This window comes from Podarcis tiliguerta (assembly GCF_965153285.1).
Source record: "Podarcis tiliguerta genome assembly, chromosome: 2".
NCBI lineage: Eukaryota > Metazoa > Chordata > Lepidosauria > Squamata > Lacertidae > Podarcis > Podarcis tiliguerta.
The window spans coordinates 83,548,479-84,422,620 of record NC_139535.1 but is presented as its reverse complement, the minus strand read 5'-3'; the positions used below and the strand labels follow the sequence as shown (position 1 = coordinate 84,422,620).

General features: G+C 43.4%; 5 protein-coding genes and 2 long non-coding RNA genes across 10 annotated transcripts; 4 read left to right on the top strand and 3 right to left on the bottom strand.

The window, feature by feature from the left end:
• Positions 1–16,983: 16,983 nt before the first annotated feature.
• On the top strand, positions 16,984–45,286 carry METRNL (meteorin like, glial cell differentiation regulator). The gene is made up of 4 exons (XM_083428434.1): positions 16,984–17,450; positions 24,351–24,739; positions 41,359–41,418; positions 44,210–45,286. Exons 1-4 carry the CDS (start codon positions 17,317–17,319, stop codon positions 44,524–44,526), a joined length of 900 nt encoding a protein of 299 aa, XP_083284560.1. The 5' UTR covers positions 16,984–17,316; the 3' UTR covers positions 44,527–45,286.
• A 76,609-nt stretch (positions 45,287–121,895) lies between these two features.
• Positions 121,896–129,932, bottom strand: LOC310671988. Its single transcript, XR_014508335.1, has 3 exons — positions 129,796–129,932; positions 125,068–125,147; positions 121,896–122,283 (listed from the first exon to the last, which is right to left on the bottom strand). It is a non-coding gene; the product is annotated as an uncharacterized lncRNA (long non-coding RNA).
• A 47,997-nt stretch (positions 129,933–177,929) lies between these two features.
• On the top strand, positions 177,930–858,608 carry TRIM16 (tripartite motif containing 16). 4 transcript variants are annotated; one of them, XR_014508321.1, is made up of 7 exons: positions 178,001–178,743; positions 181,274–181,369; positions 183,060–183,293; positions 184,793–184,964; positions 185,060–185,155; positions 185,307–186,035; positions 858,453–858,608. XR_014508321.1 is itself a non-coding variant. In XM_083428405.1 (6 exons), the coding sequence occupies exons 1-6, from the start codon at positions 178,180–178,182 to the stop codon at positions 185,972–185,974; spliced, it is 1,830 nt and encodes a 609-aa protein (XP_083284531.1). In that variant the 5' UTR covers positions 177,930–178,179; the 3' UTR covers positions 185,975–186,549. The 4 variants fall into 4 exon arrangements, 1 of the variants encoding a protein (XP_083284531.1); XR_014508322.1 differs by lacking the exon at positions 858,453–858,608 and adding an exon at positions 373,921–374,047; XR_014508323.1 differs by lacking the exon at positions 858,453–858,608 and adding an exon at positions 281,732–281,855.
• On the bottom strand, positions 186,356–188,856 carry LOC310671984. Its single transcript, XR_014508331.1, has 2 exons — positions 187,548–188,856; positions 186,356–187,516 (listed from the first exon to the last, which is right to left on the bottom strand). It is a non-coding gene; the product is annotated as an uncharacterized lncRNA (long non-coding RNA).
• Positions 390,835–460,798, bottom strand: LOC310671975 (heparan sulfate glucosamine 3-O-sulfotransferase 3A1-like). The gene is made up of 2 exons (XM_083428431.1): positions 459,078–460,798; positions 390,835–393,823 (listed from the first exon to the last, which is right to left on the bottom strand). The coding sequence occupies exons 1-2, from the start codon at positions 459,473–459,475 to the stop codon at positions 393,205–393,207; spliced, it is 1,017 nt and encodes a 338-aa protein (XP_083284557.1). The 5' UTR covers positions 459,476–460,798; the 3' UTR covers positions 390,835–393,204.
• On the top strand, positions 634,704–724,474 carry COX10 (cytochrome c oxidase assembly factor heme A:farnesyltransferase COX10). The gene is made up of 7 exons (XM_083428435.1): positions 634,704–634,849; positions 637,657–637,780; positions 638,366–638,690; positions 643,981–644,105; positions 690,031–690,101; positions 713,370–713,602; positions 723,871–724,474. Exons 2-7 carry the CDS (start codon positions 637,688–637,690, stop codon positions 724,275–724,277), a joined length of 1,254 nt encoding a protein of 417 aa, XP_083284561.1. The 5' UTR covers positions 634,704–634,849; positions 637,657–637,687; the 3' UTR covers positions 724,278–724,474.
• On the top strand, positions 744,812–774,790 carry LOC310671974 (heparan sulfate glucosamine 3-O-sulfotransferase 3B1-like). Its single transcript, XM_083428430.1, has 2 exons — positions 744,812–745,611; positions 771,343–774,790. The coding sequence occupies exons 1-2, from the start codon at positions 745,031–745,033 to the stop codon at positions 771,959–771,961; spliced, it is 1,200 nt and encodes a 399-aa protein (XP_083284556.1). The 5' UTR covers positions 744,812–745,030; the 3' UTR covers positions 771,962–774,790.
• Positions 858,609–874,142: the final 15,534 nt, after the last annotated feature.

Sequence of the window (874,142 nt, the reverse complement as noted above, 5' to 3'; positions counted from 1 at the left end):
ATCCTGCCTTTGCTTGAGAAAAAGCAGGAAGCAACAATAAAGTACCTATTAAAAGACAGCTGTATAAAATATATCACTAATGTCATGTTGCTGATTCAAAAGGGAATGTGGATGCAATTTTACAATCCACTGGTGTGCATTGATAAACCCTTCTGCCCAAAACTAACAAACTGGAAACTGCTACAAACTGAAGAAAGTACAGAAATCAAGAAGAGAATGCAGACAGACAGGCTCACATGTTGGTACCACACTATTAACTGGATCAGGTAACTTGAAACCCCCAAATATGGGGAAGTCTTGTAAGAATCTTTTCATGGAAGCATGAGAGAGGACAATAATTGCCTGCCAATCAACCATACAACTGCCTGCTGTGCTCTGCTATGAAGATTCTCTCCATAGGGCAGAAAGGCTAGCCAATCTGGTCCCTTTCAGCTTTATGACTCTATGGTATCCATCTAATTTGTACCTCAAATGATAAAGGTCCTGGCAATCAAGCATCCTGTTTTTACCACTGGCTTTCTTCAGAGAAAGAGACATGGTGTCCATTCATGCCCAAACTTGATGAAACCTCATTTGTCTATGACAATGAAGAGGAAGAGTGGAACCTTACTGTGTGTTGTAGCTGAGAGTTGGACCATGATAAGTTCCCCTTCCCCCAGAATAGTCTGCAGCCACCATCCCAAAAAGCTGTGGCTTCAAAAGATCCAATGCTCTCTAGAGTAAGGAAGCTTCTCATATAGCCTTGCTGATACAACTCTGGATTTTGCTGCACACCTCTATGTTTGATCCAGGCTGCCAGTTTAAGCCAGGGATGGGTAACCTGTGGCCCTCCAGATGCTAGACTCCATTTCCAATCAGCCTCAGCAAGCACAGCCAAAAGTCAGCGATGATGAGGTTAAACATCTAGAGGGCTGTGGTGTTCCCAACCCTGGTGCAATCCCTGTTTCAGTGACTAGTGACCTCTTCCCTACTCAAGGTAGACAGAAGCCGGCACGTACACAGGAAACACTGTCCTTCCATGCCAGACTGGGTCCATCCAGTATTGTTTACCTGTGATGTCACTAATATGGGGCCTACAGGTGCAATGGCATTTTTTGAGCCCCGTCCCGCTTACTGCTCCTTTGCCATGACCATTAATTCCCCACACCCCCAAAAGTGTACAGGGCTGAAGGAGGAAGTTAGAAGAGCAACACTTTCCCATTTCCTCTTTCAGTTCTGTGTGCTTTTCAGGGCTCAGATTGGCACTTGAGCAGATGAGCAAGAGACAAAGGAGAACAATCTGGGTTATAGGAGAGAAGAAAGCAGTTTGACCAGGGGAGTGTCAGTAAGCGAGGAAGTGAGCACACATGCACATACACATGTAAGCTGAGTCCAGTAAGGTGTATCCCCTTGAAACTGCCCCTGCAAACTGAAATCACAAGGCACATCTGTCTCCATTAACTGAACTCTCTGAATCCAGTGCTTTGAAGCACTGTTATGGCACAAAAACATAGATCAAATGCACAAATTATTATTCCTCCTAATTTTTATAAGGGATCCCCTCAAAGCCACCATTAAATCACAGGTCGTCTTTGTGCCCACATATGTGTTGTGTGATTTGTTCATTAGTTTGTTGTCATCCTATGTCAAAAACATGAATATCCGTGCAGATTTGTTCCATGGTTTTATGGTGCTGGCAAGCACTGGATCTGGTTTTGTGTTTGTGTTTGTGTGTGTTTGTTTGTGTGTTTACTGTGGTGTCTCCCACTGTAAGCTTTAATCTGATGGTGGTTTTTCAGGGACCCCATACAGAACCAGGCAAATTCAAATATGCTGAACTAGAATTGTAGAGTTTGAAGGTACCCCAAGAGTCAACTAAACTAGAAGGGCCTTTGGTCAGCAAGGGGGCTTCTTGAGTTCTATGGTCCCTCCCCAAATGGAATTTGTGTATTGGAATTAAAGAAAGAAAACAGCGTAAGAAAACAAGAAGTCTTCTCTATATTGTAAGAGTGAATCTTTTATTCACCAGCCACTCCCATTTGGGGCAAGCCCACCAAGATATACACAGAGGCAAATAAAGCAGCCTGCCACAAACCTCAATTTTGAGCTCCCCTAGATATACAATTATATAACGCCACAGCTCTGAGGCTTTTACCCCTGGAAATCCCCGGACAGACCAGATGAGAACATCCCAGTTTTCTTTTGCTAGGCTGTAATTCTCTTGTGAGTTGCTTCTGGGGATGAATAAAACTAAGAGGGAGTTTCTGAGATCATTACATGTAGGTACATTGGCAAAGTTTCATTGATGAACATCTCCTAAATAGACATCCAGGTGTATTTAGTATTTCGCTATGGAACAGTGAGCAACTCCCACCAACATAACAACCCCACTGTTGCTTTGTGACCACTTCTTTGAAGGTGAAAGACTAGTCAGTAGACCTTGATCTTACCAGCAGCTGTTAATGCTCCTTCCCTTCCCTTCAAATTGACCCCCCCCCCCCCGCGCCCCAATGTGTAAATTCGCTAAGAGCATGAAAATAATTCATGGGCTAATTATCCCATTAAAGATGATTATATGATTTTGGACAGTCCCTGTATCTTTTCTGTCTTGGAGAGACTAGCAACCACGGGTGCTTTTGGACGACCTGTTTGTTGAGCATTTGTCCTGATTTGTTTGCAGGGAGACGTTGGCTACTGTGATTGATTTGTGGGGAGGCTAGGTGACATTGCGTCAAAGCAAGTGTTATCCCACACTTTCCAGTTCGTTTCCTCCATCACTTTCCTTAATGCAGAAAGTCGTGTCTTTGGGAGAAATGATTTTTGTGCACAAGATACATTGCGTATCATTACACAATGTGAATTTGCCCCTGTGTGGTTGAATCCCACCAGGAAATAGCAATAGTTCCCTAAGAAGTGCAATTTGGAGTGGACGAAGAGCACTCCTCCTCGATCCCTCCACTCTACCCCCTGCTTTACTGGAAAGCACTCATAACTGCTTGACTTGATGAAAAAAATGCTATTGGGAATGGAGGCAATAAGAGCAATTGCAGACCTATAATCTATACTTAACTTGTAGTTAAGAGGTGCCCAGGATGGAGAATGTGAAAAGTTGTAACTGTATCCTGGAACTCTATGTCATCAGGAAAGAAGGGAAGTTGCAGGTAAGAGTGGTGCTAAATTCCTAGGGCTAAGGTAGAGTTCATGTTGGATTCTGAGGTTCTGCCAAGCAGAACTCAACACAGATTTGGATTGCTGCACTGTGAGAACAGGGATGGCATGAAGGACCTGATCTCCACTAAGCAGAAAGCAACCTGCGCAGAGACCCTAAATGCTACAACACTTGCACAGTGCACAAAGTCACTGGAATGGAAATTATAATTCTCATAACAGCAAGCATTTCGTAATGTGCAGTAGCAGTCCGTCCTTCTCAAAAACTGGCCTGCATGATTCAGATGGGATCCTTTTCATGAGAGTTATGCTTTTTCTGCATGCCAGATAGAACTCCATTTCAGATTTGGATGCATATTCTCACCCCTTTGCATCTCACTTGCTGCTGGATATTTTCACGCTCGCTTAGTCTGAAAAGGGAAACACCCATACGTTTTCAACTACAGAAATAAATGGATTGAGAGATCTAAAAGTAAGTGTGATTTATCAAACACCTCCAGCCAGAACGCAAGACTTTCCTAAACAAAACATGAACTCATAATTTGTGCAAAGTAAACAAAACTACTTCCCTCCACAGACTAGCTAAGAAAACATAAAAGCAACATTGGTTTCTTGGCAACCTAAATTTTACATTGTTGTTCTCTGGTGGAGGGGGGAACAATGGTACTTTGCAGCACAAACTCGTGTAAGCAGAATGTTAGGGACCCGGACGCATTTTTCAGGCTCCCTATATGACTATTTTCATTTACTCAGGAACTGCGGAGGAAGGAAGGAATCGTATAAAAGAAGGATAGTAGCAGAGGAAGTCGACCCTGTGCTGCTTCAATATTATGATTTCAGATGGTCAGGAGGCATAACAAAGGCTCATTTTTCTAATGCCCAGCTGAGCCAACAAGCAATGAATGAGCAAGCTATAGTCAACAGAGCAAGTTCAGGATATCACAGAGAGTGAATCAAAGAGTGTAGACAGTGAGAAATGTGGGAGCTAGGTGCGAAATACCACAGAACTGGGAAGGAAACAGAAATAACAAATCTCAAAGAAGGCCCCCTTCTTATTAGCAAATATCAGAGGATGGATGGATGGATGGATGGATGGATGGATGGATAGATACTTGGACCCCACTGACCGGCTGATTCACTGTGTCTATTCTGAGTAATAAAATGGTTAGACTATTTCCATATAGCTTAGAAAACTGATGAAATTTGGTACATACATACAACCCAAGATTGCCTGATAACTAGGAATGTTGGGAAATAAGAGATTTCTGCCACAAAAGAGGGGACTATTCCAAATTGCAAAAGTACTTCAGCAAGCCACAAAAAGCTGCAATTGAGTACACATGTAGCCCAAGGCAAAGTGATGACAGTGGTACCTCGGGTTAAGTACTTAATTCGTTCCGGAGGTCCGTACTTAACCTGAAACTGTTCTTAACCTGAGGTACCACTTTAGCTAATGGGGCCTCCTGCTGCTGCCGCACCGCTGGAGCAAGATTTCTGTTCTCATCCTGAAGCAAAGTTCTTAACCTGAAGCACTATTTCTGGGTTAGCGGAGTCTGTAACCTGAAGCGTATGTAACCCGAGGTACCACTGTATCACATAAGTCTGAAGGTGGGACATTTTCCAGCCACCTTATTATGGCATCCTAATTTCCATTCAGAAGATTGGAAATGGGATATATTAACAATAACTTGAGACATTCCGTTTAATGTCCTCAGAATGGTGGGATCCTGTGGCTCTCCAGATGTTGTTGGACTCCAGCTCATATTGGTTACCCCCCAGCATATCCAGTGGTCAAGGGCACCTGCAGTTAGGGTCCAACATCTGGAGGGCCATAAGATCCCCAAACCTGTCACAATACATTGCCTCATAATAGAGTATTCCTGAACTTCTTCAGGTGAATGCTCATGTGTGGAACAACATGAGAACAAACTTATTTCAGATAGGTAAGCCTAGCAGCAATTTCTGTCATCATAGTGGAACTTTTGATCAGTCAATCATGGAAGTTGCTGTGTTTTTGATCGCCCAGGTCATACATCATGTTTGCTTACTCAATGTGTGTCATGGACTTTTTGAGGATGAAAAGTGTATTATGCATGATTTCCCCAACTAGCCTGGTCAGTTGGGCTGCTGATAGACTTATGCACTGAAGATCAAAAGCCGTAGTAGCTGGTGCCATGTTTATCTCCAAAAATGTTCTCAAACAATTGGCAACATTAGGGCTCCTTGACCCAGCATTTCAAACGTGTCAGTGACTACCTTTTGATGAACATGGAACAATACATGAAGATAAAGAAGAATGGGAGTAATTTTCTTAATCGGGATTGCATCATCGCCCAATATTTACAGAGGGAGAGCACCATTCATTCCAGGTATATTGCTGATTTTGTGACACATAAAAGTAAAAAGAGAGAGAGAGAGATTGTGATGCATTCAGCAGCAACTTCTTATGTAAAATTAATACTGGCATCAGCTAGGTACATTTGCTTCCACATTTGTTACAACTTTGTGTTCCTTTTTCCAGATCAATCCACAATCTCCTCACAGTGCTTAGACTCCTATAGAATATCTTCAGCTGAATTGCTCTTAGACTCCACAAGTTCTGATATATGTGATGTATTTTTCGTAAATGATAGAGCCTGAAGGTACCTCAAAGGTTGCAGAGGTGGTGGGTATTCCTTTGTCTTTGTTATATCCCCCCAAGAAAATATTGGGAGCCTATCATTCTATGCTAGCTGCAGCAGTTCTCTCTGAGTTCCTACTGAGGCAAAACAGATAGTGGCTTTTATAGATTCATAGAATCATAGAGTTGGAAGAGACCACAAGGGCCATCGAGTCCAACCCCCTGCCAAGCAGGAAACACCATCAGAGCACTCCTGACATGTGGTTGTCAAGCCTCTGCTTAAAGACCTCCAAAGAAGGAGACTCCACCACACTCAGATTCTCAGAGTGAGCTTTGCCAAGATTGGATGCTTCCCATACAATTACTGGATAAACAATATACAGAAATCAATTCCAGGTCTGACTCCAGCCATGAAGATACCTAACTTTAAAAACAGATAATGGAAATGGAAATAATTCCCACCATCCCTGAGTGCTGACCATGCTAGCTGCAGCTGATGGGAGTCCAACAGAACCTGATGGGTTACATATTCCTTATCCCTGTTCTGGGCCAACTAGAAGCCTGATCCTATGTATGTTCATTCACACATAAGGCCCTCTTTTTAATTGTGCTTCTTTCCAGGCAAGCTTGTGCATAGGATTGCAGCCAAACTCTTTTCCATGGATATCTGGTGAGGGCATTAAGGCAGCTAATCTCAACCATTGACAAATATTCCCAGCACATCTGCTAACAAGGCATACGGCAGCTTAAGTTCCAGGGTTTTGCCTCCAAGGAATTACTTGTCTCTGAGTGGCTAATTGCAAAGGATGATGGTTGGGTAAATCAGTGAGCTGAAGGTGTGTGTACAGGCACAATGTGCACTTGCAGGATAACTTAATTATTTCGGGCATATGTGATTGGGTACAGATTTTTTGTTATTAAGTAATATTCCAGAGTCTCAGCCCATACTCCTTTATAAGACAACCTATAACCGTATTCCATCAGCATCCAATTTCTCCATTTAATTAGAAGATAATTAGATTCTGTGCAACACGTACGCTGGGAGGGAAGTTTCCATATCCCCCTGAAGTACTGATGACTGATTCAGATTGTAGTCTCGCCTTTGAAATGCATTCAGGAATCCTTTAATCTCTCTTTCTCAATGGGCCATTATTTAATAGGCCATGTACCATGGCACTACCACCCTACATTCACCACCACCCCCTGCCATGCCTTACTTGGTAAATAACTTTGAATGAGTCACCTACTTTAATGTTAAATTAAAAATACAAGTGCAACCGATAGCGCACTGAGTGCACCTTTAAAGGTATTGATTCTTCTAAAAACATGTTCAGAGACGAGTTCTTCATTTCCAAATAAAATTAAAACAAACAAACAAACGTTGGCTCTACTTTCATGGCAAACTTCAACATTAAATACTTTGTTTCTATGGGTGTGCAAAGCTCCAATAGTGTTTAAGTGCAGTTCCCACCACAGTTTTGCACTAAAAGCAGACTTCTGAAATACAGCATCCTTCATATTATCCTGTGGGTCCCGTCCCCCCATCATTTATTTAATTTACAGTATTGATACCTCTGCTTTCTTCCAAGGAGCTCAAGCCAGACTAACCTACCTCATAAGGCTGGTTGTACAGGTAAAATGAGGGGAGGGCAGAGCAGTGGCGTAGCATGGGGGGTGCAGGGGGGGCGGCCGCACTGGGCGCAACATCTGGGGGTTAGGGTTAGGGGGCGCAAATCCACAGGTTAGGGGGCACAAATCCATGGGTTGGGGGGCGCAAATTACTTGCCTTGCCCCGGGTGCTGACAACCCATGCTACGCCACTGGGGCAGAGAAGCATGTTTGCTGCCTTCAACTCCTTGGAAGTGAAGCACAGGCATAACTAAGGGACACATTAGTAGGACCGAAAAAACATTCTAACTTGAAAAGATGAATAGTTCTATGCTCAGAGCTAAAAATTTGGAGAAGCAGTAAAAGGCAACAAGCCATCACAATGGAATGGAATGCAGCAGTAAAAGTCTGCATAATGTAAAGTCCCCAGCAGAAAATTCTCAGAGACTAGAGTTGGACGGTAACATAATATCACTGAACTCCCTTTATAGCTGGACACTGGAAGAAGGAAACAAGACTTGACAACGCTTGGAAAATAGAAATCAGCAACATTTCTGCTTCCTAGAAATCAAGTTTGGGATGCCTTGCAGGCAAAGATGTCTCCTGTGGTGAAGAACAGACCTCCCTTATGACGTCCGGTACTACGCCACAATCATTATGTTGCAATTTCCCCCCCAGAAAAATAATCCGTGTTAGTGATTTCTGCTCATGTGGTTTTTATCATGGGGCTTAGTATTTTGTAAAAAAAGGAAAAGAAAAAAAGTATCATTTAATATTAGCACAATGTAAAAACCTTTACGGTTTGCAGGCATTCATTTCACTTTTCAGCTCCGGGCTCTGCAGAGCAAGGTCTGAAGGTGAAAGCAATGTTTCAGTGCATAGAACCAATGGGAAAATAATAATAATAAAAAAACCAGTGCGATGGGGTGTGTAAGAACCTGGGTGGGTTTCCTTGCATCTATTTCTTGAAGAGTTTACAGTACAGTGGTAAGGTACCCCCTGCCTGTACGGGCCAGTTGTGACCGACTCTAGGGTTGCGCGCTCATCTCGCTCAAGAGGCCGGGAGCCGGCGCCGTCCGAAGACACTTCCGGGTCACATGGCCAGCGTGACAAGCTGCAACTGGCGAGCCAGCACCAGTGCCGCACATGGAAACACAGTACAGTGGTACCTCGGGTTAAGTACTTAATTCATTCCAGAGGTCCGTACTTAACCTGAAACTGTTCTTAACCTGAAGCACCACTTTAGCTAATGGGGCCTCCTGCTGCTGCCGTGCCGCCGGAGCACGATTTCTGTTCTCATCCTGAAGCAAAGTTCTTAATCCAAGGTACTATTTCTGGGTTAGCGGAGTCTGTAAGCTGAAGCGTATGTAACCTGAAGCGTATGTAACCTGAGGTACCACTGTATTTGTTGTGTGCCTGTATGACTTTTGAATACTAAGGGTCAAACATGTGATGTTAAAATATCATTGTTTATGTTGTTATGTGTACGTATACACACACACACACACCACTGTCAATAGCAGCCAGTGAATGACCCAGAATGGAGTGATTGTTAACCCTTTCCTCCCTCACCATATTCCCGGCGAAAATCCCACCCATCCCAGTCCAAACCTTCTATTTATATTGAGAGGGAAAGCCCCATTGATACCATAGGCAGTACTCATTGCTTGTCTTACTCAGAGTAAACCCATTGAAGTTTATAGACATGACTAACCAAGGTTCATTAAAGTCAATGGGTATACTTCAAGTGGGACCTAGTTGAATACATTCCTATGTCACAATGTGCAGAAAAATGAACATCTGAGTTAGGAGTTCACAATATGATGCCTGGGGGCACAGTATCACCCTCAATGTCTCCTAGTACCCATGAAGCCTCTGAGACACCCCCTGCTGATCTTAAAGAGGGGTGGGCGGTTACTTTCTGTCCCTTGAAAAGTACATACAGCTGTAGGAGGAAGTTGAAAGAGTGACACTCTTTCCCACTTCCTCTTTCAGCTCTATGTGATGTTCAGGGCTCAGAATAATTCTACTGGATTTGGATTTTACCCACATCTGTTGGGAAAGAGGCTTAGCTAGAGCCATATACTTAGAAATTAGTTTGAACACCTTTGCAGTTCCTTCTATTACAGATGCCAATCTTACAGATATGAAATCGCAAGATGAAATCACCCAATGACATCATTCAAATGGGTCCCTCATTCCTATGCCAAAGCTTCTTTGTGCTCACTCAGTGGCTCTGTCTTTCAGTCATTGGTTTCCTAATGGTCATTGCTGAAGGCATAAAAGATTGATTGATTGATTGATTGATTGAATAAATTTCATCCGAGGATCACAGGGCGGTTTTCAAAAATGTAATGCAATGGCCATTGCTCAGTAGCTCAACTTTTGGCACACGAGGAACAACTTTTTGGCAGAGGTGAACTCATTGCTGTGCAAACAGGTTCCCTTGTAACTCAGCAGTAATCTCAAAAGCAGATAGACAAATCCAGATATGGTGGAAGCTCTGGAAACCTGCCCATGACCACAGCATTAAGCTGTTGGGTATCCATTGATTTCAGCCAGCTTAAAACTGTAGAGCCTTCACAAGCCCTTGAACTTTTCTGATGTTCTTCAGATATGCACTTGAAAAGCAAGCATGCAATATCAGTACTATTAAACAAATTTACATGCCACGGTCTCTTATAGCTGCAAAAATATTTCTTCTTCCTTCCTGGTAACTTAGCAACTGTTATAGTGCAAGATTATTTTTCTCCCATTGTTGCACTACTCTGTTTTGGTTAAGTATCACATTTGTTTAGCTGACTGTTGCTTTTGTTTTGTCTAAATCATGCCAAGGGTTTTTGAGAACGCTGTTGTCAATGTAACTTTGTGGTATGTGAGATGGATTTGGTCTTTGGTCTAGAGATCTTCTGCTTTTAGAGCCCCTTGCTGAGTATCTGAAATTATAAGACATTGTTTATCTGCAGTGCTTCTGATCTCCTGCGCTGAAGTCCGCAGGTTGCAATGTGCATGCAGGGAAGAGAAGTTGAAGAAAATGAAAAACTAAGCCCGCCAGGAGTACGGACAGCAAGATAAATATATGCCTTGACAGTTGCAAAACTTAAAACTTTTTAAAACAGGAAATAAATGTTTACTAGATGTAAGGCCAAACAATTGCTCATCTTCACTTTATTGCTCGTCTTAACTCATCTGAACATGAGATTCCTGGGGATTTTTTTTATACTTTATTTCTTTAAATAACAGTTATTGTCAAAATGAAAAGAAAACATTTATATAGGGAATTATACAGAACCCACCCCCTAAAATAATGAAACGGAAATTTAGACTAAGTTACTTCTGTTGTCTGATCCTTTCCTTCTGTAAAGTCCCAGGTGCCCGTGTGTCTTCTTGCAAGTTACAGTGGTACCTCGGGTTAAGTACTTAATTTGTTCCGGAGGTCCGTTCTGAACCTGAAACTGTTCTTAACCTGAAGCACCACTTTAGCTAATGGGGCCTCCTGCTGCCACCGTGCCGCCAGAGCATGATTTCTGGTCTCATCCTGAAGCAAAGTTCTTAACCCAAGGTTAGCGGAGTCTGTAACCTGAAGCATATGTAACCTGAAGTGTAAGTAACCCGAGGTACCACTGTACAGTAAGCTCAAAGCCTCACAGTGCACTCTGGCATGTTTACGCTAAAATCTGATTGCGATCAATAGGACTTCTTTCTAGGATTGCACTGTTATGCTTCTGTTTCTTTCCTTGTCATTTTTTGTTTCTTTATACAGAGATATCATTTCCACCTTTTTGTGATGGGATTGAGGCAAAAGGGAATGCAATTTCTGTGTTAAATTCTGCCCCTACTTCTGTAGCTTGGTATGAATAGAGGCATATTACAGGAGGTCCCGACACAGCCTTCATCAACCCTGGTGTCCTCCAGATGTTTTTGGACTACAACTGCCATCAACCCCAGGCAGCACAACCATACTGGTTGGGGTCAATGGGAGTTGTAGTCCAAAACATCTGGATGGCACTAAATTGGCAAATGCTAGCCTGCCCATAGATTGTGTATATAAACCAGAATTTGCTATTTGCCCCCAAGCCACCCTAATACCCCATGAACAATCAAACTCTCAAACAGGAATGGAATTACACCAGTGAGCAAAGGGGGGGGGCACATGATCAGTTCACCCGTATTAGGAGTGCTGTTATGCAATTCACTACGTTTGCAAAAGCACACACCCAACTGCAACATGCAACAATTTATGCTAGGCCGAATGAAAGCAAAAGGTAATTCACAATAGAAAAAATAACCAACATACCACAGAGCAAAGTGTTCATATGAACTAACTTCAAGACCCAACAAATCACAACAACGGGTGATAAAGGACTTGACTGATTATACTAGTCCATGGCCAAAGCTGCTGTGCGTTGCTTTCTCCATTGCATGTCTAAGAAGAATCCTGCTGGATCATCATGTTGTCCGTTCCAGAATAATATTTCCAGCCAGTCACATTTAAAAAAATAAAAAATGACAGGATTTGTGTACTGCTTAATCAGAAAAACCTCTTAAGCGATTTGCAATAAAGCAATACAAAATGTTCACAAGAAAATATCAATAAGTACCACATGATTCTGGGAGGACTGCACGCACTGCATGGAAGTAACAGAAAGGATGCAAAAAGAGAAACTTGTTCTCAAAAGCACCAAACACATCAATTTATTACAGTTCAATGCATTTCAGAACCCTGGGCTCCCTCTCCAGGAGTGCTCTTTGATTACTATGAAACAGCTGAAACAGATTGCAACAGACACTAGCAGTCTATCTGGCACCATGGGGAGGACCAGACAGACCGCTGGTGTTTGTGCAATCCTAGTATCTGTCGCTTTAGAGAACATGTCTCTCATTTTGCAGTCTGTCGGGTTCTTTGTGTGTATCTCCTGTTTTGCTCTTTCTGTCTTTCTCACCTTGCATGGAACCTTCATTATCCCTCCCCCCCCCCCCCCGCCCGGTGTTTAGTATTCAGAGGTATAATTGCCTCTTGAGCATGGAAGTTCTCTTTCCTTCTTGCAGCTAAAATATGTTGATAGATCCCATCTGAAGCTATGGAATTACATGTGGGGAAGCCACAATAGTGCACATGAAAGCAGAAGGGGGGGGAATGTGCATATCTTGTAAGTCTCTCAAATGCAGGTTCACATACTTAAAAAATTGCAAGTGAGCACTCAGATACAAACACAGGTTTGGTCATTTTCTCGCTCCTTCATGGCATTAATTTTCAAAAAGTGAGGTGGAGAATTAAAGACCTTTTCCTCAGTCACTTAGTAGGAGAGTACAAATACTACTTAAATTGTAGGAGGGAGATCTGGAGGAACTCCATGGTATTTGTGGATCGAATCCCATGTCTTTCAGTAGTCAGTTTTGCCTAGGCATTAAAATCCAGGGCAGGATTTCTCGATTCCAGCAGTAGAGGGTTATTTAGAAAAATGGGTTGGAGAAGGGTAAGTTGATTTCTTAGCAAGGCTGTAACTCTATGAAACTTTGTGGCACATCCAATAAAACATATATTGGGGCCCTTACTCACTTTAATTTCATTACTGGTTGCAGAGATAAGTCGCTTGGAAATAGGGAATGGATCATTCAGTCAGCTGTAGACATTTTCTGGGAGCCCCTTTGCATAGCTTTTAGATGATCAGGACCTGTTTGTATCATACGTGAAACAATGTTTGTGATAAGCAATCTATCATAGAAGTGGAGTCTGATAATACTGTGGTGAAGCAGAGGCTGGTAAGGAACTACAGAGATAATCTAAGGAGGAACAAAAAAGCCCTGCACGTTTCTTTGGGTTCTCCCTCCCTCCAAGTAGTACAGTACATACAGACAGAATCCTGTGGTGAATAAAACATCCCTCTAAGAAAAATTAAGATTCTGAGAATGTAAGTTCTCATTACAGTACATGCCCAAGAAAATAAATAATTTTGCAATATTTCATCTCCGAATGATGCCTCTTAGTGTTGTTTTAGCCCAGTAATTAGAGGTTTCGGCTACTGCATCATCATTTGATGTAATTACTGTAAACCACACTGAAGCTTTGCAATCAACTGATTCGTTTTTTCAAACAAACAGAAACCCTAATTTGCAAAACAAAATTGACATGGACAAAAATAATAATCCACAAATGGATGGTAATACAGTTGTAAGATTGAAACCTCCTCCATCATAAGCACTATGGGAACGTAACCCCCAAACCAAAATCTGCTAGTGTGTATTTCTCAAGCATTTACAGTACCGCCAGGCTTGTAAATGGTGCACGGGGGGCGGGGGTGTGTGTTCCTTTGCAAAGGAATACCAGCACTGATGAACTACAGTGCAAGAACAGGTTCACACAATTGACTTTCCCCAGTGTGATAATGGACACAGGGTGACAATGACAATCTCTGCTGTGTAGTGGTTTCCAAGTTCCCAGCTACCAGTTCAACAGCATGGGAGCATGTGGTTGAAGGCAACATTTTTTAGATTCTTGGAACTGACCCTCCTCTCAAACAAGAATACATTCACATATATTAACATTTAAAACATAGTTTGGGAAGTATTTTCTGCCTGGGGGCTACCCATTGCTGATTCTGCACAGTGCCAGATTTACGTATAAGCTAAACAAGCTATAGCTTAGGGCCCCACTCTCTTGGGACCCTCCAAAATATTGAAAGAAAAAAACCCCATTTCCAAAATATAAGATAACCTGAACAGCCTTTGGCCTCCCACCATTTTTTTTTTGAGTATTTCTGAGCATGTACAGGATTCCCCAGCGACTAGTTGTAGTTTCCCACCCAAAATTAAGAGACAATATTTGCTTCCAGGGTCTCTAGAGGGACTCCTATGTATGATGACACTCCTATGTATGATCTCACTCTTAAGAAATTAAGCACAATCATCACCTCTCTTTACAGGCAACGTGTGTATGTTTCTGTGTAGATATGAATGAGTGTCTGTGAGAATGCTGGGAGGCCTGCCCCTTTTGCTTTGGCCACATCCACCAGTGGCATGCATTCACCACACCGGAAAGTTAACCAAAAGTGAATGTGCCCCTCAGACTTAGCCTGAAAAAGTTTTACAGCTCGTGCTTTACACCAATCCGAAAATACGGTTCAAATGCTGCTTTGTTTTTGTTTTAATTAAAGCTTATGGTAGTACTGCCACACCACCTGAAAGCATTATGTTGGTACCTGACCATACCTGTTCACTCTTCCAATGCCGTGCTGGTTTGCATATACTAATAAATATTTATGTTGCAATGAGGCAGGAATGCTTCCATAAGTATCCATGCGGGCGCCCTATTGGTGCACCTGGAAATGTGTTTAATAACCAGTAAGCACCCTTCCGCCTTGTGCTGACACAGCCTTTTTTTGTTATGATCAGGAACTGTTTATGCTCCTCGAAGGTGCAGCCAAACCTGCAAGTGAGCTCATTGCTGAGGCTGCGTAAACCTGATCCGCCCACAACCGTAGCTCAGTTTTAGGGCACATGTGTTGCATGCAAAAGGTCTCAATCCCTTGCAGTTTGAGGCAGGGCTGGGAAATATTTCTCTCTCAAACCCTGGTGGGTCTCTGCCAGCTTGCATGCACAATGATGAGCTAGATGTATCAGCGGCAGCTTCCTATATTAAGGACACATAAGGACCCAGCTCTGTTGCTGAACAGGGATTTGGAGTGCCTTCTAGCTCCAGGTCCAGAGATCTCAGGTACTGGGGCTGGGAAAGATCCGAGGACTGGGAGACCCATTGCCCATCAGAATATAAACTTATGTATCTAGGTGGATCAACGGACTGGTTCAGTATAAGCCAGCTTCACATGCTCTTTATTTGTTAAAATATGCTCCTGTGGACTGCCACATAAGACACACATTTACTCAGGTAAGCCATACCAACAGAGACACAGCAGCTACCGGTATGTACCATGCTACAGGTCCAATTATTAGGTGAAGCAGTCTGTAGATTGTGTCACTGTCTCCTTTTAGAAGGATGCTGTCTTTACTACAAAAACTCATACTCAATGACCACAAAAATCACGTGCCAGGACTCCAACTCACTTTTTAATACAGTACTTCAAACAAACCCATGTTGGGACAGGCTAGTGGCCTTTAGGGAGGCTAGGGGATAGAAGAGGGACTAAATTTTAAATAACATATTAGTGGTTATTTATTACATTGAACCAGAGGTTTAGGTAGTCCTCAATAATAAACATAGTCTGAAGCATCCCCCTCTCTCTAACTAGTTTTCTGGGACTGTTGTGCTCAGGTCCTGCTTGCATGCTTCCTATCAGCATCTGGTTGGCCAGGATGAGGACGCAATTCTAGACTAGTTGGGCCAGTGGCCAATGCAGCAGGGTCTTACATTTTGGGGGCTGCACAGAAAGCCCTTCCAATATATAATTAAAGAGAAGGCTCAACATCACAATCACATGCATATCTACTCAGAAGTAAGTCCCATTGATTGCAATGGGTCTCCCAAGTAAGCGGATTCAGGATTGCAGCTCAAATGTAGTCAACGTTAATGCTATATACAACTAAGCATTCTACTTGCCCTTAATGTGCAGTGAAACCCTATGTATGTTTTTGTTGCTGTTTAGTCGTTTAGTCGTGTCCGACTCTTCGTGACCCCATGAACCAGAGCACGCCAGGCACTCCTATCTTCCACTGCCTCCCGCAGTTTGGTCAAACTCATGCTGGTAGCTTCGAGAACACTGTCCAACCATCTCGTCGTCTGTCGTCCCCTTCTCCTTGTGCCCTCAATCTTTCTCAACATCAGGGTCTTTTCCAGGGAGTCTTCTCTTCTCATGAGGTGGCCAAAGTATTGGAGCCTCAGCTTCAGGATCTGTCCTTCCAGTGAGCACTCAGGGCTGATTTCCTTTAAAATGGATAGGTTTGATCTTCTTGCAGTCCATGGGACTCTCAAGACTCTCCTCCAGCACCATAATTCAAAAATATCAATTCTTCTGCAATCAGCCTTCTTTATGGTCCAGCTCTCACTTCCATACATCACTACTGGGAAAACCATAGCTTTAACTATAAGGAGGTAAATTCATTAAGCTAGATGGGGGCCAACTCCAAAATGAGTGCGTAGCAATCTTTGCCAGCCTGGTGCCTTCCAGATGCTACCTAGGGCTGGTGGAGTTGCAGTCCAATGCATCTCGTTGCTCGGTCCCTGCTCCTGCCAACCTAGCAGTTTGAAAGCACGTCAAGGTGCAAGTAGATAAATAGGTACTGCTCCGGCGGGAAGGTAAATGGCGTTTCCGAGCGCTGCTCTGGTTCGCCAGAAGCAGTTAATCATGCTGGCCACATGACCCGGAAGCTGTCCCTCGGCCAATAAAGTGAGATGAGCGCCGCAACCCCAGAGTGGGCAACGACTGGACCTAATGCTCAGGGGTCCCTTTACCTTTTACCCAGACAATAATCAAGATAAAATATTGGGGGTGGGCAAGTAAGCCCTGCCTTGCATAATCGATCACTATTGGAGCGGGGCAGCCTCCTCAAATATTTTTGGGGGAGTCCCTCGGCCCCTAGGAGTGGGCTTCTACGTATCCGAGCCTCTGACGTGCTCCAAAGAAATCCCTTGACACAAAAAGTACACCCGTCTCTCCTAAGTGCTTCCAAGAGCAGCTCGGCAGTGCAGGGAGGAGCCGAGTCCGCTCCGCGCACACTCCGGTGCGGGTTTTCTCAGCTGACGCTCGAGTGGGTGGTTTCTTGACTTGGCCCGGCTCCCCGCCCCGTGCGAAGCCAGAGCGAGCGCCGGCTTGGAGAGAGCTCTAGTAGGCTGCTGCGCCGAGTGAGTGGCCGGACGGAGGGGATGGGCAGCTCGTGCTAAGGGCTCGATCCGGACCGCCTTCGCCGCTCGCCATGTAGCGCTGGCCGCGGGCGCTCTCCTCTCGCCTGGTCTGGTGGAACTGTTCCCGAGCAGCCCGGCGGGGACCATGCGGAGAGCCCCGGCGCCTGGGCTGCTGGTGCTCCCGCCGCCCTCGCCGCTCCTTCTGCTGCTGGGGCTGCTGGCGCTGGACAGGGGCTGCACGGCGCAGTACTCGAGCGATCTGTGCAGCTGGAAGGGGAGGTAAGAGCTCGCGGGGCGGACGGGGAACCCTCGGCGCCCGGTGGCAACACGGATCAGCCCGGCGCTCCATGTGCGCTGCCAATTGCTGGGTCTTTGTCTGGGCATATCCCCGCACCTAGCCTTTGCTTCCCTGGATGCGCCCCTGCAAGGTTTTTGCACGCTTGGGATGCGCCCTCCTCCCTCTCGTCTTTCCGCCCAAGCCAATCTTCTTTACTCTCTCGGTGGGCAGTTCTCCGTGCCACCTCCGAGAGGGTCGACGCTCCCTTTAAACCGAGCGCGCACCCTCCGAGAGGCGCTTCAGCCCTTCCTCTTCTAGGGGCGCAGAAAGGGCGGGCAGATGCTATCCTTCCATTTCTCTCTGGCCACTTTCATGGGCTCTGCTTTTGGAGCTCTTCCTCACCGCACCCCCCCCCCCCGCCTCTGTTTTTACGACCATTTCTTCCCTTTTGCTCTTTGAGAGAACCGGGGCTTGGATCCGGCTTCACCGCGGAGCGAATGCTTGCTTCCTCTTGCAACTTCTGCCCTTATGAATGCAGGGAGAGGGGGGGGGGGGTCCCTTAGTTATTCTCCGGGTTTTGTTAAGTAAAGTTTCGCTCCGGCTTGGAGTAACTGGCTGGGGGGGGGGGGGGAGAAGAATTGAAGAGGCGCTTCGTCCCGCGCTGGGCTCACTTGCTCCAGCGGCTCACGGACACATGGATTTGATTGTTGCGAAGGGATAAAAGCAACCTCTCCTCCTCCTCTTCTGCTGTTTGCTCTGATTTATTGGAAGCGGGAAGGGGGGGGGAGGAGGAGGAGAGGGGGGCACTTTGATTAACATTCCAGGAGTGTTCAGGATGAGTATTGCCAAAGCAACGGGCAAAGGCGGGAGTGGGGGGGGGGGAGCGGGAGGGCGGCTTGGCTTTTCGCAGACAAAGGTAGAGCGTTTCTCTGGACTGACCACGCAGCGACACCGGCCACATCTGTGCAACCCAACACCCGAATAACACACTCTGCACCTCCTCGCCGCTGACCTTCTGCATTCAAGCGTTCACTTCGCTGTAACACAATAGGCTTGTAAGTCCTCCCTTTTAGGAGGCGAGTTGACAGGGGTGGTGCGGATTGTTCGCGCTTGGCGAAGCTGCAACGCGGAGAGAGAGAGAGAGAGAGCTGGCTTCGGTTTTGTTTAAATCCCCTCGGTGGGATTTCGCTGTCTTAACATTCCCGCCCCCGCTTTGGAACGCACCTGATTAGTAGGACAGGTCTCTCCCCCACACTCCCACAAATTCGAACACACTTAATTCAGGGTTGTTGTTGTTTGTTTGCCATATTGGGTTACTTACCTTAAGATTTTTTTTTTTTTTACTTTTTTATGGAGGGGGCGAAATCCTAATTTAGAGGCCTGCTTTTTTTTTTCCTGGGTGGAGTTAGCTCTCCCTCGGAAATCGTAAAAGTGGTGCGTACTTGTGGGTGTTTTTAACATTTGCCCGAACCTCCTCTGGAGTTCACCTGTTGCTGAACAATACTGATCTCTGGAAAGATACTGGTCTGGTCTCTGTTACAGCTGTGGCATCACGTCACTCCTGTTCCTTCAGATTTAAATCAGCATCGCTGATGGCAGATTCTTACCCAGTGTTCCATGTCTGCCACAGCTATGCTAATCGTTCTGGTTGTGAAATCTTTTAAAACTGCTTGGCTCCAAAAGCTCCTCCCCCCCCCCCACTTTAATCCGCTGTAATCATTTTAATGTGTCTTTATGGTTTTCAAAAACCTTTTATAGATCACGACTTTTGAGGGCTAGATTTTCATTCAGAAATGAAACCATGGCTAAATGGAGTGCATTTGTAATCTATATTTGGTTTCTTCGGGACACTTAAAAACCCCTCAAATGGGGTTACCGGTGGAAGACTTTAAAACTAGTACATAAATTGGTTGGCTTTGCGTAACAATTTGACTATTTTGGGGAATAGCTAAAGATCAAAGAGGCGGAAATAAGGTTTTTGTTACATTTTTTCCAGCTGATTCCTGTTGTTGTTTGGGGTGTGAGGGAGAATTCAGGCACCTCTGTTTTCTTTTATTGGGGACAGGAATCTTGAGTGTCAAGGATTGTTACATGTACATTGGCATTTTTCTATATTTTTGGCATTATCTAGAAAGATAATTGCTGAAAATAGTGACATGGGCCACTTGCTGGGGGGGAGGGGAATCGGGTAATTGTAATGGCCAATTGACTCGGGGCATAATTTTAACAGTTTCACAGCCACATTTCCTGACAATGTGGTTTGCTGAAATTGGTAGCTTTTTGAGCAAAACCCACTAATTCTCAGACTGTGATCCTAAATACATCTGCCTGAAACAGAAGCATTTTCTATCAGCATCAGTGTGGTTTACCACAAAAATAAGTTTTAAGAGCCCTCGGGATTCGCTTCGATCGCAGGTCCTTAAACCCAGCCCTAACAACAAACCTATAAGGTGGGATACTAGTGTTTCCAGCCTAGATTGGGGTCCCAGAGAGTGGCATGCTTAAAATTGCCTCATAGAGGCAAAACATTTAAAGCCAAGGACTTCCTGATTTCTACTTGGTCTTTCAGCTACCAGCTCGTTAATATATTGCTATGCTGATGAATGAAGTCTCTCTTCTAAGCTCGTCAATGTTCTGAATGCCAGCCACAGGGAATGTGTGTAGCCAACATGACTCACTTTCCTGTTGTGAGGCTGACCCAGCCATTCTCCTCTCTCCCCCCCTTACCCCCTGTCTGTCATCATGTATTTTAGTTTCGTGGAATGACACATTATTGTGGTTGCACAAGCAGAGAACATCTGACGTCTGAAAAATAGGTGGAACTGACCAAAACAGGTGCCTCTGGTCTGAGCCATTCTGCCTAGGCTGCAGAGTAGTGTGGGGAGGGCTGTAGCTCAGGGCTAGAGCACTGGTCTTGCATGCAAAGGATCTCAAATTCAATCCCTGGCATCTCCAGGTAGCAGAGGGAAAGACACCTGTGTGAAACCCTGCAGACTTGCTTCCCAGTCAGTGTGAATACACTAATAGCCTGACTTGATTTAAGGCAGTTTTTTCTTGGAAGGGTAGGCCTTTAATGGCTGCTAGTTTTGATGCATATATGCCACATCCCAGATCACAGTCCGGGTACCAGCAATGAGAGGTCTGTTGCCCCCGTGTATTCTGCTTAAGGGCTTCCCCTCTGGGCATGTGGCTGCCCATTTTTGAGAGTCAGGGTACAGGACTAGGCAGGCCTATGGTCTGACCCTCTTCCTATGTGCTTATATAGATCTAAGAACATCACACGGGTAACAAATTGAGCTTTTGGCCTTCTGGAATGGACAAGGACTGATGCTGCAGCCTATGCACCTCTCTGTTTACAGGAATGGCTGGTGTGCTGTCCATCAAATGCTTTTTGGGACTCCAGTTCCCAGCAGCCTCAGCCTGCATGGCCAGTGGTAAGGGATGATGGGAGTTGTAGTCCAGCAACATCTGGCAGGCACCACAACAGCTGCCGTAGTCAATGGTTACTATTTAATGGATAGCTGCTTTGGCATCATGGTTCAACTAGAGGGATGAGTTTGGAAGTTGGAATACCAGGTTCAGAATCCTGCTGCGCTTTGACGTTCGCTGGATAGGCCACAGGCAAGGTTTTACATTTTCAGCTTAACCAGCTTCTACCTCACAGGGTTCTTGTGAGACTTAATCATGCAATCCTTCCCTGCCCAATGTTGTTATCTGACACTGGAAAGGGTTGTTGGTGTGATAGGCTGTTTTCAGGGAACGGCACCAGGTGGCTTTGCATCCAGCACTCCCTAGAGCAGGGGTAGGCAACCTAAGGCCCGGGGGCCGGATACGGTCCAATTGCCTTCTAAATCCAGCCCCCGGATGGTCTGGAAATCAGTGTGTTTTTACATGAGTAGAATGTGTCCTTTTATTTAAAATGCATCTCTGGGTTATTTGTGGGGCATGGGAATTCGTTCATCCCCCCCCCTTCAAAATATAGTCCAGCCCACCACATGGTCTGAGGGACGGTGGACCGGCCCACAGCTGAAAAAGGTTGCTGACCCCTGCCCTAGAGATCCCTCTGAGGAGTTCCATTCCTAGGCCCCTCCATTGCGCCAGTCTGGAGCTGGCATAGCACAAAGAAAAGGAAGAGCCATTCAGTGGCCATCCTGGCTGAGTGTGAGCCAAAGGTCTTGGGATGCCTAGCTGCATGTCCAGCTTCTCACTCCTGTCTAGTCCAAGTTAGGATTGCCCTTTAAAATGCTCTTGTGCCGTGAGGTCCTTGATTCAGCTATACAGTATGGTAATATAATCAATACACTGCACCAATTCTTAATTGGTGGATTTTGTAAGCAAGCATTGTTTTTTAAAAAAGAAGCAACTTGAGGCAATTGATTCCTGGGGGAATTGGGGAAATTCCTTCAACCAGGAAGGCTGTGACCAGCCCTAGTAGTCTATTTCCCATCTGTATCCTTGTAGTCTGCCCTCATAAGACGTTTGTTACCGCAGAATGTTAGGGCTTTCCCCACATAATCTCCCGTCTGCATTCAGTCTGATTGCATTGGAAGAAATAGGTCTCTTTTTGTGTCACCCCAGGCACTGGGAATAGATTGCCCTGTGGCAGCAGATGAGGTTACAGGTACTGCCAACAATTTGTGAAGAGATATAGTGCATCAGTACCTATACTGTGGTGGCCAATCTCCATAGTTAAAGATCACAAAAGTCCTAAGATGTTTAAATAAAAAATGCCAGACCTACTTTTTTACTTTATTTCTCTCTACCCCAAGATCTCTGTTTCCATTTTTATTTGGCCAGAAAACAATAGAAGTTAAAATGAATGCATTGTTGTCCTGTCAGGCCTCTTACATATTAGATATTTAATTTCATGTTTCATACCTTTTGGTAATGAATCTTCTGACCACCCCATGCAAAAGATGTACTTTCATCCTGACCAGCTCTAGTGAGTGGCAGCTTTAACTAGGTCACGAGTCTTTAGCCAAGGAAATCTATGTGTTTCTTGAAATTGCATTCAGTGTTCTCCATTCCATTAGGAACTTGGCATGTTACCCCTAACTGCTTGTTCTTCCCAATTTTGCTTTACCCCATTTGCGGCTTGTGGGATATAATTGGCCCCAGTGAAAACTTCTACAGTGCACCCACTTTCAACTCTCAGTAGCAAAGAAATTTGCAGAAAATCTCATGCATAAATCCATTGTCCCAATGTCAAGCTTGCGTACTGTGGAAACTTCAAAGCGAAACTCCCATTTTCTTCTCCAATGACTTATATCTTCCTTTCTAGATAACTTTACCCCCGCTGAAGAATGATCACATTTTGGAGCAAGAATAGTATTTTGCTCATATGATGTTGATAACGCAAACTGCTTTTAGGGGGAAATACAGCAACTTCTTCGCTTGATGCAACCACAATAAAGTCATTACTAAAATGTAGATTATCTGAGGTTTGATGGGTTGCAGAGCCCAGTTAGCATGCTGTCAACTGCTTTGCTCTTGAGAATGCCAGATGTGCTTGGGTTAAAGGAGTGGGACTTTCATGTACGTTGGATTTTTGAACCGAACACTGTAGCCACTGTAGGTAGTGGCTCCCCTGGCATGACTGTAACCACACAACATCCCTATGAGTGAGACTGTGACTTCATTTTTGTAAATGTGGGTGATAAGGGCACAACTAGTCAAAATCAGGCAGTTCCTCCTTTTGAGAAGAGGGGTTTGAATCCAGCTCAGTGTAACAATCTGCCCACCACCAGACCACACTGTGGCAAAGAACACTGTCTGCATCTCATGTCCCAGCTGAGTGATGCAGATCTCAAATATATCAAGTGTTTCTTTGTGTTGGTGGGCAAAAGCACAGAGGTCAAGAACCAGCTCCTTCTCCCACAAGCATCTATGCTCTTGATGTGGCTTTCAGGATTATTCAGCAGCATGTGTTTGTAGACAGTATTATGATGATGATTATTAGAATTTGACTTTTTTGGAGCTTCCTCATGTAACCTCTGAACAGAATGTTATACTGACATTCCCAATAATGTCAGCCACTTCGCTTTTAAATGGAAACCATATGTTGGGCTGTGTGCTGCTTCCTATTCCCTCTCCTCCTTCCCAGTAATATCTCCCACAACTAATTTTAAACGCCGGTTGAGCTTAAATATGTATCCTCTTCTCCCTCCCTCCCCCCCCCCCCGCTCTTGCATAGCAGCAAAGTCATTTGACTCCTGGGGTTTAACATCACTTATATTCTCTCAATTGTTTCATCTGCTTTCACAAGTTGCTACACTCCAGCTCCTATGAGCTCCAGCCAGCATGGCCAATGGTCAGAGATGATGGGGTTTGGAGTTCAATAACATCTGGTGGGAACCAAAATTTGGGGAAGGCTGATTTATATAAACATGGGGAGATTTGGGTGGCTGGTGTGAATGCGGTGGAGGACTGAACAAACCTCAGTGTTACCTGTTATCCACAGCTTTTGTGAGCGAGTTGCCTTGTCACTCAACGTCTGTTATAAATGTTAGTAATTTGAACCTCCCAAAGATGTTGAATGGCCCCAGATAATGGAAATTATTATTGCAACCAAAGGGTAGCCAATGTGTGGTGTCCTATATATGTTGTTAGACTCCCAATTCCCATCAGCCCCAGCCAAGCATGGTCAGTGTTCAGGGATGATGGTAGTTGTAGTCTGTGACATCTGAAGAGTACCATGTTGGCTACCCTTGTTGCAACTTTTTCAGATAAGCACCAGAGTTGAATTCATACCTGAAAGCCTTTTCAAGCTTCATGGCCTTGCCATGTTCCGCAGCCGCTATTTAAATCCCCACAACTTATTTATCTGAGCATATACAGTATTCTCTTGAAATAAATGGAGGCGCTCTTACAGTAAACTATCCATCTTTCCTTTCCTCCCCCAGTGGACTAACACACGAGTCTCACAAAAAAGATGTTGAACAGGTCTACCTCCGCTGCGCCGAAGGATCCATAGACTGGATGTATCCCACAGGAGCGCTGATAGTGAACCTGCGACCCAGTATTGTATCTTCCTCTTCCAAGCATTGGACTGTCTGCATAAAGCCCTTCAAGGACTCCGCAGGAGCAAATATTTATTTGGAAAAAACTGGAGAACTGAAACTGCTGGTCCAAGATGGGGATCACAGCCCCGCCCGAGTGCATTGCTTCAGCTTTGAACAAGGCGGACTCTTTGTCGAGGCCACCCCTCAGCAGGACATTAGCAGGAAGATCACAGGCTTCCAGTATGAACTGATAAACAAGGGGACGGCATCCGATTTGCACATGGTTTCTGGTAAGTTGCGAGACGATCCATTGCAGTTGCACTGCCCTGGTTTTGAATGCTCAGTGTCTGCCAAAGTGAATGTGAAAATAGTACACTGGGGGGGGGGTGTCTACAGTCCATCAGTTGTCTGGTTACACAAAGTAGCTAGAAAGAAAGTTGTACTCTTCAGAAATGGTTATGGTGGAGCTCCTTCTAGGAAGAAAAATGTTAAGAAATAAACAGATATTTCTTACCTTTCTAACAGGTCACTGTTATGCAACTTTGCTTGTTGCTCCTGAAATGAACAACCTGTATTCAGTGTGTGTGTGTGTATTTACCTCAAGGTACCAAGTCACAAATCCCCTGCCCTTTTTTAAAAAAAAATATTATTGCTTTCTCTCTACCCCACACCTTGTGTACAGGTATGAATTGTGAGACAGGCCCCAAATCAAAATGATAACATAAATGACTGAAAAGAGAGGCCATGAATTGTAAACTTGGAGCTACTTTGCACATGATAGACTTCCCAGTAGGAAAGTGCATGTACCTCATTGGGATAATCACATCAGCCTGTTGTCCTGCATGTACAGTGGTTCAGTGGCAAGTGATTCAGCCAATTGTTGCTGGACAAAGACTTCCTTCCTCATTCCACTCCTATTGTTCTGCTTCTGTTCCTCCTATTCCTTGACCTAATTACTCTTTTGTTGCAAAGGAGTGGTTCTTCTCCTGGGGCAAGGCCTGCCTTATCACATCTTATAATCTCCTCAATCTCAGTGAAGATGTACAGTTGATATGACACATCTTGCCATGTGGTGTAATTTAGCGGTGCCTCGGTGCCTTTAGCCCAAACAGGCCTTAGGGACCTACTACTTAGGTTTTCAGCCAGATATTTGTATGGTGGTAGTGCTGCTGTTGTGACCCACCATAGAGCAGGCCATGGCCCAGTACTGAGTTCTGACCCACCACTTTTGCACTAACATGTAAAAGAAACCCATTTCTTTCAAACGTTTGTATCTTCATGTGTTTTATTCCCTCCATCCTCAAAACTGCATTGAATAAAGAATGCATGGCACGGCCTAAAGAATATGCACTGAGTTATTAACAGCATCCTAGGGGGCACAGATACCTTTTGTATCAAACGAGGAAAGGCCAGGGCGCTGTTGGGTACTGCCACCAGCTTTCAGACAAATTCATAACTGGGCAGTTTTTCAGGCACCTGGGTTGGGCTGGTTGTGGTCTTCAGAGCTGAAATTTCACATCATATTAGGTCAGTTGCTATCCTTTGATTCTGATGAGACACGATACAAATGTTTTGTGGCTACTGAAGCACCACTTAATAACCAGCATTTCAAAGTCACAACACACACAACTTTTGAGTCCAGCTCCTACTTGTGCTTCAGGCATTCTTTTTTGGTTTTTTTTGGTCTTTTCGAGTGGAAATTTTCGGTTCTGCAAAGTAATGTTGGCTGCCTGTCAATTCAAAATGTGTAGACTGCAGACATCTGTTTTTTTGGGTGACCTTGCACGTGTAACTCTACTTTGGCTGCAACAGCTGCTGCAATTCTCCGCAGCAGCTGATAGGTGGCGCATTTGGCATTGCAACTGACTATTGGATATTTTGCTCTCAATTATGTTTTTCTTTTTGCTTTCTGAGATATTTTAAAGTTGGATATTTTGGAATCTTAAATTATTTCTAGAGACTACATTGCAACAAAATCTGTTGCAGTGCATTCCTGATTCTGTGCAGTATTAAGTCCCACTTAATTTATTGGGACTTGAGGTATAAGATAGTAACTTTAGCATATGATTGCCCATATTCTAGCAAACCACATGCTGATTATTTCTGTAGATTCAGCTATAAATTTATAAGCCCTTTTGCACTCACATAGTTCTCCCCCACTTAAACTAGGGAGAAATGAACCACACTCCATTGTTTAGTGTTGCATCTGAGCCAGGGACCATGGTTTATTCTACTCCAGACAAACCATAATGATAAGCCAAGAACAAGCTTCAGTTCCAATGTAATGCTAAGCCAGGGATGGTGGTTTTTTTCTCCCAAATGTGAGCAGGAGGAATAAGGCAAGTGTGATCACCTCGGCTCATGGGAGGTAAGCCATGGTTCGAGGTTTACTGTGGTACACAAAGGCTGTCTCATGTTTGGTAGCTAGGACCCATCAGTTAAATTCTAGTGAAAATTCTTCTTTTTTTACACCACATTTACAACACATTCTTATGCATTTCAGGTGCAAATCCCACTGAGTTCAATGGAACTTGCTTCCAGGGATCATGTGTAGTATTGCTGCATTTGCCTTCCTTACTGACTAATGGGAGGTGGTAGAGTTCTAGAAAGGTGTGAATTGATCCTAGCTTGAGAGATAATAGTTTTGAAGGGCTAAAAGAAGGCAGCTGTGAAGTTTATGCTTAATGAGGTTTCACATAAGTTGAACTTATTTCCCCCTCCCTGCAGTCATGTACTCTCATCAGCCAAATGACTACTTGCTTCTCTCCCTGCACCCTTATGATATTACTGAACCCTGCCCTTAATTTTTTTTTCTGCTCCTTTTCCTAACCTAGCTGTCATCAAAGCACCCGAGTCATCATATTAATACTTTAATGACCCGTTGTGCCCCCAGAATTATGACATTGCAGAGTGCATCAGCACATAAGCAGTGTTTGGCAGAGTGCCATGGTTTTAATTAGTAGATCCAGCATTTTATTAGTTTGCACTCCTCCATTCTCAATCTGGGCTTTGCAAATAATGCCATGAAAACTAGACTTCCCCAAGCAAGCTTCTTGGAGCAGGGAACAAACACTGTGTTGTAAACCATGTTCTATTGGTTTAGCCATATTCCTATGGTACATACCCATTTATGTTCTGTGGTTTTGGGGAGTTTCATTCAAAGACATGCTATACAGTGGACTTGGTTGTCATTTGATGTTAAATCCCAGGGTGTAGGATTGGCAGAAGCCATGGCAGGTGATCTCCATTGTGTATGTACTTGACTTGGGTTCCCTTCACTCCATAAGTGAGTTTGAAACATTTTGTGAATGAGCAAAGATTGGGAATTACCTTTTTAATGGATAGCAACATGTGAGTTGTGTCTGCTGCTAATTTCAGCAGCTGAAAGGGAATGACTGGTCCACTGATGTATGCTGACCTAAGGCTGGAGTTATGTAAATAGGAAGGAGTAATTAGGCAGCATTTCTATATATGTGGCAAAAAGAGTGTGTCTGATGCTCATGCCACCCCCTCCTGTAAGCACAAAACCACAAAGTTCACATTGGACTGTGGTGCTGAAAGTGAACTATATAACATCATCCAGGAGATACTGGTTTCACACACAGTGCTAAACCATGGCTTAGTGCTATGAGCAAGCCCTACGCAGCAGCTTAATTCTGACTTGCTATGGTCCATGAAGCCACAGGCTATGTCTTGGTGCTATGTGCAACCCTAGCACCCGTTCCCAACCGTGACATGCACCATCACCACCAGGTGCTCACTAAACTACCAAAGCACAAGAGCAGGCAAAGAACAAGCCATCATCTGTGGGACAAATTGTTAACACGTTCTTTTTTTAAAAAAAAAATAACAAAAAAACTATGGCTTAGCCTTATGTGTGAACCAGGCCACTGTGTGATGTGTAGGATCTAAGGGCAGAGCTACACATTACAAAGAACTTGCATTTTGTCTCTGTAACATCTTTTTGCCTGCTTTCCTTGCATCAGTATGCTACACATTTTCATGCTCTCATCTTTGGCAACCAGTGATGTATTTTGTGTGTGTGTGGGTGGGGGCATAATGATGAATCAGGACATGGGGTAATTTGCAATAGAAATTCAACATGGGGCTTCTGAGTGTGTGTGAGAGAACAGCTAAGAAGAGGACAAAGTAGTGAGTAACTTTCTTTGAAATCTTCTGAGATCAGCTTGAAAGCTATATAGCCAGTGGCACTACCAACTGAGAGGAAAACTAATAAAATTAGAGACAGCCCCCTCCCTCCCTTTCCACTCTGTCTCACTCTGTCATATAAATCTGGAATGGGAACTTTACTAAAGCACTTGAGAATAAACAAAGAAGGTTTGGGACTGAGGCTCGCTCAAAGGTAACCACTATATGCGCACACAAAAATACAGTGCTGCCTCAAATCTTTCTTCTTCTTTTTTTTAATGAAAGGAAGGAAAGTTGGGGTCCCTCACTGAGCTTGAATAATCTTTCTTTGCAGCTGTTCATCTAGGATTCCAATCCCCTTACTCATGTTGAAAAGCACTTTACTCCATGAGAGTTTGCTCTGTATATTCAAAGTGCTTTTTAAACTCCAAGCTCCTTAGTTTTCACTGGAAAACTGCTTCCCTGTGCCTTAGCCAAGATCTGCAAACTTAATTTACTGGAATTCAGAAATATAAGCCCCTGTTACCTTCAGGGGTTGTTCTGCATTAGGCCAAGTCAAACTTTAACAAACATTTCCTCTATCTTGATGGGATCTACTTCTTGTAAGGCAGGTCTGCCGGTTTATGGGTTTGCTATATTTTAATGTCCGGTAGCGAGTTGAAAACATTTATAAATGTCCACATTGAAATGCCGCTCAAGTGAGAACAGTAACCAGCTTATTTTCCAAAGGTTAATGTTTGAGGAATATAGCTCTTGAAAAGCCTTTTCTCTGGTATGAGGCAAAAGTGTGGGTGGGAAACAGAGATGAAGGATGGATGTGTACAGGTGACACACACACACCTCAACAGTTGCACATGATGACATTTGGGACAGATTCTGGAAGCAGGTGAGGAATGTTACAGAATGCCTGATAAGATACAGAAATTACGAAGCTGCCTTATATACAGTCGGGCCACTACCCAAGTAGCTCAGCATTGGCCGCACTGACTGTAGCAGCTGTCTATGGTTTCAGACCAGGGTTTTCGCCATCTCTACCTGGGGATGTCATGGATTGAACCGGAGACCTTCTGAATGCAACACACTCTGCTGAGCTATAGCTCTTATCCAAGGACATGCATTGATTTGAATTCAGGGTCTCTCTTGACCCTGTGATCCACACCAATGTATGGTTGCGGGAGAACCACGGTGTCCTGACTGTAAAAATGGTTAACCCTGGTGGAGACGTAACCATGGGTTAATATGCATAACAGAATGGACAGAGGAATTTGCTTGTGGGGGGAGGGGGTGGTGGAGAGCACACAGCCTGATTCCAAGGTATGAACCACGGTCAGTGGAACAGCATAAACACATCTATGTGAGCTTAGTATCTCTCGTGTTCCAAATATAGCACCAAAACCAAGAAAAGCACAGGGGACTGTGTAAGCTTTGAAATTTTCCCTCCCCTCTCATCATGTGGAAAGGTTCTTTGGGGTAGAATGTATGGTCTGAGTAGGCCTAAGGTGGCAATAAAGTCACTTCTACGCCTTGCAATCCTGTCAATTAATAAAAGCTTATTCCCACCCCCCACCTTTCCTCTCAGACACGGCTTCTCTTTCAAATGTCAAGTAGGCATTCGACTGAACCTTGTTTAATGATTCACCCCCACCTACCCTGTTCTTTTGGGCTTAAATTTTGTTGGCAGGAGAGGAAAGGGCGGAAGGATGTGCGAGCAAAAGAGCTGTAGCTTATTTGAGGCTGCACAGGCCCCTGGAACCTGCTTTGCAGAGTTTTGCCTGCCAAAAGGCTCATAATGACCTTTTCACAAAAAAGCTACGTTTTCAGAGCCAAAGCAAGGTTACACCCAAAAGCAGTGGCTGGGAGGAGAGAGAGAGAGAGAGAAAGAAAGAAAAAGAGAGAGAGAGAGAGAGAGAGAGAGAGGAGCCCTCCCATCCTAACAGTGACGCATCCCATTCTGGAGAGGCCAAACAGGTTATTTAAAATTAATAAATGAGCACTTTTTTTTCTTTGTCTAATCCTTCAGACATACATGCATTTTAAAAAAGGTCAGCAGGTTCTGCGGGTACTCGGAGTAATATGATGCAGATTACTGGAAACATAAGCCTTTTAGAAGCCCAGTCAATTTTTAGCCAGCTAACATCATATTTGCATCTTGCAGTGTCCTTAAACCCCCCCCCACAAAAAACCAAAACTGATTAGGTGAGACATGTACAGGTACTTGTCTAAATACTACAGTCTTTACCAGCCTAGTATCCTGCATAGGTTTTGAACAGTTCCCAAGAATATATCTGCATGGGGTTTAGGTGCTGGGCATCTCCTGTTGATGTCAGGGCACCTGCCTGTATTCAGAATTTAGTATTTGGATCTCATCTCCCTGAAGCTCTGAGATTGTTTCTGGATGAAAGCCCACTGAGTAAGGCTGATTCATGCTTGTGGTTACCCGGAGCAGCAGTATGGCTTGCTACCAAGTTTCACCTGCGGGATGAATAATGCAACAATTCACAGGCAACTGGCATTACAACACCCTCCCACCCCCACCCCCCCAAAAAAACCACCCTGAAACTTCAAGCCACCTTAATGAGGAGCAAATGAACTCTGAAGCGCCTCGCTGGATTTCTCAAAAGTGTGGTCACTTTTGCTGATGTGGTTTTAATAGGAGGCAGAGAAAATATGAGGCTGCTGTCCTATAGGAAGGCATGAGCTTTGCAGAGTTTAATGGCACTTGGGTCTGAGTACTCACATATAGGATCAAACTGTTGAAGAAACAGGTTCCTAGCATTTGATGGCAGAAATTAATTTAAATGTGTGCCTTCTTGAATTCAAGGAGCACCAAGCAGAACTACCAGAGGGTGGGACTTCTGTGCTCTGCATGGCTCTTCATCCCATTCCAGGGCTTTAGCAGAAACAGAATAAATAAGGATATTTTATTTAGGTTGCAGAATTTGGATTACCTTGCATCAGAATTTGGGGTTTTTTGGGCGCAGTGTACACAAAAGGCAGGTCCCCCAGAGTGAGTTGATGTGGCAGTCTGAAATGATTACATAAGGCAAATCTTTGGGTTCAGGGGTGACTTCTCTGAAGTTTTGCTGTAATACAAGAAACAACATTTTTATTAGTATTTGAGATTAAAAGAAGGAAGGGCTAGATCTCTCTCTCTCTCTCTCTCTCTCTCTCTCTCTCTGTGTGTGTGTGTGTGTGTGTGTGTGTGTGTGGCGAAAGCCTATTTTGTGGTAGTTCACATTCATTTCAGTGAGACTTGGCCCAGGAGAACAGCTTTGTGGACTGCATTTTCCCTTTTAGTCAGCAGCCGCTGTGGCACGCTCCACACTTCAGCTAAAGCCTTGTCTGCGTATGCAATTCCAGATGTTGCTATAATTTTGCCCAACATTCCGTGAAAAAAGTCTGAAATGAACCAAAATCCAAGCCTCCTCCTCCACACTTCCAGCCTCTCTCAGAAACTGCTCATAAAAGATTGCTTAGGTTATTTTGAAAGGCTTCCTTAAACTTTGATCTTCTTTCACTAACTTGCTTTCCAAGTTTAACTTTAACCAGCTCCTAGTCATTTAATTCAATTCCACTCCAATCTGGATTCCATATGGGGCTGAGACACTTTCCTGGCAGGGCTCCAGCTTGGGTTAATATATACCAGGGCTTAGTTTTATTGTCCTGATACCAGAGGGCAAGGGAAAGTTATTTTTGTGCTCAGCAAAATAACAGATAAGAACTTACAAGTATAAAAGGGCAGGAAACTTGTGGTGTGCCCACAAGCCCCCCCCTCCTTCTAACTAAATGGAACAAGATAATTCTAAGATCTTCCCTTTTCTCCATAGCAAACAGGACATACACTGCAGAGTATAGAAGATCCAAATTTCTGAAAGAGAGATTGGTTGAGCCAGGGAGTGATGGTTTGGGACCAGGTTTTGGTGCATTCACAGCGCTATCAGTAAAGATGATCTTTCAATGACTTCTGATGTCAGGGCAAGCTCTAGTTTCCTATTACTTCTAAACTGGCTGAACTGTACCCTTCTTCTGTGATGGAGGTTTGGGGGCATGTCTTGCCCCCAGACCTCTCAACCAGGTTGCATTTAGCAGCATGGTCCAAAGGGAGGTCTGTAATCCTGCACAGAGTTTTTGATTGCAGGGAAGTTTTGGGAACCTTTGTATATGCTCCCTCCATCATGGATGGGAAAGGCAGGGCTGATGTGCACATGGTGACTTGTTTAGAGCCACAAGGCTGAGACAGGTTTTTGGTTTGAACCCATGTCTCCCTGGCCCAAGGTTTGCCTTCCTGCTTTTCCACATTACACAAAGCATTTTCCCTTAGGAAGGGGCAAAAGAAACTAAAGCGGTCCATTCTTTAGGACACAGACCAAGCCCTGCTGCACATGGGGTTCCGGACTTGAATTTTCTAAAAAAGAAAAACAGCTTAACCTGTAAATACGTTTAATGAAATACCATAGTCCCAGCGGGCAAAGTCAGTCGAAGGATGCAGGGATCGTTTTATATGGTGAACGTTCAAAATGAGATGAATTGTTGTTTTTCTTAGCTTTTTTTACCTTTTTATGACAATAAGCCACAAGCCTTAACAGGAATGAAAGAGAATTTGAGATTAATAACTTTGTCAAATCCAAAAGAACCATTGAGAGCGCTTAAGCCTTGTGAATATATTATGTTTTCTTCAGTCCCCAGTTGTGGTGGCAAACCCCAGGATCCCCACAGTGAGACCTTAAGCTTTCCTCAGGTGTATGTTGCTCTGGTTTTTAGTCGACTTGTGCCAGAGACCCGCAGACATTGAACCCGTTCACCCGTTAAATCTTACATTTGAGTGTGCTGATATCCAGCTTCTGTATGACTCTGGTCTAACACAATTACTTCTCCATTGAAATAGTGAACTTGTTGAAGTGTTAGGGCAGGGTTGGTGCACTTTTATGATAGGAGGCAAAGGGGCATTTCACAGAAACAGTGAGAGAACCCGGGACTTCTGGGTCACATCAAGAATGGTGTTGGTGGGATGTCCATTTTCTCAGTGTGGTGACATGAGAGAGATCATCTTCTTAAGTAACATGGTGCTCCTCAAATGTTGCTGGACTATAATTCCTATCATCCATGATGGTTGGTCATGCTGGCTGGGCATGATAGGAGCTGGAGTGGTTTGTTTGGGGAGAAGCACTTCAGATTTTTGTAGCACAAGAACTATTCAGGAAGCATCTCCCCCCCTCCCCATTTTTGCATACTAGAGCTTCGTTTTGTTTTGGAGTTGTGGCTTTTTGGCCCTTGAGTGCACCCTACCTAAAACAATTCCCAGCTGTTCATAGTTTTCCCCACCATCTAACATTTCCATTCCAGTCAGATTTGATCATAATTGTTGTCAACCTTGGAGAAAATTGGACTCTCTGAACCCACATATAATTACAGAAGAGCCACTAGTGTTGGAACAGATTTCCTTCCATAATGAATATAATCAAACTCTGACCACTGGTACTCAAACAGCTGCCAATAGTTGAGCAACCAGTTTGCCCTTGTCTCGATTTTGGATTGAAATAGTCGCTACGTGTTGATTTAAATGGGCGTAAGTTTATGATCTTGCATCCAGCAATGGAAGCGTACATTGCTTTGATTTTTAATGAGGTTAGTACATATGTACCTAGGTGCAGGATCTTTACCTTTACTTTCTGAATGTGAACGACAGAACTTTGGAACCACTTACGATTCCTCATTATAAGTTTCCAGTGTGTCTATTCCTCCCTGACATTCCCTATAATTTACACAGCTTTTTCTTATAAACATTGTGAGAGAAGCTAGTTCGTTTTGTTCAGCAGCTGGATGTTGTTCTCAGTTCTGCAATTATGGCATAGGCAAGTTTATGGATGGAATGAAGATGGTGACGAGTCAAGAGAAACACAATCTTAAGTTCAGCGTGCCTTTAAAAAACCTTGTTTTTGTCAAACCCCAGAAGAAAACAAAAGTTCTCTTCTACTGCTTTCAAAGCTTTTCATTAATACCGGAAGCTGATTATTGTTGGAGACAATAACAGAATTACAGAGTTGGGGGGTGGGGGTGGGCATCAAATGGCACCTACTCCAAACCTCTATCATTGCAGAAAGCCCACTACTCCGGCATCTCATTCAGACTCAGTTTAAAACATCTGAGAAGGGCTGAAATGTGTTGTGTCTGTTTGGCAGTCTGATCCACTATTCATGCCATCAAGAGGTTTGTCCTTAACCATTTGCAATCTAAATACTCCCCCCCCTTGTAATTCAAACCTGTTGGTTCAGATTCTACCCTTTGGAGCAATAGGAAAATAAAATTGTCATGTGACAGCCTCTTAATAGCCTCATTTGCAGACTAAATGTGCCTGACTCCTTCAGCTTTTCATCCTAGAGCTTAGGCCTGATCCACACCATACATTTAAAGCACATTATTTCCCCCAAAAAATTCTGGCAACAGCAGTTTCCACCTCATAGAGATATCAATCCCCAGCATCCTTAACAAACTGCAGTTCCCAGGATTCTTAGGGGGACACCATGTGTGTTGAATGTGGCTTTAAATGTAGGGTGTGGATCAGTCTCAAGGTCCCTGACCATCTTTGCTGCTTCCTTAGTTACATTCCATTTTGCTGGTATCTACTCCTTTGGCAGTGCCTTGGAGCAAAATGTTTAAAGGTGGTGGCCCCAGGGCAGGTGTTAGCTGTGGGGCCCCAGCAGCTTTCTGAAGGTGCTGGGTCTTAACGCTGGGCTTGGTGCATTTTGTTATTTTTGTTCTTTTAAGGTTAGGTGCATCCTTTGCTGTGTAATCATGAAATAACCTGTCTTAAAAGAACTGTCACACAAATTACTGGCCCCACTCTTCCTTGTGCTAATATTAGGAACACAAAAACCCAATAGTATACATAGCACTTCTCACCCTGGTCGGTATTTGAGGAGCTCTAATGGCAAACCTACCTCCAGGCAGTAGCTGGAGGTGAATGACTGCCGGCAAGAGAGGCTTGGCCATGGCGTAAATGAAATCTACATATTGTGTAATGTAGATTATGAGAATTCCTCAGTAAGACATGTTAACCGCAGGGGAAAAGCTGCAAGAAATAATGTAGACTTTTGACCAGCTTGCACCGACCCAGGAGTTTTCATGTCCATTTCTTCCTGTTGCAGAGAAGTACTGCAATTGAAGGAAATAAGTGTTCTACAGCGTTAGTTGCCTTGCAGTAAAGCCTATTGCCATGGTTTCAGCAGAAACCAAGAAGTCACTTGGCTAAAGGCACCTGGGCCTACACTGCAGATTCACAAGGCAAAATGTAAAAATATCTCCACTTTTCCTGTACAGAAGTAAACAGAGGGCTTTCAGATGCACTAGTTGGCAGTGGGGGTCAAGGGGTTGCAAGTGCGGGTAAGGGCTGCTTTAGGTTACTTCAGGTCACGACACTCCATCAAAGGAATTCCCAGTTGATTTGATAGCAAGCATGCACAATGCCAGCATTATGCCGTGGTCTCTTTAGCAGAGCTAGCATCCGGCTTTGGAAATGGAGTGAAATTGCTTTTCTTTCTCTTGCAGATTGGATTATTGGGGAGCATATGTGGTTTTTATTGCTTGCTTGGGATTCTGAGCATTGGGGATATCTAAACCTCTGCCAAAAGCAGAAAATGCATTAGTAAGCGTGATGCATGCATTTTTTGTTTTCTTAAAATATATTTATATTGCTCAACATGGTGGCGGCGGGGGGGGGGGAGAGAGATAGGCTTTGCTTTTCTAAGTGTGTAGGAGATTTCCTCATAAAAATGTCTCTATTCATAAATCTTAGCGGTAAATGATTCCTTCCCATAGCAACACACAAACTAGGAAGTCAATATAAGGGTAAAGGGACCCCTGACCGTTAGGTCCAGTCGTGGACGACTCTGGGGTTGCGGCGCTCATCTCGCTTTATTGGCCGAGGTTGCCGGCGTACAGCTTCCAGGTCATGTAGCCAGCATGACTAAGTCACTTCTGGCGAAGCAGAGTAGCGCACGGAAATGCCGTCTACCTTCCTGCCAGAGTGGTACCTATTTATCTACTTGCACTTTGACATGCTTTTGAACTGCTAGGTTGGCAGGAGCTGGGACCAAGCAACGGGAGATCACCCCATTGCGGGGATTCGAACCGCTGACCTTCTGTTTGGCAAGCCCTAGGCTCTGTGGTTTAGACCACAGTGCCACCCGTGTCCTTTTAGGAAGTCAATATAGAAGTGCATAAATGTGCTCCTTTCACCTTGTGAGAATCCTTAAGCACAAAGACCCATCACTTTTGATGGTCTGAATGTTGTTGGACTTTGAATAGCATATTGTAGAGTTTCTACATGTACTTCTTCTCCTACCAACCCCCACCTTAATGCAGAAAGCACCTGGTGCACTGTGAAGATTTTATATAAGGTAATAAATGTTGGGGGAACTTGCTCTTGCATGTTTGTTACAAGTGATCCTAACTGTGGCATTGAGTAGACTCAAGCACTCACATGTCACAGAAGAGATTTGCCCATCCAGTGCCTGCCATCTCCACTGTGATAATGACTTCTAGGTGCATGCTGCTTCAGGTAGTTACATGACAAGTGCATAAAGGAAGGCACGAATCACTCAGACGTCTTCTAGGCACTTCCTTGTAGTGTCTAAATTAAAGCACCCTTTGTCAAGCATGCTCAAGAGTTGTGTACAGAAACCCCAAAGTAGTATTCAGTACTGTATGTGCTTTCCCTTGCATTAGTTCCTTGTACTAATCATTCTTGCATCAAAGAGGGAACAATTTCTCTGCTCAGGCTTCTCTTCCTCTTGAAAAAGTCGTGCTTTGTATGTGTAATCCTATTATATGAAGTACTGAGCTGTATATAAATCATCTGGCTGGAGCAATTGGTTGGATTTGGAGACATAATCCTTCAGGTTGGGTCAGTGCTTCTCTGGGACCTTCTGTTCTGCAATATTAGATTTCTAAGCTGAGGCAAGGAAATTCAGCATTCTAGGCGCTAGCTAGCTATGCTGGGGTGAGCACAAGGTAGGTCAGCATCTCTTGGTGGATCTTTGGGTGATTTTCAGTAGACCAGGAAGGGTTTTCTGACTCCCAATTGCTTAACAATAGCACCTGAGTTAAGTGGCCGAAATGAAGAAAGCTGACCAGAAGAGGGCTTTTGTGTGAAAAACTCAGCTTAGTTCCCATGCTGAAAGCCATATGTCTGTTGCAAGCACCAGGCTCTGCTTGGTGGGTCACAGGAATCTTATAAAAAGCAAAAGTATGTCTGACAAGTCCAAAGTCTACCCACCCTCCTGACCAAAACCGTCAAATGTTACTTGTATTGGACTAGGCAGATGTTCTCTGGGAGTGGACTCTTGTTGTAGTGATGCCCTCTTGAGTTCCTTGTTCTGCCCTGTTATCCCTTGCAAAAAGTAATAAGCAAACTGGGCTGAACCTTTACTTGATTATCCAGAAATCCAGTCCCCTCAGTTTAGGAGTGGATGCCGTATTCAAACAAGAGTTTGCATTCAGATAAAACAAGAAACAACCCAAGGTATCCTTTCCATCTAGGCTGGCTACTTACCTAGTTGAGACTTCTCCATGGGGAACAGTATCTGACCAGGTCGTAGGATTATGATCCTAAGCACATTTACTGGAATGTGTTATATTCTGCTTCTTAGGTCCAGGGTGGTTAACCTGTAGCTCTCCAGATGTTGCTGGATTATAGCTTCCCTCATCCCTGACCATTGGCCATGCTGATGGGAGTTGTACTCCAACAACATATGGCTGGTCACAGGTTAGCTGCTCCTCCTGAATTTCTCAGCTGTTGTGGGTGATTTTCTCTATAGTAACAGAATACTAGTGTGGTAGCTAGCGACTCACAGGATACAGTGAAGTTGTAGAAGCAGCCACTGGTGGATTCTATGAGCTGACGGTGTGCACATTAATGCCTTTCATGTGGCTATAAAAAGGGGGCGGAGTGAAGGGCAACTGATTCACATCTTCTTAATTCCATTGAAATCAGTTGGACTCTTTTTCCAGTCCTGAAGAGCCAGTGTGGTGTAGTGGTTAGATAATCAGACTAGGACCTGGGAGACCAGGGTTCAAACCCCCACTCAGCCATGAAGTTCGCTGGGTAACCTTGGGCCAGTCGCTGCCTCTCAACCTAACCTACCTCACAGGGTTGTTGTGGGGATTAATTGAGGAGAACCATGCACACCACCTTGAGCTCCATGGAGAAAAAAAGTGGAATATAAACATAAAATAAAATAAAAAATGAGTTTAAGGATGGGATCCCAGGCTACTTGTTTCACTTTTGCTCAAATGGAAGAAATATAGTCATTAAATAGCAGGTGGTATGAGAGGAGGGCAAAGGTTCTATAATCTTCCAGTGCTTCAGTTCTGCCTTAAGCCACCAATGAGCTTAATTTTGGATCCTTACTACAGTTGGTGGAGGAGGGTTTTCACGTTTATGATGGTTGCAAGTGCCTTGTTGGGATGACAAAGAAGGTCGTGTTCTTCACCCAACCCCCTTCCCAGTCTCTGGGCCCCTAGCGGGTAGATTTAATTAGCATGTTGCTAGATAGGGCAGACCTCTGAGAGAAAAGGAATTCCATAACTGAATAGGGTATTATAGAAACATCTGCACTCCTAACAGCACCCACCTTCTCCCGGCAGAAGTAGCTGGCCCTGTACAAAGAGCAGCTACATTCTTCCCTTGATTAGATTAGCAATAGGGTCTCTCTACTGCAGGGGTCAGCAACCCTTTTCAGCCGTCCCTCAGACCATGTGGTGGGCCAGACTATATTTAGGGGGGAAAATAAAAATGAACAAATTCCTATGCCCCACAAATAACTCAGAGATGCATTTAAAATAAAAGGACACATTCTACTCATGTAAAAACACGCTGATTCCCGGACTGTCCATGGGCCGAATTGAGAAGGTGAATGGGCCAGATCCGGCCCCCGGGCCTTAGGTTGCCTACGCCTGCAGTAGGGTCTCTCTACTGTTTCTAGCCTACATGATTCTTGGGAGCTGTAATAGATCTGGCCTTGAGTCTCTACTTGATCTTCCTGTCTCAGCCACTTATGACATAAGAACCTTTGTTTCTTGAAACATACTTGAATCAGCATTTTCTTAGACCAATGAGGTTTTGGAGCAGACCTACTACAGAAGATTTGTTTATGTGACTTTTTACATGGCACTATTCTAATTTCCAAATTATATCCCAGTGTGTGTTTGTGTTTGATCACAAAGGTCACCAAGTAGCCAAGGGATGGGGACTTTCTTACTTGTGATCTGGTCCCCGTGATCATGATTTGTGCAGAAAAAGTGCCAGGCAAACCTGACATTTATGAATGTGATTTGCTGAGGCTCCCATAACCGTCCTCTGGCACACAGCTGCCATGATTATTGTGAAGCATTTCTGCACCTTGTGGCTGGAGAGAAAACAAGTAGAAAATGGCCCCGACCAACAAACCTGGAGAGCCTGCCCGGATTCTGCATTTCCATAGTTTTAAGCCATAGAAAAGATCTACACCATCTTGAATTGCCAGCTTGTCACGATCAAACTTTTCCATGTATAACTCTTCTCTTTGCACTCCGTGCAGTTAGGTATGGGAGTGACTTTGGTTTAAATTTCCAAAGGAGTGCCAAAAAGGTGGCAGGCGTTCAAAACAAAACAAACAAGACTGTAGGCATGGCACTTGAATGGTTTTTCACTGTGGCAATTATTAAAGATAACCACCTTCCCCGCTGTAGCACCTGCTTCCTGGATCATCCACCACCCACATTACTTTCCACTTAGATGACAGTTGTGTATGAGAGAAGAAATAAACCCCTATAAAGGTTAATGATAAGAAAAATAAGATTATGATTGCCACCAGATAGCCAAATTAACTCAGAAGCAGGGAAGAACCTGCTGTAAATCTAGTCTTTAAAGTGGGGGGCGGGGGCGGGAATCCTCAGACCCAGGGGCCTCAACTGTGTCTATCTGGCCCTCTGATCTCTCCCCATACCACCTTCTCTCCTCCAGCCTTGCCTCTCGCCAGTCCTGCTTCATAACTTCCTTAGGTGTTTTTGTCTGGCTGGAAAATGTCATTGAAGTCTAACGATGCTTTTAACTTGCTTGGAGGGGGAGTGTGAGTAGAAACTAACCTCTTGTGCATAGGTGGATGTGTTGCCACCAAACCTTTAGAAGACATCTAAAGGCAGCCCTGTTTAGGGAAGCTTTTAATGTTTACTAGGTTATTGTATTTTAGTGTTTTGGTGGAAGCCACCCAGAGTGGCTGAGGAAACCCAGCCAGATGGGCGGGGTATAAATAAAAAATTATTATTATTATTGCTATGCCCATTTTTGCCACTGGCCCACCAACCTTTGATATGTGCAGCATCCACACACATCCCCCTCCCCTTCAAGAAGGGAAGGTGGGCTTCAGACTGAAAAACGGCCACATCCACACCACACATGCCAAGCACTCAGATCACTTTAACAGATGTGGTTTTCCTGACGTAATCCTGGGACCTGTAGTTTGTTAAGGGCGTTTTTGAAGTGGAGTAAGAGTTCTTGAAATGTATCGTGTGGACATGGCCAAAGGTCCCTCCCCTGCTTGATAGGGCATTCTTTCTGACAAGCTAAAGATGTGAGCTCCCTGCATGCTGCTTTCAGTGGTGCATCAAGCATGACCTTTGAGGTTAAAGGGTGTGTGTGTGTGTTTAGTGAAAATCCTTCAGTTTTTGTGGCATTCACGTTCACGTTCTTGAGATACTGAAATGCCCTTTCTGTTTTCCTCAGCTCCCTGCCGACCTTGCAGTGACACGGAAGTCCTCTTGGCTGTCTGCACTAGTGACTTCGGTAAGTTTATTTGATTTCTCCGTTGCTGTTTCCTTCACCATCATGCTCTCAAACCCCTCTTTCCCCACTCCCTCATTGTGACAACCTGCTGGATTTGGCTTGCAGAGACCTCAGCAAACAGTGAGCAAACTGAAAGCTCCGGATTGCAACAAACAAGGGAGTCCTTTTCTTCCCATTTCGGAGTAAACAAAGTGTGTCCAGAAGCACAAAGGGGGAAAGGGAGGAAAGGGCTTTTATGGGTTTTAGCTCTGAAGAGCTTCAATTAAAGTCATTGTATTTGGCTAGCTCTTTTCTGTGCTGGACAAAGAGGGACAGGCGGCAATAATAGAGGTAGAAGTTCAAAGGTTTTTAGGGGAAAGCATTAGGAATTGCCCTCTTGATGTTCCTAAATGGAACCTTAACAAAAGCCCAAATACTCAAATGCCTGTTTTCATATAAATGTGGGTTGGGTTTTTTTTTTTGGGGGGGGGGTAAAAATGGATGAGTTTTACATGTTATCCCTTTATGATGTGGATGGAGTAGGGCCCTTTTCTACACCATAGGCCTTTTTGTCCCCATAGAGGCCAACCCACAATGTCCTTTAAGAATAGCAGAATATGAGATGGGGCAGTCTGTGTCAGGATGGAATAGGATAATGCTGTGCTGGTCAGGGAGCATTGCGCCTAGCCATGTCACTTTGCAGTTTAATTTGGCCCATATGACTGGGCTCACCTTTCAGTAAGCTGGAAGTCCATGATGGGCGGTGAAATTAGATTTGAAAAACTGAAAGTTAAAACAGTTCCAATTCAAAGAACTGTCTGTGAGCTGTGAACCACTGAGAAAACAGATCTCTTTCATGTGTGTATCCACTGAAACTGTGGCATATAGTCTCACATGTGTACAGTCATACCTCGGGTTACAGATGCTTCAGGTTGCATTTTTTTGGGTTACGGACATGCCGAAACCTGGAAGTACCAGAACGGTTTACTTCCGGGTTTCAGCAGGCGCGCATGCACAGAAGTGCTAAATTGTGCTTTACACATGCGCAGAAGTGCCAAATCGCAACCCGCGCATGTGCAGACGTACTGCTGCGGGTTGCAAACGTGCATCCTGCACGGATCACGTTCGCAGCCCGAGCGTCCACTGTATATGAATTGCTGTGGAGTAAATGGCTCTGATCAGTTTTGTAAGCAGAGAGCATGCCAGAATATGTAAGCTTGATTGCTTTATTTTGCTCTAAATATATTTTGCCTGAGACAGTCTGATACAGTAGTTCCTATTTGGGGTTTGAAAATTTCCAACACCCTGAGTTCAACTACTACAAGGTATCCTCTTTCTTTCCAGCCTCCCCCAATGGTCTGCACACAATGATCTTATGCCCCCCTTAGTGTCTGATGCCTCAGCTACTAATGTGTTTTAAAGTAAAGTAAAGGTAACGGACCCCTGACAGTTAAGTCCAGACTCTGGGGTTGCGGTGCTCATCTCGCGTTACAGGCTGAGGGAGCTGGCGGTTGTCCACAGACAGTTTTTCTGGGTCATGTGGCCAGCATGACTAAGCCGCTTCTGGTGAACCAGAGCAGTGCACAGAAACGCCGTTTACCTTCCTGCCGGAGTGGTACCTATTTATCTACTTGCAATTTGACGTGCTTTCGAACTGCTAGCTTGGCAGGAGCAGGGACCGAGCAACGGGAGCTCACCCTTTCGTGGGGATTTGAACCACCGACCCTTCCGATCGGCAAGCCCTAGGCTCAGTGATTTAGACCACAGCACCACCTGCCACCATGTGTTTTACCTTGCTTATTTCAAATGGTGGTATGTCTCGTGTTGGGGAGGGTGCTTTTCTTCATCTGCTGAATGGGACCCTAGACTTCTGCCCTACCCTGATGCCGCCACTGAGAAAGACAAGTGGCTTTGCCCAACGTGACTTGCGAGGTAGCTGTTTTCCTCCTAGTGATCGTTAGAGAGCATTAAAGCAATTTTCCCACGCTTGGAATGTTAAGGAAATGTTGTAATGAAACAGCTGGGCATGTTGGGTCTTGGACATGTGCTGCAGATATAAATACAGTGAACAGAATGGGCAATATTCTGACTGGGGGCGTGAGGGTGCAGCACCCAGGAATTGCAGTGGGATTGATCTAGGTTAGCCATGCTGGAAAATGCTGCCCAGACAGGTGGCATCTTGCTGCAAGTGTTTCTCCCTGGCAGTGTGCCAGAGAATTCAATGTAAATGTTCCTGGGCCATTAATAGAATGCAACTGAAATGTCCCTCTCTCTCTGTGTGTATTTTATAACCTTAACCATGCAAACCCTATTCGGTGGTACTTTCTGTAGGAGGAATTTTGAGTATGATATAACACTTTGTTGTGAGTAACGTCTTCAAAAGAAGACAAATCTGGCTGCCTGTTGTAAATTTAACATTAAAAATGCTACTCATGCAGGTGTTATGACTTCAGTGCAGGAATATACAATGAAGCTGAGAAATACCCTAAAGCAGGAAGCCCATACTTGGGTCTCCAGCTGTTTTTGGACTACAACTTCCATCATCCCTAGCTAGCAGGACCAGTGATATTGGGAATTGTAGTCCAAAACAGCTGGAGACACAAGTTTGGGGAACTCTGTTCTAAAGGAAATGTGTTTTGAGGGCAACATTGCTTGAATTGTACCTCACTTTCTGGTGGTGCCACCGTCCATTGTCTTCAAGGGTGCTGCTGAATTTAGTTGCCCCAATTATAATCCTTATGCAGAACCCAACTGATATTAAGTGGATGTATAAACTCTCAACCTAATTATGTGTCCAAATCTTTCTCCCCAGTTGTCAGAGGTACCATCCAAAATGTAATCAATGAGGAGGAACAGCAAGATTCCATCATTGACGTGAGTGTGAACAGAATCTACAGGCAGAAGACCAAGATCTTCAAGCCCGCAGAGGAGAGTGGGAGGTGGCGAGGACAGATCAAGACCCTGCTGCAATGTGGGGTGAAACCAGGAGAAGGAGACTTCCTCTTCATGGGCCACATGCACTTTGGGGAGGCCAGGTTAGGCTGTGCCCCTCGCATCAAAGACTTCCAAAGGATGTACAAAGAGGCCAAGGACAAAGGGCTGAATCCATGTGAAATTGGCCCAGACTGAAAATGGCATTCCTGAACCCTTGGGGCTCGGCCAAAACTAATTCTTAGTTGCTGCAGATGCGCTGATCTAAATGGAACTAATAACTTGGAGTGGAACAATCTGATGTCAGGAGTGACATTGTTCTCCTTTTTGGAGGTCCTTAAGAGGTGATTGGAGGAGCATCTATCAGGGAGGGTCCAAGTCTAGTGACTCCTGCTGAAGCAGGAGGCTGGAGTCCATGACCCTTGAGGTACCATATAACTGTTATGATCTTACGAAATACAAGAACCACAGAAGCCAATCCTTGAGGCCAATGGCACTGTTACACGAATGGAGGTACGAACCAAACGATCCAAGACTGGACTGCAATCCCACATCTTGTCCACGTGAACTAAATTATTATTTTTTTGTAACTTCCTTAGGAAAATGACGAAAGAAGAAATGTGTCACAATCTCCATGTCTTAAAAATACCAGTCGACTGATGACCCTTTGTATCTTTGTAATACTAATGTTTTAAAAATGTGTTAAGCAGATGTAGCATTGTTGCATGGCATAAGAGGATGACAGCATGGTAGAAGCCGGTGAAACCATCTTAACGTGGATGCTTTGTAAAAAGCTTGGTGTACAATAATTGAAATTGTTTCTTATGACAGAAATTTATGAAACCAAACACTTTCTTTCCTTTTTAAAAAAAAATTAAAAGAATGTACAATTGCCACCTGCAATTTTTGCTCAGGCTGGTGAGTTGTTTCCAGAGAAATAAAAAGTTCCTGGATTTGAGCCAGTGTTATTGTGACTTCCATACATTCTTCCCTTCCCTGCTTTAAATATTTCATGGTTCAGGATGCAAAGGTGCTCTTCTGTATCAGAGAGGTGACAAAAATACTGCTTAACTCTCATGCTTCCCTTGTTTCATGTTCAAACATGTGCCAGATGTCTGCACTGACTTCTGTCTGGGTACAAGTTACGGTGTCAGTCTTGAAATGTTGCACCCTGTAAAAGGTAAAGGGACCCCTGACCATTAGGTCCAGTCGTGGACGACTGGGGTTTTGGTGCTCATCTCGCTTTACTGCCCAAGGGAGCTAGCATACAGCTTCTGGGTCATGTGGTAGCACCCTGTACCACTCAGCTAACCAAGGATGCTGTTTCCTTACCTTCCATATAACATTCCCAAGATTTGCCAAGAATGCCACCTTAATTATGACAGCCCTGCAGAGATTCTAATACTCAAAGACCTATAGAAGAGATTTGGTAAGTGTCCCACCCTAAACAGAACTTGCATTTTGTTGGAACACTCATGAGTGTATTTCAAAAGCATTGGAGGGGACAGCTTATAGATAGGGTTCATTGTTGTAGAGAGCAGCCTAACTTGCTATATGTATTCAATGACATTTTTAATAATTCTACCTGGGGGTGTAAATTTGCTTGAACATTGGAAACGTAAATATATTAAAGTCCGAATTATCACAACCACTTGTTCAGGTAAAGCTGTTACCTCTGCTCTTTCCCAGTTTTATAACTTTCAGCAGGTACGTGATTCCTCCATTTCTCTTCTGCTTAGCCTATAGGCTGAAAAGTTGCACTCCTAAATTAAATCCAGGATGCTGATCACCAGGAATGACTTTGAATTCTTAGTTCCATTTATATGTGAAATGGGGCATTCGGACATTTGAATGAGTATTGCTAGAGAAGAACAGCTTGGGTGGATGTTTGACCACTTTTCACCAGATGCTGCTTTGCAACATAAGATGTTTCAGCTAGTTTTCTGTGGCCACTTCAAAGTCTGCAAAAGTAGAAGCAGCAGCTTGCTGCAGCTCATCTGAGCTAATTCCCAAGAACCTTTCAGATCTCCCCACTCGCCTGGCTCTGAAGGTGGCACACACGCACACTGGAAGCAAATCAACAGTCAATAAACATTCAGCAAAAACAGAGACTTAATAACAACCTTCTGCAAATTATGCAGATTAAAAGGGAGTTATTAATTGGCCCCTATACAATAACAGGAGGAGGAATCCTTTACTCACTTAGGCTGTTGTTTGAACCTCCTCTCATGCTTACTACGATACAATACGATAATCTTTATTGTCATTATCCCATACAGAACAACGAAATTGAAAAATCTACATCCGACATTCAAAAACCAACAAACTTGCTGTCCCAACTATCCCAGCCTGGTTAGCTCCTAAAAACTCTGATACCCCATAATTGAATACAGTATATTCACATAGAGACTACCTTACACTGCGTTTAAAACCAAAACTAAGTATTCCATTTGAGGAATTTTTCCTCCACCTCGTCCCGATCCCGTCCCCTGCATCTCTTAACAAGGGGACTCCACTCCCAGTTATGTACCCATTTTCCAAAGAAGACTAGCCCATCCATATAGTACATTTCTGTGATCTGAGTGATTCTGGCTCCCTCCTTTATCCTGCAAACCCTGTTTGGAGCCTGGCTTCCTGCCTGCTGCCTCCAGCCACGCTGCACACCCCACGGCCTGCTGTGTAGCTGCTGCCAGCAACGTCCCCCGAGGTCTTTATCCTCCCTTACATCTTGTGCTTTGCCACACGGCAAGTTCTCTTTTGTGTGGGAAGTTTAAAAAAAAAAATTGCTGACATGCATTGCTACATGCCTATTATCACAATACTGGCAGGTGCACACATTAAAATTACAGAGTGTGCAAGGAAGGCACTGGCTGAACTGTAATTTAATACACAGCCTGTCTGTCTTTCTTATTATATTTTTGTAAAGAGGGATTGTCATGGTCTTGATCATGAGCCACCCTGGATGGCCAGTAAGGCTACACCCTGTCCTTCGCAGAATGATGTCTAATTTGCAATATCTCCTACCTGCATACATAGCCGTTGGCCACAGCCAACACGCCCAGTCTTGTCTGATCTAGGAAACTCAGCAGGGCTGGGCCCAGTTTGTACTTGGATGAAAGATGACCTGGAAATACTGGGTGCTGTATCTGCATTTCATGCAGAAGGTCTCAGGTTCAAACCCCAGCATCTCCAGGTAGGACCGGGAGTGTCCTCTGTTTGAAACACTGGAGAAGCCACTGCCAGTCAGTGTTGAAAATGGTGAGTTAGATGGACCAATGGTCTGGCTCTTTGTAAAGGTCCCTATGTTACTATAGCACTTGCTTGTCTAAGGCTGTGTTTAGACCAAGTGCCAGCTTGGGTTGGTTTTTAAAAATACAATGATGATGGGTTGGAGATCATAGTCCCTACTTGGAAGTGCTAAACTTTGGACGTGGTGAAAGAAAGGCCACTGTGAATACCCCTTTTCCTTACAACTACAGCTGAATTAGATTCTTACTCAGATTCAAAATAGGGTAACACTTTAGAACGGGTTTCCCAGACTTGGGTCTCCAGCTGTTTTTGGACTACAACTCCCATAATCTCTAGTTAGCAGGAACAGTTGTCAAGGATGATGGGAATTGTAGTCCAAAAACAGCTGGAGATCCAAGTTTGGGAAGCACTGCTTTAGAGCCTGAGTTTTCTTAATTTTTCAAAAAGGCATCTTTTCCTTTCAACATTTTGATGGATTTTGTTTAAAATACATCCCCCCCTGAATCATTCATTTGAGGTTAAAATGGTAGTTAATGGCTTTGATGCAATAGCGTTAATAGGCAGCACTTTTCTCCGACTCAGACTCTGGTGGCATTCATAATGAGAAATGGCTGGGGCAGTGATGCTGCTAGAATTGGGGAAATGGCTGTGTGACCAGATTTGCACAATGTGGTAAGCCAAGCTATGATTCAATGACAACATGGTGCGAATGGGTAGGCTTCCAGAGAGGAACCTTCAGCTGTTTCCTATTCTGTGGCCCTAGCTGCACCACATTGTGTCAAGCCAGGGTTTAGCTTTGCATGCTGTCTAAACCAGGGCTTGTAGTTATTTTTGTGAACTGCCCTGAGATATTCGGATGAAGGGCAGTATATCAAAACAAACGAACAACACCTCCCCTTTCACTAACCATGAGCTGTAGCCAATAAAAAACCTTGAACATAAGCCTTGGCTACAGCTTGTGGTTAGTGAGGAGAGAGCTTAACCATGAGCCTCTGTGTATGAGGCCAAACTTTGGCTTAGCTCAATGTGGTGCGACAGGAAAAAGGACTGGGGAGGTGGGGAGCAAAGCAGCCTCAAGCCCCTCTCCAGGAGGCTACATGTTTGCACAAAGCCATAGTTTGACTCATCATGTGAACCAGCTCTGTAGTATATGTGTATTATTATTAAAACTATTATTTATTAATAATTACATGACCTTCCCCTTAAGGTTCCAGGGTGGGGTACAGCAATTAAAACATGATATTAAAAACAGTTTAAAACAACTTTACTCCTGCCTATATATGTGCAGCTTGGCTCCCACCAATGCATCATTGTGAGGGGGCGGGGGTTGTGAACTTGTACACAACTGAGAAAGAGCTGTGCCTACCTATCTGAAGGGGAATGTGCCTGAGGAAACTTGCCCCAAGTGATCCCCATTTGCGATACAAAGGGATTGTAGGATGAACGCATTTCCAACGTCGTTCATAAACAAGCATACTATCCCCCGAAGGCAAAGGTGACATCTTCGCTGGGAAGCATAGCATCAAAGGAGAGTTCCATTTGCCAGGAACAATAAATTCAAGATGGCGTCTGTTCTGTCATAATCCAACTTCAGAGGAAGAGCCTCCTCAGTTTATTAGCTCTCTGATTAGGAGTCTGGAGAACATGTTGCAGGAGATGATGAGTGGGCTGTCTGGACTGGCCTATTTGTGTGTGTGCACGCCCTGAACTGGAAGAGTAAGGGTGTGGTAAACAACATTTCCCTGAAGGAAAGTTTGGAGCCTGCCATTATGAGTTTGTTTTTGTGTACTGCCACTGCAACTGCTGCAGTTCCTGCTTAGAAAAGGGATACACTTTCCTGCAAGCACCTTGAATGATCTTAAGATGTATTTGGACCGCTGTCTAGAAAAACCTATTATGTGCATTTTAGCAAAGTTTCCTTCGGTTTCTACAAGATAGAAATATGACACCTGCCAGACATATGGGGTTCTAGTAGGCTTAAGAGCTCCATGTTTGTGTGAGAGACCTGTTTTTCCTGCAGTGCTGATCTGGTCTGTCTTTTCTGGTCCATACATTGTAAGGCATCCTGCCAACACCCGCCTTTTTCTGTAGACACAAGGACTGCTGTTAATGCACTGGAGCAGACTTCCTCAAACTCGGCCCTCCAGATGTTTTTGGCCTACAACTCCCATGATCCCTAGCTAGCAGGACCAGTGGTCAGGGATGGTGGTAATTGTAGTCTCAAAACATCTGGAGGGCCGAGTTTGAGGAATCCTGCACTGGAAGAATGAGACAGGATGGCCAGGTGCAAAATAGGCTCCTGCACCTTTAATAGTTGCATAGAAGAAGGAAATCAGCAGGTGTAGCTTGCTAAAATTCCCCCTTCTGCAAAACCTCTGTCTGCCAGTAGCTGTAATACACACATGCCCCTGTAAATTCTCTACCACAAATTCAGCCTCAAGGAAAACTCAGATTCTCAAATTTGGCAGCTGGGTCATGCAAGTAAGTATAATTCTGGAAGTTTATTTTGCATAGTGGTGTGAATGTTCTTTCCCCAGTGTATAGATATTAGAAAACAACTCACTGGGTTGCAAACTTTTTTATGAACAGCCACTGCCTATAATATGACTTAACATGCAACACTGAATCTTTTCTTGGCATGGAGTTTAAGTGATAGAAGAAGCATTTCTTGCTTAATGCACTTAAGTGCAGCCCTGTGTATGTGAGTGTGTGTGTCTACTCCGAAGGGCACCTTGTTGAGTGGATGTAGGGAATGCTACCTTAAAACCACAGAATAATAATAATAATAATAATAATAATAATAATAATAATAATTTATTATTTGTACCCCGCCCATCTAGTTGGGTTTCTCCAGCCACTCTGGGCGGCTTCCACAAAGACCAAAAATACACTAATATGTCCTACACTAAAAATTTCCCTGAACAGGGCTGCCTTAAGATGTCTTCTGAATGTCAGGTAGTTGTGTATCTCTTTGACATCTGATGGGAGGGTGTTCCACAGGGCGGGCGCCACTACTGAGAAGGCCCTCTGCCTGGTTCTCTGTAGCTTTGCTTCTGCCAATGAGGGAACCATCAGAAGGCCCTCGGCGCTAGACTTCAGTGTCTGGGCAGAACGATGGGGGTGGAAATGCTCCTTCAGGTATAAGACGCTCCTTCAGGTATAAGCGACAAGGCTACAGAAAAGTGACCATTCCAGCATCTAGGATACTGGGACAGCATTCCATGGGCAGCAACAGAAGGGAATGCCCTTCCAATGGAAGGGAAAGCACCATTCAAACTATTAGCAGCTGACATTATCTGGTAAATAGTGAGGAATCCTGTGACAATTATTTTGTGTGAACATAATCCTATATACTAAAAAAGCCCCATTGTGCAACCCAGATAGCAGCACGCCATGCAGCTTCTATATGAAGTTTCATCTGTAAAAGTAAGCAATACTAAGCTTGACCAGTGCCCAGGTTCAAGACTTTTAAGGAATCTTGTATGTTTTCGTTTTGAAAGAATAATCAAAACCTGTATTCCATCAGGCACTGTATACCATTAGGCAGAGTCAGCATAGGTGCTGCCCTGTTGTGGGCAGAGAGGGGGGCATCAGGTGAGACAGTAAAATACACAAGAACAATGGAAAGCAACTAAACTTCCTCACAGGGTTGTGAGGATAAATAGGAAGGTGATCTCAGTCTATATGTGGTCCTGAGCTCCGGGGAGGAAGAATGAGGTACAAATGATTGAAATAAACAAGCCAGGCCAGTCAGCATATCTCATTGTACCTGGCTACCCAAACAAGCAGCAATTATGTAGGTGGAAATCATTGCAACACAACAGGAAGGCAAAAGTCAAGTTTTCCAGCTAACTTGTTGTTGGTAAAGCTGGATGCCCCAGGTAACAAGACAGTTGTGTACGGGCATGGGAGGTGCATAAAAACTTTGCACCCGTCTGCAAAGTGAGCGTAGGTGCAGCTTGACAACATTATTCTTCATATCACTTGGTGTGTGTGCGGCGGGAATACATTCTTAGAGCAGGTGTTGTTGCTGCAGTCAAAGAGAGAGGGGGCAAAGATGCATCTGGGGTGTCATGTTTGCCATATCTAACATACAATGCATGTGTAAATAAGGTTACATGTGAATAGGCATATCTTGGAAGGCTGTGGCTAGGTGTGTGGGGGAGCCCTTGCTTCACGTTGCCTCTATCTACCTATCTGTCATCTATCTAGAATCCCTTTGTGGCATTCTGTGCACATGTAAAGTGTGGAGTTCTAGGTTTGGGGTCTGTACAATGAGACGATTGAGTTCCATGGGAATCCCCCATCAAACAGGCAACTCAATAGTCCTATTATGCAGATAGCTGCGTAGCCAAACAGGCTGTGTACACATCTCGGGCAGATTTATGAAGCTGCAAGAAGCCAGTTGGAGCAAAATAAATATATGGGGTGGGATTCAACTAATGTGTCTCATCAGCCTCCTCTCTACCCCCATGCTCCCTGAAATTGGCTTGGGGTGTGTGTGTCAGGAGAACGCCCAAAACAGTTGGGGGAAGGGAAGGAGTCTTGTTCTGTCTGGAATTCTTCCCTTTAATTTCTTGAGGGGTGAGAAGGATCCTAGGTTAGTGGGAAATGCTGAATGTGTCACTGTCGCTCTTTTTAGCCCATGGCTTGATGTTCTGCCCTACAAAATAAAGATAACAGTATAGCACCCCATGGCTCTGAAACACTCTTCTGGCAACCAAAGGTGACCAGGAACTCCATGCAGGTGAGTGAGTGGCTCCCGATTAGGCTCCGTGCCAGTCTAAAAGCAAACAAGCCCCATTCTCCAAGTCCAGCACAGAAATACAGAGGGAGGAACATTCATTCAAGAAGGTTCCAGGGTCAACCTGCAGAATCTCCAGGTAGGCCTGTAAGAGACACCCTGTCTGCAACCTGGAGAGTCACTGCCAGTTAAATGCAGACTCGAGTGTTCCAAAAGCAAGAATGAAAGAGACACAGCTGGAAAAAAAATTGAAGGATCAGGCTGCTTGCAAAATACTTGCAACAGTAGACGTTACAATTGCATAACGCAGCACACACCGCCACCCATCCTGGAGTAACTTTAATTACTGGGCAGGTCAGGGTTGGAGTAATATATTGAATGATGTAATATGCCCTAAAACTAATGGGGTGAATCATAGAATCGTAGAGTTGGAAGAGACTCTAAGGTCATCCAGTCCAACCCCCGGCAATGCAGGAATCTCAACTAAAGCTTCCATGACAGATGGCCATCCAACTTCTGCTTAAAAACCTCCAAGGAAGCCCACCACCTTCTGAGGGAGTCCATTTCACTGCCAAACAGCTCTTTCCCTCAGAAAAGTTCTTCTTGATATTTAGTCAGAATCTCCTTTCTTGCAACTTGAAGCCAGTAGTTCAGGTCCTACCCTCCAGAGCAGAAGAAAACAAGCTTGCTCCATCTTCCATGTGACAGCCCTTGAGATGTTTGAAGATGGCTATCATATCATCTCTGCCTTTCTCCAGAATTAACATACCCAAGTCCCTTAGAGCACTTGGTTCTCCCTTTGCTTTGCAAGACTTGCTGGGAGCTACCCAGTTTCATCAGGCAGACTGGGAGATGGTGTGAGTGTGAGTCACAGCAAAACTACAAGGCCAGGAGGTTCCCCTGAATATGTCTGAATATCAAGTGTGTGGGCATGTAGACTCAAAAAGTGCAAGGCTAGAAAGCTTTTATTTATGCATCACTTCACTTCCCACCACAAAAAGTCCAGATGTGACACTTTGGCTATTGTCTTTCAGCCAGGTGAAGGAGGCGGCCCACCCATTTGCCCTCTGGCACAGAGAAATGTCCTTTCTTATACTAACAACCCATACTTAGGGGCCATTATGGCCCTTGCCATTCAACAATGGGATCCTCCATTATATTTTAACCCTTTGCTGGATGAAGGCATTAGAAGGGACTCAGGCATTATGCAGCCTGACCCTCCCCCAAACTGACAACAATATCATATTTAGAACTTAATTTAGAGCTGTGCAACCACAACACTCTGCACTGAATAGAGAAGGGAACATTAGGGTGATGTATTAGTGGAACAGAGCCAGGAATTGGGGGATGTCCATGTACTTAGCAGAGTCAGAAGCACCAGTTTTCCTGTGCAGTCATGTTTGCTGACACAGTAGTAATTAAAGTGCCAAGGAGATTTGGACGGGTAGGTGGGATTTGCCAACCTCCAGCAACCTATTCCCCAAACAGGCCTCTCCAGTTAATTAGGGAAATGCTGACTCAAACAAAGTCAAACCGGTTTGTAGCACAGTTTTATTTCCATTTATTTGAATTGTAGGGTGGGTTTTTATTATTATAAAAAAGTAGATTTAGTTCATCATCCAGAAGTTAAGAAGAGCATATGTAAGCAGCGGTGGAGACAGGAAGGATGAGCCTAGTAATAATAATAATAATAAATTTTATTTATATCCCGCCCTCCCCAGCCGAAGCCGGGCTCAGGGCGGCTAACAACAATTAAATAATCAAACAATCAAATAATCAAACATTCTAAAAACATTCCATTATAAAAATTAATTAAAGTCAAATTAATGGCAACCGTTGAGCAAGATTCTGTGCAGGTTGCCAGAGGAGGGAGTCAGGCTGGGACCTGACCAAAGGCCTGGTGGAACAACTCTGTCTTGCAGGCTCTGCGGAACGATGTCAGGTCCCGCAGGGCCCTAGTCTCTTGTGACAGAGCGTTCCACCAGATTGGAGCCGCAGCCGAGAAAGCCCTGGCTCTAGTTGAGGCCAGCCTAACCTCTCTGAGGCCTGGGACCTTCAGGATGTTTTTATTTGACGAATGTAGGTTTCTCTGTGGGGCATACCAGGAGAGGCGGTCCCGTAGGTACGAGGGTCCTAGGCCGTATAGGGCTTTAAAGGTTAAAACCAGCACCTTAAACCTGATCCTGTACTCCACCGGGAGCCAGTGCAGCTGGTATAGCACCGGATGAATGTGATCTCGCAGTGAAGACCCTGTAAGGAGTCTCGCTGCGGCATTCTGCACCCTCTGGAGTTTCTGGGTCAGTCTCAAGGGCAGCCCCACGTAGAGCGAGTTACAATAGCTCAGTTGGTTAGAAAGTAGCACTGATAACACCAAGGTTGCAGGTTTGATCCCCATATGGGGCAGCAACATATTCCTACAATACGGGGGGCGGGGGCGGGTTCGACTACATGATCCTCAGCTTCCCTTCCAACTCTATGATTCTATGACTTCTCATCTACACTAAGCAAAGGGATCTTTTAATATAAACTGGTGGGAACTGCAACAAAATGAAGGACTGCTGTTCAGGATTCCAGCCACCCCATTCCAATCCAGTGTGCACTTAGACATATTTTACCTCTAAGGCAGAGATGGGGAATGTATGGTCCTCCAGAAGTTTCTCGACTAAAACTCCCATAATCCCTGCTTATTTGCCATGCTGACTGGGACCGATGGGCATTGGAGTTCATTATCTGGAAGATAGCAGGTTCCCTGATCCTGCTCAAAAGTGATGATTCCAGACAACACTTAATATAGCATTATATTCTTCATAACAACCTTGTAAAGCATCCTCCTGAGTAAAAAAAAAAAGGGAGGAGCCACCCTTTCAACAGAAAGAGGATGCTGCTTTTAACACTCATTCAGAAATTGTGGTTTTCCTAAGAACACCGGGGTAGTAAGAAGATGTACTGCCTCCTCGAAGCACTTGCAGACAAACGGCAGGCACATAGAGGAGCTGGCTCTAAATGAGACCCATCCATACCTAATTGTTCTTTCGTTAATTAAGCCTTCCTTTTTAAACCGAGCTCTTTCTTTAAGAAGACAACAATGGTGAAACCAGGTGCTCTTGTCTGCTGTAGCTCAAAAGCTGTGTCAATGCTTTTCTCAGAGTGTACCACCTTTAATTGGTTGATGAGGCCTACCTTTCCTATTACTGCTTCCTTTACTGTATTAGGAGATACAGGGCAAAGCTTCAGACAGTACCATAAGTAGGTGAGGCTCTGTAAATCAGGGCCAGGGAACCTCTGGCAATCCAGATGTTCTATTTTCTACCAAGTCAGACCATTGGTCCATCTAGCTTGGTATTGTCCACACTGACCAGTTGACGTTCTCCAGGGTTTTAGAGATGGTATATTCCCTGTCATAGCTGGAGATGCTGGGGATTGAACCTGAGACATTCTGGGTACAAAGCAGGTGGTGTACTACTGAGCTGTGGCCCTTCCTCAGTTGCGGGACTCCAATACCCCTAAGCCCCAGCCAGCATGGCCAATGGTCAGGAATGATAAGATTTGTAGCCCAGCATATCTGGATGGCCACATCCTTGCTCTAAAGCATTGGCCGTATCAGGAGGAGCAGCGCAATGTATTTGGATGGCATTGAGCAGGAAATGGAACATTGGGGATTGATGACCATTTGTAGCAGTTGTTCCCCACCGTGGGTTGTTATCCACTATCAATACAGCTCTAAGTGGGCCTTCTTCTACCTTATAATTAGGATATAAGCCATTGTCTCCATATGTAAAGCTTTCTGCACTCCCAATGGATTGCCTCATGTAGGTGGACTGAAGAATCAGGCTCCCAAAATACAGGGCATTCCGGTTTAGCACTTTTGCTTGGCTTGAGCTGAAAAGGCAGGTAAAGGCTGGCAAGGAGCTGATTGCTGCTACAGGCCAGGATTGACACCCATCTGGCTCCAGTTGCCCAATGCCAATGTGCTTCTCTGTGCCAGGCGGCTTGCACCAACAGCGTGGATTTGCATTTGCAATGCTGACTGCTGTGCTATATTTGGTAAATGCCCCAAGGCTTCTGTTTCTTGGCACCAGCACCGTCTCCCTCTGGCTCTTTTGTTCTTCTTTCCCACTTTTCCCACCCTGCCTTCTTTGGTGCGGTTGCTACAGGCAGAAAGCCTGTTGTTGGGTGTGACACTAGCTGCGCCTGCCCCCCTTTTGGCCATTGGCTTTTCTGGGAGGGGGGTTATTGGTTTTGTGTTCTCATTGTGTATTTTTATGTTGACAACCACCCTGGAATCTTCAGATGATGGACAGTATACTAGATAGATGGTAGGTAGGTAGGTAGGTAGGTAGATAGGTAGTTGATAACAGAGTGTCTAGAGCATGGGTAGGCAAACTAAGGCCCGGGGGCCAGATTTGGCCCAATCGCCTTCTAAATCCGGCCCGCAGACTGTCCAGGAATCAGCGCGTTTTTACATGAGTAGAACGTGTCCTTTTATTTAAAATGCATCTCTGGGTTATTTGTGTGGCCTGCCTGGTGTTTTTACATGAGTAGAATGCGTGCTTTTATTTAAAATGCATCTTTGGGTTATTTGTGGGGCATAGGATTTTGTTCTTTTTTTTCTTTTCTAAATATAGTCCGGTCCCTCACAAGGTCTGAGGAACAGTGGACCACCCCCCTGCTGAAAAAGTTTGCTGCTAGAAGCAGTGATGGAGCCGTAAATGATCACTGGTTGTCATATACTTCCTCTGAAAGGAACCAACTCCTACTACTTCAGAAAGCATGATAATAAGCTAGACCAGGGTAGCCGGCATGGTGTTCTCCAGATGCTGCTGAACTGCATCTCCCATCATTCCTGACTATTGGTCATGCTGATGGGACTCAGACGCCACATTGGCTACTCCCAGAAGCAGCCATCAGGGCAAGAACACTTTCTTGGCCTCCCTTCACCCACATGACTGTGGCTTACCAAGAGGAAAAGGAGCAAGGCAGTGGTGATTTTACCACAGTACAAACATACTGGTGGAACTATTCCGGTGCTTCCTCCAGTGCATTCACACCATTCTGATCTCACCTCAGCCCTCCTCCTCCTCTTCCTCTCAGTAAGCTGCTGCAACACTGGTGATGGGAGGTTGGTACGCGCCCCTTCCTTGCCAATTGCTACTAGCTAGATGGGCCTGCTGGTTTGATGCAAACTAGTCATTTCGGTCGCCTCATTATCTGAAGATATTCTTTCCATGTGTTAGGGACCAGTGGCAGTCAGAGGCAAATGGTGTGGCCCCGTGCGGCTGGGGGCAAAGGGTCAGAGTGTGGATACTGTAGTCTAAGATGAACTGGTCAGATTCCAGAGCAGGATCTGGATAGGGATTGAGCAGGAACCTGTTCTGCATCTTCTGTCACCGACGAGTTGCTCCTACTTGGAGCCAAGCCCAGAAAAACACAACAACAACAAAGAGTCTTGTGGCAACTCAAAGACCGGACCCATTTATTATGGCACCAGTTTTCATGGACTATAGTCTATGCCTTAATAAACACATTAGTCTTTAAGGTGTCACAAGTCTCTTTGATGTGTTTGCTGCGACAGACCGACATGGCCATGCTTCTGGGAATTGCTACTATGGAAAGCCTAGAATCGTTTTTATATAATATTGGCAGGACTGCTATGGGCTCTCCAAGTCACGTGATCTGGTCTGGTATGAGTTGATTGGCTGCAGCTTACCTTGTTGCCCCTGTCAAGTGGCTATGGTTGTGCGGTGTTGGGCTGTGAAAACCGCAAGACGGATGGCAGCCACTTCATCTGTGGTACACAATGTATAGAGGATTAAAAAGTGATTGGGTGCAACCATTGGTCCTCCGAAGACTTAGTGGGTGGGATTTATATTGTGTGCGGGTGTTTCAGCCCCCTAACAGTTCAGTTCTGTGCAAACTGGCCTCAGTGCTAGTCTTGTTTATCCTCTGTTTAACAAAGAAACAATTTGGCTGTTCTCTTGGAGAGCTGGGAACTGTATGAGTAGATGTATGGGGGCCCACTTAAGAATATGGTGCCTGAGCCCTGCTAGGATCCCTCTTCTGAGTTCACTGGTGTCTTACAACGTACACCCATCAGTTGCTTACGGAGTGAAACCAGTTCATATACAATCGTATTTTCAAGCGTTTATATTTTCATATGTCTTTGCTCAGCACTAGACACCTTGCTTAGCTGCATGTTGGGTGTCATGGGTCCTTGCTCATTTGCACAATCATTTACCAAAAAGTAAAAAAACAATAATCCTGTGCCATTAATAAGTTAATTTGCATAACACAGATATAAACCGGATGAACGGGTCTGTTGCATTCTTGTGGCGCTGCTTGTGCAGTGTGCAGCATGCGATGAAAAGGTAAAAATTATCTTGTTGTGAAGATCCCAGGTCATATCACTGAGGATCAACCATGAAAAGTAAGTTACATGACTTGGAGGAGTTTTACACATTTGTGTTGTGCCGATATTCATCACTGGATAATCCAAACAAAACTGGCAGTGCCAATATAAATATTTCATAATAATGAAAAGGTACCATACAATTATGAATGAGTTTTCAACACAGGGGCTAGGATTTTGTGTATGTGTGTGTGTGTGTGTGTGAGAGAGAGAGAGAGAGAGAGAGAGAGAGAGAGAGAGAGAGAAGCTTTCTGGTTTTGATCTTTTAAAAACAAACCTGCTGTGTGTTTGTGGGGGTGAACTACCACCTCTGACATCTCATTTTCAAATGAACATCTTCAGACATTAGGACTAGAAACTTAGACTTGGTTTTAAGTGCTAAGATTCTAAGAAGGCCCACAAACTGCACAGAAGTGCCTTGTGTGTGGAGGGTGGTGGTGACATGCATCATACTGACTATGTTGCTTAGCTTTACTCTTCCTTTGTTGAGTAAGATGAAGGGTGGAATCAATAAGCATATCTGAAGTATGATCACCATATCTTTTTCAAATTGTACTTGGACTTGATGTGAAGATTGCAAAGTGGTGGCTAATCCACCCTCTTCTTTGGCAGCCTGTTCAAACTATTAATCAAATCATGGTGGTGCTTTATACCCAATTTGAATTGTAATTTATTGGCGCCTTGTTAGGGTGGTGGTTGACGCTATGTAAATATCCTGCAGAGGCAGGTAATAGGCAACCTGTACGTCTTCTCACCTTTGATATTTCAGATTATAGCACTCAAGGCTTGTTCATACAAGGCTTACAAATTGCCCAAGAGAGTGTGCATACATACACACTCTACGGTTGGCTAAGCAAGAGTGATTAAATATCCCAGTACAAATACAAGGCAATCCACTTTGGCTGTGAATACTGTTTCCCCAAGTGATCGGAGCAAATGTAGCTCCCAGATTCAGTCTGCTATATAGCCTGTGATCTTCCTTATTCTCCTCACCCCCAACCCAAGCCAGTTACCAACATAACCAGACATTACTTTAATACCTTGATTATTAGCAACCATGTCTGAGGTTTTGTTTTTAAAAATTAAATATCAGACTTAGGCTTCCTGCTTTTCAGTGGGACTGCAGTGTGTGGAGAAGACAGGCTCAACCTTTCTCTCCCCAGTTTGTGATCTTGATTAGAACTATTATTTTTCATATTTTGTAACTATATTTGTTATTATAAAGAAAAGAAAGGAGGGTTTCTTTTAAACTACTGCATTGCATATTCCAGTCTGACTGTCAGCAAACAACTTACAAAATACCCTGTGAAGCAAATAACTCTTTACATGCCACCTTGATTGGCTGAAATCCAATTGTTAGGGGTATTGCACCCTCAAAATAGTTTTCTTCCCCTTTTGAAGAATATTATGATTTGCAGAGGCCTGTGTATGCGTCCGTATTTCCTGTAAGCTGAGTAAGTCTGAAACTATGGTGGTGAGGCAATGCGAATCAGTTATGTTCAAGAACTCCACTAACAGCAGCCGGGTTACATGAGGCCTGCAGAACGGCTGTCCTCCTCTTGAGTTTCACTGATAATTTCAGAAAGTAAATGGGCAGTTCCTTCCCCCGCAGATGTTTTCTCTTGGCCACAGCTGGTCAGAATCCTTGAAGTCTGAATCCACAGGCCTTATTTGTGGTTTCTTAAGCTTCTTGAAAAGAAGCTGATATAGTAAATTAACTTTCCCTTGATTGCGTTTCCTGAATGAGCAAACGAATGCAAAAAGAGAGGGGAATGTGGTGTCTCTCCCCTCCCCTCCTCACATACACATTCTCTGTCCTGTCCTGAAGGTTCCTGGGAAGTCAAGGAGGAAGAGGTGAAATTAGTTATGGTCCCTTGGGCCCAGGATTTTAGACATAACATCTATATGAATGAATGAATGGGAAAGACTCTGGAGAGAAGATATAAAGTTCACTGCATGTTATAACTTGAAAGAAAATGTGATGAAAATGTTTTATCGATGGTACCTGAACCTGGCCAAATTGGCGAAAATGTATAAAAAACCCCCTCAAACATTTGTTGGAGATGTAAAAAAGGGGAGGGCACCTTAATGCACATGTGGTGGGACTGTGTGAAGATATAAGAATTTTGGGACATAATATACAACAAACTCAAAAATATCTTTTAATTCTCCTTAAAAAAACAACCAGAAACCTTTCTGTTAGGGATTATGTCCACTGAAATCCAAAAAAACTTTAGAACCATCTTTATGTATGCAACTACGGCGGCCAGAATTCTGGTAGCAAAAAAATGGAAAGGTGACTTAATTTCTACAAAGTTTGACTGGCAGGTGAAGATGATAGAATACCCGGAACTTGCGGAAATGACTGGAAGAATAAGAGGAAATTCAAATCAGAAAATGAGCAAAGAATGAACAATATTTAAAGAATATTTAAAACAATATTGTAAAAATGCAAATCTCCGGTATGGATTGAATCTTGAATATTAAAGAAAATTATAAACGTAAAAATTTTCCTTGATATGTAATAGATATACAGTGGAACCTTGGGTTACGTACCGTCCTCCTTACAAACGCTTCGGGTAATGAGCTCCGCTAACCCGGAAGTAGATGCTCCTGGTAGCAAACTTTGCCCCGGGATGCTAGCAGAAGTTGCACAGCGGCGGTGGGAAGCCCCATTAGCGAAAGCACGCCTCAGGTTAAGAATGGACCTCCATATGTGCGATGTTAGATGATGTGTAGTTAATTAATGTTTAGTTGTCATTGTGGTATTGTTTTTATCTGTGTTGTATGTTTTGCAATAAAGATAGTAATGATAATAAAAAGAGGGGAATGTGGTGTTTCTCCCCTCCCTCTCTGTCCTGCCCTGAAGGTTCCTGGTACAAGGTTCCTCTCTGCAAAAAGGACGCAAGGGAAAACTCATAAGAAATTGTCCAGCCTTCCAAGCTGATTTGAAAAAATAGTGTTGTTTCAAGCACACTTACTGAAGTGTAGGTGGGTTCCTACAAGTCAAGGCACAGCGATAACAGCAATAACCTTTATTGCTGGGAAACAGAGGCAAAGCAACTGCTAATATACATTTCTGAAAGCCTGGGCCACTCCCATCCCAACGTGATTGGCTGTCTAAACTTCTAAACTGTGAATCACAACTCAGAGTTCAAGGGCCAATGGCAGACGCCCAGATCCTAAAATGTTCTGTGATTGGACAACATGTATCGAATCAGAACACAGGAGCTCAGAATCCTTAGTCCAGACTCAAGCTCAGGCAAACACAGACCACTAAATACATAACAATTACGGTACCTCTTTCCAAAGTGGCTGGATTCAAGGCCAGTTTCAACGGCAGCAGAGGCCCACATGAAACTCAGGAGGAAAGAGAGAGCCCTGCACCAGTGGGAGAGCTGCTGGTGCGGAAGGGTGGTGTCTTGGAGTCACCCTCCCACTGCCAGTGCTGTTCCTAGTTATGAGGATGGTATGGGGTGGTGGTGGTTGCAAGGCTATGTTTCTTTGCCATTCTGGTTAGCAATAGTGATGCTGGTGTTGAGAAGGTGGCTCTGTGGCATTGCCATGGCTTCTCCTGGTCTAGGGGGAAAGTAAGGGAGCACAGCTCTGGGACTTTTCCAGACTCTCTTTGCACAGAAAAATGAGTGAGGTGAGAATGAGGCTGTCAATTTTTATGATTGTATTGTTAGAGTAGCACAGAGAATGACGAAAACAAGCAGTGGGTGGGTACTTCTTCGCTTTGGTAGGGTTCTTACTTTATGCCAGCAGCTTAAATGGTAGCACTCCTTTGCAAGATGGTTTGTATTTCTGATTTAAAGCAGAACCTCACCTTTCAAATGATGGAAGATTTTTTTTTTTATAAAAAAAGTCAGTGTGTTTTAATAAGTTGTACCTATGCAGTCAGACAGAGGAGAAACTAGGCTTTATTTCACCCAGGTCATAAACCCAGTTTGGCACCATCTCCCATGCATTTGCGTACACATACACACAGGCTAGGAGCTTCAATGGCACCCCTTGGGAGGCTTCGCCTGGGTCAAAATACCCAGCTAGCACACACACATCCCGGGGGCTTTGAGTCAGACATTAGCAGCACTCAATCCAATGCTTACAGGTAGCTATGAATAGTATTGCAATAATAATAATAATAATAATAATAATAATAATAATAATAATATATTTATACCCCGCCCATCTGGCTGGGTTTTCCCAGCCACTCTGGGTGGCTCCCAACAGAATATTAAAACATTAAACATTAATGCTGATCCTAGTAAATTGGGCATTATGTAATGTACCACTGCTCTTTGGTGTGGGGGTGGGGTGGGATGTATGATTTATGCACAAATCATCACAGCAGCCTGCATTTTGAAGCTCTTTTGGGTGTAACTATGGGAGCTGTGCTGATGAGCTCCTACATGTCAAAATGTCTTACTGCATCATCGCTTCATGCCAGTTAACACATAACACATGACATTGGCAGGCTCCTACAGTTGGCTAATGCCATGATGAGTAACTCACTGCCCAGGTTTATATATATATATATATATATATATATGCAGGTTTTGGTGTCCTCGGGTGTCTTCCCGTGTAAAAGTTGGGGTGTCTAGGCGACGTTTCGACGAGGTCTCACTCGTCATCTTCAGGCATAGGTTCTTGTCAGCTGGAAGGTTTCCTCCCCGTAGAGGTGAGATATTTGCTTTCGTAGATTTTCACGGGTACAGGAATGCAGGTTTTGGTGTCCTCGGGTGTCTTCCCGTGTAAAAGTTGGGGTGTCTAGGCGACGTTTCGACGAGGTCTCACTCGTCATCTTCAGGCTCTCATCTTCAGTGAGACCTCGTCGAAACGTCGCCTAGACACCCCAACTTTTACACGGGAAGACACCCGAGGACACCAAAACCTGCATTCCTGTACCCGTGAAAATCTACGAAAGCAAATATATATATATATATATATATATCCCTAACAATTGGCTTGGCTTCCATGCTGGAAAACACAGAGTCTTGGTTGGTCCTCTTCCTTTTGTGGGGTTTGGGTGTCCCTTGGTTCCTGCCTTCTCACCTGTGGCCACTTTTCCATCAAATGGAAGAGAGTAGTGACTGCTCTACGACCATGCACTACCTGAGCTGCCAAAAGTATTCTTTCTGGCAGGGCAAAGGGGAAGCAACCTCCCTGCAGCTCCTCCTCCTATGGCTGGTTGCTGGCGCCCAACTGGCCTCTCCCTTACTGGGATGTGCTTTTTCTGGGGAGGCGAGTGAAACAACCTCAGTGTGGCTACGTTTCCCTGGGACTACAGAACTGAAGGGAAGCACACTCTGGCCGAAAGCAGTGCTGGTTCCACGTTTGGGGGTTCCTTGAGGCAATCACTTTCAACAGACCCACCTCCTTCTGATGTCATTGCTCATCTGCTTGCCTCTTCCTCTGGGCCTAATCTGTCCATCTCCTGGAGGGAGAAGACAAGGTGTGTGGAATCTACTGCTCCTCCATGCTTCTCTCCTTGCTTGTTCACCCTGGAAAGAGAGTATCAGTGCATAGGACCCCCATTGGGACATGGGCCTTGGCATGTGCCCAACATTGCTGACCTCTGTCTCTGGTCCTGTCCATCTACCACAAGTCTAAGGGCTGCTGGATTTTGTGTGGAGGTGGGGATTTGTTTTATGAGATTTCCAATCTGCTGCAAACCACCTTAAGAAGTTGCTAATCGAAAGGCAGGGTATGATTCTTTGAATAATTTCCCTGACACCTGCAGTTCCTGAAGATATACAATCAGCAGGCATAGCACCACAGTTCATGGATTGGGTCGTTGACAGCATGGGCAAGATAAAAAGGCTGTAAAAAAAAAAGATATTGCAATCGAAGGTGATGTTGATGATGCTAAGAGCAGCAATTGCTATATTCCCACATGCGTATGTAATCCACAAGCTGGGTGAGGCTTCAGATAGGAAGTATCAAAATGAGATACGATAGTGTGAAGTCACATTTACAATGTTTTATCAGCGTTGTCGTTCAGCTCTGAGAACGTTGCTCTGAGATGGCTGGAAAACCCACGTAACTCAGTGGCTCTGGATCTTGCTTGTGTTGCCGCAGCAAGAAATTTGACATTTGACACAGACTGGGAAGTCAAGGAATGCAGAGAATTTGGTGACTTGACACAGGATTTATTATACCACCCCTGCTGCTTGAGCTGCCCATGTAATGTAACCTAAGAAGTGTTACTTGTATATGGTGCAACTAATTTATAATGTGAAGCTAATTTCTAAGACAACAACAACAGCACTGATGGGAGGCTGCGTAAATTTGTTTTCTCTGCAGCTGTAAAAGATGAAGAAATGGAGAGCAGAAATGGAGTCACTGTCAGGCAACTACCCCCTCCCCCTTTTTACTTTTGGAATCAACTCAGTGTTTATATTCACCATGTTTATAGACCTGGGAGGGAGATGGAAATGGGCCAGACTTTAAGAGAAAAAGAACCCTTTGTCTCCTTGATTAGGAAGCTATATTTGAGTCAAATGCTTAGGCAGAAGTTCCCTGTCATAGAAGTGATTCATCTGCTAAACTTTAATAATGTCTTGCAAATCCTGGGGTCATGACCTGGTGCATGAACCAAAAGGGTTTCCTCCCTCCCCCTTTCTCAGGGGGCCATGAAAATGAGGCAGTGTAGGAAAAGGGTGCAGAAGCCAATTGGATTTGCTGCAGAGCTACAGGAGCATAGAGATTTCTTGTGTTTCCTAAAAGATCTCTATCAGAAACGATTGCGGAGAAATAGTTGATGTTGCTTTACACTGAGTCAGATTGTTGGCCATCCTAGCTCAGTGCTGCCTGCTCAGAGTGCCGGAGGTTTTCCATGGTCTTGAGCAGAGACTTTACATTTCCATATTTCTTGTCTGAGATCCCCCATGCTGCAAATGCCAGGGATTGAACGTGGGACTGTCTCTATAAACAAAGTGGCTGTGACCTACAGCTGAGACACAGCTGTATTGTGCATTGAAATAATCCACAGTGCATACTTGCAATGGAGGCAGGTACATTAGGACAAATGGGGCACTGCCCCACCAACCTCAGGCTGCCCTCAGCCAGTTCCTACCTACTTGTATTTTTACTTAAATCCAGTCCAAGGGATGGCACTGCCTGTCAGCTTCCTCCTCCTTGCTCTCTGTACAGTATTGCCTTTGTGTAACCCAGGACTGCTCCAGACGACTTTTTTTTTCTTATTGTGCATTCATGATTATTTGTGTTTATGATGGTATTGGGGCAGGTAATGATGATTCCACTTTCAAAACTGTTTGCACCTGCAAAAGTTTTGGGGTTGTCAGGCTGCGTTGTTTCCAGTTGGCGCACATGGAGGCTTTTTGATGAAATCCTGTAACTTTTCATACCCCAAGTATTCAGGGTGTGTGTGTAGGTCTTGCTTTGATTGCACAATAGTGCATCTCCAGACAGCAATAATGTGGGGAAGCATCACAGAACAATGAAGGAAGCTGTATAATGTGTGGGTATCCAGTCGAACAGATGTGGATTTAGGGCAGGATGTAGAGACAGGACTGCAAAATGGTGCCTGCATGCCCCCACCAGTTGGAAAGATGCCTACATCAGCCATTGCTGTGCTTTCTCCTAATGAGAAGCCCTTTGCATCTCTCCTCTGTTCAATTTGGGTATGTGTAAGTGTTCGATCCAGGAGAGCCTAAGCCACACAAAAGAGGAATGGAGCAGGAAGAGTAAACAATCTCTCATGCATTGTGGATTTTTGAGGGGATCTATAATAAGACTATTCACGGGCCGCACAGGAGATCCTGGTGTGTACATTGGTACCCACAACTTTGTTGGGTCTCTGGACCGTAATAAAGATTGTTGTTGTTGTTGGTACCCACAACCACTGCGCTGACAACCCCTGTAGCATATATACTGGCCCTCAGTTTCCTTCAGATTTTCTTCAAAGATTGTGTGCTTAAATTTCTCATAATTCATTGCCCTTCCATAAATTCTCTTCAGATTTATTTGACAGCTCTGAGTGTAAGGTTCAGAGAAACTGCAGAAAACTTGCCCTGGCCACCTAAGAGCTGCTCATCTGTTTAAAGGCCCCTGGGAACTCTGTATGTCCCAGCTTGGCCTGCATTTCTCTCTTAACTAGGGAATGTGTCAAATGCTTCTCCCTTCTGATTCCAAGTTCTTTAGTAAGTTATGGAGATGTGGTGTTTCAGATTCCCTCCCAGTCTCAGAAGGGTTGCACTTTGCTGCCAAGAGAAAAACAACACAAATCATTCCTATGATCCTCAATCTGTTTGGCTGTCTTGCAGAAAAATAAGAATAAAAAATAAATAAATCCAGCTTTAGGGTGGAGCATGAAGACACAATAGTAAATATTGCATTAAATAAAGCAAAGCAAAAAACTCTCTCAGATGCAGTACATCTTGGGAGGGAGAGAGGGAGGGAGGCGGCTTCCTCTGGCCTTATCTATGGCAGATGTGCCGAGTGATTCTCAGAAATGGGGGAGCCTGGGGAGCTGACCCAGTGCTGCAAGGGTGTCTTCTCCTGGCTCCCAACAAGATGTGAGTGCATCTTGCCTAAAATTCATCATGCTGGATGATGTCATGACATGATGAGACACGAGACCATAAATTTAAGAAGAAAAAGTCCCCATTGTGGGTCAGATGCTGGCAGTAAATCCGGATAACAGTTCATTCCAAGCTTGCTTCCCCCCCTCCACTTTTTTCTAAGTTAAAGAAGAGCTGGTGAAAAGCAGATGGTTTTCATCTGTTCCTTTTGCATATGAGATGACACATCCCATCAGCTATCACTGATTGCTTCATTCAAACAGTCTCTCTCTGTGCGCCCTCTGTGCCCTCCCTTACTCTTCTTGTTCTCTGTTGTCAAGTCAGGAGTGCTACTTTGTGCTTTGTGTTCTGGCCATAACATCAGGGTCTTCAGATGCTAGGACCACACAGAGCAAAGGACTACCTTTGTGTTTTTAGTGATGCAGTTAACTTGGTTGGCAGCTCAGCCCATTTCTCTGATCCAATCAGAAATGAATGCATGAGGGAATATAGGGAAGATCTAACACGCAAGTTGCATTTAGCAACTTCCTTTGTTACATGAGTTCTTTGTGCGTCCCTCCTTGATCTCAGTGGGACTTGTTTCTGAGTAAACAAGACTGCACTATATGGGTACAGAAGAATCCAAATAAAGTTAGATATGTGCTGCTATAAGCCATTTAAAAACCAATTATCTGTTTTCTTACAGAATATTCCTACAATAACCTACTTTACTACTGCTATGGATGATGACATGGCATGGACATTAGTAAGGTAAAAGTAAAGGGACCCCTGACCATTAGGTCCAGTCGTGGCCGACTCTGGGGTTGCGGCACTCATCTCATTTTATTATTGGCCAAGGGAGCCAGCGTACAGCTTACGGGTCATGTGGCCAGCATGCAGCAAACCAGAGCAGCGCACGGAAACGCTGTTTACCTTCCTGCCGTAGCGGTACCTATTTATCAATTTGCACTTTGACGTGCTTTTGAACTGCTAGGCTGGCAGGAGCAGGGACCGAGCAACCGGAGCTCACCCCGTCATGGGGATTCAAACCGCTGACCTTCTGATCAGCAAATCCTAGGCTCTGTGGCTTAACCCACCGCACCACCCCTGTCTCTATGGACATTAGTACTTTGTTGGTATCTAAGCATATGGTGATGGCAGGATCTCTTAATAAACAGCTCCACGCTCAGCAAGAGGTCCTTCTCTGTCTGCCTTCTTCAAGGAAGATGTGGAGGGTGGCAACTTCTCAGTGGTGGCCCTCCATTTGCGGAACAAAGAGATATGCCTGGCACCATCACTGTTTGCTATTAGGCGCTAGACTAAAACATTTCTTTTTGCCCTGGCCTTAGATTCTTAATTGGAAGGGTTGTTATGTTTTCTGGTCTTTTAGTACTCATCTTTGGGTGGGTTGGGGGGGGGAGGATCTGTCTTGTTATAAATAATATTGGATGAGCATGTTTAGTTATTGTGTTTTATGATTCTGATATATGGAGTTTTTATGTTGTATGTTGCTTTGGGACACTGTGAAAAGCAGTGAATAAATGTAATGAAAAGCTTCAGGACTGAGTGCTCCCACATATCTACTACACCTTCCTTCCCTCCTTAATACACTAACACACTTGCTTTGGGGGATCAGGTTGCTAGCCTGTTAAAGCATCTACATATTCCACTTCTTAAGTACTAAAGCAGGATGCTTTGCAATGGTGGGAAATGATATTCCCCCTAACTATAACAGTAGGATTCTTACAGTAGAGAATTCTCAAGCAGATGTCTCCTTGTAGGAAACAGTGGTGAACATTGTTTTCAGGACAAGCCGGCTTTTCTGGTTTTGTCTTGAGTTCTTCCTCCCTCCTGATATAGGCATAATTTGCAAGATTAATGCACCTATTCTGTCTCTCTGCCTCCCTTTTCTTTCAGCTGTCTTGACTGCTGACCAGATGCTTTAAACAGACTCATCCCATTAGCAGAGCTGGCCAGTTAGTGAATGGAGGGACTCAAGTTGGAAACAGCATCATTCTGGAATGGAGATATTTTGGCCTCAGGGTTTTCTGTCTGTGCTTTCTTCCCCCATCCCTGAGCACTCCAAAAAAAGGGCTGTGCAGAGCTGAACTTTTCCAAGCGGCTGGTGTATTTTGGAACGCAAGCAAATTTTCAATGAAAGTCAGCCTCTTTACAGTACATGGCAGCCCTACCTGGAGCACTCAGCAGTTGGCTGTAGAATCATATCCTATATTAGGAACGCAGCAGTCTGGGGCCGTTTAGTCCTTGGCATCTCTACTTATCCTAGGTAACTGGGAAATATTCCATCTGAGACCCCAGGGAGCTGCTGCCAGCAGCCGGCCAGAGCAGACGATTGACTGGCTAAACTGCTGTTCCAAATGGCTGGCGTACTTTGGAAGGAATGGGAGATTTAAATACAGGCCTATCCCATGAATTTAGGCATACCTGGCAGCTCTACTTAGAACACTTAACTGTTGGTCAGAGGATCATACCAGTGTACCATATACCAGTTCATAGAGGACCTGTAATTTTTGTGGTAGAACATGTGCTTTACAAGCAGAAGATCCCAGGTGACTCTTGTTGCTTCAAGCCATGGCACACCATATCGGATGAGATTGAATAATGTCTCACCTGATACAGGATAAGGTCTGTTCTTATGTGTCTTCATAACTGAGAGATAATGCCCTGTGTGATTGACTCAGAGGATAAGGCTCTGGCTCTATCCTTTTGGGAAGAACTGCCAGGACCTTCTTCAGATGTGGAGGACACAGTCTTATTGGCTACTTCCATTTCAGAGGCGGTTTCTCCCACTGTACCCTTGTCTCCCCAACCTAGCAGAAGCCAAAGACTGCAGAATAAGGCAAGGGCCCTTTAACAGTAAGCCAGCTTGTCTGGGGAGGTGGGGCTTCCTGCGCTACAGTCCTGCCAACATATACAAGGCTTCAATTGGAGCTAGGCACTTGGAGTGACAACAGCTCATAAACCTATAATAGAAGGACCCCAGGAGCTCACCGAGGACCAGCAGTGCCGTGAACACTGGATCAGCTTCCCTGTGAGAGATCTAAGCAGGACAATATAGATATGGTTTGAATAGCTGTATATTTGACCCTGTAGTGGGTTTCCAGATATAGGTTGTAGCCCTAGGAGTGGCATTTAGCTCTCAGAAATAAGCTTGCACGGACAGCTCTTCTTCAGACTAAAGGGTATGCAACTCTAAAAGTACCTTGGTGAGCAGATTCATCACTTAATGGCTGCAGCATCAAGTAATGTATGTATGAATGAGCCAAAGCACAATATGCTATGAATGAATGAATGAATGACCTTTCCTTCAAGAAGCTGAAGGTAGCTCTCCCTCCATTTCATCCCTCCAACAATCCTGGGAGGCAGGTTGTTGTTAAGAGCTGATGCCTGGCCCAAAGTCACCGGGATTCGAACCCGACTCTCCCTACCCCTAGACTGAGGCACTATCACTATACTACCACACATGAAACAATCATACCATTTCACATACAATATTTATCAACAGAGACATTCATTCAGCTGCCTGCCATCAAGACTTTAGCAAGCTGGTAATGCATACGACTGTGCAAAGCAAACCTCTGCTATGTCAATACCTGGAAAGAGGAGCTCAGTGACCCTTCATATATTGCTGGACTGTAACTTCCATCCCTGACCATTGGCCATGCTGGCTGGGGACTGATGGAAGCTAGAGTCCCACAACATCTGGAGGTTCACAGTCTCTCTACCTCTGGTCTATAATCTGTGCTAAATCTTCTTCATTTTCACAGCTTTGTGATGGAACAGCAGATGCAAATCAGTTTGCAAGTTTGATAACCATACAGTGGTACCAGTTCCTGTACCAGCCCCATTTTAGGGAATCTTTGCATTTCCATTGGTCCCTGTTATTTCATTAAAATGTCTGTCTGCTCTGAACACTTCTCTGTATCTATGTCCATGAGATATCTTACAGTTATCAATTTTATTGTTAACCCCAAAAAAGCAACCCCCCCCCATACTGCTAGGCCAGTCTGGATTTGAGATGGTGTATCTGTTGCTTCATTTTACCCCCGTTTTTGAAGCAGCACATTTTCCCAGGTGATTTTAAGGTATCAAGTTGCATCATTTCCTGCAGCATTTCAGCACCGTGACCATTTCCCCCCCTAAGGGAGCTTTGTTTTGCATGTGGAGTGAACATTTTAGAGATGTGCCAGAATTCAGAACTAGAACAAACACAAAGAAACAAAGCAAAGATTAGGTGCAGCTTAATGCAGTTCCTGAAAAAGCACACCGACAGCATCTGTGCAGCTGGAATATAGATGCACAGTCAGAGTAACATATATCACAGTGGTGCATGTCCGAAATGCAGCTTGTTGACAACCAGGAGGGAATATGATCAGTTACACACACATCTGGTGAATGATTGATATTATGGAATGACACTAGTGAATGTTGCCAAGTACTGTTTAGGAGATTGTTTTAAAAGTACTGAGAGACACCAGTGAATGTAGACATATTGAAAAAGTATCAGGGATTGTGAACAGTCTTTGCATTTTGGACTTTCAGTATAATATATATTGCCTGTACAGAAATCTATACTGAACAATGGCTGATTTTTTAAAAAATCGCTCACACCTTATTGTGCGACTGGGTTCATTAAGCACAACAGTAAATGAACAAGGACGTCAAAATACAGTTCTCAGTAGGTTTTCCCCTCTCATGCTCCCAGACATCAGAAATAGTTTCATGAGAGAACAAAAGCAAGGTAGCTCTCTGTTGCTGGAGTTGATAGATAAGAAATCAGTGCATTGTTGCTTGAGTTATATGGATACCTTGTTTGCCTGCACACAATCAAACTGGTGAGCATCTCTGATTTACTCAGCTTCCCTAGTGCTCCTCCTTTCCCTACAGTAGAATAATTTATCTTGCATGGACCATGTCTTCTGAAAGAATGTTGTTTTCTAGGCAAAACGGACATCAATCACCTTTCACAACATCACTCTGTCTCCTATGCAGCTCTTTACCTCTGATTCATTGTCTTGTCCCAAGAAATAAAACACCTATATTTGCTACATTCAAAAACAGGAAAATGGGAATGCCAAGAAAGACAGATCTCCTTGTAGGATTCGGTGATGTCCCAGTCAACATAGCAAAGAGGAGTGAATGTTCCTTATTTTTAAAAGTGAGAGAGATAACCCTACTCTACCAGGAACATGGAACAATCAAGTTTGTTTAAAGCCATCAGAACGTGTCATAATGTTTGCTTAACTGAGAGCAGGGATGTTGGGAAAGTGTTGCAGCTGGGGAGAAGTTGAAGGCTACTATACATTGGAATGGAGTTTAAGATTTAATAGCTGTCTCCCCTTGAAAAGAAACCAAGATAACCAAATAGGAGTTAAAGCAACAGTTGTCGGCTGACTCCTGTAAAGGAGCAAGGTTAGCATGATTCTTTCTTCTTCTCATTTTAGTTGCAAGTTCAGCTGTAGGTTAACAGCCCTGAGGATGTGGTTGCAACCATAATGGGTTCAAGAGTTAACTCTTCTCTAAACATAACTTAAATTTCATTTAGAGGAAGATAACACTCTTAACTACAGTGTTTTTAAAAGGCCAATTGAATGATCAAAGAAGATGCCTGATGCCTGAATTACTTTCATTCAGGGCAGAATTAGTCGTTTGGTGGTGTACACATGGGTCTAGATATGTTAGTATCCTGACCATAATAGTGTTTAATAAAAGGGGGGGAAAGCACCGCCATCCAAAACAGAATGCTTAACCTGACAGTGGATCTGGATGTTTTTATTAAAGAATAACTGCAAGTCAAATATATTCAGCAACATTTACTACCTAAAGAGAGATACATGGAGGGAAAGAAATGGGAAATGGAAACTTGTTGGATGACAAGTCTCATAATCCTTGATCATTGGCCAGGCTGGCTGGACACATCTAGAGGACCACAGGTTTCCCAACTCCTGTCTTAGAGCATTAAAGGGTCATGCTACGACTGCACTATGCGAAGTGCCTCTCGGTTGTAATCAATTGTGTATACGCAAATAAATGACAACACACAATTTTTCTCACAGCTGAAGGGATGAGAATTTTACCTGTGTGTGTGTGTTCTTGTTGGTTAATCATTTGAATAATTAAAAGAAACTTGTGCTGCTGAGGCCACCCAGAAGTCTTCAGCTCTCACAACTATGTGATGTCTTAGGGAGAGAGAAGGGGAAATTTTAGGAAGATCCACGAGAGGCACTTCTCGGTCTTCCTTAAACTGAGCATACCTGTGAAGTGTAGTCCCTGCTCCAGGACTTGAGCTCCTATGCAGACTGTCTATTCTTGTTTGCTTTCAAGGGGAAGAAATGAATTCATTCAATTCCCAGCATTTCTTGCACAGACAGCAAGGACATGCTAGCTCTGTAATGTAATATGTACACACTTTAGAATGACTGGCATGCGGATGTATTTGTTATCGCCATTACACAACATAACAGTTTTGTATATGTATGAGACACACACACAGGGTTCAGTGGCCCCGTTCCTGAATGGCTTTCTTGCAACAGACCCCAGGCATCTCGTTCCCTTGACAGCATTAAAATCTCCACTCCATAAAGACTGTTTCAGAGACCAAATTGCCCCTAATTTACATGCTTCTCTTCACTTTGAAACATAAGACTCCTGATGATAACATCACAAGTGACAGAAGAGGGTATCTGTTATTAATTACAGGGTGGCATGATGGACACGTCAAGCCACAGAGGCCAGCGCAATCTTTTCCTGAGTTGCTTGCCTAACATTTCCAATGCAGGCTGGACACAATGCTTTGCATTTAACCATTTCACTAAGGGGAAATCCCTTTAAATAGTGCCACCAATTAAGATCGGGAAGGGCAGAGTGGCTCAAAGGAAGTCGATGAGCTCAGCTGTGACAGATTTATATTCTCATGAGCAAGAACTAGTTATGTTTTCAGGGATGTAAGTACATGGAGAAGGAAGGGATATCCTCAGCTCAGCCACTCTCAAGGAATAGCGTGTATATTCAAGGTCACTGAATACAGTATTGTTATCTCTGTTTATGCATATTCCAGTTGGCTAGAGTCACTTTTCTTAAACTTGTGGGCATTAGCATCTGAAAATGTGGATGCAAACGCGGTAGTTATTCAAGATCAATCAATTTGGAATAAAAGGATGCAATGTTGAGTGTGTGGCATATATATGTGGCCCATAATCTCTATTAGAAATTATATCCAGGCAGTGAAATATGGTCCCAGCACTTGTAGGGAGGACATTTGCAAGGAAATTGATTTTTAGGAAAGTTGAAGGGGTTGGCAGTCCCCTTGACAGAACCCAAGGAGGCAATGAACACTGTCTTCTTCAGGGCTCAAAATACATTTTCCAGGATTTACACCATGTAAGGTAATCAGTTGTTTACTTTTAAACAAGCCTGACTAGGATGTCTGTGTGTGTGCATGCATCTGCTATTCAAATATATTTTCTTCATAGCTTACATTCGAAGACATTTAAATTACTTAACTTCTAAGCAGAGGTGACAACTCTACTTTGCATCCCATGGTGTGGGCAGCTCACCTTTGACCTTTCAACAGCAATACCTGGGGCTGTTGATTTGACCTGGACAAACTTCTGCTACCTTTAGAAGCCAAGCGTCATAGAAGTTGAGCTGGGATGAAAAGTGCTTGAGTAAGAAGCATGGTAAGACAGCAGATGAGGATTTAGCTGCCCTTACCTGTATATTCATCTTCTTGTAAAAAACATACCTCCCATTTCTATGCATTGTAGAGCAACTGCCAGGGACTGGCTGGATGATGATAAGTGGGGAGCAGCACCAGTTGGGGAACCCCCAGGGAAGTACCAGAGGAGGAAGGACACTGAGGACAGGTCAGAGGGTGAAGAGAGGGGGAGAAGAATGGTTGGGTGCTGAAGAAGCAACAGACTTTAGAGAGCAAAAAGAGACAGGTGCAGAAAGCAGTTCAGACTCAGCAAATGAAGCAGAGGTTGCAGAAGCATCCACAGAGCTTGCATTTCCTACTATAGTAAGCTCTCCACCCCAGTTGTCTCTAAGGACACGGAAGAAGAAGAAGAGTTTGGATTTGATATCCCACTTTATCACTACCTGAAGGAGTCTCGAAGCGGCTAACATTCTCCTTTCCCTTCCTCCCCCACAACAAACACTCTGTGAGGTGAGTGAGGCTGAGAGACTTCAGAGAAGTGTGACTGGCCCAAGGTCACCCAGCAGCTGCAGAGACACGAACCCGGTTCACCATATTACGAGTCTACCGCTCTTAACCACTACACCACACGGAGAGCTATGTGTGTAGCAGAACAAAGAGCACAGGTTCCTCCCCTCCTCCAACACAGTTTAAGGGTGTTTGGGAAACACCCAGATGAGGAGGTGGGTACTGTCAGTCCTGGCAACTGTTTCATAGGGACCAGTCCCGTTCTGAAGCATTGCTGTTTTGTATCCTTGAATAAAGAGTTAACTTTTCTGCTTGTTTCTGCGTCTTGAGGGCCAACCTGCATCAGAACCAGCCCTGACAGCAACCTGTGTACAAGTAATCCGCAATTACTCAGGGAATTCTTTAGTAGGCGCTTCTAGATAGTTGCTATTTTGGAGTGGGAATCACATACAGGCAAATCCAGGGTATGCAATTAAAACCCATCTCGAGCTCTTGTCCAACAAACCTGGTTCCCTCAAGGACTGGACTTTTTGTGATAAAGAAAGTGAACTGGAAATGTAGTGGAAAGTGTGGGATAACGCTCTCTTTGATGGAGCATCATCTAACCTCCCCACAAACAAATGAGAATGGATATTCATTAAATAGCCAATGTTGTCTAACTTATCTGTAAACAAATCAATGTTCAGTAAGCAGGTCATCTGGAAGTGCATATGAACTACTCACCATGCGCTTAGCTTTAAAGTTCTTTCATTGCTTTTCTATATGCACTAGAGATTTATTGCATAACTGCCTTCTCCCTAATTTTAGTGTCTTTGCCTGACTCTGCATAGCGCACCTGGCTTAATGCAGGTAAAATAAACAGGTGGCAGAGAAACAGTCTTATCCACAGAACACACCAGGCTTCAAAAGGAAATAACACTGAAATCCTGCAGGTCATGCGGCTGCTATTCCTTTAGTACACATGTTCTGGATCAAATCCCCTGCCAAGATGGCAGGGACAAAGCATTCTGTCAAGAAATGGTAGGTTATATATCTGAGGTAGCGCCTCTGCAAGAAATTCTTTAGTGACTGCTGCAGGAACTCAGCCAGTAGGCCCATTGAAGCCAGTGGGGTTCACTGTATTAGCTTCAACCCCATGGTGAAGCAGTGTGGGGGGTGAAACATTACAGAGGACGATCTGGTAAATTATCAGCTGTGTTCAAGAAAGTCTTTGGACATGAAGAGGAAAGAGGGGGATGATTTATATGTCCCTAGTTCATCTCTGACACAAGCTTCAATAGCCTGAACTGCTTTCTGAATTTATAGCCCTGTCATCACAAACTTAATGGTGTTGCAGGACATGTGGCCGAACATGGCTGTCCGTTTCTAAGCCTGAACCAATTGGGTCCTTGGTCAGTTAATGTGGCATCTGGCCCAAAGGTATTTTGACCCATACCAGAGTAAGCTTGAAAATCACATTGCTCAACATTCTCCCATTAATTTTCACTATTTTAGAACTCAGACAGACAATTTAGGGGGTGGGGATAGATACCCCTGGGTTTCATAAAAGTCCAGGCAAAAGCCTCTGCTCTGTCCCTGGTTAAATAATTTCAAATTTCAAAAGAAATGATTTTATTTTTGAATATGCTCAAGAAATCAAACTACTCAGCTAATTTGTTTACTTTAGCAGGAAGCAGATAAAAAGTGCTGGAGATAATTATTATAAACCATCAAGACCTCAAGGCTCTGCAAAGGTTATGCTTCCTTTGCTATCATAATTTACAACCTCCTAGAAAATCTTTGTTCCTTGGAATGATCTGTAGGAATTTCCATGATTCCTACTCCCCTGAAGTAATGTGAGACTGTCTGTAAGGAGAAAAGGAGATTAAAGACTCCTAAATCCCCTCCATATATTATGGAGCATAATTTGTCTAATCTCCAAGCAATCACCACTCACTTCTTCTGGGCTGAGTTTATACAGACAATAGCTTATTTCCACCATTAGTGGGGTTGAGCTATGGAGTAAAAGTTTAAAGGAGGAAGAGATCACTTGAAAGCAGGAAGGTTGTTAAGTGACGGACAGATCCAATTCCTGGAACACAGCCCAGGCAAAAGTGGGTACAGCATGGGCTTTCTTCCCACTGAAATGCCTCCTTGGCGCAGCTACCGGTACATTAATGTTAGGAACAGGAAAAAGAAAACAAAAGAGAAAGAAAAACTCAGTCTCTAAATTGCTGTTTTGAGATACTTTATTAACCCTTCTTCACAAATTGTACAAAGTGCTTAAAATTTGAGCAGGTTTAAAGGAAATGTGATTTTGTCAGTGTTTCATGACACAAATGTTGTATTTGAAAAGATGCGCAAAGCTACAATATTTGCCTATGAATTTGAACCATATTAATGGCTTAAAGGAAAGAAGGGAACCACCAAACCTGAAAGCATTCACAGTAAACAGTAATAATATCCAGGGCTATATAAAAAATATCCAGGGCTATATACAGAAATGGTCAATAGAGCTGATAACTGCAAAACAAACAGAAGTGCTTTTAGACAAGATGAGAGCATCTAGAGAAGAATATTTAATACCAAAATTTCTGCCCTCATCCTTGGTCTTCATCTTCCCTGGTGTTGCCTTTTGGCCTTTACCTATTAGGCAGCAAAGCCCACTGGAATTCTCTGAGGCAAGGGAGAGACCATGAGCAGCTGGGACTCAGCCCTTGATGGAGAACCAAGTCTTAAACAATAGACATTGAAAACAAGGCTGAAATGTATTTCTTAAAATGCCAGCAGCCACAAACATCTGCTGCATGACAGCATTAAGGGCCTGAAAGTGTGAGGTATTAACATCATTAAATGCATATTGGATAATTAAAGATAGGGTTTTATTGAACTTTCTCATGTCTCTCCGGTTTGGGAAATGTGGAAAGAGCGCAAAGATCGTACTACCACCGAGAGAAAACTCAATTTTGTGCCAAATTTTGGGCGTTCGTTTTAAAAAAGATGTTCCCAGGCCGGCTGGATAAACTACAGTTTTATTATTCTTTACACCTTTATCTCAGGGCAGTATGCATGACTTGCTCTACATGTTATCTTAACAACAACCCTGGGACTGGATCCAGATGAACATCGGAACCGAGGGGAGATTTGAACCCTGGGATCTCCAGTCCTAGTCAAGCACTCTTTAGCTCAGCAGGTTGGGTGACTTGGGCTCCAAGGGCTGCGTCCACAGCCAGAAGACAGAAGAGAAGAAGAAGAGTTTGGATTTGATATCCCGCTTTATCACTACCCGAAGGAGTCTCAAAGCGGCTAAGAATCTCCTTTCCCTTCCTTCCCCAAAACAAACACTCTGTGAGGTGAGTGAGGCTGAGAGACTTCAGAGAAGTGTGACTAGCCCAAGGTCACCCAGCAGCTGCATGTGGAGGAGCAGGGAATCAAACCTGGTTCACCACATTACAAGTCTTCTGCTCTTAACCACTACACCACACTGGCTTTCAAGCAGTTATGTAGAATTTTCAACCTGTACAGGTCCTGAAATTGCCTATAGCAGTCATGAGGCTAGGTGGGGGCAGCAGCGGGGCCAAGCTGCCCATGGGATGGGGCGAACCAGGGCAGGACGCTCCGTGGGGGCTCCGAGGAGTCTGTCTGCCTCCTCCCATTCAGCCGCCCTGCAGCTGAGGGGGAAGCAATGGGCGGACTGTTTGGGGCAGCGTGGAGCCTGTGGGCCCCAAGCCACCGTGTCACTCCCAGGAGAGACTCGTGGCTCGGGCGCGCTGCAGGCCCCACAGTGAGTACCGCCTGGCATTTTGTCACCCCCTTCAGTGGTGACACCTAGGGCGGCCCGCACCTACCGCACCCCCTTCCCCCGCCCCTGGGTGGGAGCCCAAGTTGGACTAAATGCAGCTCATGTGAACTGTGGGAGATCACGCGGTGGTGTATCTCATCCATCTCCCCAGATAAGTCCAGCAGAATTCAGCCCTTAACCTTGGCCTGCTTGCTAAAAGGAGGTTTCTTTGCTCTTCCACTTTGGGTCACCTTGATGGATGACCCTGTATTGAGATGGATGACCTTGTTGAATGTCTGGTGCTTACTGAAGATTAAAAAAAAATTCAGCAGACTTTTAATTGAATTGTGCTTTTTATAGTTTTAGTTTTGTTCTATTTAGTCTCCTGCACGCTGCTTGGAGATGACAGCAATAAAATGGTATGCAAATTGTTGAAATAATAAATATGCATGTTCTGCTCTAAGATATACCTGGCTGAATCCTATCACTCTATTTTGGCTGTCTTGCCCCAGTCTAACCTAGTACAGCAGAGCTTGCTGTTCACAAGCAAATAATACAGCATAGCACCGGGTGAAGGAATCTTTTTTGGTCTCACTGTGCCTACAGACTCATTGGTATCTATTAGACTCTGAAAATGAAAGGAATAAAGGTAAACTGTTTAACTTGTAAGATGATTAGACAGCATACAAATAGCTTGGCGGGTGTGTATTCTTCATTCCCTTAACATCAGCACATGTCTTAAACAACACCGTGGAAACCAGTAGTGATTGCTGTCTGTCCCCATGGAAACTATGTCTCATGATGTCACTTTTTCCATTAAGGCAAAGAAACCAGTGGAAGGTTGATGCAGTGGTCAGCATCTGCAATGAGCTGAAGCCTTTAAGCCTAAGACTCCTGGTGTCAGAAGTAAATTAAAACTGAGTAAAGAATGAGGATAAGATTGCAGTCTTCGCAGCCTGGGATCACACCCTGAATCAATGGGGGCTCTCAAACCCTCTGGGACAGCTTTGTGGCAACTCCTAAATCTGACAGATAGCTCCATGGTAAGCAAATAAAAGGCAAGGATCTATAAGGAAATAATTGCACTGAACCCAGAGTCAAATTAGAACACAGAATTGTTGGCTGTGTCAATAACAGAGGAGCAAAGCCTGAGAAAAGCTATAAAAAAGCAAACAGAATGAACTCTGACCCTGCTAAGAAAATATAACAAAAAATGACAGGTCTAAATTGGACTTCCCCAGTTGGACAGACTTCTGTATGGAAACCCAACTGGGTCAACCCCATTTTGTTGCGCCCTCCCAATACCCTTCTCTACATTATATGGCAAAGGAATGCAAACCTTGAAAGTTTATGCTGAAAGGCAAGATAAACACATTTAAAATGAACATACAAATAGAACTAAAAATGTTTTAATTTGCTTTCAGGGCCACTGCTCTAAAGAGTAGCTCTTTTGAGTTCCAGCTTGGTGAAATACAAATTTACGCCAGGGCTGAGGAACCAGTGGGCCTCCATATTAGTTGGACTAATTTCCATCAGCTTTGTCTAGCTCGATTAATGGTCATAGATAGGAACTGTACTCCAGTATCTGGAGTTCCACTGGTTCCCAATCCCTGAGTTAAATCCATGTGACTTAAGCAGGTGCTTAAAAGTACAAAATTTTATGAAGTACTTCACAGAGCTTAGCTGAAACAGTTTTTGAAGCAATACTGTCAAGGGAACTTCTAAAGACATAGCAGTTTTCTAAGGTCTTTTCCCAGAGACTTCTCACTGGTGGTGTCGGGAAAATTTACTATATATGCCTTGTGTCTTATTCAGTGGGCTGTGTCCAAGTAAATGTATGGTTTTTAATCAGAGTTGCTAGTTTTGGTTTGCTTTATTTCAAGACGTCTATGTCTGGTTGCAGATGAGTATAACCATAAAGTAAACCTAAGGCTGGTGATTCCTGCTGTACAGTTAAACCACAGTGAGAGGGAGAGAGAAAAATGAACGTTGTGAGAAGCCCTTGTTTGAATGGCTTGTCAGACACCGAATCTTTGGAGGAGGCTTAGTTTCCGAATGCTTCACTGGAGTCTTGTGGCCGCCTTCAGGATTGCTTAATATGTGAGGAAATGTCCTCTGCAAGTATCCCTGCCGAGGAGGAACTGGGATTATCAGAAGAAGCTGTGTAACTGACACCGGGTACGACAACTGCAAAACTGTTCTCATTAGGATTGTTTGTTGACTGCAGTGAACTGTGTGTCACGCTGAAAGGCGATACTGCTGGGACCTAAGCCTGCTCCTTCTGACTCTATCCTCCTATACAGAACTCCAAAGAGGAGGGGGAGGCATGGGACATATTTTACTTACACAAATGGAGGACCAAAAACAGGCAAGGATTAAAGGAACATCCCTAGCCGTCCACCATGTCCTCTGAATCCTCAGCGTCTTGTTTTTCAGAAGTAAGTCCCATTGAGTTACCATAAGTGCATATAGGATTTCACATAACCCATTAATTCATTAACCAAATGTAAATGAAGCTGCATATTACGAAGACCTCAAGGCAGGTGCTTTTCTTGAGATACTGAAGGAAGTGTGAGAAGACTTATAACTGAATAAACACAAGTTACCCTTCCTCATTGGAAAGCTATCATTGATATTATATTTTCCATTCCCTCTTAACCATGACTTAAAATAGCCTGGAGATCTGCAGCTAAGGTTGACCGCCCTATCAAGGCAATTTTCCTTTCAGTTCCCATTGCTTTCCTTTTTGGAAGTTCAGTCAACACGCTCAGCAATGGAGAATTTTAAATGCACATGCACGGAAAGGAATTAAAATATGCAAATAAAAAATGGAGGAAGATGGGTTAGGAGGCTTCCATTTTGCTTGTTTGTATGAGGTTGAGTTCTTCACAGCCAGCACATTGGCTGTAGTGAAGCAAATATATCTCAGAGACAGGGAAATGGGAAAGCCCAGTGCTGCCGAACCCTTGTGTAAAAAAATACATATCATGGGCACGTCTTCAAGAGTGCTTGCCTTAGGTTATCAGATGATGTCATGTTCCATGTTCCCAACAAGTTTACTTAGGTTGGAATTCTTAAAGCACAGAGCAGGACCTTTCTAATAGTAGCCCCCACTATCTGGGGAAAAAGAAAACTATTGGGAAATTTGGCTAACCACCACCTTATTAATTTCATCCAGTATCAACAACAACAACTAAGGCATTTTAAAAATGCTGCTGCTAATTAGATGGAAGTAGATTTAGTGGAAACTCCACTGTTGCTGACTTTTCTGTTATAAGTCTTGTTTTAAAGCGGAATTGCTTTACTAGTGTGCTGCTTTGACCATTTTAACTCAAAAGTGTTACACATATAAATAGATACAAATCAAAATGAATGTGGGACAGCTTCTTATGCCCACATGTAGGGCACCCAGTACAAGGGGAGAGGGGCAATAATGTTCACCACATACCATTTCAGAGCTGGCCCTGCCAATCCATTTGGCTTTGAGGTCTTCAGAGTCTATTTTTCCAGTACATCTCTATGCATTCTTCACAACATGCAGTTAGTTCCACTTGGCTAGAAGCAGTGCAGATGGTTTAGTCTGGGCTGGTTTGTCCATTAAATAGCACTTTTCAGCCAGACAGTTATTGGTTTAATAACAATAATAGCAATAATTTTACGTAATCACCTGAGTACACCTCTCACTCTGCTCCTCTGAGTGAGTGTCATCCTAAATCAAACCACCCTCTTTTGAAATCCCAAACCAGTCAGAAGTTAATGCGTTTGGGCCTTGGCACAGGAAATTAACCTAACCAAACACACGTCAGAACAATTGGCTCCTGTCCTCTGCTGGGTTTCCAAATTACTACTTTGCACTGCTCCATGTTCATTATATCCCAAGAGAACGCTTTCTATAGTTAGACACTTATTTGGTTTAAAAGACAGTGGCGTTTAAGAAGCAAAAATGGGCATGTGGTCACGGTGCAGGGCTAGTGTAAACAATGTATGCAAGATTCAGTGTGGTCCTTGTTACGGAAAATGCATCTTTGAAGGTTCTTTCTGCACCAGTCAATTTTCAAGCGAATTGTATTAGCAAATACTGCAGGCGTTTCGTAAATTCCCCATAATTCAGACTTTATAGACTACAACTCAAAATCTAAGTGTTCTCTATTAACAAATATATTATTTGCTGAAAGGACTTAATTCTTGATGTCGATTTGGAAATGGTCGTTAGCTTTCTATAAATGCGTTTGAACAATGGTCAAATAAGTTTACACAAAAGTGGTCCTTATTTGTAGTGTCTTGGTAATACTGTTATGTACTGAAGTTCTCACCCTGGGCCAGCAGGGGGATACTGTAGATAGTTTTCACTCAGGTCCACATATGCAAATAAGGGATTGAAAGTGGCGTTCAGTGATTGGATAGTTACAGAAAATGGTTACTGTTGCGTTCTAGTGGAGCTCTATATAAGCAGGCTGGCTGAACCCTTCAGTTCAGTTCTGTTCTGGCCTGTGAATAAGCAAGAGCTGTTTGAAGAATCGCTGTGTCGTCTGATATGTTCACCCACAACTTAACAAATACTACTACTACTACTACTACTAAGAATACCCCACCCATCTGGCTAGATTGCCAAAGCCACTCTGTGCAGCTTCCAACATATATAAAAACATAATAGAATATCAAACATTAGCGACTTCCCAATACAGGGCTGCCTTCAGATGTCTTCTAAAAAAGTTGTAAGATAAATTCCAGGGTAATTTCCTTTACTGTAATTGTTTACTGAAATTGTAATAATACAGTAATGCTTATATATATATATATAGAGAGAGAGAGAGATTATCATTTTCTACAACAAGACCCAAATTAAGGGGGTTAGTATCACAGTAGAAAAAGCAAACTCCATGTCTAATTGGGATAGTGCTATTATTTAAGTGAGTTTAAAATGGAAAACTGTGCTTATACAGTTATTTCTTTTCTTTTAAAATCAGAATTGGCAAACCGTTTCCCGCCTGTTCTTCTGTTGTAACATATCAGACACGTAGAAGCAGTTGTATGGTATGGCAGTGCAGAGTGGGAAAAGATAAATGTTGGTTGTTTGAAGCACACCTGAGGCAGGTTCACCTAGAGGAGGGGAGAGTAAGACCATCGCGGGCACTTCAATACCCTTAACAAAACTTCTGCTCCCGGGATCCTTGGAGCAAGTTATGACTGTTAAAGTGGGATCGTCTAGCTTTAAATAAATGGCACAAATGTGGGCACAAATTTGTATACCCCTTTACCTGACATATACCAAAAGGAGAGAAGGGACATGAGAACAGATTTTCACCCTGGGCATTTGTCGAAGCTGGCGGGGGGGGGGGGGGAGGGTGAAATTTCCCACACCAAGTCTTTTGTAGGTTCCCAAAAGTGTAGTAATACAGTACTGGATTGAGATGGGGTAGATTGCATTGCCTCAATGCCCTTCCTTTCATTTTCCCCTCCAGAAACCTTCATACGCATGTATACACACACAGAGAGTGCTATTTTTGTAGTGAGGGCTGAGAAGTCGAGCCAATAGTTCCATTTTTGGGAAGGAAGCCGCTGTTGTGCCTGGAATCCAGGTAATTCCTGACTTTCTGGGCAAAATGACAATCCCACTTTGACACAGTATATTTGAAATAGTATATTTAAATGATAATGTGCCTGCTTTCTTTTTCTCCTCCTTCTCCTTCTTCTAAAACTAAGAGGGAGGAAAGCCGTCTCAGTGTTTTTCCAGAAGCCTTCAAAGGTCTTAACTATTAAAAAAACCAAAGCGTACTTAAAAGGCATATTAAAGTTGGCTTCTGTAGCTCTCAAAGCGCAACGCCATAAATCTACTGAAAGAAGAAAACGTAGCGTGTCAGCTGGATCTTAAAACATAGTTCCAATGCTAATAAAGAGCGAGATTATAATAAAAAACAAAATCACTGCCTTCAGCAGGAAGCACCTGCCACAGAGCAGACTGCAGCACCCGTAAATCAGTGCATATGGCTTCCTTATACCCACCATCTGAAAAAGAACCTGATAACCATCTCCCACCAACCTTTCACGGCCCTGGGATAAGGGCAAGGAGAGTTGGGGGCTTTGGCCCAGGTTGAGGTATGCCATTAAAAAAAAAATTGCATATTTGCAAAGAAATGTACCGTATTTTTCGCTCTATAAGACGCACCAGACCACAAGACGTACCTAGTTTTTGGAGGAGGAAAACAAGAAAAAAAATATTCTGAACCTCAGAAGCCAGAACAGCAAGAGGGATCGCTACGCAGTGAAAGCAGCAATCCCTCTTGCTGTTCTGGCTTCTTTCTTTATGTGGGACTTCCTTTTGCAGTACAGTAGTTGTGTGAGAGCCCCAAGTCTGAAGACTCCAAATCATAGTTCGGCCATATGTCCAGAGAATGCTCCTTAGCTGAGCAGTTCACCTCCATAACAGGGGAGGTAATAGGAATCCAGGTTGTGGTAACCTGTGCTTTTGAGAGAGAGAGAGAGAGAAAGTGTCAGAATGCACCACCCTCAAAGGACCCTTTGGGCTGAGGGGAGGGACGTATCCTCGCCAGCCAGAGGCTTGTTGAGGGGAGGGGAGTCTTCCATGCCTCAGCTGAGCACCTTAATGAGCCCCCCCCTCTGGCTCACCTGAGCCAGAGCAGTATGGTGTGGAGAGGCTTCTGGGCCTCAGCTGAGCAGCTTAATGAGCTACCACCACCAGCTTTCCAACTCAAGTTGGGGCTTCCTCAGCTGAGTTGCGGCTTTCCCACACGCCAGCTGTTAGCTGGGAGGCTGAAGAGCCTTAGCAAAGCTCCACTCTCCCTCCGGCTCGTGAGGAGACCCTCTCTGAAGCCATAGAGTCTCCTCATGAAGCCATAGAGTCTCCTCATGAAGCCATAGAGTCTCCTCATGAAGCCATAGCGTCTCCTCATGAGCCAGAGGCACAGCGGGACTTTGCTGAGGCTGATCAGGTCTCCTCATTTCTGGGACCCACCTGAGAGGTGCTGGAATGCCCTGAACATGCTGAAGAAAAGTTCTGGTTGTAAGCATTTTGTGAGACAACGGCCTAGTTTGCATGTTCCACTAAAACCAACTATGGCTTAGTGTGAACAAGCAAGCGTGCTGGTTCAGATTTAGAGAATCATGGCTCCTCCTCTAGTCCTGCTGCTACTTGCTACTGGGAGCTAAGCTGTGGCTTGGCTGAGTATTATGAATGAAGACAGGCTGCAGTTAGTGCCATATTAATTTCCCCAGAATGTGTCTGGGCCCCAAAGGTGTTTCAGGGAAAATAATATCGTGGTTGTGGCGGCCAACACTTCATTTGGCACTTTTCATATCAATGCTGAGCAGCCCACTGCCACTTGTCTGTTGCCCACAACCACTAATTCCTCCACCCCTTGGTAAGATTGCTGGGAGTGGAGGAGAGCCTCAGGTCGCCTCAAAACTGTCATTAGCCTTGGGTTTATGAGGAGAATTTACTTGGATTTGGGCCCAACTGGTATGAACTACCAGGTCCCTGGAGCAACTTGCTGCTGTCTTGTTAAAAGCTCTGATTTTTCCATGGAAACTTAGGATCCATCCACATGCAGTTCATTTGTTTTGCTCATTTCACGGCCCACCGGGTAATAAAAAAGGGAGTTTTGATTTTCCTTCTCTGACAAAACTATATAAAATGTTCCTATAGGTGAGAGGACCAGAAGGAAAATGTGTATTGTGCGCAAATGAAAGAAATACTTAGAGCGTTTTGCGTGTCAGATTTTCCAGTGGGCACAGCAGCACCTACATCTTGTGCCAGACTTTCCAATCTTGAGAGTGCAGGAGATGGATAATAGAGAAGTAGTAGTGGATTCTGAACATCTGCTTGTAGGTGTCAGAAGAGGGTGAGATTTTCTGGTTTTTCTTTTTAGCAGAAAGCACTTTTCTTCTGCTGCGTTGAAGGCAGACATGTCACTACCACAGGGGAAGTGGGCCATATTCCCAGTTCAATCTTTTGCTTGAAAAGCTGCTAGTTGTAAACCCGTCTACAGGGTTGAAATCCAGGGATAACTCCTCCAGATACTGCTCACTACTCCTCTTATTACATAACCTGGGGGAAATGAGAATACCATCGCAGCAGGCTCTTGATCCCAGTGAATTACATTTTAATTCCGTTGAAGAATGGATGGAAACATGTAGACGTTTAGTAATGGTTTTCACTGCGTGGAATGAAATTCATGTCCTTTCAGCTGCATCGTTGACCCTGCTTTGCTGCCTTCGTATTAATCAACTTCAGTTCAACTGGGTTGGGACCTATCCAGAGAACTGCGAGGTGCCTTTTGCAGGAGTGGCGCATATGGTGGGCCAACACTGACATCACTGCTGCTTACCTGGTTGTGGCCATATTGGCATACTTACAGAAGCAGCAGATTGGTGGCAGGTGCGGTCCCACCAGTGTACGCACACAGCCCCAACCTCACCACCATGGTTCCTCAGCCCCATACAGGTAAGTAGCTGTGATGCTGATGACAGTCCACCATACTTGCCTCTACTGCCCCTCGGTTCTCTCTGCTTTATATGCCAGAGTGCTTGGTCCAGAAAATGAATGCTGTATGGTTTGTGTGACCTTCCATTAATTGTTGCAGTGAATGATTGTTCTAGGGGACAGTATTAGTGACAGTATTAGGCACAACATTCTCAATGATAACAGATACTTGTGGAATGGAAGGGGATGCTGAAGAGTCACCTTCCTTCGAAGGCATTTTTTGGTTTTTTAAAAAACCTTATAGATTTTACAATGGTACCTCGGGTTAAGAACTTAATTCATTCCAAAGGTCCATTCTTAACCTGAAATGGTTCTTAACCTGAGGTGTGCTTTCGTCAATGGGGTCTCCTGCTGCCACTGCACCACTGACGCACCATTTCCGTTCTTATCCTGGGGCAAAGTTCTTAACCTGGAGCAACCAGTTCCTGGTTAGCAGAGTTTGTAACCCGAAGCGTCTGTAACCCGAAGCATCTGTAATCAGAGGTACCACTGTATAAGAGCCTGGCAGAAGCTGCAGGTCAGTTGTACAGCTCACACTCTAACAAGGATAAGGACTTCCACTTGCACAATGGGGCTTTCCTTGTCTCCTCCCCCATGCCAGCACAATTTGACTCGGGTGTAGGGCAGGGAAGCACCCAAAACAGCATGCGTGGGAAGAGAGAGTGAGGCTTGTCCCATCTGACAAACTGAAAGGCTTGCACAGATGGAAGGTTTGTCATAGCATGGTGTTGCATTCCACCCTTTATGTCTGGAATCTCCTAGAATCCAAGGTGGCACAGCTGTAAGAGAGCCTTGTCTGAGACCCTGGAACGCTGCCGCCAAAGAGTACTGAGTTAAATGGACTAATGGTCCAACTTGGTGTAAGTCAGTGTCATGTTCTGGAGGGTAGGGCTCAAACCAATGGCTTCAAGTCACAAGAAAGGAGATTCCAACTAAACATACAGAAAAAACTTTCTGACGGTAAGAGCTGTTCAACAGTGGAACAGTCTCCCTCAGGAGGTTGTGGACTCTCATTCCTTAGAGGTTTCAAAGCAGAAGGTGGATGGCCATCTGTCATGGATGCTTTAGCTGAGATTCCTGCATTGCAAGGGGTTGGACTAGATGACCCTTGGGTTCCTTCCAACTCTGCAATTCTACGTCTTCTGTAAATAATTTGAATGTGGCCTGGTAGAATTGGTTTAGGAAAAGCAAATCCTGGCCATTGTAAGTTGCTAGAATCATTGTTTCCTCATCAGCTTTATGATTCTATCCCAGTTCCTAAATTGCACTGGTTTTTCTTTTTAACATTTTAAGATGCAGGTATTTTTATTTTGGATGAAATGTATATTGCTAGCACAAAATAATCTTTATGGGGGGGGGGGGGTAAGAACTAACCCTGAATGCAAAGTTTGTGAGATGGACCCTTGGCTAGCCTGCAGCTACCTGCTGACAGCTTCTCCTCATAGCCAATAGAACCAAACTCTCTCTGGCGCTTAATGCTGTGGATGTCTCATTTTTACCCTTCCCCCTTCTGCATATTTTTCATTTTAAAAGAGAAAAATTGAATCTTTCGTACGTTAATACATACATTACTTACAATAATTTACGACATATCTTATCTGTAAAAAAAATAAAGCTTTGTAAAATGATATTGAGAACGTGAGGCAGTTCCCCAACTTTCAATGTTCAAATATTAGGGCAATCTGGATCAAAAAGATGAAAAGAGATTCTGTAAATTGCCAAACCATTATTTTGTACGCATTGGAGTTCAATAGCTAGCAGAAGAGATACCTCCTACTGTGTCACTGGGAATGTCTAGATTACAAGATACCCAACAGTTGCTTAATGAAGAATGGCAAGGAATTTCAACGAGGAATGCTTAGGATGCATTGCAAGTGCCATGGATTTCATGGTTCATGGACATAAAACTAAGCTACATCGAGCTTTATGCTGGGCCTTCTGTCTTCTTGCCCATCCACTCAATCCTCACGTGTTTAAGTAAATCCTACCAAGTTCAGTGGGTCTGGTTCCCCTGAAAGTGTGAATAGAATGGCAGCCTTTAATGTTAGTGGCTCTTACTGCATTCCTCCATCCCTATATCTGTGGGAATTTATTTCCTCATCTACAACTGGAGATTCTCCCAGCCCCATGTGGGAACATACAACGGCTCCCCAACAATGTATTAAACAGAGCTTACCGATTACACAAAACATACAAAAAACTACGGATTAACTGTAGGAGGGGTGGAAAATCAGGGGAACTGAAATTATAAGAAGAAGAAGGGGGAAGGGGAAGAATATAGGAAATCTCAATAGGAAATAATAGCATAGAAAAGGGTTCTGGAGAAAAGGTGGAGAAGTGAATGAAGCGAGGATTCAGTTCAAACCTTGCATAAATGTAAATATTATATAGTGGTAGAGTAGCCCTGAGTAGCCCCACTAAGGACAGCAGGACTTATGCCAGAGAAAAGGTGCATAGGACTGCACTGTGAGAGTTTGGGCCATGAGCCCGGAAGCTTCTGGTTCAATTCTTACCTCAGCTGCGTACCTTGCTAGAGGTTGTCAGGATAGCCTGCTTTCCCTCAGCTTGCCATCTTCAGTGTGAGGTTGACAGTGCTGGACTTTGGTAAGGCCTACTGAGGTAATGTATGTTTCAGGTAATTCAGTAATTTTGCTGTCACTTTCACTCTGCTAGCAACGTGAACTTCAAAAGGGACACATTTCAACTTTTAGGTATCAGAGCAGTGCATGGAATAAGCTGTGCTTCATCCAGACTTTAGCACAATGAATTGCACTGGGTGAGTGGAGAATGGAGAACAGGCGCAATAGCTGAGGCACAGCTTTCTGCCTGCTGCAAATGATTTTCCAGAACAGAGTGCAAAGTAACCCACATGTGTCAGAACATACTACACCTGCACACTTACCTTAATTAGGCATTTAATTACTGCATTTGTTTGCTTTGCTGCCTTTCCCCACAATCCTGTTGGATCATGTTCAGTTTGCTGTGGGGGATGGACAGGACAAATCCTGCTTTACTTTGTGACCCATCTCCAAGGCACCCTCCCATTGCCTGTTTTCCGACGAAAGAGAGAGAGTCATCGTTTGCAGCGTCACATCACAAGCCAGTTTTGCAGCTTTGGTCATGTACCAACACTGCACGCCCTTGGCCTCGAAAGAGACATTTTATGTATTGTATACTTTTATAGTTTAAATGTACTGGCATGCACCTTTCTTGATACCAGTTGAATTATTCAAGAAATGGGCCACAAGTTAGTAATGATGTTTATCAAAAAAGATATAAGACCTACCGTATTTTTCGCCCCATAAGAAGCACCTGAACATAAGATGCACCTAGTTTTTAGAGGAGGAAAACAAGAAAAAAAATATTCTGAAAGAAACAGTGGATGTATGATTTTTGTGGTTCGTGCTGTGACCACAGACATGGTATGTGATGTAATGGTGAGTTTGGGGTACCCCAATGCAAAAATCCTGAGGATCCATGTGGATCCGTGCTTTGTAACCACATTTTTGTGCCATTGTGGGGGCAGGATCCAGCCGGATCTGGCCGAATCGCCTTCTAAATCCGCGGACAGTCTGGGAATCATGTATTTTTATATGAGCAAAATGTGTGCTTTTATTTAAAATGTATCTATGGGTTATTTGTGGAGCATAGGAATTCGTTCATTTCCCCCCTCAAAATATAGTCCGGCCCCCCACAAAGTCTTAGGGACAGTGGACCAGCCCACTGCTGAAAAAGTTTACTGACCCCTGAAGTCTAGTCCAACCGCCTGAAGTGCAGGAATCACAGCTAAATATAAACAACCAAAAGAGGCTACATATTTTGGCAGGTATACAGTGGTGCCTCGCAAGATGAAATTAATTCGTTCTGCGAGTTTTTTCGTCTTGTGAATTTTTCGTCTTGTGAAGCACGGTTTCCCATAGGAAATGCATTGACGGTTTCCCATAGGAATGCATTGACGGTTTTAAGAAAAAGGCGCAAGACGTTTTCGTCTTGCGAAGCAAGCCCACAGGGAAATTCGTCTTGTGAAGCAACTAAAAAAACAAAAAACTCTTTCGTCTTGCGAGTACTTTATTTCTTCATGGAAAAATGACAGTAAAGGGAAAATGTGGGAATAACAGTAAGTATGCACTTATGTACCTGATACATAGCTTATTATTTATATTATATTATATATTATATTATATTATATTATATTATATTATATTATATTATATTATATTATATTATATTATATTATATTATATTATATTATATTATTATAATATTTAATCCTCACAGAACTCTAGCCCATTGGTTGCCATTAATTCGATTTGAAATAATTTTATAATGAAATGATTTTAGAATGTTGTATTTGTTTTACTGTTGTTAGCCGCTCTGAGTCCGGCTTTGGCTGGGGAGAACGGGATATAAATAAAATGTTATTATTATTAGGTACCACTGCTGTGGAAAGGTAAATGGCATTTCCATGCACTCTGACACTTGTCATGGTGTTCCGTTGCACCAGAAGCGGTTTAGTCATGCTGGCCACCTGACCTGGAAAGCTGTCTGTGGACAAATGCCGGCTCCCTTGGCCTGAAAAGCGAGATGAGTGCCACACCCCATAGTCACCTTTGACTGGACTTAACTGTCTAGGGGTGCTTTGCCTTTTACCTTATTATTTACAACCATGAGGTTGGGAGAAAAATGGGCAGTTGTTAATAGATGAATAAAAGCAAACAGTTGCAATGCATGATGAGTATCAACCAATACTAGAACATTAACAAAGCATCAATAAAATACTTCCCAAAGTGCAAACCAGTTTTTCTTAATATTGTGATGATCCTGCAGTGAATGGTGTTGGACGTTCTGAATACTGCAGCATTTGTGATCAGAGTCTAAAGCAGGCTGGCTTCCCACAGAATTTTTTCCAGCTCCAGAATGGTTTTTAGCTGTGGCGATTGTAGAATGGTGAGCATTATTGTGTGAAAGGGCATCTACCTAGGAGCAAGTCAGGTATTGGACTTTGGAATAATTATGGAGTATACAACTTCAAGCCACCGTTGGAGCGATTTATTCAGGGTTTCCAATACCATTTGCTGCAGGATAATCACTTTATTGCTTTGCAGAATGCATTGATGGCTTACTTGCATTGATCGTTTACTTAGTATTGCACCTTGTTGATAGCACAACATAATACTAACATGCTATATATTATTAGCATTTGACATTCCCCCTTTGTAGCACAAGTCATTGTGAACCTGTGCAGGCATAGCATTTGCTATGTGATGGATCATAGCAGTTTTGCATAAAAGTTTGCCTGCACCAGCACTCTAATCTAAAAATGTATCTCAGCATAACACACACAGCCAGTTGAAAACACACACTATTCAGTGTCCTGTCCTGCTTAGTGCTTCACTTTATGTGAGCTATGTGGAAAACTTCTCACAATGTCCCTTCATTGGTTCCCCACCATTTCCTTCATGCTAGCAAATGTCCTACCGATGCTCCCACTCCTCCACAATTACAGAATTCCTATCCCTTTATTTTTAAAATCTGATTTTGAGTAGTTGTTCTTACTCACTGTAATCAGACATCTTTCTTTCCTTGTCATTTTCACCTCCTGACAGATTCTGCTGTGCAGAGGTGCTCCACAGTTAGTTTACATACTGAGCACATTCCAACTAAAGATCAGATCTGTTTTGGATTTTAAAACCCCCCCACAAATTAATGGTGTGAAGAATTAGATAATTTGTTTTTTAAATGCTGGGGTTGATGGGAGTTGTAGCTCAAAACATCTGGAGGGTGCTGGGTTGGTGAAAGCTATATAATACTATAATAGGCATGGAAAACATCTTAAACCATTCTGAATTATACTGTTATTTCATGTGTTTTATAAAAGGGGAACAAGGGTTCTTAAACTGTCTGCTGCTTTGTCTTCCTTCTCGTAATCTTATCATTTCAGTAAGTTTTGACGCAAAAACAGTTAAGCTCAGCTAAGACCATTTGAGTTCAGTGGGAGAGCATAAATCCCACTAAATTGGGCTTAAAAGGGCTTTACTTTGTCAGAATCATGTGTCTATTTTTTAAAAATTACTTGCTCAAGCAATAGGCCAAAGAAGAAAATCGGGGGGAAATAAATTTTTGAAAAAAGGAAGGAGAGAGAAGTTTATTGGATATCGAAATATGAAATAAAATGATTCTGTAGAAAAGGTAGAAGGGTGAATGAAAGGAGGATTGAGTAGAAACACTGCATAAAGATTAATACTATATCATAAAGTCTGGCCATGAACTACAAGCTTGCACTTAAACTCTCCGTCCTTAAAATACAGCTACTTTTCAGTTCTGGAATAGCCAGGATAGGTTAGTTGGGTTGATTAAGCTGTTCGTTTGCCTTTATAGGACTGTGGATTTCCACATAAGCGGAAGCATATAAGAACATAAAACTTAGGAACAAGCTGCCTTATGCAGAGTCAGACTATTGGTCCATCTAGCCTATTACCATCTGCACTGACTGGCAGGTATTAAAGCTGTCTGCACTGACTACCAGGGATTAAAACTGGGCCCTTCTGCATGTGAAGCTCTCCAGCTGACCTATGGCCCTTACCCAAACTTGGAAGGGACAACCAAAGACAAAACAAAAAACAAGCAAGCAGGCTCTAAGCCGCTTGAACTCAATGAGACTTACTTTAGGGTATAGGATTGCACTGTAAGAATTGCAACAGAGGGGGAACCAGGGGACACAAGCAATTTTACATGTCTGGTGCAGGATAACAATGGAATTCTTCCTTATGTTCCCTTGAGTTTGGTATTTCATCAGTACTTTTTTCTTTCAAAAAAATCTTACTGTGTTTTATCTAAACCATTTAGGGATTCTGCATATTATGTGACATATAGTAGAATTAAAATAAATACTTCGACGACCTGTTTCCCACAATGTCTCCGGGAAGCACACAACCAGGTCATGTAGGCAAAAGGTCTCTTTTGTTGAGCAGCGCAAGGCCTAACCATCTTGACCAGCAGCCACTGATAGACTTATCCCATGTGAGTTTACTTTAAAGGAGTTTAGATAGCTTAGACAATCTAAGGACACTTCCAGGCTGTTACTATTTTTGGGGAAAGGGTTGATCCACTAGTGTTTGCTGCTCTCCAAAGATGCACCAAAGCAATGCTCAGAGCTAGTTGGGGAGCTATTTGTGATAGTCCAGAATTTCTCCCTTCACTTCAGACCTTGTCAGCTGTCCTTGTAGCTGTGCAAGGAATGTGTGCGCTGATAATTTGATCCAATTATCACTCTTTTAGCCTGTGGCTGTCATGTCAAGAGCTCTCCTTTCTCACTCCCATTCCCTGCATGCTTGGAGCGTCTGCAGAGGGACCTTCTGCAATGGAAAGTGAAAAGGAGATAACTTTCTCTGGGACAATTAAGCTCTGGAATGTACAGCAGGCCAAGGTCTATCTTGGGGCTCTGAGAGATTACACAGCCAGTACCTGATAGACCTTGCAGAGTTATAATTCAGCTGTGAAACAGCAGAGGTGAGGCATGTGGACCCTTGATTAGAAACCTTTATGGCGCTTGGGCTAAATCAGTTTTAGCATTTTGTCCTGAACCCTTAACAAGTTGAGTGTAATAAGCAGGGCAGCGAAACTCTTGCTGATGGTAGGGAAGGGTAGGGGAAGCGTTTCTGGGTCCAATGCAGGGGTGAGATATTGCTGGATGCCTAAGTCATATCAGCCCCAGCCAATATGGTCAGTGTTCAGGAATGATGAGAGCTGTACTCATTCAACACCTGGAGGTCACAGACTCCCTATCCCTGGTGCAAAGGGTCAGATATATGTCAGTCACTGGAAGGCATGTACAGTGGTACCTCGGGTTACATGCACTTCAGGTTACAGATGCTTCAGGTTACAGACTCCGCTAACCCAGAAATAGTACCTCGGGTTAAGAACTTTGCTTCAGGATGAGAACAGAAATCATGCTCCGGCGGCACAGCAGCAGCAGGAGGCCCCATTAGCTAAAGTGGTGCTTCAGTTTCAGGTTAAGAACGGACCTCCGGAACAAATTAAGTACTTAACCCGAGGTACTACTATAGATGGCTCAATATAAAATATGCAAAGAATTGGGGAAAGGGGATGGCTTTCTGTAGCCCCTTTGCATTGTATCAAGAGCCAGTTACATATGAAGTAGGAACCACACAGAAGTAGGAACTAGAGTGTCCTATGCACGTTTGGCCTCAGGGAGACCTTTTGCCACGAACACCACTCGTTCATCTTTGGAGAATGCTGCTTTCTAGATGCAGCTGTGCTCAGGCTCCACTTTGTTTGCACTTGGGCTACAACATTCGTGTTTCTGATAGGGGGATGGGGATAGAGAATGGAACGGTTTCTTCAGTTCCTCTGAAGCAGTTAGCAGGCCTGAGGCTATGTATTGCGTGTGAGGGTTGAAATATTAAAATCACCACCTACATACTAAAACACTGATGGGGGTCTGCCTCATCACCATATATTACCTTCGGTTACACCCCCACCCCCACCAGATTGTGAAGCTGTACACTGTAATGAAGACCTTGTGCTAAAGTTTATCAAGCTTAGTAAATGATCCAAGGACTGGCTCAGTTTCAACCTTTAAGTCATTGCCAATAAGGAGAAAGTTGGATAATGGTAAATAAATTAGCCATGGTGCATTCACTCAGCAAATGGCTCCCATCCATCTCCAGATCATGTAATAAGCTTTCCGGACAGCCGGAATGTTGGCTAGGATGCTTCACTCCAAAATGCAAAACATAAGCATTGCGGGTTTTGACATTTCATCCCCAAAGTATGAATAGCAAATGGCAGCTGATTTTTAACTCTAGCTGTTGCTACACAGCACGCAGTCCCTCCAGAGCACTGCAGTGGCTTTCAGCTCTAAGGGAGCTTTGAGGGAATCGCTTGTACTCCTGATGGTTGAAGCCCAGAAGGGAGGTGCTCAAAAACGTCAAAGCTGTGCAAATGCATCAAAGAATTCTGCTTTGCACATTATGTCAACAATGATGTTCCAGGGTTAAAAAGAAGAGGGTTGCTAACAAATCAAATAAGTGACTTTACTGAATGCAAAATGTAAATGTTTTAACTAAGAAGAAACCATGAAAAGAAGCAGAGAACCACATGCACATGTCCTGTTGTGAGAAGGTTGATTGTATCTATCAGATTAGTCAGTTTTCAAGCAGCATTTCTGGCCATCCTTTGGAGGTCCTTTGCGGGCAGGCACATGTTTGGAGTTTCAAAACTCCCACAATCTCCTCTCTCACAAGCTACTCTATGACGCTGCCATGTGGACTTGCTCCCAGTGTGGTCTTCCTTAGAGCTGCCAAAGCACCATGCTGCTCACCTTCAAAACCGTTCAGCTAGCATTTCAAATGCTCAAAACCCTCCAATGGGTTTCTGAATGTTCCAAGAATGTAATAATAATCTGCATCACAAATTTCTTCCCAAGCCATTCAGGTAGACACTTCTGCTTCTATTCTTGCTGAGAATGTTATTCTGCATGTGGTTGTGTAAGCCTCATATAACTCAGAGCAACCCAAATCAAATACAAAACAGTCCACAGCTGCTGTACACATGTATATATTATTACATTTATAGCCCAACTTTTCTCCAAATAACTCAGTGGCATAGATATTTTTCTCGCCTTCTTTCCTATTTTATCTTCAAATCAATCCTGAGAGATGGTGGCTGGCCCAAGGTCACTGAGTAAGTTTCATGGCTGAGTAGAGATTTGATCCTTAAGTCTCCCGGGGCCTAGTCTGATACCCAACCCACTATACCATACTAGATCTCTTTCACACTGATGCTGAACCCGGTGTGGCACCAGGATGTGTAGTTGGCAGGTGAGTGGAGCTATTGGGATTTGCAATGGTGCCAGAAGGCAATGCACAGAGGAAGCTCAAGCAAACTCCTCTCTGTTTTCAAGCTGCAACCAGGATGCAAAGTGCAGTTTTGTCTTTTGCTTGGTTTGCGTGTCAAGACCCCGCAGCCACCCCCTTGTTGGAAATAACTCACACAAGGACATGGATATTAGGTTTATGTTACTGGGCAAATTTTGGCCACAACTTTATTGAAATTACAGAATGTGAGCGGTATTGGCTTAGGCATTGATTGGACCTGACTATATCTGACTCCTGCCCATTGTGCAGGAAGTCCCCAGTAAGGGTAAGCCACCGGTAGGGGGAGCCCTGTCAATGCGGACCAACTCAAGCTCCCCCTGGTGTTCCCATCGGGGTTGTGTCAAGGCCTTAGCCCCCCAGCCGGGCTTCAGACTAGAACAACACCCCCGGATTCCTTTAACGGAATACCCTTAAGCATGGAGGGGCAGGTGATGGCCACACCTTCCCTCCCCCACACAAGGTCAAACAATGCCTAACCGCAACCCTAACAAAGTTGTGACGATTGCTATGAGGTAGGTGAAAACCAAGTGGCCAGTGCCAATTTGCCAAGTGGAAAAATTCCTACCAGGCCCCTCGGACAACCAAGGCGACCAACCGAAGTCCATAGCAAGGCCATTGCCTAACCTGCAAAATAGGGAGGGTGGGTGGGTGATTGAGGAAGCGAGCCAAAGAAGAGGTCCTCTGGCTCGCTCCTCCGTTTAAATGGCCCCGGCCACGCCCCCCGGCCATCGGGTTGGCTGGCCAGGCTCTGATGTGGCCGGGATCCCCCAGGCAACGGGGGACAAGGTCCCCCACCCCCGGTGGGGAGTGGGTGGCCACGCGGTCCACCGCAACTCCTCCCCACTGGGAAGTGGAGTAGGTTTCTGGTAATTTAGGCTGTAGGAAACATCAACATAAAATTTAGAACATGTAACAGACTTTGGAAGTCTGATCTGCCACTGAAATACCTATCTGCCAGCTATAGCAAAGCTCCTGTGGCTTTTCTAGGGCAAAACTCTCCAATCGTTTTATTCGCCCGATACTGTAGACTTGCACTTAAAACTGTTACTTCCAAACAATTCCTCTCCAGCTACAGTGACTCCAAGGCTACTTCCATTCATAAAAATACTTCTGAAAGGGAAGACATCTTCATTGATTAAAATGGCTCCAAGTCTATTTTGCTCTTGCTCTCCACCCCAGCTCTCCCCCACCCCACCCCACCCCACCCCACCCCCACCCAAACCAGAACTAGAACCAGTTCCAATTAATCTAAAATCTAAATCAACCTAAAATCTTGTTGAGACAATGAAGCTTTCCTTCTTTATTCAAAGCCCATGTTGCAGCCCTGCTGGTCTCCAGAGGGTTGCCATGGTTATTCTGCAAATAACTGATGTCATCTCTCTTTTGTAACTGTGAGGCCTTTTCAGCTGACCGACTCTGGAGAGAGCAGTTTAAAATTCGAAGACATAGACATCCAAGGTCTTACTGAGAGGACTCTGCTACTGGAATGGCAATTGCAAGGGAAGCCATGGGAGGGAAAGAGAGGGAGAGGAGAAGGGGGGAAAAAAGGTTGTGTGTGAACTAGATGGGTTCCTAAGGTTGCACAAGAATTGATGGGAAATGAGGGTGGCAGGCACCAAAGGTATTGTGGGTAAACAATGATAGCACTGATAGCAGAAAAAGATTGAAATCCATAAGAAAGCTAACTGAAACTGTTGAATAGATAGAAAGAGAAAGGCAGTCAAAATGATACAAAAGCAGGAAGGGAAATGGAGAAATAAGCTGTTTGCGTTCTGACTTAGGAATTGAAAAGCAGGATAAGCGTGCAGGACTTTAAATGTGTTCCAGATAGTGAAGGTCATATAGCTAATGCACCAGAGCTGGCATCCTTCTGTCTGGCGATTAACTAATGCATATAGCACAACATTTTGCCAATACGAAACGCTTATTTATTTATGGACATATTCAAAACCCATGTATTCATATTAATTAGTATTTTAATCCTTGAATAGGCACATTAACATAGATGCCTGTGTGACAAGGCTACTCCGTTTAGCATGAGAAAAGATGCAAAACTGGCCTCATAGGAGTTCTTTATTGGGCAAAATAAATGCCTTTTGTGCGAAAAGAACACATGGTACAATCAAAATCTAGAGGTTAACTTGTTTTTTTAAAATCACAACAGATTCATAATTATAAGTCAGAACAGTTCAGTTAGGCAGGCAAAAGCTACAGCGAAAGGGAGAAAGTCACTGGTTTCTTGACCTAGTCCCATAATGATCTTATATGAAAGGTTGCTTGCATATTCCTCTAAGTACATGCATGTAAACACAATGCTGTCCCACTAAAAATGTCCCAGAAGTCTCAGTCTTGGGGTTAGAATAGTTCTGCCACTTAAAATATATTATCATCATCATCATCATCATCATCATCATCTGTCCTTCATCAGCAGGTCTAAGGGCAGGTTGACACAATACTACTTTAAAACCAGTAAAAACAAAGCACAGGGATAGAGTGGGTCTCCTGAAAATACACATCTCGTGTGTCAAAGGTAAAGAGGGTAAAGAGCTGCATCCTCAGCATTAGCTGAAAGTGAAGGTGCTGAATGTACCTCTGTGGTGAGGGATATCCACAACTTAGGGGTTGTCACAGACAATGCTCTCTCTCAGGTCATCACCCCCTGAACTTCTGAGGGCTGCTGGACTATCAAGATGGCCCCCTCTGCTTATGATAACACCCAAGGGAGTCTGTAGAAAACAGAGGCAACGTGTCAAATATATGCATAGGTAAAGGTAAAGGTAAAGGTAAAGGGACCCCTGACCATTAGGTCCAGTCGTGACTGACTCTGGGGTTGCGACGCTCATCTCGCTTTATTGGCCGAGGGAGCCAGCGCACAGCTTCCAGGTCATGTGGCCAGCATGACTAAGCTGCTTCTGGTGAACCAGAGCAGCGCACGGAAATGCCATTTACCTTCCCTCCGGAGCGGTACCTATTTATCTACTTGCACTTTGACGCGCTTTCGAACTGCTAGGTTGGCAGGAGCAGGGACCAAGCAAAGGGAGCTCACCCCATTGCTGGGATTCGAACTGCTGACCTTCTGATCAGCAAGTCCTAGGCTCTGTGGTTTAACCCACAACGCCACCCGTGTCCCTCATATGCATAGGACCCCCCGCAATAAACCGGCTAGTTGTTTCCTTCCTATACAGTGATGGTCAAAGTATGCGTAGCAGCCATCAGATGAAGGATATGTGTATATCTACCTACCTACTACCATCTATCATCTATCTATCTATCTATCTATCTATCTATCTATCTATCTATCTATCTATATCTATCTATCTATCTATCATCTATCTATCTATCTATCATCTATCTATCATCTATCTATATCTATCTATCTATCTATCTATCATCTATCTATCTATCTATCTATCATCTATCTATCTATCTATCTATATCTATCTATCATCTATCTATATCTATCATCTATCTATCTATCTATCTATTTATCTATCTATCTATCTATCTATCATCTATCTATCATCTATCTATCATCTATCATCTATCTATCATCTATCTATCTATCTATCATCTATCTATCTATCTATCTATCTATCATCTATCTATCTATCTATCATCTATCTATCTATCTATCTATCTATCTATCATCATCTATCTATATCTATCTATCTATCTATCTATCATCTATCTATCATCTATCTATCTATCTATCTATCTATCTATCTATCTATCTATCATCTATCATCTCTATATCTATCATCTATCTATCATCTATCTATCTATCTATCATTTATCTATCTATCTATCTATCATCTATCTATCATCTATCTATCTATCTATCATCTATCTATCTATCTATCTATCTATCTATCTATCTATCTATCATCATCTATCTATCTATCTATCTATCTATCTATCTATCTATCATCTATCTATCATCTATCTATCTATATCTATCTATCATCTATCTTATCTATCTCTGTAGGTGTATCTCCACATGAAAGCTATCTTCATGAGCTGAACTAGTTGTGGTTTGTGGTTCCTACATGAAACATGTTTGACTGAGCCCCTTAGCGCCTGTGCTGATAAAACCTCTCCACTGTCAGGCAGAGGTTTTGCCCAGTTTGCTACTTTGGTTCCTATAACTGGAGAATGGAGACACCCAGAAAATTGTACCAGGGACCATTATACATTATATATATATGTGGTCTGATATAAATTATGCATTCTTACCACCAGTGCTTTTTTTATAGAGAAAAGGGTGACAGAATGCACCTCTTTGGACTGGTGTGTGTGTCTCCTCGCCAGCCAGAGGCTTGTTGAAGCTGCTCCGCTTTGGCACGGAGAGGCTTCCTCGCTTCAGCTGAGCAGCTTCACGAGCTCCCCCCACTTCTCACTTGTTCAGGTGTGGTGGGGCTCAGCTGGGAGGTGTCAGAACGCTGCTCCGGAGAGTTCCGGCTGAATAAAAGCCCTGCTTCCCACTCTTACACACTCTTATCATTGTGGCCCTTCAACATTATCTAAAGAAGGAACATATCTCTGCTTCTCTTCTGTTATAAGATTTGAACTCACAAACTTATGGGCACAAACCTGGAAAGAACACCATACCTACTCCATTGAGACACAACATCTGAGACCTTTATCAGCAGCTGGCCATAGACTGGGCAATTTTCCTCTCCATAATACGTACTGGGGACCTGTTTGTAGAAGCAGGGTTGAAATTGCTCAGTCCTTCTTGTGAGTACCACATGAGACTTCCATAGGCATGTACCAGCCTTTAGCTGTCCTGAATGAGCTGGACTTACTCTTATTTAGCTCAAAAGAGTTCATGGATTTAAATATGAATGAATGCCCCATTTTCTCTGTACTTAATTTTTGCTAATGGAGGGTTGGCTTGAATGTAAGCAGCCACCGAAAAGAGCTGGTCTCCGTAGTCTGAGAATATTAATAAGAAACCCAAACTAAAGGGTGACCTGTTTGCCCTGAGCTTCTGCTTTAAACTGGGTCACGTCCAGGAAGCTGACAAAAATATCCCCGCCACGGTAATTCATTCTCCCACACTTGTGCCTTGAAATAGACTCCTTTGTTTTTGTTTGGTTGCCTGCAAGACTTCTCTCCCTGCCTCTTGAATTCTTGCACTTCTTATTTGTATGAATTTATCACTCTCTTGATCCCAAAATAGCCTCAGTATTTTGGGACATCTTTGGAACACTCAAGTGTCTTTAGGAATGTGGTTGTGAGCCATCCAAGGCGATATATCATAAAACTGAACTCAGGCCACTGAAGAAGCTGTTGAGAAAAGCTCAGCATAGCTTTCAAGTGGCGTAACAACCCACTTGTTTGTTTGTGTTTGTGCACATACAATTCCATGAATTATCAAGATGCTCCAAAAGAAGTCTCAGCGCTCCTTCTTTATCATGTTAAGCATGCAATGGACTTTGAAAACTTGAGCTCATTCATCCTCATGAAGGAGAAGGAGGGCAGGCCATTACTAAATAAGGTTGGACAGTGGTGCCATTGGGGAGGGACTTTAGGGCAGATGTCCAGGATCCCACTTAGCAGAAGGAGCAGGAGGCAGCAAACACATTTTGTGCTTCAGAGGAGAAGCAGGCTCATGATGCTCCTTAGCATATCAAGAAAGGTGTTTAGCAAAGCAAGCAGGCTGTGCAGCAGGCAGCAGCTAAAAGTATCTCCTGCCAAGCCTCATCGGGCAGGAGGATCCCAAACATGTTGATCGCTTAACAACTGAGCATGAAGTTAAAATCCAAATACTGAGCAATGGCTTCCAATTTGCCGCCTCTTTCATCCCATTCTCTTGTACTTAACAATGTTTGATACTTCCAAGAAAACTTTTTTGGGGGAATGCTGCTGCCAGTTATTGGCAATATTGGGCCTGACTTGGTATTAAGCAGATTTCTATGTTCCCCAAGGTGATACTGTTTCCAAGGAGAGTTTAGTAGCGCATTCTTGCTCTCCTTGGTATGCAAATATGGAGTACTGTGTTGGAAACCATGGATTCACTGCATTAGCAGAAGAAATGTATGTTCCTCTGATCTAGAGCTCTTTCTGGTTCTGGTGTGTGTGTGTGTGTGTGTGTGTGTGTGTGTGTGTGTTGCTACCTCCTGGATTCCAGTCCTGCCCTCTTAAAGAAATTCTTAGTGGCAAATATTTCCATTTCTTCTTTCCATAAATATGTACACTAATCTCTAGTAGATACATCTGCCATCTCCTCCATTGGCAGGGTGCCACTCAGTACACTCCCTGTACAAAACCACCATACTTGCTATCCTAGCTCTGCTTTGGTGCAGTGCTTATTACAGCTTTCCCCACAACTCCCATCAGCCCTGGCCTGTACGGCCAGTGGTCAGGGTTAATGGGAGTTGTAATCCAAAACATCTGGAGGGTACCAGGATAGAGAAGGCTAGTTTATTGAGATTGACATTGACCATCCAATCCCAGTTGGACTCAACCCCACACCTTTTTGCTCAGAAGTGAGCATTGCTGTGCTCAGTGCAGTTTGCTCACTACTCTACTACCACTACTAATGATTTATATAACCCCCTTCATCACGAGAACTCAGGGCAGTTCACAGAGTAAAAATACAGGTAAAACAGTTAAAAATAGTTAAAACAAAACAAAACAATAGCCCCTTCCCACAAGCACAAATGAAAGGCTGTAGTCAGCCAAAGGCCTGGTTGAAGACAAATGTTTTTACCTGGTGCCTAAAGATATATAATGAAGGTGCCAGGCAAACCTCTCTGGGGAGAACATTCCGCAAACAAAGACATAAGAACCAAACATTATGAAAGACAAGAGAATGCTGCTGTGCCTGTATCTCCTATCCTAGGTAAATATGGATATACTGCCAACAGACCTGTTGTTGTCGCACCTTACTGGCTATTATTTATAGAGAGTTATTTCCAAGTCAAACATACCAAAGCCAGCCAATTGCGCTTTACACTGCAAGAAGTCCCTAACAATGTGAAGCCCTAAGCCATGGCTTACTTGGCCATGGCTTACTCCTAAATCCAGTACCACAGGCAGAAATTCAGCAGGTTACGAAATGAAGAGCTGTGCCCTTTGCTTTCTGCCTGATACGAAGCTGTTAAAGGCACAGATCCTTTGTCATCTATGTTTAAGGCTGAAACGCTGTGCCCTCTTTCGTAGGACGAAGCAACATGGAACTTCGTGGGGCTTAACTTCCAAAAAGAGATGCATAAGATTACACTGTGAGTTAAAAATATTCACTCTGTGGCATTGGCGCTTTGTTTGGCTCTAAGTCTCAAGTATAATTAACACATGATTAAAAGAAAGAAAGAAAATCATTTTCAAATCTGGTGGCTGCTAATTAAGTTGGGTGCCACTACTGCAATAAACTAGGTGCTGCCTTGCTACGAGGCAATGAACTTCAGCCCGGAAATCAGGAAATCAGCCCTGAGTGCTCACTGGAAGGACAGATCATGAAGCTGAGGCTCCAATACTTTGGCCACCTCATGAGAAGAGAAGACTCACTGGAAAAGACCCTGATGTTGGGAAAGATGGAGGGTACAAGGAGAAGAGGACGACAGAGGACGAGATGGTTAGACAGTGCTCTCAAAGCTACAAACATGAATCTGACCAAACTGCGGGTGGCAGTGGAAGACAGGAGTGCCTGGCGTGCTCTGGTCCATGGGGTCACGAAGAGTCGGACACGACTGAACGACTAAACAACAACAACATAGCAAGGACTTTGTCAGGGAACTGCCATCGGCAGGACAGGAGGTGCAAAGGCTCTCTGAGGTAGAGAGAGACGTAACAGCTGAAGAGGGAACCAGTAGGGGGCGAACAGGAACGTCAAGGGAAGGAGAGTCGGAGGAATGGCTCAGAGACGCTTCCAGCGAAAACAGTGGGGAGGTCTCAGGACCTCCTATAGGGACACCCGTTCCTCGCCGGAAACTGTCACGCAGAGAGTCCAGAAGACGTGTTTCCGTTAAGGAGCTTTTATGTTGGAAACGTTTCCGAAAGCAACCACTTTCGGATTCTGCTAGCGATTGACGCAGCCATGCTGGAGGGGTTCCGTCACAGGCAGAGGTTTGAGAACTTGTTCAAACTCTGAGGGACTTGCAGTTTACGCACAAGCAGCTCTTCATCCCATCACAGCAATCCGAAAGTCACCGAAAGCTAGCTTGTGCCAGAGAGAGGCATCATGAGCGAACCAGCCGGAACCGGAGGAGCAGGAGCAGCTGGAGGAGGTCCAAGCCTGGAGGAAAGGTACAGGACGTTGGAGATCCAGCTTGCCTTGCAGACGGCGAGGCTGGAGGAGAGGAGGGCTCAGGATGCAGAAAGGGGGAAGGAGAAAGCCACCCCGCTCACCAGAAAGATGCCAGGATTGGTGCAGAAATTTGGGGGGGACCCCAGAAACTATCATGCCTTTAGGACAGAGATGCAATACGCTCTCAATCTGCAATTTGATGACTTCCCTGATGAGGAATCGCGAGTGGCTTTTGTAATTAGCCATCTCGAATCAGGGGCGAAGGACTGGGTTAGACCCTTGATGGCAGCAAATAATGAGATCCTAAAGGACACGATGAAGTTTTTTCGTGCCATGGACCTGATGTTTTCCAGCGACATTGAGCAGGGAGGGGTGCGAAGGCAGTTAATGGCTTGCAAACAGGGGAACCGGACTGTCCGTGAGTACTGGACTGAGTTCACTATGTTGATTCATAGATTGGGGTGGGACCTGTCTGCGGAGCCCATTCAGATGCTTTTCGAAGAAGGGCTCTCTTCTTCCTTAAAAGATGAACTTTCCCGGACCCCCAGAGCGGAGTCTATGGACCAGCTGACTAAATCCGCGCTGGCCATAGGAGCGCGCCAGGAAGCGAGGGCTTTGGAGAAGCGGGAGGGGAAAGGAGAACGTTGGAGGGAGCTCCGCATTCCAGACATTCCAGAGCAGCCTTTCCCGCCGGCAGAGCCGATGGAAGTGGGAACAGCGCGGGCGCGCGCAGTTTCAAACCTCGGTGAAGGGCGGAAGAAGGAGGGAAAGAGCGCCAAGAAATGTTATCTCTGCCAACAGCCAGGACACTTTGCCAGAGTCTGTCCACGAAGAAAGGAATGGCAAGGCATGGCAGGAGCTGTTGGGGGAGAGGAGGAGGAAAGCAAGGAGCAAGTAAAAGCCAACGCCTGGCTGCCACCGTCGGGGCACAGCAGCCAGGCCCAAAAGCAGTGAAAGTGCCCTCACCAGAACCTCCCAGACCTGCTCTAGTGATAGAGGTGTTGCTAGAGCTGCCAAACGGACACCCCCTACAGATCAAGGCCCTTCTGGATTCAGGCAGCTCCTGTAATTTCATGAGTAAGGAGTTCGCAGCTGAGCACCAGATACAAACCCTCCCTTTAAGTAAACCCCTGCAGGTGACCACGATTGACGGCAGAGAGCTGTTGGGAGGAGAAGTGAACCAACAGACAGTCCCCATGATAATGAGGGTGGCAAGGCACACCGAGAGGATAGCGTTTAATGTGGCCACCTTGGGAGGAGCTCCCATCATTTTGGGGATGAGCTGGCTGGCACTACACGATCCTCTAGTGGGCTGGCATCAGAGGGTGGTCTCCTTTGGGTCAGCGCATTGCCTAGAACACTGCAAGCAGGGGAAGGATCCAGGGGAAGCCAGGCTCACCCTAGCTGGGATGGAGGTAATGAATAAAGGGGAGGTGCCTCCGCAATATGCAGATCTGAGCAACGTATTTAGCGAAAGGGAAGCGGACAAACTGCCGCCGCATAGACCCTTTGACTGTCAAATCAACCTACTCCCTGGGGCTCAACTCCCAGTGGGCAAGCTGTACGCCATGTCAGACAGGGAGATGCAGGAGCTGAGGGAGTTCATTGACAAAAACCTGAAGCGAGGTTTCATCAGAGAGTCCCGAGCGGTGGGGGGCAGCCCAGTGTTTTTTGTGGACAAAAAAAACACAGATAAGCCGAGACTTGTAGTGGACTTCAGGGCGCTAAATGCCGTGTCGGAACCCCTGGCTTTTCCTATGCCCCGAATTGATGACATTCTGACCAGGGTGAGGAAGGGGAAGATTTTTACAAAACTGGACCTGCGGGGGGCGTACAATCTGATAAGCATAAGGAAGGGGGATGAATGGAAGACCACCATGTTCACCCCTTTGGGAGCATTTGAATACCTCGTAATGCCCTTCGGTCTCCAAGCCGGCTCTGCATGTTTTCAAAGTTTTATCAACCACGTCTTGGGACCTTTGCTCTACAAGAATTGTGTGGCCTTTTTAGATGACGTGTTGGTGTATTCGGAAGATGAAGAGCAGCATGTGAGGGACGTGAGAGAAGTGTTGGGCCGGCTGCAAGCCAATCAGCTGTGGGTGAAACTGGAGAAGTGCCAGTTTCATGCCAAGGAGGTGGAATTCCTGGGGTACCGCTTGTCAGACAAAGGATTGGCCATGGATCCAGGCAAGGTCCAGGCGGTGCTGGAATGGAAGACACCGAAGAACAAGAAGGATGTGCAAAGATTCCTGGGGTTTGGGAACTTTTATCGGAAGTTCATCAAGAACTTTGCACACTTGACGGCGCCCATCACCGACTGCCTCAGTAGCAAGAAGAAATTTGTTTGGACGGCGGAGGCGGAGCGAGCTTTTGAAGAACTGAAAAGGGCTTTCGCCTCGGAAGAACAACTTCTGCATGTGGACCTACAGAAGCCCATGAGAGTGGAAACAGACGCGTCAGACCGAGCGGTAGGGGCGGTACTTCTTCAGCCGGGAAGGAATACGTCGGAGTGGAGACCGTGTGCCTTCTTCTCGAGGAAGCTGAATAAGTCCGAGCGGAACTACACGGTGTATGACAGGGAACTACTCACCATTCACGAAGCGTTCCGGAGGTGGAGACATTTATTGATTGGGGCACAACACAAGGTGCAAGTGTGCACCGACCACAAGAATTTGGAGTATTGGAGAACAGCTCGAGTACTCAACCAACGACAAGTGAGATGGGCACAGGAATTTTCCAAATTCCACTTCGAGATTTGTTATGTACCAGGCCCAGAGAACGTCAGGGCGGACGCTCTCTCACGCAAACCAGAGTATTTGGAGGGGGAGGGGGCAATCGAAGAAAGACATGTCATTCCTGAGGACCGCTGGGTGTGTGGGGCGGCGCTGGTGGGGAGACAAGAACTGGTAGAGGAAACGGAAAATGACGAATATGCCCAAAATAAGCTCAGAGGTCTCAGGGGAGAGGGTGAGAGCCCGGAGGGTTTTGAGGAAAGAAACGGGGCATTGTATTACAAAGGGGCACTGTATATACCAGAAGGTGAATTGAGAGGGAGGGTACTCAAGCAGTTGCATGATAGTCCCACGGCGGGACATTTTGGACAACACAAGACCATGTGGATGGTCACCAGGGAATTTTGGTGGCCCAAGGTGAGGGAAGATGTAAAGGAGTATGTAAGAGGGTGTGACCAATGCCAGAGGGCCAAGGGGGAAAGAAGGGCGCCGGCAGGGTTATTAGAACCATTACCCACGCCAGAACGGCCTTGGGAGGCGGTATCAATAGATTTTATGACGGATCTGCCCAAATCCAAGGGGAAAACGGCCATTATGGTAGTAGTGGACCTGTTAACTAAGATGTGCCACTTTGTAGCATGTTCACATGCAGTCACAGCGGAAGAAACAGCGAAGTTGTTTGTAGAACACATCTTCCGGCTGCACGGCGCCCCCTTGAGGGTGATCTCAGACCGCGGCAAACAATTTACTTCCAGGTTCTGGAGGAAGCTCATGAGCTTGCTGCACGTGGAAGTCAATTTTTCGACTGCCCGGCACCCTGAAACCAACGGGCAGGCGGAAAGAGCAAATGGCATCCTCCAACAATATCTGAGGTGTTATGTCAATGACAGAGAGAATGATTGGGTCGAAAAGCTGGCGCTGGCAGAATTTGCCTGTGTCCACAGGGATGAGCCCCTTTTTGGCCAATTACGGGTGTCACCCCAGGGCATTCCCAGGGGAGGGAGGCGAGAGATGGAGCGTCCCAGCGGCCGAACATTTTGTAGAAGAGATGGAAGCGATCCATCGTCAGCTTCAGCTCAACTTAGAAAGGGCCAAGGCACAATATAAGAAGCAGGCAGACAAGAACAGAAGGGAAGGTGAAACAATAAGGGTGGGGGATCAGGTGTGGCTGTCCACCCAAGGGTTGCCGTTCAAAGGGGGTTGTAAAAAATTAAGACCCAAGAGATTGGGACCCTTTGAGGTCATTCAGCAGGTCAACCCAGTGGCTTTCAAACTCCGGTTACCCAGCCACATGAAATTGCACCCAGTGTTCCACAGGTCGTTACTGTCACCGTACAAGGGGGGAGGTGAAGGGGAGTACACCAGGGGACCAGTCTTGGAAGAGAGGGAAAGCAGTAACCAGGTAGCGGAAATCCTCGATTCCAGGTGGAAGGGCAATCAGGTGGAGTATTTGGTGGCGTGGGAAGGGGAACCGGAGTCAGAAAACACCTGGGTGACTGCAGAGGAGGTCAATGACGAGGTTTTAACAGAAACGTTCCACCAAAGATTCCCGAGGAAACCACAGCCGGTAGCAAGGTTTAGGAGGGAGTATTTCGGCACCACAGACGAGGAAGAGGAACTGGAAGGATTCGCGGAGTCGGAGTTGGAAGAAGGAACGGACTCAGATGACGAGGAGTACCGAGAGACTAGGAACAACAACAAGTGGAGAAAGGTGTTCGAAACTTCAGACGATGAGGAAGGTTCTTTCCGGGGTTTTACCTCCTCCCAACCCGTAGGGGAGGAGACGGGAGGGGGTGAAGGGGGCCCTGGAGGGGAGGTGGATGTCAGGGAACTGCCATCGGCAGGACAGGAGGTGCAAAGGCTCTCTGAGGTAGAGAGAGACGTAACAGCTGAAGAGGGAACCAGTAGGGGGCGAACAGGAACGTCAAGGGAAGGAGAGTCGGAGGAATGGCTCAGAGACGCTTCCAGCGAAAACAGTGGGGAGGTCTCAGGACCTCCTATAGGGACACCCGTTCCTCGCCGGAAACTGTCACGCAGAGAGTCCAGAAGACGTGTTTCCGTTAAGGAGCTTTTATGTTGGAAACGTTTCCGAAAGCAACCACTTTCGGATTCTGCTAGCGATTGACGCAGCCATGCTGGAGGGGTTCCGTCACAGGCAGAGGTTTGAGAACTTGTTCAAACTCTGAGGGACTTGCAGTTTACGCACAAGCAGCTCTTCATCCCATCACAGACTTGTTGGCTCCTGGAGACTGTAATCCCAGTGAGTGACAGCCACTCTAGCTGCATGTGGCAAAAGAGCTATTATTTCCTGAAACATTCAGGGTGCCCAGCCAAATAATGTTGAGAGATACAGATCACACACCCTATGGGCTTCTTGGGTGGGTGGTCATGCTCTGTACACAAAATTGGCCTACTGTTTCAGAAGCAGCACTGTGTGAGAGTTTATTTATGTTTAAGGCTGCCCAATCATTTGAACATAAGCAGAGTTGGGTGCACTTTCAACCCCTAAAAGTTCAACCCCTGTTGAGAGAGAGAGAGAGAGAGAATCCCTCCCCCAAATTTTATCATTCAGCAAACTATGCTTAATATAAATTGTTGCATAAATATGCTTAATTTGCAATCTCTGTTTTGAAGAATGTTGACTTTTTTTGAGCAGGGACTTGTGTGTCTTGGGAGAAATCACTAAGAGACAACACTATCACGGAAAGACTAACTAACCCCCTGTGTCGTCGTCCCCTCCCTATATGTAGAAGGCGCTTCCAGGCTGCATACTCTGGTACTCCCAGTTTCATTTGTTACATGCTAAATGGGGAGTGAGACAAAGCATTGGGGTGGGTGGGTAAGAACTCAAAGCATGACTTCCGCCATAGACTTGGAATAGGAGCATAGGAAGCTGCTTTCCACTGAGTCGGACCATTGGCCATTTGGCTCAGTATTGTCTGACTAGCAACAGCTCTCCTGGGTTTCAGAGAGGAGTCTTTCTCCAGCTCTACTTGAAGATGTCAGGGATGGAACCTGAGTTAATGCTCTACCACTGAGTTAAGCCTTCTTCCCAGGGCCGGCTTACCCATAGGCGCTAGGGGTGCAGGGCACCCGGGCGCCGGGCTCTCAGGGGCACCAGGCTGCGAATCCGGGGCCAAGATTTGGAGCCTGGGGACTGAAGAGCCAGGCCAGCTGACAGCTGCTGCCGAGCAGAGCAGAGCCCGTTGGAGCGCTGTAGGCTTTTCTGCTGTGGGCGCTGAGGCAGCCGGCCGGCTCCGCCCTTCTGTGTGCCTGGGATTGGTGGGCTGTGGAGAGGCCCGCCCAGCGCATGCATGCTGCTCACATGAGGCATCCAGCTTCCCACCCAAGCCTCTGCGGGGATTGCCCTCCTCCCGCAGTGGCATGGAAGAGAGTTGTGCGCCCACCACCCATATGGCTGGTGAGTGCGCAGCTTCCCTCCCAAGCCTCTGTGGGGATCGCTCTCCTCCCTCCACCCGCAGAGGAAAAACAGTAATCCTCATATAAAGCCTAGGTTTGAACAACAAGTTCAACTCGATTTACCAGCAATTCATTGTTGTGAAGATATGAGGTTGGATATAAAGGCTTATCTCTTACTCTTATTTATTTTTCTCTTTGCCAGCTAACACCCAAATAATGAAGTAAGGCGAATACATTTCCTCCTTCTCTATAAAGCCTGAAATAAGTTTTCATAAGGCAAAGCAGATATAAGCACAGTTTATCCACTTGAAGCTCTCTTCTGGGCAAGAGATTCATTTAAGCTAGGGATATATTTCCTTGCATGCCCCAAGTATCTGCCAAACAGCTAGGCTCTGCAGTAAAGTCTCAGCATAGCTATCACACAGGGCCTTGCTTAAAACTGTAAAACTGAAGAGTGGATTACCGTATCTGTGTCTTTCACATATGCTAATGGGGAAGTTGTGGCACTCCAGACACTGAATGGACTACAACTCTCATCATTTTTGACAATGGACTGTGTTGTCTGGGGCTGATGGGAAATGGAGTCCAACAACATTTGGAGGACACAGGTTCCCTGTCCTTGATTCCTTACCCACAACTGTTCAGGTGACCATCCACGTTCCACGCCTAGTCCAGCATTCTGTTCTAACAGTGACTAGCCAGATGCTTATATGGGATGCCCAAAAGCACTCTCCCCACCTCTGACAGCGGAGGTAAAGCCGAGCCACCATGGCTAGTAGCCACTGATCAAAGGAGAAAGAGAGGGCAGGGTGCTTACTTTGTACCCTTAACACTTGTGTAATAGAGATTTTTGGAAGGCACCGCTTACCATGCCAGGGTAGGAAAAACTGCCACTGCTGAAAAAACCCTCTTCACAGCAAATATTGAATGTACAGGAGACCTATCCAGCTTTGTATTTGCTCGACCTCAATTGCCCATCAGTAAAATGGGAATAATATTGATCTTGGGGCAAACACAATAAAGATTGCAAAGCACAGACTGAAGCGCTGTACAAACAATACACGGGAACATGACTAATATGATCACTCTATACATAGTACACAAGAAAACCACTGACAAGTGCATGCAGAAACAGCTTGGAGTTGGACAGCGTCCCAGCTGTAACTCTACATTTTTGAGACAGGTTGTCTATTGTGAATACACCTGAAAGAGAGTGGTTTCCCCCTCCTTTGGTCATTTCTCAAACAGCATACTCAGGGGTGCCTCCTGTGAAAGAAATGGCCAGTCTTACGCATGGCGTTTTCCAGGCTGTGGATTCCAAAGCAAAGCCTGAAGCAGCAAAAAGCAAAATGCTTCCCTCCACAGTTGTAGGATGAGGAGCACAGAGGCCGATTCAGTCTTGAGCTGCCAGGCGTTCCTGCCACTGTCACTCAACCAGCAGAGAGGGACTAACTGGGTGAGGGTGGAACAATAGAGAATGGGCTGTCAAAAGACATGCCCAAGAACAGAATGGTGGGAGGGGGTGGAGGAATGATGAATAGATGCTTCCTACACATGTTTACAAGGAGAGGCATTGATCCCCAGCATGCTGGGTGCCTCCAGGGTCACTAGCACAAGAGGGAAGAGATAAAAGAGTCACTGTCAGTATAACGGCCCCAGGGCAGAAGGAATTTCTATCAGAGGGACCAGGAAATAAGAGACACTTTACTGTGGAGTTAGAAGTTGCAGCCTTCATGTGTGGCGGGAAAGCATCTGGGTGTGGGCTGCAGTGAGAAGGGATGCTAAAATAACTCCCATTTTCCCACAAAAATCCCTTGAGTTATTGCTTCCTAATGAAGAACGTCATGAAATGTCACGGATATTGCTAGCATAGGACCTAGAATCGAGAACTGTATATAATTCCCACAGTTTCTTCTAGCATTGTTCAGCATATGTGGCCTGCAGATTTATTTTAAGAACGAAAGAAGAGCTTTGCTGGGTGAGGCCAAAGGCTCATTTAGGCCAGCATCTTGTTCTTACAGTGGCCAATCAGATGTCTATGGGAAGCCCACAGTCAGGGCCTGAGTGCAATAGGGCCATCCCAGCTTGCAATTCCCAGCAACTGGTATTCAGAAACGTATCACCTCCAGCACTGGAGGTGGTGCACAGACATCACTTTGCGGTAGTTCTGTTGGTGAAATATTCATTATCATTGCAAAATGTGGGTATTTTGTCCACATGCGGCTTCCATAAAACTGCCACTCTTGACATTCTTGGCTTCACCCTGCACTCCACTGTGACATCACCCATTGTGAAATGTTTTATGCTTCTGGCAATCTTAGTTCATCCAAGTGTTTCAGATGTAGTGGTTGAAAAGTGTTGGTTAGGAGTCTTTCTGCATTTTTTGTTTAGAAACACATACACCCTTCCAAATCCCTTTCATAACGCCTACACTCCAGTACCTACAAAGCTAAGCATTTCCAGAAGAGGAAACAACCCAAGATTTGTTCAACTGTAAAGATCAGCCAAGTGTGTATTCAATTCATGTACTTCACTCTGAACTAGAAGAAATATACTGTGGTGGTATGCGATATATATAGTCTCCTCTGGAGCTGAGAAGACAGAGAGGCTTCACTTATGCTGAAACCACATGATACCCCCCCCCCCCAACCTCATGGGAGATGTGTTGGAGAGTTAATGCTTTGAGCCTTTCCATCTTATGCTCAGGCTTCATATATGCTTAAAACACCTTGTAATTACCAAAATAAGGTGGCTCCTAAAAATGTTTGTTCAGCAGGCTTAAAAACGTGTACTGTGTGCTTAAAAGGTATTAAAATCAATCCCCAATAATATTCTGGTTTTAATCTGTTATAGAATATTTAGGCATGCCAAATGACTTATATATGTATCTAATTAATTCAGACTCTTAAAGCAAGGAACCTGGAGCAACAACTCTATCATCTTACAAGTGACTATGCATGTTGTAGGCTCAGAAACAGACAAAAAATAAAGACACCAAATTCCCCCTGTTTTATTTCTGTGCCCCTAAATACACCTAGTAGGAATTAACAGTACAACCCCATGCATGTAGAAACTGAATTACATCCCATAGAGTCTAATAGAGCATCTTTTTAGGGTAGTGAGTATAGGATTGCAGCCTAAAGCTGTAATCTGAATATACATGTATAGAATATGCACTGTAAGGCTATTTAAACAGTAAAACCTAGCCAGGTGTATAGCAGGAATGGGAAACCTGTAGGCCTCCAGATGTTGCAAGACTCTAAATCCCTTCAGACCCAACCAGCATGGCCAATGTGTAGGGATAATGGGAGTCTGACATCTGGAGGGCAACAGGCTCCTCATCCCTGATATATAAGATGCTATTAGTTATGATAGCTAATGGAGGCTCCATGTCCTCTGAATTCCAAGGGCTTCTGTCTTTGCTATACTTTACTTTTGAGCTTCTGGATGCAGCTGGCTGGCCAGTGATGGAAACACCTTTGCCTTGATCCAAGCCTAGATCCTTAGGACTGGACTGCTGGATTAATTGAGAGAATATTGTGCATTATAAATCATTTTAGGGGGGAACCCCCCCCCCCACAAAATAAGTGCAAAGTAGTTAGCAGCATAACTAGTAGCACAGCAAGCAAATGCCAGGTTTATTCTGTCCAGTGCTGCCCCCCCCAAATGTTTCTCATTTTTCTACTCATATTGAAATACTGCCCCTTAATGAGGCCAAACTTAGATTCACAAAACATTTAGGGGTATGCGTCCCCCCCAGAAAAAAAGCATCGATTCTGTCTATTACAACTACTATAGAACTATTATTTGTCCCAAAAACTTGCACAGAGCATTTTAAAATTGTGTGCATGTGTTCTGTTCTTTACACACACAAAACACATTGAACTGATTCCCCACCCCGGTTATAGTTTAATAACATTCTCCTGTAATGGCACAAGAGGCAGTTGTGGTTTTTTTGTCTGCTGTGCGGGATGCAGGAATATACGAGCGATCTGCTCAGCAGACGTTGGCCTCGTCTGCAACATTCCAAGACAAACACCAGGCCGCCCCCATCTTCTGCCGGTTGCTCCCTGTCCTACAATTCACAGCTCGTGACTCAGAGGAGGGCAGCGACAAACACACAAAATGCCAAACTAATTATTTCGCTTTGTCAGCTCGGTAAAAAGCATTATTATTTTGGTAGGAGGCTGTGTTTTCATAAAGAAAGCCTTTGAGAAAACAAAACAATTAAAAAAAAAACCCCTCAGTGACCTCTCTCTCTCTCTCTCTCTCTCTCTCTCTCTCTCTCTCTGTGTGTGTGTGTGTGTGTAGAGCTTTGGTTGAAATTGCCAAGTCATCAAGAACGCAGGTGCAGTTTATGACCCCTGCTGTTTGGACACTGCGACGCTGGGCTGCCTCATCCACACACACTCCCATTCCTATTTGGTTAGAACTAAGGAATGAGAAATGAAAACACGCAATGGGTCCAAAATCTCTGCTTGAATGAGCTGACAAATTGAAGATGGTGAACATCTATACCAGCTTGTGCCAAAGGAGCTTGATGATGATGATGATAAGTTTTTAAGGAGCACAGTTTGGAGCCAAGTTTTCCTTTGGTTAAAAAAATATCAGTGACCATCTTCTCTGGTTTTACTGACACACTCACAGTTTTACACTTTATTCTTGCTCTTCCCCGCTTTACGTTAATGGGAAGAAACCATTATCCATGTCTGCAGGATTGAATACGCAGTGTCTGTCACTGGGCACCCCAGAAGCTCTGAAGAGGATAGGCATCTTGCACAAATATCACAAAGGCACACAGAGAACGATGATGAGTTCCTCTTTATTACTTGAATGAAGAGTATGCTGGATGTTCTCCTGTTTTGATTTTTAAGTAAAAGCAATGGTTTTGGTAATGCTGAAATATTTTTCAGAAAGCTCTTAGAATATTCATATTATTTTAAATTGTATGCCTTTTCCTTTCTCCCCATTCATCACATGGATGATTCTAGTTATTTGGGGATACAGAATGGGATAATATCATGATTCTATGTATCCAGGCCAACCATACTTGGCCAAGCGGCACTGAGAGGCACAAACAGGGTGTCACCTTTCCATTTCCCCATAGGGGGTGAAATGGGATGGGCCTTTCCTGGTGGGAGGGAAGTATGTGCAGCCTGGGGGCTGCAGCTTGCTTGAGGGGATTGTTTGCTGCAGCGATGAATGATGTTCCAGGCATATTGATTCACATTTTGTGATTTATTCATTGCATTTATTGTACCCACATCTTCTGCTGGTTTATTTATTTATTCTTTATTGCATATTTTTTCTTCATTGAGGCGTGTTGCTTTTACAGCCCTACCTTGGCTCCTGAATGCCTTGAGAGTTGAATATTCCATCTCCCAAACGATCGAAAACCGGAAGTGAGTGTTCCGGTTTTTGAATGTTCTTTTGGAAGCTGAATGTCTGACAGGGCTTCTGATTGGCAGCCAATCGGAAGCTGTGCTTTGGTTTCCAAATGTTTCGGAAGTCGAACGGACTTCTGGAATGGATTGTGTTGGACTTACTAGGTACGAATGTATTTGTTAATGCTTTATTGTTGTTATGAGCTGATTTGAGCTTAACTTGGTTCTTGGAAAAGCGCCATAAAAAAATTAAATCAAGTCAAGTCATGGCGATCCAGGGAAATGTGAGGGGAGAGGCATATGTGGTGAAGTCCCCCCACCCACAATTTCTCTCCACTGTTCTATTGTGATATTCACTCAGTCCATGGGGGAGAGGATGTACAGGTTTGGTAAAAGAACAACCTCCCACTTGGGCATCCAGATGGTATATGGGATTTTTGGCAAAGATCTCACAAATGTTGCTTTTGCGAAGTAGGACATGCCAGAGGAGCAAATGCATGTTAAACCCCACCATCTGTCCATATTTAATTGAATGCTATAACCAGGTGTCCCATACAAGGAATCTAAGTGGAGGTGATGCATAAGCATCATGAGGCTGCTTTTCTTCCTTTGGAAAGGGAAGAATAAACTGCCAAAAACATTGCCAGTAGAGAACGACAATAAATCATTTTAATGCGGCGCTAGATACAGTTTTGGAAGAGGAAGAAACCAGGTGATCCAGCTGCAAGTTTAAATAGTTTGCAATTTCAATGAGGTAATGTGGTTTGAAAAAAACAGTACCTCTGAAATGATGTCTGGAGCTTATTCCTTGCAACAACTCTCATCTGTTGGTCCACTGAATAAACAGCACACTATCCCAAACCTTTGCTGGAAACAAAATTCGGTGGTCTTGTCCCTCACTGTAATTAACCCTCTCAACAGCTGAAAGCCTAGTGGATCTAAATTGCAGTTATAAGACCACACAGGGCCCTTAAATGATCTGGAGATACATTGGGTTGGTGTGAGACAGAAGCAGAGTAGGCTTCTGTGCTACAATAGCAAACAATTAGAAGGGCCAGGTTCATTCTTTGAGCCCTGGTGTAATGGTTCTAGGGGTTGCTCGTGCGTAAGCAAACACCTGGCTGGGTTGCCTGAGTGAACCTTTTCTGTCCGGACAGCCACTCACCCGTGGCTGTCTCAATCGCTGGCAGAATCCGTCAGTGGGTGTTTCTTAAACTTCTTCCAGCAAAGAAGCTCTTTGACACCTAGTCTCTTCCTACTCTCTCTGCACGAAAGCCTTCTGTGCAAGGAGGGCATAGGCAGCGGAGGACCCCTACTCTCCCCGCTGGTCCCCGGCAAGAAGTCATGGGACCGCCTCGCCGCTTCCCCCATCTGCCCCCCTTCTCCACTGGTGCTACGCTGATTCTCTTCCCCAGAAGATGGGCTGCCTCTCCCAATCCCGGGACGCTCTCTGGAATCCCTCTGGATTTTGCTCTCTCCCTCCGGCACTGATGGCAGTTCCCTGACACCTGGACTGGTCAGAAGAATGGCAAAGTCATATTGAAAAAATCCAGTTTCCAAGCAAACGGCAGCGATGAGGAGGGGAATTGTGCTGCAAGGGTCATTCATACAAGTACCATACAAGCACTCGCTTGTATTGTTACCCTTGAACAAACAAATAAAAGGCCTTTGCCCAGCACGTGCTGCTTTCTGGTCTTTCTGGCTTGGAAGGTCTACAATTATTCACCCCTGACCTTTCCCAAACTGAAAAGTTCTGTATATCCATTGCTGGGCTCTTGTCCTGCAGTCAGTTTCCACCGGGCAAGAAGAAACAGCCAACACAACACAAGCTTCTTGTAACAGTTTGAAGCACCTGCGCTCTGGATGCAGACACCCTTTAGCCAATTCAGTGTGTCCCATGTTCATTTTCTGTGCTCTGCAATATCAAGGAGACACCGCTTTCAGCACATCTGCTTTCCATTTCCCTGGATTCTGCCTCCTCTCTGCTGTTGCTGCACGGTTACTAAAATGGTAATTTAATCTGTTCCTTTTCCTCTTGTACTCATGCAATGAAAAAAGTGATCATGACTATGCTGGATGGAGCTGAAAATCACTGGCAGAATAATGTTCTGCCACAGCTGAAGCAAGCACCATACACATTATTTTTAGGTGCGTCCCTAGGATGATTGAAGTGGACACCTTAATGCCATGTGATGAATATGTGTTTGCAGCTATGTGTATCACAAACATAAATTTGTCAGGGATTGGTTACAGAAGGGGCAGGGAGACTTAAGGCTTGCGGGATCTACTTAGTTCCTCCACCCTAGAATCCTGAGGTCTACCAACTGGAGCAAAGTACAAATAGCGGCGTACATGTGCTAGGAATTAGGGAATAGGGTGCTTTTGAGCGTATGCTAAGCCCAGGAATCTTTTTATCAGTGCCATGCTAACACATTCTTTAATACAACCCCGCACCCCTGGTTTCCCCTCCCCCTCCAGCATTCCCCTCCCTCAACCTAATTCATTTGCGGGAGGAGTTTGATGCTATTGTTGTACAATTGGGAATCAGAAACACTTCCTGATCTAATGCAAATTACCCAGAGATTTTCCCAACAGCTACCCATCAGGTGCCAATACCCCTTAAGCAATATGGAGAGATACAGAAGCAAAGCATGATGGATGTTGAAAGCATTTCCCCATGCTTCTAATTCTTAGCACTGGCAGAGGAAGGTGGGTGCGGGGGGGGGGGGGGGCATCGCTCTGGGTGTCATCCCTGAGCGGGGGTGACATTCGGCGCACAGCCTGCCCGCGACTCAGACTCCCACGCCTACCTCGAGCCGTTGGGGGAAGGGGGGGAGCTGCTGCGCTGCTTTGACGGTTCCTTCCTCCCCTCTTCCTGTTCGCCTGCCTCCTTCCCATCCTCTTCCCTGCCTCCCTGCCTCCTCCAGCCGGGACCATGGCGCAGCAGCTCCCCCCTTCCCCTGGTGGCTGGCGGTAGGTGTGAGAGTCACGGGCGGGCAGTGCGCCATTGCCCCGTGCACCCAGCTGGAGGAGGCAGGCAGGCAGGGGAGAGGATGGAAAGGAGGCAGGAGAGCGAGAAGATTGGTGGGTGCGCGTGCGGCTATCCTGCTCCTGGGAGGGCACCCTCCGTGCCCCTCGGGAGCGCCCCCACCCTGGGCAGCGCGGGCATATGCTCCGCCACTGATTCTTAGGCAGGAAGATGGCAATGAAGGCTAGCTTGGGATGGTTGGGCATCTGAAGCAGAACATGCAAGCAATGCCCCTGCATGATAACAAATATAAGAATTAAATAACTGGCTGTTTGTTGTTCCCTAATGACAAACCATCACCTCCTGCCTTTGACAGCTGCCTTGGTCTGCCTCATGGCTGGTTGGATCTGGTGTCCACCATAGCTCTTGGCTTGGGTTTGTTTATTGAGTCCCTTGAGCTGATGGGGGAGCCCTTGACGAGAATTCTGTTTCTCACAATGTGTGTTTACAACTGTAGCAAACATTGCTTTGTGGGTGTGGCTGCATCCGGAAAGGGAAGGTGCCATCTGTGAAATGCTGCGTCAGTGAAGCATGCTACGATGCAATATTAGTAAATCTCACCAATTGCTTTAATTGTGCTTGGCCACAAAGCAATTCACAGCCTAACCCATACGTTAAACAAACACAAGGGTTCCCATTCCCTTGAGCATAGCTCCGATGAAACATGTTGTTTATAATGTGCTTATTTGCTGATTGGGAGGTCAAGCATGTTTGACATTCCCAGCTCTCTCTTAACTAGGATCTGCGCTTTGCTATCAGGCCCATCTCCCACCCTGCCCTCACCCACAGAAACCACATTTCCATTTTCTAGTGAAATGTTTACAGCTTGGAAGTCGCAGAGATAATTTTAACCATCTGCCTTACCTCCAAGAAGGGAAAGTTTTAATTGTTTGGTTTTTTTATTTTTTTATTTTAAAGAATGTCCTTTAAAAAAACTTCAGCTCCTTTTTGACACTTTAGGATCTACAAATTATGTGACTGTTTACTTTAAGCATCTGGATGTAGAAAACAGTCATTGATTCAAGGGCCCCAGGAAAGTAAACAGTGCAACACCCGCCAGTCACTCAGTTGTCACATGCAATTGGAGGTGACACAAGAGATTGCATGCCAAATACCTTGGCAATTGGCAGGCACGTGCTCTTGTCCCACCAATGCGGGTACAAGAAGGGTGATGGCGGAACAAACCTGGTTTTTATCTCCCACCAGGCCTGGCCTTATATGACGAAAATACAAGATAGCCCCTCTGGGTTCTTTTCTGCATTATGGGCTGGGCTATCAGTGTGGCACATATAAATACGTATACCAGCACTAAGGAAGAATATCATAGCCTCCAACTTTCCTCAGATGAAAATACATTTCTCACTCCCTCACAAAATCATCCTCCACCCACCCCCCATTTTTGTTGCCACCGCTGCAGAACATTTCCTAATGTCACCACCAATTCACACAGCAAACACAACCTCCACCATCCTGAGAAAACCCCGTAACCACAATTTTATTTTATTCTTTGGTAGATTTACAAAAAGAAAAACACACACCAATATATAAATTTTAGAAAGGGGCAAGATTAGACACAGACACATGACATATATATGCATTTAAACCAAGTCTTCTTGCACTCGGCTCTGCTCCGCCTTTCTGTCTGCCCAGGGTAGCCCTGCCCTCTGCCCGCCCCTGGTGCTTCAAATGGGGTTGAACCATGGCGGTGGGAGCCTCACTTCCTCCTTGCCTGTTCTCCAGCAGTCATTGGGGGAGGCTGGCAGCAGCGGCTATGGAGAGGCCATGGAAAAGCAATAGGATGCTCCCTCGCTGCCGCCACCACTCAGGACAAGCGCCAGCTCCTCCTCCTCCTCAAGCTTGATGGCAGAATCACTAGCAGGGGAAATTGGGACATTCCAGGATGAAATCAGAAGCTGGGATGGCTTTTGTAATTCCAGGACTGTCTGTGGGAAATCAGGACTCTTGGAGGATATGGAATATTTCCTCGTCCTTTCTGGGGAAGGATATTTGAGACTTGTGGGTACTCTGGGTAGTATCGCTTGTGCTATTGTGGGAGTTGCATAACTGACAGTGGAATCTGCTTGGTCGCCCACAGTTACTGGACTACTTGAGCCTCTGTGCTTAAGAGCCTTCTGATCAGAAGGCTCCAAATGCCTGCAGTTCCTCTCTTCCGATTGGGCGATCAGTGAATTGGAACACTCTGCGGACTAGCACTTTGGTGATGTGTAACCCCTGCCCGCAAATAGCGTGAGAAATGCTCAATGGCCTTTCAGCGTCACGTGTGAAAATGCCCTGTGTGCGAACTGACTGTGTTCTAAGAGATGGCCTTTAGAAGATTTACACTGATCTGTGGATCCTGCTTTAGATAGTTTTTGTTTACTCGGCATCTGCATTCAGGCTGCCTTAGCAAACTCTTGGCTTGAGCTCCTGGTAGCTCCGAGCACCCTCTCCTGTTAATCTCTACAATTGTTTGTTTTATGGTGTAGACTACTTTGCATTGTCAGGACATCATCCCTGGACAGTGTTTTCCTTGGCAGCATTTCTAGGTCTGAATCTTGGCCTCTCCAGATTTCTCGTCATTAGCAGTCAGAAAAAATGCTAAGCAGGCTCTGGCTGTTTCTGCTCACAATTTGTGGCAACTTGCAGAGGGTTAATGAATGCCTCTCCTCCCCACCCTCCCCGGATGCTTTGCATGAGGCATTTAGGGTGACAGAAAAATTGTAACCTCCTGCTCCAGAAGCAGATGATTTAACATCTCCCTGCACCCTTTATACAGTGGTACCTCGGGTTAAGAACTTAATTCGTTCTGAAAGTCCGTTCTTAACCTGAAACTGTTCTTAACCTGAGATACCACTTTAGCTAATGGGGCCTCCCGCTGCCGCTGTGCCGCCACCGTGCGATTTCTGTTCTCATCCTGAAGCAAAGTTCTTAACCTGAGGTACTGTTTCTGGGTTAGCAGAGTCTGTAACCTGAGGCGTCTGTAACCTGAGGTACCACTGTAGTTAGACATATGTAGATACTGAAACTGATTTGTAACTCTGTTTCCTTCACCAGCATATTAAACCATGGGTAGCAAATGTGGTGTTGGACTGCAGCTCCCATAATCCCTGACCCTTGATCATAGTAGTGGGGGCTGATGGAGGCTGGGGTCTAGCAGAATCTGGAAGGCACTATGTTAGTTGCCTCTGTACTGGACAGATGTATCGATTAAGGGGTTTAAAAGCTACTTTTCAAGGCACCTTGCTCTTGCAAGGCAGCAGACAGAAAATTCCATCACAAGACCTAATAATCAGTGCCGGATTTATGTCTAGGCTAAGTAGGCTGAAGCCTAGGGCCTCTAAATCTAGGGGGCCTCGCCAGCCCTCCCGCTCCCCAGCAGGCGATCTCTCCTCTCCCAAGCCCAAGACTTCATGTGAGGACAGGGGAACTCGGTCTTCTAAGTCTAGGGGGCCTCGCCGGCCGGCCTGCTCCCCAGTTCCCCAGTCTCCCCTCTCCCAAAATTGCAAACCCAAAACTTCATTGCAAGGGCAGGACAACTTGGGCCCAGCAACTATGAGACTCAGGGCTAGCCAGTAGGGCCCAACTTGAAGCATTGTGACCCAACCTTTTTTTCTTTTGTAGGGCCCCAGTTCACAGTCAAAGTCCGCAAAATCTTATAGATATAAATAAAATCCATCTAGCTTGCCCTGGTGCAGGGGGCCCTTTAGGAGCAGCCTGCGGGGCCCAATTTGGCCCAATTGCTCCAACTGCCTTAAGGTCAGCCCTGATGAGTTTGTGCAGGGTTGGAATGAGAAGCCCTGCACCTTCTAGGTCCCCGGTGTCACTATTCAGAGTACAGACTCAAGGACTTGTTATGGGAATAAAGGGGGGGCAGTGTGTATAGGAGAGTGCCTAGCAGTGCCAAGAGATATTGATTCTGCCATTGCCCCATGCCTCTTTAGGTTGTTGCTGGACACTCAGTGTGGCATTGCCCTCATTGCAGCCCCTGTTCTGGAATTAAGAAGCTCATTGCCTCTCCCTCTTCCTGTGGAAAGCATGTAGGGTATGGTCATAGGGATAGAGAGATGCCTCTATATGCTCTGAATGTAGTGGTGAATTGGAGCTTTCAGTTTAAAGCCAGAAGAAACAACACTAGCCATTTTCTTTTTGTCTGGCCAATTTCATCATCCTCTCATCAGTGTTCACTATGTTCAGAGGAACCAGCTAAAATTAGGATTTAGGAGAGAAAAAAACTTTCCCCCAACAGCGCTTCCCCCCACCCTGGCATCAAATCTGTACATCTATCAAGCCACCAGTGCTGGAACAGAGCTAATCCCACAGTAGCTTCAAGGGGAAAGCTGCTCATATTGCTCCGAATAATTATCTGTACTCAGCCATACTGTATTGAATTAGCTAGCATGTGGCTACTATTAATCTTTCACCCATAATCTCAGCTTGCTAGGTGGACCACAGAAGACATAACTGAGGTTGCAGTCCTATACTTGGAGTGGCTTACTTTTGAGTAGACACGCACAGGATTGTAATGTGCTGGCTTACTCCTAGGTAACTGCATGTTGCTTAAACTTCAGGCACGTTTCCATTAAGCGGAAATTTGGAGAGGAACAGACTGGAATTCAGAGCCATTCATCAGCAAATTAACCTTGGAACGACTCCTACCTTCTTGCAGCGTTTACTGGACCCATCACCTAGTTATCACAGCTGGATGGCTGGATTGTGTCTTCTCTCTGGAGTGTTATCTTGGAAGAGCATAATGGAAAGAAGAGGAAGAAGAAGAAGAAGAAAAAGCTCCTGCTAAGATTGCGGTTGTCTGAACAGCTCTTGGCAGGAATAACAAATCGAGGTTGCCTCTGATCCTGCCAAACTTTTCTCTTTCATTAGCACAAATGTCAGTCCAGAGGAAAAAAACAAAACAAAAAACCCAACCCCATTTACTTTGGAGATGCTCTTGCAGCCTGTTGCATATTCTGTTCTGATCTGACTGGATTGTTGGCAGAACAGGAGGAGACAGGCATAAATCACATGGGCTTTCTATCCTAGGGCATTTCTGCTCAATCTTTCGCAGCTCCAAGATCAGCTTTAAATTATTCCAGGAGGATGCTTGTTGTTGTTGCTGCTGTTGTTGTCTGATATGTTGGATACTGTTGACTTATTCCTGTTACGTTTCCGCAATAGTAGAAAACAGCCAGAGTCTTTTGCTTTTGGCAAAAAATGCTCTTCCCATTTCAGCAAAATGTTTTTCCTAGAGGGCAATGGCTGGGAAAAAATAATAGGGTTTTAAAAAAATAATTCTCTTTCCCCCTCCCAATTTTAAATAAATTGCAATCAGCTCTACAATCCATTTATTCAAACCAGATTCTCTGAATACAAGGAGGGAAAAAGCAACTACCAATAGCCTTTGCTGAACTGGTGCCTCTTAATGGCAAAAACTTCCTTCTAACTGGAACAGCATTTCTCCTGTATCTTTCTGCTGAGGATACTGTTGTCAGGGCACAAACCCTGCAACCATAGATCAATGGGTTATTACATCCATGAGTTATTACATAACTCCCAGTTTATGCTGGGGTTACATTACAGGCACTGTATGCATAAGTGAAATAATATATATTTGAAACACAACTGGAAAAGCCTGCAAACACCCTCTAAACCTCTGGAAACCCCTGGAAACCCCTTTAAACAACCAGCAGCACTTACCAGACGGGCATGAATGGTGGCAATAGTGGCTCTCAGTCTCCTTGCTCAAACGCTCCAAGGGCTCCTAGGATTGCACTTGCAAAGGCTTGTGGGATTGCTAGGTGCTGTTTTTACACCTTTTTTGCCCTTTCTGCGCTCTTTTAGGGCTGTTTTTGCCATTTTTAAAGTCACTTCTGGGTTCGGCGCAATGGATTATGCATCAGTTGGGTGTGTGTCAATTGGTTGTTGCCCAAACTTCTAAGCACCTACACACTGCTGAGTGCAGTTTTGCCCATTTGTACAGTTCCTTTTAAATGTAGGGCACATAGTGCACTCTCTTAAAAAGGTGATATACATCTAGTATTAAGTTAAGAGATCTGTGTGGGCACAACTGAGATGATAAACAGATGTTACCTTACCAGCTGCACAATCACAGCCACACACATGTACTAGGCATGCCCAAGGTACACTCTGCTTGTTTGGGTATGATCGCCTGCACAGTTTGCTCAGAAATCATTTTTGTCAAGCAAAACACTCATATTTTCAAAAATAAAAATGAAAAAAGCTTCAAGGTGGAAGGTATGTGTGATCAGATGTAACATATTTGGAAAACAGCACTTTAAAAGATGTATAAATTGCAGGTGAAGCCAGTGCTATTTTTCTAGAGAAAAAAGTGTTGCCTCCCTTGTTCTCTTAGAATGGCACTTACCTGAGGTGCCGGAACTGAGTTCCTGTGAGCTCCGGCTGGAAAAAAGTCGTGGGTCAAGCACTGCCTTCTTACTGTGTTCCTATTTCCTTCCCTTTGGCTATCTGCCTGCAGTTACCTGAATACACTTTGATTCAAATGATTACAATGCTGCAAGTCCATTATGAATGAATTGTGGCTTATCCTCCTCCTTCATCCGCAGCAACGAGAGCACATGTTGCTTTATCAAAAGAGAACTGAGGCATTTTGTACATATTACAGTGAGTGAGGTGGTAGAATTCCATTTACTGTGCCACTTCAGATTTCGGGTGTGGTTGGTGGGATGTCACATCTGAATGCTCACTTGGATAAAATAAAGTTCTTGTGTATGTAGTAAAACTCACACGGGTGAGTTTTACTAGGGACGCGGGTGGTGCTGTGGTCTAAACCACTGAGCCTCTTGAGCTTGCCAATTGGAAGGTCGGTGGTTCGAACCCGTGCAACGGGGTGAGCTCCTGTTGTCCTGTCTCAGCTTCTGCCAACCTAGCAGTTTGAAAGCATACCAGTGCAAGTAGATAAATATGTACCACTGCGACGGGAAAAACGGTGTTTTTGTGCGCTCTGGCTTCCGTCACGGTGTCTCGTTGCACCAGTAGTGGTTTAGTCCTGCTGGCCACATGACCTGGAAAGCTGTCTGTGGACAAACAAACACCAGCTCCCTTGGCCTGAAGCAAGATGAGTGCCGCACTCCATACTCACCTTTGGACTTAATTGTCCAGGAGTTCTTTACCTTTACATTTATTACCTAAAACTCACACACCACAGAATTATGCTGAGAGGAAGTGAGCATTGCCAGAGAGGAGGAGGAGGGGTTACACTGAGGACCCCTTGAGCAACAGTCCCCCAAAACTGGACATGAGACTGATAGAGGTTGCTTCAACACTGCTCTTGGATGTACGTTTGGAGTAATGTGAGATGTTTCGGTCTATGTGGGTGGAACAAACACTCTTGTTTTTCCCTGCATCTGTAGGAACTTTCTGGGAAGTAAGGTAATGTCTACTTTCAGGAACTAGGTTAAGCCTAGAGTGGTGTAGGCTGTATTGCAGTGTTTTATAGCATCACCCTCGCTGTTGGGCTGCCATCTTAAAAGTGTCTTGGGAAGTCCTACTTGCTGAGGCATCATTCACCACATTTGAGAGTTTGTGTAGCTTCGCTAATGGGGGGTCATGCACAAACGGCTCTGGTAAATACTTGGCAAAGAAATAGCTCTCCCTTCTATTCTTCAGGGCTAATAACACAGGGAATTGTTTAAGAGGTGGATGTCTTCACTAAATATTGATTGAAGAGCCCACAATATTTGCTTCTTTTACTTCTGCACAGCTTAAGGTGTGTGCTTGTTTGCAAATGGAGGGATCAGGTCCCCGGAGTGCTGTTATTTGTAAAGGGAACAATGCTCTTCCCGTGAGATTTCACAGGAATTAGAACAGCTCATTTACACTTGTCGGAAACCTCCCAGGAAGTGTATTTGGCCATGTGTGAGTACAGCCACTCAAGGGCAATTCCTTCTTTAGAGTTAGCTATACACGCTTCAGTAATGAGGTGCGAATTAGCACTATTGCTGACATCTTTACTGCATCCTTCAGGACCTGGACACTTGTATATCATTCAGAGCCTTCCATCCTCAGTCACAAAATTGGAGTTCTGCATATACTTGACATCATAAACAATATTTCAGGGGATATGAGGCATGTGTTGTAGTCAGGCACATTGAATTAACTGTCAACAGACTTTCAGGCTATAACATCTATTTGGCCTAGGAGAAAACCTGGTGTAGGCCTGGTTCAAGAACTCTGCCAGTGAACCATATAGAATCCTGTTTAACAAAACAAATTAAGCCTGCAATTCTATGCATGAGTGTTCAGCAACCTGGTACCCTCCAACTGTAGTCCATAGCAGGGGCTAATGGGAGTTGTAGTCCAAAACTTCTAGAAAGCACCAGGGAGTTCTAGAACACCATGAGGTTCTAGAATGCACTGATGGGCGTTGTGGTCCAGAGCTTCTAGAGAGCGCCAGGTGGGGACGGTTGCTTTGTACACCAACTTGTAAGCCCCATTGAATTTAATGGGACTAATTTATGAAGAAGCTTGCATTTTGCTAGTTATGAACACGTGTGTAGAGCCTGAATTTCATGGTTAAGGTTCCACATACAACACAAGGCAAACATAAGTTATTGATATCTAGTATGGTATGGTGTCTTCTCTCACAGTAATGTAGATGGAATAGATGCAAAGATGTCACAGAAGTCAAGTGTGTATTTGTGCGGTGTGTATTTCATCCAGATCAAGCAGGGGAAAAAGAAAATGAAAAGGAGTATGCTGCATTTCTCTGAAAACTTTGGTTGTTTGATTCTCTCTCTCTCTCTCTCTCTCTCTCTCTCTCTCTCTCTCTCTCACACACACACACACACACACACACATATATGAAGGAGATAATTCAGTCTGGAGAGCATGAGATTCTTAATCTCAGGGTCATGGGTCGAGCCCCACATTGGGTAAAATATCCCTGCGTTTCAGGGGCTTTGACTAGATGACCCTCGCAGTCCCTTCTAACTCTACAACACTGATTCTATATATGCAGGCAGCCAGATAATTATTTGAATTGCATCGTGTAATACTGGGCCATTATATTACACTGGCAATTGCAGAGTTATTTATTGTAAAATATTGTAAAAAAACAGTTACACAGCATTAAAATATAAACATCCATACTTAAATATACAACAACACAATCCTAATAAAACACTGAAATGTAAACATGATAGTTAAAATACACAATAAAAGAATCCTAATTTTAAAAACACAGCAATCAAAACAGAAGATTCGGATCAAGAGATCAAAAGAATGCCTGTGTAAATAATAATTATTATTGGTAATTAAACTTCTATCCCGCCCTTCCGCCCAAAGGAGCCCAAGGCAGCAAGCAATACAAACATTATTATTTTTCAAATCAACTTTTCATCTAAAACATACCTATCAGGTCTTTCAGGGTGTAGTCAGAGGGAATCCAGGAATCAGGAGTTGTGCCAGGGAATGAGAGGCAAAGGTCTGAGCCAGAAGACAGAACCAAAGAACTCACTGGAACTGGGAAGATCGTAGCTGTTGCTGTACACACAAAATCCAAGCTCAGCCAGGAAGCCCTTGATGGTTAACCCTCCTGGTCTCGGAAGGACCAATGGGCAGCCTGGGTGCCCTGGAAGATTTCCCACTCTCTGAATGTTCTGAGACAGCATGCTAAATTTATTTTTAATATTGCATTTAAATATCCAGTTTAAGAAAAAAGAGAGAGGCTACTTTAAATACTGTACATATTTTGAGTCAAAATATGTATTTTGAGATGAAGCACGCATTTAAAAATTGTTTTGAAATGCCTACTTTAATGCACAGGATTAAAAAAATGTGTAGGCGAATTCAGAAACGGAATGGAATTATGGATAAAAAACATATGAAAGTGGCACAGGAAGGAAAAAGGTCAAACTTGCCCATGCTTATAACTGAGCACTTCTTCTGTTATCCATTTATGATTTCAGAAAGTGAGGTCCGATAGGATTTAACTGTGATTGTCCTGTGCAGAATGTCATGGGCTGACTTGCAGAAATAACACGAAAACCCACATTTGCATTCTAGCCCTGTTCTACTTTTCTTTTAAAACAGCAGTTGCTATAGTTCCAGCTTTGGCAGAAACGTCTTCCCAATAAACCCCCGTTTTAAAGAGGGAGCCGTTACAAGGCAGTTGCTCTGATTTCACATCACGCCGGAGCTTGGCAGGCAGCCGTCCATCTGCAGAAACCATCTCCTCTTTAGTCCTCTGAGCATTAGCAGAGTGTGCACAGCTTTTCACACTGGAGAATTATCAGCACAGATGCAACGTCCTTAAATTGCTTTTTATGGCTTTTAAAGACAATGGGGCATTATTGCAATGCAGGATGGAGCCAAAAAGCCAAAATGCTTCAGCTCTGCAGGTACACACAACGAATGCCAAAGAACCCAATGCAAAGCTGCTGGTCCCCACCCCAATTTCTTGATAAGTTTGGTTTTCATTTTCTGCCTCAGTCCCACCCCAGCACTGCCACATTTCTTCATAATACAATAATAATAATTTATTATTTATACCCCACTCATCTGGCTGGGTTTCCCCAGCCACTCTGGGCAGCTTCCAACAAAATATTAAAAATACAATAAAACATCAGACATTAAAAACTTCCCTAAACAGGGCTGCCTTCAGATGTCTTCTAAAAGTCAGATAGTTGTTTATTTCCTTGACATCTGATAGGAGGGCGTTTCATAGGGCGGGTGCCACTACCGAGAAGGCCCTCTGCCTAGTTCCCTGTAACTTTGCTTCCCACAGTGAGGGAACTGCCAGAAGGCCCTCGGAGCTGGACCTCAGTGTCTGGGCTGAATGATGGGGGTGGAGATGCTCCTTCAGGTATACTGGGCCCTCCCCCAAGCTTCCCCTGCTCCCTTCAGCATTCGCACGTAAGAAAAGTGAAGGATGCAGAAGTTCCTCCTTGGTCACGTGTGATTTCTTGGGTAGAACCAGCCCTTCTTCCCCCACAACACTTCACACTGGCTGACCGGTTTGAAAAGAGAAAAAGGGAATGCATGGCTGGGCCCTTGGAGACACAGGTCCCAAGGTGTCAGAACCAGAGGTGGCTTATAGGGAAACTTTGCCTGCAGGCCAAATGCAGCCCTCCAGGCCACTCTGTCTGGTCCTCAGGCTCCTCCCAGGGCCATGACCCTCACCAGCTTTGCTCTGCATCCTCTTTAAGGGTTTTTTTTTTACAGCTTGGAATGTTTCCTTCAGCTGTGATGATGCTTCTTGCTTAACAGGATTAAGATTTTTGTTTTGTTTTGCATAGCAGCATAGAAACCTCTGGCTTTTGCACAGATGGTCATTCTTTAAGGCAGTTTGCTCCACTGCTTAACTTTCCCAGCATTTCTGATATGTGAGGTGCACTTGTTTCTCTGAATTAAAGTCAGAGACACTGATATTCTATTATTGTCAGTATACTGGTGGTTGCTGGTTTAGCTGGCCAGTCAAAGTTGTTCTTGGGGTGTGGGTGCTGTCCAGGGCTGGATTTAGGTTTGATGAGGCCCTAAGCTACTGAAGGTAATGGGGCCCTTTATATGTCCAGCTGTCCTTTGTCAACAACAAATTGTCACTTTTTTGTGTTGAATATATGCTATATGGTAATTTATGAACCTAATACGTATCTAAAGCCATTTGCACATAACAAAAATGTGTTTTATCAAAGTAATTGTTGAACTGAAATACAACTAAGAAGAAGTATAAAGGTAAAGGTAAAGGGACCCCTGACCATTAGGTCCAGTCGTGGCCGACTCTGGGGTTGCGGCACTCATATCGCTTTATTGGCCGAGGGAGCCGGCGTGCAGCTTCCGGGTCATGTGGCCAGCATGACTAAGCCGCTTCTGGCAAACCAGGGCAGCGCACGGAAACACCGTTTACCTTCCCGCCGGAGCGGTACCTATTTATCTACTTGCACTTTGACGTGCTTTAGAACTGCTAGGTAGGCAGGAGCAGGGACTGAGCAATGGGAGCTCACCCCATCGTGGGGATTCGAACCGCCGATCTTCTGATAGGCAAACCCTAGGCTCTGTGGTTTAACCCACAGCGCCACCCGCGTCCCCAAGAGGAAGTATATTAATAGTGAAATACAATTAAGAAGTATATTTTTTGGGTCCTCCAAGAGAGTGGGGCCCTAAGCTATACAGTGATATCTCTAGTTGCAGACACGATTCTTTCCGGGGTGCCATTCACACCCCGAAAGGTCTGCAACTAGAGTGGTGCTTCTGTGCACTTCCAGGTTTGCTGCGTTCGCAAGCCGAAAAGACACAACACGACGGTAGCTTGTTTAACTTATACGTAAATCAAGCTGTTGCATGCTGACAGCTTCTAGGAGCCACCGGTGAGAGCTCAATGCAGGGTGAAGAAAAGGCTAAGGCGTAAACCCTACACAAATCCAAAGTGGAGTCCCTAAGACGGTTGGATGGCACCTTGTGTTCCTCCTTCTGGTAACTTGTGTAGCCAATCTGGTATTGCTCAGCTTTCCTTTGGACACATCAGTGAGGCTGAGAGGGAGGTCTTATAATCTAGGCAGCCCAGAACCTTCATACAGACTGCCCATGGTTGTGCCCTTGGAAGGTCAGTTCAGTACTGCTAACAGAGTGGTTTGACTTCACCCCTGGAGGTGCATTCAATTGTTTCTCAAGACAGATGAGTGCCAACAACAACTGTTGGTTGCTTTGACTAGGCTTCAGCCATTAAGATCCAAAGGCTTTTTACACATGGCATTCTATCAATGGAGGCTGGGTACTTGTTTTTTCTATGTACACACACAATTGAGATCTGGTTTCATTGCAAAAATAAAAGGTAATTGCAGATTAATTCTGCGTTACCCTGCAGTGTATCCATTTGAATATGGATGAAAACAGATGTTGTCAGTCCTGGCAATGGGTGTGTGTGTGATGTTGTGGGTGGGTGTATACCAAGATCACAATCACCACTTCCTTCTCCATTCACTTGGGGAAAGTACAGAGAGGAAAAGGCATGGAGGATTTGCAAATATATAGCAAGGAATCACACCCTGCATACATTCCCCTTGCAGTGGCCTGGACACTCCTCATGCCTCAGCAGAATATGGATTTGCATCAACTTTCTGGCCTCAGAACAGAAAACTTGAAATGACTTACACGCTGAAAAATCCAGTCTCCGAGGCCCGGAATGTGCAGATCTTGAAATCCTTTGCTATGACAGAGAACCACAGCGAATCAGCAAGCTAGAGGGAAATGGAACAAATGTAGCAGCTTGTAGTTTTCTTCTCCCAGGTCTTCCCCTGCCTCACTTCCCTGTGAGAAACTTTGTCAAGGGAAAGCCCAACATGCTTCTGCAGAAGGAAAGTTGAGCTTTCTCCTTTTTAAAGGAGCTTCTCTCATCTTCTGACTCCTGAACACTGTCTCTATAAGGCTCATGCCGGCACCTGCCATGATAAATAAACTGCATCAGGAATTGTCTTCTGGCCTCCTTAGCTGGTAGAGGGTAGTTTTGGGGAAGGTCTGTAGCTCAGTGGTAGAGTATCTCCTCCTCATGCAAAAGGTCCCAGTTTTGGTCCTCAGCATCTCCAGGTAGGACTGGGAATGTCCCATGTCGAAAATGATGGAGAGCTGTTGCCAGTCAGTGCAAACAATATGCCGAGCTAGGTGGATTAGACCCGACTCAGTATAAGACAGTTTCATATGTCTCTGTGTTCAGGGTAATAGAAAGAAGCAATAGCAAAACAAAAAAAAAACAAAAACAAAAAACAAAAAACAAAAACAAAAAACAAACAAAAAAAAAACAACAACAACACAGAATAATTTCACAACATTGTGCCTGCTCTTTGAAAGCCCGGTAAACGTCTCTTTTTCCCCCAAAGGCAAGAGTTAAACTTGCCAACCTTTCCTTTCCTTTCCACCTATAGAGGCAACTTTTGTCTTTTGCCCCATAACCTGGCTTCATGCCTTCTGCTTTCCTTTGTACCCACCATTTATGCTTGATCAGATGGGCAAGAAAAGTAGATATTTTGGAACCCTAAAAAGAAACCTTGACCTGTTTTTATGCAACAGCTCACATCTGGGACTTGTGGAACTGGATTTAGACAGACATTAGTTAGATTCCTCTTTTGATATTTTATTTAAATGAATGTGGTTAGAATGATCTTTGGCTGGTAGCAACTGCAATACCAACTGAATAAATGAACAGGCTGCCCAGGGAAATTTTGGAATATTTCTCTTGAGGTTTTGAAACACGAGTCATGAGGAGCATTGGGCAGGGTTGTTTGAAGGTTAATAGATCCTTATCTTGATGTTGACAAAAACCAGGATGTTTTTATTGAAGTCCCCATCATTTCCGTGTGTGTGTGTGTGTGTGTGTGTGTGTAGTGGTTAGGGTGTCAGTGGAAGGTCTGTTCTGCTATGCAAGGAGAAATCCTTGTGCATACAGAATGATAGACTTAGCACTACATTGAATTCCACCTACAGAGTATAATTTTGCTGAGCTGAAAGACCTAGAACAAGAATTCCATGCTGTTGGTTGCCAAGACAGTCCATTCAAAGATCTGATTCCTCCAAAATCATACACCAAAACAACAACCAAAACAACATGCATTCCAACCCAGGACCAGTCACAGATCCAAGGAGAAATGCTATATGCACTGAAATATTTACTTAGATCCCCCCCCCCCGGCACAGACTTGGAGATTTTTCTTCTTCTTTAAGTAAGGGTAAAGTTTACCAATACCAATACCTATGATGGCCAAGGGCAAGGAGATAACCCAGAAGTTAGTTTATGAAAAGTGAGCATCCACCAACTCTAGCTGCCGACCTTCGCTCCGCTCCATGTGGGTTGGGTTTCTGTGCTAGATGGCTGCATTTTACAGACATCTGGATTCAATAATCCAGTTGATACAGGCCATAAAATTAGAAACTGAACACTCCAGAAGGCAGAGGTCAGCCAGTGATTCATTGTGATCTAATGTGCTGGGCAGCAGCTCTTTGTGGTCGGGTAACAGGCTGTGTGAGGAACGGAAGGGCGGAACAGGGGAGAGGGATCAGCCCATGCCTCTTGTCATGCATTTTCTTGACCCCAAATTCTGGAAATGGGGACCAACCTTTTTATAACCCTATCTAGTTAACACATCCACCCAACCACCTTTATTCAAAACAGCCGGGTAGCTTGCAAACAAAGCAGACTTTGCTGCGGTTTCATTTAGTCTGTAGCCTTGATCCTGACCTTGGTGCTCAGGAAATTCTGCTGGAAAGGTACATAGTCCTTGGCCCAGCTTTCTAACCCCCCAATGCCCTTTGTGGTTCATTGTACTTTCATCCCTCTTTGTCAGCTGAAGCTGGGCCTGGCCTCTTAATAAAGAACTCATGGAGACCAACTCATGCAGATCAGTGACCTCAAAATGCCCTCTGGCCACTTTGTAAGTCTCCAGACAGGACAGGAAAGAGGGGGCGCAATTCCTTTCCCCATCTTCAGTGTATACTTATGAACGTAAGTGGGGGTTCCAACACAGGTTGAATGGCAAGCACAGAAGTAGGAGGTGTCTCTGTGTTATATTGGTCTGTATCCATTGATATATAGGGACGCGGGTGGCGCTGTGGATAAAACCTCAAGTGCCTAGGACTTGCTGATCGCATGGTCGGCGGTTTGAATCCCCACGGCGGGGTGAGCTCCCATCGTTTCAGTCCCAGCTCCTGCCCACCTAGAAGTTTGAAAGCACTCTTAAGTGCAAGTAGATAAATAGGTACCGCTTTATAGCGGGAAGGTAAACAGCGTTTCCGTGTGCTGCGCTGGTGCTGGCTCGCCAGCTGCAGCTTCGTCACGCTGGCCACGTGACCCGGAAATGTCTTCGGACGGCGCCGGCTCACGGCCTCTTGAGCGAGATGAGCACGCAACCCTAGAGTCGGACACGACTGGCCTGTACAGGCAGGGGTACCTTTACCTTTACCTATCCATTGATATAAAGTACAGTCATACCTCATGTTATGTTTGCTTCATGTTACGTTCTTTCAGGTTACATCCCGCGGCTACCCGGAAGTACTGGAAAGGGTTACTTCCGGGTTTTGCCATTCGCGCATGCGCAGAAGCGCAAAATGATGTCACATGCATGTGCAGAAGCGCCAAATCGCAACCTGTGCGTGTGCAGATGCACCGCTATGGGTTGTGCTCTTTTCATGTTGCAAACAGGCCTCTGGAACGGATCCCATTCGCAACCAGAGGTACCACTGTAGAAGGGTGTGACATTGTGCAGATGGCGTGTTCCTTTTCTGGAGAAATTACATACTGTTCATGGTTTTTTGGTGTGTTTTTTTAAAAGCAGCTCAACCAGAAAAGTGCAGCACTCTTGGAAGGAAAGGATTCTGCAGCCAGTTCTTTTTTCAAAGCCACACTTCATCCGCCCTGGGAGGAACTCACCACAGTCGCTGGCTGACCTCCACAGCACCCGTGGCCACAGCCAACCTTATGAATGTGCTGTCGCAGCAGCAATTTGCTGGTGGTCGCAAATGTCCCTGCTTAGTCTTCCAGCGATGTCTTCCAGAGCCAGCGGCTGCATCAAGGGCAAACAGATGCCTCCAATCTGAAACAATGTCCTGGTAGCTGTAACTTGCACCAAGAGGTCCTGCGAAGATTTAGGCTAGAATTAGCTTCTGTCAAATTGGTACTTACTTTTTGCTCTCCCTGACACTTTTGCCCTGCTATATGTCTCCGATCTGGCTTAGTTCCCCCACATATATCAAGCATTGCAGTGGCTCATTTGCTTATAGTCTAGGCCAGAAGGAGACTCTGGATTTGAAATCTGTTATGTTTTTAAGAAGGAAAGGCCATAGCTTAGTGTTTGAGCATATGCTTTCCGTGAAGAATATCCCAGATTTCGTCTCTGGCTAGCAGGGACTCCTGTCTGAAATCCTGGAGACCTACTACCAGCCAATGGCAATAGTCATGAGCTAAAGGGAATAAATGAGGTACTAGGGAATAATAATAAAGTTGGATAGATCACCCAGTCCACATCCCTACATTATTTTGACTTCAAGAATACCCACCAGATACTTCAGAAAATTCCCCTGTGCCCATAACCACTTTATTTCATTGTTTTAAGTCTGGGTGCTTCCAGGCTGTCAATATCTCTTGAGAGGGATCCAAATGCATTCCAGAACTTTAGATTTGCGTCATTTAAGTTGCCATAGTGCAACAAATCTACTTTTTAAAAAAGAATACGACATTTTGTGAGTTTGGAAAACGATGAGGAAATGCATTGAAAAGCACAGGATGACTAATGGGAAGATGTACAAACACCACACAAGCTTTGTGGCAGCAAAACAGGTGGAATGCTCAACAACCAGCTTGTCTGTTAAAGTTTGGTTTGTCTCTCTCATTTTTCCAGTCTTAAGTTCAGTTCTCAACATTTCCACATAAGTTTCCAATTCTTTAAAATAAAAAAGTTATCATGACAATTCATCAGCATTTTGGTACGGATTTCCCCAATACAGTATACACATATTTGTTTGCAATTTTGCCATATATATATATATATATATATATATATATATATATATATATTTGCAAGCAATTTGCCATAATATAAGGCATTACTGTATGTTATTTCACTAATTCCATGCATTTTAATCCATACGTTACCCCAGTATATGCATTTTTTGCACACACTGCATCCCTGGAGAACTGAACTGCAAAATTCAGAGAAATGCGAATTTCAAAAGAGGGCTGCATTTTGATTCACATACTGTTTTGGAAATTAGGTAGGTTCACCTTTTAGTGTGAACTGAATTGAATTTCTCCATCAATCCTTGTCTGGAGGGGCCCCTAAGTATTCTTAGAAATTGTGAGCATATCCTGATATCCAAGATACTACTTCGGAGTAGTCCCAAGGGCAGCTACTGATGCTCAAAGTGTGATTAGGTAAAGTATGGCTGACATGCAGGCTAATCTATGTTTATTCTGAGGTTAGTCCCATTCAGTTCCAAAGGCTCCCTGGGACTTACTTCCAAATAAACATGGATTAGGCTGTGTGCCTACCCCATGTTCCCAAATCACACTGTGAGCATCAGTAGCTCCCTATTTCCACCTCTTCACTAGAAGCAGCATACGAGAAAGAGATAGTCCTACAAGAGATCCCTAAAGCCTTTCTAGAAATAGCTCTTTAACCAAGGAGGGCTGGCAGGATTGCTTAGGCATCTGGGGCCTCTCAGCAAGGTGACAAGCAAACCGCAGCTTGATATGCTCTTTCCAAAATGTCTTTATTGTGTTGAGACAATAAACCAAAAGGGATGCACAAATATATACAGGCCAAGTAAACTGACAGTCATTAGTCATCCTTGTTTCAGTTCCCCCACTTTCATGGTCCCAAGAACATTACACTGACAGGTTAACAAGTTCCCCTGCCCTTGCCACAACTCAGTAATAACATATGTATTGTTTGGGATGTAATGCATCAATTGAAAGGCTCTGTCTGCATTTCGGAAGTATCTGGGTGGTAGACCTCTAGGTCTGAGATATATGATGTGTGTGGGAACAGGCCCAGGGCTTCTTTGTTCAGCCTGAGTTAGTAAGTGGAGCCTAGTTGTATCAGTAACCATAGCCAATAAATGCACATGGGTCCTGCAATGTATGTAGCTATCATATTGCTTTTGAGAAATGCAGAAGTGACTCCAAGGACTTTTCTCAGTGAGGGGGTACCTGGAGCGTTCACCAGCCCTGCCCTAACCTGTCCTCCAGTATCCCATTGTAAATCCCACGGACTTTGACACCCACCCTGTCAAATAAATCCTCTTTCCTTTGTCGCAAGGCAGCTTGCCAGGTTGTGTTGTGTTTACAACTGCTCCAGGTGTTCTAATGTAAACACTACCTCCATCTGCTCAGCTCCCCTTGGGAGAGGACAGGTTTCATTTATCCCACCGGAATCATTTCATGGCTACGTCCGCATTACGAAAATTCTTTTGCAGTGTCGCCAGCCATGCAGGGAGAGCCCAAGCAGGTAGGGTCTTTTCTCAGCTTCAGGTGAATACATGGAGGTTGGTGGGGCCAGTGAGCAGGGTTCCACTCTCCCCATTCGGTCCACACATTCCTGTCCCTGGAAATATTACATGAATTGGATTGCTCTGGGACTTAGCAAAATGTGCTATATTCCTTACAGCGAGGTATGAGAAGACTGATAATTAGTACAGTCCATTCATGCATAGTGGGCACATGGTATGATAGCATTTCCTCTATGCCTTAATTTAATTTTGTGCCTTCAGCCCAGCTGTGCATTCCTGAATGTAGCCTGATAATCAAAGGAAATGTCCTTCTATGCATTCCCTTGTATCTGGGACTTACAGGAAGGAAGGGACTCTGCGTTTGGGTATCATCTCCTCCCGTGCATTCTCCCCTCTGTAAAAAAAACCCACGGAGTTTTTATTGTGCTCCCCTTGCTCCCGCTTCCAAAATGAGGTCTACACATGAAGCAGAATATGGTGGGATCGAAGTGGCATCATTCTCAAGTGGTAGACTTCACTGTGACCTATATTGAATTATTTCCCTGTTTGAAAAACTCTCCATCAGTATTCAAGTAGCACAACAGGAAGAGTTCTGAATTAGAACTCCCCAGCGCTCACTTCTAGGATATGTAAATCTTTAATTGCAGGAGTCGGGTGAAGGAGCATTGAAAATGGTACAGTATAGCTCAGGCTTCTGTCTGATGTGGAGAAGTCTACTCCATCACTGTAGGATTCTACCACCTCATTCTGCTAAGAACAAGGCCTCATTTGTTGTCACCACAGACAAATTATTGCGTTGACTCTTTATGAAGCTGAGATTAAGAACATGAGAACAATGGGAGAACCCTGCTGGATCGAACCAAAGACCCATATTGTAGAGAATCCTGTTCTCACGATGGCTGACCAGATGTCTCTGAAGAGCCCATAATCAGGAAATGAGTGCAGTAGCACACTCCTGGCCGCGATCCCCAGCAACTGATGTTCAGAGGCATCCAACTGGAGGAACTAGTCATTGTGATTACTTGTGTATGTGATTATAACATTTCTATCCCACGTTTCCTCCAAGAAGCTCAAGATGGCTTACATTGTTCCTCACTTCCTATTTTACCCTCAAAACAACCCTGTGAGGTAGGCTAGTCTGAGAGTTAGCAACAGCATGAAAGCACTCTGGGTGTTATAAGCTAGTCCAGCACTCCAATCATCACTCTACACAGGGAGTATCCCTCTCTGTGTTGTAAGAACAGCTGTGTGAATATCAATTTTCTTCCAATATATACAAATCTCTTGGCTTCCCGACACATATATGTGGATGGAAATCTACACCTACGTGCCCGCTTTATGCTACTTGATATGCATGCTCTTGATACACAGATAAAATTCTTTACATGCAAAACAGGCAACAGGAGTCTTTGTCCTCCTACGGTTTGTGGAGGTCTGCTGTAGTCTTGCGCATTTCATTGTGCTGACATAGATTGCTGAAGCAATAATTCTGCGACTGAGGGGAAGTGTTGCAGGATTCTGTGCCGTCAGTGCAAAGACTTGTGGCATCTTAAAGGCTGAAAGAACTTTTCAGCCTGAGAGCCACATTCCCATCTGGGCAACCTTCTGACAACTACTGGCCAGGGAAGGGTGGGGACAGAGGCAAAAGTGGGCGGAGCAATGAATGTAAATGACCCCTTTGTACAGTAGGCCAGCTTCCACACCCACTCACCCCACCACTTCCAACACTCCTCTGTCCTCCATCTAGACAAGCAAGAGGCATCATCCAAGTTTAAGGGCACACTTCAGCTTGGTAAAACATTTGAGTTGTGAAGCAGGAACACTGAAGGGCACAGCCTGGGGAGAACTTTGAGGGCCATATGTAGGTTTTATTCAGCCCCTGAGACCACGGTTCCCAGTACTGCTTTAGAGGGCTGTAGGACTCTTCACAGATTAATATGGCTATCCATCTGGAATTTATCAGTTGAGCTGGGCAAGATGTTATTCAAATGATTAATCTTTTTTTTTTGGGGGGGGGGGGGAATGCAGCACAATACAAGTTGCATTAGCTTATGAGAACTTCTCCTAGAGAATTATGTCTTCTGTTCTGCCCACACCAGCTCAGATGAATCACTTGCCTAGGCCTCATGTTTCTCTGGGCCAGTTCCATGGACAGGCACAGAAGCAATGTAGCTCTGAGCTTTGGGACAGAAGGCAAGTTCCAGATGGTTCTTTGGGCTGTGGTGTGGATGGACAGAGGCCAAGGCTGTCACAACTCCTGGATCGTACTTTGGTCTGCTCAGTGAAACCACATGAGGTGGAGCAGGGTTTCACAAAAGGGGCTTTTTACAAGATGTGAGAGAGCAAAACAACTCTCTCTCCACCCCCAGCACTGAAAATACATGAGAATTTGGGAGTTTCACATAACGGTCAACCAAAGGTTTTTTGGCCAAGCCATTGTAAGAGCTGGCCTGTGGTTCTTTTCATTCCATGGAGTTCTGACAGAAGGCAGAGCTGCTGCTGTGAATTTTTGACCAGCATCCTGTGACATATTTTTCTTCACTTACTAACAGCTGCCGTTGAGGGTGTGTGTGTGTGTGTGTGTGAGAGAGAGAGAGAGAGAGAGAGAGCAGTTGGATAGGGGCCATGGTGCTGTGCCATTTCCTCAGTTTAACATCTCCCCTACCCCAAGATGCTAATAATAACATAGGAGGGGAAAATGCAGGCTCCATATGGGTACCTGTCTTTCTTTTATTATTCGGGTTCTTCCAACATTTATATACCGCTTTTCTCCACAAAATGGGTTCCAATGCAATTAGTAAAACCACCCCATTAAAATAATAAACATTTAAACAGTAAAGCAAAAAAACACCCCCCCCCAATAAAATCACAATATTGACAATGCTAAGATTTCGGCATTGCTTTGCATTTGTCCCTTTAACAGCTTATAGCAGTTTCAATGGACGATTTAAATCGGAATGGAGCAGGGGAAAGGGTGAATTTCCCCCTTCCAAATATTGTGGCCCTGATTTAAAACTTGTGTCTGATTTTAAACAAAGAGGAAGAAGTTGGGAAATGGGATTGCAGACTTCCGGCAGCTTTGCACCTTTAGACATGCTATGACTGTTGCTAGCCGTTGTGCTCAAGCATCCACATCTTATTGACATACAAGTCACCAAGAGGGGCCTCTTTGTGAATATATAGTTTTGACAAATGGGAGAATATTGAATTAGAATACTCAGAGCAGGTGGACTGGAAACAGAGGTGTTTGCTGGCTGGAGCTGGGCAGGCAGGAAGTGTGGCAAGGCAGATACGGAACAGGGAAGCAAAGACGTAGTTAGGCGCTAGCTCCAAAGGAGGTTCATCTTTTAGGCAGGGTGCAAGTTGTTCAGACTGGGGATCCTTGTTGGAGCCTGAGTCTTCATAGGACCTGGTGTCACCCTATTTGCCCTTTATGTCACCTGACAGCTGCTGTGTTAATGACCCATAGCCCCTCTTATCCATCTGCATTGGTGGTGCCCAAGGACTGTGAATAGCAGACCAGCCTTCTTTTGTTGCTTCCTGCAATGGTGTGGCCAGCAAGTTAGGTGCTTGGGTCTGCATTCCAGGTGTTTCCCTGACCCATTGCGCCTTGTTGTCTTCAAAACTATAAGGGAGATGAGCCCCAAGAACTCTGGTGTGCTACTCTGAGTTCTTCCAGGAATTTATTAGAACCATAAGAACAAATCACTGGTGTTTAACTTTGGCAGAACAATAGATATTTCCAATGGGTGTGGCACAAGCCTCATGCTGTGGGGGCCTAATCATGCGAACATACGTCTGCTCTCAATTACTAGCATGTAGGTAATCCCAGTGAGGTTTGCTGAGCTGTTATGCTTTCTATAGTATCCATATGCCTGTCCATTCTGGAGGGTGGGTGGGGTGAGATCAAGAGCGGTCTATGAGCTGGGCAATCGGAATCTCTTCCCTCCTGGCTTCCTCACTCATGAGAAATGGGAGGACCCCAGCATAGGCAGATGCCAAAAATTTAAAATAAATAAATAAATCTCTCACCTCTGCCTTGTCCCTGAAGCCCTTCAGGCAACAGCAATGGTGCCCGAGTCAGGCCTTCTCTGGCAAGGTAGATGGGCAGGTGTAAATAAATAAATGTGTGTGTGTGTGTGCGTGTGTTGGGGGGGGTATTGTTTTTGTTTGTTATTATGGTATGCAGTTTTCTGTTTTTATATTGTAAACCGTCCTGTGGTCCTCAGATGAAGGGCGGTATAGAAATATAAATAAATAAGATACCAACAATAAAATTAATAATTTAATAATTTATTATTTATACCCCTCCCATCTGTCTGGGTTTCCCCAGACACTCTGGGCGGCTTCCAACTAAATATTAAAAATGATACAGTGGTGCCTCGCAAGACGAAAAGAATCCGTTCCGCGGGTCTTTTCGTCTTGCGGTTTTTTCATCTTGCGAAGCAAGCCCATTGACGGAGTAGCGCTATTAGCGCTATTGGCACTTTAAGGGCTAAAAACGGCTTTTTAAGCCTTGGGGGATTAGCGGTTTTGCTGCTAAAATGCTTTTAGCAGCTTAGTGATTCAGGAAAAGGGGTTTTGGAGCGGGAAAAAAAATTCAAAATTTTTCGTCATTTTTCGTCTTGCGAAGCAAGCCCATAGGGAAATTCGTCTTGCGAAGCGCCTCTGCAGACGGAAAACCCTTTCGTCTTGCGGGTTTTCCATCTTGCAAGGCATTCGTCTTGCGGGGCACCACTGTACAAGGTCAGACATTAAAAACTTCCCTAAACAGGGCCACCTTCAGTTCCCTTTTAAAAGTAAAATAGTTGTTTATTGCCTTGACATCTGCTGGGAGGGCGTTCCACAGGGAAGCGCCACTACCGAGAAGGCCCTCCGCCTGGTTCCCTGTAACCTCACTTCTTGCAGCGAGGGCACCGCCAGAAGGCCCTCGCTGCTGGACCTCAGTGTCCCGGCTGGATGATGGGGGTGGAGACGCTCATTAAGGTATACAGGACCAAGGCTGTATGTCTATGCCTGGGGAAAGGCTTCAGCTCAGTGATAGCATGCAGAAGGCCCCAGTTTTCAACCCCTGGCATATCCAGGTAGGGCTGGGAGAGACCCTTGCCTGAAACCTCTGCCAATCAGTGCAAACAGTACTGAGCTGGATGGACCAGTGTTTTGACTGTTTACTTGTATGCATGAAATCTGTGGTGCTGCCTCTTGTGTGAGGAGAGCCAAGCTAAGCAAGCTGTGGTGCCACTCAGTCCCAAGTTCATGTGGAGGCATTGGGTGTGTCCAAGTAATTGTGCAAATCGTACACTATTGTGCAAGGGGATTTTCCTCTTTGGTTCACAACTGGGTTAGAAAGTGGTGATTATTTTGCCAAAATTAATAAGCCCTCTTGCAGCAGTTTTTACTAGTCTGAGATGGTAGCATGTCTAGCCTGTTGAGTCACAAAAATTAGTAAACAGATGTAGCAGGCAAAGATGTGCCATCATGATTAATCATTGTCAATGAGACCTCAGCTTAGACATTTGATCTGGGGCAGCTTCACAGATTTTAGTCTCTGCCTGCTTGAAAGAGGCAGTGGCAAAACAACTCCCCAAGAAACCCTCCCTGGATTCGGAAAATAAGTAACAGCCAGCCAGTTGCTAATCTCCCCTTCTTGGGCAAGGTTCTTGAGATTTGTACCTCTGAACTAGGCCAGTTTGTAAGTAAGGGTTTATGAGTCCTATGTGGTACCAGCCACCACTAGATGCAAGCCTTGATCCACACGGAAGCAACCTGTCTCCCCATTAATGTAGGGGCTTCTACATCCTATCTATCCTAGTGCTGACCTGAACTATTTCTTCTTTAAATGTGATGTTCTTTATGTGGAATAACCCTCCTCATATAACCAACATGCTTAAGTATAAATAATGCATGAAGGGGTTAAAACCATAGAGTAAGCTGTCCTGCCAGGCTTAGCTACGTCACTTCCCTTACCATGGGAGGAAATAGGCAATCAAGCCTATTGTCTTGTCCTCCAGTCAACCTGTGAAGAGGTTTGAGCTGCTTGCTCTGATTCAACTGCATAGCTTTCATTAGCCTCTCTTGAGTTTGTAAATCAATAATTTAGGACTTTCACCACCTTTTTAACGAAGCTAAGTTTTACTGCTTGTGCAACTTTTCTGAATGAATCTGACCTTTGGAGAGTTTGTACCATTTTTAAACTTATCAAATGTGTAGCCTTTGGCTACAGCGGGGGAAGAGGGAAACTTTGGAAAAAAACTTTTTAATGGGACATTTTGGAATTCACTTGGAGAGGCGCACATTTTGAGGTTTTACAGTCTATATTTCCACACTTTACTTTGCTGCCTATTTTGTGACTTTAAATTTCTACTGGGCTTCTCTCACCAAAGCGTACTTGCCTCAATCTTGGATCTTGGTATCCAGAAATTCTCTTTTCCATTATTATTATTTTTTGCACCAATACTTTGATATTTAGAAAGTCTGAAACAGCCAGGATCTAAAAACCCCACCATTAAAGGGGGAAAGATCCAGGACAGGGGATGGGGGTCTACATTTTGCTCTGGTGATGACAAGCCCTTACTTTCTGGTCTAATACACACCCTCCCAACTTTTCACAAGTAGAAATAGTGACACTCCTGCATACATGAAATAGTCCTGTTATCACACCAAGGTGTAGTGCTTAAGCATCTTCAACTTACTATTTCATATTTGCTAAAAGCTTGCCTTTCTGCTGCATGTTATCTCTGTGGTAGCTTGTCCTGCACTGATTTCTCTGATACAGCTTGTGTTGGTAAGCTAAGAGTTTACTTTTTGAAAGCTTAAGACTGTGTAATAGAACGTTTAATGTCACAACTCAAGACACGCAAGAGCATTGCGCTCACATTACTGCCATAGAGTGCGATGTTGTCTCCCCACAAGGGGGCATTGATGGGGTGGGAGCATAATTCACCCTATGCAAAGGTGTTCACACCTTGACTACAGCTAGATTAGGAATGGCTAAAGGATGAATTGGGAATGGACTGAAGCTGGTTTGAGAAACAGCTAATCGAACAATAGTATTTTATAACAAATTACAGGATGCATAAAGGGACGTGGGTGGCACTGTGGGTTAAACCACAGAGCCTAGGACTTGCGGATCAGAAGGTCGGCGGTTCGAATCCCTGTGGCGGGGTGAGCTCCTGTTGCTCGGTCCCAGCTCCTGCCAACCTAGCAGTTCAAAAGCACGTCAAAGTGCAAGTAGATAAATAGGTACTGCTCTGGCGGGAAGGTAAACGGCGTTTCCGTGCGCTGCTCTGGTTCACCGGAAGCAGCTTAGTCATGCTGGCCACATGACCGGGAAACTGGCTCCCTCGGCCAATAAAGCGAGATGAGCACCGCAACCCCAGAGTTGTTCACGACTGAACCTAAAGGTCAGGGGTTCCTTTACCTTTACCTTTACAGGATGCATATGCATGTTGGATAATGTCATGTGTACACAGATTAAAAACCCAGCACTGGAAATGCAGGTGTGTTTGGATCGGAAGCTATGCAGGTAAAGGAATAAGAGCCAGTTTACAGGCAGACACATTCACATGTGTTTTTTTTAAAAAGCAGTCTTCTTAAAATCTCCCCAAAAGACAAAACAGGACGAGTGGTTTGCCAGATATGGAGGCCAACCCAGGGTAACAGAAACAGATGGAATATATGCAGATATTCTTCCTTCTCCAGATGCTTTGGAGACTGTAGCTGTGTCACCTCATGGAGAAGCAACTATAGCTTAATAGCAATGCTTTGCATGCAGAAGATCCTAGGCAGACTCAGTGCTTGGCATCCTTGGAAGAAGTTCAGTGAATAGGTGACATGAAGACGCTGTGCCTGAGACCCTGGATAGAATACCATACTGGGGTGGAAGGGTCTGTCTGGAATAAGGCAGCTTCCTGTTGCCTTCAAATGGAGTGATGGGTACCAGGACAAAGGCAGCCGATTATGTCTGGGTACCCCATTATGCTACGGTAGCCAGATGGAAAAGAGGTCAGGGCTCCTACACCTGCCCTGCTAACTACACCTGCCAGAATCTCCTATTTCAACCACACAGCTATTAAAGGTGCAGTAGCTCAGTTCCCTTTTGCCTCTGGCCAGCCAGCACAGGCAAGGGAGAGGCAAGGTTTTCAAAGGACGCTTCTGCTTGGGAATGAATTTCTTTAATATTCAGGACACCTTTAAGGACACTCGTCAAGCCTTTCAACAGGAGCAAGTTTACACCAGGAGTGGGGAACCTTTTTGGCTCCAGGGGGGTCAGATCCTTACTGGGATTGGGCCAAACTTTGAAGGGGGTAGGGCTGCTCATCTGTCAATCACACTGTGTCATTATGAATGGCTTGGCCAGGGCCATTAACTTAGCAAAGAGATTGGTCTGTCCATTTCAGCAATCCCTTCTACTATGGGCTCCCATCTTACTGATGAAAAACCTCAGTCTTGGAGGGGACCCAAAGACATCATCCAAACCAGTCTCCCAATCATGCCATACTATACCTGATATGGATAGGAATCTATGAGCCAAGGCCTTTTCTTTTTTTATAAAGGCCTACATGCATGCTCCAGCTCTATCAGATAATTATGTCTGTAGCTGCAATACAAAAACATTACCAATGGGAATAATTGTGCTGTCACATATTTGAAAGGTCTGATGAGTGGGAGAACAGAGGATTCAAACCAGATCAGGCAGAGACTTCTTGGGAACTGCTTGCTTAGGCTACTCTTTCATCCCCCCCTACCGACCATTTTTAGAACGACTAACTTTGGTAAATTAAAAACTCTGGCTCTTTAGCAAACTGGTTTAGGCAGTTTTCAGGAGGAACACTCGTTTTAATATGATTTTTTTTGTGTCCGTGCATTTCACATGGCTATACATCTGAATGCAAGATCAAAACTGGCTAGAATGCACATCTTTTAAACACCCCTTTCTTCTCTTTGACAAATTAGCAGCATTCAAATGGGATGAGTTTGCTTTCCCTTTCTCATTTTTTTATTTTGCTCCTGTGGCTTTAACAGCAATCTTTAACCATCACAACAACAACAACTGCACACCCACAGACACATTTGGCAGGGGATGCTTTTCCTGGCAAGGAGGTTAAGTGTAGGAGTAGCTTCACCTGCATAATTTCGGTGTGTCAGGCTGCTGTTAAAGGCAGGTCAGCATGACAGCCTCCTCTCAAGACTAAGATGTGTTTTTAGCATCACTCCTGCAAGCTGCCTGTAGCAAAACAGACTTGTGGTTTCTGGTCCTCTCTGTGTATTCCAAAGAATGTGTGAGAACATAACGTGGGTGTAAGGGAGGGGGGTGGATATGCCTTCACCGCCCACAAAGTTCCCTCCACCTTACTCCACGATCAGACATTCTGCATTGAGCAGGGGGCTACTGACCATGTTGGCTGAACGTGCTTAGAATTCTCCTCATGATCAGGAACGCTTATAATGATTTGATTCTTGTTCAGTCCAATACACTTAAAAGGTCTCTTCAGGCCTTCCTACTTGATGCAGAAAGTTTGGTTGTGGAGCAAAGCGGAGGCATTGAGGGTGGTGCATGCATGCCTGTTCTCTCTGTGCACTTTAAAATGCATGGACAGAGGGTGCATAAACTGCAAGGCATGGAGGCCGATATGGTGCAATTACAAGCAATGCCCTTTGTGTACTATGGAAATACCCAGCAAGGGTTGCGAGTACCAGTTGATGGGAGTACCAGTTGATGTTGCATTAATGTTTTGCTTGCAGGTTTCCCACAGGCATGTGGTTGGCCACTCTGCAAACAGGATGATGGAAAAGGTGGGTGATTGGCTTGATTCAGCAGGGCACCTCTTATAGGTGAACAGACTTCAGACTTGTGGGGGTCTACTTCATTTTTTTTACCTAGAATCCTGGGGTCCACCAACCTGGTGCAAAAGTCAAACAGTTAAAATGTAAGATTCTGAGACCAAGGGTACCAGAGCTGAATGCAGCTCATAGTCCTTTCACACAAACATCCACTCCTGATTACCCCCAAGTTTTCTTCATTTAATTCCAGCAGTACAATTTAATTTGTGTGTAGTCATTTTCTTGTCACTACAGAAACCATGGCAATCTACTGCAAATCACCGAGGGATCTACTAGTAGCTCTAGCTCCGATTCCTACTCTTGCCTTTGGAGCACTTTAGGATGCTTATGCATCAGGTTCCCTTATCCTTCAGGTATGCCCTTTCTATTTAGAATCATAGAACTGTAGAATTGGAAGGGACCCCAAGGGTCATCTAGCCCAACCCTCTGCAATGCAGGGAATCTGGTTGGCCACTGTGATGAAATAGTGCTGGACTACATGGGCCACCTTGTTTCCTTTGGGGTTTTAGATTCTGGGAATATAATCTTGAATTAAGCCTTTCTCTTGATTCTGACCAGTTTATGCACTATAGAGTTTTTATTTGAGCAAAATACAAAGAATGGAAACTGTATTTTTTTTTTTAAAAAAAAAACCCAATAAAGCCACTCATTCTGTGTCCAAATAGGTGTCTTGCTTTCAACAGCAATTAAGGGGATTTTGAACAATTTCAAGCCAGGTTTCAGCACTTTTCCAGTTGCCTGTTGTAATGAGGGCTGTGAACTCTTGGGCTTAGTCACCCTAGAATGATGTTACACTCTAAAATTCTTGTTCTCTAGGATGTTGTAAGGGGCCACTTTATTTCTAAGAACTGAGCAACCTACGTAGCAGATTGTTGAAAAGGTCCAGCAAACTGAAAACACAGCTGTTGTGATGTGCGACTCCTTTCATCTTGTGGAACTAGAAGATCTATGGGCTACAATTGCAAAACAAAACCTGGCAAAACAGACTAAAGTGTGGCGGTGTTGCTAATTTTATAGTCACCTGTGTTATTATAGTAGTGGTGACAAGGAGCAGTTGGTGGCAAAGGAACCCTCAGGGAAACCTAGCAAAGGAGTTCACCTGTTATACAGTTCTTATTACTCCAAGTGAACCAACCTGTTACAGGGAGGTGTTTTGCTACCTGTCATACACTTGCTAGGCAACTCCCTTTACCTGCTGCAGCTCCAGGCAAAACCTGCACTGGATTTTTAGGTGAACGTGAACTGGATTCTGAGTGCTGTTTCTATCGCTGAAGTACTTTGTTGTAAGAGAGTCTCTCTCTAAATGGGCAAAATCTACTTCTGTGCCAATGTTGGGCTGTTGTAGTATTGTCATTTTCAAAATAGAACACCATGAGGCATGCAGGCCGTGATTTCAGCTGGCAACTGCCTAAAGCCAGAAAAACAGATCTGTATACAGTTTTGCTGTAGAGATTACAGACACGGAAGTGTGAAGGAAACCATTGCTTCTTCTGAACAACAAAATATCACCTGTCAGTAACAAGAGAACTGAACTGCTCCTGGGGCTTCCTGTTTTCCTCTTGTGCTACATCTACAGGCACTTCTTCCTCCCTCTTCTTGCAGCCAGAAGGCCCCCTTGCACCCTTGGCAAGGAGATTTATTGGCGCCCCCTGCCTCTTGTTCCCTTGCCAGAGGAGCCTGTGTGCCTTGCTCAGTGGCCCAGAGCAGCAGAAAAGAGGCCCAGGAAGTGTGCCAGAATGGAGAGGCATGTTTTTTGCACCCCCCTGATCCTGCGTCCTTGGTGGGGGTCGACCTGGTCAACTCCTAGGTACACCCCTGCTTGCAGCCCACAGTTGCTGCTCTCTGGTGATCACAGAGGAAGAAAGCCTGTTTTATGTTCTTGCCTCTGACCCACATCCACATGCATTTTTTGATACCTGGTGTGCAATGAATGATGGGTGCCACTCAACAACCTTGACAAACAGCTCTTCACAGTCCCGGACTGTTCCATTGGAGGTGGGGAAGTGCAGGACTGAATGTTATCTTGCTCACCTAGAATGTGGCGCTCCATACCCCAATCAATAAAGTAGTGGTTGCACATGGCTACTAGTCGTGGTGTTTATATTTTCCTCCCCCATAGCAGGAACACTATGCCTCTCAATGCCAGTTGTTGGGGAACACAAGTGGAAGAGTGCCATTGACTTCTCATGGGCATCTGATTGGCAACTGTGAGAGCAGAACTGGACTAAATAGGTCTTGGGTTTGATCCAGCAGGGTAATAATACTAATACTAATAATACTACTACTAATAATAATTTATTATTTATACCCCACCCATCTGGTTGAGTTTCCCCAGCCACTCTGGGAGACTCCCAATCGAGTGTTAAAAACAGTACAGCATTCAATATTAAAAACTTCCCTAAACAGGGCTGCCTTCAGACGTCTTTTAAAGATAAGATAGCTGCTTATTTCCTTCAAATCTGAAGGGAGGGCGTTCTACAGGGCGGGCGCCACTACCGAGAAGGCACTCTGTCTGGTTGCCCGTAACCTCACTTCTCTCAATGAGGGAACTGCCAGAAGGCCCTCGGCGCTGGATCTCAGTGTCCGGGCTGAATGTTGAGGGTGGAGACGCTCCTTCAGGTATACAGGACCGAGGTCTTTTAGGGCTTTAAAGGTCAGCACCAACACTTTGAATTGTGTTTGGAAATGTACCCTATGGTAAAGGAAGAATGGCTTTTCTTCCCCTTCTTGCTACAGAATGCATGGCTCCAGCTTTGTACTGCAACAGAGAAAAGTTATGGTAATTTCTGTGCACCTATTGCACATGGAGAGAGGGAAAAGGACATCTACCAGGAAGTACATGTTCACTGGAAATTAGCTTCAACCATTCTACAGGAATGTGGCAATCCTGACTAGTCTGCGGCAGCCCTTTTATGATGGGAAGACAATTGATTCTGTGCAATTCAGTACAGAGGTTTCAGCAAAGCACAACAAAGAGGTGAAAGGGTTTTTAAAGTGCTTCCGTATATGGAAGAGTTAAAGGACCTGCAATTCTGTATGTGCTTAGGCTTGAGAGGAGAAGACTAAGGCAAATTTGACATGATAACAGTCTTAAAATATGTATAAAGTTTTGAGAGTTTAGGGTTATTATTTTTTTAGAAAGCAGATGAGATTGCTTTTATTGCTAGAGATTTTAGGACAAATTGCCATAAATTGTTAGGGCAACAAGAAGCAGGAAAGTTGATAGGGAAAATGCCTCAAAGGAAGGACTGATAAAAAATGGTTTCCTGGCAATGGTTGTAGAATGAGGAGTTTTAAAATGATTCAGAATTAGCAGCTGGGTGATTGTTGCAGCGGCAAGATGTGATGCTTTAGACAAAAGGCTTTGGATTAGAGGGTCTTTGTGAGTCTGTATACATTGTATAATGGCTAACTTGGGAGTAGTGAACTCAGTGGGGCTTACTTCTGAGTAGACTGTATGGGATTCCACTGTTAAGCTGCAATCCTAAGCATACTTGCTTACTTGGGAGTAAGACCTACTGAACTCAGTTGGACTCGTTTCCAGCTAAACATGCATAGGGCTTGGCTGCAATTCCATTGTCTTTTTATCATTATTATTATTGGACACCTACATCTTGAGAGAAGAACCTTTCAGCTGCAAATGTGTTCTGTGATGACGGTACAGTGCAGAAAAGAGCACTTGAACCTAGCATTGCTTGCCCCCTCCTCCCTGAGAACATAGGTCTGACAATCCAAGTCTCAGTCCATCTTGAAGTGTAATCCCTCCTGTCTACTGTGTTCCTGATCTAGAGTAGTCATTTGTTGAAAAGAAAAAGCACCACATCACCAAAATGGCATTGTCATATTTCAGTCTAATGGAAGAAATTAGCCTCTGAAAAGCTATTGATTGCACAGCTTGAAAGCACAAGGCCTCTAATCTTGGTTAAGCTAGCAAACGTTTGATCTTCATAAAATAAAAAGAGAAATCTTTCTAAAAATACAGCCAAATCTGGGATGATATAGACCCCGAGGATTTGGCAGGGAGAGAACTGGCCTGGAAGCCTTTACAGATGCACTAATTATCCATAAAAGGTTACATACAAGTACAGATTACATTTAATTGCCTGTTTCATTGTGGAAACTTGCCATTGCTGGGGAAACTGTTGGGTGAGATTTTCACACATGCTATGCATAGTGCCTTTGAGCTGCACTCCTACTGCTGAGGTGCATGTGTGAAAAGACCAGAGGTGGGCAGCTGGGTAGGAATGGGAGACAGAAGCCTTTTTATGACCTGGATTCATATTTCACCTGGAAAAGAACTTGGAACCAAATGCTCGCCTGTGAATCGAAGCTGAGCATTACGAGCCACCAGTTTGCATTGTGAGCCTTTAATTTATAAACTCTGGTGGTATCTCCATGGCCTCACCCACATGAACCAACCTGCACCTTGCGTTCTCCACCTGAGGCCCTGTTCAGTGTGCCTCCTCCGAGGGAGGTGCGGAGGGTGGTGACACGATAGTGGGCCTTCTCAGTGGTGGCTCCCCATTTGTGGAATACTCTCTCCAGGGAGGCACACCTGGTGTCAGCACAGTTTTTAGGCACCAGGCAAACATGTTCTATTTCACCCAGGCCTTTCAATCTTAATTTTCTGCTTATCCTTTAGTGGAGCTGGCAGACCCCTCAAGTGTCTCGATTTAACCCGAACATCCCGAATTGACAGAAGCTGCTGCGGCTTCTGATCCCAATCCTGAATGCCCTGATTTTGCTCCCTGCACTGGCCACACCTGAGTGAGGGACCAAAAGACGGGTGTTATTTTGATACTGCGCTGCGGCGTGAGTCAGTTGGCTCACACCAGGGTGTAGAACCAAAAAACAGAAGAAAAACTTATCTTGACCCTGTGCGCCACTGCTCCTCTTCCTCCTTCCGCCATGGCAGTTCCAGAAGTTTGTCTGAGGCACCAGAGGAGGAGGAGGAGGAGGCAGGTCCGATCTGCATGGCATCTTCTGATGAAGCACAATCTGGGCAGGGGGAAGAGAGCCTTGGGCTCCATGGAGGAAAAGATGGGATGGAAATGGTATCAATCATTCAATCGATCATTGCCATTTTATTCAGTGTCCCCAACCCCATATAGTGAAACTAACATGGTAATGGAAAAGACTTATTATCGTTATTCATTTCATTTCAATAACGCTTTATATTTTTAAGAAACACCCCCCTCAAAAGGACTAGAGCTTTGAGCATAATGTTGCCTTTTAAATAAAACTGCAAAGCACTGATGAAACTGCCGTGCCTTTCTTCTGACCTTGTCAGAAGGTTGGGCCTGCAAGGCAGATACAGTGGTACCTCGGGTTATATACGCTTCAGGTTACATATGCTTCAGGTTACAGACTCTGCTAACCCAGAAAATATTACCTCGGGTTAAGAACTTTGCTTCAGGACGAGAACAGAAATTGTGCAGTGGCGGTGCAGCGGCAGCAGGAGGCCCCATTAGGTAAAATGGTGCTTCAGGTTAAAAACAGTTTCAGGTTAAGAACAGACCTCCAGAATGAATTAAGTTCTTAACCTGAGGTACCACTGTAATGCCAAAGAAAGACCTAAGGGTTGGTATACGCTGTCACTAGTCATGATGCGATTTCATCGGAGTCTTGTTGTAGGACAGAACAGACTAGCTTCTAGGGTAAGCAAATGTGTTGTCTCTCACACTAGCTGGAATGGTAATCATAAATGACATTTAAAAGAGGAAAAGCATACAGTATCTGAATGCCTGTTAACTGAAGCAGGAGAATATCTGTGGGTGACCACTTAAAGCAAAATGAAATGAAAATGTGATTTCAGTCTCCCAGTCTCTAAGTTTTCATCTCCTGAAAAAAAGCAAAGCAGTTGCCATTTATGATTTGACTTTTTAAGGTTTTGCCCCACTGTGGTTTTTGCTCCTCAACATTTCCTTATTATTTGACTGTGATTTTTACATGTTTATGCCATCTGGTAATTCAGTACACAGTGACACAAAGATGCTCTCAAAGTTGATTGTATTGATCTCATCCCTTGGAGACTGAAGGCTTTTATTTATTTTTATTCTGAAAGTCACACTGTTCTCAAAGGGAAGAGATCGCCCTCATCATTTCTCATCTTAAGGGTTGCCTCTGTGCTTTTGTTCATGCATGACAGGATCTGTTCCTCCTTTGAGCGTCAAAATTTATGTAGCTTGAAGGAAACTGTCTTTGTGCTTTTCACCTACTGTCTGCTATGCATTTTCTGCTTCATAATCTCACCGTAATTACGAATTTCAGCTGCAGACCACAGGTTTTGATGGACTGCCTTGCCAGCAGGTCTTCCACGGTGCAAGGAATGTGCCATTCAATATATCCTTAAAGGATAGTCACTCGTCGTCATGAATCCCCCCAAAGAAACAGAGAATCTTTATTATTCTGAGGAACTAACTAGCCCTCATAGAAATCAGGTCATTTCCCATTTCAGCTTCTTCTCTGCATTAGAACTTACTGCTGGCACTTTCATTAAGAATATCTAATGCACGATTTCTTTCCTGCATTAGGGATTGGGAACTCTGTGGCTATCTCCAGGTCTTGTTGAACCTTGGCAAATATGGCCAATGAGCGAGGATTATGGACATGGCTAACTTCTTCACGTGGCATGTAGCTAAACTACAGTACTCTCTACCACAGGAGGCAGTGATGGCCGCCAATCTAGATGGCTTTAAAAGAAGATTAGACAAATTCATGGAGGTGAGGACTGTCAATGTCTACTAGCCATGATTGCTGTGCTCTGCCTCCATGGTTGGAGGCAGCAATACTATTGAATACCAGTTGCTGGAAACCACAGGAAGGGAGAGTGCTCTTGTGAGTTGAGGACCCGCAACCTGCGTAGGGGTAAATAAGACACAAGGACACATGTATTTTAGGTTAATAGGCTAAAGAAGGCCACAACTTTATTGGTTACAGCATGTGAGTGGTATTGGCTTAGGCATTGGATCAAACAACCTATATATGACCCCACCCCGCGCAGTGGGGGGGGGGCATTTGAAGGTTAACAACCAGTGGGAGGAGCTTGTTGATGCAAATACAACTGGAAGCTTCCCCTGAGGTCACAGGGGGGGTCGTGCCATGGCCCTAGCCACCAGCAGGGCATCGGACAGGATCCATGACCGCCAGATTCCTTTAATGGAATACCCAACAAGGGGAGGGGTAGGTGATGGCCACACCCCGCCCACCAACACACAACACATATTCCAATGCCTAACCACCAATACCCGAAAAGTTGTGACGATTTGCTAAGAGGTAGGTGAAAAACCAAGAGGCTGGTGCCAATTTGCCAAATGGGTAAAAATTCCTACCAGGCCCCCTGGTCAACCAGGGCAACCAACCAAAGTCCATAGCTTGAGAGTTTCAGGACTAAATGGGCCATTAGCCTGATCCAGCAGGCTTTTCTTATGTTCTTGAGTTGGATTGGTTAAATTAGTGGGTCTACTGTAAGTAAAACAGTTGGATACAGCCCCATGTTTCTTACTTCCCAGATATTTCCTAGGAATATGTACCATCCACATACAGATTCATGCAAACAGAAAATTAAGCTGATCGCAGGAGGAGAAATCAAGTTAATTTAATTCATCATATGCACATGTATCTACTATGCTCCATTTACTCCAGTGACATAATTTGGAAGCTTTTTAGCTATTTCCATATTTGTTGGGCATTAGTGAAGCATTCACAAAAGAATGTTTGTTGTTGCCAACTGCATCTCTTGATTTCATTTTCCCAAGCTTCTTGTGCCCTGCAGCCAAAAGAACACAAAATCCTGCCCTTTCCATCCTTGCGGGGGAAAAATCTTGCCAGGAGAATCAGCATGAGCGTAGAAATTGGTGTGAAAAATATGATGGGAACACGGAGATCTGAAGTGGGTGAAGCACCCACCTGCCATTGAGTTTTTTGGGAGCAGACTATGCTTCTGACCAAGTTATGCTCTAGCCAGTTTGGGGCAACTTCTCAGAGAGATTTTTTTTAAAAATCATTTGAATTTTTCTAAACTTAACCTTATGGCAATTTTATTTGCATGTTTTGCTATGTTTGGCTTCACTTTTTGTTTCCATATGCATCTGTGGGGCAGAATTAGCCATTAGACATGGATGAAGCTGCTCATGTATCTTTGTTGTCTGTGCACAGCAATGTCTGCTGAAGTATTCTGACATAGTGTAATATCCTGCACTGGAACAAGAACCAAGGGATATGGCGTTATTGCTTCTGAGTTATTGCTCCCCCCTATGAAGGATTTCTCACATAGTTATCTCTTCTAAGTAGGAAAACCTTTGTACATCCCCTGTACACCGTCATATGTGATGAACACACATGCATAGGGAAACCATGACTGGTCACAGCTTCCAAACATTGTGTCCACCACATGTACACACAGGGCCCAAGACATTTTGGCACCTGAGGCAAACCACAAAATGGTGTTCCGCTCCCTGCCAGTGAAGAAGGGGTGAGTGAAGGCCTACATTAGAAACAACTGAGGGCAGGGAATAAAGATCTGCATTGGGATCTGTTGCCCCTGTGGGTTCTGCCACCTGAAGTGGTTGCCTCAACTTGCCTCATGGGTGGACTGGCCCTGTGTATGCAAGATGAAGTAAGATTTGCTTCTGATCACAAGGCGTGGTGATGTACATTTGTCACACACCAGGTTTTATAAACGACATTGCCATGTGTAAGCGCTGAGTAATTTTAGTGAAATGTGCGTACAATTTATCTGCATAAATGTGTCTTTATCCTATGAAAGTAGAACAGGAATCATAATCTTATATTTTGGAATGCTGTGCTTAGTTGCCTGGTACATTTGAGTTATCTTGTTTGAGAAAGGCTATTACAGTCACATCCAATTACATGTTTAAAACACATGGCTTTCCCCAAATGATCATGGAAGCTGTAGTTTGCTAAAGGTGCGGAGAATTGTAGCTCTGTGGAGGTAACCTACAATTCCCACAAAGCATTGTGCTTAACATGTATGGTGTGAAGTAGAGAAGATCGTGAAGCAAAGAAGATCCTGAGGCAGAGATCGCATGAATGGAAATTGGTTAAATGTTAGTGAATGTTGCTGCGAATAATGGCTCCACTTATACACAGGTGTTAATTACTGATAGCCATTTATACTATTGGTCACAGGTGACAGCTGCTACATATGTTGTCCAGTTCTTATTCCAGGATAAATGAATTAGCCTCTCATGTTTCTAGTGCAAGGGACTCCATTTCATGCAGTTCAGAAAATGTGGAAGCTTTTCCCTTGTTAAATGCTCTAAATAAATGGGAAAGGCTCAAGGTTGAATGTGTCAATAGAAATTATTGTTCTGAACTAGAACAGAAATTTTAAATTTGGAATGAATTCGAATCTGATTTTTGTGTCCACAAAATACAAGCACTGCCTCCAAAGCCACTCACCCCACTCCACATCTCCTGTATGAAACCTCAAACTTTTCCACCTTACCAACCATGAATTGCTTCATGACTGTTCACAGTGAAGTCTGACATTTGGGAATTGTCAGTCAGTCAACATTTCAGTGCCCGCGATGATGTTATTCCAGCAGTATTTTGAACTTTTCAGCAGTTATCTGTGCTTGCCAAGATACATTTCCCCACGGTAGCTAGTTTGGCTCACTAAGGGGGGGGGGTGTATGCGTGAATCAATTTTCACACATACACAGCACATGATTTCAGTGTCCCCGGTTCCTCGGCATCGGCAGAAACTGAAGCCTTGGTTAATGTTTAACAGGCTGTGCAGCCAAATTAGTGAGCTACAAATCAAACTATGGACCTTTTCAGTGACCTTTAAGTGCACCTTAGGCCAAGGCACTGCTTGTGCTGTTTCCCTTCTATATAACACTTATGGATATTTATAAACTGCCTTGGTGATACAATAAATTCTACATATCCTTCACTAGCTGGTAAAACCAGTGTCAGATGAAAGACCATCAATGCCTTTCTACAGTTACATTTTTTGGCAGGTGGTTAAGGGTACAGGGGAGGTATTCCAACTCCCCATAAAACTTGGAGGTCTGTGATTTTTCCTCTTCAGTAACTATGCTTGCATTGTTTCATGTCCAGAAAGTTAAATGGGCTTACTCTAACGAGGTGAAGTACAATCTGCAAACCTAAAAGGCTTCTTGAGGGTATCCCAGTGCTAGTACAGACTCTCCAGACTGACTGCTTACTTATGTAGCTCAGGCCAAAGTTATACACACAGTGTATATCATGAAGGCCAATTCCAGCTTTTAAGAGGGTCCTTGGGCAATGTGCCTTCAGGTAAGACACCTCCAGCATTTTTGCACCATGGCAGGTTGGACGGCTAAGTCTAGACACTGTTTTAGTTTCCCACAATGCTCCAGAGTGATGCTGCATTGGAGGAGGGGCACTGGCCATATTGTGGCCAGACCTGGTTGCCCAGGACTGCCCAGACTTCTGGACCAGGAATTCCTGCCACTCCCAAAAGTGGTGGGCCCTGCCAGGGTGCTGCTGCCCTGGCAGTAGCCCAAGGATGCCAGGTGTTGATGCTGGCCCCATGAAGCACAGTTTGTGTCAGTTGTCCATTGACCACATGCTGATGTGCAAGTGATCTTCAGGGCTCAAATGGTAAGATGAAAGAATTGCTTGTCTTTATGAGATCTGGGCGTTGAGCTATTGTCACTTGATTAAATTGATGCATACATGCTGTTACATAGCCTTACAATTTAACTGCTTCTCTGCTTCCTTCCAGCTGTAGCACAGTGAGGGAGAGGAATGAAAGTGTACACAGAACCTAAAATTCTGTTTGAGCGCTCTAAGGAATTTGGATCAAGTTGAGTATGAGCGGCATATTTGGACCCATGTCCTTGATGAACCAGAGAGATGGATATAACATGAAGAAGAGGAGGAGAAAATCCACTGCAGACATGGTAATGTCCAAATTCAGGGAGCAAAACATGGTCAAAATTGAGTGCCTATATTAGGCTGAAAACACAGAGAGGTGAAGAACTGGAGCCCTGATCTCTGGTGATTTACAGTTTGCACAAATGATTGAAGAAGTAGAGTGTCTATATTTACTCTATTGCCTCTTCCCCTCACCCCCTTTTCTTTCCTTTATATTCTTTTATTGCATTTAAAATAAACAAAAATGCAGCTGTTCCCATGGGAAGCAGTCAGCTCTGTTAAAACAGGGGAGAAATGTAATACATTGTGGAGTGCCAGGTGGTACAATTCTGTTGTGAGCCTAGCAACACATGAAAGCTCTAGTTTCTAGAGCCCTGGGAGTAGAGCAAGAGTCTACTTAGAAATTTTTGTATAAATGAAAAGGCCCACCCCCCACACTTGACCTTTTCTGTATCTTTTGTGAAGTGTGTCTAAAGTTTTTGACAGTGACAACATTTTGTTGCCTGAAGCAAAGCCCAAACGGCACTACCCCTTCCCTTTGGCTAGTGCTATAAAAAGTATTGCTGCAGCAGTCCAGCACAAATTCCTGAGCATCCTTCATAGTGCCACAAGAAACAGAAAAGGCCTGCCCTGCTTTTTGAGAGTGCAAATTTCTAATGCCCACCATATTGCTTCTCTCTATATTTCTGTTGGCCAGTGCAAAGAGTAATACAGCGCTAGTGAGGCCAGCTGTTCCTCTGCAGGAGCAATCCTGATTTGTCCTCAGGAAGCCTTGCTCTTCTATATGATTCTTGTTCTATGTTGGCAGTGACAGACTACCACCAGCACATAACTCTGGTGCTTAAAAGCTTGCATTGGCTGCCCATATGTTACTGGGACAAGTTCAAGTTTTGTGTATTAATTTATAAGTCCATTAACAAATTGTGTCCTGAATACTTTAAGGCTGATTCTTTTCATCCCTGCCGAGTCACTGAGATCTTCAGGGGGAAGTCTGTGTTAGTGATCCCCCATGGCTCAGGTGCATGACATATCTGGCAGGAGCCAAGAGTACAATATTGTGGCACCCCAGGTAAGGAGCATCTTCAGCCCTTTCATTTGCTCAATAATTAAATATCTGATTTTTTTAAAAAAAGCCTGGATCTGCAGCTCATTTCATGACTTTAATGAAACATTTGTGCAGATCATTTATCCTTATTAATTTATGATTTATCTTGTATAAGAAGATACATGTGCATGCATGGATCTGATCATAGTCACCCAGAAGCAAACCATTTGCTCAATGGGCATTGACTCTTGGAAATTTCCCCTGTGAACAACAGCGTTTAATATTTGTACAACGTTTTCAAGTGTCCAGTGCACTTTGCGTGTATGATCAAGTCGTAATTATGACAGCAACCTTGTACAGTAAGTCACTATTATTATTCCTCCATTTTGCAGGTGGGGGAACTGAGGCTTGCCCAGGGCCAGCTAGGGAGCTCATGGCAGAGGAGAGATTCAAAATCGGAAAGTTCCTGATTTGTGTCTCAAGCTGCTGTTCTGTACTTTTGGGGTGGGGAACATGTAGTCCTCCAGATGTTGTTGGACATCTCTCTCCCATCAACCTCAGACTGCATGATCAATGGTGAGGGAAGATGGGAGCTGTAGTCCAACAACATATAAGGGCCACAGATTCCCCACCCTTGCTATACTTGCATACCAAGAAACAAACCTCATTGAACTTAGTAAACATGGATGCTGTGGTGAGGAGTAAACATGTCTAAGACTGCATTGTCAGTCCCTTAGTCACTGTGCTCCACCAGCTCTGAAAAATAAACATGCTAATGCAACGCTGGTGTCTGTACAACCAGCTTTACTAGTGAAGATGAGCTGTCTGTCCTTTCCCCCCCCCCCATCCGTCAACTGAGTAGGTGGTCCATAGCTGGCACCCTCTCAGCTCACTGACCTCGCAAGCACTGTGTGATTCCTAAATCTAGACCTGACCACAGCCTCCATCATGTCTCAAGGCTGTCTCTGTCCTCATATTGCCTCTGTCCCCACTTTGCAAACAGGCACAGAGTTTGCTAGCCTGAACTTCCTATGTGATGAAAGTAGACTGGATGTGTGGGGGCAGTTTTCAGTCTGTAGCCCAAATAGTGTCTCCCTCCTGTTAGGGCCAAGGAATGTAACTTTTTTTTCCAGCTGGAGGGCCACATAACCTACTGGGTTGCCAGAGGCAAAAGTGAGCAGAATAATGAATGTAAATATTATCTTAGCATAGTGGGCTACAGGGCCGGATTTAGGTTTGATGAGGCCCTAAGCTATTGAAGGTAATGGGGCCCTTTATATATCCAGCTGTCCTTTGTCAACAACAAATTGTTGCTGTTTTTTGTGTTGAATATATGCTATATGGTATTTTATGGACCTAGGTAAAGGTAAAGGGACCCCTGACCATTAGGGGGTGTGGCTTGGGGAGAGCGCCAATGGCCAGATTTGCCACTCCTGCTTTAGAAAGCCTTGCTGCACCAGTCAAGCATCCATCCTTGCCTATCCACTCTGCTCCTCTTGCTACCAGCTGTTTTGTCCTGTTGCAAGGCAAGGCCAAGCCCTGGTGGAAAGCCCAAGCAGCTGTTGCTGGGAATTTGCCTCTGGTAGTTCTCTCTCCCTTGCTGGTGGGCTCTTTTGCCCTTTGACTACCTGTCTGTGGTAGGTAGGCACAGAGGTGTTGCACACTTTGCATCAAACCATCTTTACATTATCCATGTCGGAGAAACCATACCTGCTGAATTTCTTCTGGCTGTGCAAGTGCTAAAGGGGTCATGAGCTGGCAAGTCAGGCAGGAGGGGCAGAACAGCTTGTAAATCCCAACAATTCCCAGGTAAGCATCAGAGGCTCTTTCAATGTTGCTGTTCTGTGTCACCAGAGTTTTCAAGAGTGAGATCTCTTGGTGCTAAGCCCTCACTGCAGAAGCTATAGTTTTCATTGACTTTGCAACCAAATAACACCCCCCCCTCTCTATACAGGTGTCTTTTGAGGGCTCTGCCACCCACATACCAGATCTTAGAAACAAACACACACACACTGAGCAACCCTAACCTGCTTAACAGGAAAGACCATCTCCCCCCTCCCTTGGAGTAATTTGCCCTCCTGCCTTATGCCTTCAGGGCTGGGTGGGGCTAAAAGAGGATTTAATATGCACACTGGCTGCTGACATTAATGAGGTGATGAGGAGAGATGTGGAATCAACATGCTGATGTGTGGTGACAGATCTGGTTTCTGGTGAAAGGGAGGAGGCAGGGAGACAATGTATTTCCAAATATGACTTGTGTCTGGTCAAAATGTAGATGCAGGACTCTGCGTTTTGTACCACCCTATGGCATATATTTCTGAGGCTCTTCTTATTTGCTGCATACTTATCTTGCAGGAGCTCAGGCTGGCATATGCAGTTTTCGGTCTCCCAGTTTTTTTTTTAAAAAAAATTCTTACACCAACCCTGTAAGGTAGTGATGACAGAGTGACTGCTATATGTTGAAGGCGTGAATGTGATTGCTTTGCAAAAAGAAGAAGAAAGGTCCACTTAAAAAATAAATAAAAAGTTATGGTTATTATGGGATGTGTGGAGTGGATCTACCTACCCACCAAATTTTGTTTATTTTAAGGGGTGTAATGGGACTTTAATCTGATGGTTTTAGACATGAGTGAGGCAATGGACCTGACCAGCAGGCAGATCCAGAACTCACCTACCTTCCATGAATCATTTCTGACATGTTGGTAGCGCCACCCACCTGTCACTCATCCTATAATACCATGTGACTCAATGCTCATGCTGTCCTTTGTATATTTTATGTTTTTGTGGGTTGTTCTTTTTTTACATTGCCTTGGGAGAGTAAAGTGCTCTGAAAGGCAGTTTAAAAATCTCTTTATAAAACAAACCAAATCATAAATAGGGCATTGCTGATTAAGCATTCAGTCGTATGGTCCCACCCCTCCACTCTGGTGACAATATTCCATGAAGGTTGTGCTACAAGCTATTTCTGAATGTGTCTATGATCTTAATTCCTTAATCTACTGTAAAGAACGAAGCATGTACTATGACTGTGAAACATGAATATAACTTCTACACAGATAGATATTAATCCAAGGGAATTTATGGCATACCAGGTGCCTTTCTCTGTGGGCCTGATGTGGGGTAGCAATTCTGGCCCCTTGCTTGCCTCCACTTCTGTTCCACTTCTATAAGCGTAAAGGTAAAGGGACCCCTGACCATTAGGTCCAGTCGTGACCGACTCTGGGGTTGTGGTGCTCATCTCGCTTTACTGGCTGAGGGAGCCGGCGTACAACTTCCAGGTCAGGAGGCCAGCATGACTAAGCCACTTCTGGCGAATCAGAGCAGCGCACTGAAACGCCGTTTACCTTCCTGCTGGAGTGGTACCTATTTATCTACTTGCACTTTGACGTGCTTTCAAACTGCTAGGTTGGCAGGAGCAGGGACCGAGCAACGGGAGCTCACCCCGTCGCGGGGATTCGAACCGCTGACCTTCTGATCGGCAATCCTAGGATCTGTGGTTTAACCCACAGCGCCACCACAAGCGTAAACAAGGCAAATATTACAGCAACAACAAAATCATTTGTTTTCTTTCATTCCCATCCCTCCTTCCTTCCAGCCAGTAGGTCATTTCTGCTCACTGGAAGGGAGAGGGCAAGGCAGCAGGGAGGTCAGCACAGTGCAAACGTGCCAGCAGAAGTGCCAAATTGGCTCTGCTGGTGTTTTTGCACCACACCAACTTCCCAGCTCCCTCACCCCTCTCTCTCTTAGTAAGCAGCAGGGGCCAACCTGCTGGGAAGCTAGAACAGCAACTCTACCCCATGCAATGAGCTGCTTCTGCTTGGTTAGCTCCCAAGGAAACCAAAACTGGAACCATACAGCCCCTGGAATTTCTCAATGCTCAGGAAAGTGGGGAGAAGGCAATGAAGAGAAAGAACAAAAATCCTCGTATTCTGTCTTAAAGGGTTAGGAGTATAGTCATTGATCATCAGTCCTTCTTAACCCCCCCCCCAAATGTTGGAACAATCTAATAGGGTAGTGATTGTACATAAACTAAAACTGGCCATATGTCAGTTTTGCTACGTTATGCATGTATTACATATTTTTTATTATAAGCAATCCACAGTGGCGTAGCGTGGGGGTGCAGGGGGGGCCGGCCGCACCGGGCGCAACATCTGGGGGTTAGGTTTAGGGGGCGCAAATCCACGGGTTAGGGGGCGCAAATTACTTGCCCTGCCCCGGGTGCTGACAACCCACGCTACACCACTGGCAATCCAGAGTGCCTTTGGTTATTCTGCTTCATCACTTCAGGGAGGCTGTCAGCTAATGAGCATTTGACATGGAAAGCATTTTCTGGAATTTCTCTCAGTCAGACACAAAAGCCAACTCTGCAAGTGGTCAAGGCCTAGCTAGTTAGAATCGGGACTGCCAGGCTGTACACCATAGGGATGTTTCAGCATCATTCCTTACAGGTTTGTTTGCTGTTACCTTGACAGTCAGCGGTGCAGTTAATTGAATCCTCTTCTCACAGGCGGACTGCGTGATGTGTGGAGTGGCAGCATGGCTCCCACTGAACGTCTGGAGGGACATAAATACCTCGAGCCCTTTACCTCTCAATTAAATGGTGGAATTTGCCATTGGATAGCTCTTGCCTCCTCTTGGTGCCCTTTTTGTGTGCGCAGGCCTGGCAGGAGTGAGTATCGCCTGACAGGATGTGTACACACTCTCAGGGAAAACACAGAGAAGTCTTGTTTTACACGAAGGCCTCAAAGTCTGAAGCTTGCCTTCCTGCAGACCCTCAGCCTCCCTGCCTCCCCCCCCCCCGCCTCTTGCATGGGGCCTGCAAATTGATGGCCGAGGTGAATAACTTCTTTGACACCAAGAACTAGACCGAAACTATGTCAACGGAGACAGAGATGGGAGGGGGTGGTGGCTTTTCCTGTTTATCCTGTTGGACTTTTTTGAGCTGTGTCCTGAAAGGTCAATTTGTAGAGGAGACAATTTTATCTAGGGGAGAAAAGAAAGGAAAACAGAAACCAACGAGCCAAGAGAGGAAGATTATATATGTATATATTCTTGGTAAATGTCTCGGCCATGACGTACCGCAGAAACCATTCTTTTTAAGCAAGTTAACCTAAAGGAAAGAAAGCTCTCAGATAGTTTATTTGTGTGGAGCCTTGGGGAATGCATGGATGCCCAGTAGAGAGGCATTATGGCTAATCTGACGACCAAATCTCCTAAGAGAGCCATAGACTGCTGCACAGTATTCTTTTCTACTTAGAGAGCATGAATGCCTCTCTCCTTACAATCCTAAAGAGCAGGGATTGGGAATCTGTGACACTCAACAGAGCTTACTTTTGAACATACATAAGGATTCATTGTTAGTATACAACAACAGCTGTTGCATTTTTACACAACTTGCTTTGGGAAATGAATGGCAGCCTTGCTCATGGCTGTCTGTGGTTATACAGCAGGCTACATGTGTAGTGAGCAACAGTACAAGGTAGGGTGGGGAGGTTAGATTTTGTGAATTGTGGTCACTCGTAATCATCTTGCCATCTTGCCTCAAATGCATTAAAAAGTAAGATTAAAAAAGAGCGCTGCGGCCCTCGTGTCCTGTTGTGGGCATCTGTGAAAACAGGATGCTGGACTTGATGGGCTTCTGTTTTGATCCAGCAGGGCTCATTTTATGCCCTTAATATTGTCTTAAATCCCAAAGGGATGCTTTATTTGTTATTCTTCCTTCATTAAACTTGCAGAATCATGCCTGGGGGATATCAAGTACTGTTTGGATCAACAGTGGTAGATTTATGGAAGAAAATATAGGGAGGGCTTTAATGAAATCCATAAAGTGTCCCTCAGCCCCCAGTTTTTGCCAAGCCAATCTGCCCGTTGCCTTCTAAAAACAGTAGCTAAGAGAGGGCTGGCACAAACGGTTGGGACCTGAACTGCCTCTGCTAAAATTTGAGTACAGTGGTACCTCGGGTTACATACGCTTCAGGTTACAGCCTCTGCTAACCCAGAAATAGTACCTCAGGTTAATAACTTTGCTTCAGGATGAGAACAGAAATCGTGCTCTGGCAGCGCGGCAGCAGCAGGAGGCCCCATTAGCTAAAGTGGTGCTTCAGGTTAAGAACAGTTTCAGGTTAAGAATGGACCTCTGGAACGAATTAAGTACTTAACCCGAGGTACCACTGTACTGCTTTTGCTAGCTTCAGTGGTTTATCTACATTGAGCATATTTAAAAATATTTCTTTTGAGTTCTGTCCTTGCAGCTCTCTTCTTCCAGGGATCTGAATAATAACTTGCAACCATCTAAGAATATTTAAAAAGCTCAATTTTCTTTTCTTGACCTTCCAGTGACACCTAGTGGTTCTTTTGCAAAGAACACAGAGCACGCTATGTAAGCTGCAAATTTGCCAAACTATGAGGCCAATGCCTAGGATGATTTGGTTTATGGCAGGGGCAGACAGAAGGTAGATTATGATCCAGTGACAAATCTCTGGGTGACTTGTAGCACATTGCCAAAGATTTCTGATTCCCAGTTGTTTTAAAATAGTAACAGCTCCCCCCCCACCGCCCCGCAAAAAAAAGGTTCCTATCCCCCAGAGCCGCTGCTGCTCAGTGAAAATATAAAATCAGTGTCTGGCAGCAGTAAAAGAGGCACATTTGATGCCAGGAATTATGGGGAGAGGAAATGGAAATAATACTGCCAATAATGTCTTTATAAAAATGATAGTTGACTTCATTTTGGAAATTGCATGTGGTTCTAGCCATATCCTGAAAAAAGGATATAAGTGGAGTTGGAAAAGGTACAGAAAGGGGAGGAAATGACAATGGGATTGGAACATATTTCTTATGGGGAAAGACGATTCAATATTTGGAACTTTAAAAATATAAAGAAAGAAAACCAAAGGGGGGATATGGTGTGGTGGTGGTTTAAAAATTATGCATGGAGCACAGAAACTGATTAGAGGTATTTTCCCCCTCTTCCTCTCATAACACTAGACCGGGATGGGGAATCTGTGCTCCTTGATATGTTATTGGACTTCAGTTCCCATGAGCCCCAGCCAGTAGAGTCAATTGGCAGGAGTGATGGGAGCTGTAGCCCAACAACACAAAGAGGACCACTGGCTTTCCCATCCCTGTCCTACCTGGATATCATTTATGTATCCTCTCTGTTATCCTCCCTGTAATTCTTACCTGGATTACATGGAGGAAGAGAGAATGGCTCCATCCACAAGCAGAGGTGTACCTAGGCTCCTTTGCACCCTTGGCAAGGAGTTGAATCAGTGCTTCTGTAGCTGGGAGAGACCATGGACAAGAAACTCAAAAAGTTTGCTTTTCGTCAACATTCACATTCCATCAGTGCCTTCCTTTGTGGTCATTGGGGTCTGCTCTGCTCCTCCTCCTCCTCTCCTATTCCTCCTCTTTTAGTCCATCTGTCTGCCTGCCTTTATGCGTCCTTCTCTCCCTCCCTCCACTCACCACCTTCCTTTATCCTCCTCCCCCTTCCTTCCCTTTTTCCTCTTGCATGCCTTCCTATGCCTCAGACTGCCTGGACTCTTCTTCCTCCCTGGCTCCTGTTTTGCAGGTGGCATCAAACCCCATAAATCATTGGCCTCCTCTCCTGGGTCCCTCCCCTGGTCCCCTGGCTCTTTCACAGATTCTTTGGAGTCGTACCAGTCCCTGACGTCATTGCATCAAGGTGCCCCCTTTAGATGGTTTTGAAAGTAGATCAAACAATTCATGGAGCACAGATCCATTTAAGGGTATTATTAGCATTGGTTCACCTTAAATACCAGTGGGAGATAACTGTGAAACCATCTAACCTGTCATGGGCCAGGAATTGGCTTCGCCTGCTGAGCAGCAGCCTGAAGGAGAAGAAGGCAGAGTGACTCCACCTATTGCTGATCAGCTTTCTTGCTCCTAATGTGGACCAGTTGGTTCCAGCTTTCTTAAGCAGGGTTTCCAGCCTTAGTCAATTGCTGGAAACAACATTTGTAGTTCCTGGCCTGACCTTGCCACTTCTTGCTTTTCGTGATCTTGGACTCTCAGCTTTATTGACCCCCGGATCGTCTGACATGAACTGAGAGACTCCTGACCTTAAAGGGACCCCTGACCATTAGGTCCAGTCGTGGACGACTCTGGGGTTGCGGCGCTCATCTCGCTTTATTGGCCAAGGGAGCCAGCGTACAGATTCTGGGTCATGTGGCCAGCATGACTAAGCTGCTTCTGGAGAACCAGAGCAGCACACGGAAACGCCATTTACCTTCCTGCCAGAGCGGTACCTATTTATCTACTTGCACGTTGACATGCTTTTGAACTGCTAGGTTGGCAGAAGCAGGGACCGAGCAATGGGAGCTCACCCCGTCACGGGGATTCGAACCGCCGACCTTCTGCTCGGCAAGCCCTAGGCTCTGTGGTTTAACCCACAGCGCCACCCGCCTGAACCTTGCATTTGGATTCTGCCCCCTGAGACTTGGCTGGTTGGCTGGCCTAGCCCACCACTGAGCTCTGCCGTGGCTGAGCAACACGGCACTATTACATAACCTTCCTACAAACAAATCAAGATGGATGTTCAATAAACAGCTCATCCAGAAGCATCCTAGGAGGGCAATTTATGTTTTTATGGTGGCTGGTAAGCAATATGTCAGGGAGATTGCTGACTACTGACCCCCAGTGGCCATTGGATAAGTTAGCATGTGGCTTAATAAAATAGATAACTTTGTGGAGAACTAGATCTCATTTTTTCAGACAGTATCAGGGTGGTGGAGGGTGGAAGTCTCCCAGAATCTGCTGGAGACATAAGGCAATAAACGCAGGCCTGGATCATATATTTTGGTCTTACTCAAAGGCAAGAAGCTTTTGGTCAGTCATAGTAAGAAAAAATAAAGTGAATTGCCAGCAGACACAATCTATTGCCAAATAGTACTTACGTTATTTGGTTGGTTATGTGAAAGATTTAGCTTTATTAGAGGACAGAGGGATGGTGATGTTGTACATCTTTTAACAGCTGCTCATATAATGCAAGTGGAGGAAAAATAAGAACCCCAGCATTTTACCCAATGGAACCATCATTAAAATCCTTTCTGCATCAGATAAAAACCCCAGACATTTGATGGACTATGATAAATATTCTGCTCTTTATTAACTATTTTCTGCCACTGAAGCTTTGCTGTTTTGCTGTGTCTGTTTATTGGTCACTGTGATGGTCTTACTGTAATGTATTCCTTTTTTATGTATGCTTTGGCTCTTAATTTTTTGCAAGTCTTTTAGAGACTCTTTTGTAGTGAGCGACTAATAAGTCAAAATAACACTGAAGAGAATAATAGATTGCTGCAGCCGTAGTGGTGGGGCAGAGCCACGGAGATGACCTCCTAATGCTGGCATTACTACCTGGGTGGGGATAGGATGTGGAAGGACAATGGTGTCATCAGGGCTGTGTGGACCAATCAGAGGGAACACCAGATTGGCTCCATTGGTGTGTCCCTGCAGGTGTGGCCTTGCTACTACCAGCGGCGGAGCTAGCCACTCGGGCACCCAGAGCAGTGCACATGTTGTGCACCCGGGGGTGGGGTGAGCCACCCAGGGGGTGATTGGCGTGGCTGCGATCTGCCCAGAGGGGATTTTGTCACACCCCCGGGATGACACTCGGGGTGGGAATCTGCCTGCCCTGCTTCCTACGACCCAGGCTACTGCCTTGCCCTGCCCCAGTCATAAGCTGTAGTAACCTTGGTGTCAGCAGGATGGCTCAGCAGTTCTTCCTACCACATTGACTGCTTCTTACTATATGTTCAGGATCTTAGTGGTGGCCCCACATGGTAAAGCTAACTAACACCCTTTTCATATTTTTATTGAATAACGGGACATCTTTTTATGTATTGATGTAAGAAAGCTCAAGAAGACGCTGAGTCATATATACCGGTATACTGTTTGGTGCAATGTAATTATAAAATTATTTCATGATTGTTGTAAATCTGAATAAATATTGTGCAACACACACACACATACACAATTAAAATAAAAAATTGAGTGTAAAAAAAACCAGTAACCACTGCAGTAGGCAATTTTTTTGTTCATTTGATGTGGACTCTGAAAAAATGAAATCAAAGTTGTTATTATAATGGGATGAAAGGGAAAATATGGAATTTATTTTGAAGTAAGAAAGTATAATTTTAAAAAAATCCAGTTCATAGTGGTTTTGGAAAACATACTGAAACAAATCTGTACTTCATTTCATTTCCATTTGAAAGGCATGATCAATAAAAGTATTCCCAGTGGTACACAGAGAAGGATTTTTGTGATTTCTCAATATAAAGTTCTTATGATGATATGGGTTTTTGTATTGTGTCACAATCCTGTGCAGAGCCAAGTTACCTCAGCTTATTGATTTTAATTGGCTAAGCATCTAACTCTGTGCTGGGTTCCAGCCCTTGCCTTAACTCCTTAGCAGCTAGAAGCCCATTGCTAAATAGCAGCCGGAGATCATTTGTGTTTGCTTTGTTGCACCCAACTCTATTGCTGAATTTGCATGGTTTCATTCCATTTGGAACAATTTTTTGTATTTTATATATTTCATAACTGTATGATTTTATCTGTTTATATCTTTGCATTTTCTATAAGCTGCACTGGGGCCTTACGGAGAAGGGCAGGTAAGAAATCTTATCCATCAGTCAATCACCTACACTGCAGGAGGGAAGCAAGAATCCACCAGAAATTAAGAAAGAATATGGGCTTCTAGTTCTCCCTTGCCAACCCCACAACAGAAGATTAGTATGTTTCTTATACAGGGAAGGGGCATGTGTAGGTGTTGACTACATTGACACAAACCATGCCCAGGAACCTAATGTTATGACATTAGGCGTGAAGATATGTTATCTCTGATCTAAGCAGTAAGTGCTAAGATCAGAGATGAGGTATCTCTGATCTTAGAACTAAACGCCACAGCACTAAAATTCGGGATAGGTTTATCTCCAATCTTAGTGCTGTGGTGTTAAGGGCTAAGGTCAGAGATATACCGTATTTTTCGCCCTATAAGACGCACTTTTTCCCCTCCAAAAATGAAGGGGAAATCTGGGTGCGTCCTATGGGGCGAATGCAGGCATCGCGGACCTCTCCGCCAGCAGCGGGATCGCTCCCGCTGCTGGCGGAGGGGTGCCTGCATGCTGAAGCCTGCGCGCGCTGAGCTCAGCGCCTCCAGGCTTCGCGGACCTCTCCGCTAGCAGCGGGAACGCTCCCGCTGCTGGCGGAGAGGTGCCTGCATGCCGAAGCCTGCGCGCGCTGAGCTCAGCGCGCCCAGGCTTCGCGGACCTCTCCGCTAGCAGCGGGAACGCTCCCGCTGCTGGCGGAGAGGTGCCTGCATGCCGAAGCCTGCGCCCGCTGAGCTCAGCGCGCCCAGGCTTCGCGGACCTCTCCGCTAGCAGCGGGAGCGCTCCCGCTGCTGGCGGAGAGGTGCCTGCATGCCGAAGCCTGCGCGCGCTGAGCTCAGCGCGCCCAGGCTTCGCGGACCTCTCCGCTAGCAGCGGGAGCCAGCACTGGGCTCCCACGGCTTGCAGAGAGCTGCCTGTTTGGGGGCTGGGGTCGGGGGAAGCTCGGGCTTCCCCAACCCCGCGCCTGGGGGGGAAATAATTTTTTCCCTTTATTTCCCCCCCAAAAAACTAGGTGCGCCTTATGGGACGGTGCGTCCTATAGGGCGAAAAATACGGTAAGCATCTGCTTGCTGTTTGACAATGAAAAGCAGCAGGCTGTGGAGTATCTCCAATCTTGGCATTATGAGACCATCTTGAAAGACAGCAGTTAAAGAGTTTTCTGCAATTTAAACCTCTGTGACCGTATCTTTAAATAAAGCCTTTATTGGAGATTAAGCTTCTTACTCTTTAAAAGTCCCTCAGTATAGTGGGGGTGCAAAGCTTGGGGTACAAAGGAAGAGTTTGGGCTGCAGAGGGTGGCACTGTCACCAGATCTAGTTTCCTGTTGCTGTTGGAGGCAGTAAGTTAAAGGTAAAGGGACCTCTGACCATTAGGTCCAGTCATGGCCGACTCTGGGGTTGCGGCACTCATCTCGCTTTATTGGCCGAGGGAGCCGGCGTACAGCTTCCGGGTCATGTGGCCAGCCTGACTAAGCCGCTTCTGGCGAACCAGAGCAGCACACAGAAACGCCATTTACCTTCCCACCAAAGCGGTACCTATTTATCTACTTGCACTTTGACGTGCTTTCGAACTACTAGGTTGGCAGGAGCAGGGAGCGAACAACGGGAACTCACCCCGTTGCGGGGATTCGAACCGCCGAACTTCTGCTCGGCAAGCCCTAGGCTCTGTGGTTTAACCCACAGCTGCCATCCCTTGTTGGAGGCAGTACTGAGCTAGATAAACCAACAGTGTGACTTGATGTAAGACGGCTTCCTATGCTTCTATGAATTACATGCATATTATACAGCATTTCCACACTTGTTGTGATGACAGATTTTAAATCTAAACAAGACCTCTGTGGTGCTAGGACATGGCTGCACCAGTGTCCCTTGTCAAATCTTTTTATTTCAGTTTGCACCACATGGTCTTGATCCCCAGAGAGAGTCCAGTCAAAAGAGCTGACCTTCTGAATAACAGGTGACAGAAATTCAATGCATTCCTTTTTAAAAAACACAGCAAGAATATATTAATTTCAACTGGATGGTGTCCAGTTCTACTTTAAAGACATCTAATAGTGGAGGGTCTGTTACATCAAGAAAATGTGCTGTTAATTCCCATCTTTGCCAAAAGCAGACTTAATGTCTCAATTGAATGACTCTTGCTTCATCTTCCCCCAAGAGCATAAGAGCCCCATTAATCCTGCCAAAGACCCATCTAGTCCAGAATCCTGTTCTCACCATGGCCAACCAGATGCCTGTCAGGAAGCCTATAAGTACAACACGAGCCCAACAGCTCCCTCCCCATCTGTGACCTGCAGCAACCAGTATTGAGGCATACTGCCTTTGACAGCCATCATTATCTCGTTAGGTTTTATCCTGTTGGATATAATATACTCTTACATCAAGACCAGAACTTCTAGCAGAAACAATGTCACCTTGCATTACAGTTTAATGGGTACAAAATAAGAAAGCTAGAGATTAATGTTTTCCCTCTGCTTATAAACAGGATTCAAATTTTTGCAAGCTTTGATGGATTTGGGGTTTTATGTGAACTGCTGGAAAGTATTGCCTTGGTGTGTTTTGCCTCATGTGACAGGACTTCTTTTACTAGCAATAAGGAAGATGTAGGTTTCCCCATTTTGCAATGGAGCAGGAAGAGGCATTTAAATCTGGGAGTCATTCCAGATGACAATAAAATCCAGATTTTGCTTTCAGTGTTAAAGCAGCTCAAGTAGAATCTGCAATACTCCATCTTTGGTTTATACCAGTTTTCTTGGTGGTGGTGGTGGAAACGTCCAGTCCAACTGGGTGCTTCTGCCTCCACCTCTTTTTATATTATTATCAGGAAATGTGCATGCTCAAGTGCTACAAAGGAAGGACACCCTTGTTTTTAAAAGACTGCATATGTGCTTCAGTTTGAGTGGTGCAGTGATGGAGTGTTCAGTCAGACATTTCAAAGGCACAAACCACTGTCAATATGGAGCATGGGGAGAGCTTTCATCACTCATGGTGACGGCATCACAGGTGATAAGCCATCAAGAACAGGCTTCTTCAACCTCGGCCCTCCAGATATTTTTGGCCTACAACTCCCATGATCCCTAGCTAGCAGGACCAGTGGTCGGGGATGATGGGAATTGTAGTCTCAAAACATCTGGAGGGTTGAGGTTGAGGAAGCCTGATCAAGACCTTTTGATATGCTTATAACGATCATTTGCACAGCAGTCAGTCTCATAGAACAGGTACTTACTGTATGTTTGTATGCGAAAAATAGCTTGTCAACAGTAACAAATTGTGCTCTGAGCATTGCGACATGGTTAGTTCTGCCCCATTTTGGCAGCGTTTATATGATCTTCCTGAAATTTCTGCCCAGGGTTCAGTGGTCACATTAGCTAACAAAATTACTCTGGGAAATCCCCCCTCTGTTGTGTGTGACTTGTTCTCTATCCAGAAAACCACAGCTTCTCAAGATGGTTGAAAGGTCTCTGAGTTGCAAACTGGCAACCCCATGGGCATGGTTTTCAGACTTTCTTTCCATGTCAACTAATATGTCAAGGAACTCCTGCATCCTGTAGCGAATGTGGGGACATTATCTTTAGAGCACATGCACAGTCCATGTGGGGTATCAGCCAGGCCAGTTAACCTTCAGCAATGTCCCACGTGAATTGAGAATGCAAAAGGCTTTGCAAGCACCAAGCACCAGCTGATAGGCGGTGCTTGTCAACCCTACTTTCCGTGGGCAGTCACCTATTTATCTGCTCTATACCTGGCATCATACTTTTGACTCAGCATAGCAAATAACATAATCAAGCTTTAGGAATGCATTCACCTTGAAAGATGAGGTCTTCTGTAATCTTAAGAAACTGTATAGGCAAAAGCCTGGTTCAAAAAACAGGTTTCGTTAAGAATACATGGCAAACTGGGGCCACAATGTTTGGATTTTTCCTAAGCAACAATGCACCTAAATCAATATTTGTCATGTCTTCATATGAGAATCTTTTAAATGTCTTGAGGCAGCAGGGAGACTATCCAGCTGGTTGGCTCCCTGCCCCATAGCCCACCCTCAGATCCCTTTGCCCACCTTCTCTTTCTCATCTATTGTGGGGAACATAAACTGAACTCCTGTTTGCTGCAGAAGGCAGGGCAGCAGAGAGAAGGTGAAGGGGACCAGTAGGAGAAACAGGGCTTTAATGCATGGAGTCTCTTGCTTCCTTAAGGCAAACCCAATGTCTCTTGCTTCCTTAAGGCAAACCCAAATGGTGCAACAAGAAAACTCAGTTTCTGCTTATTGAAAGCTCTCCCAGCCCTCTTTTCTCTGCTGAGCAACCCTTCCTCAGGTGGTGTGATGGCCTGGGATTCGGACTCCGATGCTGAACCTAAGGGATCCCAGCCTGCACAGGATTCCCCACCTCCAGAACCAGCTGAGCCGGGGCTGGGGCATGAGCCTGAAGGGTCCTCACCTGTACTGGATCCTCAGGTGCAGGCACCAACTGAGTCTGCTCTGGCTCCTGAGGTGATGGAGGACCCATTGCCTGCAGGTGCTCCACTCTCAGCCCCGTCAGAGGAAGGTGAGGTTGCCTCTGGGTCCGGTAACCCACCAGCCTCTCCTGAGCTGCTCAGGGCAGAGAGGCAGAGGGAACTAAGTTCCTGCAGGAGGAGTGCTAGCCTCCAGGCCAGGAGAGGCGAGTCACCAGAGGATCGGGGCCACCCTATGCCTCGGGGCAAATAAAAGCCAGCCAGCCCCAGTCCCAAGTTGTGGGAGCAACATTGTTGGTTGCTAGTTCCTGCCTGAGCTCCTGACCCACTCTGACTCCCTGCTTGCAAGCCTGTTCCTGACTTCACCCGACTGCCTGCCATGCACCCAGCTTCAGCTACTATGGACTGCCTCCACGTTGCATCTTTGACCATGGACCGGACTTGGACCTCGCCTCTCGGGTAACCCACGGGACCAGCACAGGTGGTTAACTCTTCCCTCCACTGTAATTCTAATGATGATTGACCCCCATGCTGCTTTCGAGTTTTCCCCTAAGCTCAATAGCAGCATGGCAGGAGGGGCAATTTACATCAGGCTGGTGGGAGGCAGGATTTAAAACTTTCCTCTCCCTGCAATTTCACTTGTGTTGTGCAGCTGAGTGGAAAACAGCTGAGAGGGATAAAAAAGAGGATGAAATGCAAAAAAAAAAAAAAAAAAAAGTCTTTTCTGGAGCCCTACACCCTATCAGCTGATCTGGGAAGGGTATGTTGTGGGTCATGTAAGATTAAGCTGTGATTGACAAGTAGCCCAGTGCCTTCACATTGCTAGCTTCTGAACTAGAGATAGAAAAAAGGCATGTTTCTTGGAGACTATGCATAATGATGAGAGAATGTGCACACTGCCCAGAGAACGTACAATCTGCAACCTGAATATTCAGAATCTTGATGAAGTTCTTTCTCAGGTCCTTGTATCTTCCTGATTCCTCACCCCAAGCCCTCCTCTTCATTGGCTTCTCAGACCATGTGTGATCAATCTCCAAACCTGTTGGGTAGCATTGAATAATCAAGTAGTAGTGTATCCCAGAGCATGTTAGCTTAAGCAAAGTCTCACACAGTTCATGAAGTTCACTGGGGCTTGCTTCCAAGAGATTGTGCTGCCTGAACCCATAGAACTGTCCATAAGAGTTGTCCTCCACATTTTCTTGTTTGGATGCTTTTATTTGCTTTGACGGTCTGCCCCCCCAAACCCCCCACATATTGCCATATTAATTTGAATCATTCTTGTGCTGTGCCGTTTTCTTTTGGTTTCCAATTTCATGCAATGGGACATCTGAGCAGAAATGTATAGGATTGTGCAGCCCTTTTTGCACCAGGGTTGGGGACCAGGTATGGCTGGACTCTGCCTCCCTTCATCCCTGACCATTGCCCCATTGCTGGGGCTGATGGGAGCTGGAGTTCAGCAAAATCCGAAAAGCCACGGAGTTTCCCATCGCTGTCTTGCACAATTCTTTCTCATGCCTCCCAAGCCACATTCCGGCTTCAGAAAAGCCTCTTGGTCTGTATACATTACTCAGAGTTAAGCTGAGAGAAGGAATGAGTAATAATGCCAGGTATTTCCTGAACTATGCACCATCCTCTTCTGGATAGGGCCTCCCCCTTCCTTTTGAAAATAAGAAAGATAACTAGCCACTTGTGGATTGGTGCTTATTCACAGCAATCTTAACAGAGAAGAGGCTGAGCACGCCAGCAGCTTATTTTATTGGATGCCAAGCTGCATAAATTAACTCAAGCTTACGGAAGGTGACAGGAAAGAGTTAATATCCTGAGGCGCTGAGGAGTGTTCAGGTGTGACTGTTCTTTCATATCTGGACTGCGTGCAGCTACAGTGCAAACACCTTAGAAGGCAGCAGCTGTCGGAGTTGGAGAAGCAGCTCTGTTCAGGAGATATTATAAAATGGCTGACTCTGATTGCAGCTGTCCAAAAGAACTGCCTCAAGAACTGATACTTGAAGACTCCATCCATGCGGCAAATGGATCACAGATCTGTGAGGAAGAGTGTGAGAGCGTAGGGTTGAAAAAGGAAGCAGACCCTCTGTCATCGGATCCAGAAAGAGGACACGCTCCCAGCAATGGAGTAGGCCTGGGAGAGAATGTGACTGAAAATGGACCCCAAGAGGAGCCACCAGGCAAGATTGGGGAAGGGGATGCGGTAGAGGGAGAAGAGGTCCTCTGTGACTTCTGCTTGGCTGAGAAGGTGCTGGCGGTGAAGTCCTGCTTGACCTGCATGGTAAACTATTGCCAGGATCACTTGAAGCCTCACTTGGAGAACGCCAAACTCCAGACCCATAAGCTTATGGATCCAATGAAGGACATTGACATGCAGAGCTGCGAAGTCCACAAGAGGCACCTCGGTTGGTTCTGCCATACTGACCTTGCGTGTGTCTGTGAGGAGTGCCTCGCAGATGGACACCAGGGACATAAGGCTGTCACCTGTGGGGTAGCCAGGAAAGAAAAGGAGGTAAATTGTAGCTTTCTGAGCGCTGTCAATGTTCAGGGGGAATGTCATGGGATACTGGCTTGCTAGGAAATATGGGGCCTAGAGTTCTCATTCATACGCACACAGCCTTTTTACATGTTCGTGGCTGGCCCAGAGTGCTGCCGGAGGGATTCCTGCTTGATATCATGTTAAGATTGTTTAGAATTGCAAACTTACTGGAGAACAGGCTTCACTGAATGCAGCTGAGCTTGCTGCTGAGTAAACATGCTAGGGTTTTGCTGCAAATGTCGGATGCCTGGGGTTTCATGGTTATGTAGCTTGACATATTATGAAACCCAGGAGGCCATCCCACAGAAGGGATCACAGTTCAGGGGAAATCTGACAAAAGTTGGATGGACAAAAATGGGGTGTGCCTGCTTTCTGTTAGAAAAGGGTGGTATTGCCAAGTGTTATCTACACTCGGGGCCTGCTTGCAATTATCCCAAGCCCAGGGCAACTGGGGAGTTTGCTAAATTACTAAGGACTGAACTGGTTGTGTCACCACTGGCAGCACATGCAGAATCAGCTTCTGGCACTTGGATACAGATGCTGGGAAGCTGTGACTGGGTGTCAAATGCTGACACATGCCTGTATTTCTGGCAGTTTAGATGACTGGCTCTGTGGCTCAGCCCTTGGCTTTATGCCTTGACTCTCAGTGAGGACTGAGACAAAAATGCAGCTGCCACAGGACAAGAGAATCAGTAGTTCAGTAGGCATAATTCCTACGGATAGAAGCTCGAGGTAGAAATTGAACTGGAAAGAACCTCAGCTGCAGTGAGAGTTTCCAATATACGACACCATCATGGGATCAATAGCTATTAAAGTTAAGATTCATTCACTCAGAGATAGTTAGCATTGTTGTGGCAATTGTGCGCATTGAACTCTACTTGCACCCAGTGGTATATGGTTCAAGGAACCACTGCATGAAGTAGGGCTTTCTCAGTGGTGGCACCCTAGTTACAGAACTCCTGTCCAGTTGAGATCAAATGGTCTCCCACACTATCTTGAATTAGGCAGCAGCTTAGAAATTTACTCTTATGGGGCACTGGAGCATAATTACAGTACCTCCGTTGATATGATTTGTGTTATAATATCCATTGTAGCGTATTGGATATTGCAAGGTATTCTGAACTGAGGTTTTAAAATGCTGGTTTCAACGTCGTCATTTTATGATTGTTGGCTATGTGGGAGGAAGGACAGAATGTAAGAAATAATGTAATAATTACTTCCTCCTTTCCACTTTCCCTTTCTATCACACTCTTATCACCCCCCCCCAGTAGTTATGCAAGGTGGGTGTTATTTAAACCACTGAATATGAACACACATTTCACCCAGTGTTAAAAATAAGCCGCTGTATCTTTCATTCAGATGTTTAGGCAAAAACAAGCATGGGCTTTACATGCTCCTTGTAAAATATTTAGCTTAAAAGTAAACAGACCTACAGCAATAATCTCAAAGGAGTGCCTGGTGTTCTTAATGATGAATTAGGGTGCAGTTTTGGGCAAACAACTACGAAGGAGTTCTGATTTCCTCCCATTTGGATGATTGTTTCCATGTCCCAGATTCTACATTGAAACTTTCCCAGCCTGAGGCTTTTATAATGTAGCAGTAATTCCAGAAATTGCTGTGAATCATAGTTTGTGTGAAAGAGGCAGGTATTCATAGCCGTTATGACTACCTGTGTAGAAGGTGTGAGCTTTTGACTTTTTCTGTCTATTCCTGTTCTCTGGGATTGAACTATTATTTGATGTTTCATATTTAATACCAAAGGGATTTGTTAAGCTCATAATCTATCCCCCTGAAGAATGCAAATTTATATCAACTGGAGATGTGGTATAGGAATGACATGGGGACGCCGCCAAGTGTTTAGCACCCCCAAAATGCACCTGCATGCAGTATTAAATGCAAGTGGACATGCAGTGTGAACATGCTCTTAGTCACAAGTAGATCTGCCCCCACCTTAAAGGCCCAGAGGAACCAAATAATGTAGTATATTTCAGCAAAATGTTGCTTCGGAAAGCAAAACTGGCTAACATGATTCCTGCCACATCTTGCCTCAGCAGAAGTTTCTGAATACCTTTCAAAGGCGCCTCATGTGGAGCACATTGCAGGCATCTCATCTAGAATAGATGTGATCAAAACACGTGTGACAGTATCAATCTGATTTCTCCAGGAAAGGGCACAGATGGCACACTGGTCAAAGCTGTGAAAACAATCCCATGGCAAAGTTGGGTTCCAAGAGTACCCCAAACTTCAAACCTTGTCCTTGAAGGGCAGTGCATCCTCATCAGGTACATCTGATGGGCTAAGCTTTCCTACCGACCAACTATCTGTCTCAGTTTGTTAGCCCATGATTGCGCATTTAATGTAATGTGCACTTTGGCCCTTAGGGGATATGAATCCCAGATTGATTGCTTTTAAGGGGAAATGGATATTTCCATTTGATTCATGGCTTTTAAAAACTGCTGTTGAGTTGCCTCTTTCAATAACCTCTGATTTTATCTACCCACAGTACGAACTTATTCAGCTCCAAGCAGGCTATGACTGGAAACTGAAGTCAGCAGAAAATGCAATTGAAAAGCTGCAGAGAAATTCAGAGTCTATAGTGGTAAGATTTTCACTAGGCCACCTCTTTCTTTGCAGCTAAGTTCCTGTTCAGGTTGGTCTCAATTTGGCTGTATTGTACTGTATTAAGAAAGGCATACCCATAGCCCTCTCTTTGTTATAAGCAGGCTGTATCTTCGTAGACTTTGCTAACTGACTGTAACCCCACAAAACAATCTGGACCAGGACTGGCTCCAGGTTTGGAAAGGTCCTGGGCAAAATGTCCTCTGGTGGACCCCTCAGGCATAGCTGGTAGTGTTAGCAACAGCAACAATTTCTCATAATGTCCTGGAGCAACCTGGTGCCCTACGGATGTTGTTGGACACCAACTCCCATCCCAGCATGGCCAATGGTCAGGGATGATTGGAATTGGAGCCCAAAACATTTGGAGGGCACTGGCTTCGGGAAGGATGCCCTGGGGCATCTGATGTCGTAACTCTCTGGGAAATCCAAATGATGGCTTGCAGATGTAGCTTCATGATGTGAAGGACCATGGTAGTTCCCCTAGGATGCTGAGTGCTGATGATGACCATTGTCATCATGGAAAAACATGGAAAAACTAAAGTTTGTGGTTTAGCATTTTAATCACTGATCTCTCTCACTTCCCCTTTTATGCTCATCTTGTTCTTTGATTCTTCTCAAAGTATAGCTACAAAATCTGTGACCGTAGGATCAGTGCTCCTATGGACCCAAAACACTTCTTACCTTGTCTGGATTGTTACTCACATGTGCCAACTTTGATGGCCAATGTGGAAGAGGAGTGGCAGGCTCAATCGCTATGTGGGTTTCTGCTGTGGAAACAAAAGCTTGATGATATCATCCAGCAGATGAGTAACATTTCTGCGTGGCTGGGAGGTTCCCACAGGGTTGGTCCTCCTTAAAATAATAGAGGAGTGACTAATGCAATTCATTTTCACTTATTGGAAAGCTTCTTAAACTGCGTAGCCCTTCTGCCAGCCTGGTAGTTGCCTGAGGAATGTAAAATATTCAGTGGGTTTCTCCTCCGGCTTGAAGGTTTATCTCGGTGGTTGGGAACTTACAGCCCTTCAGATGTTTTTGTACTCCAGTTACCATCATCCATAATCATTTATCATGTTGGCAGGTGATGATGGGAGTTAGAGTCCAACACCATCTGAAAATCTGTATGTTTGCCATCCGTGATGTAGATGATCCTGTCTCCATGTTGACCAGGTATGGCACACTCCCAGTGCTGAGTAGTTGAATGACAGCTGTTGACAGACTGGTCTTGTCAGGAGTTGGCTGTCTACTAGAGGAAGGGGATATTCTCTGTCTCTGTTGCTCATTTATTTTCACAGTGCCTTCTGTTTTCTCTCCTTCAACAGCTTTTTTTCTTTCTTTTGCCCTCACATCTCATATTAATATGGGCACATTTATCAATCCATTTATTATATTTATATCCCACCTTTGCTCCAAAGAGCTCAAGGGGCATACATGGTTCTCTTTCCCTTTCTTATTTTATGTTTGCAATAATGCTCTAAGGTAGGTTAGGATGAGAGACAGTGACTGGCCCAAGACCCAAGGCCACTCAGGGACATTCTTAGCTGAATGGAGATTTGATTGCTGAACTTCCAGGACTTGGTCTGACACTTGAACCACCACACCACACTGGACCTCTAACCACTGCACTATGTTACTTTTCCAATAACGAAGATGGTGATTTCCTCCCCCTGCAGAGTTCTGTATCTGAAGTCAAAACCTTGGTGGAAGAGAAGTTTGAGGAGCTGCTCCAAGCAGTGAAGAAGACTCAGTCTGTTGTGCTAGCGTTCCTAGAGGAGAAGGAGCGTGGTGCCGTTAATCATGCTAATGGGATAAAGATCCACCTTGAGAACAAGCGGGTGGTGATGGAGGAATGCAAGAGCAGGCTGGAGAAGATGGCCACACACACGAATGACATCATCTTTCTGAAGGTACCTTAAGTGGCAAAGAGGCAAACGGTCAGTTGGTGTTGCTGACTTAACATGGTCAAATGTTTGGGTTAAGGAAATGCTAATGAAATGCAACCCTTGCTGTCTCATTGCATTTCTTTCTGTAAGCTGTGCGTGCTCCTGTGTGTTTGCGTGATCTAAGATGCTTAACCAGTCCCTAGTGGCCCCTCTAGTCCAGCATCCTGTTCTCACAGTGGCCAACCAGATGCCTCTGGGAAGCCACAAGCAGGAACCAAGTGCAAAAGACCCCTCCCCCACTTGTGATTCCCAGCATGTGATATACAGAGACATACTAGGTTTGACAGTGGAGGTAGAACATTGACAATCGGTGGCAAGTGGCCATGGATAGCTGTATCCTCCATGAAATTGCCCTGTCCTCTTTTAAAGCAATCCAAGTTGGTGCCCATCACTGTCTCCTGTGTTGTGTACGTGTTTGTGAGACCAGCTGCTGCTGTATGGGCAGCTAATGTGTGCATTTGAGTGAGCAGAAGCTGCTGGTGAGAGAGGCTGCTCCTATGCATGTACTTCATTTCTGCAGCCTTCAGCCTCTTGGCTCAAACTCCTCCTGTACCATGAGATTGGGGAGCTGTCTGACTTTCCAGAAGCAGCAGCAGCAAGTCTGAGACCAGGAGACCTGAATCAGCTGGGGAGCTGTCCAGCCAAAGAGGCAAGGATGAAACTGCTGCCCCAGCAGCCATCAGACAATGACTGAGAAGTTTTGTGGATGGTTCTAATGCCCAGCTCCTTCCTGGAGTACCCGCAGGGCCCTGATCTGGAGCAGCTGTTGCTTCCTGCTCCCCATCCCAAGCAGGGTTAGGAGATGAGATGGGTCTTGGCCTGCCAAACAGGGGCTATGTCTCTGGACCTGGGATTTGGCCACTTTGAGTTGATTTGGAATAGAAAAGTGGAGATAAATATTAATAACAATGATGGTCAGGAAATGGGAAGGTTATTAGACTGCAATAACTTGAACCAATCATGTGCATTATGTGTGCCTCCTTTTCTGTAGCTGCCACAGAAGAGCAGTTAGTTGCAGGGAGTGAGGCCAGGCTAAGCAGTGCATATCCCTCTTTTGCAGCATCTTCCTGTTTAGCACATTGGAAAGGAAGGATAAGCCCAGCCCAGCCCAGCTGTGAGTCCCCTGAAAAGCAATCCAGTTAGGCTTCAATAACAACTCCTATAGTTGTTTTAAAAATATTAATTGTTGCGTGAGGTTTGTGTGTGGGAGAGAGGTGGGGGCAGGGAATCAAACACCCAGAGTGGAAATGGTTAACCCTTGGCTTCTCACCTGTGTCTGACCCCCCACAAAACAGCCCTTGCACTGCAACTAGGCTTTTAAAACAACTTCCATTGCCACCAATGGATGCAGGGTTTGTTTGGCTAATTGCTGTGTGGGGAGGTAGCATTGAGGTTGGGCGATTATATGTTGGTTGGAGAGGCCCTACCGGTATTTATGTATGTATGTGGGTATTTATTAACAGGAATACTGTGAATTCAAGAAGAATGAAGGAGACGACACGTTGCCCAGTGTCTACATTGGCCTAAAAGACAAATTGTCAGGGATCCGAAGGGTGGTCACAGAGTCCACGGAACATATTTTACAACTTTTACAAACTTCCTACAAGGACAAGTTGCAGGAGTTTGCTAAAGATGGTGAGTGCCTATCTACCAAACCGCTCATCCAATCCAGTGACCATTTCCTCTGTTGTTCCTGCAACTAAGCTGTTGTGTTACTTTTCTTTTTGCAGAGGACGCTGGCATCAAAACAATGGTGTCCGCCATGATCCCATTCAAGCACCGCATAACGGCCCCAGAACCTAAAAGCAGGAGTGACTTCCTGAAATGTAAGGCATAATTATATACATGACTGTATCTTTCAGATGAATAGACTCTTAAGAGCAAGCCTGTCAGTTTGTTGAGCAGAGTTTTGAGGGGAACAGCGAGAGGAAAACGGTGGTTTTAAACTAATCCGATATATTTCTTGTTCCTCCAAAGATATTTGCCCATTGACGTTTGACCCGGTTACTGCTCATCGCTATTTGAGGCTCTTGGAAGACAACCACAAAGTCACCAACACCACGCCGTGGGAGCACCCGTACCCAGATCACCCAGAGAGATTTCAGCACTGGCGCCAGGTGCTGTCGGGCAAAAGCTTATACATCAGCCGCTACTACTTTGAGGTCGAGATATTTGGGGCTGGCGTTTACATTGGCATGACGAACAAGAGCATTGATCGGAAGGGTTCCGAAAGCAACAGCTGCATCTCGGGGAATGACTTCTCCTGGTGTGTTAAGTGGAATGGGAAGGAGTTCTCCGCTTGGCATAGTGATGTGGAGACACCATTGAAAGTCCAGGGATTTAGCAGGATAGGAGTTTACCTGGATTACCCCAGGGGCACCCTCTCCTTTTACGGCATTGCTTCGGATGTCATGACTCTTTTGCATAAGTTCGAGTGCAAGTTTACTGAACCTCTCTACCCAGCCTTCTGGCTATCCAAGAAGGAGAACAGTGTGCAGATTGTCAAGTTGTGGGATGAGGCTGAGGCCACCCTGGCACCTCTTCCTGCTCACTTGGGAGAAGCAGCTTCTTCCAGTACAGCCTTGACACCTGAGAGCCAAGCAGAGGCAAGTACAAAGACATCAGAGTCGGGACACAGCCATTGATTAAGTGATGTGATCATGGGCACGCCTTCTTACTACAAGTGTGCCACTGAATTAATTAAAAGTTAAAGGCAGACATGATGGCCTCTAAGGGGAAAGAAATCAAAGATCCATATTAGGGCAATACTTTTATCTGGCCAACAAGCACGCCACAAAATCACGTGAGCTGAATTGTTCATTGCATGTTTACTTTTTTGGTTGCCTGCTAGCCCACTAAATATCTTCTCCAAATTGAGAAACAGCTGGGGGAAAGGGAATCTCCAAGGTCACGCTGTTTACTTTGTAGGGAACTGATGCACCTTTAAAGACTGGCATTGGCTGCCTCAGTGTTCTCCTGCTCCCTGATGCTCAACTGATACATTTGTAAAGAAGCGTTTTTTTAAAAATAACAACAGCAACAGCAACACTGCAAGTCTCCAGTTCTCTTGTCATGTGGCCTGGATGAGCAGTACCACAGCATTAGAGCTGTTCAGTTTCTGAAAACAACTGTTCTTTCTTAGCAAAGGAAATTGTGGACATTTCTCATTTACTGCATTATCTTGGCAGGTTGAATAAACTTTGGTTTATTATTTATCACATTTTATTATGTTTTGATTCTCTGACTGTTTTGATATGGTATCAGAATTTGTTTTCTACTTACACTGTCTGGAAAAATCTGTGGTTTGGATTTTCTAAACGAATAACATTATATCGAATGAAATGTGGCTGGATAACCAAGGACCAGGTGAAATTGTCCCAGGGCCTAGACCTCGTTTGTGGGCCACCTGTTGCCCATTCCTGGCCTATAGCAAAGCAGATCATCATTGATTGATTGATTGATTAATTTTTTTAAATACTAGGTGCCCGCAAAAAATCAAATGAGCAGGGCCCCGACCCACAGATTCACAATATGTGGCAAGTACAAAAGCTGTTGATTCAGGACAGGGGTCATGCAAACTTGGGTGTGGACCATTTTGGACAAGTCTATCACTGAGTAAACTGTCGATTGCATCTTGACAGTTTTGTTTGCTTGCTAGCTGGTTAAACACCACCTCTAAACTGAGAAACAAAGCAACTAATGGTCAAGGTTTCCCTTTCTTTAAGTGATTTTGTTTTTCTCTAGAATTCCATTTTTCCTGTGGGAAGTGCATTACAAAAAGGAAACCTTATTTTATTTTAAGTTCATTAACTTGCAAATTCAGGAATGGAGGAGAAATGGCTGTGATGATAAAACTGCCTTTTCTCCAGTACAGGTGAAGTTCAAACTGCACAGACACAAAAGAAATGTCTCATAGTTCCTCTCTGTACAATCTCTCCTCCTGTACCGGCCATCCTAGCCAGAGACGGAGTTTTTCAACTAGCTTCCACTGCTTAAGCAAAGGCTGATGACGTCAAGATTTTAGGACAACCTGTGCCCCATAAACCACTTTGAACTCCTAAAGTCATGGTAGCATCCCCCATTAGGCAAGGGAAAGACCTACCAATGTAGACTTCTGAGTGTGTGGACTTTCATGAGAGCTGTGTGCACAGTATACATTTGAAACAGTTTCGAAGCATATGTTTTCCCTCAAAAGAATTCTGGGCACTGTAGTTTGACCCTCACAGATTTACAGCTCCCAGCAACTCCTAAGCAACTACAGTGCAAAGAAATATTGGAGGGGAAAAGGTGCTTTGAGTGTGCTTTAAATGTACAATGTGTACACAGGCAAAGAAGGCTACGCAGTTAGGTTTCTAGCTCCCAAGGAAGCCTTTGTGGGTAGTCTATTCACATAGGCTTAGTCCAGTGCTATTTTTCTAGAAAAAAAGAGGTACCAGAGCTCACCATCATTCTACCATGAACACCTCCCTCATTCTCTTAGAATGGCAATGGCGCCTACCTGAGAGAAGCCGGAACTGCGTTCTGGTGAGTTCTGGCTGAAAAAAAGGCCTTGGCTTTACCTCTGTAAACACCCATGGCTAACACAGGGACATAAGGAGCAGGGAAAGCTCATTTTGTGCCAGCTCCCCAGTAATTGTTTGCTTGAAGAGCAATGTGTATAATGTAAGAACTGGGCTCTAGTGCAGTGGTTGCAACAAAGATTCTGTTTGAAATGCCTGTGTTATCTGGATAGAGGGATAGAGAAATGTGTTTCTACTGTTCTGGAGAGCTACGTAATTATTCCAACATTTTGAATGTTGTCGGGCATGTTGTTAGCTCCCTTTGATTGTTGTCCTTAAAAAACAAACAAAGCCCAATTAAGTCAAAATTCTTGGTTTTTACAGTGACTTGATTCCATTGGTATCAGTGTAACCGAAGTCAGATCGTATCAATGCATTTGGGCAAGCTAATTGGCTTGTCTCTGTGTGTGGCTCTCCTCATGTAACATGCACCCATTTTCCTCTGACAAACATTGTAAGATGTGGGTTTGTTTTGGCAGAACGCGAGAGCAAGGATTAGCAGTAGCGAGTGACGGAAGAAAGACATAAAAGAAGCATTGAACGGTTGCTGCTCAGGGTCAGATAAAGGGTAGCCAAAACGTGGGGTTAAAATTAACTTACTTGTTTTATACATCCCCCAATTTGATTTGAAGGCTGGGTAAATAAACACGTTCATAGGACAAGAATTGTTTTCAGGAAAAGTGGAGAGAAGACCAACTTTGGGGAGTCTCTCAAGACAACTGTTTTGGGAAGGCCCAGGAATGCATTTTCCCCACGAGGGGGCAGTCTTGTTGCATAACTGATCCGATGTGCTGGCCGTGAGTCATGTGCTACGAGTCTGATTTCATGTAAGGTTACCAGAGCAATTTGCACTCAAGTGCTTGGGAAGGCCGTTTTAGATGAATGCAAATCTCTTCACATGCTGTAGGAACCTAAGAATCCTTTGCTGACTGGGATGGGGCCGTTTCTGAAGCACAGCCTGGACCTTTGCAGGCAGTAAAGGTAAAGGTAAAGGTACTCCTGCCCGTATGGGCCAGTCGTGTCCGAATCTAGGGTTGTGCGCCCAACTCACTTAAGAGGCCGGGGGGCCAGCGCTGTCCAGAGACACTTCCGGGTCACGTGGCCAGCGTGACGAAGGTGCTCTGGCGAGCCAGCACCAGTGCAGCACACGGAAACGCCGTTTACCTTCCCGCTATAAAGCGGTACCTATTTATCTACTTGCACTTAAGGGCGCTTTCGAACTGCTAGGTGGGCAGGAGCTGGGACCGAAATATAGGAGTTCACCCCGCCGCAGGGATTCGAACCGCCGACCATATGATCGGCAGGTCCTAGGCACTGAGGTTTTACCCACAGCACCACCCGCGTCCCCTGCAGGCAGTAATGGGGGCTAATGAAGTGAATCACAATGTAAACGGGGTAGAGGTGCTCCTGATCAGAAAAGGGCCTAATCATGGGATAAGGCAGGCATAGGCAAACTCAGCCCTCCAGGTGTTTTGAGACTACAATTCCCATCATTCTTGACCACTGGTCCTGTTAGTTAGGGATGATGGGAGTTGCAGTCCCAAAATGTCTGGAGGGCCAAGTTTGCCTATGCCTGGGATAAAGGCTCAACCTTCTTCCCTTCAAAAGTAGGTTTGCGACTGGGAACTTCTGCTAAGGTGCCATGCCCCCAGATGCGCAGCTGCGGCCAGGAGTCTCTTTTCCTGGTTCATAGAGATAGGGGTGACATTCATAGAATCATAGGATTGTAGAGTTGAAAGGTGAATCTGCCAGATTTGCACTTTCTGAAACAATGCGTGAACTGAGTCACACTCAGGTGCACTTTTCTGCATTTTGCAATGCAGTTCTCCAGTCAAGTGATGTGCACATAAATGCATATATGCATGTGTTGGTTGGGGTGAGTGTTATTACTGTGAGTCAGGGTATGCCTTGGCAAGAGGGATGCTGAAGGGGAAAGAGATCCCTGACTCTTTAGATGCTTTTAAAATGTGCTGCTATGTTTTTGCTGGTGAAGGGAGTAGGGCAGGATTTTATTGCATTTTTTGCATTGTCTTGTAGTTCTCCAGTTTTGCTGTTTGTTATATATTGTAGCATAACTGCATCTTCTTAACAGCTTAGAGACCATCTTGAGTAGTATGAAAATATATGGAATAAAAAACTGGTGAAAATACAAAACACAAAAATGAACGAGGCAAAAATTGGGACTGTTAGGCAAAATTGCATACAAAATGATGCATATTAGAATAAATCCGCACCAAAAGCTGATGAATTTTCATGAGGGCTTTAACAGCAACAACAAAGCGAATTTGCAAACCGATGCGGAAGTGTGGGGAGTTGAATGTGAGGAAGAACTGCAAGGGGATAGAGACTCTGTTTGCCATCAGGAGGTGGTCGGTTTCACCTGTGCTCCTCCACCTCCAGCCCGAGGAACCTCCAGGAGGGAGTTGCTGCCATAGGCATTATGTATATATGCATTTTAAGGAGCTGAAATATTATGAGTTTTGGGGTTGTGGAGAATGTGTTTATGAACTTAAATTTTTTGCTACTATCTTGTCAATGTTGCTAATATTGTTTTATAAATTTTAAATGCTGTATTGATTTGTGTATCGTATAATATGGATTTTCATTTAAATGTGATGTTTAGCTTGTTTTTTTAGCTGTCTTCAGTGGCCTTAGCTACCCCTTCCAGTTTGGTGTCATCTGCAAATTTCATTAGCATCCTCTCAATACCTTCATCCAAGTTGTTTATAAAGATGTCGAACAACAATGGACCCAGGATAGAACCCTGCGGCACCCCACTTGTCACTTTTTTCCAAGATGATAAGAAACCATTTGTAAGCACTCTTTGGGTCTGATCAGTCAACTAGCTAGAAATCCACCTAACAGTTTTCTAACTCAGCCCACATTTTATCGACTTCTCTGTAAGACTATCTTGAAATCAAGATACATTACGTCCACAGCATTCCCCTGATCCACCAAGCTTGTAACACTATCAAAAGAAGAAATGAGATTTGTCTGGCATGACTTGTTTTTGAGAAAAACATGCTGGTTCTTAGTAATCACAGTATCCTTTTCTAAGTGCTCATAGACCAACTCTTTTAATTATCTGTTCCAGGATCAAGTTGACTGGTCAATAATTACCTGGGTCTTCTCCCCCTCCTTTTTTTAAAGATGGGGGGCAGCCTCTAAGAGCCCCTTAGAGACTAGCAGATTTTTTGTGGCATAAGCATTTGTGGACTAGATGAACTCACTTCATCTCTTAACTCTTGAAGGTGCCGCAAGACTTGTATACGCTGGTGAACAGGGATCAAACTAGACATGATGTTCATTCCCTGAATGTAGCAAATGTTCACACCTTAGCAGTCTCAGAGGGGTTGGTTGGTTGGTAGGGAGGGGAAATTTAACTCTTTATGTCCCTGGCAGAAATCAAATTCACGTCTCTGAACCTGCTTTTTGCTTTCATTGGCAACAGCTGGAGTTTGCATTTCAAGGCAATGTTTTGGATAGGAGATTTTTGTCAAGACCCTGGCAGTGCCAGGAAAACTTTAGCAATTTTTCTTTTCCTTCCTCCTCCCAGCATCCTGAGGCTCCCTTTTGATGCTAGCCTGGCTCTCCAGGAATCCTCCTTCCTGAGTTTCTGTCCCTTTGCCATTTGATTGTTGAGGGCTGGTCTTTTTTTAATGTGAGTTTTGAAGACACCCCTCAATGCAGAGAAGAGATAAACAGTCAATTTTCTCTGCTTGGCACCTGGACATCTGAAATTTGGGCTTGTGTTGCAGAACTGTGCATCACAGATGGAATTTGGGATTGAACGATGGTGTGTCCTTCTCTTGGTGGCGGCATTAGAACAAAAATACTTGAGGGTGACAAAGGGCAAAGTAGATTATGAGGGAGGCAAGCTTTGTCACATATGGACAAGCTGTTAGGGGAAATGTTCAGAAAGCTTGTTTGGCCACCCAGCAGCTGTAATTCCTGGAATGGCAGTCTGCCAGTTCCACCAATACTGCTTTGCCAATTGCAGTTTAAAGGGGACACACGCCCACCTTTGCTCTCCAATAATGCCGAATATATATGCAGAGTGCTGAACGCATTTTATTCTGTGGATGTGATTTATTCCCTCTATATATTTAGGGAAGCCATCCTGCAAGAATTGGCATGCAAACAAGCCTGCTTCTAGATCAGATTAATAATTTTGAATTAAGCTGTAAAGCAAATGTCCCCATTACACTTTAAAACCCACTAAAAATTGACACTTTTGGATGGAGTGGGAGAACATTTTGAGCTGAACGCCAGCATCTAAATAGCCTGGAGAGAATACAAGGGAGATCCGGCTTGTGCGGCAATTTTGGATGTCAAAACAAGTTTCCCCACTACCATAAAAAGCTATTTGGACTTCACATTTTTAATTAAAGTTTTAATTATCCCCAGAGTATTTTATTAGCTTTTATGAAGACAGCTGCTTTTTATGCTATAAACCAAAGCTTTGCTCCGCTCCAAAGAGCAACTTGTCCCAGATAGGAGTTTTGTCCTGAATAATTTTCATCATTGGTAAACTGGGTTATTTAATTTAAACTGACATTTACCATCCCAATTTGATTGAAATGGGTTTTTTTTTATTGCAGAGGCAGCAAATAACCTTGTATGGGGTTTTTGTGCTCTGCATAGATAAGATGTGGGGGATCTTCCCTGGGGGCTAATTTTCCCTGTAGAAGCAAAGGCCTGCTGGACCTGGTGCCCTTTTATGTAGCCTGACCCCACCCACTCAATTTCCATACCGCTGGAAGAAACCATCAGGCTGGGAAAGGTCCCTGGAGAAATCAGTGGCTGCTGTGAAGCTGGTTGTTTCGATATGTGATGGTCTAGAGATGTGATCTCTAGATGGTCTCTGACTAGCAAACCTCCTTAAACTGTAGTTGGTTCTTAGCTGCATAATGCCTTTTATGCTACGTCCTTTGGTTCTTGGGAAAGGAACTCAATGGTAGAGCACCTGTCCCAGGTTCAATCCGCATCATCTCCAGGTAGGGTAGGGAATGACCTCTGCCTGAAACCCTCAAGAAGCACTTGCCAGCCAGTGTTGTCGATATTGAGCTAGACATGCCAATGGTCTCCTCTATATAAGTCAGTTTCTCATGTTCCTATGGAGTTGAAAACATGATGGAGGAGCCATGAAGGGTGAAGCACAGGATCTTGTAGAAAAGGAGTTTCATCTACAGAGTAGCTAAGACACCTGAGAGAAGCCTAGTCTTTTAGTTTCCTTGTAGCTCCCTTGGCTATCAGTCCCTTCCATCATGTTTTAGTGCTCTGATTGGCTGGTGCAAAAAGGGGGGAAGAAGAGGGAGCTGAGAACCTGACAGAACCTTCTCTTCCCATTGCTCCACATAAGTGTCTGGGAAAGAAGGTGGCAAAGGAACTGATGGTTTCTACATTCCCCTGAGATCTCTGCTCCTGATTCTTTCTGCCCCATAATCTACAGTGAGTGTCTCAGGGCTCTGGTTTTCAGGATTCCTCCTCAACCTCCATGCAGGTAAGAGAATTTTTAAAAAAATTAAAGTTGCAGGTGTTAAACCAGAACCACATTTTGCGTCAGCAGGCTCAGCTAAGTCAGGTCCTCAAGTTTATGGAGGAATCAGAATGTGCAGGGGCGTGTGAACTTTTTCAGGGGAGGAGGGTGGTACTTATCTCTTCCCAGATCCACTGCTTAATCCCCCAACCCCCCTCCTCCCAGGTCATCTCCCACCCCCCAGCAGATTTCTATCCCTGGGAAAGCATTTCTGAAAACTGAAAACTGGTAACAGAAACTTGGCTAAATCCAAAAACAGTCAAAAGAATACATCGCCACCCATACACTCTGAAACCCATCCACACATAGCAATTTCTTGGATCATAGTCCCCTTCCAAGACCACCTGAGGACCTCCTGATCCCAAGCACCACACCCTCCGCCCCTCCCATTGTCCTGGGACATCCTTCCCTCTCCAAGACCCTCCTCTTTCAAAACCTGTTGCTTCCCCCCATGCTCCTGAGCAATGCAGGTCTCACAATCCCATGAGCCACTCAGGGACCCTGGACAGCTCCACTGGCTAGTGTGTGGTGCTGATACTGCCAAGGTTGCAGGTTTGATCCCTATATGAAACAGCTGCAGGGGGTTGGTCTGGACAATCCTCAGGGTCCCTTCCAGCTCTATGATTCTATGACCCCTGCCACACTCCCATCCCATGCAAGAGAAAAGCAGGATGTGGGTGTGCGAAAGGGTTAATCCGCTTTGTCCCTGGAAAAAGCTTCCCGCCTCTGCATTCATCTTCTTCAGCAAGCAGTGAGTTAAGAGCCTGGCTTTGCTTCCACGACCGTGTAGTTCCTCCTTGAGTCTTAAGAGGAACCTTTCTCCTTTGAATTCAAGTCTGTAGCGTCCAATTAATCTCTCAAGGAGGTAGACTTTTCATGCTCGAAATGGCTTCCACTTTGCATGCTGACATGTGCCAGTAGCATTCCAGGAAGGGTACTAGGCTATAGATGCTATAATTAGGCTTGTACGCTGCTTATGAAATTGCATCCTGCCCTGTCTTTTCCGCAAGCACGCCCATCAGTACCAAGGAGGTCTGTGTACGCTCAATGTGCAGTAACTCCACACAGACAACAAACGCTGATCTGTTTGGGAGAAGGCCATGCTTTGGATCCTGCATTACAGCTGATAAATAATAAAAGTAGACTGGACCTGCCACTGGGGTTTCTGGTGATGGATGGAATGCAGGCAGGCTGAGCGCTTACAATATGCTGTGCTGAAAACCAGAGATAAGAGGGAATCGGTATTAGATATACAGCTTTGTACAAGCTGCGGAGGAGGCTGGTGACTAGGCTCCTGCACTGCGTCTGCGGCACACTATCAACATCTCAGGACTGACAGTTCTGCCCACCCATTGATGTCAGCCCCAAAATCCATTGGCTTGGAAATGTCATCACTGGCTCCTGGTGCTACTGTCTGGAGCAGGCGGGACGGGAGCTAATGGAAAGAACAAGGGCTGAGGAAAGACAGGCAGGTTGACCCACCATGTAGCAAGTTGGGAACCACAAGAGATGGGGAAGGAAGAGAGACTTTCCCTTTCCCCTAACAGCTTGACTTCTTACCACCTTCCCCATAAAGGTAAAAGGTAAAGGGACCCCTGACCATTAGGTCCAGTCGTGACCGACTCTGGGGTTGCGGCGCTCATCTCGCTTTATTGGCCAAGGGAGCCGGCGTACAGCTTCCAGGTCATGTGGCCAGCATGACTAAGCAGCTTCTGGCGAACCAGAGCAGCGCACGGAAACACCGTTTACCTTCCCGCCAGAGCAGTACCTATTTATCTACTTGCACTTTGATGTGCTTTCGAACTGCTAGGTTGGCAGGAGCAGGGACCGAGCAATGGGAGCTCACCCAGTCGCAGGGATTTGAACCGCCGACCTTCTGATCGGCAAAGTCCTAGGCTCTGTGGTTTAACCCACAGCGCCACCTGCGTCCTGCCTTCCCCATATCTTCTGTATTTGGCAGTGTAGACATGGCCATTTAATAATACTCTGGCTTCAGTGGGCTTCTACTGCTCGTGCTTGAATGCCATGGATTGGCTGGATGGAGAGGAGTGAAGGGGGGAGGCACCAGCTGGGGAACCTCCCAAGGGAACCCCCCTGGAGAAGAAGGCTCCGAGCCAGGGGATTGGAGGTGGGACGACAATGAGTGGTCAGAGGGAGAAGAAGGAGCAGACTGGGAGAAGAAAGTGTCAGAAGCTGAAGGGGCAACAGGGTTTAGTGAGCAGGAAGAGGCTGTGGCAGAGGGCAGCCCAAACTCAGAGGCAGGGGAGGAGGGGGGCCAGGAGACAGAGATGAGGCAGGCTGCTGAAGAATCCAGGGAGTCTTCACCTCTTGCAGCAACCAGCTCCCCACCCCTTGGGGAGAGGAATTAAGATTTTTAATCTTTTTTTGTAATTGCATTCTGCTCTAAAATTGTACAAAAAGGAACAGGTCAGGGTATTTTCATACTTTAGAATATGTTTGTTTATAAAGCCAATAGAGCATTTTGTATAAACATATTTTATTGTACTATATTGAGCTGTGACATAAAACCAAGTTATATGTTCAGAAGTTCCATGTGTCAAGAATTCATAATAACTGGTTCACATTGCAATAAACTAACAAGGAAAAATTTCAAAAAAAAGAAAAGAAGGGCAGAGCAATGAGAGACAAACGGCAACACCACACCCACCTACTGTACACTTGACATATGGAGCAGGTCAACATCTGGCTTGGCTAGAAGGGGATTTGCAGGCACCTCTGATTGGCTGCAAAGCTCTATGCAAACCCCAGCACTTTGAAAGGGACTTCTGAAGACCTCTGGATGCAAAAAAAGGGTCACCTGATGTCAGGTGATTGACAGGCAGCTCCACCCATTTATCTTGGTTTGGAGGGCGGGGAGAGATTACAAGGCAGCCACCAGTCAGATCCCATCCCCTACGGACACACAGACCTGGTTTACACTGACTGGCAATCGCTCTTCGGGGTTTCAGGCAGGTGTTTCTCACAAGCCAGGGATTGAACCTGGGACCTTCTGCATGCAAAGCAGGTGCTCTTCTACTGAGCTATGGCCCTTCCCAGCAACAAACCGCTTTTGAACATTTCCCGTGAATGAATTCAGCTGTACCTAAGTCTGATTTAGGACTTGCAGAAGATGAATGAGCATTCTGGGTCAGGGAGAAAACATGGATGGAAGACTTTTCATGGAATGCTAACTTGTGAGCCCTGCTTTTATCACTTAGGAACATCCCCTGCTTCCATCCCCATAATGCCGACCCCTTTGCGGAAAACGTGTAACGGTAGAGACACCCCAATCTTTGGACTAGCTGCAGTCATTACCTAATCGCCACTATTTTCAAGGCACATCATCTCAGCATTTATGTCTGACATTTTCTGTTTAAAGCTGCAGGCCGCGACATCTGGCATCTCGCCACTTACAGAGAATTTGAATAATCCTTTCACCTCCTTTGATGGCATTTCCTTGAAGGTATTTCAACTGCACAGTTAATCTCCTTTTAAATAAAAGGAACGAATTACATTTCCCTCAGACTTTTCTCTTCTCTTGCAGGCTGAGCAATATGTCTGCTGCCACCTCTGAATTCTGTGATCCTCCTTGGCTGGGGAGTGGGATACACTTTGGTCCCTACACAGAGTTTCCATGCTTTTAAAAAGCAGAGTTATTATGCTGGACCTGCCAGAAGAATTCCCTTCTGTAGCTTGGAAAGGGAGAGGATGTTTTCTGGGGTAGGGCAGGGATGGAGGACCCTGTAGCTTTCTGGATGCTACAGTGATATCTAGGGAACAATTCAATGTAGCGCTAAGTTCAAGTCCCTTAGAAATGTACTAGTTGCACTAATGGAATGGCTTGTGCTAGTGGAACGGCTTGAGGAAGAGCCAGCATAGTTCTTGTGGCTGGTTGTGCAACAGATCACAGTAGCCTCAATATTTCCTGTTGTACAACCAATTGCACAACAAGCTTATGATAGCACAGCTGTTGCAGTGGATCTCATATTGCGCAACCATTATTCTCATCCTTATACCAGCACAACCACCCTTACACTGAGAGCCAGTGTGGTGTAGTGGTTAGACTGTTGCACTATGACCTGGGAGAGCAGGGTTCAAATCCCACTTGGTCATGAAGCTTACTGGGTGACCTTGGGCCAGTCACTCACTCCCCGCATAACCAAAAGTAGGAGGAAGAAGAGAACTATGCATGGTCCTTGGAGGAAAGATGGAATATAAATCTCTCTCTCTCTCTCTCTCTCTCCCACACCCACACCCACACCCACACTCCCACACTGGCAGTCAGATAATGTTTAATCCAGGCCTCAGACTCCCACCCCTTAAAGCTTAAAAAACACAGGACACTAAAAAACACACTGGCTTTTCAATTAACAAAGGTGTCGTTGTTTTTTAAAATGGTGATAAGCCATAGAGTCTGATTACAGAGAATGTGGCTCAAAGGGCAACAACTGTCCTTAGTGACAACCCCTTTTATAATTTTAAAGCACTTTTAAAAAATGTGACCTGCTCTGGGACCCATCTAGTGAAGGAAGGGCTGTAAGTACAAAAAAGAAATTAAATTAAATCCATTCTCTCCTTTGCTACATGTGTTCTTCAGACAGGAGCCAGAACACAGCATTTGGCGTCAGAAGAACTCTGCTGGATGAGAGCAAAGGCCCATCTAATCTAGTATCCTGCTTCCTGCCCTCTCTAACCAGGTACCCTAGGAACCTCACAAGCAATATACATATGAAGGCCACAGAGTCCCTGCCCGCTGCTGCTCCCCGGCACCTGATACACTTTACTGCTTCTGAACGTTGGCATCATGGGCTGCAAGCCACAGATAAAAAGGGAGTAGGCGAATCCACAGATTTTGAGATTTTAAGCTATTCCTGAAGCCAGCTTTAAGTTCCAAGGACAACTTGGACACTTTGCCTTCTCTCGGGCGAATGTCACTAGTGCCCTTACCATCTGGCAGCACAGTGCCTGGCACTGCCCTGCTCTGACACCGCAGTCCTTTTAGGCTTTGATTAATAAGGCCACATATCCAATGTGACATCATAGTTGTGGTGGGGAGTGGGCATGAAGAGGGCTTTCCAGAGCAATGGTCCCTTAGAAAGCGAACAAAGCACACAGGCTTTGTTCCTCGTGATCCTATGTGGGCATTCAAATCTGTGACAATGTTCACTTATGGCAACACTACTAAGCTGGCAATAGTCACGCAGTTGTTCCCAGCCAGTTTAGGATAATGTAGTGAACAGGATGACATCGTGACACTATACAGCCAGTCCCATTTGTCATGTGATGGCATCGCTTAGTACAAACACTGTGTGTATTATTCAGGGTTACTGGCCAAGCTCCCTGAATTTCTAAACACTTTCAAGCAATCATCAAAAATTGCCAGGAAAGGGGAGGGGAAAGTCTTTCAGTGCTTCTGAAATTGCTGGCAAAAGGTGCCCTTTCTTCTGCCTTGGCCCCACTCGTAACCAACTCTCCCCAATAGAAAAAAAGATGACCTCTCAGTTAGAGTCAGTTACCAGACACTCCTGGAGGCACCACCCCATCCATTAGGATAGTGGCAGAGGACAGTTCTGGCCGATGGAGGAGGTGTGTGCAGACAAGAACAGGTATGCTGCCACAGCAATGTCTTCTATTTCTTCCTGGCTCATAACACCCCACACCTCCTGTCACCCAGCTGACTTGTTATGGATGGATAGGGGAGGTCACAGCAGCATCCTTGTTTTTGTACGAGTGGGATATTCAAAAATCTTCCCTCCACACCAGCAGTCAAAGAAACAAAAGGAGCTTGTAGGACATGCTATTAAAAATGTGCGGTATTTGACTTCACACATACTGCTTATGATGCATGGTCTGTGTGTGGCTGGGGCAGCCGGGTACCCCTAATTCCCCTTCATTTGATTACCCTCCCCATCTCTTTCCTTTCATCTAAAGTCTTTGCACAGCTACTCTTCACTTCTGTCTGGGAAACAAATAAGCAGCCACTGATGGGTGTGTGTGTGTGTGTTACAAATATTTACATTCCCTTGGCTTGGGTGATAGGAGGACTTGATGCCAGCATGTCTCACCTAATTAGCAGAGAGCTCCAGGAGCCAGTGAAAGGCTCTTGGACAGCTTTTACACTTCATTAGTAATGTTTGCCCCTCCTTCCTCCTTCCTTCCCTCTCTCCCCAGTCCAATCCCTGCAGACATGCGGTCTGTGCAATGGAATATGTCAAAGTAACACATGGCAAGGTGTGTGGGTTACAGCAAGGGACACCAGTCTGGCTCTGACAGAGCAAGAAGCTCACAGACCAGTTCCTGTAGCCACCCAAAGAGATGATCATTTTCATCCTACTCCGGCAGTAGATACAACCAGGACCAGAAACAAATGTGGCTTTATGCTCAAACGTTATAAACACACCAGAGCTGGGATTTATAAATATTTGCTTCACATCACGCAAAGGCACCTCTGTCATGTTTCAACAGTGCATGCCATCTCTGTGTTTACTGGTGTTTGGGATCCTTATATTCCAAAGGTTCAAAATTTAGGACATCTTGCAAACCAGAAATGCATGATGGCAAAGAAATTGCTGCTTATGCCTGATGTTGCAAAAGACCAAACAGATCATGATGCTTCCCCAGGGGAATGGCTTTATGAGTGACATAATTATCAATGTACATTAGACTGTGTGACATAGTGGCACACTGAATATTCTACAGTTGCAACTTAAATCTGGTAATTTGGATGGGGCAGAAATTCCGCACATGCCCCCCCCCCCCCAGCACATAGGCTGGGTAAATATTTATCTTTTACAAATCCTGCTCAGCTGCAGCAACGCTGTTTCTCTTGACAGCTGATGCCTTGGCAGTGTTTCACCCCAGCTGCTTCTTCTTCGTCTTCCTTACCAGATTAGTCACACGGGTGATTCCACCCAATCAGGCATCATGTGATCACATCACCATGCTATGCAGCTAGTCAGGTCTGGCAACATGATGGCATCACAAAAGGCAAAGGAAGGAAATGGAAAGTTGGGACAATGTAAATCAGTAAATGGACATTTTTGCAAAAAGGGCAGAAGCATCGCCAAAAAAGCAGAGGTGGTGTTTGCCACTGCCAAAAATGTTTAGAAAAAGTAGTTTCGGCCACCATAGTGTGTTGGTTCTGGTACTTATCACTTCTAGCCCAGAGGATTAGCAGAATCAGTATGGAACTGCTGCCTCCACTTGCCGTTTGGCACCCCATTCTTGCCTGCAGTGACATATGGAAACAACATTTGAAGTCACAATGATTAAGGACCCTGCTTTTACCACCTACCTCTTGGTCAGCGCCAGCATATTATGCCAAGAGCTGCATACTGTGTCAACACCAAGTACAGTCACCTGTTTTAAATTATTTGCTTGTTTAGTCTAAAGTCCTACTGAAGTTAGGAAACTCATTTCTCCAGTGTTCACATTGCAGGGTCACTCTGAGTCAGTGTTTCATATATTGTTCAAATATTGTTATGCAAGAGGGGCTAGGAAACAGGGAGAGCCACAACAGCAGTCCCATAAACATGACACCGAGAATTTAAATGAAGATCATAGACTCATAGAATTGTAGAGTTGGAAGGGACCATGAGGGTCATCTAGTCCAACTCCCTGCAATGAAGGAATTTTTTTTGCCCAGCATAGGGCTCGATTGCATGACTTTGAGATTAAGAATCTCATATTCTACTGACTGAGCTATTGCAGATCAATGGATAACATCACCTTGTTAGATAAGCCATTCAATGTAAAGGCAAATACAGGGGCTGCAGAAAAGTTCACTAGGCATCATCAAAGATGTAGAATTAGCTGTGTAGGTGTGAGATACAAAGGGGACTAGATCAACCTTTCAGCTACTCTGGACTTATCTGTAATATGAGGCATCCATCCATTTGTGGAACTGTGATGTTGTAAAAAAATGGACAATGGCTGAATACAAAGGAGGCATTTGAAATGTGTATAAAAACGTAACCTCAGTGCACAGAGTGAACACACAGGACGCTTCAAAAATGGATACACACAATGGACGTCTCGTCTATTTATTGGTTTGTTCTATCCAGTCCTCTTTTATAGTTTCCTTTCCTAAAGCTTCTCGCACAACACAATCTCTTTCAGAGGTAATTGGATTGTCTGATCTCAAGGAATCCGCAAAGTGTGTGTGTATGGGGAATGTGGAGGTGCACAAAGGGGCAAATTTCACCTGTCTGCAGCCAAATGCCTTGAGTGTTGTCTTCTGACCTCTGTATGACTTTTCTTCCGCCTTTCCATGGTAACCCCCTGATAGATTACGAAATACCAAGTATCCAGCGTCCAGCACGAGTCTCCAAGATGTAATGAGCTCTTTGTTGCAAACCTGACCTTTGGTTGCACTAATAGTGATAATGATCTCCTTAGAGCCCCTGTAGTCCTGTGCTTCTTTGGGGAGGCACAGAGCAAATCTCTCTCTCTCTCTCTTTCTCTCTCTCTCTCTCTCTCTCTCTCTGTGTGTGTGTGTTTTGACGCTGGTAAAAAAGCAGAATAAAACGATAAGAGAGGGCACCACTAATATAGCCGGGCCCTGGGCTGAATCGGCTCCAACAAAAACCCTTAATTCAGTATGTAACAGGTTGACAACTGAAGCAAAAGTGGGGGAAATGCTTTAATGGAGCTATAAAGGAGCAGTGCCTTGTGGGAGGCTATCCCACAGTAAAACATCCTCATTCCTCACCTGCAACTCTGGTGACATTGCAACAACCATAAGTAAAACTCTTCAAGTGAAAGCCATTTGTGCATGGTTTGTTGCTGTTTTTAAAGGAGGGTATTTAACGTGAAATTTAACATGTTCATTCAAGGATAATGGGTAATGAATTTTCATTTTGCTTTTTTCATTTTGTTTTTTTAAAAATTAACATTGTAACATGTTTAAAGATGCATTGGATGTTTCTTCAGAGTTCATTTACAGTGGTACCTCGCGTTAAGTATTTAATTCATTCCAGAGGTCCGTTCTTAACCTGAAACTGTTCTGAACCTGTAGCACCACTTTAGCTAATGGGGTCTCCCGCTGCTGCTGCCGCGCCGCCGGAGCATGATTTCTATTCTCATCCTGAAGCAAAGTTCTTAAACCGAGGTACTATTTCTGGGTTAGCGGAGTCTGTAACCTGAAGCGTATGTAACCTGAAGTGTATGTAACCCGAGGTACCACTGTATATGACTGATATTGCCAGCATCAATGCAGGAGACTGCATTTTTGTTTAGTAATACTCTATACTGGTTTCGTGCATTACGCGGTTGGGAGAGATTCTCTGCTTCATCACGTTCACTGCTAAGTAATATCCTGTTACTTTCACAAAATGTGCACACGGCTAGAACTGAGAACTGGTCAAGTGGTGTTGAAGATTTAGGACATGTAGTTAAAAACCAATGGCTATTTGATCAGAAGAGTCAGGGTCAGGCAAGCTCTAAAGAAAAGACACATGAGATGTAGAAGGGCAAAAGAAGGACAACATCACAGGTGTGCTTAGATGTATATTTAGAATGTTTTCAATGTACCCCTAACACGTAAAGTATGACAGTAACAAACACTTGTATTTGCAAACACTTTTGTCATATGGAAAAAGACAGGTGAAAACCTGAACTAGAGACATTTTATGGATGAATGGGCATGACTCATCTTATATGATGTGGGTAGCCAATGTGATGTGCTCCAGATTTTGGGCAGGTGTCAATTAATGAGTCCCATTCAGGGGGTTGGGAGAACTCCCAGAACAGCATGTGGGCAGGGGGAATAGTAGTGGGGAGACAGTTCTATCTGGCAAGCCAAAATGCTTGGGCTGATGGAGCGATAAAAAAAGCACAACACTGAATTCCTCCCTGAGCTCAACTACAGCTCCCTTGATTCCTAACCATGACTATGAAAGCTGTGGCTAATGTGAGTTAAGAGTACATCAACATCAGAAGGACCACAGGCTGGCTTCCCATCTGATATGCTATAAATTTTGGGGTGCTGAACTTGAATTTCAATGCATGTATGTTGGCCACACAAGACTGTGTTTTTTTTTTTAAATAAAAAGCAAGAGTTGCCATTGTTGTGGAGAGTTGCTGGCTATTTCTGATGAAAGGCAGTCTTGTGTCAAACTAGACTGACATGTAACATATCTTGGAATTCTCTTTTTTAAAAAATCTGAAATACAGGATAGCATTGCTTGGAAGCCAAGAAATTGTGTCCACCTTCCCAAGTTGGTTACTGGTGGTGAATAGATATAGAGAGAGATTTGTAGATCATGGATGAGTCAAATTCTCCCTATACCAGAGCCTTGCAGCTGTTCTGAGCACCCCAGCTCAGATTAATGCTATTGCTGGGTCAGGTGATGAGCAATACATCTCCTGGTATGTATTTCATGCTCCCCATGAAAAAGACATCCTTTGAAATCAGGTCTATGATAGCAAGCTCTTTTTAAAGCCATTCCCCTGTTCTGCTCGAAACCTTGATAAATACTCCAAACGTTGGATTCCTTCCAGCTTATTGTCAGGCTATCTGCCTCCCCAATAAATAACCACGAACCATTTCTCAGGATCTGCATAAAGCAAGGAGCCCTAATGAGCTGCAGATTCAATTAGCAATAAAAGCACCTGTTAACGGTCCCTGCTAACCACTCTTTCAGACCTGGCAAGCCTTGCTAAGGAGGTCTTACTCCCTGAACTTGGAGCTTTTGCCAATTCAGCAGTTACAAATTAAATCATGCAGAGACAGGGAAAGAAAAATGTTAAGGAGACCATCCCAACTCAGCTGAATCTCTCACTCTTGGTTTTTCCACTTTCATAGATGCCCACTGCTGAGGTCTTGTGCTCCCCTGCTCACTACTGGACAATTGGAAGCATCCTCAAAAGAAATAGCTTTCTACCCAAGAGGAGATGCCTTGTAGTTCAGAGTGGGACAGTTCTACAGCATCTACTGTGGCAGATCTGATGGGCTATTTGAGTGAGGAAGCACTTCATTTAAACACTTTGGTAGACTTTACTCCCAGAGTGTCAGAAACAGCCACACCTGGTTGAAGCTCTCAAGTATTGAGAACATTTCTCAGGGACTGGGGAAACTGCTTTTTCAAGATGGGTGGTGCTTGGATCTCACTGATAGCATTGTTGGGATCAAGAGGGGTGTTTTGCTCAGCACAGCCTCTCGCCTATTCTGAGAGTTCTTCCTCTCCCCATGTTACTTTGTGTTATGAATAACTTCCTTAAGGGTTTGGTTTTTTTTGTACAAAATGTACTTCTTGCTCTACAAACACTCCTTGAAGATGCCCTCCATGGGCTGGATGTCACAAAAGGCTTCACAATGGATGAAATCAGCCCTACAGTGGTAAAAAGTTAGAAATTCTGTCTTCCCCATCACATGTTATCTGTTCAGGGTTGTTGTTGTTGTTGTTTCGGCCCACTCTCCTCATTACTTGCACCATTTCCCCTTTAAACATTACCCTAGCCATGTGGAAAATACTTTATTCCACATTTCAGTATTTACATACTACTTGATTGTAATAAAACCCCAAAGCAGGTAACGATAACATTATCGTTAGAAGGTAACGATAACATTATCAGCAAAGAACAGTTAAAAACAAGCATTTAAAGCACAGGCCCTCCAAGTGTCCCTAATTTCCAGGGATGGCCCCGATTTAGAGAAGCTGTCCCAGTTTCTCATTTGTTCCCAGAATGGTCCTCTTTTCCTTAGGATGTCCCTATTTTCATTTCAGAAATGTTGATGGTAGGGAGTTATCTGACACCCGAGCTGTCCACAGGCAATCCTGTATAGGGAAGTATTTTTTTTAATGTTTTATTATGTTTTAATGTGTGTTGGAAGCTGCCTAGAGTGGCTGGGGTAACCCAGTAAGATGTGTGGGGTATAAATAGTGAAATTATCATTATGGAATGGAACGTCCCTATTTTCATTGGAGAAATGTTGGAGGATATGAAAGCATTCAAAAAATAATTTAAAACTAAAGCTAAAACTAGATTAAAACACACAGCACCTTCTATGTGTCTAGATAGGTTTGCCTAAGCAAAAAATGTTTTGAGCAGGTGCCGGAAAGTCACTTTATCACAGCTGGAGTAACAGTGCGATGACCCGACCTGATGCGAGAGGTTGTTAAAAGGACACCAGGGCAGTACAGGATCTGCTCTCTGAAAAGCAGCTTCCACATAGCTATGTTAACATTTAAAGGCCTGATGCATAACTAACTAACTAAGTAGATCCCAAAGACTGCTAAACCCTGACTACCACACTAAGAGTACATGAGCTGAAGCAAGCATATTTAAATTACGTTATTTAAAATATTTATCATTACCCGCTTTTCATTTCCAAGGCAATTTGAGAGCAGCACATCTTAAAATTAAACCAATAGCATATTGTAAAACACAGCGGCACCCAAAAACCCTTCCTGGTACAACTTCATACCCAGGTGGGTGGGGAAGTACAAGACTAAAACCATCAAGCTCAGGCACTCATGTTCAGCCAAAGGTTGAGCAAAGAGCTGGATCTTCAGCTTGTGCTAGAAACTCAGTTGGCACCAGACATTTTTTCAGGGGAGGCAGTTCTATAGTCAGGGTGCCACCACCAAGCCCTGACATTGGCTTATAGAGAATTTAAGCTTGTTGTGGCACAATCAGAAACCCCTCTCCTAAATATCTCAACACACGCACACACAGGTATTTATGGGGAAAGATTCTCCTTCAAGGAACCATGGCTTTATTAGTTTGGCAGCAAATTGGCACATACGCTTGTATTTTCCTTAATTTATCTAAAAAGGTTATCTTTTTGATGAGGGATTGTGTGTATGTATGTATGTGTGTGCATGAGAGAGAGAGAGGAGTAGAGGTGATTCTTGTAGCCATGGCACCATCCAGGAACTTCTGCTAAAGCCACATCACCTATGTCATCATCTGGTGCCACCTTTTGGATAACCAATGAGCAGTGCTCATGAAGAAAAATAATAATTGACCTTCACCTCATGGGCTAATCAGCTGGCACAGGATTCAAACACAGCTCTTTTGAATGTGGCAAATAAAAGTAAGACAAAAGATAAGTCCTTGAATTTGATAAGCACTTGCTCCTTTCTCTCTGTGAAATAAGCACACATTTGCATCTGCAGGGAGGTTTTTAATGAGTCACTTTGAAAATGGTAAATGAATTGCATTTCTTCCCACTTGAGAACACCTTGTTTTAATTATCTCCATCTGATGTTCAGAAGCTTCTGTGAAATGAATGTATTTGTAAATGTCGAGGTAAAATGTGTGTTTCTCCATCAGTGTGCCAGGTTGATAAGGGGCTACAATGGTGTGTGTGTGTGTGTGTGTGTGTTTGTGTGTGTGTGTGTGTGTGGCTTTGCACATATGCTGAATCCAGTTTTCCCCTTAGCCACTTTATCACTGAAACAAGTTTCACTGAAGCTAAAGTTGTAACACTGGTGCGGGAAAAACCCCCACTGCTGTTAAAGCTTAAGTGGAATGTGTCCGTAATCAAATAGTTTATTGTGTGACCAGATTTCCACCAAACGCTTCCAGTCAAAACGGCGTATTTTTAAGATGGTGTGTTTGTATGAGAGAGAGAGAGAACATTGTTCCTGCATAGGCATTGAGAATTAGAATTACAATCCTACCATTTAAGTCTTCCTTAGAAAAATGGGTTAGAGTCCTGTTAATGGGTTTGTCCTTGTATGAAAATGGTGGTAAAATTGTATTGTGCGGCTGCTCCTGCGAAAAGAGTGTGGTGTTGAAATTAAATTGTCCCTTTCAAAGGAGAATGCTGGAGGTGCCTGCGCTTTTAGTGTTTTTGCTTTTTTTAAAGAAGTCATTTTACAAACTCTTTTCACATGTTTGTTACCTTGCGCAATACAGGAGATCAGAAATACTTTTTATTTCCCTCTCATGACGCGAAATTGACCAGAGGGAGCTAGAGGCAACCCCTCCAGCCTTGCAGTTCAGCTGGCAGGGCCATCTGGAACTTAGCCAAGGGGCCTGGGTCCAATCCTCTGATAACTCATCAATTTCTTTCTCACCAAAAACATCTGTTTCGGGATGCTGAGTTATGAGCTAATATTAAACACAAACGTTTATAGCATCACATATATAATATTGTTGATTAGACGCATCAAGTAAAGTAATTGACCAGTGGGGACCTGGGGCGAGCAGCTGGTAGAACATCTGGAAAGGAGCCAAGAGACCTGGCTTTAATTCCCAGGTCTTCCATATTCTTTCACACCAAAAACATCTGGATTTTGACGCCACGGACTATTGTACCACAGGAAAACCACTTCTGGGAGTCCAGATTTTGTTGTTGAGGAGATCTTAGTCAGAAAAACCTAGACCTGTTTCAATCTGTCAGAAAGCCATTAAGAACGATGGCAAATGGGAGACTTATGGCGCGATACTACACATATCTACTCAGAAGTAAACCCATGGGACTCACTTGCAGGTAAGTGTGACTGTAGAGATTGCAGCCTTGTGCTAGTGGTGGGTGGCACAGGCACACATACATGCACAGAGGATGCTAACACACAGGCACATACTTGATCTGTTGAGAAGCTGGAATCATTGCACCCTCCCTGCTTAACAAAGGATTAATCTGATGACCAGGGAGGGGGCAATTTGCCTCCCCATCAAGGTACTGGGTTCACTTTAAAATTTGTTTTTGCTGCTACCACCAAAATTCTTGGGGGTGGGGGATGGAGTAAAAAATATCTGCTTGTGGAGATGGATCAGGTTTGCCATCACGGCCTTACAACATCCACCAGAACCCTACAAGATACATGTTTATTGTTAGCTGGAAGTGGATGGGGCCAAGGCTGCAAGATAGTGCCTTGACTGAGACAATCCCACAAGTTCATGGCCAGGTGATATTTGAATCTGGGGCTTCCTGTATGACATCTCATGTTCCTAATGACTATGTTCATGACATGTCCTGACATGTCCTGACATGTCCTGACATGAGAGTCATGGCTGATGGAAAGGAAAGTTGAACCAAATCCACCATTCTCAAAGTGAAGGAGATCTCGTTGGGTGAGATTGTCAACATACGAGTTTGTAAGGATGTTCCCACAGTACGGAGGAAAGCTCTGACAGCTTGCTAATAATTGTTCATATTGCACTCACTATCTATTTCTGTGGATAGCATTCACTCCAGCAGATGATACCCTAAGTTTTATTAATGGAGGAATATCTTCGTTGCCCTTCATCCACCCCTAGTTTCACAGTGTTGGGTTGTTGCTGCTTTTTTTGTCAGCCATCAAGTCACCTTACTTGCTAGCAGTTCAGTAACAATAACCATATTTATTTAGCTATAACATGACAATAAAATGAAATATTTGCCTTAGCATTAACATGACAATGACATAAAATAATCAATGCTATTAAAATACAGCTGTCACACCACCTGAAATTGTGAGACTTATGTTCTCCAGCACTTACTGGAACCAGATGTGGGCAACCAGTGAGTAGATGAGCTACCACTATCTTAAAAAAAGAAGAAGCTTTAAAACATTGGTCTTCAACAGGTTGGTTGAGAAACACTAGTGGGGCCATGGCCTGATCCAGGGTGGGTTGCAATAGGAGGACAACCACCTTGTAAATATATGGTAAAAAAATTATAAAATGGATCCCTAAATACATGTTTGGGTTAAAACTGGGCCCTGCATCTGAAAGGTTGATGATACCTCCCTTACAATAGCCTTGATTTTCAAAGTCACGACAATTAAGATATTTGTATTTTTTCCACTGGGTGTCAGTAGAGATTCACATTTACACAGAGTAACGATCTTGCCTTTAGAAGAAGGTGGGCAGCTGCTGTCCAAATGGACTGAGGAAAGTGACATGGTCTCTTTTTAACAGTGATGATGCCCTGGGAGAGACAGACTTAGAAAGTCAGGACTTAGTGGTTTTTGCTGTAGCTTTGTTTCTTTGCTTGCCAGGAAACAAATTCTCCAATGTGTCAACAAATGAAAAACAAAAGCTAAGTACATGCATTTTGTTTCCCTAAGTGGCTCTTTCCTGCTCTGCCAAAGCTGCAATTATCACCCACATTTCAGGGACATTTGTGGGGTTCACTGATTAAACAGAACGAACCCATTTGATATATAAGTTTTTAAAAATCCTGCTGTATGGAAGGAACCGTCATGTTGTTCTATAGATATCCAGGTTCTCAGACAACTGAAATCAACTTTGAACTCTTTGGTTTTCAAAGGAACCATGCTAATTTGCACTAGCTTATCAGGACACAGTGATAAAGTGTTTTTTGGCATGTCCTTCCTGTGAAAGGAGAAGGAGGGGGCCTAGCTGATTGGCAGAGTAGATGGTTTGCTGTGTATGAGGCTCGATCTCTGCCATTTCCAGTTGAAGGAGCACCTGAAGGAAGAGTGAAAGCAACCATCTGCCTAAAAGTCCTGTGATCTGGGCACAAGACTTGCCATGGCTGGTGATGAGAGCTGTCGGTGCTGGAAAATGGAACATTAAATATCTGCCATTGCACTAAGGGAGCAGGATTTCCTTACACTAATTTTACATGGAGGTTAGATTATATCCAGTCCCTATTGAACATTTTGATTTGTTTGCAGTGAGGCTTATACAACAATGGCCACCCATTCTGGTTTGTTTGTGGGGTGTTAAATCATTTGCTCACTCCACACTTCAATGCAGTTCCCCATCGTTTTTCTAACTGCAAAAAGCCCATCTCTTTTATAAAGTGGATATGTTGCACTAGGGTGACAGATAACTCTTTATCTTCACAAACCTGAAATTCTAGTATGTACTTTAATCCCTTCCACAAAATGTTGACCATCTGGAGGCTCCTAAAGACAATTATTTTAAATGGCTAGAGTTTTTATTTTTGTTTTTTAGTAACAACAACATACATTAACTTAGTTCATTTAAATCTTTCAGAAGTGAGGAAAACCCCATTGATCAGGAGCTGAAATTCAGATATCTGAAGAGCATTATTGATTAAAATTCACCAGGTTTGCCATGATGCTCCTGGCATGTTGATTTCAGTGACAAATGCTTATATCTCTCCCCTTGAAATCAGCAGGTCTTAAAAGCGCTTAACTTTGGCTGGATTTTCTCCAGGGATCATTTTAGGTTGTAGTCCTGGCTATGCACACCTCCATGGAAGTGAGTCTTAATTCTGAGAAACAGCTCTCTCAAACAGCAATCGCAGTGACTTCAGCAGTAAAACAGGTTTGGAGCCAGGCATTAATTCCCTGTGAAGCCTGTCAATTGCTTCTTCTGACAACGAAGACAAAAAAATGCATACACTCCAAGGGTGTGGTACTGGGGATTCCTTTTTCTCCTATGCCTAGTGATGGGATGGAACCTGAAAATGGAATGGGGTGAAGTCACTGGATCTATACTAAATCAGGGCAGATCTGTTAAATTCCCCACTTGATGTCCCTCCACTTCCCTGCTTGCTTGGGCTAGACAAGGAGCTACCAGGCACCATGACAGGACCTCTTTTAGGTCCTGGACACTGCTATGAGCATAAACAGCAGTGTCCAGAGCCACTGGGAGCCATGAGGAATCTTGTCCCCATGGTTCCCAGTGACCCCAGATACAGCAGCCACATTTGAATCTAGGTAAGCTGAGGAAAAGCAGTACAGTACTAGGAAGTGTCACAATATCATGAGTCATGATAGTACTGTGCAGTTGCGCCATCCATACCGTACCTAATTTGGGTCCTGAGTCACATTGCCAAATGTCTGGAAGATATTCAGCAACAGAATCTGGTTCCTCTGAATTATTTCGGCTGTGGACTAGAGGTGTGTGCTGGGTATGTGTGTCTTCCTATCCCTGTTCGGACCAGATTACCAGCTTTGAAAACAGATATAGTCGCATGCCAACATGGAGCAATTGGCTTCTAAAGAAACCAGATGAGCCCCAATATAGCCTTGTTACAAAAATAAGTATTTTCTTCAAAAGGCTCCCAGTGCGTTCTATAAAAATGTGCAGAGCCTAGTTAAAATGTCATTATGGGACAGTATTTTGTTCCTGAGCAAAAGGAAAGGAGAGATGGTGGGAGTGAATGGACTGGGCCAACGGCTGGTGCTGGAATCTGGAGGGCAGCTAACAGAAAGCCCTGCTCTGTCAGTGAAGGGGCAGTGCTGAAGGCCTCTTAGCGTTCATACCAAGTCTGGTCATCCAGAGGCTGCCTGCCAGTTGCAGGGGTCATTGTTGTACATCTTTATTTCCTGGACTCTTTATACTTTGCCCTGTCTAAATTTTATATGCAGGTGGCATCGTAGCCTACACTCAGTTCGTGGAAAGCTGGGCTAAATCTGAAGCTGCGAAGTTCTTGGTTGGAGCCCTGAGAAGTCACTGAAGACCCAGTGTTCCAAGCAAAGGAAATCTTCTGCTCATTGTTTCTTGGAACCAGGCATGTCAGGAAGTCAGACAGGATGCATCATGGATCCAAAGGAAAGAATGCCTCCAGCCAAGATGGAGGCAAATGTTGTTACTGTGTGGCCTGTTTTTCACAGGGGAATTCAAAATGGAGGTGTCACCTGACAACCAGGCTGTTCTGTTCACACAAACTCACCTCTCTGTTTGTTCTGAGGGGAACTTTTAATTAAAGTCAACACCTCTGAGAACAACACAGACCTAAGACTTGCACTTCACATTTTGGCCTCTCATATGCATTGACCAGCAGGCACTTTGCAAAGTGCTCCCGGTGCATTTATTAATAAGGGCTGTTTTTTCTGAACTTTCACGAGTGGTTGACAGATTTATGTAGGAAATTAAGCCAGCGTAATATGTCAGAGAGGTTTCGAAGGCAGCTGAGAAAGGAATGCCACAGAAATCTCAGAGCCGCCACCACCAACATACATTGGAGAAATCGTGGGAGGGAGCAAGGAGAACTGGAAGAGGGAAAGTTCACCCAGTGAGGAGTAAAGGGGCACCCTTTAGGGGTGCTGGGGCTTCCTGTGGCTTCTACAGAAACAAAGTGTGTGGTGGGCTTCACTAAGAGTGAAGAGCCAGAAGCCTTTAGAGAGACAGGTATATATAAATGTATTCATTTATCCTGCTTTTCTGTCAGATTAAGTGTTGGGAACTTCAGGCTTGGTGGATGAATGCAGCCCTCTAGGCCCCCCCAACCCCTGGGACTCTCCTCAGGTCACCTGTTCCTCCCTAGGCCACACTGCTCACTGGCCTTGCTCCATGCTCTCCTTGAGTGTTTTCGCCTGTTTGGTCTGTGTCCTTGAACTCTAAGGATGCCTTCTGGTTGCTTGGATGGAGAGACGTATGGTGTGGTTGTGACCTTAGACTTCTTTGTGGTTGCCATCGTGCCTACTGTACAAAGGTAAGAACCGCACCGCTTGCTCTATTCAGTTTTGTCTCTGGCCCTGGGCACCATTGGCCTGTGTCCACCTGGAAGTTTGCCCATGGAGAAATGTGGCCCTGTGGGTGAAAAGGTTTCTCCACCTTTGCAGTATAAAATAAATATACAAGCCCCAATAACATATCATCTTAGACCCACAATAGAGCAAAATTAAAGCTTGGAGAAAGAGCAGGAATTGTCAGATTAAATTTTGCACAAGATTGTTTATGTGTTGTTGTTGTTTTTTAAAAATAGCAACCAAAAATGCTACCCCATTCCAATAAATTCAGCTCACCCCCAAATTATGAATGATAACTGATCAATGGTTCATATGCTGAGTGGCAGAAGAGACAGAAAGAAATGTGACATGGTCTGGGTCTTTAACACATGAAGAGCTGACAAACTGAAATAATATAATTTTCTACCTTGATTTTATGTGCAGCAAGCAATCCAGCCCTTGGAAGTACAGTGGTACCTCTGGTTACGTACTTAATTCGTTCCGGAGGTCCGTTCTTAACCTGAAACTGTTCTTAACCTGAAGCACCACTTTAGCTAAAGGGGCCTCCTGCTGCTGCCACCTCGCGATTTCTGTTCTCATCCTGAAGCAAAGTTCTTAACCAGAGGTACTATTTCTGGGTTAGCGGAGTCTGTAACCTGAAGCGTATGTAACCTGAAGCGTATGTAACCCGAGGTACCACTGTACTATCATTCTAGCAATAGACTTGAAATACTTGGGTCCGATCCAGCAGAGCTCTTTTGCTGTTCTTACATTCTTTCAAATGGTGATTTTTCAGGATAGGTTTTGCGTGACCAAAGATAATTTAGCAATAGGTAACCCTAACCATCTTACATGTATCACAATCAGGTTGACTTCACTTTTGTGGAGGTTTATCAGATTATGTGGAGGTTTATGGCACATGCAAATATTAGGGACTGAGAACTGATGCATTTTCAGCTTTTATTTTGGTTCAAAAACAAAAAGCACAGAGATGGATCATTTTCTAGAAACTGCTGTATTTTCTTGTTTGCATCGGGATTGTATTAAACCATCCCCTTCTTTCTTTCCTTGCTGGGATTACCTGCTTGCCTGTCTGGTTTATGTTTGCTATACTTCTGCTGATGAGAAGAGGTGCATTTTGACAGCTAACAAACCATTAGTTGGCAGTGCCTTGCAGAAGCCCAGTTTCCCTTGAAAGCTGAGCCCAGTCAGTAACAAGCCAAGGGACCTGGAAGCCCTTCCTGTTTAACCCCGCGTGGCCTTTATCAGCAGAGGTAATACAGCACCAGCCGAAAGGAAGGTTGCAGGAGCAACAGAGCTGCCACAACCGAACATCTGTTGATAGTATGGTCTGTGTCATAACAACTCCAGCTTTAATAAGATAATGAAAGTCATATTCACATAATTGTATAATATATGGGCCCAGCATCATAACATCAGTTGCCTCAATGTGATACAAATTGGATGCAGAGACGTAGTCCTTTTGGCTGCAGCTTATTCAAGGATTATTATTTTCATAAAAAGTTATTTATAAATGTAGCTCCAGCTTCATCTGCCAGTCTGGTTGCTAAGGGGTATTTTACCTTGTTACTTATTAAAAATAAATCCTTTAAAGTTTTAATCTGTCCACTCCATAATTGGTACCTTGGGTTTTTTTTTTTAACCAATAAAGCTATACCGAGGTTACAAAGAGTTGAGATTGACGATGGTTTGTTAAAACCTAGAAGTGTGAGTCTTGAAGTACAATGGAAAGGCCTCCAGTTTCATTTTATAGAGCGAGCTTGCAGAGAAAACCTATAAAATGTGACTGTAGCCAAGCTTAGAACAGAATTCAAAAATGCCGATCCATTGACTTCAGATAATTATTGTGCCTTTGAAAAAATCGAATCATTCCCATGTGCTGATTTGTAATGTGCTAATTTGTGATATTTTTAAAAAATATATTTTGCAGAACCTCAACTGAAGAGAAGCAGCTTAGGGCAGCCAAGAGAGAATCCACCCAATGAGTAAGCTATGGGTTTAATCCACAAATTCTGATCTCAACAGTCACTGAATAACAGTTCAGTGAGGAAGGAGGACCAGGTTAGAGAGGGCAGAGATGGACTCCTGTCCATCACTCTTCATTTTAAGCTGATCAGTGGGGTGCCCAGATTTCTTTGTAGAGCTATGTACGTAGAGCTCTGGCTGCTAAATTGGGCTGGGCTCCCACATCTAGCCAAGAATAGACATGCAGAAGATTGCTTTGTACATGTATGGTCCCTAGGTGGTTTGGAGCATATAAATCTGCAAATTTGAAGTATAAAATTCCCATTTTTATATATTTTCCAGAAGGGTAGCTACATTTATTCGCCTTCAAGGTGCCACAAGTCTTTCTTCTTTTCATTGACATGCGTAAAAGCAAGTTTTCAAGTTGGGGAATTTTGTAAAAACCCACTGATTTGTATCAACTCAGAGTTTTATATTACACATATAGGCACAAGCTGCCATTAACCCATTAGAACCCAGGCTGCCAGGCTAAATGCAGAAGAATCTGCTCAAAAAGTCTTCAGCTCAGCTCCAGAAAGGAGGTTGGCAGGTGAGGCCACAAACTCTATGACACATGTGACCTTAGACGTTACTAGGCTATGTTATCAAAGCCAGAGATAAGCAGCTTGATATTGTATTAACAGAGTAAATGTAATTGATTTGCTGTCCTGGACAGGTGAGGGGTTAATTCAAGCTGTACTCATGCAACACATGGAATTGCTAAGTTCCTGAGATGGTAGAGAAGACCTCTTCACTTTAGGCCTCCTATAGAAAATCTGTTTACTGATCATCCATCCTGATCTGCTTGCACAAGACCTACTTGGAGGTTGCCCAGTCTTTATTGAGCATTTGTTCTGATTTGCTTGTGGGTCATTTATCCATCCCATACTTTTCAATGCATTTCCCCATCACTTTCCTAATTGTGAAAAGTCCATTTTTTAAAAAGTAGATTTGCAGAGGTGGGAGCCTCCAGCCTGTGGGCCAGTCTTGACCTGTCAGTTTCCCTCATTTGGTCCATGGGATTATTTTGAGCAAGTCACATAAATCCAGCTTACATTTGGGGTTAGGTTGGCGCTTGGTCAGAAAGGCAGGGCTTCACCAAAACCTGTTTGACCAGCTTCCAGAGATGGTTGCCAGGAGCCTTTGAAGTGCTGTACAAAGCAGGAACCCAGCACTAAGCAGGATTGTCCCCTCTGCATCTGCTGGACCCTACTAATGAGAATGGAGGTCAATTCTGCTTTGACTGGCTGCTCCCTCCCCCTTTGTTTCATCAGCTGTTTTACTGTAAAGCCCTGTATTAGATGTACAAGGGGCTTTGGTTTGGGATACATTGGTTGCTTTTGGATTATCATAGAATCATAGAGTTGGAATAGACCACAAGGGCCATCGAGTCCAACCCCCTGCCAAGCAGGAAACACCATCAGAGCACTCCTGACATATGGTTGCCAAGCCTCTGCTTAAAGACCTCCAAAGAAGGAGACTCCACCACACTCCTTGGCAGCAAATTCCACTGTCGAACAGCTCTTACTGTCAGGAAGTTCTTCCTAATGTTTAGGTGGAATCTTCTTTCTTGTAGTTTGGATCCATTGCTCCGTGTCCGCTCCTTTGGAGCAGCAGAAAACCTTTCTCCCTCCTCTATGTGACATCCTTTTATATATTTGAACATGGCTATCATATCACCCCTTAACCTCCTCTTCTCCAGGCTAAACATGCCCAGCTCCCTTAGCCATTCCTCATAAGGCATCGTTTCCAGGCCTTTGACCCTTTTGGTTGCCCTCCTCTGGACACGTTCCAGTTTGTCAGTGTCCTTCTTGAACTGTGGTGCCCAGAACTGGACACAGTACTCCAGGTGAGGTCTGACCAGAGCAGAATACAGTGGCACTATTACTTCCCTTGATCTAGATGTTAAGCACTTGAAACCAAAATAAATCACTTTATGTTTTCATTGTGATTGGCACTAGGCTGCTCCTTTGGACTGAAAACACACCTTTGTGTACTTATGTAGATTGGCATAATAAGTTATATATTGCTATGTAGGTCCATAACGTAAGATACAGGGGGTACTTTCTTGCTAATTTTACGGAATTCACAGAGCTCTTTATCAGGCCGTGTATGGTTGCAGTCCTATTCCAATTTGCCTGGATGTGAACCGGAGGAATCTGCTTCTGAGTTGGCATGCACAGAATTGTAGGACCCATGAGCAATTTGGTTTTTTTTTATTCTGCACCATACAGAAAAGTATATCCCAAGCGAGTGAATGCTTTCCTCAATATTACCACGCAAATTAGATCTGTGCCCTGGAAGGGAACTTGTAGAAAAGCATGTATGGGAACTAACATTTAAAAACCTGGTATGTTGAATTCCAAAAATAGCAAGTTTAATGAAATTTCCAGTTTCTTGGATAATATTATTGCAGTTTGACATCACCTGCTAGTTAAATTAAAATCAGCAGCTGTTTTATGGATTATGGGTCTGTAATTATGACACCACCAGCATGATAGGACTGAAAGCATTTGTATTTTTCACTGGTCTTGTTGAGTACACACTTCAGCATCAATCTTGACATATGAATAATAGCTTTATAAAATTGATTTAAAAATACATTATTTTTCTGTCTTGGCATTCTTATCAAATATAAGATCTTTGAAAATATCACATGTGTATTTTATTTTGTCACAGAGATTTATGTACATGCATCCACAGATATTTCCAGATGGCTGCCTGCCTAGTATGTACATAGGTGTTCAAAGGGTATCCATTTATGAGAATGTATCTGTGGATTATTTACAAGTGCCTATGTGATGGTCCTAAAGAACCTGTGCATATGCCTTTGTGTACACTTTGTGTACATATTTTGTACTTTCATATTTTGTCAGAACCTGCCATCTTTCTATCAAGACCAGCTTGGAGCCAGAACTTAATGAGATCTCCTTATTGGAGGGCAATCTCACTGCTGCCCTCAGTATGTATGGGGGACCAAGGTGAATCCACAGATCCTGTTACACACCTTGAGATGGACACAATGATAGACACCCCATTTAAGGAGGCTGCAGAGTCAAGGGATCAGATCTCTAATGGCAAGGACCCCACGTAAAAGCCCAGATCAGGAAGTGCAATGAACATGAGGCAGTAGATAAGTATGTACATTCTGCATGGAAATAGGTTATTCTGTTTTTCATTACACAAGTATTGCTGTGAAGCATTTAAGAGAGGAGTACACAAAACAAATATTTCAAATTAGGTCATAATAATAATAATATTATTTATTTATTTAAATTTATATACCACTCTTACAGCATAAACAGAAATACACAACCAACCAACCAACCAACCAATAATGCCCCCCCCCAACCAGTTTAAAAGGCTACCATTTGATTAATTAGCAAAAGGCCAAGGAGAAGCAGAATGTTTTTGCCTGACAGCTAAAGTTATGAAATGAAGGTGCCAGGTGAGCCTTCCTGGGGAGACATTGCAGAAAATGCCTATTCTACAGACCTCTCATGGTGGAGGCATATGAAGGAGGGCCTCACATAATAATTAAAGGGTCCAGGTCTTGTTGTGGCATGGGAAATACTAAGAGTGGAACATGGGACAGCTGGGGGGAAAAAAGGTACCACTATCTTGTTTTTCCTCCCAATAATGCACAGGATCACTTACTGCAGCTCCTGACACCAACTGTTAAGTGTATTATGTAGTTCTACCCTAAACATGTCATGTAAGCAAGACTGCAGATCAGCAGAAAGTAGTGAGTATAACTCCTCCATTTGGCCTTTTTTTTTGGTGAGCCTGTCTAACACTTGTAAACCTTCAATCTATTTCATTCTTTTCAAAAGTTTGATAGGAACCCTTGAAAAGCTCAAAGCGCAGGCCTCCCGTCTCCGACTCTGCTTTCCCCAAGCTTTGTGGACTGGGCTGGGACTTGGGGTTGGGCAGAGAGACAAGAGTGGGGTGTAAACTCCATTTTGAGGCACACTTGGATCTGACTCAAATGGAGGCCATACATTTTGAGTTGGGGGAATTTGCATGTTGAGGTCACCACTCTCAAAGCCTGGCAGCATCTCTGATAGATAGGAGGACCATCACTAACACTTCCTGGTTTTGCACTCCATCTCTCATTTGGGCTGCTAATCAGTGCTATCGATCTCTTCTCTGTTCTCCTGAACTTTTCAAGCAAGCCAGACATCTTTACACCGAGGCCAATTTGTACTGCTTGGCTTTGCTTCGGCATCACCTTAGACCAGGGTTGGCACTGGCAATTTTTCAGCCTGGAAACTCACAATAAAGGTGTGTGTGAGAGAGAGACTGTGTGTGTGTGTGTATACAGTGTGACATTCTAAAGTGTGCATGGATTGGAAACGTGGTTTACATATGCCAGCTGGGTACCGGATGCTTTCCCAATTAAGCCCAGACCCCATCCAGTGACTCGTTGTTCTCTCACACCATTGCAGCTGAGGCCTGAATGGCCAGGGGTTGCTGGGTGCTGCAGGAGGAATTGTGGGAACTGCTCTCAGCAGGACAACATATTTGGCATGTCTTGTAGATGACAGGCCCGTCAGAACCATGCTAGTCTCCATGACTATGGCCTAATAGATCCCGTGATGAATTGAAATGTATTCTTCTCCTTTGTGATGGTGTCAATTAATTGGACAACCCAGCTATTGTTGCGCAAACCTCTCCAGCAAGAGGCCTGATCTGATCTCCCTGAGGCCCAAGGGTGGGGCCCACACACATTCAAAGGCAGGGGAAGAGGCCTGCTGGGGCCTGGCAAAGAGCTGCACCTGCTCCCCAGTGGTGAACTGGGATGATATCCTTTTATCCTCAATAATTGCCAGGGAGCTTAGACTGGAGAGGGACTCTTTGATAGGACCCTTTGGGTGTGATACCTGTCAGCAGCTGCATTGCAGCCTTTGAGCTGCAGACACCAAGAACCCAGTGATGAGGAGAAGATGACAGTGGGAGAGTTTGGAGACTTCCGATCAGCGCCAGCGGAGGACGGAGGACTCCCTCTGATCTACGGAGGGAGTAGCTCTGAAGAAACTGGGTTGGATCCGCTCCAGCGAAGCGGGGACCCTTGAAATCACAGGCGGAGGAAGCCTGCGAACGTGGGACTCGGTGGGCACCTTAGCGCCCCCCCCAAATTGACGAAGGAGCTCAGTTACGGGCTCTGGAGCGAAGAGGGGGAGGTGCGGTGCTGTGAGTCGACTGCTACTTCTTCAGAGTGAAGCTGCACAGCCGTTCTCCGGAGAGCGCTGATTTCTTCTTTGAAAATCTGGATTTAAAGAAACTCCCAGCCGTGAGTAGGGGGAAGAAAGAACTTTGAAGTCAAAAAATTAAAACTAATTGGGATCCGAAGCGGAAAGGTATAAAAAGGGAGTCTGCCTTCCGCCATTGTATATAATCTGAAAGCAAAGAGACTGAGAACTTTGAGCCGTGTAAAAAGACGTTTTGGAAATAAGATCTAAAAATCTAACATCAAAGCAGAAGACTCCCCCTCCTCAATTGCAGGGGAAGAGGGGGGAGAATTAAAGGACTGATTCCCTGCAGTGAAGGAGGCTAATTGGACTTAAAACTGCCGATCTGATGCCTGGGAACAGGTTGCTGGAGACCTTCTTTTTTTCGTAAGAAGGGATATCGTGTTTCTGCCTGGGACTAAAGTGAATATTGATACTGTTAAATTTTATAGAAGAAGGGGGGGCACAGAGGAAGGAGAAATATTTTAACGGAGGCAACAAATGAACTGTGTCCCCCTAGTGGAGGCTAGTAACTGTTACTATTGAACTGATCCAGAGGAATTTTCCATTGTTTATGTTTCTGCTGAATCTCCACTGTTTATGCTTCTGCGGAACTGAGTTTTACTCTTGGATTTACACAGCTGTGATCTGACCTTGAATTAATCTGGTGCTGTGGTATGGCAGAGAAGCTGGAGCCTCAGGAAAGAATAACAAGGTCGGGCAAATCTTTTGAAAAAAGAAGAGTATCAGTATCTGGCCCTTCAGGGGGAGCTCCACCGCAGACTAAAGCTAAAGGCATGTCCACGGAAGAAGTTTTGGCTGCAGGACTGGTTAAAATTCAGGAAACCTTGGACAATGTCCAGGAGTCTTTGAAAAATCTAACTTTGGAAGTAGCCCAAACAAATAAAAAGGTGGTAGATGCTTCATGCAAAATTGATCAGAATACTGCAAGTATCAATACTTTGGGCCAGAAAGTGACGATTAATACTGAAAAAATTGAGAAAGTATTACAGGAATCAACTGCTGCTAGAAAAATAGCAGAGGAAGCGAAAGTGGTTGCTGAGGCTACAAGACAAGAGGTAAGACAAGAGATACCAACGATACATAGACAGCTGGTGGACCACAGGCTAACACTGTCTATGTATGACCTGAGAGACAAGGCGACTAATCTTAGATTAAGATCTGTGCCTGAACTTGAACAAGACAAATTAAGTGACTTTCTTATGAAGGAATTTGCAGACTTTTGGAACTTGGATTTGGAAAAAGAAGAATTTAAAATTGTGAGTGCTTTCAGGCTAGGAAGAGGAGGGAGGAAGAACAAAGTGAGAGACTGTCTGATTACTCTAAGGACGAAAGAGGAGAGAGACAGGATTTTGGGCCTCCACTTTGAGAAGGCCCTGAAGATACACCATTTTAAAGTGGAAATTTTTAAGGATATTCCCAAATTTCTTTTGGAGCTCAGAGCTAACTACAGAGACTTGGTGGCCCTACTGAAGAGTAACAACATTGCCTTCAGGTGGGAATTCCCACAAGGTTTATCTTTTAGCTTTAAAGGCAAAAAGATAAAGATAAAGTCAGTGGATGACAAAGACAGATTCATAAAGGACTACGGTGAGGACCTGCAGAAGGGTCTTGGGAAGGAGCAACGAGTCCCAGGGAGAGGAATAATAGACAGAGCAAGAATCCTTTTTGGAGTGGACAATTTGGGGAAGGCGGCACCATTGACAGAAGAGGAAGAAGTCTTGGGAGCAGTAGGAGGAGTGGGAGAATAACTACAATATGTCTTTGCAACTATTAAGTTGGAATTGTAATGGACTGAACTCCCCTCGAAAAAAGAAACAGGTTTTTCATTTGTTAAAAAAGGAACAAGTGGACTTGATTTGTTTGCAGGAAACTCACGTGACTAGGCTACACAGGAAACTACTAATTAATAAAAGATTAGGCCAAGAATTTATATCATCGGACAGAGTGAAGAAAAGAGGAGTGGTGATCTACGCAAAGGAGAGCCTATCACCAAAATTTATTTTTAAAGATGACCAAGGAAGATATGTGGCGATTGAAATTCAAACACATGGAGAGAAATTTTTGATAGTAGGGGTTTATGCACCAAATGAAGGGAAATCAGAATTCTTTAAGAAGTTGCATGACATTTTGACAGATTATCTGGACTATAATGTTATCCTGATGGGAGATATGAACGGTGTGGTTTCTACGAACATGGATAAAGCTCAGAGGCAGGTAATTACTAAAGATGGTAGATTACCAAAGACTTTTTTTGAACTGACGGATAACTTGGATTTGATTGATATTTGGAGAACAAAGAATCCCCTAGAAAGAGAGGGAACCTTCTTTTCTGAAGCCAAAATGACATGGACAAGAATTGACCAAATATGGATTACTAGAAGTATGGCACCAAAGACTAAAAAAGTGGAAATCTGCCCTAAAACCTGCTCTGACCATAATGCGGTGAGATTGGAAATGAACTTAACACCAATTGGATCCTTCAGATGGAGGATGAATGACAATCTATTTAGAGATGAAGAAATAACAAAGAAGGCCCAACAAACTCTGAGAGACTATTTTGAGATTAACATGAATACTTCAGTTGAAAAAAGAGTGATATGGGACGCAAGCAAGGCCGTTATGAGAGGTTTTCTGATACAACAAAATGCATTAAAAAGGAGAATACAAAATGAAAAGAAAGAGAGAATTTTGGGGAAAATAAAGGAAAGTGAGAAGAAATTGAGAGCCAATCCAAAGTCGCAAGGAATATTGAAAGAAATAAAACTACATCAAATACAATATATGAAAATAATAAACCAAGAGATTGAATGGAAGATAAGACAAATGAAGCAAAGGACATTTGAATCGGCTAATAAATGTGGGAAACTCTTAGCATGGCAAATGAGAAAAAGACAGAAGTTAAACACTATTACAAATTTGGAAGTTAATGGAAGGATTGTACAAAACCCAGTAGAGATCAGAAAATGTTTTCAGAATTATTTTAAACAACTATATACACAAAAACCCCAGAAAGAGAAAGATATAGAACAATTCGTGAAAATGAATGGATTACAAAGAATCTCCCAAGAAAATGGATTGAAGTTGAACTATAAAATAACTGAACAGGAGGTGGAGAGTGCCATTCAGAATATGCAATTGGGAAAGTCCCCAGGACCGGACGGACTGACTTCCAGATATTACAAATCTTTGAAAGATTGGTTGATACATCCTTTAAAGGAAGTTTGTAATGAGATATTGGAAGGGAAAAAGGCACCAGAGACGTGGAAAGAGGCATATATATCTCTTATACCAAAGACAGAGGCTGAAAAATTACAACTGAGGAACTACCGCCCAATATCATTATTAAATGTGGATTATAAAATTTTTGCTGACATTTTGGCTAAGAGACTAAAATCAGTTTTAATGGAAGAGATTCACAAAGATCAGGCAGGCTTTCTCCCGGGCAGACACCTGTCTGATAATACAAGAAATGTAATTGATATTTTGGAATTATTACAAGAGAACATTAATACAAAGGCTGTTCTAATTTTTGTGGACGCGGAGAAAGCCTTTGACAATATTTCTTGGAGTTTTATGAAGAAAAATCTCCAGGGGATGGGGGTAGGCCAGCAGTTTGAGAATGGTATAGGGGAAATATACTCAGAACAGAAAGCAAAATTAATTGTTAACAACGTAGTGACGGAGGAATTTAAGATAGAGAAAGGTACACATCAAGGTTGCCCAATCTCTCCACTGCTTTTCATATCGGTCCTGGAGGTCCTTTTGAATATGATCAGAAGGGACCAATTGGTTAAGGGTATACAGGTCGGAGCTAAACAATATAAATTGAGAGCATTTGCAGATGACCTTGTATTGACATTGCAGGAGCCAGAAACTAGTACTAAAAGGGTCTTAGAACTGATTGAAGAATTTGGTCAAGTGGCAGGATTTAAATTAAACAAATTAAAAACAAAGGTTCTGGAGAAAAATTTAACTGAAAAGGAGAGAGAAAGGTTTCAGAAGGAGACAGGTTTGACTGTGGTTAAGAAGGTGAAGTATTTGGGGATTAATATGACATCTAAGAACGGGAACCTGTTTAAAGATAATTATGAAAAATGCTGGTCGGAGGTGAAAAGGGATTTGGAAATCTGGTCAAATCTGAAGCTATCATTGTTAGGTCGTATTGCTGTGATAAAAATGAATGTATTGCCGAGAATGTTATTTCTGTTCCAAACACTGCAAATTATTGATAAAATGGACTGCTTTAAGAAGTGGCAGAAAGATATCTCCAGATTTGTCTGGCAGGGCAAAAAGCCAAGAATAAAATTTAAAATATTAACAGATGCAAAAGAAAGAGGAGGCTTTGCCCTGCCAGACCTGAAAATTTACTATGAATCAGCAGCTTTTTGCTGGCTGAAAGAATGGCTACTTCTGGAAAATACTGATATTTTGGACTTAGAAGGGTTTAATAATGCTTTTGGCTGGCATGCATATCTATGGTATGAGAAGGTTAAAGTGCATAGAATGTTTAAGATCCACATTGTAAGGAAAGCATTGTTTAACGTCTGGATAAGGTATAAAGATCCACTTGAGAGCAAAACTCCAAGGTGGTTGTCACCAATGGAAGCGAAGGCCCTTAAAAAGCTTAATATGGAGGACAAATGGCCGAAATATTGGGAGATTTTAGAACAAGATGGAGAAAAATGGAAAATACAGAGTTTTGAGAAGCTAAAAAATAAAGTGCGTGACTGGCTTCACTATCACCAAATAATGGAGGCATATAAACTAGATAGGAAAGTGGGCTTCCAGGTGGAAAAATCAAAATTGGAAACAGAACTGTTAGAGTCCAAAACTAAGACTTTGTCAAGAATGTATAACTTGCTGTTGAAATGGAATACGCAGGACGAAACAGTAAAATCTGCTATGATCAAATGGGCACAGGATGTTGGACATAATATAATGATGGCTGACTGGGAACAGTTATGGACCACCGGTATGAAATTCACGGCATGTAGTGCCTTAAGAGAGAATATTATGAAAATGATATACAGGTGGTACATGACACCAGTCAAGCTAGCAAAAATTTATAAGTTGCCTGATAATAAATGTTGGAAATGTAAAGAAACAGAAGGTACATTCTTTCACCTTTGGTGGACGTGCCCAAGGATTAAGGCCTTTTGGGAAATGATCTATAATGAAATGAAAAAAGTATTTAAATATACTTTCCTCAAGAAACCGGAGGCCTTTCTCCTGGGCATGGTCGGCCAATTGGTGCCAAGAAAGGACAGAACCTTTTTTATGTATGCCACAACAGCAGCAAGAATGCTGATTGCGCAGTATTGGAAGACCCAAGAACTACCCACCGTGGAAGAATGGCAGATGAAGGTGATAGACTACATGGAACTGGCAGAAATGACCGGCAGAATTCGAGACCAGGGAGAAGATCAGGTGGAAGAAGATTGGAAGAAATTTAAGGATTATTTACAGAAATATTGTAAAATTAATGAATGTTAGAACGATGTTGGATTTTGATTAAGGGGCTTTCTGTAAAAAACGAAGAAGTAAATGGGAAAAATAGTGTAAAAGAGAGGGAAGGGTAAAGCCAAAATATTAAGATAAGAAGGGAGATGAAAGTAAAAGAGGGAAAGGATTTGCTGATCGAACAATGGAAATGGAATACAAAGGAGGGAGGTACGGGGAAGTCCAGGAAAAAGCTAATGCAAGATCTATTTTGAAAAGTGAAGTTGTTTTTAACCGTTGTTATATTATATGTTAGTTTTTTGTTATGTGTTAAGGTGTTTTTTTTTCTTTTTTTTTCTTTATTGTATCTTTGTTGTTGTTGTCTTGTTGTTTCTGTGTTATGTTTGGCTTATATTATACTATGAAAACTTAATAAATATCAATTAAAAAAAAAAAAAAAGACAGTGGGAGAGTTTGATTGCTTCTTACCTCTGCACCAACTGAGCTAGGCTAAGGCTGGCAAAGTCTCCTCTCATTATGGCTGCAGGTCACTAAGAGCTTACGTTAGAATTGTTCCATCGACATCAGTGAAGCTGTTCCAGGGTAACGTGGTTTTGTATGTTTCGCATTCTTGGATCTCCCCATCACTTACACACACCCAGACCCCTCTGGTTCCACTATAGGACTGGAGGGGGGGGGGGGTTAAATATATGAATAAGCTGACCAGCCAATTTACTATTATTAGTACTATGAGCCAAACTGTGCCAAGCATTCATAGTTGGTCCTACCATCAGGCAGAGTGAGGGAGACACCTCAGGCAGCTGATGTTCAGGGTGGGGAAGTGAAGTTATGGAGGAATGGTGGAGAGATGCTGGAGGTCAAAACTGAATATGCCATGCAGGCAAAAATTCACAACTTTTGTCGTTCACATAATTGATACTGTTAACTTTGTAAATTGCATAACTTAGGTTGTCATTATGTAATTCCATCTCTTTCATTTCAATACAAACACAATGCAAATGAGGAGGGGGAAAACATAATCAATTACATATTGTTTGTGGACTGGAAGCAACAACAGTAGCAAATACTGATTGTATTCACAGGATTGATTTCTCTTTTGGGCATGGGATGAGTAAGTGAAAATTTACCATTTCCACTCCCATTTCCGTTGGAATTCGCTGACATCCCTAACTGCCAGCAGACATTTGTATCCTCAATTAAGTTCTTCTGGAAAATAGCAGTCCACAATGCATGCCAAGATTTTCTTCTGCTGCCCTTCCATGTTGGCAAAAAAGGGGGAGTGATTATGGATGTTGCATGTGCAATTTCCAAATATGTGTAAAGAAAGAGACAAATTGAATTTAAGTTTTGAGGCAGGGATCTGACTGCAAAGTACAATCCAATGAGCTTCATTAAGGTTGCACCTCATTCTTTTAATTAACTTCATGTTCTTGTCCTTGGCAAAGTAGTAATTATTTTTTAATCAGCCCATCACTGCACATTGAAGAGGAAGCCAACCTTAGCCTCATCTTGCAAAGAGGTGTCTTAAGAATTAACTTAATTAGCTTGTCGTCATTCCCATAAAATATGGCTTGAATTTGGAGAAAATACCCTTCTTTGCTGTTCCAAGGTTAATTAAAAATGTAGTGCAGGAGCAGGTCAACACTGGAGGAAGTCAAGACAGATGTGGGCTCTGGCCAGTTGTGTGATTAATATTTTTCATGGATCCAGAGGAAGAAATATGTACAATGTGGACGTCACTGTAAAAAGTAATGTGAAAATTCGGTGTTCGTAGCAATAAATTCCCCCGTGCAACGCTGAATACTATCTTGCCCCCTGAGTTTCTTTGCAAAAGCTCAGTAAGCACAGCAGAAATACAGAAAGACTAGCTGGCCAGAGCCCACATCTGTCTTGACTTCCTCCAGTGTTGACCTGCTCCTGCAGTTGAATCTTTAGTGTACCTCTGTTTCCAGAGGTTGAATTATTTGAATTATGGTGCTGGAGGACACTCTTAAGAGTCCCATGGACTGCAAGAAGATCAAACCTCTCCATTCTTAAGGAAATCAGCCTTGAGATCCTGAAGCTGAGGCTCCAATACTTTGGCCACCTCATGAGAAGAGAAGACTCCCTGGAAAAGACCCTGATGTTGGGAAAGATGGAGGGCACAAGGAGAAGGGGACGACAGAGGACAAGAGGGTTGGACAGTGTTCTCGAAACTACCAGCATGAGTTTGACCAAACTGCGGGAGGCAGTGGAAGACAGGAGTGCCTGGCGTGCTCTGGTCCATGCAGTCACGAAGAGTCGGACACGACTAAACAACTAAACAACAACAACAATTTCCAGATTAGGTTTTCTGATAAACAACCACATGACAGCATCAGATTCTGAACCTGGGCAGTGTGTGTGAGCAAGCAGGGCTTGTGGTGGTGGGGCAGGTTGAGTGAGAGGGGTGGCGTGGGGGGCATGCAGTGAGCTGTGCTTGCAGCAGTGGAGTGGGCAGTGTGAAGGGGCAACCAGGTGGGATAGCTGCTGATGGAGAAATTATATCTTCCCATTTATATTTAGATAGAACCCAGCCATCTTCTTGCAAGATTAACTGACAGGAATGGAGGTTAGAGAGAGGAACACCAGTTTGTAGATTGTACTTTATATATGTAAAGATTCTATTTAAAAAGCTTAACCTCATAAGATATTTTCAATGCAATGTCTAACCCTCAAGAAACACACACAAAAAGAAGGTCTCCAGGCATGTTCAGAGTGCTTTTATCTTAACACTGAATAGCCACAACCCAGGGCTACACATCTGGCATTAGGGAGAAGATCTTTCAGGTCAGATACTACAGTAAATTTCAACCTGACCCTGGCACATCTTTTTACAGTTTAAGCACTGGTACTTGTTTTGTTTCCCATTCGAAGGTCCTGAAATCTACCCTAGAGTTCACTCCTAAACATGCCTACTTAGAAGTTCATCAGGTAAGCATGTGCCCAGGTAAGCATGTGCAGGAGTGCAGCCTTAGAGGCATTCAGAACTGCCTATTATCAGGCACAGGATACACAGCTGTTGATACGGAAGTCTCATGTAAATAATGGCATTGCAATATTTGCATGATGACTGGCCCATCAAAGGGTTAAACCATAGGAGGCCCTATAAACCTTTCAGCTATGGCTGGGTGTTTTTCCAGTTACAGATAAGGTCTCTGAGAAGAAAGAAAAAGAGCACTAAATCCCCAGAAGCCCTCTTCAGGGAATTAGGATATTAACTTAGGCTTTAATAAAAACATAATGTTAACTAATCTACTGTGAAGGGTCTTAGTCACAAAATATGGTAATTTACTAGTGAAAAATTGAACTGGGACTGAGAGTTGGGAAGCATTGCTTTCAGCAACAAAAAAATTAAAATGTGCAGTGTAACTGCAGTTCTATCAATCCATTCTTTCAGGAAGAAGGAAGGACATTTTAATATACATAGCAGTAGGATCTATATTATTCATCACTGCAGAGCAAGTCATATAGCATGTTTGAAATCAGTGGTGGAGAACCTGGTGCCCTCCAGTTCCCATCAGCCCCAAACAGGATGACCAATGATCAAGGAGGATGGGAGGTGTAGTGCAGTGATATCTGCAGGGCCACAGGTTTCCCATCACTGATTTAGCAGTAGGAACACTGCTTCCCAAATCAGTGTTGCGGCCTGTACCTAGAAAACCTCTTTGGTGTCTCAGTGAGTAAATGAACACATAAAGTTTTGCAAGCAGGCTGGAATCTCCCAGACCTTTAGTCTTCCTAGGATGTGCTCTACTGGGGTAGCAGCTGAGTGAATCCGTCAATTTTGATTTCTCTCATTTTTTCCCCAGTCTTAAGATCAGTTTTCCACATTTTCACATCAGTTTGTGATTTTAAAAAAATGTTCTAATGAAAACTCACCAGCATTTTAATGCAAATTTCTCCCAAGAGACAACTTTTTGTTTGCAGTTTTGCTTAATATGCCATTTTTGCAAAGCAACTTCCTCAATAGAATGCATATGCATGTCATTTTCACCAATATATGCATTTATATGGACACTTTATCCTAGTATATGCATTTTTGTACACATTACTTGGCTCAATAATTCCACTGCAAAATTTGGAAAAGTATGAATTTTGAAGGGTGGCTGTTTTTCAGTTTGTGTATTATTTCAGAAAATGCAAATTAGATATGTTCAGCTTTAAATGCAAACTGAATTGGATTCCTTCCCCATCCCTACCACTGTCTGACACTTACTGATTTAAATTCCATATTTGCATAACATGAAATACTGTGAATTTAGGAGTTTCAGAAGCTCATTTTTGAAAGTTAATCAGTTTTGTCGTGGTTTGAAGGGAATCTCCTGTTTTCTGTGCTGGTATGTTGCACTGTTCTCAGCCAGCGGATCTATGTGAGGTAAACTACAGTTCCCATGATTCTTTGGGAATGTGTTTTAAAGGTGAGATGTGTATGCAACCTGTGCTTCATCATGACAGATAGCCTCTTTCTTTCTTTGCTTTGTGAAAAGACCAGTCCATCTTTGCTGAATGGCTGGCAAATTCTGACCTGCTAACATCTCCGCAAAGAGAGGTGGGGTGCCCTTCACAACAAAGGCCACTTGAGCATGGGCACACTTCTCTCTCCCCCTCCCTCCCTCCTCCCTCCAATTATCCTAGTGTTTCATGTATGTGTGTTCCCAACCATCATTGAGCTCCTTGTGCAGAAAGGCAGAAGATGATGGGAACAAGCAAACATCAAAGAGACATCTCATATTATGACAATAAGAAATTGACACAAAATGCTAATTGGGTGGCAAATGGCTCATCCCCAGAGCCTCTACTTTCTGAGAAGTTGGCAGGAATGTCGAACAGGGGGAGGTGACAGAGGGTTTGCATAATAACTGTTCGGGGGGGGGGGAATTGGTTGAGGCAATGCCTGTGACTGCTATCAATCCTCATTACTAGGAAAGCAATACATAATCCCTTTTAATCTCATTCCTAACATTCCAGTTTGCTGTAGGCAGGGGCTTTGGTAAAACCAATTTTCTACTCTACGGGTAGGCTTGTAAGATATTCAAAGAGCCAATGCAGGATATCCCATGTACATTGAGGGTCTGCAGCTGAAGAAACTGAGCTATATGGAGAGCACTGAATATCCTTGGAAGCAGCAGCATTATCCCTCCCCTCAAAAGGATACTTAGGATACATAGCTCAGTTCTGCATAACCCAATATTTAAACCTCATTGAAATGGGCGATGAGCCACATGTGTTGGAAACGTGTGTCAAACTCACAAAACCGGAAGGTATCTGTGAAATGGTTAACAGGAGGTGAAATTCACTCTAGGTTTGGTTGCAGCATAAATAATGTCACTGGTTTGCTATTTCGACACTAGTTTGAGAAGACTTTTCTTTTTTTAAAACAGGACATGCTTTATTCTATCCACTATGCTTTTAATTACGGCAATGAAACTAAAACACACACACAATACAGTAATGAAAAAGATCAGGGTCAAATTCAGAAATGGCCACTTTTCTACGAGCTTGTAATACAAATGTATGAAGTATTGCATGCTGTCAACTGACATACTGTTCCTATGAGATTAAAAGAACATTCAAGAGCTTCCAAAAGCAAATAAACAATGATATGAGGGGTTGTTTTTTGCAGGGGAGGGGGTGATCAGTCTGGATGATATCCACAAATTCCTCCCAAGCTTGTGATTCTGCATCCAGTGAGGGTTAGAATCTAGTAGAAGAGGCTGTGGAAACTGCCAAACCAGTTCCTTTATCAAGGTATTGGCTTTGGCTGGGTAGTTAAGTACCATGATCTAGCATATCCAAAGAAGTTGCTCTGTGCTATTCAAATTGGTGGGCCTTTCCCCCACTCGGCTCACCTAGTTGTTATGTAGGAGAACAATGGCCAGGGTTGTGTGTAAGCGAGCTAGAAGTAGGCTGGAAGCTGGGCTCTTGTCATTTTGAGACACCAAAGTTCTGCTGCAAAACAGGAAGGTCATTCTCAAAGTTATATTCCTAGTCTTAAAACTCAGCTCTCATCTTATTCTTTAGAGCCTTCTTGTGTATTTTATGTAGTCAATCCCAGGTCCCTGCTCAGTATGCTGATATTTGTTTGCTCATAAGAGTTCTTATAGGGGTGCGGGTGGCGCTGTGGTCTAAACTACTGAGCCTAGGGCTTGCCGATCAGAAGGTCGGTGGTTCAAATCCCTGCGATGGGGTGAGCTCCCATTGCTCAGTCCCTGCTCCTGCCAACCCAGCAGTTCGAAAGCATGAAGTGCAAGTAAATAAATAGGTACCACTCTGGCGGGAAGGTAAATGGCGTTTCTGTGTGCTGCTCTGGTTCACCAGAAGCGGCTTAGTCATGCTGGCCACATGACCTGGAAGCTGTACGGCGGCTCCCTCAACCAGTAAAGTGATATGAGCATCGCAACCCCGGAGTTGTCCACGAATGGACCTAATGGTCAGGGGACCCTTTACCTTTAAGAGTCCTTATAAAGTGGATGTAGTTTTATAAAGAAAAATGCAATGACAGTGTGCACCAAAAAGTGTAATAATAACATTAAAACATCATAAACTAACAAAATAATGTTTCCAACAGACAACAAAGCATGAGAATTGTAGGGGCCAGTCTAATTTCCAAATTAATGCTCCAATGTACAGGTCCCATGTGTTAGCACATGATGCATGGAGTTGCAAACATGTTTATTGCAACATTTTTAGACGTACAGTGAAAACATCTGCGGTGTTCACCCATAAAACCAGTTTCTAGCTCCACTCAGAAAAAAAAATAGCATCCTGTTAAATGGGATTGCAGCCTTAATGCATGAGCTAGCCCTTAGTGCCTTATCACTGATCTTTCACTAGACCTCTCCGGGAGCCATTATGGTGGAGAGGGGCAGTCAAATAGGCAATAACTAACTAACTAACTAACTAACTAAAACTAACTGTTGTTTCCAAATGTAGTGAAAAGATTTCCCTGACACCTGGTTAAGGAGAAAAGGGAATAACCAAGCATCGTCACTGTGACAGCTTTCCTGCTTGTTCCTGAACCTCAGCTGACGCAATTTTAACACAGTTAAAATTGGCTTCTTTTTAGGCCTATCAAGTTTTCCCTTCTTTAAAAGGAGATAGTGAATTGGAAGACACAGAGGAGCCTAGAAAGGTTGCCACATTGCAGAAAGCCTCACTTTGAGGGTGGGCGATTTCCCACCCTCCCTCTTCAGCGACCTATAAACCATCCCACCAAACCTCACTGACAAGCTTGGATCCGGAGAACAAAACAAAGATAATGACACTTCTTCTTCTCCCCTCCCCTGCACCCCCTCCGCCCGCCGCAAGTGCTTTCTTCTTTTCTTCTTTGTCTCATATTTCTGAGTTAAGAGGATTTTTTAAAAACACAGTAACGAGCTCTTGCTTTGAACTTGGAATATGCCTGCTGCATAAAGCTTCTGGACCGTCCTTATTTAATATGCCCAAATATGATTAGTGTCAAACAGTGAAATATCACTTCCTTATCTCGAAGAACCAGCAGACAGGAACATTTCTAGGGATCAGGGTCTCTCTCTTCCCCCTCCTCTTCCCACTTTTCTTTACCCCCCCCCCCTCGCTTTTTGGCACAACTCAGACGGAGAATAAGAGGCTTTCTCATTTTTTATTTTATTTTTGTGTACAAGCCCTTCATGGATATGCTGCTTTCTTGAACCTCTTGGAACAGACTCCTTTGCTTGTTGTGCCTGATCTGATGCGAATTCACGATGAACGGAAACAGTTTGTAGGAATGGCAGACGACCACTTTAATTCCTGCCTGGGGTTTCTCTCACCATCATCTCAGTCCCTTTCCTCTTCCCTCATCTCAACTTAAAGAAGTGTGCATCAAAAGGATGCCCCAGTTGAGCAAACCAATTACTAGGAGCCTTGCAAAGACTACGTCACCGCTGTTTATCTGCCAAAATAAAAAAAAATAAAAAATGCTGTTTTGGCATTTTTAATTTTTCTTTCTTTCTGGAAGCCAGCATTCTGATTTATTTATATACGAAGGGTCCTGTGTGTCAACAACTGCAAGTTGTTGATAAAGGATTTGCATCTCTCATAATTTCATGGATCTCTTCAATGGCTCCGTCAAAAAGGGAGGGTGGAAGCAATGGGGGAAGGGCAGCTTGAAATGTTGTATTATTATAATGCATATTCAAATTGCTTTAGCACTGCTGCCTGTGCCCTTCGTGCAGTAGTTATGCACAAGAGAGTCAGATACCAGAGAAACTCACTTCATTGATGATGAAGATGAGGATGATGATGATGATTGTGAATATTCTCTTAGGTGCACTTTTCAAGGTGCCTCAAGCCCTCGCAAATCTGTTTTCGTTCACTGACATTTTTTCTGGTTTCCTGTTCTTTTCCATGTTACATGTCTAGTATAGTTTGGATATGAAAGGCCTGTTGGTGAACAGGTCACCTTCTGTTCCACATCATATCTGCAGTGAACATGGTCTGTGTTGGGGGGGGGCAGTCAGGATGCAAAACAACCAAAAGTGTATTCATGCAAGCTTTGCAAATGAAGAGCCTGAAATTCTGAATTTTTCACTTTGGGTTCTAGAAGACTTCAGAACTAAAGTCTGTGTTTGAAGTTTAAAAATAAAGAAATGTAACATTTCATAACGCAAGAACAGTGATTCCCCCCCCCCCCCCAATATTTGCTATTTCTATTTTTTCCATCTCTTTAAACCATGTGTACAGCTGGAAGGTCCATCAAGGGTCTCTGATGGAGAGGGAAATAGGCCGGCTTAATGGTAGGGTGGCCACTTTTTCACCACCAAAAGGAGGAAATGCATAATTGAAAAAGAGGACACAGATTTACATCAAATGTGCACATGGCTGATTCATATGTATAGCTACAAATTTAGACATAATAACTATAATTTAAATATAAATACAATGCATCTCACAATAAAGGGGGAGCCGATGACTAGGAGGCCTGTGATCCTGCTCAGCCTGCTGACCAGGTGCTGTTGATGGACAACTGCAAAGCCTCCACTGTTTCTTTTTATGGTTCTTTATCTTGGAACTAGCAGCCATTCAAACAGAGGACTTCTTCCACTCAACGACTGCCCTCTGTAGAGTAGGAAACACGCCCCTGCACTTAGAGATGAGCTAAGGTATCCTCCTCTTCAACCTTTTAACAAGTTGGCCATGACATTTTATTTTTGTTGTTTTGTCTTTTATTGATTGCATAAATCAGAAGTGGAGAAGCTGTGGACATCCAAAGCTACAAATTCCATCGTCCCTGACTGTTGGCCAAGTTGGTTGGAGCTGATGGGAGCTGAAGTCCAGCAACATCTGGAGGGCATCACACCCTCTACCTGTGGCACTAAATATCTCTTGTCCCTTGTTTACCATGGAGTTTTGCCCCAAGTTATTCCTGAAGATGTGGTCTGAGCACATGTAAACCTCTACCAATGTTTTGGTCCTGTGTTGTTTAGAAAAGAAAAGCAATGACAAACCTAGACAGCATCTTAAAAAGTAGAAACATCACCTTGCCAACAAAGGTCCGTATAGTAAAAGCTATGGTTTTCCCAGTAGTGATGTATGGAAGTGAGAGCTGGACCATAAAGAAGGCTGATCGCCGAAGAATTGATGCTTTTGAATTATGGTGCTGGAGGAGACTCTTACGAGTCCCATGGACTGCAAGAAGATCAAACGTATCCATTCTGAAGGAAATCAGTCCTGAGTGCTCACTGGAAGGACAGATCCTGAAGCTGAGGCTCCAATACTTTGGCCACCTCATGAGAAGAGAAGACTCCCTGGAAAAGACCCTGATGTTGGGAAAGATGGAGGGCACAAGGAGAAGGGGATGACAGAGGACAAGATGCTTGGACAGTGTTCTTGAAGCTACCAGCATGAGTCTGACCAAACTGTGGGAGGCAGTGGAAGACAGGAGTGCCTGGTGTGCTCTGGTCCATGGGGTCATGAAGAGTTGGACACGACTAAACGACTAAACAACAACAACAACAACAACATGTGCACTTCACATATAGAGTACTGCTTGGATTGAGAGATGACTTCTGCAAGGAAAGCTTGGTTAAATATCTCAGTTTCCCTGCCCTCTTTATGTCCTCTGTGCTGCATTGCATGCCATGCCATGAAGCACACTGGGTGACTTCAGGCCCGTCACTCAGCCTAACCTACCTTACAGCTGGGACAGAGCAATGGGAGCTCACCCCGTCGTGGAGATTAGAACCGCTGACCTTCTTCCAAGTGTCCCTATTTTGTAGGGACAGTTGCAGATTTACAGAAGCCATCCTGGTTTCTGATTTAATCCCAGAATATCCCACTTTTACTTAGGATGCACCTATTGGAGGGCATGGAATAGGACAGCCTCAGGGTTTTTTCCCCCCAGCTGGCACACACTGGAACTCAGTTTCGGCACCTCAGGTGGATGCAATTGCCATTCCAAGAGAACGAGTGAGCTGTTCATGGTGAGTTCTGGCACCTCTGGTGCTAGAAAAAATAGCACTGGACAGCCCTATTTTCATCAGAGAAATGTTGGAAGCTATGGTCTCTCAATCCAACTCATTAATAGCAAAGTGCACTGTGATTCCCTGCATTGCTCCGACAGCTGAAGCAGCCAGAGGCCATCTTGATGGTAGACTTTTGCAGTGTCAGAACCACAGACTAGTTCCAGGAGCAAGAGTTCGCTGGAAGTCAACACCTTTGCATTGTGGTGTAACCATAATGGATTAACCCGCTTTCTCCATGCTTGTAATTACATCCACCTAACTGGGCGAGCAGAAATGGCCTTAACTATTAAGGATTCTGCTGGAAAGGTTGGGGGCTGACAGAGGGGGCACAGGAAGGGAATTAGTGGCTGTTTCTATTGTTTCATCTCCTTCAGCTGTTAATTCAAAAATACCTAGGCCTAAGACCCCTTTATAGCTCTGTGGCAGGTGGCTGGAGTGATTAATCTGTACAATTACTTTTAATTATTAGGGCTTTGTTGTTGCGGCTGGTCTTTCTGGACAGGTGGCCAGCAGAGCAGGCAGCGACTTCAGGGTGAGGGCAAGAATGTGCCCTGGCTGTGTGTCAAACCAATCACCCCTTTTGGCCAAAGGAGCAGGAATTCCCCGCAGTTTGGTTAGTTAGCCCTTTTACACCTGGAGCAGAGAGCCTTGAAAAATCTGTGGTTTTATCCTAGGAGGCAGCTGTTCCTTAAACACGGGCATTTTGCAGGACCAGATATTTACATGCCCAGCTCAAATGATTGCACTTAATTTGCGTTTATGGGATTTCCCCCCTCCCCCCCAAAATTACATTCCTTGTGGGTTTTCAACATTCCTTAGCTTATTAAAACCAGCAATGCTGTGTTTTGAAATAGGGTTTGATAACAGTCTGTTTCTTCAGAGCAATTTGAAAAGATGCTGCCGGCAGCCAAACCATCAAGTCTGGTGGAGCAATTAGCATGTTGGACCAGGACCTGAGAGACTAGGTTTCAAATTCCTGCTTAGCCATGAAGTTTGCTTGGTGATCTTAGGCCAGTCACCATCTCTCAGACTTACCTACCCCACAGGGTTGTTGTGGGGGTAAAAATGGAGAGAACCCTATACACCGCATTGAGCTCTTTAGGGGAAAAGATGGGATATAAATGTAATATGTCAGAATTAAAAATAAAATAAAATGCTGATGGGACATTTAAGTTACCAGCCGGTACTATTATGCTTAGAGTGTGGTGAGGAACATGTTGTGGGTTTTTTCTCATGCCATATTCACAAATCACATTTTGTAGATGATTGGCACTCACTCTAAACCCTGACCGAGGCACTCACCTGTGCTAAAAGTGGGAAGAAGGCAGGGATTTGCTTGAAAACCCACCCCAAAGCCTCTGTGTACAACCAGCTCTCTTGCTAAGTAGGGAAATCCTAAGGGTTTTTCCTGGTTTGCATCGTATCTCCAGCCTATGATCACTGCTGGGCTGGAAGTGCCATGCTGGTGTGTCTAATAATAATAATAATAATAATAAATACCCCGCCCTCCCCAGCCAAGGCGGCTAACAAGCAATAATAAAAACAAGTTGAATGAATACAACTTAAAAACAAGATTAAAATACAACATTAAAATATTGAAACATTAAAATATTAAAATGCAGCCTCATCACAGGAGGAGAAAAGAAAAAGAAAAAAGAAAGAGGGGGAGGGAATCAAATTGGCTCCGAGCCAAAGGCCAGGCGGAACATCTCTGTCTTACAGGCCCTGCGGAAAGAAATCAGATCCTGCAGGGCTCTGGTCTCATGAGGCAGAGCGTTTCACCAGGCCGGAGCCAGTGTTGAAAAGGCCCTGGCTCTGGTTGAAGCCAATCTAACTTCCTTAGGGCCCGGGACCACTAGGGTGTTGCTATTTATGGACCTTGAGGCTCTCCATGGGGCATACCGGGAGAGGCGGTCCCGTAGGTACCATAGCAGGCTTATGGTTAGTACTGACTTTTCTAATCCAGAGTGCTCCACCAAAGGGGACAACCATATGGTGGAAATGGATTCAGCTCAATAATATGAAAAAAGCGTGTGTTTTAATGCACACCTGAAATCCTATAAAACCTGTCAGTAATATATACGTGCCAATGCTTGCTTAATTAGGGAGTCTGGAGCTCAGTTCTTTTTGGAAGGCGTGATCAAGAATTTATATAAGCTCCACCAAAGTAAAATAAAACGCAGATTCCATTCCGATGAAAGTTAGCTGTCAGTTATTTATTTAAATTAAGGAATTTGCATATATTTGCTCGATGTTCTCATATTTCCTTTAGCCATGGGGAGGGAAGGAGAGCTCAGTGATGGCACATATGCTTTCATGTAGAAGGTCCCATTTTCAACCCTTCAATCAGGTCAGGAGTTGGGGATGGCTAAGAGCTCTGAAGAGACCCCTGAAGAGCTGCCACCAGTCGCAGTAGATAAGACTGGGCTTGCAAGACACACGCAAGAACTAAATATTTATTCCCTGGCTCCTGGAAGCTCTGCTCACACTGGCTGTTTCTGAACATCCCTCAAATGTTTTCATACTTACCTGTGTCATGACAACAAGGAAGAAAATTTCTTTTTTATATGTGATAGTTGGGATTGTCAGGATGCTGAACACTGGAAGCTCCTTGACCTAACCCCCAGTACGTGAAAGATGATTGCATCTGATAATAGCGTATATCATTCTAGTATACAGCCTTTGTAGCCCATGTAGAGTGGTATCTCAGGTTGCATACACTTCAGGTTACATACGTTTCAGGTTACACACTCTGCTAACCTAGAAATAGTGCTTCAGGTTAAGAACTTTGCTTCAGGATGAGAACAGAAATCGTGCTCCGGCAGCACAGCAGCAGCAGGAGGCCCCATTAGCTAAAGTGGTGCTTCAGGTTAAGAACTGTTTCAGGTTAAGTACGGACCTCCGGAACGAATTAAGTACTTAACCTGAGGTACCACTGTACTAGGGCAAAAAAACTCACTTCATAACCCTCATTTTTTCCTAGTCTGGATAACCAAAGGGTGTTTTTCATAAGTGGTGGTGGATCTGCAAGTTTGAAAATATAGTGCAGCAGCTGGCTCTTACTCATCATGAATAGCTGCACACTGCACTTCATGAAATACTCTTTCTCTTACAAAAGGTACTGTTTGCTCATCTTCCTCCATCCACTGCTCTTTTCCCTACCCACCCTTGTTTTATTGCCTCTATAGAGAAGTTACATGCCGACACAGATTTCTCTCCTGGGATGATGTTACACTCTCTAAATCAAGTTGGGGGTCAGCAGTATCATATGGATAAGAGGCTGTATTTCTCTCATGTGATTCTTTTAGTGGAGGATTAAACTTTCTGCCCTAAAATAAAAGCAGCCCTCCTCTTCCCCCTAACCCCTTTGCCCTAGATACAGTATCCGTTCTTCCTGCTGGTCTAGTGAGCAATTCATCCAGAGATTTGATCTTGTGACTTAATCGTTCTCTATTCAGTGTGAAAATGAAGTGAGAATCTGAACAGGAGAGATGAGAATAAGCTCTGTGACGAGGAGAAATTTGAAAGGAGCTGAGTTTCATTAAGAGGAGATTTTCTACTTCCCTCATCATTTTTTTGTGAAGATACAGCACAAGTACGAGATGGTGAAAATGCATGAAACCAATGAAATGAATCTGTCAAACAGATTGAGGGTCCCTCAAGACTGGTGGTGGGTTGGTTGTTGTTGTTGCCCCCCCCCCTTTTGGCAGATGTATTGTGCACCATGTCATTGACAATGATAGTTCATTAGTGCATCTATACTGGATTTATACTGGACCATCCACACATCATTCAACATTATTTGTTGTTCTGCAATTCTTCCCCAATGTTTTGCTGTATGGAGAGGCACTCTTGCAGTATAATGCCACAAAAGTTGGACAAAAATTAAACCAGAACATCTGTGGTATAAGAAGTTACAAAATTTCAGTTGGCAGCTATGGGATGTGCACCAGTCGGAAATGAAGTAGTATGTCCTCTCTGAAACTTTTGCAGGTGCAAACAAGTATTGAAAGTGGGATCACTTATAACTACTCTGATACCATCCTGAGCAGAAATCATCTTGGATGTGTTATAAAAAGGATGTATGGAGAGAGACTTCAAACCCCATATATATATTTCCTAAAGGTTCCCCATATAGTTTCTCATCCAAGGGACCTTTCTTGGACTGAGTGCAGTTGGACATCCACTCTGGACTTTAAGAGACTCCCATCTCTTCAGTATTTCCTTAAGAAACTACTGGGTGAGATCCCCTGGCCTGAAATACTTAAAGAGAAGGGAGTCCAAGATGGATGGAGTTTCTTAAAGGTGAAACAATGAAGGCACAAATGCAGACAATTCCAACAAGAAAGAAAAATGGGAGGAATCTAAATAAACTAGTGAGGCTGCACAAGGAACTTACAGATGAGCTGAGATTTAAGAAGGGCATGTATAAGAAATGGAAGAAAGGGGGAAACCCAAAGGAATAGTATATACAAGTACAGTGGTACCTCTGGTTACGAACTTAATTCATTCCGGAGGTCTGTTCTTAACCTGAAACCGTTCTTAACCTGAGGTACCACTTTAGCTAATGGGGCCTCCTGCTGCTGCTGCGCTGCCGGTGCGCGATTTCTCTTCCCATCCTGAGGTAAAGTTCTTAACCCTAGGTACTACTTCCAGGTTAGCAGAGTCTATAAGCTGAAGTGTTTGCAACCCGAGGTACCACTGTAGCTAACAATTGCATGAAGAAAGTCAGTCAGCCCAAAGGTCAGAATGAGATCAGGCTTGCAGGAGAAGTTAAAATAATAATAAAAGGTCCCCCCCCCCCAGCTATGTTCTAAGCAAGAGGAAGAACAGGCAAGTAATAAGTCCTCTGTGTGCAGAAGATTGAGAAATGCTATCGGGTGACAGAGAGAAGATGGAACTGCTCAACATCGACTTTGCCTCTGTCTTTACCCAAAACCAAAGCAGTGCCCAACCTGGTAATAGTAGAATAAACAATGCAAGGAGGGTGCTGAAGTCTAAGATAGGAAAAGAGTTGGTAAGGGAACACCTAGGTATTTTGAATGAATTCAAATCTCCAGAGCTTAATGAGCTGCACCTAAGGGTACTAGAGGAGCTTGAGGATGTAATCTCAGAGTCTCTGCCTATACAAGAAAGGAGGTTCCAACTAAATCTCAAGAAGAACTTTCTGAAGGCAAGTGTTGTTCCAACAGTGGAATGGACTACATCAGAAGGTGGTAGACTCTCCTTCCTTGGAGGCTTCTAAACAGAGGTTGGATGGCCATCTGTCATGGATGCTTTAGCTGAGATTCTGTCATGGACCAGGAGTCAGCTTTGTCAACTGAACAGCAGCCTGAAGGGGGGAAAGGCAAAGTGACTCCACCTGCAACTGATCAGCCTTCAAGGACACAGAGAAGGCACTGATGGGAACCAGCTGGATGCTGAGCTTCCAGCAGTAGTTAAATGCTGGTAGCAATGCTTGTAGTTCCTTGTCCCACCTTGCTGTTTCCTGCTCATCTTGACCTTTGACCCCATGATCACTGGATTCCCTGACCCCTGGACCGTGTGACCACATAGATTGCTGTTCACCTGACCCTAGGACTGGACCTGACTTTGGATGCCGACTCTGCCTCTGGGCAAGTACACAGAAAGCACAGCCTCTTGTCAATATCCCATTCCTTCTCCTGTGGGATCCTTTGGCTTTCCCCCATGTCACAGTTATGCAAAACGTGGTACATACACATGAGAGCGCTGTATTTCATATTGCTGTGGCACAAAGAAAATTGCAGGAATAGTGTGAAAGATAAGAGACAGAAGGCACTGGAGATCAGGACAAGGGGTAATCAGTTGGCAGCTGCTGGTCTGTGTGAGGAGGGCATGAAATCCATCCTAACATCACATTTTGAGAGCCAAAGTGATCCAAAGGGCAGAATGCTTTAAGGTTGGGTTAAATTTATTACCCTGTACTCATGGGACAGTGCTAGGCAATGTATGTTTTCTCCTTCTCATGTGTAAAATGTTATTCTCAGAGTTTCTATGAAGATAGAGAAAAAAAACCCTATCCATGTAGTACAGTAATTTTCACATCAGAAGTGCTATATGAACATCTAACAACAGCAGTGAACCGTGTTTTTGTATCTGTACATGCCAGAGATGTAGAGTAGCTTTATTGGAATTTTTTTAAAAATCACAGATTAAAGTCAAAGCATGTACTAAGATTTGTTTTAAATGTAAATGTAATTTTTAAAGTATATACATTCCTTTCCCTTCCATTAAACAGTGTGTTGCAAAATATTTGCCCCATCATTCATTGTCTTTGTCACCCATTTGCTCCTCTTTATGGACTGATTTAAATATGGAATGGGTATATAAAAATAAAATTCAACAAAAGCTCCTTACATTTGTGAGATGCTATGTCCTCACCATCCTGCTTGTACAAGCTTTTTGGTGTGTACATATGCAGCATTAGCACACCAAAACAAATGAATACTGGGGGTCATCGCATAAAACAAAATGGCTGCCTTGGGAATGTGGTATAATGGCTGCCACATCTAAAAAAGAGAGAGGTGCACAAAATAGTGCTGACAAGCCTCTCCATCAATGAGGAGCCTTACCTACAACAGCCACAATCATGCTTGCTCAGAGAGAGACTCTTTGCATCTCTCCTCTGTTCCATTTGTGGTGGTGCTCATTGAGACTGGTAGGGCAGAAGGCAAGGAGACCCAGAGTAGGCAGAACCTACTGAGTTCTACAACGGCAACTCTGAGGCTGAGGAAGAGGCAGCTGGTATGCCGTGCTATCCTATGGACCAGATGTAAGTAGCAAGGCAAGTGGAAGCCTGCCTGAGGACAGTCTGAGGTTGGTGAGGCAGTGCCCCATTCACCCACTGGACGAGGCTTCACTGCTCTGCTCAGAATATATGGGAGGGTGGGTGTCCATAACTGGCATCCAATGAAATATGGGCGTGTTTAAGGGGGCATAGTCTATGTAGGAGCGGCTGACCTGACGCAAACAGGAACTCAACAGGAACAGCAAACGGTAGCCAATATATAATGGTTTTGTAATGGTATATTTGCTGATAACTTTTGTGTCTGTCAAAAAAAGGTACTGGCAGGCACACTGACACCTATGGGTGCCACGTTGGTGGCCCCTTTAAACTGAGCCCAAATGAAATCCCCTAGCCCTATGACTATGTTTGCTTGAATAACACTGCAAGCCCAATATGTCTGTTACATTTTTGCAGTTATGGGCTGAGTGCTTGGCACTAACACCACCCATTCCAGCATCTATCCTTTCATAGCAGCCTCTCTCCCTATTTTATACAGTGGTACCTCTAGTTATGAACTTGATTCGTTCTGGAGGTCCGTTCTTAACCTGAAACTGTTCTTAACTAGAGGTGTGCTTTCGCTAATGGGGCCTCTTGCTGCCACTGTGCAGCCAGCACACAATTTCCATTCTCATCCTGGGGCAAAGTTCTCAACTCGAGGGAACTCTTCCAGGTTAGCAGAGTTTGTAACCTGAGGCATTTGTAACTCGAGGTACCACTGTATTGTTATTATTATCACCCCCCCCCCTCAACTGAATCATTAACTGTCTGGGAGCTTATTTCCAGCAGGGAGAAGGTCTTGCAGGAAGGAGTATCTGTTACAGAGATCAGGCACCTGGGCCTGTCCATGTCTGGAGCAGACAGACTATTGCTAGAGGACACTAAACACTTCATAAAAAGGAACACTCAGCCTAAGACGGCATCTGCCTCGAGATGCTTCTGATAGTTAGTCTTTAATATGGAAAACGTGTTTTTGCCACGGTTGAGAGCGAGCAGGACACAGGTTCACAAATGGTCTGGATTTTCAATAAAGAATGCAGCCTAAATAAAGTATTGACTTCTTTCCAAGGCTTCGCAATCTTTTACCTTTAGTTGGCATTATTCTCTCTGGCAGAGGATGGCCCCCTCAGGCTGCGTCTGCGCTACGCATTTACTTCAGGTAGGTGCCAATCTGGGCGCACATCCAACTTGTGGATCCGGCACTGAGATGAACCTTTGCCCAGCACAGTCTCAGCAAAGTCTGCATTGCTTTGGTCAGGAGCTACATTGCATTCTGGCAAATTCCTCAGAAACAGATGGAATTGCTATACAGGCACACACACAACTCTCTTTTGGTGGTATGTGGAGTGGAGAAAGTCAGAAAATCCCATCCCATCATAGGACCGTTGTGAATTACTACACAGTTATCTGCCCCATGTCAATGCAAGGTGCATTTCTCTGCACTGTGGAGAGTTTATAGGTACATCATATAGAAATCAGCTCCTGTTCTGTGTCTCGCCTGGCATTGTCCATTTATTGATATACAAATACAACACAATATATAGACCCTGAATCTCGCCTGCCAATGGTTTTGGTAGGAGACCATCCAATCATACTAATGGTAGGAAGCATGAATCATAGGCTCCATCTGCACTATACATTTAAAGTAGTATCATACCACTTTAAACAGCCATGGTTTTCCCCAAAGAATTTTGAAATGTGTAGTTTGTTAAGGATGCTGGTAGTTGTTAGGAGACCCCTATTCCTTTCACAGACCTATAATTCTCAGAGTTCCCTGGGAAAAGGCATTGATTGGTAAACCACTCTAGAAAATCTGTTCCTCCTAGAGGAGCTGCATCTGGTTGGCAACCACTCTTTGAAGAACTTTGACCAGAAAGGGGACATTTTCCATTTGGGAAGGGTCTTAATACTACCTCCATCCTGGGGGCCATTGCTTCTTGAAGTGGTACATTGATTGTCTCCCTGGCCCATCCAGCTGTCACCTTCCTGCCACATTTTAGAAGACATGAAGGGCAAGGGTCCAAGACACAAGAGGTTGAATGAACCTGGCCAAGTGCCTTGTCCGTGTCACAGATTGCAGAAACTGAAATTCACCCATTCACATGAGGCAAGAAAGTGCTCCAGATACTTCATCAGAATCACCTGCAGTAATGATGGAATACAACTTCCAGTGGATGGAAACAATTCTGCCCTCAGCAATGCTTATCAAACATGTCACAGGGAGCTTTAGATAGCTGCACCATCAACCTAGGGCCAAATATGTATAAACCCTTAGCCACTCTCCACAGTTCTGCTTCATGGCAAGCTGAGGATGCAACAGAGCTGGAAAAGTTATATGTACTTTGCTCCTGAGTTTGATTTACATTTATGTGTACCAATAAAACACTTTGGAGATACACTCCTAAACATACCATGTGCAGTAGCCCTGAGAGAGATTGTCACCTAGAAAAAGATGTGCAGATATTAAACCAGAGGGATATACCTATATTGACAGACAATATTCTTTCTTTCATCCTCTTTGGGCAAATTGCTAGAATTTCCTACTACTTTTACACAATAAGCACAACATCTCCTGGAATCCTTTTCACTGCATTTTGGTAATTGTTTATTTTGTCCCACAATAAAGGCTCATCATCTCCTCAGCCAGAATAAAAACCTTCCCTGAGGCTCTTCTTCCTCCCCGGCTTCTTCCACTAAACACCTTATTTCCAGCGGGTTGAGTTCCCCTCCTGACATATGCTTTGACAATTCCCCTTCCATTCACAAAAGCTGATGATGGCTGCTCATTTGGTCAGTAATGGGGTATGCACAGGAAGGTGTCAAGTGTCTTTGCTCAGCAGGGGTGCCCCTTGAAAGGGCTTAGCTGAGAGCTGCAACTTAACCATGTCAGGTTCCCTCCTCCTCCTTATTAGACCTTTAGGCATATACACAGAGGATACACAGGGGAGGGCATTAATGCTTGTAGCTCAGTAGCAGAGAGATTGTCATCCTGCTTAATCCCCCAGCTAAGCGGAGCAGGCACTGCCCTCCTTCAATCTCCAAACACACAGCACCTATTTAATAGATGTAGTATTTATATTTCCCCTTTATAAGTTGCTGCCATGTACTGAATTTGTACCTAGTACTGAATACCAGAGTTTTCTGGGCAGTTCTGCATTATGTTTTTATTGGTACCCAGCATCTTGCATCTCCTATTTTACTTTTAAGACTGTATTTTGAAGCTTGAAACATTTTTGAAGTAAGGTTTGTGGCATTTGCATGCACCATTTTGTCATCTACGCTTGAGTGAATTATTTCCCAGCATTCTTTGGTGGAAAGTAAGGGCTCGCTGTTATTCTCTAAACGTTTTGGTGCTCGGAGTGGGAAACGAGTGTGCATGTTTTCTTGTGTGAGATAGCGAAGACTTTGCAAAAGGAATTGTGGAATGGGCTGACAGCCAAGCCCTTTGAAGGATTTTGAAGGGAAGTTCACATCAAAAAAGCACTTGATTCTTCCCACCTTGTTTCCTTATTGTCAGACAGAGATGGTTCCACTACCCATCTCTGTTGCACTGTGTATAGAAACATAAACAGCTGCTTTATAGTGACTCAAGCTATTGCTCCACCTAGCTCAGTATTGTCCAGAATGTGCAGCTTTCCAGGGTTTCAGGCAGGAGCTTTCCCTAGCGCTACCTGAAGACACCAGGGATTGACTAAGCATACAAGGCAGATACTCTCCCACTGAACAACATTCCTTCCCCAAATGCAAGCATTTCATGTATGTTAAGTGCTTTGCCATTTTCCCAAGGATTTAGTCCATTGGAACCGGCATACTCCCCTGTTGCTGGTGATTGCTCCTTCATCCCAATGCTGCATGCATATCATTTCGTCTTTTGCTTGCTTTGTTTTGTTTTTGAAGACAACAGTTTTAGCAAGTGTGCATATGGATGTATGGAATTTAAAGTTTCAGAATGGATCTTTGTTGGGAATCGTAGTAGCAGGAGCAGGGACGCAGCACTGGCGATGTGGGAAGAGAATGGATGGTCAAACTGAAATAGCCCCAATTTGTTCTGGAGTTTGATGATGGGCCCTGTCCTTAATTCTAGCCAGGATTCCAGAATATCTGTTTAAAGGCAAGTCCACCATGTATCTTTTACTTCATTGCCAAGTCCTCTTGGAATACTTTTAGTGTATGCATATTTAGAACTCCCATGTCTTACTTAGTGTCTATTATTTTTGTGGGCTCCTTGTCCACACATGCACAACACAGTAGCCCTATGTAAACAGCCATGTGGATAATTGCCTTTTTAAGAGATCACTCTTGAAACCATGTTTGTATTGGTCTCCAGGCTTTCACCGGAGAAGCAGAGAGTAAATGTACAGTCTGAAAAAAGGGTTCTCCCCATCTTCCAAGCAACGGGCTTCAAAAGGAAGAAGGGATGGGGAAAATAAACAAAAGCTTTGCCCACCCAAGGGGTGCTTCTTAGGGATTATTCTGCTCCCTCTCTCCCCCCAGGCCAGGAGTTTCATTTTGGACTCAAGCCAAGGTTAATATTTGAGTGAGATGCTGAGTCAAGCGTGGAAGGCTAAGTGATAATAGCAATGAATCGGCAGGTCCCCCATGGTCTTAGTGAAATATAAACAACATTCATCTGTTTCCATAGGGTTAGAAGAAGCAGTAGCACAATGACAGATACCTGAGAGAGAGAAAAGCAACAACTTAAAAGCAAGGTAAGAATTGAAAGAATACCATCCTTTAAGCCACAGAGAATAAGCACATTATTATTATTATGTATCTGTGTTTAGTAGACACAAGCTTTTTCACTGTAAGATTTGACCAACTGTTTTTAGTCTCAGTTCCCACATCTGCAAAATACAAACAAGCAGCACAACTAATTTCAAGGGATTTTTGTGAGAATGTAGAAAAATACCCTCCCCACCTGTTGCCAAGTTATTGAGATGGTAAATAACTAATTGCATGGGTTGTTTCAAGGTAGATCCTATGCCAAATTAAAAAGTGGAGTCTGTTTCCCCCCTTTTAACAAAATTAAGTTGTTTAGGAATTACTTTAGGAGACTTTGTCCATTTCTACTCCAGTTTCCAAATGATTTGCAACTTGACATGGCTTTGTGTATTGCAATAGCTTGAGAGAGAGACAGCAGAATCTAGTTTTAATACACATCACAGCAGGGCATACTTTCAAATAATAGGATGCTACATTGATAGTTCTGCAACACATTTCACAACTGGAACTGAAAGTTAGATGTCATCAACTGCCATCTTAATAATATGTCCTATTTTAGAGATGGTGGGTGACCGTTCCTGCCCTTCTGCAGGAGAATGAAAAGCCATAGATTCCATTTGTTTAGGCTTAGTCTCACTCAGGTTCTTATTAGCATACCGATTAGCATACCTGAAGGAGTGTCTCCACCCCCACCGTTCTGCACAGACACTGAGGTCCAGCGCTGAGGGCCTTCTGGTGGTTCCCTCACTGCGAGAAGCGAAGTTACAGGGAACCAGGCAGAGGACTTTCTCTGTAGTGGTGCCCGTCCTGTGAAATGCCCTTCCATCAGGTGTTAAAGAAATAAACAATTATCTGACTTTTAGAAGACATCTGAAGGCAGCCCTGTTTAGGGAAGCTTTTAATATTTGATGATTGTATTTTAATATTCTGCTGGAAGCCGCCCAGAGTGGCTGGGAAAACCCAGCCAGATGGGCGGGGTATAAATAATAAATTATTATAATAATATTATTATTACTGTAGCTACAGTAAGGAATGGCCACATAATTGTATGTTTAAAGGCTTGGAGGACAAGGGTGGGTGTGTGGGTGGGGGGGAAGGAACCTTGATGGAAGACAAAGACTCAAAAGCAGAGGGAGGAATGCAACATGAAGCAGCAATGAATGGAGGCAAATGAAGATCACTGCAACGCCAAAAGGAAAGAACGTTGTAAAAGAGGTCAGAAAGGGCAACTTGCAGCCCAATATATTACCAACTGCTGCAGCAAGGCAGCGCCTGATAGCAGCCAGCACTATGATTTCTGTGTTGGTTTTGACTCCTGCCCTGGCCTCTGCTAGCTGTAACACAAGTGTACTGGATAGGAAATTATTGCCATGGAGGAGGTTAGATGCTCTCTGTCCTCCGTTTGCCACAGCCCATGGGATTTTTGGACCTTCAGGACTTTCAAATAGCATGAAAAGATGACAGCCACTCAACGTCTCCACTTCCTTCATACTCTGGATCACAGAGAGTGAGGCTATAGCTAGTGGCAGAGCATAGCTTTTCTTTTCTAAGGTTTACTACTCAGCCCTTGCGATTAAAGGAGCTTGGCTAACAGACTGTTAAATATCAATTGACAGTCAGAATAGACAATTTTGGGCTAGATCCGCCAATGACATCTATTAAGGCAATATGTTCAGCAACACAAATGGCTGCTTGCACCTTGAGCCAAGGCATCAGATCAAGCCACTTCTCCATTAACATCCAGTGTGTTTCCCTAACACAGCAATTGTGGGTTTGGAGGATGGCTAGGGAAAAGTGGAAGGTTCTCAGCTGATCTGCAATCTGCCAGCTCCTTCCTGGTGGCCAGGGCAGAAGGATGAAACAGTTTCACAAACTACTTTGCTGCACCAGCTCCAAGCTGGCAGATCCTTGGGTTCTCTCCAGTAAACAAACTAGATAATCACCGCTTAAAAAGAGGATCAGACAAATTCATGAAGGATAAGATTATCCATGGTGACTAGCCACAATGACTATGTTCTGTCTCCACTGTTGGAGGCAGGATGCAAGTGGGGAAAGCTCTGTTGTGCTCAGATCCTGCTTGTAGTCTTCCATCTTGTGGGCAGGAACAGGATGCTGGACTAAGTGGAGTTTTGGCCTGATTAAACAGAGGTGCCCTAAGGGCTCATCACAATGCCACTTGTCCCATGTCTAGAAAGCAAGGTCCGGGCAGTTTCCTGCATGTCCTGTGCTTTGTAGGCACAGGTACGAGTGGTTTTGCCTTCGCTCCACTACTTACGCCAGAAAACCTGCTCTTTAGCATTAAATTGGAGCAAATGTCAACCTGGAGAAAACCAGACAGACATTTGCTCCAATTCAGCAGTAAAGATCAGGGTTTTCTGGGGGAAAGCAGTGGGGCAAACACAAATCTGGATGAGCCCCAACTTTCTTATGCTTTGGAGACATAAGATTCAGCACTGGCTTTGCTTCTTCCCATGAGAAAACCCCATTTTGGGACCTTACACTAGTTACACGGGCCAGCGGTAGTATATTTTCTGCCACATTTCCAGTGAGTGCATCGAGAGCCCCTGCACTGGCAGAGCCCCCGTCAGCGGAAAGACACCTCTTCAAGATCTTAACCCTCCCAGCAGCGCAGATTTAAGGATTAGGATTGCTCGGTAGCATGTTTATTTACATAAAACTACTACTATAACAATGCACTTTTTAATGAAGGATGGTTGACATGCACCGAAAAAGAACCAGGGGTGTGTTTTTTTTTGGGGGGGGGCAGGGAAGCTAACATTATTAAGGTGTAAGATTCACAAAACCAGCCAAGTTTTTTTATACACTTAACTATTCAAGTAGCCAAGTTAAACAAGACACAATTAGGGTTTAATGTGCCCCCCACAGCTCCCAAATGTGGGTTTATGGATCCCAGCAGAGCCTGCCCTGGACTAAGTTGTATGGTGTTTAACTTGGCTGCCTATACAACTAACTCTTTTCTTTCTTCTTCTTTGGCACCCCTTATACATATCACACCTGCAGGAGTCTTTCAAATAACCCCCCCTCCTTCTTCCATTATTTAAGTTTTGATAAAGAGTCTCATATCCCTGTGTTTAGGATCCTGATATTTCACTAGAAGCATGCATAAAAGTAGTCAATGTAGTGCTGGAAACCTGCCAAAAGTTAAATAACCAGAACATAATCTCAAAGTATCCTTTTTTCATGCCTGGGGGATTTTTCTCCTTTTATTGGGCTTCAGCTTTTATGTATATGCTTCAAAACCACCTCAAAATCTTTATTGTTGGATATTGGTGTGAGGTGCTCTGAGAAATCTGTTCTAGGGCAGCCTATATCAATACTGTCGATAATAAATAATGTGGCTCCACACACTTGAAGTAAACTTTGGTGAGCTGGCCTTTCATATCAGTGACATCACCCTCTGGTCAAAAATCTATTTTCATAACTGGATTTTACACATGTGGTCCCCACCCCCTTTTAAAAGATGAACTTTGGCCTTAAAACCCAATATTTTCCATTATAAAATTCAATTTTTGCTCAGTTTTGGTGAAAAAGTTATTCATTGGGTGCCTGTGATCAAAGCCTTGTTGCCATGTGGGGTTGGATCACTCTGATACCACTTTAACCGTCCTGGAAAAACCTGAGAACTATAGTTTACCAAGGGTGCTAAGAATTGTAGGCCTGGGAGTTCCACACTGGGAGTTCAGTTAACACACCACAGTTCCCAGGATTCTCCATGACTGTTAAAGTAGTTTAAATTTATGTAGTGAATGTTGTTTGCATATATGCAACTGCTCAAAGTCAGCCAATGTTGGGGTTTATTTTAGCCTTTTCTTTTCACACTGTAACAGGAGGCAGGAAGTGCACAGTCTTTTTCAGACTGTGTTTTGTGCATTCCATTTCCTTGTATTAACTTATTTTATGAGAGGAGCTTGTAGAGGTGTGAGAGACTGGCAGGAGGGTAGTCCAGGACAACATAAAACTTTGATTAAATTGTGGAAGGCAGGAGCACAACTATTATAAGAATATCCTCTTTTAGGAAACGAAAATATGGAGGGAGACCTCAATGTGTGTTTTATGCCCAGATCCCAAAACTGTAATATGTGCCATTGATTTCAAAGGCACTTCAGGTGGGCCTCACAGTTAGCCATTCTTTTTCATTCAGGAAAATCATGAGCGAAGAAAAAGTTCATATGTGCCAAAGAGGGATGAGGGAGAAATTTGATTTCATTCACGTTTACAGGCAAATCTGCCAAATGTGCACCTTTTGAAATAAGCAAACTGAAACACAGCCATTCTTTGAAATTCACACTTCCTTGAATTTTGCAGTGCAGTTCTCCAGGCAAATAACATGTACAAAAATGCATCTATCAAGGCAAAGTGTCCATACAAACAGTACACAAAATGCATTATTATTAGGCGAAATCACTTTGCAACAGTGCATGTATTGTGTTCACAAATGTATTTATTAAGAGAGAAATTTGCACTAAAATGCCAAGTAGTTCCCCCCCCCCCAGGCATTGAAAAAAGGATTGCAAAGTGCTGCAGAAATGTGGAGAACTGAATTTGAGGTGGTAAAAATGTGAAACTGAGAAAACCACTAAGGACACCTCTATCCCTTCAGAGTAGCATAAGTGGCCTCGCTTGCATGTTGCAAGTTTTGGATAAGGGTGAACAGGTAGGAGCACTGTGCAAACTTTCAGTAGAGTGTTGTGTTTCAAACTGTTCTGAAACTTCAGCTCTCTAATGAAGCTGAACTGTTAATCCTTTCTCAGTACTGTCCCTTCACCCTTAACATTTAGGAAGCCATGGGAAGAGAGGTAAAGCTCCAGCATTTATTTTACAGCTTGCAGAAGAAAAACACACTTGGTTCCCCTTATAATTTACATGCACTCTAGTATTTCCCCCGAGGATATGCTGGGTGCCTTGTTCATTTCAAAAAACACCAGATAAACATGAGCGGGAGACATGGGTTGCGTATTTAAAACCTCTTTGGGGACATCTTTTTGCAGACTTTCACACTGTGCAATTTTCCCGGTGACTCCACCAGAAGGACAAAATCTGAAAGGCAGAAAACAGTCCCTTGTACGCATTTGCTTACATGACCGAGGTTTTAAAAAGTAACTTGGTACCCGCTGCTTTCGAGGGGTAGAAGCAGTGGGGGTGAACAGAAAAGTTGTTATTGCACCTTAGAGATTAGAGGGCAGGAGAGGACTGGCCTGGAATGAATGGACACATTATGCTTTTGCTGTTTTTATTTTTATTTTATTTTACAAACACCACACACACCCTGTGAATCTTAATTAAAAAAAAACTTGATTGCATGCATTTACGGAGACATTGATTAGGTTGTTTCTTGGAGTACAACTAGTCACAAAACATTTAGCAGAGTCACCCTGTTCTTCTATCCCTCTTGGGTTTATTTTTATCTCACCAAAAGAAAGGCAACTTAAAAATTCAGGAAAGAGATACAAGTGAAGGTCTAATTGCAGTGGCCAGCAGCAGCAATTCTTCAGTTAAAAATATTCTTGGGCACTTTCAGTAAGAAACATATAATCATCTTAGTGCTCTTCTTGGCTTGTAAATTTTGTTGAAAATGATTTTTTAGACAGCACTCTTGCTATATAAATCTGGTGCCCCACTCAATTCAGTTGTAGAAGCAACATCTGAACACAATTTTTCACCTTTGCATCTAATTGTGCCTTGCTTGAGTGTTGAGCAAGTCACAGAGTCCACCCAAGAAGGTTTTCATATTGGAAATTTGTTCCCCATTCTGTCTCAATCCAGAGACACCAAACTGAAAGAGGCCTGCAGACTCGCCCTATGGTGCAGAAGCAACCCAGGTGAACCATGTGAATGCTTGAAGGTAACACTGGAAGGTTAGGCTTGTATCCATGCAAATTGTCGATGTTCAGGAGTTTTTTCTTGGGGGGAAATATTGAAAATAGCAACTTCAGCAGGAGTCACACCATATGATTCTCCTGGTTGTACAACACAGCTCTTTGCCCTTATATTTTTGAGGCTGTGGATAAGAGTCAGTGAGTGACTATTGTTGGGGAGATGGCTGTGTGTCATCCCACCTTCTGGACCAAATGCAGTAATTATTACCTGTGGTTTTAGAAACCAAAAGCCATGCCCCACTGTCCACAATTGTCTATCAAGTGCAAGTTTTCCTTTAACTTAAAACCCCCAAAGCATTCACAGTGGTTCCATCAAAGCAGAATGATTTATGGTCTTCTAACAATGAGTGTTCACCAGGGGGTGAAATTTTCTGACAGGTGATATTCTCCCTGCCCTCCTTCCTCCCCTCCCCACCTCCAATAATGCCATCTGCAATCATTCTTCAACATCCAGTGTCAGGGAAAGGTCTGACCCAATGAAAGGCTCGCTGACGTGGTCTGCCTTTCACTTTTTGACCCTCAGGCTTTCACATTGAGGTGGAAGGTCACCGGGAACGCTTCTTGGTTGAAATGTCATAACAGCTTCACAGAGTGTTTCATAACATTTCTGAACCAGACATCAGGTTGATCTAAGCAGGAGGAGGCAGGGCACTCTCCTTTATCTTAGAACAAATAAACCTCCTAATTCCAAAAGGAGAGATCATGTTCAGGGAAGCAACCTTTGACCCCTTGCTGTAATGATCCATTGACACAAGCCTTTGTAGGAAGTCATAACATCTTGATCCTGTGCCATTGGGAATACTATTATCTGCCCATGCATGAAAGAGAGCATAATAAGCACCATCTCCCCAATAATATGCACAAGTGTTTTGCTTCCTCTCCTTGCTTGTAAGGGTGACATTGGCAATAAGAAACCAACAGCCATTTTGTGTCCCATCCAGTTCAAGGGGGATATCTCAAATGGTCTGTTAACATAAACCAAAACGACTTCTAACATAGCTGTCATTAATCTTAAATGGTTATATGGTGAAATGTGTACATGTCTAGGTTCTCTCCATGCAGTCAGCAACCCTGCTTCTTTTCTGGGTTTCCAATTGCATGTCTTCACACGAACAAGAACTATTGAACGGGTAGGAGTTGGGTGCACAATGCCACTTCTCTTCCATGTGTTTAGTCAAGCACATGTTAGACAAGGCAAGGCGCCTGGCCAATATGCACATTGGTGTCTAGGGGGCAGGACTAGCCCATTTATGCATTCAGGGCACAGGTACAGAATGCCTAGATAGGGATACTATTATACTTTTTGCATAAGCAAACCATTTATTATAACAATTCCTCAAAAGAGTTGAATGTTCCTTTTAAGGCTATTGTTCCTCAAAACTCTCATGTAATTGCAAAGACAGTTCCCAATACTGGATGCACTTTTGTCTACTCAGAAGTATGGCACATAATCCTAAGACTGTGTATGAAACTGTTCTTGTAGGACTGGATCTATATGTGCATTCCCTAATAATAAAAGAGTAAGGGCTATCTACTTAGAGTGGTGGTGGTAGTGCTCTGAATCCAGGTCCCCTTTTCTTCATCTTGTCCTTGGTACTTTTAGATCACAGAGCCCTATCTGTCCAGCAGGTGCATTGTGGAAACCCTTGAATATAAGAGCACAGGTGTGTCCACTGTTGTGAAATCTGTGGTTTGGGACAAAAATTAATTTCCTAAGATTCCTGGCATGAGGGTGGGCTTTCTCCTATTCCCACTTTGTCTTGGATTTCTCCCTGATCTTACTTTGACACTTTCTCCTTTTCTACCTAGTAGTTGGTCATGGTGGATCTTTCTGGTCTTCCTCTATTATACCTAATGAGCTTCTCCCTTTGCACACTAGGAATTACAAGCCTGATGCTACTTCATGTCCCCATGATTAAGAAAATAACGCTGCTAGTTAGAAAAAGCCAACTTCTCAAAAGAGAAGGCTTGAGCCTGAAGCAGAACAGTGCAAGGTAAGCTAGGAAGTCTCACCCCACATCTGTAGGAAGACGACAGGAGCCTGTGCTTCTGAATGTCAGTTTGAAGCAATTTATCCTAATCCGATTACGGGCTAATTCAGTGGCAGCCTGCATTACAGTGGGGCTGGCTTAATGGGGCTAAGGAGGGAGAGTTAACCCTCTGAATGTTGGGTAATTATCCTCCTGGGGAGGCAGGGCTGAATACCAGGGCAGGCTCCCTTTGCAAGTTGAACTAATACCAGTTCAAAGAGCTTGATCAATGAGGCAGGGGGCTTGAGGCTGATCTGCCACTCGGCCCATCCCACCAAGCCTTGTATTCACCAAGGGCTTTGTATGAGCTGTCAGTTCTTCTTCTTCTGATAAGGAGAAGCTTAGTAGGGCTTCCTGCTTCCATGACTGACTCCATCAAGAGAGGGAAGGGAGCTGAGGATAAATACAGGAAAAGATGAGTGATTCTTCCCCCCTTTTGTTTTTTGGCATGGGGAGGGAGGCTTTTATACATGGAAGTAACTTTGTTGCGCTCATTACTCATGACCCCTCCTGGCTCTGTGTCTGCGTACGTGCAGGTGCATTCTGCAATATGTAATTGACACAAGAACAGTGTGTTAATGGTGGATTTATACTGGACTGCCTACACATATTTCTGCTTTATTAGTTATTCTGTCAATGTTGCTGCATTAATGCCACCTGGAGTTCTTTTTGTTGTTGCTGAAGGGCTTCTTTATATTTTTATACAGGGTATATATTCAGGGTACAGCTGACCCTGAACTTTGTCAAAATTTTATTTTAGAAGACCCTCTTTCTCTTTGTTGCCAGCGAGTGACAATTGTGCAGATTACAAAAGTGTTCCAGCTCTCCAAAGAGGCTCTTTTACCATTTGATGAGGCTGGTACTACTGTTGTTCAGACAGAAATTACATCACAGTGCCATGGGCTTTCTGGTTATGTCAGGGTTTAGGGACAAGCTAAGAGAGGCTGTTCTGGAACATCCTTGGGAAGTGAAGGTGAAAGCATGAAGGAACTTTGTCACATAGAGTTTCCAAGTGCATGATGCCACAAACATGTATCACACACATGCCACAAACCCTGGGCATGTGACATCACATGTGATGGGCTCCCTCAATATTGGATGCAACTTGGCGCCTCTGCAGTGAAGCCCATCTGGCAGTCCTGCTGGTGCAGCTGCACTGCACAGACCTCCCTACTGCTCTGGCATCTCCCTACTGCTAAGATACAGCAACGCTAGTGCCAAGAGATCAGGAAAGCGCTGTAACCCCTCTTTGCTGACCACTCCTGCCGGAAGCTCATGCTTCCCCTGTTCTTTCTCTGAGCAGATCTCAGGTTCCACATCTGGGCTAGATGATGACAATGGATTGTGGGGAAATTTCAATACAAGTGCTTTCTGTGTTGGAATTTTGCAACTTTTGTAGCAGCCATAACTAATCCATTTTATCACTCAGTGATTTAATAGCTTTGATTTGTACTTGTCCAAAAGTGTGAACAATAGAAGACTGGGGGATTCCACACTTTTCAGAGTGAGCTTCAGATGCTCAGCTTTTTTATTTTGAGTGGTATCCCACGCCCACACTGAATACAATAAGGGAAGTGGGGTTTAGATAGCGGGAACAAATAATTTTTCCCAGATGAGTTGGGCCTCTTTGAGATTATATTGTAATCTGCCCATTATTAGCCAAATGAGAGTTACCTCCTAGAGCCTGATAATACTGTGAAATGTTTGAAGCATGAGCTGTCCATGTAAAATAGAGATTTTCCAGGCTGCTGTTTACCTCAAAGGCATTGCACAACTGCTAGTCTTATTCAAATCTTGGCAGGGATCAGGAAAAGGTGCATTAGATACAGTTATCGGTACACACTGGGCAGGCTCCTTTGAAAAGTGCAAAATTGAAGAAGATTCCAGCTCAAATCAAATCTTTTTTTCCTGCCTCTCTTCCTCCCTTCTGTAGCTATCATACAGGTACCTTGTTCAAGCCAAATTTCCCATGGATTTAAACACTCCCACAAGATGTCTTTTTCTTGGAAAGGCAGCTGTGGCTAAAATGAAAGAAAACAAACCAAGCGAAAGCAGTATCTGAAATTATTTGAGGTCCCCTCGAACCTTTATGGTAATTTTTTTGAATTACGCTAATAGCTCCCAGCTGAAAGGATGTTGTAACTTGTGGTTTAGCAAATGTGGCCACTGAGACACAAGTTTTCCTATGTTGATTTGTCTAGCTTGTTTTGAGGCCACACCAGTGACCTTTAGCTACCCCACCTCCCTTGAACATTACTCTTCTAACTACCAAAGAACAATTACCAGACTGAAGAGCCCATCTAAAGTTGGGGGGCTGCACAAGACTGGCTGGAACTCTAGTTTCCCCCTTTCCGTCACATGACAACGGCTGAACTAAATACTTTGGGCTTTGTTTGTCTGTACAGTAGAGATCAGGCCAAAAGCTCTTCCAGCAAAGGATAATGCACCTGAATACACAGTAGGGAGGCCAGACACCTTGCAAATTGCACAATTGACTCCCAAGGCTTCTTGCAACTGAGTCGCTCCTGAATATGCTCATGATAGTGTTCCATGCACAATGTGTGACTCTGCAGTAGCTCTGCAAACCACATTTTCCAGAATTCCTCACTTTTAGTGGGAACCTTAGAGAAGGTTTAGCCAGTAGCAGTCAGTGGGGCAAGGTAGCCGCATTAATTGACTTCCTGTCACCAGGGAGGGAGAGGTGGAGCCGCATGTGCAAAGGCACCTGAGAACTATTCTGACTGCCAACCTTGCTGCTTCTTCCTGCCCAGTGAGCCATAGTGACATGGATGATAAGTTAGGTGAATGCTGCTGCTTTTGGTCCCATCCAGATGTTGTGGACTACAATTCCTATCATCCCCAACTATTGACGACTCTGGCTGGGACTGTAGCCCACAACATCTGGAAGGAACCTCATTTGCTACCCCTGCCTTAGAAGCTCAACTTATGTTCCAAGCTGGTTGAACATCTTGCAGAAGTGGCATCTGTTTTCTAATGCAGCCAAGCATTAGGAGCTGGAGAAGCTCGCATTCCAAGTCAGAGAAATATAAACATCACTTGTTTTAAGCAGAAAGGAGGTACAGCTCGTTATGCTCCGGGCAACTAGCCCACAATGCAATAACTCCAAATAGAAGGATCACCGGGGAATAACTTTGACAATGAAGCAGCTCAAACACATTAACATCCCAACTCAAAAAAGAAAGAACGGGGGGAAAGCAAGAGCCTAAAAGGAAGGCTTGCTAATCTTATGAAGAACTGTTGCAAATTTTATTTTATGGTCAGGAAACTGGAATCTAGTTTTGCCAATCCACTATTTATCTGGTTCCAGGGCTTTATTTGAAGTGCATAACACAAAGAGGAGGGGGCAGAAAGCTTACAGAAAAAAATGCCTTCCAACCCCAGCTTTGCTGTGTTCGTACATTTTGAGCTTTTGATTTAGGATAAGGTGTTTTCTCTTTTTCTTCTTCTTCTTCAAAAAATCCCTCTAAAGTGGGACCAGCTGCACAAATCCCATAAGCTACACTGCGCTTCCAATTGTTATCAGCAAATGAACCACTCTAGGGTGGGTTCCAGTCATCCCAGATCCCTCACCTCTAGTGCAGAGTACAGCTGAATCAACAAAATGGGGGGACGGGGGGGGGGGGGGAAGGATTGGCTTCCATGCCAAAATGATGCGGATGGCAAGCAGGAGATTCTGCCTGGTGTTTGTGTGTTATATTCCTCCACCCCCAAGCTTCCGAACCAAAGCAAGTCTAATTAGAACAAAGGGAGAGATGATGAAGAGCAGGCAGTTATTCTTACAAACCAGTGCCTCACCTCATCCAGGAATGATCAGTTTTAATACCCTGGCATCATATTTAAAGGGATCGGATGGCAGAATGGTGCATCTTGTTACACTGGGAGATCAATGGGCCCAAGATACTCAGAGTACATTCCAGACCACTCACCTCACAATAAAAGCTTCACTGCAATGCTGCTGCCCGCCCCCCCCCATTAACCACACTATGACTCACTCCCCTGTTGACTCCCATGGCTCTCAGTCTTAACATCAACTAAATGGCTCACATAGAAACAAATGGAATGAATTAAGACCAAGAGGCAGATGAACAGGCGAGCTGCAACACCTCACAAAGGATGCAAGCAAAGCTTTTGCTGCCTTTTGTCAACCTAGTCCATGTCAATGCCAATTGCAGGTGAGAGTTGAAATCAAAGGATCCTGGGTCACAACGTTCCACATCCATTTGCTGTATCAGCTGCACTTAAGGCACCATAATGTGTGCAGCTGTGCAGATGAAGATTTCCTTCCATCAGATATTTCTGCTGCATATGCAGGCACTGGGGCCAGGGCAAAATGGTGTGCATTATGTCAGGGGTGGGACTAATTCATGTGGCCCCACTTCCCAGTGTGAATTCTTCTCTGGCTCAGATTTTCATTGGAGCCAGAGAAGTATTCCTCTCCTGGTCCCTTTGCACCCCCTGCAAACCCCTTTCTCTCTACCCGTACCCAACGACCATCAATTCTCTATTTCCTATTTACTTTCCCAGCCCACTGCTGCTACCTTTTGCCTAGCAAGCCTATGTGGCCGTGGTGGCAAGCAAAAGGATGAAAATGAAGGTGGTTTCTCTCCCCTCACACCTCTGGTGCGCTGCTTTGCTGTACATCAGGCACATGGGACCCCTGGGGAATGTAGTTATTTCATTTCCCAGGGACTACTGTGCTTAGTGCGCTGCATAGCATGCATGCCCAAGAACTAGATACAGGCGAGAGTGGAGACAGATCACCATTTCTGTTATTTTATGCTCCTAGAATACAGCCAGATGACTCAGGTAAGGAGACCTATAGCACACGAAAGTCACTTGGAGCATCAAGAGTGTGGGGAACAGTCTATTTATGATTACTCAGAAATACACCATGCTCCCATTTTTCTGGGTGTTTTTTTGGGGGGGGGGGACTTGGCTTATTCCTAACCCAGGTTTGCCCCTAAAACAAGGGTAACAAAATGTAATTGCTATTGGAGTATGAACTTATTGTATCTTGCTCAGATACAGCCAAATCATGCTTCTTTACTTAGATGTCCTTTGTGCTTTCATAATCCCTTTTGTTTTCCAGAATAAACCTCTTCCCTTCCTTTTAGATTACCAACTTGATGCTAAGCCCCTCTGATTTTGCTAGAAGCTACTTTTTAAGTGTACTGTAGCCAAAACTATTCCGCAGAGCTAATGGGAAACACATCTGTTCACATGAACACTTTGGTGCACCATATTTTCTTCCCCCACTCTGCCCATTCACATATAAATTTTCTAGCTCTATCTCTCCTGATGGAGAAGATCTTTGGTTGACCTTTCCATTTCCACAGGACCAGGTTTTTGTGTTTGTTTTGACTATCTTCCATTTGCTAGAATAATGCCCACGCACAATGATGTGCATTAGATGATTTCCAGGAGAGAGACATCTTTTTACTCCTCCACTCATCAAAAGCAGAGTCTGAACCACCAGACGTGTGGCCAAGGTTTTTACCCTTATGCTGCATGAGTGACGCTGTGCTTGGAATTCCATCTGGGTAGGCACTAAAACTGTTCCTAGTGGCTTCAATGTCAGACTTTTGCTCTTTCTCAACTGACTTCCAGAGTGCTGCTTACATGGTCTGTGTTACTCCATCAACTGAGGAGCTTTGAGCAATTGACAGGAGTATCTCACCTGAAAGTCACCTGGCTGAGATCAACATAGCTTTTGGATTGTAAGGTCATCATCACATGCTCTCAGGTCATTGTCTGGGGCAGTAGTGATGTACTTACCTGGATGTGACTGGGGGTGAGTTTGGGGCTTGCACTAACAGGATGGCCAGATTAGTGGCAGCAAAGTCTAAAGTTAGGGTTAGGGTAAAGGTAAAGGGACCCCTGACCATTAGGTCCAGTCGTGACCGACTCTGGGGTTGCGGCGCTCATCTCACTTTATTGGTCGAGGGAGCCATCGTACAGCTTCCAGGTCATGTGGCCAGCATGACTAAGCCGCTTATGGCGAACCAGAGCAGCGCACGGAAATGCTGTTTACCTTCCAGCCAGAGTGGTACCTATTTATCTACTTGCACTTTGACATGCTTTCGAACTGCTAGGTTGGCAGGAGCAGGGACCGAGCAACGGGAGCTCACCCCATCGCGGGGATTCGAACCGCTGACCTTCTGATCAGCAAGTCCTAGGCTCTGTGGTTTAACCCACAGCGCCACCCGCATCCTAGGGTTAGGGTATCTAGCTCTATTTGTTGTGCTCCCTCGAAAGCCTTATTTTCAGGTTATGTAACCTTTCATTTTTTGAGTGCTTTTGCTTTCCAGAAGTCCCTGGTTTAAAGAAAACCAGTAATGGTCTTGACTGACCAAAGCATTTTTTTATGTCAGTTAAATTCTGGGAGATGCAAACTGTTTGCCAAGTTGGAAAAACTACATTCAGAAATGCATTCTTCTTTCTTGTGGATGGACTTTAGAATATTTGATTTGTCTCTAAAAAAGCTTTCCAGAGACACTTTCCATAGGCAAGCAAAGGATTATGTGTGAAAAAATTTTTTGGCAGGAAGGAAACTTTTATTGCCATTAGAAAACTCTTAAAAATACGCAGTCTATTATGCAAGTGGCAACGCGACCTTAAATTCAGCCTCCTGAGCATGAGGCTATTGTAATGATCCTACCTGTTTTCAAATGCACATCTAAATGAGAATCTCCCAAACGAGGAAAAGAAAAACAACAGAAAATTTACAGTGTCAAGTAGCTTGGTAATTGTATTAACAGCCCTTTATAAACAAAATCAGGCTCCCAGCTGGTGCTGAATCCCATAAAAAGCACACCATTAATTTTATGAGGAGAAGTAACCATTTTAGTATTCCAGAAGCTTTGGAGTCTGTAAAGATAAGGTGATGGGCCTAGTCTTGCAGCTGTGATGGCCACATCTGGAAAACAGGTCTATGATTCATGCATTGAACCATCGACACCTCCGGGCACCTAAAAAAAGGGAAAAGAAATCCTCCTATGTTCCAGCTTATGTTAATGCAACCGTGGCTTAATTGGCTTAATCCAAATTTTCTAGCAGAACCAGCATGTGGACTAAGCTCTAAACAGCTATTAACCCTGCATTCCTTCCACATGTGCTTACCTCTATTAACTGGCCCACTTGCCAAACAAAATAAAATGCAATATATATTTCTTTGCTGGTTGGCACCACTTACCATGTCTGTGCACAATCTCATTGTATTGCTTTGATCGATGAAGGCAAATCCCTCTGTTTTCCTTTGCAAAGAACTCTTAAAACTGCTTTCCACCAATGGAATGTCATCATTATCCAGTGCTGGCCTTTGGCATTCTGAGCTGGGTAAGTGGTCTTCTGTTCCATAAGCACTGCTAATATACTGTTAAATTTGCTGTTTATATGATCCCAGATGATTTGTTAGGTTTTACTGAACAGAAGAGAGCTGAGGTTTTTTTTTCTTTCTTTTTAATTTAACTAGAAGCAAATTCTTTAGAAGCTATGCTTTTTCACACCACCAGGGCTTATTGACAGCTTTATGAGTGCCGCCGGAAAAGGACCTGGCCTGGTCTACGCTACACCACTCAACCCTGCATGGAGCAAATGAACAGGGTCTTAATTAGAGCTTTCATTTTTCTCCAGCATTCCCCAGGTACAAAGAAGCATATTGGCCTTCCTAGAGTTAATCCCTTTCCCAGACTCCAACCCTACTAAAATGAGGTGGTCTTTTAGAGAGCCCACTTATGTGGTGCAGCAGGGTCTAAGGTGCTGAAAGACCTACATTGGCTCCCAGTATGTTTCCGAGCACAATTCAAAGTGGTGGTGATGACCTTTAAAGTCCTAAATGGCCTCGGCCCAGTATACCCATAGGAGCGTCTCCACCCATCGTTCAGCCTGGACACTGAGGTCCAGCTCTGAGGGCCTTCTGGCAGTTCCCTCACTGCGAGACGTGAGGTTATAGGGAACCAGGTGGAGGGCCTTCTCAGTAGTGGCACGCTCTCTGTGGAATAGCCTTCCATCAGATGTCAAGGAAATAAACAATTATCTGACTATCTGAAGGCAGCCCTGTTTAGAGAAGTTTTTATTGTTTGACGTTCTATCGTGTTTTTAATATTCTGTTGGGAGCCACCCAGAGTGGCCAGGGAAACCCAGCCAGATGGGCACAGTATAAATATATTATTAATTAATTAATTATGCTATATTTATGTCTACCCGACATGCTTTTATCATGAAATGTAGTTTGATTTCTATCTCCACTGTTCCTCTGAATGTCAGTTGCTGTGAATCACAAATGGGGAGAGTGCTTTGAGCTCAGGTCCCGCCTTCAGACTTTCCATAAGCATCTGGCTGGCCACTGTGAGAACAGGATGCTGGAATAGATGGGTCTTTGGCTTGCCCCAGCAGGAATTTTCTTATTCCCCTGCTGAATGCCTGAGGGCCCCCTTCCTGCCTCCTGGCCTAGGGCGGGGCCTGATAGGTCTCATAAGGACTGCTACCGCTGCTGCCTTGGAGGACTGGAGTATTAAGGGGAAAGTTTTGTTGGGAGTTTTTTTGCTGCTGTTACTGATACTAATTTTTTGTATCTTTCTTTTTATGTGGAAATTGTTCAGTTTGGTTATGTAGTTTTTGATGTGTTTTATTTATTCTTATGACTTCTTTGCTATATTTGTAATGCTGTAAATCTTTTCATATTGTAAGCCACCTTTGAGCGTTGTTTTAAGAGTGGAAAGGCGGCATACAAATAAAATTATGATGATAATGATGTTCTTATAGCCAAACTTCCATATTCTTCTGAAGTTTCAAAGATTCTGGTCTAAATATTTCTCTCCTCTTCCCCTTTCTTATAGATATGCTTCTGCGACATATTCTCATACTGAAATAGTTCGTGTATTCCAGGCTACCAACCCCCCTACCTTTGGCTGACTTTCAGATCTGTTTATGGGAGTTTTAAAGTTTTACATTAACAGTTACATTTAAACTTATCATCATGGTTATGGTCAGGGGCAGCCAATTCCTTCCTATTTAAAAAAGAGCAGCTTCAGTTTTATTTCTTTACAATAAATATTAAAAATCCCAGGAATGCCCTCAAATTGGCACTTATTTTGCTTGCTGGAATTGCTCTGTATTATTCTTGTGGGTTTTAAAACTGGCCTTAATCGGTAAGGAAAGGCATGGGATTTTCCTCCTAAGATGGTCTGTTGGATTTGGGCAAGAAACAGCAGGAGATGCAAAGATTGATGCGGTCCTTTAGAAAGGAACCTGTGTGTTTGTTTTGTGTAGGAATGGGGCTCGCCGCTGTGTCTCTGCTTGTTTAGTCTTCATGGGTCTTGTCACACCGGCTTGGTTCATGCTGATGCTTAGTCTGCTTAGCAGTATGGGCTCTGCCTGCCACAGTCAGGAATACTGACTGTGAACTCACCTCTGTTGCTGAGTTTTAGCCTTTCGAGGCAAAAATGTTGAGCCCTAGCTCAAAAATGTCGTGACAGATTTTGACTCTAATGCAAATCGTCTCCCTACAGGGCACACAAGAATGATATAGAGAAGAATGATGTATTCTTTCAAATTTATTTCTATACTGTTTATTCTATAATATGATTGGTTGGTTTAAGACTGTCTCCTCCACAAAATAAATAGTATTGCTTTGCTGTTTCCTGCATTTGGCATTCTATTTTCCCCACCATCACCTACAGTCCCCTTTGCCTCAACCTGACACCTCAGCATTGGATCCTTTCTTTGCAGTCAGGTCATAGACATCTAAACAAAGAGATATCCAAACATTGTTCTTCAACTTAGCTTCTTTTCCTTTGCTAGGATTACCTAAAGCAGCAGCCCTACTCATTGCCCCTACCACATCCTCCCATTGCTCAGACAAAAAAACAACAATTTCTTATTTTTTTCCTGCTTTTGGAGAAAGTAGCTGTTGAGAGGAGCAGCCTAAGCCCTACAAAAGCTCAGGTCCCGCCTGCAGTGATGCAGAAGGAAAGAGGAGATGCCAGAGGCTTCCCGTTTGTGGAATGCTCTCCCTAGGGAGGTTTGTTGGACGCCTTCATTACACATCTTTAGGTGCCAGGCAAAAACATTCCTCTTCAACCAGGCCTTTGGCTGATTGATATTCTACAGCACAAGGAGAAGGGCACAAGGAGAAGGGGATGCCAGAGGACAGTGTTCTCGAAGCTACGAACATGAGTTTGACCAAACTGCGGGAGGCAGTGGAAGACAGGAGTGCTTGGCGTGCTCTGGTCCATGGGGTCACGAAGAGCCGGACATGACTAAAGAACTAAACAACAACAACAAGGAATTTTCTTTAGCCAGTGTTTAGCATTTCCATCTGCTGTTTGATTTGTGCATATACAGCAGTAAGAAAAATTGATTAGATATGTCTGTACTTCTGAATTTTCTTTGACCATGGCCTTCATTAAAAAGCCAGCAAGAATGTGGGTTGTACCTCAACATGTGCCATGTTGTTCATTTTTGGCTGTACTACCTTTACGTGTTCAGCACTTTTTGACCAGTCGTGTTTGTGTATTATATATTTTGGCATGGACCTCAGAAATGGCTTCATCAGGTTGACTGAAAGCCAGTCATAACACACTCATCCTAGCTAGCCCTGAATCTTTTTCCCATGCTCATCCACCTAAGCTATGGAAAAAGCTGTTGGCCTACTTCTCTTGCAAAGCTGCTTGACGAGGAGGATTTCTTACATTTCCCATCTACTTAAAGGCACATTATGCTAAAAGCCTGCTTGTTAGCTATGTTGGTAGAATAGCAAGAGCAGATAAATCTTAGGGTTGTAGAACTGCGTTAGTGGCACTTTATCTTGTTCAGTAAACAATGTGTTATTATGGAAGAGAGAATCAAATTCTGAGCTTTGTTGTTGTTGCTCTTAACTTCCTGTGATGGGTCCTTCAACTCAGGCCTGGTATCTGGCCTAGTTTCACAGTTTCAGACAGATGAGGAGGATGAAGGAGGTGAAGCAGAGGATGAAGACTGGTACCCAGGGATGGAGGACAGAAGCTCTCCCCTTTTGACTCTGGATGTTATCGAGGGGAAAGCCAATCCACTGGCTCTCCCCGGTGCCCCACAGAGCACAGAGCCTCATTGGGGAGGGAGGGAAAACTGTGACTAGTTGGTGAGGGTGTCCGAGTAAGAACCAGAGGCAGCTGAGCTGGAGTGAGAAGGACAGGATGCAGTCTTGCTGCTGGCACTATCTAAATAGATGGGATCAGACACATCTGTCCAAAGTGCACATCTGCACATGTGGAATTTCCATGAAGTAAGAGAGCCTCACAAGTAAACTTGTTACAGTTCATCTCTAAAAGCTGGGAAGGAGGTGCGGGCAAACTGTTGAGACGCCTTCCCTGCTTACGTTCAGCTATGGATATCTTGCCTTGTTCATGTAGTTTGGAATTATGTCTTATGCAGTGCTATTTTTCCAGAAAAACAGGTGCCGGAATTCACCATGCATGCCTCCCTTGTTCTCTTATAATGGCAATGGCATCCACCTGAGAGGTGCCGGAACTGAGTTCTGGCAAGTTCTGGCTGAAAAAAGCCCTGGTCTTACAGACTGTGTGCATGCTGCTGAAGCTGTACTAGCCTGAATAAAAAGCCCTATCTTGCTCACATCCTCTATCATGATGTTTTGGATAGGAGCCGGGACAGGAGTTCAGAGTAGTATACAAGGATTTTACTCTTCCTTTTATCCTCATAGCAATCCTCTGAGGTAGGTTAGGCTGAGAGAGAGTGCTTGGCCCCAGGAGCTTTGTGGCTAAGTGGAGATTTGAACCTGGGTCCTCTTAATCTGATATTTTAACCATTACACCACACTGGCCCTTGGTTACATGGGCTCCATTTCCTAATACATTACTAGAGACACATGTTGTGTCTTTCTCTTTCAAAGGCTCATTCTCCTGGGCTCTTTAATGGCCTCCCTGGCACATGAAGAGTATGCTCAGCTTTCCGAGAAAGCTTTTGTGGGAAATAACGCTCTTTAGGCTAGGGTTTTTCTTTTGCAGAAAAGTAATTCCTCGGCAGAGATTCCATTGAATAAAATAGCCAACGGAGCCCTAGGCAAGAAGTATGTGAGGAGGTAAGAAAGCCAAGCTTCTTATTTCCCAGGAGCCCTAAACCACTGTGCCTTGAGTGCCCTTGAATTGAAGAAGCCCACATTGAATAATTTCAGATTTGCTACTAGATTAGATCTAAAGGCAGATCTAATTTTGCCGGTTGAGTTCCAGGCCACATTGGCTGGGCATATGCAGCCCAACAACCCCCACTGATGCCAAACTAATTATTTAACCAAGGGCTCATTAGTCACTTTCTTTAGCAACACCCAGCAGACTTCAGGCACAACCACAGAACTGGCAGTTTCTTCATGGCAGGGAGAACTTAACAATGTGGGATAGCAGAAAGCAGTTAAGATGCCACGCGTAAGCCGGAAGGCAGTTCCTGATGCATTGATGCTGCGGTGGGGAGGGGAAATAAAGCCTTTTTATATTGTGTTCCCTTGGCAGCAGGGAGGAAAGTGGAGGCCAGGATAGTCAGGAAACCAAAGCTTGGACTCGTGGATTTTCAGGGGTCCAGAGAAGTCCAGACAACTTCCATCTTTTGAACCCCTTCACCATGATAATCACCACCATCATAATAAAAATAACAACACACAAAAGCAAACCAAGGCACCCCAAAAAGAGTGAGTGACTTGTTCATATAACCACCTGATCTGAGAGGACATGTTCATCACAGTCTAACCTTCTGCTGTCACAGCAAATATGTTTTTGTTAATATGTATGAACATTTTAAATGCTTTAACTTGACAAAAACTCTTTCAGTTAACATTTTTTTTTAATTTTAAATTTTTTTTGTCAAGACACATCTCTTTTTCCCCTTAAATTTGCAGCACTGAGCTGAGACAGTGTGTCACATTTTTGGTCTAATGCATGCAAAAACAAGTTGTGAAACTTCTCAAATGCCAAAAAAAGTAATGTGTCTAAATTCGAGGCCCCCTTTGAACTTGAGGCCCAGGCCAAATGCCCCCTTCTTCCTCACACTGCTTGGCCTAACTTGCTTTGTACTTAGCAGTATAGCTAAAACATTTTTTTTAACTGACAGTCATGAAAACAGGCCCTTACTTTTCCTCAGGTGACTTGTGGCTCAGGACACAGCTTACATGAATATTATTTTCCCTCCCTTTTGGCCTGCAATGCCATTTTAGCCAAGCAACACTTAGCCTGCCCTACCCCTAATATCAAACAACAATTTGCAAGTGCTAGCAATCAGGTAATTGTCAGGGCTTCCAAAACACACCATTTCAAACCTGTGGTGGATCTACACACAGGGGGGAAAACACTATAAAAAAGTCAGAAATTAAATAGTGCTAATAAAAGGAAAAAATGCTATGGAAAATCGCATAGAATTTATTTATTTTTGCTCTCCAGCACCATCTGGTGCTGCATGTTTACAACACATTCAAAACACTGTTTTTGTATGTAGCTGAGTCCTTGGGCTCTGTTTGCTGTTAGGCACGTGGCTATTCTTGCCAGGACAACATTTTGTGGGGCCAGACCTTTGTGCCTTAAATCACAATGTGGGAAGACACCCTCAAAATATATGCCAGATGTTTATCCATATCCCATGCAGACCAATTTCTTTTTGACTCAGAAAGCTCACAGGCCAAATCGGCAACAACTGAATACAATCTGTCACGCGTTGGGATTTCATTGTCACAAAGTCTCAAAACCTCTGCAAGCCAATGGCAGGAAATGACTGGTGGAACAGCTCACACTCCTAAATGATGCTACTGCTCATAACCTCCTCTGCAGCATATGGTGCTTTTCCAGAGCACTGGTCTAAATGGATTGTTGGGTTGCCCATATAAAGAAGTTATGATGTCCCAAGGAGGAGATAAAAATGTAATGCAAGATACAATCTAAATTATCCTCTAAGCCAAATAATAGGCCCAAATAAACTTGGGGCCAATTCACTTCTAAAATGTGAAGTTTCCAGATTTCTTCCCTCCTGCACCCCCCTCCTTCATTAAACAATAGCGCTTTGCTTTTTAAAAGAAGAAGAAAACATTTGTTTCAGTCATAAATAGCAAGTCTGCAATAACATCCCACTCCAAACGGAAGCTAATTGGTGCAGTTTCCAAACACTGATCCTAATTCTGTACTTATGATGCAGGCTCCTCAATAATTGCTGCGTGTGAAATCAGAGGGTCTTCTCATTTCACACACAGAATAATATTAGCAGAAAGAGGGATTTTCTGTTCTATTTTTGTTTAGCCAACACAGCAGATGATTGTGTAAGCACTTCCTGGCATAGATTTCCCAGTTTACTAGGGTCAGAGTTCTTTGCGGTAACACCTCCCCACATGAAGCGCTGGGCTACTTTTGTTAACCCCACGCATCTACTAATTGGTGGGTCACTTGCTGGTCAGAGGTGTGCTTATGCTGTGTTTCCTGGTGCTCTGTTGTGTTATTATGGCAACTGTAAATGCCACATGTAGCAGCCTTTGAGAATGTGTTTGGAAGGCTAGTGATATAATTAGGCTACATTATCCTCAAATGGAGTATGCCAGCTGACATTCAAAAGACGATAATAAGGCAATTTCACCCCCTTACGCTGCAACAAATTGGACGTCAAATACAAAATTTAGAATTCTCTTTCATTTGGCAAGTTTGGATTGTCCTTGAAGAGAACTAAATAAAGACATTTTACACCAAGCCTAGCTGTGATAGAGGAGCACACTATGGGGGTGCCAAATGAAGTGCTGCAGAGAGTGGCAGTGGTCGCGTGGAACAATCCAAGAGGTGCCCATGTGGTTGTTGCATTTGCATCTGGTCCTTAATCTCTCTTCTGAAAGCGCAAAGGTGATCATTAGCAGAAGACCGAACAGTGTGCAATGCCACATCTTGACACCAGGAGTTTAAGTGAGGTGCACCAACAATGGATAAGGCCATAGAATACCAATGCCATCTAATCTGTAATACGTCCATGGCATTTAGGGAGGACATGGGATTTCCCACATTCTTGGGTTTTCTGCTTTTCTGGAGAGTCGGGTCAGGAAATGTTGTATTTATAGTTGTGGTTGTGTATCTGTATCTTTGTTCAGTTCTGCTTGGAAGGAAGGAAGGAAGGAAGGAAGGAAGAAAGAAAGAAAGAAAGAAAGAAAGCTGTCCTTTTCATAAATGCCCCTGTGATGCTGCAGTGCAGGGGGAAAGATAACTTTAACCCTTTGCTCCCACCATGGTCCTGGTCAGGATTGCTACAATTTTCACTGAAGGAGAAGCTCTCATTATCACTAATGGAAGTTTCCATCCTGATGCAAATAACAGATTCTCCAATGGACTGGGAAGGCCCTGCAGCTGCTATTGTCTTTTTAAAATGCACTTTCTAATTGGGTGAATAAGCATCACATTTGCTTTGGCTCTTTGCATATGGATTTAGATCTCTGGAACTGGCTGTATTTGATATATATACGTTTACATCACAGGAAATACTTGCTTGGGATCTGCTTTGTATTATATTAGTGAGTCTTAATCTTTGTGGTATTGCAGCTCGCAAAGATTGTTTTTCTTTGCAGACTCCTACATATCTGTGGAAAGCGCTTTGAAAAGCTCCTGAATTTAAACTCCTATTCTTTCTTTATCCCACTGCAACTGTACTGAATGCAGAAGCAGGAGGGAGGGTTGCTAAGCCTACATTTGCACCTGCTGCACAGTCACGGAGACATTTGTCAGAGAAGACACCTGCTTTCAGGGCTGATACAGCACAGAGCATGTGCAAACCTTTCCCACTTCCTTTTGTCCTGTTTGTCCTGTTTTTAGCGCAGTGTCACTGAAATAAAGAAAGAACTGAATTTTAATTTGGAAACTTTTGTGTTTGTTGTGACCTATAAAGCCCTAAATGGCTTGAGACCAGGTTACCTGAAGGGTGCCAGGGAAGCAGGGGAGGAATAATTTTTTGGGGACTGGCTGGTCTGGCTTCGAATAAGAGGGGAAGATTTTGCCAGGACTCTCCAATCACAGTGCTTTGAGAGATGTTGATGTTATCTCACCAGTATTGCCTGTCCTGTGCTCTTTGCTATTTCTGCTCATGGTGGTTGCTTGGGAAATGCTGGCCATCCAAGTCCTTTCCCTTCTGTGTCACAGGCCCACCCACTCTCTTGAATTAGCATTGTGCTTGGCTTCTGTAATATTTTCGGCCAATGGAGAGGGTCAGAAGCCTGAAGCTGGTATTCCCCATTCATCATAACTACTTTAACCCTGTGCCCATTCTTCTGAACGCTTGCAGGTTACCGTATTTTTCGCCCTATAGGACGCACTTTTTCCCCTCCAAAAATGAAGGGGAAATGTGTGTGCGTCCTATGGGGCGAATGCAGGCTTTCGCTGAAGCCTGGAGAGCGAGAGACGTCGGTGCGCACCGACCCCTCTCGCTCTCCAGGCTTCAGGAAGACATCTGCAAGCCTCGCATGCCCGGCGGGAGGTCCCGCCAGGCGCGCGAGGCTTGGGGCGGCAGCCTGCAGCCTGAAGCAGGGGGTGAGCTGCGGAGCCCGCCCCCTGCTTCAGGCAGATGTCCGCAAGCCTCGCACGCCCGGCAGAAGGTCCCGCCAGGCGTGCGAGGCTTGGGGTGGCAGCCTGCAGCCTGAAGCAGGGGGTGAGCTGCGGAGCCCGCCCCCTGCTTCAGGCAGATGTCCGCAAGCCTCGCACGCCCGGCAGAAGGTCCCGCCAGGCGCGCGAGGCTTGGGGCGGCAGCCTGCAGCCTGAAGCAGGGGGTGAGCTGCGGAGCCCGCCCCCTGCTTCAGGCAGATGTCCGCAAGCCTCGCACGCCCGGCAGAAGGTCCCGCCAGGCGCGTGAGGCTTGGGGCGGCAGCCTGCAGCCTGAAGCAGGGGGTGAGCTGCGGAGCCCGCCCCCTGCTTCAGGCAGATGTCCTTAAGCCTCGCGCGCCCTGCAGGAGGTCTCGCCGGGCCCGCAAGGCTTGGGGCGGCAGCCTGTTCTGCTCAGGCTTCCCCCGCGCCAACCCCCGTGCCTGGGGGAAAAATAAATTTCCCCCCCTTTATTTTCCCCCCAAAAAACTAGGTGCGTCCTATGGGGCGGTGCGTCCTATGGGGCGAAAAATACGGTACTTTTCTAGGGGCATCACTATGATGTATGCCATTTCCATAATAAAGTCAATGCCAACACAGTGGCCAACCAGATGCCTGTGGGAAGCCTGCAAGCTGGACATAAGCTCAGCAGCACTCTGCTCACCTGTGATTCCCAGCAGTTGGTATTCAGAGGTATACTGCTTCTGACAATGGAAGCCATAATGGTTAGTATCCATTGATAGCTGCTACGAATTTGTTTAATCCCCATATTAAGCTATCCAAATTTCTGTGGGACTGAATTCCATAGTTTAACTATGCGCTGCACAAAAAGTATTTCCTTTTATCTGTCCTGAATTCAGCTTCACAATTTCCTCCTAAGAGTGAATGGGAAGACTTTAAACTTTGCTCTTCAAATCAGAATTTGAGTTTGGACCCTGAGCTGAATTGGACATCTGAATGATGCTCTTTTCAGAAGTGCTAAATCACAGTCTGAAACAAATCTTGAGACTGGTGCGACCTCTAATAAGTGTCACAAATACACACACACACACACACACACACACACAATGTTTAACTCCATTCTCTTACCTTCAATGTTTCCTGTTATTTTTGTTGTAGTCTCAAACACCATCTGAAAGTGTGCTCTGGACTCCTGCTTGATAACTCCTGTATTAAACAAACAAAAGAACAATGCAGAAACAGTCCTTTGGTGTTTGTTCTCCTTTTGTTTGGTCTGTTAAAAAAATGAGAGAAGGTTAAGTTAGACTCCATGTCTTCGGGAGGAAGAATGCATAAAATGCAGATGAGAAGAAGCTGAAATGTGAATACTTGACTAATTTCAAGAACACCCCTCAGGTAATAAATTCAGGCCATGAATCCTGTTCTGTTTGTGGACCAAATTGCAAAAGGAAACACATTTTCATCCTGATCTCTCCCCCGCCCCAATATCCTGCTATTAACGAAATCCATTCCAAAGCAAAACAAAACAAAAAGCAAAAACCACTCAACCCTGCTTAAATAAACCTGCAGCCCAGAGCTTTCCAATCCACAACGGGCCTGTCAGCCTGCATGCATGCCCCATGCAGAAGATAAAGAAGAGGTTAGTGTATGAGAGAATGTCCTGGGCAACTCAGACACTGGGTTCATTAAGACTCTGGTTTGAATTCAGAGGAGCTCTTCTGCAAGCACAAGGGTTTCTCCATTCACTGAAAGTCTGGCATCTGAGTGGAAGCTCCCAGGTCACAGAAGGGAGTGGGGAGTCTGGAATTTTGTTGTTGTTTCCATTTTCCACTTCTCCTTATAGCTTCCTGTACCATCTCCCATGTTCTAGATAGTCCTCCAACCACCTGGAGCAAATTTTCAGGGGGACACCAGGGCCTGCAGAGGGAAAGGGGAATACAAATATTCATTTCTTTTGCAAGAAAAATGTGATGGGTTGGATCCAGAGATTTTGTTCATGGAACCTTCCCTCCCATGAGTGGAAGGTTCTATGTATGGAATTTCAGTCACAGGGTCTTTGGATCCAACTATTGCGTTTTTTCTCTCTCACAAGAACTGCAAGAGATCATGCTCTCATGTAGTATTAGGGATGGCTGGATCTGTCCATTTCAGTTTCTCTGCATTTCTCATTATACAAATCTAAGTTCAGGTCACAGTATTTCCACATCAGTTTATATTTGTAAAAAGGTCCTCGTGGAAACTTATCATTGTTTTAGTGCACTTTTCTGCTAATACCAACATCTTTGCAAGTGATTTTCCTTAATACAGTATAGTGCATTTCCCCATGTTATCTTAACTAGCACATGCATGTCCATGCACACTTTCTACCAATATAAACTTTCTTTCACATACTTTTTAGTTGAAAGTTGCCTTTCAAAATTTGTAGAAGCGCAAATTTTGAAGGGTGCCTGTGTTTTATTCTGGGAACTGCGAATGATGTAGGTTCACATTACAATGCAAACTGAATCAAATTTCTCTCTCATCCCTCAATATGATGGAGAAGAGAAACTAGTTATTTGAGGCTAGTGGGCACCTGGCCTGTATTACAAAACTTTCCACCCTTTCTCCCTTCAGCTCAGTTCTTTGGTTTGTTTTAACCAAATACGGCAGTGATGTGTTTGCGTTGCACCTGTTGCCTTCACTTCTGTCCCTTGTGACGGTACAAAGCCAGCAAGAGTGTTTTGCTGCGAAACAAAGAGACTCTCATCCTTCACTTTAATTACAGTCAAAACAACCCTTTCCCGCATCAACCAGGTGGAAAATGAGCTCTTCGTCTGAGGGGAAAATAGGGCAATTTGTTTGTTTAGCACACACAATGGTTAAAAACTATCTAAAAGCATGTCTTAAAAATACAGCAGCCACTGTAGTTTATATACATCCAGCTGCAAAAGGCTTAGTACGTATCACAAAATCTAAAACGTGTCAATTATCTCCCCAACAGTTACATGTGAATTTCATTAGCTGGTTAAATGGTACCTATTACTGCATCTAGCCAGCTGGAGGGATTTCCAGTAGGAAATTTGATACAAGAAAAGCTTACAAATCTCAAATTCCTAAAGGCCATGCGGAATTCATGCTGATTAAATGCGATAAGGGTAGCCCTGAACTCATCTCCCGGGCTCCATATGATCCTATCTTTCACAAATAAAGGGAAAGGCACCTGTGTTAATGTGCTGATATGGCACTGGGATTGGTGTGTGTTACCCCTGATATCTTCCCACTGGCTTTATTCAGAGAGGCGAGGAAAAAGAAAACACTGTGGGGACATGCAAAGGAATTGACACTTGGCTTGCTTTGAGAACTTTGATCCTCTCTCTATGACTCTGCTTAAATGCTCTGAAGTGTGGTTTGGTCCTGAAGGTGATGAAATTATGGTAAGAAAAGAAAACCGTGCACTAGAAATTGGGCATAACATTGACAGAGTGCATGATGCAACAAAATGCACCTTCGCCCTCTTGTTTCTGCTGTATTGATTTAATCCAGAATCTACTTCATAAGAAGATGCTCTTTGTTAGACTTTCTTGTACATCCTTATCAAGACACACAATATGTTTTTATGCCTATGAGCTTCTCAAGAGGAGGCGAAAGTGCTCAGTGCATGATTACTGATTCACAGGATGGGATGCAAAATTTGTTACAATGGCATTTCCCTTTCCCAGATAAAAAGCAAGAGAGATTTTTCACTGGGATAAATTCATAGGGAAAAGGGTTAAATCTTTCCTCACTATAATTCAAATCCTGATTGCTTCTTCCTTGTGCTGTTATTTTGAAAGCTGGTGGGGGAGAGGGACACAGAGACACAAATCCACACTTTTAAATATCACATAGAGCTTAGTGCTAATTGTCACCCTTTGAACACAACCAGAAGTGGATTTGTTTGTTTGTTTGTTTCCTTCTCCATAAAAGTGCCAGGTGAATGCAGCAACATTAAGTTTAAAATTAAAATTAAGTTTAGTGTACCTAACAATGTGTTGGATTGTAGCCTTTGGTTGTGGGCTACATATAAAGATATCCTTATAATGCCTGATAATCAAGCAGGGGTGGGTAACCTGTGGTGGTCCAGATACTGTTGGACCACAACTCCTATAATCACTGACTATAGTCCATGCTGGCTGGAGCTGATGGGAGATGCATTAAAAAAACATCTGGAGGGCTTCAGATGCCTTGCATTAGATGTTATCATGAAGGGACAGGTCAAAAACCTTGCTGTTGTCATCTCAGTAACATTCTCTTATATCTGTGGAAAACTAGGTCAGATCTAGTAATATTCCTTCTTAAAAATGCCCTGAAAAAGGCAGGTACTGAACCTTCCCTGTGGGATGGCACTGTATCCAAAGCACCGTATTTTGATCATAGTTTTTGGAGGAGGAAAACAAGAAAAAAATATTCTGAATCCCAGAAGCCAGAACAGCGAGAGGGATCGCTGCGCAGTGAAAGCAGCGATCCCTCTTGCTGTTCTGGCTTCTGGGATAGCTGCGCAGCCTGCATTCACTCCACTTCCCCTTACTTTTTAGGAGGGAAAAAGTGAGTCTTATAGAGCAAAAAATACAGTAAGCATCTAGCCCTGTGGACATGTTCTGCAGCGCTATCTAGCTGAGAACTTCCTTGCCAAGAACAGCAGCAGCAAAAAGAAAGAGCCAGTGAGCAATGGTGAAATTCAAGGCAGGTGGAGCTTTATTCAGACTGAACCCCTTGACTGTGCACCAAAGGTAACCTCCGTCTTCTCTGGCAACAAATGAAAGGAAGGAAGATCATTACTTTCCCCTCTTACTGTACCTTTCCCTTCCCCTGCCTATACAGTGGCACCTGTGGTTAAGAACTTAATTCATTCTGGAGGTCTGTTCTTAACCTGAAACACCACTTTAGCTAATGGGGCCTCCCGTTGATGTGCCGCCGCCGGAGCACGATTTCTGTTCTCATCCAGAAGCAAAGTTCTTAACCCGAGGTACTATTTCTGGGTTAGCAGAGCCTGTAACCTGAAGCATCTGTAACCTGAGATACCACCGTATAACCAACCTGCTGTTGTTGAAAAGCAGACCGTAATGTGTAGTTTGCAACTTGTGAAAATGTAAAACATTTTAAAACAAAGCAAAATACCAGAACATGATCAAAATAGTGACTGAGGATGATGGAAATGGTAGTTTTGTTGCAGGAATTGAGCAAAGTCAATTGTTGGCCTTCCTTCCTTTCCATTCCCCCCTTTGCAACTGCTACCATAATCTGCTTACAAGACTCAGTTTCGTATTCCCTTCCTGGTAAAATTAAGAGTCAGAAATATCTTCAACTTCCATCGTCAGTGTCCCTCCTCTGAGGCCATACTATTAAGAGTTTGCTATGGAACAGTTTAACTCTTTTTTTTTAAAAAAAAAGTTTCCATGTGCTCCTTATTCTCCCGCCCCCACTTTCCTCTTAGTCCTGCCTACCTGCTCACTTCCTGCTCTACATAATGTTTTCTCAGCTTCCCACCATGTGAGTTATTTGCCCATTTAAGAGCAGTTTAACTCATCCGTTTAGCAAATGTATCTGGGCTCCATTTCAGTGCATACAAATTCCAAGAGGGAGTAATATCAAGCCTAACAGAATTGGCTTTGTCTACCTCCCCCTCTTTTAAATGGTGGCATCTTTAACAGAACCATTCCAAAACGCCTCCTAGGACCCCAAAGGAAGCTCATCTTGGATGCAGCATCTGTTACTGTTTTCATTATGGTCCCAAACAGCCAATCTTACTGAGACTAAAGGAAATCCCATTACATCCACAGTCTACCCAGCGGTGATTTCAGTAAATGGCGAGATAGAATTCCATGCTGAAAATATGCCACACAAATACAGCAGTTCAGTGCAGATGCTTGTCATGTGGCTTTGCTGCTAGCCATGGCGGAAGGAGTGATATCATGCTGTTGCCAACAATTTCCTTCTGTAGTTTGTCCCCATAAGTTACTGCAGTTGTCTCCCCCCCCTCCTTCCAGTTGGGGTTTTTGGGTATCAAGACAGGGAATCTTGCTTGCTTGCCCCAGGAATTCAAAACAGCCCCTTTCACTGGGCAAATGGGCTCCCCTCACTGTTTATATCATTATTTTTATATGAGTTTTCCTTGTGTCAAATGTTAGACTGCATTGGGGCAGAGACCTGGCCTTTGTAAAGTGCACCATAACACAATTATGTAACAATGTTGGGCTTGTTGTCAGTGCTTACAAATTCAAAAATTCAAGCCTAACAGGATTGGCTTTGTCTACCTCCGCACTCTGTTAATCTTCGCAAAAGGAAGATATTGGGGCAGGACATCAGTTGATAGAAGAGAAATGGAAGATACATCTTATTCTTAATTTTACTAGGAAGGGAAGATGAGGCTGAGCCCCTTAAGTAGATTATGGTAGCTATTGCAAAGGAGGGAATGAAGAAGGTAACCTTGGGCAGTTATTGCAATGAAACTTTGCATAGTCGAAGAAGACAGCTCCCTGCCCCAATTAGATTGCAACCTAAAAGTTCATGCAGCAGAAACAACAAGGGGAAGGGATGCAATGGGAGGAGTAAGCAGGGAAAGACTGTGTGATTGGTTCATTTACACATGTATAGGCTTGGCTACAGGGTCAGTTGCAGTGGGGCATGGGCACAAGGAGGTTGAGCCAAGGGTTTGCAGGACAGCAGACTCTCTTTCTGCAATATCATTTCCTCACTTTTAAGAATCTTGGAGTTGAGAGCTCAGTTGGGTAGAGCATGGTGCTGATAACAACAAAGTCACAGGTTTGATCCCAATATGGGACAGCTGCATATTCTTCCTGCATTGCAGGAAGTTGGACTAGAGTTTCCTCAGGGTCCCTTCCAACTCTACAGTTCTATGATTCTATGATTCCCCATCTTGTCATGACTTCACAGAGTCCAGCTGCAGTCAAGGCTTGGAGTCAGAGGCTGCAGAATCTCTAGTTTTAAGGAGCTAGACCAGGATGCTGAGCCTGCTGCTGGAGATGAGGAGACAACAGAGTGCTCCAGAAGAACCCTTGTACCTGTAGGGGCAGAGTCTTGCTTGAGCTGTTCAGCAGAATCCCTGATATGGACCTTGTGTAGAAACAAATTCTCTCCACCACATGAATGCCTTTCAAATCTTTGCCGAAGAACAGTCTTAAATGCTAGTTACAACAAAATAAACTTTACAGAACAACAAAGTAACACATTGCCAACAAGCAGTGTGGTTCAGTCATTTATGCAGTACATTAACCGTCCTCTTTCTGGTCCCTAGGTTTGTGCATCATTGCAGAGCTTCTATGCAAAACTGCTGCTACCATTAGCCATCTCCAACAAACATACACTGGCTTCCCAACTTTCAGCTGATCATCAGGTAGTTTAGCTCATTGAAACAGAAAAATACTATCCTTCTCTGACACTTTTGCCAAAGTGGAACTTCTTGCCTAAGGTAAACTTCGCTTTACAGCATTTGAAATGCACTGCATTCAAATACAGCATTTTATATACATTGAATGTACAGTGGTAGCTTGAGTTACAAACGCCTCAGGTTACAAACGCTTCAGGTTACAAACTCTGCTACCCTGGAAGAGTTACCTTGAGTTGAGAACTTTGCCTCAGGATGAGAACGGAAATAGTGTGCCAGCGGCATAGCGGCAGCAAGAGGTCCCATTAGCGAAAGCACGCCTCTAGTTAAGAACAGTTTCAGGTTAAGAACGGACCTCTGGAACCAATTAAGTTCATAACTAGAGGTACCACTGTAAAACTTTAAGAAGCCTGGACCATCACAGGCACTGTTCCCTGAGGAGCCAAATTCCCTTCCACCGGATCTCACCAGCACAGGAAACACACCAGACAAGAGGCTATGGAATGGAGGAGGGATACCTGTCTTCAGGCCAGAGGATTGGTCCTTAGAGAATTAGCCACAAGAGGGCAGAGCCTGAGAGAGGTGGGCTGGAGGCAGGTGCTTAAAAAGGCTCAGTCCACTTACAACTTTCAGTGGAACAGTTGCTCTCTTGAAGCTCTCTGCGGTCCTACAACTCCTAACCTGCCTTGCTGCTTCCTTTGTGGGGTCTAGCATCAGACAATAATGCCACCCTGTCCCTTGAGTGTGGCAAGAATGGACTGCAAATGGTGGTGGGAAAACAATTGTTGAAGTTTTATTCCTACCCCCTTTGTCAGATCCACAGGGGCAGCAAATCTGGTCTCCAAGGAATTCACTGCCTGCTGGTGCCATGGTAGCAATGACAATTGTGGTACCCTTATTGGAGGCTGGATCGCCTGCATTCTCTGCAGCCTCACCCAATGCCACCTCTATAGCATCATCTTGGCAAATAGGAGGCACTGCTGGTATTCTCCCCACTTGTTCTTGATGTAGTTCTTTATTCCCCGTTTGTTTCTAGTGTAGATCTTCACTCACCCCTTCTTTCCTGGCTGTGTGTGTGCATGTGCACCATTTTGTGGTTTACCTCAGGTGCCAAATTGTCTTGGGCCAGCTCTGAGTGGGATAGAACTCAATTCAGTGAGTGCTGCTGCTGAAGCCACAGACCAGCACAGGGCTTGGGCTCACCAGGTGGCAGAGCCAGTTCTCTCTGTTTGCTATTTCTGGAAGAGAGCCAAAGCATACTGAGCTTCCATAGTACTCACCGGAGATTCAGGGCTTCCCCCTCTGTTACTCTAAAGTGCCTGGGATTAACTCTTAATCTGTGCTGTAGAACCAGGTTTCAAAAAGGCACAATAATAGTTTAAGGGACAAAGTTGTTCTCTCCTGCTCTACCAGGTGGAACAAAATGCAGCGACAAGAGGAAAGAATTAAGAGCTAATTTTATTTTAATGAATGGCACACACACACACACACACACACACACATCCCATTTTGGTTTGGCAAATTCAAACCAACCAGACGTGGTGGTCCTTAGTTCATCTCTGTAATGATGAATCCACATGTCTCCAGGTGGTCGAGCGATCTCATCAGCATCTCAGCAGGAGGACTTTGGAAGAGGGGAAGGCGGGTGGGTGGGTCAGAGGCCCAAATTCTAATTGACTGTAAAATGAAAATGAAAATTGCCGTTGACACTGGGGAAGGCACACAAATTTGAATGACCCTGCCTTGATATAGCGGGTGGCTTCCTCCCCTCCCCTATAAGCACATTCATTTCACATGCACACAATGAAGAAATCAAACAAATCCAAGCTATTGTTAGAAGGTTTAATGCTGTTGTGGTTTATATATTTTAAGCTCCCTCAACATTGCGAAATGCCTTGGTGGCTTCTTCATAGTTACAGTTCATTTTCAAGCATTTCCAGACTGGTTTTGATGGCGATTTCCTTCACTGTTCACAACCTCTGCTGCTTAACAACTGTTCTCTTATGATGTAACAAGTGGCTATGCCTGAAGCTAGAAACTGATGGCAGGGATGTGGAAAGTTCATTTGGAATTGTATTTCTTTGCTACATTTTAGGGTTCAGTAACAAATCTGGGCAATGAAAGAAAGTACTTATTCCTATAATACGGGGGTGGTTGGAGGCTCTGCCCCTGTAGTTGCATCAACCTTAAAGCAGGGAAGATGGGCCTGTGGCCCTACAGTTATTGCACTGCAATTCTCATCAGCCCCATCCAGCGTAGCCAGTGGTCAGGGATGATGGGAACTTCTGAAGAGCCACAGGTTCACCATCCCTGATATAGTGCACATTTGACTTATGAAATTGTGCTAGATTGGTTCTACAGTGGTACCTCGGGTTAAGTACTTAATTTGTTCTGGAGGTCCGTTCTTAACCTGAAACTGTTCTTAACCTGAAGCACCACTTTAGCTAATGGGGCCTCCCACTGCCACCGCGCCGCCGGAGTTCTCATCCTGAAGCAAAGTTCTTAACTTGAAGCACTATTTCTGGGTTAGTGGAGTGTGTAACCTGAAGCGTATGTAACCCGAGGTACCACTATAAGCTGCTTTTGAAAGGAATTGGACAAAGGCAAAGAGAACAGGACTCTTAACAGCTGATAGCTAAATGGAACTCCCATTAACATATGGCAAATATATGACTCAGGATAACACTTCATGCATCTCAACGCATACATAAAAGCCTTTAGGACTGTCTCCTTAGAAGTTGTGAATCTATGGTCCTCCAGATGCAGTTGGACTGCAACTCTCAACATCTCTGATCATTGGCCACGCTAGCTGGGGCTGAAGGGAGTGATAGTCCCAACTAGGGAGCCCAACTTTTAAAAGGCTCTGGGAACAGCTGGAGGGCACCATGTTGGCTTCTCCTACTTTGGAACAAAATAAGTGAGGGACAAAAAGCGGGGTGGAGTTGTCTTGCCCAGCTTGGGAGTTTTCCAGAAGTATTTAGCTAAGCATTGCTGACAAGAGAATGCTGGTCTGGATAGACCTTTGCTCTGATCCAACATACAGTGTTCTTATGTCATTGTTGCATTTCTTTTCAGAGCAACTTTGACTCATCCCAGTCTAAATGTGAGTTCTTGCCCTGCAACCTTCTTAGACAAGAAACAAAAGTCCTGAAAATATTTAGCCTTGTTGGGATGAAAGTGCATGCTGTGGGATGGAAGTGGGGAAACTTTAGATTTGCTCTATCCCAAAGAATTTCAACTTTTAAATCAAATAGTAGCACTCTTGGCAATCCTGCAGTAGCAGCAGATTCTTTCTCCCCCAGTGCCTGTGGATACATATGCCTAAAAGAAACCTTAAAGAGAATGCATGGCGGGTTTTTATGCTGTAGACAATTATATTGCAAAGCCCACTGGATCCTATTGCCCCCAAAAGCTGAAAACTTGATGCCTCAAGTCTGACAGAAGTAATTTGCAACATAAATGGAAGCTGCCTGAAGAGTCAATATGAAATGTGTTTAATGTCCCTTTGCCAGATGATTACTGGATCCAGGATAACTAACCACACTGCAGTGATTCCAGATTGCAAGCATAATTGTGCAAGAGCACCTCTTGAAACTGTCTTGTTTGCAGCTTTCCTGGCCTCATTTACAAGAGTCAGGACATTAAAACTGCAGTTTGCAGAACCGCAGCTTCTCTGGGTACAAGCTGCTATTTCTGTGTGGAGATCTCTTCCTCAGCCGTGACAGGAGCACCTGGTTGACCTTGGGCTGTGCACAATCTGACCCTGTCGCTGCTGGTCAAGCTGGGATAAGATGGCAACCTGCCTGATGATATCTAGCATAGGGCCATCGTATATATTGTCTTAGGAATGGTGTGGGGTCTGATACAACCTTGCACTGTAAGCGCCTGAACCTGAATTTGGATGACAAGTTTAGCACACAATTGTCCCTCATAGGCTTTTTTTTCTAAAAGCAAACTGAAAAAATATATGCAGATGTGAATGAGCATATTTTTTTTTTGCTCCTGGAGCTGTTCAGGAGCAAATAGGCATCCTTGCACTGGCTTCGACTAGTGTACTGGATTAGTTGAATCTGGCACCTAGTTTTGCCTTCCCAAAAGTGGGAGGCAGGTTTCTCAAAAGATGAAGGAAACAGTAAAGTAATCCTTAGATGGATCGTCATAAAAAATTAATGAATGGGTCATAAATTTACAAATGCCATATAGCAAATGTTGGGGGACCAGTCTCAGAAATCTCTACCACCAGAAGCAGATGGCCATATGGGACAAAGTCTCTACACTAGCTTCTTAGCAGATAGGTTACTGTTGCTTATTTGGAGGGAGAGGGGAAAGGGTTAGGTGGCAAGGAGGTTGGTGTGGTGCAAACACACTGGCAGAGCCAATCTAGTACTCCTGCTAGTGCATTTGCACCACACCAACCTTCCTGCCACCACACCCCTTTCCCTTCTCCCTCCTAGTAAGCAACACCAACCCATGCACTGGCAAGCTAGCATAGCAGCTCCACACAACCCAACAAGCTGCCTCTGACTACAGTATTGTAGGAGGTGAGTGAAGGCTGAAAAAAATGAAACCCAATTCACAGCTCATTTGCTGAACCACTTGAGGGAAGGGTCACAAGTCAGGAACAGAGCATGTGGCTTGTAAGAAAAGATCCTAGTTAAAAGTTTTTCAGGTAGCAGGGTTAGAAAAGAGGAGTGCCTTCATATATTCTCATTCCAGTACACTAACCTCTTTATTATATGGTTTGCCAAGCAATGGTGTTGGGCAGGGATGGAGAACCTATGGCCCTCCAGATGTTTTTGGATGCCAGCCAGCATGGCCAATGGTCAGAGATGCTGGGAGTTGTAGCTCAAGAACATCTGGAGGGCCTCTGAATTTAGGGGATGGTCCTGAAAGCTTTTTGGTGCTCTGTTTATGTGATGTGCCACACTACTTTAAAACTCTTCAAAGCACACACAAGGAACTCCAGTGCCAGTCTTTTCTTTAAAAGGCAGCGTCAGAATGTGAATTTGGTTTTTCATTCTTGTTCTTATTTAATTTATTACCCACTCTTAACCCTAAGGTTCGAGGGTAGGTTAACACAATGTTACAACACAACATTAAATGGGTAGGATTACAGTGGTACCTCGGGTTAAGAACTTAATTAGTTCCAGAGGTCTGTTCTTAACCTGAAACTGTTCTTAACCTAAAGTACCACTTTAGCTAATGGGGCTTCCCACTGCCGCTCTGCCACCACCACACGATTTCTGTTCTCATCCTGAAGCAAATTTCTTAACCCGAGGTACTATTTCTGGGTTAGCGGAGTCTGTAACCTGAAGCGTCTGTAACCCAAGGTACCACTGTATTCCAAAGCTGGGATGACATGACAATGCACATATCAGTTTTAAATACAAGTCTGCACTATCTCCTCACAGTAAATGCTAAAAACAAACAAACAAACAAAAACACCCCACCACCAAGAGAACTGGTGCTCAGCTGTGGAGCAGGAACCAATGCCTCAGGGAAGCATGCATGATTCTTCTTAAGTCACCCCAAACAGACACCCTTGATTTTTATTTACTGTTGTTTTGATCTACATTGTAGGCCCTGGAAACAGCCCTAGATTCCACAAAGAAACAACCCATTTCTTCTTACTCACAATTGCACACTCACTATAAATAGCATGTTTTCCTACTATAACACAGTTGCTTTGTTTGGTTTTGCGTTCTTTTTTTGGGTACAATCCGACCTGTATTGCTGGAATCAATAAACAGTTGATGAAAACCCCCTGTTATTTAATGCATTCAGTAACTCTAATCGGTTCATTAGAAATTTAATCACTTTCATGTCACCAGCTGTTGTGATGGAGAAAAGAGCTGCGGCTAATTATTAGCTATTTTAGAAAGCTAATATTGAATTCCTAATATGCCCCTTGTGGCCTTGACTCTGTGCAGTTTGTTCAGCCCACAGACATGTGTTCTGGCTCCAGGAAAGGCCAGAAATTCCAAGTGCGGAGGGCTTGAGGATAAATTGGGAGATTGGAGCCAAAGCTCTACTTGTATTTTGCAAGAGATACACATGTACACATTACTGGCATCTGGCTACTAGCTTTACCAGCAAACCTCCAGATACTCAACACAACAAAATCTCTTTCCACCAATGATAACCTCTCATTGCCTCTGGCGTGCATCACTGAGATATCCCTGTTGTTCCTGCCAATCAATTTTTTGTCTGGCAAGACAAGATGGATACCGTTTGTACAGAGGATACATGTAGAAAAACATTAGGAAATATTTGCTACTCTAATGGATGAGATCCTTCTGTCTGAGAGTCATGTGTCTGATAGTAGTCAGCACTACATGCTTCACACAGATGAGCAAATTCAGTGATGGACCAATATGTTATGCTACCTGGAGCAGAGTCCAAATGATACTTCCTCTAGGGTTTACACTTCAAAGAGACTTGCTGCTTTTGTCTATTCCCCACCTGCCTGGTGTCACCAGAAGCAGCTTACTGTACTTCAATCTGTTGCATGCTTTGGCTAGCCTTGCAAGGGATGGAGTGATGCTTCCCAGATATTAGTTAGTGACATCTTGCAATGCTTTTAGAGCTGAGCAGCTCAGAGTTGATGTCCAGAGCTGAGCATCAGATTGTAGCCAAGGCAAGGTGATCTGCAACCAGCAGATGTTCTAGGAGCTGTTGAGTTGCCACATGATACCAGCAAACACCACCAAGCAGGCCCGTACAGAGTTTGTCCAAGGCCTGGAGTGGGAGTCTTGTTCTTGGCATGATAGCATAAGTCCGGCAGGCCCCTGGCAGGTGTACCCGGCTGCCTTGCCCCATCTGCAAGAGCCTGCCACCAAGTCCCAGCTTGAAGGCTGAAGACAGGTTCTGGCAAAACTCCAAACTTGCAGGGAATACTTTGTTTTCTTAAGGAGACAGAACACAGGCAATTGGGGGATGACTATTTTTAACTTTTTTGTGGTTTTATGTTTTTATTGCTGTAAGTGGCTTTCTTATTTTTAATGATATAGCAGCATACAAATATTTTATAAGCAAATAAATAATATGGCACTGCCTAAATAATCCCAAGCTGCGAAATTTGGTACAGCTAAATTTGATACCATTCCTCCACCATTAGCATCACTATAGAAATATGCTGCACTATAGATTTCCCAGGTACTATGTTAATGATTACAGTGGCTCAAATACTACCCAGAGCTCAGCATGCTTAAACCTACTGGTTTCTAAAGCCAAGGATTTAGGTCACTCTTTGCCTTGCTGCAGATGTCAGCATGGTCTTCGTGCCATTCAACCAAAACTGCCTTAAAGATGAAGTGTATCAGTCCAGGGCAACAACATACACTGCCACATGACAATGCTAGAAGACGCCTGTGTCATTATTGATGTCTTAACCTTCTCTTGGAACTGCTTTGTTTGAAAACAGAAATGAAGAGAATCAAAGCTCTAAGGCCATCTTTCTGGCCTTAGGATCATTAATTTTATCAGCCTAGATGGGAAGAGGGTGACCTATTAGTTCAAGTAAATTAAACATCAACAGTTATGCTCTGATGGGAAAAATTTCACTACAGCTGTGCATTATAATATAGGTGGTGTTGCTGGAGGCGGTGGCGGCTGCGATGTGTCTCCTTTGCATTCACCTTTGCATTCTTGGAACACAGTGGACTGGCAGATTGCTGGCTGGTTGGAAAAAGAAAAAGAGAGAGAGAGGGGTGCTCATTCAGGGTGCACTTAGCAGCATGGGGTCTGTTCATTTGACAAGATGAGCCATTTTCTTTCAGGGACCCACAATTAACATGACAATCCCAACACACCCACTTGGAAGCAAATCAATAGGCCATGGCTTTTGGAAAACAATTCCGCTTGGCCTCCCAAGGTCAGGGATAGCAAGGTCAAGCATCAAAGATCAAAGGCCCCACTGAATGTAGCATCAGCCCTTTGCCCTGGGTACATGAGTGACAGGTTCTGCTTGCTTACCTTGAATTATTTGTTTTTGGGTTTTTTTTTATTCAAGAGCCTGGCATTGTTTATACATTCTTTAGATATGGATAAATCAAGGTTAAGCCCAATTCAAGATCAGTTGTCATGGACTACTGCTGTTCTATTCTTCAAATATTTTCTTTCTCCATAGAAGAATTTGAGAGGTTCATGGGCTATTAGTAAAGGGATGGAGTTGAAGTTGCCTATAGAGAACAGAGCAGGATCAAATCTGGAGACTGCTTGGGGTCCATCAGTACTGAGTGGACATGAACCAGGTAAAATGAAGCAATGCAAAGCTCCACTGTTTCACTGGGAAAGGCAGTTAAGCACATGTTGTGGGATCTGTGGGTCTTAAACATATTGGCCTAGATAGCAAGCACTGCTTTTTCTTTAAGCTGCATATAGATGCAAGGAATGCAGTGACATGGAAGTAATAATAGATGCATTGGTGTGTTCCTATTGACAGGCACCAGGCCTTGACAATGATCCATGTAGTTTAAAATATGAAGAGAAATGTAGGGAAGCCTTTTAATGTGTAACTTTTCATTATGTTTATATATATATTGGAAGCCACAGTGGCTAAGGCAACCCAGTCAGATGAGTGAGGTACAGATAATAAAATTATTATTATTATTATTAACAAAAGAATATTTCCATCTGTTTCATTTTTGCCTGTGTGAGATGTTGTGAAGTATTGTCCGCTTAATAGCCAGGGGCCAGCATGAGTCAGTTTAAAATTTGCCATCATTCCTCCTTTAAATACTATAAAACGGAGGTGCCTTGCAAGCAAACAGAAATGCAAAAAAGGCATAAAGTTGCTAAGAATAAAAAGTAAAATGCCAAGCGATAAAAATAATAATATTCATTCAATCATTCCTGCCCACCTGACTGGGTTGCCCCAGCCACTCTGGGTGGCTTCTAGCATATATAAAAACATATCTATGCAATGAAGCAATCATAGCGACAAATTGCTGAATTGTCAAAAGTGGCCCTCAATGGGCTCTCTGAAGGCCTTGGCACATGTTCAGACTGATTAGAAGTACACATGGCCCCCTGTGCTTGCTCCTCTCAACCTACTCATGTTGGGGGACACCTAATGGGAGTGGAGTGATAACATTCACTGGGACATGCCCACCATACAAGATGCCAGGAGAAATGCTGACAGCAGGGGCCAGAGAAGAACCCCCACTTGTACTGGTGTTCCAGTCTTGGGTAGGTCTACCTAGGGGCTATGTAACATACAGCCAGCCCTAATGAGTCGGGTAAATCACAGCTGAGCTGGTGACTCTCCCCTTGATGCAGTGGGGAGGAGTCTCTGGGCACGCAGGGGCTCCTGCCAGACTAAAGTAATTAAAAGAAGATCAAACACTAATAAAACACTCAAATCAAGTGTAAGCAATAAATCACAGGCAATGAAACACAAATGCTGAAGCTACAACAAGCAGCAGAAATCGATCGGAAGCCCCCGACAGTGTAATCAGTTAGCTGGAAGGCTCTCTGAAACAATATCATCATCTCCTCGCTTCCCAAAGCCTTATAATGAGGAAGCCAAAAGAACCTCCCTAGATTTTAACCGATTGCACGTTTCTAAAAGCAGACCTAAAGGCTTGTGGAACTATGCTGGTAGGATATCCATCATAAAAAACACACACAAAGCAAATAGGTAGCATTGGGAACCAAGCAAATACGTAGTAGGGAAACATGTTCCCATGGGCTCCTATAGCTCTGCTAGTAAATTAGTGGTCCTGGAGCTTAGTGGCAAAGGCAATGTCATTGTATGTATGTAGGAGATCTTAGGTTAAACTCCTGACATCTTCAGTGAAAAGCATCTCATGTGCCAGTGCCTAGATGGTGCCTCTCCCTAAGATATCAGAGGCCTGTGGCCCTGTAGATGTTGCTGGACTACAATTCCCATCAGTTGGGAGTTGCAGTCTAACACCATTGAGAAGACTCAAGGTTTCCCATCCCTGGTATATGGAGTATTGGCTGTTCTAGCTTGGAACAAGCCAGCTCCTAACATCCTTAATACCACTATATGCTGTTAGATCTTCATATAACTCTAGATATATCATTCTAACTAAAATAGTTGCTGTAACTTTATCATGATAGTCCATAGGATTGATCTTTGAGGGTTGGTACCAAAAGATGATACCTCCATCCTTTATGAGGCATGTGCTCACTTGGCACTTGCTCCTCAGCCAGTGTCTAAATTGCAGACTAAAACGGTGTTTCTGCACAGATTCACCTGCTGTCATGACTCCAATCTTGAGCAGCAGTGAGGACTCAGGGGAGGAGGGACCAGTTGGATCAGAAAGACCAAGGCTCCAAGCTACAGAGGTGCTAGACATTGAGCTTGAACTAGATCCTAACACCCAGGAGCACCAGGAGCCAGAGCCTCCCCTGAGACAGCATCCTGTGAGTCAGATTCCCTTGCGGAGCCTTCTTCTCCCCACCACCTGGTCACCAGCATAGGTAGTGTCCAAGGTGAAAGCTCCCTGAAAAGGTGATGGATCACTAGGCCAGGGGATTACCTCTCAGACACTCCACTGTTCAGGAAGAGGGTGGGAGGGGGAGTTGAGCTCAAACAACCAAGTTGCTAAATGCAAAGCCATCTGTTGCAACGAGGACAAATTTCCCAATAAGGCAGCCCTGTTTAGGGCACTTTTTAATGTTTGATGTTTTATTGTATTTTTAATGTTTTGTTGGAAGCTGCCCAGAGTGGCTGGGGAAGCCCAGCCAGATGGGAGGGGTATAAATAATAAATTATTATAATTATAATAAAAAAACCTGTTTATTTCAATAATATTAACATTATGGCATTTCTAATTCGTTACAAGCTGCACAATATCAATCACAAAAACCAACACAATGTTAATTGATATTGATAGCAAGGTGGAGTCAGATCTCCTGATGTCTGCTCAGAGTCAGACTGGCTGCTGATACCATTCACAGGAATGTTGAAGGCATTCTTATTTCAAAGCCTATTTATAATAATGTGCCTTCTGCACAGAAGCTTTATAATTGCGATATAAACTCAAGGAATGATTTTTTTTGGTAAGGAATATAGTATGATGAGTGGTATTCACTGGCATCAGAATGCTAGGTTTTTATGAATTTGTATACATAAATGCTTTTAGCACACACATCTTTTTCCATTTCTTTGTTGTTTATAAAAGAGAATTCAATGATTTAAAACTGAAAATAAGGCATGTATATGAGCTGACATATTGTTCATCTTCTTTTAAACGGAATCCTTTTTGAAATATAGTCTAAGAATGCCATTGTTCAGGAATAACAATATTGGTCCAATAAGCTATGGTTTATCAGACTTGACTTGTTATGTCTGAATCAGGCCTATGTGTAGCAACATTTGCTAATGTTCATCCTCTGCTTTTCCCACACGCCTCTTTATTTCCTGTTGTTTGTGTATGTGTGTTACTCTTGCCACTATCTCTCCATTCCTCTCTTTCACCCCTGCCCCCACCCTCTAATCCTCACTATTGAAATGTAAATGATAAGCTGCTTGGGGGACAATGCAGATAAATTAACTGGGAAGCCCGAAAACATTTAAAAAGTCAGATTTAAAAGCATCTGATTTTTCAGAGGTCGAATGCTTGGTGGTGGCCAGCCATTTTGGAAACCTTTGTTCAAAGACGACAAGTTCTGCTGTATATTTTCCAAGTTCACTTCAACCCTGAGCTCTGTGTAGTGGCAGTTTGTTCGGATGAATTACTCTCTAATTTCTGCCTTTCCTGCTTTTTGGACATGCCTTTAAATTACTGTTTAAGAGCCGATGCTGGAGGTGCCATCTTGAGTAATTTATGAAGACCCACTGCATTTTCTGAAGGCAAGACTTAACGGTCAAGCCAGAGTTCAGGATACATGACCTCTAGCTAAATCCTTTGGGCATAGATAGAGTTTGCTCGTCTTCCCAGAACGACAGACAATGGGGTGAAGAAAAGCAATTCAAAGAGCTGGAAAAGTAAAATATGGAAGGTTTCAACCACAGCTCAGCAATATAGCATCCCAGCGGGAGGAACGAAAAAAATGGCAGATTTCTGATCAGTTGCTATGCCTACATTTAACGTTCAGAATCACTGGCTGCCAGGTTTATGTAGGTATGAGAGAAGTCTAGGTTTCGTTCTAATTGTTGGAGTATATTAGAAGCTTAATGGCTACAGTCTCTGGCATTAAAACAGATCTTATTTACATTTCCCTAGTCCTTTATTTGGTGGGCTGTCATGTGTTACCAGTCCCTGAGCCCTTTAGAATCTGTCCATATATTACTACGACACTGGAAATATACATCCAAAACTAGTTCCTTTGATAAATCATTGGTAAAATATGAGTGAAAATTATTGCAGCCCTGAACTCCAGTTTTTCTTAGGGCTTTCCATGTATTCCAAGCTTTCTGTGGGGGCCTTAAGGCATTTGTCCCCAACGCTAATTATATTTATTTTTCCCTTTAAAAATTGAGAACAAAAGGATGTATATCTGTCATCCTGCTATCTGCAAACTTAGCCAGAAGAAGTCCTGCTGAACTCTATGGGAGTTACTTCTAAGCAAATATTTATAACATTTTATTGTACTCACCACAATTTGTGTCAAAACCTTATGTAATTAACTTCTCCTTGGGACTATTAATGTAATATGTCCAGTAGCAGAGAGCAGATACATAAATGTTTGCAACAATGCTGTGCTTGTTCATCATGTCATTTGGAGAAACTGTTATAGGTAAAACCTTAGCTGTGATTTATTGGGGTCTGGGGGCCTAACCAGTGCTTGAAATGAACTAGTTTGGTTTAATGAACTCCACTGAATTAGTTCAAAAACTACATCTGAAAGTAGTTCCCATAATTGCTGGGTGAACCAAACATGAATCAGGTTCATTTGGGGGTAGAACTTTCTAGTTCATCTTCAGGTTCATTCTTTTAGATTTCTCTCTCTCTCCTTTTGGGACCTTTGAGTTTGAAGTTCATGATTGTTGGGGGAAATGAACAATTCACATCCCACTGGTTTTTTTTTTGTTTTTTTAAAAACGTTTTCTTAGTCTTCTTAAGTATATTTTATACTTCAGCACAGCAGCTTGTAACATTCTGAATAGTGGGGGCAAGGAAGCTGATCAACTTAAACTGAACCATGAACAGTATGTGAAATGAACTAGTTTGTTTTGCGAATGAACAAACATTAACCAGGATTATTTCCTTTTGGATATGTTGAAGAAGAAGAGTAGAGTTTGGATTTGATATCCCGCCTTTCACTCCCTTTAAGGAGTCTCAAAGCGGCTAACATTCTCCTTTCCCTTCCTCCCCCACAACAAACACTCTGTGAGGTGAGTGGGGCTGAGAGACTGTGACTGGCCCAAGGTCACCCAGCAGCTGCAGGTGGAGGAGCGGAGACGCGAACCCGGTTACCCAGATTACGTGACTACCGCTCTTAACCACTACACCACACCGGCTCTCCAAAGTCCATTTTGAAATGAACTTCCCAAACTCTGGGCCTAACTACACCTTACATTAGTACAATGACTGATGAGCCATCACACTGTGGGCTTTAAAAAAATTTAAATACTAGGTGTACAAAGAGGGTCACTGGTACCACCGTGGCTGTGGGGAAACAATAATAAAGCTTTCTTCCCCCTTCCCCCTTGAGATCTTGATGAAATTTATTCCAGCAATCATGGTAGCAATTAGCATTATGAAGAAACTTTTGATTGGCACCAGTGGGAGGGTTCCCGCCATGCTAATTGCTGTCGGGTTGTGGTGGTGTGTGTGACTTGACCATGATCATGGCTGGGGAGGGGAAGACTTAAAGCCCCTTGTCCCTGCATGGCACACTTCTGATAACAATCGCTGTACCCCTCCCCAACATAATGCCTGGCATTTAAGTTTTTTAAAACCCACAGTGTTGTTGCTAATCACATCATTAACAAAATGTGTAGTTAAGCCCTGAGATAAATAAGCAATTAAAAGGCTCTTACATTCACAGTATTAAAAGTAAATGCAAGATGTTTTAACTGTGTTCTAAATGCAGCCTTTCATTTTATATTTTGATTCAAGGGCTGGGCTGGGGAGGGGGCAAGCACTTTCAACAAAGGAAATGAAGTTTTATGTCAATTAAACCCATAAATCACACCAGGCAGAAGGATAACACTAATTAGATCATTACAGGGGTATGCAATGGGCATGCTATGCTTCCCCCCTTGTTGTTTTGGATTGCAGGCTCATTAAAAACTCCATACCTCTTGAAATACCTTGACATGAAAGGTGATGATGAATATGGCTATAAAGACCAGGAATAATTCAAAGCCTGCTGTCAGAAGAATTGGACAGTGACACATTATCAACTTGCTGGAATGTACTTATCTCTATTTATTGTATTCAATTAGCACATAATGGACATAAATTGGAAACAAAAGCATTCAGCTGAGTAGGTGTTCATTTGGCAGTATATTTTAATTAGGATGAGGGGTTGTTGTTTTTTTAAAAAAATCTGCACCTAGATAGGTGAAAATTGTTTAGGTGGCACATTATGTTAGACTCTTACATTGGGCAAAATCACAAGCCTATATTTTGAAAACTTAAGGTTGTTCAGTTGCTTCAGAATGTGTTATTTCCAACACCAGAGGAAATTCTTTTTTCTTTTCAGGTACTCTCTAAGTCCAAAATCCAATCAATGGTTTAAAGCTTTAAAAAGATCCCATCTGTATTTCAATGTGGCGCAATTTCAGGCTTCTGTAGAGGGAGAGAGACAAAGTTTTCAGTGGTGAAGGATAACATTTACAACAATATTCATCAAAGCTACTATTGCACATAAAGGTGCAAAGGGACTCCTGACAAGTAAGTCCAGTCACGAATGATTCTGGAGTCGCGGCGCTCATCTCGCTTTCAGGCTGAGGGAGCTGGCATTTATCCGCAGACAGTTTTTCTGGGTCATGTGGCCAGCATGACTAAGCTGCTTCTGGCGAAACCATAGCAGTGCATGGAAATGCTGTTTACCTTCCTGCGGGAGCGATACCTATTTATCTACTTGCACTGTGTGCTTTCAAACTGCTAGGTTGGCAGGAGCTGGGACCAAACAATGGGAACTTACCCTGTTGCAGGGATTCGAACTGCCGACCTTTTGATTGGCAAGCCCAAGCAGCATAGTGATTTAACCCACAGCACCATCCTTCAGTGTTAAACTGCAAAACATTTGTGTATTTAAAGAGAATTCCTCATTGTTGCAGTTTATACCCAGAGTAATCAGAGAGATATGTAAGTCCTCTAGGGGGATAATCACATGTGGTCCATGACAAAGGGAATATAGGTCTGTGCCCGCCCACACAGCCCTTCCGAAATAGGTTCAGGTGTCTTCCCGCCCTACTTCTGGCTCATGTTATCTGCAAAGGAGACATGAGGCAGCTTACAAGAAACAAAACAGGGTAAAAATTAAAAATGTTCCCCCTCAGAAGGTAGTTTAAAATACAGTAGAAGAAAAGATAATCGAAGCAACATAGAACAAATATAATAAAAATAAATCCCAAAAGGCCTTAAGTATAAAATGTCCAGTGAAGCGACACCACCTTGCTTAAAATCAGTCAATGAAGGGGTCACACTTCTCTGGGGAGGTTGTTTCCAGGGTGGCCCAAGACATTTTGCTACATGTGGTGGAGCAGCAAATGGTGCATGCAAGTCAAGAGGTAGGGTACCAAAGGTCAGCCAAGTTATTCTGTCACCTGAGGCAGCAAATCCCATAAGTGATTCTCCCCCCTCATGAGCAGCAATTTTGTTGTGGTGTTGTTGCTTTGCTGCCATTTCATGACAACCAAGATCATCTGCCTGAGAAGGCTGCCTCACTCATCCTAAAGATATCACCAGCCCTGGTTATTCCACAACCTACACCCACACTCAAAAAGGCTCTTTCCTCCATCAGTTGGAAAAAATAGGATAAGGAGAGGCTGCTCCCTTGATCTTTCATGCTAACAGTGTGTGTCTCTGAAATTCAGTGTTATTCTTTCTTTTAGGTGTGCATACCTAGGGAAGCAGAGTATTGCTGCTTCCTGAAATACATATCTCATGCCTTGTGAGAATTTCCCTTTCTCCCTTGCACTGCCGGCTCTCAGATTGTAAATCATATTTTAAAACACATTAGTGTAATGTTTCTGGAGCTGATGTTAAGTGAGTTTTTGAGATCGTATCTGCTGCTAAATCTTGCCTGAATTTCCTTGCTTCAGAAGAATTCACAGCATATTTCACTATTACAGACAGGCATTTCCATATCTGAGACTTGCTTCTCTCTCTTTTTTTTTTTGAAAAGCAAAACAAAACCACCCTTCTATAATCTTGATGTCTGACGGGTGGTTTCAGGAAAGGGAGCTATTGATATTTGTTACAGTTTGTTCTCTTCGACTCCCATCGAAGAAAAAAGAATGGAAAGAAATGACATTTCATGAAGAAGCAGGAGGTAATAGCTAGTATAGCAGACTAAGCGACTCCTCTGTTGTTTGATTCCTAAAATGTTTTACTGCAAGACAGAGACAAGGATAAAGTTATCTGAGACAGAACATTGTTTTGGAAAGCAACTGAATAATTGCTGACATTATGCAAAGGTGTGTGTGTGTCTGCGTATATATGTATATACGTATATAAATATAATGTGTAGAGCCTACTTGGCTGATACATTCCCAGTTGCTCAGATGTAACAGAACTGTTAGTAGGTGTGGTAGAGTGGATAGTGTTCTGTGTTCAAATCTTGCATGGATTCACTGAACAGGAAAGCTGATGCTTTTCAGATTCAGTTCCCTGTCTAAGGAAATGGGAACCCAGAGGGATCTAATTTAATTGGAGTTGTGACAGTGGCCAAATGTAAGGAGAGTAAAGCAACTTGTATGAGAAGAAAAGTGCTGACACTTAAACATAATGCAATCACACATTAACCATACATGTCTGGATAGGCCTGCTGAAAACTTTGGGGTTTCTTTTTAGCAGGTGCTGAAAACAACATAGCTAAGGTACCTGGCTAATATTGATTGGCAGGAAGTTCCAAAGAGCAGATGGTGCTACTCTAAAGGACTGATTCCTTGCAAGTGTGGAATTAACATTATGTGACACTTGTAAAAGTGGGCACATGCAGGATAATGTGATCATTCAAGGAAGATGGTCCCAGATTGTCCATGGCTTTATATACTAACTTGTGTTGTTTAGTCGTTTAGTCATGTCTGACTCTTCTTGACACCATGGACCAGAGCATGCCAGGCTCTCCTGTCTTCCACTCATGTTGGTAGCTTCGAGAACACTGTCCAACCATCTCGTCCTCTGTTGTCCCCTTCTCCTTGTGCCCTCAATCTTTTCCAACACCAGGGTCTTTTCCAGGGAGTCTTCTTTTCTCATGAAGTGGCCAAAGTATTGGCGCTTCAGCTTCACGATCTGTCCTTCCAGTGAGCACTCAGGGCTGATTTCCTTAAGAATGGATAGGTTTGATCTTCTTGCAGTCTATGAGACTCGCAAGACTCTCCCCCAGCACCATAATTCAAAAGCATCAATTCTTCGGCCACCAGCCTTCTTTATGGTCCAGTTCTCACTTCCATACATCACTAATGGGAAAACCATAGCTTTAACTATATGGACCTTTGTCGGCAAGGTGATGTCTCTGCTTTTTAAGATGCTGTCTACTTTTGTCATTGCTTTTCTCCCAAGAAGCAGGTGTTTTTTAATTTTGTGACTGCTGTTACCATCTGCAGTGATCATGGAATCTACGAAAGTAAAATTTCTCACTGCCTCCATTTCTTCCCCTTCTATTTGCCAGGAGGTGATGGGACCAGTGGCCATGATCTTCATTTTTTTTATGTTGAGCTTCAGACCATATTTTGCGCTCTCCTCTTTCACCCCCGTTAAAACGTTGTTTAATTCCTCCTCACTTTCTGCCATCAAAGTTGAGTCATCTGCATATTTGAGGTTGTTGATATTTCTTCCGACAATCTTAATTCTGGCTTGGGATTCATCCAGTCCAGCCTTTCGCATAATGAAAGACAACAGGCATATATACTAACTAGAAGCTGGTAATTCCAAGAAACAAAAACAACCAGTCAGTTTTGAAATCAATACAGTCAAACCTCGGTTCTCAAACACCTCCATTTTGGAACGTTTCAGCTCCCGGATACCAAAAACATGGAAGTAAGTGTTCCGGTTTTCAAACATTCTTTGGAAGCCGAACATCCAACATGGCTTCTGCTTGAGTGCAGGAAGCTCCTGCAGCCAATCAGAAGCTGAGCCTCAGTTGTTGAACATTTCAGAAGCCGAAGGTTTGACAAACGAGGTTTGACTGTAGTTTAAAATGGTTCATTTTTAAAGATTCAGACACTCATCTTGATTCAAAATAACATCCATTTGTATCAAAACATGGGGGGGGGGGGACTGTTGCAAGATCTTGCTACCATCATGCAAAGCTTGGTTACAATGTCTGTCCAAATGCATAGCAAAACAGACAAGCCACTTTCCAAAATATATAGTAAATAGTAGCATATTGAATTTGGTCTGGTAACAAGTTGGCAGCCAGGGCAGTTGTCTGAGCAGGGGTACAATATGCTGTTTGCAGTACAGTGGAACCTCTACTTACAACCATAATCCATTCCGGAGCTCCAGTCATAACTAGAAACGTACGTAAGTAGAGGTGCACTTTTCCATAGAAAATAATGGAAAAGTGAACTGATCCATTCTAGATGATGAAAAACACCCCCCAAAACAGCAATTTAACACGGATTTTACTGTCTAACGAGACCATAGATCCATAAAATGAAGGCAATAATCAATGTACTGTACTATAAAATAAATAAGACAGTATTGTAGATGAAAAAAACTAACATTTTTTTTCTTACGTGCACTGAGGGTGGGTGGGCTTACCTGGCTACAAGCTGGGGGTGGGGCAAGGGTCAGTAAAGAGCTGATTCACTTCAGCCAAGGCCACTTTTTTTCCTTGGCAGGCCAGGTTCTTCTCTGGACTTCCTCAGGTTAGTTCCTCAGCGAGGTTTGGGGCTGCAGTGCGCCTTGCTGTGCCTCTTGCAGGCGGCACCTCTTCCACAGCTTTGGGGGTGGGATGGAGGCCTTCTCCCCGACAGCAGAGGCCTCAGCACTGCCCCGCAGCCAGCCGGGCGAGCTCCGGGCTGCTGGCAAGGCCTCTGTTCATATCTAGAGGAAAGTTCATAAGTCGAAGCACCTACTGAAGGTCGTAACTGGAATCGTACGTAAGTAGAGCTGTACATAAGTAGAGGTTCCACTGTAAAGCTTTGAAACTCGTTCTTCAGGTAGAAAGCTCATTTGCTTTTACACAAGGTCCATATCAGGGAATCTGCTGAAGAACTCTAACAAGGATTCTATAAAAATATTTCCAAAAGTTCATGGACTTTCAAGTGGTGCACTATTGGTGAAAATTAGTTGTGTTGTGTTTTTCCACAGGAAGATAGGCAGATTAACATCTGTGCTATGGTGACATTGGCTTCACTGAAGACATTAGCATTATTGTAATGCTAAACCAAACCATGGCTAAGTATGCATAAGCAAGTCTGCATAGTTAGAAAATTGCTGCTTTGCTGCTCCCTTGTGCCTGTTCTACTGAGAGTTAAGCCATGGTTTGGCTTCCTGTTACATTAGAACCCTGGTCCATAGTTTATCTCCCTCAACCAAACTATAAGCAGTAAGGTAAGAAAGAATGTTGATTACAGCTTGTGGTTTGCTTGGAGAGAGACAAAACCATGTGTCCTGGTTCAGATGTAATGTTAACCAAGCCATGACTTAGCTCCTGGCAACATGGCAGCAGTGGGAGTGAAGCAGGAATGAATTGTCCATGATTTTCTGACTTCCAGCACATTTGCTTGTTATTGCTAAGCTTTGCATTGCATGTGAACCCAGGCCATTGTGTGCAGTTGGATAAGTCACATTCCTTGGTTTCCTGCCTATAAAGTATGGATATGGGTTGATGAAACAAGGGATGCAAAGCATTCCTAATGCTGCTAAAACTGTACCGCTACATTTCTGCCATTATATATGGCAGTGATGCTCATTGGAGAAAGAATTCTGCAAGATGTGTTTTATGCCCCCTGCCTAAGTTCTTACTGTGGGTGCAATAGCTTTTAGAGTGGCAAATCCGGAATTCACAAGCTAGCAAAAATGTTTCGGATTGGACTTCAGTGGGGGTTAATTTGTTTTAATACAAGGTTAATTGGGTTGCTGAGAAGTCTACTGTACACAGGGACAATCCACAAGTTGTGCTGATCTCTCACAACCCTGCTCATTAAAATACGATTTTCATTGTGCAGTGCTTAGTGAATTATATCCTAAAAGATCTTTCTAAATTACAAAAATGCTGATAATTAGTAATAAGAATTACTAATAATTCTTGGTAATTTAGTAATTGGTAATGACTAACTAGATAATTAGTATTTAGAGTCAGTCTTCACTGATATGCACTCTGACTGCACAACCACTAGAATTATTGAGGTGGTAATAAAAGAATGGCCATAAATAACAGCATTTTAATGCATGCAGCAGTTTCTACACAAAGCACTTTGCAAAATTCAGTGAAGCAAGCATACTTTTTTTATTATTCCTGGAGATAAGGGCTGCTTCATACTTTAACCGGCATCTAGGTTGCAGTGGCCTGCTTTTGTTCTACCTTGAGTAACTTTTGATTTAGCTGCGGGAATTTCTAATTTATTTATTTTTAAAAATAAGATGATGATGATAATGATTTTACAAATATTACGTAAATAGAACAGCCTGAAAATTGATTTCTAGAATTGTGCTGTAGTTCTCAAATTGTTTTCTTCGCTCCTCCTTATAGGTTACCAATGTGTACCATCAGCATTGGTCAAGATAAACTGAGCAATCTCCACCACTGGTGATGGATACAGATCCAATGCAAAACCAACACCTTCTGGGACAATATGCCCTGAAGCATATACTTTTGATCACTGCCTCAGGTTTTATCTGTAGTGCTCTATCCTTGCCTCTGTGGGACTTAGCTAGATGGACCAGTTGTTCTTACCAATATGGACATTCCTATAGCCTGACATGTATCATGCAGTTTGACAGCCCTGTCCTTCCAAATTTGTCCCACAGGATTCATAATAAAAACCAAGTAGGCTCAGCATTGGTAAAGGGCTGGGGCAGCAAGTAAGTTCACATCTGGAAGTGGGGAGAAAAACCCAAGGCTCCTGGTGTTACTTGGCTCCCTGCTGAAAGTGATTGAGCTTGAATGAGCGTTTGCTGCAATCTTTGCAACCTGATCTCTAAGACCGCTTTGGCCCTTCAGATAGAGAATGACCTTGAGATAGGGATAACTCCTAACCTCTCTCTGACCCTGGCAGTGCCTCTTGAGCAAACAGGAGCTCTTTGTTTTAGGTTGGTAGGAGCCTGAGAAGGTTTATGGAGCAACAGGGGGCATATTTAGCTTCCAGAGATGAAATGCTGTTACACATGTGTGACCAGAAGGATAATGCTTTTATTTCATCTGTGAATAAGTATTGATTAAATGGGAGAAAAGGATCTGAGTAAATATTGACTGATTAATGTGCCACCCAGCCGTCAAGCAGATATTTGGAGTAGGGGGTGGTGATAATGATCTCATTTGATGCAGGGCATGCAAATATTTAACAGAGAAAGCAGAAATTATTCATTTATTGATGGAAGGGTGGGGGGAGCAGCTAGCATTTCATGAAATAACATGTTCCTCTCTAGAGACCAAATTTTGAGAACAGATATCAACTGAGATTATGGAGAGACTTTTACATTCTATCAAATCCCCTTCTCAAGCCTCCACAAAGGACTTAGAAGCACTGGTATATGCTAACACACCCTCCAACATTTCTGTGATGAAAATAGGGATGTCCTGTATAATAATAATAATAATAATAATAATAATAATAATAATAATAATAATAACAACAACAATAATAATACCCCACACATCTGACTGCATTGCCCCAGGCGCTCTGGGTCATTTCCAACATATATAAGAACATAATAAAACATCAAACATTTAAAAACTTTCCTATACAGGGCTGCCTTCAGATGTCTTCTACAAGTTGTATAGGTACTTATTTCTTTGGCCTGGAGGAGGGGGGGTTCACATAACTCCATATCCTCCAACATTTCTCCAATGAAAATAGGGGTGTCTAAGGACAAATAAGGATCAAATAAGAAACTGGGACACATTCTGTCAATCCAGCACTATCCCTGGAAAATAGGGACACTTGGAGGGTCTGTGCTAAGACTGTCATGCTATTGTGCTGGGTTTAGCGACCTCTGTGAAATCTGGGTAGGTAAGACCACAGAGTTTTTTTCATCTTAGGAGAATGAATTATTATGTCTTCTGGGTGGACCTGGCTTAAAAAGCCAAGATTCAGAGAGCTTTCCAAACACAGGAGAACTGTGTAGCCTCTGAGGCTTGGCGAAATCTCCACACCTCTTCCAGAATCAGGCTTAGAGGGGAATTTCAGAGCTATTGGCACAAGATAAGTGTGAAGTGTCACACTGAATACATCATAAGGTTTCTTCTAATTTTATTTAGAGACCAAAGGATGGGCACTGAAGTCTTCTTAAAGAGGAACACCAAACACTTTAAACAAGCATGCCTATTGTTGTCTCCCAAATATACACATCCAGCTCAAATTCCACACTGTGAATTCACATTCAAATCTCCCAGTCTTCAAGGGAAAGGAAACTGCCCCTTAAAGATATAACAAGACTATTGCCTAACACTGTCTTTTGTTCAGTAAGCCCATATGTACACATATAGTCATGTATACTTGTTTTTAAATTGTGCTGATTTTAACTGTACATTATTGATAATAACTTTACTGTTTAATGTACACCACTTAGAGATTTTTAAAATTTTATTAAATGGCTTATAAAAGCTCTTAAATAAATAAAGACAAACTGTGCCACACTCTACAGGAAACTGTGCTGTTTCTGAGCTCTGACTAGTCAAGCTCAGTCCAATGGTCTGAGAGCTGAGCGCCTTCTTTTATAAACCATACAAGTAAACCTCCTCCAAGTGATGTAACTGGAGGCAAGCAATTGGGGTTTCTAACATACACACAAGGAGGCTAGCTCAGGTCCCAGTCAACATGATTCATTTCACTTTCCCATTTCCATCCCCTGCATTTTGTACAGTGGTACCTCAGGTTACATACGCTTCAGGTTACACACGCTTCAGGTTACACACTCCACTAAGCCAGAAATAGTGCTCCAGGTTAAGAACTTTGCTTCAGGATAAGAACAGAAATTGGGCTCTGGTGGTGCGGCGGCAGCAGGAGGCCTCATTAGCTAAAGTGGTGCTTCAGGTTAAGAACAGTTTCAAGTTAAGAATGGACCTCCGGAACGAATTAAGTACTTAACCCGAGGTACCACTGTATTGGCTTTAAAGCAAAACATAAAGCCAAAACTATATAAAAAAGAAAAAAGTTCCTCTTCAGTTTATTATATAACAAGGCTTGCTAAACATACCTACAACATATCATTATAATAGAGGAAAAGAAGTCTGCCAAGAATTATACTATGTTGGCTGTTGCAATGTGTTTTGAAATATTTCCAATCGCTCTCAAAATTACTGACACTTTGCACATCCGGTCTTACCCATATTGATCCTTAAAGTGCAGATCAACCCCACGTATTAATCCTGGCAACCTTGATCATCTTAAGCTTTTCTCTAAATTATCATTAATAGCTTTTCGTATACATTCACCATATCTTCTTCCCTTCACACAAGGCCCCTAGTAGTGCTTGATTCCTGTTTTACACAGGAAGAATTGTAGCACAGAGATTTGCCCAACATAATCCAAAGGTTCCATTGTAGAATATGCTAGGCTCTGTTCTTCTAAATCATCACAGAGTCCATTTTATTTAAAATGAAATTTCTGCTTGGGCAAAACATCCAAGGATAAATAGCCTGAGATGGATTCTGACAGTATTTAGGGGGAATGACAAAATGGAATGTGAAACATTTGTGAAAGCAGCAATGTAATGAATTGGGAAGGTTGTTCTGAAATATAAATGCAAGGTGGTATTCAGTTACATTTCTATGAAAAAGGATTTCCCTATCTCCCTCTGCAAACACCCTGCACTATCCCCACATCTGCTCTGGAGGGTGAAAAGAATTTTTATGTTTATGTATGCGAATTGCCTTGAGATCTATGGATCAAGGGTGGTATACAAATTTAATAAATAATAATGAAAAATAACAGATTTAGAGGGTGCACAGGGGGTGGCGAGAGGAAGATTGTTCTGTCAACACAAGGATTTCCCTTTGTGCAAATGGGACAATCTGCTTAGCAATACTTGAACACAATCTGCAGCATCTAATTTTTAGAAACCCATAGCACCATTATTTTATGATGAGCATTCTCCTTGCACTAGCATATTATCATCAATCAATTTTTTAACAGACCTTTTGATGCTAGCATTGGAAGCTGCAAACCAAATATTCATTTCGTTTGACAGCTGGAAAAGTTGAAAGCAAAGCATAAACTATTTATCTTGGGTTCACTTTCTGAATGCTTAGGAGGCTGAAAGGATCTTTATCTGGCTCTGGTGGACCGCAAAGGTCCATCACAATATTCTTCAAAGGCTAAGCTTCTGCTGGCTCCAAAACATGGAGAACAATCTCACCTGTGTGAGTCGGCATCCTGTATTTCCAATTTCAACTTTATGGCTCATGAGAAAGGCAATGGGGGAAGTAATAGTTTAAGTTGGAGCCACAGGAACCCAAAGTGACCCCTTGATGATAAGCTCACAACAAAATATTTGCCTAAGAGATAAACTGTGATTAAGCTGGTTCTTTTTTGTATTCCCAGTCACAATAGAGGCTGGTTGTTTAAAGCAAATGTCCCTTATGTAAGAAAAGGTGGGGAGTAGAATTGAAGCCACTGAGGTAATTAAGTACTCAAAGATTTAGGAGTAGTTTTTCTGCCTGTCACATGGCAAATTACTTCAATGGTCAAATATAGAACTATTATATAAAGCAGGCTACCAGCATGTGTCAGGAAGCATATTTCATTCTAATAGCTCACTAGTGATTAGCAAATCCTACCGGCCATAAATTAGCACTGTCCTTTATTCTGGAAAGCTTGCAGTCAGGTTGGAGGTAAGACGGACATTCTAAATCCTAGATTTCCATCTCTAGGCATTTGCTTCCCCAAAACCACTTGCCAAGGACCCCTTTTCTTCCAAGAGCACTTTTCCTATATAATGGTTAGAAAAGTGTCGCCTCTTCACTCCTTGCCCAAGTGAATGTCCCTCCACCTCTTAGGTGACCACAGTCATAGCTGTTCGCTTCTAAGTGCCTCCATTACTCCACCAATACACACATCCCAGGGAAGGGCCAAAAGTCTGGGTAAAGAGAAAAGTATTTGTTCTGCACCCAAAATTAGGGAAAGCCGGTGCCAGATGTGCCTCCCTGGGGAGAGCATTCTACAAGTACTGGGCTACCACTGAAAAGGCCAGATACTGTGTTGCATGCATGTCCCAGCAGCACACGGTCTCACACTATGCCCTGCAGCGTTGTTCTCTGCACAATAGCCACCCTTCTTAATATACAGTGGTACCTCGGGTTGCAGACGCTTCAGGTTACAGACTCTGCTAACCCAGAAATAGTACCTTGGGTTAAGAACTTTGCTTCAGGATGAGAGCAGAAATTGTGAGGCGGCGGCGTGGTGGCAGCAGCAGGCCCCATTAGCTAAAGTGGTACCTCAGGTTAAGAACAGTTTCAGGTTAAGAATGGATCTCCAGAACCAATTAAGTTCTTAACCCGAGGTACCACTGTAAACATATTATAAGGATGCATTGCTTTTCCAAGTTATCTAGTCATGGAAAGAGTTTGCATGAGTCAGGGGTTAGTAAGCAGTCTAGATTGTGCTAGAGGAAAGCCGCCACCTAGTAAGTAAACCTTCCTTTAATGCTAAATTAAAGCACTTTTAAAGATTGTATATTGAATAAAAAACTTGTTAGGTATGACAGTTAAAACTTAATGGCGTTTAAAAGGTTTTTTTCTGTTTAGACATATCCTATTAACCAAACTATCTGCATCCAATTGCATTAGATTTTAAATAACACTTTGGAAACAACAGGACTCTGTATCCACTGCCAGAATAGCAATTTCACTAGAGAACCTTCTTCACACATGCAGGAATGTGTGCTGGCATAAAGTCTGAGTATACACACGTGAGTATACACACATACTCTTCCCTAAGTGTCCCTCTATGCAAGGCGTCTTCTCACATTGAGTGTAAGAGTCTGAAAGGGGTTTCAAGCCACATTCAGTCAAAACACTAGAAGCCTCTTTGCAATTGGGGACCCTAACAACGCTATGTTCCTGATTGTGAAGGAACTTCTAAGTGTGTTCAGCTGAACATGCTAAGAATTCCCCTTCAGACTTTTCTGAGAAAGTTGCAGGTTCAGGTAGACTTGAAGGAAGGGCTGATGTGTGGGAGCAGGCAGGCAGGCTTCTTTCACAGAAATGGCTTAGATGGGGGACTTGCACATTTTGCTTCATAACTTTCTTTTCATGAGGACTTGTATTTACTTATATATTTTTTAAAAGAAAGCTCAGAGTCTCAGCAGGAATCTGGAGGCCTGGATTTGAAAGGTGAAAATCACAATCACCTTAAGCCAGAATCTATTGGGGCTCTGAGAGTTGATTATGGTAGCCTTGGGATCTGGTCCTTCCAGAACTTCACAGTGAAGGAGCAGATTGTCCCTGAGAAAGTTGCACAAGAGAAGAAGATATCTCAGAAGAAACTGAATTTGCCTACTTGGTGACAGTGATTAACTGGAGTCCGCTTCAGCATGTTTTCTTTCTATAGTTGGTCCACTGCCGGTACACATTTTCTCCTTGCAATTGACCCTCCCTTTCCTTTGCTAATGGAATCTTGGAGTCTCTCCACATTTATATTTCCTCAGGAGGGTTCAGCTTTTCAGTTTGAATGTTAAGACCCTGAAGTAGATACTTTAGATATATATTCCATTTACCACTTGCCCCCAAGTATAAAAACCTTGTATGTATCCATAGAAGGTATAAATCGACTCTTGGCTCCTATGGCATTCTGCTGACTTTTAGCACCTGAGCTTTAGCCCCATAGAGCTACAGGGAGAATGAATTAAACACAATTCAAGAAAGTTTGGAAAAGTCAGCATTATCTCTTCTACAGAAGGGGATGAAAACAGACTCAGAGGCCCTGTAGAAAAGGATAAAGGACGTCTTTTATTTGGTTGTTTGTATTGTTGTATGTTATGCTCACTGTATGTTAAGTTCATGTTTAATGAGGGTGGATTTGTGTATTGGGGGGATGGCGGGTTTGTGTTATATTGTAAATAAAATTCCAATAAAAATTAAAAATAAAAGAAAATAAAAGAAAACAGACTCAGAGGCAATCCAGCTCAGGATCTTAACCTTATTGTACATGAAAGACACCCTTTAGTATAAGAGTGGGATGCTGCTGCTACTGCTGATAATTATAACAATATTATATTTATATTTATATTTATATTTATTTATATTTATATTTATATGGAGTCAAGGTGCCATACATAGTTTTCCTGCTTTCCAGTTTATCCTCACAAGAACCCTGTGAGGTCAGTTAGGCAGAGCCAGTGACTGGCCTAAAGTCATCCAGTGGGCTTCATTGGATACCAGAACTTGGGGTGACATTTGTGCCACCCATTTAAAGCAGATTTAAAACACCTGGTTTCTTCCAAAGAACACTGGGGTCTGTAGTTTGTCCCTCCAAACCCCATCACCCTTAACAACCTCTAACCACTACACCACACTGGCACGATCTTTGGTCTTAAACACACAGAGAAAAAGACTTGCACAGGATCATACCCTTTCAGTCCAAGCTGTAAGGGAGCAAGTATATAATACTCTTCCTTTTTGGAAAGTAAGAAGGAAAAAAGGCACATACAAGTCTCAGAGAGCCTCGATAACAGAACAGAACACAGTGGTACCTCGGTTACATACGCTTCAGGTTACATATGCTTCAGGTTACAGACTCCGCTAACCCATAAATAGTACTTTGGGTTAAGAACTTTGTTTCAGGATGAGAACAGAAATTGTGCTCTGGCGGCGCGGCGGCAGCAGGAGGCCCCATTGGCTAAAGTGGTGCTTCAGGTTAAGAACAGTTTCAGGTTAAGAACGGACCTCCAGAACGAATTAAGTACTTAATCCGAGGTACCACTGTACTCATATCCAGAATGGATATGCTTTGCATATAATATAAAGTGAGTAAGACTCGGCTGAATGCATGGATGAGAATCCCAGGACAGAAAAGTTTTCACACCTAAAAGTCCTCTTAGGTCTGTCCCCCTCATTTCCCCCAAAGCCTGCTAGTCCCTCCCACTTAAGCATTTATGCTGCTGTTTTGACAACATAAAGATTCACGCTTGAGAATGGAGTTTGTTATGAATATATTACATATATATATTATAAGGACGGTGTAATCTTACATAGTTACTGCCCTGATGTCTGGTGCAGAAGCCTGGCAAAGAGATATCAAAGTATGTCTGCATTGTGGTAAACAGGAAGTCTGAAATTTGGGGAAAGCTAAGGGAGACTGTAGTACCAAGATCTGGGGAAGTGGCAACATGATGATGAATGGATGCAGTGCGACTCCAGCAGTGAGAACGATAGACTGCTATTCATAGAGAGCTCAGTTGGTGGGCTGGAGAATGAGTTTTTTGGGCCAAATGCAATGTTTATTCACCACTGATATCTGTGTGGGCTGATGGCAGCTTTGCAGCATGACACCAAGAGAGACTTGGACTAACGAGAGCGTTTGGGGATGTGATTGTCCCTCAGTTACTCTGCATAAAAACTCAGCACATGAAGTTCCTGTCAGGCTATGACTCTTAGAAGGTGAAGACTTATAGTTGCTGATTTCTCCCTCTCCCTCTCCCTCTCCCTCTCCCTCTCCACCCATTATGTTTACCAACGAGCCTGATGAAAAGACCTGGAGTATGTAGAAGCTTGCACACTATTTGGTGTGGGAAATGGGTGGCGCTGTGGGTTAAACCACAGAGCCTAGGGCTTGCCGATTAGAAGGTCGGCGGTTCAAATCCCCACGACGGGGTGAGCTCCCGTTGCTCGGTCCCTGCTCCTGCCAACCTAGCAGTTCGAAAGCACGTCAAAGTGCAAGTAGATAAATAGGTACCGCTCCAGCGGGAAGGTAAACGGCGTTTCCGTGCGCTGCTCTGGTTCGCCAGATGTGGCTTAGTCATGCTGGCCACATGACCTGGAAGCTGTACGCCTGCTCCCTTGGTCAATAAAGTGAGATGAGCGCCACAACCCCAGAGTCGTCCGTAACTGGACCTAATGGTCAGCGGTCCCTTTACCTTTACCTACACTATTTGGTGATACGTTGCTTGATCTAATAAAAGTTTTGCCCCGATATGGATTGTTTTAATGGGTGAAGGTGGCCACTTTTACATTTTGTGAGCCTCTCCTATGTTTGAGCAAGAGGAAACCCAGGACAACTTATAAGAGGCAACGCTTAAAATGATCTTGGCATGAATCAAAACCCCTCATCAAGTTTAGAAAGCCTTGCCCTGCTGACCACTCCTGCTGGAGGAAGTACACATCACTTATGGCTAGTAGCCACTGACAGCCCCATCATCCAGCATTGCAGGGGGTGGTACTAGATGACCCTTGTGGCCCCTTCCAGCTCTACAATTCTATGATTCTGTCCTTGGCTGAGTTGAAGAGCAGGCTCCCCCCCCCCCGAACTGTGTGAGTTCTGTTAGCTCCGGATGAGTAGCAATGGGCATAGATTTCATGAAAGTGCATATGCTTACTAAAAAAAAATATTGCAGGAGATATTATGTATTTTTCTGCTGCATTGAATAATATCACCTCACCTTTCTTTAAAAAAGAGCTGCAAGGCAGGTCATTTTTGTGTCCCATTAGGCACACATAATTCAATACTCATTTTCCCAAGACCTCTTTTCTCTTGCTCTACAGACAGCTTTGTCTATGTTTCCGTAGTGTTTTTACAGCTGCTGATTTATAAAAAAATTAAAAAATCAGATTAAAACATCAATAACAATAACCTTCTTAATTATATTTTCTTGAGTCTCTTAATCCTTTGAAGCAAGGAGGAGCGGAGGTGAAAATGGGAACTTGTGTTTGAGAAATTTGATCATATTACATTTAATCCATACATGAGTCATCCATAATTGATCTTAGTGGTTACTTAGGTTGAGATGGGCCTTCGCCGAATTGTCAGTTTTTCAGAATGCATCTGCCCAAGAATGTGTCTTGCCATGAAAGGGCAGGGAAGTGGTGCCAAGAGCATTGGTTTTGTTGGACTGGAAAGACCCATCTTCAAATCCCTGCTCAGTTATGAAGCTCACCGGAGGATTGTGGGCCAGTCACTCTCTTTCACCCTAACTCATCTCACAGAATTGTTGTGAGGATAAAATGGGTGAGTAGAAGCCATGCACAGAGCTCCAGCCAGAAGAATTAAGATGGAGTTAAGAGTGCTTCACAACCAGGAGGCCCAGTTATTGGTGTTTAGAGCTTACTTGATTGCATTCTTTTATTGCTAAGCTGTTTTATTTGTTCATTCATTTGTCGGAGGGCATTGTTATAGAATGACTCATAAACATAATACATAAATAAATAATATCCTTAAGTTCCCTGTTAATATTCCTGCAGTATGCAGCTGCATATTAACATTTTCTCTATATGCACATAAATCTTGACTCGTTCATATTAGAATGCCAAAGCTTGGCGCAAACATTTCCCTGCCATACCTTAACCCTAAATGGCATGGAATGTCATTGATGTAGATTTTTGAATGTGTCTTCTTTCAGATTTGTACCTTGGGAATACCATGTCCCAAGCCTACAGATATAACTCTGCTACATCTCTTTTCCCAGTTGATCTGATATTACGATTATTTGGCTCAATAACTTTCATATTATATAGATTTTAGATAGGAACATCTTGATGTTTCCAGTAATTTCTAGATGGTTTCTACAGCACCCCACATCTTATCAAGGTTCTAGCTGAACTATACATTTCTGTTCTGTATCAAAATCCTAGTTTGTAAATATCGACCCTCCCTCCAAAAGGATGAGAGTAGTTTTGTATCCTTTGTATTATCTCACTGTATGTATGCAATCCATTAATCAATCAATCAACCCTGTATAAAAAGATGAATGAGGTTGCAGCCCTATAACCATTTACCTGGGAGCATGTCCTATTTAACTCAATGGGATTTACTTCTGAGTACAGTGGTACCTCGGGTTACAGATGCTTCAGGTTACAGACACTTCAGGTTACAGACTCTGCTAACCCAGAAATAGTACCTGGGGTTAAGAACTTTGCTTCAGGATGAGAACAGAAATTGTGCTCCGGTGGCGTGGCAGCAGCTGGAGGCCCCATTAGCTAAAGTGGTACCTCAGGTTAAGAACAGTTTCAGATTAAGAACGGACCTCCAGAACGAATTAAGTTCTTAACCTGAGGTACCACTGTAGATATCTCTAGGCATGCACTGTTAATTATAGTAGCGTACATCAAAGTATGCCGGATCTCAAAGTTACTTGCCTCAATCGGTAGCTCTAATCAACACAAGCAGCTATGTGAAAAACAGCATCAGTTCCATTCTTTACAATCATTTATCAGAGACTTAATAAACAGTGTGTTTTACTCTTGATTTCCATGTGGAATTCAACATGGAATTTGTTACCACAATACATGGTGAAAAAATAATTAGACAATGGAAGATAGATGGATAACAGTGCTCCTTGATTAAAGGCCTGGTATTCTCTCCCACTGGGTATTACTGATTGCTGGATGCTATAGGCACATCAAGAAAACATAATTTTTATATTATGTGTTGCCTGTTCACTTTGCAGAACATCTGGCTGACCAAAGTTATGAACAAATCCAGCACTACTAGATGAACCCTTGGTCTGTTTCAGAAGGGCAAAATTTATGTTCATTTTTTTTTTTTTTACACTTAAATCATCCCCATTTTAAACATGGGAACTGAGACCCAGAGATAGTGGCTCTCTAAGATGACAAATAAGCTTAGGTCTCAAAGATCTAAATTTGGTAATCTGTATTCTGCTTTCTCCATGGTATTTCTTAATCTGAAGTCTTGGTGTTCCTAGAGGCAAAATAAGATAATAAGTTCAAAGAAGTAAAAGCATTTCATTTGGCCATAGTTGTTGACACTGACTTCTGACTGTGGGGTAGCAATTGCAAGTGATTGTACCGAAATGTGGCCACCAACTTAGAAGGAGGTTCATTTTCTAAACTCAACCTCTTCCTGTATTAAATCAATGTTGGCATTTCCTCCCACTGAGTCCCTCTTTGGCTGTACAATATAGGAAGACAGGCGCCACATGCCTGGGTGGCTCTAGTAGTTTGGTTGTTACAGTAGAAGACAAAAAGCAAGAAGGCTGGATGCCTTTAAACATTTGACAAGGGCAATGATTAAGCCAGAGTGCTCAGCATGCAGTGTCTGGCTGCTGTTATAAAACGGAATCGAGACATGAAAATACGGCAAAGAGACATGGGCATCTGCTGGATGCTACAGACATGACATCATTAGATGGGAAGGTCTGGTTACAGCCAAGCATCTAGCACTTTATCAGAAGTAAAGAATAACAGATGCTTCCCCCCTCCCTTGATACTTGCACATGAGGAATGAGATGAGGAAGGGATGTGCCAGGGTGTCTGCCACTAAGGCTGAAGAAGGGAAAACTTGGGAACTTTATATTCTGGAGTTCTTGTTCTTGCTTTGTTTTTTAAGATACACAGCTACAAAACAGCTACAAGTCAGGGACGGTTTAGGACAGGGATGAAGAACCACTGGTCCGTGGGTTGATATGGCTCACAGCACCATTGGATCCATTGGTCTGTGGCTTTTCCTCCTCAACCTCACTTTAGGACTTTGCTCATCCAGCAAATATGGTTTAATGAAGCTGTTAAAATCACTTCCATTTTCTTGTGATTCTGGGTTTGGCATCCTGCTCTACCCGTTGCTCTCGATTTTGAAGATGTGCAGCTTTCTTGAGAGCAAAGGCCAGAATCTGAAGGGAGCAACAAACTATGGTTTGGACTTCATCTGTCATGTTGGTGGGCCATCAAATGTTTTGAGATAGAGTAAGTGGGAATGTAACATCAGCTGGTCATATAGTTTTGGATCTCTGTAGCTATCACAGCATGTTGTTTTATTATTTCTCCCTAAGGGTGTCATATCAGCCATAAAACTAGACATTTAGCATTAGGCGAAAGGCGCAGGTTGCAAACAGATATCCCATTGCATAAGCTACGACTGTGCTGACACTGATATTTGAAATTATTTTTATGGAATGCAGTGAGGCTGAGGCTGAGCATGAATGACATGAGCCAATCTATTTTAGGCACCAAGCGCCAATTTAAACATTACAGCCTCCACCATCCCTGTGTGGTGGCTACCAAGAGGAGATTCCATGCTGCCGGTATAATAATGATTGGTTTAAAGACACTTATTGTATACACTGGCCTAGTTGCAAGCAGGGTCTCCAGGGCAACACCATGCATCATGGGGTCATATCCAGTAGAGCACAGGATGAGGGACACATCAGGTGAGGTACTTTCAAAAGTTACACCCAAAGCACAGAGGGCCACCAAACAGGAATACTTTTCAGTGGCTTCCACATGGGGATTGTAACATATAAAATGGCCCTGAATTAGTCAACTGTGCTTTATACCTACTGTCAAGATCCTTTAATCATTTTTAATATAGTTATTCCCTGGGAACTTTCTGTTTGGCAAGAGAAAGGTAGGGCTTTTTTTATCCTCTAGCCAAGGCCTCGCCACAACAGATAAGAAGTATGCTTAAGACAGTAAAATTAATAATAGAACTAACATTTAAAGCCAGAGAACAAATCCAAAATTAATGCTGAGAGCTCACTCACTAATGCACGCTATTAAGGAAGTATAATCACCTGTAAGTCAGGCACCTTTTGCCCCAAAGTACTGTGCATTTTCAGTTACTCCACTTTGTGATGAGGCCTTTTAAGCAATAATGGATGAATTGCCCAAGATTTAGGCTGTGAAGGAAACGGTCAAGTATTTTTCACCTGGAAGATGGAAAGATTGCTATGCTAGGCCTGCAGCCTTCACCAGACAGCATGGCCATTGGTCAGGATGGATGGGAGTAGCAATCCAAAATATCTGGAGGGCATCAGATTGGGGAATGCTAAGCTCAGAGGCAATGAGAGAGAGAAAACACAATATTAGTTGCATGATATTCTTTGCACTCAACCACTGGTATATACCCAACTCTCTGGAAAGTTAGTTGTGGCTATTATGCATTGGTTGCAGCTCAAGTGATGGGAAACCATGTTGCTGTTACAGTAGGAGATGGCTTTGAATTGAATTCTTTAAGCCCATGATCATTAAAATCCTAGAAGAGGCTCACGGGAGCTTTTACAGAAGGAATGAAAGTTGGGAGATAAAATTCAGGAGGGTCAAGCCAATGCTGTATCCCAGGGGTCACTAACTTTTAAAGGCTTGTGTGCACATCTGAATTTTTGTGTATGTGCTATGGGCACCACCCCTCAAATCACTTGTGTGCCCTGGAGTTCTGCATCCTGCCCATCCACACAGACAGAAAGTGTCCAAATGAATACACGTCACTTTTCAAGGGGTTCGGATAAGCATTTGCTCCAGAAGAAGTAATCTGAGCTTTCAAAAGCACATACAGCTGAATGAAGAATAATCATTTAAAAATAATATGAAAGCAGGGGGCACTGTGAGAGGGAAGACTGGCTCAAGGAGGCCATCTTTAGGCCGGAATGGTGAGAGAAAAATGTGCCCCATCAGCACACCTAAAAAAAATAGGAATAAATTGATAGGAAATGAATGGGCTGCTAGGAGAAAAGGAAACGGCAGCACACCAGGATATTCTTTAATCCTTCCTCCACACATTCTGAAATAATTCCTGGGCAGAGTCCCAAGATGCACAGGGCAAGACTTTTGTTCTCCTCAGAAGAACCTCCCTAAGGCCACAAAAGTGAAAACAGAAACTACTCATTGGAGAAGAGCCATAGTTCAGGTAAAATGGCCATAGCTCAGTGGCAGAGTAATGCTTTGCATGCAAAATATCCCATGTTCAATCTCCAGGTATATCCAGGGAGGGCTGGGAAGGACCTCTGTCTGAAACCTTGAAGAGATGGTGTCAGTCGGGATCAGCAACATTGGGCTGGATGGACCAATGATCTGACTGGGTATGAGACAGTTTCCTGTGTCCCTATGCACTTGCTTCCTAGACAAGTACAGAGGTACCTTGGGTTACAGACACTTCAGGTTACAAAAACTTCAGGCTACAGACTCTGCTAACCTAGAAATAGTATCTCAGGTTAAGAACTTTGCTTCACGATGAGAACAGAAATTGCATGGTGGCAGCAGGAGGCCCCATTAGCTAAAGTGGTACCTCAGGTTAAGAACAGTTTCAGGTTAAGAAGAGACCTCCAGAACGAATTAAGTTCTTAACCCGAGGTACCACTGTAGCTCTGGGCATTTATGGGCAATAGCCAGACCCACATCAACTTGTGATTTATGAGAACTTTGAACTGAAACTCTGGTAGGCTGTGACAGGAAGGGACAATATGTCATCTATGTGCCTGATTTTAGGGCATGAGGCTTGTGGTAGAGTGTATTAGGTGCAAGTCCTTTTGAACTGTGCCAGAGGCTAGGCAGGTAAGGGTATCTTGATAGGGTTTGTTTTTGTTTTTACAATAATCTATCTATTTAGAGTAGAACTATTGGATAACCAGAATGCTCCATGTTTCAGTACAGCTTAGTTCCATGGAATGGAGCAAAGCAGCTATTAAGTGCCTCATATTTCTAAAATGTTGGCCTGCACCAATCAACCAAAATGGGAATGTATAAAATGTTACTAAAAGAAAGGAAGGAAGAATCTACCTCATAAACACTTTACCAAACAGCCTATGAATTGCTCGCCCTTTGTTCTCTGGTTTCTCTGGAGATAATTGACACACTGCTTGGGGCATATTTTAGTTGTAGATAAATCTCTTCTTATCATGTCTTGATTCCTTAAGGCATGACGGTGTTTTTGCTCTATTTTCAGTAGGAGAATTTGCAGTGGCACCTGAGAAAAGAATGTGTTTGTGTATGTGTGACACACAGTGCAAAATCTCCCAAGTAAAAATAATTAATTTTAGCTAAATGCATAGCAAGAACAAAACTGATTTCACTCTTGAAGGAGGCAGGGAAATATCTATGTGTGCCCTCTCCCTGCATGAAGATATGTTCTCCTCTTGTGGAATATGCAGCTTTAATGATCAGAACAGAAAAATAGCTTCCTTTAAGCCATAATTTCTGCCCTTCGGTCAAGATTTCAGTCGTGCAGCCGTGTTGCTTCTTTCTGAGATGCTTTGCCCAAACCTCCCAATAAATCCATTAGAAATATGAAGAGCCAATTGGAATATATATATATATTCCTTGTTGTTCCTTTCCCAGTCAAGAACGTGCTGGGCCCAGCGAGGCAACTTCTCACCTGCCGCTTTTAATGATTTGTTCATTTGTGACATATCTGGCTGCTTTCAGTCTGATGTCTGGCAGCAGTTGACTGAACAGCAGAGAAGTTCAGAAGTCTTTGTCTTTGTGTGAGAGCTGACAAATTTCAGCAAGCTGCCACACAAAATGCACACATCAAAGGGCTGGCGCGCACGTTTCCCTGAGACAGCTTTCTAGATTTTTACAGAGCTATAAAACTCACCAAGGAGGATATAAAAACAAAGCTGTGATGAACTTAGCAGAAAGCCAAAGCAAGCAAGGAGAAGGACGGTGCAAAAAAAGAGAGGGGGAAATGCGCCAGAAATGATGGATTGGTTCCGTGGCAGGGGGAAAAATGGTTCCTGAATAACTGTGAAAAGCATAAAACCGGTTTACCCATTGCAAGGGTGGAAAGGGGGTGGGGGAGAAGCTGATAATGCTGAACAAAAGAGAAACTTCAAAGCATAACTATCCCAACTGTGTGACACTGATGTCTTGAACAGTTGTTCTCTGTGAGATAGTGCCTGCGATTTTAATGAACTTTAAAGTGTGGCATCAATAGCAACAAACAATGAAAAGAGAGATAGCATTAAGGTAGGGTTTATGTGGAGATGAAGGCTAATGGCTAAAATGGGATTCTGGTGGCAGGTTTAGATATTTCTGCATAGACAGAATGATTTCCCTTTTCAGTCCGCTTCCGTTCCCTTTCGCTTTCTTTCTTTCTTTCTTTCTTTCTTTCTTTTTCTTTTAAAAATTATAAATATAACAACACTCTGTCTAGGTCTTTTTAGTGAACTGATCTGCTGCTTTATTTATGGGAAGCTGCCTGGTAAGTGAATGGGACCTTGAGCAGGTGGTGAAATGGCAGAGGTAGAAAACTATGAATATTCTTTAATATATATATTTGAAGAGTGTGCTCTGATGCTTACAATACTACTACACTACTACTGTAACCAGTGGGCATTGGTGCCAACTCCATGGGGCCCTGGGTGCCTGAGCACCCACAAAATTCCCCATGAAGGGGCTAGGCACCCACAAATTTCAGTGCCAGGGCCATGTACACGGTGTGCCACCCACGGCCCCGGGCACCCTGTGTCCTGGGGCCAAGTTGGCACTCCTGCCAGTGGCCTTTACATGGCAGAAGCTTACAGGACTATTAATAAGGAGAAAAGAACTATAGGTGAGGCCTGCAGAAATGCATAATGTGATCTGATTGGATACCCTATCTCTCTGTGCAGCAGCAATATTTGCTAAGAGGCCATCTTGAGTGCAGGTGATAGTGGGTGGGTCAGGGTGACTTCAACTATAAAATGGCCCAAAGACAAGTCTTATAGCCACAGTCATTGCCACCATTGTACCCTCTTTCATCATTGGCAGTGGGGTGGTGGTGGGATGTGGCATCAAGGTGCTAGGTTTGACTCAGAGAATGTTGTTTTTGTGCTGGTCAGCATCTTGGCTGGTAAGCATAGTTTCAACAATGTAAGACAGACAGAAAGAAAGAATCGAAATTGCATCGCTTAAACCTTGCACGTTAGCATACAATTCCAAGTATGGAAGTTTACATCCTCATTCAAAATTCAGTTTTAATGTTAAAATGATGACATTTTAATGTGGATTGAATTTTTGCCTTTTAGAAATTCAAATCTGGAATAACTGCAAATGTATTTGTATCCAAGTTTCAAACAACAGCACAATGAACAGAGTTCAAGCTTATATTAAGACTTCTTTCCCCCCAGAGAAGTAGCCCTATTTATTTTTCCAAGGACCTTTTGAACTGCTAGATGCAAGTTTATTTCTGGGCTGCCTAATGATCTTAATTAAATGCACAAATAAACCCTGCTTTTTTTGAGATCAGAAACTTAAAGGAGCAGTGTCACTGCAAGAGAGCAAGTGATCTAACTACTAGTTAAAGCTCTGAAGCCTATTCTCTAGTTCGAAATACTACCCAGCTTGTTGGGTTTGTAGTTTAGGGGGTTCTAACTTCCTTCTGCTAGATTTCCACTCCCCTAGTTGTGACCTGTAAAACACAAACTACTTCCTTATTTCCTAGGAATATGATGGTCACTAACATAGCTCCAAAAAAGAGGGAATGCATCGCCAATAAAAAGGTCAAAAGAGGCCACAAATTTGTATGCAATTTGCATGTGCAGATTTATAGGCTTTGTTGCAAATTTAGAAATAAGTCTTGTAATTTTTTTTACAGATGGGGCACATATCGTCAAAGCTTGAGAGAAGACGACATAGAGGCAGCCTCCATCTATCGTTACCATACATACACTGAGGGCTCATGCAACCAGCCAGAGTGCACTCCCTCCCTCTTTTTTCTGAATACCAAATGGGAAATGCTGCTGTACTTCTTCCATCCTACATTTAAGCTTACAAAACAGTAGGTTTATGACCACTGCAACAAAGTGGTGGATAAGATTGGGACAAGCCAAACTACAAGGCAGAGATTGGGTCTCTGTACTTTGCTTAACTCAGTTTTCCCTCCCTTAACTCAGCTTCTTCAACTTTCCCCACTCTGCCTTTATGTTTCACTTCCCTTACCCTGGTCAAATCCATAAAAAAGAAAGTTTTGTGGCACCATAAAGTCTAACTGATTTACTGTGGCATTATAAATAAAATACGTTCATGGGCATACTTTATTCATCTGATCAAATGCGCTGTAGTCAAAACTCTTTTTTTGTGTTTTTGCTGTAACAGATTAACACAGCAGCCCCTCTGGAATTTGAATACATTATGTAAATTAAGCCATTTTAAGCCAAACATATCCCCTCTTTGGGGCCAGGAGAAATGGCCACTATCACACCACCCATCAAAGTCAAGGCTTCATATCAGTTTACTCCCTCCGCGCCCCCCCCCCAGCTCTGGGGAAGATGTTTGCCATCTGTAACTAACTCCAAGTCACGATAGCGTGCTCAGAATGGGTTGTTGTAACCCAGCCAGCCCATGCCCTGGCAGTTCCTTTCTCCCTTGGGGTGAGTTTGTTGTATAGCCTGTCTTGGAGTTGTAATCTGATCCCCCTGAGCTTTGCAGATTGTATGCACCCTTGCGGAGTAACATGGCAGTGATGCAAAACATCTTCATTGGTGGGGCAGCAGCAGCCAATCACGGGAAGGGATCAGATGCCCAGTGTGTAAATAAAGCTCGCATTTCAGGTCAGAATAGTAGGAGTCTGCCCTGGACAAAATCCAATCCATTTCATTCAGCTATTTTAACTGCCTTCCGTCATCACCATTATTCATTCATTTACAGTGCAGGTTCAACTCCATATAAACATAGAGGAACCAAAAAATAATAACCAGCCTTCATATTCATTTCAGTGGGAAAAGATATTAATCACAAACTTGACACCTTATTTGTTTTAAATTAAAACTGCTGTTTTAAAGCATATGCTTCTCCTCAGTGTGGATTGTATGTTTATTCTTCCTCACCAGGAAAAAGGAGCAGGCAAATGATGGAGATCCACTCCGTGATCCACTCAGCTGGCAACTTATTGGCACCATCATCTTTTTTAAAAATCTCTGCTTTCATCACGATTTTTTGCCAAGGAACAAAAGAGCATGGAGGGAACCTGGTGGACATAGGGCAGAAGGACAAAAGACAGCAGGGAATTCCTTATTGGTTCTTTCTTTCCCAATCTAAGAATTGGTACATTTTTAGCCTTTTGAACTTAGGAAGGCACTGTGAAAAGCTGTATAGTTTTTTTGACTCAGCAAGCAGCATACAATTAGGGTCGGCGAGCTACAGCAGATGAAAGCTACAGTCCTCTGATGGTGTGCATTTTCAAAATATGAAATGCAAGTCTTTGTATGCTTCTGAAGCATTGTGGCGAAGTTGAAGCAAGCAAGTAACACACATACACAAATGCGGAAAAGGGAATGGGAGCAGGTGCAGTGCAATAGCAAGTCACTGTCAGAGATGAGGGAGAAAGTCAGTTCTGTCTGTATTTAAAGGAGAATCTCTCTAATTTGCATTTCCTGAAACAATACGCAGACCAAAACACAGTCACCCTTCAAAATTTGCATTTCCTTGAATTTTGCAATGTAGTTCTCCAGCCAAGTAAGGTGCACGGAAATGCAGGCACCCAGGGTGAAGTGGGCATGAAAAGGCATGCATTCGTGATGATAACACGCATTATATTTTGAAATTTGTTTTGCAAAATATTTATATTGTATCAAATTACATGCAAAAACGTTAGGGCAATATTATTCTGTCATGACAGATTTATGACAGTGCTTAGAACATAGTAGGGTTTAGAACAGGGATGGCCCTCCAGATGTTGAACTTCAGTGCACATCTGTCTTAGCAAGCATAGCCAATGGTCAGGGGTGATGGAAGCTGGAGTCCAGCAATTTCAGAGGACTACATTCCCCATCTCTGGCTCAGGAAGTTCCTTTCTTCCAGATCTGGGATCCTCAGGAAACACTTCAGATTGCACCTATAGAACTTAATAAAGAAATCCACACCCCATGTATTGTGAGAGCATAAAGGAAGTTCAACAGTATGTGCCCTCCTTTTTCATAGTCATATGGCTGGAATTGTGGAAGCTGGAAATAGCAGGACAAGGAGGCAGTGGCCGTACCATGACCCAGCTGGGAGAGAGTGAAAATACCGCAATCTAACAAAAGGTTAAATAATGGTTACAATATAAGTCTGCAATGCTACGGAGCAGAAAGCAGGAGGATAGATGAGCTAGCCAAAATCCAGATTTTTTTTTAGTAGGATTATTCTTACTGAAATTAAAATGACATTAAACATGATGCTGAATAATAAGAGGGAGCAGAGTTAATCATCTTTGCAAAATCCTTTCAGCTATGTTTGTTAATAAGGAACCATGCGAGGTCACTGTTACAGTAATATTTATTATTTTTTAACGTAGCCTGCAGGATTTAGACCAGGAGATGTAAATAAAATGAATTCAATTAAGTTGTACTCTTTTACACCCGGTTAGAATGCGGCCCTTTTTATTTTATATTATTCCCCCCTCCCAATTTTCTAAATCCCTTTATCCAGCAAAAAAGTCTTACACAGGGAAGGAAAGGCGATTTTAGGAAATCTGATTCATTTCAATTAAAATCCTGAGCATTAATCACATGCTTGACACTCTAAACGTTTCCAATTAATGTCTAGCTTAAAACCATATGTGCTACAGATTCTAGTTGAAAGATCTATCTGTGACAGGTAACCTCAGGAAAAAAAACACTAACATATGGCTGGACACAAGTGAAATCAGGAGGCACTTGTCAATTAGGAGCCAGGGACAGAAACAAATGCTGAATTATCAATGTTTTGTAATAAAGAGGAAAGTGTATTCAAACCCTGGGACGTATTTTTTTATTCATTCATTCACTTAATTCATAGCCCAACTTGTTCCAAAGACCCAGGGATGGCAGCAGTGCATTGGTTTAAAAAAAGCAAACACCTTCATTTGAATTCAAATTAGATGAAAACATAACAAAAGCTGAGGTCCTCAAATACAATATCAAATGATGCAGGCATTGAAGATCTTCAAGCTTTGTCTCAGTAACCCAGAGAATCTAGCCAGGCCTAATGACTACAGTCAACATGGCAGGAGAATCCCATGAGGAACCCTATTCTCTAAGGAGCAGGGGTGGGGAGACATGTGTTGGGAGCCAGATTCCTAAGTGTCTCATCCTCTGTGGGTCATCTGCAGCAAAGCAGAATGCAGTATGGGTGTAGTGCAATGGCTTCACTTGAGTTGGCCTTCATGTGCATTTCAAGATCTGTCCTGAACCTTTCAACAACCAGCTTTGTTATTCCTTTATATATGCATTGAAGTAAAAAGTCTGTGGTAACCTAGTGGGATATCTTTGGGATAAACCCTACACAAATCCAGAGTGGAGTCTTTAAGACTGTTGGATGGTGCCTGGTATGCTTCCTTCTGGCAACTCCTGCAGCCAAGCTGGTGCCACATGTATTGCACTGCTTTCCTTTGGATCACATCAGTGAGGCCAAGAGGGGAGTCTTGTCATCTGGGCAGTCCAGGACCTCCATACATACCACCCAGGCTTGCAACCTGGGGAGGTCACTTTGGTGTTGCTAATACAGCGGTTTGACTTCACCCCAGGAGGCACACTCCATTCTCTCTCAAGACAGACATATGCCAACATTGATCCCATCCTGCCATGCCTCTCCCATGACTCTTTGGGTGCTTGTAACTGGCTACTAAAGTTTGCTCCAGCAAATCATATTATTCATCTCCCCATTTTAACTTTTCACTTCATGTAGCCTAAATGCATTTTTTTATCAGAAGTTTCCAGAGAGATTGCAAGCTAGCAATCCAGTGCCTAATCTTTTGTTTCCCTTTGGAACCTGCATGACAGACAGCTGAATAACACATGCAGCCTTCTCCATGCCAAGAATGGCTGCACCTAACTCTACAGCAATCGTCTTTCTAGGGCAAAGAGCCCTGCTAGAACAAAAATGTGGATATGTGGAATTATACTGATTACAGCTGGAGATCTTTGCTGTTGGTTATAAGAATCCACAATCACATACTTGCATACAGAACCGATCCAGATGCACCCAATGGGGTGGATCCAACGTATGGCAGCTTCATTTAGTTCTCACTGAGATCAATGAGACTTAAGACATGACTAACTTATTCTATTGATTTCAGTGGAACCTAACCAAGGCCACATCTGCACCATACATTTAAAGCACTGTGATATCACTAAGATGCCATGACTTCCCCCAAAGTATCTTGGGAACTGTAGTTTATTCATAGTCCTGAAAATCATTAGGAGATGTTTATTCCCCTCACAGAGCCATGATTTACAGAGTGGTTTAACGATCGCTTCCTCTTTCCAGGGGACTCTTAAGAAGTGTAGCTCTGTGAGGGGACTAGGAATTTCCTAACAACTCTCAGCTCCCTTCATAAACTACAGTTTCACACTGTCCAACATGGCACAAAGTAAAATCAGGATGCACATCTTTTGGGGCCACTCATGTGTATAATCTTCCATATTTCCTGCATAATTTGGCAGTCTAGGGGCACAGAATCTTGCTGGCTTCCTTCCTGTTAACTAGTGAGAGACTGAATAAGTGAGTGAAAGGTACACCATAGGTGTTCTTTGGGGCCGTGCTCTCACACGAGCTAAAATGGGACAGTAATTGCAGGATGTCCTGCTCAAAGTGGGACAGTTGAGGGATATGCAGTTTTCAGCATTCTCTGGGTGAGGCTATGACTATTAAAGCGGTATCATAGTGCTTTTAATGCATGTTGTGGATGTGGCTTCAGTGCAGATTCTGCTCTGCAACCAAATTTGGTAGTAGAAGATTCAGTATTCTACAAACCTGTCCTCTATATGGCAAGGAGGTTCACAAGAGAGTTTCTGGGGTTTTGTTTTTTTTAATTGGCCCAGAGCTGTGAAGAAGGTGAATAAAGAAGTGTTAAGCAAAACCAAGAATAATGTAGGAAAATGTGACATAACTTTATGCATGTGAAAAGGAACATAAAACTTAAAATCAGTGCAAACATATCCATTAACCTACCAGCCAATGGGTAGCCATAATTATTTATGTAATACTGAAACCTAAATTTAAGCTAAAACAACAAGGGTGGATTCAGTGCTGGGCTTCTCTCTTAGTAAATCATTGTTGAAAAATGAACAGGTGCGAAATAAAGGAAGAAATGTTTCATTCCCACCTTCCATATTTCCTACATAATTTGGCAGTCTAGGGGCACAGAATCTTGCTGGCTTCCTTCCTGTTAACTAGTGAGAGACTGAATAAGTGAGTGAAAGCTAGTATGTGGACTGAGCCAGGGCATTGGTTATACACAGTACAGATGGTTGGGTGATGACCTGCCGGGAGGTGAAGAGTGATATTTGACAAGTGGCAGCCTCAATCAGGTGTGTGAGTCATGTAGAGGTGAGTGCACTGCCCTCCCTGCCCTGAGCGAGTGCTACATTTTGTGGAGAACAGTTTCAATGGCAAATATGTTCGCAATGTGGGTCACATTCTCAGGATATAGTTCAGCGAGATTTAGAGCTCAGCATCCTTCCTGTTTCATTATTTCCCCCCAGAGCCAACTAAATGGCATAGGTTTGGACCTTTGCACCGCAGAGGGGAGAGAGGGAGAAAGAGAGGAAAAAGGAATGGGAGGAAGGAAGCATATAGGAAATCTGAGTACCAAGGCCCTGAAGATAAAAAGGCAACATTTAATTTCCAACATGCCTGGACCTAGAACTCTTTCTAGACAGGTTGTGATTGTTTATTGGTGAGCAAAAGGTATTATGAATTCAGATGTCCCATGGCCTTTGGATAATTTAAGGCAGGTTCTGGGGCTGAACCCTGTGGGTATATGAATCCTGAAATGTGAGAAATAGCCTCTTACTGGATGGTTGTTCTGGGTCCCTTTACATCAGTTACAATGCATTGGGCAACATGTGCAATCCTTTGGAAATGCTGATCATTTGTGAACTCCGTTGAAAATATACAATGGCTGTTTTCTAGGCATACTCTTTACCTTAACTCACATTAACTTCTATTTAGCTGACTTAGCAGAAATTGGAGTGCTCGGTTTGTGAACATATCTAACATGGTCATGCAGTGGTGTGTGTGTGTGTATACACATGTATGTTCATGTGTATATATCTATAGATACACTCGCACACATACATATAGTAAATGAAAGTGTTTGCACATTTCTAGAACAAGGCTTTGAGGCGGCTGCTTACTCCACTGGGGACAAAAGCCAAGTTCCTAGTTGAAAAACAGAACATTTATCTTCGGATGGACACCTTATTAGGATTTATTACCATCCTTTTGATAGTACAGAGAAACTGTTTCCAATAGTTGTCCTCTATTATAACAGAATAACAAGCCAACTCAGCCCTTCAGAAGAAAACAAAGCATCTAAATCCCTTCTTGTTGATTCTCAGCCAAGAAAGGGTACTGTAAGAGTAGCTCCCTTGATTTAACACAATATCCACAACTTTTATCTGGAGTTAGGTCTTTAGCTCTCCTAAATCTCTGCTATAAAAAACTGATGAACTGAGAAGAGACAATTCCAAGAAAAAGAGACGAAAACTTCAGCAGCCCTTACTTGGCTGTTTGTTTGTGATTTATGCCATGTCTTCACCTAGTATTAGCTCTGCAAAGCTTTTCAAAGGGAAAAAAGATCTCTGCATAATAAAATGTTATACCACTGAAATGCCTGCAAATCCCTGCTTTGGGGAACGATGAAGCCTAAATGTCTTCCAATCTCACCTCCCGTTTTAGGATGGAAAGCTAAGCCTCAGTGTAGCATGTCCAGAATTCCACAGAGGACTTGTAACAGTTTGGATCTTTCTACAATGTCGCCAATTGCCTGGGAGTCTCATTCAATAGCATCAACAATCTACCCACCCGTTTTGTCATGTTTCTTCATTCCTTTGATACTCAGCCACTTGGCGTCATATTTCACCGCCACCACTGTAGTGCAGCATCTGTAGCAACGAGGGCTTTCCCTTTCACTTTTTGTACTAGAAATTTTGCTGTGAAGCACACAGGCACCTTTGCTGTCGAGGCAGATGGTTGTGAGCTCTGGCAAATATACACAAGAGAGAAGATGCTCATTAACTTCATATGTTGCTCAAGTCAAGATGGTGAATAAAATTTCCTTTCTTTTTCAAATCACTGGCATAAGGGATCAAGCAGATTTCATGACTGGATCAAGCGAATATCTGTCTCAGGAAACAGGTGTTGTTTTTTGTTTTGTTTTTTTACCTCAGAGTCCTATAAATATGTGAGGCTTAACTTTGTTGCATTTTCAACAAACTAGAACCCACTAGAACTTTCCCTTATGTGTTAAGGCTGCATGGCTAATTTACATTGTGGTGTTCCAACAATAGTTCTCAAGATTCTGGTGTGAACACAAGCCTAAAGCTTCCTTCATTGTTTATATTTCTCTCCTGGACTGGAGGGATGGGTCATGGAAATAAGGCCCAGAAACTCCCTCTTACAACTGGGCAGACTTGGATTGCCAGACTAGGCAGAAAGCTCATCCTGTCTTGTGGCAATCTATCATAATTCTTTTTTGGGGGAACACATAGAAAACACATAGAACACACATAGAAAAAGGAGGCCAGCTAGTAACAGCTCTTCCTCCCCCAAACCCATTTCCAAGGCCATCAACACATCTTGAGGTAACAAATTCCAAAGCTTAGCTATGGATTTTGTGAACACGTACTTCCTCTTGTCCGTCCTGGATATTCTACCATTCATCTTCAGCCCCAGAATGTAGGTTCTAGCATTATGAAACAGAAAGGAAAACTTTTCCCTATTCACTTTTCCTATGCTTGTTTTTGAAAACTAAAAGGAAAAAAAAGCAGACACTGCAATCTTTCCTCTTAGGGCAGTTGCCCCAGACCACTGATTATGTTGGTGGCCCTTTTCTACATCTTTTCAAGGAGAAAAGTCATGTCACAGTACACAGGTTGCCACACAAGGTGGGTGATAAGGATTTGAAAAATTATCTCCTACGTTGCTATCTGTGTGAACAAGCCCTACCTGGATTCTGTTTTTCTAGACTTGGCAATTTGCCTCATTCAAATGAGGAATCCTTTAGTATGCCTCCAAAATTAAAATACTGGTGTGCCAAGCAATGGGCAGCTTACTAATTTGGGATCATTGACACAGTACCTCTGTGCCTTAAATACCAAAGTTATTCCAAATGTACAATTCCAAGGGGTCAGCAGTAATGAGAAGTGGGTGATTCATTGTCAGCTAACCACTATCATAGACAGCCAACTTTACATACTTCCCATAATCCTCTAGTTTGGCTCCCTTCACCTGGGGGAGAAGGTGATAAAAAAAAATATCTTGCTGTCATTACTCCCTGTGGCATTTGTGGGATATATGTTTGCTGTTGGAGAAGAAACCAGATGGTTTCCCTCACAATCCACAAAACTGGAAGGTGAAATGTGTTTCACAAAACAAAGCACTTGACTCTTCAGGTGGTGCTTCTGGCCTGGGACGTAGACTGAGTATCCAAGTCGGGCAAATCCTCCCAATAAATACATGGTGAGGGAAAAGTCTATGGAGAGCCATTCCTTTCCTTTTGAGCCAATTTCCTCCTGCTGCCAGACACCATCCAAAGAAAATACATTAAAATCAGTACTGTTTAAAAGGAGGAAAAAAAAAAAAAGAAATAAGACAAGGCCTTTAATAATAGAGCCTGGAGACAGAAATGGCAGCCTGAGGAAGCCGAGAACAGACTGCCTGCTTGTCACAACACTTGCCCACAGTTTTTCCTGGAGCAAAATATTACGCAGTTCCTGGAGGGCCAGTGCTGTGTTGTTTTTGCTAATGCCATGCTGTGGCAGTATACGAAAGGGAGGGTTCTTCCCTCCATGATGTACTTCTTTGGTCTAGACGGAGCAAATTTGGCTCTGTGAAAATTGCAGCCTTAGCTTTGGTGGGCTTGGCATCTGCTTTAATGGCCTTTCTTCCAGCAGCATATGTTGATAAACAACAAGCAGGGATGCCCAAAATCCACAGTATGAATAATTTTATCCCAGGTTATGAATCAGATTTGGGTGTTCCTGGAGTTGCCAGCTGTTTCCACAAAGGAGACTTCAGAGGAGTGATGCAGCTGAAGTTCCCACGTCCTACAACATGAGAAATGAAAGCCCTCTTGCTTCTTACTTTGTTTCCTGTGGGCCATTGCTTCTGTGAGTTCAGGTTGATTTCTCACAACGTTGCTGTTTGTTTGTTTGTTTGTTTGTATGTATGTATGTATGTCTGTTTAGATTAAATTTATATCCCACTCTTTCTCTCTGGGCTGTCTTAAAGAAAAATCAGGTGGGTGTTAGGATTAGAGAGAAACAGTGATTCAATTGAGAAAATGTACAATTGATCCAGAAATTTGAAGAGAAAGTGTGTCATGAAATGACCCCTCTCCTAACTTTGTTTCTTTGAATCACTTTGCTGATTCTACGGCTTGGCTGATGCCCACTGTAATGGCAGCACCTGGTGAGTGGCAAAGGAGGTGACCATTTTTAAAAACAGCAGCAGCCATTTTGAATTTCCTCAAAGTCAAAAAGCACCCCAGAATGGGGCTTTTGAGGGAGAAGGACAAAAAGGAACCCGTTCTCATTCTCTTTTCCTCAAAGAATTTTGCCTCACATCCAAAATATAGCTGGAACAAAACAGCTAATTTGGAAAAATCAGCTGGAACATGGTCACCATCAATTCGGTACTGCCTTTGTGGATGCTTGTATGGCAACACATGCACACCAGACAGACAGTGCAGGCTAGAGAGAGGGTAAGGTATGGGCTGAAAGGTATGTTGAGAGGCTAGCAACTATCCCTCAACCAAGGTTCCCGTAGAATTCCTAAAATTTGTAATCTCTGACCTTTCTGTTTTCCCTCCTTGAGATTTCTCTCTCACTGAATGCAGTGAAAGGGAATTCAGTATGCTGGCACCAAGACTGGTGTATTGCAAAGGATCTGCTTGGCTATGTAGCAGTCAAAAAACTCAATATGGAGGCCAATTGGCCAAAATATTGGGAGATACTAGAACAAGATGGAGATAAATTGAAACTGCAGAGTTTTGACAAATTAAAAAGTAAAGTCCGTGATTGGCTCCACTATCATCAGATAATGGAGGCATATAAATTGGATAGAAAAATTGGCTTCCAGGTGGAAAAATCAAAATTGGAAACAGAATTGCTAGAACCCAAAACTAAGGTATTGTCAAGAATGTATAATCTGCTGCTGAAATGGAATACACAGGATGAGGAAGTGAAATCAGTAATGATTAAATGGGCACAAGATGTGGGTCACAACATAATGCTAGCCGACTGGGAACGGTTATGGACCACTGGGCTAAAGTTTACGGCATGTAATGCCCTAAGAGAAAATATTATGAAAATGATATACAGATGGTACATAACACCAGTCAAACTAGCAAAAATTTATCATATGCCCGATAACAAATGTTGGAAATGTAAAGAAACTGAAGGTACCTTTTTTCATCTTTGGTGGACATGCCCAAGGATTAAGACCTTTTGGGAGATGATCTATAATGAACTGAAGAAAGTATTTAAATACACATTCCCAAAGAAACCGGAGGCCTTTCTCCTGGGCATGGTCAACCAAGAGGTACGTATGAAAGACAGGATATTTTTTATGTACGCCACAACAGCAGCAAGAATACTTATTGCAAAGTATTGGAAGACACAAGAATTACCCACGCTGGAGGAATGGCAGATGAAAGTCATGGACTATATGGAATCCGCAGAAATGACTGGCAGAATCAGAGACCAGGGTGAAGAGACGGTGGAGGAAGATTGGAAGAAATTTAAAGACTATTTACAGAAACACTACAAGATTAATGAATGTTAAAATAACATCAGATTGAATGTAGAAGGTTACTGGAGTAAAATTTTAAGGATCAGAAGACCCAACATCTTAAGTTCTAAGCATTGAATAAGCTATATTAAGACATTCAAATCAGAAAAGAGGTTAATTATGACAGAGGGAAGGGATTTGTTGTTTAATTGTATGAATTGGAATACAGGGAAGGGAGACTCGGGGAAGTCAGAGAAACAAGTTAATGCAAGATTAATATGAAGATAAGATTGTTTTTATTTCTGTTTTTTGTAGTATGTTATGTTTGTGTAATTCTGTATGTTTTTGGTGTATTGTTTGTTGTTTTGTTTTGCTTTGTTGTCTTTTATGCAAAAACGAATAAAATATTTATAAAAAAAAAAAAAAAAAGGATCTGCTTGGCTATGTGTGGGTGTTCAGAAACTGAGGAAATTTGGGATTCTGGGTAGCTAAAGGTTCCATCAACATACCTCCAGGTTCCCCCTGAAATGCCCTTATCCCATCATGCTATTAGCTCTGCTGGTGGGTCAATGATAGTGATGGAGTTTTCTGCAGCTGCTCTGAGGAGGTCTCTGACTTTGGACCAGACCTACCTTCCAGCTGTCCACCTGTAGAGAAAGGAGAGAGTTTCACAGAATCTAAAGGTCCTTCAGCCACCCTTTCCAGGAACATAGGATTGCTCCCTTAAAGTATGAATACTGCTGTGATTTATTACCAGAGTTTGTGCATCTCATGATATTTGCAATTTTCTTATAGCCCTGAGATATTTGCAAAGGGCTAAAACAAAAACTTGGTCAACTCAAAACACATAAGACAGTAAAATACAACTCCTCTAAGTAAATTCATCATAAGATTCAAAAGGAGACATAGAGCTGCCTTCTTTTAAAAGCTTGAAAATACGAATAACAAATACCCCCAGTTTCTTTGTAAACCACTGTGAGGTTTTTGCTACAATCAAGTGGTATATAAATTTTAAAAAGTAAGTAAGTAAGAAAGTAAACAAACAAACAAACAAACAAACAAACAACCAAACACAGGCAAAGAAACATAAAAGGCAAAAACCATTAATTTCCCCCTTAAACTTTAGGACATACATTGCAAAAGACATCTAGGATTTTAAGGCATTTGCTCTTAAAAATATGTTGAGAGATAAATATTTTAAACATGGAAACCAACAAACCCATTTAAGTGAATAAGTTTTCTAGCAGAGATAACTGAAAGAAGAGTTATCAAACACACACAAATTCAATGCTGCAGGCAAATTCCTATTTTTGTAACTCTTTAAAAGAAAAGAAAGTTGAAAGAAATAATATTTGGAATAGAACTGAGTGAGGAGGGAAGACAGAGCCTACATAGAGATGCTGGGAGGAAAGCTGGAGCTTTGCTGTGAAAATGAACACACCACCTCCAATCCTGGTTTTCAGTGCTGCCTTGTGTGAGAACAAGTTAACTACTGCCAAAATTTGGAGAAGACAATCCAACCTTCCAGCCTGCTGGTCTCTACTATTGATGGTGGCATTGAGCAGATTTGTTTCCCCCTGCTGGTTTATCTCTTTGTAGAAGGAGACTCTACAAAACATGGAATTTTACTGTGTAATACTTTAGCCTAGGTGAGATCATGATGTTCAGAAATGGTAGAGGCAAGTTGGTGGATAATGCTGGAAACAGACAGAACATTGGCCATTTATCAGAATGTGGTATGCCTTGCTGAATTGTCTGCTTCCATGCATATTTCATCAAAATAGTGAGAATGGGAAACAGCAGCAATGCAGTTCATGTTGAATTGGGAATGAGTAGGAAGATACCTGCAGGCTTCTTCTTCTTCTTCTTCTTCTTCTTCTTCTTCTTCTTCTTCTTCTTAATTTTATTATTTATACCCCGCCCACCTGGCTTGGTTTCCCCAGCCACTCTGGGAGGCTTACAGCACATAAAAAATTGTAAAACATTAGACATTAAAAATTTTCCGATACAGGGTTGCCTTCAGATGTCTTCTAAAAGTCAGATAGTTTTTTATTTCCTTGACATCTGATGGGAGGGCATTCCACAGGGTGGGTGCCACTACTGAGAAGTCCCTCTGCCTGGTTCCCTGTAACCTCACTTCTCGCAATGAGGGAATCACCAGAAGGCCCTTGGAGCTGGACCTGTGTCCGGGCTGAACGATGGGGGTGGAGACGCTCCTTCAGGTATACTGGACTGAGGCTGTTTAGGGCTTTAAAGCTCAGCACCAACACTTTGAATTGTGCTCGGAAACGTAGGTCTTTCAGGACCAGTGTTATATGATACTTTGCCTGCAGTGCAGTACAGGTAACCCTGCCCTCTGGCCCTTTTAGAACTGCTTTCAAAGGGGGGCAATTGAGAGGCAGGAGGGAGGGGATGCACAAACCTTTCCATGTCCAATCTAGCAGTTCCACCTCCACCCTCAAGTGGCCTTTCCACTCAGTTTCAAATGTGGGAAAACATGCATCTCTAAATCTGAGGGAGGAAAGTCCACTGGAAAATAAGGTGGAGAATCTGTGGCCAGGGAAAGCCTTAAGCATTCCCTCCCTCCACAGATTCTCCAATCACATTCAACCCTCCAGAAACAACTTTTCTGATTTTTCTTTCTTTCTTAAAAAGTGGGTAATGTTACACGCATCTGCATGTAATGACAAGTTTGGCCATGAAAGCCATGTTGGGAAATAGCTCTGGCTTTTTGCCCGAAATCGGCTACAGAACTCAAACCATACAGTGCTCCTCTTATCTTACACCACACTTCATCTGTTTTTTGTGGTTCTCCTGGAAGCAAAACATTAGCAACTAGACTCATATTTATTTACTATTTCCTTTAATATCCAGTGGATCTCCCTTTGAAATATTTTCTTATGAAATACAGGATTGAAACTGAACTTGGGTACACTTCCGGCTGCAGAATTTGCACAGAAGGAGACTGTGTCATTTATTGTCATCTTCATGGCAGCAAACAATGTCCTCACATTTCACCCGCTTAACTATTTACAGTTTTCTTTCTGTAAGCTAAAAGTGCCTAAAACGGAAAACATACCAATAAAACCAGCAGGTAAGAGCCCCTTTTTGCTGACATTTGCCTTTATTCTGGGACATGTTACCACCATGAGAAATTTTATTTAGCATGGGGTCAAATATACTGTATGCCCAAAACTGTCTATGTCACTTTCTTAGTTATATGCACACACACACACACACACCCCACAAAAAAAGGGGAATGGTTCTTTTCTCCTCGTAAAACACATGCTCCTCTTTCTACACTGGGGTAGAAAACTGCCCCATAAAACTGTCAATGTCCTTTTTCTCTTTTCGTTTTCCTGAATGAGGTTGTTCAATAAATAGAATGTTCCCTTGCTTATCAGGTGTGTCAGAATGCAACATAATGAGTGGGTGTGATGCAGTTGCCCATTTGTGACTTGCTTGCCATACACAGCTTCTTTTAACTATCAATGAATAATTAAATAATGTATAAATCTGTCTTATTAAATGTGCATGGAATATTTACAGGAAGATGCCTTAGAAGTTGAAAGATGGCCCCTTCATTTTCAATTCCCTTTGGGTTAATCAGTTAATTGAGTATCAACTCTGTCGAATGCTGAAGGCTGGTTATGGGTTCTGCTTGAAAGATGCCTTCAATTGGCAGCAGCGAAACATTCCTGCATGCAAAGCATCAGCTGAAGAGTTACAAGAGAATGAAGGAGAGTAATCAAGGAGCTTATCTTTACTCACCACTAATTTTTACTATTGCTTGTGGGTTAGTGCTAGGAATGTACATCATCAACTCTCTGGAGCTCTGTTGTAACTCTTTGCAACGTGGCTATGAAGATCAGAGGATAGGACTCCTTTGCTTTCCTTTTTTTAAAAAAACCCATTTTAAAAACATCCTTTCCTTGGGGACAAAGCAGTCCTAAACATATTACTATGGAACTCACTAGTTGTTTTTTTTAAAGCAGTGTACACAAATTTCCAGAGATCCCATTTGTATAAGATCTTAAGTTCCAGGTTGAAAGGTGCAATGTATATGAAAAATTGGGACTTGGCTCAAGAAAATGAAGAGCCCTAAAGAAATACAGCCTATCCCAGGTATTTAGTCCCATTTACTCCAGTCTTAGGAAAACTCAAATTTACATCTAGGTGGTACTGGTACCTAATCCACTGGTTTAGAGATATTGTGGCTTGACGGGTATTTATTTCTATATTTGGCATGCAACAAAATTAAACTGCTCTTTTGACTTAGTAAAAATTCATGCTCTTGTGGAATTCCAGGTACCAGAAGATTCTTTGGTCATCCTAGATACGCTATATTTTTATGTACAGAAGCAAAAGCAAGATGTGTGCTTACTTCTGTGTATCTTTCTTCCATCATGAAACTCAAGGTGGTGGTACATTTGCTTCCCAAGTGGTCTCTCATTCAACTAGACCTGAGCTTAGTTTCAACAAGATTGTTGCACTTTCTAGCCAGTGCTCCAGCACTGTGTGTTGTAAGCCAGTGTGGTGTAGTGGTTAAGAGCAGTGGACTCGTAATCTGGTGAACTGGGTTCGCTTCCCCGCTCCTCCACATGCAGCTGCTGCTAGCCACACTTCTCTGAAGTCTCTCAGCCTCACTCACCTCACAGATTGTTTGTTGTGGGGGAGGAAGGGAAAGGAGAATGTTAGCCGCTTTGAGATTCCTTAGGGTAGTGATAAAGCGGGATATCAAATCCAAACTCTTCCTCCTATTCTTCTTCTTCTTCTTCAGATAAAGTGAGCTGTTAGTGTTTAAATGATTTTGATTTTTTTAAAAAGGTATTATTGTGCTGTTTTGTTGTTTGCTGTCCTGGCTTCCTTTGGGTGAGATAGAAATTGAATAAATCATCATCATCATCATCATCATCATCATCATCATCATCATCATAAATTTGACTTTACCTAGGCTGTGTAGGAAATTCCTATGCCTTCCTAAAGGATTGGAAGCTACTCCCTGCATGTCCAAAGAAGTCCACACAATTGTTTATTATAGCTCTTCTGTGTATAAGACATGTGAGTTCAGGATGTTCAGGTAGTCCCACAACACCTGGAGTTATCTAGGTTCCTTGCTCCAGGTCTACAGGGAAGTACATTATTTGCTTGCATTCTGTCACTGCCTTCACAGGTATGAAACTTGGTGCTTCCCTCCATTCCTCTGCCAGGTCTTATTGAGCCCTCCTGCTCCTCAAAGCAGTATGAGTCAATTTCTACTTGCTCCCAGGAGCACAGAGCTGCAGCCAAGCTCCTATGACGAATGTTCTGCTCTGCACAGCATTCTTATCTATAATGAAGTACTGTACACATTTGGACAAGATTTGGGCCAGCGCTGCCTTTTGATATTCTGAATGCAACACTCTTATTCTTCCTTTGTGTGTGCACCTTTACTTGCTCAGAGGACTGTGAATCAAGCCAGTTCTTACAACGTAAAATATATTTGGTTTTTGCAGGGCTGAAAAATGGTCTGTCCAAAAATCTTGGACATCTGTTTAGAGAAAGAAAACCCACAGATGAACCACGGACCTCAATCTTGGGGCTATATTTGATAGCCTGCTTTAAGTGCCAAACCCTACCTGTGTTTCTCTCAGTGAAGCCCAGTTCTTCATTTGCAGAGTTGAAGTCTGCAGGAATACATAGCAGAGAATATTTTCAGTAATCGAGACTTCCCTTTGGAATGGTTTGCAAATGGAACCCCAGTTGTTCCCCTTTGGGGACTTTCTACCATTTGAGCATTATTTAGCTGTTAATCCCCTTCCCCGCTATTCAAATGACTTCAGAGTAGTCCACACTCACATGTACTTGAATTTGTATATGAGGAGCAAGTTTGGTTTCCCCCCTTTTGTACCAGAAATAGTTATGAGCATGGCTGGCAATGAAATGAAAGCAATTGTGTTTTAATTGATCTCTCTATTGTCAGCAGCTTAGTTTTGGGGCTTCTCCAGATAACCTCTTTATTCTGCATTCATCCTGATTTTGCTTGTATAAAGCTTACAGGGTAGTTAGACTATGTGTGGTCTTTACTGACTATTTGTACTGATTTGTTTCAAAGGCAGTTATATGAGAATGAGCCTCCTTCTTATCCTGATTTGCTTGTGAGGTGTTTACATGTCTTCTCATTATTTGCTCACACTTTTCAGTGCATTTCCCCATCACTTTCCAAACTGCAAAAAAAGTAGATTTGTTGAGGTAGGGTGACAGAGTACATTAACCAGAGCACTTAAAATGCATAAACCTAAATTTACAATAAACACATGCATCCTTCCTGCAAAATATTCACAGTCTGGAAGTACCCTTAATCTGATGGTAGTTTTTAAATGCTTGTGTTTTTGTGAACCTTGAAATGCTCATGCTATTTGGTGATTTTTATGTTGATGTTTTTGTGGACTTCCCTTCTGCTTTTAAAATGCTTGTTCGTTTAAGTTTGCTTTTAGCTTTGAATTGCACACATTCCGTTTGCTCGGAAAGCACAGTTCATAAATGTTCTGAATAAAAGAAGTCTGTAAAATATTGTTGACTTCCACTGCTGTTTTGTTACATGCACAAATGTGGGATCACAACAGTAAGTCAGGAGGCTGCTTTTGAAACCAGAACTTTCTGACATGTTCTTTTTCTAACACCACACAACACCTGACAGCTTGACACAGGAGAGACTACTGAAGCTGTGTCAGATTCTGGCAGGTGTTAGGAAAAGAGCTGCAGACTGAACAGGCAGAATGCTTTTGGGTAGAGTGGGTGTACGTGTGTGCATGTGTTTGCCTATTTCTGCTTTCTAAAATTTGCAACTGCATTTATTCCACACAGCTGCTAATGAAATATCTGAAAACTGAACACTAATCGATTTAGGAAATTATTTTGGCTGTGATACCAGTTTTGGTCTATACAGTGGTACCTCTGGATGTGAACGGGATCCCTTCCAGAGCCCCGTTCACATCTTGAGTAGAATGTAAGACGCGACTGCGGGTCTGCGCATGTGCGGGTTGCATTTTGCCTCTTCCGCGCATGCGCATGATGTCATTTTGAGCGTCTGCGCATGCTCGAGTGGCGAAACCTGGAAGTAACACTCTCCATTACTTCTGGGTCGCCTTGGAGCTTAACTTGAAAATGCTCAATCTGAAGCACATTTAACCCGAGGTATGAGTGTAGTTGCAAGTACACAGAAGGTACCAGGGCACCTTAGAGTGCTTCCAGACCTTAGAGTGCTTCTTATCCTCCCTGCCAAATAATCAGAATGAATACTCAACAAATAGCTTGCATCATCTAATCTCCCCACAAACTTTGTGCAAACAAATCAGGATGAACGTTCAATGAACAGAAAGTTTAAATTTTGTGTGTTTTTAGCACATTAAAGTAACTCTTGAGCTTCTCTCAGATACCTTTTCTGTCCTGTGTGGCTTTAAAAAGTAGAGAAAAATGGAAGAGAACAATTTTTAAATCAAATATACATTCCAAGTAACGTATGTTTCACATTGTAAACTAATTTACTTATTTTTTAAAAAAGTTTCACTTGTGGAAAAAAAGAAGAAGCACTTATTTAGTTATGGTTAATAACATTTATGTTCATCAATGAATTCTAAGGGGGGGGAGGAAAATATGGAAAGCTATTGTCTTGCTTCTCCCTCATGCCTACTGGAGCATAGTATGAGGAAAGCAGCACATCCCTCTACAACAGTACTTCTCGTGTGTGTGTGTGTGTGTGTGTGTGTGTGTTCCAACCCATGTCAGCCCCTGACTTGTATGGAAATAGGGTCTGCTTGTCTAAATTGCTGCGTAGTCTTAGCCCAACTGAAAAATGACACCAGGCACATACAAAACCAAACTTACCGATCTGGCATTCCACACAGCTGGTGCCTTGTTCAGACCAAATCAGCTCACCAGGGTTCTGCGTCCTGGACAAGTGCCACACTGACATGCTCATGCTGCATGCATAAACAGCTGAGAGTCTGGTTTAAATGTGAAGCTGACCACATGAAATAATACACGGGCAAATTGCTCTCACATGTTCTGCTTCTTTGTTGGCAGCCTCTTATCTGGATACACCAGCTGAACTACACCAGAATCGTAAGACGGGGCAAACTAATAGCTGGGTCATGCATATGGTTCTTATTGCAGTTGCGCTTCTCCTCTGTTCCTGTGTGAGGAACAGGAAGAAGCATGATGTCACATCTAGCACAAGCAGCTCCAACACTACTGAAGTCGTGACCCATGGTGTCAGCATTGTATTAAGTTCTAAAATCTAAAAATTGGGACTTGGCTCAAGAAAAGGAAGAGCCCCAAAGAAATATAGCCTATCCCAGGTATTTAGTCCCATTTACTCTAATCTTAGGGACGCAGGTGGTGCTGTAGGTTAAACCACAGAGCCTAGGACTTGCCGATCAGAAGGTCGGCAGTTTGAATCCCCGCGACGGAATGAACTCCCGTTGCTCGGTCCCAGCTCCTGCCAACCTAGCAGTTCCAAAGCATGTCAAAGTGCAAGTAAATAAATAGGGACCACTCTGGCGGGAACGTAAACGGCATTTCCATTCGCTGCTCTGGTTCGCCAGAAGCGGCTTAGTCATGCTGGCCATATGACCCAGAAGCTGTACACCAGCTCCCTTGGCCAATAAAATAAGATGAGTGCCGCAACCCCAGAGTCGGTCACCACTGGACCTAATGGTCAGGGGTCCCTTTACCTTTTATACAGTAAAGGCAACTGTGCAAGATTCTAGAGAGGTGGTTCAGGAGATAGACCAGAGAGGATCTGAAATGATGACAAATCCTGTTTTCAGGGGCATGGCCTGATCTAGGTCTAGACCAGGCATGGCCAAACGTGGCCCTCCAGCTGTTTTGGGACTACAACTCCCACCATCCCTAGCTAACAGGACCAGTGGTCAGGGATGATGGGATCTGTAGTCCCAAAACAGCTGGAGGGCCAAGTTTGGCCATGCCTGGTCTAGACAATCCATGAGGGGTGGAGGGCTGAATGCCTGCATATCCAATGTATTCTGCTGAAGGCATATACATGCAATTTTAAAAACCAGTGGCTCTACAACTGCTCACTACTAGAAAGTATTCAAGATAAGGGTGACCCTCAGCATCACTGTTTAGTTGAAACTCTTATATCACTTAGAATATTGGCAGGCAATGATATATTTTTTTAATGGCTGAAATGATTTAAGAGGTACCTGGCTGCCTCCCTATACAGTGGTACCTCGGGTTAAGTACTTAATTCATTCCAGAGGTCCGTTCTTAACCTGAAACTGTTCTTAACCTGAGGTACCACTTTAGCTAATGGGGCCTCCTGCTGCTGCTGTGCCGCCGCTGCACGATTTCTGATCTCATCCTGAAGCAAAGTTCTTAACCTGAGGTACTATTTCTGGGTTAGCAGAGTCTGTAACCTGAAGCGTATGTAACCTGAAGCGTATGTAGCCTGAGGTACCTGTATACTCAAGGACTCTCCTCTTGAATTGAAGCAAAGTTTGGAGGTTCAGTTCTGAAACCAAGTCCACAATTTATTCATCTCTGTTCTACAATATTAATGAGAAAGTGAGTGCTTGTTGAGACACCTCCCTCCCCACTTTCTGGAGAAGAACATATATTGTATGGATTTGGCTTTACAATTACTTTAGTAATTTGGCTTTATGGTAACTTCAAGAACGATGCAGCAGTAAGTGGTATTTTCAAGAGTAAATTGCAGGCAGGAGGGTCCCCATTCTGGTCTGGGACTGCACTGGAAACCAAACATTTAAAGCTCCCCAAGCTCCGCTCCACCATACCTGATTTATTTATTTTTTAATTCTATTTGTGCAATTGGTTTTTTTAAAATCATTAACATTATACTGAGTGTTACATATTAACAACAAAGCAACAACAGCCCACCCGCAAATAATTCCTCCCAGTGCAACAACATATTACAAGGTGGAATGGCTGATATTTAAGAAAATATACTTTTACCCCAAAAGACTCTGTTACACTGCATTAGCTTTGCTACCAGCACTACGTACAACACCTTGGGCCACCATCCCTGCCATGTCAAAGGTGCTGCAATTGCGAATAGTGTGAATGGTGCTGCATTCAGTGTGGGCTTGAGTCAAACCAATAGCCATTGCATCCAGTATTGCCTACTCTGATTGATAGCAGTTCTCCGGGTCTCAGGCAGAGGGCCTCTGCTTATATGAGATCCTTTTAACTGGAAAGCATCTAGAGCCTTGCCCATGCATTGCAAAGCATGTGCTCTACCACAAACCATGAGTTTTCTTCACCTTTGTTTATTACACAATCCTTTTGCCCCTCTCCATTTTTTTCCTATATAGCTTTGAGGCCTGTCTTCTTTTTTAAAACAATCCTCTTATATAAACTCCCGTAGATAGGCTGTATGTGAGACAAGCACAGCATTGAGGAAAAGGGAGGGCAATACTCCAAATTAATTACGGCACAGCAAATGTGAAGAATAAATCCCCAGAAAAGATACATTTTTCAGGAGATCCAGTGATCGACGTCCTCTTGAGGTTGAGTTAGGGCTTCCCAGTACCTCATTTAATTAACTCAATCTGACTTTTATAGAGCTTTATGCTATGTGTTTCCTTGTTCGGTAAACAAACAGCAGAAAATTAAAACAGGGCAGCTGCCAGCAAATGGTAAATTTAATTGAAAAATAATGAATTGCCATGGGGTGCCACCAGGGGTTTTGTCAAGATAAAGTTATTTATCCTGGAAAGCTTCCACTTGCAATTGTCAGAACTTGATGTATAAAGAAGGAAAGGGAGAGAAACAAGCTGCGAGATACACACCAGGGCTGGAAGCTGAGGGCACAGTCTTGCAGGCTCTGCTACTGTGCCTGCACAACAGGAGCGGGGAGCCTGTAGATCTGGCTTCCTCAAACTCGGTCCTCCAGATGTTTTTGGCCTACAACTCCCATGATCCCTAGCCAGCAGGACCAGTGGTCAGGGATGATGGGATTATAGTCTCAAAACATCTGGAGGGCCGATGTTGAGGAAGCCTGCTGTAGATGGACTCCAACTCTCATCAACCCTGATCACTGGTCAGCCTGGCTGGGGCTAATAGGAATTAGATTCCAACAACATCTGGAAGGCCAGGAAGTCCCCATCCTTGGTATGCGAACTCCATTCATTTCCATGGAAACCTTGTGCAAATGCCTCGAAATTGATCGTTGCATGTCACAAAGTGATGCAACAGCACCCACTGGATTGCACCTTCCTTCTTAGAAGCTCTTTGGGGCTATGAGAAGAAAAGGAAGCCACTTAGGAAGTTGCTTCATACAACCATTGTTATGGGCTGAAGTGGCTCTGCACCAGTTTTTGTGAGTGGTATTGACTAGTCTTTTGAGGTAAAGAGATACTGGCTGTGTGCATGCTGCATTGTACAGCCTAGGACCCTCGTACCTATTGTACAGCCTAGGACCCTCGTACCTATGGGACCGCCTCTCCTGGTATACCCCACGGAAGACCTTACGGTCTGCAAACAACAACACTCTGAAGATCCTGGGTCCCGGGGAAATTAGACTGGCCTCGACCAGAGCCAGGGCCTTTTCGGCCGTGGCCCCAGCCTGGTGGAACACTCTCCCACAAGAGGCTAGGTGGGAGTGCTCACCTCCAGGCCAGGAGAGGCGAGTCACTAGAGGATCGGGGCCGCCCTATGCCTCGGGGCAGATAAAAGCCGGCAAGCCCCAGACCCAAGTTGCCCGGGATTCAGACTCGGAGGCTGAACCTGAGGAATCCCAGCCTGCACAGGATTCCCCGCCTCCAGAACCAGCTGAGCCGGGGCTGGGGCATGAGCCTGAAGGGTCCTCACCTGTGCTGGATCCTCAGGTGCAGGCATCAGCTGAGTCTGCTCTAGCTCCTGAGGTGATGGAGGACCCATTGCCTGCAGGTGCTCCACTCTCAGCCCCGTAAGAGGAAGCTGAGGTTGCCTCTGGGTCCGGTAACCCTCCAGCCTCTCCTGAGTTGCAGAGGCTCAGGGCGGAGAGGCGGAGGGAACTAAGTTCCCACAGGAGGAGTACTCGCCTTCAGGCCAGGAGAGGAAGGTCATTAGAGGATCGGGGCCACCCTATGCCTCGGGGCAGATAAAAGCCGGCAAGCCCCAGACCCAAGTTGCGGAAGCAACATTGTTGGTTGCTAGTTCCTTTCTGAGCTCCTGACCCGCCCTGGCTCCCTGCTTGCAAGCCTGTTCCTGACTTCACCCGACTCCCTGCCCTGCACCCAGCTTCAGCTACTATGGACTGCCTCCATGTTGCACCTTTAAACATGGACTGGACTCGAATCTCGCTTCTTGGGTAACTCACGGGACCAGCACATCCCCTGTATTTTGACATCCATCAAAATCTGAACTGCTGCAGGAGGTAAAGATACACTGGCCAGGTGCACCCTGCAATATACAGCCTAGGACCCTCGTATCTATGGGACTGCCTCTCCTGGTATACGCCATGGAAGACCTTACTGTCTGCAAACAACAACACTCTGAAGATCCTGGGTCCCGGGGAAATGTGACTGGCCTCGACCAGAGTCAGGGCCTTTTCGACTGTGGCCCCAGCCTGGTGGAATGCTATCCCATAAGAGACTAGGGCCCTGAGAGATTTGACATCTTTCCTCAGGGCCTGCAAGACGGAGCTGTTCCGCCAGTTCTTTGGCCAGGGGGCAGTCAGACCTATTTTCCTTTGTATAAGAACAAGCATGAAGGAAGCCTCCCAGCCTGTTCACAGGTCCTTATATGATCAGTGAAAACAGTTCGTCCTGGCAAGTATTAACCACTCTCAGTCTTAACCTGATAATTGCCATTTGTCTCTGAATTAATTTTAAGATGTATTTTATTTAAGTGATGCCTGTTTTTATGTATACTGTGTTATTTATATGATGTTAACTGCTCTGAGCCTGGCTGTGGCTGGGGAGGGTGGGGTACAAATAAAATTTATTATTATTTCTTATCAGACAAACATGGGCTAACCAGGCTTTGCTCCTCCCCATGTTGTTCAGCTAAGCCAAGAATTTGTTTAGAGTGCCATCCAGTCCTGGATTCATTGTAAATCTCTTTCTTCACTAATAGCAAGGTGCAGCAAAGAAGCAGGAAACAAAGTTTGGCTTACTATGGTGTGCAAACCAGGCCAACGGGCTGCAGCATGATCAGTCAGGAGGGGCTGAAGAATTACCGTAAATCTTTGTGATTTCTCACGAAGATGCTTGATCTGCATCTCCTGGACTAATGTGTGAAGAGATTTTAGCCAGTGGCGTAGCGTGGGTTGTTAGCACCCGGGGCAAGGCAAGTAATTTGCACCCCCTAACCTGTGGATTTGCACCCCCTAACCCGTGGATTTGCGCCCCCTAACACTACCCCCAGATGTTGCGCCCGGTGCAGACGGCACCACCTGCACCCCCACGCTACGCCACTGATTTTAGCTATTAGATTTTGCACTTTTTAAATGTTCCAACATAGTTCTTGACTAATCGTTATAATAACATCTCAAAATAGATTTAAAATGTGCATTTTGAAAGAAAACGTGTTTAGAAATGTTTAAATGTATATCTAATTTATTTATTTTCTTTAAAAAAGCAATTCATGGATTAATGTGGAAACATAATGGAATGGATTTAAGGATGAACACATGGATAAATGATGCAGGCCAAGTGAAACTGATTCGTATATCCTTAAAGAATGGTCCCTGTGTCCCGCAACTGAACTCATCTTAGCACCATGTCAAAAACTTTGTATGAATTGGACCTTAAGTTTCAGTTTAATCCAGTTTCCCTTTCACACATTGAATTCTCACCCCTCATTATTTCTGCTGCAAAGACTTTGCAGCAATATGTTAAAAGTAAGGCAGGAATTTGCTCCCTTTCAATATGCTGGAGAATCAGCCAGACTTCCTATACAGAAAGTTGGATGTTTCTTTCCACAGTGGCACTGGCATGAGCAGTGTGTCTGTTTTCCATTTCAATTCATTTCTGGTTTATTTTTAGCAGTTATAAAATGACACATATTTCTCATATAGTTGGAAACAACGGGCCTGCTACTTAATTCAATCACTTGCTAATACGATCTACTCTATAATTGGATTCAAAAATTGGAAGAACAATCTTTATTTTTTTAGTTTCTCTCTCTCTCTCTTCTCAAAAAAGAGCAGGAGACTTAGTGCAAAAGAGCTTTTTTTCTGTTTATCATTTCTGAATGTGTGCACTAAAAGGGAATTGTAACTCACAGTGAAATCCCAGTGCTTATTTTCTCAGAGGTTCTATTGAGTTCAATGAGGCATAGTCCCAAATGAGTGTGTGTAGGATTGCAACCTTGGTTCCTGTTGGTGGAGCTGAGTATCGCCATAGTTGCCTACTGAAGTGACAGAAGAGTGATTTCAAATAAGTAGAGGAGCACTGCAGCTGCTCTCTTGAATGGCAAATAGGGTACAGGCATCTGTAGGTGAAAATGAAGGCTGCATAAAGAACAAATAATACTGGAGGCCATGTGCCAGGTCCTGGAAACCTGATCCAGACCCAATCCAGAGTCCAGATAATTTTTTGGCAGATTTGAAAATTGACCTGTTTATTCCAAATTGTTTCCAGAGTGATATTGGATGGGAAAATCCTCCTGTCCCAGCACACAGAATTCAAGACATGAGGATGAGCATTGTTTTATGTTTTTTAAGTGAACATGTCACTATGTTAACTGTTACAAGGAACTGCCATTTTAATTTCACTTGAAACTGACTGCAGAAAAACAGTGCTCCAGCAGTGCTGAAGGACCTCAGCATGGAAGCAACCTATGATAGAGGCTGCACTCCTGTTTCCATGAAGGGACACTATTGTCTTGCTCAGGGGTCAGCAACCTTTTTCAGCCGTAGGCTGGTCCACCGTCCCTCAGACCATGTTGTGGGCCAGACTATATTTTGAAAAAATATATATGAACGAATTCCTATGTCCCACAAATAAGCCAGAGGTGCATTTTAAATAAAAGCATGTGTTCTACTCATGTAAAAACACGCTGAGACCCCCATGGACCAGAGCACGCCAGGCACTCCTGTCTTCCACTGCCTCCTGCCGTTTGGTCAAACTCATGTTCGTAGCTTCGAGAACACTGTCCAACCATCTCGTCCTCTGTCGTCCCCTTCTTCTTGTGCCCTCAATCTTTCCCAACATCAGGGTCTTTTCCAGGGAGTCTTCTCTTCTCATGAGGTGGCCAAAGTATTGGAGTCTCAGCTTCAGGATCTGTCCTTCCAGTAAGCACTCTGGGCTGATTTCCTTCAGAATGGATAGGTTTGATCTTCTTGCAGTCCATGGGACTCTCTAGAGTCTCCTCCAGCACCATAATTCAAAAGCATCAATTCTTTGGCAATCAGCCTTCTTTATGGTCCAACTCTCACTTCCATACATCGCCATCTTGCTGCTAGGCTTTAATAAAATACTTCTCTTTTGCTTAAACACAGACCTTCTTCCCTTTCTTCTGGATGCAACACTTTTCTTTAAAACAATTTCCCAAAAGGAATATGTGCTGCCCCCACCCCATCATTCTGTTGCAGAGTTTACATGTACAGCCGCATTTCCACTTCCAGTGGCTGCTTTTTATTTGCTCTAAAGAGTTCCATTCAACTGAATTCCTGGAAGGGAAACAATGTTTGATCTTTACGATAATTGATAATAGCGTGGTTATTATTTTTTATCTCTTCCGCAGTGGGTGTAAAACTCCATTAAAGGTACACTCAGGGAGTAGTGCAGAGAAATGGGAAACAAATATGAAAAGTTCAATCACTTGTGTAGCATTAATCTAGAGCCCTTATAAATATGGAAGCTGGAAATGTAGGACTCCCACTCAGATCACAGCTAAAAACGTTATTTTTCAGGTAAGCCAAGGCGGCTCCATCAGAGCTTTGAAAGACCCTAGCCTATGAACCGAGCTTATTCAGCTCTGAGCGTCCCACCAGCACACTGAACACAGCCCAGGAAAATGTTGTATGTGACAAAACGAATGGATTATCCAATTACCAATCTGATTGTCCACTGTCAGGAAATGAATTTCTCAAGGGGATTGTTCAACAGTCACTGTTGAGCAGATCCTATTCATTATGTTAATTAAAAATGCAGGCTATCTACAGAGCTGCCAAAGAGAGTAATACTGACCATGGTGCCTGTTAGAAGCTAAATATGACGTGTCAGCTCTCAGCTACATATGTCAGAGCTAGGAGAACATGCCGAGGCTTGGGGTGTGTAAGGGACACTGAGCTGTATAATAAGGAGTCTGATAATGAGTTGTTCACTCCATCCCTGGTTCTGTTTGACAAATCAATTTATTCACACGTTTGCATGACTTCTTTTGTAGTAAGTCACAGCAGTGCATGGCAGCCTCTAGTGGCGCTCAATGGCATGCAGAATGCCCTGTCAGACTGGGAAAGAGCTATACTTAAAAAGCCTTGTTGGAAGAAGAAGGTTTTCAGAAGGTACCAAAAAGACAACAGCGGGTGGGAATTCCAAAGGGTAGGTGCCACAACACTATAGGCCTGGTTCTTGCATTATGCAAAACCAACCTGTGGGTAAGATGGTATCTGCTCTCTCCTTGAATATATAAAGGGTGAAAAGATTTTCAGGTATTATTATATAACAGTTTAATACGCTTTAGGCTCTTTAGACATTTTTTTTCTAATTGGGTTGAATTACCCTCTTTTACATTACAGATCAGAATGTAATTTCTGCTTTGCCTTCTTGTAAAATTTTGTGTAGTATCTCTTTCTGGGGAATGTGCAGGTTTTCTGTGCAGGAATCATCTCCTTTTTTCTTCCATCACGCAAATATATGTGATGCTCTCCATACAAGATGAGGTTCTGGCACACATGATTTGTGCATTGTTGTTTTCTTCATCTATTGGTGGTGCATGTGTGGAGGATTTTCCATGGACTCATTCTTTTTGCCTATAGTTAAATCTTCCATCTTTGCTTGGCACTGGAATTGTCTGATGATATTTTCAAAAAACAAGATACGCTTCTGAAATCTAGTTCTGTTGTATGGCATTCAATGGAGCTTGTGTTCTGTGAGTTTGTGACATTCTGGAATAAGGGACAGGCCTTCAAAACAGAGACATCTGGCAACCCTGCTTGCAGCTGACACTGATGTAATCTGGCTGCTTTGCAATGGCCTCTAATTAATTGTCAGTTTCAACACAATTTTCATTCTCACTACAGTTTTGATTGTGGTTAAGTACTAACAAGCAGAGCTTTCAATGGAGTAGTTGTCAGAGTCCCCTCCTCTTTCAGCTTTGCAGATTAGACTTCTTATTTTGTGGTATGTAGGTCAAAAAAATACATTGTCACCCAAGAGGGTGCTGTTGAACTCATCTCCTGCTTGCAAGCTTCTCATAGGCTCCTTGTTGGCCGTTGCAAGAACAAAGTGCTGGATTACGGTAGTTGGGTCTTTGACCTGATGCAGCAGAACTTTTCTTATGTTCTTATTTTCTTAGATGCTTGAAGCATTTAGTTCCAGAAAAAGTCATTGACCAAAATATGTGTACGTATATCAGTGGTTGTCAATGTGGTGCTCATGGGTGCAGCAGTTCCTTTGAGGTCTTACCCTGGTGCCCACTAAGTCTCTCTTGGTCAGGAGGTGTTGAGAGTGGTTGCCTTTTCTTCCTTGAAGACTACATAGAGCTGAAGGAGAAAGTTATAAGAGTGTTGCTCTTTCCCACTTCCTCCTTTACCTCTTTGTGCTTTTCAAGACTCCTTCTCTGCTTTTTGTTGGCATCAAGTCTGAAACTCATCCATCAACCGTTTCAAAGCAAAGTTCCACCCAGCACCTCTTTTCAGTCCTTCAGGATTCATCACGTACATGGCATAAGTTGCATAAGGGTTAGGGCATGTTTGATTTCTTTAGCCACATAGATTAAGCCACATTTTATAGTTGGGTAACGTGGTGACAGCCATTTTAGTTGGGTAACGTGGTGACAGCCTTTCAGCTGTGAGTCTCCAGTTTGCAACACTCAGTGATATACTCTAGTGCCCTAAGCATCTGCACAAAGCTCTATTCAGTATGTATTTTCATACTTATTAATTTGATTTACTTATCCATCAAGGATTATGTGGACACTCAATGGGGTTTAACGACCCACTTGAAGATATGTAGATATTGTGCAGAGCTATAAACCCTCAATAAATATGGATTAGGCATGTGCTGATCAGGCTTTTTGAATCCTGTAAGCGATATGCATCTTATGGCACTGTTAAGCCTCGATAAATGTGTTTTTAATAATCGCTATTTACTGGGGTTTAGCAGCTATGCGAGAGGTAGGCATGTATAACTCTGTGGTCCAACCTCAGTAAATGTGCTTTTAATAATCAGTTGGTACTTCAATAATATAAAGTAATTCCCTTATTAAATATGATTTCAGACATGGCCCACATATTCAGATGTACTGTGAGTTCCATCTGCTTCCAGGACTGTGCAGGAGGGAGAGTTATTGGCCACCTTAATGAAACATGATCTATATCCTGCAATGTTCCAAATTAAGCTTGGTTTTTATTCTTGCTTCCCATGTGTCACATCTTCTTATTCCTATAGCTGGTTTTTTTATATATATTCTCAATGCATACTTTTTATTAACAAAAAAAGAACAATCCCCAGAATAACCAGCCTAACAATTATGATCCACCTGTGACATTCTTCTCATAGGCTCTGAATTTCAGATCTTAAGCCCCTTGCTGTTTAAAGAGACATACACTGGCAGACAGACATAGTGGGATCTGCAGCTCTTAGAGGTATCATTCATATCCTTTCTCAACATGATATATGCACAGCAGAGGAATATAATAAGGGCAGTGTTAATTGATTTGTTTCATTCGCTTTGAAGAAGCAAGAGAATCAGAGAAAATATGGTTGCCTTTGAAAAATGGGGAAGCCGATTGTATTTCTTCCAGATGCCCATATGTGTCATGTCAGTGTTTTATTTCCCTTCCCTAGTGTTAAGGATGGTGCCAAGTTCCATCCCAGTTGGCATCCATATTGGGACCTTGGGTGGTGTTTTTGCCTCCTCCTCCTCTATGCATCCATAGCTTTCGGGAATACAAGGTGAGGGCCAACTTCTTTTTCACATGCCTAAAGTGGATTGCGAACTTCCTTCACCTCAAAAGAACCAGCACTCCTCTGGCAACCTCTCTGTTGTGTGATCTTTGGTAGACCATCCAGAGGATTCAATCTCAAGTAAGTGTGGACCCAGGCTTGCATTCTAATACGTTTTTGAGCCTCTGAATAGAGTGTGCATTACACATAATGTAGCCTGTGCAAAACAGAGTAGTAGAAAAAGCAGGGTGTGTGTGTGTGTGTGTGTGTGTGTGTGTGTAAGAGCGCACCAAGCTACTCAGTTACTTGGGTATCCTGGATGTCACAATATATTATGAAACTACAAGGAATAACTATTACAGAGTTCAGTGCTTTTAACTAATCCACACTCATTGGCAGGCAGTTCCCCTCTTCAGGGCAAGTTTGTTTAGGGAGCTGAGGTGATTAGCAGTCCCTGCTTGGTCTATTAGGTTTAAAGTTTTCCATTCTGGTTTCACTGACTGACATATTGCAGATGTAAAGCTCAGGGCAGCATGGTACCATTTCCATTGGAGAGGTGTAAAGGTCAAACCATTGTGGTAAATGTCAGCATTTGAAGGTTACAAACCCTCCCTTGAACTTCCTGTGGGGTAATATACAGCTTGACCTTGTGAACCTTACAGAAATGCAGAAATATCAGGTGAAGCATCATATAAGAATGCACTATGTACATGCTTCCATTCATTTGGAACATGGTAGGTGTCATATATGCTTTTACCATCACCACACAACTAAAGTATTCAAATCAACAGTGACCTCCCAGCCTATGACATGGCCCTCAGTGTTAAAACACTAAGGCCAGACCTAGTCACAGTATGTCCTACAATAAAATGAGGTGCCTTCTGTACATGAGAAACAATTCCATCATGGAGTAAACCATCTTTTAAGATTGGGGACCTGGTTAATGTAGCAAACTGCTCGTTCTTCAATTCTGGAACTAACCCTAGATATTCTTCTAGTTGAACTGGAATTCAAGAGGAGTGACAGACAGGACAGAACAAAGCAAAGGAACAATAAAGGAACAGAACTGAGAAAATCAACTCACGCCTTTAACAAAAAAGTTTGTTAGCAAAATAAAACAATCCCTGAGAAGGTGGGGCCAGGAATCTAGTCTCTTTGTGGGTCCTCCCTGCCCAATACATACGGGTCTAGAATTTGCCTCCATGGGCATTGTGGAATAATAAAAAAAGATGGGCACATTAGAAGGGGTGATAAAGTGACTGAATTCCAAGCAATTTTGCTTAGTAAACTGGGCTGTTTGGAAATGTCTGTGTTGTTTTTAGAAATCCCGACCTTAGCTCTCTTGTAGGCGTAAGATTTTCATATGATGAACTCACTTCCTTTTGCTCCCTTTCCTAATGGCTTTGCCCACTATGTAGATCTTTGTCCAAGTCAAATTCTGTTGTTTCTACAGCTGAAGCAAATATTTGGAACAACATTTGAATGTGCTCCAAATCACTGGTGCACATTTGAATTTCAAATTATCTTAACATTTAGGAACTCCTCTTTCAAAGTTCACAAAGGGGTCTTGCCGCTATGCGATTTGTGAATTCACATTCTGTTATTCAGCATTTGTGAATCTGGGATTATGTTACTTGTGGTTGAGCCATAGTTTCTATATCTGTGGTCCATGTGATACCCTAAACATCTGCTTTGATTTATGTTGATGTTACTGCAGTGAATTAAACAAAGATGAGGTGAAGAAGAGATTTATAGCATCCTTTTATCTGAGAGCCTTACGGAACATGAAATATGTCTGCAACAGAGGCGTCCTGAATACAGCGGAATATATACTCATATGTCAAGTTTGGGGGAGGGGGGCTGTAATAATATGGCTGATATGCAGTGGAATCTGAGTATTGGATAGGCTGGATGACATACATAAGAGGAGCCCTGTGCAATCAGACCAAAGGTTCATTTCATCCAACATGTTACTTCTGGTAGTGGGTAGTCAGCTTCCTCTGGAAATCTTACAGGTAAGGCCTAAAAGCAATAGCCTCCTAATGTTTTTTGTCCTCAACACCTGATATTCAGAACACAATGGGCTTTGCAGGGTGGTGAATTCTTCTCTCTCTGAGGGAGCCTTCCCAGACCTGCTGAAAGAGGCGGTTATTAAACCGCTTCTTAAAAAACCATCTTTAGATGCGGCCAATATAGCCAACTATCGCCCAGTCTCAAATCTTCCATTCTTGGGCAAGGTGATTGAGCGAGTGGATGCTGAACAACTCCAGGCATGCCTGGAAGAAGTGGACCATTTGGATCCCTTCCAGCTGGGATTCAGGCCTCATCATGGGACTTTAACCACCTTGGTTGCACTGGTTGATGATCTCTGGAGAGCTAGGGACAAAGGTGAGAGCTGTTTCTTAGTTCTGCTGGATCTCTCAGCGGCTTTTGACACCATCAACCATAACATCCTTCTGGAGAGTCTAGAGGGGCTGGGAGCACTGTTATACAGTGGTTCCTCTCCTTCTTCCTGGGCCATGTTCAGAAAGTGGTGGTGGGGGATGAGTGTTGAGACCCCTGGGCTCTCACTTGTGGGGTGCCTCAGGGTTTTGTCCTCTCCCCCATGCCTTTCAACATCCACATGCAGCTGCTGGGAGAGATCATCAGGGGGTTTGGGCTGGGTGTTTATCAGTATGCGGATGATACCCAGCTCTACCTCTTTCAAATCAGAACTAGTGAAGGCGGTGAAGGTCCTGTGTGAGTGTCTGGAGGCAGTTGGAGGATGGATGGCGGCTAATGGACTGAGGTTGAATCCTGACAAGACCGAAGTACTGTTTTGGGGGGACAGGAGGCGGGCAGGTGTGGAGGACTCTGAATGGGGTAACTGTGCCCCTGAAGGACCAGGTTTGCAGCCTGGGAGTCATTTTGGACTCACAGCTGTCAATGGAGGTGCAGGTCAATTCTGTGTCTAGGGCAGCTGTTTATCCATCTAATATGCAGGCTGAGACCCTACCTGCCCGCAGACCGTCTCGCCAGAGTGGTGCATGCTCTAGCTATCTCTCTTGGACTACTGCAATGTGCTCTATGTGGGGCTACCTTTGAAGGTGACCCAGAAACTACAACTAATCCAGAATGCAGCAGCTAGACTGGTGACTGGGAGCGGCCGCCAGGACCACATAACACTGGTCTTGAAAGGACCTACATTGGCTCCTAAATGGCCTCGATCCAGTATACCTGAAGGAGCGTCTCCACCTCCATCGTTCTGCCTGGACACTGAGGTCCTGTGCCAAGGGCCTTCTGGCGGTTCCCTGGCTGTAAGAAGCCAAGTTACAGGGAACCAGGCAGAGGGCCTTCTCGGTAGTGGCACCTGCCCTGTGGAATGCCCTCCCACCAGATGTCAAAGAGAAAAACAACTACCAGACTTTTAGAAGACATCTGAAGGCAGCCCTGTTTAGAGAAGCTGTTATTGTTTAATAGACTATTGTATTTTAATATTCTGTTGGAAGCTGCCCAGAGTGGCTGGGGAAACCCAGCCAGATGGGTGGGGTATAAATAAATTATTATTATTATTATTATTATTATTATTATTATTATTATTATTATTAAACAAATACATAATCTTCAAATCTGTTAAAAACCATTTTGAAACCATAGAACTAAGCGTCATTGAGCCAAAAACTTCATCTTGTAGTATTGAACTCCAGAAGTTAGTTGTAAGTTGCCTTTGTCCACCCTGGACATACTACCAATGGCATTTGATGGAAATCATAACTCAACCCTAATGAGTTTCTTTAGCACCAGGTAAAAACACATCCATTTGCTTAGGCCTTTGACTAAATTGTTTACTGGTGGTGGAAACGTGTTGTCTGCTCTCTTGCTGGGTTTGTGACTTGGTTTTTTGTAGAAATAGTATTTGCCTAACAAATTGCTTTGTGTGGTGAACATGGAAATGCCCTGAGTTATGAGAAAAAATGGTATACAGAGCATTGCAAGGGCACTCAGATGGCAGTTACAGGCTGTTTCCCATCCTCAGCTTTGCTTGTGCTCCATGTACTTGGAGACAATTCCTCTGTGTTTCATAGACTTGGAAATAAGGATAAACAATGGACATTTTTTGGGGTAGAGTCATCCATCCATGGATGATGTTTCCTTATTGTTTAATCAGGTGGAAGTCATCTCTGTACACATAAAGCCAATGTTATCCTACCTTAAATAAAACTTTATTGGTGCATGTCAGAGAAGGGGGGCAGACAATCTTCACCTCACACATGTTGGAGCGGAAGTTTACATAAGTAATTACCAGTGAGCTATTGGGCACTTCCTGAGGATTAATGTTTGACTAAGAGGAGAAAGCCTAAAGGGTCAGCTGCTTGCTAGTGATCCTTAGCAAACTACTTGGGCTTAGCAAACTACTTGGGGAAGAAGAAGAATCATACTTGCACATACATGTCCATGTGTCTAATGCGGTGTTTGCTGTAAATGCAATGCAATTCCAGAAAAATCAGAAAAAGTGTTTCAGAAAGGTCTACGGTTAAGCACTCTAATCCTGCTTGATCTCCAAAATTCTGTTTCTTTAAATCTGCATCTTATTGAATCTATTCCATTGACACAATGTAGGTAGCTATTGGAAAAGCAGATTTATTTCAAACACAAAGTAAAGCTAAATAATCAAGGTTGCAACCCATTTACCTGGGGGTAAGTCATGCTGAACTAAATGGGAGCTTCTGAGAAGATATGTAGCTGCTGCTATAGAAAAGGCTAGTGTTTCTGGAAAAGGAACACCTTTCTGAGTGAACACAGAAATATACTTAAACCACTGTCGCCCCCGGAAAAAAATATTCAGGTGCTTCCTTCGTTTGGTTCAAAATTAGGGCATTCAGTAAGATGTTCTGCAAAGCTGAACTTCTGTAGTGATTTCCATTGTTAGGTGGATTCAACTTGCGCACTTCAGTGCAATGGTCCTAATCCAATGATGTTTGCGCATCAGTAGCACTAGTAACAATGCTCATTCCAGTTGTCTGGAATGCCTGGTTCTGGCCCTGCTGTCAAAGCCTCCTCTGAAGACCAGGGAGTAAGGCAAGAATGGGTATAGCAGCATGAGGAGGAGGCAGAAGCAGGAGAGGAGAGCAAGACTCACATTCTTCTTGCCCTGACACCAAAGTCTGACCTGGATATTTATATGAGTGTGCCCACATGCATATAAGCCCTTGCTGTGCATTCTGCTCTTGAGAGATCTTTTTAAAAGGGCATCCTGTGAGCATAACTGCCTTGACTGGCATCTAAACAATTCTAATGCTAGTATCTCTGCAGTTTGTCAGGTATGGAGGGGATTCCGCAAATAGGGTGCCACCACCAAAAAGGCTGCCTTTCCAGTTGCTACCCACCTAATCTCTGGACTGATCATAGCACCTCAATGTGAGCACTCCTCTTTCCCTGCTTATTTGAAAATGGCAGCAAACAGCATGGACCGCTTATGAGTGGTGAAATGGGGCCTCAGCAAGGTCTTAGGCAATGCTGTGAGCATGTTCACTAATGTGCCCAGTATTGCTGCACTAGTGTGTTGCTTGGGATTGATGGGAGCCGTAGTCCGAGATATATGGGAGGCAAACTTGGAGAAAGGCTTCACAAGGCACTACTGTAAGTTCTGCATGGTGCTATAGCATCCAGGAGAAGTGGGTGACTGAAAGAGCCCACCATTCCAATGACTGAACAGGACATGGGTGTGGAAATTAAAATCCACCCTAGCTAAAAAGAGGCTGTCAATCAACAGAAGGAACGAGGGAGAGAAAGGCACATTGGCACTTGTCATGTATGAGTGATGACTTGGCCAGAGACACCTAGAACACCACAGTAAAACTTTAACTACCTTGTTGCTCCAAGACATAGGTATTCCAGTCATTCCATCAACAGATTTTTTAAAACTCTCCATAAAAGTGCCCTTGGTTTCCTACAGAGGAAGCGACAAGTTATGCTGAGCATTTGGTGCCATCAAGAAACACATCCGCTTGAACATGTGGAAACATTTTATATTCGTCTCTGAATGGTTCAGTATTACTGAATCGTTCAAAGAAAAACTAATGCTCTGGCTCTAAACAAGAACAATGAATTTCCCCAGAACATTTCCCATGGATGGAATAGGCAGTGTCATAATGTTCCAGAACTGCTCAGCTAAGAATTCACGAGGCCTTGGAAGGAAGAAAAAGACGTGCTGAAAGAAAGGTACATTTTAAAAAAATCACCAGGTCATATGTTCACTATTGATGTTGTTTTAAACAATTTTATTTCACTCAGACTTGGCTACCCAGTTCTTCCGTTGTGCCAATAGCTTTGAACGCGGTTTCGACTGGGCTTTCTTAGTAGGCTAAAGTGACCTGCATGCCAAAACCCAATGCTAATGAAGGCTCTCTTGCCTCTCTCCACACATAGCATGCAGGCTTCCTTGCTTGCCTTCAGGCAGTCAGCAGGATAAATTGGTTTGGCCTCTTTAAAAAGACCTTTTAAAAGCTTTCGAAATGGTTTCTGGCTTGTCCCATAGCTATAAAATCACAGAACCCCAAGAAGGATAAAGTACAGTTAAGTCGAAAGCTAGTACTTGGGGCAGTTTGGAATGGAGATACATGCTGTTTTTTGTTTTTAAAAAAGATCGCTGACAAGAATCCTGTTGGCTCTTATGTGACTTATAATTCAGAAAGATTTTGGAAAATGTTCGGTCCCTTCCAGCAAATGAATTGAAGGAAGAGAAAGAAACTTCACTAAGCCGAAACTGCTATAAGTTTCCTCAAACATTTTCATAGCATTTTTTGTTTTTTGTTTTGTTTACACATTGACAATATTATTTTTTTTTGCATTCTTTGGGACACTATTTTCACTTACCTTTTCTTCTTCTGTAGCTGACTTCGCTTACCCTTGCTGATGCCATCATATAACCAAATATGATTTGCTACATTGAGCCACGATATCGTCCTCTTCAGTATGTGATCACTGATTGTTTGAAGACACCCACATGACTAATCCATCATAACGGAAGAAATTAGAAGCAACTAAAGGAAGCAACAAAAAGAGACGCAGGTGGTGCTGTGGTCTAAACCACTGAGCCTTGGGCTTGCTGATCAAAAGGTCGGTGGTTCAAATCCCCCTGATGGGGTGAGTTCCCGTTGCTCGGTCCCAGCTCCTGCCAACCTAGCAGTTCGAAAGCATATCAAAATGCAAGTAGATAAATAGGTACCACTCTGGCGGGAAGGTAAATGGTGTTTCTGTGTGCTGCTCTGGTTTCACCAGAAGCGGCTTAGTCATGCTGGCCACATGACCCAGAAAAACTGTCTGCGGACAAACACCGGCTCCCTTGGCCAGTAAAGCGAGATGAACGCTGCAATCCCAGAGTTGTCTGTGACTGGACTTAATTGTCAGGGGTCCTTTGCCTTTACTTTTTAAGTGACCAATTGCATCGCAGACAACTCAGTTCTACTCCCCCAATAAATCCTGCCTGTCCCCCCCCCCAAAAAAAATCGTGGCTAGGCCCATATGCATGGCTGAAGTGGGTCAACAACAGAAGGTAGGAGTTAGTCAGTGCAAAGAAGCCCTTAGCTTGTGTCCACTCAAAGATTCAGGTGACTTCCTCTCTGTGCTTTTAGGTAACAGACAACAACCAGACTACTGGTAATTAGGTTCATTTAACAAGGTGTTTCAGAGAATAGCTGTGTGGCGGTTTGTTACTTCTCCTTAAGTCAAGGATGACGTTTGCTACAGTGTTGGGGGAGGGGAGTGTAGTATGTTCTAAACATTAAAGAGGAATAACTCAGGATGCTCAGACATTATTGCTGGAGGATTTAACCACTACATTATTTATATGACCTGAATATATTCTGCACATCTGCCCCTTCAAGGTGATGTACAACATATCATAAGGTACGACAGTAATAACAACAACATTATTAATAGCAACAACAAAGTTAATGATAAAACATAAATAAATAATAAAAATGAAACCACTCCCCCTTTAAACTGAGCAACAGAAGGTAAAACATAGAATCAAAGAATTGTACAGTTGGAAGGCATCCCTGAGGTCATCTAGTCCAACCCCCTGCAATGCAGGAATCTCAACTAAAGTATCCAAGACAAATGGCCACCCAACCTCTGTTTAAAAACTTCCAGGGAAGGAGAGTCCACCACCACTTGTGGGAAACTGAAAAAGAGTATTCTTGGCTTTGAGAATGGGTTGGGGTTTTTTTGCATCTACTCTGTTACTAACTATAGCACACCAGCATCAGAGATACTGTAGTTAATACACAACTTGGACCCAAAGGACCTTAAAGACTGTGTGATCTCTTATGCCTCAATTCAATTGCTAAGATCCTCTGATGGGTCTCCATGGAACTCATACTCTATCATGGCCTTTGCTCTGTGCCTTTTTCCAAGCGCTTTGGCCTGACTGGAAGATGTCCTTGGACACTCTTGCTTTCCTGGATTGGGGATGGAGAGATGTGTGAAGGTATATATGTGCAGAGAACTCTCTGGTTTTTGCATGGTGGAAATATAAGCCACTGGACAAAAGGAAGAATCACAGTGGGCCTTGCCTCCATTGGCACGTTGCACCCAGGAGGTGACCTCTCAGGGGGTGCTACCCTTTGAATGGAATGAAAGCAGCTCAAGTTTTAAAAAATAAATCAGAAAGAAATGGCAAAATGTTTAATTAGATAGGAAGAGAGATCATAAGAAGAATGAAATGTTCATCACCACCTGGGTTTAGGGGGCCTGTGAGGGTCAAAGGGTGCACCCTGTGCTTGGTCGAGATGTCTTGCTATAACATTGGCTTGCTTCCCATCATCTTTTTACATTGCTTGTCTTTGGGTTGGGAGTTGGAAGGCTGTGTCGCTAATATGGTCCCTGCAGCAACATAATTTCCAAGGAGTGTTTGCTTTAGGAGGTTAAAAGCCTTATAAACAGATTTACATTCTCTAATAATGGAATGCAGATGCAGAAGGGGAGAATTTGATGGTTAGTTAGCACAGCAAAATAGGCTGCTCACTCACTTTGAAACCTGACGCTTGATTAAAACAAAACTGAATGTTTAAGGAAAGACGCTCAAGTGTTAGATGCAGCCTGCAGCGCTTTGCCGAAGTGCCTACAAGCTGTTCCTCATCAAGCTGTTGGATCCGATCGACCCAGGGCCTTTGCAAACAGACCTCGGGAACAACAGGAAAGCAGTTTGCCCTGGCCAAGGCTTGAGAAAGCTGGTTTTGAAAGTCAGGGAGGGTGAGGGTAGGGAAACATGGCAGCTCTCATGACTGATCCTAATGACAAATATTTCATTTCATATCAGTTTCATTACCCCTGGGATTTTCACTGATCTGAAATTGCCACTTGCACAATAGCATCAGTTGAGGTATTGCCCTCTATTGGGAAGCTTTTTCCTAATGTTTGATGTTTTATTATGTTTTTACTGTATATATGTTGGAAGCTGCCCAGAGTAACTGGGGCAATACAGTCAGATGGGAGGGGTATAAATTATTACTGTTACTATTGCTATTGAATAAAGGTAAAGGTAAAGGGACCCCTGACCATTAGGTCCAGTCGTGGCCGACTCTGGGGTTGCGGCGCTCATCTCGCTTTATTGGCCGAGGGAGCAGGCGTACAGCTTCCGGGTCATGTGGCCAGCATGCCTAAGCCGCTTCTGGCGAACCAGAGCAGCACACGGAAATGCCATTTACCTTCCCGCTGGAGCGGTACCTATTTATCTACTTGCACTTTGATGTGCTTTCAAACTGCTAGGTTGGCAGGAGCAGGGACCGAGCAATGGGAGCTGACCCCGTCGCTGGGATTCGAACCGCCGACCTTCTGATTGGCACGTCCTAGGCTCTGTGGTTGAAACCCACAGTGCCACCTGCTGTGTTGAATAGGATGTCCCTGTTTTCATCAGAGAAATGTTGGAGGGGATGCATTATCAGGGTGGCACCACATTGGTTACCCCTGCAGTGAAATGGTGATGCCTAGTTGCAATCCTATATGGTGAAGTGTTTTGTTTTGTTTTAAATAGTTCCTACACTGGAGCATATATTTTGGGCTTGCTCAAGATCACTGGGAGAATTCTGAGCGTGCAGCAAGGCATTTGAAGGTTAGCTCAAATGTTGTTACCCTGACTTGCATTGGATTTGCTCCCTTTGCCATGGCAGGGAATTCACAACATGAAACCACTCATGGAAGTGGAGCGCTTTGAGGGTTGGCTCCTCTGTGCAACACACAGGCCTTGTGTGTCTATATTTTGCTTGGTTCTGCTGGTCTGTTGTTTGGCAACTGGTATTTTTCCATGAGCAGGGGAAATATTAAATGTATTTACTTATGATCAGGCAGGGTGTTCCTCTTGGTTTACCATCTCCAAAGTAAACCCAAATGAAACAGGTTGGACCCTAATCTGAATCTGCACCTCCTTTATTTAGCTGGCACCTCACTTATCTAGAGTAGAGGCAGAAGATGTCATCTAACGAACAGGTAAATATTAGTCCAACCCTTCCATCTGGAAAAGACCAGGGCTGAAATATGCTGAAGGGGTATATTTATGGACTGGCTGCATAATTCTTTGGGTTTCTTTTTGTAATCTGTAAATTGCTTTCCAAGCCTTCACAGTTGGTCACCAAAACCCAAGGATGAACAAGCCAACAAATCCTGTTTGTACCAACCTAGCAGGGAAAACAACTTCTTGCCAGCTGCTGGAAATGAATTCCAGACTTTCTTTGGAGGGGGAAGGCACAGAATAATGTGCATTAAATCATTCTGGGTAGGCACTTTTTGGGCCATTTCACAAGGCAAGCAAAAATGCAATATTTTTTTTCAGGGAGGAAGGGTTTATTTGAACCTGTGGAAATTATTGAAGCATTATGTAATGTGGAAAACTGACATTTTAAATCTGAATGATATTCCCTGGTATCAATCTAATTAAAGTATTTAATTAGAGCGGTGTGATGGGGATAAATTTTTCTGCTCTTGGAAGCAGGCTATGGTGTAAAGACAGACATTATTATTCTTTATTTTATTTTGCTGAGTTTTCCTTTGGGGTTGTAACCTTTGGAGAGGGGTGGAGGGGGAGAGGTTGCATGAAAATGTTAAAAGTGTTTTCATCCAGGGTGCTCTCTCTCTCTCTCTCTCTCTCTCTCTCTCTCTCTCTCTGTGTGTGTGTGTGTGTGTGAGAGAGAGAGAGAGAGAGAGAGAGAGACAGAGAGCTCAATGGAACGGAGTGCAAGCCCTCTTTGTTTGCTACCCATGGCAGCCATTTTGTGCTGGTGCCCACAGGACTATATGAATACTGGCACCTCATTACCCCCTGTCAGAACCCTCCCCCCCATTATTATCATCTAAACATATATGTGTGCAAGTGTGATGAATGGAGACACAAGAAACTTCATTTAAAAGTTTAAGCATGTGGATGTTCTCATTGAAGCTGTTTTTGTTAAGGTTGTTTATCTTTTGACAAACAACATTTCACTGGAGATGTAATCATGATAATGCCTCTTTGAAGCATATGCCCATGTAATGTCTAACATTTACTTTGCCATATCTCTAGAAGTAAAAATCCAGATGATTGGTGGTGGCGGAAACTTTTGGGGCATTCGTCCTCAAAGTTGTTGAGCTTTGCTCCACCCACCTTTCCCTCTGGCCTCATTCACTTACTCGCCATGAGGTCCTTGGGCTGAAAAACATTCTCTGGGCCAATAGGATGTTAGGTTTGTTGTTGTTTAGTCGTTTAGTCGTGTCCGACCCTTCGTGACCCCATGGACCAGAGCACACCAGGCACTTCTGTCTTCCATTGCCTCCCACAGTTTAGTTAAACTCATGCTGGTAGCTTCAAGAACACTGTTCAACCATCTCGTCCTCTGTTGTCCTCTTCTCCTGTCCTCTTTCTATCAGGGTCTTTTCCAGGGAGTCTTCTCTTCTCATGAGGTGGCCAAAGTATTGGAGTCTTAGCTTCAGGATCTGTCCTTCCAGTGAGTACTCAGGGCTGACTTCCTTAAAAATGGATAGGTTTGATCTTCTTGCAGTCCATGGGACTCTCAGGAGTCTCCTCCAGCACCATAATTCAAAAGCATCAATTCTTCAGTGATCAGCCTACTTTATGGTCCAGCTCTCACTTTCATACATCACTACTGGGAAAACCATAGCTTTAACTATGCAGACCTTTGTTGGCAAGGTAATGTCTCCGCTTTTTAAGATGCTGTCTAGGTTTGTCATTGCTTTTCTCCCAAGAAGCAGGCGTCTTTTAATTTCGTGGGTGCTGTCATCATCTGCAGTGATCATGGAGTCCAAGAAAGTAAAATCTCTCACTGCCTCCATTTCTTCCCCTTCTCTTTGCCAGGAGGTGATGGGACCAGTGGCCATGATCTTCGTTTTTTTGATGTTGAGCTTCAAACCATATTTTGTGCTCTCCTCTTTCACCCTCATTAAAAGGTTCTTTAATTCCTCCTCACTTTCTGCCATCAATGTTGTGTCATCTGCATGTTAGGTGCTGTAGCCTAAAACGTCTGGAGGGCAGCTTTACTGATTGCATCTCTATTTTATTTGAAAACACTCTATCCATGAGAATAGACAAGGGAGACTATAGACTCAGCAGTAAGCCAGTGAAACGTAGCCGTGAAACTGAAGACAAAGTGTACTAAGAGGTAGCACACAGGCTGCAAGTTACTATTACGTCCTCCCTGAAGCTTGCAGTTTGGGGAAATGTTAATATTCATTAGATGTCATTAACTGGTAGCCATTGGCCAAAGCCAGCTCTCTGGGTGATGCCATCTGGCCTCTTAATCACCCGCTCAGAGCGAAGGGCACAGAGGAGGAGCAGCATCTGTGAGAGTGGAAACTGTGAGGTTGCCATTTTGGGGGTTTGGAAAGGGGGCCACCTTCTCCACTTGCTTGTCAAAGTGGTCCTCTGGCAAAATTAGCTGCCAGAATGGATGGTAGCCAACACATTTCTGGGTTGGCTTCACCTTTTGGCTCCAAAGCCAGCAGCTCATTAGCTGTTAAACACTTGCACATGCCTGCACGTTTGGCACTTGCTCTTTCCGGACATGACACACCAGCCAAATGTCCCATTATCTATACTAAGCAGTTTGTGTTTGAAAATAAAATAAAATTAACAAGTGGCGCTCTTGGGCAAAGGTGTCCATTATTTATTTGGCTTTTTTTTTATGGATTCTGCAATTTTTGTATATTATCTTTTTGTGCACATTTGTAATATTTGTTTCACTGAAATATTAAATGCAGAGTAGGTTATAGGAGTAGTGCTCACTAGAAGGACAGATCGTGAAGCTGAGGCTCCAATACTTTGGCCACCTCATGAGAAGAGAAGACTCACTGGAAAAGACCCTGATGCTGGGAAAGATGGAGGGCACAAGGAGAAGGGGACGGCAGAGGACGAGATGGTTGGACAGTGTTCTCGAAGCTACCAGCATGAGTTTGACCAAACTGCGGGAGGCAGTGGAAGACAGGAGTGCCTGGTGTGCTCTGGTCCATGGGGTCACAAAGAGTCAGACATGACTAAACGACTAAACAACAACAAGGTTATACATACTTATTGCTAATCAGTGTTATCTAATTTATTTGTTTATTAAAAAGTATGTGCTACTTTTCATTATATGTCTCAAAGTGGCTTGCAAAAAAGAGAGAAAAGAATAGACATACAATATACAAAGTTGATGCAGCCTAGAATTGCATTAGGGTTTTGTTTTGTTTTGCTGCTGCTGCATCACGCTGTTGACTCATGTTAAGCTTGTGGTCAACTAAGACCCCTGGATCCTTTTCACATGCTGTCAAGCTAGGTGTCCCCCCCTCCTCCTGTATTTGTGCATCTTATTATTCCCATCTAAGTGTAGAACCTTACATTTCTCCCTACTGAAATTCATTTTGTTAGTTTGGGCCCAGTTCTCCAATCTGTTGAGGTCATCTGATTCTATCTTCTAAGGTATTAGCTACTCCTCCCTGTTTAGCATCATCTGCAAAATCTATTCCTTTGTCCAAGTCATTTATAAAAATGTTGAACAGCACCAGGCCCAGGACAGAACCCTGTGGCACCCCACTTGCCACTTTTGTCCAGGAACACAAGGAACCATTGGTGAGCACTCTTTGGGTTTAGTCAGTGGACAGCTCAATGAAGATGTCACCCCAATGTGTAGCTGCTGTGAAAATGGAAAATTCACTGCTTGAAATTATTAAGGTATTGAAAATAAAACTGCCAATATACCGCAATAATGCCATTATTCAAATCCATGCTATTACTGCATTTTGAATACAATAAGCAGTTCTGGCTGCCTTGCCTCAAAAAGGATATGGTGCATAGCTGTCAATGTTTCCCTCTTTTAAAGGGAAATTCTCTTATTCCGAATAGGATTCCTCACAAGAAAAGGGAAAAGTTGACGGCTATGATATAGTGGGTTGGAAAATGTTTAGAAAAGGACAAACAAGTGATTGATGGGATGGAGCAACTCTCCTGTGAGGAAAGGTTGCAGCATTTTGGACTCTTTAGCTGCAAAGAAAAGGCAAGCGAGAGCAGATTGTGTATAAGATTATACAGGAGATGGAGAGTAGACAGAGAAGGGTTTCCCTCTCTCCCTAAAACTCAGGAACATCCAATGCAGCTGAATGCTGGATGATTCAGAGCAGAGAAAAGAAAGTACAGTGCTTAGTGAAACTATGATATTTTCTCCCACAGGAGGCAGTGATGGTCACCAACTTGGATGGCTTTAAAAGAGGCTTAGATATATCCAGGGAGGTCAAGGCAATCGAAGAGGTGACGCCTACCAGTCACAATGGCTCTGCTCTATCTCGATGGGCACTAGGCTTCTGCATACCAGCTGCTGGAAATCTCAGGAGGAGAGAGGGCTCTTGTTCTAGGGCCTTGATGGCAGGCTTCCCCTAGGCGTCTGGTTCATCACTGTGAGAACATGATGCTAGACTAAATGGGCTGCTGGCTCTTCTTATGAGCTGGCCCAATTCCTTATGTTGTGTACTTAGTTCTAATGCTATAAAGTAGAATTGGTGCTGAAATCAGTGATGGATTTCTCATTGACTCCAAATGCCCAGGGCTGGGAGTAAATGAGGACACAGTGGCTACCTTTACTACCACTTTTCCTCCAGAAGCATGGTCCCTGAATCATTGCTTTGTGAAACACTGCCGAATTACCGCCAGTCAGAATAGTGCTATATAAAACTCAATTCCGTTTTGTTCATCTCTTGTAGCTATTCTCATTCGGAAAGGCCAAAAGCAATGCAAGAATATATATTGTTTCTGGGATGGTGATAATAGGTAGCTTGTACCACTTTTGACATGTAACTTGGAAAGCACATTCTAAAACCCTCTTGGTTTATTAAGCATATCATCTGTCTCAATTGCTCCATAAACGTATCACATGCAAAGATGTAATGAATATAATAATAACCTTTATCAACATTTCGTTTTGAAGCTCCATTTACCTGAAATGGGCTGCTTCCAATAAATATTTCACAACATATTTCTCCCTCCCAATTGCATTTACGACTTGCGAGGCAAACAGGAACATTTTAATTCTGACAAAATGGGTGTCTTTCATGAACCGGCTTTTATACTGTGCCTCATTTTGTGACTAAATGGCTTTCTGATTATCATGTCCCGGGGTATCACTTCCAGTGCCATGCTATGAAATGTCGTTAAGAAGTAATGTTCCTCTGCTTTGACAATCATATTAGTAAACACTGGAGACTTGGTCGGTTCTATGGCACGCGTCCTGGTGCTAATGGCTTTATTAACATATACAATAGCACTTCGTTGACACTTCTCATTAATTTAAATTTTCAGATATCAGAGCGGAAAAAGAAACCTATAGGTTCGCTAGGGAACAAAGTGGCAGCAGCCAAGAAATGGAGACCATAACCCTTGTAATGGGCAAGACAAATGTTCTGCCTCTCTAGCCCAGTTCCTTGCCCTGTGTGAACATGACACTAGATGGGCTGGAAAGTGGACTGTGAAAAGGAAAATTGCATTCGTGAAAGGATCAATCACCTGTCACTTATTCCTGTCTATTGGCAATCAGAGATATGAGCACTCCTGCTTCCTGAGCATGAGGCTTTATCCCCCAACCACTCTGGATGACCCTGACAGCCACAGTCCACCTCCACCTTGTATGAACACACCCAGGTATATGGAAGTAAAAGTGACTGTGGATTTAATGGCCTTGGTGTGTGCGTGTGTGTGTCTGTTTAGGCTGTCATTCATGTAACTTCAGTTGTAAAGTGCACAATTAACAATTCACTTCTCTTTCCACCCCTACCTGCAACCTGTCATCATTCCAAGCTTTCAGTTAACCAACCCAGCTATTAAGATCTTTGCCTTTAAAATCATCACCCAAATGGCCTACGGGGATGAGATATGGGGAATTGGTGTTAAATCTGAAATAGAGGTCCCACAAAATAAATTTATGAGGCAGATTTTGGGGCTTCCCTGCAGGACACCGGCAGTCTAACTTGGAGCTGAGTTGGGCCTCCCCTCGCTAGCGGCCAGAATTGATCTAGCCTATATGAGATACTGGCGCAGGCCAAATACCTTCAAGGAGCATAGTCTGTGCCCACTAAGATGCTTGAAAATTAAAACAAAGAAAGGATCAGGGCTGCACTTGGCACAAAACAGAAGATGACACCCACTGCCATCACCCTGCCACATGTACTCTCAGTGGGCTAGGCATATAAAAAGCCTCTTTTGTGCTATTGTGTCCTTTGGTTAAGACGAAGTGGTCTAAAGTACAGTGGTACCTCGGGTTACAGATGCTTCAGGTTACAGATTCTGCTAACCCAGAAATAGTACCTCGGGTTAAGAACTTTGCTTCAGGATGAGAACAGAAATTGTGCGGTGGCAGCGGGAGGCCCCATTAGCTAACGTGATATCTCAGGTTAAGAACAGTTTCAGGTTAAGAACGGACCTCCGGAACAAATTAAGCTCTTAACCCGAGGTACCACTGCAGTTCAGAAGATCAACAAGATTTATAAATTGTATTTCAGGATTTATAAACTGCTCTATATTTTGTAAATGCCCGTATGGTATGCAAAAACAGAATATAAAGCATAAAGCAGATCATAAAACAGTATTAAAACATGAAAAGCAGCAATTAAAAATGGCAAAAATAAAATAAACTAATCTGAGAAAGCTTGGGAGAAAAATTTCCAGCAAATGTCAAAAACAACAGTGTTGGAGCATGCTTCCCTTCCAAGGGCTGTGTGCACACCAAACACTGAAAGCACATTGAAAGCACACGACTCCCCCCCCCCCCAAATCCTGGGAACTGTAGCTTGCTCATCACAGAGCTGTGATTTTCAGCACCCTTGGACAAACTACTTGTTCTCAGGGAAGTCGTGTGCTTCCAGTGTGCTTTAAATGATGTGTCTGAAGCCAAAGAGAATTCCAAGAGCTGGTGCCACAAGGCTAGGAGCACGTGCATGAGTCATAGCATGCTTTGCCGCAGGGACGTGTGGCACTGATGCTCTCCAGCAGCAGCTCGTTCTAGTCTGGATGGAGAGAAGCTGATTCCAGCCCAGGCTCTCTTCTTTTGCTTCTTGGTTCTTCATTAAGCAATTCTCAAACAGGATAATACAAAGCAGCCATGAAGCAGTTCTAACCACTGAAGTTTGGTCCAAGAATAGATTTGGGCTCACTGTCTTTTGGAACAGAAGTTTCATCTATTGCTGGTCCTTAGGTTTCCTTAGATCTCCTCTGCCCATTCCTAGCATGCAAAGAGCCATGCAGCCCAGGACAGTCACCACCTGGCTGTGTACTGGAAACCACCGTCTGTCGATCTCATTACGTCTCCTGCGCTGAGAGAGAATTACAGTATGGCAAGAGGATAGATTGCCTGTCTTTTTTGCATGAAATCCAAGAGCTTAGACAGTAATATAATGGAAGCTTTGTGTGTCAGGTATTAGGGTAAATTAAGCACATCTATACTTGGAGAAGGAACAATCGCAGCAGCTCATTGGGGAGGGGGTGCTTTCAAAGGAATGGATGGGGGACGGACTAAGACACTGGAAAAAGTCAACGCTGCAGATTCTTTGCTGCATTTGGAAGTAAATCAAGCCTAAATAACTGAGAAGTAGCTCACATGACATGGCTGGGGATTATTTTATACTTTCTGTCAATTCATAATTCCCAAGCTCTGTTTAGAATTTAGCTTCCTGTTGAACCATTATGCTAACTTTGAAGGGATGGTTTATGTGATCGCTCTTGCTGTGATACATAGGAAAGGGAGGAGAGGGAGGGTGGAACTTCACAAAACAGATTAGGAGCTGCTTCTGTCACGGCTATCCATATTTTCTTGGTGCCTCCATCCCATTTATGACTGTTCCAAGAGATGAGATATCCCCATCTCATCACTTTGTAGTGTGTTTGTGTGATTAGTTGACTCTCCTTTATTATTAGCCTTTATTATTTGCTTCCAAATTTAACATGATCACCTTTTCTCAACTCTAGATCACAACACACCTAGCTCCAGATCCTGATTTAGGCTTGAACCTATTGGTATTCATAATGAAGATGAGGCTAAAGGTGGAATCTACTTACAGCCCAGCGCCTGAGATTAGGGAATTGGGGGTTGCTTAATGCCTGTTCCATAATCTAATTTTCCAAATTTAGTCTTGGGCATTCCCTTAAAGGACACTTAGGCTCCTGTCCTAAGGAACATAAGAGCATAAGAAGAGCCCTGCTGGACCAAAGACCTCTCTAGTCCTCATCCTGTTTCACACAGTGATAAACCAGATCCCTATGAGAAAACCACAAGTAGGAAACAGAAGGCAATAATGCTTCTGAATATCAGTTGTTGGAAACCACAGTGAGGGACTGCTTCTGTGCTTGGTTCCTGCTTGCAGCTGTCCTACAGGCATCCATCTTGCCAGGATTCAGTTTATTGGCCCACATCCAACCCACCACAGAGTCCAGAAACTGGTCAAGGAGTTTCATGACCCCTCCTGATTCAGATGTTACAAAGAAATTGAGCTGGGTATCATCAGAATACTAAGGACATCTCACCCAAACTCTCCTAATGACCACTCCCAATGGCTTTGGGTCCTAATGAATTGGAATCCTCACCTATGACTTTCATGGTAGATAGTGTTTCTCTCTCTATATTTTTATATTTTAAAAAAACTTAAAAGGCTCTTAGTTACTGTAGCCTCTCCTTACCCACCTCCCCTGAATGCTAAAACCCACAACACATACTTTAAAAAAATATTTAATTGTGAAAAGCATCAGCCTAGGAATACCTGGTGTGTGATATGGCACTTCTACAAGTGGTAAAATTATCTCACACATGATTTTTCTTTTGTGTATATTTTTTTTACCTTGTACTCACAACTGGAAATGCTATGTGTAAGCATTTTTGTAAGTCATTGATTTCACTGGGGGTGCAGGTGGAAACCTGCACAGAAAAGAAAACACACTTCTCAAATGCGCTCTGTGTCTAGGTGTACATTTCCCAGTCACCTGCATTTCATATTCTCTCAGTACCAGCACTCCATTAGGGCAATCAGGGCTCAGTCCTCCCAAATGAAATCCCCAGCAATTTGTGCTGTGGCTGATGGGAGTTGTACTTCAAAAAATTGCGAGGGGACCCGGTGGAGCAAGGCTGCTCTAATATTTCCTTTTTAATTCTCGCATGTCAATATTTGGTTCAGTGTTATGATTCAGGCCTGTATCCATGGCAGATACATGCGTGTGAATATATATGCACATCCCATGGTACATCTATTTATGGTAAATGTGACTGCTGGCAACACTGTCCTTTCAAAGACCAGAGAAGGGCTGCATCTCAATGGCAGAACACATGCAGAAGGTCCAATATTTGATCCCTGGCACCTCCAGATAGGACTGAGGAAGATTCCTGTTTGAAACACTGGAGAATCTATGCCAGTTAGCAGAGACACCCCTGAACTAGGTAGACTAAAAGTCTGACTCAGTATAAGGCAACTTCCAGTGTACCATGAAGCACATGCCCTCCATCATTTCTCCAATGAAAATAGGGACGTCCTAAGGAAAAGCGGAACATTCCAGGATCAAATCACAAACCAGAACGGCTTCTGTAAATTCAGGACTGTCCCTGGAAAATAGGGGCACTTGGAGGATCTGGGAGCAAGTTCTGGATACACATGCAACTCTTTTGCAGCACTTTTGGAATGTGCTTGGATAGAACAAGAGAGTCATAAAAAGATGAGACTGTTATGGTATTGCATAGTTCTCCAAAAAGCAAATCTAGTTGCAAATCTAGTCCCATCAAACAGAACACTGTTCCATTTGACATGGTGTAATTTCCAATGATATCTGTGCTACTGACTCGCCTAAAAGCATTTTAAAGATTGTAGATCAGATTTCTGATGGCAATCCAGAATCACCATACTTCAGCTATGTATTGAAAGAAGTGACTATGGATATGCCACCTGTTTTGATACTAAGGGCACAATACCCTTTGACAGCAAGGCATATTTGCTATCAATAACAGACCCAGCTTCTCCTAGCTTGTAACAATAGGCAAGGATAACATGAGCAGGGGGGTCTGTATGTTGACATCCATAGGTGAAATCAACAGTCATTCATCCAGTGTAACAGGACATGCAATAGCTCCGCACACAAGACCTGTTCTAACAGCAGCATTTAAGTGAGGTCAGACGTGGATGAGTTTCGCTGCAAAGTACGTTGCAAGTTGGTCACAGTAGGCTCCTAAGGGGTCACCTGCCTCATTGGGGAGACCACAATGCAAGATGCTTGTCACCAAGATGCTTGTCACCAAATGAAACAGCTCTACTGAGCAGGCACAACAGTGATGGCAAGGAACAATAGTCTTGCTGTAGTCAATGCCAAAGCATAGGCTTTCAAATGCACTCTAAGCTGTGCTCAGATGATGTGAGTTTTCCTGCCTCTAGTCACCTTCTCTGCAGCTTCACTACCCACAATTCCTCACTAAACTGAGCAAAAACTGGGCTCTGTTACCTGCTGGGAGGAGGGCCTTTAGGATCAGTTGCCACATGGGAAATACACTAACTGCACAGATCAACCAGATGAAAGGCAGGAGAGTCAGCCAAGCCAGGCAATAGCTTGGAAGCCAACTGGGTACATTAGTCTATAGGAGCAGGATATCTGATTCTTCATGGGGGCCTCATCCAGCTCAACAGAATTCCTGTGCTACTGAGATCTGCACATGTTTGGCATGTCCCCTGATACAGTCAAGGATGGAATGCTGGCAATAAGCAGTTTTTGTTCCATAAGCTTTCTTTTCATTGGAACCAACTAATTTCTGTTATTCTAGCCCATGATCCCTTTAGGGGGAAACATGCATTCTTACAAATTTCACTTATGCCTGCCTTTCCATCTCTCCCTCAGTAAGTGCTGGAGGGCAAATAATTTGTTTATCACTTGACCAAGGACAAATCAGTGCTATGTGCTTTCATCCAGATATTCTGTCTTTCAAATTGCTGGTATATGCTGTAATGCCTTTAAGAAAGAGGATATACAAAATGGTTTAATCCAAGTTGACTATAACTTGGGCATGTCACCAGCCCGTGAAGAATTTATAGCTCTGTAGGCCTGTCTGGATTCTATTAAGCTGCATCTTTTCTTAGTTCTCAGATAATGGAACATTAAGGGAAAATAGGAAGGAAACTGTCCTTGAATATGGAATCCAAGTAATGATCTTTTAAAGAAAGAGTTTGATTGACTATAGGGACTTCTGTTCTATTTCCTTCTTCCAAATGTATTGCAGAATTTAGGAAACCGTGCCTTGGTTTTGGCATTAAAATAGTCCTAAATCTAAAGTTGGGGGGTTTTGGGGGTTTTCTTTGAGGAATAAAGGAGGAAGAGATGAACAACCACTCCAGCCTTAACCTGGTGATGAACCTGGGACCATCTGCATGTAGATGCCCTACCACTGAGCTATGGTCCTTCCTCAACTTTACCATGAATCTTCTTTTACTGAAATCTTTGCCTCCTGATAGAGTGAGCAGGTAAAAAAAGAGGAGAGCCCCCTGGCACTTTTAATAGATGTGTCAGTAGGCATATCTTGTACGAGAAGGTACACCTGCTGAAATCCTCTCTTCACAACTATCAAAGATGCAGAAGTCCAGTCCTCTGTACTATAACCCCAGGCCGGCCTACCCTCTGATGAAACACAGAATGCTTCTTCTTGCCAGGTACGTGACTCACTGAGGGTTCTAGGTTTGCATACAGCCATGGTCTGATGAGAAACTGAAGTAACTAATGAGCCATTTGAAGCACTTAGTGCCTTCCTCGGTTTCACCCTCACATTTTGCTTAACAAATAGGCTTTCACCTGTGATATCCAAAGGAAAAAAGTTCAACCAGGCACAATTATTAGCTTATTTCAGGATGCAATTATTACATAGGTTTCTCCAGCAGCCTGTGTATAGCAGGATAATGATGGTCTGAACCAAGATTCTGGCTCTCATATCTACTCCAATTGCAAGCACAATGTTTCAGACCAGATTGGTGTACAAGGTGTGTAGATGGTTCTCCTCATCCCCCATTTTATCCTCATAACAACCCTGTGAGGTAGGTTAAACAGCTGAGAGGCCATTGAAAACAGTGTCCCAGTGGAAATCACTTTAACCTCTGTGAAAATCTGGATGTATGGCAACCCATGCAGGCAGTGTCGAAAATTTCATTTTTTTGAGATCTTGCAAAAAAAGATGAACAACCTTTCTGTTGGGATTTTCACTTTTTGAAATATGGCAACCCTAATTTGAATCCAGGTCTTAGTCTGGCACTATACCCCAGTATGCTTGGCCAGTGGTCAGAGAGGATGGGAGCTGGTCATACTGGCTGGGGCTGATGGGAGTTGGAGTCCAATAACAGCTAAAAAGGTAAAGGTAAAGGGACCCCTGACCATTAGGTCCAGTCGTGACTGGCTCTGGGGTTGCGGCTCTCATCTCGCTTTACTGGCCAAGGGAGCCGGCGTACAGCTTCCGGGTCATGTGGCCAGAATGACTAATCCGCTTCTGGCGAACCAGAGCAGCGCACGGAAACGCTAGAGGCCATCAATTTCTCACCATGGTTCCCTGGCTAGATGGACCATTGGTCTGACTCAATATGAGGCAACTTCATGTGTTCATTTATAAAATCCAGTTCTTTTTCTTAGGCCATCATAGGTATTGGGCTACTTCTGAGAAGGCGGAAGTTATCTTAGCTACTGTACAAATGAGGGTAATATGAATGGTGCCCAGGGACACATTTGGTCTTCATTAACAAGAGCTCAGTAGCTATTTTGTCATTTTTCTTGTTTGTCATAAAAATAAATACACTTTAATAGATGATCCAACCGAGCAGGCTTTGGCAACAAAATGGACTACGTCCCATTATAAATGTGATGTGTATAATTTAAAGGAAGGCAGAATATTAAACCATTTCCATCTCGTTCATGGGAGAGAACGACAAAGATTTAGCTTCTGATTGCAAAGGAATGAAAAACAGGACATTCTTGGAGAGTGCCTTAAATCATGCATTCCATTTTATGGAGTTCATGCTATAAATGGCCAATTTCAGGATAATTAATCATGTTGGGATTTCCCCCCCCCCCCAGTTTCAAAGTTTGCATTTGACTAAAAAAAATGTTTTATGAGTAAAAGAGCAGCTTAAGCACCTTAATAGATTGTACAAGGGCCAAAAAGGAATTTGGAGGGCACTTCCTGTTCTCCTGCAGGTCAAAATTGCCATCAGTTAGAAAGATTTAAGCAAGGCATGGAAGAGCCCTGGGGAAATCCTATGGTTGATGGGAAAGGGCTTGATTTCAAACCAAGGGCATGCGGGGGAACTGGAGTTGAGGCTGAGATGGTAAGTTGAAGGAGCAGCTGAGTCGTCATATGATAAACGTCTCCAGTCCCACAAACTAACATTAGGAACTTATTAGCTGGGATCCAATGAGTTTTCAGGGAAGTTCATTCCGAGGATGTCCACTTTCACCAGCACTTGGTAGCAACCTAACGGAAAGATCATATTTCCAGCTGAATGGTGAGTGCTCTGATTGCTTTTCACTGGGGATTGTGTGTTTGGTTTTATGTGTTATTAAAATAAACTGCCGTATACCACTCTGTGGTTGCTCTATAACCCAATAGTGAGGCAGTCAGGATAGGCTAAAACAACACAGAGATGCTGACATTGGTTCTGAACAAATGTTCTTTTACATTAGCCGTCTGTTACCAAAGTAGCCTGTGCCAGATGCTACAGTAGGAATTGCACAATAAAAACGAAACAAAACAGAATAATTCTGGCACCCAAGTCCTATAATGTACTTTCACCTTTTGGTGCAGAGATACCTTGAAGATCAGATTGCATCCTTCCCCCCCCAAGCTGGTGCCCTGTGTAGATGTTGTAGGACTCTAGCTCCAGTCAGTCCTAGGCATCATGGCCAATGGTAAGGATTATGAAAGTTGTAGGCACCAATTTGGGGAAGGTTACTTTAATCTTTAGGGACGCGGGTGGCGCTGTGGGTTAAACCACAGAGCCTAGGACTTGCTGATCAGAAGGTCGGTGGTTCGAATCCCCATGATGGGGTGAGCTCCCATTGTTCGGTCCCTGCTCCTGCCCACCTAGCAGTTCGAAAGCACGTCAAAGTGCAAGTAAATAAATAGGCACCTCTCCGGTGGGAAGGTAAACGGCGTATCCATGTGCTGCTCTGGTTCGCCAGAAGTGGCTTATTCCTGCTGGCCACATGACCCAGAAGCTGTACGCCGGCTCCCTCGGCCAATAAAGTGAGACCTAATGGTCAGGGGTCCCTTTACCTTTACCTTTTACTCTAGTCTTTATACTGTGGTGGCTTTGGCAACATCCCATAGCAATGGCATTTCAAAGCAGTGCAGCAAAGGCTGTGGTGTCATACAGGTTGCTGCAGAATTAGGATACACTTTGTAGCTATTCCATTTCCTTTCCTCCCTCCATCCAAAACTCCTTACTTCAAGGAGCTTAAACACCTCCTTGGATCAAATATGGCACATGAAATCCATGATCAGGATCTCCTGTAAATTTAAGAAGTTGTTTTAAGAGGTAATTAGCAAACCCATGTGGCTGGTTTATATTTATGTTAAGCACCCCTTTTCCTCATCGCCATTTCTCTGATTTGCAAAACAGCCATGCTAGGCAGCTATATTTACTTAAACCAAGGCCAGTGTAGGAGATCCTGATCATAGAGTGATTGTGTTCATTATGGCTTGCTTGACCTTGTGAAAAGCATTTCAGAGCTCTGATAGTAAGCCACGTGATCTAAAATAACTTTACGTGCATGATGTTTTCAAAGCTTACACAATGTCTAATGTCAGCTCATGGTACTGAGAAGTGGATTCCTTACCCGATTTTCTGTGAGCTGGTTCTATTACCACTTTTGTCTCCATGTGTTGGCCCCCAATAAGATTTTCCCTGCATGAGCCTTATTGAAGAATACATTATTTTCATAATAACATCCCTACAACAAATGTCCTATGTAAACCAGGATCTCCATGCATTCAGCCTCTGCTCCTTGGAAGTGGCTAGTGTGATCACAGTGGTGGAGAAATGTGTCTGTTGTGGAAATCACTCCCAGCCAGCCACCCAATTGATTACTCTACCTCGCCTACCCTCAGTCAGGTCAATCCTTCAGAATACTAGGAGAGCACCACATGCATTTGGAATGGATTGTGTGGACTTATCCAGTTACAGTGGTACCTCGGGTTAAGAACTTAATTCGTTCTGGAGGTCCGTTCTTAACCTGAAACTGTTCTTAACCCGAGGTACCACTTTAGCTAATGGGTCCTCCTGCTGCTGCCGTGCCGCTGCCACGCAATTTCTGTTCTCATCCTGAAGCAAAGTTCTTAACCCAAGGTACTATTTCTGGGATAACAGAGTCTGTAATCTGAAGCGTCTGTAACCTGAAGCGTCTGTAACCTGAGGTACCACTGTATTAGGCAATGTCAGTTATTCTGAGCATCCTATTTAAATATCAGGTGCTTCATGTGACGTACAATCCATTAAACCCCAAACCATACCAACCTTCCCCTTTTTTTCTTATCAGTGAGTGAAGACTTTCCATGACTGAACATTTAGTACATCTGAAAAGACATCATTCACAGGTGACTGATCATCTAACACCAGACAAGATGCCCCAGCAGTACAGTCTACCATTCATCATCTTCAAGCAAGTGTTATGCAAATGATGACAGCCATGTGAAAATCAAATATGCAAATTCACTTGATTTCTCTGACCCATGTTATTTTCAATTTAGACCTCAGTACTGGGGAGGCGGGGTGTGGGAAGAGCCCTGAGAGAAAGTTGTAAAAGATGTTATATGTAATTCTTCTCCCTGTTCTAAACTGTGAAAAGGAACATTTCTCACATGGTTATGTTTAATGGTTTTTCTCATTTATATCTGTCACCTGCTAATTAGCACCCTACCTCCCCCTATAACTGTAAGTGGTTTTCTAATGTGTTAAATATTTTTCACTTTTTAAAAAACAAAAAACCCATCAATTGAATAAAATGGTTAATTTAAACTGACGGAGGGAATGATGTCTGGAGTGCTTTCATATGATAGGATTCAGTTAATAGAGATTGCCCTTCCAATAAATAAGTCCTCTTGTATCTTGCATGATCTGGGCCTGACACCTGAGGAATTTCAGTAGGGCTTGCTAGGAGCTCCTGAACCCCACACTGAGGCCACAAATATCCATGTCTGCTGTAAGGACTGCTATCCTATGGAACATTTTCAGATCATCATCATCATCGAATTAAAGATCTGGAAGGGACCATGAGGCAAAAAGTGGCATTCAAATGTATCCAAACAATTTCTTTGCTGTTGAGAGCTAAAATAGCCATGACATTACATTTAACACATCTAGTTTCAGCCTCTTTAAATAACAGCTGCAGGAGAAAGGGAGGACAATGGAACCTTCCCTCCTGGGCTAATAGCAGCTTCAAGAGGCAATTTCCATTGCGACCAGGGATGGAGAAGGAATTTAAGCCCCCTTGCCATATTCTATAGTCCTGACACCAATCCCTTCCTCCTCCAGTGCATTAAATACATTCACCATTTTAATACCACACCTAGCTTGGACCTGGGGAAAAAGTCGTTTAAATAATATAATGAGGCACAAATACAAGATGGGTGACACCTGGCTTGAGAGCAGTACATGTGAAAAGGATCTAGGAGTCTTGGTTGACCACAAACTTAACATGAGCCAACAGTGTGACGCGGCAGCTAAAAAAGCCAATGCAATTCTGGGCTGCATCAATAGGAGTATAGCATCTAGATCAAGGGAAGTTATAGTGCCACTGTATTCTGCTCTGGTCAGACCTCACCTGGAGTACTGTGTCCAGTTCTGGGCACCACAGTTCAAGAAGGACACTGACAAACTAGAACGTGTACAGAGGAGGGCAACCAAAATGGTCAAAGGCCTGGAAACAATGCCTTATGAGGATCGGCTGAGGGAGCTGGGCATGTTTAGCCTGGAGAAGAGGAGGTTAAGGGGTGATATGATAGCCATGTTCAAATATATAAAAGGATGTCACATAGAGGAGGGAGAAAGGTTGTTTTCTGCTGCTCCAGAGAAGCGGACACGGAGCAATGGATCCAAACTACAAGAAAGAAGATTCCACCTAAACATTAGGAAGAACTTCCTGACAGTAAGAGCTGTTCGACAGTGGAATTTGCTGCCAAGGAGTGTGGTGGAGTCTCCTTCTTTGGAGGTCTTTAAGCAGAGGCTTGACAACCATATGTCAGGAGTGCTCTGATGGTGTTTCCTGCTTGGCAGGGGGTTGGACTCGATGACCCTTGTGGTCTCTTCCAACTCTATGATTCTATGATTCTATTCTATGATTCTAATATGGAAAAGGCAAAGGTTGTGCAAGCATGGGAGACACTGTCTGGATTCTGCACAATACCTCAGTAGGAATGGTGATGGTGGGTGATTGCATTTACATTTTAATAATAAATCACCTAATTCACAATTTTCAAATCAATACGTAAACTGAAACCCAATTATCCTCCGAAATGCACACTTCTCTGAATTTTGTGACACAGTTCTGCAAGCAAATAGTACGTACAAAAATGCATGTGTTAGGGGGCCTTTTCCCAGGCCTTTTAAATTACTGTTTGAATGGGCTTTCTCTGCAGCTGCTGTTATGCATTAATGCTTTTATTGGCTCCACTGTTTTAATGTTTTATCTGTTGTTTTGCCTTTTTTAAAAAACATCTCATTATTATGATGTATCCACTACCTTGGAAACAGAAACATTGCAGAGCAGCATGTGATTTTTTTAAAAAACAGCTCAATAAATAAAATTTATTTAGCCTCCAATCCTAACTCCTGGGAGTAAGCACCACTGAACTCAATGGGATTTACTTATAGAGAGACATGCATAGGATTACACTGCTAATTTTCTTCCAAGGAAAATGTTGCATTACAATGAATATATGGTGACATCCAACATTAGCCATTCTCAGAGCAGATCCATTTAAATCAATGGACTTAATGAATTTAAGCACATTGGTTTCAATGGGTCCACCCATGATTTAGTTGCGTAACACTCGATATGTAGAATTCAATTCTGATAAAATATGATAATGCTATTCAACACTTGTGTTATAATACATCTAAGCTTAGTAAATACGTAAATATCTCTTCATAATTCATAATTCTTGTTACTGCATGGCAAAGGAAGAACTTGACATCTCCTGAAGTGTAGGCCTTGATATGCCATTCATTAAAAGACATATCCCAATCCGTTGTCCCCCACCTTCTTTCTCACTTACATAACTCACAATATTTGGCATTACTGCATTATTCGTTTTTATTTTTTAACACCCTGGGGAGCTCCTATTCTTTTCTTTTCCACCCTACGCATCTCAGCATTTTCTCTTTCAAAGGGATGGAAAAGGATGAGAAAACATGGGCCTCAAAAAAAAAAGAAAAAGACAACCTCCAATGCCCATTTCAATCAAAAAGAGAGTTCTTAGGGGCATCTATTTCAAATAGAATTGATTGACTAGCCCTCCTTTGAGCACCAAGCAGTGACTTTGTCATGTTCCCTTTCATCAGTGTTCGGTATCTGCTGTTATAACTTCAAGATAACATCGGGCAAGCCCCATTTCTGACTTTGTAATCATGACTTTATGTGTAAATAGAGATGAAAGCATTAGGCAGAGGTGAGCCCTGAGTGAAATCCATGGCAGCATCTTGCTAGGTAAACAGAGGCAGACATATTGGCCAGGAAGTACACCGAAATAAGAGACTGTGTGTATAAACAACTGAATCAAAGCTAGGCTGCCTCTAAATGAACCTTTTGACAAACAGCATCTGCAAAGGAGCTTGCGAAATGCAAGAGCCTAACAGAGCAAGGGATTGTGCCTGCAGGCAAAATGAAGCAGAGAGGACCGAACGGGAGCCTGTGGTGGGCAGTTGTTTTGCATCCTCCTCAGACTGCTTAGCAACACAGCAAGGGAAGGTCTGAATAAAGACAAGGGGGCCGAATCAGGTCCACCAGTAAACTAGAATTAAGTCCAACTGAGCAAAGGAAATGTAGACTGACTGAGAGCACGGAAAAGAGTTCATCGTCCCCCCACTGTTAACAAAAGCATGTGGAACCTGTGGAACTGTTAGGGTCACTCAAAAGGATATAAGCAGAATGCTGTGCAGAAAGGAAAGTAGTTTGGAGGTTAGAAAATTATTTGTTTGAAGCCAGATTTGCCAGCCCAGGACAAACAACAAATCCTCTCCTTCTCTGATTTAAAGTCAAAAGAGACCTTTGATCCAGGTTGAGTGGGGTAGAATATGGCATTGTCTCATTCAAATACCACAGCTTTGGGCTTATCTGAGGTCTTATTCTGGTGATAGATTTAGAGTGTGCTGCTTATCCTATTCAAGTTTTGACCTTTGCAGGTTAGGTTTGCAAATCCTGATGCAAAGGCAGTAGTAATATGACCTGAACAGTATATGTCACAGGATGTAGGAGGGTAGCTTTCCTTATAGCAGTGACAGCAAACTTCTGTGGTCCTACAGATGTTGTTAGAGGACAAATTCCATCAGCCTCAGCCAGCAGGACCAATGGTCCTCAACATCTGGAGGACCACAGGTTCCCCCAACCAGCCTTACAGGGCAGAGAAGACTGTGCTGTGCAACCCACTGCACACTTTTAAAGATCGTCTGATATATGCAGACTATTCCCATTGTAAATTCTTGTAATTTTCAACTCAGCAGAAAGCTCAGTTAAACAGCCACTACAGAGACCCTTAAATTTCTATGTAGGAAATACTTTTTTTATAAATAACTCTCCTACAGCTGGGATAATATTTAAATGGCCTAACCATGTGAGCCAGGGCTGTTTGGATTCAGGTAGGTCTTTCTCAAAAGATGGCACACCTTCCCAGCAGGTCATTTAAACACCATAACCTGGCAAGAGTCACAGCTTCCATTCCATGAGGGTAACCTTTCAAGAATTTCAAACTTAATGGAAGACACAAAGCCAGCTGAATGGACACAGTCCTTCTGCCTCAGACTGGCTATTGTCCAAGTTAGCCAATTTTGTGTTTGCATGTAAAAGAGAGAGAGGGAGGGACAGAAATTGCCAATGGCATTATACACTTTGTTTAGACTACACAGTTTCACTTTCTCTGCATGTTCTGTACAAGGATCACAGAATGGCACGATGAGCCTAGGGAATGTGGTGAAGTTACATTCATCATCAGGAATGCCAGAAATACTATGCACTAAGGGTCTTTGAGACAGAACTGGAAACTTGCGGCCTTCAATACTGTATGTTATTGGACTCTGACTCTTATCAGCTCCGGCCAGGATAGTCAATAGTATGGGAGTCATCTGATGACATCTGCAGAGCCACAGATTCTTCATCCGCGCACTAAATCATATTGGGTTCGGGGGGGGGGGTACCACAGTTCCCATCTGCCAGAAAGAATAGACTATGGCTTTAGAGATAGAAAAACATGGTAGTCCTGAAACAAAAGCACTTATTTTTCTCATACAAGAAATGAGTGACTTGTATGTTTCCATGCAGCAAATGAGAAGCAGTTCACCCATGAGTTGCATGAGAATGGATTGTCTGGAAAGATCCTTCCGGCTGGTCTCTGGTCTTGCAAAAGACAACAGCAAACCTCCAAGGAGGAAAGAGTATGAGATGCTGATCTTCCAATTATTTAAAGGAGAGTTCTGGCAGAGAGCTCCATTGATTGTCCAGCTGCTACAGGGGAACAGCCAATTAAGCTCATTGGTTGCCAAGTTTGCAAACTATTGAAAAGATAGGGCCTTGAGAAAACCTACCCTTCAGAATTGTTTGGGTTCCACCCCTGCTGAATTCTACATACCACATCCAACCCAGCAATTCTGGCAAGTCACAAAACTCTTTTAAGAGTGAACATATGTGTAACATTCTGGATCTGATGCGTCAAGCTTACATCTTGTTCTTGCCAGTGTCTTCAGTGGAATGGGAAATTGAAATTAGGCGACATAAACTCCTGCAGTATTCACCACTTTATGCAACTATAGCAGGATTTCTCCGAGATCATTTTGCAGTGGTTATCCTTAGGACTTGTCCAGATAAATAGTTTTGCAGAGTAACCAAAACAAATTTCCCCTTAGCACTCTGGTGTTGCTAACTTGCTAGCCCTCTTGATAGATAGAAAGGTTTTGGGTCTTCAATGGTTCTTCTTGAAGCACTACGAAAACCCCAGAATCCCTGTCATTCAGAAACAGAAAAAAGCAATGTTGGTCATCTCATGCAACAAATGGAGGACAAGAACTTTTCCACATCTCTGATACCCATCTGCACAGAGATGATTAGTTTACATATTTGAGGTTTTTATTCGCAAGAACAAAAGAGTAGCTACAGAGAAGCAGCTGGTATGTTATAGATAATAGACAGATCTGGTTCATTCTGAACTTATGAAGATAAAGGCTGCAGACCTCAACCTTTTCAACCTTCATAAGTATCTGGGATCATCTAGTTGTAAGAAGCCCAACCATGTGTACTTTTAGCCTTTGATCAATGGGCAGATGATCATAATAATGTGTGCTCATGGCTTATCAGGACACTTCTATGGAATACTATCCTTTGAAACAGATTATACAAGGAGACATCCAAGTCTGCAAAGACAATGGCTGTGGTGTATGTTGGCTGTGGTGTATTTTGGCTTATGGGCTGTGCGTGTGTGTGCAAATTTGTCTGTCTCTCTCAGCAGTCCTGAAAGCAAAATGGTCAATTTTCAACAAAGCCAAATTACTGCATGCACATGGGGAGTTTAACAAACTTAAGGGTCTGGCCAAATTCTGACATGCTGTCTCTCCTCCATATACACAGATATATGTCTCCATATATCTTCCCAATTTATTTGGGGAGAAGAAGAAAAAGAAGAAGAAGAAGAAGAAGAAGAAGAAGAAGAAGAAGAAGAAGAAGAAGAAGAGATGACTTCACTACTTACCCACTTATTTATAAAGCAGTGTATAAAGCCAGAACCCCTGATTGACTAGGACATGAGTATATTGTTCACTCTTTCTGTGTTTGCTGTGGGAAACTCTGTCATAACACTGATGTACATACAACAATGGTGCTTGTTGCATAGAATGTGGATATACCTTTTCATTTTCATTACTCCATTGCTGTTGCCTTGCTTTTTGCTTTGCCTAATGCCAGTTTGTTTACTGTTACCTACAGCCTGTTCTTATTTATTCACCCAGAACCCATGTACTTCCAGAGCAGCAGCTTTTGATCCAAGAAGACACAGATGTCTAAGAATTCTATCTCGGGGGGGGGGGGGGGACAACAACAACAACAACTCTGTTTTCATTTGATTAGTTGCAGTGATGCTGGTTTACTACTACAAACATAGGCATTTGTTCAAAGAAGGAACCATCCTCTGATATTTTAGCAAGTGATCTAAGCACCCAGAGCCCACCACAAATATACAAGACTGAAGCATTTGGATTCCCCAGGAGAGGCCTGTGAACTTTGGAGCTGAACACTTACAGCCAACATGGTTTATTCCCTTTCTTCTTTTCTCAGCCTCATTAGTGAGGTGCATTTTGCTGTGGAGGGATCCAGTGAGGCAAGTGGTGAAGCCCTTGGCTGATGTGTTCTGAGGAGTTGTTCATTGTTTGCTCTTGTAAGAGCAGAATGAGAACACAAAAGGTGTCTCTTTTATTTATGATGCAAAATAGCAATACAGCATCCAGATTTCAAATATCTTGTGGGTTAGAAACACTTGTCTCACAGACACAGGCTCCCTCATGCTGCATATTCACGATTCAGTTGTCTAATATATTTTCCATAAATAACCTTGCAATTCAATTGTTATTCCTTTTAGAGACCTGCAATGAGGATGAAACCTTTTCAAGTTAGAAAATGAGACCTGCCATGATGACCTTTTTTGCTTAAAGGTTTTTAAAATGACTACAACTCCTGCATCTAGAAATCGCCTTCCCTCCAAGGAGATCATGGTAGTGTCTGTGGCTCTCCCTCTTCCCATTTCATCCTCAAAACAGCCTGAGGAGAGACAGTGTCTGCCCAAGGTAACCCCATGAGCTTTATGGCTGAGCGGGGATCTGAAACTTGGTTGCCCAACTGCGAGCCTGACACACTAACCACTGCTACACCATACTGGCTCTCTAGGTAAAAGGTAAAGGTAAAGGACCCCTGGACAGTTAGGTCCAGTCAAAGGTGACTATGGTGTTGCGGTGCTCATCTTGCTTTCAGGCTGAGGGAGCCAGCATTTGTCCACAGACATGTGGCCAGCATGACTAAACCACTTCTGGTGCAACGGAACACCGTGATGGAAACCAGAGCGCATTACCTTCCCACCGCAGGAGTACCTATTTATCTACTTGCACTGTTGTGCTTTCCAACTGCTAGGTTGGCAGGCGCTGGAACAGAGCAATGGGAGCTCTCCATGTCATGGGGATTCAAATTGCCAACCTTCTGATCAGCAAGGCCAAGAGGCTCAGTGGTTTAGACCACAGCACCACCCGCTCCCTCACTGGCTCTCCACAACATGCTGATTATTGCAAGCTTTAACCTCAGGGTTGCTGGATGAAAAGGAGGTCAGGGTTCCCAAAGAGAAGGGTCAAAACCTCCCTCTTCAACACAGTAATAACTAGCAATACACTGATATTTTGTGTTACTGCTGCTATATTGAAGACCAATGGAATCCATTATTCATGGTTGTAGGTTGTGATCAGGAATGATCACAACTTATGGAAACTCTATTGCCAGTTTTCACACCTAGAAACTCAAGGTGCCCCATGAAGCTCTTTGCCTGCATCCCTGACTATATCATATATATTCAGTTCCACAGATGTAACTATGTTTGTAACTCTGGTTTTGTGGGGACAACTTACATTTTGGAATGATTATGATGTTGAGTTTTTGAGGTCCTCTAAAGTGTGAGTTCATTACTAACATTGTGGGACAGGTGGTTGTGAATTCACAGTATTTAGTTATTTATTTCCGTCGTAAAAATTCACTCAGGTTTCTCCCCCACCTCTTTGATATATGCTATGCATACGCAGCTTAATTATGACTTTGTACAGAATAGAAAAGCTGCCCTTGAAAAACGGAGAAATGACGCCCATGAATGACGCATATAGTACATAAAGCAAAACTCATTATACTTGTATTTTTGTTGTTCAATTGAGTCTTTTTTTTTTTTAAAAAAAGAAACACTTAAAAACTCTTTTATTTGTGGAGCGTTTTTGTTTTTTCAAGTAAGAAACCAAGGCATTTGAAGCAGGGCAGAAAAATAAAATAAAACGTAGCCAACCATGTAATGTACACTTTGAAACTTCCAAAGTCCATAAAGCCGTAAAGAAGAGAGCTTTTAGTGGGTTGGTGCTGGCATCCAGGTGGACAGCTGGTATGCTGAAAAAATTAGAGCAGAGCGCTCTTGGGATAAAGGGTCAAACTACTACTCTGACAGCAAGTACCAGGGGGTTTTTCTTGCTCATTCCAAGCAGACTGGACCTTAGCTCTTGGTATCTCTTCTGGAAACTCTTTTTGCAAAAGCTTACAAAGCTCAGCCAAGGAGGCTGTATGGAGCCTACTGGGATTGGAATCTGTAGGTCTACTCCAGAAACGACTGCTTGAGGTTTGTGAATGCCTCCACCCGTCTCTTCAGGAAAACCCTCTGTGCAGCAGGACAGAGGAAGGAGGCCGAGTTAGCTCAAGACAGAAAGCTTGACTTCCCATGAGCCAAGATGATTGGTTAAAATTCGAAAGGATCAATGGAGCAAAAGGAAAAATGACAGCCAATTACTTTGTTTCTTGGTAGGCAATGGAAAAGTCCCCTTTGCGAGGCCCTGACAGAATTCCCAAACCACCAAGGCCACTGCGAGTGCATTTCCATGTCATGCCTGCTGTAATGGGAAGTGACAGCCGATGAAAGCTTTTATTCATGGCCTCCTGACATTGCTGTTCCATGTCGGCACATTTCAGGGTGAAGTGAGTCTAAACACAGAGACCAAAGAGCCTGGAGAATGTCTCTCCATGTCACCAGATGGAGTTGGGGAGTGGCAGATACCATAGCCCATTTTTTTTTTCTGAGGGGGTTTCCTGATTGTGCATCAAAGTGGCTTGAAAGGGACAATGGAGGTCTTTATACTCCCTTCTACAGCTTTATATGCTCTGCATGCACATGCGTTGTTCAGTTGTGGGACGGCGACTCCACCTTCTTGTCCTTGCCACTGTGATATTGTGTTTGAACCATGCTTGAGGTCAGATGCTGCAAATTAGTTAGCAATGGGGCATTTTAAGTGGTAACCATTTCCCACATGAGTTTGGATCCTGTTTCCTTCCCTCAACACCTTACCTTGCTAGTGGTTTGAAGCTGTAATGTAATGCTTATTTGAAAGGAGCAAGTATGGGTGAGGTTGAAGGATCAACTCTTTCGTACTCTGCTGGATGTTTCACAGAAGTTTACATGTGACGCACAGCCTTGATAGCTGCCTGTTTTTATTATTCATTGTTTTAATATTCAGTGCCAGTGCTATGCTTAAGTGCCGATGGAATATTCATCTCTGGACTGTATGTTCTACCCTGCTTTTTCCACTTCACACAAGGACTATTGTATTTGTATTTTGAACGTCATCTCAACCCCATCCCCTTTCCTTCCCATGTTCACAACTGTAATAAACTATTTAGCATCTTCTCATGCTCTGCTCATTTTGCAGTCTATGGGACTTGCGCCATAATGGTTCCCTGCATCTAGTTGTGATGCAGGTCAAGCTGACTTATGCTGCCGACAGGGACAAAAGCATAGAGAGCTCCTTCGAGGGCATTGTCAAAGCCAACCTGAATTAGGCCTGCAGAACTGATGCCTCATCAGTCCAAACACAGCCCATCAGCCTTGTAAAGTGGGGCTGCCACGTGTCTGAGAAGTCCCAGTGAGCTATTCAAAACAGGCTTATTGGGTCCCTTGCCTGGTGGTCGACGTTCAGCTTGGCAAGTCGCAAGTTGTGTGAGCCAGACCTACACGGCAAAAGCCGCATGATTCATGCATCCTGGTATGTGAGCAACTCCCTTGGCTCCGCTGTGCCCTGTTCCTCTCACGATCACTTCAGTATGTTGTGGCCATAGGGGGAAAAAATATATCTTGCCCAGGTTGGCTCCAGCTGCTTCAGTCTTTGGCTTGCCACTCATGCACATCTCCTGGCACGCATTGGATTTGGTTGTTGGCACACTACAAAGGTGATCCCCCCCCCCCCAGTGGTATGCCAAGAAACCAAACTCTGCAGACGTTGGCAGCTGAACATGACAGGAGAAGGAAGTACTTTCTCACTCAGTGCATAGTTAAAACTATAAAATTCTCTACCACAAGATAGGGCGATGGCCCACCAACTTAGATGGCATTACAAGCAGATTAGAAAATGACTGGAGGGTATGGCTATCAGTGGTTATTAGTCATGATGCTGCCTCCAGAATAAGATACTCCATGCCTCAGAATACTAGTCTCTGGGGAAGAACAGCTCTCATCTCCTGCCTGTGGGCTTCCCATAGGCATCTGATTGGCCACTGTGGGGAAAAAGGATACTGGACTAGGCAGGCCTTTGGTCTGATCCAACAGTGCTTATATGTTCTTATTGCTGGCTTCCACAGGCTAAAATAATTGGAAGCCAACATGTAGCTCTGTTTCCCCTGGCTATAATTCACTGGAGGAAATGGCAGTATTGGAAGAATAGAGAGGCAAAACTAAACAGGGTGCTGTTTAATTTATGGTAGATCTCTGAGGCTGGGGAGTTCTTTATGTATGTTTTCAAATGCCTGAATCATCCTTTTATCAACTGTTTGATAAACACAACATCTAGCAGAAGCAGATATTAGAGATCAGTTTATCCCTCACTCTTGGGCTGACTACTTTGTCCCTTCTTTTCCCGCTAATCCTGGACCTTCTTGATAATGCACTATGCAGTCTTCAAAGGGCCAAACTGAATGTGATGTTATTCATGCAACTGGCAATTCTGTGATTTTAACAAAGAAAGAAACAGAGGCCACCGGGGGACTGTAGCAGAAGAAAGAGTGCTTTAACCCTTAGCTCCTGCCATGGTCCCAAACTGGATGAATCCACACCCTGCAATTAGCAATCCACATAACTAGGAATGGTCAGGGATAATGTAAATTGTGGACCAACAAGATTCATAAGGTCATAAGATGCCCACTCTTGAAGCAAAGTACAGTCTTCTATAAATTAGGACCACCCTAATTTAATGTAATGTGAGGCATCAAGGCTTTTGTATGTGACACAGCATAAAGTGACTCGAACTGGTGCCTCACCAATCTGTGCCACACACACACAAAAAAAGCATTCCCTTCCTAAGCTCAAATGTTTGGGTCTGAAGCCCCTGTGGTTTGCTGACAGATAATCCTTAAGAGTGCTGCAAAGCACATAGAGAGGAACTCTTTGTACTGGGTAGATCCTCCAACTAATTTTACCTACCTCATCAAACATAGTTTGCAGCCTTTTTCTCAGAAAGAGAATCTTTAATGTGCTCCCATCATTTTTCTCCCTTAAGATCCTGGCTTTGGATCCATAAGCCACAGGCATCATCGCAGTGCTGCATTTTTATGTGGCGAGGGAGCTGCCAAGGGAAACAGATGGGGTTTATGATAGCAAATTGGAAGCAAATAAAAAAGGTAGGTTGGTAATTCGAAGATTATAAGGCTCGGGATCTTTGTGAGGCAGTTTGGGGGTTCCTGCATATCTTCCCCTCTTTTAACAAGAAAGGCAGGGGAGTCACTACATCTCATCTAAAACATAACATTGCTGAATGATGCTGAAAAATGTGAATTGCTCAGAGGGTTTCATTACATGAAACCACAGCCTGAAGGTTTCCTGATGCTTCAGCCAAGTCATAGAGATGCACTATTGTGCTGCACCCAGACCTTCAAGGAGGAACAAAGTGGGGATGCCTATTGTAATACTTCAGGGCAAGGGAGGCATGAGATCTGGGCAGTGGTGTATGGCCAGGACCCATATAACACTTGCACACAGGGTGCCTCGATCTGTACCATCCTAGCTTCTTATCTCAAAGGCTCTGCTGTTCTATTTGGTGGCTGGGAGGTAGGGGGTATGTGGTTGTTGTATTTCTTGGTCTGCTGCTCCAGTAATCTGTTCTGCTCTTTCTGCTGGGCAAAAATTGCCTCTAGAAATTCTCCTGTTGGGGGTAGGGGCAATGTAGGGGGATAAACAACGCACCCTTTGATATGACATCTCAGAGAAAAATCCCCCCCCCTCTCTCTCACACACTGAAGGGAATCTCAGAAGGAAAGATCAGAAGCAATCTCAGCCAGGAGGAAGAAAAACTATAAATCATGGGGGAAATGTTGGTACACTCTTGTCCTCAATTTGCCATAAGGAACTTATGCTGAGAAACAATGATTTGCTTAAGTCCAGAGAAGAACCTGAGTTCACAAACACTGGTGGCATAAGAACTTTAAGAATGGCATTGCTAAAGTCTAAGAAGGCCATCATTTTTGTATTAATATAACCATACATAAAATGGCCACAGATGGACCTACCATTAGACCGAGTGACCACCTCAGACCAATGATTTTGAGTGTCATCAGAGGGCAGCAAATGGTTATATTTTCTGTTGTTGTCATTTTCTCCCAGGGAGAGGCACTCATGGGATTTTTTTCTTTCTGAGGTGTCAAAAAACCCCAGGGTATCTTTCTTGGGTATGAAGATTCATGCTTTAGGAGAAGGGATGCTATTTGCTGTTCTGCCTCAGGCAGCAAAATGTCTGGGGCCAGTTCTGAAAATGGAGGATGTTGAAAAAGAGAGAAGAGAGAGAAAAATCTTCCTTCTAAAACTCTCCCCCCGCCCCCGGTTGTACTATATTCCAGTCAAGTCCCTTCCTCCCCAAAGCCTTAATGAGGAATTCTTATGTTTGCATTATAAGCTCAAGTCCTTCAGTCCAAATCTAGATAAATATTACCTGGGAGGAATGCTGAGCCTACATTATGAACTCTCAATAGCAATAATTAAAAGACAAAATGCAGAAGCTCAGGAAAAGTAATAGGATGTTTTTCTGTCCAAGGATAAAGATTTATATGAAACGGCAGGAATTTAATAGAATGTTCTGAGGTACAGGAGTGTATTTTCTTGGGATTTAATCTGTGCAAGTAAAAAAATAAATAGAAATCTCGTTTTACCTCACCACACTGAAAATTTGATATTTGATTGCCAAACCACTGAATATGCTTTTTGCTGAAACATTTCCGAAGTGAAGTGTGACCATCTGCTTCCTTGGGGCAGTCGTAGAGCGCATACTTTGCACGCAGATGCTCCCCAGTCAATCCCCAGCATCTCTAGGTAGACCTAGGGAAATCCCTACCTTGCAGAACTGCTGCCAGTCAGTGCAGAGAGTTTGGGGTGGGTAATTTGTGACTCTCCAGATGTTCTGGGACTCTAAATCCCATTAGCCTCAGTCACCATGGCCAAAGACTGAGGATGATGGGAGTTGGTAGTCCAACCACAGCTGGAGAGCCACAAGTTCCCCATACCTGGAGGAGTAGGTATTAATTGAAACCGACCACTAGACAGATTTATTTAAGGCAGCTTCCTCTGTTCCACTAGATTCCTGCTTCATTAACCACTGGATTTGTGGACATGCCAGCATCAACACATAGCCCTTTGAAGAACTGGGCAGCCCTTGAAAATGCACAACTTCAGTAACACTATTCATGAGGTCCACCTTTTTCTGACTTTCTGTAGCACATTTTCTCTTTTGCCCCAGAAGATTGGTTGTACTACCTACTTATTGGTTGTATTTTTGTTTTAATTGACATTGGGGGTGTTTTGCTCATAGTGTACACAGCTTAGAGATTTTTAAACAATGAAGTGGTCTATAAATGCTTTGTGAAGAAATGAATGAATGGGTAAATAATTCAGAAGAATGAAGTGATAGGTATCACAACAATGTTTATTCTGTTTTCTTCTGCCTGGACATTTCTTGTACTACTTTTAAATGGAGTGAAATAGTTGTTAATTATTATGTATGTTTCATATGATTTTTTTTGACGCATCCTTTTATGGAAAGTATACATCAATATGCATGATTTAAAATAGTATATATAAGAATTCTAAACAAACAGATGGGGGTGGAAGTGGAGCCAATGTGTTTAACAAGATCTGGTCAGGCATGGGTGAAGCCTGATAGCATCTGGAAACAAGATGCTACTGACATTTCACACACTTTGCAATATATTTTTGCTGGTTGGACTGTTAAAAACTGGTTGTTTGGTATCTCTTTCTTCTATGACTTCGACTAAGCCAAGCTTCCCTAACCTGGTGCCCTCACGATGTTGCTGGATTGCAACTCCCATCACTCCTGAAAATATGGCCATGTTGGCTGAGATTGATGGGAGTCAAACATCTGGAGAGCATTAGGTTGGGCAAGGCAGGGCTAAGCCTTCTCTGGCATCTGCTTTCAGCATCAACACCATGGTTCTGCTCATCACACAAGTAAAGGGATGCCAGTTTGCAGCATTCTGAGGCTGCAGCTTTGACTCCCTCTATTTAAATGGGTCTTCATATTTACTATGTATATAAAAATCAGACATCAGACAATTTTTATTAAAACTGTGATGACTACGAAATAGCCCAGGTTCACATCATCTCTCTCCCCCACGCTTTGTGTCAAAGCCAAAAAAGACAGCACAGTGCCTCTCAATACCCGTAAGGTTTATTAAAACATGTGCTTTTTCAGCCTTAAATTAAATTAAAAAGTATTTCAGCTCATACAGAAATAGCATCAAAGTGAGGAAATGAGAGGATTACAACGCAAAGAAATAACATAAAATAGTATGTACAAAGGAAAGAAGAATTCTTTTCTGTTAATAAAAAAGACATGGGTATCTTTCTTGGCAGGCCTTATATGGTATACCTTATATACTGGATAGAAAAGGAGAGATAAAGTAATAACTATTTAAAATAAATAACTTCAGAAAGTATGCTCTTGAGTAGGAGTCATAGATTCCACAAAATATAAATTAATTCCATATCCATTTGCATTTATTACACCAGGTGTGCTAAGAGGTAAAAGACTCGCTCAACAGGCTCCTTTACAATCTGGCTTTTAATTTAGTTTTGTACATGGTTTTTTAGTTCATTGAATATATGCCGGCAAGAAACAACCCTTTGGAGAAATCCTTCAGATTGTCTGCATAGAAGTGTTATAGTGTGCGCTTCTCAATACAAAACTGGTTGGGGTTAGTTATTATGAAACATCACTCCACAGGGACACAGTAAAGCCCATATGTGCCAAGGCCCTAATTCAGCCTTGTATTAACAGAGAAAACAGCCACAAAGTGATATGCAAACTACAAGCTGGTACTTGGCTGTAAGCTGTCTGGAAATGAATGGAAGCTGCAATTATTCTACACAAAGATGGCCCCACACATAAACAAACAGGACAACCTCTCTGGTGCTTTTGCTGCTCACCTATTTGTATATCACAATTCTGTAAAATGGCAATGTGGTCACCTATCACTTGAGAACATGCTAGCTCCACGTCATGTGTAGAGATTGCTGTTCCAAGGTGTCCCAATCAAAAGAGGTCATGTTTTAATCTGGAAACCCTAACTGAAGCCCAAGAGAACTCTACAGGAAACAAACTTGGCCAACTCCAGTTATTAGATTGTTATGGAACTGATCTACCTCGGCATCTAAAAAGAAACAGTGTCTTACTTCCTGTTTGAGAGAGATTTCAAATCGTTCAACCCACTTCAGGCATCAGTAAATGTGTGGCAGGAGCAAACACAATGAGCATGTTAGATCTGCGCTGCTTTGTCACCATTTTTGTTGCCTTCCAACTATCTGAAGCATGGAGTCTTTTGTATTCATTGAGGCTCCAAACCTGTTTTAGAACCCTGATTTTGCAGAGTTCTAAAATGTTTGGATTGAAGAAATGGTGCGTGAAATAACTCATCCACATATCCTCTGGTCATGTGTTCACTGCTGTCATTGAAGAGAGCTTTCATTTAGCTACAAAACCCAATTCTTTTGCTAGGATATAGCATGAAAAAGAGGTACATAATGTGTATGACATGCTCTATATCAGTTTGATTTTTTCGGGGGGGGGGGGGATGCTTAAAAAAATAATGAGAAGGACAAATTAGGGCTAAACTAGATGTGATGGGACATTTAAGTGATCATCCTGTTCACACGTGACATGGATGTGCTGGGTAAAAGGAGTATGTGTGAAAGGGCTACCTAATCCTTTTCCATTCTGCTTCTTGATGCCCTGTAGCCAGCTGCTCTAGTGGATGGGAGACGGGAGTGGAGAACACTGATTGGAGCAATGGATAGAGGGGAAAGAAGGTATCGGTGGTGGGAGTGCCGGCTGTTCTTTTCCCATGTGTTCTTTTACTGTTAAAAGAAGACTTTCATCCTTCGCTTTGTATTTAAACAGGGCAGACACATGAAAAGAAATGTGTCAGCCAAGGTCAATTCTAGTTTGGCCCATAGAACTTGAAATGTGACAGAAACACCAATGTATGATACCTGAGGGACGGCAGTTTGAGACCTGCAGTGTTAACAAATATTAACAGAAACCAAAGTATAATTACCCCAGGTCTCCAGTTCTAATTTCAGCCTAGCCCTCATATTGTTCTGCCAGGTCCCCGTGAGCATCCGTTGTGCCAGGCCAATTACAAACCATGACACTGGGATATAGTTAGGATATAGAGATGTTTCTCATACATTGCAAAGCTGTGCAACCTGATTAGGATCAAGTTGTCACCCTTCCAGCTTCATGGACGGCTGAAAATACTTATCGGGAACAATGGGCCTAAATTGTCACCAATATCATTAACTGCTAGCTAGTTAAAAGGTGACATAGGCTTTCAAGTTTATTGAAATATCTCTATGTTGTTGTTTTTCAGTAATGGGAAATGATTCACTGCTGTAGTTTTGGATGTGGGAGATGAACCAGGTCAAAAGAGGGCCATGGTATTACTTGGTACCCAGTGTACCAAGTGTATTGTAAACCAGTCTCCATTTCAGGGCACATGGCAGTATAATAACACAGCTAGTGCTGATGGTCTCCCTCCCTTTTAGAGCCCCCAGACACAGTACTTTTTCCCAATGGCTGATCACTGTATTTGGGATGAATCAAGCTCTCAGAAGGCCCTCAGACAGAAGAACTGCTGTGAGCAGGAGCAAGCCAGCATTGTCGTATGTTACATTCTCAAGTGACCAATTAACTACTTTCCCTTCTTTGTTTGGGTGATTATTGAATGTTTACCCAGATGTTTTATGGCACAAGACACTGCCAGGAAAGGGCTTAAGGCTAGAGATGAGCCATTCTGAGCAGAGACAGGAGGCCGAGTGGGTTGGCTGAAGGTAGTGAGTGGTAACCTCATGACCCCTTGTGCTTAAGTGGGGGAGATGACAGAGAAAACGACAGTTTTCTCTCTTCCTCCTGTTGACTCTTCCACTCAGCCCAGCTGTCACTGGGCTCTGGGTAGAGAAATCTGAGCTAATACAAGGTTTTTCGGAGACAACAGGTGGGTTTGTTGGGGGTAGAGGAATAAGGCTTTGAAAAGCCTTTCGAACTATAATGAAGATACTTTATCTTAATTAGTTTGGATATTGGATCTTCTCTGAGAAAACATCTAGGTTTGGAGTCATATGTTTGGACAAGGCCTCACACCACTCTTCAGTAAATGCCTAATGACCCATTCCCAAGGGTGTGCTTTAGCTTCAGTAGATGAAACAGAGAACCGTTGTTACATCTTGGGAAATTATAATGCTGTATTTGGGCTAGAGAGAACCCTTCTCTTCCTGGTTGTGCTGGGCACTATCAGGGTACATGCCAGGAGTGGATGCTGTAGTGTCTTTATGAAGTCAGCTGGGGAAGAAAGGAGTGAAGAATTTTGTAAATCAAACAGTCCCTTCTCAAGCTGTTTACTGAATTCACATCATGAAACTCTCTCTCAAATTAAAAAAAGTGAAATAAAAATGGATCCCACTCCAGACTCTTATGACATATCATTTTATAAGGCTGACATCTGAGTCTCATACAGCATGTCATGCCAGAGCAGTAGAACTAGGAAAATATCTTCCAAACCTGATTATTTTGGTCACCGACTAATGTGACCGACTAATGCCATTTTGTTAAAAATCTGGGCACAGAACCCAGAATTAATAGACAAATAGTGCCAAATTACTTCATAAAAACCTCAAAGATGTCAAATGGAAAATTGGAAAGAGGCAGACCCATACTGGAAGCAGTGGCCAGATCTCAACGGACAGCCTTGTGGAAGTGAATACTATAAATCCTGACTAACAAAACAAGAAAAACAGAAAACCATGATATGTTCATCAAAATGAAAATATTAATTGGAACCACCAGACATTAGCACAAATATTAATTTCCCTTCTCTTTTGATATGTACAAAAATATATTTTTCCTTTTTATTTGTTTAAATTATTATTTTCCCCAGCCTCAATCCCAGCCAAAGTCATGTCCAGTCATCTGGTAGAACTTCATGTTGAAGGGCCTGTAGAATTCCCGCAGCCTCTGGACCACTTCCTGGTCTATGTTGGGGTGGGTCCGCCCCTTGGTTTTGCCCAAGCAGTGGGGCTTGCTGCTGCCTTCAGCCTTTTTCAGGCATGGGAAACCCTTGGTTTTGTTGAAGTAGAAGTGTTTGTCCGTGATGATCCTCTTGAGGCCCAGAAAGTCCTGGACTCGGCCTAACTCACCAGCTGGATCACTGATTAGCCTCTCCCCACTGACAAAGAGGATCTGCCCAATGGGGAAGTACAGGAGCCAGTTTTCCAGGTGCTTGGCGTAAATGCCGATCTGGATGGCACTCCAGGAGGTATCAATGAGGCCCGTAGTCCTGTTTTTGAAGGTCAGGCTCTCAAAGGTGGGGATGTCAGGCTTCTTGGACAGAGTTTGCGTGTAGTCAGAAATGGCTCTGGTGACCGGGTCTCTCACCACCACAATGAGCTTGGTGCCCTTCGACATGGCAGAGATGCGAGCCGGGGCTTCCTTGGTGACAAAGTAGCTGGGAGTTTTCTCCATGGTGATCTGCCCATCGAGAGTTCTTGGCATCAAATCCCTAATGCAGAAAAGAGGAGAGATCGAAATTACTTTTGGAGAATTGGGCTTCAACAGCAAAAGTTTGGTTAAGGTCTCTTGCAATGAAGGCCAGCTGGCACAAACAAAATACATGCACGTAGATTGCACTTACTCATAGCACTCATAGCACATTTTTCATTTGTTTGAATGCTTTACTATCTACACCAAGGCTCAATTGCCATGGAACCATACCATCCATTTTCATAAGCTAAATCTGACACAATAAGTAAATCTCCAGTTATGTGCACAGTGTAGCTATTACATGTGCATTGCGCCACAAACATATCAGTAAGTAGTCTATCCTATCCAAACAGTGTAATTTAACTATGATATCATTCCCACAGATGCAAATAGGAATGGTTTCCTTTATTACAAATTGCTATGGAAGTGGTAGCTATTTTTCTTATTCATAAAATTACCGTATTACTTAGGAATTATTCAGTTAAAATTGCCAGGCAGCAGATTCACTTTAGAAAAATTTTGGACACTGCATAATCATTATGCTGGTTGACGCTGATGGGAGTTGGAGTCCAACAATGTCTGAAGGGTCACAGGTTCCCCATTCCTGCCCTGGGAACCAGCTTAGATGACTTCTAAAAATATTAGGCAAATTAGTGGAGTAGAGGTCTATAGCAAGCTATTAGCGATGATAACCAATTCCTCTGTGTTCCCAAGTTGTATAGCTCTGAATCCCAGATGTCTGGTGCGAACAAATAGGGGCTGTTGTTGTTGTATTCATACCCTGCACATCTGACTGGGATGGTTATTGCCTTTGGACATCCTAGAGGCATTTAGCTAGTCACTGTTACACCTCCAGCTTCGTTAAGAGCGGTGGATGCGTAATCTGGTGAACTGGGTTCGATTCTCCGCTCCTCCACATGCAGCTGTTGGATGACCTTGGGCTAGTCACACTTCTCTGAAGTCTCTCAGCTTCACTCACCTCACAGAGTGTTTGTTGTGAGGGAGGAAGGGAAAGGAGAATGTTAGCCGCTTTGAGACTCCTTAGGGTAGTGATAAAGCAGGATATCAAATCCAAATTCTCCTTCTTCTCTTCTACTTGGATCTAGTTTGTGTAATGGCATATTTATACATTCCACTCATCCTTCCATGTTGTGTTGTACTCTCTTGGGGAGGGGGAGGAGGGAAGGAAGTTTCTTTTCTGTATATTGCATCTGAAAAAACATTAGGAGGTTTTTTGATTTTGTTTTTCGTCACCTCTCACTCAACCCCAAAGCAGTCCTGTTCATCCTACCATTTCATTCTCATGTGTGGTTAGTTAGAGTCAAGTGACCTTCAAAGCTGAATGGGCATCTGAATATGGGTTTCTCAGTCCAAACTCAACACTATGAGTATCCAATGCTACATGAGTGATCTTCCACTTATGGAATGGGGCTTCCAATTCCTCTCCCTTCCTTGAGCTCACCCCTCCCAGAATATCCCCCAGCCTTTTGGAACAGAATTTGAGGGTGCACAGAGGTTTGCAGGGGAGAGAAGGAGGAAGTTTCATTGTGGAAGTAGAACAGCAACACTGGATGCAACCCTATATATTTCACCAAACTGATTATAACATGTGGGTTTTTTTGAGGGGATGAGGGTGGGAGAATGTTTTGAGTTTTCAAGCATTCAAAATGATGTCATCAAGGGAAGGCAAAACAACTGGTGCTTTAAGCTGAACGTGAGTGGGAAGATGGGAATCCTAGCAACAAAAGCAATTCAACAAGGAATCATCTGCCTGAAGAAAACTAGGGTTGCTTGAGGAATTTGTTCTTTGTGATTTCTGATAGGAACTGATCTGCTCTGCATCTCCCAGGCTAATGCGGCGATCACAACACAGTTATCCTTTGGATTTTGTACTTCTGTGGGTTTTGCATTGCAGTTTTTGGCTTTTAAAATGTTCCAATGTAGTATAAAGATGAATATTTTATGATAAGTTTTTTTAAAGAGAGAGAGAGAGAGAGAGAGAAGAAATGCATATTTTGAGAGAAATTTAGAAAGGCATATTTTTTTGGGGGGGGGGGGGAATACTTCCAGAAATACATATTTATGTCCTCCATGTGCATTTTTAAGAAACAGCAGATTAATGTGGAAGCAGGATGGAACAGACTTACAAATAAACACATGTGAAACTGATATGAACCAAAAAGAGAGAGAGACTAATATGTAAATCCTAAAGGGGAACTGTTGTGAGGGTTTGGGTAAGAATAATTACAACATTAATTCAAAAGTCTAAAGTTGTGATGTTCAGTTGGAGAATGTAATCATGATGACTTGCAAAACTGAGATAACACTGGGTCAAAATAGATTAGAGAGAACATCACGGGATGTTTCTATCATGCGACTCCCATCTCCCTTTAAAAAGATAGCCCAACGTGATGCAAGAGCAACGACTGCTAGATTGTATCCTACTACTAAATAAGTATCCAGGAAGCAAGAATAGGCAGTCTGACTCTGTGCGTGTTTCATTATAAAAGGTATGGTTGTGAAAATAATTCTTATTTTGATACATTTAGATTACATAAATGTGGCAACTCATCACACTTCTCCCTCTGAGTAATTGTCACATTTTAAAACCACATTTAGGAATGGGGGAGGAATGCATTTGGTCTGCTTTCTGCAGCACACTGACCTGGTATGACACTTCTGTATTTGCTTACAGCTCACAACAAAATTCCCAGTTGGATTATGCACTTATCTGAATTTTGCAGTGCAGTTTTGGTGTGAAACCTTATTGAAAAATAGGTGTTTTATGTACAAAAAAGTGCATACAAAATGCATTTCATTTAAATACAATTTATTCATGCATTGTTTTAAAAATGTCCAAACAAAATGGGACTGGATGAATTTATGATTGTGGTCCAGCAAAATTGAAATTAAGCTGCTCGGTCCACTCATAACCACATCAGGCCAATGTGTGATTACATAGACAAAGCCTTCACTGGAGTCTTCCTAGGTACTGCGTCTGAATATGCCCCAGAAGCCACAGTTCTTTACTGTTTTCAAACACCTGAAAGAGCTTAATAACTGTTAGATGGCAACAGAGCACTGTAGGATCATCTAACTTTAAAGACAGACTTTTGTGAGCTTCCTCTTTTAAAAAGGATGCTTACAGAAAGGGTCAGCCAAAACCCAGTCCCATAAAAGCAAACAAAGATTTTCCCAGATGATTCGCAATAGGGCCAGATATTGCCAAGTCCAACATCAATTACCCATTCTTAAGAATGAGAGGAGCCACCGAAATGCTACCCTAACAAAGCAAACACAGAAGGTTGATTGCTCATATCTTGATTTACTGGGGAACTCAAACTTTTAGGTGGCATCTTTGTAGCACATTAGTCTTCTTCAGACCTGGGAGATGAATGCTATCTTTGTCTGCTTGTGTCAACACTTGGCAGGCCGAAGCCACGGATTGCATGTTGTTGGGAGCCACTAGGCATGTCCTGCCACAGCTTTGGAGAGATTAATGAATGACAAAGGCATCTTTCATGGACATAAACAGCAGCCTGTAGGGCCTTATGTATGGGTGGCATCTGGATTTTATTGAGAAGGAGCCACTTGAAAAAGATCAGAGCCACAGAAATATTTTGGCAAACATAATTTCCAAATGATTTTTTGCCAGAATAAATGGACTGTGTTATTTTAAATTGAGGAGGATTGGGGTGGTGGTGGTGTCTATTTAATTATTTAATGGAAGAGGATGCCTTCTCTGAAACAGAGTACTTTTTATATGCGTAGTCTAAATTCACAGCCCAGCACTGACTCAGTTCTACCCATGCAGCTGATAGGTCAGCCATGCTTCAAGTGCGCTACTGAGGGCCTAAAGCTAGTGCCTCAATGGAAGCTTGGGAACAATAGAACCAAGAATTTGGGAACCAAGCACCATGTCTATTAAATATCCCTCAGTTCAGGCACCAGCAGTCGTCATAGGAGCAATAGCATTTGACAAATGCTGACTAACCAAAACCTTGACTATTCTCAAATTATTTAGGCAGTGTGGAAAGATAACTGACCCTGAACATTTCAGCTACAGCATCATCTGATTTGCATTGTCCTGTTTAACTGGTTTGCTGAATAAGTTTATTACATGCCTACTTTTTCATTGAGAATGCTACCAATCTGGTTCCAAACGTTTGATGTGCTCATTAATGTTTTGATGTTGGACTGGAGCAAACAGAAGTACCTCTGTGCAGGACCAAACTGCAGGGTTGGGCAGTGTCCTGGCAGAGGTGCTGCTGCCACTTAGTGGGATGGTGTGGAAGTGGGGCAGGGTGGTGGCAAAGTTGGTCCTGTGTGGACGCACCAGGAGGACAGTGGCGCACCCTTGCCCCCTGGTGCTGGCCACCCCTATGAGAAGCACTCAGCCTTGGTCACCTTTATCCAAAGCATGTTATAGTTAACTAGTAATAAATTATTATTATTATTATTATTATTATTATTATTATTATTATTATTTTGTGTACCCCGCCCATCTGGCTGGGTTTCCCCAGCCACTCTGGGCGCCAACAAAAATGAAAAATACATTAAAATGTCACACATTAAAAACTTCCCTGAACAGGGCTACCTTCAGATGTCTTCTAAATGTTAGGTGGTTGTTTATCTCTTTGACATCTGATGGGAGGGCATTCCACAGGGTGGGCGCCACTATCGAGAAGGCCCTCTGCCTGGTTCCCTGTAGCTTTGCTTCGCAATGAGGAACCGCCAGAAGGCCCTTGGCGTTGGACCTCAGCGTCCAGGCAGAATGATGGGGTGGAGACGTTCCTTCAGGTATACTGGGCCGAGGCCCAGTGTACAGGATGCATCAGTGATTATTTTCATTCCACAGTTATGGGTTTCAGGGAAGGAGAGAAGTTGTACATTTTCCCTTTGGGACATGCATGTGTTCCTGATTTGTTCACAGTTCTGCTATGCGTCTCAGAAAGACTATGCCTGAGGGTGTGCCTCTACCAGAACAAATTCTGTGCCTTTTAAGTGTCATGCTGAAAGGAGCTTAAATGCTTGCCATGCACTTCCCTTCCATTTCCTTCCCACCACTGGCAAGCTTGAGAGTTTGTGCCTGTGAACTGCTCTCTGCCACTACTATTCAGAGACAGAATACATGTCTGTTCTTCAGTCCCAACTTATTTGAGTGTGAAGTGGATCTGTGCCAGGTGGGGCAGTGCTTGTATGCTAGTTTCCCAGAGGGTATGTCACTGTTGCTTACCAGGAGGGAGAGGGAAAAAGCGGTGGGGAAGTTAAATGCACCAGCCCAAGTATCGGATTGGCTCCACCAATGTGTTTGCTCCCCATCAGCTTTCCCATTATTAGTAAGCAACAGTGACTGATCTGCTGGGAAGCTGGATTAATGGCACCACACCATCTGGAAAGCCACTTCTGGAAGCAACACCACCCCTACCATCCAGCCAGGATTGCCCTGCAGACCTCAAGAGTTCTCTACTCACCATGTATGTCCCTGGATAGATCTACTCCTGTCCTCTCCCCCAAGCAGTTTTGGCTGTCAACATGCCCATACAGTGGTACCTCGGGTTACAGACACTTCAGGTTACAGACTCTGCTAACCCAAAAATAGTACCTTGGGTTAAGAACTTTGCTTCAGGATGAGAACAGAAATCGTGTGGCAGCAGTGCAGCGGCACTGGGAGGCCCCATTAGCTAAAGTGGTACCTCAGGTTAAGAACAGTTTCAGGTTAAGAACGATATACGATATCTGATATCTTTATTGTCATTGTCCCATGCAGAACAATGAAATTGAAAGACCTCCAGAATGAATTAAGTTCTTAACCCGAGGTACCACTGTATATGCAATTTGCTAACAGAGAAGCAAATGGGGCCGGATGACTGTTGCTCTGATTATCTTTCTTCTGGGGTGCGATGGGGGAGAAGAATGACCATTGAACAGGTTTTGCTGTTCACGGTGTGATAGTTCCTCTCTACACAGCCTCCTTCATTCCCCTCCAGCATTCTGTTTCTCGCTTTGCAATGCTTGGTGGCGATTGCTGAATGGGCAATTGTGTCTTGAATTATATAGGCTCAGGATGCCAAGCGAAGAAGAAAAGAGCAGCGGCGGGCAAGCTTGTAAGCAGTACGGATACAGTTTCCATGCAGATGCCCTTGGGTGCAATGAACAAAGAGTGGCACATTACGGAGCACGGGGCCTTACGGCAGAGCCATCCCTGAGTGCTCTCACACACTGACACAATCGTTTATCCTTATCTTTGGCATTGTTACCATTGACCTGACCATGGCCCCCAAAGGCTGCATTAAATAACTGCTGGAGAAACAATGCAAAAGAAAGAGATGCCAAAGCTGCAGGAGGGGGAAAAATATTTGTACAAAAGCAAGCCTGGTACAAGGCCCAGCCCCATTGAGTGACTTATTCACACACCTCCCCACATGAGCCTCCAAGTCCCAGAGGCTGTGCAAAGTCTTATCGCAGGAGCAAAACATGGTCCACAGGCACGATGTAGTGTGCGCTCAGACATGCATTTCCATTGTCCTGTTGGCTGAAGGAGGCAATGTTTATGTATTTGTACAGATGGGCTTTCGCCAACACCAGTCAGCATGCTCCACTGCAAAAGCAGTTTCATGATGAAAGGCACAGGCACAGAGGGCACTTCTAGAAAACCTGTTTACTGAGCATTCATCTGGATTTGTTTGCAGGGAGATTAGACAATGTTGGCTATTTGATGAGCATTCATCCTCATTTGTTTGCCAGGAGGTGAGATGACATTGCATCAAAACAAGTATCATCCCACACTTTCCAGGGCGTTTCCTCATCACTTTATCCATCACAAAAAGTCCAATGTTTTAAGAACTGGGTTTCTTATGCCAAACAACTATAATTGCCCAACCTGAATGTGCCAGTTCCCACCATGCGAAAATTCACTTATCTGAAAATAAAGAATTATGCCCAAACATCTCTACACATTCCTCAAATTCAGATATCCGAACAGCTGGAATTTGCCCACCTCCTAATTTATTTGTATTTTGCTGGTCAATGGCACATATTTAGGGCAGAAAGTGCAAAGAGAGGGAAGGGGGAGAGATTGGACAATTAAGAGAGCAGGAGAGATTGGACAAATCTGTTTTCCCTTTGACTCTCTTTTGCTGGTCGAAAGAAACCATGGTGGGAGTAGGAAGAGAGATTGTGGATAAGATATGTTCACAAAGGAAATAATGGAAATCATCAGCTCATAATGTGAACCCTAGCCTCATGAATGATTTCCTGGGAACGCATTGTGTTCGGTAAGCGAGACCTGCATGTATAGGACTGAATCCCACCTGAAAATAGCAGCAGTCTGGAAGTGCCCATATTCAACTTAGGAATTGCTTGCAGGTGGGTTTAAAGCTTAGATGCTTCTCACTGTCATTCCCCTCCCACCCTCACCTTTATCTAATTTGCTATTCAAGTCCATTCTGCTATATCATTCTTTGGAACCCTACAGGAGTGGGTGGTTTGGGGGAGAATTGCAATGTGGTGGTCCAAAGTACAACCTCCCTGAATGACTTGTCCTTCAGAGGCCACTGGAGTTTTGACAGACATTTGCACCCAACATGTATCTCACCATTAAGAAATGTTTTCAATAATTCTAAAGACTTTTAAAGTTCAAGGACCCATCCTCTAGATCACGGGTGTCAAACACAAGGCCCACGGGCCGAATCCGGCCCGCCAGACCTCGTCATGTAGCCGCCGCCGGCTGCCAGCCTTCACCTTTTATTCTCGCTTTTTTTTTTTTGACACAAGAAAGCCGCCTCTTCAGCGCATGTGCAGCAGCCTACAAGCCACAGAACGTCTGCCCTCTAGCAGCGCCGGCCGTTCTACACAGGAAACCTCCACTTTACATGCATTCAGGAAACCTCAACTTGTTTTTATATTGAGCGCATGCAAACAAGTAGCAAGATGTCCACCTAGCATCTGTAGAAAATGATGTGATTTTCTGCCCCCCCCATGTTTATTTCAGATTGCTGTTTGAAGTGGGTTAGTGGCTTTCAGAACTGTTTGATTTATAGAGTCTGTGGCAACATTATTGACTCTTACAATGCAACTAATGGCTCAAAGCTCCTCTACAGAGCTGACTGTATTTTTAGGCAGAGATAGCTGATTGCCTCAATAGACACATGCAAAGAAGAGGGGCCAATGGTGGCAGCTCTACAGCCCTTTCTCTTATGCCCTCGGGCTGTACCAGGCATGTCCAAAGTCTAATCCAGCCTAAAAAAAAGCTCAACAACTTTGGTAGGCCCTCACGCATGTTCACTTCATCAGATCTGTCCCTCTTTGAAAAAAGTTTGGGCACCCCTGTTCTAGATCAAAGTGTTAGCAGTGTGCCCCCTGACAGTGCTATTTTTGTATGATTTTATTTTTTTCTTATGTGCTCTACTTTCTCATTGCTTTACGTCTGGGTTACTCAGAAACTTTAAACACTCACACTGGCCTGATTCACATGAAACACTGAGCTAAAGGATAGCTTAAAGTGAATAAGCAATGTGCTGGTGCTTTGATCCTTCCCTGGTCCTGTTGCCATTATACTATGGTAGTTTGACTTAGCCTTATATGTCAACCTAGGCTCATGGTTTGTCTCATTCCAAACAAACTACAAGGAACTACCTTTACCACAGCCACATTGTTACTGCTTTCTGATAATGGCACATTTATTTCTCAGTAGGTAGGCAGGTCTATTTTGAAGATGACCATCCACTTGAAATGAATGACAAAACTACATGCCTAAGCTCAGCAGTGGCACCATGAACAGAAGAAGGCAGGACTATGGTCTTGGCTATCCATACCTATCCCTTATCTCAGATCAAAATACATGCATTTGTCTCATGCAACAATGTTTCCATTCTGCTGCACTTCATCTTCCACCAAAAACTATGTTATTTGTCTCCCTATCATGATTACAGAATTTATCTGTGAACATTATATTTTCTTTACATTATTCTGCCCCATTCATTTTAGCATGAACAAAACGCAACACAAATAATGGGGAAACATTATCAATTACGTATCATTTGCGGACCGAAAGCAACAATTGCAAATACCGCTCATATTCATGGGATCAATTTCCATTCTGGACATGGAATGAATACATGAACACTGGCCATTTCTGCTCTTGTCTCTGTTTTCATTGGAAATTCCCTGATGTCCCTACTTGTAGCACATTGGTCATGACGCTGGTTGTCACCAGACTAGAGCCTCATTGACCTCCCCCTCCCACACTCCTTCAACTCTACTCTCTCTTGTAGCAGTGGGGAAGTGCACAACATAAATCTCACATATCAATGAGTTCACCTCTGGAAAAAGACAGGGGCCATCCAACATGATTTAGTTGTGTGTTGCTTCTCGAGAGATGCTTTGCTGCTCAGGTGACAGTGCCGGTTAAAAATGAAAGCTGCTTGTTAATGCAGAGTTATCAGGGTTTTGCATATGTGGGCAGGAGGAGATAAAACAAAACACCTCCCCACTGGCACTGTGAGTCAACAACATGCAATGCTTCGAAAGAAAGAAAGCCGGCGGGGGGGGGGGGGGGGAGAGAGAGAGAGAGAGAAGGAAATTCTGATAAAAGCATCAATCCACCATGGGATCATGGCATCTTGACACCTTTCGCTGTTACTTCACAGCGTTTGCTGCCTCCGGCATTTGTTCACTTGGTGTTTTGTTTACATTTCAAGCAACATGCAGAAGTGCCAAGGCGCTACTGCTGTACTTGGAGGTATGATTCAAGGCAAGGATGGTGGGGGGGAGAGAGGAGCTTTACAATGTTAAACTGACAGACCACTCACTGCCTGGGAGCAACGTTAGAAACTCGGATATATTTAACTAGGCACCAAATGGCTCCTTAAATCAGGGTTACAGGCGCCAAAGCAGAATGTCTACTTGCCATTTGGGGGTCAAATGGCTTGAAAGTCATATCTTTCAATGCAACTTTTTTCATTCTGATTGTGAAGTTAAAATATCACAGATAGAATTCTGCAGAATGTTTTGCTAGTGTGTGGAAACAGGCAAGACCCAAGGACCCCCAGGCATGCACCTCCAGATGGTGGAAACATCAGACGCCATCCTGGCACCCGGGCAGCTTCACTTGGTTGCAAGTGGCCACACTTTCCTCTCAATAGAACCTCGAAGCCAATCAGAGTTCCACCCAAGACACGTAAACAGCAGAAGGAAAGCACAACACACACATGGCTATATATAAATATATATAACTCACTAGTACAGCGTATGACCCATAACTATAAGATTGCAGTTGCAGCATGACTGGTTAAAGCAGGAATGGGAAACCTGAAACCTTCCAGATGTTGTTGGGCTACAGCTCTCATCATCCCTGACTGTTGACCATGTTGGCTGGGGCTGATGAGAGTGGGACCCCCAGCAACATCTAGAAGGCCACAGGTCACCCCTCATCCCTGGACCAAAGGATCTCAGGTGCTGGGATCAGGGAAAATCTCCCAATTACTGATCAAATTGCAAAAGGGAAAATGGACCAATAGTCTGACGCAGGAGGAAGTCTTTGGAATTGAAAAACCTCCTTAGTTTACTGACTCAGCATAAAGCCATTTCTTATAGCTACTTTGTCTTATGACGGTAGCACTGAGAGGAAAGTGCAGTATGCACTATGGAGGTTATTCAGAGCCTAGAAAAATAAGCTAATATTCTCTTTTTGAAGGGCATGGTCTCGTTTCCAGCATAAACTTGAATCTGATCCACCTCCCCACTCAAACAAACAAACTATGGACAGAAAAAATGGTTTTGGCTGTGTAAGGTTTGGGATTAATCTGAAGGGATGTGAAAATCTTCTTCTGTTGAATAAGTTAGGCAGCCTTTTCACCTTCAATATTAAATTACATAGTGGCTTACTGTTTGAAAACTCTATGGGGACAGTGGGCTATGCACAGCAGGAATCACTGCATTTCATAAAACAAACAGCATAAGCTTGGGCAGTTTCTGGCTGGCCAAAAGCAAAAGGGGCATTTGTTATGACTCTGAAGTAGGGAGATCCCTGTGGCACCCTGTGCTAGGGCTCAGAAGTAGGGAGAGCCCTGTGGCACTCAAATGCTGCTTGAAGGTTTCCCATCAGCATCTGGCTGGCTATTGTGAGAGAGCAGAATGTTGACCAGATATGCCTTTGGTCTGATCCAGCAGAGCTTTTCTTATGTTCTTATGCTATGATGAATCCCAAAATGCACAGTGTGTGTCTGACCCAACAAACAGTTGAGAAAGCCAGAAGTACTCCAAGCAGAACATCTGACCCATTTAGAAAGATTCTTTGTGTTTTTATATTCTTGCTTTGAAGTCCCACTGAAGCTAGTCTGGTATCCTGACAGAAGTGACCACAGCCATTAATGATGGAAGCAATCCATTGGGAAATTCTCCTGTGCAAGCCCACTGAAATGAATGGGAGCAGACACTTCAGAACATCCCAGTGGGCTGTGCCCTCTCATGAAGCCTACAGTAAATGAATCAGTATTGAATTCTAATTCACAACCCTGCAGAAACGGGGACAAATCTGGATGAATGTTTGAGATGGTGAGCTTTTGTGGTTAAGCTGCCATCAGAAGGTCAGTTTGGTGTGTTGACTGGTTGTAGGAATGAACTATAGTTTTCTGGAAATGTCTGAATTGGAAAGAAGTTCCTTTGCAAATTAGGGTCATTTGCGTAGGTTTTTTTTAATGGCACACTTGCCTAATAGGAATCTGCAGTGGGGATCCATTCATTGTTCCTAATGAAACAGAAAATTTTCTGTGGGGGGGGGGGACACTTGAAAATTTTTCCGCTTTGGATTTTTTTTTACCCACATCACTGGTTAATACACACATCAAGCATGAACTGCATCTCCCTCATCGCCTCATGGGAAATCTATAATAACTTGGTGGGGCTAAAAGAAGGGCAAGCTTGATCTTGCCACGGGGGTATGAGGTGAAAGTGCTTTCATCCATAGTTGCCCGACTTTCACCACAAAGGAGATGACCTAAAATGGTTTGTTCTGAGTCTGTGGCAGACTCCCTTTCAAGCTCTGTGGAGACTTCTTTGCTGGTGCACACAGACACTACGGTGTTTTTCCATTTCATGAAATAAGCTGCTGGTAATGAATGCTGCTGTTTCTTTAGGCTTGCCCACAACTGTGTGGGATGCCTGTGGTTTTTCAGTAGGGGAGGTTGCACATGTGACTTTGTAATGGATCCAGATCTCTCACTTGCTGGTAGCTCTTCAATAGGACTTCTTTAACAGCATTATTCTCCGCCCTGGGTAAAGTGCAAACAGGACTTGAATTTACATTTCAGCTTGCAAACAAGTCCTGGTGTTTGCATACTGAATGTGGCTCCAGTAACTGACATATACTAGTATTGTATCCAAGCCCGGTTCTTCACTGAATGGAGAGAGGCACTGATTGACAACAACACATATGTGGAAATTTTTATGGGGATAGGGAGGGTTCAAACTATTCAAAGAACCCACTCAAAGTGCATGTTGACTTAACAACCCTTGTTAGACTTCACACAGCACTTTAGAGATGTGCCACGTACGTTTTCTCAGTAATCCTTACAATAGGAAAAGCCAACCTGCACCAACAACCAGATGTTGTTGAACTCTGATACCCTGGTCAATGTGGCCAATGATCAGTGATTATTTGATCAGTGGTCCAAGAACATCTGCAGAGCCAAAGGTTGCCCACCCTTGCTTTACATGAACCCTGTATATTAGACAAATATTGTAAGCAAAATACCTAGTAGAATGATGTGTGCATGTTAATTTATTTAATTTATATGTCATAGTGTAGGTGCGGATGTGGGGGGGGGGGCATGAAGACTGTAGTTTGCAAGGATCCATGAAGGGTGCAATTTTGTCTCTATGTGCATTTCCACCTACTGTGTGGGATCCCTGACAGTCAAGAATCTATAAACCATCCAGTGACCAAGGACTCCCTGGTTTATAGCTAAGTCCTTTAGGTATGCATGGGCTCTGTGCCTTACAGTGCAATTTTATACATGCATATTACATGCTTGTACAGGATTACAGCATTAATAGGGCAGAAACTAAGAATACAAAGTTTAGGGGGAAGCTAGTTCAAGGTTTTCTTCCACCTCTGCTAATATTGGTGTGTGTGTGTGTGTGTCTGTCTCATGTTGTGAGAGAGGGAGAGAAAAAACTATGTAACATTAGCAGAAACTTCCATTTGAGGAGTCAGGACATGGCAAATATCAACGTTTTGAAAGAACAAATTTCAAGACAGAGGAATGTACAATTGTTTGTGTTGGAATAAAAATTAGAGAATTTCAGCAAAGAATCAAATTCATCCCTGACACATCAAAAAGCAATGTGCTTTCCAAAATGAGAAGGCATCTTTCTAACAAGGTTTTGAGCTTATGCTCAGCTGAGTCAAGATCAAGCCCTCACTTCACATTAACAATGCTTGCTGTCAGAAAATAAACCTACCAAAATAGAAATTACATGATTAACATGAATTGACTGCTCATTGGGTTTTACGGAAAAGAAAGAAATGTTGCTGTGGGTAACCAGCCTTGATTGTATTGTGAATCACAGTCCTTTTAGTAGCCAGCTCAGTATTTAGTTCTGCACTTATGACATGACAAATCACCCCTTGCTATGTGTTAAATACACTGAGTATCTTACAGAATATATCTCTTAAATGCTAGTTTGTTCAAGCAAGAAAATTAAGCCATTTGGGGACTTTACCAGTTTTTAGTCTGATGAGAGGAATCAAATATCTGAATGGTCTCCTGGAAATGAAACTCACTGTCCATAGAAAACTACCAAGCTGTGGAGAATGGTTCTGCCTATTTAACATGCTGTTTTCCTCTGAGGTCTCCATTGCGTGGAGGAATGTTCATAAAAATTGCTTCCCTGCCTCCCACATACATGATGCTATACCATTTAATTCCGCTTAATGTCCAAATAGTAAGACATTTAATTATTTAATAACATTTACAAACCACTTAAGACTTCAAAAAATTCCAGGGTGTGTGCAGTATTCTAAAAAAAAACTCAGCATTATTTTAAAATGCAGCTTAACACCAATAAAGCAGCAATATAAAATCATTGAAAACAGGCGTTAGGGGAGTCAAACACATAAAACAGGGTCTGATCTTATTGGTCATGGAAAGGCTGGGCAAATCAATTCATCTTTACATCTGAAGCCACTGGTGATTGCTTCTGCATATATGGCAGGGGAAAGGAAGGGCATTCCGCAACACAGGGGCAATAGCAGAAAATGCCCATTTTATAGCCAGTGATGATATAAGATGCACTATGACCCATGCTTATATCAAAATATTTTAATGTACTGTAAACGGACTTGATTTGGCATGTTGTCTGGAAGAGCGGGATGTGAATTTCAATACAAGTATGAAAAAATATGCGCTGAGGGTGACCAACAATACAGAAAGGCTATATGACAGTAAGGGTGTGTCTGCTCAGGTTTTTATTTGAGTTTCAGGTGTGCTCATTTCAAACACCTGATCCCAATGATTTGCATGGCACACATGCAGAAGAGCCTGCACTTATTCCTTCCCTATTGTTAGCATTCCAGGGTGTAGCTGAGATGGGCAGCCTGCTTCGGGAAGATGGGTGGGAAGAGAAGTGATACGGCTTTGCAATTCTCATACTAAACTTACTTTTCAAAGCTGCTGTTGGATGCGCTGACAATGCATGAATCAGGAAACTCAAGAAATGTTCATGTGCAGATATACGTGAAGGGAAGTGGTTACAACTTATGACAATCATATTAGCTAAACAGCAGCCTGAGACAATACAAAATTAGAACTACAGTCCTATCCCCACACAGTGGTGTAGCGTGGGTTGCCAGTGCCTGGTGTCGCATGGAGGGGCACATATATACATACATATCTAACTGCCTAATGGCATCCACGTCACCCAGGAGATGGCAGCTAAAGAGATGAGAAAAGAAGAGGCCTTGTCGAAAGAGGTCACTTCCTGGTTCACATGGAGAAGCCGTTTTCAATGCAGCCCAGAGACAGAGCTGTATTGAGGCAGCATTGGGTGTTGAAATGTTGTGTCCCTAACAATTTTGTGTCTGGGGCAACTGATACACCACTGCATCCACTTACCTGAGAGCAACACACCCCGAACTCAATGATACTTGCTTCTGAGTAAACATTGTGCTGTAAGAACTTGGAAAGTACATCTGCCTTGCCATGCATTGCTTATTGGCAGGAAGCCTGACTTTTCATCAACCCCAACTGGTACCTTCACCCCACTTCACAGTATCTTTAAAAGTGCCCTTAGCACAACTGGAATGAAAATGAAGAGATGTCAGTTCCAGTCTTAGTACCCATCACCAGGAGCACAGCTATTTGAGCCACATAGTTACAGACCATTCTTTTATTAAGGAAATGATGAGGATAGAATAATGCTTTTGTCTTCCTGGGCCTTCTAGACTAAATTCTCACTTAAGCTGGAGTGAACACAAGCATTTAGCAAGGTGTTGTACAGGCAGAAACCCTGCAAACTAGCTTTATTGTGCAGTCACAGAGACACTGTTGTTTCTTGGCATCTCAGAAAGCTTGTTAAAAGGTGAGATGCCACTCTGTGTGCTGGAAAATAAAATCTGCTGATCAAAATCCCCAAGTAAAACATATTTTTTCTGCTTCTGAAATCAAACCAATCTGACTTCTGGTGCTGAAATACACAGGTAGTGATGTCTGGGAGCGCCAGCAGACATCTTTATGGAAGATGATGCCTCCATTTATTCAAGTAGGCCTCGGTATTTATGTATCTCATTACATCTGCAGCCTGTGGCATCTGTTTCCATGCTATATCTGTCAAGCTACATCTTATCAGAGAAGCTCTCTTTCTGTTCTGCATTCCTGCCTCTCCTTTTACCTCGCTGATAAGTAACCCGATGCTTATTCTAAGCTCTTTTTTAAATAACAGAGTGGGATGCAGACAAAGCTAAGCAGACAGCCTGAAAAGGAACTCAAAAGGCACTGTGAGCTGCCACACATCTCTGATCAGCAGCGCTCGATGTGGCAGAGTCAGGCTTGCAAAATAATTGCATAATGCCCGCGTTTATTGGAGATGGCTGCCTCTCTGCTGGGATGCAAAGGCTCCTAACAAGCTGAGCTGATGCACAAAATGCACTTCTGTGATAGATGGTTTGCACATCAGCTGGACCAGATTCTCCCCACCCCCACCCTGTATCATTGCCAAACTGAATTCACAAGCTTGCTGATGCTCAGTGAGTAGACATGCCCAGGATTGCACTGTTATACGCAAGTGGTAATTGGTTTAATTGCAGGTATCTCCAGAAAAACCCCTTTAGGAAGGAACCAGCACTTGGGAGGTCAAAGAATTCTGCTCCCCTATGAAAGCAACTTGCTAAATTTTCTTTCATGTAAGTAATTACCAAGTGTGGAAACAGAACCTAGCACTCCCATATATCAGGCTTATGATGTGACTCCTTCTCAGACACCCTTATTTCAAGGCAGAATGACATGTTGCAAGCCAACACACATAGCAAAAAAAACCCCTGATGCCCTCTTGATTTGCAGCTTTGGGAGAAGGTGCTTTGGAAAGCCAAGTCACTGGGAAAGAGGAAACTTATCCCTTCCCCTCTAGCTCTCCCTGGCTGCTTAACCCTCCCTGTATGGCTCTCACATGGTTCTAAACACTAATGCAAATATCTACCTGGAACTCTGAGTGTGGGGAAGGAGCTGGGTGCGGAGCTCCAGCACAACAGTGGCAGGCAGAGGAAGGGTTAGACATTTACTTGTGCTGCTTCTGCACCACTCTCTTCCAAAGCTGCTTTTCCTCAAGACAGGTGTGTGTAACCTTCGGCCCTCCACATGTTGCTGAACTACAATTCACACCATCCTTGGCCATTGGTCAATTTTGCTGGAAAGCCACTTCCGAACTGGAGAGGAGGTGGGGTTGCGGGCTTCAGGCCCCTCTCCACGCACGTGGGGGCTGGCGCACAGCCCCCACCATACTAAGAGAATCCTCGGACGCGTCATTCCCCCGGCCAGCCAATCGGCTGGCCCAGGGGCGTGGCCCAGCCTATTTAGGGCTGGCGCGGTCGAGGACCACCCTCTTTTCCTCTCTGCGCTCCAGCTAATCGGATTTTCCCACCCCACCCACCCGTTAGGTTAGGCTCTCTGACTTTGCTATGGACTTCGGTTGGTCGCCGTCAACGGACCTGGTAGGAATTTTTTCCATTTGGCAAATTGGCACCAGCCATTTGGTTTATTGACTACCTCGTAGCAATCATCACAACTTCCTGGGCATTGGCGGTTAGGCATTGGTAGGGGTATTGTTATGCAGATGAAAAGGGTGGGGGGAGGAAGCGCCATCATCTTCCCCCCAAATCGAAGGGTAGTCTGGTAAAGGATTTCTGGGGGCGTCGTCATGTCCTAAGCCTAAGGAGGTGTGGGCCTACGGCAAGCCCCCGATCGGTGACCCCGGTGGAGCTCCTAGCTGATGTGCATCAGCAGGACTCCCCCTTGCCAGTCTTCAACCAAGCAGGCTGAAGCCAGTTAGCTGATAGGACCAATGCCTAAGCCAATACTCCTCAATTCCTGTAATCATTAAAGTTGTGGCCTAATTTGACCCATTAACCTTAAATTCTGGTGTCTCGTGTCTTTATTTCCATGGGGGGAGGCGGGAACTCGCCACGCAACTGGTGAGAGTTGTAGCTCAGCAACTTCTGAAAAGCCAAAGGTTCCCTATATCTGCCCTAAGAGGAGTGCCTGCCAGGGTTGTTTTCACATGTATTTATGTGTAATATGTAGTTCTGCCTTCACTCAATGAAAGAAAAGCACTGAATGTGAATTAATTTGGTGCAACTTTTCCAACAACCAAGCTGAACTTTCACTCATTCAGCTTGTTCCTGTAACTTGAAAGTGTATTGTAAAGGATAGTTGAGAATAAGGGTTCAAGTCTGGTTTATCATAGATAATGGCAAATGGCCTTTGATGACTTTTGCTTCTAAGTTTATTTATTACATTTGTATACTGCTCTTCGTCTGCAGATGTTAGGGTGGTTCACAACATTAAAGTTGCTTTACAAAAAAGTATTGCTCCACCTCTCAGCTAGTGGGCTATGGATCCTGTAGTACTAGAAAATCCACACATATCCCACTGACTTCTCGTGACTTCTTTTGGTTAACATATCAGTTCTCTTAAGAGGTTCTGCTCTTAAGAGCATGCTGAGCATACAAAAATTTGACTGCAGTCCTATGCACACTTACTTGGACTAAGCCACATTGAACACAACAATACTTACTTGGAAGTAAGTGTGCATAGATTATGTTATTGTTCTATTTGCACTGACAAACAATTGTCATGCCTCTGTTTCTGACATTCATTCTTAGAAAATAGGGAGGGTGGTTGCTATTTTTCATCAAGCCAGGGAGCAGTGTTATAATTGCAGGACTGCTCTTGAAGATTTCAAGTAAGAGGCAAAACAAATCTACCCTGGGACCTCTGTTAGGGCCTGAGATGATGTGCATACAGTTGAAGAACAGCAATGGGAATGATGGGGGAGAATGACTACATCCCATGAGCAAAGTTTTAAGAGCCTGAATAGAACCAGAGACCTCAAGGGTCCATTGATTCCTATCTTTGAAACACTCTATTTCGAGAGCTAGTATGTTCACTTGTATACTAAGTACAATGGTATTTCCCCTTTAGGCAATGAGGATATTAGGAAATCCAACACTTTTTGAAATTAAGATGGAGAAATTCAAAGTCCAAGATTTTTTCATTTGCTTTTATAAGTGCCCATTTGTTCTTGAGGTGTTTGAGTTTACCTGTGTTACTGTGACCCCTAACTAGCTGCTATCAATCTTATAGGTGCCCTCTCTAATGAATAAATGCAGAAGGAGCAGGATTTTCACAGCAGATAAAGAACTGTAAGGTGCGAACAAAGTCCAGTGCCTCGCCAATAGGGTCCATGAGCTTAGCCAACCTCATGTCCTCCAGATGTTGAGGACACCAGCTTCCATCATCCTGGTCCATTCCCATGCTTCCTGGGGCTGATGGGAGCTGATGCCCAACAACATTTAGAGGGCACCATGTTGGCTACCACTGGGTTTAGGCTTTCATTTTGGAGTGGAAGTCAAACTGTCCAGTGCACCAACTGGGGACACTGAGATTCTTGGGGCACTGATATTTTTTTAGCTGATGTAGGAATATGAAGCCGGCAAGATCCAGGGCTGTCCCAATGTCTTCCATGAAAAGGCATCCACACTGTGGGATGAATTGCAACCTTCACATCAGACAGGTAGCTCCCCATGAGGTCAATCCATCTATCATAAACTCTGTATTCCTAATGAAACACCCACTACAAGCATTGCTCTTTCTGCCTACTCTCAGAGGCATGTACTCAGCATGAAAGAATATTAGTTCACATCAAAGTATGGGTCTCCTCTAAGGATCATTTCCCTCTTTCTCAGAATGACACTTTCCTTCCCCAAGACCCTCAACTCTGTGACAGCAGAGGAGCTACTAGTCCAGGCATGGGGTGTCCCTATCATGTTTCTGACAGTCTCATCTACAGACCTTCCTGCCTCCCCCAGCATATCCAGGTCAGTCACCTTAGCCTCAAGGGAGCTAACTTGTTTCCTGAGAGCCAGGAGCTCATTGCACTGAGCACACCTCCACGACTTATGCCCGACAGGCAGATAGCTGAACAACTGCAATCCAATGGGGAGAGCTGCCCCACCAGTGCATTTCCTGTAATTCAATCACAGGAAAACTTTATTTAGAATGGAAAAGGCTCTAAGAGAGTCATCACCCAAGGGCAGAACTGGAAGCCCAATTGCTTTGGTCTGTTAATAGCATATTGTTTAGCTTCTTGCAATAGCCAGCATCCTCTGGTCTAATAAGGTTTCAAAATTAGCTTCCAATCATGCCTTGAATTATCAGGAAAATGAATCTTACCCCAACCACCCTGACACCAATGATTATACATCTTGCTGTTACAATATTATGCTCAGGCAAGCTGCAGTGACTCCCTTTATGGCTCTTTTAACCCCTTAACCCTAGCCAGTACACCCTTCATTGCAGCAGTACTGGGGCCAGTTTTTCATTAGGTGCATATTCCTGCACTCTCAGTTCTGCCCTAAATTAGATTGCAGGTACATTGGACACATTTTCCCCCATGAAAAGCATTTCCTCCTTCCTGCTGTCAACTGTGCCCACTGTGCCAACTGTGCCACTGTCAGATCCATGGTCCCACAATGAACCCTGATGAGTACACAATGGAGCATCACTGACTAAGGTTTGCATGGAGTACAACAACTGAAATCATCAGTGTTTGGTTGATAACAAGAGCAACTTTGGGCCCTTCACTTCCACGGTTGCAACTTTCTGTCCTTCAAAGTTGCTTTCTGAAGTATTGTCCAAAATGGGTCTGCTGTGGGCACCTTTCCAAACTACAGCCCACAAACCTGGGTCTTGCAACAGCTTCTCTACTGCTGAGGCTGCCAGTCATTGCACTGTTTTAAAGTCACCTTGTCAAAAGGGTCAGTAACATCAAGTGCCCATTCTTTAGTCCACAGAACTGCAGGTCTTAGACATTAGAGACTGATATTATATGTGATACTATATCTTATCACACATCAAATCTAGGAGAGCTTCATCTCATCTTGAAAGTATAGGATTTAGTGACACATAAGCAGAAGTGTCCACAGTTTGCTCCAAAAGCTGAAGGAAGAAGTCAAAGGAAATTATATATGCCACATCTTTCTGGCAGGCTGTCAAAGCTGCTACATCTGAAGAAATAGGTTACATCATTAGGGATACTTCCTACAAGACTTTGGTTTTGGGGTATGGAAAACATTGTGGCTACATATAATGCTGTGAACAGTATATGCATGCTTAAATCGCCACCTTTCTAATCAAATTAGGCAGAATCTGACACCAGAGAACTTCTGTGGGGATATGATGCTCAGTTTGTAACCAAACATGAAGAGTGAAGCAAACATGCCAGTGTGGCGTAGTGGTTAAAGTGTCAGGCTATGATCTGGGAGACCAGGGTTCAAATCCCCACTCAGCCATGAAGCTTGCTGGGTGGCCCTGATCCAGCCAGTCACTCAGCCCAACCTACCTTAACAGGCTGTTGTGAGGATAAAAAGGGGAGGAGAACTATGTGTGCCATCTTGAGCTCCTTGGAGGAAAGATGGGATACTAGTGTAATTAATTAATTAATTAATTAATTAGTAATCTGTACCCACCACCATAAATCCAGAACATCCCCCCCCCCGTGGGGTTAACAGTAACAATGCCAACCTGCGTGTATTTCAGCACAGATGGCAAAGATCAAAAGTACACAGTCTATGCATGCTAGGGGCTACTGACTCTGGGTGAGCTTTACAGGGAAGAACAAGAGGGTTATGTTCCCTTGCTATTTCCTGCTTCTTATCAGACCTGACAGTTCTCAGCTCCTGAATTGTTGCCAATTGGCATTTTTGAGGCACTGAGCTTGAACTCCAGGGGACCAGCTGGCCTTCAGGGCAAAAGTGGGGAATCAACACTGATCACAGCTAATTGTAGAGTACAATCCCTCTCCTAATTGCTCTGATTAATTATTGATGCAAAAAGAGAGAGGCCTGGTTGTTGTTTTTTTATGTCAGGTAATACAAGAGCTCCAGGCCTAAGAAAGTTCACCATAATCTCTCTCTTCTTTGGCCTTATAATTAGGGAATTAACACTGCCTGCAGGAGAAGGAGGATGCAGAGTCCTGCTGTGTTCATGGACTCCTGCCTTTGAGCATCCGGGATGGAGGTTATTCCGAGAAGCTCATCTCCAAACCTCCTGCGGACAGTCAGTTCCTTAAGTGTTATCGACAAGAAGGAACCCTTTGATGCCATTAGCTGTGCACCTCATTGATTTTCCCCCTTTGTTTTAACAAGGAAATCATTACAGTTTATACAACCTGAATGCACGGCTCGTCAGCTCCTTAGTCTGCCCCCCCCCCTTCTGCATTTCTGCAGTTTCCACCACGCATGTAGGCTGGCAGAAACTCACATTCCTGTGGCTTGCTGGAAGTCTTGATTTATCCTCCCCTTGGAGATGACCCTTTGGTCTGACCTACAAACCTGGCACTGCTGAGTCTGGCTTCTCCCACAGTTCCCTGCAAGAATATCCCACAGGCCTTAGACTCAAAAGGTAAAGAGAGTTGTGTGAGCCTATGCTGTGGCAGTCTCACCCCACAGAGGTGCATGGCAACTTCATTACACAATTTTGGGCAAATGCCAAAGCCACACCTCTTCACACGGGCCTTTCACACCTGAGATGTATATTTTTAGGACCCACCCTGCTGTTGTTTTTTGCAATTGTGTTTTTTAATTGTAAGCTTTTAAGTTGTTTTTTTAAACTGTATGGCTGTAACCTGCCTTGGGGACTTAAGGTGGACGGTGGGGAATATCTTCAGATCCTCCTCCTCTGTTGGGCTTAGCATTATCACAACCGCAGAGTTGAAGCTGCACAAAATATGAGCACAGCTCCATACATTCCTTTATCCACACAATTTAACAGTGCAGAAGAGCACGCTCACCCCACCTGCTCCTTTGCCATCAATCAGGCCTCAGTTATGCATTCTGCCTACCAGGCCTGGTCTCCAAAGGACAAGGTGGCCTGCTTCGCATGAGTTTTTTCTTTTGCCGTGTGAACTTTCTTAGTGAATTTTGGTGTGCTGAACAGGCCTTCGGAATGGCATCTGGTGTGTTCAAGCTATGATTCACTGCGGTCAGAGATCACAGACAAAGTGAAATAGGATGAGGGCAGTCTGGACATGGGTCCAGGAGAGCACTCACCTGAGCCCAGTTCAAATAGCATGTAAGCATCCTCTGAAAAAGTCAACTTCGGTTGACTTCAACACTTAAGCCACAGTCGCCTGACTCAAGGGCAGGATGAGAATACTTTGCTAGTGTTTAACAGCATTGCCAATTCTAGACAATGAAGCAAGCCAGCCACTCTGGGTTTGCCTAGCATCATGGACGCAACTCCCAAATTAGAAGAGATTTTCCACTCCCTGATGGACCTGTTTAGATTAATCCAAGTTGTGCTCATTTCCCTTTAACTCTGGCACTTCTTAATTAGAACTGACACATGGCAATGTTCTTTTCCCCAAACATATCCGGAAACTGTCTATGCCGTTGCTTCTATTTTGGGGTGGGTGAGTGAGGAGGGATGCAAAATAGAGAGCTTTCTGCTGGCTCCTGTGCTTATAGATCAGCCTACATGATTCCTGGTGAGGAAGAGCATATATAAACATAAAAAGTCACCATATGAGTATAGCTTCCCACCACTTGCTTTGTTAGCAAGTGGCTCAGCATGTGTGTGTGTGTGAGAGAGAGAGGGTGCAATTGATGTAACTCTCATATTTGGAATTTCAAAACATTGGGGATCTCTGGATTTAGGGGCAACAGAAGTTGGAGGATAACATTCCATGGACATTGGGCATTCAAAGGAGGTGCAAGACGCCCTTGCATGCATGAGCAGTATCAATCCCATAATAAGCACCCATTTGGAAGTTTCATTCAACCTCAGTGTTATTTGGGTTCTAAACTACTTCTAAAGGGCAACAGGAGGCAGCAATAATGGAATTAAATGCTCTAAAGCATAATTGCCTCCCTTTGATTCTTGAGCAGATGGACCAAAACTAGAAAGATATATACTTTAAAAAAACACACACAAAAAACACCTTCTTGGAGATTAAAAACGAACAAACAAAGAACATCATTGTTTATTTGCCTCTGTAATAAAAAAAATGGTGTGTCTTAGTACAGACTAAGCAAATTACCTTTAAAAAGGAAGGTTAAAACAGTGTTTATTATTTGAAATGCCTTTCTCTCAGCTCAATTTCTGATGAATTACCTCCAGCTTCATTACTTCATAATATATCTCCCTTGACATTTAATTATACTTACCCCAAACACATTAAGCCAATCAGTCTGAACAGCCTCTTATTAATATGCAAATTTCTACTTTTGAAAAACCATGAATCTGTTTGTTTGGGGGGGGGGGAGAGAAATCTCCTTAGGCTTCAATTATGTCCACTGAGGAAGTTGCCTGCCTCAATCAGACACTTCCCTGTTCGCCAGCTCGATGAGTCAGCATTTGACTAACTGTTTAGGTTAACTGTTCTGGCAGCAGCATTCGCCATGCAGGGTTGATGAGGGAAGGGGAAGGAAGAAAGGACCAAATGAAATTAGACTTGGAACAGTTTGCAAAGATTAATGATAATACACAAACCTGCCATCTCTTATCGCTTTGGGTGGTAGGCTATCAATATTAAGCCAGGCTCTCTGCCTCCTCCCTCTGACTGTATTTTGTTTTTTTAAAAAAATATTTGTTGCCTTGTAGCTTGCTGGGTTTTTTTCAACAGTTTCATCTAAAATCATGAATTGTGGCCCATCAGGTCAACATATTGTGGGAAGATGTTCCAGTGTGCACATCTTATAATCTACTATCACATTTGCTCTAAAACGTAAATATCAATTTTATTACTTTATTTTTTTTAAAGTACAGCTTTTTCTGCTTTTGAAAAACCATTGCTCTTGGGGGGATGGGGTGGAATCTCATTAGATTTCAATTATGCCCATCTGCTTTTTTCATCTGTTCATCTGTTTCCAAGAAGAAATTCAAAGCGGCTTATAACAGTAAAATGCATATACAATATGCATTTATACTTCACGAAATGCATTAAACATGCCTGAGAAAATGGCAATAAAATAAAGACACAAAACCCCCAAATCAACAAAATCTGAAGCTCATAAATGTGCACCCCATCATTTTATTTTATTTTTTACATTTAGTTAGAATGTAAATTTGATAGACCTTCTGCAGTTGACTACACTAACAACATCCACACATAGCTAAAAAATAGTATACTGGAATTCTTCATGGCTAATGTCATACATGAAAATGGCCGTGCAGCAAGTCCCATGGCCTAAAGTGGGATTCAGTCTCTGAGCCTAAACACACACTATGCGCTGTGCACACTTTCCCATAAGTTCGCTCTGCTTTCCTCAAGTTCTCCCCATCACGTGAACTTGCCAAGGTCTCTTAGACTTATCTGTAATTCTCTCTGGAGGGAAACTGCCCTTTTGTTTATCTGCGAAGTTAATGTGATTATTTTAGCATGGCTATTTAAATATGTTTACTAGCTAAACTAATTAGCGATCAATAAATTTAATGTGCTGCATTAATTTTTCAGTAGTTAAAATTAAATGAATGGAACAAGTCAAATTCAGCAAGTCTGGGGCTGCTGGCATTGTTGTGGCTTTTTCTATAAATCGATAGCGCTGCTGCATTAGGAATGCTAGCAGACAGGTCTGGTTTTGCTCCCCTGCCCTTTGCTTTTCCCAAAAAAGGATTCTGTAAAGCTAGAAGAGGACAAGCAAAGGGACTAAGGAGACTATGGCAGCTTCTTAATTTAGAGAAAACCAATATATGATGGTGTTGGTGGTGGTGAGGAGAAAAGAGTTATAAAGAGTTTGCATGGCAAAAAAAAAAAAAAGATTTCATCCCTCTCTCATAATAATAATAATACTCATATTACTAGAACTCAGGGTCAGTCATGAAATTAACAGGCTGTTAGGGTTGCCAGCTTTTATGGGCAAAGTTGTTGAGCTGTTGAGGAAAAACAACACTGCTGACATATCCAGATTTTCCCAGACATTTGCTGGATTTCCTCCGGACGTATGGGAACCTTACTAGATTCAGGGCAGACAAACAGGATACAGTGATGGGCACCAGCTAAAGGTAAAGGGACTCCTGACCATTAGGTCCAGTCACGGACAACTCTGGGGTTGCGGTGCTCATCTCGCTTTATTGGCCAAGGAAGCTGGCGTACAGCTTCCGGGTCATGTGGCCAGCATGACTAAGCCGCTTTTGGCGAACCAGAGCAGCACACGGAAATGACGTTTACCTTCCCGCCAGAGCGGTACCTATTTATCTACTTGCACTTTGATGTGCTTTTGAACTGCTAGGTTGGCAGGAGCAGGGACTGAGCAACAGGAGCTCACCCCGTCACAGGGATTCTGATCGACAAGCCCTAGGCTCTGTGGTTTAGAGCACAGCGCCACCCGCGTCCTCAATGGGCACCAGCTAGGGTAGCTTTAAAAGGGGAATAGACAAATACTTGGAGGATCAATCTATGAACAACTAGGGGATAGGAAAATTGTGTTCCTGGTGATGACTTGCTGCCTTCCTGCTTGTGGGCTTCCTGGTGGCATCTTCTTGGCCACTGTGGAACTACATGGACCTTTGGTCTCATCCAGCAGGAATCTATTCTCTCCAGGAGTAGGGAAATGTTCTTTAGCCAGAGAGGCCACATTCCACAGAAGTAAAGGATGGGCGATGCAACACATGTGTCTTTTTGTACATAGGAAACATTCCAGCCAGAGGTTTCCATACGCACCTCTTTTCATCCAGGCAAGCAAGGGGGGTTATCACAGCTTGATGCCATCTTCCAGCCAGACAAAAGTGCTGAAGGAAGGCATGGAGGACCTGTGAGGGGTAAGGATTAGGGAGGGGCATGATAGAGTTAGAAACATAGAATTGTAGAGTTGGAAGGGACCCTGAGGATCATCTAGTCCAACCTCCTGCAATGCAGGAATAGGCAACTGTCCCATACAGAGATCGAACCTGCAACCTTGGCATTATCAGAACCACACTCTAACCAACTGAGCTACCCAGGTGCTGACAGAGGGATCTCCATTGGAGGTGAGTGTACTCATTCCACTCTCCCCATTGGAAACATGTTTTGGTGTTGGTTCAAAAAAACACCTTGGTAAATCTGCTTTACCAGAAGTCCCAGTGGACCAAAGTGTGTGAATACATGTGTCTTCTTCTGAAAACATGTGTGCAGGCTGTGGGAAGCAAAGCATCTCTCAGCACCCCTTAGCACATTCCTTTTCACGGCAGATGTTAACAAGAAAATCTCCCCCCAACTGGATCCGATGTAGATCACCCCCAAGTTGGAGGAGTGACCATCCAGTCTGCTTCTAACGCCATCCCTGTGGCAAGGATAGCACGTCGTTCACCCTCAAGTGCATTCATATATTTTACACACACATGTATATATATATTTTCCTTCAAATCAGTCGGCAATACAATGCTATTTGGGCTCTTGGGAGCTTTTCATGCTTTGTATTTGCTCCGCCTCAGCCAACCGGCGGTATGCTGGCTGTCCCAGTCCGCCTTATTTTTCACAAAGGCATATAAATCACCACAGAAACTCTTATTATCTTATTTTCCCTCTGCTTCCCTCTTGTCTGTTTTGAGAAAAATTAATGCATTTGTCTCTGGAAGGAAGGAGGGGGGAAATGGAACCGTCTCTATAATTCAGTTTTAAAAACAAGCACCACTGGCTGGTGGAAGGGCCCCCTCTTAGGCAACTCATTTTTCATACTAGTAATTGAAGCCTTCCCTTCGATTTTTCCTCTGGGTGCTAAAGACAACTGGGGCCTTCCTGGAACTTGAAGATATCTTATGCAGAGGAAAAATTCAAGGCTGATCTCAAGCAGCAGCAGGCTTCAAGAGAACTTTTCAGTCTCTCACAGAAGGATCTAAGCATGGATTTTGAATAGTGATTTAGGGGAGAATACTATACAACACTGTTCAAAGAGTACTGTGTTTTGGAGGGAGGGTCCCAGGCACTCAAAAAAAAAGTGGTCCTTCTTCCTTCGGGCATCTTAAGTTGCCTTTGGACTCTCGTTTTCCATATTTTGAATAACTGATTTCAAGGGAAAAAATCAGCAGCAAAAGCATCCATTGGTGGACACAAAGTAAATCCTTATCTACATACAAACAAACTGTACTTTGTAATAATGCTTCAGTGGTTGAATGCTGATTGTGTTAGTACTTTCAAGAAATTAAAAGCAGAGTGTTGCAGTACACTTTGCTCTTATATACGGCAGTACAGTGGTACCTCGGGTTACATACGCTTCAGGTTACATATGCTTCAGGTTACAAACTCCGCTAACCCAGAAATACTTCCTCGGGTTAAGAACTTTGCTTCAGGATGAGAACAGCAATCGTTCTCCAGTGGCACAGCAGCAGCAGGAGGCCCCATTAGCTAAAGTGGTGCTTCAGGTTAAGAACAGTTTCAGGTTAAGAGTGGACCTCCAGAACGAATTAAGTACTTAACCCGAGGTACCACTGTACACAGAAACTTGGCTGGGTAGGTTTAAGCTTGCTATGTCTTCCCATAGCATGGAATGGAAATGACAGTCCCATCCCACATAGTCCCATTCCACACAGCACTTTGCTTATCCTCTCTATAACTCTCTCAAGGCAAGCTACTCAGACCCACAAAACAAATGTACCATTTTCATCTAAGGAAACACACATATACACATCATGGTTTTCTGACAGATCTTTGTCATATCTATCCTTGGTCTCATCAAAAGACAGTTTTACAGCATTTGAGGGATCCCCTCAGAGAATAAACATTTCTTAAATTATTCTGAGGTATGACTTCTTTATAGATTGCTGTATATTTCCTACCCCTGCAAGGCCAAACAAAAATCTTTATCTGTACTAGAGCTGCTGACCTTGGGCTGCAATCTGAAATATATGGAGCACAACACTCACTCCAGAATCCATTCTTCAATAGCTCTCTCCTCCTCTATTTGTTAAATATAATTTTTATGGGAAGCAAAGGGCTCCCTTGAGTCAAAGAAGGCAAAGGCATCCAAAAAAATAAAAGAGGGAGTCAGAAGACACTCCAGCGGTAGCTCACAAATATGAATCAAGGAAAGGAAAAAGTGGAGGAGAAAAGGAGTAATTTTTGCTAGGTCTCATCAGTTCCCAACTCATTTAATGGATTACAACCACATATTAAAAGGTCAAAGGTTCAGAGTTTCTTTGCCATACCAAATAATCTTTTCTCTGAATGTTCCATTTTCATATCAATAAATGCTCCTCTGTCTAACCTTGTGGGGGGGGGTAAGGATGGGCAGGCACAAATCTTTTTTCCAGAATGTTTTAGATACTGAGAGTGAATCCTGTGGGCTAAGATTAACATAAGGTACTCATATATTCTTTTTTAAAGGGGGAGGGGCACTAAGCATGTCAATGGCTAATGAGAAACAGTAAATAATGGAGACATATCTTGTCCGAGGTCACCATTTGGCATTCTGGCAACTTTCATATATGACAAAAATCAGTGCTGAATTTATTACCACCTGTGTGATTAGTCTTATATATTGCTCAGTCACCCCAAGGTAAAAGGTTAAAGATCATGACATTCCCCCTTTCCTCAATAACAGGAAACCACACCGGGCTTTCTGGGATATCACTGGAAAGGAAGCCAAGTGCAGGCTGGGATGGAATCCCATCCTTCCATTACCCGCAGGGAAATTCAGAAAAATTGGGAACCCTATGTTTATGGATGGCATGGCAAAGGTCTAAATGCAGTTCTCTCTGCATTTGTGGATAAACAGCCTCCTGAAAGAGCTGAAGGTTTCAAGAAAAGTAGGTGGCTGAGGGTAAGCAAACTATCACTGCTCATGCAGAATTCTCTCAGGAAATAAAATGGGGAGGATGCAGGAAAATGCATGCTCCTAAAAGCAAGGAAGGGGAATCTGTGGCCATTGTTGGAATCATCATCCTTGGCCATGTTGGCCACTGTGGCCACTGAGATTTGTAGTCCAACAACATCTGGATGTCACAGGTTCCCCATTGCTGGCCCAAAGGAAATGCTTTTTGGAGGTTACTATTGAGATTTCCCTGTTTGCTTCACATGTCAACAAGCTGCAAACAGGCCCCTATTTCAGCCAAGCCACCAGCAGAGCACAATAAAACCTGGTCTAGTATTGTTTAGGAACATTAAGCACATGTGATGCACTATTGGCCCTAATTTGATTAATGAAGTGGTCGTGTCAGCAGGGTATTCTATGCTCAGCACTTCACTACTGACCCAAACCAGGAAAATCCCATCTGGGAATTCTCCTTCCCTGCCCCTCCTGTCCCAACCTTGTCAGGTAATTGTTTACGGAAAGATGAATGTACACAATAATCCATGGCGAAGAGAGCTGATGTATGTGATGCTAATGAATGAACAAAATAATCAGCTGGATAATAACCAGTATGTGTGTGTTTGTCAAGCAGGATCCAGCAGGACATTAGCATTCTTCAGCTCCTCTGCCTTTATCTCCTGGGCCCCATGTCTGACAACCACCCTGTGTTAGCCCATGAATAAAATACGGACTGATACTCAGACATAATTAAACTGCCAATGTGGATGTACCTAAATGAACTTGATATCTTAATGACATGAGATAGCAGGCAAGTAATGAAGGCCGTAAGAAAGGGATGTGCATAACAAACACAGACACCAAGCTGTCATGGGAGGAGTTGCCCTTAAGGGAACGCTTCTCACAATAGATGTTCTCCCAGCACCTTCTTGTTATCTGAACAGGGCTCATCGGACAAGCCTTGTCTGTTCCTTCACCATTTACAGACTGGGAATCTATCCTCATTTTAAGATTGTTGAGTTTCAAAAGGGTGCAATCTAGGGGGGATTAACTCTTGCATTCTGACTGATACTATCACCTATTCCTTTTGGGCATAGGGGCCTGGACTTCACACACAACTGTTTTCCTCATTCAATAAATGCACAGTTGTGAGTCAGTTTCCCAGCTCTCGTTCTGTAACATTTTGACACGGTAGATTGGTGGTTTTCAACCAGTGTGCCATGGCACCCTGGGGTGCCTTGAATGATAGGATTGCTGTGGGCAGCACCAGCTTCTGTTTCTTTTCTTCCTTCACTCCCTCCCTCCCTCCCTCCTCTGATGCCCTCTTGCATCTCTGCCTCCCAAAGTCTTGCACAGCTGTCTGCTGCAGCAGCCCTGGCTACAAGCCCCACATGTGAGTGGTGCCTCTGGGGCTGGTCAGAGGGTACTGGTTACCAGGAGCTGAGGCGGCCGTGGAGTAAGCAAGCAAGCAAGCAAGTGGGCAAGGGAGGCTAGCCATCCAGTATCCCAGCCCTTGCTGTTGGGAATGGACAGACAAGTTACAGGCCCCTGTGGGGCGATGAGAGGAGGCACCTCTCTTTGGGTCAAGGCGGTGGGGGGTGGGGAGAAGCTCAGAGCTCAGGGGCATCAGCAGTGGCTGCCTGGAGGACTCCCAAGGAGAGGGGAGAGGAGGCTAAGGGAACACTCCACAAGAGAGGGTTTTCAAAAGAAGGATGAGGGGCTGCCAGCTCTGCAGGCAAAGAGTGACATAACTGGGCTCCTGAGCCCCACAGGGGTACCACAGAAAGAATGTAGTTGGTCAAGGGAGCCATGGACTAAAAAATGTTGAAAACCTCTGCCGTAGATGTTTCTAGACTGTTCCCTGTTTTGAATGAGATTCAATCACATCCCAGCAAATTCAGGAGGCACAATTAAAGTTTACTTGATGCACTTTTGCCTTACCTTCCATAAACATTTTTTTTTTTTTTTGCAGTAAGGAAAGTGACACGGAAATGCACTCAAAATGCAACTTCATCTAACCTCCCTAACATCTAACCTGCCTAATAGCTGGCCAGCATCAATTCTTGCCTCAACAAGTAGAGATGGATAGAAGGGCGAATCAGACAACCATTGCAATTCACAGTGTGCGTCATAACAGCTGTGGCCTACTCTAAGAGGAGAACTGTTGGAACTAAATGGCTGATCACTATCGTAATGAAATGAGAAAACCAAGTGGGCTGGTCTGAATTTTAAATAAACAAAACAAAACAAAACAAAACAATAAAATAAAATAAGTCTTCCTGTCACTATGCACATTAAACCATTCCTGGCTCTTCTTGATCATTACAAGCACCTTGCGATCAGCCCCTGTAAGGCAACCTCACTTTTCCTATCACTGCATGACTTCAGATACTATCAGGCCCAGTGTTCATTTTCTCCCCCACAGGACCAATGAAACAACAGAGCTCATTTTTCTGACTACCCTCTGCTTTTGTTCAATCAGCGAGCAGTCACTGGAATTAAGAGGCTTACTTACCATCTTGGGGTCTATTTAACTAAGCCACACTAACTTATTTAGGGCGGTGGATCTACGAATAGAGTAGGATTTACTCACCCCAGCAGGTATGCACTATTTCAATAGAACAATCTAATGACCCAGTGTGTGGTGGCTGTGAAAAAGCCAACTTCCATGTTAGGGATCATTAGGAAAGGAATTGAAATTGAAGGCTGCCGATTTCATAATTCTGTTATACAAACCTATGGTATGACCATGTATGGAACACTGTGTACAGTTCTGGTCACCTTGTATAAAAAAGGATATTGTAGAGTTGGAAAAGGTTAAGAAAAGGACAACTGAAATGATCAAGGAGATGTAATGACTCTCCTATGAAGAAAAGTTGCAGTGTTTGGGACATTTTAGTTTAGTGGATATATGCATCTTCCTATGCTAGCCTCTCCCCTGTAGCTCCAAAAATCCACAGGGAAACAGGGTCCTTTCTGGGGTATAACATTTCTCCCATCCCATTTTTCCCTGGAGAGCCATGCTCTTTTTACCAGTTCCATCCACTATGGTTCCTATTGTACCTATCCAGCCCCCAATAGGAAAGTCTACCCTTACAAGAGAACCACTACAACAATCATCCTGAATGTTGGCAGGCTTCATTCCCTCAGGAAGGGTGTTCGTGCCTGTGACAATTCTGCAAGAAAACAAGGGGTATAGACTTGTCCTTTGTTTTCCCCAAAACCCCCAAAATGTAAAGGTGCCCAGCATTAAAACTTCTGAATATAGCTACAGATTGGAAGGCTCAATTTAGTAGTTGCTATGCCTGCAAATTTCATCCATTTGTGTGAAAAGGGGAGTGTCTTTAGATTTCTCCATTATAGTGAATGGGGGAAAACTGAAGTTCTTTTTTAACCAATCTAATTATGTCTTGAATAATGAATTGAATTCAGAGTGGCTGCAAAACAGATTGTGCTTTTCCCAAAGATACAGCTATAAGAGTCAAATCTTGTCTTGGAGACCCAGCCATATGTTCCCATGAATGTGCCAACATGTGGCTTGAATGTGACAGGACAGGTGGGTTACTTGTAGACCAATATTGCTGCTGTAAAGTTATGCAGTCATCCATTTTTGCTATGCTATGTATGTGACTACCCCCACTCCTCAAATGGCAGTCATCAGCCCAAAGGCTGGAAAAGTTGTCCACCCCTGCTGTACTTTTCTATTATTGTCCATGTGCACCACTGATCCATGCCTCTGCTTCAGAGAGACTAATGGAAGTATTTGCATGCTGTACTGCTCAGGAGGTAATTGGCAGTTACTGCTCTAATGGTTCCAGTTTTAGTTGCAAATGAGCAACATACAGTAAGTATTGGTCTTATTAAAGCAATAATAATGAGAAATTAAAGCTTGCACCGCGGGGGTGAAGAATTTACTCAGTTTGGAAAGATAGAGTCATAGCAAGGCTGACATTTGACAGCAAAGTGTCCCTGGCTCCTGCTGATATCTCTGTAATATATTTAAATGAAAAAGTTCAGAGTGTATGTAACTAACCAGCTCAATATGGATCAGCTTTCTGTGTAATGAGTGAATTGCCTGGGTAACCCAGAAATAGCAATGAAACCAGCAAGGGGAATCCACATGGGTGCACAAGCTTTCTCCCATCAAAATGAAGAAGAGACATATTTAATGCAAAATTTTAAAAGCTAGCCTTATCTACTTTTGCCTACAGGTTTTCCTGGGGGCAAGGGGCATCATCCTCAGTACCTTGAGGGAATATCAACCAGGAAAGTAGCTCACTGACATTAACAGTCCATGATGCATAGAGAAATGGGGTCTGGGGATGGGTTATAAAAACAGAACGAATGCCTGGGCCAGAATAGGGAAATTGGCACACTAATCTAAATAACACATGCAAAGGAACCAAGATGGATATTGTTGACTCAGGTAATTATCTACAAGGTATAAGAGAGAACACAGAACAGTAACACTAAAGGCTTATCCACACATACCTTTCCTCTGCTCTTTCCAGGCATGGCCCATGATTTAAAGCTGTGTATCTGAGTGCCATTTTCATTGCCCAAGAGCTTTCCCCGTGAAAATCTGCTCTTTAAAGCTCAATTGGAGCAAATGTCAATCTGCGGAAAACCCAAACTTATGTTTGCTCCAATTCAGCTTTAAAGAGCCGGTTTTCGTGGTGAAAGTTTGAGGCAAAGAAAACCACACTCCTAAACAGTGTTGAAGTGCAGGCCTGTGCGTAGAAAGAGCGGGGTGGCGGCGGCGGCAGAATGGTAAGTGTGAATCAGCCCCAAGTGTTGGCTGCCAGGTAATTGAAGCCAGGTAAATCTCCTTTCCACAGGTATGAAAAAAGTTGACAGAGGTTGCTTGTGAGGCACTGGAAATATCCGCAACTGTGTTCCAGTTCAGCCAAGCAGAAATGCTATTGTGAGGCATCATCTTGATGAAGAGCCAGTGTGGTGTAATGGTTAGAGTGTTGAACCTGGGAGACCAGAGTTCAAATCCCTACTCGGCCATGAAGCTCATTTGGTGACCTTGGGCCAGGCACTCACTCTCGGCCTAACCTACCTCACAGGGTAGTTGTGAGGGTGGAGGGTGGAGAAGGAGAACCATGTACACCGCCTTGAGCTCTTTGGAAGAAAAGGTGTACATACATGCAATAAATGAAATAAAAGATAACCATCCGTAGGCTTTAGTTAAAGATGCTTCAGTAAAGGGCACCAATAGCTAAGCATTCTGCTTGCACAATGGCCTTGATGGCTGGTTGCTACTACCTGGCTGTCACCAAATTTGCTTGGATAGATGCATACAGTTTGGCAATGCAAAGCAGCCAGCAAAGGGAACAGAAATTTGAGTCTTTGCAGCTGGCTATAGGAATTCAAGGGTATGTGTTTCTCTTTGAGGAGAACTGATGCTCCTTTGAATATGAGACTCATCTCCCTGGATAGTTTTTCCGGTTCCTCATGTGCGGCCTATTTGTAAATAAACAGATGTTGCAAAAAAAAAGGTCTTGTCTCTAGTATACTCTCACCACAAGGAAAACTCCTGATGTTGGAAGAGCAGCATATTTGGTGGTCATGCTCAAAGGTAATCCAATACCAGGCAAGCATCCTTAGATAAAGTCTGTTAAAAGGCATACAATCCCCTTGAATCCACTTATGGTTTTGTTGGGTCACTTATAAATAGGGAATATTTCAAGCTTATGATATGAATTAATAGGTCTTTTGTTAACAGCAGCCAAATTTCAGCTGGCTACAGGACAGACAGGCCACCCAGCTACTACCTATGAAGCGGCAGTTTGGCAAAGCATGGGAATTACTTCTAATGGACAAATTATATATGCAAATGGTTCCCATTTCTGATATATGTTGTTTTTAACAGTGTGTTAAAGGCCTACTAGATTCAATCCTATGTCCATTTCTATTGGGATGTTGACAAAGGAGTCAACTCTTAGGGGTCGTGGAGGTTTTGGCCCCCACAATAAAATATTTGAGGGGCCTCCTCAAAGTTAATGAGAATTCCCATTTAAATGGTGTGCATGCACTGTGTCATGTGATTATGTGGGACGGGGCTTATCTGGGCCCCCACAATATTTTATTCAAGTTGGCACCCCTGGTGTTGACACTGAAAGACTTAAAAAATATATAAATCAAAATGTCAAAGAAAGTGACTCACACTTTTAGTATGTTGTGTGCTATACTTTCAATGAATCTGAGCTCTAGTGAACTGAGAAAGAACATGTGAATGGAAACTGGTGGTTGCATTTGAAGTGTGTGGAATGTTGTTTAATGTAAAGTACATTTGCCTTTAAATGCAAATTGAAATGAATTTCTCCCCCACCCCTAGCCAGGGGGCATGTAGGCACTGTGGAAGTTTTTCCTGGATTTTGGAGCTGGTGAGATAGGTTTCATTGTGTGATCCATGAGTTAGAAGAGGGGAATAAAACATGAATACATGGAATTGTTGTTAGCTCAAATTGATGTGACATTAGGTCTCTGCTCCTCACTTCTGGGCCCTCATTTCTCCCTTTATAGCCGCCAAGTTACAATACCAAAATGACAGTGTAGAAACCACAATCGACAGAAGTCTGTTTCTTAAAAAAGGTATGAGGCCTTTCCACACTTACCATTTACAGTGGTTCATTGGCTGTTTGATACGTCGTTTTCAAGCGTGAATTTGGAGCTGATTGTCTGCACCTTTGGTCACCTGTTGCTGTTTTTAGAGTGTGAATGTGGGGTTTTCCAATCTGCACCAATGTCAGGTTGTGCCTAAATTGAGTTCTCTGGCTATAGCTGCTCCAGATACACTCCTCATGTACCTCCAGCTAGTAAGTATTGGGGTTACGAGCATGTTCACAGGGATAGCCTTTTCGCTGCTTTTTGGTGCATGTACCGTATTTAACACCTAGCATACTGCAAAATGAGAAGTGGAGCTATGTGTCTGTCTGAGCCATGGCAAACCTGGCTATTGTGATGAAAGCTTGTCTGCAGCTAATGACTGCTGTCATGGGCAGTACTTTGCATCAGCACCGTAGTCTGTATCTGCCATTATCTCTCCTCTGCACTGAGCTCACAAATGGACAGCTCACAGCAGGCAGAGGGAAGTGGGTGCAAAACAGATGCCTCCCAAATCACACCCACCAAGCCCAAGATGATGCTTGGACTCTTGCCACACAAGTGGAAATACTGAGGACCCATTCCAGATCTTTCGCAAAAGTCAAGGGGGTTGTGGTGGAAGAAACAGTGTTTCGAGTATGTTACTCCAGAATATTATCTGAATAAAAACAACAACATCATGTGGAAACATGCAAAAATAAATCTGAAAAAAACCCCAGCAAGTATACAGCTGTTGGTAAGTGTAAGTGCTGAAATGCCCACTGACTTCATGTATTAATGTCTGGTTGGCTCTCTGGACCACAGTTCCCAACCCTCTAAGCCTTCCTGCCAAAAAATACACAGCTGCTGCCATCCTGGATTCTGAGTGAGGTTCTGCTTTCTCCTGGACTCTTCTTTTTCTTTAACTCCTGTATGTAGCATTGGTCGTTTGCTCGACTCCACCTCATCATCCAGTCTCTCCAACAGATTCCCTAGCACTCACACCTCCCTCGATTCATACTGCACTTCTTGCCCATAAGCGCTATAAAATATTTTATTATTTATTTGATTGATTGAATTTATTTACCACCCTATACCCAGAGGTCTCAGGGCGGTCCACAGAATAAAATCAAAATATAAAACCTCAAAATACATAACCAAAATAAAAACAACCCAATAACCCCCCCAAAAAACCCCCACATTTTAAAAGGGCATAGCATGTCACCCTAGGCCCCCTCTAACCTATTATCATCTCAGTCCGTTTCCCTCAAACCTCCTTCCCCAGCCCCTCCTTCCAGATCCTGCTTTTCAGTCCCTTTCTTTTTCTACCTACCCTCCCTCCTACCCAAACATTTCCATCTCACATGCACTCTTTTTAGTTGTCTACATTCTTTGGCATGCCATCAGGTCAGCAAACTGTGGTAAAATGCTTGGCATTTTTAAGTTTCCTAAATACCTAAAATAAGTTTCCCCACACACACACACATTTTCTCAGTACAGTTGTACCTCGGGTTAAGAACTTAAGTCGTTCTGGAGGTCCGTTCCTAACCTGAAACTGTTCTTAACCTGAAGCGCCACTTTAGCTAATGGGGCCTCCTGCTGCCGTTGCACCACCGGAGCACAATTTCTGTTCTCATGCTGAAGCAAAGTTTTTAACCTGAGGTACTATTTCTGGGTTAGCGGAGTCTGTAACCTGAAGCGCCTGTAACCCGAGGTACCACTGTAACCCTTACAACAACCTGGTAAGGCAGGCCACTGTTTTTCTCTAAGGTTGAGGCTGAGAGAGAGGCTGAAGGCAAGGCTAAGGGGTGTGTGTGTGTGTGTGTGTGTGTGTTGCCTACAACTACGAATGAAATTCATGTCTGAGCTGGGATTGAGTGGGCAAGCTTTTGTTATGATGGGAGGGATTAAGTAGGCATGAGGTTCACTTAATGCGCTCTGGCTAATATAAAATCATTTTTCTACTAACTCACAGCTGTGTCAAGACCAAGAAGCCTGCAACTGTGTCTGAGCAAATGTGCTCAAAGAACGTACTGAAGCAGCAGATGGAGGCTGCAATTCCCTCCCACCATTTCTTTAGATTCTTTTCTAAAATTATCTGCACATCCAAGATTAGAACCATGTTTACTTTCAACACTAATTGACATTCTACACTGATTTGTGTAGAATTCATAGTTAATGTAATTCAAAGACAAGGTGGCTTCAATATCTGATTTTTTATTGGTCTATAGCACTGAAGAGGATTCCAGATAGGGTCTTAATTTGCAACCAGGTCACCGAAATATTTTAAATCGGACATTGGCAATAGGGTGGCATGTGGTTTTTATTTTTTTTACTAATCAGATTTTCTCTGGAAAGGGTATATCTGGAAATAAGGACATATCTGGGGGTAAGGAAATACAGGCTAGTATTTTTATGCCAACAACATCATGCAGAAACATGGATGCATAAGGAGCACTAATTGCACATGCACCATCTCTAGAAGCACCTTGACCAATTTTTCTGGCTTAGAGTCTTTCTGTTATCTAAATTTTGTAGATTTAAATAATGTCCACGAATCCCCACTGGGCAAGAATGGCACTTCTATTTGATTGAATAAAAAAAGAACAAATGCCCATCTCTTTATCTTCTCATCATTTCAGTTATAGGGGAGAAATATAAATCTGATTTTGATGAATGTACTGTATGTGTTAGCGTAGGGATCAGCTTCCCTTTTTTATACTTCTTAGGAGATTTTTTTACTCTCTCCTCAAGCACCACCACACAAATATAGGCTGCAGATGGTGCTATTTTGTAATTTTAACAAGGCAAATTTTTGCTCATTTACTGTGCGAGCCCAACCAATCAGTTATCACATGCCAAATTTGATAACAGCAGAGACAGAGCCAAAAAGATTTGGCCCATTAGTGGCATAAGTGAGGGCAAACAAAGCTATGACCCAGCTGTAGACACACCAGGATGCACATCAGAATGTGCTTTCCAAATCATATCACACTGAGAACAATATTTTATGGACGGGCAATATCCACATGCAAGTTTTCAATCCAGTGCTTACCCAGAACAACTTTCCACATTTTGCCGAGCTTCAGAGGTTTCACTGCAACGTTTAAACATGGCTAATACAAACCACGTTTTCTAAACCCCCTTTGACTGTATATTTCACATTTGAGTTGATGGCTAATGCTTATACATTGTTAAGGCGTTCAAGCCTAATGCTTAAGCACGGTCAAGAAAAACAAGCCATTGCTAAGGAAAATAAACCATGGTTAAGCCAATGGGTGTACAATACTCTGTAGAAGATGAAATACATTTTAGCATAGTGCAATAGAGATAGATATAGCTGTCCCATGGTCTTGTCCAAACTGTTTAAAACTGAGTTTAGGAATGTACAAATACCCAAGGGAGGGAAATAGCTAGATTTCAAGTGTCAAGGTCCAGCAATTTCTTCTTTTTAGGAGCTATCCTGTGGTTCACACAGCAGTAATCACACTCAAAAGCCTGTGTGTGTGTGTGTGTGTGTGTGTGTACTGGAGAAACAAAGATACAATAAGAAATGGGGTCAGATGTAATCAGGCTCCAGCATCAGACCTAGCACCAGCTCACAGTAAACATACTGGAGGGAAGGGAAAGGGAAAGATCCAGAAATTGTTTTGGGAACAGTGACATAACAAAGGAAAAGCATGAATCTATCTCCCTCCAATGAGCATGACCTAAACTAGGGTATAAAATGTCACGGCATTAGCCATGGCGGAAGCCACAGGGCAGCTACCCCAGAAAGCACAGCAGGATTTAAACAGCTTAGTCCATTAAGGCCAGCTGAATGTATTCTGTTAGACACAGTGTATCCTGTCACCAAGTCCAGTGGCCCAGGAGGACTCAGGAGGAGGGAAAGAGAGAAACTTGACCCGACTCCAGATATTACAGCCCCTCCATGCCTCCTGTCATCTCTCTTACATCCTGGGATTAAATGGCCCTATAAAAATGGCCAGTGTGAAAGGCAGATTCAAAAGATGGAGAAACACAATCCTGATCAGAGACCTTTAAGGTACTCAGAGCTCTCTGTCTTTTGACTTCTACTTCCTCCACCACCCCCTTCCCCACAACTCCCTGATGGCTAAGATCTTGGATTTATGGGCTGGGAGTTTAAATATTTTGCACTGATGGAAAAACACTAGGAAAAAAATATCAATGAGCAAAATAAATGGCCTATGCTTAGCTCACAGCTTCTACAAATTCGCCTTAGGTTCATAGTTACTTTAGCCTCTTCATTTTTAAAGAAACTCCCCCCCCCATTTTTATTAAAATTAAGAGGAAGATCAGCAAACTTTAGAGTTGTTCAGCTGGTTGGGGGCTGATTTATTTTATTCATCTCCCCCTTAAATTTCTATTCCTCCCTTCTTCCCAAGTACATTGGTACCTCGGGTTAAGAACTTAATTTGTTCTGGAGGTCTGTACTTAACCTGAAACTGTTCTTAACCTGAGGTACCACTTTAGCTAATGGGGCCTCCCACTGCCGCCGCACAATTTCTGTTCTCATCCTGAAGCAAAGTTCTTAACCCGAGGTAGTATTTCTGGGTTAGCAGAGTCTGTAACCTGAAGCATCTGTAACCTGAAGCATCTGTAACCCGAGGTACCACTGTAGTTTAAAATATCGGAAGGGCACCCTGGTGGGGAAGACCAGGGCTTTTTTCTTTTAGCCTGAACTCACCAGGTGGGTGCCACTGCTATTATAAGAGAGCAAGGGAGGCGTTCATGGTGAGTTCTGGCACCTCCCCCCCCCCCCCGAAATATAGCCCTGGGGAAGGCTGATCTATTCCAACAGTTGAGGCCAGTTTGCACAGCCAAACTGATGCAATGGGTACACAGCTCGAATTGAAACGAAAGAACCATTGAATCATTCTTGCAACTCTAGTCATGCATTTCAACACTGCTGAAAGTGGGTTAAGAACACCAGAGCTGTGACTGTGAGTCAGCCATCACATGGGAATGCTATTGTGTACCAGCTCATCCACTTCATCACTACACCATGTGAATTGGCCTGTAGGTTTTATCGATAGGCCATGATTGCCAGGGGTGCCAACTTGAATAAAATATTGTGGGGGCCCAGGTAAGCCATGCCCCACATAATCGATCACATCATGTGGTGCACACACACCACTTGAATGGGAATGCCCATCAATTTTGTGGGGGCCGAAGTCCCCACAGCCCCTGGAAATTCGCTCCTATGATTATTAGGGTGGAGAAATGAATAGATGCCAGATCCAGCTGAAAGTTCAGAAAATGTATTCAGAGAGATGCTAAGCATAAGCATAATTACCAGCAGTTCAAAGAGAGACATTTAGTGCCCTAGGCCAGTGGTGTAGCGTGGGGGGTGCAGGGGGGCCCGGCCGCACCGGGCGCAACATCGGGGGGGGGGGCCGCTCGCACTCGCAGCTCTCTGCCCCTACTAAAATCCACGGGTTAGGGGGCGCAAATTACTTGCCTTGCCCCGGGTGCTGACAACCCACGCTACGCCACTGCCCTAGGCTCTTATTTTGTTGTTGTTCTTCAACCCTGCCTTCCACTCCACAACCTTCTCTTCTTTTCTCTTCTCTTCTCTTCTCTTCTCTCCTTTGCCTGGAATGCAGACCTGGGTGACACCTCATGTCCAGGGAGTCAGAGAGTTATTGGAGCTGAGGGGACAACAGGCAGGAAGTGTAGAGGAATAGGCCAGTGCAGGAGTGGGGAATCTTTTTCAACCTGAGGACCACATTCCCTGGGAGCCACCTACTAGAAGTGGGCGGGGCAGATGCAAAAGTAAGTGGAGCGATGTGTGTGACCCTTGCTTTGCATAGGAGGCTGGACAAAGACACATAAGGCAAAAGCACGCCAGGTGAGGGTTGTGGCTTGGGGAGAGTCCCAAGGGGGGGGGGGGCTGGAGGGCCAGTGTTCCCCTAGTGGCATCTCACAACCAAGTCACACATCACTGGCTCTTCAGGAACACCCAGTTCCCAACACCAGGAGCATCTGGGTTAGAATATCCTTGGGCTTCTTCCTCCAGCCAGTGACAAAGGAAAGAAAGCATCAGTACGCAGCTGACATCTATTGCTGGGAGTCCTGTGGCGGCAGACCCCCCTCCCACCTGCAGTTCTTGGCAAAATACTTCACGGCTCTACTAGTAATTAGGCTGCAGGGGGAAAATGACAAAATTACACCAATCTCATAATGTATTCTTATCACAGGAGGCAATATTAGGTATATTTATTGGGCGGTAGTAAACAGCTAAGTGGGAAAGGTGGACAAAGAACTGACAGGCTCAAGAGAGCAAGAATTTCTGTCGTCTCTCTTGCAAACAGCTCACAACAAGGACATAATTAAATTACCAGGGGCTTCTTTTTCCTGTATAATGAGACAATGTTTTGTTTTTTGAATTTCAAAGACTGTTTATATTTGTTTATTATTGCTATCATCATCATCATTATTATTCCTGTTCCAAATTACATTACAGGTTCTTACGTCTTTAGCAAGAGACTGGCCACAAATTTCCAAAGCATTCTAAGCAGCCCTGAGGACTAAAAACTTGTGCTCTTTAGAAGTACAGAGATTCTAAGAAAGCCATCTCACAAAATATTAGGAAAAAATTAGACTACATTTCATGAAATAATGGTAGCCGTGGCTACCTAGAGCTTTTTCTAAGGCTGTGACCCTTCTCCTCTCCCCACCTGTATTCAAAATCAGAGAAATTAAACGTACCACAATATATAAGAAACAAAAACACACTGTATAATCAGAAAATGAGTATTCATGGAAAAACTTTGAGGGCAAATGGGAAAGCTGATGTCTTTCCTCTGCTTCAAGAGTGTTGGCAGGTTAAATCTGTTAAAATTAGGCCAAAAAGGCTTTCACTTTCAACACCAGCAGGAAGCCATCTGCTAGTGATCTTGCTGCCATACACAGACATTCCAGAGCTGGTGATTTTTTTAAAAAAATTAGTCACACTTCCATTTCCCAATTGCTCTTTGAGCTGGATGCGGCAACCTGTGTGTGTGTGTGTGTGTGTGTGTGTGTGTGTTTAAATATACATAACCATCTCAGACTAAAGGAGCTTCAATGTCAGCATTGCACAGATGGGTGAGTCAAGACCAGGAATATCCATACATCAGAGTAAGGAACTGGAAGTTCAGTTGTCAGCCTGCCAAACGACTCCTAATCATCTGCAATTAGGACACCACGAACGGATGACTGCAGAAAGCACACGGAAAGAGAGAAGCTCCGTGCATCACCTCGACCAAAGGACATAGCGCATACACACAGCTTTGTCCCGGGTCCTGCAGTGCAACAGTTAAGCCTGCCCTTTTAAGCCACTCTGCGAGCCTGAAATGAAAATGTTCAGGGCCCTTTAACAGCGCAAGCATATTAACTTGGTGTGGGAGGAGGGGGTGTGCGGAGTGCATGCTCAGGGATGAGTGAGCCCATCCAGTTCATTCAACAAAACTCGCTCGGAGTCGCTCTGGCAAATGGCAAGGCTGTGTCTGACTAGGGGCATTCAAGCCTATCAGACTCAATTAAACGCTTGCACCATGTATTTAGGTCAGAGTGTGAGATGTTTTCCCAGCTTTGGCCCCTTGAGAAGCTCCCCAGCCAGCTGCTGAAGTTTTCCAGCTATTCTTTCTGCTCAGAATACATGAGCATGTGTGACACCAGGGGTTGCCTCGGCACCCGGACCTGTCAGGCTCCCCAACGCCTGACTGTTCTACTAACATACTCTGAATGTTGAACACAAACCTCCATATCCCTGTCTGACTTGTTTGGCTGCATATTGGGTTGTTGGTATGGTATGGAGAGACAGGGAGAGAAAAGAAACGCATTGGTAAAACCTTGCAAAAACAAAAACAAAAAAAGTGTATGCAATACATAGCCCATTAGGAACCATAAAAATCCAACTGGAAGGTAGGACCCAGAAGCCAAATGAGGCTTTCGGGCTCCTGATAATAGGCCAAGTTGTCAGCATACACATTCTATAAATCAGGAAATCCTAGAATCCCTTTCGCAGTCAGCCACCGGAGGAACCATTTCAAAAACACACGGCTGCATTCTCAAACTTTGCTCTGAGGACTCTGCAGGGAAGCTGGCATTATCGCATAGCCAGACCTAGCCAAAGCTAGTCTCAGGCATTGCTCAGATCTTCCTGCACAGATTTGGAGAGCAACCCTGAAGCTTGACTCAATGCTGCAGGAGGCATAGCCAACATGGTGCTGCTCAACTGCTGGAGGACTCCAATTCCCGTTGTTTCTATCCACCGGCCTTGCTGGCTGGGACTGATGGGAGCCAGAGACAAACAAAAACTGAATGGCACCATGTTGGGACTGCACCGCTCCCTTTGTTTACTGGATCGATGGAGAATCTCAGTGAGATTCCACTGTATTTCAATCACATGTTCCAAACGAACCACCAATGTGATCAGATGTAAGAGATGCAGAACAAGGAAACAACATATGCTCTCATGCTGGGAATAGTTCTTGCCCTGCTATGGCAGCTGATTTCTGGACCATTGCTTTATGGTGTAGCTGAAGTAATCAATATCTTGCTATTTATGATTATGGGATGCGGGTGGCGCTGTGGTCTAAACCACAGAGCCTAGGGCTGGCTGATCAGAAGGTTGGCGGTTCGAATCCCCGCGACGGGATGAGCTCCCGTTGCTCGGTCCCTGCTTCTGCCAACCTAGCAGTTTGAAAGCATGTCAAAGTGCAAGTAGTTAAATAGGTACTGCTCCGGCAGGAAGGTCAATGGTGTTTCTGTGCGCTGCTCTGGTTTGCCAGAAGTGGCTTATTCATGCTGGCCACATGACCTGGAAGCTGTATGCCGGCTCCCTCAGCCAATAAACCAAGATGAGAGCCACAACCCCAGAGTCAGTCACGACAGGACCTAATGGTCAGGGGTCCCTTTACCTTTAGCTTATTTATGATTATTATATACACCTTGATTTATTCATCACCACATACCAGAAATGGTTTGGTAGTGACTTAACAACAAACTACAGTCGTACCTCGGTTTAAGAACTGTCCTGTTTATGAATGATTCGGAACTCCACAAAACCAGAAATAGTGTCCTGGTTTGCCAACTTTACCTCAGTCTAAGAATGGAATCCGAACGGTGGAAGGGCACCAGTGGCAGCAGGCATCATTAGGGAAAGCGCTGTTTAAGAATGGACTTCCGGAACGGATTAAGTTCGTAAACCGAGGTACCACTGTATTCAAAATCACAATTTAAAGCGACAGGGCTGAAATTGAATTAGAGGCTGAAGCTAAAAAATGAAATTGAACTGCAGTGCCAGCGTAAGTACATAAGAACAGACCTGCTTGATCAGGCCAAAGATCTATCTGATTTAGCATCCTATACTCACAGTGGCCAACCAGATGCTTATGGGAAGCCTCCAAGAAGGACCCAAGATCCTTCCCCCACTTGTGATTCTCAGCCATGGATATTCAGAGGCATCCTGCCTCCAGAAATGGAGCCAGCTTATTCTTGTCCTGTACCTTTTCTGAGGATGGTGTTGAAAAGCAATGGAAGGGAAATGGGACATGAAGGGTCTCTCACAACTCAACTGCGGAGCTAATTGCACTGCAGATGCCCACAGCACACAAAACAGCACACAGGACAAAGGAAATTAATTTGCATCAAGAGTATTTAAGGGGAGAATGCTTCATCTACCCCCCCCCCCCATTTTGGCTCTGATATCTCTTGGCTCTTTCCAGTGCTGAGTTTGAGAATTAACTGAATTTGCCACCATCGTGCATTTGGCTATACAAAGCAAACCTCGGAGTGTGAAACTGAAGAAATTTCATATCTGAATTCAATCTATTCCACTAGCCATTTCCCTTGCAGTAAGGAAGAGTCCAGAGATACTGGTGTTAGGCAGACCTCTGGCATGACTCCAACTGCTGACTTTTCAGCACAACAATAAAAATCTCACAAGCAGATACTAGAGGTAAAAACATTATTAATCTGCAGGGGGCGGATGAGAGAGGGGGAGCAGAGTTTGCCGTTTTAGCACCACAAACCAAGGAACTAATCCTGAACCCATGTAACCATAAAAATCTAATCCAGCATGTGCAGAGCTCCATAGTGATTCTTTTAATCTGCAGCCGTGTTGTGTCCTTAATTTGCCTAATTCCTCACTCCAGCACAGCTTGTACCTCTCACTTTCTCAGGGCTTTCGAAACACTCCTGTCCAATATTGTTTCCCACACCAACCCCCACTCCTCTGAATGGCCTGTGCAAGAGAGACCCCTTGACATCCTGACTGTTATTGTAAGGATTAAAGGGGGATAATGGGCAGTTACTTAAGTGCCCAGGAGAGAAAGGGAGGCATCTAGTGACAAACATCATTGGAGGTTGTCAAGGGGCACACTGGTGTTCTTCCTGGTCCCAGATTGCTTAGTCATCATCCCCTTTCCCAAAGGTACCACTGTATGAAGTGTGTGTGTGTGTGTGTGTGTGTGTTGTGGGGAGGTCATTATGCCTGCAACCTAAGTGGCTGAAGGTTCAGCTTTCTGTGTTCAGTATTGGTTAAGGGGAATGGCAACAACGATCAACACTGTTCCTTTAGCTTCTCTGGGCTCATGGTGGGTACATTATGTTGTGGGTTTTATTGCCAAGTCTCAGACAACAGAAGTCAGCCAGTCTTACATTCTTTCAGAAAAAAAGCTTGGGTTTTAGTGAACTCTGCAGAGAGATTTTCCCCACTTGTGAAGAATACTACCCTTACAGAATGCCTCTCTATATTTCCAAATTCTTCAGAAGTCATACTTGTCATGATGCAAGGCTATTACTTTATGTATTTATTTGATTTATTTATTGCATTTCTATCCCCCCATTTTCTCCAAGGAGCTCAAGGTGGCATACACACACACACACACACACAGAGAGAGAGAGAGAGAGAGAGAGAGAGAGAGAGAGAGAGAGAGTACCACCACCCCAATCCAGACTGGAGCCACAGTGGGACAAATGATTAAAGCTCCTCTTACCCCCACCGCAATTATCCTGATCCAGATTGGTGGCCCCACACTGGCAATTAATGAAAAGGGAACTTGCAGTCAAAGGCAGACTCTATGATGAACATGCAGTTTGACTTTTAGATATATGTATCAGTGCTAATGCAATCTTCATGGTTTTCCCAGGCAGCAGTACTGCTGGTTGTGGCTGCCCTGAACTTCAGCCCTACAGCACCCCTTCCGTTAGGGCTCCTGAAGAGGGTACATATGTCCCCTTACAGAAGTGTTTCTTTAACTTTGAACCTCAACTCCTCCTTCTAAACTTTTCTACTTTCTAGTCTACCATCAGCTCTGCTGAAAAGCCAGGCTCCTGTTTCCACCATCACATTGGCAGCAACCATGATTGCTGGAAAGAAGGGATGCGGAACCATCCCATTCGTGTTGCTGACAGATCAGCAGTTTCTGGCTCTTTCTCTTCTGGCCTTTAAAATACTTTAACTTGTACTTGAATCTGCTTATTTTCTTCTCCTTCCCAATCAATTCTCCTTTAGTGCTGTGTTTTTTCAGATTGTAAGCCTGAGGGCAAAAGCTGTCCCTTTTTTGGTTACTTGAAACCCACTCTGGGAGCCTTTTTAGGCTAAAGCGCAGGATAAAAAAATATTTGGGACAAATAAATGATCCAGTACCAGTCATCTATTCTAGAGGTAAACATGAAGACATCTTTTGCAAACGTAGTTTGGTGCTTCATGCAAGCAATTATGAGCCAAGGCATTAATTCAACACATCTGTTGCAGAAGAGCAACAGAACTGGAAATCTATCACACCTCCTAAATTCAGCCACAGAGGAGCAAAGCACCAGATATTCTCCAGATCAGAGCTACATGATGAAGCCCATGGCAGAAGAGTTACCTTCACAAATGCAGCCTGGATCAATGACAGCCACACCACTAGGTAAGGATCCTGCTTGTTTATAGGACTGTTCAAACAAGTGTTGTTGTGCATTGATGGAGTGAGCAGATCACACCCATAACCCGCACCTCTTTGATGCCAACATCCTCAATAACCATACATTTGGTGCCATTGTGCAAGAGGGTCTACTTGCATAGGTCTATTCCATGGGAAGCGGATCCCTGATTGGCCAGGTTTCTTACTTCTGTTGAAAAGTCCTATGCTCATCCATCCATATGCACATAGGACCCCTCTCATACCAAGACCAAATGCATGGACAGTGAGCACATTCTGGCTACCCCCTCACACATTCATTGGAAGCATGTGGCAGCTCATCTGAACATGCTGAATACTATGTAGTGATGATAGGAAAGCAAGGAACCTATCCACCCACCAAATGTTGTACCCTCCTTCCTCTATGTCCCTTGAGGGAGAGCCATGTCACTGTTTCAAAGCTATCATCTTGCAGTCACCGTGCACACTGATTCCCTTGCATACCTTTTTTTCCTCTCCAAGAACTTTGCTGATTATAGGCAAAAGTTCAGCACTGAAATTCAACCACTCCTGGGCTAGATCCCAGAACTCTCCCTCCCCTCCGCACCTTGCATAGAACAATGTTAAACAGCAGGTAAAGGTATAGTGGCGGGAGGTGGAGAATGCTAATGGAAACTGCAGGGTCAGTTTCACGGGGGAAAGTGTAATATTACCTGAGCTAGGATCCTGGGATTAATGCTTATGTTCCTTGAAGAAAACAGGCCAAAGACCTCTTCGTGACCTCCACCAGCAAGGCCTTTTCTGCTAAGTCGCCAGCTACCCACCCATAGCTTCTTGCCAAGGGGCTGAGAAAGGAGCCCTCTCACTTGGATCTCTGTCTAGGTTACTTCAAAAAACTCCCCAGACAGACACTGTCTGCTTGACAAGGAAAGAACATTCACATGTATCAGGATAGAAGGCATAAATTCCTACAGTCATTTGTTATCCTTCTTTCCAGTCAAAATGGTAATTCTATGCATGTCCCACATTTCTCAGCTGGGTGGAGGAGAGTATTCAACTAAGTTTTACTCAGATGCATTGAAATTAAAGAACATGACTTAGTTAGGTCCACTAATTTCAACAGGTCTGCTCTGAGTAAAACTTAGTAGCATATCACCCCAAGTCTCCCTCAGTTTACCCTAAAAAAAACACAGTGCAAGAGAACTTGCTTAGAACTACATTGATTGCAGAAGCCCCACATATCCCTTAGAGATAATAAAGTAAGGTTATGCCTAAATATACAGGTGCCTGTGTGAAGAATTCTGCAAAGGATAGTCCACTATTTGAAATTTTGCAGTTAATTATCACCTTTTTTTAACCTAGTGGGTTGGGTTGTTCTAATGGTGCTTGTGTGGGCTTTTGCTTGCAGATTGGAGATGAGAAGTTTGAGCCCTGAAGCGCACATAGCCTGGCGAAAGGATTGGTGGTGAGATTAGATGCCAAGGGAAAGGCTCAGCCCTGGCCCTACATATTTCCATGCCTGAAGCAAATCAGTCAAAACAACAACGCTCCTCAGCTCATTTTTGAAAGCAAACATGTCAGCACTGAGATGCAGGCTGGAGGCAATAAAATAGCACACACAGTATATACTCTCTAGAATCTGCTGCCTGGAGGCAGTGCAGTAACTTGCTCCAAGGTGAGGTAGCCCTTGAGAGTACTCAAATTCTTCATCCTACTTTCCTCCCATGAGCTTTTATCCCAGCCTTCAAAAGCAGGCAACTTTGGAAGAATTTTATTAGCGTGTAGGAGTGGGGCAAGAGAGAGATCTAGCTTGGTCAAACCCAGGAACTTCACCTTCAGAAGGGCTGGAGGAAATGAACGATTTTTGATTGCCAGAAGGGGCAGCTGTAGACTTCCTCTGCTGCCCAGAGGATGAAAATGATGATGGGTGGGATGTAAATTGACGTGATAAATAATGAACAAACTGACAGTAGTACCTGCTTTTTCCATCGGGTTAGGGTGATGAAGAAAGGGGAGAAATAAAAAACGGAATCTATGGAACATTTGGATTGTGCATTTATGCACAGAGAATGATGCCACTTTTACTGAAATATTTGAAATATTTTTAAAGTGTCCAGAGAAGTCATATAAACGGGGACTTTATGATGTGGGGAGAAAGATAAGGATAGTTTTGATTATTCTGGAAGGTTTGATGATTCCAACATTGTTACCCACTTGAGCGTTTGGGAAAGGATGGGCTATAATTCAAGAAAGAGGTCGGGAGAAATCAATAGACATATTAAATTAGAGAAGTTGAACCTCATAAATTCCAATGATTTAACTTTTCTATTTTATACAAGTACAGAGCATAGGAAAAACACAGGCTGGAACGGATCGATTCCTTTTCACTACACCTGAACACACTGTGAACAGAATTTTTTTTCTTTGCACTGTTTTTCTAGGCTAAGTTTGGATACTTTCTAGGAAAGGTTAAGTCATGGTGTATTAATAACACTGCAACCCCTATACATACCGTACTTACTGTGGAGTAAGTTCCACTGAACTCTGAGGTGACATGCTTACCACTATAATTATGCCATAAGACATCAATGTATAATAAGAAGGATGGAAGTGAGCGAGTCTTTAGAGAGAAGTTAACTTTTGCTTGCATTCCAATTCTGCTGAATGGCCTTTTAAAAATTAAAATTAAAAACCACATGTGGGTGCAGTCATGGACTGGCTGGATGTAGAAGTGTGGTAGGAGCCACCAGCTAGGGAATCCCATGGGAAGAAGACTCAGAGTCAGGGGACTGGTGGTGGGACGATGATGAGCAGTCAGAGTGAGGACTCCAAGGAGGAGGAGTCAGGAGCAGATGGGGCAATAGGGTTTGGTGAGTAGGAAGAGGCTATGGCAAGATGACAAAGTCCCAAAACCCATACAAGCTCTTCCTGACAAGAAGACAAACAGCAGAATATGGATTGTTGTGGTGTCCACAGTCACTGGGACAATCAGGCACATTGTAAACACAACTTTGCAGTCACACTTAGGGAATGAAAAGAGAATGGTGGGTTTGCCTTCATTTTTAATGCACTTGCATTTGTGTGGAGAAGTCATCTCCAAACACCCTCAGGGCCGATCAGGGAGACAGGGGCAGGACAGCCAACTGACCTGGGCCTCAAGCTCAAAGAGAGCCCCAAATATAGACACAAGTCTCTCAGTTTAGAGCTGCAAATTCCAGCAAATAAGAGATGTGATTTGATAAAAGGCATACTGCTATGATAACCAACATAGACTTTGTCATCTTGGGGATTTATAAGTGTTCATAAACATTAATAATAATAATAATAATAATAATAATAATAATAATAATATATATGTTCTCTCAGGACAGTTGATTATATAAACAAACCACTTATTGCCTGAATCATCAGGCTTATTTTTTTGTTTTTTTATTACGGCTACCGGCCTCAAAAGCTGGAAGTGGCCCAGACATCTCTGAACCTCTGAGAGGTCCTGCACACACTCCAACTCACAGAGGACAGCGGAAAAGGTGTGTGTTTGAGTGATAGATGTTTGAAGGTGTAGGCAAAGGATTTCTTGCCAGAGGTGTAATATGCATGAGCACATCACATGAAACCCAAAGGTGAAGAAACACCCAGCAACTGAACACAACAAGTTTTGTATGCCATACCAATTTCACTGTACCTTCTTCACTCACCCCACACACCCAGATGTCACAGTCAGCCGGTCTGGGGCTCTCTTTCTTTCTTGCCATAAACTAATTAAAGATGTATGAGGCTGCCATCATGGAATTATTTCCTGGTAATCACCTTGTGGCTTCAGACACAGGGTACAGTGTGATTCAAAATACACTGCCTTCCCAACAGCCAGCCTGTGAAAACCCCGACCCTCCGAATGACAGGTCAGAGTTCAAAAGCTCATTAAGGAGCCGACAGCTGCTTTTATAGGATTCTGTGCCTGAAGCCAGACTACAGGCACAGGGATTGCCATCTGTCTGAAGAATAACATCTTACAAACACACCCTGAAACAATAATCTATGATGCCCTTTCGAGGAGATAACTGGCACATAAAACCAAGTCTACTGATACCAGTTCAAGGATGCATATGTGTAAACACACATCTGCATATCAGAAGGGGAGCCTGGAAGAAGGTGGGAAATGATAAAATAGTGGAATCCATGACACTATTCCGGAGGAGTGGAGTCCAAATATTTAAAATGTTTGTTAGTTGAGTTTACAGTGCAGTCCTAGGCATGTCTACTCAGAGATAAGTTCCATTAAATTCATTGGACTTAATGAAGCAAACCTATCAGTACAAGCCTATTTGGAAGTGAACCTCATTGAGTATGCCCAGGTGAGAGAGTTTAGGATTGCAGCCTAACAGAGCAATGTTAATGAAGGCCAGAGAGGTGCAGATCTTCTGCCATTTGAAGGCTTCCAAATTTTGGTTTACTACTCCATCAGACTCAACCAACATGACCAATGGTCAGGAATGGTGGGAGTGGTAGTCTACAACATCTAGAGATACCACATTGGCTACCCCTGGCACAGAGAGTACTGAATTGGATGGACTAATTACAGCTTCCTATGTTTCTAAAAAACTTTATCTTTTCCCATTCTTTTCTCCCCTTTCAGCAGGGAGAAGAAAATATCTGAAAGTGAACTCCTAGATACATGTATTCAGTAAGTCCTATTTTCTTCATAGAACCGCAAAGTTGGAAGACACCACATTCTAGGAAATGAAATTGTCACCAAGGCAATTGAGTAATTTATTGGATCTTACATTCTTGGCATTCTGTTACGTATAATGCTGCTGGTGGTCCCTTCCTGTTTGGTCTATTCCTTTTGAATAGCTTACACCCCTCAATTTCTACATTCCAGTCATGAGTCGCATCCCACCAGGGTTTCAGTAATGTCTATTAGGTCATATTTGCCATGCTTTATTAAATGCTCAACCTCATCTTGCTTGTTTTCTATGCCCTGTGCATTAGTATTAAGACAAGTGAAGCCACGATTCATTCTCTCTAGCTACTTCCTTCTTGTCATGGTAGAGAAGCTACTTTGCATGTACTAGGTCCCAAGTGCAATAACTGGCATCTCCAGATATGGCTAAAAAGACTACTGATGGAAATCCTAGAGAACTGCTACTAGTCAATCTATACAATACTGAGCTGGATGGATCAACAACCTAACTCTGTATTAGGCAGCTTCCTATGTTCCTAAGATTTTGGACTAAGTAGAAGATTCTACAGCTCTCTGAATGCTGAATTTCACCTCCAACTGGGAAATTAGCTCCCTGCCTTTGGTAAGAGAAACAGGAGATCAAGAACAGAAGCCCAATTCCTGCTCCTGATTTCTACCAAGAAGACTGAGTGTGATGGGGGAGTACAGAGATGTAACAGACAAATCCCTTCAAAGCTTAAATGTGCTTACTGTCACCTTAAATGTAACCTGCATACAGTACATATTAATCAACCCAACCCTTCTCCACATGATGGATGGCATGCCAAGCACTACAGCTTCTTTCAGAGCTGTGATGCACCCCATTCTGGCCCTTTGGACCCTGCATTTTGCTAAGCCATCTCACGCGCAGACAGGCCACAACAGCAGCCAAGTGCTCAGTCCCCAAGGCTCAGATTCCGTCGCAACTTTTTCATGTGAGGAAGAGCTTGAGGCGCTGAGGACGGGAAGCCGTACAGGAAGCAGGGGCTCCACAGCTGCCTCCAGCTGCTGGAACAGGCTTCTCTCCAAGCCCTTTTCAAGGAAGTGCAAACTTTGGCCTTTGCTTTGATTCCCACCATTCGTAGCTGCCTTTTGAGGGAGGGGGAAGATGTGTGTAAGCAAAGAAACAGTATTAATTAGAAGACACAGAACTTCCCAGATCTGAAGCATCGAGGAGTGCCAGTACTTAACCCACACACACACATACACACAGAGATCCTTGAAAGAGAAGTATACTGAATCATCTTTCATCTCCTTGCAGAACACTGCCTAAGATAGTGGCATTCTTTTCCTCTCGAAAATCCAGTGGCAGCTTTACAAAGGCAGGCAAGATTAAAACATACTAAATAGACGATCTTGGAGTGACTGACGGGATAATGGCATTCCAGTGGGCAACTGAATCTGTGGCGGGCTAAACAAAGGATCAGAAGGCAAAAATAGCACCTCTCAAAAACAACCCTTCACCCTAACGTCCTTAGTAATGATTTCTTTTCTTCCCCCCACCCCCACCACATCCTTTGTAACTTACTCCCCTACAATTTTTAACACAACCTACATAAGGTTTCCTTCACCCTCAGGCTTTATAAAGTCACATTACACTGAAGGAAGGGGGCGGGCGGGGGAAGCTTCACCTGCTATTGAACTCTGCCTGCTCAATAGACTTGTTCAACGATTCCTCATTTTTTTAAATCAATGAGGCCATTGTGACTGGCTTCCCTCACCCCCCCCAACTCACTCCTTTCCCAATTTCTCCCTTGTGAACCTAGGAACTTGCAGACGAAAGCTGCTGCAGGCACTCAGCTTCCCCCAAAATATCCAGCCCACATGGATCCATCCATTGAGATGTCACAGCTTTCAAATTTAAAGCCCCTCTATTGTGTTTAAATAAGGATCTCTGCAGTGGGTGATCTGCCTTTGCAATGGGAGAGATGTGCTCTTAAGGGAAGGTATGGGTGGGAGCAGGGAAGAGACTTTGTTCCCCTTGAATCAACATGCAGCGCTGCAGACATGTTTCATTTCCGATTCTGATCCATAAGCAAGCAGAAAGAATTTAACTGGCTAACAGGGGGATTAGCTAGAGGAGCACACTCTGCTTTCCTGTAGTCTTCAAAATCACTGTCTTGTTGGGGTTTTTTTAAGAAATAAAAGAGCTTAATCAGATTGACCTACTCAGCTTCTGTCCACAATATTACTAAATTTTGATTTCTCATTAGAAAAGCAACATGAAACTCTGTTTCTATGCATCATTTTTTAAATGTCTGCTTCGTTACTAAATATTTCCGTTCTAGTAGGTCCATTAATGTTTTATTTTCAACTGTAGAGGTCACTGTTGTCCTCTTATGTAAGTAAAAAATAGAAACTAACCCAAGAGAACAACTTGAGAGACTGATGTTAAAGCCACTGTGCTCTTCTAATTGCATGTTCCAAACACCGTGTTCCACTAGGATATTTTAACATAAACATCCGTATGTTGTATTTGCTAGTTTTAATGGCTTGGAGCTTAATTAGGGATGGGATTTCTATACTGGCCAATAGTTTTATCAGGAAAATGCTCTTCCCTCCACAGAAAAGCTTTGGGTAGCCTGCAATCCTAAACACTCATACTAGAGAGTAAGCCTCGTGAACACAGTGAAACTTACTCCTGAGTAAACATGCATAGGATTGCACTGTTTATCTTCAGCTTTGTAGGAGACATGGAATATATGCTGTAACAACGACCCTCAAATCTTACTCCCAAGTAGTCCTGATGTATCTACTTCAGAGAAAATTGGTTGCAAATTGCTTTGGTCTATAAAAATATGAACTGGAATCAAACAAATACTTTGTTGGCTTTGATTTTTTCGTATAAGAAGAATACTCAACTATATTGAGTACTTACTGAACTTGCCCATCAACAGTTCATCCTCCATATATTTCCATGCAAGGTTAATCTAACACTCTAAGGAGCGAGATGGAAAACAGTAAATGCTTTTTTTAAAAAAAGTTATTAAAAAAAAAAAAAAAGTCACCATGAACTGGTGGGTCTCCCCTCTTACTTCCTAAATCCCAAAGGCAAGTACAGTCATACCTTGGGATAAATATGCTTCAGGTTGAACGCTTTTGGGTTGCGCTCCGCGGCAACCCGGAAGTAACAGAGCGCATTACTTCCGGGTTTTGCTGCTCGCGCATGCGCAGATAGTCAAAATGACATCACGCACATGTGCAGAAGCAGCAAAACGCGTCCCGCACACGCGCAGACGCACTGTTCGGGATATGAACAGGGCTCCAGAACGGATCCCGTTTGCATCCTGAGGTACCACTGTATGGCATCCTTTTACTGATCTCACTCTGACATCTTATTCCTAAAGACATTAGTTCCTAATGTATAAATGCACGGGGAGGAATTCAGTGTAGTGTTAAGGAGATTGTTGCATTTCAGCTTGCCGGATGGAACAATCTCTCCTCTCCTCTCATGCACTGCTCTGGGGTTCCCTGACCACTCCAAAGCCAATGTGGGGAGCACACATGGGTGAAAAGTCCCACTGCGCTAGCAGAAGACCTTCCACAGACTTCTGCTATTAGGACTCATTAGCTGAATCCAGCTCTATGAGTGTGCCTCTGTTTTCTGTGTACCTCGAGTAATGAGGCAAATCAGGGCAATTTAGGGCAGACTCACATGTACTTGAGTTGGACTACAACTTTTCAAAAGCTGTCTCAGTGCAGATCAGCGATCTGTTAAAGTGTCAAATAGTTCTGTGGCCACAGTTTCAATTTGATGGATTGGTTTAGCTTTTAATTGCAGTGTATTGTTTTCTGAAGCCACTCCAATCACCACAATATGGTGAAAGGTGGTTGTGGTGATGAATTATAGGATAGATTAAATAAAACCATGCAGAAATCAAAGTGTCTCCAAGATCTATTGTACCTATGTGAAAATTATTATGGCCACTTAAAAAAATTTAATTGCACTGCAATGTTTGAGGCCAGTGACACAACTCGGGGTCTCAAATTTATGCAGTGCCCTCCCCCCCCACCTCTTATCTTCCATTCTACATCACAGTTGTGGCACCTCCAAGGCTCCATACCCAGTGTTACTGAACCAGTCATGCTCCCTTAAATCCACCGCTGATGAGGCAGCTCCTTTATCCAATCCTGCATTCTTTACTCAGACAAAGTTTCTGAAACTATATGCAAAGAGTTTCCTCCCAAAGCTATTTCCTTGATTGCACTGGAATTTATGTCCAAGTCTCCTTAGGATCACAACTAAATATAAAACAGTTTCCTTGAGTATCAGCCAGACTTTGTGACCACACGCTGTCCCCAAAGTCAGGTGTTTATTTTCAAAGTCAAGAAAAATGTGCTTAAAAATAAATGTGAAAAACCTCAGAAGTTTTAATGTTTCCTTTCTGATTCTCTTTCAAGGCACGCAAAATTGGATAACTGCACAGTTAAGAAAATACCATTCCTCAGACAGCTTTGGGTTTCAGGAATAGAAAGTCTTTATTATCCGGGGGGGAATGCATCTGGTCGGTATACCACAGAATTCATGGGGTTAAAGGGGCATAAATTGGCATCTAAATATGTGACTCCTGTTTCAAGAACAATGCTTCAGTTACAACAGGGATGAAGAACCTGTGGCCCTCCAGAAAGTGTTGGACACCAGATCTCATCAGCCCCCAGTGAGCACAACCAGTGGTAAGGAGGTTCCCATTCCTGGCCTACAACCAGAATGTCTAAGCCTGTAATCCTATAGACCAGTGGTTCTCTCTGGGCCACACCTTCAGAATAAACCTTTGCTCAGACCACACCAATTTTTTTATTGATAGGAAATACATTGGAGAACAATACGAAGCAACTCCTAGCAGTGCTTGATTTATAACATAAAACACAACAACTTTATAATATGATCACGGGACACCCAGAAATGCAACTACATAAGAACATGAATCATTCCCAAAATATATGATTGTCCTTGAATCTTCCCACTACACTTCCCATCCTCTCTTGCCACATCATTGTGTTGCACCACACCCTTTGAGCACCACTACTGTAGACACTCCCAGGTAGGTGTCTACAGGATTGCTGACTTAGACATTCTGGCTGTAGCTCAAGACTTACTCCAAGCCCTACTGAATGCAGTAGGATGTATTATTGAGCAGACATACATCAGACGGCACTGCACATAACTTGTTCTGCTTCTCCCTTTATCCTTACTCTTTCAAACCAATCAAGCAACAGGTTCAACCACAGGAATAATTGAGGTCAGATCAGAACAAGGGGTGATATTCAGCACAATTTTACCCAGAGTAGACCCACTGACATCAGTGGACCTAACTTAGTCATGTTAATTCATTTCAGTGGGTGTACTCTGAATAAAACCTAGCTAAATAGGTGTTATCCGAGGAGTACAGTGCAATCATTAGCATGTGTACTCAGAGTAAGTACACATTCTGCATTCATTTCCCTAGCAAGTGAGCCTTTGACTGAAGTCTTACCCGATCCTAGACTTTACAGGGAAGACCTACTGATGATCATTTGGAAGGATGTTTCATTGCTAAGTGTGCACCAATCCCAGCCTTAAAGCCCTTTGTTCCACTCCTGCGTACTTGACGGGAAACAAAGCATTTCTGCCGTGCAACAAAGACAAATTGCTTGCTGAGCCAACAAGCTATTTTCATATTAACTTGCCAGAGGACACAACTTTATTAACTTTAAATGACAGGAGCACGTGGGAGAACCATCTAAACAATGCAAATTGCAAATAAGACAATTGCCCTTTGGCTTTCATGTTTATTTTCACATTGTGGTCTCTTTTTTTGTCCCCTTTCCCAATGAATGATGAATGCATTCTATTAAAAAATATTTGATTGGATTTGATTAAAGCTGTCTTTGCAGGCACCTCCTGTAACTGGCGTTTATTAGATTTCTCAAAATTCTACCATTGTGAAAGTGGCTTATTTAAGGAAATGAAGCGGAGTGGAGGGTGGGAGTCAGGTCTGAACTGAAGACATTCCTGCAAGGTGTTGCACAGCCCTCAGCTACAGGATGGAAGAAACTTAGGATACAATCATACACTAAACACCCACTGACTGAGAGCCCCACTACACAAGCAGAACACCAAGTATGCTGAAGGAAAGGCTGAAATGGGGCACAGTCATGGCAGGGCAGTGGAGGGGCACACTTGTGTTGTATCCTACATCCCTACAATCCACAGTTTGACCTCCATCTGTGGCACAGTTTTTAATGTCACCTCAAATCCAGTGCGGGAAATTGTCCTTCCATTGACTTCCATTGAGTCCACACCAGCATGGTGCAACTCAGCACCCAATCACAGCACATCACCCACTGGTACAGTGGTACCTCGGGTTACATACGTTTCAGGTTACATACGCTTCAGGTTACAGACTCCGCTAACCCAGAAATAGTGCTTCAGGTTAAGAACTTTGCTTCAGAATGAGAACAGAAATCATGCTCCGGCGGCGCGGCAGCAGCAGGAGGCCCCATTAGCTAAAGTGGTGCTTCAGGTTAAGAACAGTTTCAGGTTAAGAATGGACCTCCAGAACGAATTAAGTACTTAACCTGAGGTACGACTGTATGTAAACCTAAGAGGAGGATAAGGCAAATGCATGGGATGATACTTCTCTGGCCTTGTGGCATACCTAGACTTCCCAAGGGGTAGTTCTGAGCACCTTGCCACAAAAGGGAGACCTGCACAAGCAGCTTGACATTGCAACACACATGGGGACTTAACACACTGCTAGCACTTCCTTTCTAAGAACCTTAACATGCACCTCAACCTGGGACTCCAGCCACAAACTGGAGACTGCAAACACCAGACTCCATACCAACTGCAAACACTAGGCTCCACACCAACAACTGGGGATGCAAGGGCAGAGCAGGTGAGCAAAGGAAGAGAAAGCATTGGGGCCAAGTATGATTTGCCGCGACTGTCTCCCATACCTCTCTCACTCATACTTTACTATAGGTGAATACATTCAGGTTAAGTGCCCTGTTGACAAAGGCCAGGCACTCCCCTCCAGCTGCCACCACTGCTGTCCAAACAGTCATGAGCACATCTACCTTAGAAGATCACAGCCCAAATGAACAGCAATGAAAAACTATGAGAATTCAGTCACTGAATCCCCCTCCCATGATGATTGGTGGTGAGGAGTGGTTGAGACCTGAACACTGTCTGAGCACTTAGGTGGCCACTACTCCCTCTTCTCTCTCACTCCTAACAAGCACAGCTGCTGGTGTTCAGGGGCTTTGGATGTGCTCCAGTTGCTACCTAACACTTGGCAAATATTCTGTGCCTCCCCTTTCCCTCCTCAATGATAGCATCCTGGTGACCTAGCTTGTTCCAGACAGGGCCCAAGATAGGCATGCATGCGACAGGTGAGGGTGGTCCCAGCATGGAGCTGGAACCACATATTCTCCTACTCTGGTTTCTGTCAAGCTGTCCATCTAAGGCACAGAGCCCTGGTGAGGTGATTGTTTGGCAATCCCAAATGAAAGTCTTTCTCTTTCAGGATCTCCCCTATCCCAGTTGCCATGCAAAGCAGTTTAGAAATAAAATGGATAAAAGGCTGTGACTTTTCCATATGTGTTTTTATTTATTGCTAGGGATATTAAGAGTTTGAAGAAGAAGAGTTTGGATTTGATATCCTGCTTTATCCCTACCCTAAGGAGTGGCTAACAATCTCCTTTCCCTTCCTCCCCCACAACAAACACTCTGTAAGGTGAGTGGGGCTGAGAGACTTCAGAGAACTGTGACTAGCCCAAGGTCACCCAGCAGCTGCATGTGGAGGAGCAGGGAAGTGAACCTGGTTCACCAGATTATGAGTCCACTGCTCTTAACCACTACACCAATAGGGCTGCTTTCTCCAACCCTACTATGATCTGGCTTCAGCTTATTTCAGGATAGGATCCTGGAAGTGGAGATAGAGAACTGTGATCTCCCTTCTCTCTACCCACTCAAGTTTCATGAAACAAGCCCATCAGGAGGCACAAGTGGGGGTAGCTGCTTTGTCAAAGTAGTCAGTTTGGGGATGTGGGGTGCGAGAGGGGCGGTGAATCCTGGTGAATGCTACTTGGCAGGGTCAAGCCATCAGGCAAAATAGCAGAAGTGCATGGATTGGTAACATTCATTCATTCATTCATTCATTCATTTATTGACAGTGCTTTTATACTACCCAATAACTAATAATCTCTGGGCAGTCAACAATTAAATGTAAATGCATTTCACACACAGGCATACATAGCCGAGACAAGATGGGCTGGTGGGGGGGGGGAGAGCGCTCTTGAGTGGCGGGATTTGGAGAGCGAGTGTTTTCTTTTTCTTTCCTTCCTTCCTACTGTACCTGCCAACTCCTGTTTATATCCTGAAGGGCCAGTTTCATTTTTAATACAGCTGTTTTGCACAACAGCAATTTCACACAAAACAGGTGTGTGTGTGTGCCACAACCACATCCTCAGCAGCAACTGGTGGAAACAACACCCAATGAGATGTCTCTACATGTAAAAAAAGAGCCCTTCCACATTTTGACCTCACAATGCACATCAGGGAACAAACAACTTCATGCTGGAGGTTTTATCAGATTTATCCATGGGGGATAAATTGGGGGGAAAGTATGGACTTCACAGGGATGTTTTGTGGATAGTGGTAACCCTCCCCCCCCCACAAAAAAATTACTGTGCAAGTAGCTTCAAACCCACATCAAGCTCCTGTGTGGATGAGCCCATGATGATGCATAAACAATCAGATTTGGCTACATGGCGATGACACTGAAAGAAAACAAAGGAAATTCTACTCACACCCTGAAAGGGGTCAAAGCAAAAATAGCCCCAAAGCTAAAGGGTAAAGTCCCTTCTGCCATTTACAAAAAGTGTTTGTCAATCACACTCCCTCTGCTTGCATATGCCTGATTCACACAACCATTCCCCTTCAAAAAAGGGTGTGTGTGGAAGAAGTGTACCCCTTTCCAGCACAAGTCCAGCAGTCTGTCTAGTATACCAGGTGCAGGAATCCTGTGGTTCTTCAGGTGTTGCTGTACTACAGCTCCCATCATCCTTTGCCATTGTCCATGCAGGGTGCCGTTTATGGGTGTTGTAGTTCAGCAACTTTTTCTACAGATCACAACAAGGCACAAGAAGGATGGAGACAGTGTAGCTCCTCACTAGCAGTGTCACAGCATTTCCCAGTAGTGGCCTGTGACACATGTGTAATTCTACAGGTCCAAGCCCTGCCAACTCCAGGAAAAGCTGGGGAGAGCTCCTGCCTCATACCTGGGAGAGTCGCTGCCAGCCAGTGTAGACAGCATTGAGCTATACAGAACAATTGTCTGACTTGGAATAAGACTTCACCATTTGAATAGGCAGCGTCCTTTGTTCTCCTACACCAAAAATGTATTAACCCTTGCTGGTTTCAGTGAGAGAGGATGCAAGCCTATACCCCGGAGTGGCTAAGCCCTGGTCTGATGCAGCCCTCCAATCAATTTTATTTTGGCCCCTAAACCCACTGATTTTGGCAGCAGCGAAAGCAAAAATGGAGACACTGTACGGGGCCCTGATGGGGATGCAAGATGTCCCCTCTGTGGCCATCAGTTTAATCATTTGCAGAGCTGAAAGGGGACAATACTCCCCCAGCTCATCTGCACAGATCAGCTGAGGAGAGACAGGCTGTGTGTCTATGCATGCAAGAATGTGCCACAGCCACACCTACTTTTGGCCTCACACAACTGGCATACCCACCTCCCACCTCCCAAAGTTGGGAAAGGGTGAATATAGTTCTAATATCAAAAACACCCACCTACCAAGGAATAAACCTCAGTTAACAGTGGAACAGACATTCACAAGAGGTGGTGGACTCTCCTTCCTTTTGGGTTTTCAAGTAGAGGTTGGATGACCAAGTGTCATGTATGATCTAGTTGAGATTCCTGCAATGCAGCAGGATGGACTAGATGCATACAAGACTGTAGTGTCCAGCACACCTAACTTTGCCTCTGGATTGGGCCCATGGCTTTTAGAAGGACCTTTTGCACAGCATCAAAAAGTCTCCATCAAAGGCTCCAGTTGCACAAATCCCTCATGACTGCATAAATGTGTCAATGGCAGAAGAAATAAAACGATAAAAATATTTACAGGAACAGAGAGGAGGTTAATTGCACTAATTTCCCACAATCCACTGGCAAGAATGTTGTTAAGAGCTTTAAAACAGACAATCAGTGAGCACACACAACTAATTTCTAAACTTCTAAAAAAAACAACACTTTTTAATTTTGATAGATACATGTCTGTAAAAATGAAAGCCTACCCATGTTTTGCAATGCACATCCCTTTTAATGGAAGTAGATGGGCTGTTAGTCTTACAGTTTGTTTTAATTTAACAGCTAGTAGTAAAAGAAATCCTGAGGAAGGAACTAGAGATGGAACTGCCTGTCCTTTTGCAGAAATCATCACCTTTCAGACTGTTTGAACAAGTGGCAAATTGGGAGCTTTACATTCCTCGCATCAGAAATTCAAACCTGAAGACCTCTGTTGGCTGAAACACACATTCAGTTCCAAATAGTCTGTTCCACTTTTTATTCTGCATTATAAGTGGTGCACTCCAAATTTGAAGCACTCATGGCATCACTCCTGCAAATCAGAGTTTTGCCAAGGGCTGCCTTTCTTCTACCTCCTCACCCCACCCTCGAATCCCAAACGAGCCCTTGATTAATTGAGTTTTGCCAATCATGTTTGCACACCTCCTCTTTGACCCTGTAGATAAGGGTGAAGGGGGGTCCAAGACAGATACAGAGTGAGGTCACTTTCAAGGCTGAGGCTGGAAAGGTCAGATATAACGAATAGAGTTGATTGCTCAGAGGGGGGAGAAAGTGGGTTCATGGAATGTAGGACGGTTAATTAAGGATTTCTTTACAGAAAGTTTGATGCATTCACAATATTTATCAGGAAGGACTGACTGGAGCTGGCTGCAACAATGTCCTGAAGACGACTTCTGAGCTTTTTAATGCTGAAACTCTGAACACACTTGACTTGGTAAAACTTTATTGGAATCAAGAGAGTTTGCTTCACTTCCAGATACATGCACTGCAGATCAAGTTGTGAAGATAGGAAGTGGTTCCTAATATAACATGAAAAGGAGATGGGGCTGCGTGTAGAAAGAGCAAATGGAGTTATAGGAAGTGGGGCTCCTCTCTTAGGGATGCACATTTGTGGGACGTCTGAGGTTCAAAGCTGGCTGATGCAAAACGTCTTACACAAGGAGTCGCCATACTGAGTACAATTGGTTGTGCTCAGAGTGATGGTTAAAGGTGGGCTTGTGGGACACGTGTGAAGAGGAAGTGTAAGGCTGGAGACCAAGCTTTAAGCATGCAAACACATTATTAATCAAAAGGCCAACTAGCGAAAGCTGCTTTACCTATGTTGGATTGTAACAACCTATACCTTGTCGTGAAAACACTGTGGTTACCCTTGTAAAAAAGTCAGGGCTGTAAGCAACTTTGACAGTTGAGGTACAACAACTCAAGTCAGACAGTTAAAGATGCAGGGCTGAGATACCTTCATAGGTTTGGTACCAGAGAAGATAAATACAGGTCAATGGGGAGGCTGTGGACAGGAGTTACCGTCTCATGGTTGGTTAATGATTTATTTATTTTATTTATTCCACAAGATTTATATACCACTTGGTTGTAATAAAACCTCAAAGTGGTTTACAAAAAGATTGTGTCAAGGCCTTTGACTTTTTTTAAAACAAAAAACAAAAAACGAGAGGCTTTAGGAAGATTTGGGCATCAAAGTTTGCCTTTTGAGAAGGAGATATTGGAGCTCTGAAGTGGGTTTTAAACACAAGGCTTTAATCTTGGTGGGAGAATCTCAGGGCAAAGGCCAATAGATTTCTGTGGTTGTGGAAAGGAATGTTCACAGATTTTATGGACCTAGGACAGTAGCAAGGTCTCAGGGAGAGTTTGCAAAGCATGATGGGGGGGGGGGGAGAGACTGGTCTAGGCAGAGCATCACACACATTTCCTTAAGAGGAACCCAAGCAAGTTTAGGAATACTCTTGCCATTGTTCAAAGGCCCAGAAGTAATTCTGCCCTCTATGACCTGGCCAGTCCTGGAATATGCAAATCAATCAGTGTTTCTGAACATATACAAATGATATTTCCCTCAGCATTAAATAACCACAGCATGTCCCATACACTTCAAATTAAAAAGCAGTGCTTCCAAGGCAGAAATGAGAGTTTTAAGACCCTCAGCATTACCACAAATAATAATCAAAAGCTATACATGTTTACGCAGGAGAAAGTATTAGTGTTCATAGGGGTTAGGAATTCCCAATGTAAGTATGCATGGCTTTCTGCTGCCCACAGTTGGATGCATGGCACTGAGTGACAGGACGCCTAAGTTCATATCTCTGTACTGGATTCCCCTTAATTGCCCACACAATATTTCTCAAGAGTAGCAGGACTGAATCCGGATTCACACAAGAGTAAGGAAGGGGGGAGAAGGGGCGCCTAGTCCCTCTCCTGAGCCAAGCCAACGTTCAAGAGCAGCGCATCCTCATCCATACCTGTACCAAGCGAGTCCCCGGCCATAGTTCCGATCGAAGAAGTGCGGCTCGGCGCCCGCCGCCCTCACGTCCGGGTGGACCCGCAGGAACTCAAGCAGCGCCCTCGTGCCGCCCTTCTTCACGCCGATGATCACCGCCTGCGGCAGCCGCTTGGTGCCCTCTCCCGCCGCCTGGGGCTGCAGCGAAGGGTCGCGGGGCGTGGCGGCGCCCTCGTCGCCTGGCGCGAGCGGGATCGGGGCCGGCTCTCTGGTGAGGACGCGCGCAGCCCCGGCCAGGCAGTAACTGGCGTAGAGAGACATGAGGAGCGAGCCGAGGACCAGCAGCAGCTTCCGCAGGGCGCGCCGGGGCAGGGGCTCTGGGCCAGGCGCTGAGGCGGGGGGCACCCCTCCCCGGGCCATGCTAGGCGGCCCCCCGCGCCGGGGCCATCGCTCCCTACGCTCAGCCCCTTAGCCCTGCCTGGCGGGGAGCGGGCAACCCCATCATGGACGGCTCGGATCGGGGTCCGCTGACGGGTTTGGGGGGATGGGGTGGGGAGCAAGGGCAGAAGGCGCAGCTGGTTTCCCCCCGTGCGCGGAGCTTCACGGGCGCATCATCCCAGCGGCCAGGCGTTGGAGTCGGGCGGGGGTTGGGGTCTGGGCACCTGGGCTTAAGCCAGGCCTTCGAGGGAGCCTCGCAGCAGCCCAGCCGCTGCGAAAGGGGCGGGTAGCATCAACTCCAGCTGGGAGGCGAGTTTGGCGCATCTCCGGTCAAAGCGCAGCCAAGGAGCAGCGCGCCTGAGCGCGGGGAAAACACTGCCAGGCGCCTCTCGTAGGGAGCGCGGCGCATCCAGGCGGAGATCGGAAGCGCGGCCAGATCCGGGAGGCACCCGCTGGAGGAGGATGCGCTCAAGGTTTCAAGCAGAGGATCTGCCACCGAGAGGGCTCTCCTCTCCCTGCCACAGCGTCTGTCGGCCGCCCAGGCTGAGATCCCGGGTGATCGTTGCTGCTGATGGAGGAAAGAAGAGAAACCAGTCCCACCCCGGTCTGCTGGAGCTTTGTGCGCAGCAGAAGAAGAAACAAACCAGTCCTGAGCCGGCAACTCTTCCCAAGCCACCTCGGGTCGCAGATGCTGCCGCGCGCGGCGTTGCTTTTCCGCCGCTCCTCGCTCGGATTTTGCGCGCTCCTTAGCTGTCCAGCAGCAGCGCCCACCTCGCGCGGACGGGTAGGCGAAAATCCTCCCAATCGCCTGTCACCTTTCTTTCCTGCGGGGCTCCCTTTTCCCGGCTGCTCCAGCGGCTACCACACGTGGAGCTCTTGATTGTAGCAAAAACTTCTCCGAAAGGCACCTCCGAAGCTTGAGCGACGGGCCCAGGAGCCAACGGAACGTTGGCAAAAGCAAAGTGGGCGGAGATGCCTTTCAGAGAGGACTCTGAATGGAGGCGGAGAAAGTAGTAGTTGGGACACACCCCGCGCAGTCACTTGGGATAGGGAGGGAGTTACTTTTGGGAGATACAGTACTTCTCCAACCACCACCTTCGAAATTCAGAGCTGGAGAGGTATAGCTACTGCCAACTTCAGAAGCACTTCTGAAGCCTGATCCTGCTCATGCTATTTACTCGGATGTGAATTCCACTCATTTTTCTGGGTTTATGAAACCATTTCTCTGGGTTTATGAAATCCAGTGGTGTAATGGTAAATTCTCAAGTGCAGACACCTTTCATGACAGATCCGCAAAACCACACAAAACTATAAGGCAATTTTTTTTTGACCACTGCAGATATTCTGACTTCAGTACTAAGCCTTCCCTTCCCTCACCCTACCTCCCGCTGTGCTTTACAGAAGAGCTCTGGTGGACTCAAAAGCTTACCCCCTATTTTGTAACATCTTGGTTGGTCATAATAAAAGGATTTGGGAATATTTCAAAAAGAAAGTGTCAGTGTAACACTTAGCCATGCGTGCTAATGTAGCCTTAGATTAGATGGCGAGTTTCTTCCTGAGAAAAGCTTATTTGCCATGCAGAGGATTTGCAAATAGCCCATCAGGAGATGACATTATTGGTCCTGCTGTGAAATAAGTGGTAATGATGCACGGATGCAACTACATAACACTTAGGTAAAGGCTATGTGTGCTCTTTGCTCAGAGAAAACTCACTGAAATTAATGAACATGACAAATTTAAGTAAGTCTCTCTGAGTAAAACTTTATGACCACACGTATAAAAAGTCCATACACCCTCACATCCTTGCAACATCTCTAAATAGCAGGTTTTTCCCAGTTTTACAGATGGGGGAAACTGAACCTATTGCAGCAAGTGTTTTGTGTAGAATCATTCAGTGGTTGCATGGCAAAGCAAGCAATGTAAACCTAGGACTCAGTCTGGGTGCTCTGCTCACTTGGTCATACTGCCAATAGTCTCTGGCCAAGTGTAGGCAAATGGTGTTGGAGAATTGGGCTGTAATATTTTAACATTAACCATTTTAACATTCTAGCTCCCCCCCCCCCAGCAACCAGATACAAGAACAGGGAGATATTCTTTACTATCAACAGTTGTTTGGGAAAGGGGATTTTTCTGCAATCTCCAATAACCATCAAGTTAAGTGGGTAGGTGGGAAATAAAATTAGCAAGAAAGAAGAAGGGTGAATAGGAGCTCCTGAACAAATTGCCCCATGAATATCTGACAGCAGACTAACTGCTTTCTACATGGGTGCCGTAACTATGAAGCTAACTGTGAATCAGAGCTGTAGAATTTTATACAACTGACTGTAATCCACTAACTGAGAGCCATTATTTGCTTTGTCCCAACTCCCAACTAGGAAGCCACACTTTCAAAAGGTCATAGAAGCACATGAGCAGGAGCAAAGGAGGGCAAAGAAGATAGGCAGCAAGGTTGAGGTTGGGTGGGGGGAGGCTTAAAGAGAGGCTGAAAGAACTGGAGAAGACTGGAGAGGGGACACACACGACAGCAGATTTCACATACCCAAAGGGCTCTCACGAAGGGAGAGAGCAAACACTTGTTCTCTGATGGTCCAGAAGGCAAGACGAGGTCTCATGAGCTGAAGCTACAGGAGGGTGGATTTTGATTGAAATGTTCTGAAAAACACATTAAGGGTAAGAGCCATTTGAAAATAGAATCAATTACTTTAGAGGTGATGGGATCTCCCATCTTGGAGAACTCTAGACAGAGGCTGGACCACCATCTTTGGGGAATTGTTCCAGCTCTGGATTTACTGCATCAGGCAAGGAGCTAGACCAGGTGGCCTAGAAGATTCAGAGAAACGCATTCTAGGATTCTCTGATCTTGCTTCGGGGCAGGAATCCTGTGCCTTTAAACTGTTGTGCAACAGGTACATGAAAGTTAACTGTGAAAGCCTTTCCATCTTGGAGGAGCTGTTAAAGTCACAGGAACCACACTAGAAAATATGCAAGGTGAAAAGCAAAATGAGTGCAAAAAGTCACCTTTATAGTGATAAAAGTCCCAAGGTGATACTGCACTCACTCATAGATATCACTTGTTCCAGCACAACACCCACGTTCCTTGGATATTCTAACACACTGTGTGGCACACACCTTCCTCCTAACCTCTGCAAGTGTTGCTCAATGCTTATCAGTGTGGAGATCCTCTATTAATGTGTCCCCCAGCAACTTTTTGCATAAATTGATGTAGATCCAGCAGAATTATACATCTGAGGGCACCTATTTCCACACACAGATCACCGTGGCTATACTAGGAATATATATATTTTTGTTCTTTTTATATTCCTCTCATCACTTAAACTGTTCTGCTTGAGGAGTGAATAACATATAGTAATTTCTTTGCATTTCAGCCGAAAATGCCTGATAGTAAGGGCATCATTATTTCATAGCCTGCAGGGAAGTCCTTTTCACTTGAAATGGCTTCCATAGATTTTAAGAATTGAAGACAAACGGTACTCACGAAACATTTGACTCAGATCTCCTCGTGTTTATTTGCTGTTTGAATTTAGCTTTGATGCTGAACTTCAGCGGCTTAGAAAAATGTATCCAGTAATGAAATATCTTCTACTGCTGTGAACCAGCTGATTTCAGTGGGAGACCTGAACTTGCACAAACCTACAATTGTACCCACACTAATGAGACAGTGAGGCTGCAACACAAATGCCCTTACTTGGGTGTAAGTGCCATTAAAATCGGTTCTAGCTTCCAAGCTGGATTCAGAAGCAGCCCCAGACTATGAGCCTCTGTTTTCAAGGGGAATGGCAGTCCATTCAAACCAGTCTGAACTCCATCCGTACCCTAGCAGTTCTATAGAGCAGAAGAACCTCAGGCCTGTATACCTGAAGGAGCGTCTCCACCCACATCGTTCAGCCCAGTCACTGAGGTCCAGCTCCAAGGGCCTTCTGGCGGTTCCCTCACTGTGAGAAGCCAAGTTACAGGGAACCAGGCAGAGGGCCTTTTTGGTAATGGCACCCACCCTATGGAATGCCCTCCCAGCAGATGTCAAGGCAATAAGCAACTATCTTACTTTTAAAAGACATCTGAAGACAGTAGTGTTTAGGGAAGTTTTTAATGTTTAATGCTGTATTGTGCTTTTAATATTCGGTTGGGAGCCGCCCAGAGTGGCTGGGGAAACCCAGCCAGCTGGGCGGGGTATAAATAATAAAAAATCATCATCATCATCATCATCATCATCATCAGCAGCAGCAGCAGCTAGGGGTTTGTTCAGCACCAGTTTAGCATCTAAATATTCTCCTTGCAGATCAAAATGGCTGTGGATATTTTGCAATATCCAGGCAAAATTGACAGTCAAGATTCTATCAGGAACTCCAGCATCTTGCTCAAAAATAAAATGTTGGAGACCTATCTGGGCATCACCCAACTCAGCAAGGTTCATGGAGGGGTTGTTGTTTTTTTTAAAAAAAGAAAAAAGTACAGGTCTTACCACAACCCATTGGAGTGATGCCCTCCTGTAAGGAGTTATTTATTTACTACTTTATCCACTTTGTCCATCTCAGGCAGCTTCCATCAGCCAATAAGGGCAAGACTCAAACACAAAGTTGGGTAGCTTCACCTCACCAAACACTATATACTCTCCTGCCCCATTTGATTGCCTCATGTATACTTTGGTTGGAAGCATGTGTTCTAATAAGCAAATGGGGACGGGGAGTACACTGAGAATTTGGGATTTCCCCATGCAGAATTCACATGTCCTGTTCTTGAACCCCTGGCTGTTTGATCCACTATCAACAAGGTAGAACAATGTACACCTACAAGATGATTTATAGTGTGAGTATGTCTGTTTTCCCCAGTAGAAAAAAACTGGTGGTAGGCACCTAACATGGGCCCCAATATTTAGAAAAGGCCAAGTCCCCTGTCTTCATGAAAACAGGGATGTAAAATGAGACAAAACTGAGGCATCCTGAATCATTATTTGGTTTGGGGCTGTGTACTGCTGCACATTTAAACATTATTATAATCTTAATTTCTCTACCATGATCTGCGTGGCGTTGGCCTGGGTGTTCCCATGCAATTCAAGCCAGTGAGCTGTTTCCTTAGGCATGAAAGACATTGCAAATGGACTGGTCATTTATACACATTCCTGTGGAAACTGGAAGGCTCTTTGGTTTTGCGTTTCGGAGTCTCCCATCACTTAGACAGGTCTAGAGGTTAAATGGGGAGTTTGGGAGAGAGGGCATGGAGGCTAACACATCCTTACAACTGATTACAAGGTCAAAAGCCAAAGGCAACAACTCCCCCTCTGAAAACTGCACCAGAAGAAAACATGGCATTGTTTGCATCTGAGGAGAGGGGTAAGCTGAGGTTATGGAGAGAAGAGAGAGGCAGATTGATAAGCAAGGGGCGATCTGACCCCATATGGGTTTGAGCAACAAAAGCCCCTTCATCATTTAGAATGAATAGGAACAATAGCAGCAAATGGGGAGGAGCCAGGGCAGTGCGAGTATCTGAGAGCCCAGAGGAAAGGAGTCAATGGAGGCTCCTGTTTTAGCCAAATCCATTATTGAACCGGGTAATCTCCTGGGCATTCTCTCCTTGAAATCAACCAGAAAGTTCAAGGATTTTTCTTTCCTTTCTGGGGAGGAGGGTTTTTCCATTGTGTGTGGACAAATGTTGTTGGGTCGGCTGGGAATTGTGCTGAAATGGTATCTAACTCGTGTCATCCTGGGTGATCTAGCAGAAGCAGCTTCAGGAAACTTAGGCCTCTGGAGCTGAAAGCTGTGTAAATCAGGATTCAACTACTTGACTCTCCCTCTTTTGAGATTCCTTCAGCCTCTTGTGGTTTCTTCCCCAACCCCTAGTCCAAATTTGGAAAAAAGAGAGGTCCCATTTCCCAGGATATGTTCCACTCCAATTCATTTATTCAACAGTAAGCATACATCCAAGTTGCTTGTACACTATTCTGAGCACAGGTGAGGTCATTCAGATGAAACAAAAAGTTGCACAGAGATGTTAATAATAATAATAATAATAATAATAATAATAATAATATTTTATTATATAATAATAAAGTATATAATAATTAATAAATAATAATAAATTTTATTTATACCTCGCCCTCCCCAGCCAAGACTGGGCTCAGGGCGGCTGACAACCAATAATAAAAACAAGTTGATTGAAATACAACTTAATTGATTGAAATACAACTTAAAAAACATGATTAAAATACAATATTAAAACTTTAAAATGCAGCCTTATAAATTCTAGGTATGGAGAGGTTTTGTCTCCTTAGTCTATCCCAGGTGTTAGCAACCTTTTCCAGCCGTGGGCCAGTCCACTATCCCTCAGACCATGTGGTGGGCTAGACTTTTTTGGGGGGGGGGAATTCCTATGCCTCACAAATAACCCAGAGATGCATTTTAAATAAAAGGACAGATTCTACTCATGTAAAAAAACACTGATTCCCAGACCATCCGCGGGCCAGATTGAGAAGGCAATTGGGCCACATCTGGCCCCGGGGCCTTAGGTTGCCTACTCCTAGTATCCAGTCTGACATCCTTTTCCACAAAGGCTAACCAGGCAACTAAGAAAAGCCTGCAAGCAGGGTGTGACATTAACCCTCCCCTGCTGCTACTCCCAAGATTCAGAATCATATTGCCCCTGATACCTAATGTCACAACTGAGAGACTTATCCTCCATGAATTCCTCCAAGTAGTCTATACAACAACTCTGTAAACTAGGCAGGAGCAACTGACACAATGGGACACTGCTGTTTACAAAAATGGGGTGGTGTTTAGCACTTGGGATGATTTGAAGGTCTTCTCTCCTTCAGTTTAAGCACAGTGTCAATTCTGTAGAGCCCTGGAATATTATTATGATTATTTGTTAAAACATAGCAGCAGAGGATTTTTTAAAGCTTCTTATAAGTTTTTTTTTAAAAGAAAATCCTATATTGTTTTGCTTTAACAAAAAATAAATTTTAAAAAATCCAGCTGATAGACAGACCTTCAGAAGACCCTTTCAAAGTACTGCACAAAATTGCACTTTGAAAGGGGCTACTGAAAACCAGCGATCAGCTGGTTGTCAGGTCCTCAAAAGCTCCTTTCAAAGTGCTGTGCAAAATAGTATTTTGAAAGAGGCTTCTGAAGACTCTTGAGGGCATTGAGGTGTCAGGTGATTGATGGGTGGAGAAGATAAAAATCTGGTCAGCTGGGCTAAAAGGGCTTTCCACTTCTGCTCCAGGTTTATCCTTCATGGTGCTTAATAAAATCCACTAGCTCCCCCTCTTGCCCCCCCATTTTACCCAAATCAGCCAATACTTTAAAAAATGGTAGCTAAGGGCCCCCCCTACCCAAGGTCAGGGGACTGCCCGTCTATTATCCCTTCTATAAGTCAAGCACCGATTCTTCCTCTACTTCCCATCTCTTTCTCTCCCTCTCTGCCTTCACGTTATCTGTTGTATGCAAACAAACCACAGATCATTCTTCTCTTCAGGAGACAAACCTTTTGAACAATGTACTTTGTGGTTTATCTTGTAATATGGAAATGTGGGCCACATATTCCTGCTCCCTTTCACTCCTCAGAGTCTGACAAATTAAGGAATTATTAGGATTGAAACACACGTCCCTTGCTTTTTCTCAGTTCCAAGCCAATCACTCCTGATCATCATGTCAGAACAAAATTTATGTGTACTGCAAAGGTTTGCTAAGAAGGAAAAGCTCCATCCACAAAAGACTTTTGTCATTCAGTCTTCTTTTCTTACTATCTTTTACTAATTCATGTTAGGTGGTGGCTGCCTCCCAGATGGCTCTTTGACTGGTGCCAGCCAGCCAGTTGGGATGCGCTGCCCTGCTCCCTTCCCAGGGAGGCTATCAGATGCAAAGTGTTATTGTTTGCCAGAGAAATGCGAGGGCAACTGTTAGAAGATTTTTATTTCACTGTCACCAGTGCAAGGCTGGCAGTACCTTCTCACTGTACATTATACTCTGCTCAGAGTTATATGCCTATAACTGATGAATTTAAAAAAAAAAAGCAAATGACATTCCTAAATAAAACTTATTTAGTCCAAAACTTCATGGCCAGATGAGGAATGTTTTGACTATACAACTTAAAAGGTCCTCATCTGAGGCTAGGCACTGATGGATAGACCTGGTGAAGAATGATACATTGCTAAGGAAGAAAACAGAGATATAGTCTGTTTTCAAAGGATATGGTCAAAGGATTGTCTGAATGATTGAAAGTAACAAAAACATCACTCTATGTTCATTTTGGGAATTCCCAATGGTATTGCCTCATGGATTCTTTGTAGGAGTGACCTAATGATTCATTCAACATTGTTGGAAATACTATGAGTTACATCCACCTAAGGATTCAGCTACATTCGTGAAGATAAAATGCTTTATATGTGTTATAACACTGTGACACCACTGTGGAGTCCTGTCTTTTGCCAACGGGATTTCCCTGTATGAAGTTTACAATGCATTTAACCGAGTAGTTTCTTTGATGTGTCTAGATCTAAGTTCTACTGAAGGCTCACTGAAGTTAATGGAGCCTGTTAGTTTTGTCCATTAATTTCAGAGGGTCCATTCTGAGTAAAACTATTGTTGAATACAACCCTGTGTTCAATGCAGCCCATTTGAGTGTCCACTTGATTATTCAATAGAGCCTCACATAGGGCAATTGCAGTCCAGAAGCACAGACCATAGAGTGGAGAGTTCTGCAAAGGCCAGCTACCAAGGTAAGCTTAGCCAGGAGGTAGGGGCAGAAGCAGAATCTACAGAACCAAGGACAGCTCCTGGGTAGCAGAAAACTTGCTCCATTGTTTTATATCCTCATTCCCTAACAAGAACGCTCTTTTCAAGATTTCGGCCAATCAGTAAGCCACTCTCTTCATCATGGGATGATGTACATCAAAGGGAAGGGGGTAGATCAGCATGGAATGATCAGTCTAGCACTACTATTAAATTTCTCCATCAAATGTGCTATGGTAAGGAAAATTGCTTGCAAAAATATGAGAAATGCCCATTAAATCCTGAGGAACTTTCAGAAAGACTCTTAAAAAAATGCAGACTGATCAGGAAATCTGAACAACTGAATTTAGGATGGGAAAAATAAGACAATGAGAAAAAGTGAAATTGACAGATTCATCTATTCCTATTCATAAGTTGGGAGGCAAACATCTGAAGTAGGAGCCTCCTGTTTTCATGGAAGCTATTCAGATGGTTTAGACTCTAGGCTCTAAATCTCACAGGGTATCTCTGCAAGTACAGGAAGCTCCCCACTTCAGATGTTTCTTTCCAATTTTGGAGGGTGACAATGTGGACACAGAGCTTAGTGTGTTTACCTGATGGTGCGCTGCTTTTACACATGAAATATCTTAAGAGTATCACTTGGACTTCTTGTATAAATGACCCCTCCCTCCTTTTTAAAGGTGTGTCCTGAGACAATTCTGGCTCATTGGGCCACCTTTTGGCATTTGTTTAGATCACATTTCATCCAGCGTTAAGCACCTCTGTCGGGACACTTTCGCCAATTACTTTTCTATCTCCTCGCACAATTTGTCATAATGAGTCAGCACCAAGAATTTATGGGGCTAATAAACTAATGCACCCAGCAAGAAAATCACTCCCTCTGACACATAAACTAGGGAGATTTATAGACCAATATCCTGTATGTTTCCAATGTCACCCAAAGACCACATTTGAAAACCTTGACATACTAAGTTGCATCTCTCCCAGTCCAACAGCCTGTCAGTACAACACCCAGCCCTAATTATAATTATGAGGGCATTGCAATTCCAAGAATGTGAGTATCACTCATGAGAAAGAAATAAAAAGTGACCTAGTACATTTGTATCAGACATGTGGGTTCAAACCCTTCTAGCACAACCCATCAGAAAAGCCTCGCTGGCTACTAGTGGTTACTAGTCTAGTGGTTACTAAGCAAAGGTTGTGGCAAGTTTTAAATTATAATTCTATACAAGCAGTTTGAGGTTATTTTTAAAAATCCACATGAAAATTTGACAGCATTTTAGTGCATTTTTCTCCTAATATAAAAAATTTTGTATGCAGTTTTGACCCTAATACAATGCATTTGGGCATTTTATATTCGCCAATATATGCATTATGCTGCACACCTTTCCCTAATATACACAGTTTTGTAGACATTATTTGGCTGTAGAACTGCAACACAAAATTGAGACAAGTGAGGATTTTGATGGATAATTGTGTTTTGGTTCACGTATTGATTTAAGAAATGCAAATTGGGCAATTTCTCATTTAAATGCCAATAGAATCAAATTTCTTCCCTCTTCCATTGTACAATGTTGAGAGAAGATGCTTTAACTGTACTCAGTAAATGGGCCACAACTGTGCACACTCTAATTGCACAAAGATGCAATCATCTTGGGAAGAGCCTTACATGCTCCTTTTATAACATGATTCCAGTTTTTAAGCATTTGGAGTTAAGATTGTGTTACTCAGTCCTATGACCTTTCGCTTAAGGAGCCAGAGACAGAAAGTTACCCTAAGCAGGCCCCAGGGGGGTTTGGAAAGTACTGAGGGGGGACAAAAGATCTCCCACCACCATCAAATATTCAGTGAGAAAAGTGCTCCGCAAATGCCGTGAGTGGGCATCTGTCATGCACGGATGACAAGCACACATAGTGCCATTTGAGCAAAACTGGCTCCTTGATCTGAAAGGGAGCCTTCAAACTTTGACACCTGGCACACTTCTTCAGGCAGAAGCAAACCTGTTATTCCTTTAAAAATGAATACACTTTAAATAATTAAAAAAGAGAGCCCCCCCCCGGAACAGACACCTGCCTAAAAGCCATCTCTAAGGCCAGATATCTGCAGTGTGTGTTGGGATGGGGAGCTAGCTATAGTTACTCAATAGTGAAGGGAATGCACTTTGTAAATGCACAGAGAGGCCATTCCATCTTTATAACTACTTCACGTGTTTCAGCTGTCCCCATCTTAAACTGATTCTTGCACAGAAGCAGAGGTACCCCTAGTACTTAACAATTCTGAGCAAAAAAATGTCCAAATCCTTGTCATCTTCACTTATTGTGTCAGTAAGAGCTGGATGAATATTCCCTGAATGGACTATCTAATTCTTTGTCTATGATTCTATCTTAATTTCATGTGTATTGGGTTGATCAGCAGCCTTTTGGCTTGCCTTGCAATGCAGAAGGTCTCAAATTAAAGCTTCCTGTCTGGAACCCTGGAGAGATGCTGCTAAGCCAGTGCAAACAATACTAAGTGAGATGAACCAATGGTCTGCCTTGGTATAAGTCAGCTTCCTATGTCCCTGGCTAATAAAGCCTACATGCTAATCCTGTGGCTACTTTTATTTTCAGTCAGTCAGTCAGTGGCAGGCAAGAGCCTCTGTGTGGAGCTAGGCAAGCCTTGTATTTTAATCATTAGTCTGGTAGCAACTGCATGCAGTTGAGTGGATGGAATTCCATGAAAGTGAATGTGCAGGCTGGTGGGGAAGAGACAGTGTGTCCATCCCTCATTGGCACCCAGCATAAGGTAAAGGTAAAGGTACCCCTGCCCGTACGGGCCAGTCTTGACAGACTCTAGGGTTGTGCGCCCATCTCACTCAAAGAGGCCGGGGGCCAGCGCTGTCCGAAGACACTTCCGGGTCACGTGGCCAGCGTGACAACGCTGCTCTGGCGAGCCAGAGCCACACACGGAAACGCCGTTTACCTTCCCGCTAGTAAGCGGTCCCTATTTATCTACTTGCACCCGAGAGTGCTTTCGAACTGCTAGGTTGGCAGGCGCTGGGACCGAACAACGGGAGCGCACCCCGCCGCAGGGATTCGAACCGTCGACCTTTCGATCGGCAAGCCCTAGGTGCTGAGGCTTTAACCCACAGCGCCACCCGCGTCCCGGCACCCAGCATAGCAGCATAGAAATTCAGTAGGCTGGCAAGGCGGTAGAAAGCTCCATCCCTTTGTCAATCTCCTACAGACTGGTAAACATTTTTGCAGGCTAGTAACTTTTGTGGTCTTATTTACAAGGGTGTACATCCATTCTGCTCACAGCTGAAGTAAGTTCAGCATGAAAATCAGCAGGGAGGATTTCTTATTTTTTTTCTGATGCCGATATATTTTATTGTTGTTTTCTAGCCTGCTCTATATCTTTCAAAACAGTGGTGGCCATCTGAGGTCCAGTCTCTATTTTTTTTCTGCTGGCAGAAGGCAGAAGTCACAAGCAGTACCAAATCAGTGTGGGATGTAAAACACAGGAACAGTCAATGACAACATTCCTAGAGTGTACATGTTAGAACATGGGGAGGGATGTCTGTCCAGCAAGCAGGTAAACTTCCTGGGGACAGACTTCCTCCGCATGTGACCAGAGGTGGGTGTGGCCTCACCTATGCAGGTAAATGATAAAAGCACAGGGCAGGCAGCCATCTCCCTCTCTCTCTCATCTTCATCTTTCGAAGAAGCAGGATGCCCTCTTGGCTCTCAGCCAAGAGAGGAGGAAAGGACTATCTTCCTATAAGATAGATTCTAAATGTATTTTACCTTTTTAAGCCTGTCTGCCTTCTGGGATCATGTTGTGAACAGAACGTGAGTAAACTCTTTTATAAAGACTGTGTCGTGTCTTGTATTTTAAGAGGGAACAAAAAGGGGAAATTACCAGAGTAATTATTATAGAGGTTCTAGCGAACCTGTGCACACGTTACCGTTGCGAATTTAAAAGGGGAATGTTTATAAACTCTGCTGATATTTTGGGAACTTGTTAGCATAAATTGGATTAGGATATAATCTCACAATATATCCTCTCCTGCACCCCTGAACATTCCCACAATCAGTAGTACAAAAGGAGTGTCTATGATATTTCTCTGTAAATCTACAAATCTCCCCCCTCTGGCCCAGTGCAATGAGTTTTCTCTGTCATTGCAAACAGAGAAAACCAACACATTTTAAAGTGAAAATGAAAACAACCCTAGTCACATGATTAAATGGTCTTCTGCAGGGGCTGGAGAAATGCCTAGGGCCAGTGGTTCAACAGTTTAGGGCAACAAAATATCGATGCAATTTCATGCCTGATTTGCATATGCAGCATCCATGACTTTGTGTTCAATTGGTCGGTTTGTGCAGGCAATTGCACACAGGAATGTTTTGAAAATCTGGCCTTTAATGCTTCATGAAATAAAATCACAATAATCATAATGTGCCTCTATGCATGGGCAAGCACTTATCTGAATGGCTGGGTGGCAAATGATTTTCCCAGCTGTTCCCAATCCTTTGTTTCGCAAGATTTGCTTTTCCATCTTCCCTCTTCCCTTCTGAAGTCACATGGTTGTTTTTTCTTCCTAAACACTTACTCTCATAGCCTACCATCTCAGATTAAGAAGCTCATAACTTACATTTCCCCATCAGTTTTACCACCTCCACTGGGCCAGCCTATAAAAGGATCCATACTACTCAGAAAAGCTCTGGCGGATGGCACAGTGAGGAGGCAATGGGGGCAGTAAAGTATGCTTTTTTCTGCCTTCACTGCCACTGATCAGTAGTGAGCAGTCACCAGTATTAAATTGCATTCATCTGGGGTTTTCCTCCACTTGCATTCCAGTTTGTTACATTGTCCTAAACTCTGATGTATACCAAGGGGCCGAAAGGGCTCTTTAATATCCTCCAAATATTGTTGGATTACAACACCCATTACAAATTACAAATTCCTGACCATTGGCCACACTGGCTGGGGCTGACTGGAGCTGGAGTCCAACACAACATCTGGAGGGCCACAGGTTCCTCACCCACAATATCTTTCCAAGCCCTGGTACATAACGGCTAGTATCTAGAGATCTCATGGTTAGAACTCTGCAAGTCTGGATCCAAGCCAGCATCCTTCTTTTCTTTTCTTTTTTCTAACTGGAGATGATGCTGTTTATCAAATTTGGGGATGCTATGCCAAAAGAGAAAAGAAGTGCTCTATCATTCTTGATTCTTGGCTTTTATGTAGGGAAAGGAAAGAACTGGCCAATTTGGCAAAGGGTTCCTCTATGTTCAGAACTTTGTTTCAATGCTTTTTGGGTTCACACTCAATCTGTGCTACCCACTGAGGTAAAACTGTGGCAGTTTACCATTTATGAAAATCCTCTCCGACAGGTCATTTACTTCTTTGGGATGTGCGATGGTTCACATGGATCTGTATTGCAAGATGAAGAAGCTACAGCTAACTGAAGATTCTGAAGGGGTTCTAGAATGTAAAGTTTCATAATAAACATTTGGAGTTGTGCCTAAAGGTCTTTAGCACACATTATGGAAACAGCATTAATTTTATGGCGCTTATTGTTGCCGTTTTGTTACATAATGCATACATTATGCATTCATACGTTCAGTAGATAAATTTGGCTCCCGGGTCTCCATCATCTTTCACCACATATTATGCTAGAAATGGAGAGCTGCAATTGTGTTGTCTACCCCATCCCATCCCACAAATTTCCTGCCTAACTCTGGCAGATCCCCTCTAGCCCCTTTTGCCCTAGATGGGGCTAACAGATAGAAACAAAGGTTTTGGAACAGGACCACCAGGGTAAAGCATAATTTTAAATTTGTGCATGAACCATCAGTGCTTCTTTTGAGCAAAGGCGCTGTGTGTGTGTGTGTGTGTGTGTGTGTGTGTGTGTCTGTTGTAATCTCTAGATGAGAATTACAACATCTCCACCATAGCAAAGGCAACATACTTGAAGCATGTTGTAAGCTTTTTCTCTGCTGGTTGAGTAAACCATTTAAGTGCTGCTAGGAATTGCTTTATAAACTCAGGACAGGAAGGGAATGATTGATGATTCCCCTCTGGACATGACACGGCTCCCACACTTCCCTGTATTTATAATATTTGTGCGTGTGCTGTACCTAGATCATACAGCTACCGGTCCCGCTTTCTTAGTGTTAAGAATTTGGCATAGGCTGACATAGACCTCATTGTTGAGGGCCACCAAGGGAGAAAGCCATTGTTAGAACTCTCCAATACTCCCCCCATAAACCCCTCCCCTTGTGCACACCACCTTCCTCCCCCCACCCAATTGCATTATTTCTTTACAAGCCAACAAGAACAGAACCAAATGTTTCACATCTGCTCATGTCGTCCCTCCATTTGCATGAGAATCAATGGCCAGTGTTTCAATGAGCCACAGCTCAGTGGTTGAGAATCGGGGTTCGGAGCCAGTTCAGAGAGACCTCTCATCCTTTGCCAGATGTGCCACTTGTAAAACACACAGGCGCACACAAACTGATGCCCAAACTTGAAGCAATCACTTTCTTTTTGTGTAATCAGAGGCAGCTTTTGTTTGTTTGTTAAGGTGCTGCGTATGTCCTTGGAACTGCCCACTAATTTCCAGGTCAAGCCTTTCCTTTAATAGTGGCATCCAAGCTTTCTTGCTTTTAGGATTCAATCCAATGGCACATTCAGGGCAGCTCCTGTCTAATGAATCACCAAAGGTCATTTCAATAGCCTTTGAGTTGAGAGCATAGCGCTGGTGAATTTGGGACGGCATCGACAGAAAGAGGAGTTCTTTAAAAATGAAATAACAAACAAGTAACCATGATAGCATAGATTCAACGAATGACATTAGAGTGCAAAGGATGCTGGTAAGACTCTGATGTGAACTTCTCAAAGCATTTGCTAACAAAAACATATCTGATTTCAATAAGGAAAGAATGATAAAAAAATAACAGTCAGCATTTGTAGAGCACTTCAGAGAGTGCTCAGAACACACCACATACATTGGTTTGCTGCAATCCTTTGGTCAGCGTTATCATCCCCAGATGGTAGAAGAGAGGCAGAGAAAAAGCATCATGCCCAAGTCAGCTCATAGAATCAAACCATGGGAGTTTCTACATGTTCAGTGCCATCACTTGGCATCCTTGGGCAAATGGTAGGAGCCTAGCAGGGCCCACTGCCACTGAAATGAGCTGCGGTCTAGATTCCTGCGCCTACTTCTTTTCTTTTCTTTTGCCAGTGCTGTCAGCACAGGATCCCTGCAGCTAGAGTACCTGATACCTCCATTTAAAAGTTCCCCACAATGCAAACCTGCGCATACACTACAGTGGTGTGGAGGAATTACAATGCCAGGGAGTCCAGCTGCCTGTGACTGATTAAGACTGATGCTTTCTGATGAAGCGTTGGAAGGAAAAGCAGTTGGAAGGAAAAGGAGACCATCTAGTCAAAGAATGCAGCAGCCCAGTTCAGAACACATTTACTCCAAAGTAAAGCCCTATTTGGGCATTCTGGTCCCTCATATAATGTACGGTTGCCATATTTCAAAAAGTATAAACCAGGACACCCCAAAAGTTGTTGAACTTTCTCTAGGAAACCATCAAAATTGTTGAGCTTTTTTCTCCGATTAACTTGCCTAAGAGGGACGTGGGTGGCGCTGTGGGTTAAACCACAGAGCCTAGGGCTTGCCAATCAGAAGGTCAGCGGTTCGAATCCCCGTGACGGGGTGAGCTCCCGTTGCTCAGTCCCTGCTCCTGCCAACCTAGCAGTTTGAAAGCACGTCAAAGTGCAAGTAGATAAATAGGTACCACTCCAGTGGGAAGGTAAACAGCATTTCCTTGTGCTGCTCTGGTTTGCCAGAAGCAGCTTAGTCATGCTGGCCACATGACCTGGAAGCTGTACGCCAGCTCCCTCGGCCAATAAAGCGAGATGAGCGCCACAACCCCAGAGTCGGTCACAACTGGACCTAACAGTCAGGGGTCCTTTACCTTTTAACTTGCCTAAGGTACAAGACAAAGTGCCACCTTTCAGAAATCCCCCTGGACATCAATTTCACCTTTGAAATCCCGGTAATGTCTGGGGAAATCCAGATGTATGGATGGGAATTAATGCACTGGCTCTGCCCCTTCCCTCACCCATGAAGCTTTTTCTACTTGTGTAGGCACATTTAATGGAGCAGTCTTTTTTAAAAAAACGGAAAACGGAAAAAAAACCCCAACCCTATTCCCACTGATCCAGCATGTTTTAAGAATTCAAAGCTACCACAAGAAGGGTTTCTTGTGGATTCCCCCCCCCCCCAAGATGTTTTCCTCTCTTCTTCTTCGTCTCCTACTCCCATCTCCCCCCACCATGTCTGGTCTTTATGAGTGTTATTTGACTGGCACAGTAGCTGATGAAAGGGTTAGTATTGGCAAGAGCTGGTAAACTCCCTTTCAGTCTTTTGGCTGGATGACACAGACATTAATTTGCGGCTCTAATCTGCTGTTTGCATCTGTGTTTCACTCCCTATCATGTCAGAGCTTTACTTAATTATTCGAATTCTGGAATCTTCTAACCGATGCAATTCAGATGTGCATAGGATTGCCCGTTTGTGATCTCAAAATCCTGCATTTTCTTCCAAGTATTCTGAACCACTCCTGTATGGGGAGCTACTTCATGGAGAAAAAGAAAGACATCATGGGATGCAATTTAAAGTGGCTTCAGTGCAAGAACTGTTTTATGCTGTGCTACTTAAGAGTTGTGAGAGTGAACAAGTTAGATGAAAAGCCTGGAGTAGCCTGCGGTGATTGCATAAAAGGTAAAGGTACCCCTGCCCGTACGGGCCAGTCTTGATAGACGCTAGGGTTGTGCGCCCATCTCACTCAAGAGGCCGAGGGCCAGCACTGTCCGGAGACACTTCGGGTCACGTGGCCAGCATGACAAAGCCGCATCTGGCGAGCCAGCGCAGCACACGGAACGCCGTTTACCTTCCCGCTAGTAAGCGGTCCCTATTTATCTACTTGCCCCCGGGGGTGCTTTCGAACTGCTAGGTTGGCAGGCGCTGGGACCGAGCAACGGGAGCGCACCCCGCCGCGGGGATTCGAACCGCCGACCTTTCGATCGGCAAGCCCTAGGCGCTGAGGCTTTTACCCACAGTGCCACCCGCATCCCTGTGATTGCATAGGGGCCTGTAAACCTAAACCAGCCTCCCTCTCACTTCCTGGTGCCCTCCAGATGTTATTGGATTACAACTCCTTCATCCCTGACTATTGCCCAAGGGGGCTGATGGGAGTTGGAGTCCAACAACCACATTTGCTAGGGACCAGGTTGGGAAAGCCAGTAAGAAAGTAGGGAATCTGGTTCTACTGACCTAGACTGCTAGCCTTGGAGAATGGGATGGCGGACTGCTGCATACAGTTCTGGAAAGGTGACTAATTGGGGCAGGATGTGCATTGAGATATACATTTCCATTCAACTGAAAGAAGCACAGTACAAACACATGATACCTGCCTTTGAATGTGCATCTTAATACAGATACCACCCCTCTATACTATATTAGTTTTGCTAGGATGCACCCAATCAGATGCATGATCCAAATCACACAAGATGTCAGTAGTAGGTCTCGTCAGTGGAAGGCTATGTGCAGTGGTGGAGCTTCATGCTCTGGCACCGGGGGGGGGGGCGGAGAGCAGGCAGGGGCACGACTGGTGCGCGTCCTGGGGGTGGGGCGTGCCGCCCGCAGGGGCATGACGCGTGTCCTGGGGGTGTGGCGTACTGCCTGCGGGGGCATGGCACCCAGCGCGGGCAGGGGGACAGCCATGATGCCACCCCACCAGGATCGCGCTGCCAGGGGCGGTGCGCTCCCCCCCCACTCCTCTTCCTCCGCCATTGGCTATGTGTGAACTAAGTATGCTACCTAGGATTCTATGAAAGTAAGTCAATACAGTGGTACCTCGAGTTAAGTACTTAATTTGTTCCGGAGGTCCATTCTTAACCTGAAACTCTTCTTAACCTGAAGCACCACTTTAGCTAATGGGTCCTGCTGCTGCTGCTGCGCCACCGGAGCCTGATTTCTGTTCTTATCCTGAAGCAAAGTTCTTAACCTGAAGCACTATTTCTGGTTTAGCGGAGTCTGTAACCTGAAGCGTATGTAACCTGAAGCATATGTAACCCGAGGTACCACTGTACAGAAATGAAACAAGTGGGAGCCATAAGAAAAAGTTGCAGTGTGAAGTGCTCCTGTTCCAGCCAATCTGCCATGCCTTCTCCCTCACTGTTCCATTCAATTCTCCCTACCCTGTTTTCCCACCCCCCGGAATAGACACTCAGCATTGCATGTGCCCTGGGTATACTCAGCCCTCATCAGGCAGCTTTCTGAGGGGGAAGGGTGCCACTTCAGTTGTTTTGTAGATCTATAGGCTTTGGTGTTTCTCCAGAGCATCTTGACACCTCCCTGTTATTTCTCTGCATATCTCTCTTATTTTGGTTACATAATCATCAGCACTCAGCGCCTGAGTTTTCTATTAGAGAGAATGGTGATGAAACAAATGGATTTTTGCAAGAGATATAAAACCTCACAAAATTCAGTGAGGCACATCTCCGACGAAAGAAGGCAGAAATACATGACAGCATCCCTCGCAAACTGGAGCCCTTCCTTCTGCAAAGAATGTGACCCTGAACAAAGGGCTGGGGAAGGATAGGAGCAAGGCCTGTTGTTAGGGCATCTGCTGCCTGCAGCATTTTGCTATAGGCTGCGCTGCCAACAGGCTCTGTGGAATCCTGAAAGAGGGACCTGAGAGCTGTTTCATGCTATTGAACTGGGACCCGAAGCAGAATTAATTACACTCAAATTGCAGCCCAATAGCAATCCGCTAATCGGCTCCACCAGAAGGATAATGATGTCTGTCACCAAAAAAAGAAAAAAGAAAAATCAAGCTACAGAAAGGGATGGGGGTTGAGGGTAGAAATGTAGCTTATTAAATTGGAATTTAAGAATAGTTTAACCCCACCCCCAAAGAAAATAATTTAAAGACAGCAATGCCCAATCACTTAATGGATGGGAGAGTGGAGCTCCCTCCTCCTTAAGCGGAACAAGTGCCTCTTGGGATCTCTGCAAACAGCCCATATTACACTACATGATCCAGTGCTAATAGAGCAGGATTATTAGTTGCACCATTCTTAGAGGGTATATATGCTAATGTACAAAAGCTCCTTTAAGCCAAGCAGTGAGCAAACACAGATGAATTGAACCTCACATCCACTTCGCTCTATAATTCTATCGAAGGGAGCTGCGGCTTTTGGCAAGATTGGCATGTTCACACTGCAGAACATCTAGGGCAAACTGGAAAGAGAATTTAGTGGCAAAGCCTTAGCTAGTTCTTTGGGAAATCACAGTAAACTGTATCCACGTTCTGTCAACCTACATTGCTTCCTGCGGCAAGGTATTATTCTCTGGAGCTGTGGCTGATTCTAAGGCTGTGTACACACTACACCTTTAAAGCACATTCAAATCGAGTTCTTTTCCTGGAGCTTACCCCTCACAGAGTTACAATTCTCAGCAATCCCTAACAAATGTCAGTGCCCAGCATTCTTTGAGAAAAAGAATTTGCTTGTAGCCTAAGTAGCTCCCTAAAGCATGCCCACCCTTGTTCCACTATGATGAGACTGGAGTGACTGAAAGTATCTCCCTAACATATGAGACAGAGATAGAGCGCAGAAGTTCTTACAGTAAGAATCACACATATGAATGGATTGATTCCCCCTTGTGTGTATGTGCTATATCACAGGACGTTCTGCTATGAGGTGAGATGCTACTGTGAGGGAGGTGTATAGCACCATTGCATTACAGCAACTTAAGGCACAATCTTACCCCATCACAGATCCTGTCTTATTTTTTAAATATATTTTAATACATGGGCAATTGTGTGTTGCCAATGTGTAACACCCACCCCCGGCACCTATGCGAAAAGGCTGAGCGCCAACATTTCAAGACAAATGCTTTCCACAAATAAGGGAAGGCAGGGCAATTACGCTTCAGTTTCCCCTGCCCATCTTAATGTTGTTTAAACCCCAGATTAGAACTCACTAACTGCAGCGTTATGAACTCTGCTCGCTCCCACTGTCGGTAATGCTGTTACATTTTCTAGCAAGTCAATTAGCTCCAGTGCGTGCATCTCTGGTGGGCAATGGCGGGGCCCTTCCTTTCCCTGCATGGCTCACGGCTCACCATCAAAAATTTATGAACTCCCTTGGACGACATCTGTTTGCTGTTTTGCTTGTGGTATTTGCAATAGCGACATGCTCTGTGGAGCACACACTGTCCCTTTCAATGCTATCGTCAGCTCAGGCCGCACGGCTCTCAGGGTGACGAAAGAAAGCAAACAAACGCCCCGCAGCCGAAGGATACCTGGAGGAAGCAGCTGCTGCTGTGACACATTTGGGCTGCTGCGCAGTGTTCCTGGCACCCTTCAAAGCGTAAGCAGGGCAAGTGAGAGCGGAAGGCGCCGCTCAGCCATTTGCAAGCAGCCACATACTCCTTTCTCTTCCCTTTACAATGGAGAAGAGGGAGCGAAGCCTGTGACTGAGATCTCAGTAGCACAGGGGTGGGGCACCTCAGGCTGAATATGGCGGTCCTGGCCCTGAAACTCTCCACAGGCCACACCCCTCCCTTGCCCTGCTTTGCACCTTCTGTGAAGGTTTCTGCAGGCTGAAACATGTCCTTGAGTTCCCAGCATGCATCTGGCTTGCAGGGATGGAGGACAGAGGGGGGGGGGTGCTAGCAAATTTTGCATGTACAGAGGTAGTCTTGACATCTGCTACCCCACCCGCTTTTGTCTAGGACTCTGCCCACCATTAGCATGTAATACTAAAATAGGTAAAGGGACCCCTGACCATTAGGTCCAGTCGTGGCCAACTCTGGGGTTGCACGCTCATCTTTCTTTATTGGCTGAGGGAGTCGGCATACAGCTTCCGGTTCATGTGGCCAGCATGACTAAGCCGCTTCTGGCGAACCAGAGCAGCGCACGGAAATGCCGTTTACCTTCCCTCCAGAGTGGTACCTATTTATCTACTTGCACTTTGATGTGCTTTCAAACTGCTAGGTTGGCAGGAGCAGGGACTGAATAATGGGAGCTCACCCTGTCGCGGGGATTCGAACCACCTTCTGATCAGCAAGTCCTAGGCTCTGTGGTTTAACCCACAGCGCCACCCACATCCCTAATACTAAAATACTAAAATACTAAAATACTAAAATACTAAAATACTAAAATACTAAAATACTAAAATACTAAAATACTAAAATACTAAAATACTAATGCTAATACTACCCCACCCATCTGGAAGGGTTGCTCCAGCCACTCTGAGTGGCTCGAAAGGTTGCCCAGAAGGGAATCTGGCCCCTGGGTTTGAAAAGGCCTCCCACCTTTACCATCGGGTTACCTTGATAGAAGGTAAGGTTGCCTTGACCGGATTCCAATGTCTGACAGCTGCTAATTATTGACGCAGCTGATACAAGACAGTTCATTGTGGGTAGGGAATGAGCAAAGCAGATGGAGTTAACCCTAAGGCATGGTTATAGTGATGCCTCTACCTAGATATCTTACCTATTTCTCAAAGCCCACCAGCACAAAGCACTGGGGTAGGGGAGATACCCAGGAGCGCTGGAATCCTCACTGCATCTATGGTTTATCTAATCAACGTGGCCTGAGATATTACGTACTCCCTCCATATATATATCCAGTGAGTCATTGAGGTGAGATCATTCAGAATATCAGCTGGGGGCCGAAATGAGGGCAGGTTATTCCTGCTGCATACTGCTTGTGGACTTCCTGTAGGTATCTGCTTTGTCTGTGTAGGAACAGATAGTGGACTATATAGGCTATATTCCTACTGTAGGTAGGAATCTCTGACCTGCAGGTCAAATTTGCCTGCCAGGGGTTAAAATTTGGCCTGTAAGGCTGGTTTCCCCAAACCATGCCCACAGATGTGGGGTAGGTAGAGACACAGCTGCCAATCAGGTAGAGACACAGCTGATAATGCATGACTAGGAACCTTAAAATGCACTCCTAATTTTGCATGGCAAAGAAAAGCAGGTCTTGGCTCTCTACCGTCCCCAAACCTGAAAGCTGCTGGATGGAGTGAGTAAGGGAGCTTGCAAAGAAACCAGAGTTTATTGGGAGACAGTTTGCAAAAACAAACCAAAATATCCTCTTCCACAGTATTTAATGATTGGCGTGCAATATGGAACATCTGAATATCTTGCAAAAGAGCTGAAATGTTTAAAAACATAGCCACCAATTTAATTTAATTTCTATTTTAGACGAGCGTTTCCCCATTTCATCTTCATCCTTCTGCCCAGGTCTTTGACTGGCTCATCTCATGATCCAGACATTCACTTGGCCTCAGCTTGCCCATCTGCAAAGTGTTCTCACAGCTGCACTGATGCTCTCTTTGGAGTCTGCAATGTAATTGAAGGCTCCCAGGTGGAAACAGCAACCACTCACGGATCCATTACTCTTCACTAACTGATCTCTCCAAGGGAACACACACACCACACTGTGGATAAAGAATGTGGGAAAGCTAATCACACACTCTTGGCACATTTATTGATACCGCAGGGTGCAGTACAATGATTTTCTTACCGTAGGGTGTTGTATTTCTTACCATAATGTGTGTACAAACCCTCTGATTAATTCACTTAGTTTACCATTCGCAATTTGTAATTGGGAGGGGAGGTTCTCTCTTTGTAATCACTTGCAGCATTGGCATCTTTTATTGCAGATACTTGTTGTGCAATGTTGTTTACAGGACTTAAAGACCTGCTTCGCAGTGCCCCGCTGAGATCTGGGCACTTAGCTGAGAGCACTGTCCTTCTTGTCCTCTTGCAGCAAAACCAAATCAGAAAGCAAATCCTATGCCTGTTTCTTTGGACGCGGTGCCCCACTGTGCTCATTGAGGCTTCTACCAAGGCAAGTGTGCATCGGATGTGGCAAGTTCACCAGTGCCTGGTCCATGGATTTGCTGAAATGGCAAGTAGGGACAAGGCTGATGCAGAATCAGACGAAGTTCTGCAGGTGCTGGACCAATGTCTGGAGGTAGTTCTGGGCTGGATGAAGGCCCTTAAACAAAGACAATGAAGATGCTTATGGAAAGTGGTTTGTGAGCCCAAATGAGCTGCAGCAGGTTGTGATTTAACATGGGGTTAAACCCCCCTGGATTGGCACAAGTCCTCTGTGAGCCTTAGGCTGCAATCATATGTATGTTACCTTCAACTAAGCATCACTGAACTCAGTGGGATTTACTGATTAAGAATGCAGAGGGTTAGACTACATATACTGAATAGGAAAGTGTATAAAGAAAGTGCTGCTACTGTTATATTCTGCAGGGTGTTAGATGAATCCTCTCCATGTCTCACCCAGCCTGACCAGGTATACCTGAAATGGTTTAGGATAGTGGTGGCTGGCAGGGTTTTTCTCCAGCCAGAACTCACCAGAACTCAGTTCTGGCAACTCTCAGGTGGGTGCTATTCTAGGACAACAAGGGAGGTGTTCGTGGTGAGTTGTGGTACCTCATTTTCTAGAAAAATAGCATTTGTGGCTAGCTGCCCAACATTCCCACATTCCCCAAGCCATTATTTAAACCACAGATGATAGCAGAGCAGAGACAACAAACTGAAACAGAGTCAGGGCAAAGCTTGTTTGCCTAGATGAGGTAAACTCAATGTGAGCCAGAAATCCAGTAGCCTTTTCCTGGTAAACACAGCTATCTGGTAGCAGTAGAAGGAGCAAGGAAGTTGTATGGAGTAGGGGACCCCTTGACCTATGCTTTCCACAGAGAACCTGTGGCTTGTACTCTGGGAGCTTAAAAAGGGAGGAACAGCACACCATCTATAACCAGGAGCTCCAATAAAATGTGTAGTATGGATGAGAAATGTTATTACAAGTCTAATGAGATGCCAGCATGGCTAAACACCAGTGTAAATGGGGCAATAAAATATTTTTGCCTATGTGGGTGGGTAGGGGGAAGTTTTGGAGGAAAATATAAACTTCTGACAAATCATTGGTTTTTACAAGCCCCACTGCAGCCTCCATCATCCTAGGCCATTGGACTTTCTGACTGGGACTAATGGGAGTTGCAATCCAAAACATTTGGAGGGCATCAAGTTAAGGATGGCTGCTTTTCTAAATTAGTCGTTTGCTGCTCCAGCACGGCTGTTCTTATATTCTTAATAATTAATTGCCTTGGGGCTATATGCAACTTCTGCTAAACATTTGCAAGAATCGAAAGCAAATTCTTGCATTGTGCATCTTCTATCATGGACAGAACATCAATGTGATGTTAGGAAAGTTGTGTACGTTATTGCAAGAGAGTGGATTGTGCCCTTTTGAGGGCAGGCCCTTCTTTTGCATGTTCTGAGCTGGTGCAGATGCACTCGTCACCCTAACTTCCCCAAATTCCGCCCCCCAAAGGACAAACACTTATTTGTCCAACTGAAGAACATATTGTAGTTAATGCATTGCTTCCCCAACAGGAAACAAAAGGAACAAAATTGAAACAATTTACCTCTGAAGGACTTCAGTGAAGTACAGGAAAACTGCCTCTCTCCTCTCTCTCTTTCTGTCTCTCTCTCTCTCTACCATCTGGATGCTGATGATACAATATTAATAACCACACTCGGTTAAACTGGGCATCCCTTGGGATGCAGAGTTTCAACTGGGCAATGTCAATAGAATTGATGTTATCCACGTCCTGTTGCCACTGACAGCAGCTGGCTTGAATGGTGTGTGTGTGAGAGAGAGAGATAGAGAGATGCTGTTTGCACATAAAAATATTTCTTATGGTATTTGTGAGGGCAAAGTTATTTCTGAGGGGAGGAAAGAGAGGTAAGAACTAGCAGTGCTTTCAGTGGAGCTTGAGCCTAAGGGAAAGTACCAATAATCTCTCTCACACACATGACAACTGCCACATCATGTTTAAAGGTGACATTTTCTCCTGTATTGTGATGCCATTCAGGCCAGAAAACTCTGCACACTTACCTGGGAGTAAGCCCCTTTTTGCACACAGTGAGATTTACTCCCCTAAATGCATAGGACTGTGTTGTTACTCATTCATTCTTGAGAATCTAGGCAATAATTCAACAGAATAATTCCATTCCCATTTTATCCCAGACAGCATCCTGGTGGTTTTATATGCTGAGTTTTGCAGCAATCCCTGCAGCTTTCACTGCAATTGCAGTAGTGTCCATTCGGACGTGGGGATGCGGGTGGCGCTGTGGGTTAAACCACAGAGCCTAGGACTTGCTAATCAGAAGGTTGGCGGTTCGAATCCCCGCAACAGGGTGAGCTCCCATCGCTCGGTCCCTGCTCCTGCCAACCTAGCAGTTCGAAAACATGAAGTGCAAGTAGATGAATAGGTACCGCTCCAGCGGGAAGGTAAACGGTATTTCCGTGCGTTGCTCTGGTTCGCCAGAAGCAGCTTAGTCATGCTGGCCACATGACCCGCAAGCTGTACGCCGGCTCCCTTGGGCAGTAAAGCGAGATGAGCACTGCAACCCCAGAGTTGTCCGCGACTGGACCTAATGGTCAGGGGTCCCTTTACCTTTACCATTCGGACGTGAGCTGACATGGTACTGTCTCACCTGGCTTAGAGGTGTGGCTTCTGATGAGGCTTGGAAGAATACATCATTTCCCATTCTGACCTGTATTTCATAGAATTGTAGAGTTGGAAGGGACCCTGAGGATCATCTAGACCAACCCCTTGCAATGCAGGAATATGCAGCTGTCCCATATGGGGATTGAACCTGCTACCTTCGCATTCTCAGCACCACGCTCTAACCAACCGAGCACCAACTGTTCCACTACAGTTTCCCTTCCACTCAAAACTATGTCAGTAATATGCTGTCCACTGGGATGAAAGTATGTGACTTACATAATCAAGTACGTAATTACATAATCAAGTACGTAAATTACATAGTACGTAAATTACATAGTTACTTTGGGCAGTATTCACCTAATCAGCTCCATCAGTGTAAGCCCTGCTCAATGTCAGGGATGTGTATACCTGTGAAGAGATCCAAGATTTAGAACCTCAAAGCCAAAGTGAGAGCATTTGGGTCAAAATTAAGGGAGAGAAGAATAATAGTGACCTCATTGTGGGAGTTTACTACAGATCCCCAAGCCAAACGGAGGACATAGATGATGCCTTCCTGGAACAGATGGCCAAGCATGCAAAAGGAAGGGAGATAGTAGTAATGGGGGACTTCAATTACCCAGATATTTGTTGGATGTCAAACTCAGCCAAGAGCATAAGGTCAAACAGATTCCTCACTGGCCTTGCAGACAACTTCATTGTCCAGAAAGTGGGAGAAGCAACAAGAGGAACAGCCATTTTAGATCTGGTCCTAACCAATGTCGATGACCTGGTTAATGGGGTAGAAGTGGAAGGATCATTAGGCGCAAGTGATCATGCTCTTCTGAAGTTTACTATACAACGGAAAGGAGCAGCCAAGCATACTAGGACTCAATTTCTTGACTTTAAGAAAGCCGACTTCATAAAACTTAGGGAAGTGCTGGGTGAGATCCCATGGACAGTAATACTAAAAGGAAAGGGAGTTCATGATGGCTGGGAGTTTGTTAAGAGGGTGATAGTAAAAGCACAACTTCAGGCAATACCAATGAGACGGAAACATGGAAGGTGCCTAAAGAAGCCAGGGTGGCTATCTAAAGAACTTTTAACTGAGTTAAGATTAAAAAAGGATGTGTACAAAAAATGGAAAAGGGGGGAAACCACCAAAGAGGAATTCAAACAAATAGCCAGCACGTGTAGACACAAAGTCAGAAAAGCTAAAGCACAGAATGAACTCAGGCTTGCTAGAGAGGTTAAAAGCAACAAAAAAGGCTTCTATGGGTATGTTCGTAGCAAAAGGAAGAACAAAGAAACAGTGGGGTCACTCAGAGGAGAAGATGGTGAAATGCAAACAGGGGACACAGAAAGGGCTGAACTCCTCAATGCCTTCTTTGCCTCAGTCTTCTCCGATAAAGAAAACAATGCCCGACCTGAAGAATTTGGAGGAAATGATTCAGCAGAGGAAACACAGCCCAGAATAACTAAGGAGATAGTACAAGAATACTTGGCTAGTTTAGATGTATTCAAGTCTCCAGGGCCAGATGAACTGCATCCAAGAGTATTAAAAGAACTGGCAGATGTGATCTCAGAACCACTGGCAGTCATCTTTGAGAATTCCTGGAGAACAGGCGAAGTCCCGGCAGACTGGAGGAGGGCAAATGTTGTCCCTATTTTCAAAAAGGGGAAAAGAGAGGACCCAAATAATTACCGCCCAGTCAGTCTAACATCAATACCAGGGAAGATTCTGGAGCAGATCATTAAGCAAACAATCTGTGAGCACCTAGAAAGGAATGCCGTGATCACCAATAGTCAGCATGGATTTCTGAAAAATAAATCATGTCAGACTAACCTGATCTCATTTTTTGACAGAATTACAAGCCTGGTAGATGAAGGGAACGCAGTGGATGTAGTCTACCTTGATTTCAGCAAGGCATTTGACAAGGTGCCCCATGATATTCTTGTAAAGAAGCTGGTAAAATGCGGTCTTGACTATGCTACCACTCAGTGGATTTGTAACTGGCTGACTGACCGGACCCAAAGGGTGCTCATCAATGGTTCCTCTTCATCCTGGAGAAGAGTGACTAGTGGGGTGCCACAGGGTTCTGTCTTGGGCCCGGTCTTATTCAACATCTTTATCAACGACTTGGATGATGGACTCAAGGGCATCCTGATCAAATTTGCAGATGACACCAAACTGGGAGGGGTGGCTAACACCCCAGAAGACAGGATCACACTTCAAAACGACCTTGACAGATTAGAGAACTGGGCCAAAACAAACAAGATGAATTTTAACAGGGAGAAATGTAAAGTATTGCACTTGGGCAAAAAAAATGAGAGGCACAAATACAAGATGGGTGACACCTGGCTTGAGAGCAGTACATGTGAAAAGGATCTAGGAGTCTTGGTTGACCACAAACTTAACATGAGCCAACAGTGTGACGCGGCAGCTAAAAAAGCCAATGCAATTCTGGGCTGCATCAATAGGAGTATAGCATCTAGATCAAGGGAAGTTATAGTGCCACTGTATTCTGCTCTGGTCAGACCTCACCTGGAGTACTGTGTCCAGTTCTGGGCACCACAGTTCAAGAAGGACACTGACAAACTAGAACGTGTACAGAGGAGGGCAACCAAAATGGTCAAAGGCCTGGAAACGATGCCTTATGAGGATCGGCTAAGGGAGCTGGGCATGTTTAGCCTGGAGAAGAGGAGGTTAAGGGGTGATATGATAGCCATGTTCAAATATATAAAAGGATGTCACATAGAGGAGGGAGAAAGGTTGTTTTCTGCTGCTCCAGAGAAGCGGACACGGAGCAATGGATACAAACTACAAGAAAGAAGATTCCACCTAAACATTAGGAAGAACTTCCTGACAGTAAGAGCTGTTCGACAGTGGAATTTGCTGCCAAGGAGTGTGGTGGAGTCTCCTTCTTTGGAGGTCTTTAAGCAGAGGCTTGACAACCATATGTCAGGAGTGCTCTGATGGTGTTTCCTGCTTGGCAGGGGGTTGGACTCGATGACCCTTGTGGTCTCTTCCAACTCTATGATTCTATGATTCTATGATTCTATGATTCAATGGCATCCTCTTGCACAATGGAGGGTTTCCGCCCTCTTTTCCCTCCCCGTGGTCTCTCCAAAATTGGCTCAGGAGGGATCAAGAGAACCCCCAGAACAGTGTGCAAGGGGAGGAGAAGGAGATCATTCAATATGGCAAGCTGCAATGCTTGCACAGATGGAACATTTGTAATAACCCAGCGTTGAATTCAACTCATTGTCATTACGTTATTCCACCCCATTCATTTCAATGCAAAGCAAACGCAATGCAAAGTGTGTGTGTGCGGGGAGTGTAGTCAATCACATATTGTTTGCAGACTGAAAGCAACAACAGCAGTTACCAATTGTATTCACTGGGTTGATTTCTGTTTCAAAAGTAAGACGAATAAGTGAACATCAGCAATTTCTGTCCTCTTTCTGTTTTTGGTGGAATTCTCCAAAGGAAAGACTGGTGCATAACATACTTTTTTTTAAATAATGTACAAGCAAGAATGCACACCACTCATCCACCTCTTAATTATTTTAAAGTACAGATTAACAACAAAATTCCCCCCTTTCTCCTAATAAATGATTGTGGAGGAAAGTGGATCCCTTTTGCTTCCCCCCAACACACACACACAAAAACCCTTTTGGACCTCTTTGCCTGCAATTTGGCAGGCGTAATCTCCTATGGAGGGGCTCCTGGGCCTCTAAATTTCATCCACTTTGGTCAAAAAGGGCAAAGTTATAGTTTTTAGATTCTCCATTCTAGTGAATGGGGCACACAGAGCTTCATTTTCTACAGAGCACATCAGAACCTGAAACATCGGTTGAAGTGGAAAGAACACAGATCATTTTTAATGCACAGATACAGATCCAAGCTGAATCTTGGGGCCTGTACACACCCCTAACAAATACCTCCATGAGACAGCCATCGATGGGGATAAATGGGGAGGCAGACAGATGGATTAGCAGACGGGTTTGCTCACAATATGAGGATAAATGAGATTAAAGAGCAACCCGCTGAGGAGTCCCTTTATTCTAATGAGCAAGGACTGGTGGACACAGTCACTTTATATTTTCCATCCTTTCTAAGAGTGATTTGCAAATCCTGCTTTTCTCCAACACCCAGGGCTTTGGGAGGCCCCGGTGTTCACAAGCCTACAAAGCACCAAGAGGGTCGGGGAAGCTGAAGAATCATTCAGGGGAAAAAAAGCTCTCCCCTTGTTCCCCAGGGAATTCTTCCCCTCTCGGCTCCTCTTCCCTTACCACCCACCCTGTTTCCCAAGAGTGCTGCATGTTTATCCAGCTGTCCCTGAGCTCAACAGCATTTCCTACATGTTTCCATCACCTATAGCCTCGGCTCTATTAAAGCCACATCATTGAGAATAACTCCTTGTGCTGCCGGGCGTATGTTGTCTGTGTGTGGAAGGGAGGGGAGTTACGAGGTAGAGGCTGTGGAGCACCTGCACTTTAGGACTCTTGGAAATTACGCGCAAGGGAAATGGAAAGGAGGTGCTCCTGGGGAACTCTGCAAAATCAGGACGTCATTTGAACACAGTGCAAACATGGAGTGAAAACAGAGGAGTGCCATGGATTTGGCCAGTGAAAATCTAGGCCTGAAATAATGTATAACTATAACCCCAATAGTTATAAACTGTGGGTTGCCATCTGATTTATTCTGATTTTAATCTGCATTTCAGTCAATTGCTGGACTTTATGTTTTAATGTATTATATACTTTGATGTGAGCCGCACTGAGCCCGGTTTGGTTGGGGGAGATGGGATATAAATAAAAAAAAATATTATTATTACTATCATCATCATCACCATCATCATCATCATTGCTCATTTACATATCAGTGACATTTCCACCAGAATGTAACGTATTTGAATTGTGAATTTGCTTGTTTTCCTTCATCCTTTCCCATCCCCTTTTCCTTTTGCATCTTCTGTTAGGTTGTTTACTACTCCAGCAGAGATCTGTTTGTTATATTCTTTCCATAGAATAATTTTTTAGTGTTGCTGTTACTATCAGTAGTAGTAAAAGTAGTAGCTGGTAGTCAACTAAATGTTACTCAGGGTTGACCTAATGAAATTAATGAACATTTATAATATAGTTTTTTCTGAGTAAACCACCCAGTATTAGCATAGCTGCTTTCTGCTCAATAGTAACATTGCACTGTATTCTCCATACAGTGCCTAGAAAACAAGTGTAGTAGAACAGTAGATTATTATTAGTCTCTCTCTCTCTCTCTCTCTCTCTCTCTCTCTCTCTCTCTCTCTCTCTCCCTCCCTCCCTCCCTCTCTCTCTCTTTAGGTATAGTATTACAAGTACATACTTGCTTGCTTTTTTAATCCAGTGCCTGTTTTGTCTATTGTGATGAATGATAGTTATTAATACTGTTATAATAGTAGCATCATGGGGTGTTTCCAGCATGCTTCAGTTTTGCATGGAGCTCTTACACATTAGGTAAATGGCAGTAGATGTCCTTTGTGCAATAAAAGAGCATCTGTGCAGCAAATCTCCTCACTGCCCCTAAGGAAAAAAAATGGATTTTTTTTTCATGGGAAACAACAGTGGAAAGTACGGGATAATAAGCAATGCCATAAAATACCTGCACAAATTTTGTCAAAACAAATTGGGATGATTGGTCAGTAAATGTTTCATCTGGAAGAGGCTGTTAGCAAATAACACAGATGGAGTTCAGAGAGAAAATGAATCCTGATAGCAATTTGCTGATCAAAATGGAATAAAAACAGTGTCTACTTTGAGGAGAAAGGAACAGAGAGTTTTGTTTTTCTTAGACTAGATTTTGTACATAGCAAGGAGACATTCAGTCTAAGACTCACAGGAAATAACTCCCTCAGAATTACACAGCCAATCAGGGCACACGCTACCTCAGCAAAGATCATGTCACTTTGCCTGGTTGCAAAGCAGCACCTCCATCACCCACCCTTGGTTAGGTGACTTGCTGCTAACATTATTAACCCTTAAATTAGAAACTGAATGATCCCTGCTGCAGCACTTCCAATAGTTGCCAGCATCACAGAATGAACATTACTTTATAAAGTGAGACAGAAATAAATGCTGAATATGTTTTCTATTGATAAATAAGATATGATTAGCCGAGAATGCCTTCCCCATCTCTTTTGTCTCTTCCTAGGACAGGCTCTGTGGTTTTTCTCTTATGCTCTTTCTACTTCAAGAATGGAAACATGGAATCAGCTTTCAAGTTGTCAGGTCCCATCACACATCACAAGACATATTTTTATACTCTTCCTTTCAGAATTTATTAACATTTCATTCTAATATGTCAGATCCTATATCCATGTAAAACGTGCGGAAACGTTATAGAGCCCCCCCTTCTCTTCTTCCACATTCTGTGGGAACCTCTCAGAACACCCCCTCTCACTTCTCCTGAAAGGCTGTGCTTTCACACATGTATACAGCAAGGCAGCTCCATTTTGCCCATCCATTTAGTGTCTCACTCTCAACATCTGTGCAATAAAGCATAAATCTTTACAATCCACCTTACTTCTTGTCTAGGCAGTATATTCGGTTTGGGATTTATGTTGTTTCCCACTTATAGAATGGAATGCATATATAAGTCCCCTGAGGAGCATAGAGTTAAGGGCCTTATTCTGTAGGCTTTGCATGTTACCGCACAGCAGGCTGCAGGAAGCGCAAGCGAGTTGCACTTCTTCCTGCCAATCAGTACAACATATGAACAGGAACGTTGCAAGCTGTTTTGCATCAAAGGGATGCAGGCAAAAACAATTGCTGCATCACAATGAAGCCAGCTAAGATGGCAATCCTAGCTATACCTGCTTACCTGGGATTTACTTCTGAGTAGACGTGTATAGGATTGCGCTGTAAGGCATATACATCATTACTAAGGAGAAAGGTAATTTCGTTGTCCCCGAAGGGGGCAATGACAATAAAGATATTATTATTATTATTATTATTATTGAAAGCCTCACGGAACACAGTGTGATGATTTGCCAATCCAAATGCATAAGCTTGCACTGCAGAGCTGCATTCCAATACACACTTACCAAACAGTAAATCCTATTGAATTGAGGGAGGTTTACTTCTGAGTAAACTTGTTTAAAATCGCATAGAGATGGATGAATGTGCCGATATTGGTTGCTCTTGGCTTCTCATTTTTCTGATTTAATTTCAATTTGCCACACTGGTGCAGAAGTTTGCAGATTTTTAAATCTTTTTTTTTTTTAAAAAAAAGTTCTCACAAATATTCAGCAGCATTAGTAGTATAATTCACGCATTTTTGTGATTTCTCCTAATATAATCCATTTTGTGTGTTATTGTGCCTTATGTGTGTGGTTTTCTCCTTTCTTTTCCCAGTAAACATGTTTTCCGATCACTTTCCAGTTGGCGACCTGCACTGCAAAATTCACGAAAGTGCAAATTTCAAAGGATTGCTGTGCTTTGCTTTGCATATTGTTTGTGGAAATGTAACTAGGCCAAACTGAGCTCCCCCACCCCACCTCTAGGATTGCATTACAGTGGTACCTCGGGTTACAGACGCATCAGGTTACAGACTCCACTAACCCAGAAATAGTACCTCAGGTTAAGAACTTTGCTTCAGGATGAGAACAGAAATCGTGCGGCGGCAGCAGTGGGAGGCCCCACTAGCTAAAGTGGTACCTCAGGTTAGGAACAGTTTCAGGTTAAGAACAGACCTGCAGAACGAATTAAGTTCTTAACCCAAGGTACCACTGTACATGTTAGATTTATTAGACGACTTCTTTTTTAAAAAAAGGATAGCTCAAAGGTGTTGAATATTCACTGAAGATTTTGCACATGTCTGCAACGGGAAGTACCAAAATTGGTTTCCTCCAACTTGCAAAAGGGGAACCTGGAGAAGAAGGGAGCAGCCTGGGGCAGAGAAAAGGATAACAAGCCAGGGCATCTGGGTGGAAGCATTGCTGTAAGGGATTACACTGCAGAGCTGTTGTATAGGGAAGGGGATTACAAGCGAGTGCAGCTGCCATTAAGAGAATCTGGGTCATGCATGGGGATAAATGTGAGTGGGGTGGGGGCTGCAGGATGTATCATGCCATCCAAATGTATATATATAAATAACTAATTTAAGTATTCAAGTGATAGCAGAACTAACTTCCGGACCACCAGTCCATGGGAATCCTATGAGAGGTGTTGAAGACCCAGAGACATCTTCAATTTCCCCTGCTTTCTGCAGAAAGGAGTCGAAGGTGGTGGGGTTGCTCTGCCTAAAGGCAGCCTAAGTCTGTTCTGCAGAGACTGGAAGTTGCTCCAAAGTGAAGCTACTGCAGATGCAATGGATGCCTGCTTCAGCAGAGTTGATCCCTTGTCTTTGCCATCACCCCTTTTCAACTGCGGTTCATAATCAAGCCTCAAAAAATTAGAAAGCAGGAGGCAGCATGAAAAAGCTACCTCCATGCTTCGTTGAACTAAGCACTAAGCAGGGATAAAGGCAGCCTCCCCCTCCCACATAGTCCCATGCAGAAATGAGCTTGAATAGCTCAGCAGCAGAATAGTAGGACTAGCATGGCTGATTGAAGTAAACAATATGGTTATAAACAGAAAAAACACCTTTTACCAATCAGGAACAAATCTCTCTCCCACCAAGAGCCGATTTTCATGTCAGTGGTTTCGCGATGCCTTGAAAGGAACTATGCACCATTTTTGCAAAGGTTTTCCACAGAACCAAAAAAATGCTTCCCTCTTTCCCCTCATTGTCAATTGCCCCGTGTGTGTGTGTGTGTGTGTGTGTGTGTGTATCTTCCCATTCTGCTCCTTTAAATTGCCTTGTTGCCATTCCCCTTATTTGCCCTCAATGGGTTCAAAACTGCTTCCCATTTTCTGCTGGCTCAAATTGCCCACACTCTCAATTGTCCTCATTTACCCTCAGTGATATCAACATGTCACCACATCTGATGGTTTTGTTATCCCTGACATATATGTACAGTAGCACCATCATGCTGTATGCTGCAACTTGACACCATCCCATTCACCCCATAATCCTTGATAATGGAATCACCTATGTGCCTAACTTGAGAAGGAGAAGGAACTATCATCTAGATGGGAAACAATAGCACCAGGTCAGGAGTGAGGGGGGGGGGTAGTCTACCCAGTAAAATCACTAGTTTGACTTCCCCAAATTTGATATTAATGATCATTTAGCACGGCTGTGCTTGCATCTGTTGATCATCATTCTCATTTGCATCTGTTTATAGAGTTCTTTGGGTTATTTAGCCATTATGATTAATTAACCTGTGTGATGCTATGCATAATTATTTGGAAGTAAGTTCCACTGAATACCGGTACAATGAGACTTACTTCTTAGTAAAGAAGCATGGGTTTACTCTGCAGCCATGCCTGAGTGTTAAAGTATTTTTAAAATATATAAAAACTATTATCATGACACAACTCTGAAGAGCCCAAAACCTTCTGCCATGGATGAGCATCTGGCTTCCTTGACCTGCCTTCAGACTATCATGTTCTTCAGGGACACGGAAGTCCAATATTGGGCATAGAATCATAGAATCATAGAATCATAGAATCATAGAGTTGGAAGAGACCACAAGGGTCATCGAGTCCAACCCCCTGCCAAGCAGGAAACACCATCAGAGCACTCCTGACATATGGTTGTCAAGCCTCTGCTTAAAGACCTCCAAAGAAGGAGACTCCACCACACTCCTTGGCAGCAAATTCCACTGTCGAACAGCTCTTACTGTCAGGAAGTTCTTCCTAATGTTTAGGTGGAATCTTCTTTCTTGTAGTTTGTATCCATTGCTCCGTGTCCGCTTCTCTGGAGCAGCAGAAAACAACCTTTCTCCCTCCTCTATGTGACATCCTTTTATATATTTGAACATGGCTATCATATCACCCCTTAACCTCCTCTTCTCCAGGCTAAACATGCCCAGCTCCCTTAGCCGATCCTCATAAGGCATTGTTTCCAGGCCTTTGACCATTTTGGTTGCCCTCCTCTGGACACGTTCCAGTTTGTCCGTGTCCTTCTTGAACTGTGGTGCCCAGAACTGGACACAGTACTCCAGGTGAGGTCTGACCAGAGCAGAATACAGTGGCACTATAACTTCCCTTGATCTAGATGCTATACTCCTATTGATGCAGCCCAGAATTGCATTGGCTTTTTTAGCTGCCGCGTCACACTGTTGGCTCATGTTAAGTTTGTGGTCAACCAAGACTCCTAGATCCTTTTCACATGTACTGCTCTCAAGCCAGGTGTCACCCATCTTGTATTTGTGCCTCTCATTTTTTTTGCCCAAGTGCAATACTTTACATTTCTCCCTGTTAAAATTCATCTTGTTTGTTTTGGCCCAGTTCTCTAATCTGTCAAGGTCGTTTTGAAGTGTGATCCTGTCTTCTGGGGTGTTAGCCACCCCTCCCAGTTTGGTGTCATCTGCAAATTTGATCAGGATGCCCTTGAGTCCATCATCCAAGTCGTTGATAAAGATGTTGAATAAGACCGGGCCCAAGACAGAACCCTGTGGCACCCCACTAGTCACTCTTCTCCAGGATGAAGAGGAACCATTGATGAGCACCCTTTGGGTCCGGTCAGTCAGCCAGTTACAAATCCACTGAGTGGTAGCATAGTCAAGACCGCATTTTACCAGCTTCTTTACAAGAATATCATGGGGCACCTTGTCAAATGCCTTGCTGAAATCAAGGTAGACTACATCCACTGCGTTCCCTTCATCTACCAGGCTTGTAATTCTGTCAAAAAATGAGATCAGGTTAGTCTGACATGACTTATTTTTCAGAAATCCATGCTGACTATTGGTGATCACAGCATTCCTTTCTAGGTGCTCACAGATTGTTTGCTTAATGATCTGCTCCAGAATCTTCCCTGGTATTGATGTCAGACTGACTGGGCGGTAATTATTTGGGTCCTCTCTTTTCCCCTTTTTGAAAATAGGGACAACATTTGCCCTCCTCCAGTCTGCCGGGACTTCGCCTGTTCTCCAGGAATTCTCAAAGATGACTGCCAGTGGTTCTGAGATCACATCTGCCAGTTCTTTTAATACTCTTGGATGCAGTTCATCTGGCCCTGGAGACTTGAATACATCTAAACTAGCCAAGTATTCTTGTACTATCTCCTTAGTTATTCTGGGCTGTGTTTCCTCTGCTGAATCATTTCCTCCAAATTCTTCAGGTCGGGCATTGTTTTCTTTATCGGAGAAGACTGAGGCAAAGAAGGCATTGAGGAGTTCAGCCCTTTCTGTGTCCCCTGTTTGCATTTCACCATCTTCTCCTCTGAGTGACCCCACTGTTTCTTTGTTCTTCCTTTTGCTACGAACATACCCATAGAAGCCTTTTTTGTTGCTTTTAACCTCTCTAGCAAGCCTGAGTTCATTCTGTGCTTTAGCTTTTCTGACTTTGTGTCTACATGTGCTGGCTATTTGTTTGAATTCCTCTTTGGTGGTTTCCCCCCTTTTCCATTTTTTGTACACATCCTTTTTTAATCTTAACTCAGTTAAAAGTTCTTTAGATAGCCACCCTGGCTTCTTTAGGCACCTTCCATGTTTCCGTCTCATTGGTATTGCCTGAAGTTGTGCTTTTACTATCTCCCTCTTAACAAACTCCCAGCCATCATGAACTCCCTTTCCTTTTAGTATTACTGTCCATGGGATCTCACCCAGCACTTCCCTAAGTTTTATGAAGTCGGCTTTCTTAAAGTCAAGAAATTGAGTCCTAGTATGCTTGGCTGCTCCTTTCCGTTGTATAGTAAACTTCAGAAGAGCATGATCACTTGCGCCTAATGATCCTTCCACTTCTACCCCATTAACCAGGTCATCGACATTGGTTAGGACCAGATCTAAAATGGCTGTTCCTCTTGTTGCTTCTCCCACTTTCTGGACAATGAAGTTGTCTGCAAGGCCAGTGAGGAATCTGTTTGACCTTATGCTCTTGGCTGAGTTTGACATCCAACAAATATCTGGGTAATTGAAGTCCCCCATTACTACTATCTCCCTTCCTTTTGCATGCTTGGCCATCTGTTCCAGGAAGGCATCATCTATGTCCTCCGTTTGGCTTGGGGATCTATAGTAAACTCCCACAATGAGGTCACTATTATTCTTCTCTCCCTTAATTTTGACCCAAATGCTCTCACTTTGGCTTTGAGGTTCTAAATCTTGGATCTCTTCACAGGTATACACATCCCTGACATATAACGCCACTCCTCCTCCTTTCTTGTCTGGTCTGTTTCTCTGAAATAGATTGTATCCCTCCATTTTTACATTCCAATCATGGGACTTATCCCACCATGTTTCAGTGATGCCTATTATGTCATATTTAGTTTGCTGTACCAAGAGCTCAAGCTCATCTTGTTTATTTCCCATGCTTTGTGCATTAGTGTACAGACATTGAAGTCCATTAGTCATTCCCCCGTGTCTCTTATTTAAGGATTTTTTCCTCCCACCACTAGGTCTGCTTGCTGTTTGCTCCATTTGGTCTATGACATTTGGATGATCATCTTCATCAATTAATAGACTCCTACCTGAGGGCAGACCTCACTAGACACATCTGGCTGGAATACATCCCCGGAGAGATAATAAACATGTGGTTTATGCATCACCACCTGTCACAGGGATGCTCTCTAGCCCAACCTATGAGAAGCAAGTAAACACACACACCAGTAGATGGTGCTCCAGAATGTGCAGTCAAGTTCCTGGCTTTGTGCAACCAGTAAATCTATTGTTGTAAACTGCAGGCAGAAAATGATCAGGGGAGGTTTTGGCAACAGTGGGAGAGTAGGAGATGCCCTACCACTGTAACCTAGTTCCTCAAAATTAGAGCTGGGTGCAAATGGTCCCTCAAAATTCCCTAAGCTATTTAGGTGGGGTGCAGGGACCAGTTGAACACATTTTCCAGAGAGGATATAAATTCTCCAATAGTTTACAGCAGCAACCATTGTGTCGGCAGCATGGCCACCATTGTGCACCCTCCACAGTATCCTGGAAATAGCATCACTCCGGCACATTGGAGTGGGAGTGGCATGAGGTAAAGAAAAGATTTTGATATTTTCTCAGAAAAAAATGGTTCCAGTGGGAGAGTTGAACTTGGGTTTCCCTGTTCCATTTCTTTGTCTTTCCATTCTATCGTTTGCTCTGCTCTGGGTTCTGCTCCTCCTGTGTTCTGACTTAATTAAAATTTCTAAGAGTAATCCTGAAATAAATTCCGAGTTTACAGACTCTCCCATTCCTTCAGTTCCTGGATGCCTTGTCCTCCAGTTTGTGTTACCGATCTGCACGCCCTCATTCATAAAACACAGCATGGAGGTTCTTTTTTGTGGGGTGCTTCACTGGGGTACACATGCACAGTGGTAAACCATATATAAAGAATCATGCAACCAATGGTACAACCAGACAAGATCGTCATTGTTTTTTGGCAGTGTTTTATGAAAATGCACAGCTCCACTTGCGCAGCATTAAGTTTCCACACAAAAGGAATACTGGCACAATCCTATGAAAAGTCACATGAAGATTGCTTATTTGTACCCACAGTGTAGAGCAGAGCAACATGACAGCAGGTAGATTAAATTTGGCCCCAACTATATTGTCTGCAAGTCACACAGAGTTTGGCATGGGAGTGGGAAATTTCTTGATTCACTCGGGTTTTTCCTGACATGTTTCACCCATGCATGATGTATATATTATGAACCATTTCAAATTATTCTATTAAATTTATGTTGCTTTTATGAGTGTTTTATGTGCACCTCTTAGATTTTTTTTTTAATGATTAAGCAGTATATAATTCTGTTAAATTATTAAATGGGGCAAGAATCCAGCTTTCTAACTGCCTGACTGCTGTCAAACCAATTACCCAGCTTGCCTGAAGAAAGCCCTGGCTGGGGTCCGAACAGGCCTCCCAGTTTATAGCCTAGGGGGAAAAAACAGAAGGGAGAGGTTTCCCCCTCTGGTCCCTGTGAGGCCTTGGACTGTTTAGGCCAGCCAGGCCAGCTGATTGTTCCCCAGGCAGAGCAAGAACCATGATGCATTCATGAAGTAGCCAGATCCTTCATTGTCCAGCCATACCAGTAAATGGGGGTTCGGAGTGTGGAGTTAGGAATGGAGGAAGAATCCAATTACATTGAATTTGGCACTTCCAATCGGATTGCACATTGCCCACATCCGGACTGCCTCTTGAAGTCACTGCCTGCTTGCATCTAAGCCACACTATATGAATAAACTATATACAAAAATATGTATATTATACCTGTGTCACGCATCATGCGATACTATCTTTATGCAGCATAGTTTTCATTTATTAATTTAAATATATTAATGTATATTTTTTATACAGTTATATAAAGGTAAAGGTACCCCTGACCATTCGGTCCAGTTGCAGACGACTCTAGGGTTGCACGCTCATCTCACTCTATAGGCCGAGGGAGCTGGCATTTGTCCGCAGACAGCTTCTGGGTCATGTGGCCAGCATGACTAAGCCGCTTCTGGCAAACCAGAACAGCGCACGGAAACGCAACTTACCTTCCCACCAGAGTGGTACCTATTTATCTACTTGCACTTTGATGTGCTTCCGGACTGCTAGGTGGGCAGGAGCAGGGACCAAACAAAGGGAGCTCACCCTTTTGCTGGGATTCAAACCGCCAACCTTCTGATTGGCAAGCCCTAGGCTCTGTGGTTTACACCATAGCGCCACCCATGTCCCATACAGTTATATAGATGGTTGTATATATTGGTTTGGGTGCTGGTTACTTTAGGAAATCTGGAGTGCATATGCATATAATAGGGCTGTGCACTGGATTTGGCCAAAACCTAAACCAAATTGGGTTGATTCAGCGTGATCTAGTGATCTGGTTGAGAAATCCCTGGGTCACCATGGGATGGGTTGGATAGCTCAGAGCTATATTGGGCTGTCAGGGGTTGGGGCATCAGAAAGAAAGAAGGAAAAACCGTGAAATGAAAGAGGGGACCTACCTGACTTGACCTACCTGTGTCTTCCCAGGAGAAGGTAGGGCTGTGGGGGATGGATGCCCTTGGATGTGGAATGCAGGCTTTCCTGTTCAACTCTCCTTTCTGTCCCACCCCCTCAAGCAGCACCCCATAGGATGCAATCCTCCACACAACAGCTGGTAAGTGGAATATTTTATCCTGGGGGAGGGCAGGGTGCTGCTCCAGAAGGGTTTTTTCCTTCAGGGAAGGTGCTTGTGAAGGATCAGCAACATGCAGGGTGGAATCCCCCACTTACCAGCTGGTAAGCAGAGGATCCCATCCTGCCTCGTGCTTTTCCTTCACAACCACCTTCCCTGCAGGGAAATCACTTGCAGAGGATCATCAAAACCAAGGAATTAAAACAACAACAACAACAACATTGAGCTTTCAAGAAAATTCCACCCCTGCTTGTAGTTGTTTTGTCAACTTGTGGTACTATGTGCATCATTAATTTTAGAGAGGGAAGGCACAAATGAACTGATGCAAATACTATAGCCTCCTGTATTTTAAAAGCCATTATAAACTAGTCAGATTCTTAGGTCTAGCACTAGAGCAGAAAGGCTGAAACTCTAGCAGTCAAACAATTAAGGTGGTTGGCATTAAGGCAGACGTGCGGCCGAAATGGAGCTTGAAGCAAGGCTTGCCCTATGCAAATGCAGCGCACCAGCGACATCAATATTTTTAAAGGTTGAAGGTTCAAGTCTCAGCATAGTCATAGATTTGCTTGCTGTCTTTGGGCAAATCCTTGCTGCTATTTTAGCTCTTCCTGCGCAGGATCAGAACACTGCTAGGTTTTCATGATGGACTAGACAGTATGAAGAGATGTTTCCATGAGGAATGGAAAAAAGAAAGAGATCTGCCCAGGCCCATAAACTGTGGGACTATAATCAAGGTGACATCCACATCATACATTTAAAGCACTATGATACTGCTTTAAACAGTCATGGCTCCCCACCCAAATAATTATGGGAGCTATAGTTTGTTAAGGTGTAGAGAGTTGTTAGGAGAGTCCTGTTGCCTTCACAGAGCAACAACTTCCAGAGTTCTCTGGCAAGAGGGATTCATTATTAAACCACTCTTGGAATTGTAGCTCTGGGAGGGGAATAAAAAGGTAAAGGTACCCCTGACCATTAGGTCCAGTCGCAGATGACTCTGGGGTTACGGCGCTCATCTTGCTCTATAGGCTGAGGGAGCTGGCGTTTGTCTGCAGACAGCTTCTGGGTCATGTGGCCAGCATGACTAAGCCACTTCTGGCGAAGCAGAGCAGCACACGGAAATGTTGTTTACCTTCCCACTGGAGGGGTACCTATTTATCTACTTGCACTTTGACATGCTTTCGAACTGCTAGGTTGGCAGGAGCAGGGACCAAGCAACAGGAGCTCACCCCGGCATGGGGATTCGAACCGCTGACCTTCTGATCGGCAAGCCCTAGGCTCTGTGGTTTAGACCACAGTGCCACCCGTGTCCCACCAGGAGGGGGATAGGGATCTCTTAACAACCTACAGCTTCCAGAATTCTTTGGGGCTGTTTAAAGAGGTATCATAGTGCTTTAAATGCATGGTAAAAGCCTCACCAGTGTCCAAAGTGTGCACACCATCGTTGCATTGTGGTAGATGCCTCAGATAACCTCGTATGTCTTTTAATGCTCTATAATCCCGAGAGCCTCGAGCCCAAAGTCACATTCAGAGAGCAGGCTTGTGATTTCAGTCCCAGCTGCCAAGGTTGTGCACAGATCAGGCTGAAAGGTGTTTAATACGCTGTAATATTTAGACACACTTGGCTCCGATGTTTATGGGGGCTGTTTGTAGCAACATGTAACATGCACTCATCCCCCAAGTATGCAGCTCTCACATAAAATTCACACAGATGTGCCGGAAAAAGAAAGAGAGGGAGGCTTGTCAGCCTGAGAGGAATGGGGAACAAGGCTCCTCTACAGCATGCTGGGCGCCCGTGGAGGAGATTGTAACTTGCCCTGCTAACTCCACCTCAGCTGTGGCGATGTTTATGGCCTGATTATTCTCACTTGCTCCCACCCCCATCCCCTGACCCCACCTTTAGGTCCCACAGCCCATTGCACAGCACTGTAAAAAAAAAGATGCTGGTAAAATATTTTATGGCCTCATTCTTGGTTTCTGCCAAGGGGGCTGAACTCCACAGTTACCTGATTGCTCAAAGGGTACTAATCAAAAGATACTGCAGGTCCAGATCTCATCTCTGCACCTGAGACACAGACAGGGATTAAGAATGAATTTGGTTCTTGAGGTAAGAGCAGAAGTAGATCAAAAGCAGCCCACACAGTTACTGTCAGGAATGATCAGTGATAGCCTGCTCATCTGAATTTGAGGCACCATGGTGGGGAAACTGATTTCACTGTTCTAGTCCCTTTGTCTATAACAGGAATGAGAAAGTTGTGGCCCTCCGGGTGTTGTCAGGATCCAACTCGTTGTAACCAGCGTGGCCAATGGCTAGAGAGTTTTAGTCCAGTAGCATCTAGAGGGCCACAGGTTCCCCATTCCTGGCTTATAACCTCCCAGGACCTTTTGGAAAAGGAAACAGGAAGGGACTATTGGTAAACTATTTTTTGCTCTATAAGACTCACTTTTTCCCTCCTAAAAAGTAAGGGGAAATGTGTGTGCATCTTATGGAGTGAATGCAGGCTGCGCAGCTATCACAGAAGCCAGAACAGCAAGAGGGATAGCTGCTTTCACTGCACAGTGATCCTTCTTGCTGTTCTGGCTTCTGAGATTCAGAAATTTATTTTCTTGTTTTCCTCCTCCAAAAATTAGGTGCGTCTTGTGCGTCTTATAGAGTGAAAAATACGGTATATTTGGAACAGAGGAACAGCACTTCATCTCACTGTAAGTTTTGCTTCTCTGAATCTGTCTTACCTGCCTGTTTATAGTCTTTTGCTGTGTATGTGTAGTATTCTGCACCCTCCCTTGAATCTGCTACACCCTCTGCATTTCCTCCAAGTTTTGCTGGTGTGCCTACTTCTCTTGTTTGGTGTCTGCACTGAATTCAATTTTGTCTTGCTGCTCTCCCACACTTGATTCCATCCTAGACCTGAACTAGTTAAATTACTTTCTGAAACCTGATTTCAGGGCTCGACTTAGGTTTCTGTTCACCTGACAAACAATCCAGCTATCCTATAGCACCCGCTCCAATACACAAACCCAAGAAAAGAATAAAAATTGTGTGATGCTTTCCAACATTTGCTCTAAGTCGCTGGAGAGCAGAGGAGGTCATGCAGAAATCCTTGTCCAATCACAGCATAGGTCACTGGCAGCCAATCAGACTGGCTGGCATCATGAGGCTCACGATCCCACCAGGGCTGTCCACCTTTTCTCATAATGCTGTATTTGTGGCTGAAATACTTTCTTCTCTGCCAGATTGAAAACATAAGAATTCCCTCCCTGATGGACTCTAGATTCAAAATGTTGGTACTAAGGAGTCATGATGGAGAGAAAGAAACAATGAGCCTGTCAATGTTCCAGAATTGTGAGCCAAAGTGCATCATAACCCAATAGATCAAAATAATGATATATAAATATAAGATACTCAAACTGAAGTTTTATTTATTCCTCTTATAAATTTTTGAGTTGTGTAAGTTCCAATGATTAGATCACTTTCGATACAAGGAAGGAAGCAGTGAAGCATTTTCAGCTAGGGTGAGGCTCTGGCAATCTTGACGGCCTTCTCTTTCCTCTATAAACGCTGCAGCTAGCTGGGGGAATTTTTTTCACACGGATTGAAAAGTTGTGAGGCATTCTAGAGGCCTACAGAGACCTCTCCTTTTGCAGATGTGAGCCTTGCTTGCTGCCAGCAGCCAGTTTGGCCTATTGTGGGGTGTAAAGAAAGAGAGAAAGCAGGCAGCTGTATTTGGGGAAGTTTGGCTTTATTCTCTGTTCAGAGAAACATTCACTTAATGTAAAGGTTGACTAGAAATTGGTATTTATTTATCTGATGTGTTTATGTCCCACCATTTAGATTAAAACCTTCAGAAGATGGCTTAGAGCAATTAGCTAATAAAAATCTGTAAAACATAAAGACAACATTAAAACTAAAGCAGTGAATTAACAATTAAAACAACAACAGCTGACTCAAACTTAAACCAAAGGAAAAACAAAGATCAATTTGAGAAACTGATCAAAACAGAACCTTCTTTAAAAGCCACTTGAAAGCTTCCAAGGTGGGTGTCCTATGGGAGAGGGAAATCCAAAGATGTAAGGTCACCACTGAAAAGGCCCTGCCCCTGGTACCATCAATATAGGCGGGTCTAGTGTCAGAGGCATAATGCTGTCCAGCTGGCCATAGATAAGACTCCGGGCTCTCAGCCAGTTCCAAACAATTTGATTTATTTGACAAAGTTCAAACGTACATCTCCAGCGTTTCAATTAGCGTCCTTCCCCTTGTGCGCAGTTGCTGCCTCTAATCTTTCTTCTTCCTTTTCCGCATCCAGCATGCAAGTCTGCGAAAACTCCTCCCCTTACTTCCTGTGTGTACCGAATGACTTGTGCCAGGCTCCTCCTCCTCCCCCTCTACGTCAGACCCACTTTCAGATGACAAGCTGCTGATAATCTCTTTAGGCTCTCTATAACTGCTGGTTTCTGTCCTTTCATCTTTTCCCGTTTGCCTCTCCCTGACATCTAGGTGGTGGGCCAAAGAGAAGACAGAACCCAGAAGGTTCATATGTGTTCATGAAGTCCTTCAAGTAACCTGAATTCAAACTATTTAAGGGCTTTACTGTAAGTGGGGTGGTGACTCAAGAGTGCTTTAAATTAAGCCCAGAATCAAATAGACAGCCCATGCAACTGGTGCAAAATCAGTATGGCGTGATCCAAATGCCCGGCTCCCACAAGTATTCAGTTGAAGTTTCTGGACATCAGCACTCAGAGTGCAGTGCAGTAGGCTAATCTGGATAAAACCAAGCTGCTTGTCAGTGAAGCCCATCATGCTTCCTCCAGATAGAGATGCAAATCAATTTAGGATGATAAAAGATATTCCTAGGCACCACCACCACCTCAATAGATCAGAGCAGTGTGCATCATCCAGAAGATTTGTTTTGGACCACAACTGAGCATTTTGTAAAATCCAATCCAGAACCAATTTACAGACAGCCCTGGCTAGTGGGTGTGAGTCACCACAATCCTATGCACACCTGTACTAGATAGCACCAAGTCCAGAAGAACCCAAAGAGTTCTTCCCTGGCTTTTAAGAAGGACTGCAACACTATCCAACACTGGTTGCAAAGCTCCATCCAGATTCACACAGCACTTCCAAGCCCTTTGTGTTTAGCTTCAACTCGTTTATCTTCATCCATCCCAAAGCTACCTTCAAAAACTCAACCATGGATTCCATCACTTCCTGCGATTGGTAGATGTAAAACAGAGGTGCAGCTTTGTGATATCTAAAGCTGTGACACTACTCCTTCAAAAGGAATTTGGGGAGGAGACCAACTTGATGGGGGGGGGGGCACATCATATTCTAAAGACCTTTCATGGGTGAATATATGTTATCTTAATTTTAAATGAAATATGAGGTGCTGGTGGTTTGTTTTCTTCCTTTCGACCCCCCCCCCTAAAATATCAAAAGCTAAGTCATTTTTGAGCAAATAGAAGCTAGGTTACAGCAATGTTCATTTCTTCAGAAGAAATAGGAATGGTAATGCAACAGGCTGACCAAGGTGATGTCTATCACAGCACCAGGTAGGGATGGAATGGATCCAAATAAATAGTGTCCTCCTAAATTTCCTGGGGTTGAGAAGACACTTCCCGCTCTAATATCTTGCTCAGAAATGGGCAGGTCATTTGACTCAGTAGAGTCTAGATTTATTCTCTAAAGGCCAAACTATCTCCACTTTCAGGATAATAGGGATCACCACCACCCCTCAAAGAGACATACCTCAGAGGTCCAAACTGCAATCCTAGTTATTGTTGTTTAGTCGTTTAGTCATGCCCGACTCTTCGTGACCCCATGGACCAGAGCACGTCAGGCACTTCTGTCTTCCACTGCCACCCGCAGTTTGGTCAAACTCATGCTGGTAGCTTTGAGAATACTATCCAACCATCTCATCCTCTGTCGTCCCCTTCTCCTTGTGTCCTCCATCTTTCCCAACATCAGGGTCTTTTCCAGGGAGTCTTCTCTTCTCATGAGGTGGCCAAAGTATTGGAGCCTCAGCTTCATGATGTGTCCTTCCAGTGAGCAATCCTAGTCGTAGCTGATCTGAAAAGATGAGAGACAAGGTTACTAAGCGAAAGCTGTAAGCATCAAACCTCCAAGCAACTTGTCTACATCTCCAGATTACATAAAGTATCTGTAATAACCTAACCAGATGGCATCTTGGTTGCATCCATCTCTGACACTGTAGTAACTCTGGCATCCCTGTCAGACTGGATGTGACTGATTATAACTGCAAAGTGTAAAGTAAATTGGTCACAGCAGGCTCCCAAGGGCTCCAACAGCTGATCCCCTGGGCCTGTGGGAAATAGATCCTTCACCACTGGGTGGGTGGGTGGGTGCAATGGGCCTGTGGGAAATAGATCCTTCACCACTGGGTGGGTGGGTGGGTGGGTGGGTAAATGCAATGATGGCAGAGAAGCAAACTTTCTTTGCTGCCGTTGCTGCCACAAAGAGGCATTAAAATGTGATCTAGCTTATATTTGATCATGCTTGCCCTGCGTCTTCTGCCATTTGCACTCCAGCTGACAGCCCAGTCATTGCGCTCTTCTCCTTGGAATACCAAGGATCCGAAACTGGAACAGGAGCAAAATTTCCAGAAGGTCAAGATATGGTTGAAAGAGCTACTCTACCAACACCTATACAGAACCTGAACACTATTGAGCTGTGTGAAGATGGCAACTTGAAATTCTCTAACCAATTTGTGGGCAGAGAAATTCAGGAAACCAAATAATCACATGGCTCCACAATGCTCTGGAACTGGTATTATTCTGGGGCATGAGGGGTGGGGCACAAGATAGCAGCCACCACACACAAAAATGGCAAAAGGTTTTCAGATTTTTTTGAAATCTTGACCTTTGGATCAGAAGAGCACTAGCCATCTCAGGTGGCTCAGTATATATTACCAAATGAAGCTTTCTAAATATATCACCCAGTAGTGATGTATGGAAGTGAGAGCTGGACCATAAAGAAGGCTGATTGCCGAAGAATTGACGCTTTTGAATTATGGTGCTGGAGGAGACTCTTGAGAGTCCCATGGACTGCAAGAAGATCAAACGCATCCATTCTGAAGGAAATCAGCCCTGAGTGCTCACTGGAAGGGCAGATCGTGAAGCTGAGGCTCCAATACTTTGGCCACCTCATGAGAAGAGAAGACTCCCTGGAAAAGACCCTGATGTTGGGAAAGATGGAGGGCACAAGGAGAAGGGGATGACAGAGGACGAGATGGTTAGACAGTGTTCTCGAAGCTACAAACATGAATCTGACCAAACTGCGGGTGGCAGTGGAAGACAGGAGTGCCTGGCGTGCTCTGGTCCATGGGGTCACGAAGAGTCGGACACGACTGAACGACTAAACAACAACAAATATATCACCTGCACACCTCTTTTAAATGCTGGTTTTCCTTTCGAGCAAAGCAAATGTTGCAAATTGCATAGAATAGCTATTCTGATAATCTACATTTGCTGGAATGTTTTACCACAAACAACACACCCCAAACAGAAAACTCGGGTACTTGAACTCTAATCATTCATCTGGCAAAAAATTAAAGGTATTGCTTATCATATGCATCTTTGTCCCTGCCAATATCCACTGCAGTATGAAACACAGAGGGACAAGAATTATAATAGCCCCCTGCATAAAAAATGGGGCCCATCCTTCAGCTTGATGCATCTTTCCTGGTGAGTAGTTTCCTTCTCTTATCAGGCAAAGTGAAATGATTAAAAGAAAATGATTGGAATACCCTGCATCTCCATGAGAGATCAGAGCTGGTCGTTTGGAAAATAAGTAATGAACATCATTTGTTAATGTCACTGTTAAGTGATGAATTTTCTTATGCCTAGCACCCCAGAAATATGTCTTCTTTATCCTAAGTTTGTTTTTGGATCTGTTAATTTAATTAAATCTCTACCATCAAAGCTCCATAAAAGGTGACGAAGCATGAAAGGTGCCTGGTTTGTTGCACCGGATAATTAAAAACGGGTGGGGTTAGGTGGAATGGAGGGAAAGAGAGAGGAAGGGTGGGTGGAAGGATGAAAAGTGAGCTTGAGACTTCTTCTGCTAAAATTGACATGTCTTGGAACATCACTGTTTGGGTAATGCCTGCAGATCACAAACCACGTTCTTCAGAGTGCAGAAGGATGATCTGTGGTCCTCCAGACATTGCTGGATTCCAGCTTCCATCAGCTGCAGTCAGCATGGCCATGGTCAGAGATTTTGGGAGCTGGTGCCCAACAGCATCTGGAGGTCCACAGATTTCTCATTCTTGCTTTGGAGCATGCCCATTGAAGTTCATAGGAGAACAGTTCATATTAAGTGTTTTATGGTGTATCGCCAGCTGTAAGCCATTTGTTTGAGGTATACCTGGGTTAAAGAGCTGTCCATGGGTGCCATACTAAGGCCTTGAGTTCCAAAAGCAGCACTTACACAAAGGGTGAAGGGGCAGTGGTCCCCAAGCCCAATGTTAAACCTAATACTGCAGCCACTGGGTCAGTGCCAAGTGAATAGCCTCTCTCGCACACACCCCAAGACCCAGGCGCTCTACTGAGCCCATTTCTGAATGCAACAATGCACTTAACAAGAAAGGGCTGACTGAACTGCAGGCTCCAGGATAGAGGGCAGCCCCCTTTAAAGTCCCCCTGTTGCAAAGGGGCAGAGCCTAGAAAACATAGCCAGGCCTACCAAATACAAAAGGCCTCAGTGAAGACAGGAATTCTCTGAATTTGCTTCTTAAGCTCTGTCCGGGGTCCTGAAAGACCTACCTCCAACTTCCTTTGTTTACTGGAGCCCTGCCTGCCCTATTTCCTCTCCCTCTGCTCCAAACCTCTTGCTAGATTTGCATCTTCCCAATTTTTCAATGGGCCCCACCTCACCAGGACTGGACAGTCAAGGTATGGGGCTGAGAGAAAAATAAATTATTTGGCAGCTTTCTTTAAAATGTGAGGAATTCTTGAGACAGCAATGTCTAAACAAGGCTCCTTATGCATCAACTGCTTTTGGTTTTGACAACTGACTTAAATGGCTGCAGCAGGACATCCCCATTAAAAAAAAATAAAAATGGAGAGAAATGCTGTTGCTGCTACAGCTCAGATACATATCTGCTTCCGCCACAAAAGTAAATGATTAATGGTGGCAGCCCTTTATTTCTAATTGTGGGAGGTCAACCATGACTCTGAAATCTCAACCACCAATACAAAGCTGCCTAGGAAAGCCCAACATGGTGGGACAGTGTAGAGGAGTCACCCTCTTGACATTGATGTCACAGTTGCTTGCTAGGACAGTTTGGTGGCAAGGTCAGGGCTCTGTGGGTGCACTGGTGGGAGCATTGGCCGGGCATCTCGGAGATAGAGGGTGTTGCTGGTACACTGGCAGAGGCAATCCAGTGCTCCCAGCAGTGCACCTGCAGAGCCCTGACCTTGCCACCAAACTGCCCTACCCATCCCTGCCCTGGCAAGCAGCAGCGACGCCCGTGTCTGGAGGGTGGCTCTACAGCAGTGTCCCACCATGCAGGTTGACTCTAGCCACTTACTGGAGATTCGGCTTTAGTCATTGGGAAATGTACATGAGAAAGCCACATTAACAGGGAAAGTTCCACCCGCGATGCCCAGCTGAAAATAAACCCAGGGTGTTTTCACAGGTGCTGCCCAGGATGTGTTTAGTCTGGAATGTGTCACTTATGAAGGCTTAGAGTAAGGTAGAAATCTGAAGCAGAACCAATTTTTTAAAATGGAATATGCATTGCAGCTAATTTAAGTTGATCTATGGGCAAGGATAATGTAGTGACCAATTTAAGCATCACATGTGATGTCTCTGCTGTCTAATGTGTTTGGACACTAAATCAGCTGTATGGATATATTATGACAGTTCCCTTTTATGCTTTCTCCTTTCTTCTGCCAAAGAAGAGGCATCTGTGAAATCTGGACTGTGCAAGCAATAGAAGGGCCTCAGCAAAGGCAGCAATTAGGACATGGCTGCTAGTAGTGCTATATTTTAATTTTCTTCTCAGTCTAAATAGCTTTGTTCCCATGGGTCTTTCATGTGTTAACTTTGGGCAGTCCAAGGACTAATGTAGGTGATTTGCAGCTACTCTTCCATTCTCACAATGCACACAGACAGTGAATCCTGACGAATCTGTATGGCTGGCTGGGGATATTATACAATGATTTCAAGCATGCACAATATGCAGTTTCCTTTACAAGAGAATCCTCTTGCTCTTCCACTTGTGCACCAGTAAGACAAGAGCACCAGAAAGCACTGTCTTATGTACCCTGGGGTCATGTCCACTGCTGACACTCTTTGGTAGGGAACAACAGTAGCATGTTCTGCTTAGTCCTGGGAAGGCAATCCTGGCATCTTCTGTAATGCAAACACCTGCAGCTAATCTTGGTTTATAGTAGTTCAGAAGGTTATAAAATGGATGTTTATTTCAGATGCAGGAAAACCCTTCATGAAGACATGATCTTAGTCAGGAAAGATGGCAACCTGATGATTTTTATTTCCTTTCCCTCTCACCAAAATAAAGTTCTTTTGGAGAAAGAAAGATTCCTGTGGGTGGGTGGTATCTGTAGAAATAAATTCCAATCTTCCCATTTATTATATCTTTTCCTTTGCCTCTATTTTCTTCACAAACAACTTGAGGTTAACTTTCAGCCAACTAGCAGAGGGATGCCTTCTTCCTCTGCCCAGCCAGCTCCACTTTAGAATTCCTCTCACGGCACAAGAAATATGACCATTGTACAATACATGGGTTTATGCTCATCTAGTCCCAGGACTCGGCTAGATTGGTAAAGGAAAAGCATTTTTTATGCATTGTATATGCGATATAACACTGTGACACCAGATGGCACAGTGGACTCCCGTCTTTCCATACCAGATTTCCCTGTATGAGTTTACAAGGTGTTTAACTGAATCGCTTCTTTGATGTGTCTAGATCCAGCCCTAGATAAGTCAGTGAAGCAAAACTGGTGCAGATCTGAGTACTTTTACTAAAATGGTGAAGAATGAGAGCAAGGGTAGGAAAACTGGGACTTTCTGTTAGAATTTTGCTTTTATTTCCCAGCTGAGGTGGGGGTGGTGATCCAGTTGTCTTCAGCAATGATAAGGTGCATAGCAACTCACTCAAGGAGAAGGAAAGAAGCGCCCAAGAAAAGATGTTGTAACTACAGATGCTGTCAAATGTTGATCTGCTTCTGTTGGGTGCCATGGTGACAGTTAACTATCCTTTGATTCTCTAAGGCGTATTTTGGGCATGGAGACATGAAGGGGAAAACGAGAATCTGAAAACAGCACAACTAAGCAATAGCCAGGTCAGCCAGCTTGATGTCTTCCAGGCTTCATTTCTGACTCTTCATAAATTGCTGCAGTCAGGTTGAATTCTTATTTCAAAAGGTATTCCATTTGGACCACAATAAATAGATGGGAATTTCAGGTTATGAGGCAATGGAATTTCCTTTTTCTAAGCCTTTTAGGAGAGTGAAAGTCATTTCAACTTCATGCACACATAGGTGTCTGCAAGCAGAACAAGGGGACTTTTATGGAGACTATGATTGCATCCAGGTGACAGCACTTTCCCACTGGAAGAGGGAGGATATATCCCTCTCATGTACATACATAAGTGCCCAGAGTCATCTTTTGGCAAAAAAATAATAATGGCTAAATTATTCAGCAATGTTTCTGTCTAGCAGGAAAAAGAGAGAGGGGGGAGTTTTCCATTTCTAATTTTCCATTTCTATTTTATTTTATTTTTCCTTTAGGAAAATAAGTTTATTGTGGGATTTGAACAGGAGGTAATGTGTCAAGCATTATGCCTCTGAATACCAGTTGCTGGCTATTACAGGCAGGCAGAATGCTGTCACACTCATTTCCAGCTTGACAGTTCCCCACAGGCATGTGGTTGGCCACTGTAAGAACAGGTAGCTGTCCTAGATGGACCATTGGCCTGATACAGCAGGCTCACCTTCTGCTCTTAAGAACAGACTCAGGTGTCATGTGTAGCATACTGTGGGTCTCTGTTTTCATTATAAACAAACAAAGGGTGAGGCATGCTTCTAGCCTTCATGATAAAGGCATAATTGGACTCATGTGAGTAGTGTATTATGTTGGCTTGTTATACAGATGCAGATGTTATACAGAGGCACTATGCTTGGCATAGTTATCTACCCACTCCTATTTCCTCCAGGATTTTCCATGGATGGCCTCTAATGTAAGCACAAGCTGAGCCTGAGCTTGGCCATCAAATCCATTTGAGTGCTGAACAACTAACTGCCTAAATAACTACAGACCTATTGCATTAACATCTGTAGTGATGAAATGCTTCAAGAGATTGGTCCTTCAACACCTTAGGACATGTTTTCCACCGGATTTTGATAAACATCAGTTCACCTATAGGAGAAATAGGTGATGCCATAGCTACAGCCTTTCACCTTGCAGTGAGTCATCTGGAGAGACTGGGGAATTATGTTAGAATGTTGTTTCTTGATTACAGCTCGGCTTTTAATAGAAGAAGAAGAAGAAGAAGAAGAAGAAGAAGAAGAGTTTGGATTTGATATCCCGCCTTTCACTCCCTTTAAGGAGTCTCAAAGCGGCTAACATTCTCCTTTCCCTTCCTCCCCCACAACAAACACTCTGTGAGGTGAGTGGGGCTGAGAGACTTCAAGGAAGTGTGACTGGCCCAAGGTCACCCAGCAGCTGCATGTGGAGGAGCGGAGACGCGAACCCGGTTCCCCAGATTACAAGACTACCGCTCTCCAAAAGAGTCTCCTCCAGCACCATAATCCAAAAGAATTAATACTTCAGCGATCAGCCTTCTTTATGGTCCAGCTCTCACAACACACAACAGGCTAAAAAACAGTTTCTATCTGTGGGCTGTTAGGCTGCTGAACAGAAAATAATATAGTGCAACTGACTTTCGGGGTCGGTGTGTTGTGCGACAAACACACAGAGGTGCAATGAGATTGAGTGTTTGGGGGGGGGGAGGCTCAGTTAATTTCATTTGACACAGGTTGTACATTGACAATAACGATATTATTATTACTATTAACAGTAGACCCTAAATATATAAAAATTAGGTGTTCAACCATAAGGATTTGCTTCAATGTGGGATTCTCCTACTAGTGAAGGACCTTGCCAGCCATATCTCCCAGGTCCCATTCCAATGTGCTGCATTAGAATATGCAATCAAATGGACTCATATGATAGACTGGTTTACTTTGCCTTGGTTTACAACTCTTGAGAGGCATACCCTTCTTTAGTGTTCAGGGCAGAGGCCATGGGGGTGCTTCTAATGGAGCCCATCTCACAGAACATCTGAGAGGAGATGGTGGGCCTGAGTCCAGTTAAGATGAATCAGAGTCTTAAGTCAGGGCCTGCAGGGGTAGCTTAAACATGACCCAACCTTGGGTACTAGAACTACATTTAAAAGCATGTGCACACATCAAATGAAGTTGGGCTCTCGACAGATTCAGAGCTAGCAGTGATTACGCTTCCTCAGGAAAATGAGAAAGAAATCTGGGAAGGGCAAAAACCCCACAAATGCAAATTTAGATTTAAAAATATCTGGAGTGTATTCAAGCTCCATCTGTAAATGGAGAGACCAGCTGCTGTGTCTCCAATCTCCAAGCATGGAATATACACACACAAAATGTCCTTGCTTGTAAATGTTTAGAGAAAAACAGTTTGCAATGTTCCCTTCCAAGATCCGTTTTGTATCATCTGGATGCTTGACTGAGAGAAGGGGAATTTTGCCAGTTCTGTATGTGCACCCTAGATGAGTTTAAGTTCATGGCTTCATAAATCACAGCGTGAATTTACCTCGCCAAACCTCAAATGCACATTCTTGATTAGGATGAAAGAAAGTTGAAGTTGCACCATTAGCAAGCTACATCCTGTTCTCCAGAATTTCTAGTTACTGCCATCATCTACCTGTTAGACTGAGTTCTGCCACAGACCCTGTTGTCCAGTGTAGCAACAGATAGGCTACAACAGAAGACAGAGCAGGAAAAGCAGCTGGAGAGGGACAGATGGTGAAGAAAAAGCTGTTGAGTGGAGGGGGAGGGGGCTGTTTCCCATTCTCTGGACCCCCCAGGCAGCTCAACAAATTTGCTGCCCCTGGAACTGGATTTGGAGAGTGCAGCTGTGGGCAGCCTAAGGAAGGACCATCCACTTTGGGCCTGCCCATATAAAGCAAATCTAGAGTGAGAGACTAGAGTGATGCCTGCTTCTCATTGTGAGACTTTTGTGGATGAATTCAGAGTTTGTTTGCACCCTGGGTGAGAACCCAAAGGCTGAGAGGGAGGGTGTGTTGGAAGGAAAATTAATTGATATTGATTTTTATATATTAGTGATTTTGTATTAATGTAACTTTTTTATATATGTAACTGTGTATTATTGTAATATTTTGTTTGTCTGTTGTTGCCTCAGTTTTTTTACTGCGAGAGTGGTGCATGATCTGGTTATCTCCCACTTGGACTACTGCAATGCGCTCCACGCGGGGCTACCTGTGAAGGTGACCCAGAAACTACAACTATTCCAGAATGTGGCAGCTAGACTGGTGACTGGGAGCAGCCGCCGAGACCATATAACACCGGTCTTGAAAGACCTGCATCGGCTCCCAGTACGTTTCCAAGCACAATTCAAAGTGTTGGTGCTGACCTTTAAAGCCTCGGCCCAGTATACCTGAAGGAGTGTCTCCACCCACATCATTTGGCCTAGACACTAAAGTCCAGTGCCAAGGGCCTTCTGGAGGTTCCCTCACTGTGAGAAGCAAAGTTACAGGGAACCAGGCAGAGGGCCTTCTCAGTAGTGGCTCCTGCCCTGTGGAACGCCCTCCCATCCCATGTCAAAGAGAACAACAACTACCAGACTTTTAGAAGGCATCTGAAGGCAGCCCTGTTTAGGGAAGTTTTTAATGTTTGATGGATTACTGTATTTTAAATATTTTGTTGGAAGCTGGCTGGGAAACCCAGCCAGATGGGTAGGGTAATAATAATAATAATAATAATAATAATAATAATAATGTCAGATATATATCTTTAATATATTAAGTAGTATAGAAATTAAATAATCAACCAGACAGGGTGAATTGGTACTAAAAGGCTAAGAATTTCATCTTTAGTGAGAGCAGGAGTTTCATCAGATTAGTCTTTTTTCCATGTGAAGGGCATAAACTGATTGCCACATTTTGACTGAGGAAAAAATCCCCTACTTCTCTTGCAGTTTGCTAGGAACTTTTGGACTGCCATTCCCACTTGCTGCAGATGTAATGTTCTATTGCTTTTCTCCTTCTTCTTTGTTCTTTCTGCTCTGTTAACTTGCAGCATGCAGAAGGCTGCTCTTCCATTTCATCACAGGACTAATTTCTTTGAGGCACGGAGCAATTTGCTCTGCTATATGAGTTGGGGAGCTTCAGGCTTGGGAGTCAAATATGGCCTTACGGTCCTCTCTACCTGGCTCTCAGGAGCCTCCTGAGCCACATTCTCTCTCCTCAAGGCATGGGAATTGTGTTCTGGCTCAGAATAAACCAGGTCAATGGAGAAATGAAAAGCTATTCATTGCCATTGGCATCCGCGGGCTCAAAGCCGTGGGTGGCTCTCTCTCTGGCTAGCGAAACATAACACTGTGTGTGACCCAAAAGTATGTCAGCTGGGGCAGCCCTGGGGTTGGGCCTCTACAGTACTCTTGTTGCTATGATATATCATTAACGATATATCATTAAAGGAGAGAGAGAGAGAGAGAGAGGGAGAGAGAGAGATCCCTAGGCTGCAATGTGAATGGCCCATTCCACCCTGTTGTCAGCAAAACCTCCATCTCATTTGACTTTTCCTTCCCAGTCTAATTTTGGTCTGTTGCCAGTGGATTATGCCTCCTTTTGCGGGCTGTCGTTCACAGTGAAGCTAAGTCAGTAATGAAGTCTGTTCAAATTTCCTGGGACTCTGATTGTTCTTCTCTCAATTAGCAAAGAATGCAAATTATTTTCCCAACTGAGGTTGGGGCTGGGGTGAGAAAGGAGGAGGGGAGAAGAAATGGAGAACAGTGGGGCAAGATGGGCATTCTGAGCAAGGGGGGGGGATGCCCCCCGCTTCCCGACTGGCTCTTATTTTGCTGCATGGACCATAAAGCTCTTTAACGGTGGTGACAGGCGAGCTCTGACTGAGAATTAATAACCTTTTAACTCTGCTCCATTAATGAGTGAGGTTATGGCAAATTCTAGTCCCTTTAAGTCACATTACCGCCACATTCATCAGTCATTAACCAAATGGACTCACAGTTGCCCTGTGAGGAGCCCCTTGTCCAGGAGTGGGTTTCCAGTGGGGGGTGGGGTGGGGGACAGCAAAAGATGCTTCATTTGGGGACAATTAGGTGACATCTAGTGGCAATGTACTGCCCTCAATGTGTCAGGGAGGCACTTGATGAGGCCTGCAGACATGTCAGAAAATTGCAATGACAGGAATTCCCTGCCGTGCTGGGCACACACACAGTCGACTCAGTTCCAGAAACACCAGTGTTGCCTTCCTCTTCCCATCACATGCCTCCCTCCCTCCCACGAACCATTTGATTTTATCAAAACGACATTAACCCATCAAAGGGTGTGAGCCAACTTAGCTTCCTTAATGTCATTTGCCGTATTTTGGTCCTCTTACCACTTCATCTGTACAAAGAATGCAATATGTGGATCCTCTGCCGTGGTTCACTTTGTCTAGGTTTTATTTTTTAATTCCTATTCACAATGGGTAGGGGGTATTAGTTTGAAATGTCATACCTTCTACATATGTCCATTTCTTACTCAAACTTAAATGTTCCTATATATGTGTCTGCTCATGAACAACACCCAGGTATGCAAAGAATCCCAGAGTGGCTTGGCATACTCATTCATTTTCCAAGAGCAGAAGTATGCATTTCCCATCTTATGGTTTTCATGACTAAGGGGTCAAACCTGTGGCTGGCAGGGCATGATGGAGTGACATAGCTGCTGCCATTCCCCCCTCCCAATTTCTCTTTCCCGGGGCTTCATCTGTTTAACAACAATAACAACATATCCTGGTTTTGAGTCAGAATGTTTTCTGCGGATAACTGTAGTGGTTTTCATTTAAGACTTTGGTTTGGTGCAGTTTGGACAGTGCTTTTTGGGGAATGACGACACAGGGGTATGCATACCCCTAAACTTTTTGTGAATCTTTGTATTTTTGTCCATTTACTGCATTTATTTTTTCTGATTTAAACTATAAAATGGTGATTTTCTTGAGTCAAAATGAGAGCACCTCTAAATATTATTATTATTTTTAGGAAAAAAAGCACTGAGCAAGGGTATCAGTCGGGATGTGGAGGATCCCTACCCAGACCAACCTCTTTCCCAGGGTTACTTTGAAAAAATGCTCAGCCAGCCCAGAGTCCTTTGTGCAGAGTAGGACAATATCATAGATAGTACTAAATGACATGCAGCACAAACCAGCTGACTGAAACCACAGCTCTGCCATCTGTAACATTGAAGCCTCATTGCCATTGTCTTCTCCCCTGACTTAGCTCTGCAAACTGGAGGGTTGCAACTGTGTCGTGGATTTTTGTTTTCAACATACAGAGGACCTCATTACTAGCTGGCCTCTCTGCTGGCCCTTAACATTGTCCCATGTCTATAGTGTAATGCCTGACTGATGTAAAGCAATACAGTAGCCCCGATAGACAATGAATAATATACCCATTATTCTTGGGCATGTTACATAGATGGATTTTTTTTATAAAAAATAGCTGGAATCTCCATACAGAAGGCTCAAATGAAGGCAATAGTTTGGCTCATTATTCTTTAATTATGGAAGTGAGTAATTTGGGTGAAAACAAGGAACCCCTCACAATGGAGGTGATATTCCACTTCATTGAATTGGTTCAAGTTTCCTTATGCACTGTGTTCACATGACAATTTATTCAATTTCCCCAACGTTTCCTGAACTGTTAATTTCCACATTATATTTGAGCTTTCACACGTTGTAAAAGCCACTTCCAGGAACATAGTGCATGTTTCATACTCATTTCTGTTTTATTTGCAAACAGATTGGCAGCAAATAACAAGGAAATGAGAGCTAAACTTGCACCATATTCTGCTCTACTTCCAGAAGTGCCTTTTACATTGTGTGAAAGCTCAAATATAATGCAGGTATTAACAGCTCTGGAAATGTTGGGAAAAGAGAATAAACTGAATGTGTGAATGCAGCTATAGTAATTCAGGCTGGAATATTGTTTATGGGTTTTTCTTGCTGTTATGGCTGTTTTTTCTTTCTGTATTTATTATGATTTATGTGGAAATTGTTCAGTTTTGTTGTGTAATTTTTGATGTGATTGATTTATCATTTATGACTACTTTTGTAATTAAATCTTTTCATGTTCCAAGCCACCTTGAGCATGATTTTAACTGTAAAGGCCGCATAAAACTAAAATGATGATGATGATGATGATGAAATGGAAGCCAGGTGAGACGTTTTTCCATTTAATTATCTCATTGTCAGTGCTATTTTTCAGGAAAAAGAGGTGCTGGAACTCACCATGAACACCTCCCTCATTCTCTTAGGATGGCAATGGCACCTACCTGAGAGGTGCAGGAACAGAGTACTGGTGAATTCCGGCTGAAAAAGCATCCTGCCCATTGTAGACAAAGTTGAAAAATAAGGGAAACTTCAGACTCTGGTCATGTGTCATATTTGTATTCCCTCTGATCCCGAAGGACAGTACAAAAGGAAATCTATTTATCTGCCTATCTACATGCACACAACACACACTTGTTTTATGTGGGTGTTATGGTAAAGTGTCAGTGCAATTAGAACATGATAACATGTTTTCTAGATTCCCACAATGAAAAATTAGCTGCATCCAACTGTATATTGCAGCTATTCTACCTTGGTCATTACTCTTTCTCCCTTCTGTGCCTGAAACCTAATGTCTCTGTTGTTCCTGGTATCACTTTCAGTCAGCCGTATAATCATGTATATTATTTTTCTTCTATTGTCTCGCCCGCAGGCTGCTTTCCCTAGCAGCCCAATATGAAACATTTGGAATGCATGCACAATGATAGCTGTACATCGAGACAACTTTGATGAATTCCTGTTCAAAATGTGCTTACATTTGGTGCTAGTGGAATAAAATTTGCCCCCTCCATTTGAAGAGAATAAAAGTTTTTATTTTTGTCTTTGGAAATCTGAAGCAGCAGAGATAAAAAGTCCAAAAAAAGTCACAGTTTAGGGAATGTTGATTCCCGCCTCCCCTTTTTAGTAGGTCTGGATTCAAAGAATTTCATGATTTGTTCTATTTTCCCAGCTGAGATTTGGGTTGGTCAAGCCTAACACCTCTACCTCATAACACATCACAATGGACTTTTTTTTAAAAAAAAGAAACCTGAGGACACAGATAGGCCATAGAAAATGAGAGGGGCATAACTGACCCCACCCCAACAAGTAACTGTTCCCCACCCCTCCCCTCATTTTTTACCCCCTGTGGTTGCTTAAAGGAAAGATGCTTTTCAAAATCAAAATTAGAAATGATAATAAGGGTGCAATCAACAGGATTTACAAAAGAGAAAATCTGTTTAGGGTAGGAGTGTTAATATGAAATATGCCATTGTTTTGCTTTCAGAAATCGAAAATTGGTACAAAGCTTGCTCCTTTCAGCTGTTCCAGATACAGTGGTACCTCGGGTTACAGATGCTTCAGGTTACAGACTCCGCTAACCCAGAAATAGTACCTCAGGTTAAGAACTTTGCTTCAGGATGAGAACAGAACTCGTGCAGCGGGAGGCCCCATTAGCTAAAGTGGTTCCTCAGGTTAAGAACAGTTTCAGGTTAAGAACGGACCTCCAGAACGAATTAAGTTCTTAGCCTGAGGTACCACTGTACATATTTTTTTTTTCTGGTGCTGCACTGACTGAGGGAGATTTCAAAAGCAGTTTTCGACTCCAGTCCCCATCAGCACAAGCCAGCACATTCAATTGTCAGAGGTGATGAGAACAGGAGTCCAACCATATCTGGAGAATACCAGGTTTGGGAAGACCGCTCTATTTCAGTGCTAACCTTTCCATGAATGTTTGTGGTTCCATGAAATTCCAAATTAGCAGCATGGTCTATCTCGACAACACTTCTGAACAGATATTTTCCTTTTGTCAGAGACAAGAACGCAGGTGGCAGTATCTTTCATATGAGATATCTGTGTTCAGGTTAAACAGTGAGAAATTCCAAGATGATGATGATAAGGATGCCTTATATGTTGGAACAATAGAAGACATGTGCAATTAAACTTCTGTTATTGATAGTGCATTTCTCAATTAAGCCAGGGAACTGTAACATACAGAGCTCTACAGATCCTGGCACCCTTAAACTATAGTTCTCAAGATTCTTTGGTAAGGTTTATGTGCTCTAAATGTGTGCACATAGCCTGACACTCTAGTCCCCTGCCAGACAGCTAAAACATCATACAGTTTCTTTCTCTCAAACTGGACAGCTACAACTTAACTTGTAGTGGGGACAGGACCAATTCACTTGTTCTTCTTAGCACTGTCAACAGACTTAGCTTAGGTTTGTCAGGGTAAGCTGGCATGTGTTTCCTTGTAGCTCTTGGTAGAAATATGTAGGCTTTTTCAGCTCCCTGAAATCTGCATATCCAGTTTTGGTAACCTTTTATACACATGAAACTATGACTCCATTTATTCCCATGTTTGCTCCAAGAAGATGATAAGCTTTGTGGTAGCTTTGTGGTGCCAGAGTACATATTCTACAGCATTGCATCTTCATGAAGGGTTTAAAGCGGGGAGCCTTGGACCCTTTCAGAAACTCTCCATTTGGGTTGTGGACTGTAACTGTCCACAGAATTATGCATGCAGGGTGAGTTTTCAAGAAGAGGTTATATTTTCATGCTTTTCTTCTTTCGCAACTGTTTTTTGAGACTGTGAAAATAAAGAGCCCCACAGAACACCTGTCAGCTCCAGGCATAGGAAGAAAACACTGATGGAACCATTTGACCTTGGGTAAAAAGAAATATTTTGTAGAGGTGGGGGGGAGCTCTTTTAAAGCTTTCAAACAAAGTCAGCTTGTCACTTCTCACAGACTTTCTAATTCTTTCCAGCTGTAAATCAATCATCCCATTAACTCTTCTCTCCTGGTCTCCCACTAAGTTATCTGGGGATTGGCTGGTCCATTTTTGGCAGAGCTTGGAGAATAACGTATTCCTTGTACATGGACTGTGATGTCATGAGCACTCACTTACAGCTTTCAGCAGAGCTCCTTCACAAAGGAGCCCCTTCTTTGCATGCTGCAATTACCCAGCTATTAAAGTATATTACGTTAGAGTTCTTATATTTTAAGAGTGATATCACCGCTTGCTTTAATGTCCACTCGGTGGGCCAATTTGCACTCACTTCCTTTGACTCTGTGTTTGCTGACTACATCCTTGGCTTGTGCAGCTATGGATAAAGCAGCTATTGAAATGCACAAGTGTGTGTGTGCTGGGGGGGAATCTATTGCTCAGTTTGCAAATGAGTGTGGGCAAAGATTGTGTAATTATAAAACTTGAAACAGCTCCTACACAACGCAGTCACCTATAAGCAAATCGACTTCTGGTCTTACTGCCTCTCTTGTTTCGCTTGACTTGTCCTCTGACTTTTATTGAGGAGAACTAATTTATAGATCATGTTTGCCTGAACTTTGCCAAGCAGGATGCAATGTACATGGAAGTAGGTATTTTGTTCTATCACCACAGCAATCCAGTAAAATTAGTTAAACTGAAAGAGGGCGATTTCCCCCAATAGATGATCCCACCTGGATTCTGGTCAACAACAAAAAGAATCCCTTGTGAGATTAATGAAGCTCTTGAGGCTAGGGAGTGGGAACCTCTCCAGGGGTTGTTGGATTCCAATGCCCATCAAACCTACCTAGCATGGCCAATGGCCAGTGGCCAGATGTACAGTAAGAGCTGTTCGACAGTGGAATTTGCTGCCAAGGAGTGTGGTGGAGTCTCCTTCTTTGGAGGTCTTTAAGCAGAGGCTTGACAACCATATGTCAGGAGTGCTCTGATGGTGTTTCCTGCTTGGCAGGGGGTTGGACTCGATGGCCCTTGTGGTCTCTTCCAACTCTATGATTCTATGATTCTATCTAGAGGGCTACATGTTTCCTATACATGTGGAAAAAAGGGATCACCCCAAATCCCCTAGAGAGTTTTAGATCGAAACTGAAATTTGAACTTGGGTTTCAGAATCCTGAAATCTCCACACTTGCTAGGCAGGTTATTTCACTGTTGCAGCAGCAGTGAAAGGAACAAACAGAAGAAGAATACTGAGACTAAAGCCGAGCTGAACACTTTCTTGGAATACCTTTTAGCTTGGAATTTGGGTGCAGGGTAGTAGCCCCAAAGTTGCACCAAAACTCTCCCCCCTCCCCAATTCACCCATGTAGCCCTGAGCCAAACACTGAACAAGCTAGAGACAAACAATGTACACATGCGGTGAATCAACTGTTGAGATATTTTGGATCAATGTCCCAACATTCTCATTTGAATGGAGAAAAACGTTTATTTGTCAGGAGAATAAAGAAGGCACATATCTGCATTTGCCTCTAGTACATCTGGGAGCTAAACACAATTAAATGCATTTTATTTGGAATGAGATGGAACCAAAAGACTGCTTCTGAATACTTTCATATTACTTGAAGTCACCAGGAGTGCAGTTCTACCCTGGAGGAAGCTGACAAATGTCCAGGTGGTTCCCCAGGTAACTGTGACCTCTCCTGACCCTTATAGTTTGCATTAAATTCTCATATTCTGCAGTACATTAACCACAGAGTCTTTGGAATTTTTGGCCTAAGGGATATTCAGCATCTATTACTATTTTCCCATGTTGCCCGTGAGCTGCCCTGTTCAGATCCAGGAGACAGACTTTTTCATTAGTCACTTTCTATTCTAAATGGTGCCTCTGAATGCTTCAAGATGCCAGCAAATAGAGCCAAAGTACATTTTTAATTGTTTGGGAAGGTAGCATTCATCTGGACGTTTACTTGCCAAGCTGAGGAGTTTTAAGAAGAAGTGATTTCAACCAGCAAGAAGGTCAAAGGGAGTTCTACAAAACAGTTTTCGGTTGACCCATTTCCTGATCCAAATTACTTAACCTCTTTATGGTTCCTAGATAGAAAAAAACACTATCTGCCAAGTTCTTCAGGCAGCTCAGAAGAATGAATGAGCAAGTCCTAGCTCAGCTGCACATCCATTTGGGTGGCCGCCTGTATTCAGCACAATAAACCACAGGGAAATTAATAAAAGAGGAACTTTTTCTTTCTTTCTGGATTTATACACAACTTCACAACCAAAATCTGCTGAAACAATATGCAATCAACTGAGATTAAAATACAAAAGATAATATATCAAGAACAGGGGCAGACTTTGGTAATATGGCACGCTGAGTGAAGGAAAAAATTGGCATACCCCCATAATATTTCTTAGTTTTGCAATGCTTCCTTTTGGTACAGTTGCTTTTTAAATGGATCTTATCAGTATTATTATTATTATTATTATTATTATTATTATTATTTAAAGCACGGGTGTCAAACACAAGGCCCGCGGGCCAAATCCGGCCCGCCAGACCTCGTCATGTGGCCCGTGTAGCCGCCGCCGGCCGCCAGCCTTCACCTTTTATTTTCACTTCTTTTTTTTTTACACAAGAAAGCCGCCTCTTCAGCACATGCGCGGCCTGAAAAGCAGGCAGGCGGGTGGGCGGAGCCTCTGGAGACGAAGCAACGCCCCCACTCCCGCTTTCCCTCAGCGGGGAAAGAAATGACGAGCCCAGCTTTTTATCTGCTCCAGTAAGGCCCGCAAGCGGAGCTCATGCGCGCGGCGCCCCTGCGACCCCTGCCGCACGTAGGCCGCGTCACGAGCCTCTCGCTGGCCACGAAGTTCTCCGTATTCATGGCGGAGGAAAGTGAGGGAATGATTTTTATTGATTTAGAGACGGGCAGCTACCCCTCTGCCCCCCTTGGCTACACCCATGATGCTAAGGTTTTCCATTCCCTCCCCCCATTTTAATTATTAGTTTTGTGCATCCCCTTCCTGTTTTGCTATATTTTTAACGACTGGACATTAAAATTGTTTTAAAGTTGCCCTAACCTTGTTTTCTTGCATGGGATCAAAGTTTTGTTTTTAGAATTTGAAGATCTGTGGCCATTATAATAATTTGACAATATATCATGTAGAATTAATGTGCTCAGAATTTAGTGATGTAAATATATTTGTTTTCAAACAGGAAATATTTTTGCTTCATGATGCTGTTTATTATTATCAATAATTGAATGCAGTGACAATAATTTATGATAATAAAGAGTGGACACATAGTCCTACAGATACAACCGGCCCTTTGAGGGTGATCAAACTGCTGATGCGGCCCCCGATGAATTTGAGTTTGACACCCCTGATTTAAAGCCTCAGTGCCTAGGGCTTGCCGATGGAAGGTCGGCGGTTCGAATCCCCGCGGCGGGGTGCGTTCCCGTTGCTCAGTCCCAGCGCCTGCCAACCTAGCAGTTCGAAAGCACTCCTGGGTGCAAGTAGATAAATAGGGACCGCTTACTAGCGGGAAGGTAAACGGCGTTCCGTGTGCGGCTCTGGCTCGCCAGAGCAGCGATGTCACGCTGGCCATGTGACCCGGAAGTGTCTACGGACAGCGCTGGCCCCCGGCCTCTTGAGTGAGATGGGCGCACAACCCTAGAGTCTGTCAAGACTGGCCCGTACGGGCAGGGGTACCTTTACCTTTACCTTAACATACTGTATTCAAGTTGGGCTTGGTTCTTGGGTTGCTCGGGTTCAAAAGGCCAGAGTGCCAGGCACACCTGTTGTGATCTTAATTCTAAGATCCACTGGAGGGGACTGCAAGAAAAAAATAGTAGAAAAACTTGCCCCCTTGTAAATGAAGAGATCTCAGGTTTAATCAACCTGTCTCATGGGTGGGCTGGCCCAGTCTACTGGTAATGGGTGAACTGACCTCATTGAAATTTGGAATTGATCAAGACTTACAGACTGAGCTGTATGGAAATGTGGAATCCTTCTCATTTTTTAATAGCACACATGCTCTAGAGAAGTTCATCTTGGGAATGTGATATGTCTAATGAAGGTGCTTCCAACCTATTGAGACTCTCGACCCACTTTTATCCTGAACATGCATTTGGGGACCCATTTCTTATACCATAGATTTGCATGGTTGTAGTCCTATTGGCAAGCCAATGCCCCACCAGTTGAAGACCAGTGGTCTGATGGGACTTTCCTTTGCAACTTTTGTGCATCACAATGTCAAGCCATCATTCTCTGCTTGGCTTCCATCATCTGTGTTCTGTTTATAAGCTGAAGACATGGAGCCCCAAGCAGAGGATGTGGCTGTGAGGGGAACAGGTGACAGAAGCAATAATAACAGTGTTAGCACCTGTTTAGAGGAGGACTCAGCATGCTGCAGCTGTCAAGGGAGAGATGCCTCCCATCACTCATCATAGTCAATTCCTGCAGGAAGGACTGTGCAAAAAAAGAAGAAAAGAAGAAGAATTAACCTGTAATAAATCTTTATTTTTCATTACAAACACATCACAATTCAAGATGATCAGAGTCAGGACTCATTCTACACAGATTAGACCAACTAGAGACCAGGGAGAGTAATGGAGAGCTGGCTGGTTCCCTTCAAATATTACTCTAATATGAGTCTACTATGACAACCGCAGTGCCTGAAGACTGGGAGTCAGGTTGTGCATCCATAGCAGTAACCAGAGGAGGAATGACTGCTGGGAGGAGCGCAGAGAGAAGAAACGCCATGGGGCATCTGCAACAGTACAACTGGATCCCTTCATCTGCCCCAGTCGCAACATGTCTCTCCCATATCTGTCTCTACAGCCACACTAGACACTGTAACCTTCCAACAGTTTGACTTCACTTCTAAAGGCACACTCCTCCAATGTCTCCTGAGACAGACTCATGCCAGTATAAGCTGCAGCATTCAGCTCATTGCAGCCCATTAAATGGCATACAACAATAATAATGCTTTATTTTTATTTATTTTTAACTGAGCTCAGATGTTCATTGTACTTTATTTAATTACCTTCTGCTCTTCTTTGGATGATTCCCCCCCTTCTTTGTGAAAAGTCCTTCCTTTTGTAGTTGAGGGTGAAGCCCCTGCATCAGCCCTTTAAGTGTTAAAAAATGACTTTGTAAACAGCCTCATAATTCTGGAAAATAGCTTGGTCCCTGCTGCCTTGGCTTCCTCACACTTGCTTCTCCATTGGAGAATTGGAAAGGCTGAGTGAAGCCTATATTATGCTTTAGAATTCACTTTCCTTTACTTCGGCTTGTAACTGGGAGCCAGAGTTGACCTACTGTTCCCCATAATAAATACCGAAACTTAATTTAGGCAAAGGCAATCCATTGCTCTGGGTACAGTATGTTAAAGGGAGCAAAGTTCATCAAAGTCAGAGACCCCTGGATTTGTAATGAGTTTAATCTGAGGATCTAATACCAAGGCTGATGGTATTATTAACCTAATGACCTTGCCAAGTGAACCATGCTGGCAAAAGAAGAAGAGGAAGACGAGGAAGAAGAAGAAGGTGATGAAATTAGGGCTAGATTAATTAATATGATGCACATGCTTCAGATTAGAGTTCCAAACAATTTTGAATCCTATGATGAGTTTCCAAAAATAAACACACTGTATGGCATTTCTTGAAATTCTGCACCTGCTTAGATTGTTGTGGTTGCTTATTTTTCAACACAGGGTGTAAGTGGAGCCATGGTCACAGATTGAAGAAACCCTTAGCATGCTGGGAAATTCATGAGAAGATTCTCCCCAACTCAAATTTACTTCACCAAAATGACCAAGAACATTGGGAAATAGTACGAATGATATTAAGAGTTGGGGGAAGCCTGGGTGGACAGGCACGTCTTTCAATAAGTGGTGAAAACATCTCTTAGTTGGTGTTCAATGTGATTGAGAGAGTATTCCACATGGAAGGCCCATGCCCACAAGATATATCACTGTAGGCAATGGTATAATCTTTGGACCTCAGTGACCTGGGAGATTTTGCTTAAATGCCTAAGATGGTGGTCAATGTAATGCTGAATTCAGAAATGTCCCCATTGGCTTAATCTTTGTTTTCATGCAGTGGCGTAGCGTGGGTTGTCAGCACCCAGGGCAAGGCAAGTAATTTGCGTCCCCCCCCCCCCCCCGCTGCACTGTCCCTCCCCCAGATAGTCCCTCGCTCTCTCTCCGCACCGCACCGCACCGCACCACACCGCCCGCCTGGCACCCTCCCCTCCACAGTGGGCAGTGACCTGGCGGCTCGGATCGGATTCGCACAGCCAGCACTGCAGTGAGAGAGAGTGAGTGAGCCAGGTAGGGGCAGAGAGTTGCGAGTGCGAGCGCCCCCCCCCCGATGTTGCGCCCGGTGCGGACGGCCCCCCCTGCACCCCCCACGCTACGCCACTGTTTTCATGAATCTTATTTTGTTTGTTTCAAAAAGGACTGATTCTCCTTTACATCAGCAGCCTGGAAAAAGGGAGTCTGGGAAATCACTGCAGCAAAAAACATGCCAAACAAGGAACAAATAGGTTTTACAACATGGAGCGGCTGCTTCTGAACCCCCACTCCCAGATTGAACAAAATAAATAAATAGATGATGCCATGGAAGTGATCAAACACAAATGCTTTTAAAGTGAATTTATTGGACTGATGTGATGTTTTAAAAAGCCTTCTACATCTGCGGAGTTTGGCTGACTCTGTTTTTTCAATTATGTAATATGTTATTAATAACTAAATGCAAGATAATTTATATGAATTCGCCCAGGTTTCTTTTAAGTCTCTGTGTGTCTGCTGGGGGAGGGGGTACAGAAAGCAGAATTTTCCAACAGCACTTACTCAACTGCACCTCAGTTAAGTCGGTGGTAAAAAATCTACAGTACTGACTTTTCCTGCAAGAATCCATGTTAAGCATTGCAAATACTGACCCCACCACATGCAATAATTAGAGGCCAGACCTCCTGCCTCCAAGTATTCAAAGCTCATGGGTGGCTTAAGAAACACTGGCCTTGATCCAGCTCTCCTGGTCCAGAATGGGAGGAGATATTCCCATCCACATCAAAAGATGCACTCTGCTGCTTCAATGGGGTCCAGATGAGCATTACAAACATGCAAACCCATTGAAGCCTGCTTCTGTGGGCAGATCCCACTTGCTGCATTGGTGTGGTGATAATTTACAACATGTACTGCGGTCCAATCTTTTGTTGGACTGTCTGATGTTTAAAATGCTTGATGTGTAGTCTTTCTCAGGTGTACAAAGCTTTTGGCTCAGGCACACCAGTTGCAGTCTTTCTTGGAGGAACCAAATGTGGTTGTGGTCCACCTGACACGTCCAGAGTATGTGACTGTAATGGGTTCAACATAGGCTCACCCACAAAGAAAGACTGGGCATTTCACTGGCTGCAAAACGCAGCCACCAAAGTTAGAACTTGAGTCCACAGACAGTTCACATCCCTCCATTATATTATATTTGTTGACTACTAATTCATTTTAAGACTCAAATATTTTTCTCCAACATAAGTAAAAAGGAAACATACGTCTGGTTACTTTCACCAGAAAAGATAGTATCTTTTGCATGAAGGGGAAAAATGAAACAACATTTCCTGATATACTGATAGACATCCCTCCCTCCTCCCTTCTTGATTGGCAAGTTTCAGTTCTATTTCAAACTATCATAAAAAGCTTCTGATTGCACATGAGTGTGGGAAGTCTATTTTCCCTCTCGGTGAGTCATTTTATCATTATCAAAGTCTCCCAAGCACTTCAAAGCCATTGTTTACACAGGCTCAATTGAAAGTTCTGGGTTTGCCGTTTAAAGTAGCGTCCCACAAACTGGTGCCTTTCAGATGTTTGGGATTACAGCCTCAGCCAGCAGTGCCAAATGGTTGGAGTCTCCAAATGGAGCATTTTGTGGTGTGGCAGCCTAAGCCATCCTGTTGACGGAGAAAGGATTGGTGCAGGGAAGAATGAAAGAACTATCCTCCATTCCTCCCTATTGTCAGGGGCTGGCAGAGTTTGGGATGCAACAGTGGCTCTGTCCTCCTCTAGCCAGTTATGTCCACATGGTTTTCATGCAGGGACTCCTGATTATTACTCTTTTTTTTTTTTTAGAAATATGAATAGCAGCTTGGGGGAGGCAACTTAATCCACAAACTGCCCATATTTTCCCGAACCATCCCACCATAGCTATTATTTTCTCCACAGAGAAAAACACACAGAAAATATAACGTTTTCCTGAAGGTGTCAATAGCAGCTTGGGGAGATGAATTTTAACTAAGAAGATAGTGTGGGGGCGGGGAAGGTTAACCCACATCTCTCAGGGTCATGGGAGGACCAGTCACCTGAGGGCAGCCACCTCCCTTTGTGAAACACAAAACATCTAGCTTCATGCTTCAGTTCAAAAATTTCCTCCAACTTTTGTCCCTCACCCCCTGCAAACAACCCATCGCATGATAACCTGACGTGCTTTTCTTCTCATTATCTTCAGATTCCAATTAGCTGCAGTAACCCAAAGCACTAATAGTGCCTAATACCATCACATGGGATGAAACTCGAAATCATTAGATCACAGAGCATAATACATTTGGAAATTGGTTTCTGCGTCTTGTGGTTTCTGAATATTTCCCTTTCCCTTTACACATGCACACACAGCGTGTTTTCACAGCTTTCCCCATAACCTTAGGGATTCAAATTTTTGATTTCGATTTAGGCCACCGCCCTGCTTTAGCGAACAGAAAAGTTCAGCATGTGCTTTGACTCACGGCGTCTGAAACCAATGGAACTGAAAAGTGTTTAATTCTTGGCTACATTGCACTCTTTCAAGAAACTTCACCAGGGAGGAAAATCAGATCTGGCTTACAAAGATATAATCAGAATAAAAATTTATAAGGCTTTTAAAAAAATGAAGTCATCCTCCAACAGAAGGAGAGTGTGTGTGTCATATGTAGCCCATAGACTTTGCTCAGAGGATTTAAGTGTGAGTCCAAACAGCTCCAGCCATAGGGATGCCAAAAGGCACTGAGCTCCCCCACCTCAAATCAGCTGAAGATGCTGGCTTCAACCCCTCTCCAGCCCTTGACTTCAAGAAGACTTCATTGTTCATTTGCGCCCAGATTCCACCTATGTACTAGAATGTTTTATCTCAGAATTGGCAGCCCTAGCTGCAGTCCCAAGCATATGTTCTTCAGATGAATTCTCCTTGAAGTCAGTAGGAGTTTGCTGAGCAAGCTGAACAACAATCAATGCTAATTGCACAATGAAAAATCTACCCAGTCTTTTTTGGCACCATAACAGGTGAGATGAGCCTTTTATCATCTAGTTGTGCTTTATAAATCTAAAGTATATTTCTCCTCCAGCTTCCAGCTCTGAGCATTCAGGTGCCTTTTGCCTTCTTCATTCCAAACCCTAACCAAAATGAGATCCAGAGAAACAAACATTTCCATTTCCAAGCTTTAAAATAAACACATATGAGGCATTTGCAGTTCTGTACTGGATACATCTATCCAAAAGTCAGTCCTGTTGAATTTAATGGGACTTTCTCTCAGGTAAGTGGGCATAGGATTGCAGCATCAATGTCTTTCCCTGCCGCCACCTAAATTTAAATCACTGTGTGTTTTTCTAGAAAAAAAGGAGCTAAATACTAAAAAAAAAGTTCTATAAATTCAATAACATTTGGGAAGCAAAGTGTGTACATATGCATACACACACACACACACACACACACACAGACACACACACTTAGTTGTAAGCAGTGCTATTTTTTCAGGCAGAAGTCACTGGAACTCAGTTCCGGCACCTCTCAGGTGGGCGCCATTGTCATTATAAGAGAACAAGGGAGGAATTCATGGTGAGTTCCGGCACCTCTTTTCTTAGAAATATAGCACTAGTTGTCAGAAGACAAAACATAAAGAAAGCTGGGGTAAATTTCTGCAACAGCAGTCCCATGGATATATTTGAAATATTTCTCAGCTGCCAATGCCATGTTGACCACTTCGATCTGTGTTTGTACCCTAGTATGCTTGTATACTGCATACTGCCAGCACACATCAATCCACATGCAGCAGAGCTTGCAGCTGCAATTTGGTGCTATTGATGCAAAACACAATATGTCTACTGTGGAGAAGAAGTTCCTAGAGCAACTGCTTGCCCAACTAGTTTCTAGTCTGTATGGGCTGTAGCAGGTGGGTTGGGGGTGGTATGGGGAAGCTGTGGTCCTCCAGCTGTTGTTGGACATGCTGGCCACTGGCCATGCTGGCTGGGTCTGATGGGAATTGTAGTCCAAAATCATCTGAAGGGCTTTCCTCCTCCTCCTCCTCCAGCCCTTACACTGCGCTACAATGGCTGCAATGTATCATCACAAATCCATATGCAGCTTTCATAACACAGATGGGCAGGGAGCACCTGATTGGTTGGGGTCGAGGGAGAGCAGCGCAGCCCGTGGCTGTTTGATGATTTATATGGCTTCATTCATGTGTATTGTTCAAAAGTGTGTCACCTTCAAAAACAACCTTGTAAAACTACTGTTAATATCCACCATGAGCCCTCAGGATACGAGGGGTTATAAATTGAAACAAACACACACACTCCCCAGTGCTTGCTACTCCCGTAGCTGAATTTCAATCAATGCCATTTGCTCAGCCGCCATAATTCAGTCCGCTCCATTTAGACATTTAGTGGAGGCCCACCGCTGTCTCCCGAAGTCCCTGATTTCATTTGGCCTGCCGTTGCTCAGGCTTTTCGGAATGGATTTTGTGATCCGGGGAGGACTCACAAGAATGGATGGTCTGTCATCCCAAATCCAGAAGCCTAGCCCTGGCTTGATCATCCGTTTGTGTGCAGCACAGAGGAACCCTGCCTCATAATAATTGTCATCTTTGAGCTATTTTTAGCCGGCTCACCAGCCGACCATTGGATATTATGCTGTAAAGTGAGGATGAATGATGGCAATTGATTATCACAAGCTGTGTGGTGCAGTATTAAGGCAAGAAGCCCCAGCTGCGTCCTCTCCTGCCTCCTCGGCAAGATGAAATATCCTGTTTCAATCCCTCTTAATTAAAGTGGGTAGAACACTTACAAGGGGAAGGAAGAGGTTACACTCCGTAAACAATGGTCTACTCAATTAAAAGAAAATGCCTCTATAAAACCCAAAGAATGGGAGTCAAATGCCTTCATTTGTCTGATGCTGCCTTCTTTTTCTGCAGCACGGAAAGTCTTTCTCCTCCACCACCTTCGCACATCGGTGTATCTCACAGCAAAGCGACCCCTCTGCATTTGCTCCTGTTGCTTGTCAGGATAGTTTCCTTTGCATGCAATATAGCAATGCATGATTTGTCCAGGAAGCTATAAGTTCCACTGATAGAAAATCCTTTTAAGGGGGCAGTTAAAATGTATGTGCACACTCGAATGTGGGGAGCACAGGTACTCTTGTCAGAGAGCATTTATTGCCTGTGGCTTCCTGTCAAGGGTACATCCTGAGATGGATTAGGGTTTCCCTCTGTGTCCTGTGTGAAATAGCTGTCTTTTCTCTGTCAAGCTGGGGAATTTGTGGTCCTCCAGATGTTCTTGGACTTCTGCCTTTTTGCCCCACAGCTCCCCTTGAACTTCTATAATCCATTATGATGAGGAACACTCCACATCACAGAATCCTGATGTCATTGATTATGACCTGGGATAGACGAATGCAGCTTTTTATAAACCGGACTACATCTCCCATCATTTCTGACCATTTTAATTGGGGCCACAGCAAGAAGAAGAAGAAGAAGAGTTTGGATTTGATATCCCGCCTTTCACTCCCTTTCAGGAGTCTCAAAGCGGCTAACATTCTCCTTTCCCTTCCTCCCCCACAACAAACACTCTGTGAGGTGAGTGGGGCTGAGAGACTGTGACTGGCCCAAGGTCACCCAGCAGCTGCATGTGGAGGAGCGGAGACGCGAACCCGGTTACCCAGATTACGTGACTACTGCTCTTAACCACTACACCACACTGACAACAAGGGTGTTGTCTAATGTATGTCAAACAATGTGTGCCTTCTAGTCCATGGTTAGTAGCACATCTGCATGACTGTCCTTCCATGCTGTGACCCTGATTCAAATCAGGACAACCCCCGTGGCAGCTTTCGGAAGAAGAAAATTATCTTGAATCTCCAATGTAAAATATAGTTTTGCTATAATCTCCTATCTTGAAGGGAACATATGGCGAAACAATCAGCTGACTGGTTCACCATAATGCCCAGATTACTCTAGCAGTGCTACCACATATCTCTGAAAAGTGAATACACTAGTGTATTGAGCTTCTTAGGTAATTTGGGTGCAACCAATGGCCACTGGGTGCACAGCAAAATGATCACTATCAATTCAATACTTGCCTCATGCTTGGTAATTCATAGCTCTCATGCAAATCAGTCTTAAGTGGTTCAAAGTCAGTGCTCAGGTGATAGTGGGCAGTGAGAAGGGCCTCAGCCGCTAGCTGATGGCATGTTGGTGAACTGCGGCTCACCTCCAGTTGGTTGCATTGCTAGTGCTTACTGAGAGAGGTAGAGAGGAAGGTTGGTGTTGTGCAAACACAGTGGCAGAAGTGATGAATTCACTCTGCTGGTGTGTTTGCACCATGCCAATCTCTCCACCACCTCACCTTTTTATTGCTGGTAAGCAGCGGTGATGCAACTGACCACAGTTCAGATGAGTGGTGGTGGCCTACCATGTCATCCACTGCTGGGCACCCCATAGCTTTTGTAACAGTTCACTTAGTATGGTTTTTTAGAATACTATGGAGAAAATTATTTTCTTAAATCAGGGAGGTTTCTCAGGGAGTGAGGCTGGTGAATTTTGTTAATGACCCCTCACCTTACTGCCATAATTTGAACACAGCCCTTACCATGTGTACTCAGAATGCCCATTGATTTCAGTGTGATTTGCTTCCAAGCCAATAGGTTTAGGTAAAGGTAAAGGTAAAGGTAAAGGTAAAGGTAAAGGTAAAGGTACCCCTGCCCGTACGGGCCAGTCTTGACAGACTCTAGGGTTGTGCGCCCATCTCACTTAAGAGGCCGGGGGCCAGCGCTGTCCAGAGACACTTCCGGGTCACGTGGCCAGCGTGACAAAGCCGCATCTGGTGAGCCAGCGCAGCACACAGAAACGCCATTTACCTTCCCGCCAGTAAGCGGTCCCTATTTATCTACTTGCACCCGGAGGTGCTTTCGAACTGCTAGGTTGGCAGGCGCTGGGACCGAGCAACGGGAGCACACCCCGCCGCGGGGATTCGAACCGCTGACCTTTTGATCAGCAAGCCCTAGGCGCTGAGGCTTTTACCCACAGCGCCACCTGCGTCCCCAATAGGTTTAGGACTGCAACCTAAATCCAGCATACACCATTTGGCCAGAGCGTTTCTTCTTCCTTGTGAACCAAAGACACCAAGTGGGGATAAACATTAGTGATTCATAAAATTCCAACTACCTCTTGCAGCTATTAATCAATACCTTGTATGATCTGCATTTCTATCCATGGAGTTTCTCCCATCTGGATTTCAAAACAAAAGCTAATCAGGGTGTGGCAAATGGCAGAGTCCCTCAGGTCCAATTAGCTAAGGCTTGGACAGGATCCAGCCACTCCTGAAAAGGCACTGGCTTGGATTTCTGGCACAATGAACTGTTTGCCTATGAATAGGCATGTAAACTAGATGCAGGAGGACTTGGACCAGAAATAGGTTGGTTGCTGTTTATCCAGGCAGCAGGGCTGGGCACCCGTAGGAGCCGGATGTTTGTGTGCCTGTGTCTTTGCATCCAAATATACTTGGAGCATGGGGGTGGGGGGGGGGAGTTTCTTCTCTTAGTTGGAATGCAAACTTGGTACAAGGGGCCACCTCCAAAGGACAAAGGCAGGCCACTGCTGCTGGCAGCTGAAATAATATTCTCACCTGCAAAATGGAGAAAGCACATTTAGCCGTCACTGCAGCAGCTCCTCGCGATAATCTCTGTGTCTTGCTAATGGTTTTTTTCTTTTGGTGAGGGGCAATCATTAACTGGGAATAAAAGTCAACCATGGAGTTATGATTACAGCATGTTGCTAATGCTGATGTTTGGGATCGTTGCTGGGGTGGTTTGGAGACAGGAACTTTCTAAAGAGGCAATATATACTCATTGGCTATGCCACTTTGGAAGTTGAACACCAGTCAAGTTAGCAGCAATGAGTAAAAGCTGCATTTTGGAATACTGTCCAAGGCTCCCTTGAAGGTTTGGGTCTGTTTGAACCCTTTGCCTTCTTTTTTCATTCCGATTTCCTGGAGAAAGGACTTTGCCAAACAAAGCTATCTGAGACATTGTGTCATTCACCCAGGCATGCAAGTGATCCTGGCGATCACTGGGTACTTAATCAGCCAACCACTGCTTTGTTTTGTTTTGTTTACTGTAACCACAAGCAATTTCCAGAATATCATGCAGTCGTGTAACTAGGAGGGCCATTAGGAGTCCTTGGTACAACCTGAGCAGTGGTGGTGCAGTGGAAATAAGGGACCACGTAATATGTTGACACTAATTAAAAGAATATTAAAATATGCTGTGTATTCTTTTCTTTAATTGGGCTTGGTTTCAGGGGAGAAAACCTAGCTATCAGCATATTCAGAAGCTTAAGGCCAGACTAGATGGAACATTAAATGTGTGATCACAGCTGCAGGGCCTCCAATCAAGATGGTGACCACAACACCAGGGGATGGGTTAACCCTTACACCTGTGGCCTTTCTCCAATTAAAACTACCCACCCACACCCCACCATTTGCTATTTGCCCTGGGAGAGAAACTGATATGGGAGCAGAGGGCATCTTTCTTTCCAGGGCAAATAGCACCACTGGGAAAACAATTATGGAGAGAGGGTTAAATCCCCTTCATGACAGTCTGGTTGCCATCCAGATTAGGGAGCTGCTCTTCTTTAAAATATGACCACAAATTTAACATATTGTTGAGTTTGCACTGTAGTCTGGCATCACCAGGGAACAATTCCCATTGAATACAATGAGGTTTATTTCTGAGTAGACATGTCTAGGAGAGCACAGTGGTGAAGACTGCAACTTTTCATTGGCTCTGAGCTGATGTAGCAGAGAAATTCACCACTTCATACTGCTGATGGGGAGAGGGTGATCAGAGACCTTGGACTTTCCAGAGAAGACCCTGTACGGATCTACTACAACCTTCCTTAGCTGACCCCTAGAGTTCCATCATTCTGATGATTTACCAATCACTGCCCATGAGATTCATTTTGTGGATAAGCTGTTAAGTGCTTTTTCTATTTGACCCAAGCTTTCTCCCATTAGAGACTTTTGAATCTGTGAAGTGATGGTGATGACATTGCTAGTTGTAACATCGATCTCAGTAGGAAACCACCCCTTGCAATTTACTCCTTGCAAACATGGCAGAATCTGCTTGCACAGGGTTAGGCAAAGGACTGTTCGTGGGGAAAATTGCAGGGCAAGTTCATTAGTCTGCTCCAAAGAGAAATGCTCGGGAACAATAAGATGAAAAACACGTGGTGGTTGGGTGAAAACAGGCCACAATTTTGTTAATTATAGCAAGGTAAGCAGAGTTGGTGTGGCACTGTGGCAAGGATCTAGCTGTGGCAAGGTTAGGGCGTGGAGTTGATAATGCCAAGGCTGCAGGTTTAATCTTATAAGGTACATTTGCATATTCCTGTATTGCAGTGAGTTGGAGTAGATGATCCTCAGGGTCCCTTCCAACCCTATGATTCTATGATTCTCTTTCTTCACTTTGAATATCCACTGTGATGTTTGAAGAAACGCATCTCAGCATGGTTGCTGAGGAAAGCCCATGGGAGTTAACAGTGAGGAATGAGGTAAAAAGGTAAAGGTAAAGGACCCCTGGACAGTTAAGTCCAAAGGCGACTATGGGGTGAAGTGCTCATCTCACTTTTCAGGCTGAGGGAGTCAGCATTTGTCCACAGACAGCTTTCCGGGTCATGTGGCCAGCATAACTAAACTTCTTCTGGTGCAACAGAACACCGTGATGGAAGCCAGAGTGCACAGAAATGCCATTTACCTTCCCACCAGAGCGGTACCTATTTATCTACTTGCACTGGTATGCTTTCAAACTGCTATGTTGGCAGAAGCAGGGATAGAGCAACAGGAGCTCACCCCATCACGCAGATTCAAACCGCCAAACTTCTGATCAGCAAGCCCAAGAGGCTCGGTGGTTTAAACCACAGTGCCACCCACATGGCACAAGCTTGAGGTGAGTGGTGTCAGGCCAGGCCTAACCCAAGTTATGGCTAGGAACCGTGTGTCACCTCAGAACCTTCTAAGGGTCCTATCTATGTTTGAGATCCTACAAATGCCATTTCTGGCCAAGCTGCAACAATGAAAAGCTGACTTTTCACTGTTTGATGGGCCAAAACATTGTAACTGACCGGAAAGCAGCAACCACTTAAAACCTCAATGGAAGACTCTAAACTGAGGGCATGGCATAAATCAATGAGGAAAAGAGGCCTGTCTGGTCTGTTGCAGCCCCTTTTCTAAATGCTGTTGCCTTCATCCACTCCTAAGAACTTGTGAGGTCTTGTGAGTATAATGGGGGACAGGTCATACCTCTCTAAGACATCAGAAGAACATGCACAGCAAAACAAAACTCCTGAACCCATATCAGCCATTCATGCTTCTGCTGCCATTATCTACCCCACATGTGCTTTTCAGGGTGCAAGGAGGAAATTACAACACTGGAGCCTTTGGGGAAATGCATACATTTGGTGCCTGTGCTGGGGACCATGCAAATTTCTAGCCTTGGCAATCAATCAGGAAGAAAACCAAATAGGCAGACCTACGCAGTTATGCTTTCCGGAGGGAATCCAGGCAAAGTCTGGTGCAAACCTGTTTGGAGGAGGGATGGATAGATAGGAGGCACACCGAACACCCCTGTTGATAGGGTTTTAATAGACATATTATGCAGGAACCTGGTGTAAATATTCTATATACTGAAACCATTCCAGCTCATCTCCAGTGCCACACACACATTATTATCCTTTTGATTTACAGCTGTCTGGATTTCACATGACATGACAGTATTTTATCAGCTCTGGGAACTTGTGTAGATAAATGGCTCAGCCTCTGAGAGGTAAACACACGTCAGCCCGTGACAATTATTTCTTTCATTAAGGATGAAGGTGATGGATGTGGTCCCAATTGTTCAGTTTGGGGGGTAGGCACTAGTAATCCCATTATCACCTAGATGGGAGAAACCAGCAGATCAGTGTAGGTATTAAGATGACTCTGTGAAGCACCATTAAAATGACTGCATAGAAAAGGGTGTGAGCTGCACAAAAATGAGGAGACAGCTGGGCTGAGACAGAGGGGAGCTGACATTAAAAGATGCCCTCCTGCCCATGAAGAACCCCTCAGTGCCATTAATACTTTCCATACTCAAAATGGCAGGCATGTTTGCCCCCTACTCATTTTATCCTCACAACAAACCTGGGAAGTAGGTTAGGCAAAGAGACAGCCACTGGCCCAACATCACCCAATGGGGGAATGGGGAATCTGTAGCTACCCAGATTTTTCTTTTTTCTCTAGAAGGTTTACAGTCATGTCAAATAAAATACAAACAATTGCAAAGAAGAAGAAAGGTGGGCGATGGTGAAAAATTAAAAAACTTCCTATCTTTAAGACATTCTCAACCAATTGAATTCTATAACATAACAGACAATAAATTAAATTTGGGACTCAAGGTCATCCACCCAAAGCTTGTTTGACTCCAATCAGGCTCATCTGATGACGGAAGTCTGTTGGAAGATTATTCCATAGCATGGGACCAGCAACATAAAATGCCTGACTTCTAGTTGAAGCCAGTTAGACTTCTAAAGCATAGGATATAGCTAACCACATTCCTTTGGATGATCTCAGCGATCGAGCTGGGATATAAGGGCTCAGGCGGCCCATACACAAGAGCCTCAAACATTGCCCAGTAGCATATGGGCAGCCAGTGCAGATGTTTTAGCAGAGGTGTCACATGCTGTCAGCCTCCTGCCTCTATCAGCAATCTAGCCACCGTTTTCTGCATTAGCTGGAGCTTCTGGAAGAGGCCCAAGGACAGCCCCAGACAAAGCACATTGCAGTAATCCAGTCTCAGGGTTACTAGTGCAAGGAATCCAGTGGGAAAGTTATCCCGATCTAAGTACGGCTGCAGCTACTGCTGATCCTCCAAGTGTCCCTATTTTCCAGGGACATCCCTGATTTAGAGAAGCTGTCCCAGTTGGAGCTAGCCGCTCAGGCACCAGGAGTGGCTCACATGCGGGGTGATCTGTCCATGGGGGTGGGGCGATCCGCTCAAGGGGCAGCACGATTCAACCAAGGGGTGTCATGATCCGTGGGGGGGGGGGGAGCAATCATAGCGCAGTGGCACGATCTGCCTTGGGGGACCGATCGCGGTGTGGTGGCGACCCGCCTGGGGGGATTTTGTCACCCCCCTCTGGGATGACACCCGGTGTGGACCGCGCCCACCGCACTCCTCTTCCTACACCCCTACCTGGTTTCGAATTTGATCCCAGAATGTCCCACTTTTCCTTAGGATGTCCCTATTTTCATTGGAAAAATGTTGGAGGATATGAAATTATCCGTTTCATGAGGTATATATGAGCACAGCTGAACCTTCAAGGAACTTGATCCCAAGCCATTTAGGGCTTGAAAGGTTAATATCAGTGCTCAGAAATGGACTGGGAACCAGTGCAGATGTAGAACTGGTATGATGTGACCAAATCAGCCAGTCCCAGTTAGTAGCCTTATTGCCATATTTTGAGCCAATCCTTCTCAGATTGTTTACAAAGGTAGGCCCATATATAACACATCACAGTTATGAGTATGTGCATATGTGTTTAGGACAGAGGGCCTGAAGAGGAAGAGTCCTCCCAGAATTTCAGAAGTCCCAATCTTCCTGAGCCACCTCCTCTTCATCTCACACTCCTCAAATCAACTTGTGTCAAGTTATTGCTGCACTGAGCAACCCCAAACTCTCTCATATTTGTGCATGAGAGCATAAGAGATCTCATACCTCGTGCAGAGGACCCTGATGCTTGTATCTATAAATGAATTCTCGCACCTGACTAGTAAACAATTAAAACAATTAAAGCCATCCTGTTAAATTTCACAGATCTCAATTATCTTCTCAGCGTACGCTGCATATTGATCAAACGTGGCAGATAATTTTTTCAAACTATACAGAGGAATGGAAACATAGTCATTAAAAACCTTCCTCAATATGTGATATGTCTGGAGGACAGCATCCTTTTGCAGTTGGGCCAAAAGAGACACAAAAAATATTTGTTGTTTTTTCTTTTTTTCTTTAAAAAATGTATTCCGTTGTGATTTATGCATCATGCCTGGAAATATCAGAACAAGTAACTTGACGTGTTGGTAAATCGCCATATTCTTTTTATCACTATGATGCAGGGACAGAAGAGAAATTCACTTGGTCCTCATTTTTTAGTGAACTAATCTAATCGCATCTTCTGAACCAATACATGAAACATAATTATCCTTTGGATTTGACATCTCTGAATTTTTCAATATAGTTCTCAGCATTAACAAAGTACCAAAATATTTTTTGAAAATACATATTGTAGGATAAAACACCTTTAGAAATGCATACATTGGGATAAAACACACACATTTAAATATGCATTTCTATGATAAAATATTAATTACGGCATGTATTTAAATTCATATTTCTATATGGATTTCAATACAACTTTTTTATATAAAAATTTAATGGGGCAGAGCAAGCTTATGCATAAACACATACAAAATGCACATGGGTTAGAAACTGACTGATCCATACATCTTTTCAGTTTCTCTCTCTCCCACACAAATATATACACTGGCCTCTTATTAGCATGATCCATTCAGACTTGAGTACATAAAAGTGATTAAATGGGGGAAATGGAAATGTTTGTTGTTGTAGTACTTAATTCCTGAATCTCCAGTAATGCACAAAAGGAGAATGAAAACAACTGGCTTAAAGGTTTTCTCCTTGATGTTGCAAGAGAGGACTTTTGCCCTCACTTCCTGCTTGTGGGTGTTCCAAATGCATCTGATTGGTCGTTGTGCAAGATGCGGCGCCAGAGAGCAGGTTGGTGGTCTGAATGTTTTATTTAGGTTCTAAAGAGACGTCTGAATATATGCAGGTTTTGATATGCCTTACCAATGTGGATGCTCACCTAGACATACTTCCCCATCCGCAGTGTGCTGTTCATCTGAGTCCTGTTGTACTAATTGAAGGTCACCAGCGATTATGCACAACTATGCCTGGATTTCCGCAGTTATTTTTGAATGGTTTTTTTTGTTCCTTGGGTAGTGATTTTATTCATGTGAGCTACTTTGAACATTGAGAAGGCAACACATAATTCTATCTATACGTAAGTAAATTAAACCCCAATGGGGGGTGTTGTTGTTATTGTTGTCGCTGTTGTGTGTTAAAAAGTCTACTTTGTGATTTTTGACATTAGCAGTGGGCAGGCTAGAGTCTACGCAGTAGCATTTCACCACGTGTCTGTGTTGTATCACCATAAAAAACAAGATCTGTATTGGGTTTCGGTTTTCCTGTATGAAATTAGAAATCTTTTTAGGCCATCATTTCCTAACTCCCATGCATTGGCAATCTCACTTTTTGTAATTACAGCATGCTGACATCAATTGTCTATTATTCCTTCACATTGCACTGTGCTTTTATCCAACCTCAACCACATGCTGACAGTTTGCAACTTTTAATTTGCCTTGTGTTGGGATTTATTTACCTAACAAAGAGCTTTACCTACAAAATCTCTGTCTCCCTCTCCTGTCTACTACTTCGTGACCCTAAACCCAAACTATATCACATGTAGGGCAACATGTCAGGCTAAGGCGTGAAGCTGCGAAGACTTTGCAGCCACACTTACAAAGCTGGCTATGCTATGGACCCGGGTTGTTTCTTTTCTTTTCTTTTGTTTTGTTTTGTTTTTACAGCAGGGAACAATTGCAGGGCCTGCAGGCCTGCAAAACCAAGCAGAGCAAAGAGACATGTTCATCAGCGCCACACAACAGCATGCAGACAGACAAGACTCAGAACTGAAGGGTGCTTTCCATGCCTTCCAAATGCAGGCTTCTTTTTAACAAGGGACCCATTTGCTTATTTATAATGAGCTGCCCTGGGAAAAGGACTGAAAGAGAGGGACACGGGATGTCATGAGGAAGGGGGGTGGGTGGGAAGAGATCATTTTTATTCATCTATACAATGTGAAGGTCTAGGATGACTTCGGAGGTCATCTAGCCTAGGATGTCTTAGCCAAGGGTTTTTATTGCAATTTTGAGGGGCCAAAGGGACCTCAATTAAAATTAGAGGAAAATGCTGGTGCTCCAAAGGAACTTTACATGGAATAGTGAAAAGCTACCCAATTTTCGATCTATGATTTTAAATTTAACCTGGAAAATATAACACTTCAGAATGTTCCACTGCTCCTCACACAGCTTTGCACAACAGTAAGCTAAACTATGTTTCAGAAAATCCCCACTTGCCCATCAAGCTCACTGGACGGTCTTGGGCCATTTACTCTCTCTCAGCCTAACCTATCTCACAGGGTTACTGTGAAGATTAAATGAGCATAGGGAGAGCCATGTACACCACCATGAGCTCCTTGGACTAAAAGGTGGGATATAAATCTATCTACTGCATCTACCCATTCGACTAGCTATCTGTATCTGGGCAGATCTTAATAAGTCATTACAGATGTCGATGCCATGGCAAATAACTTTTGGCCATAGCCAAAAGGATCCAGTGTGGTGTAGTGGTTAAGAGTGGTAGACTCGTAATCTGGGGAACCGGGTTCGCGTCTCCGCTCCTCCACATGCAGCTGCTGGGTGACCTTGGGCCAGTCACACTTCTCTGAAGTCTCTCAGCCCCACTCACCTCACAGAGTGTTTGCTGTGGGGGAGGAAGGGAAAGAAGAATGTTAGCCACTTTGAGACTCCTTTGGGTAGTGATAAAGCAGGATATCAAATCCAAACTCTTCTTCTTCTTCTAGCTGCAGCTCTCTGACCAATCTCTAAAATATAACTCAATCTGCACATTGCTGTAGTCTGACCTCTTTGGGGTTGGGTGACAAAAGGCATTTCATCCCTGTACACTGCAGGAGATGGAATTCCAGCAGGGCCAGGTTGTCATATCACAATGCTACAGGGACAATAAACATAGCCCAGCCTGCATCATTTTTATCCAGCTGTTTGGTATCTACTTACTTATCTACTGCAATCCTCTGCAGTTGCAGAATTTCTTTAATTTAATCCATCCTTAGCAGATATCCATCTAGTCCAAGAAAGAAAAGAAAGGGGATTCATATTTCCAGGACTTATTCCATTGCCCACAATGCCTGCTGCAATTTGAAAGCACTACTGTTATTATTATTTTCAAAAAATCCCAGCCAATCGATAGCCTTCTCCCACAGCAGCCTTTCCATTAATTGACAACTGCAGCCAAGGAAGTTGTTTTTCCTTTCCATAATGTACCAATTACTTTTGTGTTTCAAGACCTTGAGCAAATCTGATGCTCCCATTTTGTTGGTGAAAGATGGAAGAAAAGAAAATCTTACTGAGACAGAATCTAGTGGTTGAACATTACAGATTCCGTGTCCTTTGTGATAAGTAACAGCCAGCTGGGCTGGTGCAGAACATTCATGAGATGAAGGAGAAGGTGGTGTCCTCTGCTGCCATTCCATATACAAAAGCCAACCAGACTGACTGTTGAATCTTATTTCAGCACTAGGAGGAGGACAGCAGCCTCCACCACACCTGAGGGCAATAGGCTAGCATACAGAGGGTAAGGCAAGCTGTATGGCACACCCAGCTCTGTTCCCCAGTTTCTTGCCATTGCTCCCCACCACTCAGCAGCGGGCATGTGATGGAGCCACACCACTTGGCCTAATAACAAGAATTCTGCTGGATTAGGTCAAAGGTCCATCTGGTCCAGTTCTCTTGGTGGCCAACCAGATGCCTATGGAAAACCCACAAGCAAGACCTGAGTGGGTAGGGCTGGCTTTAATTTAAAGCCAGCTTTCCTATAAGCAAAGAAAGATGCTATATTCACTATCTCAGAAAGGTGAAGTGTAGGTTTGGGAGCTGGATCTAGCAAAGCCAGATCGTATAACTAGACCATATAACAAATATAAGGAGGGGGGAGAAATTCAGTTCAGTTTGCATTAAGGGCAAAGCAACCAAATTCACACTTTCCTGTAACAAGGCTATCTTTCCAAATCCACATTTCTCCAAAAATTTGCAGTGCAATTCTGCAACCAGGTAATGTATATAATGTATAGGGTTGTGTGTGCATTAAAATGTGTACATTAGCAATAATACTGTATGTTACATATGTGGAAATTGCTTTGCAAAAATGTGTATATTAGGGGCAAGTCCTATTCCTGTGGCTGCAATTTGTTCAACTGTTTTAAATACTGAAGGTTAAATTGCTGTAACCCACCCTGGGACAAGTAATTAATAAGAATAATAGAAGCCTGCACCAACATACTGATGAATTTTCATAAGGACTTTTTAAATTCTTTTTTTAAAAAAAACTGATGTGAAAATGCAGAGAACTGAACTTAAGTCTGGAAAAAGGAGAAACGAGGACTGATGAATTCACCCATCCCTGGTCTTCTCCACGCCCTTCTTACATTATCAACATGAATAACCATTATCAGTCAATTTATTGCAATCATCCTTAAAATACAGCTAGGGAAATGTATTTTCAGAAGAAGCTGTAACATAAATCCCACTGCAGGCCAATTTCATTTATTTAATTTCTATGCATAATAATAATAATAATAATAATAATAATATAAACTTCATGAATATAAACTGTATGCGGCCTGAATTTTAGATGTAAAATATGCAGGCACATCTGCTTTAAAATACAAATCTCACAAACACCACTTGCGTGTGGTTTAAATGGGAAGACTCTCAAAATGTGTATGTGTGTGCCCTCTACACCTGACAGGGTATACATGAATTTTGTACTTGCATAGATGTGTGGTTAAAAGTAAAATAAAAGGAGAATTAGTCCTGATATTGGAATTTGGCTGCCATATTGCATGTTGCTGAATTAGTTGCCTGAGGCTAAATGATAGATACTACCATAAATAGTGTGTGTGTTTTCCCCTTGCAACTTTTAGTAATGAGGATATATTAACTCAAGTTGTTTACAACAAGACATTGGTCTTGTTCTCATTAAAGCCAATAGGAGTTTGCATAGGACACTAATGGGGATGGAGGGGGCTGGAATTCCAATTCACCCTGTACAGGGGTTTTGATGCCTGGTGTTTTGTGGAGCTGCATTGAAATAATAGTAATTTTTAAAGGGACAGTGCCACCAAAGGACTGGGGACATGCCCGACTGCAACGTATGTGTCCCAAAGAGGAATTGGGAGCCGAACATTTGCCCCTCCAGCAAATGGACAGGTGGCTTGCACAATCCTTCCTCTCCTTTTGAACTGGCACACCAGACGTGCAAGAAGAACTGTGTTGCTCAGTCCTCTCCTGCTCTCTTTAGCTAATGAAGCCTCGTGCCCTTCCTTTCCAGAGCTGGGACACCTCGGCCAACGTGAATGCACACGATGAAAGAAAGAGCCCCTTCCTTTGTACCAGGCAAAGCGGCAATGATTAATGCGCCAGTGGTAATGAATCTGCACTGAAGGATTAGCGGCACGAAGGCTGTGCCTCTCCACTACTGCAGAAGCTGGCGCTGATAGGACAGCTGGCGAGAGGGGACACCAAATTCAATTTGCTCCTCATTTGCATACATATGACAACCATCTGTGCTAATAGCACTGCAATGTCTCCATTAGGCTACCTTCAAGTGTACTGAGCTCCACTACACTCCAATTAGGCTTTTAAGTGGGAAAGCTTAGAGCATAAATATTTGCAGAGGGGACAGGACGGCTCGCTGAGCCATGGCTCCTTCTGCTTTTCCCTCCTTATCAAGGTTGACTCTAGTCCAAGACAGGCACTGGAAGAAGCTGTATCAATATAACTTGTGCCTCACATCACCTTGTCCTCCTCATTCCAAAGAGTGTCCCGTCCAGATGCACAGAAATCCCACCATCACCAGTGCATACCACCGGAAAATCAATTTAGCTGTAGTAAAGCTGTCTAGGATGATCCCAATAAGATTTTTCTCCCAGAAATCACAGCAGCATTGCCTCTTCTAGAGTGAGTTTTGGAGACATCTTGCTCTTTTTTGAACTTGAATTATCAAGCTGCAGTCTCTCTGTAAACCACTGGAACAAACTGTTCATCAGTATTCCTGTAAAAGCACAAATGGGCCATTGCACATTTGGAATGGTGCTCATTTGGAGTGCTCATGCATGCACAATTTAATTGCAATTAAGATGGTAGTGCCTCTGTTGATGCGTCTACTCCTTATGCTGGAAGGAAATAGCTTAAAAGAGTTGGAGCATTTTTACTTTGGGATTTCACACCTGTACTGGGATAACCTCATTGCCTCAATTCAGGCCACAGGTGACAGAACTGAATTTCTTAATACATGTTAATTCACCAGTTTCCCACTGGAGTTTCTGTTGGTCTAGCTATGTTGGTACGAGCCACTGTGGGTGCCATTTCACTCAAAATACCTTTAGGATATGAGTGTCTGTGGAATGATGACCTACGCTGAAAAATTAAGCTATTAAGACTGCACTGCTAAATTCATTTACCTTGGAGTAACTTAGCATGACTTACTTCTGAATAGATATGCCTAGGATTGTGCTATAAATATACACACTAGAGGTTTTTGATGATCTAGGGGAGAGTCTTTGTCATATGACTTCCTTAACTGAGCATGTTCCTTAGCTGAAGGTGCTGGACTTGTGAAAGCACATGTACATTTTTCATTGCGTTTAGGTATGGAATAGGGCTCAATCTCAGTTGGACTAGAACTTCCCCACTTGAATCCCTTGGGGTTATCCACTGACTTTGTATAACAGAGAGAGGTTTGTGCATCAATAAATTCTGCAACGGAGCAGCAATGGCTATTAGCCATGAGAGCTAAACAGAACCATCACACACCAATCCAATACACCTGGATACAAGGAGCAGGTAACAAGCATAGGGAAGGGTTGTGACTCAGTGGTAGTCCATGCTTTGAACATAGGAAGTCCCAGATTCAACCCTTGACATCTCCAGGTATGGCTCAGCAGAATCACTGGGGAGCTGCTTCTAGCCAATGTGGACAACACTGGGCTATATTGGACCAGTGGTATAAGGCAGCTTCTCACTTTCTACCATCGCCATTCTACTGGGCTTCAAACCACCAAGAGACATCTGATCATCCACCATTGGAACCAAGATCACTGGTCTTTGTTATATCCAGCAAGGTAATTCTGAAGTCCCTATATGTTGGGAGTCAGAGAGATCTCACAGATGCTTTTGATTCTCCTCACTGTGTTGCTTTGCTCCTCGGCCATCATGTTCCGATTACTGATTCCCCTGTATGTTCATTTCTGTAATGGCTCTATGTTTGCAGGGCTCCTGCTCTGATTAACACACTGGCCCCATACTCTGTTGCTCGTGGGTTAGCTGACATGGGGCATTAGCTGGCCAGTTACTTCTCGTAGCCCTGGGGGACAAATTAGGTTGCCTGTCAGAATTGTCTTTAGTACCAAATTATTTTTGCCTGTGTTTTTTGGTTTGCGCTGATGGAGAAATACATTTCCCTCGTGGGTTTCAATGGGTTTAAGGTTAAAGGCCAGCCCATTAATCTACCCCTTTCGCCTGTCTGTTTTTTAACCCACGTGCTCATGCATTGCTAAGGTAATTTGGGAGGGTGAGGGGGCCAAGGTGGGCTTCAGACCACTACATAATGGAAGCAAAAGCCAAGAATGTACTCTGCACACCTGGGAAGGAGGGGATAATTAACCCTAGGAGAAAACACATTGACAAAAATATTTCACAACTCTTGCTTTACCTCCATTTGTGTACAAAGTCAGTGGGGAATTTAATCAGAGACAACTGGTTGTGCTCAGGTTTTGTAAACCACCTAGAAATCATTGATAAAAGGGGGCCTATGAAAATCTTAAGCAGACAGACTCCCCCTGCTTGGTGACCCTGGAAAGATATCACGGGCATTGTTGGGTTGTTATCTAAGACATTGATTAAATATAAAGATTATAGCTAAGATCCTGTGATGTACCTCTGTTCCCATAAGAGGGTCAGGAATTTTTGCTAGCTCTCTCCCTGTAAGACAGCAAGGCACACCCCCCCCCAAATGCCTAGGAGAAGGATGGGGGAGAAAGGGGGCTGCACAGGTAAATAAGTGGCAGGAAAGCCTCACTCCTTGAATGTGGCCTCCATTTTGTTTGCAGAAGGTAAAATTAGAATCCAAGCCCAAATGCATGATACTGTCTATTTCTGATGTTCACAATATAAGTGTCGTTGCTTCTGTAGTCAAAACAGCATCACTCATGCACAAGAGGGAAGCATCTGCATGCTTGTGGTGCGCCTAGGAGAAGTACAAAAAAACTTTAGGGGGATAACCCTAAAGGAAGGGCAGAATACCACCTTGCCAAAGTGAAGCAGGCCTGGGTCTAATTAGTTTCTGGATGGGAGACTGCCTGGGAACCACAAGGTTGGCTCCTTGGGTTCCATTATAGAAGAAAGGAGGGTTGTCAGTGCAGGAAATTAAAGAAATAGTTTAACAGGCTAGGGCTTATCCATACTTCTCCAGTCTTTCCAGGCACAGGTCCACACTTTAAAGTTCCGTGGCCAAGTACTCTCTCTTTTGCTTTCTTTTTGCCCCAGAGCTTTCCCCACAGAAACACATTCTTTAAAGCTTAAATGCAACAAACGGCAATTTGAGTCTTCCTTGGATTCCTATTTGCTCCAATTCAGCTTGAAAGAGTGGGTTTTCACAGGGGAGTGGGGGGAAGAGTGCCCAGACATGGAACTTTAAAATGCAAACCAAGCCTGCAAAGACTGGAGGAAAGCTGTGTGGATAAGCCCTATACTAAGGGTCTAACTAACTATAAAGTCAGTGTTCTATATTCTTGCACCTGCCTCTTAAAGGTGTGTACAGGCTCTGATATGCATCAGCTCAACATGCAAAGCTTTAAAGGTAAAGGTAAAGGGACCCCTGACCATTAGGTTCAGTCATGATCGACTCTGGGGTTGCGGCGCTCATCTGACTTAATTGGCCGAGGCAGCCGGCATACAGCTTCCGGTTCATGTGGCCAGCATGACTAAGCCACTTCTGGCGAACCAGAGCAGTGCATGGAAACACCATTTACCTTCCTGCCAGAGTGGTACCTATTTATCTACTTACACTTTGATGTGCTTTCAAACTGCTAGGTTGGCAGGAGCAGGGAGCAAGCAACGGGAGCTCACCCCATCGCAGGGATTCGAACCACCAACCTTCTGATTGGCAAGCCCTAGGCTCTGTGGTTTAACCCACAGCTTCATACACTGGCAGGCACAGCCTCCAAAGCAGATTTATAAGAACCAGAACTCGACAAAAGATTAATGAGTTGCGTGCTTTCTAATCCAGTCCTGAACTCACATCCTTAAGTGTGTGTTTGCTTTGAATCAGTTGGCTTTTACAAGATAGAGCCCAGAACAGACCACAAACAGCTGGCGCTGTCCTGCGCTCTGAGTCATCTTGTCCCTGCATTAGGGCCCCAGGTTTTGTCCTGGGAAAGGGAGTAATTCAGTAAAAGAGTCACTGCTGATGTGTAATGACTCTTGTGATGTTTGGATAGACATTGCAGTGGGTGTCTATTGTTCTCCTCCTTTCAATTGGCGCACTGCCGCACTTATTTGTGAATAAATTTATGCAGGCGTTTGTGTGCCAGCCTAGCCCCCTTCCTGCTATTTTTAAGCTTGAATGTGTGCACAGCTGTCTGTGTACAAATTCAGCCTGAGTTTCGAAAGGCAAAAGAAAATCAGAGGGTGCCAGGATTCTTAGTGCAGGCTTCTTGCTTCATTGCATCCTCACCACTGTTGTGTATTTGTAATATCCGAGTTGCACCTCTGCCTAAAGGTGACACACCTGGTGTGGAGAAAGTGGACAAGAAGAATCCTCTGTCAAAATTCTTCATCCAATGAGGCTGAATATGTGGGAGGGTCAGGACAGACAAAAGGGAGTGCTTGTTCATGCCATTCTTCTCAATCTATGGAATGTGCTCCCACAGGGTATAATGATGGCTACCAGCTTAACATAAGACTCCAAGTGGTAAGTGGCTTCTGTTTGGGGACATTGTTTACTACTGTGCAGGTGGCAATGACCTAGAAGGACTGCATTATACATCAACCTCTGTGTAAATTTGGTAAATTTGACAAATGCCCTAGAGGTGTAATTTTATTCCCAGAGGTCTGGGTTAGGGAGAATGAGGGTCTGACCACAGGCAGTCCCTTGATCACAGCTGAAACAACCTTTGGCTGGTTCTGCAAAACAAGAGGCTTGAAGAGAGGGAGAAAGAGAGAGAGAGAGAGATGTGTCAGTTGCCCTGACATCTAAAGCTTGGATTAATTAGGTTGTTTAATGGGGTCTGACAACATCTGAAGCAGCACAAATTTCCCTGAAAGGAGGGGAAAGGGAGTTGTGGGATTGTTGTCCCCCCTCCCCAATCCCTTAGACTCGCTACACTGCCCAGGAAGCAGAGATTCTCTGATCTTGTTCTGTGTGCTAAGAGATCGTTAGTGAAACAAGCCAGGCAGTACATTTCTAGCAAGCTCAGGAACTCCAAGCCATCCACGATTAATCACATGTCACATGGAAAAGAATGGAACTATCTAGCTATGATCCAGGTCTCATGCCTGTAATCCTATCCCAAGCAAATTTCTCATGGTCGTTGTACGCCCGGGACCATCAGCTCCCATAGCTGGCCTTTATGTTTGAATCTGTAACACAGGCTGAAAGGACTGAGGCGCCCTGTTCCTGCAGCATGTTAATGGCCAGGCTGTTCGAGAACATCTGGTGGGAATCTGTGGTCTCAGAGTGTTAATAGTGGCTCCTTAAGGAGGAACAGGAAGGTGTTGTTTGGGGAAGCACAAACTCCTCTCTGGACTATTCATTGTTCAGAAACAAGAAAGAAAGAAAGAAAGAAAGAAAGAAAGAAAGAAAGAAAGAAAGAAAGAAAGAAAGAGGAAAGGATGGCCACACTTCAGTGGTAAATTTCTCAGGTTTAGGTAAAAGGTAAAGGATCCCTGGGCAGTTAAGTCCAGTCAGAGGTGACTATGGGGTTGCAGTGCTCATCTCACTTTCAGGGCAATGGAGCCGGTATTTGTCCACAGACAGACAGCGTGACATGTGGCCGGCATGACTAAACCACTTCTGGCGCAACGGAACACCATGACGGAAACCAGAGCACACGGAAATACTGTTTACCTTCCCACTGCAGCAGTACCTATTTATCTACTTGCACTGGTGTGCTTTCCAACTGCTAGGTTGGCAGGAGCTGGGACAGAGCAAGAGGAGCTCACCCAGTCGCGAGGATTCGAACCACCAAGTTTCTGATCAGCGAGCCCAAGAGGCTCAGTGGCTTAGACCACAGCGGCATCATCACTGGCATCTCTAGGTAGGGTTGGGAGGCACCTCCATCTGAAACCCTAGAGAGCCACTGCCAGTCAGTGTTGACAATACTGAGGTCAATGGACCAATAGTCTGATTTAGTATAAGAGAGCTTCCTGTGTCCAAAATGTCAATGTTGATGCATGATTGACCCAGAAGAAAGGGGGCCCAATTGCCGCCCCCTGACGCAGGAGTATAACCGGCATAATCTCAGATTTTACCCATTTAATGAGTGTCCACTCTTTGGGATTTTAGCCTTGTTTTAAATGTATGGGGTGGGGTTGGTTTTAACTGTTTTTAACTATTTTACATATAAATCGCCTTCATACGGTGCTTTAGAAGGTGATTGATAAATTAACTGTGAATTAACTCTAATAACAAGAAGAACAAGAACAGCTGTTTTCTCTTTACATTTACAGGTAGGGAAAAGGGGTTGAATATATCAGTGCTTTAAAACTTGCCTGTAGTGAGTGTGGAGATTTGTAAGGCGTGTTCTAAGAGAACCAACAACAGTGCCCTTGTTTCAGCAGTAACGGAATGAACAATGACGGGTATAAAGGTTAGTTCTATTTTTAAACAGGAATAAATGACATCATTGGGATCGTGGCTCTCTCCACCCCTCTGCCTCCAACAATAAAGTGAATCTATTGACTAGTCTCCCTCCCCTCCATTCCCCACCCCACCCCAAAGTTCACCGCTGATGAACCGGTAGCTATAGCTGAAGTTTGATAGAAATGCAGAAATGGCCACATTAATGGCAGGTTTAGTTTTGCTCCCTTTTGACAAGCAGAGAGAGAAGGAGGGCAGCACTGGCTGGGACTCATCTGGTGCAATAATAAAGGATATAACCTTGCCCTGAGGTCTCTGATATGAAGTAGGGCAGCTGGTTGCTGGCAGGGTGCATTGGAGAGTGAGCTGGGCAGCAGGTGGAGTCCATCCATGAGATGATTATTTAACACTCCTGAACAGAGCACAGCTAAACAGAAGGGATATAAGAGCATTTGAAACAGGGAACCTGCTAAATTCCCAGAATATTGTGAATGACGCCTTTACTCCCTTTCACATCCTCATTTCTTGCCACTGCAGAAAACTCCATGGACTCCTTGCTGCACAGTCTGCAAAAATGCATACAGATTGACAAGAGAATCATCCCATAGGGAAGGAAAAGAAGTCACACTATAAGCAGCCCTGAAATGTCTACCTTGTGTATCTCTTCTACCTGGCTTCTTTGTTGTTTGTCTTCAGTGCTGGAGAATGCAATTTCAATGAAGGACTCTTAAAAGCTAGCAGATCTGTTAGTTTAAACATTTGTTAGAGTGGCATTTGATGCTATCCTAACTCAGATTAAACCCATGAAAGTTAATTGACACGACTAAATTTGGTTTATTCATTTCAATGGGTCTACTGTGAGTAGGGACTCAGCCATACAGCTGCAAATCGTTTTAAATGTATTGTAAAAGCGCAATATACAAATGTGACAGTAGATGGTGACAGTGAGCTATGCAAAATTCAATGTATATTTCAAAACTTTTTTCCAAAAGGCATTTTCACAGCATTTTTTATGTGTGTAGATTCCATCTAGGACTTAGTTGAATACAACCCACAGGGCAGGATTCACCTAACAAGTGCAATCCACACAAGCTGATGCAATGTGCTTCCCCACTCCCCATCCTTTCTCCGGACCCCAGAAATTGGCTCTATGGAAGTCAGGAGAACCACCAGGACAGCATGTGAGGGAGGAGATGTGGGGTCATTCCATCTGGCAAGCTGCAATGCTTGTGTTGATGGGACATTCAAAATAGTGCAACATTGAATTCCACCCACAGTCTTAAAGGTGGTACAGGCCTCTTCCTCTTCCTCTTCTTTCCTACCATTAAAGAAGCTTTTATCAAGGAATGGTAATATTGACCAGTTCCTTGCTTTGAAGCCTCTGGACCAAACATTACTGAGAGATTGGTTCAACTGCATCATTAGCTGAGCATCTGACTCAAATCCCAAATAAGAAGCCACAGGATTATGGAAGTGTTTCATATGCTATGTCCACAGACAGCGGTTCTTATTTCTTTCATCTTTTTATTGACTTTAGTGCACAGAAGGGAGAGGCTACGGCATATACAGTATACCGAGCTACTTTTTCCTCAGTGGAAAGGGTGCAGTTGGTATCACATGCCCTGTTCAAGAAATCCATCCATAGTGGAAAAGATTGCTGGGGCTGGAGGTGGGACTAAAACAGATTTGCATTGTAGATAAAATAATTCCCTCTGATTACAGTGGTACCTTGTGTTAAGTACTTACAGTGGTGTCCCGCAAGACGAATGCCTCGCAAGACGGAAAACCCGCAAGACGAAAGGATTTTCCGTTTTGGAGGTGCTTCGCAGGACAAATTTCTCTATGGGCTTGCTTCGCAAGACGAAAATGTCTTGCGATTCCTGGGGGTTTTTTCCTGCTCCCCACCCCCTTTTTCTAAGGCACTAAGCTGCTAATAGCCTTTTAGCAGCTAATCTGCTAATCCCTTAAGCCTTTAATAGCCGCTAATAGCCGCTAAACCGCTAATAGCGCTAATCCGCTAATCCGCTAATGGGCTTGCTTCGCAAGATGAAAAAACCGCTAGACGAAGAGACTCACAGAAAGGATTCTTTTCGTCTTGCGAGGCACCACTGTAATTTGTTCCAGAGGTCCGTTCTTAACCTGAAACTGTTCTTAACCTGAAGCACTACTTTAGCTAATGGGGCCTCCTGCTGCTGCTGTGCCGCTGGAGCACGATTTCTGTTCTCATCCTGAAGCAAAGTTCTTAACCCGAGGTACTATTTCTGGGTTAGCGGAGTCTATAACCTGAAGCATCTGTAACCTGAAGCGTGTGTAACCAGAGGTACCACTGTATAAGCTTGACCTGTCCATGCAGAAGGTTTAATCCCCGGCATATCAAGGTAGGACTAGGAGTATTCCCAGTCTGAAACCCTGCAGTGCTTCTGCCAATCACTGTAGACAATGCTGAGTTTGATGGACCAAGGGTCTGACTTGGTATGTAAACAAAGACATATGCTTTCTTGAACACACACAACAGCCAAACGATCTGTTCTGAAGGGCATGCGTTATTTGGTGCATTATTTCCAGGATACCACTGCTGCATATTTTAAAAGCAGCAAAATGCTATGTGCAGGCATGCATCCTTCAAATCAGATGTGGCACACCCACATTAAATGAGTAGTTATTTTTTTAAAAAAAATAATAAATACATTTAACCAGAGCAGCAAGACAAGCCACCTCCAGGCGAGTCAAAGCAAGGAGTGGGGGACAAAGGAGGAGGGGGCAGCAGGTGAGTCTTCCGAGAGAAAGCAAAGAAGGGGGGGGGGGTGACACTATTATAGGTTATTTGTACCAACAGCTGCGCCAGGGCTGCAAAGGCCTAATTCAAACATAACATTCCCACAGTGGTGTGATTGCTGCTGGAAATTGTTTCCACATGGGCAAGGATCCTGCAGCAAAAGGAATGGTCGAATCTGGCACCCCTGTGGGACTTGACAGGTCATGCCATAACCGTCCAGGCCAGTGTGGGATGGCAGAAAATGTGTTGGATGCAAACTGGGGAGACTGAGGATCAAATCCCTACCCCAGCTACAAATAGGGCTGAGGTCAGCACCTGGCATCCTCAAATAGCAAGGATCCAGAAATGAAGGTTGTTTGGTGTCCTCGGGTCAGTTTCTCCCTCTTTAGCCTATTGTAAGCGGGTGAGAAAATGTGCTGGGCACAAATCATGACAATGCTTACCGTATTTATTTAACAAAATTTATATATTGCTTAATCATCCATAAACTAAGCTTTTTTAAATTTTAAATTGCCCCCTCTCTCTGAGAGATGCAGCCGTGGTGTGGGCACACACACCACTCGGAGGGTATACATACAAAATGTTAGGATAAATTATTTCCATAGAATGTGTGGAACGATCTTGTGTCTCCAGCTCCCATCACCCTTAAGCATTTGCCATGCTGGCTGGGGCTGATGGGAATTACAGGCCCAGGGATCATGCACCTCTGTCCCCAACCCCCCCCCCCAAAAAAAAAACCTGAAGGACAACGTAGACTGATTTGGGTCAAAACAAGCCACAACTTTATTGAATACAGGTGGAAGGGGTTGGGCTTGGGCATAGGGCAATCGAATACTTCTGGCCCACATGCCGGAAGTGAAGCCATAGCTGAAGCCACGTGCAGAGGTTCCTAGGACTTACATCAAATAGGGTGACTCCCGAAGGGATCAGCATCTGGGAAAGTGCCATTGGCCCTGGCCCCTGGCTGGGCATAAGGGCATGGTAACTCCCCCCCATTCCTTTAATGGGGCTGAAGTCCCCCCCCCCATTCCCTAGGAGCTGAAGTCCAATGACATCTGGATGGCCACAGTATTCCTCGCCCCTGCCATAGAAGAGCCCAGGTTTTGCAGAAGAAGCTTTGGGCCACTGCAAAAACATTTGAACTGACCCTGAGGCAGGCAGTGGAGAAGGTGACAGAGTGGCTGCTGAAGAGAAGAGGCGGAAGGGAAAGGGAGGGGAGGGAGGCAGGACTTGGAGATGCTTTGAGCTTTCCTTTGAATCAACAACTGTGTTAGGATGGCTATTCTTTCCCTGCCCTGGGCAATGTGCAGGTGAGGGACCTGCAGCCATCTATTCCCCCATTTAACATGCAACATGATGTCCTTAAAAAGGTGGATTTATTTTTATTTTTTTTGTCTGTATGGAAGAAGATGGATGCGATAAATAATGCAGCCTGCTTGGTGGCACTTCTGAATTATACAGCGCAGCTCTCTCGTTTGAGATAGCAACATGCTAATTACCCCTGGCTGGCAAGAGCCCCTTATTCCACTATCCATTCACAATCTTGACAGCATTAAGTATGTCCCTCTATGCTGCTTTAATCACCGATGCAGAGTTTAAGCAGCACTTGCTCTGTCCCTAATGATGCCGGCCTGAATGCAGAATTGATGTTGACAAAATGCACCTTGGCACTTGTGCTGGGGAAGAGGGAAGTTGTTTCCACCCCTCCCTGGCAAGAGACACAAGTGCTATCAATTCAGAGTGACAAAACATGCAGCAGAGTCAATACCAAGATCCCTGGATTTCGGGGGGGGGGGGGGACCTTGGAAGAGCTCACATCTGAGTGTTTTACTGCACCCTCTACTGGGCAAGGATGATAGGCAAGGGAAATATACATAGAGTACATACAATCCAGAGCTTTGGCTATCTAGCAGCTACCACATGTTGTATTGCAGGTTTTTAGGTTTTTGGGGGCCAGTGTCACTTGTGACGGTTAAACTGCTGTTTACAATTCTGTTTGTAAATTGTGTAAGCTACATCGACTGAAATGAACAACTGATTTTAAAATGACTCTCATTGGCTTTTTAAGACTGCTGTGAGAGCACTCGCAAGTGACAGGTTGTAAACGTTTCTGCAATGAGAAAATTCAGCTCAAATACTGGGGTTGGTGAAAGTGCCACTCCACCTCCTTAACCTCTTGCCAAAATAATAATAATTGGGATTGTAAATATCTGGGATTGCTTTCAGGGCAAGGACTTACCTGTTAGTGGCATAGTGGTGATTTCATCCTGCTTTTTGTTTCTTTTAAAAGCTTGATTTACTATGAATGCAACTTTTTAAGAAGACCCTCTCAGCCATTGGCCATTACTCCCCACCCCCAGTGTCCCTTGGAGCAATGTTGCTCTATAACATTGTGTCATTCCAGGGGCAATGCTGGCAGGGGGAATTGGCAGCCCCCACTGGTGGTCCCTTGTAACAATGATTGTAGAACCACAGGATCTTTCCCAGGGGGGATGGGACCAGCAGGAGGCACCCAGCAATAGGACTGTGCCTGTTGCAGTGAAAATGCCCTTTGTCTTTTGTTGTGGGGATGTGGTATTGTTGTTGTTTAGTTGTTTAGTCGTGTCTGACTCTTCGTGACCCCATGGACCAGAGCACGCCAGGCACTCCTGTCTTCCACTGCCTCCTTCAGTTTGGTCAAACTCATGTTGGTAGCTTCGAGAACACTGTTCAACCATCCCATCCTCCGTCATCCCCTTCTCCTTGTGCCCTCCATCTTTTCCAGCATTACGGTCTTTTCCAGGGAGTCTTCTCTTCTCATGAGGTGGCCAAAGTATTGGAGCCTCAGCTTCAGGATCTGTCCTTCCAGTGAGCACTCAAGGCTGGTTTCCTTAAGAATGGATAGGTTTGATCTTTGTGCAGTCCGTGGGACTCTCAAGACTCTCCTCCAGCACCATAATTCAAACGGTCCAGCTCTCACTTCCATACAAAGAACTAATTGTGAAACCCTTCCTGAATAAATCTACCATATTTTTCGCTCTATAAGACACACCAGACCATAAGATGCACCTAGTTTTTGGAGGAGGAAAATAAGAAAAAAAATATTTTGAATCCCAGAAGCCAGAACAGCAAGAGGGATCGCTGCGCAGCGAAAGCAACGATCGCTCTTGCTGTTCTGGCTTCTGGGATAGCTGCGCAGCCTGCATTCGCTCCATAAGACGCACACACATTTCCCCTTACTTTTTAGGAGGGAAAAAGTGAGTCTTATAGAGCGGAAAATATTGTACTTCCTTAGGTTTCAGTTAACTACATGCATAAGGGCAACTATCAATACAGTACAAGGGAAGGTTTGCTGATGTTTTCTTCTCTCCTGTCCTGCAAGAGCAAGAAGCATTTATTGTCCAGTAAGATGCAAAAGGCATTTCTGCAATTTTGCTGTGACTTCCCATGCTTTCACTAAAAATGGAAATAAAAATCCAACCACTTGTTTCACTTAAGTGTGAGGCTTATCATTTGAAGACAAGCACACCCTGAGCTACTACTGACACTAGCCAGGGGACCCAGGGGCACTAGGAAGCTGGACCTATTGCCTCTCAGGAAGAACACCATGGCAAGAGGGAAGACCAACTCAGCCCTCAGCCTGCGATACAGCCTATGAAAGAGCCACTGAGACAATGGTTGCTTTCCTCCTTCCCCCATTCATTCAGTTTCCCTTTTCTATCTTTTAGATTTCAAGCCTGCGAGCAGGGTCTGTCTTTTAATATATGTGGAGTGCTTAGAAAATTTAATGCAATTTTATAAGAGAGTAATAACACTACTTGAAGTGCCCTGCCCAGGTGCCAGAACGTCTGGTGTGTGGGAGAAGGATGTAGGCTTGAATATTCAGTGATGAGAGGGCTGTGGTTGGGATAGACTTCATTCCTTCGTTCTTACCAGAGAAATGTACCAGCAGTAGGTCCTACAAAAGAAAATAGGTTTTAAGGTGAAGACTTATCAAACCCTGGCTCACATTGCCCTGACTCATTATGGAGGTAAAAAAAAAAAAAAAATCAAAGAGATTTATACCTGAGATCCTAGAGGGGTCAGATTTGTTACTTCCTACCTATTGGAGAAAAGAGTTACTACTTTTTAAGGGCAAATGCCCTTCACAGAAGAAATACGCTTTAAAAATACTGCATTCCATAATCAGTGATAGCATTGCTGTGTAATAATGGTGCAAAGCTGTTGTATCCCATAGCTAAGCTGCAAGAAGCATATGCAAAATCAGATTTTCTTCCATTTCATCTCCAACCTCCCTACTTGCATATGGCCTTCTGTGAGTCAGCAAATTCATCCTTTGTTGCCTTATCATTAGTAACCAGAGGCAGCAAAAAGTTTCCCAATCATTTCCAGCCTCTTAGATGGAAATGAGTCAATACCGACATGGCAGAAGGGCAAAGCTTGTAGTTAAACACTGAGGGCAGAATGGCTTTCATATTGTTTTGCAAATGCAAGCAAAATATTCCTGTTTGGTGAAGCAGTCCCTTTAAAGAATCCCACGATACTGATAAAGCAAAAATGTGTCACTGTTCAGTGTATATATGTAAAATTACTTTAGCTTTTGCAATTTCTATTGCTTGGCTTAATTTAAAATGGTAAACAACAAATCCCAGTCCTATGTTTTCAGCCAAGGCTTCAAAAGAAGCCAAACAATCAGATTTAAAAAACAAAAAAAAGTTTTCATCAATTAAAAAAAAGAAAGTAGCATGAGTCCCACCAGCACTATTTACATGTATAAATACTGTGATGTGCTAGGCCATGCTCAAAGGAGAACTAAGAACATAAGAAGAGCCCTCCTGGATCACATCAGTGGCCCATCTAGCCCAGCATCCTGTTCTCATGGTGACCCTTTTACCCCAACGCTTGTTCAGCATTCTCATTCTGGGGTGTGGGAGCAATACTGAAGAAGAAGAAAAAGGGTGTGCACAACTCACAAGATTTCCCCTGGATAACTCTCTCTCTGTGTCTGTCTGTCTGTCTGTCTGTCTGTCTGTCTGTCTGTCTGTCTCTCATGTTCTTTCCACTTCAATCTGCAATTCAGGTTCTGAGCCATTCTGAATAAAACTGGACCTCCATGTTCCCTGGAGATCTTCTTTAAAAGGGCTGTAACTTTTTCACCTTTGGGGCAAAGTGGATGGAATTTGCAGGAAAAGGAGCCCATCTTGAGTGGATTAAGGTGACCAAGTGGTATATATTCTTGCTTGTACATTAAAAACAAAAAACTTTTCTGCTTTACACCAGCCCTTCCACTGCCTCTTTGTATCATCCTACGAGTCTTACAGACCTCCAAAAGTCCTTAAAATGTGAGGCTATCCAGAATGCTGCCTGTGGAGTTCAGAAGCGCTTTAGGCCATTAGTGGCCAGTGGAGCAGCACAGGTAGAATGGTGTTACTTGCTTGCCTTCCAAGGACTGAGCATCTCTGGGGCAAAATTTTGGATGGCCTCACTTTTTGTATAGCCCATGGACCCACAGAACCATAGAAGTGTAGGAAAACATAGAGCTATAACATTCAGAAAATAGCAGAAACAATAGAGTAACAAAGCAACACAATGCTTGGGCGGGGGGGGGGGATGATCCAAGGGGACTACGTTAACATTGTACTTGGGGAGAAAGAAAAACACCTCTGTTCACCTTGCTTCACCTCATTACTTGTCAGGGTGGGGGTAGGGAGCAGGTCAGCAATAACTCACAAGGTGTCAGTGAAGTTAACTCTTTATTCCTGCACCCACTCTTTCCAGGAGATATTGCACCAATGAGGCAGTTGTGAGGACGGAAGGTCCCCACCTTCCCACAGCTATCTCCTCCTCCCCCAGTTCCTCCCCAAGCAATCTGAGGCTCCTTCATCTTGCCTGTCTCTGCTCCACTCTCTTTATACCTCTGTGGGTTCTGGGTGACCAGGGAGGAGGGAAGTTGGTCACAGCAGGAGGGGGAGAACCCCTAGTTTCTTCAGTAGCCTGCCTCTTGGGCCCCCTGCCCTCCAGCCTCCACTTCTGCCTCTGAGTCTGGACTGCTCTCTGCCACAGTTTCTTCCTGCTCACTAAACCCTCTTACCTCTGCAGTTTCTGACACCTTCTTCTCACTGTCTCCTACCTCTTCTCCCTTTGACGACCCTGGCTCTGAGCCTTCTTTCCTTGGGGGTTCACCTGCTGGTGCCTCTCACCACTCCATGACATCACTTGGCCCACACACAGAACCACTACACACCTCTGGAAAAGAAAGCACATTTTCCCATGGGGAACAATTGTTTTAGATCAATACTTCAGGGTTGGTTTGAAATGTCACAGAGATGGAATAACTGTTCCTAGGGCAGAAACAATCTTTTCTCCAAAGCTCTTTCTTAGCAAGCAAAAGCAGTGGCGCCGTCAGCTCTCTCTCATCCCTTTTGCCTCAATTCTCCTCCTCTCCACTTCAGACTTATTGAATATCACCCATCTCTTGGCATTTAGCTTTTATTGTTATAATAAATTAATCTCCAATAGTAGTTCCAGGCTTTTTATTGTTTTCAGATAACATGAGGTTCCATCTCTCCCCCAAGCCACTGCAATGTTCTTCCCTGAAATTTATCTGATTTGTCTGCAAACCTTATGCCCTAACGAAGCAATTGGGAGGGGTATTATTTTTTCAATTTGGTAAAACATTAGCGAGCGAGCATGGAGTCCAGCTTGTCAGCTAGCCAAGCCAAGTAATAAATCTGTTTGGAGAATGTGAAAACCTGCTTCGATTAACCTGATGAGCAGTTTGGGAGACAGAAGCCAGTTATTTCCAGCATTTCACAGTGATGCTGCCAGAGTAACTGGATCTCATAGGAGAACCTGTTTTAAATTTATTTTCCAGGGATTTGCAGGAGGAGAGGATACTATTTGGTTCATCTTCAGAATGCCAAGCACCAAGAAGTCAGTGGTGTTTCTTCCGCACCCATGATTACCCCACATTTTTTATTTGATTCCATAAGAGCTTATAATTGAGGGGTTTTCAAAATGGGGGGGGGTCTGGCTTAGCTGGACTTATGCATGGACTCATGGATTGGAAGGGCATTTAATTGCTTTGCTGGATCTAACCAAAACATTACATCAATAGTGGGTAACCAACCCAATATCTGCAAGAAGCTAACAATCAGGACACAGCACTGACAGCCCCTGTCCCTTCTTGTTTGCACCCATTCATGCCACTTCTCAGCATGCAGGTCCTATTTATCTGCCATGGTAATTGCCACTAATCTACTCTGCATGGATTTTCCTATCTCAGTATAAGCAGTTATCTCTGCCTGTGTAGAAAACTGAATAAGAAGAAATTAAAACAAAAACACAGAACTCTGGGTAGATATATAGAGAATGACATTGTTGAAGCTCTAAATAGTCTTGGACCACATTATCTCAAGACCCAGTGCCTTTTTGGTTGTGGCACCAAAGATCTGGAAAAGTCTCTCTAGAGACTTCACTACTACTTGCTTTTAGGGTACTGAAAGCTGTACTATTCCAGTAGGCGTTTCGAGGACAATGTTCTCTGTAATTGGCTTAAATGAGTACTGCTTTTACATCGATAATTAATATCATTATTGGCTGTTTATGTTTGTGTGCTGGAAGAAGAAGAAGAAGAAGAAGAAGAAGAAGAAGAAGAAGAAGAAGAAGAAGAAGAAGAACAACAACAACAACAACAACAACAGGCTAATTCCCTTTCCCTCTGCAGCCCCTGGCAGCTTCCCTAAATCTGCTCCAGAGTGTTGAGGGACCTTCAGTACAGTGTGGGAGATGGCAAAGCTGTAAAGAATACAGTAGGCTACAACTTATCATTGTTTAGATGTTGAAACTGATCTATGCATCATACAATGCCTCAAAGGTACAAACGTATAAAGCTTGGACCTGAACTTGCATGATAAAATTCACATTTACTAATGTCTAGAACAAGTTTTCCTTAACCAACCTGTTTTCTCTACAAATGCCCTGCAGTAGTCACAATCATTGCAGTATATTGGAATAATCAGCCCTCACTTTATAGGGGTTCTCCTATAAAGTAGATTATTTAAAACACTTACTACATCAGGAAAATTCCATGTGTGTTTATGGGAGCTCCTTTCGCAAACAAATGCTAAGCTATTTCTTTTATGCTGGATTAATAGAGAGTGCAATGATTAAGGCACCAGCACAGATTGGAATAACACCACTCCTTAAATCATGATTTAAGCATCCTGCTCAGCACAACACGACACAACAATGACATGCCAAATGCTGAAAGATCACAATTTAACTTCTGTATCATAGCTGTATCTTTTCTATCTGTTGCAATTTCCTAAAGAGCTGGGATGGGCAGAAAGGCAAGCTATACATTTAAAATCTAAATAAAATAAGGAGTGATTTGCATACGTTCACCATGAGCATCTGTGGCGCGTCATCTGTCGCATTGTCAAGCCATAAGAAGTAGACATGCTGCAGCTGTTTGGTGATATTCTTATTCTGAGATTGCTAACTCCTAATGGAAGGTGGGAGATTTTAAAAATTAAAGCTTTTATTCCCTACAGTTGTTGCTTTTTAAAAAATCAGTAGTGAATGCTAACCTTGCATTTACAAACATTCCCTATAATAAGAGTACAGTGATACCTCGGGTTACAGACACTTCAGGTTACAGACGCTTCAGGTTGCAGACTCTGCTAACCCAGAAATAGTACCTTAGGTTAAGAACTTTGCTTCAGGATGAGAACATAAATTGTGCGGCGGCCCCATTAGCTAAAGTGGTACCCCAGGTTAAGAACAGTTTCAGGTTAAGAACGGCCATCCAGAATGAATTAAGTTCTTAACCTGAGGTACCACTGTACTAGAAGCATAATTTTCAAAGGTTCAGGAGAATAAACACTTCGAGCCCATCAATCAGCCACATGAAACTGCCTCAACTGAAGGTGAGGAGTCCATATATCCCATGAGGCATATATTCACTACTGCTTTTAAAATCCTGTGGAAATGTGGCTAATACTTCTCACTTTATCAACCACATCAATTGTGCAAGCAGAAGGAAACAGGGCTGCCACCTCGCCCTCAGGATCATGGCTGCCTGCTGCCGCAACACAGAGATATGATGTCACACACACTCTGTGTAGGCATGTGCATGTGTTGTTGCACATATGCATTGCGGCGGCAGTGGCTATGGCTCCTCTTCCTCCTCCTCCTCTCGGCAGTCAGCAAAGCACCTTTTTCTGTGGGGAGGGACTCGGAGGCAGAGAGACTCTGCCTTCGCACCCAAGCCACACACCCTGGAGATGGGTGCCTCGCTGGCTGGCTGCAGAGGACAGAGCTGAACTGCTTCTCTCTTAGAGGCAGCGCTGCCACCGCCTGCTGGCATTTCCTGTTGACTTTGTGGGTGCCCAGCCCCCAAGTTTATATTATTGTGGGTACCCCCTAGAGTTGGCTCCTATAGAAGGACATGACATGGTTTGGGACCATAGGTCAGTGATGGAGTGGAATGCATGCTTCACATACAGAAGGTCTCAAATTCAATCTCTGGCATCTCCAGGTAGGACCTCTGTCTGAAACCCCAGGGAGCTACTATCATTCAGGGTAGAGAATATTGAGCTAGGTAGACCTATTGTCTGACTCAGTATAAGGCAGTTTCATTCTTCTTCTTCTTTGGCGATCACTCATAGCCAAGTAATATTGTCTTCCACAAACATGGTTTTAACAATGAGTCCGTAAGTGACTGTGAAGGCCAGTTCTGAAACCACACGTCCTTCCACAGTGGGGGCATTGGTTTCTGGGCGGGAGTTGATCACAATGTTTCATATACTCAACACTACAAACGATTGGCTCAAGACAGTAGCTGCATCACTCTTCTGACCCATGGTGGTTCCTCATTGTAGATGCTTCTGGTGCCATGTTCCAAGTCTGACCTGTCAGTGTATCTCCCATTCTATCATGGTAATATATGAGCTGGGCCCCAATTGCTGCCATTTGCTGTGTCACTCTATCAAAACACCTTAGATGAATATGGTATAATCAGTCTTTAGCTGGGTTGGGATGGCTCCTAGTTGATATCCATAGCCCAGGAGTAGGCATCATGGTACTTTCCTGATGTGCTTTTGATTACAACTCCCATAATACCTTACCTTTGGCCATGCTGGCTGGGGCTGATGGGAGTTGTAGTCCACAATGTCTGGAGGGCACCAGGTTGGTTACCCTTGCATTAGCCCCTTTATGTCTCTTTTCATCCCCCCCCAAAGAACTCCCATTAAATCCTATATATAGCAAAGTGAATTGCTCAAAGAGCATATAATACTCTTTTATTGCTGGCATAACTTTCTTTCAGAAGATGAAATAATGCTAAATAGTACCTCTTTTCTTCATTTGGATGAACTTTCCTGAAAGTGTCAGACTCTTCTGGCTTTCTGACAAGGCAGAATGTTATGATGGTAAGATGAATGCCCACCGGGAGGCCAGCTTTTAATCTTCCCCTTCTGAATAATGCAGGTTTGAAGAGGTTATTTTACTTGGGTGAAAAAGGTCGATGCTTCTGTTATTTCACATGTGCCAGGCTTTCCTGGACTCTGTACCTCATGGCACCTAATAAAGTCCGGTTCCTGGAGAAATGAATGGGCTTGCTGTGCTGCCCCAGGCAGAGCCCTGCAAATCGTCGGCATTTTAAGAAGGCCCAAGGACATTGCTTTGGTGCTACAGACCTGCACAATACACAAAGAGGTGCCATAAGGGCAGGGCTTGGGCACAGGTTTGGAACCCTGCAGCCCCTAAGTACTCTTCAAATGATGCCTCCATAATAGCAGAGGGTCCTCAGCTATCTTTTTAAAAAAGGAAAAAACCCTTTTTATAGCAGGCACATCGCTAGCAATCAAAGCAAATGGTCATTGCCCCCATCTTTCATTTCCTGTGGTTCCTCTAGGCCCCTGCTGTGAGTTCAGAGGCCGTCTGAGGCGGACAAGAGATGTTTTTCTACCTATTGCAGCAATTGCAATGTGCTGTATATTTCTAACTATATTTGTGCAGTCATGCCACAGACCACCTGGACGAAGCTTGTGGACCACTGGTGGTCCACAGACCAGTTTGGGAAGTCCTAGTGTACATGACATGGGAGAAAGAGGTTTTTTAAAAGGCCTTTACAGTAGAGCAAGTGTTATGGATGGTCCCCCAAAGCCATTTTCAAACAAGCAAACATGTTGCCTGCCTCTTGGGAAGGGAGGTCAAAGGAAGCCAAATGTGATTTTTATACCCAGACAGCCTGTCCCCACTCCTGGCTATGAAGGATGGTGATTTTTAGAGGTCTTGATTGGCTCCATATATAGTGCTGGAGTATTAGCTTATAAAAGGCAAAATCCTTCGTCCCATTAACAATAACCTTTATCCTTCGTATGAGCAAATCCAGTCCCTGTTTTTTCTTTGACACCTTCCAGTTTAAGTTTATTAGTGGCTTGGCCATTGGTTCAATAGCAGCACTGATAACTCTGCATTAGGCTTGACTGTTATGTATTGAGGGTTATTAAATTGGCTGGCAGGTGTATAAATCTATCAGACACCGCCTCCCGCTCCCCCTTCCCAGTTTATTTCCCTCTCTGCCTGGGCTAGGATACTGCACAAAGGAAGTAGGGCATGCAGAAATGTGGAGCTGAAAGGCCAAGGGCTGGAACACAAGAAGAGTGGATCCATTTTGGGTCAACCGTTGTCTGTTAACCAACTGCAAAAACAGGAAAGAACTGCCGGAAGACACAAAATGATGATGCCCAATGTGCTTAGTGGGAATCACTGTGCCCCCCAGGAAAGGACTTGCTCTGAAATGCATTTGGACTGAAATAAATCTGATTCCTGTAGCACTTGCAGGGTTTTTGTCCCCCTACCGCCACCGCCCCAAGTAGTTGTCTGTTAAAACAGAACAAATATGTTGTTGGCAAGAGAGGAAGGATGGTAAGATGGGACCTGCCATAGTAGAAATGGCTGCTGGTGAAAATTAAAACATATGCATTGCAGGATGCTGAAGCGGGGGACATAGAGATGCTAATAGACTGAAGATGCCTCATATTGTATCTTCCCCTTTTAACACCTAGGCGAAGCATAAGTCATAGGTTAAATGTGCTCTTCACCAATCATATGTGAACATTGGTCTGGGATTGTTCTCTGGAAGAAGTACCCACTGATTAAGCAATCCATATTTGTCTCTAATGGGCTAACTGGATCCTTTGTGGTTCATATAATAATGTTACTTGGTATTGCTGTTTTGTTGGCAGCCATCTGTCTCGGGAGACAATGGAACAGTGTGCCTTTGGGGGGTAGAGTTAGACCATTGGAGACTTACAGTGCCTGTAGAGACCAATATGGGAGAGACATGTTTTATTGCAGGGGGTGGCAGATAAAGGCGTCTGGTCTTGCTGCTACAGGTGCACCATGATTATTGCTCCTTTAATAAAAAAGAAAATCAGCCCTGGAGGAAGATGGCAATTTAGTAGTGATCCCTTATTCTACTAGGGCTCACCAACAATAGATCATATATTTTGCGTATATGATAGAGCAGGAGAGAGTTAGGATTTGGATTATTTAACATTTTTCAAATAAAGCCGTGTGTGTGGAAAGGAGGAACTTTGTGACTCATCAGCTCACAATTAGATTTCTCTGAGTAGGCAAAAGGTTTATTGATGGATGATAGGATTTATAACTAATCTGCAGGGAATGGCAGAGTCAGTTACAGAATATGGTTTATGATCTGCTATCCCAGCATATTATGGAGCTCACATGTGATTTAATTTCAGCTGTATTTATTTTCAGAGATAACTTCACTGTACACATTCCCTTGCCTGTGCTAAGAGCATGCTCCCATAAGCTTGCAGCTATCACAAGGTCATAGACTTTGCGGCAACCACGGGGAGATTGTAGGCCATCCTGTTTAAACAACATAGACAATCCCCAGCCCCTACAAATAGATAAACCTCCCATTGTGGGGCAGTGCTTGAAATGATTTCCTAATCAATCATGCACCATGTTCTAAAGGGTACTTCAAGTCAACACATAAGATGTAGAGGCATTCACTGTTAGTCAATCTAAATGTCACTTTTATTCAACTGCCTCCTTTCCATATTTGCTCAAAGTGCAGTAAACTTACAAAACTATTGTCCGCCTGGCATCCACTCTCTGATACTGCCTGTCATTATTAAGGAAATGTTAGGGATGGGCAAATCTGTCCATTTCAGTTTCCCTCACTTTCTCATTTTTCATTCCTAGATTTAGTCCTTCATTGTAATCACGTTTCCACACCAGCTTGTTATTTGTATGAATTTCATCTGCCTTTTAGTATGAGTTTCTCCTAATGTGCACATGTTGTATGCTCTTTTGCCTAATATTTTTTCCTAATGTTTACTAATCTAATGTGTTTTTATATGCAATTTCACTAATACAATGTCTTTTGATGTACACTTTGGACTTGTATGTGCATTTTTTATGCATAACTTAGCTGTAAAATTCAAAGAAGTGTGGATTTTGAAGGATGGGGCCAGATTTGGGGCAGGGTGGGACCTGGGCCAGGTTGACCTGATGCACTGGGGCCCTCAATTGAGTCAGGGTGTGGGGGGCACAGCCCTACTGTTGAGCTCCTTTCTCTTTCAAGTACCCAGAAATAGCATAGCTGCCAACTCCCTGGAGCCCTGGGGTGCCCGTGCACCCACAAAATTCCCCATGAAGGGGCCAGGCACCCACAAATTTTGGTGCCAGGGCCATGCACGCTGCATGGCACCCATGGTCACGGGGCCAAGCTGACATTCCTGAACAGCAGCCAAATTTTTTTCAACCCAATGCTTCCCAATACAGTTGTCCTTCAGCTCCCGAACGCCTTGGGAGTTGAATGTTCTGGCTCCCGAATGATCAAAAACCGGAAGTGAGTGTTCCAGTTTTCGAACATTCTTTCAGAAGCCAAATGTCCAACGGGGCTTCCGGGGCTTCCAATTGGCTGCAGAACCTTCCTGCAGCCAATCAGAAGCCGCGTTTTGGAAGTCGAACATTTTGGAAGTCGAATGGACTTCTGGAACAGATTCTGTTTGACTTCCGAGGTACGACTGTATTCTTAAGAGAGACAGACCTCCCAATATGCATTGCACAGCACTCGTTTCTTTTGTACTTAGGCACTAAGTACAACTTAGCGGTGAAGTAGTCCTTAAAAGAGGGACGCGGGTGGCACTGTGGGTTTAACCACAGAGCCTAGGACTTGCCGATCAAAAGGTCGGCAGTTCGAATCCCCGTGACGGGGTGAGCTCCCATTGCTTGGTCCCTGCTCCTGCCAACCTAGCAATTCGGAAGCATGTCAAAGTGCAAGTAGATAAACTGGTGGGAAGGTAAACGGCGTTTCCGTGCGCTGCTCTGGTTAGCCAGAAGCGGCTTAGTCATGCTGGCCACATGGCCAGGAAGCTGTACGACGGCTCCCTCGGCCAATAAAGCGAGATGAGCACTGCAACCCCAGAGTCGTCCATGACTGGACCTAATGGTTAGGGGTCCCTTTACCTTTAACTTTAGTCCTTAAAAGCACAGATAACGGCCATTGAACACAGGTCAGACCATTGGTCCATGGAGCTCAGTACTGTCCACACTGCGTGGGATCTGTTCTGCAGGAATCTTTTCTAACCCTCCTTTGTAGTGCCAGGGATTGAACCAGGGACTGTTTGTATGCAAAGCAGATGCTTTCCCATTCATCTATGTCCCTTCCCCAGTTCTTGCTGTGGGCCCTATTTTTACCCCCTTTGCTTCTTGGATGCAGCTGCTTCGGGCACAGAGCAGAGATCCCTCTTGCTTTCATGTAGCACCTGCAGTCTCCCAAGCTGGCTTCAGGGGTTTGAGCTGCGCAAAGACAAGAGAGCAAAGAAGGCAAAACGCATGCCTGTGCACCTGCCCTCCATCTTTCCAGCCGAGCAGCTGTGGAGGTGTGAAATGCTGACACGCCAGCTGCCGCGGCCATTTATATCTCGGAGATTGCTCTCTCAGGACAATAATGGATGTTGGACAAATGATGATAGGGAGCTCAAAGTGCTATTACTCATTATCGAAACTTTGCATTGCTCTCCGGTCAGTGCTAAAACCGTAAAGTCGGCAGCCAATGGGCAAGCTCCCGCTAACCTCTGCCACAGGACTAAAAGCTTTTGGAAAGGCAAAGAGAAGTGCTATCAATCTTGTGAGGGCCGACAGTCAACATTTGTCACAGAAACCTTTAAGGCTTGGTTTAATCTCTTCCCTTTTGGAGAGTTCATCATAACAAATAACTGGGTGGCTTAACCCTGGCCAACAAATCTCTCTTTCCCACTCCAAATGGAAAGGGAAAATGGCCCTTGATAGGACCACTGGCCTGTTAGTCGGTGGCGCTTTTGCCTTGTGTGGTCCTAGACACCGTCCTAAATGGATCCGGAGCCTGGTGTTTATATGTCCTGCCTGTTGTTGTGATAATGCCGAGGCCCGCACATTTTTAAACCTTGCATGGATGTGCATACCACCATCCATTAATCTTCCCACACACTGGGGAGCAAAGGGAATTGTTTACATTGTGGATGTTATAAGGGATTGGTCTTACATTAACCCTTCATTTGGGAGTGTTAAAATCTGTCCATCAGAGTGAATTAGAGATTTTGGTTGTCGGAGAACTTATCCCAAGATGGCTCCCATTCTGGGAGCTCAACTGCGAATAGATTTTCCTTATCCTGAAATATCCTCCTACATCACTAGAAAATGGAAGCAACCCCCAAGCATCCACTGGTGGTCCATGAGATATTAAGAAAATATATGTAAACAGCAACATTGTCTTTGAACCACATTGACCTGGTTCCTACATAATGCTAAGCCAAACCATGACTTGTTCGTACTTCCTTTTGTGCTGTGTTTCTAGGGTGCTTTAAAGCTCTGTGTCTGAGCACCTCCCCCCCCCCCCCCGCTCTTCCCCATGAAAACCCGCTCTTCCCCAAATCAAATGGCAACCTGCAGAAAACCCAAACTGTTTGTTCTGATTCAGCATTAAAGAGTGGATTTTCATGGGGGAAATGTTGGGGGGGGGGGGAGTGCTCAGACACTGTGCTCTAAAGTGTGAATCTGTGCCTGGAAAGGTAAATGTGGGTGAGCCATTAAAGTTTACATGGTTGAGCTCATGGAGGAGAGGACAGCCACAGGACTCTCCCCCAATTTCCCTGCTGCTGCACTATCCAAGTTAAGGCATCATTTGGTTCAGCATGTCATCCTAACCTTAGCTTGTGGCTTATCCTACACTGATGGTTCATTTTGCTCTAGATAAACCACAAACTATGACCGAGGTTTGTCCTAGATTTACAGCTCACAGTTTGTCTTGAGGAGACAAACCATAAGCTGGGTTTTGGTTGGCACTTCAGTTTAACCCTAGGAGTGGCAGGTGTGCCAGTGCTGCTGAAACAGAGCTTTCCTCCCTCTCTTTTCTCAGTGACCCCTCAAATTGGCTCAGGGGGTTGGCAGAGCCCCCCAGAATAGCATACAGGGGGAGGAGAGGAGAGATGGTTTCATGTTGTGAGCTGAAATGCTTGCACTGACAGAACAATCTTTTTAGTGCAATGCTGAAATTCTCCCATAGAGTGCTGGCTTGGCAACGGTTGTAGAAATATGGGCAGCTAAAGCTCTATAAAAGCAGTAGACCAATCATGGCCAACATTTGGGTAAATGTGCCACATCCAAAGTAGGAGTCTAATACATATGGAATATTTTCAGGCCTTGCTGTGGTTTATTGAGTCTTTCTAGTTTGCTGAGCCAGGAAACAGGAAGCCATTGCAGGGCTGAAGACTTGGGAAGTTGTGTGACCATAACAGTAGCCATTAGATGCCTGCTCTGGCCAAATACTCACTGCCTGTGCCGCCTCTGGCATCTGTGCCACAAGTTGACACAAGCCATGTTTTACCAGTTTCTGCAATAAGCAGGATACAGTTTAAACCTGCCTGAGGAGGCTATTGAAAGTGTTAAACAACTGGGGGGGGGGGAGGAAAGTGCCATAATAAAAGTTCAAATTATTTAGAACTCCCACCCACATTGTGATCTTTGTGAGATTTAACAGAGCAAGCTCTCTGAAAAATTGATATCGGCGTCTGCCTCATATTCTCCGGGGAACAACCATTTGAGGAATCTATTGGAAAAGCAAAGGGCTGGGTTGTGGAGAGCGTTGTAGAGGGGATCCAACCAGGGAAGATGAGTCTGTTAATGGAAATATTGATTGTTTCGGAGGTTCAGTGCTGCCAACCGCCGTGCACATATGGTCCCGGTTTTATTGATATATGAATAAGATTAAACATGACACCTGTGTCAAGTGAATCCCTAGGTACCATTTAACTAACACTTAAAGCAGCTGCCTTTGAAGGATTACCTTCAGGCACAGGCCACCCAAGCAGAACAATATCATCGCCAGAAGTACTTTCCCAGTTGTCGACAAATGGGAATTCTTGCCTTATAGCCGCAATAATTACACTGTATTAGTGAAAGTCAAACAATGGGGGCATTTAAGGGCTGATTCCCTTCTCTTTGGCAGAAAGGCTGCAGTGAAGGGAGAGTCAAGTGGACAATATGAGACAGGAACCCGGAAGACTTGCCTTCCTTTTACAGTTGCAGTTTCTCCATCTGTACCACTAAGGCAAGAACTTTGCTCACGGGTGTTATGAGAACAGTCATGCTTTGAGATAACCCAGTCATGAGTATTGACTAGTTAATTCACTAGTTTTAATGTTTTAAAAGATCACTCACTTCTAACACAACTGGTTATTTTCTCCCTCTACTGCTAGCATTTAACTTTTACTAATTAGCTAAGCTCTCCTCCAGCTTTCGTCCTCCAGCTTTCTCAGCGTTTATCTGACACAGCCATTCTCTAGGATCCTCTATATGGAACTATTATATTTCTTTATTAAAACTCTAGGATTACCAGTTGGAGAAAAGAGAGAACATTTTTGCCTTCCTGTGAGGTACAAAGAACTAAGATTCCCAGAGTTCCTTTGTTCACACTGACATTTTCAGTACACTTTCGGGAGTCTACAAGGCAGCCAACTGGCTGCAGGAAAAGGAACTAAAGCAAACAAGGAGAGATATTGATCCCAGTAAGGGTGCCGGTCATTTCTGCAGCTAAATTTCCAGGCCCCAGAAGTTGGGCGAGGAAGGCAGCAGTAACTCCTGGCCAGTAGTGGTGGGGGTTGATGGAGCAATACAGCTAGTGCTGAGTTCAGAGCCCCAGTTCACTTTCACCATGGCATGATTTGAGGTGTCTATGCTACAGAAAGGGATGTGGGTGGCGCTGTGGTTTAAACCACTAAGCCTAGGGCTTGCCGATCAGAAGGTCAGCGGTTCGAATCCCTGTGACAGAGTGAGCTCCCATTGTTTGGTCCCAGCTCCTGCCCACCTAGCAGTTCGGAAGCACATCAAGTGCAAGTAGATAAATAGGTACCGCTCCAGCGGGCAGGTAAACAGTGTTTCCATGCGCTGCTCTGGTTCGCCAGAAGCAGCTTACTCTTGCTGGCCACTTGACCCGGAAGCTGTCTGCGGACAAACACTGGCTCCCTTGGCCTATAGAGTGAGATGAGTGCGCAACCCCAGAGTCGTCCGCAACTAGACCTAACGGTCAGGGGTACCTTTACCTTTATGCTACAGAAAAGGGGATGATTTGGGTCCCTTTAAGAGCTCTGGAGCATAGTCGCATTGAGCACAGGTACCATTCTTACCAGCACTGCAACTAGCCATGAAACATTTGGGTGGGTGGGTGTGGCTGTAAGGGCAACTTTCAAACTGGTTCATCTCACATGCCTGACAGTCAAGGAATCTGTGTAATTCTGTTATCTGCAGATTGAATACTTCTATATCACAACACATGCTCCATCCACAAATCCTCCTTTTCTTCTTGAGCCCTTGCTCTGCCTTTACTGAATGCTGATGGAGAAAAAGCAATGGTGACATCAGCTTTATAAAGGCACCGTCAGATGTCAAAACAGATACACATCAAAAGAAGAGCAATGAGCTGTGCCTTCTAAGTGTCCTGAGCCTTTGCGGGCAAAATTTATAATCCAATGGTGCCTGAAGAACAGATAGACAGTGCTCTTGCCTTGCCTTTTCAAGTGGCCAGTTTTCCTTGCTTAGAGTTTATAATAAATGGATGAGTTCAGTGTTTTACATGAACATGTTTTCCCAAACTTACTGCATTTTCCCTATTACCTTTACAGACAAATCTTCCTCAGCCGCCTTCACTGTAAACATGCCGTGTGAAAACTAGTCCCAAGTATTAATTTCTTAATTTTTTAAAAATGGTCATTTAATACATTTAGGAAGAGTGTGTAAAACACACTATAAATATATTCCTCACTCTTTGCTGAAAGGAAACCTGTGAAGACTCCATCTCATATTACCCCTTCACGTCTGCAATGCCTGAAGGAGGCTAAAGACATAATGGAAACACCTCATTTTACGTTGAACACTCAGGTCTTGACTGAAAGTTGGGAAGAAACATCCAATACGGTTAGGCCTTGGACTTCACCAAGTCCAGTACATATGGCACAGATAACAACCCTGTGCATATTACTTCTCCTATGAAAGTAAATTTAAAACCAGAGGACATGTTATTTTCACTTTCTGTGAGGCACTCTCTGTGTATTTTTTATTTTCTCTTGCAGATGACCACAGTGCCTGGAGATAGGCAGACAGGTTGTGCATTCATAGCAGTGACCAGAAGAGAAATGACCACTGGGAGGAGCACAGAAAGAAGAAACACCACAGTGCATTTGCAGCAGCACAGCTGGTTGCCCTCATCCACCCCAGCTGCAACAAAACATGTCTCTCCCATATCCGTCTCTACAGCCACAGCAGACACTGTAACCTTCCAACACAGTAACCTTCACTGCCAAAGGCACATTCCTCCATTGTCTCCCAAGACAGACTGATGGCAACAACAATAAGGTCATATCTAGGGAAGGCTCAAGGTGTCAAGTATTCAACCATTGGGACTATATGAAGAAATTCTAAAACAGCAGGCCGGTGGGATTAGTGCATTCTACACAGAGAGAATCATCTGAGGTCGTCTGAGGTTGTCATAAAGGCTTTGCCACAGGGATAATCAGTAACACCATCCCTGTGAGCCAGTATGAAGGGCCGTCCCTCAGAGTATCTTTGGTTCATGCAGATAGTTCCAGGTTCAATCCCTGGCATCTCCAGGTAGGCCTGGGATTGTCCTTTGCTTGCAAACCTGGAGAACTGCAGCCAGTCAGCATAGACAATGCTGAGGCAGGTGGACCAATGATCTGCCTCGGTATAAGGTAACTTCCTGTGCTCCTATGTGACTCATTCTGATGGCTGTGGTGTTGTGTGTATTGGCTTCATCTTGAAAGAGTTTGGTCATGAAACAGAGTGTTTTATGACAGATGGAGAGAACACCCAGACCCAGCCAGGAAAACCCAGGGCCTACACAGGCGCCACAGTCCTGTTGCTCTCTTAGAGCTCATTCATCTACCATGAGTTGCCATTATGCGAAACTCACATAGCCTGGTGCGTTCAGTTGATCTGTTCTTGTTCTATACTCCCTTTGAGGCTGATAAAAATAAAAATTCTGCCAAGCAATGGCAGCAAAGCTGTGGGAGTTTAATTTCCCTACAACGGCAGGTGGAATTGCCGGTGAAGCTTACAGGCCTCTTTTCTGGAGGGAAGTGTTATCACCCACAGCATGCCTCCTGTGATCTCCATTGGCTTTGACTGTTACACATGCTTTGAAGGTATGTTCAGAGTCCCCTGTGGCTGTTCAGGATGTGACTCCGAGCGGCCCTCTCTTAACGCATGCAGCGTTCTGCGGGCAGAGATCCTTTCATTAAAACTGATAGATGACACTTTCCCTTTCCCTTTCCACGATATTTACAATTCAGAGAATTGTGATCAAAGTGCTGGGAATTAGGGTGTTGACTCAGGATAATTAGTTCCTTTCTGAACATGTGCCTCAAAAGGGAGCTGAGGCTTCCCTCCTCCCTGCCATGTGGACTTGCGCTTCGCATTACCGGAAAGCATTTCAATCCCTCTGATGTCTTTTAGATATATTTGCTGACTCTTAATGTCAGTAACTCCCTCTGCGGTTAGAAACCTGAGGTGACAAGGGAGGGAGGAGGTGGTGGCGGTGAAAAAACAACACAGCGGAGTTTTACAAGCTTGGATAATTCAGGTGCAGAGATAATAGTAAAATCTAAAAATAAAACACCAGTAGCTTTAGGATGGTGCCTGATGCATTTGGAGATCGGCTTCGTTCTAACAGTGGTAGGTAGGTAGGTAATGTTAAGGAGAAAATTAGTATGTCATGCTTTGTGGTTATTATAATGCTGTGTTTGTTGGCTGCTGTTTTTCATGCTGTGTCATATTAATGCCTTGGAGGTAAAGAGATGCAATAGAGAAAATTAATAGAAAGCTTTAAAGGAAGCCTGGTGAAGTTGCAAACAAACAAAGCTTCATTAATGGTGGGTTTTATTAAGAATGCTGTGCAAAGAATTGGCGCAGCAGCCCATGCTGAATGCTAAACTCCAAACTCAGAGTGCTGTGGCCCTCTGGATATTGTTGGACTCCCATCAGCCCCTGCTAGCATGGCCAATAGTCAGGGATGATGGGACCAGATCTTCAGCCACATCTGGCCATCAAGTCCCCATCCCAGGTGTGGAGATGAAACATGTCACTATGCTACAAGGGCTGTAGGGCCAGAAATGGGGCATTTCAGGAGCACTTGTCTCTGGTCCCAGAGTAGGTAAAAAGGTAAAGGTAAAGGACCCCTGGACAGTTAAGTCCCATCAAATTTGAATATGGTGTGCAGCGCTAATCTCCGCTTTCAGGCCAAGGAAGCCGGCGTTTGTCTGCAGATAGCTTTCCATGTGGCCATCATGACTAAACCACTTCTGGTGCAACGGGGCACCGTGACAGAAGCCAGAGTGCATGGAAATGCGGTTTACCTTCCTGCCACAGCAGTACCTATTCATCTCTTCACACTGGTATGCTTTTGAACTGCTGGGTTGGCAGGTGCTGGGACAGAGCAACAAGAGCTCACCCCATCGGGGGGACTCAAACTGCCAACCCCACGATCGGCAAGCCCAAGAGACTTGGTGGTTTAGACCACAGCACCACCAGTGTCCCACGGTCCCAGAGTATGGTCTGAAGGCACATGATGCCTTGCTGAAGCTAAGGAGGCCTGATTAGTGCCAGGATGGGAGACTGCCTAAGAACCATATGGATAGCACTCTGGATTCTGTGATGGAAGAAAAGTGGGATATAGATTTAAGAAAAATAATAATACCCTCTGCCTCAGGAGCCCAGTGTCAGCATGAGAAAGATTCATGGTTGGAGTCCAACAACATCTGGAAGGCCACAGATTAACCACTCTTGATCTAGCTTGATGAAGAGTTCTAGAGAACTCACAAAAGTTCAGTATTTTGCTTGGTCCTGTTAAAGGTATTGCCCAATTGTTTAATTTTTGGAAGGTGATGGGTCCCCACCACCTTTCTGGAACAAATGGCGTCCTTTATTGACTCTCAAGTGTATGTATTTAATCCATGCTGGGAGGGCTGGACCTCTGCTTCTATAAAATGGTGGAGAAATAGGCTAATATTTATATATGAGACACTATCAATTATATTGTTGCTAGCATTTTTCTTTTCTCTCCAGTTTTTATAGATGGTTCAAGAAAACCAACCATATGAGATCAGGCCTGATTTGCATGGATTGCCCCATTGCCTGCAGGCTCCCCAAGGAAACATCCATCTTCTTGGCAGAGTTATGTGCAATCTCCCCAGTACTCACTGGACTACATCAGGATACAGCCGTTGGAAAACTCCATCATTTACTCAGCCTGAAGTGAGCTCGTTACAGACACTGTGGTTGTTTCGGTTCAGTCCACACACCCTGGGCTTGCCACAATTTGATTTCAGCATGTCTTATTTTATTCCCTTCATAGTGGATTGAATAGGGTCTTGCAGTTCAGGGTCAGATGAGGTAGCAGAATCTACTGCTCCCTTGTTCATAGTACACATAATTTTGCAATATGTATATGTATACACACACCGCTTATCAGATTGTACTACTGCACAGCCTGAAGCAAAAGCACATTGCAGATTAGCTATTACAGATCAAATTCATACAAAGATGGTTTCTTTCTATAATGCCTGCCGAGTAAAGGTTCCATGGCAGAAATGCTTGAGGAACTGGTTCTTTGGGAATTGTGATACACACTGAACAGATCCACCCCTCCTGGACTAATGTGCAGATTGGAACACAATGATCCTCTGGCTTTTGCGCTTTCCGAATATCCCGGTGTTGTTTTGGCCTCAAAACAGAAACTGCAACTTTTTGCATTTTCTTCTTTTCTAAAAGTCTACAATTAACACAGATAGGAGATGGAATGAGCCAAGCCCCCTTCCATTGTCTTATATGGTCTTCTGCAACCCTTTTCACCTAATGGGAACAGCAGAGGTCAGTGCAAATGTGCATCGGCCATTTCTTCTAGTTCTTCTGAGGGATGTAATTTCCCTGGGAGTGTTATACTGAGTCAGGCCATAGGTGCATTTAGTTCTGCACTGTCTGCACTGGCAGAGGCTTTCCAGGGTTTCCGGCGGGGGGCTCCCCCAGCCCAACCTGGAGATGCCAAGGATTCAATCTAGGACCTTCTGCATGCAAAGCACGTGTTCTATCACTGAACTGCAGCCCTTCCCCAGGCATGTACATTTTAAATCATTTTCGAAAACTTAAAAACTTTAAGCACTTTAGTGCCCTGTCATTTATGTTGCAACCAGAACACTACTTAAGCACCACCATTAGAAAACAGTACTCATCAATAACATCATAATTCTAGTCCTGAGCACATTTCCTTGAATGCCCCACTCTTTCAGCGGCTTTGCTTGCTGTCTAGAAATGACAGGCTCCTAAACAATTTAAACACTTCCCAAACAATCATTGTAAATTCACATTATGATGCTAAGTCCTAACCAATTTCAATAGATGCTTAAAAGTCACTATCACTACCTGGCTGGTTCTAGAAGAAAAACATGTTTATTCTAGCAAGTAAATCCCCTTTGAAGATATATATATATATATATATATATATATATATATATATATATATGAAATAGATCTGCAGCCACAGATGACTTGGATTTTAATGCAACACATTTTCCCCCTCCTACTGTGTAATCAAACTGAGCATCTGAAATCTATATTTTTTCATACCTGATCTTTCCAGAGGAATGATCTGTGGGTGGACAGCTCTATAGGTGCTTGTTTCCAACAGAAAGACTAATTGTTTTGATTGCTCTTTAATTAATCTCCTTGGGCCTCGGCAATGAACTTTTGTTAAGTTCACAAGGCAGTAATGTAGGTGTAAAGCCCACCATCAAAATGCAGATCGATGTGCTTGATTGCATATGGGTGGGAGATATGGATTGATACAAAGGAGATATTTGCACAATGGGCTCTTAATAGTTTATTACTTTCCTTTCCCTTGTCACCTCCCATCAGCCACGCTAATAGGTCGTAATCCTGCACCAAGTAATGCAGATATTGCTCCCCTAGGAATGGGCTGTGGCGTGGGGAATGGCACTCAATGACCTCTTCGGCTAAGTGAGATTGTGCAGTACCTGCTCTGGGTGAGATAAACGGTCTGTTTACATAAGTTTATTTTAAATAACCAGCCCCCAAAGGTTGGAGGCAGGTGGAGACACAATATCAGAGCTTTTATGTATTGTTGCTTTAAAACCCAAAGGAAGGACAAGCAATCTGTGAAGTTTTTCCACCACCGATCATTTGATGGGTAATTTATATTACAGAATGTATTAATTGCACTTACAGCAGGGGTTTCCAAGTTGTGGTCCATGCTGCATTCAGCTGGTCTGTGGTGTGTCTGCATTCATATTGATTTTTAATTGTATTTTTATTGCTTCTTTGTTAAAAAATTTACAGCCTCGCAAGTAAAATTCCATAGAATATGTCCATAGGTAAGGTGATCCCCAAGTAAACTCATCCCAAGCTGTTAAAGGCTTAATAGTAACACCTTGAACTTGACCTGGTAAATGCATTGGGAGTTGATGGGAAGTCTTTTGTATTTTAGTAAAAATGTAGGATGAAAGAGATCGTATAAGATTGAATTAATTTTTATTTGTATATTTACACAAGATCATTTTCCCAAGATCGTTTTTTGTTTACATAAGATTTTGTTGTTGTTGTTATCAACGAATCTCAATCAAGTATTTACAAGGCAAAAAAAAACCCCAAACCCGAACTTGACCTGATAACAAATGGGCAACCAGTGCGGGTGTCTGAGCAGAGGTGTTATATGCTGACAGGGTCTCCCTCCCTCTGCAGTATTCTGCACAAATTGAAATGCCATTTCTGGGTCAAGACCAAGGGAATCCCCATCTAAAGGTCCCTTCCAATACTGGTTCTGTGGGGGGAGGGGATTCAGTTCACTCCTTACATTCTCACTTTGATCACAGCAAATAAAAATTATTTATGTTTCACACATGGATGAGAAAACCTTTGGAGACAGACTGGGATATGCTTCATTTGGGTCTTTACCATTTGTAATACAGTGGTACCTTGGGTTACATATGCTTCAGGTTACATACGCTTCAGGTTACAGACTCCGCTAACCCAGAAATAGTGCTTCAGGTTAAGAACTTTGCTTCAGGATGAGAACAGAAATTGTGCTTCGGCGGCGCGGCAGCAGCAGGAGGCCCCATTAGCTAAAGTGGTACTTCAGGTTAAGAATAGTTTCAGGTTAAGAACGGACCTCCGGAACGAATTAAGTACGTAACCCGAGGTACCACTGTATTAAGAACTGTGCTGTGTGCCTCATAGCTGGCCTGCCATTAAATTCCTCAAAGGCAGAATATTGGCTATCCACTGCCACTCATATTCTTAAGTGTACGGTCAAAATCTTATGGGTAGACAGCTGCGCACTCCACTACTACGTTTTGGGATCTGTTGATTGCCACATGCAGGAATAGGAAAAGGCACCTTAAAGGCTGCTATCAAACTGCATTTCTCTCCCAAATTGGTTCAGGAGGAGATGCTATTTTTTAACCTGTTCTTCATCTTTCATTTGGTAGGACATATTTCATCCTAAAGCAACAACCCCCACCCAAACGGAACTTAAGATATGTACGCAAAACCCTTTGCAAAGGTCAGGTAGAATAGATGCTGTGACCCATTGATTATATTTCTCCATAGCACTACAGAGAGCGGTAGAATGGTAAACTCAGGGCAGAATCAAACCCAGATCTGTTGCAGTTCACCTTTTGCTTTTAATTTGGCAGTTCAATTTCAGCTGTGGCTTTATTGCCCACTGACAAATGGACTGAGACCACCAATCTGTTTCTCCCAGAATGCTGAAGTTCAATTTGATTTAATCTTGTGTGACATGAAGATGAAAGATGGCAAACTGTTGACGGTCCTGAATGCATTTATTTGGAAGAGTAGGGCCCAATGATTTCAACAGGACTTACTTCTATATAAAGCAAGCCTAAGATCATTGAGCCTTGCATAGCTTAGCAAATGAAGTTCAGGAAGCTAAGAGTGGTAGATGTGGACTAAAGGATAAAGAAGTCACAATTCTGAGATTTTTGATCCTTGGGTTTTTTTAAATGTCCCAATCTGTTCAGTAGCATGATCTACCAAAAACTGTTCTTTCTTTCTTTCTTTCTTTCTTTCTTTCTTTCTTTCTTTCTTCCACATTTTTTCTTCCTTTCAGCAAATTAATGTCATACCTCGCTAGCAGTCTCCCTTGAGAATAACCAGAGCTTTGAACTGCTGCCTCTGCAGTACCATGTTGATGTTCAGAGGCATTCTTTTGAGCCTGCAGCCTCTTATCTCTGGCTTTGACACTGTAGGCAGCTTGTCAGCATCCATGCCTGCCACTCTTTTGAGCTTATGTGCATCTGGTGGGAGTGAGAACAGCAGTTTCTCGGAGATTAGAAGTCTCCCTGCTCACCTTAAGACATGCCAATCATGCCATGCTCTTCTCGGTGATATACTCATCACTGCATTTGAAAAGGAGGACCAGTTGCCATTCTTTTCTCAGCAGAGCCGTGTAAATATGTCTATATATAGTTTCATATATATATATATATATATATATATATATATATATATATATATATATATCTATCTATCTCCAGGAAGCCAAGCCAGTGGGTGATACATGGGAAGAAGAGAATGAGGCTTCCAAATACCATTAAAATGGAAACTATTCTCTCCTTTTTCTGCCCGCCCTTTGGCATTTGGCAACTGTTTTCAATAAACCTTTGTAAGCAAGGCCAGGTAGGATTTTTTGTATGAAAATATTTATATGGATTGATCTCTGATTAATCTTCATCTAAAAGGTTAAGGGGGGGGTGGACTTCCTTGACATCTTGATCTGGGCTTCTTTCAAATGGGTGGCTCTTAATGCTACTAACTCATGGCTCTTTTGCTGGAAGCCACAAGTGGAATTACAATGGACATTTCATACTGTCGGGGATATTGCATGTTTCCTTGCTATGTTCTATCTATCCTATGTTCTAACCTTGCTATGTTCTAACATCCCCTCCATGGGCTGCTTTCTCAAGGTACAGAATCCACCTCACATCCCATTCTGTGCAGGCCAGGAGGAAAGCCCACTCCATGACCAGCTGTAGTGACCAGAATGCTCCCAGGTGTTCCTCCTTGGAAGCACACCTGCTTCTATCCTTTTCCTTTGAAACCTCCAGGGCAGACAGTTTGCAATGGCTGAAGGTGTTTCTTACATGGAACTGTTGCAATAAGGGACACTGAACCTAAGAGCAGAAGAAGAGCCCCACTCAATCAGGCCAAAGACCCATCTAGGCCAGCATCTTTTTCTCACAGGGGCCAACCAGATGCCTAAGTGAAGCCCACAAGCAGTACCTGAATGTAGCAGCTTTCTGTCTCATGAGATCTTTCAGGCCTTTTAAATGGGACCTGCAGTGCTGACTTGTGCAACTATCAGAGACACGGGGATGATGTCATTCGATAGGGGAGCCATTCGGCCAGTGTGGCAGCAGTGTATCTCCAGTCGTGGTGCCTATGAAAGTAACTATAGAGTTGCCAGAAGTATAGGATTGCTCTGCTTCATATTCATCTATTCCACTTAACAACTATGAATCTTAATGCGCCTTGTATAAGCCTTTAGCCTGATATTCCCCTCATGGATGATTTACACTTAACGTCACATGCAATTGCATCATGGGGCTCATTGAAAGCCAGGAAAATCCATTTTGAAATATTTTGGGCCAAGCTATCTGTCTCATGAGATCTTTCAGGGCTTTTTATATGGGACCTGCAGTGCTGACTTGTGCAACTATCAGGATATTCATTTGGTTCTCATTCATAGCCATCATTTATTTCTGTCCTGTCGTCTGTCATCTCGTGGTTTTGTGCAAAGGGGAAAAGATGGGAAAGACACTGATCTGGTGTTTCATGAAAGAAGAAACAACTAGAAAGAGAGGGAACTCCACCAGGAAACTCAAGACTGGCAGATGGTTCCCAAATTCATTGATGCCTTTGCTTAGGTACATCTCTTAACAGGTGAAAATCCCAATTTGGTAGAACAACGAGGCTGGAGACAGAGGGAATCTATAAAAGGACCTGCCAAGATAAACCTCTCTCTATTTCTACTCTGAACTTAGAGAGCATGAAGGAAACAGTCTTTAGAATGAGCTGGGCATAGATTCTAACTCTCTTGAGCACCATTCTGCTCCAGTCCCTTATAAAATGAAAATACCTACCTATTATTTTTATATTGCTGGCAGTTATAGCCCACCATTTTCCTCCAAGGTGGCATGTATGATTCTACCCCTCCTCCTTCAATCCCCACAACAACCATGTGAGGCTGAGAGGCAGTGACTGGCCCAAGTGAGCTTCATAGCAAGTTAGGGTTTGAACTCTGATCTCCCAGGTCCTAGTCTGAAACTCCAACCACTGCATCACGCTGGCTCTCAAGTAGCAATGTTGCTGTGAAGATACATTGAAATAAGAATGGCAAAGAACTGAATTTCAGAGGATTATATAAATGATAAGTAATGTTAAGTTTGATTTATTTGATTATTTGATTATTGGCTACTGTTCATCAGTAATGTTCCTTTTTACAGATTATACACAGAATCTGCTGTGAATCTAATGTGGATGAGTAAACACATGAGTAAAAGTATGTGACTTCCCAGGGTTTCATTAATGTTCACACTCGTATCTACTGCCCTAATGGTCTAACATTGTATAGCATGATTCAGGTAGGTAGCCGTGTGTGGCGTTTGCCTCCTAGGTGGGTCATAAGGAAAGGGTTAAATGAGTGTGATGTGATTGGCCAGTGGGAACCCAAGGGGAGGAGTGAGAGTTAGAGTTGTGTTGTTTGGAAGTCAGTTGAGAGTTGGGAGTTGGAGAAGGAAGAGGGAGGTTAAGTCTGTGGGTTGAACAAGTTGTGTTGTGAGAGAGTGAGAGAAACTGTTAGGTGGAGTCAGATAGATAGTTGGGATAATCAGTTTGAAGTTGTTAGGAATGTATAGGACAGTTAAGGAACTAAGATTAAGAAACGGACAAGAAAAATTAACTGAAACCATAAACTTGTTTGTGCTTAAACAAATAAACTTGATTATTAGTTAATGTTAACAACTGTCTGGACTCCATGTGTACCCGAGGGAAACGGGTTGGTAGCAGCAAAGAGGCAATCACAGTGGTGGCACAGGGATCAATAGACCGTCAAATGTCCAGGGACCCTGTGTGATTGCCACACCGTGTTGGTCTGACGCAGTTGAAATAAATAAAGAATTGCCCAGTAGCACCTTAGAGACAAACTAAGTTTGTTCTATGTATAAGCTTCCGTGTGCATGCACACTTCTTCAGATACCATGTTTACATGTCTTGCCATTTCAGGGCCCCATCAGCTGCAGTCATACAATATTTCATTTTAGAATATTTTCATTCCATCCTTTCATTTCCAGCATCCATCTTACCAACCCCATTCATAAACTTCCCATCATGACAGAGTCTGGGCTGCAATCCTATGCAACCTCACTCTGAAGTAATCTCCATCGCCATCCACTGGACTGACTTCCAATGTGGGCCTGGGAGTTGCGAACAGCTTCTTCTCTACACTCAAAGGAGAGCAGAGAATAATTGTGCTGCGTTTAGAAGCAGCTGTTTAGATGGCTGGCGTTAAAGCAGCTAGAAAATGTGGTAGCAATTTATGCCCAGCAATAACAGCAAGCTGCTATTTTAGCTTCATAAAAATGTAGTTACAAAATATTGTAACGTGCAGGCTGCAATGACTTTTACAATCCCTCGTAAAAATAATACTGCAACATTTTGTCATGATCAGCAACCAGTGCGTTTCCCCAAAGGCATTGGGACAGAGGAAGGAATCTCTGGCTTTGCTGTTCCAGCAGAGGCTGACATCCTGACACACAAAGCTTCCTCAAATTACAGACTGCGTTCACCCTAATTGTAGACTGGGTCACCTTTAATGTCCTGCCAGGAGGACATCCCAAGGTGGAACTCCCAGCAAGCCTGGAAGGATGTTTGAAGTTATACACCACATCAAACATACAGATGAGATGAGTGAATTGCCCAGCTCCTCACTGGCCTGGTTTAGAAGAACTACAGATGTGCTGGATGATGCTATGCAAAGGATGCTATCTTGCCAACCGACTGCCAAGGGAAAACTTCCTTTAGCCTCACAGGACGGTAATGTGAGGTACCTACAAGATCTTACATAGATAAAGGGGTAATGTCAGTTTAGTGGTTAATGTGCACAACAACCAGCTATTGTGCACATTCACCATGTCTCATGGAGAATGTGTACATAATTTGTCCAAGAAGAGGGAACTGTGTGCATTCATTGGTCAATATACATGATCTCCTACTGACCTTAGGCAATGTGCATATATTGACTGAATTTTGTACATTCTCTGGCCATTATGCATAATCCCTGACAGGGCTTGGGGAATATGCATTTCCCACTGCATTTTGTACATACCCCACACGCAGTGTGCACATTCTCTAGTCCAAATGTTAGTCTCCAAGAAACATGCCCTTGTTTTCTATCGCTAATCCAGATATGTGAAATCTGTGCCCCTAAGGCTGCTCCTGACCTATTATCAAATCCTACATGGCACTCAGCAGACCCTCCCACTGAGCAGCTGAGCAGTGAAAATAAGGCATGAGGCTCCATAGAAAAATTAACTTCCTTTGCAGTTCAGCTGCCTTCCCTTCTCACTCAGCTGTTCCCCAGTTAGTGGAGTGCCACAGGAGAGATTGTGCACAATGGCCGCAAAATGTACAAACTTCAGTCAATATATGCATGTTCCTCAGGCCCTAGTAGACATTTTTTTATATGAACTCAGATATGTGCCCAGTTCCATGGGCTGGTTATACGCACATTTTCCATGAGGTCTTCATGATAGCCAGTTGTTCTGCACATTAACCTCTCAACTTACATTATCTAACATAGATGATAGATATAGAACCATATTCAACTAACCCAGCAGAACCCAGCGTAAGAATTCTGGTGAACACAACTGGGTTTTCTCCCCTCTCTCCCCTCTGCATCCCACCATGCCTCCGCCAAATCCACTCTGGGGGGTCAAGAGAGCCCACAGAGTTTGTGCAAGGGGAGGAGATGAACGTTGATTCTGTTTTGCAAGCAGAAATGCTTGTGCTGATGAAACAACCATCTTAGTGCTATGTTGCATCCTTCACATAGATATACATACTGAAATGCCCAAAGACTACAAAATGCCTTGACTCCTCCATTCAAAACACTCAAAATGAATCTCCTACTCTTTCCTGGCCATTAGCTCCCACTGAGGAAACATCCACCAACCATTCACTAGCCTGACAAAAGGAATGGATGTATGCTTCACTGAGATCCATCTCTAATAGATGTGTTTGGAATTGAGAGTTCCTTGAGAGCAGGCAGGACAGATGACTTTTTGGGTACAACTTTCATTGGTACCTCAAAACCTCTATTCCTCCTTCCTTCCTTCCTTCCTTCCTTCCTTCCTTTGTGAAGTGTGCATTTGCTGTACTGTGCTAGCTTTCCTTCGACAGTGCTTAATAACTCCCACATTCACAGAGGTTGTATAAGCAATCTGGAGTAAGATTTATCACCACTTTAACCCTTCAGGATCATTACCCTGAAACTTTGAGACTAACCAGAAATGCTATGACAACTTCCACTCAGGCAGTAATTAAACACTTTTTAAAGATGTGTCATAGCCACCAGAGGAGCAGCAAATTGGCATCATGCCACCCATCGGCATTATTATATTGTCAACAGCCAGGCTTTCTCTCTTGAGGAATCTTGCCTCTGTGCTCTCCCAACTACTTTCCCTTTATTAGTAAAGTGTCATCTCAGGCTCCGGAGAGAAGGTTCAGTGCTGAGCGTTGTAGCATGGGGCTGAAAAGTTTGAGGAAAGCCTGGCTGGATCAAAAAGTGTGTGCAGAAGTTGTATCCTAAATCAGGTTTTCTGCACACCTACATCACAGCTGAAGGAAGCTGACTCTCTGAAAACTGGAACCATTCCTAGGGACTCCTGCAGAAACAGCCCCCCCCCCCAGGTCAGGAGCTGTGAGGTATTCATAGGGTTGGCTATATCACACCTTGGGTATTTAGCTGAACAGTATTTCATTTATGGCTTTCATCTTATTTTTATTCTACCTTTATTACCTGTAGAAATGTAAGCTCAAGAGTGATAAATAAAATAAGTAGGGAACTCAGGATGTAAAAGTCTAGGCTCTCTTGGTCATAGAATGCATGGAATTCACCTGGCTCACCCCTTCAAACCATCATTGAGGCCATTGCCATAAGAGTCCATTAAAAGTCCCCATTTCTTTGGGGACAGCTTCCCAGGTTCTAGAAACTTATTATTATTTGAATTTATATACCACCCTATACCCACAGGTCTCAGAAGGAGCAAGGTCCATCTCTCAGTTGTCAACCACTCAGCCATATGTTTTTATTTTATTATTTTTCATTAAATTGCATTCATTCTCCTATATAAGTTTGATTTCAGCTACAGTGGTACCTTGGGTTAAGTACTTCATTCATTCCGGAGGTCCGTTCTTAACCTGAAACTGTTCTTAACCTGAAGCACCACTTTAGCTAATGGGGCCTCCCACTGCCGCCGCACCACTGGAGCACCACAGGATGAGCTGTTCTCATCCTGAAGCAAAGTTCTTAACCCGAGGTACTATTTCTGGGTTAGCGGAGTCTGTAACCTGAAGCATATGTAACCTGAAGCGTATGTAACCCGAGGTACCACTGTATGCCTTTTTGTTGGGGTGAGGCTGGAAGGCTTGGTGCCTGGATAACTCAGTTGGTTAGAGGATGGTGCTGATAATGCCAAGGTCACAGGTTTGATCCTCATATGGGATAGCTGCATATTCCTGCACTGCAGGAAGGTGGACTAGATAATCCTCAGGGTCCCTTCCAACTCTGATAAGTCTATGATTTCTATGTGGTAAGACTCCAGGTCCCATCAGCTGCACCCAGTATGGTCTGTGAACAGGGATGGTGTGAGCTGGAGTCTAGTAACACCTGAATGGTATACAGGTTTTGCCCTGGATTCTGCCTGCTATACTGTATACACACACACACACACAAAAAAAACACACACACCAAAGAACCACCCAAAACGAGAGGCTCTAACCTGAGGTCTTCCCTTGTAGCCATGGGGCTCTGTTCATAGGCCTATCCAAGTACCAGAATTTTTTTCATCTCAAGAGTTGGGAAGATTTTTTTTAAAATGCTTTATAATTTGTGGGTGACTGACCGAGCATGCAGATGACATATAGTCATTTTATTATCTTTACTTTAAAGCACGTCATCATTTTCTACAATGAAAAAATGAGTTCATTTCCAAATAAATGTGTTTTGCATCAAGGCAGCAGATGCAAACTCCGGTTTTATTCTTGTATTCACAATGGCCCTGTATTGAAGCTGGTTTTAAATGCAAAACTCAGAGTATTGTTTTTTAAAAAAACCAAGAGTTTGCAAACTGGGTTTGTTTGTTGCCCTCACATATCAGGAATATGGAAGTAGTTGTAAAGCATGAAATGGCAGAGGGACCGGGAGAAGGAAAATATTAATTTTAATTAATGTGGATTTTAATGTGTGCTTCTCAACTGAAGTAATACACATGGCCATCTAAATAGGTGTGTGGGTGTGTTATAAGATGGTTATGTCCAGGATTTAAAATTATCTTGCTGCACCACTGCACTCATGATAAAAATGATGCATGATAATAGGCGTGCTTGTATTCTCTTTGTGTTGAAAGATCATAGTGGTGGCAACAGCAGAGAGCAGACAAGGAGAAGGCTAGATTTCAGGCGCTTCCGGTGCAAGCTTCAGCCACTAGCACTGAATACTTGGAAGCAGGTAACACAAATAGTCATGAAGTTAGGGTATTGCTAGGAAAGGCATGAGTATCAAAGACCTGGTTCTCACTTTCGTTGGAAACCTGTCTAGAATGTGCTGCTTCAAAGTGTAAGTGGTACTCGCCTGTAGCATATGGTGGGGTTGGATGATAGAACTCTCATGTCCTCTAGTCAGCTGCATCATGGCTGGTTACCGAGAGGTAGAGGGGATGGGCAAGATGCCAGCAAGGTCAGCATAGTCAACAAGGTGCAAACACGCCAGCAGGGGTGCCAGATTGGCTCTGCCAGTACATTTGCACCACACTAAACACACCAATCTTGCTGTTGCCTCACCTGGAGGTCAGATGAGCACTGCTGCCCCACTCCACTCCCAGCTACTGGTGCTCACATGATTGACTGCTCTTCCCATGAAAAATGCAATCCGATAAATCCCCACCACAGTCAAAAATAAGACACCGTGGAATTCAGTCCGTTAGAGTTTTATTCATTGCATCACTGCTCAAACCGGGATTCCTTTTATTAAAACAAAATGGAATGCCAACAGCAAAAGAGGTGGCTCAGCAATAAAGGCCAACTGTAAATTGTTCCAATCTGCTTGCCTTAAATAAGCAAGCACAACTTGGCAAGGACGTGTAATTGAAAACAATTGTGAGAGGGTTTGCTTTGGAGACCTGTGCCATCCTTGATTAAATAACCCATTTCTTGGTACATGCTGCATAGAAGCGATGGAAACAATAGTTGGCTCAAAGTCATGTGTGAACAGTTGGCTTGCTGTGTTGCATGTAATTCTGTGGTTTTGTCTCTGTGTTTTTGAGTTTTCTGTTAATCCCTCAGAAGGAAAGAAACAAGCCAAGCAAAGTGGTGGTGAATCAAGCTCTGCTGGTGACAAGTGTGCACATTTTGTTATCATTTCACAGAGCTCTTTCTGCTTCACAATGAGATTGGTGTAAACCATAGTCTTTCAAGCCTTCAGGGGACATGTTCCAAATCAGCTAGCCTATCAGGGAACCCCCGAAATTTGCCCTGGAAGCCTCACACATTGCAGAGGTTTCTAAGGCTTGTTGTAGGGTGCATACTCATGCTTTGGAGGGGGCATTCATGCCAGGGTCCCCTGACATACCCCTCCAGGATTCCCTGGAGGAAAATGTTCACCCTAGCAAATCCCAGCACCCCCAGCAATTCAAAGGCACCCACCCTTCTAGCACAGCTTTCAGCATTCCAGCTGTGGCCCCAAGGAACTCTGTGCTGCTTGCCCAGGCTCCCAGCTGGATTCTGGAGCACTCCTCCTTCCTCTAGCAAAGGGGCTCCTGGGCTGTTGATGGACTGCCTACTAGAAACATATGGGGTCCCTTTGCATAAGACTAATCAGGAGAAGGGGTGAGCTATGTAAGTGCGTGCCTGGACTGGAGCCAGAAAGGGTGCAGCCTCCAGCTCATATAAAAGCTCTCAGTTTAACTCAGGGAATTGCTGGTGGAATCGCTTCCTTGGGTTTCTCTGCCAGGCTCTCCTTTGTGATCAATCAGTTTCTCAGTTTGTGCCCCGTCTATGGACTGTGAAATGGACCACTGTTGCCCTCACAATTGACTGATGTGTGCAGTATAAGAAACACCCAATGTTCCCTACATCTACTCATTCTGGAGTGTGCATCATTTCCATGTATGGGCTGAATAAAGAGGCAAATAGTGATGATGCAGGGGTATTCTCACCCTCCAGTATCAAAGCACAATCTCAATAACACATGCACAACTTGGATCAGCTATTTTTAGATTACCCAATTTTCAGATTACCCATGTATCAGGAAAACGCAATACAGAGTGGGTCAGGAGTCTAAGATCTAAGTGGAGAACACACGGAGTGACTCAGAAACAGAGCAGAGTTTTTAAAAATGCACAGATATAACTACAAAGTGAATTTGGAGCCCATGCACACCCCTAAGATTTACTATTCTGTTTTGTTTTTTCTAATCATGGATAGTGTTGTGTTTGGTCTTCCACTGCCCTTGCTGAATTGGAGAGATCGTATCCCTGAGCTTTTAAAGGGAATTTTCAGGATTTATTTCCTTTGAAGAGCAGAAGATTAGGACTGCAGATGTAACAGTACCTAAACTGAAAATTAATACCTGCCTGGAGGAGAATATTCAGTGAACTGAAGTCATTTGTTCCAAAGACATTTGCGAACAAGTGGTCATCAAAGACAAATGTAGTGTTTGTTATTACTGGGGCCAGCACAAAGTATAGGGTGCCCTTCTCTGTGCATTGTACATAACTCCATTGACCTCTCTGTGGAGGAGAATCTTCTGAGACTCTAAGCCTGGTGGCAGCAACTCTAAACTTTTAAAAGAGGATTCTGATGCACAGCCACTCCTGCTAGGTATCTACCCAGTGCTTAAAGAGGACACATGGCATGATGCCATTGTACTCACAGTATTGCTGTCACTTCTTCAGTTGACTGCCACTTGTGAAAGGTGGAAAAACTTTGCGCATAATGATGTAATACCACACATCTTTCAATGTTGACCACTAGCTATGCTGGATAGGGCTAGTGGGATTTGGGGTTGAACAATATTTGGAGGGCCACAGGTTCCCCATCCCAGTTTTAAATGTTTTCCGCTCAACACACACTAATTAATTAATTAATTAATTAATAATAATAATAATAATACCCCGCCCATCTGGCTGGGTTTCCCCAGCCACTCTGGGCAGCTTCCAACAAAATATTAAAAATACAATAAAACATCAGACATTAAAAACTTCCCTAAGCAGGGCTGCCTTCAGATGTCTTCTAAAAGTCAGATAGTTGTTTATTTCTTTGACATCTGATGTGAGTGCTTTCTACAGGGCAGGCGTCACTACCAAGAAGGCCCTCTGCTCTCTCGGTTCTGAGAACAATAATGCTATAAGGCAGCCTTCTCCAAACAGGTGGCTTCCCGATGTCTTGGTCTACAATTCCCATCTGTGCTGGCTAGCTTGGCCAATGGTCAAGGTTGATGGGCATTGCAGTTCAAAACTTCTGGAAGGCAACAAGGTTGGGGCAGGCTGCTTGAAGTGTAGAAGATTAAAATTATGTTAAAGATGGAAAAGAATTGGGCATGTGTATGTGTGCGTGTGCACATGCAAGCAGATACACCAGAGTATTTTTTTACCATTGAAGTGTTCTCCTGTAGTTGCTGGTGTGCTCCAGTGATGGGAATGGCAAGCGATTTCAGTGATGTTCAGAAATCCTTTTTCTGAGTGGTTGGCTGTGATCTTTCTGCAGATGACCGAAACACTTTCATAGCTATGAATCTGGAAACGAACCATGCAAAAAGAGATTACTGCTTCAGGATTCATCACATGGGATGGATGAAAAATGAGACGACTGTGCATGCTGGAATGAAGTCAGCAAGTGGGCGAAAATGGGGAAATGTAGACTCGGGAATCCACAGATTTGCTGGAGGGAGAAGATGCCATATCCAGATGCCAGCCCAGGATGCTGGGTAATGTTACCAAACAGTCAAAAGTGAGAAGGCTTTTGAGTTTAATAGTCCTTAGTCACAGTCATTTCCCTGGCTTTGACCATATCGTTTTCTCTACGCCAATCTCACTGGTTACTTCTGTAAAAGATATCTAAAGTCACTGGCTCTCTCACACACATTTTAATAATGACATCAATGGACTAAGAGCAAATATCACTGCTCCCCATCAAAAGTTATTGTAAGGCCCCAATCTTGTTTAACAGGAATGTGTTGGTGCTCAGCACTTTAGATAAACATAAGTGTGCCTCAGCAGGCTTTAATTTGTCATTAATGAAGCCACACTCACAGTGTCATTGGAATTTACTGACTTAATTAAACCCGTTCTTGTCATTTCTCACCGGAATGGAACAGAAGCTTCAGTCTCACTACTGATGCTTCCACATTCCTATAACCTGAAGCATGGAAATGGCTTTTGCAGGGGACTGGAACTCTGCTAGTCAATATCTATCCTTCAAATCTCCCCAAGACCAAAGGTGCATGGTCATGACCCATGTGGACCCTCTTATAGCAGGGATGGGGAACCTGTGGCCCTCCAGATGTTCCATCATCTCTGACCATTGATCATGTTGCCTGTGGCTGGTGGGATTTGGGGTCCAACAATATCTGGACAGCCACAGGTCCCACATCCCTGCCTTATAGTCTGTGTGGAAGACCAAAAAGTGGTGCAGGGGCAATGCAAAGGTCACCATTCCTAAATGAGGGTGAAATGCAGTATTAAACAAAAAGTTCAAATTGAAATGCTAAAAAGGCCCACGTGGTGCTATCATACATGGATTTATTTACATAGCTGAATTTATGTTCAAAAGCATCAAAGCACGCCCTGATTCATTCCTGGTCAATGTTTCTGTGTTTAAACCATGGAGGCAGTCTTCTTATTGTGTTCTATTTTAATTTCTACTTTGGTTCTTTGTAATAATGAGACTGGGACTATAGTATTGTTACACTTGACCCCAATTTTCATGGTTTAGATTTTATGCAGTTTAAATTAAACTTTTAAAATAAGTTTAGTAGTAGTAGTAGTAGTAGTAGTAATAATAATAATAATAGCCCACACTTCACCAAATGGTCCTGGAACAGCTTACAAAAATAACAAAACTAGCACAAATGGGGGGGGGGGGGCGGGAACACGGCCTAATTAAAATACAAGATTCAAAATTATAAATTGGCTCAAATGGGAATTCATTACAGGGTTGCACAGGCATTTTATGCCCATTTGAACATAGAACCTAAAAATCACTAAATGTGTTTTAGAAATCTGCTTGTAAATGTTTACAACAGTCAAGTAAGGATAATCTTGTTATAAATTATGTGGTTCCTCACTAGGGATGGGTGAGTATTTCTATTCATTCCACAATTTGGAGTGAACCTCCCCTGGTCCACATTCAGCGAATCGTGCTTGGATCAGAAGCCGGACACGCATATTAGATTGCATGTCTACAAACTCCTTCCAAACTTGGCTTGCTCCAAATGACTTCTCATTTTACAAGATGGCTCAAGTCATCTCCGGCTTTCTTTCTTTCTTTCTTTCTTTCTTTCTTTCTTTCTTTCTTTTTTAAAAATCATATCTAGCAGCTTGGAGCAGCCATAAAGTACATTGACTGCTGTGCTTGTTGAAAACTTTTGATTCTGCCAACATCTGGAGAGTCCCAACACCTGCTCTAGACGCTACACAACACCATCACCTTTGCCTTCATGGCATACCCAACCAGGGTCAATTGTGGGTGTTCTACCCCGTGATTCAGGCTTGTTACAAATCACAACATAAGAATTGCCGTAAGAGTACTTATTTTGGTCACAGCAGGGGTTTTGGCTTTCCAGGATATTACTACTACTTTGGTTTTTGACAGCATTTTGGAGCGTTGAAAACATTTCACATACATTTCTTTATAACAACCTGAAAATAGGTCAGAATTATTTTCCCCATCTTCCAAATGGCAGGGGTAGGAGCTGAAGCTCAACTCACTAATTCGCCTTACTGAGTTTGCGGCAGATACAAGTTTTAAATTGAGGGCTTCCTGGTTCACGGCTCAGCCTCTTAGCCATTGAGCTATATGAGCTCTCATCTGTACCAGAACTAAAAAATACATTTACGTGTCAGTTCTCCCAGTATTTCATTCTCTCTCTTTCTTTAGCACATGGCTCTGACTCTGTAGTGTAGGAGAAAAGCGAGCTAAGAATTGGCCTCAAGTATATTTAAGATTCATTTCAGTTTCTTCGGAGTTCAAGGTGCTAAGTTTAATCTTTCAGAGCTGATTACCATTACAGATGCATGTTCTTGGGAGACAAACCCTTGTCCAAAGAGGCATGAAAGTGCAATGTGACCATTACACTAAATGCATCTGTCGCAGAAGTTTGGTATCGAGAACAAACTTCTAATAGTAACTCCTGGCACCGTGAGAATTGTCCCTCTGAAGCAGTTGTATGTTGTATGACAGCTTTGACCTATGTTTTCATGACAGCTTGTTTGGGGGAAAGAGTGCCATTCCTGAGCCTGCTGTCTTACCTTCCAATGTAATATGAGAAAGCTCAAATGCCACAATTTCTCTGGGCAACCCTTTGGGAACTACAGGTCAAAGGGGAAAAGGGGGTGGAGCAGTAAATATGACTGTTATCATTGTACGGTAGACTACATTCTAGCCACACAAAGCCAGAGGTTTCTACACAATCCACACACAGAGAGAGAGAGACCCTCCCTCCAGGCATGCAAGATTATCACACTTCAAGCCAGGCAAAAGCGCTTGAGGGTGCAGAACAGGGCCATTGAGGGGGTGTGGCCTGGGAAGAGGGGTGTGGCTTAGGGAGGGTGTGTGGCCTGGGGAGAATCCCAAAGGCAGGAGAAAGAAGTTTGGAGATCTACATTTCGCCCCTCAGCCTGAGGTTCCCTACTGCAATATGTGGATGCAACTGAGAGGGTGCAACTTTGCAAAAATAGGTTTTCCAAGCCTTTGGCATAAGCTTGTTCAATGTAATCATGGCAACCAATGCCATGGTTGTTTCACAGTCCCGAGTCTTTTTTAAGTTTAACAAGAAACTGAAGCTCTTCACATTTTACTCCACCCATTGGATATGTGCCAATTAGTGGCTGAAGGCAGACCATAATGGTTTCTTCAGCTGCATCATATGGCTTCACCAATTCATTTGGGAATCTCAGCCTTGTGGTGCCCTGGGGAAGTTTGTTCCCTTTCTCTATACCCCAATTCCACTCTCCTAGGTAATGTGGACATATTCTATTCAAACGCAAGCTCTTTTGAATCCCATTAATTTCAATGGAGGAGTTTGGCTGCAATTCTACAGACACTATCCTGAACAAAAGTCCCATTGAACATGGTGGTATGGGACCTACACCTAGTAGAGATTCCTTATGATTACATGAATATGAATCCCAATGAGACTTAAAATGGGACATAATTTAAGCTGGACTTTGGCCTGTTTTTAGAGCAGCCTGTTGTCTCCTGAGAGGAATTGTGCTGCAGAACATCTGGAGGGCACCAGGGAGATGAAGACTGCTTTTCAGTGCCCCCCTAGCGCAAATTCATCTCTCATTCCCATTGGCTGACTTCCAGAAAAAAGACACAGAGCCTATCTTTTTTGGCTGGTTGGTGAACTTGTGTAGGAGTTAAGATTCCTGTGGTGTTTAACTATTTGAGGTTTTAGTCTTCTCTTTCATTCCTCATTGGAATTAATCACTCACTCTTTCAATTATTTACATACACCCAAAAGCCAAGGATGTCTGGGCAGGCACTAGGCACATTTTTTTAGAAATAGTAATTTGTGCTCTTCTGCCATCTTTGATGACCACCAAAAATGGCACTGCTACATAAATTATATCCACACTATTAATGCAATAATGGATTGTTGGAATCAGTGGTGGCTGCTATGGAAGATTTGGAAATAATGCTTATGTAACAAGGGGAGGTGTTGCTCCTTCCAGCACCAGATACACCTGATTTAGCTTTTAAGAGGAGAAGAAAAATACCTAAGACATTAAACCTCTTATCCTCCGCCTGATAGAGCAATATTGGAAAAACCTGTTATTTGGCAGCAAATGGGTTTATTAACTTCTAAAGGGGACCATGTGTTTGAATGTGATAGGGAAAGGAGCATTCGTCAGAGTGCTCATTGGATCAAAAGATGAATTAATCCTTTGAAGAAACCTAGCATTTCAAATCTGCAACTTTAAACAATCTACCAGGCTACAGACACAGAGCCACGGAAATGCTGCCTAATCCCTTTCATCACACTGAAAGTTGATCTGCTGCTTTTGGTTCCAACCCCCAGAAAGTTGATCTGCCACTCCTGTCTTGGGGAAAGAAGTGCAATCCAGAACTCTGGAAGGTAAACATAAATGACAACATCTGGTTGTGTTTGGTAGAATGAAGTAGCAATGTCTAGTGATGGAATGAATCATAATGCAAGTGTCACTGCTCAGTAGATAGAGAGATTGTCCCAACACCTCTGGATTTTGGACAACCCAAAGCTGGTTTCCACTATCTCTGGATGAGAGACTGTCTGCGGCATATGTTGCACTTTCAACCTCTCAAGTTCCCTCCTCCCTCCTTGACTCAATTTGTCTCGATTCAGACTCTACTACTCCTGCAAAGTGTGCCACACTCCTCATCTCACATATACACCCAGCATATATTTAACTGTATCCCATGTATATTATATGTAAGTTGAATGAAAGATCGTACACACCAACAGCACGTATTTTGTAAATATTTATTTAAAGGGTTAATATCATACTTTCGACTGAAGTGCTCGATGTGGTTCACAATATTAATAAAGTTCGGTGGGTGGGATTCAAACTAAGTTGGTTCCACTTAGTCCTCAATGAGATCAATGGGACTTGACACAGGACCAAACTACATATTACATTAGTCATATTTATTCATTCATTCATGTGAGGGGTATTAAATGCCATTATTTGGTCAAAAAGGTTCCCAAAGCAGATTACAAAGATTAATGGAAAGATAGTACCAGTCTGTGCCCTTAGGTTTACCATTTAAAAGATGCAATGAAAAGGAGCTAGCATGTGGATCCGCAATGTGCCCCTCTTGTGTTTATATTGCTCTAGTTGTAACATTTGGGTCTTAATTGGAGATCCAATGTGGTATAGGCATTAGAGTGTTGAACCAGCAGCCCAGAAACCCAGTTCAAACCCAGTTGTTGCCTTTGAAGACAATCCAAAAGCTTGAATTACTGCAGGAAGCAATGCATTGTTTAATTAGCCAAAGGCCTGGAGGAAGAGGAATGTTTTTGCCTGACTCCTGAATATATGTAATGAAGGAGCCAGGTGAGCTCTCTTGGGGAGAGCATTCCACAAATGGGGAGCCAACCACAAAAAAGGCCCGTTCTCATGTTGCCACCCTCTGGACCTCTCGTGGAGAGGACACATAAAGAAGGGCCTCAGATGATGATTGCAGGGTCTGGGTCAGTTCATATGGGGAGAGGCGGTTCTTGAGGTATTGTAGTCCTGAGCCATTTAAGAGTTTATAGCTCAAAGCCAGCACTTAGAATTGGGCCCAGAAACTGTTTGGCAGCCACCGCAGTTGGGCCAGGATTGGTGTCACATGCTTAAACCACTTTGCCCCAGTGAACAACCTGGCTGCTGAATTCTGCACCATATGAAGTTTCTGGACCGTCCTCAGAGACAGCTCCACATACATACTTGTAGCATAACCAAAGACTGCTGGGCCTGCAGCATTCAAGTAAGTAGCCATATTAATTTTGCATGAAATTGATAATCCCTTTCCTTCTTTCTAGTAATGAATGGCACAACAGTAGCATCATAAACCACTTCTGCCACATGGTAGGCATTGCAGGCTCAATTGCTGCATTCCTTTTTTTATGTCCCCAGAGGATGACAGTGAGCAAACCTTGGGGACTTAGTGGCCCAGATGCCACCACATTGTTTTCTGGAGGGCAGATTAGATGCTATCAGAAGGTAGCCGCTAAGAATTATTAGTGATCTCGGCTGGATCAATGCCACTGCTGTTTATAGCCTGCAGGCAGTCAATCCTCTTAAGTCTTTGATCCCCATGGCTTCATTTCATTGCACTTGTCCTGAGAAGAGGCTGCAGGAAATATAACCTTCCTGCCTCCCAGACAGACAGCTGTCATTCTGCCTGGTCAAAGCTGCAGATGAGGATTTCTGCTGAGGTTACTGGCATGAATGATGAGCTAGCCAGAATCAACCGCATATCTTTAATCCTTAAAAAGAGAAGATTTTTCTGCTTCCTCATTCCCGAGATAGCTATTTTGAGCCCAAGATGCCACAGTGTCACATTTAGCTATCCCATCCCTATGCATCTGGAGAGTTCTGTAATTGCATTCTTTTCTGAGGCGGTAGCTTCAAAACTCAACATAAATTATTTGTCTCATGGGAAGATGGCTTTAGTATTTATTTATTTATTTATTTATTTATTTATTTATTTGGATTGATATACCGCCCTATACCCGGAGCTCCTAGGCCAGAGCCATAGTTATGGGGAGGCAGAGGGCTAGTTGGTCTTTTGCCCAAGGTGAAGCCTACAGAGGGTTCCCATTTCGACTCCCATTCTCTCTTTGTGTGTCCATGCAAATTTGTGTGGGAGGGTGCCAAACTGGGTCTTTGATCCAGGTGAACTACAGCCTCCTTTCGCCCCTGTCCTAGGCTCATGTATGTGGTTCTTCCACCATCATACCCACCCCAGCAGAAGGCCTCTACCCAAGTCAGCTTAGCCGGGGCCCTTTGAGGAAATGCTCAGGAAAGCTGATGTGTCAGATCTATTCATTTTGTTTTAATTCATAAAAATATTTATACACCACTAACTTGCATAGAAAGCATCTAAGGAGTGCAAAGCAAATATAAAATCACAATAAATAAAAGGGGGGAAACATGAAAGCAGAAAATGTGGGGCAATGCATTTCAGATAGAATTGGATATGCTCACTGTTTTACATAGGATGCATGTGCGGGACTTTGCCAAGTCTAACAGTGAGGAGGATGAAGCCTCTCTACATTTATATCTCTATAAATGCATCATCTTTGGGATACTTGGAGTGGGGGGAGAGAGAGAGACACCTGGCAGGAGACTGACAGCAAAACTGCTTTATTGCCAGTACGAAAGCATGACAAAGAGGACCATCCTGGCCTTGTCAACCCATTTTGCAATCCTTCTACCCCCGGAGAGGCTTTTGATGCTCAGCAATTTGTGGCAACCTTTCAAGACAGAACAGGGTGGCTCTCTAATTAAATGTGAAATCTCCCCCCATTTTGGCTGCAGCTTTAATTCATCATGTTCCGCAGCTGGGGTAATGATACTGTGCAGTGCATCTGTGATGGAATTTTCACCATTATGAACTTCCTTTTGTGCTCCAAACAAATTGGAATACCAGTGCCTTATCTGCAATAGCTGCCTTATCAGCACTCGGAAGAGGACATAGCAAAAGAATGGCATTGGTTTGGGTTGATTGGCGAGAAAGGAGAGACAATTCACCGGGAAAGGCAGATGTAGGAGGTTTCTGAACTGTCCAGTATGAGGGATGGGCGATTCCTAATAACCTTAGCCAGCAAAAATAAAATAAAAGAACCTGTAACACTGGTTTGATCATCTCCCCCTTTGGGAGACAATTTTGTGCAAACTTCACAGTGGAAACCCACATGGAAGTAGCATTGAGTTGGCATGGGTTTGATAGTCCTGTTGCCACTATGCTCTTAGCTCATCTGATTAATGATTTTTGCAGTGTTACATTTTGTTGTTGTTGTTGTTGTTTAGTCGTGTCCGGCTCTTCGTGACCCCATGGACCAGAGCACGCCAAGCACTCCTGTCTTCCACTGCCTCCCGCAGTTTGGTCAAACTCATGCTGGTAGCTTCGAGAACACTATCCAACCATCTCGTCCTCTGTCGTCCCCTTCTCCTTGTGCCCTCCATCTTTCCTAACATCAGGGCCTTTTCCAGGGAGTCTTCTCTTCTCATGAGGTGGCCAAAGTATTGGAGTCTCAGCTTCAGGATCTGTCCTTCCAGTGAGCGCAGTGTTACATACACAGTGGCGATGATGCACATGAGTTAGTCATCTGAGTCTCCACTGTGTGGACTGCAAGTTATTCTGCAGTTTTTCTGTATAGACTCAGTCTGTACAAACTACCTATGAGGTGGTACTCCTGGATGGTACCACTTTAGACTGCAGGGAGAAGAATCACGTGATTGAATGTTTCCCCTCAATTATTATTTTTTTATTACCCTGCCCAGAGAACATTAAGAGAAAATGAGAAAGATTTTAGTTTAGTTATTCCATCTCATGTTAGTTTTCCATCTGAAGGGATTTATTGTGAGGGAACATTCAAACATGCAAAATAGCATCCCTCTCTGCCATCACTTTCAAGAGGTGGGATAGTTGAGAAGCAGTTTATGACCTCATCTACTCTTTGTTTGGAGAAACAGGATTTCATGCCAAGGAGAGGTGCTCTACTCCAGAAGAAGGCAATGTGGTACCCTCCAGATGTCACCGGACTACAACTTTCAGCAACCCTGACCATTGGCCTTCCTGGTTGGAGCTGATGGGAATTGGAGTCCTAGATTAGAAGGGCATAGAATGGTATCTCCAACTCAAAGAACACAGACTTTAAAATATATATATTAAGTTTTACCAAAAAAATTAATATACAGTGGTACCTCGGGTTACATACGCTTCAGGTTACAGACTCCGCTAACACAGAAATAGTACTCGGGTTAAGAACTTTGCTTCAGGATGAGAACAGAAATTGTACTCCAGCGGCGCGGCAGCATTGGGAGGCCCCACTAGCTAAAATGGTGCTTCAGGTTAAGAACAGTTTCAGGTTAAGAACGAACTTCTGGAACGAATTAAGTACTTAACCCGAGGTACCACTGTAAAGACTGCCAACAATATATTCACAAAGTAAGTTCCCAGTCCGTCCGTCCGTCTGTCTGTCGCCCCCCCCCCCCGACTTCCCCCAACTTCCCCTTCTGGTTTTTTACATATTCATTTCTCCTGCTTGTAATCTTACCTCTTAATATATGCAGCTTTAAATTGCACATTGTTATTATATTCTTAACATTTTATTCTCCTCTTCATATTCTATATGTTTTGTGCGAAGTATGAGCAGGCCAGGGCTGAACTGATACTACCCTTGCTGGTGCCTTTCCGGGGAAAATCAGAGGCTCACTATGTCAGGTTCCTACTGGAAGACCAGACAAAAGCTAGAACGTTGGCAGTGGCAAAGTTTTTATCGGTGGTGGCAAGAACAAATGAGCCCTATATTCTAAACAAAGTGCTTGATTAACCTGGAGGTAGGCTGTACGAACTCTGTATTGATTTGTAATGTTTTGTTGGGTCTCTGGACCGTAATAAAGATTGTTGTTGTTGTTGTTGTTGTTGTTTTGTAAGTGTTTAGTCAAACCCTCAAAGAACACACACTTAATTAGTTGGAAGGAAAGGTGTGAGTCTTGCCATTTCAAACAAAATTGGCCAGCTGCAAAGTTTCTGAAGTTGTCAGGCCCAGTCTTCACAAACAATTGTCCATGTGCTAAAACTGTTTATAACCTGTACTATTTTGCACAGGGGGTGGAGACATTGGATCTGTGCATACAGAAAATGACATGACAAAAAACATTTCTGCCTCATGTCATATATTTCATTTGTTAGGAAATGTATATATTGGTTTTCAGTTCCATCAAGAACAACCAAAGTGGTTTGCATCAGAAAACCACAATGTAATTTATATTAAAATGTAATCATTTTAATCACATCAAATAAAAAACAGGCACAATAATCACAAGATCAACACCAGGATCTGGGATAAACGGTTAGAAGGCTGCTTGAGTATATAGAAAACATTCAGTCATATCACCAGCTGCATCCTAGAGTCAAGGAACATGTTTACCATGCAATTTTCTGTTTATGTAGGTGGCTTATGATATATGCTTAGTCTAGAACTCCCACCTTCATTTCCCCTTCTCCATATATATACCTTACAGCAATCTCCCCAAACAGGTCCTCTCCAGGAGTTTTGAACTACAGCTCTTATCAGTTCCAGGCAGCAGCAACTTCATACAGCCATACCTACTGGGGTTGATGGGAGTTGTAGTCCAAAATATTTAGGGGGTGCCTGGTCAGTGAAGGCTGCTTCAAAGGCATCCTAAGAAAAGTTTTGCTTCTAGGTCTGAAATATTGTACAATCTGCTGCCTGTGCCAAGAAGAAAATGACATTTCATTAAGCTCTGAAATCTGAGCAGAGAGAAAAGGAAGTTTAATAGTACAATTATGTTTTGGTTGCTGCCTTTAATCCTAACGACCTCCCCCAGCATGGGGAAGAAGGGCTTTTATGAACAACGCCAGTTGCTTCTGTGACAGAAGCTAGACTGACCAAGGGAAATGAATTCACTTTTTCCCCCCCCATATAAAGATATCGCAAGAGAGAGAGAGAGAGCGCAAGCACGCCTGGACGCGAAATACACCCTAGCAGATGTGTAATATCATTAAAGCTGGCTCTAATATAATCTAAGCCACAGTTTGGTGTATTAATGCTTTGTTTATCTTGAAGCACAGATGGATATTTTTATTAGCATTACTCTGTTGATGCAGCTTCAGGAAAGGTTAGTCCAGAGGGCAGATGTCTATGTTATGAGAGAACATTCACTCTGAAGCTGACTAGCAGGAAAGGTGAAGCCTTTCCATGAAATGTCAATTAGAGAATTAAACCTTGTAGATGTTGGCAGCCAGGAATGTCAGTGCAGACTTTAGAAGCAATTAAATCTAGTTATTTATTTATTTAATTATTTTTTTAAAAAAATCCTTCTTTCACTCCTACTGCAGGAAATAGGTACATTTTTATCAAATGCTTTCTTTTTTCTTTTTTTGCTGGTTCTTTTCAAAGAGGGTAGTCCAAAACTCCTTTCTCTTAGATTAATTGGCACAGCACTTAATATCCTGCTGAGGGGACAATGGAAAATATTCTCGTGATTAGGATGCTAGGAAATGAGGGAAGGGAGAGGAGGGGTTGAATTCGGGGCTAACTCTGGAGTCCATTGACAATGGAATGGACACTTTTGCGCAACCTTTTTCATTCCCTTTTAAGGAGCACCGATGTTACTTAGGGATAAGCACTAAGTCCACATTTAATACCGGAGCAAGAATGAATTCTGGGAGTGACATTCTGCAGGGCTTAAGGGTTTCATGAAATAATTAGCATAGGAAAGAGTGAGTCAGTCCGTACCTACGGCCAAATCATAACCCCGAGGATGTTGCAAGCTCTGGGTTTGATATCCTGGCTGTGCAAAAGAGTCTTTTCTTCAGGTTAGTAGTACAGACCTTTTAGAGACTCTGAAAACATCCTAGCTGGATCCAGTCCAGATCTTTTGAATACTGTGAGCAAGATCAAATCCAAAGTATCAATAAGAACTGCAGCAAGCAGGCAATTTCACAGCATGAATTATGTTTGAGCTCTGCTTCTTTATTATGCTGAATCATTTACCAGAAGCAGCCATGACACTGTCAAATATTTCACTCCACAAACCTAGAACAGTTTCCACAAAAGGTTTAAATGTAGCGAATACACCACATATTTAAACTGGCCATCTTCAACTTCAGTTTGCCTTTTTCAATTACGTGAAAGAGAGAAAGGTAATTTTTGAAAATCCCTGTGTTAGTGTGACACTATGGGTCTAAATAAAAGTTATGGGGTCTTGTAGCTCCTGACAGCATGAGTTTCCTCCAAACTTCTCCATGGTAATCTCTTGTTAAATAAATACGTGATGTAACATCATTTTGATGAGTATTTTCATGTCCCCACTCCAATTCACTGGGTGCCACTTGGAGGGAAAATACAGTGGTACCTCGGGTTACAGATGCTTCAGGTTACATACGCTTCAGGTTACACACTCCGCTAACCTAGAAATAGTGCTTCAGGTTAAGAACTTTGCTTCAGGATAAGAACAGAAATCGGGCTCCGGCGGCACAGCGGCAGCAGGAGGCCCCCTAGCTACAGTCGTACCTCAGGTTAAGAACATTTTCAGGTTAAGTACGGACCTCCAGAACAAATTAAGTACTTAACCCGAGGTACCACTGTATCTGGGAAAGGGGAAACACTGAATGAGATGAATCTTTCTTACATGTGCTGGGTTTTACTGGGGATGCCCGTGGCTGAGATATGGGCTGGAGGCAGCTACACGATAACCACCATAGCATCCTGTTAGGTCCTCTGAAGGGCCATTAATGTGTGTGTTGTGTAATGCCCCAAGGAGGAAGCATCTGACCATTTTAAGACAGGGGAGCAGAACCTTATTTCTTTAGAGAGTCACATTACAGTGCAAGGAGAATTGATATCTGTCAGGGACCACATGCTGGAGCTGGAGATGCTAACTGATGATTGGTGGAGGCAAATATAAAAATGTTACAGATTTTGTAATCTTGAATGATGGCCGCTCACCCCGTCCATAAAAGGTGGGCCAGCATGTCAGCTCCTTCTCTCTCTCACACACGGAGCACACCATTTCCCCCTACGGCCGTTGGCTCGCACCCCCTGGCTGCTACGGAGCATCACGGGTCACCCGCCAGACCCTATTTTGAATCCCTCCCATCTGCAATGGGAACAGACCTAGGAGTGGCAGTCTTCACTCCAGTCCACTCCAGGACCATAAAGAACTGGCTGGCGCTGCTCACTCCTTCTGATATTCAGATCGCCGTGAAGAACCACCCCATCATTAGTTTCACTTGGATTTTTGACCAACCCTAAGCATTAAAAAATGGCGGTTCATATTTCCAAAAAGAAATATGGATCAACTGATGAGACTCTAAAATTGTGGTCCTCAGTATCGCTTTAATTATTATTTCACTGCTTTTCATTCAGATATGCTAGAAAAATAACAACTTTATCTGCTTGTTCCAAACCGAAGGTCATCACCTCCATAGGCAGAGCAACCTTCAGCACTAGATTTTTATCCGATGAGTCCCTCTCATTCCAACCTAACCATGTCTTTCTTTTTTATTATTAATAAGTGGAGATTAGAGTTAGCTTTACTCATATGCTTGGGATCAATTTGGATCATCTACCTCGAAGCTATTACAAATGAGTGTGTCATCCTTTGGTGATGCTTTTCGTAATTAATGGCATAAATGGGAGGCGGCAGATTCCTTAATCTGAATAATGTGTTTGCAAACATCTGCTATGCTGGGAGGAGAAGTGGGGAGGGGAGGAACCCTCCGTCATGGAACAATTCTGGAAGTTTTTGGAAAGTCATTGAGGAACAGAAGGATGGGAGAGTTTATTTTGTAGAAGACTCCTGGAAGGATTCTTCAAGATAAAGCATTCCTCATACCTTCCCTACATTACTCACATCAGGTGACTGCTAATTATATTTATGCCTTGATACAATTTGCTAGTTTGGTATGGATAGGTGAAGTCTGTGCTTCGTCATTTTGGCATCTTCTTTAAAAAAAAAAAAAAAAGACAGATGAAAAATCATCAGGAGCATGGAGCCAGGAGCAAGAAAGATAAATAACGCCAGGAAGCTGATCGCTGCCCGTCTGTCATAAAATTTCATTAGTTCTGACAGCCTGTACAACATAAGCAGTGAATGAATACTAACTATACTTCCTCCCTGTCTGCTTCCATATTTCACTCGTATCGCTTGGCCCACAGAAAGCACCAGGCTAGGCCAGCCTGGGAGGAAAGAGCTGCCAGAGCATTCACACACTAAATTATAGTCTACCCCATTAGAATTATCTATGAAGAAGAAGGGAAAGGGCGGTGGCGGCTATATTTAATATACAGACTTTCTCAACACTATGCTTTGCATGCTGTGCAGCAAAAGACAAGAGGGGAGACTGAAATATTATAAGAAGATAGTCTGTCTTCCTACAGATCTGTGGGTGTTTTTGCAATCACAGGGACACAGGAAACACCAGTTTTACTTTAACCATAGTAAGGCCTTTATTTTGACATCTCTCACTGTCAGAAAGCCAATCAATATCCACTCTATCACACCACCAAAATTGTGCTGCCCTGCGTTTAAGGTGAAATGTTATTTTCCAGCTCTTGGACAAACCTTTGCAAACGTGCATCTAGAATTATGGGGGAAGGTTTTGAACATAGATTGGATATTGGAATGGATTATGCTACTGGTTTATTTTAATCATACTTTGAGTAGTGTCTGGCTTTTTATTGTACTAATATATGATTGATGATGGCCTCTGGATAAGCAACAACATCTGGAATCCATGGGGTAAGAGCCTAACAGGAAGATGCAGGCAATGGAATGGTTAAACACCCCTGTACACTGCTCTGCTCTGCCCTGCTCTGCTCTGAATTGCCCCTTCCTGAAGCTACGGTACTTTCCCCTATAAGAAGCAGCCACTGGAGTTTAATATGCATCTGCTTGAAATGTCTGTGCAGCTTCTAAGGGGCACCTATTGACACATTTCCATTGGTTTGAACTCCTGCTTACAAAACTGTGCCCCACTTCCACACAATAAGCCCCAAGCAAGCTCCAATTATCCTTTAGTACAGTTGGCAGTCCACTTAGAGTTGTTGCATCCATAAACATATAATAGAATACACAACATATAACAAATCAAAAGCATGCCGTATTGTTTGGTGATTTGTTTTCCAGTGTTCAATAGATGTCCATTTATTAATACTTCCTTTCCTTTACACACACACACATACATTTTTGACATGAAAGCATACTCATGCAACTTAGTTTCCCATTAAGACAATATAGGTAACACTGACAACTTTTGGGATCTTGCATAGCATATCTGTGCAACAACTATTACATATGATAAGCTGGAGGCATTTTAAGTAGGGGTGGAGGAGATGCAAATCACTTTAAAAAAAAAATTCAAAGAATCTAAAGCAACCTTCCCCAGCTTTGGGTCCTTCAGCTATTGGTGGACCATGACCCAAAGGTCAGAGATGCTGGGAGTTGTCCCAACAACATCTGGGGACCCAAGATTGTGGATGGGGGGACTGATCTAAAGGAAGATAAATATTAAGTTAGCACATTAACCATTTTCAAATAACCCATAATGGCCCTACGCCTTTCTCAGGGCTTCCTGCAGGTCCCACACTGTTGGCCTTTGTTGTCAGGCTGATTCCTGCTTGTTTAAGAAAGTGATACTGAAGCAGCACTCCTGTTGGCCTGTGTTCCCTTTCCTTAACAGCAGGATGGCTAAGGCTGCTTCACGCAGAGGCCCTAAGTTGCAGCAGGCTAGGTCCTTGAGAAGAGCTCATCATCATTATTTATTATTATTATTTATTAAAATTATATATCGCCCTATGTCCATAGATCTCAGAGTGGTTCACAACACCAGGGTTCTTGGGGCCATGCCATGGTATATCCTGCCACCTTATCTAAAATTAACTGTGTCTACCCAGTCCTTTTTTACGGCAATGCAACTTAAGTTAGTTGCAGCTATCTTATTCCATTGTTTTCAATAGCATTTAGTCATAGGTAAATTTCGCTGGATCTTGGGTATATGTTCTCATATGCAGATTGTATCTTAAGAGTTTAAAAAGATGTTTCAGAGTGAAACTAGGGGGGGATAATTAATGTAGGAAAACAGACATGCAGTTCTGCATAGATTTAATGGAAATCCATTATGATCTTGCAAATGTCAAGGGTTACTAATACGGTGACATGGTCTCAAGGACAGACTGGATGAGGGCTTTCAGTGTTTCAATAAAAGGCCTCATTCACTACGGACATGTGTTTAATTAATAAAATTCATTTTCACCTAGCTTTTCAATCTGCTTCTGGCTCCAGAGTGCACTACTTCAAATAGTTCCTTCTGTTTTATTATTTTTATTAAGTACATGGAGTTTATTAATACAGTTATTAGATATGTTTCTACAGCCTTTCACTGGGATTTTCATTTGCTCAAAACAGAGATGGCTCTTGTGTGTCCCACACAGCAAATTCACTTCAGAGAAGGAATCTGACGCAACAAACCCTCCTTTGCAACACACACCGATCCAAAACAAACCTTCGAGACACACTCCCCCCTCCAGGGTTTCTGGCCAACCAGCCAGGAATCTCACAAATAAATAGAGTTGTGGCTCCATGGGTGAGCTGAGAATAAATCTGTTTCACCCGAAATGAGATGGAAAGTAGAGGTCAAGCTTGCTTAGTGAATTGGTGGCCGAATGCCAAAACTAGTCACCCCAAGGGCAGCATAAAATGATTCATTTGTTAGCCTGACCCAACAAATCTTGTAAAATAAGGTGGTACACCTCTCTCTTTGGAATCTCGGTAGAAAAAGTTGATGGCAGCACTTTTTCTGAATGCGTGTATATGCCCATTAAAAGATTAGCATTATAGCATTATAATTATTTTATATTACTTTTAGCATACAAACCCATTTTCAATGTGGACTCGTTTATCACTGGAATAATACTATCACATCATTATCTGAGCAGGCTATGCTCCATGCACTGAGGTAGCCTAAACATTCAAGCAGAGAATTTAGCTTCAAAGGAACCCCAAATTTTCACAAGACAAAAAATAATTTCTAGCCCTCAAAGGAAATGTGAGGGAGGAGTACACTGTTCTGATGTGCTAAACTTCTCCTTAACCCTTTTATAATGTGCCTTCCAGCAGCAACAAATCTTCATATTTATTACTTATACATTCCTTTCTACTCTCTACTCTGCATTTTGAGCAAATTTATTCCATACCCTCAGATATTGCATTCAGAGTTACATATGCCCATTTAGTAAATGCATTTAAAGTTGTTTGGATTATAGTACTCATTTGTTGCATTCTAGAAGATGGATTTATTTAATCATTTAGTTTGTATCCACTGCATCCTGGTCATTTTTAACCTATGAAGAGGGCAATCCTAACTATGTCAACTCAGAAGTCCTGTTGAATGCAGTGGGCCTTACTCCCAGGAAAGTTGGTTTGGGATTGCAGCCTAAAGCAGGGGTAGTATACCTCAGAGACTTTATCCCTTTTCTGTCTTGTTTCTATGTAGCTCCCTCCTCAACCCCACCTTTCCCAAATTTGTGCCTTACCTAGTTTGGGTCTGGTTGTCTATTGCCCCACAATATGTGGAACTGCCAGCTCATCCAGCTCATGTCTCCATATGATCCTGGATGGGATAAGAGTCAACCAGAAACCCCATGTGATGGCCTGGGAATCTGATTCAGAGGCTGAACCTGAGGAATCCCAGCCTCCAAGGCCGGCTGAGCTGGGGCAGGGGCTTGAACCTGAAGGGCCCTCACCTGTGCTGGATCCTCAGGAGCAGACACCAGATGAATCCGCTCTGGCTCTGAAGGTGATCGAGGACCCATTGCCTGCAGGTGCTCCTCTCCCAGCCCTGTCAGGGGAAGGTGAGGTTGCCTCTGGGTCCAGTAACTCTCCAGCCTCTCCTGAGCTGCAGAGGCTCAGGGCAGAGAGGCAGATGGAACTAAGTTCTCACAGGAGGAGTGCTCGCCTCCAGGCCAGGAGAGGCGAGTCATCTGTGGACCGGGACCGCCCTATGCCTCAGAAGAGATAAAGGCCAGCCTGCCCAGTCCCAGGTTGTGGGAGCAACGTTGTTGGTTACTTGTTCCTGCCGGCACCATGTCCTGCTTTCTGCCAGAGTTCCTGGCCATGCCCAACTCCCTGCCTTGGACCCCGCTTCAGCCTCAGCCTGGACATGGACCACGCTGCACGGTAAACCACACACACACACACACCCCGGGACCAGCACACCCCAGGCACTTTTGCAGGCAATCATATCAGATGCAGTGAGCATGTGAATCAAGTGTGAAACACGCAGAGATTTGTGTGAAACAACTTACAGCCTGGTTCTGTGTGAGTTTACTTGAAAATAAACCCCACTGTGTTCAACGGGGGTGATTTCTAAGTACAAGGTTGGGCTCCAAATTGCTTGCCACTCAAAAGAGGCTTTGGAGTTGCTGTCAACAGCTCCATGAAAGCATCAGCTCAATGCACTACTGATTTTTTTTAAAAAAAGAAGGCAAATGGTAAGTTAATAAATGGTGTATCCAGAGCTCACATACTTATTATTTGTAGATTTGGTAATCCCATCTCAGAAAGGGCAAAGTAATACTGGAAAAATACAGTGTAAGCAAGAAAAATAATCTGAGGTACAGAGCACCTTCTGTCAAGGGGGGAAAGAAACACCAGGGAATGTGATCAATATAAACAAAATTATGGATAGATGGGGGAGGGGGAAGCAAATTAGAAAGAGTTGTTTATCCTTTCAGCTCCTACGGTCAGAGGGACCTCCAAAATGTTACCACACTGCAAATTTAGAATACATAATCATATCCTATACCGTTGCATTTTGAAACTTGTCTCCAGCAAAAGAAAAAGAAAAAGTGGTAACATTGAACTGGATCCCAAAATTTGATGAGTGCATAGAACACCAGAATATAAGCAGTGGCTGGGTGTTGTTGTTGTTGTTTAGTCGTTTAGTCGTGTCTGACTCTTCGTGACCCCATGGACCAGAACACGCCAGGCACTTCTGTCTTCCACTGCCTCCCACAGTTTAGTCAAACTCATGCTGGTAGCTTCGAGAACACTGTCCAACCATCTCATCCTCTGTCGTCCCCTTCTCCTTGTGCCCTCCATCTTTCCCAACATCAGGGTCTTTTTCAGGGAGTCTTCTCTTCTCATTAGGTGGCCAAAGTACTGGAGTCTCAGCTTCAGGATCTGTCTTTCCTGTGAGCACTCAGGGCTGATTTCCTTCAGAATGCATGGTGGCTGGGTAGAACACTCAAAACATGGCATGGCGTGCTTAGAATGTCCCTCAAACTGCTTGGTCAGGGATGGGGAACCTGTGGCCCACAGCCCTCCAGATGCCATTGGGCTCCAACTGCCACCATCCATGAGAGTTGGCCGTGCTGGCTGAGGACTAATGGGACCAGTGGCATAGCGTGGGGGCTGGGGGGCCCGTGGCCCCGGGCACATGTTTTTGAGGGGACACAATCAAGCACCCCCACGACAGGTTCCCTCATTGTGGGAAGCCGCACCTTAGCCCAGCCTTTAGGGCTGGGGTAGCAGCGGCAGTGGCTACTTCTCCTTAAGGCCACCCTGGGCTGGCCATGAGGGAGGGGGAGGACACTGCCCCCAGCAGGCCGCAGCTCCACTCCCGCATCAGGCCTGTCCTGGGGGTGGAAGCGGCAGCGAGGAGGGGAGGCAGTGGCTGAACAGGAAAGAGAAGTTTTTTTCTTCCTTTCATATAATACAATAACCTGTGGGCTTCCAGTGAAAACTGAATGGTGGAAGTCTCAAAACAGACAAAAGAAAACACTTCTTCATGTTAGTTTCTGTTTGCCACTGAGCAGCTGCTTAGAGTCACAAGGCTCTGTTTACATTCCAGAGACAGTCCAGGCTATTGGAAGTCTCACGGGAGACTAGCGACGGATGTGACGTTACTGGTTTCCTGTTTCCTTTGTTCCTTTGTTTCAGTTGCTCTCTGCTTTCATAGAGAGAGGATGTATATTTCTTTGCTGTCTGCGTAGCTTAGAAATAAAACTCTTTGCAATGTAGCCATAAATCTCATCACTTCCGCATGCTGCTGGAAACTCTGCTGAATGGGGGAACATGCCTTGGAGCCTCATCAAAGGCTCAGGTCGTTAAATATTCATCAGGAGGGTGATTCCAGAGGAAGATGAGCTTTATCAGCTTGGCCGAGCGGAGATCCCGACACTTCACACCACAAATAAACTATTGGAAGTTGGTACCCAAAGAGGCAGCAATGATGGCTACCAACTAGAATGTCTTTAAAATGAGTAGAATAAGGCTATCCATGTCTACTAGCATGGTGGCTGTGTACTGCTTGTAGTATCAGAGGCAATGCGCCTCTGAAGACCAGTTGGGCATTTACAGACCCTGCTGCCATGATCCCAATCATCCTTCCAGACACTGAATTTACCAGGTTTCCCAATGCCTCCACAGGGCCTGTGTTTCAGTTTTGATATTCTACCTACCAGATCTTATATTTTAATGCCGGTTACAAGCTCACCTTTGTGCTACCCAAGTGGTGACAAGGACGGAGGTTGGTATCCTCATGCTAACCATATCTGCACGTGTTTATTCATTTGCAGTCTGTCAGGCTTTCAGCTGGTTATTTATGAACCTTTTAGATTTGCATATTTTCCTTTTCAGTGCAGCTAACGGGTTGGCTGCCCACCCCCTCTTGCATGCAAGGTCCTGTTATGAAGGTGTATGCAGAGTAGGATTCCAGCCCCGACAGGAACAGAGGGGCTATTAACTGCTGCTCACAAACAGCAAATGGGCTGTCATAAAGCAAGCACAGGAAGGAAATTGCTTACAGAATCTCATGCCAAAATGTTTCAGATCGAGTCTTTGAAAAAACATGCACATCCACAAACACTAGGATGCCATCTTTGCCTGTAATTACTCTTTTACCATTGTCCTTGGGAGAGAACATCTGTTGCCTCTTTGCCAACTGTCTTCTCATAGCTCTTTATTCCCTCCCAAGTATCTTAGTTTGTGTTGCAGCAGCTGCTTTTGCTGCTAATAGCTGGACCAGTCATCCTAGGCTGAAGTCCTTTGCTCCCCAGGCTTGCTCCATTATCTGCTGCAGTTCTTTATGCTTCAGAGTTATCTGTTTCATCAATACCAAGAACAGGAAGGAAGGTACAGGATCTCTTCATAGGCTTCATTTCACTCTTTGAATCATTTCAAATATAACTGGGAGACAACCTGATTTATCTTGCAAATTAAGCCCTAATCACAGACAAAGAATGATGTGATGCCTGGAAATGTTATGGAGAACAGTTTTTCAACAACATGAAGACTCTATGTCAGAGTCATCCTTCCCTCATGTTCAGGACTCACCTCTAGACCAAACATGTGCTATGGGTCCCACTTCTACTAGAATTGCCCATCTTAGGCAAACTATGGCCCAGTCATAGAGTCTAACCTACCATCTTAAGGTTGCACTGTGAAATCCACATACTGAACTCAGAGATTTATGTATGTATATTTTTAAAATGGCAGCGGAGATGCAATCTGTATTCAAAGCAGTGATCTTCCTAATGACACCCATACAGGATGTAGTCCAACAAGATAATAGACATGTGCTTCTTTCAGAACATACCTATCTACACAGGAGCATCTCACACTCCTGATTGGGTGCTTTATCACCAGAATGGAAGTATGAAGTAGCAAAAGGCATAAGGCACAACATCCAAAGGTGCAAGTATTATAACTCCCATGTAGAACAATGCTGGAATGAGGATGCAACAAGCAATCCCTCCCCTACTGTCACATGTGCTGGCTAGCCCTAGCCCCAGGCACCTATATGTACAGTGTAAAGTCTGCAGGGAAGAGGCATTCATATATGCAGCTGTCTGCATGAAGCTTCTACATGACCTGGAACCCAGCAAGATCATACTGCTATATGCACAAAGGTCCCCACTCTCTCTGTAGAAATTTTGCATTGCCCTTCAAAAGGTCAGGGAGTCATGCCCCTCAAGACAGTCCCATTCACATCCTTGCTCCCAGGTTGCCCTACATGGAAAGTGCAATGCCTAAATAGTGCCAGAGAAGAACCTTACACAGAGCAAAGCATATTTTTTTCTATCAGGAGAAAGGAAGAGCTGTGTACCGTATCTCTCTCTCTAACACACACACATTTGTCCAGATTGGAGGCATGTAGCAAGTATATATATTGCCTGAGAAGTCTAGGTATCAAAACAAGGGTGACCATATTTTCATTGTCTGGATACACGTATATGAGTTGCTGGTGGAAATTATAATTGCCAATTCTAAATCAAAAGAAAATCTAGTTGTTTCAGGTGTAGTGGACTGAGCATTGAATGGTATTTGGTGGCAGATGGTATCAGACACTGAAGTGCTTAAAAGACCAAGTATTGCAGGCACAGAGGAGCCATACTAGTAAAGGCACACTGAGGTGGATTGAACATCTTGTCTGAATCTTAAATATTATTGCCCATGAAAACATTCTCAGTACACTTGCAGCAACAATATCGGAAGGCAGAATGATTGCTGAAATTCTCAACAAAACAAAACAAAAAATGAGACAAATCATCTGACAATTGGCAGCGGCAGCAGAATGCAGATGAGAGGGGAAATGGCAATAAATCATTGCACAGCAGAGAGTAAAGCCAATTCTGACTGTCTCTCTATCCCATGCATCCATAATTGGAGGCCAACATGCTTCTGAATACCAGTGGCTGGAAGCCACATGAGGAGAGAGTGCTCTTGTGTCTGGGTCCTGTTGGAAGGTTTCCCATAGGCACCTGGTTAGCCACCATGGTAACAAGATGCTGGACTAGATGGGTCATTGGCCTGATCCAGTAGGCTCTTAAGTTCTTAAGTTTCTTATGAGAAAGAGAGAGCGATCTCAGGGGAGATCCTCACCTCCAAACCCTTCAGTGTGACACCCATTCTTGGAAGGGAGGGAGGAAGGAAGGAAGATTGCATTGCTCTGGGAGGACCCCTAATAACAACAAATGAACTAGAAGAGGAGGGAGTTAGGGGTGCCATATTTCAAAAGGTTAAAAAAAACAGGACACCCTGAAAATTGTTGAGCTATTTTTTTATTGACTTGCCTTAAATCCAGGACTAAGCACTGCCTTTCAGGAATCCAAACGTATGGCAGCTCTAGAATAGATTGGCTACCAGTGTAAGTAACAAATGAAACCTGATTCCAGATTTTGCACTGCAGTCCACCCCAAAAAAAGCAGCAAGGGAAAGTAAGTTATTTGCAAATCCTTATTGGGTCAGTTGCCTATACTGGGCCAACCAAATATCACAGAATGTGCAAGCTCTTGAGTCCTTTAGAACTTCTCATCAGGCTAGATGTTAAATAAAGCAAGGGTGGAGGAAAGGGGGGAAATGGCTGGTGGTGAAGTCGCAAGTCTGCATCTGGTAAGTGTCTTAAGACAGAATGTGGGAGAAGGCAGCAGACATTCAAATGAAGCTGTTTTAGGTGCCACACAGGTATCAAGTTGCAGCAAGGCCTACTGGGAATGGTTGATCCCCCATCTCTGGAATTACATGAACCAGCTGTTACCCAGGTCTGTCTCTGTCCTTAGGCAAAACACTCAGGTTTCTGGATAGGTGGAAAACAGGAATAAAGAGAAACTAGGCAGTCTTTTTATATTAACAAAGATTATAAGTTGCTTGAGTAGAGTCTGCTGTCTGCCTTTCAGCGAGTATGTAATGTTTTTCTTTGGTTGCCAGGAATCCAGAAGGAAGGAGAAGACAAAGACTTTCCAATGGATCCAGATTAACCATCCAATCAGTATCAAACATCTGAAACTATAAGAAATTCATTGGCAGGGGAAACACATTTCCATAGTGTTTTCATAACTTTGAAGGACTGAACCACAAAGAACCAATGTGGAAACCTAAGTTCTATGTGGAAGAAATAAACTGATAAGAAACGAAATGAAACTTTATGCATTCAGTGGGCTCATATGCTGAAACATTCCATGGACTTCAGGGTGCACGCAGAAGGCTGCATGCCTGAATCCCACCCCCATGTTATCAATAATACCATATTAGTAAATTAGGGCCAAGATGTGGTAGCATTGAAGGCACTTCACAAGAATCTAGTAGCAGGAAATCCATAGCACACCAGCTAAATTCTACCACAACTGGGAATCTATTGCATGTCTTAGATACATTATGTATTATGTGGAGCACCTACAAAACTGATCAAAGTGTGCGACTGACAAATGTGGTGGAAGAAGGACATAAAGTAGGTGTTGCATGCAACACTAACATTGTGACTATAATTGCAGTAGGAACACAAGAAGCTGCCTTACACCAACTCAGACCATAGCTCCACCAAGCTCAAGATCAGTGACATTGACCAGCAGGAGTCTTTGCAAACCCTACCAAGAAACACCAGTGATTGAACCTGAGATTTTATTTTCTGTTGTACCCAAAGCACTCACTCTACTACTGAGCTGTGACCCTTTCCCTATGGATTCCACAGATGTCTTTCAGGAATACTCAGGGTTGCTACTCAGGAGGAGCCACCATACTGTGCCAATATCCTTTTCACCAGTTCCTCTGATGCACTGGTCTTCAACTGGGGGGACAGCAGCCACCAGTGGGTCACAACAGGACTACTTCCACCTTGCAAATACACTGTGAAAGATAAAGAAATTGGCTCCCCAATTCATGTTTGGGGTAAAAGAAGAAGAGTTTGGATTTGATATCCCGCTTTATCACTACCCAAAGGAGTCTCAAAGCGGCTAACATTCTCCTTTCCCTTCCTCCCCCACAACAAACACTCTGTGAGGTGAGTGGGGCTGAGAGACTTCAGAGAAGTGTGACTAGCCCAAGGTCGCCCAGCAGCTGCATGTGGAGGAGTAGAGACACGAACCCGGTTCACCAGATTACGAGTCCACCACTCTTAACTACTACACCACACTGGCTCCCCTGTCCTGGATCTGAAGAGGTTGAAGATGCCTGCTGTAATGGTCAGGGAGAGGTTGAATGCACACACACATCAGCAGAGAAGCTGCCATGGCCACAGTGACAGCAATAAGCCCCTGCTTCTCCTCTGTTCTGATAAATACTCTGCTTACTTGGCTTGAGAAGCAGCAACAGCAGCTTCCCAGAACATCAAGAAAAGCTGACCCATTTCCACCATTCATGGTTTGGCTTCATTCTGGGGACTGTTATTTGCAGGCAGCAAAGCAATGGATATACCCTCAAGCTGTAAATGGTGGGCTCTCAATGTGAGTCCATATTCTGCAGATAAGAGTGCTGAGAAAGAAGTAACATGCCTATGCAAATATCACTGCACAGCAGGAAAGATGGCTGTGGCAAAGATCATAATAGTCAAGCCTTACTGACTCTCTTGCTTTGTAACCATCTTTGGCTTCAGAGCAGCATGCATCTGAATTCAGCACTGTACCTTTCCATCTGGGATTGAATGAGCTTTGTTTGCATTAGGCTGATGTTTGTTTTCTCCCACAGAGCTCTCTGGTGGAGTTTTTGCTGCTTCTCTCGCAAGCTGCAGGCTTCTGCTTTTCTGTCCTCAATCAAGCATTTCATTCATACACTGAATATTCTATAAAGGGTCACAGGGAGCCTCGTAGCACACATAGATGGCACAGAAGGACTGGGGTGGCCATTCAAAAGAGATACAGCACATAAGTGAATAATAACGGAACTGCCTGACTAGTGGCGACAGAGGCACACAGCAGTACTTGCAGTTCGAAAGGGGAAAGGGGGGAAAAACCAGACAACCTTATGCCCATCTGCAGACATCATGGCACCTTGACTCCTTTATGGACCAGTTTCAAGACTGACCTCAGCATCAAATCACTCCACAGACCTCTTCCAGGTGACAGCCAAGACCCAGAGTATAATTCTCATTTGTGCCAAAGCTGCCTTAAACGATTCAAAAGTGCTAAGGGGAAACCAGTGTAATCCACAGCTTCCCAAAGGGAGAGATGGAGGAGTTCTGAAAGCATTTAGGAATTCAGTCATTCGACACGCAATTCATTTCGCTTCTTTGACTGCATATGAAAGCGGCAATACAAAAAGTAGTTTTCAAAAAGAAAAGTCAGCAATGTATTAAAGCTCGAAACTTATATTAATATAAAATTGATAAATTAAAGAAGTCAGATGGAATTCCCCCTGCCCCCACCCAAAAAAGTAGTTTGTTTTCTTTCTCAGTAGCAGCCACAGCCGAAAATCAATGACCTGTTTTCTATAAAGTTATGTTGAGGTTCTAGACTATTTTAGAGGTCAGCTGATAAGCTGGTCAGTCAATCAGTAAATACTATCAACAGGAAAATGTAAGTTGTTTCCAACAACTAAAGAAAAAAACTAAAATAATAATACTCAAATTGTTGTCATATGACAAAGTTTTTTACAGGGCAATCCTGTGAGGTAGGTTAGGTAAGTGAGAGAGTGGCTTACTCAGAACTACCCATTGCACAACAATAACTGAATGAGAATGATAGCTGCATCCACACAAAACACAACCCACCCACATTCCACTGCTGTAATACTGGTGTGTGACCACAGTTCCAGAATCACTATATGGCATCCATGGATAGTGGCAGGGATCTCAGCACCCACAATTGGTGCCTGCCCCGCCCGTTCCTTAATGTTTTCCCTTACAGGCAGCACTTGAACAAAGCACTAAGCACTATTTCCACTACAGCACCACTCTGGGAAATCAAAATGGCACCTCCCAGTGCCTGTTCAGAGTACTACCCACTAATGTCATTGCATTTGGGGCATGTTGACAAAAAACAATCCATCACACTGAAACTGGCTCTATATGACAACTTGACCTGTATCAATCATGTGGCTTACGGCCCACTGAACAGACTGGTGCAGCTTAGGAAATTGCTTCTTTCATTGGCCTTGAAATCCTGTTCTCAAGCATCAGAATTCTTTTCTCGAAGGGACTGTGTTCCACAAGTGTTCTCAGCCCTAGCGCCACCTTTGCTTTTTATTTTCTCTAGCCCCCTCTGACTCTTTGGTGCTGCAAAGGCCATTGCCTGCCATTTCTGGTTGTCTTGTCCATCTTGTATAAAAATGTATTCACTATTTTAATCTTAAAGCATTTTAATCCTGTAAGCATGATCAAAGCTGTGCCTGAAGGCATTTATCCCCACCCCCACAAATCCTGCACATTTAAATCTCATGTGACCCACATGATCAGTATAAATACTTCAGCCTTATATGTCTTGCTTCTCTCTCCTACCTTGATGTGGTCCAGGGTCTCACACAATCCCCAAGGCAGCTCCTGAGCCTTGTCTGTGCAGTTGGATGGCTCAGTAGTTCCCAAGGCAGTGTCAGTATGATGTGATGGACATGGCCTCCTCTTGCTCAGACCATATTACTGCTTGCTGAGTTTTCATTCATTGTCTCCACTAAAATAAATAATCTTCTCTCTCACACTCTGAGCTCATAAGGCTCTCTATCTGTGATGGCCCAACAATATGTAGCATTAATTATTATTTATAAAAATTATATAGCACCCTTCATCCAAAAATCACAGCATGGTTTACAGTTTAAAAAGACAAAATACATAACATAACAACAACAAACAATATCCTCCCATTTAATGGCCATTAAACATGTTACTTAATATTGTATGTATGTATGTATGTATGGATGTCAGTGTATTTCATTCTCCCATTGCTGGATGCGTGATTGTTACATCACATGTCTGTGTTTACTTTCCAGGCTTGGAAAGTATGAGAACGGAAGTCAGTCCTATCTCTTCCGCTGTATTGTACTTTTGTACTTGCTCTGTCTCTCTTGGAGAAGATGTGAGAGGACGTCATGATTGCTTTGTCCTGTATATATTGCTTAATAAATTACTTAGAATGCCACACCTCATCTCCACATCATTTCTGCTATACTCTGCTGTTTGAGTGTGCGCATATCTGAGGATATGTGTCGCTGATGCGCACCAGGACTGAAGATTTATGAACATCCTGAGCTGCGTTTCACAAGGAAGACGCCCGGAGAGGTTTGTCTCAGTCCGGGGGCTGTGGGTCCCCCCAGGCATGTTCCGACAGTATATACACATACACACTAATGCTGCTACTGCTAGTAATCCCCTATATTATTCTTTGTAGTAGTCAAATGAATGGGAGGTGCAACAGCTGTATCCTTTCATGTCGCTTTTGACCATTTCAAGGATGCAGGCATGACCTCCAGTTTGACAATGGAAGAATGGAACTTAGTGTGGACAGATGCAGGCAATTGATGGTCAGCTCCAGGCCAGTTTGGGCAGCAGTCCAGAATCATGGGTTAGGTTTCAGTTAATGAGGGATTCAAGTTTGGCAGGATCCTGAATGGGTGCCCATTCTCGAAGGCTCTGGTATATCAAATAATCCCCCTTTCTCAAACTGTGGTGTGAATTCATCAACATGTTGTCCCCGGCTTCAGCAAACATGCCTTGGATCTCCTGATCTCCGAAGCATAAATGGTTGCTTCAGTGTGAACTGCAGATCCTGTGACTAATGCAAGTCTTGGTGCTATGTTTTGTATCAACAACTCCAAGAAGGAGGTTTTGCAGCTGGGCTGATAGAGAGATGCTTTATGTATCTGGGTTGGCCTCCTTGTTTTTCAGGTGGGTTACAGTAGACTCTGTGTATTAGAAATGGCAGCAGTGCTTTCTCCTATAAAACTGTATGAAAGCCCTCCACTGTTCCTGTAGATTTAATTTTCCCACTCAGAGGCCACGGAGAAACAAGCACATGGAAACTTTTAATTAAACAGTGGGATGGGTTCCATTCTGATAGAGTGGAGCAGTGTGTTGGGTTGTTTGAGAAGCTGAGGATATACACGGCGGAAAGGAGCAGTTACCTGTAAACCTAGAATTTCTGATTTAACGATGAGCCACACTCTTGCCGCCAAGCAAAAAGACAAGACAAATGGCGTGAACCACTGGGAAACCACCATTTGAAAACTTGTGCAGTTCTCGTTCATTTCAATGAGGTTAACACAAGAAAACTTCCTTTTGGAGCCCCAAAGTCTTAATGGCAATAAAAGCATCAATCTGGAGAAATAACGGTGTAAAAAACCATTAATCAGAGACAAGGTTAACTAAGGGCTTTGCAATGCAACAAGCTGAAATAGCAACAATGTTATTAATGGCAACACGTAAGTTTTATGTAGTGCTTTTGAGTTCAAAGCACTTCATATGACAATGTCTTCTAGCAGTCCTTCAAAACAAAAATTCTTGGGGAGGGATCATAGGCCATGCTTTGTATGCAAAAGGTTCCAGGTTCAATCCCTTCCATCTCCACTTAGAAGGATCAGAGGTAGCTGATGATGCAGAAGACTTCTGCCTAAACCCCTGGAGAAGTGCTACTCTCCAGAATAGGACCTTTGTCCTAAGCCGAGCGCTTTCCCAGTCTACATCTGTACTGGAATTGTTTTAAAGGTGTTTTCATTGTTTTATCATTTGTTGTTTGCTGCCCTGGGCTCCTTTGGGAGGAAGGAAAGGATATAAATTTAATAAACAACAACAAATAATAATATTCACCTGTCCCTGCTGGCTACAGTAATTCATCATGTTATTTACAACAGGTGAATGGATGTTTTAACTCATCTTTACAGCTGTTACTCCCAAGAGCAGGATCAACAACCTTTGATTGGGTTGTACAGTATAAGCTATAGGAAGAGAAGAATGAAAGATATTCATCTTTTTGATTTCTAGCCTTAGAAGTAGATTTCTGTTGTATTTTGATGCAACTTGGATTCTGGGGATATTGTAGGTATAGCTGTGGAACAAAATGTCCATACACAATTCTGAAGAGTTGGGAGAATAAATGCTTGCCGATTTTTATGTTTGCATAGAATACACTGTACAGTGGTACCTCGGGTTACAAACACTTCAGGTTACATGCGCTTCAGGTTACAGACTCCGCTAACCCAGAAATAGTGCTTCAGGTTAAGAACTTTGCTTCAGGATGAGAACAGAAATCGTGCTCCAGCGGTGCGGCAGCAGCAGGAGGCCCCATTAGCTAAAGTGGTGCTTCAGGTTAAGAATAGTTTCAGGTTAAGAACAGACCTCTGGAACGAATTAAGTACTTAACCCGAGGTACCACTGTACTTTAGGCCTAGCAGAGCCTAACATTTACACTACTGGGTTTTGATTGAAATGACAGTGTTGAGGCTGCAATCCTCTGCGAACTTACCTTGGAGTAAGCCTTGTTGAATACAGTGGGATTTCTGAGTAAACTCACATAGAGTTGCACCATGATAGAAATAAAAGAGAAAGGAAGATTTTGGTAGTCATGGCTGGGGGTGGGGGGCAATGTAGAAACCATACCAGGGTGAACACAAGCAGGCAATGCATTCAAACAGATGACAAGCATAGTAACATGCATTAATGTTCCCACAGGTATTAATAATGGCTTTTAGAAATATAGAAAAGGAGGGGAAATAGCAAGACAGAAAGTGGTTCCATTAATAAATAAAGAGTAGATTATATGAATGACTACTCTAAAATCCTGAAGTTCATTTAAAGAAATCTCTTAGTAACTGAGCAAAATAAGGGGGAAATATGTAAGGACTCAGGAAACTGGGCTGCCTCAGTGTATGACATACTACTCACAGTACAGAAAGCACGGGGACTCAGAATGACTCTGATCCTGGCAGATAAATAAGTTGTCTCTTTAAGATTGCTTTACTTTTAAAATTTGGTTGGAATTGTCCATGTTCCTATATGAATGTAGACCTTCACTAGATTTTGGATATTCACTGATCATCTGCAAAACAACTGGAGAGAACTGCACCTATTCAGTTGCAAGCCCACAGCTTGCAGGGAGCCTGTGCCCAATTGACAAGGCCCATGTGTGAACTTGTTCTGTTTTTAAAAGCCCCTGTATGGTGACTGCAGTAGTAGCATCAGGTGAAAACCTGGGGTTAGGCCCTCTTCCAGCTGTCTTGGACTACAGCTCCCCATCGTTTCTGCCCATCAGCCATGTGGCTGGGGCTGATTAGGCACTGTAATCCAAAACATCTGGAGGGCACCAGATTAGGAAAGATTGTCTTAGAACATGCTCAGGTTCTGAACTCTTTGCGTACCTGTGTGTAATCTGGGGTGACCCTTTCTAAGGTGGCTTGCAACATAACAAAACATCTAGGGGACTGGAGAAGTCACTTTTTCTTAATCAATGGATGTGGAGAACTTAAGTCTAAACTTAGTTGGATACCCACCCCTGTACACCAAGGGCCCCACAGCTTGTCTTTGGCTAAGCCTGATATTTGGACACAGGTCTCTCAAACTCATGACCAATGTACTGCTCACAAAACCTCCCTCTTTGTGGAAAGACAGCAACAGAGCATGGGCCTGTGATTGCCACTTGGCAAATCAATTTACAAACAAGTGACTTAGAGAAGTAGCTCAAGAGTTTCTTTCATGTCTTACCCTCCAGTCAGTTCTAGGTTGATATCAAGCAAGGTACATTGGCAGGACAACTGCCTAGCCAGTGTACAGGTAAAAGAATTTGAATGGCAGAGAATAGGGGGTGGGGAGGTTGTCACCCTCCAGGTATCACTGGACTCCCAACTCCCATCAGCCCTAGTCAGTATGGACGAGGGCAAGGGATAACTGGAGTTGTTGTAGTCTACAGACATCTAATGCCCCACAAATTCTTCCAGCCATGTTCTAAGAAGGAGTCAAGTGCCTATGATGGCCTAGTTAAGAAACACGGCCTGATTTGGGAAGGTATGCATTTTCTAACCAATCAGAGATTCAGAAGTTTCAGTAAGGAGGACATGGCCACAAAGCTATGCAACGTGGAGGTGTTACAAATGTCTGTCTGCCATCATCTCCATTGGAGAGCCAAGGGTATGATTGCCACAGGTATTCCTCTTCCTGTCATTGCTGCTCTTGAAAAAGGCAAATGCTGGCTGTTCTGGGCCTTAAAATGCCAAGACTTAGAAAATCACCGCTTGTTCATTTGCTTGGTGACGCCTGGAACGATCATCCTCCCAGAGCATGGAAATTTAGAAAGTGTCAAGAAAACCCCTTGCCTACGTCAAAACAAGTCTTACCCATTTGGGCATCGCTAAGGGGTGGCGGCAATATATGGCTCTCTGTGCGACAGAAGAATCTTTGAATTATGAACTGGCAGAACAGTCAGCAAAGGAACTTCTTTCCCCATCACTGAATTAAAGCATTCAGCTATTTTCAGCAGCTTACACTTCTCACGGATAGGTTGAGCCAAGGAAAGCCAATGCTAATCGGCCGAGAGAACTGCAAATGTTTTGAAATGCTATGTGGATTAGGAGGAAAAGTCCAGATTTGGGGGGGCAGACATGAATTATTGTGTGTAGATACAAATAAATATTTTTCCCCCAGCTCAGCTTCTGGCTCCTGTCCAGTACACTGCAAATTCATTTTCTTTAAAAAAAAGAAAAAGAAAAATGAATAGCCTAGTGTGTTAACAAGTGCCTGATGAATGAGGAGAAACTGCCCTAAGGGGGTAGCCTTGAAAAATTGAACCTTCAATGGGAGCTGGTCTGTTCAAAATAGGCTGCATATATACATTCTCTGATTCATACTAAGGCTTTCTTATGGCACTTCGTTAGGGGTAACGAAGGAAGGGGTAGTTTTTTAGTAATCTGCCTTCATTCTACACCCTGCATTTCTACCCAAAGGATTCATATTTTGCAGGCTCTTTCCTAGCTTTCTTCCCCTTGGTTTTACCGGGAAATCATGATGAAACATACATACACGAACATAATATTTAAAGGCCAAGTGGAATGAATTTCTTCTCAGGTTTTATTTGCATTAACTAGTGACTGTGGGAGTAGGAATGAGAAATTTCACTCATCTCCTCAAAACTTTTAAAATTCCCCATGTCATCAAATTCACTTCATTTCCCACTGTAGTCAAAATCTAGACACAACTAAAGGATTTGAGGAACCACTCTTGAGAAATTTGCTATTCATCGTGAAATATGGCTGTTGCAACACTTAGTGGAACTTTTTTCGGTTTCACTCAAGATCATGGTAATGTTTCGCCTGAAGAAAAGGCTCCAGATTTGTCTTCGGATGAGAAAACTTTGGGATGGGCAAGATGACCATGAGAAATTTGGGTCATTTCAGTGGTAAACTTTTGGCTTTCCTTAATATTTCTCAGATGCTTCACCTGAGAAGTAAGTACCAAACTTGCATTGAGCTATACTTTAGCTAAATTTCAGTGACAACTCTTATGTTAAGGATTTTGCCTTTTTCTTTAGAATATGACACTGCTGGCTTGCTTTGCATGTATAATTTTCTGCACATATACCTCATCTATAATACAGTGAGCACCCTTCAACTCAGAGCTTACAGCAAATTGCAACCTGAACAAAATAGATTAATCTGTAATATTTCTTACTTTTTAAATCTCACCCTTCTTCTAAAGAGCTCAAAGTAGCACTTTATCCCCACAAAAACCATGTGAGGTAGGTTAAGCTGAGAGATTGTGACTGATCCAAGGTCAGCTGAGAGCTTCATGTTTGAGGAAGGATGAGACCTGGGTTCTTCCTCATCCTAACTCCTAAATTGCACTGCCTCACTACTGTCATACCTCCGCGAGCGTCCACCCCCTTAATCGTCCATTTCGGTGGACGTCCGCGGCAAACTTGGAAGTACTGGAACGGGTTACTTTCAGGTTTGCTGCTTCGCACATGCGTTAAAACTGCTCCATGTGCACGCGCAGAGTGATGCTCTATCAAGCGTCTCTTTCGTCAAGCGTCTGGGGCTCCGGAATGGATCCCAGACGCTCAACGAGGTACCACTGTATTTATTTCATAGGGCTATTGGTGACACAACATCCTGTCTTGCTGTGGTGTGCAATGGATGGCCTAAAAATACTTCCAAAACCTAGAAAAGGAACACATTACTCATGAATACCAGTCTTAGCAATACAGTGGTACCTTGGTTTATGAACTTAATCCATTCCGGAAGTCCGTTCTTAAACCAAAACCATTCTTAAACTGAGGCACGCTTTCCCTAATGAGGCCTCCTGCCGCCGGTGCCCTTCCACCGTTCGGATTCCATTCTTAGACCGAAGTAAAGTTCTCAAACCGGGACACTATTTCCAGTTTTGCAGAGTTTGTAAACTGAATCGTTCTTAAACCAGACTGTTCTTAAACCGAGGTACCACTGTAGATCCAAAGGGCTTCAAATGGAGGAGAGGCTGCACTCCAGGATCTATTTTTAAGCTAAAATCCCCAATAAAGCTTACTCTAGAATAGACTAAGAGGTTTTGGGAGAAGCATTTGGGAGCAAATGACTGAGAGTTCTGTGGCTATTTCCCATTAATAAAATTGCCATGTTTGGCAACAAATATTCTTCATTATATGCATTCCTGAACCACAATAGATGTCTCAACTTCCAGACACAACATTAATTAATTCCATTCCCTACCATTATGGTTTCTGTGGAATAAGAGAGGCGTAAGGGAGAAGGCGCGAGTGATGTTCTCAGGTTCTCCCCTTGCTTGGTGTCATTCCTCGTCTTGTTGCAGACCTTTTCCTAACAACCTACTGCACAGGTTTGTTCAATTATTTCCTGGGGCTTTTGGTAGTGATCCTATTACTATCATAACTTCATAACAAAGATGAAACATTAAGTCATTCTGAACCCAAAATTAGACAGGAGGAACCTACTCCCCTCACGGTCAATGCAAAGCTGGAGAGGTTCTGGATTTTCTCAGACGTTACCTAACGCAACTTTTTGCTGCACTCTGGCTGTCTTGTGTGGGAGGAGTAGCAAAGTATAAACTTTAATATACTAAACAAAAAAAGGACTTTAGAAGGTAAAGTAGGCCATGACAGACAGGCTGATAGAAATAATGTCACTTACTTGTCAGCATATAGATAGTCCCGCCAGCATTCTAGGATTTATTTATTTTTAACGAAAACATGTGCAACTCAATTCCACCAATATGAAATCATGCCCCTGCAGCAAAATAGGTAAAGCAAACATTAAAGCTCTCCCTAATCTGACCTTGGGTGTTCTCAGAACTATAAAAAGGATTATTTATGGAACCTCTGGATCAGTGATATAATAGCTTTACTATGCCTAATTACAATGCTCTGGAGTGAGATTACCCTTGTAAGTCAGTCACTCACACACTTAAATGCAGTTTCTATGGCTGGAACATCAACATCAGGGACAGAGCGTTCGCATTGTGAGAAAGCACAGTAGTAAATATAATTTTTCTAGTGACAAAAATTATTTGAATTTTGGGGGAATTTGATGTTTCTGTTAACGTTCTACAATATTAAGTGTTCAAATTCAGTGCTGTGTTAACAGGTTAACTTATTTATTTATTTCTTAAGGAAATTATATTGATCGATGCATTTTTAGTTGTATCTGTTTTAATTCATGTTGTGAGCCACCTTGGGTCCTGTACTTGGAGAAACGAGGGATATAAATAATACAAAATAAACATAAAGCTTTAGGAAAATATTTTGTCAATGAAATGATCCACTGGAAACAACTTAAGATATTCTGCGGCACTGAAAGAGATGCAATATAAACAGCAGGAAATTCAGTAAGACTTGAGGCCTGTGTCACAGAATGATAGAGCAACTGGGCTGAATGCAAGTATAGATGTAATAAGATAAATAAGGAGAGATTCTTAGGTCATATTTCTCCAGTGATAATTATCAAGCAATACCTTGGTTGCTTCAAATCTCCATTGCAGGTCAGCTATCACAGACTGAGCCTTCTCATCACATGAATGATGGTAATAGGAGGCATACTGGGATACGATAAGCTTATCATGCGCTAGCAGCCACTCAAACAGCCAGTTCAATTCATCCTAAAATATGGATGGATAAAATATGTCGATGAAGTTGGATAAAAAGCAAGGAGGGACAGAGTCGATGCAGACAGAGGTCAGTGGATGAACTGTATTAGGACATGAATGGAGTGCATTTGGACAGGGCTGGATAGATATAGAGTGCCCATGGGTAAACAGATGAAACATATGCAGAGAGGAATGGATGGATAAGATGCAGTTATGGATGTATTAATAGATTCAGATAGAGTGCACGCTGGTGAAAATGGATAGACGGGCTGTTTGAAAATCAAGATGGAGGGATTTATAGGTCTTTTTGAAACTGTAAGCAGACATATTTGGAGTCGCTTGCATCAAAGCAGCTTTGGGGGTGGGGGAAGTTACCCTTATCCAAAGCAATAAATCTTCTTAATATCAATAGTATTCGGTGGTGCCATGAGCCTTTATTTTACATTTAAACATTCCACTTTGGATCTGATACCCACCCACTCACTCACTCACTCAAGCCACCCACAACCTCTGCTGAGCGGTAGCAAGATTCCAGGGGGTTCCAGGCACTCACACAGAGTTGTGTTTCTGTTGGGGAATCAAGGCACAGCAGAGACGAGTGTCTTTAAGAAATATGGTTTGTTTTACTCATATTGACACCTAGAGCCTTCAGTGGAGGGGGTGCAGAACATGTCGCCCCAACTGTCTCTCTCATAGCTTCAGCAAGCTTGGGCCCAAAGCAACAGCCAGTCATAGCCCCCAGCCTCTTGGTGCAGCCTCCTCCAGACAACACCACATGGAGCTATCCTTCCTTTTTGTTCCCAGGACACCTTGCCAAAAAGCCTCTGAGTAAAACAGTGGTTCTCAAACTTTTTTCTCTAGGCCACACTTTCAGAATAAAAATTTGCTTGCGCCACAGCAATTTTTTTATTGATAAGAAATACATTGGGGGGGGCAAGTCCTAGTAGTGCTTGGTTTTGAAAAGATACCTATCCATATTCTGTAAAAAAATATAAATAAGGATTTGATACTCTACTATACCATGCTACACTGAAATGTTTAAATGTTTCTTTGATCGTCCTTGAATTGTCCGGCCACACTTGCCATCCTCTCCTGCCATACCAGTGTGGTGTACCACACCCTATAAGAACTACTGGTGTAAAAGAACAACTTTTTTCCTATGTGACATCAGGCCCAAGTTGCCCTGGCAACCTCCCCCCCCCGACTCCCATAGGGTTATCTGTAGGGTCTTTTGCCTTGTAGATGACATCATCTCCCTCTGCCCCTCTGTCTGGCAGGAAAATGACAGGCAGAAAAAGCAAGCTCAGCCTGTTAGCTCTGATTAAACCCCAGCACCCAAGAATCTAGATGGGAAAATCTGGCACCCAGAGATCTGGGGGATCCCTGTTCCCACACTAACCCATAACAATACATACTTAGCAGACCAGACCAGAAGAACAGAACTACAGCTATGCAATGTCTCCAGTACTACATCCCACCATTGAACTAAATTGCCTGGCAGTTACTTTGATAACCTTTTATACATCACTTAGGAAATGAAACAGCAGGTACCCCCACCCCACTCCTCTATTTATTTTGCACTTAGGTTTTTTTAAAACCCTGCATTGGAAAGTATGCCAAGTCTCAGTGGGGTGCTAACATCAGTGACAAATTATATGAAGCACACATGTATTTTTATGGTAGGACTTAGCATCATTTTCTGACAACAAATCTATCTAGTAAAGACTCTTGCTGGTGTTTTATCTCATGAACCATATACAGCCCCCAGATTTGTCTTTTATCATATTAAGTAATTACATTTGAATTTTTTTGGAATTAATTTAAAATATTTAAATACTGGTGGCCATCAAGTGCAACGTACAATGGCAATGCAGAATACAACAGAGAATTGTACAATACAAAATACGATAACATTAAACTTTTGCATTCTTTGTGAATCAAAACCCACATCCACTTGATATTGCATTGATACTATATTTGCAGTTGTATTAGACTGCAGAAACCTAATTAAGCCACCACTGTCATATTTATGATTTGAACTAATAGGAAAAAGGACTGCGTAATGTTTTTAATACATAGGTATAATTAACATTAATAGGGCTCAATTTGTTAAATATTGCATCATCCTGAAGTAGCAGACACTAGTATGTCTTGTTTATATAGCAGCCAGTGAAACATGAAGAATAAAAAAATTATGCATCACAGCAATTCACTGGGTAAAATTTAGACTTCCTAGAAATATTGTTTAAACAATGTTTGGTCTTGAACTCTAGTAGAATGTTAGTCCATAGCCAAACAGGAAACCGAAAACGTATTGCAGAATGAAGTTCAATGTTGGAAGATTCAGAAGAGACAAAAGAAAGTGCTTCTTCACACAGCATATAGCTAACCTGTGTAATTTGTACCCAACAAGGAAGTGATGGCCACCAACTAGGGTGGCTTTAAAAGAAGGATACTGGCCATGATGGCTCTGTTCTATCTCCACTGCCATAGGCTGTGCTGGCTGAGGCTCACGGAACTGCAGTACAAAACAGCTAGAAGGCAAAAGCTTCGAGAAGGATGCCCTAGCCATTTTAGTACAGATACAGAACGAATAAGGGGAAACATGCAAGCAATATTCTAGCTATTGGCTCAATAGGCAACCTGGGTCCAGAGGCTAATGGTTGATGTGACATCAAAGACAAGTGATTGCATTTCCAATGCCTTAAAAAAAAACAAAAAACCCTAAAAGCAGCCATAGCATCCTCCACCCCCAGTTTGGATCAGAACCATGGTGCCTGCAGGATTTAACCCTACCACCTTCTTTCAGAGCACTGATGCAAATAGTCAATGTCAGCAAACAGTTGCTATCAGCCATGAAAGTGAAAACATATGGACCTAGTGAGTTTGTATTGCACCTATATTACCCTCCCCATATCCCTCTACGGCAAATAGCAACTTTGTGGGTGTGTGGCTTGCATTGGGGCTGCTGCAGCATGGGGAAGAAGGATTAAGATCTCCTTCATCCACGTGGTCCTGATCCAAACATGGCTTCTTTCAGCCAACTGGCCAGCCAATCAAGATGCTGGGAAGAAAGGAGTGTGACCTCCTAGAAGCCCTTCTTCGGCAGCTAAGAGGAGAACTGTATGGCACCAATCATAGTGGAGGATTGGCAGATGAAAGGGAGTGCTGAACCTCTTTCATGCCCCCGCCCTTGAATTAATCTTCAGCAACAATTTTGAGTGGAAAAATAGTCAAGGGGAAAGGGAAGCGTTAAGCGTCTCCTACTCATGCATTAGTCTTCTCCTATGATTGGTGCTAGGCTTTTGTTCCTCTCACTTTGGCATTTATAGCACAGCTTTCATCAGAGCTATATGCCTTGTGACTCACCAAACTAAATGCTACCCATTGGCTATATATTGTGGTCTTTCGTTTATCAGACTCCCTCCTTTCTTGGAAAGACAGTAAAAAGAGGCAGTTTACTGAGATCCTGATGAGCTAGCACAAATCAGTGAGGGTCTGCTTTTAGCTTTGAAGGCAACATGCATTTATTACAGTTATAGAAAAGTGTATTTTTCATTATCTCTATTGGAACTGTTCTTTGGGGGGGGGGAGCCAACCTTCTCTCAACAAGGAATCGTTTCAGCACTTAATTGTTGATGAATATGAGGAATGTCCAAATAAACTACAGACTCCAGTGGGGAAAGGTTATTCAAGGTTCCCAGCTTTTTCTTTTGCTTCCAACATTCTACTATAAAGTCAGAAAAGTCCCCAGTCCAGTTCAAAACTCTCTAGGGAAGGTAAATGCCAAAGCCCCAGCCTGTCTATAATTCTAAAACCAAAACTCGGTTACTTGGCTGTCCAAAAGAAAGAAGCTTCTGAATATTTCTCAGCCCGAGTTTCTTCAGGGAATTTCACTGCAACATTTCACACCACAACCACCAACACAGTATAAACATGCTAGTGTCCAACAAAAATCGCAGTTGTGGGATAAAAGAAGGCACTAAGGGTCAAGCTACATGTGACTGACAGCTGTGTGTAACTGTTGCCTTGTCTGCAGCCAGTGGCGTAGCGTGGGGGGTGCGGGGGGGGGGCCCGGCCGCACCGGGCGCAACCGGGTTAGGGTTAGGGGGCGCAAATCCACGGGTTAGGGGACGCAAATTACTTGCCTTGCCCCGGGTGCTGACAACCCACGCTACGCCACTGTCTGCAGCTGTGGGAGGTTGTAGTCTTGATCAATGGGGGGCGGGGAGGTGCTTAACCCTTTCTCTTGAGTGATCTGCCTATTCTCAATTCTCAGTTGCTCCAGCCATGAACAGCTTTAATCCCAGCAAGAAGGTAGCAGTAGTCTTGAAGGAAGCAGCACTGTGTTGGCCAGGGCAGAATTGTAAAGGTAAAGGTACCCCTGCCCGTACAGGCCAGTCTTGACAGGCTCTAGGGTTGTGCGCCCATCTCACTCAAGAGGCCGGGGGCCAGCGCTGTCCGAAGACACTTCCGGGTCATGTGGCCAGTGTGACAAAGCCGCATCTGGCGAGCCAGCGCAGCACACGGAAACGCCGTTTACCTTCCCGCCAGTAAGCGGTCCCTATTTATCTACTTGCACCTAGGGGTGCTTTCGAACTGCTAGGTTGGCAGGCGCTGGGACCGAGCAACGGGAGCGCACCCCGCCGCGGGGATTCGAACCGCCGACCTTTCGATTGGCAAGCCCTAGGCGCTGAGGCTTTTACCCACAGCGCCACCCGTGTCCTTTGGGCAGGATTGTAGTTCGCTCTAAATGCACACTGAGATGGATTAAACAAGCTGATATGTACAACATTCCAGTAACCGCCCTTCCTGGTTTTTGTCATCAGGAGGCGAAATATCCCCTTTTGTGATCCAGAGAGTAAAGAGGGTGGGATCTTCCTACTTTTGACTTGCATGGATGCCTCTATTTGCATGCTCACGGGCTGTGGTACCTAACTCCCAGCCTGAAATCCATTTTTGTCTAGAGCTTGGCTCAAACTAGCTCAGTCTGGCATGTAAGTGGTATGTGAACAAACGAATAAACAACCATCAATAACAACGATCTGTTTCTATGAAACAGAATTGATCCAGGACGTTTAAACATGTCAGTTTTTCTGTGGAATTGCTGGTTGAGCAGCACCAACCCTACCATCAAACATCTGCCTGGAAGCACCCTATCTCTTGATTTTTAGGTACTTTGCAGGATAGAAAATAATGTGCGCTGCCATCCTATATTATTTCTGCACGTTGCTGACAAGACCGTCAACGCAAAACACAGCAGCGTGGTTGGCCCGCTTTTCTCCCACGATGTCCTTAACATCAGGGGCAGAAGTTCAACAGGCGCAGCTTCGCTTTCTCCCGCTGGCCAGGAGCCACTGCTACCCTCCCCGAGGCTGAAGCATATATGGAGACACCGGGCACGAAGAGAGACCCGCTCTGCACCGCCGCAGCGCCTGCGCTTCCAGCAAAGCACCTGCCAGGTGCAGCGCGCGACCTCCGCCCGTTCTTTCCCCCAGCCGCGCGCTCCTAGGCTTAAAACGCGACTTTCTCCAGCCGCGCGCGACGAACTCGCCCACCTCCCGGAAGTTCCGCCTTAGCTCCGCGGAAGTGAAGCGGAATCCGGAGGGCGGGCGGGTGGCAATCATGCCGGGCAAGATGGCGGCGCCCACGGAACCGTGCTGAGGGGAACGAAGGGCAGGGCGGGCACCGAGTCCCGCTCTCTGCCCTTCCTACGTCGCGCACCGCCTCGGGCTCCCGCAGGTACCAAAGGGAAGTTGGGAGGAAAAACCTCGGGGAGCTCTTGCCCCTTCCGCCGGGGCGGGAGAAGAAGGGAGGGGAGGACAGGGACGCTTAGGTGCCAAAATAAGGCGAGAAGGGGCAACGCCTTTTCGGAAGGTGCCAGAGAAGGAATGGCTCTCTCCTCCTGGCTTCTCTGCCTGTCGCTTCTCCTCTTTGCACGGCTTCTTCTGCTCCCGTGTGTTCGGAAGGGCGACTCTAAGTCATAGGAACCTGCCTTGCCCCGTGGCACCGCTTACTAAATGTTATGTGAGGTGCATGTCAGTGGCTCTCCAGGATTTCAAGCAAGGCCTTCCCTTATCCCTCCCTGAGCATCTGAACCTGGGATGTGCAAAGCAGGGGCACTGCCCGCTGAACAGAAGCAGAGTGATGGTAAAAGAAGCCGAGCCGGAAGAACGAGCAGCTAGTCCAAAGCAGTCTTCTCCCAACAATGCTATAGATATGATTGCTTTTCCTAAATGGAAAGGGTTTGCCTTACGGGTCCCAAGGCATGTATGCTTGATTACTGAGCTGAAGCCGGTGTTGTTGGCTACAGCTTCTATTTCATGGTGTCAGTTTTAGATTACAAGCCTGTGGTAACTTCTGTGTACACAGGTGTTGCCAAATAAATAAATAGCTAACATTGGGGGATAAAGCAGCCCCCCATTCTCTATTGTGTTTGCTGACGACAACAACAACACAACAACAACAACAACAACCCACCCATCTGGCTGACTTGCCCCATCCACTCTGAGTGGCTTCTAACACGTATAAAAACATAATGAAACATTAAACATTAAACATTAAACATTTCCCAATACAGGGCTGCCTTCAATAAAAAGTGCAACTTGCTAAAAAGCAAAACTTGCTGGGGTTTTTGTTATTATAGGCAGGGTGAGAAAAAAAAATTCTGCTTATGCACTCTTCTTCAATTATTTTCCTATACTGTACTATCTTAGTTGAACAAAAAGAAAAGATGGTGGCAAGGATACACAGGGAAAGAAGGTGCATTCATTTCAGTTGTATGTTTTAAGGCTTATGTTTAGTGGGAGGTGAAGACTAAAGGGCTGTGTCTAAGGCCTCAAGAAGGATTTTTGAGGGGGTTGGCAGAATGGAGAGTCACACCATCCCTTAAAGTTCTGGAAGACAGTTTAGGGTACAAGGGGCAATAAGACACAGAGGGTGGATAGTTTTGAGGGAGCTGAGATCCTTTGGATAGTTTGTGGTGATGGAACAACAGGTTTAAAGGTCAGTGTCAGAGATCTCTTGGGATATGAAAATGCAAGATTAACAGGGTAAGGTCAAGGAGGATTTGAAGGAAAGATTTGTGTGGATCTGAAAGTAGATAAGACATTGGCAGCGGATGTTGTTCAGTGGTGGAGAACATCCTTTGCATTTCAGAATACCCTAAATTCAGTCCCTGGCATAGTTGGTTAAACCACACTGGGAATTGTAGCTGCTTGAAAGGAAGAGGGGTAACAGCTCTCATATGGTTTGACCCTGGTATAAGACAGTTTCCTATTTTCCTTAAGAAGGGGTGTTACATGGAGGTAAATGAAAATGTTGGCAGAGTTCTACGCAGAAATATGGCAATGAAGAAAGCTTCAGGCACTTAGACTTACTAGTGTCTCTTTTTCAGGACTGTAGTTAATGTTGTGATGGGGAGAAATGAACTTCAGTTCTCTAAGTGAATTCCCTGGTGCACTGGTTTAAAATATCAAGAAAAGGGCAATTTGGCTAGGATGCTTCACACCTTCCTTAGTGACTTTTCCCCTTTGGCCTCATGTGTTTCTTTAAAATATGTTGATTCTTATATATATTATCTAGACAATGTATCCCTTGCCCTTTCGGTATTTCAGTTGCTTAGCGTGACTTGCAACAATTAAAAACAAAACCATCCCCTACAATAAAAGTTTAAACAACAGCATAAAAATGGAAACAGGTTCAGCAGGTTCAGGGGTTTTGTGATGAAAAAATGTTTTACTATGTAGAAGTATTTAAGTTTTCTCGCTCGACATTCTCCTTGTTCTCTCCTTTAAATGTGTATGTGGCTAAAGGTTTCCCCCCCTCTTCACCATGGATTTATGTTACTTTCTTTTCAACTCAAGATTTGTGTTGCTTTGAGAGAATATGCACTTTTTCTATTTAAAATAATGTGTGTTAATAGGCATACTTTATCTGAGTAACTTGTGCAAGCATACAAAAAAGCATGTTAAATAAATGAAATTGTTTGTTCCAGACATAGAAGCTACTTTTTAGTGAGCATTCAATGGAATTGTGATGTGTCGACTTGACAAACTGAAGCACGTACACCAGGCTCATAAACATTGCTTTAGTGTTTGCCTTTATTGTCATGAGACTTTTTACTGTGACAATTAAAAATGAAGTTTTATGGTTGTCTTATATCATAGTTGTAGTTTTTAAGATCTGTAATAAACACACACATTGCAGCTGGTGCAAAAACCAGAAATGTTCTCCTGATGTGAATGTTCAACTCTGGTGCTATTTTAATGGGCAATACCTACTTTTAAGTAAATATTCCATTTTGTTGATGCTTGTCTAGTTATAAACAGTTTTATAGCCAATGGCAGTAGCAGGAGTGGAAAAGATTAGCTTGATCGGTTGTTTGAAAGGAAACACTGAATGACTTCCCCTTGGATTTTGCAAGGATTTTTTGTTTTATGCTTTGTTTTCATTTGCATCTTTTCCTGCTGATGAAACTGAGAATCTGTAATAGTTTTCAATCTAATCTCTGTTTTAAGTAAATTCAGACTTTCCCCCCTTGCTTGTAGGACTTTTTCCAGCACCTTCAAGACAAAAGCCATGCAGCAAATGCCATGCAAGTTTGCTTGTTTCTTTAGGGTCACCAAAGTAAGAGGAGTTACGTTTCAACAGTTAAATTTCATCAAGCGAATGGTAAGTTGGTGTAATACTGTGTAGTGCTACAAAAGGCAGTGAAAATCAAGACTCTGCATTCATTGTACTGTATAGATTTCTCACATAATAGTATTCTCATTACTTACAAAGGGAAAACAAAGACTATTCCTTGAAACTTCTTGAAGGGAAAATAAATAAATAATGTGATTATAGCAGTGATGTGAGGTGAAGCTTTTTCTATAAATATCCAGTGTTAGTCATACACAGAATAGACTGATTAAAATCAGTGCACTTAAATCCACTGATTTCATTGTGTCTACTCTTGAGTTTGCTTTAGTTGCATATCAGCGACAAAGAACTTTCCTTGTTGAAACAGCATAAACAGTTTACAGCTCAAATTAAAACTACTCTCTAGGCCACAATAGCTCAAGAGGGGTTTTCACCTTTCTGTGTATTTCGGATAATGTGACCTACGTATCCAAGCAATGTGATGGAAATTGCATAATCTAAAACTTTTGAGAATTTGAATTAAATTTGTAGATACTTACATAGCTTCATAGGCCCACGGAATCTATAATAAAAAGTAGTTTATTTTATTTTACAAATTTATATTGTTTTTTTCAGTATGTAACACAGCACAGCAAAGCCCTCAGCCAGCAAGCGAAGTTGAAGTCAGAATCAACTGCACCTCCTTTCCTTGAAGGCCAGCATTCAGGTCAGGAAAAAACGGTTATCCATGAGGTCAGATCGGTTTCACCTCTTCTGCCACCTTTATCTGAGAAACGAGTTATTAATGAATCTGAAGCACTGAAGTCTACAGTAATCACCGGAGGCGCAGGAACTATAGTAGGACCTACATCCAAGGAAGAAAAACAATGGAAAGAGATGAAACTAGAGCTGGATGATTTACCAGGCATTTTAGCTCGTTTGTCCAAAATCAAACTTACAGGTAATATTGTTATTCTTTAAGAGGTGTAGGTTATTGCAATATATATATGTTATTGCCTCTCTCTCTCTCTATATATATATATACACACACATGCCACATATAGGTTATATGTGCATGCTTCTCCTATTCTTGTTGTAAAAGTAAGGGCTGCAAAGTTCAATGGCATTACTCTAAAATATGCCTGTTTGGGATGTGCCATGTAGCCAGGCTTTGAAAGGTGAATTCAATTGAGGGTGACTCAATTGAGGATGATGGAGACATGTACTGTACAGCAGTTGTACTCTGATATGAGGAGTTCTTCCTCTATTACCTGTTTGAGCTGCCTTTTTTACATCCTGAGTTGGAGTGGAGCAGAGATTTCTATTTGTGTGCTTGTACCTGGAATTGTCAAGCAGAGTGTGTTCAAGGGTTTAGAGAAGAAAGTAGAAAACCCAAGTTTAATATGCCCTTCCATCTTTGTGCAAGCAACAGACGGCTAAGTCCCCTTTCTCCAGTGTTCCCTTAAACAAAGTGATGTGGGGAGAGAGAGAGAGAGAGAGAGAGAGAGTTCTATGCTATGTGCTTTCTAGCATGAGTGGATTTATATACTGCTGCTGTTGTGCAGTAATGGGCAGTTATATTCCACTGTGGCTCTGAAAATGGCGTGGGAGAAAGGGGGACTTCTTTTTGGCTCTCTGCTGAGCTCTTTAAGAGTGCATTAATTTAAAACACCTTTCTTGCTGGTTCATTATGTTTTGTTTCTGAGTGAATAAGATTTGGGTGAGCATGTGACTCTAAATCCTGTTACAGTGGTGCCCCGCAAGACGAATGCCTCGCAAGACGGAAAACCCGCAAGACGAAAGGGTTTTCCGTCTGCAGAGGCGCTTCGCAGGACGAATTTCCCTATGGGCTTGCTTCGCAAGACGAAAAATGACGAAAAAAAATGAATTTTTTTTTTGCTCCAAAACCCCTTATTTTGAATCGCTAAGCTGCTAAAAGCATTTTAGCAGCAAAACCGCTAATCCCCCACCCCTTAAAAAGCCGTTTTTAGCCCTTAAATCGCCAATAGCGCTAATAGCGCTACTCCGTCAATGGGCTTGCTTCGCAAGACGAAAAAACCGCAAGACGAAAAGACCCGCGGAACGGATTATTTTCGTCTTGCGAGGCACCACTGTATTTAGTTATAAACCACTGCATCACCAAGCTATATCACAGTGGTTTGCAATATAAAAACAAAAAAACCAAACAATAAAATTATAAAATGTTAAAAAGAAATTAAGAGCAAAAAGAAATTAAAACTTCCCTGCCTGACATTGATGGTGCCCATTTTTTTGCCCTTGCACCTGTTCTGGATAGGTATAACGAGGGTACTACAGCATGGTCCTATGCATGATGTTGGTGTAATTTTCTGCTGTGCAGGCATAAGGGAACTTAGTCTGTATCCATTCCTTGTGCTGCCAGCTTGTCATATCTTTCTTTGTGCAGTTTAACCTTGATTTAAACAAACCTAAAGTTTCAGTACCTTAAGCTGAGACTGTCTCAGGCCAAGTAATTGTGTAAGCAATCTATCTGTTAATACAAAATCAAAGCACTGTATCCAGTGAACACACAAGTAGATGGCAGCTCACACAACCAATCTTTCTCTTACTTGTTTCCCCTTGCAAAACCTCTTTGGAAGGTTGGGAGGGCCTTTGCTAAAGAGTATGTAAGAGGCTGAAGGGAAGTAATCACCTCAAATCAGGCAGGGAAGCTTGGCACAACCCAAAATAAGCATAAATGAGAACCCATATTTGCAGCGGTTGTGTGGGTTGAATTTTAGAACTAAATATACTTGCTACACATAGTGGATGATGATCGTAGATGCTAATAATGTGCCAAGTAGGCTATTACAATTTTAATTTATTGATTTGTTTAAATTAAATACCGCCCTTCATCCAAAGATCACAAGGCAGTTTATAACACACAAAACCAAAGTGCAAAACATAAAAAAAGAAATAAATACACTCCCCCCCCAACACCATTAAAAGGCCATATATTGTTTTAATACCCAATGGCCTGGTTGAAGAGGAAGGTTTTCCCCTGGTGCCCAAGGACAAGTGAACATTCAAAAGAAGTAATTGTTTTGAAGCTTGGGAATATTGTGTGTTCACTTTTTAGGAATTTGGGTTATTTATACCAAATACTGTAAAGTCTGAATAGAGAATAAGCATTGGCTTATATTTTGCTTCATTGATAGAATGCTTCTTTATTTAATTGAGTTACTGAGAGCAGAAATTAGTTCTTAAACATTTAAATCTCCTAGATGTTTTAATAAAAAACTCATTATCTTATTTCGTTCCCTAATACTGGTTACAAAACGTTTGGTTTTCTAGGCAGCTCTAATTTTAGTTGTTGTTCTCCTACAAAGAATACAATCTAGTACTCTTAGACTTTGCAGTGGTGCACATTCCACCAAAGGTATTCCATAGATTTTACAGATTCTTGATAGGTACTATATTGTAGTTTCATAAAGAATTATTTTTCTTGATGCACAGAGGAAGCAAAATAAAAGAGTTTGCACTTCCTCCAAAAGCCTCTCTTCCTCCAAAAGTTCCCTGATATAACATAGTATCACAATCTGCTTTATTTTTAGGGCTCCTGCTTAGTTTCTGCAAGAAGTGTTACGAACATTTGTTTCAAATTACTGTTAAATGCAAGAATGCTTTAAGTACTTAGCCTCTTTTTAATGTTCATGCTGTAACCTCTAATGAAACATATATAACTACTCCAAACAAATCTAGGCTTACTAAGTAAACAAATTGGTGAGTCTCCTACCACTAGCATTACTCTTATATTTAGTGTTTCAGTGAACAAAGTGTGAGAATGTAAGGAGAAAAACATTCATGCCAAGTGCTTTAGGAGAATGGTAGCTTTCCTTGGGGAAATATTAAAACCTGCAGTAATATGATCAAATTCCTCCCCCACAAATTAAATAAGAAACACACCTTTTTCTCCATCTTAGTTTTAGCATAGAAGTTCTGAAGCGTAGGGATTTCATTTTAAAAGCTCAAATGAAAAAGGCTGGGATTAAAATTTAATTTTCTATGCTTTAAATGTTCTAAGAGTTTGGGTTTTTATTTTATTGCCACTATTGGAAAGTCATAAGCATCCTTGAGATGGGCATTTTTTTAGTCTACAGTATATGACAAACTGGGACGCGGGTGGCGCTGTGGGTAAAAGCCTCAGCGCCTAGGGCTTGCCGATCGAAAGGTCGGCGGTTCGAATCCCCGCGGCGGGGTGCGCTCCCGTTGTTTGGTCCCAGCGCCTGCCAACCTAGCAGTTCGAAAGCACTCCCGGGTGCAAGTAGATAAATAGGGACCGCTTACTAGCGGGAAGGTAAACGGCGTTTCCATGTGCTGCGCTGGCTCACGAGATGCAGCTTTGTCACGCTGGCCACGTGACCCGGAAGTGTCTCCGGACAGCGCTGGCCCCCGGCCTCTTGAGTGAGATGGGCGCACAACCCTAGAGTCTGTCAAGACTGGCCCGTACGGGCAGGGGTACCTTTACCTTTACCTTATATGACAAACTAGTAGAATGCGAGTATGTTTGTTTAAAAACATTTCACATTTAACTTTAGCTGTCAATGTGCAATCTGCAGACTCTTTTCCTTTAAAGTTCGGAGTCAATGGGAAAGGTGTAACCACTTTTACATCTAGATGTAGCTGCTTTTTGCAGGTATTGGCTGTGTGACCAAGTTCCCCAAGCACTCCTGAAGTTGCCACCCATTAGCTGATGGGTGGTGACTTCAGTCCTTCTTGCTGCAGGGATCAACTTCCTCAAGGGGAACCTGATTGCACAGGCAATCCAGCCATATCTCTAGCTGCCCCACCCTATCCTTAGGGTATGGATAGTACATATGGAAGGATGCATTCTGTTAGGTACCGAGTTCTCAAGCTGTTTTAAGATATCATGGGCCAAAACCAGGACCTCTACCTGGGCTCAGCAATGAAGCTAATGCACTTAAGGGAGGACTGAGAAAGAGTTAAAGAATTCTGAACCAATGATTTTGTTTTGAATACAATAACTGAACTGAGATCACAGTTCTTCATACAAAATTAGCTTCTGCCCCAACTCCAATTTTCATTTGAGCAGTAAAATGTAGGGTTTGTAGAACAAAAGAGTCATTTTGTTGCCATCAAACAACAATGTTAGAAGTTTGAAATCTTTGCTGATCTATTTCAAATCACCCAGAGTTTTACCTCCCCACCCACTCTACTTTATAGTAGGCAGCTCTAAAAGTTAGAAAGGCATAGATGAAGGTCTCTAGGTCTGAATTTGAGGCGTGCACTTAAAGCTTGCTTTAGCCCAAGGCCCTGATGATGCACTTGACAGCATAAACTTTGTTTTATGAGTGTGGGATACTGGGCAAGCTTACAGAAATATCTATTCCAGTTGGATAAATGAGAATGTAGTGCAGCTGCTTTTAATGAGATCCTGATAAGTCGCAATGAAATGACTGCCTGAAATTAATCTGGAGAAATCAATGGAGACTTTAATTAGAACACTGGCTACAGTATGTTAGAACTTCTTTGAGGGTCATTGTAATGATAATGCCATACAGACAGCTCCCCCTCCCTCCTTCTATAAATGAACTGGTGTTTTGTTAAAATAAATAGATTTTGCGTATTCGCTCTGATAAATTTAATTAAAACTTCTTGTCAGAATTTAAAGGAAGGCATTTACCTTTACTAATGGAAACCCAGTGTTTCTGACAAAACTCAAATAGGAAGGCAGCAAAATATGTCGTTTGTGATTTTTTTTCTGGCACCACCATTGACTTACCTCTCCACCTCCATCTTTCCTTTATTTAATTTCAACTTTAATTTTTTCATTATGCTGTTTTTTAACTGTCATAAGGCTAGAAGGGTGGAAGAGAGACCTGATAGTTGTTGCACATGTGACTTTAGCTTCCTGGTTATGGGAATATGCCTAGTTGCTTGGTGGAAATTGATACTCACGCTAGGCAAGTTGCTAAAGGCCACATGCAGAGAGCATACTACTATGTGCCAACATAGGAACACACCCTCGTATTTCTGAGAGCAGGAGCAGCTTCTATTTCCCCTGTTTTAATCATGAGGCAGGGGGGAGGACACTGTTTTCATGGCCGTATTATCAAAAAGAGTAAGGATGACTCAGCTGGAAAAACTCTAAGTTGTCTGTGATGAAGTTGTCTTTATAATATTGTAATTGATATGCAATGGTTCCAGCTGCAAAACTGTAAGTGATATATTTTATTAACGTGTTGGTACTAAAGTGTGTGTTTGCATTACAGCCCTGGTTGTAAGTACTGCCTCAGCTGGATTTGCAATGGCACCTGTACCGTTTGACCTAACTTGTTTCCTGCTTGCCTCCCTTGGAACGGGCCTATCGTCCTGCGCTGCTAATTCCATCAACCAGGTTGGTGCTTCATCATTATCTTGTCTTCACAGCTCAGCGCTATGAATATACAAAGTTACTCATTTTTGCAATTCCCGTGTGATGATTGATCAAAATATGAACATCAAGCATAACATGTTTATTTGGGAACACGAGTTAAGACAGCATTAAAGCCTTGTCAAAGTGGTGCTACTTTTGATGGTATAAAAGCGGCAGTCGGGGTGCAAGCAGTATTTCTGGCTCCCAAGGACTCCACCTATTTTGGCAGCGGTAGTAAAAATAAACAAAATAGACACAGTGCTGGGTTGGGGGGAACTGAGGAAAATTCAGGTGTATATTCTTGAAACTATGGTTTATTGTTATATGAATAAGGTGCTTCTGCCATCTAATGGGAGGGATTTTCAAAGGGTAGGTACTGCCATGCTAAAGGTGCAATTCTGAGATTGTGTGGAATGGACCTTTGGATAGGTTTGTATCAGCTGGATGCCCTCCTACAGAATATAGTGGTCAGCTGGGTATGTAGGGGATGAGATTATCTTTTTGGTACCCTGTTCTCATGCTGCATAAGGCTTTTTAGTCCAGTACAGCACCTTGAACCTAGCCTGGTAGCTAATTCGCAGCCAGTGCAATTCTTTCAGCAGTGGTGTAAATTGATTGTGATATTCCAGCCTACTGAGTGATCAAGCTGCCACCTTTTGCACTAGTTGCAGCTCCAAGGGCAGCCCCACATAAGCACATTGCAGTAATCCCATCTGGAGTTATGAGCACATAGCCAACAGTGGTCAGGCTATCCTGATACACAAATGGCTGGAGCTGTCTTACCAACCCAAGCTGGTAAAATGCACTCCTAGCCACCAAGGCCTCTAGTGACAGATATAGATCCAGAAGTGCTCCCAGATTATGAGCCTGCTCTTTCAGTGAGAGCATGACCCCATCCAAAGCAAGGAGTGGACTAATTTTCTGGACTCGGGAACTACCTACCCACAGCAAGTCCATCTTTAGAGGTTGGTTCATTGGCTGTCATTCAACCACTGAATCCAGGCACTGGTCCAGGGCTTGCATGGCCTCTCCTGATTCAGATGTTACAGAGAAATAGAACTGGCTTTTAGTAGTAGTAATACTACTAATCATGTGTATAGGGCAGAGCTCACAGAGCCTTTACAGTGGTAGCTCCGGTTTCAAACTTAATTCGTTCCGGAGGTCTGTTCTTAAGCCGAAACCGTTCATAACCTGAGGCGCACTTTCACTAATGGCACCTCCCACTGCTGCTGCGCTGCCAGCACACAACTTCCGCTTGCATCTTGGGGCAGAGTTCTCAACCAGGAGCATCTGCTTCCGGTTTAGTGGAGCTCATAACCCGAAGCGTTTGCAAGGAGGACAGTATGTAACACGAGGTTCCACTGTACAGTGGTACCTCGGGTTACTGACGTTTCTGGTTACAGATGCTTCAGGTTACAGACTCCACTAACCCAGAAATAGTACCTCGGGTTAAGAACTTTGCTTCAGGATGAGAACAGAAATCGCGCAGCAGCAGCGCGGCAGCAGCAGGAGGCCCCATTAGCTAAAGTGGTGCTTGAGGTTAAGAACGGACCTCCAGAACGAATTAAGTTCTTAACCTGAGGTACCACTGTATAGATTTTTTAAAAAAAAACATATTTCTTAGTTTACAAAAGTATGTGCAATGTCTCTTTTTTCCAGTTGCGTTTTCTACAGATCAGTTTCATTTGTTGTGAGACATTAGTGTTACATTAGGAAGGAAAGGGGGAAAGAGGTAGAGGGGGGAATGGTGAGTGGGGTGGGGTCGGGTGGCAATGCTTCTATTCTACTTAGTGTATGTGAGCCTTTATAGTTTTTGTGCTTTCCCTCAAAATATACCTGTGGAGTAGGTTACTGGTTGTTACTGAGGCTGAGTGACAGATTACTTTCGTGTGATGTCGGCATCACAAAAGAGCCAAACTACACATGACATAATATCAGAATTTGCAGCTATGGTGATGCAGTGTAGTTGCAGGAGGTCCTTCTTGCAACAAGGCAGGTGGAGGCAACATCACTGAACGAGTGACAAATACAAAGTCATAGAATCGTAGAATTGTAGAGTTGGAAGAACACTGAGCATCATCTAGTCCAGCCCCCTGCCATGCAGGAATATGCAGTTGTCCCATACAGGGATCAAACCTGCAACCTTGGCACTATCAGCACCACACTCTAACAAGCTGAGCTCCACCAAAGTCTTGAACAAAAGGCTTGTTGAGCTACAAGATTTGTATATGTGTAATATAATGCACCACCCTCAAGACCGGGGGGGGGGGGTAGAATAGGAAAATCCCAATGATTAATTGCCCATTTCTGTTTTATTAAACAAGTAGGGGGGGGGGAATGGAAATCCCACCCTGTGATGTGATCCTGAAGGCAAATTATGTTTTCCTCAGTCTCAGTCGCTTTACCTAACCTGCTTTTACTTTAGTTCAATACCCATTTTAGGGTTGTAAACCTGTTTTCTGATCTCCTTATGAAAACTGAAAATCAAGCTTTTGTAGTGTCAGATCTTTATGTAGAAAGAATATCTTTTTTTGGAGTTCAGAGATTGATTTATGGCACTGCCATGCAGATAAAACGTGTAGTGTTGTTTACAACAAAACGTACAACATTGAAATATTGAAAGATTGCATGTTCCTCTTAGAAGTCAAGTGCATTCTTCTGAGACTGTGGAATGGTTCAAAGTGGGAGAAGATTGTAAAGATGAAAGCAGGATGTTTAAAATGGTTTGAATTTAGTAGCTGAAAGATAAACTGCTATGGTTAGGTTTGAGTGATAGTACCTTGAGAAAGAAGCAGATGGAATTGCATATCTTGTATTGAACTTCTAAAACTTACAGTGGAAATTAAAGAAAACAACACACAGGAAAGAGAACAAATCAAAAGTGATGATATACTAACCCCTTCTGATTTGTGGGGGGCAGGAAGGGGAATGTTTGCCTCAGATAATTGTATCGCACGTCTGCAATAGCTGTACTTCTGGCATTTGATGTAAAATGCTTGCTAATTTTTGTTCTTATAAACCTTTCTTAAAATTAATAAAGAAAAGCCAGAAGATGGGTGGTTGTGCCTAGCCTAGCCTAGCTCTCCATGCACTGGCAGCACTAAAATGCATTGTACCTGGGCTTCCCTTTGAGGACCAGTGGGTTTTCAGCTGGAACCCACTGGAACGGAGTTCTAGCACCTCTTAGTTGTGTTCCGGCAGCTCTGTAGTGTGGTGGTCTCACTCCCCTGCACGGCGCTCAGGGCTGCGCGGCAGGGGTGGTGGGTGGCAGGGCGATTTCAGTGATGCAATGGCGGTGTAGGTTGGTGGCAAAAGTTTTTAAATTTTCCCTGCGGCTTTGGGTCAAGCGGGTGCTCCCCCCAAAGAAAGCTCAACAACTTTGGGTGGGTGCTCCCCCTAAAAAAAAAGGAGAGTTCTGGAACCTCATTTTCTATTAAAAAAAAGCCCTGTTGAGGACCATTTGGAAACTACAATTAGTGCAAAACACAGAAACATATTTATTAGGCAGAAACGGATATTTTCCAGTTTTGAAACAATACCTCAGATTCCATTTCATTTATCACAGAGTGTTGGTTTTGATCTAGATGTTACCCTAGATGTAGGCTTCCACATTTTGATCACCATGACAACTGTGTCATTTCCCTATAGTGAGCCCCAGTTATACTCTAATCGTGATGCTGCAGAAGTGTGTAGTGTTCATCCTGGAAGTTCTGCAGCCATCTTAGTTCCAACTTTGGCAGGACAGCTGGAGATGGTTTGCTGAGATACCATACAGGGCCAAAGTGGCGCTCGTTCCAATTCCCTTCTCTGGAGCACTTCCTTAGCGAAACTGGTAAGCTCCATGCATCTCTTTCCTACAGGAAAGTGTGGTGGTGGTGTTCTTGGCTACTGTGGTGTTGAGCTCTTGACATTTGTTTCATTCTATAGTTTAATTTTGTTTTTTGCTGTCTGTTAGGCTAGCCTCAGTTGAAGGACAGTGATTCTTATGCCTGGATACATGTGAAAATGCTATGTAAGATTTTTCCTATGTTTACGCTGGGCAAGATACAAGTGCAGACTTGGAGCAGGCCCATTGAAGTCATTGGACTGAAGTCCATTAATTGTGAAATGGATCTGTTCTGTTTATCTGTTCAGTTCATTCTCAACTGCAGATGACCAGGTTAGGAATGAATACCAGGATTTTAATATTTTGACATGTTGAGTCTTCCTGAACTTCACCTAGTTGAAGCTTAGAAAGACAAAGGGAGGCTATTCAGTTAGTGGTGCTTGTTCTTGGTTTTGCCTCTGGCCACCTGCCAGACCAGAGAGAAAGAGATCTGAGTTATGTGGGCGCATGGTGTGGTTTTGGTTTCCTGCGGGAGGGGTGCCAGCAAAGCAAGAAACCAGTGAAAACTGATGGGGCTTCCTGTTGGTCACAAGCCTTATCAGTCCATACCGGCTGGAGTGTTGGAATGCACAGTCCACACAGCTAACCACATTGTATTAATTAGGAGGGAGCAGGTCAGCTCACTGCCTTCTGTCTTCAACAGAACGTAGAAGGAGCATGTTCTTCACTGCCTTTACTTCCTTTGGAAGGGGGAAAAAAAGCTTTAAGACAAGGTTTGAACAACCACAAACATCTGAATACTGGATTCATTTAGTTTAGAGAAACTCTTCTGTGAGATTCTGAGCAGTGTACTTACACACACACACACACACACACACACACACACACAGGAAGTGCTTTTTCTCCTGTGTATGGCATGGTGAGACAACTTGTAGCTGCCTGGAATTTTTTGAAATTAATAGAGAATGGAGAACCAATGCGCTTGACTTCTGTATAGTTCATTTGAGATTAACACCTGATGCATCTCTGTCTGTCTTTCTCTGAAGTTTCCTTTTGTTTTGACTGAGCAGACGGCCTGCAGCAGGCAGCGCTTCCTTTCATCTTCCTCTGATGATCAAAAGATTGCCAAGTGCTGGTTATTAAAACCTGGTGTTTAAGCTCTGGAGTGCAAGGCTGTCAGTGTAGGAGGCAGCCAATGATGTAATTTACAGTATATAATAAATATAGGAGAAGTGCAACACTGGAAGTCTATCTCCGTGCTCAAAAATGTTCTGATATATGCTGCTTTGATATTTTAACTGCTTGGCAACCTTCATTAGTGGTTACTGTGAAGATCATAAGTTATGGCTAGTCCGATGATTCATAATTGTAACTCCACTAAATCGGTGAGCATCAAGAAATCCTCAATACTGAAGACGAATGGTTTGACCAGTGATGGTATTATTTCATGAGCTGCGAAAATGATGAGCACTTAGAGACCCAACCTCCACAAGTACAATAAATTTTAAATGCAGAGATCATCTTTCTAAAGCATAAATTATTTGACCTGTGGCTGAAACTTGATAAAGGATCTTGGGAAGAATGTTATAAATTAGTGGGTGCCGTTGTTAGGAGAGTGTCTCAGATAATAAGCATAACCAAGGGAGGAGGGAAAGCTTTGCAAGCATTTGTCTTGTGTGCATGCATTATATTTTGAATTAAATGTCCTGGCAAGGGTGAAAAAATAGCTGTAGAAACAAACTGGAGAAAGTAACAAGTTATTTTCCTTTTCACAAATTGTTTCATTTAGTCATGCTTATTTATAAATATGAAGCGTGTCATTGTGGAGTAACATTCATGCTGCTTCTTGGTCCCAAAGATCATATTGTAATCCTGTGAATCCCAAGTATACTTTGGAGACGGCATGGCTGCTGAGAGTTTTGAGTGTGTACTGGCAAACATTTCTGGTATGAGTCAGGGTGACAAAAGCCTAACTTACCTACTTCATAACAAAGCACTGTATGCAACAGAGGTGTAAAGTGGGACTGCATCATCTTTTTCTGCTATTTATATCCACACTGCTGTTTTAACATTGCTTGATAGTGTCTATATGCACAAAAGGAGATGTACTCCTATATAATTTTAAAAACAGGCTCTGATAACTCACTGCAGAGTCCCTCTTAAAATACTGTAGCTGAGAGCAGCCTCCTGCATTAGCTTACAAAGCCCATTGTGCGTGTGCATGTGCGTATACAGGTGATTTTGTGTTCGCATTACAAAACATCTAACAAAATTTTGGTTTTGTAAGAAACAATGTAAAGCAAAATTCTCCCCTCATGATAAACATCAATCAGAAGAAGAAGGTCAGAATGTCTGCATTATGCAGCTAATATGGGAACAACTTGCCCTTTTCTTTTCTACAATAATTAATAGAAGATTCCCCCCCTTTAAATTAAGGATTGTCTGAGACACGTGAAGATGGGACATAACAGAAATGTACAAAATACATAATAAAACAAAAACAAACCAATACCCCTCCCACAAGCATATTTTAAAAGCCATGGAATGTTAATCAGCTAAACGGCTGGTTGAGGAGCAATGTTTTCGCTGGCATCTAAATATATATAATGGAGGCACCAGGCAAGCCTCCCTGGGGAGAGCATTCCATTAACAAGGAGCCACCTTCCAAGATCTCTCATCGAGGAGGCACACAAAGAAGGGCCTCTGATGATGATCACAGGGTCTGCGTCAGTTCATATGGGGAGAGGGTGTCCTTGAGGTATTGCGGTCCTGAGTCATTTAAAGCTTTACAGGTCAAAACCAGAACTTTGAATTGGGCCCTGAACTGTCTTCAGAGACAGCCTTACATATAATGCGTTGCATTAATTTAACCTAGAGGTTTGCAGTGCATAGACAACAGAGGTTAGGCTACCCTGTCCAGATGGGGTACAGAAGGGCCACCAGCAGAAGCTGATGGAAGGCACTCTGCAGCACTGAGGCCACCAGAGCCTCAAGCGACAGCAAAGGATCCAGAAAGAACCCCAAGCTACATACACATTCTGGATAATCCCACTCAGCAGTTTCATGTAGATGTTACATGACTACATCATTTTTTATTTTGCTAGTAATTGATTTCTGATTTACCTTCTCACCTCCTTCTAATCTGGTGGGAACTCTTTCATTTAACAATACTGCCAGTAGATGTTTCCTTGGCTGTTTGTTTCTAGAACTTTCATGGCTGTCTCATAAATTCATAGTTCCAGACTTGGTTAAAATCTCACACCAACCAGCATAGAGTCTGGAGCACATTTTTAATAAGGAGCTGGAGTCCCAATGTCAGGTTATGCTTCCTAGCCCTTAGGCCACATTTTGTATGTTATCCTGATTCCTGTACCGTTTGTTCAATTAACTTTATTCATGAGGGTCTGGATTCACAAGTACCCAAGATCAATACATAGACAAAACAGTTTTGGTATAATAATTGAAATATGCTAATTAGACAGCAACAGATTTGATGGTAAACTTTATTCTAAGGTGTTTGAGCAGAGCAGGTTCACATGAGTGAACCTTTTGATTGTACTTTCTACTCACTTATACAAGATTGCTTATTTAGCCAGTCTTTCATTCCATAGAGTCCCAGGACAGCATACAAACCCCAACAAAAATTTAACCCACACCACACACAATAACATGGTGAAAAACCAACAGCATATATATACAGCCATATAGCAGTTCAACAGCAGGCATAAAAATAGAGATCACTAATCTCCACACCCAAATACCTGGTAGGGAAAGATGCATCTTCAGGTGATGCCAAAAGGTCTTTGGAGAGGAAGGCAACGGTATCTCCTTTGGGGGAGAGTTCCGCAAATGAGGTGCCACCACAGAGTGTTGTCTTGCAATGTATATGAGTGTGGGTCATAGATCTCAGCTCCAGCAACTTCAATCATTACTGACACTCTTTGACTTTGCTCTTGCTGCCATTTGTAAGCTGCTGCCTCTCATGTTTATTTCTCTCTCATAAGCTTCTTGTAAAGTGATGAGAAAAGCAGCACAAGGTAGTTTGTGAACTAGATATTTGTTGCAAGCAAGGTCTTAAAATATAACATGCACACACACTCGCTTCATCTGTGTGGTTTTTGGGTGGAGTATATTCTAAATTAGGTTTACGACCAAGGTTAAGTTATACTCTGACCAGATGTGGTTAAGGCTGTGAGAAACTAGCATGTTGTCAATTTACTTAACTTTTTTTTATTTTTTTAAAAATGGAAAGTTGGGAGAGGGGAAGCAATTTACCTTTATGATTGATCTTCAGGAAAACTTTAGTTGTGGTGCTCCCTTTAGATGGAGTGCCAGATTTACCCCCGGAAGCACCGATGGCTGGAAGAACAAAGACTTATTAAAGGGTTGCAGTGATGGAATGTAGAGATAGCATCAGACAAAGAGAAAACTTAGTAGTTAATAAAATTAATCTGCCTGTGTAATCTGCAGTGGCACTACATTCCCAAATATACTTATCTCTTAAAATACAAGAATGATTAGGTTTTTTTCTCTAGCTTGTAGGGTAGCTGCCTGAACTGTTTCAGATTAAGAATGCCTCTTACATGGCAACAAAATATTAAGTGATGAAAATATTAGTGGAAAGCTGCTTATCTACCAAAAGTTACTTTAAATAGCCTCAGAATTGGAATTTCTATGCATTTTGGGCCTTAAATATAATGTTTGGAGCCCAGGAATAACTTTAATCTATTTTCTCAAGAATAAACCAAGATGTGAATTAATTATTATTTTTATGGTTTTAATAATATTAAAAGCAAATTTTTTCATCCATTTTCAGGAATGACTATTTCACAATTCCAGGAAAAGTAAAATATACACTAATAAGATGGCCCCCCTACCTACCAATAATATATTGTAGGGAAAAACACATATAGTAATATTTACAGTAATATAGAAAAATATTACTGTAAAACAGCCGGTTTCTCACTTAATAAATGAAATATCTGAGGGAATAGAATGACACTCCTGTTCAGTTATCTCTGCTGTTGCCCTTTGGATATGCTTCTGATCTGAAGTTATGGGAGATGGTTTTCAGTCTATTAATTCTTGATAGGAATTAAGACCATCAATGGTGCAGCAGTGGCTCTGTCACAAAACTATTGTGTGTATGTAGACTTCTAATACAGAAGCAGCAACATATCTGCAACTTGGATGCTTGGGCATCATCAGAAGGAAAGAGTAGATGGTAATTAATGCCTGTAGGGCCAAGACAAGTGTTATACATTTTTGAAGTACCACAGGCAAAACGTCTCTCTTCTGTTTATCTTCTCTACATCATCTCGTTTCTTATTACAGCCAAGCTGTATGTAATGTTACCAGTAGACTCATGACAACCCATTTCATGCAGAGGCTTTTTCAGTTAAGTGAAGGGGCTTCATTTCACGTAATCCTTTATTTTATGTATTTTTTTAAAAAAAGTAGGTGGGAACTTTTTTGGACTGACCTTTTACAAGGTACATTAGCAGCTTCAGAAAGTAAGTCCTTTGTTTATTAAATAGCACAGGAGACAAAACAGTCCATTTGGAAGTGCTTCTTTTTACAAAAATATTTGAGAAATGGTTTTGCCCAACCAGACTGCATTAAAAACTGGGATAAAAACATTATACACCAACTAAACATCTGCCCTTTTTAACTAGGCAGTTAAAATAGCATGATTCTCTGGATGTTTCCATCAAGAGTTCTCAAAAGCCTTAGACAGTTTAAATGTACTTGGTAGAGGACAGCCTGCTTAATCCTGGCTGTCTACTCTTTGACATTACAGGTTTTCTCATCGTAAGCAAGTTACAAGTTTCTTTATGGTTAAGACTAGTCACATCTGCTCTAGTGGCATGTGTCTGAAGGGTAAAACGTTTCCTGAAGCACGTTCAGTTGTCTTGATTTTATATAAGAACACAAACTTGGCTTGGCCTTTACTCTCAACCTCATTAGTAAGAGTACAGTGTTCTGCATGTTTACTTAGAAGTAAGCTCCTAAATAAGTGTGCCTTGGATTGCAGACTTAGTTGGAGTCATCACTGCTTCTGCTGGATAACCTGGTGTTTGTGCAGGAGAGATGAAAAAGCTTGTGGCCGTTTCCCACATGTTCTTTTCTATACACACAAAATGTGTCTTAAGGGGAGTGTTCGAAACTCCCATTGTTCTTGGTGCAATTTGCGACAGGGAATTTCATTAGCACAAGCAGTTTCTGAGCTCTGGGCGCATTACTGCGCCTAAGATTTCAGATTAAAACTGTAGAGTGGAGTGAAAGGAGGGCCTCCCCATTTCTAGCTACTCTCTGAAGACTGGAGCAGAGACCCGCTTAAGAATATTAGGGGGGTGGGCAGGGGAAGGACTAGACCATGTGAAAAATGAACATAATATTTTGGCTGCAGTTCATTTTCAGCTTTGTATTCTTGTTATAAAAAAGTGTGCCTAGACATTCTGTTGTTGTGCCCATAACCTAGGTTTAAAGTGTCATTTAGCTCCTAGCTTTCATATCTTAATTTCCCCTGACTGCTTACGGGGGGAAATGTACACTTTCTGCTCACAGAATTGGTGGGGGGAGGTACACTAGTAACATGGAATGACCTTTTGGGAGGAAAATGGGGTGCAATCCACATAAACCTTAAAATGGAGAGCAATTAATGAAGTAATCACATCTGCTAGGATTATTTTTCTATGTGAACCAAGTCTGGCTTCTTATTGGTCTTTATGTTTCAATGTAGTTAGCCTTCACAGGAAAAGTGAGTGTCACTGTATCCCAAGTTAGTCCATGCTAAGCAAGCCACTTTCAGTGTTGTGTTGTTGACCAGTGACAGCTACTAACTTGATAGAACATACAAAAGAAGTGTATAATTAAATTTGGGGCAACTCTTTCAAGAGTCCTTCAGGCACACCTAAACCAATCCCTTGATTCCTTTGAGTATCCAGGGCTGATTTCAGAACTGTAGAAATGACAGGATTTAATTGTCTCAGTATGAATTTACCTGACCAAGTTCTAATCTTACCAGAATTTACTCAAAAAATTCCTACAAGGTACAAATGGTTCTTTACAGTTATTTGGTACCTCTGAATTCCATTTCTTAAAACATTGTGACAATATAACACATAGCTGCTCTTTGTGAAATTTAAGTCTGTTTAACACTGGCATCTTCAAAGACAATAAAAATTCCAGCCTGCCGTTTATCTATTCCCATGTGAAGAGTTACTGTACTGCATATTGTATCATTCCATGGGAAATTCTTTGGCTTAATAGTTTCATTTATACAGTTGTCCGAGGTCAATTTTCTATTTTGCAGTTGTCAAACAGCTGCCAAATTAAGCGGCTATACTCCAAAGTTCATTTACATTTTATGCCATTCTTAGGGTGTCTGCTTCATATCTTAATATAACTAATGATTTAGCTGTGGATCTCCGTCATCCTTCCCCACAGATGTTCACACCCTCATGTTCTTTGAGTGCTTAGCAAGTAGCTTTGTTTCTCTTCCAAGGCTTTTTTAAAAAGGTTTAGTCATTTTAGAAGAGAAAACTATCTCCCTAACACAAAACAAACATGAAATGGCTGGTAACTGTGATTAATTTGGTAATGCTTCAGTAGAGTAGGTTTTTGTTTTGTTTTTTGACATTCTCTTCCATTTTTTATGTTGCTGGAGTAGAAGGTGGGAGGGGGGAGAATTAACATCTGCAAAATGCCCACTGTTCCTTGGGTTTACTAATTGATCACAATAATTATTACGTATTTTGGTTTTCTACTTTGTAATGATTTTGTGCGGTTCCTTTGAAAAGCACACGCTGGAAGGAACTTTATCCAGTGAAGTATCTCTGCAAATCAAGGCATTTTTTTATTGCTGAAATATCAAAGGATTCCACTTTAATAAGGGAACATAGACTACAGTGGAGTTCATTTGTGGTTTTGTAGCATATTTCTTATTTAGTGTAAATGTACATGCATGGGTGAAATATTCAGGATTTTTAAAATGTCGTGCCATGATCAAAGGAATATCTCTCCTAATGCCATTGATGTCTTACTACAAAGTAGTCAAATAGCCTGGGGTCACCATCCACTTTATAAAAATTCCTTAAAGACAGGTAGGACCCTTGGGTGTTAAATGGATACTTGAGAGTTTGGTATATTTTCTGTCGAGGGAGCAGCAGAGATATATTTACAAGTACTGCCATTCAGGATAGTGCTGAGGTTTAAAGGGGCCTTTTTAAAAGGTAGCCCTAAATTACAGGCTTGCCCCTAGTGCATCATGCCAAAAAAGGTTCTGTCTCATTCCTTTCCAAACTTGGTCAACCCTTCTCAGGACCATGCATAGACAATATACTCTAAGAAGCAGCTCATATTTAAATGTTTTAAGAGAAGCATTTTAAAACCCTGTTGAGGTTATTGTGAGCAAATCATTTGAACTTACTGTGTTTGTACTAGGTAAAGGAAAGCAATACGCTTGCTGGTTGTATACTTTCTTAAGCAATGATTGGTGCTTTCGGTTGATGGGTTTGTCATTGGGATTGCAATAAAATGCAAGCCAAGGTGAAATTGGATACAGGTTGGGAGAGCAGATAAAACCAAGTGAAAATTAATGGCAGATGTAAAAGTTATCAGAAAAAGTCTAATAGACTACGGTCATCTGTTAGTAGCGCTTTAGTAAAAGTATTTTTTCCTTTACCAGATGTGTCTTGCAGCATCTTCAGAGTAAATCATCAGCTTGAATCGTAACATTTTACATATTGTACGTGGTTGAATTATGCTGTCCTTTCTTGTACCGGTTTGTGGTGGTTAGAGGAATAAAGTGTGTGTTCTTAATCTAGACATAATCATAAATGTAGCATCTGAATTCCAGCTGCTGAACTGTTTGCAATGGTTTGTTATAAGAAAAGGAGATGGATATATTTTGTCTCCCTCACTCTTGACTGACCTATAGTTCCATCTTCAGCATTCTAGTACTTCATGCAAATATCCCTCTATTATATGGGATGGCCTGTTAATGTCTTTCTCTTCCATTGCCTGGTGAAAAGTTCAGGTGTGGTTGTTGTAAGTGGGTAGACTGAGGGCTTTATCTGAATCATAGCCATAGGGTATTTCTTTCCTTGCCTGTATTCAGTGATATTTGTTTTAATGCAAGCCAGCCAGCCCCCCTCCCCTTTTTGCAACTGAGTTATCCTTATTATCTGCAAGTTCATAATGAACTAAATTGTGCAATCACACATTTAGCAAATTCTTGATCTCATATTTTGCTTTGTTTTGCTGGGGTGTTGGGAACTGTTCAGCAATGACAAAAATGCCTAGGGTTTCAGCTGTAGAAGAAATGTTTTTATTTTTCTAGTGCTTTATACTTTAAATAATGTCTTTTACTTTCTATTTAGGTTTAATTTTTAAACCTCAGGTATTTATTTAGGTAACTTATATACCACTTTACATTTCAGGAAAAATATCTAAGTAGTTTACAAGTGTTTCATACAAAATAGACTTAATAAAATATACATTACAGATAAAATACACTAAAAAAATAGAATTCAGTCATTAAAATAATACAGTCAGCAGCAAGACAAGTTAACATCAGAATAGGCCTGAATGACCCTGTGTTGGTTGTTTGGTTGGCATACTAAGAAAGATAAAATTAAAGTTAGCAAAGGGTTGTAATTGATGAAGTTGTTCTGTTAGTGCAAGTATTTCTGCCTGTACAGTTGGGCGTCCTTTCCCTTGCTCCTCCTTGTTCATCCTGCACACCCCCCCCCCATCTGTTTGGGGGCGCTCCAAACCTGCCAGAACAGATTTGGGTGCAGGGGTAGGTTGCCACCAACACCTTTTTCCTAAATATCTGTATTTGACTATAGTTCCACAAAAGCAAGTAAACTATGTATAGATGACTGATGGCGGATAGATTTGAGAAGTAAATTTGAAATGGAATACCAGTGATATTAGCTTTTTTCAATTTTAATTACTTATTACTTTATTTGACTGCTCAGAAAGCTGTGTGGGAATAAAATAACTGCATTTATTGATATCTAAAATTAAGCCTGGTAACAGGAATTTTCTCTTTTAATTCATATAACTTGGCTGTGGAAAGACTGCAGATACATAAAGCAAACAAGAGGCTGATAAAACTTTTTTACACAGATCATAAAGTTAATTATACAAATTTGTAGTAAAGAGTCTAAATTAAGAAATGTTGTTTTTATGGTATATTAGGTGGAATTATTTTTATGTAAATGGTTTACCCCAAGGAAACTGTGAAATTGATGCATAAATCTGCTCTGTTCCAGAGCTAAGCATTTGAAATGCAATCTATATGGGTTTAATGTCTGTAGACCAGCATGTTCTTTTTTTGCAGTGAGGTCTAGGTGCTACTAATACTGCTGTAACAGGTGCATGTAATTTAACTGCAGAGCTAGTCAAAATATCTTTAATCTGTCCATATTAAGTTGAACCATGTGGGTGTTTGACTCGAGTTTTCAGTGATGTATTTTCTGTGTTTCTAGATTTTATTCCAGCCAGTGTGGAGGATAAGCCTCATTACTATAGCTACCTTTGCTTGTCTCTGTCCTTTAGGAAGCAACTTAAACTGGGTATTGTCAGGAAAGCTGGTTTCTTAATCTTTTATGTTATATAGCTGTTGATAGTTCTGGCTAAATAGGCTTATTCTTTCTTCTGAACACCTCCTGTAAAAGTAAAACAACTTTGTAGAAGAGAGATAGAGCTTTTCTCCAATGAACGCAGCATGTTTTATTGCCCTGAGCTCAGTGGCTGTCTTGCAGGGGAGAAACAAGGTATCGTGAAGAGAGAAAAATAGCATGCAGCTACAACATTTGAATTTATTTATTTTTTTTAAAAAAATACTTAGGGAAATCAACGAGTAAAAATAGCGGGCCATTATTGTGTCATCTGCTCCAAGACTCCAAGAAGGTTATGGGATTCTTTAAGCCAGTCCAGGCTGTAACTGGAAATAGCTGTTGCCTTTTTGCCTTTCATAAATGTATCTAGTGCTTTTCATGAACTATCACTGGTATAATTGTGGTAAAGTGAAATATGTTGTTGTGGAATGTGGAGATCTCTGCTAAACACTAGAGTTTCTAGCATGGAAATCATCACCCTAACTCATAGCAGCAGGTAAGTTGCTTCCCCCCCCCTTCCTGATTAGAAACCTTCCTAAAGAAAAGTTCTTTAGATTGCATGACTAGTTTTTGTAGCCGAATTATTTCACAGTGACTGGTGTTGCAGATTATTTATCTTAAAGGTAAATAGAAGCAGACTACAGCTAGCATGAATATGTTCCTTTAAGCTTGCAAAAGGCACAGAGTCTAGCCTTAAATGCCCAACTATATTCAGTGTTCAACAGTCAATTTTATCCTGCCATGAGCTCTTATTAGTTGACAAAGAGGAAAAATTGTTATTGCATGCGGCTATCTTGCTGGGTGGTCTTCCAGGAGCTATAATCAACACTGTCTTTCTCATCAATACACAGTTCAACACTACAAATTTATCTTATCGTGTGGTAACAGCAAGGGTTTACTCTAAGAATTGTGAGAAATTGCAAATGGGCTTTCAAAAGGAAGCAGGATGAATTGCATTTAGACTTGGGTTCCTTTGTGGCATAGCAACTGTAAAGATTTTTTCCCCTTACTTTTCATGCTAAATTTGCCACTTGAGTTTTTTTGTGTTGGTCTAATTTTTTAAAGTTATTTCTCCTCTGCAATGAGTCATTACCGCTACTTTCAACAAATGAATAGCCATTTTAGTTAAGATTTATTACAAAGAAATGCACATTAGAAACAATCATCTTGATAGACATGTAAAATTAGTTTGGTGATTCGTAGGCTGTGAAACTGTTAAGTACTGTTAGGTAAATTGCTGTGGCACATATGCACTATTTAATCCATTGCATAAATAAAATAGTTTTGAAATATTGTTATGCATGTCTAGAGAATGTGAAAATGCTGACTGTTTAAACACAAAAGAGCATATTTGCAAAAGGAAGCTGAAAATTAGCTTGTCAAATATGGTAGAATATTATGGGTAAGAAGAAGAAGGCAATATTGAGCAAGTTATTAAGGAAACTGCTTTCTATGGTTTCATTATTGTAATGTTCTGGAATGTTATACATTTGCTGGGGGGCAGAAGGGGGGGGAGGGATCTTTTTATTTCTTTCATTTTCCCCTTTTTGTCTTCAATGAAAATGATGAATAACAACCTCAGACAGTACCAGTAGAGTATGTGCATGTATATTGACCTGTTTCCTTTATGGCACTTGTGAGAAGGCTCCACTTTTATTATGCAGACACTAAGAAGACTTCAGAATTAATGTTCTGGGTATCAGAAGACATCCCACCCCACTTTCAGTTTTTAAAATACACGTCAACACTTAAGTTGGGTAGACAGCAGCACTAATCATATTAAGCACAGTCTCCAAACTCACGGGGAATGCATAATTAATTCATTGTTTTAGAGGTGCTCATTTACTGGTCAAGGGCAAGCAGTCCATGCATAGCTCCCCATATGAGTAAAGAGAAGAGAGCCAGTGTGCTGTTCCGTGTGACACTGCCATTCCCTCTGCCCACTAAATCTTGTTTGTTACACCTCTACCATGAGCCAAAACCATCAAGCGGTTTCCATTAAAGTGTTTGCCACGTAGAGTGCAGTAGGGTAGTAAATGCTAATTCAGTGTCAATTAGAAAAATGCCTCTAATGGGGGGAGGGGGGGTGTAGTTAAAAAGAGGCACTTCTGTTGATTCATTGCTGAGTCTCAAGCTCTCTTTCCCCCTCCCTTCTCCATTCCTCAGTACTGTGCACTGTAAGCCTCTTTCAACACTTTATGTTTATTATTTTATAGCAAGTTTAGCTTGGATGCACTTTGCTCTGTCCTTTTATTTTACTTTAAATGTAATCCCAGAGTTTACCTCTGTACTTAAGCCCCTTTAAAACCCTGCTTCACAAGTGCATCGTTACATTCCGCAAGTCTTAATGGTTAAAAGGTTTAATATGAATTTAAACTTAATCCTAGCATTCGGGAAATCGGTGGTCATCTGAATTAATCCTGTTTAGTTTTACCCCTGCATTTCGGGTGCATGCTAAAAGTGTGCTCAGAATTAAACTAATGCACGTAATATCTGCTTATGTAAACATGGACTTCATTAATATGGCTGGTGAAGTTCTGGATGAAAGGCAGCTTATATCAGCTTCATCTCCGTTACTTTTAAATAGGCATATGAAAAGCATTATGTTTTGACTGTGGCTGACTCCAGTGCAGTTACTATGGGTGCAAGTCCCACAAAAGCTGGGTCTCGTTGATTTCATTTGGGGACAGTTAACTCCATCTTTAAAATCAGTGTGATTGATTTTGGAACTGGTATACCTGTATATCCTCAGTATGAAATATACATTGTGACGTATTGGTTAGTAAGTCAGAACAGGAAGACAGTTTGGGAGTTAAATTTTGTTTCTATATTTGTTATGTATAACTCAATCCCCGCCCCCCTAAATCTGATAAACTAGTGCATCTTAAGTTATTGTTTGTATACAATGATTTTTCAAGACTTTTGTTTCCAACCATGAGATATAAAAACTTCGTTACACTTTTTTTGAAACCTTGAATTCCTGTTTTGAAGCAATTACAGGGAAATGAAGGCATAATAAATTGGAAAAAGAAATTGTGCATACATATGCTGCACTAAACCTCTGCCTACCCTCAGATAAGCACATTCTGTCCATTTATTCCTCTGTCATTAAATTGACTTCACAATTTATTCTTTTCTTAAGTCAAGGGCAGCTTTACATGTACAAGGAAAAGGCATGTGCACTTCATTGTCTAGCATTGCAGTGAATGAAGATGCTCTTGGGTGTGCAGGAGCCTAGTACATTGCAGATCTTGCCTGTGGAAAAAAAAATAATTAGGTCTGAAGAAGCTACGACATTTCCATGGCGACCTTCCTATGTACATTTGCATGTATACTTACAATACTCTGTGTTCATGTAACACATTCAAACCAATGTACACTTAGATTCTCAGAAATTCTCACAGCAGTTTTATGTAGTGGCCAGTATTATTATTTCCCTGTTTCAGTGGGGAGCCTGAGACGGTGGCTTGCCTAAGGCAATCAAGTGAGTGCATGGTTGAGATGAGGTTTGAATCAAGGTTTCCTTCCTTACAGCTTCTTCTTAATCATTGCACTCCCCTAACTTTCTCATTAACTAAGCATGCATGGATATATAATATGGTTTTCTAATGTTTTGATGGTAGCACACAGCAGTACTGGATTGAATTAGGACATAGTTTAAGTTGTATATTCTCCCCTTGGTGTCAGTACAGTATGTGGATGATTTATATGGGAACTAACATAGATTGCATTTCCTCCCCTCTGTTGCTATATAATGTGTTTCTCTTCCAGAGTGTCAAAATTGTGCTTTATAAAACCCACATTAAAGTTATTTTTTGTCTTCCCCATGTTTGTGTTTCATTAATTTGAATTACATTTCTAATAGAGCCTTTGCATTTTCAACGCTGTGTGAGGTTTTAAATTGGAGAAGCAAGCCGCAATTTTTTTTTTATAAAAGAAAAAAAGAAACACACACCATTGCCTGAATCTCGGCACTTGGATGCAAGTCTTTTTTTCCTTCTTCTGTCTCTCTCTCCTTTTTTGCAGTGGATAAACTTCAAAGGCATGTTGTCAGAAGAATTTAAAGTTAGAACTTACATGGTGGTGTGTGCATAGACGGAAAAATAATTAGGCGTCTCAACAGTAACGAACCTTACATGCTATGCTGTGCAGCTCACTCGCTGTGTGGTGTATTGGCCCATAAGCTGAGTAATATTGTTTCTTTGTACAAAATGTAATTTGAAACCGCACCCTCATTTTTCCAGTATGTTAAATTGGAATAATGAAGATTAACTGAATATGTTAAGGTACATCACACGAAAGCACTCTGAAACAAGGACTTGTGTTGCTGCAACTCAATGCAGCATCTTGAACTTGATCCTTTCAAGCTCTTCCACACTTGTACTTAAAAACCTCTTTAAGTTCCGCTACCCTCTGTTGAAATAGGTACGTAGGATTGAGTTTGTTTTGTTCAGGCTTTGTTTTATTATTTTACCTATCTGCAAAATTTGCTCGCCTTTCTTAAGGAAAAGGTCTTAGCTGAAACCATCAGGAATAAACCAGGCCTAGATGAGCCTCCCTGAGAAGGGAATGCCAAGAGTGGGGTTCCATGATGGAAAAAGTTCCATCTCTGGTAACTACCCACCTTCTGATGGTAGTGACAGGACTTCAAGAAAGACCTTGGAGAACTATCTAAAGAAATGGGTAGGTTTATATTTGAGGAGACAATCACTTGCCTGTATGAAACTACCTTATGCCTACTCAGACTATTGATCCATCTAGTCTCTCCCCCCCCCCCCCCATCGTCTTCTTCCTGGTAAATTAAAAGAGTTGCCAACTATTGAACCTGGAACTTCTTGCATGTAAAAGTGAACTGTTGGAGTTGTTATGAGTGTGTTTATTTAAACTATTTACATAAAACACCAGCCATTGTGTGTCTTCACCTCATACGAGAATGTGCACATAGCAGCAGCATAAGCAGTCCAGTAAAAATAAGCCCCATGATGGTAATGCTTTTGAAAATTTCACACAGTTACTGGTGAATGTGTGTTGAGTCTAAATGTAGACTGTGTCTTGTGAATGGGCAGTGTATGAAATACTCTGTTTATGCCACCAGGCTCTGCAAATTCCCTAGCATTGTTTGACAGGGCAATATGCACAGCTTGATGAACTGTTCATTTCTGCACATTGTTCTCCGTGTTCAGAGAAATGTCTTCAGACACTGGTGGAACACAGATCACGAAGAAGATGACCTAGTTTCTTGTGGCTGGCGTTAACATAATGGGGTCTGCCACAGGGAAGACCTTCCACACACTGCTTCTACCTGTATCTCAGAAGGCAGTGGCGCACACAAGAGGACCACATCAGCTGATCTTCCAGTAGCTTGCCCCCAACTTTTTAGGACTTGAAATGTTGATTGCCAGCGCCTTGAGTTATACTCGGAAACAAACTAGCAGCTGGCGCAGCTGATAAAATAAAGGGGCCACATGATACCACCACTTGGCATGCAATGGAGACATGTGGGATATTATTGTATGGAATATTTATTGACCTCAATGCAGCAGGTGCTTCTGCACACAGGAAATAAGATGTGAACCGAGGGCCTATCAGCTCAAGACATTTTCTGTTTACTTCACTGAAGGAAGCACCTTCATGTGTGAATCTTTGGCACATGGAGCTGTTTGTGACTAGGGAAGCTTACTCTTGTATGCTAGTTCAAAGTACACTGAAGTGCACCAGAGTTGTAGATCAGGGAAAAGAGCTTTAAATGTAAACAAGTAAGGTTGTGTAGTGTGTGTGTGTGTGTTACAACGTTGCTATCAGAATTTCAATTCTAAATTCAGAAGTCACAGAAATTCAATATCGACCCTAACTTTCTTCTTCTTTTTTGAATAGCAACTACTGTTGTTTCGCTAAATGTTCCCTTCTCACACTTTTTATTGCTGAAAATTGAGTCGTTGCTTGCTTCTGTAGTCTTCTGCTTATATGCCAGTGGGCATATAAGACTGGATTGTTGGCAAAGCTTGAAAAATTAACTGTGTAATCATTCTGTACCTCAGAAGATTGAGATGTCTGTCTTATGTATGAGAACGTGTGCAGTTTTACAATGCATGAGTTTTCCTAGAAGCCAGCAGTGACTAGGAAATATTTTACGGTCATCCCAACTATGAAGATTAAAAGCTTTTGTCATCTAGAATTTCAGAGCAGAGTATAAGGTTCTGTTGGAAGCCTAACTTTGTTTTCTATGTGACCCACAGATGTTTTCATCTCCAAAAAGGGACACCATTGCTCATAAAAGGTGATTAAGGCCGTTACTGTAGAACATGTGTTGGTGCCACATATTATTGGGGAGGGATTCTGAAATCCACCAGGCTTATTGACTGGTAAAGTACTACTGAAAACAATAGCCTGCAATTTTAAGTAGTAAGAATTATGCTGTCTTCAATGGCAGCTCTGTAACTAATAAAAAGTTTTACTTGACTTTCATGCTCTCGGTGTTCTCGTTTTGAGGTGATCCTTATGTTCTAATTTGCTGTGCACAAAGCACCCTTCTCTTTATTTAGTCTATTGTCAAATAAGAAAAACAAAGCATACCTATTAAAATGAGCACCCAGAGATGTTGGAAGCATTGCCTAATATCTGTGCTAGTTGCATAAAAGGGAAAGGTTTGAATTGCAAAGTGATGTCTGACATTTTCAGCTGTACATGCCGAAATATTCTAAATATTTAGAGTAATTCATTTTAGTACTTAGAACTGCATATTCCTTCACATAACAAAGAAAAGATATAAACCCAGCTCATACATTGTTGGTTATTCACCTCTTTGTGAATTTGTCGGTTGTCCTTGTAATCTCTGTTCCAAAAATAATATGGGGAAACATTTAAGGGAGGCATTTTGTGGTGCTTTTTAAAATTCAATTAATCATTATTAAAATTCTTTTCTAAAAAAATATTATTGTGTTCTTTTTGGATTGATACATCCAAAAAACTCTTTTGGGGAAGCCAGATAATTAATTGATTATTATTTTTAGACATGTCCTGTGATCCATTATTTTTACTTCACTCAGAAGTATGTGGCTTTCTCCAATGATACGATACTGCTTGTCACAATGGTAGCTGGAGGAATTTCTTTTTATGTAATGCAGCAGGCTTCTGTATGGTGGCATGTTGCCTTTTTTACAGGTAGAGCAACACGACAGGTGATAGTCCTATATATCATGTCACTTTTTCAGTTTGCTTGTTTTTATGTGTGTGTGTAACAGTAACCCTTTTAACATGGCCATATCAAGAATACGCCAAATGTAAAATTTGCTCTGTTGGGTGTGCTTCCCTTCATAACTCTTTCATAATATAACAGTGCTGCTACAAAACTGCTTTCCCAAGTTATACAGTGTTGGAAATTTTGTTGTGTTCAATATCTAAATGAGAAGCTGCCCGGGATTTCATTTCTCCAGAGTCTGACCCTGAAAAAAACTTTTTAGTGTTGGGTTGGCTGAAACCCCCGATAAAGCAAAAGTCTAGTTGTGTTAGATAGCAGTAGTATATTCTGTGAATAAAGGTTTTGAGTTGGGTCGCTTAATGCAGACAAAATCTATTTAACTGCCCTGAGGCTCAGGCCAGAGTATGACCATTACTAACATACAGCCCATTTCCAAAAGTGATTTTGAAAGTGATCCTTTCCCCATTGAGTTCAGTAAGATTTTCTTCCTATGACTTCAGTTAGTTCAAATTGCAGCCTTAGGCAAGGCTGAAAATATTAAAGTGAGTACCATATGAGAAATAAAGCCACAGAGAGAGCTTGCTCACTTATGATATGACGCCCCCCAAATATAAACACTAGTTCTACTTATGTATAATGCAAATAATATATTTAACAAGTAATCGTCTTTTGTGCTAATCTTTGTTAATCAGCTTAATTTAGTACAATTACAAATTGTTTAAACTTGGGTATTTCGCTTGGAGTATGGGAAGAAGAAATTAATCCTGCAAAACAAAATATTTCCACAGTTGAAGGATGATGGTAAAACTTAGCATTTGTCTCTGTTTTTGTAAATGTAGGCATTATTATGATACGTTCTGTGACTCTTACATTCCAAGATATTTCGATCATTCTCTTGAAAAACAAAGCAATAGCAATTACAACAGCAGTTCACTGTATTTCAGCAGTTTATTTCAGCAGTTTATTTACTAAATTCCCTTTCTTTTTTCAGACTATTCTACATTACTTCAATCTCATTTTAACATGTGATGTTACTAGTTAAAGGCAAGCACTGCTGCAGTTTTCTTGTTTAGAGCCATATTCAAAAGCAATTCTAAATAATTTTTCTTTAATGCTCTGCATTATTTAGAACCTCTCCTATTGAATTTAATAGCAAAATTTGTGTTTTGAACCAGAAATCTGTTGAAATGTAACAAAACAATAATAACAGATTGATACATGTTTGGGGTTATTGTTTTTTGGGAGGGGTTTTTTATTTTATTTTTTGAACCTATAGGGTCTATTTTTGTGTTTTTATCTTATCTATAATCCTCAGATGAGAGTGGTATAGAAATTTTTAATAATAAAATTGTTTAAGCTCCAGTGATTATAATACAGTCTTTTATGTATTTGTTGGAGGTTTATTTGTCACTCTGATTAGGTAGTTTATGAAGATCCTGTGTAATATCTTAGTTGTTGAAAATCTATCGTTGCTTGTGAAAAGCAACGTCATTAATGTTCCTGAATTTTCTTTCAATAGCTCTTCAAATAATATTGGTTTTAAAATCTTGTCCAAAGTAAGCAGAACAGATTGATACATTTCTGATTCATCTTGGTACCAGTGTTTCAACTTTTACAACATTGTAATATATTTCATTGCGCCAAATCGTAGCTTCTGTGTTTGAATATTTGCCCCACTGTTTAACAGGAATCACTAAGGTAACTTCTTCTTCTTCTCCTCCTCCTTCCTTACCTGCCTTTCACCGTAAAGTCCAGGGGCGGATTACAACATTAAAAACACCATTAAAAACAATTTGAAGCAACTGAATTCTTATGAATTACATCTATTAGACTTTAAGGCCAATGAGCAAAATGTCTAAGGGATTACCTATGTTGACTGTACATTCTAATGTTGGTTGACTGATAAAAATTGTCCACTTTTGTTGGTTTTGGAAAAAAATATATCCCTTGGAACTATATTTCTTTAAGTATAAAACCTTACTTCTTTAGCCAGGTTTATAATAATTCAATAAGCCACTAATATTTCAAGAGAAGAGTAGTTGTACTCTTTATGGAGTGTGTGATGTACCCCACCCTAGAATCACTTGATTTGTTGAAAGCGAAGAAAATAAGTAAGCAAATCCTTGTTTCATGCAATTAGAAAATAAGTGCTCTTAAAATGAGATACATTTAGCCTATGAATGCAGTTTGTAAAATTAGTGGAATTGAATAAATTAACACAATATGTTACTACTTGAACAATATATCGGTCAAAAATAGAAATGTAGCAAAATAAATTATTTTTATTACTAAAAAGAATCTATTTTCTAAGGGACCATTAAAAAACTTTGGGAGAATGTCTACAGAATCAATTGTTTTCTCCCACTTTCTTTTTTCCTGGTATGATATTCACTGATTAAAATAGCATAACACTGTTAAAGACCAATTACAATTTATGAAGGATCCCCCTTCAATCATAACCCCAAAACTAGAATTGTGACCTAGTATTCAGGTGCACTATCTCCTTAGCAGCATTTCTGGAGTTGCATCTGTGATTTGAGATATATGTGTAGTCTTGTTAGAGAGAAATTATCTGGTTCCTGTGAGTAATCTGGTTAAATCCATGCATATATTTCTTTTCAAATTGAAGCCATTGCTTTAAGTCTAGGCTTCATTAATCAAGTAACTGAAAACAATAGAACACATTACTCCCCTGTCTATGGAACTTTTCCCCAGTATGAGATTTGACTGCCCCACATTTTATATTTATTAAGCAAATAGCTGAAGACCTACCAATTTTTGCCCTTTGGATCATAGCAGGAGTGGCTCAACTTGTTCAACTGTATTGCTCAATTTTCATAAGTTGTATTTTATAGTAAATAGTGTTTTAAGTATATTTTTAATGAAGTATTTTATAAATATTCATTGCTCTCTACTGTGTATGAGGAACTGTAGTATACAATAAATATATTTCCCATGTCACATTTTGAAATATTAAACTGCCTATTAATAGACAATAGGTGTTGCCATACTGTTCAAGGACTTGAGTTCTTCCTTATATTTGCAAGAGTTTGTAAAAGAAAAAAGTCCAATAAACTAATAAAGATTTTAGTTTTTCAAAGTGGAACTAATTTACGATCTGCAAGATTGTACTAGTGTATCTGTTACCAGCTTTGAAACAAGCCCAAGATCTTTAGCTCATTTAAGATCCTTACTTGTTCCGAAGTTGTAACCATAGAGTGACATTTATTTGAATTGGTTTGCTCATTATGGGCAAAGTAGGAAACTGTGGTTAATTTGAGAATTTCTGGATTAATTTCAGTTTTCACAAAGGAAGAGACAAAGAGAATACCTGTTTGCAGAAGAGTCTGTTAAATAAGCAAAAAAATGATCATCCAAACTGAGCCAGTACATTAGGCTCCTTACTTGATTCTGTTGTTAGCAATCCATTTCAGGACCATTTCATTGTTTGCTTTTATTGATTAGTTATTCTCAGGGCTTTTTTTTTCCAGCCAGAACTTGGTTCCGGCACCTCTCAAATGGGCACATTGCCACTATAAGACAAGAAAGTGAGTTCTGGCACCTTTTTTCTAGAAAAATAGTGCTGGTTATTTGAAACAAGGTATTAGAAGTATAATTCTCAGCAAACATGTAGGGTTCCCCGCCCCCTCTTATTGCAGCAATATTTCTTCTCTCAGTATATTCAAGGAAACCAACATTATTTCCTCCTTCACTTTCCTTTTCCCTAAACATCTGATAACCGTTTGTTTTTAATCACCCTTACAGTGTACCCTCTAACCCACAGCACTTTCATTGTGTATTGGGGGAGAAGGCTGTGCCGGAGGGGATTTGGTTTACACTATATACTCCCAATTTATCCTAAAATCTTTTTAATGTTTCCTGTGGCAGTCCCCCTCCCCCCTGCTTCCACATGCATATACAGGAAGCTGAGAAAAGCTGCAAAAAGTCTCTGGAAATTTCAGGAAAATCTTTGATTACAAGTAGGTGTAAAATTCCACGGACCTGCTGTGTTCTTATGTGACTTTTGGAATTTGCCAGTTATTTTCTGAAGAATACACATCAGAGTACATGGTTGGAATTTAAAGAAGAAACCTAGTAACTACTCGTTCTTTTGGAGCGGTTCACAAGTTATCCAGTTGTATGTTTGCTGTTGGGAAGTGGAAGTGTGGTTATAATGCAAGCTAGGAAGCTATGTCTGTGTACTAAATTCTCAAGTAATTTTAGCAATTTTAATATGCCACAGTCCCCACTCTACTCCAGGGTAGGTTTTTAAGAAGGCCATTGGTCATTTCTTCCATTGTACTCCATTGGGTTGCTTTAAGTCATTGTACATAATTAAATTAACTTATTTCTTCTTCCATCCCATTCTTCCATCTTTTTCCCTTGTAAATTTTGTGTTGTTTATGAGCCTGTTCAGGATCTAGTAGAAATCTTTTGTGTAGATGTTCCGTTCTGAGGCTTATGTCCATTGGATATAATGCAAACATAGACAAACACTCTCACACTGAGGAAAATTGATTTTTGGCAGTTGCCAAAACCATATCCTGTCCTGTACAGCATATAACCTAAACATACATGTTTGAGAAGGGGGACAATGTCTAAGAATTTATGGAGATGGGGGATAGATTTTCACTTCTCCCCAACTGCTTTGTCTTTTTTTAAAGAACAAATGTCATTCCAATAGACATGTGGAACACTTACAGATATGTTAATAAATATCTGATATTAACTGTGGGCAGTATTCAGCAAAATAGTTGTGCACATGCAAGGATTCACATTAGTGCAACTAATGCAACTAGTTGATAAATAAACCTTTTGTTTGAGCTTACAGCATTTAAACATTTGCTATTTGGACCCGAAAGAAGAAAAACATTCTGCATGTGATTTAAACATTTTATACTTTATATGTTGCTCATCATGTTTGTGTCTTTATGCTTAGTGATAATTTGGAATATTAGTTAATTTATTATAGCTATTCTTCCATCACAAGCCCTGGGATGTGTGTGTGAATCTCTTAAGAACACATGATGAATGATAAAGCCTCTTGAGATACTGCTAAATGTAGAATACTCCAGCCATCATATGTGTGGCTTTTGCAAAAGATGTGTAGGGAAAGGAGAGTGCACAAAGCAAGAGTTTTTAAATTGTTCAGTGGCTCTTTCCATGGCCCCATATATGTCCATCTAAAATGTGAACTAACAGGATTTTCCTATGTTTTCTTCATTTGATATGGACATCGAGTGGCAGACAGGGGATTGATGATGATCTCAGCAGTTGGCATGATTAGAGACAAATGGTAGAGACCACAGGTACAGCTGTTGAAAGCTGTCAGAATCTTGCCTTTTTTCCTGCTTAGATGATCTTCCTAGATTGTCTTCCTTCATAGCTGGAGACCTTTCAGAGTCATGTGGGTTTTTTCTCTGAAAGCATGACCAAGATTTTGAACTTTTATGCTTTGCATGCAAGCATCTGTGCTTTTATTCCTTCAACACCCTGAATCTTTGTTCACTCCATGTTGCTAACACTTATCCAACTTTTCTAGGCTTGGTTTCCCAGTTGTTTCCCTTGTGGGTTTCTGTGGCATTTCTGTTGCTTGCAAAATATCTTAGTAAATAGCATTCCTGTCTTTTCTTCCAAAACATGCTTCTCACCTATCATATACAGTGTGTTTTTGTGTTTGCTTGTTGGTTTGTGTGTACAAAGTTAAGTAGTACTCCAGCAGTTAAGTCTCATGTGCTGTGAGAACTTCTGACTTGGATTGTAAACTCCTAGACAAACAGTGCCATGAAGAACTACAGTAAAAAATATTAGAGGCTATTTAGATGTGGGAATATGTGCATCATATAGCCTGTACTCTTGGTACTCTTCCCTGCAACATTTCAACAAGGAGCAATTAAGTGTAATACCTTTTCTATTCATTTCATGCTGGAGAAAGATGGGGGCACACAGTTGTGATGCATGTGGAAGTCCATCATTGATATTCAAGTGAATGAAACACTTATTGCTCACAGTGCACAGGAACTCTGGAGTTCTCAATCACTGTGGTTATACATTATCCCAAAAGCTCACAATCTAAAACAAAGAATACAAGAAAATTAAGGAAGATTGAATGTAAGATGATGTTGGAGTACAAGTTCTGTCATCCCTGGTCATTGGCCATGCTGACTGTTGGAGTCTGAACATCTGGATGGCCAGCCGACACCACTATAGAGGCATTTTCCTCCTAGCAACACAGTTATTATGACGCCTTGCACTAATTGATTTATTGACCCTGTTTATTTGAATCCCATGTGCTTTCTGAGTATATTCTGTTCTTGAAAAAATCATAGAATATTTGAATTCAGCTAGGCTTGCCAATCTGACGTCACAAGAATAGAGTGGGTAAGCAACCGTCCTCCTATTGTTAGGAACATAGGAAGCTGTCTTGTGCTGAATCAGACCATTGGTACTGCTGTCTGGCAGCAGCTCTGCAGGGCTTCAAATGGATCTCTCCTAGTCCTACCTGGACATGCCTGATTGAACTTGGGACCTTCTGCATGTAAAGCTTGAGTTCCACTTCTGAACCATGGCATATGTTCTTCGTCATTTCTGTTAGAGGATATATAGGTATAAATATATTGGAAACACAACATGCATCAGACAAAACAAAAATAGAAATTTGTTTCCTTAAAGGCTTTTTCTCTTGCTGCCTTTTCTTAATTATACCCTACATTTACTGAGCGAGGTTTCCACATAACTTTGTCCTGAATATTTATGCTTTTATGCTGCAAGTGTTATGCACATCTTTGGTCCTAGGTTTCCAATTGGACGGTGTAGGTGCATAAATGTTGTTATAAATGCAACTCTCTCTTTCCCCCTCTCTCTGTGTGTGTTTGTGTATGAGAGAGGGAGAGGGAGAGAGAACAGCCTAAAGTCTGCATACTTGAGCTACAATGTGTGGTGTTCAGTTCACATATGTTTGAGGTGCACAGGAAATTGAAATATACAAAAGTTCAAACTCCTGCAATGCAACTTCTCATAACCAATTCCCCTATCACACTAAATTCCCATAAAGCACATGCCAGTTGCCTCTCTAGCCTTCTCTGGAGGTAGGCAAGCCTTTCTAATATAGTGTTTTCCTTTCCTCTGTGCCACAAAGTGGTAATATATTTGTTGATGACAAAACCAACAGGTGCCAGGGCTGTTGGGTACTGACGCTATTTGGCTCAATGCCTACAGTCGCACAGTGGATATATTGTATGTCTGTAGGTTTTTGTGTCGTTCTATGTCCTTTTGAGGGATGGGATAACCCAGTTGAAATACATACTTAAACTCCTGAGGGATTAGATGTGTTTCCTTTGCTTTACAGTTAAGAATTTTACAGTTTCTTTGTTTGCAGGTTCTCAGATTGCTTAATGATTCCTCGCCACCCCACCCCCCTTTTTGCCCAGGTGTGTATAATAGCTGTATTTGAACCTTTCTAGGTTTGCCAGTTTTATTACTCAACATATGGTATATCCCTTTATTTCTGTCTGCTATGTCATTCCTTTGCTTTAGGGGCTCTGTTATATGCTGGGAGTTTTGCTTTAACAATTGGATTTCTAGAATCTGACATGATTCAAGCTGGGAAAGACTGAGATTTGTTTTAGGAATCAAGATACGTTAATGAAGGTTATTTACAGGTCGTTGTCTTTTCTCCTCCCACCTTCTTGATGATTGTAATATGGCTTCCCTAGTTGTGAAGATAAGAACCTTTTGGCTTCTGCTACAATTTTCATAAATCTGACTTACAGTGCATTCATACTGCCATTATGAAGTATTGATGCAACGGCAATCTCCTTTAGCATGCCTAAGACACTGTTCTCTGTGGGAGTCAACCTGCTCTCAACATCAGCTGTGGCTGTTACCACTTCAGTACCTGTGTTGAATTTGGGGCTTACATCGCAGGCAGTTCCCCTGACACAAGATATCTTCTTGACCTGGCCTATCCATCATGAATTTCTAAGGCTGCGCAGTCTTCTTCCTTGAAGCTTTATCTAGCAACTGTTGGCGGCTTTGGAACTTCATTACATAATACTAGCTGTAGGCACCAGGGAAGCAGCTCCTACTGTTATAGCTTTAATAATAATAATAAAATCTAGCAATCAACTGAACTCGGAACCCAGCTAGTAAACACTATAGCCTCCAATGGATAGCAGTGTTTCAACTATGCTAGTCATCACCATTACCTCAATTTTTATTTATTTACTAAATAAATAAATAAGTAAATATCTCACCCTCCCTCCCAAAGGAACTCAGGATGGCAAACACTTCTTTGTCAAAAATTTAAAAACCTGTTTTAAACATTTGAAAGCACTTTGATGCAATAAAGCACAATAAAACATCCGTAACAGATTTAAGAACACATGTTAATCATGTGGCTGGATAGACCCACTGAAACAGGAAGATTTTCAGAATTAGAGTTCAGTAATGGTGTCTGCCTAATGTCAAGAGGCAAGAAGTTCTAAAGTACAGGTGCCGTCACACTAAAGGAATGACTACTTACAAATGTGGAATAGACATTGCGTGGCCGTTGTAGAAGTGCAAGTTATGCAGATTGGCGTGAGTGAGTTAGGACGTATGGAATCAGGCAATCTCTTAAGTAAATTGATTGCAAGGTGGTGAGCACCTGAAATACCAATAATAACACCTGGATCTCAGTGCAGTTGTGACCTTGCTGGCACTGCAAATATTTGAGCACAAATGCTGACACTCCTGTCAGCAATTGTGCTGCAGCATTTTGCATTAACTGTGGTTTCCAAACCAAACACAAAGGAGTCCCCACGTAGAGTACTTTGCCATAGTCCTGTCTTGAAGTTACCAGTGCCTGAACCAGTAGTCAAGCAGCCCCGGACCAGGAACCGTCACTGTTGTCTTACTAGCTGAAGGCTGTGAAAAACACTGTTAGCCACCAAGACTAATGTTTTCTTTGGACTTAACATATTCTGCTTGCCAATTTACTGTCTGATTTGAATTTTCATCTTTGAGAGTCAACATTGTATCAGTCTGTCTTACAGAGATACCATCTTTTAGATGGCTCAATATTAAGGTATACTCTCATCTTGAACAAACACTTAATCTTGCTCTCTCTGTGTGTGTCTTGGTTACTTCATCTGTGAAATTGGAATAATTAACCCCCCACAAGTGTACTCAGAATTAATGTTGGTAATGTTTGCGTGTAGTTTTGAAAATAGGAATAATTCTTAATAGGTCTCTATGTCTATCTTTACTGATTTAAAGAATAAGGCATCTAACTCTTACACACTGGGGAACATGAAACTGTTTTTGCTGTTACAATTAGACTTGAGCACTTAACACATATGTGTCCTCCCTTAAAATCTATCCTTCCTCACTGATCCATCTTAACATATCAACAAATATGTCTCTGAGTGAATTCACTGTATTCCTATGATTGTTAAGTAGAAAAGCATTTTTATATAATTACAAGCCTAATATCCCTCTTAAACACACCAACATTACCTATCCAGGGAGTTCTGAATGACTGACTGTCTTCCTGAATTTAGCATTGAACTGTGAAAACCTTCATTTGCTAGCCTTAATAACATTAAACTTTTTTTTTTGTTGGCTCTTTTTATCAGGAACTTAATATCTCTGCATTAGAGGCAGAAAGGTCTGTATGGAATGCTAGGTACTGTGCACTGTTTATTGCACTTCCTTGTTCCATTTGGGATTTTTGGGATTTCTGGTCCTTTGTCACCCTAGCTGAGAAGTAAACTGAAACCTTATGTACTAATTCAAACCAATGGCTTGATGTCACCTTCCTTAAGTACTTTGACTTGAACTCTGAGTTGCCCCCAGGGACTCTGATCCAATGGAGGCTCTCAGTGGCAGAAACAGGAGGTGATTGCTGCTTATTTTCCTTTTCCCCTGCATCCCCCAATCCTCCAGAGCAGATTTCCAGAGGCACAGAGAGCTACATGTCCTCTCTTCCTGCCCTCACCTTCACCAGCAGGAGTACCTTGTGGGTGAAGCTCACACCAGTATATGCAAAGTCCACTTAGCACATACCATGTATTGTAGCCCATCAGCTCTTTGCTTGTCACCAGAGTGGTTAGTGGTGTGAACAGGTATCTACCTCTCAGATAAATACCATTTAAGAAGGGTTGTGCATCTCCTTATCAGCACGGTTGGCTTAGGTGACCATGTATTTTCAAGCCTTGAAAATACAAAAGTATTTCCCACAAAGGAAGTATCCTGTGTTTTCTTTATAAAGACCGGAAATCCTGTTATAGGCTGAGATCCAAATAAGTGCTTAAAGAGCCTGGGAGTGTCCATTGGGAGGTCAGTGGGAGCTCTTCTCTTTAGTACTAGCTGCTTTTGGAACATCCCCTTCCAAAGTGTTTTGCTACGTGATATGGCAAGCATTCTGTTGATATCCAGAATGGGTATTCTGCCAAGAAACAAAACTCAAAAGTCCCTTGGACATGCAGAACTAGTTTTCCCTTGCTTTAAAAATCATGTTTTGTTTTTCAGTTAACACAGGGAGAGGACTTTGTGTATGTGCGGAGGTTAACTTTCTGCATCTTCCCTATAATATCATAAGGACATATGGGAGTTTATTCTTTCATCTATATTTCCATGTACAGTGTTCACTGAATTTGATGTTATCTGCTTGAGTAGGCAATTAAATTCTGATTGGATTCCTTAATATTTTTCATAGATAGAAGAGCAGTCAGTTGGGGTGTCAGATATCTGTGCCAGGGTACCTCTCTGCCAGCTTTTATAAGCTTAGATGAATTGTCAACAACTTGTCCGCAAATAAGTACAACTGTTCCTCTGTCAAGAGGGTATGAGCAAAGCATCTGGAAATGTGGTAATTTAGAAAGAGCTACTAGTTTAAAAAAGCAAATAGGGAAAAACAGATCTGAAGAATAAGGCACCCAGCTTCAGCATTTTTAAAATAAATATACAGTTTGTATGAATTATGTATGAAGCATGCATGCATGTCTCTAAAACAAAGTCTGTATTCACTCTTATGCTTTTTAGAGTTGCATATCCACCGCCCCCATATTCTCTCTTTTCATTTCAATCCTGAAACAAGATTCTAGGCCAGGGGTCGGCAAGGTTTACCTCACCTGGGCCAGTTCACTCCAGCGGAGATCCCTCCATGCGCAGATAGTGCACGTATGAGCATGTGCGCCTGCAATTTCTGGTGTCTGCGTCTGCACAGATGCGATTTCCAGCACCGCAGAAGCGAGTCCCCGCGCGCGTTTTGTGCCGCGCACGGGGATTCGCCAAGTGGGTGGCTCGGTTCGGGGATGGCTCGTGGGCTGGTTAACTTACCCCCGTGGGCTGCTTCTGGCCCATGGGCCTTAGGTTGCCTACCCCTGTTCTAGGCTTACTCAGTGGCACAGGAAGTGATGTGCACATATGTTCTCAGATTCCACATAGAACGCTGGGGTGTATGTTTGAAGGGTCCCCATGTGAAAATATTGGCTCTCTCTTTTGAAGGATAAGTTACTCACACACCAATGTTTTCAAGCAAAGCATCATCCTCCAGATGTGAAACCTGAAGTATGAGAGTCATACAGTGTCAGTTCTTGCACATTTGAGTATGTGAATTACCTCCTCCGGAAGTTTCAGCCATTTTCACCCTCCTACCCCAAAGTTCAAAAAAAAAGTGGGGTTTACAGGAGCAGCTACTTTCCAAAACGATTTACCAAAGGGAACAGTCTCATTTCGGTAGTGAAAGCTGGCATAATATGATATATATTCCATTTAAGTTGAAATACATTTCGACTTGGAAATTCTATGAAGTTTGGGGACAGACTGTAAAAACACCCCCACCTTCTATTTGTTGCTAAACATGAAACATATGCATTTGTACCTTCTTACTTTTTTTTCAGACAAACTAGATTTCTGTTGGGGCTGTTTGTTTTTAAGCAATATTCATTTCCTCCCCACTCGTCTTTGTTTAGTGCTTTTTAATTGTCAAAGTAGATTTCTTTCTTCAAAAGCTTTGAAATAAAAGTTCTGGGATTTTTCAGATGATAAAAAAAAAAAATTCTGGACAACTTCCCAGAAGAAAATCCCACTAATTGAAGCACACTGTTCTTTTACAATTAATATTTATAAGTGTATGCAGCATGCAAAGCAGCTTTGTAAAGTGTGTTACAAGAGTTTTAAAAATTAAGAATAAGTTAATTTAAAAGCTACATTGGGTGATAGAAATGGGCTTAGTGGCTGCTCCTTGTGAAGAATAATTATGAGTGGTGGGAGCAGAGAAAGAGTTTACTTGTATTCCATAACTTTCTCTGCTCTTTTTAAAATCACGTTTGTTGGTTGTGTACTATTAAGGAGGCAGGACTGAGTTACTTGTGGCTGTCAGGCAGGTTATGCCATATCTGTGTTTGTGGGGGGGGGGAGCGCACGCACGCACGCACGCGCGCGCACACACACACACACACACACACATAATGGGGTTGTACCCAGTTTAATTCTCCTCAGAAGTAGACTCATTTAAATTAATGCTAAACGTACATTTAGATGAGAATTCATCAGAAATGACTGCAGCCATGGCAGTAGACGGGTTAGTTTGCTTCAGTTAAGAATATCACAAACAAAATGTCCCTTGCAGCTGCTTGCTATGTTACGTTGTTGTTGTTGTTGTTGTTATTTATTATCCACCCTTTACCCTAAGATTCCAGGGCAGATTGCAACAGTTAGTTTTAAAACGCAATGTTACAATACTAAAAAAGAGTTTAAAACAACTTGAAACATTTTCCCCATTTCCTATGATGTCATCCATTGAAAGCCATACATAACATACAGTGAGTGTTTTGTGTTGGAGCTGCCCATTCCATATACTTGGAAAAAATAAATTATTGCAGCTCACTTCACACATAATGTAAATACTTTTCCCTCCTGTAAGAAAAACACTCATATATTAAAGTTATTGAAAAGTTCAATTATGCATCAATAAGTGACAGAGGTTTTAACAAATAGGTCGGACAGGGTGAGGTAGAGGTAAGCCAAACAAGGTTGTAGAGAAACCTTAATGCAGAAACCACTGGCACAGCTTGCTACATGTGAGTAACAAACTTCTAAACTCCTGGAAGAAGAAATTGAAATATGAAACTATCTTAAATCCAGGAACCTGCACTTTTGCTCACTCACTCTAAGCCATGGTTTTACTTAGTGCTACTTGTGAACTGGATCACTATGTTACATCAGGTCTTCATGTCACACTGGAATCAATAGGGAAATTGCTGATATTCCCCATACTTTTTTTTCTTCAGAAGGTGACACTGGAAAACATGACGACAATTTGTCAGTCTGATGCTTCTTTTTCTTCTTCATCTAAGCTGTCCTTTAATGAAAATACCTTTTCTTATTTTCCTGCTTTCCAGAAGCAATCGATTTTAAGAAATTTTTAAGGCTTTTAAAAGAGTATGTCTTTCATTGTATTTATATAGAGGGAGTTGTGCCAGAGATAGTTATCCTAAGTGGTTTCTAAGATGAAGTTAATAGTTTGTGATATCTTTTGTTTAGGAAAGTGGATCTGGTGGTATTTATTTGTCAATCTTTCCTTTACCTTTTCTGTAAGATTGATGGGTACCTTATCTTGCCCTTTTATCTTTGCGTTTGGGGGATTTCAGCAATGCTGGAATTACAAACACTTCTTGGCAGCTTTCAGATCCCCAGCAACAGGTTTGTATGCATGTGTTAACAAATGAGTCTCTGTGAAGTTGTCAGCTTGCATTTCTGATATAATGAAGATGAGAGAAAAGTGAGACCTATTTTGTTTAGTTCAATTATCTTTATAATGACTTATAGAAGTACAATTTACCTACTAGCTAACTTGAACAAGGGAGATTTTATACCGACTCTGTTAAATCTATAGTATAGGAACTATGAAATAAAACAGAAAGCTTCTCCATTTTCCCCCCCTTTTAAGTATTGATCCATTGGCACCAATTTTATGCCTCTACCACTGGTCAGAGTTGCAAAGGCATTGGATGGTTGCATCTCCCACACCTTTCAGGAAGATCACCACAAGAGAAACACGAGACATGTGCTAAAGAAGGAGCAGCTGCAAGGAAATGTGAAAAAGACCATTGCTCTATCAGTTGCCCTGGGATTGAAGTAAAGTAGACCCACAATTTATGTTTAACTTGTGCACATTCAGCTAAACAAACAAACAAACAAACAAACAAATAAATAAATGGGAGCAGGTGTTTGGGGGGCAAAGACTTTGGTGATCTTACCCCCCATTGCATTATATGCACTATATGCAATTTTGGCTTTATGCACTAACCCCAGAACATAACCCCCATGTAAGTTGCAGGTCTACTGTTTTGTGTGGAAAAACTGTAGCCCCTGTCATTGGCCATAGGAAGAAGAGCCACTTATGTCCAAGCAAGGGGTGGAAACAGCTTGGTGTACTATTATATAAATGCCTGTTTACAATCCAGCATTATGTTCTAGCATTGCAAAACTAACCTCCCTACTCTGCCTCTTCCTTCCTCTCTCCTCTTGTGCTTCTTGATTTTTTTAGCTTATAAGCCTAATGGTATCCTAAAAGAAGTGAGCCAAATGTGGTGTTAATCATAGGCTTTCTTTCAGAATTTAATAGGAAAGGGAGTGTGCAGAAATTCTACATACATTCAGTAGTAGTCTGTACAAAATAACCTTCCTAAATCATGGAAATGTTTCCTATGTTCATCTGTGTCAAGATCATTGAATCAAATTTAGTAGCAAGCACACAACAACTTTTGCTTTCATTCACTTCTGATGTCTGTGTTTCAAAGAGAAGGGTCTGATGTTTTCTGCAAAGATTTCAAGTTAATTAAAATTTTCTGTTAGTTCCCTTTAAAGTGAAGATGAGATGCTGCTTTTAAGTTTACTCCTTGGAGAGTTTTAAAAAGGAGGATGATTAAGATGCCATGGATGATGGTGTCAGCTTTCAAGTATTGTAGTGTCTTAGATTATAAGAAACTAAACATCTTGGCTCTTGAGAAGCACAGATGCCTGAGGAAGAGAATGTGAAAACGTTTAGATCTTGCTTCATGGTAGAAATGGGGAAAACCCCACTGAAAAATGCACATCATACTTTTTCAAAAGCCATCTGAATGGCTTTTGAAATGGAGGAAGGTAGTTAAAATAATATCATCCATTAAACTATGGATTGCAGATGATAGTTTCCTCAAGTTCCCATATGTTAAAAATGTGATTTGAGACCCTCCTAATGATATCAGCTATTAAATATTTTAAAGGGAAAGGGCCTACAGTCTGCTTTTATTATTATTTTTAAAAGGTAGGGATTGTTGTAAATCAAATTTATTTTTCCTGCTATGTTCTGCCTTGGAACTGTTGGACCATATTTCCGCTCTGTGCTTGCTTTGAGGTGCACTAAATATTAATAAATGCCAGTGTCACTTTACACCTTGGTTTATGTTTCAGGCTTTTTATTGGTTGAATTATAGTAATCTCTAAGGGAGTATGTAGCTTTTCATTGCCTGGTTTTCCAACAGTTAACATGTTGCTTAACAGATAAAATGGCTGCATTAATGTTCAGTAATTTAAATAGAAAAATTATATGGAAAAAACCCCTATTGTACAACATACGTTAATAGAAAGAAATCATTTTCAGTCAACCCTTCATTTCAGCCAGAGCAAGTTCATTGTCAAATTTCAGCAAGTAAAAAGTATACAAGCTTTTCTACATATGTAAATTGCCTGCTGTTATTTTGGCATGCTCAGGCATGTGCAACTATAATATTCTTTAATTATCAGCTTAGCCTATGTCAGTCTATTCCATCTGAAATCTGAAATTGTTCTGTTAATAATACAGTTAACATAAAATATAAAAGTAGCAGAAAGTATCAACTCGGTGTGGATGCAATGAGAATACATTTGCATATTAATACAGTCGAGTAGTTTGTACTGATTGGTATTGAGGTTTCTAACTTCATGAGGAAATGAGCTGTGGTGATTTAATGTTCTCCATATTTTAATGACACGAAACTGATAGGAAACTGGATGAACAATTATGGACAAGATCCTGAAGTAGAATATGTGGAAAAAGTAATTTTAGAGTGCAGTCCTGTTCATGTCTTCTCAGTAATAAGCCCCATTATTGTGTTCTTTGGGACCTACCCTCAGGCAAATGTTTATAGGATAGCAGCTTAAATCCACTTACCTTTTGAAAATAAAGTACTAATCTGACACTGGGGACATGTTTGACAAATTAAACTAAAAAAATATGAAAATTTATTCGGCATTATTGTGTTGTGGTGCAGGGACTTAACTATATAGAGATGGTATCTGATAGTACTTTTGTGGGATATCTCTGACTTTCAATACGTGCTTTATGCAGTTTTCCTCCCACTGCATTCCTCCCACTGGGAGGAAAACTGCATAAACAAAAAACACACGCTTTGCTGGACTAAATATTCAGTCAAAAGGGCAATTAAAAATAAGAAGACAGTATCATAGGGAGGTAATTTGCTTTTTTAAAAAACCAGCAGAGCCACTCTCTGATCAAGAGCTCTGATCATCTGCCTTAAAATTATGCAGAGTAGGGAACTGTCTAGCTCATCAGAGTGATGGTGCAGACTTCCAATAGTTGTCCATGACACTCTTGTAACCACCCAATATTTCACTACAAATACTTACTGGAGGAAATCATGGCTTGTATCCAGTTAGACCTATTGAAATTAATGGAACTGTGTATGTAAATGAATTTAAATAGGTATGCTTTGAGTATAACTAACACTGAATAGAATCCCATGTCTTCCCAGGAACTCAGATTTACCATTTGAGTTCAAAGTCGCAGAAAAACAGAAACAGCATCTGAACTCGGTACAAGAGTAACCCCTGTGTTCTCCCTGCCCTTCCTCCCTTCAGAATGCTCCTTATTTGGTAAAATGTTGTGGATCTTTGTCTGGTTAATAGAAAACTGTTTCCCTCTGCCCCAGCACACATTAATTTAATCTGTAAGTTATCCTAATTGAGACATTAATCCTTTCATCACAGTTTATATTAATGCCACAAATAGATCTAAACATGGCATAACTGTGAATCTGTAGCCTTCTATCTTATTGAGCATCTGTGAGGTCATTAATTAAGTCACACATTGGGGAGGTGAGAATATAGCATAGCTTGACATTTTGTGACAAGGGGAGAATGGAGTATTAGCAAAAATGTTTTGCCACACTCCTTTGTTTTTGCTGGAGAAGCAGTCATTTAAACACTGTTACAGAGTGCCAATAGGTACATTTCTTTATCTTCACATGACCTCCTATTGGACTCTGCATGGTTTAGAAAACGTATAGATATTTTATTCATGTTCAGTACAGTGGTACCTTGGGCTAAGAACTTCATTCGTTCAGGCATTCTTAACCTGAAACTGTTCTTAACCTGAGGTACCACTTTAGCTAATGGGGCCTCCCACTGCCGCAGCGCTGTCACAGCGCAATTTCTGTTCTCACCCTGAAGCAAAGTTCTTAACCCAAGGTACTATTTCTGGGTTAGTAGAGTCTGTAACCTGAAGTGTCTGTAATCCGAGGTACCACAGTATACTTCTTTTATTCATGTTCAGTATACTTCTGTGTCACTAAAAAGGCATGCTTTACCTCTAATTAATATTTATACCTTGCGGGCTTTATAATGGGGTACTGGATATGTGTCGCAGGAGCTGTACAGATTTCCTTATGTGCTGGTGGAATGAAAAGTAGTTTTAACTGTCACATACTTTCTGGACAGTCCCTGTTTTGTTTCTGTCATGACCATTAGTTTAAAGGCCCTGTTGAATTCCAGCCATATCACTTTGACATTTCAGAGTTGTTGAAATAATCGTCAGCATGTCTGTCTTCCTTATGGCTTGATATAGATCTGATAGTTGCAAGATGCTACTGCATGGTGACAGCAGAGACGGTTAAAACAGATGAGGTCTCAGTTGATAGAATTTGCCTTTTTGGGGCACTTCCAGTGAAGTGGTGTGACCCAAACATTTAAGAGAGAAATAAGCCCCCCAACTGCCATAGAACACTTGAGTTTTAAAGTGAAAAATACAGTATATGTGTACAGATGCGTTGACTTGTAAAGTCAGCCACTCTGTTGAAAGCAATTAGATAATTTGGGAAAGGAAATGGCTTCTAACTTTTCTGTTCCTTTTATTTGCATGGCGTTTTGCTTTATTTAATTTCCTGCTGCCCCGTGTAATCAAAATATACCTTATAATGAACAAAACATAGAGGTGGAGACCAAAGCAGGGCTTGATCTGCCTGCCAGGAAAATAAATGCATTTGCCTCTGTTGTGGAAGGGGTTGATCTGCATCTATGTAGAGTTGTTGCAGTTTTTATTATTTATTATTGAACTATTATTATTGAATTATTATTATTATTATTATGTTGTAGAATTTAATTTATGTCCCTTACTGTAGGCACAAGGCCCTGCTTGTCCTTTATTGTGACATTTTAGCCTGATAAAGCAAGATGCGACAAGCACGAAGTCATAGTATGCAATGAGTTAGGTGTTACTGATCTTACTGTTGGCAAAATAGCAGGTTGTGATTCCTTGAATTTTGTAAAAGCTGAGGCCACAGTGAATATCAATATGCTTCTGGGACAGAAAATGTGTTAATTAAAGTCTGTGACTTTTTCAGTACTCCTATATGAGAGCATTTCCTTTTGAATTGACAGTATCAACACTTTTTTGTAGCTATTATCATCTTCAGAATGTGACTACCTGGCTTTGTAGCTCAAGTGAACAAGCATCTGCTATGCAGAAAATTAGCAATGTGACACTGTTTTACAGAATAACATAGTGTGGTCTTGTTTTAATTTGACACTAATTTGAAGTGGGAAATTATGAAGGGATCTGTAAGTAGCAATCCAGATTCATGGGACAATATGTTTTTAGTTGCCTATAAGATTCCAAAAGAACAGCTTCTAATCCCATTTGTTCTGCTTCATGTTCACATCTTCAAGACAGACAGGTGCTATGTGCCCTTTCTGAAATCAAAAGATCTCCTCCCTTTACCGTACTCCCCAAAGGCTCCCAAGCCTTTCTTCTGTTAAAATTGTGCGGGATGTTTCTAGATTTACTCTGGCTCTGCTCTCTGATAGATAGAAAGAATTAACTATTAATGGTATACAGGGTCAATAGAGCTCCACCAGATTATTCTATTGTTTTTGGAACACAAGAAAATGTTGCAATGTGGAGTGTTCATGTTTTTGTTGATCCTGTCATTTGCTTACTAAGTATTGGGAGAAAGTATTGAATTGTATAAACATGACTGTGCAGGTAAGCTTAAAATTTTCAGAGGGAAATATTATTTCAAATCACGTACCTACTAGAACCTTGTGGTAAAAGGCAGGTGAGAAATAAATACTTAGATAACCCTGGGTCTTCCTCAGTTCTCCCTCTTGTGGTTGGGTGGTGCCATTTTGACACTTCAAGTCTGAGCATAGAATGCAGAGAGAATTATTTCACTCTCTGAAAGAGAGAGGACAGAAAACTATTGAAAGTTAGTCAGTTTAAACCAAGGATTAAGGTTTTACAATTGTAGTTTTAAACTATAATTTATAATTTTGGAGATCCTCTTTTTAAACACTAAAACAAATATCCCTGTGCCTCAGTGAATAAAGATTTGGTTTTTTAGAAAAATTATTGACATCAGCATTTGTTAATTTTTAGAGTAGGTTTTAATAGTAGTCCTTTCTGAATCAATATTTGTTTCAGAATTATAACAGAAAATATTCTGGTCCACAAATTTAATAATAAAAAGTGACTGGTACTTTGCCAAACTAGGATTACAAAGCAGAATTTCCAAAATGCACTGTTTCTGTTTCAGGAAGCATAAAATATCCTTAAAGTTTTCTTAGTAAAGTAGGAATCGGGGTTCATGGGTTCAGTTGCAAACTGGATAAATTGTCATGGGCACCGCACATACACTATAACCAAGCACACACCTTAGCCTTCGCTATTGGCTACAATAAAAGGTTTCCTTCAAGTTTAATTTCAATGGGGGCAACAGGTAAGTGGTTCCTGTGGGTGTCAGGGAAGGCTTCTCTTGGTACATATGCACCAAAAGGCACCATGTTGCTGATCCTTCCAGTAAAGCTTTTTCTGTGTCCTGTTTTACTATCCATTCTTACAAACCATTTTCTCACCCAATCTGGAGTTCCAGCCTGAGTGAGTTTACATCAAGGATGGTTTCCAAAGTCTGTGAATGTTCTGGTTGCTCAATTCCTTTCTTTCAAAACTGGGAGAAAGATAATTGCAAATGAGACGTTAAATATTTTTTTTCCATATCATACCCTTGCAATAATGAATTGAGAAGCTATGCATTGACGTGAACTGAATTTGTCTTTTAATATAGAAGAGTTATTTTCTAACTTTAGTTCTTTAGATATTTGGAAAAGCGTGGTAGCCAATTGTACACAATAGTAAAAGCAAACAATGTGCCGTTTGAACAGCTTTGGTGACCTTGGGCTGTTCTGAGAAAAGTTATCAGCTTCCCTGTGAATTCACATTATCACTACTTTATGCTGGAGTGTTCTGGGAACAGACTTTGAGGACAGTCACACCAGCTGTATCTTTGCTCTCTGCAGTTTCACTTATATGGAAAGCACTTTCTTAGAGGAATAATGTGAAATATTGCTTGGGACAGTTGCGCAGTTTGCTCATTCATTGTATATGTACAAGGAAGCCAGCATGTAGTGTATGCTATGAATGCACATACTTGATCATTGATTGCAACAATCTATTTGCAGTTTTCACACTTCTTTCCCTACATAGAAGTACTTTATGTAGCTCCCTCTTCTGTTGCCCACACAGTCTTAATTAAGTGCCTGGCTGCCAATTGCTTAGCAGAAGTGATTAACTCTGAAAACAAAACTTTTTTTACAAAGGTAACATTCAATTATCGGGTGGGTTTTCCTGGCTTATTTTGATTCCGCAACCACCTAATACAGAAACTGGACATCTTTTTACTTCATTAGCTTATGTTAGACAATGACATCTCTACAGCCTTAACAGGCGCTCTAACCTTCCAACAGTTTGACTTCACCCCAAAGGCACGCTCCTCCATTGTCTCCTGAGAAAGACAAATGCCAACCTCAACCGCTGCCTTACACCTGGATGGTAGTAGGAAAATATTGTTCCTTAAAAAAAAAAAAATACATAGAAAACAGTTTTTTCAGGATTTTGTAAAGACATTGTTGATGTGATTTCTTGCATTAAAAAAATCTAATTGTGACAAAACATTTATCAGCTGCATGCACACTTTCCATTTACATGGTTAACAGTTTATTTACCAAAAGGCAGTTCTCTGTATCAGTTAGAGCTGTCATCTTCAGCCTTTTAACCTCAACCTGTAACATGCAACCCATGTATTATTTATAATAACTCTTCCTTTTTCTCACCTTCTGTCTCTATTTCTTTCCCTCTCTCTTTCTTCCTTTCTCTCTCTCTCTGTGTTTAATATATTCATGTACTTCTTCCTTTAGAGACTTTTCGAAGTGACTTTCAATCAAAGGAAAACAGCAAAAAGAAAATTGTGGTAGTAATGCTAGTGTGGTCCACTATAACTTGATCTGTGTCAGAGTCATTACTCTTCAGTTGATAATCACTTACTAGAAGGGTTTTTTGCTTGTTACCTAAACTCAAACATCAATTTTGTATTTGCATGGTGAAAGTTGACATTTTCAAACTGTCTTAATGCTTTGGTAAACATAACAAGTGAAGGCCATTGCAAAGAGAACTGATGAGAAACATATGATTGTACATAACACTAAACAGCAATATGACAGTTGATCTCACACTTTGAGGACCACAGAATGTAATTACTTTGTCAATTTGATGAAAGCTATGTAAGGGGAATGATCTGCAACAGAAATCAACCACAGAGTCCTATTTTATGTGGTTTTTCTCAGCATCATGTTTTAAATATTTATCTCTACTGATTTAAAATGTTGTGTATGGTCTCAAAATCACTGCCAAGTTATGTCACTTGGTGGTGTTCTGTTGCTGTAGATTTAACCCTGCGCCTGTCCTCCTGGTGTCTAGATTGCCAAAAATGTAGGAAAGACAATATTCTCTTTCAGCCAAATGAAGTGATGCATTCAGACTTCCTGAGGAAACGGCCTCTTGTGAGCAGCTAAAATATTTATTTATCCAGGTTTCTTCTTACTGAATTTGTTGTTTGCTAAAACAAGCAAAACTCTGCAGGCTGTAATGAGATAAACTAAAACTGAGTGTTACCCCCTGCCTGGATCTACAGATGAATGGTATTTGAGACACATTTTTAAAGGGAAATGAGATTCCCCCTCCTCTGAACATCTGGGGGGAAATGTGGAAAGTATGACAACTGGTGTCTTGCTGACATATTTGCATCAAAAGTGCTTGTGTTGACTATTTTAGATACACAAACAACACACACACACACACACACACACTATTATGAAAAGGCCTGGATGCTGATATGCATTTAATACAAATTTCCTAAATCTTTATATACTTCAATGCTATAGGACAGCTGGTTCTTCTACCACCCTTCCCTTGTAACTTGCTGTCACATTTAATTATTATTTTCTCCTCCCAATCTTTCCCTTTTCTGTTATCACCTTCAGATGAATACTGTCTGTCACAATATGGGTGGGAAAACATGAAGTGACTTCTGTTTTGCCATAACCAACATAGGCAACTTCTAATTTTATGTATCTTCACCTTTTTATTCTTCCTGGGAGTTGCTTGCAAGCTATAGTTGCAAGTGATAGTTAATAAATATAAAAGATGCTTATCTCTCGCAGACTCCTATCTCAACAGCTTGACAGTGGGGTAAAAAATGCACAGAAAGACAACCTGGTTACTTAAGAAGTAACCATGGAACATGTTTAGTTCTTATTTTGCAAAATCTGTGACACAAAAGGCATTTCATAAAAACAAACAGGATTCCAGCAAAGAGCAAGCTGAACCCCTGAGCAAGATATGCTGTACGTGCTGAAGGTACGCATGTCTGGGTCCGGCCAGCGCATGGATGGGTGACCATGTGGGAACCACGTGTACTCTGCCTTAAGTTCTGTGATGAAAGCAAGATGGTTTATAAATATAACTAGGAATGTGTTGAGACATTTTGAAATTCCCTCCACCCCCACTACATGTCTAGGCCCTGCTTCCCCCCCCCCCCCACCTTGCCCACTGCCCTATGTCTGGCTGTCACAAGTTAGTGCGGTTGATGCTGCAATTCCTGCACCCACTTGCCCTGCTGTCCCAGTTGACTCATTTAAAAAGACTGTGAATTGTATATAGGAAAAGAAGACACTTGGTGGCAGTGACTAGCTGATGTCGCTGTACTGTTTGCTGCTGTCAGCAGCTGTTGACAGCTGCGTACTGCAAAAGTAGACCGTGCCTTCTGCTGTTTGCAGGCAGTGGAGAATGTGATTCTATGTCTTGCTTTAGATATTTTCTATTACTGGAATTGGTCACAAAGTCATACTAGAAGCTCATATAAATACTTAGTTTCATGAAAAGAGGTTGCCGTTCACTGAAGTTTGGCAATTACTGAATACGTTACTGATTACCTCTGTGTGATTTACATGTTTGAATAAAACGCCAGTCTCTGTAGTGCTGTGTCTTGCTTTATAAGGGTGGTATTGGAGGGACTCACTGTACCACAAAACTTATCCGACAGGCAGTGTTTAAAGTTCCATTGAACTGCCATGTTAAATAATTCCACATGGCTTCTTTTTTAACTGCTATCCGTGCACTCTGTTGCATGCATTTGCAGTTGTCGGAATTGATTGATTGTAGGGTGGGTCATAAGTTTCCAAAGTTGGGTGATCTTGAAAACATTTATAACATTAATCTTTAAAAGTAGGAGCATGTGATTAGCAAGGATTGTTTGTTCAGTGATATTTTTTTTTAAGAAAAGGTGGGGGACAGAAGGAAGAAGACGGTTGTTTTCATAATATACATGCATCATCAAAGTCTTGCCAAACTTGTCAAAGATAGAACTTGAAGGACCTGTTTAAATTATGTTTGTCCTACGGGTAGGGGTCCCACCCCCTTTTAAGGAAAAGCCAAAAGTTTTAATGTAGACTTGCTTTCAAAATCAATGTAAAATTTGCTGTTTCAGTTGTGCTTGGGAATTTTCTGAAATGAAGACCAAAGCACCTGCAAAAACAGCCTGTTCTTTAGCTCGGATGGTCTCTTGCATCCCTTAAAGTCATCTTTCTTCTTTCCCTTTCTCTCTCTTTTTTTGGCAGTTCTTTGAGGTTCCTTTTGACTCTAATATGAACAGGACAAAAAACAGACCCCTGGTGCGAGGACAAATCAGGTAAGGCTGCACACACCTGCTCTCCAAAATGAGTAATAAATCTCATTGTTCTTTTTATATATTTCCCAGCTTACTGCCCTTCCTTATGTTTAGATAAGCAAATATGTCAACTTCAGAACAAAAGACTGTGAAAGCGTTGCCGTTTTGTGCTTTGAAGATTCTGAAAGCTTACAATGCCACATGGAAAACATATTGGCTTGCCCTCTCATCATATTCAGCAAGGGCTTTTATAGATGTAGAAATTAAGAATCGCAAGATTCCAGGTGTTCCTGTGTAATATCATAGACAATTGTGAAGCATGTACCGTATTTTTAGAAGCGAGTGGCTCTGCCAAGAAAATCATTCTGGATCTCCCACAATAATTCTTTAAAAAGAACAACAAACAGTTCTAAAGTCTTTAAAAGGTCCAAGTTAGCCTTCTATTTGATTTTCCTTTGAGCAAAAGGGACAGGATGGAACATGTGAGTTTGATACATGACAGGTCACTTGCCCACCATTGCTTCCCACCTTGCCCACCTTCTACCACCACATTTCTTGCCAAGAATTCCAAAGCCTGCATTGCAGTCAGAATAACTTGCATGGACTTAAATATGTTTTTTTTTTCTAGTTTGTTTAATCCGTTTCAGACAAAGAGGCCATGTTTCCTTGATGTAGAATTTGGGTGTATTTATTTATTTATTTAAAATGAATGTTAATTTAAATTCATGATTAACAGCTTTCCATCTAAATTGAAGGTCAGACATTAAAAATGATAAATTATTATGTTCGTTGTAAAAATTACATTACAAAATAACACGCACACAAAAAAGAAAACTAAGTAGAAAGACGTTCTGGAGAAATAAATGTGTTCTAGTCTATCAGTTCCAGCACTTCCTGTCATGCAGCATAGTTTAGTTCTAGTATCTGACAAAGGAACCTCACTGCTCTGCAATATTTAGTTTAAGCTCATTATTTCTATCAGCTTATACATTAAGACAACATTCAAGTTGTATATAAATAATACATTATTATTTAAGTTAACTACAGGATATACTACAAGTGCAGATAATATTGTTGGGATGCAGTTTAGTAGCATTTTAGCTACTTTTACTGTATTTCTTTGATGAAAGTCCTCTCCTGCCCTCACCGTGCTTACTAGGCAGTTTTTAGAATTGCTAGTTCTGCTGGTTCTGCAACAGGATGGTAGCTCAATAAGCATAGTTTTATTTTTTAAAATTATAGTTGTAAACCACTTAGAAAAAGTATAGAAATTTTTAAATAATAACCACTATGTTAAGTGTTGTGCAGTACAGCAGCAGTAACTTAGGGCAAATACCTTGTCTGTTTATGAGGAAAATGCAAGAATATTGAGAAGACTTCAAATGTTATAAAAACGTCGCATTCAAAGGCTTATTGGAAAATGGGAATTGGCCTTATTAAAACATGGGTGAATCTCTTTCATGGCAGGCATGTTTTAAACTCAGATCAAATTCTATATATAATTTTGTAAGACAAGTTATGTCGTTTTTAACAGCATCGCTTAATTTGTCACTGTGAACAGAAAATCTGTAGTTCCCAGCATAGACACAGTAAAAAAACCCCTACAGGTGGTTTTTCCCCCCCATCTATGTCTGATAGATGAAATATATATAATATAAAAATTGCAATTCCCATATTGTGAATTGCAGATTCTCCTAAGAGAGTTCACATTGACAAAGAAGGTCCATACGTAAAACGTTTTGCACCAAATACTGTTAATACAGAGTTGCGGGGGGGAGGGAGGGAGGGATTGGCCATGGCATGTTTTTAAAGGAAGCTACCACAGAATCACAATCAAACAGATTAGAACCGTTGTGGAAAAACAGGACATCCTTGGGAAGATCCATTATCCCAGAGTGTCTAAGGGCATGTCAGTCATTTTAACAACTTGGCTTGTCTCACAAACAGGAGCCAAAGCAGCCTAATATGACAACAGCTAGAAGTGCTTGGGAAAATGCCCCTTCTGGCACCTTCTGGAACAGAGTTTTGCCCTACATTCTCTCCATATCCTAATACCACCACTTATCACACTTAGTGATGGAGCTCCTTTGTATATTTCTATTTTTTTGTTTCACTGTAACGTCTGACCTTTGTATTTTCTGAAAATAATTAGATGATTGGGTTTGCTATTTTTTTATTAGACCTAGAAAAAAACACACTAAACATTATATATCTGAAATGCCCATTCTTTCATTCTGTATAAATCGTTACCAGTTTGTATTTCTTACTTTTTCCCCTTCATGACAAATCATAAAGCAGGAATCAAACTTCTTATGATGTTTTACAAGAAGAATTCTGAAACATGTGTCACCTTTTGTGCATGCTCTCTGCTCCATGTATACATGCAAATAAAAGGCAGTATCCCATGGGGCTCCTGTTTGAACAGAAACTTAAAGCAACCTTGATTTCTGTTTGTATATCTGTTCAGTTTTGTATAGGATTGGATTCCAACTTAACGAAGGTTGGGGAGCACTACACCTTATTTGCAAACTTGAAGCTAAAGCCCGTATTCATAAACTATTCAACAAACAATTTTCAGATAGCATTTCCATGATTTGTGCCAAGGATTATTTATAACAAAATTATGTTTTCCCTTAGGCATCTGTGAACAGTTGGTCCTATTTATTTCTGTGTTTTATCCATCATCTTTGGAGGATTGGAAAAAAAAGTGATGGATGAAATTACATGAAAATTGAAACAAAATAGTAAAGCAAGCCCTGGGGGTAAACTCACTCTCATTGTAAATAGAGTACTTTGGTAAACTTGTTCTGATTTGTTCTGTAAGATGGTGCTAATTACAGATTTCTAAGTTCAGTTAATTTTATTTTAAAAACATCATGGGGAATATTCTAATGAGAACATCTGTTGAGCACACAGTGAGCCAAAAACTAGGCTGAGCCAAAATTCAATTGAATGGAGGTATCTTGAATTTGCTTAGGTCAGTGTGTGTGTAAACTTTAAACTCCTCCTCCTTTCTCACCCCCAAGTAAAATTAAAGCTTTTCCCCCACATCTGTGCTGTATTCAGAGCAGCGCCGTACTTTACGTGAAAAACCTGTTCGATATATACAACAGTGTTTCCCACAGAAAGTACTAGAGGGCATAAAGGGTACAGAATTCCCATGTTGGGCCAGAGTGATATGAACACAAGTGTTTAAGTGCACGTCTGTTTGTCCACAGTTCACCTATTTGCTGTGGGAAACATTGGTATGTACATAGGATTGGGTTTTCCATATAAAAAAATTTCTCAGCGTTTTTGTATCCTAAACGCTATTTGACTATGTTTATCACCAGCACAGAGGAAGAACAAACAATCATTTAGGTTAAATAATCAGTGACACAAGTTTCCAGAGGCATACATTTATGTCATGGCGATTTCATTTGGTCAAAACCATATTCACCAAATTTGCAACTTTATTATACTCTCTTCTCTGCCCTTTGTGGTCATTGTGGGGACTCCAAGGCAATCACTCATCGATCTATCTATCCAACTGTCAACACCTAATTTAATGTTCTTTAAAGTGTCACTTAACCTTGAATGATGTTGGCCTAAGTCCTTATAGACTTCAAGCTAGACGTCAACTGGCATTATTTCTTCAGCTGGCCAAAACAACGCACTTTGAGAGCTGCAATCTTCTGCTACGTATTTTCCCAGGGTTCAAACTTTTCTAGTTAAACTGAGTGTTAATCAAAACAGCAGAAAAATGGGCAAATTGTATTTAAAAGGCTGGTGTCTTACACCATTCCAAAAATATTTGGGGCATGTAAAAAGAGTTCTGGAGCATCTTCAAGAGTGTTCTTATTTTGATGATACATTTGACTCATATCGAATTTAATTTTTGGTCTATTCTATTCTCATCATCCTAATTTAACCCATTGGTGCAATAAATCTTGAAGTCACCTACTCACAGAGGAAATGCTCTTTTACACAATTTTTACACAGGCTACTTAACAGCAAACACCATTGCCAGCAAAGCTGGTAACTAAAAATCATGGATGTACAGAAGATCTGCAGCTGACTACTTACATATCTTTTGATTCTATCTTCAAATCAGCAAACAATGGGCCCTTTGCCGTGGGCTTACTTCCTCCAGATGTTCATCTTTATTCATCTCCTTTAGAGATTTCTGGATACCTTTTTATTAAGAAAAAAAACAACCCTCCAGTTTTAGGGAACTCCCTTTTAGGTATTTTCCATTCCTTTCACTTTGCTTTGGTTGTATTTCTATAGGATTTTATTGATACATGTAAAGGGTATTGTGCTCATATGTACTTTATCTGAGCAAAGCCAATTCAAATAAGCTATATCAACCCAAAGATTGAAATAGCCCAGTCTGCATTTCCCTGTTGTGACAGTTTTCAAGGTCTTCAATCTAGATATTCCTTCCTCCTCACAAAACTTCAGTTCTCTTTCAGTGTGACTGATTCTGAAAACAGCTATAGCTTGTTTATATAGCCAAATGCCCAGGGAGCATTCTGCGATTTGGGTGTTTTTACTTACGCTCCAAATCTAGCCCTGCTGTGTATGGGTTGCAACTAACAAAGTCATTGTGTGAGCAGAATGACTTCAGCTTACACACCATAACTTCCCCTTTTTCTCCATCTTTCCACCACCCCTCAAACATGCCTGTTGCTCTCTCCCAGATCTGCTCTGGGGTTTACACCAGCCTTCCTGGAGGCAACTCAGCAGCCAGCGCATTAACATGAGCAGGAAGGTGTGAACACACAACACTGCTTCTAGCTGCCAGATTTTAGAATCATAGAATCATAGAGTTGGAAGAGACCACAAGGGTCATCGAGTCCAACCCCCTGCCAAGCAGGAAACACCATCAGAGCACTCCTGACATATGGTTGTCAAGCCTCTGCTTAAAGACCTCCAAAGAAGGAGACTCCACCACACTCCTTGGCAGCAAATTCCACTGTCGAACAGCTCTTACTGTCAGGAAGTTCTTCCTAATGTTTAGGTGGAATCTTCTTTCTTGTAGTTTGTATCCATTGCTCCGTGTCCGCTTCTCTGGAGCAGCAGAAAACAACCTTTCTCCCTCCTCTATGTGACATCCTTTTATATATTTGAACATGGCTATCATATCACCCCTTAACCTCCTCTTCTCCAGGCTAAACATGCCCAGCTCCCTTAGCCGATCCTCATAAGGCATTGTTTCCAGGCCTTTGACCATTTTGGTTGCCCTCCTCTGTACACGTTCTAGTTTGTCAGTGTCCTTCTTGAACTGTGGTGCCCAGAACTGGACACAGTACTCCAGGTGAGGTCTGACCAGAGCAGAATACAGTGGCACTATAACTTCCCTTGATCTAGATGCTATACTCCTATTGATGCAGCCCAGAATTGCATTGGCTTTTTTAGCTGCCGCGTCACACTGTTGGCTCATGTTAAGTTTGTGGTCAACCAAGACTCCTAGATCCTTTTCACATGTACTGCTCTCAAGCCAGGTGTCACCCATCTTGTATTTGTGCCTCTCATTTTTTTTGCCCAAGTGCAATACTTTACATTTCTCCCTGTTAAAATTCATCTTGTTTGTTTTGGCCCAGTTCTCTAATCTGTCAAGGTCGTTTTGAAGTGTGATCCTGTCTTCTGGGGTGTTAGCCACCCCTCCCAGTTTGGTGTCATCTGCAAATTTGATCAGGATGCCCTTGAGTCCATCATCCAAGTCATTGATAAAGATGTTGAATAAGACCGGGCCCAAGACAGAACCCTGTGGCACCCCACTAGTCACTCTTCTCCAGGATGAAGAGGAACCATTGATGAGCACCCTTTGGGTCCGGTCAGTCAGCCAGTTACAAATCCACTGAGTGGTAGCATAGTCAAGACCGCATTTTACCAGCTTCTTTACAAGAATATCATGGGGCACCTTGTCAAATGCCTTGCTGAAATCAAGGTAGACTACATCCACTGCGTTCCCTTCATCTACCAGGCTTGTAATTCTGTCAAAAAATGAGATCAGGTTAGTCTGACATGACTTAAATGAGTGTTTAATTTAAAGTGTTTCTTTTGACCTTACAAAGCCCTATGCAGCCCATGACCCTACTACCTCAAGGGCCACCTCTTCCCATATGAAAGACAGACACAGGCCTTCTCTATAGTAACTCCCTTCTCTAGAAAACTCTCCATGATAAAAGAAAGGCATGCCTGGCACCAACTTCACTCTAATTATGCAGTAGATAAAAATGTTTTTATTCATTCCAGTCGTTCCGGACAGCTTTATGATACTGATGCTGCAGTTCTTCAATCCGGGCTTTACTGTGTGTTTTTATAAATGTTACTGCACTGAGACTGCTCATTGTTATAACATGTTTTATTGTATATGAGAGAGAGAGAGAGAGAGAGAGAAAGAAAGAAAGAGAGAGAGAGAGAGAGAGAATATCACTTGAAGACTTTTTAGTATTATGTGATTTTTTTTAAAAAAATCACTACTAAGGCCCTGCTCCACACAAGGAAACGAGGAATGAGAGGGTAGACAGCAAAGCAAGGTCAAATAAAAATTAAGAGATTTAAAAACTATTAAGCAATTTATCAATGCTTTTAAATAAAGGAAGTTCTTAAAGTTACTGTTCTTAAAACATAGTTTTACAAGGACTGCCTCTGCAGATTCTGACTGTATAGAATAGCAGCAACTTCACGGTGGTGGTGGCAGTTCTGCCTGTCTTGCACTCCCTATAGGTACCACCTTCTCCCCTACCCTGCCCATCAGATCCAGGAGCAGAGCAGATGGCAGTGCCCAGGCCAGGAGGACAGGGCAGCTCCTGCCCCACAGTCAGAAAGCTGACTTGATGATGGTAAAAGAAATCAGAGTAAACACAGCATTCTCCTTTGCACCTATCCATCATTTCAACATGCCTCTATGTCTCCTTTCACCTGTCACACACTTTAAAATTCCTGTTGGGGGAAAACCAACAACTTGATTCCTTTGTTGTTATATTTTGACTTATTTGGCAATAACAAAAGTTAAAACTTTCTCAAATCAGACGTTTTCGAAAGATGCACACCCTACATTCTAACCGTAACAGAAGCCCTTATTTGTAGTTAAATTATGATGTATTACATTTTTGTGCATTTTGTTATAATATAATCTGAGCCTTTTCACACTTAATAAGGGACCAGTGCTCTAAACCATGTTAGGTTGAAGGTTATCATCTTAAACTGACTCTCATACTATCCAAAAACTAGGAAAGCTTAGTTGTTGCTCTTCATTTTGTTTCATGATCTGCATTGGTTTCATTTGCTATATTAGGCACTTATAGGAAGCTCCTTCAGGATAGAAGAACAATTCAACAAGAAAATAACAATTAATGGTAAAATCTGATATTTTTTGCCTGCCAGTGGAACTGACATCACTGGCAGAATGAACTCCCCCAAATTTAGTCTTATTTATATATTTTAAAAATTGTATATTGCTATAGCATGAAAAATATTAAAGTGGTTTACAGCAAATTATCAGTAGAAAAGACTTTATGACCTCAAAATAGAGACAATGCACTTACTTTTGTAACCCAAGAAAATATTTAATAATAATTGTGTTTTTAAGTGGTTTACAGCTATAAAAACAAAACAGTGCAATAATACAATAAAGCCATCAAAAAGTTAAAAACATATCTCAATTAACCATTGTGGAAGGGTGTACTCTTAATTGCCTGCATAGACCTGGAGGAATAGAAAAGTCTGTTGGTGGAGTACTCTGCAGGACACTGAAGGGATGCCCTTGAGCTGAGTTCTTAAATGCATGTGAATTCGCAAAAGACTGTAGTAGAGCGGTAGAGCAGTAGAGTTCTTCTTTGCATGCAAAAGGTTCCAAGTTCAATCCCCAGCATCTAAAGGTAGGGCTTGAAGATACTATTGTCTGAAATCTTAGAGAGCCACTGGTCAGTGTGGACATTACTGAGCAACAAGGACCAGTGTTCTGATTCAATATGATGGAGCTTCTTACGTTTCAAATATTACTGGTTTCTTAAAAAAATTGTTACTGGATAACTGGCTCAGAACTGAAGTTGCAAATGCTTTTGTTTAACGTGATGTGGGGAGGAAGAGATGTTCCCGTTTGAAAACAACATAGTTCTAAAGCGACACCACGGCAGTGTTCTTTTCAAATAATGTTTATCCTGGAGGTATGCAACTTTTAATGTAACTGTATGAAAACAAGTGTGTTCTTTCCTGCTGAGTTCCTTTTCTTCCATGCATTTCCTCTGAAGAGTGGGAAGCTGGCATTGCCTGAGTGTTGTAAACAAGAAATTTTAATAAGGCTGTTTTATATTTTGACATGTCCAATTACTCGTGAAAATGTTGCCCTTGCATTTTAAGCAGCAGGACGCTTATTCACTCCCCTGCTTCAGATAGCTATATTTACAGGCAATGAAGGAAAAATCCTTAAGGCTAGAACACAGTTTAAAGAGAATAAAACCCACATCAAAGGATGAACTAATGGATTGCTGTAATGCTTACTATCTTGCTTTCCCAAAGGGAATAGGAATGGCAGTAGCTATGTATCCACACATAGTGTTGATTACATCCTTTATGGTCAATGAGAGTTCCTGTTTTATGTTCATAAACAGAACCTGATAACTGTTTTTAAGATACATGTGTGTGGCTGGGTGTGGATTTGTGTTTGTTTGTGTATTTCTTTGATTCTCCATGCAAGATACAAAATTATTGCACTTTAAATGGAGACGGCAGTAGTTGCCAGCTACTCAGCTCCCTGTTTCAGTAGGTTGTGCTGTGTGAAAAAACTCTGCAGCAGCGCAGTAGAGACATTCCTTTATAAGCAGTTCTGTTTGTTAAATAGAAATCCCGCGGAAACATTTGACCCCTCACGCCTTGCTGCTTTTCAATTCAGCTGTGAGGCCTTTGCCATGGAATTATTTATCAGGGCCTTTAATTGCATGTGGGACAGTTGATAAATTTGAGTGCATTGTGCATCACATCACGTTAGGAAACATCCCAGATGCTCATGTATAAGCCAGGAGTCATGGTGCATTTGAGTAAATAGCCCTCCATCTGCTTCTGAGGACCACTGCTGAGTAGCGATATGCACTCCTAATGGAGTTGTCTTAGCCTCCTGTGTCAGCTGCGCAGTAGGAGGTAGGGCCCAGTTCGTTTGAAGGAGTACAGCAATTGTATACTATAATCCTTCTGATTATGACCTCCAATATGAACAGACCTTTGGGGATGCACCATTTATGCCAATTCCATTTTTTTCTTTAAAAAAAAGAAATAATGGCAGACAACTTCCTTTTCTTCTGAACTAGCCATGGGGAAGTATAGTCTGTTGTGGCACAGAACCAAAATGATTAGCTAGTATGGTAGGCATGCAAATACCCAGTGGCCTTGATATCCAAGCCCCTTGCAAATCTAATCAGGATGAACATACATCTGTGGTGAAAGTGTACGGGAGTAGAAAGGCACAGAGTACTGGCAGAACATTTCATTTATACTTGTTAGCTTAGATTACTATATAGTTCCGTAGGATTTTCAGCAAAACACACTGCCCACTTTTATTGCTGAAACACAGTCACTAAAGAATTCAGCTTTCCAGAAAGTCAAGTCCTAATAATTACAGAGGCAAACCTTCCACCCAGATGGTTGAGCTGTTTTTTAAATGCAGTATGTGACAATTTGTCACCAGGAGGTCCTCCTAGGGATAGTGAAACACTTCAGATGAACTGTCTGTGTTTTCAGCACCGGGGAGAATTCTGAGTGACAAGAAAGACTGTTGCCTGCAACATCCCCAGGATATATCCTATAAGTGGGTTTTGGGAGCCTCCAAGAAGAACTGAAGACTAGAGCCAAGGAAATAGGGATAAGCAACTAGGATAAGCTGTCTCATTTGAACATTGTCTTTATTTCTGCCCTTGTTCATAGCTGCCCATATAAATCTGCCTATATGCATTGTTCAGATGAGAATGTAGGTGTGTTGCTACTGCAGAGGTGTATATCTAAAAGCAGAGTGTAACTAATAGTGGGAAAAACACATCAAGAGTGATGTTTCTTATGGGCTACCAGATTATTTTTTATAAAGAATATATCCACCCTGCCTTGTGAAGCAATACATCTTGTCTCTGGGATAAGCCTGCCATTTTCTCAGTGTTTAGCCCTTATGGAGTCTGTCAAATTTATTCAGATTTGTGTTTGTACATTTTGTTTTAAGACAATCCAACTCCCTAGCACTCAGTTCTGTTTTTAATAGTGGGGCCTTATCTTACTTAACCACAGCAGCCCCGTTATTCAACATGTGCCAAGTAGTTTCAGAAATGACACCACTCAGCAAGTCCATTACCGAACTGCCAGGGATAGTAAATGGCTTGCACCTTGAGTTCTGTTTACAGTAAGTCACGTAAAAAGTGCATTTCTTCTATAAATGGTTGAGTTTATAAGGCCTTTAAACAAGGGACAGCTTACACATTATCAACTTGGCAAGTCAGATACCAGAGCTTACACTTTAATTAGGCATTGCTAGAATAGCCGTTGCTGCACAGTTTGCATTCCAGAGGCTAAGATACACAAAGAGCCCTCTCACACATTTTATTGGAATCTTCTTGATAAAGTCACAGTGAATATTGTGCTATAAATCCTGCTGAAAGGGGACCCTGGGCCTTTTCCTGTCCGTGCAGTGGAATTTGGGTTTTAACTTATTTGCTCATTTGTCTTCATTATGAATTTCTAATGGCCTGCTCAGTTCAAGGTTTTCTGCATAAGATTTTAAGAGGGTCTGCAGCCTGAAGATGATGATAGGCCAGCCTTTGGCTTCAAAAGTTAGTGTGCTGTATGCAGACACTATTAGAACCTAAATGGAAAAGGGTAGCAGAGGAAGCAAAACTATTGGGAAGCAGAAAGAAGCATTCAAACCCAAAACAATAATGTATTGGTATTTTTATACATTTAAAACAGATGATGGGCAGCTTTGAATATTATAATGTTACAGTAACAAGTGGGCCCTGCTATACACTTTCTTGGTGAAGTGCTTCTGTTCCTTGTTTCAGCCAAGCAGCTATGATTTTTCCATTCACCCTCATTTTTCTCTCTCTCTCCAGCAGTCAAGTCAGCATTTTTTACTTCCTAAGTACACTCAGTTACCATCGGCCTATTTTAGAGATCGTCTCCCTCACCCCGATTCGGGGAGGTTTTTTTCATTTAAAAAATAAACCCCACAATGTGTACTTCTGCAAGTCTTGGTCTTCCCACTGTAATTTCCCTCATGTGTATGGATGGTACCATTTTGGCCACATAAGGATAGGCAGTCAGAGTATGTATTTGCAAATAGTATATGTAGGATGTTAGGTTAGTAATAATGAATGAAGATAAGGCTGGCATATGCATGCTGCCAGAGAATATCCTTGGCAGCAGAAAGCAGCATGCAGCCTGGGGCCTGAGGGGGAAGAGAATTGGCCTTTGGCAGACTCCCCCCACCCTACCCCAAGGAATCCTTTTGGCAGGGAGGGGAAACTTCCTTTTGACACAAAAGGGGTGAAGTAAAATTGACCTTCTGAGAAACTTCAGAACCATTTGCACTCAGATCTTATTTCAATACAGTACAGTGGTACCTCAGGTTACATATGCTTCAGGTTACATACGCTTCAGGTTACAGACTCTGCTAACCCAGAAATAGTGCTTCAGGTTAAGAACTTTGCTTCAGGATGAGAACAGAAATTGTTCTCCGGCGGCGTGGCAGCAGCAGGAGGCCCCATTAGCTAAAGTGGTGCTTCAGGTTAAGAACGGACCTCCGGAACAAATTAAGTACTTAACCCGAGGTACCACTGTAATGCAATCAAACTCAGCTTTAAGTAAAATGGGTTGTGATGGTGTCTTTTAGCCTTGGATCATACTTTCAGCCAACATTGAGATAAAGTAGAAGAAGCACTTTCCTTCTACCATACAGATGCAATAGGTCTGTATTTTGACTACGTAAGGATTGCACACTTGGAGAATGGTTTGCTCTGAGCTGCACTCAGACCTAGTTCATATGATTCTTCCCTTGCTTTTTCAAGGAGGAATATCACACAATTGACAGTTTGCCCAAGGGGTTGGTTCACTGCACACTATCTGTACTGGGGAGGGAAGGTCCTCAGGCTACTATTCCCACCACACTTTCACCTCACACATGTGTGAACTGGGGCTTCCTTATACAGTAGCATAGGTTCTAGTGATAGCTTTTGGGAGGGGTGTAGGATTGAAAGCTAATGTCGGTGTACAGATTAGAAGAGCAGTTCTTTCTGTTCTATCATTCCAATCCTTAAATTTCTTTGTAGTCTTATGCTCACTCACAATCCTAATAAAAAAAATTCGTGAGAATGTATTGGTCCAGCACTGAATAATGTAAGCATGAAAAATAGACCGGTCTGTTTTCAGAAAACAAAGTGACTACTTTAAACCTAGCTGATTTGTTTATAGTGCTGCTCAAGTCACTAATTCTGGGCAGAGGAGATGGAACATCTGCAACTCACATTGGTTAGGATCTGGGAAAGCTAATTGCCTCCAATTTGGTTAAAATACAGTGTCAATTACATTTTCAAACAACAGCTTCTATACTCTCTGTTGACAGCAAAGCTGGGGTGCCATGCATTGAGCTCTTTTCTTGCTTCGAAAAAAGTGAATTCACGCAGCTATGTGATATTTTACCACAGCCAATATTTATTCCTTTGCAAATAAGTAGACTTGCTGGCAACTGAAGTAACATAGCTTGGAGTAGAAATGCCATCTCGAGGCTCCAAGGGACAGTTTGCTTCTCCAAACCTTTTCATTCAGATTGGATCACTTAAAAAAAAAATCAAGGTTATTTAAATAATTGTGTGGGTTTGTTTTTTTTAAAAAAAGATTCTAGGTTTTTGATGAATGTATTTCCTGAAAAACATGCATACTGATAGGCTGCTGAAACACAGGTTAACTATTTGTACAATAACCAATATAATACATAATGATTTATTTATAATACTTTATGTCAGAAATCTGATTTAAGAGATTTGAGTGTTGAGTTTAGTATCCTTTGTTAAATTAATAATTTTTCTCTAGCCAGATTATTTTTAAGATGCTATATCATTAGTATACTAGACAATTTTTAAACATGCCTGCTAAACATGTCTATACATTAGACATTCCTTATCTCAGCACAGCAGACGGATGACTGGGAAGGAGTAAAGCTACCACAATATCCTCTTGGGTAGTCTGCACATGTGCTATTTCATGCTAAGTCATATTTGGCTTATTGTTATGTGCCATCCATGAATTGTCTGCTAGTTAACAGAAATGCACCATTGTGTTGGGATATTCGGCCTACTGTCCATGCTCCATCTCTCTCAAACAATCAAGATCAATCAAGACCACCTTCAAGTTATTCTTGATGAGTCTGGATTGCCATGTAGACAAAAAGAGATATTAGCAGCTCAAGAGTGCTTCTTTTCTAAGCCTGCACACATCAAAGACATCTCTGCCTTTTCAGACAATTGGTTGTTAAATCCTTTTATCAGGAGATAAAATATTATGATGACCGTCAAAATTCCTTACTTAAGTGCTTTTAAGCATGGAGCCATTTATTACGTCCCTATGGAGTTTTAGGAGCTCCACTTTACCACTTGGTAGAAGTAGCCCCCTTCTCAGCTAGAAGGATGTACGCAATTATCAATATCTTTGTTGCATGTTTGTACTATTTCGGGAGTTTACAACTCAGCTTAAAATTTTTAGCAAAAGCATTTTAGACGTAGTTATTTAGAGATAGTTATGTAGACATAGTTTAGAGGGATATTCTTCTGAATTTCCTCATTACCCCTGCCCCCTCCCTGCCACCCAAGCAGTTTTCAAAATTATATATCCACACACTAACTTTCAGGTATTCCAAAGGCTGCCTAGGACATCTTTTTCCTGCAGTGTCAGGTCTGATTGAACTCTAACCAAAAATATATTCCAAAATATTTTTTTTCATGTGGTTATGAATATTTGCAGCCAGCATGAAATAGTTGATGGTAAAGAACAATGAAAGAAGGAGAACATTGTCCTAAAAGAGAAATCAAAGGGGGAAAGAGTTGCTTGAGATACTTTTTCGAGTTGTCCTCAATCTCTATCAGTTTTATAAGTGTGTTTTACCTCTAATGCCTGAGGATCTTAATAATTCTTCATTTAATACATTGGAAACTCAAAAGTCTGTACAGATTACAACAATGGCAGATTTAGGGTTCTTTATTTGCCTTACTATTGCCTGCTGGCTTGAAGCCAAATATTATAGCTGAGATGCTCAGTATTCTGCGAAGAACTTGCATTGAGGGCTTTCTGCTGCATCTTGCCCTTCTTGCCCTGGCACCAACTACTATGTTGAGAAGATTAATACAACTCTAGATGTCCAAGAGCAGGCATAGCCCTAATTGATTTATTTCTAACATAGAGAGAGAGTTAAATAATTCATGGGAAAGAGTTGACAGGATTTCTCATTTTTGTCCCTCCCTCCAAGGGCAGCACCATCTCTCAGGCTTTAGGCATGAGTGGCCGAGAGGAACTCCTTCTCCCAATGCCCTGGATTGATGGGAGGAAGCCGGAGTTCTCAATTAAAGCTGTAATTTAGTTTTGCATTTCAATTTTCAAACCAAACAGCCTCCAGTCTTTTTCATGAGTCATGAACCTTTTTGCATGAGCGAGTGAGGAAATAAGTGAATATGCATATTAGTATTTTTTCTTCCTCATGTAATGCCCACTTTGTTTGCTTAAATGAGTGCCCTTTTACTTCATTACACTGTTGGTTAATGTAATTCTGTGTCTTTGCGAGAGCAGATCCCATCATCAGTTTTCCTGATTGTTCATAAGCGCTTGAAAGCCAGGGAAAGATGGTGACAAAAAGTGCGACACCAGCTTTCCTGCTTTTAAAGGCTGTAATTGATATTGCCTCTGTGTCCCCCATCAAGGAAGAAAAGGTAGCTTTGGCAATAAATCTGTAATCCTTGTTCTTATAGCTTTTTTGCTCCCTTTTAATTAGAAGATATATCTCATTAGACAAGAAGGAAATTTCTGATTAAAACCAGTAATTGAATGTAAAAACATATTTTTCTCTATCTGTGTTTAAGCGTCTTGTAGGTGACAAGCACCACATACAGCTTCATTAAATGATTACATAATGTGCAATTTTACAACGGTTTTGATTTAAAGCTTTGGGTCTATTTGTTGAATGGCTGGCTGGTGGTCACACACAGATGGGCTGTTGATCTGTTGTAATTCTGACACTATGTGCCTATAACAAGAGTTAGTTTATGGGCTTCAGGTTTTTGTTTATTTTTCTTCAAAACAAACAAACAAAAAACCTTCCACAAAACTGCTACTGGTATGAGGCATATTTCTTCCAGATTTAGTTTCACTTTTATTATTTTTATTACTAGATTATTCATCCCTTCTGAAAATACTAGTAAATGTGGTTTGCATTACTCCAGATGTAAATATAACTGCCTCAAAAGATGTGCTGAGCAAGTTGCTGTGTGCTTTCAGCACTGAGGAATTGCCAGGATTTGATTATTTGTGGTGACGCCTTAATTTGTTATGAATGCTGCCTTCATTGTAATTTTCAAGTTAGTCCAAACCTTGTGGAGGCAAGCAGATACATCTGTGTGTGAAGACAGGCTAATGCCAACCTACCACATGGGAATTGTGGGAAAGTAAAGATGATGATGGCTAGGTTTGAACCATGTCATGGTTAGTGTTGCTCCACCTCTAGTTAATGACTCGTTCTTTTGCTCAGAGTTAAGATCTGCCCATGTTTTTCTATCGTGTTTGGTTGCTTCTTCCTGGTTCTTGGCATAAGTAGATGTATTGTATTATCAATTTGTTGTACTGATTATGTTGTTTGTATTGGTTTGCAGATACTCTGCATGTCTTTTCAAAGCACATTTACTCAAGTGGATTTTGCTTTATTTTATTTCCCCCCATTGTGCACACATGTTCACACTACCACCACAAAGCTGAAAATAAATAAAGGGGAAGCCTTCTCCATCAAAAGTTTTAACTTTACACAAACCCCACCCCGCACCCAGCATAAACTAATGTGACTTTGCATATATCACAGTACAGTCTCTATGTAAAGGGGAGAGAGCAACTTTAGATACATCAAAATATAAATGAAAATAAAGAATACATATGTGCTTCAGGCCCCACAAAATCTGCAAGTGTTTCAGTATTTCAAATATAAACATTTCCTATCTGAAAACCATGGAGGAAAAGCAGGAAAAACACACTGGACCTTGAAATGTAACTCTAACCATGAAACTCTGCAGTTCAGGGAAACATTTTCCCCACTCAGCAGCACCAGAGATGACCTTCCAACCACATAGGTGATACAGTATTTCTCAAGACAGTAGGTTCAGGTGTGTTCATGCATGCTTGAACTTGTGATGGCAGACTTGTGATACACCACAGTAGTGCATCCGCAGGTGGTACTGGCACAAAGAGTTTCAAGAGTCAGACTGAGTGCCTGCCAGCAGAACTTATCTCCAGGGGTCCAAGAGGCAGTTTTAATTTTTATAAAACAAAGGATATAGGTGCCTACTGGAAGGGATGTTTATTTGTTAGCAAAATGGCCATAGGTGCCAGGTGTGTGTTCTTTTAAAAGGTAGTTGTATGCACTTGGTGGGAGAATCAGTACCAGGCAATGCACAAGAGCCATTTGTGCTGTAAATTAATGAGTGACAGGGTACTGCCCTGGTTGCATTTTGATATGGGAAAGATTACCCTAGCATAGCCAAAAGTACTCCTATATTGTATAGTGGTCATTGTATAGTTGCTTTAGGTCTTTAAATAGCCTTCCTTGGTCATGAGGACTGGTGACGTATAAAAAAAGTTTAGATAATAAAATTCTCGAGTTGGATGTGTGGGTGAACATCTGCTCATAGTTCAGGGCTTTCTCATCTCCCCCTTCCCAGTGTAGACCCCTGGGGGGGACTTTAAAAATGTTATTGAGAATTAGAAGACCCTCCAGAGTGATGCTGAGTGTGGTAAGATGTGGAAATAATGGAGGGAACCCCCATGGAAACGGACATGCTTTTCTCTCACAAATGTCTTTAGGTTCAAGTACTGAAACATACATACATCTGAAATAATATGATAACTATATGACTTCTAAAAGTAAAGGCATCAGTTATCTGTAGAAATTACACCATCCATGAACCTGCTGTGGAGAAGGTGTCTAGAGCTCTAGAGCAACTGCATACTGAATGCATTGAGAGCACTGCAAAGATGCAGGTCTTTGCTTTCAGTAGAGGTCACAATGGTACCTTGGGAAAAGTTGTTTCTAAAGATCTTGGAGCTTTCAAAACTTGTCTACAACACAGCTCTGCAAGTGTGAACAGTACAGTGGTGTGGTAATTATGCCCAAACATCCCCTACAGATGTACTTAATGTGGTTTAGCTTTGCTTACGTGAATGTAGCCGAAACTGTAGGAGGGACCCAGCCTTTCAAGTCTGAACTGCATTATATGAGACAGTGTTGACTAGGGGGGAAATAGGCTTGTGAAGTCTGTTTGCATTTATAACTAATTGAAGGTTATATGCCTAACACTTCTGCCTCAGAAACCAATATGTGAATACATTGTTCAAATGAATCATCAAATTGAAAACCTTTCCAGCATCATTAAGGCTTCTATCTTTCATTCATGTTCTGTCTTCACAACAACTTGTTTGGTGATTCTGCCTTTCCTAATCAGTACAACAAAATGTTGACATTTTAAAAAACGTGCTCACAATGACTCTTTTTATTACAATAAACTGTTTTGACAGTGTTGTACGCAGATGAAATTCGTGTCTTGGGGAGCATCCATCTCACCTTTACTGTCATGCTCCCACTTACCTGTTGGTGCAGAACATAATAAAAGCAAAGTTAATTTAAAATTGTTCCCATTGTCAGCAGCAACAATGAAACTATAGCTTTGGAGGAGAAAAGTGTTTCATTGCTGGTGTACCTGCAACCCAAAAGTACAGTGGTACCTCCGGGTGCAAACTTAATCCATTCCGGAGGTCCGTTCGTAACCAGAAACCGCTCGTAACATGAGGCACTCTTTCCCTAATGGTGCCTCCTGCTGCTGCCACGCCGCCGGAGCGCAATTTCCGCTCGCATCCCAGGGCAAAGTTCGCAACAAGGGGCATCTACTTCCGGGTTAGCGGAGCACGTAACCCAAAGAATTCGTAAGAGGGACGGTTCGCAACACGAGGTACCACTGGAAGGAAGGAAGGAAGGCTGATTAAATGCAAATGTGTAGACTAGCATTGCCAGCTGGTTAGGGGCATTTGCCTGGTTGATGCCTATTTTGTCTCATTGCGGATAGCTGTCTCAATGCATGTGTTAAAGAGTATGCCATGGAGCACTTTAGAATATGAATACAGTCTCAGGGTTGTTGTCTTGCCTGTTAGGTAGGAGTCTAGATAAAGAACAGGTTTTTGTTTTGTTTTTTATTGTTGTTTTACCCTTATGCTCTCTCTTTTTAGTTTTTTAAAAAATTCTTTTATAGAAGCTGCCGTGGGAACTGGAAAAATGAGCTACGACCATGTTAGATAAAATAAAATATTTATACGGTCATTTGTTAGCAAGATGGGGGGAAATCATTCTTAATGTACCGTCTGCTGCCACATATTAGAGTTTGGGTGATCTGTGTAGTTACCTGAAGCCTACGCAATTATGGCTTCCTGGACATTTTATCTTGCAATCTTTTCTGCACTTACCTGGGTGTAAGTCCCATCAAACTCATTGCAGCTTTCTTCTGAGGAGACATTCGTGATGTTGTTGCTACCATTTCTCCCAAGGAGGGGCAGAGTACCTGATTTTCTGAAAGTGCTGTCCTTCACTTTGAGTTTACTTCAGTTTTGGATAAGCTGCCTTGAACATGTCTACAATTAAGAGTCCATTTTGGAACAAGGTGGTGTGCAGCCAAGTTGCTATGTATGGTGCTTGATTCAACATACCTTTTCTTCCATTTGGAGGCTCAGGGCTGTGCTGCCAAATGAAATAGCAGTGCTCAAGCACAAAGCTCTGGCATTTTGTCTCTTACAAATGGGCCCCTTATGCTGCTGGTGTTGTCACTCCTGTTCAGATGGAGATATACATGTACCCGTTAGTGAGATTCCATTATTTATTATAATAAAATAATAATCAAAATTCCATAATATTGGAAGGTTGAATTGCACAAGCATTTCCTTGAATGCACTTAAGAGTTTAATGACCGTGTGCGCGCATGCATGCTTACATCTCCATTTATGCAGCAGAGAAAGTGTAATAAGGGCTGAGAAGTTAATCAATGCCTGTTTTTAGGCTTAATTTATGGGTGTCCAATCTGTAGCTCCCTCAACCTCCAATTCATTTCTTAATTATGTTTGTAAAGAACAGCGGAAGCCTGTTTTCACGGCACAGTGAGAGCAGCTGAGCAATACATTGTGATGGACCTGGATAATTTCAGAAATAAGTCCATGATCATGTTGATATTCAGCACTGGAAGACAGTATTTAGCTGTCTCAAAACAATAAAACATAAACGCAGTTTAACCAGTTCATTGTAACAAAAGCCCTTGATTCAAAGGATTTATAGTCTCACATGAATTAGGTGCCAAAAAAAAGCCTCTGTGGTTTTGGTTTGGTTTTGTAATACCGACTGCTGTCCATTGCCCAGGATGAGTAGAGTTCCATATGAATGCATAGCAATTGTGCAGGGCATGGATACTTGATTCTTACTCACAAGGGATTGCCTTCCCACCAAAGCTGTCGTTGAATGGTTCTTTCCCAGACTGACAGACATTTTTTGGGAAGCCCTGCTGTGTCAGTGGCAGCTTGATCTAAATGAGCAGGGAAGCAGCCTTTTTATTTCACTGTCCTGCAGTCCCTGTTGATGGCATGAGGTTAGAGGGGCTCTGCCCCAGCGAAACGCTATGAGAGACAAATGTCAGTGAGCTTTGGACGGAAAAAGCTCTCTGATTATTCGCTCCATTCAGGCGTATCTTTCTCCAGTAAGCTTTTAGTCACTCCCACTGCCGGCGAGATGTAATCCTTGCAGAGCCAAGGGGGAGGCATGTTGCATATTCCTTAAGATTACATGGTGTACCAAATAATACACAGACAGTGGCTCTTAGCTATGCAAAGGTCATGGGCTTCCTTGACACAGGTTGCTTCTCCTTCCTGCCATAATGTGATGGTGATTTAAATAATAGTAATAATAATAGGCAGCAACTTTTTAAACTAAACTGGCTGTGCAGAAGCAGAGGCCTAAGAAAATGGTTCCCATAGCTCGGTGGAGGAGCGAATTCCATTTTATTACCATTTTATTTTTGTACCCTATCCTTCAGCAGGTTCCTATTATGCCTCCCATGCATCATTTTCCACATTCAGTTCTTGGTATATTGTGTTTAATAGGAGCTGAATGAGCAGGGCTGGGAAAGACCTTTGCCCGAGACCTCAAAGATCCACTGCCAGCCCGAATAGACCAGTGGCATATGTTCATAATTTGATTTCTGGAATAGTGCCTCTTTGTTGACCACTATGCAGGCAGCAGAAAGCAGCTCCCAAGGTAGACACACTGGATACTGCTATGGCTTTGGGTATGTTCTGTGTTCTAAAATGTGCAGCTGTTTCTCTGTGCTTCCTTTCTTGAAGTGCAGTTAAAAAAATGTAGGGTGGCATCTGCTGCACATCTTCATGTAGCTTATGAAGGGCCCTGGCTTGGTAACTGTGAAAAGCAAGTGAAATAACCTGTTCTGTAAAGTAACAATATTCTCTGTCTTCAGCAGAAGCTGGTTGTGTGCCCTTGGGCACTCTTGAGGTGGTGGTTCAGAGCACTGCCAAAGACAAGGCAGCTGTGCAAATTTTCATGGAATTTATTTGTTTTGTGAATATGAGCTGGCTTTGACAGCCTTTTGCCTTACAGGGTGGTACATCAAGCACACCACGTATATCCTGTTCATACCTCATCAAAGTTCTCTTCTAACTCCCGATTACACCCATACATACATACACACACACACACACACACCCCTGATGATTTTAGAAATGGATAAAACACACCAGCTGGATCATCAGGTCCCAGGCTATGTCTGCAAACAGGAAAAAAAATCTGCTTATGACTTGTCAACAGAGCAGATGTTACACTAAGGGAAATGGAACATATTGTCTCTCATGGGGTCTGTCACTGTCACACAGGTACTCTTCAGAGTGTGACTGCATTGAATTTCCAAGGGCGGGTGGGGGAAACGTGCCCCTGTTTTTCTGTTGCACATTGTGAAAAAAGTCTCCCCTTCTGGAATTAAATATTGCAGAGTCAATACTGCAGAATATTGTTTCCTGGATGAAAGAAGCCTTTCCAAATTCCAGATGCAAACATCTAGTCCATGTAGAAAGTGCTTCAAGTTTTACATCTCCCTAGCATGAACATGGCTTTCAATATTAGGCCTTTAGCTGTACATCACCTATTGCAATAGCAAAGGATATTTGCACATTACGGCTTCTGGGGTCAATTTAGTAATATGGAAAATTGGTAAATAACAGCCAGCCCTATTACAGGCAAGTAGTTGTGTTTTTCCATAAAAATCTCTCAAGCCATATAATATTGGCTTTCACAGAGTGTTCTGCCAGCTCCTCAAAGAGTTGACACGACTTATTTTTATGCCACATGAAACCTAAGAAAGGCATGTCCAGAGCGTAAATAGATATAAAAAATATAATTCATATTTTTTAAAGCAAGTTCTGCATTCACAAGACAAGATTTTCCATTTGGATTTTAATGTTTTCATGTTCGCTTAGTTTGGAGAGATTCTTTTGGAGCTCATCACAATCCCTTTTTGTTTTAAGCACCGTGAACAATTTGGTATCACCAGACATGGCTACTCACTCCTAACTCTAGATCACATTAATCCATGAAAATTGAAAAGGGGGGAACTTACTGTTATCATCTGCTTCAAAAAAAATGTTTCAGAAATGTCACTGAACAATTAAGGAACATGCTTTTAAAAAATGTTTCAGTGTCCTGTTTTTGCTATTTTCCGTTTCAACAATGTTCAAAGTACAGCATCCTTTATAGCTCATCTGAAGTGGTAACAAAATTCCTGTCTTTTTCTCTTCCCTTCCCTCTGAACTTCATCATCAGTCCATTCAGCTATCTTTACACAGATACTTGAGCCAAGTGATCAAGTGATGAGCTTGCCTCCATTTCCAGGGTGCTAGATTCACATGACAAAACTCTGTCACTTCTTAACTAATGTTGCTGTGTAAATATAGGTCCAAGTGTTACAAGATCAGTGCTTGAATGGGTTCACTGAAAGCTGCATGTATTCAAAAGAACATTTTTTCTTGGCTCAGAAGCTTGTGAGAAAAATCTGATAAACATTGCATTCCACTAAATTAAATCGGCAAAATCCACAATTGGGTTTGTAAAGCTGGTAAAATCATGTTCCAGCTTATCAAATTGTTGGCCTGGTCCATTTAATTAAAAGTTAAATTGAAGGCAGACATTTATTCCTTCTCAGCATTCTAACACGATGCATGCACATCCATGCTTAGGCTTATTTTGCAATTGTGTATAAAACACTATGAGGTGACTGGTCTGTGTGGGGCTATAAAAATCTACACCAAACATTTAGATGCTTTATTAAAAATAGTTTCTTCCCCACTGTCAAGAGTTGACGTAGCCAGATCTGGAACTTTAGTGAAACCCATAGTTTAAGCTTCTAGGATTCCGATAAATTCTGCTAAATCAGGGCAATAAATTTTGAACACAAATTTCTGTTGAAAGTATTACATTGTGCAATTAAAGCTTGGATAATATGTAGGCATGTTTCTTGCACTGTGCTATAAACAATGTAATAGTTGTGTGTGTCTGTCTCTAGGTGAATGTTTAGCTTTAACATGCCTAATGGCAACTTGCATACACACCTGCCTAAATTCCCAGGAAGGGAAGCTCTGCTGCCTATATAGCTTCCTCAAATCCCCTCAACGCCCACTGGCAGGAGGGAGAAGACAAAAGCTAAGTCGAGACCAGTCTGCATTGGACTGCACCAGACCTGTTTTGCCTGCTGGTCAAATTTGCTGATTGTTCTCTGTACACCACTGAAGAAGTTATGCTCTAGTAGGTGTTTGCTAAATGTACATTTATTCTGTGGTTATCACTGTTGCCCGATTTAAGATTGCTTAAGAAAAAAGAATTATCAGGAAAGCATTGGATAAAAAGATAACAGTAATAAAAATCTGCCCTCAGATCCTTTCACTAACATATTTTTACATTTTCTTGTTTGTTTGTTTCTCTTTTTCTTACAGCCCTTTGCTTGCTGTGTCTTTTGCTGCCTCCTGTGCTGTTCCAGGAATAGCTCTGCTCACCTTCGGAGTAAATCCTCTTACTGCAGCCCTGGGAGCCTTCAACATCATCCTGTACACATGCTGTTACACACCGCTGAAAAGAATTAGCATTGTCAATACATGGGTAGGAGCTGTGGTTGGTGCTATTCCCCCAATTATGGGTTGGACAGCAGCAACTGGCAGTCTGGATGCAGGTGAGAATTACTCTGGGGGGGAAATGGGACCATGAGGAGGAAGAGTATTGAGTGTCTTCCTCTTGGGGCCAATTGAATGACTTCATTCCCAATAGAGAGATGTATTTTTAACCAATTCCCACTAGTATCATTCGCATTATCTAGGATCTGCATATTTCTCTGTATACTGCATGACTCTCTCTTCCACTGACTTGGCATTTTGCAGTAAAAAAACCCAAGACTGCCTTAGGTTCAGGACCCATTCAGTTCAGTCATAGGCCAACAGGGGTGTGTAGACTGCATAATGACTTGCCTACCTGGTGCAAAGGTTGTGAAAGTCACGTTTCATCTAGTTAGACTGGTAGATACCGTCAGAGTAAAGATGACAGTCATGGTGCACATCAGCACCAGTGAAATGGGGAACTGTAGTTGTGCAGTATTGGAAGCAAACTTTAGGTGAGTAAGCAAGAAGCTGAAATTCAGAATTGCTTCCTCCAGAATTCTACCTGTCCCATTTGCAGTGCCAGGTAGACAGGCAAAGCTGAGGCGTTTCAATGCATGCCTAAGATTGCAGTGTCAAAGGACAGCTTTTGACTTCTTAGGCACTGGAGAAGGTTTTGTAATAATAAGCCAAGCGTATACAAAAGGGACAGGTTCCGCTTGAACCAAAAAGGAACCTGGCTACTAGCACTTAGGATCAAAACAGTGGCAGAGAGTAGGAATAAATTGACTGTTCTCACAGTGGAGGGATGAGAAAAGTGTGCTCTATTAGAACCAGTACTTTTTAACTTGCTCATAATTAAACTTGCATTAGAGCTGAGCAGTGAGGTGGCCAAGTGGTAAAAACAAAGAGTTCCAGGAGTTCCAAAATGATCTTTCTTAACTGGGTGAACTGGCAATAAAATGACAAGCGCAGTTTAGTCAGCATGAAGTGACTTACACCGGGGCAAAACATCCCTAATTCTCCTAACCCCTATCCCTATTCAGCTGCTGAACACTATTGCTTAAAGGTCTGAAATATGGGGAGCCTGGTTCTGTGCATGTAGGCACAGGATTCTAAACCACTCAAGGAGCCCTCAGATCTTTAGGACACAGGGCAGGGCCACAGAGTGCAGCCCTGCTCTTCTCTCTCTTAGTTGTAATCATGTGAAAGGATAATGATTAAAGAGAGCTGCTAAGTTAATCTTAGTGGCCCCCAAATAGCAGTTGCTAGGGAACAATTGTCCTGCTTTCGAGCTTTCCATTAGTCCAAAAGTGAGCTAGTACTCACCCTCATACTAATAACACTGCAAATGGACAAACTTTGTTGAGATCACAACTTGGGATGGAAGGATAAAAGCTGCAGGTCTCTGCCCTCCACCTATTACTATTTTTTTTAAAAAAAAAATTGCCATGCTTCCAAGTGATGCATTTAGTGTTGTGTGTAGTTTGGCCCTCAGGCATATGTAAATGCAAGCCTTTATCCTTCTCTCCCTCTTCTGTGCTCACATGCTCTGTGTTTCTACAGGAACTATTCATCACCGAGTCAGCCAAAAGTCAACCAGGATTATGTGACTCCTCCTAGTTTGAAGATCAAACATAACCTTCAGTTTTGCAGTGCTCTTGTGATTCTCTTTGCAGTGTGTGTCATGATAGGATCTCAGATTCATGCAACAAGATCAGAGAAACGTTGTGTTAGCTCAGTGGGCCTGCTCCCTTCATTGATGCTGCTGCTTTTGAAGCAAAGGCTACAGAGACCTGAAAATGCAGCGTCAAGTCTTAATGAAACTTTCTGAGGTGACCAGCCTTTTGGGGGGCATGTTGTATTCTTTTTAGCATTACAAAGCATTTGTTGTTCTAGGCACAAGTGATCAGAGTAGTAGAAAGGAGAGACAATGTGAACAGATTCAGTTATGAAACAGGGGAACATGGTAGAGAAAATCAAGATGAAAATGCAAAAAGATCCTAACTCTAGCCCTTCTGCAGTGAAGGAGACAAAGAAGTTTAATTCAAATGATTAACTCATATTAGAAGCTGTGTGTCCTCTATGACATGACTAGTGAATGTTCAGCAACCAAAGCAGGGCTTCTGCTGTACAGTTGTCATGTTCACTTATCTGCACTGTGCTTCTGGCTGCAATTACAAGTCCTGTGGCTTCTGCTGCCTCTCTGTCTTCCCCTCTGTTCTCCATCTCACTAAAACCAAACCCAAATTCCTTGAAAATCTCACTGTTAAAAGGTACAGATACCTTGCTAAGCAAATACATGCTGTGTTGGTAATATACAGATATAACTCTGACCATGGAGTTTGGATTATTCCCTAATACAGAATCTGAATTTTATTTTGTTTCTTGATATGGAAAATGCCCAACCCTATCTGTCTCTCCAAGTGTCAGAAACTAGCACCAAATGTTGGCTTCCGCAAGCGGGACTTGTTAGTTGAATCTAGGCCAATTATACATGTTATTTATATACATAACTCTGAGTAGTAATTGGCAGTGCTCATGAAGTTGTTACAGTAAGTGCCACACTTTTAATATTTGGGAGGAGGGAGAGGTCCCTGTACTTCATACCCTTGAGTACCTCCCGGGGGGAAGCACTAGAATAGGTAATAGTGGCCAATCTCAGAAGAAGCATTATAGCCCATGTTCTCTCATAATAACTAAGCATTGGATCTTCTCTGCCCCTTCCCACTCAAAACGCTCAACCATAGGCTTATTTGCAGGAGGGTGGGGGGAGGTAACCATGCACAGAAACTATTTCTTTGATTAAAGGCTCATGCCTGCAGTTGGTTGATAGTTTCATATAGATGTTAGGAATGGTTTTTGGGATGGACTTGCAGAGTATGCTATCTGCTTCCAAATCATGTAAGCCACATCTCTGGAACCCATTAATGTTTCCTAATTAACTAGCTGAAGCAACTTGGCTTTAGGTAGAAGCGTGGGAATACATTTGCACCTTGTTAAAAAGAAGGGGAAAGAGTCTAACTTACTGAGCAGCGATAAGGAACATAAAGCCAGGGAGAAAGAAATTTTAAGGCTGCCCATAGTGCTTGCTATGTTTTACTTTTTATTGGGGAGCTTCTTCTCAAGCAAGCAGTCTTTTCTGGCTATTATGCTAAAGCCAGTCATGCAAGGTGAATCACTTCTTCATCCTTCCTTCCTTTTACTATCAAAACTGTCTCCTGCTTCTCCAGGGAGGTGGGGAGGAGAGGGCATCTAGCCAATGCTGCCGCTGTTGCTCAAGCAGACTGTATGTTTACTTGATCAGTTCCAGTCTCGAGCGCTTGCCACATCATATAACTTTTTCCTAGGGAACAGTTCAGGATCAAAATATGAACCTTTCTCTGTGAGCATTGGTTGGCTAAAATTGGCCAGGTTTAAACTAACAATGCTCAGAGTCAATTTTATCATCAACTGTGGTAGCAGAAATTGCACAAGTGTTAAATTTAATCAGGTTCATGGGCTGGGACCAGCATCTCTCAGCAAGGCGAACGCATGCACTTGCCAAGGCGGGTACAGAGAATTTCCCTCCCCGAAAGGGAACCCCATCTCCAGTTTCTTTTTTTCCCCTGTTTCAAGGAGGAACAACATTATCATGACAGGAAATGGGAGGCTGGTGGAAAATGCCAAAAGAACAAAGCAGTCTCATTTTTACAGAAGCAGTAAGACTCAGATCAAACTTCTCTCTTGCTGGCAGGAGATCATGGCTTGTGTTTAGTAACACGGCCAAAAAGAGGAATATTAATAATATGCCCTTTTTTAAAGAAGAAGAAGAAGTTTAAATATTGTAATGGGGAATTTCATACTGTGTGTTGTACAGCCTGGGACTCAGGTCTTGGCATTACCACATTTCCTTATGAAAGCAATAGGGTCTGGTATCCTTTCAGGAGTGGTGGCTAGCTCCCAGCATCTGAAGTGTACTCAGGAGACTGCAGAACATAGCAACCCGGTGCCATGAAAGCACATCCAATTCTGAGCCACCCAGTTTGCTTGAAGTGACAAGCGGGGATCTCTGCCATAATGTGCTTTATCAGCTAAGGGGATTTACTCTGGGTAGGCGGTGGTGGCAGAGCAGATAACAGCCTCCCAAATGTAACAGACGTTAGAGACCCACAGTGGCCTGGAGCCATTGGTATTACTGCTCCCAAGAATGTTTATCTCAAGAGACTATTTAGTTTATCTCAGATGCCCCACTTTTACCTTCTGTTTTCCTGAAAGACATCTTGTCCTGATTTTCATTCATTTTCTGAAAATTTAAATAATTCCTGGGGCTATGGAATTTATAGACTGCCTGTGTATGTACCAACGGTAATCACGCAGAGGCTGATTTTCAAATTGCCTTGACTTTGTAATTCAAATTGGGTTGTGGGCTAGACATTAATTATGTCAGCCAACATCTATTTACAACCGGGGGATTTTAAACTGGGCAGTTCTTATCAGCAAGTGACATTTGGCAGATGGATGGGTTTAGCAACAAAACAGTGAAGAGAGAGGAAAAGGACAATTGTGTAGAGCCTTTCCTCATTTGTATAGCCCTTGTCTGCCCCGAAGGAGAGCAGTAAAGAGAGGACCTCACTTTGTTCAGAATAAGTGACACTGAACTTTGTTCCTATTTCCTTCAAATGTTTTTTGTTTTGTTTTTTTAATTAACTGGATCATGTTTTGAACAGCCTGCTGGCAAAATGTGTAACTGAGCAGTTTTAGAGAAAAAGACAAATTTTTGCCTGGAGCACATTATCCTGGCTGTAGAAATAGAGGCCTAGAGATGTGGGCTGGCATTGATTGACCTTAGCAGAGGCTTGAGACTTCTCTTCCTCTTCAAAATGATGATCCAAGAAGCCTCTTACTCAGTTTGTACAAAAGACAGAGGTATGTCATCATTGATCTGTGAGCATAGGACGCACAAAGGCAGAGGGCCCCGTTGCTCCATGTAGTAAATGTGGAGGCAGATGGGCAGGGCTAGTAGGCAGCTGTTTTAAATTTAATAAGACAAAAGTCAGTCGATTATTTGCCTCCCCCACCCACGCTTTCTTTTGCAGACACAAAAGCGATAGTGATTCTGCTATTGGGACACCTGAGGGACTGATGCAATCAAAGTCGAAGCCCACTCAGTAAATTCATTGTCACCTACACACTGTACACAGCTGTGTTAAGTTCCAAGTGCTTTCATCTTCCAAATAAAGAATATTCAATGGCCCATATGGGACAGCTGCTCCAGTTCACCTCACCTCCCAAATATGCATTATGAAGTAACCAGTAGGGGGCACCAGAGTAGTAGCAGGAAAATTGCATTGGCTTAAGAAAAGGCAGTGTTTGAGGTTTAGAGAGCTAAAATTAACTTTTTAAAGTTGTGTTGAGTTTAAAAAAGTGTTAAAAATATCCTCTTGCAAGCAAGTTGGTGAACTTCCCTTAGTGCCTTGCAAAAATACGGCCTTTCCTGTCTTGCAGCCTTGCTGGAACTTCCAGTCATCTCCCACCTTAACTGCTACAGTCTTTGCATCTCTACGATCACATTCCCACCTACTCCCTTGCCTCTGACCAAAATCATTCACCTCTGTCATCACTGAGACCACATGACACCCTTTCTTACCTCCTCCATTCCTGGATCTAGCACAAACATTTGTCCTTGCCTTCATTACTCTGCCTCCCCTGATTATTCTGCCTGCATATCCATCCCCATAATCTTCACTCTTCCATCTCCACCATCCTTTGTCCGTCCCCCACATCTTCAATGCCTAGAACTGCCTCCAGAAACCATTTGATGCTGCATCTTATTTCCTTCAGACTCTTTCCCCAAATTCAGTTTCCTTGAAGAACTTTGACACAGACACTTACTGTTCTTCCTCTGCCGAAACCAAGCCTAAGCACTTGTAATGAAGCTCAAGGCATATCCTGCCCATGTTCACCCTTACTGCCAGTTTATGTCTCTCCTTCTATTCTTCCCATCCACCCCACGGCAAGTCTTAAGATGATAAGCTGATCAGGGCGCTGTGTCTTTTTAATTCTCCATAGGGAACTATGCATATTGATGGTGCTGTATAAATGATAACTGTTAAATGCCGTCATCATTTCCTCGCTACACCTGGACATGGTTTCAAAACAGTGGTCATTGGAAACAGCCGAGACTTGCCTTGACTGGATTGTGGTCAAACTTCTATGCTTCAAATTCACAACCTTTATTTTGACTGTGTTTTTGGTCTTCATAGCCACTGCTACATTCAGAGGCACCAACATGATATATGGGTACCATAGAAGAAGTAAGACTTTGAATATTGCAAACGGCTTGTTTGCCACTAGCATATATAACGACTAAGATGTAGCAGATGCTGGAGAAGGAGAGATGCAAAGGAACATGCATGGCAAAGTAACTTGCAGTCAACATCTTCTACGGAAGATTTATGCCTTGTTCTGCACTTCACCACATGCTCACCCCTTCCTTGTGAACCCTCCTGAATGTTGCTGCTCTTAGCCACCCATTGGACCTGGTGTTGATTTAAATAAAGTTTCTCACTTTCTCATTCATATGTTTCCCAATCAACCATTCTAAGTGGTTGTGGTAACAGATAAAACATGTTTTAAACTTGGCCACTATGATTCATGCATTGGTAACTTTACAAATGGACTCCTATAATTTGTTCTTTGTGGGACTTCCCCTAAGACTGGTCTGGAGACTTTTAGAGAATCCTGTGCCCAGGTGGTTGAGTGGAACACCTTGATGCACACATAATTTTACACCTGTGCGTAAGGAGCAGCTGCTGTGCAGCTAGCCAGTCATGTACAAGGTCTTGTTACTAACATATAAAACCCTGAACAACTCAGGGCCAGGTTACCTGAAAGACTCCTTCCCTGTCTGCAAGAAGATTTAGATCATCTGGGGAAAATTTACTTGTGGCACCACATCCTACAAAACATCACAAGGCACCCTACAGAATAACACAAAACAGGTATTTTCCATCATTGCCCCTACACTTGATCTCCATATGTGTCTATGAGAGAGAGAACCTTTGTACTCAAAACTTGCTGAAAATTCACTTGACTGTTTCCATTTGGTTTGATCAAGGGATATAGATTCTGTTTAAAGAGATTGAGACTGCAATCGTATGGTCACTTTTGGCAGTAAGACCCATTTGAACTCGCTTCCCCCTTCCTCTCCTCTCCCATGCAGCTCCCTGCGTGCCCCAAATATCTGCTCCAGAGCATCCCCCAACCCAAAGGTGAAGGAAGAAATGGAAAGGGGGTCCTGTTGTGGAAACAGATATATTTTAGATTTCCATCTATTCTTGTACCCTAGTATTTCTTCCTTTCTCCCACCACAAAACCTTCAGTCCTATTGAGTTATGCAAAATGCATCTTGACAAATTGCTGCATTCCGTCTTACAGTATTAAAAGTAGAGCAGAAATTGGATTTTTCTAACCACATAATTTGGAGGTCTTAACCGATCTCTCCATCCATCACTGCTATATCTTCCTTGCTTCAGTGTGGGCAGGTAGTGTGTTGTTTTTGCTGGATCAGCTTTTGCTGACGGGCATATTCAGATGATGGAAACCTAATTCTGTAGGCAAAGATAAGGTTCAGTTATACTTCATCTCATTTTCCAGGTTGAACATGGAACAACTACAGCTACATAACCGCCAGCCGTGTTTATCCAAAGGCAAATGGGTGCAGCTGGATTTGCTCTTGTTTTCCAGCTCTAATCTCCCTCATCTGGACCAAGGAGGAGTAATTTGTTTTAGCATCTTTTTAGCTAAGAGTAGCTGGTTTGTTACCATACCAAGATAGAAGAAAACAACCACACACAGTTCTAAGTACAGGCCATTAATGGCTAAACTTAGACTTCAAAATCCCTATAACGTCTTACATAAACTTAAACATTTAATTTATTTCCTAGAGAGACAAGAAGCTGGTGCTTCCCGCCGCCCCCCACCTCCACTCTTAACCTCCCCCTCATGTGTCAGTCAGCTACCAGAATCTGGAAATGATTTTAAAATTCCTTCATATTATTCAAGGCAGAAGAATTACCAAAATTGTGCTCTAAGCAAAACAGCATTCTTGGGTTGCCAAGGCAGTAAACAATGGCTTTAGGAAATGCAATAAGACTTCAACATCTGTTTTGGAGCTGATATTTTAACCATTCTGTGTTTATTTTACATGCCTGGTTGGTGATCTCTGTCATACATCTGTGAAGCCAAAAACCAAGACAATGAAAGAGGTAGCAAGTCAGTTTGGAGCTCCAACTATAAGCCTGGTTTTCCATGCTGAGTTTTTAACATAAAAGTGCTTCTGGCTTTTGTCTTAAGTTTGTGAATGATAACATAGTTTAGCAAATCATGCTACCATTACAAGACTTTTTGCATACACCTAGGACAGTCATGAGTTTTAAAAGAACATCCTTGTGCTTGACAGCTTTAGATAGAAAAGCACGAATATCCTGCACCTTCAATCTCATGTGGAACCTTAAAGGTTGCTGAAAATATCCTCCTGAAACAGTAACACCACTCAACAATAGCAGAAGTACTAGATTAAGTAGCTGCACAGGTTAACCACAGGAAGTTGACTATCAGCCAAGCTTGTCATGGCACCAAATGCATCATTGGCACCCATATTACATGGTCAGGATAGGAAACCCAACTGTTTCTCAGTAGCAGTTCTGACAGTCTCCCAGCTGTTACCTATCCCAAGAAGAAAATGGGAGCTTTCTTTTCAGGGCCAACACAGCCATGGGAAAGGGATGATCTCCATCAGTACTTCAATGAGGTATGAAAGGGCTGAACATCTGCTTCCTACTTCTGCAATCCTGACAAAATCAGACATCACCACCTGCACCTAACATCACTTTTTTAAAAACAAGCAGACAGGCATATTATCAGTGTTGCACCTAGCATCATGCTGTATGTAGTTCAGCCCTGAGGGGTCTTTTTCCATAATGTATACCTAAGTACACTTAAACTGGAATCCTAAACACAGTAGGGAGTAAGAACCATTTGGCAAAATCATACTGACTTCCAAGTAATGTGGAATTTGGAAACACTTTCTCAGGGCAGCTGATACAGTGTAGTAAAAAATAATATATATTCTCTTAAGATTTAGTTTAGAGTGCATTTTTTATAGCCTCATCCAAAGGAATTTGCACAGAGGAGCACATAAAGATTTATGCCACTGCTACTGAAGCACCATCCACTGCATGGCAATTGAGATAGAGGCAGACAACACTGTTCCAGTTGCTGTTGAATCTCTGAATCGCCAATTCTGTTCTTTAAAAAAGGGTACAGATATATACCCCACCCATGTAGGATTGCTAGGAGGCTCCTCCCGACTAAACCTGCAAAATAGCACCGGTTGCTAGTAAATACCCCCAGAGTGGGAACACAAGTGGCTATTTCTGTTTCAGCACTTTGAGTAATCCCAGCATCGCTACAAGTCTGCCCTGTCAGACAAAGGTTTTGAAAATGTAAAGGTAGAGTCTGGACCCGGTCGCACTAAAAAGCCTAATTCTGTACTGCACAGCAAGAAACGAAGCCATGCATGTTGCAATCAAGTTGACTTTGCAGTATCTCCTAGAAAGATTGTGTGAGAAAGCAGGCCCCTCAGAAAACAACTCCCCTTGTTTGGCACATCCGTTGTCTGGTTTGGAGCTGGGAGTTTCACCTGAAATGTTGGTTGTTTTTTGACAAAGAAGTGAGAGTTGGAAGTTATTTCTGAGACAGCGTTAGGACATCTTGCCTTCTTGTTGCTCCTAGCGTCCATCCAGATGAGGCCTCAGGCACTGTTTTTGGTTCTGAAAGCCTCAGTTTCTTGCTTTCTGCAAACATATAATTGTGCGAACAAAAATACAAACATTGCCGAATTCAAAATTGTAGATGAGAAGTGTGATTAAATTGTGTATGTATGACTTGCCGGAAACGTACTAGAAGTAAACAGGTTGGACAAGGAATGCAAAAAACATCCCTTCATCCCATGGAAGTAGCACATACATTGGTTGGGTTCTGAGCCTTTTGCAAGTGTTCTTACTCCAAAAATTATAGATTGATAGAAGCATCTTTTTTTAAGAGTAACATTTAGCAACTCCTGCATCTGACAAGGGTATTTGGAGTTTATGTGGAGAGTCGAGTAAACTGTTCCACACAGCTCCATCCTGTATACGTTTCACTGCCTTGGGGCAAGCTGATTATATTAATGAGACTTCTGCACCTGCAAGTGATTTACTGGGTGTACGAAATGAAGACGCAGAAACTTCAGCCAAGTTATCCCGATTTCTGTGTCAGTGGCCCTGGCATACACCCTAATGCCTTGATTTCTCTTTGTTTGCAGGAGCATTGCTGCTGGGGGGGATTCTCTACTCCTGGCAGTTCCCTCATTTCAATGCACTCAGCTGGGGGCTCCGCGAAGATTACTCCAGAGGTGGCTACTGCATGATGTCTGTCACCCACCCAGAAATGTGCAGGCGGGTGGCTCTGCGTCATTGCCTCGCCTTAATTGGACTTTCATCACTGGCTCCCATCCTTGATGTCACCACGTGGACTTTCCCCATAATTTCTCTTCCCATCAACCTGTACATTTCCTACCTTGGCTTTCGTTTCTACAGAGACGCTGACCGTGGCAGCTCCCGGAAGTTGTTTTTCTGCAGCTTGTGGCACTTGCCAATGCTCCTCTTGCTCATGCTGACTTGCAAGAAATCTTGGTACAAAAAGGACAACGAAAAGGAATCCTTGAGTTGAGGTCGCATCATGTTGGAAAACTCACGTTGCCTTTGTGATAACTATTGGCTTCAGAAGCTTCTATTCAAAATAGCATACGTATTTCAGTTATCATGCAGCAGGGAGGTTTTCTGTTGATATATTCAGAGAGAATATTTTGTGTCCAGTGAACACTCTCTGTGATTTTTTTCAAATTAAATAATTTGATTTGGGACACACACATGACTCTTGGATTTGATTTTCGAATGTGAGATCCTTTCGTTGACTATACAGAGATGATGCTAAGATGCATGTTATATCTTAATAGCATACTGATGAAAGAACAAATCTCTATCTAATTCTTAAGGATGTATGGCAAGCCTGCTGAATCTAGTTCGGCAACAGTTCCCACAGGTGACTCATATGCATCTGCACTGTTCCACACCAGAACAGGAGGATTAGCTTAACAATATACAAAAATCACTCTGCCCTACTTCTAGGAGTATATTCTCATTCTGTATGGAAAGTGGAAGGGAGTAACAGTATTTGGAGCTGAAAGAAACCAGTAGGGAGTGTCATCCTCTCATAGATGCTATTAACCTATGAGGGTACCAAATTTCCACCTTTATTTAAACTTTTTCTGAATATGGTATAGACAGTTCATAAAGGAAAGATACAGAGAAGTTTGACTGGAGCCATTATAAAGCTATTTAAAAGGAAAAACAGCCATGACTACTTGAGAGAGAAAGAGAATAATAAGGGGTACACATATAGTGTGTGTGTGTGCACGTGTATGCGTGCATGCATGTATGTGTGTGTGCGCACACGCACACATGAAACATAAAGCCCCCAATGTATGTTTAAAGGCAGACCACCATGCAGAAATACATTACTTTCCCATCAGCCAGGTCTTTGCTCTGTACAAGCCCTCACCTCATCTCTGGTTACCAACTTAGAAGTCCTTTTGGCATTTAAGCGGATCATAAATAATAACCCTTAAAATAAAGAATGTTAGTACCTGGTAGGATTTGTAGTCAAAGCCATGGAGTTAGAAGGGCCCAACAGTTTGGGTAGCTCCAGGAATGACTCCTAGCACAAAAATCTGCCCATTGACTGGAAGTGTACAGCTCAATTCTTGGTTTTCTGACAATCTGCCTGCTTGACAGGAAACAAACCTATGCCCGGCAGATTTCCACCCCATCAGACCTTTGACAACTTTCATGCCATCCTACTTTCATAGCAGCCTTTTTGCTAGTAGGTTATGATTGCCATCCTCCATCCAGGAAGGAGCTATTTGTTGTCTGAATTTCCGTTTCCTAGAAGTGCCTCCGACTCTTATTTCCTGCAACACATCATCAAGCAACCCTGATGGAAATGGAAATACAGAGCGGATGGAATCAGCTCAGTCTGGCCACGGAGAAAACATTTTGAACCAATCTGAAACAAGGAAATAACCTTCAGGGTGTAACTACTGTGGCTGAACAACCACAGAAACAGAAGCTTGTTCACTTTATATGCCAATCTTGTTTATGGCTTCAAGATGCTAGGTTAGTTGCGTATAGTTTATTGCATTCTTTTAACGCTAGCTTTTATATCATAGTTTTTCATGTTTCCACTACTTTCAGAAAGAAAATTCAAAGCACAATGATCATCTTCCTTTCACCACATACACCCCACCAAATAATTTAAGTTCATTTGGAATGTGAAGGTTTATTGGAATATGTGTGAGATCAAGGTGCCTTTCTTGGAGATAGGGGGACCTAGCATAGAACAAGGACAAAACTGTTGTTATTTTACCTACTTGCATTGTTGTCTAATTGCAGGTAATGGAGAGTTACCAGAAAACATTTGGGATGTCTGAATGAACAATTTGTAGGTGAGAATTTTAGGTGAGAACTGAGGGCATCATGGCAATTAATTCACAATGCTACTCTGATCTATATTTGCAAGAATGAGTTGAGGAGAACCTGCACAACCAATTTAACTGTCATATATACAGGTTGATCTACTTCCCCACGGATACATCCACACACATCCTCAGAACACAATAATACTATTAAAAGTACAATTCTGTATGTGTCTACTCAGAAGTAAGTCCTACTGAGTTCAGAACTTCCACACAATTCAGACTACTGCTGAACAAGCTGTAGAAGAGGTCGTACAAAGAAGACAACTAATTTATTTGGCACGATTTCATGGATCCAGACCAAGCTCCCACTTAAATCAGTGGCCTGACTTGTCTATTTGCAATGGTTTCAATGGGACCAAAGTAGGCTGGATCTAAACTATTGTGTCCTAAAGGCAGTCAAATCCATGGGGTAAGGGCTCAAAGGTTTTGGGTAGGCCCAGGAGTGACTCCTAGCGCAAAATCTGCCCTTCACTGGAAGCATACAGCTCACCTCTTGTTTTTCTAACAACCAGCCTGCTTGAAAGGAAATAAACTTCTGCCGGACTAATTCCCATTCTGCCAGTGTTAGATTCTGCTATAAATTCATAAGGAACAAGTTCTGGCTTCCAACTGCAATAAAAGTAGCCTAACTTACTGGATTATTTTAAGAATTGCTGAAATAATGTATGTGAAGTACTCTCGACAATCTAAAATACTAAAGAAATAACATTCTAATACTGTGATCCTATGCTTACTTGCTGAGATTAAGCTCTCAGTAGGGCTTGCTTCTAAGCAGTCTCCTTAAATGCAGGGGTTTCCAATGAAGAATGAATGAATAACAGAAACACGGGTCCTCTCAAATACAACTAATTTCATTGTTCCAATATGGAGTTGTCTTGCTTGCACTATCAATTTTGCTAATAAAGCTTTCCTTGGCCTGGTTGTCTTTATGCGCATAGATTCCCATGAGATCAAGGTTGTGGGCAGGCAGGGGAAGCACAGGAAATACCACGCCGGATCAAAACATAATGTTATCCATTTTGGAACTGCAACAGAGTTCTTCCTTTCTCTGTTTTAAAGTGTAGCCAGTGGTTGTGTGTGACTTTGTGCAACCACACCTTCAATCCAGAGTGGGTTTTTTCCCCTGAATTTGAAAGGAGCTGTAGGATAATGGGCAATTGTTTCCATGACCCTTTTTCTTTCCCAGTAAACCATTAGAGATTGCCACCTGGCTGGTTTTTTTCTGCCACCTGATTGCTTTTCTAATACTGAATCGATGACAGTCAATGGACAGCTTCTAAATGTGCATATATTTATATTAATGAAATACCATAATGCACCAGTGGCTATTATTTTGTTTTCCTTAGGGGTAGGGGAAGACTCCTGATCACAGAAGTGAGAAAATGGGAAATTATTGATCTGATCTACCATTGCTTGAGGGCCTGTGGCTATTAATATTCCCAGAAACTAGTTTTTGATGCCCAAAGCTGGGAACTCATGAAATCATGTGTTACCTTGCTCTCCCATGTTTTTCATCTTTTTAAATGATTCTAAACAAGGAAATGGAAGAGGTGGAGGTAGAATAAACGCACACCTTGCCCTAGTATCACCCAAGCATCATTTCTCATTGTAACAAATGTCCAGAACAGCAGCTGCGATAGCCTGTTGCAGCGAAAACAACTGTGGTTTGTGGCAGGCTAATGACTTAATTGATTATGGCACAAGCATTGTGTGTACCAGAATATACGCCTCTGTGAATCTGATTGCTACGAACTCAGCCTCACAATTCATTTGAAGGGCATATGCGGTGGACAAGCCAGTTGCTCAAGACATCTCTTGGAGGTGGATTTAGGGCAGCATGACCAGTTCCCCCACATAGGGCACTGAGCCAAGGCAATGCTTTCCTGCCTACTTCCCAAAGCCTAGAAAGCACTCAGCTCGGGTTGGAGACGTAACGGCTCTGGCAGGGTCCTAGAGTTCCCCTCCTTCCTTCTCAAAGCCTAGTTAGCACTTGCCCTGCTTTGGGAAGGATGAAGAAGGGCTCTAGGACCACGCTAGATCCCTCATGCCTCCTTCCCATAGCTCAGTGCCTTGTTTACTCGGCTTTGGGAAAGCAGTGTAAGCAGTGTGAAGGCTGGGAGGAGGCATCAAATTTGGGTCTCACATGGGGCACCATATTACCATTTCTCTTGCCTGTTTTCTTTTGAAGAAGACATTCCTCTTGTTTTGTTTTGTTTTTTGAAGGAAGGTCAAGATGTGGACACTGCAAGAATGACTTAACACTTTGCTGGGGCGGTTCCACTGGGTTTGGTTTTCATGTATTTGAAAGGATGCATGTTTTCAGCAGAACAAGGCATCAAGACGGATGTGAGGCAATCATCCTCCAAAATGTTCCCAACTAGAAGACGGGATTGCACTGGAAGCAAGGGAAATGGTTACAAGAGGAGATCAAACATTAAGTGATCTGGATTTATTTAAGTTAACTTGGGAGCAGCGGGGTATTATGTCTTACAGTGGAAAATAATAAAATGAAACTCAACAAAGAAAAGCATTAAGCATGACACATTGGAAAGAAATGGCAAATGTATAATTACCAAACTGGGGAGACGATTGTCTGGGCTCCAGCATTACCGAGAAGGAATAAGAAGGAATGAGAGTCTATCTGAAGTTGAGCCAGCAACGTAGCATTTCTTACAAGACAACAGACACTACTTGAAGCTTGTATTAACAGCATCTTCAGCCTGCCAGACGGGAGGGGGTAATAGTCTTGTTTTATTTGGCACTAAGTAGGTCTCCAGTGCAGTATTGTGTCCAGTTGTGGTCACCACTTTTAAAGATGGATTAGACTAAACTGAAAACGATTCTGAGGGAAGCAACAAAACTGACACTTTGGAATGCATGACACAGGAGGAGGGGAACTGTAGAAACTTGTCGCGGTTAGTTAGCCTAGAGGAAAGAAGGGTGGATGGAAAGAAATGATAGCAGCTCTCGGGTATCTAGACATGCAGGGAAGGAAAACCTGGAGCAGCTCCTCCCCAAAGGCCCACTTCTCACTGAAGTGGTAAGCCAACATCTGTGTTGTCCTGCTTCAAATTGCAGGTGAGGACTGACAGTTGTGCCAGTGGTATAGTGGCATCATGCACAGTGTAACCCAGATCCATGTTCTGGCAGGTGCGTGCCTTTCTGTCTCTTTGGAGAAGGAGTGTCACTCTGTTGTAGAGCACCTGCTCTGCATTAAAAAAATGTTATTGGCACCTCCATTTAGAGCTGGGGAAAACTTCTGACTGAAGAGACACTGCTAGTTGGTGTAGAGTAGACAATAATGGGCTAGATCAGGCATGTCCAAAGTCCATTTTGGGGGCCTAATTCAGCCTGCCGGTCAGTTTAACAACTTTGGTCGGCCCTCACGGCCCTTCACTTCATCATATCTGGCCCTCTTTGGAAAAGGTTTGGACACCACTGGGCTAGATAGACCAATGAATTGGCCTGTTATAAGGCAGCTGTGTTTCATAACTGCATACTTCTCCAATTGCATACTTCTCCAGAAAACTAGATGTCAAAGAGAAATCTTCTAGAATATCCTTCTGCCCAACATACTAGTTTTCTATGAGTAGAAAACTTTTCTTTCTTTCTTTCTTTCTTTCTTTCTTTCTTTCTTTCTTTCAACTCAAGTGGCACTGTCAAGACACAGGTTTAAAACCTCAGGGAAACAAGGACATGAGGGAAGCACTGAAAGGACAAGAGGCATCAAATTAAACTTTCATCAGAGCTGAAATCAGGTGAATACCTTCCTAACTGTAAGAAGCGGGCCACAGAATAAGTTGACGGTGGAAGTTGGGCAATCTGTTTCTGGAGACTTTTAAAGGGAGGCTTCATGAGGTCAGATCTTGTGGTTCTATGCATTGGCATTCTTATAGATCCCCCAGGGAAAATGACACATTGCTAGGCTTTCAAATTAAGAGCTCGTTCCAATGCCCTGTTTCTTTCTTGCCGCCTAGTTATGGCTAGAAAAAAACTTTTGCCCAAAGCACACCAATTTATATAACATAGCTATAGATAATGATAGATAGATAGATGATAGATGATAGATAGATAGATAGATAGATAGATGATAGATAGATAGATAGATAGATGATAGATAGATACATAGATACATAGATAGCCTTTCTCCCAAATTGGACTTACGACATTTAAAATAATTAAATGCACAGGACTAAAAACAAACTAGTTAAAAACAATAGATTTGTTGATGTTGATGTTTTGAAAGTAACATGCTGGTCTTGCAGGAAGGGATTTTAAATGAAACATTTAAGTGAGCAAGTTTCCATTCATCAGAGGGCTGTGAATGGTTTCCCTGGCCCACTTCAAAAGACCGGGGCAGTGTGTCCGCTGGGGTACAACTCATTCAGGGGCACTACAGGAGATGTGAAAACATCTGCTCAAGTCAGGCCGGCGTCTTTCAGGACTGTTTTCCCCTTGCTAATAATTGTCTGTGTTCTGTCATCTAGAAAGGGGACTTTGTATGTTGTCTCCCAGGTATTCTAATGCTAATTTGTTTAGTTAAAAAGAGAGGAGGCTAAACAGATGTGAGCCATTTGGTTAGGTTGTAGTTCATTTGTTAGAAAGTGCAAAGGCTTCTTGGGAGGATATTAAATATTACCTTAGCTATTCATGAACACTTCATATTTCAAGAGAGGGAGGGCGGCAGGGATTGCACTCAATAAATCAAGCTTTTTTTTTAAAAAAAAAAAAAGAATGATGGAAAAAGGCAAACATTTGATAAATCTATGTCATTATGCCTGCAGATCAAAGGGCTTTACATATGTATTTATGCAAGTGGCAACCTAGGAGACAATAAAAACAAACATAGATCTCCGGCGGCTTTGCGAAAATAAAAATTAGCCTGTTCTAATCTGTAATTATCTGGGAAATGTGCAAGGCAGGAGGTTGCTGGCTGCAGGAGTGTTTCAACTTGGTAAAACCAAAGGGATGAAATGGCTTCCATTCAGTTACCAAATCCCAGGAAACACTGAAACTGGCAAATGCTGCTAAGCACAGTGCATATAGTTTGGGGTAGTTAGATGTCTGTCACTACATTGTACTAGTATTTTTGAGCAAAATATAAATGGGGCTGGTTTAATAAATAGGGAATCAAATGTGCTCTTAGGATATTTGCATATATAACATAATCAGGCCGGAATCTTATGCCCATTTACCTGAGATTGTCCAGTGTTTATTATTCCTAAGCAGACTTGCAAAAATAGCCAGCTATAAGTCCCTCTCTTGAGTTTTGTGTGCTGTTGATGTGAGATAGGAATCAGAAGAGAGTCATTTTTTAATCAGTTGTACTCTATGAGCCGGGTTTGCCTTCCACGTGATTTTAAGCAACAGCAACAACAGTCTTCAGATGTTAAAGTACTTCTCGATTATGCCTGTAGAATCTCTGCTCAGTCTTAGGCTTTACAGCAGCCTTCCTAAATCTAGTGCCTTCAAAATCCCATTGGGCTAGCTGATACTGATGGGAGTTATAGTATAAGAACATTGGGACCAGGTTGGCAAAGGTTGCTTTACATTATGATCCTATGCAAATCAGAAGTCCCACAAATTTCAGTAAATATGCAGAGGGATAATAACAATGGCAGTTTGATCTTCCACTGGTTGACTTGGAAGCGACTCTCGCCGTAATCAATGGGCTTCCTTCCTCAATTCTAGAAAAATCATAGAAGGGACCACAAGGGTCAGCTAGTCCAACCTTCTGCAACGCAGGACTCTTTTGCCCAACATGGGGCTCGAACCCACGACTCTCAAATGAAGAATCTCATGCTCTACCAACTGAGCTAAGTCCCCATAGCTTTTGATGCATCAGTTCCAGTGTAATTAGTTAATGAATGCAGAAAAGATCCATCAGTTTGATTGGCCCAAACATTAAATGTTCATAAAAGGGCATTGTTCTTTCTGTCTGTCTGGCTCGAGTGAACACACTGTGTATTTGTGCTCTAAAAAGAGAAATGGAAGTGAAGGACTTTATTTATTTATTTACTTTTCTTCCTTGTTTGACGCAACCACAATTGTTCTCTGTGTCTTTCCATTCCCCAGCACTGTTTCAGATATTCCAGCCATTCGATTTCTACCTCTTCCCTCGAGCGATGTCCACACTCCATCCATCTCACTAAAAAATAAAATAAAAATAAAAAGTTCTTTGACATCCAGCCCACATTTTTTCTTGACTCAACTCTGTCATGTCACTCCTACTCATCTCTCCTTGGAGCGCTGGAAAACACTCCTCCCCATTCAAGCCAAATGGCCTTGAGCCAGCAAAGAACGGTGTTTGCAGAAAGAGGGATTAAAACTTTAGGGGCAGGTCAGGAAAAAAAAAAAAAAGTATAATGGCTTCCGGTTTCTTGGGAGAAGAAATGGAGCTGACTGGGTGTTTATGACGGAGAATAAGAGTACACCCCAAACCCACTCAGCCAATGAAACCCAAAGGAGGGAGTTGTGTTACAGCATGAAAATGATTCCCTTTGGCTGAAGATGGCAACATTTCAAAATCAAGTTAGGCCTGATTTACACATTACAGACATAAGACTATGGAGACTGCTTGAAATTGCTCCACTCCTTGGCTGATACAACCACAGAGTTGAAGGAAAGATTAAACTGACAAACACCCTGAACTTCTGATATGAAACTAAAAGCAGCAAGGGGTGTGGAACAGCCACAAAAATGGGGAAACAAATCCACTCTATCCATGCATCTCTATGATGCCCACTTGTTTCTGCTCCCCACTCAAAAGGACCACATTGCAATGTGCATTGGAACTGGGACCTGTTGGTCACAAAGGAGAAAGCTTTTTGTATTCAATTTCCATACATCAGTTCAAATGTCCAAAAGGATTTTGAATGCTATGATGAAAATGGAGTATTATAGCCCACTGATTCAATCCAGGACAACAGCCACATAGAAGCCGAAACATAGATATCAGCCCTTGTTCTACCAGAATCAGAGCAAATGTTGCTCTGTTTTTAAGCAAACCCAGGGCTAGGAAAGCTCATTTTGAAAGGGAATTAGTTTAATTTCCATTTCATGCCCTCCAAAAGGAAATTCAGTCCAGTTCAAGTTTGCCTCCTTCAAAAAAGAACTAATTCGATTTGAGTTCAACTCGCAATTCATTAATGCGGTACTCGGCTTTTCTCCAGCTAAAGTTTAATATATAGTTTGTTTTTTTGAATACATTTTTATTAATTATAACATACAAATTATAAAACGTACCACACCAATTATTACAAATACACTTTTTTTGGACTTCCATCAGCACCTCCGATGATCTTCCGTCTTAACCTCTTTCTACGCATTACTTAATTTTATATTGTCTTTACCTCTCTTAACTTATCATCTCCCCTTTTCCATTTTTACAATATTTCCAACAATACTCCTCACAGAACTTCTTGCAAACCTACAAACGTCGTCTGATCATCACAAATACGTTTCATATAGTTCGTAAATTTACGCCAGTCTTCGGTAAATTTCTGGTCCCGCCAGTTTCGAATCCTTCCTGTTAATTTGTCTAATTCTGCATAGTCCATCAACTTCATCCTCCATTCTTCAATCGTTGGCAGTTCTTCTTGCTTCCATTTCTGGGCTATAAAGTTTAAAATATAGTTAAGCAAACTAAGAAAGCATCTGAACGCACATGGAGTGTAATGTGAACAATGTTGTCATTTATTTTCCCAGTGATTGTACTCTTTAAGCTTAAACAGCAGCATCAGTTCTCAGATACTGTAGGTACAAATAGTAGGCACAGTGGCTGCAGTCAAACACAAGAGTTAAGTGTGATGAAACGTGTGTGTGTGTGTGTGTGTGTGTGTGTGTTGAACTGAATTTAAAATTACCCAAAGTTCCACCACAATAGGAACTTAATTCACATTCAGTTCACCCAGAAATTATCAGAACTCCTTTCATAGAATCATAGAACTGTAGAGTTGGAAGGGACCCTGAGGATCATCTAGTCCAACCCCCTGCAATGCAGGAATATTCAGCTGGTCCACACAGGGATCGAACCTGCAACCTTGGTGTTATCAGCACCATGGTCTAACCATCAGATGTAATTTAGAGACTTTTTGAATTAATTCAGTAAATTAGTATGAATTAGCTCATTCCAGGCGCAATAGACTGCTTAGATCAACATATGAAAGGAAATAATGTCAGAGGCACTTTGTCTCATACTCATTCTTAAGAGCATTGAGAGTCGGTCCAAATGCATATCAAAAGAACAACAGTGCAGCTCACTCCAGGGATGGATTGAGGAAGCCAGGAGATGCAGGGGGCTACAAAATGTGGGTGGTAATAAACTCCAGCCCAGTTCTATAGAACTTACTCAGTCCTTGGTTAGGGCTGCTGAGTAAGTGATTCCTGACCTGAGACTCCCTTTTTGTCTCTTCCACCGGCTGGAGGAACATGAGGGTATGTGAGGGGTGTGACTATAGGCACAGGACTTTTCTCAGTTAAGACACAACCCGTCATTAGTGTGAAAGGGGGGAAACCACATTCACATTCTAATAACAATGTCATGAGAAAAAAGATGCAAATAATTAGCTGCCAATTCACTCTTTAACATGTTGGATCAAACAGCCACCATAAGTAACAATCAGACTAGGTCAAATCCTACAGAAAAGACTAAATAAAACACAGTCTTGCTAATCAACCCTATCTAAGCAAACAAATACAAAGTCATGTCGACCTCTTTCTCTTTATTGGTCCAGATTGGGATTTTATGTTAGCCACTTGGAGACTGAGGAAAGAACTGGAGATAAGGGGAGGGGGAGCAACTAATAATCTAAAAAGATGGTAATTAGGCTCTGAACTTCCATGCCTACAAAAGACTCATAAATTGTGAAAGACAAGCTGCATCATTCCTCAAGTGACCGGAGAGCCCAGGTCCATCGGTGTACCACACACAACCCAAAAGAATGGCCGCACGAAGAATGGGGCTGTTCTTACATACACCACATGGAAGTTGACACCGGTTTGCTGCATGATTCCCAGGCATCATTACTCAGAAGTAAACCTCATTGAGTTCAAGGAGACCTACTCCCTCGTAAATGCACTCACAACTGTAGCCTTAAATTGTTTTAACATGTCTTTTTGCACCAGACCTCGACTGGGATCAAATACACAGATCAGTTGCAACTCAATCCATCTGCAGCGTGAAAGTTTTCTAACCACATATTTTTCTTGTTGCACAATTTGAGATTTGATGATGCCCGATTTGAAAAGCCTTGATTCAATCAGAGGCATTTTATTTAATTTTTAATTTTTTTAAAAAATATATATTAAACCTTTTCTTGGTTTACAAAAGTACATGCGTTTTTCAGGCTGTACAGTCTTTCTTACAAATCAGTTACATTTGTTGTGAGACATTAGTGTTGAGTACAGTATAAGGTTGGGGAAGAAGTGTGGGGAGGGGAGGGGTGGTGAGGCTTATATTTTTTTATATTTTATATTCTTTTGTACAGTGTACGTGTGGGGTTTTGTGTCAGCATCAACTGGGTTGGTTCCCTTTCTATTTATTACATTTCCTTGGTAGTGAAAGGTTTTGGGGGGCAGGGTGTTGTTGGTTGTCTGTGGTTGGCTTCAGTGGGGTTTGTTTGCATGTGTGAGGGGGGAAGGGCTTGTTGGGTCAGGTAAACCAGATTGCTTTATATGCTGTCAGTGGATTCTTGTTGTGTTGTTGGGCTGTGTATGTGATAAAGGGGAGCCATACTGGGGTGAAGGTGTCCGTTTCCATTTCTATTTTTCCCCATGACAGTTTCAGTTCATTGGTTAGCTTTTCTGGTAAGGCTGTTTCCCATACAATTTGATACCATTGGTCCTTGTTTACTCCTGACAGACCTCTCCAGTGTCTGGCTATGAGCCTTCCGGCTGCTGAGAGAAGGTGGGTTATAAGCTCTGTATAATGTGAGTGGTCATTATGATCTTGGAAGATGTTCAGTACGTCCAGTTCTGGCATGAGTTCTAATACCTGTTCAGTTCTTTTGCATATCTCTTGTAGGACTGCTGTCCAGAAGGGTTGATACCTCGGGTTACATACGCTTCAGGTTACATACGCTTCAGGTTACAGACTCCACTAACCCAGAAATAGTATCTCGGGTTAAGAACTTTGCTTCAGGATGAGAACAGAAATCGTGCTCCAGTGGCACAGCGGCAGCAGAAGGCCCCATTAGCTAAAGTGGTGCCTCAGGTTAAGAACAGTTTCAGGTTAAGAACGGACCTCCAGAACAAATTAAGTACTTAACCCGAGGTACCACTGTATTGCTCAAGCCTTCCTGGACTTTTCTAGAAAAAATGAAATGGACCTCTTCTGTCACTTCCTGCCTCTTGGAGATGATGTGACCGGCTCCCGATGCTTCCAGGCAAAGAAAGAAGGCAGAAGGGGATTCCACATGCCCCAATAAACTCCTGGAATAAAGCTGCCCTCCAAGTGGCCCACCTAAATAAGAGCCCTGTCCCTTTTCTACAGAGAGAAGTTACAGGAAAGGATCCAGATGCTGGCAGGTAAATCTGTTAAATGGGGATGGGAGGGGTATCCTCCAAAAAGCCAAAAGGTGTATGTCATCAGGGCCAGTTGGAGCTCTGAAGAATTGGCCTGGAGTCTCTGAAAAGTCTCTGTGCCTGCCGCCTGTGCAACAGAGCCAGGGCGGAGGAAGCCTTTGCATTGCACTGGGAGTCTGTTAGCCATGAATCATTCTTGGGGAGAAAGGAGCCAACTTGCACAGCCCCTAACCAGATCCCCAGTGAATTTCACAAACTGTCCACAAGGCCAATATTATCTTCTATAAAGGCAATATTGTAAAGAACACGGTACTCACGTCCACTTGCTGTAGCAAAAGAAAGGTCACCCCCCCCCCAAGCCCAAGCAGGGTGAGTTTGCTGCTAAAGAAAGGCACCTGCAAGTTGACTTCAGAACACACACACCCTCCACTGCCACATTCATCCCAGACTACAAAGCGCTGCTTGGCCGGAGACTGGGCTGGGCTTGACTTTCCTGCCGGAAAAGAAAGCCCAGCTGCTGATCTGCAAGGCTGTAACTGATCTACCCCGGGAGGCCTCTCCGGAGTGCCGTTCCGTGCGCGCACACACCCTTTCCCAGTATCTCAGCACCACTCCGGAGGAAAATGCGAGAAAATCTCTGCTTCGTTTTCCCCACCCGCAGAGAGTGTTGAAACTGGCTCAGGAACGCCTGTTCGTTTTATGTTGACGGCCAGGAGATGAGATGAGCTGAACCAAACTGAAGAGGTCCCTTCCTCCTCTGGAAGCTGCCTTGTGTGAGTCTCTACGGACTGATGACGCTGCCAGCATCGGCATGCATTGGGAATGACTCCTGGCAGGACCGGTGCGATCAAACGGTGAGGCGCGCAAATTCTGGCGCGGAAGCCAGGCCCTCCCCTTTGACACCGAAGTACTGGGAGCGAAAGCGCTCCCCAACTATTCCCAGGAACACATTTCGGAAGAAAAGGCGCTTTCGTCCTTACGATTCTGTGCACAGTTATTTGGGAATAAGCCCCGTTGCGATCAGTGGGGTTTCCTTGAAAGGAAGCGCTCGCAGACCTAAAGGCTGAAAAGTGATGGGCAGCAGCCGGGGTTGCCATATTTTGAAGAGCAAAAAAGAGGACACATGATTTGCCGACTTCTACTTTTAACTATGGATCGCTATGACGATTCTACCCACGGAAGAGAGGACATGCCCTGGAAAAAGAGGACCTATGGGACCCCGAGGATCATCTAGTCCAACTCCCTGCAATTATTATTATTTTGTATATTTATTAAATTTATATGCCGCCCTTCCTCACAAGATCTCAGGGCGCTTCACAGAGTAAAATACAAGATAAAAACAAAAACAGCAAAACAATAACTCCCCTTCCCACATAACAATGCATAACAGCAATGCAGGAATCTCAACTATATCTAAGATTTAGGCACGTTTGCTGAACAGCTGCGATCGTGTGCACATTTGTCCACAACTCAGTGGCGCTTACTTCTGCGTAAGGGTGCCTAGGATCAGGCTGGGTAGGCACCACCACCGCTGCTGCCTGGGACGTGGTTTTAGGACCGCAATCTTCCAGGGAACTGACTTGCACTGAAATCTATAAGCGCCACCCTCAAGTGCCAAGCGGTGTCCGCGTCAGTGAGTAGCTACCAGCCCTTCTTGTTTCGCCAGGAACGCCTCTTCTGTCACTTATCCGTAAACCCACACTCCAAGACATTTCACCCGCAAATTGTTCGGGCCTTTCCGCACTTACTAGTCACATTGGCAACGTTGCTCTTTGAGCCAACGTTTTTAAGAGTGAATTCGGAGCTGTCTGTCCGCACCTTTGGTCCCATGTGGCTGTTATGGGAGAATGAGGGGAGGTTTTCTCTTCCACACTAATGGTCGGTTGTGCTCAAGTTGGGGAAAGTTATGGGTCTGTAGTCCCACCACCTCGTGTTCCTCCAGCCAGCAGGAACTATGAGCATTTCGTGGGAATAACTTTTTAGCATTGTTGGGCGTTTTATGCTTTGCTTATATATAACGCCTAGTATTACTGGAATTCTAACCGCATGGGAGGTTAGAAGAAATGTCCGCCTGAGCTAATCCCCGAACTCCCTTCCCTACCTGTCATGTCTCTCCTCCCAACTGAAGGACTGGCACAGGAAAGTAGCGCAAAACAGACGACTGGAAACCACACCCACCCACCCATTTTCCCCACAGAAAGTGAGCTGGTGCATGTGCACATGCCACGCTAAAGAAAATATTGAGGATCCGTTCCAGATCTTTGACAGATGTCAGATGGCGGGGAGGGAATTAAAAGCGTCATTTTGAGGAAGATATTCCGGAATAGTAGCGGAATAATGACGACGTCGTGTGGCAACACGCCAAAACATCGAAAACAGCATCAACCCCATAAGTGCGTGTGTAGAATGGCCCTTTATTTTTGCACAAAGCCCCTCCAATGCCGACGAAGTTTTGCGCAAACTTGTGCGCAAACCCTTTCCCGTAGCCAGACGCATCCCTGACGCCCAAATGTCGATTCTTAATACCTGCAAGTCTTTCATACATTCACCCTGCACTCAAACTTGATCTCTCTTTCACACACACACGCACAGCTTTTTCCACAGGCTCAATATTTTAAAAATAAAAATCAAGTCAGGGAGAGGGGGGGGGAAGGAATTTCTCAGTCGTTTCCTTCCAAAAACCTCAAGAAATTAAAAGTCAGTTTTCTTGCTCCGGAAGGGAAGAAGCAAGATTAGGCAAGGAGACTCTCGGTGTCCTTATGAGTGAGGGAGCTGTGCAGATTTGGATCAACGGATTCCATTTCTCTTTGATCTCCTCATTTGAAAGGATCTTAATGAATAGTGATCTTCTGGGGCTCCTCATCCCCTTGTGTTCTTTGAGTGGAGATGCCTCTTTCGCCATCCCCCCACTTTTAAAGGATTATTGTCAAGTTCCTGAGAAACTGAGGATTGCTGGACAATGAAATACAAATCTCTTCCCATTCCTCCAAAGAAAGCGAAGTGTTTTTTCTCCTAAGCAGGCTGGGGAGGGGAGCGAACCGGAGCTGCAATTCCGATCGCAAGTCAAATCCCATTGAGATAGTGGGATTTAGGGCTGGGCTAATACACTGAGGATTGCAGCTAATGTGAAAATTAGGAACACCTTTGGGGCATCTTGAGAATGGAGTTAAATTGAGCGAAAGATTGGTGTGTGGTATTTGGAGGTGCGGAGAAACAAGGATTGGTTTCTTCATTCCAGAGCGCACTCTTGCAATTTCTTTCCAAGACTGAAATCGTTAGAATATCCTGAAAGAACTTCACTTCGCTGGGGTTTTCATTTGAGAGAGTCTGTTCGTGATTACCAGCTTTTGTCGACTCAGTTGGAAAGTTCACGCTTGCCCCCCTCTCTCCAAGCTTTGGCGACCCATAAAATCTCTTTCACTCCAAAAAGAGGGTTGACGGAGGGGAGAAAGAAACTTTTCTCTTCCTCTGAAAACTTGCGGGGAGCCTTCTGTCATTTTTCATGTTGCCACCACAGAAGATTCGGATCACAGGGAACTGAATTTCCCTTCCAATGTGATTCAAATCCCCTCTACATGTCCACACACCCCTTCCCGCTCGCTCCCTTCGGCGCACTTATTGTCTTCATTTTAATGTTCTCTGGGAGCTTGCAGCAGACTGCTATTTAAACAGAATCCGATTCGGCTTCGCTTCGCTTCCACACCAGCTGTAACCACGGGATCGTTTTCGGGGATTTTTTCCCCGAGTCTCATCTAGCAGTCAATTGACTTTTTGAAAAGAAGAAAAATAAGCGGAGAGAAGGCTATTATTTCTTTACATTGATTTCACTATTTTTATTATTATTTTTTTGCATTTTTGTCCTCCGCGATGGCCCTGTGAGGCAATGAGGTGACTTTCGTCTTAATGGTCTCTTATTCCTACCCCACCTCTCTATACCTCAAAATGTAGTTGGGGGGCTTTCTGCTCATCCTACTGCGTGGGGGGCTCTGGAATCATGTCCCCAAATCGGAAGCGAAGACGTCCCCCACCCGAGAAGGCAAGTTGCGCCACTATCGACGCGATGCAGTCTTTCCCCCTTGACAAGAAATCCATTGACACTGGTTTGAAGCGGATCCGAATTATATCGGTTGTACTGTCCCTAGCTTTTAAGCCTGTCCCTTCCCGCCCCGCGAAACAAGGAAGACATGGGGAGCGGGAACCTTCACACTTCGACGTGAGCTCTCCCCCCCCCCCCCCACTTTCAGCCCGGACGCTGAAATCTATTAGGCAACTGCGTGTCCTCCTGCGCGAGAGAATTTGGACGGCTTACACAGCCCCTTCTTCACATTTTAAGCGCCTTTACTGAGAAAATCCTACCGACTCCAGTGGACGTGGCTGCAAAGCGGACGTTAATTTTTCTCCCCTCTGAAGTAAAGAAAGCCCTGTTGAGCTCACGGGAATTTGTTTCGGGGGAAACGTGGCAAGGATGGGGAGGGCGGTGTCCTTAGGATCCGGCCCAAGTTCGGCTAGCTACAGGATCCTAACCATGTTTACTCGGAAGCAAGTCCCGGTGACTTCGTTGGGGACTATCGAATATCTTTTTGCAGTAAACTTGGGTGTATGTGCTTGTGTAACACACATGCGGCTTAGAACAGAAGCTAGATTGTGCATGACAGTTGAATATGAGGGAAATTGGGACTTCTAGGACCTGACCAAGAAAGAGGGCAGTAAATATAAATAAAATACAATCCAAATTATTTCCAGGAGTTGGGCTCAAAGAACAGAAAACTTTCTGCCCCTCTAGAACAGAAAGACTCCTTTCTTTTTTTCTAGCTGTCTCTCCTTATCCCTTCGGCAGCATAGAAAATGTTCTGGAGTAATTTAAGTCCCAACGCTGGAAGACGCCACAGGGGCAGAAATAAAAATAAAAATAAGAGTTGTTTTTTCTTCCTTGTAAAAGTTTTCCACTTTCTGATATTCCTCCCTCCATTTCGAATAAACCAAATAACGCTACAATAATACAAATAATAAAAACAAGGATCAATTAACACACCCTGACAATTCCCCGCACCCCTTCCTTGTTATTTTGGACGCCAGTTCTAAATAAGCACATGAGCAAATGAGATTTAAATTGGGCCGATATTACTCCTAAGTATTGACAGTTCTTCGGCTCACTAGTTCCTAGTTGACTTTTCAGTGGAAGATCTCTACCTCCGAGTTCATAAGTAAACCGTCATGGCTGGAAAATCCTACTGTCCACCTCAGTCAAGCCGAAGTACTTTACTCAAAGTATGATTTGAGCAAAACGAGCTGCTTGGTTTTAGCCCCGAGGCACTCTGCTGAAAGTGCTTGGAAACTCTCGCGGCAAAAGCGCGGCTTCACACGAAACCAGCTATACCGCATGTCCGTCCCGTGTCACCGACGTTTCCATGTTCTGTACGTTCGATTTGCTCGCGCCTTTTTATCTGGAAATAGGCACACTAAATAGTAAGGGTGTTGTTGTGGTTTTTTTTTTATTTTACTTAAGAAGGAGACACACACACACACACGCATAAATTTGGGGCATCTTCGTAAAGCTAAAGTCCCACCAGAAAGGGGTTTTGAATAAGGTCCGCACGTGGCAAAAAAACAAGGGCGAAGCAGCTCCAGAAGCGTTGGGTGTGGAAACTAGTCTCACGCAGCTATGCATGCCTTCATTTCACAACGGTTCTGCTTCTAACTTTGCCTAGGATTGCAGTGAAACTTTAAAAGTAACTTGACTTTGTGAATCAGTTGGCGTCCTGCAGTGATTTGTTCGGTAAGAATGGCAATGGGATCGTGACGCACTTAGAGCTAAGGCTTTGGGTGTTTGCGGTGATTTTTTGCTACTTTTCAGTTCCGGGCCAACCTAAAGCCCGTCACGTCTTCGGGGCTCTTCCTGCTGTTCGTTTGAACCCAGCATCTGCCACCTTCCAAATCTCCTTCCTCGTGGCCGTGGGGGCTTGCCTCCCTCCTCCCAGGATGTGCGAAAGAGCCGCCCCCGCGCAGTCCCCGCGATCCGAGGATGACAGAAAAGGGCCGAGTTCCTTGGGGGTGTGGGAGAGTGGGAGTTACAGGAAATGGAAGAGAAACCGGACGATTCCCACCGACACCCCCCCCCCGCGCGCTCCCCGCCTTCCCTGGATCTCCTAGGAAGACGCTGGAAGCCTGGCAGACAGGCAACGATGCTGCAGGCAGCCAATGTCTGCACCCGACTTCTTCAAGAGACGTCATGCATTGGGAGTCGTGCTACTCGAGAGGAAATAGCTCGGGGACACGGGAGGATCTGAGGGATCGTTTGCCAGGGGAAGACCGATGCGGAGGCAGGCGCGCCCTGGAGAATCAAGTCCCCCCCGCCCCACAATCATTTCACAAAGTTTTCATTCTCAGATCTGGCACAAGCCATTGTCTGTGGACTGGAGAGGGAGTCCTTGCGGGGAGTCGGAAGAGGGATGGGGATGGGGAAGAGGGCCATTCATTGCCCCAAGGAGGGAGGGAGGATGGGGGGCAGCGGCGAGGCCTTCTTCCCAATGCTCCTGTGGGGGGGGGGGAGGACTTCAAGCAGTTTGGATGGGAAAGCCAAGGGACAGGACCCAGAAAGGGTGGCATCCCTCGAATATCCTCCCAAAGAACGAAGCAAGACCCTCCAGCAGACCAGTCGGTCAGACTTTGATGCGCTTAACCCGCTTTTAAAGAAAATTTCTAGCATTTTCTTCCTCCTCCTCCTCCTCCTCCTCAGAACAGGTTCGAAACTAAGTTCTTATTTCCATTTTCGAGACGATCGTCACCTCCGTATTAACAAGAGCACAACCCCCTTTCTTAGCATCATGGGATGGTTACCCTGAGTGTGAACAAACGGGGCCCAGTTTCGAAGTGATTCGAGGACCGAGGCAGAGAGAAGGATGGAGGTGGAGACAGTCGGCAAAGGGGGTCTTTGTTTGCCGGGACAGGGCTACACAGGACGGCTGCAGGAGGACAGAAGGTGTCGCAGTTTGAGATGGGAGCGGAGCGCTGAACCGGCTGGACAGGCGGAGCAGGAGCGCCCGGCCCCACTGAGACAAGGGCCTAAGTGTGACAGCATCACCTTACACGCTGCTGTCAGTGGTACCTCGTGCACTAGAAGGCCGCGCATTTGCGCTCCTACTCCGTGAATCCGGAGCAGGTTGCTTCGATTCCCTTTACTAATCCGAATCTCCACCTCACCCCACCCGCAGGCCCCAAATCTCGCCGTTTCCGGCTCTTTGACCGACGTGAGATGAAGCTAACTAAGCCCCACGATTTCGTGCTGGTTTATTCGACGTGCCCCTGAGTCACTGAGCGGCAACGAGCGGCCTTAAGCGATCTTGACCGCACCTCCCTCCCAAACCCGGTTAGAAGGTTACTCAAATTATATGCCACTGGTATGCTTTGGGTTGCAGCAGCCTTTAAGCCACATAATATGGTGTGTGTGTGTGTGTGTGTGTGTGTGTGTGTAAGAAACCAGCGTGCTGTTTTGCTAGAGCTCTTACTTCCCGCAAGGAAGATGAGAGGGGAAGCAGCGTTCACTGGGCAGCTGCCTGAAAAGCCATCCCGCCCCCGTCTACGAGATTTCTCCCCATCCTTTGGTCAATTGCACTTGTTCACGAGGTTCCCTCGAGTTAGCTCAGTCAGGAGATCTCAGGGTCGTGGGTTCGAGCTTCACGTGGGACAAAAGATTCCTGCATTGCAGGGGGTTGAACTAGATGACCTGCGTGGTCCCTTCCAACTCTAAATTCTATGCGTTACTCGAAGAACCCACTTGACTCCGCAGTCTCCGACGCCTCCAGGCCAAGTTGGCTGCTTCTTCACCGTAAGCGCATCTCTGCAGCAGGGACGGGGCGGGCGCGTGGAAACCACGGCCTGCCCGACGGGGCGGTCTGGTCTGGTCTGCCGCGAAGCCGCCTCGGAAGCAGCTCGCCAGCCTCGGCGGCCCCCTCTCCACTTCCCTCTGCCGCGGGCTCTTTAACGGCTCATTAGCCAATAAGAATGGCTAATCGCCTCCCGCAGTTCCCCGCTCCCCGCCCACGGGGGCGGCGCGGTTAGCCATTGGCTGCCTTTGCTCCACCAAAGGGGGCTAATTACCATGCGGCGAGCGGCTCTTATAGGCTCCGAGGGGTGCCGGTCAGGCGCGCCTGCTCTCCGCCCTCCCGCGCTCCAGCCTGCCCGGCCAAGAAGCGCTGCTGCGCTCGCCACTCGCTGCAACCGCGAGCGGGACTAGACGGGAAGCGAGTGAGCGCTGCTGCTGCCGCCTCGCCTCCCCCCCCCCCGCCGCCGCCTCCTGCGCTCGCCTCGCCGTCCGGGCCCCGCGAGCCATGGTGCCGGGGTTGCCTCCCGCGGGCTGCAGCCTATGGGCCAGCTGCGCCTGAGCGGCGGCGCCCGCCTGCCCCCCGATGCCCCCGGCGCCCCTGCCTCGCCGCCGCTGCTTCCCCCGCCGGGGCGGAGGAGGCTGCTCGCGCTGCTGCTCTTCGCCATGCTCGCCTTGTGGCTCTGCGTGCTCTATTCGTGCGCCGCCGGGGCGTGCGCCTCCGCCGCGCCGGGTCTGCTGCTGCTGCGAGGCTCGGCGCCTCCTGCCCGGCGGGCGCACAACCCTGCCGCGCTCTCCAAGCTGCTGCTGCTGCGGGCGCCGGGCTCCAAGGGCCAGCTGAGCCCCGAGCAGGAGAACAACGACGAGGACGACGACGAGGACGACGACGGGGGGGATAACAACAGCAACGGCGGCGCGGCCGCGGATTCTCCTCTCAGCCCCATTTCCAGCTTCCTCAACGGCTCCGGCACCAAGCGGCTGCCCCAGGCGGTGATCATCGGCGTGAAGAAGGGCGGCACTAGGGCGCTGCTTGAGTTCCTGCGGGTGCACCCCGACGTGAGGGCCGTGGGCGCGGAGCCCCACTTCTTCGACCGCAACTACGAGCGGGGACTCACCTGGTACAGGTACGCCCAGCCTTGGGGAGAGCGTCCCGGACCTTTAGCATAGCCTGGCGCCCCCTTCGTCGGGGGCGAGCCGTTAGAAGCCGGTCAGAAGGCGTAGCCCGCCTCCACCGGAGACCCTACGACCCCACCAGGGTGTGAATGGACGGCAACCCGTCCACGTGTCTCCATCGACCCAAAGTGGGAGATTTCTCTCTGCCCCACTCCTAGGGATAATGCGACTCGCTTAACTCTCTAGCAGTTTACTGGTTACTTCACCCCCAAACCACACAGGGCTTTTACTGGGTGTTGATGGGTAGGAGTTAAGCGGGTAAGGTAAGAGAGAGACCCGGGCCGAATCGCCCTGCTTTTCCATTGCACCAACATTACGCGTGATGAAAGCCACCTCTGAAGCTCTTAGGAGTTTGAGTAGCCTTGACTCCCAAGTAACGGGTTTAGACGCGACTTATTCGAGGGGTCCCCCTTCTCCCCGCTTTCCCTTCCCGGAAAGAGGGATGCGTTTAAAATGTGTCCGGGACTGTGGATGTGGATGGAAGCGGGAATTAACTGGCGTGGGTCAAGGTGGGAAGTAAGCAAGGGAGGCCACTGGCCGAGCCGCCTTTGGAGCCTATAAATGGGCCTGCCCACACGCCGCCTCGAGGGTCCTCTCCAAGCCGTGTTGTTTCGAGGCTCCGGTGGCCTCTCCAAGATCTCCCCGCGCGGCCTCCAGTGTAGGCATCAAGTGTCCGTGACCCTCATGATGGACGGGGTGAGACTCGGCTCCCCTGCAGTTATTGTTCCCAGGAGCCCCGGCGTGGATTAATTCCGCTAGGCGTTTGTATTGCGGGCTGTTTGTGTGCGCGCGTATTGGGAGGGTAGCGAGTGGGAGCCGAGGGCCAGGAAGGGAAACTTTCCCCCGCTTCCAAATCGGTTTCAAGCGCCGTAGCCGAACTCGCTCTAGGTCTATCCCATTCCCTCCCTCTCTCTAAAAAGCCCGCAGCCGCATTCAGACGGCAGTGAGGTCCGTGTGTATCTGAGCAGCGCGCCGGCGAGCCAGTTTGAAGGCAGTGCAAGGAGGCGCCGGCCGTGCGCGGAGAGGTAGTGAGCTCTGTTGGGCGAAAGGGAGCACTGCAGCTCCTGCTCCGCCAGCCCGCTCGGGATTCTTAATATTTTGACACGGGAACCCGGCGATCTGCTGTGCCGACTGAATCTCGGCAAACGCTAATGAAAGTTAAGCTTCCACAACTTTCCTAGACCTGATTTGTGGAGCAAACGCGTCTCCGTGGGGTGGTTTTTAAGGCTCCTGGGATTTAAAACGACAAATAGATCTGGCATGGTTGTGGAGTCCTCTGGGCAGTTTCACGCGTCCTCTGGGGGTGCGAGGATGGTTTTAAGGCCTCGTAGTAGCGGTCATACCCACCCGCTCCCGCCGAGTTTAAGTTCTGCAGGACTGGGAGAAAGAGAGTTGCCCTTCCCAATCTAGACAGCGGCGGCTTCACTCCGTCTCCTGCGCGCCCTCTTCCTTGTCATTTTCAACTGCAGCTTCTTTTGCGCTTCACATTTCTCGGTCCTTGGCCGATGGACTTCTCTTTGAAATAACTCTTTAGAGAGGAAAAAAGGGGGAAAGTTTTAAATCAAAATGTCCTATTGAGGGCATGCAGGAAAAATAATAACCCAGAGTTCAAAACGAGAGCAGAGAGTGGAACGAAAGATCTTAGGCAACGGGTTTTCTTAAGCGGGTCTAATATCAGCCTGTGTGGTTTGACTTGCGAGCTTGATCTCTCCGTCCTCCTGCTAAAGGGGAGAATTTTATTTGCGGGGGGGGGGGCAGAAATCCTCCGCTACCTTATGGGGGAAAGTGCTGTAGACATCAGTTATCAAGCCAGCGGCAGGTGATTCTCTCATCTCCTTCAGATGCATGGGAGAGGGGGAGATGGTGCGATTAAAAAAACAGCGCCCTGCAGTTTTTAAACGGATCTGTCCGCTGACCTTCTGCACTCCACGGGGACTGACTGCAGACCTGCGAAGAGAAGCCTCAGATGCATCTGTAATGGGATGCGGTCGTCGTCTGTGCAACATGTGTCAGGGCATGAAAATGAATCCTTGTACAGTCGAGGTGTCCATTGATTTATAGGGTGGTGATAACTTGGAGGGAGAGCCTTGTCTGTTATAAATAAAAATGGTTTTGATTTTACATTCCAAGCCCTGCACTCAGTCAGGTGACTTCCACTTCCACCCCCCCCCCAAAAACCCCCCCAGCTTGCAGAACTTTGAGTGAATCTGTGCAGGGAGATGGGAAAATTACAAATCCAAAATCCAAACCTCTGCTATGCTAAGCACATGGCCGAGTTGCTGTTTGTTTGTTTTTTTAAAGAATATTCTGTTTTAAATAGGACACAATTTAAAACATCTCACAGGGAAGAAGGGTTTGATTAAGGAAGAGCCAGAACAGTGGCAACAATTTAACGTGTACCAATCGATAGATGTAGTTGTTGCTTTCAGTAAAGGAAATTTGAGATGTATTTGTTTTTAAAGTAAAATGGAAAGACACAATAGAAACGTGTTTGGAGACGCCAAGCTTTTTCGCTCATTTAGGGTCACACAAATGCTTCTTGGAGGAATTGTGGGCCAAGTAAGCAAGAGTGCGAAAGCAAACCAAGGGCTTCCTGCCTTCTGCTCTGGCAGGAGGATCAAGTCGCTTGTTTGGTAGGCAAGCTGTGCTTGTCCCCGTCTTCCCGGCTCCTTCCTCCCCGGCTCTCCTTTGTCACTCCCACAGCCCAGCGCCACAGCCTTTGATTAGGGAGGCTAGTGCTAATTTTGTTCACCGAGGCTGTGAAGAGCCGGATCTCTGTTATCCAGGGTGACGGCCTTCAAGGTTTTCTAAAAGATCCTCCCCAAACTACTGCTTGTAGCTAATGAGCAGAGCTGTCAGGAAGACGAAAACCATTAAGTGTTACTAAAGGCCAAACTAGGGGGGAATTTTCAACTTGCTTAGAAGTTGCGGGTTGGGTGGATGGAATGGGAGCCTGCATTTAAAACTCTTCCTCAACTTTGCCTAAGTGGCTTAAGTATTTTTTTGGGGGAAACTTAATCACTGGAAAGCCACATGCTTAAAGGTGTGCATTTGATGTGCAGTTTTGTTAAACGATGAAACTCAAAAGCATTAACACGTAAGGTGGCTGGGAAGAAGGTCTGTGCTGTTTGTCACAGCCTTATTAATGTAACTTTAAAGTAATGATTACCTCCCATTGAACCCCAACTTCACAGGATTTTTATTTGGCATTTGGCATGATTTTGGCTGATGCAACCACCTTTTGATCAAATGTGCATGTCCACACTTTTGTCGGTGCCAGTCTTATTTTCAGGATGGTTTTTAAAAAGCTGGGCCTTGCTAGATAAGCGCAGACAGTCTGGAGTGCCAGTGACTTGATCGGAAAAGTTTGCAGGTTATGCAAATATGAATTATGCAGATTAGCTGGATGTCCAATTGTTGCAGGCCCTGGAAAGATGCTAGTTGAAAGAATGGGAACCAAACATATGACCACCTTAATTGCCTAGAATAATATTCCAGCATCCTTGAGGAAACTGAAATAGGTTTAGCACTGGGTTTATGAGCTTTCCTCTCTTCCTCCCTCCAGCCACACAAGCCATGGAGCATGAGATTCTACCTGCTTGGCATATTCAGCACAATCCTGCTATTTTACTCCTTTTATTTCCTCTCTCTCTCTCTCTCTCTCTCTCTTTGGTCAACTCTTTCTCTTTGAGACTGGCTCAGTGTATGTACAGTTACTTGGGAGTAAGTCACTTTGGATTTGTTGGGGATTCCTCCAGAGTAGACGGGCATAAAAATAGCACTGTATGTAGCAGCATGTCTTTTTAAGACTGGCAGCCTTGCATATAATATCCAAGCTTAGTTGAAGCCACTTTTATGTCAGCTGGGACAATGTTGCCTTAAAGGAGATGACCTGTTGAAATGGAATAGTTACAGGTGCTGATCTGGCTGGTGGCTTTTGTTTAACAGGGATGTAACAGTTTTCCTAATTAAGGCCCAACTGAGCCCTTCTACACCCCCCCTTTGCCAAATAGTCAATCTGCTGCTATTTAAAGGAAGGACTTCTGTGCAAGAGAAAAATCAATGTGTAGTTAGGCAAATGATAGTTTCTTAAGCTAAACCAATACACACAAACTTGTTCTTTTGAATTGAGGTGTACATTTTCCTAGGAACATTTCCCCCCCCTTTTTTTGGAAAATAAAGAGAGACTCCAGCTTAGCACTGCTTTGAGTTGAAGCTGAATTATTAAGGGCAGCTTGATTTCAGCTGCAGCGCACAACATGCTGCTTTAATAGTGGGCTTTGTTTTGTTAAATCACTGTCTACGAAAACTCTGAGAAATAGCTTGGTTCTCTCACAAACAATTCAAGCTGCTGTGAAGTTGTCACGTGACACAAACTGCCCGTGCAGCAACGGCAAACCATTTTTCAGCTGAGTTACTTCAATTTGATTATTATTGAAACTAAACCATCTTAGTCTCCTATATGATCTTAACGAGCTCTTGGATTGGGGTGTTAGTCCTGTTTTAATAAGCCTAAATTGCCTTATGGCAGTTCAGCTGGGGACTGTGACTTATGAGTGGAAGCCATGATACGTAAACAAGAATAGATTTGGGAGGGATCTAGAACGGAGGCAAGAGCCTGAGTGGCAGATTAATGATTTCTGCTTTAAAATACTTTAACAGTTGCAATCAATTAAATGTAGGTTTTAATTTCACTCAGCAGCACCCCCCCTCCAAGAAAGGGCGTTTAGAGTATAACTTACTGTTGTAAACAATGCTTTCTTAAATAGAACCATGTCCCTTCCCTTCAGCAACCAAATATTAACAGAAACTAAACTACTATGTGTGCCTTTTCAAAAGTAGCCACCTCCCTTTCAAAAAAGAAAAGAAAAGAAAGCCCCATTTCAATTAACTGGAAATCTTTCCTAAAAGTAAAGTATATAGGACTTCAACTTTGTAAAAACTCCACTGCCAAGTGCTTGAACTGATGTATGATTTTGAACGCTATCTTTCTCCACGTTGCCAAATCAACTTCAGAGTTGGTGATATGTAATGTGACAGCATGTTAGTAGAACCATACTGACTTTTCCTAAAGATCTTTGTTTACTACTGAATTTTATTTTGGATTTGAATGGCTTCTATTTTCCCACTTTATTGGATTGACACCAGACCATTGTAAGTCTATAGGTTACATTTTTATGGGACCCCTCCACCCTATCTCTGCTCTGATAGCTGAATTTGCTCAAGTTTTGGGTTATGGCACAATTACATTATTACTGAGACAATAGCCACAAATCTTAATTCAACTTACTTGATTTTATGGGGAAGAGAAAACTGTGGTAATATAGCCATTGAAGTAAATGAAAAGTCTTTTTTCAAATTCTGCAAAGGCTATGAGTTTTTTGCAGCTAACTCATCACGAGGAAGCCATTTATGCACAAGTGTGACCAGAATTAGGGGACTAGTTTAGGATATTATTTTTTATCAAAAGGCTCACCTCTGAAGGGAGATGCATGTGTTCATCGTCAGCAAATTCACCTCTTGTGCGATATGTTTCAGCATGAGATCTGCCACTTGGACTATTTGAAATCTACAATTTTTGATGAGGATGGTTGGTTACTGCCATGACAGGCTTTTAAATATTTTTTATTCATTTTATCACATTTTCTGTCATCATTCAAACTAATTTCCAAGTGAAAATTTTGTGATACTTTGGTTGGTCCTACTTAAAGGTATTGCTGTGGATTTTGGAGATTTTTTTTTTAAAAAAACTATTTTTAAAAAATTCTTATGGAAGACCTTGCCTTTGGTGAAAATTAACAAGGCATTGTAGGGGTTGTGTGTGTCTGATCAGTTAAGCATTCCCAAATTAGTCAACTAGCCTAGAACAGTTGGCTCTTAAAGGGAAGTGGAGGAAATAGCTCCTTGGGATTTTCTGTTCATATTGACTGCAAAGCTTTCAATGTTATCTATGATTAACTTCAAGGTTGTTAACTTCAACCTTGAACTATTGAGAAAAGGTTGTGTGTTTTAAAGCAAGCAAGCTTCCATATGTGCAGTATCAAAACTGACTTGGGGGACACACTATAACACACCTAAAACATTTTCAGCCTCAGACAGTGCAAACATACATATCTGCTCAGAAGTAAGCCTTGTTGCATTCAGTGGTATTTATTCCTCAATAAGTGTGTACTGAATTACACCTTAATTTCTGAGTTAAAATGTTAACAGTAATCTCAAATGGAAATGCTCCTGAGATCTAAACAGCAGCATTATCTCTAACTTTGCTTAGGCAAAGGCAGCAAGCAACTCTATATTTGGCTCTTGAGTTAGCAACAGCTAAACAGGGTAAAACTGAGAAGAGAAAGTGTTCAATATCTGCAGCATCTCTTTAGCTATTTTTGGAAAAGTTTGATCCTCAATAGCATCCATAGCATTTTAAAAAGAACTATGTGTGGCTGGCTAAAGAACTGGCTGTCATGGTTTTATTAGCGAAATTATGTTAAAGCATCTTGAGTTCTGTATTAAATTAGCGACCTAAATTAGACTGTAAAATGGTTGATTAATCCTTCCCATGTAAAGAATGGGTACGCAGCTAATTGCAAATGAGATTCCCAGATCCAGTAAGTGGAATAAGTCAATATTTAAGAGAACACTTTGCTTTAGGGATGGGATTGCCTGCACTAGCAGAACCACACTACTTACGCTTAAATGATTCACCAGAATAAAATGCCTCTTGTTTTAATTAATGTATCTATTAGTCTAAGGCCAATTCAGCAGACATGCAAGCAGTTTTCCTCCTGGAAAAAACTACTTCTGTGAAGCTAGTAATTATGCAGTTACAGATATGGGGCTCCAAGCAAAGATCATGGTGATTATAATAATCTTAAGACTATGAGGTATCTATTTTGGATTTGGCTTATTTCAGAACATGGAGCATAGTGGGACCTCTGAAGAACATCCTGTGGTATTCTGACAAATGTTGTCATGAAGTTGTGCAAGCCTAAGCACATTTACAGAGTTAATTAAACTGAAGTTGCAGTCCTAAATGTGCTTACCTGGGATTAAGCCCTACTGATCTTGACCTGTGTGGATTGTGGTGCTACTCTACTAAGTGTGTTTAGGATTGCATGGATTTTCAAAGGTGAGCCCTGCTGTGCTCATTTGTACCTACTCCAGATAAGTGCACATGTGTTTCCAAGCAAGAAATTTCGGACCCGAATGCATTTTTGTATTCTGACTTGTTCACACAACTTTAGTCTGAATTGGTTAAATGGTAAAACACACACCCCTAACTTTATTTTGCATTTGTAATATGTACGCAATTGCTAAACTAGAATAATTTTGTTTTTGATCTTAAAATCTTATGCCACCCCGATCTCTCTCTGCTCAGTTGTTTGTAATGGGAAGAGATTGCTGTACGTTACACTTCAGGCAATGATTGTAGTGCAAGTTTCTTTTTGAAAATATGTCTGCTTTTGTTGCACAACTCCAAAAAAAAAAAAAAAACCAAAAAAAAAAAAACCCAACAAAAAACAACAACCAGCCGCCTGATAGCTGAAGGTCTTTGGAACATACTATTTCTGTTTAGTGGCTTCAAACAGAAATGTTTCGGCAGGAAAGGAAAGGAAACTGGATCCAGCTATTAATGCTAAATAGTTACAAGCACTAGAGTTCCTGGGTTTTCTCTCTCTCTTCGGCACTGACTCTGGAATCCTTGTGGACAAAAGCAGAGTGGGAGAAAATGGCCCTTTTTGCAGCCAAGCTTGAAGGATGCAATCACTTTCTTTATGCAATCAAAAGCTTCTTAAAACCTTCAGAATAACTTTCCTGGTATTTGAACAATGCTTTCAACCTAACTTCCCCATCACTATGTTACCCTAAGATAAGATAAGATAAGATGATAAGATAATTTTTTTGGGGGTGGCAGCAGTTGTGAAAATTGGAGATGTGGGTAACTTTCTGAAATATGCACACACACAGTCTACCAACCTCTTACCAAACTTGTGAGTGCAAGTTTTTGCACTGTGAAAATGGCTAATGTGCAATGCTGTTTGGCCTTTTAACAGTATAGCAAACTACACAATCTGTACATCTTGAGAATTTTTGTACCAAATGGTGTAAACTTTGAGGGAAGGTTGTCTGTGTGTGTCCTTATGTGCGGCTGCGTGGTTTCTGGTTTTGGGGCCTTGTGCCTCTCCTTATCTGTTTAGAAATTGGAAATTCTTTCTACTTACTGTAGATAGAAATGTCTGGCTGTGGAAGCAGTGCCTAGAATGCCGATGCTTGATTCCTAATGAGTAAAAACAACAACACCTAGACCTTGACTTCTGAGAACTGCCAAATTTTAGTCAAATGCTAAAACAAGAATATATGATAAGATAAAGTATCCCAGTAGTCTTTGGTCAAATGTTGGATGCCATTTTTCAGTAACGGGAATTGATCCTGTCTGCCTTCCTATCGTGCTTGTTAGATTTTCCATATGGCTCCCAGGTTGATTAGCAAATATGTGGGAGAGAATGGAAAAGAGCTCATTGTTCTCTGTGTTGGATGCTTTGCTGAAGTTGTGACCCTTATGACTTATAAAACTCCTGGTGTCCTAAGATAGTCCCACCCTCCAATACTGAGATTCTTTAGTAGGAGGCAAGCATTCTTTTGGGGTGGGGAGAACGGCCCCTCCTCCCCTGTGTCCAAATGAAGGTTGCTTGTGCATCTTAGACAAATAGAAGGAGGGCCCAGAGACTTGGGTTTTATACACACTATACCTTTAAAGCACATTCTTTCCCTCAAAGAATTATGGGTGCTGTAGTTTATCTACCACAGAGTTACAATTCACAGCAACCCTTAACAAACTACAATTCCCAGATATATTTTTTAAAAGAGGAATGTGCTGCTAATGTGTTTTCAAGTTATAGTGTCTTCACAACATTAGATGTAGACCTGTATTTTCTTCTCCACCACAATTAATTCCATAGGGAACCTTCTGTTGTCACATTTCTGGTGGCAATGGTAACTTTCCACCCCCCCCTTGAGAATTCTGAACGTACTACCCTTTCCTACTTTAAACCTTGGTCTAGTAAGCTAAGTCTGTGGACGGATACATGCTTGCAGAGTTGTATTTGTACACACTGTCTGTTCCTCGATTTGGGAAGGCTGGTAGTGGTAGCCATGAAGCACCCCTGTTCTCAGTGTATTGGGCTGGAGATTAATATGGTGTCAGACTGGTAGGATGCTGACATATCACATCGGGGGAAAAACCTATCAATTACTCCCTTGAAATCTGGCAACATGAACTCTGGGGCTGCTTCTGGGATTGGTGCTTAGATAACATTGGGACCTATAAGCAACTGATGTACATGTTTGTTAAGTCCTTGGACTGGGAATAAAACCACAGAGGGAACTTGGTATAAGAATGCTTTGTAAAAGAATTGAGGGTTTGTTTGCCACCCTGGGCTCCTTTGGGAGGAAAGGCAGTATAATAATAATAATAATAATAATAATAATAATAATAATAATAGGATTTCTTATAACAGCTCCCCCATCCAAAAAATAAATAAATACTTGAACTGAAAAGCTGGCCGCCTTCATTTTTGAAAAAATGATTGAGTGGAATTGTAGACACTGCTTTAACATTCCGAACTTTGTCCAACTCTGTTCCCCGAAACAAACCGTAGAGCAAAGTTTTGTATCTGATTTCATGCTGCATCAGCTTCAGGGGCTCTTCACGTCTACTTCAGAATATACTTACAGCCTCTTGAATGAATGAAGCTCTTTGGAGACAAGAGCCTAGCACAATTCAAGATGGGGGTCTCCCTACTCTTTTTCATCCACTCTCCAAGGCACATAATGCCTTCCAGTTTGATTCCAGCAGGCCCCAAATCACAATGTCTTAGTCGCAGCATGAAGTTATGAGGAAAATGGCCCCCAAAGGAGGGACGGGCTCTTGTGATCCATCAGCAAGGCCCTTGTGTTTCTCTGGGAGCCTTCCTTCAGATTGCAACAGGAGCGTTGAGTTGTTCAGACAGATGGCAAAGATTATTTCGTGTTGCTGAGATTTCAGTGCACTACTGTTTCAAGCATGTCTCCCAGTGCGGCGCAAATGATGCGTTCTTCCCAGCACGGCGCTGACGGGAACTGCTTTGTCTTCCCTGATCATGTTTCACAGCCTCACCTGTTGAGGAGTTGATTCTTCCCACCCCAACCCCCCACCCCCGAAGTTGAGCATGCGCCGGAGCGGACATATTTGGCTGGTGAGTCCACCCGTGGCTCTGACTTGTGGTGAGACTCTGGGGCCGTCAGTGAAATGGAACGTTGCTGAGTAGCGTAAAAAAGTGATGATGAAAACTTTCTGCGTAGGCTTTTCTCTTGGTGGTTCAGGGATAGTAGCTCTTTATTAGAGACCCATGTTTCCCAACTCTTGCTCTTTAGCAGGCCTGTTATTAAGAGCGGAAAATGGGCATTCTCATTTGGCCTATTCAGGCATGAGCAGAAGCTAAATAACTTTTTCTTTGGGTCCGTCTCAGCTGCTGCATTTGTCAAATCTGGATGTCTGTATTATGTGCCATTTCTGAATAACATGCTCAAATAATGAAGGTGTGTATTCATGTGTACAACTGCCATCCTAATTCCCTTCACCTTGCAGCTATAGTTCAGATTTTAGAACCAGTTGTGTGGCACTTTCAAGACCTTAACAGGCCAGTTCTGATGGCTTGTGAAGCAAGCCTATATGTTTGTGTAGTCTATTGTACTCTGGGCCAGTCCACCCATGAGGCAAGGTGAGGTGACCACCTCAGGTGGCAGGATTCACAGGGGCAGCAGAACACAATGTAGAGCCTTATTCCCACCCCCTCTTGCATCTGCTGTAGATCTTAACTCATCCCTTCTTCCTTGGTGGGGAGGGAGGCACCATTTTGTTGTTCTCTTCAGGTGCCAAAAGGTCTCAGGCTGTTCCTAGATGCTCTTTATTTTGAGAGATTGTACACTTACAAGAAGTGACTGGGTATGTATGCTGCTAACAAAGCCCTCTCCTCCGTCAAAATGGCTGCATTCATCTACATCTTGGGGATTACTGCGTTCATACACACGTACATTTCTGTGAGCATGAGAGGCCACCTGTGCTGAAAATGCTGGCTGTATCCAAGAATGCCATCAAGGCCTGCACATCATTCAGTCCAGCAACTGTGTGAAATGTCCAGCTTGCCCTTTTAGATGGAAGGCTAAAATGAGAAACTTAAATCTCCTGTACTGGATTTAGCGCCTGGACATTCTGCTTTGGAGCTTCTGATAGTTAGTGCTGAAAGATAACCAACATCCTTGCTCTTTTGTTGTTGTCGAGGACTGGTGATCAGCGAGTCAAAGGGATAATAAATAGGCCAGAGCTCTGCTGGGTAGCAAACCATATGGCCTCAAAGCACAACAAATTCCAGGTCCCATATATTCCTGTAGCCTAATTACAGGGTTGGAAAGCAACCAAGGCTGCTACCTGTTGTCACTGTGTGGTGTCTGAAATGATTGAGGAGCTCTGTTGCTCTGTTGTGTGATGTTTGCACTCTCAGCACCGAGTTCTGCTGCCCTCGAAACAATTTAATGCTGGGCTCAGTTTCCCGGGTTTAATGTGTTGTATCTGGCCTTAAAAAATATTTTAAAATCCTTGTGCCAAGAAACATGAGCTTCTTTGACTAGCGCTCGTTATATATAATGTGTGCTGCATGCTGCCTCATTAAGAAATGGGGAAATCATTTTGTCAACTGAAGTGATGACTGCAATGTATATGTACATGAAATTGCTTGCCAGTTCTCTGGATTGTCAAACAGATTTGAAAGCCAATAACAGGCCAGCAGCCCCATGACTGGAGAGATCAGGCTTGCTTTGGCTGCATCAGTCACTGACATCCACTTGGCCACCCTTGTGTGTAATGCTAAAAGAAAAAAGAAAAGAAAAAAGGTACTTCTGTTTTGGGGCAATGCGTAGGAGGGTGAAACCTCTCCCATTTGCTTGAGGACAAAAAGAGCAGCTGAGAGCAGCTCTTTCAAACAAGATCCAGTGGAATATATAAATTTGCATTAATATCAATCACCAGCAAAAAATTAGTTGCATAAGTGGCTGTCAGAGATGAATGAGATTACTTGCTGCTTTTTGTTTTAAGCAGCAAATCAAACTTAGCATCTTAACTGCTGCCTTAGAGGTGGGAAAGCTGTTCAAAAGGTTTGACTTGATTCCTGACAATTAATCACTGGCTTTACCCCCAAATACGGCTGGGTGATACATTGATATACCATCCAAAACTGGTTTGAAATCCATATCGTGAGATCTGTTTCATAGTTCTTGACCTGGCAATATATTGTGAATCATGGTGTATGTGTGTGCTATGCAAAAATCACAACGTGGGAAAAACCCTTCCCCAAGGTCAGGAAGTCTGTGCCCTTCCAGATATTGCTGGACTACATTTCCCATCATCACTGACCGTTCGCCAACATAGGATTTGAGTCAACAACATCTGGAGGACCTTGCAGTACCCAAATTTGAAATGCATATCTAGCGTGGTGTTTGGAGGTGAGAGAAAGTGGTGGGGAGGCATGGAGGATGGAAATGCAGTTGGGAGTGTAAGCAAAAAAACAATAAAAGCCTGGTTGGTAAAATATGGATTTGTTGCTAATTTCTCATTCTTGGTGATGACATTCTGTCTTCTGCTGAAATGTGTTTTCTCAAGTCAGGCTTTTTGGCTCCAATTATCTCTTGAGAGAAGAGGAAATCTCTCATTGGATTATTTGTGAAGTGAACACACCAAATTAGAACAGTAGAAAAAGCAAGCCCTGCAGCTGTGGTTCCTTGCAATGTATTGTTTATATTGATTTATGCATATGCAAGCAACGTTGGGCAGCTGACCACAAGCACTGGGACCAAAGAAGGTTTATTTCTTATTTAAACATCCATAACAAAGCATCATTTTGCAAACTGTCATAAGCCCAAACAAATTCTCTTCCCATCACTTCTCGTTTTCCAGAAAATTTCCCAGAAAACAGTGCTCCAACTTTGCTTTATAGGAACTTCCGTATCTTATGATGTTGCAACCCTGATTCATGACTTGTGTTGTAATCCTTTTACCATTTTACCTGCAATCCTTCCATTTCCACCTTCTAAACATTCTGTAGATCTGACTGGGAATGTCTCAGCATGGTCTGACGAACGAAAACAGGAAATGTCGGTTTGGGGTTTGGGGGAGAAGAAAGAACAGTTAACTGGAATATTGAAGTCCCCTCATTAGAAGTTGTAGTTTCTGGGTGGAACCCAGTATCATATGAATGGACTTCCACTTGCACAGTGAGATTCACCCTCTTGTTCTGCCCCCTGTGTAGAGGGGACTTTTGGGGCCATTTGGGGGACTCCAGGGGTAGAAGAGGACAGTAAAAGTTCTGTTCTGCATTCACATGGACAGCTTGGGATGCAACCCTATAGTGAAGATGTTAGGAGGTGTGAGCTAATGGCTGAACTTGTTAGTGCATCCTTCAGGCAGGAAGACTGAATCTCTGGCATCTGCTTGAAGGAGGAAAGTTGGGTGCTGGTGCTGGGTGGAGCTGGCATGGGGAGAATAGCTGGCATATCACTTGTCTTTTCTCTTAATATACTAATTTGCTTAAGTGTTAGGCACAGATGTGGTGGAGGAAATTCTGATCTCTTTCCATTTATATGTCTTAACCATCATCTAGATGGTGTCTGGCTGATCTTTGTTGGGGAGGGTGGGGTGTGGAGCCAGAGGGCGATGACTAGTCAGAAAGAGGACCAGGCATTGATAAAGTGGGAAAGCAGGTTAGTATTTCATTCCATGCCTTGATGTGGCTAATCCAGAATGTGGCAGCTAGTCTGGTGACTGTGAGTGACCTCCGAGACCACATAACACTGGTCCTGAAAGACCTGCATTGGCTCCCAGTATGTTTCCTTGAACAATTCAAAGTGTTGGTGCTGACCTAAATGGCCTCGGCCCAGTATACCTGAAGGAGTGTCTCCACCCCCATTGTTCAACCCGGACACTGAGGTCCAGCTCAAAGGGCCTTCTGGCAGTTCCCTCACTGTGAGAAGTGAAGTTACAGAGAACTAGGCAGAGGGCCTTCTTGGTAGTGGCACCCACCCTGTGGAATGCCCTCCCATCAGATGTGAAAGAAATAAGCAACTATCGGACTTTTAGAAGACATCTGAAGACGGCCCTGTTTAGGGAAGTTTTTAATATTGGATGAATTATTGTATTTTAATCTTGTGTTGGAAGCCACCCAGAGTGGCTGGGGAAACCCAGCCAGATGGGCAGGGTATAAATAAATTATTATTTTGTTTTGTTTTGTTTTTTGTTTTATTTTGCTTTATTTTGTTTTGTCATGTCATGTCATGCCATGTCATGCCAACTGACGGGGCAGGGAACTCTTTGTGTTCTTCCATGGTTGCTCAGGACTGTCTTCTGTATTCCCTGGGTTTGCAGCAGGGTTTAGCCAATGTGAAGCCCTCCAGCTGTTGTGGACTACAACTTCCACCCTTCCTCACTATTGGCTGTGGTGTGGTTGGGGATGATGGGAATTTTAGTCCAAACATATGGAGCACACTGTGTTGGCTACTCCTGGGTTGTAGGTGAGGTGCGGACCTTTCCATTGATGCTTTTTGTAGCTGCATGATTTTTGACTATTTGTATTGTGGCTGTTTGCTGGGTTTGTAAATTTCAAGGACTTTGGAAATGGCTTGTTCATATGGTTTATGCCAAGAGTTGGGAACCTGTAGCCATCCAGAGAATGAATGGCTTGAGAGCAGTACATGTGAAAAGGATCTAGGAGTCTTGGTTGACCACAAACTTGACATGAGCCAACAGTGTGATGCGGCAGCTAAAAAAGCCAATGCAATTCGGGGCTGCATCTATAGGAGTATAGCATCTAGATCAAGGGAAGTAATAGTGTCACTGTATTCTGCTCTGGTCAGACCTCACCTGGAGTACTGTGTCCAGTTCTGGGCACCACAGTTCAAGAAGGACACCGACAAACTGGAACGTGTCCAGAGGAGGGCAACCAAAATGGTCAAAGGCCTGGAAACGATGCCTTATGAGGAATGGCTAAGGGAGCTGGGCATGTTTAGCCTGGAGAAGAGGAGGTTAAGGGGTGATATGATAGCCATGTTCAAATATATAAAAGGATGTCACATAGAGGAGGGAGAAAGGTTGTTTTCTGCTGCTCCAGAGAAGCGGACACGGAGCAATGGATCCAAACTACAAGAAAGAAGATTCCACCTAAACATTAGGAAGAACTTCCTGACAGTAAGAGCTGTTCGACAGTGGAATTTGCTGCCAAGGAGTGTGGTGGAGTCTCCTTCTTTGGAGGTCTTTAAGCAGAGGCTTGACAACCATATGTCAGGAGTGCTCTGATGGTGTTTCCTGCTTGGCAGGGGGTTGGACTCAATGGCCCTTGTGGTCTCTTCCAACTCTATGATTCTAATGGGAATGTTAATAATCACCTGTAATCAGCTGAAGTGTACATGTGAGGGTCACACCCATTTCTACTGTGGAAGGTTGGCCAAGGGTGAACATGATCCTCAGGCAAAAGGAAGACTGGTCAACTCTGGAAGGGATGAACACCACTGACACTCTCTCTGTGTACTTCCAGGGATATGTTGCTACACAGGCATGTGCTTGGATGATTCAAATGAGAGGGCATTGACTGGATTCAAATGCTCCTCCTACATACCTCTTCTGAACGCAATTGCTTCTCTGGAAGTGGCAGCTTCCGGTAAGCCAAGAGGAAGCTGTGCCTGCATCCTGATGAACAGCCAGTTTCTTAATAATGGTGGAGGAAAAGGGAGCCTTTCTTAATTACAACCTTGCTCTGTCCCTGTCAAATTACTGAGTTGGAAATGCAGAGTCTTTCATTAAAACTTTATCTATGTAATTAGAAATTATATATACCTACAGCAGAGAGCACCTTCATGCCTCAGTCGCTCTCTTTAAAGATACCTTGATGCTATCTGACTAAAGCCGGGGGTGTGATCAGAATCCCCTTTCTTCAGATATCGGAGCCTTTCTGTCTCCCCAGGAGGGAATGTAGTGTGGTGCTCACATTTTAGTTCCAGCTTTTCAACCTCTAAGTTTCTGAACTCTTCCCCTCCCAGCCACTCCCAAATGCGTCCAGTGCATCATTGTTTGGGAGGCAGCTGTTCTATTATGCATTCACCTCCTGAGTAAGCCTCGCTTACACAACCAAGAGCATAACAAGAGCCCTACTGGATCAAACCAAAGTCCTATCTAACAAGCACGCTGTTTCCTACAGGGTCCGGCTAGATGCCTCTTGGAAACTCAGAAGCAGGATATGACACTAATAGCCCTCTCCTGTTGTTTGCCAGAGGCAAACTGTATATGGTACGGGAGGTAATATAAAGCTGAGATAGCCTTACCCTCCACAGCACTTTCTTGTCCCTTTTTAACACATCTAAGTTGCTGGCCACAACTGCATATTATGGTCACAATTTCATAGCTGAGCTGCCTTGGGTGTAAAAATATTTGCTTTTGTCTGCTCACAATGTAACTTCATTGATGGTATATGAGATAGGGAGGAAACACTTTGCTTCAAAGAACTCCAGACTTCTAATGTACTCATGTTATTGGTGCCAATATGCTGTCTACCAGCTTATCTAGGCAAAGGTTGACCTCTACAACTTTCACATCAGGCAGGCAAGTGGACAGACCCATCACAAACCTCTTTCTATTGAATTATTCACTATGAGGAACCCTCTCCCACTGGAGGCACATCCTTGTCACAGGAAGATATTGGTTCACCCCACCACATGGAATAGGTTCCTTCTAATAGATTCCTCTTTCTTGGGTCACCATCCTCTGCCCCTGAGACCGTCCTAACAGTACAGGTGATTACCCTGGATGCTACTATCTCATCCCCAAAAGGACTCTTCTACCAGTCTCTGTGTCTCTCAGCTGTGTCTCTCACCTTGGCCTCATTTCTCTTGAGCTCATTGCACCAAGCATGGTTTTCGTCCAGCAGACAGGTAGTGTCACATGTATAGCTATTTTCATAACTGTTTCGATTGGGTGGCGGGAGGGTGAGTTTGAGGGCTTTTGCCTTTTCCACCCTGTCACCGAAATCACACAGGTGCCTAACTTGCTTGTCTGCTATACTGTTTATCGCAACGCTTTAGCGCTGGGGTGGAAATGGTTTGTCTGCTGGGCCTCCCCTTGTGCTCTTAGCGGATTGTTTATCCATTCGCAGCTCTCCTGTGAATCCTTGTCTACAGGAAGGATTTTGATAAGTCTACTTCCCTCCCTGCCATTGTGCCTTGTTTGCCTATCTTGGGTTATTCACAGGGGACCGTGCTTCTCTAGAGAACCCCAGTTCACCCCACCCACTCAGACTTAATAACCTTGCTGCTGTTATGCTTGTTTATCTTAGGAAAGGGAGGCGAGTTGGAACAGCTGATCTTGCCAGAGGTTTTGGACACTCTGCTGCAGCTCTTGCTTCTGTCGAGGTGGCAGTTCTGAGGGCACCGGCTTTGTTCTACACCCCTGAGCCATGTTGATTTTCTCTCCAGGCATGCCTGGGAGCTGATGTTCTCTGTTCATGACCAGGCTAATTCAATTTCAGATGCAGTGTCTGTCTATCTCTTTGACTAATCACCAATCCAATAATGGGAGATTGGAGAAGGCAATCCCATTTGTATTAAAATGCATTTAAGGCTCAGTGTGCAGAGAGGATCAACAGTGTATTAATTTGCTAGACCTCTTATTCCGGCGTGAGGAAATTATAGTGCAGCACACATTGTCTGGGTCACCTTCTGGCTGCAAAGTAGTTTTAAGGAGTGACCTTTTCAACTTCTGACCATTTTGTACCCCCTTGTGAAGCAGGTGATGTGGTTAAGGGTACACGGCTCACATCTTGTCCATGCACTGACCCCTCTGATGTGGTTAGGAAATATAAACCCTCTCAGAAGCTCTTGAGAACTTGTAATAACTCCAGCTATGATTGTAAACATTAAAGATTGATTAGCCCAATATCTCCAAACATGTCTCTACTGCCTTATTTGCACAGGGATACAGGAGGCTGCCTTATTCTGAATCAGACCATCAATCCATCTAGTCTGGTGTTGCCTGCAGCAACTGGCAGTGGCTGTCCAGTGGAAGTTGTCATTCCAGATTCTCTCCCAGCTGTACCTAGAGATGCTGGGGATTGAATTTAGCACCTTCTGTACACAAAGCAGATACTCTGCCACTAAGCTATGGCCCTTCCTCATTAGAAGCCACGGGCAAACAATAAGGAAATCGTAGGTACTGTGCAACTAATGCAAACTGCAAAACTTGCACTTGAAATGACTGCTGTTAATGAGCTCCGGTGAGTTCCTGTTTTAAGAACATTCAGGAAGCTGTGTACTCAATCTTCTGAAGGAAGTAAGAAAGGAGAATCTCAGTTCTGCTTCTGGTGATCTGAATGCAATCTTAAAGAAGGTCATAACAACTGTGGTGGTGGTTTTTTTAAAGCTTCACATAGAGAAGTCCCCTTCTTGACCTCTCGTGGCTTCTCCAAGGTGGGAAGCCTGTGCCATAGGGAGAAGTCAGTGAAAAGGCTTTTAAGCAGCTGCTCCTTGAGCGCCTTGGTCCAGTGCACCACGGCACTGTTGGATAAATAGAACAGCTTCTGGCACATTGAAAGCTTGCTTTCCTTTTGTGTGCTTTGCCACCAGAGTGGTGTTGGTACCTCCCGTGCAGACGGGGCCCTAAACAAAGAGCTTGATAGCAGGCCGGTCACATGGTTGCTGCCACCATGCAGCCAATCCCGTTCAGGAGTTTCAGCCTTGTGCAAAGTTATAATTGGCCTCTCCACAGCAGTGTGACTTTTTGTGCTCTTCAAAAGCTACCTCTCTTTTTATACAGAGGCTGACTGAGAAGGTGGGAGGGTGGCTTTTGTTGAGGGAGGACACAGAGACCCAATTGTGAAGGTGGATGGGTGATCCTAGGGTGGATATATATATATCCACCCTAGCATCACCCATCTGCCTTGGCTCTTGTCAACCCATTCTTGAAAACAGCCCACAGGCGTTGAACATGGCTCCCTGGAAGGAAGAATATCCTGCTGAAGGGAAACAAAAAAAGCAAATCTTTCCAACAAGAACTCCTGTGGCCAGCCATTATTCTTTGGGCGTCTCACAGAAGCTTGTGCTTCTGCCTGGCTCTTCCCCCCACCCCCACCCCCACCTAGTGAAAACTGGTTTGGGGTAGAATTAAAGGGCCCATTTCTCAAAAGCTGTAGATAAGAATACTGAATACCACAAAGCCTGTCCTTGCATTGCGATTGTCAAAGGAAACGACGTGGTAATAATAACAATGGACATCTTTCCTTTTCAGTTTATTTGCTAAAGTAGGCAAATAAACAAAGGTTAACAAAAGTGTTCAGGCCATTTAGGGTTTGGCTTAGGAGTGTTTTCTTCTGGACCATGCCATATCCTTTGATGCTCACCTGCTATTGGAAGGTGGCTGTTGGGCAAAGTGAACCATTGCCTTAACACATTTTTTCTTCATTTTTTTTTTTTTTTAGTGTCTGTTCCCCTAAACTCAGGTAGTTCTTCAATAAGACCATTTTAGCTTTACTGTGTTTAAAGTTTCGTCTCATAATCACCTTGGGCTATATCAGACAGATGTCTGTTGTAAGGTTAGTGCTGCATTTTTGTTTTTGATTTTTGCAGTGTTCACATGTCATTGGCATAAAAATGCCAGCCTATATTCTCTCTCTCTCTCCCCCCCCCCCATTTAAACCTGCTGCATGTAAGCCCAATCTTTGCTTGGTTTAATTTAAGATAGTAGAGCTGTGGCTTTTACAATTCTCATTGAAGTTTACTTGGCCGAGTTGAGCCTTGCTTGCAAGATGGCTGCTGGCAAAAGAAGCTTGGTGGCAGCAGGAATAGACAGGTGGGTCAAAGCACAACTGTAGACTGCCTGCAGAGCATCTTCTCATGCCCAGTTTTTGATATGCGGCTCTTGAAAGTAGCATCCAACATGTCTTATAAATTGTTACCCTGACGTTTAAGTTTGTTGTCCCAGTTAATGTGAATGCTTTGAACCTTATAAAGAAATAAAAATGCAGTTATTGTGTGCCTCAGATATGCCCCTTTGGTCTATTCCCAAAACTGGCTAATTTGGTTAAGTGTAGACGGTACTGAGTTTTTCTTACCTGAAAACTGGTAGTGATTTCTTCCATTTTCTGCAGATTTTAGTGAAGAGCGATTTGGAAACAGTTTTGGGATGCTGTCCCAATGCTACCACATTATTGCTGTCTGGGGGGACTTGTAGTGTGACAATGGCAGGACAATGATAAACAAGAGCATGTGTGTTATAAACAGTTCTGGGTTTTCAGCAGGAAATTCTGGGATGGACTGTGGTTGGAAATAAACCACCTCGAAACTTCTTCAGGTACAAATGGTATTTTAACAGGTATTGCATATAACTGACCTGATAGCATTGTGAGCCCCAATCTTTTCTTTTATTTATTGTTAATGTTGCTTTTTCTCCAAAGAGCTCAACACACACATCTCCCCCTCTCCATTATACCATTGCCGCCCTGTGAGGTAGGTTAGGCTGAGAGACAGTGTCTCTCAAAGTCACCCGATGGGTTTCATGGCAGAGTGGAGATTTGAACCCTGGTTGCCCAGGTCCTAGTCAAGCATTCCAGAAAGAAATGAGAGCTCCAAAGAATAGTTGTGGCCTTTCTCTTTTCTTAATGTTCTTACAAAGATGAGTGCCTTCTTTTTATTGGCCGTTTTAAATGTTTCTCTTCTCCCCTGCTGCATAGTCCTGGGTGTTGTAGTCTGTAGCTGGGATATTAAACAGACTAAAATATTTATCACCACAAATCTCTAATAGTGACGGTGGGACTTACATCCTGGCAGTGAGTAAGCAAAATTGAGAGAGTGCCCTGGCAAAGAAGTTGGAAAATATTTGTTTCCTCCACAACCCCCAAAGCATCTTTGTTAAAATATATCAGTCCTACACATATGCATTCAAAAATAATACAGTGGTACCTCGGGTTACATACGCTTCAGGTTACATATGCTTCAGATTACAGACTCCGCTAACCCAGAAATATTACCTCGGGTTAAGAACTTTGCTTCAGGATGAGAACAGAAATCGTGCGGCAGCAGTGGGACGCCCCATTAGCTAAAGTGGTGCTTCTGGTTAAGAACAGTTTCAGGTTAAGAACGAACCTCCGGAACAAATTAAGTACTTAACCCAAGGTACCACTGTAAAGTTTTGTACAATCCACATGCCCTCTTCCTGCTTAGTGGCTAAACTTTATATGGCCTTTTGAAATCTCTAGAAGACATGTCTTCTCTTCAAGGGCAGGAGAAATATCTTTTTCCCCAGGTCTGAATCTTCTGCACTTCTCAATCGAACGCCTGTTAAATCTGTTCTTGTAGGAGAGCTAAATCCATAACCGGAGCGATTAAACCAATTTGGCTACATGGAAACAGGGTCTAATTAATCACGCTGTCCAAACTCCTCTTGCTTTATGGAGCCGCTTCTTATTTTACATTCCTTTCTTGCCACTTGAAAAGCTTCTATGTTAGTCTTAACTTCTTTGAAGCAGATCTTATTGAATTTAAATGTATTCACTCAACCATGATTGCTGCCGAAAAGCCCTTGTCTGTGCTGGCAGTCCATGTAGGAGGAATAGTCTTTGGTCTCCTCCTCCTTTCCTACCTCTCTCTCCCCCCTGCCTGCCCCCCCCAACATGCAGCAGGCAGGGTGAGGAGTTGAACAATTACTCCCTGGCCTGGATAGGTGGGCAACCATGGGTGGGTGAACAAACATGGGGGGATATCGCAATGCAGTGAGAAGCTCTTGCCTACACAGATAAGTGAGCATTATTCCAAGGAGTCCTGCAGATCCAAAGCATCAAATGTTGGCTCCAAAATGTGCGAGTGCGGTATAGGCTACCAAAATATGTAGAAGTGATTCCTCCTCCTCCTTTTCTTTTTTAATGACTTGTGGCTTGCTTCCTTAGCCGCCTGTAAAAAAGCTGCTGATGCCTGTTTTTTTTGTGGGGGGTTCTGAGCTCTTGAACCAAGAGAGAGAGAAGCTTATGAATAATGCAACTTCAGTGAGCAAAGGGATTAATGAAAGCACAACCCATTTGGTCCGATGGAGCCAGAGTCCTCATTGGATGCCTCTGCCAACTGAAAACATTAAAGAGGCCATTTGAAACTCCTGTAAACTATGCGTATAATTATTGGTGCCTCGTCCTGTGGACTTTGCACAAGAAAATGGAGCAAGCAAGGAATGGTGGTTGAGATGCACTAGCATTTCTCTTCCTAGAGCACAGGCCTGGTTGTGTTGTGCAGATGGAAACATAAGTCCTGGATGTTGGTGGAATAGCGACTGTAGCCACAGGACTAAGTAAGTAATGAAGAAAAGAGGGGTGGGAATTAGCACATTGAAAAGCGCCTCTTGTGTGGAAAGTCCTTGACCACTTTTTTTTTAATCTCTCCCTCCCCCACCCCCGAAATTGGCTCTGTCTGTTTTGAGTCATTTCATTTCCAAGAAACCTTTCTCTTTCTCCTCCTCCTTCCCTTAACATGACCTGAAAAAAGCCTATGCAGGAAATGGCTGCAGATTACTCGACTACCCCTCTGGCCAAGCCGTGTGAAATGAATCCCTGATAATGATGAGAGAGTGTCTAAAGGAACGGCTCCGTAAACAGCAGTGAGCTTTTAATCTAACCACTATCCAGTCATCTGCACTTATTTTCCGCTCCTTCCCACCACCTCCTTTTCCCAGCAGGCATAAAACCTTGTAGCCATTAAAGTGGTCCTGAGGGGATCCTTCAGACAATGGACGGGGTGCTGAGTGGGACAAAAGGAGTTCAGATGCGCTCTCGTCTCTTGGGCAAGTGGAGAAGCGAGGGGAGTTCTTGTAAACGGCAGTGGAACTGGTGTGTCTTGGATGATGCCGACAATTAGGAGTGTCCTGCTAATACAAATACTCTTCATAAAGAGTCTAATATTGCTTTGCGTTAATCATTTCCAGCATGTCATTCAATCATTCAGAATATGTACCGCTTAATTCTACCTATTGCCCCAAACAGTTATATTAATAAGACAGCCTTCTATCCAGGAACATGGTTGGAAGTGAAATCCTACATGCCATGAATCGAGGAATAGGATAGCTAGTATGGCAGAGCTGTGTATGGTCAGTGTTTGGGTGGGAGGCTACCAGGGAACTCCTTGTACTTAGCTCAGAAGGAAGGAGGGATATACAACTGTAATGTGTGAAAGGTTCACAGCCATGTGGCTGCCATCGTCAAATTTGTATTTACTATGGCAATCCCTGGTGCACCTATAGTTCTGATATACCTGTGGTGGGAAATAGCTCCAATTCTGTGTTGGTTAGGAGCTGTTACTTCTCTCTGTAAATCAACTTGCACCTGTCTGAAAGCTTTTCACATGTGAAGGCTACCTACAGATGACCTGGCTTCTAGCAGCAGCCTTATTTGAGTCTTGAAGGTACATATGAACCTGCCGCTTTCTGGCAAGAAGATTGAAGGCCAGCAACGAGCTGATGACTATGAAGTTCTATAAATCTGCTTTCTGCTTATTAAATTGAGTCAGGAATCTCCTGCCATTTCTAAAAAAGCAAGAGGCTCTCAAAGCTTACGGTGATCTGCAAGTGAGAGGATGACCTGGCAATCTAAATTCCAGTATACGATGCTTGTCTCTGAAGGCACCAGGCTAAAGCATGAGGTGATTGAATCTAGTCAAAAGCCACTTCTGTATTATTCCCCACCTTGTAAGCCATGTCAGGGGTGCCATAGCAGTAGATTCCCTACATCAACAGGGGATCGCACAGTTGGTTTCCAGAACTATCCACTTACTCTTAGCAGGCTCTCAAGAGCCCTTCCATCTCTGCTGCTACTCCTGTGCAATTTGCCACTTAAGCACATCCTTTCCCCATCATTGGAATAGCTGGAATTTCCCCATTTTCATCCCAATTGATGCAGTTGTGAAGCATCTGCAAAACTGCTAGCAAACCAGTGCTGGAAAAGAACATTATTTCCAGTGTCTCTAGCTGAAAACCATTTTGTTTGAACCCCCCCCCCCCCAGTTACTTGCTTTTTGGCTGTGGAGATCCTACCACCTTTCCTTTGATAAAAATTAGAGAGGCCATTGAATGTGCAATGACTGGCTCTTCTGTTTTTGTAGCTTCTGGCCTTGCAATAAAAGCTCAAGAGCCTGGTTGTTTGTACCTGTCAGCTTGTTGTTGTAAGCCCAAGACAGCAACAGCATGTAAAATACTTCTCCTCCCCCCCCCTTCTGCCACATCACTAACAAGAGCCCCCCCCCCTCAATTTTCTTTATTGGGAAGTGTCAACAGATTAGTGGAGAATCCCTCTGTGCGGACAAAAACCTGCCACAAAAGGCATTAGGCTTTCAGCTATTGGATTACCACGTGGCCACCTGTCAACTGACTTTGTAAATGTATCTGTCTCCAAACTGTTTTTTGCATTAGAGGGCTGAGGTGTTTTTTTCCTCCAGGAATGTGTGTTGCTAAATGACTATTTCAGCATCCTGCGTTTAAGCCTTTTTGGGGGGTGAGGGAGGAGTTGAGGAGATTAAAGCTGTCTTGTGCAAGAACACTAATGTAATAAAATCTTAAGTGGTTAACAGGCAAAGCGGGCCAGTCTGTCTGCACGGTAAATACATTGCTTCACCTAGCGCCAGGTGCCTTGTGGGGGAAATCTTTATGAAAGGAGTTCTCTAGCTGCTCCTAAGAGTTCCTTTGTCTGAGATGGTTCTAGGAGGTAGGGCTCTATTGCTACCTGAAGCAGTATGAATGGAAAGGGGTGTGTGGGGTGCTTGCATCTCCTGAAGAAACTCCTTTTTCTTGCACTTCTGTGACCATGCCCCCAATTTAGAAAATATTGGTGATTGTCAAAGGTTTGTTTTTTGACAGAACCTGCATCCTTCGAATGAGCAGCATCATTCCGTTGATCACCTGAATCACATTTAAAGTCATATAGTGAAATAACCTGTGGTGAGCCTCAGACATAAACTCTGTTCTCCTCCTTATCTCCTCTCGTGCATACAAGGAGATGGGTGCATGGGCGTAGCATGGGCAGCTTCCCCCCTTCAGGTCAAGTAAATAAATAAAAATACTTAACTGACCAATTGCATGGCAGATACCTTGGTTCTGCCTCCCCAACATAAAGCCTGCCTCCCCTAAAATCAGTCATTGCTATGTCCATGGATGGGTGGACATTTTAGAACAAACCGTCTTGTTATTCAGAAAGGTGGAACTCTTGGTTCATTCTAACCAAGGTAAGCTTAACTCAGCTAGAGTTGAAATGTGGTGGGCACCAAAATTTAAGCAAGTTATATGTGGCACAGTTCATAATAAAACTTCCTGAAAAACCTCCTGAAGTAGGAGTGCTTAAGATATCTCATGTGAAGTGATTCATAAATGAAATAAACAATGTCATTACGGAAGAGACCTTTGGGTACATCTTGGCCTTTTGATTCATGATGTACTTAAGTCTGAAATGATGCTCTGTTGTTCCTTGGCTGAGTAAGTAATCTTTCTGGGTATTGTCAGTACCAAGAACTGTAAAAGAGTGCTGTAATTATTGCCCATTAGTGTTTCTAACCACTCTGTGCTTTTCTTCTCCCTCTCTCTCTCTCTTCTTTGGCAGGGATTTGATGCCAAGAACTCTCGATGGGCAGATCACCATGGAGAAAACTCCCAGCTACTTTGTCACCAAGGAAGCCCCGGCTCGCATCTCTGCCATGTCGAAGGGCACCAAGCTCATTGTGGTGGTGAGAGACCCGGTCACCAGAGCCATTTCTGACTACACGCAAACTCTGTCCAAGAAGCCTGACATCCCCACCTTTGAGAGCCTGACCTTCAAAAACAGGACTACGGGCCTCATTGATACCTCCTGGAGTGCCATCCAGATCGGCATTTACGCCAAGCACCTGGAAAACTGGCTCCTGTACTTCCCCATTGGGCAGATCCTCTTTGTCAGTGGGGAGAGGCTAATCAGTGATCCAGCTGGTGAGTTAGGCCGAGTCCAGGACTTTCTGGGCCTCAAGAGGATCATCACGGACAAACACTTCTACTTCAACAAAACCAAGGGTTTCCCATGCCTGAAGAAGGCTGAAGGCAGCAGCAAGCCCCACTGCTTGGGCAAAACCAAGGGGCGGACCCACCCCAACATAGACCAGGAAGTGGTCCAGAGGCTGCGGGAATTCTACAGGCCCTTCAACATGAAGTTCTACCAGATGACTGGACATGACTTTGGCTGGGATTGATGGTTTAATGCCGACGTTCTTGCCAGAGTTAATCCCCTCATTTCAGCTTGCTATCCCCCTTATATATGTAGATAGGTCTATATGTAAAATGTACAGAAATCTATTTTATAATAATTTATTTTTAATTCTTAAGCAATTAATTCACTAAGCTGCCTAACCACACTGTAGCAGCCCATAGCTGTGTTTTTAACATTCCACAGTGCTGAATCCTTACTCTGCTCTTTCTCTTTTTTGTAGCCTGGTTCAGTTTGTGCTGGAAAGTGCTTCCAAGTATCTTCTATGAGAAAAATTAATATAAAAGAAAGGGTAAGGGAGAAAGAATTTTTAAAAGCACAATTTTATTTTCCAATACGGGTACTAGGCATTTTGAAACACTTTTGTGAAAGGCCCTCCAGCTAGCATATTTTGCCTTCCCTCTTCCAGATCAACCCACTTGCAATTGAGTTTTTGGTTGGCTATGAAATTTCGTGGAACTCAAAGCATTTAGGCCTAGCTTAAGCCTTTACAGGTGGGCATGGCACGAGTGCAGAAGGAGATTCTCTCCAGCCATATAGCTGCTGCTGCTGCCTGTTTCTCAGATATGTTTTCCTTGATGTGTACAACTCTCTCTCCTTGTAGAAAGCTTTGCTACAGTAGTTACTGAATGTTCTACAGTTTTTCCTTCTGCTTTCTTGACCTTTAAGCAGATTTCCTGGACTGACAACTATGCATATTTGGTCCAGCTTTAACTTGTTCCTGCTGAAAATGTGAAATGCTTCCTTCGGGCACAATTCATATGGGGTGCTTCTTCTTTTTTAAAAAAGCTGGTCTTGCAGAAGAAGACCATGCAGTCTGAACTTGTATAGTGAACCACTCCCTGCTATGTATAACTGAATGATAGGCCTGATTGCTGATAGCCCTGCAGTCAGGGTGCTCTCAGATTAGAACATGCAGAGTTACATGCCTCATCAGCCTTTTTCTAAGAGAGTTAATTAAATCCCCCCCCCCTCCGCTGGTGCTGCGCTGAAAGTTTTGGACTTTCATATGGGGTCAAGTGGGATGTGGGGGGAAGTATGCACTTCATTAAACCCTTGAGAGAGGGGTTGGAAATGAACATGCAGGGACCATAGACAGTCTGAACCTTGCCAAAGAATTTCACACCCGCCCCCCAAGACTAGCAAATAGCCTATTCCTGCCCCTGCCCTCAATCACATTACTCTAAGGTGAATTGAATGTAACATCTTGGCACATTATAATTGGACTTCCAGGAGAATTGCTCCCAATGTAGGTACTTGAGAAGGTTGGGCATGTCTGACTAATGTTGCAGTGAGTGAGCTACCATCTTGTATTAAAACCTCTGTTCAGCTGTACTCTTTCTCTCTTTCTCTTTCTGTGTGTGTTTCAGTTCTCAACACATTCTTGAAGTGTCCCACATTGGACACATCTTGAACAATGTGGGCATAACTGTCAGATTTATTTTGAGAAGTAACTGCATATGGAATGTGGGATTCCTCAGAGGGCTGTATACAATTTGTGTGTGCATGAGCACATGCACATTATTCTAAGGATGTAGACATTCATATGAACATTCAGCCTCTGTGTTAGCCATCTTTGGACATATGATGTTTGCTATCACCTGCTGGTGAGGCAGCACTCTAGGACAGGCTTCCCCAATCTTGCACCCTCCAAATTTTGTTGGATGGCAATTCCCATCACCCCTCACCATTGGGCACCTTGGCTGGGGGGATGACCGGGATTCCAAAAACATCTGGAGTACCAGAGGTTCCCCTTCCTGATTTACATGCTGAGCACTACAGAATACATTAAATAGACCCCTTGCTGTAGACCTCACTCCATCCTTTGCACCAGGGTTGGTCAGCATGGTGTCCTCCAGATGTTGCTGAACCACAACTCCCACAATCCCATGCCGGCTGAGGCTGATGGGAGTGGGATTTCAAAAACACCTGGAGGAATGCTACTATAGAAAAAGTTGCTTGAACCCACCTTCTTCCTACTAAAGTGAGATGCAACACATGCACCCTTAGCCTCCTCTTTCTGGACCCCCTCTCAACAGAATCTGTGACATGCTTATGTGATAACCATGTTGTCAAGCCACGCAGCTTCTCTTGCTCCAGGAAATTGTAGTGGGATTTGCTTTTATAGCTCTCCTTTGTTTTCCATTTCAAAATCTTTTTGCAGAACTCAGTGCTTGGACTTTTCCTTCTTCTCTGAGTAGGTTTGTAGCCAGATGCCTTCCTCTCCATTGCACAAATCAAATTGGCAAAGTAGGTATTGTATCCACAGAACCTGTTCCGAATGATTTTGTGAAATAAGTTGGGTGATAACTCTGCCACTACTTCACCATTCAGTATCTTGAACAAAATTGGCTGTGCAGACTCTATAGCAGAAATATTATGAAACCAGTTAATTTAAAAGACCTTACCTACATATCATGGTAACCATGGTGGACCTTGTACCATATGGCATTTGAAACTGTTCAAGCTAGCTTCCATACATTAACTTTTTAATGTTCACGAGAGGGTACCCAGTTGAAACTCAGAGGTGTGGTTGGACTTGTTTCCCCCCACATGGTAACATTAATTTATGGCTGAGTTCCATTCAGCAGTACGTCCAGATATTAGCAATATTTTTGTGTGTGTGTTTGCTGTAACATGATACATCTTAGACTAGTCTACTTGTAAAGGAAAGCAAAATGGCAAGCAAAAACTGTAAATTGAGTATTTTGTGGTATGTACAACACAAATTAATTTTACACAGAGGTTTCTAGGAAAATGAAATTTTGATTCATACTATTTCTTTGTATGAAGAAATAAAATATATTTTACCAAACCATGGAGACCACCTCATTTTCCTTTTCAACGTGTGGGTAAACAGAAATCAAAGCAAAAGGTTTGGCTATCAGAGGAATCCAAATTGGGGCCAGGGAAGTGGAGTGGTGGATAGACTAGTGCAGTGAATGCTGAGGGCAAAGGGCGTATCCTCCACTGCTGTTTCGTTTTTTAAAAATAAATGTTATGTATTATTTCACTTTTTATATAATAACCCCCTCCTGGTACAAATCTCAGCAGTGAAATAAAAGCAGTTATACATACTCTTATCAGTATCGTTACACATTGCCTTGCTCCTTGCATAAAGAAGTAAAGTGCCACATGTAAAATAAAACAATTTAAATTCACAGTATAGGAAATATAAAGATGCAGATGTCCTCAGGAGAGCTTTCCATAACGTTCTGTGTTGAAGATGAATTCTCTCTGAGGTATAGATGAAATAAAGCCATACAATTTTTCATGGAAAGTGTCCCCCATTATTATTTACTGAAGGGCTTTCATCCGGCCTCTCTGAGGGGAATGGAGCAGCTTTGGATTGAGCAGATCAATGGTCAGCTCTGCTCCATCCCCACGATGCCTTGATTTGGGAACTTACCCTGGCAACTGGCAACAGGAACACCAGTAGCATTTGTGTTCTCTTTGTTGCACATTCTTCAGTAGGAGCCTTCATGGTGGTGGAGCCCCCTGGCTGGACACCTCTGCCATATCCTAACCCCCTCAATTATGGGTGATCAAGGGATTGCTCTCAGGTCTACTTTTGGGATGATTATTCCACAGAAAGCAATATTCTACACAGGGATGTTTGGAAGAAGTCCTCTGGATGATGTGAGTTGGTGGTAAACAAATTCTGCCCCTTGGCCCAATTTCAGAAGCCCTATGTAAGCAATCAGATCTCTTGCAGGAGTACACTATCCTTCCTTTGTGGCTGTACTGGGCAGAGAGAAAGAGGAAAAGAGAAAATGGAGTATTCAGGAAAGAGAAGGGGAATGGTTCCACTAACTGCTGGCACAGATGGATTATCCCAGAGGGAACGAACCCCACATTTATTCATTCATTCTGAACCCCCTGATCTCAGTAGCACTGCACCCAGAGCGTGTTGTGGTGCATGTCCTCTATTTTGGTGATGCAAGGTCTCAACAGCTTCCCAAACATTTTGTGCCTCTGAAAAATAACAGGATAGCTCCATTTTAAGGTAGAGACTTCATTTGCAAACAGTTCCTTGAGGTATTGCAAACAGGTTGTTAGCAACAGGTTTTTGAATTAAAAAACACCAACCAGATTTTCTCTAGAAAGTGTAAACTGGCATTTTGATGTTGATGCTGTTGTGAACTCTGCAAAAAACAAAATCACAATGCATGTACGAGGAGGAACAACTGTACAATAAGTACCCATGTGGAAGCACCCCTGGCCAGAGATCTGGCAACCTCAAAGTGTTAGTGAAGAGAGAGAAGAAGGGTTGAGACATACCTGGACTGCTTTCCAGATAGAAATCTCAAAGCAAACTCTACTGTTTTAAAGCCATGAATGGATGTTTATTTTTCATGGCCTGCAAGTTTCCCAAACCCACCTTGAAATATAGCCTCTGCTTCAAGGCTACTCTCATCCCTGATTGGCGATTTTGCTAGGACCAAAACAAATGCTCCATATTTTACCATATATTAAGAGATCAGTCCCCCTCTTCCCATAATAAATTAGACCAGTTGCTTAATGATTAGGAAAATACAGATGTTTGTAATGCAGACACCATTTCTTGAAAAAGCAGCCTTGTTTTCCTATTTGTTCTGGAGGAGGATAGTGAAAGATGCTTTTATGCTACACTTTTTTAAGGAAGGAGGGAGAGAAAAGAAACTTCTGCACATCTGGGTGTGTGCGTGTGGGGAGGGAATGGAGCACCCCAAACAAATCCAAAATAGTCTGCAGCAATTGACCCACATGTACTTTTGGCATGGGTACATTTATCTCTCCCCCCACCCCCAGCAATAAAAAAAGAACTATTAGGTTTGCAAATTCATGCAGAAAGTCACAAGCAGGTTAATAGTCTATTTTCCTCACTGTAGAGATTTGCTTCGGATCGGTCTAGTCTGACAGCCTATGTCCTGCTGTAGCCTACCAGGTTCCTCTAGGTAAGAAGTCGCAGCTGCATCTAGACTTCTACATGTGGTTGAGAGAGAGTGCGTAACTGTAACAGCCTTCCTCTCCTTCTCCACTGTATATTCAGGCTTACGAACTGAGACCAGGCATAGTTCAGCCCTAAGTCTTCAATTGTGTTGGAAGAACTAGTCATTCACCCTGAGATGGTGAAGTAGAGGAGAAATGGTCCAGCATGGGTTGTACCAGAAAATGATTTGTCGCCATAAACCCTTAGCTAATTGGGAGACCTGAGCCTTCCATTCAGGGAGAAGAAAACAGTGAAGCAACATTTACAAAGCCTTGTTATTGCAGCTGATTCCCATTGCATGCCACAATCTAGGCCACCCCTACGTGATCGCACCCACTGAAGACAGATATAAACGGTGGTTGGGGATTGGTAGCACATTAATACGGATGTGAGGTGATAGCGGTAGCCGATCCTTCGTTGTGGCGGCTGCCTCCACTCAAGAACTTCCAGGCCATTCATATTAAGCAGTCACCTTCACTGCATAGTTCTCAGTGCCTGCTAAAAACTTTTTTTTGCAAAAGCAAGCCTCCCCAAACATGTAAGTTTGACATGTATTTTACTACATAACTGTATTTTATTATATATCTGTACAGTCATACCTCAGGTTACAGACGTTTCAGGTTGCGTTTTTTTGGGTTGCGGACTGCCGAAACCCGGAAGTACTGGAATGGGTTACTTCTGGGTTTCAGCGGTTGTGCATGCGCAGAAGCGCTAAATTGCACTTTGCGCATGCGCAGACGTGCCAAATCACAACCTGCACGTGCACAGTTGTGCCACTGTGGATTGCGGATGCTGCGGGTTGCGAATGTGCATCCTGCACGGATCACGTTTGCAACCTAAGCATCCACTGTCATTGCATATATAGCTAAACCACTGAGCCTCTTGAGTTTGCCAATCAGTAGGTCGGCAGTTCAAATCCCTATGACAGGGTGAGCTCCCTTTGCTCTGTCCCAGCTCTTGCCAATCTAGCAATTCGAAAGCATGCCAAAAAGTGTGAGTAGATAAATAGGTACTGCTCCGGCGGGAAGGTAAACAGCGTTTTCGTGCGCTGCTCTGGTTCGCCAGAAGCGGCTTAGCCATGCTGGCCACATGACCTGGAAAGCTGTCTGTGGACAAATGCTGGCTCCCTTGGCCTGAAAGCAAGATGAATGCCACAACCCCATAGTCGAATTTGACTGGACTTAATCATCTAGGGGTCCTTTACCATTTACCTTTACCTACCTTATATAGATATACCTGATTTTTATCAGTAATTTTAACATATATTTTATATTCTATGTAAAACACCGAGAGGCTTTGATGATGAAGCAGGATACAAATCCTGTTACATAAATTAATACAAATGTTGTTGGAAGAAGTAAATGCCCTCAAATGTCACTGCTTCTAAGGGGAGTGACATTTATTTTTAACAGGGCGATGAATTTATTTCTTGCATTCCTAAACCAATTCCCAGTAAGAGCCCTGAAGCAGTTTGCAATAAAATTAATTAAATTAACAATAAAATATGATTGCACGCTTTTGAGCTCCATACAGCATGATAAGCAAGAAGAATGACATTTGGTACATCAGTGGCATGTAGCAGACAATTCCTCTGCAGTGTGGACAACTGTGGGTACCAGGAGAGGATATGCCCACTGGCATCCTTCGAGACTTAGGAAGAGATTACACACTCACCAACAACAGCAAAAGTTGCCTTATCATCAAATAAGTGCTGGTGATCGGGGGAACAAGTAAGAGTAAAACCATGCCACCTGACACTTCTACTTTCATTGCCAGGGCATTCTGGGTTCATTCACACAGCCACTGGGTGGCCACAAGAAATGCTTTTTAACTGGCACTGGCCAATGTGAGCTGTGAGTTAAATCTTGCAAATGGTGCTTCTAGGAGTTACACCTAGTTACACCTCATCGCAGCCTGGGAATTGGCATGCACATGGTTTTCAAATGTTCATCCAGTGATTGTGAATAATGTTGGAGTTTGGCAAATGCACTGCTGCCTTGTGCAGAAATAGTCTAGTATGACTGCTGGCTGAAAGGCAAAAGAAAACGTTTTTTGTCACGGCAAAGAAAGCCCTAAGTTTAGGTTTCACCTAAATGAGGTGTAGGTACGCATATATTGATAAAAGTGCCGTGGGTGTCAGCACAAAATGGCTGCTATGACAGCAAGAAAGAGCTACTGGTACTTTATACTGGTGAGTATACAGTGGTACCTCTGGTTACAGATGCTTCGGTGTACAGACGCTTCAGGTTACAGACTCCGCTAACCGAGAAATAGTACCTCGGGTTAAGAACTTTGCTTCAGGATGAGAACAGAAATAGCGCGGCGCCAGCGGGAGGCCCCATTAGCTAAAGTGGTATCTCAGGTTAAGAACAATTTCAGGTTAAGAACGGACCTCCAGAACGAATTAATTTCTTAACCCGAGGTGCTACTGTACACACATAAAGCCCTGACTTTTAAATGTGGTAAAGATGGAACTAATAAGTTAACTCTGCATCTTGCTAGCTCATACTGACACTGACTGACTTGGAGAAGAAGCAGGAAAGCAGCAAATGAGGAAGTGATCTATTTTACCAACAAGTAGTTACTAAAACAGAATGAATCCCTAAGGAGGAAGAGCAGTTTGCCTTTCTGCCTATTGCCCCCACCCTGATTCAGATAGCTTATTGCTAGCATTGTTGCTTTACTCCCAACATAGAAGGCATTCAACTGGCATGGGAATCAGGGCCACCCCAAGGCATTTTGCTTCCTGAATCAGAGAACAAGATGGTCCCCTCCCATCCCCCTAATAAAATCCCATTGGCCTGGTGGTTGATTCTTATGTCAAAATTGGCAACGGAATGGCATCTCCCACTGTATCTGAAGGCAATAGGCAAGCACAGGGCAGTTTAGCTTAAGGGACTCAAGCGGAATAGAGCTGCTGCCTTACCTCCACCCACCCCAAAATCTGCTGCCTGATTGGGAGTTTAACATCAGGGTGTGTCAATCAATTGATTCACAATGTAAATAACAAGAATAAATATGCACAAGCCTACTAGAAACATCATTTACTTACCAGCAAAATGCCCATCTGTTGGGGTTGTCATGGAGTTGATGGGCACCATACATCACTGGGACCATCAGAGCGCACAAGCGCTTGTGTATATACATAGACCTTTCACATCCAATGGACTCTCTCTCTGTAGACATCAGATTACCCAGTGTAAGGGAAATGCAAAGCAATTGCTACAACGTCCCCAAATGCAGCACTGAATCTCTCCCCCGCCCCCCACTCACTGCTGGGTTGAATTGCAGTCACTCATCTATTAGGGAAAATAAAAACATACAATTTCTGACACCATCTGTATCTGACACTGATTACTCTGATTTCTTGGAGCAGAACACCTTTTCCCCTACTCTACAAGTCTTGCCAATTGCCATCAGTTTACTTAGCCCCAGAGAACACAAAAGGACCAAGCGAGAATTCAGTGTGCACGTTCTCCCACTCTCCTTGAAATAGCCTACTTTAGTTCCATATCTTGGTGGTGTTAGTGTATGACAGAAAGACAGACTCACTTGTGCTTGTAAAATGTAACACTTAGAAAACCAGCATGTAATGTGTGGGTGCATTATTAGGACATATGCCACTGGCTGGAGTGGTAAACAAGCTTATTATGGGGATGAAAGACCAATCCCTAGGATGTCTCAGCTGCAGTACCCTTTGAAAACCCTCCTTAAAAATATGAAAAGCACCCTGCTGTCTATAAAAAAAAATTAAATCAAATTTCAGAATTATATGTGTGTTTTTCAAACGACGTGAGTGAAGAGCTATAGCTGCCTGCTTTGACATCTGAGATACTTAGCTCAGAATTTATGTGTCAAAAGCTTAAAAGCTTAACCTAAGCAACTTTAAAAAAGCACTATATTTCCAACTAATTAAGTCATGTCAGCCAAATATGATTTATTTACTGCCATCAGTCATGTCTACAGCAGAATTATCTCATTTTTTGATTTCTAATGATTTCCCCTCTCCTCATTAATCTGGTTGTGAATTATTTTTAATATATCTTTCTGGCATGAAAGCAAATCAAATCATTAAAAGAAAAATAGCCAAAGGTAATTCTGCACTACAGCTGAATGATGGACGTCAGAGCTTAGTTCTGTTCCTGTGGTTTGACACAAGCCCTTCTCAGCCAAAGGGGAAGAGTTTGCTCCACAGCCTCACTGAGAGCTGCTGATTCAGAACTCCATCCCACTTTAGCTGCTTCCAGGACATGGAAACAGGTCCTCTTACTCAGCTGTATTTCTGGATTTCCCTTTTCTTAACAGGTATCTCCTGTGCCCCTGGCAACCCCATTCTTCCAGGTAAATGAGAAAGCCCAGCATTTGTCAAAGAACACAATGCCTGTGAATGAGATAATTTAAAAATATAGAACATAATACACTTTTTTAAGACTGGGAAAGCTGAGAAGGAGTACTTCATTAATGCAAAAACAGTTAGCTGGCACTTCTAACAATTCCCCAGGGTTCAAACCTGGATTTCTCCCCCGAGGAAGTAGCCGCAGACCCTTAGACAAAACCTCCACGGAGAGATCATTTCCAGCCAGAGCTGCTGCTGGTACCATTTCCATGTCACAGACCTCTATTATCTCCATGTGAACCATATTTCTCTGCAGCTCACCTAAGGGCAGATCTTTCTAAGAGCTTAATTGCAGGTAGTTTGTTAGTTGGTGACATTCCTGGCAGAGAGCGTTGGCCTGCAAACCTGTTGCACAGCATGGTTATTAAGGTATTGAGGTATCCTTGCATATATCACGTTTAAGTAGCATTTTTACTGCTGAGTGCTGCGATGGATGTTTAATCTGCATGAACGCACAGGATGCTAGTGCAGGGAAACTACAGATGTCCACTTAGAATGATATATTTGCAGTTTTCCGTTCTGCATCTCAAACGTGGAAGTTCAGCATCTTCAAGTTCCGTTCGGAGCCAAGACACAAAAGCAGTCAGAGTGTCAGAGCAGAGCTGGGAAGGTCTTGGGTTTAAATTCCCACTTCAGCAAGAAACTTCCTGGGTGATCTTGAGCCAGTTGCTCTCTCAGTCTGGCCTACCTGACACGGTTGTTCTGAGCATAAAATAGGAGGCAGTTGTGAGCAGTCATGTCACTGGCTCCCACCATGTAGGCTTAGAATCCAAAACCAACCTTGTAAATATGAAAAAACCCCACTAAGTAAAGAACCTTTTTTCCCCTTCACCAATGGGACTTCTGTATGTTCTGTTTACCTTTTTAAGCAATGCTGGTGATGTGTGAAGGAGTGAGTAGGGGGCTGGGACAGGATAGCTCCAGCTTCTGAGCTTTTAACTCTGCTATATACAAATCAATTATTTTTTTTTGTTTTTAAACCCAAGTATCAATCGGTTAGCAGCCTTTTCTATTACCGGCTCCCTGACCCTTTTTATTGGAAACACCTGGAATTGAACCTTTATTCAGTGGATCAGGCCCCTGCTTTGCCACGTCTTGTGTCATTATATCCCAGGTGAGCAGCTTCTTTAGTAATGTGGGCCATTTTCAAGTGCATAATGAACCAGAGGGCTGTACGTAATTTGCATTTTTATGCGCATATAATTTGGATGAATGTGGTAGGTATTAAACCATAGCTAATGAACATGAAGCATTTCTCTGCTGATGCCACTCGAGCCATGAATCTTTTTACTCTGAGCCTTCATCTTCATAATATAGTTCCCGGCAACTATGTCTTTCAACCACCAGAGGAGACCAATATGAGGTACAGTGGTACCTCAGGTTACATACGCTTCAGGTTACATACGCTTCAGGTTACAGACTCCGCTAACCTCGAAATAGTGCTTCAGGTTAAGAACTTTGCTTCAGGATGAGAGCAGAAATCGCATGGCAGTGGTGCAGCAGCAGCTGGAGGCCCCATTAGCTAAAGTGGTGCTTCAGGTTAAGAACAGTTTCAGGTTAAGTACGGACCTCCGGAACGAATTAAGTACTTAACCTGAGGTACCACTGTAGTATTTACTACCCCAAATATTCAGTAGCAGGCAAGATGAGCTGAGAAACAAGATTTTTTAAAGCACACACAGGCAGATTATCTTGTTTGCCTTCCGAGCCCTATATATGCTGCTTAGACATCTCTTAAACACAAGGACTAGAAACCTAACCTAACTTTCAGGATTTCACCACGTTGCCTGTAAGCAGTATGTTGACCACCCCTGGCTTACACTATAAGGCTGATGACACAGGACCACTAGGACCAGAGGAAACACCGGCATATATTTTGTGATATTATGAAATACTGCCCTTGATCAGGGGAGTAGCAGGAAAGGGAAACAAATCTTGAGAAAAGGAAATTCTGGGAGTGAGTCTGTCTTCCCAGGAGGCATACCCTTGCTCCTGATATGTTCTCACCAAGAGTTCATTGAAAATATCCTCAAAATGCTCACTGCCGCTTAATGCAAGATGCCAGGTCCCAGGTCTATCATGTGAGGAAGAATAAATTCCTTTGACAGGCCTGCTTTCCACTTCCCAGCACAGTTATTCTTAGTGAAGCCTTTGTTATAAAAAGCATGGCTGAAGAGTTCACCGTAACATAACATCAATTGACCCAGAGATCAAGTATTGGATAAATAATAAATGGGAATAGCAAAGTATCAATGAGCGGTGTCTGTAGCTGACATCTGTTTTCCGACCGGCCTGCAGCTATGCTGCTCCAGGCTGTGATCTTGTACGCTAAGCAAGGTCAGGCTGGGTCAGTGCTTGGTTGGAGAGAAAGATGCAGATTCTTGGCAACTGGGAGCTGTTCATGGTAGCTTACAGTGTACCTGCTCAGGCCAAAGTCAGCAAGAATGATACGCAGCTTGTGAACTTCACCAAGCAGAAAGGTTTGAAATACTGGACAGGGGTCTCCAAAACTGAGTTTGTGAATGCACACCTGCTTGCAGACACCTTCACTGGTCTCCACACCCTACTGAAATTAGGTTTGAGAGAAGCATTCTGTTGATGCCAACAGCACAGGTTGCAGCATGTGCTTGGTTGTGGCACGTGTGTGTGGTGCCCACAACAGTTTTTTTCAGTTTGCAAATGTGTGCATGGGGCCCCCAAAGGCTGGCGACCCCCTGTACTAGAAGCTGCAGATAAACATATAAATAACTGGGAAATCGGGGCCTCCTCCCAGAGATCAAGTGTTGCGGTGAGATAATCAAGACTGACCTCACTGCTGTTGTGGGTGGGAGTGATTGGATAGCCACAGCAACCCAATTGGTGGTCCCTCGGTGGCTGGGGTAATTCTGGCCAATGGGATCATTCCATGCATTAACCGAGGGATCTATATATACTGCTGCACATTGCATAGAGCTTCCTCTTTTCTCCTTGTGCACTGGATCACCCGCCCACCCTCCCTATATTTAGGGTTCACTATGACCTTGCTATGCCATCATGGGTCATCTGCTGTTGGGACAGGGGCCCGGTAGGGATTTTCCCATTTGGCTAATTGGCTGGTGCCTGCCGCGTAGCAAATCATCACAACTTTTTAAGGTTTGGCGGTTAGGCATTGGTTCAATGTGGAGTGGAGGGAAGGTTGTCACACCTGACCCTCCAATGCGCAAAGGGTATTCCGTTAAAAGAATCCAGGGGCTCACCTTGCTTTTGTCCGATCCCCTTCCAGGGGTAGGGTCACACCAGAACCCCTGAGAGCATTTGGGGTGAGCTTGAGTCGGAGACCGGTCCAATGCTCCCCCAGGATGTTTACCCTTACTGACCTCTGCCGGAGTCCAGTCGTCAGTGCTGCCCTGCCAAAGTCAGGTGCAGCTAGTTGGGAACCAATGCCTAAACAAACCACTCACGATCTGTAATCAATAAAGTTGTGGCCAAAATTATGCCAATAACCTTGAACTAAATTTTGTGTCAATTGTGTCTTTATTTATTGGGGGAGGTCTTGAGATCTTAAAGGTAAAGGGTAAAGGGACCCCTGACCATTAGGTCCAGTCGGGACAACTCTGGGGTTGTGGTGCTCATCTCACTTTATTGGCTGAGGGAGCCGGCGTACAGCTTCCGGGTCATGTGGCCAGCATGACTAAGCCACTTCTGGCGAACCAGAGCAGCGCATGGAAACGCTGTTTACCTTCCTGCCAGAGCGGTACCTATTTATCTACTTGCACTTTAACATGCTTTTGAACTGCTAGGTTGGCAGGAGCAGAGACCGAGGAACGGGAGCTCACCCCGTCATGGGGATTCGAACCGCCGACCTTCTGATCGGCAAGTCCTAGGCTCTGTGGTTTAACCCACAGCGTCCCCCGCGTCCCCTTGGGATCTTAACACGCAATCAAATCTGTCCAGATAACATTCTGGCAAATACAAATTACATATTTGCAATGTACTTAGAAGGTGACAAATTGGAGCTCATTGTGAGTGCATTGTGAAGTTGGGAAAGTGAAATGCAAACCAAACCAGAAAGGGAAACCCAATGATCCCCAAACAAACAGATGTCCCCTATTCTATTGCCCTGCAACACAAGCAAACTTTAAAAATATACACAGCCGAGAGGATTCTTTGGCTCCTGATAAGAAAATGTCAAGGGCAGTGAGGAGAGGAGACTAGAGATAACAGACTTTGCACATGAGTCAGTGTGTGTTGGGCATGGTGATGAAAATAACTCTAGGCTGCAACCCTATACACACTTGCTTGGGAAAATAGACCTGCTTCTGAGTAGCTATGCATAGAGCTGTATGCATTCTGCTTTCTAGACATGGAAATTTAACCTTAAAGACATGTGCATGTTTGTTGCAGTTCCAAGTGCTGGGATTTTGTTTTAACGCACTCACATTACTATTGATAACATATTTATGCATTTCAGATATTGAACATCAAAACTTCACTCATGGTGCCTGAACCCACCCAGGTTGTGCCTTTAAACTTGGAATCTTGGCTCCTCCAAAATATTACATGATGTGCGCTGCACACAGAGAAATGGATGAACTGGACTACATATACTGGTGTGTGTTTTTTAAAAGGTAGTATAGCATTGCATGCAAAATCATACTTCATCTTCCCTGATTCTCTTCTAGTGTGGACCCTCAACGTGTTATTTCAACATGGTTAAAAGAGCATCTGAATGGGACTGCGGTTTGCCATTTTATACAAACTGGGTACTGTGGTTGATTTTAACTTTGGTTTATCCTAAGAGACTTATCACTTTATACCAACTAGAAACTTTGGTATAACTAGAGTTTATCCTTGGAGTCTTGTTCGGACAAACTATAGGTAAACCTAATCACACTTTGTCCTGGCTTGCATGAAACACCAAATTGTGGGTAGTTGAAAGTAGAAGCAAATCCTTTCAATCTCCCAACCTTCCACCCATACCTTTGCTGAAGGAAAAGAAAAGAGGGAAGAGGAGAGGGTACAAGTCCAGGACTCATTTATGCAAAACCTCACTGCAGTTTAGTGTAATGTCCGGATGCAGTCAATAAGTAGGGTCAGAGCATAGCTTGGGATAAGCAGTCCCTTGGAGTGCTGTGCACACCTTATCCACCTGTGAACTTGTTACTTAGAATCACCTGTCTGCTCTTCGTTAGCAGCAATCATTGGAAGGAAGATGGGAGCGAGGATAGCAGCGGGCGGCTGAAAGGATTTGTGACCGAAAGATTCATTGCAGCCCCTGGCAGTGTGGGTTAGTCCTGTATAGGGGCCACAAGAGTGCATCCATCTCATGTCAGGTTTCCTACCTCTCATGCCTTGCCTTCTCCATTTCACAAAAGCCAGGTGAAAATGGGGCCTAATAACAACCACATTTTTTATTGGATTGATTCTATGTACTAATTGCTTCCTGTGTGTTTTAACAATAAAAACATACATAAAATAATTTCATGTATAACATGTAAAATACAATAGAGATACAGACTGGGATTGGTGTTTTTTTTAAGGGTTGCTGAGAAAGGAAGGTCTTCAATGGGCCCTGAAAAAGACAGCTCTTGTCTGATATGTAGTGGGAGGGTGTTCCAAAGCGTAGCTGCCACTATGCTAAAGACTTAAGTCCTACATTGTATGGAATGGGCTCTCTGATGGGATGGTATCTGCCGGAGGCCCCCTCTTGAAGTGGCCAATGGGGCATGTAAGACATGAGATGATCTTGCAGGTGTCCTTTTAGGTAGATTGTTGCAGGTGTGTGTGTGTGCAAATAGTAAGAGGCACAATACTGGTAACATATTGCCTTTTTATTGGACCAATGCCTGTTGATATATAAAGATTGTATTACATCTTCCGCACTGCACAGAACGCTTTGTCAAGCAAACCAACAGAGTCTTTATTCTTAGTATGCTCTTTTTCACAGTGCTGATGGTCCATTTCAATCCCTGGAATATGAAGGAGGTGTTAGGAAACGCAACACAGCCTTATGCAGCACCCAGGAGTGCTTTTACTTCCCAAGGCAGCGCTGGTATAGCACAATCTCCTTTTGCACCTGCACTGTCCTGGGAAGGAAGCCATGGCATTTTTGTTCCCCAGGGCACTGCAGGGAAGGGAGAAAAATGCTGCTGCTTCACTAGTGCAGTACTGGTGAAAATCAGTACTTCTGCATCCCAGGGCAGCCCTGGGGTGGTAGGAGAGTAGTCGCTCCTCCTAACCCGGCATGGGATGAAAAAAAACAGGGAGAGGGAGCCTCTTCTCCCTCTGGGATGCCACTATTGCAAGAGGGTCTCAGTTCTCTGGAAACAGAGCATCTATCCTTGACAAATGGCTCACCAACCTCTGCTTAAATACCTTCAGTGAAAGGGAGTCTGTTGTCTTTTTCATTACATAGTTTGAATCATCAGGAAGTTTAGCCAAAATCTTGGCAATTTCCACTCATTCATTCTCATCCTATCCTCTGGAGTATCATGTGGAAGATAGTCCAAAGGTACAATCTATTCAAGGCAGGCCTTATAATTCACATTATAGACCAAGATATGGCCATGTGTCAAGAGCATGTGTCAAAACTGTGTGCATGTTGATGCATGCAACTGGATGATTTTAAATACCCAGATTTGCAAAATGGTTAAGGGAAAGGAGCAGAACTGTTAGGAAAGCAAGACCCATTCAGTCCAGTCCTTAAAGGTCCACTTGGTCTTAAGTAGTACCTGAGCCCAAACTGACAGTGTGGATATTGACTTAGGAGCCAGGCAACTAATGGACGCTTCTAGGTTTTGTCTCCTAGGCAGAAAGTTAACAGAGACAAGATCTAGTTTCCACACAAACAGGATCTCGCACCATCTGTCCTCTATGAGGAGGGGGAAGTAGCCATTTGTGTCCAGTGACTGCGCCTAACCTGAAAGGGGCTGATGAATGGGGGGTGGAACCTTTGACCTCGAGGTCACCAAAGGTTTGAACTATGTGCAGGCCAGAATGCAAAACTCAGGTTGTTAACAAGGGGCTTCCTCTTCCCAAAGTGCCTGCCATCACTGGTGAGGGAGACAGATGACTTTCCTTCAGTGAAGGATGTTTCCCTTGCCTTTCTCGCTAAATCAACCTCCAACCGATCTTTCTTTCTCTCCTTGGTTCCTCCGGGGTCAGAGCAGATGACTTGGCAGCTGCTTAAAAAGCCTTAACTGTGGCTGCAATCCTATACACACTTTCTGGATCTGTTTATTTTCTGTGTTTATATCCTGCCTTTATATCAAATGATCCTCAAGGATCCTCAAGGGATTATAATCACACACATACACAAACTCACTCAACCAGGAGTGACGAGCACAGTATTGTGGAGCTGACCTCCCGACAACTATCATCGTTGCCATTTATGGAGACACAGTTTGGGGGCAGGGCGAAGGTGGGGGCACTGGATTGGCTCTGCCTATGCAGCCAGTTTGCCACTGCCCACCAATAAGCATCAGCGACACCAGTGTTGGGATGGTTATTCCTCTGCAGCAGCAGCCCATCACACTTATTACTCCTGCCCCCAGTCCAGCAGTTCTTAGTCCCCTGACTGTTGGCTGAGTCCAGAGTATGCTTCCTTTCAGCTCTGCAGCCCCAGGGCAACCAGCAACGGGACTCTCTGGTGGGGAAGAGGGAGCTAGCTCTCTGTGGCTGCTTCTTCTGTGGCTGATGGATGGAGCCAGGCTGGTCTCCCCATTGCTATTATATTGTTTCTAGAAGGCAGGGCGTGCAACTTACCAGTGACCTTTTGTCACCTAACTGACAACAGAGAGAAGAGTGTACTTCCCCTGGAAGTATAAGATTGCATTGTTTAAACTGCAGATGGCACTGTGGGTTAAACCACAGAGCCTAGGGCTTGCAGATCAGAAGGTCGGCGGTTCAAATCACCATGACGGGGTGAGCTCCTGTCGCTCTGTCCCAGCTCCTGCCAACCTAGCAGTTCAAAAGCATGCAGTGCAAGTTGATAGATAGGTATCGCTCTGGTGGGAAGGTAAATGGTGTTTCTGTGTGCTGCTCTGGTTCACCAGAAGTGGCTTAGTCATGCTGGCCACATGACCCGGAAGCTGTACGCCGGCTCCCTAGGCCAGTAAAGTGAGATGAGTGCCGCAACCCCAGAGTCGTCCGCGACTGGACCTAATGGTTAGGGGTCCCTTTACCTCTATTTGGAGAGAAGGGTGCAATCACAGGAGTAGTGTCATTTGGATCCACGTCAATCTGGGTTCAGACTGGTTTCAGATCAGGCAGAAGGAGACCCTGATACTCACATTCACATTTGGTTCCTTCGAGCATAATATCCTTCTGGGATGATTGTATGAAATGGGCAGTGGAAGCACTGTCTTACAACATTTCCATTCCAACCTTCATAGTCAAGTCCAGAGAGTGGCATCGGGGAAGTGATCTTTGACCCTTTGCTGTTGGCATCCGTCTGTTTTGGGAGCCAATGGAGGAGTGCGCCTTTGCAGGTGAAGTCAAACTGTTGGAGTTACAATGCCTCCTGTGGCTGTAGAGGCAGATACGGAAGAGACTTGTTTTGTTGTAGCTGGGGCAGATGAAGGCATCCAGTTGTGCTGCTGCAGATGCACGATGGCATTTCTTCTCTTTGCTCTCTTCCCAGTGGTCATTCCTCCTCTGGTCACTACGGTTGACACATGACCTGACTGTGCTATTGGGTTCCACAAGGCACCATCTTGTTCCCAATATTCAACATCTATATGAAGCCATTAGGAGTAGTCAGTAGGGTTCAGCAGGGGTTTTGCAGCATGGTGCCATCAGTATGCTGATGACATGCAAGTCTATTTCTCCATAACATCTGAATCAGGAGTGGCTGTGCAAGCCTGAGTGCAGTGGTGGACTGGATGAGGGTCAATAAACAGAGCTTGAATCCTGGGAAATTGAAGGCTCTGAGATAGGAGTTCCTGTGTCCAAAATATAGATCACTTGCTTGTTCTGGATGGGGTAGAACTCCTTCTAAAGAAGCAGGGAACAAGCTTGGTGGTACTGTACTTTGCCTGGTGGTACTGGATACTTTTTTGCCATTACTGACATCTGCAGCTATCAATGCATTTTACCAGCTTCATCTGATATGCCAGCTATATCTGGTACCTGGCCACTATAGTCCATGCATTTGGTAATCTCAAGAGTGGATTATTGCAATCTGCTCTATGTGGGACAGACCCTGCTTCAGATGTTCCAACTATAAGGTCACCCAGAGGAGGAGCACTGTTAGTTGTCTCCCATGTTACAGAGGCCCAACTGGCCTCAACTAGAAGTCAAGCATTTAGTGTTGCCTGTCCCATGCTGTGCAACACTCTTTCATCAGAGTTATGATAGACACCCTTCCTATTGACCTTTTGATGCCAACAAAATTTTTTATGCAGCTAATTATATTTTATTGATTAGTTAGTCATTTGAATTATGACATTGTTTTACACACACACACACACACACACACACACACACACACAGCCTTGATATTTTATAGGAATTGGCAATATAAAAATACTTCACATTCACATTCAGAATATCTTGTTGTTTGGTTTACCTAGGATTAGGGTCAAATGCTTAATGTTCAGATCACACTTTCATTTCTACATCCTGAAAACTCTGCTAGCACAAGTGAAGTCTATGGACAGCCTCCAGTGGGAGGTTCTTCTCTGCACACTCCAGCAGAATGAATGAGAACAAGTAAATATTATTACAGTATCTGTTTATAAGGTAAGCAAGTTTCTGTAGCGTAATTGTGGCTAATAGTAAAAGAAGTGGGGGGAATTTTTCCTCCACTTTAATCAAGACTGTTACTATTATTTGACACTAGGAGGTCTCTAATGGAGCCCAATGTAATAGGAATCCTGCTTTTTGTTAAAAAAGAAGTCATGATTTTTATAAAGGCATCAATTATCTGAGCTACTTATGCCTGTGATCTGTGCTACTGTTGTTGACTTGGTTTGCAAATATGAGCATTGGTACATAATCGTTTCTTGTAAACATCTTAATTAAGAATCCATCACATCTGGTGGAATAAACTTTGGCTTAGACGAAGGGGAAGGATTAGGATAAGATTTAGGGATATATTTAAACTGCAAACTGCATTTGGAGTTTAGAATGCTAAAAGGATTAAAGCTACTGCCTGGCGAAGACTGAGCCACCAGACAGCTACTTAATTTAATGTACAGTACTGCTAATTAACTCTTTGAGGACTGTAATGCATGCTGAAAACATCAGCAGGTGCGCACACAGGGATGTAATAGGCCTGATATGACATGCATTTAGTGTGTTGCTCAATTAAGCGGCATCAAAGCATTTTACATGTTATCTTGGTGGGCCACATTATGGTATTTATGTCACAGGAACACTCCTTACATGGAACCAGTGTCAATGCCTTGTGGGAAGGATGAATGCAAAGGATTAATGCATGTCATTACTTTCCAGAGAGATACAAACATGCTAAGGATTTAGGAATCTATTGGCAACATCTGTATCTTTCTAGGACCCAGTAATGTATATGAAGATACCCTCCTCCTGCATATTTTTGGCCTAGTTGCCAAACTACTTCCACGTGACAGACATACCACCCTGGAAGCAGCCCTGATAAATCCAAAACAAGCATGACTTGAGAAGATGGGACCAGGTCTTCCCGTGCTTCTTCTTTGTTTTTGTTTTTATAAATTTATTTATTTGGTTTTTCAAATTAAAGTTTTACAATCACATATCCAACATACATCATAAAAACAAGATTCCAAAGAATCTCCTTCCTCCCCTTTGTGGGTCCTATTGTTAGTCATTTCCTCCTGCATCTTTTATAATAATCCAAATCTTTTACATCTCCATTATATCAAAAATTCACAATTAAACCACAAGTGTTATTCCAATCCTATTGATGATTTTAACTGTTTACAATGATTTTTAAGATAAATTATAAACTTTCCCCATTCCTTATTAAAATTTTGGTCTTCCTAATTTCTGATCCTTCCAGTTATTTTTGCTTGGACAGGCGGAGACCCCCCCAACCCCAGGCCACCCCTGAGCGGAATAATGACTCAAGACAACGTGCTTTGGGATTAAAATTGGCCACAACTTTATTAAGTTTCAGATGTAGGGAGACCTTGGCTCAGGCATTGTGTGTTTATCCTTCTCAGTCCCCAGTCGGGGCTCTGGGAGACTTCAGGGTTATCCAGAATGTGCAGGGATTTGGCTGGCACTGGAGAACATATGTCCAAGCAGAGAGCCCGCCCCCCATTTCGCCGCAGTCGCAGGGGAGAGCAGTCATTGCCATTTTGGCATAATCCATCAACTGAATCTGCTATTCTTCTCTAGCAAACTTTATCTTCTTTCCATTTCTGGCCCAGAGGTCTCCCCATGCTTCTAACCAAGCATGTAAAGAAGGAGCCCAACTGCCTTGTGTCTCCTCTCCCATCACTTGTCTAGATTTAGAACATTCAAAGTAGGGAATGCAGTACCACCCACTGAACCATCCTTCAGGACAGGTTGTAGTGCTCAGATGCGGTGACAGTCTTTTTGTGAAAAGACCCTGGGCTAAGAGACATTTCTTCCTACTGCCACTTCCAGTTTAATAATTCAGCACTAGGTTACAGTCATGCTTACCAGGGAGTAAGTTCCATTTAGGTCAATAAAGCAAGTTACTTCTGATTAGGCATGCATGGGATTGTGCTATTAATCAGGTGCTGCGCTCATTGGATCAATGTTAATGCTCCACTGTGTCTGCAGAATATTCCTCCCCAATAGAAAATAATGGGTCTGTCCTTGGATTTCTCTACGTGAATGCACTGAAACAACCACTGGATTATAGCTCTTAAATTTCATCTAATACTGTATGGCTGTTCCACAACATTAACCCTAAGTGTTCAGGTGTCCCTTCTTGCAGAGTCGTGCTGCTGTTGCTGTTTTAAACAAATACACAGGGACCTCCCCACCCTCAAATAAAAGAACTGTGAAAGATTTCCTGGGAAATTTTATAATCAAATTATTTGACATTCTGTCAATCTTTTAGCATCATTGCTAAAGTTACAGTGCTATAACCCCCCAGACCTATTTTTTTTATTCTGAATTTCTTCTTTTCAGAAAATGCTAGACCTGAATCAGGCTTCCATGAGTAATGCACAGCTTTTAACAGGACGGCGTTTGCGGACACACTAGTATCTTTCATGTGGGTTAAGACAGTGTGCATGTAATGCACGGCATTAATGGGGAATCTAATAACGTTCCTGTTGGAATTCTCTTCCCATTAAATTGCCAGCAGGGAGCTATACTGTATGTTTTCTGCAGGCAGCATTGTTTAATGGAAACTTTACACAAATTAGACGGAGGCCTTTTGGTGAAGTGGGATCTCTAATTTAATTGGATTTTGCTGCCAGGAGGCAGGGTGTGCACTGCTCCTCTGGACTTTGCCAGCAAGTAGCCAGTCAAAATTAGGCTGCGCTCTGAACGCTAGACTAATGGCTCTTCCTCAGCCTCTTTCCGAAAAGAACAGTGTGGCTTAGTTATTGCTAGAGCTGTAAATGGCGTAAATAAAGTCCTCCAGGGGTAATAGCAGGGAAAGACAGTCTCATAAAATGCCCTAATCCTAGGCTGTGAGGGGAATTCCTGCCCTCCTCAATGGGAAGCATGGAGAGTAAGAAAATAAAATGGAGAGCTTGTGGGTTTAAGAGAAACAAAAATAAAATGTAATCCAGTGCCAACACATATTTCTGAAGCTTCATGTAACAGAACACTTTGCTCCGTGGTGGCAGCCTGGTGCTCTTCCTCTTCCCTCCCCTCTAGTGTAGTATTATAGGCAGAAACATTGGAAACAAGTTCATCATACCTAATACTTATATCTTGTTCAAATAATCAAATTCTTGATATTGGATACATTTAAATCCATAGATGTAGACTGCTGAAATGCAAGCTTTTGGGGTACGTATAGTAGTTATGAGTTAGCAATATTTCTGCACCTTAGATATGTAAAGAAAGAAAGAAAAATGCATAAGCAATGAACAAATATTTAGCTACTAGAGAGCACCCTTTTAAGAGAACAGCACGTGTTGTTGTGTACAGGAGGCCAACACTGTGGACCCTATGACAAGACTAATGGCAGGTTAAAAGGTAAAGGTAAAGGGACCCCTGACTGTTAGGTCCAGTCGCAGACGACCCTAGGGTTGCGGCGTTCATCTCACTCTACTGGCCAAGGGAGCTGGTGTACAGCTTCTGGGTCATGTGGCAAGTAGGATAACCACAGTTTCTTTGTTACATTTAGGCTGGAAATAACAACAGGTTCCAAGACCAAGCCTTGTGGCTGGCTGCCTTGCACTGTGTCAGGAGCAAGGCCAGGACAAATGTGTGGACAGTTTACCTGTTTGGTTTGGACAGTGGCGTAGCAAGGGGGGTGCAGAAGGTGCAGCCCACCCTGGGTGTCCCCACTGGGGTGTGTGTGACAAAATGGTGGGCAGCACCCACTGCGGGGCCTGCAGCTCACTCAAGCGATGTGTCTCTCCTGGGAGTGAAATGGTGGCTTGGGCACCCCCAGGCTCTGCACTGCCCCAAACGGTCTGCCCTCTGTCTCCCCTCAGCTGTAGGGCGGCTGAGTGGGAGGAGGCAGGCAGACTCCTCGTAGGCCCTGCGGAACATCCTGCCCTGGCTTGCCCCACCCCACGGGTGGCTGGCCTTGCCCCTGGGTGCAGTGCATGCGCACTGCCCCAGGTGCCCAATTGGCTTGTTCCGCCGCTGGGTTTGGATCCCTCCAGTACAGCAGAAATCTCTGCTTCTTCTAGTGGTTGGGACACTGCACTACATTGCTTGATGTAGAAGCACTTTAAATAAGCAAACAAATGAACATGTTGCTTTGGATTCCCATCAGTGTCCCTAAAACAGGTATCTTCAGGCTCCCCTCAAGGAATGCCTAAGTTAGAGCAAGCAATACTTCAGTAATATTGGAAAGTCATTAGGAGCCGAAAGTCTGGATACTTGCCATTTTTGCAGAGAATGAATGGCAATGTATGTGAACCGGGTGGATTCCAAACTGTGAATGGACACACAAGCCTCTTTATGTTAGTGAAATCTTCCTTCCAGCTCAACCATCCACTTCTTGATAATGGCAGTGTGCTCTGTGTGCACCAAACAAAACCACAAAATTGGTACAAAATATGAGATTTGAGAAGCTGTTGTGCTGCCTAGCACCACAGACTTAGGCTTGTGCAATATCCCCCTCCTCTCTTTTGCAGCCCCCATACCTTCAAAATTTGCTCCAGAGGGCTAGAGAACCATTTGGAGGAGATTTAGGGGCACATGGGTTGAGGAGAAGAAGGGAAGTCCTGTTGCATGAACAGGACACCACTCCTGCAGCATTGGTTGCAAGCCATGATACGTATCACAGTGCCATCTGATTCCTGAGCCTTTATGACACAAAGTTGTCAGGTTGAGCTTTCAGTTACAAAAGACTGGAAACGTATTGTTGTAGCAAAAGAAATGAAAGATGAGCTTCTCATTGGCGTAACAGAATCGGGCAGGCCTCACAAAGATGTCTTAGGACTTGTAGGTTACACCCTCATGTTTGGACAGCATCGTAACTGCCTTTGTATGGTGTTTTGTTTGTCTAGTGCTGCTGGAAGCTCATGAGAAGAATTCAGAAGAATACAGGCAGTTCATTCCTATTGTACCATAGAAGAATGTTTAGCTGTGCATTAGCTGTCGTGTGTTGTCATGCTTGATAAAGTGTCCTCCATTATAGCATAATGAAGTCCCACAATATATTTAGGTTACACTGAGTGCGATGAGGCAGTTGCAATAGCTGCTGAATGTCACCGGGTCTTGCTGGAGGGTTTGGCAACAGGTGATGAAGGGGACCAACCTTCCCCATTCACAGGTTATGTGTTTTTTTCAGGGGAGGGGAGTCTCAGTGATTACTGAGAAAACAGTGGCTCCAATTGGCTGGTGGCTGCCAAGTTATTTTTCTAGAATGCTGCATTGCAAGAGTCACTTTGTTTAAGAAATAGTTGGTTCCAGTGCTTATTTTTCTAGAAAAAGAGGTGCCAGAACTCCCCTCCTCTCATTCTCTGAGAATGGCAATGGTGCCCACCAGAGAGATGCTGGAACTGAGTTCCTGTGAGTTCTGGCTGAGAAAAAGCCCTGCCTGCCTCTACTGACAACCACCATTCTTGTGTGTGTGTTGGCCACCATTTCCCCCACAGATTGCCCCTCAGAATGGGGCAGTGATTCCTCCTCCTCTTCCCCCCTCCCCACACTGTTCCCAAATTCTTTGGAAGTTTGAACCAGTCCTTGCTCAGATGCTTAATCTGTAAATACACCCTCATTCTCTGAGAATAACTTGGCAGACAAACTCCACTCCTCTCTTCTCAAACAGTGTCTTGACTACTAACTTTGGCCTAAGATGTACCCTGATTGTCTTTGTGCAAGATTACAGCATAAATCATGGCCATCCAGACCTCTGCCTGCACTTCTTGCTCACTGCTCAGCGGGCCTTATGTGTGATGAAGGGCCTGATGTCCAGGATTATATGGACATTAGGTGGACATTAGATGGCAAGGCAAACTCACCCCATGCCATTTGTTTTGTGTGTGTGGAAGTGTTTGAATCAGAGGCAGCCCATCTTATTGCTCGCAGAATGAGGGGGCTGCAAAGTTTTATTTCCAGTTGTCCCTGACAAGATTCTCATTGGAATGAAAGCCTGACAGGCCCTCTGTGCTGCTTAATACAATGATTTATGTGGAGCATTTGTGCTGGGAGGTAGGCTGCACACATCCAGGCAGCCCTGACAGTAATGGCAGTGGAGTAAAACTCCCCCCCTTCTGCATTTTCTAGCTTCAGACACTGATGGGAGTAGTTTAATGACTGTGCTGTGCCTCTCTTCCCAAAGCCCCAAGTGCTAAGGTTGTAGAGGTGGTCAATGAGAAACATGATTTGTGGCGAGTCCACTGCAGGCTGGGGTAGGTGTGAGAGATTGAGCTGCCATCCCTGCGGAAGCCTCGTGGCTTTTATGTCAGCGCTTGCGATGAATGTGATAGCCTGAGATTCTCTGGATCTTAAATTCAATCCACCCAGGCATTGCACATGCAGAAAGATCTAAAGCACCACATCAACCTGCATGCCAGAGCATTATTCTCATGTATGACCTCCAGACTGTTCCTCAAAAGGCCAACGTTTCAATGGTTGTTTAAGAAGACCTACCAGAATCCTGGTAGTGATTTTCCCAGTAGTGATGTATGGAAGTGAGAGCTGGACCATAAAGAAGGCTGATCACCGAAGAATTGATGCTTTTGAATTATGGTGCTGGAGGAGACTCTTGAGAGTCCCATGGACTGCAAGAAGATCAAACCTATCCATTCTTAAGGAAACCAGCCCTGAGTGCTCACTTTAAGGACAGATCCTGAAGCCGAGACTCCAATACTTTGGCCACCTCATGAGAAGAGAAGACTCCCTGGAAAAGACCCTGATGTTGGAAAAGATGGAGGGCACAATGAGAAGGGGACTACAGAGGACAAGATGGTTGGATAGTGTTCTCGAAGCTACCAGCATGAGTTTGACTAAACTGTGGGAGGCAGTGGAAGACAGAAGTGCCTGGCGTGCTCTGGTCCATGGGGTCACGAAGAGTCGGACACAACTAAACAACTAAACAACAACAAAACCAGAATCCTGGACCCTAGACCCTGAAACCCTAACTGTGCCTTGCCACATCTCTGCTAGCTGTGATAAGCTAGACTGAGCTCGATGAACAAGTTCCTAATAGGGAAGCCCCCCTGATACCTGTTCTGAAGGGGAAGAGTCATAGCTTATTGCCAGAGCTTCCATTTTACATGTAGAAGGTCCCTTGTCTTGTTCAACCTCAGGCATCTCCAAGCAGGGCTAAGAGAGAAACCTCCCTGAAAACCTGGAGAGGTACTACCAGTTGGGCCAAGGCTCTGATTCGGAATAAGGCAACACCCGATGTTGTAACACTGGACATATTTATTGTAATTATCTTCCACCGTTTTTACATAGGATGCTCAGGTAGTCTTACATCCATGCATTGAACAGATCCTGACCTGCAAGGTGGCCTCATCACACACTGTCCCTTCACACACTATGCTTTAGGACAGTGGTGGCCAACCTATGGCCACCCAGTTGCTGTTGAACTTCACCTTCCATCATCCTTGACCATTGGCCATGCTGACCGGGGCTGCTGGGAGTCTGTGGGCCATGTGGGTTCCTCATCCATGTTGTAGGATATCTGATGTCACATAAGATACCAAATTTGTTGACAAAGGTAAACAGAGGGAAATCTAGGAAGCTGATCTAAGGGTGTTTGCCCAGTTAGGTCAGTTCTGGCTATTCTGACAGGCAGCAGCTCTTGGAGGCCTTTCATACCTCCTGCTGCCTGTTTCGGTTTCTAAAAACTGGCCTTTTCCCACTTCTGCTTTGGTGGAAAGCGACATTATTCAAGAAGTTTGCAGTTCTTCATGCCTCTGAGAGATGCAGCAGGCAGAAAGAAGCACCTGTCATGGCTTCTTGCAGTGGAGTAATAATTGAGTGGGGCTGCTGCCACTTCCTACCTGTGTTCCACACGAGACCCTACTCAGAGATGGGCCTCTTGCAACATACTTGATTGATTTTCCAGGTCAGAGCTTGTGGAACAGCACCATGTGATTAAGCGTCCTTCATTGCCCTGACTGTGTATTAAATTGTCCGCTGCAAATCAACCCTTTGGTGTTTAGTTCCCTAATGTTACTTTGAATATTTTCTCTCATTTTTACCAATGAGCTAAAGCTAGTGATTTTTTATTCCTCTGGGCCTCAGAGTAAATGGAAAGGTACTTATGTTTTATTCATCGCAGTCTCTATCCCTTGCTAATTTACTTACATTATTTACAGAATTGAAAAAGTAGTCTAGTAGGTTGGGCAGGCATCCCTTGTCCTATTAAATGCTAATTTTTCAAACAGTATCAGAGCCTAAAATCTTCGCTGGGCCTCTGGGCAGGCATAGGGTCATTCCCATTTTCCATCAGTTGCTAATGATCCTAGGTAGAAAAGCAATATTCCTCTTCCCTGTAGCATCGGCCCTAGCCAACCCAGTTCTGCATACAATTCTTTGGTGCATAGGCTTCATTTTTTTATCTAGTGTTAAACTAGTTGACCTGCTGTAAGGTACTAATAGCAGTGCTTTTTGGAAGCAGTACATGCCAATACGCTGTACTGCTACCTATTTTCCCCCTTGCCACCATCCCAAACCTTGCCCACCCGCCCACTTGATCCCTCACCCCTTGCTCTTTTCTCTCCTGCTTCCTCCTCCTCCTCCTTCTCTGCTTTCCATGGTGACAGGCGTGACCTCCCAGAGGCACTTTGGCGCAACCCTTGCATGATTGCCAAAGCACCTTCCAGGAAGGTGCCTGATGGTTGTAAAAGGTCATGCCAAAGAGCCTCTAGGAGGCTGTGCCTGCTGCAACAGGAAGTGGCAGCTGCAGTGGAGGAAGTGGAGCAGGTAAAGGTGTATGTGTGTGTGGGGGACAGGGACTGAGCAGGGGAGCGAGCAAGCAGCAGCGGCAGGATAGTGGTGGTGGGAGAAATAAAGCATTGACTAATAATAATTTGCCTTTACACCTTTGCTCCCAAATCACACCATATATTTCCCTGAGATCTTCATTCCCCCAAACTCCTATGACCAAGAATTCAGAAGGCTACAATTGCCTTATGGTAAGATGTATTATTCTGTAATCCATTTAGTGTAGCATTGTTGTTTTCATCACAGAGCATGAATAACCCGTTTGAATCCACCCTTATTCATCAAGACTTGGGATCTTTCTTCATTTGCTCAGTTTCATCTTATGGTTCATTGGGAATGAGAATGTGGATCCCACCTTCCAGTAGAGGTTACTCAGTAAGAAACCCATCACCCTAGTTCTATTTTATAATTTCTCAGCTGCCTAACCCTCCTCAGTGTATATTCCTCTGTATTCCCCATGGGCATTTGCATATGTAGCATAGCTTGTAGGTTTATATGACAAAATGGAATTAGGCAAAAATGTTTTGAAGGGGAGCACATGTACACTGATTTTCCTATAAGCCTAATTTGAAAAGGGACCTGCCAGAAATGCGCCTGGCAAAGAGATGATGCTCTATTTATGACGACGATGATTAAAAGATGCTGGCATACTGGCAGACTTAATTTCAGTCTTTGTGGCCACCATGATGAGAAACTAAGGATATCAAGTTCTCCCTTCTCATTGCAAACACATGGCTTTTCTGATTGCTTTCTAGCTTATGGATTGCATGTGGCTTTTTCATCAGGCAGACTGTAGCATGTTAATTTTCTTTGTCTGTGTTTAGTATCTTGTCTTTGGAAGTCTTGTCCACATGGAGCACTGCAATCATCACTGATCAGAGTAATTTCCTGAAAATATCCAGAAAATACATACAATGATTATATTCTAGTTGGTATGAGCAGGACAACCATATGATTTTATCTTGTTGGACCCTGGTGATCTGTAATGTGTAATGGCGTTGTCTTTAAGCTCACAGTCAAAGGTGTTTGAGCCTGCCAAACCCAGAATGCTGTACCACCGGCTACTGAATTGGACTAGGTTGAATTGAAACTGGTGGGTTTGGGCTTACAGTGCTGGAGGCTGATGATTCAGAGGCTATGGAACCTGAGACTAGTGGTCCTGAGATTACAAATCCTGAGCCAGGTCCATCACAGATAAAGTCCCTCAAACCTGACTCACCAGGCATCAAGTGCTTCCTGCACTATTGCATTTGCCCATCAGGTGGAAAGCCAAGGGAAGTTGAAGATGTGCTCATCTTCAGGCCATGGGACTGGTCCTTTAAGAACTATAGTCTTCAGGCCAATGAAGATACTCCAGTGGTCTATCTTCTTAGCCTATGATCATTCCTGAATAACATTGCAGTTACACAATACATTCTGAAGTAGATCAGAACTAACAGGCCCCAGGATCTTGGACTGTGCATGGATTTTGATGGGATATATATCTCATCATGTGATGACATGTATTGATTGCCTATGGGAGTAAGGCATATCCTTGGGGCTTCAGTACTATAGGCTAGGCACAGATAGAACACTGCCAAGGACTAGGTCCCAATGCTAGTGAAGCAGTGCAAGACATCTCAGACATATCCCTTATCTGCAATATAGTTCTACTCTAAAAATGGCAGTACAGCTTTCAGTTGGAAACAGGGAATTCAAGGTTGCATCTCTGTCATTTCCTTTGCAAGAGGAGTATAAAAGGAGACCAAGTGAAGCACACTGTTAAAAGACCTTTCGTTATGCACATAGATGAGGTGCAAAAATTTCTTCTGTTTGTTGCCGTGGTTTCTTGAGGAGCACTGAATTCATTTTTCTTTTTAGAGACTATCTGGGAAAGCATACAACAGACAGTTCATCTTTATACAATGTGGTCAGAGAATACTGTTCTCCCCTCACCCTCCAATTCTAATTACACCTGGAGATAAAGGCAGCACCATTAGCAGTCTGGAATGCCTACAGATCACCAAGGTCCATGTTAGCCAGTAACCACAAGGAAGCCCTATAATGTATTCTGAGTTAAAATCCACCATCAGATCATTCCAATTGCCCTTGCAGGATTTTATTGTGCTCCCACAATGTAATTTACTTGAGGAAAATTGTCATTTTTATTCCTAAATAGTAAGCTGCTGCAGAGCTAAAGACAACTCTCCACGGGGTGACCTTGAAGTTCACACACCATTACCGAGGTCCTGTTTCAATTGTACTAGAACACAGGAGCTGCATAATAACATCTTGATTGCCAGCCTAATCGAGCCATGCAGAGGCAAGAAAGATGCAAAGTTTCTTGTTCGCTGTGACTGTTCCTTTTCCTTTTGACTGCATAGTCACTGGCGGTGGAACTGGGAAGGTTTCCTTTAGATGGGCAGAATCTCCACGTTGCAGCCAAATCCAGCTGCTGTTCCATCAGGTCAACACCCAGACACAACACCTCCGTCTTTATGGGCTTTTAATTCCACCTCCAGTGCTCTCTCTCTCTTCTGATTCTAGCACCTCATAGTTAGCATACTCAATTTTGGGATCAGGGCCATGCCAGCTAATTGTATGCCTCATGATGGCCCAGGCTGTGCTGGAGAGATGGGTAAGCACTCTGGTTATCCTCCAAACTTGAAAAAAGACCAAGAGCCAAGTGGCAGATGGGAAGATGTATCTCTGCTTGGGAATACAGAGCCAATCATCTGTTTGAAAGCTCTCAGGGCTGAGTGGTGAATCCTGCATCAGTCTGAAGAGGATTATGGTTGCTTCCAACATTTTTTTTCTTTGAAAATACTAGGAGCCTTGTTCTCACAAGCTCTAGATGAGAATATTTCCATTTCTAGTAACAGAAAACAAAGAGCAGCTCTGTCAAACGCTCCCCTGGCTGTGGTTCTGATTATATCCAATTTCTCCTAAATTAACAGAAGATCATGGTTTACATATGCAAGACATCATAGTAATATCTATGCACTTACTTCCTTCAGTCCTAGCCAAGAGGGAGAGGAAGACATTCAATGGTGCATTCTCCAAAAGGCAGGCCATGGAGAAGACAGATCCACTGTCGTCTGAAAGGCTCTTGGTAGGAATGATCTGGACAATTTCCCCCACCTTATCCCGCCCCAATTCTTGTGCAAGGAACATTTAGTGTGAACTGAACAACTCGGAAGATGTCTCTTGGTCACAGGATGAGCATGTCTTTGCAACTGAAATGAAAAATAAACATACTAGTGAATTGAAGGTGGACTTAGCCACCAGTTTTACTCCTTCTCCCTATGCTTATGCTAGATGCCACCATAAAAGAAAACTTAAAGCACTGCATGAATTTTTAAAAAAATCAATAAATCATTTGTACCCTATTAATAAAAAACTAATTAAAATAAGAAGAAAATAAAGAGCACTTTTGAAAAGTGAAAGGGATGGGACTGCAAAGTGATACAAAGGCGGTTGGGAGAAGAGTAGCCAATCAGCTTCAATCAGAGCCAGCAAGCCTGGCTTCTTTGGCTTTTCAAAGTCTGAACTTCTGAATAGGCACACTGGGGTTCTCACAAGGTGTTGTGCGCATTTGCTGTTAATGCAAAACCCTGATCTGTAATGTCAGCAAAGATGCAGGATCAGTAGGCAAAGTGCCCAAACAAACCTTAAGCTGTTTCTACAGAGCTGATTCTGTACAGCGTTACTTTCTGGCTCTCCCCAACCTGGTGCCCTCTAAGACTACAACTCCCATCCATCCTGACCATTGGTCATGCTGGCTGAGGCTGATGGGAGTTGATGTGGTGGGCACAAAACCAGGGAAGGCTGCTGTACCTTAGGTCTATCCAGCATTACTCTTGTCTCCTAAGACAGTTTTTTTGTGTTTCCTTATCTCTTTCCTCGAGAATATCCAGTAACTGATATGAAGCTCCCCTTCATGATCTATGTTAAGTGAGCCTGGAATGATGGTGATTTGCAAAAACAAACAAACAAACAAACAAACAAACAAAAAAACACCACCACACCATTTTGCAATACATTTTGATGTCTGAGACAAAGGGCATTAGGATGCCTCTCCCTCCACAATTCCACATATAGGAGCTGATGACAATGGCATTGTATATCAGCATCCTCCTCCACCAGACCTACATATGCACGGCAGGCTAACTTAGGGATTATGAAAAAAGGTAAAGGTACCCCTGACCGTTAGGTCCAGTCGCAGATGACTCTGGGGTTGCGCGCTCATCTTGCTCTATAGGTCGAGGGAGCTGGCGTTTGTCTGCAGACATCTTCTGGGTCATGTGGCCAGTATGACTAAGCCACTTCTGGCGAACCAGAGCAGCGCACGGAAACACCATTTACCTTCCTGCTGGAGCAGTACCTATTTATCTACTTGCACTTGACGTGCTTTCAGTGGGCAGGAGCTGGGACTGAACAACAGGAGCTCACCCCATCGCGGGGATTCGAACTGCCAACCTTCTGATTGGCAAGTCCTAGGCTCTGTGGTTTAGACCACAGCGCCACCTGCATCTCCTTAGTACAGTTCAAATGGCACACACAGCTGCATCCTCCTGTACTTCACTGCCACTCACTCAGCACTCTGCCCGGCACTCCCTTACTGCCAACGCAACTGAAGGAAATGCTGGTGCCAGCATGTGTCATGTGTACGTATGAGATGCTGCCTGCTGGAGCACGTGGCCTGGCCTGGCTGCCTCTCTGCCTTCTCACGCAGACAGAGGCCTTTCTCACAGGCATTGTTCAGGAACATGCTGGGAGAGAGTAGGTAGGCAGCACAGACAGACAGCCCAGGCCAGCAACAAGCAACTTCTCAAATGAATAGACAGTGTATTCCACATTGTGGTTCCAATTTCAGCGGCACTGTACCGATTGGCCTAATTTTCCTAACACATTGGGGCTGAGAATGTGGTTCAGTTTTTCTTTTGCTCTCCCCCCCCCCCCTTTGGCAGAGACTAAATAAGGCTCTATCTGTAGGACTCTGAATCATGCAGAACATTCCAGGTGCAGAGGAAGATTTCTGTATCTACATACCCCCTCTCCTTTCCATAGTTTATAGCATGCCCAGCTTTGGCAGTGAACAAAGAGATCTGACCTTGCAAATGGTTGAACTGGGAAGTTACTAAATAACTGCACTGCCTCCACCCCCGATGGCTGTAAATTGTACTAAAATAGAGGTTTTGCCAAGGGGCCAGACACAACACCGCAAGCCTCCAAATGATTTCTTGTTTCACTTGGAACTAGGGGAAATACTTTATTCCAAGACATGCTGGTTTCAAAGGCTTTCCAAATGATTAAAAAAGAAAAACCTGAGGCACACAAGTGTGTGTGTGTGTGTGTGATAGACAGACATAGATACAGATATAGCTTAGTGTCCAACTTGCTCTGATCTTCATCCAGCAGCAGTAGCATGATGAGTATCATGAAAAGACTCAGACCAGGGACATTCTACTCAGTCAAACCTTTGGGCTAGTCAGAGCCAGAGCTCACAAGGTGGCTGTGAGAAGTCTGGCTATAAGACCTGCAAATGTCATTGCTCATGGCTATTTTGAGTTGATGGAGAAGTGTGGGAAGTGATTCTCTTTCAGTTTAGTGTACAGTGGTACCTCGGGTTAAGTATTTAATTCGTTCCGGAGGTCCGTTCTTAACCTGAAACTGTTCTTAACCTGAAGACCCCTTTAGCTAATGGGGCCTCCTGCTGCCACTGCGCCGCCGGAGTACGATTTCTGTTCTCATCCTGAAGCAAAGTTCTTAACCCGAGGTACTATTTGTGGGTTAGTGGAGTCTGTAACCTGAAGCATATGTAACCTGAAGCGTATGTAACCTGAGGTACCACTGTAGTTTGATTTCTTTTGGTACGCGGGTACATGTATCCGAAGTGAGGCTTCCATACTATAAAACGAAGCCGTGGTTATTTGAAGCTATTTGTTGCAGTGGCAAGTGGGATATCATCCTAGCTCTAGTGGCAACCAAATTGCTACACTGGATATTAGTATGACGGCAGCCTTGCCATTTGCTATGGTGATCCCTAATGAGACAGGAACCCTGGAATCTTTCCAGTGCATTGCCCTTGTTGGCTGCACTCCCATTTGGTCATGCTAAACGACTAGGTAAATAGGCCTTTCATGAAATCCAACACTGCCCCCCTGCTACCCTCTTCTCCCCCTGCTTCTTTCTCCTCCTCCTCCAAGCTGACGAGAGCTAATCAGTTGTTTTGACATAGCTAAAATCCAGATTCGATGTGAAACATGGCCAAGAAAAGTTCAAATCCAAGGGCAAGATTAATGAGAACTTCAAAGAAATTTACTACCAAATGTTACTAATTTAGTACACCCCGCGCCGGTAACCAAATGACCTAATTGGAAAAGATATTCTTCCAGGGCCATTATGCTTTGGTCTTTAGTATTCACAATATGGCAACTCAGAGGAGGTTATGCCGCTAGGTGGAAGTGGATGAAAGGGTTTCCACTGTACCCTACTAAAGCATTCCACTGTTGACTGCATAAAGAGATTATACCGTAAATGCACGATAAATAACAGAGTTCAAGTCAGAGTTTCCTTCCCTCAAATATGAGTATGATATTACAAGTCCTTTAGAGTCTTTCAGAGAATTGAATGGCCCGATTAACGTTGCCTTTCCATTGCCAGAAACACCCAACATGCTACAGAAATGTTCTTAGCATAAAAATCTCTGTGCTTTTCATTGGGCACTGCAACAGAATTTGAGGGTGCTTCTAAACGTTTCAATTTGTGGGTGATAGAATCACAATGCTGATCATCCACAAATCACATGTTCAGGCAGGGAAAGGGTGGGGACCCTCATTCTGATTATTGTTGGTCTGAATGAGCTAGTCCAAATGAGTTGGCCTGGGTGAGGGGAAATTTCTGTGCATATGCAGTGGTTCTAGCTGAAAACCTCTGCCTCCGCCAGTAGGAGGCATTTTCTGTGGCATGGACTGTCTTCCAACTTCTAGCTCTTCAAATGACCTTAGAGGTAGGGACTTGACATGATTTAGGACCATGGCACAGAACTTTTGCAGGGCAAATGTAGATGAAAGCTCAGCTGCCATATAAACCACTGCATTTGGCCCTTTGTGGGCCTGCATTTCTGGCCACATCAGGGGTTGGCATTGCCAGGCAGCTGCTTAAGCCTAAGCATCCCAGGAGCCCACCACCCTGGCTGACTCCTGATCCACCATGATGCAGCTGACTGGTGGCAGTGAATAGGGCAACCCCTCACACAGGAAGAGGACGACTGATGGTGATCATTTCCCAAACAGGTGGCAGCTGTACCTTGCTGCCAGGATGACTGGGTCCTTCTTCAGGAACTGAGACTTCTTCATATCTCCCAGTTTTTGTTGCTTCACTGTTCTGTCACCTGTAGCAGCAACAGTGATTCTTCCTCCTCCACATAGAAGAATATGGCAAATGGTGCCCCTACCCCTGTGACTGTGGCAGCGACTGCTTGTTGATGGACAGAGAGAACTGGTGGAATCCACTTGCATCTTGCACTGCCTTTGAATAGGGCCTGGGGGGGATTGGGCCCCCTCTGGTACAACCCCATTTCTCATGCTGCACTGTGTATCCACCTATACTGGTGACAGTGACTGCTCATCCTCCCCAAAGCTGCTGCTTGGTGCTGTCAACCCACCTACCCACTCACTCACTCAAGTGGAACAGCAAGTGCTGGTGATTGCTACTCCTTTCCATCTTGTCCAATCAGAGCCAGGGGCACAGCCCAATGGCAGAGGTGGAGCTAGCTGCTCCGGCACCTGGAGCGGCACACATGCTGTCCACCTGGGGGCGGAGCCATGGGGGAGGGAGCCACGCTGCTTTGCCAGCAGCCTTCCTCCCTTCCCTCTTCCTTTTGGCAGCTTGGGGGTGCCCCCCCCGGAAGCAGCCCGGGAGCAGGGGGGAAATAGTGTTGCCATTCGCCTGCAACTCCCAAGCCTCCCCTGAGCTGCCAAAATAAAGGAAGAAGGTCACCAGCAAGGCAGCACAGCTCCACCCCTTCCCCCAATGGCTCAGGGTAGGCTTGGGAGTTGTGGGTGGCACGCCAAATGTCACCCCCCTCAGTGATGACACCCGGGGTGGACTGCCCCCCACTGCCTCCCTTCCTCCACCCCTGCCCAGTGGTAAAGCATCTGCTTTGCATGTAGAAGGATCAGTGGAGGGTGGGTTATATTACCATAGCAATGTGCTCCAGATGAGTCTCTTGAGATAAAAGTCATCGAGGCTGAACATGGACCAAGCAATGAGTTTACACCACATGATTTCTTTAAATCCCATTTTATGGATAAGTATTGCAGAGGCTTTTGAATTATGGTGCTGGAGGAGACCCTTGAGAGTCCCATGGACTGCAAGAAGATCAAACCTATCCATTCTTAAGGAAATCAGCCCTGAGTGCTCACTGGAAGGACAGATCCTGAAACTGAGGCTCCAATACTTTGGCCACCTCATGAGAAGAGAAGACTCCCTGGAAAAGACCCTGATGTTGGGAAAGATGGAGGGCACAAGGAGAAGGGGACAACAGAGAACGAGATGGTTGGACAGTGTGCTTGAAGCTACCAGCATGAATTTGACCAAACTGCGGGAGGCAGTGGAAGACAGAAGTGCCTGGCATGCTCTGGTCCATGGGGTCACGAAGAGTCGGACACGACTAAATGACTAAACAACAACATTGCAGAGGTAGCAGAACTTCGGTAGGGCGTATGCTTCTTCATCCCCAATCTCTCTTATCCAAATCATGAATATAGCTGCTCCTACAGTCCTTTCCCAGGAAACACTTACATAAACCCTGAAAATCCAACAATTTGTATGTCATTTTAAAGAAATAAAGTATACAGTTGTAGAGCAAAGGGGTCTGCAAGCATGCACGTCTTACTTGTTGTCATTCAATTTTATTTCCAAAACCACGAGAATTGTGATGCTTCTCCATGAAATGTCAACTTCCCAAAATAATACATACATACATACATACATACATACATACATACATACAGTACATACATACATAATGCTGATTTAGAGACAGAAAGTAGTTTATTAGTAAGCCTTATCTGGGAAGCTTTTTCAGGATTACTACTGTAGGTTACAGAGCAAACAAGAGACAGACAGAGAGAGAGATCAATTGACCCCAAGCTTGCTTAAGTTCTCTAGACCCTTTTGTTGGATTAGGAACATAGGAAACTGCCTTGTACCATGTTGGACCATTGATCCATCTACCTCAATATTGTCCGTAACTAGATGGCAGCTGTTTTATTGTAATTATTTGTGTGGTTTTAATAGATTTTATATATGAATATAGTTTCACTTCTATCAACGTTAACATGGTTTTTAAAAATGGTTTTTTCTATGTTTTCGGTGGTTCTCAATTTTATATGTAAGCTGCCTTGAGTTCTGTCAGAGGAAAAGGCAAGGTATAAATAAATATATACTACTAATAATAATGAAAATAATAAATCCACACAGCTCCCCATCATGTCCAGATCCAGTGTAGGGCTCTGTCTACAGCTATAGAAGACTTTTAATGGGTGCTTGATAGAGCATGTCAAATTTTTAGCTGCGTTTTCCAGAGCATTACATTTACAGAATGGATCAACGTGCCCACTCACCTTGTACCATCGCGAGGGAAGGAATTACTGTGAACCTAACCCTCAGCTTCGGGTAGATGGGACATTTATGAAAGCAGGAAAATTTATTTTTCCCTGTGCAGATGTAACCAGGAAAGGAATTAAAAATTATGGCCAGTTGCCATGGTAACAGAGCCCCCAGATTTGGCCTAGTAGCAGTAGGGTGGGCTCGGGCAGCCTTTCCCCCCCTCTCCAATAGGCAATTTCCTTCCATTGAAACTAGAGAAAGACTCGCCGTTCATAGCGGGGATAAAAATTTTATGAAGCTAAATCTAGGCTGTGTTTTAGTGTCAGTCAGCATTAACCCTCAGCATGAACACATAAATAATTGAGATTTCAAATACCCCAGTGCTCCAGATTAGAGGCTCGGAGGGCTAGAGTTCTCATAAGAACATGAGGAGAGCCTGCTGAATCAGGCCAAGGGCCCATCTAGCCCAGCATACAGTTCTCACAGTGGCCAGCCATTGGTGTCTGGGAAGCAGGCAAGCAGGGCCTGAGCGCCACAGCGCTGCCCACCTGCAAGTCTCAGCAACTGGGACTTAAGGCCTCTGACAGTGAAGGCAGAACGGCCTTCATGGAAAGTAGCTATGGCTAGCCTTGTCCTATGTGAATTTGCCCAGTCCTCTATTAAAGCCTTCCAAGTTGGTGGCCATCACTGTCTCCTGTGTGAGCAAGTTCCACAATTTTAACTATTTGCTGTGTGAAGAACTGGCCAAACTGTCAGCCAGAGCAGCTTTGCTTATGGGATCTTTTCAGCAAGGTTTCCATCCCAGTCAAGAGACATCTTCACGCCTTGAGTTGTGTTATAGGTGGTTGAAATTCTGGATTGGCTTTTCTGGTGTGCCTTCACCACATCTCAGTAAACTGCAGTGACGTCACGGGTAAGAGGCTGGCCCCACAGTGCTATTCCAAGCCAGCTGTTCCTGGCCCCAAAGTATATTTAAACTGTAAACAGGGGTGCCAACTTCAATAAAATATTTGAGGGGTGGGCGGGTAAGCCCCACCCCACATAATCAATCACAAGACATGGCACATGCACACCATTTGAATGGCAATGCCCATTAACTTTGGGGTAGCCCAGCCCCCTTATTTGTTTGTTTGTTTTTTGGGGGGGGGACTTCTGTCCCTTAGGAGTTGGCGCCTATGACTGTAAAAGACTATCCATTGGTTCCGGTTTTCATTTAAAAAAATCATTGGACTCAGAACCACTATTTTTAATCAATGGAGAAAAGTTAAGAAAAGTTCAGGTGGATGACTTGACGGTTAATTCCATTTAGCCTGCAATGAAAGGGTAGATCCTATTCTTTCAAAGCAGTCTGAAGGACACTGGGGCGCTCATGATGGCTTCATAATTAATTACTTCATTTTAGTAACATTTGACTATTACTTCACCTTAATAATATTTCAGCTCCTGTGTTTCTTGCTGATTAACCAATAATGCACAGTGTGTTTCAGTGTGGTGGCAAATCTATGCTCCCTTGCAGTGAAGCTTGTAAGTCATGCTTCTTTACAGCAAGTGACATTGCTTTTGGAGACAACATTTCTATCCCAATATTTATGTTCAGGAGGGCAGCAGTAGTTACTTTGAATCACACAACCCCTTTATCACTGGCTCCTCTGGGATGCTTGCAACCCATACTAGATCTTCATGGGACATCTAAATATTGTTTAACATTGAACTATCATTGGTGAAATAATTATCCTTCAGTGGCTTTCAGTGGCTGCTCCTGTTGCTTGGGAGCCGGAGCCAGAGTGCTTATATAACTGCAATCTGACGCCAGTGCTGATCTATGTCTTTTATTCTTATTAATTAACCTAGAATGCTCTTCCCATAAATTATGGAGATCAGGTTTCACTCATATGCTTTGATGGAGTGAGTAAAGTCCATACAGTCACCTTGACTGTGTGAACGAAAAAAAGAGACTGATTAAAGTTTGCTACGAAGCACGTGACTTGTATTTGAAAAAAGGAGCCCAAACAAAAGATGGAAGTTCTATACACTGTTTACTCAGAAATGAGAAGCCCTACTGAGTCCTGTGGGGTTTACTTTGAGGTAAGTGTGCATTGGGCTGCAGCCCAAACACCCCATGGTTGAAGATCACAACCATAGTGGGCTCCCCATTGGACTTTAGGGCAACTGTCTAATGAATCGATTCCTCTCTGGTTCTTCCTTTGGTTAACTAAGAAATACAGAGCCATGTCTACTGCCTGGATGGGACCAAAACCAATTATTATGTTCTGTGGCTACGGGGTGGTGAAAGGTGCTTTAACTGCTTGCCTATGAGAAGCATTGTCCAGAATTTGACAATATGTAGTAAATGGACTGCAGTTGTCTCGATACATTCTGTAGGCCTGGCTTTGCTGGTGTTGGATTGCAGGCAAAAGAAAATGCTAACCTTTGGATAGTTTTAGGGTTCTATGAATTATTGTAGTGAGCTTTGCATGTATCCATCTAGAGGAATCATCCACAGAGCTGCAACAAGAATGAAAGAACAGGCCTCTTGTATCATGTGGAATTTGGAAGCCTCTTGGAATACATCTCATCCTAGGTGCACCTGCAACCCAAAGATAATGTATTGCCTATTTGAAAAGCACAACGAGACTCGTTTAGATTAGGAGTAACAGGCAGACACTGGATGCTGGAGTATATCAGTACATGTAGGTGAGAGCTCCACAACTTTCATTTTTCTTGTGATTTTCTCAAATGAACTTGATTTGGAGCTAATGTTCAAAGTTGCTCTTCAGCCCATCACTAACCTTCCATTTCCTCATGCTCTCCACATGTCCCACATGCCGCTGTGGTGGCAGCTAATGGCAACTGCAGTATTTTTTCAGATTAACCACAGATGAAGAAATCTTGGTTCACCTGAATTTTTCAATCCAAGCTACATGGCTGTCAAAATGAATGGCTTCAGTAGCTTGGGGTAGAACATTTCCCCTGATGTTATTGGTGCTTATTATTGCTTTTTAAAAAGTTTAGTGGCCATGATTCATATCCTCACTGGAAGGCATTTTATCGCTGCTTCTTTCTGACATATCAGATCATTTCATTTTTTATTATCATGCACGTATTTTTATTGATCAAACAAAAGACTGTGCAACAATGGAACAAAAATAAGCAACCCCTACATATTTTGTGGTGGGGCTGCTTCAGAAAGATTCAGAGCTTTCTCAAGCTGAAGTGGAATCTCTCCAAAGCACCCCAAATTGAAATGGGATCCTTTAAAATGCTTTGGATGTTTTGCTTTTTTAAATATGTTGCAGATAGTATGACTGCAAAAACTGGAAAAAGCTTGCTATATAGGGTGGTGATTATGGGATGGATAGCTCTTTTGTGACAGTCAGGTCTAGCTTTTAATCACAAGGAATGATTTTACCAGAGCTCTACAACCACAGTAATTGGGGGGAGGGGGCACTGAAGTAATGTATCACCTTGTCTTTGTCTGTCCTGTGCACTTTGCTAGTTCTGTTAGTGATGTTTTCTTGGGAAATGTTGGGCATTCAAGTCCTTCTACCTTTGTTCCCCCTCTGCTCCACTGCCTCCCTTTGTACAAGGTCCTGAAGCAGACTGAAACTCACTCACATCCACCAGACTTATTGGAACCCATAGAAAAGTATAGTTCCTCAAGCTTTTGGGAGATGGCAGCTTTGATGCATCATCATCATCATCATCATAATTGACTTTTTTTCTAGGAGAACATACAGGCCAAAACATGGTGCAGTGTATATAGATAGATGATAGATAGATAGATGATAGATAGATAGATAGATAGATGATAGATAGATAGATGATAGATATAGATAGATAGATAAAAACAAAACTCCCCCCATATGTTGTTGTTATTTATAATCTGTGAAATGACTGTGGAAACAGTTGTCCTGGGAAATCAAAGTAATAGGTGAGCTACAAGAGGAAAAGGCAATATGATGATGGCCCATTAGGAATACATTGGTAAGTGTTTTCTCATCTGCAGCACTGTGTGTCAGGCCTCATAAGCACCAATGCAGATACTACAGGTCCAGCAATGACCGAGGTTAATGAACTAAATCATTAGCAAATTACAAATTTCAGTTGGTGAATTAGGAAGAAAAGACTTCCTAAGTGAGAATTTATTATAGTTCACATTTAGGTCTTTGTTTTAACTACTTCAGGGATGATTAACTTATGGTATGGGCTTTCTCCCTCCCCCCCACCCCTCTGCTTTTCCCATTCATGGACGCACATAAAATTAATCATTAATGGAATTGTATTTATGTGATGGCCATGGCAGAAATGCCCGTAGAAGGTGCTAAGGAGGAAAACACCACCACAATGGATTCTTAATTAGGGTTTTGCAAACTGGAGCTAGATGAAAACAAAGGGCGCTGCAGATCAAGCCCAACCAAATACTACAAATTTGAAAATATCACAATATTCCCATTGCCCAGCAGGATTACTCTGTTCCTGAATTTCCTGGTATTGACTATTGACAGAGCTAAAGTGCAAGGACAGGTTACAGGCTGGATATGGGAGCCCCTCCAGTCACTGTTTTTAGAAAGCTACAGGGAACATGATTTGGCTAGTCCTAGGGAGAGTCAGGATATGTGGCTTGCCCATGTCATTAAGAAGCCCTGCCCTACACCTTTCTCCATCCCCCTACAATTAAAGCACAAAATCCAGCTCTTGACAGAAGCTGGACACCATTAGAAATCTAGCAGGCAGAAAGCTCCATTCCAAGTAAACGTCAGACACAATACATGCTGTGTGTAAGTTCTGGTCAAAGGAGGGAAAAGGCAGAAAACTATTGGAGACATGCAGCAGCCATCTTGAATTCTGTTCTTAAGTAGGGCACATTCTCCCTTTTGGCCACAAATCTTGCTGCTCCATTCATGATCATGTGGGATGCAATGGGAAGTAGATATTCAGTTTAACATTACAGTGGTACCTCGGTTTAAGAACAGTCCTGTTTACGAATGATTCAGTTTACGAACTCCGCAAAACCGGAAGTAGTGTTCTGGTTTGCGAACTTTACCTCAGTCTACCAATGGAAACCAAACGGTGGAAGGGCACTGGCGGTGGGAGGCCTCATTAGGGAAAGCGCGCCTCGGTTTAAGAACGGGTTTGGTTTAAGAACGGACTTCAGGAAGAGATTAAGTTCGTAAACCGAGGTACCACTGTACTACAGTGGCTTGGGACGAAGCCCCAGGGACTTATTAAGGAAGGACTGGCTATGAGACAGGGGACATGACCTGCTCTCTGTAACAACTTCCAAGTCAGACCTGGTTCTTTCGTCTAAGCAATTAATGGGCTCAGTTTACCTTGCCCACCTTACATTGCCTTATATTTCAGATCCTGCAAATGACACCAATAGTATGTTACTCAGGGGCCCAGCAAACACATCCCTGCAATTATCAGTAGGGGAGCCCGGTGCAGAAAAGTGCGACATTGGAAAGGTTGGTGGGTAGAACTGGCTGCTCCTGTACCTTTACAAGTGGTTTGATAGGCAGAAACATGCTGCTAAAATGTAGAGTGGAATAATATCACTCTCTCTCAGTTGCCATAGGAAAATAATCTTTTGGAGTCCGTGCAAATGCTAACAGCCCTCATGCTCAAATATCTTCTGTTAAGACCTCAAGGAAACTAAGTGTATTACCATCTAGTCCAGGGAGGGTTTGCACAAAATTTTATTGCAATCATTTTTTAAAAAAAAATATGAAAAACAGTATATAAATACTCAAATTTTAACTCATGAGCTATTGCTGCAATCTGCTCTGATTGTATATTTTATCTTTATGAACGCTGTTTTTATTGTGTTATGTTATGTGAGCTGGTCTTTGACCTTAATAAATTATCTATCTATCTACTCAAGTTGGATAAATAAAATGAAAACATGTGACCCTGTGGGCCATATACTACCTACTTTGCCATAAAAATAAATTGAAAAGGTTCCTGACTACCCTTTGTAGAAACTAAGTGTGTAGAAACTTTGTAGAAACTAAGACTCTGCTCTCTGGGGCTACAACCTTTTTCTTAATATTTGCAAGCTTTCCATATAGAAAAGAGCCCTGTAACTAACCAAGCATCCGGCCAGTTAATAAACTGAGAATGTGATCTCAAGTCACCAGTCACACGATTGTTATCAAATATGTTCAAAGTGCCCAAGTTACAACAGTCAAAGCCAAAGCTGGGAAGATGTGATATGCAAAGGTTATCAGATGGCAAACAAAGCTGTTATTTGCAGAGAGGTGAGTTTTCTACATGTGCAGTTGCAATACAGAATTTACTGTTCGTTTCACAAGCTGAAAATAGGGACTTTTTTTTTTTTTTTTTTACAAAAAAAAGTCTGCTCTTTGTGAATATTTACATCTCATTTCTGGAATATTTAATGCATGCTTGTGCACAGGCTGATAGCAACCAGCTCTCTGATGTGTTTAGGAGCAGGATACTGGCTTTCGACTTTTGTTGGATAGACTCTGGTCTTGTTTGTTGCTTCACAGATGCCTTCCACCCCTCAGTCTGTTCTCAGTGTAAAAGGAGATGGCATGCTGACTCTGAATAGTGTAGCATGGACTTCCTGTTGCTCTGGATTCAAGTGTATGTTTGACTTGGCAAATGCTCCTCCTTTACAGATCTAGGAGTAGTTATGTTTGTTTTTCTCTGATGATAAAATGCAAAACAAAAACAAAAACCAACCAAAACAGCCCTTGGGATTTGGTCCCAGGTCTGAGGAACCTGACTCTGAGAGGGAACAGGTGCAGATTATATGAGAGAAGGATGCTAGTCAGTCAACCCCAACTCCCCGCCTGGAGGCTGTTATCATAACATTTTGAGAACTGTCTTCGTGAGCATTCCAGTCAGGGAAGCGTTTATTACTAGCCCTGTTTGGTGGGATGCACGAGGGGAAAGAGCACAACTGACTATGTTCAACCCTCCCCAGGAAAGAAATATGGGCTTGGTGGAAACGGCCTATGTTCATTATGGGAAAATCTAATAGGCATGGAGGTAATAAATGGAAGATGGAATCCCACATCATGCTTGAGAAGCAGGAGGTAGGGCTGCATTGTTGAACCAGTTAATAAGTTAGATTCAGCATAAGCAGAACTAACCTTTAAAAATCTGTTCCTTGGTGCTATGATTTACTTTACTGTTTTCATAGACTCATTTTGTTCTCACAGCCTGTCTGCAAAATAATTGTGTTCTTTTATATGTGCACCTATTTTCTTTTCTCAGGAATTTTTGCATCTCTGCATTGCAAAAAACAAAACAACAACCCCAAACCAACTCTTTATATAACCTGCAATATCAAGTGTACCTGAACTGGAAAGCAGAGCTGTGGGAAGGGGAATGTAAAGGTGATTCCTGACTGGTGGGGCACAACAGGTGGTTAGGAAAGTACCAAGGAGGGAGTGGGAATCCAGAAGGGCCATTGCTGCAGTGTGCTTTATTAATTAATTCCTTACTGAAAGTATTTTAAAGCCACCTTTTATGGCCAAGCCCTGAACTTAGCTAAACATAGCATGTAAAATCACAATCGTAAATTTCCAACATGTAACAAAATAGTAATAAAATAACACTAAATACCATCCCACCCAGGTTAATACGATCAATCAATCATTTTATTTGTATGTCACCTTTCCAGAGTTAACACCATGTTCTAGGTGGCTTACAACATACAAAAAATACATAATATAAACATAGCAAAAGTAGTCAAACAGATAAAACATTAACAAGTACACAACCAAATTGAAAATCTCCCACATAAATCATAAGAAGATACAAAAACTTAATATGAATAACATCAACACCTGCACCCTTTAAACAACAGACCCCTCTAAACAAAGTCCCATCACAAGAGTCTGCCTCAGCTTTTGTAGCTGGAGTCAGTCAGGGCTCTGCCCTCCCAGGCCTGCAAGGGAAAAGGCCTGCAAGGCAGGCAGCAGGTGTTCACAACCAATATTGTTTGTAACACTTGATTGAGAGCCACCCAGAGTGGCTGGGGAAACTCAGCCAGATGGGCGGGGTATAAATAATAAATTATTATATTATAAATTATTATTATTATATATGACCAAAACAAATAAAGCAGCTTAGCACCACATCATACAACAGCAGTTTAACAAAGTTTCAAGAAAAGTGACTTGAAGCAAATTGAACACTTATCTAAAGGCTTGTAATGATGGGGCCATCCAACCTTCAACTAGAATAGAGTTCCACAAGCATAGGGGCTACTGCTGAGAAGTCATCTCCAGTGTGCCTGCCAGTCTAATTGATTCCACTGGTAGGTATAGGGCAAATTGTCCCTGCTAGGGTTGTCCTATTTTGAAGAGCAAAAAAGAGGAAGCTATGACAACTCTCATTTTAAATACCCCCTACTATGCGTAGACTATAAAAGCTATGATATGTTGCTGAGGAGGGCAGGAGAAGAGAAAAGGAAAGCAAATCTTCAACCACCAGTTATGTCTATGTGTCACCCAGAAAGTATAGCCAGAGACATTTTGGCAAATTTAAAAAATCCATGGAGAGAATTTTTACCCCTGAAAAAGAGGCCATGTCCTGGAAAAAGAGGACACATGGCAACCCTGTTTTCTGACATCTCTCATCTATGGTTTCTGAGCCAACAGTCCAAGTGGAAGCAATAGTGCTTAGTAGTTGCGTATCTTTGCTGGATGTGTGAGCATCTTTCTCTCCCTCCCTCCTTAAGCACATAGAGACTTGTTTGCAGACCCTGTGAGAGGCACATGTCCAAGTCTGAGCTTTTGAAGTAAGCTACAGCTTGCAGAAAAGAGATGCCTCAGTGTCTGAGTTAAACCCCACCTAACTTCAACTACCTTTTCCTAAGATAAAGACTTTATCTCCCATCCGACATAACAAGGAATAAAGTTTCAATCAAATGGGGAAAAAGAAGAATGACTAATACTACAAAAAGCTAGTTTACACACACACACGTTTTGAGCTTCTGAGTTAAGTTTCCCTTCCTCCCAAGGGCAGCCCCCTCTCTGTTTTGAAACCAATTTATGAGACAAAGCAAAAAAAAGGGATTGGGGGCAGCTTTGCTTGAAGTTCATGTTGAGAGATTGGATCAGATAGCGAATTGTTAATGCTGTAGTTTAGCATGAACTCAGGCATGCTGCTTGCCAAAAATGCTAAAGTGTACATCTCAAAGACAGGATGTTGCATCTTGTCAGTATAAACAGTCCCCTCCTTGAGAGTTCACAGTCAGGGGAAGTCAGCTGCACCTCCAAAGCTAGCTGGCTCCATGTTCAACTTCTCCATTTTCGATTAATTCCTCTTGCTAAACAGAAAATATGCACAATGATGATCCCCAGAGCACATCATTATCAGCTGATTCACATAGATCATTCTTTATCCAGTTTATCCTTACCTGGAAAATTCCTAGTTCATTTTATCCACCCTGAAACAGGCTCTTGGAATGATGAGCACAATCTTCTATGACTGTCAAAGCCGTATTTACAATTAAAACATACAGCACAAAAAACCACACACAGGATGCTTAAGATTCTCTCACCTTTTCCCTTTCAGACCCGAAGCTTTAAAGGCTAATGAGTTAAGAATTGCCCAGGGTGATAATGGGGCTGCTAAATTTCTTTTAATGATTGCTACAGGCTCTAAAAGAGCTAGAAACAAAACCAGAGCAGGCTTCTTGGGAGAGGGTGTGTGTGTATGTGTGTGTTCAGGCACAAAGCACTGGGAAAGAGGAGCCTGGGAGAAAGGGGCTGCAGTTTTCACACTGTTAGGTGTTTAGAGGAAGACAAGCCACAGACACAGATGACTAATTCTGGCTAATTGCAACCTGCATAGGTCAAGGCCTGAAGGCCTCAGTGCCGCTAGGTCAGGGCAACATCCATCACTAGCCTCTTCTGTGAATAGTGGATCATCAGCAAGCCAGGACAATGGGAGGCACAATGGGAGCTTGAGAGGGCTTAACAAGGACAACAAAATTTAATCATTGCATCTCCTTCATACTCACTTCTCTCTTTCTGATTGGCAAATGGCCTGGTGAGAAGTTACTCTGCAGAACATAACAAGGAGTGAGGCCTCCTCCGTGGGCCAACCCCAGCCTTGTAGACTCTGCGTCTTTCCAGCACATCATATGCCGAGTGCTTTTTCATATTTCCAGTCCTGACTTGTTGTGGGGTAAAAAGGTAAAGGGGCCCCTGACCATTAGGTTCAGTCGTGACCGACTCTGGGGTTGCGTGCTCATCTCGCTCTGTAGGCCAAGGGAGCTGGCGTTTGTCCGCAGACAGCTTCCGGGTCATGTGGCCAGCATGACTAAGCTGCTTCTGGCGAACCAGAGCAGCGCCGGAAACGCCGTTTACCTTCCCACAGGAGTGGTACCTATTTATCTACTTGCACTTTGATGTGCTTTCAAACTGCAAGGTTGGCAGGAGCAGGGACCGAGCAACGGGAGCTCACCCTGTCGTGGGGATTTGAACCGCCGACCTTCTGATCGGCAAGTCCTAGGCTCTGCGGTTTAACCCACAGTGTAGGGGGAAGGAATCCCACTTGGTACCAGCGAAATAACCTGAAAACATTCTTCCACATGTCAACTTCCACACTCTCTGTTCAATCACAGCGGTGCTGCTGCTAACCAAGGCAGGGGTGGATAGGGGAAAGCGCTGGGTTTTTGGTGGTGGCACATGCATCTGCGCCCACTGCACAACCTCATGCTCCTCTGCCCTCACTGCTACCCTCCTCCACTCCAGCAGCAGCAACACCACAAAGGACAGCTGGACATATAAAGGGCCCCATTACCTTCAGTAGTTTAGGGCCTCATCAAACCTAAATCCGGCACATCAGGGTTGAGAAGGCTCCTCTCACTCTGAAAGCAGTGGATCTCCAGACATGGGTCTTCTATATAACCTACTACAAGACCCTTTAAACTGGAGATTCCAGGGACTGGACCTGAGACCTGCAAACCTGGGGCCTTGTCCTCTACATGCCCTCTTCTGCTGAGCTATAGTCCCTTCCAGAACAATGTACTACTCTGGAGAATCACTATTATACTTTTTCAGAGTTTCACTGCTAACTATGGAACTTTCTTTAGTCAAAGGAGAGTACTCAGATAAGCAACGAGCCATTCTTTCCTGGCTCCATCTCACCCAGCAGCTCTGTTGCTTTGATGCTTTATGAACAATGCGCCTCGGTAATGAGATATGCCTCAAACAGTAGAGTCTGTTTGTTCTCCAGTGCTTGACTATTAGGAAGTGCAGGTTGTGCTGCTGACACGCTGTTCACAGACATGATCAAAATAGCTGCTGGAGTCCCATGAAAACAGTTGCTAAGGTTGGCAGACTGATACTCGGCAAAGGAAGAGGACACTTCTGAATTAAAGTATCTTTTCTGCACCTGAAATTTAGTTTCCTGGTGTGTGTGACTGGAATAGAGTTGTCAATTTATTTGTTTATTTCTCACTTTACTTTATCAATAACCTAAGAAAAACTAATTCTAACAGATTGCATGGAAATTTATATCCAATTATATCTTTAATAATTACTAAGATGATTTGCCACAGTGTCTTTACCCCTGTACAACTCCACCATATGTGAAAAAGTTGACATCTGCAGGCTGACATCTCCAGCAATCCCCACAGCAGTAAGCATACATTTTTTTCTGACGCTGGTGGGTGTAAAAAAATATTACAGAAATCTTCTTGCATATTATAGTTAGGAGCAAACTTGCATATATAACTCTTAGCATTCCTCTTGTTTGGAACAGTTCCAAATCCCTTTCTCATTATTACTAACAGTTTGCAGCACTTGCTTCTGTAGTCATTAGAATTGTGCACATTTGGGGCAAAAAAAGAGAACAAAACAAAAAACAACTCTTTCCCAAGATTTGGTACGCACTAAGTTTTCAAAATTAGCTAACTCTCGAGTGACGTCATTTATTAGTTGAAATATACTCGGAGATGAGAGTGGATTTCATGCTCTTTATTCAGCTCATAGTGGTGAGGAGGAATGGAAGTTCCCCCACAATATCTGCTTTATATACATTATTTACACAATGGGCTGCTCGTGATTGGCTAATTCCGGGATTCTCCTATAGGCCAATCAGCTTGTGGATTCACTTCCACCTGGAGCTGGATTGGGTGGCTCCTGCGGACCAATCATACCGCTGCATTATTCTAGGACCAATCAGACTGCTGCATTCTGAATCCTATTGTTCTAGGACCAATCAGACTGCTGCATTTTGGATCCTATTGTTCTAGGACCAATCAGACTGCTGCATTTTGGATCCTATTCAACTCAATACATAACATTAGTTAACCTAAGAGCCCTTGTTGGATCAGAAGAAAGGCCTCCATCTAGTCCAGCATTTTGTCCCAGACCAGATGCCTATGGGAAGACCACAAGCAGAACCTGAGCACAAGAGTCTGCTTCCATGGTTTCTCCCCAGCAACTAGCATTCAGATGCCTATTGTTGAATTATAGCAGTAAACAAGGAAATCCTCAGGAACCCATAAGGATCATATTTTTGTGTCTGCACAAAAAGAGAGAGAGCGCTACCTACTTTTTCATGTAACTGGCTTTCTTCTCTTCCCCACGTTCTCCACAGGTGGAGAGAGTGCCAAGGCAAAGTGAAGAAAAGAATGATTGCCATGAGTCTGGTAAACATGTGAGCTGGCCATTAGGCATGCAAATGGAAGATGTTGGTTAAGATTCCACAGGGAATGCACACGCCTGCACATTTTATGCATGGACTTCATTTCCCCCAGAAGTTATTTTTCAGAAGATGGCTTCCAGAAGGCTCTCTTTGCTCTTGAAGATCCTCCTAAGAGCTTTTCAAAGGAGAAACCATGAAAAAAATATATGCATATGTTACTGGCAGCTTTCTCCCTCTAAAAAACTGTTGCACCCAGTCTCCAAACAACTTCCTTCTTTTTTGATTTGGGAGATTTTATATATATATACACAATCTTTTTTTAAAAAAAAAGAATTTTGGAGGGAAGAATAAACTTACAGGACATGAACATAAGCACAAATTTTAGACCACAATTGTGGCATTTAATTTTATGAAATGTGGATGGGATTGTTAGGACAATTGTTGATGCAAATCAGGAAAGCAGATAGCTGTGAAAAATATGAACACAATTTGGATTATAGGGCTGAAATATTCAAACTGATATGAAAAATATAAAAAAGGAAGAGTTTTGCTATGAGCTGCATATAAGTTATATGCTCTGCGCAAAACTGATTTTCCCCGTTACTAATTTCTTAACCTGTTCCGCACTAGTGTAGATGGACTAAGGTTCAGATTCTACAGATGAACATTTTGAGATTTCTTGGCCATAAAACACTATAATCCACATGATTTTTTTGTATGTAGTCTAACTTCAGTCAATAGAAGTACACGAGAGTGTGTAATTTGAACCTTTAAAAGATATATACCGGTAGATACCTAGACAAAAATCTCTCTCTATATATATTTTTTAAAATTCTTTTTGCATTTTCAATTTTACATTTTCAATTTCACATAGAATAAATGGAAAAAACAAGATACACAAACAGATAGAAAAATAAAATCTCCTTTGACTTCTCCCCCCCCCCCTTTGTGGATCCTCATATAATGATTTCCCCTCTGCATCTCTTCTGTAACTCTGTTCTTATAAGTCCTTTATCAATCCATAGTTCACATTTTTGCTACAAGTTTTCTGTCAGTCCTACCAATGAATGTTAGTGTTTGCAGTAGTTTTTCAAATAGATTATATACTTGTCCCATTCTTTAATAAAATCAGCCCCTTCCTGGCTTCTACTTCTTCCTGTAAGTTTTGCCACCTCGGCATACTTCATCAATTTTATCTGCCACTCTTCCAAACGTAAACCATGTTGTTGGTGTATGTCTTTCACTGAGAACTAGGGAACAGCTTGGGGGGGGGGGTATAAAAAAAAGAAAGAAACTTGAACCATACCTGACTGCCTCATGTGAATTAAAAAAAGTCTCATTCAAGTCCTTTAAAACTTTCTCTTTCTGGAAAGTATGAAATCCTGAAGTCCTTTTTTCTCATTCTCACAGTACTGGATGACTCTTTGAGGACTTGGCAGAATATATATTCCAGGTGACATGCCTTGATTTCATCCCTTCTGTCTTGTCTCTCTGTGTGTGACAAGCTTGGGAGATGGGTTTTTTTCCTGTCTAAGAAAACAAGACAGCATTATTATTTTTAATTTGAAAGCACCAATGATAACTAGATGAACTAACATCAGAAATATTGGTAATTTTGTTCTGAATTTCCACACTTCCCTTTGCGTCACAAAGGGCCTGTTAGTTTGCAACTAAACCACCAGTTTTGCTGGAAGAAAAGTACAGGAGGTTTTTAGTTACCACAATCCAGAAAGTTAATTTTCTCTATGTGTATGTTTGGTGGATCTCTTCTTCTTTTTTATTTTCCAACCCAACGCTTAAAAAATGAATCTTACCCTGCTCTCCTCGATGCCACTTAAATGAGAACCATGCACAGGCAGCCCACTGAAATTCTTCCAGCAGTTCACCCAGATGTTTCATTTTGAGTTTGAAGAGCTCTTTAGCTTTGGGAGCTGCCAGTGGGGGAACTGCCTGTGGAGTGTTGGTGTCCTGCATTAAACTCTCTGGCCTCTCCTTTAAACTCAGGAAGCTCGAACTGCAGTTTGGTGGTGTGTTGGGGAGTTGCTGCTGAAGTGATGCTGAAAATTATTTGTTTCCTGCATGCTCCTCTGCTTTGCCTTCACATGCCATGCTGCTTAGGTTTTATCTTGCACTGAGGCATTCCTTTTGGTCCAGGGCCCTGATAAAGACACTATCCTTCAAAGTGGTGCTTGGCGGGGGGGGGGGGGGGAGAGCCTGTTTCCATGGAAACAGTAAGCCTTCCCCAATTGTATAGGAACCTCAGATGGCATGCATTAGCACACTGCCAGCAGCTAGGACTGACCTATAGTCAATCCACTCTGGTCCCAAAGCTATCATTCTCATTGTTGGTGAGGGGCGGGGGGTGGAAGGCCCCCCCCCCCAAAAGGGGGGAAGACAACCTACATACCCAAATATCCATTTTGATACAGCGAATGAAGGTCATGGCTGAGGAGTACTTTTAAAGCCACCATTTTGGAAGGCAAGCCACTTCCGAGTTGCCAAAAGAGGAGACCGTTTTACATAAAATTTGCATATGCTAATCCATATGTAAATGCAAATTTAGAAATAATGACTATCATTTAAATAGAAATGGAATACATCTCACAAAGGGGGAAGGCTGTGGACTGGGTGACTTGTGAGCCTGCTCAGTCTGCTTTCCAGACATGCTGGCTGTTGATGGGCAAGTTCAGGGTCCCTGCTGCTCTTCCTTCTTATGGTTCTTTCTCTTTAAAATGACCTCGGGCTCAACCCAAGCCTTCAAATACAGGGCATCATACTCGGTCACTTTAGAACAGGATGCTGGACTAGATAGTCTGATGCAGCAAAGCTCTCCTTATGGACTATCCATGTCTACCTTACATATCATATGACCCTCCATATTTGTGGAGCATATATGAACCTGTGATTACATTTCACAGAATGGTTTGTGAACCAGAAGTGTTCCTCACCATGTTTTGGGCCAGAAGTTCACATTTGGATAGAACAAGACTTCTACATATCTTTTGTGCTGTTTCATTCGCTCTTTCGTGCTAAATCATAGTTTGGCTTAGTGTTACAGCCGGAAATCTATGTCCCCACTGTGGAAGGGTGTGTGGATCCAGAATTGGCCTCCACGTTCACTTATGGACTCGCTGCTAAAACTGTGTTTATGGAAGACAATCTTACTCGGCTACAATTGATCGAAGAAGAAGAGGAAGAGGAAGAGGAAGAAGAAGAAGAAGAAAACGTGTGAATGAGGAGATCATAGCCCCACCTCCAGACCTATTACCTCTCATGGTTGGCATAAGCTGTGCCTTCATTTCCCTGTCAGCTGTCCTCTGCTCTGTCCTCTTGCTAGTTGATAGAGCTTCCCCACCTCCTATTTGCATACCCACAACATTCCACCCATCAGCAGCGGAGCATCAACTTCCAGTGTATGGCCATCCAGAATGTCCCTCGCTTGTTGAGGTTTGTTAGCAACCATCTGGGAGCAAATGCCCTCCTCAACACATCCAATGTGTATCAGTTGGGAGGGGGTTCAGGGTGGCAGGGCCAGTGGCAACTACTGCACCTTCAAAACTCTGAACTTGCCCTGCAGAATGATTCAGGGCAGGCTGAAAGCCTAAAGCCTCTGCACATGGAAAATAGAAAAGTCGCTGTATGTTGAGTCAGACAATTGTACATTTAGCCCAGCCTTGTCTGCACTGACTGCCAGCAGTTTTCTAGGAATGAAGACAGGGAGTATCTCTCAACCATACCTGGAAGACTGAACCTGGGACCTTTTGTGTGTGTTCTACCACTGAGCCACAGCCCTTCCACAAAAATTCAGCATTTAGGGAGTTCTGCTTGGGTGTGTTTATATGTGTAGATATGCAAACATCTGTACTTATGTGCATCCATTCCATCACGGTGTCTCCGAAAATTCTTACACATCACTTGGGAAGACAGGCAAACTAATATATGTGTACTGGATGAAGCAAGGATCACCAGTGTTGAAGCAATGATTCTTCAACATCCACTTTGTTGAACTGGTCATGTTGTGCGGATGCCTGATTATCGCCTTCCAAACTTAAAAATGGAAAGCGTAATGCTGGTGGTCAACAGAAGAGGTTTAAAGACTGTTCAAGTCAAATCTTTAAAAATGTAGTATAAACACTGACAACTGGGAAACACTGGCCTGCGAGCGCTCCAATTGGAGAACAGCATTTACCAAAGGTGTCATGGACTTTGAAGACACTCAAACTCAGAACGCAAGGGAGAAATGTGCTAAGAGGAAGGCACGCTTGGCAAATCCACACCGTGATCAACTCCCACCCGGCAGTGGCGTAGCGTGGGTTGTCAGCACCCGGGGCAAGGCAAGTAATTTGCACCCCCTAACCCGTGGATTTGCACCCCCTAACCCTACCCACCAGATGTTGTGCCCAGTGCGGCCGGCCCCCCTTGCACCCCCCATGCTACGCCACTGCCACCCGGGAACCAATGTCCCTACTGTGGAAGGATGTGTGGGTCCAGAATTGGCCCCCACAGTCACTGATGGACTCATTGTTAAAACCGTGTTTATGGAAGACAATCTTACTTGGCTATGAGTGATCGCCAAAGAAGAAGGATATGCACATGTGTGCGTGCAAGCAAGCCACTGAAGCTCCTTTAAGGACTTTACTTGCTGCATGCTCAGTTGCACATATAGAAATATCCTGCAAAACTGGAGGGCAGCTATACAATTGATTGCCTAGTGGCTTAGCCATTTGGAATACACTGGCATTTAGCCCATTTGGAAAAATGGTGGCTATTCTCAGGGATGCTTTCAAATCTGGGGGGGGGGGGGTACCTGTAGCGTTTTATCATCTCATGGAGTCCTGGCTCCCTGAAACCTTATTTTACAGCCAGAAAACGCCAGTGGGAAAAGAATATCTTCACATTTAACTACTTCAATCATGTTTAAGGCTAGTAGAAGACGGGGGGGGGGGGGCGGTGAGGAAGGGTGGGAGGAGATTTTCCTTTAGGACCCTGGCTTGCTCAGAAGTGCAGTGCATTTATCTTTGTTTGTGAAAAGTAGTAGTATTTTAAAAGGCATTAAGCATGAAGTGATTAATCAAATGGCAAGAATAGGCCTTTAGGGTGCTCTGGAGAGTCTGGAGAAACACAATTGAGAAATGATGCTTTCTGCTCTATTGAAATGCAAATGCAGCACAGCACAGCCCTCTCAGAAAGTGTGGGGTTGGGGGCGCTTCATGTTATCAATTCCTGAGAATACCTGCTGTATGCACCACGTCTATTTACTTTGCTTGTATAAGCCCTGGCAAGGTAGAGAAAGTGGATTTACACCTGAGCAAAGGTACCCCAATTAGCAAAGAAATGCCCAATGAGAAACAAGGGACGCTCCAGAACAACCAACATATTGGTTGTCTTTTTCTCATTCAGAGATCTTTTGCTTTTTATGTTTCTGTCTTTATTAGCCCAGTTTGCCACTTCTAAAGCAATGAAATCCATTTTTTTCTCTTTCAGATACGAGCCTAGCAGCTGTTAAGAGCCCAGACTCAAAATTATTTCATCTTGTTGATGATATTAAAAAGAATAAAAAAGGGGGGAGCGGGAAAGGACCTTTTTATCCTTTTGTTACCATCCGCGCACAGTTCAATTACTTTGATTCTCAAAGGCCCTGAATGCCACTGTAAGATCTTGGATAAATCGCTGCAGAACTTGGTGTTTGCGTGTTGTTGTCAGAATAAGATAATATTCATGAGATTATTCCTCAAGGAGGAGGAAATAGGTTTGTTTTGTGAGTCCGCACAAAATGGATAATCTAAGTAGACCTCCCAAGTCCTAGAGATGAGAAAAGTCACCTGAGTGAATTCCACAAAATAAAAATGAAGTCTGTCCACTATGCACTCACCAAACATGACCCCCTGTAAATGTGGTCATATGTGACATGGGTGAGCTATGAGCATATCTATATCTGCAGGTGGACAATTTTGTTTTCCTTTAATTTTTTTTTCATTTTCTCATTTTACAGACATAGCAATACAAATTTACACTTCAAATTTAAGATACCGAATATTAATATCAACCCCCTTCCCCTCTTTCTGTGGTTGCTTATGTCATATCTTTTATCACTGCGTATCTGAAATCTATTTATTATTTATCCTTTATACTCAATTTAAATGATTTTACTGCTCAGTTTTAATTCAGGCTGTTTACAACGGTTCTTCAAATAGCCCTTAAATCTTCCCCATTCAAAGTTTAAAAGTCTCTTCTTGATTTCTTCTTCTTCGGGTAAGTTACGCCATTTCTGCATACTCCGTCAGTTTCTGCTGCTAATCTTCCTTGGTTGGGACTGCTTCTTATTTCCACCTCTGGGCGTATATCATTCAAGTGGCCGTTGTCGCATACATATATATATATATATTCCTGTTCTTTTAGTACTTCTGTTCCTATTATTCCTAAAAGAAAAGCTTCTGGTCTCTTAATCAAAGTTATCTTTAACATTTTTTTTCCAAACTAATAAAAAAATAAAAAAATTGTCCAGTAGCACCTTAGAGACCAATTAAGTTTGTTCTTGGTATAAGCTTTCGTGTGCATGCACACTTCTTCAACTCATTATATATCATTTCCCAGAATGCTTTAACAACCTTACAAGACCACCACATATGGAAAAGGGTAAAGTAAAGGTACCCCTGCCCGTACGGGCCAGTCATAACCGACTCTAGGGTTGTGCGCTCATCTCACTCAAGAGGCCGGGAGCCGGCGCCGTCCGAGGACACTTCCCGGTCACGTGGCCAGCATGATAAAGCTGCTCTGGCGAGCCAGCACCAGCACCGCACATGGAAACGCCTTTTACCTTCCCGCTATAAAGTGGTACCTATTTATCTACTTGCACTTAGAGGTGCTTTCGAACTGCTAGGTGGGCAGGAGCTGGGACCGAACGACGGGAGCTCACCCCGCCGCGGGGATTCGAACTGCCGACCATACGATCGGCAAGTCCTAGGCACTGAGGTTTTACCCACAGCACCACCCGCGTCCCATGGAAAAGGGTACCTGCATTTAAAAAAAATTTTTTTTTAGGGAGAAGGATTGTGAACACACTTATCACCTGAATCCAGGGGCAGGGGGAGGATTTGAGCTTGGACTCTTGCTTTAGCACAGAATGGTGAGCCAGACCTGAACTGTGAGTATGGAGTCACAAAACAAAAATGATTGCATGTTTATTAATGCAGGATACAAGAGTGTTTGCCTGCTTATGCCACGCCTCACTGCCCTATTTCTAATGCCCTGCCACTCACCTGACATCTGCTTGTCATTCTGCATATATATATCTATGCGCGCGCGCACACACACACACACACACACACACACATATATATATATAAAACAAAGTGGGGCTCTTTGTCTAGACGTCACTTTGTGATCTTAGTCTTACTGTATTACCGGCATTGATCCATTCTGGGACAGATAACAGAAGAAGGCGACAGACTAACATGTTCCTGTAACCTACTTGATGCTGGCGTGTAAAATAATACCCCAGATAGTTACCCTAAAGGCCTTTATCATTTATTCATTCAGCGATTCCCTTCCTGTGTAGTTAATGTTGCAATTCCCTGCCCAGAGCTTGCAGACGGGGCGTGAGAAATCCTTATGGACAGATGGCCTTGCATTTCTGAAAACAAACTTGTGTTATCTTCCAAGTTGCTTTAATGAGCTGACTCTGTTTAGGGAGCACATCAGAGAAGGAATTCATCAGCCTGCTAGTTCTTCTGTATTTTGATTTGCATTCAGCAAAGTGGAACAAATCCTGAAATTGTTAGTGTTTGATTAGCCCTTACTTATGCAAAGCGGAAACTTTGAGAGCTCTGGAGGTTTGGGAACTGCCAATCGTTCCCGAGGGCCGCTTCTCACAAGACTCCAATACAGTTACCTGAGTACAAAACACACACACATTGTATTGGATAAAACTGGCACACAGATTGTGGCCACTTCCCTCTTCAAAATGGGGCTGATCATATCCTAGTTTCTTTCTGCTTGTATTTTACAGGGGAACGCTGTGATTAGTGCCTGAGTCATAACTAGTTCTCTCTCTCCTCTCTCTCTCTCTCTCTCTCTCTCTCTCTCTCTCTCTCTCTCTCTCTGTGTGTGTGTGTGTGTGTGTTTTGAGGCTGTATGCCACTGTACTGCCACCTCTGCTGTCCCCCTGCATTACAAATTCACGTGGCACTTTTATGATTGGCAAAGCGCCTTAGAGGAAGGTGCCTGGTGATCGTAAAAAGGCCACGCCGGAGCAGAGGTTCTTTGCTGTGACCCTTTTACAATTGCCATGCAAGTTCCTGGAAGGCGTTTTGCCAATCTTAGAAGGATCACGCCAAAGCGCCTCCGGGAGGCCACTTCCTGTCACCATAGGAAGTGGCAGAGGCTGTGGCAGCAGGCAAAGGTGTGAAGGGGGAAGGAGCGAGTGGGTAGGTGGGAATGTGGCAGCAGTGGTTGGATGGTGGCAGGGGGTGCAAGCAGGCAAACAGCGGCGGGATGGTGCACAGTGGTCATAACTGGCTTGATATGCATGCCAGTTGTATATCTGTACTAAGTACAAAATACAGTGGTACCTCAGGTTACAGACGCTTCAGGTTACAGACACTTCAGGTTACAGACGCTTCAGGTTACAGACTTTGCTAACCCAGAAATAGTACCTCAGGTTAAGAACTTTGCTTCAGGATGAGAACAGAAATTGTGTGGCGGTGGCACGGTGGCAGCGAGAGGCCCCATTAGTTAAAGTGGTACCTCAGGTTAAGAACAGTTTCAGGTTAAGAATGGACTTCCAGAATGAATTAAGTTCTTAACCCGAGGTACCACTGTATCTCACAGTTCTGGGGTTCCAAAAGGTCTGCTGCTCAGCCACATTTAACTGTTATTTTTAGGAAAGGGGTTCGTTGGCATTGCCAAAAGTTGATAGATCCTCAGGTTTATTGTGAAAGCTGCTGTAGCATAGGGACTATTGTTGCACCCTACTCAGAGTAGACCCATTGAAATTAATGGACATGACTAACCTGCGATCATTAATTTCAGTGGGTCTACTCTAAGTAGGACTTAGTTGGATTCAACCCCAAGAGACTAAACTATAAATGTGGAAATCTCGGGTTTGAAGCTCACGTCTGTCATGCACTTACTAGCTGACCTTGGGCAAGCCATTGTCTCTCAGCCTCAGTCTTCATACCTGCAATATGGGGGACAATATGACTTTCCTTACAGTAGCATTGCCATATTTTAAAGGAAATTTGCCAAAAACTAGACTTCAGACTGGGTTGAAATACGTCTGGATTTTCCCAGACATTTAAGCGATTTCCACCCGGCCTCTGTTTCCTACTGCCATTTTCCGGCTATGTCCAGGAAATTCCGGACTTATTGCAGCTGCACCTTACAAGGTCATTTTAAGGATTATGACCAGTGAAGCAATCTGATTACTATGCAAAAGCCAAGTATTACTACATTTGTTTTTTAAAAAATTCCACCTTGCTGAAGTTCTCTCTGTATTCCTCTGTTTTTTGCTCCCTTCTGTAGACTCAAAACCAGCTGCCACACAACCTCCATCAGCCCCATTCCAAAATATCTGGAGGGGGTCAGATTGTCAGAGGATGCTGTAAACTGTACTGATGGAAGTTGGGAGTCCACTAACATGGGGAGGGCCACAGATATCTCCCCATCTCTGCTCTAAGTGAAGCTTGCATTGCTGGCAAATACACTTGTATGACAAATCCAAGCAGTGGAGGGGAACTTTCTTTTCAGCCTGAGGTCTACATTCCCTTGTGGGGAAAGTGGGTGGGGCAAAGGATAGGACTGTCAAACTTTCTCCAGAAAGTTGTGTTCCAGCCAGAGGTTTCTACACCACCACTGCCCAACGCACAACTTTCCATCATTGATCCAGACCAGTAAGTGACAATAATCATAGGCAATAATACTCAAGGAAGGTGCAGAACAGAGCTGTGTGTGTGTGACTCAGGGTCCAGACAGAGAGGCCTACAGGGTAACAATCAGCACCCACCCCTCCCAGCTGTGAACTCACCTGTATGGAGAACCATGGACTCAGCTCTTCTTTCTTAGGCGATCACTCATAGCTGAGTAAGATTGTCTTCCATAAACACGGTTTTAACAATGAGTCCGTAAGTGACTGTGGAGGCCAATTCTGGACCCACATGTCCTTCCACAGTGGGGACATTGGTTTCTGGGTGGGAGTTGATTACGGTGTGGATTTTACAAGCATGCTTTCTTCTTAGCATGTTTCTCCCTTGCATCCTGAGTGTCTTCAAAGCCCATGACACCTTTGGTAAAGGCTGTTCTCCAATTGGAGCACTCACAGGCAAGTGTTTCCCAATTGTTAGTGTTTATACTACATTTTTAAAGATTTGCCTTGAGACGGTCTTTATACCTCTTTTGTTGACCACCAGCATTACGCTGTTCATTTTTAAGTTTGGAATAGAGTAGTTGCTTTGGAAGACAATAATCAGGCATCCACACAACATGACCAGTCCAACAAAGTTGATGTTGAAGAAGCATTGCTTCAACACTGGTGATCTTTGCTTCTTCCAGTACACTGGTATACAGCTGCAAATAAAATGTTTTAAGTGTGTTTTAAGTGCAGTATATAATGTGGCATGAGATGGTGATGGTGAGCCTTATGGAAAATCCAATGTATTTTTAAAAACTCTTAAAAAAAAAAATTCAGAACGGTTTTTATATGTGTGTAGATTCCACCCATGCAGATCCCCTTCCTTCCATTTTCTTTCTGACTATATTACAGTTATTATAGGAATATGGGACACCCATATTGCATCCGGTCAGAGTTATTTGTTATTTATACATCCCAGGCTTGAATTATCCACTCTAATTGGCAGCGGCTCTCAAAAGTCTCCAGTAGGGAAGAGTCTTTCTCATCACCTGCCCTTCCAGCTGGTAGGTGGATGCTGCATAGATTGAACCTGGGGACTTCTGGGCATGTGAAATGCCTGCTCTACCGATGCACTATAGTCACCCTACATTTAGATTTTGTGGATATTCCCCTTTAACTCTCTTTTGGATAATTTTTTTTCTGCTTGAAGGAAGCTGAGGGAAACATCTGAATACAACTTGGGCTTCTCTGTAAAATAACAGGGAGTTTCCACGGCTGTTTTGCTGCCTGATTCCCTAACTATATAGTTTGAATGGGGGGGGGACGGGGGGGGGACGAGAGGCCTTGACTATTGTTCCTGCCTTTCAAGAGGACTGCCTCACCCAGTGCTAGTGCAATCATTCCAAAGGTAGGTGTTAATCTTGATCTGATTTCATGTGCAAAACAGCTGCTTGGATACTTAGTCTTCCATCTGTCTCGGATGGAGCTGTTTTCTACCACTCTTTCCTGCACACGGAAAGTTAATTTAATGCATATTGGGAAATTCTTTAAACACCAGGAGACTTCACACCATCCCTCCCCACCCCACCCCCTCCACCCCATCAGGCCCTTGGAGTTCTTGCTGATATTTAGAGGTGTGAGATTACAGAGCTGTAGAGTGGAATGTTTCACTAATTTGTTCTAGAGACTATCTGTGGCTGAATCTCCATGCTGTTCTCCTCCTAAACCAAGCGCAGCACAATACAAAAAGCCGCAGTAACTTCTTGTGAAGGAAAATGCGGCTAATGCTCAGGGGTGACTGGAGCCGTAGTCCAGAGAAACCTGGGTGGTACCAGGTTGGAAACAGCTACTTTAAAACGTGAGGACGCAGGTGTCCCTGTGGTCTAAACCACTGAGCCTCTTGGGCTTGCCGATCACAAGGTTGGTGGTTCAAATCCCCACAACAGGATGAGTTCCCATTGCTCTGTCCCAGATTCTGCCAACCCATCAGTAGATAAATAGGCACCACTGTGGTGGGAAGGTAAATGGCGTTTCCGTGCGGTTTCTATCATGGTGTCCTGTTGTGCCAGAAGCACTTTAGTCATGCTGGCCACATGACCCAGAAAGCTGTCTTTGGACAAATGCTGGCTTCCTCAGCCTGAAAGCGAGATGAGCACCACAACCCCATTGCCACCTTTGACTGGACTTAACCGTCCAGGGGTTCTTTATCTTTTTTACCTTTATTTTTTTTACCTTACTTTAAAACATTACCATAAGCAGTGGAGGCTGGCACTGTGGCTGCTGCCAGTGGCACTCTGCACATGTGTAATGGCACAATTTCCTAAATAAGTTCTGCACAAGTCCTATTGTGGCAAAACCAGCAAGGTTAAAAATTGCAGCCATCCCAGTCAAAATTTTACCTGCTCCCCACTAACCAAAAGAGTAATTTCTGACCATTCTGACTGGGGCCACGTCAGATTAAGCAGTACTCCACCATCTCAGATACATTAACTTACAAACGTAAACAGGGAGAACTGTCCAGATTGAAACTGGGATGACGCTCCTCGCTATGATGCTCAAGCGTCTTGCGCAGTTTCTAAATCAACAAAACCTAATTCCCTTTCAGAATGTAAAGAATAGTTTTGTCCCCAGGTGTATTAGCAGAGCTACATAAATGAATTTTAGATGTACATTAAAATTCTGTTTGCTTGCAAATTAGTTATACTGCTGAATATATTTCTCATTAACTTTTCTAAAAGAAATGATTGCTTAGAAGATGTTATCCAAATAAACATTTTTAGTTGCTGGATAAATCTTAGTTACTGCATATCTTTCAGTAAAAAAAACATTAGACGTTACAAAATGTCGAGTCAATTCACTCTGATTTGTGAATGTTATTGATGTTTTCTGATGCATCTTTAAGATCAGTCCAGTGGTTCCTTTGGTGGAATCAGTGGTAACTGACAGATCTATCCTTCCTCTCATGCAAGAGGCATTATTGGAATTTTGGAACTTGTGTGAAACACATGCAGAAGTGGATATGGGTTTTCTCTGTGGTGAACATTGCCACACATCATCAATGAGATGTACAGGTTACCTGTGTGTGTGTGCATGCGTGTGTGGACATTAGGAAAGAGAACGTCAAAGTCAGTCCACCTGCCTCTTTTCCCTAGATGATAAAACAAACTCAGGAGGAAGTCTCTTATCCCAGGTTAGCTTGGTCATCTGAGTCTCCCCATCAAATGATAAGGAGGATTTTATCACACAGTCAACTGGCAACATGTGGTGGAACCTGTAATCTTTGGGGCTTCTTCTTACCTAACAAATTATCATGTTTGTTTGAGGGAGAGCTGAGAACAACCTCCGTTCCTCTGTTAAGCTCAGCCATCTCTAGTTTGGGCCCTGAATGTTAAAACAGCATGCAGATATCCGCAAACCATTTCTCACAAAAAGGGACATGAACTAAGACTTGGTGATCCCGTTGTAATGAGATGCTCAGCAGAGGAGTCAGTTCTATCACAGAGCAGGCTGAGAGTTGTACAGAGGAGAATAGAGATTGGAAATGGACATCCTCCGCTGAACCTCAGCTTTGTCTGATGAACAGGAGAAGCAGTAAGGCTGATGGGAAAACAGAGAGAAGAGAGATCAGCATCCCAGCATCCTGACCTGAATACAAATCAGATCAAATGATTGCATGGTTTTATATTGCCCGGCGCTCCTTCTTTGGAAGCATGCAGTTATTCAGTAACTTTGTGGTCACAATGGCGCTGTTTTGTTGGTAATAGGCCCTTAAATATTACAACCTAATGTTTAACTCCTGCAACAACATGAGGGTTACTGTGTAAGGCTGCAGAACTACATGGAAGAGGTGATGCTTAATTATGTGGCAGAGCAAAGGGCGGTGATGATGGGGCATCTGCTCGGGGGGAAAAGAAGTGCATGCCCACCTGAGCATGAAAGGACTGGGTTCATCTGAAGTCTGCAGGGACAAAGCCTGATTGTTTGTTGCAGTCTTGAACATGTGGCGGGTGTGCTACAAAAGAACAATTCAGAAAACACCTGCAATTTAAAATAAGGCATGGCAAACTCAGCCTTGCGATAGGACCAATGGGCAGAAGTTGCTCACCTGTATCTTGAGAAATGTGTTATTATCTGCACACAAAGAACCTAGATGGGTATCTGACCAACTGTTGTCTGTCTTTATAGCCTGGTATGATACATGAGAACTGACCTTTCTTTCACTGGGTCCTCTAACTTTCCTTACATTGTAGTTGAGAAGTTTTGTTTCAAAATCCTGTTTAGGATCCTGCAAAACTATAAAGTATGATTGCATCAACCCTCTTAATTGTAATCCTGGTCAATGAAACTTGAGGTGCCACTGTTTTCCATCTAGATACCTGAATTCTTTTGCTGCTGCATAAATGTTTCTGTGAGCGTATTTCTTAGCAGGAAGTTCCAAAAGTTAATTACTTGCAAGATATAGTCCCCTCCCCCAATAGCCTGTTTTTTTAAAGTTACATATCTTGGTTTTATTAATGGCATTGGAAAGCCAACTTTTCCTGCTTAGTTCCTGTTTGCTGAACAGTTCTTTTTCCCAAATATGGAGAAGATAGCCTTATTTCTCTGGAGAACACATTTATAAGGTTGCCAGGATGTGCTGTAAAAGAACATCTTAGAAAACACATGAGATTTCAAGTGAGGCACCAAAAAAACCCCTGACTTCATGTATCTGATAGGACATGGGAAGATTACTCATCTGTTTCTAGAGAAAGATGAACTCATAGTCTGTAGATAAAGATACTAGATGTGTATCTAATCAACTGCTTGAATTTCGGAATAATCATATACAGATTTTATCCTTGTCTCATCAAAGCCAGTGGTGTAAATGTGAAGACGGAAAGCCTACATAGGTACGGGCCAGTATACCAGCTCTGAAAATCCTAACATTGGCCAAAATCTTTCCATCCATGTTTCACTGGACTTCATGTTCAGAGGGGGTCACATACATCAGTGATCCATGTTATCTCTCCAATATGGCACCTTGGTTGGACACTGCAATCCTAGTGGACAGAGGTAGGGAAGAGAAGAGAGGAAAGGGCAAATCAGGGGCTGGGTAACCCAATTCCCTGACCCAGCACTGGCCTTTCCATTGCATAAATGCACTCACCGAGACGTGGTTTTGTATACACAGCTGCAAGGAACAATGTGTGCCCCTTAATTTTTAATGTCTTTGGAATTTTCTTATGGATTTCATCTGTTAGTCCTGCCATGTACTGACTGTTGGTTACATCATTGTCAATATATTTGATTGCACTGGGAATATTTATCACATCTGATTCGGATTTAAATATTTTAACTAACTAATATCAACCATAGAATCATAGAATTGTAGAGTTGGAAGGGACCCTGAGGTTCAACACTTGCAACGCAGCTGTCTCATATGGGGATCAAACCTGCAATCTTGGCGTTATCAGCACCACACTCTAACCAACTGAGCTATCCTGGTATAACTGTTTGACAGCAAAGCAGGCTGCCTTGGGAGGTGATGGGCTCTCCTTCATTGAAGGTATTTCAGCAGAAATAAGACAGCCAACCAGCTGTTGGGGATTCTGTAGCATTGTAGAGTTTCAGCTCTATAATTCTACGTCCATGGGAAGGAGATGATATATAATATACCTGCCCCTACAGCATTGATCATGTAGAGAAGGGATGTCCAACACGTCGATTGTGATCTACTGGTTGATCCCTTCAAGGTTTTGGTAGATCGCGGTCAATTGCTGGCCTTTCCACCCCCGCCCCCTCTCCCTGCACTGGCCTCTATTGTTGCAGAAGAGAAGCTGGAGTTTAGAAACAGAGGCTGTTATCTGGCCAACGATCGTAAGGGTAGTGGCTCCTCATGTTCCTCCCTCCCTCAGACCACCAAACTGCATTTCCCCTTCCCCCAAAAAGCTCAAACACTTTGACCTGAACCCCTTAAAAACAGGGGTAGATTTTAATTTTGAAAGTAGATCGCAGTCTCTCCGGAGCTGGCCACCCCTGGTGTAAAGTTTCTCTACCTAGCCCAGGCAGCAACTAGATGGCCCACATGATTCGGGCAAATATTGCTGGGCACTGTTAACTCTCATTTTGCTACATAGATTTGATTTATTTTTATTTATTGCATTTATATACCAACTTTATCTTCCAAGGATCTCAAGGTGATGTACATTGTTCTCTTCCTCACCATTTCATCCTCACAACAGCCTGTGAGGTACCGTAGGTTAGGCTGAGGAATGGCCTTCTCTGTTTGAGGATTGGCCTTCTCACATCCCAGCCTCAGCCAATGTAGCCATAAGCAAACACAGGGTATTGAATATTTAATATAGCCACTTTTTTTTTTTAATTTGGTGGCATTGCTTTTAAATTCAAGTCTTCTCAGCTGCCAGCAGCCACTTCCCCGCCAACCAGGGTTAGCGATCCCTCCTTCCCAGAAGCAACCCTTTCTAGCCCACAAGCCTTGCTTCAGTCTCAGACAGACACTGTGACTATTATTTCCCTCCATTATCCGCCTGAACTTTCAGCAAATATTATTTGTTTGTCAAAACAGCACTGTCAAAGGGCCCCGTGTTCTTAATTAAAACCTTGACCCTCCTTTAACCTTTCCTGGGAAATGCTCATTAGTGGAAAAACTCCGCTGCAGGCTGCCTAAAATTTGGAGACAGCACTGTAAACATGGGGATTCCAAACAGCCTCACGTAAGACTAAGTAATTCCCCTCCCTGAGAATCAGAATGAGCTTGTACATTTGTTACTGATGCTAGCGATCTGCAAACTTCAGCACCAGAATTTCAAGACTGGGTCGCCTCACTTCACTGGGCCAGGGTGAGATGAGGTGACCATAGGTAGCCTAACAGCAAAAAGCCAGTGAATATATATGATCAAGCATACATCTTCCTCTCTCCACTACTTTACAGAAGACGCAGGGCCAAGACGGGAACGAAAGCAGCCCATGTTGTCTTTCTGGCTCGCTACCAAATGAACTGCCTATAATGAAGAGAACTGTTTCCTTTTACTCATCACCTTTGTTTCTGACTGTCTTTTAGCAACTTCTAGTGATGGGGCTGCAGCAGCATTCAGGCAGCTGCTATTTGACTCCTACTATTCTACAAACAGAAATACATGCACGATGAAACACTCCAGCAGAAGTTCATCTCCCAGGAATTCTTTTCAGTCCTTGACCGCAGAACCAGCTAGCCTCCATGGCAACAAGATACGATGTCCCATACATGCTGCTTTCAGATAATGCTGCAGGTCAGGGATCTGTTCAGCTGAATGAAGTTACATTCAAACACCAAAAATGATTATTGTTGCTTAATTTCTTCTTCTCCGGTTGCTTCTTCGGTCGTTCCTTTCTATTTTAGGGGGAGGGGATGGTTCTATATGCGCACTCTTAAAATGAGTCTCAAACCTTGCAAAAGCTTACCTATGTATTTCTCATAATCCATGCATGTTTGTTGATAGCTATTAGGAATACTTACAGCCGTTCCTTGTTGTCACCATCAAGATCTAATGTTGCAATCTTCAGAGGAATCACTGTCTTATAAGTATAGGGTAGAAATATCATTCAGTTCGCATTTAAAAGCGAACCTACCAAATTCACATTTCCTGAAGCAGTGCAGGAACCGAAACACTGTCATCCATTGAAATTTGCAATTCTCTGAATTTTGCAATGTAGTTCTCCAGTTGAGTAATAATGTAGGAATGAGCAAATTCTTTGCAAGCAGAACTCACTGAATGTCATATGTCCCTGAGCACAAGTGTCAATCAGTAACCATAAAAAATGCAATATTGATGATGTTCCTAATGCTAAAGCTATCAAAGCTGTGTATGAGGGAGAGTTTGCTGTGTGCAGTATTTGCCTGATTGTGTGGACCTGATACTTCTCCTTATCCAGTACCAAGTCTGGCCATGGTCAATAAATGGTGCTTTAAAAATGCATATGTACTGGAGCAATTATGGAATTGATTTGTTATGAATGGATGAATCTGTTTTCTGCTGAATCTAACCCACTGGTCCATCTAGCCTGGTATTTCTCCTCTGATTGGAAGCAACATGCCATGGAACTTATCTTTCCCAGTGTACAACTTGAGATTTCTTGTTGTTCATAAGCTGCCTGGAAGGTTGCATCTTCTGTCCATTTCAATTGGGTCTGCAATGCTGCTCAATCACTTTCAAGCATCCACTGGAAACAAGAGAGAAAATTTATTTGTTCCGTTCTTGCAAATTTTCAACATATGATTTGGAGAGAGGCAATAGACACGACAGCACTTTGTGGCTGCAGGATGTACTTATAGGAGCAGATCCGTTGAATATCACTGAGGCCCCCCTATTTGTTCATGCATTTATAAATTAAGTACACATCTTTCTATGGTGAACTCCTTTTCTCGTTTTCTTGAAAGACTCTAGCAAAGACTATAATGCAAGCCTTTCTACAATTTCACCTTATTTTGCTTCCAAGAGTTTGCTGTGACTGCATGCGAGGCTTATCTCCCAAAGCATGCCAGGTTTCCCTTCCTCCCAGAGTCTGCCTCTCTGTGAAGTGTCCCTCTTTTGTTCGGACTCCACTTTGGCCTGCCATGTCCCCCAGTATCAGAGAAAGTTGGCCTCCAGGCTTGAATTACAGCAAGCCTTGCTTAGAAAATACACCATGAAATTTTATGGCTCCTGGGAAGGGCTGCCATCTGCTTTTTCTTTTTCCACCTTTTTTCCTCTTCCAAAATAGCCATTCCACAGTCTATTAAACCATTACTGCCTTCTCCCTCATGTTTCTGCTAATATTTTGTGTCCTTTCCCTGCCAAAGCCCCCTGTTTAAGTACCTACAATAAGGATGTAATTCTCCCTTGCAGCTCTTTCTACAAGTTTAATATTAGCTTGACAGTGCAATAGGTTGACTTAGTTTGGAAAATTAAACAGTTCCTCAATTTGCCACCAAACCATCTCTCCCCCCCCCCCAATCTACATAAGCAAACTCTAATGGCCCGAAGAGTTCCTGTATTCAGGGACTATTGGATCCATTCAATTTGCTTTTGCTAATCTGTTTCTGATTTGTGGAGAGCACTGATTCAAAGCAGAACTTTGCACCTAGGACTTCATTCCACAGCAGGCTCCAGTTCAAACGTCATGTTTGGGGTTTGAACCATGCACTCCTCTTGCAGAAAAATTACAATCATTGAATTCAAGCAGCTGCAGTCTATGCTGCAGTATTTAAGCGAGCTCTACATTCGTTCCTGCAAACACAGTTGTATTTTGCAGTGTACAGATATTTGTCTACTCCTGTTGTATAGAAAAGTAACTAGACTCTACTTGTTTCTTCAGAAAGCTTCCCCATGTCTCTTTAGTCACTTTTTCCTTCAAGCATTTAGGTCAATCTAAGTTTCTCTCCTTTCATCACATGGCTTTTTTTTTTTTAATGTAACCCTGAAAGGGCTTGGCATGAACAGGTGTGACAATTAGCAAAATAAGTAGATTTAATTGCTCTGTTTTCATGCGGGATACCAAGACATATAAGAGATCAGGAGACATTTCTGAGAAGTTGATCCAATTTTTAAAGGCTTAGAAAATGTATGATCAGAGGTGAAGTCATCTCTCAAACCTGTTTGTTTAGCCTATCCTATCCAGAATTATAGAATGTCGACATGTGTGTTAATCACGTTTTTAGCTTATCATTGATTTTAACCATTTTTTAAATGTTTTAAATAGCTGAGCTGCTTTTTACTGGTGATTTGATTGCTATATTCTTTTCATAAGCACTTTGGGGTTTGTTTGTTTTTTACAATTAAGAGATGTATAAAATTGTAGACTAAATAAACAAAATGGGGTCACATGTTACCATATCTCTGTTAGCTTTCCTACTGTACCTTCTATAAAATTCTAGAAGATACACTTTTTCATCAAAGTTGTTAGATATAGCCCTTTGAAGAAGTAGATGTGCTTTACACTAGCTTTGGACCAGAGAATCATATGTGCATCAAGTTCCCAATGGGAATGGTCAAAGGCAAGGCACACAAAGCAATCCATTGTTGACAAGGGTAAAGATGAATGCTCTATTGGCAGAGCTAAGTTCCATCAAGAACATGAGGCTGCTCCTCAAACCATAATATGTCAGAGGTTAAGATGAAGGGGAAGAAATGAGCCAGGACCAAGAAAGCCTTCCTTGCAGTTTCGGCTCAAACAGGATGCCTTGTATAAATGTTTCCTGACCTGAAAGGCCCAACGGTCAACTTGGCTGAGTGGGGCCAGCCCTGTCCAAAGTTGAAGAAGAAGATTTCCTTGCCAGAAAGATATTCCAAGCTGCAGTTCTGCCAGCTCACCACATGGGGCAGCTGCGCACAGAACCAAACATTGCTAACTATAGCTGTGTAGATCATGGCACGTTGACGCAGGGTACAGTGGGAAGAAAGGACTCCCATCAAATTAATTCAGCTCCCAGCCTGGATAAAAGGGCTTGGTAGTTACTATATATATATATATATTACAGACACCATCCAGTAGCCAAACCAGGGTGGCACCTCCGGATGCTGCACCCCCCTGCAATCCCTACACAGATCTGGCTGGCACAGGCCACAAAACCACAGCTCGCCCCTATACACGAAGCCAAGCCAGAGCACAACCAAGTGCAGTACAGCCATCTTCTCAGAAAAACTCTTCACAAAGTTCAAGAGTTCAAGACACGAAGGCTTTAGCAACTAATCCACACCTAATGACCCACCTAAGTGGGATTCAGGAAATCACTCAAGAAATCACTCAAGATATCCCTCAAGTAATTAAGGAACAAAAGAAGAAAAGGCACACTAGCCTGGGAACCTCCTCTCTGCCCAGAACATTGGAGGCTATACACCACACCTCCTCAACAGTATTTATAGGAACTCAAACACTGAGATCCTGCTCTGTTCCAGTAACAAGAAGCCGAAAGCACCAGCCTGAAGATGACGAGTGAGACCTCGTCGAAACGTCGCCTAGACACCCCAACTTTTACACGGGAAGACACCCGAGGACACCAAAACCTGCATTCCTGTACCCGTGAAAATCTACGAAAGCATATATATATATATATATATATATATATATTCATGTATGTTTAACCACATTTATAGACCATGCAATTGAAAGCAAGCAATACAGATTTAATCAGTAAAATCTAAAAACAAGTATACATTATAAAATTGCATGTATACTGAAGTTTTTAAGCAGGAGTCTAAAACAATGCATTGTGTGTTCTTACATGGTGTTAATAGGCTGGGAGTTCTAGGGTATGGGAATCACACCAAAAGACTGATTCATTGCAGATATGTGTGATGTGGACATCACTGTACTATTCCCCCCCCCAGCCACTCTGTCCCATGGCAGCCAGTAATGTAGGGAAACACACAACATGTTGACATTACATGTTATAAGGGATCGGTCAGAGAATAAGACACAAGGCTGCTGTTTCTGCAAGAATGCCTGTGGAATTTGGAAGAATTTGGGTGTGTGCTGTGAGCTGCAGAGGGGGAGAAGAGGAAGGGGAAATCCTGTTGCATATGCGGAAATCTGTTCTGCTTGTGCATGGACCCGGATGCATAGAACCCGGATGATAACAGCTTTGCTAAGACCATTTCTGGTTGAAGATATTGCAGTCCTAGGATAGCTGTGAGATTCCATCATCAAAGAGTTGGAAGAGATCCCAAGGGTCATCTAGTCCAACTCCCTGCAATGCAGGAATCTCAGCTAAAGCATCCATGACAGATGGCCATCCAACCTCTGCTTAAAAACCTCCAAGGAAGGAGAGTCCACCACCTCTCGTGGGAGTCTGTTCCTCTGCCAAACAGCTCTTACTGTCAGAAAGTTTTTCTGAATGTTTAGTTGGAATCTCCTTTCTTGTAACTTGAAGCCATGGGTTCAAGTCCTACCCTCCAGAGCAGGAGAGAACAAGCATGCTCCCTCTTCCATGTGACAGCCCTTAAGATAATTGAAGATGGCTATCATATCTACTCTTCTCCAGGCTAAACATATCTAGCTCCTTCAAGTGCTCCTCCTAAGGCTCGGTTTCCAGACCCTTGATCATCTTAATTGCCTTGCTCTGCACACATTCCAGCTTGTCAACATCCTTCTTAAATTGTGTTGCCCAGAACTGGACAAAGTATTCCAGTTTGGTTTGACCAAGGCAGAATAGAGTGGTACTATTACATCCCTTGACACTATACTTCTGTTGATGCAGCTTAGAATAGCGTTAGCTTTTTTTTGCTGCTGTATCACACTGTTGATTCATGTTAAGCTTTGTTCCACTAAGACCCCTAAGATTCTTTTCACATGTACTGCTAGTAAGGCAGGTGTCCCCCATCCTATATTTGTATATAGGATCTTCCTGCCTAAGTGCAGAACCTTACATTTGTCCCTATTGAAATTCATTTTGTTAGCTTGAGCCCAGTTCTCCAATCTTGTTAAGATCATTTTGAATTCTGATTCTGTCTTCTGTGGCATTAGGTATCCAAGCCCAGATAGGTTTTGATCTGATAAATGCACACATCCCCAAAGGTCACCATATGTGACAATTTCATTGTACATAGTGGACATACATGAACTTGTGGGTTTTTTCCACTTTCTCTCTGATAATAACTTTGACACATCAGATTTGTATAAAGATACATCCCTAATTTTATATACATTTGGAAGATATGTGCTTCACATTATAGGTGCCAACTCCCTGGCGCCCTGGGTGCCCAAGCAATCACAAAATTCCCCATGAAGGGGCCAGGAACTCACAAATTTCAGTGCCAGGGCCATGCACACTGCATGGCACCCGTGGCTCCAGGTACCCACAGTCACAAAGCCAAGTTGGCACTCCTGCTTTATATTCTTCATGTTTAATCACACTCTTCTCCTAAAAATGTTTCTTCTCTGTTCAGAAGGTATGTGATTGGAAACTGGTATATATAATCAAGCTAAATTGGGAGGGGGCCTTCCGAAGCATATTTTGCACAAGGGCCCACAACAAAATATATCTGTAGCATTTGATAATAGTCAAATGACATTCCATGGATCTCTGTGCAAATTATTCTTATATAGTCACTCCTGAAATCCATGACAGCTGAAGTACGTTTTCAGTAGTTTCCCCAAGTACAATGTCTGCAACAACTCTTAGAGGTCATTTGTGGGACTTTTTTTTTTTTAAAGGAGTTTTGGAATATTATTCAATGCCCAGTTGGATGCATGGAGATATATTTATTAAGCACACCTTAACACTGGGAACAAAAACCATATTCAGCAGACTTTATATTTGTACAATATCCAGGTGGTGTCAAGAGTATTGCTGCTCCCTCTTGAATAACTGAATGAAAAGACATACCCTAGTTGTATATACACTAGATCATATTGCTGCCGTATTCAGTTGCCATTTCAGATGCCACACTCATAAGTATGATATAAATCTTAGCCAGGCTGATAGGTAACAGGTAACAGCCATCAGACTTCAGTCAGTTCCTAAGGAGATCATATTTTTATTGCTGATTCCAGCTTTCTACCTGACATTTCCTCTTTAGAAGTACTAACTTGACTGCATGGATTCAATTTAGAAAAACCCGTCATCCACTAGGGGGAAGATGGGAGAAGCTGATAACTGTTTTGTTACTCAAAATTCAGATACAGGGGAAATACCCCATTAAAACATAATATTAAGTCTAGCCTAACCAAAATCTAAAATTGATTTAAAAAGTCTCAGTATCCTTTTGAAAGTAACAGAGAAGCACCAGTTTGTAGTATGTAGCATACCTACATTTTAAAGGCCATTTCATTAACAAATTCTTTTTTAAGTGCAAGGTTAATTAATTTCGGAATTCACAATGGATCAAGATCATCTAGCAATGGGACAACAATTTCACTTCTCGGGAATGCCTTCTCACATTGTTGTTGTTGTTAATATTATTAACTTTTTTTTTTTTGATGCCTTACACCATGGGTCAGCAAACATTTTCAGTGTTCCTCAGACCTTGTAGGGGGCCAGACTATGTTTTGAAAAATAATAATGAATGAATTCCTATGCCCCACAAATAACCCAGAGATGCATTTTAAATAAAAGCACACATTCTACCCGTGTAAAAACACCAGGCAGGCCCCACAAATAACCCAGAGATGCATTTTAAATAAAAGGTCACATTCTACTCATGTAAAAACACGCTGATTCCTAGACTGTCTGTGGGCTGGATTTAGAAGGTGATTGGGCCAGATCTGGCCCCTGGGCCTTAATTTGCCTACCCATGCCTTACACTAAGACAGAAAAAATATAAGCAAATTAAAATGGAGTAAGAGGAACAATGCACTATTAAAAGCATCTCACTACAGAAATACCTGTAATATAGCAGTTGGCTAACAATGTACAACAGAAGAATAATGTAGAAAATCCGACAGATGCCATCAAGAACAATTAAATGCCTGGGAGTACAGGAAGTTCTAAACCTGGCACAAAAAGAGATGCTAGTTCGGTGGTCCCCTAACTCCCCCCCCCCATGGATCCTATGAAAACTGCTGGTGGTCTTGGTAGACCCCTTAATGGTTTTTCTGCCTGTCATAGCACAGTAATGCATTGTGCTAGAGGCTGCATGGTTTTTAATTGTATTTTTACAGACACACTGTGGACCACCTGAATGAAGTGGTCACTAGTGCTCTGTGAACCACAGTGTGGGAGCCCCTGATCTTGTTTGTTTTAGAATACGTTCCTCAAGTCCTTTCTGATCTGGATGCAGGTAATGCAGAAGGTTCCCTTCGAAAGTAGTAGGTCAACACTGAGTAAAGCTCACAGCAGCTGTCTTAATGAGTTGGAGTCTTCATTCATTCATACTCCTAAATTCATCATACACATCTTATTAAATTAGTGTTTCCAAGGCTGCGGCCCACGTTACTAGCATCTGCCAATCCTATTTAGTCTCACAGCTGGAATGAAAAGTATGCATGCAAAGTGGCTGGCAAAATGTACCGAGGAGTTCGTGTGATGACGTGGAAAAGGGTCAAACACATTCAGAGCAGCAGCCTACTCAGTGAGATTGGGAAGACTTCATCTCTTTATCAGGAAAGTAAGAATCACATGATGCAAAATGCAGCATGTTCCCCTCTTGCTTATTTGCTGTGGTGGTTTTTCTTATTCAAGTGAATGTCATGACAGCAACAAGGCTGGAGCTTGCACAACACCTGGGCAGACTGCTAATACCGGCAGGCCAAACAGAATCCCAAGTTAGGTCATTGCTTTTTAATCAAAACACCTGTCTCTTTTCATCCTGTCCTGCCTGGTTGCCATTGCAGAGAAGAGACACTTAAATTTTGCAGCATACCCAGGTGTGAAAGGAACAAAAGGATTTGCATGAGTCAAAAGGACTTAAGGTGTCACGAGCTGTTTGTACCAGAAAACACATGTACGATTCAGCTGTTGCAAGTCTGCCGTGCTCTGGGTTGTGCCCATATTTATATAAAATAGAAAAAAAACTTTGCCCTATTTGAGACCCAAAGACTCATGATTCTTGACCTAATTAATCCAGGATAACTGGATTAAAAAGCGCCCCATGTGCACTTGCATATTCATCCTTCTGTTAATTTAAAGACATAATAATTATAACGCGTTAAACAATGGTTGCAAAACTGTTCCAGGGATGGGAAGGTGAGTGTGTGTGCATGGAAGGGACTCAGTAGGAGCTGCAACCACTGCAAAGCCCATCCAACCCACAGTTAGGTCATTTGCATTGGTTTCTCCTGCCAGTAGTGGCAGTGAATCTCTAGAGCATGAGTTGGCAACCTCCAGATGTTGACGGACTACAGCTCCCACAATCCGTTGCCATTGACCACACTGGCTGGGGCTGATGAGAGTTGGAGTCCAACAATGTCTGGAGGGCCATTACCTCCACCCCACACTCTAGTGCAAGTGTAGCATAAAGGGAAAGCCCCCTTTAAAGACCTGACTGAAGTGGTCCATTTGCTGAGCTGGAGAAGGCTATGCTACATATAATAGACCTCCTCAGTTTTCAAAACTCTCTCACCTGAAACTAACCTTTTAGAGAGAAACAGAAGGATGTTTTCCTTCAGACTGCTGGAGAAAAAGCTGCCCTGGAAGATTTTTAATTTTAGGTGTTGAAAATCAGCTATTTCCTGCACTGCACATTGCTGTGAAACATATATGGCATAGTTTAAAGTTCTGGAAACGTATATCAAAATTAACCCCCTTGGACACAATAGAAGCTGGAAAGCATTCTGGAAACTTGCTTAAATTGCATAGCCAGGCTGTGAGTGTGTGTGTGTGATGATAAACGGAAGTGCATTTATATGAAATCTTTGTAGGTACAAGAGGAAGCATTAGGTATTCTTGGGTTGGCCATTCACACTCAAGGCTGAATATTCCCCAATGAATGGTGATGCCATTAGTATGACTGCAAGAGCATATATAAGACATATGCTGACCTTTGGGCTTTCCAGTAGTGAACCTTTAATTCTGTTTAATTTTTGTTTGTTTGATTGCCCTGATGAAATGTCAGGGCAAGGTTCCACAACAGATCTTCCAGTTGCATTTAAACTCACTTTTGGAAGGATGCCACCTCTAATTCTCAGCATAGATTGCCTTGCTGGAGATCAATGATGAGAGCTGCTCAGAGATAATGGTCAGAGGTCAGAATATAATATAGTCTGATCCAATGTTGAGCAAGCAACCTGCTTGTAATCTTCAGACAAGAAAGTGAGGTTGACCAATTCATAGTTTTTCCATTATTGCGGTAGAGGTTAAAGGTAAAGGTAAAGGTATCCCTGCCCGTACGGGCCAGTCTTGCCAGACTCTAGGGTTGTGCGCTCATCTCACTCTATAGGCCAGGAGCCAGCGCTGTCCGCAGACACTTCCGGGTCACGTGGCCAGCGTGACAAGCTGCATCTGGCGAGCCAGCGCAGCACACGGAACGCTGTTTACCTTCCCGCTGGTAAGCGGTCCCTATTTATCTACTTGCACCCGGAGGTGCTTTCAAACTGCTAGGTTGGCAGGTGCTGGGACCGAACGATGGGAGCACACCCCACCGCAGGGATCCGAACCGCCAACCATGCGATCGGCAAGTCCTAGGCGCTGAGGTTTTACCCACAGCGCCACCCGCGTCCCTAGCTGTAGAAGTTAGGAGTTTCATAAAATCCAAAGCCAACATGTAGTGCCTTTCCAAAAGAAGGAAAGATGGTATAACCTAGGAAGCTGCCTTTTATCAAGTCAGACTATCAATCCATTTCATTCAGCATTGTCTGCACTGACTGACAGTGGCTTTCCAAGGTTGTACAGTGGTACCTCAGGTTAAGAACTTAATTCGTTCTGGAGGTCTGTTCTTGGGAGATACTAGGAATTGAACCTGGGAACTTTTGCAGGCCAAAAAAATGCACTCAACTTACTGAAGTGTGGGACTTCTAAATGAATGAATAAATGAACGAACAAATCACAAATCTGACTGCTTTGTGCCATAAAAGAGATCAAAAAGTAATTGCCATTAAAAAAGAAATAATTGATAGTATTTTTGTGATGAAATATAAGATTTATGTAGCTATGAAAACACTAACTGCAGCCCAACATTTAGCGTTAGGCATGTCTAACAATTAGGCATAGATATGTTGAACTCTGTACTGGAATGTGACCTCAATATAAAGTGAGGACTGGTTTGCTTTACCACCCTAATTTGAGGAAAATGGAAAAAGTATTATCTGAATAACTACTTGTATAATGATATTATAATCATTTTGGAATCCTTCCAGGTGTATTTGCTGAATCAAAACCATGAGTGAAAGGTGTTTAAGAGTTAGACATTATTAAGAGAAAAGGACTCATACATTTCTCAGTAACATCTGTGTTTGAGAAGTCAGCAGCACAATGATGGCCCCCAATAGAAAATCAATTTCTTATCAGGGAGGATGGACAAAAACTAACAAGAAGTTCAGATTGTTTATAGAGCCGCGGGGCAGTTTCAAGGGCAGTGGCTGTTATCAGGAGTTGTACCAGACACCAGATCCTGACTGCAGTTCAGTGTGTTCTCGCAACCAAATGAACTGCACAAAATCGACCCCATTTTGACTGGCTGAGATAGGTCTTGGCAAATGTTCAGTCATGTCTATTTTCAGACATACATCTTTGGTTATAACTACTAAGTTGGGGGAGGAGACTTAAAAGGGCCTTCTACACCACAGATGGCTAACCTTTGGCCCTCCAGGTGTTGTTGAACTCCAGCTCCCATCGGCCCTGGAGTGAGCATGGCCAATGGTAAGGGGTGATGGGAGCTGCATCTAGCAAACCTCTGTTGAGGCTTTTTTATTTGCTTTGAAATTAGAATTCAGCTTTATGTGGTTTTAGTGTCACATATGAAAATTACTTTAGTGTGTATGTGTGACCCACTGAATTGAGGAGAGAGGGGCAAATGGACCAAGAGATGGTCTCTGCCTCACCACCACTACTGAGAGACATGCATTTCAGCACATGGCATTGCCATTCATCTTCCCTGCCTGGGTGGAGAAGCTGAGTTCAGTGAGAGCTTGGGTGTTCCTGAGCACTGGTTGCCACTTGGCTCCTCCCCCCCCCCCCCCACTAATCAGTAAAACTCAGAGGAGCTGAGGCACAACAGTGGTGGTGGAAGAAGGGCACAGCATAGCGAGCCAGGAAATGGAAGTTCCCATTTTGCCTCACGTGGTGAGATGAGATGGGCTGTCCCTGCTCTGCCCACTTCCCTTCACTCCAGGCCACACTCGGCACTCATACTGCTTTGTACCCGAGTGTTTTCACCTGGCTGGAATGTGTTCTTGAACTCTGATGATGCCTCTAGCTCAGGCATCCCCAAACATGGCCCTCCAGATGTTTTGGGACTACAACTCTGATCATCCCTAGCTAACAAGACCAGTGGTCAGGGATGATGGGAATTGTAGTCTCAAAACATCTGGCGGGTCAAGTTTGTCTATGCCTGCTCTTGCTCGTCTGAATAGTAGATGAGATAGAGGTATATATATTATTAATATGTGTAGAAACTAGTCTTCTGTAACTTTGTCCACCCATTTTGGCTCTTGCCACCACTCGGGACTGTGGCCCTCGGATGTTTGCCCAGAATGGAGTGTCACGCTGAGCTTGATGGAAATGGATCCATATATTCAGTGTCCGTCAATAATGTCTGGCATTGGCTGTCCACAATCCACATGAGCATCTGCCCCAAAAGAGAATGTTAAGGAACAATATTCTGAGTCCTTGAAAGGGTTTTTTGTTTGTTTGTTTTTTTAGTGGTCCTCCTGCTGTGAAGCTGTTCTATTAGCCACCTTCAAGCAGCCAATTGAATTGATGGTAGTGAGAATTTAATATTCCCTCCCATGTAATGATGATCACAACTTTGCAATTTGCTTTTTTCTTGCAGATCCATGGTAGATGTTTTTTTAGAGTCCAGTTCTTCAAATGGAGAGGACAGAGCTCTGTGCACATGGAGGCAGCTAGACTGAGATGACTGGGATACTGTTGTGAGTAGATTGACTGTCAGGCCTCCATCTAGTGTAAAATGGCAGAGAATTTTCCCAGGGAAAACTACCAGCATCGTTGATATTCTTCCTCAATTTATAGATCTCATCTTGTCAACTTGGGACTGGAGGTGGGGAAACTTTATTGGTCCATGATGCTGATCTCTGCATCCAAGGGTTTAGAAAGACACAAAGAGACCAAATGCTACCCCACTGATTGTCAAGCTTGACTAGACGCCACATTACTTTCCAGTCTCAGGATTAGGAAAATGATCCCAATGCCAGCGATGTTTCCGCAATTACATGTATCATCTTCCCACAATTTGCATGGCTTTGGAGAGGCAGGTCCAAGTCTGATTGCCATGTGGAATGCATCTCTCGCAGTTGCTACACAATATGCAAGCAGACCAATTAAGACTGCTGGTGCTCATTCCTTTCCAAGACAAGAACAAAGCACTTGGAAACCATTAATGGAGATTAGAGAGCCAGAGTCAGAATACAGTATATTAGCATTGCTAATTCTATTAGTCTAGCTCCCCATCCTGCCTGCCTGCCTTATTTTTAAAGATTTGTTTAAGGATTAAAGATTAATTATGGCTGAGAATCTCTCAGCAGGGAGCAACAGAAACATATTGCTTGACCAGGCACTGCTTTCATTCCTCCCACCCCTATAGTATAGTCTCAGCTCAGAGCTGCTTCTTAAGAATGGTTCCAGTGATTCTTCCCTCAGCCACAGACCAGGAAGTACCAGAAGTTGGATAAAGGCTATCACTAAGATGGTGCAGTTACTAATTATGGCCTTGCTGTTCCCACTGTGTTAGTTCTGTTGGTACGTTCACAGTGATCAATATGAGGATCAGCACAGCTGTCTAGCATGTCTGAGGCTGTCTAGTATGATGGCAAGCCAGAATGTCAACAATGCTAGTTACCTTCAAAAGTATTGCGCTTGCCAAAACTAGTCACAGTAACCCCAAAAGCAAGAAAAATGCATAAAAAGTTATTTATGAAGAATTGGAACTGGAGAGGAGCAGACCATCTCTCCTGTCAACTTGGTACAATAGAGTGTGTTTGGAAAGGAAGTTGATTGCCAGATACAGAAAGGTCTGGGTACTAACACCCTGTGACAAGCCGGAATCAGAGGAAGAGAGACAAAAGAGAGTTAGCTCATGGAGCCCTATGATGAGTGGGGTCCCTGACTCCTTTGGGAACCAGGGAGTCACCAAGTGTACCCTGCAGTAAGGATTCATTTTGGTGCTCTAAGGGTTCCCATGGCAAAGCTATGGAAGACTGCAGTAAGCTATTCAGAGATTTTTCAAAGCTTTCAACCATCTCACAAGCCCACCACTTCTTTTAATATGCCAGCCTCATCATAACCTCCTCAGCTTACTGTTGCTGTCCCTTTGTCTCTCCCCATTGCTCCTGTTACACACCGGAGTTCCAGCTCTGCCCTCAATGGTCCCATATGGAGTAGCATCATAAGAAAATGCAGCACCCAGGACTGGGCTACTAGAAGTCACTGGCAGGCATCATGCAGTGTAGATGAGGATGCTTAAGCTTTTACCGATGTCCAGTTCATGTTCTAGATAATCAGACAGGCCTACTTGATCTCATGATATATTTTAATATGTTATTATATACATATATAATATATCAGTGAATCACATCATGGTGAGATTATCTGAAGTGATGATTTGAACTCTGACTGGTATTTATGGCAGATGACATCATGTGGCTGACTAGGGCTGATCAACACCATTTTCTTGCCAACACAGCATATGCCTGAAGACACATCTCTACTAGCCACTTAATAATACCTGTGGATCGAAGCAATACACTTTCCTTTTTATGACAGTTGCAGGATTCAACCACTGCCATTGGCAAGATAGGAATTTCTCCAAACATACACAGCTCGCATGTGACACAGCTCACATGGCTAAATTCAGGAAGGTTCTGAAGAGCTGCTATCCCTTCACTGAGGGTGCTAATGGACTGCTGGTAGATGGTCCAAGCAATCCTATCTGCGAGGAGACATGGCCACCAATTGTTAATTGAAATGGCTGTACAGAAGACCACTAGCTTTGCTGTAGACATGCCAATGCAGCACTACCAACAAGTCCCATACCTTTAGGAGGCTCCTCCTACCTACCTTCTGGGCACATTCTGTTCCAGGGCTCTCTTGGCAGCTGCTTGGCATCAATATTTTTCCAGTTCTTACTCTTTCCCCTTCAACTCAGAACTTTAACGTATTTAATATTTCATCATGCATTTTCATAGCTAGCCTCTTATTCACATTAATAATTAAGCAACCAGATTTCTTGAAAATACCAGGGAGAGCATGGCGGTTTATGCAGTGACTTCTGTTTCATTAAAGGACTTTGGTTGCCCAGCCAGAATTCTTTCAACCATTTCCTTTCATACTTTAAAAACAAAATAACAATGCTTCCTCTAGTTTTGATGGCTAAGCACTATTCTCTTCCCACTTTGGTAAGCCAGAGTTGTTTTAATAATGCTAGTTATTGAGTGCTACAGAACAGTGAATACTGTGGAAATGGGTCTACTGTATGCAACCTACAAGAGATTATCTGTGTTTTAGAGGTAATGTCTCAGGCCAAGAAAGGGTGCCAGGTGGTTCTGAGTCAACGAGGCATCTATCAAAGCTGTTAATAAGGTATTAAACCTGGGTTATTCATTTAATTTGTGAATTAAACATGCCAAAGCAATTTGAAATTTGAAAGCATCAAAAGTAAAAACATACATAAAAATAATTTCGGTCCAAGATAGATCCAGACTGTGATAAAGTTATCCACTTAAAAGACATTGAAAAAAGGAAGGTCTTCAATAGGTGCGAAAATAATAATAGTGATAGCTCCTGTCTAATATGAAGGGTTTTCCGAAAGGTAGGTTCCACCACATGAAAGGCCAGATTCTTACATCCCGTGGAATAGACCTCCTGATAAGCTGGTCCTGATGATCTTCCAAAGGCCTTCTCCTACAGAGTGCAATGATCAGTTGATCATACAGGGGATGATCTGATCTGAAATATCATCAATAGAATCTTTATCAGTTGTCCATAGAATCAGCAGGACTCAGTTTATTGGAGTATCTAGTTCAATGCTACTCTATTGAGTTAAACAGCATTTTAGTTATCTTTCATAGCATTCACAGGGAATCCTTAGCTCCTTCAATCCAATGGAAATATTTTCTGCCCAAGAATGATCAAGAGCTTTCTCCAGTGACCAAATATTATCCTCATGTCCATCATTTAGTAGTAAAAGGAACTATTTACCCACAAAAGGGTGGAAAGGAGGATGAGTCTGAATAGTTGGGCAAAGGCCTGGCCAGGGCGAAGGCGGTCATCCTCTTATATACCTGCTGGGATTGACAAGGCATCTGACCCTCACCTGAATCTTATAACTCTCCTGACAGGTGATTTGGTCTGCAGCCACAGTGTGGAAAGGATGAGATTGCCCACCAGATACGAGGCACTCTAATTTATCCATAAGGTGTAACATCTTTGCAACCAAACACTTTGGTGATCATATATATGTTTCTCTGCAATCGGGCATACATATATGCATTATTATTATTATTGTTATTATTATTATTATTATTTTGCATTGGTTATTACAGGTTTTTCTGAAAGAGGATGTGCTCCAGGACCATCTTCCCAAACTTTTTACAATTCATTTTTATTCTGCTAAAAATAATTACATTAGCATAGATGATCTATACCCCTAAATATGCATGAATGGTGGTGGGGTGGGGGGGAGAGATAAAAATGCAGCTGCAAGTGGAAGGGCTGGTTGAGTTGGAAGGCTGGGTGAGTGTGAGTTCATCAGAAAGTCATTATTAAAATTAAAATCCTTCCATGGCAAACTTCAGCTCAACATTAAAAGTGAGATTTTCATTATCCCGCTGAATATTTTAAACTCTTCCGATGCAGGAGCCAAAGAAATAAATCAGCGCCATTGCGCTGAAGTATGTGTTGGCACATAATGATTATTATTATTTATTACAGAAAGGGGAAAGAATCTTGCATAGTTTATCTTGATGGGCCAAATCGCCAGCATGCAAAATCCCCACAACCTGCAGTGAGCAGCAGATATTATGACAGCTCAAGAAAAGTGCTGCATTTTACCCGCTCCATTCATTTTCCTGCTAAGGGCAATTCAGCCAAAGCTTTATGATTAAGTTACACAAGTGCTCACATGAGACCTGCTCACAGAAAACATACCAGGCGTGGTGAGCCAGGTTTCATTGAAGAAATCGATCTACACTGCTCACTATTGTTGGAAGGACTTAATTTGAACTCACCAGGGTTTCACTCTGGAACATCCCATTACCTCCAAGAGCAAAAGCCCAAAACCTGTGAAGGATTTCAGAAGGACTTCGGAGTATGTACAGACTGCCTTGCCCTTACAATTAAGCAACTGCATCAGGCTTTTTATGCATGCCTGGGACTTGTCAGCAAAACCTTCTCTCTTGTAGGGCCTGGGGTGGTGAGCATTGGTCTGGGGTATACAGTCTAGATGGACAAATGGTCTGGCTCAATATAAGGAAGCTTCATTTTTTAAAAGCATCACTAGAGCTGGCCCTGAATGCTGGTAACTTTCATAGCAAACTATCAGTTTGCTATCATGCTAGGAATGAGATTTGTGGCAATTCATGCTCCTAAAACTAGGATTCAGTGTCCCTCACCCAGTAGTGAACAGCTTGGTGGGACTCTACCATTTGTCTGACCTCTGGTTGTTGCATCACTGCCGCTTACCGGGAGGTAGAGGGGAGAGGCAGCAAGGTCAGCACAGTTCAAACACACCGGCAGGAACAACACTTTGGGTCTGTCTGTGCATCTGCACTGTGCTGACCTAGCCATCTCCACGCTCCCTTTTCCTTTCCAGGGTCAGGTAAGTGGCAACGCCCAACATGCCATTATTTAATAAATAAAAATAAAAACAAGAATTATTATTATTATGTATTTTGTGTTCTTATATTGTGATTTTATGTTGTCAACTGCCATGAGACCTCCAGGTAAAGGGTGGCATACAAATTTAATCAATCAATCAATCAATCAATCAATCAATCATCATCATCATAATCTGTCACTGCCCTCACCTTCAGTAGCCCCCTCTGTCCAGCAGTCTCCTCCAGTTATGCTTCCTCACCCCAGTGCTGAGCAGCTTCCTTATGTAACCTATTGATAAATAGTTTTCAACCAGGGGGGGGGTTTAAACACACTCTTTGGGGGCATTGATCCCCGCCATGAAAGTAATATCTCTGGCAGCTCTAACTGTGAGAACTGATTTGAGGAGGAGGAGTTTGGATTTGATATCCCGCTTTATCACTACCCGAAGGAGTCTCAAAGCGGCTAACATTCTCCTTTCCCTTCCTCTGTGAGGTGAGTGGGGCTGAGAGACTTCAAAGAAGTGTGACTGGCCCAAGGTCACCCAGCAGCTGCATGTGGAGGAGCTGAGACACGAACCCGGTTCACCAGATTACGAGTCTACCACTCTTAACCACTATACCACACTGGCTCTCCAGAGAGGTGATGTGAGAGTTAAGAACCTGCTGAATCAGGTCAATGGTCCATTGAGTTCAGCATCCTGTTCTCGCAGTGGCCAGCCAGACGCCTGTGGAAATCCACAAGCAGGAATCAAGCACAGGGACACTCTCCAGCAACTGGAATTCAGAAGCACTGCTGCTTCTGTCCGTGGAGGCAGAGCATAGCCATCATGGCTGGTAGCCGCTGATAGCCTTCACCTCAACAAATTTGTCCAACCCTCTGTTAAAGTAAACTACTTTGGTGGCCATCAATTGCCTCCTGTGGGAGTGAGTTTCATAGTTTAACTATGCACTTCTTTTTACCTGCCCTGAATCTTCCAACATTCAGCTTCAGTGGAAGTCTAGGAGTTCTATGAGAAAGAGAGAGAAACTTTTCTCTATCCACTTCTCCATGCCATACATAATTCTATAACCTTCTGTCATATCACCTTGAACTCTTATGTTCTCTAAACTAATCTGTGCCATTTGATCTGTGATGGTCCATTCACACGTGTCACCTCCTGATGGGAGGATGGGGAAACTGTGTCCCTTCAGATGCTGCTGGACAGGGCAGATGGGAGTAGCAACCCAACATCTTTGAATCTTAGAATTGTAGAGAATTGTAGAGGGACCACGTGGGCCATCTAGTCCAACCGCCTGCAATGCAGAAATCTTTTGCCCAATATGGGGCTCAAACTCATGACCTTGAGATTAAGAGTCTCATGCTCTACTGACCGAGCTATCCTGGAAGGACCATATGTTCCCCATCCTTGCCTTGATAGATACTCCAGCCATCAGCTAATGGAGATGCATGTGTGTGAACCAGCTCAGTGTGTTTCCAGTTATTGAAGCCACTTCCAGCTTTGGAATTTTTCAAAACCATTAATCAACCACAAAACCTTAGGTGCTCTCCCCCACCTTTCCTGAGGAAACAAAGGACAGATGCAAGGCCAACTACCAACATTTAAAGTGACTATAAAAGTTTGGGTAATTACTTTCTTTCCATGCCCTCCTCACTCCAGCATGAACATAACTAACTTGGCCTTGCCTGACCTTGGAGCAGCTCCAGCTTTTACTGCATGCTCCAGAATACATTTGAGAGTGTTGAAGTCTATGAAATGCAGGACCACTGAGCCTTAAGAGTAACAGGAGAGAGAGGGAGAGAACCCACCAGCAACCCAACCTTAGCTAGGAATGGCTGAACATCATATAAATAGCAGTAAAACTGTTAAATCTATTTGCATTTCACACCCAATAATTTCAGAGTCCACCTCAGAGAGCACTGCTTGAAAGTCAGCACTTTTAATTGTCCAGTAAATTTCTTTTCAGACAGCTGCTTCATAAACTGCCATTCCCGCGCACTCTGAGAAAAAACAGAGATCTGATTTATCTCTGGATGGAGACCGAAATGGCTATTTGTGTGTCATGGCTTCCCTGGTCTGTTTCACTCAAATGAAAAGGCAAAGCTCCCTTGGATGCAAATCTGTAACCTGTTCATGGGCAAATGTTCTGGTGTACAGTGGTACCTCAGGTTAAGTACTTAATTGGTTCCAGAGGTCCGTTCTTAACCTGAAACTGTTCTTAACCTGAAGCACCACTTTAGCTAATGGGGCCTCCTGCTGCTGCCACGCCACCGGAGCACAATTTCTGTTCTCATCCTGAAGCAAAGTTCTTAACCTGAGGTACTGTTTCTGAGTTAGCGGAGTCTGTAACCTGAAGCGACTGTAACCTGAAGCGTATGTAACCCAAGGTACCACTGTATTGGGAAGAAGCGCCAGCCAGCAAATGGCAGACACATTTTCTCCCACATAGGCACACACAGCTCCCAGTGCCCATGTCTTCTCCATCCTCTTATTTTGGCATAAACTATTTAATGCTGGCTCTTGGACACCTAGCTGCATAATTTCTTGTATAATTAGAACTTGGGGAAAATAATCTAATTTGTGTCATATCTGTTTAGCCTTCCTCTGTTCCTTGGAGGTCTGATAGAGGAACAGGGGAGGTGTTCGTTGCAACAACAAGAAAAAAATGTCTTGCTGTAAAATTTTATGGGATTTCTGCAACAGTCAGGGGCTGCTAAATGTCCACATGGAGTTAGACAAAGGCCAACAGTCTACATAGATTCCCTGCCCCCAAATGAAAGCCCACCTAGCAAGCTTGGTTTCATTTGCAAATGATATTGGAAATATCCCAAATTTCAATAGAGTTGGGGTCTGCTACTGTCATTTTGTTTTCTTTCCTTCCCATCTGCCCCCCCATGTATTTCACCATTGTTAAATCCAGGGTATTTGTAGACTTGTCTTAGACAGCTCTAATCAGAAAAAATCCTACAGAATTTCAGAATGCATCCTTAAACTTGTTGCCTTAAAGCAGGGGTATGGAATCATAATTTCCCCCTCATCCACCACAGGGAAAATTTGACAGATGGGGGTCCCACTCACCTGTCAATCACCCTTTGTCAGGTCTTGTGGAACCGTTGTGAAGCACTTTGCAATATGCTTTACAAAACCCAACACTCTGGTTCGAATATTGCACAATCTGAGCTGATTTGTGTGCCGTGGCACCATTTCAGGTTTCAGTAAGAGATGTGAAGTTATTTCAGAGTGCTGGAGTGGGCAGGGGAATGCCATGACACTGGCCTTAGCTATATGCAAGGTTAAATGACCATAAATAAATAAGCATGGCATATTTCAAAATAATTTGTTGTGTGGTGACTTCTTCTACCAAGCAATCGCACATAGACTGAAAGGAGAAGTGGAGAATGGAACTGAACTTTTCATATATACACACATCCCACTTTGATTTCTGCTGAGAATGGAAATCATTCATTAGGTGTACTTTCACATAACCAGCTAATGATTTCCATTGAATCCTATGGGGAAATTTCTAATGTGTTCCTGATCATTGAATTGTGACCCCCCAAAGCCAGGAATACCCAGAAAGAAATGCTTTCTGATTTGTCTAATCATTTCCCCTTCCTTTCTCCTTCCCTCTGTTGCTTAGTCAACCAGCAAAAAGCAAACAAGGAAGTAAAAAAATGCTATCCATTTGGATATCTGAACATGTGGCGTGTGTAGCAAGGTTTGGGTATTCATTCCTCATGTTTGGATAAGTGAATTTTCACATAGCGAATGTTTGTAAAGTGGGACCTGCATGTATATGGTTACCAACTTTTTAAAAATCTGCCGGTAAAACTACCTATGTTCTTAAAAGAAACTGGGGTGGGGAAGAGCTAGAGGGGCCAATAGTTTGACTCTGTATATGCATCTTCCCAAGTTTACAGAAGATATACTACTGGTATGGGAAAGAATTGCTATGTGGACTTCATCCCTGTGGACCATGACTTCTCAAGTGATTGAGTGGCATGTGAAGGTGCTGCCCACATAATCTGATAAGGGACCAAAGGTGTAGTTCTGTGGTAGCTCTTAGCAAGCCCCTGTTCAAATCACTAACCATTGCAAAACAACAACAACAAAAACCCTATGGCTACGTGGAACATACTCAATAAACACACAAAACGTAACCGGCTGTACTTTTGAATAAAGAAGGTATACTATTCATTGTATCAATTTGTAGATTTCAACAGAAGTCTCATAAAGTTCAACGAAAAAAGCAGAAGGCCCAGTGGATCAGTTCATTCTCTAGTCAGTTCATGCATAAGGTCCATACACGTATAAGTATCTTTATCAAATCACTAACCAGGCACACATTCTGCGACAGTGAGAAACTTCAAGTAAGTGAAGTGCACCTGATAAATTTGCATCCCCCCCGAATCTAAATATGTGGAGAAGATTCAATACAAGATCAACATACCTACTTAGTGTATCCCCAAGAAGGTATTTGCAATGAGTAATATTCCCAGCACTTAACACGGGTTGTGGAGCAAATGAATGCAGATGTATTGCAAATGTAGGGCTTTGGGGGCAGGTGTCCAGAGCCCCTCTTAGCAGAATGACCAAGAGGGCTCCCAAATGCAGCAGGACTGACACACCACATTTTGAAGCCGGTGAAGTAATATTACCACCTAAAGTGAAACTTCCCAAAGGCCCATCAAGCCTGCACCATTGAATGAATGAACAAACTTTTAGTTACTAGCGAATCTTCCTGGAGCCTCTGCTCATGCGCTTGTGCATGTGCATGTGCATGTGCAACTGCCCCACCACAGCAATTGTGCTTGCCATTCCTAAATCTCCTTTCTTTTTTAAAAATGCTGTCACTTTGTCAAAGTGTAACAACTGGCACCCCCATTTGCAAGCAGCAGTAAGATTATACAGCATGTGTCAGTTCAGAATATAATATTAATGTAACAGGGAATAATATGTTAAAAGCCAATTTGCTATAATATATGACAAACTCCCTCTTTCCCCTTTTATAGTGATTTTTTTATTTATTTTATTTTAAAAAACTGGATAAGAAATCAAGGCCAGGAGTACTTTCCAGCAATAATGGCCCTGTCGGCTGGGTGATAGATATCACTTTACTGATGGTAAAAAGATATGAATCAAACTCTTCTGGCAACCCGAATGCCTAATTGTGCCAGGAGAGTTCATCAAGGCCACTGCAGTGGCTCTAAGTCCAAGGTTTGAGAGAAATATGTCAGTGGTGGCTGTCAAGAATCAAAGCAATGGAGGATCCTGTACGCCAAATACCTTGGAGGAAGAATGGCATATTAAGAGGGGAGGTGCTTTTATAAAGGAAAGGGAGGCAGGAGGTGAACGAATCCATAAGAGCTCTCATTACAGCTTCGATAATATTGATTTTGTCGTTAATAGCATTGAGGAACCTTAAGTGAAATTCAAGTGTCAGTGCCAAGTGGATTATTCCTGCAATAAATGGCAGATTGGGCAAGTGTGAGAGCACTGGTGTTAAGGCACAGAAAGGGACCACTGGAGAGACAGAGGTCTAGTATCTAGGCCACATTGGCCACGGGTTCAGCATCCCTATGACAAGTCCTCCCCCCTCCAACTGTAGAGCTAGGTAGAACCCAACACATCTGTCCTGTCAGTTTTCCTACCTCTTTCCTAAGCCATTGGCTGGTACAGTTCAATATATTGTGGGTAGAAGTCACATGGTAAGTGAACCTGAAGCAAAATGTTGATTTGGAGCAACCAATATTCGGTTGTTCAAACATCCCTGCGTATGGCAAGCAAGAAGCATTGTCAGACCTCAAGGATACAATCAAAACCCAAACAGTCAAGGATGCAGGGTCAATGAGGGTTATGGCTTATGGAGAAGGAGTGTGGCCTGGAGAGAATCCAAAGGCTAAGTAGTGAGGCAGGAAGAGTGAATGAATACATTATGAGTATGAGCAGGCACACACAGGTACATCCACAGTGCTCTTTAATTTTAAATTTCAAATTTCAGTTAAGGATGTTTTAATGGCCCGGTGGATTTGTTAATGTATTTTTAAATTATGTGTTGATTTTATTCTTGCAAACTGCTTATAAGTGGTATGTTGATAGATTAATTAATTAATCAAGTAATAATAGCAATAATAATGTGACACTATACTGTTAGCTGCTCTGTACTCCTGTTGGGAGGAAGGGCCATATGTAAGTGTGAGGAAATAAATTTCCCATTCAGGAAGGAATGCTAAGCTCTTTGTTTTATTTTCTATATTCAAAAACATCATCAAGTAATTTTTGAAAAATAGCTGTTCCATATGTATTATTTTGCTAATCAATTATTATTGACTGCTGCTCATTCACCTTATCATCCAGTCTTCCAGTCGTTGACAGAATGCTTGTGTTGAAATCTGAGCAGCCAGTTTTGGGGTTAATGTGCCGTGGTGAGTGAAAGGGAAGTAGCAAAACTTTGCTATTGAATTACAAAATAAACGTGCATTGTGTCTAATATCACAAGGAGTGCCTATTTCAATTTCAGCATTCATTGAAGCAAACAAACATACATAGTTAGTTTGCAAACTCGAGTAGCTAGTGTTTCAGCTTGTTTAAATAGCCACATTCTCTTTTTAAATAGTTTATTACATTACGCTGCAACAATGTGTTCAGTGGGCCAGGTTTGCAGTTTAATTGAACAATCCTATGCAAGTTAACTCACAATCTAAACCCAGTGTGCACTGTATTGCAACCATTGACTGTGCACTCACTGCCTTTCCCCTGCTAGGTTTTTAATCCATATTCTCACGACTTTGTCCAAAATGCATATTTATCCTGTACTGTGTGGTGGAATACTACTGTTTGATACACTGTTACTCAAACCAGCTTCATACCAATTGGAGTCCTTCAAACATTCCTAACTTATCTCCAGTCAAGGCATGAGCTCCTTTGCATTGGGTAAAGACATGCCTGCCTCATCATAGCCCCCAGTGTGTACAAACAGAATCTGACACTAATGAAGCCATCTTGATGTGAACAGTGTGTTTGTGTGTATGGGAGCACTGGGAAACACACTGGGGAAAACAACTTCACTGAGCTCTTAGGCACACCCTAAGGGTGAGCACACCCTTAGTCTGCCAAGTCCACCTTCTTTATATATGGCTTTCCACACTCGTATGCCACTTCTACTCCAAATTCCTGATTATGGAAACCTTCCACTTTTCTCCTGCGAGCTCATTCATGTGGATGTGTTGACTCATGCAAAGGTAGCATTCTTCCAGGATGTGTTTCCCTAAGCAAATTTCTGCTTTCCAAACAAATAAGCTACGCTTACTCCAACTATTACTTGTTTGATTATTTGTTGCAGCTGAGAAGGAAGTGCATACATGTGTCGCAGGCTGTAAACATGCAGAGACTGAAATTATAAAGTTCTGATCTTAGAAGGATCACATTTCTTCCATGAATTTTACCCAAGAGGTTTGTTCCTTGCCCTGGTAACTTGATCCTATTCAACTGCTATCCCCAAAATCAAGATGATGATTTCTGCCTATTTCTGCCACATGAAAAAGCCAAAGCCACTTACGTTTTAATCCCATTAAAAATCCAACATGTACATTACCTGTTAAGGCTGCAGTCCTAGTATTGCTACTGAGTTGATATGTACAGAATGGTGCTCTTAAACACTCATTGCCCTGTGTGGTGCCAACAAAAGTAAATCTAAGAAAAGCTCTTGTTTCACCCCATTTCACTGTTTACATCTAATAGAGTATTGTTAGAAGCCATGATGGCTTATGCCCATTGGGACTGGCAAAGTAAAAGGAATGGAGGCCAATAACTGGCCGATGGCAGATGGCACCAATGTATTCTAGTTTCATCCTTATCGTCTTGATGAGTTCTACTTGTGAGTTGAGGCCCCACTCCCCGCTTTGTGATGAAATAAGACACATGGACACAAGCATTTTAGGTTAATGGGCTAAAAAAGGCCACAGCTTTATTGGTTACAGAATGTGAGTGGCATTGGCTTAGGCACTGGATCAAAGCAGACTATACTTGACTCCTGCCTGCTCTGCAGGGAATCACACAAAGGTTAACAACCTGTAGGGGGAGCTTGTTGATGCAAATCAACTGGAAGCTTTCCCCTAGTGTCACCAGAGGGTTGTGCCATGGCCCTAGCCACCACCTGGGCATCGGACAGGAACCACGACCACCGGATTCCTTTAACAGAATACCCTTCAAGGGGAGGGGTAGGCGATGGCCACAAGCTCCCCTCCACAATGCATTTTCCAATGCCTAATCACCAAACCTTCCAAAGTTGTGACGATTTGCTATGAGGTAGGTAAAAAACCAAGTAAGGCAGTCAGGTGGAGGCTGGCTGAGGGCAGACTGAGATTGGCAGGACAGTACCCCATTTTTCTGAATGGACCAACCTCTGCTGGTTAGAAGATGCAAAATCAAAAATGGTTTCTGATCCTCATGAACATGACTGAAGAAAGAGAAGGAGCAGGGTTGACATATCATACCACCAGAACCATTCTTGTTTCTGGTAGAAAATGCTAAATGGAGGAAGGGGCCGCTGCACTTAAGTCTTGCCTGTGGGAATCTGATTGACATCTGGTTGGCTACTGTGAGAACAGAATGGTGAACTAGACAGGACTTTGGCCTGATGCAACAGGGCTCTACTTATCTTCTTATGCCCAGACACCAGCACCCTCCTTTGCTTATCAACCCCAATGTGAGAGAATGCCGCCACCATGTCCCTTCTGTCTCCCATCTCCCAATGTTAATGCTGGTGTTGGGTCTCCAGTTCAGTCTTCACCCAACCCGGTCACCTCTCAATGTTGCTGGACTACAGCTCTCATAATCCTTATCACTGGGGGAGTGGATGGAAGTCCAGAAACATCTGGAGGGTGCCAGATTGGGGAAAGCTGTTCCAAGTGTTCAAAGCCTTCATCACGTGCCTTTAAAAGCAGAGAACTCTAATTTACCCCCCCCCCCGATGTTGGGTAAGATTGAGGGCACAAGGAGAAAGGGACGACAGAGGACTAGATGGTTGGAGAGTGTTATAGAAGCGACCAACATGAATTTGATGAAGCTCCGGGAAGCAGTGGAAGACAGGCGTGCCTGGCATGCTTTGCTCCATAGGGTCACAAAGAGTCGGACAGAATTAATTGACTAAACAACAACAAAGAAACAAAAGTAGATGTAATCACATAAATGTTCTCTTCTTCTACTCCACCCCCCCCATCACTCTAAATCTAAATCCAGTGATTTTATTTTTCACAAACGTTTGAGCCTTCGAAAGCATGAACCAAATGGCTACCACCGTTCCAACTTTAATCAACAAGACGTCTCCTCCTGCCCCGGCTTCTTGAGCCACAGCTCCCCCGCAAAAAGAAACAGACAACAGATTTCAATTTAGCTTTGAGCGAGGGACGCTCAATTGGGTTATTAAATTTCACACCCTAATTGACACGCCTGCTGTAAAATATAAATCCCACAAACACAATTTATACTAATGACACCAGGGCAAAGCCCTTATGCCTCCATCTCTTACCTACCCCCGCTTGGGTCCATGGGGAGCTCAGCTTTAATTGTACCTTCATGGTGTAAGCTGTTTATAGGGGTGAGAGGTTAAAGAGAGGGAAGAAAGAAACAGGGAAGGGTTGATGGGCAGTTTTCTCTTTGGATCCAAAACATAGATGAGTTTGTCTCTCTGTGTGTGTGTGTGTGCAAATGTGCTCTTCTCTCTCTCTCTCTCTCTCTCTCTCTCTCTCTCTCTTTCTGGGTGTTTGCTCCATTCACTCTCTAATGCAATTATAGAAAATGGACGTCTGTATGCACACATCCCTAGACACATCAAACTTCTAGTTAATAAGGCTTAATGGAAACAGATTAACCATAGCTTGGTCTCCAGGCACACGTTAAGCACTGATGTTCTGCAGATAGATTTCTGTGGGCTGATTTGGATATCTCCATTGTGCAATGACAGACAGGCCACTGCAAGCTGGCATTTGGATCATTTTTCTCTTCTCTAACCTCATATATGCGATGGCACACTTAATGAATTGTTTCCTCCTTAGCTCTGTTCATACATCACATTGGACACACGTACAACCTGTATATAGTTCATACAAGTTTGTTTACCTACACACACACGTTTGGCAAAGCTCATGCATTCATTTCACTTATTTATGTATAAGATTTCTCGCCCTCCCTTCACCATGAAGTCCTAGTGTGAGTTACAATAATGACATCTACATAAAAACAGATAAACCATTGCAGTTATTAAAAACTAGTAAAACTGTTACAAATTCAGCAAAAAGAGAGGGAGTCCCACAAAACAAAATACCTTCACTGTCCAAGATCAGGGTAAAGGTAAAGGTACCCCTGCCCGTACGGGCCAGTCGTGTCCGACTCTAGGGTTGCGTGCTCATCTCGCTCTAGAGGCTGTGAGCCGGCGCCGTCCAGAGACACTTCCGGGTCACGTGGCCAGCGTGACGAAGCTGCAGCTGGCGAGCCAGTACCAGCGCAGCACACGGAAATGCCGTTTACCTTCCCGCTATAAAGCGGTCCCTATTTATCTACTTGCACTTAAGAGTGCTTTCGAACTGCTAGGTGGACAGGAGCTGGGACCGAACGACGGGAGCTCACCCCGCCGCGGGGATTCGAACCACCGACCATACGATCAGCAAGTCCTAGGCACTGAGGTTTTACCCACAGCGCCACCCGCGATCAGGGTACAGAGGTGTATTTTCAGCATAGAGCAAAAGTTATACAATGGAGGTGCTAGATGCACTTTTGTGGGGAGAGAGTTCAACAATTTATGGGCTGACACAGAGAATGTCCTCTCCAAGGACACCATTCCTTGCGCTTCTGAGTGTGGTGTAACTACCAAGAGAGCCCCTTCTGCAGATCTGAACAACTGTTTAGATTTTTAAACACCAATGTGAGCATCTTGATTTGGGCCCAGAATCAACTTGGCAACTCGTGCAGCTATTTTAAAACAAGAGCTATCAAGCTCTAAAGGGATTGTATTTTTCTTCTTCTTGATTTTACTGTTTTATCTTTTGTAAACCACCTTGAGGGTTTTAAAAAAAATCAAGTATAAACATTGTGAAACAAACAAACAAAGAAAGAAAGAAACCCTAGCCAGGAACGTGGTAACTGCATTTTGGACCAGTTTGGAGTTTTCTGGATTGCCTTCAAGGGAAGTCCCATTGCACATTGCAATAACCCAATCTGAAGGTTACCAGAGCATGGGCTGGTATTCAGTAGCTAAGTCAGCTCTGTCCAAGAAGAACCAGAGCTGTTAAACTAGCCAGAGCTGGAAATGGCTATGCCTCACCACAGAGGTTGCTTGAGCCTCCACTGATAGTGTTGGATCCTGAAGCACCCCTATGATATAGGTCTGTTCCTGCCAAGCATGTGGAACCCTATCCAGAACAGGTCATTGCCCCACCTCCCAGATTTGAGAGCTTGGCGTATCTGCCTTTTCAGGATTCAGCTGCAATTTATTGGCCCGCATGCAGCCCATCACCACGTTCAAGCACAGGTCTCCTGATTCAGACGGAACAGAAAGATGGGTGCGCCTGCATTTGATCCTTCTAATTGTGTATACGGACACTGAGGTCTCGCTCTGAGGGCCTTCTGGCGGTTCCCTCACTGCGAGAAGTGAGTTTACAGGGAACCAGGCAGAGGGCCTTCTCGGTAGTGGCGCCTGCCCCGTGGAACGCCCTCCTGGGAAATAAGCAACTATCTGACTTTTAGAAGACATCTAAAGACAACCCTGTTTAGGGAAGTTTTTAATGTTTAATGCTGTATCATGTTTTTAATATAAGCCGCCCAGAGTGGCTGGGGAAACCCAACCAGATGGGCGGGGTATAAATATTATTATTATTATTAGCCTGGTGGAACGCCATTTAATTTCAAAGCAGTCATATGGTAGGTGATGTCTGGCTCAGTTGTTGCACAGTGCTTCAACTGGCTTACCTGGTTGTAAACAGCTTCCCCCACCCCCAAGCATGCAAAGGAGGGGCAGAGGAGCGGGAGAGCAGTGACAACATTTTTTCTGTGTGAACAGGGTCAGAGACTCAGATCCAAAACTTTAACTGGCTGATTTAGGTCCATCTGTTTGGGAGCAAAACTGCAGTGTGTATTTTTAGCAGCTACTGGGTGGAAAGGAAAGAAACTTTGCCCTGTGCGCATATGTAAGAAAAATCAGTAGCACAATCTGTGGGACTGAGCTTCTCTGAGTCTTTGAGTGAAAACAATCAAACTTGAGAAAAGTTGAAAAACTGCCGTCCTGGGAGACTGTTCTGAATAATGAATGGCAGAAACTTAACAATGCATGATCTGAGGATTTAGCTGGAGTGCCTGCTTCTCTGTGTAGCTGCTTCTAAATTATTAAAATTAATTTTTAAGAGCAGCAGATTACAGTTTATTCAGCCATGCCCATTTCCTCTGGCAGTTCATCTCAAGCACTTGCCTCTCCTGCCCGCTTTGCTTGCTAGATAAAAGAGTCTGTGGGGAAGTCACAGCCCACACAGAGAAGGAGAGGCTTACTAGGGGCCGCTTCACCAATTATGCAGTAGCAGACCTGGGTTTGCAACCAGGCATACAGCTGAAAGGGAGCTACAGTCAATTGTGCCTGCCTGGCAAGCGTTCTGGGTTATTCATGTTTTAACATGAATGTCTGTCACATTCACACTTGACTCTTCTTTGGACTTCTCCCTCCACCTTTTACAAAACAAAGCCATCCCAAATGTCGGATGCACTGCTAATATTTGTTCAAGGCATTTTTATCCGCCTCAGTTAGCATGTGACTTCATGTGCACTGTAAAGCGAATATGGAATATACTTTAGAAACCTCTGGTCTCCAGTGACCCATCAAGACAGGGTGAAAACTGTGTAAGGAGTGGATGGGCCCAAATGCTTGAAAAGAACCGGTTTCCTGGTTGGGAGCAATGCATCCTGGGATATAATCCAAGATACGAAACAGCAGATCAGACCTTGTGAGGAAACGCAGCTGTGTAAACCCTCCGGCTTGGTTACTCGATAGCGTTTGTGGCATGACGACATGTTAAATATAAAGGTGTGAAAGTGGTATTAGAGAGAATAATAATGTGTCATGAAAGAAGTATCACAAGGTCACAGTGCACAAGAGAATCACATCATTGTAAAGTGAGCAGGGACCGCAGTGCCCCTTCTCATCTCAAGCCAGCCCTGCTTCATCCCAGGCTATTTTTTAATTGAAAAAAATGGATTTCATTATGCTGATTGCTCTGTTCTATTATTAAGAAGTTACAAATCTCTGCATTAGTCATTTGCAACCCGTGGGTCATGACCCCGGAGGGCTTGGGGAGGAAGGTCACCAGCAGTTCAGCAAGAGAGTGAGCGTGTCCCCAGACTCCTTGTCTGTTCTGGTGGAAATTTCCTCTTCCTTCCTGAGATTCTGATCATGATGCCAGCCATGCGCCATGTCTGAGGCCATGAACCTGTAGATGCAAATGCAGCCTTGAATTTAGCCACATTCAAGTCTTTCTCCTTTGTTTTGTCTCTCTCAGCTGCTTGGCAGTAAATGGGATGGAATAAGGTGTTTGTGTCATGCACTCTGAATGTCACCAATTTACAAACTCTTGCTCCCCTTCCATAACTGAAAATTAAGTGCTTAAGATGAAATATGAGGCCCTTAATGGCTTACACCAGAGGTAGCCAATATGGTGCCTTACGATGTAGCTGCATGCACACCGTGATTAGTTACAACTTAGTAAATGATTTTCTGCATTCTCCCAGTATCTCTGGTTCCCCAGAAGACAGATAATTTGTTTGCTTTCTGAGAGAGTTTCTAACAGAGAGTTCTATCAGGTTAAATCCTTTCAAAGGGGCTGAGATATATTTAAACATGACATCAATACATTAAAATGCAAAATGAAACAATAGAGAACCTGTATGAACTAGATTAGAATAAAACTGAAAAATGCAACATCGAAAAAGCCTGAGGTGACTTTTTTGTGGATTGAAAGGACACCAAAGTCATAGTGACACAACTAAAAGGGCTCTCTCGAGGATCCATACCTGCCTATATTTTAAGGGCTGAGAGAATACAGAGGAGGCTTCTTAGGACACTCTTAACAACTGGGCAGGCTCAAGTGATAGGAGGCAATCCTTCAGGTAGTCCATTAAACCAGCACCAGTGGTGACTGGTAGAAATTGAAGCTGGTGGGGCAGGAGGCAAAATGGGATAGCTACTGGTAGTCAGAACCGGGAGCGACAATAGTCTGAGCTAATTGGATTTGTATTTGGTGCTGCAACAGAACAGTTTCCAATTCCCATTTCACAGAAAGCGAAGTGCTGTGGCTGACCGATAAGTAACTTGCCCATGAAACTAAGCACAAGGCTGCAATCCTATGCACACTTCTATGGGAAGAGGTCTCACTGAACACTGTGGAACTTATTTCAGAGTTGAATCACATAGGATTCCTATGTAAAGTCCATCCACACCTCTCTTTCTCAGATTGCCAAATGCAAAAGAAGACAGGGCTCCTGCGACTCTAATGGTTGTGTAGAAAAGGGCAGGTTATACCTGCTAACACCCCCTCTTCTAAACAACTATTAAAGTTGCAGGAGCCCTGACTTCTTTTTGCAGTTTGGAAGCAGGCTGGAAACCAGTGAAGTTGATTTATGACTGGTTAGATGGATTTTGCCCCAGTTTATTGCAGATCACAGGCAAAACATCAACCACCAGCTAGCTCTTAATTTGAAGCAACCATTTCTGAGCAAGCAAATGAAAAAGAAAACTCATAATAGATTTATCCATGTGAGATGTGGACATTGTGCAAGCACTGCAGGAACTGATAAATTGCCGTTTATAAAAGTAGGGACCCTCAGATAGCTGCTCATAAAGCATCTGTCACCAAAATACTGGGCATCAGATGTATTATTAGAATAATTTGTCAAGCACGGCTTTCACTGGCTGGGGAAAGAAGGTTCTTAGTGCCTTCTCCTCTAGCATACAATAGAACTCAGGGGTTCCTTATGCAGTTAGAACCTGTGTGGGGAACTCTTGACCTTCCAGATGCTACTCAACTTCAACTCCCATCAACTTCAGCAAGCATAGCCAATGGCCAAGAATGATGGGCGTTTGAAGTTCAGCAACATCTAGAAGGCCAAAGGTTCCCCATACTTGAATGAGAAGATCAGGCAAGCTGCACTGAAAGATGGTATGCCCACCAGAACTTCCCCTGCAATACACAGCCACACAAAACTGGAGTAAAGCCTAAGAGGCCAGGTATGTGGTCCACATCAGTTGAGTATGCATTCTAAGACAACTCAGAACCCTTTGCAATATGCATGGGGGTTCTTTAGCATACAAGTCTATACGGGTTCCTTCTTGGAATATGGGGGTTCCTTAGCATACATGTTATACCACCCTGTGGGTGGAAAGGCTATAAACCACTGCTGTAGGTAATATTTAGAAGGAAAGCTTTGAAAAGGAAGCTTTGTGAAACTTAAATGATACCTTTGGGTAGGTTTTCCATACAGCCGAAGGAGAAAATTACCTCATTTCACAATTTGTATACTAGTATTACATTCGTAAGGAAAATTGTTTCATCAAGGATGGCATAGAGCAAGACAGCAGCATGCAGGTAGTAGCTTTGCCACACTAACTAATGTGGTTCTTGGCCAAGCTTGCAATTAAGGTGAAATTTTAGTACATCACATCAATATTTTCTTTTTGTCACTCCTTTTGGCACGCTGATGAGGAAACAGGTGGCCTCCGTCCAAATCCCTCACATACTTGTTTATTTTTATGGGCATTTTGTCAAGCATTACTGCAGTGTATAATGGTAGGCAACATCCATTAACAGTAAGCAGCTCTTCTGAACATTTTTCTTGTGTGCAGGGTTTGCAAAAAGAAAAAGAAAAAAGGCTGAGCTTTGGGATGAACCCAATATTTACTAGCCTGTTATTGCTGTTGGAAAGCATCTTCAGGAATTACACTGAGGGGCATTTTAATAAGAAGTTAAACAGGCAAAAGAAGACCTGGTAAGATTTACTGCTGAAATTGCTGCCAACAGAAGTTCCAACTCTAAAACAGATGCTGACATTAGTCCACCAACTCCACACAAATGAACACAATCTGATTCTGCCGACTCATACCTGTGACTGACTCTTCTTGTGCTTGTCTCCAGCAAGTGATGGGAAAGACAACTATTTCAGGCCAGTAGTGGATAGCTGTTGGGAGATCAGGTGAGCACTGTCACACCACCATGCCATCCATTCCTGTTTTAGACTACTCTCCTGCTAGTTAGAGTAGTAGGCAAAATTGCGCTAGATAACCACGGCTTTGACCTGGTATAAGGCTTCTTCTGTGTCAGTGGCTTGGGAAGATTTATAAGATGGAAGCTGACAGGTCTGTGAGTGAAGATCAGATGTACTTTCTGAGTGCACTCTCAAATAAAGTCATAGACACTCATATGCGTCCTGAATCTGGTATGAGTTCAAGACTACTGTGGTTGGTTGGTGTTCCCTGCAAATATTGGGTACCAGCTGTGCATGCAGCCCAATATTTAATCTCCAGATAACAGTGGTGGTGGGCAAGTATCCATCCATCCGCTGCTGCTCACTCAGGTATTTAAGAGACTTGAACCAAGGAAGGTTAGAATGTCCCACTGTATAGCAATATGAACTCCTGAATTGCAGCAACAGAGAACAATTTGGATATTGTTTACACATCTCCACTAAGTTTTGTTGCATCTAAACTGCTCCTTGCTCCTCTTGAGCTGAATACATTTTCAGGAAGGGAGATGAAAGGCATCAAGCTGGCACCCAGTTCCACAGGGCCTTGTCTCTAACTCCTGCTTTCAGCCACATTGGCTTCCCTCCCCACTGCTGTGCTTGCTGTCCTTCCTTCCATCCTCAAGGACGACTGCAGAGTTGCTTATCATCCTGTAAATCAGCAATGGCAATAAAATGCTGGCATCCCGAGCAATAGCTTTTTTACTAATGTACTACTTTGCAATTGCTGTGCATATCCAACATATTAACGGCACAAATTCATTACAATAAATGAAGATCTTGACTGGCTGGAGTCCAGCACTGAAAGGAGTGTGGCTGTTGCTGCAGGTTGGAGTTTTGTGATGCAAAGTTTAATGTAAAACTCAAGCATCAGCTTTCCCAAATGAACAGAGAGAGGAGTGCTTAAAAGGAGGTGCTTCCACATGCCATTAATCAGGGAGATCCATTTCCAGGTAAAGTTTATGGAGTCAAATAGCTTTGTAGGGAGAGGTGAGACTGTTCAAGGTTTAAGGCAATGAGCACTTACTTTCTTGAGGTGAGACAATATGGATGTCGAGGAGCAATTACTGTAGAATCACAAGCTATAAGGATCACAGCCCACTGTAGTGTTCTATAGAATTTTTTAAGTTGTCATAGATGACTTCAAGGGTGTGCTCCCCTAAAATATCTCCTGCTTCCATTAACAGTATATGAGCCAATGTGATGCCATGATCAGGGCAGGAGTGGGGAACCTGCCACGGTTTACATTTAGGACCAGCTTCAAGGCTGTGTGGGGATTTGAATTGAGTCTCCACAATCCTAGCCTAGTACTCCAGCTAACCTGCAGGTTCCTCACCCCTGCTCAAATCACTTCATCACACTGGCTGGGTGATGTTAAGCCAGTCACTTTCTCATCCTGTGCTATCTCACATGGGGTTATCTAGAACCCACCTAGAACCAATGAGGCTGGAAATTGCAGGGGAGCAGACTTCAGCCAAGCATTAGGAGAGGCATCCTAATGGTATGAGCTGCTTGAGAATGGAACAAACTGCTCATATTTAAGCAGAGGCTGGGCTGTCATCTTTCAGGGATGTC

Excerpts from the sequence above, each read along its gene's own strand:
- METRNL (XM_083428434.1), top strand. The coding sequence starts at position 17,317 with ATGCGGAGAGCCCCGGCGCCTGGGCTGCTGGTGCTCCCGCCGCCCTCG. Across the intron at positions 24,740-41,358 it reads CGATTTGCACATGGTTTCTG|CTCCCTGCCGACCTTGCAGT; the intron begins GTAAGTTGCGAG and ends TGTTTTCCTCAG. Across the intron at positions 41,419-44,209 it reads TGTCTGCACTAGTGACTTCG|TTGTCAGAGGTACCATCCAA; the intron begins GTAAGTTTATTT and ends CTTTCTCCCCAG.
- TRIM16 (XM_083428405.1), top strand. The coding sequence starts at position 178,180 with ATGGCTGACTCTGATTGCAGCTGTCCAAAAGAACTGCCTCAAGAACTG. Across the intron at positions 181,370-183,059 it reads GAAATTCAGAGTCTATAGTG|AGTTCTGTATCTGAAGTCAA; the intron begins GTAAGATTTTCA and ends CTCCCCCTGCAG. Across the intron at positions 185,156-185,306 it reads CAGGAGTGACTTCCTGAAAT|ATATTTGCCCATTGACGTTT; the intron begins GTAAGGCATAAT and ends GTTCCTCCAAAG.
- LOC310671975 (XM_083428431.1), bottom strand. The coding sequence starts at position 459,475 with ATGGCCCGGGGAGGGGTGCCCCCCGCCTCAGCGCCTGGCCCAGAGCCC. Across the intron at positions 393,824-459,077 it reads CGGGGACTCGCTTGGTACAG|GGATTTGATGCCAAGAACTC; the intron begins GTATGGATGAGG and ends TTTCTGCATTAG.
- COX10 (XM_083428435.1), top strand. The coding sequence starts at position 637,688 with ATGCAGCAAATGCCATGCAAGTTTGCTTGTTTCTTTAGGGTCACCAAA. Across the intron at positions 637,781-638,365 it reads TAAATTTCATCAAGCGAATG|TATGTAACACAGCACAGCAA; the intron begins GTAAGTTGGTGT and ends TGTTTTTTTCAG. Across the intron at positions 690,102-713,369 it reads CTGGTGCGAGGACAAATCAG|CCCTTTGCTTGCTGTGTCTT; the intron begins GTAAGGCTGCAC and ends TTTTTCTTACAG.
- LOC310671974 (XM_083428430.1), top strand. The coding sequence starts at position 745,031 with ATGGGCCAGCTGCGCCTGAGCGGCGGCGCCCGCCTGCCCCCCGATGCC. Across the intron at positions 745,612-771,342 it reads CGGGGACTCACCTGGTACAG|GGATTTGATGCCAAGAACTC; the intron begins GTACGCCCAGCC and ends CTTCTTTGGCAG.